The sequence below is a fragment of the Schistocerca serialis genome, chromosome 2 (genome assembly GCF_023864345.2).
Source record: "Schistocerca serialis cubense isolate TAMUIC-IGC-003099 chromosome 2, iqSchSeri2.2, whole genome shotgun sequence".
NCBI lineage: Eukaryota > Metazoa > Arthropoda > Insecta > Orthoptera > Acrididae > Schistocerca > Schistocerca serialis.
In genome coordinates, this window is record NC_064639.1 from 665,194,929 (window position 1) to 666,348,361 (window position 1,153,433).

The 1,153,433-nt window shown below is 42.0% G+C and overlaps 3 protein-coding genes across 3 annotated transcripts; 2 read left to right on the top strand and 1 right to left on the bottom strand.

Moving 5' to 3' along the window:
* The first annotated feature begins 62,410 nt into the window (after positions 1–62,410).
* Positions 62,411–89,627, top strand: LOC126456316 (sterile alpha motif domain-containing protein 1-like). The gene is made up of 3 exons (XM_050092067.1): positions 62,411–62,453; positions 77,133–77,518; positions 89,448–89,627. The coding sequence occupies exons 1-3, from the start codon at positions 62,411–62,413 to the stop codon at positions 89,625–89,627; spliced, it is 609 nt and encodes a 202-aa protein (XP_049948024.1).
* Positions 89,628–89,702: 75 nt separating this feature from the next.
* Positions 89,703–554,185, top strand: LOC126456317 (E3 ubiquitin-protein ligase lubel). The gene is made up of 24 exons (XM_050092068.1): positions 89,703–89,826; positions 203,917–204,003; positions 260,990–261,131; positions 328,469–328,620; positions 333,692–333,835; positions 335,957–336,065; positions 344,404–344,663; positions 354,472–354,822; positions 361,728–362,011; positions 362,156–362,727; positions 363,535–364,058; positions 367,159–367,353; positions 370,509–370,754; positions 375,058–375,237; positions 399,157–399,420; positions 403,109–403,355; positions 451,157–455,097; positions 469,062–469,259; positions 482,869–483,147; positions 485,518–485,607; positions 494,487–494,834; positions 511,585–511,751; positions 541,811–541,979; positions 553,965–554,185. Exons 1-24 carry the CDS (start codon positions 89,821–89,823, stop codon positions 553,992–553,994), a joined length of 8,985 nt encoding a protein of 2,994 aa, XP_049948025.1. The 5' UTR covers positions 89,703–89,820; the 3' UTR covers positions 553,995–554,185.
* A 36,394-nt stretch (positions 554,186–590,579) lies between these two features.
* Positions 590,580–624,942, bottom strand: LOC126457754 (uncharacterized). The gene is made up of 3 exons (XM_050094310.1): positions 624,769–624,942; positions 611,121–611,373; positions 590,580–591,276 (listed from the first exon to the last, which is right to left on the bottom strand). The coding sequence occupies exons 1-3, from the start codon at positions 624,855–624,857 to the stop codon at positions 590,854–590,856; spliced, it is 765 nt and encodes a 254-aa protein (XP_049950267.1). The 5' UTR covers positions 624,858–624,942; the 3' UTR covers positions 590,580–590,853.
* Positions 624,943–1,153,433: the final 528,491 nt, after the last annotated feature.

Here is a 1,153,433-nt window from a genome sequence, read left to right on the forward strand (position 1 = left end):
ACGCCATTATATATCATTATCCTTCCACAATGTTTGGATCCCGAAACTGTTCCACGTGCCCTCCAGAAGCGAATCCGGTGAGAATCGCTCTCCAGACCAAACAGGGACTCATCTGTGAAAAGAACATTGGCCCACAGTACGACCGTCCAGATGGCATGTTGACAGGTCCACTCTAGACGTTCCTTTCTGTGAAGACACGCCAGAGGTAAACAGTTAGCAAGTCTCCAACAAAAAGGCCACTCTGCTGAAGCTTTCTGTACACAGTCTGCCTCAACACAACACGTCCAGGGGATGCTGCGAAGTGAGTTGTCAGTTACAGTGCAGCTGTAAGGCGGTAGCGTCGAGCCCTTACAACCAAGTAATGGTCCACTCTTTCTGATGTCACAAGTGGTCAACCCTGTCCTGGTCTCCGGGATACACTTTCGGTCCCTATAAACTGTCGCCTCATCCGAGAAACAACAGAACGATTCACATTAAGCTATCGGCCCTCATCAATTCGCGACTCTCTTGATTCCATTGTTTCTACGGCCGTCCACAGCAGAGAGTCTGTAGGCGTCTTCTCTATGCCAGACTGCACCGTCTGTGATTGTGTACATAGCGATTTTGGATGTGAGACTACCCTGCAAACACTACACAGTTTGAAAGATGCCCTGACGCCACTGCTGGCGTGATTCTCCGCCATCTTCCGTGCAGAACACGATCGTAATGACATTTATTGTCAGTTTGTATGATTATACCGTCAATTAGACACAGAATGGGGAAATAGCAGTTTATTGCTTTAATTTTGGACGCCAGTCTATAAACAAATTTTGAGCCCAACCACGAGCACAGCACACCACCTTCCTATGCCATTCTGTTTAGGGGCCACTTAAAGAAAATATTCCTAGCCTCCGAAAACCGCAAACCCTTGTCTGGTTCAGGTTTTTTAATAGTATCTTTATGATCTGACCAACGACCAAGCGGTCTTATCCTCATTCGTCCACAACCTTCTCCTCCATCTGCTTCACCTGCTATTTCTCAACCCAACATGCCACCTTCCTGGACACTGATTTCCATCTCTCTGATAGCTCAAACCATAAACCTGTCAATATAAAATCCAACAACCACCAATAGTAGCAGTACCAACTGTCATCCCTTCCACACAAAAAAATCACTCCTATTTTATATTTAAAATCCAACTGAAAATTTTTGTAAATGTAAAGTTTTGGTTATTAATATGCAGCTTGGCCGACTTCAGATACCTGTTAACGTATGACAAATTGCTTGGTTTCTTAATTATTTAAAAGATCTTTTGCTGACATCAATTGTTAATCACAATTCCACGTTAATATTCGACAAGTAGTTTAATTTCATATTTTTTTTAAATGTATTTTACTGACGTCACAAGATTGTTGACTTTCATTTAAATAAAAGATTATTCAAGTTTTCAAGTGTGAACGCTGCATTCTTGACATCTGGCCCAGACCTACCGCTCCATAGCGTATTAACTTGTTTTAGGGTAAATACACCCAGTTCAGGTCATGGAAGTCGTATTCGAAACTCTTGATGGACATGGAGTAGCCTCTTCACTCATTTCACAGTAAGAATGAGAAACGCACTTTACAATGCTTTCGGTAATGGCTACCGAAGTATTCGCTGTGGTTGGCAAAGCGTTAAAGGAATTGGTACACGTTCGACCTCTATATTATGCAACCACACCTCACAACATATCTCCGATCTAAAACTGCCATGTTAAAGAGTCCACACAATGTGTGCTCACTTCAGTATGGCTGTCACTACGCTCTTACTCACAAGGGAATGATCCAATCCTATGTGTCGGAGCCTACCGTGAATTTTTTCTCACTGGAAGAATACACCGACAGAAATGCTCTGCGAAAATTTTAGCTGCTAAAGCCACTGCAAGTATTCTTTTTAATGTTGGAGTTACTAATGTTTTCTGCACGAAGAATTGCTTTCAACAGCGGTTTGCACAGCCTTTCCCGAGCAGCGAGCGAGTCGGGGAAAAAGCAGGCCCAGCCGTGACACGAGAACGTAGCGTCGCTAGAGCGAAGTCAAAAGTGCACACATGTTCATTTTAACCACTTAAACCATGTAAAAATGCCTCAAATAATTAATTTCTGAATAACTTGCAGTTCATGTCGACAGATAATTAAAATGTTCGAAAACATTCTAAAAAATGCTTTACACTGTCGAAAAATTTCTTTATTGAGGGGACTGAAACACACTATTAGCACTGGGTGGAATCCGAATTATAGTTTCTTTTCGATCTCCTCCTAAAAATGGCGGTGTCCTTATGTACAGGCCAAGAGTACAAAAAAGCAATTAATTAATTAATTTGCGCAACTCTTAAGAAAACATTTCGGCTGTGATATTGGAAATTATTCTCTCCCATTATTTCAGACTTTGATATGCCTATTACAAGATTTTTGCAGCTAAATAGTATTTTTTTATTTTTGGTCTTAATTTGCCTTGTTCGTGAAGACAGATATAAAGCTGCGGGAACATTAATCCACTGATATCATTGGCATTGTTGTGCACGAATGTGCAATAGCATTCATCGACGGCACAAGCGACTGTATAAAGTGCAGTCTGCGCGAAGCCCTTGCACGAAACCTGACTGATTGGCTTTTTACACAGCATTTTTAAGGATAACAAAAAAACTTAGTCTTCAAGTTAGTTACGAATCTCTCTATAATATTAATGACACATCTGCATGGTTACTTTAAGTAAATTTCGTAACTTTACAGCTTCCGTTTCCGAATAATTTCCTGGCTCTGGGTAAAAAGGAGGCCCAGTCTTGTAGATCTCCCTCGGTAACGGTACATTGGTTCAAAAAAATGGTTCAAATGGCTCTGAGCACTATGAGACTTAACATCTGTGGTCATCAGTCCCCTAGAACTCAGAACTACTTAAACCTAACCAACCTAAGGACATTACACACATCAGTGCCTGAGGGATCGAATGAAGGGTAGAGCCACAGGTCGTAGCACATCTGAAGTGTAACATCCACTGTTCAAAGTGCCGTCAGTTGGAACAAGAGGTGCCCAAGACGTGTAACCAATGGCACCCCATACCACCACGCCGGGTGATACGCCAGTATGGCGATGACGAATACATGCTTCCAGTGTGCGTTCACCGTGATGTCGCCAAACACGGATGCGACCGTCATCATGCTGTAAACAGAACCTGGATTCATCCGAAAAAATGACGTTTTGCCATTCGTGCACCCAGGTTCGTCGTTGAGTACACCATCGCAGGCGCTCCTGTCCTTGATGCAGCGTCGAGGATAACCGCAGCCATGGTCTCCGAGCTGATAGTCCATGGTGCTGCAAACGTCGTCGAACTGTTCGTGCAGATGGTTGTCGTCTTGGAAACGTCCCCATCTGCTGATTCAGGGATCGAGACGTGGCTGCACGATCCGTTACAGCCATGCGAATAAGGTGCCTGTCATCTTGACTGCTAGCGACACGAGGCCGTTGGGATCCATCACAGCGTTCCCTATTACCCTCCTGAACCCACCGATTCCATATTCTGCTAACAGTCACTGGATCTCGACCAACGCGAGCATCAATGTCGCTATACGATAAACCGCAATCGCGATAGGCTACAATCCAACCTTTATCAAAGTCAGAAACGTGATGGTTCGCATTTCTCCTCCTTACACGCGGCATCACAACAACGTTTCACCAGGCAACGCCGGTCAACTGCTGTTTGTGTATGAGAAATCGGTTGGAAACTTTCCTCGTGTCAGCACGTTGTAGGTGTCGCTACCGGCACCAACCTTGTGTGAATGCTCTGAAAAGTTAATCATTTGCGCATCACAGCATCTCCTTCCTGTCGGTTAAATTTCGCGTCTGTAGCACGTCATCTTCGTGGTATAGCAATTTTAATGGCCAGTAGTTTAGAATACGGGACTCCTCACAAAGTGCTGGTTCTGCATACGTACAAATCATGTTTATAATATACTGACTGAGCCTCGTAGACATGGGGACAAAAGGGAAAATCGGTACAAAAATTCCAAAATAATAATCGGGCGATCTGTGGCTAGTATGTATATCAGAAGTTTGCATTTGATAAGTAGGCTGAAAATCTAGAATTGATTTTGTTAAGGCGAAATATTTTGAAATTGATGCATTTTTATCGATCTAATCAATTCTAAGTAAGACACTCTCTTTTTGGTAAATAAGTTATCTGTACTGAGATATTTTGACCTTATCCTTAAAAGATGAGAGATGATAAAATAACTGTTAGTAAACAGACTGATATGAAACGAGACAAGTAATTTTCTGTCGTAGCCAAAAGTAACATATTACATGAAGTCCAATTTTTAATATGCGAAAGTTTACGGCAGAGGTGTCCAACCGGCCGCATGCAGCCCAAGGCAAGTACCTGTGAGGACCAAGAAGGGAACATTTATCACACTATCGATAAGAAAATTCCATAAAGTTCCATTTATGTAAAGTTATGATAAACTGAATATTTTCAATTGGAAACTCCCGCCATAGGATGCTATTCTCTCACTGCTCCACCTAAATCTATCTCTCTCTCTCTCTCTCTCTCTCTCTCTCTCTCTCTCTCTCTCTTTTTCCCTCAGGACATACTGTTAGTGTTAAGTGTATTATGTGCTGCCCAGAAATACTCATCTGCTTTCAGTGTGGCTGAGGTAAGCTAAAAGGTTGAACACTCTTGGTTTAGAGTATGATGATCGAAGGGCCTTTCTTCTGAAGCAGTTGGTTAGATCCCATAGATGCCGTCAGCCACACAGCACTCCTGACGCCACACGAGAGGTTACGTCACAGCCGACTGCTCGCGATGAAGTGTTAGCCATGGGTGTCCGCGTATTACTAAAGTAGCGCAACTGCCTTTCTTCAGTGCACTGTGACGAGTGTGTACCTATGTCGTTTGGATAATGATGAGTTTTTGTGTTGTATAGTGTATTATCCGAATTGTACTGGGTAATTATAGAACCGAAGGAAACGGAAAGGATGAAATTTGGCATCGGAACAAAGACTATTCGGATCGAGAAGTACTGATTGGGCTGCGTCTTGTGACAATCTAAGTCTGCATCAATAGTTCGCAGATTACAGTAAAATGCGTAGCTTTGGGTACTTTATACTGTAGCGTATTTTAAGTATTCCCACTGAATGCACCAGATATTGACCGTAGATTGAATGACTGTTTACATGGTCCGGGCGTGGTGTTCTTACACTAACTTTTTCTTCGTGGTCTCTAGGGGAAAAAAATACAGGAAATTGTGTATTCTTGGAGTTTTCTCTGAGAACAGTTCTTAGATTTACGTGAAATATTTGGGGTATTGCTTAACGTATTGGCAAGGACGCCCCTACAGGACAAATCTCTGTGGCCACCCGGAAATGTTTAATGTATAATCCAAGTGATTCTTTCCCACGTTTATTGATGGTTTTGTTTGTCTTTCATATGTAAATATCCTTTACATATCTTTTCTCATTTATGTGATCATGTAAGATATTAATCTGGGTAAATCTGGACTTACAGTATTTATTCTAATAATTATTATAGCACATGGTTCATTTACTAGGGATTCTCTGCGTTATCCACTGTGTGGGACTTTAATATTACGTATTTGAGCAAGAGGGAGGTGTTTTGATTCCAAACAGTGCAGGTTATATCAGACATTAAACCAACCTGTTAAGTCTAAGCCCACGTCGGCGTCTTGCAAAGTGATGTGGAGAGGAAGGATATTTATTATATAAATTTACGTTGAATGGGGTGAAATGCTTGAAGGGTGAAAGTAGAAGTGGTTATTTATTGCAATGAAGAGGAATTTAAAATAGAGTGAAATTGTTTAGGATGTGACTGGGAATGACATAATTTAATGATGGAGTATATTGTAATGCAATAATGAAAGGACAGTCTGGATTGCGATTATATATATTACCACCCACATGCCTTAAAAAGATTCCCACTTTATAACAGAATCTAAGGATATAATAATGTTTCTCGTGAAAAATAATGTAATGCGGTAACATGTTTAGTATCGGAGTGTGGTGACCCAGAGGAATAGGTGGAACCTACATCCGTGGACACAAGCGGCTGTTCTATTGCAGCCTCGCAGTTATTTCAGGTTCACTACTAAGAAAGTTCGCGCTGACACCCAGCTACCCAACTTCAAATTCCGGGGAATGCAGCACTCGGGAAACTGTTGTCAATGCGGTGGAGATGAGGAACAATGGTCTAAGAGGCACGATAGTAACAGCCTGCCTTCGTCACAGTAAATAGGGGAACAAAATTTGAGATTTTAATAGTCAGTCATTGCAGTGTATTCCTACTGAACTTAACAGATACAGAATTACTCCAGAGCTATTGCAGTGTGATAAGCACTCGCTACCCTGTCCACGGCGTGACTCCGCATCGGCCACTCTGTTGCTGCCTCCTCGGTTTCGGTGGCACTGGTTGTGCAGCGAGAGAACAGCATGCGAATTTTAGCGCTATCTGATGAGTGGGCCATGATCTCCATTGTACCGTTATTATCACAGCACAGTCACTATATGCACTACGTGAGAATGTGATAAACTCGTCAACACAATATTTATCTAGTTTTACATTGGTATTGGAACATGACCGGCAACTGACCTTAACAGACATCAATGACAAGTCAGTGTCAAGTGTGAACTAGAAAAACAGAGCAATTAATCACATCGCAACTACTCTAATGTTATAGAAGATAATTCTATTTATTGACGTCTGGTCCCGGCGGAGGTTCGAGTCCTCCCTCGGGCATGGGTATGTGTGTTTGTCCTTAGGATAATTTAGGTTAAGTAGTGTGTAACCTTAGGGAGTGATAACCTTAGCAGTTAAGTCCCATAAGATTTCACACACACTTTCTATTTATTGAGCAGTGCTGTACATTCATTCGTAGAGAGGGTAATTCCGTGATGATGATACAGACTATCAGGATCTTCGAGAAAGGCAAAGATATCAATCTGACGCAAGGGATCTTGGTCTGGAAATGACCGAATCGAAAGATATAAGCGAAAATCGTTCTGATAACTGTGACAGTGGAATACTTGTGGCACTACCGTTGTTGCTAAGAGTGTAAGGTAGACAGTCCCAATGAGCACTTCGGTGTAGAGGTTCCAATGTGATGAAAATCCACCTCAGCTAGGGTTCGTGAACACGTGGATCAGACATTATCTGAGTAGTGGACAGCCATACGAAGTCCATTTTCATGTCCAATATATTCACCTGATCTCACCCCACTTCATTTCTTCTTGTGGGGCCATGTGAAGAATATTGTACACGGAACTCTTGTCGAGACTGAAGAGGATTCCCTGGCAATAATTCTCGCTGCCTGCTCTGCTGCTCAAACGACGCCGGGGATATTAGAACGGGCACGACAGGACTTTTTTTGACAGTACCACGCCAGCATTGACACCGGGGGACGTCATTTTGAGCAACTGTTGTGAACTATGAAACCTGTGCAGCTAAATGGAATTCATTATTACAGCACCGTAGACCTAGGACTTTCAGTCTCTCCGAAATCAAACTACGTGCTCCGTTACTAGTCTATCAACAGCTGAATTATCTGAGGGTACTGGGGAGTATGAAGCGGGAATTCTGTTCGTCATAATCATTGTTCGGAAGTTGGATCCCGTAGTGTGAGCGCAGCGAGAGGCTAAGGCGGAACCCGAGTGGAATTTTGCTTATAGCTTTCGAGTGGGTCGTTTCTGGACTAGTGTCGTTTATCTCAAACTGATACATGTACACTTTTACATCATCCCCGAGAGTGTGTATCATCGTCACGGAATCATCATGTATAGAAGCATCTTTGTAGAACATTAGGTGTGACCAATTAACGTGTCTTTCTCTGCCAATGACTCCATCCAAATGCACTAAGTAGGGTCTGATCTGCCTATCACAGTCCCGGCCGCTGTCAGTTTCCCAGACCTTGCAGCTGCCACTTCTCACTCGAGCTACTGGTCAGTCAGTATCGCGAGGATGAGTGCACCCCATTCCACAAAGGAGAGAGCCCTGGCTCCTTCACATGGCAGTCAAGACACGCCGACTGCTCAGCTACAAAGGCGGATTAGAGAAGGCGTATATTAAAACCAAGCCGTTTTCATGTTAGGTCAGAAATTAACAATCCTGAAAATAAAAGTAAAATAATGTGATGACTCAAGAGAAGAGAGACTGAAAAGTCATACAAGGAACAATATGATCTAGTACTTAAAGTGACCAAGCAGTCCATGACAACAATCAACTTTTTCAATAAGAAATTCCTAAGTCTTTGTACAGATGCCTTTTGAATATATATTATTTTGCTGTGGTTGCGTTACTTTTAATGTCATTGTAGATTGAGGTAAATTCAATTACGTAAAAATTATCTGCTCATCTCAAAACAAAAAGTATACCGGTAGTGGTATATGCGAGAATTATTCCCACAGGCAAAAGCTCTCTTGAAAGCAAGAACTAAAAAACATTAAAAGCGTTTACTTTGATACAGATGTTGCACTCAACCAAATATATATGTAATGCATCATGTTCTTGAGGTATATTTCAAGACTGACTGATGCATGCCATTGCCAGATATCTCTTTGAGAAAGGTATTAGGACATATTTTTAACTAAAGAACTTGTGTAATATACTCGAGGATGGTTAACCACATCTGCAAACGAGTCGACACAATTTGGTTCCCGAAAGGTCTTCCCCTCTGAGCGAGCTATCCACCATTTCACAAATGATGCATGAAAATATCTCAGTAACAATTTCTTTTGTAATCTAAGACATTCGACGGCGTAAATTACTGCACTGTTCGAAGAAAATTCAAGAATAATGATTAAATAAGTGGTACTCTTCATATTTAACTGAAAGGAAGCAAAGAGTCTTGTTAGATACCTCATACAGTTTTCACGGCAAATCTTCTACTCATTGGGAACAAGTTACTGCTACTGTTCCACAGCGTTCAATGTTGGACCTTTCCTGTTCTTGCTATGTACAAAAAACTTTCCCTCTTGCGCTAATGAAATATAATTAGTGTTCTCTGCTCATTACGCACACGTAATAATGAAACCCAATAGAAGTACAACAGTAAAAGGAACAATAAATTAAATATTTCGAAAAATTATTGATTTCTTCTTGGAAAACGAGTTGTCACGTAACTTAGAAAAATGCCAATTCGATCAGTACTGTACAGGTAGGATCGGTCGTCGTCAATAGCAGTAGAGCATAGAACGAAGGTAACATGTAAAACTGGATCTTCATAATTACTGCATCTGCTTACTCATTGGAAACTGAATAGGAAATCACATATTATATGCTTCCGTTCATTGTCGTACGGGAAAATTTTCTATAGCATTTCTACAATTAAATACAATCGTGCTGTAAGGATAACGTGGTGTCCATTCTCGAATTTCGGGTTGGCACTTGTTAAAAAAGTCTTTGCATACCAACAAAATACTAACAGTACATTCACTCGTGTGAAGTTTGTTGTGAAGAACCAGTAACAATTTGAATATAATAGCAATACAGTACTCAGAGGAGAAATAGCCACCAGTATCCAGAACTGAACTTCTCTCTTGCACAGGAAAGCACAGTTTGCAGCCATAAAATTGTGCGACCAGTCCCGCTGTGCTTGCAGAAACTGAAAACAATTTTGAAAATATATTGAAATCATTTCTGCCTAACAGCTGCTTTCATTGCACAGATCCCTTTTGAATTAATGTTATTTTGATGTGGTTAGGTTACTTTCAATGTCATAGTAGGCTGAGATAAAGTGAAAATTCAATTACGTAAATCGTAATTTTTTTTAAAAAAATTGTGCATGTTGCAATAGTACAGTCACTTACAATATGTTGATTACTAGTTTCCGTTGACAGACGACCATCACCTGTTTCCTAAAACTCTGTCTTACCATTATACAATCTATCTGAAACCTTCTAGTATCTCCAGGGTTCTTCCATGTATACAACCTTCTTTTATTATTCTTGAACCAAGTGTTAGCTATGATTAAGTTGTTCTCTCTGCAAAATTCTACCAGGCGGCTTCCTCTTTCATTTCTTAGCCCCAATCCATATTCACCTACTACGTATCCTTCTCTCCCTTTTCCTACTACCGAATTCCAGTCACCCATGACTATTAAATTTTCGTCTCCCTTCACTATCTGAATAATTTCTTTTATTTCATCATACATTTCTTCAATTTCTTCGTCATCTGCAGAGCTAGTTGGCATATAAACTTGTACTACTGTAGTAGGCGTGGGATTCGTGTCTCTCTTGGCCACAATAATGCGTTCACTATGCTGTTTGTAGTGGTTTACCCGCACTCCTATTTTTTTATTCATTATTAAACCTACTCCTGCATTACCCTTATTTGATTTTGTATTTATAACCCTGTAATCACCTGACCAAAAGTCTTGTTCCTCCTGCCAACGAACTTCTAATTCCTACTATATCTAACTTTAACCTATCCATTTCCCTTTTTAAATTTTCTGACCTACCCGCTCGATTAAGGTATCTGACACTCCACGCTCCGATCCGTAGAACGCCAGTTTTCTTTCTCCTGGTAACGACGTCCTCCTGAGTAGTCCCCGCCCGGAGATCCGAATGGGGGACTATTTTACTTCCGGAATATTTTACCCAAGAGGACGCCATCATCACTTAACCATACAGTAAAGCTGCATGTCCTCGGGAAAAATTACGGCTGTAGTTTCCCCTTGCTTTCAGCCGTTCGCAGTACCAGTACAGCAAAGGCCGTTTTGGTTAGTGTTACAAGGCCAGATCAGTCAATCATCCAGACTGTTGCCCCTGCAACTATTGAGAAGGCTGCTGCCCCTATTCAGGAACCACACATTTGTCTGGCCACTCAACAGATACCCCTCCGTTGAGGTTGCACCTACGGTACGGCTATCTGTATCGCTGAGGCACGCAAGCCTCCCCACCAACGGCAAGGTCCATGGTTCTTGAGGGGTAGGGGTGGGGGGTGGGGGGGAAATACTTAACAAGCTTTAAAACAAATTATTTACGAAAGCACTAAAAAATCAATAAAACTGAAATACAATAAACTCTTAACGTGAATCAGTAAAAAGCCGCGAGTAATGAGTATAATGGGCAGGGGCACTATGAATATAGTGCGGGACAATAAGCTGAGAATGTGAGTCTCACGAGGGCGCTGCCCTCTAAAACTGAGTTAATGGATCAACAATTAACTGAAACGGGTGTCTTTCGACGTCCGCCCAGAGCAGATACAACGAACGAAAACGAACAAAATGAGATTTTTTTTTTAAAAAAAGAAGATGGATAGAGCGTCTGCCATGTAAGCAGGAGATCCCGGGTTCGAGTCCCGGTCGGGGCACACATTTTCAACTGTCACCGTTGACTTATATCAACGCCTGTATGCAGCTAGGGCTATTCATTTCATTGTAATTTCATTCTAACGAGCTGCATGGTTCGGACATGTTCTAAAGAACAGATACCATCTTCATATATGAAATACCATTAAAATGTACCAAGCTCATTAAGAGCTCTGTTCCTATGTGTTTGCAATATCCTCCTTACTAGGTGGAGCACGTCAATTACAAAAAATATAAAAATAAAAGCTCAGTCAAAGTAGAGCTCTCACTGTTTAAAATTGCCAGAAAACTAATCTCTCTGTGTGCTTGTCTGCGTCAACCATTTGTTGGTAATAACTGACAGTTGGTGTGCAACTACACATAAGATAAATGTTGAGAGAGGGATTAAAACCAAGAACTGTAAAATCCATATTTAAAATCAAATGAGTACTGATAACAAAGAGCCGCGTAATCCAGTATTGAAATAGCTGTTAAAAGCCAATGGTCTGCATCCGCGAATGTAGCGCCACTTCACTGCACGCGTAAGGAAGAGAGCCGTGCTCGTTGTGCGCGCACTTCAGGCTACGTAAAAAAGGTCGAACAGGGGGGAAAAAATTCACATAGTCGCAAATTTTTGGGCGGTAGTAGGACGAAGTGTCAAGAACAACGTACTGAAAATCTTGCTCATTGCGCTGTGAGCGTAGGGATAGGTGGGCGTTTAAGGGTAACTTTTTATGTTTCTCTTGAGTATCTTGAAAACCGCTGCCACCATGGAAAAGTTTCCAGTGAAAGATTAAACTACGAGAACATTAAATTTCCTACTTCTGTTCAAATTTTCTCTAGGGCAAAGAGTTTCTGTGTTTGCAGGGGATAGAAAAATCGTAGATTATTAAAAAAAAGTGTTGTAATGATGTAAAATGACTATTTATTATTCAATGAAATGGATTAATCAGAAATATTAAATATGTGCAGTAGAACCGAATTAAGGGATAAATTGTGCTCCTGGCTGAAGGGAGAGGAAAGTGGCGATAGGGGGGAGGGGGGTAGGGTAGATGCATGAGGGAAGGCAGGTCTCCAGGTTGCAGTCTTGCTCTTCCTCATTTGGTGGTCTGTAAGCAGAAGATGGAGCAGGCGTGTCCCCATTCTGTCTACCCCACTGCATCACAAGAAGCAACTACAGGGTGTTTCACAAAGGTATTCCGACCCTTCCACATCTGCATCTACATACACACTACGCAAGCCACTGAGTGGCGAAGGGTATCGTGAACCATTACTGGTCATTCCCTTTCCTGTTCCACTAGCAAACAGAAACTCCGTATGAGCTCTAGTTTATCGTATCTTATCTTCGTGGTCTTATGTGAAATGTAAGTTAGTGACAGCAGAATCGTTCTGCAGTCAGCTACAAATGCCGGTTCTCTAAATTTTATCAGCTGTGCTCCTCGACAGCAACGCCCCCTCCAGGGATTTCGATTTGAGTTTCCGAAGCATCTTCATAACACATGTGTGATGTCCGTACCTACTGGAATAAATCTAGTAGCCCACCTCTGAATTGCTTCAATGTCCTCCTTTAATCCGACCTCTTGGGGATCCGGAACATTCGAATAGTACTAAAGAACATGTCACACTAGCGTCCTACATAAGTCTCCTTTACAGATGAACCACATTTTCCCAAAATTCTCCCAATAAATCAGTGTCGACCATTAAAACGTCGGGTAGACCGTTCGCCGGGTGCAAGTCTTTCGATTTGATGCCACTTCGGCGACTTGCGCGTCGATGGGGATGAAATGATCCAGTCCATGAGCAGAGAAAATCTCCGACCCAGCCGGAAGTCGAACCCGAACCCTTGGGATTGACATTCTGTCGCGCTGACCACTCAGCTACCGTGGACGGACAGTGTCGACCTTCGCTATCACGATCCTCACATGCTCGTTGTATTTCATATCGATTTGCAACGCTACGTTCACGTATTTCAACGACGTGACTGTGTCAAACAGGACACTACTGGGGTATAGTGCTAGATGTCTTTCATCACACCAGCAAGAAATTTTGTCTAAGTCGTTTTGTATCTTCCTACAATCACTCAGCTTCGATGTTTTAGTGTACACCATAGCATCGAAGGTTCTATCACACTTGGCTGGGTCACTCCTGATGATACCCTTGTCTCTGACGAACACTCGCCTTCGAGGACAACATACTGGGTTCTGTTACTTAAGAACCCTTCGAGCCACTCACGTATCTGGAAATCTATTAGACATGGTCATACTTTCATTATCAGTCTGCAGTGGGACACCGCATTAAATGATTTCCGGAAATCCAGAAATATGGACCTGCCTATTGCCCTTGATCCATAGTTTGCAGTTTGTTACATGAAAAAATGGCAAGTTGAGTTTTGCACGAACAATGCTGATTCGTGGACATAAGCTTCTCGGCCTCGAGAAAATTTATGATATTCTAACTGAGAATAAATTCAAAGATTTTGCAGTAAACCGATATTAGGGATATAGGTCTGTAATTTTGCGGGCCCGTTATTTTACCCTTTTTATGTACAAGAGTCACCTGCGCTTTTTCCCCGTCGCTTGGGACTTTGCGCTGGGCGAGAGATTCACGTTAAATGCGAAATAAGTAAGGGGTCAGTGGCGTAGAGTAAAACCGGTTTGTAAAGCCCAATTGGTATTCCATCCGGACTTGGCGACTTGGTAGTGAATGCACGACCAAAAATTTGCTGCACTTCTCTCACCATCGTTAATGTTACTGGTAGACTGAATAAATATCATCAGTTCAGGAACTGAAACTTGTAAAGTGGGCTACACTAAGTGGACCCACTTATCACACATCTACAATATATCTTTCAAATTACGTGGCAATATGTCTGATGGAATGGAACTGATTATGTTCAAATCTAGAACAGTATCTACTGTAATGCCTTGCTTGACTTATACTGAAATTTATGGAGCTCCATAACACTTAGGTGGCCTACTTCTGTTATAGGGCGAGCCGATTTAAGCCTCTTGGCCTCTTCAGACGTTGGGGAAAAACGAGGCTGGCGATATGCATCTGATACCCCTCATGGCTTTAAAAGTATTCCATCCGTTGGCAGTGCATAAACATAGAATTGTATCGTTGATTATCGATAGTCGCCTCTCTGCCGAGCGCAGAGCAACAGTGGAGAGTCGTGGCAGCTTTCGTGGAGCGTGGGCGGATTGTTGTGTTGATGCCGGTTTTACAGCACGTATCTTAGAAGTTATGGTGAAGTAATTGAAAATGTTTGCCACACAAGTTTTGAGTTTAATTTCAGTGTTCACGAAGCAGAATCAATGTTTACCCAAAACGTGATGTTTCTCGGTTTCGTGTGTTGTGTCGTGAGAACAACAATCAACCGCGTCGCGACGGTTACGGAAAAATAATGTGGACTGGTGTGATCCTAGCTGCGAGTTCTAAATGAAGGAAACATATAGTTTTGACTGGCTGAATATCACGAGCGCAGGTACTTTCTCGTTCGTACATTGTACCCGAGATTTTATGGAGCATCCGCGACGCGATTAGGTCACGCGCATGCTCGTGTTATAAGCTATTGAATTGTTTAGTACTGTTGGAAGAACTGTGCCAATCGCAGACTACGAAAACATCCGTTGAACAGTGATTATTTTGTGTTCTATACACTGCTGTTTTTGCATTGGACGCCATCATTTAGACAGCAACATTGTATGTCACAACGGGCACGTACTTGAAATAAAAAATGCTGTTCACGTCCATTGTAGAATAATGTTAATTGTGAACAGTGCAGCCCCACCCTTTGCGAGTGTTTAACAGAATACAGTGAATTCTACCAGATCAACTTGGTATTGTTGGCGTGAGTGGCTCCTCTCCCTGCTAGACAATGATTATTACAGGACACATCATAGCAGGCAGTGCAGAGAGCAGCAGATCAACCGTCGCGGGAAGGACCAGGTACGTGGGTTTAGGCACACGGTCGTTAAATATCCAGCCCCGTTCCTGTGTCTAGGGAGTGTTGTACAGTCCAAATGGTTCAAATGGCTCTGAGCACTATGGGACTTAACTTCTGAGGTCATCAGTCCCATAGAACTTAGAACTACTTAAACCTAACTAACCTAAGGACATCACACACATACATGCCCGAGGCAGGATTCGAACCTGCGACCGTAGCGGTCGCGCGGTTCCAGACTAGTGCCTAGAACCGCTCGGCCACTCCAGCCGGCTGTTGTACAGTCGCGAGTGCTTATTAGTACTGCATATATACTTCCTTTTCCTCCCGGGCGTGTTACAAGTGGAGACAATGAAATCAACGTTGTACTCATACTGACCGCATCTTACACTTATGACAGACTCTTTAGTGAGATAAACAGTTGACAGCTCCAGCTGTGGAGATTTATTTACACAGAACGCACTTAAAAACTACAGATAAGTACTCACTTAATAAACTGAACGTGATTCCACTATGTAGACACGAGATCAGTGAAGTTATTTTGTGTACTTACATGAGAGAACAGGACGGGAAATGCTGAGGAGGTACAGTATGTCTGTAAACTGAAAAGCAAACAGTGCTCGTGTTTGAGTAAGTTGCCTTTCCCAGAATAGCGGTACAGCTCTCTTACAGGAGGACCAAGAATCAATTCCCCCTCTAGCAGTGCAGAACAGTGCGCAGAGATTTATGTAGTATCTTCCCGTAAGCATTTCTTGCGTTAGTACTATTACTAACTCATATTTGTATTCAATGTGGTGTGGAAAATAAACGGCCGCGGGAGTGGCTGCGCACTGCGTCGCCAGTGGTTCATAAGACGAGCTGTGAAAGAGTCGTTTCAGCTTTGTGAAACACCCTGTGGTTGTTTCTTGTGTCTTAGTGGGATAGTGAGGGCGGGAACTCGCCTGCTCGGTCTCCAGTTCGCAGACCTACAAAGGAGCAAAGTGCATGTTCACAATCCGGCGACCTATCTTCCCTACCTTGTCTATCCCTCCCTCCCCTCCCCCACCCCCCTTTCTCCTCCAGCACGTCACACCGCCAGAGTACAATTTATCCCTTAACTCGGTTCTACTGCATCTAGTTGTGGTACACACATTCAAAATTCGTTCTTAATCCTCTGTAATGAACAATAAACGTTAATTTTCTACCACAAAAATACTATATTTAATAATTGCGATTTTCCACCCCCTGCAATACGTACTATTTAGCCATAGAAAAAAATACGAATGGGACCTTTTTTCGTAGAAAATTTAAAGTGCTTTAGTTTAGCACTGGAAAACATTGTCGCTAGAAGCTGCGGTTTTCGAGAAATTCAAGAAAGAAACATAAAAAGTGGCCTTCAGACGCTTTACTACCTGTACACTCACACCGTGCCTGGCAGGATTTTTAGCATGATGTTTATTGCAGTTCCTCCTAACACTGCGCAAAAATTTGTGCAAGTAGACAAAGTTTTTGCCTTAATCTTCCTTCGTTGACTGGACTAATGGGGAAGACGGCGGTTCCATTTTGGCAGTCCTCCGTGTGGAACACGTTCAAAAACATGTCCATCGGACCTGTGCTTCCGATACTGCATGCTTGCATCATATTTTTGAAGTAGGTCATCAAAAATATTAAAATAATAGCTCTGATTAAATTCGCCTTGCTCATTGAGTATTAGTTAGGGTGGTGTTTTCTTTTTTCCATAAATTTCTATTTCTTCCAGCAAATCGAGCAGCCTTTCATCGGGTGCAGTTCGCAGCATCTTCAATTTATGCCAAATATTTGCAGAAATGTGCTCACCGGAGGCTGTCTTATTCTGGGAGTATATGCGCTCCCTGAACCGTGTTTCGAACGAACGGCCCGTATGGTCCAAATATTGGTCATAATCATTCGAGTTAACTTTGTATATTCTCGTACTAAGAAATCTGTGTTTGGGAAGACTTATTTTTACAGATCTGAAGATGGTTGTCTAATAACCAAAACTAGTAATAAAGGAATGTGAATTAGTGTATCACTGCATCAAGACAATTCTAAATATTTTTTTAAAATGCATCAGATGTCTATTGCCTGATGATGCCTGTGAAAATGTGTCTTACTCGGAAACCTACAGACCATAGCGATCTGTCGCAAATATGATCGAGGGAACGTGCAAATATGGTTGCTAAGGGCGCGCGACAGCAAGGTCTTAAGCGAGAACGCGCAAGTAGCTAAGCAACCAATCATCCTCACACACACATTGCCTTCTGTAAGGCAATCATTTCTCTGCTGTTTGACGCAGGACAGTGGTATCGGGGTCTCGACAAATCAAAACACTGTTTAGAGAAGCACGGCCATTCATTGATGTGCACCAGAGCAAATATTCGCCAGTGACAAACGTGACATTTTCGGCGAGCGCTGTCGCCTATTTTCGCGATTTCAGTTTCTACGCGGATGGTTAAAGATATGTCACACGGCGTTGTAAGAACTAACGCAGGTCCGCAATTTTGCAGTGGGAAGTTTTATCGCGATAGAGAAACGAAAGTTTAAAATCGTGAACTCGAAAGCATAAAATTGTTTAAAGCGCTGTTATGGACTAAGTGCACGTGCAACAGCGTTTTGGCGAGTGACAGTACAACACGACACGTTAAATAGTGACTGCTCTCTCGCCAGCCTCGTGGTAAGTCCGTCTGCGGAGCTGGCGGCCATTGTCCTCGTGGCCGACGGCGGCGCTGCAGCAGCTGCTGCTGACAGCGCGGCGTGCGGCGGACTGCTGTGACGACAGCGGCGAATGGTGACGACTGCTCGCGCTGCAGCTGTTCGCTGCGTCACACGAAACTGCTTGCAGTGCTGCTCGCTCAGGAACAGCAGCTAACGGAACAGGATAGCACCACAGATGTTACGACTACAGTGCAGTGTCACAGTGGCGTAGAATTTTTGGAAATTTATGGGACCAAACTGCTGAGGTCATCGGTCTTTAAGCATACTCACTACTTACTCTAACTTAACGCTAAGGACAATACACACACCCATGCCCGAGGGAAGACTCAAACCTCCGACGGGGGGAGCCGCGCGGACTGTGACAAGGCGCCCCAGACCGCGCGGCAATGGCACAGAGCAAAGGTCTCAGGCAAATCGCAATGACTATTCAGGCTTTGAAGGTGGTTGTAGGACTCCTGAACAGTTTCTAGATGATGTCACCGGCTTTTTACAAGAAAAAAATGCAGCGGAGCTGCTTTAAAAAAAAAGTCAATTAGTGAACTAAAGGGGATAGATCAGGATAACGCTTGAATTTGGAACCGATATTGATTCTTTTTCAGTACAATAAGAACAGATTACAAAACTGACTTTATAACTTTGTTGTACGTCTTTAAGATTGTATTATGTTTTGTTAAGTAAAAAACTTGCACCGAGAGGACACTACCCGACATCGACTGAAGGCCTTTGCAGAGTGCGAGCCCGGTTGGTAGGGCCTCTGAACGCCATAATTTTCAGCCTAGAACAAAATTTCAAAACGCTGCTTTGAAACTTACGGTATTGTCTAACTTAGTAGGCTACGCAGGGGTATTTAAAGAAATGGTTTTTAACAAAATGGCAGCACTCTGAAATAAGTCAGTTTTTTAGACAAAAAGTCGTTACAAAAACGTGCACCAGAGATCGAAATTGAAACACATCGTTAAAATCCTACATACTACAGTACAGAAAAAGCCGCCTCACAAGTTACAGAAAGGTATAACGTTATTGCATGTACGCTCCCGCCAACTTGAAAAATGTTGCTTTGAAAAAACAAGCGTTCAAAGTTTCGACTTGTGTTTCGTAATATTGGAATCAAACAAAATTTTAGCCGGCACAGCTGACCTTTCTTTCGCCTATGTCGAAACACTCATTTTAACGAAATTAACTATGGATTAACTACTTTCCACTTACCAATCGATGCGTGTCTTGCACGAAATTTGGAACCTTTTCCATCCATACAATTAATTTGTTTGTCATTTTGAAGCACCAACGTTTTATTTCGTATAAAAAATAAGCGAAATGACAAGCATACGCGAGACAAGCACCTGTTTTCAGACTGTTTACCGTAAACGAATGATGTTACAAAGTGAAATCTTGTTGAGGATAAAATTCCAGATGATACTAATGCCCTCAGCGATCCTATTCGAAACTAACAGGACCTTTGTTCCTAGGTAACTATCATATTATTACATTTTTTGCATTCGAGAGCTTGGATGCGCCAGACCTCCATGCAGTAACTCGTGGTTTTAACACTTTGCCATCCGCACGTCTCGTACAAATTTATCCGCGCGGCGCCGGCAGCGCTAATTCAGATTACTTGGCATGTCGCTTGCCGCTTATCACCTTTCCCTCAATGACAAGCTTCAAACACATTGACTTTTGCGCGCTTTAATTTTTCCACATATCATCTATTTTGCCGTATCGTTCCACAAAGTTGAATTTTCTTTTCAAGTAACTTCTCTGCAACATCTACACTGTTATAACAATTATCCATGCAGAGGTGGTGATGCCACTTTCCATAAGAAGGTGTCAATAGTTCGGTCACTGTCTTTGCTAAATGTTGTCCAGCGCCGGAATATATCTTGAATGAGGAAATGTATCCCGTACTCGAATCACACAGCATCTGAATGAGTATGCCATATTTCATAATTTTCGACGGACTGTAAACTTTAAAATTTAACTGTCCACGCCACGGTATCATTCCTTCATCAGTTGAGATGTTTTGACTTAGATTAAACGTTTCTTTAAACTTTTTGGAAAAATAATCAATTACGAATTGCACTTTGAAGAGCCGGTAGGCGTTATCCGGTTTATTGTTGTCAGAAAAATGTAAAATGATAATATTTGTCTGAATCGGTTGCGGGACATCGTTTTTCGAGATTTCGGCGTGTCTCTCAGCGGATTCGTTGACCAGTAATCATCGATCCTTGCTTTTTTTACAATTCCTACAAGGATAGCAAGCCCAAACCAGTTTCTTAGTTCGGATCCCGTAACGTCGACAAATTTGGCATTTTTTATCCAGTTTACTTCTATTACAATTTTGACTGTAATACTTGATTTCGTTGCTAATATATTCAAATAGATCGTTCCCAACATATAATTCTACGAAATCCACGACGCTCTGTGTATCTTTGGGAAATGTGTGGATCCGGAGATTCTTCAAATTTATTATTGGTCCTCAGTAAATCATAGTCTGTCTTCTTCGTCTGATTCATCCATCTACAACTACATCTACACACATACTCCGCAATCAACCATACGGTGCGTGGCGCAGGGTACCTCGTACCGCAACTAGCATCTTCTCTCCCTGTTCCACTTCCAAACAGAACGAGCGAAAAATGACTGCGTATATGCCTCTGTACGAGCCCTAATCTCTCTTATCTTTGCGGTCTTTCCGCGAAATGCAAGTTGGCGGCAGTAAAATCGTACTGCAGTCAGCCTCAAATGCTGGTTCTCTAAATTTCCTCAGTAGCGATTCACGAAAAGAACACCTCCTTTCCTCTAGAGAAGCATTTCCGTAACACTCGCGTGATGATCAAACCTACCTGTAACAAATCTAGCAGCCCGCCTCTGAATTGCTTCTATGTCCTTCCTCAATCCGACCTGATAGGGATCCCAAACGCTCGAGCAGTACTCAAGAATAGGTCGTATTAGTGTTTTATAAGCGGTCTCCTTTACAGATGAACCACACATTCCCAAAATTCTACCAATGAACCGAAGACGACTATCGGCCTTCCCCACAACTGCCATTACGTGCTTGTCCCACTTCATATCGCTCTGCAATGTTACGCCCAAACACTTAATCGACGTGACTGTGTCAAGCGATACACTACTAATGGAGTATTCAAAGATTACAGGAGTCTTTTTCCTATTCATCTGCATTAATTTACATTTATCTATATTTAGAGTTAGCTGCCATTCTTTACACCAATCACAAATCCTGTCCAAGTCATCCTGTATCCTCCTACAGTCACTCAACGACGACACCTTCCCGTACACCACAGCATCATCAGCAAACAGCCGCACATTGCTACCACCTTATCCAAAAGATCATTTATGTAGATAGAAAACAGCGAACCTACCACACTTCCCTGGGGCACTCCAGATGATACCCTCACCTTCGATGAACACTCACCATCGAGGACATCGTACTGGGTTCTGTTACTTAAGAAGTCTTCGAGCCACTCACATACTTGGGAAGCAATCCTATATGCTCGTACCTTAGTTAAGAGTCTGCAGTGGGGCACCGAGTCAAACGCTTTCCGGAAGTCAAGGAATATGGCATCCGTCTGATATCCTTCATCCATGGTTCGCAAGATATAATGTGAAAAAAGCAACTTCTCTGTCTAAAGGAAATTCATTATATTCGAACTGAGAATATGTTAGAGAATCCTGCAACAAACCGATGTTATGGATATTGGTCCCGTCCTTCTACCCTTCTTATATAGAAGCGTCACCTGCGCTTTTTTTCCAGTCGCTCGGGACTTTACGATGGGCAAGAGATTCGCGATAAAAGCAAGCTAAATAAGGAGCCAATGCAGCAGAGTACTCTCTGTAAAACCGAATTGGAATGCCATCAGGACCTGGCGATTTATTTATTTTCAACCCATTCAGCTGCTTTACAACCCCAGGGATGTCTATCACTATGTGCTCCATACGGGGAATCTATAAGAGACTCAAACGCCGGTATGTTTGTACGATCCTCCTGCGTGAAAGATTTCTCAAATGCTGGATTTAAAATTTGAGCTTTCGTTTTGCTGTCTTCCGTTGCCAGGCCAGACTGATCAGTGAGTGGCTGGATGGAAGCCTTCGACCCGCTTACCGATTTTACGTAAGACCAGAATTTCCTTGGGTTTTCAGCAAGATCTTTTGCTAAGGTATGACGGTGGTAGTGGTTGAATGCTTCGCGCATCGCTCTTTTTACAGCAGCACGAATCTCTACTAACTTTTGCCTGTCCTCATTCTCCCGATCTTTCTTGTACCGCGAATCAGTTGGCAATCGTAGCGTTCGCCGAATTCTTCTTGGACTATTTCACTAATCTTCCGACGATTCTACTTCACTTTCATTTTTTGATATCCAATGTCTCCTTCCCAATCGACGAAGTCGTCCGGAATGTCAAACAAGACGACCACGCATTCATCGTAAGTAATCGTATCGTCTCTTTCGTCTGCCATGATGAAACTTGTTGACGTGTGTAACTTATTGTAGCCTGAACAAAACGCTAACAGAAGGAAACAGATATTAAAGTGTTGTCGCCGGCCACTGAGCGATTCTATGCACACGATACCACTGTGGTGTCGCCGGCCGTTGACCGCTATTTCGCGCACGACACCACTGTGATGTCCCCGGTCGGCAAAGTGTTAACATATTTTCACATTTATGGCCCATTTTATTCGAATGAATCGAAAACGGACTCTCTCAGGAACATTTTGAGCCAATAAAAAATTAATCCAAAAAATGTCTACCTTTGTTTACCCCTATAAATTATGATAAATAAGCGTTGTTTCATTCAAATTTTCGAGGAGGCTTGCGAAACTGCAGACAGAGAATGCTAGCTTGAGCGATGAATTTCCAAAATCTAACGCTCGGATGCAAAAGAAATTGTTGAGCAATCAGAAAAGCAGAATTACAATTTAAAGAATGGAATGAGCAACGTTTGAAACAGTGGTCGCATTGGAAAAGCGCTCTTAATATCCAACATGCGCTCAACAAGCAAACAACCACTTCATTCGTTAGATTTGTGGGCACTCAAGACTCCAGGGAGGCAAAAAAGAAATTAATAGATGCTATAAACCCTAAGAAGGACAAAATCTGATATAAATCGACCAAGATAGCTAATAATTGCGTCATTGTTGAAACAGAACACGAAGAGGACTGCAGAAAATAATAGGAAGACGCAAAACAGGTGAAAGGTATCAAGTGCACTTACTATAATTACATGGGGTGCCAACAGATATCAAAACGAAGAGCCTTGCGATGAGACAGACTCTAACCAAGTATCTCCAAAAAGTGAATGCAGTGATGACGTTTAGCTGAGACTTAAAATAGCGCACAAGGGAAGAACTCAGTACATCATATACCTGTAGCATATTACTGGCCGGGACTGTCTATGTTGGCTTCAGGGCGTTGAATGTCGAGTAGTATTATGCAGAGTGCAAATGTTTTAAATGTTGCGACCTAGTACACACGACTAAATATGTACGAGGGACCAGGTTTGCGCTCACTGTGAGCAGTAGGGCACCTAAGCAGTGATTATCCAAAGTGTAACGAAAAACCTGTGTGAATTTCATGCTCCAGTAAGGCAAGTCTTGTAATGTAGTATGAAAAGGATGTGCAATGCATACGTTTCTACATTAGACAACAAAGTTAAAGGATTACTTTTCCGAAACCCCGTAACAGTCTACCATCGCAACGAGTGAGTTTGAAATTTGGGTGCTCTAGCGCCTGAGGGTTAGGTATCCTCTTCGACAGCCTTCGGTGGAGTTTGCCTCTCTTCACGGGCTAGAACACCTGCGAGACTGAATTTATGTCAAACCCTCCGTGACGATGCCACGAGAGGGAACGAAAAAGATGGAATAATAAAGACTACAAACACTTTTCTCCTCCGGTTCACGTTCAAATTTTGTCGAATGCTTTTCAACCGTCGCTGGTACTTCCACCGTTTATGGCACAGCAAAAACTGCTGTCACGCTACACTCCAAAGCGGTGAGATCATGTTCATGTTCACCAAGGTTGCAGACCCACCCTGTCCATAGAGCACCGGTGATACGCCCAGGAGATGGCAGCAGTGGCCAGATTTACCAAGTACGTTGTCCAGCGGCTCATCGCACTGCGAACTGTCGTTTTCGATCGTGAAATGTGTGGCAATCAATGCTCCAAGGGAAGGGGTGGTTTCATTGGCGCCCTCTATGTCACCACTTGAGGCCTTTTCATGCCGATTCTGAGTGGAGGTGTGCCTGGAATGCGTTTCTCGGCCATCTATAAGAACACCGAGTGAGGTCAATGCTGAGATCCTTTACACTTCCCCCAAACTTGATCCCCCTCACCCGCTTGTCTCTCCCATTCTTTCCCACCCCTGTCCTCTGCCGCGCCTGTAATCCCACATCCCACCCGCTCTCCATCTCTCCACACTCCATACCCTTGCCCAAGGTGGCTTCCACCAACTGCGCCGCCCTGATGATCCCCTCATACCCTCCATCTACCCCTCCTAACAACTTTGGTCCTCCACCTCCTCCTCCTGTGGTTTTCCTCCAGGGCGCCCTCTTTCCCTTCTCTCCCTCCTTACTTCCTCCCTCCCTCCCCTCCCCCCTCACCGGGCTTCCACGCACCCCCTACCCTCTCCCCTCCCCCTTCCTCTTCTCTCCCACTGGCGTCAACCCCCTTCCCCTCCCCCTCTCCCTCCTACCCCCACCTCTTCCCTCTGGCAGGCCCCCAGCTTTTTTGGTGTGAACTGTGGGTCTTCGTGTGCTGGAGATCGTCGCCACAGTGCTCGTGTTTGTTGTCCTGTCGGTGCATCAGTGTCTCTCCGTCCGAGCTCCTCTGTTCACGTATTCTGCGTTGTGTGCAGTGTTGAACGTTTTTTTATCCGAGCAGTACGTCAGTGAAAGAATTCGCTTATTTTTACTGTTTGTCTCCTGTTTTTGTCCTCCATGTATGTTTGTTTTTCTGTATTCCTGTTGTACTGTATGTCTTTGCTATGGCCGAAGAGCGGCGTAAATAGGCCGCTGCCGGCCTAACTTGTTTGTAAGGTATCAAAATGACAATAAAGAAGAAAAAAAATCAATGCTGAGGGAGGGGGGAAGACGGCTCCCCCGTTTTTTAATTCGCTTCCCTCCCTTTCCACCCCCCCCCCCCCCCCCAATGCCCATATGCCCACGTACTCAATAGTGCAGTGTTTTCCATCAGTGTTCAGTGCTGTGCATTCCCTTTTTAAAGTGGTGCGAACACAAACCACAATGTCGCCGTGTTTTTTTTTAATTGTCTGTCTATTTTTTAATCAGCATCACTGACCCTTTGTTTTTTTATGTTTTATTCGCAACTTTTCACCATGTACCAGTTTTAAACAATCACAGTCTTATCACCTCTTTTTATTGTTATATCTCCTCATTTTGTTTTTACCTTTGCTGTAGGCTGCAGAACAGCATATTACGCTGCTGGCAACCCGCCCCCTCCCCTATAAAGAAAAAAAAATCATAGTCAAAAGAAGACATGAAATGTTGGTAAGAAGGGGTGTGACTACCTTCCCATGGCGTGACATGTACACGGTGGCGTTGGGAAGAATTGTGGTGAATTATGAGGCCAATGTGACGTCGTTAACGTATCTTACATCTCATATGAACTTCTGAGCTGTAGCCTTTTTCTTGCGTTTTTTGACACATTGCTGTTTGAACCGTTGCCGTGCCGGAGGGTGAAGTCGCAGGGCGCCACGCTTTTGTACCATTACAGAGGAAGGTTATACACACCTTTGGGACACATTTCAAACTTACACCGCGCAATGGAAGACAATTACAGGGTTTCGGAAAAGTGGACCTTCATTGCGTAGTATATTTGAACTAGAAATTCGAAGAATCGACTGTGCCCATGGCTAATGAAACCATTAATTTACGTGTTCAACACCGTGTGTCTCAATACTTTGAACATGGCTGCACTACAGCAATGGTTACCGAACAGCAGGAATAAAGAACAGCCAACAGCTGCAAAAAAAAAAAAAAAAAAAAAAAAAAAAAAAAATTAACTTGACCACGATTTCGACGGATCTAAACCGGTATTCTTCAGAAGGAGAGACAATGACACATTAGAAATTCACTCAGTAAAAGATATCTATCTCTACATGACATTTATCGGCAACAGTGTGTGTCAATCAGTAGAAATTAAGGCCCCTAGAATCAAGGGCTTGTCACATCAGTAAAGAAAATCAGTTACAATAACAGACTATGTTAGTAGCTAAGATGGTCTGTTATTCTGTGTGATTGTTCTACTGAGCCGGCCGCTGTGACCGAGTGATTCTAGGCGCTTCAGTCCGGAACCGCGGTGGTGCTGTGGTCGCAGGTTCGAATCCTGCCTCAGGCATGGTAGTGTGTGATGTCCTTACGTTAGTTAGATTTAAATAGTTCTAAGTCTAGGGGACTGATGACCTCAGATGTTAAGTCCTATAGTGGTTAGAGCCATTTTGTTCTTACTAATATGACAAGCCATTGTCTCTAGGGGCTAGTAGCTAACATGCTCTGTTATTCTAAGTGATACTTTTTATTGATGTGACAAGCTCTTGATTCTAAGGGCCTTAATTTTTACATATGGACACACGGACCATTGCCGATAAATGTTATGTAGAGACAGCTTTTACAGAATGAGAAGTGAAGTTGCCTGTCCTTCTGAGGAAGACCAGTTTAGATCCGCCGAAACTGTGGTCAAGATTATTTGAAAACCACCATTTCTTTTTCAGCTGGTTGGCTGTCCTTTATTCCCGCTATTATATGGACCGTTCTCCGTTCAGTATCCAGTAGAAGAAACATTTTCAGCTGAAGAACAGATCCATTTGTAGACCACTATATACAGCAAATTGGCTACGTAGATGAGCTATTATTCCAAGGAACAACGGGAGTCCGAAGTCTCACTGAAGCAAACATTATGGAAATAGACGATCAATCAGGCTAAAATGTGCATTACAATAAATGTATTAGAGGTTCTCCAGGAAGAAGAATGTAAAAACATCAGAGCCACACATGGTACTAGATGCACAACTGATAGGAAGAACACTATATCACAGCCTGTAAAATCTATATATGTGGCGAATAGTGCTAATAGCTTCAGTTTCATATATGGAGGAACATTGCACTCTGCTTCGAATGACTTGACTGTCAGATTTGAATGTCACAACATAATGCTTCCACAAAGCAAAAGACAGGCTGCGAGCCCGCAGAGGGATTGAAGTCTTCAAGTGAAAGCGATGACTCATCGTCGAAATGTAGTTACTAGGCGACACAAGAAGTGACAAGAAGTGACTGACATGCTTCAGACTGTAGTAAAGTAAATTCTCGAAAGGAAAAGACTTTATGTAAGGACAGTAAGGTATAGACTAATGACTTTCGAGAGTGCTGCTGCAGTGCATATGCAACGTAGCGCGACTCCAATGCGGGTGTGTAAGCACCGACAAGTAGGCAAGGGATTAGTATGCCATTCGCGGTCTTCCGACGTGCATGCAGTAAACACTGAAACGTGAACTACGGCGGCGTTATTACTATATAAGTCCAAACAGGACCAAAGTACTGCTATTTTTTGTAGGTTGCTAAAGGTCAAATACAGGTAGATATCCATTGGAGGATGAAGAATGTGTAAGTGGCAACATGTCTATCGGAAACTACCGTTTGGAATGGTGCGCCAAGTTCCATGTTGGTCGCGATTTGATACAGGATGCCGGTCGATCTGGTAGACCAGCCTCATCCATTACGCCAGCGCAAATGGGAGACACTCGAGCACCCGTTCTATAGTCCTGATCTCTCGCCGTGGCGATTATCAAGCCTTTGGTCCCTTAAAAAATAAAAAGCCTTGAAGGGTCGACGATTCCTGTCTGACGACGAAGCGCAGCAGGTAGTTGCCGACTTCTTCACGCAGCAGGACACCGTGTTTTACCAACCGGGTATCTTCAGTCGGGTGCGTCGAAGGAAGTTTTCCTCAGTGCTCACGGCGATTTTGCCTGATTTGCATACCGGTTCTGGACTGTATGGCCTTCGAACGGAATCTTTTTGATCGTTTCTTATAACTTAGAGGCTAACTTGAAGTTAAGTTATGTAGACGACCCAGTAAAGCTGCAGATCGCACTGCGAGTTGTAGTGAGGGCCGTGCATGTGAAAAGTGAATCAGTCACAAGCCTACACTGGACGCCATAGACAGAATGGTACTTCCTGTGCGTAATTTACCGACTATTGTAAGAGAGTTGTGCGATCTGCTTCTACAGGTTTTTACCAGGAGGGGGAAGTCATGGACGTATTTAAACCGTACATGGACTTTGTGAAAGCGTGTGGAAGAGTGTACTTCCACCCATCACTAGAGATGCCCAAATGCTTCTTATACACTAGTATGTCTAGTACGTTAAATGTACTACACTTGAATGCTATGAGAAGCTCGTTAGTAATGAACGAAATGCGTCAGATCCTTGAAAGAAAGGGAATGGGGATAGTATTCTTTCAGGAGCCGTACTGTGTCAATCGAAGGATACCTGGTTTCTCTCAACAAACCATTGTCGTAACAGGTGATAAAAGGCCAGTGTCAACTACTGCCGTATTTAATAGATGATGTGCTGTAACCAAATGGTTCAAATGGCTCTGAGCACTATGGGACTCACCATCTTAGGTCATAAGTCCCCTAGAACTTAGAACTACTTAAACCTAACTAACCTAAGGACATCACACACACCCATGCCCGAGGCAGGATTCGAACCTGCGACCGTAGCAGTCCCGCGGTTCCGGACTGCAGCGCCAGAACCGCTAGACCACCGCGGCCGGCGTGCTGTAACCAAGAGAGCTCAGCTGTGCGATCAGCACATGGCTACCGTTGAAGTGAAATATCTTAGTACCACGTGCATTAAGTATTTGTATGCAATATTTGCATAATAATACGCCGTAGGTTGATAAAATCAGTAGTAAATTTCAGTCAAAATGCGTTTTTAATTGTGGCAGCTGATGCAAATGCAAAGCCAAGCCTACGGCACAATACTGTATCCGATAAGAGAGGAATGCTTCTGCAGAAGGCTTTAGACGAAAGGAACCCCACAGTTCTGAAGGGACAGCTCCGTCTCCACGAAGGGGCAGCAGGAGTGGCCACTGATGTAGACACTACAGTTGCCAACGGAGCAGCAACAGCGGAAGCTACAGGGTGGAAAATGCTTCAGTATTTAATTTTGATCGATCATAATGTGACTGGATGTAGGCTACAATTTGGCAATAGCAACAACATTAAGGTATCGAATAAAGGGCCTTCGATAAGGCTCGACCATCATAAATTAGATTGCGAAGGACATTGTGCCGTTATTGTTACTTCTCTGTGATCGATACCTCTGCATATTGATTTGGGTACACAGCTTCTCCCACAGTACATTCAAGAGTCTCAAAAATTTGGAAGAAACTAGTGGATACACCAGCTAAAATACCGTGGAGCACAGAGCAGCCGCACTTGAGATAGACGCTTAGGGCCACAAGGAGAATATGCCAATGTTCAATAGGGCAGGAGGAAGAAAGAAGGGGGTTAAGCCTGTTTGGAAGCGGTAAAGGAGAGTATAAAAAAGTGATAGCAGGAACAAAACGAACACTGGAAAAATATATGACGGATACATGCTGTTCGACGTATGGTGAGAACCCTATAGATTGATTTCGTAGAAAGTTAGAGGTCCGACCATACTATCCACCATCAGAAGAGCGAATAGTAATATGACAACTGGTTTGTGGGACCCAGCGAGCGTCTGTTTGGCTCGCTTTTGCCAGTCCACGTTGCTAACCTTGACAATAACGATCGTGTAAGGTTCAGTAAAGCCTTGGAGATGGATTACAACAAGCCAGTTGTGGTAGCAGTTGCGATCACGAAATTAAAAAATAGTAAGTCGCCAGGTCCTATCGGAATACACCCTTCTGTTGTAAAAAGATAGAAACTCTTATAGTGCCGTACTTAACCTCTCTCTTTAATGAAGCTTTGAAACAGGGAAGAATTCTCGCGAGCTGGATAATGTCACAACCCGGAATGCTTAAGGGAGATCTTGAGATTCAGACAGTGTCAACATGGCTTCCAGAAAGGCGGATCTACTGATGACGCAATCAATAGAGCCCTTCAAATGGTCGCTGAAATGAAAGTAAGTTCTGAACGGCAATCATGATTGACATCAGAGGTGCAGTGGTCAACGTCTGTTGGTCCGCAATGTTCAATTGTCTCAGGGATCCTCAGGTCCCAGGGTATCTGTACAACAGCTTCCAAGATTCTTGTTATGGGCGTACTGTCGAATGGTGCTCAGGGAAACGAAGAGCTGTTGAAAAGATTTCTAGAGGCTGCCTACAAGAAAAAGCAGTGAAAATTGAGTACAAGCTTTTTGCGTGCCAACTATAAGCTACCGTTGCATGCCATTGGGGTGTATTGCAATGGCTATCTCCAATGTCATAGCTGGCTTCACAGCCAGTGTATGGGCGCACAGGCTGCGTTTCGTGAACCACAACCCATCGTTGTGTGTGCGCAGACGAGTCTATTCTTCAGGCTTACTGGAGCCTTTGCTACGACACCTGTGGAGGCTATCGTGGTAATACTGGAAATCCGCTCCATAGACATTCACCTATGGTATAGAGGGGCGTGCTAACGGTTAACTCGAGGTGGACTCGACCAAGTGCAAGTGAATACAGTGGTAAATATCAACAAAAAAATTCAACTCCGGGCCTGGAGAAGAGAAGAATGGCAGCGCAACAGAAACTAGGGCCACCTGTAGATTTGAATGTATTAGATCAAGAAACCAAAGGAAGGAAGTTACTTAACCTTGCTGCCAAAAGAATGTCAACAGACTGGCCAGCAATCTTAAGCAATTTCAAGACTGCTGATTATCTCTGTAACGGCTTAGGAACAGGGGGTCATAAGGTGGTGGATTTTCCTTTCACTTTCAGTTCATTCTTTTGGTTTTTGTCTTTTCTGATTTTTCTGTTCATATAATACTAGAATTTGTTCATTTAATGTTACATATTTGACATCAGACTGAAATGTACAGAATATAATGAGGCTCCTTAAAACCAAAAGACAGCGGAGTCAAATTATGCACCATCTGTTAGTGCTTCTAGTGCATAGCACTTAATATCGTCAATCGTTACTTATGGTTAGATATTGTTGCCAGGTCTATGAACAGACCGGGGTCGGCCTTTTACGTACCTGGTGTGTCTCCCCACCGCAGCAAGTTCTTTAAATGATGCCACCAAGGATTGTCCTCTTTGAGATGTGCTCTATTAATCGCTTAGTACCAACAACAGCTTTATCCGGAGAAATACAGCTGTCAGTTACGTTCAGAAGACACAAGGGGACAGTAACAACGACGTTTTGCGTTGCCATGGAAAGTTATTGTGGCGACGATATACTCATATTTCTACATCTAAATTCATACGTATTTCGTGTGAATCACTTCAATTTTCCCCAAGTAATTGGAGTTTTCGTACTTATCTCAAACTTTAAAACTCAGCAGACAAAGATGGTTCAAAATGGTTCAAATGGCTCTGAGCGCTATGGGACTCAACATCAGAGGTCATCAGTCCCCTAGACTTAGAACTACTTGAACATAAGGACATCACACACATCCATGTCCGAGGCAGGATTCGAACCTGCGACTGTAGCAGCAGCGCGGTTCCGGACTGGAGCGCCAAGAACCGCTCGGCCACCACGGCCGGCGACAAAGATGGGCGATTGGTTTTAAAGACAACGTGTATCTATAACTTCCCTGAACCGTGAATTTACTTTCGAAACCTGTTCTTAAGAATTTACTTTACTTACTAGCGATTCATCAAGAACGTTAACACATTTAATCACACTGTGTGAGCGTGGAAGTAGTTGCCATTGGGTAATTGATGAAAAGAAATTAAATTTCTTTCAACAAATGGAAATTTTATTCCTAAAAGCCCCCATTTTTTTAACAGGTTTGAAATTATAATCAGAAAGCACCCTCTAAATATCAAGTTACAATTTATTCAGAGGCAGAAAGAACAAATTTTGACAGTATGAGCTTTCGGGCTGAGAACCTTGCCGCTCCCTTTTGACATGGCCGTAGTCACGACCGCTCACAACAACCTCTGAAAGACTACACTGGTACAAATCTGCAACACACCAGATTACTTTAAACTAAAAATTTTAACACAAGCACATAAACTAGGCACACTGTAGGAGGGATGGAAATGGTACTAACATTAAAAAAATTAACTTGCCACCGAAGGTACAACTTGATTTTTAAAAAAACTCTGATGGTGAAAGGGTGGCAACTTTATATACTAAAATGACCATTTAAATAAAAACCCATGAAATGCAGTCTTACATAAGATATACAAACATGCTCTACATTACACATATACCGCCACTCAAGATGATAAGCAAGATGAAAACATATTTCTGGAATTCGGCCGTTACACTTCAACCAACAACTCCCTTAACACACCGAATCCGACAAACATGACAGAGGCAGCTATTAACGTACGGCAGATAGACAGACAGACAGAAACTGCCTAACAAATGCGGACGAGAGACAGACGAGCCAACTGGAGACGAGAGACTGACCAAGAAAACAAGTAGAATTTAACAAGTAAATGAAACAACATATCACGAATCACTTAACTTCTAATAAACTTCGATGTCTGGCGAAGACCTGGCGCAGCACCCCCAAAACGCTCCCCCGAACCGTCCGCTGCCAGCCGCTTCAACGGACGCAGGAAGGCGCGCCGATTTCCCGTCTCACGGCGTCGCAGCTCGCGCCGGCCAGACCGATGTCGTGGGTTGACTCCTGTTGCTCTCGTGGCGGCCGCGAAGCCACTACCCCTCGCTATACGGCGCGGCCCACTGGACTGACGTGGCGCCGACGCTCAAGACGGACAAGTCATCTTGTGTCCCAGTGTGCGACCGACCAACCGATCGAACCAACCGCCAATGACCATTGCCTGAACAAACTCGAGCAGACTGGCGGCCTGACACATACTAGCACTCCGGACGACAGACAGACACTGACTGCCCCACACTGACCCGGCTGACCAACTGACCGACTGACGAGCTCATAGCGCCCCTTAAAAGCACGTGAGCAGGCTACCTTTCCCCTTTCCCACCAGAGGGAGACACCAAAGCTGCGACTGCCACAGCGGCGCCACCGCCAGAAACGGAGGGCGACTGCGTCACACTATGCGCTGCGGCGCGCTCTTCAAAACAGCAATTTTTACCACGGCTCATTCCCAAAACTTTTTTAGTAATTTGCTTCGGGTCGATATTCCATTGAGTTCACAGCAGTACACTTCGATAGTTGGAGCACAATTTGCTATCATGCCAGCTTTTAAATGAAATGAGTAATTTCTTTATGAAGAATTAGAAACTATTTTGAATTATGCCAACTACACATAAAAGTGTAGCTCCAGTAGAAATTAGAAAGTTTACCAGCCCATAAAGACCAGACTGTTTCGAAGTTTTATCTGGTAGATCAACAACAACAACAACCTGTACAATTTGGCAAAAATATTCTTAGCTAGCTGCAAAAAACTATGTATAGAATACAAAACTGGCCATGCCACATCTCTGAAGATTAGGGAAGATAAGTTTAGAATCAGGCCGTACAAGAATGAGTACAGGTTTTTAAGGTATATGTTACTGGTACATGGCGTGTTACGATGACGATTAGGAAATGAGTTCAAAGAAACTGTCAGACCGAAAATGTGGAGGACAATGTGGTCAGAAGAAGAAAAAAGGCATTGCTCTAACATCCCGACATCATTAAAATTCCTCTGGAGGAAAAGATTTACTTATAGTAAGATCATTGCGCCAAAAGTAGCAGCGATGTAGCTTTAAATTTCTCAGTGACTGTGAATCCTTGATAGGTTGGCAGTTATAATACCTTACTTAAAGAACTGCATTTTAACTGTCAGATGTAGAAATAAACCTTTATTCTCTATCGCTTTCGTTCATTCAAATCATCGTCATTGAAAGACAAGGCAAACACAGAAAACAATTCACCTTCCTCTTATGTGTTTCGCAAGTCCTCAACGTCTATGAGAAAGAGGAATTGCTTTTTAATCTAATGCATTTGCCATTTCATCCGTGATGATACACTGAGTGACTGAAACCGGTAGGGAATAAAGGTTTATTTATACAGCTGATGGTTAAAAATGCAGTTCTTTAAGTATCTGACAGCTGTAGAAATTCTCATTGTTAAAATATTAAAAAAATATTCATACCGTTCCTTAATTGGAACATGATGCGCAAAATTTAATTTCGAAATAACAAAGACGTTCTGTTCTATTTCATTTTTTGTTCCGCCTGGGCTGCCAAAGAAATTTGCATAACATACCGTCCTTATTTACCAAATCAGCAGTTATACGACTGAGAACTATAGTCCGTGATTGGTACTGACAGTTCCGGCGGGCAGACGGCGCTGTTGCCGAACGTGGCTCACAGCACGCGGCGCCCTGTCTGCTACACGCATTCTCTAGCAGCAGAAATAAAAGCGAGACAAAATACAAGTCGTATTGGTACGCGTGAATTTATTTAAAGTTGATGCTTGAAATATATTAACTCGAAAACTGATAAGAGCTATTTAGTACAAGTATCTAAGATGCTGAAACATAATAAAGTTATTTGTTAAACTTCACAACTGAAATGAAAACTATTTGTTATATTGCTAGGGAAGGCCGAAATGCACGCTATAAGCTCACGCAGGATGGCGTGAGGTCTGAAACAGGATACGTAATGAATGCTATAAAGAAAAGTACGTAGCTGCTGGAATACTTAACTTTAATCCATCATTTGTATACATCGTTCTTGATGAGACATGTTTCATACGATAACTATCAATTGCTATGGCGCCTTGCTAAGTCGTAGCCATTGACTTAGCTGAAGGCTATTCTAACTATCTTCTCTGCAAATAAACGAGGCTTCGTCAGTGTTGCATCGCTAGCTAAGTCGTCCGTACAACTGGGCGAGTGCCAGTACGTCTCTCTAGACCTGCCGTGTGGTGGCGCTCGGTCTGCGATCACTGACAGTGGCGACACGCGGGTCCGACATTTACTAATGGACCGCGGCCGATTTAAAGCTACCACCTAGCAAGTGTGGTGTCTGGCGGTGACACCACACTATTTTCGCAAGTTGTTGAACATTAGCAGTTTTGGTTTCCATTGTTAAGTATTAGCATTATTAATTTGTTCTACTACAAGCTACAGAATAATTGGTCAGTGTATTAAGAGTTATAATCTGAAGAAAGTACTCACAATATGATGATCTGGTTGTAGATCGATAGCAAACTCCCTCCTTACATTCCTGAATACGTTGTAGTTACTGTAATGGAAAAACACCACTCACATCACTGTCAGAATCTGATTTGACATTGTCTTCCTCAGCACTACTCGAACTATCACTGCTCTCTCCCAGATGTATAATTAAATTTTCGATGCATTCATCCACAACCCCTTCGGTTTTGGCCGCCTCTCTGATGGCACTTGCAGTGCTGTTTACAATTTTAGCCCACGTCTCGCTTGTCACTTTATTGATAGCTGCTGGAAGGAGAGTTTCCACTTCAGAGATCGTGAATTTTTTATTGTTTGCAGCAATGTAATTTTTTATCTGCGCCCACACTCCTTCAATTGCATTGAAGTGACAGTGGTATGGAGGAAGCCGAACGATTTCATGCCCGTTCCTTTTAGCAATCTCGTCAATTACATATGTTGGAAATTGGGGTTTCTTTTGTGCCACAATTTCGAGCAGTTCCGCCTTCCTTAAATCTTCTCTGAAATCTACTGTTCGCCGTTTCAACCGCTGAATGATATCGTCTTTTTTTGTTGCCAAGGTTGGTGCCTTATCGTGAACAACGGAATGATAAGGCGCATTGTCCATAACAATCACTGATGGACTTGTCAGATTCGTCATAACCGATGTCTCGAACCATTCTTGAAATACTACACTGTTCATTTCTTCATGGTAATCTCCCGTCTTTTTTGACCGAAACATTTTCAAGCAGTTTGGCACAAAACCTTTCGATGTTCCTGCATGTAAGACAATAATACGCCCTCCTTTGCCAACAGGCACTGCCATTGTCCCCTCGGGCGTTCCATCATTCCAGCCTCTACGTAAAGAATGGCTGGCATTGACCCAAGTTTCATCTAACCACACTATACTTTCGAATTCCACACCCATGATCCTGCGCAGAAATCTGCACCGCCATGCAACTACATCTGTCCTTTCCATTAATATTTTGCGTCCGTTAAACAGTGAATAGCTGAAGCCTATGTCTTTCAACACTGTACGCAATGAAAATTTGCTCCCTTTAAAAAGATCGTCTTTCTGAAGCGACACCTGTAATTTAGATAGAGTGGGATGTTCCCTTCTCTTATAATAGCTGTATATATGACGACGAATAGCGTCTTTCTGAAAATCGTCCAAAGCTGTCACCTGCTTATTTCTCGGTCGCTTCTTTCCTGGTGTGTGCAGCTTTGTTGTGCCACTCTCGTCACAATCTACACTATACTGTTCTTTCCCTATCTTTACAACAGTGTTCTTACTTATTTTCAATGCTGCTGCAGTTCTCTTCACAACCTGAACAACAGGAATTAAGGGCCCACCTTTGTCCTTTTCTTTCTCAAAGTAATCCCTCCCAGAGCACACGAATTCACGGGCCTGGGTGTGTAGCACACTTTTCTTCCTCCGTTTCACTTCTTGTGTTGGGCTGGTACTATCCGCCGCACTAGACATTGTTTACAACGAAACATAAACAAAGAAACACTAAAAACAACAAAAACGAAATAAACTGCGAATTCAACTTCAGACAAACGACGAACGACCGCACCGCCTGCACGCGAGACACTGGTAAGTTTCATAAGCGCGCGCGACCGGGTTTCAGAGCGGCAACGTGGCTCTTGCTACCCGCTCAAAGTCAGGCCGTCATTGGCTGCCTGCCTGCGGTCGCTAGGCAACGGAAAGACGCTACCGAGCTGTCAATACCAAAGACTCGTCTCCCAGACTATATGTGAAGGAATTTACTGCCCAGCTTTACAATTTTTGTTGAGTACTTTCTTTGCAACCTGTTGAATGTAACAAAAAATTCTAAATCTTCAAGTAAATTCATGATGTAGCATTTCGTCAAACAATTTTTGCGATTCTATATTCTACGCTGTTTATAAGGTGGATCCTTAGTGCATTTTACTGTCGTGTATTTCCGTCTCATCTGTGCTTAAGTTAGGTTCAGTATAAGGTAGTACTGATTAAATTTCTTTCTTGTGTTGCATTTGTACACAACTTTAATACCTTTAGGCTTATGTCGATTGTTATTAAGTAATTTATTCGTCAATAAGTCTACATTGTTTACTTTTTGCCTTCTCTTGACAATCCTAAGAGTATAAGAATAAATAGTAACAGTCAAAATCGCTGTTTCTTTTCTTTATGTTGGTGCTTACAGGTTACGGTTACCAAAACCGTTATCTGACCTCATTTACTTTAATCACACTACATGAGGAGCCGTTGATCGGAGCCGCTGTATACAACCAAAAGGTAGCCGTTGGCTGGTCCGTATAGCCGGAGAATAACTAAAGGATAGGTCTAACGCTAGTGGAATCCGACACAGTCGGAATTCCAGAGTGTTTTGGCACTGTGTCGCACAGTGAACCCGAATATGATGAGACAGACGAAGTTTCATGTCTAACGAAAGGCGTGGCATCGTACATGGAAGTTATTACATCAGTGAATTGCATCAAACAACACCACAGGCAAATCACTAGAAAAGAGTGCGCTGATGGCAGACATGGAAAACAATAAAGATCTTGCATCGCTCGTGTGGCAAATAGTAAATGACGCACGAGAGTTTATGACATCCGTTAATTTTGAACCCTGACGGCTGGATGCAGTAGCCGTGACTGTCGAAGCCAACAGGGATTAGGTAACATCGTTAATTCACGACGAGTTTCGTCGATGTTTGGTACCATATCTACAACATTATTGAATGGATTCGGAGACCCTGGACGTACCTGCAAGCGCCGGACAACACCAGCGGTTCATTATAACACAGAGACAAGTTATTCCCTTGCCAAATCTATTGCCATGCAGAAAAATGGAAATTTGAAGCATGCAGGACAACACGCCGGTAAGGTCCCACTGTGGACGCCATGCGCATATTGTATGCAACAGTAAAAAAAAAGAAGAAGGTTTATCGACTATGACCTCCCAAGAGATGCTGAACAACAGGGCAGTTCTGTGCACGCAAGGCAACTCAAGGCGACTGTAACTGCCCTACGGGACAGAAAACATTGCCGTGTCCGAGATCGCTCTCCAATATGTCGCAACTCGCTCAGTGGATGAAATCAGGAAAACAAAATGAGGCAACCATCTATGAAAGTGAGTTCGCTGCATATGAAAATGCTCCATGGACCACAATTACCAATATATGGATAGGAAAGCAATATCGACTTAATCACCTACGACCAGCCTGTACAGGTACAAGTTGATTTTGGGCATCATTTTCTTCACTATACGGTCATTATCGTCAACAGTTGAAAAAAAAGTGTCCGTGATTCATAGACCATGCGCAAGATCTTGGTCTTGCCGTACAGGATCCTGTACAGTACAACGACTGTTAATGACTGCACACAGCTCTCATAATTTGTCATTTGGCCAGTATGCAGCCATAAATTAACTTTGGATGGAACTTCCAGCATCCACATACTGTCGTAGTGCTGCAGGCCGACGAAGCTACTCTGAGCAGTTCACGCAACAATGATTGCTCTGGATGATTGTCTATCATTGTCGACAAACTTATCCCAGCATTATCAATAAGGCGAGTTCTACTCTACAGTCTGCATACTCAGTGAAGCAATGAAGCTCTAGTCAACTACACAAGTATTCTCACCCTTGCAATAGAAAACTATGTGCTAGCAACTTTTAGGGAAATCTACGTGCCAGCGACTATCAGGGTCACCAGCTGCCACGAACAGTTGCAAATCATCGCTAAGGGTAAGTGCATAAGGATTGCTGAACCAGTTCAGGAAAATCAAATCAGAGCCATCGATGGAAAACTATGGTGCGCTACCATTACCGACTACACACCAGAGAAATATACAGGCTGCTATCCAACCTCCAGTGACCGAGAGCCAATATTCGCGAGTATTGGTCATTCTGCATCAAATTTCGTGTTTATTATAATCTGGAAAAGAGACAAATCAGGTGAAGCGAACCAGTGTGCATCATCATATCAGCGGTGGGCGTACATCAGACCGACAGCCATTCGCCATGTAAGATGTCTCTTGCTGAACGGCAGACAATTCGTAAGGAAGTGGAGAAGATACTGCAAGGCAACATCATTCAAGCGTCAGACTGTCTTTGCTTCTCTCTTGTGGTCCTCGTGAGAGGCGGCACATGTTTCTGTGTGGATTACTAGTAGCTGAAGGAAATCTTCAAAATAGATGTATATTCAACGCCACAAACTGATGACAGTTTGAGAGGGAGGGACGTATTTCTCCATTACGGATATGCGTACTGTTCAGGAGCGAATATAGGTTGATGAAGGTGGTAGGGATAAAACTGATTTTGTAACATATGATGATCTCCAAGGTGTACAACATTCTTCGATTTCTTAAATGGAAAATATGTTTTTACTATCTAGTTGATATGGTTTTCTCAAAGATGTTTGAAGAACGTCTGATCCAGTTCACAACTGTGTCGAAATGTGTTCAAGATGCCGAGCTTCACCTGAATACTAGAAAGTGAATCTTCATCTCTGAGGAAACAAAATGTGTGGGCTACCTATTTTACTCGAATGGAATCTGTTCTGGATCACAAAAAACAAGAACCATGACAGATTTTTCAACTCCTCAGGATGTGAGAGTCTTCCGCAAAAGACGTTACTATTACATATAACTGATTAAGGAGCATAGTTGCAACGCATGGTCACTACAAGTTCTGTTACAGGGAGATATGAAGAACAAGGAAGTTTCTTTGTGTCCTTTAGGTGGTGCCGACATCTTTACCACTTCTAGCACTTTTTGACGAGAATACTGAGACATAATTACAAATAGACGTTAGCAGTTGTGGGATAGGTGTAGTTGTAGTGAAAACCCACTAAAACACTGAAAGAGTTCTTTGTGTCTGCAGAGTACTTTAAAAATTCTAGAAGAATCACTCCACGGTTGAGAAATGAAGTGAAAGTTGTTTGCCAGTTGAAAACGCAGAAGTTCGACAGGGAAATACACTTAATGAGCATAACAGAATGACCCACGAAGCAGGAGGTCAGTTAATGGACAACGGCTGCAGCCCTTGGAATTGCGCGAGACGTGAGCACAAAATGCAGCGTCACCGGCCTCCCATAAACAATGAAAATCACTTGATGCTATCGTGGACAGTGCGTGTGCTTCACGCACTGAGTACCTCGTCTCATGGAGCTTTTATCGCACGGAATGGATCTCGAACGTTGGTTGGTCAGGAAGAAACCAGCATACACAGGAGATTTTTAATGGTCGAGTAAAAATGGTTCAAATGACTCTGAGCACTATGGGACTTAACTGCTGAGGTTATCAGTCCCCTAGAACTTAGAACTACTTAAACCTAACTAACCTAAGGACTTCACACGCATCCATGCCCGAGGCAGGATTCGAACCTGCGACCGTAGCGGTCGCTCGGTTCCAGACTGTAGCGCCTAGAACCGCTCGGCCACTCCGGCCGGCAGTGCTCGAATAAGCGACATGGACAGTAAAGAGAGTGCCCATTGGCCGATACCAGTCGTGGGAAGAAGCGAATCTGCGATACAGTGAGGGAAGATAGCAACAATATAGTCAGTTAGGTAGGGATAATTGAGGTCACTCTCTCCCTCGCTCTCTGGAGCTGTCGTGTGTTGCATGGTGCACTTAATGCTCTGTGGCGACGCCGAGAGACATATATTTCTGTAAACACTTTGTTGATTCACGAAGCTCTGTGTCTGCCTAATTTGTGGTGGATTTCTTGTATACCTCCATAGTGGAGGAGATGAAAAGGGCTGTTATAGTTAACGTTCTTGTGAGAAATTTTGAGGGCAACATTAAGCACGTTGCCCAGCCTTGGCGAGCGCACAAAGCGATTTGTTTTACCTACGGATGCATACGGTTTTCCGCTTCACAGAAACAGAGGGAAGTTTTAGACTGTTAAATTCAGTCAGAGGACGGCATAGTTTTGTCAGATGAAAGGTTCGGGAGGCGACGCACGCAACAGCCGAATCCCGCCGAGTTTATTGCCACGGTTTCTGTGAAAGGTAAATAATGCAATGCTCAGTCGTTAAATTTTGTCGCCAGCGTGCTCTCATTTCAACTCTGCATTAAATTGGAGTAATTATTCGCATTTCCTCGCATTCATGTCAGCCACATAACTCACATGTTATCTTGAGGTTTAAATTTGAGTAAGTGATCCGGCAGATAGGAATGATTGGCCAGCTACAGTAGTTTAGTCTACATTTTCACAGTATACAGTTTTCGTGTTGATAACAATGTCAACTGTAATACTTTTAGTAGATTTTCGTTATTAAGTTGCTAGTGAAATTAATCAATATTTTCGTTGTGTTAATTTTCTATGGGATCTTCGTACTTTGTAAAGGATTTTCCTAAGATTACCATTTGAGCGTCTTGAACCCGAATGTGTATAGTAATTCATGTAAGAAATTCTTTTGTACAGGGAATAGATTGTTGCTTGTCCTAAAGTAGACTTTAACTCCTCACTCACTGACATAATTTAGGTACACCGACGGCAGTTCTTCTTCTGATGTCTAACAGTTGGCATGGCTGGCATCTTCACACTTGGCAGGGCCAGGATTCACCGGCTAAAGATTTACCTTTTCAGAGCATTCCTTGCGCGCTAAATGGTGGTGTAGATCGCACCAAACCAGCACCAGCTGGTTAGAGGTTATCAAATAGTTTAACCCACAACTGGAAGTGAGAGAGCTTGCTATTTGCACAAATCATAAACCGCTCACTTAATACCTTGGTGCGTACAAATAGCACATGCTCACCTCGAACATAACCACCTGGTATTCATCACTCAGTTCAGTACAGACATCAGTCGTATTACGGAAACTGACAATGTAGTTGCTGATTTTATTTCCCGTGTCAACACATCTCAAGTGCCGCTCACAGCAATTTGGCCTGGAATCCAAAAATACTGCCAAGAATGGATCCGTACGTATGTCAAATGCGAAGAAAGTAAGGCTTTTCGCCATGTGCAAGTGCCACTGGCGGATTTCCTGAAATAACTATGCGATTTTCGCATGTACGTATAGACGGCATAGCCCCACTACCTCGGTCGAATGGACAACGTTGTAGTTTCACTATGATTGGTCGTTTTACTCGCTCGTAGGTAGCAGTGGCAGTTGATAACATACCTGCGGAAACCTTGGCGTTTGCATTCATTTCGATCCGGATGTTTACTTGGTCTGAGTATCTGCGAGCCAGACTAAAATTCCCGTCAGTGAAATTGTTAGGTTGGTGCGTTAAGTTCGTAGTGTTTTTGCTTTGCATGTTGGTATTCCCGTGGCTATGGCTTTATTTATCGATTGTCATTTTTTATTTGTAGCTCAGTGTTGCTATTTGAATTTACGTTTTGCCATTTGGAGATATTGAATGGAACTGTGCACGTTAGAAAATGGAGTGCAAAGTGGAGAAATCGGACCATTTCCGACGTACGAGTATCATTGTGTTTGATTCCAGTAGAAAGATGAAAGCAGCGCAGGTAGCCAGAAACAGCTGCGCCGTGTGTGAGGGTAATGTCACTGAAGAGAACACGCAAGAAAATTGTTTTCTCATTTTTTTAAAAAAAAATCCCTGCCAAACAGGCCATGAAGACCCAACGGTACCGACCGGCCGCCGTGTCATCATCAGCCCATAATCGTCACTGGATGGGAATATGGAGGAGCATGTGGTCAGCACACTGCTCTCCCGACCGTATCTCAGTTTCAGAGACCGGAGCAGCTACTTCTCAATGAAGTATCTCCTGTTTGCCTCACAAGGGCTGAGTGCACCCCGCTCGCCAACAGCGCTCGGCAGACCGGATGGTCACCCATCCAAGTGCTGGCCGAGCCCGACAGCGCTTAACTTCGGTGATTTGACGGTTAACGGTGTTACCACTGCTGCAAGGTCGTTGGCTTCTCATATTAAGGAGGATGAACTGTGATCGGTCCACGATCGTGCGACGTTTACATACAATAGGGAAGTCTCAAAAATTTGGTGTAGGTACCGGATGCCCTAAGCCAAAATCACAAAAATCAGTAGAAATGTGCATCCCTGCTTGCTCGTTGAGACGTGAAAGACTGTGTTTATGTGTGAAATATAGGGTTCGATTGTGAGCGGCGTTTGAATAGCTCATGCACCGTGACGTGGACGATGCAAGCTGTGCCGCCGGCTGGGCTTGTGTGTGTGTAGTCGGCTGGTCCGTGCGCTAACATGTGCCAGCACTGTTCCGTGTTGACAGCTATTGTCCGACGGCTGTGGCCACGCGCATCTGTCGAAGATGAAATGATACGGACGTGACGTCAGTTCAGTTGTTGAACGCAAGATAGCAAGTAACAATTGTTCGCGTTTGCGCTCGTACAACGCAAACGGTTAACCATGCAACGAAGGACGATACGTCATATAAAAGAGGGGAACACCACGATTCTCCCAGCGTGCAGATATTATTTGCAATCATCGTATATAAAAAGATACAGCATCGAGATTTTTGCTGTAACCGCCAATCAGCGAAAGTATAATAATTTCTTTACTAATTAATGTACAATGAAGAAAGGGCATTCTAATTGTATCTCTCGGCGAGGCTTTTCGACTGGTGCATACACTCGATTCATAGCATAATTAATTCTAATCCAGCAGTAGTGAAACACATTTTAATTGGAATTAATTGAAAATTGATATAAAATTTACCACAAAACAGGTACACATACAGACGGCAGTATGCATTGGCGGAAGCCGTAACACACAATTCACAATCTTTAGTACTTAAAATTTATAATTTTTTTCGGTTTGTTTATTTTGCTGTCTTCAATTTTGCCTAGTTTTGTCCATAACTAATGAACTATTAAATAAACGTAAATTCTGGATAGTGCAACGAAAAGACCAGTAAAAATTCGTTATGAAAGTAGTACCAAAACAACTGTAATAATGCTTAATGGCACAAATAGAAAGAACCCTTTTTGAGCTTTACAGCTAAGTTTCCAGTTATTCACATTTCATTATTCGGTGAACTAACACACTTACAATTTAACAAAATGTATCATTACAGACTAGAATTTCAGCGCGGCGCCAATGTCGCAGTCAAATCATTCATAAATACTATTTATAAAAAGATGAAAACGAGGCTGGTGAATCTGCGAACCTCATTAAGTGATGTATACGGGAATTTCGCGGAGGGGGGGTTGACCCAGGCTGTATAAAGGCAAAGGCCATCATGATGTGGTTAGGCACGACCTGGCTGGGGCTGGACCTGTGCTAGTCGGGGTATTTTCTGTGCGAGTTGCTTGAAGCGACACCTAGGTCAGGCTGAGCAATGATTCCAGACGTACACGCCTAAGGAAGATAACAAGTTTTACTGGTAGCCCAGTAGTTGGATGTAGAAAACTCAGGGGTAGTCACGTGTTTGATCTGGACTTGTGATTCCTGTGTGATGTGGGTTTCGGACTCTGTTTCTGAACACTAAAGTTGGGATTTGTCTTAGGTTTACTACAAGGGACTCTGATGACTTTTACCACAAATCGACACTTACAGTTTAGCGTTGTTTGTTGGTTTGACTCCGATTAGGCGTGAGTTAGTCTGTGGTTTATTCTCATTTAATGATTAACAGTGAACATAATGTTTTCCAACAATTTTATATAGATAGCTTACCTGTCGCTATTTTTGGCCCTCGAGTCGCTTTTAATCTCTTACTTAAATAGTTTGTTTCACCAGTCGTTGAGTTTATTTGAACATTTTAAAGGTAGTAAACATTTATTAGTGAAAATTGAAACATTATATTGGCGGATCGTCATTTCACATAATTTGCACATGGATAATGACTGGTGATTAATTGTCTTACTGGTCAATAGCTTTTGTTATTCATATCACTATTTACTTCCCTCTCAGCGTTCTTTTGGAAATCGAAAACGTGATATGTCTAATTGGTGCTACAATTTATAGCGCCACAATATGCTCCGATACACGGTTTCGCTTGAACGTGGTACAGCACACCATATCGTTTGTCAGCGTGTTACACGGACTAGCCGCCCGGCAGCGCTGCACTCGCGGAGTTGCTGAAAAACTGTGAAGTTAACTCGTCTCATTGTCTTTCTCTGTACTGATATTGTTTTTCATCTTCGTTTATTTCATTTTTCGTGGGTGACAAGTGAAAACGTCTTGGGAGTACCGACATATTTTTCTCAAGTAAACGCCTGATCAATTGCAAAAGATACAAAACGAAAAACAGGAAATGTATAACACAATTTTAAAGCACGACAATCAACGAAACCTGGGAAGATGTAGAATATGATAATACGTAAGTTGCTTTATGTAACTAACAGTACATTATAATCTAACAATATACAGGGTGTTTCAAAAATGACCGGTATATTTGAAACGGCAATAAAAACTAAACGAGCAGCGATAGGAATACACCGTTTGTTGCAATATGCTTGGGACAACAGTACATTTTCAGGCGGACAAACTTTCGAAATTACAGTAGTTACAATTTTCAACAACAGATGGCGCTGCAAGTGATGTGAAAGATATAGAAGACAACGCAGTCTGTGGGTGCGCCATTCTGTACGTCGTCTTTCTGCTGTAAGCGTGTGCTGTTCACAACGTGCAAGTGTGCTGTAGACAACATGGTTTATTCCTTAGAACAGAGGATTTTTCTGGTGTTGGAATTCCACCGCCTAGAACACAGTGTTGTTGCAACAAGACGAAGTTTTCAACGGAGGTTTAATGTAACCAAAGGACCGAAAAGCGATACAATAAAGGATCTGTTCGAAAAATTTCAACGCACTGGGAACGTGACGGATTAACGTGCTGGAAAGGTAGGGCGACCGCATACGGCAACCACAGAGGGCAACGCGCAGCTAGTGCAGCAGGTGATCCAACAGCGGCCTCGGGTTTCCGTTCGCTGTGTTGCAGCTGCGGTCCAAATGACGCCAACGTCCACGTATCATCTCATGCGCCAGAGTTTACACCTCTATCCATACAAAATTCAAATGCGGCAACCCCTCAGCGCCGCTACCATTGCTGCACGAGAGACATTCGCTAACGATATAGTGCACAGGATTGATGACGGCGATATGCATGTGGGCAGCATTTGGTTTACTGACGAAGCTTATTTTTACCTGGACGTCTTCGTCAATAAACAGAACTGGCGCATATGGGGAACCGAAAAGCCCCATGTTGCAGTCCCATCGTCCCTGCATCCTCAAAAAGTACTGGTCTGGGCCGCCATTTCTTCCAAAGGAATCATTGGCCCATTTTTCAGATCCGAAACGATTACTGCATCACGCTATCTGGACATTCTTCGTGAATTTGTGGCGGTACAAACTGCCTTAGACGACACTGCGAACACCTCGTGGTTTATGCAAGATGGTGCCCGGCCACATCGCACGGCCGACGTCTTTAATTTCCTGAATGAATATTTCGATGATCGTGTGATTGCTTTGGGCTATCCGAAACATACAGGAGGCGGCGTGGATTGGCCTCCCTATTCGCCAGACATGAACCCCTGTGACTTCTTTCTGTGGGGACACTTGAAAGACCAGGTGTACCGCCAGAATCCAGAAACAATTGAACAGCTGAAGCAGTACATCTCATCTGCATGTGAAGCCATTCCGCCAGACACGTTGTCAAAGGTTTCGGGTAATTTCATTCAGAGACTACGCCATATTATTGCTACGCATGGTGGATATGTGGAAAATATCGTACTATAGAGTTTCCCAGACCGCAGCGCCATCTGTTGTTGAAAATTGTAACTACTGTAATTTCGAAAGTTTGTCTGCCTGAAAATGTACTGTTGTCCCAAGCATATTGCAACAAACGGTGTATTTCTATCGCTGCTCGTTTAGTTTTTATTGCCGTTTCAAATATACCGGTCATTTTTGAAACACCCTGTATATACCGGAGGAAAGGTATGTGTACAAATGGTGTGCTTTAGACTGTTCTGCCGAGTTGATGAAAAATGGAATCAACAAGTCGACTGAACACCCGGAAGCGCACCATTAATCAATCAATCACGCCGAGAAAAGCTGAAAAAACGGTTATGTGTTTAATTTCGAATTTTTGCATGAATATATATTTTATCAGGTTAGTAGATCTATTAACTTCTTATGTGACGAAAATATCACTTCCCCCTAAGGGTCTATGAAGGTTTTGCCGCTAGTGATGTGCAGAGAGTCTTCAAACTGCCATGTAATGAATAGGCCTATTATTTTAGAGACGCTGTTGACCTTCTATAGATTTGTTTTTATGGAGGAGGTGGAGCGACTGGTGTACGAGACAAAAGCTGCTTGCCTATTTGGCTGAAGCTGCAGCCATTATTCGTGAAGCATCTGGTTGTTCTGAACGTGTTAGACAATCATTAGCACGCAGATGCGAGTTATGTATTAATGTAAACAGATAACACTTTCAGCAATATCTCTAAAACAATATTCACCGCACGGTGGTTTGAACACCATTTGTGAACTTCACTAGCACCAAAAACTTCATGGTGCACCTATGACATTTTAATCACGTAAAAAGTGTTTCTTTTTATATCCTCTGAATACTCAAAAATTTTGTATACGTAATTTTAAGGCCTTATAAATCTAATTTATGCTAGAGTTATTTAATTTTTTTATACTTATAACTATATTGTACTCAGACAAACGTAATGCCATTTTCTTGTGCAAAGACTGAAATACCAACTTACGTTATTTACCTTCTACTGTATTAATATAATATGGAAGCATGTTAATTTCCGAATCCCCTAATGGATCTGTTGTAAAATGGCAGTGTCTCTTAGTTTAATTTGTGTTGCCCACGTCAACTCAAAAATTCATTAGAATAAACGTTTGCGTGACTCTAGTGATGACAAGATTATGCTTTTTGTGTTAACTGGCTCTCTTATAATTTCTGCTAATAAGTCTTAAATCAGTTTTACCTCTTCCTATTAATGAAATGATAATTAAATCAAGACCCTAAGATGTCGACAGGCGTTGATATACATCAACGGGAACTGTTGAAAGTGTGTGCCCTGAGCGGGACTCGAACCTGGGATCTACAGCTTACATGGCAGACGCTCTATCCATCTGAGCCACAAAGGCCACGGAGGATAGTGGGACTTCAGGGATTTATCCCTTGCACGCTCCGTGCGAGACCCACATTCCTAACTTAATGTCCGCACACTACATTCGTAATGTCCCTGCCCATTACACTCATTACTTGCGGTAGACAATCTTACCGAGTCCCGTAAGAGTTCGGGCAATGCGTGTGCATCGAGCACAGAAGAAGGTCAATGGCCGGTTAGCCTTAACTATGTATGAAGATGGTATCTGTTGTTTCGGAAAGGTCCGAAAGAACAGATACCATCTTCATATATATCTTCCTATTAAGGTGTATTCTGTAATAAGTACATCATCTCTCTATTGCAGCCACTGCAATAACAAACTTTGCGGTTCTTGATCATATAGCTGTTGTGAATATCTTATTTCACAACTGGTGTTAAATGTCTTCTTCCTTCAAGCACAACACAAAATAGACAGTATTTTGCAGCGCCTTTGTATTACGGTGTACTATGCAATGCCCTTCGAACATTCATGGCTGTTTGAAGGAACAGTGAAGTGTTTGTTCTACGAGTGGAGTAGCAGAAGTGCCTCACCATCTTTCTTCCTTACCGATTAAATCAATCTGAGGTTGTCACATTGAACACCATATGTGAACTTCACTAGCACCAAAAACTTCATGGTGCACCTATGACATTTTAATCACGTAAAAAATGTTTCTTTTTATATCCTCTGAATACTCAAAAATTTAGAAGTTGAACTTTAACAAGAGTGATAGTTAGAACAGTTTAATATTTTCTCATTAAGTTAGATGAAAACTTTTATACTTATCTCAGTTTATCATATTTCCATCAGCAGTCGTTCCCATTGTCTTAGTTGTCTAGGAAATGATTCGTAGTCTTATAAATGAAAAGCCAAAGGCTAGTCCATAATTAAGTTTTAAATTATTATTCCCCTTGTGTTTTCAACAAGTCTGCATTGAAAAAATAGGTACTTTCGCATAGTTTTATGCTTTGCACAAGATACTTTTCCTATGCAACAAGCCCTGAATGGTACTGTGGGGAAAAAAAATTACATGTGACGGAAGCTAAAGAGTGATGCTTTCGAGTATTTGACAACATTTCAATTTTTTACATGACTCGTAATTGACTCGTTATCATAATTTAATTTGATCCATATAAATCATTATTCATTTTTTTACAAACAGATAATTTCAAAATAAATGTCATTAAATGCGAAGATCACTAATTTGAATTATGTGACTCCCATGTCAACATTTTCATTATTAACTGATGAAGAAACTGAGTTTTTCGATTTTTTATTTCAGACAACTAATGGTTATCATTACTTTAGATGTACATGAAATTAATAATAATTTAAAATTTTATAACATTTTCACACATCTTGTAACATATACAATGGAGAGCAAATTCTCAAACAAGACAAAACATTAAATATAAGATATGGATCACATTCGCTTATGAAAAAGCACAAATTATAGTATGTTAATTTTTGTAAAATCTTAGCTTTTGAATTGCACAAACATAAAAACCGTGAAAGAGACACGTAATTTATATGCATTGCGAATAAAGCTATTAATAATTTGTCAGTGAATGCTAATAGTTATTCAAGAAGAAAGTGATACAGTGTTCAGAAAGTTCAAAAACATAATCGCAATAGAAATGACGTACTATCTAGCATTATCAAAATTTATCTTGAAAAACGTCTTCTGCGTTGAAATACCGAGACATAGGTAACCAATATTTACCGCACAGGTTAAAATGATTTACCTTTACAATTCACAGACCTCTCTCAATAATTCTGAATTTTTTACAGTAAGCTTTTTCGCGCTGGTACTTTGACTGCTTTGCTACCAGCTGACAAATAAAATTTTACGATCCTCAGGAAGAAAACTAGTGGTGTGCGCTTATGTGACTCATCGGTGCAGTATTTCCGCTGCCTGTTAATTTTCCAGAAATAGCGTCACTTTTCTGCTCCAAAATACGAACTTCTTCCTCGGATAGAAAGCACAACGGTCCCGACGCCATTAAAATTCCTCCAGCGGGAATGGTTATTATTAGAAAGGCAGTTAGTCACGTTGTAATTAATGGCAGCGATGCCGCTGCAGATTTTTCGCTGACGGTGATGTTTTGATGAGACGTGGTGCCGCAAAATTTATTGTGTAGTTAACAAAGACATTCACTCTGCTCCTTTTTTGTTGTATGACGATATATACTTGTCAGCGTATTATTCTAATCTTCAGAGTCAACAGTTACTGTTTAATATCCTTCTCGTGAAGCAATGCTAACTCAACAATGAGTTTCTAATTAGTAAACTCTTCAGTGTAGGACTTCAAGAATATTAGAATCGTTGAAAATATAAAGAGCTGTCGTAGATTGTGCTAAGTCACGATTTCCATCGTCATGGAAACATTTTAATGCTGTCGAACAGGCCCTTGTTTCCACCTGGGCAACAAGAGCACGTGCTCGGGACTGAAACTTTCGGATAAAACAATCCTTTAGGTCTGTCACATGATTTATTTTCTAGCGCTGCCAATATTAGCAGAACTATCATAATGTTTTATACAATTCTAATACAGACTGACCGGAATACAATCATTACTGAAAAGCTATTTTTCAAATAAAATAAAAATCTTATGATCAAGGACTGGAATAAGTATTACAACTCTCGAAAAATCTTTTAAATTGTAGGATGAATCATTTTTATTTAGTTATGTATCAGTGTCACGAAAGCTGGGATAAACTGCAGTATAAAATGTCCTTAGGAGACAAAGCCATGCGAAATTTACAGTTTTTACTTGCTAAGGGTAATTCTCCCTATGTACCTCATGTCTGAGATGTAAGTGTTGTGATTTAAGTACAATGTATCATTCAGTTGACTGACGATTGGGTGTAGAGCGTAGTGTAATGCGGTTCGATGACGAGGAGCAAAAGAACTACGGGTTAACTCGAGGTGATACAGTAACAATAATTCGCATATTAAACTTTTTAATTGCTTGTAACATCTTCATGCCGGTGCTGATAATTATTGCGTTTCTCACCATTGGGCGGCGCGCGTGTTAATGCTTGACCTCACCTGGCGGCGTTTCTTTTCCTGTTTTCCTCCGTAGGCGATGGTCGTATTCGAACGCCTTAGGTTGCTAATTTAATGTCTTGACTTTTTATGTAGAAGGTGGTGTACGACCGTTTCACATAAAATAATCTCAATATATGTGGTCTCATTTGTTTAAAAAATGGACCTACACCATTTTCAAAATAAACAGTCCTGTATAAAGTCTTACTTGATTGCTTGAGTGAATGTTGTTCAAAACTATCAGTGCACAGTGTTGCCAGAGACATTGTTCATGAATGGACATTTTGACGTAACAGCAAAATCAAGTGTATTTAGTGTGTTTGCAGTTAATTGTTGAATTATATCCATAGCGTTTCATACTGGACCCTCAAGCGATTTTCTTAGACCTCCACCAGGCTCTTCTTCAATCTATTCGTTGTTACAACTTCGTGTTGGGATCTATACAAACCTCGTGCCCTTTGTTCATCTTGACCATACGTTTTTACATTACTTGTAACTAGAACGGCGGTTGGCGTTTCTCATTTTGTAATTTTTGCCCATATAAATGAGAGACAACTTGGATATGAAAATAAGTGATTCGTCTGGCGAATCTGTAAATAGAAGCAGAGAAAAATAGAACACCAAAAATATTCTCAACCCCTTCAGACGAGAATTTTGTTCATGCGCGGAATGAAGGGAATCGTTAATTAATGTAGTTAATAGATTAACTCCGGAGGAAGAGGTTCCGAGTCTGATTCACTATCAAAGGAAGGTGGTAAAAATGAGTGGCACCATATGAGAAAAGCGGTAAATGAGTATTCGGAAGAAAAGGAATTTTTAATTGACTACTTTGACTGAAATACCGTTTCCTTACACAAAGTATTCACTGGTTGTTTTAGGAATAATCGTAAAAATAACAAATGAATATACTGTCCAATGCTTAAATCATTTACATCGTTTACCCAGCAACAGAAAGCTACAACAGGCCAGGTAGTCTGTAACGAGAGGAAAAACGAAAACTTTTATTGGCAACTGCTTATCATGGGTGTAGTGCAGTTACCGAAAATTAGGCTGTATTGACCTAAAAATGACATGTATACGAACCCACGAAATAAATATGCCATGACACATGATCGTTTTTTATCGTTACTGAAATTTTTAGCTTTTTTGGACAATACTACAGGTAAAATTGGAGATCGATCGAAAAAAATACGAAATAGGATAGAAGCAATTGTTGATGCTTTCAAAACTGCTGTTAAAATGGCAAAAAAAACAGTGTTACTAGAGAAAATATGGTTTCATGGAGAGGACGTCTCGGTTTTCGCCGCTATATTCCAGGTAAGCGCCGTAAGTATGGTATAAAAGGATATAAACTGCCTCTTCCTGTTGGTTACACTTGTAATATTGACATGTATGCCGGAAAAGAATGCAACGACAAACGAGGAAACCCATTCACATGACGCCATAATGAGATTAGCAAATGGTTTATTGTTTGAGGGCCACATATCTATATAAATAAAATCATTTTCCGTATGTATCAAAGATCATCAGTTGGGGACGACTCGACCGATTTGCTGATTTGTTTTTTATTGTGTTCGTCATTGTCTGGACAAGTTAGTACAAAAGAAAATTTTTGGAAAATTCACCGGAAAAGTTGCAAATTTGGATAGTATCTTTGTATAAAAATCTCAATGAAAGAAATGTGACGGACAGTTTGACAGTCCCCATTTATTTAATTTCAATAAATTCATGACCTTACTGTAATTGTTTTGTTTCAGTTCACACAAATTCAAGGAAAGACTGGATTGGATGAATCGCTTCTCGACAGAGAGACAGACAACACACAGCCTAAATCACATGAGATATATACATGTTAAACACTTCCTGTTCAACCGGCTGCGAGAAAAAACCATGCTAAGCTACGGTGCGAAAATTTGCAGTTTTATTTTCCTTTTCGCAGTCATTTTGAACAGAGAATCAGGAAGTTGTGTTTATAGGCAACTTTATAATCCTACCTGTTCATAGATTAAAACCATGCGAAATACTGTCGTTAAAATTATTGTTCTCACAGATCCAGCAGCTGGAGAGGTCTCTCACACACACCGTGTACTAATGATCCCAACCCATGTACCCATTCATACCCATGTACCAATTCATTTTGACTTGTATTCCCAATCAAGGTTCCGTTTGCAATAACAATAAATAAGGTCAGAGAGGGGGGGAGGGGAGGAGAAAAACGCCAGGGAAGGGAATGGAAAATAGAGATAAAGAAGGGGAAGGAGGGCATGGACACATAAATGAGAGAAGAGGTGATGCATAGAGAGAGTGCAGGAAGTGAGATGCACAGGCAGCGAGGGGTAGGTGATGGTCAAAGGTAGGGGGGAGGAAAAGGAGATGGACAAAGGCAGGGGGAGGAGATACAGAGAGGGAGGAGAAGGAGATTAGGACGTATAGCCAATTCCCATGCATTTTTAGTAATTGTGAAGCATTGCCGGGTTCTCTAGTCATTTATAAACAGCCATTACGCGAATGTCCCTTTGGTCGAAGATCTTTTGCAAAAACGTGCATTTATTTGTGGTATGGTCAAAATAAACAAAAGATTTCTGTCGCCACAGACAAAAACAAAAACGTGGCGTCATTACGATGTTTGATCATCGTAGCAGAGTTAAATTTCTGAAATGGACAGACAATAAACCAGTCTGTATGATAACTACTTGCGAGAATCATGTGTACAAGTACTCAAGAAAAGAAAAAAAAGATTAACTGAGGCCTTATGCTGGTTTTTTAATAATAACGTGAAAAAGGGTGTTGATTTATCTGATCATCTGACATATAACTACAGCTGTTTAAAGAAAGTCGTTAAATAATATAGAAAAAACATTATACAATTAATTTGTGGGGTTACCTAGTAAAATTGAGATATATAAATCAAACATGGAGTAGCAAACAGTAGTATTTTACAATTTAGAGGACAAATTATTGCTCACCTCTTGAAAAATGTTCCTCACACTGAACAAATGGATACCGAAAAGCAAATACCATCAAAAAGAGTTTCACATTTTCTTGAATCGAGTAAAGAGCCAGCACGAAAACAAAAAAAGAAGATGTAAGAATGTTACAAAGTGTTATGTAAAGGTAAAGTTGGAGATAATACCACGAGGAAAGCTGAATTGGTAACAACTTACTACACTCGTTATGAAGACCAGCCGGCATTCAGAATATCTTTCAGATATTGGATGACAACATAAACAATAAGTTAAGTCTATAATATAGAATTATGTTTTACAATCGAATTGTCATGTGTTTTGGTTATAATACACTCTAAGACAAAAAACGCAAAAGAAAATCGACACACCACGAACATGCTATCCAAATGGGACGGTAATATGTAAATCTGATGTATATCTACTGGCAAACAATTGATTAAAATATCAGAAAAGTTGGATTATTTATTCAAGAGAAAGAGTTTCGCAAATTGTCAAGTCAATAACGCGTCTCAAGACACGTATTCGTTGTTCATTGTGGCTCAATTCGAAGCGGGATTCGTCACTGAAGACAACTCTGCTTCAGTAAATGAGATTCCAGGCCGAAGACGTGTCTAGAGTGCCCCAGGCAGTGGTGAGATACCAACCTGATTGCCGCCCGCCATAAGGCTCGACAGCCAATAGTTGTCTGGAGTACCTTTCCATTTCACAGCAGGATCTCTCTGGATGTCATCCGCGGCAACCTTATAGCACAGCGGTACGTTGATGCTATCCTACGCCCCGTTTAGTTTTCCTTCATGGTAAGCGTTCCTGGGCTTACATTTCAACAAGATAATGCTTTCTCCTGCTTGTCTTCGAGCTTGCTAAAACCTACCTTGGGCAGAAGGGTCGCCGGAAGCCTCCTCAGTTGAAATCCTTCGGAGCATTATTGGCAGGGCCCTCCAAATGGCTCGGGATTTTGACGATCTAACAATCCGATTGGACAGAATTCGCCACGATTTTCCTCAGGAGGACATCCAACAATTCCGTCAATCAATGCCAAGCCGAGTAATTGCTTGCATAAGGAGTAGAGGTGCACCTACACACTGTTGACCTGCTCAAATTGTGAAGCTCTTTCCCTTGAATAAATCATCCAATTTTTCTGAAATTGTAATTGTTTTACTGTACACGTATATCACATATATTGATTTCCGTCCCATTCGGATAATTCCTTTGTGGTGCGTCGTTTTTTTCTCTCAGAGTGTGTTATGTGTAGTTAAATTCATAATAATACATTACAATGTTGTTATTATCAGATTTTTGTTAGTTATTCTCATAATATTACACTTATTTGTAATATTCAGATGACATGAAATATTCCCTGCATTTTTCAGGTAACATAACCCACATATCCATTATTTAAATTTACAGTCATATTGTTGGTTTCTTTTGTCTTTTGATGGAATATTAAACTGTGAGGTATTAGTGGTACACGCCATTTGTTGGGAGACTCCAGCATGAGCCACTGGTGGCAGGCACCACTCAATGGGAGATGGCAGTGTGACCCATCAGTGGTACACACCACTCTATAGAAGATGGTAGCGTGAGCCGCAAATGATACATACTGCCTGATGGGAAACTCTTGTGTGACACACTAGTGACACACACCACTCGTTGTGTAAATCCATCATGAGCCACTCTATAGGAACATGCTGTCTGATTGGAGACTTCTGCATGAACCTCCAATGGTAATGGTACATGCTGGCCAGTGCGAGACTGCAGCATCGTGAGCCACTGGTGCTACATGCAGCATGATACGAGCCTCCAAAGGTACATACTGTCTGTGAGCCTCCACTTGTACTCACCACCCAAAGGGAGACTCCAGTGTGAGCCTCCAATGACACATGCCAACTGATGGGAGACTCCAGCGTGAGCCTCCAATGACACATGCCAACTGATGGAAGGCTCCAGTGTGAGGCTCCAATGGTACACACCGCTTGTGAGTCTCCAATGGTACATGCCATCCGATGGGAGACTCCAGTGTGAGCCTCCAGTGACACACGCCAACTGATGGGAGACTCCAGTGTGAGCCTCCAATGGTACACACCGTCTGTGAGCCTCCAGTTGTACATGACACCCAATGGAAGACTCCTGTGTGAGCCACCGGTGGTACATACCATTCAATGGGAAACTCAATCCACTGGTAATACATGTCACTCAACTGGAGACGCCAGTGGGAGTCACTGGTGGTGCACACCACTCGATAGGAGGCTCCAGCATGAACCACTGGTGGTACACTCTGCCTGATGGGAGAATCGGGAACTGCCCACCGAAGGCATGTGCTGGTGTAAACTTGTCTTGTTTGTTTCCACTTCCCCAGTAATCTCTTCATACATTTCATCTGATCCTTTTACATTTTGCTGACTTTTCTTCAGCTGATGCTGAGTCCCACTTCAAATTTCACCTAGCGTCAATTACAATGCTTTTACTGTGTCGGTATGATTTTTGCATCATATCCGTTGTGTCGCTCATAATTGACGTATCGTCAGTTGTAACATATTGTTATCAGTCTCTCTGTATTTTTTGCTGCGCCTCTTCCTGTAAGAAACCAATAACAGTGTTTCTTACAACTATAGTCATTACATTTCTTTATTGCTTTCACGAGTTCTGAGTACGACGAAACCGACAAATCACTTATGCCCGTTTTCTGAAGCTCCCATTCGTCACCTGTTCTTCCTTTCCGTTACAACGTCTGTGATCCTCTGCACTAACTGATATGTACTCACATCGTCTTTTTCAGGTTATCTTCCTGATGATATGTACTTATACTGTTCCTTCTCAATGCAAAACAGAATCGTGTCAACGACAGAAAAATCTGGGGCTGATTGTTGCCGGAAATGCTGCGTCTCATCGTGTTTCACCACTGTATCGTACGTCTCTACTAACTTTTTTGTCACTCTTCCTCTGTGGATTGTGTGATGTGGGGGCTTTCACCTAAAAGTGAGGTCCAAGCGGTAATTAAGATCCATTATGTTGGCGAAGTGTGAGAGATCGGACTCAAATAATGACGTCGAAGTTAATGACACACGCATTCCAACACTACAGTGTATTTACAAAACTGGTAATTACTAACTGAACTAATTTCTAATGATGTAGTACAGGCTCATCCACGAATCAAAACAAGAACTTGCTCCCACTTTATTTGTCTAATGTGTGTAGAGTTTTGCTTAATTTCCTAGCCACTGTTTGTAATCTAGCTGTGAGTAACAATTCGGAAAGCGCACTTGGTGCAGATAGTCTGAATGTCTGAATATTACGAAACTAATTCGCATTTTATTCCAAAATCAGTGTCATGTCAGCTGCATAATTTATTGGACGCTGTGGCCGAGCGGTTCTAGGAGCTTCAGTCCGGAACCGCGCTGCTGCTACGGTTGCAGGTTCGAATCCTGCCTCGGGCATGGATGTGTGTGATGTCCTTAGGTTAGTTTAGGTAGTTTTAAGTCAAGGGGACTGATGACCTCAGATGTTAAGTCCCATAGTGCATAGAGCCATTTGAACCATTTTCTTTTGTAAACGAACATTTGAAAAAAGAAGGCATTATGATTCCAACGTATAAACGATAAGAGAACAAAAGTGAAGTGATCTAAAGACAGAAAAAAAGTTAACCATAGCGAAAAGTGGAGGATATTGCAGGAAAAGAAAACAGGGTGACATAGCCCGCATCTCGTGGTCGTGCGGTAGCGTTCTCGCTTCCCACGCGCGGGTTCCCGGGTTCGATTCCCGGCGGGGTCAGGGATTTTCTCTGCCTCGTGATGGCTGGGTGTTGTGTGCTGTCCTTAGGTTAGTTAGGTTTAAGTAGTTCTAAGTTCTAGGGGACTGATGACCATAGATGTTAAGTCCCATAGTGCTCAGAGCCATTTGAACCAGGGTGACATAAAATTTTTGAAAACATTATCAGCGATCTTATATTAATATGATAACTAAAAACAGTCTTGATCGCAAATTTCTTTTAATCGGAGTGACGAGTTTCAATCCTCAAAGGATCATCTTCAGACTCCAGAACGGCAGGTGGCCTGAGCAGTCAGTTCAGCGTCTTGGATCGGCGCAGCCTGCTCCATGGTAGTCCACCTGCCGTTCTGGAGTCTGAAGATGAACCTTTGGGGATTGAAACTGGTCACTCCAATTAAAAGAAATTTTGCGATGAAGACTGTTTTTTTAATTATCAACACAGAGTGAGTAGTCGTTAGTCAACGATTCTACTCACTGCGGCGGCGCTGCGATTGCTGTCGTGACCGACGTAACTTCTCTGGACTGTGTTAAGATTTGCGAGCCGGCACGGCGGTCAGTGGAACCTCGCTCTCTGGCCGGTGTGCTGCAGTACCAGCGCTGGCGGTGACGGGCACGGTCGATTAGTGTGCGGTCCACCTCTGTATTGCAGTGGTCGTCAAATTGCGGTTGGCAGGCCGCATGCGGCCCGAATCGACTATTTGTGCGGCCCGCGGTTCTCAGCCGTATTTTATAATAATACTGTAAAACTTGCTCAAAACGGAATAGCATGGGACTAAAAAAGTTTTCCAAATTGGCCAAATTTGCGGATTACACAAAACTCAATAGTCTACATGAAATTTGTCAGGTATCATACACAAGAGTATAAGTTTGTAATTTACATATCTTCATTCCTGCACAGCAGATGTCCATTTACTGTATATTGTGCAATAGAGCACTAGGCTATTACACTAATTGATGAATAATACAGTATTTCTGTGTTTCTACCCTAACGTTAAATTCGTTTATTGTTGTATGTACATACATATTATTCCCGTGTTTATTTGCTTTACATTTCATTTTCTTCGTCAGAAATCAAGGGGGCAATCCTTGTTGAATAACCTGTTCAAAATGTTTTCTTTCCTACCCAATTTTTTTCACAATACGTTATTTCCAACAGCTTGGGAGCATTTTTGAGCGGTGCAAAATTCATAACATCGATTATACATGCAATAGCTTCTTCAGTGCTCAGAGCCATTTGAACCATTTTTTTGGAGAGGTGCAGTAGCAACTAGCAATCGAATCCAACCACGTACAGGCGGAAAACACGGCGGGGGTCTTTAATTTATAACAAGTACAAACGGAGAAGGTATGTACAGTCGTGGACAAAACGAGCGAGACCCTCGCCTTTTCGTTATGCTGATCCGCACAGCTTTAAAGTCTGCTACACAGCATAACAGTCAAGGCGACGAAGTGCTACCAACATACTATGCAGGGGAGTTAAATTGAAAAACTTTCCGAACTTTGTCAGACTGTTTTCAATCGTGTGTAAGACTACATTAATGCTGATTAATGTGTTAAACAAAACACTTAAATATAAGATATAAGTGAAAGAAGAAACGCTAATTAGTATGAACTGTACTAATAAAAATGAATTTCAGCTTATCGAGATAACATAACTGTTTTAGTAAGACAAAGTAACCCGGATCATTATGGATTAGAAAAATATTATGCGCATTCGGCCGTGAAACGGTCTGTCTCAACATTCAGATCAGTCATACTGGATTATCGTTGCTGACATACCATGAAAGTGTGCAAATTTAGCAATGTGTGAAGATTCATAACGAAATGCAGTGGAAAATCATCCAGTGCCACACTTAAGTCAATTCAATCACTGACAGAAGCGGAAAAAGTAGGCAGTAACAAGTATGAAATTCTACAAGAGTTTCATATTGACATCCACAGGGCGCCAGTACAGTATAAAGGTAGCAATAAAACGTATTGGAGGCGCGAGAATTTCTTAGAATTGTTTTACTGATAGTCTATCTGCCTCCATCGAGATTAGAACCGAAAATAAACCAGACCTTCCTTGCAGTAGCATACACCTTTCACTACGCTAGCAGACAACCCAGGAAAACAGCCCTCTATTACTTCCCCAGACATGAGTAAGCCGGCAATTTCGAAATGAAAATGGCAAAATGATCTGCAGTTTCTGTTGCATAGAGTTTTCTGGACTCAAAAACATGAATTTTCTACCTTTATGTCACCGCTTATATGACACTCATTCGGGATGTTTATAGAAATAACAAAATACTGTTATTAGCGAGCAAATTTAGTAGGATAATTCTGCACCACCCCAGAAAATAAACGGCGACATAGCTGCCAAACACACTCTACAATGTTTCAAATCCTCCATTAGACTCGCCACAGCAAGAAAACGTTCATTAGCCGATGTGTTTCTTAAGCTAGCTAGCAATGAGAATGCTCGCACTTCTAAAACTAGGTGGTATTAATACTGGGATCTGAATTACCATGTGTATAGGAAAATGGATTTTATTTGCTTTCCTGTAAACGTGATTTGGATCGAAAGCGTAGCTACGATTAATTTGCTCATGTATCGACTGCAACTAGAACATTTCGAATAAAGGGAATTATTTATACGGCCCTCTTCTTCCGTAATTGTCGTAGCTATTTTCTTTGTTAGGATTTCGTCACCTAGATCGGTAAAAATGGAACACACTAATCAGCATTAATATAATCTTACATATGATTGAAAACAGTCTGACAAAGTTCGGATAGTTTTTCAGTTTCACGCCTGTGCATAGTATGTTGGTATCACTTTGTCGCCTTGACTGTTATGCTGTGTAGCAGACTTTAAACCTGTGCGGATCAGCATAACGAAAAGGCGAGGGGTCTCGCTCGTTTTGTCCACGACTGTACATATGTGCAGGAGATAGGCAAAATAATGTTGACAGCGATAGTAAAGGGATGGTTGTGTTTGACGGTCAACAATGCAGTTAAGGCACGTGTCGCGCTGGACTGTGCGTGTTCAGTACGGACTAGGCATCAGTGCAGGTTGTTTACGAGTAGAGCACACTTTGTATTTGCATTCGGAGGCCGAAGTCGACATGCAATGAAAGGCCTAACAGAGTTCCAAAGAGGGCAGATTGCAGGGGCCCGATTAGCTGGAGCATCAATAACGAAGACAGCCAATTTACTGAACATGTCAAAAGCAACTGTTTCAACAGTCATGACAGCCTACACAAAACATGGAAAGACATCATCGTGTAGACGTAACAGTGGGCACAAATCAAAACTAAATGACAGAGATCGTTGCACGCTAGCACGAATCGTGTGAAAACAACAAAATTACGTCGGCTAAACTGACTGCAGAGCTCAGTAAGCCATCTTCGAGACCCCGTATCTATCGACGCTGTCCGCCGAGAGCTCCAAAAAGCGAACATTCATGGACGAGCTGCTCTACCGAAACCATTAGTGACGACAAACAACTCAAAGAAGCGTAAAACGTGGTGACAGGAGCAGAAATCCTGGACGGCTGATCAGTGGAAAGACCCTCATATGGGCCAACGAGTTAACCTTTTAGTTATTCCCAACATCGGGACGGCTTTCCGTCAGGTGAACACCAAAAGAACCTACAATCCCGATTGATTGATTCCTACGGTCAATCATGGATGGTGTGGGCAGCCATATCATGGTATTCTGCTGGTCCCATCATTACTCTCACAGGCCGTGTTACAACTATCTATTATGTGAACATTTTAGGTGATCAGGTCCACCCTATGATGCAATGTTGTCCCCCAACAATGATGTCATATTTCAGGACGATAATGCACCAATTCATACAGCCAAGGCAGTACAATCGTGGTATGAGGACCATGAAACTGAACTGCAGGGTCTTCCATGACCAGCACAGTCCCCGGACTCGAACATTTTCAAACCCTTGTGAGCGGTAATGGAGCGCAGATTCCGGAGAAGATTTCCGCCTACCTTGTCACTACGGAGTTAGAAAAGGTTCTGATCGAAGAGTGGCGTAATATTCCACTGGGTACTATACAATCATTACATGCCAGTCTTCCAAGAAGAATCGCAGCTGTATTACAGGCAAATGGGGATCCAACCCCTTATTATTAAACTATTCCCAAGTAAGTACAGGTGTTGACATTATTTTCTCTTCCTGGTGCTTCTCTATACCCGGTTATCCAACCGGAAAAAGGCGACGTACAATTGAACGTGGAGTCCGGAACACGTTTCGTTTCTGGCGAATCTCCACTATCGTTGAGAGGTGTTTGTTAGATTAGAAAAACAGATACAGAAGTCCGTGGATTCTATGCCGCGACCTTTTGGTTGCCAGACATTTGCTAGACCACCAGGCTGTGCTCGGATTATGCTCAAGCTTCGCTGCCATCAGAAGTTGCAGCGGCTTACAGGTAATTCCAAAGCCATCATTTCACTGCGGCGGCGTTTATATCATCATAGCTCAGGCACTTTCCACGGAATATATATATATATATATGTTAAGAGCTGCTTGGTAACTTCAACCGCCTCCATCCAGACGGAAAACGAACACCATCCAGACATTTACTCCTCTTATCAACTTTAAACCCACCCCACCCAATGTACCTCGTCAGAGTTCCCTCCCCCTCCCTTCCCTATATTCTCTCCACCACCCCGTTTTACCCTTCCACCTTCCTTTCCCTAGCCCCTTTTCCCCATCAAATTTTTGGCCTCACTAATACTCCTTATTTCAAACGCTGTTCTATCCCAACAGCAACTCCTAACCCTTCGACACATTCGCACCAGTCCCCCATCCATATACCTCCTCCGTTCTACCCTCCTCAACGTTCAACCGTTCCCCTTCACCAACAGACTACCTGCCCCAGAGCATGTCCTTCCAGATTTACAGCCATTGCACTGCTTCTGTTTAGCATCGGTATTCTGCATCAAGTTTTTTTGGAATGTTTTTAACTGTAATCTTATTGTTTTTCTGTTTTGTTTACCTTTTATTACAACTGTTTTTAACTAAAAGCGAAGGAATTCATATCTCTTGTATATAAAAACGTCCATTTTGTTTTTACATTTAAATTCTTTTAAATTAATTATAAATATATCACCTTCCTGTTTATTATTCTGTCATATCATTTACATTTTCTTGTCAGTTTGCTGCAAAGCTGACAGACCCCTCCCCTGCATATGGTGCAGTGGGATGAAATAACAACAAAGGGTAAAAAGAGCCTCTTGTTCAGTAACAAACAAAAACATTTACGGAGACATTAATATTTTAAACAGTTTTGATGTTGCTGAGTTATAGTCATACAATAATTTTTAAATGAGCACACCGCCATTTGACCGTATTGTTGTTTATTTAATTACAGACAAGTTTTAGGCTTTTAATTCCATTTTCAAGTGATTGAAAATGGCATAAAAGGCCGAAACCTGGGTCGTAATTAAATAAACAACAATACAGTCAAATGGCGGTGTTTTAATTTAAAAAGTAATATTTTAGATGTGCTTGATTTTAACTGACGTTCGTGAATTCAGTCATGAGGTAAGAAAAGTTGGCTGCTTACTTCAGGGGCAGAGGGGTAAGAGAGGGGGGATCGATTTATTGTTCGTTTTTCAGTGCCGATAACTAACAGGCACGTGCGACTCGTACCGATCAGTTTTCGTGTATATTTAATCAAGAATTGCTAAGTTCCACTAATTCTCTTTCACACTTTTGATTTACATATGTACTTACTGACCAATTAACGTTCCTGTAAAGGTTTGTTGTTTTTGTACTCACTGATCAACTAACATTCTTATAAAAGTTTGCTGCACATCTAATCAGGAGTTGTTAACTTCCACCAATTTTGTTTTGCACTGGTAATTTACATTTGTGTTTCTTAAAAATTAAAAGGTTTTAAAATTTTACTGTTTGCAACTGTTAAATTTTTATTAAAAGCAGTTTCGTCAAACGAAAATTCTTAATGATATTGCAGTGTAATTTGTCTAGCAATTTCTATTTATTACTGTGCAAAAGTTAATTTTGCTGCTCTTCGGATGTTGTAACGTAGAACTTAAAAAAAGAAAAAAAAACAGCATGCTCCACTTCGCAAACCAGTGCTCCCTGCTGTTTCACAGAAAATGAGAATGGATTTAAAGTGATGTGAAGTCCTGGGCTCGACAAAACGAATATAAACGGTTATTACAAATGATTGAAGCGATTTCACAGCTCTACAATAACTTTATTATTTGAGATATTTTCACAATGCTTTGCACACGCATACAAAAACTCAAAAAGTTCTTTTAGGCATTCACAAATGTTCGATATGTGCCCCTTTAGTGATTCGGCAGACATCAAGCTGATAATCAAGTTCCTCCCACACTCGGCGCAGTATGTCCCCATCAATGAGTTCGAAAGCATCGTTGATGCGAGCTCGCAGTTCTGGCACATTGTGTCTGTTCACTTCACCATTAAGAAAAAATGTTGCTTCATCACTGAAAACAAGTTTCGCACTGAACGACTCCTCTTCCATGAGCTGTTGCAACCGCGCCGAAAATTCAAAGCGTTTGACTTTGTCATCGGGTGTCAGGGCTTGTAGCAATTGTAAACGGTAAGGCTTCTGCTTTAGCCTTTTGCGTAAGATTTTCCAAACCGTCGGATGTGGTACGTTTAGCTCCCTGCTTTCTTTATTCGTCGACTTCCGCGGGCTACGCGTGAAACTTGCCCGCACGCGTTCAAACGTTTCTTCGCTCACTGCAGGCCGACCCGTTGATTTCCCCTTACAAAGGCATCCAGAAGCTTTAAACTGCGCATACCATCGCCAAATGGAGTTAGCAGTTGGTGGATCTCTGTTGAACTTCGTCCTGAACTGTCGTTGCACTGTTATGACTGATTGATGTGAGTGCATTTCAAGCACGACATACGCTTTCTCGGCTCCTGTCGCCATTTTGTCTCACTGCGCTCTCGAGCGCTCTGGCGCCAGAAACCTGAAGTGCGGCTTCAGCCGAACAAAACTTTATGAGTTTTTCTACGTATCTGTAGTGTGTCGTGACCATATGTCAATGAATGGAGCTACAGTGAATTTATGAAATCGCTTCAATCATTTGTAATAGCCCTGCAAGAGCTACTTATTGTTACAAATTACTTATCACTTTAAAAAAATAACAGCAGATATTTGTAAACCTCAAAATGACTCAATAGACAGAAAAGAGTGGTATTTCCTTTCCACATAAGTTTTATTTTTATCACAGAGGGCCGCATGGCTGTTAATGCACGCCTATGTGCGTTACCCGCGGTCTGGTACTTGACACGTTACCGCCATTTTTTGGAAATATCACCGAATTTCATTCCACGATGTCATTAGGTGCATCATCTGTGTTTTAGAACCTGACAATTGGCGATGCTTGGCGATTCTAAGCAGCTGCACTGTCTGCTGTCTGTGCTGTGATACGCGTTACTATTCAACAGCATGACGGTTCAAATGGCTCTGAGCACTATGGGACTTAACATCTTTGGTCATCAGTCCCCTAGAACTTAGAACTACTTAAACCTAACTAACCTAAGGACATCACACAACACCCAGTCATCACGAGGCAGAGAAAATCCCTGACCCCGCCGGGAATCGAACACAGGAACCCAGGCGCGGGAAGCGAGAACGCTACCGCACGACCACGAGCTGCGGACGCCCGAGGCAGGATTCGAACCTGCGGCCGTAGCGGTCGCGCGGTTCTAGACTGAAGCGCCTAGATCCGCTTGGCCACAACAGCATGAAGGAATGGCACCCGACTATATTAAAAGACTACATTAAAACACACATCAAAAAATGTTTTGCATCACCTCCGTTCCGAGAATTCCGGAACCTGTACAGAAGATTGGAACAGAGATCAACATAAACATCATTTCCGCCATTTTCATTGTTCATCAAAACCACACATTGCATGTTTTACCACCATACAGCGAAACCTTCAAAGGTGGTGGTCGAGATTGCTGTACACGCCGGTGCCTCTAATACCCAGTAGCACGTCCTATAGCATTGATACATGCCTGTATTCGTCGTGGCATACTATCCACAAGTTCATCAAGGCATTGTTGGTCCAGATTGTCCCACTGCTCAACGGCGATTCGGCATAGAACCCTCAGAGTTGTTGGTGGGTCACATTGTCCATAAACAGCCCTTTTCAATCTTTCCGAGGCATGTTCGATAGGGTTCATGTCTGGAGAACATACTGGCCACTTCAGTCGAGCGATATCGTTATCCTGACGGAAGTCATTCACAAGATGTGCATGATGGGGGGCGCAAATTGTCGTTCATCCATGAAGACCAATGCCTCGCCAATATGCTGCTGATATGGTTGCACAATTGGTCGGAGGATGGCAATCACGTATCGTACAGCCGTTACGGCGCCTTTCATGACCACCAACGGCGTACGTCGGCTCCACGTAATGACACCCCAAAACACCAGGGAACCTCCACCTTGCTGCAGTCGCTGGACAGTGTGTCTAAGGCGTTCAGCCTGACTGGATTGCCTCCAAACACATCTCCGACGATTATCTGGTTGAAGGAATATGCGACACTCATTGGTGAACGTGATGCCAATCCTGAGCGGTCCATTCGGTCCATCTGTACCGTGCTGCATGGTGTCGTGGATGCAAAGATGGACCTCGCCATGGACGTAGGGAGTGGTTCAAATGGTTCAAATGGCTCTGAGCACTATGGGACTTAACATCTGTGGTCATCAGTCCCCTAGAACTTAGAACTACTTAAACCTAACTAACCTAAGGACATCACACACATCCATGCCCGAGGCAGGATTCGAACCTGCGACCGTAGCGGTCGCGCGGTTCCAGACTGTAGCGCCTAGAACCGCTCGACCACAGCGCCGGCTATTTCACTTGCCAGTTGGTTTTAGTTTTCTTTAGCAGTGACGCCACACCGGGAGTGAAGGTGCGCATCATGCAGCCTATTGCGCACGGTTTGAGTCGTAACACGACGTCCTGTGGCTCCACGAAAAGCGTTATTCAACATGGTGGTGTTGCTGCCAGGGTTCCTCCGAGCCATAATCCGTACGTAGTGGTCTTCCACTACAATAGTAGCCCTTGGGCGGCCTCAGCGAGGCATGTCATCGACAGTTCCTGTCTCTCTGTATCTCCTCCATGTCTAAACAACATAGCTTTGATTCACTCTGAGACGCCTGGACACTTCCCTTGTTGAGGGCTCTTCCTGACACAAAGTAACAATGCGGTATTGACCGTCTAGGCACGGTTGAACTGCAGGAAACACGAGTCGTGTACCTCCTTCCTGGTGGAATGACTGGAACTGATCGGCTGTCGGACCCCCTCGGTCTAATAGATGCTGCTCATGCATGGTTATTTACATATTTAGTCGGTTGTAGTGACATCTCTGAACAGTCAAAGGGACTGTCTGCGATACAATATCCAAAGTCAACGTGTATCTTCAGAAGTTCTGGGAACTGGGGTGATGCGTAACTTTTTTTTGATGTGTGTATATCTGCGTGACGACTCAACTGTCTTGTCCCAAGTTACACAGGCGACGTACATCAAAGATATTGTCTTCTGCATAATTTTGGAAATCCGCGAACCCTCTTAAGCTAGGCTGTCTCCTACGTTCCCGCAGTTTATCATTATTGCCGTTTCTTAATTTTTTAAATGTGATATGACTTTATCAACTGTAATAAACAGGTTGATACCAAACTCCACCGATGAAATGTAGATGGTTTTTCAAGAACATTTTCGGAGGATTCTGTTATGAATAGCTCTTAATCTCCGTGGCTAGTTACAGAGTAACCTAATTTCGTTTGATTCCTGAGGCAGATTTATCTTTGTGTCAGTACTGCATTGAAAATAACTATGCAATAGTGCAAATGTCAAAGGCATGTACCGTGTGTCTTGCTTGGAAACAAACCTGTACCATTAATACTCGGTGCTTGCTGTTGCTAACAGTTATGCTACCGAGCCAGGTGGTGCAATGGTTAGCACACTGGACTCGCATTCGGGAGGACGACGGTTCAAACCCGTCTCAAGCCATCCTGATTTAGGTTGAAGTATCTGCACTATCAGAATAGACATGGGGAAAACACAAGTCCAAAAACAATTTATTGGACTCACCAAAACGAAACAATAATACAATATCCAAAAGAACAACCGACTCGATCCCGACTGCGGATCGTCACAAACACAAAATAACAAATAACAACAATAATAGAAAAAGATCCATCTCTTCATGTGAAGCGTACACAAACAGTTCTTCAACGTTCAGATGTTCGTCGACTATACCAAAATAGTCGGCCAGCTAGAAGAGCCGTCTGGCCGTGGCTGCCGGGTCGGCAGCTCTGTATCCTTCCGAGCGGTGCGTCGAACTACCTTTTGCCGGCAGTGCCCCGCCTTATAAAGCCAGATGGCGGATGTATCTTGCTGGAACTACTTGCGATCACGTGCTTGGTGTAGCAAAGTAGTCCCTAGACTAGCTGCGATCTCTGGTGAAGCTGTTTTGCAGGCTCCGCGAACGGGTAGCGGTCCCTGGCGGCCGTTGGTGGAGGCCTGATGCTATGTTGTGTTGTGACCGCCGGTAGGTCTTTGTTTTGACAACACAGACGACGTAGGTTTTCCTTGTGAATATACACCCTGTGATGCAGGCATCCCGTGATGGTTAGATGTAAAGTGGGATGCCAATGCATTAGGCGCTACAATGTCCGAAGTGTGCGGCCACAGCATAGGTTTTCTGTGGTTTCCCTAAATCGTTTCAGGCAAATGCTAGGATGGTTCCTTTGAAAGGGCACGGCCGGTTTCCTTCTCTAATCCGAGCTTGTGCTCCGTCTCAAATGATCTGGTTGTCGACGGGACGTTAAACACTAATCTCCTACTCCTCCTCCTCCTCCAACAGTAGTGACCACTTTGCTCTTCATCCTTAAGCTTGCTCGGTTCTGTTACGGGTTTGTTCTTGCGGTACTGTTTGTTTTTTGTTAACAGTGACACACAACGGTAAAGATAGGTATATTCATCAAGAATATGGCCATGGGTTCGCCACTGTCACCAGCCATAGCTAACTTCTTCATGGAGGATTTCGAAGAACGAGCGTTGAACAGTGCTCCCTTACGTCCATCCTGCTTCTTCAGGTATGTTGACGATACATTTTTAATCTGGCCACATGGCAATGAGGCACTGCAGCAGTTTGTTGATCGTTTGAATGGTATACATTAGAACATAAGATTTACAGTGGAGGTGGAGAAGGATGGAAAGTTACCCTTCTTAGATGTACTGGTGGAGCGAAAATCAGATGGACGTCTCGGACATTCTGTGCACAGAAAACCGACGCATACAGATTTATATCTAAACGCGCGTAATTTTCACCACGCAGCTCAGAAGAGAGCTATGCTGAACACCTTGGTGCACAGAGCAAGGACTATTTCGAACAAGGAGCATCTCGGCTCCGAGATTAACTATCTGACGACGGTATTCATAAAAAATGGTTATTCTGATCGTGATATCAGATCTACTCTGGCGAATAAACCAAGAAAGGACGCTGTTCGAACAGATCAAGAGGACCAACACATCGCGCGGCTACCATTCTGCGGTGCAACGACCAGCAAGATCGGCAGAGTCCTGAGCCGGCAAGGAATCAGACCAGTCTTCCGGCCACCCAGGAAGATTAAGGAAATGCTGCGACCCGTGAAAGATAATCTTGGCCTGAGAGTACAGGGAATTTACAGCATTCCTTGAGAGTGTGGCAAAAGTTATGTGGGCCAGTCTTTAAGAACGGTCGCCGATCGCAGTGTGGAACATCAGCGTCACCTGAAATACAGGTATCTAGAAAAATCAGCGGTGGCTGAGCACAGTTTGTTAAATAAACATAAGATTTTATTCGATGAAACAAGACTACTTGCTCACGCTTCAAACTATTGGGACTCTATCATCAGGGAAGCAGTTGAAATTAGACTCTGTGAAAATAATTTCAACAGAGATTCCGGTTATGCACTCAGCAATGCATGGAAGCGCGCAATTGATATAGAAAGAGCGCAGAGGGAGACTTCTTACATTCCTCGCAGTTCTCCGCCTGTTGCGATGGATGGCGCTGCAAGCAACGCTGGATAAAGCGCGCAAACAAAATCTATGGATATAGAGGCCGCCACCTCAGTACGCATCGGTTTCACCGTGACGTCATACAGCCAATGAGAAGCCGTCCACTGCTTATAAAAGCGGAAGCCTCACCGGTCCACGACAGTCAGTTTTACCCCTGACGAAGTTGACGGAGGTAGTCATCGAAAGCTTGGGATTTTATCCAAGTTTGACACGGCAAGTAAACCGAGAACTTTTTATGCAAGGACTCTGTCGCGAAAAACTTCGTAGTCATATGAACAAACTGATCTCTCAGGTTAGCTTCTACCGAGTATCCCATCCTTCTGTAAATAATTTGTGCCAGTATTTTTCAAGTATGATTTATTAAACTGAGAATTTGGTGGTTTTCATAATTGCCAAGACCCGCGTTCTTTAGAATAAGGATTTTTACATTCTTCTTGATGTCTAGGGGAATTTCGCAATTTTGCCTATCTTATAAATCTTCTATATCAGGTGGAATGGTTTTGCGATTGCTAATTCTCCCAGTGGTCTCAATAATGCTAAAGAATTTACTCCACACCGGAGCCTTTCGCATTTTAAGTCTTTCATTCCCCACGCAATTTTTTTCGCATTTTCGTATCTCCAATCTCTTCATCATTTACTTCATTTTATTTTTGTATCATGTAGTCTTTTACAGAATATAGTCTTCGCTTGTTCTTATTTCGATCTCTAACGACACTGTCCCACAATTTCGAAGTTTGTGCTAAAATCCTGACGCGTCCGTATTCTGTAGCGAGAATCCTGGACAAACATCGTTCCACAAACGCCGACTTGTTAGGATACCTTAGTTCAATGTGCCATAGTGTTCTCGGAAGCGATTTTCGTTGTGCGCACTACTTCTCCAGTACCTTTCTTGTCAAACTGACACGGAATCTATGAGGTTCATTCAAATGAAACTTGGTCAGTACGTCTACCTTTGCCTTACACGTAAGGTGGCACAATGTAATTGCGGGTATGATGGCGCCATCTATTGGTAGAGAGACTGACGCGTGCGCACCGTTTGATGTTGCATAGCGCCAATGTGGTTTCACTCCGAAGAGGAAGTGGTCACATAAGTTATCGTCCACTATCGAACATGTAGGCGAGTAAGCAGGAACAACGAGGAGTGATTCGATTTTTGGCGGCGGAGGGAGTTGGTGGCCATGGAATGTATCGGCGGATGAAGGTTGTGTACGGTGAGTACAGTCAGAGTCGTTAAAGTGTTGTGGAATGGCGCAAACGATTCCTTGAGGGGCGCGAGTCACTGGAAGACGATGTTCCTCCTGGACGGACTCATCGTGCTATCACACCGGAAATGGTTGCGGAAGTGAATGCTGTAGTCTTGGACAACCGCAGAACCACCATGGACGAGATCCATCGGTTACTGGGTATTAGCGTGGTCACCGCCCACACAATAATGCATCAACACTTGAACTTTCGAAAAATCTGTGCGCCGTGGGCTCCCCACCAACTGACCGCCGAAGAGCGGAATACTCGAATGGCGCTGTCTTTGAGTCATCTGCAACGTTATCATGAAGAGGAATATAGTTTTTTGTCGCATATTGTCGCAGGTGACGAAACATGGTGTCACCATTTTGAACCGGAAAGCAAGTGTCAGAGCAAGCAGTGGAAACATGCGATTTCATCACCTGCAAAGAAATCAAAGGCCATGCACACTAGTTCTGGTAATCTCATGATGTCCTTATTTTTTGACCACAAGTTCCCACTGCTTGTTGAGTTCCTGGAACGGGGAACCGCCACCAACGCCTAGCGTTATTATGCCACTTTACAGAACCTTAAACGAGCCATCAAGTCGAAACGCCGAGGCATCTTGACCAATGGCGTTATTCTCCTGCATGATAATGCCCGCCCACACACGGCCAATGCGGTGAAGACGACATTGCAGCAGTTTCGTTGGTAAACGCTCGAACATCCACCGTCCAGTCTCGATCTTTCACCGCGTGACTTTCATGTGTTTGGACTTCTAAAACAAGCTACTCGCGGATATCGATTCGCAACGGACGACGAAGTGTATGGGTGGGGCCGACAGCAGCCTACTAGCTTCTTCAAGGATGAAATCGGTCGGCAAGTGCCGCAGTGGGATAAAAGTGCCTACAATTTTGGCGACTATTTTTCAGTATGAGTACTGTGTATAACTACGTTTCTGAGTTAATAAAATCGTTACCGTTACTTTACACTAGTAACCGGGTTTCATTTGAATACCCCTTATACTATACCCTGGCCTTCCGTGAACTGAGAACTTCTTTGTGTTATATCCTAGCCAGTAATGCCACCCGAGCCCGCTGCCAAAAGGTTGGCAGCATCAAAGTCCGGACGCCGTCCGCATAAGCAGCGCCAGTGAGACAGGAAATCGCCGCAAGTCTGCGCGCGCCACCGCTGGCTTCTGGTTTCTTAAGCGCTGGAGTCGCGAGCGCTAGGACAGTTCTGTATTCGCCGCTCAGTTGTATACTCGCCACCGAATGGTGTACTTGGTAGTCAGTTGTGTGTTCATCGCAGCAGAGTTGTTGTTTGTCGTCAGCCGACGCTGACCTAGCCGCTCCGACTCGAACTAGACAGATTTCTGTAGACACGGAGTTCACCACGGTGTTTCTGTATCTTCGTTAATAAAGATAAGTACCGAATTTTATTTAATCAGAGTGTTTTGGTTTTCATCTTTCTGTTCACTGTTCCAGCGGACCGGTCGGCCCGCTATTAAAAGTGTGGCGGTGACTTCGTAAGCCGTTTCTACAGCGAATTGTTTGTCGCTACGAACGCCGCCACAAAACTGGCGACGAGGACTTCCGAACTCGTGTGCATGGCTGGTTCAACTTGTTTCTGGTTATACTAATTATAGCGATAAAATTTTGGGGGCTGGTTTAATTTGTGTTCACTATGTCTGCCGAATTACAACAGTTGATCTTGTTACAGAGTCAGCAAATACAAAGTCTGGTGGACGCAATCGCCAAACAAGCGGCTAATCCTCCAACACAAAAGGAACAAGCACAGGCAGCACCACCTTTCCGTGCTTTTGATGCATCAAGAGAAGAATAGCGAGAATATTTCGCGCAGTTGCAGGCGCACATGACAGTCTACAAAATCACGGGTACTGAGCGGCAGCTTTATTTAATTTCCACTGCAGGCGTGGAAGTCTATCGACTACTTGTAAGTTGTTCCCGGAATCCCAGCCGGAAGCTTTAGACTATGACGTTGTTGTTAACAAGCTTGCTGAGTATTTCGAGTCGCGAGTTCATGTGGCAGCAGCCAGATTCAAGTTCTTCAGATTAAAGAAACTGCCACATCAATCTAATAAACAGTGGTTAACAGATTTACGGGGCCTCACCCGTCAGTGCCGATTTAATTGTGTGTGTGGAGCTTCCTACAGTGATGTCATGTTACGAGACGCTATTACTCAAAACATTGCCGGTTCTCGTATTCGTGCTGCTATCTTAAAGTTGCCTGACCCGTCATTAGAGACTGTGATGAACATCATTGAAGCCCAAGATACTTTTGACTATGCTGAGTGTGAGTTAGATCAGCCATGTATTTCTCAAATTGCCTGTGCTAAGCAAGTTATGTCACGCCCGCGGCCCCACCGGCAGAGTCAGACTGTAAACACTAGCCGGCCGCGTCATGTTAAACACATTCGTCAGCCGCGTGTGCAAAATGATAGAGTTAAGTCTTGCCCTAAGTGTGTTCTTGCTCATCCTCGTGAACGTTGCCCGTTAAGAAACGCGGTTTGTCACTTTTGTCAAAGGAAAGGACACATCCAGACTGTTTGTTTGCGTAAACGCAAGAACAATTCTAGTGCTGCCCAGCTCATGGATATTCATGTTCTTCAAAGCCAGCCCGCCCAGAAGGTCGCGTTTAAAGACTCTTCCACGGTTCGTGTGGGTAATAAACTTGTTCACAATAAGCCACCCACCCAGCCCTCTGCTATGCGACCCAAGCGTAATTCAAACGCTGTAAAACGTAATGTACAGACTGCAAGTGAAGCGGGAGTTGTTGTTCCACCCGCCCAACCCACGAGTTGTCGTACGCAGCGAACACGCGCTAAACGCGCTGATTTTGTGTCTTCCGCCTCCACTGCACCGATCCAGAGACGGTGTAATAAACTATTTGTGAAGCTACGCATCCAGGATAAGACCTTCAATTTTCAATTAGACACTGGTGCGTCTGTGACTCTCATAAATAGTGCTACGTATGCGGCTATCGGCCGCCCTAAACTTTCAGCGGCAAAACATTCTTTGGCTACTTATAGTGGAGAACAAATTCCTGTGTTAGGTGTATGTAGCGTGCCAGCCACATTCCGTGGCAATACCAAAACAGTTTCATTCACAGTGCTCCGCGCTACAGACAGTGTAAACATTTTCGGATTAGACTGTTTTGATTTGTTTGGCCTGTCTATCCAAGACAATGTGTTGCAAATTAATTCTGTTGTTGTTCCTCAAGACAGCATAACCGATTTGTGTAAACGATACAGTGACATATTTAAAGACGAACTAGGTTGTGCTGCGAACTTTGCCGCTCATATTACGTTAAAAGATAATGCTCAGCCTCGATTTTTTCGTGCTCGTCCAGTGCCTCACGCCCTCCGGGCACCTGTAGCAGATGAACTTCGTCGTTGGAAAAACAACGGTGTTATTCAACCCGTTTCAGCGAGCCAGTGGGCTTCTCCCTTAGTTATTATAAAGAAACCGTCTAGCAAGTTACGTTTGTGTGCTGATTTTAAGTCGACAGTTAATCCTCAGACTGTCATTGATTCTTTTCCTTTGCCTAGACCGGACGATCTGATGGATAAGTTAGGGGAAGCTCGTTTCTTTTCCAAAATTGATCTCCGTGAAGCATATTTGCAATTGCCCCTCGACGAGCAATCACAACAGTATTTTGTCATAAACACGTCGTTGGGGTTGTTCCGTTTTCTGCGTTTGCCTTTCGGTTGTGCGTCAGCTCCAGCTGTTTTTCAGCGTTTTTTGTCACAACTTCTGGCTAATGTGCCATCGTGTTGCAACTATTTAGACGATATTGTTGTGTCCGGTCGGACGCCTGCTGAACATTTCCATAATTTGGAGTGTTTGTTTACAGTGTTGTCTCAGGCAGGCCTACGTTGCAACATCGATAAATGTTCATTTTTCCTTACGGAGATGGAGTATCTGGGACATGTTATTAATGCTCAAGGCATTCATCCCTCCCAGTCACATTTAGCAGCTATTCGTGATTTGCCCGCCCCTCGCAATCTGCATGACTTGCAAGCAGTTCTTGGCAAATTGACATATTATATTAGGTTTATACCTAATGCATCACAGATTGCTGCACCGTTGCATCGTCTCCGCCGTAAGAATGTTCCGTTTGTGTGGTCAGCTGATTGCCAATCAGCCTTTCAGCAGCTTAAAGAGGCTTTATTGAATGATCGTTGTCTGGTCCATTACGACCCTAACAAGCCTCTGGTGTTAGCTTGTGATGCCTCTTCTTTCGGCCTCGGTGCTGTGTTGTCTCACCGAGTCGGTAACACCGAACGTCCTATTGCGTCCGCATCTAAATTGCTAAACAAAGCTCAGTGTAATTATAGCCAATTAGACAAGGAAGCGTTGGCTATTGTGTTCGGTGTCACAAAATTCCATCACTACCTCTATGGTAGACCATTCTATTTAGTAACAGATCACAAGCCCCTGACGTCACTGTTTCATCCGTCTAAACCAGTTCCTCAGCGGACAGCTCAGAGACTACAACGTTGGGCTCTTTTGTTATCACAATACCAGTATGAGATACTGTATCGCCCTACAGCTCAGCACGCAAACGCTGACGCTCTTTCTAGATTGCCGATTGCTGCGGATGATGTCTTCGATTCCTCCGACGACTCTTGCCATCAGATTGACGCCGATGAGCATCAATCCCTCCGGGATTTTCCGATTGATTATCGTCAGGTGGCACGTGAGACAGCTACGGATCCTCATCTGAGTTTACTATTACGTTTTGTTCAACGTGGTTGGCCGTCCAAGGCAAAGGACATATCGGATCCTGTGGTTCGTCGCTATTATCCGCAACGTCATCTGTTGTCTGTTTCGCACGGAGTTTTGCTGTTACGCACCGAGAATGACCAGCTTCGTGTAGTGGTTCCCCAAGTGCTCCAATCCAAGGTCCTCGACTTGTTGCATCAAGGTCATTGGGGAGTGGTCCGCACCAAGCAGCTTGCCCGCCGTCATTGTACATGGATCGGCATTGATAAGCAGATTACGCAGATGTCTACAGATTGTTCGACGTGTGCCGAACACCAAGCTGCTCCGCCTCAACGCTATTTTGAGTGGGCACGCCCTGCCGGTCCCTGGCAGCGAGTACATATTGATTTCGCTGGCCCATATTGGAATTCTCGTTGGCTCATCGTGATAGATGCATTTAGTAATTTTCCGTTTGTTGTGCCCATGCAGTCTACAACGTCTGCACAAACTATACAGGCGTTGACTTCAATTTTTTGTATTGAGGGTCTTCCAGAAGTTTTAGTGTCTGACAATGGTCCACAATTTACCTCTGCTGAATTTGAAAGTTTTTGTTCTGCCAATGGCATCCGCCATGTTCTTACTCCGCCGTTCCACCCTCAATCGAATGGTGCAGCGGAACGTTTTGTACGCACATTCAAGGATCATATGGACCGCCTTCGTGCTACGCACTCTCGTCAGCAGGCCCTCATCACGTTCCTGTCGTCGTACCGGACCACGCCACGCGACGGCCCTTCGCCTGCGGAGCTTCTCCACGGCCGTCGTCATCGCACCCTACTACGGTTGTTGCACCCCCCGGATCGACCCGCCGCTTCTGAGCATCGCACGCGTTTTCAGCGCAACGACGCCGTTTTTTTTCAGAGTTTATCACGGTCGCCGTCGTTGGGAACGTGGTGCCGTGATAAGTGTCCAGGGTCGCGGTTTTTATACTGTTCAAGGTGCTACTGGGGTGCACAGGAGGCATCAGAACCAGTTGCGCCGCGCTGGCCGCCCGGATTCTGCCCCTCGTTCTTTGTCCACAGATTTGGTCCGCGGCGGGTTCCAGCCGCGCCTTCCGACTTCGCTGCCGCCCCCAGGGCAGCAGCAGCAGCCGTCGCCGCTACCACGCCGACAGCCCGTCCCGTTGATGCCTCCCGCGCAGCTTCATCCGGGAGCGCCCCAGGTGGCCGCTCCGGCGCCTGCGGTCCCTCTTCAGTCGCCACCGCCTTCGGAGCTGATGGACGTCGACCCCTCAGCCGGGCCGCCTTCCCAAGCGGTGGCTGTGCAGCCTGTCCTGCAGCCGCTTTCCTTGGCCACCCCCAAGGAGTCTGACACCGCAGCGCCTTGTCCGGCGCCCACTCAGCAGCCGTCGACGCAGCGTCAGGAGACGCTGCCTCTCTTCGTGGGTCCCGACGCCCCGTCGCGTCCAGTACCAGAAGCTGCGCCCGTGGTCACAGGCGTGCACCCTGACCTCGGTTTTCAGTCGGTGTTTCCCGAGGCCCCGCGCAGACAATGCTGGGGTGCGGACCGGGGACTGCCACCGACAACAGTCTCCGCCCCGGTCTCTTCTGCTACGCCTGCGGCCAGACCCCTCCCCCGCCGTCGACGCTCGCCACGTCATTAGTCAACGACTGTGCGGCGATTTGGGGGGGAGGAGTGTTATATCCTAGCCAGTAATGCCACCCGAGCCCGCTGCCAAAAGGTTGGCAGCATCAAAGTCCGGACGCCGTCCGCATAAGCAGCGCCAGTGAGACAGGAAATCGCCGCAAGTCTGCGCGCGCCACCGCTGGCTTCTGGTTTCTTAAGCGCTGGAGTCGCGAGCGCTAGGACAGTTCTGTATTCGCCGCTCAGTTGTATACTCGCCACCGAATTGTGTACTTGGTAGTCAGTTGTGTGTTCATCGCAGCAGAGTTGTTGTTTGTCGTCAGCCGACGCTGACCTAGCCGCTCCGACTCGAACTAGACAGATTTCTGTAGACACGGAGTTCACCACGGTGTTTCTGTATCTTCGTTAATAAAGATAAGTACCGACTTTTATTTAATCAGAGTGTTTTGGTTTTCATCTTTCTGTTCACTGTTCCAGCGGACCGGTCGGCCCGCTATTAAAAGTGTGGCGGTGACTTCGTAAGCCGTTTCTACAGCGAATTGTTTGTCGCTACGAACGCCGCCACAAAACTTTGGTTCCCCCTAATAACGCCCATGTTTTATTGGTCAGGTAGAAGATCGGGCTTTACTTTGTGTCTTTTCGGTAAGCAGTCAATTTTTCCTGATAGCGCGCCAGTATACTCTGTAGAGGCTTGGCTGCATCTTTCACCATAGCTCTCGATCTCCACAGGCTGTACTGTAGTGGTAGGGCGCAGAGATCACATAATTTGCCGTTCCTAATAACCGTTTTTCTGGAACAATGTTCTGAGGCATTCCATTTCCCGGAAGAGATTTTCTGCAACTGAGATCGTGCGCGCCCTGTATGCTAACGTTCTGAGCGCTCTACTCCTGTGTGCAGGGGGGTGTCTGTGTTCGTGCATGTAAGATGAGTATACGTCTCGTTCTGCTATACACTGTGGCCCAGTGTGCCAACTGCTCTTCTCTTGACAATGACGCTCAGGAATGATGACTTCCCTATGCATCAGTCTCCATAGTTAATCTGAAGTTAGGATGTGTGGAGTTTAGATATGCGAGAAGTCACGGAGATTGTGCCTTCCATTGAGCCATATAACAAACGTGTCGTCCACATAACGGAAAAGGAAGCGGGCTTTCATTTGAATGACTTCAGGGACTCTTACTGGGAGTGCTCTGTGCTAGACCTACATTAGGGAGGACGACGGTTCAAACCCGCGTCCGGCCATCCTGACTTGGGTTTTCCATAATTTCCCCAAATCGCTAAAGGCAAATGCCGGGATCGTTCATTCGAAAGGACACGGCCTCTTCCCGTCTCCATCCTTTCCTAATCCGAGCTTGTGCTCTGCCTCTGACAACATCGTTGCCAACGGGACGTTAAACACTAATGTCCTCCTGCTCCTCCTCGAAGTTCTCTGTGTACATATGGCAACCGTTGGCGATGGTGGGCTGCCCATTGCATTTTCCTCCCTCTGCCATACTATTCTTCATTAAATAGAAAATTCCTGGGGTTCTCAGGGGAGACATTCGATCGATGTGTTTCAGTGATTCTTGTAGAGGCTCCATGATGAATTAACACGTTGTCTCAATCTTTGAGCCTAGTGTTGAAGCATTTGACAGAATCCCGAGATCTGTGATTGTGGTGTATTTATCCACAGAGGGGTTGACTATTTCAGGGGTGTTGCCAGTACTAGCTGACCAAAAGTAGCCGGATACCTGTTAGTGGATATTAACATTAGTTGTGTCCACCCTTCGTCTTGATCTCTGCTGGAGGCACTTCCAGTGAGGTCTCTGAATGTTGTGGAGGGACGTCAGTTCGTTCTTCAATAAGAACAGAAACCAGTGATAGTACTGGTACTGAACGCTGGAATCTCTGGCGAAGTCGACGTTCGAACTCATCCCAAAGTTGTTCCCTTTGCTTCAGTTGGGAACTGTGGGCAGGCCAGTCCATTTCAGGGACTTTATTGTCCACAAGCCATTGCCTCACAGATGTCGCTTTATTACAGTGTGCATTATCATGCTGATAGATCAATTATCGTCTCCGAACCGACCGCCTATACAATACGCAATGCTGTAAAACGTGTTTATATCCTTCCACATTTAGTATTTTCTTAAGCGTAAGAACGTGGGCACACCATAGCCATGAAAAACACACCCATATATTAACATGATCTCCTCCGTAGCTCACTTTTGACATTACACATTATGACAGGTGACGTTTCCCAGGCATTCGCTGAACCCAAACTCTTCCACCGAATTGCCACAGGACACGGCGTGACTCATCACTCCCCGTTATACCCTGTCCAATGGCGTCGCTCTTTAGAGACTTGAACTGTCGCTTAGCTTTGACTACAGAAATGTGTGGCTTATGAGGTGCTGCTCGACCATTGCACCCCATTCTTTTTAACTACCTGAAACGCCCTGCTTAACCCGCAGGATAGGGCAGATAGTATAAATTTCGGAAAAGGGGACAAAATAAGGGGCTGTCAGTTACACTCGAACATGCAACTTTATTATTTGACCAAACATTTAAAGAGCCAAAAAAATTTTTTTTCAAACACACAACTCTAATCTTTGGGACACAATTACCGGCTGAAAGCCACTTTAATTAAAAAACCGCTGAAGGCAAATAACTTAAAACGCACAAACATAATCAGAAATTTAAAAGGCAAGCCTTATCTTAAAACAGTTCTTTAGTTAGGCTGAAGTAAAGAAGTTAAATTCAAATCGGCTCAAGGCCTAACACTTAAAACTCCATAACATTATTTTTTTTGAATACCAAAGGCCTTACGTGGAACAGTTCTTTAATTTAGGCTGAAGGCCTTAAGAGCAAAGAACTCAAACTCAAAATCGGATAACGCCCAAAACTTAAAATTCAGCAAAATTAAAGTTTTTAAAATGCCAAAGGGATTACGTGAAACAGCACTTTAAACTAGGCTGAAGGCCTTAAGAGAAAAATAACTGTAATTTAAAACAAAAATAGGGTTGAAGCCATACAAGTACAAACAACAAGAACAAATTAAAAAAATAGGACAGTACAACCAAGGGCGTTCAGGTGTTCAAGGGTCGCTCTGGAATTCAAACACTAACGCTCGCTTAGGTGAGACAGGCAGTCGGCACAACCATTTTCAATCCGCTGGGAACCCAACCGACAGACAGTCAACAGACCAATGATCAAGATCAGTTCCACTCCACACTTGCACCAAAACTCAAACGATGCTCACAGCGTAGACTGGAACAACAACCAGAACGGATCACAGACAACCCATAAGCGGTGGACAACCCAAATACACGTCGTCTAATCAGACTACCGACGAAATGGCCAAACAAGGTCGTTTCCACTCAAACGTGTGTGTCGGCAGTCGTCGGGCGAGTGATGGCTATCCTGTCCTTCCTCGCTGCTCCACACCAACCTACCAATTCAGAGCCAGTACACCGATAACCTTTAAATAACTTTTCAGTCAAATCACATAAACTACACACAGTTTCACGAACACTTACACGAAGAACTAGACAATGTTAACGGCAATGCTGAGCAAAACAAGGACGAATCACGACTTGGCACACACAGCCAACCCATAAGCGATCGCCGGCCAAATGTACGTCGTCTGACAAGAGAACCGACCGACGATCAACCAAAGTCGTCCACCACTCAAATCCAGCTACACACAATTTCACAAACACTTGGACGAAGAACGCGACCAATGCTAAAGCAGTGACTGCGCAATCACAAGGACGCAGCACGAGTTGACACACACACACCGCCGACCCACAAGCGATTGGCGAGCAAATACACGTCGTCCGGTAAGACGATCATCCAAGACCGTCCCCACTGACGCCATGTGTGCCGGAAACGGTCGGGCGAATCATGGCTATCCGAACCTCTCTGCCGCTCCAACGCGACCGAACTTCTGCCGCGTCCCAACTGTCCGACTGCCGGGTCCGAACTCCACTGCTGGCGCGTTCCAACTCTATCGACGACACACGACGACCAGGAAGTAATAACAGTCCAGCAAAGATAATACAGCAGGGCCTATAGCAATAAGCGCTGTTGCTGCCGCTCACTCAGTGACACCAGTAATTGAAAATTAACATAACGAGGCGGCAGTACGGTAAAAACAGGGTGTTAAATAACAGATGGCACTAACACGAGGCAAGCACGGCTCACTACCTACTCACAGTCACAGGGCTAACTAAACTTATGGTAGCACTTTGGAACGCATGAGTGATTCCATCTACTGATTTGGTGCGATTTTTTACAGGTGTTGCGTGTTGATATTTGTAATTATACAGGGTGTTACAAAAAGGTACGGCCAAACTTCCAGGAAACATTCCTCACACCCAAAGAAAGAAAATATGTTATGTGGACATGTGTCCGGAAACGCTTGAAATGGTTCAAATGGCTCTGAGCACTATGGGACTCAACTGCTGAGGTCATTAGTCCCCTAGAACTTAGAACTAGTTAAACCTAACTAACCTAAGGACATCACAAACATCCATGCCCGAGGCAGGATTCGAACCTGCGACCGTAGCGGTCATGCGGTTCCAGACTGCAGCGCCTTTAACCGCACGGCCACTTCGGCCGGCAATCCGGAAACGCTTACTTTCCATGTTAGAGCTCATTTTATTACTTCTCTTCAAGTCACATTAATCATAGAATGGAAACACACAGCAACAGAACGTACCAGCGTGACTTCAAACACTTTGTTACAGGAAATGTTCAAAATGTCCTCCGTTAGCGAGGATAAATGCATCCACCCTCCGTAGCATGGAATACCTGATGCACTGATGCAGCCCTGGAGAATGGCGTATTGTATCACAACCGTCCACAATACGAGCACGAAGAGTCTCTACATTTGGTACCGGGGTTGCGTAGACAAGAGCTTTCAAATGCCCCCATAATCCATGAGGTCAGGAGAGCATGGAGGCCATGGAATTGGTCCGCCTCTACCAATCCATCGGTCACCGAATCTGTTGTTGAGAAGCGTACGACCACTTCGACTGAAATGTGCAGGAGCTCCATCGTGCATGAACCACATGTTGTGTCGTACTTGTAAAGGCGCATGTTCTAGCAGCACAGGTAGAGTATCCCGTATGAAATCATGGCGGTGAATCGAGGAAGTACAGTACATACTGACGAAACTAAAATGAGCTCTAACATGGAAATTAAGCGTTTCCGGACACATGTCCACATAACATCTTTTCTTTATTCGTGTGTGAGGAATGTTTCCTGAAAGTTTGGCCGTACCTTTTTGTAACACCCTGTAGACACTCTGGAAATATTGATTATCCTTGAATGAATGTTCTATATTCCATGATGTACGTTCCTAGGAGAGAAATAAATTAATGTTGTATTGGAATCACGGTGCTGTGTGTCAGTAATATTTTGGTGCCAGAACCCGGGAAGAAATTGTGATTTCCTGCGTGATTTCAACAATTAACGGCTTACTTCACACTGTAGGAAACAAGAGACGACGTCGGACCGCATCACAAGCTAAGTACATTCCAATATAATATGATCGCATGAACTGGTTGCTTCAAAACAATTTTTGGGGCTTTGTATTGCAAACCTGAAACTTGCACTCAGAGTAGCTAGTTTTGTTAAAAGGTTTTCGTTCACTTACGTTTGCGCATACGCAGCTTGTCAAACGTTTAAGCTATTCACAAGCGCTCTCGTAAACAATCTTACAACAGCCGTCTTTAGTAAGACATAATGCAGGACGAATCAGAGATACAGTTAGCAAACTTCAAAAGAAAGCGAACTAGGGAGAGGACTAATGCTACGCGGTTTTGTGCGGCTGTTGATGCTCTTACCACAGAAAGCCCGTTTGATGATTTTGAACATTACAGGGAACGTCTTCAAGAAACTCTAGAGAAGCTCGTTTCATTAGATGACGCTATTCATAATTTTCTCTCTGGTGATGAATACAATGCAGACGTGCTGAGCTTTGAGGCATATACAGACAAAGTCAAACACGCTATACAGAAGGCTACAAAAGCAATAAATTACAAGCTTTCAGCCACAACGTCGCAGATGAATATCGCGTCACCACCAGTGCTCACACAACCAACTGTATTCCACTCTGTCAAGCTACCAACAATTAAGCTTGAGTCATTTTGTGGAGATGTCGAAATGTGGTTCCGCTTCTGGGAACAATTTGGATCGACCATTGATAAAGACCCATCCCTTTCTACAGTCAACAAACATGTTTTCCTACGAAGGTATCTGTCAGGCGAACCGAAGTTGCTAGTAGATGGAATACCTATAACGGCTTAACACGTATGAAGAAACAAAGAAAATTTTATTGAATAGATACGGAGATAGCAATCGCATTACACAGACGCACCTCGATTATTTGGATGCGTTAAGGCCTGTACAGTCAGCGACACCTGAAACGCTGAACAGTACATTCCTGGAACGTAACCGTCGTATTCAAGCACTGCGTGCCGTAGGAGAAGACGTCGTGGCATACTGTAAAACTCTCACTCCGAAAATTCTGCGTGCATTTCCCGCTGAAATGTGCCAGAAATGGGTCATTCATGCTAGAAGAACCGAAGTAGCGGAAGGAGATGTACTGAAACTACTTAACTTTTTGGACGAAGAAGGTCTCAACACAATCCTGATCAGCATAGAAGCAGCACTAAACTCTAGACCAATTACGCAAGAGGGAGAGGAATCTGAGCCACTGACGCCCGCACATTCTCTTGTAGGTGATCGACTCACAACACTACCTACTGGTCCAGAATCACCAGTTAGAAAGGACTTGTCCAAGGAATTTCAACGGCTGCAGAAGATGGTAGAACACTTCTGGAACCGGTGGAAGAAAGAATATCTGATCCTGCTCAAAAACTTCCATGAAACTCATCAACCAAGGCCAGATTCAGGAAGACTCCAGCTGGGTGATGTCGTTCTTCTACGAGAGGATGTTCGTCCACGACACATGTGGAGGAAGGCGCGTATAGAAGATCTTCATGAAGGAAGAGATGGGAAAATACGAACTATAACCTTACGAACTTCAGAAGGGTCCATAATCTCACGTCCCGTTCAACTGGTCATTCCTCTAGAAGTTGACCAGGGTGGGGAGGGTGTTGCGGGTTGATATTGGTAATTATAGACACTCTGGAAATATTGATTATCCTTGAATTCCATGAGGTACGTTCCTCGGAGAGAAATAAATTAATGTTTTATTGGAATCACGGTGTTGTGTGTCCGTAATAGCCACCCTCCGCAATGCTCCACGGTGTGTGTCGGTACACGAGGACTGCCTGGTCTTTTTAACTTTTGTCGACACTTCGCATTTTCGCTTCACAACCATATCACCAGCTGTCTACATGACCAGCTTTAGAAGGGTTGAAACGTCCTTGATGGATTTGTTACTCAGATGTCATCCAGTGTAATGTCCATATTCGTAGTCACCGTGCGGAAAAATGCTCCTCGCGAAGCACAAAAAATCAATATGGCCCTGTTTAAAAGACTGACTGAAAAATGGGCTACCTGCTGTATCTTTCTTCCTTCCTCAGCACCTTTAAAAATGTTCTAAAAAATTTTGACACGCGAACATATTTCCGCTCTTTTAATACGCGACTCGTCTCTCAATCTCACGAGCTCACCAAACTGTAACTGACTCATACTCAGTAAACCATTCTCTCTCACTCATTCAGCTCAACTCATTGTCATTATCTCTCTGTGTTTCTGTAACTGTCACTGCCCCTGTCACAAAGCCACATCGGCTTCTTTCTTTCCTACCAATATTATCTCATCTTACTCCCTCTCTCTCTCTCTCTTCTTCGTTCACATTGTCACAGACTGTCTCAATATCACAGGCGCTCACCCACTTCCGCTTTCTCCTTTTCTTTATCCCTGTCCCACTGGCAATTCTCCTTTATTGTTTCTTTAGCACTGTTAACTATGTTCCACTGCCACTGCTCTCTCTTTCTCTCACATTGCCATTGCTTCCTTCGCTCTTTCGATGCTTTAACCACTGCACACTAACTTCAAATATTTGTTCATACATCTCTATCTCTCCCACTGTCACCGTCTGCTCCACTCTCAGCAGAATATTTTCGCATGCCAATATTTTTGTGAGAATTTTTAAAGGTGCTGCCAAAGGTAGAATGACGCAGCTGGTATTCCACTTTTCAGAGTGTTTTAAACAGGAGCATGTTCGCCTTTTTTGTGCTCCGATAGGACCATTTTTCCCGCTAGTTTCCTCCTCCTCCCTGCAAGAACATGGCATGTCACTCATATAGAAAGAACTTTATAGGTCAATAATATTTTGATAGATCACTTACGTGAAACTGAAATAATGCACAACTAATTTTACACCTTATATCGGATTTTATATGCACAAAGTTTTGTAGTTTCGTATGTGCTTCGGTACTACAACATAGGGTTCTCAGAACCCTTCTGATTGATGATGGAGAAACTTCACAGCATAGTTCACTGTTCGAAGTTACTTAATAAACTACGTTTTCGCAACACTCAGTGTACAAGTAAGATATCTTGGAATCTCTAGGATACGAGTAAAGCTATGAAGTTTCTCGTGTTTTCTCAGGAACCATCCATGAAGTATATGGTGCCTCTACAAGTTCTTTAAGGCGCACCGTAGACCACAGGTAAAGCAACAAAATACGAACGGATTTGATACATTTGCCTAAGCTGAAGGAAGTGTGTAGTAATCAAATTTTGACACTGTACTATAGTATACTTACAGTAAGATGATGCTTCTGTTGGGTATAAAAACGGTCCCTTGCCAAAGGGGTATCTAAAACACTTGACCCTACCTTTCTACCACCAACAAAACCCGAGGAATGGGCCCTGGAAAAATAATTTTACTGCTCGGAGTTTTGGAGGATACATTCTAATAGATACTGGAAGAGACAGAGACAGAGAGAGAGAGAGAGAGAGAGAGAGAGAGAGAGAGAGAGAGACTCACCAGGAAGGAATTATCCGAATGGGACGAATTAATTGAATGATTTGATCTCCAGAAAGAGCTTCACAAATTGAGCAAGTTATTAACGCGTTGGTCCACCTCTGGCCCTCATACAAGTAGTTATTCGGCTTTGCATCAACTGATAGATTTTCTAAATGCCCTTCTGAAGGATATAGTGCCAAATTCTGACCAAATGGTGCGTTAGATCGACAAAAATCGAGTTGGTTGGGGGGGCACAGCCCATAATGCTCCAAACGTTCTGAGTCTGGGTGAGATCCGGTAACTTTGCTGGCTAAGGTAGGGTTTGGTAAGCACAAAGAGAAGCAGTATTGGCGGCGCCAGTGAGGTTGGTAACCGACCATTGTCTGAAGCGGTTGCAGACATGTCTTCGCTGGTCACCGTGGCTCATTTCGAATCGGAACTAATCATTTAAGACAATTCTACTCCAGTCAATATGGTTCCACGCCGAATGTGCCCGACACCACTACAAACGGCCTTGTTGGTCTACAGAGGCCAACGGTAGTAGGCCCAAGGGGCACCGTGACCCCAGCCGCCTTTCTGTGAGTCGTCTGTTAACAGTTCTTGTGGTCACTGGAACCCCAGTTGCACGTCGGATCGATGATTATGATGAATGCGGGCTCTGAGCGCCTCTCTATCAGCTGCTCGGTCCTTACGTTCTGCCTCTCTCAGTCGTCCATCTTGACGCTGTGTTTGACCATGGTTCACCCATCCTGTCAAAGTCGTCGAATAGAGGCATCGCTCGTACTGAAACGTCGACCGATTCGCTGATTACTCCAGTCGGCTTCTTTGAGGCCAAATACCCGTCCTCTCTCAAATGCTGACATCTGCGTATATTATTTCCACGACTGTGTGCGAGACATAGTTAGTGTCCAAGTGAGAACACGAAATAAAGTTGGCGAAGACTTTATATCCTGTTCTCGACATGTCCCCTGTTTGCTGTCTTGCCAGCTGCGTGGTTGTGGAATTGTGCTGCAGCGAGTTTACAGTTTTGCATTTTCTGTCGATACCTATTCGTCTGTAAAGAATTCGTGTTAGTATTTTGCAGCCGTGGCTTATTAAACTGATAGTTCGGTAATTTTCACATCTGTCAACACCTGCTTTTTTTGGGATTGCCGGCCGGAGTGGCCGTGTGGTTCTAGGCGCTACAGTGTGGAGCCGCGTGACCGCTACGGTCGCAGGTTCGAATCCTGCCTCGGGCATGGATGTGTGTGATGTCCTTAGGTGAGTTAGGTTTAATTAGTTCTAGGTTCTAGGGGACTAATGACCACAGCAGTTAAGTCCCATAGTGCTCAGAGCCATTTGAACCATTTTTTTTCTTTGGGATTGGAATCATTATATTCTTCTTGCAGTCTGAGGGTATTTCGCCTATCTCATGCACTTTGCTCACTAGATGGTAGAGTTTTGTGAGGCCTGGCTCTCCCAACGCTGTCAGTATTTCTAATGGAATGTTGTCTATTCCCGGGGCCTTTTTTCGACTTACGTCTTTCAGTGCCCTGTCAAACTCTTCACGCATTATCATATCGGTTGGTAGGGCATATTCTGAGACTTCAGGGGATCACAAATTTAGTATTGGAGGGAAGCGCGGAGGGTAAAAATCGTAGAGGGAGACCAAGAGATGAATGCACTAAACAGATTCAGAAGGATGTAGGTTGCAGTAGGTACTGGGAGATGAAGAAGCTTGCACAGCATAGAGCAGCATGGAGATCTGCATGAAACCAGTCTCTGAACTGAAGACCACAACAACAACAACAACAACCTATTTGAAAATCAGTTTTGACCAGTTTGCATAACTCCTTCGTGGTGCGTCGCTTTTTTTGTCTAGAATGTGTAAGGCAGCGCATGCTGTCGCACGTATAGCGATAGGGATGTCCGGGCACTCTCCTTCATATTGTGTATGTAGGCGCCTGATTGTTGTGTACATAGTTCCGGGTAGTCAGCGCGTACACAACTTTCCCACTACAGCGCGCCCCGCTAAGCGCAACAGCGCAGGCGCAGCGCTCGTCCGTCTCCGCACTACGAGATGGCGCTGTCTTAGAGATGGACCAAATTCTGCTTCCGCCGATCCGGGTATTAGCATGTAACGCAGCCAATGAGATTGCTGCTAACGTAGAATCTTTTCTCCTCGCGGATCACACTCGCGCAGTGATACCTGAACGCTCGAGGTATTATAACGAGTGTACAAACCTCCGATTAGTCAGTCTGCATTTGTCTGCACCAGTCTGTACCAGTCTGCATTAGTCTGTAGTCAAGTTTCAGTCTGCGCCTAATAAGATTATCATATTCCTGTACATAGCCATGAAGAGAAATGTATAGACACTTTGTCAAGTATCAGAGATATGTGAGAATAAGATTAACGTACCAAGACCAAAGGAACTTCAGATTGTCAGTTGTAAATGGCATCCAGAATCAAGTTAAGTAAGGTTTATGGTTGTTATTATTTTAATAAATGTGTGTGAAAATTAATCAAGTTCAGTTTAAAGTTGGTCACCGTCAATCTGCTACTCTAAGCGTGCAAGTGGCATTTCTATCGTCTGACCTAACGGCGGAAGATAAACACGCCACGATAAGACCACGAGACATATTGCTGACACTCGCCTACTTCGTTAGAGCGACAAGTCAGATAATGTGATGGTGTGTGTACCGAAGGTCTTACAGTACGCACACCACATGATGTTGCTGACAATAGGGCGAAGGCCACCTTAGGGAGTCCATGAAGTCGAGGCTGTACAGGTCCTAGTACTAACAAGTACGGAGTGCGTGTGAATGACGGCCTCGTTGTTGGGCGCAGCCCGCTTTTCTTGCCTGCCGGACGCGGCACGATAGGCGCGCGCTCAGCGACGCCCGGTATGCCGGCGGGCACGCGGCCGCCCTCCGGAGAGTCGATGAACCGCGGCGGCGGCGGCGTCTGCTGGAGGCTGGGACCGCCGCCTCCGCCTCCACAGGCCGCGGCCGCCGCGGTTTAAATTAAGCCTTAGCCGGGCGCGGCGAGGCGGGGCGTCGCGACCCACCCTGGCGAGTTTTCAGCGCCGCACCAGCACCAGCAGCAGTAGGGGCGCTATAGGCGTCGCCGCCATCGCCGCCGCGGGACAGGAATAGCCGCGCCGGGCCGACCAGTGCGAGACGAGCAGCGGCCGGCGCTGGAGCCCGCCCTGTCCGCAGTCATGAACGTGAGTAGCCCGCTCCTCACCTCACCTCACTAACACACCGACGTGTGCCCCCTGGCCTAACAAAGAAAGCACGCACCCAACGTGTCACCGATGCTTGTTTACGTTTCGCACGGTTGTAGTACATACTGAAATGGTTCAAATGGTTCTGAGCACTATGCGACTTAACTTCTGAGGTCATCAGTTGCCTAGAGTACATACTGAAATGTAACAAATGCAGCACTAGTACTACGAGCTTCTAGTGCATTTCAGAGAAATCGAGGTTCTTGGTTCACGACCTTAAGTTGAATACCATACGAGAGTGTTGTGTTGGCAGAAGAGCCAACACGGCGTTGCTAGAGGAGGCCGAAATGCACGCGTTTTAGCTCACGCAGGCTGGCGCGAGGAGGGAAGAACTATACTGACGTGAGGTCTGGAACATGACAAGGAATTAGAATTCAGAAAGCGGACGTAATTAGTTTGATACTTAACTTTAAACCATTAATTATGAACGTCGCTCTTGACGGTACATGATTCACAATATTATCTGTTCAGAATTAATTTTAATTACTGAATATGGCGCCTTGCTAGGTCGTAGCAAATGACGTAGCTGAAGGCTATGCTAAACTGTCGTCTCGGCAAATGAGAGCGTATGTAGACAGTGAACCATCGCTAGTAAAGTCGGCTGTACAACTGGGGCGAGTGCTAGGGAGTCTCTCTAGACTAGACCTGCCGTGGCGGCGCTCGGTCTGCAATCACTGATAGTGGCAACACGCGGGTCCGACGTATACTAATGGACCGCGGCCGATTTAAAGGCTACCACCTAGCAAGTGTGGTGTCTTTCGGCAGACTGCAAGTTCGAGTCTCGTCACTTTTTTACCTTCCTCCAAACACGTGCGTCGCTACAATGAATAATATTTATTTTGGGAGGAGCAATAATAATAATGTTGATAGAGCAGGGTTTCCGAAACTATTTCCTCGGAACATTTGTGAAATGAAGTGATCGTATGGCATTTATTCGCCGGGATATCCCCTTTGGGAACATTTATGATCCACGCGAAGTGAATAAAAGCTCCGCGAAAGATTATTAATAACGTAGTATTTTTAATTCGACATTTTGCCTATATTAATTACTTTTTTAAAATTTCTTTGCTATTTCTCTGTTATTAGACATTTTTAAAATTTTTTTTAACCTTCAAAATAAACAAGGCGTTCCGTCAGAGTGCCAGGATTCTCAAAGTGTTCGGTCAGAGAAAGAATTTGGGAAGCCCTGTGATAGAGGAACATCCTTGGCGAAGTGTAGTAGCCGTGTAATAAGTAATCGCGATAAAATGATTATTTATCGATACATTCATGCACTGAACGCACTGAGGTCACACCGTCCCAAATCTTCTTTGAATCACTTACAGCATACTGCTGGTACTCGCATGACTGTATTGGTAAATAAATGTTGATTTTCTCACTATTTCTTATTATAACATGCCGCGAATATTTCACAATGATCATATCATCATTATTATTGTCCCTTTCCGAAGAAATGTTCAAAATGGTTCAAATGGCTCTAAGTGCTATGGGACTTAACATCTGAGGTCATCAGTCGACTTAGAAATACGTAAACCTAACTAACCTAAGGACATCACACACATCCATGCCGGAGGCAGGATTCGAACCTGCGACCGTAGCAGCAGCGCGGTTCCGGACTGAAGCGCCTAGAACCGCTCGGCCACAGCGGCCGGCTCGAAGAAATGTGATTCGTTGTAACGCCACAAGCGGTTGATGGAAGATGAGAAGAAAAGGAAAAGGAAATGACACGAGTCGACTGCAGCACGGAAAGACTTCTTCAAAAATGGTTCAAATGGCTCTGAGCACTATGGGACTCAACTGCTGAGGTCATAAGTCCCCTAGAACTTAGAACTACTTAAACCTAACTAACCTAAGGACAACACACACATCCATGCCCGAGGCAGGATTCGAACCTGCGACCGTAGCGGTCGCGCGGTTCCAGACTGTAGCGCCAGAACCGCTCGGCCACCAGCGGACGGCGGAAAGACTTCTTGTCCGCCGCCTTAGCCGGTTATACTGTCGCTGCTGTTGGACGGCGGGCACTCTCGGTTGGCATGCAACAGGTTTGTAAAACTTTGGACATCGATATCTCAGAAACGCATCGTACTCGACCAACATTCATTATACCTATACTCGTCTATGTATTACAGTCGTGTGAAACATCAACAAAATCGTTTCCTTTCTAAGATATTCTCATACATAGTCATATGGAGCATAGGCTTACCACACATCACTCCCCAACATTAACTTAGTCTTCCAAAACCAGAGCCGATACTTCTTTAACATGGGGTTAATCCGATTTCTGGAATGAAGCGTTGTATTGCGACGCACTTGACTTGCGTTGTTTATTTACAGTACTGTACTACTGATCTATTTGCTACTACCTCTTCCCAAGTGTAGGTACTTCTTTTGTGTACACACATACTATCTGCTTTCGGTTGCCAATAAGAGTTTTTAGTTTCTATTCTCAAATAAAAGTTTGAGTATTTTAGATAAAAAGTGCTTTCCAGGATAATGCTGGTGGCACATTACAAAACAGTTATTCATCTTATCTTCATTTTAGAACACATAAGGAGCCATGCTGGAGCACGAGCTCGGTAGCCTACCTAACTGGCGTGTTACCACGTAAATCGTGCTCATCGAAACAGTGAATTCGTCAACTCGATCTCATACTACGCCACACTGTGTAGTTTACGGTTTGCTGCTGTTGGTAAGAGTGAGTGTATACACAAGCAAAAATCACTTCCGCCGCGAGGCCCACCGACTGCAAACACTTCCTACCGTAGACGACACCAAACCCTTACTCTAGAGCGACAAGACCTGCCCCATGTCCGTGCACGCGACACGATTAGATTTTTTTGTGATTTTCTTTTGTCACCACTCTTCTGTGACGACCTCTTCACCTAAGAGTAGCTCTTCAACCCAGCGTCCTCAATTATACATTGGATATATTCCAACCTCTGTCTTCCACTACAGCCAGTACAGTTTTTATCCTCTGCCGCTCCTAAAGTATCATGGGAGCTATTTCTTGAAGTCTTATGACAGTCCAATCTCCCTGTCGCTTCTCTTGTCAATATTTTCCGCACGCTCCTCATCTCGTCGATTCATTATTTGATAAAGCTCTTCTTAAAAACAGTGTTAAGTTGAACTTCGTGCCACACATACTGCTTAATAAGCTCGTCACCCAACATATTTTATATAACAGCAATCTTTCTTTTGGTGATAAATTACTATTTATACATTACGTTACCCAATATGCCGATTTGTGGTGCCGTATTGCAGAACGTCCTTACAGGGTTATATCAGCCGCTACCATTGGAATTGGTTTCTGCACCGACCGATCATCCTATCTAGAAACTATCCGTGACAGTAGCAGGAATAACACTGAGATCTTACAGTGACAGTCCGTCACGCTCATCGCACAGTTACAAAGGCGGACGATGAGGAAACAATTTCTCTTTCTGGTACTGTCATCTATATCGTGAGAGACATGTAGCTTAATTACTCGACTAAAATCTTCATTTGCCACCGTTATGGGCGGCAAGTAAATCATTTTTTCCTGTATATACTGTCTGTTTCACTTGGCGTTAGTTCAAACGCAACATCTGGTTTTGCCCTTAGGGACAGTACGTTCATGGTCGGTTTGACATTTAAGCCGGTGACCAAACGTCGTTCCACAATCTAAGTTGAAGATGGAAGGGAGCTAACTAAGGTTTAAAAGCCCGCCCGGCTAGCCGTGCCGTCTAACGCACTGCTTCCCGAGCGGGAAGGCGTGCCGGTCCCCAGCACGGATCCGCCTGGCGGTTTAGTGTCGAGGTCCGGTGTGCCGGCCAGTCTGTGGTTGGTTTTTAAGGCGGTTTTCCATCTGCGGGCTGGTTCCTCTTATTCCGCCTCAGTTACACTATGTCGGCGATTGCTGCGCTAACACTGTCTCCACGCACGCGTACACCAGAATTACCACGGGGGGGGGGGGGGGGGGGGGGGGGTCCACTGGCAGTCGAAAGGCACAATAACGCTGGGTTCGGTGTGGGGCGGCGGTGGGTGGGGTGAGTGTACTGCTGTAGCCTGTTGTGAGGTTGTGTACCACTGAGGACTACAGCGGAGACGAAGCCTCACCGTCGTTTCGAGGTCCCCAGTTCAATACATACAAGGTATATAAAGTTGGAGGGAAAATGTAGCTGTGGCCAACAGTTTGATACGAAGGAAGTCGTGTTAGAAGAAGGGACCGTTTTTGTGGCTAGGATATCTTCCTTTATTGCGCTTAATGCGGAAAGATATGAAGACATTTTAAATATTCAATTTAGCATGCGCCTGGGCAGATTTAGGAAATTAAGGAAACCCTGATGATGGACAGGCGGCAGTTTGAGCCTCGCTTCCTCCCGAGTAGATTATAGTGTTGTAGCGACTGTAATACCTCGTTATATTATCACCACCCTGAAGGAAGTTGGTCCTAAAGGGTGGATGGGAGAAAGATGTATTATGCACCTAGCTGTTTACCCTTGTTTTATGTGTATTCGAATTTTAAAAGAATGTTGCTTTCACGCTGAGTCGACGTCGAGGTCATGAGAAACATGGCACTAGTTCATGCAGCCGACGATAGTTCAATAAGTCTGCCGCTGAGTAATTCAGGTTTTCGATAGATGTGATCTACTTATACTGTATTATGGAAAACTGAAACTACCCCAATCGTGGCATGATCCAACTACGTCCCGAATACTAGTGTAGTGTTTTATTCGTTAATAGTTCTCTCTCAGCAACTAAACTTTAATCTGCAAGAGACAGAGGAGGAAGACAGTTACGCTACGTTTATCTGTTCATCGTGTAACATCTAGTTCGCGTGTACTCAGGTTTTAAAAGGAGGCTAGCGCTTAAAATCTCGTTGACGTCATACGGCGTTATAATTATTACAGACGCACCTCTTGTTATTTCAACAAATCTGGGGAAAAATGAGCTGTGAAGTTACTAAATGAACCCTCCTAGAACTGAAGTGAGGTAACTTGTGGAAACATTGAAGAACCTAATTCAGGACGGCCGGCTTTAAACCTCGTTCCTTCCGAATGGATGTTATGTGGTGTTATTTCAGTTGAATGGGTGATTTGGGAGGGAATATACGGTACCTGGCCATAGTTGTTTATTGTTTGTTCACAAATGGAAAACCGACGTGCCACTCAGCAGATGATTGCGTATTAGGGACAACAGCTCAGCGGTCACGAATGCGGTCCGCTACGATGATCCAGATTCGTTTCACAAGGTGTTGGTCTAAGAACTGTGTACTAGGGTGAAACCATTTGAGATCTTTGCTTTGTAGCAAAAAGTTGAGAGTGGTTAAATGTGTTAGAGCCATTCTATGTGATGATGTTTATTTATGAATAGCTTACGCAAAATCACAGGTTTGACGAGTAAAATTTTTAAAATATGGATATGATGTCATAGCAATGAGTTTCATCAGACTGTTTCCATGTGAAGAACGGCACGGTTATTTACAGAGCTCGAGACAGATGACCTAGGCTTCAGTATTCTGTAAATGTTGAGGACATTTTGTTCAGATTCAGGCCTTTAATACATAGGATGTATCTTCACTTATCAGTGTATTCAGAGACTGTTTCCTGGTGGCATTTCAGTCACAGGAACAAATTACTTACATATTTATAGCACAAGTCGGTATCTTATGTTCAGATTTTAGTGGTAGTTGCTGTCAGTAGTTCTTTTGTCAAGGCAAAAACTGAAACTGTTTTGATTACCGAAAACGGAAATATTTTATTAATGTAGAATGACTAGAAAATAATTCGTAGATGCTACATACCAACAACTTCATCCACATTAATAGAGTTTCGTTTTCAACGTTTGACACTCTTCTTTGAGGTGGTATCACACTCTTTGCTATGACCTACAGCCACGTGTGGACAGTTAGAGTATTCGTACATTTAATCTGTATACATGCACCCTCGTTAGTGTGAAATGCTTTTTAAATGACTGATACACAATTCAGGAGCGAAGAGGTGGTGTACTGTTTTGCTGGAAGTACAGGTCGACTTCAAGGTGTTGTGGGAGAACAAATATATGCCCGTGATCGGACAGTGGGTTGGTGTACCGAAATGTTTTGTGATTCAGGGTGCTTTCTGTGTAACTTGTAAAATAATAAGTGAAATGAATATTTATTTACGTACGTAAATGTAACGTACGCCACTCCTTATGCGAAGTTATGAACATAATTTATTTAGTTATTTACCAGAGAGCTACAGCAACGAGTTGGAATTTTTTAAAAAGAACGTTATTTTTTATTGTTACATGGCTGATGTATTTAAACTAACTCCGTACAAATAAATACAAATCAAATGTCTATCAATATTATTTAGCGAGCTGGAAACATTTAAAGTTTCAGGGGTGGATGCAATATGTTGTACACAGCTGGCTGTGTTCAGATGAACATTCTTGGTATAATCTTCATGTAAGTCAGATGTTCATATGAATGCCCATTATTCTAAATACATAACTCGGTGCGTCTTCTAAAGGAGTTGAGGACGAGATGTACATAAATAAAGTTGCTATTGTCACGGAGCAGAACGTTTCCTCGATGTGCTGATTGAAATCGTCTGGGGATGTGGGTTCGGGAACATAAACATGATTTTTTATGTATCCCCGCAAAAAGATATTTAATGGTGCTAAATCAATAAATCCAACCTATCAGAGTACCTGCAAAGTAACGTGGGCCGATGATTTCATCTCCAAGAATTCTATACAATACATTAATGGACCAACTCTTTCGGCATGAGGTACCCATTTGGGATTTTTTGTGGCCTAGTAATGTATCGTAATCTTTGGGTTCGTTAGACACTATAACACCTTCTAAGGGGTTCGGAGTAAAATTATTTACGACCTATTCGCAGACAGTAACTCTTCAAATGCAGTCGTTCACATGCAGCTTCTGTATCAGTAACGGATTCATCACAATGATATAAGGCATAAACCGGTGACTGCAGTAACTACTTGCATGAGGATCGTGATATGTTGCAGCTAACACAAACTCTTCTATATCCACGCTTCTTGCTAGTCTTCACTACTACCGCGACACCTTCTGAAAGTACTAGTTCCTCAAAGCCGTTGTTCAGCAACGTAAGATCATAATGGTCGATAGGGCTTCTCGACCAGGATATGTCACGGAACAGGCTACGGCTTCTTCACTGACATCGTATCGACACTGCCGAGTGTCGATAGCATGTCAACGTACCATTTGGATATGTATGGCGTGTTTCTTCCGTGACTGATCGAATCTCGTTTGCTTGTGCATTCTGACGTACCTCGTATATGGCAGTGTGAGGAGACATTCTACATTCTAACTGAACATGACTTCAAACAGCTTATAGAGGAAGCTTGTCGCACAGCATCTGAAAAATATTCATCAGAAAGTCTGAGCAGAATATGTGCCATGCATTTTTTTTTCTTTTTTTATTCTTAGTGGAGAGTCCTTCCTTTTCTGTCTTCCCTTACTCAACTTACTGTGGTTTATCGGTTCTGCCTGCGGACATACGTAACGTTTTGGATTTCTTGTTGACTGCCTGGGAAGTGCGCCTTTATTCGGTTTGAATAGTACTCGTCAGGTTGTTAAGTCCATCCACGTGCGCACTGAAAAGTATCTTGTGTTAAGTGTAGCTTGTAATCCCTAGAATTCCGTGAGTTTTCGAGACTCTTCGCTTTCATATTATTTTAGTCTCAGAAAGTGGAAAAATGTAAAACCTTCCGTTGAAACGTGTTTTTGGGGGATCATGATCGCCTTTGATATGCACCTGTCAGATACTAAACAATGTTTGTAGAAACATTGCCTCCCACTTATATCGGTGACATCGTTTTCCAAAGCAATTTTCAGAAAAAATATGAAGTTAAAAAATGAAATACTGAGGTTTCACGTCTTCAACTTGCTGAAAAACTCCCGCTTATTGATATTTGCCTCATGTATCAAGGAGCAGCGTCATGTTCTTTATCGGTTTCACAAATTGACAAAATGACAGATAAAGATCTGAACTTCTTTCATACGCAGAAGCCTTCTGCTTCGTTAAAGAAGCCATCATCATGTAACTTCATGTCTAGCCAGTTTCAAAGTTAGTTAACTGTCTGTTCCTATAATTTTCACTCCTCTTGTTATGTTTCTTAAAAATTTCACGCGCCCCTTGCATACTGGTACCAATTTGTAAGTGTCGCAGAATACGTAAGACGTGTCACAAGTGAACATGATTATGCTCTTGCACGCAGTTATTCTGACCTCTTACATAAGGTATCATCAAGGAAAAAGAGAGTTCTGTCATATCATTTTGCTGAGTGGGTTATGAAAATTTTTAAGTGTGCAGATTACTCCTTTTGGAGTAATAGACTGACTGGATAGAGGTTAGTGGTTTTAGTGCTAATGTTGCATGTGTGAATGTAGCTGATATGATAGATTCTTGTCTACTGTAGTACTAAACCCGTCCCTATTTAAAATGATGGTTTAATTCCGAAAATAATTGTTTTTGCTTTTTTTGTAGTTATATTGATTGTTCTCGTTTTAATACGGATTTACTGTAGAAATCTACTTTGTATCTTACGCAATCATTCCATCGTTCGCAATGGTAGCATTATTTATCACTGCAAAAGCCCCTGAACGAGATAGTTTTGAAGCTTATGTAAAAATTCGGTTTTCCTTCCTCAGTTTCGCTGCTGTATTCAGTCCACTTTCTCTGGCAAATATGTCTCCGTTATATTGAGACAACCAATCTTTCCTGAGTTAAATCAAATTTGCTGTTGAAAACGTAAACAAATTCACACAGCCATGTGCAAATTGTTCTGTTGATTTCTTCTTGAAATATTAATCTATGTATATATTATAGTAAAGTGTGTTTATGGAAGATCATTCACATGTGAGTTTTGTTTCTTGGATTACATAAAATTACGGCTCGTTTAGAGGGAATCAGAAAAACAAAAGATCCCAAACTAAGTCTTGTCAACACCATCCGAGTTTTCCTCCGGAATGGGTAAGTTGGTTTCTCAATTCCACCGTAGTAACTATTTAATGTAATTCTTTGTTCCTTATATGTGGAGGAAGCGGTCATTCATTGTGAAATCAGGTCATCATAGAAGGAGATTATGACCAATAAAACAAAATTGTTGCCAAGAAGTGAAACATCTCAGATTCGCGGAACAAGTCAAACTGATTGGACAGCTTACGTATGTTCTCCGTTTTGGTTTACCTTGGCCGCTTCAGAATCTTCACCCACACTCAGGAGCAGAGTTAGTCCAGTTCACTGGTTATACTGAATTTCTGTTCGTGGCGAATGATAGACTGCCTTCCGGGTTGCACCCAAGAATGTCTTACGCGTGTTTTCTAACAACAGTAGCGGAAAGTGTATTAGTACGGAACACTTTTCAGACTTTTCCCTCTAGCTGTAATAAAAATTTAATGTATTTTCTTCTTCTAATTTGAAATGATAGCAACACTTTTTGTGTGCTGCAGTCTTTTTCTGAGATTACAGAAATTACTCCAGAAAAGTAAAGTTTTCCCAAATGCGACAAATTGTTCCAGGGCACAACTTGGTCATGTACCGAGGAAGAAATATTCCATTCAGATTTAAAAGTACTGCATCCGATAAAATCTTGTCAGTACTGTATCTAACAGTCTATGCGTTTGAGTATTACTCTGTTACATAAAATAATCAGTAAGTAAAATTAAATTAAGAAGTGATATCAAAAATCAATTACTACTTAACGAGATTTTGAAACAGAAGCTATTGACAACTAACTCAATTTCCATTTTCAAGACAGGGAAATTGTTAAGACATTAAAGAAAATCAATTTATTTGCAAGCATCACGCGTTTCGTGGTAGGAAAGACCTTCGGTTTCAGTGTTCAATATGGTATACGACCGACGAAGTATGGCTTAACCGTTCACACAATACCCAACTGCTTTTAAAAATTAGAGAGTTTTACTCACCACAAAACTCTCTAACAGTAGAAGTACCTGTGTCATCCAAATAGCTTTAATACATTGTACAGCACTGAAATGTGTAGAGCTCATGATATTTATTAACGCTGGGCAAAGTAACCTCATGACTCACAATATTAAAAACTTTAGAAAATTCTGGAAGCTGCCTCTAGTCTCTAGTGCTCGTTCGCTAATGTAATTTTAAAATCGGTCACTAGATTGAAACATCGACCGATCAATCGGAAAGAACCATGTGTTCCTAGGTACACTATCCTCCGGGTACAACATTCTGCCCCACACACATTTATTTACTGCTTTGTTTGCCTGTGTCTGGAGCTTCGATAAACATATTTCATCTACAAATAACGCCCAAAGAAGGCGATGAAAAAAAAATTAGTAGAATTTTTTTTTTTTTTTTTTTTTTTTTTTTTTTTTTTTTTTTTTTTGCATATCGCCTTCTTTGGGCATTGTTTGTAGATGAAATATGATTATCGAAGCTCCAGACACGGGAAACAAAGCAGTAAATAAATGTGTATGGGGCAGAATGTTGTACCCGGAGGATAGTGTACCTAAGAACACATGGTTCTTTCCGATTGATCGGTCGATGTTTCAATCTAGTGACCGATTTTAAAATTACATTAGCGAACGAGCACTAGAGACTAGAGGCAGCTTCCAGAATTTTCTACAGTTTTTAATATTGTGAGTCATGAGGTTATTTTGCCCACGTCATTAAATGCTTTGGGAGACCTAAAATGTAGTTCTCAGTTGATGTCGTCATTTGGAGCATGTAAATGAATCATTATGAATACAGTACGAAAAACTGAAAATGTAACGAGATTTAAAGGATACTCAAAGAAATTTTAATATGAGAATTATGTATTTTTAGAGCGATAGCACATACTGCATGTGAGCTGGCTGAAGGTTGCAGTATGCTTACTGTGCTATTCAAGTTCTCATAACGGTATGGAACACGTCGTCGAACATTGTACGCCTATTCCGAAAACCGTAGGAGAGACCATCAACCATCATCGTCTTTCTGGAAAGCCTGCCATGCAGTGGTTTCTTCATTCGAGGAAAGAGTAAGAAGTCACTAAGTGACATGTAAAGAGAATGCAGGGCTCTGAGGCAAAATTTGGTAGCTGAAGAAGCGGCACATGTGTTGCAGTCTTGTGCAGAATGAAATGGGGTATTGCGGTGGGGCAAACATCCCCTTGGACAACATCCCCTTGGACAACATCCCCTTGGACAACATCCCTTGGAAAGCTTACTCTTGGACAGCTATCCCTATGATAGATTATCCTTGGACAGCTTCCCACGATGGTTTGTCTTGACCACCTTCCGTAATCTCGTTAGGAGATTTCGATAGTGTGCTCCTTAAGAGCTTACCGCACCATGGCTTGCCCAAAGATGGTTGGTCTTTGTCTTTTTCGACGGTAGCGAATCCACATGGTTCCTCACATTTCTTTGATTCTTTGTCTCGGGGTCACAGTGACACACCTTCCACCCGTCCATAGTTATTTCGGGGCTAAAGACGTCATATGAATTGGTCTGACATAGTGCAACTTCTTTGTGTTGCCTCGGTTTGTCGGTTGATCTGAACGAGTGTGAGCAGTAGCGCAACCCAGCTAGCAGTTACGCTTTTCATATTCAAAATGTTATGCAAGATGTTGAAAACTGATCGATTTTCACTTCATCCACTACTGCTTCAATGGCGGTACCCCTGCCTTCGAGAACCTGGGCCTCCACCTCTCTCGCAATTCCCGGTTCTTCAAAGGGAAATGGTCTCCCGCGTCGTTCTTCGTCACTCAGACTTGTTTCGCCATACTGGTAGCGCCTGCGCTACCTACTGCGTTGTATGACGGTGCATTGTTGTACACATCCACTCAGCATAATCTGCACCGTTGTTCCTATTCAAATGCATAAAACAAACTAACGGACAATATTCAACTTTATTTACGGGCTGCGTCATTTTGTTTTGGCTTCTGTAGGGGCGTAGTAAGGTATAATGGTACGGAGATTTCAGCGAGTACCATGACCGCAAAAATGTCTCTGAAAAAAAAAATCAAAAACGTAATTACGTAACTTTTCAAGGTGAGGATCAAAACTTTGTGACTATCCCCCATGGTCTGGTTGCTTTCAAGGGGACCCGGCCGATTGTCGTTGCCAAACTTGTCCATTTTGAGCTTGTGCCCGGTTTCCAGTGACGTCGTCTCCCTTCCTTTCTTCGGTGGTTTGCGAATGACTATAGCTGAAGAAGATAGTTAGCAGACTTAAGCAACGATACAGTAAGCAACGATACAGGCATCAAAGACGACTTGGCATCAAACACGTGCCCGGAAGAGATAGCCCGTTATTTCCAGGAGAGATAACTTATTTTTCTGTAAGGAGGATGGATCCAGAAGCAGCAGGTGACAGGCTAATTCGAGCGTCTGTTCCGACAGAGCAGACACTGTCTCATAGCTGCTGGCAGCCATCCAGCAAGCCCCCAGGAACTTCCTCCTTTGCTGCCGAAGCATCGTGCGTGCCTGGGTCTGCTTACATGTACTCAGATGTCAAGTCAAAGCAATTGATTTTGACCGTTGCGGCACAGAAAGCTACGAGAGAAGACGTACTGAAAGTATTGAGGTAGGAGGATCAGGTAGTTCCGCAACCAGAGGCCCACAGACAACATGTGTGTTGGTACTGGAGGCACGTCCACGTGCTGTCTGTGTCCTGTGATATAGAATATAGAAATAGTTTCTAGGTAGGGTGTTGATGCGTAACATTAATCTGTAGATCTGAGGATATCTCGAAGCGTGTGGAAAGGGTAAGCCAAGGAAAGAGCTCGTAACATCAAATGTACTGCTGCTATCTGGATGATCTAACCTAATAAGAACAAAAAACTTAAAAACCCATGTCGAGACCCAGGGGGGCAGGTTGATCAGTCTAGCGCCCCCTGTTTCATCCCCAGGCTAAGACCCCACTGGAGGGAAATGCGCTTAGCATGCTGTGTTCTCGACTGTTAATATTGGCTTTAGAAACTGGAACCGAAGCTTCTACTCAAATAAGCTTATTAGCAGTCCTGTCATTTAAGAAGCGTAGGAAGCACTAGAGGTAGTAACTGGATTCCCAGTATGAGGGATACACTAGGCATTTAACTCTAGAGGTGGAAGCTTCAAGCTATGGTCTGCAAGCATTTACAAAGCAATGAACGGTTCATCAAGATGAACATAATTAGTCCACCTACTATTTACAAAGAAATGAAAAAACGAAGAGTCATAAAACAATATCGGATACACGCTCAAAATGCCCTGCGAAAAGATGTTACACATCGAAATAAACAGTTTTTGAATATGTCTATGAGGAAAGACGTTTCAGACAGCTTCTGTCCGAAATAAAATTTCAACTAGATCAGTTAATGGAGGAGAACCACTAGCAAGTGACGAGATCGATGAAATCGTTGACATACTCATGACCTAAGTAATTCCAGGCAAGCTCAACGTATGTGTGTGCCATGTGGGATGCATTGGTAAACGAATTCTCTCGCAGAAACCAAGTCTTTACGCCACGTCGGCGTACTTCGTCCTGTGAAAGCACCGCTCCAGGCGTGTTTCTATGCTCTACAGTTACTCTGATATAGTGGTCTATGTTAGGGATTCCAGGAGTTAGGAGCAGTCTGCATATCCAATCGCGACCCACAGCATCACTCTGGATATACACCCTACGACACAGGCAGAATGACCACTCACAGGTCGCGTTCGCCTGTAATCTGTTCACATATTTAAATGCCGTTGTGCTGCAAACTGAAGTGAAAAAGATTCAGTCTGGACGCAATACCTAGACTGCGGCTGCAACGGTTCTTTAATTTGTGTTTGTCCAGAAGGTATGCAGAACAACTTCCATGGAGTATGCGAAGTAGAAATGATGCTGCCATCACTGGTCGTCAATCGCATTGATATAGCTCAGTCGATAAGAGAAATTCCCATTAAAGGCCAGGTTTCCTATCGGGCACAAAGCTGTAATCTGTCAGATAGTTGCAAGACAGCGCAAGCTCAGTTGCAAAATGAAACGTACATTCCGGGAAACTATTCTGAGACTCATCAGAGAAGATTATTTGTTCGTTGCTTATTGCACTGATGATTCTATTGTACACAGTTGCCTATTTTGACTAAGAAGTCTTTCGCGACGGTGATCTTGCATAAAAAATTCTCCGTTTACTTCCCGCGTCAAAGAAGGATAACATTCGACTTTGGCGCGGGAGGTAAATAATACCTTTTATGCCAGGTGTGTATTTTTTTCGTGTCTGAAGTATAGAACGCAAAATGTTAAATAGAAATAAAAAAAACGTACTCTCAGTTCAAGATGAGAAAGCAGGCGCAGGAAAGTGAAGGCAGACGACACTCACATCTGCAAAGCTATTCCAACAATGTTTCTATAATCGTGAAGCTCTGATTCGTCGGTCTGGTGCAAATCTTTCAATAGCACGCCACTTCGGCAATTCACGTGCCCATAACCTACGCAAATACCGGGGAAAGGGGATCTCAGATTAACATGGAATCCGAATGACGTGTGTTTCCTGGCGCACCTCCACATCGCTGAGAGGTGTAGGCTGTTTTGAAGGCAGACCGAAAATTCTGTGACCTTTCTGTTTCTAGGGACGAGCTTTACAACTACACATCCGGGTGCCACAGACTAACATATGATTGCTGAATATAGGCAGCAGCCTTTCCAGTAGCTACAGGGCCAACATCCTGAATGTTTGACCGGGCCTTGTAACATTATTCAACGTGGCCTTGCTGTGTTAGCACCTCGGAGACGAAAACCAAGGAGAAAGTGCAGCCGTTAAATATCCCGAGGACATGCAGCTCTACTTTATGGCTTGATTGTAATGGAATCTCCTTTGGTAAAATGTCATGGTGTTAAAATAGCGCCCCATATAGATCTCCGGTTGGTGACTACCCAGGAGGAGCCAGTCATCGGGAGAAACAAAAATGGCACTCTATAGTAAGCAGATTCAAATGGATGTAGATCGTAGTAGTTATTCGCAGATGAAGAAGCTTGTACAGGCTAAGTAGCTTCGCTAGTAGCATCAAACCAGTCTTCGGACCGAAGATCACAACAACAATATCACATGATTTTCCTTGGACACGCGTCAATTTAAGAGTATGTAGACTGGAACCCTTGTTCCACTTCAAGAAACAAGGTGTCCACCAAGTCACCCATCATTAGTAAAAATGTGTCGCACTGAATGACTAAAGCTATCAGACAGTTTCATTGTTACAGCCTGACTGTTTAGAAGTGATAATGAAAATTTTAGTACCACTCTCGTATCTTCACCTCATCGGCGAAATGCTGACCAGTGGAATAGATTGCCTGACGTACGTTGATTTCTCAGTCCGAGCAACCTTCTTTCATAATTTGAGCGTCCAGTAGTTTTATTCATTCACACACCATCTGATGAAAAGTATCAGAACATCTGTTAGTGGGAATTAAAATGAGCTGTGTTCATCCTTCGCCTTAATTATTGCTTCAACTCTGCTGGAGACACTATCAATGAGGTGTCTCAATGTCTGTGGAGGAATGGCAGCCCATTCTTCCTCAAGAGCCGAAACGAGAGAATATAGTGATGATGGACGCTGGGGTCTGGAACCTAATCGACGTTCTAACGTATCATTAAGGTGGTCCATTGGGTTCAGGTCGTGACTCTGGGTAGACCAAGGACTTTCACGAATGTTTCTCTCCACAAACCACGCTGCTTTATAACAGGGTGCATAGTCATGCCGATACAAATGATTACCATCTCCGAACTCTTCCTCTAACGTATACTGCACACAAAGCTGTAAAGTGTATTCACATCCTTCCACATTTGTTGTTTTCTTAAGTGCAATAAGTGGGTCATATCCGAACCACGAAAAACACTATTGGAGCTGTAATGCGACCTCCGCTGTACTTCAGTATTGGTAATACACATAATGGCAGGTAACGTTCACCAGGAACTCGCCGAACCTATACGAACTCAGCATGATTCGTTATCCAAACCGTCTAGTTCCCAGTCATTCATTGTCCAGTGGTGTCACTCTGGCGTCGCTCTTTACATCACTTCAAGCGTCGCTTAGCATCGACTGCAGGAATCCGTGGCTTATGATGAGCTGGTCGACCACTGTACCCCATTCTTCTTAACTCCCAAGCGTAGTCATTGTGCTAGCTGCATTGCTGGTCGCAACTTTAGAACCACGAGTGATTGATTACTTCCGCAGATTTCGTGCAATTTTTCACAACCACCTTCCACTAAGATCGACGGCCCCTGTTCGACAGTACCTGAGGCCTGCCTCGGCTTGCTTTAGCTGTGGTTATTCCTTCGCGTTTCCACTTCACAGTAGCGTCACCAACAGGCAGCTTGGGCCGCAGTCGAAGTGTTGAAAGGGAATAGCTTTGTTACTCACTACTCTTTAGTGGTCGGCATTCAAAGTCTCTGACCGCCGAATTCTACTGTGAGTGCTTTACAACGGTACAATACTGCACGCCTCCTTTTACACAACAGGCTATTAAAATTGGTACACCACGAATATGATGTGCTGTAGACGCGAAATTTAACCGACAGGAAGAAGATGCTGTAATATGCAAATGATTAGCTTTTCAGAGCATTCACACAAGGTTGGCGCCGGTGGCGACACCTACAACGTGCTGACATGAGGAAAGTTTCCAACCGATTTCTCATACACAAACAGCAGTTGACCAGCGTTGCCTGGCGAAACGTTGTTGTGATGCCTCGTGTAAGGAGGAGAAATGCATACCATCACGTTTCCAACTTTGATAAAGGTCGGACTGTAGCCTATCGCGTTTGCGGTTTACCGTATCGTGACATTGCTGCTCGCGTTGGTCGAGATCCAATGACTGTTAACAGAATATGGAATCGGTGGGTTCAGGAGGGTAATAAGGAACGACGTGCTGGATCTCAAAGGCCTCGCATCACTAGCAGTCGAGATGACAGGCATCTTATCCGCATGGCTGTAACGGTTCGTGCAACCACGTCTCGATCCCTGAGTCAATAGATGGGGACGTTTGCAAGACAACAACCGTCTGCACGAACAGTTCGATGACGTTTGCAGCAGCATGGACTATCAGCTCGGAGACCATGGCTGCGGTTACCCTTGACGCTTCATCACAGACAGGTGCGCCTGCGATGGTGTACTCAACGACGAACCTGAGTGCACGGATGGCAAAACGTCATTTTTTCGGATGAATCCAGGTTCTGTTTACAGCATCATGATTGTCGCATCCTTGTTTGGCGACATCGCGGTGAACGCACATTGGTAGCGTGTATTCGTCATCGCCATACTGCCGTATCACCCGGCGTGGTGGTATGGGGTGCCATTCCTTACACGTCTCGGTCACCTCTTGTTCGCATTGACGGCACTTTGAACAGTGGACGTTACATTTCAGATGTGTTACGATCCATGGCTCTACCCTGCATTCCGGTTCTAGGCGCTGCAGTCCGGAACCGCGGGACTGCTACGGTCGCAGGTTCGAATCCTGCCTCGGCCATGGATGTGTATGTTGTCCTTAGGTTGATTAGGTTTAAGTAGTTCTAAGTTCTAGGGGACTGATGACCTAAGATGTTAAGTCCCATATTGCTCAGAGCCATTTTCTCCCTTCATTCGATCCCTGCGAAACCCTACATTTCAGCAGGTTAATGCACGATGTACGGGCCTTTCTGGATACAGAAAATGTTCGACTGCTGCCCTGGGCAGCACATTTTCCAGATCTCTCACCAATTTAAAACGTCTGGTCAATGGTGGCCGAGCAACTGGCTCGTCACAATACGCCAGTCACTACTCTTGATGAACTGTGGTATCGTGTTGAAGCTACATGGGCAGCTGTACCTGTACACGCCATTCAAGCTCAGTTTGACTCAATGCCCAGGCGTATCAAGGCCGTTATTACGGCCAGTGGTGGTTGTACAGCTTTCTCAGGATCTATGCACCCAAATTGCGTGAAAATGTAATCACATGTCAGTTCTAGTATAATATATTTGTCCAATGAATACCCGTTTATCATCTGCATTTCTTCTTGGTGTAGCAATTTTAATAGCCAGTAGTGTAGTATGAGTGATTAAATTACCTCTCAAATAAGGCACCAAAAACTCCCCACTACATAATATCTATCCGGGAGAAAACTGAAAGTTGGACGTAGATGTTATGAGAGGTGAGGTAGCTGGACAAGGGAATGGCGGACTGGAATCTGCGTTTGGAATGGTTGGGATAAGCTATGTTGTGGTTGATAGGGAAGGTAGAGTTCAGGTATGAAATCATACTCTCGTAGGGGAAGACGATTGGCACTACGCTGAGAAAGAATTGTTTGGTACACATGTACTTACTGTTGGAAAGAAGCTTTGTGGAGGGGTGGGGTGAAAAAGCAATGTAGCACTTGACGCACGAATAGTCATACTCTAGTCATGTAGTATTTGAGAATTAGAGCACTTAGTGACTTGCAATAGACTTTGCAGATAATATCGACCCTTTACGAAACTTTTTCTCGCTGATGACCCACACAAAATGATGAAAGGAAAAAGTTTATCGCTCACTACATTTTCGCTGTTCATACAGTGAAACTGCCTCATGTAGCATGACGTTTTAATTTATTCTTTACTGTCAGCTGCATTCGCGACACATTTTGTTATAGTATTTACATATGTCGCCTAAGGTACTAGAAAAATTACATCATTGTGCGACTCTTAGTTTACGAGATATGACGCCATAAACTCTGAGATGCATGAAAGACTACCACATCATGCGTGACCTTTACTACAGACGTACAACACTGTATGTTTTATGGCTGCCCGGGATATGGAGTAGGACGTGACCAGGTTGTGACTAAAATCTGGTGGCAGGAAAACTATTAGTGACAAGCGTCAGCTAGTATCAACTAGCTTTATTGACAGCTAAGAGTGTACCGTAGATACAGTTCCAATTAATGTCCAAAGAATATTCCTGATTCGTTGGTTCGTTGGTAGTTTTTGGGGAAGGAGACCAGACAGCGTGGTCATCGGTCTCATCGGATTAGGGAAGGATGGGGAAGGAAGTCGGCCGTGCCCTTTCAGAGGAACCATCCCGGCATTTGCCTGGAGTGATTTAGGGAAATCACGGAAAACCTAAATCAGGATGGCCGGACGCGGGATTGAACCGTCGTCCTCCCGAATGCGAGTCCAGTGTCTAACCACTGCGCCACCTCGCTCGGTCCTGATTCGTGGCCTAAGTCGTTATACAATACTGAATCATACAGCGAGCTAGCTAACCACACAACGAACGACGGCACTGATGACTGCGGCGAGCTGTCTGCCAGACCCCCTGACTCGGGGCCAGCGCTCCTGTTATATCGTGCAGCCAGAGGGCGCTGTAGGCCCCCCCTCAGCAATGGGACGACGTCATCGGTCGGCGGCAACGTCATGCGCCACCGGCGGTCGCGGCGGGAAACTGTGGCAAGCGATGCGACGGCAGGGCGCGCGCGCTATTCGATTGGGTTCAAATGGCTCTGAGCACTATGGGACTTTACTACTGTGGTCATCAGTCCCCTAGAACTTAGAACTTCTTAAACCTAACTAACCTAAGGACATCACACACATCCATGCCCGAGGCAGGATTCGAACCTGCGACCGTAGCGGTCGCGCGGTTGCAGACTGTAGCGCCTAGAACCGTTCGGCCACTCCGGCTGGCTATTCGGTTGGGTCCGCGGATACAAGTTGCGTATGCGGACAAAGTGACAGGTAAAAAACCCATTCTAAACCCCTGGAACGATTTCAATCAAATTTGGTACACATATTAGTCACAATATGGAGAGTGATACTGGAGGGGAAAGAACCACCAGCCTTCTATTGGTGTGAGCATGATAAGGTGGGCAGAAAAAGGGGGGGAGAAGATGGGGAGACAGCGATGGGAAAGAGGAGATAGGCGGAGATAGGAGCATGAAGAGACGGACAGAGATAGGGGAGGGGGATATGGACAGAGTGAAAGGAGAGGAGAGGAGGAAATGGACAAAGAAACAAAGGAGGAGGATAAGGACAGAGACAGGGGGAGGGAGAGAGAGTAGAGAAAAGGGGAGGAGGAAGTGAACAGACAGAAGGAGAGGAGGAAATGGAGAGAGAAAAGGAAAAGAAAGATGGAAGAAGAGGAGATGAGTACAGAAAGGAAAGGGGAGCAGTTGAGAAAGGAGAGGGGGCAAGAGTTGATGGACATAGAGGGAAAGAGGAGATTGACAAAGGAAGGGGGGAGGAGGAGACGGAATTACAGGTGAGAGGAGGAGATGGACGGAGAGGGGGCGGGAGGAAATGGACAGATGGAGGTGATGGACATAGAGAGGGGGGAGGAGGAAATGGACTATCAGAAGATAGGAATAAACACATACCAGGGCAACGCCGGATACTCAGCTAGTATATGAATAAAGCGCCTTCTCGTGTGGGAGCATTGTATCATTTAATTCACGTTTGATTTCGACTTGCGTATTAAAATCGTGGGAGTACTACTGATTTTCTTTAGGAACCGGAAGCGTGTTGGTTGGAGTGCAGCTGGGCGCTAATGATGGTGACGTGTGGTGCTTAGTGCGATGTGCTTAGTGTGGTGTGGTGTGGTGTGGTGCAGACGAGCTGCCAGGAATAGCGGCACGCCATAGTTGCAGTATTTATACCGGCCTGGGCTGGGACGGAGCCAGAGGCCGCTGCCGGCACCTGCGTGCGACGTGCGTACTCCACAGCCCAGCCTGCTGCCCACCTCTTCCAGAGCTCCTGCCACAAGGAAAAAGTGCCTCGCTACTGCTCTCTGTCACAAACAAATGACTTACTGCAGGAGTGTGTCTTGGAGCGATCACAATCGTGTCTCGTATTCGCCGGTACACGCTGTTGGAATGTTGCCAACAGTTCGTTGCCGCTTGTCTCATGCTAGTTCTGCAGTACGCGGCAGCTGGGACAACTATTATCCTGACGGCCTAATTGCAGAGAATCCAGCCGATACTACTGGTTCTTTTAGAAACGTCTACGAACTGGGCAGACTGAGCCTTGAAATCGTACCTGAGGTGGCTCAATGCTTAAGACACACGACACGTATTCGGGAGAGGGGCCGTTGACTACCCCGTCCGGACATTCGGATTTAAGTCTCCTGTTTCCATAATCTGCTTAAGCCTAAAGTCGGGAGGGTTCCTTTCACAGAGCACGGCCCATTTCCTTCTACAGTCCAAAGGAAGTAAAATTTGGATTTATCGTTCGGACTACGATGAATTTATTAGAGACGGGGCATTAGCTTGGATTGGGAAGGGATGGGGAACAAAATCGGCGGTGCAGTTACAAGGAACACTTCTTGTCATTCGCCTTATCCCTTCCGTTATCAGTTTTTTCTTTGGAGGGAAAGATTTTAATTAATGCTTCAGTCAGAAGTAACAATATGACAAAAAACATTTTCATCGCTTTCGTTTCCCAACTCTGGGAGGGGTGGGACAAACAAGGTTATTCGTAGGTGCCTCCGGGTTTTCGGAAGACGATCGCAAATACTACAAGACAGACAGAAAACAGACACATATCAGTGGCCAGAGCGTCTCACCTAGTTCCTAACACACATCGCAGGTACTCAATATGGGGCACAATTTCTGAATCGACAAACAACAGTAGGTGCGTTGAATTATACGGGGAAATCAAAAAGTTTCCCTTATAAGGCCGTACAATCCAGAATCGGTATGCCGGTCTGGCAAAATCGTCTTGTTCATAGAGACAATCATGTCACAGACGCGCCAGATTGAAGATACCAGTTTAGTGAAACACAGTGTCCTGCTGTGTGAAGAAGTCGGTAACCGCCTGCTGCACATCTTCGTCTGAGAGGAATCGTCGACCTTCCAAGGCCTTTTTTAAGCGAGTGAAGGTGCGATAGTCGCATTGTGAGAGATCAGAACTATAGGGCAGGTGATCGAGTGTCTCCCAGTTGAGCTGGCGTAATTGCTGCGTTACGAAATTTTGCGATATGAGGACGTGCATCATCTTGAAGCACATCAGCTCTTGGTGCACCATTCCACAACGGTGGTTTTCGACAAACCTGCTGCCCCATACACGTTATTCGTTCTCCGATGGATGTTAGCAGTGTTTGTCCTTCGGCAGTCAGGAAAAAAATAACAGAACGGTGGTCCTGTTTGGACGCATTTGATAATAACCTCGCCCTAGTTCACGTTTCCGCTTTCACCGAGGGCACCTCGGAAATATACGAACGCTAGACTAATCCCTTGCCTATATGTCGGCACTCATATACCCTCATCGGTGTCGCGCTACGTTGCATATAAGCTGCAGCAACGACCTCAAACGGAAACTTTTCGATCATATCTTACAACTGGCACGAATTCTTGGGAAGGTGGGGCCGCAGCCACTCAACAAATCTGTTCATTGGTTTGCCTATTTGCAGGCGCGAGCTAATTCGATGGGACAATACGGGGCAGAGGGTTAACCGTGATACATGAAGACAGCGCAGCCTACAGGTGCAATCTGTTTTTACAAGAATTCCACAGGCCATTAGCAAGCTTCCCTTTAACAGTGGGACACTGCATAGCAATAACACGCAGGAAATTGTCACTGGTTCTCTGATAACCTGTCTTGTCTACGTACGTTGTGATTTAGAGAAATCACCGAAAATCTATACCTGGACGGCCGCACAGGATAAGGAAAACAGAGCGGTTGAGCTGAGCTGAGCATTTTCCTTAAATTGTCTAAGGGAGTTTAATATGTGTCAAAACGACTGTCAGATGGTTTCTACCCTGAAATGTTACAGTAGCCTACAGACCACCGTTGGATGACCATGGCGACACTTTCTAGAAGTAAACTGTCTTCTGCTGTTTTCATTCTTCAAATTCCGCATCACGCAAATTGTGTGTAAAATGCTTCCCGTTATTCATTTTACACTACAGATGAATGAAGTGGTGGATGGCACTTTAACACATATCGGCGTTTTCTTAAGCCTTTTCGTAGCTTCGTCGTGCTCTCCTTAATTTCTTTCGGGTTGCTTGCAATGGTGTAACTATTATATGGTCGCCGCGGACCGTGATCTAGGCACCATTAGATTTTTGTGGTGGCTGAAAAAAAAAGAGTAAGGGCAGAAAAAAGAGGAAGAGGGAGGACGAAGGATGAGGGGAACGAAGAACAAGAAGGCAAATGATCGGAGGACACTGAAATGGAACGAAGGCGGCGCTGTATGAAAAGAAATCTTGACGACATTCGGCCTGAACTGTGTTGAGCAACAGTTCCATAATGTTAAACAGATTGATATCATAAACAGAATGTTCCCTTGTCTTCGCGTTTTCTTCTTACAGGAACACAACGTTTATTTTGAGGTTTCCTGCTGTCGGATGAGACAGTAATTAGTTAACTATTCGTTGCAACCAGACCATAACAAAATTTAGTTATTCTGAATAACAGGAGCATCGGCTCCTTGTATTTTTGTAATAACTTACCAATTGTGACGCTTTGGTTGGCTTGGGCTCTGGAACTGGGTATCTGGTGACTTCTTGTCGAAACAGGTAACAGGAGAGCTTCAGACCTAAAAAGAACCTTACCTAAAATATTCAGCCATTTCTGAAAACCACATAGGCTTCGTGGTTATTTATTTTTATTGACTCATTCAGGAACAGAAAAGCAAGAAGCACGGACGGGCAGAGGGGTCGGTGAAGGGTTCTTTTATATATATACCGGGTGTCTTTCCTAAGAGTCGCCAGGTGAATTCTCTCTGGTGTTTCCACAGATGTTTGCAATTTCGGTTTTGCAATGTGCAGCTAGAGTCAGCCCAGTCTGATTCCAGATAGGTATTGAACAACAAAAGCAGACCAAATTGCTGAGAGAGATACCTTAAGCGGTGGTGAGGTCAGCTGACAGGATGAGGTGGAGTAGGGTGCAATGTAGAAGTCTGCCCCGGGTCCCAGAGATGCTAGTTATGCCACTGACTGCATGTGTTTTGTTTAACGACTGCTCGCCGTACCCTGTGACGTCTGTTATCGCCGCAAAGACACAGAGTTTAACTCTCCCTTTTGCGGCCGCGTTGGTCTCGTTACAATATGGCACTATTCAGTAGCATTTCGGCGGTGATGGATCAATAGCTGTGGGCTCCCCCTGAGTGATTGCGGTCAGTGAAAGTCAGGTGATCGATCCTCGTTAGCTTCGGGCGGGTCTTTGACCTGCAGACCCTGGGCTGTGCGGGAGCTGACAAGCGGCTGGCCTGACCTACAAAGCAGCCGAGAAGCCTGCCGCTGTACGCCCGTGACAATCCAGTTTGTGTCACGCAGAGGTGACCGCTAAAACGTGCTAAACGTGTGCTGCGAAACTAGGGGAGCTTCGAGACAGTATTGTTTGGGGCAAGTGGGCATTATGTCTCCTCTATTCTACATCCAAATTCTGCAAACCGCTGTGAAGTGTAAGGCAGAGAGTACTACTACTCATTGTATTATCTAGTAATGTTTCTTCCCATTCCAGTAGACTATGGAGTGATTGAGAGATAGTTACTTACATGGATTTGTGTATACTTTAATTAGTCTGATACTGTCGTCGTTGTCCCTACAAGAGCAATATGCAGGGGTTCTAGTATATTCCTAGATTGCTCACTTAATACTTTTCCTGAATATTTGTGTGTAGGCTTTTGCGGTATAGTTGGTGTCTTTCCCAAGCGTCTGCTAGTTGGGATATTCACATTACCGATGAGCGCTCCCATGCATCGATTAAACGTATAAACATTCGTGTTGCACTCCTTTGTGTACGTACAATGTTCCCAGTTAGTCCTATCTCGTCTGGATTTCATATATCGTTGTTGTGTTCTTCAGGTTCAAATGGTTCTAAGCACGATGGGACTTAAAATCCGAGGTCATCAGTCCCTTAAACTTAGAAGTACTGAAACCTAACTAACCTAAGGACATCACACACACCCATGCCCAAGGCGGGATTCGAACTTGCGACCACAGCAGCAGCGTGGTTCCGGACTGAAGCGCCTAGAACCGCTCGGCCACCGCGGCTGGCGGTCTTCAGGTCGAAAGCTGTGTTGATGTTGCAATTCACGCTACTGTGTCCTGTGCAAGCCTCTTCAACTCCAAATAATTGCTGCAAACCTCATCCACTTGAACTTACGTATAATATTCATCACTTGGTCTCCCTCTACAATTTTTACCCGCCACATTTCCCTCCATTACCGAAAGCCTCAGTACGCGTTCCATCAACCGATCTTTGTTTATCCAAGTTGTGTCACAAATTTCTTTTTTGCTCAGTTCGATTCAGTATCCCGTCATTTTTTAATCGATCTACCCATCCAATATTCAGCATTCGTCTATAGCGACACATTTCAAAAGTTTCTGTTTTCTTCTTGTCTGCATTGCTTATCGCCCACGCTTCGCTTCCACAAAAGACTACACACCTTCAGAAAAGACTTTCTAACATTTAAATTTTTATTAGATGTTAGCAGATTCCTCTTCTTCGGATTTGCTTTTCGTGCTATAACCAGTCTGTATTTTACATCCTTTCTACTTGAGCCATCACCGGTTGTTTTGTTGCCCACATAGCAAAGCTCATCGAATACTTCTGTTCTTTCGTTTCCTAACCTTTCTGTCAATATCATCCCATTTAAGTCGACTACACTCTCTTACTCTTCTTTTACTTTTGTTGATATTCATCTTATAATCTCCCTTCAAGGCACTACCCAGTCCATTCAACTTCTCTTCCATGACCCCTGATGTCTCTACCAGAGTTACAAAGTTATAGCAAAGCTCAATGTTTTTATTTCTTCATTCTGTCCTTTAATTCCCTCTCCAAATTTTTCCCTCGTTTCCTTTATTGCTTGCTCGATTTACAAATTAAATAATATGCGGCTGGACAAAGTACGGTTTCCCTTTCACGTCCTTCGGCTTTTATAGCTGCAGTCTGGCTTGTGCGCAAGTTGTGTATAACTTTTCGCTACCTGTATTATATCCCTGGTATCTTCACTTCAAAGAGTGTATTTATCTATGTATCCAGTCGACATTGTTAAAAGATTTCTCCAAATCTTCAAAAGCTATAAACGAAGGCTTGCCTTTCTTCAGTTTATCTTCTACTATAAGTGACAGGGTCAGTATTGCCTCTGGTGTTCTTACGTTTCTCTGGAAACTGATCGTACTTGAGTTCGACTTCTACCAGTTTTTCCTTTCTTTTGTATACAAAATTTGTCAGTATTTTGCAAGCACAACTTATTAAACTGATGGATCGGTAATATTCGCAGAGGACAGCAGCTTCCTGTTTTTGAATTGGGATGATTACATTCTTCTTGAAGTCTGAAGGTCTTTCGCGTGTCTTGCACACCGGTTGTTATTGTTTAGTTAGGGCTGGCTCTCCCGAGGATCGGAGAAATTTTGAGGGAACATTGCTTTTTCCAGAGGCTTTGATTCGACTTATGTCTTTCAGCACTCTGCAAATTCTTCTCGTTGCCTTTTCCAACTTATCTTTATCTGCTTCCTCTTTCCTAGCTGTAATATTGCCTTCCCATATACACTCCTGGAAATGGAAAAAAGAACACATTGACACCGGTGTGTCAGACCCACCATACTTGCTCCGGACACTGCGAGAGGGCTGTACAAGCAATGATCACACGCACGGCACAGCGGACACACCAGGAACCGCGGTGTTGGCCGTCGAATGGCGCTAGCTGCGCAGCATTTGTGCACCGCCGCCGTCAGTGTCAGCCAGTTTGCCGTGGCATACGGAGCTCCATCGCAGTCTTTAACACTGGTAGCATGCCACGACAGCGTGGACGTGAACCGTATGTGCAGTTGACGGACTTTGAGCGAGGGCGTATAGTGGGCATGCGGGAGGCCGGGTGGACGTACCGCCGAATTGCTCAACACGTGGGGCGTGAGGTCTCCACAGTACATCGATGTTGTCGCCAGTGGTCGGCGGAAGGTGCACGTGCCCGTCGACCTGGGACCGGACCGCAGCGACGCACGGATGCACGCCAAGACCGTAGGATCCTACGCAGTGCCGTAGGGGACCGCACCGCCACTTCCCAGGAAATTAGGGACACTGTTGCTCCTGGGGTATCGGCGAGGACCATTCGTAACCGTCTCCATGAAGCTGGGCTACGGTCCCGCACACCATTAGGCCGTCTTCCGCTCGCGCCCCAACATCGTGCAGCCCGCCTCCAGTGGTGTCGCGACAGGCGTGAATGGAGGCACGAATGGAGACGTGTCGTCTTCAGCGATGAGAGTCGCTTCTGCCTTGGTGCCAATGATGGTCGTATGCGTGTTTGGCGCCGTGCAGGTGAGCGCCACAATCAGGACTGCATACGACCGAGGCACACAGGGCCAACACCCGGCATCATGGTGTGGGGAGCGATCTCCTACACTGGCCGTACACCACTGGTGATCGTCGAGGGGACACTGAATAGTGCACGGTACATCCAAACCGTCATCGAACCCATCGTTCTACCATTCCTAGACCGGCAAGGGAACTTGCTGTTCCAACAGGACCATGCACGTCCGCATGTATCCCGTGCCATCCAACGTGCTCTAGAAGGTGTAAGTCAACTACCCTGGCCAGCAAGATCTCCGGATCTGTCCCCCATTGAGCATGTTTGGGACTGGATGAAGCGTCGTCTCACGCGGTCTGCACGTCCAGCACGAACGCTGGTCCAACTGAGGCGCCAGGTGGAAATGGCATGGCAAGCCGTTCCACAGGACTACATCCAGCATCTCTACGATCGTCTCCATGGGAGAATAGCAGCCTGCATTGCTGCGAAAGGTGGATATACACTGTACTAGTGCCGACATTGTGCATGCTCTGTTGCCTGTGTCTATGTGTCTGTGGTTCTGTCAGTGTGATCATGTGATGTATCTGACCCCAGGAATGTATCAATAAAGTTTCCCCTTCCTGGGACAATGAATTCACGGTGTTCTTATTTCAATTTCCAGGAGTGTATTTCAGCAGCAGAAGGGAGATTGAGTTAAACGTCCCGTCGACATCGAGGTCATTAGAGACGGAGCACAAACTCGTATTGTGTCACGGATGGCGAAGGAAATCGGCCGAGCCCTGTCAAAGGAACCATCCCAGCAGTTGACTGGAGCGGTTAACTGAAATCACAGAAAATCTAAATCCGGATGGCCGGACGCGGGTCCAGTGTACTAACCACTGCGCTGCCTCACGCGGTAGTATTATAGGCTGGATCGTTACAGCGTCATGTAAACAAATTCCTGTATGGATTTGTTGCGCTTTGGCAGTATCTTACCAATGAACCTAGGTCTACGAGTCGTTTTACTTCCGATTGAGCCTACGTGATCAGTCTATTTTATATCCACGCAAACTACTGCACCCAGTCATTTGTATGAGTGGACAGTTTCCTTTTGTGACCTAACGGTATTGTAGTCGTATGATACTGTTTTTGTGTTTTGTGAAGTGGAAAATATAACATTTTTGAAAATTCAAAGCAAATTGCCGATCTTCGAGCCACTTGGAAATCTTATCAGTATCTGAATGAAGTTTCGCACAGCACTTTTACAACAATACTTCATTGTACGGGGGGCGTTCAGTAAGTAATGCAACAATTTTTTTCTGAAAGCAGGTTGGTTTTATTCGGGATTCCAATACACCATATTATTTCCCATTCTTTGGGCTACAAAACCTTGTTTTTCCACACACTGTCCGTTCAATGCATCGGCCTTGCGCCGCCTTGCTGGGTGGGTCTGCGTGCCGGCATGGTACCGCTCCACTCGTCGACGTCGGAGCAGCGTCTTGCTGCATCAGTAACCCCCCCCCCCCCCCCCCCCCCATCATCCACGAGCTGCTTGCCGCGGAATGCATCCTTCACTGGGTCAAACAGATGGAAGTCGGAAGGTGCGAGATTCGGCCTGTAGGGTGGGTGAGCAAGAAAAGGCCAATGAAGTTTTGTGAGCTCCTTTCGAGTGCGCAAACTTGTGTGAGGCCTTGCGTCGTCATGGAGGCGGCTGAGGGTGCGGCTTTGAACTTTTTCTTCGGAGGAGAGATGGCGTAGCTCCACGCCATGGGCTGCCGTTTCGAAGTGATGAACCCATCGCCTGTGACGATCTTAGAGAAAAAAAATTATCTCAATCAGCTCCTAACGCGCAAGCCATTCCGCGCAGGTGACCCTTAGTTTCTCTTTACGTCTTCCGTTAGACGGGGAGGCATGTTGCGGGCACAGTCCTTTGAGTACCCCAACTAGTGGACGAGTGTGTCAGCACTACCAACAGAGGAGTTCAGGTGTGCAGCGAGATGTCTGTCACCTTGAATGAGAAAGTGTGCACGTTACGACATGGCAAGAGTCACATCTGTGTGCGGACGGCCGGGACGCGGGAGATCGGACAGGTTTCAAATGGCTCTCAGCACTATGGGACTTAACATCTGAGGCCATCAGTCCCGTACAACTTAGAACTACTTAAGCCTAACTAACCTAAGGACATCACACGCATCCATGCCCGAGGCAGGATTCAAACCTGCGACCGTAGCGGTCGCGCGGTTCCAGACTGAAGCGCCTAGAACCGCTCGGCCACTCTGGCCGGCCGGACAGATTTGAGCGACTTTGTTGTGATGATGGCAGACGCCTCGCCCAACGACTCATCGTGCTTTTATCCACTGCCAGGTGTCCGTAGACAATCTGCAAGCACCTATGGATATCTGCAATATTCTGGTTTCCCGCCAAAACACACTCAATGGCAGCTCTCTGCTTGGAACGCACCTCAGTTACAGATTCCATTTTGAAGGCTACGTATAGACAGACGCCATTTTGAATAAGAACGTTTGTATATAGTGTCGCCATCTGTAAGAATTTCATGCAATTATAGGGGCTGAATCGGGAATAATACACGCTGTCCCACAACAAATTCGTCATTTTTCGATCGAAATGGGCTGAGAAAAAAATTGTGCTGCATTACTTGTTGAACGCCTGTCGTAAATACCCGAATCAGATGGAAAAATCTGAGTTTCATATTATTATTATTTTGTAACAGACATTACCACACAACGTGAATATAAAGAGTCCCAATACACTTCTTTGGAGCAAGCTAGAAGGAATTTTTAGAACTATCGATGGCTCTCCAGCCAAAATAAAACGTTGCGTCCTGCCCACCCATAAAAACTCAATCCCGTCAACTTTCCGAGCTCTAATGGCTAAAAAAAACGAAAAAGTGATTTTAAAATACGGAGATGTATCTGTTCTACCACCCGTCACGGTAATTTATCTGTAGAACTCTACATTTGTGCGCAGTCGATGTTTGATAACGAGTCTAAGGACTTTAGAATCACACCAGTGCAGTGTCTGTATTTGACAGTGTCTGCGAAGTTCGATGCACTGTTCCTTCGGACGTGCATGCATGTGAAAATGGTGGGAACGTTTGGTAAATAACGTGAACCAACTTTGCGGTGCTGAAAAGCTTGTCAGTAACCTACTGACGCGGCCTGCATTGGGTGTGGCCGCCTGCTGTTTGTCTCTGGCGGACAGTGAGACTAACTGCCGACACAGCTCTGGCGCGTTCAACAAAGAACTGCAGTCGCTTACTAAGCAAACATCCCTTGTTTTGACGGGTCACTGAACGCTTGGCACGGAACAGCTGCAGAGGCAAATACGTGGGGGTTGAAGTTGCCAGTAGTGTTGTTTTCTGTTTACTTAGCCTCGCTACTCGAGAGGTACGAAACTTTGTTTGTAAAACAGTATGCGCGGGCGTTCCCTGCAACCAAAATTACTGTTTCCCCGCGTCCCTCAGCGCTGCTACGGGCTAGAACTATTATCCGTATGGCAATCTGCATTTAAAACATGTGGGGTCTTCGTCACTGCTGTCGGCCGGAGTGGCCGAGCTGTTCTAGGCGCTACAGTCTGGAGCCGAGCGACCGCTATGGTCGCAGGTTCGAATCCTGCCTCGGTCATGGATGTGTGTGATGTCCTTAGATTAGTTAGGTTTAATTAGTTCTAAGTTCTAGGCGACTGATGACCTCAGAAGTTAAGTCGCATAGTGCTCAGAGCCAGTTGAACCATTTTTTTCGTCACTGCTGGTAACTGCGTCCTCACACTGTAAAGTTATTTCAGTTGGCTCTAAAAATGGTTCAAATTGGTCTAAGCACTATGGGACTTAACATCTGAGGTCATCAGTCCCCTAGAACTTAGAACTACTTAAACCTAACTAACCTAAGAACATCACACACATCCACGTCCGAGGCAGGATTCGAACCTGCGACCGTAGCGGTCGCGCGGTTCCAGGCGGTAGCACCTAGAACCGCTCGGCCAAAAAGTCGGCAGAGATCTATGCAGCATATCGCCTCCTCTCACTATTCATAACGTTTACTTGTGACGGTAATATATTCTTACCACATGTCTCATATTCGATAATCAACTTTTAGTTTGACAATTGCTAAGACTACAGAAAGAGAACAGTCACGTCAATGACCGGGCGGAAAGTTCACAATTTCGTGAAAGAAAAAAGGGGCACGAGAGAGAGTTGCACATGGATTTCCCACTTTAACGTCCTACACTGCGACCACACAACCACGAGGCCATGATTCTTGCAGTCCCCTCGATGTTATACATCCTGAGCTTGGACCGTTCACTGTTTCTATTTTGCTTATTTTGCTTCTTCTTTCACATTTTAGAACACCTTCTTCTTATTTTCATGCTTGATCTATATTCAGTTTTTGACGGGCTATCCACCTGACTATTTTATCACTAAATCTGTGTAGGGTGTGATGGGGAGTTTCCCTTGTATCTGCGACTGGACGAATTTTCTGGCGCAGCAGCAGTACTACATTACGTACACAAACCTTCATCATGAACCAGTCTATTGAAAACCGTATCAAGATCCATACTGTAGTTCCTGAGATTAGCCTTCAGAATCGCGGCGGAGGATTTTAATTTAGTAATATGTACTTCTTAACTGTTTGAGAGGGTAAAAAAAGGGAAACTAAATCTGGGGAGATTGCCATTTGAATCTTGCTACTTTTCAGCAAGACTAATGCTTTCTCAAGTCGCTGTTTTTTGTAGAAGTAAAGTTATGAATTAAGATAACGTACTCGTATTCTACACGGCCAGGTTTCAGGTCCCTGCCGAACCTCCCTCTTATATTTTCCGTGATTTTCCTACCTCGCTTTGCACGGATGGTGAGAGGCCCATTCGAATAGAGCGCAGCTAGTTTTCTTTCCCATCCTTCCCCAATCGTTGCTTGTAACGACCTCGACGGAACGTTAAGGTCTCACCTCCCTTTCATTTAAAAGTAGACGTGTCATTTGCAGAAACTGGCACGGGGGCGTTAAGCACCGAGCTATTCAATCATATATTATGTGCAACTGGTGCCCTACAGCTCTTAACTTTTTGAAAAAAGTCATACGTAGAAACCGGCAAGAGCGGCTGTTAGAATAATTCTTTATTTACTACTGGCTTAGATCTTCTGATCGTCTTTGGTCACCATAAAATTATTTAAAACAGCCTACACAGCAACGTTTTTACTGTGGGCATGTATAAAATAAAAACTATTGATTAATCAGCTTCATTACTATAAACCATGTTCCATACGTCTGTTCAGCAGGTCGACTGCCTCGACATGAGAAGGTGGAACCTGATTGACAGTATATGAAGTTTATTAACTTGATCCAAGATGGCTTTTATTTTAACCGTGGCCACAATAAAAAAATTTCCATGTAGTCTGCTGTGAAAAATTTTATGATGATTGCAGATGATCAGAAGATCTAAACCGGTAGTAACTAAAGAATTATTCCAACAGCAGCTCTTCGTAGTTTTAAATTTTTCCAAATTCATCAATACCTTACTAATTCTGACGTTAAGGAACTCCAACTGTACGTATACTGAAACTCCCTGGCAGATTAAAACTGGCAGAAGTAAAAGCTGTGAGTACCGGCCGTGAGTCGTGCTTCGGTAGCTCAGATGGTAGAGCGAAAGGCAAAGGTCCCGAGTTCGAGTCTCGGTCGGGCACACAGGTTTAATCTGCCAGGAAGTTTCATATCAGCGCACACTCCGCTGCAGAGTGAAAATCTCATTCTGGAAACATCCCCCAGGCTGTGGCTAAGCCATGTCTCCGCAATATCCTTTCTTTCAGGAGTGCTAGTTCTGCAAGGTTCGCAGGAGAGCTTCTGTAAAGTTTGGAAGGTAGGAGACGAGGTACTGGCAGAAGTAACAGCTGTGAGTACCGGCTGTGAGTCGTGCTTCGGTAGCTCAGATGGTAGAGCACTTGCCCGCGAAAGCCAAAGGTCCCGAGTTCGAGTCTCGGTAGGGCACACAGTTTTAATCTGCCAGGAAGTTTCATATCAGCGCACACTCCGCTGCAGAGTTAAAATCTCTTTCTGTACGTATACTGTTTAAGAGGAGGAGGAGAGGAGGAGATTACTGTTTAACGTCCCGTCGACAACGAGGTCATTATAGACGGAGCACAAGCAGGGATTAGGGAAGGATGGGGAAGGAAATCGGCCGTGCCCTTTCTAAGGAACCATCCCGGCATTTGCCTGAAGCGATTTAGCTAAATCACGGAAAACCTAAATCAGGATGGCCGGACCCGGGATTGAACCATCGTCCTCGAGAATGCGAGTACAGTGTCCTAACCACTGCGCCACCTCGCTCGGTAAACTGTTTAAGAGCCCTAGCTCTGAGTCAAATATGTCACAGTGGTAGCGAGAAACGAGACCCAGAATTAGTGGCAGCTGTGTTAATGAAACAACTGTTGGCAGTATCAAATACTGTGTTTACGCACCCACAAGGGCGTTCCGTGTCACTTCAGGTGTGTGGCGTACAGCTGTTGCGACGAAGTAGACTGCGAAACAGGATTGCCTACAATGGCTCAGGGTTTCTGAACCGCAAAAACGGCCGTCTTTTAATAATGCGCAGTGCGATTCTCCGGGCTCTTGCAGGTCTTCTCCTGTTTAAAGGTGTAAATATTCCCCCCACTCCGTAGAAGCCATGTACTTCCCACAAAACAGGGATTACGCCTGACTGCGTTCCGGCTGGCCGAATGCTGCCAACAAGGCAGTGCGAGGAGCAATGTACGGTCTTGGGATGTGTGATAAGCTTGTCGGCAGTTCCTCCAGCTATTATTGCCACTGTATGAATTCTGGTGATGCCACTGCTTCTTTTTCCAAGCAGCTCGTCATTTAGCTTCAAGAGGCTGGGCGAACCCAGTTCTGGACCTCCGTGCATCGGTAAAATCCGAGGAGGTACCAGGAATCGAACAGGTGCCCTTCTGCATCGAAGGCAGCGGCGCTAACCGTTCGGCTACGTTACTGCGCCCAAAGTGAGACTAAACAAGTGATGGAAGATCAGCGTTTTATCAACCGTCGCGTCGCGACATAATGGTTTGTCGCCATTAGATGACAGGTGTGCCGAGAGATTGTTAGTGTCTTCTAATCTTCCTTAGATAAAATATATATAACATAAAGAATTTCTTCCACTTCAAGAGCCTTCCATTATTTTCAGAATTTCTCAGTCGTTCGATAGTAAAAAAAAAATACTGTATGCGTTTCATGTGATTACTGTTTTGCATCCAGAAAAAAAAATCACATGTAGTGGTGTTACGTAAGGTTGACACGTACTTTGACATGATCCAAGCTTAATTATGTATACACGTACTTCATCTATCCCGGGAATCGAGAATCTCGACTATTTTTGTCTGTTATCGATATTGATACTGGCAAGATATCGGTACTGGGAATTCCAGGATTTTGGAGAAGCACAAAACAAAATATTTAGTGTGATATAATTAGAAATTAACAACTTTCGAATTTTGTCCTTTTCTTGTACTGTGGATTCTTGCATCTTGCCAAATTTCATGATTCTAGGTCAACGGGAGGTACAGTAAGGTTTTGGTGTGTGAGTTTGCGAGTATCCAAATGTGACGTAAATGGTCTTGTCTTTTGATTGCATTGACTTCGATATTTAAATTTTTTATACCGGCGAAGGGCTATAGACTTTAGTACGTGACATAAATTTCAACTGTATACATCTATCTGTTCCTGTCAAACAGGGCTTTTAACCGTCGGACCAGACAACCAGACCCATTTTCGTACGGAACCATAAAAAGGTTGAGCAATGCATGAAAGGAGACGTTATGGTGGCGGCCGCCAATAATAATCGATAAAAAGGAAAACACTATGATAACTACCCAAGTGCTGATAATAGTCATCCACACAATATACAGTAGATAAATATCAGCCCGCCATTCACACGTCGGATGAAAATATATGCAAATTACCTCCACTAAGTCCTTACGAAGAGACAGTCGTGCCATGATTTATAGCCTGACATGGCTCAGACCTAATCGTAGCAGCTATAGTGCTGACTTTGAAACTAAACGGAAGCCGGCCGCTGTGGCCGAGCGGTTCTACGCGCTTCAGTGTGAAACCGCGCGACCGCTATGGTCGCAAGTTCGAATCCTGGCTCGGGCATGGATGTGTGTGATGTCCTTAGGTTAGTTAGGTTTAAGTAGTTCTAAGTTCTAGGGGACTGAGGACCTCAGATGTTAAGTCCCATAGTTCTCAGAGCCATTTGAACCATTTGAACTAAATGCATAAACAACAAAACAATACCAGTTTTCAACTTGGTTTCCCATTTAAGACACAGGTACAACACAAACAACGAATTTCCATTTTCTGTCACTACAAGAAGTTTCTATGACTTTAACTGCAGTGCTATCGAAACATTTTAAGCTCTTGAAATTTATCATCCCTGCAAGGCATTAACTCCACAAAGAAAAAAATGGTTCAAATGGCTCTGAGCACCATGGGACTTAACATCTGAGGTCATCAGTCCCCTAGAACTTAGAACTACTTAAAGCTAACTAACCTAAGGAAATCACACACATCCATGCGCGAGGCAGGATTCGAACCTGCGACCGTAGCGGTCACGCGGTTCCAAACTGTAGCGCCTAGAACCGCTCGGCCACTCCGGCGGGCACTCCACAAAGAACTTCATGCTCACGTAAATGGGCGCTTCGAATATTCGTACACGTAAATACCACTGTTTAACTTTTTAGTTTCGATGAGCAGAAATTTTTGAACTTTATATTGTATGTATTTAAACGTAACTATTTTGTCGATTCACAGTTCCTCTCTGCTGCACCTTGCAGTAGTGCAGTGAAGAAGTTTGGGATACAGTGAAGAAGTTCTGCGTTACAATGTTATCACCGTTGTTTTGAATAGGCTGACTTGCAATTTATAAGCAGAAACTAGGATTTATAGCGCGTCATTGCAACAAAAATTCGGCGAGAAACTGTCCTTTGTTGTGGCAATAAATGATTACCACGTTTCTTCGTCATGTGTCTGAGCTGTCTACTGTTTCTTTGTTGGTGAGTTCGTGTGACAACCTCACACGATTGTTGCTTGTTATTTAACGTGTGACGAGCTGCCCAATTTATACGGACAGAATGCAATCCCAATGCTCGTTCCTGTATTGCCACAGGGCGAAGTACGCTCCCCCGTGGCCCTTGGAATCAAAAGCGTCATTTTTTTAACTCGCCTTTCGAGCAGAACAGGGTAGCAAAAAAATGGTTCAAATGGCTCTGAGCACTATGGGACTCAACTGCTGAGGTCATTAGTCCCCTAGAACTTAGAACTAGTTAAACCTAACTAACCTAAGGACATCACAAACATCCATGCCCGAGGCAGGATTCGAACCTGCGACCGTAGCGGTCTTGCGGTTCCAGACTGCAGCGCCTTTAACCGCACGGCCACTTCGGCCGGCGAACAGGGTAGCAGGTGACATGTAATGAACAGTGGCACGTGTTGCAGACAATAGGAGAAGCTAAAGCGACACCAGCTGTGAGAAAATTAATTTTTTTTCCATTTTTACTAGACCCCCCTCTCTAGTTTCTAGACAGCTATTTCAGTATTACATTATTTGAATAATTAGGAGGTAAGGGTAAGATGCAGCTGTGTCGACACTAGGGTTAAACGCAGATGCTGTAAATTTTCTAGTTAGGGACACGAACTCCTGTGCGGAGCGAGGTGGCGCAATGGTTAGACACTGGATTCGCATTCGGGAGGACGACGGTTCAATCCAGCGTCCGGCCATCCTGATTTAGGTTTTCCGTGACTTCCCTAAATCGGTCCAGGCAAATGCCGGGATGGTTCCTTTCAAAGGGCACGGCCGACTTCCTTCCCCGTCCTTCCCTAATCCGATGAGACCGATGACCTCGCTGTCTGGTCTCCTTCCCCAAACCAACCAACCAACACGAACTCCTGTGTTCTCAGGGTTTCAAAAATCGTATTAGAGTGTAAAAGCGACCTTTATGAACTTCTGCAGTTTTCTCTTGCTAAAGTACCTTCGGTGAAGGCATCAGCTAGCGTCAGAGAAACCTAGGATACTATTTACGATTGTGTTAAGCCCGAGGGAGGAATTGAACATATACCAGGATTCTGGGAAACATACTGTCATAGACTTTTTCTTTGGTTGACCACTATGAATAAGGGATTATTGTGTCTAACATAAAGCGGTTTCTCATTACTAGTATAAAGGTATTTGTACCTAAAGATTGACAATTCGTATTTTTGAACATTTACCTATCATCTATTTTTCTATTCACAAAATTTAGCACATTAAAACGGGTAGTCTCAGACAAAATTGGCGGACTAAAGGAATAGTAATGAATTACTTGAGTCTTCCTTTACTTCTTTGCAGGTCAATCCATATTTAAGCAAGCACAGATGTGTGTCGGTGTGTGTGTGTGTGTTTCATTCAGCTGTTTCTGTAATTAAAATTCCACTGCTTAAGTTTACAAGATGATTTGTTTTAGAAATTAGTTAATGCATGGTATGTTTTAATGGTGCTGCAGTCCGATTGCAAGGATTTGTGCGCATCCGACGATGTTATTGATCGCGCCCCTGGAATGTGCGTCAATTAGGACTGAGCTACTTGAGTTACAATGCGCCATTAATAATAATTTGGAGGGTGAGATCGGCCCTCTAATTACGTCGATTCCCAGCGGGCGGGAACTATCGCGCTCCGACAATCACCTAACTCCAGAGATGGAACATCGATTGCCTTCTTATCTTATCGGACAAGCCAATAACTAACACTGCTAATGACGGCGAATGGCGTAACGTAAAGATAATCTCCTCGGTTCCGGGGGGATCTGAAGTTTAGCCGTGTAGATATCGCATACCATGTGGCAGAGACTTTACTCGGTCAGTGTTGCTGCTAACTTGCGTAGTATTGAGAAGGTGACTGCAGGTGTTTTTCCTGTAACATATTGTAACAAAAATCGATTATGTTTGCTGTGATGTTAAGAAATTTAAACTAGTAAACAAGATTTCATCTTACCAGTGGTTATTCTAAGCCTGTAGAAAACTCCTTTAAATATCTCACGTAATGTGGTGTGTACTGAATTTATATTTTATTTACTGCCATTTACATGTGATCTATGATATAGTATCAAAGATTATGATATCTGGTGAGGTCGGCGTTGTCAATGTGCTCATTTAAGACGAAGAATGCAGAAGACAGACCATGTTTCTACAGTATAAAACTGAAAATTTACTTGCTCGTGTAGTGAAGAAAATTTGGTTCCTCAGAGACGTAACAAAATAGCAGCCCATAATACTTATTTACCAAAATTAAAGTAAAGTGATATTTCAGAGATAAGTATGAAGACATCTGCTTAGAAGATATAGGTAGAGTAGAAGTTTTCATTTGTTTTAAGATCTTGTACGAAAGAAACCAATTCAGCGGGAGTTGTAAAAATAGCAGAAGGAAGAATAGTAGAGTTAGAGGAGTGAGCCACAACATCCTTCTGTCTTACAACTTCCTCGTGTTGTATGAGCGCATTAAGAAGGTCAACATTGGTTATCATTCTGCCTGTCTTCCTCTTCCCACATTAGCTGAGCTTTATCACGCACAGTACGTCGTATATTATGCAGGTTTTTAAGCAGATTTCACCTGACAGTCATGCGCAGTCCACGTAATTCCAACGGTTTACGAAATTGTAAATCTATCCTCTTCTTTTCAATATTGAATTAAGAATGCTGTTAACGATTTCTGCTATCTTATGGCGTGTAAAACCAGACTTGTCGTTTATTCTAATCTTTTAGCTGTGTGTTGCATCATGAAACTAGAATGGAAGGGGCGGGTGGACCACTATGTGCTTACTCACCAGCTCCCTGTCTCTCTCTTCTCACTCTCCTCTCTCTCTCTCTCTCTCTCTCTCCCACACACACATACATACATACATGTAAACACCCACACACTTCCCTTAATCACTCACTTCCACTCTTTCAGACGCGTTCGTTTACGTGTGTGGAGGTGTTACCTTTCAGCGTTTTTCTGGTTGAATTCTGTTACTGTAATGAGAAACAAGAGAGTTTCTTGCATTCACTTTACGAGCACATTGAGTTTCGAATTTACATCATAGAGGGCAGTTAACCACCTGAGTATATTGTCAGCGGGATGACGGGATACTAATTTGTGGATCTGATCGTCTGTGATGTACTGCAACTCAGACTGCTAAACTAAAATCACATATATTATTTCTCAAGTCAATATCCCTTTTTCCCAACATTCATTAATTGTGCAGGGCTGAATGAGGTATCATTGGGAAGGTTTTTAAACCAGCTTCTGATATTGTATACCTATTTTGCACTAGTACTGACAGTTTTTAGAAAATTTTAACATAAGAGACTTTTAACTATCACATGCAAAAGAGCATAATAGATACCAAACTTCATACTAACTTATCAGTCACGAATAAGAGACACCCTTTTCATATTACCTTATTACAAATACCATTTATTTGTGTTAAAGTACTTATAAATTGGATAATTTGTACATAGCTTTGTCACAGACCACTGCGGTAGTCCATTATCTGTGTCCGTCGTACAGACCGACTTTTCTAAACAAATATGCTGTCCTAAACGACAGACATATTTGTCATTTTCGCCTTGAATTGTGATTTAGTTAGTTGTTACAACGGCATAACGTAATTATATGAAGTACGCAGTGTAATCAAAATCTCAAAATACAGTTAGAGGTTATTGTGCCATTAGTAATATAAGATGTAAGAAGCGAACACTACTTTCTGCCCCCGGTAGCAGAGTGGTGCCGGCACGGTAGCTCGGCGTGTTTGGTCAGAGGGTTAGCTGCCCTCTGTAACAAACAAACAAACAAAAAGACAAAAAAAAAACTGATTGAATGGATCAAAGAAGAACCTCAGTGGGTGTCATCGGACGCCCGCCTCGAACAAATTCAACGAAAAATGTAGAACAAAATGAGACCAAAAAAAAGTGGTCAGCGCGACAGACTGTCAATCCCACGGGCCTGGGTTCGATTCCCGGCTGAGTCGGAGACCTTCTTCGCTCAGGGACTGTGTGTTGTTGTCCTAATCATCATCATTTCATCCTCATCGACGAGCAAGTCACCGAAGTGGTGTCAAATCGAAAGAGTTGCACCCGGCGAACGATCTACCCGACGGGAGGCCCTAGTCACACGACATTTATTTTTAGCATCTACATTTCGCATTTATTTACATCCTTTTTTTATTCGTATTTCTCATTAAATTTCTCTTCAACAACAGGTAAATGTAAATATTACGGTCTACAGTTAGAAATAACGAGCAATTGATGACATTCAGATATTGTCATAAGCAGAAAATTACGTTTCTTCATTTCCTCTATTGTGTGTTCGTATTTTCTCACTAATTATTAAATTTTGTCAACAACATGGTGGCGTAAATATTACTGTAACAAGCAATGAATGACAAGTTTACTACGCAAAGGAAAAGAGCATTAGAAGCTTTCAGTGAGAAGCCTCGCGCCAAAAGAGTGGCTACAGCTCAGACACCTGCTCAAAGACAAAGGCAGCATTCCCACAACCAGATTTATCTCAACGACTGCAATCATTCCAGTTAATGTCATTATTTGAAACTAAAAAAGCGCTGAAGTTTCTTACGGTGACCTGGTCCACTGAAAAGCTTTACATAAAACACTCTCTACATACAGAGTGAAAAGTAGTTAAACCGACAAACTCTGGGAGGTTGTAGGGGACATCAAAACAAATATTTTTCCCTAATGTCATTTTTTCCTATGAGGATTATTTAAACCGGTGGAGGCCGTATTACGCTCTTCAGTTGTTGGAGGCCGTATTACGATCTTCAGCTGTAGCCAACTGCTGTCCACCAGTGTAGTAGTGCATTGTCTCTGTTTACTAATGGAGCGATACACCTGGAGTGGGTACACTGATATGGTTAGTGCGTACTACGTAGCGCACCACAACTGACGAGCTGTACGGTAGTTTATCAACAACAATATCCTAATCACCGCATCCCGCATCATATGACCTTTGCTGCTGTGTACCAACGTCTGCGTGAGACCGAGTCATTTAGCAGATTACCTGGACAGGGACGCCATTGCACGGTAAGAACGCTGCAATTTGAGGAAGCTGTCTTGCAGCATGTGGAGCACGATCCTTCAATCAGCACTCGTGCAATTGCACGTAACATGGGGACGAAGCAGAGAAATGTAAGAACAGTCATTCGAAAGCAGTTGTTACGTCCATTTTACTTGCAGCATGTCCACAACCTGGAACCAGTTCATTAACCACCCAGAACACAGTTTTCGCAGTGGTACCTGGAACAGTGTGAAATGCATCCTTCATTTCCATCCTCTGTGTTGTTTACTGATGAAGCAACGTTCGGGCATGATGGAGTCTTCAACATGCACAATTCGCATGTTTGGAGTGAGGATAACCCACATGCCACAGTTACTAGCGCTCATCAAGTGCGATTCTTCGTTAATGAGTGGGTCGGTGTTGTTGGGGACTGTTTAACTGGGCCGTATCTGCTACCTAGGCCATTAAATGGCAGGCACTATTACAATTTTCTCGCCAGAGCATTGCCAGAATTGCTGGAAGACGTCCTACTCCCTACAAGACAACGCATGTGCTTCCAACATGATGGGGCGCCGGCACTTTTCAGTCGTCGTGTGTGTTGATTCCTGGACCGACGGTTCCCAGAAATGTGGACTGGCAGAGGTGGTCCTTTACCATGGCCTCCTGGATCCCCAGATATGTCCCCTCTGGACTTTTTTGTGTGGGGAGAATGTGCAACCTTGTTTACGGAACTCCTGTTGCATCAGAAGAGGATCTGGTTGCCCGGATAGTAGCAGCAGAAGGAACAACTCATGATACTCTTGGGGTTTTTGCATGTGTCAGACAGAACATCATCCGATGGTGTAACCTTTGTTTACGTGTCAGTGGAGGCAATTTTTAAAAATCTACTGTAATTGCAATTGGGTTGTGTTACTGTGTTAACTCTTGATCATAAAAAAATGGAAAAGTGTTTGTTGGTTTAATTAATTTGCCGCCAGAGAAATCTTCCTCTACTGGTTTAAATACTCCTCATAGGAAAAAATGACATTAGGGAAAAATATTTGTTTTGATGTCCCCTACAACGTCCCAGAGTTTGTCGGTTTAAATACTTTTCACCCTGTATACAGGGTGTTACTGTATGTTGTCCAGCTAAAACTATTTTTTTCAGAATTAAAATAAAAAAGCAAATTTTGTTTGGTTATCTGGTGAATATTGACTACCATCACTGCCTTTCCTGTAATTTTGTCCGTCATAAACACATGAGCAGCAATATGTCTGTTTCTAATGGCGCACCACGTTTCTTACTCGGCAATCCATTTTCTCTCAAGATTTGGCCAAAGACGTGTCATAGTAAACTGTTCACTTAAACATGACATTATTAGAAAAGTAACACACAAATGAGTTTGACTCTTCTGCACTAGCACATAGGGCAACTTAATTCGTTCATTCGCTGGGGGCGACAGTAAAGAAATGGATACGCAAGATAAATACATTGAAGCGCCAAAGAAATTGGTATAGACATGAGTATTTAAATACAGAGATACGTAAACAGGCCGAATATGGCGCTGCAGTCGGCAATACCTATATACGACAAGAAGTGCCTGGCGCAGTTTTTAGATCGGTTACTGCTGCTACACTGTCAGGTTATCAAGATTTAAGTGAGTTTGAACGTGGTGTTATAATCGGCGCACAAGCTATGGGACACAGCGTCTCCGAGGTAGCGATGAATTCGGGATTTTCCCGCACGACCATTTCTCGAGTGTACTGTAAATATGAGGAATCCGGTAAAACATCAAATATTCGACATCGCTGCGACTGGAAAAAAGACCGTGCAAGATCGATACCCTTGATGAATGCACGACACAAAGCTTTATGCCTCGCCTGTACCCGTCAACACCGACATTGGTCTGTTGATGACTGGAAACATGTTGCGTGGTCGGACGAGTCTCGTTTCAAATTGTATCGGGCTGACGGAAGTGTATGGATATGGAGACAACCTCACAAATCCATGAACCCTGCCTGTCAGTAGGGGACTGTTCAAGCTGGTGGAGGCTCTGTAATTGTGTGGTGCGTGTGCAACTGGAGTGATATGGGACCCCTGATACGTCTAGATACGACTCTGACAGGCGACACGTACATAAGCATCCTGTCTGATCACCTGCATCCATTCATGTCCATTGTACATTCCGATGGACTTGGGCATTTCCAGCAGGACAATGCGACACCCTACAAAACATTTCCGGTGGCCACCAAACACACCGGATATGAACGTTATTGAGCATATCTGGGATGCCTTCCACCGTGCTGTTCAGAAGAGATCTCCACACCGTCGTACTCTTATGGACTATGGACAGCCCTGCAGGATTCATGGCGTCAATTCCCTCCAGCACTACTTCAGACATTAGTCGAGCTCATGCCATGTCCTGTTGCGGCGCTTCTGCGTGTTCGCGGGGGCCCTACACGATATTAGGCAGGTGTACCAGTTTCTTTGGCTCTTCAGTGCGTGATAGTAATGACGAGCGCACGTTTGCCTTGTGTTTCCATTTATTTAGTGGTAAATCCAATAAGTGGACGAATTACATCATTACAGGTTCCTGCACTGTTTGCTAGCACAGGAGATCCAAGGATAACGCCGCGTTTACGTAATGGCACATTGTGATACATTTTGGAATTGGTCTTGTGGAGAGGAAGTGGATCACCGAATACGAAACATGGGGTATATTTGTTCGTTATAAAATTGCAAGAAAGACCATCATGCTGGTTTATATCCCTCTGGTCGCTAAACAACGTTCTTTTGATACATTTTTAAACTTGCTTCTGGACAAAATGTTACATGGGCCGATGAAGATAAATGGAACACCCCGCATAGGTGGCTCGTCTATTTATCGTTTCGAATAAACATGTTGAAAAGAAAATATACCAAGATATCTCGCCAGTAACATTGGAAGTGCGTGTAGTATTGGAAATAGCGAACTGAACTCCACACCTTTTCGCGGTCCCATTATGTCTCCAACGTTATGGTATTCGCAGCATATGCAGCAGCAAAAAGATTGAACAGTTTGTTCTTTCTTGATTACTTCAGGTTTACTTCTCTGCTCTGTATTAATCCTGTACGATTGAAATCGTAGAGCTTTGTAGTTGAAATGAAAGAACCGTCTGCCGGCCGGAGTGGCCGAGCGGTTAAAGGCGCTACAGTCTGGAACCGCACGACCGCTACGGTCGCAGGTTCGAATCCTGCCTCGGGCATGGATGTGTGTGATGTCCTTAGGTTAGTTAGGTTTAAGTAGTTCTAAGTTCTAGGGGACTTATGACCACAGCAGTTGAGTCCCATAGTGCTCAGAGCCATTTGAACCAACCAAAGAACCGTCTAGTTATTCTACCTATCGAAAACACAGTCCTGAACTTCATATTTAATTTGTCGGAACCAAGTCTCTTTTAGGTCAAGAGCTCACTCGGTGTCACTGAACTGCTCTATGTCACCAAGTATTGTGGAGCCAAACGTTCCGGCATAGTCAGACACTGTTTTTCTTCATTTCCCTACTTTATTAAGGTTGGACGCAACTACCTGCATGCGATTCGATTTATTCAGATATGCCCTTTTTTTATTAAAACTGTATGACCACAGTAAGTACAATGACAAAGGCGACTGCTAAGCAGCCCTTACCAGAACTACGTCCAGATTGTTACTAGGTGCCGGCCGCGGTGGTCTCGCGGTTCTAGGCGCGCAGTCCGGAACCGCGCGACTGCTACGGTCGCAGGTTCGAATCCTGCCTCGGGCATGGATGTGTGTGATGTCTTTAGGTTAGTTAGGTTTAAGTAGTTCTAAGTTCTAGGGGACTGATGACCACAGCTGTTAAGTCCCATAGTGCTCAGAGCCATTTGAACCATTTTTTGTTACTAGGTAACATAGCGCAGCTATGGCATTGACCGAGGTGGAAACACCGTTCTTGTGACATGTTACCTTGTAACAAGTTGGATAGAGTTAGTCGTGGAAAGCTGTCAAATTTGTCATTATAAAGGGTATTGATAAGTAGGCCTGGGTTTCAGAAGACGACTGTACGAAAACTAGACTTCCAATACATACAGAAAACAGACACGTATGAGTGGATAGAGTATCTCTCCAAGATTTAAACTAACAATACAGGACCACAATACGGGCAACTCTTGTGATACAGCAAACATCAAAGCAGCCTGAACAACAAGCACCGGGTGGTTATAATTAAACTGCAGCTACTTACGGAGATTCATCGTGGGCTGTAATTATCGTACGGCAGTGATACTTGGTGCATATGAACAGTTGCGTCCATCAGGTACCAATCTGGCGCTATATACTATTTGTATGACGGTAAGATTTTCACGCTGTCATTTGAAAAGCCATAACGCGAATGAACAGTTGGGACATCGAGAAGAGAGATTTTACACGATTAGTGACACTGTTTTATGTGAACGGCAGCAATTAAAGTGCTGCATTGAGAGAGTATCGCCGACTGAAAGGGCTGAGGAGAGTCCCGATGTCATTAAATAGTTTAAAGAAGATGACAATGAAATTCGAAAACATGAGTGATGAGCCTGGTGTGACAACTGGAAGAGGAAGTTACTGACGAGACTGCTGTTACTATAACTGACCGTGCAGCACGTACCTCGAATAGTGTTAATGCTCATGCACTGTCATGAGAATTGTCAATAAATGGCTCTGAGCACTATGGGACTTAACTTCTGAGGTCATCAGTCCCCTATAACTTAGAACTACTTAAACCTAACTAACCTAAGGACATCACACACATCCATGCCCGAGGCAGGATTCGAACCTGCGACCGTAGCGGTCTCGCGGTTCCAGAGTGTAGCGCCTAGAATCGCTCGGCCACCTCGGCCGGCTGAGAATTGTCCATCCCATGGTCAACAGTACAAAAAGTTTTGCGGTTTGGTTTACACTGGTACCTGTACAAGATCCAGACAGTGCAGCAACTGAAACCTCATGATACACCTCTGAATTTCGTCTTCGGTTGCTGGCACGGATCGAAGTTGATGACAAGCGGCCAGACAATATTCTTCAGAGTGACGAGGCACATTTTATACGACGGGGTGCAGTGAATATGCAGAACTGCCGAATTTGGGGTACTGTTAAACCGCATGTTGTGCATGAAGAGCCTTTGCACTCGCCGTATGTGACTATGTGGTATGAATTCACAAGAACCTTTATTCTCGATCCGTTCTTATTTGAAGAGCATACACCTACAGGGTCTGCACGTTATTGCGATCTCCTTGTACATCATGTGATTCCTACTTTGAATCAGCGCAACTGGGTGGAAATCACTGTTTTCATGCAAAATGGGGCGATACCTCGTGTCGGTCGCCCAGTGCAAGATCTGCTTAACGCAGTCGTCCATGAATGTGTCAACTCCAGAGGTTTCACAGATGTATGGCCTGCAAGAACATGTGATGTGAATCTATGTGACTTTTTGCTCTGGGGTATCTAAAACAACGCGTTTAGCAGGGGCACTCTCAGTCTCTACCTGATCTGAAGGCCAGTATACAGGAACACGTTGCTCGGATTCTACTGGAATGCGAGCAACTGTTTATCACTTCGTTTTACGGATGCAGCATCTCGTCGACGTCTCCAATGATCATATTGAACAAATTGTGTAACCTGTGGTTATTAATAAAATTAACATTATGCCTTTCTCACTTATTTGACCTTTTCTGCCCACGTCGCGTTCCTAATTCATTTGGTACAATCACATCGGCAAATTTGCACCTGGTGGTCAAAATTGGAACTACCTTTTTTTCCAGCGAAAGTAGCTTCCGCATAAACGCATTAGAATATGTATCAAGTTTCGCTGTCGTACAATAACTAAAACCCGCACGGGATCTCTTGAGTAGTTTTAATTAAAAACACTTGGTATGTACAGTTCATTGAAGACGCTGCTGCTGCCGCCACCCGCTTTGGAAACCTGTTCATCGGGTTGCCTGTCTTCAGGCGCGAATTAATTCGATGAGACAACACAGAACGGATGATTTGTCTCGTGTTCTGATATGCCTGCCCCCTAGTGGTGCACCCTTCCCCCTGATATCTGGTATTTTGCTTTATGTCTTCTAGTTTTCGCGCAGTCGTCTTCTGAAACCCTGGGGGTAACATTACGAATAGCTTTGTACTTTGTGCGAACAAGACAATTTTAATAAAAACATTTTACAATGATACTTCCGAAAAGGTTGAAGTCATACACCAGACCAGGATTCCGCTGATGATGTTCTTACTAGCTTCACTATGGAGGCAAGCGTTACAGCCTGCGTCACTGCTTCAACCGGCCAGTACCTCTTTCTTCCGCGCTTTTGAATGCACAAAGTGAAAGTGCGTCTCGTCTTAGAGTATCATTCCTGTTTAAGCTTGGAGACGAGTCATGAGGCGCTCCTGAATAGCTCAGTCAGTAGAATTATTGTCTCGCCCAAAAGCTTTTAAATGGCATAGGATTTCAAAATTTCGATCAGTTGTTCCGCCAGACAATCATTTGTTATACTGAACTCGCCTGAGTTTTAACACTGACATCCAGTGTTCTTCCTAGACAACCTCTTCACATATAATCTATAGTGTAGAGAGAGGGAGAGAGAATTGTGGATTGTAGAAAAATATATATATAAATTGTGCAGCATGAGGAAGAATACGTGAAGCAAGCAGACCTCATATTAGGTAAAAGACAATATAGAAAGAATTAGGACTGCAAAACTGTCAATGATCTATAAAACTGTTGAAGCTTTTGTGGCCATTTGTTGAGTATATTTCCTTTACCGTCGGAATATTCTGTCGACATTTAACGATATTCCTGATCTTTCACCATTACGAGTGTCTGACAGTGTCCATGGTTCACCCTCCACTGCTGGTAGAGGTCTGGAGTCGAGCCCACGGCCGGACGTAATATTTACCTGTCGCAGCAACGCCTGAGGGCTTCTCTATCCTCATTACTTGCTAGCTTCAACGGTCGTTCACTGCAGCACAAGAACGCAGGCAAATGTATACTGTGGTGCACACCTGACCCAGTTAGGGGGTCCCTACAGTTCCCAGTACTATGTCGCAAGTCCAGGAAGGCACAGCCTAGTATGTGACACAACCTTCAAAGTCTGTGGATCAATCTTTCCACTCGACTCAGAACCAGAGGGGCGACTGTCAGTTCTGGGGACAATGTTGCAAATTGTGAGCTTCGTTGAAACTCTGTGAGCATGGCTGGTCTTGCCAACCTTCGCTACTAGTCGCTGGAATGATTCAAGTACACATAACACGCAGTTGATTGCACCCAATTCCCCCCAAAAGCAGCCAGAATAGCCTCTTCACTATGCCCCAGACATAAACACTGAGTGCATCTGGTGTTCCTTCCCGTCCCTTGCTGCTATTTCCCTAAGGGGTACCATTATTGCCATACGTCTGAAATGCCGATGATTGGCAGACCCCCTAACCTTTTGCGTTTGCTTCCCCTTCACACCAGGTTACACTACAGGTGAAGTTAATGTCACTGGTACAGCTTAGGTTTCAGTGGAAGACAGCACCTCACATTTGTTGATTAGGGAGAAATGGTTCAAATGGCTCTGAGCACTATGTGACTTAACTTCCGAGGTCATCAGTCGCCTAGAACTTAGAACTAATTAAACCTAATTAACCTAAGGACATCACACACATCCATCCCCGAAGCAGGATTCGAACCTGCGACCGTAGCGGCCGCTCGGTTCCAGACTGTAGCACCTAGAACCGCACAGCCACTGCGGACGGCCATTAGGGAGAAGGGTATAACATTTTGAGTTCCTCCTGCTCCCTGTCTCCCATGTGCAAGGCGGCTAACTTTACCACTGATATACCACTCACGGACACGTGGAGGAGTAGTGAAAAATTCAGTAATTCCCTAATGAGAAAACAGCAGCCACAGGAAAAAATAATATTTGGGGTATCTTTGGTGTCTCTGATACACGACTCTGAACTCTACAAACCCATCCTTTTACAACGGCTTCCAATCGTTTGACAGAAGTCAAGGCATTTCCAGCTAATTACAGTGACAATTCATCATGCGTTCCAAAAGAGCATTCACAGTGGGCCTGCATTTTGTCTGGTGCAATGTTTTACAAAACAGTAAACAAATAACTTAAAAAGCTTGCTGATTCTCTGTTAATTTCTGGATCAGTTAACCTAAAATTATTACTAATTTTCTAGAAGAACTGGAACAACTAGTGCCGAAAACGAAATTTTTGTTAAGGCTTCCAGTTAGTTTGTTTCGTGACACCTTTTACGCTAGCATGCCAAAGATGAACTCTTCCACATCAGTATATCACAGAAACACGACGTAAAACATCGAATACAACAAAACATTTTTTCCACTTGGGGTGGCTAACAATGCTACCTTCGATTTTTGCAACTCTAACCTTTCCGACGAAAAAGGGGATGATTGGATTTTCTTATCCTGAGAAAAGAGAAGGAGCTGTCTGTTATACTTGGTAAAAAAAAAACTTTATATAGTCAATATCGCAGAATTACTTCTTTATTTTCTGCAACCGGTTTCGACACAGTTTGCTCAAAACTTTTGTTTCAAAATGTATTCATTGTGAGTTGTAACCTCCTGCCAAGTTGTCGTATTAGTGGATAAAATGTAGCAGTTGTATCATATACTCCGTCTGAGGTGGATCAGCAGTGAATGGAACACGTCAAGCTAACGTAAACAAATGTGCTAACGTGTCTGCTACTGTATATTGTGATTTTAAAGACTTAACAATCATCCGTGAGCGCTACATGTACAGGCATATCCATGTGCACAAGGTGCTTTTCGGTTATAAATGTTTCATTTCTGATAAACCTTTGTATAATGTGCTACATTTTATACGCTAATATCACAACTTGGAAGAAGGTTCCAACTCACAATAAACACGTCTTTTAAGAAAAGTTTTGAAGATCAGTTGATGACAGCAAATTCTGTCGAAACCGGTTGTCGATAATAAAGGAATATTTACGCACTCTTGGCTATAGAAACTTTTTTTACCAAGAAAAAGAGGATGGCGTTGCTAGGTCTAAGCGTACGCCATCGTGCTGTTTTCATCACTTGCAGGTGGGACTCTGTTCTTTACAGCCTCCGGACGGATTTGTTCGTAACACTCTTTCCAGTTAAAATTTTAACAAACGAGTTTATTCAAATGGTGTACGATATTCAGTATTAGATTAAATACAAGTGCAGCAGTCGGGATCAGGAAACGTCGCGACCTGCTAGAGGTCGCAGTCGTCCCCGCCGCCACTGGCCGCAGAGGTGGAGGACGCGGAAGAGGCGCTGCTTTCCGACCGTCCTCACGGCCTAAAAATACTGCGGGCGCAGGCCGCGGTGTTTGCACTGCTCTTCCTGCAGCCCGACCTTCCTGTGGGCCGCTGCCAAATGGCAGAGCTACACACTGAACTGCTCCCTCCATTCGCCACGGTTCTCTCCCACTGCGCGCAGACTCACAGGCAGTTTTACAGCATTTTCCCTGATCACTTTAGCTTCAGACAAGACAAGTCAGTTGTTAATTATCTTAACCAATTGATCCACGTAGTAGATAACACCTCCAACAGATATGCGATTGCTTTTCTAGACATCGCAGGCACCTTTGACTAATTTTGGTCCGATATTTGAGCGACTGCGAGAGTCTCGGAATCTCGATGTATGGAACCGCGCGACCGCAGGTTCGAATCCTGCCTCGGGTATGGATGTGTGTGATGTCCTTAGGTTAGTTAGGTTTAAGTAGTTCTAAGTTCTAGGGGACTGATGACCTCAGAAATTAAGTCCCATTGTGCCCAGAGCCATTTGAACCATTTTTTTGACTACTGCAGGTATGGAGTGGCAGAGGCAAACTGTAAACTGTAATTTGATAATCTCTGAGAGATGTTCCAAGAATGAGTTTGTTGACAAATATTATACGATGTAGCAACTTACGAGGAGTCTCCAAGTAATTCTTCTTTTTGTGTTAAATATGATTCCGTATCTGTTACACAGTACATAAAACCAGGTATACAAAACTACTGGTGGTAGACTAAATCGTACTTAGTAAGGTACATGCAAGGGTAGTCCTGAATATATTTTATTCAGTCAGCACTAAATTTGAAGGTCCAGACGGAGCATTCTACGATGAGGAAAGTCAACTTGGGATGCAAGGGACGATGTCTGTTTCGAAGAGAAATCCGATGGCTATGGAAGATATTAACTTGCGTTTCCTCTACTCTCACCCAATCTGTCATTTAATAGTAAACTGTTGCAGACCTGGGGGTGATAGAGGGACTCTTTGCTGTTTGATGCACGCTGCACGTGTCTCTACACCCCCCCCCCCCCCCCTAATGATCACGCCAATAAACACCCTTTGCTGCTTCGGATCACTTTCAAATCTCGTCAAACGGTTTTGAACGGTTCCTAATGGTTTACCTCGTACACCACAGCAGAAACTGCGGTCGTGCTACACTCTAAAGGGGTCCGATCACGTTCAGTGGGATTGCAGGCTCACGATTTCCTTGGCGTGAGGTCGAATCGTCTATGGGGGTAGGGGGGGGGGGGGAGGGGGTGAGCGAGGAGCATCTCTGTCAAAGGTTGTCAAGATCGTCATCCTGCTGCCCATCCGCTGAGAACTGTCGTTTGGCAATCAATGCCCCGAGGGAAGCTGTGGTTTCATCGACCACCCGAGGCCTTTTCGTGTCGATTTTGAGCCATCGTGTGACATATCCAAGGTGGCATTGGGAAGAATTGTAGTGGAATCTGATACCAATATGACATCATTATCCCACCTTCCACCTTACATGAATTTCTGAGCTTCAACATTTTTCCCGCATGTGTCGTCACCATGCTGTTTGAAGCGTTGCCTGGCAGTAGAGTGGCATCGCACGGCGCCATGCTTTTGCACTATTAAAGAGAGAGGTTCTAAGCTCCTTAGAGCAAATTTGAAACCACTGCGTTGCAATGGATGACAATTTCTGGGTTCCAAATAAGTGGACCTATAACTAAGTTGCGTATTTTGGTTGGCAGTGTATCTCTGATATCGATTTACACAAAAGATTTTTCTGGGTATATAGTCTTCCTTCTAATGGTTCTCATTTACTTTCCTGAGAAACTCTGTTACAACTCCGTATTGGTTATACCGATCTGTTACCACCCTATCAACGCATCGCTGAATTTCTTCTTCTGCTGTAGGGCCTGCTCGGTACGTACCCAAAAACTGAGAAAGTTCTGTAGATGAAGTCGGACTAATGTCTTGTCTGTGGTTCCCTTAAACACGCCCAGCACTATCTCTAAACCTCACCCGTAAACCCGTCATTTCGCCTTCCGTGTTGTAGGTTTCACATACTGATTTCATTTCATACCGCTCCGTATTGTTGCTCCTAGGCATTTAATGGATGTGACAGTCTATGGAAATATACAGGTGATACTGAAGTAAGAAAACGATCAGTTTTTACTCTTGCTTATGCAGATTACTATGCATTTATCCACACCTGAAAATATTTTACGTGTCGATATCTTTCAGCTGCTTTGACTCAGGACGTCATCAAAATGACGAAATTAACTACCCATTGAAATCCAATATATGTGTAAAATAGGCATCACAAAAATAATTATAGTTAGCTCACGACCTCACATTTGTCAATTTACAAGCAAAATGTCGCCGTCCAACCTAACCCAAATTTTGGTCTACACCATGGATTAGTTTGTCACCACACTTTACATTCCAATAAATAATAGAGGTAAAATAAACATTTTTGTTTTTCTGTTCTGATCTCTTTCCTCCCGTACTACGTTTTTAAAATTCCTTAAACCGCTTCTCGAAACCATCAGCTTTGCTTATGAGCGCCTAGAAGCTGATAGTGTCACATCAATCAGCAACAATTGAAAATCCTTTAAAGGCCCGATAAAAATTTAATAACATTTTACTAAAAACAGGCACGTCAAGTATTCAGCTTACCAAGGTGATTTATTCTTCCAAACACAGAAGTGGCGCGTTTTGTATATGGCCTGCAGTTTCACAAGCAGAACAGTTGTAAGTAGTTTCGTGTTTATCCATTTTTCTCCAGTTGAAAATATTTCAGGACCTCTCACAGAAGAAGCCGATAAAACTCAATGGAGTTACCTAATCAACTGAAACATCAACAAACACGGCAAAAAAGTACACAGACGCTAGTACCGTGAATGCAGACTTATTGTCTGCCTGGTGCCCAACCGGCCCCTCTCTCTTTCTTTATCAAGGTACAGTGTGATCTCACACGTCTTGCGCCACAGCGCAGTTATGTCACTGGTTTAAATCTAAGTCCGGTATTGGTAGGTTCAACCAATACCCACATTTTAGAAAATCTGTCATTATGTACACCAAGTGCAAACATAAGTAGTCACTTGTATGTTCCTCGGATGATACTGTAACCTCTCGTTATAATGTGGACAGTGACAGTTTTACACTTACAGTAAACTTCTGTAGCGAAAAATATGGTAACAAGCTGGCGTTGAAGTAGGTAGGTCGTCAAAGACTTCTGTACCTGAATGCCTGCTTTACTTTCTGCACCACATTAAGCCAGAGAGACGGATGGTATGTATTATTTCTTCTCCTTCTAATATTTCATTTACGAATTTTAATGTTGTGTTCAAACTCTGATTGACTGTTAAATACAAGCTTCATAAGGGAGTAGACTAAATGTACTGTGAGATTGTTGTCAGTATGCCAGTTGCTTAAAGAGTTGTCTACAAGAAGTTCTAGAGTGGACAGGAAGATCGTACAAACATGCCATTGCTCGAATACCGCACAGGCTCCCGCATGGTGGATACAGAAATAGGCATCCCTGGGGTACAGAAACAACTGAAAAAGTTGAAAGCAATTAAGTAGCCAGCTACAGATGGAATCCGAATTCGATTTCACAGTGAGTGTTCTGCGGCGTTGGCCCCTTATAGCATTTTTCTAGAATCTCTCGCCAAGGATAAAGCCCCATGTTACTGGAAAAGAGCGCAGGTGACTCCTGTTTATGAGAAAGATAAATATCCTCAACATAGGTTTGTTGCCGAATTTTTTAACACATTCTGTGATCGAATATGATAAATTTCCTTGTGGCAAGAAAGTTTCTGTCCACAAATCACGACGACTCTAAAAATGATAAATCGTGCGAAAATCATCTTGCCCTTTTCTCACATGGAACAATAGATGGAGTAAATCAAGCAGAAGCCCGCCCGCTTGGCCGCGCGGTCTAACGCACGGCTTTCCGGGCGGGAAGGAGCGCCTGGTCCCGGCACGAATCCGCCTGCCGGATTTGTGTCGAGGTCCGGAGAACCGGCCAGTCTGTGGATGGTTTTTAGGCGGTTTTCAATCTGCCTCGACGAATGCGGGCTGGTTCCCCTTATTCCACCTCAGTTACACTGCGTCGGCGACTGCTGCACAAACAAGTTCTCCACGTACGCGTACACCACCATTACTCTACCACGCAAACATAGGGGTTACACTCGTCTGGTGTGAGACGTTCCCTGGGGGGTCCACCGGGAGGCGAACCGCACAATAACCCTGGGTTCGGTGTGGGGCGGCGGAGGAGTGAAGTGGACCACTGCGGCTGCGGGAGGGGGGGGGGGGGGGGTGGAGCCTCTCCGTCGTTTCTAGGTCCCCGGTTAACATACAAATTCCTAAATTTCCGGAAAGCATTTAACACTGTGATCCACTGCAGACTGTTGATGACGATCCGAGAATATGGATTAAGTTCCCAGATGTGTGAGTGGCTCGAAGGCTTTTTTAGTGATAGAACCCAGTATGTTGTCGTCGACGGCGAGTGTTCATCAGAGACAAGGGTAACGCGAGGAGTGCTCCAGGGAAGTGTTATAGCACCACTATTATTCTCTATACGCGTAAAAGCGGACAGAATGAACAGCAATTTATGGTTGTTTGCTGACGACGCTGTGGTGTACGGCAAGGTGTTGTCGTTGAGTGAGTGTAGGGCGAATACAAAATGTCAGACAGAATTACTGGTTGGTGTAATAAGTGGCAGCTTCCTCTAAGTGTAAATAAAAAAAATGTAAGTTAATGCGGATGAGTAGGAGAAACAATCATGTTCGACAACCGCTTTGGTAGTGTGCCGCTTGATACAGTCACATCTACGTTGAGGTGATAAATGAATAACATAGTGTACATATACAGGTGGCGGTTGTACCGCGTACACGAGGTATGGAAATGGAAATGAGCGTTTGGCGTCATTGGCCGGGAGGCCGTTTACGGGACAGGTCCGGCCGCCTTGGTGCAGGTCTTATTACATTCGACGCCACATTGGGCGAACTGCACGCCGGAGGGGAATGAAATGATGATGAAGACAACACAACACCCAGTCCCTAAGCGGAGAAAATCCCCGACCCAGCCGGGAATCGAACCCGGGCCCGTAGGACGGCAATCCGTCACGCTGACCACTGAGCTATCGGGGCGGACTACACGAGGTATAAAAGGACAGTGCATTGGTGGTGCTGTCATTTGTACACAAGTGATTCATGTGAAAAGGTTTCCGGCGTGACTATGGCCGCACAACAGGAATTAACAGAGTTTGAACGCGGAAAGGTAGTTGGAGCCAGACGAATGAGGGCATTCCATTTCGGAAATCGTTAGGTAATTCAATATACCGAGATCCACAGTGTCAAGAGTGCGCCAAGAATGCCAAATTTCAGGCATTACCTTTCATCACAGACAATGCAGTGGACGACGGCCTTCACTTAACGACCGAGAGCAGTGGGTTTTGCGTAGAGTTGTCAGTGCTCACAGACAAGCGTTACTGTATGAAACAACCGTGGAAATGAATATGGGACGAACGACGAAATTAGCTGTTAGGACACTGCGGCGAAATTTGGAGCTAATGGGCTATGGCAGCAGACGACCGACGCGAGTGCCTTTGCTAACAGCACGATGTCGCCTGCAGCGCCTCTCCTGGGATCTTGACGGTATCGGTTGAGCCCTAGACGAGTGGAAAACCGTGGTCTGTTAAGATGAGTCCGATTTCAGCTTGTAATAGTTGATGACAGGGTTCGAGTGTGGCGCAGACCCCACGACGCCATTGGCGCAAGTTGTCAACAAGGCACTGTGCAAACTGGTGGTCCCTCCGTGATGGTGTGGGGTGTTTGCATTTCATTGACTGGAAATGGTTATGTTCCGTTACTTGGAGTCTATTTGCAGCCATTCATATTCCCAAGCAACGATGGAATTTTTTTGGATGACAATGCGTCATGTCACCGGGCACTACTTTTCGCGATTGGTTTGAAAACGTTCTGGAAAATTTGAGCGAATGATTTGGCCATCCAAATCGCCTGACGTGAATCCTATCGAACATTTACGGGACACAATCGAGAAGTGAATTCGCACACAAAATTCCCCACCGGTAACACTTTTGCAATTTTGATCGGCTATTGATGCAGCATGGCTGTTTTTCTTCAGGAAACTTCCAACGACTTATTGAGTCCATGCCTCGTCGACTTGTTAAACTAAGCTGCGCAAAATGAGATTCGACATGATATTAGGAAGTATCCAATGACTTTTTTCACGTCAGTTTATCTAGCTGTAACGCTGCAAAGCGATGTGAAATGGAATGAGCACGTCAGGTAGGTTGTCGGGAAACCGAATGCTCGACTTCGTTTTGTTGGGAGAATTTCGGCAAAGTGCAGCCCATCAATAAAGGAGACGACGTATAGAACGCTAGTGAGACCTACTCTTGAGAACTGCTCGAGTGTTTGGGATCCCCACCAGGCCGGGTTAAAGGAAGACATGGAACAAATTCAGAGGCGAGCTGCTTATCCCGCAAGTCATTGCGCATTTCCTCGCATTCGCTGCCCGGTGACGAAGAGCTGGCGCCAGAGGAAAGTTTCTTGGGAGTTTTGAAGCGGACGTCGCTTTGACGCGAATGAAGTTAGCCTCAATTTCCGCTAGAAATTCTATAGGCGCTGCTTGCAACGAGGCGCGCTGTGGAGGCAGATAACAGCGGCAGCCCGCCTCTAGCCCTTGCGCAACAGCGGCGGACGTCGGTAGCCGGCTGCATTATGTAGGTGAGCCGGGCACAACACCTGCCGCTGCAGATGGCCGGCTGGCGCCCAATCTTTTATGAGGTCACACCGTGCGGCGGGGCCGACGCCCGACACCACAGCTGCGAGGCACAAATTGCGGACAATCCACGTATAATGCAGACACTCACGTTCTGACACAGACACGGCCAGATAAGCACGCCAGGGAGGCGCACCCGCCCCGGATCGAATACGGCCGGCGCATTAACCATGAAGGTCGGTGTGTCTGCCAACCTGATGTCTCTTTTAGGTGGTTTCCCACATCTGTCTGGCTGAATATCGGCCTGGTGCCAAGGTAACGCCTTAGATACACGCTACGCAAACATTTAGAAAACGTTCTCACACTTTCATATGGGGTAACATCACACACTGATAGCTGCAGGGGAGGAATGGAGGGTGGAAGAGGGGGAGACGGCAGTAAGGACATCCGGCTGATCTCTACCACCAACATTGCCAAATCCAGATTAACAGGCCGATTCCGTGAAGATACGGAATAACGCAGGAAAAAAAAGAAGAAAGAATTACGTTCTGACACACCCAAATACAATGTGTCATTTTAATATTCGGGTGCCCTAGCACGTAAACCACCTCAGATCATTTATGAACTGTATATTAAAACTGAGGAAACTGCAAAAAGGTAGGAATTTAAGGAGATGGGACCTAGATAACTGAAAGAACCAGAAATTGTAGAGAGTTTCAGAGAGAGCATTAGGAAACGATTGACAAGGACAGCGGAAAGAAATATAGTAGAAGAAGAATGGGTAACTTTGAGAGATGAAATAGTGAAGGCAGCAGAAGATCAAGTAGGTAAAAAGACGAGGACTAGTAGAAATCCTTGGGAACAGAAGAGATACAGAATTTAATTGATGAACGGAGAAAATATAAAAATGCAGTAAATTAAGCAGGCGAAAAGAAGTACAAACGTCTCAAAAATGAGATCGACACGAAGTGCAAAACGGCTAAGCAGAACTGGATGCGGAGGCATATATCACCAGAGGTAAGACAGACACTGCCTACAGGAAAATTAAAGAGACCCTTGGAGAAAATAGAACCACCTGTACGAATATCAAGAGCTCAGATGGAAAACCAGTACTGAACAAAGAAGGGAAAGCAGAAAGGTGGAAGGAGTATATAGAGGGTCTATACAAGGGAGATGTACTTGAGGGTAGTATTACGGAAATGGAAGAGGACATAGATGAAGCTGAAATGGGAAACATGATACTGCGTGAATAATTTGACAGAGCACTGAAAAACCTAAGTCGAAATATGGCTCCGGAAGTAGATAACATTCCATTAGTACTACTGATAGCCTTAGGAGAGCCAGCCACGGCAAAACCCTACCATCTGGTGAAAAAGATGTATGAGACAAGTGAAGTAGCCTCAGACTTCAAGAAGAATATAGTAACTCCAATCCCAAAGAAAGCAAGTGTTGACAGGTGTCAAAATCAGTTCAATAAGTCACGGCTGCAAAATACTAACACGAATTCTTTACAGACGAATGGAAAAACTGGTAGAAGTCGAACTCGTGGAAGATCAGTTTGGATTCCGTAGAAATGTTGGGACACGCGAGGGAGTACTGGCCCTATGACTTGTCTTAGAAGGTAGATTTCGGAAAGGTAAAGCTCCGTTTCTAGCATTTATAGACTTAGAGAAAGCTTTTGACAATGTTGAGTAGAATACTCTTTCAAATTCTGAAGGTGGCAGGGATAAAATACAGGAAGTGAAAGGCTATTTACAATTTGTACCGAAACCATATGGCAATTGTAAGAGTCGAGGGGCATGAAAGGAAAGCAGTGATTGAGAAGGGAGTGAGACAGGGTTGTAGCCTGTCCCTGGCCGGCCGCGGTGGTCTCGCGGTTCTAGGCGCGCAGTCCGGAACCGTGCGACTGCTACGGTCGCAGGTTCGAATCCTGCCTCGGGCTTGCATGTGTGTGATGTCCTTAGGTTAGTTAGGTTTAAGTAGTTCTAAGTTCTAGGGGACTGATGACCACAGCAGTTGAGTCCCATAGTGCTCAGAACCATTTGACCCGTTTTTAGCCTATCCCTGATGTTATCCAGTCTGTATATTGAGCAAGCAGTAAAGGAAACAAAAGAAAAATTTGGAGTAGGAATCATAATCCATGGAGAAGAAATAAAAACTTTGACGTTTGCTGATGACATTGTAATTCTGTCAGAGGCAGCAAAGGACCTGCAAGAGCAATTGAACGTAATGGACAGTGTCTTGAAAGGAGGATATAAGATGAACATCAAAAAAAGCAAAAGGAGGATAATGGAATGTAGTAGAATTAAATCAGGCGATGCTGAGTGAATTAGATTAGGAAATGGGGCACTTAAAGTAGTAGATGAGTTTTTCTATATGGGGAGCAAAATAACTGATGATGGTCGAAGTAGAGAGGATATAAAATGTAGACTGGCTATGAAAAGAAAGGCGTTTCTGAAGAAGAGAAATTTAACATCGATTATAGATTTCCGTGTGAGGAAGTCTTTTCTGAAATTATTTGTATGGAGTGTAGCCATGTATGGAAGTGAAACATGGATAATAAATAGTTTAGGTAAGAAGAGAATAGAACTTTCGAAAGGTGGTGCTACAGAAGAATTCTAAAGATTAGATGGGTAGATCACGGAACTAACGAGGAGGCACTGAAGAGTATTGGGGAGAAGAAGAATTTGGTCACAACTTGACTAGAAGAAGGGATCGGTTGGTAGGAGGCGTTATGAGGCATCAAGAGATCACCAATTTAGTATTGGAGGGTAGCGTGGAGGGTAAAATTCTTCGAGGGAGACCAAGAGATGAATACACTTAGCAGAATCACAAGGATGTAAGTAGCAGTAGTTACTCGGAGATGAAGAGGCTTGCACAGGATAGAGTAGCATGGAGAGCTGCGTCAAACAAGTCTCTGGACTGAAGACCACAACTACAACAACCACGTAAACGTTTCTTGAGAATAATTCAAAAAATTAATTCACGAGATAGAAAGTAGTACGTAGTAGCTGCAGCAAAGTATGTTTTGGAACTCCTGCGTAGTTACAATTAAAGTGCGGCTACTCACAAATGTCCAGTGTGGGTTGTTATCATCGTATGGCAGAAAAACTGTCATGGCCTTGATGCGAGACCGATTTGCGCTGAAAAAAAGTTCAAACTTTGGCCACGAAGTGTAAATCTGGCTCTGTGATTGCAAGTAAGACACATATTATCCCCATTTGTAATGGATTAGGGGTGGGAAATGGAGAGGAAAGGTCAAACGAGTGAGAGCGGCATAATCTTGATTTTGCTATTTACCACCGTTTACACAATTTGGCGGCGTCGACGAGATGCTGTACAGCGATAGATTTGCACCTGGTGATGAAAACCGTGGCCTGGTGGCCAATGTAAATCGATGCCGCATTAACGCATTAGCGTGTGTACCAAGTTTCGCTATCATACTAGAATTACAGCCCACACTGGACTTCCGAGAGTAGCTGTACTTGAATTACTGTATAACCACCCAGTAACAGATTTAACAGTTTCAGAATGTTGCTAACTATAGGTAATAATTTTCTCCAAAACATTAATTTAACAGTCTTATACCGCAAACTTCATGCAAATAATCGATTTTGTATTCACATGTAATCTGTCTTCAGTTCTACTTTGGTTACACAGTACTTCATCAATAAAGAAAACAAAGCATTGGAGAAGAAAAAAATCTTCAGGTCACATTAAATCACAGCCAAGCGAGGTTAGTGATATGAGGATCTATAACTTGGGATATGTTGGCTGATTTTACATTTCTTGTTTTGGCACTAATTTCTAAAGAAATTTGCTTGACTACATCGAAACAGTGCTTATGCAACATTGTTTAAAAAAACTGGGCGTTAAATCGAGAATAAAAATTCTCACGTAGATAACGATCCGGAAGTCGAAAATCTGACAAAAAAAAGCGGCAGTAGCTACTTTTATAATTGCGCTAACATTATTAAAATAATTTGGTGACATCCTGTATGAGGATTTGTGCGAAACTTCGTGCAAAAGAATAACATTAATGGAAATTTCACCAGGAGGAAAACTAAGTAGAAGAGAGGAGAGCACCTCAGAGCGCAACTCCAATGCACCAGAGAAGTTAAGGGGAACATATGAAAGTTAAAAATAAGAAAGTAGAAGTAAATGATTTGAAGCAGGTTTTTTTATTGATTTCATTTGTTCATAGTAAAAAAGCACAAACAAAGGTGGTGTCGCTTTTTTGTGTTTGTTAAATTGCCTTTGCCTGCGTGTTGTTTATTGGGTAGTTATCTTTTATGAATGAAATGTGTAGAAGAAGTACACAAAAATGCTAAAATAATACAACTGGATGAAATTAGTTTAAATGATAATTAAAGCTTTCGCCAGGAGCTGACTACCGTAACAGAATTGTTATGGTTTCATATATGTAACAGTCAATTTAATTCCAACTAGATGACGTCGTCTACAGGCCAAGAAATTTAGAAATGTTACCAGAAATTAATTCGGCGTTTGAGGAGGACGAATGCTGGCAGAGCACCGGTCGAGTTATAAAGTAAACAACCCGGCAACTGAGGAATTCATGTTAAGCTTAACACAGAATTTCTCCTAACACGACAAGAAAATAGAGAGGCTTTTACCCAAGAATGGAAGCGTGAAGAAACAGCTTTCCAGTTCTTCACATTTTACAACTATTTTGTTTCTTTCATTAGAACCTGAGAAATACAAGATCTGCGTCGTAATGGTAGTCGCATGTTACAGAGAAATATTGTATGTGACAATATTTTTAATGCCATATAGCATATGCCATTAGGTTAGGTTATTCATTGCATCTGATGGTGATTGAACGTCTGAAACATGTTATGTACAATTAATTTATAGCCAGTTATGTATTTCGGCTAAATTACTAAATTAATAAGTACTAACACAGTTTTGACTCTTCGCAAAAAATAACTTCTGCTAAGTGGCCTGAGAGCTAATGAATGATCAAAATACAACTGCTGTCTTTAGGTCTCTTGTAGAGAGGACAAACTAAAACATAACATCTCGTTGAATCGGGTGTACTGTCGGAGGTCTGCGTTTTTCTAACACAATATTTTGACGTCGTACCTCGGCGTATTCATCAGGTGCTTCCTGACTAACACATTGTGTTAGAAAAACGCATACCACCGGCAGTACACCCGATTCAACGAGATGTCACAAAACGCCGGAAAAGTCTAAGAAATTAAACGAAGACATGTCTGAACTAATACACGCACGTTCAGAAAAAAATAGAACACCTTGAATTAAAGATAGAACGTACATCTACATTAGTAGGTTCTGCAGATATAATTGGCATTTCAGTCACTTCGGTTCAGCATGTGTCATGTTGCCGAGTAGGCATAGGGTCCGCCAAAGGTCCTGATAACTTGTTCCACGCGTGATGGCATCGACGCATATAAGGCGCGAATGGCCTCATTTGGCATAGCCATCCATGCTGCATTCAGCTGGTTCCAAAGTTCGTCTGTAGTGGTTGGCATTGGATCACTGTGCTGCAGCCGTCGTTTCACCATATCCCATACGTTTTCGTTTGGTGACAACTCTGTTGATTTGGCAGGTCAGGGCAAAAGGCTGACGTAATGTGACACCAAGAAGGCGCGTGTTCGTGTAGCAACATCTAGTCGTTCACTGTCTTGCTGAAAAATGCCGTCTGGGGTGTTGTGCAGAAAGGGCATGGCTGGTGGTCGCAGGATATCATTCACGTCGGTCACATTGGTCACACTGCAGTGGACACGCACTGACTGTGATTTGTGATTGTGCCCGATAGTACCCCACACCATAAGGCCCTGAGTTGGCGCTATATGTCTTGTGCGAATGCAGTCACTGTGAAGTCGCTACTCCTGTCTGCGGCAAACGAAAATGCGTCCACCATTTATAAACAAACAGAACATGGATTCCTCCGAAAACACTATCTGATGTCATTCCTGTACACAGTGACGTCGTTCCAAACACCATGGCCTTCTACCATGTTTCTGCACATTCGTTAAAGGTAGGCGGAGAAGTGTACGGCACCCACGTAATTCATGGTCTAATAAACGGCGACGGACTGTCACCCCTGGTAGCGTACGATGTGTTACACTGTTCCACTGATGCGCCAGAGCCGAGGAGGACACAGATCTGTCCTTCAATGCCATTCGGATGAGGTGGTCTGGGTGATGCGACCTGACCCATGTCGTCGTGTTCTATGGCCTTCCATGAACCATTCGGCCTTTCCCCCTTTCACTGCCGAAACACTTTCTCACAGAAGCAGAAATTTCCCGGATGGATGCATCACATTCTCCATGCCCTCTTTCAAACTTACCGATTTGATGGTGCGGTTCTGCATACGACTGCGAGGCATCCTACACGTCTGCTCAAGTCGCACTGATCCATTACTTTCGATTTATAGCGACAAGGAGGCACATTTTACCGGTAGGTGGTGTTGCGCCGCAATATCGATGTGACTTTGAACCACGGGCCGTCATGGTTCAAATGCTAATCATTTCTGCAGAACATACTAATGTACATGTCCTGTGAATATGAACGTTCTATTTCTAGTCGTTCAAGGTGCTCTCCTTTTTCTGAACATGAGTGCATATTGCGGCCAGTTTTGGAGATACCTTCTTTTTTCCTTCTGCTGACTGAAAAATTACGTGACACTCAAATAGTGACAGCCAAGGGAACACGCTTACCAGCAATTGCCATGATTTGCTCTGTTTGAAAACCAGTCCAGGTTTTCTGATTTTCCATTGAAGTGAATTAATTTAGAGGTATGTTAGAACTCTTGCATCGCGGAGGTCTGCTTCGTAGCGTGAGGCGTAGACTCTTCGGTTACGCGACAGTGATGTGACACAAACCAGGAGCAGACCGTGATCTGGGACTTACATGGGGTAGCCTGGGCTGATCATACTACAGACGAATAGTGAACTGGATTCCTGTCTGCCCTTCGGAAGCACAATATACTAACAGCTTAACACGAAAATGCAAATTACAGAATTTATGCGATTGGTGGAAAGAGGTTAGAAATTGTAGTGTGAAGTGTGGTTAGGTTTAATTATGTTTATAAGTTGAAAGGTCAAAAGTTATTTGTCTACTGGTATTTAACTATAAAGCCACTGTTCTTACACACTCATTGGAGTTAGTGATTATATACGAGTACTCATTTTTTAAAATTTATCGGCGTTCGGAACGTGCTCATACAGTCATCGCACCACTGGAGATGTTATACTATACTTTGTTTTTATAATTCAGAGTATACATTATTTTAATTCGTACCCCGGTACGATGTTACATAGGGTTAGGAAAGAGCAGATTCCGACATAAAACAAATTTTACGCCCACAGTATACTGAAACGAGTAAACAAGAGGAAAATGTAACGCAGGATACACAGAGGTTGTACGCTATAAAAGTACTATTAGCAACACAGTAAGAAGTGATAAATTTCCATTGGTACACATCTGCGATATACCCAATTCAGTTCATACTAATGAATATGTATAAAAAAATGTTCTTGTGTATGCTCTGTAAGTATTGTTTCAAAGGCTGCGAACAGAACTGAATATTTGTGCAGATCTGTAAGTACCATCTAGTCAGAACGTGAGAACAGTATACAAGAAACATTTTTGGCTATTACAGCCGTGCGTATAGATACACTTGTATTCAAACACGTACATAGAAGAGGTAAAAATTGACATACATTTACAGGCTGAGCGTTCCATATCCTGCTGAGTAGCGTGTGGGAATGCTGCCAATTATGCTTTGGTTTCACCATGCCATTCTACGTAATTACCAAGAGCATTAGATTAGCACTGCAGGAAGCTACGTCGGGAAATTGACACTGTTGACGAACTCAGTGTTTTATGCGTTGCTGTATTTTTCGATGCTAACACGGTTTGGAGGCTCCTTGGAAACTGATGACGAAGAGCTCAAACATCGCTTGGAAGTAGGCTTTAGTGATACGTGTTCCGGGAACATTGTAGGAATCTATGGTTTGGGTCTTCTTCCTTTCCGCAAACATAGAGAGGCGGCTCTTAAGTTTAGCTGAGGTGTTTGTTGAACTTCCAGTTACTAAATTTCAGTCGTGTTATAACTGTCGTGAAGCTCCTCGATGTTTGTATATTATTATTCCACGGTACTCTTGGAATCGTGGGATGAATTAGTGCGTAGTGACGGCCTTTGATTTTAGATGTCCTCGACCATTCCTCTTTCCAGTCCGATGACAACCGCCATGTAAGCATGAGTATCATGTAGGTGAGAGTGAGTTTATCATATTTAATAGCTCCATGTAGAGATGCTTGTTTTGCTAGGACGTCTACTTTTTCACTTCCAGGTATCCCTGAATGGTCTATTATCTGTACCATCACCACGTTGAGATACTTCCACTGCACTCGAAACACGACGTCGATAATTGTTGCAACTATGATTGGCACAACTATTACGTTGGTTTGTAATCTATGAGTAGTCTCTTTCTAAGAAAGTGTTGAAACAACGAATATCTATGAGTGTAACAATGAAAAACCAGGTTGTAATTGAAGCGATGACGTATCCACAGTGTTCATTTCGATTCAGTTCCATAATTTTAGTGGTTCTTGCCTAAAAAGGAAAACTGTATCTCTGGGAGTGACAAGAGTCCGGAGCATGTAGGATTGTGCGACTGTAGATGAGGTCCTAATCTCGTAAATCTGTTGACTGAAATTATTGCACAAGATTTTGACCGTTACGGGGTACAAGCAGATCGTTAAAGTACACTTCTCAAAATGCAAATGATGCTAGGGAGCTTCCGGAATGCCGGGCCTGGCGCCTGGTGCCTGCGGTGCGGCGGCGGTGCGTGGGCGATGGCGCGCTGCGGAGTGAGTGCGTCCGGCGGCGGCGTGGCAGCCCGGCGCAGCCGGGGCGGTTGCGTGGGCCGGACGTGCGTAAGCGCCGCTGCCAGAAAATCGAAAGCCGCTTCCGGCCCAGGCCAGCAGCACCAGTCACAGGACCCAGCGTAGCGGGAGGGGGGGGGGGGGGGCGAGTTAGATTTGCTTAAAGAACAAAAACTGCAGGAAATATCTGCTCGCACATCACTGGTGCTTTTTCTTTTGCGCAAGTATGTCCGAGCCGCATGGACGCTCAATGAAGGCTCCGTGGTGATTTCGGTATTGACAGAGCGTTACAAATTCGTCGTTTGACGTCTTCCGCGAAGAGGATTCGGGCTTGACTCTTTAACGCGAGATCCGTTGTGTGACCCAGCAACGTTAGCCTGCCCTTGCTACGACGGCATATGATGCACCAATGGGAGCGTGCGCTCAGTTCGAGAGGAAACAAAATTTGTAACCTACGTAGTATTAAACCAGCCAATCGAAGTTTCCATTTCTTCCTCTTTGTTTCTTGCTTCTTCACAGAATGCAGATGTAAGATGCATTCGCCTTTGCTACGTAAAATTTGTGATATATTTCTAGAGAGAAGTATTATATGCCATAATTTGTATGTCAAAACGCAACAATGAAAAGAAAAACGAGAGAATACTGAAAAGTAATGTCTCCGAATCTTTTATATGAAAACTGTTACTCAACGTAGTCACCCCGGCGACGAACACACTTCTCCCAACGAGAGAGCAGTTTGTCGATATCGTCACTGTAGAACGTTTCACTTGGTTGACGGAGCCACAACGTCACCTCAGCTTGCACCACTTTATCACTATCAAATTGAAGTCCTCGAAGGTGTTCTTTAAGTTTTCGAAACGGGTGAAAATCGGATGGGGCCAAGTCGGAATTGTATGGAGGATGATCGATGACGGTGAACCCAAGGTTCCGGATTGTTGCAGATATCGCAGCGCTCGTGTGTTGTTGGCATGTTCATGCTGAAGCAATGAGTAACCCCTGAGTGGACGAACTCTTCTAATTCGAAACTCGATTTCAACACTCTGTTTCTCACGCACCAAAATGCTTACATTATACTCCGCAATGATGCTGCACGCCACAATTCGGAGCCCTCTAACGACAGATGGCTGCAAATATTTACACATGAAGAACAAGGATGCATAATGTCAGTACCGCCTGTTTTATTTAAAAAGTTATAACGATTTTCACACAAGCAGTTCGAAGACATTACTTCGAAGCACGCACTGATATGTACTTCTGCTTTAACCACTGCCGATTCAGAGACCGAGTCTAAAAGAAATTCATTTCGTCGCCTCTAGTGTCGTGCCTCCGTCCCCTGATGTTATCTGCGGATAAAGTGGAACTCACACACGCTGACGATTCCGCATCGCCTGATGCCCCATGGTGCGGCTATTGCCGGCATTAAAGGATTTGGCACCCCGTCGACGCTTACGCCGTTAGATATAGACCACAAAATCGAACTGTATCCTTTAATAGGAATTAAGCCGCTGTCTGCCATGACCGATTTAGGGAAACGACGGGAAGCCTTTGTACCTGGATATTTGGACATGGATTTGATAGCTTATCCTGAATCCAAGTCCAAAGGTACCATTGCGCCTTGACAGTAAAATACCTAGGAATAACCATCCGGAGCCACCTAAAGCAGAGTGACCACCTGGTAAATCAAACTGCAAGAAAAACAGATACCAAGCTGAGAGTCATTGGAGGAATCTTAAGTTGTAATACGTCTGCGAAAGAAGTGGCTTACAAAACACATGTTCGACCGAGTCTTAAGCATTGTTCATCAGTCTGGGTCCCTTACCAGATTGGATTAATAGAGGAGACAGAGGAGATGCAGCGAAGAGCTTTTCGTCACGCAGCAGTTTAGTCCGTGCGAGAGCGTTACGGAGCGTAGCAGACGCTGCAAGAGAGGCCCTGTGCATCGCCGACAATTTACCGTTCAAATTCCTAGAGGTTACGTACCGGCACGAGTTGGAGTACATATTACGTCTCATGAAATGGCCACGATGAGAAAACCAGAGAACTTAGACCTCTTACGTTGGTATACCTACAATCATTCTTCCCATTCGCCATCCGCAAAAGGAACAAGTAAGGGTTGAAGAGATAGTGGCACCAAAAGAAGCCTCCGTCCACACACTGTCAGGTGCTTGTGGAATTTAGCTGTGGAAGTGGAAGCAGAAGTGCAGTGAAAGATTAGGAGGCATATGTAAGTTGAACTTTATTTATTCCATGCAGTCCAGCATTAGAACCAGTGCCGTGGCATCGAATAGCTGCCACTCCTGATACAAACAATCGCCATACAGCGTAAAATTCATTTTGTTTTCCGGAAAGTTTTTCATATTAGAGGCAGTACCTAGTTGTCTCTTCCACAGACGCCGAGAATGGGCAATGGGAGCATAGGAACAATATTTGCACCACTTGCACAGCTTTATTTGGAAGCGACTGTCCTGCTCAGTTACTTTATTTTGAAATGTCTACCTTCGTTTTCAGTTTATCTGGTGAGATGCTCAGCACAGTGTTGTATGCCAAATTTCTAATTATTATGCTTTACCTGGATCTGCAATCCTTCAGGCATCTTATTTAGGTAATAATAATAAGCGTATGGCATTGGTGGCCGGGAGACCCCTCGCGGGGCGGTTCGGCCGCCGCTCCACAAGTTCTTTAACGCCACTACGGCGACTTGCGAGTGAGGATGAAATGATGATGAAAGACACACAACACTCAGTCATCTCGATGCAGAGATAATCCCTGACCCCCCTGGGAATCGAACCCGGGATCACGTGCGCGGGAAGCGAGAACGCTACCGCAAGACCACGAGCTGCGGACATTTAGGTAATACATACACGAGTCAAAACATTATCATCACTGTCAACTTCGCCACGGAATGAGGTGGGGTTGCGCCCAAGTGACGCGATAACGAAAGTATATAAGCGGACCAGGGACGAATGGTGAATTATTCTAGCGGCGACGAGGGCAGCAAATAATAATAATAATAATAATAATAATAATAATAATAGTAATAATAATAATAACCAATTTCGTAAACAATTTTGACAAAGGCCCGGCGCCTGGGAACGAGCGTGAAGGCAATGGTGAAACTGTTAGGCTTTTCTGTTTCCACTAACATGAGAATCTATGGGAAGTAGTAATCCACAAGGTGTTGGACGTCCACGTGTCAACACAGAACGTGTAAGGCGAATGCTTGCTCGCACTATAAAGCAGGATAGGTGGCGACCTGTGCATACACACATGGTGCTAAGCAGGTTGATTCAGTTGCAACCAGCACGTCTTCAAAAATCACCTGTGAGATTTTCATTATTCTTTCTCTCGGTACGCGCAAACACTTACTTCTACAGAAAACATGAACATGACCTTCTTTGTAGGAAATATAATCTAGTTAAATTTTGTCTCGGATACGTTTTCAATAGAGGCCGTAGTTTTCGAATTATTAAAAAAAATACGTACAAATTTTACCTTCAAACGTCTTTTTCTTGAATGACTCTAAAACTGTGATACCGAGCGAGGTGGCGCAGTGGTTAGCACACTGGACTCGCATTCGGGAGGACGACGGTTCAATCCCGTCTCCGGCCATCCTGATTTAGGTTTTCCGTGATTTCCCTAAAATCGCTTCAGGCAAATGCCGGGATGGTTCCTTTGAAAGGGCACGGCCGATTTCCTTCCCCATCCTTCTCTCACCCGAGCTTGCGCTCCGTCTCTAATGACCTCGTTGTCGACGGGACGTTAAACACTAATCTCCTCCTCCTCCTCTAAAACTGTGGCTTCCAGCTTCCCTCCCATTACAAAATGTAAGTACATTAAATTTGCCACAAAAAAGATTCTGTTCATTTTTTGTGTAGGAATAATAGTTTGCGCGTAGTGAGCGACAAAAAATGAAAATTTCGCGTGTGGTTCTTGAAGGTGTTGCAGGTTGCATAAAACCAATAAGTAGGGGCAGCTGGATCTCCACGCATACTTCCGGAAATCTACTAAGGACTTTAAGTATCTTTTGCTACGCAGAACCGCAGCTGTGTCGCGTCCAAATGGGAACCAACACGCTATTAAGCAAGTGTTCATAACGTTTTGGCTCATCAGTGTACGTCAGTCCTTGTTCATTAGAAAAATGTACAAAGAAATTCATCCTCCTATACCTCACGGTTTCCTTTTTAGTTGCTACAGGTTTCGGTGTTGCTGTAGCGTCTTCAGCGCGCGTGCACTCCTCCCCGTAAACACAGCGATGAGGGCCTTTGTGAGCGTCCCGCGTGCCGCTGATGGAGACGCGGCGCGGAGCGGCGCGCTGGAGTCCCAGTATCGACCTGCGGACCGCGGACTCGGCTCTCCAGGCGCCTCCATCGATTAGTGCAGCCTCTCGCGGAATTCACGCGTGCTCCCTTTCCGTGTTTCCGCTCGGTTCGTCGTTATTAACCGGAACGAACAAGTGAAAAGTCGTAAGACAATAAATATTTAAGCCCACGTTACTCGTGTTTTGTATGTTGGTGTTCATTGTTTATGGTTTTGTGAAGTTCCGAAAGAATGAACTGAGAAAAGAACTAGAAGCAAATTGCAATTAAAATCTACTAATAACAAAAGAGAAACTTTATTTTTTCCACATTTATAGGGCATGAATTATATCTCCGAGTAATGAAGAAGCGTTAAAGAGGCCGGCCGGTATGGCCGAGCCGTCCTAGCCGCTTCAGTCTGGAACCGCGCGACCGCTACGGTCGCAGGTTCGAATCCTGCCTCGGACATGGATGTGTGTGATGTCCTTAGGTTAGTTAGGTTTAAGCAGTTCTAAGCTCTAGGGGACTGATGACCTCAGATGTCAAGTCCTATAGTGCTCAGAGCCATTTGAACCAAGCGTTAAAAAAATAAAGTATTCGAGTTAAACCAGCTGTATTTGTTACTGCAGTCTAATGTATGATGCTTCCTTTTTAAAAAATCATAAATTTTGCTGCTTATACTTTAAATAAATTCTATGAAAATTACAGTGTAAAAATTATTATTTGCTTTATCTTTGGAAGGAAGAAGGAAGCCTGGGTTTAACGTTCCGTCGACGTCGAGGTCACTAGCGTCGGAGCACAAGGTCGGATTGTCAAGGATGGGCCCTTTGAAAGCAACCATCTCGGCATTTGCCTGAAGCGATTTAGGGAAATAACGGAAAACATAAATCTGGATTGCCGGACCCGGATTTGAACCGTCCTCGTCCCGAATGCGAGTCCAGCGTGCTAAGCATGTTTGGAGAAGGCCGTTGCTCCGCAACTGTGTACGGAGGTAATGGGTATCCGCTGCATTTGCTAATATACTGTTTATTTAGTCCACGGCCGGTTTCGGGTTTAAATATTGAAGTAATTTGCTAGTGGATCTGTAAATGAGATTGTAAATGTGTGATACTATGCTTTAACTAACAGCAAATGAAAACTTGTGCTAAATCAATAAGCAGTAGACGGGCGGGGTGGTCGAGAGGTTCTAGGCGCTACAAAAAAAATGGTTCAAATGGCTCTGAGCACTATGGGACTTAACATCTATGGTCATCAGCCCCTAGAACTTAGAACTAATTAAACCTAACTAACCTAAGGACATCACACAACACCCAGTCATCACGAGGCAGAGAAAATGCCTGACCCCGCCGGGAATCGAACCCGGGAACCCGGGCGCGGGAAGCGAGAACGCTACCGCACGACCACGTAGGCGCTACAGTCTGGACCCGAACGACCGCTTCGGTCGCAGATTCGAATCCTGCCTCGGGCATGGATGTGCGTGATATCCTTAGGTTAGTTAGGTTTAAGTAGTTCTAAGTTCTAGGGGACTGATGACCTCAGAAGTTAAGTCCCATAGTGGTCAAAGCCATTTGAACCATTCTGAACCAATAAACAGAAAAGTCATGTGTTACACAGGCGCCATCCAACCAGGAAATGGCTGCATTCTTTTCCGTCCGCTTGTGGCACTATCCACTAATGACGTGCAACATGTTACTGACAGTTGTTTCTTATTTTTGTTAACACATTTTTGTTATGTCACTTTCTTGTCTGTTTATTCGGTGCAAATTTTGCAGTTAATTTCAAACTAACTCCCCGATGAGCTACAGACTTGCAACTTTAAACACAGCTTAGAATCAGATGACAATTCAATATTAACTCACTTTCTTTTCTGGTGTGTAGTGGAGGGTACATGGCGTGCCGTTGCTGTTTTCCGCTTTTCCTGTGCTAGTCGCGAATGGTTCGCGATAAGAACGATTGCTTGAAAGTTCCCGTGTGAGATCAAGTCTCTCTCATTGTTACCTTCACCGTCTTTTCGCGAGATATACGTGGGAGGAAGCAGTACAGTAGTTTGCTCAGCTGAAAAGAAACTTAAATAAACCTGAAACTTGCAACGTGTTTCTGCTGTAGTCTCATCAAAATATTTAAAATCGACTGAAAAATTTCATAGACACAAGAATTAAAAGATGAAAATAATTTTTAATTACTTTTTAATGTGAGACGTTTTAAAATTGACAAAAAGGTATAAAATCGTTTCTCCCAGCCCCATACACATTCCTAACTGCGCACAGATAGCCCCGAAACGTTGTGGTTGTGAATTTTTAATACCTATGACAATGCTTGTATAATTTATAGCGGAAACGTGTGGTGCATGATGGCCGCACAACGGGTATCAACAGACGGAGTGGTAGTTGGAGCTAAACGTATTGGGTCATTCCATTTCTAAAATCGTTAGGCAATTCAATATTCCGAGATTAAGAGTGTGCCCAGAATACAAAATTTCAGGCATTACCTCTAGCCACGGACAATGCAGTGGCCCACGACCTTCACTTAACGACCGAGAGCAGTGGCGTTTGCATAGAGTTTTCAGTGCTAACGGACAAGCAACACTGCATGAAACAACGCAGAAATCAGTGTGGGACGTACGACGTGCGTACCCGTTAGGACAGTGCATCGAAATTTGGCGCCAATGGGCTGTGGCAGCAGACGACCGACGCGAGTGCCTTTGCCAACAGCTCGACATCGCCTGCAGCGCCTCTCTTTGGCTCGTGACCGTGTCGGTTGGATCTTAGACGACGGGGAACCGTGGCGTGGTCAGACGAGGCCCTATTTCATGTGGAAAGAGCCGATGGTAGGGTTGCTGTGCCACGTCGAGTTGCTGCACTACGGAGGGGCAAAAGAAGGTCCAACACGACTATCCCTTGACTTGCCACCTCAGTGTAACAGTAAGGAGTATAGAGAGTAACTGTCGATGAGAGAAATCGCACAATAGTTAATATCATTTGCTGCACAATCAAACTGTTGGTGACTTAGTCGAACTATTCATGCATCAATTATATATTGCATGCGCCCCACGTTTTCATTTTATAATTTTACTAATATTTCCATAGCTATTAAAAGTTCACAAGTACAAATTTTCAGGGTTATCTTATACGTTTACGGTTCTGTATGTGCCTAGGAGAAATTATTTCGTACTTTCTAGTCCAATATAAAAAAGTTTATTCAAATAATTATTTTTTAGTACTTTTGGCGAATGTGCTGCGGTCGGCCTTGTTATGCTTCCACGGTCTCGAGACAATGATGGCAAAGGACAGCCCGCGCGGTATGACATGGCCCCTGCGCAGAAACCTATTCTCGCCTTTGTCGCTGGATGAGTCCATTCCTCTATGCTGAAGGGGTCGCCGCTTCATTTGAGTGTCGCCTGCTCGGTTATACACTTCGTCTGCGTACCATATCCAGAGGTTTGGAGGTCAGTACGCCCACGCAACACTATGCCACCTCGCACCATAATACCTGGACCACTGAAACGATCATGTTCAACAGTGTTTCTGGGTACACTGCACCTTCCTACCTCTCGCCTTATAAGGGTACGTTCAGCATTGTCGAACATGATCGTTTAGGTGGTACAGGTGTTACCGTGTGGTGAGGCATAATGTTGCGTGTGCGTATTGATTGACCTCTAAATCTTTGAACACAGCAAGCTCACTGGTGAGTGTTATTATATCACTGCAATCCTCCATGTGCGCCCTCACTTAATTTTTATGGATGACAAAGCGCGACTGCAGAGAACAGCGGAGGTGGAGGAGCTCTTGGAACATATACATCTACATATATACTCCGCTAGCCACCAAGCGGTGTGTGGCGGAGGGCACAATTCGCTCCAAAGTCATATTCCCCCGCCACCTCTGTTCCACTCGCGGATCGCACGAGGGAAAAACGACTGTCAGTACGAGCTCTAATTTCCCTTATTTTTAATTGGTGATCATTGCGCGATTTGAAAGTTGGTGGTAATAATACATGCTCTACATCCTCGGCGAAGATCGGATTTCGGAATTTAGTGAGCAGCCCCTTCCGTTTAGCGCGTCGTCTATCTGCAAATTTATCCTACTTCAAACTTTCTATGACGTTGGTAACGCTCTCGCCATGGCTAAATGTTCCAGTCACGAATCTTGCCTCTCTTCTTTGGACCTTTTCAATCTCTTGAATGAGGCCCATCTGGTAAGGGTCCCATACAGACGAACAATACTCTAAGACTGGACGAACTAACCTATTGTAAGCAATTTCCTTTATTGAAGGACTGCATTGCTTCAGGACTCTACCAATAAACCGCAATCTAGAGTTCGCCTTACACGTTACTTGTGTAATCTGATCATTCCATTTGAAATCATTTCGAATAGTCACACCCAGATACTTGGCGGATGTTACCGCTTCCAAAGACTAGGCATTTATTTTGTACTCGTACATTAATGGGGATTTTCACCTTGTTATACGTAGTAGGTTACACTTAGTAATATTGAGAGATGTTTGCCAGTCATTACAACATGCATTTATTTTCTGCAAATCCTCAGTGATTTGTTCACAACTTTCGTGTGATACTACTTTCCTGCAGACTACAGCATCATCGGCAAACAGTCTAATGCCGCTGTCAATACCATCAAGCAGATCGTTTATGTAAATCGTAAAAAACAGCGGACATATTACGCTGCCCTGGGTCACACCTGAAGTTACGCTTGTGTCTGTTGAAGTCACCCCATTCAGGACGACTTACTGCTCTCTGTCTGTTAGAAAACTTTCTATCCAACCGCATATGTCATCAGATAGACCGTAAGCGCGCAATTTTTGGAGCAAGGGACAGTGCGGAACTGGGTCGAACGCCTTTCGAAAGTCGAGAAATATGGCATCAACCTGGGAGCCGGTATCTAGAGCCTGTTTTATATCATGCACAAAGATGTCCAGCTGTGTCTCTCATGAGCGCTGTTTTCCAAAACCGTGGTGGTTTCTGCAGATGATCTTCTCGGAGACTAGAAAGGTCATTATGTCTGAACACAAAATATGTTCCATGATTCTACAACAAACCGATGTCAGTGAAATTGGCCGTAATTATATGCATCCGATTTTCTACGTTTTTTATAAATTGCTATGACGTGGGCCTTCTTCCAGTCCCGTAGAACTTTCCGCCGTTCCAATGATCTCTGATAGATGATGGATAAGAATGGTGCTACATGTGTAGCATAGTCAACATATAATCTTACGGGGATATTGTCTGGGCCAGATGCCTTCCTGGCGTCTAAGGATCTTAACTGTTTTAGAATAGCAGATACACTAAACACTATGTTAGACATCCTTGCGTTTGTTCGATAATTGAAAGGGGGAATGGTGCTGCGGTCCTGTACCGTAAACGAGTTTCTGAAAGCTGGGTTTAGAATTTCAACTGGCCTGTTCGTTCCCCCGACATAAATCTCATCGACCACACGTGTGATGCATTGGAGAGAGGTACTGCAGCGCGACCATCCAGCAGCTGGCAGACGCGCTCGTGGAGGAGAGAATACCTTACCAAGCTTCTGGCGTGCGTGGATGCGCGGAGCAGCGTATAGATTGCTTTCCGTGGCGAGCACACACCCTACTAAGAAGCAAGTACCGCCGTTTGTAAAGTCCCGGAGGCCATCATGAATCGTGGTGACTGCAGTGTAATTATTGTCTTCCAATACAAGTACAATTTCTTTTCGTCTCTTGCGTATTCCTTTCAGTTACCTACGGTAATATACTGTATGTACTTTCTGTGTATTGTCCAAGATTCGTGGAGCTACGTTATTCGGTAGTGACACATCATGGAAAAGTTACTTTCGTCCTTAAGTTTTGCACACCAGTGTTCCAAATGCGCTTTTAACGTTCAAGGCAGCGAGTAAAACGGCAGATTAGCATGCAGAGAGGGTCGCTGTGAATTTTTCACGATAATTATCCAATTGCACCTCCCACAGCGCGCATGCCCGTTCACAAGGGAACCTCCATCACTAGCACTGTCCCTTCCGCTACCGCGCCATCTGAGTAGGCAGGTGCCACGTATTCCGCGCGATCCTACGTAGCAGCGCTGGTGGCTGGGGAACTACGGCGGCCAACTCTACTATAGTCAGCCTTGATGTGGCCCCAGACGTCGGAGGTTCTGCCGTGCTCACTGTGTATTGTCTGCTCCACCACAATCAGCGTACAGTAGGTCATTTTTGCAGGCTGTGTGTGATTGCTCAGGGGTGCCCGTCCAGAAAAGGATGTTTATGGGAAAACGAAAGCTACGAAACAAGTTACACATAGGCATACAATTTTGACAATATGAATAACTTTGCGATCAAATAAGGCAGAAAGTTCAGATAACATTAGTGTGGACTTCCGAAAGTCATTTTTAGAAAATGGCCATCAAACGACTATTCAGCTTAGTGTGTAGGGTCTACGTGTCTGGAGAAATAGTATCTACATCTACATCACACTCCGCAAACCACTTAATAGTGTGTGGCGGAGGGTACTCATGGTCAATACGCGAGATGTATGTGGGGGGAAGTATGTTGTCCGACTCCTCCTGAAAAGTGCTGTCCCGAAATTTCAATAGTAAATCTCTGCGTAATGCACAACGCCTCTCTTGTAACATCTGCCAGTGGAGTTTGTTTAGCATCTCCGTAACGCTCTCCCGTCAGCTAAACGATCCCGTGACGAAACGCGCCGCTCTTTGTTGGATCTTCTCTATCTCCTCTATCAGTCCTGTCTGATAGGGATCGCAGATAGATGAATAATACTCAAGAATCGGGCGAACAAGTTCCTTATAAGCCACTTCTTTCGTGGATGAGTAACATTTTCTTAAGATTTTTCCGATGAATCTGAGTCTGGTGTCTGCTTGTCCCACTATCTGTTTTATATGCTTATTCCACGTAAGGTCGATCTGGATAGTTACGCCTAGACATTTTACGGCAGATGTTGTCTCCAGCTGTCTGTCATCAATAGTGTAGCTGAACAGTAGCGAATTTATATTCCTATGTATGCGCAATATGTTACATTTATTTACGTTCAAGGTCAACGGCCAGAGTCTGCTCCATTCCTCAATTCTCTGCAGGTCGTTCTACAAATTCTTACTATTTTCTGGCGTTGTTAATTTGGTATAGACAACTGCGTCATCTGCGAATAGCCTTAAAGAGCATCCGATGCTTTCTACAAGATCATTTATATATATATTAAACATCAACGGTCCTATCACACTTCCCTGTGGTACTCCGGATATTAACTTTACATCTGTCGATTTAGCTCCTTTAAGAGCGACATGTTGTGTTCTATCTGCAAGACAGTCTTGAATCCAATCGCAGGTCTGCTTCGATACTCCGTAAGCTCGTATTTTCTTCATTACACGTCAATGCGGGACGGTGTCAAATGCCTTACTGAAGTCAAGGAACGCGGCATCAACCTGAGCGTCGTTGTCCACTGCGCTGTGGATCTCATGGCGGAACAGAGCGAACTGAGTCTCGTAGGATCTCTGTTTGCGGAATCCATGTTGTTTTTTTATAGAGGAGATGTTCATTTTCGAAAAATGTCATAATTCTTGAGCATAAAACAGGTTCCATAATTCTACAACAGATTGACGTCAAAGATATAGGTCTATAATTGTGTGGATCTGTCTTACGGCGTTTCTTAAAAATTACAGAGAAACATCATCTACACAATTCCAAAGATCAGAAAGCCAGATAAATCTGAGAACTACTATACAGTCAACTATGCAGCCCATACATCTAAGTTGCTGAATAGAATAATACATAGAAGAATGGTAAAGAAAATCGAGGAGCACTTAGATAACAATTCGCTTTAGGAAAGGTAAAGCCACCAGAGAGGAAGTAAGATTTAAGAAGACGCTTTCATAAGCTTTTTCAAGCAAGAAAAAGCGTCAGACAACTTAAAGAGATGCAAGATGCTCAAAATCTCAGAAAAATATGCATAACTTACAGCGGTGATGGGTGACACATAATGTGTACAAGAACCTAGAGCGAAAATAAGAAAAGAAGACCAAAAAAGTACTCCTTTTGAAAAGGCTGTCAGAGAAGGATGCAGTCATTCTCCTCTACTGTTAAAACTGTACATCAAGTACGCAATGTTTTACAAAGAAAGGTTCAGAAGTGAGATTAGAGTTCAGGGTGCATGGATCCCAGTTGAGCATGAAGTCAGGAAGAATTACAGCTGTTGAACAGAAAGGACGGTCTCATGGGTGACGATGGGAATTGAGAGTAAACTAGACAGACAGAAAAGTCAAGAGAGGCAGAATTCAGATTACTGATAATCTAATCAAAACCGACGACGTCGTAGTAGAATAAATGGATTCTGCTACCTCGTAAGCAAAATTGCACATGAGTGACGAAGCAAAGATAATATAAGATGCAGACTAGCACACGCAAAGAGGGCATTCATTACTAAATTCCTGGGGATGTGCCTTTGGATGACAGCATTGTATGGTAATGAATTATGGACTACGGGAAAACCAGAAAAGAAGCTAATCAAAGCGTCTGAGATATGGTGTTGTAGAAGGATACTGAAAATTTAGTGAACTGTTAAGAAAAGAAATGAGAAAGTTCTCCTCAGGACCCGAGAGATAAGAAATACATAGAAAATACCTACTAGAAGAAGAAACATAATTATAGAACACATGTTAAGGTATTAGGGAATAACTTAACTGGTAACTCTCCTCAGGACCGGAGAGATAAGAAATACATAGAAAATACTGACTAGAAGTAGGAACATAATTATAGAACACGTGTTAAGGTATTAGGGAATAACTTAACTGGTGTTACCTGTAAAGTGTAAAAACTTCAGGCGAGCACAGAGACTGTAATACAGCATATCCAACAAGTGATAAGTGCAACTCTGAGATAAACAATTATGCACAAAAAATCGTGGCCGGCCGTATCAACGATTAGTAAGTATGACTGAAGTTGTGGAAAAAAACCCTCTATGTCAAATGCATAAACGCAAAAAAATTTGCTTCGATCTGTAATATGCGAACAGTACTGGTGCCATTTTGTCCGGGGGAGGGGGGGGGGGGGGGGGGCGCGCTTGGTGTAGGCACTTTCGAAACAATAATGTGAAAACGGGAGCAAAATTGTGAAAACTTTCAGTTCTCATTAGCAGGAATCTCGTGGCCGTAGTGAATACGCAACAGACTCCCTCATCATTTTTAGACCTATCCATTTAAACCGTTACTGATCGTTACGTCGTTTACTTCACGAAGTGACCTCCGCAAACGACCGGGTGATCGTGAGCGTGCTCATTAACTCTAGTGGTGCCGACATCGTACACCAGTCCGCGCTGGAACAAAGCTCCCTCATTACTATAATATTGCCTGCAGCGTATACAGTCGCGTCCCGAGGTGCTACGGATGAGCTATAAAAGTGGACGCACGAATCTGTAACGAAAGGAAATCACAGCCGCTTCGCTCGAAACATGCTTTCGTGTTATTTTAGGAACAGCTGATGTACTGCGTGACGATCAGCTCGAACAGACATTTCAAGGAAGATTCCTAAACATGATGACGACTACATTGTGTAATATTTTCCTTTGGTTTCTTTCGCACTCCTTTTTGGGTCACTAATCTTCTAATTTGAAGCGGCCAGCCAAGAATTCCACTTCTGTATTAACCTCTTCGTCCGACAGTAGCATTTAGAAATGGTTCAAATGGCTCTGAGCACTATGGGACTTAACATCTGTAGTCATCAGTCCCCTAGAACTTAGAACTACTTAAACCTAACTAACCTAAGGACATCACACACATCCATGCCCGAGGCAGGATTCGAACCTACGACCGTAGCAGTCGCCCGGTTCCGGACTGAGCGCCTAGAACCGCTAGACCACCGCGGCCGGCCAGCATTTGCACTCAACGTCCTCAATTGGTAGTTGGATATATTACAATTTTTGTCTTGCCCTACAATTTTTTTCCCCTCTAAAGCTTCGTTTAGTACCATGGAAGTTGTTCCCTGCTGTATTAACAAGTGTCCTATTATTATGTACCTTCTTTTATCAGTGTTTCCCACATGTATCTTTCATCGCCGATTCTGCGCAGAACCTCCTCATATCTCAACTTACCAGTCCATTTAATTAAGTGACAATATTGCAGTCGTATTTTAATTATTAAAAGCCAATGCTTGTTGTCTGAGCTATTATCCTGTTCAGAACATCTTGTAACCCTGAACAGTATAAACGGGTTTCTTTGTTATGCATCATCAGGCTTAGAAAGCTAATACTATAATTTATACTTTTGATATGTGATGCTAATATAAATTAAAAGTAGAAATTCCTGAGACTGACGATGCATTACAAAGTATGCCATTTATACTTTCGATATATAGTACTTGACGCTGTAATTCTGTCAGAGATGTTCGTTCCCATGCACTGCGCCAGAATAGAGTACCATTTCTCAGAGTGGCATATACCAGCGGATTGCTCCATCAGCTGCCCATACCGCCGGTAACTTGAGTTCTCATTCGTCTCTGCTTCACTTAAACGAGGACTATTTTTTCAACCTCCGATCGGTCGCGAAGTTAAAACCACAGTGATAATTCCGTGAGCTTTACGAGATGTGTTGTACATAGTCAGTAGCATGGCCATCTATCGCGTCAAGACGCACTTTTCAGTTCTGAGTGGGCAATGAACACGTAAGGATGCCTACGACAATAGAGTCTTCCGGCAACTGTGAAGTCCTGCTTGTGGATTTCGCTTGATTTTATGTGCCCCACATAACGTAACTTTCAGGCGTTTCTCGGCCGCACTCTGCAAGTGCAAGGAAGACGCTCCTGCAGTGGCTGCAATGGGAAGTGTTTCATCGCCCTCCGTTCAGCCTGGTCTTGGCTCCCTCTGATTTTCGTCTCTTCGCTCATATGAACCACTGCCTATGAGAACAGCATTTTGGCATAGACAACGAGTTGCAGACCAGGATAGAGAATTGACAGAAATCACAGGCGGCTGCTTTCTATGGCGAGCTTACTTAAAAGTCGGTACTACGCTACGACAACTGTTGAAGTCGGAGTGGCGACGATGGTGAGAACTAGCTGGAGGGTGTAGCTAAATGTCGCTCACAAAACATTTTTGATTTTTACTGTGATTTCCGTTTCGCGACCGATCGGAGGTTGAAGAAAAATAGTGAAAAAAAGAAAGAAAAACAAACAAACAAACGCTCATATACACTCCTCTCCGCGTCACGCACCTATAGCGCCACCAGGAGGCACTCAATCTCGTACATGGCAGTGGTCACATGTTTTGACTCATCAGTATATACTGGAGACCAATGAATCCACTATCAGTTTATAAAGCTCGTTGATACCAAAAGAAAAAAGTTGTGACCACAAGTTTCCGCTTACGTCTTCACACCTACCTGCTATTACGCGGGGCATTAGCTATGTTTCTATGAAAAATACCTCTTTCCTTTAGGACGTATCGCCTCGCATAGCTCAGTATCCTGTGAAGGTGTGCGACAGTCACACCAATCTTGGGATTCAAACTCCGTGGCAGATTAAAACTGTATGCCGGGCACCGAGGCTGGAAGTCGGGACCTTCGCCTTTCTCATGCGAGTGCCCTACCGACTGAGGTACCCAAGCACGACTCCGACCCGTCCTCGCAGTGTACTGCCGCCAGTACCTCATCTCTCACCTTCCAAGCTTCACATAAGCTCTACTGCAAAACTTTCAAGACTAGTACTGCTGGAAGAAAGGACATTGCGGGTACATGGCATAGCCACAGCTGGGGGATTTTTTACAGAATGAAATCTTCACTCTGCAGCGGAGTATGCGCTTATATGAAACTTCCTGGCAGACAAAAACTGTGTATCGGACCGATGCTCGAAGTGAAGTTCGGAAGATAGGAAATGAGGTAGTGGCGGAAGTAAATCTGTGAGGACGAGTCTTGGGAAGCTCATACGGTGAAACACTTGCCCGTTAAAGGCGAAACTCCTGAGTTTGAGTCTCGTTCTGGCACACAGTTTTAATATGCCAGGAAGTTACACATCAGCGTACACACCTCTGCAGACTGAAAATTTCACCCTGAGAATCTTGGGGTTGCCCGTCCTATTGTGGCTAATTGTGCTGTAAGAAAACGCTGCGGGCGACGGATTGCGATGCTAACGATCCGCGGGGCTAATGGTCTCGGCGCGGAGTGGCAAGTTCTGTGGTGCACAGAGGCACTTGCTGGCGCCTCGCGCATCCCCAAGGTGAGAACATGGCGGCCTGATGTCGCAAACACCTGCCGGAAGCAACTCGCTACCTGCCCTTCCTCCTGGAGGAAAATGAAATGTGGGTATTGCTTTTTTGGCCGGGAGTTCCCTTGTGGGGAATTCGACTGCCTCGTGTATGTCTTTTTACTTGACGCCACTTCGCCGATGTCATCTTTGATGATATTAAAATGATGATAGAATGAAATGATCGTTCGGCGCCGGCCGGTGTGGCTGAGCGGTTCTAGGCGCGTCAGTCTGGAACTGCGCGACCGCTACGGTCGCAGGTTCGAATCCTGCCTCGGGCGTGGATGTTTGTGATGTCCTTAGGTTGGTTAGGTTTAAGTAGTTCTAAGTTCTAGGGGACTGATGACCTCAGATGTTAAGTCCCATAGTGCTCAGAGCCAATTGAGCCATTTGAATTTGATCGTACGGCATTGTTGGCCGGGAGACCCCATGCGGGGTGTTCGGCCGCCGAAATTGCAAGTCCTTTTTAGCTGACGCCACTTCGGCGACTTGCGAGTCAATGATGATGAAATGATGATGAAAGACACACAACACCCAATCATCTCGAGGCAGAGAAAATCCCTGATCCCGCCGGGAATCGAACCCGAGACCCCGTGCGCGGGAAGCGAGAACGCTACCGCAAGACCATCAGCCGCGGACTGAAATGGTGAGGACAATACACAGCCACGCAGCCCCGAGCGGAGAAAATCTTTGATCCGGCGGGGAATCTAACTTGGGGCCCCGTGATCGCGAGTTGGCAATGATATTCACAAGACCACCAGCTGCTGGGAAAACAGTCGCTCTGCGTCCTGTCGGTCGTCTTCTCACTAATCCTGAGAAAAATTAGCAGATTTGTGAGAGGTAGCTGGCACGTAAGTCCTAAGCTGCCAGGAATAATTTCGACCAGGATATTAGCAAAAGGTTTTGTTAGCTTAGTATTCTACCAAAGTCACGAATATACAGGCTTTTGAAAAACGTGTCTCAACATTTAATCATAAAAGAATGTTTACTGAATTTAATAGTGAAACAGTATCCGTGAGATTAATAAACAGTAAAAGACTTTTGCTACTGAATTAATTTAAAAACTTTCACTTCGAGAAATTAATGAGATACTTCTGGTTCGCTGGTGTTGACCTAGTCGGGCTACTGGGGTCTTGGACTAGTGATAACAAATTGGCGTCTTATAGAAGCAAACTGCATCTATAAGAACTGTTTTCAACGTGAAATTACCGTATAAAGAGTACTTACGTGAAGCCAAGAGCCATGCAAAACAGCACTAGCAAGAGATATGGAATGTGTCCCAACAAAGGAAATGTGGATATTAGGCGGCGTTACAAAGTCAAATAACTACAAGGCCGTGGTTTACGAGCACGCATTTGCATCGGTCTTCGATTTCTACCATCATTTGACTCCGTTTTAAACAAGCCTCGTTGCATCAACACCTGTATAGAATCGACATTCACGATTCACCTGCATGTGAGTTTGATTTCGAGTTAGAAGCTGATGTAAATCCCATATTGTTTTCGTCCTCCAAATTTCACATTGAACGATCGAAATTTCTGATAACTTGGATAAGCATAGATTACTCTTTTCCTCCATCAGCATCTTCTCTTTTAATTTCTAAAGACACTCTCCTGTATAAAGTGATTGTTAGTTTTCTTAAGAGAGTAGGGAAAAATCTAGAACTCATATTTTTCATTTATTTGTATCATTTATTATCAAATTTAAGAAGTGGTGTGAATTGGTTACATAAATATGTATGATTTTCTTATCATTCTATTTGTTAAACATTTCGATTATGTAAATACGCATTTTTGTGTTTTCTTTGTGCAATTGTGTATTCTATGAAAACATATGTTCTCGACGTTTAAGTAGAGTACAAACTATGGAGACCAAATAAAACAAAACAAAAAACAAACAATTAGTCAGGATAACAAATCATGCAGAACTATAGTAGAGAGAAAGAAACGTCATTACAAAGAAGCATTTAGGTCGTTTAAACAAGTGTAAAATCTGGCTACCAAAACACGAGAGATGCCAGCTATATATTTTGAAATATTTAAAGTAAAATATAAAGTCTTCGTTAAATGCTGCAGGAAGTATTTTCTGTATTTGCATCCCCGGAATTATCATATAACTTAAGAAAACAAAATAGTTATCGAAGATCCCCAGCTGAGGTAATGATTTGAAGGGTTTAACACAGTGGGAGATAAAATAATGTCACCACTCATAATAAATGAAACTATCAAACACACACATAAAATATTAATCATGGTAAGCAACGATAAGTGAATGTTCAGTGCCAGTTTTCCAGTGAGATCCGCACAGACAATTTTACCATTAAGTTCTCACCAAATAATATTTCCCTCTGTGATGGTCCTGGAGTAATGCTTCCATAGCCGTCGATATCATCTGTCAATTTCGTGCGCTTAGGCTAAGTTCCTTCTTAAGTCGCTTCTCAAGGTTAACAGACAGACCTGGACTGCAGGCGCAACAGTGCAAGTAGAAGGTGCCTAGCAGAACTGTTTCTCTCGGCCACAACATGGAATCATACGCCTCTAGTCCGATAGTGGTGACAATGTCCAGCACACGTCCGACTCCGCGACCGTGCCCGTGCCGCTTTAAGTCGACAAAGCGCCGGTTGCCCCCTGGGGGCGCGGAAGGGAAACGCGCTCTCGCCAGTTAGGCAAAGATAGGGTAAGACGAACTATCGACCCCACGCCTTGCACAGTTAGTTTTCATTCAAGAAACTTATGACTTAAACGTTTAACACAGTCACTAACAAAGGAATATAAGACTTGATGATGCACCATGTCTCAGGTTTCCCCTCGCTCTAGAATAGCAACGAAATACGTAATGCACAAGAAAGACCTCTTTCTAGTGGTCTAACTGTGGTATGTGATGCAAGTATCAGGAGATCTCAATGACTGTTTGGCTCCGTTTGTGATAGTTCATTTAGCGTTATCCAGAATGTACGTGTAGTATTCCACTACTGACGCGAAATAGCGATACACTTTCATTCCTTCTTTTCTTTCTATACGAATTTGATCAGTACGTTTTATTTGCATACTAAACGTTTGTGTTGTAGACTAATTACATGTGATAACTATGCCGTACGATAAATAAATAATAAACAGTTGTCTTACGGTACTCGATGCTTGAGCAATGCAGCCGATGACCAATGACGGAGCATACTTCCGTATACGCGAGGGTTCAGCTATCATGAACAGAGTATAGCTACCTATAGGCATGACGACTAATCATTTTCGTGACATTAGTAAGCAGCAGATCGTACCACGCAAAACTCGGAAGCAGAGAAGCTACTGGCTGGACAGACGACGGCAGGTTCGAGAATATTTTTCCACATAGTATTACAACATGTATAGTGTTTAAGAAGGATTGAACAGAGTTTGGCTGAAAGCTCTTAGCAATTGATGCGGTTGGAAGCTTACGAAAATTTTACTGACAGTCTATAGTTGTAAAAGAGTGTCCACCATAGAATACGAATATCGGTTTAATCTAGCGCTGTCTTGTTGGATTACGTGAAGAATGGTCGTGATGACCAGTCACTGATGTGACAAGCAGAATACGAATGAACAGAATATAATATTTTTCATTTTCTGGTGCTCAGTTCCTCTTCAGTGTCTCATAAAGAGTCCTAAAACGTTTGACCTGTTTTCATATCATTTTGTGGGACATGTTTAAATACTGTGGCTGCAGGCCATCTTTCCACAAGTGCGTCAAGTACGTAACTGCACTGTGTACTTGGCTGTCATATGTGATTGTGCAGTGTAATTATAGAAATAGAATAGAGAAAATCCAGATTCAGCAAATACATCATAAAATGCCTCTGAGATTAATTATTCCATGCGAAGGTTGAATCAACACGAATAGAGTCATATGCTCTCATTATATGCAGTAGTAGGGAAGGAATGGTGACACAAAAGCAGCAGATTAGGATCTGTACACATGACCTATTCAAATTTTGCTGGGCAAACACCTCATTTATTTCCACTGCCGTAATTTGAACCGGGTATTTCAGGATGGAATGTTACCGAAACAGCAACCGTTAGCGTCTTCCACTATAGAGAGTGTATTGTCACTAACTCTGTGGTTGCCAAAGGGACTAAATATTTACTGCGGTTTTAGGTTGTAGGGGCGTTACCTTTTAAAAAATTTGCTGTCTCTCTCTCTCTGTCTCTGTCTCTGTCTCTCTCTCTCTCTGTCTGTCTGTCTGTCTGTCTGTCTGTCTCTCCCTGTCACTTTCTGTCTCTCCCTGTGTGTGTGTGTGTGTGTGTGTGTGTGTGTGTGTTTGTTTGTTTGTGTTTGTGTGTGTGTGTGTGTGTGTCTGTCTGTCTGCGTGTGTGTATTTAGGGCAAGGTTATTAGTAAAATTGAAACTAAAAATGCTAAAGTATAATGTGGTAATCAGTCATTCTCTCCCATTTTCACACATAGTCACCTACCCATGCATACCCAGCCGTGGAGAATTCAAAATTTGTAGCTTATCCATTGTTAAAATGTATTATTGAAACAATAACTGATCAACAGGACTAAAGCTAAAAAAACAACTCAGGAAGATGTGGCTACTTGATAACTTACAAGAAACCAGGACGAGTGAGCCAGCCTGGTACCGCATTAAAGCTTTAAGTTTATGGAGCAACTCAGACATCTTGCAAATTATTAAAGAATGTAGCATATTTGTCTCAATATCAGCCAAAATAAAGGACAGTGCAGCTGGTAGACTAATTTCTGGCCCCTTGCTGAATATTAAAAATGGTTCAAATGGCTCTGAGCACTATGGGACTTAACATCTATGGTCATCAGTCCCCTAGAACTTAGAACTACTTAAACCTAACTAACCTAAGGACATCACACACATCCACGTCCGAGGCAGGATTCGAACCTGCGACCGTAGCAGTCGTGCGACTCCGGACTGAGCGCCTAGAACCGCTAGACCAGCGCGGCCGGGGTCTGAATATTAAATACATGCAGTTAAACCGTGGTATGGTGTAATGTGTACGCTACAGGCACCATGGATTGGAACAGGAAGCCATGTGTCATCGGACTGTATATCCTATACGAAGGTGACTGTGAAGTACTTCATGTCGCCTTGGTGGACGGAAAGAGATACGCCACTGCCTAGCAGTTGGTTTCACTAACCGGAAATTATTATCACTTCCTGTCACTCTTCTTCTCATCTGTATCTCAATAGCGGGGATATGGCATGTAAGGGGACAACGCACTGAGCCACATGATTTAGAAGACAGCCTATCTTGGTTGCCGCATCTGCTGGTTTATTTACATGGTCAGTACCTTGGTACCCAGCAGAATGACACCTCCTTCCTCAGCCTTTGGAGGCAAAAGGGACTCATGGATGTTCTCGACATATTTGTCTGTTGGGTACATTCGCTTAACAGAGTAAAGGGTACTTAGGGAGGCTGGCAAGACGAAGAATTTGATAGGACGGATAAGTCCTACCTTCTCCAGTGCATCCAGCTCGGCACCACAGACAGTAAATTCGTTTGCTAAACGACCTTGGGGATACGCTTTGCGAAAGCCTTTCAGCAGCCCAGAGTCCTTCTGCTTGGACCTTTCCGTAAATACAGCTACACAGCACATTTAAAACTTAATTAATACTCGAAATACGAACATACACAGGGGTGCTGCCTCTTCTGTACCGCGTAATTCCTTTTCTTCTGATAGGGAGAAACTTTAGTGGCCAGCGCAGCCCAAACTGAAGAAAAAAATGGTTCGAATGGCTCTGAGCACTATGGGACTTAACATCTGTGGTCATCAGTCCCCTAGAACTTAGAACTACTTAAAGCTAACTAACCTAAGGACATCACACACATCCATGCCCGAGGCAGGATTCGAACCTGCGACCGTAGCAGTCGCGCGGTTCCGAACTGAGTGCCTAGAACCGCTTGGCCCCCGCCCGCCTCTGAAGAAAAAGCTATGATTTTTGCTTCTAAGCGAGGCCTTACAGCCGCAAGGACGATGTCGTTGAAACATTTTAAGGAATCCTTTCAAATGGGGCAGCAAATAATATCACCGCTATTTTTACACTATGTTTAAATTTACGTCGTTTCATTGTTTGAAACAGCGTTGCATAATTGCTCGGTTTTTGTACCAATTTTGATACTTTTAAAAAAGCCGAACAATTTTGAACATCAGGGCACCTAAGAAAGGACGACATACTCCATTACAGCTACCCACAAGCCTGATTGCAATGCACAGCTGCTTAATGCAACGGGGTCGGAACTTTCAAAAGCTCCGGTAGTAATGGTAGCGAGGAAATGGCACACGGGGCCCTGCGGCGGTTTTCCGGCTCGTTTCGCGCGCCGTAATTGCTCCACGTTGGGCAGAACAGGGTCTTTAGCGGCGAGGGGAGCTCCTCTCCGGCCCGCTTCAGGCCCAACGAGGGTCCAGAGCTAAGCCAGCCTACCCACCGCCACTCAGGAGCTGCGGTGGTACTAATGACTCCTGCCTGCCTGTTTCACTCTGCTATGTATCCGTGGTGCAGAATTGTTTGTATCTGTCAACCGTAATCAACAAACGTGCACAGTTTGCGAAAATTATTGTCTCTGTACCTTACCATTCGAACCAAATTCTGTTACGAACATCTATGACAAAAAATGTTCGCCGGAATGGAGCTCGAAACGACACGTCTGTGTTTCGCGGGCAGTGTGTAGCCAACTTCGACAACCACGGAAGTCAATCCGACTGAAAGCTGCAACCCACTACTAGTATCTCTCTACTCATAGTATACTTCACATAGACTCCCTCTGAACACTGCTGGACTAGTACCCCTGTGAGAAGAGAAGTAACATAGAGCTAACCACAGATTCTGGAATGTAGTTTCACTCTTTAGCACAGTATGCAACTCCGAGGGGTAATTGTGTTCCACCCCTAAATTTAGCCGCCCAAATAAGATACTGCCGTTCAGCTGCCTCTTTCTGCCCCTACCAGTACCTCCAATGTAAATTAATTGGGTCGGCAGCCTCACTACAAAGGGCTCACTCACGTGAGGCAAGGTTAGTTTTTTAAATAGGAATCACAAGCCCTTCTGACAGTCTAGAAGACCCAGAATCCGTTCAGAGCATTGGCGAATTACAAAGACAACAGCGCCGTAAGCTTGAAAATAATAAATAAAATTAGAAGACCTTATAACATGGACATCCTCAGCACATGGCAAGCTTCTTGAAAAATAAACGGCAAACACCTGTTGTATGATTCTTTAATAGTACTGCCAGTTTCAGAACGTTAGAGTTGTATTTTCAGGTACATCTAATCAAAGAAGAAAAAGAAGAACAGCGCATGAGGGATTTTTAAGGTACCTAGGGGGAATATCATATACAACGAATACAAAGGAGGTAATTGGCAGGGACAAATATCTAACTATAGAAGTCAACTTACTTATTTCAAACCACTTACAGGCAAAATTTGGGCGCATTGAACGTCCCACTATTCCCAGTCAAGTTACAATAATTCGTCAAAATAGTGACAAAGTTAAAACTGACGGGATGAAGAAGGCGACCGTAGGAGGAAGTAATTTCTAAAAAGAACAATAAAATTTTAATTCCAGAAGGGCTGTGCAAGGAAGTTTAATACCTCGGTATGCAGACCATACACACACCACCACATAAACAAGGATGACGTCATAAGTTATCGATAGTGAATATTAATAACCAACATTCCAGAGGAGTCCTGTTTAGATAACAGAGGTAATACTACCACATCTGTTGGTTTTAATTCCCACTATCGATAACTTAATACGTTGGTCATCTTTGGTTCTGTGATGGCGCTAGTGTGTGTGTGTGTGTGTGTGTGTGTGTGTGTACGTTGCCTTTCGGCATATGCTCTGCATACCGACTTTTTAAAGATGCTTCCACAACGCTCTCTCGTTGCATTTGAACCTTGGAAATGACAGGGTATGCACCTGTGCAAATATCGGCAGTTGTCGAAGACATCACTCGACTGCATTCCCCTAAATTATCTAGAATTCTTCCATTCTGTTATATCTACCACACATAAAGTGAAAACGCTTACAGAGGAAAAGACTATTAGAAGAGGATGCACCAATATAAATTGAAAGTCATAATATGAAATCTTCATTATAGTTTTGACAAAAAAATTGTTTGTTTCTTGTTGATTACATAAGTTCACGACAAGCTTGTTGTTGCGGCGTATGTGCCACTATCAAGTGATTCTGCTGATATTACATTTATCTATCATTTATGTCACACAAAGTAAACTAACTGTTAAGGAATGTGAAAATACAACTAGCATGTCGCTCTACCAATAAGTTACAAACAAAGTTGAGATCAGGAAAAAGCGACGTCCCTGTTTTTTATAACACAGGTGCAGGCACAATTTCCTGCGACGACTGCAATGCTTTTTACATCAGACAAACAGGACGAGGTTTCAGCATCAGATCTGAAGAACACACGAGAGATTGCGAAAACAACCACTCAAGTTTTTACTCGCACCTAAAAAATAAAAGTCATAAAGCGAACACATTCGCAAACGCTTTGAAAATTCGACATAGGAAACCGAAATGTCAGTCCCTGCACATTTTTGAAGAATTAGAGATTTATCCACACACAAATAGATATCCAAATGACATCCTAAACGAACAGAATGACCTCAAACATAAAAATTATTTGGGAAACGTTATTAGCATGATAGAAAAAGGATGAACACAACACGATAAACAAAAAACAATAGGCAACGTTAAGATTACACGACTACGTAAGGCAGAATATCTCTGGCAAGAAATATCTCTACCTGTGTGAGATATCATTGGAACGATCAGTCGATTAACAAGCGTCAAAAAATAACACGACATTTTTTTAGAAAGTAAATACGTGACCTACATTAACAACATAGTACATAAAAGAGCTTACGTTCTAGGGTGATTTTTGGATGTCACTCCATCTAGACGTAAGTATAAAATATAATATAAAATCTCATAACACTGTTACATAGGCATTGGAACTATCTATAATTTTATAACTGTCAAAAAATAATACGAAATTTCGCCATTATTCTTCTACAGAAAGTACATACGTGACCTATCTTGACAACACAGTACATAAAAGAGATTACGTTCCAAGATGATTAATGGACGTCACTCCATCTTTACGTACCGTAGGTATAGTGTAAGATAAAATCTCATAGTGCAATTACATAGACGTAGAATAAAATTGTATATAAACGTAATGTCAAAAGGAACACTTGATAATGGCAGATATGCCGAAACAAACTTGTCGTGAACTTATATAATCACAATAACTAAACATTTTGCAGCTAATTTTATCAAACGTATGAAGAAGATATCGTATTATGACCTTATGCAAGCTGCTGACTCAGCAGAGAAGAAAATAAATTGGAAGTGTTTTATTAATCTCTGTTAATTAATGTCTCATTTACGCATTTTGAAATGTAAGTTAGCCTCAGTAGTTCCCTTGTATACTCAAGGTCCCTCCTGAAAGTTAGTACCGTAGCTGAAAACTACGTCTCCTCTTGACTTATAACGAACAGATCGCCTTCCTTCTACCCGTAACTAAACTATAGCGAGTTCCCTTCAGTACTTAACCTTCTGCTGCGAGCAGTGCGTCTCTGTTTTTTTTTTTTTTTTTTTTTTTTACCGAGGTAGGGCTCCCAACCTATTCCTTCGTGCTGACTGGAATCTATCGCCCCTCGCCGCATTCACCATTCACACTTGAGGCCGCCAATGCCCCAGACTAACACCAACTGCCAGAGCTCAACCCATGCTCCCGCACTCGAACACACGCTTCACCTTCTTCCTCTTTTAATTGTCTGTCTCTCCAAGATCCCTAAGACCGAGCCCCCATTGCTTACTCGGTTCCCGCGCCTACCTCAACTTCATGCTCGGTCCTCCCAGCTCAATTACCGATATAGCCGTCGTCTGGGAACCACAAATACCACTTTACAAAAGCGACGTTTTGCATACATCTAGCGTTCACAGTGTCCGAGTTCCCAGAGCCGATACGGTTCCGTAACTGTTCCAGATGACGCATACGCATTGTAGCAAATATTAAGCAACTTTTACACGATCGACTTTCTTATCTCAATAAACCACACGAGATAAATGTGTCAACTACAGCGCTCCTGGCGCTATATTCCTGTACATACTTGTAGTCTCGTCTGTTTTGAGTGGTCTTTGTCGTTTGCACGTCATCGCAAAAACTGCATGTGTTGCGAAAGCTATTTGCTGTGCAGTATGGCACCTGATCTATGAAAATGTGGTTACGAGGGACTGTACTTTTTACGAAAAAACCGAAATATAACAAAAAATGTAGGAACAAGTAACGATAATAGAGTTCATTAAAGACTAAAGCAGAATTAGTAACAGAAGTTTGCGTCAAAGGTCGTGAGGTAAATACTGAAAACTGAAAGAATAATTCGGTTTCAGATATTTCTTCTCTCTAGTGCTCATTAACCACTATGATGTTATTCTTCCTGAGGCCGAGTTGATGCCGCAATCGGTAGTAGGTTTTTCCCCTGCTGGCGTTTAACCCAATAATGTCAGACACTGAGTTACACATTCCCATAAAGTTCCCCCTAATTGTACCGTCACAAAGTTTTGGAGATACAGAGAGGGTTTTGTGCTAAGTTAATCGTACCTTCCCGGCAGATGTGGGGGAATAGCTCACGGTTATGTGTTCACGCGTTTAATTTCCTCTAAATCTTCTTCGCACTCAACGCTCTCCTAAAGAGTAAGAGTAATATAATTCCGGTTTCTGTTCGACGATTATTCATAAAGAAGAGGCACGACTGTAAAACTTTAGAAGAGAAATTATTGTTCGTAGTTGAGAGCGTTGTCAGTCTGCATGCACGTGCCGCAAGCAACGTCAGACACTGGGTTTTAGCAGCGAATGGGCGGAGTCTTCAGTTGGTGTCGGGCTGTCAGGCGGGTGACGTACGGCGCACCTATCACACAGCCGTAGCGCTCGCACGCGATTACGTGCCGCCGCGGATTCCGGCTTCTCCACCCACAAACAGCAGAGCATCACGGAACGCTAGGAGCGAGAAAAGGTCACGGTTCCCCTCGTTTTAACGCCGCTCCTAATAAAGTAAACTAACCCGAGCACAAGCAACCATCATCATCAAGTACTGCGCTTTCTGGGGAGTAAACCAGTCCCTTATGCGTCCGCCACAGCAACATCGCCGCCTACCGTGAACAAGTAGTTTCATTATTTCAGCAGCAGGCAGTTTAAAACAAACGAGCGTGGAATATCCACGGCGTAACAGCGTCACTGTGAAGTAGGACGTTGTTCCGTATACCACTAGTTGAAGCAAAGTACAGTGCAAGAGACTGCGAGACGTTTTACATTATTAAAATGCTATATTCTACCTACATAACTCTACACATCACATACGGTCCACGCAACGCAGCGGAATCCGAAAAAAACACAACAGTAATTGCTAGACTCGTACCACAGCCCAATTGTGCAACTGAATCCAAGATTTCCTCTCAGAATGGTTACAGTACGTAGTAATCGACGGAAAATTATCGAGTAATACAGAAGCGATATCCACAAAGAAGGGTTATAGGTCCTCTGCTGTTCGTAATCTACGCAGACGATTTAGGAGATAATCTGAGCAGCCATCTTAAATTGTTTGAAGATGATGTTCTCGCTTACCGTCTAGTACAGTCATCAGAAGATCAAAACCAACTGCAAAATGCTTAGAAACTACATCTGAATGGTGAGAAAAGTGGCAATTTTCTCTCAATAAGGGAAAGTGTGAGGTCATCTACATGAAATACAAAAAGAAATCCGTTAAATTTGGATTACACGATAAATCACACAAATTTAAAGGCTGTAAATTCCACTAAATACATAAGAATTACAATTACGAACAACTAAAGAAGAAACAGGAGTCGATGTAGAAGAGATAGGGGATCCAGTATTAGAACCAGAATTTAAAAGAACTTTGGAGGACTTAAGGTCAAATAAGGCAGAAGAGATAGACAACATTCCATCAGAATTTCTAAAATCATTGGCGGAAGTCGGAACAAAACGACTATTCGCGTTGGTGTGTAGAATGTATGAGTCTGGCGATATACCATCTGACTTTCGGAAAAGCATCAGCCACACAATTCCGAAGACGATAAGAGCTGACAAATGCGAGAATTATCTTACAATCAGCTGAACAGCTCATGCATCCAAGTTGCTTACAAAAATAATAATATACAGGAGAATGGAAAAGAAAATTGGGGATGCGCTAGATGACGATCAGCTTGGCTTTAGGAAAAGTAAAGGCGCGAGAGAGACATTTCTGACGTTGCGGTTCATAATGGAAACAAGACTAAAGAAAAATCAAGACACGTTCATAGGATTTGTCGACCTGGAAAAAGCGTTCGACAATGTAAAATGACGCAAGATGTTCGAAATTCTGAAAAAAGTAGGGGTAAGCTATAGGGAGAGACGGGTCATACACAATATGGACAACAACCAAGAGGGAATAATAAAAGTGGACGACCAAGAACGAAGTGCTCGTATTAAAAAGGGTGTAAGAAAAGGATGTAGCATTTCGCCCCTACTGTTCAGTCTGTACATCGAGGAAACAATGATGGAAATAAGAGGAAAGTTCAGGAGTTGAATTAAAAGTCAAGGTGAAAGAAATCAATGATGCGATTCGCTGATGACATTGCTATACTGAGTGAAAGTGAAGAAGAATTACATGATCTACTGAACGGAATGAACAGTCTAATGAGTACACGGTATGGACTGGGAGTAAATCGAAGAAAGACAAAGGTAATGAGAAGTAGTAGAAATGAGAACAGCGAGAAACTTAACATCAGGATTGATGGTCACAAAGTAGATGATGTTAAGGAATTCTGTTCCCAGGCAGTAAAATAACCAGTGACTGACGGAGTAAGGAGGACATCAAAAACGAACTAGCTATGGCAAAAAAGGTATTCCTGGCCAAGAGAAATATACTAATATCAAATTTCGGCCTTAATTTGAGGAAGAAACTTCTGAGGATGTACGTCTGGAGTAATCTACCATTGTATGGTAGTGAAACATTGACTGTGGGAAAACCGGAACAGAAGAGAATCAAAGCATTTGAGATGTGGTTCTACAGACGAACGTTGAAAATTAGGTGGACTGATACGAAATGAGGAGGTTCTACGCAGAATCGTAGAGGAATGGAATATGTGGTAAACACTGATAAGGAGAAGGGACAGGACGATAGGACATCTGTTAATACATCAGGGAATGACTTCCGTGATACTAGAGGGAGCAGTAGAGGGCAAAACTGTTAGAGGAAGACAGAGATTGGAATACATCCAGCAAATAAGTGAGGACGTAGGTTGCAAGTGCTACTCTGAGATGAAGAGGTTAGCACAGGACAGGACAGGAATTCGTGGCGGGCCGCATCAAACCAGTCAGAAGACTGATAGGAAAAAAAGAGTTCGAACGATCAAATAGATAACGTTGTGGGAAGGGCAGAACATTTTGAAGATGTAATAGATCTACTAAAAAGACCATCTGCATTATGCTTGTTCCTCCTCTGCTAGAATATTCCTCTGCTGTATAGGATACTTACCAGATAGGATTGACGGAGGACATCGAAAAAGTCAAAAGGGTGACAGTTCGTTTTGTATTAGGGTGCGAAATAGGGGAGAGAGTGTCACGGATATGATAAGTGAATCGGCGTGACAATCATCAAAACAATGGCGTTTTTCTTTGGGCGAAATCATTTCACTAATTTTGTCACCATGTTTTTCCGAATGTGAAAATATTTTATCGTAAGCAGCCTACATAGGTAGAAGTGAGCATCATAGTACAATAAGAGGAATCAGAGCTCATACAGAAAAATTTATGTGTTCATTTTTCCCACGTGCTGTTAGAGTGTGGAACGGCAGAGTAGTAGTCTGAAGGTGGTTCGAAGAACCCTCAGCCAGGCACTTATCTGTGAATTGTGGTGTAGTCACGTAGTCGTAGATGTAGATGCAGATCACCACTAGGTCACAAAACCCAAAATATAATACTGGCTGTTGAAACTGCAACGCCGTGAAGGCTGTATGCAACAAAAGTCAGCTTACGTTAAGTGTACTGCCTGCGTGGATATTCAAATAATTTGCACTTCGTCGCGACCGCACAAACTAGGTAAGTGTGACACCATCTACATCCTCTATATGAGGAAAGCTTACGCACCGGGTTTCTCATCCCGAAATCGCGTTTGAATGTTATTTGTTTTGAGAAGATCGCGTTTGAATGTTATTTGTTTTGAGAAGATCGTGTTGTAGCTGGCGTCAGAAGCAGAAACGTCTTTCAACTCGTCTGATTTCTACAGTGGCAGGATCGTGACCCTTCGACATTGTGATTTACCATTCCGTGAAGTTTGCTACTTGCATTGGTCGGATTGCAACTCTCATATGATGCTGGTATCGACGGGTTAACGAGTGCTACGCCAGATGCCTAGACTATAATTAAAATGCAGCTATTCACAGAGGTCCAGTGTGGGCTGTAATTATCGTATGGCAGTTAAACTTGGCAGATACGCTAATGCTTTAATACAGAAAAAATAGTTCCAGTTTTGGCCACCAGGTGCCAGTCTAGTGCTACACAGTTTGTATGACGGTATGACATCCACGCTGTTAGGGAACGATTTGGCTACCGAGAAGATAGACCGTGCTCTATTAGTGAAACTGTTTTATGTGAACGGCAGTAATTGCAGCGCTGCATTGAGAAAGTGTCGCCGACTAAAAGATTTGAGGACAGACCCGACGTCATTAAATGGTTCAAAGAAGATGGTAATGAAATTCGAAAACGCGGGTGAGCGTGTAGTGGCATCTGGAAGAGGAAGGCGTTCTATCGTCAACAGCACGGCAACTTTTGCGGTCTGTAGTAATACTGGTACCCGTTCAAGATACAGACGGTGCAGCAACTGAAATTTGATGATCCGCAGCAACGTTCTAAAATTGCTCTTCTGTTTCTGGCACGGACTGAAGTTGACGACATGTGGCCGGTCAATATTCTTTGGATTTACGGGACACATTTTACACTACACGATGAAGTGAATATACAGAACTGCCGAATTTGGGGTACTGTTAAACCGTGGTTTGTGCTCGAAGAGTCATGGTGTGGATCCGCAGGCACCATTTTTTCTCGGTCCGCTGTACTTCGAAGAGAATACATCCAGAAGCCCCGTCAGGTGCACTGTGACGTTTGCAAGTTATCCAGACCACCTTATACAGCATGTGATTCCTGCCTTAGGAGAGCGCAGCTGTGTGGAAACCACTGTTTTCATGCAAGGTTGGGCAACACCTCATATCCCTCGTCCAGTGAAAGATCTGCTTAATGCAACCTCTCACGAACGTGTTATCTCCAGAGGGTTTACAGATGCGTGGTTTCAAGATCGCCTGATCTGAATCCATGTGACATTTGGCTGTGGGAATATCTAAAAGAACACCTTTAGCAGGAAGAAGTTCGGTCTCTGCTTGATCTGGAATCCAGTATACAAGAACACGTTACTCGGGTTCTACCGGAACTGCTGCGAGCAACTGTTAATCACGTCGTTCTACGGATGCAGCATCTCGTCGACGTCTCCGGTGCTCGTATTGAACAAATTGTGTAAGCGGTGGTTAATAATAAAATCAACGTAATATCTTTCTCACTTGTTTGACGTTTTCTGCTGTCCCGTTGCCGGCCGAAGTGGCCGTGCGGTTAAAGGCGCTGCAGTCTGGAACCGCAAGACCGCAACGGTCGCAGGTTCGAATCCTGCCTCGGGCATGGATGTTTGTGATGTCTTTAGGTTAGTTAGGTTTAACTAGTTCTAAGTTCTAGGGGACTAATGACCTCAGCAGTTGAGTCCCATAGTGCTCAAAGTCATTTGAACATTTTGCTGTCCCGTTCCTAGACCCTTACATAAGGAGATATTTCAATACGCCTTACGTACATTCACAGCACCAGATTTGCACCTTGTGGCAAAAATTAGAAATAATTTTTTTCCAGCGTAAATCGATTCCGTATTGACGCATTAGCATAGCTACCAAGTTTCGCTGTCATACGATAATTACAGCCCAAAATTAACCATGGTGAGTAGGTGCACTATAGTTATAACCACCCGATACTAAACTCAATGATCCCACGCGACTATCGGCCGAGACGATAGGCACATGGTCGACTGTCCAGCAATGTCACGTATCTTGAGTCAGCAACTGTCCATCTTTGCAACCATACTACTATCCACGTGGACAGTGCAACGACGTTTGAGCACCACGGACTACCAGAACGTCGATTATTGTTGCTGCTTCCCACATAACGAAAGCAGAGACAGCCGCGCGGGCAGTGGTGCGCCCATCTACAAGACTGGACACAGAAGTGACACCACGTCATCTTTTCATACGAGCCCAAGTTCTGTGTACATTACCACGATGGACGTATCTGTTTCTGGAGGCTATGATGTGAAAGGTCGTAGCCAGACTGCATTCGTCATCGTCGTACGCGCCCAGCGCCTGGCGCAATGGCTTGTTTTTTTTGTTTTGTTTTGGTTTTAGGGCGCAAAACTGCTATGGTCATTAGCGCCCGAACAACAATGGGTTTGGGTGCCACTGGGTATACAACAGAACCATCTCTGGTTAGCATAACAGTAATTTTGAGAGCAGGCATAGCATTTCTGATTTGTTAATGGTCGCTGGCTGTGCCCTCTCTTCGAGGCACCATGTTTCAATAAGATGACAAAATATGCATCTTGCCTATGAGACCTTATGAAACGTCCCCTTAGAAAAATTATACATGACTGTGCTTAAACTGACACACAATATTTTTAGCGCAACGCAATCTGACTTTCAATAATCCCTACAAAAGAATGGCCCTGACGAACATTAACCTACACCTTTCACAAATCACTTACCTCACAAAAATCTTCGTTACTCGAACTACTGCAATACAGCGAGCGCCACTACTGCCAGCTAAATAAAAGATTCAAACTACTGAAGGCACTAACTACTGATAGGCATAGTTAGCAAATGAAAGATTTTGATAGAGAACAAACAATGTATTTACCTTAATAATGTTCAAAAGTCATAATATACATAGCAGTTCATGGCATCCAGTCTTACAAATTTACTGTCTCTGATAGACACACGTCCAGATCATCCGCTCTCAAAACTCCGCCATTTCTCTCCCCACATCCACCACTGCTGGCGGCTCACCTCCAACTGCGCAACGCTAGGCGCTATTAACATCTAACTGCCCACTACAATGGAGAATGTTTCAACAATGCAAACCAGACACAGACTGCACACAGCACAGCCAGTGATTTTCATACAGAGCGCTACGTGGCGTTACCAATAACAAAACATATACAGCCTACTTACAACCTGACCTACGGTGTTCAACTGTTGCCGCGCTTGCGCTATCTACATCTCTTATACGCACTGAAAACATCTGGTCGTAACTTGCCGAGAGGCTGGCACGCCACTACTCGCCAGCTACTGCGATTGGTGAACTCTGACATAGAACTGAAGCAGCGTGGAATCACGTACCAGTATCTGTCATCAGAGTTCAAAGTAGCTCGATGCCCAGCTGGGATACAGCCATTGTTGACGCCAGAAGTGGCACCTCCTTGCACTAAGTATCACCCCCTGTGTTCTCCAAAATCACTTACAAATTTAATAAAGAAGGACGAATCCTGTATTACGATGGCGTACTGAAAAGTAATATCTCCGAATTTTTCTTGCGAAAATTCTTAAAGCTTTTTAAATAAAATAAACTTTACTAACATTCTACATCTTTATTCTTCATGTCAACATATTTATTTCTCGACACCGTCACCCTGGCGACGAACACAATTCTCCCAATGAGAGACCAGTTTGTTAATATCGCCACTGTAGAACGTCGACATAAGCATAACCTACCCTCTGCTTGCACCACTTCATCACTATCAGCGTGAACTCATCGAAGGTGTTCTTTAAGTTCTGGAAACAATTCAAAATCGGATGGGACCAAGTCGGTATTGTATGGAGGGTGATCGATGACAGTGACCCCAAGGCGTAGGATTGGTGCAGATGTCGCAACGCTAGTTTGTGATTTGGCACTGCCATGTCGAAGGGGAGGGTGCTCCATGAGTGGAGGAACTCTTCGAATTCGTGCCTTCAGTACTCTGAGGGTCTCGCAGTACCTCGCAGAGGTTATGGTAGCTCCTTTAGGCAAGAATTCCAAATTCAAAACACCTAGAACATCACATAACACCGTGAGCGTGACTTTACCTGCTGATGGCATGGTCTTGAACGTTTTCGGCGTCGGTTTCCTTTGTAGCGGAGCTCTACTGATACTCTCTTGCTTTCGGGGTCACAGTGTTGTTGAGGGACCTAACACCCTCACGCTCAAAAAAGAAATTATTGATAGATGTTTAGTCTCCTCTGTTTCAATTGGAGACACGGTCTGTTCGGTTAGAGTCTCCCTTACAGCGCTGTTTCTCACGCAGCGACATCATTATGTTACACACAGCCATGCTACAAATTACAATACGGAGCTGTCTAGCGGCAGAGGCGGAAAGTCGATCTAGTAATATCCATGACGCGTAATACTTCAGCCTAGCTGAGAACAGATTAAAACGTCCTGAGTCATTACTTCTCAGCACGCCCTCGTATGCTGTATAAGCATAGTTAAGTTTTGGAAATTTGTGGTAAGGCCTTATGGGACCAAACTGCTGAGGTCATCGGTCCTTAGACTTACACACTACTTAATCTAACTTAAACTAACTTACGCTAAGGACAACACACACACCCATGCCCGAGGGATGACTTGAACCTCCGACGGGGAGAGCCGCGCGGGCCGCGTCAAGGCGAGTCAGACCGCGCGGTGCAAAGTAAGCATAATTACCTTATTTGCTATCATTCCTGGTGTTGCAATTTTAATGATTAGCAGAGTAATAAGGTGAGAATAAACTGAAACCTTTATGTAACATTCAATCTTCGTTTCACACATTTTTTTCATTTGCAGCTATTAATAACTGGTTAATCGAGGTGTGAAGCAACTCGTAATACTGCACACTAATACTCGGACAAAAATACACAAGGTGGTTCAACTGTCCCTCCCCCCTGGGCTCCTGCAACACCTTGAAATACCATGCGTATTTTCATATTTTCATATTCTCTCCATCGTTACATGCAAACTATTAGTGTTACATAAAAAAATGGACAGGACCTTTTTATAGGAAATTTGATGTAGTTAAATTTATACTCGCATATATAATTTTTGTAGAGGGTATAGTTTTCGAATTATTCAAGGAAGTGACTTTCAAACGCGTTTTTTATGGAATAACTCGAGAACCATGATCTCCAGCGAAAACATATTCCAATATAAAATTAAAATACACTAAATTTCCTCAAAAGGTCATGTTCATGTTTTCTGTAAGGCTAATAGTTTGCGCATAGCGAGCGGGGCAATATGAAAAACTTGCGCGTGGTTTTTGAAGGCATTGTGGGCTGCGTAAAATGCGTAGGTAGTGGCAGCTGAATCACCATGTATATGTAAAAAGTAACACTGGAACTCTGAGTATTATCGTTTACACATTATTCTATTTTAACGCTTATCCAATAGGTTTCATTGATGTATATCTCTAAGCAAATTCCAATAGGGTAAAGACGAGCAGTGCCTGTAACGAATGAAAACTTGTTGCCCAGCATAGTGAACCAAGATGGTATGAACCAATATTTAATCTGTTACTGTTAAGTGGCACATCATTCTGAATTCCATCATGTGATCGCAGCCGAGTTTTGGCATTGTATTTTGCTGGCTAGGCGCACAGATTCTGTTAGCAAGCGTCCTCTGTTTTGTTCCGCGAGGAGCTCTCAACGGCGCTGCCTGTCTTATCTCTCCCTGCCGTATCGGTCGGCACGTGGAGGTAGTTGATGGACGTACAACCGAAAACCAGCTTCTTCCCACGAGCAAGCGAAATCCCTACCAGATATCCAAAGAACACCTTAACTCGTGTACTTTCAACAGCGCATATAACGTTGTCAAATAAATCGTGCGTGCAAGTAAATTTTAAATTCCATCTTCTCTGTTACACTAACAAATCTGTTCGTTTCCAAGATGCATATTTCCTTGATATTTCATTCAACGTTACTAAGAAGTGAGCTTTATATCTATCTAATAACAGCCCAAATCATTTAACAACATGATCATTAATTCCAAATAGGAAATGATTATGTTGTACAGTAGAACCCCTCTAATCCGACCTTGGATGGTCCGTCACTCCGGTTAGTCCGACCATGCTCAGGCTCGCGAGCCTGTGCCGACTTTGACACTGACTGTACGCCTGTCGGGCCATTGTTGCGGTGTCTATCGCTGTGCATATTGTTATATAGTACGTTATTGTGCAGTTTCATCCTTTGTTGGGATTAAAAAACGTCGTTGTTTGCTTTATTCCGTGTTCTCTACAGTACTTATTACTATAGATTCATTGTGTGTACAGTTGTTTGTTTTTCAACATGTCTGGATTCAAATGTAAACACTTAACTCTTTCATTAAATGAAAAATTAGCAGTGCTACAAGCACTGGCCGAAGGAGAATCGCTCCAAAAAATTGCAAAGGAACTGAATGTAGGTGTTACGACAATTAAGGACTAGAGGAAGAATCGGAAAGACATTGAATCCTATACAGTTACGATTGATGGTGAAAACACTCTGAAGAATCGGAAAACATTAAAAAAGCCTAAACTTGAACTGCTTGATAACACATTGTGTATGTGGTTTTGTCAAGAAAGAAGGAAAAGAACTCCAATATCCGGGCCAATTCTCAAATAAAAAGCGATGGTTTTGCACTAGAAACTGGAAGCCGAAAGTAAATTTGCTGCCAGTGAAGGCTGGATTGATCGTTGGAAAACTCGTCATGTTGTCCGATTTGTTTCTATTTCTGGTGAAAAACTAAGTGCCGATGCCGCAGCTGCTAAAGAGTTTTCTGTTAAGTTTCAAGAAATTGTAGAAAAAAATGAGCTGTTACCCTGCCAAGTGTATAACATTGACGAGACAGGGCTGAACTTTAAAATGTTGCTAAAAAAACGCTCGCAGCTTCAAACGAATCCGTGGTAGGAACGAAACTTATAAAAGATAGAATAACAGTCATTCCTTGTAGCAACGCAGATGGTACACACAAGCTCCCCTTGTTCGTCATTGGCAACTCTAAGAAGCCATGGGCATTCACAGATATAAACTTATCTTCCTTGCGGGTTTATTACCGCAATCAAAAATCTGCTTGGATGGACTGCAACCTTTTTAAATCCTGCTTTTTCGACTAGTTTGTGCCATCGGTCGAAAAAGACTTGAAGCAAAAATATCTGCCTGTTCGTGCTCTACTGCTGTTGGTTAACGCACCATCACATCCATCACATCTTTGGTGAAAGGGGACATAAAAGCTCTCTTTCTGCCTCCTAATGTGACCTCTCTCATCCAACCAATGGATCAGGGCGTTATCGAATGGTTAAAAAGGCGATATCGCAGAAAGTATATCAGCTCAATCTTGGAAAAATCTGAAGGAGGTCATAACTTATTTGAGGCAATGAAATCCCTGAACATCAAAGATGCTATCTACACAATCGCTGCAGCATGGGATCAACTGAAACCTGACACACTGCGGAAATCGTGGTGTAAGCTTTGGCCACAAGTTATGACTGAAAATCAGCATACCGAAAAATGAGCAAAACAACGACGCACTGGAAATCGTTAAAGATCTACAAACTCTGGAGCCGAACGCCCCTGCCAATGAAGTTGAAGAGTGGATCAACGAATGTGACAAAGACTGTGACACTTTTGAAGAGCTCAATGACGGCCAGATAGTTGCCGCTGTTAGCCAGGAAACTGTGAATGAGGACTCGGATGGCGAAGACAAACCCCCTACCCGGATTTCACATAACGATGCAAAAAACGCTTTTGACATTGCCCATCAATGCTTCGAGCAGAATCCAACTCCAATGGACGTTTTGTGTATAAAAATATGGAGGGACACTGATGCTAAATCTAGAATAACATCTGCTAAAGAAAAATGTATCACTGACTTTTTTCCAAGTAATTTGTTTTCGTTTTTGCTGTAAAAGCAATACATACAGTATAATTATTTCTTAGTTTATACATACAGTAGTTTATTTCTTTGTAAAAAATTTCTTTTTTATATATAGTGCTATAAACATTTTTTTAGTTTACAGTATATATCGTTTATACGTTATTAAGTACAGTACAGTCCTGTAACTTGTTTGTCGTTTTTCCTTTTAAAACCAATACATATTTTAGTGTTTGTAGACTTTTTTAGTTAATATATTGTTTAACACTGTGTAGAAAACATCTGTTTATATTGCTGTAAACGTCTTTTAGTTCTTAAATCGTTTAATTTTTTGTACTAAATGACTTTTTATATTTTTTGCAATAAATGTTAGATTTTTCGGATAATCCGACCTTTTTTTCGTTCCGACCATGGTCCCTGTCCCTAAGGTGACGGATTAGAGGGGTTCTACTGTATTTTAATATCTTATGGACATTTCATCGAAGACTCAACAGTATTTGTTGGATAAGGACAAACAGGATCCCCAGAAAGCTATCGGAATCCTATTCCTCCCATACGCAATCTTACTGTCAAAGCTACCTGTCGCTTGAAGTTACGAAGAGTCCTCAACACTCACAGCTGGGGCAGCAGCTTTACAAAATCGCGAATCGTAACTGAGATGTGCAGCCTTTGAGAAAAACTTGTTAACATTGTTTCCACGATATTTTATTTGTTACACCGTAGGTAACGGAACGATTCTGTATTACAAAAGTATATTTGTGAGATTCTTCAGCTGTAGTACATCTTTGCTATATAGAAAAAGTGTCCCGAGTTCTACGAGAACGAATTGATATTTGTATTCCCGAAGACACCTGTTTAACGCCATAAAATAAAAACTTATTGATGTAGGGTTTTGTTATTTCATTCCCTCAAATATTACCTTCTTCAATGAAGTTAGCTTAGTTCACAAAATAATACTGTCACCAACACTATCGATAGGGTTTTATATTATAACAACCGTGCCAGCAATGACCACTCCATTATTCACTTTTACTGTCCATTTTAGTTTCAGTACAGCGTAAGGATAATTGGTTAAATACACTCCTGGAAATTGAAATAAGAACACCGTGAATTCATTGTCCCAGGAAGGGGAAACTTTATTGACACATTCCTGGGGTCAGATACATCACATGATCACACTGACAGAACCACAGGCACATAGACACAGGCAACAGAGCATGCACAATATCGGCACTAGTACAGTGTATATCCACCTTTCGCAGCAATGCAGGCTGCTATTCTCCCATGGAGACGATCGTAGAGATGCTGGATGTAGTCCTGTGGAACGGCTTGCCATGCCATTTCCACCTGGCGCCTCAGTTGGACCAGCGTTCGTGCTGGACGTGCAGACCGCGTGAGACGACGCTTCATCCAGTCCCAAACATGCTCAATGGGGGACAGATCCGGAGATCTTGCTGGCCAGGGTAGTTGACTTACACCTTCTAGAGCACGTTGGGTGGCACGGGATACATGCGGACGTGCATTGTCCTGTTGGAACAGCAAGTTCCCTTGCCGGTCTAGGAATGGTAGAACGATGGGTTCGATGACGGTTTGGATGTACCGTGCACTATTCAGTGTCCCCTCGACGATCACCAGTGGTGTACGGCCAGTGTAGGAGATCGCTCCCCACACCATGATGGCGGGTGTTGGCCCTGTGTGCCTCGGTCGTATGCAGTCCTGATTGTGGCGCTCACCTGCACGGCGCCAAACACGCATACGACCATCATTGGCACCAAGGCAGAAGCGACTCTCATCGCTGAAGACGACACGTCTCCATTCGTCCCTCCATTCACGCCTGTCGCGACACCACTGGAGGCGGGCTGCACGATGTTGGGGCGTGAGCGGAAGACGGCCTAACGGTGTGCGGGACCGTAGCCCAGCTTCATGGAGACGGTTGCGAAAGGCCCTCGCCGATACCCCAGGAGCAACAGTGTCCCTAATTTGCTGGGAAGTGGCGGTGCGGTCCCCTACGGCACTGCGTAGGATCCTACGGTCTTGGCGTGCATCCGTGCGTCGCTGCGGTCCGGTCCCAGGTCGACGGGCACGTGCACCTTCCGCCGACCACTGGCGACAACATCGATGTACTGTGGAGACCTCACGCCCCACGTGTTGAGCAATTCGGCGGTACGTCCACCCGGCCTCCCGCATGCCCACTATACGCCCTCGCTAAAAGTCCGTCAACTGCAGATACGGTTCACGTCCACGCTGTCGCGGCATGCTACCAGTGTTAAAGACTGCGATGGAGCTCCGTATGCCACGGCAAACTGGCTGACACTGACGGCGGCGGTGCACAAATGCTGCGCAGCTAGCGCCATTCAACGGCCAACACCGCGGTTCCTGGTGTGTCCGCTGTGCCGTGCGTGTGATCATTGCTTGTACAGCCCTCTCGCAGTGTCCGGAGCAAGTATGGTGGGTCTGACACACCGGTGTCAATGTGTTCTTTTTTCCATTTCCAGGAGTGTATATTGTAAATCAGAGTACACAGAGGGTTAGCACACTTCGCGGAGCCTGCATGGATAGCAGTTGGATAGGTGACCATCCCAGTCTGTCGAGTGCTCTTGGTACGCGGGGTTCACTCAGTCCTTGTGAGGGCAACTGAGGATGTACTTGATTGAGAAGTAGTGGCTCTGGTCACGAAAACTGACAACGACTGGACCAGCGGTGTGCTGACCACATGCCCCTCTACATCCATGTCCAGTGACGCCTAGGGGCTTAGGATGCCACGGCGAGCGGTCGGTACCGTTGGGCCTTCAAAACCTGTTCAGACGGAGTTTCGCACTTCAGAATAGCAACATTGTTTTGTTGACGTCATCAGAGGAAAATCACTTGTATAAGTTATCAACTATGCTCTGGAAATCATCGACATGGTTCTCTGCAATAGCTACATCGAGCATGAAAGCTGACGTAAAACAAATATTGATTTGTTAACTTCCTATATTGACAGAAAAAGTATCAAGAGATAAGTGATTAATATCAGAGTGAATTTCCAAAGAGCTGTAAACAAAAAGAAAACATGGTTGCTTGTAAACTAGTAATAGAACACATACAGGAATCATTGAGCTATTTCTCAACACGTTCACTATCATAAATGTAACACTCCTCGTTCTTTCGAAGCATTTTTTGGTATTCCTGTGTCGTAGAAGTATAGTGCCTGGAATTGGAGTCAGCGTCTGCCATCTGCATGCGTGTTATCGCCACTGGAAGATATTGCCCAGAAGGCCGGGAAAAAAAAATGGGAATCGAAGGGAGTAAGCAGGGTTAAAAGAATTAATAATACGAGTATAACGCTTGTATATAATGTGTCACCCATTGGCCCATATGTGAGTGAGCGTTTTCGTTTAGTAGCACAATAGTCCAATGTACTTCAGCGGCTATACTGAGCAAGCCAGCCTCCGGTGTGGGTTGTGAGTACTTCTGGAATCACTATCTTTCCTCACCTTCGTTGTTCCATTTGCTTATGCTAAGAGCGAAGAAAGTAAGAAAATAAGGATGTGGGACCTTCATAAGTTGAAAGAACGAGTGTCTGTTGAGAGTTTCAGAGGCAGTATTAGGAACAATTGACTGAATCAGGGGAAACGATTACGGTAGAAGACCAACGGATATCTTTAAGAGATGAAACAGTGAAGACAACAGGGGACCAACTAGGGGAAAAGACAAGGCCAGTAGAAATCCCTGGACAACAGAGGAGATATTGAAATTAATTGATGAAAGTTGAAAATATAAAAATGCAGCAAATGAAGCAGGCGAAATGGAATACAAACGTTTAAGAAATGAGACTGACAGAAAGTGCAAAATGACTAAGCAGGAATGGTTAGAGGACAAATGTAAGGATTTAGAATCATAAGGGAAAGAAAGATACTGTCTGCAGGAAAATGAAAGAGGCCATTGGAGAAAAATAGAAGCAGCTGTATGAATATGAAGAGCTCAGATGGAAAACCAGTCCGAAACAAAGAAGGGGAAGCTGAATGGTGGAAGGAGTATATAGAGGGTCTGTACAAGAGAGAGATGAACGTGAAAGCAATATCATAGAACTAGAAGAGGACGTAAATACAGATGAGATGGGAGGTACGAAACTGCGAGAAGAATTTGATAGGGCACTGAGGGACCTCAGTCGAAACAAGGCTCCTAGACTAGACGAAATTCCATCCAAACTACTAATAGGCGTGGGAGAGCCAGGCACAACAAAGCTCTTCCATTTGTTGTCCAGGATGTATGGTGTGGTGTCACCGCCAGACACCACACTTGCTAGGTGGTAGTTTTAAATCGGCCGCGGTCCATTAGTACATGTCGGACCCGCGTGTCGCCACTGTGTGATCGCAGACCGAGCGCCACCACAAGGCAGGTCTCGAGAGACGGACTAGCACTCGCCCCAGTTGTACGGACGACTTTGCTAGCGACTACACTGACGAAGCCTCGCTCCTTTGCCGAGCAGATAGTTAGAATAGCCTTCAGATAAGTCCATGGCTACGACCTAGCAAGGCGCCATTAGCCTTACATAGCAATTGATACTTATCGTATAAAGCATGTCTCATCAAGAACGATGCATACAACAAGGATGGATTAAAGTTAAGTATTCCAAAAGCTACGTACTTTTCTTTATAGTATTCATTACGTATCCTGTTTCAGACCTCACGCCATCCTTCGTTTGTCTATAGCGTGCATTGCGGTCCCCTCAAATCACACTGTGTCGGCACTTCTGTCGACACATCATATGGGATAGCCGAAATACCCTCAGACTTCAAGAAAAAGAAAGCTGACAAGTGTAAATATTATCAAACTATCACTTTTATACACCGTGGTTGCAAAATACTGATACGAATTATTTACAGAAAAATGGAAAAAAACTCGTAGGGGCCGACCTCGGTAAAGATCAGTTTGGTTTTCTGGGAATTGTAGGAATACGTGAGGCAATACTGACCCTATGAATTATTCTAGAAAATAGGTTAAAGAAAGGCAAACCTACGTTTATAACCTTTGTAGAAAGTTCTTGACAATGCTAATAGTAAGGCTCTCGTTGAAATACTGAAGGTAGCAGCGATAAAATACAGGAAACGAAAGGCTATTTACAGTTTATACAGAAACAAGATGGCGTTTATAAGAGTTGAAAGACATGTAAGTGAAGCAGTGGTTGAGAAGGAGTGAGACAGGACTGCAGCCTATCCCTGATGTTATGCAACCTGTATATTGAGCGAGCGGCATACCAAGTCAAAGAAAAATTCAGAGAAGGAATTACAGTTCAGGGAGCAGAAATATGCGCTTTGTATTTTGCCTATGACATTGCTGTTCTCTGAGAGAAAGCAAAGGACTCGGAAGTGCAGATGAACGGAATGAATTTTACTATTCGCGTAGTAAAATGAAGTAGAGGGGATACAAAATGTAGATTGGAAACGGCATGAAAAGAGTTTCTGAAGAAGGGAAATTTGTTAACACCGAATATAAATTTAAGTGTTAGGAAGCCTTTTCTGAAGGTATTTGCCTGGAGTGTAGTCTTGTACGGAAGCGAAACATGGACTGCAAGCAGTTAAGGCAAGAAGAGTATAAATGCTTTTGAAATGTAGTTCTAGAGAAGAATGCTGAAAATTAGACGGGGTTGGTTGTATTGCGGGGGAACGGGATACAATTGCAGACGGAGACCAAGAGACGAGTGCAGTAAGCAGGTTCAAATGGATGTGGGTTGCAATAGAGATTCGGAGATGAAGAGGTTGCACAGGATAGGTCAGTGTGGAGAGCCTTATCAAACCAGTCTTCGGACTGCTGACCGCAACAGTAGCAACAACACATGTGAATAATAATTTTCGGTAATCGTCTCTATGGGCTCTAATTTCTTTCATTTTCTAGTAGTGGTCATTCCACCAGACGTATTTGGTAGGAAATAATATGTTGCCTGATTCTTCTTTGAACGTACGACGTCCGATAAAATATAAATTGTAGGTTTTAAATTATGTTATTATCGTTGTAAATTATTATAAAGATAGATTATTAGTAATTGAATGTTATATTAGACTGTACTACAGGTTCGACCTTTAGCTTAATACCGCTGACATGCGAGAGTATATATTATACATGAGAAAATCGAATCGTGTGAAACAAGCGCTGGGAGACAGAGTCGCTCCAGCGATCTAAGATCATCTTTGACAAGGATTACAGTTAGTATAACAACGAAAAATTAATCATTCCAAGAATTATATATATTTACGACGAAATAAAAATGGATACTTCAATAAGCTCTCGGAACGTCAACAGTAAACGTCTCCGTGGTGCACGCCGCCTCTCTTACAGCATCTGTCAATGGAATTTGTTGAGTATATTCCGTAAAACAGTCACACCAGCTAAACGATCCTGTGAAAAAACACGCTGTTGTTCGTTGCAGCTTCCCTGTCTCTTCAATCATTCTAACGTGGCAAGGGTCACATCGGTACTCAACAATAGATCGAACAAATGTTTTGTCAGCCACGTCTTTTGAGGAGGAGTGACATTTCATTGAGATTCTTCCAATGAATCTCAACGTGGCGTCTGAAAACTGTAGACTGTTATATGATCCCAAAATTGACGGGCGTATTCCTCCTGCTGAACAAGACACCTCTCGAGGTCCCTCGGCTGCGTTGACGAGCGGAATACCTACAGACAAAGTTTTAGATAGTTGTTATTGCACAGGTGCCAAAAAGAGAGTGGGCTACGGGGTCGCTACGTTGACTGTACAGCTATTTACACCACCTCTCGAGGTCTCCCGAGCTTTCACTGGCGCCCGTCCACGAACGTAATTGCAGAAAGGTAGTACTTAAGCTAAGGTCACATAACAGTGAACTAGTGGTTCAAGAGTGTAGAATGCAATACGTTGTCTGCGTTTTTCTCTTCGCTCAATCTATATCTGATAATGTCTTAAGGAGAAGTTTCTTATGGACAACAATTATGTGAGCATCACTTCGTAGCTATATGAATGACAAGAACAAACAGGCAGGCAACACTGCTGTGAAACGATAACTCAGGTTCAGTTGACTATTGATTTGGAGATCATCGGCAGTCCCACAACTGGTTCTTGAAGACGTCATCGTGCAGGATCCCCTGCTCAATTCACTGCACTTTAAATGGACATCAAATCATACGTAAAAAGAAAACGAGCTGCAGATGCTTGTGTTACCTGAGGCAGCTTGTAGACCCTAAAAAAAAAAAAAAAAAAAAAAAAAAAAAAACCTGCCAGTACTGAAGTTCTCTTTTGACTATTTACTTTCCTAGGAAATTAATAGATAATGATAACATACGTTGGAATAGTTTTCCACGAAATTGTCTGTGATACACGTACATATTTTTCTGACTCTGGGAACAAGCTTATTTATTTCAATTTCGTAGAAATATTTTCTTTCTATCACTTTATCACTGCATTTTGAACATCATCAAGTAGACTGTGCAGTGGTTAAAATATTTGACTTGCATTTGGGGGAAGCGGGTTTCAGAGCCTCTTCGGGCAATCAACTTTAAGTGTCCCAGTGTTAATAAAATTCGCTTAGGCGAGTAATGCTGGAACGGTTCCATTGAAAAGTCTAAATCAGATTTCATACCCCATCCTACCTCAAATCGAGCTTTAACTCCGTCTCTGACATCTCGTAGACGCAGCGTTATACACTAATCCTCCTTTCTTCTTTCCTCATGTAATTGGTAGTACTTTATGAAAGTCCTTCCACCCACGCAGTAATTAAACAATCGATTGAAAATTACTTGATGCGACATCTGGACCGTCGATGAATGTGCTGAACCTCCACTAGAAGTCCTGCAATAGTTCCCGTTTGCCACACGCAGTGTTCACACGGTGAGCGCACAGTAGGTAACAAACACGCAGTTTTGTCAGGGTTTTAAAGTGCTTCTCAGCTCTGTTGGAGGTATTCGAAACGATGTAATCCTTTTCTGAAGTAACAACTGCTGGATGTGATTTTTCATCTCGTGATCGAAGTTTCTATTTTTTCTCTTTGCTGACGAGTAAGCGTAGCCTCATTTCATCTAATATTTCCAGGTGTTTTATAGCCTGCTCGTATAGCTTTACGAGCTAGAATCATATAGAAATGTTCCTATCAGTGGAGGGAACGAATGCAGACCTGTGTATTCAGTCAGGTCCTACTTTGAACGTACCTGCTGTATGCACAAATTTGCGGCGTTAGTCTCCTTTTATTTTACTCGACCACACACACATTTTCTGTGTGAGAGTTATGAATGACTGCAGTAAATTTCTCAGTGTAGCGACACAGTTCAAAGTTAGAAAACAATTGCGTAATAATATCCTACGACAAATAGTCCTTGGCAGTAGGAACAGTTTCATTTTGTTTATCTCACTGCAAAAAACTTTCATCATTAACATCGGTTTTCTGCTATGGTAGAAGCTCCTTTGCGTCACCACTTTTGACGATCCATCGCTTTCTTCCTATAGCTGCTGTATGTGATGCTGTCCACCATATCATCTACAATCTGAAATCGCTTCCTCCATGGCGTCAATTACCCTTCTATATACCCTTCAAAGATTGTTTTTAGAAGCCTCTTCTTCTTTCTTAATATGAGTTCTATCCAGTTTTCCCCTTCTTTTTAACACATTAAGAAATTGTTTCTGTTTTCCCATTCTTATCAGTGCCTCCTCATTTTCCAGCCTCACCTATCCAACTTATTATCTCCGTGACTTATTATCTCTGTTCTCCTCCTCGTCGACATCCCAATAGTCTTCAGCCTTGCTATATATTTCTTCTTCATTATCTACGTTTAAGCACAACAAAGATAGGCATTCCATTTGAAACACTTTATCACATTTCTCCTCATATCTTTGTTCCTATTGCTTCTGGAACTCTTTTTCTTACGAAATGCATCTTTCACCGTGGGTACGATTTTAGTTCAAATGGTTCAAATGGCTCTAACCACTATGGAACTTAACATCTGAGGTCATCAGTCCCCTAGACTTAGAACTACTTAAACATAACTAACCTAAGGACATCACACACATCCATGCCCGAGGCAGGATTCGAACCTACGACCGTAGCAGCAGCGCGGTTCCGAACTGAAGCGTTTAGAACTGCTCGTCCACAGCGGCCGGCTTTAGTTCATTCAGCATTATCTTTACCCTTTTATTTCCTCAAAATTGTATCACTTTTGTTTCCTTTGTATTGAATTTCATTCCGTAGCTCTTTCCTTTGGTGTCAGTACCATCTACCGGTTTTACAATTCTTATTCGTCCGTTGCTAGAAGGATTATGTCTTCCGCATACCTGTAGCCTCTTTGTAGCAAGTTTGCATCACCATTTGTGAAGCGAATCTTGTGAGTAATTGAGTCAGTGTGTCGCTAACCAGGTGTTTTTGTTTTCCAGAGCGCCGGCAGCGAGCGATGGCGGCCGATGGCCATCTCGAACCCGTCGACGCGTCTTCGCGCGGCCAGGGCGATGCCTGCCTGGGTGGTAAGTTCACTGCCCTCACCACGCCAGCGCAGCGATCGAGTCTGCACATGACTACGACATCTACGTGGCATGGCGCATTTCAGAGTTAGCTCGAAATACCAGAGACACTTTAGCCTTAAAGCACGTGCTAAGGTTGTCTCTCAGTCAGGAGCCCCACAGCCGTACTGGTGAAGTCATCCAGGGAAAATTAACCGTTATCAGTTTTGAATTGTAAATACACTACTGGTCATTAAAATTGCTACACCAAGAAGAAATGCAGATGATAAACGGGTATTCATTGCACAAATATACTATACTAGAACTGACATGTGATTACATTTTCAAACAATTTGGGTGCATAGATCCTGAGAAAACAGTACCCAGAACAACCACCTCTGGCCGTAATAACGGCCTTGATACGCCTGGGCATTGACTCAAACAGAGCTTGGATGGCGTGTACAGGTACAGCTGCCCATGCAGCTTCAACACGATACCACAGTTCATCAAGAGTAGTGACTGGCTTATTATGACGAGCCAGTTGTACGACCACCATTGACCAGACGTTTTCAATTGGTGAGAGATCTGGAGAATGTGCTGCCCAGGGCAGCAGTCGAACATTTTCTGTATCCAGAAAGGCCCTTAGAGGACCTGCAACATGCGGTCGTGCATTATCCTACTGAAATGTAGGGTTACGCAGGAATCGAATGAAGGGTAGAGCCATGGGTCGTATCACATCTGAAATGCAACATCCACTGTTCGAAGTGCCGTGAGTGCGAACAAGAGGTGACCGAGACGTGTAACCAATGGCACCCCATACCATCACGTCGGGTGATATGCCCGTATGGCGATGACGAATACACGCTTCCAATGTGCGTTCACCGCGATGTCGCCAAACATGGATGCGACCATCATGATGCTATAAACAGAACCTGGATTCATCCGAAAAAATGACGTTTTGCCATTCGTGCACCCAGGTTCGTCGTTGAGCACACCATCGCAGGCGCTCCTGTCTGTGATGCAGCGTCAAGGGTAACCGCAGCCATGGTCTCCGAGCTGATAGTCCATGCTGCTGCAAACGTCGTCAAACTGTTCGTGTAGATGGTTGTCGTCTTGCAAACGTCCCCATCTGTTGACTCAGGGATCGAGATGTGGCTGCACGATCCGTTACAGCCATGCGGATAAGATGCCTGTCATCTCGACTGCTAGTGATACGAGGCCGGAGGGGTGGCCGTGCGGTTCTAGGCGCTACAGCCTGGAGCCGAGCGACCGCTACGGTCCCAGGTACGAATCCTGCCTCGGGCATGGATGTGTGTGATGTCCTTAGGTTAGTTAGGTTTAATTACTTCTAAGTTCTAGGCGACTGATGACCTCAGCCGGCCGCGGTGGTCTCGCGGTTCTAGGCGCGCAGTCCGGAACCGTGCGACTGCTACGGTCGCAGGTTCGAATCCTGCCTCGGGCATGGATGTGTGTGATGTCCTTAGGTTAGTTAGGTTTAAGTAGTTCTAAGTTCTAGGGGACTGATGACCACAGCAGTTGAGTCCCATAGTGTTCAGAGCCATTTGAACCATTTTTTTGATGACCTCAGAAGTTAAATCGCATGGTGCTCAGAACCATTTGAACCATTTTTAGTGATACGAGGCCGTTGGGATCCAGCACGGCGATCCGTATTACCCTCCTGAACCCACCGATTCCATATTCCGCTAACAGTCATTGGATCTCGACCAACGCGAGCACCAATGTCGCGATAAGATAAACCGCAATCGCGATAAGCTACAATCCGACCTTTATCGAAGTCGGAAACGTGATAGTACGCATTTCTCCTCCTTATACGAGGCATCACAACAACGTTTCACCAGGCAACGCCGGTCAACGCCGGTCAACTGCTGTTTGTGTATGAGAAATCGGTTAGCAACTTTCCTCATGTCAGCACGTTGTAGGTGTCGCCACCGGCGCCAACCTTGTGTGAATGCTCTGAAAATCTAATCATTTGCATATCACAGTATCTTCTTCCCGTCGGTTAAATTTTGCGTTTGTAGCACGTCATCTGCGTGGTGTAGCAATTTTAATGGCTAGTAGTGTATTAATACGGTTTAGGACTGTATGCGCATTATTATGGAGAAATTTTAATGCGGTGTAAATAACATACCACTGACATAACATTGTTTTTTTCTGTTTTAAAAATATATTTATAGTAATTTTTCTTTGTTGAATCACATTTGATGTGTTACATATTGGCACAAGAGATTCATTTTGATGTTCTGTTCCATTCTCGTTTGCTGTGCATTGTGAACTAATGGAAATAAATAATTGGTTTATCTGAAATAAAAACGTGCGAGCACCACCCACTCTTCACCATGATTAACAGCTTTGCATATTATGCAACATTCCAGTCATGATTTGGGACACAATGGAAACACCATGACATTGAAACAACAACGTAATGTATTCCTGACTATATTAGCTAAATAAGAGTCGCCTAGTCATTTGAGAAGTTACAGGAAATATATTTCACAAATAGAAGTCGATTGCACGATTACCTAACTTTTATTGAAAATTAAAAAAAAAAAACATAATGAAATGTAACTGAAATGTTACTCTTGAGTAACAAATACACAGAGAATTAACATCAAATACTGAAGCTAATTATGTGGGTCTTTGGCTGACATCGTTAGGTAGACTGAAAGGAGAAGAAAATCATCATCTGCACTACTCGCATTTTCAAATTACTAAGAGAAATAATCCCATGAACCCCACGCCCAAGATAAAGAAAGAACCAGTTAAATGCGAGTTTCTCAGAGTATAGGCTTTGAAATATGAAACTAATGTCTCCTGCTACTAGCAAAAAGCGATAGTTACATCTTAGAACTGCACAGTTAACACAGGACAATAGCCAAGAAGCGAGTGATAAGAATTCAAAGTTCTTTGTCTCAGCCCAATCTCCGTTGGAGAGGCGACATCTTACTTGTAGCCAAGACAACGATTGCGAATGTGCAATAGAGGGGAACGCTGTAGTGATTTCCCTGACACCGTGTACAAATACGCATAAATAATTTATTACATTGGTACTAAGTTTGAACGGCCTTTTACTATTGGAAGACGTAATACACACTGTGACTTTTAGGAAGCGGGGGGGCGGGGGGGGGGGGGCAATGGGACAGGATTGGACAGACAGAAATGCTGTCGAAATCGTTCGAAATTTCTCACGTTTCAGGATAACGAAAAGACGGGTTGCTTGTTGATATTCGTGCTCAGTAGATAGAACCCCTGCAGATGCGCTCAAGAGATTAACACTAGGAAACCGGAAGGTCAGAATTCACCGAACAGGCCCTGGGAATCTACCCAAAGTAATACCCAGATCTGATAAAACCTTTGCAGCCGCTACTAGAGAGTAAAATCGGATTGTCCCCGAATCCGCTTCCTTGCGTGGGAATCTTTCATCTAAATCTTAACAGTTTGTACTGACAAACTTTTTAATGAAATAGATGTAAATGAACCGATGCAGGTCGCATCAGATGTGGCTCGCATGTGATTCGGTGAGCCCTTGTAGTGAAAAGACGCAATTTTCGTCCGACAGTTATACAGTATGTGGATTTGTTGCATATTTTATTTCCCTGTCGTTTGCCTTCGATACAGAGTATGCTGTTATTCATGTGTGGCTTCACAAGTGGATCGATAATTTGACTTGTATGCCGTATCTCATGCGACATTGTGTACACTGCTGTTGTACACGGCCCAGTGAAAATGAAATGTCGTGTGACGAGGGCCTCCCGTCGGGTAGACCGTTCGCCTGGTGCAAGTCTTTCGATTTGACGCCACTTCGGCGACTTGCGCGTCGAATGGGGATGATTAGGACAACACAACACCCAGTCCCTGAGCGGAGAAAATCTCCGAACCAGCCGGGAATCGAACCCGGTCCCTTTGGATTGACAGTCCCGTTGAATTGACATGACCACCTGTCAAAAGCCTAAATAACGAGCAGGAAGAGAGTGAGTGAGGTTCAAGGGTTCTAGAAGATTCCAGTACCAGTTGCTTTAGTTTTGCCGGTTGAGGATCCATCGCGCGAACAGCCCGATCGTGGTTGCCCCACAGAATCTCTATTGGGTTTCAATCGGGAATTTTGGTGGTCAGGGGTGTACGTAAACTCCACCTAGCGCTCTTAGAACCACGCACGAACACTTCGAGGGGTGTGACACCTTGCATTGCCCTGCTGGTGGAAGTCATCCTACCGAGGAAAAACAAACTGCGAGTAGGGGCGGACATGATTCCCAAGGATAGATGCTTACTTGTTTTGATACATTGTGCCTTCCACAGTAGCAGATTGCCAACAGAATGCGACAATAACACGTCTCCGCTGTGTCCTTTCAGACGTTTCACGCCATAGAGGCCGATGGAACATAAAACGCGGTTCATCTGTAAAGGTCAGTTGCGATAATGGCGTGAAAATTCCGGCCTTCGTCGTCGATGAACAGTAGTCAGCATGGGCGGATGAACCAGTCACCTGCTGCGGAGGACTATACGCAGCAACGTTCGCTTGTTGGTAGCCCCTTGGTTCATCTGGGCGGTCAGTTGCTCAACTGTTGCACGTCTATTCGTCCGTACTCACCTCCGCAGGCGTCGTTGACCCCTATATCTATGGCCTGTGGTGCACCACAGTTGCTTCGTCGCCGGTTTTGGATAGCGCCATTTTGCAATGCGTGGTGTACTTTAACCACTGTGGCACATGAACAGTTTACAAACTTAGCCGTTTTGAAATGCTTCCACCATTGGCCCGAAAGCCAATGGTCATGACCATTTGTAAGTCAGGTAAACCGCTCCGTTTCCGCATTACTACGACTACACCCACGTCCCCCCGAAACGCTAGACATATCGTCCACTGCTAGTGCTGCCATCTGCTCTTTGAGTGGTTATTGCACGTTGACGTCGACCATAAACAGTGGTCACATTAATGTGACTGAACCATGTACGTGTGTTTGCTAATTACCTAGTAATCGAAACTGGCCAATCATACAGGAAATATATGGTATAAATACACCGCCTACGACAGACAATCTTTTCTTTTACTAAATATTTAGAGGCTGGGGTCCCGCACACAAGGCCGGCCGCGGTGGTCTAGCGGTTCTGGCGCTGCAGTCCGGAACCGCGGGACTGCTACGGTCGCAGGTTCGAATCCTGCCTCGGGCATGGGTGTGTGTGATGTCCTTAGGTTAGTTAGGTTTAAGTAGTTCTAAGTTCTAGGGGACTTATGACCTAAGATGTTGAGTCCCATAGTGCTCAGAGCCATTTGAACCATTTTTGAACCCGCACACAAGATTATGTCGGTTGTATGATCTTCACGTCTTCATCATCGTCATTTATCCCCATTAGGTCGGAGGAAGGCAAGGGCAAACCTCCTCCACTAGGACCTTGCCTAGTACGGCGGTGCGGGTCTACCGCATCGTTCCCCTACGCTCTGTCGAGCAGTATGGGACTTCATCATCATCATCATCATCATCATCATCATCATCATCATCATCATCATGATCTTCACACTGGCACACAAAGCAGTTGAAAACGAGCTAACCTTGATGTACAGAGAAAATGAAGACGCCTCTGGGATTCAAATTAACTTCTCACATAATCTCAACTGAGGAAAGCACCGGCTTCGCACCTACGTAGTATATACTAAAACATTCTAAGCTGTTTCAAACAAACCAGCACTAGTATTATGCTTGGGACAAAATACATGAAGAGATCCTCCAACTTCAGAGAGAAAATGCTGAACCCATAAGAACAAGGTGATACAGCAGCTGGCTGTGGTGATTTCTTACCATGTAACTGGTGCTGTCGGTGTTTGGCCGCGCATAGCGAGTAAATACGGGATGTCTGTACACGACCAACATTGGGACGTTCTCCTCAAAGTAATGAAGAGGAAGACTGTGATTAGCTGTGAGGAGGTTGGCAGCAAGAGAAAAGCGCGTTCGTGTCGATAGCATCTCGCAGTGGTCGTCACTTCAGATGCAAGCTAACAGAATGGGGCTGGAGCGATGAATGGGTTTGGGACTGCTGAGCTCTGGACTTTTATGACCTTGGACTTCCTGCACTTCGGTGAGCTTGCAAGTCTAAAAAAGTAGAGCCTTTGCCAACTACTAGGAGCAGCAGAGACCAAGTACTAACATAGAGAACTGACCACATATTTTGCTGACGGAGGTCCCAACTGTTGACAGTCATTACTGTATCCTCGTGCCCATGCAAGTAAGAGGAAGAAGCTGCTTGATCTTAACGGCGTTTTAACAGTTACCACTATTTTGAGCAAGTTATCACCTTTTCTCCGAATTATCACAACCGAAATCCGATTTAGGATTTCAGTTCCTGAGTACTTCAATAATAAGTTTACGGTCCCCATCCTCTTGGAATTTTTAGCAAGGATTTACTTTGCGCCGGTCGGAGTGGCCTTGCGGTTCTAGGCGCTACAGTCTGGAACCGGGCGACCACTACGGTCGCAGGTTCGAATCCTGCCTCGGACATGGATGTGTGCGATGTCCTTAGGTTAGTTCTACATCTACATTTATACTCCGCAAACCACCCAACGGTGTGTGGCGGAGGGCACTTTACGTGCCACTGTCATTAACTTCCTTTTCTGTTCCAGTCGCGTATGGTTCGCGGGAAGAACGACTGTCTGAAAGCCTCCGTGCGCGCTCGAATCTCTCTAATTTTACGTTAGTGATCTCCTCGGGAGGTATAAGTAGGGGGAAGCAATATATTCGATACCTCATCCAGAAACGCACCCTCTCGGAAACTAGCGAGTAAGCTACACCGCGATGCAGAGCGCCTCTGTTGCAGAGTCTGCCACTTGAGTTTGCTAAACATCTCCGTAACGCTATCACGGTTACCAAATAACCCTGTGACGAAACGCGCCGCTCTTCTTTGGATCTTCTCTATCTCGTCCGTCAACCCGATCTGGTACGGATCCCACACTGATGAGCAATACTCAAGTATTGGTCGAACGAGTGTTTTGTAAGCCACCTCCTTTGTTGATGGACTACATTTTCTAAGGACTCTCCCAATGAATCTCAACCTGGTACCCGCCTTACCAACAATTAATTTTATGTGATCATTCCACTTCAAATCGTTCCGCACGCATACTCCCAGATATTTTTCAGAAGTAACTGCTACCAGTGTTTGTTTCGCTATCATATAATCATACAATAAAGGATCCTTCTTTCTATGTATTCGCAATACATTACATTTACCTATGTTAAGGGTCAGTTGCCACTCCCTGCACCAAGTGCCTATCCGCTGCAGATCTTCCTGCATTTCGCTACAATTTTCTAATGCTGCAACTTCTCTGTATACTACAGCATCATCCGCGAAAAGCCGTATGGAACTTCCGACACTATCTACTAGGTCATTTATATATATTGTGAAAAGCAATGGTCCCATAACACTCCCCTGTGGCACGCCAGAGGTTACTTTAACGTCTGTAGACGTGTCTCCATTGAGAACAACATGCTGTGTTCTGTTTGCTAAAAACTCTGAAATCCAGCCACACAGCTGGTCTGATATTCCGTAGGCTCTTACTTTGTTTATCAGGCGACAGTGCGGAACTGTATCAAATGCCTTCCGGAAGTCAAGGAAAATAGCATCTATCTGGGAGCCTGTATCTAATATTTTCTGGGCCTCATGAACAAATAAAGCGAGTTGGATCTCACACCATCGCTGTTTCCGAAATCCATGTTGATTCCTACAGAGTAGATTCTGGGTTTCCAAAAACGACATGATACGCGAGCAAAAAACATGTTCTAAAATTCTACAACAGATCGACGTCATAGATATAGGTCTATAGTTTTGCGCATCTGCTCGACGACCCTTTTTGAAGACTGGGACTACCTGTGCTCTTTTCCAATCATTTGGAACCTTCCGCTCCTCTAGAGACTTGCGGTACACGGCTGTTAGAAGGGGGACAAGTTCTTTCGCGTACTCTGTGTAGGATCGAATTGGTATCCCGTCAGGTCAAGTGGACTTTCCTCTGTTGAGTGATTCCAGTTGCTTTTCTATTCCTTGGACACTTATTTCGATGTCAGCCATTTTTTCGTTTGTGCGAGGATTTAGAGAAGGAACTGCAGTGCGGTCTGCCTCTGTGAAACAGCTTTGGAAAAAGGTGTTTAGTATTTCAGCTTTACGCGTGTCATCCTCTGTTTCAATGCCATCATCATCCCAGAGTGTCTGGATATGCTGTTTCGAGCATGAATTAGTTCTAAGTTCTAGGCGACTGATGACCTCAGAAGTTGAGTCGCATAGTGCTCAGAGCCATTTGAACCATTTATTTTGCAATCGAAATTTAGGGAATATGAAATAAAATTAACAGCTCTAATACGATTTCTCCCGCGCGTTGGTCTGTAGGAAAGGGTATGTAATCGCTAATTAGACGGGTGTATTTTAAATTGTTAAGTTTCGCTCTATTTGTTACACTCCTTGCTTGGGCGCACACATGTGCGTCCCTATATGTGCCGAGTCTGGGAAGGGCCGTTGTGTTACACCATTTTGCAACACAATACTGTCAACAAAGATTATTTTTTACTGTTTACAAAGCTCGGCAAAAATTCTATTTGTTGTTATAAGTTCGCACCAAGCGACATCTGACACAAGAGACTGGACAAATGCTCACTGCTGCCCAGAGACTTTCACAGTGAGATGTCGAGTACTGAAATTGTGTTACGTGGTCAGACTAATCTCAGTTCAGGGTTTCATTTGTCTTGAAAGCTTTCTGAGTGGATTCCTTCTTAGCAGTAATGCCCTCGAAGAAGGCGTGTAATGTTCTACGACATTTTAATTATACACATTATAGATGTGACACATACTTTACATGACTATGATCACATCGAGGTGTTGAAGTATACTGTTTACCCATGATCTTAATGAAGATCGTAAAATTAGCAGCTCTTTGTCATTTAACGAGATACAGTATTTCATATGTCTGCGCTACCAGACTACATGAGGAAACTTTATTAAATGTGGGTATCACTCTTCTTGACAATGGATAAGAAAGGAAAAAGTTTATCTTGGAGCAAATAAATGCCAAAAATTTTCGAGCTGACACATCTCAATAAGTAGTTTTCTTCAAGCGACGTGGCGTGTCTTTACTCTTGTGATGCTTCGAGTTTATTGTAAAACGAAAATAGTGTTCGAAGGTATGGAAGTATCTGTTTCAGTTTGAAATAGGAGGTCGCCTTTGGTTACTATTATTACCATAATTATGTTTTCCATATTAATGATGTTCAACCATCAGAAAACACCCAGTAGGAGAGTAGGAGAAACAAGAGAAATCATCCATTCATGTGGGACTCGATAGTACTTTGGTCTAATCTCAACAACTTGCTGGCACACCACTTAAAAATTCGTGTACCCTATTTAGTCGCAGTAGTTGGTTGACACAGGAAAGAAAGTCGTGGCGGGCCACGTGGAGCCAGTCGGAAGTTGATGGCTCAAAGAAATGTCTTCAGGGCTCTGGAGAACCTTTCCTGTAGCCCACACCTTGTCTAATGCGACTTCATCTTCTTTCTGTAAGTGGAACTCCACTGATATAGTTGCTGACATTTCAGTGCAGCCGTTCAGCGAGATTACCCCAGCAAACTGTCGGAAAGCACTTGAAAAAATCGGTCTGACGATATTTTAAAAGGATCGAAAGAGGTAGACACCGAGTTCGTCCACATCACGTTTTAGATTTGTTGAATGTACGCTGTTAATCAAATTTTATTTTCTGCGCGTTTAAAACGAGTTCAGTAATTAAGCACAGAGATTTAAAACGAAGCTTTATCGCAGTGCAGTTGCCTGTGACAGGATTAATTTATTGCTTTTGACGGTTGGGTTTAATCACGGTGGACGAGCCGCATGCGTTTTGCGTCTCTGTACATTGTTTTCCCCTCAAATATGTTTTTATTTGTGTTTTTCAGACGTGCATATTGCGTATTTTATATTTCATGTTATCTGAAATACGCATTTGAATGTTTAGAGTTAAAGTTGTGTATTTTCAGTGCCACTACATTGCAATGAAACAATAATTATTTCATTTCACTTCACTGTTTATAGCTGACCACAAAAATAGCGCAAGCGCACATTGTTTAAAGTAATTTCCAAACATTTTTGTTTCTCCTACGTAGTTCGATAACATTGAAAAGAAAGATAGTATCATTACATCACGATGGGTACGAAACGAAAACAGAAATTAAGAAGTAAGATTACACTTAAATGTAATACTTCCAATTTACTGTCGAAGCTATTTTTTCTGCAGTTCAGTATCGGTGAGTGAACTAACTAATCTCATCACTATGTACTAATGGTGTGCCTAATTTCTAGAGTATTCTTGACCTGCTGTCTCGAAACATGTTTTACTAAAGCTCCTCATATTGTGGTTGGATAACAGTATTTTAAACATGGAAAACTGAACAACAATCAGTATTTTTGGAACATCTGTGACATCCGCCAGCATGCCACTGTTTCACCCACCTGTCTACCGTTCTTCGCACTGTTGTCGATCGCTCCGGGTTTTATTATTGGCAGTTTGTGTTCCATATTGTACACATGTTATAGGGATTTTAACTGCATCATGTGAGTGCGTTTACGAATCAGCTAAACACATCAGATATAACATTAATAGTTACTCCACAAACAGCTCTGTTCATGAGCATGGAACAAGATCAAGACTGAACTTGCAAGAAAGAAAAAACATTTAACATAAAACATTTTCTACCAACGAGTAAAACTGTGCAATGAATTGTCCGCGGAGATTAAGGAGTATAATAAAGAAAATTATTTAAAAAGGTACTTAAAAATTCCCTGTCAAGCAATTCATTACTTACAGTGATGGATTATACAGGTAATACGGAGTAGGCGTATGGTAAAAATGTAACACAAATAAATAATAATAACGATAATGAATCATCTATTATTTCACGTAACACTTTCACACCGTTTTTTTCTGAAATAATTTGCTCCCAAAGCTATGCAATGTATAATACTGACACTTTATCAACTTCCTGCGCTCGACACCTTGTTCACTCTTTATAGAGGTATGCTGACTCAGTTTTTAAGGCTAGCAAATGGGAAGGAAGTTGCGGCACACAAAATGGGAATCAAACATCGTCGCTATGGACCTCACGTCAGCTATTAGTGTCAGTAGTGTTCATTATGAAACTGTGTGTTTATAGTGTTTGTAGTGTATGTACTGACTGACAGTGAGAAGTGAATGAACAGTGTAACACTGTGCAAAATAGTATTGGACACTAGGGATACACCAAATGTGGCATCACAGATTTTGTATTAGGGTGGGTGGAAGCTCCAATCGACGTCCGGCCACCCTGATTTAGGTTTTTCATGGTTTCCGTGAATTACTTCAGGCAAATGCCGGGATGATTCTACTACGATGCCACGGCCAACTACCTGTCCCATTCTTGACAAACTATACCTGTAGGTCTATAAATGTCTGTGCATGTGAATTACGTTATTTTTGTTGTTCTTAAACCGTAATATTGTTCTTGTAAATTTGACCTACGGATGAATAAAACTACTACTACTACTACTACTAATACTCATACAACAACAACAGTTACTAGTACTACAACATTATGCAACAGTACAGGTCCTATTGTTGTTGTTTTCTGTTCAAGACTGGTTTGATGCAACACTCCATGCTACCCTATGCTGTGCAAGCCTCTTCAGCTCCAAGTAACTACTGCAACTTACATCCATCTGAATCTGCTTACTAATACTTTACGATTTTTACCCCCCACAGTTCTCTCCAATACTACATTGATGTCTTAGAATGTGTCCTGTCAACAGATTACTTCTTCTAATCAGGTTGTGACACAAATTTCTTTTCTCCCCAGTTCTATTCTTCTGTACCACCACATTTCAAAAGTTTCTATTCTCTTCTTGTCTAAACTGTCTATCAACCATGTTTCACTTCCATACATGGCTGCACGCAAATAGTTTCAGAAAAGACTTCCTGGCAATTAAATCGATATGAGATGTTGTTAATTTTCTCTTCTTCACAAACACTTTGCTTGCCATCTCCAGTCTATATTTTACATCCTCTCTACTTCGGCCATCATCAGCTATTTTTCTGCCCAAATAACAAAACTCGTCTACTAACTTAAGTGTCTCGTTTCATAATCTAATTCACTCAGCATCACCTGATTTAATTCGACATTACATTATCCTTGTTTTTATTTTGTTGATATTTACTTTATATCCTCCTTTCAAGACACTGTCCATTCCGTTCAACTGCTTAGTTCTTTGCTGTCTCTGACAAAATTACAGTGTCATAGGCAAGTCTCAAAGTTTTTGTTTCTTCTCCTTGAACTTTAATTCTTGCTCCTTTACTGCTTGCTCAGTGTACAGATTGAACGACATCGGCGAATAGGCTACAACGCTCACTCTGTTCTCAACCACTGCTCCCTTTCACGCCCCTCGATTCTTATAACTACTGTCTGGTTTCTGTATAAGTTGCAAATAGCCTTTCAATCCTTGTATTGTGTCCGTGCTAGCTCTAGAATTTCACAGAAAGTATTCCCGTCAACATTGTCAGAAACCTTCTCTAACTATGCAAATGCTGTAAACGTGGGTTTGCCTTTCCCTAACCTCTCTTCCAAGATAAGTCGAAGGGTCAATATTGCCTCATGCAGTATAATATAGAGGATGGCAGTGAATACATTCCATTTTGACATTTACTAAAGGTTCTTTCTGTTCCATTTATGGGTGACGACTGGTTACTGGCATACTGTAGAGAAATATGGCGCACGGCTATAACCAGCCAAAAATAAAGGCATAAAAAATTAATGGTTTTCGCTTTGAATATATACCCCAGCCTGCACGTTTTTCTGTTCGAGCACCAAGCGACTGGCATGTGTTTAGCCCTTCATGGACGCACCAGTTACCAAGAAGTTTCAGGGAGGGAAAAGTGAAAAAAGTGGCACAATGCTGGTCAACACAACCTCTCGTTACGTGAAATCTGAGAATTAGCTAATGTTAACACACTTGCAATGAACGCATCAGAGTTTATAAAAGTGATACCATCCTTTTATCCCCGTTGCACATGTTGCATGCATATAAAGGTTAGGAAAGAATTTTGTGTTTCGTAATCTGTGAAAATTTACTGGTGTTGAATGAAATGATTCAGTAGAATATTCTAAGATTTGACTTTTTCTGTTAAATTTATTAATAGCTTTTGGGCATCACACGTACAGCTATCCTCCGTATGATTTTGTTACATTTAAGTCTGTAACAGACTGAAACCGTTAAGCAACAACAATTAATAATTACATTCATTTAACCTGAAATTAAATTGAAAATATAAGAAAATTAAAATACTTAAATTAGTAAAAATGGAGTGTTTATAATAGAAGTCGTACTTAGTACAGTATGAAAAAGAGCGCATTTGCTGTTTTCTTATTTGTCACTCTGATTTACAAAGTTTTAGGTCACTAAAAGGGTGTAAGGGGCTCCGGAACGCCCTATACTTGCAATGTTAAAATAACGCTTATAAATTACATCTTTCCTCACAAAGTATTTGATGTAGGAAGTTGAACTTTTTACAGATTATTTATTGGAATATGGGCTACAACTTAACATAGGGATTTTACAAAATTTTAGTTCAGTTATTAAAGATGATTTTTTTTCAATTGTAATGAAAATTCACAACATTTTTTTGCAATTTTTTATTTATATATTCAAAAGTATACAGTTTTTTTGGAAAAAGGCTGTGTTAAATTATGCAGAAGGTACTGTGTAACATTACTGAAAGTTTGAAACAAATATGTTTGGAAGATCCTTAGAAAACATGTAATTAGTATGAGAAAATAAAAGTTTTGGGAATCGAGCGACAAAGATTGGATTAACTTTTTAGTGCATTCCAGGTCCATAGGATGGATTATCTTCATCCTCTGCAAACTCCTCCTCCAGCTTCCTCTTGTTCCTCCTCCTGTTTACTCTTGCTTGTATTTCTAGACTCTTTACAGCCCTGTCTGCAGCCCGAAGGCGTTCCTTGTCTAAAGCAAGCATCGCTCGTTGTTGTGTTCGTAGATTTTGCTACCATTTTCTTCAGTTGCAGTTACTGCAACACTGTTCCAAAAGGTGGTCATGTATGAACACTTATCACATTTCAGTTGTATTTCACTAGCAAGTCCTACGTGCTTTATTATGGAGAGTTCCAGACCAACTTCACTACAATGAATACATCTTACACAGTTTGATTAAATTCCTTTGAGAACCGACATATCAAATATTTCATTCACATCCGATTCGCCCATAAAACATTCATAGTTTTCACTCATTGAACTAAGCTTCTTCTGTGAAGTATTTTCTTTCCCACTTTGACTGCTATGGGCAGGTGTACTTGAGAGGTTAGGTTCACTCACTTGGTTATCGTCTTTATTGTTTACAGTAATAACACATACCTTTGGCTTTCCAACATTTCTCCTTTTCTTAAAAGCCTTCAGAGGATTTATAATAACTTTACTTTTACTCATTATTATACTTCAACAAAACAGAGACTCAAGAAACAGAATTAATTACGAATATTTTCGAGATAACGACAGAGTAAATAAACATGAAACAATCGACAATCACACCAGCGATATATATTGAACCATCACAGGTTAGCCACAACACATACTTTATCTCACATCACTAAAATGTACCTGATGAACACGGACATTAATAATAACACCATTTGACAGCAGTTTAACAGCGCCACAGTGGGTCACGCCCATGTAGAACACATTTCAAAAAAAAATTAAAAATAGTTGTAATCTTCGGAATTGAATAAATTATATATCTATTAAAAGGTAATAGTCTGCAGATTCAGAAAACGCAAAAAAGTAAAAATTGAACTTTTCACGATTTTGAGCCTTTCCGGAGCCCCTTAAATGTTCGTGGTAATGTAATGCCAGAGTAAATCACGAGCTGAAATAGTATCGTGGTTTCCTGCTGTCTACTGTCACAGCCGAAGCAAATGCGATTAACATCTTCCTGATTGCCGCGTTCACGTAGAGGAAGTGCGACCATCCGAGTCGGTAGAGATGCTGCCGAAATCTCCTATGATTTAACCGAAAGGTACGCCAGTATCACATTGTTTGCCTCTTTCAACAGTACTTTTCTATCGTTACCGAATTTATAACAAATCAGTATGCTTAGCAGCTTTGAAGATTACATTTTAACGTCCCGTCGACGGCGAAGTCATTTAAAAACGGATGACAAATTCGGATGTGAAGAACGTCGACGGCAGCATTTTCTGCCTTTAACGATTTAGGGAAACTACTGAAAAATGTGGCAGGTCGGACAGAAAAAAACCCCGATCCTGCCGAATGTGACTCCAGTGCCTTAATGACTGCCCCACTTCTCACGGTCAGAGCTTTGAAAACACTCTATGTTTAATATTTATAGTTGCAAAATGTCATGAGTCAGTGAGAAACGTAGGTAGCTTAATTAAAACGTACAAATGCGACAAACGTGTTGTTGATGCTTGATTTGATTTTTTTATACTTTCATTAGGTCAGTGTGGGGGCCAGTAATTCAGTTATCGTTGGGTACGTGAAAGGGCCAAGAGACTGGCGGTGGCTGCTGCCAGAGAGAGAGAGAGAGAGAGAGAGAGAGAGGAAGAAGGAGAGAGACAGACAGACAGACAGAGGAGGGAGAGAGGCGATTCGACAAAGAGCACCGATTAATTGTTTGACGTGAAAGATTTCACGAATACACCGAGGATTCCGTTTCCTATTTGATACTCTAATAGGAAGCACTCCGTATTTCGGTTTCTGTGTAATAAGCTATTTATGTACAGTGCATGTTTTCCAAGTTGTTACACTGACGCCCAGCACTGTATAGTGCCCTTGATAAAGGGTCGCCTGAACAATCGCTAGAACCCGTAGGCAAAAGAATTTATTGTCTCGAAGTACCACAGAATTTGATGTAATCGTAAACATAGTATCATGAATTCGAATTACGAACAGGCCGTATTGTTATGAAGCACTAATCTATGCAACAGATGTGTCGACTGCCTGTGCTGTGGTGCCCTTCAGAGCGACTGAACTGCTGGATTCTGAGAAAGGTCTTCCCTACACATGGTGATTCGGCTGCCCCTGCCGATGTCGTTTTATGCTACCAGCAATGTTATATCGAGCCTTCAAAAATCATACTCCAAATAAGAGAGACAAGAAAAGGTCGACTGCCGGATATAGTGGTAGGAGGGAGTGCCACGAGCAACATTCTAGGAATCGTGACTGGTGAGGGACGAGTGTGAGGATGGAAATGCCTTTGAAGGTCACTTTCCTACGTTTTTCTTGAATAACTCCAAAACCGTGGCCTCCATCGAAAACGTACCCTAGTACAAAATTTAACTACATTACTTTTTCCACAAAAGCGTCGTGATCGTTTTTTCTGTAGGTCTATCAGTTTGCACGTAGCGAGCGAGAGGCCTGAAACTCTCGTGCGTGGTTTCTGAAGGCCAGATATAACACTGCAGGCTGGATAAGACTACATCATAGTTGCAGTTGTGTACACCGTCTTACTGTGGTTGTCAGGTGACTACCGGCGTCACATTCTGGTATCACAGTGGACAGTTACAAGTAAAGATGTCTGCCAGTCATCTGCTAGGTTAGTACAGACAATAGCCTGCCATGCAGCCAGTTCCCAATAGACGTCCTGGAACTGTCGAGTGCCAGCCCAGAAGGGGATGTCGGTAATCACCAGACAACCGAAATACGACAGGATGTGTAGGGAAGAGCATCCCAGAATCGAGCAGTTTGTTTGCTCTGAAGAGGACTGCTGCAAAGAAGGCCGAAACGTCTGGGGGTTTTATAATGACGCGACCTAACACTTAAGAGCGTTTTATTTAAATTGATCCTGATCTTGGAAGACCACTAACATAATGCAGTATTACGAAGCTAGAGAATTCTGCTATAAAATTGGAAATTTAAGAACCATATGGACGGGAATGGTGTATGTGACTGGGACGCCCCACAGTGGCACCTGTGTGAGGAGGGCCGGTGGTCGGCTGCAGAGGCGGCGGTTCTTCAGGAAATAGCTACCGCCGACTTGGCGCCGGCTCAAACAGTCTGCGCCTAATTTTAGGCGGGCAGCGCTCGCACTGTGCTGCGCTGCGCTGCGGGGCGCTGCGGCTTGTACACTGCCGGCGGCGTTAAGCGCGTTTCTGTCTGACTTCTGAGCGGACGAACGCTGGCAACCTCACGTGCGGCTATCATGATACCTGCAAGCAGGAGATGCAGCTGAAACATGTGCTGTATGAGATGGAAGGGGGACGACGCAAATTTGTTACTTTAGGTGTGGAAACTGGGTAAACTAGACCAGTGCTTCCACCCTGCGGAGGGTGAGAGTTTATTGGGTGGGTGCGGTGATAAGGGGGGGGAGATCGTAGAAATCTCAGTAGAAAGCAGATAAATGTGGTCAGACAAATCAAAAACCTTATATTCTTATTACTGCTGGAAAATTAGAAATTTGTGGTAAGGTCTTATGGGTCCAAACTGCTGAGGTCATCGGTTCCTAAACTTACACACTACTTAATCTAACTTAAACTAACTTACGCTAAGGACGACACACACACCCATGCCCGAGGGAGGGCTCGAACCTCCGACGGGGGGAGCTGCGTGGACCGTAACAAGACGCCCCAGCGCGGCTATTATAGTTAACGAGTGGATTTTTTGTACAGTTGGCAGCAACAGCTTTGCCTTGCACGACAACTAGTTATTGCTGGCACAACATATATTTTAGTCTTTAACAAGGAAAATCGGCAAACAGCCCCCAAACTTCAGAAGTTATTTTATTTTCACAACCAGTTTCGGCAATTCAATATGCCACCTTCAGGCCCCATGTGCACCTCATGTACTCATATAGACACTCAAATGTATCGATATTGGCATACTGGCGCTAACAGTTTCTGGATGTCGTGAATTCGTATTTTAAGTACTCCCTTTGAAACCTGTTGTCAAGTCTTCAAAGGAAGCACTTGAAATACGAATTCACGACATCCAGAAACTGATGGCATCAGTATGCGAATATCGATACGTTCGAGTGTATGTGGGACCTGAATGGCATACTGAACTGCCGAAACTGGTTGTGAAAATACAATAAAATAGCTTCTCAAATTTCACGGCTGCTTGTCGATTTTCCTTGTTAAATATTCGAGCAGCCGCTGTCCCACGTCTACAACGGATCGACAGAGATTCATTAGACTGTGCTCTGCATCTTAACTGAGCATTACACCTGTTCTCCTCCAGAGACGTAAATAGTATTTTTACTGGTTTGTACGTTGGGTGAAAATTTCTACTAAAAGAAGATTGTATAATGAAGAATACATAAATTATGGATTCGCTTTTATTGAAAAAGGTCATGTTCAACTGCCAGAGTGTATTGTGAGTTATACACTTTGGTGGCAAAAGTCTTGGGAAACCTCCTAATATCGTGTCGGACATCCTTTTGCCCAGCATAATACAGCAACTCGAGGTGTCATGGAATCGACAAGTCGTTAGAAGTCCCCTGCAGAAATATTAACCCGTGCTGCTTCTATAGCCGTCCATAATATCGGAACTATTCCCGATGCAGGAATCTGTGCACGAACTGACATGTCGATTATGTCCCATAAATGTTCGATGGACTAAGACGCATTCACCTGTGGACCAGTAGTCAATGAAAGAATATCCTTCCTGTCTTAGAACACTTTCCGTACCAACACAATTTGTTGGAACTTTTTGTTGATCGGAGATATCTTGTAACGTCAAGTGCAATAACAACTACTTCTCGGTTATAGGGACGGGGCCGTACCGAACGGGTGGCGTGATAACTCCCCCCCCCCTTTCCCCCTCCTCGGTGAGGGTGCAGATACATAGGGGTCATAAAACTGCCTGATAAAAAAAGAGAAGAACTAACCGGAAGAAGTACGTGAGTTCTGCTACCCTCGGCTCGAAAACAAACAGCATAATAAATAAACGAGTACTAACGAAAAGAACACGGTCTATGTGGAAGTAGCGCACTGTGCATTAGTTCACACAATTTCTTCGTACACAGCTAACGCTTCTTCATCAATGGAGTTCTCGCTGCTACTTCGCCACGATATCAAGAGATCACTTAGTTCGACGGGCGGGTGCTGACGCAAATATCCAATTTGTCAGAAGGATTTCGATTTTTGCCTGTTCCTGTCGACCTAGAACTTGACGAAGACTGAGTAAGAGTGCTTGAAAGCAAATGATAGAATTATACGTGAAACAGAAAACAAATGTCACATATATCACAACATTACAACTGTCTTTAATTTCCTGTCTGGTAATGACTTAAATCAAACTTTGTGTCTTATCTTGAAAAATGAGCAGCTGACTTTTGTGAAAAATACAGCAGGCACTGATAGAGCCGAGAAAGTTAACGAAACAGCTGTTTTCGAGTTCTGGGTGAAAGAGCTACTGAAGAGCAAAGACCCGACTTCCCATTTCCATATTTTGAAGTTTTTTTTTGTTTAAGTATGAATTAAGAGATGCTTATCCAAACGTGGAAGTAGCTTTGAGGATATTTATGACGATACCGGTGACTGATGCATCTAGTGAACGGAGTTTCAGTAAATTAAGGATGATATTAAATAAAGCTACTTAAGACAAAGTACGGATGTAAACAGACTGTCAAATTTGGCTATCTTGTCTATGCAATACGTCGCAGCTTCTGAACATGACACCAATGGCACAATCACTAACGTTTCTTCGCCGAAAGCACGGAAATGCGGAGAAAAGTTATAATAAAAACACAGTTTCTCGAAGGAATATTTTCTCAAGCCTTAATCACATTTTTTATTTCTTACTAATAGTGTAGCATTTTTAATTATTTATGAGGAGCAAATGAAATTTGAATTTTATTATACATCATAGTACAACCAATGCACAGTTTAAGTCATAAATACTAAGATTCTTTTTTTGCTTTAAGTTTTTTAGAAATTTTTTTACAGTTTCTAATTTATTTACTACAATGATAAGATTAATTTTTTGTGTGCGTTATACCTCGTCAGTAAGATTCATTTAGATAATGTTTTTAATGATTTCTATTAAACCTGTTAACAAAATAATAAAATTTGCTAAATCTCCAGAGAAAAATTTACAGGTAGATAGTTTTACGGGGAAAGGGGAAGGATAGTTATGGCAGGGACGCAGGATCACCTCGTTACGGTTCTGTACCGTGGTGAAGTGAGCAGCCCACCCGTAACGATCCTGTAGAGGAACTCGTCCCCATCAATGGTATCGCTGAAGAAATGGCTGTGCTGCATCTGAGCTATTCAAAAAATGGTTCAAATGGCTCTAAGCACTATGGGACTTAACTTCCGAGGTCATCGGTCCCCTAGACTTAGAACTACTTAAACCTAACTAACACCCATGCCCGAGACAGGATTCGAACCTGCGACCGTAGCAGCAGCGCCTAAAACCCCTCGGTCACAACGGCCGGCCATCTGAGCTATTCATTTTGTGTTTGGCTGACAGGTTTCTCGGCACCCACCCGGCGTGCACTTTCTTGAACAGCCGTTACTTAGTGGCGAGTTCATACAATAAAGATTGCGATAGCTGTGGAAAATGGCTGCTGAGATCAATAATCGCTGGGAGACGGTTCTCCATATTTCGCTTCCGCACCAGCTCCACAAGGTCATTGCTGACGAATGACGATCGCCCGCGGCTGTCGTTAATATCAACACCTTTACCACTTCGGAGTACTGTTGACACCAATGAAGCGTCGCGTGTTTTGCCCACGACCTTTGACCCGTACATCTGACACAGGTGACGATGCACATCGATCTGCCCTTGTTTTGTGCAATTAAGTATGTTAAGAGACGGGACCTTGCAATCAACGAGAGAAACAAAGTCGCCATTTACAGCCACTGCTGCAACGCTACTGACAACAACCAAAACTCGCCCGGCAGTCGTACGATTCTCGCGCCATAGCTGTAGCTATGCTTCCGGCTAAATACGATTACTTAAAAATATAGAGAAATTAGTTTCTGGGTGACTGTCGTATGTGCAGAAACGTGTACTTTTTCCTGGTAAGAATTTTCAGTGAGCATCGTTGCCTGTTATCTTTATTATCTTGGTTCAAATGGCTCTGAGCACTATGGGACTTCACTGCTGTGGTCATTAGTCCCCTAGAACTTAGAACTAATTAAACCTAACTCACCTAAGGATATCACACACATCCATGCCCGAGGCAGGATTCGAACCTGCGACCGTAGCAGTCCCGCGGTTCCGGACTGAGCGCCTAGAATCGCTAGACCACCGCGGCCGGCTATCTTTATTATCTCATTAACTGTTAACACACAGGTATACAAACTGTAACTAAAAAACTGAGTGCGGACATTCTTCACAAAATTCAGCATCCTGAATGCTGGTGGCTTAAGACAGAGGGATTTAATGTAGGTATACAGTTCGGTACAAAGTTTGGTCTACAACGGTTGCCATCATGTTTAAAATGATCGTATATCTTCTCTTTTGTGAAGCCTGGAACTATCTTTGTAGCCGAGATACATGTCGACTTCTTTACTGCTGTACTGGAGGGCCTTGCCCCGTTTCTAGGCTATTCCGCGACACCCAGGCGTTGTTTAAAAGCAGCGCGTTTGAAGGCTGGCGTATTTCTGGAGTTTGGGGTGACAGGCCGCCGCCTGCCGAGGATGCCGGACGCCGGGCGTCGGCCGCTCCCCGAGCGTCGGGGCGCGTCGTAAACGTCACGAGACAGGCCCGCTGTAAATCCGACGAGAGCTCTACCTTCGGCTCGCCCCAGAACCCGGTCGCTGGCCAGGCGCATCCGTGCTTCTCTCAAGTGCGCAGATATTGCTGCAGCAGCGGAAGGTCGGCAGTATTGCACACGTTAGCTTTTCCGAAATTAAAATTCTTTCTGAAGGTTGTATTGGCACAGTCTTCATACTAAACAATATCATGATACGTTAATTAACAGAAATATAAAACGCGGTGTCGTAAGACTATACATTCGTTGATTTTTAAAAAATATTCTTTCCATTCTTTGTCTATGATTGATTAAATTTTTGGAGGATTGTATCGGACATGAAATTCTGATATGTAAAAAATAATTTTTGTTACAAAAAGTTTTAATTGAATCGTCAGTGGCTATAAACCTCAGCTCGTTCATCAACTCGCCGAATTTTTCAAAGAATATGTAAACGTCTTATTTCCTGGTAATTGCTGCTCGGTGCAAAGTCGTGGATTCATCTGTCATCACCCTTAAGTCTTCATGTCTTTTCATAAAATCGTGATAAGTCCGCTTTCATTTTGGTCTTATTGAATTGATGCTTTATTTTCAGTTGGCCTGCCTACTTGTACACTAGATTTAAGATGTTGTTTTCTTATCACGTATTACTCGTAGATTTAAGAACTCATCTTTTCTCAAAGACAGAACATGGCTATCGAAACTTTTATCATGATCGTACAATATTATTTCTTTTTCATCACTGAATATTCTCAGAAAACCTTATTGTTTTCTAAAACAGCTCTTATGGCCAACTCTTCGTTTCCCCATAACGCTTTAAGTCTATCAGCTAATATATTTCTTGGAACTGAATATTCTCACTCGCTTAGCTGACTGTCACTTCAAGAAGTCTGACTTTTTCTGCGGCTTCCTTCGTGTTATTTGCATCTCATACTTGTCCATCTTTGTATGTTACAGGTAAAATATAAAATTATAAGTATGTATGCTACCTGTCCGTTACACCCCGAAATTTCTTTGCCTGATACAACCTTAACATTTCTATTGTTTTTATTGGGGCTACATACTCCATTGCCTACAATATCCATACTACACTCCTGGAAATGGAAAAAAGAACACATTGACACCGGTGTGTCAGACCCACCATACTTGCTCCGGACACTGCGAGAGGGCTGTACAAGCAATGATCACACGCACGGCACAGCGGACACACCAGGAACCGCGGTGTTGGCCGTCGAATGGCGCTAGCTGCGCAGCACTTGTGCACCGCCGCCGTCAGTGTCAGCCAGTTTGCCGTGGCATACGGAGCTCCATCGCAGTCTTTAACACTGGTAGCATGCCGCAACAGCGTGGACGTGAACCGTATGTGCAGTTGACGGACTTTGAGCGAGGGCGTATAGTGGGCATGCGGGAGGCCGGGTGGACGTACCGCCGAATTGCTCAACACGTGGGGCATGAGGTCTCCACAGTACATCGATGTTGTCGCCAGTGGTCGGCGGAAGGTGCACGTGCCCGTCGACCTGGGACCGGACCGCAGAGACGCACGGATGCACGCCAAGACCGTAGGATCCTACGCAGTGCCGTAGGGGACCGCACCACCACTTCCCAGCAAATTAGGGACACTGTTGCTCCTGGGGTATCGGCGAGGACCATTCGCAACCGTCTCCATGAAGCTGGGCTACGGTCCCGCACACCGTTAGGCCGTCTTCCGCTCACGCCCCAACATCGTGCAGCCCGCCTCCAGTGGTGACGCGACAGGCGTGAATGGAGGCACGAATGGAGACGTGTCGTCTTCAGCGATGAGAGTCGCTTCTGCCTTGGTGCCAATGATGGTCGTATGCGTGTTTGGCGCCGTGCAGGTGAGCGCCACAATCAGGACTGCATACGACCGAGGCACACAGGGCCAACACCCGGCATCGTGGTGTGGGGAGCGATCTCCTACACTGGCCGTACACCACTGGCGATCGTCGAGGGGACACTGAATAGTGCACGGTACATCCAAACCGTCATCGAACCCATCGTTCTACCATTCCTAGACCGGCAAGGGAACTTGCTGTTCCAACAGGACAATGCACGTCCGCATGTATCCCGTGCCACTCAACGTGCTCTAGAAGGTGTAAGTCAACTACCCTGGCCAGCAAGATCTCCGGATCTGTTCCCCATTGAGCATGTTTGGGACTGGATGAAGCGTCGTCTCACGCGGTCTGCACGTCCAGCTCGAACGCTGGTCCAATTGAGGCGCCAGGTGGAAATGGCATGGCAAGCCGTTCCACAGGACTACATCCAGCATCTCTACGATCGTCTCCATGGGAGAATAGCAGCCTGCATTGCTGCGAAAGGTGGATATACACTGTACTAGTGCCGACATTGTGCATGCTCTGTTGCCTGTGTCTATGTGCCTGTGGTTCTGTCAGTGTGATCATGTGATGTATCTGACCCCAGGAATGTGTCAATAAAGTTTCCCCTTTCTGGGACAATGAATTCACGGTGTTCTTATTTCAATTTCCAGGAGTGTAATATTGTGAACGTGAAAGTAACTCTGTTACCTTTTCGCAACTAAACCGCTAAACTGATTTTGATCAAATTTGATATGGAGATAGCTTGAACACTGAGAAAGAATACAGGCTACTTTCTAAAGTATAAAAATCAAATCACCTTGAAACGAATCCCAATAATAGCTACGGATTTGACTTTTCAGTTTAAAAGTTTGTGAACTCTACTGAAAATTGCTATTGGAATGATCATAAATAAAGCCTAAGGGCAAACACTTACAGTAGCCGGTGCCGGTGTCCATTTAGAAAAACCGTGTTTTCCTCATGTGCAATTTTATGTGGCGTGTGGTGGGCCTACAAAATCTTTTCGTTCTTGCAAAAGAAGGCAAGACCAAAAACGTTGTTCATAGAACTGTGTTAAGCTCGTACAATAAACAGTTGATAAGGAAGAAAAAAAATTATGCAGTTTGTAATAGTTTTAACAAAGATTCGAAATATGGGTAAATAATAGAAACACATTCGTTATGTACCTATATAACCGCATTACGTACATTCGTACGTACTAACATACATATCTACATCACTCAATAGCCAGATATTTATAAATTACTGGGTTACTTACTCACCATCACTAAACACAATGAAACTACTGACATGCAAGCGCAGCTGCGGATAGCAAGTAGTAGATAATAATATCATTTGAATCTAGAGGTACTAGAAAGCATTACTTAATTGCAAACCAAACATAACACTTCAACTTTTTATTAACAAAACTAACCATGAACAGGTAATTCCTTAGCAATTCGAAACGCCTTCTTATTTTGATTGAAAATGGCGTGAGTGGTCTTGTTCCTCCATACAGTAGAGGAAATCAGCGTAAAGGCACGGATATTTGTAGTATAAATAACATTGTCGGCTGGGATAGTTGTGCACAGTTTATATGCCATAGTATGAGATCTAGCATATTTATAAATGCATTTGATGACACTAGTACAGTATATAACAAGACTTCACGATTTAAGTGGTAGAGCGTGGAACTCAGTATAAAGGCACTCGAACCTGTGTTGTGTTAGTGTGTGCTTAGGTGCCTTTACTGCAGATAGGAAACAGATACCATTAGTGACATTGCGTATTATGCACATAAACGACGATGGTGACAATGCCACACGGAAAACAGTTATTGAGATGAAAAAGCAAAATTCGGTGGGTACAAGGAAAAGGACTCTCTGATCGTCAAACACCCAGGAAGTTGAACCGTTCAAGTACAGTGATTGATAATTTCGTTAGATTGGGAGCATCATATGGACAGAACGTAAAATACGAGCTAAGAAGAAAACATATTTGAGTAATCGAAAAGGTTCCTTTAGCGCTAAGTAATGCCCAAAAACCGTATTTCTTCTCAGATTGTTGCTGATTTACAGTTTTCAGTAACTGCCAGATGTGTACGACAGATTTTGTCAAATGACAAACATCTTGCATTCAAGAAACGAATGCAGAAACCTACTATAACACCCAAACATAAACAAGCCAGATAGGACTTTGCCGAGAAACACATGCCGTGGACTTCACAATGGGATAAAGTGATCTTCAGTGATGAGAAGAAGTTTAATTTGGTTGGGACCGGAGGATTTCAGTGTTAGTGACATGATCTGGGAACAGAGCGGCAGGTAAGAACGAGCAGAAATACTCGTGTTGGAAAAGTTATGATTTAGGAAGCCTTCTGCGCTAAAAGTAAATCATGCATTGCCTGAATGAACCTTACAATAAACTCTAACATGTACACTGAGATGCTTGATACATAATTGATTAGTATGGGGACCTAGGGAACCAAAGTCTAATGTATCAATATGATAATTCAGCTGTCCATGTTTCTGCTACAACAATAGTTGTTTGAAGATAATGATGTAGATGTCTCGCCCTTGCCTACACGTAGCCCGCATATGAACTCAATAGAAAGCCTTTGGGAAATGCTTACAAAGCGTGTTTATCGCAATGGAAGGCAGTTTGAGCTTGAGCTAAAAAAATGCGATGAGGAAGAGTGGGTGACAGACTGCAAGGACTCCAATCCTAACAAAATCAGCGCCGAAGAGAATTTTTGAGCTAATTTGGATGGTTGGTTGGTTTGGGGGAAGAGACCAAACAGCGAGGTCATCGGTCTCATCGGATTAGGGAAGGATGGGGAAGGAAGTCGGCCGTGCCCTTTTAAAGGAACCATCCCGGCATTTGCCTGGAGCGATTTAGTGAATTCACGGAAAACCTAAATCAGGATGGCCGGACGTGGGATTAAACCGTCATCCTCCCGAATGCGAGTCCAGTGTGCTAACCACTGCGCCACCTCGCTCGGTCCTAATTTGGAAGAACGGAGGTTAGACAAAGTACTAAAAACGCAGTAGCACAACAGGACAGTGAGTGTCTGGAATGCTAGGAAATGCAAATGCCTTATTTTGCCTCTTCTGTTTTGAAAGAGACTATGAAGTCCGTCATGATCGTTTATGTCATAGGTATCTACTACTTTCAAATAAAATCGATACAGTATGTTACAGACATTGTACTAGCACTTTCGTAAGGACCCTGCCTTTATACTGATTTCCACTACTGCAGTGGCGCGACTGGTGTTGTCACTCGCACTACAGCTTAGAAATAGCATTCCTTCTCCTGTACTACCCTGCCTTCTCCTGCCGTCAGCTAGTTCGGCCACTGCGTGACGCTGTACCTCCACTATATGTTTATAGTTGTTGTGTTAATGGGCACTGTAGCCGAGATAGTAAAATGCGTGTGGAGTAATCATAAAGTTTTAATTATCACCTCGACAAACTCCAGCTGCGAAAGTCAGTAATGCTCTGAGTCCTCTTCTACAAATTCACACTTCAATGCGAATATTTTTCGCAACGACGAATGACTTAGTTTTAGAAATCTGCATTGTGTTAAGGAACTTCCCGCCAGATAAATCACCTCTTCGTCATTTTGGATGGGACTTAATGGATTCATCATCCAAGGAATGAGGAAGAACAAAATGGGTGGTATGTCATGGGAGTAGGGGGTCAGGAAAAATTTGATATCCAAAAGAACCTATATGTGTTACAGTGTCATGTGCAGAATGAACTGGAGCATTGTCTTAGAGCAAATTCATCCCTTTGGATAACTTTCTAGAAGGGTTTACCTCTACAACCTTTCGTAACCTGGTCGGCACATTTCGATAGTATGTCCTCTTACGAGCAAACCTTAACAGGTTAACTACCAAATGTAGTTAGATGTTTGGTTTTCTCTGTGGTGGTGAATCCACTTTGTTTTCCATCGATCCTCTGACTGGATTGATGCGGCCCTTCACGAGTTCCTCTCTTCTGTCAACCTCTTTATCTCAGAGTAGAACTTACAACTTACGTCCTCAGTTATTTTATTTATAAATAAAACAAACGTTACAACATTGTACATCAGTATTCTTGATGTCTACCTTTCTGCAGCCCTCTGCCACTAGATGACTCCGAATTGTAGCGTGTAACGTGACGGTGTGTAACGTAACTATGTCGGTGCGTGAGGAACAGCGTGCTCTAATAGCGTTTCGGATTCCAAGAGTTCGTCCACACATGAAGCACCGCCTCCTTCAGCATGACAATGCCGGACCGGTCACGATCACTGTGACATCTTCAACAACCCAACGTCTTAGGTTGACTGTCATCGATCATTCTCCGTACAGAATGAGATTTTCACTCTGCAGCGGAGTGTGCGCTGATATGAAACTTCCTGGCAGATTAAAACTGTGTGCCCGACCGAGACTCGAACTCGGGACCTTTGCCTTTCGCGGGCAGGTGCTCTGCCAACTGAGCTACCGAAGCACGACTCACGCCCGGTACTCACAGCTTTACTTCTGCCAGTACCTCGTCTCCTACCTTCCAAACTTTACAGAAGCTCTCCTGCGAACCTTGCAGAACTAACACTCCTGAAAGAAAGGATATTGCGGAGACATGGCTTAGCCACAGCCTGGGACGTGTTTCCAGAATAAGATTTTCACTCTACAGTGGAGTGTGCGCTGATATGAAACTTCCTGGCAGATTAAAACTGTGTGCCCGACCGAGACTCGAACTCGGGACCTTTGCCTTTCGCGGGCAGGTGCTCTACCAACTGAGCTACCGAAGCACGACTCACGCCCGGTTCGCAGGAGAGCTTCTGTAAAGTTTGGAAGGTAGGAGACGAGATACTGGCAGAAGTAAAGCTGTGAGTACCGGGCGTGAGTCGTGCTTCGGTAGCTCAGTTGGTAGAGCACCTGCCCGCGAAAGGCAAAGGTCCCGAGTTCGAGTCTCGGTCGGGCACACAGTTTTAATCTGCCAGGAAGTTTCATTTTCGGTACAGTTTCGCCTTGGTCCCATCCGATTTTCATCTGTTTCCAAAGCTTCAAGAAGACCTTCGAGCGCTTCACTGTGGTAGCGCAAGCTGAGGTGAAGTTGTGGCTCTGTCAACGAAGCCAAACGTCCTACAGTAACGTGTCAATAAATTGGTGTCTCGGTGGGTGAAATGTGCTGGTCGGTAGGGTGACTATGTTAAGAAATAAATATGTAGACGTGAATAATAAATACAGGGTGACACAGAAAAACAAGAACATTTCCACAATCCAATGAAACTAGAAGTCATGAAGGAAAGAAATTGTATTCATAGTAATTGAAATCTTTCAACTTTGTCATTTACGAAACACTAATGGCATTTATCGTTTTTTAAAAAATTACGTCCTTTAGGTGGCATCCTCCTGTAAGAATACATTCGTGAAATCTGCTATTGAGATTCCTCATTGACCGCTGCAACATCTCAGCTGGGATACTGTGAATTGCATCCCGAATTCTCTGTTTTAACTCATCCAGTGTTCTTGGTCGAGTCGTGTAGACTTTGCTATTGAGGCAGCCCCACAAGAAAATATCACAAACTGATAAATATGGCGATCTAGGGGGCCAGGGAATGTTACCGAATCTTGAGATCACACGGTTGCCAAACAATTCTCGCACATATGCCATTGATTGCCGTGCAGTGTGTGATGTCGTTCCGTCCTGTTGAAACCAGGCTTCTTGAACATTTGGAAAGTTGTTCAATTCAGATGTAACGAAAGATCGTAACATTTCCACGTAGCGATCAGCACTGACAGTTATTGTATTTCTCTGTTCATTTGAGAAAAATGTGCGGTCCGATAATCCCATGTGATGAAACACCACACTATATTGTCGCTTTACTAGCGTGTAAAGAGCGCTCATGAACGTCATTAGGATTTGTGTTTGCCCAGTAACACTAGTTCTGTTTATTCACATAGCGTGTGAGATTGAAATGTGCCTCATCTGACATCCACGACTTGTTTAGAAATTCATCGTCACTGTTTATTTTTGACACATTTGGCGACAGAATCCTAATCGTAACCGGTAATCGTTGTCCTTCAATTGTTGCAACACCTGTAGTTTGTACGGATGAAATTTTAAATCAAGATGAAGAATTCTGCGAACACTCCCCAGGACAATCCAACAACTGCTGCTTGCTTACGAATTGATCGCCGTGGGCTCCGTTAAGACAGACTCGCGTACATCACTGTTCGCTGGAGAACGCACACTTCTTGGTCGTCCTTTTCGTTTCTTCTTGAGGGCAGATCCATTCTCTTCAAAGTTATTAATCCAACATTTTATCGCGTTTGACCATGCACGTAGGCTTTCACGGCCGGTGTTGTCTTCAATTAAAACTTCCGGGCTGAGAGGCCGTGGTCGATGTATAAAATTTCCACCTAACGTTTCGTCTCCAGCTGCGGGAGGCATCTTCTGTGGTGGTTCGGCTACTGCCACTGAGGCTCCAGGTACTCTCCCATTTATAGAGCGCACAGAGGGCACCATCATTCGTCGCGTGATGGCGACGGTACGCCTATCTTTCGAAGGTGTCATCATTCTCGATTAAGAGTAATCGATTGTCATTCCGCTGGCGCAACGTCGACATCCATATTTTGTCTAACGTTCAGGACCATGGAGCTCAGTGCAGAAATGGCAACTAATAGGCAGAAGAGGAAATTCGACGGCCTACAGAAAGGTAAAAGTGAAACATCAGTCGCTGGCAACTCTCGAACTGTGATTAACATGTCTGGGAGAGAATTAACAAAAGAGGAACATTCAGTTCTATCGAAAGGGAGGCAACTTTGCAGTCACACCACTAAAGGTTCCTACGGAGGATATTATAGCGAATGTGGAGGCAGGAATCCGTTTACTATCATCGCATTCCGCGGATGAAATCAGGATTGAAACAGCCAGAATATTAACGCCAAGCGAAACGACCTACCAGCAATTTGTCTCAAGCGGAAAGGAGGACACTGAGGGAGATCAATGCGGATAAGAGCATTACTGTACTTGCAGCTGATAAAGGAAATGCTACGGTTTTGCTGAACACCGAAGATTATCACAAGAAGATTAGTGACCTTTTGGATCCCTCCACGTATAAAAAGCTTCAGAAGGATCCTACAACCAAAATTTTGAGAAATACCGATCAAATGGTAAAACAATCTTCTCTTTCTTCGGATGATTAAAAAAAACTCTGCAAAACGGAAGCTTTATCCACCCAGACTATATGGACTCCCAAAGGTACATAAACCACAGGTCCCATTGAGACCGATTGTGAATGCTATAGGATCTCCAACACAAGAGGTGGGCAGATATCTCGCCTGCTTGCTGCACCCATACATTGGCAGAACGGACAGTTACGTTAAAAACGCGGCGCATTTTATTGAAAAACTGAGGGACATTAACGTCAGTCCAAGTGATATTCTTGTGAGCCCCGATGTAGTGTCATTGTTTACCATTGTGCCTGTACACGAAGCTGTTTCATATATAGCAGATATTTTTCCAACTGACATAGTGGCTTTATTTAAACACTGCCTGATGACAACTTATTTCCAGTACAACAACGATGTTTATGAACAGATAGATGGGGTGGCGATGGGAAGCCCTCTCAGGCCAGCTGTTGCCAATTTATTTATGGAGGTCTTCGAATAGCGAGCGCTGCAGACTGCCAGTAAAAAGCCAGCTAAATGGTACAGCCATGTTGATGACTCATGGTCTTCTTGGTGCATCTGAACAGTATTAACCCGACGATACAGTTTACGATGGAGAAAGAGGGCAACGGTCAACTCAATTTCCTGGATGTGTCGTTAATTAAACGGGTGGATGGGACGCTGGGCCACAGGGTGTATAGAAAGAACACGCACACAGATTGATACCTCCACAAGGAATCAAACCATCATCCTAGGCAAGAAAGAGGTGTCATGAAAACTAACTAACTAACTAACTAACTCTCTCGCCGCATTGATATCAATTCGATTATCTTCCGTGGTTCCATCACAGAACTACGCCGGCTACGGAGGACAGGAAGTTTTTCGACAATTGGATTCCATGCTGAATTCAATTAGAAACCGCCGTCACGATTAATGAGAGACTCACTGTCAAACAACCGTATTTCCACGGATTCATTAATAATAGAACTCCAAAAGTTAGACGTATGGGCCACAGTTTTTGTCTCATTGCAGTTAATGACATGTCCACCCCCGGTAACTGAGTGGTCCGCGCGACAGCTTGTCCTCAGGCCCCGGGTTCGATTCCCGGCTGGGTCGGAGATTTTTCTCCGCTCAAGGACTGGGTGTTGTGTTGTCCTACTCATCATCATTTCATCCCCATCGACGCGCAAGTCGCCGAAGTGGCGTCAAATCGAAAGACTTGCACCAGGCGAGCGGTCTACCCGACGGGAGGCCCTCGTCACACGCCATTATTATTATTCATGACATGGCCAGTGTAAATACAATGGCGATGGCAGACTTACAAGGCTGAAGAAGACGAGTATGCTGCTGATGTTGCATAATGCGATCCTGCACAATACGCGGCCGGCCGGTGTGGCCAAGCAATTCTAGGCGCTTCTGTCTGGAACCGCGCGACCGCTACGGTCGCAGGTTCGAACCCTGCTTCGGACATGGAAAGTGTGTGATGTCCTTAGGTTAGTTAGGTTTAAGTAGTTCTAAGTTCTAGGGGACTGATGACCTCAGATGTTAAGTCCCATAGTGCTCAGACCCATTTTTTGCACACTACGCGCAGTTTAACCTACATAAGATTTGCCGCATTCACACGGAAACCTGTAAACACCTGCCTTGCGCAGCTGTAAGTCGTCTTTGACAGAGCCCAACAGCGACGAAATTTTTGCAGGAGGGCGAAAGATTGCTTTCTCTTTATATTTACTGAGTATTCTGCCTATTTGCACTGAAATATTACTAATATATGGTAAATAGGCAGTCGTTTTAAAGGCCTCCTCCTCTTATTTGCTCCGTCGTTCACAGGTCTGCAGCGCTCTCTCCACTTGCTGTGACGAATACCCATTCTTCAGAAATAAAGTCTGCAGGTGCTCCAGTTCCGTTTGAAACTATCGGTGTCAGGAATGACGTGGGCTCGGTGAATCAATGTCTTCAAAACACTCATCGTTTGTGCCAGATAGTGGCAACTAGCAGCTCGCAAGTAAAGGTCTGTGTGAGTGGGCTTTCTGTATACTGAATGACCAAGTGTGCCATCGCTCTTACGTCATACGAAGACGTCTAAAAACGGCAGGCGACCCTCCTTCTCCAATTCCTTAGCGAATTTTATGTTTTCGTGTATGGAGTTCAGATGTTGTAGGAACTCTCGCAGACAATCCAAACCATGAGGCCAAACAATAAAAGTGTCGTCAACATATTGCCAAAATACTGTTGGTTTAAAAGTGGCTGAGGCGAGTGCTCGCTCTTCAAAACTTCCATAAAAGGATTGGCCACCAGGGGAGACAAAGGACTGCCCATGGCGACACCGTGTGATTGCTCATAAAACTCTTTGTTAAGTAAAAATACGTAGAGGAGAGGGTGTGCTCAAACAGCGCTGTAATGTTCAAACCTATTGCCAATGAGATGTAGTGAGTCCACAAGAGGTACATTTGTAAAAAGCGAAACTACGTCAAAACTGGCCAACAAGTCGAAACTTTGCAGCTGCAATCACTTAAGTCTGCTGATAAAATCACTAGAATTCTTTATGTGATGTGGACCCTTTTCGTACTATTGGATTGAGCAAAGACGCCAAATACTTTGCTAAGTCGTAAGTGGGTGCTCCAATATTACCCACAGTTGGACGTAATGGCACGTTATCCTTGTGAATCTTCGGCAATCCATATAGTCTAGGTGGAACTGAACTATTTGGTTTCAGTTTCTTGATTACCTCCTTTGGTAAGGAACTGTTAGAAGTTCTGCTGTTTTCCGCACCACTCGGATAATAGGATCCTTATCTATTTTGCGATGTGTTGAGTCGCTTATTGAACTTATTAATATAGTCTTCCCATAGCATTAAAACAGATGCATTTCCTTCGTCCAATTAAAGTACTACTGTATCCGTGTCTGCTCTCAAGTTCCCTCTCCATAGGCGAGATGTTGCTCTTCGTCGGTGTGTCTCTTGTCAACACACGACAACACTCCCGACGCACTTCCTCAGCTTCATTTGTAGCAAGACGACGCACAGCTTCTTCGATGGAACTGACAAAGTCCAGTAGTGGTGGCGAAACAGGTGTAGCAACAAAACTGAGACCTCTTGATAACACAGACGTAGTCGCGTCATCTCACATATTCATTTAATTTGGTATGTAATTGTGTTCGTGGTGCAGTGCTTCTTAACTTCGAAGTAGTTATCCTTAAAGGATAAAAAGAAATTTCCTGCGGGGTGAAAACAGAACGCATTCGAATGTGGTAAAGTGACGATACCAAATTATTTTTAAAAAATACCTGTTATCATTAATTCTTTACATCCTAGTGCTAAATAGATGACCATCACCATCATTGTCATTATTGTCGATATTAGTAATTTGACATCCACTGGTATAAAAAGGCCTCCTTTTACTTACTCATGAATTACGGTCTTCAGCGATTTTCACCCACGTTGGTCCTTTATGTTTCCTAATTGCCCCTATACGTTATTCAGCAAACGGTCAGCACGGTTTTAACTCATCTCCTTGAGTTCAACAAAGAACACGCTTGCTTAATACACTCCTGGAAATGGAAAAAAGAACACATTGACACCGGTGTGTCAGACCCACCATACTTGCTCCGGACACTGCGAGAGGGCTGTACAAGCAATGATCACACGCACGGCACAGCGGACACACCAGGAACCGCGGTGTTGGCCGTCGAATGGCGCTAGCTGCGCAGCATTTGTGCACCGCCGCCGTCAGTGTCAGCCAGTTTGCCGTGGCATACGGAGCTCCATCGCAGTCTTTAACACTGGTAGCATGCCGCGACAGCGTGGACGTGAACCGTATGTGCAGTTGACGGACTTTGAGCGAGGGCGTATAGTGGGCATGCGGGAGGCCGGGTGGACGTACCGCCGAATTGCTCAACACGTGGGGCGTGAGGTCTCCACAGGACATCGATGTTGTCGCCAGTGGTCGGCGGAAGGTGCACGTGCCCGTCGACCTGGGACCGGACCGCAGCGACGCACGGATGCACGCTAAGACCGTAGGATCCTACGCAGTGCCGTAGGGGACCGCACCGCCACTTCCCAGCAAATTAGGGGCACTGCTGCTCCTGGGGTATCGGCGAGGACCATTCGTAACCGTCTCCATGAAGCTGGGCTACAGTCCCGCACACCGTTAGGCCGTCTTCCGCTCACGCCCCAACATCGTGCAGCCCGCCTCCAGTGGTGTCGCGACAGGCGTGAATGGAGGGACGAATGGAAACGTGTCGTCTTCAGCGATGAGAGTCGCTTCTGCCTTGGTGCCAATGATGGTCGTATGCGTGTTTGGCGCCGTGCAGGTGAGCGCCGCATTCAGAACTGCATACGACCGAGGCACACAGGGCCAACACCCGGCATCATGGTGTGGGGAGCGATCTCCTACACTGGCCGTACACCACTGGTGATCGTCGAGGGGACACTGAATAGTGCACGGTACATCCAAACCGTCATCGAACCCATCGTTCTACCATTCCTAGACCGGCAAGGGAACTTGCTGTTCCAACAGGACAATGCACGTCCGCATGTATCCCGTGCCACCCAACGTGCTCTAGAAGGTGTAAGTCAACTACCCTGGCCAGCAAGATCTCCGGATCTGTCCCCCATTGAGCATGTTTGGGACTAGATGAAGCGTCGTCTCACGCGGTCTGCACGTCCAGCACGAACGCTGGTACAACTGAGGCGCCAGGTGGAAATGGCATGGCAAGCCGTTCCACAGGACTACATCCAGCATCTCTACGATCGTCTCCATGGGAGAATAGCAGCCTGCATTGCTGCTAAAGGTGGATATACACTGTACTAGTGCCGACATTGTGCATGCTCTGTTGCCTGTGTCTATGTGCCTTTGGTTCTGTCAGTGTGATCATGTGATGTACCTGACCCCAGGAACGTGTCAATAAAGTTTCCCCTTCCTGGGACAATGAATTCACGGTGTTCTTATTTCAATTTCCAGGAGTGTATACCACCTATTCTACTGGTTACATGTCCCGCCAACTTCAACTGTCTTTTCACTACAGAGTTAATTACTTCTCTGATTTTCGCCTGTCCCTAACCTTTTCTTCTCCTAGTAAGTCCCATCATAAATCTCACAGTTGCTTGTTGAGCGTCTGTTAGTTTTTTAAAGGTGATATTGAAGTTCGGCACTCACCGACGAAGTCAAAACTGGTACACGTTGATTGTAAGCTTCGTTTTAAAGCGTTATTTAGATCACCAAGAGCATTTCACTCTATTTTTACGCTTCTGTTTATTTATTTTCCTGTCCTACCGCTTCTAATGACCGTCACCTGTTATTAGTTTTCAATATATTAGCAATTACCTGTCCTGATTTGAAAAATTGACAAGTAAATTTTTGAAGCTTTCCCGGCTCCATCTTCAGGTGCGGAAACGAACTGCTGAGAAACCTACTTATTACGCATAATGCCCACAGTGCATGTGACGAAAACCCACCTGCTTTTTAACAGTGTGCTCACGCAGCGTGCCGGTGAATGCTGCGTGGAGTGATATATCGCAATTAAGACAACTGCCCTTAACGGCTGCTGCCGACCGCGTCGCTATATTATGACGCTACACGTGCTAAAACGAGGTTTCGTTCTTGTTTAAGAGTAACCCACTGTCTCCGTTCATGGAATTATCTGATAATCTAATCTCTATCGCCTCCCTCAGGACACTGTCCTGATATCAAGACGCATCATCAACTATCCGCATTTCCTCATATTTCATCCAGTGCCCCTGTGTCAAAGCAAACTTTTTTTTAGGCTGTCTAAGTCTTGTGTAGCAACGATGTGCTACACATCTACCATGGACTATACGAATTGTCTGGCCCATGTGAGCTTTGCCACAGTAAAACGAAATTTTATACATGCTGGACTTCCTTAGTTCCGAATCATCGTTAACAGAGGCAAGGAATAATCTTTTCATGGATAGTGAACGGAACAAAGTCTTGATGTTAAATCTTTTTAAGAATCTCCTAACGTAGAGGACACGTTCCAAGCATAAAGCACGTTTTGCACGAGCGACTTTCTGGTCAAAATCGACTACTCGAAGAGTGTGTTCTATTCGTGCCTACGTGTAAATCAACAACCAACCACAACGCGAGTGGGCCTATTAGATTGTGCCGAGTGTGGAGTTATGAATTTCCGGGTATGCTGCACACTGCGCATGCGCAGAAATAAGGGACTATGGCGGCGTCTGCTAACATCGGAAGTTAAGCTATTCTGACTGAGTGCACTGCTATTGTAGAAATGAATTTTGTGCTTTTGTGTCGTCCTAACCTCTGTTGTGTAGTTTGCTTTGCTTTCGTTAGACATTGTAAAGTTACACAAGATTCTAATATTTTTTCCTACTGGTGTCCTGCTACAAGGGAGACGAAATATCTGAAAGCAAAAAAGTATGTACATTTTACGGAGACAGATCTTATACTGTGCGTAAATAAGAACTTAAATAGATAAATATAATTAATGACAATTATTTCAACGTTGTAAAAGTCAGAGTTATTTAACAAGAAAAGTAATTTTCGTTGTTACTTGACACGTAGCAAGAGAACAAGATACAAATGGAGCAAAAAAAAAAAAAAAAAAAAAAAAAAAAAAAAAAAAAACGCTGTTTACTGTGTTCTAAATATTGTTTGATATGTTTGCAAGTATATATTCTCTCCTGCGAATAAATGTATATGTTCTGAAATGTTTCGATGACACTTTTCCTACTCCTGCAGCCCTCAAGAATGTGAACAATTTACCACACCCCCTTTGACAAGAAGTTCAACTATTAATTCTGCTTTGGTCACTAATAAACTCCATTATCGTTGTTTGTTCCTAGATTTTGTTACTATATTTCGATTTTTTCAGAAAAAGCATATTCTCTCATAACCTCACTTTGACTGCTCAGATGACAAACTGCACAGCAGGCAGCTCCCACTAAACATGCAATTTTGGCGCTAACATGTATATGAAAATGACCACTCGAAACAGAGGAGATTCAGTACAGAAATAAAACACCAAGGGCGCTGCAGTAGACTCACTTGTCCTGAGTAGCCAGTTGAAACAAGAAAATCGATTGTGTGGAAGGGACTTAAGAAAGCTACTGTTTTATATCCATCTTCCTGCACTTAGGTTCTGAAGATGATGGCCAGCTATAAGACCAAGATATCATGGCAGTTTGCTTTTAGGATCCAGCTACAAGCCCGGCAAAATAATTGTGTGTATTATTATTAGAAAATATTTTAAGACTACTGACTTCATTCACCATGGCTTACAGGTGAAAGTAGGCTTTCGGCTATAATAACAATGCAAACAAAAGCGTTAACTGAATGAGATGGTGCACTCCAAAACGAATGTAAAAAGGAGTGTTAGAAATAAACACCCTCAACCGTCTCATTGATTAATTATTTCCTTCTTTAACATAAAAACCCACATAAACATGTACATTTAATCGGATTTACTATTAACTGAACATTTCTTATCTTCTCGCTCTTGATAAATAAGAGCAAGATTTGTAACCCTCAAGTTCAGTTTGATGCCAAACTTTGTTGGAGGTTGTATCTTGCATCTGGACTCTTCAGGCCTAATGGTCCCAGAAAGGTTGGGAAATACTGTTGTAGTGGATGTCGCTCAGCTAAGCCACTTTAGTATGGGTAGGCCTGTAGACTGTATTCTCTCGTGCCGCCAGTTCTGCTGCTGTTGTTTGGCAACAGCGCGTGCCGGAGGTTTGGCAACAATGCCGGAAGACAAGAGGTGTAGTGTATAGCCTCCGCCTCCTGGGCAGCGCGCCAGCGAAAGGCCGCCAGACGGTACGAGCCACGCGGAGCGTGCCCTGGTATGAGGGCCTTGTAGGCGCCGCTAGGCTGGCCCGCAACGCATCATCTCTGTGGAACTACTTTTCGTTTACGGGTTACGGAAAGGGATCAGAGGTGGTTTAACCAGTTAACTGTAGTTCATGGTAGGGGCCCCTGACGGTTAGTGTCATGCCACATTGATGAGGAAAGTTATTTGCATTCGTTGTTGACAAAGCTCTCATAAAAATCAGTTGTTGATAGCTTCTCGCAGAAAAACGATGTTAGCTGTTAACTGAAACAGTCAGACACTCAGAATACTCCAAAAACCTGAGAGCTATTCACTTTTAATGAATATTGATGACAGTGTAGTTTTACTTGGTGCTGTTCTTGCGACATTGTTTTTTATTCTTTTTGCTAATTTTGGATTCAGCCATTTAAAGTATGTTTCTCTATCCCGGTTCAACTAATTTCTACGAAGTTTTCGTGCACTCATCAAACTGTAAGGCATTCAGATGCACCTGTCTGCTCATTGTGTCCCGCCGAATCCCGCAGTGTTACGTCCTCAGTTTCCACCGCTAAACATTCCATAGAAACGCTTTTCCAGCAGATGAATCGGGACCTTTCTCGTCGTTAAAATGTTGTGCAACTTGTTTTAAATTCAATGGCCCTCAGTGAAAAGAGTGCATACGGATGCTCCATATAAGCAGTCAGTACTAATTTATAATTAATTACTTAATCAGTTCTCTTTGTTCAACATGATAACAACGTATATATATATATATATATATATATATATATATATATATATATATATAATTTGTGATTTTATTGACTTAATGAACGAGTGGACTTAGAGAGGGCTATGAGGTCGCAAAATGAATAACGTTAATTGTAAACTTAAGTAATGATAACTTTGTGTGGTGATCAATGTTGTTAAGTTTAGTAGTAGCGTTGCACCTATGCGTGGGAGCGAGAGTATTTAAGCCCCTGTATCTGCACACTTTGGGTCGGTCACTGCCAGTCGCTCATGAAGGTAGGACCTAACCAGTTATTCCGAAGTTGACGTGATTGTTTACAGACGTCGAAACGACCGCATCAGTTTGTACTTTAATTCTCTGCGAGTGAATATCTCTGAACATCGTTTCGGGATTTAGCACAATTTGCAGATGTTGCCAGAGATGCAAATTTATCACTAGCTAATGACTGAACTTCTTGCAGCTGTTTTAGATTCGGAGCAGCTCAGGACTGATAAGAATTTTGAAGTTTTTTTTGTGATTGTTTCTGTCGTATTTTATAGCCATCAGTATTTTTCTTGTGTATTCGAAATTATTTCAAGTAGACGCTGAATTCTGTTTTCGTGATATACTACGGGATTTTTCTGAAGTTTCAGAACTTAATATTTGTGCTCGTTTCACTTCAGTAGATACATACATGACTCAGGGAGCACGTGTTGTGCAGATACGCAAGCTCGACTGCATAGATCCACCTTCACTGATTTCAATGACATTTCATTTATTTTCGCTAATTTCTTTATGGGGCCACCATTCGCTAATTCTTGATAGCTGTTTGTAACAAATTATTAAACTTTTTTAACACACATCCTTTGAGTTTGCTTCCATTATTAATCTTTAAAGAGTATATCATTAATTTATTTAACATTTTACAAACTTGCCTAACATACATTTTTTTCGACCGCAGAATCTTTTGTAAAACCGTTGCCATTTCCACGGAGTAAAGCTACAGGACACGGTGTGGGACCCATCGCTGCAACTGAAAAAACGAGTTACCATCATCCAGGATCGCACAGTAGCCTGATCTGCAAAGCGAATAGCAAGTTTGTCTTAAGTGGCTATGTAGGAAGGTGATAGGAGGATGCATTACATTGTAGCGTATACTAATCGGACGTTCCAACGTCACCGATGCAGCGTAAAAGCCATCAGATTGGACAGATAAACGAACTAGTAGATCAGTTTACTTTGTGCAATCGTGTTTCCGCGATTGATAAAAGCGCCATCGAACCGGCAGCTTCCGGACGCAATGAGGGAAGTAATATATAACGATTTTACTTTCAGTCATCTCGTAACTCAACTCATGAGCTATTGTATCAGCGTCACAATGAATAAAGACGTGACCAAGACAGCCTTAGAATAAGCATCTGTTTTCCGTCAGCTGACGTAATGCAGATGATCCACAGTAGATTGAGATATAGATTTTCGGTAAATAATGAGATCTACATATCTCGCTTCGCAGAGGGCGACTTAGAACTACTGCTAATATAAAATGTAAGGAGCGTCGCACTTATCTGAATTCCTAAAAGAAATGACAGTGTAGATATCATTTGAAGTTTAGACTGGAATCGCAGTTTCAACTACTGTGTGGAATCTACGCATGACTCTAGATCAAAGGCTATTTTGAATTTTTGTGAAGAAAGAACAGTCTGGATTACATATTGTTATTGCTGTTTCAGCCAAATTAGTCAATGAAATAAGTGGCATTGACTTGCTTGCTTATTAAATCACAAAAAAATTTCACTCATTCTCCTGACAACACACTGCTGCCTTTACGGAAATTTCATTTGCATCCAACACATGTTTATTCATAACCCTACCACGATTGGTTTCCTTACTGTGTAGAATGGCGTACTTTTTGTGTAGGGATGCCTAAGATTTCCCCTACTTTCTCAACATGGCACTATGAAAAAAGTTTACAGATAATTAAACAGATAAACGAAGAAATAAAACCTTATATTTCCGTTCCTAACCAAATACAGCATAACCACTCTCAAATCAACCTTATATTTCCGTTCCTAACCAAATACAGCATAACCACTATCAAATCAATCAGGTATACAACAAATGTAATGTACATATTATTAGCAACAGCAATGCTGAAAATGATTTTTTGTGAAACATTCTCCAATACTGTATAATAGTTTTTGGACTCATTGTGTTATGTTTTGTAACCAATAGATTCAATACAGAAATCAAAAAGAACTCGCAGCAGATTTATAGAATTTTATAGTACACTAGCTTAGCACCCGCTGCTTTGCTCGCGTAGACTGTACGGTCTGCAGAGATTTTTTTTTTTTTTTAATGGAATTTTTATGTTGTTCACAAACTGCAATACGTTCTAAGCTTTTAACAACAATTCGGATCATCTAAGCATGGTGTTTCCCAAATGTGCTTCTGACTAAAAAGTAGTTCTGGTAGCTGGAGTCCAAAGTTTTTTTATTCATGCCTTTTACGTTCCTGTGGAGATATTTCCATAGCGACTTTCATCTCCTAAGAAATATTTCTTTATATTTAACAGAGAAGCGAAATATCAATTTCCGTAAATTTAGCTTTAAATTTTTTTAATGTAACGAAATATTTTCTTAATAATTTTCATTCCCTATTGCATTCTCTTAGGGACTGAATTTCCAGGAATACTGAAATACGTATTTCTTTATTTCTAACCGAGCACTCAAATACCAGTTGTCATAAATGTAGCCTTGTAAACCCTTTAGTAGCTCTTTAGTAATTATTTACTTTCAAAAAACTTTCACCCATTGTTTTACCTTTTTATTGATTGAATTTCCAAAAATGCTGAAACACATACTTTTTGTTTTCTGACTGAGAAACCAAACACCAGTTTTCGTAGTTCTAGCCTCATAATTCCATCAATACTGACATACTTCCAAAAAGTCTTTCGTCCCTATTTCACCCCCTTAGGAGTGTAATTTCGGACAATCCCGTCTTAAACGATACCTACAGTATAAGATCCACACCCACTCTAAAGTTCACGTTTCTATCCTTAGCGGCTTTTGTCTGGGTGATGATGAGTCAGTGAATCAGTATGACCCTATTTCACCCCTTTAGGAGCTCAATATTCAAAAACAGTGAAACACGTTTTTTTTCTTCTCTAACCAAGAAGCAAAACATCAATTTTCAACGATTTAGCTTTAAAAATGCTTTCGTAATGAAATATTTTCATAAAACGTTTCATCCCCCTTAGGGATCAAATTTCTAAAAATAGTGACGTGTGTGTTTTATTTCTAACAGAGAAGCCAATTACAAATTTTCATAGATTTAACTTCAAAAATGCTTGCATAATGAAATATTCCCGTAAAAACTTTCATCCCCCGTTTCGCACCCAGAGGTGTTGTACATCCAGAAACAATGAAACCCTTATTTTTTTAATTCTAGTGGAGATGCCAAATTTAAATTTTCATAGATTTAGTTTTAAACATGCTTTAATAATAAATCATCTTCATAAAAAATCTCATCCTCTATTTCAACCCTTACGGATTCAATTTCCAAAAACACGGAAACATATTTTTTTTATTTGTAACCGAGAAGCCAAATAACAATGTCCATAGATGTAGCTTTAAAAATACTTTAGTAGTTCTTTAATAATGATATATTTTCAAAAAAGCGTTCGCCCACTGTTTCACTACCAGAGGGTCCAAATTTTAAAAATTCCGAAACCTGCATATCTTTATTTCTGACCGAGAAACCATGTACCAGTTTTCATAGGTCTAGTTTCAAAACTGCACTAAAAGCGACATTAAAAAAAACTTCATCCCCTATTTCACCACCTTAGGGTTACACTTTCGAAAAATGCCTTTTTAAACGACGCCTACAGTAGAAGATCGACACCTTCTTCAAATTTCAAGTTTCTATCCTTAGCGGTCTGGGCTGGGCGGTGCCTTTTATATTTTATAGTACGTTTCCAAATAAGAGTGGACAATTCTAATAAATAAATTTTTCTATGCGATATCATCAGATAACATATTTCGAGTAAATTCAACGTAACTGGCATGTATACTGTAAAGGCCATATTACTGATTCAGCGCCATAGAGGGTCGTAATTCGGGACACATTTCCACCCGGCTGATTGGTGGAGTAAGATCTGTTGCATTCTAAATCAAAAGAATAGAATCGAAGAATTAAAATCTACGAACATTTAAAATGACTTTTGGCTACAGTCAACAGTTACAGACGCTGAGAGGAAGTACAATGTGTGTTCAGAAAATTCAAGGAATATAAAAAGACTTATTCTAAGAGAGAAATCCTGTAACTATTTTACAGTGTACTTATTGTAAAATGGATCAGAACGTAGTAAATGTAGTTTTTAATTTCTGCTGGAGGGTAATTCTACTGCGTTTAATGAAGTTTCTCTCAACAGGGAATAACAAACAAATAACATGATTTTAATGATTAAAGATCTGTCAAGATTTATGATCTATCAACAGATAAGCATTATGACAATTTCTGCGCAATAAGGAACTCCTCTAAATAATTATTTCCGCAGTGCTAGAATACTTGGTGAACAAAAAGCTACCGACAGATTATCCCTAAAGTAAGGAAAATAGCGTTTCAGAGACTCGAAGCGAAAGTGATGTATAGCTAGTTATTAGCTGAATGTTTAATTCCTGCAGAGGATGCATTTAACGTCTGGCGTAAAACACCAGATAAATTGTTGTTATTTTTATTGTTGTCGTTGTTGTTGTAGCTGTTCCAAGTACACACAATACGTTGTTCAAACTCCTGGATTTATTCATGCTGTCTTACCTGTATTCTCAAAGCGCCCGGATATCTCGAGTGTGTTTGTCACTGTTTTTACGGCTTCGGTGCTGCGCAAAATATAAATTTCTTGCCATGTCACAATGACGTCAAAGCGACGTAAGAAATGTACGACCATCGCCCACTGATGACCTGTGGGTTTAAATCTGGTGGTGCTGGCAAGTGGTCAAAAAATTGCCGGAGCTTACACGCGGCTCGAATAGCTTTCGACGTAATATTTAGTCTCAGGAGCAATCCGTTAACCTAGACAACTTCCTCCTGCAGACCCTCCGAAAGTACACAGCTTCCCTTTTCTTAATTAAGCCATGCTGATGATAACGTTGAGCCTGCTACGTATTCGCAGCGTCTCGCAAGTACTTCCTTGCTCAGTGAGAAGGAATCGGCGCTCTACTGAAAACCTTTTGTCCGTCGCGGACAGGTGCAAGCGACGTGCTGTGGGGTCTGGCGTCTACCTACACTGATTCATCCTGAGGGCCCTAAAATTGTGCCTGCTGCTCGCCAGCCATTCGCTGTGGAAAATAGAACTGGCAGCACTTTCGGTGTGCTATGAGGCCTCCATTATTCTCGCTCAATCAAGGGCACTTCTAACGCAGAGCGTTTACGAAACGAGTGGTGATAGTGAACGAATGCTACGAGCGTTATGCCTAATGTTATTAGTGACTGCACTGTGACGTAGTCTAAATAATACCGAACGAATACTCTTAGACATATTTTGCAATATAAACGTTGTAGTTTGTGCAAAGCGAATGTAATATAAAATACTTTGTTGTACTAAAAAACGAAAATAAACTTTAAGTGAAATTACAGGTGCTTAGGCTGATGGTTTATTGGATCCACATGAGTTAATTAATGGGTTTCTTGCCGCCGCTACCTGGAGGGGTCTTTGACAGAGTGTTTCAGCTGTTACTAATCCTTCGTAACGTTCCCCTACACGATAGTAGGATTGCCAGGTCCTCACTGATTGCTCGAAGGAGTGTTGTGATCTCTTGGCTGTCGGTATTGTAGCTTTAGACCGGGACATTCGCGTATACAGATGCTTTATCGTATTATAAAACTTCACTGAACGTTTTGCCCACCATCTCGGAGACATACTGTTTGTTTTCTGAAACCTTGGAAGGTATTGACTCAGAATTATGCCAGAAACTATAGTTTTGGCATGTTGCGCTCTTATATTAATGAACTTCAGCGTTCAGTTTCTCGGGTACAGGTGATACAGATTACACAGTCTAAAACCCTTTACGAAAATATTTTCGGTAGAAAATTATACAGGGTGTCCATAAAGTCCCTTTACAACTTCAAAATTTTATTGGTTCAAATGGCTCTGAGCACTATGGGACTTAACATCTGAGGTCATCAGTCCCCTAGAGCTTAGAACTATTTAAACCTAACTAACCTAAGGACATCACGCACATCCATGCCCGAGGCAGGATTCGAACCTGCGACCGTAGCGGTCGTGTGGTTCCAGACTGTAGCGCCTAGAACCGCTCGGCCACTCCGGCCGGCAAAATTTTATTGCAATGGCAGTTGTTGAAATATTTTAACAAGATTTCTTTTATTGTAATCATTGTTTACTGAAGTTTTTATATATATTAAAAATTTTTGTTTCATATACTGTGTTGATGGAAGTGTATTCAATACAATAAACGAAACTTCAGAACGAAGTATGGAAGAGATCCACCATCGCGCCCTTCAATCCGTATATGGCACAAAAAAATTGTGGAGACAGGGACAGTGTTGAATAAAGGGAGGAGCGGGCGACCAAGAACATCCGAAGAAAACATCGATCGCGTTTTTAACGTCTTCACTCATTCAACTACTAAGTCCACCCGCACTGCTGCCAGTCAGTTGCAATTACCACGTTCAACTGTGCATAATGTCCTCCACAAGAACTTACGGTTGTACGCTTACAAAGTGCAACTGATAAAGACACTTGAGCCAAATGACATGCCAAAACGGACAGAGTTTGCACTCAACATGCTGGAACGCCTTTCGAAGGATGAATCATTCCTCAAGCGAGTTTGTTTCAGTGACGACGTAACTTTTCATGTTTCTGGGACATTAAACAGATACAATGTGAGAATCTGGGGATCTGAACTGGGGAACTTCACCGGGATAGTCGAAAAGTGAATGTGTGGTGTGGAATCATTTGCAACCGAATAATTGGTCCATTTTTCTTCAACGAGTCAACAGTTGCTGCAGATGTTTACCTCGACCTTCTGACCGAATATGTAGCACCACAGTTGATTGACTTACAACCAACTATCATTTTCCAGCAAGATGGTGCACCACCGCATTGGGGACTGCATGTCCGTCGGTTCCTCGATGAAACATTTCGAGGCAGATGGATTGGGAGGGACGGGCCAATTCCTTGGCCACCGCGTTCGCCAAATATCACTCCCCTGGGCTTTTTTTATGGTTGTATGTAAAAGATATCGTGTATCAAACAGAGATACGGGACACTGTTTACTTGAAGCAAAGCATTCGTAATGCCATTGCCACCATTTGTGACGCTATGCTACAGCGAACATGGCAAGAAATCGCGCACCGCCTTGATGTGCGTTGTGCAACTAAAGGCGCCCATGTAGGAGTCTATTAAACACTGTCAAAATACTTTTATAAACCCTGATTACAATAAAAGAAATGTTGTTAAAATATTTCATTAACTGCCGTTGTAATAAAATTTTGAAGTTGTAAAGGGACTTCATGGACGCCCTGTATATCAACTGGCTTCTGCCCTTCACAGAACTAGCATTCGGGGCAACTGTGTTTGAAATACTCATTTGACAAACCAGATTTAGGTTTCCCGTGGTGTCCCTAATGTGATTAAGACTACTGCTAGAACGATTCCTTTGAAAAGAAGATGACAAACTCCAATCGCCATCTCTATCCAATTCATCTCTAATAGCCTCGCCATATTCTGGGTGTTAAACCTTAATCTTCGTATCTTGCGATCAGTTCTTATCAAAAAGTTTGTGAGAAGTCTTTGTAGCACAAGTAGAAATATTAAGTGAAATGACTTTAACGGCTACAGAAAGAAATGAAATGAGAAGAGGCACAACTAAGCTAACTAATCTAGAACTTGGAATTATTGATACTTTGACACAGATAACGTTTGGGAATTTTGATGTTTATAATCTTTTGTTCATTTCAGTAAATTTATTTGCTTAACTGGACCTAATCTGCTATATGTTTCGATTTGTTTATGAAACTAAAAATTAGTTACACGTTTCCTGCGCTCTTCCAACCATCTGTATATTCATTATCATCGTACAAACACATTCTTAATAGTACTACTAGTCTCAAATTCTTATTCAGAAACTGTTAATGTTTGATATTCTCTCTAAAATACCGGTGAATCGTTGCAAACATGACAACCTAAAATGCACTGTAAACTCAGTCTGAATCTGAAAATAGTGGGCATGTTACTGAAGTTCTTTGAGCTGAAGGAACATATCAGCCTGCTGGTTCAGAGCTGGTGAACATCCTTTAAAACAAATGTTGTTCTAAAGCTTCGACAGCGTGAACTGATGACATCGCATCAAAGCGTCATTGTTGTACAAAGCACTTCTGCACTGTTCAGCCGGAGCAAGTAAAACCTCTGGTTGAAGTACAATATGTCTCATTGCTTACTACATCGGAAAGAGATATTTCACTCTCGGTCGCTATTTGGAGAGAACATCTCATACTCTACAGCAGAAACCGAACTGTTCAAGTAACACGAATGACGACGTCATACTACGTTACAAGGCATAAAATTCAAGATAAAAACACAACAGTTGGAATATTACATATGTTTTACTGTATTTAACAGTTGCTTCTGGCATTTTCTTTGGCATTAACGATAATTTAATTAATTTTTTTGGTGTGGTGTGGGTGGAGGAGGGATGGGGAATAACTCGTAAACATTACCTTAAGCTTGTGGTCCTTCAAAATTACCTTTCATATGTTCATGAATGAGTATGAACCAGCTACTGAAGTTATTTCAGCTTTCCATGTTCCTAAAGTCAAGTGTTCAGTGTTCCACTGTCTCAGAAACCTTGCAGAACGAGAAGCTGGAAGTAAACATTGCTAAATATTGCTCTATACTGAAATTGTGTCCCTCGAATTTAGTTGACTTAACGGAACAATTAAAGGAGATGCAAAAAAAAAAAAAAAAGCTGCACGATTCGTCACCGGTTTGTTAAGTCGCCGAGAGAGCATCGCAGAAATGACTGAAAAATTTCCACTGGAAAGAATGACACTGTGCATTGCGGAGTACCGTACTCTCAAAGTTACGAGAGCACGTGTTCCAGTAGGAATCATTACTTACTCCAATAAAAATTTTGCACAATGACGGCAATAATAATATAGAGACATTCTTGCTTTTACGCGGACACACGCAGAGCGATTCTCGCGATCTGCCCTCTATTTTAGCAGACTACAATGAGAGTGATAAAGTTTTTAAAATTTTGTGTAGTGTCTGGACTTCAGCCTAAGGTTTTAGGTTGTAGATTTTAGTGTGTTGCAGGAGTGGCTTGCTCATCCTGTTTATTCCAGCCATCATCCAGCCACGGCAGCATAGATGCGTAATTTTGGTATCTCTCTCTCTCTCTTTCTCTCTCTCTCTCTCTCTCTCTGTGTGTGTGTGTGTGTGTGTGTGTGTGTGTGTGTGAGTGTGTGTGTGTGTGTGTGTGTGTGTGTGTGTGCGCGCGCGTGTGTTTCTTAGGTCATTTTTATATTTTATTTCTTGTCGAACTTTTTTTACTCTACCACTATTATTCTCCCTCGTCTCATAAAACTTTTGTCTGAGCGCTAAATACCTTGCTGTCGTGCACCCAAACCCACAAATTACCATCATCGTATAGTACTTTATATACCCTCTGCCACAGGCCGGACGATTGTCTGAGGAGTTCGAGAAGTTGGGGTATGATTGGGTAGGTAAGGAGAAAGCTAGATAACAATGGCAGTTTTCATTGTTGGGATTCACACTTATTTCAGTGAAAGATAAACAAGGCATGAACAACATAATTTAAATATGAGGGCTTATTTTTGATGGTTTAAGTTATAATTAAAATTACTCAATATATTATTATACCCAATGCCTTGGGATAAAAGTAGGTACTATGTTGGGCACAAATGGGCAATGTTATATTTCCCGTCTTAGGTATGGGACTCTACGGTCTCATGCAAATCATCTTCAGTCCACCCTGCACAATCCTCATCCCTTCTTCTCGCACTTTAAGTATTTTACACAATCATCTGACTCTCTTGATGCTGAGTAGGTTTCTCTGTAAAGAAGGCAAAGCTTTTCGTCCTCATCTTCAGAGGTGCTGTATGCCTCACACGTTTCAGACTATTCTGACTCTTTTTTATGGTCTAGGCCCAGAGTTATTCAAAAGATTTTTTTAACATGCCAAGAAGATGCCTTTGTTGCACTGAGCGATTGACACTCGTCTCCGATGGCTCTTAAGCCATGTCGAAATTCCGTGCCGTATAAAGCGCTTAATAGTCCCCTATCGTAGGAAAATATACCTGTTGAGTAAGGCATAATCAATCAAGTTATTAGTGTCAAAAATATTCTAAAAATTGGCGCAAAGTAGTTGTAAATTATACAGGTAGTTATTAAATTGCAGCTATTAAAACGTGAACACACAAGTAGCGTATCGTTAAAAGCCTATACTTCTTAAGTCACACATGTAAGTTGTATGTAACCAAGTTACGGGGTAATAGCTGCTAGCTCTGGTTTTACCTCATTGCTTCTACCCGGTTTTGCCCCAACTGTACCTTATCTTCAAGATTCCTTCTGCATAAGAAAGAAGGTGAAGAATCGTTTGGCATGGCATATGTTCATAAAGCCTATTAAAAGTATGATTTATTGTACTTCTAGTTTCAGCTTGTAATACGACGATATAAGTTCCTTACTGAACACTAAATATCACAAAGTAAGATACACGACCACAAAAATCCAACAAATTGTTTTGCTCAACAGCTACATGTTTCACACTACATAGTCTCATGGCGGTACTGTTGCCAGCTGTCTTCATGGTTTAAGGGCCAAAAAGCAATGTTACCAATTCCTAAAGAGTAATATCAGGGTCCCAGTTTCGGCTGCATACCCCATTATACCCCAGCTTCCACTATAAACGTAGGTGTAAAAGCATCGCTCTATCATAAAACGATGTAATATTTACAAAAGTTAAAGTGAGAGGGTAATTAGGAAGAGATTTTTAGCCGCAGCCGCACACTGAGCTGCTGCTGTTGCAGCTCTGTAAACACAGGACAGTGGATCCCTCCAGCTGCAGGACGCACCGCGACGGCGGCTGGCGTGCAGACAGTGGTGCTAGAGTTGCCCCTGCGATGCGGCAGCCCGCAGAGCTGGGCTATCGAACCGCTGCGGTCCTGCAGGAGGGCTGCAGCTGCGCTACGCTGCGGCATTCGCTACTTAACCCCCTCCCCCCCCCCCGATTTTTCTCTGCTGATCCTCATGTCCTGACCCTACACCCGTCTTACTGACGAGTAATCGCACCCTGCGACCGCTGTTTTATTCGCTATCCCTGTCCTCTGCGAAACAGATTGATTTCTTTCATTGACTGCTTCATTTAACATAACTGCTGACATTCGCTGACATTGAATAATTTGCCACTTTAACCACTCTACTGTTACAGAAGTAAAAGCAAAACCATGTCGTGGATGCATCTCACCTGTCAATAGTTAGGTGGTTATGACAGCTGCTGTTACTGTTATTGTTGCGGCCCTCTGTCCATTGACTGGTTTGAAGCAGCTCTCCACTATAGTCTACTCTGTGAAAGCCTCTTCTTCTCATTATGACTAACGCGAGCTATATCTATTTGAAATTACTCACTATGGTGAAACCCACGTTTGTCTGTATAATGGCTACCAACGCCCCCCCTCCCTCCCCCCCCCCCCCCCCCACACACACACACACAATTAACAATTCTTCGATGCTCTAAGACGTGTCCTACCCACCGACCCCTTATTTAATCAAGTTGTGCGATGAATTACTTTTATACCCTTTTCGATTAAGTTCCTATTCACTAGTTATCCGATCTAATCTTCAACACCCTCCTACAGCAGCGCTTTGCAAATGCTTATAGCCTTTTCTTGTCTGAACTGTTTATCGTCATTGTTTTAGTTACTGTAAAAGACTACACTACAGACAAATACCTTCAGAAATGCCGTCGTGTCACACTTATATTCGATGGTAAAAAATAGCTCTTTAGAAAAGAATTTCTTTCTATTAACAGTTAGACTTCTATATCTTCTCTGGTTCTGCTTCATCTTTTACTTCGCTGCCAAAATATCAAAATTTATCCTCCCGTTCCGTATATCAAAACTCCCTCAGTGGCTATTATTAACAAAAGTTTTCATATTCTCATAACGATCAAGCACATAGGCCACAATTGTTGTCCCAGTTCAGTTATCCTTTTATAAATCCCTTCCCCGGATTAATGCTGAAATTTTAGCGTAAATGAAAACTTTCATCTCTGCTGTTTCGTTGAAAATTTCGAAGTGCGATCAGTGTGCATTATTTCCTAATTTGCTGAATCACAACAAAGTCTACAATTTCAGTCGTCGCTGTTCGTTTAGTAAACTCGTCATTCTCAGTAATTAGGTCTCCGGATATTGCTTATAGCCCCTTCTTTCATTCACTGATCATTTTCTACTTCCTTGTAAACAAATTTCTGCTCATCCTGAGAAAGCCTTGCAAGTGAATTATCGTTGTTTACTTAAAATCAGAGATTTTCAGTATTTGTAATTGTTCACGCCCTATATTTTCCCGATGTTCTTTCCACTGTATTGTCTAAAAGTTAGCATTTGGCACTCCAGCAAAGAATAGTGCAGAAAAGAAATGTATTTTGGACTTCCAACGCGCTAAGTCTCAGCAATATCATCTGATCACACGACAAGAGACACCGCCATCTAGTCAAACATCAACACGAACATGTGAAGAAATAGACCAAGCGAATAAATATTATAAAAATTCCATATGGTACAATTTTAAAAACTTTGACACAGAACATGGATTCAAACATTTAATGTCCAGAAAATATTGTGTTATCAAGAAGATCAAAAACAATCGATCAAAAACTGAGTGTTGCATACTGAAATGACAGATTAACAGAGGTCAGAAGTGAACAAGTACACAAAATGAAAACCAGAAAGAGTGTCGGTTATAATGAATTCCAGTGCTCAGGCCGAAAGCGGTTTTGAATGGAGTAGTAGCTTTGGAATAGTAACAGCTTTGGAATAGTATGAAGAAGATGTATATCAGTAAGAAATTTGCGGTAACTGGAGAGAAGAACAGTGACCACAGTTTTTATAGGAAAACAGAGTAAACAATGTAGGAAGTTCTCTTCACACGCTTCGGTGAATTCTGTGAAGAAAATCAGCCGGAAAACATAAAACAGAAATTAGCATCAAGCCACAACAACATGGATTCTTTTACTGGCTGACGCGAGGAATATGTAGGATGTAACAACAGAATTTCTCTCCGAAAAAGTGGAAGCCTTAAAAGGTAGTTCCATACCAGCTCTCAGTTTTGTTTCGTTTAACAGAGTCACAAATATGCGCACTGTAATGAGAGAGAATTGTGTAGCGTACGATTTTATTCTGCACTAACTTTATTCCACTCTAGCACGAAGGCAAAATGTTAAGGAGCGTCAATTGATTGGAGAAAACTCCTCGGATGATAAAGAGTATGGAAGCAACAGAAACAAAAGTGTGAACAATATTTGATGAATACCATTGTGAAACCATTTTACGGGACAATGGCTTGCTACCTGACAGTTGCTTCACGCTCTTCTAAAGTGCCAATCGACGAGCGTATTATAACAGAGTGCGCTTAACACACTTTTCTCCCTTCTAGTGACATCGGTTTTCCAAACCGCGACCGCTATTTCTCCTTGAAATAGCTCCACCTTTGAACTCACTAGAGAGCACGGCCAGATTCTACACGATATCAACGGGACTTTGAACGCTGGGATACTTTTGTTGCCCCTGTTCCTATTCAGTCCAGTCAATTAATAAGAATCTACATCGCTACAGCATCAGACTATCAAAATTCTCTCATTTCATTTACTAACTTGAGATCTCTACTTTAATGGCATTCCACCGATTATTTGCGTAGAGAAACGCGATGCGCTACGATTTTTCGTAGTCATTAACGTCAGCAAAAGAAGAATTAACGCTTAACTGCAATCAAATGCAATGCATACAGTTTCTGACACGGAACTCCTGCAAAAGCGAAATTTTATTGCTCGAAGGTGGCCTAACAGTCAGTGAAATCGACCACTTTAAAGTCCTGAGGTCGAAGGTAGATGAAAGGCTTTCTTAGAAGTAACACTATCAGTATCTTGCAGGCCGGTGTGGCCGAGCGCTTCTAGGCGCTTCAGTCCGGAACCGCGCGACCGCTACGGTCGCAGGTTCGAATCCTGCCTCGGGCATGGATACGTGTGCTGTCCGTAGGTTAGTTAGGTTGAAGTAGTTCTAAGTTCTAGGAGACTGATGACCTCAGATGTTAAGTCCCATAGTGCTCAGAGCCATTTGAACCATTTTATCAGTATCTTGTACGAGAACTGTACGCTGCTGTCTTCAGTAATAAGAATGATTTCCTGGTCTCTGGCACTGAACCTCGAAATACTTTTTACTTTATTTTCACTTTATTCTCTCGTATGGTGTAACATGCTCTAAGATAAAAAAGAAAAAAAACGACGAACTACGAACAAGTTATTCGAATGTAGATATGTCGTACACACAAATAAATGATTACAATTTCAGGAATATTTGGTGATTTATTTCGAAGAAAAAGCTTCACAAATTGAGGAACTCAATAACGTATTGGTCCACTCTGACCCTTATGCAAGCGGTTATGAGGCTTGACATTGACTGATAGAATTGTTGGATAATTTCTTGAGGGATATCGTTCCAAATTCTGTCCGATTGGCGCCTTACTGCGTCAAAATCCCGAGCCGGTTAGAGGGCCCTGCCAATAATGCTCCACACATTCTCAACCGGGGAGAGATCCGGCGACCTTCCTAGCCAAGGTAGGGATTGGAAATCACGAAGACTAGCAGCAGAAACTCTCGTCGTGATCGTGAGGGAATTATCTTGTTGAAATGTAAGCCCAGGGTGGCTTGCCATGGAGTGGAACAAAACGGGGATTAGAATAGCATTGACGTATCGTTGTGTTGTAACAGTATCGCGGATGGCCACCAAAGAACGCTGCTATGAAATGAAATGGTTGTCAGGCCGTATGGCAGGCGACAGTCGAGTTGGTATCCCACTGCTGGCAGGATCTTCTCCAGACACGTGTTCGCAGGTCATCGGAGCTTAGTTCGAAGCGGGACACGTCACTGAAGACAATTCAACTTCAGTCAGTGAGATTCCAGGACGAATGTGTCCGACACCACTGCAGACAGCTTTTTGGTGTACAGAGGTCAATTGTAACCAGCTCAAGGCGCGCCATGAGTTCTGCTTCCTCTCTGTGAGCCGGGACGATCGATCCATGGATCGAAGGGTAATTCCGTGGTGTGTTTTTTCGTCTTATAGTGTATTTTGGGGCAACTCTGTGCGCTCACCAGTAATATTATTAGCCCAAAACATGAGCACGGACCGTACTCTGACATCAATTCAAGAACATAGACAAGGCCGTTGTTCAGGTGTTTCTGACTTCTAATTGCTCTGTGCCTGTACATGTTGTCCATCGTGGGATTTGCTGTAGACAAAATTAACTCATTCAGAGGAATCTGCAAGATTCATTCAGTGAAAACCATATGGAAAAACGATAGGCTGTATGACAACACTTCCTAAAGCATTGTACGTGAAGAAACTTGCGCACAATTCAGCAGTTATCGTATTCAACAGTTTTCCAGCAGAACTGAAGAAATTGAGTCCTAAACCCGAAGAATTCAAACGCGAGTTGAAAGGTGTCATTGGGCCCCACTTCTTCTATTTTGTACTTGAGTTCCTTGTAGTAGTTGAGAAGTTTTTGCGGAAATGTGTAATTTATTCGTGCACTCTCCCTTTGTGTGTGTTTTCTTAATTCTTTGTGTATAAACTTACTATTAGCATTCTGTAAACTATTTAAGAGAGAGTGTTGTACCTTGAGGATAATATACCAAGGAAAGGATAAATAAATAAATGTCGTGTGGCTAGGGCCTCCCGTCGGGTAGACCGTTCGCAGGGTGCAAGTCTTTCGAATTGATGCCACTTTGGTGACTTGCGTGTCGATGGGGATGAAATGATGATGATTAGGACAACACAACACCCAGTCCCTGGGCGGAGAAAATCTCTGACCGAGCTGGGAATCGAACCCGGGCCGTTAGGATTGGCATTCTGTCGCGCTGACCACTCAGCTATCGGGGTCGGACAAGGAACAATTCATGTTTCAATTTAGAGACCGATTTTATAATCACAATAAGGAACATGCACTAGAGACTGCGATAAGCTCTTTCCAGCAGCGTCTAATGTCTTTGGTATTAGGGTCATTAGGTTGTATTTAGTGCAACGTTTGTAATGACTAAGAGTTCTACACATGTAAGTCCTGTGGAATACATTTAAGCAATTTTGAGGATATTATTCATTCTTCAGCTACAGATGTTTATGGGAGTCAAAGTGTGCATATTTGTAAAACTATTTTATGTTGTGTACAGCTTCGTACACAACGGTAAGGACATGTTTGGCGAATAAGTTAACGCAGTAAACAGAAGAGCTATTTAACTTGTATTTCTCCAAGTTTATGAAGATTCATTACAAACAGTGCAGCAATAATTAAGTCCAGCTATTACATTAACAACAACGATGAGGACCTCTGTAGTAAAGCACTACAGATGGCGTCGGAGACGCAACTATACTTAGCGTCACGTAGCAATGTGGCTGCAAGTGTGAATAGGCTATCTGGCTGCCGTCAGCCGTCCTATATCAAGGCGGCAGGGGCACTCGTGGTACAGAGCAGCCGCTGGAATATCTAAGCGGGTGTACACCATTGGGTCCGCGGATCCCGTCAACCGCTGTTGACGGTTAAGCCATACATTGTCGATCGTGCAATATCTTGCACTTTGTAACAAAAGGTCTCTCTTTACCATGGAGTACGTGATATTTGCAAATGAACTGAATTTGTTTAACGTCTTAACAGTTTTCCCCATCTCGAAAATGTAAAATTTTATTAGTTGCCAATAACTTTTTATTTCAAAATGTTTTAACAAGTAACTGGTTTTTTATAATACGTCTTCTTAATTTGGATTCACTTACTGATTACTGGTGTTAAGGAGGGTAAAAATGTAACACACAGACTGTTAAATATATATATGACAAGATTTCCTCGATTGCAACACTTTTAAATTTCAATAGAGTATTCGTTCCTAGGTCCATGACCATCTTGTACAATGGAACAGTTTTGCACACATGGAAAAACCTTACTTTTCCTGAGTAATTTTTATAATTTCAGTTGAAAGGTGCTGCACACGAAGTAAGAAAATATATAAAATTCTTATTACTGGCGAAAGTCTGAAAAGTGTTACAAAGCAAAACATACTCCGCCCCTGGCCGCTGTGACCGAGCGTTTCTAGGCGCCTCAGTCCGGAACCGCGCTGCTGCTACGGTCGCAGGTTCGAATCCTGTCTCGGGCATGGATGTGTGTGATGTTAGTTAGGTTTAAGTAGTTCTAAGTCTAGGGGATTGATGACCTCAGATTGTAAGTCCCATAGAGCTTAAAGCCATTTGAACCATTTTTAACAAATAAAATAAATAAACAAAAATGAAAATAGCGTCGTTAGTGGACCACTATGTCGACTATTCTAGACGCCTGTAGAGTCTTTTAAACCCGCCACGCCTTGCTACACACTGCAGATCTAAATACATAGGCGTGGCTGGGAAGAGACGTCGAACACGGCAGGCTCTGTTTGTTGGGTGCGGACCAGTGTTGTGAACGGGTGTCTCCTCTTTGTGTTGCAGCAGGCGCGCAACAACCGCTCGGCGGGGCCGCCGCCTCCGCCGCCACCGCCCGCCACAGAGCCGCCGCCGCTCGACCCGGACTACGAGGTCATCGAGTTCCCCCAGCAGCAGTACTCCAACACGCCGGCCGCCAAGCCGACAGGTAATGCCGGCTCCCGTGGGGCGAGTTTGCTTCACAGACAGCATAACTGTTTGTTTTTCCTTTCTTTTATTTTTTCATAAAAAATAGAGTAGAGCAGCAAAATGAATTTTCACTCTGCAGTGGAGTGTGCGCTGATATGAAACAGATTAAAACTGTGTGCCGGACCGAGACTCGAACTCGGGACCTTTGACTTTCGCGGGGAAGTCCTCTACCAACTGAGCTACCCAAGCACGACTCACGGCCCGTCCTCACAGCTTTACTTCTGCCAGTAGAGTAGCAGTTAGCGGGGCTGGCTGACCCGCCGCAGAGACTGTCATATGAAATAAGGTGTGCAGCAAATTGTTCAGTGACAACGTGTCCGTTTAGAGCGTACATATTTGTCCGAATAACAGGGATTTTTCTCAGTATATAAGGAATATAGTGCAGCAATAATTAAAGTAATAATGTTCCAATCTTGAGACACATACACCAAGATGATTAAAGGTCGCTGGTCAGTGATATGCACATACGCAGATGGCGGTAGCATTTATTACACGAGGTATAAATGGGCAGTGCATTGTCATACCTATTAATTGTACTCAGATGATTCACGTGAAAAGGTTTCCGACGTGATTATGGCCGCATGATGGGAATTAACAGACTTTGCACGCGAAATGGTACTTGGAGCTAGATGCAGGGGACATTTCATGTCAGAAATCGTTACGACATTCAATATTCCGAGGTCCACAGTGGCAAGTGTGTGTCGCGAATACAAAATTTCAGACATTACCTCTCACCACGGACAACGTAGTGGCGGACGGCCTTCACTCAACAACCGGTAGCAGCGGAGTTTGCGTAGAGTTGTCAGTGCTGTCAGTGCTAACAGAGAAGCAACAAAAGGGCGAAATGACAGCAGAAAATAATGTTGGACGTAAGACGAACACCGTTAGAACAGTGCGGTGGAATTTGGCGTTAGTGGGTTATGGCAGCAAACGGCCGACATGAGTGCCTTTGCTAAAAGCACTACATTGCTTGCAGTGTCTGTCCTGGGTTTGTGATCATATCGCTTGACCGTAGACGACTGGAAAACCGTGACCGGGTCAGATGAGTCCCGATTTCATTTTCTAAGAGTATAGCGCAGACCCCACGAAGTCATGGACCCAAGTTGTCAACATGGCACCGTGCAAGCTGTTGGTGGCTCCATAACAGAGCAGGTGGTATTTACGTGGAATGAACAGGGTCTTCTTGTCAAACTAAACCGATCATTGACTGGAAATCGTTATTTTCGGCCACTTGGAGACGATTTACAGCCATTCATGGGTTTCATGCTCCCAGACCACCGGGCAACAATTGTTCGCGATTGATTTGAAGAACATTCTGGACAATTCAAGCAAATGATTTGCAGAATCCCATTGAACAATTTCTGCAGGTGACTTCTAACGACTTGTTGAGTCCATGCCACGCAGGGAAAAAAGATCCGACACAATATTAGGAGGTATCCCCTGAATTTTGTCACCTCAGTGTATGCGGTTACAAAAAGACATCATAAGGTTATTTTCCTGCCTAGAGCGTGGTCGCGCTTGCGGTGATTCCCCGTCTTCCAGCCTTTGACATAAAAAGTCCAACCAGACTCTTGATTGGCCAAGTGCAGGTAGCACTCAGGAAACCCTACCAGGGAAATATAACACTGGAGCTAGAATGAATTTTCACTCTGTAGCGGAGTGTGAGCTGATGTCAAACTTTCTGGCAAATGAAAACTGTGTGCTGGATCGAGACTCGAACTCGAGACATTTGACTTGTGCACCTCGGTAGCTCAATCGGTAGAGGTGCCTAGTTCGAGTCCCGGTCCAGTACCCAGTTTTAATCCGCAGAAGTTTCGTATCAGCACACACTCCGCTGCAGTGTGAAACACTCATGTCTGTAGCTAAGCCATGTATCCGCAGCAGACTTTTCCCTGGGAGAACTTCTGTGAATTATGGAAGGTAGGTTATGAGGTCCTGGTGGAAGCAAAGCTGTGAGAACGGGTCGTGAGTCATGCTTGGGCAGCTATGTTAGTAGAGTATTTGCCCGCGAAAAGCAAACGTCTGAGTTCCAGTCCTGGTCCGCCACACAGTTTTAATATGCCAGGAAGTTTCAGCACTGGAGCTATCACACGAAAACATGGGGATCTCCCTGCAGGCAAGCAGTCTGGCAATCAACGAGATGTGCTTTGGAGCCGTCGCACGAGCCAAGATTTTCATCGCCAGTATTTGGCCCATAAAGGAAAGAGAGGAGGTAGCCCAAGGTTCCCGATCATCAGACGTTACGCCAGAGTCCTGGATTAAATTCCAAATACATCTGCAGTGTCTCGTGAAATAAGACCATGTGATACTGTTGAAGGTGACCTGTTCCTCCAACAGAGATGTTTAAATCGCCAGCCCTCTTGGTATAATCGAATATTGAGGGCTATGTCGGTTTCGCCCTTTCACTCTTTTACTGCTTTCTCTCATCATCATCAACAAACAATGTTCGTTTGGCAAAAATAAAATACTCAGCTGTGCACAATAACTTAATTTTATTCTCCTTGCGAATTTTCTCCGCTAGAAATGTCCGCATATCCAGCTTCACCATCTTAATTGCCATTATTGCCAAATTGACGTAAAATCGCTATCACGTGAGAAACAGAAGACTCTGAGGAATGTACTGTTTTAATGACCCATTACGTGGATCACAGAACACGGAGACGGTAGAGAGATGATTCTTCTGAAACCTGTGCAGTTTGTGAAAGGAAGCTGCTATTGGTCGTCAGAGAGCAAATAGAGGATTGACTGGATTTATTGAGTGGAAGTCCCCGATGAGTAGTTCAGTTGCCAAATTGGAAACAAATTCATCTTTCCTGCACACTGAAACCTTTTCTTAGCAATGAGTGCTTTGTGTCTATTGTGTAAGTGTTTTTGTACACTGTTGTACAATGGAAAGCTGAAATTGTGTTATTCAATGCGAATGGAGAGTGTGAAACCCTGTATTGGAACATAGCCTGCTCCTCTCAAGGCACCAAGGCGTTCACATTCAATGGACGGACCACCTACAAGTGGTAATGGCTTAGTTAATTTGAAGTTATACATCGCCCCAAGAAAACTCTCGTTAATGCCAATGGTCTCAGTCGAAAGTTGCATATAGCAACACGTGCTGGCGTTTCTGCAGACAAATGGTGAAAGGCAAAAGGCGCTGATCTACACTGTCAGCAGTTCGCAACGCAAACGCAGTTCTGTGTTGACGTCAGGGTATTGTATAAACAAACCAAGCATGGACAATGTATAGGCGTACTAGCAAGTTCACTTGATGAAGTGTTAAGGCAGACTCACGATTCTGTCTTGGAACGGCGTAGATGTTAACAAATTACGAAAGAAGTTTCGCAGAGAATATCGGTGGCGGATACTTAAGCAGGACGTGGAGCAATATGTAGAGAAGTGTGTACCCTATGCTCAAAGAGCAAACTACGATTGCAGAGGCTACTGAAAGCCAGCCAAACATTTCAGATGATTGGTATGTATATTGCCCATCGCTCAAACATCAGCGAGGAATTGGTACATATGAACCATCACTGATCGCTTCTCACACTGTATAGGTATGATCGCCATACGAAACCAACCAACAGAGACAGTAGCTCAGGCAATGATTAACCATTGGATATTGAAGTTTGAGACATCGGAAACCATGCTAACTGATCAGGGCACTAATATTATGTCCAAACTAATGAAGCAATTATGCTTATTCCTACAAATCTGGAAGTTATTGATAGGTGCACTGAATCCGCAAGCTAATGGAAGAACACAATAAGTTTAAAAGACTGTAAGTAAAATGATGTTACTATGGTAACAGTCACCATAATGGCAGGGACACACTGCTGTTATTGTTGTAGCGGTTTACATCTTGAAGATGAATCAGAGTATAGTATTTTCACCCTATGAGGCAATGGGTGGAAAATGCCTTCCTCTTTTGAATTTTGCAAATCATACCCAGAGCGAAACCAATCAGCTGCTACCAAGCCTAATGAGTCTGGATTTGTCCTCGTCTATCCATCAGAGAAACCCCCTCGGTATGAGTGCAGACAAAGCCTATTGGGTCATGGGGTTAGTCTGATCCCTATGACCCACAAGCCATTTTAATGCTACGTGTTTCATTACCATGTTGAAGTGTCTGCCGTACAAATAACAATAGAAATATGTGATATCATTAATCAGTCGGAGCATCTCTTTTTCCATGGTGTAGTAATTTTACTCTGCCTTATTCAGTTGCCTGGATGTATAGGCAATCATGTGCTCGCCTTCTTTACTTAATGAACGCTCTAAGGCACGATTGCTAATACTGCATGACAATATGAACTGCCTCTGGTAACTGGAAAAGGGCATGACAGCACTAGTGATCAGCAAGTCCTTCAGACACACAGAAGCTACTTTGCAATCCAGCATCCAGTGAAAATTTACCTCTTTCTCCACGAGTTCTGTGAAATGTTTCACTACTTCTACAAATGTCGACACAAGGACTGTGGCACCTATTCTGTATTTAGGAGAAGGAAATTCCCACACGGCTTGTATGAGCCAGTGCCTGTTCACACCTGGCCTAAGTAATGAACTAAGACGAATTGGCATTTTTCTAAACGGTATGTTAATTGTGCTGCTCGTAACCGATTGAACGCATCCCATAACCATATTAGGTGCTATTGGATGTCGTTGGGGAACACTTTGCCCGATATTACCTAACGTTTCATGATATTCGGCACTGGGTTGCATCTGTTAATGTGTGATAATTTAAACAGCACAACAAAACTGATTTGCCTTGTCCGATCCTTGTATTTCTTGGGTAAAATTACAACCCAAAGGCTGGAACTGCCTTTTATAATCCCGTCACATAGCTGCTGATTTATAAACTCTTTCGTCACCGATTGGAGGTGATGTGGATCTTGATATGTTTTGTCTCACACCACCAGTTAATTCCCAACGAAAATCCTATGCTGCCTTATCGAAGTTCCTAGCAGTGGTCCAGGAGGATTAGACAATTTCATGTATTATTCTCACAGTTTTTCCATTTTCTCCCTATTTTTTCCCTGGAAATGTGAAACTTTCTCGTGCAGTGCAGCTAAAGTGGAAGACTATTCTGGCTTAGAATACTCTATACCTAATTCTCTGTCCAACTCTCCATCATCCAGTGCAGCTAGGTTAGGTATCAGTGCACCTCATGACGGTTCTACTTCCACCAAACAAAAATTATTCATGCTGATAGGTACTACTACTCAGCTTTCATCAGCCTCTTGCACAAATAATACACTATGATGCACAGTTCTGCTACACTCAAAATTCTGAGGGGCAAATCAGATACTATGTCTACACAGACTACTTTCTCTGTACCTTACAGTATTTTTCTCCCACGATACAATTCTAAGGGACGGTGCACGCGGTCTGAAATTCCTCTTGCACCAGGGATAAATATTAAGGGTGATAAGTCAGATCCAAACAATTACAGAGGCATTTCGCTAGTACCAGTTACATACAAAATTTTCTCTAAGGTGCTATTAAACAGACTAGAACCACAAGCAGATCTGCAAATTGGGGAATACCAGGCAGGCTTCAGAAAAGGGAGATCATGCATCGAACAGATCTGGAACTTGAGAACACTTTTGAAAGTCAGACAGGCAAGAAACACTGTAGTTACCTTTGTGGACTTTAAAAAAGCATATGATTCCATAGACAGACAGACACTCTTTGACGTACTGGAAGAATATGGTATCGACAGAAAAACCAGGGCACTTATACAACAGACGCTTACAGACACTACCTCCAAGATTAAGTTCATGGGAGAAATTTCGGAACCCTTCCACATACACACAGGTGTCCGACAAGGAGACGGGCTCTCACCAATCCTGTTCAACATGGTGTTAGACAAAATTATCAAGCAGTGGGAGGAACAAGTTAAAGGAATACAGCTGGGAAGAACACGTGAAAGCAAAACAATCATAAAATGTCTGGCATTTGCAGATGATATAGCCATACTCAGCAATAATACACAGGAGGCAAAGGAAGCACTGGAATGCTTGCATGAAATAGCTGCCAAAACAGGTCTGCAGGTATCTTACGAGAAGACACAATATATGGAACGACAGACCAACAATGTACACACCATGCATACGGTATATGGATCCGTAGAAAGAGTCGAAAAATTTAAGTATTTAGGGGAGTACATACAAATGGGAGGATCAAACAAGGCGGCTAACATGGAACGAACGAAGAAACTCCAGAAGGCATACAAACTCACATGGTCACATTATAATAAGAAAAGCATATCGAGGCAGGCCAAACTTAGGCACTACAAAACAGTTGTATTACCAGAAGCATTGTACGCGTCAGAAACAACCACAATTGGAGCATCAGGCATCATAGACACAGAAAAAATAGAACGCAAAATTCTCATAAAAATATTTGGACCAATTCACAGAGATGGCATATGGATGAAGCGACCTACCAAAGAGCTGTACCAGCACACTGACAGACTAACAGACGCGATCAGAAAACGCAGATTAACTTTCTATGGGCACATACAGAGAATGGACAACAACCGACTTACAAAGAAAATTTTTGATGTAGTAAACAGCTCAAGCAAGAAAACAAATTGGTATCATGAAATAGACGAAGACTTAAGGCAGATAGGGATCAACAGGCAAATGATAGGAGACAGGAAATACTTCAGAAACAAAGTTAGGAGTGCAAAATTTATTGTAAAGGAGAGAAAGAAGAAAGGAACATTATGGACAGAGCAAAGGAAACAGGAGCACAGCCAAAGGATGAAGAGATTTTGGGAAGAGAAGAGGAAGAAAGGAAAGAAGTGAAAATTGTGTCATCATGTGATTTTCGAGTTCAAACACTGTCCATAAGGGCAACAATGAAATGAATGAATGAAATTATGGCAGTTCGGTATTCCCGGCAATGTTAGGTCCAGCTCCACTATGGCCATTCAATTTTTTTAAGGTGATGTTTAGTCAGAAAATCCAGTCCAAGTATGACATCGCAGCTGCTGAGAACTCGAAGAAGTATTTACACACAATCCCGAAAGTATTTCCCTCACACTCAGAAGCTCACCAAAGCCGAACTGAGTGGGTGAACTTTACCCGCATCTACACCACTCAGTCGGCAAGGGCCAAATATCTTACTCCAAGTACATCTTGACTTCCCACGGCTACCTGCGACCTCATATCCAGTAGACAGTAAAATACTTTTCCTCTCACAAAACCGGTTATACAATAATCCATCATTGATTCTGCACCCAGGTCTCCTGTGCTTACATTAACTGGGAACGTCACACAGTGGCCTTAAGGTTCCCGCTTCTGTTTAACACTGTAGAGCGAATTCCACCCTATCCCTCTACACTCCACACGTAAAAACTCCAGTGGACATTCCCGCTCCAATTGTCCAACCACTTAACACTTCTCACTCTGAAGTTTACTACAGCTGCACCGAATGTGACCAGCCTGGCCACTCTGATAACATTTGACTTCTGTATTAAATACTATCCTCCTCTCTCTAGATCTGCTCATTGCATTTATTTCCACAGGAGCCTTCGCAATTGCCACGCTTCGTTTAATGATTTCAGAAACCCTAGTCATAATTTATGGAAAACTTCAGTTGACGAACCCCAAAATAACGCATATCGTGTCTTTTGTTCTGCCTCCTGTAGAATGGCTTTGTTGCCCAAATACGTTGAGTCTAACGAGAACATGACTCTCTATAAATTACACAGTGGGTTTAGCCAAACTAAGAGAGGGATTATATCAAACTGGACTAGCGTGAAGTCTAGATTTGCAAGACGAGTTTATTTGCCTTAAAGTAACCAGAGTAATAAAGCAAACTTAATTAGTGAGTCGAGGGAACATTTTTGCCCGAATATTAATTGCCAAGCGGAGAATGGGAAATGGACAAATGGGATATCATACTGACCAGCGTGAGGTCTGAGTTTTGCAGAAAAGTGTTTACGGGGTTCAAAATTATAAAGGTAATTAAGAAACTTTTTAGGTAAATCTTTATTCCTGTTTTCATAGCCAAACGAATAGTGGGGAATTAATAGATTGTAGCATCAAGGAGACCAGCATTAGGTACAGTTTTGAAAAAAAAAAAATAATAATCGCTTCAAAGAAATTAAAGTAATTAAAGAAACTTGATTAGTAATTTCAGCGAAAATTTATACATTTCACAAATAGCTGCCGCTACATATGTAAATAAATTGTTAAAAAGTAAAGAATAACAGCGGTCCTATCATGCTTCCGTAGCGCACTCCTGCCGATACCCCTGTCTCTTATCAATAGTCGCTGTCGAGACCAACTTACTGGGTTCCACTACGTAAGAAATCTTCGAGCCACTCACATATTTGGGAACCTGTTCCGTGTGGTCGTATCTTCATTACCGTCTGAAGTAGAGCACTGTGTCAAACGCTTTTCCGAAGTCTTCGAATATGGAATCTGCCCGTTGTCCTCCACGCATAGTTCGCACTATACCATGTGAGCAAACGGCAAGCTGAGTGTCGCACGAACGATGCTTTCTAAAACCGTGCTGACTCGTGAACGTAAGCTTCCCCACCTCAAGAAGATTTGGTATATTCAGGCTGAGAATATGTTCAAGAATTCTGCAGCAAACCGATATCGAGGATATTTGTCTGTAATTTTGCTGGTCTGAGTCACCTGCGGTTTCTTCCAGTCGCTTTAGACTTTGCGTTAGTCGAGATATTCGCGATAAATGCAAGCTAAGGAAGGATACAATGCCGATTTGTAAAACCGAATCGTGATCCCATCCGGACCTGGCTCTTTCAATTGCCTCTCTACACCAGGAATGCCTATTACTATGTCCTCTCTACAGGATGTGCGATGGTCAAACGTCGATCAAGCCTGAGTTCGTCGTTGGCCCTCTGCAAGATCTGCGTTGGAAGCGGCTGGATGCTATTTCGATCGGCGCCGCGTGTTTATTCCCGGGAATGCCCGACAGCTGCTGGCGTTCACTCGCATCGGGCGCCCACGATTCGCGCATCCTGGAGCCAGCCGAACAGAGGGGAACGGAAAGACGCAAATCCCGATCGGCGTCTGGCGCAATCCGCGTCTGCGTCACTTGGCCCGTGCGCGCTTCACGCCTGCAGACAGCTGACTGTGCTCAAATTATACTCGACGTTCTTTTGTTTGTCTCTCTTATGTGAAAGCGTGTGGTGATGAGGTGGAACGGGAGTGGGAGGCGGAGGAGCGGCGTCCTGTTGTCTCCTGGTTGGTTTGATGTCTACCGACAATATTTCTTTTCCTGTAGTAACCTCTTCATTCCAGAGTAGAAGCTACGCGCAACGTCTAAGCCGGTGTACAGTGACGGGGGAAAAATTGCAACACCAAGAAGAAGTTGTGCGACATAAACAAAATATCGTAACACAAAGAAGGAATTGTGCGACATAAACGAAAGTTTTATGATGTCTATTCAAATTTCGCGCCAGTCGCTTAAGACTAGCGCTAATCGCTCCACTATGAGGATGCAAATCAGATTTGCTTTAAATACAATATGTAATGATCGTGAACGTAAGTTACCTTTGAAACTGGACGTAGTGATTTGATGTGTCCTGCTATGAAACTGCACTCCTCGTTGTCGGGCGGTACGGCGGGCAGCAGTCAGGTTGGTGGTCCACCACTGTCCGAGGCTTTTCCAGACACGTCTTCGGTCTGGAATCTCCTTGACTGGAATAGAACTGTCTTCATTGTTGAATCCCGCTTCGAACTGAGCCCCAATGAACAACGAAAACGTGTCTGGAGGCACACCGGACGCGGGCGGCGTACCAGCCTAGCGGTCGCCCGCCGTATAGTGCGACAACCAGGAGTGACGGCCTGGGGTGTAATTTCATTTCATAGCAGGATCCCTTTGGTTCTCGTCAGCGCCATCCTCTTAGTATACAGCGGTACATCGACGAAATTATACTCCCCGTTTATTTGCCCTTCTTAGCAAGCCATACTTGGCTTCGATTTCAACAAGATAATACCCGCCCGCATACGGATAGAGTTTCTACTGCTTGGCTTCGTGCTTGCCAAACGCTACCTGGGCTAGCAAGGTCGCCGGATCTCTCCCCAGTTGGGAACGTTTGGACCATCATGGGCAGGGACCTCCAACCTGTTCGACATTTCGACGATCTAACGCGCCAATTGGACAGAACGTAGCACGATATTAATCAGGAGGACATCCGACAACTCTATCAATCAATGCCAAGCCGAATAACTGCTTGCATAAGAGTCAGAGGTGTTGCAGCGTGTTATAGGCTTTCTCAGTTTGTGAAGGTAATTCTCTTTAATAAATCATCCAGTTTTTCTTGAATTATAATCATTTGTCTGTCTATACTTATACATTTCGTTTACCGATATCCTTTAGGTCAATAAATCCAATGGAAAGTCTTTGATTTTTCTTATGCGTTGCTCCCGCAACTAAACTGCTACTCGGGTTCTTTTACGCTGGAAATACAAGAAAATGTCCTAATCGCTTCAGTGGGATTCAGTGCAAGGACTTCTGTGAAAAAGTAAGCGGTATAGAGTACTGAATACTTCGATGTTCCCGGGTCTTTTAGAACTGCTGCAGCGGAGGCTTTTCGCACTGTGTTCATAACATGTTCACTGCATCTTCAAGGACGGAAGACAGTGGCTATGTAATTGCTGAAAACTGTTACCATCTCCTTTCACCACATGTGATTCTTCAGCTTTTCGAAATGCCCAAAATTACTATTTCTTTGTCTATAGCATAATCATTGCAAGCTAAAATACAGTAAATTATTACCTTTTTAGAGTTGTGAATAACAGTGTCTTGCCTTAAGACATTATAGTGGCTAAGGTTTCGGATACTCTTGATCTGTTATACAGCGTTGTCAAATATTTCCGAACACGCATCTCTTGTTCCAAGCGCTTATCGTAGATCCTGAGTAACACTATGACTAGAAATTCACACCTGTGAAGCTATCTTTTAGATTTTACGGTGACCAATACGTAATACGTTTTACTCTACTGTTTTCGTGTATGCTGAAGATGAAATAGCGTCAGAAACTTGTTTAGACTCGCACTTATAACATTTGTTACCATCTGACTATTTTTGTGACATGCCCAGTTCTAAGCAACGAATAAGACGCATTGTACTTGGTCGCCTAATAGCACACATCCGATGTCTCTTCATTTGATGGTCCTTACCTTCTAACACTATCACGAGAGCAGTTAGCAGCCGGTATTGTTACCACATTTACTTACTTGATTGCAAATGTAGTAATACTTCAAGTCACAGGTCAAATGGGATTTCAGAACACTCAGGATGACTCCTCGACAGCAAGATTAAAAGTCGTCCTATAACAGTGATGTTACTAGAAAGCTATGTATTATCTTGATGTAATGAATAGTTTGTCTAATATATCTTTTTAAAGTAATCACGTAGTATATGTTCTGTTCAGGTGGACGTGCTGTAATATTGTACCGTCGCAAAATCCTTTGACTTGGACGATTTGTTCCCAACGGAAAAGATTACGAAGTTGATGAAAGTTAATGAGATGGCAGGCCTTTAGTTTCCAGTAGTTAAGAATGAAATGCTTGTAACGAGTGTTTCCTTCTCTTTAAGATTAGCCACACGAGAAAATCCTTAAAATTGCGCTTAAAAATGAAGAATTGAAATATTCCTCAAACAATACTGGGAAATTGGTGATTTAATGTGTTTGAAATAGGCGACACCATAGGCATATCAGAAGAATAGCTGGATGGGTTAACTATGAGAGATCTCTGTGCAAGATAGTTTCCCTACTAGTTGAATCCTAGTAGAGGGAAATGTTAAAAGAAACTTCTCGGCAGCCTCTGGATCTTAATCAAGAGAATAAATTAGGTTTTGTGCACCGCTTTTCATGTTGCGGATGAGTGGAAGACACGCCACTTCACGCAAGAATGTAAACTGCAGTCAGAGAAGTAAGGAAACCACACACGAGAGTGCTGTACGAGGCACTGCTGCAGTGTATGGAGGCCTTGCCTAGCGGATTGGCGAAAGAGACCGACGTAATTTTGAAGCAGCTGCTGCAATTGTAAAATAAAGGCTATGTCTACTTCTTTTGCCGTAAAGGAAGGTTAGTGTTATGTAGGAAGAGCAAGGAATTCACAATGCCTTTTTTGAAAATTTTTGGAATTCCACATCTACATGACTACAATGTAATTTAAAGTGTCTGACAGATGTTTCATGAAACCACCTATTGCTCTACTCCCGGACAGCGTGCGGGAAAAGTGAACACTCAGATCTCTCCATATGAGCTCTGATTCCTCATATTTTATTACGATGGTCATTTCTCTCTGCGTAGCTGGGCGTCTGTAAAATATTTTCACTTTCGGAGAAGAAAGTTGGTGATTAAAGCTTCGTGAAAAGATTCTCCTTTGTTTTGATAATTGCCACCCCAAAGTCACATATCATGTACGTGACACTCTCTCCTCCATTTCGCAAATCTTCTGGTCCAATTTGATGAAAAAAATGAGACGAGGATTGTGTTCAAATCACAATCTAACCATTCTCATTTTAGATAATCGCTGAAGGCAAACAAGTAACCCCCTCGACCACCACCACCGATACTTTGAAAAATGGAACTCCTATGTATAAAACAGTTTCAGAGGTCTGATTACTTTAAAGATGAATTAATGTGTTAAATATTTGACGTTAAGCTTACAAAACCTTTATGATTCAAGACGGAAAATGCTACTTATGTGTGTTTTCTTAGTTTCAGATTATTTACGTATAGGCTAATGAACAGCAAGAATGTACTAAGTGTTAAACTTTTTTTCCTTTTTTTATTTTGTGTGGGTGCCAGGGAAAATAACTTTCGAAAATATTTGAAATTATGTGTAAATTTGTTGAAAGTCTCTAAGTGTTCTCATTCTTAAATACTGTATGAATATAGTTCGGGTTATTTTCAGGCCCTGCGTTGCGCTCTCTCTAGACGTGTACAGAGTTTCTACCGTTAAATCTATTAAAGTTGTTACTGTGCTAAATCTTTAACGTAGACTATAATGACTGGATTATAACACATTTCAAATTTTTAAATTTGGTCAATAATTATGTCAAATGCTGAAAATCAAATTTTTGTTCCCCCTGGAAATCATTAGACAGGCAACTTACAACTGGAATCACATGACCGTATAAACGTTCCAGCCGTTTAGTGGCGTAGATAACGTGCGCGGTGGCGCATTGGTAAAACACTGCATCCGTATTCGGGAGGATGCTAGTTCAATTCCGCGTGAAGTAATCGGGATTTTGGTTTCCCACGATTTTGCTCCATCACCCATGGCAATGCCAGGATGATTGCTTTGAAGGGGTACGTTCGATTTCCTTCCCAATTCGATGATGATGATGATGATGATTAGTGACATCATCATCGAATTGAGAAGGAAATCGAACGTACCCCTTGAGCTCCAATGACCTCTTCGTTGACGGGATGTTAAACCCTAATCTTCTTTCCTACGTAGAGAAAAATGTCTAGATCGTTCTTTTGAAAAGGACGAGACCTATTTCATTGATGACTTCGTCCTAATCTCCCTTCTTTACCTCGTATGTCACTTTGAATCCCAATCTTCCTACCTTGCTTTCTGCAATGCCATTTTTCATCAAGACAATGCACGTGCCACTGAGGTGATTCGGCAGTGGTAAAAGAGGGATTCAAAGGACAAATTATTAGAGCACCTGGGCTTTTCGTTGTTGTTATTGTTGTCGTATTCAGTCCGAAGACTGCTAGATACAGCTCTCTACGCTAGTCTATCCTATGTAAGTCTCTTCATCTCTGCGTACCTGCTGCAGCCTACATCCAATTGAACCTATTTACTGTATTCGAGCCTTGGAGTAATTTCCCTGAATCCCTCCAGGCAAATGCAGCGATGGTTCATTCGAATGGACACGGCCGATTCCCATTCCCACCCTTTATTACGAGCTTATGCTCCGTCTCTAATGATTGGGATGTCGACAGGACATTAAACCATAATGTTCCTTCTCTTCTTCGAGACTTAAGTTTCCTTCTACAATTATCGCCCCCCCCCCTCCCCGACACTTACGTCCTTACCAAATTGACGATTCCTTGATATCTCAGGATGTGTCCTGCAAACCGACCCCTTCTATGAGGTTGTGCCATATATGTCTTTTTTCCCCCATTCGGTCCAGCACCACTTCATCAGTTATTCGACCTGTCGATGTAATCATCAGTATTCTTATGTAACACGATTTCTATCGCCGCCTTGTCTGAACTGTTTGTTGTTCACGTTTCACTTCCGTACAAGGCCGTATTCCAGACGAAACCACTTTTTATATCAGGTTTCATCCGGTGGCTCCAGTTATCCACACATCTAAACATGGATCGGCAACGTCCAGTTAAGTTCTTATTGCAGCTGCAGAAAGCTATTTATAGACCTTCCGGAACCCTAGACCTGGGATTGAAGATAGTCACTGGAAACATCCTGTAAACGTACTGTGACATAAAAGTGCACGACGCCGTAATGTAAGTATATTTTTGCTGGCAGCCTAAGTGATTTTAATCCTGCCCTCCAGTTTATTAGAGGCTATTGCGTCTGCGACGTTGGCCTTCACTCTCTCTGAGGCCTGCCGCAAGTCACGAGAGCGCAGGCCGAGCCTCCTGGGCGTCCCGATGCGGGCCCCCCTCAGAACTACAATGAGCCGAGCTTAAAGGCGAGCTGCCGGGGTGCGGCCTTCTGGGTCAAAGGTCGGCAGCCGCGCCACGGCCGTTTTAAATGTCACACCAGCGGCTAATGGAGCGGCCGCGCCGGGCCGGTCGATGGCTCGTGTTTATTTTGGCTGCCGGCCTGCGGGCCGCACCTGTCACCATCCCTTCTCTCGCCCGCCAGCTGCTGTCAGGCGGGAGGAGACGGCACCGAGTGGGACAGCGTCGAGACCATCAGCCGTGTATGACAGGCTCGGGAGGATCCAGGGTTCGATTCTGGGGGTCACTGTTTGCTACCGCCTCCCCTCCCTTTTCCACAAATATAAGTTGCAATGACCTCCCCCGCCCCAATTTTAACGTTTCATATAGTACCTCTTCCCCAACCATTCAGTTCGACGAAATTGGTCCCAAACGATTGAAGACGACGCGTGAGAAACGGTCCAGCGTGATGCGCGAGAGAATCGCCATTAAAGCCGACGTGTGGTTAGCTGTTATATAGCCACACGTTATTTCACGTCCTACTGTTCTTGTGGAACTTAACGCTACTTTGATTCTTGTTACTTTTATATAGAGTGTTCTACCTAAAATTTTCACTGCCAATATCTCTCGTACCACAACAGACAACGGCTTTCACAGGTATGAATGTACGGCAGTGGTTCACGAAAGTAAATACTGTGAACATTCTAAACTGCACTACTCGCCATTAAAATTGCTACATGAAGAAGAAATGCAGATGATAAACGGGTATTCATTGGACAAATACATTATACTAGAACTGACATGTGATTACATTTTCACACACTTTGGGTGCATAGATCCTGAGAAATCAGCACCCAGAACACCCACCTCTGGCCGCAATAACGGCCTTGATACGCCTGGGCATTGAGTCAAACAGAGCTTGGCAGGCGTGTACAGGTACAGCTGCCCATGCAGCTTCAACACGATACCACAGGTCATCAAGAGTAGTGACTGGCGTATTGTGACGAGCCAGTTGCTCGACCACCATTGATCAGACGTTTTCAATTGGTGAGAGATCTGGAGAATGTGCTGGCCAGGGCAGCAGACGAACATTTTCTGTATCCAGAAAGGCCCGTACAGGACCTACAACATGCGGTCGTTCATTATCCTGCTGAAATGTAGGGTTTCGCAGGGATCGGATGAAGGGTAGAGCCACGGATCGGAACACATCGGAAATGTAACGTCCACTGTTCAATGTGCCGTCAACGCGAACAAGAGGCGACCGATACGTGTAACCAATGGCACTCCATACCATCACGCCGGGTGATACGCGAGTATGGCGATGACGAATACACACTTCCAATGTGCGTTCACCGCGATGTCGCCAAACACGGATGCGACCATCATGATGCTGTAAACGGAACCTGGATTCATCTGAGAAAAATGACGTTTTGCCGTTCGTGCACACAGGTTCGTCGTTGAGTACACCATTACAGGCGCTCCTGTCTGTGATGCAGCGTCAAGGGTAGCCGCAGCCATGGTCTCCGAGCTGATAGTCCATGCTGCTGCAAACGTCGTCGAACTGTTCGTGCAGATGGTTGGTGTCTTGCAAACGTCCCCATCTATTGACCCAGGGATCGAGACGTGGCTGCACGATCCGTTACAGCCATGCAGATAAGGTGCCTGTCATCTCGACTGCTAGTGATACGAGGCCACTTGGATCCAGCACGGCGTTCCGTATTACCCTCCTGATCCCACCGATTCCATATTCTGCTAACAGTCATTGGATCTCGACCAACGCAAGCAGCAATGTCGCGATACGATATACCGCAATCGCGATCGGCTACAATCCGACCTTTATCAAAGTCGGAAACGTGATGGTACGCATTTCTCCTCCTTACACGAGGCATCACAACAATTTTTCACCAGACAACGCCGGTCAACTTCTGTTTGTGTATGAGAAATGGGTTGGAAACTTTCCTCAAGTCAGCATGTTGTAGGTGTCGTCCCCGGCGAATGCTCTGAAAAGCTAATCATTTGCATATCACAGCATCTTCTTCCTGTCGGTTAAATTTCGCGGCTGTAGCACGTCGTCTTCGTGGTGTAGTAATTTTAATGGCTAGTAGTGTATATTTTTAAATCCACGCCCCATGGTATTTCATACGCAATCAGTAACATGAGAAATCAAAATAATAATGGCGTTTGTTGCATCGCAATACGTCAATTACATGACGAGAATTGGAACGCGAAGTTGACGCGTGAAATGAATAAAACGCGCCGCTGTTGCACTTCCCGCGAAGCAAGCGTGACCCGCACGTTGTAGTGGCGATGCGATTTACGTATTACGATGCGACAAACGATGTACTTACGTATTGCTCTGGACACTGTTAGTACGTGACCTGGGAAACATACGGTTGTCCAGTCATCCACAGTGGGAACAAGGACATGGTTTACTCGTACGTGCTTTATTGAACTTTTCAACAGTACTACAGTACTATAATGGCCATAATGGTAACAAAATACCGATAACCACTGGCCAGAGTAAGTAAAATTAATGGCTGTCAAAGGTCGCACAGAGTGATACAAGCTATTTGTACGTAGGTGGACATAAGTTACACAATTGTACAATCCACTTTCAGGACGTGTCACTGAACTGCTTTAGTGACTGCGACACTATTTAAGCGTCGCAAATGGTGCAACTCATACATAAACGTACAGTAGTATCAACAACAAAAAAAAACCATAAGTCTTCTCCGTAATCCACAAAATGTTCGTCGGTTTGCAATCACATGTCTTACAGTCGAAACGCTACAACATATGTTAGAAGAAATTGCCATTTTCTTGGCAACACCGCTGTGCGCGCTCCATCACGGACCCACTCACGGCTGTCAAAGTGTTCGTGGTGTTGTTGCAGTGCATGCAGCGGTTACCGCTCGGCATACACCTGTGCCACACGTGACATTCTCCGTATAGTAATATCCTGTCAATCAATTCCTCATTAACGAATACCGTGTCGAACGCCTACAACGGCGGACAGGTAAATTAATATCAAGGTTACAAGTGATACCAATTACAGTGTACAGCACACGGAGGCCATGTATCTGTACGTACATCCACACAGAACAACCTGCTTCGTAGCGAGCCGTTTCCCACATAGCGCCGATTGCGGCCCGTTTCTGTACACAACTTCAGAGGTGAAGGGTTGACCTGGACGGTGTAACGGGGCGGCGTACACCAGCCAGTACCGTTCCGTAGCCTGTACTTCGATAAATACCACATACATGAGGGCCACCGTTATGTACATATCAATTTTTGTGGCAGGAATACCTATTATTACTTTCGGCCCTCGTGAAAACAGTGAAAGTAAGAATACGTAAGTCAACCAAGTCGCGATTACGACAACGTGCGGGTCTAAAAATGGTTCAAAAGGCTCTGAGTACTATGGGACTTAACATCTGAGGTCATCAGTCCTCTAGACTTAGAACTACTTAAACCTAACTAACCTAAGGACAATACACACATCCATGCCCGAGGCAGGATTTGAACCTGCGACTGCAGCAGCAGCGCGGTTCTGGACTGAAACGCCTAGAACCGCTAGGCCACAACGGCCAGCTCGGCCGGGTCACGCCTGCATCGCAGGAAGTGCAATGGTGGCGCGTTTCGTTGATTTCAGGTCAACTTCGCGTTCCGATTTCTCGTGATGTAATTGAAGCGTTGCGATGCAACCTTCGCCTTTATTATTGTGATTTTTCATGTTATTATGGAATAATATGGGGTGTTGTTTTTTGTTTTTTTTTAAACATAAGTTTGCGTTGAAACCAATTTTTGCACTCGGTTTAGAATGTCTCATAATATTTACTTTCGTGAGCCCCTGCCGCACATTCATACCTGTGAAAGCCGTTAAGTCAGTATCTGTTGTGGTTACAGAGATATTGACGATGAAAAGTTTGGGTGGAACAGCCTGTATTTGTATTTCGAACAGCATTCCAAAATATAAATATAAAGTTTACGCGTAAATAATACTTTAGCAGAAATTATAGTCTACTTGGGGTTCTGGTATGAAGAACGTAAATATTGCCAACAAAAAATGTAAGTGCAAGAAGAAATGCTTCCCTTCAACGAATTTCTAGTAGAAAAATACACACAACTCCAAAAATTAGTGGTCCGGCGTCGGGCGATAGTTTTGAAAGGAATGTGGTAGATGTAACGGCACTTCACACTCCTTGCATGCCCACGTCGTTTCGCTTCGTACTTTGTGCCTTATGCAAACTTTGCGCATCCTTGTTTTTTTTCCATCGCATCGATATGTTTTCGGAAATGGGTCCAGTGTTGTGCTTCACGTAGTGGACGGTGTTTCTCTTCCCGTCCTACCTACGTGTGAGAACGCAAAGAAAGCCGGAAGGTAGTCTGCGTGCCGAATCGCCGCGCAGTTACATTCTCCTGCGGATGCACACAGAGAACGCTGGTTAGCTTGTTAGTCAAGGGGCAGCAGTTCCATTACGGGTAGAACGTTAGCTCTGTAGTCTTCCTCATACAATTTTTCATTAACTGATCCGTAAAAAAATTGATTTTCACGTTACTTACGGCTTTATATTTCAGATTCATGGTAACATGCCCAAAATTTCGAGAATATAATACTTGTGATATTTGCATCAAAATATGACACTGCGCGAAATTCGAAAAAGTTTGCAATGAAAAATATAGGTCGCTATGATTTTGCATTCTGTGCATATTATACCATATGTTGCTGCTAATAAAATTTAGCTAAGATAGTGAATTTTTTTTTCCTTTTTTTCTTTAGACTTGGGAGGAGGTCTCTATCTGTCTCCATTCTCGAGACAACGGAACTTATGTAGCACGATTACTTTCCATCGCACGCGTACGGAAATGAAATATTCATAACATACCTCATATCTCCTATACCGTTCGAGATATCGATGCAAGATTTTGGCAAGAGGTAGCATGCAAAGAGGAGAATATTTTGCTATATGGTTAACACTGGCAACTTTCTTATCTACGGCGATATAAAGCGGAAGGTATGGTTCTTTTTTTTTCAGTCCAATACTGTAATATTTTGAGAGTTTTAGACAACTGTTAAAAAGGAAATTTGTTAGTATAAAACTAAACGTAAAAATTTCTTATCTTACTTTACAGCAAATTGGCACAATGAGGTTTTCCATAAGCTACTGATCACCGTAGTCGCCTGCTGCATTCCAAAAGACACTGTTTCACGATTCTGTTGCAATAGGTATTGCAAGGTAGGTGTGTGCAATTTATACCGTATTTTAACAAAAGAAGCAAAATGTAACCGGCCAACAATAGAAATATAGCCGTTCCTCACAATTGAAGATGTTTCTTCAAATGAGAAATTGTTAACAATTCAGACAAAAACAGCCAAATGTGCTGCAATTGTGGCGGAATCCTGCAACGAACCGTATCTTTAATAGTAAACCACTGGAATGGAAACTTACGAAAGGATTTTCTCTTCATATGAGAAATATGAAAATAAATCGCAGCAACTGGTATAAAATATTACTGTTCCTATCACCACTCAGAGTGAAGTGGTGAACTTCCGTACCATAATTATGTTCTAATATGTGAAAGATAGGTTATATATATTTAAAGATAGATTATGTATATTTATATTCTATTTTAATCTTAATAAGTCGTTTCGTGCGGTTCATGAAGTAAAGAAACAATGTAATTTTTAAGGACCATCAATGCTGAAGCTAGATTTGCTGTGGCTTTTTGTAGCAATATAAGTGAAGAAATTACACATTTATTTTCATATCGAGGATGTACTTCTTGATAAGCCACTGACCTGGTATGTCCTCAGTTCCTCCCTCAATAAACAACTGACTCAGGGGGTTTAAGATGCAGAATGTAAATCATTTACTAAGTTTCAGTAGCACCTGTTCCTTATTGAAAAGACACTGGGTTAAAAAGTACTCTGAAATTGCAACAAAGGAAATGATTTATTTTGGTCTGACGTGTTAACCTTCTCTTTTTCGGAAAAGCGTAATTAGTGGCATTTTTGCTAATAAAGTTTAACAATTCAGGTGAAAATAAATCACCATTTCTGTTACAATTTCAGGGGAAACATGTAACGCAGTGTCTCTTTAATAATGAACAGCTGGGACTGAAACTTACTAAAGGATTTTCTTTCTACACCTCAGTTAGATTTTACATATGAAAAGACACAGCAAATAGTGTACAATATTTCCGTTCCTACACACAGAGTGAGGGAGTGAATCTTCTTACTAGAAATTTCTTTTAATGCAGCAGTGATATTGGCTTTGACGAATAGTTGGCAAGTTTCTGCTAGTCGTTAGCGTGCTCACGGCTTCAGATTTACGAACGAGCTTTATTGGGTCAGTTTTACTCTGTAGCAAACTGCAGTGTCGTATCAGAAATAACGAATTAGGTACCTGTGTATCTATGGATAACAACATTACAAAAACGTGATAGTCATTACTTTATGAACTGCTTGATACTGCTCATTAACATTAAAATAGGTTATAAATATATATAACTTATCCTTATAATATATTTTCTGTCTTTATAACACATTAGAATATAATTATTGTAGAGAAGTTCACCACTTCGGGATAGGAACAGAAATACTGTACACTGTATGTAAATTAAAGGGCACCACAGCAATCAGCTGCAGCAGAACATTACGCGGAATCAGGACCAGGATTCGAACCCTGCATCTGCTGCTAATTAGGCAGGTGCGTTAACCACAGCGCCGTTTGGGGCACCGCATCAGCGCGACTGCGCGGACTTCCTCGACACGCCTCACGGACGATCCAGTGAGCGCCAGCTATCCGCAGTCCCTGCCCACAGTGGAAATGTGGATCAGCCGTTAGGCGTGTCGAGGAAGTCCGCGCAGTTGCGCTGATGCGGTGCCCCAAACGGCGCTGTGGTTAACGCACCTGCCTAATTAGCAGCAGATGCAGGGTTCGAATCCTGGTCCGGAACACATTTCCACTCATCGCCGCTGGTTCCGCGTAATGTCCCGCTGGAGCTGACAGTAGTAATCCCCTTTAATTCACACATAATGTCTCACAATTCTTCGTGGCGTCTGTTCTTTCGGATATGTCTGAATGAACAGATACGACGCATTTATATTACTGTACACCGTTTGTGGCGAATTATCTTCATATTTCTCATACGAAACATAGGGAGAAAATCCTTTTGTAAGTCTCCATTCCAGTCGGTCACTATTAAAAATACGGTTCGTTACAGGATTCCGCCACAATTGCAACACATATGGCTGTTTTTGTCTGAATTGTTAACAATTTCTCATTTATAGAAACATCTTCAGTTGTGAGGAACGGCTATATTTCTATTGTTGGCCGGTTACATTTTGCTTCTTTTGTTGAAATACGGTATAAATTTCACAAACCTACCTTGCAATACCTATTGCGACAGGACGTGAAACAATGCCTTATTAAAATGCAATACGCGACTAGGGTGATCAGTAGCTTGTGGAAAAAACTGCGTTGGTTTGCTGTAAAGTAAGATATTTCACGTTTAGTTTTATACTAGCAAATTTCCTTTTCAACAGATGTCTAAAACTATTAAAATATTACAGTACTGGACTGAAAAAATAAAAACCATACCTTCCGCCATATCGCCGTAGATAAGAAAGTTGCCTGTGTTAACCATATAGCAAAATACTCTCCTCTTTGCATGCTATCTCTTGCCAAATTCTCGAACCGATATCTCGAACGGTTTAGGAGATATGAGGTATGTTATGAATATTTCATTCCCGTGTGCGTGCGATGGGAAGTGATTGTGCTACATAAATTCCATTGTCTCGAGATTGGAGAAACATAGAGGCCTCCTCCCAAGTCTAATCAAAAATTCACTATCTTAGCTAAATTTTATTAACAGCGACATATGGTATCATATGCATAGAACGCAAAATCATAGCGACCCATATTTTTCATTGCAAACTTTATCGAATTACGCGCAGTGTCATACTTTGATGCGAATATCACGTCAAGTATTGTTGTTGTTGTTGTGGTCTTCAGTCCTGAGACTGGTTTGATGCAGCTCTCCATGCTAATCTATCCTGTGCAATCTCCTTCATCTCCCAGTACCTACTGCAACCTACATCCTTCTGAATCTGCTTAGTGTATTCATCTCTTGGTCTCCTTCTACAATTTTTACCCTCCACACTGCCCTCCAATGCTAAATTTGTGATCCCTTGGTGCCTCAGGACATGTCCTACCAACCGATCCCTTCTTCTAGTCAAGTTGTGCCACAAACTTCTCTTCTCTCCAATCCTATTCAATACCTCATCATTAGTTACGTGATCTACCCACCTAATCTTCAACATTCTTCTGTAGCACCACATTTCAAAAGCTTCTATTCTCTTCTTGTCCAAACTATTTATTGTCCATGTTTCACTTCCATACATGGCTACACTCCATACAAATACACTACTGGAAATTGAAATAAGAACACCGTGAATTCATTGTCCCAGGAAGGGGAAACTTTATTGACACATTCCTGGGGTCAGATACATCACATGATCACACTGACAGAACCACAGGCACATAGACACAGGCAACAGAGCATGCACAATGTCGGCACTAGTACAGTGTATATCCACCTTTCGCAGCAATGCAGGCTGCTATTCTCCCATGGAGACGATCGTAGAGATGCTGGATGTAGTCCTGTGGAACGGCTTGCCATGCCATTTCCACCTGGCGCCTCAGTTGGACCAGCGTTCGTGCTGGACGTGCAGACCGCGTGAGACGACGCTTCATCCAGTCCCAAACATGCTCAATGGGGGACAGATCCGGAGATCTTGCTGGCCAGGGTAGTTGACTTACACCTTCTAGAGCACGTTGGGTGGCACGGGATACATGAGGACGTGCATTATCCTGTTGGAACAGTAAGTTCCCTTGCCGGTCCAAGAATGGTAGAACGATGGGTTCGATGACGGTTTGGATGTACCGTGCACTATTCAGTGTCCCCTCGACGATCACCAGTGGTGTACGGCCAGTGTAGGAGATCGCTCCCCACACCATGACGCCGGGTGTTGGCCCTGTGTGCCTCGGTCGTATGCAGTCCTGATTGTGGCGCTCACCTGCACGGCGCCAAACACGCATACGACCATCATTGGCACCAAGGCAGAAGCGACTCTCATCGCTGAAGACGACACGTCTCCATTCGTCCCTCCATTCACGCCTGTCGCGACACCACTGGAGGCGGGCTGCACGATGTTGGGGCGTGAGCGGAAGACGGCCTAACGGTGTGCGGGACCGTAGCCCAGCTTCATGGAGACGGTTGCGAATGGTCCTCGCCGATACCCCAGGAGCAACAGTGTCCCTAATTTGCTGGGAAGTGGCGGTGCGGTCCCCTACGGCACTGCGTAGGATCCTACGGTCTTGGCGTGCATCCGTGCGTCGCTGCGGTCCGGTCCCAGGTCGACGGGCACGTGCACCTTCCGCCGACCACTGGCGACAACATCGATGTACTGTGGAGACCACACGCCCCACGTGTTGAGCAATTCGGCGGTACGTCCACCCGGCCTCCCGCATGCCCACTATACGCCCTCGCTCAAAGTCCGTCAACTGCACATACGGTTCACGTCCACGCTGTCGCGGCATGCTACCAGTGTTAAAGACTGCGATGGAGCTCCGTATGCCACGGCAAACTGGCTGACACTGACGGCGGCGGTGCACAAATGCTGCACAGCTAGCGCCATTCGACGGCCAACACCGCGGTTCCTGGTGTGTCCGCTGTGCCGTGCGTGTGATCATTGCTTGTACAGCCCTCTCGCAGTGTCCGGAGCAACTATGGTGGGTCTGACACACCGGTGTCAATGTGTTCTTTTTTCCATTTCCAGGAGTGTACTTTCAGAAACGACTTCCTGACGCTTAAATCTATACTCGATGTTAACAAATTTCTCTTCTTCAGAAACGGTTTCCTTGCCATTGCCAGTCTACATTTTATATCCTCTCTACTTCGACCATCATCAGTTATTTTGCTCCCCAAATAGCAAAACTCCTTTACTACTTTAAGTGTCTCATTTCCTAATCTAATTCCCTCAGCATCACCCGACTTAATTCGACTACATTCCATTATCCTCGTTTTGCTTTTGTTGATGTTCATCTTACATCCTCCTTTCAAGACACTGTCCATTCCGTTCAACTGCTCTTCCAAGACCTTTGCTGTCTCTGACAGCAAAATTTTGGGCATGTTACCATCAATCTGACATATAAACCTTTAAGAAACGTGGAAATAATTTTTTTACCAATTACTTTTTTGGAAAATCATTTGTGAAAGATTGCAGGGGGTGCGGCTCGATTCTGTCAGGAGAGCACGTCGCCGCCAACCAGCACGCCGACAGCGGACGAAGAATGTCTCGTTCATTCCGGATGCCATCGTATGCTGCCTCACTGGACGGATAACAATAGGATATTTCCCGAGCTGGGTCAAGCCGCTTCGCGCTGGGCCTCTGCCTTTCCTTTCTACGCGCACGCTTCCGCGACTTCCTGTGGTTTTCTGGCTGCCACTGTGGACTCAATTATCGCTTCGGGTTTGTTGTTGACAAAAAATGGATGAGAACAACCACTCTATAACGTTTTCCGCAGCCGGTCACACCCCAAGCCAAGCACTTGGGCTAGCCCTCAGAAAAGCAACTCATAATGATTCTGTGTTAAACATAGCTTGTAATTTTTCCGAATTGCTGGCCATTTCGAGACTCTTAGATTTCATGCTACTTTTTTCTCTGAAAGTTTTCTGAGAAGCTGACATGTAAAAATATCTGTATTACTAAGCGACAATCCCGGAACTCCCACGGAATTGTTACTGTAGCAGATTTTCTAACATATTGTGTTACACCTAGTTTTTCCTTAATGAGGAAAAGCCCTGTATATTTATCTGCATTTATCGTAAATTAACTCTGTTTTAGGGTTTGCTACCAATTATAACGAACATCAAAACATTTTAGGACACTAGTAATTTTTACCACAGTTTTTTGTGTTGCCTTAGTAAAAATCTCGTTTTGTGTATCTGATTCAATTCTTAAAGGGAATTAGCAACTTTTTAGCTCTATAGATAAAAGATAATCTGCAGGTCTAATTTAAAGCTATTAGTCCACTGCCTTGTAATACACTGCACCAGCAAAAATGCAGCCCTACTGTGAATGCTGTTCCCAAACATGGGATGAGTTGGTCGATATTCGTAAGCAGCTGGAAATCGCCCTGACTGCTTTCAAACGATTGGCAGCTGCTGCGAATCGGTGTTTTGCAAGAGCTCCAGAGAGAGTCCCCTGTGATGCCTGCACAAGAGGTAGCTCAAGTTCTGTCCTCTCCTATGGATCCCGTCCCCTCTGCAGAAAGTACAGGATCTGTCATTACCCGTCCACTTGACTGCGAGTGGCATGTCAGTGGTAGATCTAGGCGTCCTATACGAGGTAGACATGTCCACGGAGGACTCATGGTGTTGTACCGACTAGGTGCTACAGTCTGGAACCGCGCGACCGCTACAGTCGCAGGTTCGAATCTTGCCTCGGGCATGGATGTGTGTGATGTCCTTAGGTTAGTTAGGTTTAAGTAGTTTTAAGTTCTAGAGGACTGACGATCTCAGAAGCTAAGTCTCATAGTGCTCAGAGCCATTTGAACCATTTTTGTTGTACCGATACCCCTAACCAACAAGTCTGAGGTTCTGTGAAACTGAAACTGAGCCAGTGGGACTCACTTCACCTCTTCTGGGGAAACCTATTTTGTCCGGTGTCAGCAGGAGGCAAACGTAAAACGGTAGGAATCTATTTGTTGTCGGCAGTTCAAACGTACCGCAAATGATGGTACCCATTAGGGAAATGGCAGCAAGGGACAGGAAAGGACACCATCTGCAGTCGGTTTGTATGCTAGGGGGCCTCACTCAAAATGTTGAAAAGTCTTTTCTGGCAGCCACTGAGTGTACAGGTTGCAACCAACAGATTGTGGAGCACGTTGGAACAAATGACATCTGTCGTCTGGGCTGGGTCCGTCCAGCGACTGGCAGAGAAGGTTGAGAAGACCAGCTTTGTGCGTGGAGTTTCAACGAAGCTCACAATTTGCAGCGTTGTCCCCAGAACTGATTGTGGATCTTTGGTTCTGAGTCGAATGGAAGGACTGAACCAGAGACTTAGAAAGTACTGTGACACGCTAGGTTGCGCCTTCCTAGACTTGTGCGATTGAGTTGAGAACGGTAGGGTCACTCTAAATAGGTCAGGTATGCACCAGAGCTCAGAGGCTGCTATTCAGGTAGCTGACTGTGTGTGGGGTGCACAATCGAGATAACAATGGCTGTAGGAAACTCAAAACTATCAGTGTAAGATCGAAAGAAATGCCTCTTAGAGGTGAGAGTATTAAAATCCTAACGGTAAACTGCCGAAGCATTCGCAAAAAAGTGCCAGAGTTTGAAGATGCTCATGAAAAGTAGTGAAGCTCACATAATATTATGGACAGAAAACTGGTTGAAACCTGAAATTGATAGCAGTGAGATTTTTGGGGGAAATTTAAGTGCATATCAATGGGATGGGCAAATGGGAAATGGAGGTGGTGTATTTGACGCGGTAAATATTTATCTCGATGTACAAACTGAAGATGCATGTGAGATTGTTTGGGCAAGATGCATTATCAGGGGTGGGCAAAAAATGATAATTGAATCCTTCTGTCGCCCACCAGACTTATCTCCTGATGTAACGGAAAACTTTAGAAAACCCCCAGTTCACTCGTGCGTAAGTTCTCCGATTATATTGTAATCGCTGGTGGAGACTTAAATCATCCAACAACTAATCGGGAAAATTACAGTTTTGTTAGTGGTGGGCGTGATAAGACACGTTAGTGAATGCCTTCCCTGAAAACTCCCTAGAACACACAGTTACGAACCCCACTCACGATGAAAATATATTGGATATTACGGCAACAAATAGACATGACCTCTTTGAGGGTGTACACACCGAAACTGATATCAGTGATCACGACGCGGTTACGGCAACAGTAATTACCAAAGTTCAAAGAACAACAGAACCAAGTAGTAAGATACAAATGTTCAGTAAACCAGATAAAAAATCAGTAGTGTCATATCTCAATGAGGAACTTGAAACATTCAGTGCAGGTCTGAAGCATGTACAGGAACTATGGCTCAAGTTTAAAGGAATAGCTGACCACGCACTGGACGGATATGTACCCAGTAGAACAGTTCATAATGGGAGGGAACCTCCATGATATACAGTCACTGTAAGGCAACTTCTAAAGAAGCAGAGATTAGTGCACAATAGGTGTAAAACGAAGCATAGGGCTCTAGATAGAGAGAAGCTAAATGAAGCGCGTTTGGCTGTCAAGATAGCAATGCGTGATGCCTTCAATGACTACCGTAGCAGGATATTTCCAAGTGATCTTTCGCGGAATCCAAAGAAATTCTGTTCATATGTAAAGTCTTTTAGTGGCACCAAAGTTAGTGTCCAGTCCCTAGCGACTGCGACAGGAACTTAAATTGAGGATAGTAAATCAAATGCTGAAATGCTTATCTCAGTTTTCAAATGTTCTTTGCAAAGGAAAAACCGGGAGAATTGCCCCAATTTAGTCCTCATACCACTGAAAAGATGAATGAAATAAGTATTAATGTCAGTGATGTTGAGAAGCAGTTGAAATCGTCAAAGCTCAACAAAGCCGCAGGCCCAGCTGTAATCCTTTGCAGATTCTATACGGAATTTGCCGCTGAGTTAGCCACTCTCCTAACTGTAATCTATCGTAGAACCCTTGAACAAAAAACCGTGCCCATGTCTTGGGAAAAAAAGCACATATCACTCCCGTCTACAAGAAGGGTAGTGGAAGTGTTTCACATAACTACCGCCCAATACCTCACATCGATTTGTTGTAGAATCTTAGAACATATTCCGGGCTCAAACATAATGCGGTCTCTTGAACAGAATGACCTCCTCAATGCCAACCATCATGGATTTTGTAAACATCGATCATGTGAAACCCAACTTGCATTTTTCTCACAATCCACTAAACAACCAAGCAAGAGACGCTGCGCTACGTTAACGTTGGCAAAAGATTGGAATGTTTTACCTCTCTTGTAATACGTTTAGGGCGGCAGTGCTTAGTCGCAATATGTCATGCTCAGCTATTTACAAAACTACAAAATACTTGCGTGCACTACAATGTCACTAGTTGTTCCGTCTCGAGCACCCTCACAAACTCAATAAGCAACCACCAAGCGAAGCGTTGCGGTAACTTACTGCGTCCGTGTTCAGTGTGGCGGAACTGTGAGATTTAATTCGCCCGAAGTGGCTCCGTCAACTTCTAACTATATTCGATATTTTCTTGATTTACTCGCGAGTTTCGACATCGATTTTCGTGAAATTTCGGTGCCGGACGTCATTTAACTCAACAGAAGAAGTTGTGCTTTATTTCAATTACAGCAGGGAAAACACAGCAATGACAGGGATAAAATGTCAGAGACGTTCCACCGTCAGCGATATTCTTGCCATTTCCCGATAAGGAGAAAAGACAGCAATGAATTTGCTTCTGTCGGAATAACGGATCAGTTAGAACGATTGTACAGAGGAATACTGTAAGGTTTATTTCAGTTAACGCTAAAAAAATTGTTTATTGCCTGTACCAGTTTCGACTGTCTAGTCCAGACGAACATTTGCACATCTACGTGGCATTTTTTCCAAAGAAATCTTTCATATAGCAATCATAGAATAAATAGTTTTAGTTTATACAAATGAAAGAAAAACTAAAGAAATATCTGCTGTTGCAGATTCGATAGCAAATAATTTATGTTAAGTAAGGCTAACTCAGTCGTTTGGCAAACAGTTTCTTAGTGAGTCCTAAATGTTTTGTGTATCATAAAATAATGACTCACAGGAAGAGGTAGATGAAAATATTGGCAAGATAGCACAAACCCTCTTCCTTAGGCACTTATATGTGCCTGGAGTAGAATTCCACGTTTCCGTAATTTTAATGTCGGCAAGTTTGCTCGTACTGAGTGCTAATCTTTCTGATTCGTTTCGATGTATTCCATTTCTTGTTATGGTAGATTTTTGAAACGGTATCGAACAAGGCGGGAATCAGTCAGTTGCATTTCAATATCTTCAATTTAAAACCAATCAAACTTACCAGAATGAGATTATTCACTCTGCAGCGGAGCGTGCGCTGATATGAAACTTTCTGGCAGATTAAAACTGTGTGCCGGGCCGAGACCCGAACTCGGGACCTTTGCCTTTCGGGGGCAAGTACTCTACCATTTAAGCTACCCAAGCACGACTCACGACCCGTCCTCACAGCTTCAATTCTGCCAGTACCTCGCCTCCTACTTTCCAGACTTCACAGAATCTCTTCTGCGAACCTTGCAGAACTAGCACTCCTTTCTTCTTTTATATATAACACTTACTTGAATAGTAATTCTATCTTTTGTCATTTTTTCTGTTTTGTGTCTTTCCTTAGTTGCTTTAAAATTCGTTCCGTGTATATAACTGTTTGAAGGCAGTTTGTTTATTGCCATTCACATTTCGCTTCTTTTGTTTGGGAAGCATCTTCAGTGGCCTGTAACACACGTTTCTTTGAATACATATAATAAACATTTTGTGTGGTAGTTACAGTATGTTGCATTTTGTCGTGTTTTTTTGTTTTTTCTGTTAGAATCAACTTTTGTAGCACAAATTTCATGATGTGAAATTATCGTTCGGTGTGACTTAAGATTTCCAGTGCTGTTATCTCATGCGTGTGGTCCTGGAGATGCATTCATTAGTTGGTCCAATTTCCGGTGTTCTTTCACCCACATTTAATTTAACATATCGGATAAATCACTTGCACTTTCCATTTTCTGATCAACATATTTGTGTTTTCGGTGTGTAAAGTTGCTAACTGTCGTTGTGTGTTTGTCTGTCGTCTTTTGTTTGTGTTGTGTGTGTGATATTTTTCATTTGTTGTGTGTGTGTGTGTGTGTGTGTATTTTGCTGTGTGTTAATGTGTCATTCTTTCTTGAGAGTGGGATTTTTTTTTTTTCGTGGAAGAACGCCAGAAGTCGGCCATCTGGTGCGTGGAAACTTAACGAATATATCTTCAAGACGATATGAATGAGCTAACAGCGCTGGAAATCGTTAGTAACACCTAACGATAATCTCACATCACAAAATTTGCCCTAGGAAAGTTGGCTCTAACCTAAAAAAAGATAAAGACACGACAAAATGTAACATAGCAACATACTGTAAGTACTACATAATATGTATAGAAAGAAATTAGGCGCTACAGTCTGGAACCGCGCGACCGTTACGGTCACAGGTTCGAATCCTGCCTCGGGCATGGATGCGTGTGATGTCCTTAGGTTAGTTAGGTTTAAGTAGTTCTAAGTTCTAGGGGGCTGATGACCTCAGAAGTTAAGTCTCATAGTGCTCAGAGCCATTTGAACCATTTTTTTTAATGTATTGCAGGCTACTGAAGTTGATTGACAAATAAAACAAGCGAGAAGCGTATAGCAATAAATATAGACGGAACATACGTCCACGAATATTACATTTTTACTTCATTCATAACTTCACGACGCGAGTAGCGACAAAAGTATAAGCCGAGAGAGCACTACATTCTGTTAACCGAATACCTACAGTAACACTCTTCCTAGCAACATGAGGCATCTCTCTGGAATTTTTAATTCTGAACCCACGCTCCGTTGGTATGGTAGAATTCGTAATCTTGGCCACTGCGACTACATTCCTGCACGCACTGTGGCCCACATATCATGCGCGTGTGGTCTGCATGCGACTTGCGGCATCGCGGTAGCCATGCTGCTGCTGCTGCCCTCCTATCGCACAGTGTATCAGCACCACCCATATACAGATCAGGAAGCTGTATGTTGTACAACAAATAGCTGGTACTATATTGTAGTGAGTAGTTCAGACGTATTGACGTTATTAATGGAAGGTACCTGACGTACTTATCTTCTGTAAACAAGCCCAGGAGTGTCTCATATTTGTTTCTACGAAAATTTCTTCATTTAGGTACGGACTAGTACTCCCTTCCCTCCCTCGGTTCTATAAAAAATCGAACTCACACATATAAAACAACTTCAAAAGTCTGATTACTTTTCAGGTAAGTTAATGTGTTGAACATTTGATTTTGTGTACGTAAATCCTTTATGGTTTCAGAAGCAAAACCCTAATTACGACTGTGAGTCAATAAATAAGTCGCAAAGCGCGGCAGCGACATCAGAGCCGCGAGTAACAGCCTGAAATTTATTTCCTTTTTCAACGTACTTACCTTGTAAAATTGAACACTGACCCCGTCGTTCGACAATAATGGCTCTGAGCACTATGGGACTTAACATCTATGGTCATCAGTCCCCTAGAACTTAGAACTAATTAAACCTAACTAACGTAAGGACATCACACAACACCCAGTCATCACGAGGCAGAGAAAATCCCTGACCCCGCCGGGAATCGAACCCGGGAACCCGGGCGTGGGAAGCGAGAACGCTATCGTTCGACAATACATTAAAAGCATGCAGCATAGAATTCTTGTGGCAGCATTCGCCTCTTAACTGGTGACCTCTCGGGATATAATAAGTTTATTTGGTTATTAAATTTCTGCAATCCCGATGTGTCCTGGGATAGAGAAATATCCGTAGACAGGGAAACAACGTGACATCACTGGATAACCAGCACGACCAGGACATTTCTTGTTTGTGACTTTTTGTTGACCTTTGTTGAATTCCTGTATGCAAATGAACACAGCCTTCCACGAAATAAAGTTCTAACCATATATATGGGACGAATTTCGCCAACAGTCTCAAGGCTCACAAAAATCGGGTACACACTTATAGCACACCTGCCATTTTGATTTGACAGCAGATCATAAACCATTGGCCACACAATACTGTGTATCGGCTAACTTTCACACAACATATGCTGCAAGCTTTGATATGGGCGTGAAATTTTAAACGATATGCGGTGTCCTGGCGTTGGCTCACCGCCATGTGTTGATTTTATTAGTTCCGGATTATTTACTCATACATTAATGAAAACTTCATAGCTACAACTGATAAAACAAACAAGTGACAGCCACTTCGTATGTTCATGTAAGACCTTTTTGGCAAATATTCCGTATTATTTTTTAAATCTAGCTTTATGACCTCACAAGACCTGTACAGTGTGTCGAGCAATGATGTAATTTTGCAGTTACATTCAATGATGAATATCGATACCGTGTGCAACATTTGTTGCGAATAAAGTTAGTATTAAACAAGTAATAAATTAGAACTTCATGCCTGAAGCTGGAGATTTACTGTATGAACAGCGCAAATATAGTAAGCGATGAACTTTTTTTCCTGTCGTTAATTTGTGGGAGATGTCAACGAGAAAAAGTTTCGAAAACTAAAGAAATGATTTGCAGAGTTCGTTGGAAGTCACCAAATGCTCTCATTCTCAAATATTGGATGAATATAGTCTGGATAATTTGCGCTTGTGAGCTATGCTGCAACAAAACGTATACACATTTTGTAACTTTAATACTCGTCTTATTGAGTCAAAATTTTAACGTAAGATTATACCTCTTAATGTCTAAATTACGAGAGTATTTCAAATTTTTAGATTTGGCCAATGACTGTATGAAATGCTAAAAATTAAATTTTTGCTGCCGCTGGAAGTCGCCAGATGGGCAACCTGCAATTGAAATTGAGTGACCGTGTTAGCCGTTTACTGATATTGATGGATGTATTCTAGCTGAAAGCATGATAACGAATAAATATTGTGCTACTGGCACTGTGTGGCCAGAAAGTATCTTTACACATGAACTAAATGCGTGTAACATCTTCAATATCTAAATTTCCCGTCCTGATCTCTGATACGACAACAGTGCTCCTCAGGTGAATTGCAACCTCATTGCCTCTTAATTGCCACTTGACTGCCCGCGGAGCAGAATAAAGTCCGTGCGTTGGCTAATTCATCGTTCGCCTTTCCGTGTTTGGCGAAGAAGAATGGGAGTTAGCAGCGACTTCACTTTTGTGGGATTCTTAGTGACAGCTGTGTGGGTCCATTAACGTAAGCTGTTAAAAAGCATGACTTAGATAATGGATAGATTTGGTGAACACTTCGGTGAGGAGCCGCCAAGTCGGCAGATTTTGGTCTCGCAGGAAAAGAAAGCTTTTAGCCTGGGTATTGTTTGGATGTACCCATTCTGGCCAGCCAAAAAATGTTCAGATGTGTGTGGAATCATATGGGACTTAACAGCTAACAGCTAAGGCCATCAGTCCCTAAGCTTACACACTACTTACCTAAATTATCCTAAGGACAAAAACACACACCCATGCCCGAGAGAGGACTCTAACCTCCGCCGGGACCAGTCGCACAGTCCATGACTCTGGCCAGCCATCAACCACAATGGAAACATGTGGAAACCTCTTCACCTCTGCATAGCTACTGGAGCGTAAATACATTTCGATCCGCTTACTGCAGTCAAGCTTTGGCCGTTCTACAAATTTTACCTCCGACCCTCCGCTCCTTCGCGAAACTGACAATTCATTGATGGCCTAGAGCCTGTCCTAGTACCTGATCCCTTCTTTAGTCAAGCTGTGCCATAAATTGCTTTTTTATACAATTTGATTCAGTCCTTCTTCGTCTGCAAATCGATATAGCCATCTGATCTTCAGTATTGTTGTGTAGCAATACATTTCAAGAGCTTCTATTGTTTTTGTGCGTCCGCAGCTCGTGGTCGTGCGGTAGCGTTCTCGCTTCCTACGCCCGGGTTTCCGGGTTCGATTCCCGGCGGGGTCAGGGATTTTCTCTGCCTCGTGATGACTGGGTGTTGTGTGATGTCCTTAGGATAGTTAGGTTTAATTAGTTCTAAGTTCTAGGGGACTGATGACCATAGATGTCAAGTCCCATAGTGCTCAGAGCTATTTGAACCATTTTTTGTTTTGTTTTTGTGCCTGAACTGTTTATCGCCCACGTTTCGCTTCCGCGCAAATGCTTTCTGAAAAAGCATCTTCGTTCTTAAATTCATTTTCGCTGTTAATAAATTTCTCTTTCTCGGGAAAACTTTTCTAGTCAGTTAGTTGTCTTACTATCAAAACAGCAAAACTTAACTGCTTTTAGTGTCTCGTTTCCTAACCTAACTTCGTCATCTTCACCTGAGTCGTTGAGACTACATTCTATTATCCTTGTTTTGCTATTGTTGATATTCATGTTACAACTTCTTTTCCAGACATTATCCACTCCGTCCATGTGCCCAAATTCCTCTTACGGAAGCCCTTCTTTGGTATTTACGTAGATCACAGTAAATTATTTTTAAATCCATTTATAAACACAGAAGATTTAAGACAACATACTAAACAACATTCCTGTACCGAGCAATGTGACGCTATATTAAGACACTGGCCTTGTTTTCAGATGAAGTGACTTTCAAATCCCCGTACTCAACGGAGCACGTTATCGAATAACGTCCATTTCGCCCGGCGTTTTAACGAGCATCTTGTAATGCTGTTGCGTCCTTCACAGTAGGTAAGAGGCTTAAAGTTGACCGTTCAGTCGTTGTTGAGGTTGTTATATTGCTAGAGAAGGCCGAAATGCACGCTATAAGCTCACGCAGGATGGCGTGAGGTCTGAAACAGGATACGTAATGAATGCTATAAAGAAAAGTACGTAGCTTCTGGAATACTTAACTTTAATCCATCATTTGTATACATCGTTCTTGATGAGACATGCTTCATACGATAACTATCAATTGCTATGGCGCCTTGCTAGGTCGTAGCCATTGACTTAGCTGAAGGCTATTCTAACTATCTTCTCTGCAAATAAACGAGGCTTCGTCAGTGTTGCATCGCTAGGTAAGTCGTCCGTACAACTGGGACGAGTGCTAGTACGTATATCGAGACCTACCGTGTGGTGGCGCTCGGTCTGCGATCACTGACAGTGGCGACACGCGGATCCGACATGTACTAATGGACCGCGGCCGATGTAAAGCTACCACCTAGCAAGTGTGGTGTCTGGCCGTGACACCACAGAGGTAGTAACAAGTGCTCTCATTATGAAACACTTTGAGATCCATTTTAAGGAAAATCTAGTTTTTCAAGCATCTCGGTGTTTATGACGTCATATCTACTGAACTAAGTGTCGTACAATGATATAAATTTGCAGATACATTCAGCAGTATATGTGGATCCTGTTTGCAAACTGTGTTGCGAATAGAGTCGTTAGTAAAGAAGTAATAAATTGAAACATCGTGCCTGACACTGAAACGAACATTCACGCAGGAGCGATAAATTTCTCTTTTTCTTTCAGCATCTTGTGGGAGGTATCACGGAGAGAAAGTCTTAGAATTACATGTTAAGTTTGTTGCAATTCGCTAAATGCTCTAGTTCTCAAATAAGAGTCTGTATGTTTATACGCTGCCAGTTAAGCTGTCTCAAAACAAGCACACAGTTCTAACTGTGATGCAGTGCGTCCGCATGGTCTCTCCACAACGACGAGAGTCGCGCGTCTCGCCTTGTGGGCCCGTAAAGTTGGCAGCACATTCAAGTCTCGCCTGCACCTGTCCCGTAGACCTGTGGGGGTAGGGTGGGGGTAATAGTGCTGCTTGTGCGTTGCAGCTGTTAGTTGTGCTGTTGTCTAGTTCTTCTGCAAAATGACTGTAGTGAGAATGCTTACTATTGCAGTGAGAGCTTTTTTAGTGGAAGAGGTTTCCCGTGCAGGAGGAAACTTTACGGAGCATGAGAGTCGGCAACGTAGACTGCGCTTTCCTGCTTCGAGATGTCCACATCGTGACACTGTACGTGATTTAATTCGCAATTTCCAGACAACAGGTTCAGCTCATGATGCACTACGAACTGGTAGGCCTACACTTTTAATAGCCAGAAACTTGACGACATTTCGGACATCTTGCTGCAGAGTCCAACAACATCAGCGATTATCGCAAGAGGCTTAAGTCTCTCGTAAGACACCACATAAGGCGGTAACGAAAGAACTGGGGATGCATCCGTACAAAATGACTGCTGTGCAACCATTATATTGTATGGACACGCGAAATGAATAGCGTGCTACGAATAGCTTCAGCGATTTCTTAATCGACTTGGAGTTTATGTTTTATATCAAGCCTTTCCCCCAGATGAGGCTTGGTTTCGGGTATCTGGATATTAATTGCAAAAATTTACGTATTTGGTCATCAGAAAATCCACATGCCTTGTGGGAAACGTCATAGCACGCAGAGAAAATGTGAGTGTGGATTGCCATAACGCGAGCGCGAATTATAGGGCCGATCTTTTGCGATACTACCGTCGCTTCTGATGTCTATTGTTCCCAGACAAATGAGAACAATCATTCATTTCTCCAACAAGACAACGGTACTGCTCATACGGTACCCAAGTCCCTACGATTTTAGATGAAATCTTTGGAGACAGATTAATTACGAAAGGTCTCTGTCCAACTATTTTCTTTGGCGTGGGGCTAAAACATATGTGTATCAGATAAAACCCAAAGACAACAGATGAACTGAAAACAGCGATAATTGATTATCTGCTTTCGATTACACGTGAAAAATCGGTACAATTGTTTGTCAAATAAATGTAAACGAGTTAACCATACCTGCAAGGAAGAGGAAAACATTTCCAGCACGCTCTGTGATATTGGTGAGTCCTGTGTATTTAATTGTAATTAATATATTTAATTAATTTCATTGTTTTAATTGTAATAATGCTGTATCCCATCTCCCAACATAACTGCAGGCACTAGCAGTGAATCCTGGCCCCTAACTTATACAGCAACATGAATATGCTGCCAATGTTTAGCGCCCCGCAAGACGAGACACCCGGAGCTGGCCGCTGCGGAGGGACTTTGCAGGCCCACTGTACTTGTCTCATTGTGCTAAACATTTACAATAAGATTATATCTCTTAATGAGTGGGTTACGACGGCATTTTATTTTTTAAATCTGGTCAATAATCACGAGAAATACTAAAAATCAAATTTTATTGCCCCTGGATGTCGTTAGATAGACAACTTGCAATTGGAACTGTGTTCCGGGATAGCAGTTTAGTAATATAGGTTCCGCCAATCGTTTGAAACGCTGTTCCGAATCTGCGAGAAACCAAAATCAGCGCACCCAAGGACGGATTTGAACTCTATCGTGAAAAATGATACATTTCAATTCCTTTTAACATCGTCTGTGCGTCATTTGAATTCACTCAGTATGAGGTTCACTTTTCCATACAAATCACGATAACCTGCACTTCGGCACTTGTACTTCCCCCTGTAAGACACTGATATCGTTAGAAGAGAGGAGAGGAGAGAATATAATTTTGCCTACTTGTAGTTATTAGTATCTCACGTTCGGAGTGTCTCTATCATACACAGTAATGTGTTTGCCGAAAGGTTTTCTACCGACGCGAGTTTAGGCGATTTACAACTGTAAAGGCCACAAGGATAAATAAACACAGCTGAAGATGTGATGCTGCAGTTCTTTAGATGCCACTGCTAGTCATCGCAATCTTTCTCATACATCTTGAAATATTCACAATAGTACCTTAAAGCGCCGAGAATATTGCCTCCGTAATCATTTCGTAAATTATATGTCAATGGAGCAACATACACCCTCTGATCGAAAGTATCCGGACATCCTTACGCAATGCGAAACTGATCGCTAGATGTCAGGAGAGGGGAACCCATTAGTATGAAAGGAGGCGGGGAGTATTGTAGGGCTGAATTTGAAAACGACTCGAACTTTTCGGTGAGCTTACGCTACAGTTCGGGAAATATCAGGTTCTGTTCGATCCTTCAATCGGCCTGCGATCTAGTGACTTTTATTGGTACTATGGCAACAACCTGTCTTAGCGTTTTTAATGCATTGTGGATTTCAATAATAGAAATAACTGTGAAACATGGACTGATATGTTTCTAGTGTACATGTCATGTGTATCAATGATAACTAATAAAAAAATAAAAGCTGGCAAAAAAATGGAAATGAGCGTATGGCATCGTTGGCCGGGAGGCCTCTATTCGGGGAAGTTCGGCCGCCAAGTGCGAGTCTTATTTCATTCGACGCCACTTTGGGCGACTTGCGCACCGCTGATGAGGATGAAATGATGGCGAGGACAATACAACACTCAGTCTACAAGCGGAGAAAATCTCCAGCCCGGCCGGGAATCGAACCCGCGTCCACTCTCATGGGAGGCGAGCACGTTACCACCCAGCTAAGCAGACAGACAAAAGCTTGCATTAATGATTCTATTCATTTCTCGAGCTTTTGCTTGTCCCGCGATCTAGTGACTTCTGGTAGTACTATCCCCACGGCTGCTCTTCTTATAATTCTTTCCCACAAAAAAAATTGTAGTCACTTTATTACGATGTATCTGGATGTATTCTGTGTGCTCGTCATGTAAGTCTTCATTAATTGTCGTGATTGTTTCATCTGAATGTTGCTGTCTTATTTTCAAACTGATTAAAATCGGGCCGGCTGGAGTGGCCGAGCGGTTCTAGGCGCTACAGTCTGGAACCACGCGACCGCTACGGTCGCAGGTTCGAATCCTGCCTCGGGCATGGATGTGTGTGATGTCCTTAGGTTAGTTAGGTTTAAGTAGTTCTAAGTTCTACGGGACTGATGGCCTCAGAAGTTAAGTCCCATAGTGCTCAGAGCCATTTGAACCATTTTTAAAATCAGTTATTCTAATATGTGGACAGGGATTGAATTGCTCATTTGTAACTGTCTCTCATAAAAAAATAAAATACTATTCATTCAAGTAATATTTTTGGAGGACAACGTTTTTGTCTTTGTCTGTTACCTTTATTAAAAATCAACATAAATATTTGTATATCGATAAATAACGGTACTGTATGAGAAATCGGATTGTAAATTTGTTAAAAAGCAATAGGAGTTTTTACAGCAGTAGGACTTAATGCTATGTCTTCCAATGTTTCAAGAAATAGTCAAACTTTAAGCAAACTCGTAGCTTACTGCTGTGGCTCTCTCGTAGTTCATTGTGTATCCCTAGTACTCGGGCTGCGCGAGACAAATGTCACGTGATCGTTCGAGCAAGCTCGATGCTGTATCGAACGTTGCGGCGCATGCAGAATTTTGAGCACATTCGAACACGATAATCGTTTGCCCAACCCTAGAGTATTGTACTGTCGGTAGAGAAGCAGTAACAGCAGATTGGGTCGTTCAGAAGTACTCAGTGTGTTCAGACGTGGACTAGTCATTGGATGCCATCTAAGTAACAGATCGATCAGGGATATTTCAGCCTCTCTAAAGCTGCCCAAATCGACTGTTGGAGGTTTAATAATTGTGGAGTGGAAACACGAAGGAACAACCACGGCACACCAACACCAGACAGAACTCGTGTACTGACGGACGGGCACCGTCGAGAAACCGCGCCATTGGAGGAATGGACCGACCTACTACAGAAACCTCTTACCAACGTTGTGGCCAGAATGGCTGCTCGTTGCAGAGCAAGCATTGCCATCCGTGGCGATCACACACTCTATCAATGACAAACCCTGTTAACAAGCATGTCCCGCCTTTTGTAATGTCCTGAATCGCAGTGACTTCATTGTAACTATGGTCTTTGAATAAAAGTGTCATTTATGTTCGTCTCATTGCGTATTTCTTTCAGTTGCCTTCCACACTATAGTATAGCAGTTCTGGTCTATGTATGATTCATATTTCATCGAGCTATGTTGCTTGGACGTGCCACAGTACACGGAAGTTACCCTCGTCCTCAAGTATTGCACACCAGTATAGTCGATTTTCTATTCCGCAAACATGTATCCCATTGTTTACATTTCGTCGTTCGTGTCACGGCTGAAAGCAGGACTCGTAATGCGTTCTTACACAAGGTAACAAACTCAGAAGAGTTAACCCAGTATTTCGCGTTTTGTTACTTTCCGTTTCGATGTCAGTATGGTCACAGAGCGTCTGAATAGATGATTTCGATTCGCTTACGATTTTACGCAAGACCAGAACTTCTTTCCTTCTTTGGAATTTTTTCTACACTACTGGCCATTAAAATTGCTACTCCACGATGATGACATGCTACAGGCGCGAAATTTAACTGACAGGAAGAAGATGCTGTGATATGCAAATGATTAGCTTGTCAGAGTAGTCACACAAGGTTGGCGCCGGTGGCGACACCTACAACGTGCTGACATGAGGAAAGTTTCCAACTGATTTCTCATACACAAAAAGTAGTTGACCGGCGTTGCCTGGTGAAACGTTGTTTTGATGCCTCGTGTAAGGAGGAGAAATGCGTACCATCACGTTTCCGAGTTTGATAAAGGTCGGATTGTAGCCTATTGCGATTGCGGTTTATCGTATCGCGACATTGCTGCTCGCGTTGGTCGAGATCCAATGACTATTAGCAGAATATAGAATCGGTGGGTTCATGAGGGTAATACGAACGCCGTGCTGGATACCAACGGCCTCGTATCACTAGCAGTCGAGATGACATGCATCTTATCCGCACGGCTGTAATGGATCGTGCAGCCATGTCTCAACCCCTGAGTCAACAGATGGGGACGTTTGCAAGACAACAACCATCTGCACGAACAGTTAGACGACGTTTGCCGCAGCATGGACTATCGGCTCGGAGACCATGGCTGCGGTTACCCTTGATGCTGCATCACAGATAGGAGCGCCTGCGATGGTGTACTCAACGACGAACCAGGGTGTACGAATGGAAAAACGTCATATTTTCGGATGAATCCAGGTTCTGTTTGCAGCAACATGATGGTCGCATCCGTGTTTGGCGACATCGCGGTGAACGCACATTGGAAGCGTGTATTCGTCATCGCCACACTGGCGTATCACCCGGCGTGATGGTATGGGGTGCCACTGGTTACACGTCTCGGTCACCCCTTCTTCGCACTGACGGCACTTTGAACAGTGGATGTTACATTTCATATGTGTTAAGAGCCGTGACTCTACCCTTTATTCGATCCCTGCGAAACCCTACATTTCAGCAGGATAATGCACGACCGCATGTTGCAGGTCCTGTACGGGCCTTTCTGGATACAGAAAATGTTCGATTGCTGCCCTGGCCAGCACATTCTCCGGATCTCTCACCAATTGAAAACGTCTGGTCAATGGTGGCTGAGCAACTGGCTCGTCACAGTACGCCAGTCACTACTCTTGATGAACTGTGGTATCGTGTTGAAGCTGCATGGGCAGCTGTACATGTAAACGCTGTACATGTACACGCCATCCAAGCGCTTTTTGACTCAATGCCCAGGTGTATCAAGGCCGTTATTACGGCCAGAGGTGGTTGTTCTGGATACTGATCTCAGGATATATGCACCCAAATTGCGTGAAAATTTAATCACATGTCAGTTCTAGTATAATATATTTGTCTAACGAATACCCTGCATTTCTTCTTGGTGTAGCAATTTTAATGACCAGTAGTGTAGTCCATTGACTGCTTTCATTGCGCTCATTTTTGTTTCGCATAGCTTTTGTTTGTCAATAGGGCTTTCATTTTGTATCAAGCTATGATGTCGCTCTCTTTGCCTTCGTAGCATCTTTATAATATGGCTACTGAAAAATGAGGGTCTTCCCCATTCCTTTAAACCCTTTCTCGGCATATCATACGAATTGTATAATGTTTTCAAATTTTATCCACTTGTCCTCCACATCTTCGACCCCAAAACCAAATATTAGACGTTCATTGCTCAGATACCATGCAATTTGTTTCCTTTCACTCTTACAAAGCAAAAACATTTTTCTACGTTTCTTAACTATCTTTGTAAAACCTCCCTTATGATCACTGATTCACTTCTGTACTTTCACTGCTTCGTAAATCTCAGAGATTTTAGCAACAGATCTAAGACGTTGCTCTCACGAGACAATTCTCTAACTGTTCGAAGTATTTTTCAGAAAATAGCTCAGGGCAATCTCAAACGAATGGCCGCTTCTGGCTCCAATTTTAATCACATAACTCTTCTGTTGTAGAGCTGGCAAGCATAGCATGATCAGGAAACCTACTCAAGATATTTAACTTTTCTCTGAAGTGCTCTGCCACTACATTTCTGTACTATAAAGGCATCCCATTGCCATGTTTGACCCACCTTTGATGATATAATTTCACATTCGGATTACGCTCACTCACTAAAGATTATGGAGTTCCTTACGACAATAAATACGCCGTCACCATTGACGTCTAATGTAGCCTTGCGACTGCGAGTCCTGTGAAGACGAACGATCTCTTACGAGAGCCGAGCGGCTAATCTTTTCCCACTACCCTAAAAGATCTCCATATGCACACCACACATTTTCTGCTACCCACAATAACTGTTTGCTTTGATTTCACCTGAACTGTTGAGGGGAACTCTACAATTCTCCATATTATGGAGAAGCTCGAGAAAGACGCATACGAGGTAGTCACACAATCGTCTCTGCTTCAGAGCTTCCAATTGGACCCAAAAAGGGGTCGGCAATCGATTCTGGGTACGATGCTGTAAACAGTGAGTCGTGCTTCCACCCCATGTCTTTATCCTTTGTGAGAATGGATGATTAAATTGTTGATAATGAATGCAACGGTTGTATGTTCCTCGTACCCAGAGGATAGTTTGCGTTTACAGCTGATTTTCTGCCGCGCAGTTGCTATTCAGGTTCTTAAATTTAGTTTTAAATGTTTATTAACAGAACTCAGATACGTCTGTATGGCTAATAAAAAGCACAATCACAACATGATTCGTTACATTTCTATCGTGTGGGTCGTGATGAAGGTAGTCACGACCGTCCACATTTGGTTTCCTTGTACGACACGGACAGTTGTGGTTTCAGTCACAATCAAAATGTTAAGACAGACACAGCATATACCTCGAGAACATTTGCTGTAAAACATACAACAATCAAGGTAAACGAAATACTAGCTATCTGTACTTCCGGATTAGGAAAACAATACTAATAGAATATACAAAGAATTAAGCCATTCTCCTTCTTAGGGCATTTTCATTTGGGATAACAACATATTCTGTGCAGCCTTTAGCTGCCTCTCTGTGTCAACTGAGAAAACAGAATGCTATTTCCGTAGAAATACCTGGCTAATACATGACGTAAAGGAAGTAGACCAAGTATATAATACATGTGTGAAGATTTTAACTATACCAGTCACGCTGAAGATGCTTCAATTAGACAAGAACTATTCATGGTAGACAATGACAGTCGTGATTGTCGTTCGTCTGCGGCAGCTCCTAGAATGAAGCTTCCACTTTCTATCAGAGTATACACTGTAGTGAAGCTTAGTGACATTACAGCTGTTAACCAGAATGGCTCGCGAACGCAGACGGTTGCTTTTAGCAGTCAACATTCTCAGTAGTTGAGCTGTCCAAGCAAACTTCAAGTCTTCCTCCGCAAAAGCGCTGAGCTGGCAATTTTTATCTCCTAGTTTCTAAACGTCATCTCTTCATACACCGCTGAACCAGCATGGCCTGGGGAAAAGAAATTTCTTCTTTTGTTTGCTGCGATAACTGCTTCGGATCCCCTTCAAAGAGCCTCCTTGATATATCAAGAAAAATAAAAAAAAGAGCAAATAAAAATTATGTTTTAACGCCTCGTCGACGATGACATCATTAGAGATGGAACACAAGCATAAGCATACGGCCCATGGTGGAGGGTACCTTGTATCACTACTAGTCATCGCCTTTCCACTAGTAAATGGAGCGGCGGAAGAATGACTGTTTTTGTGCCTCCGTGCAATCCCAAAATTCTCTTATCTTGTCTTCGCGGTCCTTACCCGAAATTCACAGAGTCATGGGATAGCGATATTCAACTATACAAATGGTGGTATTAACGCGTACACAATGTATCACAGGACAGCACATTGGCGGAACTGTTATTTGTACTTAGGTGATTCATGTAAAAAAAATTCCAACTTGATTACGGCCACATGATAGGAATTAACAAACTTTTAATGCGGTATGGTAGTTGGAGCTAGGCGCATGAGACACTCCATTTCGGAAATCGTTAGGAAAATTAATATTCCGGCATCTACAGTGATGTGTTGTTCCTTTCGACACATCGAAATTAAACACATAACCAGTTTGTAGTTGCCATAGACTTCTTTATTGCAAACACATGCTCTTAATGAAATTAACAGTAACAACGATGATAATAAAAGGCACCTGCCCTAAAGAACCACCAGCAGGACTCAGATTAAAACATTAATGCATTTAAGTCCGATAGATACAGATCTTTCAAACTCTACTCAACCAATTTTCACTAATTAAAACAATGTTCATACAGACACCATTAATCAAATTTAACTGACATAACTGAATCACACAAACCTTTTAAACATGCTTCATGACTTACATAGAAACTGGCTTTCACACAACTCATATCAAATTCTAAAACTACTTCCAACAACTAAGACATTTTCCATGGACTGATCTTAAGCAATTCTGACAAATTAAAAGTATTATCAGATTAATACACTCAACTAGGCCTCTCTTTAGTATTACATTTATCCCCAGAATATAATAATAGCATATTAAATAGTCATAAAATGGGGCCGATTCAATTTTACGTTGAAAATTAGTGATGGACGCCAGCAAACCGAAAGGTCCTAGCAGATACAGGAGATTCACGGACCAGAAGGTGAAGTAGAACTATACTCAACTTTGAGTTACAGTTGTTAAGCTTCCGGAAAACCACAACGCTCCACCGGAAAGGTGGAATTGCAGAAAACTAACAACGTAACCATAGACACCTATCCAGGTCCTTAATTTTCCTCTTCCACCGTGATACCCCGATCGGAGTTTGCTCGCGTCGACCACTGCCAATTATCTGAAATGTTTTTTATCCAGTCTTTGATCACAATATCAATTCTTTAGACGATGACCGGTTTCAGTCCTTAATGACCATTCTCAGCTCTACAATATACAAATATATACTCCTAGTGAGCAATGTATCTTTCAGTATGATACAGCAATACGTATCAAAATATACTATCATATAACCAGGGAAATGTACAGATAGAATACGGTAAAACGTACCTTTTTTGCACCTAAAGTGATAAGGCCATAATGGCATCGTCAAAACACATAAATATAATCAGCACAGCATCATCACATAGATCTAAAGTAAGGTGTAGAATAGGCCACATCGTCCACACAGCCATTATTGGAACTGGCTACTGAAGTACAGTAGCTACCAGAAAGCTGTTTGTCTACATTCTCCCTAGATGTCGCCCATTTGGGCTTAGATGTAGTCATCATTTACGCAAAAAACATAATCTGATAAAAACACATTAGCTAAAATACACGTAGCAGACTTTTAAAACTGATAACTACCATACAAACCAATTGTGGCCTATTCTACACCTTATTTTAGACCTATGTGACGATGCTGTGCTGATTATATTTATATGTTTTGACGATGCCATTACGGCCTTACCATTTTAGGACATGGTGTAAAAAAGGTACGTTTTACCGTATTTTATCTGTTCATTTCCCTGGTTGTATGATAGTATATTGTGATACGTATTGCTGTATTATGTTGAAAGACACACTGCTCACTAGGTGTATATATCTGTATATTGTAGATTTGAGGATGGTCATTACGGACTGAAACCGGCCATCGTCTAAAGAATTCATATTGTGATCAAAGACTGGAATAAAAAACATTTGACAGTATTGGATCACTGTTTGTAAACGCGACTATGTCGTAGTTGGTGAATTATCTGAAACATAAACACATCAGCGGCAGACAACATTCTGGAGCTTCAGATACACAAAACATATATGCCCAACTGGTTATAAATAAACCTTTAATTATACATGCCCCAAAATGAACCCAAGCAGAACTAACTTACGTGACCACTTGCCCAGTAACGGCTCTTAAAATTTGATTAGCCAATTCTCTAGAGCAAACAAATAAAATAATAACATACAAAAAGGAAATAGGGAAAATTATTTGGACCTGCTCTCGAAGGACAGGCACAGACTTACGCACTACTTGGTATGACACATTAAGCACGGCTTCATGTCTATTTGTTGTGCGTAACTAGCACTCCTTTAAATGCCGTCAACATATCCGGCGGCTATACCAGATACAGTGACAAGTAACTGAAACAATGAAGATAGTTTTCAGTGCACTTCGGTATTCAATTAACACGAACAGAACCCACCAAGGAACAATTCGACAGCTCCAGTTCATTCACTTTGAGCACCATGTAACAGACGCGAAAGAACTCTGTCCTTCAAATCTCAAGGAAATCCCAATCACCATTGGCAGCCGATCTGCTTTCCAGCGGCTAAACACGCCGCAGCAGCTGCCCACGCACCTCCGTCGTGCCGGCTCGGCCACTCGCCAAACTGCATACATCCACAACGCCACCCGTCACTGTCGCTCACACACCTGATACCCGAACTCAAGCCCCTGCAGAGCGCGCGCGCCGCAGTTAAATAACCATCCGCCAAAGATGCGAAGAAGACAAGCAGGCATCGAAAATCGACTCACAACGATCGGGATGACAATCGATGGAGACTGGCGCCAGCAGCGCATCAGCTCAAAACAGTGTGCCGAGAATAAATTTCAGGTATTACCTCTCACCACGGACAACGCAATGGCTATCGGCAGCGGCGTTTGTGTAGAGTTGGCAGTGCTAACAGACAAGCAACACTGCGTGAGATAACCGCAGAAATCATGTGGGACGTACGACGAACGAATCTGTTAGGACAGTGTGGCGAAATTTGGCGTTAATGGACTATGGCAGCAGACGACCGACAGGAGTGCTCTTGCTAACAGCACGACGTTGCCTGCGCTGCCTCTCATGGGCTCCTGACCATATTGCTTGGAGCCTGGATGACTGGAAAACCATGGACTTGGAAGATGAGTGCCGACTTTAAGAGCTGATGGTAGGGTTTGAGTGTGACGCAAAGCCCATGAAGCCATGGACTCAAGTTGTCAGCAAGGCACTGTGCAAGTTGAAGGGAGCTCCATAACGGTGAGCGCTGCTTTTACATGGAATGGAGTGGGTCATCTGAATGTTCAGCTACTTGGAGACCATTTACAGCCATTCATGGACATTATGTTCCGGAACAATGATGAAATTTTTATGGATGACAATGCGCCAATTCACCGGGCAACATTTGTTCGCGATTGATTTGAAGAGCATTCTGGACAGTTCGAGCGAATGGTTGCATTGTCCAGATAGCGCTCGTGAATCCCATCGAACATTTAAGGGATAATGGAGAGGTCATTTCGTGCACAAAATCCTGCATCGGCAACACCTTCGAAATTATGGACAGCTATAGAGGCAGCATGACTCATTGTTTAAGGAGAGGACTCCCAACGACTTTATTAGTGCATGCCGTATTGAATTACTGCGCTACGCCGGGCAAAAGGAGGTCAGACATGTAATGGTACCTGAATTACGTAACCATTACGGCACCTCACCTCAACCTCTCGATACCAGCAATATTCTACCGTGTTTCTGCAAAATAGTTAACATATTTCTGTGACAATATTCAGATTTGATTTCATTATTGTAGAGGTACTTCGATACATCGATATGTATTCTTTCTTTTGTCACTATGATCTTTGACGTACTTGTAATTCTGATTTTTGGGCGCGTTAGCGGTTATTAGAGAGTCAAGCTTTGGTCGTCATGTTAAAAAAACGCAAATTGTAGTCAGTTTATGAAATATGAACTTTAACAGTGAGGAAGATATTTTCAAGTATGTTTTATATTCTGGAGTGATGTTTTGGAACGAGTTACGTGATATAGCAACAAAAGTAATAAAAAAGAATTTAAACTTAAATTCGGAGTGCTGATTACTTTTTTACATCACCATTGTCCTAACTTGCAAAAGTTTAATCTTCAAGAATGGTTTATGAAACACATCTATAAAACTTTTGAATATCGCAGAATAACACCTAGGCCTCTTTGCATCCGAGCTTGGAATCATCACTACCTAGGTTTTCGACGATTAAGCCATGAGTGCACAACGAGACCAGCGTGGGAAACACGAAAAGATGAGTGCCTAGTTTATCCATTATTTCAAGAAATGACTTTATTAACTGTGCTCTAATGACACCTGCCACATGATATAAATTTGTTGTTTCCCGAAAATGCAATATTTAGCAGCGTGAGCAACACTACAATCATAAATAATTTTTTACCTTTGTTGTGGTAGGGTTGTTACAGACACAATATTCGGAGGTATCCAACGACATTTGTCACTTTAGTATATATGTTGGCGAGAGCTCACGAAGGGTTTCCGTAATGCTCACGTCTTGATCGAAGCTACCGGTAACAAACGTAACCCGCCTCTGAATTGCTTCGACATCTTCCTTCAGTCCGACCTGGTAGGGATCCCAAACACTCGATCAGCACTGAATAATGGGTTGCACTAGGGCTCTATAAGCAGTCTCCTTTTTAGATAAGCTACACTTCTCTAGAATTCTCTTAATAAACCGAAGTCGACCATTCGCCTTCCCTACTCGCGATCTTTCGTGCTCGTTCCATTTCATATCGCTATGCAACGTTGGGCCTGAATACTTAATCAACGTGACTGTATCGAGAGCGCACCACTAATGCAGTGTTCATACATTACGTGATTCTTTTCCTATTCATTCGCATTAGCTTATATTTTCCTGCATTCAGGGCAAGCTGCCATTCATCACAGAAAATAGAAATTCTGTAGAAGTCACTCTCTATGCTCCGTCAGTTACTCAACGACGAGACTCCCTGCTCACTACAGCGTCGTCAGCAGACATTCGAGGATTCCTGCACACCCAGTCTCTCAGATCATTTATGTTACAAGCTGTCCCGAGAGAAACGGTCAGTTTTCAAGGATATCACAGGAACGATCATTGGAAACAAAAACGTCTAGTAAACATGGGCTTTGAAAAGCATACCTCAAGAGCTATGAGCACGTCTTCATCTTCAATACTGTGAAACAACTCGCTTCTACTGAAACGTCTTTGATTTCCAAATTTTAGAAGGATGTACTATAGACCCAAACAAAAAATAAATAAATAGCTAGTACACATTAGCTGTGAAATGCATACCATAAGAGCCACGAGCAGTTGTTCAGTCAGAGAGATATGTTTCACAGTATCGAAGTGCTCAGCTCTTAAGATGCGCATTTTCTAGCCCATGTTTACTAGACGTTTTTGCTTCGATGATCGTTCCTGTAATTTCCCTGAATACTGACCATTCGTCCTGTAACTTAGTGTGTAGAGAACAAGAGAGCTTCTATGATACTTCCCAGAGGCAAGCCTTACGGTACCCTTGTTTATGACGAACACCCGTTGTTCAGGACTAAGTGTTGGGTCCTATTTCTTAAGAAGTCCTCGGGCCGCTCATAAATCTGAGAACCGAGTCCGTATACTCGGACCTTCGTTAACAGTCTGCTGTGGGGCACTGTGTCAAACGCATTCAGGGAATCAGGAGATATAGAATCTGCCTGTTGCTCTTGATCTATGGTTCATAGGATATTGTATGTTTAAAGGGCATGCTGAGTTCCCCACAAGCGGTGCTTTCTAAATCTCTGCATATTTATAGACGGAAGCTTTTCTGCCCCAAAGAGATTCATCGTAATGGAACTATCCCGACATTTGCTTTAAGCTCTCTCTTATAGAGCATTTGTCACATCGTACGACGTCCTCAAGTTTATTTTGTTCCAACTATTTTCCCGGACGCCCCTTCATGACTACTTAGTCGTCGGTTAACCAAAGGGCAGGGCTATCACACGTCCGGGATTAAGGCAGGCAGTCTTGATTTTTTAGTGGTGCCCGGAATAATGCTCAGGGTTGCAAGAGTGTCCGGGGTTAGAGAATTTTATGACTGCAGACGACCCTCTTTTATTTTAGACCCACATGTTCGACATTGTGTTTTTAAATATTCTCTTACATCCGCGCCTCTTTCAGCCGACGTTGGAGCAAGAGCTGACGCCGATGGAGAAGCGAGCCTACCGGTTTTGCGACAACTTTTCACTTACTGTTAGTCATTTGGCGACACATTAGAGGCAATGTATTTATGGTGTTTTCTTGAATGAAGTAACTCCTCTACACGTTTTTGATAATTTTGTCTGTATTGGGTTTTTGCTTTTTCGCTTAGAAATGAGCAAAAGAAAATGTGCGTATAATTTTAACCTGCAACAGGAACACAAATTTTTGAAACTGTGTAATGACAGTAACAGTGAAACTCTTTACCGCACAGTACGTAACAGATTTTATTTTTTTTGTACATAAAGGAAATGGTGGTATTAAAGACCACGAGAAGACAGCTATACATGGGAAATATAGATTTGTTTAAAGTCAAGGATGGTAACAACAATGGTCTGGGATGTGCACCTAAGAAGGCTACATTTTCATACCACACAGCTGGACACGAACTCAGTTCCAGAACACCAGTCCTTACAGCTAAACTGGTTGAAAGTTATACGACCCAAAATTTTCCGCTAGAACCAAAACCGAGGTAATTATTGTTATGTCTAGTAAAAACTACAACTGAATAAACGAAGTATTTTAGTCTTTTGAAAACCAGTTTATCTGCCAAGACCGCTATGTAAACACAGGTACTGTATTACTAGTTTCGGCAATATGTGTTCCCATTCTCACAAGGGAACTTCCCCATCGCACCCCCCTCAGATTTAATTATAAGTTGGCACAGTGGATAGGCCTTGAAAAACTGAACGCAGAGCGCTGTGGTCCCGTGGTTAGCGTGAGCAGCTGTGGGACCAGAGGTTCTTGGTTGAAGTCTTCCCTCGAGTGAAAAGTTTAATTTTTTATTTTCAGACAATTATTATCTGTCCGTCCGTCCGTCAGATGCGAGGTAACTGCGCCGTAGTATGGGGACGCTACACCTAAACAAGCATTGAAACATACGACGTCAGTCGACTACAGCGCACGGAAGAGAGAGTATTCCTGCTAACGAGGCTCCCTGGGTGGCAGTTGACTGTTTGCTACTTTGGACGAGAGTGCATTAAATACGTGAGATGTATTCTGTGGGCAATACGAATCCAGCAAATATAGCTCGCGACTTCAATAACAAGGTCAATGAATATTTTCTGAACTGTAAGGAATCAGAAAGTTCCTTAAGGGATCGAACGTATAGAATATATCAGACGTGTTTTCCTGTGGAGGAATCGGTTGACCTATGACCTTGCGATCAAATGTTTTCGGTTCCCATTGAAGAGGCACGTCCTTTCGTCTACTAATCGCACGGTTTTGCGGTGCGGTCGCAAAACACAGACACTAAACTTATTACAGTGAACGGAGACGTCAATGAACGAACAGACAGATCATAACTTTGCGAAAATAAAGAAAGTAATCTTTTCACTCGAGGGAAGACTTGAACCAAGGACCTCTCGTTCCGGAACTGCTCACGCTGACCACAGGACGATGGCGCTCTTGAGCTCAGACTATACTTGATTTTGCCTATCTTGCGCATGGACTGCTCAGTTTGTATATTTTGCTTATTTTTTTAATAGTTCCACACAACTTCTTCCTGTTTTCTCGATTGATCTGTGTTCAATTTTTCAAGGCTTATCCACTGTGCCAACTTATAACTAAATCTGAGGGGGGTGCGATGGGGAGGTTCCCTTGTCAGATCCACAAAACCTGGTAGTGGTAGTTACATCATACAGTGCTTACACCACTCTATCACACAAGGACTATACAATATGCATAAAAAAGTCGAGGCATTAAAGCGACATGTCATTGTAACGCTTTGACTTTTTTATGGATAATGTATAGTCCTCATGTGGCAGTGACGTGTCACTGTAATGTCTCAACTTTTTTATGCGTACTGTATAATTCTCGTGTGACAGAGTGGGGTAAGCATTGTATGGTGTAATTACCACTCCCGGTTTTATGAATCTGGGGATGGCAATTCATACTACCGAAACCGGTAATCCAGTAATTATGTTTAAATAGCAAGCGATCTTGGCAAATAAACTGGTTTCAGGAAGAAAATTATACATCGCCTCCTGCACTGATTGATCATGTTACGTAACCATGAATCAGTGAAGTTTAATGTTTAAGTAAACTGTTGAGACTTTTAAGTCATTTCAAAAAGATATCCTGGGTTGGGCCCAAAAAATATGGTAATATATCCAGGGCTGTGCCTCCCCCCCCCCCCCCCCTCAAAAAAAAGTGAAAAGCCCACCTACCGAAAGTCCTGTGCGTCATATGTCCGAGAAACATGCGAACTTTGTTCATTGTGTTATGGTACTGTAACTGTTTCTGCATCGTATTTTCTGGGGCAAAGCTTGGGGGGTCATGAGCTTGAAAATCTACTTAAAAACCAACCTGAGGCTGACTAGTGTCCCGGACACTTGTTCATTAATCCGTCACGTGGATTCGATCCTGGACTGGCTAACCTCCATGTCATCAAGTGCCTTAAGCGTTTTATGCATCTCACGCCAATCTACATCTGATTTGCCAGACGGGGATTCAAATCGCTGCTCTCCCGAATACGAGTTCACGATCTTACTAAGAAGACTCGGGCTACTCCTGAGGCGAGCTGTCGCCAGTGAACTTGCATTGTTTAATTCATAAATTTCGGGCGTATTATAGTATTTGAGAGTTGTAGCATCGCGTTTTAGTACCTGAATAGTGTAAATTCGCTTAGTCGTCTGTCTTCTGTTTTTGTTTTGAACGGCCAGTGTCGGTTGGTCACAGCCAGTGTGCTCCCTGCCGCCGTTGGATAAGCAGCTGCCAGCAGCAAGTCGTATACTCTTAGCTCACTTATTTGTTACATAGTGTAATTCTTAATTTCTTTGCGTGTTTTTGGTACTTGCATTGTTTAATTCATAAATTTCGGGCGTATTATAGTATTTGAGAGTTGTAGCATCGCGTTTTAGTACCTGAATAGTGTAAAATCGCGTAGTCTCCTTCCACCGACGAGCAGTGTGTCAGCAGTGCGCAAGTAGCAGCATTACTGCATTTACTAGGCAATCTTGTATTTTAATAACCGTTTAAATCTTGTGTCGAATTGTTTGTGCTCTCTGTAGATTAGTTCAGACGTTCTTTGCACAACAGTTTTTAGCATGGATAGGGACTGCAACTGCTGTGTTCGGATGCAGGCTGAGTTGGCATCCCTTTGCTCCCAGCTTCAGGCAGTGTTGGCTTCGGTCACACAGCTTGGGGCTGTTGCCAATGGGCATCACTGTGGGGGTCCGGATGGGGGTTTGTCGGGGACGGCCAGCTCGTCCCACGCATCCCCCGATCGGACTACGACTGTGGCTGCCCGGGATACTGCCCACATTGAGGCTGATCCCTCACCTGTGGTAGAGTGGGAGGTCGTCTCGAGGTGTGGCAGGGGGCGAAAGACATTCCGGAGGGCTGAACGGAAGGCCTGTCCAGTTTGTCTGACGAACCGGTTTCAGGCTCTGTCTCCGGCTGATACTGATCTTCGGCCGGACATGGCTGCTTGTCCTGTTCCAGAGGTTGCCCCTCAGTCTGCAAGATCCGGGCGGTCGCAGAGGGTGGGCTTACTGGTAGTTGGGAGCTCCAACGTCAGGCGCGTAATGGGGCCCCTTAGGGATATGGTAGCAAGAGAGGGGAAGAAAACCAATGTGCACTCCGCGTGCATACCGGGGGGAAGTCATCCCAGATGTGGAAAGGGTCCTTCCGGATGCCATGAAAGGTACAGGGTGCACCCAACTGCAGGTGGTAGCTCATGTCGGCACCAATGATGTGTGTCGCTATGAATCGGAGGAAATCCTCTCTGGCTTCCGGCGGCTATCTGATCTGGTGAAGACTGCCAGTCTCGCTAGCACCATCTGCAGCATCGTCGACAGGACTGACTTCGGACCTTTGGTACAGAGCCGAGTGGAGGGCCTGAATCAGAGGCTGAGACGGTTCTGCGACCGTGTGTGCTGCAGATTCCTCTATTTGCGCCATAGGGTGGTGGGGTTTCGGGTTCCGCTGGATAGGTCAGGAGTCCACTACACGCAGCAAGCGGCTACACGGGTAGCAGGGGTTGTGTGGCGTGGACTGGGCGGTTTTTTAGGTTAGATGGCCTCGGGCAAGTACAGAAAGGGCAACAGCCTCAAAGGGTGTGGGGCAAAGTCAGGACATGCGGCGACCAAGCAGCAATCGGTATTGTAATTGTAAACTGTCGAAACTGCATTGGTAAAGTACCGGAACTTCAAGCGCTGATAGAAAGCACCGAAGCTGAAATCGTTATAGGTACAGAAAGCTGGCTGAAGCCAGAGATAAATTCTGCCGAAATTTTTACAAAGGCACAGACGGTGTTTAGAAAGGATAGATTGAATGCAACCGGTGGTGGTGTGTTTGTCGCTGTTACTAGTAGTTTATCCTGTAGTGAAGTAGAAGTGGATAGTTCAAGTGAATTATTATGGGTGGAGGTTACACTCAACAACCGAGCCAGGTTAATAATTGGCTCCTTTTACCGACCTCCCGACTCAGCAGCATTAGTGGCAGAACAACTGAGAGAAAATTTGGAATACATTTCACATAAATTTTCTCAGCATGTTATAGTCTTAGGTGGAGATTTCAATTTACCAGATATTGACTGGGACACTCAGATGTTTAGGACGGGTGGTAGGGACAGAGCATCGAATGACATTATACTGAGTGCACTATCCGAAAATTACCTCGAGCAATTAAACAGAGAACCTATTCGTGGAGATAACATCTTGGACCCACTGATAACAAACAGACCCGAACTTTTCGGCTCTGTAAGTGCAGGACAGGAAGGTTTATCTGTTTAGCAAGAGTAATAGAAGGCAGATTTGAGACTACCTAACAGAACAAAACGAAAATTTCTGTTCCGACACTGACAATGTTGAGTGTTTATGGAAAAAGTTCAAGGCAATCGTAAAATGCGTTTTAGACAGGTACGTGCCGAGTAAAACTGTGAGGGACGGGAAAAACCCACCGTGGTACAACGACAAAGTTTTGAAACTACTGCGAAAGCAAAGAGAGCTTCACTCCAAGTTTAAACGCTGCCAAAACCTCTCAGACAAACAGAAGCTAAACGATGTCAAAGTTAGCGTAAGGAGGGCTATGCGTGAAGCGTTCAGTGAATTCGAAAGTAAAATTCTATGCACCGATTTGACAGAAAATCCTAGGAAGTTCTGGTCTTACGTTAAATCAGTAAGTGGCTCGAAACAGCATATCTAGACACTCTGGGATGATGATGGCATTGAAACAGAGGATGACACGCGTAAAGCTGAAATACTAAACACCTTTTTCCAAAGCTGTTTCACAGAGGAAGGCCGCACTGCAGTTCCTTCTCTAAATCCTCGCACAAACGAAAAAATTGCTGACATCGAAATAAGTGTCCAAGGAATAGAAAAGCAACTGGAATCACTCAGCAGAGGAAAGTCCACTGGACCTGACGGGATACCAATTCGATTCTACACAGAGTACACGAAAGAACTTTCCCCCCATCTAACAGCCATGTACCGCAAGTCTCTAGAGGAACGGAAGGTTCCAAATGATTGGAAAAGAGCACAGGTAGTCCCAGTCTTCAAGAAGGGTCGTCGAGCAGATGCGCAAAACTATAGACCTATATCTCTGCCGTCGATCTGCTGTAAAATTTTAGAACAAGTTTTTTGCTAGAGTATCACGTCGTTTTTGGAAACCCAGAATCTACTCTGTAGGAATCAACGTGGATTCCGGAAACAGCGATCGTGTGAGACCCAACTCGCTTTATTTGTTCATGAGACCCAGAAAATATTAGATACAGGCTCCCAGATAGATGCTATTTTCCTTCACTTCCGGAAGGCGTTCGATACAGTTCCGCGCTGTCGCCTGATAAAGTAAGAGCCTACGGAATATCAGACCAGCTGTGTGGCTGGATTGAAGAGTTTTTAGCAAACAGAACACAGCATGTTGTTATCAATGGAGAGACGTCTACTGACGTTAAAGTAACCTCTGGCGTGCCACAGGGGAGTGTTATGGGACCATTGCTTTTCACAATATATATAAATGACCTAGTAGATAGTGTCGGAAGTTCCATGCGGCTTTTCGCGGATGATGCTGTAGTATACAGAGAAGTTGCAGCATTAGAAAATTATAGCGAAATGCAGGAAGATCTGCAGCGGATAGGCACTTGGTGCAGGGAGTGGCAACTGACCCTTAACATAGACAAATGTAATGTATTGCGAATACATAGAAAGAAGACTCCTTTATTGTATGATTATATGATAGCGGAGCAAACACTGGTAGAAGTTACTTCTGTAAAATATCTGGGAGTATGCGTGCGGAACGATTTGAAGTGGAATTATCATATAAAATTAATTGTTGGTAAGGTGGGTACCAGGTTGAGATTCATTGGGAGAGTCCTTAGAAAATGTAGTCCATCAACAAAGGAGGTGGCTTACAAAACACTCGTTCGATCTATACTTGAGTATTGCTCATCAGTGTGGGATCCGTACCAGATCGGGTTGACGGAGAAGATAGAGAAGAGCGGCGCGTTTCGTCACAGGGTTATTTGGTAACCGTGATAGCGTTACGGAGATGTTTAGCAAACTCAGGTGGCAGATTCTGCAAGAGAGGCGCTCTGCATCGCGGTGTAGCTTGCTCGCCAGGTTTCGAGAGGGTGCGTTTCTGGATGAGGTATCGAATATATTGCTTCCCCCTACTTATACCTCCCGAGGAGATCACGAATGTAAAATTAGAGAGATTCGAGCGCGCACGGAGGCTTTCAGACAGTCGTTCTTCCCGCGAACCATACGCGTCTGGAACAGAAAAGAGAGGTAATGACAGTCGCACGTAAAGTGCCCTCCGCCACACACCGGTGGGTGGCTTGCGGAGTATAAATGTAGATGTAGATGTAGATGTAGAGACGGGCGGGCATCTCTTAAATCGCCGACACGTGTCTGCCGCCGGCCTCTCGGTAAATCTGGAGGCGCGTGGGTGCCGCTGTCCTGAGGCCTCACTTCCCGGCAAAGACTGCGGGCTCTCCAGTTGCAAAAGCTACTGTAGTCGAGATGGTCTACGAAGGTTGATCGATTTCCGGCACACTGGAATAATATCGAGACAGCAACTTGTGTGAAGCAGTTTAATGTAGAAAACAGCCAGAGTTACAACTTTGGCAGTTTTCTAAACCAGACTGGTCTAAGACGATCCCTGACAGCTAGCAGCGCCATTGTCAGCTTTCAACTACGAAACGCTAGCGGCTGCAGGCGGAAACAGTAGCAGTCTACAGAGCACTGACAACATGGAAGCGTTTTCAATTATTGGTTGAGGTAGTCCGGCGAAGCTACCGCGCCCAGCCCACTGCAACTAACAAGGATCAATTTATGGCAGTTATATCCCTGGAATTCCACTTTCACGAAATGTTCTATCTGACACACAAACAATTCAAATCAGATTTGCATCACCTCCATATCTCATAATGTGTGTGGGCTTAGTTTAGGTCGAGGAGCAATCGAAGATCAAGCTTTATGAAACTCAAAAAGAACTAAGAAATAAAAACGAAATATTAAACAAGATAAAGGAAAGCTGCGCTTCGCACATGTATAAAATCAAAATATTCTGATGCACAACATTCAATAGCGGTTTGCTGCACCTGTGCATTATACACAGTCTTGTATTAATATGACCACCGGCTATATTCGACGACAACGTGCATTAAGCACTCACAGATGGGAGGTGGCAGCAGTAGTATGAGAGAGTATGTTATGTCAGGCAGGACGCGGAAGACAGTACAGTCGTTGTTGTTATGTGGAAACAAAGTGATTTATCTCACGTTCAAAAGGGCAGGATCATTGGCTTTCGAGCCAAGGGCAGAAGCATGAAATGGTTAAGATTGTAAACTGTTCGCGTACCGCCATGGTTAAAGTATACCGTAGATGGCAAAACTGCCCTATCAAAAACCTGCGCCGAGGCAACTGTGGTGCATCAAGGGCTATACATGTCAGGTTCAAGTGGTTCAAATGGCTCTGAGCACTATGGTACTTAACTTCTGAGGTCATCAGTCCCCTAGACTTAGAACTACTTAAACCTAACCAACCTAAAGACATCACACACATCCATGCCCGAGGCAGGACTCGAACCTGCGGCTGTAGCGTCGCGCGGTTCCAGACTGTAGCGCCTAGAACCGCTCGGCCACTCCGGCCGGCTATAGATGATTATGATGAACTACAGCTGCAGAGAGGTGCACGGACGAATTGAGATGAAACTGTTGAGCAAGTGATCACACAGATGAAGCAAGGTCCCACCAACAGTGTCTCAAGGATCGTTCAGTGAACGTTCCAGGGTATGGGCCTCCGTAGCAGACATGCATCAGTGCTGACTGCTGTTCACCGGCGACGAAGGCTGGAATTTGTACACCAGTATCGCAACTGGACGCCCACTGTGTGGCGTCAGGTGGCTTCTTCAGATGAATTACGTTTTATGCTCCATCGGGCAGATGGTTGTCGTCTACAGCGTGAAACGTCTGAAAGCAAACACCCTGCAGCAATCGTCGGCTGGTCCAGGCCAGAGCGCATTCTCCGGGTAATGTCTAGAAAACACAATGGATCAACACCAATATGTATCTATACCTGGGGACCATGTCCACCTCAACACGAAATTTGTTTCTCCTCAGCACAATTGCATCTACCTACAGGACAATGCAACGTGTCACACAGCTCGCAGTGTATATGCGTGGTTCGAAGAGAACCAGGATGAGTTGACCATATTTCCGTGGCCACCAAAGTCACGGGAGGTAAACCCAGCTTTATTGGACTGTTTGCGCCCTGGATCCTCAACCGAGAAACCTAGCGCATCTGGCCTCGGCACTGGAGTCGACAAGGCTCCACATCCTTGTTGCTCCCTTCCAGAACTACACTGACTCTCTTCCTGTGCGTCTGGCGGTTTTCCGGGCTGCCAAAGGTTCTTATTCAGGTTTTTGTCAGGTAGTCACATTAACGTGACCGATAGTATAACATGCTTGGGTACTGTTTGCAGTGCTGTCCACAAGATTTTCTACATACTGCTCCTCCTACTGTTCAACGGCGGCCCACTTGAGATCATGCTACACGTGAAGAGGCTACCAGCCACAACGCACTGAAAGTTTCAACTGGTCCCAGACATGCTCAATTGCATCCATATCAGCAGGTACCGACTGCAAATTTCGTTCAGTTGATCCATACCTCCTGCCTCCTTTCCAGCTGGAAAGTGTTCACGTGCCGACCACGGCATACTAGTGCGTTTCGTCTTGAAACACGAACTTGTCTCCGAAATTTTGACTGTAATGTCACATAACACTGAATGACAAAAAAAGTGAGGCGCCCAGAAAACATAGTCGGATCCCAACTTCTCTGTGAGATGTAGAAGAACCACCAGACTGCATTAGTCTTGTTAGAGTTGATTCTTGTTACCAGGCCTGTCAGGGTGTATAAGGGGGTGCGGACAGCATCAGATATAGAGTGATGACTTTAAAGGGAACGAAGACGTGTTCTCGTATGACACGACGTTATCAGCAAGTAACAGAGTTTGAAAGGGGCGTCATTGTGGATCTCCATTTGGTAGACTGGTCGAATAGAGCAGTATCCAGATTTGTTGGGCATTATAATGTGAAAGTTCCCAGCTTTGGACTGCATGACAGCGTCAGGGTAATGTTCAGACCGACCATGTCTGATCGCCACAATGGAGAACCGCTGTATTGTGCATCAAGCACATCGTAATCCCTTCAAATATGCGCCTGCCGTCCGAGAACTAGTAATGGACTCCCTACAACATTCTGTGTCATCCCGCACCATTGGTTGAAGACTAGCAGCAGGCGGACTGAAAAGTTACAGTCCCATGCATAGGCACAACACCCATGCATATGCCCAACCCAAGAACGTAACACAACGACTGCGTTTGGAGTAGTACCGCGACCGGGAAGCTTGGACTGCTGATGAATAGCACAGTGTTGTGTTCAGCGATGAATCGTGGTTCTGCACCATCCCCCTGGAGACTGTCACTTGCAAGTATGGCAGCGACCTGGGAAGGAGTCCCTTTCTTCTAATGGTTTGAAGCAGTGGTCGTCAAACATTTTTGCTGAAGAGCTAATACTGACATCGCGGGGCGGCACCGTAGGCCGCATATTTACCAATATTATTACCAATTGATAACCTACAAAAATTAGTGTTACGAGCCCCTCAACAGACTGTCCATACGAAGAGCGTTCAATAAATTATGCAACACATTTTTTTTTCTGAGCGCAGGTTGATTTTATTCAGTATTTAATACACCATCCTTTCAATATAATCTCCGTTCAGTGCTACGCCCTTACGCCATCTTACTGGGCATACCAATATGTTCGCATGGTATCATTCAAGTGGTCGACGTCGGATCCGAGATCCAGGCTGTAGGGTGGATGAGGAAAAACAGCCCAAAGAATTTTCGTAAGATCGTCTCAGGTGCACAAACTTGTGTGGCGCTTTGCCTTGTCACGGAGAAGAAGTTCGTTCGTATTTTTGTGGCGACGAACACGCTGAAGTCGTTTCTTCATTTTTCTGAGGTTACCACAATGCACTTCAGACTTGATAGTTGTACCATGACATCAAGCAGAATAACCCCTTCAGAGTCTCAGAATACCGTCGCCATGACTTAACCGCCTGAGGATGTGGTTTTGAACTTTTTCTTCGAACTATTGGTGACGTGGCGTCACTTCGTAGTTGCCGTTTAATTTCCGGTTCGAAGTGATGAATCAGTGTTTCATCGCCTGTGACGATGTTCGACAAAAATGGTCACGATCGGCCTTGTAACGCGCAAGCAATTCCGCTCAGGTGATCCTTCGCTGCTCTTTATAGTCTTCTGTTGGGCGGCGAGGAATCCAGCGAGCACACACCTCTGAGTATCCCAACTGGTGGACAAGTGTGTCAGCACTACCAACAGAAACGTTCAGCTGTGCAGCGATGTGTTTATAATTCGAATGAGAGTGTCCGCACGACCCGACATTGCAGGAGTCGCAACTGTGTGCGACCGGTTTGCACACGAGGGGTCGGACAGGTTTGAGCGACCTTGTTGTGATGATGACAAAAGCCTCGCCAAACGACTCACCGTGCATTTGTTCACTGCCAGGTCTCCATAAACATACTGTAGGTGCCTGTGAATACCTGCGATCCTCTGGTTTTCCGCCAAAAGAAACTCTATGAAAGCTGTCTGCTTGGAACGCACCTCCGTTACAGACGCCATTTTGAAGACTACGTATAGTGCAGCAACCTATCGAAACTTCATGAAACTGCAGGGGCTGAAGCGAGAATATTCCACGGTGTCCCACAACAAAATCCGCATGTTTCACCCGAAAGTAGACGTGAATTAATGTGTTGTACTACTTATAGTAAGGGCGCGATAAGTTGCCCGCTGACCCCCAAGTACTGATTGTTAGAAGTCTGCACCATTCGGGCCACTTCGTATCAACTGTTCTCTGTTCCACATTGCTGCCACACTCACAGACCCCAAATTTGTCACACTGTAATTGCCTACGAAGTGTTGTTGTGTCGTCTGTGTCAGCGGATGATACTTTTGTCTAAATGCACTATGCAGTATGAAGCACGATCACAAATGTTTACTAAATATTTTGAAAAATAATTTTCTCTTCTGCTCTTAGCGTTGTATTACAACAGTCTTAATGTAATTTCATATTCTGTGCTATAAATATGTACAGCATTTGAAGATGACCGTCTCTATAATGCGCATTCACGAATTCATGTTAGTTCCATTTGAAATTTACGTGATAGTAACTGATTGGTACGAGATACACGCACTCTTGTGTTGTCAGCGCTGCAAGAGTAGTGAACATTCACCCTCTCACATCCTACTGTGCGGCTGGTCCTGGCGGAGGTTCGATTCCTTCCTCGGGCATGGATGTGTGTGTTTGTCGTTAGGATAATTTAGGTTAAGTAGTGTGTAAGCTTAGGGACTGATGACCTTAGCAGTTAAGTCCCATAAGATTTCACGCACACACACACACACACACACACACACACATCCTATAACCCTTCTGCCTATTTTGCGTAGCTCTCTGACCAATTTACCAACGCTGATTAAAATCAAGCACATCTAAGAACTTTGCTGTCTATGTAGCACACCTCCGGAAAAAAACGCAACACCCAAAAGTATTGTGTTTTGTAGCGCCAGGGTATAATATGTGCATACCAAGGGGCTGCAGAGTTATTGATTCATTTGTCACGGTCATCAACGCCTAGAGGGTATTCAAATGGTCCATCTGTGGAACATTTCGGCACCTGTAGACCAGGTTCTGGACGTCAGCGTAGGACGGGCGCACTTGAAGATCGACGCATTGTGAAAGCGCCGGTGGCCGACCGAACATCATCCAGGAGAGGAATGTTGCTCCGTTGTCTTCAGAGATGAGAGTGGGGTTCTGTTAGAGATGGACTTACACGTATAAGTTGTAGACTTGCTGAGCCGCCTTCACCCACGACACACACGTCCCACCCGAGGCTTGATGGTGTGTGTGGTGTGCGTGTGTGTGGGTGGGGGGGGGGGGGGAGAGGAAGCAGGGTGAAGGGGCATTAGTTACAACTTCCAGTCTCATTTTCTGTTTTTGCAAGGTCAAGTAACTAGGTCCCGCTACATTATACCATCATGCTACCTCCATTTCTTCGGCAGGAAGGTGACAATGCACGTCTACTTGCGACTGCTGCGACGCAACGAGCTGGTCGTGGTGTACAACAACTGCCTTGGCCAGCAGAATCACCAAACAACTCGCAAGTTGAACCTGTATAGAACGTGATGAATCAGGAACTTAATCATTTTCGAGGGCTTGCAAGAATCTTTGCCGAAAAGAAACAAAAAGCGCAACATGTTTGAGACAATCTATCGCAGGATGCCATTGGCCACCTGTATGATCGTTTGAATGAGAGAATACACGCCTGCTTTGCTGCCAGATTGGGGTACGCTGTGTATTCATGTGACTATTTGGGCACATTTCACTGTTACATGGGTGTTTTGTTTGATCTGAAATTATCATATACTGCTACAACGATGAAGTATCTGATACGTCGCTTGTCATTAAAATGACGTTGTTCTTGAGGGTGTGGCCGCGCGGGGTAGCCGCGCTGTCTGAGGCGCCTTGCCACGGCTCGCGCGGCTGCCTCCATCGGAGGTTCGAGTCCTCCCTTGGGCATGGATGTGTGTGTCATCCTTAGCGTAAATTAGTTCAAGTTAGATTAAGTAGTGTGTAAGCAGTGACCTCAGCAGTTTGGTCCTATAGAACTTATCACAAATTTCCAATTTTTTTTTCCCTTGAGGGTGCTTCATTTTTTTCTGGCAGTGTATTTTTGGATGTTACTGAGCAGGAGAACTACACTCATAAGTTGAATAAGGTCCTCCCGAATACATCGATTCCATATTAGCGTGACAGTCTTGGGAAACCGGGCTAACGCGAGTAGCGATATCGTGGACTGATAAACTACTGTTTTGACGGACCGCTATCTTGCGGAATTCTGTCACGTGCTGGTAGACGTTTCTCTTACCTTCACGAGGTGTAATGCGATCTTTCCATAAACGACATTCAAATGCGATTTCATTATGAGAAACTTGAGACGTAATCTTTTCTTATCTACAGCATGTAGATAGTGTTTTATTTTTTATTCTTTTTTGTCGTTAAGCTGAGAGTCTAATCCCTCGCACGTGCAACCATTTCATACCACACTGACGTTTGTTGCATTCCGTTTGTATGGCGTTGGTGGTTAAAATTATTAAGACTTGAGTTAACCAGACACACATGTTCAGAAGGTATTTTTTTATTCATACGAAATTTTTCGATTTTAATTCCATCCAGAAAACTGCTGGTTGTTTCCCGGGAAATTTGAGGGAGTGGCCACGAAGCAGCAGCCGACATTAAAGGCGGGACGCGTTAGGCGATATGGGCTGAGCAAAGTGGTTGCCGCCCTTGGTTGCTGTTAAGTGGTCATAAAGTCCTCTGGCGGCCTTCGATCCGTTTCCATCCCGTACACCTCTTCGCTTCACTCGTTTATATCCGCGGCGCTGCACGTTTTATGTTGCGAAACGTGCTCTGTTCGAAGATCACTTTTGTAAACCAGAAAACTGTGCATGGCGTATCTACATCTACATCTCAATTTTGCAAGCCACTGTAAAGTGCAAGCCAGAGGGTACATCCTACCAATGTTATCGACCTTCGTTTCTACGAAGAGGATTCAATAAGTAATACAACACAATTCTTTCTGAAAGCAGGTTGGTTTTATTCAGGATTTTAATACACCATATTGTTCCTCACTCCTTTTGCTACAAAACTCTGCTTTTCGACGCAATTCCCGTTCAATGCGACGGCCTTACACCACCTTACTGGGAGGGACTTTACGTCCGCATGGTACCGTTCTACTGGTCGAGTTGGAGCCAACGAAATGTAATGTCGTGTGGATAGGGTCTCCCGTCGCGTAGACCGGTCGCCTGGTGCAAGTCATTTTAGTTGACACCATCGAACTGTAGGGTGGATGAGGAACAACAGTCCAACGAAGTTTTGTGAAGTTGTGTGTGAGGTCTGGCGTTGTCATAGAGAAGGTGAATTCGTTCGCTTTTTTGTGGCAATGAATACGTTGAAGTCGCTTCTTCATCTTCCTGAAGGTAGCACAGTATACACTTCAGAGTTGATCGTTGCACCGCGAGGGAGAACATCAAACAGAATAACCCCTTCAGAGCCACAGGAGACGGTTGCCATGACTTTACCGGCTGAGGGTGTGGCTTTGAACTTTTTCTTCGGAGGAGAGCTGGTGTGGCGCTCCATGAATTACCGGTTCGATTGCAGTTCGAAGTCATGAAGTAATGAATTCATATGTCACCGTCTGTGACGATGTTCCACAAAAATTGTCAAGTATCACCCTCTAAAGTGCAAACAAGCCCACACAGATGGACCTTCGATGCTCTTTACGGTATTCTGTTAGGCGCGAGGAGCCCAGCAGGTACACACTTCTGAGAGCCACAATTGGTGGACGAGCGTGTCAGCAATACCAACAGAGACGTCAAGTTGAGCAGCGAAGTGTTTGATTGTGATCCATCGATCACGCATGTTTAAATTCAAGTTTTCTGGAAGCTGTGGTCGTGTGCAGTAATAGCATGCAAACGTCTCGTAGACCGGCACTACAGAATCCTGCAAACGAATGCCGCAAGTGAGCGTACAGAGACTGCATACACGGTACGTACCTCAAGTAAAATAGTTTAACGCAGAACAGTCAGTCAGAATAAGTATTTTTACAGACACGGGCTTATGTGGATAATTCTATAAAGAATTCAAAATGTCTCCAACATAGATCACCCTAATTGCTAATATTTTCGGAGAGTAAATTTGATACCTTGCAGACGTGATTGAAATGACCAGAAACACTGCATCAAGATAATAATTTGCTAGTTGGATGTTCTGCGGACCATTTGTAAGACATGCAGTACTGAAGTGGAATGAATAAGTTTACAGCCTGTTAAATTAATTCATGGTTAGGCACACGTACATGTTGACTTTTATACATATAGACTTCTGTACGTATTTAGCTTTGCTACCTGTCATGTACTTTATATAATTTGACAAATGGTCAAAGGTTTTGGTTCAAATGGTTCAAATGGTTCTGAGCACTATGGGACTTCTGAGGTCATTAGTCCCCTAGAACTTAGAACTACTGAAACCTAACTAACCTAAGGACATCACAAACATCCATGCCCGAGGCAGGATTCGAGCCTGCGACCGTAGCAGCAGCGCGGTTCCAGTCTGAAGCGCCTAGAACCGCTCGGCCACCCTGGCCGGCTAAAGGTTTTGGAAACCGTACAATTCACCTCATTGTTAGCTAAAACCAATTGTAGTAGGGAGTCTACTACTACTGTAATTACGCAGGCCTTTATTACTTCAGATAATGAGTAGATTGTTTGCAACAAACTTCATGAGAAAATTTATATTTAGTGCGGTGCTGCAATTGTAATACCCAACTTCCCTTATAAAATCTTTTTAAGTGTTTTTTGTATTGACAATTTTCTTTCTTAAATGTTGTTTACCTTTTAATACATATTTATAAGACATTAGTGAATGAAAACCTACACTGAACCACTCGTCTTTTTCTCACCAAGACTTGGCAGTGCATGAAGCAGAAAAATGGCTGACCGTGGTTGCTCACGAACAAGCTATTGAAAGCGACAAAATACAGACGCGCGCAACTAACACGAGGAAAAGAAAAAGGAAGGCGCAGTCCAGCAGCTTGGTTGGGACGTCTTCCTGCGTCACCAACATCCTCCCCTTCTTGCACACTCAGATCGTCTCTCCGCTGGTCTCTACCCAACAATCTTCAAAAGAATTTTCTCGATAGCAACTTGGTTACATTCAACGCGAATATAATAGGGAAAACAGAGAAAATATTTTAGGGTCATGAGAAAATAATATATAATAGAAGATAAAGCGTTATTGATTATAATTTTACCATGGTTTGCGGCCACGGTCATGTAATACTTTTTAAATGAAACTATCGTCATTTCATGCATTATATAACAAAATTTAATATATTTCGACAGTGACATCGTTACTGAAGAGTGATAATGCACAACACTGTGGTACTTGCAAATGGACAAAGGCCTAGACCTTGACTGTATTGAAGAATAAGCTACCTACACAGTCAAATGGCGGAGCTTTCATTTGAAAGCATTACTGATTAACTTGTAAACACAAAAAAACGTAGCCGAATAGCTATCTGCTGTTGTACCCTATTTAGCGTATCCATAGCGATGCGACGAGCGAGGAGTGGCTGATTGTGCTTTTTTTCTTGTGTTTGTGCAGGAGAGGGCAAGCGAGGAGACGGTCGCCACTGCGACCTGTGCGGCTGTTCGGAACCCACGGTGCGCTGCGAGCAGTGCTCCAGCCAGGTGTTCTGCTACAGCTGCGACGACATGTACCACAGGCACCCCAAGCGACAGACCCACCACAGGAAGGTACGTCTGCTGGCTATCCACCCTGCTGACCAAGTTCTTATCTTGGAACGTATCGTGTGAACACAGTGACAGGCCACAATCGTGTATGCTAAGTCAAGGTGAAAACTGCAAGACATGGTAACAAAACACTGTACTTTTACGGAAAAAAGGCCCAAGCGACACAAACCACCGCTTGGTGCTCCAAGCTAAAAGGGATTTCTTACACAGGACGAGTCACAGTTAGTAGCGGCCCTTGAGGCGCCAGGCTAAGAGGGGTGCTAGGGGCGTCCAAGTGCAAGATTTATGTACAGTGCGTATCACAATTAGTAGCGAAAACTGACCCTGGTAAAAGTGTACGAGAGAAAAGAAGGAGGGACGGGGGAGAGAGGGGGGAGGAGGGGCAGGCGAGGGCGACAAATGATAAGACGCTTGTGTGGATAAATGTTTTCGAACCCAACCTGAATGGATCCCATTCCTGTAGGACCTTTCCGCTAAGCCTGTAAAAGACCCATCCCACTGCCGAGTCCCTTAACTTCTTCATTTGACTCAAGAAGACACTGAAGAGCCAAAGAAACTGGTACACCTGCCTAATATAGAGTACGGCCCCCGCGAGCAAGCAGAAGTGCCGTAACACGAAATGGCATATAGTCGAGTAATGTCTGAAGTAGTGCTGGAGGTAACTGACGCCACGAATACTGCAGGGCTGTCCATAAATCGGTAAGAGTACTAGAGCGTGGAGACCTCTTCCGAACAGCACGTTGCAAGGCATCCCATATGTGCTCAATAATGTTCATGTCTGGGGAGTTTGGCGGCCAACGGAAGTGTTTAAACTCAGAAGAGTGTTCCTTGAGCCATTCTGTAGTAATTCTGGACGTGTGGGGCTCCTGCCAGAATTGCCCAAGTCAGTCGGAATGCGCGATGCGCGTGAAGGGATGCAGTTGATCAGACAGAAAACTTATGTGCGTGTCACCTGTCAGACTCGTTTCTAGACATATCAGGGGCCCATACCACTCCAACCGCACGCGCCCCACACCAATACAGAGCCTCCACCAGAAAGAGAAGAGAGGACGGGATAGATCAAGGAAGAGTGCTGAGATGGAAATGGGGAGAGAGATGGAGGGAGGATGAGATGGACTGGGAGAGCGGTCAGGAGGAGATGGATAGGAACTAGAGGAAGAAAGGATGCACAAAGAGAAGTAGGAGGATAATATGGAAAGAGAAAGGGAGAAGGAGGTGGAGGACAACGAGATGGAGGAAGACTGCAATGTAAAAAGGGGAGGGAGGTGGAGGAAATGGACAGAGAGGGAGGTAGGAGGAAGTGTGTGCAATGTATGTTCGTTGGCACACTTCGGCGAAGTAATGGGTAACAGGCCAGTTGTTACATGAATAGATCGTTACTTGCAATTACTCTTCTCTCCTGGCAAAACCTGAATTTAATCTCACATGGTCTTAGGTTAGAGAGTGCACTTCCAATTCACTTACAGAAGTTCGAGACATATTCGTGTCAAGCCTTTTTATGTTCTTGTTTTCACACATCGGTTTACGTTAGCCAAACTATGTGAAACAATTCACTTCTGATTTGGCAATAATTTCAGATTTATATTGCGAGAACTGTGACGATTTTTGTCGTAGCACAGTTTGTTCACTTCGTGCCTCTTGTTTTGTTTGTGTGCAATGAGTGTTGCAATCTAATCAACGATTCCTCCCTTTCCGTTAGTTTTTTCTGTGTGTGTGTGTGTGTGTGTGTGTGTGTGCGTGTAGTAAGCAGCTGAGAAGAATGCCTGTGAGGGATGAGGCACAAAGGAAGACACAGTCTCTCTCCTCGTTCCTCTCCACCTCACATCTGCATGTTGTCTGTTACTAGTTATCCGCTAACTACACTACTGGCCATGAAAATTGGTACATCATGAAGAAATGCAGATGATAAACGGGTATTCATTGGACAAATATATTATACTGGAACTGACATGTGATTACATTTTCAAGCAATTTGGGTGCATAGATCCTGAAAATCAGTACCCAGAGCAACCACCTCTGTCCGTAATAAAGGCCTTGATACGCCAGGGCATTGAGTCAAACAGAGCTTGGATGGCGTGTACAGATACAGCTGCCCATGCAGCTTCAACACGAAACCACAGTTCATCAAGAGTAGTGACTGGCGTATTGTGACGAGCCAGTTGCTCGGCCACCATTGACCAGACGTTTTCAATTGGTGAGTGATCTGGAGAATGTTCTGGCCAGGGCAGCAGTCGAACATTTTCAGTATCCAGAAAGGCCCGTACAGGACCTGCAACATGCGGTTGTCCATTATCCTGCTGAAATGTAGGATTTCGCAGGGATCGAATGAAGGGTAGAGCCAAGGGTCGTAACACATCTGAAATGTAACGTCCACTGTTCAAAGTACCGACAATGCGAACAAGAGGTGACCGAGACGTGTAACCAATGGCACCCCATACCATCACGCTGGGTGATACACCAGTATGGCGATGACGAATACACGCTTCCAATGGGCGTTCACCGCGATGTCGCCAAACACGGATGCGACCATCATGATGCTGTAAACAGAACCTGGATTCATCCGAAAAAATGACGTTTTGCCATTCGTCCACCCTGGTTCGTCGTTGAGTACACCATCGCAGGCGCTCCTGTCTGTGATGCAGCGTCAAGGGTAACCTCAGTCCATGGTCTCCGAGCAGACAGTCCATGCTGCGGCAAACGTCGTCTAACTGTTCGTGCAGATGGTTGTTGTCTTGCAAACGTCCCCATGTGTTGACTGAGGGATCGAGACGTATCTGCACGATCCGTTACAGCCATGCGGATAAGATGTCTGTCATCTCGACTGCTAGTGATACGAGGCCGTTGGTATCCAGCACGGCGTTCCGTATTACCCTCCTGAATCCACCGATGCCATATTTTGCTAACAGTCATTGGATCTCGACCAACGCGAGCAGCAATGTCGCGATACGATAAACCGCAATGGCGATAGGCTACAATCCGACCTTTATCAAAGTCGGAAACGTGATGGTACGCGTTTCTCCTCCTTACACGAGGCATCGCAACAACGTTTCACCAGGCAACGCCGGTCAACTGGTGTTTGTGTATGAGAAATCGGTTGGAAACGTTCCTCATGTCAGCACGTAGTAGGTGTCACCACCGGCGCCAACCTTGTGTGAATGCTCTGAAAAGCTAATGATTTGCTTATCACAGCATCTTCTTCCTGTCGGTTAAATTGCGCGTCTGTAGCACGTCATGTTCGTGGTATAGCAATTTTAATGTCCAGTAATGTATTTCCTTAGCAGTAGACTACAGTAGACTTGTTGTGTTAAGATGCTCGCTGTTAATGGCCTTTCTGTTTCTTTTATTTTCTTATATTCAGCAACAGTGAGAAAAGGGATAAGACTAATAAAACATGCAAGTTGACATCACGACCACAATGTGAGCAACAAATAGATAAAAAAACGCATGTAGTAGTTATTGCATACACCGCAATAGTATTAATAAATAACTGATGTAGCATAGGCACACAATATGACTGTTTAATGCACACTGCCCAGCATAAAAAACAGAAGCATTCAGAAGGAGATAAGGAAACAAAACGTATCTTCACAGTTGAGAATCATGTGAAGCTATTTCAGAGATTACAATATTGAATCAGATTTCCGAACAACTTGCCAGTATGAGCCCACTGTTCAGTATGTCGTTGCATCGCATCTGGCCTAAATGCTTGCTATGATTTCGTTTGGAAGAGTTTCATAAAGCCATTGTATGTCCTCCTGAGGCAAGCTGGTCCACAACTGCTATAACTGGTCCTTGGACACTGGTACTGAAACAGAGTTGATGTCCAAGCTTGTTCCACGTATTGGGGACAGATCTGTGGATCCTGATTGCTACTGGGAGTACCTCAACATCACGCAGATTCTGTCGCATAAGAGGTAACACGTAAGGACGCTTGGTGTTTGTCGTAGTTTTGTGTCTTCAGACTTCGCTCAATCACTACCAACCATTGACCTGTAGCAATACCCGATGGCTCTCCGCAACATGACACCAGTAGTGACAATGCTGTGCCTCTCCAAAACGTTAGAAGAATTGGACCTCTACTCAGGTCACCACCACGCTCACGGACAGTGGTAATCCATGGCAGTGCAGAAAACAGATTCATGACGTGCACAATTCAATGCACTTCATCAACACACCATGCTTCCTTATCATGGCACGTACCCAAACGCAGCTGTTTGTGTTGTGGCGTTAACAGCAGCCTATACATGACACAGTAATTCCCCAGTCTGGCTGCTGACAGTCTCTGACCAATGCTGTGAGATGGCAGGGAGACCATTACATGTTCTCGGATGGTAGGCACAGATGTGAAAGGTTAACAATGTGCTTTGGGCACAATATCGCTACCCTCCCTTGTGATAGTCAGTCATGGTCGACTGGAACTTTGATGACGAGTTTGCCTGTCCTCACGTTCCCATACAGCTCAACATTGCACCAGCATCACATCCGAATGCCCTACAACTCTGGTTTTTTCACTATTCGGCCGACTGCACAATGATGCCTCTTCCAAACTGTTTCCTGTGCTGATAACACTGTCTCACGCGAGTTCATGGTATCTCCATGTCCTTCAGTGATCTCTCAACATCGGCTGCTGTTCACGCCCGTATATACCCTAGCTGGTAACAAAACTAAGCATGAAGAACATTGTGGTGGCCATTATAACTCTCTAGGGAATTATAGCTATACCGATTTACATTCCCCTGAATGGTGTGCATGTGTATGAAGCTACGGTGACAGCTGGACATGTCTTTGAATCTATTCGGTGTTGATATCATTGTACACTTTTTAAGATAAAGTGTACTATTCAGCCCAGAGCAAGCCACATTGCACGCTCTGACTCACAGCTGCACTCATGTTGTATACATTCTCATATAGTATGGACAGTGTAACAGTGTGTGTGTGTGTGTGTGTGTGTGTGTGTGTGTGTGTTTTGCAAACATAAGGTGTGTCAGGCTAAAGAGTGGGATTGGGGAGAGGATGACATAATTGTATCTTTAAATGTACTGTGTAATAAGGATCCTATGTTGGTGGTCCACAGCCGCTGGACCTGAACCGCTTCAACACGTTCCGGCCGCCGCTGCCCCCTAAGGGAGAACACAGCGCCGCCCCCGTGCCGCCCCCACGTCGCAACAAGCGCCCAGGCAGTCGTACCAGCTCACCGTTGCCACACGCAGTGCACCAGGTAAGCAGCCAGTGCTGCGCCCTCAGCTAGGACACTGCCTTCCCTTTGGTACCGCCTCTCTGCCTCAAACGAGCTGAACACCTACCTCCTCATCAAAAAACAGCTTCCACTTTTAAAGACAACAGCATTTCTTTACCGTAGAATCTATCATCACACTGCATTTGGCTCGTGCCTAGAAACGTGAACTATTTACCATAAACATACCAGTTACTTTTTAAGCTTCGTCTTGCATCTGACTACACATGTTCCACGGTATATATCATAAGAAATGAGGTATATGCAGGAAATTCTGAATATCATACAAATCATATTGCTGCTCTTTAGAAACCTGTATGTAAACTGCACTACATGTCATGCATTGCTGTTATTTGCATAGGTTAGCATGATAAAATGGTTGTGATTACTGTTAATGGTACACACATGTATACAATATTTTGACAAGATCTGCATAATTAAAAAATCGTGATAAATTATTTAATTGCGTACTACATTGTAGGATAAATGTCGAAAGGTTCACTACTTTCTGAAAAATTCAATATATTTAAATTGGCATAACTTATGAATAAAAATAATTTTACAGTTTCAAATTTTATTCAAATTGCTGTGTTCTCCTTCAAGGCTGGGAATAAATAACTGGTGAAAACATCCCTTTTCCATTTAAATTAGAAACTGGTTATAGGGTAACTATTACTGAATATAATTTATTAAATGATTATTACTTGTTGATTTGTCTGTAGAAGGACATTGAGCCAATATTCATCCGCATACAACGATGTGTTTTCTCTGGCACCATAACATTTGAATATTTCCTAGTTTCCCTTCTTTTTCAGCGATACAAAACTTCATATAAATTATATTTATATAACATTTAAAAACAAAAAGTGCATAATTCTATGAGAGAGATTTTTTGTTTAGAACTGTTTGGTGTATTTCTGTGGTATATAACGTTTCAATTCCTATAGTCTTGTGTAACTTACGTTTTTTTCACTTTAGGAATAGAGATGACGATTTCATAATAGTATTTCAGCCCAGATATTTAATGTAACTTACTGCCATAATTAAACGTCGGATATGACACTGTGTTCATTGTATCAACACTGCCCTTTTGTCCCCATAGCTAAGTAAGATATAAAATCACTAATATGAAAACATACAAGTCTCATTAACCACAAGGGTTATCTATAAGAACAGATATCTTTCGAGTAACATTATATCATAGTATATTGGAGGTAAACTTTTTGTCAGTGAAGAAAGTTTTATTGTTGAAATCTTATTAGTGTTGACATTTGGTTTGATTTTTAAATAAGTAACATATTGTAAATTTAAAGCAAAGGTATATGGCAATGAAATGTTGTAAAGTTATAAGATGTATGTAAATACTCCAGAATATTATGTATACATTTTATTTTCTGATAAAAATATGTTATTTCTGTTGTAATACAGTCATATGTTATTATTCTTGTAAAAAAACGTTCACAATATATTTTTTATGAAAAGTTGTGCCTTTGTTCATTCACTGAAAACCACACCTCACATATATGTATTTTATGTAATGTCTCATATCTATGTTAGAAAAAATATATGTTTATTCCAAGTAACTGGAAAATACAGTGAGTAAATATCTGATTACTAATTATCTATTTAAAACCCTCTTCACAAACTGAAAAATATGATCTTATTTGTCTGGTCTCCTCTAAATCATAGTAAGGGAGCAGTTGATATCGCCAGGTAGTGACGTGACTGATGGACCACCATGCAGACAGAAGAATATTTAACCTTTCATGAAAACAGATGGATCCATACATAGCTGAATGAAAATATAATGTTCAAATGAGAAGTATAATATGAAAATTTAGATTAATATACCTGTAGCACTGGAACCAAAGATCAAAATTTGTGTAAGCTGTTTAATTATGTGATTTGCTAGGAATCATGTATACATAATTTGCATGCCAATTTATAATACTAGTGCAAATTATTCTCCACTAATCATCATTAAATCTGCCAGGAAATAATTCTGGCATTTGTTTCTTTAGCATGGTGATCCCATGTTACGGTGTGACTGAGATATTCAACTCGTTTTGTACTTGGATACACTGTTTTTTATCTTGTTTAAATTAGGGCCCACCATTGCCAAAGAAGGAATTTTCTATCAAGGATAAAATGGGAAGCCTAAGGAGGATAATGAGTACTCGACCTCTTCCTGAAACGCCAAACAACAAAGTTCAATGTAAGAGCACTTATTACAGTGGTAAGACATATGTTATAAGGAAGATATGTTTAAAGTAATTACAATTTTTGCTTGAGATTGCTCCACTATACAGCAACAGGAACAAAAATACTAACATTTTGAATCAAATTATTTTCAGCATACTGTAATTTTTATTAATATAGTGTGTGAGTGAATACTAATGATTCAGTTCTGAAAGAAGTAGTTCAAGAAGTTTCAAGATTTAGTTTGTTTTTCTGAGTTGTGTAAATGTGATATTCTTGCAATTTGTATTTTTATTTGAAACTATTGATAAATGGTGTTACTTATGACTAGATAGATGCAAAGAAGGTACTTGAGAAATACTGGTAAGCAAAATAGACCTGCCCTCAGTAATTATTTCAGCAACAATAAAATAATACATATTTGTGGAGATGTATCTCTTTGGCATGGAATCACACACACACGCGCACACACACACACACACATACACACACACACACACACACACACACACACATAGATACCTAAGCTTGTGTCAGCAGGGGAAAGAGAGAACTAAAACTAAAATGATAGTAATAGCAGGAAAAGACGCCACAACCATAAATGTGTATAGTTATACTTTAATCAAAATTAGTGACGCACTTTAGGTGGCTATAAAGGTTTTTATATGTGTCTAATAGAACTAAGGACTGCTTCAAGAAAGACACTAACCAGTACCTTTTTCTGTTGGTCCTACTGCTTCTGGATGGTTCTTATTAGTCTGTATAAATAAATAATATACAACAGACAACTAGTTCATTTGAATAAATCCATATTTTAGCAATTTGAACATTTTCATACTTTCATCAGTGGTCAATACTGATTGAACCGACAGCATATGATGCAGAGTGATACACACTGGTCTACATAATGAGTTTCAGTATCAGTAGATCTTAACATTTTGTCAGGATTCCAAATGAAGGGTATCTGCTAAATACAACTTCAGCTTCATAATGGTCTTCCTTTTCTTAACTGTGTGAAAATTTTACAGCTTGTGTATACGAGATTTGTGATGAAAATGATATAGACAGCTGGCCTGTTCCTTTTCAAGCAGTGGATGACAAAAAAGACCTATGAAATACTAAGTGACAGTCAATTCAAAATATCTTTGCTCTTGTCTTGTCAGATTGTTTTGATTTTCGTTTTCTTTATCTTCGTTAATCAAATATCCGTTTAATACTGCACTGCAATAGCTCCAAACCTTGAAAATACTGTATTACCACTATTATAACACAGTTGAGATAATGAATCTCATTGTTGATGTATAAGGTTATGACCAACATCATATCATTCATACAATTATTTTGAATGTTATAGGTTGATAACATGATATAACTTCTGAGTCAATTACTTGAGTCAGAATGCATTACCCTGTGTAGTGACACATGGTAGCTGCAAGTATGGTCAAATTTAGTAGCCATATTCTGAGGGTGTTTATTCTCTTGTAACATTTTAACTATTGGTACATTTTAAATATTCAAAATACTTTTTAGTGGTAACTAATACATTTCAACTGTCTGTTTTGATACCTATTATTCCACCAAGGGTTTTACATTTCCAAAGAACGTATTTTAGAGTTCCATACGAAACTTGTCAAGCACAGTGTTTCCTAGTTGGACATAATAACATTGCTTGTCTCATGCAGCTTCTTAAAGAAGTCTACATGAACAAAGATAAATTACGATATATTTAAGACAGAACATCTTAAATTTGATAGTGTATTCCTTCAGTATTTGTTTCAGAATAAATACTGCAATTACTCTAAAATTGGTTCGTAAAATATCATAACGTTCTTCTGAGCTAGTTTTCCGTGCGAATTATAGATCAGTTAACTTACTGGTAAAAAGTAGACAAACATGTGGCATTCATTATTAGGCATCATTCCAGGATTTAAATTCTTATTCAGTCATCCATATTTCGGTTATCTGCAGTTTCCCTAAATTACTTCTCATAATTGCCAGAATGGTTCCTTTCAGAAAGCTACAGCCAATGTCCTTCTGAACTTGGTGGTGGTGGTGCATGATAAATGTGTATATGACGTCTAGAAGTAATTTCAACGAAATAAATTGGTGTGTGTTAAAAATTCTGCTTACCCACAGTTATATTATTTGACAGTTGCTCGCCATTAGTTACAGATATTATCAAGGTTTCAGTTAATACAGTTACCAGGGTGTCAAAATATTTACCAAATACACAAATTTCTTTATACTGATTCGACAGGAGATCCTTAGCATAAACGGTATAGCCGAAAACACTTAGTGAATTGTAATGGCAAGAATCAGTATCCTCTGCATACCAATGCAGTAATCTGAACATCTATAGTGTAGCACGATGTACATCTGTTTGGAGCAATCTCCACAACGTTGTTAGAATGCTCTAGAGATATATGGCCCAGTTGATCCATCCATACAATTTTAATAGTGTGAAGAATCAGTGAAAAATGAAACAAACCACGCGAAAAATTGGGGAAAATCATTTCACTATCTCAGAACAACACTGTTCCTCCACCACAAACCCTTCTGAAAACCTATGCAATGACTTATTGTGTGGACCTCAAGCACAAGGACCTCAAATCATGTGATCCTCGTTGAGGGATTACTATCGGGCTCAGTTTACTTTATTGTTTACCACAATGTGGACGCCAACATCACTTAATTACAGTGCCATACTCTGAGGGATTGTATACATACACAGCAGCCAACACATGCTGAAGTTCCTTGGTGTCTTTCATGTCTAAAACAGGAAACAAATCACCCACTCGAGCTTCCATCTTTTCAAGAGAATTATATCATCTTTGATTTGGTAGTCAGTCAGCATTTTTACCATTTAGTAAAATTTTATGACTTGACAAGAGCTTTAGATTCTGTGAACTGTTATCCCACGTAGAAGATTCAATGTGTTGGATAAATTGACGTAAGTTTATGGTTTTTATCTTTTCTGCTTGGCAGTTACATGTCAATTACATAGCAACAGGCACTCATAATTGGAAGTAATAAGAGTTTTGATTTTGGTCTTAAGTTGTTTATGATATACATGAATTGTTAGAAGAAATAAATTTGTTATTTTTGCAGTTGATCCTATATAGGAATAAAATAAGTGCCATTTCCCTTACAGAAATGTCTGAAACATCTGCAGATAATTCAAGCCAAAGCAAATATTATTAACTTTTTGTTAGTCTCAAAACACGCAATTCATTAATTCACTCAAACAATGAAGCATAAGAAGCAGGAACAGCCAATTTTTTGAGACAATAGACAGACCACAGTTTTAATAAAAAAAAAAAAATCGCTATTTAGAATAAATGAAGCTCCTCACTTCAGATGTGTTTTCAGTATGCACTGTTTTTTGCCCCATGGACTTTAAAAATGAAGAAGCCAGGTTAGTCTTCATGTTACTGTTTACTAATGAATTATGGAATAATTCCAAGGGTAGTGTTTTTAGAAGCGTATTTTAAGAATTCTGTTTGCAGCTACTTCTGTAACATCATACAGATGATCTATATAAGTATTTAGTATTTTGACAAATGCTTCACAAAACTCAGACATATATATTTGCTGTGAAATTCGTGAATATACATAAATTCTCAACAGGCCGGAATGTACAGAATGTCTTACGGGTAATGTGGAAGATTTTAAGACTGACTTAAAACAAATTTCTCTTTGGCAACTCCTCGTACTCCATTAAAGCGTATCTTCAGAAAAACTATTAAAATCTATTTTTGATTTTATTTTTTTATTAACATTAGTGCTGTAATGCAATAATATTTCGTAAAATAAAATCATTTCATTACATTGTACTTAAATACAGTGTAGATACTTGTCAACTTTCGTTTGTAACTAGTTTAATACAATGTGAAAGGAACGCACTCTGAAACGTGAGCACCAAAACACTGCAGAGGCACTTGAGTGCTGCATTTGAGCCGAGTGTGAATAAACAGTGTTTTTTGCAGCAGAGTGGTTCCCAAATGTGCGATCTTTAAAACTAAAAGAGAGTCCGTAGGCACTAAGAAAACTAAGAACATCCGTGAACGCTCATGAATGTAGGAATTGGTGACATTTTTAAATGAAAACAGTGATAAAGTTTGAAGTTGTATTTAGCAAACCTCCATTTGGCAAGAGCAGTACTGACGTTACAGTTTGACGTACGTAGCTATCACCCGGAAAAGCGAACTGAAGACCTGGTCAAGGCTGCACCGTCGTGTTTACATGAGAGTGACATGGAAAAGGGGCAGTGCAGCGTAGACTCAGGTACCAGCTGCCAGGCGCCACACGTCTGTACGCCAATACCCGACGTAGTCCAACAGTCATTGACCAGCGCCTTTGTATCACGATAGGCCTTGCACACTATAAGTGTCTGATTGCACGTTTCGTCTCAGTAGAGCACCGGCCACATTAATCATGATTCCTTAGTTTCTCCAAAGAATGTAATGAGAGCACTTCTCGGGTTATCAGCCGACAAGTTGAGTACTCGTCATCTTGAGGCAACGTTTTGGGTTAATGTCTAGTTGGTTTCTTTACAGCCGTTGGACTGCAGACTCTGCTGAGGGCCAAACAGAATCCATTGGCACGGCAAAGCACCTTTGTTCTGTTGGGCCCTCGACAGAGTCTGCGGTCCAGCGGCCGTAAAGGAACCAACTGGACATCAACCCAACACGTTGCCTCAAGATGACGTAGGCATTTCGTCGAAATGTTGCGATAACACAACGCCACGTCTTGGCTGATAACCCGAGAAGATTTCCTGAATAAAATTCGCTGAGGAAGCTTTCACTCGCTTTCTATAAACCGTAGACCTGCCTGTAGTGGCGCGGCACAGCATCAAAAACAAAGGTACTGTACCGTGCCCGGAGTTCTGAGACTGGGTCATCAAGGAGGCAATAGAAATAACAGTACGTGACGATGTTAGTCGTAAAAGTGGTTTCCAACTGAGCTGAGTATGGGATGCTGCGTTAGCAAGTCAGGAACGCTCTAATGTGAAATCAGAGGAAGCAGCGGGCGAAATAGGTACACCAAGGCTCGACGCTCGGACTCTTTCCGACCAGCCTCCCCTCCACCCAACCCTCCGCTCTTTGCACCGCCAGGTACGACATCTCTTCCAGAGGCATATGGCTGGCCTACCCGTTGGGCCTTCGGCAAAGAAATCTGCGATTCATCGCCTATACATGAACGAAACTGACACTACCCCGACACTTCGCCTGATGATGACGAATAGGTAACTCATTTATAAGTCGTGACAATACGACGCTACCCTCCGGCTGATAACCAGAGAAGATTTGATTAGATATTAGATATACTTTCCACAGGATTCATGGAATATAATATGGCTGTAAAATGAAGAGCGAGCAGGCGGGTCCCTACTCTGTTCACACAGCTACGTCACAAAAAATTGCACCTGCTGTTCCTCTGTGAACATTCTAAATCTGTGGGGACGGAGAGCACAGACACGCCGAGGGAGTACAGAAATTAGTAATAGGCGAAGCTTGTGCACTGATTTATTTTTCCCATAATTCATGGTGCGCCATTTGACTCTTTATTACAGTTTCAACTATATGGTCGTTTGCTCTAACCCTAGTTAGCAGGACAACCAGTAAAACAGTGATTTCTACACAGTACTGCTTATTGACCCAACTGCTGTCATTGTGTGAGCGGCCGATAAGGAGAACAGTGCTGGACGACGTGGTTCTGTGGAAGGAGGGTGTAAACACTACGGATATCTAGAGGCGACTCGTGGAAGTGTGTGGAGAGAACGCACTGTCGCGGAAAATGCTCTTGCAACAAGACAGCGCTTGTCCCCATACGAGTAGGAAAACCAAGGCTGCAGTCGCTGAAGTTGGATTTCAGATACTGCCACACCCCACCGTATTCTCATGACTCGGCCCCTTCTGACTACCACTTATTCAGGGTAATAAAAAAACTTCTGCACAGACATCATTTTGCAAACTTTCAGCAACCGCGAGCAGCTGCTCTGCAGTGGGTGCGACAGACTACAGAAAATGGTTCGAGGACGGCCTGGAGAAGTTGAAGGGGCCAAGTTAGGAGAATACGATGGCTGCGGCAGTATACTTCAGTGACGGCAGCTGTGGTTTTCCGACTCGTGTGGGAACGAGGGTTATCGTGTTGCAAGAGTACTCTCCGCGGCGGTGCACACTCTCCCCGCACTGCTACCAGTTGCCTCTGAATATCCGCAGTGTTTACACCCTCCTTCCACGGAAACCACATCGTGTAGCGCTGTCCATGCTGAATACACTCCAGTTGTCCGCTCATGTAACGACAGCAGTTGGGTAAACGGGCTGAGCTGTGCAAGGATCACACTTATACTGATTTTCCCGCCATCTACGATTAAACCAAACTATTACATACTGGAAATGTGATGACCAGTCAAATGGCGCACGATTAATGGCGGGAAAAAAGAGTAAAGTGTAAATCAATATGGAATGGTCTCGTATATCTAATGCTAGAAACGCAAACGAACGCAATCTACCTAAACTGTTGCTGACTGCCTTGTACGTCTCGTCGGGCAATTGATTCACAGACACAGGAAGCTGTAGCGTTCCTCCAGGGAAGGACAGTTTCGTCAATATAAGAGCTGCTCACTCTCCAGTTTGCAGCCAGACTGCGAGGTATGTGAGAAAAGTAATGAGACTGATTTTTTATGTAGGAAAGGTTGGTTTTTTTTATTTTCTTCTAAACAAAGTAGTTCCTTTTGGCAGCTGTACACCGGCGGAGTTGTTGTTCCCATTTTTGGGGGCATTGCTGAAAGGCTTGAACTGGTAGGACCTTTTGAGACATTTTTCCATTCCGGAAAAATCCGGTATGTCCGCTGTTGTTTTCTATCTACTTAAATGATCTTTTGGATAGGGGGGATAGCAATGTGCGGCTGTTTGCTGATGATGCTGTGGTGTACGGGAAGGTGTCGTCGTTGAGTGACTGTAGGAGGATACCAGATGAATTGGACAGGATTTGTGATTGTGTAAAGAATGGCAGCTAACTATGAATATAGATAAATGTAAATTAATGCAGACGATTAGGAAAAAGAATCCTGCAATGTTTTAATGCTCCATTAGCAGTGTACCGCTTGACACAGTCACGTCGATTAAATATTTGGGCGTAACATTGCAGAGCGATATGAAGTGGGACAAGCATGTAATGGCAGTTGTGGGGAAGGCGGATAGTCGTCTTCGGTTCATTGGTAGAATTCTGGGAAGATGTGGTTCATCTGTAAAGGAGAGCGCTTATAAAACACTAATACGACCTATTCTTGAGTACAGCTTGAGCGTTTGGGATCCCTATCAGGTCGGATTGAGGGAGGACACAGAAGCAATTCATAGGCGGGCTGCTATATTTGTTACTGGTAGGTTTGATCTTCACGCGAGTGTTACGGAAATGCTTCAGGAACTCGGGTGGGATTCTCTAGAGGAAAGGAGGCGTTCATTTCGTGAATCGCTACTGAGGAAATTTAGAGAACCAGCATTTGAGGATGACTGCAGTACAATTTTACTGCCGCCAACTTACATTTCGCGGAAAGACCACAAAGATAAGATAAGAGAGATTAGGGCTCGTACAGAGGCATATAGGCAGTCATTTTTCCCTCGTTCTGTTTGGGAGTGGAACAGGGAGAGAAGATGCTAGTTGTGGCACGAGGTACCCTCCGCCACGCACCGTATGGTGGATTGCGGAGTATGTATGTACATGTAGATGTAGAAGAAAAGAATCACAAGTGCTTAGTTCAGGTGAATAGAGGGCCGTGGAACAACAGAAATACCATTTGAGATGAAAAATTCAGTGATGGAAGTGGCTTTGTAAAACACTGGGATGACCGTTTGTCCTGAAGAAACAAGAGCACGCACGTGTTCGACGTTTCATCGGCTTTTGAAGTTCATGATCTCCCTGGGTGAGGCTCATCTTGAACGTGTTCTCGGCCTTCCGAAAATGATTTGTGCCAGCGAAATCTTGTGCTCTTGAGAAGGAATGTTCCCCATAGGCCTCTTTCAACTATTTAAAGGTCACACTCGCAAATTCCCCAAGTTTTACACAAAAGTTGCTCTAAATTCCACTGTTCCATTATGGTAACACACAACATGAAGGCAGCTTCCTGATGAAGCTCTAAAAAATCGCGTGATGGCTGTGCGGAGCTGAAACTCGGACCGAGCATCTGGAAGAGATGAACATACCGGTGTACACAAGTAGAACAACACAGCGCTGCTACGCTCGCATCGATGCCAGTCTCATTACTTTTCGAGCACACCTCGTATACTAATAATGAAATGTGACGTAACTGGGAGGCCTAGAGCGCCGCACAGTGGAGAGACGTGTGCCCGCAGCGCCGAGCCCGCCGCCGCCGCCGCAGCTGGGCAGCGCGCCGCCCGAGCACGCGCGCCACCCCACGGCGGACCGGCTGGGCGCGCTGCAGCAGCGCTACCGCCAGCACCAGGCGGCCATGCGCGCCACCACGCCCAACATCCCGCTCACCGTCGTCGAGATGAGCTCGGCCGACGACCGCGACCACGCCTCCTCCAGGGGCCGGCAGTCGCGCAGCTCCAGCTTCCAGGCGCCCGCGCACGCCTTCAAGGAGCCGCAGCTGGTCAGTACTCTGTATATTCTCTTTCCCTTAGCCTCCTATCAGCCTCCTGTCTTATCATTCCACCGGAGAACACTACAAGGAAGTACAACATGGCAGCAAACGTAACAGACTATTTACACTACTGGCCATTAAAAATACTACACCACGAAGATGACGTGCTACAGACACGAAATTTAACCGACAGGAAGAAGGTGTCGTCATATGCAAATGATTAGCTTTTCAGAGCATTCACACACGGATGCCGACGGTGGCGACACCTACAACGTGCTCACATGAGGAAAGTTTCCAACCGATTTCTCATACACAAACACCAGTTGACCGGCGTTGCCTGGTGAAACGTCGTTGTGATGCCTCGTGTAAGGAGGAGAAATGCGTACCATCACGTTTCCGGCTTGATAAAGGTCGGATTGTAGCCTACCGCGATTGCAGTTTACCGTATCGCGACATTGCTGCTCGCGTTGGTCGAGATCCAATGACTGTTAACAGAATATGGAATCGGTGGGTTCAGGAGGGTAATACGCAACGCCGTGCTGGATACCAACGGCCTCGTATCACTAGCAGTCGAGATGACAGGCACCTTATCTGCATGGCTGTAACGGATCGTGCAGCCACGTCTCGATCCCTTAGTTAACAATGGGGACGCTTGCAAGCCAACAACCATCTGCACGAACAGTTCGACGACGTTTGCAGCAGCATGGACTATCAGCTCGGAGACCACGGCTGCGGTAGCCGTAGACACTGCATCACAGACAGGAGCGCCTGCGATGGTGTACTCAACGACGAACCAGGGTGCACGAATGGCAAAACGTCATTTTTTCGGATGAATCCAGGTTCTGTTTACAGCATCACGATGGTCGCATCCGTGTTTGGTGACATCGCGGTGAACGCACATTGGATGCGTGTATTCGCTATCGCCATACTGGCATATCACCCGGCGTGATGGTATGGGGTGCCATTGGTTACACGTCTCTGTCACCTCTTGTTCCCACTGACGGAACTTTCAACTGTGGACGTTACATTTCAGATGTGTTACGACCCTTGGCTCTACCCTTCATTCGATCCCTGCGAAACCCTCCATTTCAGGAGGATAATGCACGACCGCATGTTGCAGGTCCTGTACGGGCCTTTCTGGATACAGAATGTTCGACTGCTCCCCTGGCCAGCACATTCTCCATATCTCTCACCAATTGAAAACGTCTGGTCAATGGTGGCCGAGCAACTGGCTCGTCACAATACGCCAGTCACTACTCTTGATGAACTGTGGTATCGTGTTGAAGCTGCATGGGCAGCTGTATCTGTATACGCCATCCAAGCTCTGTTTGACTGAATGCCCAGGCGCATCAAGGCCGTTATTACCGCCAGAGGTGGTTGTTCTGGGTACTGATTTCTCAGGATCTATGCACCCAAATTGCATGAAAATGTAATAACATGTCAGTTCTAGTATAATATATTTGTCCAATGAATACCCGTTTATCATCTGCATTTCTTCTTGGTGTAGTAATTTTAATGGCCAGTAGTGTACTATTGATACTTTCTTATGTGTCCTGTGCACCTAGGTAAACGATGTATAATAATTTTATAAATAGGTAGACCTACATAAGATCCCTAGAGTAGGGTAATTGTAAGAACTATTTGTACACGGTCCACTCACATTAATGTGACCGCCGCCTATATTCGACGTCGAACTGCTATAACCACTCACAGACGTTAGGTGTCAGCGGCGGGTATGCAAAACGTGTCGGGGGACGCGGAAAACAGTGCAGCCGCCGTCGTTATGTGGAAGTGGAGCGATTTATCTGACGTTCGGAAGAGCATGAACAAAGGTTTTTTGGCCAAGGGTGGAAGCATTTCCGAAACGGCTAACTGTTCGTCTCCCGCCATGGTTAAAGTATATTATGCACAGAAAAAAAGTGTTATCCGAAACTGGGGCCAAGGCAACTGGGGTGCACCTGACCAGATGAACCACGGGGCTACCAACAGCGTCTTCTCAACGACCATTCAATGAACATTGCTCTTTATAGGCCTCCACAGCAGGCGCCTTGTTCGTGCATCCAAATCGACTGCTGTCCATCAGCGACAAAGAACGGAAATTTGCACGCTAGTATCACAACTGGACGTCCGCTGGGGGCCGACAGGACGCCTTTTCAGATGAATCACGTTTTATGACCAGTCGAACAGATGGCCGTTGGTTTCTATGGCCCCGTAACAATCGTCGGAAGAGTACAGGCCGGAGGAGGGAGTGTTGTGGTCTGGAGAATATATTCGTGCCATTCCCTGGATGCTCTCGTCATTCTAGAGGGCACAATGGATCAACACAAGCATACATCTCTCCTCGGGGACCACATCCATCCCTACGCGCAGTTTGTTTTTCCTTGGCCAGATGACAGTTACCAGCAGGACAAAGCGACATTTCACAGTGTACGTGCGTTGTTAGAAGAGCTCTAGGATGACTTTGCCGCAGACTCCACGGATTTAAACCCAGTCGAGAATCTGTTGGACCACCTCGATAGGGCTGTTGGCGCCACGGATCCTCAGCCTTGAAACATAGTGCAGCTCACCATGGCTCTGGAGTCGGCATGGTTCCAGATCCCTCTCGGTACCTTCCAGAACATCACTGATTCTGTTCTCACAGCAGTCTGCATTGAAAAAGTGGTAGTTCACGCTTTCGACAGTTGGTGACATTAATGTGACTGGACAGTGTATAAGTTCATCATATAAAATATTAGTCACCCTCTATAAAACAGCACATTGGCCGATTTGGAGCGCAGCAGATGGTGTAGAACTGGTAAAAAGTAGCCCAGCTCTGTCGTTAGTGATGGCAGTGAACTGGTACATGTGGCCTAACTCAGCCGTGGTAATTCGTGGCAGTGAAGTGATGTCTGTACTAGACACTTTTAATGGTATCAGTGTAGTAAGTTGTGGAGACGTGACGAAATGGTAGGAAGGAGCTGTCGTGATTTGAAACTTACTGTTGGATTAAATTTGTGTGCCGGACAAGGAATCGAAGACCTTCGGCTTTCGCGGGCCAGTTCATTACCAACTGCGCTATCCAAGCACGACTCACGACATGACCTTACAGCTTTATTTCATCAAGTACCTCATATCCTACCTGTCAAGCCGGGGTGTGCGTCACGCTTAAATAGCTCAGTCGATAGATCACTTGCTCGCGAAATGAAAAGGTCCCAGGTTCGAGTACTGGCCCGGTACAAGTTTTAATCTGGAAAGAATTTTCGAGAACAGTGATCCTAAAAGGATCCTACCAGGCGGAGACTGGAGGTGAGTGTCACGCCGTGTCAGTGACAATCAGTTTCAAACTCTACAGGAATTGCTACACTCATTAGAGGCCGGCCGCGGTGGTCTAGCGGTTCTGGCGCTGCAGTCCGGAACCGCGGGACTGCTACGGTCGCAGGTTCGAATCCTGCCTCGGGCATGGGTGTGTGTGATGTCCTTAGGTTAGTTAGGTTTAAGTAGTTCTAAGTTCTAGGGGACTTATGACCTAAGATGTTGAGTCCCATAGTGCTCAGAGCCATTTGAACCATTTGAACTCATTAGAGTTGCGATCTTCCAAAACTATAGGTCACTAGTTTTGGTACAGTATATAAATAACGTACTGAATGGTAGGATTACATGTAGACCGGTAGTACTGGTAATATTGGTAGGTAGTAAAACATAAGTGAAAGTGCGAGAGAGAAACTGGGGACCGACGACTTCTGTTTGTCTGTTTTGCACATACTTAGAATCGCACATCGTTTAATGTTAAAAAAATTAGTAGATCGTATAATTTCTGCGCTTTTATGTAATCAAAGCAATTGCCTTTGATGCAAGTACAGTTGACATGCACAAACATAAAAATATCTACATAATTATTGCTGGTTTGTACTCAAGATCAAAGGCAAGAGTTTCCTGTTATTATGATAAGTGTGGAAGTTGTTTATGAATAAAGGAACCATGTTATATATAAGCTCGATGAAATTTTGAAGCGATGTTTGATATGTTTATTTTTTTAAATTTTACCTTTTTTTGAGAAACTGCGTTTTCTAGCGCTATATAGTTAATCGGTATTTTTTTACTACAATATCTCTCTATTTCACGTTACAAGTTAATAATTTTCGTCGGTCGTCGTAATTTAATTTATTATTTGCTACAGAAATCGATTGGTAATGGTGATTGTTGCCGACTTACGTGGTGGGCCTTAATCAAAATGATATTTCATTCAATTTTGATTTACAATTAAATGCTTTTGTGAAGTTGTCTCTTTTTTAAATAATATTAATCTTCAGTGGAAATTATTTATTACGTTAATGGACATAAGACTCGCTGAATCTTAAAACATGATCATATAAGTTGAACAATGGAATAAACTTTTGATATTAATTTCCTTGGCTAGTCAGTTCACTTTAAAGCAAAAAATCTTTAGTTATTAATTACAATTGCGGCCCACACACGCGCGAGAATATTTTTTCTTACCTCCGTTAAACATTGCATTGTAGTCGGAGTCCTGGCTCTGGCTCTCGGCTGTTGTACTGAAAATAAGAATCTTAAAGCTACATATTTTCTGCAACGTCGGGCGGCTGTGGAGAAAAATGTATATTATGTTAACAGCGGGCGAGTTTTTCGCTTCCGCTAATTTTTATAAGTTAATATCGCCACGTAATGGCGTCGTTGGCTGCATCGGCTGCTGCGATTTTTTCACTGTAAATTACTCGAATGCAGGTTAATTCAAGGAAGACGGACATGAAATCGGGATCACCTCTTACAAATTAAAAGTGAACAATAATATTAAATCAATATATTATCTGCTTAATCAGTACAAATATGCTTACATTTGCCAGCACTCGCAAGATGTCCGTCTACACGCAACCAAGACAAGAGAAGTCAAGACGACTAAAAAATTAACAAAAGATCGTATCTTATCGTCTCTTTAGATCATTTTGTTTCGAGTGCTCTGTATATTTCTTTGCCCTGGAAACTTACACAGAGAAATTATTACAATTTTTAAATGTCTCTTCTTTATAAATACTGTTTTTAAGTCGTTTCTTAGTATTTCTTTGGGGACGGTATAATATTAACGATTTTCGAATAAAACCTGATTTTAAACATTGGCAATTTCAACGCTACTCTAAATACAATAGGAGGATAACTATGCAGACAAAAATGTTCTATATGTTATACAGCCCTACATATATCCTCCCTCGGTTTCTAAACCGTTCACCACTTCCGGTTTCTGGGTTCTAGGGTAATCTAGTAAGACACTGACGGCATGCACAAGCAAATAGATCAAAATACTTAGACCGATAGATATGCGAGACACCTAACAAACAGGTAAAGCGTGTGCGGCCGTACCTGGAAACCTCCCAGGAGAACTGCCGTAGTCTATGTTTGCTTGTAACCTACGGTAGTTACACACTGTAACTGTCACTGAATTCAGATCTATCGCAATCCATTTCGAACGAACACTGCGAAGGGGACTGCATGCAAAGGACATGTAGAGTTCTAGAAAGTCGTTGCTCAAAGCGACACGTAATGCTGCACGTCTTCAGTGAGTCAGACAACACAGAAACTTTACAGTAGTTGACCAGATGCGTCTTGTGCTGTTCGATGGATCACGAGTTTGTTTCTTTTCAAATACTGCAAGACATGGAGTGCACCGAGCGCCCAGTGATAAATCACAATGTCTAGAGGAAGTAGGTAAGACCAAAGATTGTATCGTGATTTTCAGGAATGTTTTTGGCAATATGACCTGAATGCTCTCATACAGGTCACCGTGAGCATGAACCACTATGTTTATTTCATCATTCTCGGTGGTCAAGTGTTGCCGTCTATTGATGATGAGCATGCTCTGCACACTATTGTCTTCCAAGATGACGGTAGCCGTTTTCACGGGGCTTTACGCATATGTTCCTGATTTCCTCGAACTCTGAGACACCCTATCGGAAAGACAAGGGTAGATGTTATGTGGCATTAGAGTGAAGTTTACCAACGGTGACTATTTTTTTTTTTTTTTTTTTTTTTTTTTTTTTTTTTTTTTTTTTTTTTTTTTTTTTTGTTCGGTGTGCTTATATGATACTACTCCCCATTGAGCCTTAAATTTTAGTTCATTCAATTCACATTTGTTGACCTTAACTTACAAACAACGCTGTATAGTCCCCATACAGAAGGTACGCACCAGGAACAACCTCGTCCGCAAGTTGACAAACACGACATGGAGAGCGCACTACAACGCCCTTCACACATCCGCCCTTCCTCTGTGTCGCCGGCCGAAGTGGCCGTGCGGTTAAAGGCGCTGCAGTCTGGAACCGCAAGGCCGCTACGGTCGCAGGTTCGAATCCTGCCTCGGGCATGGATGTTTTGATGTCCTTAGGTTAGTTAGGCTTAACTAGTTCTAAGTTCTAGGGGACTAATGACCTCAGCAGTTGAGTCCCATAGTGCTCAGAGCCATTTGAACCATTCCTCTGTGTTTCTCTGCTGCAGAATACGCCGCTACGGCCTGGAGGAAGTCCGCAAAAAATGGTTCAAACGGCTCTGAACACTATGGGACTTAACTGCTGCGGTCATCAGTCCCCTAGAACTTAGAACTACTTAAACCTAACTATCCTAAGGACATCACACACATCCATGCCCGAGGCAGGATTCGAACCTGCGACCGTAGCGGTCGCGCGGTTCCAGAGTGTAGCGCCTAGAACCGCTCGGCCACTCCGGCCGGCCAGGAAGTCGGCACATTCTAATCAAGTTATTGTGTCTCTTCGTTACAAAGGCAGCATATCAGGGTTCCCAAAAGCCCGGGTACTTTCAAAAAACTCAACCCAGTAGCTAAAATTGGGTTCTTATGGGTTTTATTGTTCTTTTTTTTTTTTTTAGTTTTTCATATTGACGGTTAACTAGTCCAGTTTAAATTCCTATGATTAATTTATTAAAAACACTAACTCATTCTGACAACTACTTTCTTAATGTTTCTTTCCTTGTCCTGTCAGCGCTGCGTCCATTGAGAGAACCTTCTCCACCTACCGATTTGTTTGGTCATTATTAGGAAATAATTTAGGAGATAAAAGACCCGAGAAATTAGTGAAGGTCTATAAATTTCTGCACGCTTCCAAAAGATAGCAAATTTTTGCAGTCATTACAGTTCTACATCAAGTTGAAGTTTGTTTTTAGAACTGTAAATGTTGTTTATCTGTGTTTCTTAAATTACAAGAAACGTTAAAACGCAATATTGATAAATTATATTCTTGTGACAGTAAATAGTTGCACTCAGTAAATTTGATGGTTTTTTTTAATAAGTGTAAGCTAACTACTTAACATTATGTATGTTCTGTATGTTAATTAATTTTTTTTAATTAAATATAGCTAGGTTTCATTGAGCTTTTTGGTGGATTTATTTATTTTTTTAAAGCGCATGGGCTTTTTTGGATCGGTTAAATTATGACAATCATGCAGCGCAGTCACAGGGAGCCGAAGACCAACACCAATCAATAAGATCTTTACACTCTTGGCAGTAGCACCTCCAGATGTAAGAAAACAGGTAGCAGCAGAGACTAAAGAGATGACGCAAGGGATAGATCCAGTGCATGCGGTCGCGCGGTTCCAGACTGTAGCGCCTAGAACCGCTCGGCCACCTCGGCCGGCCATAGTTAATACACTGGCGGAGCAAAAAAACACAACACCAAAAATAATTAACGTAGAATAATTAAATTTCGGGGATCCGTATGTCTAGGAAACATATTTAAGTGATTAACATTGCAAGATCACAGGTTGTTGTCAACGCGAGATCAACCATTGCAAATGAGAAATACTGGTACATTAATAAGCGGTGTAGCCGCCAGAATGTTTAATGCAAGCATGCAAACGTGCATGCATTGTGTTATAGAGATGACGGACGACAGCTTCTGGGATGGAGTTCCACGCCTGTTACACACTGTCGGTCAATACAGGGACGGTTAATGTTATTTGTGGATGACGCTGGAGTTGTGGTCTTTTTATGTCCTATATGAGCTCCATTGGAGACAGATTCGGTGACCGAGCAAGCCAATGTAACATGCCAACACTCTGGAGAGTATGTTGGGTTACAACAGCGGTATGTGGGCGAGCGTTATCCTGTTGGAAAACAACCAGTGGAATGCTGCTCACGAATAGCAGTTTAACAGGTCGAATCACCAGACTGACGTACAAATTTGCAGTTATGGTGCGTGGGATAACCACGAAAGGCCTCCTGCTGTCATACGATATCGCACAATACACCAAAACTCCAGGTGTAGGTTCAGTGTGCTTTGCACGCAAACGGGTTGGTTGCAGGCCCTCAACGGGCCTCCTAACCAACACACGGCCGTCATTGGCATCGTGGCAGAACCAACATTCAAAATACAACAGACTTCCACCCTAGCCTCCCATGAGCTCTCGCTTCACAGCACAGAAGTCGCAAATGGCTATGGTTTTGGTTGAGTGGAATGCACGCTACAGGGCATCTGGCTCGAATTTGTCCTTGAAGTAACAGATCGTTGTACCACTGTGGTGCCAACTACTGCTCATACTGCTGCTGTAGATGCAGTACGGTGCGCCAGAGCCGACCTAACACGATGGCCTTCCCTCTCGGTGGTGCCACGTGGCCGTCCGGAGTCCTGTCTTCCTGCGAGCGAACATTCCCGTGACCACCGCTGCCAGCAGTCATGTACAGTGGCTACATTCCTGCCAAGTCTTCCTGCAGTATCGCTGAAGGAACATCGAGCATTTCCTAGTCCTATTACACGAACTCGTTCAAACTCAGTGAGGTGTTGATAACGGCGGTTTTGTAGCTCTGAGGGCATTATTGACTAACATCAAGTCACCACGTCCTATCTCAAATGTACCTAACGCTCATGACTGTTTTTATTTATTTAATCGTTTGGCGCTTTTATACAGTATACAGTTGATATAAGGAAAATGATTTTATACAATATACATATGATATAAGACAAGATTAAACCTTAAAGTCCGTATTTTACAACCAGTTAATTAAGCTGCGTGTGAGAGTGAACAAGTCATCGGGAATTCTAGGGTATGAATGAAGTGGACAGCATTGGACTAAATGTTCAATTGTCTGTTCTTCTTGATTACATTTACCCATTGGTGAACTGATCCAGTGCCATTTGTACCTGAAGTAGCTACAACAACCATGTCCAGTCCTTAACCTGTTGAGGCAGCACCAAAGTTTCCTCGGTAGGTCAAAACCTTTCGGCTCCTTTGTGGGATCAAGGTGATGGGCTCTTGTTCCCATTGTTTTTGTTGACCATTCATGCTTTCAGCTTTCATTTAGATCAAAACCATCCGTGATGAGTTGTCCTGCACTAACACTTGCTGGTCTTCTTGATGACAATCGTTGCTGTGGCGGATGACAGAATTCCTGGTGGAGTGGTAGAGAAGGTGATGCAGAGATTTTCTTGGCCTCCCTCAGTAGAGCTTGTTTCCACCTCAAGTGAGGAGGAGGGATTTGACTCAGTACATGTCACAACATGTATTTAAAGGAAATCTGATTTGCGTCCTCACACTCACAGTAGCGCTACTAGCGCCACTATTCTTCGTCTGGCGCGAAATTGGAATAGACATCATCTGTCAGATGTAGAAACACGCCTACCAACTTTCGCTTGAGTCTCACAACTACTTCTTTCCATCAGTGTATTACGTTGTAGTTTTTGGACTGTGTTAGATAATACTGTTTTTTGGACTGGTACAAATAACTAAAGTCGCTATTGGAACGCAAGGGGAGATGTTCGGGCAATTGTACTAGGAAAGTGGGTCTCAGAGTGCAGAGTATGTAGCTGCTTTGGTTTTTCCTCAGCCACCGAGCCGGGACAGCGGGTACCCGGAGTGGGAGCCGGACCAGCCGTGGGGGCGCAACCGCTCGTCGAGCGTGTCGGGCTCAGAGGCGTCGCCCCGCGGCCTCGGCGCCGCCCACGGCCACGGCCACGGCCAGCTGCGCGACGTGTCGGGCTTCGCGACGACCGCCCGCAGCCCGCGGCGCGCCTCCGGGCTGCACTCGCCGCCCGCGCCGCCCACGCCGCCGGACGGCCGCCGCGCCAACGGCTTCTTCGGCCGCAGCCTCGTCTCCAGCTCCTCCGTGTCGGACCTGCAGGGCATGGCCAGCCCGCTGCCGCACCAGCACCCGCCAGCTTTCCATACCATGCACCAGGTGAGGCACTCCTCTGCCCTTTGCCACTCCATTCCGCTTACTGCAAGAGCCGCACGTGATAGGGCATCTTCGGAACCTACTATTCTAGCTACGAAGAGCAGAGGAACTACTTTTCCTGGTGGTACATAATGTTAATAGCTAATCAAACTTCCTGGCAGATCAAATCTGTGTGCCGGACCGAGACTCGAATTCGGAACCTTTGCCTGTCGTGGGAAGGTAGAGCACTTGCCCAGGAAGGCGAAGGTCCCGAGTTCGAGTCTCGGTCAGGCACACAGTTTTAATCTTCCAGGAAGTTTCGTAACAGCGCACACTCCGCTGCAACGTGAAAATCTCGTTCTGGAAACATCTCCCAGGCTGTGGCTAAGCCATCTCTCCGCAATATCCTTTCTTCCAGGAGTGCTAGTTCAGCAAGGTTCGCAGGAGAGCTTCTGTGAAGTTTGGAAGGTAGGAGACGGTACTGGCGGAAGTAAAGCTGTGAGTACGGGGCGTGAGTCGAGATTGGGTAGTTCAGATAGTAGAGCACTTTCCCACTAAAGGCAAAGGTCCCGAGTTCGAGTCTCGGTCTGGCACACAGTTTTAATCTGCCAGGAAGTTTCATATCAGCGCACACTCCGCTGCAGAGTGAAAATCCCATTCTTTAGTAGCTAATCCATCACGTCTTCACCAAGGCTGCAGGCTTCAAAGAAACCAACCAGAGACCGAGCTTTAGGCGCCCATTACCTGCTGCTTAATCTAGCGAATTATACAAACAACGCCTGAAAAAAAAACAAAAAAAACTGAAACATCCTGAGGACGTGGTCGGATGTCAAGGTAACACATACACAACGCTGGCTGGTATGTAAGTGACTGGAGTGGCAATTCTCTGCAATAGGTAGTATGGCCGCCAGAGTCCATTATTGTTGTTTGTGTTTAATATTGTTAACAGGCCTGGTAAGGCATGTAAGTGCCTTGAACAGCGTCAGATGCTGAGTGATCACTATGCAGGACACGGAGATACCGCGTATTCGTACGAGACAGCGTTATCAGCTCCTAACACAGTTTTAAATGGGCCTCGCCGTCAGTCTCTGTTTGGTAGTCTGGTCAAAATGTGCTGTTTTCAGATTTACGCGGCATTCGGATCTGACAGTATCCGATGTTGCAATGCATGGGGATGTGAGGGCAGGCATACTCGTCGTCAAGGTTCCAGTCGACCAAGTCTGACAAGAGATGATCGCCGTACTGTCCACCAAGTACAAATGGTTCAAATGGCTCTGAGCACTGTGGGACTTAACATTTGGGGTCATCATTCCCTTAGAACATAGAACTACTTAAACCTAACTAACCTAAGGACATCACACACATCCATGCCCGAGGCAGCATTCGAACCTGCGACCGTAGCAGCGGCACGGTTCCGATCCGAAGTGCCTAGAACCGCGCGGTCACATGAGCCGGCGTCCACCAAGTACACTGTAGCCCTTTCACTTTTGCTCCTGCCACTCGAGAACAAGTAATGGACTCCCTGCAACATTCTATGTCATCCCGTAACATTCGTCGGACGGGGGAGTTACCATCCCATACGTAGGATGCTGTTGAAATGAAATGAAATGAAATGTCGTGTGGCTAGGGCCTCCCGTCGGGTAGACCGTTCGCCTGGTGCAGGTCTTTCGATTTGACGCCACTTCGCCGACCTGCGCGTCGATGGGGATGAAATGATGATGATTAGGACAACACAACACCCAGTCCCTGAGCGGAGAAAATCTCCGACCCAGCCGGGAATCGAACCCGGGATTGACAGTCTGTCACGCTGACCACTCAGCTACCGGGGGCGGACAGGATGCTGTTAACAACACAACACAAACGGCTGCGCCTGGAGTCGTCCCGTAAGCGGGAAGCAGGGGCTGCTGATGAATGACATCGCACTGTATTCAGCGCCAGCTCGCAGTCACACACTACCCCAGATCACCATCGTCGGCGAATGTGGCTGCGACTTGAGTAGAAGTCATTTTTTTCCAATGGTTCTTAGAGGCGCAGCGCTGTTATCCTGCCGTCACAGTGTTGAGAGCATCGGGTACTATTTGAGGTAATGGCAGGTAGTGACTGGTGAGGCGGAGGATGGGAGGGGGGGGGGGGGGGGGTAGGGGACCTCTGATGACCCAACGATATGTCATGGATGAACTGTCAGCGTGATTCGGAGGTACTCTCATGGCCGGAAAGAGCACCAGCTCAGTTTCCGATAGCATATGTGTGGAACCAGGTCGGACGTCGTCACAGTGCCATCATTACAGGATATCGAGATTAAGTTACAACATTTGTGGGCCACTTTTCCTCAGGAGAGTATACAACGAATGTAAATACAGAAAACTGCAACCAGTCACTTTTTTGAATAATTATTTATTATTCCTTCTCCAGTTTTCGAAGCTTTTCAGGTTCATCTTCAGATGGATTCTGGAAGTTTCATCATCATTTCTGGTAAAATGCTGTGTGCTGGCTTGTGACAGTGTGGGCGGCATTTTTCCGTTAGTGTTCATCTGTCTGCTTCCATTTTTATGGCCATTTGGTATATCACTTCTCACACATTTTTATGGCCATTTGGTATATCACTTCTCACACTTTTACACAATCTATCTGTGACCTCGAGACTTTGCCAGCATTCAGCATGTGCTATACAACGGTTTTGTGACACTCTTACTTACAGAATCAATCCATGCATCCAGGCCAAAGGGTGTGCAACGGCATACTAATAAAGGGCTCATCACGCCAAGTTCTTTGTAAATTTGCCTCGATTTATATAATTGCGTAGGCTTCCACGGCCAGAGTTAGTCGACATTAAAGTTTTCTGGGTATGGTACTGCATCATAATGTACAAAACTGCTGCTGCTCGAGAGAAAAAAAACAACGTTTGGGCCACAGTTGCAGCGGCCATCTTCTGGGTCTACTGTTGCGCCCCCCTTCCAGGTGCTCAACTTTTTGTTGTCAGGCAGTGTCTATCCAAAGTTAAACTAGTTGAATATCAAAATATAAGAAGTCTCGAGCAAGAAACTGAAGTCAGCTGCAATCAAAGCCACTAAGAATTACAGATCAACGAGTTGTAACGACCGATGCAGATCGACTAACATTACTAGGACTTATATGAAGATCAAGACGTCACCTTTCGAACGATCCGAGTAATCACGTGTCTGCTGAGGAACATCCTCAAAGAAAGAAAATTACTGCATTTTAGGAAGACCTGATGATGTAACATTTGGCAGAGTAAATCATTAATACTACGATTCTAGTAATATAGTCTACAGTTATAGTGGGCAGTTATGCTTTGTTTTTGTTGGATGGGTGATTACAGATTCTGAGTGCGCCCACGAAAATCTGCGAAGCTTTGGTTTAGCGCCAAAATAAACTCAATGACAGCTCTCTACTTGGAACGCACCTCCGTTGCAGTCCCCATTTTGCACACTACGTACAGCGCCGCCACCTATCGGAACTTCATGAAACTATAGGGGCTGAAGCGGGAATATTCCAAGTTGTCCCACATCAAATTCCGTATTTTTTTCAACCGAAACTGGCCGTGAAAAGCCGGCCGGAGTGGCCGAGCGGTTCTAGGCGCTACAGCCTGGAACCGCGCGACCGCTACGGTCGCAGATTCGAATCCTGCCTCGGGCATCGATGTGTGTGATGTCCTTAGGTTAGTTAGGTTTAAGGGGGGGTAGGACGTCGAACTAGCCGACTTGGAGCACGGGAGGCACCACAAGACATTTTAATTTGCACTGTCTATAGTTTTACAAATAAATTCATAAAACTTTATCAACACGACTAGGAAGGATTCAGGATTCAAACTCATAGCAATGTAAGTTCAAAAGTATAAAAAAATATATTTTTTTTTTTTTACGTGTGAAATTTCATCATTTTTTTCACTTATTATTGGTTGCATTCGTTGCTAGAGGTACACTTTTCTTCACAAGTAAGAGAGATTCTTCTATGAATTTTGCACAGCATTCAACCCATATTTACATGTGTATGAAACTCTAGAATTTTGCAATCTATTAAAAACTGTGCAAAAAAATTGAGATAATTAACCATAAAATTTGAGTTTTTTCTAAACGGAAGTTTAAAATGTAACAGCTCATTCATTTTTTCATTAATTAAATAAATTCTAGAGTTTCATACACCTGTAAGTATGGTTTGTATGCTGTGCAAAATTCATCGAAGAATCTCTCTTACTTGTGAAGAAAAGTGTACCTATAGCAACGAATGCAGCCAATAGTAAGTGAAAAAAGTTGATGAAATTTCACGCGTAAAAAAAATTATTTTTTTATACTTTTGAACTTACATTGCTATGAGTTTGAATCCTGAATCCTTCCTGGTCGTGTTGATAAAGTTTTATGAATTTATTTGTAAAACTATAGACAGTGCAGATTAAAATGTCGTGTGGTGCCTCTCCTGCTCCAAGTTGGCCCGTTTGACGTCCTACCCTCCTTAATTATTTCTAAGTTCTAGGGGACTGATGACCTCAGAAGTTAAGTCCCATAGTGCTCAGAGCCATTTTTTTGGCCGAGAAAAAATGTGACGTGTTACTTATTGTGGTGTGCATACTGTAAGACCTTCCGTACACACACCATCAGATTATTTGACTTGTCGCTCTAACGCAGTAGACAAGTGTCAGCAATATGTCTCATGCTCTTATTGTGGCATGTTTATCTTCTGCCGTTAGGTCAGGTGATAGAAATGCCACTTGCACGCTTAGAGTAGCAGATTGACAGTGATCAACTTTAACCAGAACATGATTAATTTTCACACACATTTATTAAAATAATAAAAAACATAGACATTATGTAACTTCATTCTGGATGCTGTTTAAAACTGACAATCTGAAGTTCCTTTGGTCTTGGTACGTTAATCAAATGGTTCAAATGGCTCTGAGCACTATGGGACTCAACTGCTGTGGTCATAAGTCCCCTAGAACTTAGAACTACTTAAACCTAACTAACCTAAGGACAGCACACAACACCCAGCCATCACGAGGCAGAGAAAATCCCTGACCCCGCCGGGAATCGAACCCGGGAACCCGGGCGTGGGAAGCGAGAACGCTACCGGGTACGTTAATCTTATACTCACATATCTCTGATACTTGACAAAGTGTCTGTACATTTATCTTCATGGCTATGTACAGGAATATGATAATCTTATTAGGCGCAGACTGAAACTTGACTGCAGACTAATGCAGACTAACAAATCTGAGGTCTGTACACTTGTTATAATACCTCGAGCGTTCAGGTATCACTGTGCGAGTGTGATCCGCGAGGAGAAAAGGTTCTACGTTAGCAGCAATCTCATTGGCTGCGTTACATATTAATACGCGGATCGGCGGAAGCAGAATTTGGTCTGTCTCTAAGACAGCGCCATCTCGTAGTGCGGAGACGGACGAGCGCTGCGCCTGCGCTGTTGTGCTTAGCGGGGCGCGCTCTATTGGGAAAGTTGTGTACGCGCTGACTATGCGGAACTATGTACACAACAGTAAGTGAAAAAAATGATGAAATTTCACATGTAAAAAAAAATTATTTTGTTATACTTTTGAACTTACATGTGCTATGAGTTTGAATCCTGAATCCTTCCCGGTCGTATTGACAAAGTTTTATAAATTTATTTGTAAAAGTATAGACAGTGGAAATTAAAATGTCGTGTGGTGCCTCTCTTGCTCCAAGCCGGCCCGTTTGACGTCCTACCCCCGTTAAGTAGTTCTGACAAGGGAACCTCCCCATCGCACCCCCGTCAGATTTAGTTATAAGTTGGCACAGTGGATAGGCCATGAAAAACTGAACACAGATCAATCGAGAAAACAGGAAGAAGTTGTGTGGAACTATGAAAAAAATAAGCAAAATATACACTGAGTAGTCCATGCGTAAGATAAGCAACATTAAGGATACTGTGAACTCAGAAGCGCCGTGGTCCCGTGGTTAGCGTGAGCAACTGCGAAAGGAAAGGTCCTTAGTTCAAATCTTCTCTGAAGTGAAAAGTTTAATTTTTTATTTTCAGACAATTATTATCTGTCCATCATCACTTTTTTGGGAGTGATTATCACATCCACAAGAAAACCTAAATCGGGCAAGGTAGAAGAATCTTTCTGCCCATTCGCCAAGCGTACAAGTTAGTTGGGGGACAAAATATTCCTGTCATGTGACGCACATGCCGTCACCAGTGTCATATAGAATATATCAGACGTGTTTTCCTGTGGAGGAATCGGTTGCCCTATGACCTTGCGATCAAATGTTTTAGGTTCCCATTGGAGAAGCACGTCCTTTCGTCTACTAATCGCACGGTTTTGCAGTGCGGTCGCAAAACACAGGCACTAAACCTATTACAGTGAACAGAGACGTCAATGAACGAACGGACAGATCATAACTTTGCGAAAATAAAGAAAGTAATCTTTTGACTCGAGGGAAGATTTGATCCAAGGACCTCTCGTTCCACAGCTGCTCATGCTAAGCACGGGACCACGGCGCTCCTGAGCCCACATAATCCTTGATGTTGCCTATCTTGCGCATGGACTACTCAGTTTGTATATTTTGCTCATTTTTTTTCATAGTTCCACACAATTTCTTCCTATTTTCTCGATTGATCTGTGTTCAGTTTTTCAAGGCCTAACCACTGCGCCAACTTATAACTAAATCTGAGGGGGGTGCAATGGGGAGGTTCCCTTGTAAGTTCTAGGGGACTGATGACCTCAGAAGTTAAGACCCCTAGTGCTCAGAGCCATTTTCTTGGCCGAGAAAAAATGTGACGTGTTACTTATTAAACGCTCTTAGTAGATTTTGATGCTGATAAATATCGAACAGGGGCTTCGTGTGGTGACACTTTCCATCTGTGTGCTAAAGAATGATGCCAGTAGAGTTGGTGGAGCGGGAACAAACTGCTGGATGTCTTTAAATGTGTTGCAGGCACAGTCGATGGCGCAGCTCAACTGCCCGAGCTGCCACGGGCACGGCGTGATGTGGATGCCGCCGCCGCAGCAGCACGTGATGCCGCCGCCAGGGCCCTGGATGGACCCGTCCGTAGGAGGCTTCCAGCACGGGCGCACGGCCAGCAACCAGAGCCTGCACCAGGCCTTCGACAGCGGCGGGGGCGGCGGCGGGTTCGCACCGTGGGGCGGCACGTGGCATCCCGGGCCGTACCCCGCGGCCGCGCTGCAGATGCAGATGCAGCTGCAGCCGCCGCCGCCGCCGTCGCCCGCGCTCAGCGCCCGCCGCCGGCCCGCGTCGCCCGCCGCCAGCCAGAAGTCGCGCCGCTCGCTGGCCGGCAGCCTGCCGCGCTCCCAGCAGCGGGCCAGGCAGCGCCGCCCCCCGCCCTCGCCCTCCTCCTCCGGCAGCCTCACCGACAGCGACGAGGAGGAGGAGGGGCACCGCCACCGCGACAGCCACGACCGCGGGCGCCCGCCCCCGCGAGCCGAGGACGCCGCCGACGGCAGCGCGGAAGAGCGCGAGGACGACGAGGGGGACGGCGAGTGCCCGCGCGGCTCCGGGTCGCCGTCACCGTCGCCGCCCCCCGCCCCCAAGCCGGTGGTGCCGCGCCACGAGTGGGCGTGCGAGCACTGCACGTACGTGAACCGCGCGGGCACGCGCGTCTGCGCCGTCTGCTGCCGCACGCCGTCCGACATGTCGCACACGCCTCCGCCGCCCCCGCAGCGGCGGGCGCCCGCCACGGACCGCGCGCGCACCAGGGCCGCCCCAGCCTCCTCCAAGCGCCACCTGCGGCCCAGCGACCGCTCCGACAGCGACGACACCGCCGCCGTCGCCGCCAAATTCGGCAAACACCTGCGCATCTCTTCCTCGTCTTCTTCGCCGCAGACCGGGAAGCGAGCGACCGCTGCCGAGTCGCGAGAGACGCGCAGGGCCTCGCAGGTCGAGACCGGCAAGGAGAAAGACCGCGACAAGAAGAAAGGTATGACCACAAGGAAAATATCTTTCTGGCCCGGAACGAAGTTCTACCGGTAGCGCGGGAGGGCGCAGAGGAACGCGCCACCTTCTGCGCGCTCCACCTCTCCTACCCACAGTTCATTTTTATCTCTAATTCATCTTGTTATTTTTCGAAAATCAGATAGTGGACACGATAATGAAAGACTCGTTTGCAGATCCACCAGTGCTCGATATCCCTGCCGTAGATCCAAAACAGCTCGAAAATCCAAAGCTTCATCCTAGATCTTTTTTTTTTACAATTTTGCATTCTAGTTTTTTTAGCACTCATGGAAGTCGTAGCTTTACCTGATAATACCCTATTTTTTCCTCATTGTAAAGCCTCAACAGTAGCGTACATCACTGCATGACCTCAAGTCTGACAATTTGACACACTATCGGTGACTTGTCAGTCGCCCCAGTTTTATTCACGTAGATCCTTAGCTGGGGACATCTGCAACCAGGGGGAAAACGCCGGTGCGCAGACTCGAAACGAGTTACACCGACCACTTATCTGCGATCCACATTCGGCGGTGAGTCCGAGATTGAAGCCTTCTCTCTCTCAATCCGCACGCTTCCATTATTATGTCCACTACATTGTGACACTAAAAAAAAAAAAAAAAAAAAAAAAAAAAAAAAATGTTTTGACACTGTTTGTAAAACTAAACGAGTTACGGACATTAATGAAAAATATATAATCCAGAATTAAAATGAAGTGGTTTTCTTGTGTTGTGTTCATGCTCCCCCCTTTACCCTGTACACTAAGAGAGCTAATTGAGTTAAAAACATTTTGTAGGAAAAGAGAGGCTATCAGAAGAAGTGCCGAAGACGTCGGAAACGTCGCATAAACAATCTCGCCAGGGAGAACAGAGTGACAGTGTGTCTGAAACTAAATCTTTCCCGTCTTCCTTTTCTGACACGCAGACTGCTACCACCTCAGCAGCGACTTCCACTAACCGCAAAAAAGTGACGACGGGCACCAACACCTCTTCCGACATCGTCGACCATTCCTCGCTGTCCGTGTCGACGTCTTCAGTCTCTCCCCTCCCCCCTGCACTTTCTAGCGACGCCGAAGTTTCTCCCAGGCCCGACGAGCAAGCAGCAGACGTGGAAATGGCGGAAGCGCCTCCGCAGAAGCCTTCCAAGGTGTCGACAGCAGTGGGCACCTCTCCCCCGAGGGCAGTGCCACCTGCGGCGCCAGCCCCAACTTCCTCCGTGCAGACGGCGACTGCGCCAGCCCCGGAGGTCTCCGCTTCCAAGTCTGGCAAAATGGTGACGTCGACGGGAACTTCACCTCCTCCGCAGAGCATCTCCACTCAGGTGAGGACGTGGCCGGTCCTCCAGCGTTCCTGCTGACCCTCCCATAGTGTAGACGCTCACCTCACTGTTCCTCGGAATCGAGCTTCTTCCCCTAGTCTGAAACACGTCCTCGTCTTCCGTACACGCCAGTAGAATTAGTCCAGCTAAAGGCAACATCTTGGAACAAACAAAATGACGGAACTCCCCACATTACCGTCAGAGGTCGAAGGCTATCAAAAACTATCCCGCTCATTGCTGTCTGAACCACACTAGGAAATTACTGTAGAAACTTGTTTTATCTTCTGTAAGTAGCCGTAAGCTTAGTGTCTGCATTGCACAACTTGAATCCATGTACCCTTAGAGCACAAGTCAAAAAAATTTAGTAAGGACTGTCAACTTTAAAAGTACGCGAAAAGTTATGGAGATAACTTACAGAAACTGTTGTGAAGTACCCGACAGTGTACTGCTTGATCATATAATGAAGGTTTTCACGGCCAGTGCTTACATTCCCGGTTATTTTCTTTATATGGTCATTAGGCCGAAGTCCAAGACATATTTGCGTGCCAAATGTTTCATCTTTTAATGCTGGAGATATCATCAGAGGCTACAGGCATTTCGGTTTGCTGAACTTTTTATGTGTGAAAATTATAATTCCTTCTATATGGCCTCTGATGATGTCTGCAGCATTATCAGACGAAACATTAGGCACAGAAACACGGCTCAGACCCCGGCCTACCGCACACAAAACAAAAACCACCAAGTACGGACGTATGGTGAACTGTTTCTTTCCGATGCAGGAAAGTGTGATGGACTCATTATGGATTTTGTGAAGTTCCTCAAGCAGTTCAGAAAAATATCTGGATATTTTCTGTGTTCTAGGCACATAACATTAAAACATCAGAAACTCATAAAAAAAAACAGAACCGAGTTTACTCGATCAGCAGACAGCTTCATCTACAGCGTAAGTTGGAGCCATTCAAAGTCTAGACGATAGCGGGATGATTAGAGTAAGTTGGAGCCATTCAAAGTCTTGACGATAGCGGAATGATTAGATTAGGACTGGAGAAGAATGGGGTAGAAATTGGCTGCGTCCTTTTAAGAAAATCGTACTGGAATTCGTCTTAAGTGATTCCGGAAAACCAAGGAAAACCTAAATTTGTGAGGCCGGACGAGAATTTCAACCTCATTTCTCCCGAAAGCGATCCCACTGTCTTAACCACTGCTCGTTTTAAAACACAACGAATGAACTAGACTTCTGAACTGCAGATGAAGAACAAACTATGATAAACACGCCAAATTTATGGTGAGTAATGACATTTCGTAATTCGTTCATTTGTTTATCATGTGTTTAGGCTTCACAACAACTTGACGCTATGATGGGTATCTAATAAGACAGCTGCGCGGAGTGGCCACGCGATTTGAGGCGTCAAGTCACGGACTGCGCGGCCCCTCGCACTGGAGGTTCGAGTCCTCCCTCAGGTGTGGGTGTGTGTTGCTCTTAGGATAGGTTAGTTTAAGTTCATTTAAGCAGTGTGTAAGTCTAGGGACCGATGACCTAAGCAGTTTGGTCCTGTAGGGATTCACACACATTTCTAGCATGACAAACAAAATCATTTTTAAAGCTGAAAATCACATTCATATTCGATAGAGCGGTCCCAAATAGTGATATATTCGTTTTATCGATATGTATTAATAGGACAATAAAACCCCAGGAGTAACCAGTATTCTAGCAACGACTAAGTAGCTGTCAGTGAGGGCCAAGGCAGTGCTGCCGCTAATGGAGTACTGGTTATTCTTGGTGTTTTATTGTCCTATTAATACATATCGATAAAACGATTATATCACTATTTGGGACCGCTCTACCGAGTAAGAATGTGAAATCCAGCTTTAAAAATGATTTTGTTTGTAGTCGGAAACAAACCGACGTTTTACCTGACACTGGGCGTTGCTTGGAGACGTGATGAGCAGCAATTGTTTGGGCTGACTCCAGCTACACATTGCAAAAACTAAATTGCAAATATGTGCCAAAACAGTAGAGATAATGCGCCTGACGATTCTTAGTAGAGACACCAGGTATGTGGAAGTGCTTGAAAACATTGACACTGGAGCCACCGGAAATAAAATAAGTAATTGAAAATAAACTTTCGAGGCCTAGTCTCATTCGTGACGTTGAAGACTTTCCCGGTTTATACTCATTCAACTGTGGTATTGATTCAATATCTAGATTGGTAACTAGAAGACGAGCAACAGACTACTTGTATTGAGGCCCTATGAGATGACGGTACAGTTAACACTTTTAGCAGGAAACTGACGATTGATGAGATGGTTTCTGCCACAGAGAAAATAGTGGTGCAACAAATCAAACCGAGTCAATTGGTGTTGTGGTTACGGATTGGACACGCACTCGGAAGAAGTGAGGTCCAAATCCCCGTCCGGCTATCTAGGTTTAGGTTGTCCGCGATTTGCCTAAATCGATTAATACTAATGAGCGGGTGGTTTCCTTTCAAAAGGATGCGGCCGATGTCTTTCAGCGTCCTTATCCAATCTGAGCTTTCGCTTGTGACTCTACCCTTGGCGGGACGTCAAACCCTAAACCTTCTTCCTTTTGCATCCAATCGTAATGAATGGTTCGCTAAGAAGTTAGATGTAGTCTGGTTTAAAATGAAATTCTAACGAACTCTCCACTATCTCAACAAATTTCTGTTTTAAAGCGTTTTAGCGCCATATTAAATCATCATATATCTATTGAGATTACGTTTGATCGTACCGTTTCTCACATTACACACATCCCAGCTTCACAGGAAATGGTGTTTGTACCTAGTTAATATGTGCACACTATAGATTTAGTTTCATACTTTTTAGATTAGGTCCTGCAGAAATCTGTAACCCTGGAGCCGAGCGTAATACATTCCCTCATCGTGGCTCCAAAATACCGGATGCTTCTTCCCGTAGCGTAGCCTGTTAGTACACTTCCAACACGCTTTGCATTAGGTTTCTCCTTCTGTCTGTGCTTCTCCTTAACTTTCTGTCTTTGCAATAATATCGATACTTGCTGTGAATACGCGGAGTTGATGAGGAAGAGTCTCAAGTACAGATGGTATACTCTCTCTTGGCTTGACAGACGTACGATGTAGGTCAGAGTGTGGCCGTAACAGAGGGCAAACAGCTGACAGTTAAGAGCGATATCCTGTCTCCACGGAAGCTGAGGCGAGCCGCCTCTCTGCACATGGCCACGCAGACCGCCGAAGGTCTTGACCCGTGGATCGGCAACCTCCAGAGGTCTGTGAGCCGGCACTCAGTAACCAGTGACACGCAGGTATGCTCGCTAACATACTACTCTTTACTGTATGCTGCTGCTCACTAACATCGACGATTCAGCTAAGGGAACCTCCATATATTTTATCACGACGGAGTATACAGTGCTACAAGGTGTGCATTAATTGTGTAAGAATAATTTTTGATTTACTGTGGAGAAAATAAAAAGACCGATAGCAGTGTTCAGTGTACTTGTGCTGTGATTCTATAATACAGTTAATCTTTATTTGTGTTAATATATATATATATCTCACCTTGCATAACTTAGTAATAGTATTAGCGGCATCTGCATGTTATTATATATGTTCATCTTCAGAGTCAAGTTCCTAAATCGCACATTGGTTACCGTAATACGCGAGGAAAAAAAAAAAAAGAATTTCTAAGTTTTTATGAGAGTAAAATCCTGCACTTCTTTTTATTAAAGTAGCGTGTAAAGGAAATATTTGTCTTCCTAAATGATGTGTATAAATTTTAATTATTGTATGTCTTACTCCTGAACTCCACATATTTGTGACTTTTTTTTATCCCATTTATTTCACGATAATATCGTTACATTGCTGTTCAAATATCTACTCTGCAGCTAATGGGGCGTTCAAAATACGAAATTACAGGAAACAACAGGGAGATATTACGAAAACTGAGCAAAACGTCAAATTCTCATAGCGTAGTTACGACATTGAGGGATTTGCTACGTTGTGGAAGAGACTTAATTTCTTGAGAAATCATATTTTCGTACTCTGAGACTAGATTCACTGATTGCACTAAAAAAGAAAAATATAAACCAGGTCTAACAGCATTTGTACAACATGAGCTGAAATTTTTCGCAGATAGTCTGCAAAGTAAATTCCCTTCGATTTTATCCGTAATGGATATGAGTTCTTGATCATAAAAATCAGTGTTAAAATGTACTGAACCAGAAATTTATAGCGCAAAAAACACCAGAATTTATTCCTTTAGAAGGTCAAGTCTTCATCTTCGGAAGTTACTGTTCGAGAAACCCCTAAAAGCGATCAATATAAAACAGAAGCTACAGCAATAAAAATGATAATATAATGTGGCGAAGACACGACTGCATGGGAAGTAGCCACGTTTTATAATTTTTATTGCTCATGTTTATGTTTTATATTGGTAGCTCTTAGATGTTGTTGTTCAATATCTGAGGATGAAAGCTTGACCTTGGAAACGTGTAAATTCTAGTTTTTTTTGCGCTGTAAGTAGGTGGTTGGGCCGACATTTTATTGCTGTCCTTTGTCATGGATATCTCTCTGTGTTAATAGACATGTAGAAATATTTTCTTCTCAGTGCCGTTTGCAGAGGTCTTATTAGTCAGGTGCTCTGCTTTTTGAAGAATGAAGAAGAAAATTACTAAACTATTATTTTTACTAAAGAAATTTTGAAATTCCAGTGTTATGTAATAAGAGTGTGTACAACTATGATGCTTTGGCAAGCTTTCTTAAATTCATTTTTTTATTTGCATAATATCCTTCCATTCACTTGACTGTAACTATTGGACTTAGGAGACAGCTAAATCCTATCACGACATTTTAAGAAACGCTAGTTTAACTGTGAAACATTCTTAGCAAAGGTATTTCTGAATCATAACCGCCTTCGCTGCTGATTTTAGTAAGACAGGATTTAGTAGTGTGAGGACACTTGACCACGAAGTAAGCAATTATAATCTTAGCGAAGGAACATTGCATCAACAAACTTTGAGCATTAAGGGCACGAGGGATGGAAAAGTACAGTTTTAGAATACTAGACCTTGCTCTGAAATCAAGGAAGAAATTGTAAACATCTTCGCAGTCTCACGGGCTAACAGTATGTGACGCTGGTGATATGTCCGTCGGACTGGGAAGTACAGCCTGGCTCCGCTCTTGGTGCTGTTCGAAAGAAGAAAGTTAAGTGCCAGCAGTTTCGCCCTCCCCCTTCTTACAGTCCTAAGAATAATACAAGTACAAAAATTACTCTCAACAAGTGCCCGTGATTGTCTGGGAGGTAGAGCACTAGGCTCCGACTACGGAGGTCCTGGGTTCATTGCTGGAAAGAGAGGGGGATTTTTCCTCATTCCAGTCCCTCGAGGATGGCCACAGTTCCATTCAGCCTGTTATCAAACGAATGCAAAGTATCTTTTCGTAGGAAATATCGCCAATGTGTGCGCATTCAGTTATGTCCCACAATTGTAGCTTCCTGACAGCCTTTCATTCTTTACATATTCTTAGTTAAAGTCTTAGATATTAAATAAACGAGCATGTCGCCAGGGTTGTGTTGCTGATTTATTACCAGCCGAATAATGAATTGTGCCCGATCAGTAACCAACTTGAGTGTCATTTACTGCACTCACAGCTAATAATGTAGTATTTTCCAGGCGCAGCTCAGTTGTTTTGCTTGAGCACATTTAGATCCAACTTCTTTCAGCGCAGGGTTATTCCGTGTGTACAGTAATGGTCAATGAATAGAGACATTTGCAACAGTCATCGGACCGTCGGCTAACTGAAGTCATTCTCTGCTTCTCCCTACCCTGATAAAATATCATCACGTTCGAAGACCCCACTGCAGCTAGACGCTCGGATAACTTCTGTTATAAATTTCAGTTCTCTTGAGAATAAAGACTTTCTAAGGGGACTTTCAATGGTGAAACCTTCCCGGTTAACATTTAGACTTTTGTACTGTTTCCTACCTACCATCTTTCGGTCCGTAATCTTTTCCGAAACTGGACGACCACAGGCAGGAAATTCAACGAGATTTTGCATCAAGACAACATATTACTGGGCTGGTAACCCGAGAAGACTCCATTACTTGCCCATTCAGTGCCTGCTTAATTTTTAACGTCTTCGTCTAGCATCACATTTTAAATATTTTATGTTTCACATGCAAATCAATCTTAAAGAGGGTGTGTTTTCTCTCTTTCATTGTGCCCTCTAGTGTCAAGTTATTTTTTAAACCTCTCTGCACCTTTCTTGTCACCACGACCAGTTTCTCCTTTTATTGTAAGCCTTCCACAGACGTCTTTATTCCCTATTGTCTCGTAAGTTTAAATTTTATTCTCCAGCCCTGGCACCACATTCAAATTTCTTCTGTTTCCAGATTTAAGTTGTTCTTAATACCAGTGTCGTAGTGCAGCAACGAGCGCTTTGGTGGGTGCCACCTGTTCCACAGAGCCTGCCTCCAGGGGTGTCCCGGGAGTCGTCTCCCCCGCTGCGCTATAGCGGCCGCTATATGGACGATGACTTGCCACTGTACCCGGAGTACGGGGGTTCGGCGTTTTACCGGCCGCAGCTGCCTCCAATGGCCTCGACGCACCGCAGCCAGTTCGACTTGCACCGCGCTAGTCAGCAGTGGGACATGAGGAGGCGGTCGTACGCGGAGCCTCCTCTGGGACTAGGGGCCAGCACGCTACTGAGGGTGGGGCCTGCTTGCAGTGTGCTTGCTTCACAGCACACAGTCCCTTTCTTTCGCAGGATGCATTAACGTGACAATCTCCAGTTCACGGGCGCTATTCACGAGTATCAAATGCCTGCGTGTGTGTGTTTGCCAGTGTGTGGGTTCGTTTGCCTCTGAACTGCCTGACGGAGAGTCTACAGTCCCTAAACATCCCAAAGCATGATCCTTAGTAGCATCAGAGTCATAAACACAGTAGTTTACCGTATGTGAGATTTTACTGTGGAGTTCCGTTGCGCCTAAAGGAAAAGTACCCCAACTCGAACTGCTCAAAAGGAGTAAAAACGAGTTTAAAATACGGAGCTGAGCGTGTCCTATCATCCATTCAGGTTATTTAATTGCAAAACTCTGCATTCGCGTGCAATCGATGTTTGATAATGAACCAAGGCACTTCAGAAGTACAAGCCGCCAAAGAAACAACACGGTGTAGCAGGAAATTATGACCAGTGAATTCGCAAAAGTCATAATTAGGGCATTACTTGACAAAACATATATTTAACACAGTTAATACTCAAGAGGCGCCAAAGAAACAATACGGTGTAGCAGAAAATTATGACCAGCGAATTCGCCAAAGTCATAATTAGGGCATTATTTGACAAAAGATATATTTAACACAATTAATACTCAAGAGGCGTATTTCCCAAAAAAGAACTTGCTGTGTCATCGGGCTGGGGCCTCCCGTCGGGTAGACCGGTCGCCTGGTGCAAGTATTTTGAGTTGACACCACTTCGGCAACTTGCGCGTCGATGGGGATGAGATGATGATGATGATGATGATGAAAACAACACAACACCCAGTCCCTGAGCGGAGAAAAATCTCCGACTCAGTCGGGAATCGAACCTAGGCCCCTTGGCATGATAGTCCGTCACACTGACCACTCAGCTATCTTTATTTTATTATTTTTTCTTTTTTTTATGGAATACTGTTCAAATAAAAAAAGCAAAAGATTGAAACAAAATTTGATATTCAATGTGTAATTTTGATTTATAGAGGCTTCTAATTTTTTTAAAATCAATTCCTTGCAGAATTTTCATGATTAATTATAAATTAAAACAGACATTTGAAAAAAAGGAAACAAAAGCAGCATAGACAGGTCTCGAACCAGGATTACCGGGACGGAAGTCTCGCTCGCTTGCCACTTTTTCTGTTGTTTTTTTTTTTATTTATTTATTTTCAATAAAGATCACTCTGTTAAAAGGAACATGTAGATCATTTCATGGTATAGTATGTGCATTACATATTGAGTGGTGAGAGAAGCGTGAAGTTCATCATCAGCCGTCAAATGTGCACACCGGCTGCACCCGGCACATCCCAGCTATCGGGGCGGACTCTGATCACACTACTGTGACCTCAAAAGCCTGAATAACCACCTTTTGCAGCGCTGACCACTGCGAGACATGCAGAAAGAGATTCACTGAGATTCTGGATGGTACCGTCACGCATACGGAGCCACGCCGACTCCAGTGCTGTGGCCGGCTGCGCAAGGTATCTCCGGTAAGGACTGATGGCGCGAACCGCCCGATCGAGGTGGTCCCACAGATTCTCGATTGGTTTTAAGTCCGGGGAGTTTGGTGGCCAGGGGAGTACGGAAAACTCAGCTTGCTGCCCTGTGAACCTCGCAGGTACACTGCGAGCTATGTGACACGTTACATTGTCGCGCTGATAGATGCCGCCGTGGCGAGGTCCTCAAGGATAGGTGTATACTTATGTTGATCCCTTCTGCCTTCCAGTGTGACGATATCACCCAGGGATTTCCTCGAAAATATACCACTGAACATGATGTTCCCTCCTGGTTGCAGGGCGTTTGCTTTCAGATGTTTTACGGTCGCAGGTTCGAATCCTGCCTTGGGGATGGATGTGTGTGATGTCCTTAGGTTAGTTAGGTTTAAGTAGTTCTAAGTTCTAGGGGACTGATGACCACAGATGTTAAGTCCCATAGTGCTCAGAGCCATTTGAACCATTTGAACCTTTCAGATGTTTCACGCCGTGCATGGCAATGGCCATCTGTCCTATAGAGCATGTAACGTGATACGTCCACTTGCCGTATTGGCGTGCAAATTCCAGCCTTCGTTGCCTATGAACAGCAGTCAACATGGGTACGTGCCTGCTGCAGAGGCCCATACGTAGCAAGCTTAGCTGAACGGACGTTGAGGGGAGACTTTCCGTGCCTCCTTGCTAATCTGAGCAGTCAGTTACTCGACAGTTACACGACATATCTCCGCAGCCACCGCTCACCTCTGTGGTGCACCACAGTTGCCTCAGAGCTAGGTTTGGAGTGCGCCATTTTGTCGTGCATGGTATATCTTAACCAAGCCGGCACGCGAACAGTTTGCAAACTTAGCCATTTCGGAAATGCTTCCACCCTTGGCCCGAAAGCCAATGACCATGCCCTTTTAAATATCCGTTACACGGTACCGCCTCTTCGCTGACTCCTGTTTAATTGATATCGACGCATCGAATAAACACAAATGCACAGTTTTAGACAAAATGTCACTGATGGTTGCTAGAAAATACACTTCTCCGTATTAAAAATAAGTTTTATTCGGTTTCAGCTGTTCGATTTTGGGTACTTACCTTATTAGTGTCGCTTGAATTGGAAGTAGGTATTAAACTTTACTCATGAAGGTGGTGGTGCATTTTGTTCTTTCTACTGTATTTTCACATTATATTCATAAAAATTGAAAAGTCTTAGTCTAAATTATGGTAGCTTCTGTGTCGGAGTCACATTCACTAAAATTGTCCTTGGCGTATTACTGCGTAATTATGCAACAGAAAGTAATACCCAGAATTTTTGGTAGTAACAGGGAACATTCGACGATCCCTAACAACTGTAACATGAAATATTGCTGCGAAAACTTGCTGGATTAAGTGCCAACAATGTCTGGCCAATGGACCAAGTACTGTGCTCGCGAGGTGGCCCTCATTAGGAGAAACAGATTCCAGGCGTTGTAGTAAATGCAAAAGCAGTGCTATGTCACGACTTCCAGACGGTTTTTCCTTGTTAATGAATAAAAATTACAATCAAACAATATCGGACATTGAACACCCAAAAGAATTTTACTGAATTGATTTAAGTTAAAACTTATAAAGAGCTACTGAGATTCATAGAACACAGAGTAAAATGGGACAAAACCTATTTACAAATTTTATTTTTGTTTTTCGGGTATATGTAATTACAGAGCTAATAGTCGGTCTGAATAGTCCCTGGGGTAGCAAAAAGTAGTGGTTTGTTAAGTAGTCCGAGAACTATTCTCATCGACTATTGGCTCTGTAGTTTCATTCAATACAGAAATACTAGTAAACAAGCAAAGTCCCAGAGTTCATTCTTATTTTGAATCTAGTTTTTCCAGTTTTTGCAATGTGCATATGTTTTGGAAAGCATGCTTAACAAGAAAAAGATTTTTTGGTATATAAAACACGTATTTTGCAAAAGTTTTACGACTTAGCATGTCGTGTGCCGTGTATTTCGAAGTGTGCTGTTTTTGCGTGTGATTGAGTGTATTTTCGTATTTTTTTTCTTTCCGCTTAACTGTGAAGGAAAATAGATTTTACACGTTTTATATGGCGTTTTCCATACAACTGCTATGTTGAGAATGACGTATGTACATTTTGCATTCACGCTAGAGTTCCTTTCAGTCGCTTCTTAGTAGCCTATATGATAAGACATGTGGTGTATGATTTAATTTTTTTACAGCGTCACATCTCTAGCTACAAACATGAACTGGTAAAATCCGTACCTACAGAAACTTGGAGCTACTAGAAAGAAATTAGCGTCTCTTATGAATAGCTCTTCCGTAAGCCATTATACGCTGGCACACAACTATGAACATATATTTGCTTCTGCAAGTATCACATGCTTTTTGCTATGTATCAATGATGTAAACTATTTTCCTCTCACAGGATTCTTCTGCTTGCTTCTTCTCTGTTGCCGTGCTGTGTCAAGTGCGAATTATTCAATGTGCAGTGTGCTGTGGAAATAAAAGTGTAATGCAGAAAACGATTGAAAATTGTGTTGCCTTTCCCAGAGGTGTGGTTTTCAGTGATTTGCTTTGTATATTGTTTCCAATGCTGTTTCTTTTGAAAACTCTTGTGTAGCACAGGAGTAAAAATAGTACCAAAACTCTTCTGATAAGAGAAATGAATGAGACAACATTAGAATTCGTTGGCACCAGATATGCCGCTGGTATCAAGTCATTGATGTAATCGCAGATGGTATCACGAGCAGTGGAAGGGTGAGACCAGAATGTTGGCATTTTTTCTCTTGCAGCAGGCAGATTTCGCGGATCAGCGAAATGGATTGCACGGAGGCAGAGCGCTGTCACAACCGCCGGAGAAGCCAGTGGGCGCTGGCTACGCAGACAAGATCACAGGCCTCACAGAACTCGTCCAGAAGCAGCGCACTGAAGCCATGAAGAATGAAGGCCTCGAGCTCGTCAAATTACTCAGGGTGAGTCTCTTATTGCACGACACGTACCTCGTCCAGCTGTGTTCAATGTTATATCTCAATTTCAGTCTCACAACCGAAACCACATCAAACAACTAGTGTATTTCAATCTTAATGACAGTTATCTTATCGCGAAGATCCTATTCTTTTTCACAAGCTGCGACACTGTCGCGAAAAATCAGTGACCCGTATATACAATAAGTTTCCTTTAATTTATGTCTACGGTCACAAACTTTTTGTTAACTGATTACCGGTTTCGGTCTATAACGACCATCATCAGATCTGTCTTATATAAGCAAAGTCCTAACGGACTGCAGCCATAGTGGCATCGTCAAATGTTAAATGCAGAATCAGCACCAGTATCGTCAAATATATGCAAATAACATCATATGCACGAGTCATGTTGTCAGTAGCACTACTGTTCAAAACAAGTTGCCAAGCTGCCAGCTTGGACGGCCCATTGTAAAATTTAACCCACTGTCTACTGTTTCATCCTATTTCAAACATACGCTATCGACGACCACTGCCACCCACATGTGAAATAATCAAGAAAAGAACACAGTCTAAATGAAAATAACAGTTCTGCACAAACCTGACAGAATAAACACTGAACGAAGAAGCCTAATTTTCTTTGCTGGAAGGAAAATATATCTTCAAATCCAGAGTCAAACTTACAGCTCCAAATAGTCGATTATTAGGACTACGTGACGGAAAAATTTAACAAATCAAAATGATTAATATGTTTCCATGTTTGGCGTTCTTTCCTTGCTTTGTTAGTTGTGATCGTCTGGAAAGGTGTCCTTAAATCATTACTCACAGTTATGCTCGAATTAGCACGACCCAAAAAACATTGTTCGAAAATAGGCGGAGCCTTATACATGATGTTTAACATTTCTTTTTACTCGTCTAATTCGCACCGCACTCCAAGATGCACAAATCAAGTTCAAATGGCTCCAAGCACTATGGGAGTTAATATTTGAGGTCATCAGTCTCCTAGACTTAGAGCTACTTAAACCTAACTAACCTAAGAACATCACACACATCCAAGCCCGAGGCAGGATTCGAACGTGCGACCGCAGCAGCAGCGCTGTTCCGGACTGAAGCACCTAGTGCCGTTCGGCCACAGCGTCCGGACCAAATCAAGTATCATCCTTCCAGTTCCAATAACACCAAGCTCGAAAACAGTAAAGAGAGCGATATTATCAGACTTCTTCATTATCGCTACCGCCACAATAATAATAATAATAATTATTATTTTGTGTCGGTCCGTGGACGCTATTTCAGCGGTTTGCGTGTCTCTGATCTACTTCAATTATCCAACTAGGGAAAGAAGATCTACAGTTTAGTGTGAAATACGAACTACGTTTCGTTCCTGATGGCTGTTCACATCATTGAGAGGTGAATTTTACATTAAAGGCAGACAAAAGTCTATCTGGGATTCAGTCCATCGACCTCTCAGTTTCCAAGCACCTGCTTTACTGCTAGGCCACCAGGCCCGACATTCCCCCTATAACACAGTCGGCGTTTTAGTATCAACTCCAGCATTTATCCCTACATACGTATGAATACTGTAGTCAGTTTGCTCCTTTTGTATTGAGAAAATACACTTGATTGCAAACAAGCGGGATGAAGAGAACCCCTTACTACCGAAAGTAGTTACTATACAGCCTCGTCACATGGCCAAATAGAATTAGGCAGGAGCTAAACAAAAATGTATGACAACACAGATAAGCATCAATTAAAATAATTGACTAAAAGAAAACCACTGGTGTGCAAAACATAAGCAAGAAAGTAATTTTCGCACGATGTGTCATTGCCAGTCAATGTAGCTGGGTATAACTTGTATCATACACAGGAAGAACTGCTCAAGTATAGTACAGAAGGTAACTGAAAGAAATGCACAATGAGACGAAGAGAAATGACATTTTTATTCGAAGACAACAATTACACTGAAATTGCCGCGGTTTATGATGTTTCGCTGGACAAAAGACGGAACACGGTCATTAATAGAGACGGTCACGCATGCTCTGCAACGTGCTCCCGTGCTGGCCACAAGGTTGGTACGGAGCTCTTGTGGTAGGGTGTTCCATTCCCCCACAAGCGCGGCTGGCAATTGCTGTGTAGTCGTTAGTGCATGTGGACGTTCCGCAATACATCTCACACTTCCTGGATGGCATTTAAGTCGAAGGAACGGGGAGACCAGTCTATTCGCTGAAAATCCTTTCGTTTGAAGAGCCCTCCACCTGTGCAGTTCGATGCGGTCGTGCATTGTCATCCATAAAAATGAAGTCAGGGCTGAACGCACCCCTGGAAAGACGCACATGGGGAAGGACTGCTGTGTCATAATAACATTCAGTGGCGAGTGTACCGTGTTCAAAGACTTGTAGGTCCTTACACCCAAACACATTTCCTCCCCACACCATAGCACCTGGACCACCGCAATGATCATGTTTGACAATGTTACTACGTGCTTTATGTGTTCCCACCACTTCCCACTTGAGGGTACATCCAGCATTGTCGTGGATGATCGTTGGTGGTCCAGGTGTTGTGGTGTGGGGAGACATAATGTTGCACGGGTGTACTGACCTCTAAATCCTTGAACATGCCACACTCCCCAGTCAAGGACATTGAGACATTGTACTGCTTCCCCGCACACCCTTTTTGGGGGTGCATTCAGCAGTGAGTCCATTTTTGTGGATGACAATGTGTGACCACATCATCACACTGCAGTTGCAGGAGCTCTCGAAACAGAAGGGTATTCGACAAATGGACTGGCCCGCCTGTTTCTTAAATCCCATTAAGCACATGTGTGAAGCCTTGAAGAGGCGTATTACAGCACCAACAACTATCCAGCAGTTGTCAATCCTGCTGGTGGTGAAATGGAACGGCCTACCACAAGAACTCCTTGCTGAACTTGTGGTCAGCGTGGTAGTTGTTGTTGTTGTGGTCTTCAGCCCAGAGACTGGTTTGATGCAGCTCTCCATGCTATTCTATCCTGTGCAAGCTTCTTCATCTCCCAGTACCTACTGCAACCTACATCCTTCTGAATCTGCTTAGTGTATTCATCTCTTGGTATCCCTCTACGATTTTTACCCTCCACGCTGCCCTCCAGTACTAAATTCGTGATCCCTTGATGCCTAGAATATAGCTTACCAACCGATCCCTTCTTCTAGTCAAGTTGTGCCACAAATTTCTCTTCTCTGCAATTCTCTTCAATTCCTCCTCATTAGTTATGTGATCTATCCATCTCATATTCAGCATTCTTCTGTAGCACCACATTTCGAAAGCTTCTATTCTCTTCTTGTCCAAACTATTTATCGTCCACGTTTCACTTCCTTACATGGCTACACTCCATACAAATACTTTCAGAAACGACTTCCTGACACTTAAATCCATACTCGATGTTAACAAATTTCTCTTCTCCAGAAACGCTTTCCTTGCCATTACCAGTCTACATTTTATATCCTCTCTACTTCGACCATCATCAGTTATATTGCTCCCCAAATAGCAAAACTCATTTACTACTTTAAGTGTCTCATTTCCTAATCTAATTCCCGCAGCATCACCCGACTTAATTCGACTACATTTCATTATCCTCGTTTTGCTTTTGTTGATGTTCATCTTATATCCTCCTTTCAAGACACTGTCCATTCCGTTCAGCTGCTCCTCGAGGCCCTTTGCTGTCTCTGACAGAATTACAATGTCATGTAAATAGTAGTTATAGGATGGTATTTATAGCATGCACTGCAGTGGTAATCACGCTCTATACTAAAAACCAAGTGCTGCCTCTTGTAATGTCCAGGGGAGCACATATATCGTGGTAGCTTCAGTGTTAGTACTGTTTTTGTACAAAAGTGTCATTTCTGCTTTTCTCATTGTGTATTTCTTTCATTTACTTCTGTACTGTACTGTAGCAATTCTTTGTATATATGGTCCAAGTATCATTGAGTTATGTTACTTAGCTGTGAAACATCATGCGAAATTTACTTGTGTTCTTAAGTTTTGTACACTAGTGAATTACCATGCCTAACTTTAGTATGAATCTGATACATTGCAATACTTTAAAGTTTACTTGCACCTATCTGACTTTTAACTACGGTCTAATCCTGAATCCACTGTGCAATAACTGCATCCAGTCAATCTTGTTAGCGGCGACTGTGGATACGGTCCTCATTCTGTCTTGAGATACATGTTGACACTGCCGAGTCCTGCTGTTCGAGCTTCACAGAGTGTCTTGGCCTTCCAAAAGTGGCGGAGTTCGCAACACTATGTGTTTCCCCTGCCATGCACTGTGTGAATGTGATCTTCTAATCTGGATTAGATTCTGTTTTTCCAACTTTTGGTTTCTTCTATATCCACTGCTTACGCAGTGAGAAGATGTGGCCATCTTGTTGTGACGCTGAGCTGAATCTTCCAGCCCAGTGCCTGTATCTTCATGTTCTGCGACTGCCGTGTCTTCTCATAAAATGTACGTGCAATCGTCCGGAAATGGTCTTGCAGCTATGGGACTTCAAAAGTATCATGGAGTGGTCCAGGTGGAAAAATCTGTCGGTAGGTGCACAGCCAAGCGGAAATGGAATGCAAGTGTTCAAAAATGGTTCAAATGGCTCTGAGCACTATGGGACTTAACTGCAGAGGTCATCAGTCCCCTAGAACTTAGAACTACTTAAACCTAACTAACCTAAGGACATCATACACATCCATGCCCGAGGCAGGATTCGAACCTGCGGCCGTAGCGGCCGCGCGGCTCCAGACTGTAGCGCCTAGAACCCCTCGGCCAGAACGCAAGTGTTCTTCGGCTCTCTTCCCCCAGACGATAGCGGCGTACTCAATGACAGGGCAGAGCTGTGCCTTGTGAAGGGTGACGCTGAGACACGGAGGAAGCGCGGAAGCCGGGTTCAGCAGTAGGTGTAGCTTGTGTAAACGATTTCGTAGCCTGTGTTTCACTTCCTGCATGGGCTAGCGCCAAGAAAATCGACAGTCCAGAGTGAGGTTAAGAGAACGTGCCGTCGGCCTCCAGGGAACAGGGCTGCCACCGACGTTGACAGGCAGCGGATCCGCTGAGATTACACAACGTGTGACAATCACAAATTGTGTCTTAGTGCCGTTGAACTTGAGGTGCCAGTCGACGGCCCACGCGGCGAGGGATTTGACAGCGACCTGCAATCGGTGGCGATAGGTGTCGGCGTTCATACTCCCGCTGTACAGCGCCGTATCATCAGCGTAGAAAGCTAGCTGGATGCGATCCACCTTGGTTGAGTCTGCCGCATAGAGTGTGTACAAGAGCGGTCCTATAACCGAGCCCTGTGGCACGTCTGCTCGGTTGTGACGAACTGTATACAGTCCAGACTCAGCCCTCACATGGCAGGTCCTGCCGTTAGGTATGTGCGTATGAAAGGAAAGCAGGACACCGGCATCTTGAGCTGTCCAATAGGAGGTCCGCTCACCAGAAGCTGTCATACGTTCACGTGACATCTATACTCAATTCGTCTAAGGCCGGTATTACACTATCAAATTTCTTTGTCCAATATCTTTGTCAAAGAAATTGGATGGTGTAGTAGGGAAATTTGTCACATGTCGTCAAATATCTGATCAAATCTAGGGCCTCACTGTAGATTTGATCAAAGAAGTCGCTTGTCTCCTGTTCGCTGCAATGTGACATGTTACCACGTGGAGCGCTAGCATCGCTGCAGTGTTCTGTCATCTGTAGTGTTTTTATAAACATTGCTGGTAAATACAATTGGTGTGTACCGACAACTACAAAATTAATACAGATGTATGAAGCTGTCGAGGCGCTTTACAACGTGAGGCACCCTGAATACAAAAATAGATTAAGAAGATTGGAGACCTAACCTAATCTAACCCTCTCCTTTAGCAAGGAATCGGAGTGTCACAGTGAGCCTGTCTTCTGCAGATATAGCAGTTCTTAAGTGATTATTGTGCGTTGTGATATGAGGATACACTTCACTGAGCACATACAGAAATGTATGCTCATCCGTTCTTAAGTAATCGATGTACAATTTGACGTCCTCCACTATAAGCTCAACATAACAAGTTTTGTTGACTGATTTTATTGTGTCGTTGTAAAACCGACGGCTTCACCCACGTACGTCTCCTCCCCTCCCCTTTTCTCTTCCGCATGTGCAGACAGTGCAATTGTGGTACACGCAACTGCTGCGGTTAACAACAAGTTGTTGTTGTCAGCCATCTTGAACTTTGACGAAAAATATGATGACAGTGTAATACCCCTTTTTAGCGCCACGTCAAAGATCTTTGTCTATTTGATCACACCTTTGATGCCGGCCAGAGTGGCCGTGCGGTTCTAGGCGCTACGGTCTGGAGCCAAGCGACCGCTACGGTCGCAGGTTCGAATCCTGCCTCGGGCATGGATGTGTGGGATGTCCTTAGGTTAGTTAGGTTTAATTAGTTCTAAGTTCTAGGCGACTGATGACCTCAGAAGTTAAGTCGCATAGTGCTGAGAGCCATTTGAACCATTTGAACATCTTTGATCAAATCTTTGACAAAGAAATTTGATAGTGGCTATGCCAGCGACGTGGCGCACCACCTTGCCGGAAAATGAAGTTCTCTGGCTTCTTCCAACTGATGGAAGAGACATTGCTCCAGTGAATCAAGGTGAGAAGTGCCAGTTACAGTAGGTTCACCAAAAAAGAAAGGCCCATAAACTTTCCGCTGGGATACGGCACAAAAAACACTTGATGTGTGCCGTGTGACAAATGGTGCTCACATTGGACATTTATAAGGTTCTTGGTAAAACTGTTTGAGTTGCTCTTTAGTTTGACATATCATATATAACTGTAAGTTTAATGTAATAAATATTATAAAGTGTTTAAACCCTGATATTCATTTATAAACACCCTGTATTTTGTTTACTGAACTTACTATAGCATCTACAACTTACGCATTATGAGCTGGTTTGTTTTCCTCGGCGGTTGCCAGCAGCTGTCGCTTCAACATACCATTTTCAAGCGGATTTTTTTGGACGAAATCCAGTTTATAATATTCTGTTTACTGGAGTCTTTGTTCGGAATTTTTTCCGATTTGTGAGAGTGATATAGTGCACTATCATATACAATAACACAATGATCCTCAAGGCGTGAAATAACTTTGGAAAACATAGATTCGAAAGACTTGTTGTCACATGTCGTTTTCGACTCGAAAGTCCACACAATCTCGTCCACAAAACTTTTCTCGCTCCCAGTATGGGTTATTATTAGTCGTCTTCCTTTCCCAGATGGCGCTTTGTTTCCTGTAGACAAACAAGACGGAAAGGCTTCCTTAGCTGAAGATATTGAATCATCTATCCAGATTTCTTCTCGCGTATGAGCGGTCTGCATTTAGCCAGGTCTCGTTCGGGTAATAAATTGTCCTACCTTCCCGGCGTGCTGATTATATAGCACTTAAATAACGACTTTCCCATAGAATGATCTCTTCTTTGTCCATCAGCATGCTTTTGGGCCCACGATTAACGTACCTGGAATTTATCTCTTTCAAAGAGAGTGAAATGTTGTTTCTCTGAAGTCCGGCAGATCTGGATCTTCGATAACGGAAGCGAGGACTTTGTCAATGGTAGGCAGTTCACTCCGAAAGAAAAACGTGCATTTTCCTCCTTATGGCGTTTCTGTCGAAGTCGTCAACATTCTGACTTTTTTTTGTGAGTCCTGTCTTCCTTTGGTGATTTCAAAGTGAGATTAGATTTATGTCCGCAAAGCACTCGATATACAGACGAGCCGCCGACCCCAGTGGAATGTGTAGTTTTAGCAACAATTTCTGATGTTATTACCGTTGAAAGTAATTTACATTCTGTCTTGTACACATTCAGAATCATTTTCTTCTCCGAACTGCTTAATGCTGAGCTTCTCACTAGCTTTTTAGGGGCTTAACATTTTGATGTTTAACACTGGAGGAAACAGAAGAGAAAATATCAGTACAGAAGTAGAAGACAAAATGCACAAAAAACCTGTGTAATGCTTGCATTTCCTTACTTACGATGCACACAATTACACAATTTCGGCGACACATTTAACAGTAGAGCACTGAAGGAATCGCGCGCTTGTGTCTATTCCTGGCAACAGCTGTTAATGTGACGTCACTAGCACGTGATTCAGAATGTTTACCTCTGTTGTCTCTTCTCCGCGAACGAGCTATAGAAACACAGCACCGAGATACTCGCGGCGTTCCATCGCACCAAAGGCTTCAACCAGCCACAGAAGTTGATGTTCTGTCGACGCGTTGGCGGAACCCGAACTGCTCCTAGCGCCGAAGATATTTTATGGCGGCATGGCTTGCTTGAGGCAGACCCACTCGAAAACCTTGAGCAAGACGAAGACCCTTCCCAAGCTGCGCGATGGCCACAATTCCGCTGAGTGGAACCGCGTGTCGCTTATGTCTGAGTATGGCAGAGGATGTCGTCTTGGGAACTATATGTATGACGTAAGACGGAAGCATAAGACAGTCCTCGCCTTGTTGCACCCTCTCTGGACGCTCGCAGTAACTCACAGGCCCGCTGCTTATCCCCATGGCGCCCGCGTGCAAACCAGATTTTGCCGCGACCCCCCCCCTCCCCCCCCCCCCCAATTTTTTTTTCACGCTCTTCTTCTTCGGCACTACAGCGTTGGTGGGCCTTGGTCTTCTCAACAATCTTCCTCCATATCTCTCTGTTCTCAGCCTTCTTCTTCTATCCACAGATGCCCGTCTTGGCAAGATCAGCCAGCACATTGTCCATCCATCTAGCTCTTGGTCTTCCCTTCCTTCTGGTGGAACACAGTCTGGCATTCATTATTCGTTTGGGCATCCTTTCTTCCGTCATCCTCTCCATATGTCCTAACCAAAGTATTCTTTAAGATTTGTTAAATTTCACTGTATCTTTCCCTTATATACGCCCTTGCATTTCATGATTGTATCTCACTCTCCAGCCTTCTGCCTCTCTCACAGGCCCATAGATTTTTCGTAAAATTTTCCTTTCTAATGCCCTTAGGCTGTCACTGTCTGCTTCTGTCATTGTCCACGTTTCTGATCTAAAGGTGGCAACAGGTCGCACAAAGTAACAGTATACACTCAATTTAGCTGTTCTTGTAATTAGAGAATTCTTGAGTATCTTTAGGTTTCATAACAGGCTTTGTTTCCTGCTTGTATCCTTCCTCTAATACAGTGTCTCATACTGTTACCAATGGTTAAAAGGACACGTAAATAATGGAAGCATCTAACAGCTTTGAAGCATTTATCAGAGATCTTCAGGTCCTGTGGTGTTCTTATAGCTTCAGAACTGGACATAACCATATATTTTGTCTTGCTTTCATTTACAGTAAGTTCAATTCTTGTTCCTTCTGCTTCCATTTGTCCATATATTTCTTTAAGTGATGTTACTTACACCCCTTGTCACGATGGCAATATCATCTGCATATGCGCATATCTGGCTGGACTTCATCATTATTGTTCCTCTTTTATCTACTTTCTGTATGATACTTTGCAGTGCTAAGTTAAACAGGGCCGCAGAGAAGCCATCACCCTGTTTCACTTCATCCTCTAAGTCAAACTGCCTGGTCATTCTGTTATTCACGTCTACTTGTGCTTTTGTATCCTTCATTGTCAGCTCGATTAACCTTCTCAGTTTATCACAGATGGCCAATTCTTTCAGCCCTTTATATAATTCTCGTCTATTAATACTATCGAAAGCTTGTTTAATGTCAACGAACAGGAAGTGGAGATCTATATCATATTCATAAAATGTTTCCATTATTTTTCTAACAACAAACAACTGGTCAGATGTACCTCTGTTTGGTCGGAATGCACATTGGTATTCTTTATTCTTTCATTCAGCACTCCAGAGAAAATCTTATTTACTGTATTCATTAGGGTTATGCCTCTATAGTTTTCACAATTGAGTTTTTCTTCTTTCTTCTATATTGGGCATATTATTCCTGTATTGCACTCCTCTGGATCGCTTTCATTTATCCAAATGTTCTTTATTAGTTTAAATATTTCACGTCTTAGAGGTTGTTCCCCTGATTTTATTAGTTCTGACACGATCCCATCTTCACCGAGTGCATGGTTATTTTCTAGGTTATTTATTACTGTTTCCACTTCCAGCATTGTTGGGTTTTCTGCCTCATCCCTTTCAATTTCTCTTGCCACTTTGTTCTCTTCCTGTTCCTGTGTACCTCTTGGGGCCTGATCTGAGTTTTTGTTGAGCATATCTTTAAAATATTCTGCCCAACTCTGCAATATTTCTTGTTCATCTCTTATTATCTCACCGTTTCTGTTTTTGCCTGCATTTCGTTCGGGTTGTAAAATTTTTTCTCATCTTTACCACGACGTGATAGAATTCCTTCGTTTCATTCTGTTCTTTTAATTCTTCTATCTCTTTAAACTTTAATTTCAGCCATGCCTTTTTCTTTTTCTTGCATATTCCTTGGGCATTGGATCTTAATTCTTTGTACACCTCCACGTTTCTCCTTGTTTCTCTCTGTATCATTCTCAGTCTTCCTGCATTTTTACGTTCTATTACTAGCCTGCATTCATCATCAAACCACTCAGTTCTTGCATTTCTTCTCATACCGACTATGTCTTCTGCTGCCTCTTTCACCACTTTCTGGATCTTAGTCAATCTCTCTTGGATTCCCATTGTTTCCTCGCTGGGAGTCAGTGTATCTCTACTTACTTGTCTGTGTGATTTAGATAAACATGCCTAAATATAACTGTTATTTGTTCTGTATGGCTTGCATCTGGTATGCAGTCTAATGCGATGGAAAAATATTTAGATTCTCTTACTTTCTTCAAAATATTTTCATCATTGTGCCTAGTAAATCACGAATTTCATTTTGAATGTGATCTTTTATATAGCGGGCAATACCCAACAGACTTCAGTCAGATTTTGATTCAGTTCTGCGAATATGTTCCCGCACAACTGAATCAAAAGATGTCAGCATCTCTCTACCGCTTTTAAAAAAATTCCATTATCACGTTCATATATTTTTTTGGAAGAACCGCAAAAAGCCAGACATTGTCGCGACAATAACTTAATAACAGCAATAATCCTTTCTAGAATATCACACCAGTGTCTTTTTTCCTTCTCTATTAGTCTTAGTTGCATCTGATTTATAATGTTCTTTGTTTGTAACATATTATTCAATTGTACCCATGACTTCACATTATCATTGTAGGAATCACTTGTTTCGTTTCTTTTCAGAGTCGATGATAAATGCTGTCAATCTGAAAATCCATCCATATCAGACAGACTACTTACACTTTTTCCAAACATTTTACAACAGAAACAATACACTGAATCCTTTGGTAACGAGTAAAGAAGCCAGTCTCTTTTAACTTTTTCGCCGTTAGATTGATGTCTGTAATAGTGTCAGCAAACGTTCTTACCTCGTTATTAACAGGATAAGTATGATTACGTACTTGAACAGAACCACGTTTAACAAGATCTCTACTAATATTAAGACGCCACAGCCCCGGGTCTTCGCTAATTGTCAGACTCTCACAAACTGCCGCTGTACTGCTTGAAGATTCTTCAGCGGCAACATAACATGTGTTAGTGCTTTCGTTGAGACCATCAGAGGGAGTAGGAGCGTAACATGACTTGTTTTCCCTTGCTTCCATAGTGTCAGATTCAGACGAGCACGTGGCAGAAGCAAGAGTTTCTTAAACGTCGTTTACAGATTTGGTCAAAAATTTCGTGATAGAAAATGCTAGTTTTTGTTTCTGCCTTTCCTTATCTCGTTTCTGATTACGAAACTGAGTTCCAGAAGATTTTTTTGTTTGCTGTGGTTCCTGGAACAATTTTTGGGTGAATCTAATGAAATTATTTGTTGGTACTTGGTTGAACAAATTTTCAACTACATGAAATGATCACTCTTCTGTCCTATAATACTTTATTTTGTGTAACTGCAGGCATTTTAGAGCATATATATATTTCCTTCCACTTCTGACACTCTCACTGATTTCCCGCCGTATAAGTGACTTGAATTCAAAACGTGGTCGATAACGTTATGCAATGTCTATTAATTTTTACAAAGAGTTTATTAATTTAGGTTACAATTGGCAACAGAGCCAGTAACGCGGAGCGAATTACTCTATGTAAATACGAAACCAGTTTTATGTATGTTAACGTAATACGGAATGTACTTACTGTTCTGTTTTAACATTAGTAAATAGTGTCACCAATTTCTTGGAAAATGAGGATTTACTTTTCGCTGACGTTGCGTCTGTATACGGTTGGTTTAAACAATGACAATATCGGCGATGTACTGGAGACGATAAGCAACCAGTAAAAAACGCTACATAATGTTTCTATGATGTTGATCGTCTGTTACGGAAGTCACCTCTCCTTTGAATGCACTGCTGCATCTTGAGACTATAGCCAGTGGCGGCTGGTGATCATGTTCTACTGTACTACAGCACACTGTAAGCTTCGTAAAAAATTATACAATTTATCTTCTAATGCAAGCCATGAATCACATTAAAATTGCGTCAATTCTTTGCCAACGCGTGTTGGTATATAAATAAAACGGAGAAAAACTCGTTTAAGATATTTCTGATAGTAATGACGTAGGATAATGACATCAAAAGCTCGTGTGTGTCAGACAGTGTAATATGTAAAAGTAGCAAGTCATGTATCAATGACAAAACGACTGAAAATTACATAATATATGCAGGTGTACGGGGCGGGGGCCAGCGGCCTTCCTGCAGTGGTAACACTGTTTCCCGTCAGATCACCCAAGTTAAGCGCTGTCGGGCTGGGCCAGCACTTAGATGGGTGACCATCCGGTCTGCCGAGCGCTGTTGGCAAGCTGGGTGCATTCAGCCCCTGAGAGGCGAACTGAGGAGCTACTTGATTGAGAAGCAGGTGCTCCGGTCTCGCAAACTGACATACGGCCGGGAGAGCGGTGTACTGACCACACGCCCCTCCATATCCGCATCCAGTGTCGCCTGTGGTCTGAGGATGACACGGCGGCTTTCATAGCCTGTACGCGAGGAGTTTAGTTTTTAGTACGGGGCGGGGACACTGAATTTATCCTACAGGGCGGCAAAATTCGTCAAGGCTACTGAGTTTATACACAAACCTATTTATGATAGATTAGAAATTAGAAAACTAGAAATCACGATTATATTACTGCCAAAATTTCATAAAGTAAGTTTACCACAAGATTCAAATCCGTATTGGCAAAATATTACTTCCTCCGTCCTTAAAAGGAGATAAACATGCCTACATTATTTGTAGAATTAACTGTGCTGTTATTGTTTAAAAGTCCTTCGTTCATACAGTTACTTCCTTCGTATAAATGAAGTTTTCCAAGTGGCATTAGTAATAAAAATATTATCACTCTGAAAACGCAGTAGGGAAGGAAATTAGAGTAACATTAGCCTAACTGATCGCAGCGAAAATTTAATCTCTAATGTCAAAGGTGAATTGTGGCACTTAGGGAGAACTGTACGTCTGACCGAGTGTTTAAAGTTCTGTATAGACACTGCTGTCTGCAATTTAAGTGTTAAAATAGGAACTATAAAACAGGGAATATTTAGTATTAGAAATTAGTACAATTAAAATAGACAACCGTACTCACCATATGGACGCTTCTTTCTCCGCTTATAGTTTATAAAACTAAAAAGAATATGCACTGATAGCATTCTCAAGTTGCAGCAATCAACAATGTGCGGCTTTGTGTATCGTTCTAACGGCTCGGAACAAGTGAATGGAGAGCTGAGTTTCGTCAGTCAAACGCACCCACCGAGAAGCCGCGGCGGTTCTGTGTACAGGAACCGGAATCTGAAGGCCGACTCTGCCACCTTCTACTCAGTAATCCCCATTTGAGACGATCCTTTGCAAGTAGGAATACCCGCAGTTGCAAATGTTGTTCCAACATACAGACGTTTCGTATTTTAATTCGAACAACCAGATATAGGCTGCTTTCTTAGGAGAGGATTAAATAATTGTGTCATGCAGATATGGAGACATTGAAGCGAATCCGATCAAAGCGATTTGGCTGCATTTGCCGCCTCCTAGGCGTGCCGCCCACTCCCAGCGGCCCTGCTCTTTGTCAGTTAGTTGCATAAGATTACTAGGCAGCTCGGCGTCCGTTTGTGTAGGCTACGCTTCGTATCATCGGAGGACACAGCAGCTCCCAGAAACTGTAACCAAGATGATGTTAGAAATTTTGCATATGTAGTTCTGTTGGTTTAATTGTTCAGTAAGGCAGTTAGGTACTCCGAAATTTCTGAAGATCCTTCAATTTTAAGTATTCTAGGAAATACGAAATTTTGTAAAACTGGAAGAGAGTGGAGTTGCCCTGCTACGTCGTTCGTGGGGGAGTCACTTGCATCCTGTTATATCATTTAGGACGTTCTCGGTTTTTCTGCAACAGAATTTCACTGAAGGACAAAGATGTGTACCCTCGTAAATAATGTAAGCACTACATTATCGTTGCTGATTTGCGAGAGGAAGCCGGAAAAAGGAACTCAGCATCGCACGTTGATTGTGCGGAGAGAGGCACTTTGCGGAGGGGGGAAGACTCGCTTAATTCAAATTTAATAGTATGCTCTAAAAATAACGGGAATTTTGCAACTTCACTCGTTGTGTAGTCCGATACGCGCAATTTTTTCGTTGTTTTGTTGATGATCATGTCTGAAAAGTATCTGCACAATGTTAGCCATATCAGATATTTAGTCTTTTCTCAGCTGTCAAATCGGCGATGATTTTTAATATAAAAATGTACCAGATAGTTTGTATTAAATCCTGCTCTAGGAACGAAATAAAGGGCAGCAAAGTTTTAAAACTTTTTTGATGAGTCTGCTATGAGCAAAAAAGGGTTTAAGAGTGGTATGAGGATTTCGATGAAGGTCACAAATGGGAAGATGACGATTCCCCTGGACATTCCAGCATGTCATCAACCGATAAAGCCGCGAAAAAAAGTTAAGAACTATCTTCTAATCACAGTCAGAAAGTTGCTGTTGACGAATCGCGTGACATCTAAATTTGTCCAAAAGTTGTTGAATTTTGAACAACGACATCGGCGAATGTAAGGTGCTCAGCAGTCGTCATATGACGTCCACGACGATGCAGAACTATTGAATCGTCTCATAACTGATGAACGAATCATTTGTTTAAGGATTTGAAGTCGAAACTAAGGCTCACTTGTTTCAGTGGGACCTTTCTGGATCATCAGCATCGAAAAAAACTTGACAAGTTCTGTTAAATGTGAACTTTGTGCTAACTTCGTTCTTTGATTTTAACGGCGTAGTGTAGCATGAGTTCTTGTCACAAGGTCGAACGACCTTACGTACAAAATCAGTGAAAAGAAAAAAAATCATGTCTGGATTTGTGGCGAAACAATTCATGTTTTTTGCACCACTATCATGTACCTACTCATAGTTAACATGTTCGTGAATTTTTGACCAAAAACAATACTGTAATGATGTCTCTGCCTCCATATTCCGCACACACGACCCCATTTTCCTGTTCCCCAAAAATAAGCCGGTCGGAGTGGCCGAGCGGTTCTAGGCGCTACAGTCTGAAACCGCGCGACCGCTACGGTCGCAGGTTCGAATCATGCCTCAGGCATGGATGTGTGTGATGTCCTTAGGTTAGTTAGGTTTAAGTAGTTCTAAGTTCTAGGGGACTGATGACCTCAGAAGTTCAGTCCCATAGTTGTCAGAGCCATTTGAACCATTTTGAACCCAAAAATAACGTGGATCTTACAGGGCCGTCGTTTTACAAACACAGATGTGATCTAAAACGCATCATAGAGCTAGAAGCTATCCCAAAGCTAGAATTCCATAAGTGTGGCATAATTGTGTAATATCTAATGTAACTGATTTTAAAGGTGATAACATTGATGTACATGATTAAATAAAATTCTTTCCAAAAAATGAAAATTTCTTTTATTATATTTTTTGAACTCACAACTGTAGCTGTGGGAACAGTGATCTGTGTTCATTTAGCAGTAAATTGCGCTTCAGTGTGTCGTGCAGCCGAAATTTAATCACCATTTGTAGCGTAGTAATATTACATGCTGCTACCGGTACATAAAACATAGCGATGCGTCACTATACAATGAAACGATACGTAGCATTAATAAAATACTGCCACTGCGCTACAGTATTTTTGGAGGCAAAGGCCAGGTTATCCATGGGAAACAAACACTACCCAACAAAGTATTCCATTCGTTTCCCAGTTCAACAAAGGAAGAGAGGGTAAATGATTAAGTGCATAAAAGACACTGGGTGGTTTGTGAGTGTCTACAGGTTACACCATAAGCTTGTACTAAGTGGTGGATGGTTGGACGTGTATAGATACGAGTGCGAATTTGGATTCTGAATATGTGACGACAGCGCTAAAAAGGTAAATCATGGTACGAAATATAAACCCAAAAGTAAAAAGAGCAACGTTTACGTTTGTCTTAGAAGCAGCAAGATAGGTCCTCATATTAATTGCTGTGTGTGCATGCAATTAGAACCGGAATCTAAAACTTAGGGCTGGTAAAAGTAAATAGTAAATGTAAAGATCCAATTTATTGATACCATAGTTTCTGAAACTTATCTTGTGTCATCCAAAATGTTTAAGCTCCATCTCCAGAAAAAATTGGGTCCGGCAACACTGCAGTGGTCTTTCTGTTGAGGGTGTGTGGCACTGAAACCGTCGTATGATCATCTTAAGCCAAGTTTTTTAATGGTTTCCCAAAATAATTTGATGTGAATGCTCTTCCAGAATTCATCTCCAAACCTCACTAAAACTGTTCACAAAAATCCATTAAACTGGAATGAAATGTTGCTATTGTTAAACATCAGTGTAGAAGATCGCCAATTTCGTTTTCCATTGCTTATATTTTCATTAGCATCCACACACGAACCATCAAGTTTAATATCTCTTTAGAACATGCCAATTTTTGTTTATGACTGTCAACAAATTTTGGTGGTTGCAGTTGCATATTTGACTAATTGTCATCATCAACCATCTGAAAGCATAATATAATATACAACAGATAAGCAAAGCATCAAAGGAGGAAGCATCGTAAGTTTAAACAAGGATCAAAATATAGAGTAAATAGTACGTACACATACAGGGTTCTGTAGAACACACATAAACTTCTATATGGCTAGGTGCAAATCAATGGTGGCCGAAATAAAAATACAAACATAAACATTAATACAATTGCAATTCCAGAACACAAACAAGTATGAATAGAGCAAAAAACCCAGGACTGTAATGACTGGCAAAAATATTGTAAGGACTGAATTTTGTCATTCGTACACAGCTCAGTTTGAAATAAAAAATGCTTACATTTTGAACTCCAAGAAGAATTTTCATGTTATGTGCACTCAGGTGTTCTTTGGAAGATTAACATCATGTTAACATAAAGCGCATTAGAAATCAGAAGTTCCTTTTCAATGAAATTTTCCCAGCATTTGGCTGAAGTGAGTTAGAGAAATGGCAGAAAACCTAAATGTAGACGGTTGGATGGGCATTTGAACTACTGTCCTGCCAAAATAAGTGAAATTTGTTTTCCAGGTGACCCGTCACAGCCACGTATCGTTTTCTGGTACAACAAATACCTTTTGTGCTTTGTGACTCTGTGTGTTCTATATTAGGGTCAATGTTTTATGAGTAGTGAGCCAATAATATGATTTCCAGTGTCCTCAACATTCAGTGTCACTTACAACTGGCCCTTGCCTTCTTTTTTGCCCCTTATATGGACACTGCAGTATGGTAACTAATTATAGATTATCAGAAAGTGCTCTAAATCTGCGTCTGTGATTATTCTAAATGTAGCATCCCATTGATGTAAGATGTTCAGCATGGATTAATGTTGGATGTATGATTCTTCAGTTTCTCCCTGCGTATTTCCTGCTTGAAAAGTCGACGGGTGTACTGCCGGTCCATAGTGTCCAAAGGGCACAATATTTCGGCGATCAGACATGTCGCCATCATCAGGTGCGCTGACGAACTGAGCTCCTGAGGGTGGACGGCAGTCTTAAATCCCCTCCCCTCGCGAGGCGTTCTCTCCGTGGTCCGCGCCTGCGCATCAGCGGTCGCTGAGACGCTGGCGTAGGCATCTGTGGTGGCGTCGGTGTAATTGCCTCGTCCGCCCTAGTTTCCCGTTCGTTTCCTTTGCTGAGCGTCTTCTTAATTAGACTCAATGCTGATTCCCATGCCCTGCTGAGGTTGTAGCCGCAATCTCGGTTGATGAGTCCGTCCCTGGTGCGAATTTCGGTAGCTTCTCTAACAACGCTGTTTGTGCCGAGTTGGTAGTCCATTTCATGATTTTCGGAAAAAAACAGCGCTCTGCGACGGCCGACTTGTAAGGGTACCCAAGTCGAGCGTGCCTCTGATGTTCTCGGCAACGATCTTCGATGGTGCGCACTGTCTGTCCAAAAGTCTCCCCACATTTGACATAGAATCTGGTATATGCCGGCCTTCCGCAAACCGAGGTCGCCTTTGACACTTCCCAATAATGCTCGCGTTTTATTTGATGGGTAAAAGAGTTCCTACTCGGTGTTTCCTCAATATTCGCCCTATTTTCCCCGATATTGCGCCAGTATACGGTATATAGGCAGTGGCTATCTCTTTCTCTGTGACTTCTTCCGTCTCCACACGCTGTACCGTAGAGGTGGGGCAGCGAGCGCGTCTGGTCTGCCGTTCTGAGTACCCCTTTTTCCGGAATACAGTTTTGAGGTGTTCCAGCTCTTCAGGCTGACTCTCTGCGTCAGGAAAGTACATTGAACTGTGCAGTACTATACTAGAAAGCATTTTGAGATCACTGATGGAAAGGCTTTTTTAGATCACTGATGGACATTTTTGTAGAAAAAGCTGGCAGATACAAGTATTTAAACAAAGATACAAACAGAGAAAAGTGTGTGAACAAAGAAGAAAGCAATAAAAGAAAAGACAAAATTTAGAAAGAAAAGGTTTATGAGGGAGAACAGATCTGCTAAATGAACAGAATGAAGAAAGAGGCCCATTAATAAGACAGCAGAGTTAGCACAAAAGCAAATGTATTGCCTAACAGGAGTGAAGAGCTGACACAAAAGTGCAGAGACAGAGGAGAATAGGGAAGTGGCGGTGATTGTTCCAGTATGATCAGGAAAAATTTTTTAGAACTGGAAATATCAGGTTTCTTGTACAATTCAATCAGAGAAAGAAAGAAGTATGGAACATGGAAGGCACTGGAATAGACGTAGTTCACAGAAGTAGTAAACAAAAATTACAGTAGTCATTGGAAGAATATGAATTTAACTCACTCCCTCTGTTTACATAAAATCAAAGTTTAGATTAAACACATTATTTCTTTAGGCATTCCAGGATGATTATTATTATATCCAATCAACTTAAAATGCTTGTTTGTCTCAACATTTGTTCATTATTTTTTTTCCACTATGTTATATACATGTCACGAAGAAAGAAGAATGGAAAAAAAGTAAAGAAAGAGGAAAAACAATGACAGTTTAGGTCTATAGCTGAAAAGCATCAAAGAGAAAACTCCTGTGTGTTTCATAAAGAAGAAGTAAAATCAAACTAATGAGAGGACAAATGAACAGTATATATTTTGAAACAGTTGACAAAAACCATATGAGACAAATAAACATTCTTGAGTACATTCAAACATAGGGGACAAATTTAAAAAACATATTGTGATGTGGAACAAATTTTTGAAGATAGTGATGATGTGAGAATGAAGGGTAGAAACAGATTAATGAAAAACAAAATTTGTTAAAAAGTAACTAATGAATGTACAAACTGTCTGCAGTAAGATGAAAAGATCATGCAGTCTGTGAAACTTATATGTACACAGTTACTGAAGAGATGTAGAAATTATGGCTGTGGTAATCAAAAGTGACCACACTACATTCATACAGAAAACATAAAGTCTGGAATGGATAAATGAAATTTGCATTAACGTCAATCAGTCCTCAGTTCTGACAAAACAAAAAGTGGAAATTTGTGCCAGCCTGATATTTTAACAAAGACCTTATGTTTTCAGAGTCAGTAATCTTCATTAATTGTGTTTTGTAGGTCTTATCATATTGTTATATTAGCATATGTCTCTTAGCTTGCTGTATTCATGAAAAATATCAAAATTAGACAATTTTATTATCTTTTATAACCAATCAAACTGAGGTGTAACTGTCATATAAATAAATTACAAACAACTGTATGTGTGGGAGTAAAAGCACAACCTCAGGTTGTGTCAAGGATGGGGAAGGAATTCAGCCAAGCCCTTTCAAATGAACCATCTCGGCATTTGCCTGGAGTGATTTAAGAAAATCACGAAAAACCTAAATCTGAATAGCCAGACATAGGTTTGAACAGTTGTCCTCCCAAATGCAAGTCCAACTGTTCGTAATTTATCGTAAGTAGAGATACTGGCTCTTTATAGTTATTCTTATGTTTTATATATCTGAAGATGGGCTACAGTAGCTAAAACAGTTCATGATCAGTTTTATCTTCTCACAGCTGTGAACGAAATAGATAACTATGATGTGAAGTGACGATGTCTACTTTTGATACCAGTTGCTCTAGTATAAAATGTGAGCTAGTTGCTGTGAAGCAGTTGTAGGACTGTTCCCCCATCAGCTGGGCTGTGTCTGAGTTGGCTGATTTACAATCTATGTGCTTGTGCCATGGGCAAAAATCACAGTTTATGAACAGTTCATTAAAGGTATTAGAATAAAAGGCAAAATACATTGGAATAAAGCACTGTAAGGACTGAAATGGGCCTGTAATTAGAGGAGACTCACTTATCTCAGACTTTATGATGTGTGTTATTACAGTGTATTCAATTCAGTCAAGATGTAGGCTACACCTTGAGTCACTGAGTGAACAGAAAGACAGATCAGTATGGTCCTATCAAATCAGCACAAGATTTTAATGTTTTGCAAAAACTGTTATCATGTTAAGAAGTAACACTGCTGTTTAGTGGCCAGATGATTGTTTAAATCCTCATAGGTGATAGGTGATGTGTTTTTGAAGGTAGTGTATGTCACTGTTGTACATGGTGTCTAAATCTAATGCATCAGTATTTGGCAGGTTATTCTGATTCAAAGAGCAGTTCAACATAACATTCAGTGACTTGTAGGCTCTAAGACCAAAGTGTTATCTTTTAACATACAGCCACTTTCCCTTTCCTCTGACTGGTTTTGCAGTAGTATGATATTAGCTTCTGTCCAACTGATGTAGCTGTTTTATTTTAGAATTTTCTAGGTGATATACTGATAAGCAGATAAATGAGAATTAACAGGGTGAAAACAGAGTATATGTTTTCAAAGGATGCTTAAGATCTATATATTAACCTGCAAGGAAAACAACTGATGGTGGTCAAGAAACTTAAATAGTTAGGCTCTTATATGCAAAGTGATGGAGGACTGGAGGCCGAAATACAGCACAGGATAAAGAGTGGATGGATGAACTGGAGGAAACTGAGCAGAGTACTGTGTGATAAGAAGGTTAGCTGTAGAATGAAAGGAAAGCTTTACAAGTCTGTGGTGAGGCCTGTGATGCTGTATAGCACAGAAACTTGGCCAATTACAAAAGCCTTCCCCATCCTTGACACAACCTGAGCTTGTGCTTTTACTTCCACACATACAGTTCTTTGTAATTTATATATATGACAGTTACGCCTCAGTTTGGTTGGTTATAGTGTAACCCATGAATGGCTTTGTTTACTCTATGATGTTGGCCAGGCAAATATAAACTGGCTGTATTGAAAATAGAGGAGGAGAGGAGAAAGGGGAAAGGCGGCGGGAGGGAGGGGGGGGGGGGGGGGGGAGCATGAGCTTTACATACATTACCTTACAACTGACAGCATGTTACATCTAAATAAAATGTTTAACATCAAATTTACAGTTTCAAATATGAAATCCAAAAAGCCAAAAAATTTAAATTGCTCTTAGGACCTTTTAAAGATAATAAAATTGTCTAATTTTGATATTTTTGCATGAATACAGCAAGCTAAGAGACATATGCTAATATAACAATATGATAAGACCTACAAAACACAATGAATGAAGATTACTGACTCTGAAAACATAAGGTCTTTGTTAAAATATCAGGCTGGCACAAATTTCCACTTTTTGTTTTGTCAGAACTGAGGACTGATTGACGTTAATGCAAATTTCATTTATCCATTCCAGACTTTATGTTTTCTGTATGAATGTAGTGTGGTCACTTTTGATTACCATAGCCATAATTTCTACATCTCTTCAGTAACTGTGTACATATAAGTTTCACAGACTGCATGATCTTTTCATCTTACTGCAGACAGTTTGTACATTCATTAGTTACTTTTTAACAAATTTTGTTTTTCATTAATCTGTTTCTACCCTTCATTCTCACATCATCACTATCTTCAAAAATTTGTTCCACATCACAATATGTTTTTTAAATTTGTCCCCTATGTTTGAATGTACTCAAGAATGTTTATTTGTCTCATATGGTTTTTGTCAACTGTTTCAAAATATATACTGTTCATTTGTCCTCTCATTAGTTTGATTTTACTTCTTCTTTATGAAACACACAGGAGTTTTCTCTTTGATGTTTTCAGCTATAGACCTAAACTGTCATTGTTTTTCCTCTTTCTTTACTTTTTTTCCATTCTTCTTTCTTCGTGACATGAATATAACATAGTGGAAAAAAAATAATGAACAAATGTTGAGACAAACAAGCATTTTAAGTTGATTGGATATAATAATAATCATCCTGGAATGCCTAAAGAAATAATGTGTTTAATCTACACTTTGATTTTATGTAAACAGAGGGAGTGAGTTAAATTCATATTCTTCCAATGACTACTGTAATTTTTGTTTACTACGTCTATTCCAGTGCCTTCCATGTTCCATACTTCTTTCTTTCTCTGATTGAATTGTACAAGAAACCTGATATTTCCAGTTCTAAAAAATTTTTCCTGATCATACTGGAACAATCACCGCCACTTCCCTATTCTCCTCTGTCTCTGCACTTTTGTGTCAGCTCTTCACTCCTGTTAGGCAATACATTTGCTTTTGTGCTAACTCTGCTGTCTTATTAATGGGCCTCTTTCTTCATTCTGTTCATTTAGCAGATCTGTTCTCCCTCATAAACCTTTTCTTTCTAAATTTTGTCTTTTCTTTTATTGCTTTCTTCTTTGTTCACACACTTTTCTCTGTTTGTATCTTTGTTTAAAGACTTGTATCTGCCAGCTTTTTCTACAAAAATGTCCATCAGTGATCTAAAAAAGCTTTTCCATCAGTGATCTCAAAATGCTTTCTAGTATAGTACTGCACAGTTCAATGTACTTTCCTGTTTTCTTCATTTGCCCACATTGCCTTCTCTATTAAATATTTACTTTATCTACTCCATTACCTGGAGTATTCACCTTGCATAACAGCGTAAATTTACAATATAATTTATCTTGTCCTTACATCAAATTCATTTGGCCAAGATTTTTTTCCTGTTTCATTTCTTACACCTTTGATTATGCCCTTGATGTACTCCTTGGTCCTTCCCATTTGTAATTAATTACTATTATTTTATACATAATGGCTGCTGTTAGTTAAGTATATTCTTTACTTCAGCTTTGATGATATATTACTTTCTTGTCAACCTTTTTACTAGATTCAAGAAGTAACACATGCAGCTTCGGTATACATAAGTGGAAATGCACTTCCTTCCAAACCACCTGTATTTTATTTTGAACTGCAGTGTTCTGAATGCATATTGTTTTCTCATCATATAAACATTATGCAAAAATAGCATAATGTACTGTCCATAATTACTGAATTATCTTGGCTTCTAGTGGTAAATTTATTGCACCTGATCTCTTAAAGCATATTGCAATATAGGAATGAAAGAAAGTCAATTATTTATTTACAGATGTTGTTTCTAAGGCTTTTAGATACCATTAACTTGTGTTTGAATCTTGTTAACAGGAAGCAGAGATGCATAACTTTACAACAGAAGATCTCCAAGTGGCTATGGAACACTGTGGTGAGAAAAATCCAGTTACATGGTTGCGTGATAACTGGCGCAATATGATTGATACTGTAGTAACTCTGGCCACTAACTACGGGCATGAGAGACATGAAAATAATATTGGAACAATATCAGCTGCTGAAGCTCGTGATGCATTACGAATACATCGAGGAAATGTGTGGGCAGCTGTTACTGAGTGTGTAGAGCAGCGCCAGAAGAAGGTACGCTTTAATGGACTGTATGCTATGTGACTGATATTCTGAATTAACTATCCTTGTTTGATAAACTGTTAAAGTTGACTACTGAGATCTATCAATAAATCTCTACAATTATGATCATGTTATGAACCTGTCCTCTCCTACCTCATATTCTTTCTCAAATACCAGCTTCAATTCAGACATCAATCATAAACTTCACTAAACATGCAAAGTATTCTACTGCTGTTTGTCTCTCTCTATACCTCTTAGATCATACAGGGTGTTTCAGAAATGACCGGTATATTTGAAACGGCAATAAAAACTAAACGAGCAGCGATAGAAATACACCGTTTGTTGCAATATGCTTGGGACAACAGTACATTTTCAGGCGGACAAACTTTCGAAATTACAGTAGTTACAATTTTCAACAACAGATGGCGCTGCAAGTGATGTGAAAGATATAGAAGACAACGCAGTCTGTGGGTGCGCCATTCTGTGCGTCGTCTTTCTGCTGTAAGCGTGTGCTGTTCACAACGTGCAAGTGTGCTGTAGACAACATGGTTTATTCCTTAGAACAGAGGATTTTTCTGCTGTTGGAATTCCACCGCCTAGAACACAGTGTTGTTGCAACAAGACGAAGTTTTCAACGGAGGTTTAATGTAACCAAAGGACCGAAAAGCGATACAATAAAGGATCTGTTTGAAAAATTTCAACGGACTGGGAACGTGACGGATGAACGTGCTGGAAAGGTAGGGCGACCGCGTACGGCAACCACAGAGGGCAACGCGCAGCTAGTGCAGCAGGTGATCCAACAGCGGCCTCGGGTTTCCGTTCGCCGTGTTGCAACTGCGGTCCAAATGATGCCAATGTCCACGTATCGTCTCATGCGCCAGAGTTTACACCTCTATCCATACAAAATTCAAACGTGGCAACCCCTCAGCGCCGCTACCATTGCTGCACGAGAGACATTCGCTAACGATATAGTGCACAGGATTGATGACGGCGATATGCATGTGGGCAGCATTTGGTTTACTGACGAAGCTTATTTTTACCTGGACGGCTTCGTCAATAAACAGAACTGGCGCATATGGGGAACCGAAAAGCCCCATGTTGCAGTCCCATCATCCCTGCATCCTCAAAAAGTACTGGTCTGGGCCGCCATTTCTACCAAAGGAATCATTGGCCCATTTTTCAGATCCGAAATGATTACTGCATCACGCTATCTGGACATTCTTCGTCTAATTTCCTGAATGAATATTTCTATGATCGTGTGATTGCTTTGGGCTATCCGAAACATACAGGAGGCGGCGTGGATTGGCCTCCCTATTCGCCAGACATGAACCCCTGTGACTTCTTTCTGTGGGGACACTTGAAAGACCAGGTGTACCGCCAGAATCCAGAAACAATTGAACAGCTGAAGCAGTTCATCTCATCTGCATGTGAAGCCATTCCACCAGACACGTTGTCAAAGGTTTCGGGTAATTTCATTCAGAGACTACGCCATATTATTGCTACGCATGGTGGATATGTGGAAAATATCATACTACAGGGTTTCCCAGACCGCAGCGCCATCTGTTGTTGAAAATTGTAACTACTGTAATTTCGAAAGTTTGTCTGCCTGAAAATGTACTGTTGTCCCAAGCATATTGCAACAAACGATGTATTTCTATCGCTGCTCGTTTAGTTTTTATTGCCGTTTCAAATATACTGGTCATTTTTGAAACACCCTGTATATTAAGGTCTGCAGATTCACTTTACATTGAAAAAGCCCTGAGGCAAGTCTACCAACATTCTAAACTTTATCAAGGTGTATATACACTCCTGGAAATTGAAATAAGAACACCGTGAATGCATTGTCCCAGGAAGGGGAAACTTTATTGCCACATTCCTGGGGTCAGATTCATCACATGATCACACTGACAGAACCACAGGCACATAGACACAGGCAACAGAGCATGCACAATGTCGGCACTAGTACAGTGTATATCCACCTTTCGCAGCAATGCAGGCTGCTATTCTCCCATGGAGACGATCGTAGAGATGCTGGATGTAGTCCTGTGGAACGGCTTGCCATGCCATTTCCACCTGGCGCCTCAGTTGGACCAGCGTTCGTGCTGGACGTGCAGACCGCGTGAGACGACGCTTCATCCAGTCCCAAACATGCTCAATGGGGGACAGATCCGGAGATCTTGCTGGCCAGGGTAGTTGACTTACACCTTCTAGAGCACGTTGGGTGGCACGGGATACATGCGGACGTGCATTGTCCTGTTGGAACAGCAAGTTCCCTTGCCGGTCTAGGAATGGTAGAACGATGGGTTCGATGACGGTTTGGATGTACCGTGCACTATTCAGTGTCCCCTCGACGATCACCAGTGGTGTACGGCCAGTGTAGGAGATCGCTCCCCACATCATGATGCCGGGTGTTGGCCCTGTGTGCCTCGGTCGTATGCAGTCCTGATTGTGGCGCTCACCTGCACGGCGCCAAACACGCATACGACCATCATTGGCACCAAGGCAGAAGCGACTCTCATCGCTGAAGACGACACGTCTCCATTCGTCCCTCCATTCACGCCTGTCGCGACACCACTGGAGGCGGGCTGCACGATGTTGGGGCGTGAGCGGAAGACGGCCTAACGGTGTGCGGGACCGTAGCCCAGCTTCATGGAGACGGTTGCGAATGGTCCTCGCCGATACCCCAGGAGCAACAGTGTCCCTAATTTGCTGGGAAGTAGTGGTGCGGTCCCCTACGGCACTGAGTAGGATCCTACGGTCTTGGCGTGCATCCGTGCGTCGCTGCGGTCCGGTCCCAGGTCGACGGGCACGTGCACCTTCCGCCGACCACTGGCGACAACATCGATGTACTGTGGAGACCTCACGCCCCACGTGTTGAGCAATTCGGCGGTACGTCCACCCGGCCTCCCGCATGCCCACTATACGCCCTCGCTCAAAGTCCGTCAACTGCACATGCGGTTCACGTCCACGCTGTCGCGGCATGCTACCAGTGTTAAAGACTGCGATGGAGCTCCGTATGCCACGGCAAACTGGCTGACACTGACGGCAGCGGTGCACAAATGCTGCGCAGCTAGCGCCATTCGACGGCCAACACCGCGGTTCCTGGTGTGTCCACTGTGCCGTGCGTGTGATCGTTGCTTGTACAGCCCTCTCACAGTGTCCGGAGCAAGTATGGTGGGTCTGACACACCGGTGTCAATGTGTTCTTTTTTCCATTTCCAGGAGTGTATATTTGCAAGCAGTGTTTTCACAAAGGCTCATGAGCCACTCAGGGGAAACATTGATGCAATGAAACTTGCCTGAACAGTATGTGAGCCACATCACTCTCAAGCCTGTAGACACTTTTAAACTTGCAACAGTGCTGTCTCCACTGACCTTTAGTGTCCCTTTGCACTCCAACAGAAAACAAACCTAGGCAGTTTGTGCTAAGTGTCTCACAAGCTGCTTGATGGCAACATACACATTTGCAAGTGCCATACAAGCTTGCAATTGTGTAAGCACCTTCTAACTATTTCATCCTAAAGATCTTTGAATTATTCTGAGAGAAGTGGAATGCAGTGATATTATCAACTGGATAAGGTCACCCACAATGAAACAGATGAATTAAAATCAAACAATAAAATATTAAATTTACAATTATTTCCTACTTCATAAGAGTCTGTTATTTGAATTGAATAGTAAACATATTTTCTTTTTTTCAGTATGCGGAGCTGATGGCACGTGGAAATTTTACTAGGGAGGATATTGTAACTGTTCTAACAGCCAATCATGGAAATCTAGAGGCTGCCTATTTAGAACTTAGTAAGACACAACTGAAACCTTTCTTGATGAGAATTTGGGGGCCACCTGTAGGAACTGATAATGAAAGTGGGAATGTTGAGGCTAGTATGAGGGTGCCTGATAAAATTCCTGAGCCTGTCCTCAAGACTCACACAACAACTGATGAAGGTATGTTATGAGAGGTGACATGTTATGAAGAAAATTAAGTTTGATTCACAGAAATCCTAAGTATTTCTGTTACCAATTTTCATGTTGATTTTCATGTAATATCAGTGACTTGTTGCAATGATGACTTGGACTGCAGTGTAACATAGAAATTGTATAGCTGAAAGCAAATAATTCTGGTGTATGGATATATTAAAATGTTTTCTAGTTGTATTATGATTCATGCTGATTAAGACAAAATAAAATAAATGCATAGTAACTGTGTTTTAATACTAATTGATTCAATACTGGAAGGTCCTGAGTGCAATACAACCAATGGGAGGAGTATAGAAGCTGCTAACTATATAACTGTGGCACTGAGTGGTAGATGGGCACATGAACTCATAGGTAAACTTTCAGGTATCAGGTACTGTCCATTCTACGGAGGTAATAGGCCAAGTGCTGGGCCCATATAGCTCTCTTTCTCTCTCTGTCTCTCTCTCCTTCTCAGTCTAACTCCTGAGTCTGATGACCATTGTACGACTCAACTGTATGTTGAGCAGTTTTCTCTACTTTATTCATTTTCAGTAGCAACTGAGACAGACACAGTCTGCTGTCCAGAACTGCCATTAGGCATACTTCTACTTGACTAATGTCTACTCCTGTTGTTCAGAATTTGATCAAACTCTTTGAATAAACGAAGTAAAAAGATACCAATATAGATAATTAAATTTGCTCTCTTGAAATTTTGACAGCATAAAGAGTATTCCATGAAGTTTTGGGATTGCAGCCGGATTATGCCTACCTCTTGCCATCATACTTCAGCTTGCAGTTATTCAGCCAACTTCAGGAGAGTGTTTTTCATTGGAGATTGCTAGTTCACAATGCTAACTTGACACCAAAAATCATCTGTTGCTAGATGTGTCATTAGGCATAAAATGTTTTCTTTCGGAAAATGTTAGAGAAATCACTGGATGCCTTGCCTTATCCAGTTGAAAGCCACCATCATGATTAATAAGTTCTTATGGCAAATGTATTTCCACCAACTCCTTAATAATTGAATCCCAGAAGGATCTTGTCTAGTCCAATATTTCTATGGCAGACTAATCCGTAGAATGTCGTGTGGAAGTACAATTTGCAGGCTTCTATCTGCCATCACCCATAACAAACTATGAGCATCCTTGGAATGTTTACAATGAAATTTTCACTCTGCAGTGGAGTGTGTGCTGGTCCTGAGTTCGAGTCTCAGTCTGGCACACAGTTTTAATCTCCCAGGAAGTTTCATACTTCAAATGCTGGTGCACAGGGCGCATCTTGTGTCTGATGGGGATAACCTTGCAAAGGAGCTGGAATACCTAAAAATCTGCATTCAAAGATAATGGATATTCACTACATAAAATCAGCATAACTTTAAGCAAGAAGAAACGTGACCACCCACAAGATCAAGAGGAGAAGGAGTGGTTTTAGTCCAGGGCATTCCTCTCATACGTCAGCAATATTTCGTCAAAATTAGACAAAATCTTAAGGAAACTTAACATCAAAGTAATATTCTACCTACATATAAAAACTTGTGCTGCTCTCAGTTTGTCAAAGGATGATTTGTTGTTGTGGAGGGCTGAAATCTACAGAATACCTTCGTAGTGTGGCAAAGCGCACAGTGCTCGAAAAGTGAAATGAACATGATCGCCACACTCGCCTTTTGCAGCCCAGTAAGTCAGCCATAGCCAAGCATTGTATCTCCACAGAACAGTCCAAGGATTATTCTGCCATGACAAGATACTTCTGATATTCAGTAATTAAGGAACTGGTGGAAATACATTTGGCAGAAGATCTTATTAATTGTGATGGCAGCTTTAGACTGGGGCCCAGTGATTTCATTAACTTTTTCAGAAAGAAAACATTTTATTACTAATGAAACATTTAGTGACGGTTGATTTTCTTGATTTGAGATCTAAATTTTAACTCCAGGAGCCTGTATTTTGACAGAGTATGCACATGTACAAGGGTGGTTTGAAAAGTTTTTGGAATGGTATGGAAAAAAGTACTATCATCACCGAAGCTTTTTTTTATTTTACAATGTAGTCTCCGTTTGGATTAATGCACTTGATCCAAAGATGTTCCAGTGCCTTGATCCCATCTCAAAAAAGAGTTTCCTCCAGGCCTGCTAAATATATGTCAACTCCTATCAATTCTTCATTTGAAGTGAATCTTGGTCCACCAAGAAAAATTTTTAGTTTTGGGAAGATATGGAAGTCTGATGGAGGCATATCAGGTGGAAAAGGTGGGTGTGGCAACAATTTGTACCTTAGTTCATGTAATTTTGCCATGGCAATGGCATGTGCAAGGGCACGCATTGTCTTGAGGGAAGATGACTTTCTTCCTTGCTAAACCTCGTCTTTTTTCGTGTATCTTTTGCTGCAATTTGTCCAGGAGGTTAGCATAATATTCTCCAGTAATTGTTTGTCAAGTAGGGAGATAATCTACAAACAGTATCCCCTTCGCATCCGAGAACACTGATGCTATGACCTTTCCTGCCAAAGGAATTGTCTTTGCTTTCTTTGGTGGTGGAGAGTCAGCATGTTTCCACTGCTTTGGCTGTTGTTTTGTCTCTGGGGTGTAGTAGTGCACCCAAGTTTTATCTGTGCTCACAAACTGGTGCAAAAAATCTTGTTCGTTTCTCCTAAAATGGGACAAACATTGTTCCGATACGTCCATTCTCATGTGTTTTTGATCCACCGTCAAGAGTTGTGGCACCCACATTGCAGATAATTTTTTCATTTCTAATTCTTCAGTCAAAATGTGATATACCCTTTCAGATGACATCTGGCAAGTGTGAGCAATTTCACGCGCTTTCAATCTGTGATCCTCCATGACCATTTTGTGCACTTTGGCAATGATTTCTGAAGTAGTGACACATCTTGGCTGACCATCATGCAGATCATCATCTAAGCTTTCCAAACCAAATTTAAATTCATTTGTCTACTTGACAACAGTTGAATATGAAGGAGTAGAGTCCCCCAGTGTATTCTAGAAATCAGCATAATGTCCTTTGCTTTCATACCTTTCTTTACAAAGTACTTAACCACTGCTCGAATCTTGATTTTTTTTTCCTCTTCGCAAATCACTACACGGGAACAACGACAGAGCCATGTCAGCACCACAGCTCTCTTCCAAGAGTACTGATGTGGCACATGTTTACAGGCAACAGTCCAATGAATATCTTGTGAACAACTCGTTGTGCTAGTGCTGACCTCTCTTGGTGATACCGAAAACTTTTCAAACCACCCTTGTAGTATTACCATTATGCATGTGCTTCCATGCCATAGATAGAGCAGTCCCAAAGAGGGTGCGAAACTCAACAGAGGTCACTGATGTACTGGCTGCCTTTGTGCATGTGTCTCCAATGTGAATTAGCAATCTCCAGTGCAAAACACTCACCTGTAGATAGTTCCATGATTGTCACCTGAGATATCATGGCTGCAATCCCAAAACTTCATTGAATAAACTTACTCTCAGTTAACCTGTTTTTAGTTTCATTCTTTGTAAAGGGTTATTTCTATCTTTCTGTATTATTGGTTGGGAAAACATTGTAACGAAACTCAAAAATTAAAAAAATTAAGAAACTGTTTGTGTATCGTATTATATAAAAGTTGAAATGATGGGCGTAAATGTTTTTCTTCTTTTGGTTCAGTTCACACTACACCATTATTGTCTCACATTTATTCTCTTTTTCTATATTGCTTAACAAGAAAGTTGTCATCCTTCTTTAGTAGTGGCATCAGTAACAGTAATGGAGATCAATAACAATGGTAGTGTATGAACTGATGTGAGCATGAAGCTGTTTGTCACAGAACTCTTGAATAAAAGTTCTATTTCATTTTTTATTTTCTGCATCAAATTTGTATGAAGTTTCGAGTTCACAGGTATTTCTTTCAATTTGTTTGTCAGCTGACTTCATTATGTAAGAGTTACGTCCAGTTTACTGATTGTACAGCCACAAAATGGGCACCAGACTATCAGAACATCAGAGAATAATTGATTGTAGGTCACACCAGGTTGAATTTGAAATGACCACATTGCTCTCATATTATTAGTTGAAAAATTGTGGGATTTCTGAGATGAAAATAGTTTCTATGAATCTCGGTTTACTGAATTCATAGTTCATGTCAACCCTGACTGTTGATAAAGACTCACATTACTTAATTTTTGTTATAGTTCTTTTTTCATTGTGGGATAAGATATGTCACTAAGGTTCAATTTACAAAGTTATAGTTCATGTTCTGCTCCTTCCATTATTATACCAATATTGTCTAACATTTTGTCTGCTCTCAGGTCCAGTTGTAACGCATTATTGTTGCTCACATATGGAGTTCAGAAACATATTACTTTCCGTACCCATATATTTAATACATGACCTTTCATGGCAGCCAACTACATGTAATCCTGAGTGCTGCCCAAGCACTACCAGGCGTTGTTGAAAGTACTTGATAGTGCCCTACTAAAAGATGATGTTTAACTGACACAAGAACTTTCTGGAAGAAAAGCACAGACACTAAACAAGCCAATATGTATAGCAAATAACCTAGTATGACTAGAAATAATAAACATCAATGGATTTATGCTAATGCTGTAGTAGGACTTTGCTTTTCCTGATTTAGACAATCAAGGATATTGTCAAAATCACAAAATTTTATTTGGATTTAATGTGGACAATGAAATAAAGTTTTGCATGTTTAAGGTTGAACTAATTTCTTCGTATTTGTAGACATTTTTTCCAGCTGTTCTTACATTCCTCTATTGTTCTGCAATGTACATCTCACATGACAAAGTACTCTCAGCTTTCTGAAAGGGTAACAATGCTTTCAGCCAAAATGTATGTATTTATAATGTTATAGCCAAATCCGTAGGCAAACTATTGTGCCGTTCAGTGAGAAACATTTAAATTCCACTTTGATGTTGAAACTTGTATTAAATAATATTAAAACTTTCAATTAATAAATGAAGTCACATCAGGAGTTGCCTGAGTCCAAGTCTATTTGGTAAAAATGGAAAAGAAACTCCACTAACTTGTTTTGTAGTACCTTCACTAAATTGCTATTGCTAGTTATAGCTATACCATGAAAAATATTTGAATAAGATGAGAAAACTGAGGTATTGTTGTGATTTTAATCTGATAGGCCTGGTGAAAATTTTAAAAAAGGAAAAGAAAAAGAAAACGCCACGAAGAAGTTATCCAAAGTGGTCACAAATTGATTTTAATACAGATATGCAAAACTGTAAACTCTGACAGTCAATAGATGAATGGGTGATGCTACAGTACATTTTCACTACGCAGCTGGCAAAGATAGTAAACAGGGGACACGTCGATATCAGGGCATAAAATGCTCAGCTGGACAGTAACTATGTTTCACAAACAGCATGTGAACAGCATACACAGATGTCAGCATTTGGTAGAGGATGTGTAGTTGGGCTCAAAGAAGCTGGTTCGAGTAATCAGTGAATTGTTCACTATTTGAATGGGAGTGATGCCACTAGTCAATGACTTTGGCAGGGTTGGGTGAACCATAGCTGAATGCAGTATCAAGAAGGGAGTGGTCAATTTAGAGAGACAATGTAATGTGAGGGCACAGCAGCTGTTAGAGAGGCACTCAGAGCCTTGGATTCATCATTATCATTGATTTGTAACCCACTTTCTAATGGTACTATGAGCCCTCACTAGGTCCATAGATAGTGGTTCTCATATAAACACAGGTATGTTTTTATCTTGAGACATCTGAGCTTTTGTGGACATTTCATCACAATGTGAGGCATATTTTGAAACTGTAGATAACACCTCAATATCATGAAGCACAACAATCATCCTCTTTCTGTTTAGTAACACCCACTTCTGTTAACTCAAAATGGTCATACAGAGTAAGACAAATTATTGGGGCAGTAATTTTCAAATATTTAGACACCAGGTCACACACTTGTTAATCTCATTCAGTTTCAGAGAGAAGCATTGTTCTCTTACCTGACATCATCATTTTGTGTGCCTCCAATAGCACAAGTCACTCTTCAAAACTTCCAGTATTAGTTTAATCCTGTATGACATTGACTATAATTATTCCTCAAAACCAAAGAAATTTTCTTCAAAGACTGACTGACATTCACTTCAGATTCATAACTACCAGGATATTCTACTTTTAGGGAGAAGGGCATAAAAAATACTGCTAACTAATACAATAAAGACTAAACGAGCACCGAGACCATCTCCTACCCATTCATGAACTCTTCATAAAGTGTGGTTGTTGTTTATGATTTTGATTTCTAAAGGATCTTGTTTACCCTTCTATGTACAATCTCTTCTTTTTTTCTGGGACATTTGTCCCATCTGACATGTCCAATAATGGTGGACAAGCCCCTATCAAGAAATGACGAATATTTTCATTTTAATTCTGTGGCTGGATGCCTTTCCTCTCAGTGTAAATGTCTGTTAGTCTAAGACTGTGTTCACACTATATACTGGACTGAGACATGCTGGGCCAGGCTATGATGTGGTGAGATATCAGACCCATTGTTTTGTATTGTGGTATTCACACTGGCAGCCAGGACATGATGGCACAGTGAGAGCTGGGCCATGCTGGCAACAATCAAAATGTTTAACATTTTTGGTATGAGCCAGCAGCTGGCACAACTTAGTGAAGCTATTATAGCTTCTGCAGTACACATATGAAATGTCTCCCATCTGCTGTTATCACTTTTATCTGCAGTGTCACTGTACGAGGTTTGTCCATCTATTTTCATATATTTGCAAAATGGGAACACCTTAGGGACAGAGAAAAGTTTGAAAAACTTGGCAAAATCAGGTCATATAATCCAGGGAAAAGTCCATCAAAACTAAATTCCACTAGGTCTTAGTTTCATCACAGTTTCTTAAAAACTACTTTAGTTTGAAGAACTATGCATGCTTCTTTGTCTGTGGAAGCAGAACTAGTGAGCTAAATGGCGTTATCTCAAGAACTTTTTCAATATATCTGTGTTGCAAGACAAAGAAGATCATTCTGAGAGGTCGTCATTGGCTCCAGGCGATGAACCATCTCCACAGCCAACTAAAAAACCACTTAGCAAAATACTGAAGAATTTTTACAACTCAGAAAGGATAAAATGCCTTTGATGAAGGCGCAGCAAGATATTACTGAAGATGATGATTCTATTTACTGTCTGATGTGTGTGAGTTCTTGACTGTTTTTGCAGCACACACTGAAATGTATTATGATTAATTATGTAACACAGATACAATTATTTGCGAAAGTTTTTATTTCTTTATGTAAAGCAAAAATCTCTCCTAAATGTATGTCACTGTTTATGGGATGAGATACATAACTTCCTATTTCTCCAGTACTTTGGGACTTGATGAGTCATTGCACTATCAAAACAGTATAGAAGTTGGGGGGGGGGGGGGGGAGGGGGGGGGGCTAACAGTGATGTGCACAACCTCCATCAATCAGCAGTAATTTGTTTACCTGTTCTGCAATGTTTGAGGCTATGCTACAACTACCCATTATTCCTTTTGTTAACTGTCTTTAAAGACCATGACATCGACAGCATCTTCCTTCATTTTCCTGTTAAAATGGAAAAATATGAATAGAAGCTCCTTAGTGATGGAGATGAGAATTTAAAAATTTGGCAAGGGGAGATCATGCAGTTCAGGGAAAAGTCCACTGAAATGCAGTTCCACTTGCCCTTGATTTCATCACATACATTTCCTAAAAGAAACGTTATTCTGAAGAACTATGCACAGTTCTTTGAAAAAGGAGATAGGGTCAATGAAATTATTTATAACTTGTGGTATTACAGTTTCATAGAAATACAAAAGTGAAAATTTCAAATCAGAACATATTGTGCTTTAGTACCTTAGACGCAGAAACATCTATAAATGTAACTCTATCATATGGTCTCTGTCACTTTTGACCTCTAACTATAAAGTAATTAAGTGGAATCTCACAAGCTTTCATTATAGTCCAGCCACAGCAATGTCTCATCCTGGATTAATTTATTCTTCTCTTCTAGTTCCAGAGATGAAGTGTACATTCTGTTAATTATAGGATGTTGACAACAAATAATTACTTGACTTTTCTCATGTCAAGTGTGACCTGTTATAAAATCATAGCGAGCATAATTGGTCATTGTCAAGAGAAAAATTTGTATATGTTTGGTTTTTCTCTGTACATGTATCATTGAAGTAACATAAGGAAGTGACTCTATGCCTCCATTGATCATTGGTAATTTGTTTTTTGTTCCTCTACAGTGTTTGTCACTATGATAAAGCATGCAAACTCTATAAACTTGCAATCGCAGCATTGATACCACTCAGTAATTCACATTTACTTGTGAACAGAGATAGGCCTCAGTGTCATTACCATTTGAAGATTTTTTTGTACTTTTAGCCATATTTCACTTGCAGTAATGTATGATCTAAGATGTATGTAAGAGTAAGCTACCCTCTATCAAGGTTTTTCACTACATGATAGGTAAATCAAGTGCACATGCTTGAAGAATAGCAGCATTTCACAATTACTATAATGAATTATTAAAATGTAAATGGTTTATTAGGAAGTTAAGATGGTACACTATCATCTGTATGAAAATTAGATCTTTTAAGCATGTACTTTCTTCATAATCAAGTGAAAAATGTTACAGAACTAAAAAATAATGTGAATAAAAAAGTAGGCTTTCTTTCACAAGAAAAGTAAAACTTTTAGGGAAAAAAATAGATCCATAAAACAATGTGGTGTAGTCTTATAGATGGCCAAGAGCTTTTAGATATCAGCATATGGTGTGAACACACTGGACAACAGCTTGTGTCTGCTAGGTGCAGGCCAGTACAGCACATCCCATCCAAGCCTGTACCAGTGCACAATGTGAAAGTAGCCTAAGAGTGGGAAGAGATGTTTGTCATCAGTCTGTGAATCATATTAAGCTTGTTGTGTGTGCATCTGTGTTTTAACTGTTTGTGTGTTATGATCTTTAAGTGAAGATGAGAAACCAGGCTTCATTTGTCTAGACAAATAAACAACATTCAGGCTGATCATTATGCAAGACTAATGGTCACTGTTTGTTGGGTGGATATGATCCAGGTCTGACTCATCTCCTGTAACCACAATTCAGCACCAAATGGGTATTACTGTTAAAGCTATTCACCATTTCTATACAATTCCCTGTTTTACATTACAATAGTAGTTAAGCAACAAGAACTGCCGATTATCATATGTTGTCTACAAATTGCTTTAATTCTATGGTGCCATTTTACAACTAATGTTTGTTTTTTATTAAAAGCTCTATAATTACATGGTTACAATAATTTTCATAACATAGACAATTCAGATACTTGCATTTATCTTTTCCTTACAGATAGCCAGCATGTCCCACTTAATATATTTTTTCTGTCATCAGTTAATGTTGTTTGAGGTGAACTGATGTGAATGTGAGGAAGCTTTTTGCTTCCAGTATTTCATTACACTTCTTTTTCAAATACACCTTTCAATTTATTACTTTTTATTACAACCTGTCAAATGTTTCTTTCACTCTATAGTTGATATATGCAGGGTGTCTCACCTAACTCTGCTATATATTTCCAAAAATAAGCAAAATGTGAAAAATGCAATTGACAGGGGTAAACCTGTGTCTGAGGTCCACAAAATGAGCAAGAATGCATAATCCACAAAGGTCAACTAACACCATTTTCAACACAAATTCAGGTCCTTTATATGGCACAAGTATTTTTTTCCTACAGAAATGAAAACAAGAGGTACAGTTGGTGATGGTAGACTTGTTTCACTATTCTAAATCTCATACATAATGAAATATCAGACTTTAATGGATGATAGTTGTGCTATGGTTTCTGCGCTGTCCTGCAGCCTGTTGTAACAGATCACTAACAGTACGCACATTCTACATACGATGTTCAGTATATTAGTGTCTCGTACTCAGGCCTGCTGTACTACTGTTGGTGTCAAACAGGAAAATACACTGTAATGCATTTCGTGTAAAGTGCAGTTCCTGTTTTGGAGTGGCTCATGACATTTGCGGTCATCTCAATGATATGCCAGTTTTCCGTAATGAATAAAAACTAAATACGATGTTAATTTATGGCAAATGTCACAGAAATGCAACCACAGCTGTAGCAATGTGCACCAAATGCTAACAGATAAGCAGTGTCCACATCATACCATTTCCAACATCTGCATCAGTCTCATAGAAATTGGCAGCTGGCCACCCAGAAGGCATCAGCATGCAAACACAGCAACTAACAGTGACAGCAAAATTGTTGTTCTGCCTGTTGTGGTACACAATCCTGAGGTGAATGTGTGACAGATTGCAAGCAGTTCTGGAGTAAGCTGTAGTAGTGTGTGGAGGATTTTGCATAGGTATATGCTTCATCTGTATCATATCTCACTCCACCAAGAACTACATGGGGTGAATTCTGTTGTTTTGTACTTCAGCAGTTGCAAGGTCATTCTGACTTCCTACGTGATATGTTGTTTATGATTGAAGCTTTATTTACAAATCATAGTCATATGAATCTGTGGAACATTTACTACTGATCCTTGCAAAATCCCCAGTAGCTCCACACAGCTGCTGATCAACAGCAGTAGTGTGTCAATGTTTGCTGCAGTGTAATTGGTACACATACTGTAGTTACCAATATTTATCAAAGAACATTAACCAGATGGTGATATGCATCATTTCTGCAAGATACCCTACTCCTCCTCATGGAGGATTTGGACTTGGAAACATGACTATCAATATAGTTCCAGCGTAATGGGTGCCCCACACACTAAACATATGTTTCCAGGGAATTTGTGGATGCAATGTTTCCAAATAGGTGGATAGGATGGGGAGGTCCTGTGAGCTGGCCAACCTGGTCCCCCAACATGAACCCATTAGACTTCTTTCTCTGGGGGTGCAGTGAAAGATCATATGTACCATGAACCCCCAACAACACCAGAGGATATGCAACAAAATATTGCCAATGCAAATGCAACAGTATTTATGGAAACACTACAACGTGTGTATACTGCAGAAACACTACATTGTGTACAGAGCTTACTTATTCACAGTCTCCACAAGTGTACTGATGCAAAGAGTGGGACTTTGAACATTTCTTAAGGTAACACAGGTTCATCAGATGTGGCATTACCGGTTGTTTGAGAGTATTTTTTCTGTGCTGGATGTCATGCACAAACTAGACATTTCTGTGGACTATACACCACTAATAATTGTGTTCAGGATGTTAGAACTAGTCATATCACCAAATTATACCCCTAATTTTCATTTCTGTAGGAAAACCAAGTGCCACTTAAATAAACATAACTTTATGTTGAAAGTTATGTTTTGTTTACCTTTTACCTGTCCACTGTGTGAGCCTCTGGCAGCCAGCTGCAGGACAGTGCAGCCAATCCTCACCCTTCCGTGCACTAAGGCAGAAATATTTTGGAATGTATGAGGTTTAGAACAGTGAAACAAAGTCTGCCATCACTAACTGTAGATCTTGTTTTCATTTCTGTAAAAAAATATAAATGTGTTATTTAAAAAACAAAGCTTTGTGTGAAAGTGGCAGTTGTTGACCTATATGGAGTCACTATGTGTGAGCCCCTGGCAGAGGTGCTTCCATAGCCAGTTTCACTTTTCACATTTTGTAGCATTTATGAGGTGGCATAGTTAGGTGGGATATCCCAAATAAAAACCTGCATGTAAACCATTTGCTAATATGTCAAATACATACTGCTCTTATTTGGCCCAAAATATTCGATGTACACATCTTTGGTTACTGTAACTTTTGTAAATCCAAGCAATTGGTTCAGGTATTACTGTCAGCACTTGCAAGAATGCACATATTGAGAAGCTGACAAGCTCCTCAAGAATTTCAACACGAAAGGCAAATGGTGTTATCATTTAACGAAATGTAACTCTGTATCAAATAGCCAAAACAGCCTTTATGTACCCACCTTTACATACACTATCTTCCCAGTGGAGGAAAAAAGGAATATGTAAAACTGAAAATAACAGGCAGACAGCAGAGTTAAAGTTATCAAATCAGTCTATATTTGAAATCGACAGTACAAAGAACTCTGAAATATAAGTTTTGATATGCTTGATGCAACCATAATATCACATAGCTCATCCTCAATCAGTTAGGTATCTCACATGCAAGTGGATAGAAAAGAAGATATATCACCAGTGAAATGTCTCCTATACTTCATGAGATCACAAATGTGTTCAAATCACATCTAAAGAAACTGCAGCACATAGAACAAAAATGTGTGTGTGTGTGTGTGTGTGTGTGTGTGTGTGTGTGTGTGTGTGTGAGTGAGTGAGTGTGTGGGTGTGTTTCTGTATTCAAGAGACACGTAAAAGTTAATACTTAGGAACTACAATCAGTGTAGAAAGATGGTCAAAGTGGTAACAGACCAGATGATAAGCTGGCGATGCTGGTAATCCACACCAGCTGTTGCCTACCCACACACATTAGTTGAGTGTAAGTACTCACTGTGTCTCCAAGAAGTGTTACAGCTTACAGCACCTATAACAGAATTTTAGTCTACAATGGAATTGTGATCTTCTCTTCATTATAAAGTTTGAGGCAAATACTTTTCCGTGAGCTTAACATATACCACCCAAAGCCTAATACAATTTGAAGAAAACTGCCTTGTGATGACTACACTAAAACTCAGTCACTTATAAAAGTGTGTACATGCCACGGAACAGATGGGAAATCCAGAAAAAATGTGGGAATTTTTTCATCTGGGAAAAATGCTGGAAAAACCTGGGAATTTTTTAGAATTCTAGGACTTTTTCATTATTTTAGTTTTCAGTTAAATTTTTGTAATTTGAATGATAAGAAACGCTGCAACAATAAAACATAAATGAGAGAATAACTCAAAAATAAAACTTAAGTTGCAAAGAAAATGCACCATTTGTAACAACAGCGTACACACAAGGGTCTGTTGACAGCAAAATGTGTCAAAGGTTTTGGGATGAAGATAATACAATACTTCATAACAACAAACTGCTTTTGATGAGCAAGATTTCACAACTGTTTACATTTCTAACAGGTTGTGGGAAAATATTTCAGATGGTGGTTTGAGAATCATTACTTTTGAAATAAATTGCTTTTTACACAAGATGAATTACATTACACATGAGAATGTGCGATTAATTTCTTAAATCATGGAGCATTTGACATCATTCAAAAATTAACACTTTGAGGACCAGCCACTTAGAAAAATTTTGGGCCAGAAGACCAACCATTCATACCATTATGTAAAATTTTATTGGCACAGTTGTATTTGATATATCTTGAAAGGTAACACATACTGAAAAATATGAATAATATATTTGAAAGTTTAGCTTTTCTTGTTGCTATACTGTATGGGTATTAATTTAAACCATTAATTTTTCCTATTTGTGTGTTCACACAACTTCTTAACAGTGAGTTTGCTATTGGCTGACTATCTCGTGTGTCCTATACTCTGAATATCTGCTGTCACTGGCTAGCAAGATCACATGACATGAGCTATGATTAGCTGACAAAAGCAGATCACACTGTGCAATTTCAGTGCTTCAGAAACTACTGTGCTGTATTTGGAGGAATACATATTTATACTTAGGTAATACAGATATATGCAGTGTCCACATTGCTATACATCAAAGATCCTTCCAAAGCATATCTTTTTTTGCTGGGTTTCATTTCCTAAGGTTCCAGGAAGTTCTTACGCCAATTTATAAAACCTTTACCATTCAAAGGATTGCTGTTTTACAGCTAAGAGGGAAAGTATATTATCATATAACATGGAAAAATGTATTTTCAGCCAGAGTATAGTGTATTTTTATCTGGGAAAAGTGTATTTTCACCAGGAAAATATAGGAGCTCTTTTTCCTTGTCCACATATATGCCATGAATAAGGCCCAAAACAGGTCTTCATGTTCTTTGTTCAAATTCATGCCATTGCACATTCAGCCTACTTGTGACAGCTCTGTAATTTTTATGTAGACCAAATACATAGAAAGATGCATTCTGTATGATTGAAAAACTGCAAACTAAAATGAAAGTTTCCATTTACTCGGGATAAATGCAATGGGTGTAAAAGGTCATTAAAACTAAGAAATAGTTATAAAGACAAAAGTAAAACAGGAATTAGGTAGCTACAACATGGATTAACATACTTTAAGATCATAAGAATAACAGAAGTCAAAAACATGCTATATAGCCTTACAATGTATTAACAATGGTGAACTGGCACTATGATAAGACATTGAGCTCACATTCAGAAGGATCAGGACTCGATTCTCTTTCTGGCTGTCCAGGTATGGGTCTCCTATGGTTTTCCAAAATCAATATAAATTATTTATTTATTTTTGTAAAAGACATGAGCAATTTCTCTCCATCATTTCCAATCTGAGCTCCATCTCTGATGACCACATTATCTGTGGGATACTGAACCCCAGTCCTCCCTCCTTTAATATTACTTCAATTACTTATAACTGTCTAAAGGAGGTGAACTTCTCTCATCACCATCCTCCATCTCATCAATGATTAAGTCCTCTCTTTTAGTGTTTTCCTTTGCTTATCTATCCTTCAAATGCTTCTTTTCTTTAATTGTCTTTTTGGACTTCATTTATTGTTTGTATTAAAATGTGACCAATAGACAGTACAGACAATAAGAGAATAGATGCTTTTGGAATTCTGCAAGCACTAATAGAAAGCACTAAAACCAAACCATTGTAGGTACTGAAAGCCGGATAAAGCTGGAAATAAACTAAGCCAAAATATTTTCAAAACAACTGACGGTGTTGAGAAAGGATAGGTTAATTACTGTTGGAGGTGAAGTGTTTGCTGCTGTTAGAAGTAGTTTATATCCTAGTGAAACTGTAGTATAGTTCCTGTGAGTTATTATGGGTGGAAGTCATACTTGACAACCAGAATAAATTAATACCTGGTTTCTTTAACTTGCCCCCATTCCAGATGATTCAGTTGCCGAACAATTCAGAGAAAACTTGAGTCTCATTTCAAGTAGGTAGCCCAGTCATACAGTTATAGTTGGTGGTGACTTCAATTTGCCCTGGATATGTTGGCAAAAATACATGTTTAAAGCCAGTGGTAGACATAAAACATCATCCAAAATTGTGCTAAATGCTATTTTCTGAAAATTATTTTGAATAGTTAGTTCAGGTGCCCACTTGAAGTTTGAATGGTTGCTAAAATGTACTTGACAACTTGTAAAAAATTATCCTGAGCAAATAGGGAGCATCATGACAGATAAAGGAATTAGTGGCTACAAGGTTGTTGTAGCAAGACTGAACACTGTGACATCCAAATCCACCAAAAATAAACTCAAAACACACCTATTTGGAAAAAAAAAGATTAAAATGCCCTCAATGCCATCCTAAGAGACAATCCCCAAACCTTCCAAGCTACCTTTGTAAGTGCAGACCAGATGTGGCTTTAATTCACGTAAATAGTATCAATGGCAATTGAGTGATTTGCATCAAATCAATTGATAAATATGGTACTGATACCCCATGGTACACAAAGCAGGTCAGAACTCTGTTGCAGAAGATTTAATATATATTCACGCATGCCAAATTCAAAAGAATGCAAAATCTGCAAGATTGAGGATGTGTTTCTGAAGCTCAAAACTTAGTATGGACTTCAGTGAAACTCTGTCTTGAAATATGGCAGAAAATCAGAAGATATTCTGGTTGTATGTAAATTACATCAGTGGCAAGACACAATCAGTTACCTCCACTATGTGGTACCAGTGGTAATTTTACCAATGACAGTACCACTAAAGTGGAGTTACTAAACCCAGATTTCTGAAATTGCTTCACCAAAGAAGACAAAGTAATTATTCCAGAATTTGAGTCAACAGCAACTGCGAGCATGAGAAGCTTTGAAGTAGATATCCTTGGTCCATCAAAGCAGTTTCAGTCACTTAATAAAGGCAGGCCGTGCAGTCCAGATTGTATACCAATTAGGTTTCTTTCAGAGTATACTAACACATTACCTCCATACTTAGCAATCATATAAAAATGATTGACTGACAAAAGACCTGTACCTAATGACTTGAAAGCTGCACATGTCACAGCAATACACAATAAAGCAAGTAGGAATAATCCAATGAATTATGGGACCCACATCGCTGACATTGATTTGCAGCAGTATTATGGAACATATACTGTATTCAAACATTAACAGTTACCTTGAAGAAAATGGTCTACCAATACATTGCATGGATTCAGAAAATATTATGCCTATTATACATGAGTAACTCTTTATTCACATGAAGTAGTGAATGATACTAACAGGGGACATGAAATTGAGTCCATATTTCTAGATTTCTGGAAGGCTTTTGACACTGTTCATAACAAGAGACTTCTAATCAAATTTTGTGCCTATGGAGTATTATCTCAGTTGTGGAACTGGATTCACAATTTCCTATCAGTAAGGTTCCAGTCTGTAGTAACTGACAGAAAGTAATTGAGTAAAACAGAAGTGATGTCTGGCATTACCTAAGGAAGTGTTATTGGCCTTCTGCTGTTTCTTGGCTCTGTAGGCAATTTAGGAGGCAATCTGAGCAGCCAGTGAAGTCATTAGAATGTCAAAATCAGTTGCAAGATTACTTAGACACAAAATCTGTATGATGTGAGAAGTGGCAATTGACACTAACTAAGGAAATGTGTGAGGTCATCCGCATGAGTAGTAAAAGGAACCAATTACATTTTAGTTATGCAATAAATCACACAGTTGAAGGCTGTAAATTCAACTAAATAATTAGGAATTACAATTACAAACAACTCAGATTGGAACCATCACATAGATAATGTTGTGGGTAAGGCAAAGAAAAGACATCATTTTATTGGTAGAAGACTTAGAAGATGCAACAGATTTACTAAAGAGAGCACCTACACTATATCTGTACATCCTCTGCTAGAGTATTGCTATGTGATATGGGATCCTCACTGGATAGGATTGAGTAAGGACAATGAAAAGCCTAAAGGAGGGCAGCTCATTTTGTGTTATTGCAAAATAGGTGAGAAAGTGTCACAGGTATGATACACAAATTGGTGTGGCAGTCATTAAAACAAAGGCATTTTTTGTTGCAGTGATATTTTTTTAAGAAATTTCTACCATCAATTTTCTCCTGTGAATGCAAAAACATTTTATTGATGCCAGCCTACATTCAGAGAAATGATCATCATAATAAAATAAGAGTTATCAGAGCAGATACAGAAAGATTTTTGTGTTCATTTTTACCATGTGCTGTTTGAGAGTGGAATGGTGGAGAAATAGTTTTTAAGATGGTTCGATGAGCGCCCCTGCCAGGCACTTAAGTGTGAATTGCAGAACAGTCATGTAGATGTAGGTGAATGCCAAGCTACAGAAGAATGCTCAAGATTATATTTGTATACTGAGTAACTAAGAAGAGGGACTGAATTGAACCTTGAAGAAAAGAGCTGTAGAGCACAGCCTGATTGAAAGAAGGATCAGTTAATAGGCCACATCCTGATATATCAAGGAATTACTAATTGGATAATGGAAGGAAGTGTGTTTGGGGGGGGAGGGGGGGGGGGAGTATAAGGGGAGACACCAAGACTTGACTCCAGGAAGCAGGTTTAAGTCAATGCATGCAGAACTGAAAAAGTATTCACAGAATACACTAGTGTGCACAGCTGCGTCAAGCATGTCTTCAGACTAGAGAGCACAGTAACAATGACAACAGCAGCAGCAACATGTATGCACAAGTGCTTTCTTTGTACTATAATATTACAGATGTTACAAATATTTGATTGCACCTCATATATCAGAGTATTACCTCCATCCTGGAATTTCCATTATTGTAAGAGTTATATTTTGGTATCTTTTGATATAATTTTCCAAATGATTTGTTTTTCACAGTGCTGACTGGTATATTAACTCCCAAGATAAACAACTTGTCTTAGGTATGTGAAATTTGGCGGGAACATTCCTCTTGTACCATTCAAAACTTTTTGGTTCACTGACATGGAGTGCTGCCTGCCCAAGTGGAATTCCTGCATCATAAATGCACTGAACACATTGCACCATGACCTCTGACAGAGTTCACAATGTCTTTGAATAATGTTAATGTCATTGGACTTTCCAAGCAAAAACTACATAAAACCTAAAGTATTGTAACACTTTTGAGAGTACTGTTTGCAAATAACAGAGCTTTTCTGTCTCTTCTTCTTTGCATCAAGTTTGAGAATATTTCCTGCAAAAAATTTAGCCTTTCTCTCTCCCACTGTCAAATTTTTCATGCATAACATGCCCTCTAAGGTGGGGAGTGGTTGGATTGCACCATGAAGTGATTACCCAAATGAAATGGAAATCAGTAGACGTGATGTACCTGTACAGACAATTAAAAAAAAAAAGTTGGATGATTTATTCAAGAGAAGGAGCTTCAAAATTGAGTAAATCAATAATGCACTGGTCCACTTATGGGCTATATACAAGCAGTTATTCAGTTTGGGATTGATTGATAGATTTAGTGGATGTCCTGCTGAAGGATATCATGAAGGATATCATGCCAAATTCTGTCCAGCTAGCTTGTTAGATTGTCAAAATACTGAGCTGGTTGGAGGGCCCTGCCAATAATGCTGCAAACATTTTCAATTGGGGAGAGATCTGGTGACCTTGCTGGCTAAGGTAGGGTTTGTCAAGCATGAAGACAAGCAGTAGAAACTTTCACTTTCACCATGAGCAAGTGGCCATTGTCTTGTTGAAAGGTAAATCAAGGGTGACTGTCCATGAAGAGAACAAAATGAAGCACAGAATATCACCGATGTACTGCTGTCCTGTAAGGGCACCACGGATGACAACGAAAGGGGGTCCTTCTATGAAATGAAATCACTCCCCAGACCATCACTCCTGGTTGTTGGGCCATATCGCGGTCTGGTTGGTGTCCCACCACTGTCCAGAGTGTCTCCAGACACACCTGCACTGGTCCTCAGAGCTCAGTTTGAGGTGGGACTCATCACTAGTGACTGCATTATATGCATCATTCAAACCTTAAAATATGCATGCAAATATGCAAGAAAAATGCTTAAAAAAGGGTATGAAAAGTGTCAAAATATGCAAGATTCAATAATAAAAAAACATGGTAGTTACTGCATGTATTACATCTCAGAGTCAATCCTGTGAATATCAGTTAGGAGGAAGAGCGTCGGCCAAACAAAAAATCGGTACATTTAAAATGTACTTGTGCCTGATTTCCTTATCCTGAAGTTTCTCCACTCTTATCCTCCTACACATGGACCTGACCTCCTGCACTTTCGACCTCACAATACCAATTTCACTGCAGATTGAATAGTGATCAGTGTCATCAAAGAATCCCCTGAATACACAAGTGTCCCTCACAGCCTTCCTGAATTCCTGATCTGTTATTATATAGTCAATGACAGATTTGGTTCCCCTGCCTTCCCAAGTATACCGGTGAATGTACTTATGTTTAAAAAAGGAGTTTGTGATTACTTAGCCCATACTGGCACAGAAATCCAAGAGTTGTTTCCTGTTCCTGTTGGCCTCCATATCCTCTCCAAATTTACCCATAACCTTTTCATACCCTTCTGTTCGATTTCCAATCCTGGCATTAAAATCACCCATGATCAGAACACTGTCCTTGTCCTTTACTCTAACAACTACATCACTGAGGATGTCATAAAAACTATCCATCTTATCTTGATCTGTCCCTTCACAATGCAAGTATACTGACACAATCCTAATTTTCTTTGCTAGACACTGTCAAATCTGTCCACATCAATCGTTCGTTTACATACCTTACTGCAACTACGCTGGGTTCCATTTCTTTCCTGATGAAAAGCCCTACACCCCATTGTGCTATTCCTGCTTTGACTCCTGACAGGTAGACCTTGTATTCTCCCACTTCCTTTTCTTTCTCACCTCTTACCCGAATGTCACTAACAGCTAAAATGTCCAACCCCATCTTACTTGGAGCCTCTACCAGCTCTACCTTCTTTCCAGAGTAGCCCCCATTGCTATTAATAGCTCCCCATCTCGTTACCATTCGTTTGCCGAGTCGTATCTTAGGAGTCCCTGGTTTGTCAATTAGAGGTGGGACTCCGTCGCCTCCAAAGATCCGAGGAATTTTGCTGATTGTTGCCAGCATCATAATTATAGTACCAGGGAAGCAGGTTGCTAGCCTTACTTGCCCCAGGTCCCATTGAGTTTTACCCCTAATGGTTGAGGGACTAACCGGTGGATTTTGTAGTCTTTGCCGTCTGAGCACAAAGGTGACCATGACTCGGAATGTGCGAGATGCCCAGCCTTATTCCAAAGTAACTGGTATCCACTTACTTGGCCACTCATATGTTGCCCATTGTTCATGAACTAGGACATGAGACCAGGAACACACACCATGAACCACCCACACCATTACCATAACAGTGATCTCAGAAAGGTACCAGTTAGTTGAATGTTGTCAATTGCAGTCACTGGAAAAGGAATGGACAAGTTACAGGGACACAGTACTAGAAGTGGTCAAAGAATGTCTTGGAACAGTAGTGTGTAAAGGTAGGATGAAGCAAACAGCTTGGTGGAATGACACAGTCAAGGCAGCCTGTGAAAGGAAAAAGAAGGCATATCAAAAATGGCTACATACTAGAACTCAGGTAGACAGAGAAAATTATGTTGAAGAAAGAAACAAAGCCAAACAGAGAATTACAGCATCCAAGAAGAAATCTTGGGAAGACTTTAGAAACAGGTTGGAGACTTTGGGTCAAGCTGCTGGAAAACCATTCTGGAGTGTAATTAGCAGTCTCCGAAAGAGAGGAAATGACAAGTATTTTGGACAGGTCAGGAAAACTGCCGGTGAATCCTGTTGATGCCTTGGGCAGATGGAGGGAATATTTTGAAGAGTTGCTCAATGTAGCTGAAAATACGATCAGTAATGTTTCAGATTTTGATGTACAATGGGCCAGGAATGATGATGGAATTAGGATCACATTTGAGGAAGTGGAGAAAATGGTCAATAGATTGCAGTGCAATAAAGCAGCTGGGGTGGATGAAATTAAGTCAGAACTCATCAAATACAGTGGAATGTCAGGTCTTAAATGGCTACACAGGACAATTGAAATGGTGTGGGAGTCAGGACAGGTTCCATAAGACTGGACGAAATCAGTAATCATACCAATCCTTAAACATGGAAACATAAAAGATTGTAACAACTACAGAGGTATCTCTTTGATCAGTGTTGTGGGTAAAATCTTCTCAGGTATTGTTGAAAGGAAAGTGCGAGTATTAGTTGAGGACAAATTCAATGAAAATCACTGTGGGTTTAGGCCTCTTAGAAGTTGTCAGGACCAGATCTTTAGCTTACGGCAAATAATGGAGAAGTGTTATGAGTGGAACAGGAAATCGTATCTATGTTTTATAGATCTAGAAAAGGCATATGACCGGATTCCTAGGAGGAAGTTATTGTCTGTTCTATGTGATTATGGGAGATAAGATACTGCGTGAAGAGTCTGACAGAGCACTGAAAGACCTGAGTCGAAACAAGGCCCCGGGAGTAGACAACATTCCATTAGAACTACTGATGGCCTTGGGAGAGCCAGTCATGACAAAACTCTACCATCTGGTGAGCAAGATGTATGAGACAGGCGAAATACCCTCAGACTTCAAGAAGAATATAATAATTCCAATCCCAAAGAAAGCAGGTGTTGACAGATGTGAAAATTACCAAACTATCAGTTTAATAAGTCACAGCTGCAAAATACTAACGTGAATTCTTTACAGATGAATGGAAAAACTGGTAGAAGCGGACCTCGGGGAAGATCAGTTTGGATTCCGTAGAAATGTTGGAACACGTGAGGCAATACTAACCTTACGACTTATCTTAGAAGAAAGATTAAGAAAAGGCAAACCTACATTTCTAACATTTGTAGACTTAGAGAAAGCTTTTGACAACGTTAACTGGAATACTCTCTTTCAAATTCTGAAGTTGACAGGGGTAAAATACAGGGAGCGAAAGGCTATTTACAATTTGTACAGAAACCAGATGGCAGTTATAAGAGTCGAGGGGCATGAAAGGGAAGCAGTGGTTGGGAAAGGAGTGAGACAGGGTTGTAGTCTCTCCCCGATGTTATTCAATCTGTATATTGAGCAAGCAGTAAAGGAAACAAAAAAAAAAATTCGGAGTAGGTATTAAAATTCATGGAGAAGAAGTAAAAACTTTGAGGTTCGCCGATGACATTGTAATTCTGTCAGAGACAGCAAAGGACTTGGAAGAGCAGTTGAACGGAATGGACAGTGTCTTGAAAGGAGGACATAAGATGAACATCAACAAAAGCAAAACGAGGATAATGGAATGTAGTCAGATTAAATCGGGTGTTGCTGAGGGGATTAGATTAGGAAATGAGACACTTAAAGTAGTAAAGGAGTTTTGCTATTTAGGGAGTAAAATAACTGATGATGGTCAAAGTAGAGAGGATATAAAATGTAGACTGGCAATGGCAAGGAAATCGTTTCTGAAGAAGAGAAATTTGTTAACATCGAGTATAGATTTAAGTGTCAGGAAGGCGTTTCTGAAAGTATTTGTATGGAGTGTAGCCATGTATGGAAGTGAAACATGGACGATAACCAGTTTGGACAAGAAGAGAATAGAAGCTTTCGAAATGTGGTGCTACAGAAGAATGCTGAAGATAAGGTGGGTAGATCACATAACTAATGCGGAGGTATTGAATAGGATTGAGGAGAAGAGAAGTTTGTGGCACAACTTGACTAGAAGAAGGGATCAGTTGGTAGCACATGTTTTGAGGCATCAAGGGATCACAAATTTAGCATTGGAGGGCAGCGTGGAGGGTAAAAATCGTAGAGGGAGACAAAGAGATGAATACACTAAGCAGATTCAGAAGGATGTAGGTTGCAGTAGGTACTGGTAGATGAAGAAGCTTGCACAGGATAGAATAGCATGGAGAGCTGCATCAAACCAGTCTCAGGACTGAAGACCACAACAACAACACAATAACATGTGATTATGGAATAGAAGACAAACTTTTGCGAGCAATTAAAGGTCTGTACATATATAGTCGGGCAGGTGTTAGAGTTGACGATAAATTGAGTTCATTGTTCAGAGTAGTTTCAGGGGTAAGACAAGGCTGCAACCTGTCTCCACTGTTGTTCATATTATTTATGGATCATATGTGGAAAACAATAGACTGGCTGGGAGAGATTAAGATAGGTGAACACAAAATAAGCAGTCTCGCATATGCGGATGACTTAGTTGTGATGGCAGATCCTATTGAAAGTTTGCAAAGTAATATTTCAGAGCTAGATCAGAAATGTAAGGACTATGGTATGAAGATTAGCATCTCCAAAACAAAAGTAATGTCAGTGGGAAAGAGATATAAACGGATTGAGTGCAAAATAGGAGGAACAAAGTTAGAACAGGTGGATGGTTTCAAGTACTTAGGATGCATATTCTCACAGGATGGCAACATAGTGAAAGAACTGGAAGCGAGGTGCAGCAAAGCTAATGAAGTGAGCACTCAGCTACGATCTACTCTCTTTTGCAAGAAGGAAGTCAGTACCAAGACTAAGTTATCTGTGCACCGTTCAATCTTTCGACCAACTTTGTTGTATGGGAGCGAAAGCTGGGTGGATTCGGGTTACCTTATCAGTAAGGTTGAGGTTACAGAAATGAAAGTAGCTAGGATGACTGCAGGTACTAGTAGATGGGAACAATGGCAAGAGGGTGTGCATAAAGAGGAAATCAAAGAAAAACTAGGTATGAACTCTAAAGATGTAGCAGTCAGGGGGAACAGGCTTAGATGGTGTGGTGATATAACATGTATGAGAGATGCAAGGTTACCAAAGAGACTCATGTGTTCAGCAGTAGAGGATAGGAGGAGTCAGGGTAGACCAAGGAGAAGGTACCTGGATTCAGTTAAGAATGATTTTGAAGTAATAGGTTTAACATCAGAAGAGGCACCAATGTTAGCACTGAATAGGGGATCACGGAGGAATTTTATAAGGGGGACTATGCTCCAGACTGAAAGGCATAATCAGTCTTAAATGATGATGATGATGATTTAGAATGTAATCATTTTCTGAATACCTTCTAGTAGAGGTTAGGAGGCGCCTTTCTGTGATTATCTTCTAAAAATTTGCAAAATGGGGATGCATACTGTGTTCCAAGAATTGTTCCGGCGGATGCGATGCGAGTGAGTCGCAGTGAAATAATCGATATGTACAGGACCTACTTTGGGATATGAGGGTGAGTCAAATGTAAACCTTAAATTTGTAATAACAAATTAAAATTTCGTGCCGTTATCCTGTAAGTTGGTAAGCATCCTACAAACAGCATGCAGAATGGCCTGTAGATGGCAGTATCAGTATAAAGATGGCTGTCCCACTTGCGACTTGCACCAGGGAAGAACAGCATTCTGTTATTCAGTTTTTGTGTAGTGAATGTGTGTAACCTATTGAAATTCATTGACGAATGAAGGTTCAGTATGGTGATGCATGTTTGTCACAGCAGCAAGTCTACGACTGGAGTAGGAAGTTCACAAATGGTGTGACTTCAGTGGAAGATGCTCCTCATCCAGGTCAGGCACAAAGAGTTGTGACTCCACAGAACATTGCAGCAGTTGAAGCCATAGTGAAGGAAAACTGCTGAGTGACACTGAATAACACTGCAGCATGTTTACAGATTAGTCATGGGTCAGCACACCACATTGTGCATGATGTTCTCCAGTTTCACAAAGTGTCTGCAAGATGGGTGCCATGGCAGCTGACTCCTGAAATGAGAGAACAACGTGTTGACGCTTGTGAAGAACTTCTTCAGCACTTTGAATGAGAAGGTGATGGCTTCCTTGCAAGAATCATTACTAGGGACGAAACCTGGGTTCACATCCACCATCCGGAAACAAAGAGAGTGAGCAAGGAATGGCGCCATTCCTCATCACCAAAACCAAAGAAGTTTCAAACAGAACCATCAGCAGGGAAGGTTATGCTGACTTTTTTTTTGGGACCAAAAAGGCATTATTTTGGAACATTACATGCCTAGAGGGACCACTGTCACCAGTGCATCATACACAGATCTCCTAAAAAATCATCTGCGGCCTGCAATCAAATCAAATCAATGTGGATTGCTGTCAGCAGGTGTCCTTTTGCAACATGACAATACAAGGCCCCACACTGCCCGTACAACAGACAATCACAGACCTGCATTTTGAGTGTCTTCCTCATCCACCATACTCATCAGACCTTGCCCCAAGTGATTTCCATGTGTTTGGACCACTCAAAGACGCAATGGGAGGAAAGAAGTTCTGTTCTGATGAAGAGGTACACCATGTGGTGCATGACTGGTTGCGCGGACTACCAAAAGAATTTTTTTCCAAAGGAATTTATGCACTTTGTAAGTGCTAGAGGACTTGCATTGAGTGGGGGGAGGGGGGGGGGGGGGAGATTATGTAGAAAAGTGATACAGCTTTGTACCACTTCAACACAATAAATAATATTTAAAAAAATATTCAAGGTTTTCATTTGACTCACCCTCATATATCGCACACAGAGGGGCATGCTCAAAAACTCCGTAATATTTTATTTAAAAAACAAATACAATCATAATTTTTTTGAACAGCATCAACTTTTAATTAATACTATTGGACCAAAGCATCATTTACAATTTATTTTACATTTTCATCACATCAACTGAGGTAACTGGGCAGTATTTGAATGTGGGTGTTATGTTTCCGGTAAAAGTTCACCCATAAAACTATCAATTTGGCACAAGGATTCAAAGTGTGGGTTATTGTTTAAAATGTTTTCAGATTTTCTTTAAGTTTTCTTGGGAATACCTCTGGCAATGAGGAGATCACTAGAATAATTTTATTCATTAACTGAATAGATTCAGTCAATGCCAAACCTTGAGTTTCAAGCTTTTTAATACTTGCAGGTATGTGGGAAAAATGAGTGCTAATCACAGCAATTTCTTTTGTAATATCAGAATCATTAAAAGCTTCCTTGCACTGGAAAACTGCCAAAGCCTCTGCACTATCAGTGTCATTTGCTACCACTCCAATGGCCTTGAAATGTTCATTGTCAAACAACACAGTGTCCACTACACTGGAGCAAAACTCTTCAATGCTCTTCCTCCCTAATTAAAGACAAAGATTCATAACAAGAGTGAGTTTAAGAAAGCACTAAAAATATTTCTGCTAGAAAAAGCTTTTTACAGTCTAGATGAATTTTTAACTAAATAAATTGTAATATTTTAATATTATATAATACAAGTTGACATAATGCCACTAAGAATTTTATTTAACCTGAGCTCTGTATCTGTGTGTGCTCCGTATCTGTTTTCTGTAGTGTTTTAATGATTCTAATAAAATATGTATTTTCTTTTTCTGTATTGCTGCCCAAAGAATTTACTGTCTAAATTTTTATATAATTATGTACTCAAATTTCTGTATATCCTATAAGATTATCAGATTGTATTTGTAAAAAACTGACTCATTCCACGTCCTTGTGTATCCAACACAGTTGGACCTATGGAACACGAAATAAATCAAATCAATCAAATCAAATCAAGACCCATGTGCCCCAACGAGTTACCACTGGTTCAGGAGGTAACGGCACATTTGGTGGTTTTGCTTTGTAGGTCTTGATGGAAGCAGGAGCCTTTAGAAACACTTTATTTGTGGATGAAATCAGATTATTTACATTCACTAATGTGGAATGTTCTTCTTCAGCAAGGCGATATACTCCAGGAGCAAAGTACGTCACATGAATCGAATTGGGCTAAAATACTCGGTGGGCTTTTCCTGCTTTGATCCTACGGGGAGCAGCATCTGAAATAAACACAAACACTCTTTCATCTGCAGAAGATTCTTGAAATATTTTTCTAACACCCTCATTTACAAATCTGGCAATTGTAGAATGATTTAGTTTTTCAAGTTCTTTGCAGGCTGCTAAATAGGAAGAAGAAAGCCCTTCCTTTAAACCAACAACAATTAAATTTGCAATGTAACAGACACAAATGCCTGTAGTTTTGTCAACTGAAATCCAGACAATGCTGTCCTTGAGTTTAATTCGTATTTCTTCCAGAACATTTATGTAAATTGTCAGTACAAAATTTTTACGCAGTGTTGTTTCATCTGGTATATTTTGTTTTAAGCAATATTTGCACAGGAAGCCTTTAAGGGTACGGTTTGTAAGTTTGTGAAGAGGTACAGTGCTTGCAATGAATGCTACACATAGATCCATGTTAAATTGACTTTTTTGTTACCTTCGGACAAATCCCTGCTACTGCAAATTGCTGTTGTCAGAAGTTGTTGTCATGGCCCTTTCTTCTGCATTCCTGTGATATGAAGGCTTGTCTTGACATCTCTTTTTTGGGTGGCATGGTGCACAACACATTACACACTACATGTCGTAAACAAGTTCAACTGTGTACAAGCAAATAGGAAGCTAAACTGAAACAATGGATGTGCAACTAAAAGCTTGCGTAGTTTAATTTGATTGTTGCTGACGCGTGTGGTATGACAGTGGGCACAGTTGCGTTGACTCTGGCTGCCTGTTCCTGTTCCTTTTCTGGAATGATTTCGCTAGGCAGTGGCCTCTTGGTTAGCAATTGCACACAGTTCTAGGTCGCGGTCAATCTGTGTGGCATCGAAACTAGATCAAGCTAGAGACCACCCATCTAAATTTTTAAAATATCGTAAACATAGAGCAAAAATATGCATCATCACTAGTTTTTAGTTAAAATATGCAATAACTGGTAGAATGGAGCCAAATATGCTAATGCATATGCAACATGCAGATGCACATAATCTGGTCTCTGCTCATCACTGAAGACAATTCTACTCAAGTCAGTGAAATTCCAGGCCGAAGCCACGTCTGGAAGTTGCCCAGACAGCTGTGGGATGTCAGCTTCATTGTTGCCCACCACATGGCCTGACAACCAGGAGTGATGGTCTGGGATGCCATTTCTTTTCATAGCAGGACACCTTTTGCTGTCATCCACGGTACCTTTACAACACACTGGCATGTCGATGATATTCTACATCTACATCTACATTTGCATCTACATAGATACTCTGCAAATCACATTTAAGTGCCTGGCAAGGAGTCCATCAAACCATCTTCACAATAATTCTCTATTATTCCACTCTCAAACAGTGCATGGAAAAAGCAAACACCTATATATTTCCGTGTGAGCTGTGATTTCCCTTATTTTATTGTGATTATTGGTTCCCCCTATGTAGGTCAGCATCAACAGAATATTTTCACATTTGGAGGAGGAAATTGTTGATTGAAATTTCATGAGAAATTGTACCACAATGAAAAACGGCTTTGTTTTAATGGTGTCAATCCCAAATCCTGTATTGTGTCTGTGTTACCCTGTCACAATAATACAAAATGTGCTGCTCTTCATTAGACTTTCTCAATGTACTCCATTAATCATATCTGGTAAGGATCCCAGACTGCACATGTGTACTGTGAAAAAGGATGGACAAGTGCAGTGTAGGCAGTCTCTTTAGTAGATCTGTTACATTTTCTAAGATGACTTTCCGTCAGTTACTACAAACTGTGATGTCTGTGGTAGGAAATCACAAGTTGAGTCTCATAACTGAGATGGTATTTCATAAGCACGTAATTTCACTACAAGTTGCTTGTGTGGTACAGTGTCAAAAGCCTTTTGGAACTCTAGAAATACAGAATCAATTTGTAATCCCCTGTCAATAGCACTTAACATTTCCGTGTGTGTAAAAAGCTAGTTATGTTTCACAAGAACTAAATTTTCTAAATCCATGTTGACTGTGTGTCAGAAAACTTTTCTCTTCAAGGTAATTCACAATGTTCAAACACAATACATGTTCCAAAATGCTGTTGCACATAAACGTTAATGATATAGGCCTGTAATTTGGCGGATTACTCCTACTACTTTTTTTGAACATTGGTGTGACCTATGCAACATTCCAGTCTTTGGGTACGGATATTTCATCGAGTGAGCAGTTGTATATGATTGTTAAGTATGGAGCTATGGCATAAGCATACCCTGAAAGGAACCTGACTGGTATACAGCCTAGCCCGGGAGACTTGCATTTATTAAGTGATTTAAGTTGTGCCACTACTCCAAGGATATCTACTTCTAAGTTACTCATGTTGGCAGCTGTTCTTGATTCAAATTCTGGAATATTTACTTCATCTTCTTTGGTGAAGGAATTTTGAAAGTCTGTGTTTAGTAATTCTGATTTTTCAGCACTGTCATCGATAGTATTTCCAATGCTATCATACAGAGAAGGCATTGACTTTGTCTTGCCACTAGTACACTTTACATATAACTAAAATCTCTTCGGATTTTCTGTCAGGTTTCAAGATAAAATTTCGTTGTGGAAACTATTACAAGCATCTCGCATTGATGTCTGTGCTAAATTTTGAGCTTCTGCAAAAGATTGCCAGTCTTGGGAATTTTGTGTTCATTTAAATTTGACATGCTTTTTTTGTTGTTGTTTCTGCAACAGTGTTCTGACCCATTTTGTGTGCCAAGGGGGATCAGTTCCAATGTTTGATGATTTATTTGGTATAAATCTCTCAACTGCTGTCGATGCTATTTCTTTGAATTCAAGCCACATCTGGTCTACACTTACATTGTTAAACTAACTCACAGGAACCATCTGCTTCAATTTCACTAGAAGATAAATTACTCCTAACAGCAACAAATAAGCCACCGCCAACTGTGTTTAGCCTATCCTTCACAAAAACTTCAGCTGAACTTATCTCCGGCTTTTGCCAGCTTTCAGTGCCAATATTGATTTGAGCATCAATGCTTTCTATTCGCTCCTAGAGCTCTGGTACTATTCCAATACAGTTACAACAATTTACAACTGTCATGCCAATGGTTCCTGTATGTATGTTCTTCCTATGATCAACCTGTACCCTTTGAGACTGAAGCCCTTTTTTTCCCTAAGGCCCTCTAACCTAAAAAACTGCCCAGTCAACACCACACAGCCCCTGCTACGTATGTACCTGCCTCCTGCATGTAGTGGACTCCTCACCTATTCAGCAGAACCTGAAACCCTTCCACTCTACGTCATAAGTCGAGGAATCTTCAGCCTACATGATTGCAGAACCATCTGCGGCTCTGATTCAGACCCTCCACTAGGCTCTGTGCCAAAGGTACTCAATCGGTCTTGTTGACCATGCTGCAAATGGTGAGCTCTGCTTTCATCTTGCAAGCAAGACTGGCAGCCTTTACCACTTTTGTTACCCGCTTGAAACCAGTGAGACTCCCTTCTGACCCAAAGGAAAACACATCACTGGTACCAACACGAGCAACCACCTGCAGCTGGCTGCACCCTACGCTCTTCATGGCATCTGGAAGGACCCTTGCCACATCTGGGTTGACTCCACCCGGTATGCACATGGAGTGCATATTGGCTTTCTTCCCCTCCTTGGTAGCTATGTCCCTAAGGGAACCCATAATGCATCTAACATTGGAGCTCCCAGCTATCAATAGCCCCACCCTCTGTGACAGCCTGGATCTTGCAGGCTGGGAGGTTTCCTCTGAAACAGGAGAAGTGACTGCAATTGGCTGAGTGACAGTATCAGCCACAGATAGCACCTGTAACTTGTTTGTCTCACTAACTGGGGAGGCCTGTCATGCCCCAAGGCAACTTTGTACTTGAACATGGGAGAGTGATCAACCTCAGTGTGAACAGTAGCTAGGCTGGTCACTGGTGTGGGCTGATCGGTGGACTCTTACATGCTGGACGTCTATTGGTTCTGCACAGCTTGCCCACAACAGTAATGCCCATCCACTGCAGCTACAAGTTGTGTAACTGAAGCCATGACAACCATCACAGTCCCTGTCTATCCTAAAGACTGTGGGAAACTACTCTAAACTGACAAGCAGGGGCAATCGATACATGTTATGGAACTCTACTTTGGACATAGAGGAAAATACAAGAACTGTGTCCAATAAATTAGACTAACATGCAGAGATTCAATAACTGAACTAAAAAGTACTCAGGTGAGACTAAATAATTCACTCCTGATTAGGAACTTGTAATATGTCACAAAATCAGTGTACTTTCTGATGCAAATGAGAAACACAAGAATAGTGTATATTAAATATTAAATTAACACACAGAAACTCAGGAAACTAACAAAACACACAGATGAAACTATACAAATTGCTCTCTAGGAACCTGTAAAACATCACAAAATCAGTTACTTCCCTGTGGCTACTTGTGTCTTGGCTGGCTGCTGCTGACTCTCCTATTTCATTGCCTGTCATGACAAGGCATCCTGGGCTTATATTTCAGCAAGATAAAGCCCACCCACACATGGTGGGATTTTCTACTGCTTGTCTTCAAGATTGATGTTAACAAGAGAATAAATCTGGATTCTCATAATGCTTGAGAGGTTTTAAAGCAAAAGCAATCTGAAGAGGATGAAGAAGCTGAGAGAGCTAAATGGAGGAGGTCTGTTGTCCAGTAGGTTAATGAATGGGAGGCCAAAACATCATGGATACTGGCCAAGAGGACCACTGAACTGAGAGGAATTGACAAAGATACATTTGTAGATACATAAGCTTTTGTGATCCAGTTGTGATAAACAGCACCCCAAGAACTATCTAGAGAAGAACCTCAAGTGCCTTGTAGAAATTCTCTTTACATAATTGGATGTGTGCTAAGGACTGTGATAAAGTTGAGAAAGAATTTGTGCAACAGCTTGGTAAGCTTTTCTCACTAAGGAATTTTGAATGGTTTTCATTGACTGATTTTAATTGTTTGTTTGACTTCTTATTGCTTGACAAAGCATTAAGTATTATTTGGCAGAGAAAATGTCACTATATTTACACCATTACTGCCATTATTATTCCTGAAAGTTTAATGTTATGTTAAACAACAAGTGCTCTCTGATAAAGCACTTGCCCACGAAAGGCAAAGGTCCCGAGTTCAAGTCTCGGTCCAGCACACAGTTTTAATCTGGCAGGAAGTTTCATATCAGTGCACACTCTGCTGCAGAGTGAAAATATCGTTCTGGAAACATCCACCAGGCTGTGGCAAAGCCATGTCTCTGCAATATCCTTTCTTGCAGGAGTGCTAGTTCTGCAAGGTTTGCTGGAGAGCTTCTGTAACATTTGGAAGGTAGGAGATGAGGTACTGGCAGAAGTAAAGCTGTAAGGATGGGGCATGAATCGTGCTTGGGTAGCTCAGATGGTAGAGCACTTTCACCCAAAAGGCAAAGGTCCTGAGTTCAAGTCTTGGTCCAGCACACAGTTTTAATCTGCCAAGAAGTTTCATATCAGCGCACACTCCGCTGCAGAGTGAAAATCTCATTCTGGATAGGAGCTCCTACTTTTTTTTGTCGGCTTACCCATTTACTCAATCTTCACATTTCAAAATTTGTCAAGGAATAATGCCAAAACTGTGTCTGGGAATCTAGGAATTATCAGGGAATTTCACTTTGGGAAACTTGAGCAACCCGGGGTGCTCACTTTTTCTCAAATTCGGGTTTGAAGCCTGCGCTGAAAATTAGTATTAGCACAGTCCAACATTCCACAATCCATTGCTTCCACTTCATGCATGACTGACTGTTTCAAATCATTAAGGTGCATGGTTTGTGGGAATACACACATGACTTTAGGTATCCCCAGAAAAAGAAGACACAAGTGCTTAAATCGGTGGGACCTTGGAGGCCATGGGATGTCACTGAAATGGGAAATGACCCTCCCTGGAAACATGGGACAAATGTTGTCCATAGATCCAGAGGTGTTGTGTTGGGTAGCACCACCTTGTTGAAAATAAATGTTGTTCTTGGTGTCTAGATGCCACCATTGCAACTGTGGATGCAAGAAACTGTTAAGCATCTGACTGTAGCATTCAGTGTTGACTGTCACAGTGGAACCATTTTCATCTTCAAAAATGTCCAGACCAATGTTGTCAAAATTGCTAATCACACTCCACATACACAGTTCATTGTCTTCCACCATTGCTTGCATTCGAATGACAAAATCCTCTCGTTGCTCATAATCTCTTTCCTCGAGCTGCTGAACAATGCACATCTTGTATGGATAAAATGTTAAGTCTTTCTTCAAAATAGTGCACAATGATTCATAACTTTACACATGTGCATGTGGTCATGCAGACCACTCTGGGCTCTGATTGGCACCTTTCCACCATCTTGATGTTTTCTAGCATGTTTGTAGTCTACTTAGGACCAGGCGGTGTCTTCTTCCTGTTATCCTCATCACACCCGGTACCCACCTTAAAATTGTACGAGGTCTGTTCAGAAAATTCTGGAACTTTCGCCACAAAATTTTTCTACACTTACCTTTTATTTATTGTGCCTGGAATTCTTCAAAATACTCTCCTCCACAATTGATACACTGTTCCCAATGCAATTTCCACTTCCAGCTGGAACGTGCGAAGCACCTTCGGCAAATTTTCTTTTTCTCTTCTATCATTGCAAATCTTCATCCTTTCAATGCGGTTTTCAACTTTGGAAATAAAAAAAATCAACAGAGGCCAGGTCTAGGGAGTATGGAGGATGAAGCAGCATAGTGATTTTGCTCTTTGTGCAATAGTCATGCACCGGCAGGGATGACTGTGCTGGGAGCATTGTTGTGATGTAAGGGCCATGTATTGTCTCCCCAAATTTCAGGCCATTTCCTTGTCACATTTTCTCACAGGCATCACAACACATCCTGATAGTACTATCAATTAACACTTTGTCCCTATGACATGAATTCTTGATGAACTAATCCTTCAAAGTCAAAGAAAACTATCAGTATGGGTGTGACTTTTGACCTTACCTGATGAGCCTTTTTTAATCTTGGAGAACATTTCCCAACCCATTGTGAAGATTGAACTTTGGTATCAACATCATAATTGTAGACCCACATCTCATCACCAGTTATGTTTCTCTTAAGGAACATCTCATTCTCATTTGCGCGGACCAAACGCTCTTCACAGATTGTGAGGCAAAGGCCTTTCTGATCTTGACTCATGACCCATGGGACGGATTTGGTGGCAATACAATGCATTCCAAGATGCTGTGTCAGGATTTCATGACACGATCCAACTGTTATGTTATAAATAAACTGGAAGCGGTCTTGATTGCATAAATTTTTTATGCGATTATTATATTATTATTATAAGATCAAAACCGGTCATCACGTTAAAAAAATTTGTTCACTCAAGACTGATTCCAGTTTATTTATAATAATTATAGGTCGCTGTTTCCTATAATAAGAACTATGCTCTTTAAAATGTTATGTTATATTCTTCTGAATTCTCTGAGACAGTCAGTCTTTGACTGGAACACACAATTTCATTACATTCCTGATAAGAGCATTGTCACTATATGTCAAAGGGCATCTGGAAAGAGGGTCATCTTTAACCTCCTTCTGGCCAGTTTTAAACTATTTGAACCATTAATAACACTGAGTAAAGCTTAAACATTCATCACTGTAGGTTACCTGCATCATTTGGTGTGTCTCTGTAAAGGTTTTCTTGTGTTTCATGCAAAATTTAATGCTGATACATTGCTCCTCTAAGTCTGCCATCTCAAAATTTACAAACTGTGTGACACAACATTCTACTCAATACAGCACTGAACAGTAACTAGCAAACATACAACAATGAAACTTCTGGCAGTTACACATTAAACACAGACATGTGCAGGAATGCCAACCGCATTTCACTCCAACACACCGTTGGCATGAAATTATGAACGTTCTGTAAATTTTTGAACAGACCTTGTATTGTGGTTGGGAATGTTACTGCAGCACCCATGGTGCGAAATGAATATGTAAAAGTCACTGCACTGCTGTGACAGAATCAGTGTCTTGCACATAAGCATCATACACAAGCATGTGGTGCTCTACCATGCACTGTGCCATCACTACTTTAATGGAATCTGATAGGGAGAGCTCTACTGAAGGTACCCTACCCTACCTCCATGAGGTGCATCATATTAGCCATTTCCAATGTGCCCAATTCTCATGATTCACTGGTATTTAATAATAACGTCTCTGCCTCTACAATGGGTCAAAAACTCTATAGTTTGCTCCATACAAAAAATAAAATTTTATAAGTGAGCATGAGTGCTCTAAAGGAGTGTGGCTAGTAGGAAGCAAAAATTGTGTGTGATGGATATAATGAAAAATCTGTTGTAGCTGTAGTCATAGTATTGCTGAAGGTGGAAGGCCAGGAGGATCACACTGCCTTGAATTCACTCTTAACACAAATAGTGTAGATACTCGTATACACAACTTTCCAAAATTTGGGAAATCTTTCTGAAGTATTGACAAGCACTAACTTTCTTAGTCTGTGATGAAATTACCATGGTACACAAGAGAGGCACTAAAGCATTGAATAGGATTCTGTGCAACTTTAGAAGTAACTGTAAATTAATGGTTAGTTTTAGAGTGCTACAGACAGAAAATATTTGCCAAATTTTACTGGTAGTATCAAGATGCATGGATGGTCACCTCAAGAGAGCTATGTTAACTTCAGCTAATTCACTCCAAACCTACCAAGTACATGATAGTACATCTGAGAAGTGAGATGGTTAATCAATCTCCTCAGTTTCTGCTGAAACTGGGAAACACTGATTATCCAGAAACAGATAGTGGGCCACCTATCCCAGGTGATTTGGAAACAATAGCAATTATAATTCAAGAATGGATAATATCCATTTATCCAGATGTTTCCCAAATTAAAGAGAAACATAAGGAACAGTTATATATCACCAACTATCTGTTAATGATATGTTCTTAAAATCATCTGAAATAAAAGAAATGGTGTCCAGTTTCATATACAGGGTGATATATACTAATGACACAGTTCATCCTATACTCTCACAACTGATCAGTATGAACATCATGAAAATTTACTATTGAGAAAGGAAAATTATGTAACATACACTTACAGAAAAAGATTAAAAATAGTCTTGTACATGAATAATAATTTGAAATTTTTATTTCTCTGTCCTAGCTTTGAATTATTTTGTATGTATTTTTATAGCATTCTACAAATAGAGTGGATAGAGAACTATATCTACTTTGAATGAGGAAAAGTTCTTCAGTGGATGTCTGGAAGTCAGAAATATCAAACAAATTTGAGTCACAGGGCTTATTATCCTTCAAGAAAATGCTGTCAGCAGCTAACAAACTCTCTTGTATGTTCACCCAGTAGTTTATAGAAGATTGTCACATCAGTAAATTCCAAACTTAGCTCCTCAGGCAGAAATAAAAAAACAATATTTGGTCATGTTCAATAACCAGATAACATCAGCAATACCTGAGAAGGTTCTCTGGACCCTCAGAGTAAGGAACAAGTTATAAAAAATGAACTTTACATGGAAATCATACTCAACTGTGCCAGCTGGGGTGGCCGAGTGGTTCTAAGTGCTACAGTCTGGAACTGTGCGACCGCTACGGTTGCAGGTTCAAATCCTGCCTCAGGCATGGATGTGTGAGATGTCCTTAGGTTAGTTAGATTTGAGTAGTTCTAAGTTCTAGGGGACTGATGATCTTAAAAGTTAAGTCCCATAGTGCTCAGAGCCATTTGAACGATACTCAATTGCCTCACTTAAGGTAGTAACATTATGTAGCTTACCTTCTGTTCATGATGCCTTTTTCAACAAGCAAGTACAACCCTGGACACCTTTGTTATGAAAAAATATGAATCTTGCTGTTGTCTATGGTTGTCTTGCCATTGGGGACAACATCAGACACATCCTATTAGGAGGTAGGATCACTGCTGCATTTAGGGTTGGCCTTGAACTCCATTTCATGCATAACAATGTCAGTGGGTCTCTTATATTCATCCATAGGAAAGTCTTATTATAGCTAGTACTTCAAGTGATGGAATGGTCAAGTATGAATCGTAACCCAATCTCATCAAATGTTGGATATTTACTGACAGATGTCCACCCCCAGCAGCTGAGTGGTCAGCACGACAGAACATCAATCCTACGGGCCCGGGTTCGATTCCTGGCTGGGTCGGAGATTCTCTCCGCTCAGAGACTGGGTGTTGTGTTGTCCTAATCATCTTCATTTAATCCCCATTGATGCACAAGTCACCAAAGTGGTGTCAAATTGAAAGACTTGCACCCGGCGTACGGTCTACCCGATGGGAGGCCCTAGTCACACGACAACTGACGGATATATTCTTAATCAGTATGTTACACCACAGACCCTCCAATACCTGTCTTAGCCACCTGTTGAAGATTAGGAAAATAAAGCTATATTTGGTAGAACATTTCATTGCCTGTCATTTTTTATTCATTACAGGATACTTTCATAATATCTTTTGATAATTATCTTGAGCAGTGCATAATTCTATGGACTGCATCAAGACCCTGCATCAAAAACAGTTGCTGCTTTTCAGTTACTCTTTTTCAACTAATGTTCCTTATATACCATAAGCTGATGTATACACATATGTAATTAAAGACTCTAAAGTATTAATTATAAACTTACATTGATTTATTTTACTGTTTGTAATCTGACAAATGGAATTAACGAGTATTTTCATCTCCAGATGTGAGAAATTTAAGTAACATTTATAAAAGGTACATTGCACCAATCAAAATGCAACTCTACTGTGAATTCTGTTCTTGAACACAGGATGAGTTGTTTGACATTCATAAGAAGCTGGAAATCACCATAACTGTGTCAAATGCTTGGCAGCTGTTGTGAATCAGTATGTTGGAAGGGCTCCCTAGAGTCATGTTCCTGTGATACCAATACGAGAGTTACAAGCACTATCATCTCCTGTGGATCCTGTCTCCTCTACAGAAAGTACAGCACCTATCATTACTCATCCATTTGACTGCAAGTGATATATCAACAGTAAATCCAGGCATCCTGTACAGGACGGACAGGGCCCAGGGAGGACTTGGGATGTTGTACCAATCACCCCAACCAACAAGTTTGAGATGCTGTCTTACACTGAAACTCGAACTGTGCCAATGGGACTCACTTCACTTGTTTGCAGCAAATCTGTTTTGTCCTGTGTCAAGAGGAGATGAACACGCAAGGATAAGGTCTATTAATCATTGGCGGTTCAAACATATGGTCACTGATGGTGTCCCTTAGGGAAATGGCAGCAAGTGACAGGAAAGGACACCAGGTGCATAGTGTGTATGCCTGAGGGCCTCATTCAACAAGTTGAAGAGGTATTCCAGCAGCCATTGAGGGAACAGGGTACAACCAACTGCAGGTTGTGGCACACATTGGGACAAATGACACCTGTCATCTGAGCTTCGATGTCATACTTACGTCATCAGAAGACCAGTCTTGCTCAGGGAGTTTCAGTGGAGATCACAATTTGCAGCATTGTCCCCAGAACTGACCATGGCTCTTTGGTTCCGAGTCGAGTGGAAGGACTGAACGTTCTAGAAGGTTCTGTGAGAAGCTAGACTCTGAATTCCTGGACTTGCGCCATTTAAGGCCCCCCTACATTGGTCAGGTGTGCTTTACACCTCAGAGGCTGCTACTCAGGTAGCTGACTGTGTGTGGGGTGCACACAAGGTTTTTTTTTAGAATAGGAAACTTTCCATCCAACCCAGATAATGATAGCTGTAGATAATGAAGAATTATCAGCATAAGATCGAACGAAATGCCACCCACAGGTGAGAGTATTAAATTCCTAATGATAAACTGCCAAAGCATTCACAACAAAGTGCCAGAGTTTGAAGATCTTGTGAAAAACAGTGAAGCACAAGCAATACCACATACAGAAAGCTAGTGGTAACCTGAAATTAAAAGCAGTGAGATTTTTTGGGAAAATTTGGGAGTATATCAAAAGGATAGCAAATGTGGAATGGAGGTTGTGTATTTGCTGAAGTAGACAAGAAATTCAGATCCACTGAGGTCGAAATTGAAGCTACACATGGAATTGTTAGGGCAGGACTGAGTATCAGGGGTGGGTATACATGATAATTGGATCCTTCTGCCATCCACCAAACTCATCTCCTGATGTAATGGAAAACTTTAGAAAAACCTCAGTTCACTTGTATGTAAGTTCCCCAGTCATACTGTAATCATTGGTGGAGACTTTAATTATCCAACAATTAACTGGAAAAATTACAGTTTTGTTAGTAGTGGGCAAGATAAGACATCCTATGAAATGTTACTTACTACCTTCTCTGAAAACTGGCTAGAACCAACAGTTAGGAACCCCACTCATGATGGAAATATATTGGATCCAATGGCAACAAACAGACTTGATATCTTTGAGGATTCCACATCAAAACTGGTATCAGTGACCATTACTCAGTTGTGGCAATGATAGTTACCGAAGTACAAAGGACAACTAAAACAAACAGAAAGACACAAATATTCAGCAAATTAGATAAAATTTCAGTACCGTCATATCTCAGAGAGGAACTTGAAACTTTCACCACAGGACAGGAGCAGGTAAAGGAACTATGGCTCAAGTTTAAAAGAACAGTTGATCATGCACCAAGTAGATATGTACCCAGTAGAACAGTTCATAAAGGGAGGGAACCTCCATGGCATAGAGTCACCATAAAGAAATTTCTAAAGAAACAGGGATTGTCACATAAAAGGTGTAAAACAATGTGTAGGGCTATAGGTAGAGAGATGCTGAATGAAATACATTTGGCTGTCAAGAGAGCAATACATTATACTTTCAGTGACTACCATTGCAGAAAAATGTCAAATGATATTTCACAAAACCCAAAGAAATTCTGGTCATATGTAAAGGCTGATAGTGACACCAAAGTTAGTGCCCAGACCCTAGCAAATGAGACAGGAAGTGAAATTGAAGGTAGCAAAGCAAAAGCTGAAATGTTTAATTCTGTTTTCAAATGTTCCTTTACAAAGGAAAACCCAGAAAAATCACCCCAATTTAATCCTTGTACCACTGAAAAGATGAATGAAATACATATTAATGCCAGTGGTATGGAAAAACAACTGAAATCATTAAAACTGAAGGCCCGATGGAATCCCTCTCAGGTTCTATACTGAATATGTGGCTGAGTTAGCCCCTGATCTAACTTTAATCTATTGCAGATCTCTCAAACAAAAAACTGTGCCCAGTTCATGGAAAAAAGCACAGGTCACACCCATCTACAAGAATGGTAGCAGAAGTGATCCACAAAACTACCATCCAATACCCTTGACACTGATTTGTTGTAGAATCTTAGAACATATTCTGAACTCAAACATGATGAAGTATCTTGAATAGAATGACCTCCTCAGTGCCAATAAGGGTGGATTCTGAAAACATAGAGCATGTGAAACCCAACTCGCACTTCTCTCACATGCCATACTGAAAGCTTTGGATCAAGGCAGCAGGTAGAAGCAGTATTTCTTGATTTCAGAAATGCATTTGACTCAGTACCACACCTATGATTATTGTCAAAAGTATGATCATATGGGGTATCAAGTGAAATTTGTGATTGGATTGAGGACTTTTTGGCAGGGAGGATGTTATCTTTGATGGAGAGTCATCATCAAATGTAGAAGTAACTTCAGGTGTGCCCCAGAGAAGTGTGGTGGAACCGTTGAAGCTCATGTTGTATATTAGTGGCCTTGCAGACAATATTAATAGTAACCTCAGACTGTTTGCAGATGAGGCAATTATCTATAATGAAGTACTGTCTGAAAGAAGCTGCATAAATATTTGGTTGGATCTCAGAAAGATTTCAAAGTGGTGCAGAGACTGGTAACTTGCTTTAAATGTTCAGAATGTAAAACTGTGCATTTCACAGAACAAAAAATGTAGTATCCCATGACTGGAATATCAATGAGTCACTGTTAGAATTGGCCAACTCATACAAATATCTGAGTGTAACACTTTGTAGTGAATGATCACATATGTTCAGTCATGAGTAAATCAGGTGGTAGACTTTGATTTATTGGTAGAATACTAGGGAAGTCCAATCAACCTACAAACAAAATTGTTTACAAATCACTCATGTGACTGGTTCTGGAATATTGGTCAAGTGTGTGGTATCCGTACCAAATAGGACTGACAGGGGATATTGAACATGTACAGAGAGGGCAGCAAAAGTGATCACAGGTTTGTGTGATCCATGGGAGAGTGTCACAGAGATACTGAAGGAACTGAACTGGAAGACTCTTGAAGATAGATGTAAACTATCCCTAGAAAGTCTGTTAACAAAGTTTCAAGAATCAGCATTAATGACTCAAGGAATATACCACAATCCCCTACGTATCGCTCACATAGGGATCATGAGAATGATACTGAAGGAACTGTACTGGAAGACTCTTGAAGATAGACCAAGAAACTTTGTTAACAAAGTTTCAACAATTGTCTTTAAATGATGACTCAAAGAATATACAACATTCTCCTGTGTATCACTCATGTAGGGATCATGAGGATAAGATTAGAATAATTACTGCACACACAGGGGCAAACAGACAATCATTCTACCTGTACTACATACATGAATGGAACAGGAAGAAACACTAACTTTTATAGTGGGATGTACCATCAGCCATACACCTCAAGTTGGTTTGCAGAGTCTAGATGTAGATTAGCACTAACAATGTATTTTTTGGACACTGTACTCACAGTGATTATTGATGAGCTGCTTTAGCACTGCTAATGCAAAGTTAATAGCATGCACACACAGAAATCTGAAGATGACAGTGTGACTTTGTACATGAATATATTATCAGTGCATTAGTGTTGTTTGTGTTTAGTATTATTACCAGACCTGGTAGGGTATATAAGAGGTATGAAAAATATCAGATGTTTAATAATCACTGTGAAGGACACAGAGATATAGCATACTTGTGTCAGAATGCAGTATCAGCACCTGAAAGAGTGTGGAAGGGGCATCATTGTGGGTTTTCATTTGGGCAGCTGGTCGAATAATGTGTTATCCAGGTTTTTGGATCATTCAGATGTGATAGTGGCCCAAAGTTGGATTTCATGGAAATATAGGGGCAGGCATACTCCATGACAAGGTTCCAGTTGACCATGTCCTACCACCACAAAGGAGGTTGTCATATCGTACATCAAGCACCTCATAATACCTTCAAATCTGCACCTGCCATCCAAGAACAATTAATGAATTCCCTACAACATTCTGTACCATCCCACACTGTTGATCTGAGACTAGCAGTAGATGAACTAGGGAATTACCATCCTGTGCATAGGCTTCCATTAACACCACAACAGACCTGGGTACAGTAGGAGTGGTATAATGATTGGAAAGCATGGGAAGCATGGACTGTTGATGAGTGGCATCACACTGTAGTCAGCATTGAATCATGTCTCTGGCTTAACTGAGATGACCATCATTGGCGAGTATGGTGGTGACCTTGGGGGAGGTCCCATGCTTCCAGTGTTTTGAAGAGGCAGAGTGGTGTCACTCCTGACATCATTATGTAGGGAGCCATGGGGTATTACTTAAGGTCATGGCTGGCAGTGATGGAAGGAATTATGAGAGCACAACGGTATGTCACCATCATCCTGCATTCTCATGTTGTTACCTTTCATGCTGCAGAATTGTGGTGCCATATTTCACCAAGATGATGCCTGATAAAATACAGTACATATCTCTATGATCTGTGAGCATGATGTTGAGGTACTCCTGAGGCCACCAAGATCTCCAGATCTATCCCCAGTGGAACATGTGTGAGACCAGCTCAGTTGTCACCTCTGTCACAGAGCCAGTATCTACGATATCAAGGACAAGCTACAACAATTATGGTCCTGCTTGGCTCAGGGGAGGATACAACTACTTTAGACACCATTCTCAACCAAATCAGTGCATGCATCTGGACCCAAGTAGGAGTGGGTGGGAGTGTAATGTCATGCTGATAATTTGGCTCATATTATCAAGTTATTTGTAAATTTGAATCAATATTTTAATCAATGAAATAGCATCACATACCCTCTCAAACCCAGAAGTTTAATTCTGTTTCCTGCTCCCCTCGTTGGTGATTAATTTTTTTTGCCAGGTTGTGTGTGTGTGTGTGTGTGTGTGTGTGTGTGTGTGTGTGTGTGTGTTTTGGGGGAATGGGGAGGGGTGCCATCAGTCTTCTGGCTGGTTTGATGCAGCTGATTATGAATTTCTCCCCAATGTCAACTTCATCATCTCAGAGCAGTACTTACACCTTGAATATTTGTTGGATGTACTCAAACCTCTGTCTTCCCCAACTGATTTTACTCTCTATGGTTCCCTCTAGTATGATGGACATTTATACAGTGGCTTGTAGAGAATTTATGTAGATGTAGATGCAGCACATGTCCTGTCAATCTGGCCCATTTTCTAGTCAGTTTTTTTATACGTTTTCCTTTCTTCACCAGTTCTGCAAAGAACATTCTCATTTCTCATATTATTACGTGACTCTATTTTTGACAACTTTCTATTGCACTGCATCTCAGAATCTGTAATTCTTTTCTTTTCTTTGCCAGTTAGAACATAGTCCATGATTCACTTCCACACTATGCTGTGCTCCGAATATACACTCTACAAATTTCTTCCTCAAATTAAGCCCAAGGGAGATTAAGAGTTTAACATCCCATCAACAGTGAGATCATTAGAGATAGAGTAGAAGCTCAGATTATGGAAGGAAATCAGCCATTCCCTTTTCAAAAGAACCAGGCATTTGCCTTGAGAAATTTAAGGAAATCATGCCAATGTTTGATACTAGTAGATTTTTAAGGAGAAATGCACTCATTGCCTGTGATAGCACTTCATATATCTTCCTTGTTTTATCTCTCATTGCTAAGGTAGAAGAATTCCTTCACATCACCTAATACATGTTTTGTTGTCATATTTCTTGCTAATCTCGTGTCTGTTATTCCTCATTACTTGTGTCTTTATTTAGTTTCCATTCAGTCCATAGTCTGCACTCATTGGACTATTCCATCCATTTTTATTGCTCCCTCTTGGATTTTGTGTGTTCTGTCTTATTATCATTTTATCCTACAATTTACACCTTTTTCTGAGAATTTTGAACATCTTGCCCTATTTTAAGTTGTCAAATGCTTTTCATAGATCAAAAAAGTCTGCAAAAGTGTCTGAATTTTTAAGATCTTTATTCCATTACCATGTGCAATATCTGAATTGACTCTCTGATACCCTTACCTTTCCTACAGCCAATCTGATTGTCATGTAAGTGACAGGCCTACTCAATTTTCTTTCCCATTATTCTGTACATTATTCTTATTACCAACTTGGTTGCATTAACTGTTAAGCTGATTGTGTGGTAGTTCTCACACTTACTTGCACTTTATGTCTTCATGGATCTGTGGATGATATGCTTCTGAAAGTCTGATAGTATGTCTCTAGTCTCATAGATTATACACATAACATGAATAATTGTTTGGTTGCCACTTCCCTCAATGCCTTTAGAAATTATGAGGGAATGTTATCTATTCTGTGTTTGTTTGCAAGTCTTGTAAAACACTGTCAAAATTTGACTATAATACTGGATCTCCTAAGCCTTCCAGACTGCCATTCATTTCTTCTTCTATTACTCCAGCTGACAGTTCTTCCTCCTTGTTAAGCCCCTCATACTCTTCCTGCCTATTTGCTCTTTTCTCTGCTTTTAACACTAGGATTTGTTTTGCACTCATAATGTTGATGCCTTTCCTTTTAATGTCACAACTGATTAACTTACAAAACCTAACAGGGCATACACTTTAGAAACAATTAAGTAAAAGTGTGAGGGTTCTCAACCCAGTATCTATAGATCACTTCAGAGAAAGTTTAGGAAATGTAAACTGGGAAGATGTATATAATGAGCCAAATGCTAATGATAAATGCAGCATATTTCTTGATAAATTTATATCCCTTTTTGAACATTGTTTTCCAAAGAAAATTATTAAATGTAACACCATAAACATTTCAAAGTACCTTGGATTACTACAGGTATTAAAGTGTCTTCAGAAAGAAAAAGAAAACTGAATGAGACATCAAGAACTAGTAAAGATCTAGTAGTTTTACACTATAAAAATTATTGTAACATAATGAGAAAAGTTGTAAGGAAATCAAGAAATATGTATGTTAGAGAAGAAATTAACAACTCCAGCAATAAAATCTAATCAATATGGAATGTTGTTAGAAGGGAGACAGGAAAAGTAACCACTGAGATAGGTAGTATTACTGTTAAAGAGAATAAGACCATCTTAACCAACAGTACACAGATAGCCAATGTATTTAACAATCACTTCTCAAGTGTAGGAGAAAAAATTGGTGGGAATAGTTCAAAAGAAAAAGCCAGGCAGTACATGGAAGAGTCAGTTTTGAAAAATTTTTGTCAAATTAAGTTTCATCTGACAAACTCTTGTGAAATAAGGAAAATTAGTAAATCTTCGAAAAATAAATGTTCTGTTGGATTAGATGACATCTCTAAAAAGTTATTAAAACAATGTGGAGCAATTACAGCTGATGTTTTGAGTCACATTTGTAATGCATCACTGACTCAGGGTATTTTTCCAGACAGGTTAAAATATGCCATTGTCAGGCCTCCTTACAAAAAGGAGGAAACCACAGATGTCAATAATTACTGGCCAGTATCCTTGCTTACAGCATTTTCAAAAATCTTTGAGAAAGTAATGTACTCAAGAGTGGTTAGTCATCTCAACAGTAATGGGATACTTAGTAAATCACAATTCGGATTTCAGAAATGCTGTTCTACTGAGACAGCAATACACAATTTCACTGACCACATACTAGAGTCTTTAAATAGTAAAATGTCACCAGTAGGAATATTCTGTGACTTATGCAAAGCATTTGATTGTGTGAACGATGACATTATGTTAGAGAAGTTTCAATTCTATGGTATAAATGGAACAGCATATGAGTGGTTTAAGTCATATCTACAGAAAAGGAAGTGGAAAGTCTCTTTATATACTTCAAGTTATTCAAAGGAGTTTGCCACTTCATCTAACTGGGGTGAAATAACATTAGGTGTTCCACAAGGTTCGATCATGGGTCCCCTCCTGTTCTTGATATATGTGAATGACCTCCCTTCTTATGTGAAACAAGGTGCTGAACTGACACTGTTTGCTGATGATACAAGCATAATAATAATCCAGTAAAAGAAAGTCCAATAGAAAATGATACAAATAAGGTCTTTGGAAAAGTTATTAATTGGTTTTCTGCAAATGGGCTTGCTCTGAACTTTGAAAAAACACAGTACATCCAATTTTCTGCTGCAAAAAGTATAATTTCTTCAATAAACATAACACATCAAAAGAAGTCAATAGCCAGGGTAGAGCACACTACGTTTTTGGGTGTACATATGGATGAGAATCTTATTTGTAAAAGTCATATTTTGAATCTCCTAAAGCAACTAGGTTCAGCAAATTTTGCAATCAGAATAATTGCCAATTTTGAGGATGTAGAAATTAGTTAACTAACATACTTTGCATACTTCTGCTCTCTGATGTCATATGGAATAATATTCTGGGGCAACTCAACATTCAGGCAAAAGGTATTCACTGCTCAAAAGAAAGCAGTTAGAATAATGTGTGGGGTTCATAGTCACACATCTTGTAGGCATCTGTTTAAAAGGTTAGGAATTCTTACAACTGCTTCACAGTACATTCACTCAGTAATGAAATTTTTTCTCAACGACATGGACCAGTTTAAAATCAACAGCGACATTCCTGATTACAATAACAGAAAAAAGAAAGACCTACACTATACTTAACTTGTCTTTGGTGCAGTAAGGGGTAAAATATGCTGCTATAAAACTGTTTGGTAAATTACCAGATGAAATAAAATGTCTGACACACAGCAGTAATAGTTTAAAAAACAAATTGAAATCATACCTCCTTGACAACTCCTTGTATACCATAGATGAATTCTTGAATATGAGTAAATAAATCTGAAGATATAATATATGCATTTTGTGCCAATTAAGGGAATGGGATAGGTAATAAATATTTAGGTATAACACTACAATGTCAGGAAAGCCTGAAGAGTTATACTATAATGTTTTTTTTTAAAAAAAAAAAAAAAAAAAGAAAGCCTTGCTTCCTGTGCGCATTACTTGTCCATTTGACACGTTCCACATCATAATGGTTTTTCCGTGCTATTGATCAATGGAACACGTAACTAACTAACTCATTCCTAAGTGATTTGTATTGCTTTATACCTTTCTTTTCCTGATAATTTTTCTGTTTCCTTTCTACAACAAACAACTGAATTATTTCTTTTGTTAACCCAGGTTTTTTGACAGTTACCTTCTTTGTACCTATATTTGTCCATCCAACTGTTCTGGTTGCCCTTTTTAGGATTGTCTTTCCTCTTCGAGTGAACTGCCTTCTGTGGTATTCATTATCACAGGATCTACAGCCTCAAATAATTTTAAACTCACACCATCATTCCTCAGTAATTCAGTATCCCACATTCTTACTCACTGGTTCTTCCTGACAGTTCTCTCAAACTTCTACTTTCTCTTTCTCATTACTAAGTTGTGATCTGTATCTGTGTTCATCTTACAACACAGTAACTGACTTCAGAATCTCTGTCTCACCATGATGTAATCCAGTATCAAAGTATCATGGAAGTATAATGGTAGAAAATTTGCAAGACATTACCCCATCTGAGTAATGTTCTACAGAGATTAAATTTCCTTTATTAGATGGGATCTTCTCTTCATGACAAATGAGAAACTGTACAAACAATTAAGGGGGTGTATTCATAAAATCAGTTGGTAGTAACATGTTATTTTCTTTACTTTGGTTTATTATTATATTCACTTCAATGTATTTAATGGACTGTTAAAATGAGATAGTGATAGCATTTCTTTCTGTTGCTACAGATGACAGTGTCTCAATAACTGACTTTGTTGATGCAAGGTCTGAAGTTGATACTGAGGACATGACTGATGAAAGTAAAGCGGTGAGTCCAGTCAATGATTTAGTCCATTCAGAGCCTCATGCAACATATGATGATACAGTTCATAAGATTAGTGCTGTAGCACACAAAGAAATAAACAAATCCATCAAGAGAAAGTCAAATAAGGATGAGGACCTAAATCAGGTATGTGAGAAAGATACCCCTAAAGGTAAGAGAGATCAAAACATTCCCACCCAAAATCAAGTGAATAGAGAGCAGAATATAGAAGTAACTTCAACATTCCAAGACAGTATAGGATTAGAACCTCGTAACAATGTAGATAACATTCCACTCACTGCTCAGGAGGATAACATGAGCAACACATTTATTCAGCTAACAAATGGTCTGCAAATTGAAAGGAATCCTAATGACATGCCATCTCCTTTATCAGAAGATATAAATAATAGTGCTGAAATATCAGACATTGATATGAGTGCTGCATATTTGGATTCTGATTATGATGAGCAGGAAGTTGAAGATACTCAAGGAACTAGCAATAGTGATATATCAGGAACATATCCACCACTGGAAGGAAATGCTTTGACAAGGATAGATACATTACAAAGAGAAATGAAACAGCTTTCTTCGCTTATCAACCAGATGTCTGTGAATGCCGAGGATGGTTGTTCAGAATTGCAGAAAGAAGAACTAGAGCAGTTGTCACTATTGGTACGGAAAATGTCTCGGTATGCTGAACAAAATAACACAGAGTCGGACATGCTTCAGAGGGATTTACAGCAACTGACATCTATAGTACAGCAGATGACACAAAACACAACTGATTATGATGAAGAATCAAGTGATGGTTTTGAAGACGAAGAAGAGGAGGAGGTTGATGTGGAGGAGTTTGAAGAGAAAGGAGATGAGGATGAGGATGAGGATGAGGATGAGGATGAGGAAGAGATAGAGGGAGAGGAAAAATTTGATTATGAAATAAGAGCACAACAGATAGAGAGGGATAACAAAAATGAAACTGGTGTGTTCAAACATTACTCCCAGGAAGAATCAAATAATAAGGCTCTCAACGATGTATCTCAACATACCAAACATCAAATATCAAACAATCCACATTTAAGGGCTGAGAATGTCAGTAAAAAGCAAGAAGTTACTTCAAGGTCAGATGTATTGGATCAAAGAATAGCATCTGAAAATTTAGTTGGTGTAAATATGAGCCATATCACAACAAAACCAAATGATAGATATGCAAAAGAAACAGAAACGAGTGGTGGGTTTCCAGAAAATATTGCCATATTGAATGATGTTGGTAAGAAACCTGAGTCGCCTTTTGTATTGGAGAAAGAAGAAGTTAAAGTATTAGTAGAACAAACTAAAAATGTAGACCAAAATGATAATGACAATGTTAACAAATCAGATTTGAGACAGTGCAGTGAAGATGGGAAAAGTCAGCCACTGGCAGGCACTGAATCTAGTACAAACAATTCTGGGCCTGACAACTCTGTTAGAACAGAAAAGTCCAATAACAACAGCAGACAAATGAATGAAGCAAAACCAAAGCAAGCTGTGAATGGCAAAATAGTATCTAATGTCAATGGTAAAGTCAAGAGACATGATGAAGTTACAGAAAAAGGAAAAACTACAGCTAACAGAAGTAATGTTATCACAGTCAAAGACACAAGCAAAAGCACAGTAAAAATAAAACCAAAACAGGAGATAACAACTGGTAATGAGAAGGATCACTTACAACTAACTGCACCCATTACACAGCTAAAGAAAGAACCAAAACAGAGTGACTTATTTTCACACAGTGATAAAGAAAGTGACCTACTTAAGGAAGAAAACAATACATCTGAAAATAATAGCATTTCTTTTGAAAAACAAAATACTCAACAGAGCAAGGAAAATTCAAATGAAGCACAATCTATGTGGGGAGATACAATAACTGAAATAAATAACAATTCCTCAGTAAACAAAGAAGCTTTTGAAGATGTATCAGTTTGTAACAAGAATATAGCTGTTGAGCAGGTGGAAGACATTACAAAGCAGCAAAAAGCTTCAGATCCAAAAATAATATCTATGCTAAACAAAGATGAAAATATGCAAGATCAAGAAGCACACTTGAAGGATATATCAGGACATACTCAAACAGAAGCCCTGGATGAAAAAAATGCTGTTGCACGCACAAGACATGAGGCACAGATACAGGAAAAAGAACAAACTCAACATAACAAAATTGTTAAAAGTGAAAACATTTTGGAAAATAGTGTGGATAAACAAGAAATAGAAGGTGCTCCCACTGATATGAGAAAGCCAGAGGAACCAACAAAAGGAGAGAGTAAGCAAGAAACCACTAATGGTTGTCAGAGGATAGAGAAAGATGCAACAAAACCCGTACATATGTCAGCAGGAAAAGAAGAAAGTAACAAGACAGCCAAATTTTCTGTGCCTGCCAGAACTAAAGCAACTGAAAACACAGCAGGAATAGTAAATCTGACACGTAATGAAGAAATAAACGTAGAGACAGAAAAAACTGAACCAACTCAACAGCAAAAATTGGAAACAGTGAAAAGCAAAATACCTCAAAAACAGCCAAAACCACCACAGAGGCCACAGAAAAATATAATATCAAAACCACCACAAAAACCTGTCAGGTCACAACAGACATCAGCAAAAACACAAGTACAGACAAAGACTGTCTTGAAACCAGTTAAAAAACTTGCTCCTCAACCAAACAAACCTAATTCAACTTTGCAGAAACAAGCAATCAGTGACACACCATCAAAGGCACAGCAGCAACAGAAGTCTACTGATGAAGAGCCAAAAGAAAATGCAAGTTTATCAGCAAATACAATTAAAATCATACCAGAAATAAAAAGTCCTGTTAACAATCAGAATTTACAGAAAGTAAATGTGCAAACACATACAGCACAAAAGACAGATAATGTAATATCCTGTGATATCAAGAATGGGAAATCTCCTGTTATAAAGATATCACTTAAAGAAATACCAGGATCTCAGACATCAGCAAGTAATGCACTGCAGACTGACACAAAAGAATCACAAGAAGCTCCTAGAGTTACAAATCACAGCACTGATAACTCAGCACAGCTGATCGAAACAGGTGATAGAAAACCTGTAACAGAATCAAAGGAAATCAATAAGGAAATTCAAAACAAGAAATCCTCCACACAACCAGCAACAAAACATGAGAACAAAAGCAAAGGAAAGAAACGACCTGCTCCACCTATTCCTCAGAAGGCACTGCTTCAAGTTCCATTGCAAAAAGACAGTGCCTCTTCAGCTAACACAAATGATAAAGAAATGCTAAAGACCCCTCAACAGGAAGAGATCCCTCAGCAGGAAGAATCTATTGTAAATATGTCTGCTCGGTCTGATAGCAATTCTGAACATGCAAGCAGCAAGTTAGGAGAACACTTACATTCAGAACAAGAGAAACATCACAATGTAAGTGATCAGCAGCTAAATGTTGTAAGAACAGAAAATGGCTCAGGGACAACTGATGAGTCTAATGATGCTAATGGCACACCTCTAGATAAAAATAAACCAGACTCTGAAAAGAAAGTTATCAGCACAACTTACACTGGGATAGAAGAACATTGTTTAAGCAGTGATGATGATGAGTTCATTACAGACAATGAAAGTGACATAGAGAAAACAGAACCAAGAAAGAATGACATCCTTGAAGCTCCCCCTTTAATAGCCTCAAAAGAAAGCCTTTCAAAGCATGTAGGTGAGACGATGACAAATGTTGATTCAAGTGACAAGGAAACCACTGCCATTAGCAATAACATAAAACTTCATTCTGGCAATGATACAACAGAAACAGAAGAAGATGAAAAAACACAAGCAGAAAAAGCAAAAATTATAGATAAATTTGAATTTGAGGTAAGATCATATTTTCAGTAATCTACTTTATTCAGCATGATTCAGACTGAGTTTTGCTAGAAGTTCCAAGTATAGTAATGAATTCCTGTAAATTGTATTGTTGGTAACATAATTCTCAGTAAACATTAAGTATTGATTCTTTTAATTACCATGTTTGAAGGAACAACATTTGTTGTGACCACAGCAGGACAGGTGCAACTGTGTGTTTGTTTAATGCCATTAGTTATTTAATTTCAGTCTGAAAATCGATATTAGTCTATTACCTTCACTGTCATATCTAAGCAGAGATAATTGTTATTGCATAGTTTTGGTGGAGGAGCTTTCTGATGTTCACAAGTAGATGGAGGCAATGTTTGTAGCTGTTGAACACATTCATAAAACTACAGTAGGATTTTCCAGTGCTTGAGTGACACTAAGCAGTGCATCACAGAGCTTGTAAGCTTCTTTCATCACTAATATGATCCTAAGTGATTTGTTCTCTATCTCCCAACTGACACCTAGTGACTTTAGTGGAAGAGGGTACTGTAAATGGGAGTGGCCAAATGGCTGCCCTGGCACATATGTAAAGTAGACATGATCCATTGTCTGAATGAGACAGAGCCTGCAAAAATGTCTTTCCTGCTTGAGCAGTGCCATGGGTAGTCACAGAGAGAAAATGTGGTTGATAATTATAAGTAGCTTGAATGTTAAATGCATGGTACATGCTAGCCCCCCACCCTTAGATAGTTAATATTATGGAAGGGATAGACCCTTAAAGCAAAGCAATTGTTTACCTTATTTAGGATGTTGTCTCAAGAGCATTTGAAAGAAAAGGGTGCAGTCAAGCAGTTCATTGTTTTCATGGGCACTTACATTTAATATTCAGTGAATAGTCTGAAATTACTTACATTCTGCCAGAACTTTCTGTATCATATTTAAAAGTATTAGTTGAAAAATCTTATTGGTCATTTCATTCTCTGACATGGAGTGGGCTGTAACCAACTAAATTGATGTTCTTCACCTTCAGCATTTCTTTTTTTATATTTACAGGAGTATTTGCAGTACTAAGAAATGTAGGATAAAATGTACAAAATACACTGACATCAATTATGTTGCTGCTTACAGTCAAAAGGGGTGTGCATTTTGATGGGCTTAAACTGTCTTGTGCACAAATATGTACCAAATAAAATGATAAGGATGGAAAGACGTGCCCTAGTTTATGACAACATCTATAAAATTCCAAGAAAACAGAGATTGTTGCACTCATTGTATAGCATAGGTTGTTGGGAAATCAAAAGATGAAAGTTAATAGCAATTGATTTCTGTGCAGTGCAGGTCACACTGATATGATACAGTAAGCGATAAACCACAGAGCAATGAAGGTCATGTGATGCGACATTGGTTGGACATTTCTATTCCCATGGGAATGATACAATATGCAATACAGTGTGATTCACCATACAACAAGCAACAAGATAGCATGAATCATGTTTCTGTTTCAATCATGAGCCATTCCAAGAGGACATTATTGTAGCTTATCATTATTTAAAGTTCAAAAAATGGAAAAAGACCAAGAAGTACTGGGTACAACAGTACAGTGATATAAATCTCAAACCTTGTTCAGCTGTGGTTTCTCGTAAGCTCTCCCAACACGAACTTGGGTCCATGAATTCTACAGAATAAGTCCAGATAGTTTTGGAGCAACTGTTATTAGCTGCTCTGACAACACTAAGTCCAGATAGTTTTGGAGCAACTGTTATTAGCTGCTCTGACGAAACTGTACACAAATTTTCTACTTGCTATTTCTCCTGCTGAGCAGTTGCTCAATACAGTAAGGTAAGTCAGTGAAAGTGTGTTAATGATGTAGAAATATCATTGTGGTAGCCTTTCGCCATACACCTGTCTTAGCTAAGGAGTTCCATATGATCCTGGCTCACTATGGCCATCTGGTAAGGCACTGAGTTTCTTCCTTCATGCAGCTACTTCCCGCCAATCTGTCAATTCTGCTGTGTAAATGGATACCTGCCTACTACAGTTGCTGGCTACCAGTGTAGAATAATAGCTCAGTTCTTAGAATGGCTTCCACTGAACTAACCTCACCCGGTCTTGGTCTTCTCCTTGCAGTGTCAACATCAGCTTGTGTTCCACACCTTGATGGACATGCTGCATGGCGACGCACTTCATACTGAGATGCTTATCTGCAGTTGCAAGATACACATGCACCATACTGTCTCTATGACTGCTACACAGCCCAGCACGTATATCAGTGTTTCATGCCCCATTTTACACAAGAGATGATTAATTCCTTGCTCCACACCAATGAAATTTGGTGTTACACTGGTTGTGCTCAGGGTCAAGGTAGCCACTTTGCTCGGTGTTTGCTGTTCCTACCATGCCTCACCTTTCTTTAGTGGCACTGGGTGCGCCTTTGTTGAACATCTTTTAATTTTGAGACTATTTCATGTTTTTTTTTAATAGTTTAGTTGTTTAAAAAATGTGTTGTTTCTTAATCAAGTGTGGACATTGATCTTTTTGTTTCACCTGCCAGGCATTATTTCAAAAATTTTGTAAGTTAAGTAGGGAAACTTTCCCCTTACTAGTGACCCGATTATAAACTCAGTTGACTTAATTTAGTGTTTTGACATGTTATTGGCTGCCTCATCCCATTAGCATGTGTTTTATTCCTGCGCATGTCACACCTCACCAGCAACTTCTGTTTTTATACTGTGGATACGAGTGTGCTTTGCATCTTGAGATATTTGTGGTGCATGAGTTTTTCCACCCCCTGTACAACCTAGCAACTATGGCTTCCATCACCATCCCAACGAACGCCTTGCTGTGTGCCACTCCAGTGCCACATGACATTATCACTTAGCTGACCATGTGCCCTGTGGAACTGGAATGCTGCAATGCTGACCTGCACATGAAACTCATGGCAAAGTGGCCACCAGCAGCCCAGCCCTTGGTGCCTCCACTCTGACACCCATACCAGCACCCACATCTGCTATCACTGCTGTTCCTCCTCACTTTGATGTGCTGACACCCTATCCCCCAAACATCACCACCACTCTGTCTGGCCATACTGTGGTTAACATGCTGCCCTTCCATCTATGGGACCTGTACCTGTGGTTTTCCTTAGCAGACACTATCTTTGGCAACTGCACCATCACCCAGGATGTCACTTAGTTTGCCATGGTGATCAGTGAACTTGAGATGAAATATGCATTGGATCATGACATCATCTCATATCCCCCATGTACTGATGGTTACGAGGCACACTGGTGCCACCTCAGGATGTATCATCTGAAATGCAGCACATCAGGGTCCTCCTTTTCTTCAATCAGTTTGAGGACCAGGGACCCTTGCAATTCCTGCACCATCTCCAAAGCCTGACAGAACTACATATTGTCTCCAGTGGTTTCCTATACAACATCTGGCTGGCTCACTTCCAGCTCTGGTATGGACTGCTGTGGTGTCGCATGCCAACCTCCCCCCCCCCCCCCCCCCTCCACCACACTGTCATTCCCAGTCTCAAGACAGGGTGCTTGGGACGCTGGCCTCTCTGTCTGCAACTGCCACCACAGTGTGCCATCTCACTCCCACCCAGTGCAGTCAGCTGGCTCCCACTCTGCCAGCCACCCTGCCACTAGCTCCCCCTTGTAGCTTGACATGCCACTAATGACATCACCAGCTGCTGCCATCCCTGCCAGCTCGCTGCACACTGTTCAGGAGCCAAGAGTGTATGATATCCTCCCCTGCCTCAATGTCGACATGGCAACATTACAGGCAACTGTGACCTGTCTCAAATCCAACCACTGCCATCTCTGTAGCCCTAGACATTGGTGCAATGATGGCTATTCCACTGCAATTCTAGCTGCCTTGCCAACAACTCTCACAACATGGCCCACCTTTGCTGGTATTACAAGCACTCCAGCCCAGATGCTGCAAACTGTACGGAACTCTTGACACCCAAATGCCAACATCCAACAGCATAAGGTGTGCCTTTCTGCTACATGGTCTCCCAGCATCTGTTCATCCATGGCGCTAATTCTGCTGCCCCATTCCCGATCTACACTGGATCTGAGTCGTCTATCTTCCTGTGGCAGCTTGTATGGCATCCTGGTGCCACCTCCATTGTCCTGCTGATGGCATGGAATAACCCCATACATCACTGCATCTTCGAACTTGGTCCGAAAAGGAACCTCTCCTGTACCTTCACTGTCACCTACACCACTGACCCCATTATCAGAGCAGACTTCATTGGGCACTACCACCTGCTCCCTGACATTGCTGGCTGACACCTCATTGTCAGCAATGCTGGGTATCAATGAAGTACACCACTTGTCCTGCTGTTTTCTTTGATGTGAAGCAGGTGATGTATTATGGTCCATACTCTGACCTCCTGGTGCAATTCCCTGCTGTCACAACCTCATCCAGCACACCTCATGAGGTCTGCCATTTAACTGTCCACTACATCGACACCATCCCAGGACCACTCATCTTCTACTGGCCGTGGTCTCTATCACTGCAAAAATTCGAGATCACCAACACCAAGTTTGATGAGGTGCTCATTGCCAGCATGCTGCATCCTCTGAAGAACCCCTGGGCATCAGCCTTTCACCCTACCAAGAAGAAGAATGGATGTTGGCCCCCATGTGGTGATTACTATAATCTAACCATCTGTACCATCCCTCACTGGTACCTGGTGCTGTTCCTACGCAGATACAACATACTGGTTGGCCTAGATTCTCTGGGTCTAGAACGTTCAGTACATTCAGCAGCACCAAGGCTTCCATCCAGATTCCAGTCACACCTGAGATCATCCAGAAGACCACCATCATCACACCATTCAGGCAGTACAGGAACACTTTTTTGGCCTTTGGCCCCCTTAATGCTGATCAAATGTGGCAGCATTTCTTAGATGGCATCTTGTGAGGCTTGCCATGCTTTTTTTACCTACTTTGACTACATAGTCAGTTTTTCTGTTATGCCCAAGGAACAGTGAGAGCACCTCTGCAGTATTTTTGAATATCTCCACCATCAACATAGCAACATGCACTCTTGGTGCTAGTGAAATGGTGTTGCTGGGCCACTTCATCTTCACTGCCAGCTGACGTCCCTCGCCCAACAAGGTTCAAGCTATCATTGATTTGCCACACTCAGAGACATTCAACAACGTCTGGCATGTTAAACTTCTTCTGCTGCCATCTGAGAAATGCTGCTGCTATGCAGGAGCTGCTCCGCACCACCTTTCTTGGTGCCAAAATGAAGGGCTGTAAGCCAGCACCGTGGACACCGCAAATGGAAACAACTTGTCTTCCACTTAGCATAACTTGGTGGGCATTACCCCGTTTGCCCACCAACATCCCACCAGCCCACCTGCTATTGTCGTTGAAGCCAGCCAGACAGCCATTGACACTGTCCTGCAGCAGCATGCTGGTGATGCCTGGTGACTTCTCTCACTTTCTTCCCCAGCAAGCTCTCTGCCACCCAACAGCAGTGGAACACATATGACAGAGAGCTCCTCACAACCTACGAGGCAACCAAATATTTTTGGCCATCGGTGGAGCCCTCTCACTACATGGTCTAAATCGACCACAGCCCTATAATTTTTGCCTATTGGAAAGACATTGACCAGTGCTCTACACATCAATTATGACAACTATCATTCAGTTCTGAATTTACCGCTGACCTATGTCACATCAACAGAATCAACAGCATCATCACCGTCTGTCTCAGCTACAACTGTGCTGTCACTTCATCCATGGACCACGAGGCACTGTGACAAAGAGTGTTCATTCACGGCAACCATATCTCATGCAACCATGTTATGCTGCATATCAGTGCTTACCTTTGCTGTTTTGCCTGCGCTACTCTGGCCCACAATGGGCCTTGAAGTGGGACTCCAACATATTCACCCTATATGTTCATCAATAGGTTGACATCCACCTATGTGCAGCCCAGTCCCACAACATCCGACCCAACTATTGTCTTCGTCAAAGCCCCCGCAGATGCACATTGCTGCCAACACCGGTATCTCTGACAGCACTGCTGTCATCATTACCTAGGCCAGTACTGACACTGCACCGAGCGTCCTCCCCCCTCTGAAGCTCCCTAGATGCCAGCCTACCACACTATGACTGAGGAGACTGCCGGAAGCCCACAATCCCATGCTGGTGCCATTCCTGACCTACCTGCCACTGGCACCACAGGTAGCAGTACCCGTAACGCACGGGATGCTCACACCCCTGCCCCTCTACATCTCCTGCAACCTGTGCCCAATGCAACGATTTTGCCTTCTTCCACGCCAACAGTCAATTACACTGCCACATAGTGGCCTCTACCACTTACGCTGCCACTTGCTCTCATGCAGTGGACCAGCACTGCTGACAGCCAGCCACCCCACCCACCTAACACCCAGCATTCTAACATCTGGTGCCCACCTCTATTGTGTGACCAGTGCAGCGGTAGTACAGCAGCAGTGCAGTAACGAGTCGCATATTTAGCTTTCATATTTGTTTTGTAGTTTGACTCTTAATTTCTTTCCGAGTGTTTGTGAGATTGCATATTTAATTACATAAAATCCTTGCGTATTCTCGTATTTGAGAGGAGTTATATTGCTTATTGATAGCTGTAAAGTATAAATTCGCGGTGTTGTTAGCGAGATGTTTGTTTTGGACAGCCAGTCCGCTTTTGACACAGCGCAGTGGCTAATGAGCGTTGAACAGCCACTGGTGAAGTATCAGTGCAGTAGGGAGTCGCATATTTAGCTTTCATATTTGTTTTGTAGTTTGATTATTAATTTCTTTCCGAGTGTTTGTGCACTTGCATATTTAATTACAAAAAAACCTTGAGTATTCTCGTATTTGAGAGGAGTTATATTGCTTATTGATAGCTGTAAAGTATAAATTTGCGGTGTTGTTATTCAGTTGTTTGTTTTGGACAGCCAGTCCACTTTTGACACAGCGCAGCATCCAATGAGCATTGAGCAGCCGCTGGTGAAGTAGTGCAGTAGGGAGTCGCATATTTAGCTTTCATATTTGTTTTGTAGTTTGATTCTTAATTTCTTTCCGACTGGTTGTGCGCTTGGATATTTAATTACATAAAATCCTTGCGTATTCTCGTATTTGAGAGGAGTTATATTGCTTATTGATAACTGTAAAGTATAAATTCGCGATGTCGTTAGTCAGTTGTTTGTTTTGGACAGCCAGTGCGCTTTTGACACAGCGCAGTGGCCATTTAACGTTGAGCAGCCGCTGGTGAAGTATCAGTGCAGTAGGGAGTCGCATATTTAGCTTTCATATTTGTTTTGTAGTTTGATCTTAATTTCTTTCTGAGTGTTTGTGCACTTTCATGTTTAATTACATAAAATCCTTGCATATTCTCGTATTTGAGAGGAGTTATATTACTTATTGATAGCTGTAAAGTAGTTGCTGATGTCGGTATCAATGATGCCTGTCACTTGAGTTCTGAGGCGATCCTCAGTTCATACGTGCAGCTGGCGGATTTGGTGAAATCCACTGGCCTCGCACGCGGAGTGCAAGCAGAGCTCTCTATTTGCAGCATAGTTCCCAGAGTGGATTGGGGTCCTTTGGTTTGGAGCCGAGTGGAGGGTCTCAACCAGAGGCTCCGTCGACTCTGTGAGGGTGTTGGCTGCAGATTTTTAGACTTGTGCTATTAGGTGGGGAATTGTACGACAGCCCTAGATAGGTCAGGGGTGCACTACACAAAGGAAGCGGCTACTCAGGTAGCAGAGTACTTGTGGCATGTACATGGGGGTTTTTTGGGCTAGGCAGTAGTGCGAGGTGTCCTGATGAACACTCTCCAGTCGCCGTGCAGGCAGGGAAATCAAGACGCGCTCAATGTGAAGACACTTCAGCTACCAAGATATTAGCAGTAAATTTTCAGAGTGTTCGGAATAAAGTTCCTTAATTTACTACCCTCCAGGAAGCGTGTGACACGCAAGTTATTCTCTGGACTGAGACCTGGCTGAACCCTGAGATAGGAAGTTCTGAAATATTTAGTGAGGATTGGAAAGTGTATCGGAAAGACACATCAGACACCATAGGAGGTGGTGTCTTCATTGCAGTTGACAAAAATATTGTCTACTGAGGTCGAAGTAGATTGTGATTGTGAAGTTATCTGAACACGTTTAACAGGGATAGGAGAAATAAAGTTAGTTGGGTGTTATTACCGGCCACCAGGTTCCATCATGACAGTTCTAGAATCATTCAAAGGGAGTCTTTCATGCAGGAGGATCGTACAACCATACTGCTGTTTGAGTCTCGTACAGATTCCCGTATGGAGGATATAGTGATAGACGTCCCTGGGGTTGTGAAGCAGCTGAATGGGTTGAAAATAAATAAATCACCAGGTCCTGATGGGATTCCAATTCGGTTCTACAGAGAGTACTCTACTGCATTGGCTCCTTACTTAGCTTGCATTTATCGCTAATCTCTTGCCCAGCGTTAAGTCCCAAGCGACTGGAAAAAAGCGCAGGTGATGCCTGTATATAAGAGGGGTAGAAGGATGGATCCTCAAAATTACAGACCAATATCCTTAACATCGGTTTGTGGCAGGATTCTCAAACATATTCTCAGTTCAAATATAATGAATTTCCTTGAGACAGAGAAGTCCATGCATCAGCACGGCTTTAGAATGCATTGCTCCTGCGAAATGCTCTTGCGAACCATGGGTGAAGGGTATCAGACAGATGCCATATTCCTTGACTTCTGGAAAGTGTTTGACTCGGTGCCCCACTGCAGACTCCTAACTAAGGTACGAGCATATGGGAATGGTTCCCAAATATGTGAGTGGCTTGAAGACTTCTTAAATAATAGAACCCAGTACATTGTCCTCGATGGTGAGTGTTCATCGGAGGTGAGGGTATCTTCTGGAGTGCCCCAGGGAAGTGTTTTCTATCTACATAAATGATCTTTTAGATACGGTGTAGCAATGTGCAGCTGTTTGCTGATGATGCTGTGGTGTATGGGAAGGTGTCGTCGTTGAGTGACTGTAGGAGGATACAAGATGACTTGGACAGGATTTGTGATTGGTGTAAAGAATGGCAGCTAACTCTGAATATAAATAAATGTAAATTAATGCAGATGAATAGGAAAAAGAACCCCATAATGTTTGAATACTCCATTAGTAGTGTAGCGCTTGACACATTCATGTCGATTAAATATTTGGGCATAACATTGCAGAACAGTATTAAGTGGGACAAGCATGTAATGGTAGTTGTAGGGAAGGTGGATAGTCATCTTTGGTTCATTGGTAGAATTTTGGGAAGATGTGGTTCATCTGTAAAGGAGACTGCTTATAAAACACTAATACGACCTATTCTTGAGTATTGCTCAAGCATTTGGGATCCCTATCAGGTCAGATTGAGGAAGGACATAGAAGCAATTCAGAGGCGGGCTGCTAGATTTGTTACTGGTAAGTTTGATTATCATGCGAGTGTTAGTGAAATGCTTCAGGAAGTTGGGTGGGAGTCTCTGGAGGAAAGGAGGTGTTCTTTTCGTGAATCACTACTGAGGAAATTTAGAAAACCAGCATTTGAGCCTGATTGCAGTACTATTTTACTGCCACCATCTTATATTTCACGGAAAGACCACAAAGATAAGATAAGAGAGATTAGGGCTCGTACAGAGGCATATAGGCAGTCATTTTTCCCTCGTTGTGTTTGGGAGTGGAGCAGGGAGAGATGCTAGTCGTGGTATGAGGTACCCTCCGCCATGCTCCGAATGGTGGATTGTGGAGTATGTATGTAGATGTAGACCTGTAGCATCAGTGCCACCACCAATGGCCTCACCACTACTACACCCTGGCCCTCCAACAGTACCAGCCTTCACCGTCACCATAACACTCACCATCCGAGCTTCACTCTCATGTGGGGAGAACTGTGTGGTAGTCTTTCACTGCACATCTCTCTTAACAGATCTGTATGATCCTGGCTAACTACAGCTATCTGCTAAGGCAGTGAGTTTCCTCCTTCATGCATCTTTTTCCACCTCAAAGCTGTCAATTCTGCCGACCAACTAGATAACTGCATACTACGATGGTTGGTGACTGGTATAGGACTATAGCTCAGTTCCTAATGAGGCTTCTCCCAACCCTACCTCACCCAGTCTTTCTATTCTCTTCCAGCATTAGTATCATCTTCTGCTCCATTCCCATGCCTTGATGGACACAGCACGTGGTGACATGTTTCATACTGAGATGCTTATCATATAGTTTCAAAATACAGCCATTCCATGCCCTATCAATGTCTGCTACACAGCCCAGTGTGTAAATTGGTGTTTTCTGCTGCATTTTCTGCAAGAGATGATTCATTCCATATCCCATATCAATAAAATTTGGTGTTGTCCTGGAGGACGAGGTAGCGACTTTCTTTGTTTAGTGTCTGCTATTCATATTGCACCACACCTTTGTCTAGTGCCATCACTTCAGTGAGCTACTTTGTCCAACATCTGTTAATTTTGAGACCATTTCATGTTTTTTGTAGTAGTTCAGTTGTTTAGTAAAATGTGTTGTTGTTTCTTAACCATGTGCAGATGTTAATCTTTGTGCAGCAATTAGCATTCATTATTTTACAATTTCTTAATTAATTTTGATGTTAGGTAGGGAAACTTTCCTACAGTGCCATGAAAAATTTATTTTTTGTAAGAACAACTAGTATGGTACTTTACTCGATGTGGCATAAAAGTTACAGATTGATAAAGCTAGGACAGTATTTCTATAACTATACAGTTTTGCAGAGTAATATATGATTCAGTTTGAGGAGCATTCAGAAGAAACATTGCTGGGTTTGAAAAGTAATCATTTATCATTGATGATGTAGCAGTGGGTGGTGGAATCTGTGTGAGGGTAGGCAATGTTTTTGAAGAAACAGAAGCAGCAGAAACAGAAACAAGGAAAATCGTGATGTCTTCCTTGGGTTCCTCCAGCTTCTCATTCAGAAGTAACAGTAATTTATCTTTCAGTTCTGTTTTATGCCTGTCACGAAGTTCCCTGAAATCAGGGAACAAAGACAGCAAGAAACATCCAGCCAGCATCAGCATCTGATGACTCCCTTTGCCTTTTCATTTCAGTAAGTTTTTCATTTCCAGCTTTGGCTTATGCTGGCAGCAAATGGAGGGAAAAAACATGGGGAAGCTACGCACTCTGCTTAGCAGGCTATAGCAGGTGACGATAGCCTTTCATGTGGCTCATAGCTACCAACCTTGTCACAGAGAATCTCCAACATATCTCTCATATTTTCTTGAAGTGGAGAGAGGTATTGCTCTCTTTCCACTATTAAAAACAATTTTGAAATGGTAGCTATATTCATAAGCAGCAATATATGACCAAAAACACACCAAATGTAAACTGGTCACCAACTGCATTCTTCACTGCAAACTTTTCAAAATGTTTGCAGTGTTTATTTTGAAGTATTGCAGGAACTATGGGCAATAACAAAAAGAAAACCAGTTCATTATCAAGCTGTGATATCACACTACAAGATGCAAAAAATCAGTTTCTTTCTTGCCATATAGTTTCCTTAAAACTAAATGAGAAAGAATGCACAGTAGAGAATACACATGAATCTCAAAACAGCAGTTTTTAATATTTTTCACAAAAAATAACAACTGTCATGGAAATAACTTTGCTTCATGCAAACAAAACAATGTTTTTTTTTATTTTTATTTATTTATTTTTTTTTTTTTTATGCAAACTGGATGATGTGAAATTTCCCTCCCCATATATCATCAGAGACAAGTTACATGGAATGATCGATACTCTGAGTTACACCAGACAGTATGATGGAGCTACATGTCAGTGTTGTATCACTGTTGTCCCATTTTGAACCAGTTAAATTATTTCCACTATGTTCCTGTGCATTCTGCCGATGTGGATTGCTTCTGCATTGTATCGCTGGTCACGTGGCATATTGTATGGCTTCAGTGTAAACCATGCCTAACAGGGGCTAAAGGTGATGCCTATAACAATTTCAAAGTTACACATTAGCAAAAATCTTCTAAAGATGCCCAAAACATGCTGATGTTCTTTAAAACCATGTTGCAAATTGTAGTCCTCTAATGGATCAGTTTGGTGTTGACACACAAGATGACAAAGGGGAAAACAAAACCTTAAATTCTGCAGTTAAAAAATTGTTTAATTGTAACATTATACTATATTTCTACTGTTTTTTAAGTGTGAGTTGCTTCTGTTCATAAGAAGGCTTAAATGAGTAGGTGCACAGAGTTGTAGAGCATTATGATTATCATGTATCTGTTGTAGGATTTTAAGACTGAGTTTGAATATAGTGACATACTTAGACAGGGAAAATGCAACTTATTAAATTGGCCTGGAAATAGGAAACATTATTCGTTTCAAATGTAGCTTACACTATTAAAACATTATATCTCACAAACCATGGATACATGTGAACATGCAGATATCACATTAATAGATCTCCTAAAAGTTTGAAGACTGTTAAACGATGTCAAAGGCACAAGCTTACACAGGACTGATATAATCCAGTTCATCATCCTGGATGCTGAATGTTAATCACAGTTATTAGGAACACACAAGGCAGCATGAAAGAGTATATTCCTGATGATACTGTTCTGCACAACGAAGTTTCATCCTTGAGTAACTGTGAGTCCTGAGGTCTATGCACAACACACAGTTGTTGCTGTGGATGAAATCTTTTTTGGGGAAGAATTGCAGACATCATACAATATCTTAAAAAACTAACCACACTCACCTCATTATCAGTTAAAATAGAGGGCAGGTCCTGTGGGATATTCAGATCAGCTCTCAGGTTGTCAGACAAAACACACTCAATCCAAATATGTTGTATTGACAGCTATGTCCCACATCTGTGACACACTGGTGGCTTCCCATCACAATGTAAGAGAATGCCATGCATAAATGGGCAGTGTCCCAGTCTAAGCCATGTAAGGGCTATTTCTTCAGCTTGTCATGGTTAGGAGGAGGTAAGAACTGAAGGTTTCATGGAACATAACTTATTATTCCTCACTTCCAGAGGCTGAGCCTCCCACCAACACATGGTCTTCATGTTCACAAATCAGATAACAGCCTGCAGGGGGACTGAACAGTGAGCAGGAGATGGAAGGGACAAGCCTCCTTGGCAGCCACATCAGCGAGTTCATTTCCTTGGAGCACTATGTGCCCTAGAATCCAGCAGAAATTTATTTCCTTGTCCTACCTCTGCAAGAGGAGGAGAGTGTTCTGCGTTTCTTGTGCCATCTGATCTGGGTACATCTGACCAATAACAAGAAGGGCACTGTGAGAGTATGAGCAGATGAGGAATTTCTTCCCATGATGCCATCTCATCTGCTCCATTGCCCTCGGGATAGGAAACAATTCCCGTAATAAACTGAAAACTGCTCTGAGAGTCCTGTCCCAAGAACAATGCTCGGGAACATGACAGAGTAGCTGATAAAATCCTCCCACATAGACCCATCCATGTAAACAGTAATAAAATCCAGGTGGTGATGTAAAATCTTGTTAAATTTAATTTTAAAAAATACAGTCTGGTGTACAGTTCTTTCTGTAAACAGTCAAGTCGAAAAGTGAACTGTGCCTCTTCAGTAGCAGGTGTCTCCTACTCTACTCATGACCTTGGACCTTAATGTCCCTACCTGTAGTAAATCAAGGATCTTCCTCACATGAATCCCAAATGTCCTCATAGCCCAAGTACAGCCATTTTAGTGGCAGCTGTGCAGTGGTCTTGGGTTACTTCCTATTATTTTAAAGCATTTGCATACATTATTATGTTATCATAATTATTTTTTAATTTACAATGTTTTGGCAGGGAGTGATTAGGTAGGTGACTTCTGCAAATGGTACATCTTGGTCACTAGTCTCCTCCATTGACTACCAGTATATTTTTCATTTTTAATTATGTTATGTATGAAAGACAAGGACAGCAGAACTCATTATGTCTCTCCTTTGTTTAATTATTTGTATGACAGCGTCAGGTACGTCGCTGCCTAGCAGAAGGTCTGGTATCAACATATGAGCAAGCTGAATTGGCAGTGAAGTTGATGGGGATGAAATTTGAACGAGAGGAAGCATTAACTGCTGCAAAAGAATGCAGAGATCTTGATTCTGCACTATCATTTCTACAACAAGAATGTGAGCTTTGCATGGGAAAGTATCCAATGAAGCAGGTGAGGATCTGAATTTCTTATAATACTCTACTTCTGATACTTCTGTCTGACATCAACATCTTCCATTACTGATGTAAGATTTGTTTCAACATACTGATCCTCGTTCTTGAAATATAATCATGTTGCTTCCTCCCTTTTTCATGTAGCTCTGCAAAACTATGTTCATCAGCAGTAAAATGTATTTTGCAATAGCTTCCTGAAATTGTATTTTCATGAAATATTATGCAAATTTAACTTAGCTAAAGAATGAAAATTAAAAAGTCTTTATTCACAATTAATCCTAGGATAGAAGCCATGTTCCTGACTGATGCATTTTCTCATGTCTATTATATAATACTAATATATATAAAAACAAAGATGAGGTGACTTACCGAACAAAAGCGCTGGCAGGTCGATAGACACACAAACAAACACAAACACACACACAAAATTCAAGCTTTCGCAACAAACTGTTGCCTCATCAGGAAAGAGGGAAGGAGAGGGAAAGACGAAAGGATGTGGGTTTTAAGGGAGAGGGTAAGGAGTCATTCCAATCCCGGGAGCGGAAAGACTTACCTTAGGGGGAAAAAAGGACAGGTATACACTTGCACACACGCACATATCCATCCACACATACAGACACAAGATGTCTGCTTGTGTCTGTATGTGTGGATGGATATGTGCGTGTGTGCGAGTGTATACCTGTCCTTTTTTCCCCCTAAGGTAAGTCTTTCCGCTCCCGGGATTGGAATGACTCCTTACCCTCTCCCTTAAAACCCACATCCTTTCGTCTTTCCCTCTCCTTCCCTCTTTCCTGATGAGGCAACAGTTTGTTGCGAAAGCTTGAATTTTGTGTGTGTGTTTGTGTTTGTTTGTGTGTCTATCGACCTGCCAGCGCTTTTGTTCGGTAAGTCACCTCATCTTTGTTTTTATATATATTTTTTCCCACGTGGAATGTTTCCTTCCATTATATTGATATAATACTAATAGCTTGATATATCATGACATTAAAGGACAACTTGTTGCTATAGCTTGACTATGTGAATGCAATATAACCATAGGGATATAAAATCTTAATGTATATTCATGTACATCTAATAGAGATTCAGAGAGAGTTATAATAACCATAGAAAACTTAAAAAAAGCAGAAATAATTAAATAATGTGTGAATATGGATATTGAAGCTATTAAATTTCTAAAATAGGCTAACAGAAAATTGATATGAAAATGATACTAACAACCTATAATTTAGCATCTGTCACATTATTCATAATAAGAGTAGTTGAAGACAGACCCAAATAATATTTTCATATAATAAGATAAAACTAAGCAAGAACTTGCATACCCTGTGGAAAAGTTTTTTCAAATTGTTGCATGTAGTTATTCACTTATGCAACTTCGTCACATGTACAACTTGGGAACATTTAAAGAAAATATCAGTGCTAATTAACAACAAGATAATTAGAGAGTTTAGATGAAGCTTTAAAAAAAGAGACCAACTGTATAACACCACAGGCAGTGTGATAGAAATTGTGATGTCCTCTGCTCTGCTCGCATCTACATCATTGGCTTAGGCTGGCTCTTGGTGACTTACCTACTTGAGTCTGGAGTGGTCCTGTCAGAGGATCAGTGTCATCTGAGTATTGGCACCACTTGGTTGATAGTAATGTTTCACCAAGTACTCAGCTTCCATAACAACACTGGGTGGTGCCTTTTCAGCCTCTTCCCTCCCAACCAGCAACCACTAGGTTTAGAAGACAAAGGTGGTGCTTGGTCCAGATGAGATACCACCAAGGAAGGCAATGGGTCATTGTCCATGGGTGTTGCTGTGGAAGGCCAAGGCAAGACGAGACTCAATAAGAGATGATCCAGTCATCACAAGAACAGAGGGTTCATTGGGGTGGAGGTGGGGGTTACTGGTGGCTGCTGGGCTGCTGACCAAGAAGGGCCAGAGGCAAAGTTGGTTTCAGTGAAGCTGCCAAAGTCCAAGTGTGGAGGCCTTGGCATGCAGCATGGGCATGTAGTGGATGGACACAATTTTGAGGGTTAGCTATGGTGGCACCCAAACTGACCAGTTGACACCAGAGTGATCATTTGGAAGGTAGAAGCCTTGGTGACAGCATCCACTAGTAGTAGGCACAACATATCCAAAAGGGTGTGGTGAGGGCAACCATGAATCAATTCTGCCAGGCTATGGCCCTCGATCAGAGTAGCTAAGGAAGTTGGTATAAAGCTACAGAGAGCATCAGATGTGATGTTTGACATAATTTCCTAAGTGTGGATAAAAAGTTCTGCATGATGGTTGAAGGCTAGGTGAAAAGGTGCAATGTAAAAATGTTGAATCCTGTTACAGGCACAAAACCATTAGAAGTCATAGGAGATAAATGCCATCTCATTATCAGAAATCAAGATTTGTGGGTTACCTTGAAGTACAATAACCTTTTCCAAGGCTATGATAGTAGTGGTAGGGACCAGCAAAAGCTAAGTGTATACAGATTCACACTTCGGCACCATCAAGGTAAGTAGAGAACTTCTGGGAAGGTACAGCTTTTTGGGCCTGACTGGTAAAACACTGGTGGACCAGGTCTGCAATATCAGTGGCATTATTTGACCAGCATATACGTTACCATGCCACTGTTGGGAGGAATCAGGATGCAGCAAAGGTCCTCGTCTGAGATCTAAAACACAACTCCTTGACATAGATATAGCTGATGCCACCATGACCAGTGGGAATGAAATTCAGGTCAGGGAGACCTGTCCAGCCACACATGTTGTACAAATTGAAGAAGGCAGTGTAATGTCATGTTATTGTGAGTGGCAGCCACAATGTCATGCAATGTTAAGGGAAAGGTTGAAAAGGCTAAAGTCAGATCTGGAAACACACCAGTTCATATTGATCAAAAGCTGGGGTCAGGTGTCAAGGGAAATCAGGACAGCATGTCCACGTTTGCACATACTGCCACTGCTCAATAGTCCATAAAGGATAAATTTAAATTTATGAACTGCATAAATAATTGCAGGAACCTTCTGCCCTATTTGAGAATAGCTTTGCTTAGAAGCAGAGAAGGCCTCAGAAGCACATGCAGTTGGGTGCTTGATGCCATGAGGGTATTTATAGGACTGTACTGATACCATGGGTGGAGATACGTCTGTTGCTACTACTAGATGCAAACTAGGAGTGTATGGTCTTAAACATGGAAGCTACTTAATCAAATATTTTAAAGCCTGGAAAGCTTGTTGATAGCAATGTGACCATTTGAAATTTATGTCTCAATGCCATAGCTGGTTCCCTGGATAATAGTGTTTTGCTAGATTTTCAATGAATTGGCATTAATAGTTGATCTTATCCATAAACACCTGTAAGTCTTCGACATTTGCTGGGGACTGTATTTTATTGATCACCACAAGATAATCTTTTGTTGATTCAACCCATTTACCAAGAGTTTAAACCTTAAATACGTCAAAAAAGATTGCATAAAAGGACACTTGTGTATATTGGATTTAAGTCCTTCTGTTGCCAGTCTCTGGAACAAAAGGTCAAGGGTTTGAAAGTGATTCTCTTGAGCTGCACCTTTGACCAAAATATCATCAAGGCACACAGCACTGTTGGGAATACCCTATAGTTGAACCATAAAATGCTGAAATGTGTCAATGGCTGAAGGGATGCTGAAAGGTAACCATTTATAACGGTAAAGGTTATACGGCATGTTGAGTAGTAGGTAACTCTGTGACGTTGCATCCAAGGGGACTTGAAGATATGACTCTGTGAGTTCAGTTTTACTGAGTAACGTGCATTGGCCCAAATTTTCAAAGAGCTTATCTGTGCTCAATGGAGGTTAAGTTTCTACTTCACTTGTGCACTGATAGTTGCTGTCACAGAGTCCTAAGATTGCAATTGGGTTTATGTAATGTTACCAGGGGACTGGCCAGTTGACTATGGGATGTAGGTATTAGTACCTCTTCATGTGTGTGTCCATCCAGCTCTGTTTTGAAGGTGTCCTTAAGAGCCAATAATGGGGCCTCTATCACTGTAATCTGCAGGGCCATACACTACATTAAAGTCTCTCTCTTTGATAAATATGCCCAAATTAGGCAAGATGACTGATTTCAAGGCTTATGTCACAATGTTCTGAGGCATCAAGGGATCACCAATTTAGTATTGGAGGGCAGCATGGAGGGTAAAAATCATAGGGGAAGACCAAGAGATGAATACACTAAGCAGATTCGGAAGGATTTAGATTGCAATAGGTACTGGGAGATGAAGAAGCTTGCACAGGATAGAGTAGCATGAAAAGCTGCATCAAACCAGTTTCTGGACTGAAACCACAAAAACAACAATGTCACAATTAAGTGACATAAGCCTCAAAATCAATTGTATTGCCTAATCCTGGTAAGAAAATTTGGGCATAAGTAGCTTAAGGCCCTGCAGATTACATGTTGTGCACAGTTTCACGAGAATGTTGTCCACTTTTGGGTCAGCTACCCACATCAAATTTACTGTATCAGGGTGTATGCAACCTGGGAGATCTGTGAAAAACCCAGGAGTTTTTTCATCCGGGAGAAAACTGAGAAAAACCCCGGAATTTTTTAGAATTCCAGGGATTTTTCGTTTTAGTTTTCAGTTAAATTTTTGTATTTTTAACTGGTAAGAATCAATCTAACAAAGGATATTACTGTATTCCACTACTGCAGAATAATACTGCAACAATAAAATGTGAACGGGGGAAAAAAAACCCAAATAAAACAGAAATTGCAAGGGAAATGTGCCATATTCAAGAACAAAACACAGTGCTCATACAAGTGTTTGCCAACAGCAAAATGTGTCAAAGGCTTTAGGAAGATCATGCAATGCTTCATAACAACAAATTGCCTCTGATGAGTGGGACATCACAATTGCTTACATTAGATTCATTTTAGCAGTTACGAGCGGGCTCATGCGCATGCCGAGTTGAGTGGCAAATTAGTAGTACCTTCTCCCATTTCTGGCTGCAGAAATGTGGCTGCTGTTGAGTAAGCAGTCGCAGCAAGCAGCTAGATGCAACCGGGATAAATTTTACTTCTGTGCCCAAGCCGCCAGATTCACGCATGTGCATCAGGCCCAAATCTATGAGGGAGGGTGGGGGGGGGATGCGCATCCCTGTTGGTTTTTGAACACACTCTAAGTTGATTTCTGAATGAATCATAAGCTGCGAGGGGTAGCCATGCAGTCTGAGGCGACTCATCACGGTTCGCGCGGCTCCCCCCATCAGAGGTTCGAATCCTCCCTCGGGCATGGGTGTATGTGTTGTCCTTAGCGTAAGTTAGATTAAGTAGTGTGTAAGCCTAGGGACTGATGACATCAGCAGTTTGATCCCATGGTAAAAAAAAAAAAAAAAAAAAATAATCAAAAAATAAAATCATAAGTTGATTTTTGAATGCGTGCATAGTGTATGTGATGTCTCTGTCAGGGGAATCCTCGTCACATCTGGAAATAAACTTTCCTGCAGGCAAAAGGGGACCGGGCTATACAAGCTGAGCAGAGTAAAGCCAAATGGGTGAATGCCAATCGCTGTCTGATTATGTGGTTGATTGGGTTTGCGAATGATCAGTGTTGTTACAATTACTAGGGAAATCCATAGATTCAGATGACCAGAGTGGAAATAAATGACTAACAGGAATAACAGGTAAGAAAGATTACGTATTACCTTCTGGGTGTATCCAGGAAAATTAAATTTTGTCAGAAAATTTTTGGCCAGAGTGCTACACTACTAAGGGCCAGGTGTACAGTCCCCGTTTAGCAGCCGCTTAAGTTCTATTCTGGAATTAGCACAGAAAATGGTTTGTGGGAACATAACAATGCCTAACTGGAGAATAATCAGGGATAACTAAACTGGTGATTGTGGCAGGGTTAGTGAAGTTAACTGGCGAATAAGTTTTGACAAAGGCGGGAATAGTTCCTGAATTAGTCACGACAAGATTGTTTGTTAGAACAAGAAAGGAGAGGAAACAGGGACATGACACAAATTAGGGAAGTATATGATGATTCCAAATTTATATTAAAATCTCGTACTACTACTTTTCGATCTCGTGCTCGAGAGACTGGAGTGTATGAATGAAATGTGAAACTATTTTCTAACATAAAGCTTTTTGCTTGTAGTAGGCTTAACAGGCATTATATGTTGGTCTTCGTGAATTATATTCTGACGTGTTATGAAAATGAACATTTGTGCCAAAACAGTCTCGTTTATTTGGTGTGTGTTACAATTTCTGCCGTATTAGTAAGGCCTATTTTGTTTTATTTAGCAGACAGTGACAAAATAGACGTAATCAGATTGAGAAACCACACCAATCTTGGGTACTATTTGTATTAACAGCTTATGCAGTATTAGACAATGATATTTTGATTTTTCATGTAGCAAAATGTTTGAACTTTGATGAGGTAATAGCAGAAAGGAAAGCATGCTATGTAAAGGTGTAGCAAGATTAGAGAGAAAACAATGCTAGCAGCTAAGGATTGAAGAAATGTGCACTATATAGCTTCTCTCTTGTCTTTACTGGGTTTATATATCCCATATTTAATTTTATGTCACTCAAAACAGAAAGTTATTAGCTAACAGGCAATAAAGAGTGCAAATTTTTCTGAAGAGTTCTTGTTCTCCTGATTACAAATAATCCTATCCAGTATTAATTGCAAGGATGCAAGGATGTCAAACTAGGTGACTTGGAACAGGAGAGGCACCACAAGACATTTTAATTTCCACTGTCCTGAATATGGTTTGATGGCATCCAGTACAAAATATACACGTTTCAATCCCAAGGAGCAAAATCCAGTGTCGTTCGATAGAAGAATGCTGTGTGAAGAGGGGTGTCACTGCACTCTGGCACACTTAAGACCAAATAACATGTCTTACATTTCCTCGGACATATGTTTTATGTATCAGACTGTTCAGAAAGATGTGCACTACAAAATGAACATATTTTTGAAAATTCGATTTTTTAAATTTTTGACGTATCCCAAACGCTTGACAGAGGGGGGTGGGGCTGAGAGGAGGGGAGGATTTCCACTTTTCTGACAGCTATGCATTTATCACCTTGTAGAACAGTGAAGTTATTTTTGTTGGTTCTCTAAAGAAATTTGGCTTGTATTAATCTTTTATGCTGAGGCAGTCAATGTGTTTGAAACGAAGTGTTTAGTTTCACACTATTGGCTAATTTCAACTGCTCACTGCATTTTAAGTGCACATTTTCATCTTCTAGCACGTATGGTATTATGCCATGATAAAGAATCAAAAATGCGTTAATACAGTACTGGCACTCCAAGGATATTTACATCCCGAAACCCACTCTGAAAAGCTTAATGTCAGGTCGAGGCCTACGTCATTGGGAATCTCAACATACGAACGTGCTCTTTAAGTATGCACTTTAAATATGCCATTCCGATGTTCTTGGAGTATCCTTTGTCTTTTTTTTCTTTTGTGACATGGGCTTCCTGCGTCATAGCTGCTGCCAAAGTGCAGTGGCACTTGTTATCTGGCACTCTCTGACAACTACTGAAGTGAACCTATTTCTAACAGGTCACGGGAAAATATTGCAAATGGTGGTTTGAAAAGCGTTACCTTCAAAGTAAATTTCCTTTTATGCAAGTTGAACTATGTGCGAGAATGTATGATGAATTTCTTAACTCACAGAGCGTTTGATGACGAGCCATTTAGAAGTATTTCGAGCCCAGATCAGACACTTATGTCGTCATTATGAGCAAATTGATGTAGTTCTACGGGAAGCTCTCTCTCCTCTGTGGTAGCTAATTTATTTGTGGAAAACTTTGAGGACAAGTCACTGGAATTGGCTAAAAATTTTACTGGCACATTTCTGTGGTATATCTTAAAGAGTAATATGTGCAAAAAAATATCAACATTATATGTGAAAGTTTAGCTTCTCTTGCAACTTATTAACCTTAGAGACCAATATTATATGTGAAAGCTTTTCTTTTCTTGTAGCAACACTATGTATATTAATTCAAAATATCAACTTTTCCTAGTTTGTGTATCCACAATACATAAGTGATGTTGCTGTTAGGTGACTACATCACGTGTCCTGTGGTCTGAATATCCACTGTCATTGGCTGGCGGGATCATGTGACATGAGCTATGACTGGCTTACAAAAGCGCATCGCAATCTCAATTACAATGGTTCGGAAAGTAACAAGTGGTGTTTGGTGGAATTCAAATTTATACTTTCGTATTACGAAAATATGCAGCATACGTGTTGCTGCACATCAAAAATCTATCCAAAAGGAGTTTTCTTCCCTGAGTTTCATTTTCTAAAGTGCTGGGAAATTCTACGTCCATGTATAAAAACATAACCTTTCAAAGGATTGATAAGTTTTACAGTTCCGAGGGAAAATATATTGTCACTTAATAATACAGAAAAAGTGTGTTTTCATCTGAGAGAAAGTGTATTTTTAACTGGGAAATCCGGGAAAAATCCAGGAATTTTTTTTTCCTTGTGCACGTATACACCCTGTGTATGAGTGGCTGGGTTATAAGTAAATAAAACTCGTATCTTTCCTAGTTAAAAGCACGTGATGATGTCCATAGGAACAAAGATTTGTCTCAGCTGCCTGCAGTGGTGGTGACCCTAAACTTACATAAGTAGATTGTTTAGCAATAAGACAGAAGCACCAGTGTCCAAAAGTAATCTCACATGATGTTTGTCAATAACTGTGTCCAAGTACATTTTCTGAGATGTATTTTGAGATGTCAACATTTCTGTAGATTGGTCACTCATTTGGTTTAAATCCATAGAATGGGATGCATCCACACTGGAACTGCTACAACTTACCTATCGCACGTGTCCTTTATTGCCACATTTATGACATGTTATATGCCAATGACGACAAGAGCTGTGAGTGTGGTGAAGGAAACAGCATTTAAAGCTGGGCAATACTGCTGCTACTGATGCAGCCCGTCACCACAGGTGAGGTTGTTTATAAGACTGTCTGGGCTGCAGAGCAATTGGATGCCTCACAGGATGTGGAAAGATGGCATGTGTAACCAGTGGCAGAGGGTTGACTGTAACAATGTTTTCTTCCATCAGAAACACTCTAGGCTGTTTTGTCGGCTTCAGCTGTTTGCATAACTTCCATCAGAGACAGATCTCATTTCCTCAATACATGGTTCCTCACTTGTTGATTTGGGCGTAAGTCACACTTTAATGTCTCAGATTAGAGAGTACACTTCGTCTGCCACACAAATATTTAAAACTAAAATTCTTGCTTAATTCATGTAGGTTGGCAGTCTAATCTGCAAATTATTTATTTAGGCCCTTTTTTGGTGCCAAAATTCTAACCTGACTGCAATAATATCTTTCTATGTTAAGAAATGTTGTTGAAATACACTATGTGATCAAAAAGTATCCAGACACCTGGCTGAAAATGTCTTAAAAGTTCATGGCACCCTCCATTGGCAATGCTGGAATTCAGTATGGTGTTGGCCCACCCCTAGCCTTGATGATAGCTTCCAGTCTCACAGGTATACGTTCAATCAGGTGCTGGAGGGTTTCTTTGGGAATGGCACCCCATTCTTCATGGATTGCTGCACTGAGGAGAGGTGTTGATGTCAGTCAGTGAGGTCTGGCATGAAGTCGGCATTCCAAAACACCCCAAAGGTGTTCTATAGGATTCAGATCAGGACTCTGTGCAGGCCAGTCCTTTACAGGGATATTACAGTCGTATAACCACTCCGCCACAGGCCGTGCATTATGAACAGGTGCTTGATCATGTTGAAAGATCAATTGCCATCCCCGAATTGCTCTTTGATAGTGGGAAGCAAGAAGGTGCTTAAAACATCAATGTAGGCTTGTGCTGTGACAGTGCCATGCAAAACAACAAGGGGTGCAAGCCCCCTCCATGAAAAACACGACCACACCATAACACCACCACCCCTGAATTTTACTGTTGGCACTACACACACTGGCTGATGACGTTCATCGGGCATTCACCATACCCACACCCTGGCATTGGCAATTTTTCTCACCTGCCGCCTAACTGTCATAGTACGATGGCTATCCACAAAGTACATCATTATTTTGGAATTAAACATAAATAAAGTATTGGAAATTTTTTTTATTATATACAAATGAAAGACACACTTAAATACTACTTTTCTACATAGTTGCCATTTAAATTAAGGCACTTATCGTAGCGATGGACGAGCTTGGAAATTCCTTCGTCATAAAATTTGGCCATCTGCACCTTCAACCACGTGGTTACCTCTTTTGGGACAGAAAAGCTGTGATTTTTGTGGATTTCCTGGAAAGAGGCACTACAATAAACTCTCAAAGGTATTGCCAAACTCTGCACAACCTCAGAAGAGCAATACAAAACAAGCGCAGGGGAAAGTTGGGCTCAAAGATCTTGCTGATTCACGACAACACCCGGGCCCACACGGGAAATGCCACTCGTGAAGTTCTCAAATCTTTTAAGTGGGAGTTGTTTCCTCATCTGCCGTACAGTCCCAACCTGGCACCGAGCAACTTCCACTTATTCCCAGCAATGAGGAAGTGGTTGGCTATGCAGCATTTTGATGACGACACACAGCTTCAAGAAGAGGTAACCACATGGTTGAAGGTGCAGGCGGCCGAATTTTATGACAAAGGAATTTCCAAGCTCGTCCATCGCTAGGATAAGTGCCTTAATTTAATGGCAACTATGTAGAAAAGTAGTATTTAAGTGTGGCTTTCATCTGTATGTAATAAAAAAATTTCCAATACTTTATTTATTTTTAATTCCAAAATGTAGTGTACTTTGTGGATAGCCCTCGTACTAGCAGTGGATCTTGATGCAGTTTGGAATTCCTGTGTGATGGTCTGAATAGATGTCTGCCTATTACACATTACAACCCTCTTCAACTGTCGGCTGTCTCTGTCAGTCAACAAATGAGGTTGACCTGTATGCTTCTGTGCTGTACATGTCCCTTCATGTTTCCACTTCACTATCATATAGGAAACAGTGGACCTAGGGATGTTTAGGAGTGTGGAAATCTCACTTACAGACGTATGACACAAGTGACACCCAATCATCTGACCACGTTCAAAGTCCATGAGTTCCGTGGAGTGCCCCATTCTGCTCTCTCACAATGACTAATGACTACTGAGGTCACTGATACCGAGTACCTGGCAGTAGGTGGCAGCATGATGCACCTAATATGAAAAACATATGTTTTTGGGGGTGTCTGGATACTTTTGATCACATAGTGTAAATCGTTTTTGTATTAGCTGATACAACTTGGAATTTCCTGACAAGAACGTGGCCTTTTGTCTTTCCATGTTAAATATTTGGCAAACCAAAAACCATAACTTCATTCCTCTGTATTAAGCATCGCACTCTTCATGTTGCTCGTTAAATGATGAGAAGAGTAAACATGGGTAGCATAGGAGATGTCCATGCTATATTTGCTAATACTAGCACTGCCTTTAATACATAATGGTTGTTAGCTCCTTCTAATGTAGCATGGTTTGCATTAGGAGTTATTGTAAATTGTCCATGGTTGAAAATTCACATTCTCAGCCAATCCAAAATAGTTTCAAGTCCAAATTACACGTGTCACAGGTCCCAAGTCATTGCCAATTTTGTAATAGGTGAACTACACCCACAAAATATGGACTCTTGTCACAAGAGGTAAATATAAAAGATGCTATTAAGAACAGTGGAAACTATCTTGAGTCCAATCCCAGCCATATCAGAGTCACATCTAGTATAACACCATATACAATAAAATAACACTTGTAGTGTGCACTCCAGTGCTCGCATTAACACTGCTTTAAGCACTATTTGAGTTGAGGAACCACAGAGGTATGTTTAATGCAGTTGTTGAGTCATTCAGGAAATCTTGGATTACTACAGGTATCAAGATTTTTCACAGTGAGAGAAAGACATCTGCAAAAGAGCCAGATGAGTCAAGACCCAGGAGCACCTGCATATTATGATATTGAAAAAAATGTTACAGTTGTAGGCACATATTTTCTGAAAGTTACTGTTCAAGCAGTAAAATCAATTCATTACATTACTTCCTCGTAAGATAACTATCAACAAGAAACAACCTTCTGAGTAAGCTCATCTCCACAAAATGGGGTGCCAACCCACATACTTTACGTATGTTGGCACTTGCACTCTGCTACTCGGTTGCTGAATACGCTGCCCCAGTTTGGGAAAGATCAGCGCATGCGAAACGAGTGGATCCTCTGCTGAACGATGCCTGTCGCGTAATCACGGGATGCTTAAGACCCACCCCGGTTAGACAACTTTATTTGCTTAGTAGCATAGCTCCACCCAACATCAGACGAGCTGTAGCAAGCGAAGCAGAGCGCCTCAAGCAGCTGCGCGACCAGCGCCATCCTCTCTTCGGACAAAACCCTCCACAAAATCAAGACGGAGTTTCCTCACCTCAGTTCAACCGATTGAAACCTCAAAGCAAAAGGCCAGATTGTCAAAATGGAAAGCAACACTGCCTACGGGAGACCAGGCGCCTCTAATCTCACCCAACGAACAATTGGCCTCTGGAAATGAACTAAAATGGCCATTATGGAGAACCCTCAACCGCCTACGAACTGGGGTGGGCAGATGTAACGTAAACATGTGTAAATGGGGATACCGAGACGGGACGGACACGTGCCAGTGCGGACAGACCCAAACAATGGACCACCTCCTGGAATGCAGCAACATGGGGGAAGTGTGCAGGAAAGAAGATCTGGCAAACGCTACGGCAGTGGCAGTTAAATGCGCTGAATTTTGGCGGGACGTGATATGATATATATACTATGCCTGTCTTTATATTGTAATGTGACTCCCCATTTTGGATTTGTTTTACTTATACATATGTGTATTGTATTTGTATTTGTGTGTATATGTAATATGTGGGTTGTCTATGGCTTGGACACGATTAAATAAATAAATAAATAAATTACATTACTTACTGTCAACGAAATATTCAATGCTTTGTAATATAATATATTCCTTTGACAGGTAATCAGTGTTGTCATAAAAATGTTTATACTATATGCATACAATTAAAGAGAGTGACAGAATTTTGAAAGGTAGTCTACATGCAACAAATATTTATAATAATTAATTTTATAAAACAGATGATGAAATGGGTGCAAGTAGTTCAGAAGTACTGAAAAGGGACTGATAGCCTCTGCAGTTTGGTCCGTTAAGAACTCTCTCACACACACACACACACACACACACACACACACACACACACACACACAGTACTGAAAACCAATACAGAGAAAGTTCGTGAAATTAGAATTCTGTGGCTGCTTCCTGAAATGAAAATCTTTGGGACTCTTAAAAGTAAAAGTTGCTGTCAGTGGGATAGGAAATTAAGAAAAAAGATGAGAAAGTTATTTTTGTTGTTAAAGTCATCAGTTTGGTACAGCACACACTGACAAACACTGTTGTTTTTTTAATACAAATGTTACTGTAACTGTGTGTTTCGAGATATTAAAATGATATAAAGCAATTATAAGGATTTCTACTAATATAACAAAAATATAGTCTACACTATATTGTAACTCATTTTCATTTGAAACAGTAGAAAACAGGGAAAAATTTACTTAGTACACTACAAAACTAATTCTTTATTTGCAGATGGTGTCTATGTTGAAGTGCATCCATCGATGCTGCAAGGAATGTGCAAAAAATTACTTCACAATTCAGGTAACAGATCGAAGCATTGCAGATGCAGTTTGTCCTTTTTGCAAGGAACCAGAATTGAATGCTGATGATGAAGAGGAAGCATTGGAATATTTCAGTAATCTTGATATTCTCCTTAAAAGTTTCCTTGATGAACCTGTGCACGAACTTTTTCAGAGAAAGTTACGTGACCGCACTCTAATGAAGGATCCAAACTTCAAATGGTGTGTGAAGGTACAAAGCAACATAATGTTTTAATAAAGTCCTTGTATTCAACTCTTATTTGAATTAAATATTAAATGAACCAATACAAATAATATAGGTGATTAAGTCAATCAGTAAACTTGATGCCATTGTATTTTTCATATGAGGTCAATTCATTACATTACATACTGTCAATGAAATATTCAATGCTGTGTAATATAATATATTTCTTTGACAGATAATCAGTGTTGTCATTCAAATGTTTATACTATATGCATAGAATTACAAATTGTACTATGCTCAAATGAATCTTGGTCTAACTGAAGTTAAAATTGGATTATTATAAGGGATTTATGTAGGCTATTTCCTTAGTAAAGATGTATAATTTTACCAAGTATTTTTATATAAAAACTTGATATTGTATATATTGAATTATTAGAATGAGGAAATAACATTTGATATTACTTGCCTACTTATACTCAGTTCCTCCTGTTCTAAATAGCATATTGGGCAACAATTTTCCTCTAGCAAATTCACGCAGCTTCTCCCCAGTTCATGTTCATGCATTGAAGATCCCTTACAAAACTTTGTTTCCAGGTGTTACAAGGCCTTTCTCTGCTTCTGTATGCACTCATTGGGGGCCCCAACAGTGCTGATTTGGGGATTATTCCATCTTTCATATATAAGGCATTATGGAAAGCTTCAGTCTTCTTTCAGCAGTGATTCTGTGCAGGCTGTGTAGACCACTTCTTCACAGTACTTCAATCTTTAAAATTCACACCAAGCATAGTTGGTGGAAAAAAAAAATTGAGTTTGTGTGCTGATTTTACTTAAGTTTTTCAGGATTCACATTTGTATATTGCCATTGTTAGGATGACAGAGAAGTACAGCCAAAACTTTGTTGACATACCTACAGAGTCTAATGCCATATGGATCACATTTTTTGGAAGACTGCAGATGATTTCCCAGTTCTGCTACTGATGTTTATCTACATTCCCTTTGTTACAAATAAGGTGGCCAAAAAATGGAAATCAATGAGCTTCTCTTCTTGTAGTACCTTCTCCTACACTGTAATTCAAATAGATACATATTCACTGTGTTTGTCTTATCATTTATTTTTGGCCCCACAGAACTGGTCATTCTGTCTAGCTTCCTAGTCTTTACTTATAAACTTTGCGGTGTTTTTGCCAGAAGAATGATTTAATCAGCTAAATACAGATCCATAAGGTTAGATTGCTCATTCCAACACATGCCTAAGTTCAAGTTGTCCATAGTTTTTCTCATTATGAATTCTGTGACTAATATGGAAAAGAATGGTAACAAAATGCATCTTTGTTTTATTCCTGTCAGAATGGTAAAGAAAGGGATGTTCCCATCTTCTGTTCTTATACTTCAACTTGAGTCTAGATATAGATTTCTGGAAACATCAGTGAGATGATTGGGAATTCTATATAGACATAGAGTATTCCACAATGATTCTCAGCATATACCAACAGAAGTTCTTTTAAAATTGATAAAGTTGTGTGCAATGGATTGTTGAATTATATGCATTATTCTATTACGTTTCATAGAACAAGTATTTCTTTGGAACAGGATTTCCCATTTTGAAAGCCAGCCTGGTTTTTTTTTTTTTGTTGACAATCTGCTGCTTCATGTATATTTTTTTAAAAGTATGATGCAAAAGACATTGCCTGGCACAAAATGTGTATGATATCTCTCCAATTTGTACATTCAGTTGGATTTCCTTTCTTCAGTAGTGTAACAATGATGCCATGTCTCCAGTCTTGTGGGACTTGCCTTGCTCACCAGTAGATATTGCACAATATTATAATTTATTAATTTACACAATTCAACATCAGCACCCTAACTTATTTATTATAAACTCATTGAATTCTAGTGCCATGTAAAATACCTTTCTTTTTATCAATTTCGTCAATATACTCTGGAATTAATAAGAGAGCACTGTTAGATTGTTTATTGCAATATCCAAGACCGACATTTGTAATTACTGGTGACTTTTGGTAATCTGGCATTAGATATGTCAGTTTCTTGTGTTATATTAGTGTATTCGCTTCTTAAGGACAAATCTGTTAATATTTTCTTTGCGTAAATTACAGTGTACTAGAGAATGTTGTAATATTCAGTTTTTTAAATGTTATTTCTGTTTTCCTCATGTTGTAAAGAGTGATGAATGCTCTTAATATCTGTTGTTTCACCACTGAAACATCATTTATTTAATTTGTTTTTTAGGCAGTAGAGTTTTGCTTAACAGCTGTGCAATATATGTAGTCAGCCTGCTACATAAATTTCTTACTAAAGCTTTCACACAGATTGTAACAGGATGGATTTTAAATATTGTGAAACAAGAAACCTAAAACATTACTTTTCTTTTTTTTTCAGTGTTCATCTGGCTTCATAGCCAATCCCCGTCAAAAGCGACTGGTTTGTCCGGACTGTCGATCTGTAACATGTGCCTCATGCAGAAGACCTGTAAGTACAGTGATAAGCAACACAGGAAATGAAGGATTGTTATTTTATAGTGTTATAATACCATCATCTACACAATCCTCAATGACACGAGAGTAGGGATGAACTAAACGTGAAAGAAAGATGAGGCTCCTATGATACTAATACATAATCACTAGGATGTGACGTACATAGAAAATGTAAAAGAATACCACAGATATATGCACCAGCATCCAAAAGTTAAGCATACATGAGAAAGGTGCAAAATCAGAAGAGAAAATGTGAACACTTACAGTAAATGGTCAGGATTTCTCCACCAACTAGAACCACACTATCGCTATAGGAAAGAAAAATCACTGATTCAAACAAGTATGTGTTTCAACGAAAATGAAAAACAGTGTATCTATCTCATAATGTCTCTGTTGTTTGCCTTTTCATTTTGAGCAGAATGTAGTCCATTGGTGTTCACAATTTAACAATAAAAAGATGTCATCTGGAAACTGTTTTGTGCAGTAGGAATCCTTGCGCTTTTGTTTGAATAGGTTATGGTTGTTTCAGGAGTTGCATGTTTAAATCAGTGTATCAGAATTGCAGAGTGGTTGGTCGATATGTCATATATCTCATATGTGTGACACTCCAGATAATGCAGAGATGGGTTTTATTGTGGAGTCGTCAGCATTGTGATTGAACCATACCTCAACGAAGAAATGTACTCTCAGCAGCAAATCATTGTTTAGTTTAAAGAATGATTTAGTGTGCACATTTATCTGGAGAGAAAGTTGTAGCAGTTGTAATAACATCATCAGTGTGGAAAAGAGCCGTGAGATATTGGTGTAAGGAGCTACATTGAATGTGTGTCTGGAGATTATCTTCACTGATGATTGTAAGGAAGTAAGATTAGGGTTTAACACCCCCTTAATGTTGAGATCATTAGAAGTAGGACACAAGGTCAGATTGGAGATGGTAATTGGCTGTGTGATTTTCATATACATTAAATGATTTATGGAAAGCTAAATCTGGATGGTCATATGATACTTTAAATAGCAATCCTATCCTCCTGTGCACCAGCATCTTAATCACTATTGTGTCTCATTTGGTCTGTTGGTTAGAAAAGTACCTGTATGAAACATAGCAACCATATTTGTGGTTTTTTGGAAGTGCTGATGGTTCATATTTTGTTTTCATGGATGATACTAGAAGTCTGCATCAAGAAGTCCTTGCAAATTTCTTGTAGTTGGAGACGTGCAGCTCATGGACTTGCTATGAAGTCTCTGTGTTTGAGTCCCATAGAACATGCGTGCGATATGTTGTGGAGGTGAACAGCATTTTGGCAGTTGCCAAGGAATTACAAAGGGCTTTTTCTGATTTCTGCTTAGTTTTTTCTCACGAGGGAATGGTTCAATAAGACAAGGTGAAACCTATCCTGAAATTTTTTACACAGGAAGAAGACAATGACAGAAATGCACTGTCAAAATTTTAGTTGCTAAGAGGCACTGCAAGTATTTAAAAAAAGTAGCTGAAAATTGCCAGATTTGTAGCGCACCAGGTGGGGGTAGAAATGTACACCCCAACTGGTGCTGTAGCAACTGTGTATGCACTACTAGACACGCACACGCACACACCTACCTGAGGTTTGCAGTACATTTGTAAACAGGAAACGTGACACAGCCTGATCGTAATTTGTAAAGGACATTTCAGGTTACCCATTCATTGATAGTTTCTCCGACACTACAATACACAGTTACTATTTTCTTGAATGAGCCACTCAAGTAACATCTATTACAAATTATCAGTTGCTTTTTGCACTATTGGTAAATATTTACCATACAGATAAAGCTGAATGAATATTTATTGTGCTTTTGTAAGGCGTGCCTGCTAATAGAACCTTTTAGTTTCCTTTCAGTTTCACAGTAATATGGAATCCAATTAATGTTCTCAATTTAGCAATGATGAAATATGAGGAATGTGGTTTCCAGCCGAAATCACCTACTTCCCATGAAGAAGTACATATATGTCATTTGTTAGTTGATTTCCTTGACATCATTTGAATGATATCGACATTTCATTTCAAATTATGGATACGTTAGAAGAAATAGGATACAACTGTGATGATTCCATGAATTGTGGTTCGGATGACATCAGTTGTGCCAGTAACAGTTCTGAAGAAGAATACCTTCCAAGCATAAAAAAAAAAAAAAACATGTACTTCAGTGTGCAAAGATATTTTCATTTTGTAAAATTAGAGTATGAATTGTACAAATTGAAGAATGAATTACATGAAATAAGAAATATGTGCCAAAAGGAAACCCGAAACCATCTGAATGAAAAACTGTTCGAAAGATTTAGAACTGCTCATGAGGGGCTATGTATCATTATTGGTGGAGATCTGTGAGACTGGGCCCTCCAAATTGCATCTGACATGAACATTGCTAATTTCTGGGCTTCGTCAACCTGGCTATGCAGGTTCAAGGAATCATACATAGGAAGTCGCCAAATTACTGAGTTTATTATGTAAGCATGTAGAGCAGCTGTCAGTGAAAGACAATGCTATAGGAGAAATTCATATCTGATGTAAAGATGAAACTTGCTGTTATCTGTGCAACTGCTGTTTATAACACTGATCAGTCAGGTTTCATGAAGGAAATGCGTGCACACTGCACTTTATCATTTCGAGGTGAAAAAAAGACAGAGTCGGCTGCCCAATCAATGAATGCAATGACACATTCATACAAGATAATGCCAGTAATAAGTATGAGTGGTTTACTAAAATAATAAATGGACTGTTTAGTTGCAAAAAGCTTGTAATCAACATATCAAAATCTGGAAAAATGGCAAAGAATAATTTTCAACATTCCATTCGAAATGTATTCCTACCAGCTACAGAAATTAATTCATTACTTTTGTTGGATTTATGGTCTGGACATTACGATGCCTCTGTTTTTGTGGTGGATGTTGAAAATCTGTAGATGTAATGTGGCTTCCGCCTGGAACTACTAGTGTGATCCAACCCCTCGATAAAGAATTTATTTGACAGTGGAAAGCATTTTTCAGGGAATTATCAGACAACTTAATTTCTGATACCTCTCTTTTATTTCAGATTTATCAGCGGAACAGTACTCTTAAGTTCCAGTCATTTGTGATTTACCAATTTTCTTCACCATGCTTTACGAATCTGAGCAAATAAGCCTGGTATGCAGCACAATGTGCAGAACAATGGCCAGGACCATTTCTGACTCCAGCCCAGTTCTGTCTAAATAAAACTAGTGGTTACTGTGAAGTGGATGAACCACATGTCTTTCATGGCCAGTCCAACATCTGTGAAAAGTGAATGCTGAGTTAAAAATCATAGTGAAAAAGTTGTGGTCTGAACAGGTTTTGATCCCATGCTCTCTGGATCACGAAGCATGTGCTTTGCCACTAGACCATTTTTATTTTAGAAAAAAATAGATAAATATGACCATTAGACCTTACATGTATAGTGAAAACACTAGCTGTCACCTCTTGAGGTGATGCTCAATGTCGGTAATTGGTTTTCTTGAATGAAATTTTTACTCTGCAGCAGAGTGTGTGCTGATATGAAACTTCCTGGCAGATTAAAACTGTGTGCCAGACTGAGACTCAAACTTGGGACCTTTTCCTGTTATGAGCAAGTGCTCTAAACAAATGAGCTACACAAATATGACTCACAACCAATCCTCACAGCTTTAATTCTGCCAGTACCTCATCTCCTACCTTCCAAACTTCACAGAAGCTCTCCCGCAAAACTTGCAGAACTGGCACTCCTGGAAGAAAGGATACTGTGGAGACATGGCTTTGCCATAGCCTCAGTGATGTTACCAATAATGAAATTTTCACTCTGAAGTGGAGTGTGCACTGATCTGAAGCTTCCTGGCAGGTTAAAACTGTGTGCAGGACCAAGACTTGGACTTGGGACTATTGCCTTGCACAGGCAAATGCTCTACCATCTGAGCTACCCAAGCACAACTCATGACCCCTCCTTACAGTTTAAATTCTGCCAGTACTTCGTCTCCTATCCTCCAAACTTCCCAGAAGCTCTTCTGTGAACCTTGTAGAACTAACACTCCTGGAAGAAAGGATATTGTGGAGACATGGCTTAGCCACAGCCTGGGTGATGTTTCCAGAATGGGATTCACAATCTGCAGTGGAGAGTGTGCTGATATGAAACTTCCTGACAATTTAAAACTGTGTGCTGGACTGAGACTCGAACTCCTTTCACGGGCAACAGTCCTGAGTTCAAGTCTTTGTCCGGCACACAGTTTTAATCTGTCAGGAAGTTTCATATCAACACACACTCCACTTCAGAGTGAAAATTTCATTCTGGAAACATTCTCCAGGCTGTGGCTAAGCTATGTCTCCACAATATCCTTTCTTCCATGAGTGCTAGTCCTGCAAAGTTCACAGAAGAGCTTCTGGGAAGTTTGGAAGATAGGAGATGGGGTATTGTGAAACTGTGAGGAGGGGTCGTGAGTCATGCTTGGGTAGCTCAGATGGCAGAACATTTGCCCGCACAAGGCAATGGTCCCAAGTTTAAGTGTTAGTCCAGAACACAGTTTTAATCTGCCAGGAAATTTTAATTAGTGTTATAAATTTCTTCTCAATGATAATGAGAAAACAGGGAAAAATGGCAGCTGACATAGAAGGAAAATTCTGGACAGGTGCTAAGGAGAGATGGAGAGGTAATTCCATGTAAAGTGCATGATCTCCATACATGTCACGCTTCCATACAAATTGAGACACTTAAATTCTTCCTTCTGCGCACCATTTTGCTTACTCAGTCAAGAACAGTGTGCTCGCTTTGCATAATAATCCTCACTGAATAGCAAAGTTCCTCATTGTGGCTCTAACAAGATAGAGTTGTATCCTGTATTCTGAACATTAGCTCCAAAAACCGAAAACTAATAACACAGTTTTCATAGGCAATGTTCACTACCTCATGTTCTCTTCTGTTCCCCCTATCATAAATGATTCTACCTATATACAAGCAAGTCGTAATGAATTTTCTGCAAATGCTCATTTCCACATGTTCACTTCCATTCACTTCCATTTGCTCCATTGTAAAGCAGGTTTTAGGTGCTTAAAATTGGTGTCTGTGAATTCTGGATAATTCTGCTATGCAGCACTGTGTGAGTAATTCACTGAGTCATGTGCTAGGTGGGCAGGGCTGTACAAACCATTGTTATAAGCTTTTCTTCATGTGACAAAAATGTGTAACTTCAACATTTTTTACAAAATACTTACAGTGTATCTTAGCAGCTAAATTTTTGGCAGTGCATTTCTTTTGTCATCTTCTTCCTCTGAAAAAAATTTCAGGGTAGGTTTCGACTTGTCTTATTGGACCATTCCCTTGTCAGAAATAATGACTAACAACTACTGCCACATTTTGAGTGACTTTATGAAGAGCATATGACATTGCTGTTAAATGTATATGGCACTTAGGGGTAGCTATTTTCTGTATTAATTGTTTTGTTGTTGTGAAAGAGATTGTAGACTCCTGTTTTCCTTTATTCTTAATTATGTTTAACTTTTTAACACCAGAACACACAGGAAAGAATAGCTAATATGAAACTCCAACCAGATGTAAATAGAAGAAGCATTTAGTTACAGTTACTTACATTTACTTACACTCATGGCAGCATTCACAAACAGAAAGAAAAAAGACTTGCTACCTTTTATGGTGCCAAGAGACCCTTTGCTCACTGACTACATCTCAGTAATCAGTAAGCAACTATGAAAGTGAACTTAACCATTGCCCCATTTCCAAGACAGTGACAATAATGGAAATCAGTATGCAGTGAACAACTGAGCAGCAAAATTTTATACATTGGAAGTAAGTAAAGCAGATTTTAAAGATGAGTTTTTCAGAGGATGTTAGGTGGTATTAAAGTGAGTACTGATAGATGTTCCTCATGTTTTTGGTTCTTCTGGTTTGATAAACTAGTAAAAAACAACAGCTATACACAAGCACACCCCATTCCTCAATCCCTTGAGAACTGAGTTGAAATATGGAACTACTTCATATTCTTTTTCTCGCTGGTTTTATTGTCATACAGATTTAATGTCTGAGAGGAATTCTTTGATCCACTTGTTATGCAATGAATAATGAATTAACTGTTGGGGCTGAGAGCTGACCCACGAGTGGCTGAGAATGCAGCCATTTGTCGCTCAGGAAAAGGTGCTGCTTCCTTGCTGGACGAAGATTGTAGAGTGTTGGTCACTGGAAGCACACTGTGAATCTTAGTGAAATGCCCTGATTGCAATAGTCCTTTATTTATTTTAGTACAGAGGAGGACTTCAGCGGTTGGGAGGCTATTGCCTCCAGCAGCCTAGTCGGTTCCTGATGGGCCTGCACTGATGTCACCAACTGATGACCCAGGAGAAGGTTGTGCTATAAGTGATGACTGCCGGTGTCACAATGACTACTGAAAGTTGATGCTGCCTTGTGTGACCATTGACGTGTGACAGACACAGCTTCTGACAACCTGACTGCTATGGGGTTGCAGTGTACCACACCGGGAAGTACAGCGTTTAAGCCATGGTGCCCACCATGGCCAAAGTCAAAGGCATATGCCCACACTGGGTGGTGATCAGCAATGACGAGGGCTTACAGAAATTGGTGAAACAAGAGTGTAGCCAGTCACCTCCTAGGCCAGGTTTGAACATGTGACTTACCAAGGAGGTTGGTCACCAATGGAACATAGTCATCTTGAGGTGGGGGGGGGGGTTGGATGAGTGTTTATGAGGGCATGCTAGTCAGTACTTGTTCAACAGCAGCACTCCCACTCCAGAAAGGATAAAAGGCTGCAGCAGACAGATGTTACCACTGGATGCTGATGACTTCATTCATTCTGATTTTCTTGTTTAGTCAGGTCCTGCAGGATCCTAGCTGAAATGAATACTGCCCAACTTTACCCTTCAGAAGTACTGAATAGCTTCTTCTGCTTCATCAGCATGCTAACTAGGTACTCTTTCATTCTGAATACTCCTTGCAAAACAGTGTCTGGACTTCAAGCTGACAATAACTTCCTTCAGTACAATGTCATTTTGCTGATTATCACAGGAACAGTCTATCAAACCTGGTGGTGTCATTGTGTAACATGATAAAAGAAAAAAATTAAAGCTGTTTCTCAGCTTAAGATGCTCACTTTCTAAGTATTAAGAGAAATTTGAGGCAAAAAAACAATTACATATACACTCTTGCCTCTCAAGCATCAGATTAGTTTTATTCTAACATAATCAGAATGGAGAAGCTGAGTTCAGAATGCTCAGTGACAGAGGTTGACTGCGAAATTAAGTACAGTTGTAATACTTCTGTTTACACCTATTTTTAACAGTGTTTCTTGCTTTCATATTTATGCTTTTTTTATTTGCTTTCCATGACCAAAATTATAAAAGTAGATGAAATTTGTACCAACCTGCACATATGTTTACTTATTTGAATAATGAAAATTGAAATCTCATTAAATATTAATGAAGTTCCATACCTCTAAATCAAAATGTATTGTGAAACTGTATGGTAATAGTATCACTAAAATAAAATTTCAGTGGGCATGATTGGTGTTACAACAGAGAACTGCAGTAAGTCTGGCACTGTCAAGATCATTTTAGTTTTTAATATGTTCTTTGTGAAAAAATGTCTGGTTTGATTTTTGAACAGCACAAAAATTGCAGGAAAGTAAGAATACTTAGTGTACACTCCAGTCATTCTCGCAAGTCACTGAAGTGGTTGCTAATCTGACTGAGATCACAATGGATGGAAGCTACAGCTTTCTTTCATTCACACATCAAATTTGTAGATGCCGTCAGGAGGGAGAACTCTCAAGAATACAGAACAGATCTTACAAATCAATTGTTACATTTGATTACCAGTCTGAAAACAGGGAAAAACTGTTCCAATAGTTCCAATTTAAGCTTTCAGTTACATTTTTATGTCCAACTTCATTATACTTCCGAGTAATCAAGTAAATTTTTTTGTGTGGTGTTTGTAGTGAGAGCTACTGGTGGGGTAATTTTAGTCAGTGGAATTGATTTAACACGGAACTGATTTTCATTCTTGACCTAAACTTTGATACTGTGTTTAGCAGTGTATATCACCCACATTCCATTTATTTCTATAAAATCATTAACACTGCACAGAAAGTAATGCAAAAACAGTTAATACATATTTCTGGGTTCTTATGTAACAAGCTTCACCAGGAACTGTCTGGCATCATGCTGTTATTTATGCTAGGTCATATGACTATTTATCAAGCTTTATCTACTACTGAGTACTTTTTCATGTTGTATGTACTATCATCAAACGTTTTCTTGAGCAATAATACAGCAAGGGACACACACTGTTTGTTCCGGATTCTGGAGAGAAGAGACATGGTCATGGGGTCCCCCCCCCCCCCCCTCCCGCCACACACACACACACAGAGTAAAAAAAAAGCAAAAGCACTCTAATAACCACTCACTGATAGAAACAAATTGTTATGATTATATTAAAACATGTTATATTCCTTTACCTTGTGCTTCATACCACACATTTATAAGATTGTAAATGAAACACGCAGATAATAAACATTGAAATACTTTGTGCCATCAAAATTGAAAGCATCTTCTTGACAGATTCAGTAATCATAGGTACTGTTGCAGATTATGCATGATGTATCAGAAACACGTGCTGCTCTAATGATTACTACACTACTGTAGCACAGACATAATATTGTTTCAGCAACAAGATAAACAATGATTAGAGACACAATGCTAGTGGCTCAGTGCCTTATGTCTTCTACCAATTCAGCATCAGGAAGCCAAATAGTCTAGAAAATGTTCAGACAGTAAAATAACTTATATCAGACATGACAGAAGCACGTACCATTATGCATTCTCCGTGATTTCAGTGGGAGGTCCAGCATGAGGGCCTAAGCTGCAAAGAGTTTGCTGAATGGAAGGAGGCTAATGACCCAGAGTACCAGGCAGCAGGACTGGCACGCCATCTGGCAGAGCATGGAATTGACTGCCCCAAGTGTCACTTCCGTTTCTCATTAGCACGTGGTGGATGCATGCACTTCACCTGCTCACAGTGCAAGTACGAATTCTGTTGTGGCTGTGGGAAACCTTTCCTCATGGGTGCCAAATGTGGGCTGACTGAATACTGTGCTAAGCTGGGTCTACATGCTCATCATCCTCGTAACTGCCTGTTTTATCTTCGCGACAAAGAACCAGGAGATCTTCAGAAGCTGTTGCAGGTATTATCAGATACTTATTTGTGTACCTATCATATAGTATGTTTCAAAATAGTGGATAGCAAATATTTCAGGAAGTATTAGTGTAAACAATTTTGAGTAAAAGTATTCATGAAAACTTTGTCATTGAGTCCCAGGCTACAGCTGTTTGTATGTGTCATCTAAAATAAAATCTCAGGAAAAATATCAAGGTTAGAGGGAAGGCTTATTAGTCAGAAAACATTTTAATACCTTTACATATGTTACTTTTTTTAATTTCTCAGTTCAACACAATTTCCAATTCTCTTTGAAATTTGTAGACCTTATAAGGTCATGCTAATATTACTTTAAGATTGTAACTGATGTTCATGATGTGAGCTGCTAATCTGTCTTGAGTATTTACACTTACTTTGCAGTCACTGGTTTTCAACTGCACCCATACACAGTGCAACACAGTAAGATTTGTTAATCTTTAACTGTCAAAACATGTGACCTCAGTGCTGTTTTCTTACTTTGAGAAAGTAAGCATTAGGTAGTGTACCACCTTATGGCTAGACTGTAAAGAGATGGTGTTATGCTGAAACATCAGCATTCTTGCAGCCAAAATGAAATCTTATGGTAATACGAAGAGCTTGCACACATGTCCTGTTAAGAGTTCATAAAACATGACCAGAACTGATACATCCCAAATGTACAGTGAAATGTTTCACACAAACACACACATATGGCACCAACCACCTAGACTCTTAATGCAGCACTGTATGGTTAAATGATGATGGCATCCTCTTGGGTAAAATATTCCGGAGGTAAAATAGTCCCCCATTCGGATCTCCAGGCGGGGACTACTCAAGAGGACGTCATTATCAGGAGAAAGAAAACTGGCATTCTACGGATCGGAGCATGGAATGTCAGATCACTTAATCGGGCAGGTAGGTTAGAAAACTTAAAAACAGAAATGGATATGTTAAAGTTAGATATAGTGGGAATTAGTTAAGTTTGGTGGCAGGAGGAACAAGACTTCTGGTCAGGTGAATACAGGGTTATAAATACAAAATCAAATAGGGGTAATGCAGGAGTAGGTTTAATAATGAATAGAAAATAGGAGTGCGGGTAAGCTACTACAAACAGCATAGTGAACGTATTATAGTGGCCAAGATAGACATGAAGCCCATGCTTACTACAGTAGTACAAGTTTATATGCCAACTAGCTCTGCAGATAACGAAGAAACTGAAGAAATGTATGATAAGATAAAAGAAATTATTCAGGTAGTGGAGGGAGACGAAAATTTAATAGTCATGGGTGACTGGAATTCGACAGTAGGAAAAGGAAGAGAAGGAAACATAGTAGGTGAATATGGATTGAGGCTAAGAAATGAAAGAGGAAGCCGTCTGTTAGAATTTTGCACAGAGTATAACTTAATCATAGCTAACACTTGGTTCAAGAATCATAAAAGAAGGTTGTATACATGGAAGAATCCTGGAGATACTAAAAGGTATCAGATAGATTATATAATGGTATGACAGAGATTTAGAAACCAGGTTTTAAATTGTAGGACATTTCCAGGGGCAGATGTGGACTCTGACCACAATCTATTGGTTATGAACTGTAGATTAAAACTGAAGAAATTGCAAAAAGGTGGGAACTTAAGGAGATGGGACCTGGATAAACTGACTAAACCAGAGGTTGTACAGAGTTTCAGGGACAGCATAAGGGAACAATTGACAGGAATGGAGGAAAGAAATACAGTGGAAGAAGAATGGGTAGCTCTGAGGGATGAAGTAGTGAAGGCAGCAGAGGATCAAGTAGGTAAAAAGACGAGGGCTAGTAGAAATCCTTGGATAACAGAAGAAATATTGAATTTAATTGATGAGAGAAGAAAATATAAAAATGCAGTAAATGAAGCAGGCAAAAAGGAATACAAACGTCTCAAAAATGAGATCGACAGGAAGTGCAAAATGGCTAAGCAGGTATGACTAGAGGACAAATGTAAGGTTGTAGAGGCTTATCTCACAAGGGGTAAGATAGATACAGCCTACAGGAAAATTAAAGAGACCTTTGGAGAAAAGAGAGCCACTTGTATGAATATCAAGAGCTCAGATGGAAACCCAGTTCTAAGCAAAGAGGGGAAAGCAGAAAAGTGGAAGGAGTATATAGAGGGTCTATACAAGGGCGATGTACTTGTGGTCATTATTATGGAAATGGATGTAGATGAAGATGAAATGGGAGATACGATACTGCGTGAAGAGTTTGACAGAGCACTGAAAGACCTGAGTCAAAACAAGGCGCCGGGAGTAGACAACATTCCATTAGAACTACTGACGGCCTTGGGAGAGCCAGTCCTGACAAAACTCTACCATCTGGTGAGGAAGATGTACGAGACAGGCGAAATACCCTCAGACTTCAAGAAGAATATAATAATTCCAATCCCAAAGAAAGCAGGTGTTGACAGATGTGAATATTGCCGAACTAACAGTTTAATAAGTCACAGCTGCAAAATGCTAATACGAATTCTTTACAGATGAATGGAAAAACTGGTAGAAGCCGACCTCAGGGAAGATCAGTTTGGATTCCGTAGAAATGTTGGAACACATGAGGCAATACTGACCTTACGACTTATCTTAGAAGAAAGATTAAGGAAAGGCAAACCTACATTTCTAGCATTTGTAGACTTAGAGAAAGCTTTTGACAATGTTGACTGGAATACTCTCTTTCAAATTCTGAAGGTGGCAGGGGTAAAATACAGGGAGCAAAAGGCTATTTATAATTTGTACAGAAACCAGATGGCAGTTATAAGAGTCGAGGGGCATGAAAGGGAAGCAGTGGTTGGGAAGGGAGTGAGACGGGTTTGTAGCCTCTCCCCGATGTTATTCAATCTGTATATTGAGCAAGCAGTAAAGGAAAAAAAAGAAAAGTTTCGAGTAGGTATTAAAATCCAGGGAGAAGAAATAAAAACTTTGAGGTTCGCAGATGACACTGTAATTCTGTCAGAGACAGCAAAGGACTTGGAAGAGCAGTTGAACGGAATGGACAGTGTCTTGAAAGGAGGATATAAGATGAACATCAACAAAAGCAAAACGAGGATAATGGCATGTAGTCGAATTAAGTCAGGTGATGGTCCAGGAATTAGATTAGGAAATGAGACACTTAAAGTAGTAAAGGAGTTTTGCTATTTGGGGAGCAAAATAACTGATGATGGTCGAAGTAGAGAGGATATAAAATGTAGACTGGCAATGGCAAGGAAAGCGTTTCTGAAGAAGAGAAATTTAACATCGAGTATAGATTAAAGTGTCAGGAAGTCATTTCTGAAAGTATTTGTATGGAGTGTAGCCATGCATGGAAGTGAAATATGGACAGTAAATAGTTTGGACAAGAAGAGAATAGAAGCCTTCGAAATGTGGTGCTACAGAAGAATGTTGAAGATTAGGTGGGTAGATCACGTAACTAATGAGGAGGTATTGAATAGAATTGGGGAGAAGAGAAATTTGTGGCACAACTTGACTAGAAGAAGGGATCAGTTAGTAGGACATGTCCTGAGACATCAAGGGATCACAAATTTACCATTGGAGGGCAGTGTGGAGGGTAAAAATCGTAGAGGGAGACCAAGAGATGAATACACTAAGCAGATTCAGAAGGATTTAGGTTGCAGTAGGTACTGGGAGATGAAGGAGCTTGCACAGGATAGATTAACATGGAGAGCTGCATCAAACCAGTCTCAGGACTGAAGACCACAACAACAACAACAACTGCTGGTGGAATATAATGGTGCAGTGGGGGATGTGTTGGGTAGAGGGGGGAGAGGTGGGAGGCAGGGAGGGGTTTGGAGGTGGGTGGCTTGTGGATGTGCAGGAGGCAGCTGGTTCACCATCTAAGAATGTGGGAGGGGGGGGGGGGGTGACAGGTGCATGGGCTAGGCATATGATACACGATTGTTGAAGCCAGTGGTGAGCAGTACATGCTGAAGGTGACATCAGGATATGAATTTGGATGGGACTGATGGGACAGAGGAAGAGGAAACTCTTGGGTGGAGGGTGTGGGCACAGTGGGTTACTAGAGATTGAGGTCAGAATGATTACAGGAGTGAAAATGTGTGTGTGTGTGTGTGTGTGTGTGTGTGTGTGTGTCTAAACAAATACGTTAGAGGAGAAAGTGTCAGCTGACAAAAGTAAAACTTGAGATAGTACTCAGTTTCCTAGATCAAGTCATTTGTCTGTTCCAATCATGTGGGTGCATAAATGCTGCATTGCCAATTGCAGGAAGGTGTAGCTCTGCATCTATTTAAAAGTGGACACATGATCATTATAATTTCTTTTACAACTACTTTTTCCATCATAACACTGAGCATCAAACTGTAAGCATTTACAGTGAAAAGTATACAGTAATACATTTGAATGATATTGCTGCAATCAGATTATGGGTACTATATTTCTTTCTTTGTGACTTTTAGACCATTCTGTTATAGTAATTCTTTACTGTTTCTATTATTTCATAATCATTAACAAAGGAAAATATTTCCAACTGAAATGTCCTTTCTTTGTCAGTAACGTTTTTAACATTCAAGATGTATTTCAAAGTGTTTGGCTTCTGTTTTACAAGTGCTGCATGAGTGGTAATGAATGAAAAGAGCAGATATAATAATAATAATAGTAATATCTGAGAAAGGAAAGAAATAATAATAATAATAATAATACTTTATTTAACTTCTAGTGGTTCATTTCATATGAACAAAAACAATGAATGTTACAATTATTTATACACAACACAATAATACATTCTTCTGAAGATGACACTGATTAACATATGTAAGATTACAAATAAATGGCTTGCAGCTATAACATATATTTTCAAAACAATTCTTACTCTGCACATTACAATGTTATTCTTCTAAATATTAAAGGGAAATTTGAGCTTCACTGTGGAAGGAGTTGTAACCATACTGGGCAGTGCATTGCCTAATTTTAATCCTGCATATTGCATACTGTTTTCATAGAGGATTGTTTTGTGGCTGCTAATGTAAAATGTTTCTTTATTTCTAGTATTGTACTGATTCAAATGAGAATATATGGTGGGATGCACATTTTTAAAAGCAATATAGGTTGTAGAATATACATGTTTACTATGTTTAGCACACCAGTTTTTGGACATAGGCCATGGCATTATTCCTTATATTTAGCTCCACAGGTGATTCTTATAACTCATTTTTGAATAATCAGGGCTTATTAGATTTCATTTGGTTGTTGCCTTCCCCCAACATTTCTATTCCACATGACAGGGGAGGAAAATAAAGCATGATTGCTGTCTTTAGGACAACAGTATCTTTGAATATCTTGCTAATAATATTGATTGCAAGTATGTTCTTAGATAACCTACATGATTGAGTAGGCTGTTCAAATGCTGCTCCATTGGGCAAGGTTGCTGTTGTGACACTGACACAACATTTAACAGTGCCGCCATGACAGTACGCGCAAACGGTGATAGAGGCGCTCCACAACTCGGCTGAGCGCGGGAGCGCCACCTAGCTACGAACGGCGCCGGCCGCATGTCACGGCACGGCAGTAGAATAAGAGATACTGAGTTGTTATCATGTAACCAGCTATTGTTTCTAAGTGAGTGTGTTTGAATATCCACGCAATTATTGGTGATTAAAAGTTATAACACTTTTTGGCGATGAGGTCGGATATTTTCACTGCATTGTGGATTTGTGTTCATGACGGGGCAGACATGGAACAGCTTATGCAAGCACTCATTGAACAACAAACACAGCTGACAGCTGCTATTCAGGCACAACAAACACAGCTGCCGGCTGCTATTCAGGCGTTGTAAATGTCGCTTACACATTGTCTGTCTTCCGCTTCTCCGCCTCCGTTTCCTCCTTACGACGAGGCCGCTGAAGACTGGGAGGATTATGAGAAGCATTTGCGGCAACACTTCTTGGCTTTCGGCATTGCCGACACTCCTATGTGTAAGTCATTATTTCTATCTTGGATTTCCCCATGGATCTATTAGCTGCTATCTCAATTAGCCCCTCTGCAGGAATCTGCCTCTCTGTCCTTCCAAGAAATGTGTGACTTATTGTCTAACTATTACCGAAAAAACACCAACATCGTTGCCGCCCGTATGGCGTTCTACCGGTGTCGTAAACAGCTCCATCAATCTTACCGGGCTTGGGCGGCGGAACTACACGGTCTGAGTAGGAAATGTCAGTTTGTCACGGACACTCATCATGACTCTTATGCTGATTCAATGGTTAGGGATGCTATTCTATGGCTTGCTCCTGATAAAGAAGTTCGGCAATGTGCCCTACAACTGCCAAACCCGTTGTTGTCGGAAGTTCTAAGCATCGCTCAATCCTTTGAAGTGTCTCACGCTGCTGGTGGACAAATAGACGCATGGTGTGATGTAGGCGCTATACAGTCAACTTTCAACATGGACAATTTGCCTGTTTCACAGGAGAACGAAGATGTGGTGGTGGTTCATTCGCGTAAACAACATCGTGTTGGGCCGCAACGCTCGCAGCGAAAACAGCAACCACAGAAGAAGGTTCGTTCCGCATTTCCTTCTTGTCCACGTTGTTTTGTACAGCATGACAGGGCCGCGTGTCCAAAATGTTGGGCCACATGTAATTCATGTAGGAAAAAAGGCCACATTGATTCTGTGTGTCAGTCCCCTAAAGTTCCTGTCGACAAGGACGAGGCATCGGACATGGATGTTAACTGTGTGCTTTCTCAAACAAATAAGTTGTTTGTTACTGTTCATGTTCTGGATAAAGACATTCACATGCAAGTGGACACTGGCTCTGCAGTAACTCTCATTAATTCTCGCACGTATATGGAGTTGGACTCCCCTCCCTTGTCACCAGTTACACGAAATCTGAGAACTTAAAATAAACAGAAAATTCCTATCATTGGCCAGTTTGATGCTTTCATTGCCTACAAGTCTGTTGTTAGGCCCCTCACATTTTATGTGGTGGATCATGCGGGCACTGAAAACCTGTTCAGTTATGATGCTTTCCAGTTGTTCAGGTTCTCCATTGATGATGATGTGCACCTCATATCTGAGGATATTCCGTATCAACAGCTGGATGGATTGTGTTCTGAATTTTCGTCCGTGTTATCTGCTGGTCTGGGTCGTGCCAAGGATTTTGAAGCCCACAGCACTCTTAAACCTGCAGCTCGCCCTAAGTTTTTCCGGGCTCGCCCTATTCCGGTAGCATTGCGTGCACCTGTCAAGGCTGAGATAGACAGGTTAACAGCTTCAAGGATTCTCCTTCCTGTTACCTCCAGCGAATGGGCATCACCAATCGTTGTGATTTCTAAACCAAACGGGAGTCTGTGATTGTGTGGTGATTTTAAAGCCACTGTCAATGCTCAGAGCCTCATTGACAATTATCCTCTTCCCCGTCCTGAGCAGTTATTCACCAAGCTTGCTGGGGGCCAGTTCTTTTCCAAACTTGACTTATCAGATGCATACCATCAGTTGCATTTGGATGCTTCTTCCAAGGAATTTCTCGTCATCAACACTCCTTGTGGGTTGTATCAGTACCAGCGGTTACCATTTGGCGCCGCTAGTGCGCCGGCCATTTTTCAGCGGTTTTTGGAACAGCTCACAGCTTCCGTTCCCGGCTGCATAAACTATCTGGATGACATTGTTGTCATGGGGGCCTCCACTGAGGAGCACCTTCGCAATTTGCGTTCACTGTTTCGGGTTTTGCATTCGGCTGGGCTGAGGTGCAATCTGGACAAGTCACAGTTCTTCCAACCCTCCATTGTGTATCTTGGTTTCCACTTGTCCCGTGAGGGTATACATCCTCTACGTCAGCACGTTACGGCCATTAACGCTCTACCCCGGCCGTCTACGGTCAAAGAACTTCAGGCATTTCTAGGCAAGATTGCTTATTATCACAAATTCATTCCATCCGCGGCAGCGGTAGCTCATCCTCTGCATCAGCTGTTATGCAAAAACGTCCCTTTCTGTTGGTCCGACGAGTGTGAGCAGGCTTTTGTCCACCTGAATGCTCATTTGCAGTCAGCGCCTTGTCTAGCCACATTCCGTACGGGTCAGCACTTGGTTCTGGCGACTGATGCGTCACAGTATGGCCTAGGGGCTGTTCTCGCCCATCAGTATGAGGACGGGTCAGAACGACCCTTCGCCTATGCTTCCAAGACCCTCAACGATGCGCAACGGCATTACTCTCAAATCGAAAAGGAGGTGCTCGCTATCATTTATGCTCTAAAAAAGTTCAGAGTTTTTTTGCATGGTTCTAAGTTTCACCTCATCACCGACCACAAGCCGCTGGTCTCTTGCCCATTGGCATCGCTTCCGGATAAGGCAGCTCACCATGTGCAACATTGGGCCTTATACTTGTCTCGTTTTCACTATGAGATTCACTATCGCCCCACGGCCCAGCACGTCAACGCTGACGCATTGTCGCGATTGCCGATGGGCCCCGACCCGCTTTTCGATCGTGATGAACTACTCTCTTTCCACATTGATGAGGAAGAATGTCGTGCGGTCAAGGGTTTTCCACTTACAGGTTCGCAGGTCGCGTCGGCTACTGCGCGGGACCCGGATCTGTGTCAGGTGATCGGTTTTGTTCAACGGGGTTGGCCGGTCAGGACCAAGGGCCGGGCATCGGATCCCCTTTGCAACTACCATGCCTTGCGCCTTCGTCTGTCTGTTCATGATGGTGTTTTTCTTCTGGCCATGGATGGCGCATCTCCACGGGTCGTGGTGCCAGCCTCTCTTCGCAAAGATGTTCTCAAACTGTTGTATGAAGGCCATTGGGGTATTTCTCGGACTAAGTCCCTGGCCCGCAGGCACGTTTATTGGCCCGGTATTGATTCGGACATCGCCCACATGGTTGCTGCGTGTGGTCAGTGCGCTCAACAACTGGCTGCACCTCGTACTATGCCCTCTCCGTAGCCTCATCTGGCGCAGCCATGGGAACGGGTGCACACTGACTTTGCCGGCCTCTTCCTCGGTACTTATTGGCTACTGTTGATTGACGCCTTCTCGAAGTTTCCGTTTGTTGTTCGATGTCCGTCGCCCACCACTGCGGCGACGACGCTGGCTTTGTCCAAAATCTTTGTGCTAGAAGGTCTTCCAACCATGATCGTCACAGAAAATGGCCCTCAGTTCTCTTTGCAGGCCTTCTGTGATTTTTGTACTGGACAAGGGATTCATCATGTTACAGCACCACCCTTCCATCCGCAATCGAATGGGGAGGTCGAGTGCCTTGTCCACACTTTCAAAAGCCAGATAAAAAAATTGCTTAGTGATTTTTCCACAGATGATGCTCTGCTGCAATTTCTGAGTTCTTATCGCTTCACGCCTCTGGGTGATTGCAGCCCTGCTGAACTCTTGCATGGCTGCCAACCGCGCACTCTACTGCACCTGCTTCACCCTGTCAGGCCTTGTGCTGTGTCCCCTAGTGCAGGAAAATACTCGGTGGGCGCCAACGTGTGGGCACAAGGGTATGGATCTCACCCTAAATGGATTCCAGGGGTGGTCAAGGCTCTTCGCGGCCGCCGGCTTCGTGAAATACGTAAGGACTACGGCATGGTTGTTCGCCATTACGACCAGATGCGCCCATGAGTGGTGGCCACGCCGGTGCCACCGCCCCTTCCTTCGCCTCCACCAGCCCGAGAAGCCAGTCCTGTCGCTGCTGCCGATCTACCGTACGTGTTGATGCAGCCAACGTCGCTACCGCTTCTGAGTACGCCGGAACTGGCCCGTCGCGACGCCACCTTCTCCGGGACCCATCTCGCTGGAGCACACCCCCAGGTCCACGACACCTATGGATGCTGCTCCGGAGTTGTCACCCATCATCTCGTCCAGGAGGCACGTTCCCCGCACGAGCTTCCGTCCTGGGCATTTTCGACCATACTCTCGTGCCTCTCCGCGGGATCTTCTCGGGGCCTCACAAGAGACCATGGATGTCTCCGCACTGTCCATGTCTCCAAGGAAGTGAGTGTTTTTTTTTTCAAGGGGGGAAAAGTGTTGTGACAGTGCCGTGACATTTAACAGTGCCGCCACGACAGTACGCGCAAATGGTGATAGAGGTGCTCCGCAACTCGGCTGAGCCCGGGAGCACCACCTAGCTACAAATGGCGCCGGCTGCATGTCACGGCATGGCAGTCGAATAAGAGATACTGAGTTGTTATCATATAACCAGCTATTGTTTCTAAGTGAGTGTGTTTGAATATCCACGCAATTATTGGTGATTAAAGGTTATGACAGTTGTCGCACTTGTAGACAGGTGCTGGTACTGTAGACTACCTACCAGATGGCAATATTGCATGTGTTCTGCACATGTGGCGGCTGCTTGACTGTCCCTGCCTGCAAACCATCTCCTGCTCTCCTGTGCCTGTGGCCATATGGTTGCCTCCAGGGGAACACATGAGTTTGAAGAGCTTATGCTAGAGTGTCAAAATGTATGTCTTATTTCAGATTACTTTGAATGGTTAAACCAATGAATTTTACACTAAATGCTTTTTCTACCATCTCACCATCTATGCACATTTTAATTTCATAACTGGGTCTACTATTGTTGAGTTCCATAATAAATGTTTATTTATTTAGATTTGCTTGGGTGGTGTCATCAATATGATGGCTTTTGCAAATGTCAAGTACATTTACAGACATAAAATACTTTTATATCTTAGCCTTACAGGTAGTAATTAAACAGTAAATTGATGCTTGTCAAAATACATTACATATTACACATATTAATACAGCCAATTATTTTTTATACATTATTTTACAGTTCTTAAACTTAACCATTTAAAATTTGTTGAGTGAATTGAGACACTTTTCAATTAAGAATTCTTTTAGTTTTGATACAGTATTAATGTGGCTAATCCACCAGAGGTTTGAATCCAGATGGACCCCTAGAAATTTACTCTCCTTTCCTTCCTCACAATGCCACATATCTCATTTATGTATGAGTGGTGTGAGCTGCCAGTTGTAAATATTAGCATCTGGGCTTTATTTACATTGACCTTTAATCATGGAAATATGAACTTAATTCTAGTATCCCATTACTTGCCGAAAATTTCTGTTCCTCACAATCTTTACCATGAAATAAATTTGAGGTGTCATCAGCACATTTTACAACGTACGAGTTAATGGGGTGTACAACATCGTTAATATATGCTAAAAAGAGGAAAAGTCCAAGAATTGAGCCTTGAGGGACTCCCTATGTCACTGTTTCACTTGTGGATTTAAAGGTTAAGATCTTATTGTCAATTTATGTGTACGTTTGGTACATTGTTTTCGATTCACCAAATAGATGTATAGAAGTTTCATTGATGCATCTCTCATATTGTACGCCCACAGTTTTTTTAAGAGAAGCTCATGGTCTACTGAGTCAAAAGCTTTGCTCAGGTCAACGAATATTCCAGCTGTGTGCATAGCCCGTCCTATGCTGCTATATACTTCATGGAAGAAACTGGTAACAGCAGTGGCCATGCTTAAGTCTTTTCTAAACCCATGCTACGATTTGGCAAGCATTTTGTGTCTTGAGAAAAATGATGTGAGTTGTGATAGGATAACTGTCTCAAACATTTTACTGAAATTAGGGATTAGTGATATCGGTCTATAATTTGAAACTTCTTCTTTACTTCCCTTCTTATGGATTGGCTGAATTACTTAATCTTAAGGCATTTGGGTACATGTTTTCATTAATACTACAGTTGATAAGATAGGTAAGGGGTTTAGTTATTTCATTGGCACATTTCTTGAACACTACCCATGAGATACCATCCCATTGAGATGAATGCTTATTCTTTAGCTTTGTATTGTGTTAAATATTTCCTGTTGATTCACCTCCATAAATTCGAGCTCTATACCATCTGTGACATCATTTGGTGTGCCAGCCTGTAGATCTATAATAGGGGCTGGTGGGTCAAAATGAGAGATAAAATGCCTATTGAATAAATTACCTACTTCATTTGGATCTTTCACTAGATGGCCCTTGTGTCTAATGCTAACTGGCTCACTTTGTCCCTTGCTGGTGGCTTTATGGTGTTTATTGGTTAGTCTCCAGGACCTATGTTGGCTGAACGCTCTATTGTATCATTGTTTATCTGTTTCCTCAAATGTAAAAGGTCTGTCTTAAAAGTTGTTTTGGCTTGATTGTACTTTTCCTTAAATATTTGTAGCTTTGTTTCCTTATATAAACAGTCAAGATCATATATATTCTGCCTTAACTTAATCAGCCTAGGTGTAAGTTTTAGCCTAGTATTACTTTCAAGATAAGAGTTTGTTTGTACCCTGGTTATTTTTTTGAGAGGGCAGCAGCAGTCAAAATGCTTCATCACTGTCATATAAAATTTTTGCCATTTGTTTTCTGACCCTTTCGTTTGGTAAATAGTGTCCCATTTCTCCTCTGCTAACTTAGCTTTGAAGGTGCTGATGTTGGTGCTATTCAGGATCTGCTTCTTCTCAGTTATCTTAGTTGCTGTTGGTACAGCAAACCTTGAATATGCTAAAACTTGACAATAGTGATCTGAGTAATGAAAATCAACACTTTAAAAGTTAACACTGTCTTTTACAGTTTTGTTGACTATTACATAATCTATCTTACTGGAGATCTGTAAACACCACTTGCAGTTTTAAACAGCAAAACTGTTTTTGGCCACTCATGTAGGAATTTATTAGGCCATAAGCAGTGCCTCTTATGTCAGTGTCCCACAGATTATCTAACAGGATGATAATGTTCACACAGTCAAAAGTTTTGTCAAGGTCTAAGTATATACCTACAACATGTTCCCTGTTCTTAGTACCACTTATGGCCTCTTCAGTCATCTGAGCAACTGCTACACTAGTTGATTTACATTTTATAAATTAATTTTGTTTTTCAAATATCAGATTGTGTTTGTTGTAGCAAACAATGCAATTCTTTATTGGATGGTAAATGTGTGGCAGAAATGAAAGTAAGTATAATAGGTTCACTGATGTTCTCAAAATGTATACATGATTTATGAGATACTATCAGCAACATCCACAGATTGATTGCTAACAATGTTTTTGGCTACAGGAAAGTAGAGTTGCTCATTGACTGTAAGGAAATACGGAATACTTTGGACAAGATGTCAACATCGTGCACAAAACATCATCTGTCTTTAAATTTTGATGAATCCAAGTTTATGCCCCTAAATAAGTGAAAGAACATAATAATATTTGATTATATCATCAGTAGAAAACACTGTTTAAATACCTGCAAGTAGCACTAAGAGATGATATAAAATACAATAAACACATGAAACCAATACTAGGAAAGGAACATGGATGATGTGGGTTTCTGGGAAAGTATATATGTTAAGGAAACCGTTAACAGTGCCGTAGTGTGACCTATTATAGAGTGCTGCTCCAATTTTGGGAGTGATAATAAAGTAGCCTGACATAAGACACAATAGGAATTCGAAGATGCACTGCCAGGATTCTAACAGAGTGGTACAGCCACAAGGTTTTCAAACTGCACAACACGGCTCCCTGGTCTGGTTTTACATGTAATAATGTTGGGAATGAAGAATAACCACAATGTGTCATTTATGTCATAGCTACTGAAAGCATTTTCCTAATAAAATAAATTTGGAGCTGAATCATGATAGTCTCATAAAAAGAACTATGAGAATATGTTTCCCACAAGTTAAAACAAATAACAAAACAAAAAAATAAATTTCCACTAAACAAGTTGGATTCCTACAGTCTCTCTTTCTCATCTTAGAAAATGCCTACCATTTAGCAAAGAACAAGAAACATCACACCACAGGAAGAACTTATTTTACTAGCTGCTCTGGACATTGTAGGTGTTAGGTGAATCAGCTACCAAGCAACTGGTGTATCAACTCAAGAATGAACTTTATTAATACCTTGTTCCAGAGAAATATTTTAGTTCCAGTAAGTTTGTAAACAGTGACTTGGTTATGAAGCTGGCATATCGTGAAAAATTCCGTTCATTGAATGTATGCCCTTCAAAGTAATTAGACAAACATTCTACAGTTGTTAGATAAAATTTCAGCCTTCAGAAGGAAACTACTGTTGTGGGATAAAAGTTGGATGATAAATGATGACGTTTGGTTTATGGGGCACTCAACTGCATGCTCATCAGCGCCCATACAAAATCCCAATTTTTACACAGTCCAATTTTTACACAGTCCAATTTTTACACAGTCCAATTTTTACACAGTCCAATTGAGCCACTGTGAAGGATGATGATGATGATGATGATGATGATGATGGTGATGATAACACAAACGCTCAGTCCCCAGGCAGAGAAAATCCCCAACCTGCCTGGGGATTGAATCCAGGATCCTGTGATCCAGAGGCAGCAAAGCTAGCCACTAGACCACGAGCTGCGGATTGGATGATAAAGATATAAATTACTTTTTTTCCTACTCTTCACTCAATTTTAGAAGACAATAACTTTCAGTTGAATAAAGAACTGAATTCCGTGTTTGTGGCTCATTTAACTGAAATACTTTCTGAAGTGCTTTCCAGAAGAAGCTGATCAATACTATTGGATCAAAGATCTTTTTGGTACAGAACTTCCATCGACACATACCACAGAAGAACAAGAACAATTTATTGCTATTTCTTGAGACTTCACATTGAAACTGAAGTTTGTTTCCTCGTAGGACCATTGCTATTCACAATATATATAAATGACCTTGTGGATGACATCGGAAGTTCACTGAGGCTTTTTGTGGATGATGCTGTGGTATATCGAGAGCTTGTAACAATGGAAAATTGTACTGAAATGCAGGAGGGTCTGCAGCGAATTGACGCATGGTGCAGGGGATGGCAATTGAATCTCAATGTAGACAAGTGTAATGTGCTGCGAATACATAGAAAGAAAGATCCCTTATCATTTAGCTACAATATAGCAGGTCAGCAACTGGAAGCAGTTAATTCCATAAATTATCTGGGAGTACGCATTAGGAGTGATTTAAAATGGAACAATCATATAAAGTTGATCGTCGGTAAAGCAGATTCATTGGAAGAATCCTAAGGAAATGCAATCAGAAAGTAGGTTACAGTACACTTGTTCACCCACTGCTTGAATACTGCTCAGCAGTGTGGGATCCGTACCAGATAGGGTTGCTAGAAGAGATAGAGAAGATCCAACGGAGAGCAGCGCGCTTCGTTACAGGATCATTTAGTAATCACTAAAGCGTTACGGAGATGATAGATAAACTCCAGTGGAACACTCTGCAGGAGAGACGCTCAGTAGCTCGGTACGGGCTTTTGTTGAAGTTTCGAGAACATACCTTCACCGAGGAGTCAAGCAGTATATTGCTCCCTCCTACGTATATCTCGCGAAGAGACCATGAGGATAAAATCAGAGAGATTAGAGCCCACACAGAGGCATACCAACAATCCTTCTTTCCACGAACAATACGAAACTGGAATAGAAGGGAGAACCGATAGAGGTACTGAAGGTACCCTCCGCCACACACCGTCAGGTGGCTTGCGGAGTATGGATGTAGATGTAGATGTAGATCACTGCTTGAGTTTTGGAACTTGGTGAAGCAGGAGACAAGAAGCCCCTTTGCATTTTAATTCCTTTTGAAACATCCTATTTACGTGTCGTAGATTTGTCAGCATTGGCAGTCACCAACATGATATATAGATCATGAATGAATGTGGAGAAAAAAAAGTCACAGTTTTCGGTCTTGTGCTGAAGTCTAAAGAATTGATGATGAAGATGCAGGTAGTCCTTCCCATTAATTTTGTTCCCAGAATAATATGTAATAATATTACAAATTTATTAAAATGTGTTATGTCAACAGTTAATACAGAAATAACCAATTTTATTTATTTTTTAAAAGCTAAATATTCTTCATCCTACTCTGAGTCAGAAGTCAAGTGCGAAAGGAGCCACAGACGTTTATGTTTGGGTGAAGGCAGCCAAGGGACCAAAAAGTTTAAAAACAACTGGTACAGCCAATACAAAAGCATAACAGCCCTACTTAAACAGAAACTGTTGGTTTAAAGGCAATATTATGTTTACAAAAGCATTTACAGACAGTCAGTATTTGATGTTGACTGTGGAACAGTTCTACTATCTAGGGATAGTGAGAAGAGTAAATCGATCTAAACTCATACATGGAGTCACACAGATGGTCATTTCTCTCTCATTCTATACTCAGCTGGAACAGAACATGAAGTGGCTAATATTAGTACAATGTACCCTTTCCCATGCATTGCACAGTAGGTTGCAGAGTATGTATTTAGACATAGAACAGTGAGAAACAACCTGAAATAAATTGTTGCACAGACAGCCGAGTAATGAAAAGCAACTGATATCTTGGTAGATGAAGCCATAATACACATGCAAGATGCCAATATTGTGAATTGTCACTGGTGAAGCAGTGCATAATGTATCCCACGAAATGGGGAGGTGCAAATCATATAACACTGAGAAATTTCACTTACAAATTTTTCATACTGAACAGGTGTATGTGCTGTAGACCACAACTTTATTAATTTTGTTCTGATAAAAGGCCTCACTATGCCAGAAATTTCACTTACAAATGTTTCATACTGAACAGGTGTATGTGCTGTAGACTACAACTTTATTAATTTTGTTCTGATAAAAGGCCTCACTATGCACATTTAAAGGTTAAGGTAGAAATCTGTCTTCCTAATTTTAAACTAATCTGAATTGACACTTACTAGGTATTACAATAATCTGCTGTGCATTTTATAATACATCTTAACATGAAGAACGCATGGAAACTTCTAAACTTTAAAGGCAATTTATGTTGACAGGAGCACAACTTGGCATTTGATACAGAAGTTCCTGATGTCGTCAAAGAGCAAATGAAAGACAATACAGCCCTTAAGTGCCTTGTTCAACTACAGAAAGAAACACCAGGAGGACTTATTGACACTGTCTGCAATGGAGATGTTTCAGAAGGACAGGCAGGATTGTGCAGGTAAGCACAAAACCTTGATGTTATGCAGTCATTTTTTTGCACTCTATGCACATTATGTGAACTGTGTTCTTAAATTACTAAACACCAACAAGATTTTCTTTTTCTTAGCACATGTGTGTGTGTGTGCGCTCGCACACGCACACATACACAGACACACACACACACACACACACACACACACACACACACACACACACACACACCAAAAAATCACTTATGGACTTTTCTCTTTCTTTCTTTCAGAAAATATCATTTGTTGAGGTTTCATCATACCATTGTTCCTTTTTAATTGGTTTATTCATCCAGAAATCATTTCACAGTAGTATTTGACACCCCACGCTAATAAAAGTGCTGAAAAATGAAAACAATTAATGAATTCATACATATTAAGAACCATATTATTACTGACACGTTTAGCTGACAAAGGATCTGTATGTTTTGTACATTGTTTTTTTGTGTACACATATTTATAAACAAGTTAAGCAATAATTTTGAGAACAACAAACACTGCAATATTACTGAAGTGGCGTTAATTCTGGACACGTTGTAGAGATTAATTAAACATTATAATGAGTTCATTTTAGTTGAAATATTCTTTATAATTTATTACAAATTTTCAGGAAACATACCCTAATGACTGCTGTTCGAAAATGTTGAGTTTAAATATAAAAATTTAATTAAAAATCAAACAAAATAATCACATCCTAACAATTTCAACAAGTTGTATATTATTTGGTACAAATGTTATTGCTATGTCTCTCAGTATTTTGTGGGACATCCTTTTGATTTAATCACTGTGTTAATTCTGTATGGCATTGAGTCTACCAAATGTTGGAGACCTCTTGGTTTGACCGCTCTCAATTATGAGCTGATGATGATGCCCTCTAGCAGCTTCCTCTTGTTACTGGGATTCTGGCATGAAAACATAATTTTCAGCCTTAATCGCAAGTTTTCAATTGGACCAATGTTGGAACTGTTGTCAGGCATGTCAGCGCACTAATGAAAAGGTCAGAAAACCATTTAATAATGATTATAGTCATGTTACATGGCACACTGTCTTGCTGAAAGACCGTACTGATTGTTGTTAACCTTGAAACAAATCATGGGTAGAAGGCAGCAGTTCAATACTACTTGGTACTTTCTGGCATTAACGTTGCCCTGTACACTTTCAGACACTCAAAGCCATGTCTTGGCCTCAGGCCTACACGTTGACACTAATGGGAGGCTTCATAGTTGCAGTGCTGTAGTCAGGCAACAAATCTTCACATGGTTGACAACGAATGAACTTAATTCCACTGTTTCCAAAGATGCTGATTTTAGTCTTGTCACCCCAAATGCCTCTACTCCAGTCTTCTTGCAGCCACTCCCTGTCTGCTAAAGCCCATAGCATACATTTCTGCCTCTGCATTGTGTTCATATGAGTCCATGCTCACAATTATTTTCACAAATGTTTTGTCTGACCATTCAATCAGAAACTTCAAGCCCTAAAGTCTTCCATTTACATCATTTGCGGCACACTGATAATCTTGTTCGCAAAGATGGCAGTTCCACAAAAGTCTTGATCCATTAATACTGGTTTTCAGTCAGTTCTTGGAGCAGTTCCAGCTAACCCAGTATCTTCATACTGCTTGCAGTCTTTTCTCTCACCTGTCTTTGTAGCACCTCTTCCGTATGTTTGTGTTATTTCTGCATAAGTATAACTTTCTTCATGAAGTGTTGTTGGCATACTACTTTTACTTGCTGGCCGATCAGCACATTTTGTTACACAAGACATGGTTTCAGTACTGCCTCTTGTCTCATCTCAGCTCATTTTAAAGAAATCTTACACTTAAACAACAAAAATGTATTGCTGATTATTACAGTTACAATGATGATCAGAACAGTTTTTCTCACTGAATAAAGCACTAACAGTAGTTGCACCTGTCACTACTTGCATGACACACTCTCTCTCTCTCTCTCTCTCTCTCTCTCTCTCTCACTCTCTCACTCACTCTGAACATATGATTTTTCATTACAATGAACTATATTTTGACTGCATATGGTAGAAAGCTGTTTATTATTAATTTGTGTTACTTTCCTGCCAATCTCTTCTCTGTGTTCTCTAAATATTTCTTGGCTATTTAATAAGTTTTATTTGAGAGGTGAGCTTCAATAGAATTTTTAAATATCTGGATATCAGTTGTCTATGTCACTGTATAATCTCCTTGAGCAATTTATCAAGCACACTTCAGTCCCTTGTAGAAAATGATATTTTCCAATTTTCATTTATTTATTCTCAGTAAATGTAAGTTGAGCCTGGCTCTTGTTCCACAATTATGAATGCTGCTGCTGTTCTAATAATTTATAATTTATCTTCTTACTGCACATAACAGACTGGTATGTGTAATCAGTTGGTGCAGTTACACTCCCTGCTTAATTAAACATACTTTTTTGAGTGAGCTCTGGTATTACTTCTGGCTGTTATCCTTATGGTCCTCTTTGAGTGACTATGGGGATAGCGTGTAATTACACATCACTCTTTCTGGTGAATTGATGACAGAACTCTGAGGCCATAATGTACTGCTGACATAATCTTTGTTAATATCTCTTTTTTCATTTCACTTGATGTGGTGTGGTCTCCAATTCATAGACTGGTTTGATGCGTACCTCCTAGTAACTCTATCCTGTACAAGTCTTTTTATCTCTACTACTGCATCCTTCATGCACTGGAAGCTGTTTATTGTTGTCAAGCTTTAGTCTCAAGCTATAATTTTTGCCCTTCTCCCCCCCCCCCCCCCCACCCCTCTTACCCTTCATTTCCAAATTAACTGCTCTTGGTGTCTCAGGTTATGTGCTATTAACCTACCACTTCTTATGTTAAGTTGTGCCAAGAAACTCTTTCCTCCCCCATTCATTTCAGTATCTCCTTATTAAATAGATTTGCTAACTCTACCCACCCAATACAATGCTACACACCAGACAAATACTTCCAGAAAAAACTTCACTTACATTTACGTTAGCTGTTAACATTTTATCATTTTCAGAAAATCTGTTCCTGCTACTGCCAGTATGCATTTTATATTTGTTTTGTTTCTGTCATCATCAGTTATGCTCCACAAATGGAAAAGCTTGCTTATTACTTTTAATGTCTCATTTCCTAATTTAATTCCTAAACTGCCACACTACCATCTGATTTACTTCATCCACTTCAGATGGCAGTCAATATTCATTGCAGAAAATTTTGCATCTGTTATACAGTCTGCAGCTTATAGTCTACAAGTAATGTCACATGATTATTTTCCTCCTTTAAATAGAAATTCCTGCTGTTTGTTTCCTTAATGTTCTGTATTAGTTTATTATAAGCTGGCCAGGTTGAGAGTTTCCTTTTCTATATCTGCCAGATGTCCTGGTATTTTATTTCTGATTATGATATAGCTTTAATCAACAAACAGAATTTCTGAAAACTCATTGAACTATATGGTGACTGGCCAGTATTGATCATGAGATGCTACCTTGAGGAGCACCAATATTGATTAATGCTGATTGCAAAACAGTCTTTCCAGAAGCAGAGTTTCTCACCCATTTCAGCTGGAACCTCTGCGTGTCTCTGGTTGAACAAACAGCTGACATATGTTGTCCCCAGGTACCACCTCTTCAAGTCCCACATGCAGGGTGAGGCACCTATTTGACTCTAGATACTTCTTGATACACTAAAGATATTGATAATCTATTTTAACTTTGGTGAATAGTTACTATGGGCTCATTAGTGACAGAAGAGAACAAAACTGTAAATATATTCTACTCTATAATTCCTTCCCCCCACCTTCCTTCCCCCCTGTGGGTTTGGGGATAAGAATAGGCCCGCGGTATTCCTGCCTGTTGTAAGAGGCGACTAAAAGGAGTCTCAACTGTTTCGGCCCTAAATGTGATGGTCCCCTATGGGGTTTGACCACTACCTTTCCAAATTTTCCGTTAGTGCATACCATTTGAGGAAGGACACCTTATGTGGTGCATCTTAAATCCATCTCGCCCTAAGATCTGGCACACCTGATATTGTCATGGAGTTGGACTTACATCGAGCTTCCGGCCACATCCGCTGCAGTGTGTTCCGGGTAGCATACATTCCCTCCATTGTGCACTTCCATCTTTGCCCTCGTGATGTACATGGATATTTTGACACCCTCCCCCTGCGGGTCTGGGGGTAAGAATACGCCCGCGGTATTCCTGCCCGTCGTAAGAGGCAACTAAAAGGAGTCTCAAACGTTTTGGCCTTATGTGATGGTCCCCTGTTGGGTTTGACCTCCATATCTCAAAATTTTTCTGAAGAGCGAGCCGATTGAGGAAGGGCGCCTTACTTGGTGCATTGTGTCCATCTTGCGTTGAGAACTCTTGCCAGCTTATTCGTCATTGTATTGCAGTCCTGCCCGCTCTCCATCTCTTGGGCATGGATCCGTTCCAGTGTGCACTTTCCACCATGCGATGAGCAGTACCAGTTTCTGCACGGATGAAAAACATGGACGACATGTCACCTAAAATCCAGCTCGGTAGCCAGCCCGTTGTGGTGGGGCTGCCATGTACCCTGTTGGTTGTACCCCCCTGACAACACAGGGATCGCTCTACTGATGCCTGCGCCGTTAACTCCCCACATATGCCAAGGAGTAGGTGCCCATCTCCCTGGGGCATCGGGACTCCCGGCAATGGCCATCCTGCCAGGTGGCGCATTTGCTGTGGCTGGGTGGCGCCCGTGGGGAGGGCCCTTGGTCGGAGTAGGTGGCATCAGGGTGGATGACGCGCAATGAAGCATGGCACATCTTCTCTTGCTGGTGGACAGCCACCAGCAGTCTCTAAACGTTCGAGGGCCCATTTTAAAGGTAACGTTTATGACCCCAAATCGTTCCCCTCCCTCGCCACACCATGGGAGGAACGAAAGGCAATGAATGAAAGTGAGACGTATTAACCTAGGTATCTCATCTGTACCAGAGCTGATGGGGAATCCTTTATATCCGTGAAGCCTCAGTTCTTTGTAGAGCATTTAGAGGACAAGTTTGGGGAGGTGGAGGGCTTGTCCAAAATGCGGCCCGGTTCGGTATTGATAAAAACAGCATCCTCTGCCCAGTCGCGGGCCTTGCTTGCTTGTAATAAGCTGGGGGATGTCTCCATTACTATCATGCCCCACAAAAGTTTGAATATGGTCCAGGGCGTTATTTTCCACAGGGATCTCCTTTAACAGTCCGATGACGAGCTGCGCGCCAACTTAGAGCGACGAGGTGTCCATTTCATCCGGCGTGTCCACCGGAGTCCGAGGGATCATCAAGTTGCCACCGGTGCCTTCATCTTGGCCTTCGAGGGTGACACATTACCTGAGAAGGTCAAGGTGATGGTGTACCGTTGTGATGTCAAGCCATATATCCCTCCCCCGATGTGGTGCTTCAAGTGTTGGAAGTTCGGCCATATGTCTTCATGCTGTGCTTCCAGCCTCGTATGTCGCGATTGTGGTCGACCATCCCATCCTGATACTCCCTGTGCCCCACCTCCCATCTGTGTCAACTGCGGAGAGCACCATCCATCTTGCTCGCCAGACTGCCCAATTCTGCAGAAGGAAAGGAAAATAATGGAAATCAAGACCCTGGACTGACTGACGTACACTGAGGTTAAGCGGAAATATGATCGGCTTCATCCAGTGCGTATGACATCTTCTTATGCTGCAACAGTCATTCCTGCTACACTTCCATCAGCTCCAGTCAGCTCTCAGAGTCGAAGGACCACACCTGCCCCCTTGATGGTGGGGGGCACTAAACTCCCTGTTGCTCCTGCTCCATCTACTTCAGGAGCAACGCTCCTCCAACTATCGGGGGCATCAGTTCCCCCTACCCAGCCGGAGAAGCATAAGACTTCTTCGGCTCCTCTCACCAGGAAGGGGTCCCTTGGGGACCTCCCTTTGCAAGTTCCGACCGGTACACAAGCGGATACCCGCAAGTGGCTCAAACACCCACCGGTCCCTGGTCGTAGGGCCTCACGGTCGTCGTCCATCCCTGAGACTGACCCCATGAAGCCCTCCCAGCCTGAACCACCGAAGGCACAGCGAGATAAGCTGAAAAGGAAAAAGGTACCCAAGAATCCCGACATTGCGGTGGCACCCGTCCCACCGATTCCTACAAGCTCAGCGTCTGAGGACGAGGTCGAGATTCTGGCATCTGCTGAAGACCTGGGTCTCGCCGGTCCCTCAGACGCCATGGATGTCACTCGCGCGGGTACTGAACCGGTGGCAGCGAGTGAACAAGTGGCGTAAATTGCCTTCCCAGTCCCTTCACGCCTTTCTCAGCCATGGACAATATCATCCTCCAGTGGAACTGCAGCGGTTTCTTCCACCATCTAGCTGAGCTCCGACAACTTATCAGCCTTCACCCTTTGTTCTGCATTGCTCTTCAGGAAACTTGGTTTCCAGCAATGCGAACCCCCGTCCTCCATGGCTATCGGGGTTATTATAAGAACCGGGCAGCTTATGAAAGGGTGTCTGGTGGCGTCTGCCTCTATGTCCTTCACTCTCTGCACAGCGAGTCTCTCCCTCTACAAACACCTTTAGAGGCTGTTGCTGTTCGGGTGTGGATGCCACAGGCTGTTACCGTCTGCAGTCTTTACCTTCCACCGGATGGTGATGTCCCACAGCATATGATGGCTGGACTGATAGCCCAATTGCCGCCACCTTTCTTGTTACTGGGCGACTTCAATGCCCATAATCCTCTGTGGGGTGGGTCAGTGGCAACAGGTCGAGGCGCCAAAATTGAGCGTTTATTGGCACAGCTCGATTTTTCCATTATAAATGATGGTGCCATCACTCAGTTCAGCGTGGCACATGGCACGTACTCCGCCATCAACCTTTCGATCTGCAGCCCTAGCCTGTTACCGTCTGTCCAATGGACAGTGCATGATGACCTGTGTGGTAGTGACCACTTTCTGATCTTTCTGTCACTGCCACAGCATCACTCTTCTGGGTGCCCTAGCAGATGGGCTATGAATAAGGCTGACTGGGACTTGTTCTCCTCCATTGCCGCTGTTGAGCCTCTCTCTCATGACGCCATGGATGCGGTGGCTCACTCGGTCACCACCAGCATCGTTACTGCCACAGAATCTTCCATTCCACGTTCTTCTGGGTCCCCTCGGAGGAGGACTGTGCCTTGGTGGTCGCCTGAGATCGCTGAGGCGATTAAAGATTGCTGGCAGGTGCTACAGCGTCACAAGCGGCATCCCTCCATTGAACACCTCATCACCTTCAAACGGCTGCGTGCGCGTCCCGCTGCCTTATCCGCCAATGCAAGCAGGAGTGCTGCGAGCGGTATGTGCCCACCATTGGCCTTCATGTCTCTCCATCGCAGGTCTGGGCCAAGATCCGACGCCTCTATGGCTATCAGACCCTTGTCAGCGTCCCTGTGCTCTCACTGAATGGAGCAGTTTGTACAGACTCCGACGAAATTGCCAACAGCTTGGCAGAGCATTTTGCTCTGTGTTCTGCTTCTTCCAATTACCCACTGGCCTTCTGCTCCATTAAAGAGCGGATGGAACGTCGGCGCCTTTCTTTTCGCACCCACCATCCTGAATCCTACAATGTTCCATTCAGTGAGTGGGAATTTCACAGTGCCCTCGCCGCTTGTCCTGATACTGCTCTTGGGCCAGATAGCATCCACTGTCAGATGCTGAAACATCTTTCAGTGGACTGCCAGCGACGGCTCCTCGACCTTTACAACCGTATTTGGGTCAGGGGCGAGTTTCCATCGCAATGGCGGGAAAGTATTGTTATCCCCATTCTGAAACCAGGCAAGAACCCTTTGGAGGTGGACAGCTACCATCCCATTAGCCTCACCAACATTCTTTGCAAGTTGCTTGAACGGATGGTGAGCCGGCGGTTGAATTGGGTACTGGAGTCTCGGGGCCTTCTGGCTCCGTCTCAGGGTGGGTTCCGTAAAGGCCACTCCGCCGCCGACAATCTGGTGAGCCTGGAGTCGGCCATCCATACTGCCTTTGCCCACTGTCAGCACCTGGTCGCTGTCTTTTTCGACATGCGGAAGGTGTACGATACGACATGGCGTCATGACATCCTTTCTACGCCTCATGGATGGGGTCTTCGGGGCCCTCTGCCGACCTTTATCCGAAATTTTCTGTCGTATCGTACCTTCTGCATGCAAGTCGCAGCCTCCCATAGTTCCTCCCAAGCCCAGGAGAATGGGGTACCACAGGGATCTGTCCTCAGTGTCTACCTGTTTCTAATTGCAATGAACGGGCTCGGTGCAGTGGTGGGAAATTCTGTCTTCGCTTCCCTGTATGCTGACAACTTCTGCCTCTACTATAGCTCCATTGCCATTGCAGCTGCTGAACGTCAGCTTCAGGGCACTATCCGCAAGGCGCAGTCTTGGCCTGTAGCGCATGGCTTTCAGTTTTCGGCAGCCAAGACCTGCGTTATGCATTACTGCCGGTGACACACTGTTCACCCGGAGCCATGGCTTTATCTTGATGGCGAACTTCTTGCTGTGGTTGAGACACACAGGTTTTTGGGTGAAGTTTTTGATGCCCAGTTGTCTTGGCTGCCTCATATTCGACTGCTAAAACAGATGTGTTGGCGGCATCTAAATGCTCTGCGATGCCTGAGACACACCAGGTGGGGCGCCGACCGATCTACTCTCCTACGGCTCTACCAGGTGTTAATCCAGTCTCGTCTGGATTATGGGAGCCTGGCTTATGGCTCAGCATCCCCATCTGCACTGCAGGTGCTGGACCCAATCCTACACAGCGGAATACGACTTGCCACTGGTGCCTTCCGGACCAGCCCAGTGGACAGCATACTTGCGGAGGCAGGTGTCCCTCCATTGCGGTTAAGGCGCCAAAATTTACTGACCGCTTGTGCTGCCCATGTTTTTAGCTTGCCCGGGCATCCAAACTATCATCTCCTGTTCCCACAATCAGTCGTCCATCTGCCAGAATGTCGGCCCTGGTCCGATTGTATGATCACGGTCCGCGACAAAGAGCTTCTCTCCGGGCTTAGGGTTTTCACTGTTCCACCTCCTTTCCGGGCCACTTTGCGTACACCCCCATGGTGTGTTCCTCACCCTCACCCTTGCCTTTGGCTCGACTTGGCACAGAGCCCGAAGGACTCAGTCCCTCCAGAGGCCTTCTGCCGCCGCTTTTATTCCATCCTGGCCACGTATCAGGGCTCTGGCGTTGTTTACACTGACGGTTCGATGGTTGCTGGTCATGTCGGTTATGCGCTAACTCTAGGGGACCATTCCGAACAACGTTCATTGCCGGATGGCTGCAGCGTTTACACTGATGAGCTGGTCACCATCTTTCGTACCCTAGAGTATATCCGCTCCTGCTCAGGTGAGTCCTTCGTGATCTGTAGTGATTCCCTGAGCTGTTTACGAGCTCTCGACCAGTGTTTCCCTTGTTCTCGTCTGGTGATGGCTATCCAGGAGTCCCTGCATACTCTTGCCCATTGTGGCCGCTCTGTGGTCTGTGTGTGCACCCCTGGCCATGTTGGGATACCTGGCAATGAAAATGTTGACTGCCTGGCGAAAGAGGCCACCAGTAAACCATCTCTGGAGATTGGCCTCCCGGAGACTGATTTGCGGGCAGTCTTACACCGCGAAGTTCTATCGCTTTGGGACACTGAATGGCGCAATCTGCCCACGCCAAACAAACTCCGTCCAATCAAGGTGACAACGACTGTGTGGCGGTCATCCATGCAGGTCTCCCGCCAGGAGTCTGTTGTCCTCTGCCGGCTGTGCATTGGGCACACTCGGCTGATGCACAGCCACTTATTCCGCCGTGAGGACCCACCTCTATGTCGCTGCGGCTCCATTTTATCTGTGGTCCACATTTTATTGGAGTGTCCTCATTTAGCTGTGCTCAGGCAGACGTTCGTACTGCCTGACATGCTCCCTGCCCTTTTAACAGATGACCCCGCTATGGCCAGCTTAGTTTTGCGTTTTATTCGGGCAGGGGTTTTTTATCATTTAATCTGAGTGTTTAAGTTTTACTTTATTGTTTTGTGTTGATTCTGGCCTTTGGCCTATGGTTTTAAACTCAGTTTTTAATATGTTCTCGGTGATTGGCTTTTCCTTTTTTTTTTTGTTCCTATGGTCGGCCAACCACCGTCATACTTTGTGTGATTTTATTTCGTTTTGTCTGGTCCTTGTCTACGTTTCTTTTGTTCTGTGTCATCTGTCTCCTATTCTGTTGAACGTTTTTTATTCTCTGTGGGTATTTTTCGTATTTGGAAAAAGGGACCGATGACCGTCGCAGTCTGGTCCCTTGAATCCAAGCAACCAACCACCTTCCTTACCACTCTCCCTCTCTCATTAAAAAAAAAACTGGCACACATTCAATCTCCATTATGACATATGTGACAGATTTATTTTATAAATACAAATGTAATGTTATTAAACAATGGAAAATGCAGGATGGAATATAACAATATTATGAGAGGGAAAGTTACTACTCACTCTATACCGGAGATGCTGCATTAGGCACAACAAAAAGTTTCACACTTAAAGCTTTCGGCCAATGGCCTTTGTCGAACACACACACACAAACACACGCACACACACACACTTATCCAATATGAATCCACAAATGTATAAAAACTTCAATATACCTTTTTTCTAAATGAGATGTGAAGTATATTACAACACAGTGTCAGTTTTCATTTACTGTCTTTCATCATGTGATCATGTCATCTGTTTCCTCATCACCTCTTGTGATACCGCTACACATAACCAGAGGGAGCTTACAAGTCAGAAGCTCCAAATACTTGTCTGTAAATCAGATCCTTTAACTCGCTGTGCTGTGGTCAAATGACAGCTCCCTCAATTTGTAGCGCTAGACTCCAACTGTTTGTCAGCTCCTTTCATAGTACTGGAGATAATGGAGTGGACTGCACTACTTGGAAAACAAATTTACTCTCTAGTTAGCCAGAATCACTAATCAGCTATAATACCGACAAGAGAACCTCCCCATCACACCCCCCCTCAGATTTAGTTATAAGTCAGCACAGCGGATAGGCCTTGAAAAAATGAACACAGATCAATCGAGAAAACAGGAAGAAGTTGTGTGGTACTATAAAAAAATAAGCAAAATGTACAAACTGAGTAGTCCACGCGAAGATATGCAACATCAAGGACAGCGTGAGCTCAGGAGCACCATGGTCCCATGGTTAGCATGAGCAGCTGCCTTGGTTCAAATCTCCCCTCGAGCGAAAAATTTTTCTTTATTTTCGCAAAGTTATGATCTGTCCATTCGTTCATTGATGTCTCTGTTCACTGTAATAAGTTTAGTGTCTGTGTTTTGTGACCACACTGCAAAACCGTGCAATTAGTAGACGAAAGGACGTGCCTCTCCAATGGGAACCGAAAACATTTGACAACAAGGTCATAGGTCAACCGATTCCTCCACAGGAAAACACGTCTGATATATTCTATACGACACTGGTGACAGCATGTGCGTCACATGACAGGAATATGTTGTCGATCCACCTAACTTGTTCACTTGGTGAATGGGTAAAAAGATTCTTCTATGTTGCCCGATTTAGGTTTTCTTGTGGATGTGATAATTACTCCCAAAAAATGATGAAAACATAAGAGTTTGTCACATAAACTGCTACACATGAATCCAAAAGTCTCACAGTCGCACACTTTTCCCTGTGCTCCGTCAAACATATGTTTTTAATGTTTTCAAATTTTTCCGTGTGTAGACCGTCAAATCCTGCATATGTCAAAGCAAATCTGAACATGTCCTGGAATTTTGGAGAGCGAAGTTGATTATGTGTGAGTGCCTGAACTTTGATAATTGTCTGAAAATAAAAAATTAAACTTTTTGCTCGAGGGAAGACTTGAACCAAGGACCTCTCGCCCCGCAGCTGCTCACGCTAACCACGGGACCACGGCGCTCCCGAGTTCTGACTATCCTTGATGTTGCCTATCTTGCACATGGACTACTCAGTTTGTACATTTTGCTTATTTTTTTAATAGTTCCACACAACTTCTTCCTGTTTTCTCAATTGATCTGTGTTCAGTTTTTCAAGGTCTGTCCACTGTGGCAACTTATAACTAAATCTGAGGGGGGGTGCGATGGGGAGGTTCTCTTGTGAGTGTAATAAGAATCTGACAATGTATATAAAAAAAAAAAGCTTTATTCGTGGCCTGTGTTATTCCTATCCTCTTTATCCAATTTTCTAGGTATGGGTAGAACCAGTCACTGGCTATCCCTCTTATTCCAAATGATTCATGGCTTTTTTTCTTTTTAAAAAGAAAAACAACTAGAATCATTTGGAATAAGAGGAGCTGCCAGTGACTGGTTGTGCTTATGCCTAGAAAATGGGGTAATAGGGAGGAAAAACAGAGTTTTATGCTCTACAGCAGGGCTGGGCATGAGAGCTGCAGTGGGTAACACCGTCAAGTCATTTGATGTGAGAGTTCGATATGCATACAGCATATTTACATGGAAAGGTTCCACAGTGACTATAACTGTCTTGCTCATTGCCAGAACCATATTGAGGGGTGGATGGACAGGCCACCAGTGAGGGCATATGTGTATAGGGGGTGACAAAACTTGACCGGAGAAAAATACAAGAATAAAAGACGATTTAAGAACTAACTGAGAGTGGTACCTGAATTCGCCTACCAATTATTGTTCCTGTCTTCCGCCTGTAACAAAAAGAATTTTTCTCAGCCAGTGACTGTAAATGCATGTTGTTGTCACAGTATCATTCCTATAGCATTGTTTCATCTGAGTAGCTACACAAAGAAATGATTAATACAAAATAAATGTCTTCAGCAGCACAGTTCTTGATGCTACTTTGCTTGGTAGAAGAGCTGGTAAAATATAAAAGCAAAAAAGGCAGAAAGGATGTGTAACTTACTTGCCCCTACTTCCAGTAAATCTATTAAGAAAAAACTGCGGAACATTAGTTTTACAGATGAGAGTGGGATTTGGGGGGGGGGGGGGGAGTGAGGGGGGGGGGGGGTGAGGAGGGAGTGTAGCTTTAAGAGTGCTTACAGGAAGGAGAGGTCACCTCAGTAAAGATCTGCTAATTGCTGGTGAAAAGCATGTACCTATTTTGGCTCAAAGTTTTAGTCCATTCCTTTTCAAAACATAGTAATTTTTAATTTTATGTAACTAATAAACACATTTAATGTAATGAGCAAAGAACACATGCTATTTCTTAAACAGCTATTAACATATTTCATTTACTTTTTAAATAATTCCATGCTGCTTGCAACTATTAATTAGTTTCTTTTCATACTATTTCACTATTAACAGTTGCAGGTGGAATGGGGTCATAAAAAAACTTTAGAATTTGTGGACACAAGTTCAAAGCAAATATTTCATTTAATCTCACACAAAAGTGTCATGTCCAGAGCAGGCCTACTACTTGGGAAAAAGAAACATTGTTTTATAGTGCTCAATTCCATTAAAACGATTTTTTTTCTATTTGTTAAAGTCTCAATGTTTAGAACGAAACTGCTTTGCATCAGACTCATTGCTCCAGTCAGATGTACGTCAATGAGCCTACTCCTACACTTTGATTTCATTAATTTTACTATCAGAAATACACTTTCATACAAGTATGTGGTTCAAAACATATTGCAGACTCAAGAGGCTATTTTAAACAAATGTGGGAGCTCTTTACGAGGAAAACTCTTCTAGAAGATTTCTAATTTTTTTGCAGCTCAAAACATATCCCTCACCATATGATGCTGAATGTCAGTAAGCTCCAACTGAATTTTGGGAGTTGCCTTTTCAATAAACACAGAAAAGGAAGCCGCAAAAATGCTTAAATAAAATTCAAACTGATTGAAATCACTAAATCTGTTGTTAACATTTTCTCTCAGAACTTGTAGAAAAACTTATCCTTCACCATATGATGCTGAAAGTCAGTGAGCTCCAATTGGAGTTCAGGGGATCCCTTTCCATTGACCATTACAAAATGAGCTGCAAAAATGCTAAAATAAAATTGAAACTGATTTAAGTCATTAGATAGGTTGTCAAAATTTTCTGTCAGAGCTTTTAGCATAGTAACAAATCCATATTCATTTAATATCTCCTTTTCCAGGTATTCTTCACTTAGAGTTAGTCTAACATTTGGAAACTGTACACATTAATTTTTTGAATTTTTCTTCACCCTCAAAAGTAATTTTTCGTTGAAACCCAAAGTGTTGTCAAAGACTTTGGTAATTATTTTATGTTGCAAAGTTTGTAGGATATCCAGGTGCTCAATCAAAAAGGCAAAATTAATACCTGCTGGGTTTGTAAAGCTCTTTTACTGGTTTTCCTTGCATATTGATGAATAATCTTGAAGTAAGCTGAAAAAATGTTACAAAACAACATCTCTACACAGTCAGCAGACTTCACAAAAATAAGGCACATAGTCATCTTCCCAGTTGAGTTCAGGAAGGATGTGAATCCCCAATGCCTCAAACCATGTGATCTGAGCATATTAATTGTCTTTACAACTACATCAATGATGTCATTTATTTTCGCACATTTTGCTAGCAGATAGCATTATATAGAACACAATGTATTTCTGGTATTGGCTGCTGGGTACCAAATTCAACTTTTATCTCACAAAAGCAACAACACCCGACTTGTGACCAGTTAACGCAGGAGTTCAGTGCATTGTGACTGATGAAAGTTTTCCTCAACTATGTTCATTTCATCAATTACATTTTTTAAGCAACGAAATACAACATTGACCATAGTCATGTCATGCATTGGTACCAAATCAAGGAGTTCCTTCATCACACTGAACTCAGTGTCTGCACCTCACAAAAATACAGTAACGTCAGTGCTTTTGTCCAGAGACAGAGAGACATTTCTCCTTCAATATTTCCGCCACAGCAAACACCCACAATTCACAATATTGAATCTGACTAGCTCTGATATACTGTATCAAAGGCCTTGTGCAGATGACACAGCTGTGATTGATTCAGTACTCTTGCTACTGTTACTTTGGAAACAAAACTGTGCTTCATTGGCAAGGCAACATTCATTCAAGTGAGTGACTATTCTGTCTTTCATTATTGATTCTGTTATGTTTTGGAATGATGCCACTGAAGTGATTGGCTAATAATTTTCTATATTGTCTGCATTACTTTTCTTTAATTTACAGCTATGGCCTGTTTCTTATATTCCAGAAGCTTGAAAGCTCTCCAAGTATTTTTTGAGTAGACTGATGGGCACTCATCTGTGCTTGTTGACTTCCTGTTATTTAATTTTTGCAATGTTTTCCAGATTTCATATTCACTGTACTTGCTGCGTAAATTTTTCTGGTGCAACATCTTCATTTGGATATTTTAGTTGTAGTACTGGAAAACTATTCAGTCACAAAATTTGCTAGTTCCTGTGAATCATTTGTTGACCCAGCTCTACCCACTGTCTGTAAGTTATAATATTTAACCTTGTTTCTTGTCTTACAACTTCCAGATTGTCTTTATTTTATTTTCATCATTAAATATTTTTTGTCATTTGATAGATTTCTTTGAAACAAACAATACCCTTTTGTAAATCTTTGTAATTTTGATAAAAATTTAAGCACCCTGTCTCCCGATGGACCTTTTTTTTATATAGTGCTGAGTTTGAGTTATTTAAGGGTCTGAGAGGATTTTTTAACACTTATTGTTATGCAATTGTTTCTGTTATCTGCTGTTACTGATCTGGCTACTTTTGAAACGACTGCTCAGAACACAGTTTAAATATCTTAAGGAACTTTCTCCACACCATACTTCAGTAGGAAACAGTAATTAGTATTAAGGGACTGTACATGTCTCACATGGCACTCAGTTTTGGCAGGAAGCCAACACCAATCAAAACTTGTACATAATACCTGATTATTCTCTCCCCAATCTTATTTGATTTCAGAGTTTAAAATACATTACAAAATCATTACATTTCAGCAGTCAATGGGTTTGATATATAAAAAAAGATGTAATTATGATCTGCCAGAGCCAAATAGGCCCTGTCTTTCAAGAAACTAGTAATGAGGGTATACTTGGAGAAGACTGGATGGTAACTGTTACATGGATTACAACATGGCTAGGAAAAAACTAGGAACCAAATACTGGACTAGTGAATATTAATTCAAATCATGATCTAGCAGTGATCAACAGCAGTATGTTCCCATGTATTTATCTTGTTCTGTAGTGATTCTGAATTACAAAAAATTCCATTTGACTTATTATCATACACTTCCTTTCTTTCTTATTCCCTTTGGAGCCAGAAGTAGGAAGTTCTGTCACTGAAAGTTTCTATTTTGAAATACAGGGAGTGAAAGGCTATTTACAATTTGTACAGAAACCAGATGGCAGTTATAAGAGTCGAGGGACTTGAAAGGGAAGCAGTGGTTGGGAAGGGAGTGAGACAGGGTTGTAGCCTATCCCCGATGTTATTCACTCTTTATATTGAGCAAGCAGTGAAGGAAACAAAAGAAAAATTCAGAGTAGGTATTAAAATCCATGGAGAAGAAAATAACTTTGAGGTTCGCCGATGACATTGTAATTCTGTCAGAGACAGCAAAGGACTTGGAAGAGCAGTTGAACGGAATGTATAGTGTCTTGAAAGGAGGATATAAGATGAAAATCAACAGAAGCAAAACGAGGATTATGGAAAGTAGTCGAATTAAGTTGGGTGATGCTGTGGGAATTAGATTAGGAAATGAGACACTTAAAGTAGTAAAGGAGTTATGCTATTTGGGGAGCAAAATAACTGATGATGGTCAAAGTAGAGAGGATATAAAATGTAGACTGGCAATGGCAAGGAAAGCGTTTCTGAAGAAGAGAAATTTGTTAACATCGAATATAGATTTAAGTGTCAGGACGTCGTTTCTGAAAGTATTTGTATGGGGTGTGGCCATGTATGGAAGTGAAACATGGACGATAAATAGTTTGGACAAGAAGAGAATGGAAGCTTTCGAAATGTGGTGCTACAGAAGAATGCTGAAGATTAGATGGGTAGATCACATAACTAATGAGGAGGTATTGAATAGAATTGGGGAGAAGAGAAGTTTGTGGCACAACTTGACTAGAAGAAGGGATCGGTTGGTAGGACATGTTCTGAGGCATCAAGGGATCACCAATTTAGTATTGGGGGGCAGCGTGGAGGGTAAAAATCGTAGAGGGAGACCAAGAGATGAATACACTAAGCAGATTCAGAAGGATGTAGGTTGCAGTAGGTACTGGGAGATGAAGAAGCTTGCACAGGATAGAGTAGCATGGAGAGCTGCATCAAACCAGTCTCAGGACTGAAGACCACAACAACAACAACATAAGAATATATTTCTTACTATAATGTCATGACATGATTTTTGTGTATCATGAAACAATCAAAAATAATAAATATGTCATCCAATATTGAAATTTCCATACTTAAAGTTATGAATACATTCTGCCCCATTACCAAACTTCTGAAAAGACGAAGGCAGCAGAGTCCAGTCTAATCTACAGGCAGTGAAAGATTCTCCATTACCATGTTCTGCTCAGCATTCAGTCACTGTTATCAAGTAGTCTGAAATGGGAATATTGCTGAACATTGAATTTTGTTGTTTCTTTGTGGCACTGACTGCAAATCAGTGCCTTAATCCAATGTTTCTGATATTTTGGAACTCTTCTATTAATTTAGATATGAAAGCAATTTTCGTGGGGATGGAAATCAGTGTCAGTAACCAACAGCAGCCACTACTAACCTAATTACTTTACTCGTGCAGATGAAAATGCCTGCTGTATCTTCCAGCTGATTCAGCATATTCTTGTTACTAGATATGTGAACATTTCTGACATTAGAGTCCTCATGTCAGATAAGTTTTTCAAGATGGAGTTCATTGCAACATTTAATTCAGGAATACGTCTGTCCAAACATGTAGTGACACTGTATATTGTTCAAGTATAATTTCTACTGGCATCTCGCTTAATGGTGGGATAAATCTGCATATTATAAAATAGTGCAGGATTCTGTCTTGCCAGAGTAGTGAACTAACATCACCAACAATCTGTTGTAGTAGGAAAGTTCTGGTAGAATATACTTACTTTGGAGTACAGGAGACCACTCACTGGAAATCAGAAGCATTGTCATCGATAGGCAGATAGCTTTTGGAGTCATCCTTTTCTGAGCTAGAGTAGAAATACAGTTAATAAACTCTCTCTCTCTCTCTCTCTCTCTCTCTCTCTCTCTCTCTCTCTCTCTCTCTCTCTCTCTCTCTCGCCCCTGGCTGGATGCACAATGCCAGTGCTGCAGTTTGGTCGGTTCACTATGTTGGGGAGGGGTTCTTTTGGGTATGGTGGGTAGAGGGAGAGAGAGGCGAGAAGAAGGGAGAGAGAAGAGGGAAAAGGGAAGAGAGATTAGGGTTGGGTGGTTAGTGGCTCAGAGGGAGGTGGCTGGGTTGCTGCTAGGAATGTGTGATGGAATGGTGGCAGGTGCACAGGCTAAGCATGTGATGCATCGGTGTCGAAGCTGGTGAGAAATGGAGCATGCTGAGGATGATGTGGATCGGGAGAGAATGATAGGATAGAGAAAGGGGAAACTGTTAGATGGAGGGTGTGGTGGGTTACCAGAGACGGAGGCCAGGATGACTATGGAAGTGAAACATGTTTTGTAAGTATAACTCTGATTTGCACAGTTCAGAGAGACTGGTGATAGATGGGATGATCCACAAGACCCAGGCTGTGAAGATGCCACTGAAATTGAGCATTTTATGCCCGACTACATGCTGTGCTATTGGGTGGTCAACTTTATTCTTGGCAACAGTGTGGCGGTGGCCATCCATCCTGTTTGACTGCTAATTGGTAGTCATACTGACATAAAAGCTGTGCAATGTGTGCAGCAGATTTGGTATAAGACATGGTTGCTTTTACACATGGCACAAGCTTTGATGGGATAGGATAAGCCCGTGACAGTGCTGCATTAGGAAGTGCTGGGTGGGTAGACTGGGCAGATCTTGCACTTAGTCTTCCACAAGGATATGATTCCTAAGGCAAGGGGTTGGGAGTGGATGTGGTCTAGAGATGGATCTTGGATCTTGGGTAGGATGTCCGTCATTGAAACCCTTAGGTGCTTCCTGAAAACTATCCCTTGAGCCTGTCCTCTTCACACCAATGATACCCTGCACACCCACTTTCTATGTGCTCCCCAAAATCCACTAATCCAACAATCCTGGATGCCCCATATTAACTGGGTATCGTATTTCCACTCTTGTTGACCAATACCTCTAACCAACTGCCTGAAGCCTAGCATCCGACATCAAAGGTACTTTACTGGTTCTCCATCATACCCACCACCCTTCTATTTACTGGATCCCTACTAGTCACTGTTGATGCCACCTCCCAGTACACCAACATCTCTCTTGCCTATGGTCTTGTTGCTACCTGTCTCAATGTCTTCAGACTCCAAACCCTCTGTCTCATTCCCTAAACACCTTTCCATTATATCCTAGCACAAAAATACTTTGAACGGAATGTATACAAACAAATATGCAGCACAGCCATGGGTACCCACATGGCATCCTCCTTGCCTATTAAACCCACTAATCACAAACATTCCTGAATTTCTGTAGCTGCCATTCCTGACGTACTGAAAAATCCCACCCATACAGCCCAACCACCCACAGGCGACATATCTACGATGATGTGAACTCCCTTGACCAGCATGCTGAGGGTCTCATGAAGGCTTTCACAGAGAGGCCCTACTCTCCAGACCTAGTCCACAAACAGATTTCCCTTGCCATATCCCCATCCCAAGAATAAACTACAAAGGGGCACCCCCTTCGTCACCCATTATTGCCCTGGACAGAACCATATCCTTCATCAAGGCTTTGATTATCTATCATCATGGCCTGGAATGAGGGGACATTCTATTCAAATTCCTTTCCACTCCTCCTAAAGTCCTGTCCAGTCACCCACCCAACTAACACAACATCTAAGTCCATCCTTATGTCACCCTCATTCCCAACCCTTGTCACAGAAATCATATCCCTGTGGAAGACCCACATATAAGATCTGTCCTATCCACCCACCCAACACTTCCTACTCCAGCTCTGTCATTGACTTATCCTACCCCATCAGAGGCCAGGCCATCTGTGCAAGCGGCCGTGTCATATACCAGCTCTGCTGCAAACACTGTACAGCTTTTTATATCGGTATGACTACCAACCATCTGTTCACCAGGATGAATGACCACCACCAAACTGTTGGCGAGAACAAAGTTGGTCCCGGTAGCAAAACATGCAGCTGAGCATAACATTCTCAGTTTAATGGCTGCTTCCCAACCTGTGCCATCTGGATCCTCACCTCCACCACCAGATTCTTAGAACCATGCAGATGGGAGTTATCCTTTCAACACATCTTTCACTCCAGTAATTGTCTTGGCCTCAATCTCTGGTAACCCACTGTCCCTACACCCTCAGCCCAACAGTTTCCCCTTCCTCCATCCAATCATACACTCCCAGGCCACCTACTCACATCACTTTCAGCATGCTCTGCTTTCCACTGGCTCAAAAACCTGTTCACCATATGCTTTGTCTGTATAAGTGCCAAACCTCTATCCTGCATGCCTAGCTGTCAAAGCAGCTGCCTCCCTCCAAACCACTAGCCACCCACTCCCAACCCATTTTTCTGCCTCCTGTCTTCTCTAATGGATTACTCTGAAAGCTAGCAAGTTTTCTTTCTTTTTGTGTGTACCTGTCGATGACCCAATGCTTTTGCTTCATGGTGATGGGTCTCCTTTATTCCAAAGTATTTACCAATAAACTGATTTGATCTGTAATTCTGTTACTTTTAGGTGAAAAAGTATAAACTTCATACTACTTCATAAATAATTACTCACATTACATCTATAATAAAAAGCATTGATCAGAAGGAGGCGGCAAAGGAGGGTTCTGCTCTAGATGTCAGGCTTTAAGAAGGCGTTTAGTGTGATGGGTACTTGTGCTTTCCTATAACCCACACACAAGGATGTTCAAAAAGTATCGGACCTTGGTTTTTTGCTGAAACCAATACATGGTGTTGGGGTGCATGTGAACACACTGTTTGTAGGTATATGTAGTGTGCATGCCTGATTTTTTTCACTACTGTAGAAACAACCAGACATGGCTAGAAACTGTCAAGTGAACACCTGTAGATGTCAGATTTGTGTTGTGGGCAAAATGACAGAAAAGGTGAACTATGCTATTGAATCAAATTTTGTTTCAAGCTTAGCAATTCTCACGTTGAAACAATCTGCAAGATTCAACAAGTATTTGGGAGTGAAACAATAGGTTCTACACACATAAAGGAGTGGTGCAACTGCTTCAGTCGCTGCTTATCAGTGAAGAGTGAAGCATGTTCAGATAGGCTCTCAGCATCTGCAAATGAGTTTGCAAGGACCCTGGTGATAATGGACAGATGACAAAGATAAAATTAGTGTTAGAGACATTCATTCCATTTTAATGGAATGTCTGGACCTCAGGAGGATCTCAGCAAAATATGTGCCAAAGTTGATGACAACTGAGCAAAAGTAACCTCATTTGGAGATTGCACAAGACATGCTGGATACTGCGAACAGTAATCACAACTTTCTTAACACTGTGATCACTGGTGATGAGTCCTGGGTTTGCAGGTATGACCCAGAAACAAAGTTCTGGTCACTGCAATGGAAGCATCGATCTTCTCCAAGACCTGAAAAAGCGAGGTAGGTTCACAGCAATGTGAAAGTCATGCTGACCATCTTTTTTGATTCCACTGACATGGTCCATCACTAGTATGCCCCAGAGGGTACTAATGTCAATAAGGAGTTCTACCAAGAGGTTCTGCTTCACCTTTGTGAAGCAGTGCAATGTAAACAGCTGGACTTGGGGGTAACAGGCAGTTGGCTACCTGTGCTACTATAGTGCACCCACTCATCATTCGCAATTAATTCAGAGTTGTTTGGCCAAAAACAACATGGCTATGGTTTTTCAGAATCCCTATTCCCCTGACCTAGCACTGAGTGACTTCTGGCTTCTCCCTAACTGAAAAAAGACTTTGAAAGGGACCAGATTTTGGAGCAGGGAAGACATTATGCACAATTTGATGGAGCAGTTGTGCACCGTACCAAAAGAGGCTTTCCAGCAATGATTCCAGTGGTGATGGCAGCAGCAGTGGGAGAGGTGTGAAGGAGCTGAAGGGGATTACTTTGCAGGTGACTAGTGTCAAACAATTGTATCTGGATAAAGACTGATTTCATAAATGAAATTTGGTTACTTTTTGAACAGACCTCCTATGAATTAAACGTCATAGCTCAATCTCAATTTTGTGACTGCAGTCAGCAGCACTGTTCCATTACTTCTGACTGTGGTATGAAAAAAGTGACTGAATCATTGTGTTCCACAAAGAAGATGTCAGATCTTTGCATTCTGGTTTTCCTTAGTAACTTTCTCATTTCTTTTGTGACATCTCTGGAAATGTTAGTCATGGATTTCTTGGCTTTACAGACAAAACCTTTGAAGTGCAAAAGAACTGCCATCAGATGAGTTCAGGTCTCACATACAGGTAACTACTGTTAAGTCAACAATAGATAGTTTCTAGAAGTTAATTTAATATACCACAGCAAGTTTGTCTGACGAACCGGTTTCAGGCTCTGTCTCAGGCTGATACTGATCTTCGGCCTGACATGGCTGCTTGTCCTGTTCCAGAGGTTGCCCCTCAGTCTGCAAGATCCGGGCAGTTGCAGAGGGTGGGCTTACTGGTAGTTGGGAGCTCCAACGTCAGGCACGTAATGGGGCCCCTTAGGGAAATGGCAGCAAGAGAGGGGAAGAAAACCAATGTGTGCTCCCTGCCGCCGTTGGATAAGCAGCTGAGCAGCAAGTCGTATACTCCTAGCTCACTCATTTGTTACATAGTTTAATTCTTAATTTCTTTGCGTGTTTTTGGTACTTGCATTGTTTAATTCATAAATTTCGGGCGTATTATAGTATTTGAGAGTGTAGCATCGCATTTTAGTACCTGAATAGTGTAATTTCGCTTAGTCTCCTTCCGCCGCCGAGCAGTGTCAGCAGTGCGCAAGTAGCAGCATTACTGCATTTACTAGGCAATCTTGTATTTTAATAACAGTTTAAATTTTGTCGATTTGTTTGCGCTCTCTATAGATTAGTTCAGACGTTCTTTGCAAAACAGTTTTTAGCATGGATAGGGACTGCAACTGCTGTGTTCGGATGCAGGCTGAGTTGGCATCCCTTCGCTCCCAGCTTCAGGCAGTGTTGGCTTCGGTCACACAGCTTGAGGCTGTTGCCAATGGGCATCACAGTGGGGGTCCGGATGGGGGTTTGTCGGGGACGGCCAGCTCGTCCCACGCATCCCCTGATCGGACAACGACTGTGGTTGCCCGGGATACTGCCCGCATTGAGGCTGATCCCTCACCTGTGGTAGAGTGGGAGGTCGTTTCAAGGTGTGGCAGGGGGCGAAAGACATTCCGGAGGGCTGAACGGAAAGCCTCTCCAGTTTGTCTGACGAACCGGTTTCAGGCTCTGTCTCAGGCTGATACTGATCTTCGGCCTGACATGGCTGCTTGTCCTGTTCCAGAGGTTGCCCCTCAGTCTGCAAGATCCGGGCAGTTGCAGAGGGTGGGCTTACTGGTAGTTGGGAGCTCCAACGTCAGGCGCGTAATGGGGCCCCTTAGGGAAATGGCAGCAAGAGAGGGGAAGAAAACCAATGTGCACTCCGTGTGCATACCGGGGGGAGTCATTCCAGATGTGGAAAGGGTCCTTCCGGATGCCATGAAGGGTACAGGGTGCACCCATCTGCAGGTGGTCGCTCATGTCGGCACCAATGATGTGTGTCGCTATGGATCAGAGGAAATCCTCTCTGGCTTCCGGCGGCTATCTGATTTGGTGAAGACTGCCAGTCTCACTAGCGGGATGAAAGCAGAGCTCACCATCTGCAGCATCGTCGACAGGACTGACTGCGGACCTTTGGTACAGAGCCGAGTGGAGGGTCTGAATCAGAGGCTGAGATGGTTCTGCGACCGTGTGGGCTGCAGATTCCTCGACTTGCGCCATAGGGTGGTGGGGTTTCGGGTTCCGCTGGATAGGTCAGGAGTCCACTACACGCAACATGCGGCTACACGGGTAGCAGGGGTTGTGTGGCGTGGGCTGGGCGGTTTTTTAGGTTAGATGGCCTTGGGCAAGTACAGAAAGGGCAACAGCCTCAACGGGTGCGGGGCAAAGTCAGGACATGCGGGGACCAAGCAGCAATCGGTATTGTAATTGTCAACTGTCGAAGCTGCATTGGTAAAGTACCGGAACTTCAAGCGCTGATAGAAAGCACCGAAGCTGAAATCGTTATAGGTACAGAAAGCTGGCTTAAGCCAGAGATAAATTCTGCCGAAATTTTTACAAAGGTACAGACGGTGTTTAGAAAGGATAGATTGCATGCAACCGGTGGTGGAGTGTTTGTCGCTGTTAGTAGTAGTTTATCCTGTAGTGAAGTAGAAGTGGATAGTTCCTGTGAATTATTATGGGTGGAGGTTACACTAAACAACCGAACTAGGTTAATAATTGGCTCCTTTTACCAACCTCCTGACTCAGCAGCATTAGTGGCAGAACAACTGAGAGAAAATTTGGAATACATTTCACATAAATTTTCTCAGCATGTTATAGTCTTAGGTGGAGATTTCAATTTACCAGATATAGACTGGGACACTCAGATGTTTAGGACGGGTGGTAGGGACAGAGCATCGAGTGACATTATACTGAGTGCACTATCCGAAAATTATCTCGAGCAATTAAACAGAGAACCGACTCGTGGAGATAACATCTTGGACCTACTGATAATAAACAGACCCGAACTTTTCGACTCTGTATGTACAGAATAGGGAATCAGTGATCATAAGGCCGTTGCAGCATCCCTGAATATGGAAGATAATAGGAATATAAAAAAAGGGAGGAAGGTTTATCTGTTTAGCAAGAGTAATAGAAGGCAGATTTCAGACTACCTAACAGATCAAAACGAAAATTTCTGTTCCGACACTGACAATGTTGAGTGTTTATGGAAAAAGTTCAAGGCAATCGTAAAATGAGTTTTAGACAGGTACGTGCCGAGTAAAACTGTGAGGGACGGGAAAAACCCAGCGTGGTACAACAACGAAGTTAAGAAACTACTGCGAAAGCAAAGAGAGCTCCACTCCAAGTTTAAACGCAGCCAAAACCTCTCAGACAAACAGAAGCTAAACGATGTCAAAGTTAGCGTAAGGAGGGCTATGCGTGAAGCGTTCATTGAATTCGAAAGTGAAATTCTATGTACCAACTTGACAGAAAATCCTAGGAAGTTCTGGTCTTACGTTAAATCAGTAAGTGGCTCGAAACAGCATATCCAGACACTACGGGATGATGATGGCATTGAAACAGAGGATGACACGCGTAAAGCTGAAATACTAAACACCTTTTTCCAAAGCTGTTTCACAGAGGAAGACCGCAATGCAGTTCCTTCTCTAAATCCTCGCACAAACGAAAAAATGGCTGACATCGAAATAAGTGTCCAAGGAATAGAAAAGCAACTGGAATCACTCAATAGAGGAAAGTCCACTGGACCTGACGGGATACCAATTCGATTCTACACAGAGTATGCGAAAGAACTTGCCCCCCTTCTAACAGCCGTGTACCGCAAGTCTCTAGAGGAACGGAGGGTTCCAAATGATTGGAAAAGAGCACAGATAGTCCCAGTCTTCAAGAAGGGTCGTCGAGCAGATGCGCAAAACTATAGACCTATATCTCTTACGTCGATCTCTTGTAGAATTTTAGAACATGTTTTTTGCTCGCGTATCATGTCATTTCTGGAAACCCAGAATCTACTATGTAGGAATCAACATGGATTCCAGAAACAGCGATCGTGTGAGACCCAACTCGCCTTATTTGTTCATGAGACCCAGAAAATATTAGATACAGGCTCCCAGGTAGATGCTATTTTTCTTGACTTCCGGAAGGCGTTCGATACAGTTCCGCACTGTCGCCTGATAAACAAAGTAAGAGCCTACGAAATATCAGACCAGCTGTGTGGCTGGATTGAAGAGTTTTTAGCAAACAGAACACAGCATGTTGTTATCAATGGAGAGACATCTACAGACGTTAAAGTAACCTCTGGCGTGCCACAGGGGAGTGTTATGGGACCATTGCTTTTCACAATATATATAAATGACTTAGTAGATAGTGTCGGAAGTTCCATGCGGCTTTTCGCGGATGATGCTGTAGTATACAGAGAAGTTGCAGCATTAGAAAATTGTAGCGAAATGCAGGAAGATCTGCAGCGGATAGGCACTTGGTGCAGGGAGTGGCAACTGACCCTTAACATAGACAAATGTAATGTTTTGCGAATACATAGAAAGAAGGATCCTTTATTGTATGATTATATGATAGCGGAACGAACACTGGTAGCAGTTACTTCTGTAAAATATCTGGGAGTATGCGTGCGGAACGATTTGAAGTGGAATGATCATATAAAATTAATTGTTGGTAAGGCGGGTACCAGGTTGAGATTCATTGGGAGAGTGCTTAGAAAACGTAGTCCATCAACAAAGGAGGTGGCTTACAAAACACTCGTTCGACCTATACTTGAGTATTGCTCATCAGTGTGGGATCCGTACCAGATCGGTCTGACGGAGGAGATAGAGAAGATCCAAAGAAGAGCGGCGCGTTTCGTCACAGGGTTATTTGGTAACCATGATAGCGTTATGGAGATGTTTAATAAACTCAAGTGGCAGACTCTGCAAGAGAGGCGCTCTGCATCGCGGTGTACCTTGCTCGCCAGGTTTCGAGAGGGTGCGTTTCTGGATGAGGTATCGAATATATTGCTTCCCCCTACTTATACCTCCCGAGGATATCACGAATGTAAAATTAGAGAGATTAGAGCACGCACAGAGGCTTTCAGACAGTCGTTCTTCCCGCGAACCATACGCGACTGGAACAGGAAAGGAAGGTAATGACAGTGGCACGTAAAGTGCCCTCCGCCACACACCGTTGGGTGGCTTGCGGAGTATCAATGTAGATGTAGATGTAGAAAGTTATTTAAGTATTTTTTGTTTCACAATACTTTTTGTTGGTAACACATATATTCAAAACTATCAGGGTAGCAAATTTTCACTGATGAACACATTGGAAAAAATAAATCAAAACAGAATACAAAATCGATTCAGAGAAAAATTATGGATCGATTTTCTACACCTCTGAAATAAGTGTCTGTATAGTGGTCTCTCATATTTGAAGGAAAAGGTATTACATACCTGGGAAGTTAAGCATATTTCATTCCTATTGTATGCTGTCCATTTACCACTCAGATGTTCTACGGTAGGAGAAAGGTTCTTTTTCCAATTCATTTTCATTTCATTTTAGGCAAACCAGTATTATGAAATTTACATTGCTGAAGCAGATATGGGTATATCAAATCCAGTTGATGAGTATATGGGGGGGGGGGGGGGGGGGCAGGCAGTCATTTGAGCAGAGTATAGCTAATTAGTAGATCTGGTTAACAGACAAGAAAATGGCAGATTCCTATTATTGTGCTCTTTCCTGTTATCTACATTGCTATCATAGAAGGTGAAGTGGAAAGTGCTGAGACAGTCATTTGACAAAAGACAAAGGACAGAATTGACACTGTTTGTTACATTATATATTATGTATGTGTGTGTGTGTGTGTGTGTGTGTGTGTGTGTGTGTGTGTGTGTGTGTTTTGATCTGCAAGATTCCAGTATCAGTCTGCCCTACAGTTTTCAGCCTCTAAAGCACCCATTAGTATCATGGATTTCCCTGATTATGTAAATTGAAGGTGGGGAGGGGGGAAGGGGGAGGAGGGGGGGAGAGAAAGCGAAAGGAAAGGGAAGAAACTTATATGATATCAGCTGCATTAGGACTCTATGCAGAATCAGCGATGATGAGTGAAAATGTGTGCCGTACTGAGATTTGAACCTGGGATCTCCTGCTAACTGGAGAGTTGCGTTAACCACTACACCACCAGACACAGTTTTTATCACAATTGCGTAGACTATCCTGACACACCTCCCGGCTGACCCACATTCCCTCCTATCTGCAATCCCCTTCCATGTCCACCATTCTCGCTACCTTGAGACTCCCATAGGAGGTCGAACATAGCTCTGCGTCTGCTCTGAAAGTTGTGGATGCATTGCTCATCGAGGCGACTTAATTATATATATAATTATTCCCTGATGTTTTAACACATGTCCTGTCATCCTGTCCCTTCTTCTTGTCAATGTTTCCCATATGTTCCTTTTCTTGCCAGTTATGTAGAACACCACCTTATTCCTAAGCTTCAATGTGAAAATAGATTATTGTTATCTTTAAGGTACCAAAATGGAGCCCTCACCCTATAAGTGATTCAAGAATATGATGCTACCCCATGACCACTGACCCTGGCTGTTTGGAATTCCATGGCCCCCAATACAAACTTAGTGACTCAGAAGTTCCAATTGAAATGGCGCAAAAGCTCTGCCTCTGGAGAAATTGTTTCAGGGCCTGCACTAAGTGAATCACTTTGTTTAGTGAAGTGGAAAAATCAGTGAGCACTTTGAGTAAAGTAACAACGATATCAGAGTGATAAGTGCTCATACACAATTCTGTAATAGACATTATCACACTTGTATTGTTGCTGACATTTTGTGAAAAATATTGATTAGTATCAGTAACAGTTCAAAAGAATAGTATAGTACTTTCTTCTCAGATTATTGTTATGTTCTTCATATTATGTTATGAATATTAAAAGACCATGATGTAGTTTCATAGCATTCTGGGCTGTGGTCTCTAAGAAAAGAGTACAAAGACTTTGAACATATGAGGGCACACTGAAAATGCCAAAATTTTATTGAAAACTCTTAAGGCTTTTTAGATAAAACAAACCTTATTAACATTGTACATCTTTGTTCTTCATGTCTACATATTTGCTGTTCTTGGCTGCTACATGGCTTCAAATGTCGGTGTGCAAGAAACAGTGTATTGTAATTGAGTTTTGAATTCAAAGAGTTTGTCCACACCTGGAGCACCCTCTCCTACACCATGACAGTGCCATCAGTCATCTTCCATATCAGATTTTCATTTGTTTTCAAAATTTAAAGAACACCTATGAGGACATCACTTGGACAGTGAAGAAGTTGTGCAAGCAGAGGTGAGATTGTGGCTCCATCAGTAGAGTAAAACATTCTACAGTGATGTTGGCAACAAATTGGTATCATGTTGGGAGAAATTTGTTCATTGCCATGGCAACTATGTTGAGAAATAAATATGTATCCTTTAAGGGTAAAGATGTAGAATGAGAGTAATGTGTGTTTTATTTAAAAAGTGTTGAGAGTTTTCACATAAATTCAGAGGCATTACTTTTCAGCGGGCCCACATACTTGTTAAAGAACTAAAATCAGTTTTCATCCTCCTGAGCCATTTATTTTGAGATGGTGATGGAAGTGTGTCACATTGTACCTGTGATACAAAAATAGAAATCAAAGGTAAGTAAGTATTAAGTTTATTCTCATAATTAGTTCCAGAGCTGATGCTTCACTAGTATGCCAGTAATGTTCTACCAGAAGATGCTGAAACTTTACTTCCTTATGCACATGAAGCACTTGTGTTTGTGTGTGTTTTTAACAGCATTTAAAACAAGCATTGAAACAAGTTACAATCGGTGTAATTCACTCTTCCACAAATATACTGCAGCACATATGCAAAACAAACAGTTGATTTTGTTTGTTTAATGACATGTCAATTCATACTGATTTTATACATTTACGGTTTCTAATGGTTAATGGGATAACACTACTTGCAAATTAATAAACTGTTTTGCAAAGGAAAGAACTAACATATTGGAAGGTACAGATCCGAACTAGTGAATTGTTTCCCTTGCAGGCCACACTATGTAGAGTATTTAAGTAGAATGATCCGGAATGCTGGCTTGGATACTGTAAGTGTACTGTACACTGATGATCTTGAAACGCTGGTCAGGCGAGCCAGCATACGCTTGCCACCACGACCTTATGGGACTCCAGAGGAGGTGTATCGTGGACGATTGCTCAAGGTGCGTCTCTCTCTTTGTTTGATTCCACAGGCCGCACTACATAGAATATCTAGTTGGGCTGGTAGTACGCAACAAGGTGGACCCTGTATCGATATTTGATGTGGTCGACGTGGTGCAAGAACTCCGGCGCAGGGGGAAGCCTCTGCCGCCAAGAGCTGAAGGTGCAACAGACAACCAGTACCGACAACTGTGTGCAAAGGTCGGTACCAAGAGAAATAGAAATTAGTGTGGGGCTAAAAACTTCACTGGACTATAAAACGTAACTATTCCTAGATTAAACATTTAAATTGGGGTTTGGGTACTCAACCTTTCTGAAGATCTGTCACAGCTGAAGTCCTAAGTTTTCAGTGACTGTAAAATTTTAACTTCGGAAAAGTTAAAATTAAAATTCAATTTTGTATTATGTTTCAATATATTTATTATACTTTTAAAACAAAATTAAAGTATTATTACAAAGGAAAACAATACTTACAATACAAAAGGAGCAGCTACATGCTCACTGCTCAAAAACCAAAACCAGACTGACTTCCTTATGCCAATATGGCTACCCCTATATATATAATCTGAACAATCCTAGGCATTGTTATAAAGGGTTTTTTTAATAAAATTACAATTAAAACTCTCATCCTAAAACCAATGACATTTCAATAATTACCTTGACTATTATATATTAAACACAGAAGTGAATTCTAGAGTATACATTAATTGAAGGGTGTATAAATGCTTAGGTATCAAATGTTAACAATACACATGCTATATTTACTAATTACAGAAGATTCATATCATATAAAATGTTCCTACCAATTAACGGACTTCTACACATTAGTGTAATTAAGATTCCATAACTATTTTCTTTGTAACTTTTCCACAAGTACATATTTGCATATACCTCTGCGAATAATTACTGTTTATGGTTAAAATTTGTGTGTTTTAAATGGGTTTCAGTTAGACTGTTACATTTCAACTACATTACAGATCAATGCTGTTATACATCTATGACACAAGCATATATAAGTCTAAAAATTTGATGAAACAGGGAATGCCATTCTCTAAATACATTGAAGCTATGGAGCATTGTTTGCACAAAATGTTGGAGAAAATGTTTTTACAAAAAATTATAGAAAATTTTGATAAGGTAATTCAGTGTTGTACAAAAAACACCTTCTCTGACATTGTTTCTTTCAGATTGCTAAACGGAAATAATTAATTGTGAACTGTTTAATGCATCATGAAATAGAAAATATCTTTAAATAATTGTGCATAATGTTGAAGTCCACTGCTCTTTGCAGCTTTACAGCAATACGTAATGACACAGGCATGCTGCGAAAGCTAATAAACTTTCCTGAAACTAAAATGGAAAATACAAAATAATATGCATATTTTATACTTAAATTTAAATTTAAATCATGAAAGGAAAGAGTCGCCTAGCCGAGAAGAAATGGTTATCAGTTTATTGTAATTCTCACTATGCCTTTCAAGATAAGATGTATTCTTTGTAAGTGATGCTAATAATGTTCATATTTGTAAACTGGTAGTGTGCTGTGGCAGTGTAGGTATAAAATAATGTCAGATACGATGTGAAACATTATGAACATCAAATATCCAAAATGAGCCTTTGGCCACCATAAGTCAAGATCCAGTAAAGAAATTATTCTCATCTTTAACATAATCAAGTTTTGGCTATAAAAAAAATCCATAGTTTATCATCATAAGACCAGGTGAATTAGAAGAGCAAATTCTCCACTTTAATTTGTGGTACAGGATCAACTGGAGGACTTATTGCCACATAGGCAGGCAGGTAAAGAATTCATATCAGGCACTGACGGTTCAGTATTTTTGAAGCAGTATTAGTAATTGATCTGTCAATATTTCTTAAGCAGTCCCTTCATTAGGCGATAACGTAATTAAGAAATATGTATGATAAATGAAGGATATAAAGGTGTGCTAGGGGCTGAGCTCTGAATCAGGTGAGATGCAAAATTCAAGTGAAGACTTGGATGTGACAATGGTATCAAATGTTACTTTCAGGAAAGTCCCTCCAGTTTTAGATTTCAAACATACTTTTTCTGTCCTCAGTCAACTTCTAGCTTCTCCAGCTTTACTTCCCTGGTTTATTTACTTAAATATTAAAAGCAACATGGTTCAGGGTTCATTTAATATCAGATATTAGAATAGGATGTTTAAGGGATAAGGTACATGGGTCACAAATTTTTTTGTGGCTTACAGAGTTACTGTAGATTGTTTAATTTCCATAAGAGGTGGTCAGTTATGGCACCAGCTGTAAGTTAGTTGTACAAATTACAGCTTGTTCAGTCTACTGTGGGGTTGCTAGTCCATTTATTTTATCATGTGTATATTTGGACTGAGGAAGCAATAGAGTTTGAATGCAAATCAACTCTTGGACCATTCGTACCAAGGTTTCACAACTCTATACCTTTCCAATGCAACAGTTTGCCACTGTTTTAAGAAGCTCTGAGAGAAGAAAACTTTCTTGATGACAAAAGTTAGACAAGACAGCCACAATCGAGACCACTGAATAAAATGTACCATGTACCACTACTAATCTTTTCTTTTCTGTTCTGCTAGCAAATAGAGCAAGGGAAAAATGACTGTCTAAATGCCTTCATACAAGCCGTAATTTCTCTTACCGTATCCTTGTGGTCCTGGTGCAAAATGTATGTTGGTGGTAGTAGAATTGTTCTGCAGTCAGCTTCAAATGCTGATTCTCTAAATTTTCTCAATAGTGTTCCCCTCTGGGGATTCCCATTTGAGTTCCTGAAGCATCTTCACAATACTTAAATGTTAATCAAACCTACCATATACAAATTTGGCAGCCTGCCTCTGAAGTTCTTTGAGAAGATTAATCCGACCTGGTGGGGATCCCAAACACCTTAGCAGTAATTAAAGAAAGGGACGCACTAGTATTCTATACATGGTCTCATTAACAAATGGACTTGCATTCAAGAGGATGATGCTTCAAATCCTTGTCTGGCCATCTAGATTTAGTTTTTCTGTAATTTTCCAAAACCACTCCAGGCAAATGCTCGGACGGTTCCTTTGAAAGGACACAGATGATTTTCTTCCTCATCCTTGACACAATCTGAGCTTGTGTCCTTTCTCCACTGACCTAGACATTGACATGATGTTAAAGCTGTATTAATTTACATTTTTCTATATTTAGATTTGTCATGTCAACTAGAAATTTTTTCCAAGTCATCTTGTATGCCCAATGACAACACATTCCTGCACACCATGTCATCAGCAAACAACTGTAAATTGCTGTTTAATCTTTCCATCAGATAATTTATGTATACAGAGTATATAATTGGTCCTATGACATTGCCCTGGAGCACTGCAGACAGTACCCTTATCTGTGACGAACACTTGCTGTCCAGGACAATGTACTGGATTCTATTACTTTAAAAGTCTTTGAGCCACTCACATCTGGGAACCAAAACTGTATGCTTATACCTTCATTGACAGCCTGCAGTGTGGCACCATGTCAAGTGCTTTTCAGAATTCTGGGAATATAGAATCTGCCTGATGTGCTTCATCCATGGTTTGCAGGATATCATGTGAGAAAAGGACAAGCTGAGTTTCGCACAAATGATGCTTATGCTGATTTGTGGACAGAAGCTTTTCCATCTCAAGGAAATTAATTATATTCAAACTGGAAATATGTTCAATAACTCAGCAGCAAACCAATGTTAAGAATATTGGTGAGACATTTGGGATAAATACAAGTTAAGTAAGGGACTGGTGTTATAGAGCCATCTTCATCAAACCAAACTGAGATTCTATCCAGACCTAATGACTTGTTTCTTCTTTTTCAGTTGCTCCTCTAGGTAAGGGGTGCCTATTACTATGTCCTCCATGCAGGAGTTTGTGGAATGATCAAATGACAGTATGTTTGTACGATCTTCCTGAGTGAATATTTTCTTAAACATGAAATTTAAAACTTCAGAATTCTTTTTGCTATCTTCCGTTGCCACACCAGACTGGTCAATGAGTGGCTGGATAGAAAAAGCCTTCAACCTGAACAGTGATTTTATGTAAAATCAGAATTTTCTTGGGTTCTCAGCAAGACCTTTTGCTAAGGTACGATGATGGTAGTTGTCATACACTTTATGCATTGATCTTTTTACAGACACACAAATCCCTACTAACTTTGGCTTGTTGTCATTTGCTCACTCTCTTTTGAACCAATAGTGCAACAGTATTAGTTTCCTCAGCATTTTCCTTATTTGGTAGCAAACCAGTTACCCCAGTGGGTCTTTTCAATCCTTAATCCACTTATTTGGCACATACTTCTCCAGTGCACAATTTACAGTGTGTTTAAACTTTGCCCATAATTTCTCTATGTCCATCATACTGGAACTAAATCATGTCCATTCATGGTCTAAGTGGAATGCTAACAACTGCTTATATGTTCTTTCTAGCAAAAATACCCTCCCAGCCTTCTTTGATTGATTTATTAGTGTTATTAAGCATTGTCACTATGATGACTTCACAGTCAGTAATCACTGTCTCTATACTGACATTGTCTGTAAGATTAGGCCTATTCGCAGCTACAAGGTCAAGATACTCCCATTGCATGTGAGCTGCACACAACAGCACACAGAAAACGAGTTCAGAAGCACTTCACACTGTCCGTACCACCTGCAATGTATCCATAGATGTCCCAGTGTATATTTGGCATGTTAACGTCACTTCCAATCAATACCGCATGATCTGGGCATTTTCATGCTACAGATCCTAGATTTTCTTTGATTGACTCTGAAACTACCACAGCAAAATTTGGTGGCTAATAAAAACATCAAACAATTAACAGGATTTCATCTAGATCTGGTTAAACATATCCAGATAACTTGACAGTCACACTCAAATTTGACCTCAATAGAGAGAATATTTTTGTTGACTGCAATGAAACTCCCCTTCCTATGGCATTTAATCTGTGTCTTGGAAATACATTCCATGACTCATTAAATATTTCAGAGCTTTGTACTTTGGATTTCAATCAGCTCTTGGGCCCAAGTATAATTTTAATGTGACAAACTTCCTGGAGGATAGTACATTCAAGAACTTTATTATGAATACTTCGGCAATTTACTGATAAAATTTTGACAGCTGAAGTGTCTTTAGTCCGTATACAATCTGATTTCACCATCTGCAGAAATTGGCAAGCGTACATCAAAGTATCTCAAATGACTGTGTACCTCAAAGAGGTTCATGTGCCCAAGTATGAAGCCAATAGCCTTCACCACTTCTTCCAGCTGCCCATATAAACTGAGGATGGCCTCAGAACCCAATCAACAAGCATAATTGGTATTGACGTGAGCTATGACTTGCCTACGATTGCACCCTGCGCACTCAACAGCCACAGGCAAGGCCTCCTCAACATTTCAGATAAGGATGCCACAACCCCCTCCCCTCCATCCCCGCCCCCTCCCCCTGCCCCAGCAGACACATTAAGGCATGTTGGTTTTCTTTCCAGCCCTGAATGCCATTTACCAAAGGACCCCCATAAGATGCTTAACATTGGAGCTTTTGATAACTACCAAACCCCTCCCCACTTGTGCCTGATGACTTTAATTCCTTTGTTAAGAGTCAATTGTTGCAAGCTGTGCTGTATGCAGTGTGGATTAGTGGTTATTGCCACTGGCTGGCATGGTGTGTGTTGCCAATTCAAACCCAACCACCAGGAATAATTTGTTATTTAGTATTTATCATTTCTGGAAGGTTCTCAAAATTTCTTATGTTTGCGAGGCTTGTATTTTCTGGAATATTCAGAGTTTGTATGCACAGCGGCATTATCTGTCCAAGAGGCCAGTCTTTTATGGCTGTAAGATGACGTTCATAATAAACAATTTTTTTATTGCTAAGTGTTGTACTTCACTGATGTTCCTGCTTTTAGATTTGGACTTGATTTTGGTTATGATGTGACACTGTTTGGTGGAGATGCCGGGTACTTCAAATTATCTACTGCACTGTGTTTCCAATCAAACTAAAAAAAAACTAAAACTCTTCCCGAACTCCTCCTGGCTATGAAGGCCCAGTGGTACTGACTGGCTGCTGTGTCATCCTCAGCCCATAGGTGTCACAGGATGCAGATATGGAGGGGCATGTGGTCAGCACACTGCTCTCCTGGTTGAATATCAGTTTCCAAGACCATAGCCACTACCTCTCAATCAAGTGGCTCCTCAGTTTGCCTCACAAGGGCTGAGTGCACCCCACTTGCCAACAGCACTCAGCAGACCAGATGGTCACCCATCCAAGTGCTCGCCCAGCCGACAGTGCTTAACTTCGGTGATCTGACAGGTACCGGTGTTACCACTGTGGCAAGGCCATTGGTATGTTTCCAATTAGGCAATATAAAAGCTATTGCCCACATGGACAGGAACCAAGATATAAGCATTATATTGTTCCCATGTTTCGTATATTCAGGACACTAATGGATTCCAAAACAGTCTGGAAACATTGGTCAGGATACTATGAAATGGCTGAGAGGATTTGATCAAGTTGCCAAAGAGAAGAGGAGGGATGCTATGATGTGTGTGGCAAATCTGTATTTTTACTTGGATGACACAGCCCAGCAGAGGAAGAGAAGTTCATTTCCTGGGATAAATTGCACGCCAAACTGAAGAACACATTTGGCAACAGTCAGCAGTAACTTCACATAGTGGAAGATCAATTGAGGAACGAAGTCCAAATTAATGACAAAATGACATGGTCGTACATACTGAATGTTGTTTTCCTTTGCAACTTTTTGAATCCAAATATGACAAAAGTTGACAAAATCTTACATTTGATGAAAGAAACCATGAAGACATGTACCAAGCTCTTCTGTTTTTGGAACAATAGAAGAATTCATCAAGTGGTGGCAGCACATTGAGGAAATGCAATGTGGGAAGGGGGTGGGGTGGGGGAGGAGTTGGTTGAAAGAGATATGACCTCGAGATATGATCTCTGCAGCCCTAGTGAAACACCATCGTGACGTCACTTCACTCATATGCCAAATAGTAGGACAAGAGACACATCATTATTTTAAGGCAGCTGGAAATATCAGACTGCATAGACAAGAGGTATATCAAACATTAGCACCAATCTTCACCACCAGTAGAACACACCATGAAAAATGGACTCAGACTTGGATTTATACCGCAGCTGTCAAACAACCCACCAACACAGGTACAGCTATTTCTCTGCTATGTATAATGCCCCACAGAACAACAGACCTTTGGACGATGGAGGACAACATGCCAATCTGTTTTCACAGTGGACACCAAGACACATTGTATGTTACTGCAGAGAAAGAAGTCAAATATTTGATTACTATTACACTGCAAGACATTAGCCATAACAACAATCCCATTCGCACCAGTTAACTGCATATGATTACAGCCAAACTATGGGACAAAGCTCATTGCCATACCCTGCACATGGTCATTCCCCGACACACCATAGCTGTTCCATATTGCTGTACAGTTACCGACTGTTCACCTACCTGCCGAATTCAGGAAAATGAAATGAGGCAACTATCTATGGAGATGAGGCCACTGCCAATGGAAATCCTCCATGGATGACAGTCAGCAAGATATCAGGAAATCTCATCAACACTATCATTGATGGCCAACCTGTCCTGGTGCTAGTCAAATCAGGGACTTCCTTTACTGTAATATCAAATGCTTATTGTTGACAGCTAAAGAAGACTATATTCTGTTATATGAAAACAACTGTGCCGGAAGTCACAAATGGGAAATACATGCAGGAACATGCATTGCAAGAATAGCTATCATTGACAGAACACAGCCATTTGAATTTGTCATTTTGTCAGAAAGTGGTCATAATGTTGTTCATGTATGGGGCTTCTTCAAAGCACCACAAGCCATCAGACTGTGGAAGATCAGAGCTCCAGATTGACAAAACTATTTGAAAAAGCACACACAACAAAGATTGCTCTGGAGAGTAGTTTGCTTTTGAAAACATTATCCTGCCATCATCAATGAGCTGAATTTCAGTAATCAGTTTAGATGCTCAGTTAAGCTCTTAAGCTTTTTCTGATTGCAAAAAGCTGGTCAGGTTCACAAAAGAAATCTAGATGCCTGTGATGACCATAAGAATTGTAGGTGGCCAAGGAGAAACTTTGTGTCACTAATTATCACAAGCAGTCACCACACACTGCAAAAGGTGTGTGTGTCTAGGGCAAGCTGAATCAGTCCAGGAAGGGCAGTTTAATACCACTGATGAAGAATCATGCTCTGCTACCATTACAGACAATGCAGTGGAGTGGAGAAAAAACAGACCCACTGTACATGGTAAAACACCATATCAACACTGGGGATTGTCCACAAATCAGCCAGCACTCATAGGGTGTTGGCTGAACAATGGATAATCTGGGTGTGAAGGAGGTGCTGCAGGATGACACCACTGAACTGTCAGCGCCCTTGATCATTTACTGTGGCCTTTGTGAATAAGATAGATGGCACTTGGTATTTATGCATTGATGCCAAAGACTGAACAAAATCATAAAATTAGATCTACATTTGCCACACTTTGATGACATCCTAGACTGCTTGAGATAAGCAGTGAATTTCTCAACTATGGACTTGCAGTTGCCAAACTGAGGTTGATAAAGCTAACTGGGAAAACTCTTTCTCAGTAACTCATGATGGCCTCTAAGAGTTCAAATGTATGCCAGTTGTGCTACAGAACGCTCCAGCCACTGTTTTATGGTGGACAATCACCTTTGATACCTTAAATGAATGATGTGTTTTTGCTACCTGAATGACAGTGTCTTTTTTTTTTCAGGGATTTGAAGAACATCCAAGCTGCTTCACAACCATGCTCAAGTGAGCTCTGTCTGAAACTGAAACAGTGCCTCTTTGCGACCAAAAAAGTAACAAGTTTGGGGCCAAAAAAGTAACAAGTTTGGGGTGCGTAGTGAATGGCAATGGAGTCCACCCAATCCAGAAAAAATAGGAGCAGCCACAAATTTTCCAACTCTTCAGCACATTCATGATCTGAGAAGTTTTCTCAGAATGTGCTCATATTACCTGTGATTGATAAAGGACTTACGTATCATGGCACTTCTGTTGCAAGAACTGCTAGAGTGGGATATCAAATTTTCCTGGAATGAGGCATCAGGAAGATGTGTCATTTTCCTTATGAAGGTGCTAACATTTTCCCCAGTCCTAGCACTGTATGATGATAATGCCAAGAGAGAACTTTGCATTTCCACCAGTGATGGGGTAGATGAAGATCTAGTACAAATACAAGAAGGTTCTGGAAAGGCGATACCTTATGCTTCCAGAGCACTTCCCAAGTTTGAGAGTAATTATTCTACAACCAAGAAAGACTGCCTTGCAGCTGTTTGGACTCTCAACAAGTTCCAACTATATTTATAAGGAAAACCCATTCACCATTGTGATGGACCACCTTTCTCTATGATGGCTGACTAGCCTGAAGGACCTGTCAGGTCAACTGGTGGATGGGCACTGAAGCTTCAGGAATACATCACACTGGTACACAAAACAGACACAAACACAAGGATGCCAACTGCCTTTTTGATCTGTGGTGGAACACAATATCGTGCACAAAATTAAAGACACCACTGCATTAAATGACATTGCCACTGAAAAGAGTAAATTTCAAGCATTGCTGAAAACCACAAAAGCCTTGGGGAATTAGGAACCAACCAAACAAGAATTCCAATTAATAAACAAACCATTGTGTATGACGATTTGCGACCCAACTGGACTGAAATGATTGCTCATTGTCCCAGATCATGTACGGTCCACTATCCTGAAGTTTTTCATAATGTTCCAACACGTGTTCATCTGGGATTTGTGCAGACTCTCAAGAGGATCAGATGCAAGTTTCACTGTCTCCAGGTCTCTATTGATCCATTAAACATTATGTGAGGCAATGTAAGGAATGCCAGTGACAGAAGCAAATAACATAGTTAATCTGGGGCATCTGATACCAACTCCACATGCAAAAGCATCTTTTTTGCGGGATGAGGACTGACCTCTTAGGAAGCTTCCTGAAGTTGACAAATGGATAACAGTCTGCACTGACTGCCTCACTCACTACGTTGCCACCAAAGCTGTGCTGACTGCTGAAGCTCTCGAAGTGGCAAGTTCATGGTAAAAGACATCATCTTGAAGCACGGAGAACCCCTTGTGATGAGCTTGGACCACAGAAAAGTTTTCCAGTCGAGAATAGTATCAGAGGTAATTCTCATTGCGAATCATTCACAGGAACACAACTCCTCCTCCCCCCCCCCTTCCCCCCCAAATAGTCTCTCAGAATGCTTTAATAAGATGTTAGCAGATATGCTCTCGAACATTAATGTCAAACAGAGAGATTGGGATACCATTGTCACATTCTCATACAATATGGCAAAGGAAGATACTACAGGCTTTACACCATTCTTTCTGTTTCACAGTTGTGGTGTGAGGCTGAAACGACAATGGATACAATGTTTCCATTTTAACTAGGTGATAGTCAGGAAGACTACATGAAACAGCTCGTTAGCAGGGCCAAGAAGCAAGACAGTTAGCTCACATACAGATCCTGGATGTCCAGGAGAAAACTAGGTCACGTAAGGACCCTGAAAACCCACAAGAAAGACCAAATGCACTATAACACCAGGCACTGGCCAGTGAGATACAGGTCAGGAGAGGTGGTATGGATTTTTATGTCTTTGTGGAAAGTGAGAGCTTCAGAAAAGTTACTGAAATGCTACTTTGGATCGTACTGTGTCCTTTGTCACTTGTCAGCCATCACATGTGAAGTTGAGGTCATGAACTTTCATCAAGAAGGCTAAAGCACTGAAACTTTATCCATGTCCTCTATGTGAAGCCCTACTACAGTCCTGAAGAGCAGATCAGTGGGGGCTTCTTGTTCAGGAATACTGAAGATGTGCTCAATAACTGTGTAGCTTTCATGGGAAGGGCTATCTTCTTTACATTGCCTTGCATAGCATTTAATGGATTGGTAGAGACCTGGACAGTGAAGAGGATGCAACAACATGACTAGAATATGAGGAACTGCCAGTGCTACCATGCAGATGACCACTGATGAGATCTAGATCCAGAGTACTGTAGTCAGCTTCACTGAGAACTTCTGAAACAGTGGATTGCTGTTTCTCTGGGGGATGGAGCAATGCTGCAAGCCGAGCTGCAATCAGTGTGGCATAGTGACGAGGGTGACAGATTGGCATACTGCAGGTCGCCAGTTCAAATCTAACCACCAGAAATTATTTTTTATTTAGTATTTATCACTTCTGGTAGGTTCTCAGAATTCCTTACGTTTTCAATGTTTGTATATTCAGGAATATTCAATATCTGTATAAATAGCAGTACTCTTCATCCAGGATGTTGGTTCTGTTCAGACTGTACATCGGCTTTCGTGAAAAATGTGGTTTCAGAGCTAAGTGTTACACTTCAGTGATGATCCTGCTTTCAGATTGGGTCTTGATTCTGGTTACGATGTGACACTATATAAAATTATTAAATGAAATTATTTGCTGCTGTTGAAACCAAGTGAAGCACTTTACAAAAGGTGATTTTTACATCTTCCATCTTACAACTCTTACCTCAAATGTGTTGCAATTTTAAAAATTTCAGAGCTTCCTTAAATAATGAATTTTGTCTAAATGAATACTACCACTGAACTCATTGTTCAGAGATCAAAACTTCACATCGAAAGTTATGTAAAAATGTATAATCAAATTTACATTTCTTCTTGGCAGCCATAAGTTTCTATCATAAACACAAACTAAACTATTAAAACAGAAAAAGCAGAACAAAGCACATGAATGCTGGAGAATTTACGCAAGTCAATTTGTATATAAAGCTGCAAAAGGCAGCTATAAATTGAAAAAAAAAAAAAAACTGTTTTCATAACTGTAAATGTGTTGGAAAATTTAGTGGGCTGGTAAAAATGCCTCTTCTAGTTGCAACTAATCATTACATAATGAATTAAATAAATAATGTCTTTTAAGATGAGGTACCATTTTCTTTTAATAATCACTCATAAAACAGTGTGCTCTATAGCTTATAGGACATTTACTTCCTTGCAAATTATTAAGAGACATTGAAGGGCGGGTTCATGACAATAACCTGAAATGGTTTCATAGCAATCTGCATTCTCATGGACTATTTTATAATTTCTCTTACAGATCATCCAGGAAGAAATTCCACTAGAATGAAGAGAGCAAATGCTGTTTGCCGGGGACATGGATCAAGAAGAGAAGCAGCATTTGAACATCAGAGCAACTTTATACAGTTTTTATATTTTATACATAGATGTAGTTTCATAAAATTCAGTATTTGTTAAACTGAGAAGTATTCAGTGTACGGTACGCTTTCAGAAAACAGTAAAATAAAAAATTAAACTTTATTTTCTGTTGTGTTGTATTTACACAATCACTCACTCACTCACTCTCTCTCTCTCTCTCTCTCTCTCTCTCTCTCTCTCTCTATCTCTCTCTCTCCTCCCAACATTTTACGCAGTGTTGCAAATGGCCTTCCTCAGGGTATTTTGCTCAGCAATACTCCCTGAGGAAGGGACCAGTGGTCAAAAAGTCTGAGAACTTTCATACATTGACAATGCTATCACATACCTTGAATAATGTTACTGACAGTAACAATGGCCACATAAGCCTATGCTTACATGAAGAGACAATTGTCAGCACATAAAACATCAGGAGCAGAGTAATGTAATCAGTCTGACTCACATTATAAATGAGACATGGTAAGTAACATAATTTGTACTTTAAATCTGGATCACAGATAATATTACTGGTCATTAAGGGCTGCCATGTTCCAAAAGCCCTGGTAAAAGAAAATCCTAGTTTGATGCAGTGGCTGGCAGATCACTCTGAAGTTTCTAGTAAATGACTCTCCCTAATAACTCATTGTTAAAGTCACACCATAAACCTGAAAGTAGTCCATTAGGCTAGTATCCAAAGAGAATATATGTGTAGAAGTGAGTGTGTATGCAAATGTTAACACAGTTGGGGGTTGGGGAGGGGGGGTTGCTGGTGAAGAAGAGAAGGCTGATTCAAAACGGAATATTGGCTTGGTTCTAACAAACCTGAAGCTGTGGTGCTGTTGAAGGATTTATTTCAAAAACAATTTGATTCATTTGTAGAAATAATGAAATTCCTGATTCAGAAAAGATAAAAAAGTTTAACTCCATCATACCATTTGTGCACAGCAACTGTGGCATATTTCAAAAATGGAAAAGGACTTCAGCAATCATTCACAAATCCAGTCTGTATTTTATTACAGATTCAGATTTCAGCTATTGAATAGCTATCTCAAGTGCTAAAAGTACAAGAAAATATACAATAATCAATAATTAAGATGTAAATTAAAACCACAGTTTACAATAGTAGTGACAACAGATTCGGTAATGTACCATTTAAACTGAGCCATATAGACTCAAGCTTGTGACAACTTGTTACTAAACGACTTTAATTGTCTATACAAGCTCCCACTCTCATAAGTTGAATGAGAAAAAGAGCTAGATACCATTAAATACATTGTCAAAGAAAATGGCTATCCTCCACATGATATAAATAAAATTTATAATAAAATTGCTACTAATTGCCAACAAGATGTATGACAACATATTACCAATAAATTGGAAGACAACAATAATAAATACATTTGTTTGCTATAGTATGATAAAGTTAGTATGATAACAGCATCAATTTTTAGGAAACAAAATACAGTGGCTTCATTCTCAACTATAAATAATCTTGGGCATATTCTTACTCAGTGTTGACAGAAGAATAATTTATCATGAATCAAGTGTGTATACAATTAAATTTTCATACTGTGATTCTTGTCATGTAGGGCAGACAGGAAGAAGATTTGAAGTTGGGTTTGGTGAATACATGGCTTTGGAAAGGTGAGATACAGATGAAAAATCTAACTTTTCTACTTAGCTTATTGAGATTGTATGTGGTGTTCCATACCTGCACTTTCATGTAAGACTGCGACATAGAACTGAAAAAGGCAGATTTATGGACTTTGTGGAGGAGACTGAGATTCTTTGCAATCTGAGGTTTTCTGGCACCTGCCTGCTCAGTGAGTAGGTGGTGATGAAAAGCTACCAGTTTTGGAGCTTTTTGACAGCCACCTACGTGGAGGCAGAAGACTTCATGATACAGGACGGATGTAGTATTCCGGACATTTCTCCTCTTTATGTGACAACACTTAGCAATTCACCACGTGAGAACAAAATTCACTTTTACTTGAAGGTGATGTTTTTTCTTGTAATGTTTTGTAATTATCTTATTTGTTAATGTTTTTAACATCAATTTCACCCAACACATCTTGAATTAATCTCTTACAATTTTACATATAAGGCAATCTGTGCACATCTTTTCTTCTCTGCAGCTAATGCATGGCAGCTTTCGTACAATTTTGTTATGTTTATTAAGATAAGTATATTATTTTTAACAGATAACACTGCAATGACAATCACTGAGTATGACTGGTTACTCTAGACTTTTTATTAAGTTTTATGTAAAGACGTTTTATAGTATTTTATATTGTCTTTCCACATTTATTCAGTGAGTCAATTTTTCTGCTAATTTAATATCATCTGCAAAATTTTAATTTATATTTGCTTTATGCCAAAATTGTTAATTGTAATAAAGATTACTTGGATTTTGTATTTAAATTTTAATGCCAATTTTACACAAAAAACTGAACTGGTAATTTGCATTGGCATTAGTGGTATAGAGGGTGTTACTCTTCCCATATGACATAAACTGTGACTCCTTTTACTGCTCTGTAAACGACAGCCTCTGTTAGAATCTGTTATGTAGCTGTTAAATGTTAGTCATATAGTAACATGTATTGTCAGTAGCTTGAAAACTCTATATGACTTTGTTGAAATGGTACATTACCTAATATGTTGCTACTACTATTGTAAAATGTGGTTTTAGTTTACATCTTTAATTACTGAATCAAGTACATTTTCACGCATTTTTTTAAGATAGCTATTCAATAGCTGAAATCTAGATCTGCAGTAAAATACAGATTGAATTTGTGACTGATTGCTAAATTCTTTTTCCAAATTAAAAGACCCCACTTTGTTCATGTATAATATCAGTGCCACAACATATCTTGGAATGCTTGTTCAGAGCATTATAATAATAATACTGGAGCTCATGATTTACTTCCATGTTTTTTTTAGCATATATAACTTGTAATTCACCAAACTTGATACAAGTCATCACTTCAATGTTTGAGGTAATGAGCAAATAGTTATATTAAAAAGATACTGACATGTTCTAAAGAATTGGCTTGTTTTGTTAGTAGCGGACTGTCATGATGCTGCCCAGCAGATTTTTCCACACCTACATGATATGGTGGATTATGTCATAACAGTTTTTTATAAGATATTAGAGGAAAAGAATCATAATTTATGTGAAAAACATATCAGCTAGTTTGTGGAACTGATATGCATTTCGAGGTAAGCAGTGCATTTTTTACAAGATGTTGCTGAAATATGAAGGTCAGCTCTTCTCATGCTGCCTGATACTTTTCCTATTATGTTCAACATCTTAATACAGGTATGTGAAACCTACATGTTTCCATTGAGTCCTTCTAAACTTTCATTGGTCCAAAGCAACAAGGTACATATTTTATTTATATTTATTATTGCTAATTCTCTTATTTGATGTATTTGTTTGACCATGAAAAACAATATTTTTTTACTGGTTTTATTAGGAGTGAATTTATAGAATACGAATTCTATTATTAGTTTTTGGACAAGGTAACATTTAGTTGTAGCAAAGTGACAGTTCCCTTGCAAGTAGAAACCAGTAGCAGAGAAGATAGTATCATCTTATATGCCATGGGAAGGGGAAGAGTGACCACCTGTGGAAGATGTAGTAAAAGGAGAGCTGAAAGTTTATACGCCAGAGTTTTAAACTGCTGTTGTAAAATATTAAGCAAAAATGTTAATTCAATCACAGGAAACAAGGGCAAATGTTAAACTGTTAATGTTACAGTATACTGCACATGCAGTAAACCTGTTATTTTGTAAAACAGTTGCCATCTATGATGCTACCTGAGATCAACTGAAGTCTTCTGACAGTGTACAAATACAAACTTACTATTTGCTAGCAAGCAAGAAACCTGGTTGATGATAAGTTACGGGCCTAGATTACATCTTTTTGTTAAATAGTAGAACAACAATAAAGTCAATTTTATTGTATGCTATGTTAAAGTTTTTGCTACAATAATTTCATTGTTAGGAAAACCCAGTCCATATTTATTTGTTAAATTCCAATTAGTTTGTCGACCCACTAGGACAATGAGTGAAGAAAGTAATCATGGAGATCTGATGCTTCTTCAACATCAACTCATGGATAACGTGTTCAGATAAATGCTTCCCATGCACAGCCCTCTGCGATGTGAGTTCATCAGGTATTATGGTGGTGCAACCATAGCACTGTTGGAGAGAGCTTAACTTAGCATCCCATTGGTGGGAACAGATCAACTTTGGGCTGCAAATGATGTAGTGTCATATGAATAGTATTGAATTAAATTATCACGATAGGAAACTTTGAAGAAAGTGTGACATGGTGGTATTTGAATAATAGCCAATAAACAGTAATTTTATACTGAACTGAAATTACAGCAGCAACCTTAATGTCAAAACAAAGGCTGTGAAACAATAAGGACAGAAAAAGATATACAATGAATCTTGATGAGATAGGATCTCGAAACTTGTTACCGCATCTATTCTCCTCAAATTTAAACTCAACACAGTGTCATCCTGTGTACCCATCATGTTATGATTGTTTCTTGCTTAATGGAAAATAATATATACAATGAATCTTGATGAGATAGGATCTCGAAACCTGTTACCGCATCTATTCTCCTCAAATTTAAACTCAACACAGTGTCATCCTGTTTACGCATCATGTTATGATTGTTTCTTGCTTAATGGAAAATAAGCATGCCTTGAAATTGCTATTACAAATAAGGACACATAATCTATTTGTCAGATCAGAATAAAAACAAGGATTCAACCTCGAGATACATTTGAAATGAAATTCATTTTGGTTTGACCAAATACTATGCAGTCCCCAAAATGCAACATTAATTTTCTTTGAACTCCTAAGTAAAAATCAGAAAATTCAGTTTCAGGTAGATTTGGGGTACCCATCAGTCTAAATAATGAGCTTACATAGTAAAACGTATGGGTCTCACCACTGTCTGCTGCAACATAAGCATGTTTCCTTTACTATGAAAATGATACCTGTCAAAAGAAAATTCTCTAATTGTTTCACATCAAATGGTCATTCTGTTTGTCTGTGTGTATTTTTTTTAATTTATATTTTTATGTTGACTGAATGTACTGGGCTTAGATGTTTTCATAATCTTCAATTATGAAAACCAAGATAGCACAGGTATAGTATTTGCAACAACTTCTTGCCTGAGACTAGACAAAATGTACCAATAACTATTTTCACCTGGCTGAGGATGTGCATCTCAATTTGAAGGTGTCATTATGTGCAGGTCACACACTACTACTACAACTTTGTGATGTACTCTGTGATCATCTTAATTAGGAATGAGTTCAAGAAGAAACTGCACAGTCCAAGAAATGGGGTAAGTGGAGCAGTGTTTGTATTAACTGCAGTACACCACTTGTTTGACAAGAAAGCCAATGGTTCTTTATTAATATTTGGCAATTTTAGAAGCACAATTCAAAAATGTCTGAAGTTGGCTGTTCCTTATTCACGGCAGTCCATTGTCTGATACACCACGGGCACTTTCTGCGAAGGTTGTCAAAATAAAAAATGTTATGGGCACAGTTGTATACTTAGAATGCTTAAAAGCTCATGTAATATTAAAACAGTGTTATGTGTTTATTTCTCATTCATGCACAGTTTATTAAGATACGGCGTACAGTTTTGGGGGAACATCAGTCTAACAAAACACTCATTTAGACTACAAAAGAAGGCAGTCAGAATAATAAAAGGTATAGGATATAGAGACTCTTGTAGGCAAGCTTTCAAAGAATTAAAAATCATGACACTACCATCTTTATACATATATGAAAGCATATGTTTCTTAAAAGAACACGAGGAATTTTCTACATTAAACAGAGAATTTCACAACTACGAAACAAGGAATAGGAATGATTTCATGAAACAGCTATGTATCACAAAAGTGTACTATACCAACCCAAAATCCTCTACAGTCCTCTCCCCAAAGAACTAAAAATAATACCAAAACTGTACATATTTAAAAGAGAATTAAAAAACATGTTATTGAGCAATAGTTTTTACAGTATTGAAGAGTTTGTGAATCGTTGACAATAAAAGCGCAGTTAATATTTCCCTGACATAATAAATATGTGTAATTGCTCACATTTAAATACTTGCTGTTTCTATGAAAGTGTGAAACTGTTAATGTAAGAATGTAAATAATCTTTGATGTGAGAATCACAAACTTTTTTTTTTTTTGTACGTTGTTATCCTACTTGTATATTTTTATGTTAATGTTCTAAAAGTTCTATTAAAATTGTAATGTCTAAGTGACAAGTAAATTCAATTACAAATTTTCATGTATATGTATTTTAAATTGTAATGTTTATTGACAAGTCCTATATCATTTCGATGATGTACTACAAGGATGCTAATAAATTGAATTGAATTGAGTTGTTCAAATGGTTAATTATCTTTGCTCACATGGCTCACACATTTCCAATTTAAAGAATTTCTGGCTGATATCGAAGCGGAATACCTGGATATACCATACCACACTGATGTAAGATGGCTGAGGAGAGGGAAGGTGTTTAATCGTTTTTCTCCATGAGGGATGAAATCAGTACCTTTTTGAAAATGAAAGGACGTCCAGGAGAATTACTTTGTGAGCTTAAGTGGGTGGCAAATTTGGCTTTTTTGAGTTATCTAACTGGTCATTTAAATATATTTAAAAACAAAGATGATGTGACTTACCATACGAAAGCACTGGCAGGTCAATAGAAACACAAACAAACACATACATACACACAAAATTCTAGCTTTCGCAACCAATGGTTGCTTCGTCAGGAAAGAGGGAAGGAGAGGGAAAGATGAAAGGATGTGGGTTTTAAGGGAGAGGGTAAGGAGTCATTCCAATCCCGGGAGCGGAAAGACTTACCTTAGGGGGAATTGTTTGCAAATTACAAGAATAATTTGAAAAGAGATTTTTGGAGATAAGTGAGCTTCAACCAGCCTTAGATACATGTCTTCCCCCATTTTCCCTTCAGGCAGAGGATGTCTCACAAGTGTTTCAACTAGAGCTGATTGACCTGCAGTGTGATATCAGCCTGAAGGATGCTTTCTTATGCGTAAAACTTTAGATGACTTTTACAGCTGTTTTCCACGAGGCAATTATCCTCTTTTGCACAAGCACGTGGCCAAAGTTCACTCAATGTTTGGTTCCACATATAATTGTGAGCACTTTTTCTCCATTTTAAAGCTTGTTAAAAGTAAGAACCGTTCACCACTTAAGTGATAAAATTTGACTAATTCTTTGAGGTTAGCAGTCTCCGGGAATATTGCACCTCGAAAAAGAAAAACGTGTAAAATGTTAATTGTATTCTTTAACAATGCTGACTGCAAGGATTAAAGGTCTTTAAAACTTTAACTCTCTTTTTTTAAATAAGTTTTCTAGCTTGGTCAATTAAAATTATTGCGTACAAAATAGCAGACTAAGGATCTGTTGTCTGAACTCTGAAGAGGGATACAAAAAGCTGCAGCACGAAGTACAACAAAAAATGTTTACTTGTAACTAACAGTAAGAATGAGACTCTATATCCCTTATGTAAAATTATGTCTAAAATAGAATATTTATGACGCTTGTTCATTTAAGAAATTAATATATCTTTCAGAAGACACCTACTGTACATATGGCGAGTGTGCATGTGCAATACTAATAGAATCAACCTGTGGGTCAGAAAACTACTAAGTTGTTCTTCGATTCTTGTTGTGGATATTGCTCTCTAAAGCTTTGCGTAGTAATTCTGCCACATGAACACGAATTGTTACCTAAACAGTAAATAGTTTGCTTGTTTTACAGCTTATTGATCACTTTTACAGAGCTGCGCTTCCTCTGCTATTTTGTTTACATTGGATCTGACCCGGGACAGTCCAGCACGGAACAGTGCTGTGCGGTCTCACTCCTCTGCAGCTCTCTCTCTCTCTCTCTCTCTCTCTCTCTCTCTCTCTATCTCCCCCCCCCCCTATGCTAACACTACTGACACATGATCATGATCATATACAGGGTGCTGAACTACACTGCCTTGCACCCGTGAAGTGTGTCTGCACCTGCTGGGCGTAATTCTTGGATGAGCCTGACATCCATTATAGGGTGTCCATTCATCCCATTTTTCTTGGGACTGTCCCCGTTTTTTTCCAAAATGTCCTGCTGTCTCAAAAGTTTTTTTGTGGGTGCTCAAATGTCCTGCTTTTATGTGTTTCCACTCGGCTAAAGTATATTACAGTACTGGATGTTTGATTTGCAATGTATGGCACATTTCACAAGTATGTACACTACTATTTCATCATGTCAAAATGAAAGTGTAATTTTAGCGGCAATATAAAAAGTGAGTTTACTTTCACCACTGCCAGTGCATAACTGTAGAATGTACGCTGTGCAATTCATACTTTGCAACTGGATCTGGTGGAAGGCCTGACCTGTGACTCAGGTAAAAATGAAGAAACATTGCATGAGTATTCAAACAAAAATGCACATCTGAATAAAATACGAGGCGTGTTTTTTAAGTAAGTACCGTTTTGAAATTAAAAAAATACGTGCTAAGATATCTCAATAATTTTATTTTTACATGAAAGCCTGTACCTTAATCTACTTTCCTACATAACTTCTGTCAATATTGAGGCACTTGTCATAACAATGTACCCGTTTTTGAATACCCTCCTTATAGAAGGCTGCCGCCTGACTTGCTAACCACTGCATCACCACTGTTTTGACTTCGTCATCATCTTGAAGATGCTGACCGCCCAGGTGTTTCTTCAAGTGCAGGAACAGATGGTAGTCACCGGGCACAAGATTGGGGCTGTACGGAGGATGATTTCGAGTTTCCCATCGAAAAGATGTGATGATATCTTTGGTCTGATTCACCACATGCGGACAGGCATTGTCTTGCACCAAAGCGATGCCCTTGCTCAACTTCCATGGACTGTTGCTTTGATTCAGGTGTGATGTGGGCCACCCATGTTTCATCGCCCGTAACAATTTGGCTTAAGAAATCATCACCGTCATGGTGGTACCACTCAAGGAAATTCAATGCACTGTCTAACATTTGGTTTTGTGCACATCTGTCAACATTTTCGGTACCCAATGTGCACACAATTTTCGGTAATTCAAGTACTCGGTCACAATGCCATACAAAACACTACGAGAAACATTAGGCAGGTCATCCTGCAAGGAGGAAATCGTAAGCGTCTGTTTTCTCTCACCTTATTGTCCACTTCCTGCACCAAACTTTCATTAATGACCAAAGGACACCCACTCTGTTGTTCATCATGCACATTTGTGTGGCCATCTTTAAATGCTCTCACTCACTTTCTTACCATTCCATCACTCATAATGTTTTCTCCATAAACTGCACAGATCTCACGATGAATATTGATCACTTTTAGGCCTTTAGCACTAAGAAATTTATAACAGCCCATACTTCCCAGTCGGCGGGACTCACGATTATCAGAGGCATCTTAAACACTCAGTACACATCGTAAACAAGGAAGAATGAGACTGTAATGGCGTCAGTGTGTAGATTAAGGTACAGGCTTCTGTCTAAAAATAAAATTATTGAGATATCTTAGCACGTCTTTTTTTAATTTCAAGAAGGTACTTACTTAAAAAACACACCTCATACATCAAAGCAAAAAGTATAGTGACAGTGCAACAGAATATTGTAATACATCATCTAGGAGAATCTGAGTGTGTAACACAAAGGTAAACTTTCATGTCCATCAATTTTCACAATACAATTTGTAACCAGTTTTTTTTTCCTTCATTGTCCTAGTTTTTTCAAAACTGTGTAAAATGTTCTGCTTTTTTAATGGAAATGAACTGGAGACCCTACTACATAAAAAAAAAGTCTTAGAGGAGAATTCTTACATCACTGAACATTGATCCATTTCAAGGCAGAAACATTTAGATGTTTTAAGTCACCGTGTGGAGATAAAGTTCAGGAGAAAAAATAGCATTACAACTTTAAGGCAAGATACATACATCTGAGATGGGAGAGAAACATTAGTAAGTCCACTCCTACTTCTTTGCGTAGTCAGTCTTGTGACCGGTCTGATTCAGCCCACCACAAATTTATCTCCTGCACTAACCTCTTCATCCCAGAGTAAAACTAGCTCCCTAAATCCTCAATTATTTATTGGATGTATTCCAGCCTCTATCTCCCCCTGCAGTTTTTATCATCTACGGCTCCCTCTAGTACCTTATTTTATCAGCCCATCTAATTTTCAACTTTCTTCTGTAACACAACATCTCGAATGCTTTGATTCTCTTCACTTCTGGTTTTCCTATTGTACATGATTCACTACCACACAATGTTGTGCTCCAAATGTAAATTCTCAGAAATTTCTTTGTCAAATTAAGACCTATGTTTGATACCAGTGCACTTCTCTTGGCCAGAAATGCCCTCAATGCTTTTGCTAGTTTGCTTTTTATGTCCTCATTGCTTCGTTTGTCATGGATTATTTTGCTTCCAAGGTAACAGAAATCCTTAACTTTGTCATCACCAGCTTATATTTGAAGTTTCTTGCTATTCTCATTTCTGCTACTTCTCATTACTTCTGTTTTACCCTGGTTTGCTCTTCATCCAAATTTGTGCTCATTAGATCCGTTCATTCCATTCAACAGATCCTGTGACTCTTCCCGACTTCCACTGAGGATAACAATGTCACCAGTGTATCTTATCATTGATATTCTTCATCCTGAATTTTAAGCCAACTCATAAACCTTTCTTTTATTTCCATCATTCTTCAATGTATATATTAAACATTAGAGACAAAATACTGCATCCCTGCCTTACACTCATTTTAATGGAGTACTTCATTCATGATCTTCCAATCTTATTTTTCCCTCTTGCTGACAGATCCTATAAAGTGTACTGATTCTTCTTCACTCTTGCTTCCATTATAAAGTGCAACATCAGAACTACCTCTCTGGTGCCTTTACCTTTCCTAAAGCCAAACTGATCCATCATGTCATCGATCCACAATATTTTTCCATTCTTCTGTATATTATTCTTGTTAGTGGCTTGGATGCATCAGCTGTTAAGCTGATTATGTGATAGTTCTCACACATACTGCCCTCGCTTAGTTCTCATACTTATTGCCCTCGCTAGCTTCCAAATTGTGTGGATGACATTTTCTCTCAAAGTCATATGACATGTTGATAGTCTCAAAAATTCTACACCAATTTGAATAGTCGTTCGGTTGCCACTTTATTATATGTCAGGTTCCATAGGACCAAATTGAGGAGCAAATCTCAAAGGTCATGGAACATGTCAGTACATGAAATTACAACATAAATGTAATAACAGATAAAAATAAAATGTTTATGAGCCCGAAAAAAGTCAGTCCATAAGTTTAAGCAAATGCAATCAGCAATACAACAGGAATCAGCTTACTTTTTCAAGGAACTCCTTGACAGACTAGAAGGAGTGACCCATGAGGAAACTCTTCAGCTTCGATTTGAAAGTGCGTGGATTACTACTAAGATTTTTGAATTTGAGTGGTGGCTTATTGAAAATGGATGCAGCAGTATACTGCACACCTTTCTGCAGTAGAGTTAAAGCTGCTTATTCTTGGGAATAAGCTAATATTGTTAACAAGAAATGTCAGTAAGGAGAAGAAAATATATATATATATATATATATATATACCATCACTCATAATGTTTTCTCCATAAACTGCACTGCACTGCTTGTGTGTGTGTGTGTGTGTGTGTGTGTGTGTGTGGGCGCGCGCGTGTACACCCGTCCTTTTTTCCCCCTAAGGTAAGTCTTTCCGCTCCCGGGATTGGAATGACTCCTTACCCTCTCCCTTAAAACCCACTTCCTTTCGTCTTTCCCTCTCCTTCCCTCTTTCCTGATGAGGCAACAGTTTGTTGCGAAAGCTTGAATTTTGTGTTTGCACCACTTATTGCCTGAACCACCTGTTTCAGAGCCAAAAATATGCTTTTAGAATTGGAAGAATTACCCCACAATACAATTTCATACGACATAAGTGAACGAAAATAAACAAAGTAGACTAACTTTCGTGTCGAATGATCACTGACTTCAGATACCATTTGAATAGTAAAAATGGCAGCATTAAGTCTTTGAACAAGATCCTGAACATGGGCTTTCCATGACAGTTTACTATCTATGTGAACACCCAGAAATTTGAACTGTTCAGTTTCACTAACCATACACCCATTCTGTGGAACTAAAACATCGAGTTTTGTTGAATTATGTGTTAGAAATAGGAAAAACTGAGTCTTACTGTGATTTAGCGTTAGCTTGTTTTCTAAAAGCCATTAACTTAGGTCATGAACTGCACTATTTGAAACCGAGCCAATGTTTCACACAACACCCTCTACTACCAAGACGGGACCTGGATAAACTGACTAAACCAGAGGTTGTACAGAGTTTCAGGGAGAGCATAAGGCAACAATTGACAGGAATGGGGGAAAGAAATACAGTAGAAGAAGAATGGGTAGGTAAAAAGATGAGGGCTAGTAGAATCCTTGGGTAACAGGAGAAATATTGAATTTTTTTGATGAAAGGAGAAAATATAAAAATGTAGTAAATGAAGCAGGCAAAAAGGAATACAAATGTCTCAAAATGAGATTGACAGGAAGTGCAAAATCGCTAAGCAGCGATGGCTAGAAGACAAATGTAAGGATGTAGAGGCTTATCTCACTAGGGGTAAGATAGATACTGCCTACAGGAAAATTAAAGACTTTTGGAGAAAAGAGAGCCACTTGTATGAATATCAAGAGCTCAGATGGAAATCCAGTTCCAAGCAAAGAAGGGAAAGCAGAAAGGTGGAAGGAGTATATAGAGGGTCTATACAAGGGCGATGTACTTGAGGACAATATTATGGAAATGGATGTAGATGAAGATGAAATGGGAGATACGATACTGCGTGAAGAGTTTGACAGAGCACTGAAAGGCCTGAGTCGAAACAAGGCCCCGGGAGTAGACAACATTCCATTAGAACTACTGACAGCCTCGGGAGAGCCAGTCCTGACAAAACTCTACCATCTGGTGAGCAAGATGTATGAGACAGGCGAAATACCCTCAGACTTCAAGAAGAATGTAATAATTCCAATCCCAAAGAAAGCAGGTGTTGACAGATGTGAAAATTACCGAACTATCATTTTAATATGTCACAGCTGCAAAATACTAAGGCGAATTCTTTACAGATGAATGGAAAAACTGGTGGAAGCCAACCTCGGGGAAGATCAGTTTGGATTCTGTAGAAATGTTGGAACACATGAGGCAATACTGACCCTACGACTTATTTTAGAAAATAGATTAAGAAAAGGCAAATCTATGTTTCTAGCATTTGTAGACTTAGAGAAAGCTTTTGACAATGTTGACTGGAATACTCTCTTTCAAATTCTGACGGTGGCAGGGGTAAAACGCAGGGAGCGAAAGGCTATTTACAATTTGTACAGAAAACAGATGGCAGTTATAAGAGTCGAGGGGTATGAAAGGGAAGCAGCGGTTGGCAAGGGAGTGAGGCAGGGTTGTAGCCTCTCCCCGATATTATTCAATCTGTATATTGAGCAAGCAGTAAAGGAAACAAAAGAAAAATTCGGAGTAGGTATTAAAATCCATGGAGAAGAAATAAAAACTTTGAGGTTCGCCGATGACATTATAATCCTGTCAGAGATAGCAAAGGACTTTGAAGAGAAGTTGAATGGAATGGATAGTGTCTTGAAAGGAGGATACAAGATGAACATCAACAAAAGCAAAACGAGGATAATGGCATGTAGTCGAATTAAGTCAGGTGATGCTGAGGGAATTAGATTAGGAAATGAGACACTTAAAGTAGTAAAGGAGTTTTGCTATTTGGGGAGCAAAATAACTGATGATGGTCGAAGTAGAGAGGATATAAAATGTGGACTGGCAATGGCAAGGAAAGTGTTTCTGAAGAAGAGAAATTTGTTAACATCGAGTATAGATTTAAGTGTCAGGAAGTCGTTTCTGAAAGTATTTGTATGGAGTGTAGCCACGTATGGAAGTGAAACATGGATGATAGATAGTTTGGACAAGAAGAGAATAGAAGCTTTCAAAATGTGGTGCTACAGAAGAATGCTGAAGATTAGATGGGTAGATCACATAACTAATGAGGAGGTATTGAATAGAATTGGGGAGAAGAGGAGTTTATGGCACAACTTGACAAGAAGAAGGGACTGGTTGGTAGGACATGTTCTGAGGCATCAAGGGATCACAAATTTAGCATTGGAGGTCAGCATGGAAGGTAAAAATCGTAGAGGGAGACCAAAAGATGGATACACTAAGCAGATTCAGAAGGATGTAGGGTGCAGTAAGTACTGGGAGATAAGGAAGCTTGCACAGGATAGAGTGGCATGGAGAGCTGCATCAAACCAGTCTCAGTACTGAAGACCACAACAATAACAACTTTAATCATTCAGGAAACTGACCATTCCTGAAGGAAAAATTACAAATACGGCTAAATATAGGGCTAACGTGCAGTACAGTACTTTAATATTCTGCCCATCATAACCATGAGAGTCCTTAGTCTTCAGTGATTTAATTATTGACTCAATCTTCCCCTTGTCTGTATCACAGAGGAGTATTTCAGACACCAATCTCAGAGAGGCATTTGCCAAAAGTCTTATACGATTCCCTGGACAAGCTAATTTTTTATTTAATTCACCAGCAATGCTCAGAGAATGATTGTTAAATACTGAACATATATCTGATTTATCAGTAACAGAAGTATCTTTACTGGGAACTGACTTTACATTATCAACCTTGTGCTGCTGACCAGACACTTCCTTCATAACTGACCATATGGTTTTAATTTTATCCTGTGAATTAGCTATTCTATTTGCATACCACATAGTCTTTGCCTTCCTAATAACATTTTTAAGCACCTTACAATACTGTTTGTAATGGGCTACTGCAGCTCGAGTGTGCCTACTACTAACATTTTGATATAATTCCCACTTTGTTCTACATGATATCCTCAACCCATTAGTCATCCATCCAGGCTGCCTATTACTGCTAGTACCCCATTTAGAACGTTCTAATGGAAAGCAACTCTCAAAGAGCATGAGAAATGTGTTAATGAAAGCATTATATTTATCATCTATGTTATCAGCACTATAAACATCCTGCCACTCTTGTTCCTTGACAAGGTTTAAAAAACTCTCTCTGGTTTTTGGATTATGTTACCTACATAGTTTGTAATTACATGTGACATTTGATTGAGTATAAAAGCCTTTTAGTGCCAAAATTTGTGTATCATGGCCTGAAAGGCCATTCATGCTTTTAATAGCAGAATTCCCGTCTAGCAATGAAAAAAAAAAAGTTATTGTCTATAGCTGTGTTACTGTTCCCCTGCACCCTAGTTGGAAAAAACACAGTCTGCATCAGATCATATAAATTTAGGAGATCTATCAACATCCTTTTTCTTGGACCATCATACACAAAATTTATGTCACCACATATAACTAATTTCTGGTACTTCCTACAATGTGAATCAAGAGCCCTCTCAAGATTGAGCAGAAATGCCCTGAAGTCGGAGTTAGGGGACCTATAAACAACAACAATTAGTTTAATTTCACTAAATTCAACTGCCCCTGCACAACATTCAAATATCTGTCTAGTGCAGTGTCATGTTAGGACTACGGACTCAAATGGAATACTGTTTTTTACATACATAGCCACTGCCACACCCCGCAAGAAACTCCTTGAAAAACAGCCAGCTAATGTATCCTGGTAAAGGAAGCCTCTAAATTGTCAAATTATTTATGTGGTGCTCTGACATATCAATAATTTCAGAGTCAACATCTGTAAGCAGTTAACTAACTTTATCTCTAATATCTCTTACATTTTGATGAAATATGCTAAATCCTTCTCTACTTGGAAACATGACATCCTCTGAAAGTGAGCCCTTAGTTTGAGGGACTTCCTTTAAGCAGGTATACCTATCAGCTGACTTCAGTCTAAAAACGGTGCACCTCTAACACCAACTACTGCAGGAATTTTTCCATGAGTGATCCCACCACCACCTATAAGCTTTGTCAGCCTCCCCTTCCCATACCTATTGAGGTGCAGGCCATGCCTAGTGAAACCTGATCTACTGATAGATCCAACTGGCACCACTGAAATGTGACCCATGCTCTCTGCTATCAGCACTCTCTCCAGCCCCATGTTAACACATGTAACAGCCGCATTAAGATGAGGCCGATCATGACACTGAAACAGTTGCACGAAATGCACATTAGTGCCACCAGTTTCAGTAGCTACCTTTACCAGGTCACCACCTGCATCATATTCCCCGTCCCTATCAAGATTGTTCCCTGCTCCACCCACTATCACTACCTGATCCTCCTTTGTAAAATTCCTACATAACTTCCCTATGCTGTCAGGCACCTGAGCCAACCCTCACTAGGCTTCACAATGCTGGTGACCTGGTACTCACTCCCTAACACTTCCTGCAACTGCTGGCTTACACCCCTATCATGCGAACTGCCTAGCAGCAGAACCTTCTTCTATCTGTTTGACGTTGCAACTAACCTAGGCCCCCTAACTGCTGAGGACTGCTGCATGTTCCCTACATCTACAGATACAAGAGGCTCCTCTCCACTCAACTCTTGACAGTTGGTCAAATCTATTGCATATGGGCAAAGTACAACTGTCTGACTACCTCCTCCTCCTCCTCCAATAATTTTAGAAATTCTGATGAAATGTTATCAATCCCATCTGCCTTATTTGATTTCAAATATTCCAGGCGCTTTTAAATTCTGACTTTAATAGTGGAACCCATATCTCTTCCCTGTCGACTCCTATTTCTTCTTCTATCAAATCATCAGGAAAGTTCTTCCTCTCTCACAGAGGTCTTCAATGTGCTGGTTCCTGGTACTCTGAGTCAGTCCTCTCAATGATTATTTCTTTTTCAATTTCTTCACATCTTTCCGCCAACCATTTCTCCTTGGCTGCCCCACTTCCTATTTACTTTATTCCTATGGGATTTCCATTGGTGGATTCCTACTGCAATGTTCTGCTTGTTCTTTACTGTGATATTGTGTGGCCAAGTAAAGTCTGATTGGGAGCTATGACTTCTTATTATTCACTTTTGCTCACCTTGCTATTTCAGCATGCTTGCCAACCTCTTCTAATCGAACTTCAAGTCACGAAGTGCTGCAGTTACTGCTGGAAGTTAAGAGTACAAATCCAACACCCAGTTCTAGAAATAAATGTACGGCTTCTCATAAGTATAGCATATTTAACCTTTGAGTACAGTGACCCTTTATGATAAAGTTGTTTCAGATTTGGAACTGAGTCCACAAATGGCTGTCTTCTTTTGCAGCTTCCAAATGAGTCAATGTATAACAAGTTTTCTCTTGTACCCATGATATTATAGGCATTGTCACAGCCACTCTTCCTCTATGGCTTGCACCAAGGCAGAGACTGATGACAGAGAATAAACAACCCAACCAACATTTAATACGAATGTGGTACATTGTTTATTGTCGTCCTGCCTTGGAGATATGCTGCGTCCATCTATTTCATGCTGTACGATGTTTGGAACCTCAATAGTGGCAAATGTTTATTCACAACCAATACAAAAGAGTTACATGTTTGCATCTGTTACTGTCCTTCAAAGTAGCCACCAGCACTGTGTAGAACCCATTGCCAGCCATGTGGAAGGCGTAGTATATCGTTAGCTGAGACTGTTCTGTTGATGGTGCGAATGAAGCAGTCTACTGCCTGTCGAACTTCTGGAACAGTTCTGAAGCGAATGTCACCATCAATGCAGAGTATTGCTGTTCGTTTTTGGAGCATCACTGTGGCCAGCTTTGCAAAAGAAGTGGTGACAGTTTCTGCACAATCCAGCCATCATTTTGCACGACAATGCGCGGTCGCATACAGTGCAAGCTGTGGCTGCTCTGTTCAGTCGATGGGACTGGGAAGTACTGTACCATCCATCCACCATACTCTTTGACTTGATTCCGAAGATGAAGGAACCACTTCGCTGCATTAACTTCAGAACTGTTCCAGAGATTCAACAGGCAGTAGACCGCTCTATTCTCACCATCAACAGAACAGGCTCTGCTAACTGTACGAGGTGCATTCAAGTTCTAAGGCCTCCGATTTTTTTTCTCCGGACTGGAATGAGATAGAAACATGCGCATTGTTTTAAAATGAGCCCGCATTCATTGTCAATACGTCACAGAAATGGCAGCACCGTACGGCAGATGGAATTTTACCACCAGCGGCGAGAATGAGAACTGTTTTAAATACTTAAAATGGCGACATTTTCCTTACTTGAACAGCGTGAAATCATTCGTTTTCTGAATTGGAGTGGTGTGAAACCAATTGAAATTCATCAACAGTTGAAGGAGACATGTGGTGATGGAGTTATGGATGTGTTGAAAGTGCGTTCGTGGGTGCGACAGTTTAATGTAGGCAGAACATCATGCGACAACAAACCGAAACAACCTCGGGCTCGCACAAGCCGGTCTGACGACATGATCGAGAAAGTGGAGAGAACTGTTTTGGGGGATCGCCGAATGACTGTTGAACAGATCGCCTCCAGAGTTGGCATTTCTGTGGGTTCTGTGCACACAATCCTGCATGACGACCTGAAAATGCGGAAAGTGTCATCCAGGTGGGTGCGACGAATGCTGACGGACGACCACATGGCTGCCCATGTGGCATGTTGCCAAGCAATGTTGATGCACAACGACAGCATGAATGGGACTTTCTTTTTGTCGGTTGTGACAATGGATGAGACGTGGATGCCATTTTTCAATCCAGAAACAAAGCGCCAGTCAGCTCAATGGAAGCACACAGATTCACCGCCACCAAAAAAATTTCGGGTAACCACCAGTGCTGAAAAAATTATGGTGTCCATGTTCTGGGACAGCGAGGGCGTAATCCTTACCCATTGCGTTCCAAAGGGCGCTACGGTAACAGGTACATCCTACGAAAATGTTTTGAAGAACAAATTCCTTCCTGCACTGCAACAAAAACGTCCGGGAAGGGCTGCACGTGTGCTGTTTCACCAAGACAATGCACCCACACATCGAGCTAACGTTACGCAACAGTTTCTTCGTGATAACAACTTTGAAGAGATTCCTCATGCTCCCTACTCACCTGACCTGGCTCCTAGTGACTTTTGGCTATTTCCAACAATGAAAGATACACTCCGTGGCCGCACATTCACTAGCCGTGGTGCTATTGCCTCAGCGATTTTCCAGTGGTCAAAACAGACTCCTAAAGAAGCCTTCGCTGCTGCCATGGAATCATGGCGTCAGCGTTGTGAAAAATGTGTATGTCTGCAGGGCGATTACGTCGAGAAGTAACGCCAGTTTCATCGATTTCGGGTGAGTAGTTAATTAGAAAAAAAATCGGAGGCCTTAGAACTTGAATGCACCTCGTATACTGCGCCTTCCACAATGCTGGTGACTACTTTGAAGGACAGTAACAGGTGCAAACATATAAATCTTTTGTATTGGTTGTGAATATATAGTTGCCACTATTTAAGTTCCAACCCTCGTATACTATGTGATCACAAGTATCCGGACACCTGGCTGAAAATGACTTAAAAGTTCGTGGTGCCCTCCATCGGTAACACTGGAATTCAATATGGTGTTGGCCCACCCTTAGCCTTGATAACAGGTTCCGCTCTCACAGGCACACATTTAATCAGATGCTGGAAGGTTTCTTGGGGAATGGCAGGTCATTCTTTACGGAGTGCTGCACTGAGGTGAGGTATCGATGTTTGTCGGTGAGACCTGGCATGAAATCAGCATTCCAAAACATCCCAAAGGTGTTCTACAGGATTCAGGTCAGGACTCTGTGCAGGCCAGTCCATTACAGGGATGTTACTGTCATGTAAGCACTCCACCACAGGCCGTGCATTATGAACAGGTGCTTGATAATGTAGAAAGATGCAATTACCATCGCCAAACTGTTCTTCAACAGTGGGAAGCATGAAAGTGCTTAAAACATCGATGCAGGCTTTTGCTCTGATAGTGCCAAGCAAAACAACAATGGGTGCAAGCCCCCTCCTTGAAAAACACGACCACACCATAACACCACCACCTCCGAATTTTACTGTTGGCACTGCACACACTGGCAGATGACGTTCAACGGGCATTCGCCATACCCACACCCTGTCATCAGATCGCCACATTAAGTCCTGTGATTCGCCGCTCCGCACGTTTTTCCACTGTTCAGTCTAAGTTTATGTTCCTTACACCAAGGGAGGCATCGTTTGGCATTTATAGACGTGATGTGTGGCTTATGAGTAGCTGCTCGACCATGAAGTCCAAGTTTTCTCACCTCCCACCTAACTGTCATTGTACTTGCAGTGGATCCTAGTGCAGTTTGGAATTCCTGTGTGATGGTCTGTATAGATGTCTGCCCACTACACATTTTGACCCTCTTCAACTGTCGCCGGTCTCTGTCAGTCAACAGACAAGGTCAGCCTGTACGCTTTTGCGCTGCACATGTCCCATACGCTTTTGTGCTGTACATGTCCCTTCATGTTTCCACTTCACTATCACATCGAAAACAGTGGACCTAGGGATGCTTAGGAGTGTGGAAATCTCGCATACAGACGTACGACACAAGTGACACCCAATCATCTGACCACGTTCCAAGTCCCAAAGTTCCGCGGAGCGCTCCATTCTGCTCTCATGATGTGTAATGACTACTGAGGTCACTGATATGGAGCACCTGGCAGTAGGTGGCAGCACAATGCACCTAATATGAAAAACATATGTTTTTGGGGTGTCCAGATACTTTTGATCACATAGTGTATGTGCACAAATAAATCCACACCCAAACAATAGATTGTGCTAATTCATTATAGAAATAAACTTTTTTTAGTAGTGATCATCATTCATCAGTTCGAAAAATGCTTCTACAACACATCACTTCACCAAAGTAATACATTACGCCATGCCATCTGTTCCTGAACATTTTTGTAATTCCTTTTTCTGTTGATCAATTGAAGTATTTCTTCTGGCACCTAAGTCTTCTTTGCAGTTAAGTTTGCTGTACATTCATCTGTACCTCTTTTGTGACTGCCCCCCCCCCCCTTTTTTTGAGATGTCCACTCCCCTTCAACTGAACTGGCTACTCTTGGTATTACTTAGTGCAGTATCCACATCTTTAACAAACTTCAAATGGTTCTCATCATTCCTTAATACTTCAGTGCCCACTCCCTTCGTAACTAATTCTTCTGGAAGATTCTCTTGAACGTCAGCCTACTCTTCGTCATTACTAAATTATGATATGAATCTATATCTGCACCTGGGTATGCCTTACAATATAATATCCGATTTAGGAATCTCTGTCTCACCATGATATAATCCAGCTGTAATCTTTCCATGTCTCCAAGTCTTTTCCAAGTATGCCACGTTCTCTTATGATTTTTGGACAGAGTATTTGCTACTACCTTCTGAAATTTATTGCAGAACTCAAATAGTTTTCTTTCTCTCTCATTCCTACAGTGAAGTACATATTCTCCTGAAATACTTTCTTCTATTCCTTCTCCTACAAACACATTCCAATCCTCATGATCATTAGATTTTCATCCCCATTTACATACTTAATTACCAATTCAATACCCTCATATACTTCCTTCATCTTCTGATTCCAACACTGGCATGTATACCTGGACTATAGTTGTTGGCAATGATTTGCTGTCAAATTTGATGACAACATTAGCTAACTCTCTGCCCTACTTCCCTGTCAATTGCAAATCCGACATCTCTGCGCTCTAGGACAACGCTGTTGGCAGGATCCAGGTGATTGTGTTACATTGGAAGTCTTCAACTGCCACTGCTGATGATTTTTATTCAAAATTTAAACATTTGTTGAGTTTGAACCAAGGGTGCAGGAAGTTATGATTACTAGTCAAAGATGCTAGCCCTAGACCACAAGCTGTTCTTATAATCCTACACCATATTATATAATCAAGTTGGCACTTGAAAATGTACAATACACTCTCAAGTGAATGAAAGAGGAGACAAAAAATAAGATTTCTCTCTTGATCGTTGTTGGGTTGAAGTCCGGTTGGTGTGCTGGTCAGTGATATGGTTGACGCATGCTGCTGGAGGGTGATGACTGCACCCCTCGCGGAGCCCACTATAGTTTCGCCTGTACACAGAGGGAAGTTTTTGTTGCTGCTGCCCTCTGAGTACAGTGGGAAATGTTGCTGTTGTGGTCCAGCATGTACACAGTGCGGTGTCTACAACTGGAATTTGTGTGCCTTGGCTTTAGTATGGGATACTTAAGAGTGTGTCAACCCATCAGCTGCAGATGTGTTCCATGATAGTATGCGGCCAGGCAAGTGGCTGGATACTACAGCCCTCCCACCTCAAAAAGATGGTGAATCCATTAGGCACAGATGGCAACAAGGGAGGAGATGCATAGCAGGGCAGAGGTTGTGCACGAGAATGCTAGAAGCCTTAAGGGCAGAGAAGAGAGGCTCAATGCAGAGGTGCCAAACAGAAAAGCCATTTGTGGTGAATACACATGTGGAAAAAGAAAAGACAAGAACGTGTGAAAAAAAGGAAGAGGAAAACAACAGATGGTAAGCTGATAAGGCAAAACAAAAGACCAGCCAGAATATCAGCATTGGATTGGTAAGAAAGAGAAGTGGAGCAACACCACCTAGAGAAAGGTCCTGCAGCTGCAGGTGTGGAAGGCCACTGTGAAGGAGTGGGTATGTGTAGCCATGCATTGAAGAGGTGCATAGGGAAAACAGGGGCATAGTAGTGCACATACGGGCCCAAAGGTGCACGGCAATGGTGATGGCTGGGACAACAGTGAGGAGCCTAGCAGAAGAATGGCCAGAGTCGACCAAAGAAGGAGCTGCAGGTATGACCATGTGGGGCCCACCGAGACAGCAGAGATGCTGCATAGATGGCCAGCCGCAAGGAGGAAGGCTGCGACTGTGGTGGAGAAAGCAGTAGCGGTGGTGCTGCCATTTTGGACAGGATTGGCTACGACAGATGATGGTAATGCCATTGGAAGAGCTGTCCAGGAGAGTGATGGCAGTGTGGGCTGTGTTGGCAGCAGCACTGTTGTGGCCAGTTATGGCTGTGTTGCTGGCCCTAGACATGGTGCCAGCGACTGCAGCTGTGATGGCTGGGCCAGTAGCACAAGGTCTGGAGAGCATGAAGATACAACAGAGGGACTGCAATCTGAAGACAATGAGAAACACAAGACAGAGGCAGAACAGTGACAGCACAGAAAGGCATGCACATACGAAGAACACAGGAATTGACTGACTGAGCTGCTTGGCAGGGGAAGAAGCAGCAAGAATGGGAAGATGCCAAGATGGGAATGGGAAGCAGAAAGGAATGCCAACCGGAAGCCAACAAGGAAAGACAGGGGTATAAAGCAAGGTTGATATGGTGGAAAAAATACAAACAGTCTAGAAAGAGGGGAAACTGGGCTCTAGCAAAACAATAGAAAAAACAACCAGAAACAGGGAAGCACACGTGAAGAGCAACCTCATCAAAGTCATCATCATCGTTGCCCATTCCTGAAACCGCCAATCACAAGAAAATGGCTGGCCGTGGCTGCATCAACCAGCATGGCAGCATCGGGCTTGGCACGGCAGAGGGGAGGCGGTTGAGTGACAGATCGGTCCAGGAGCTGGTGTGGCAGTCAGCATAACGTGAGCAGGCACAAATACAGGTGGTGGCATGAGAAGAGCTGGTGGTGCTGGCACAAGTGATGGTGGATGAGCCAGTAGCCCCCGGATTCTATGGTGCACGAATTGGACGGACAAGTGACGCAAAAACTGGCACAGCCTCAGGCATAGAAATCAGCGAGAGTGATTGAGAAGGAATAGGAGACTGTGTGAGGGTGCATTTGGTGCGCTTAGGTGTGCAGGGGTGACCACACCAATGGGCCAATGATGTGCAGACTGGTAGTGCTGGGACTGGGAGCGGGCAGACCAGTGCAAGGCAGCTGGTGAAGGGCAGCATGGCAGTGTGCCGACCTGTGGTGTGCCCGCTGATGATGGGTAGGTAAGCCGGCGATGTAATTAGTAGTAGCTGGTGGGCCAGCACAGAGTGGACCAATGATATGACGCATGACAGCAGTGTGTGTCTGCTGCAGAGGGGCCCGTGAGGTGGACACCCGTAAAGGGCAGACTGGTGATGCACGGTCTGGTGAAACAAACAGTATCAGTTGGTGCGTCAGTGGAGTACGGACTGGTGATGCATGTGGCACCAGATGGGCTGGTGAGGTACGGACCCGCGAAGTGCAGACTGGCAATGCGCTGGCCGGCAGTGCAAGTGGTAGCACTGTGTTGGGTGGGGGCAGGCTGGTGATGAGGGTACTGGTTGGGCTGGAGGTGGCACAGTGGGATTCGGAGCAGAGCCAGGGCTGGGCAGTGGAGGCAGCAGAGGAAGAGGCATCTCCACAGATGCCTGACCCAATGCCCAGACTGCCTGCGCAACATCTGCAGCATCACTTGTTGCGAGATCCTCAGTTATCCCCACTGTTGTCTATGGATCAGAGTCCATGGTGGTCACGGAGAAGAACACTGCACTGAGAAACCACAAAAAACGATAAGTGACACAACCAACAAGAAACTTATATCCTCACCATCAATTTTATGCCTTCACCTTGGGAGGTGGCGAGGACAAGGCACAAATAAGTCGATAGACTGGTTACAAGAAATGAACACTTTCATTGGTAACATGAAAAATGAACATCTCACAATTATGGCATGAAGGTTGAAAGCAAATCCACTTTTGGTAGGAATAAAGATTTCTCACAATAGTCCAAGAACGAGGGCGGTTTGAAAAGTTCTCGGAATCACCAGGAGAGGTCAGCGCTAGTGCAACGAATATGTCACGTGATATTCATTGGACCATAGCCTGTAAATATGTGCCATGTCAGTGCTCTTGGAACAGAGCTGTGGCAGTGATGTGGCTCTGTTGTTGTTTCCGTGTAGTGATTTGCAAAGATGGAAAAAATCCAGATTCGAGCAGTGATTAGGTACTTCGTACAGGAAGGTATGAAAGCAAAGGACATTCATGCTGATTTCCAGAATACACTGGAGGACTCTGCTCCTCCATATTAAACTGTTGCCAAGTGGACAAATATATTTAAATTTGGTCGGGAGAGCTTAGATGATGATCCATGCAGTGGTTGGCCAAACTGTGTCACTTCTCTATCTGCAAGATAGGTGCTGCGACTCTTGACACTGGATCAAAAATGCATGAGATTGGACATATCAGAACAATATTTCGCCCATTTTAGGAGAAACGAACGAGATTTTTTTTTTTGCACTGGTTTGTGACCACAGATAAAAATTGGGTGTACTACTATAATCCAGAGACAAAAAACAGTCAAAGCAGTGGAAACATGCTGATTCTCCACCACAAAAGAAAGCAAAGACAATTCCTTCAGAGGGAAAGTTCATGCATCAGCGTTCTGGGATGCAAAGGGGATTCTGTTTGTAGATTATCTCCCCATTGGGCAAACAATTACTGGAGAATACTATGCAAGCCTCCTGGACAAATTACAACAAAAGATACATGAAAAAAGGGCAGGTTTAGCAAGGAAGAAAGTCATCTTCCATCAAGAAACTGTGCGCCTGCATACATGTGCCGTCACCAGGGCAAAATTACGTTAACTAAGGTATGAACTGTTGCCACACCCGTCTTATTCACCAGATATGGCTCCGTCAGACTTCCATCTCTTGCAAAAACTGAAAATTTTTCTTGGTGGACAAAGAGTGACTTCAAATGAAGAATTGATAGCCAGAGTTGACAACTATTTTGTAGGCCTGGAGGAAACTCATTTTTGAGATGGGATCAAGGCACTGGAACATCGTTGGACCAAGTGCATTGATCTATAAGAAGACTACATTGAAAAATAAGTTTCAGTGATGTAAGTACTTTTTTTTTCTGTTCCAAGAACTTTTTAAACTACCCATGTAAGTTCTCGATCGGTGTTGGGTCAATGTTTGGTTGGCATGCTAATTGATGATATGGCCATTGTTTGGGTCGGTGACGTGGCCGACATCCTGGCAGCAGTCTGGTTCTGTCGAGTGCTGGCCAATTGTTGTGTTCGTCGAAATCCCTGGGTCGATGTCCAGTTGAAGGTCACTGCTGCCTGATGGCTAGCGGGTAGCAGCTGGCGTCAAGCCCAGAGGGGAGACTGTGTGTAGGTGTGACTGCGCTATGACTTGTGTAATCCTGTGGACGGGTTTCCCTGCGGATCATGAGGTGCACGTGTAAAGTGTAGTGCCGTGACTTGCAGTGCCACTATCGGCTGCACGCACTGCTGGCAGGCGATTACTGTAGCTCTCATGGAGCCCACCAGATTCTCGCCTGTGCACAGAGGAAAGTTTATGTTGCTGTTATTCTTCGAGTACACAGTGGGAAATGTTGCAGTTGTGGTCTGGCACATACACAGTGCAGTGTGTAAGACCAGAGTCTGGGTGTCTCTGGCTTTGGTAGGAGATGTCTAAGAGTGTGGCAACCTGCCAGCTGCGGATGTATTCCAGTGTGGTATGTGGTCAGGTGAGTGGCCAGCAAGGTGAATCAAGTGATCACAAGTTTTGTAAAATATTTAATAAGGAATAAGAAATCAGGAAACTAAGGAAGATTTCTTCACTCATCAAAAGGAAGTGAACTGTCGTGAGTATATGCATATCACCTACAGTAACCGAAACAGTTAGTGAAATGAATGCTCATATGGCATTATTGTAATTCACTTAACACAGAAGTGTTGAAAAAACACCAGTTCAGTTTGATGAAGTTGAGGTGTATACTCAGACTTATCTTCACATCGTAAAATTATTACAAAAAAGAGGTTAGTACCCGTGATCTCATTGAACAATTAGCTAATCAAAAATTTGTAAGTATCAATGGGTGGTTCACAGCAAATGGATTGTCACTGAATTTTGACAAGACCCAGTACATACAGTTTAGTACTTCACATAGATTACCTGACCCTATAAGTATAATGTATTCAAACAATGAAATCAAAGCTGTAGACAGTGGCAATTTTTTAGGGCTACAAATTGACCACTGGAAAACTCACACTCTAGACTTAATGAAATGCCTTAGTTCAGCTACATCTGCAGTATGCATGATAGGACAAAAAAGATGATTTAAAAATGAAGAAGTTAGTTTATTTGGCCTAACTAATGAGTTATGGAATCATCTTTTGGGGAAACCTCTCTCACAAAGAGAACATTTTCAAAATTCAGAAATGAGTCATTAGAATTTTATCTGGTGTCAGTCCTAGATCGTCATGCAGACACATCTTTAAGAAACTTGGTATTCTAACTACTACTTTTCATTACATATACTCATTGATGTCCTTTGCGATTTCCAACATGTCTCTTTTTTACACAAAATAGTGCAAAACATGATTATAATACCAGAACCAAAAAAAATCTGTATAAAGGCTATAAAAGCTTAACATTAGTACAAAAAGGAGTCAAATACATGGGCACTCATATATTCAATAACTTACTAGAGCATACAAAGGTTTGATGAAGATCGGTTTCAGGGTGAACTAAAGAACTTCCTGTTGGCCAACACCTTCTACTCCATCGATGAATATCTTCACAAGGATTATAGCTCATAACTCTGTCTGCATTAGAATTGCACAATATCCATGTATCTATATAAAAAAAAAAAACCACGGGATTAATGGAAAATGATAATAAATGTGATGTAACAGTATAGATGAATTTCTAAGCCAAAATGAATAATACCTCCTGAGTATGCGTAAGTCTATTTTTGTGCCTTAATCATCATTCTTTGTCCATCTACAGGGTAATTTAAAAATTGTATGTATATCTGTATGTATAACTGTATATTAATATAATGGAAGGAAACATTCCACGTGGGAAAAATTATATATAAAAACAAAGATGAGGTGACTTACCGAACAAAAGCGCTGGCAGGTCGATAGACACACAAACAAACACAAACATACACACAAAATTCAAGCTTTCGCAACAAACTGTTGCCTCATCAGGAAAGAGGGAAGGAGAGGGGAAGACGAAAGGAAGTGGGTTTTAAGGGAGAGGGTAAGGAGTCATTCCAATCCCGGGAGCGGAAAGACTTACCTTAGGGGGAAAAAAGGACAGGTATACACTCGCACACACGCACATATCCATCCACACATACAGACACAAGCAGACATATTTAAAGACCAAATATGTCTGCTTGTGTCTGTATGTGTGGATGGATATGTGCGTGTGTGCGAGTGTATACCTGTCCTTTTTTCCCCCTAAGGTAAGTCTTTCCGCTCCCGGGATTGGAATGACTCCTTACCCTCTCCCTTAAAACCCACTTCCTTTCGTCTTCCCCTCTCCTTCCCTCTTTCCTGATGAGGCAACAGTTTGTTGCGAAAGCTTGAATTTTGTGTGTATGTTTGTGTTTGTTTGTGTGTCTATCGACCTGCCAGCGCTTTTGTTCGGTAAGTCACCTCATCTTTGTTTTTATATATAACTGTATATTCATTCGGAAGTCAAGTATAAAAACTCATACATAAAGTTATGTGTTAGCTAATCTGTTCCTGTTATTTGTATCATAAGAACAATGTACGTGCGCACTAAACAATAATTAGTAAAAATTTGACTCATTCTATATCCAGAGATATATTCTCATATGGCTCTACTGAACTTGAAATAAATAAATAAATAAAAATAAATAAGTACAAAGGTGCAGCAAAATGAGAGAAGACAGTTATAGAGCAAGGTTCAACACAAAAACTGTGCTAACTTCAAACATTACCAATAAAAGCCTGACGTACAAAAATGATGATTTCTTTTTTTTAATTTTCAGAAACCAGAACTGAGCCAATGTAATAGATGAAAGCCAAATGTCACAATTTCTGCCAAGTAATTAAAGGCAAAACAAGGCCTATCAAGAAGATGATAAACAGGAGGATGACAACATGCCGAATTTCTGAAAGCTTGGCCAAATGACTATTCACATGAGTCAATTGTCAAGATGGTTGACTGTGGGATCTGGAGGTTTTTCTACTGATAGGACAGGACAGGTGGTGTGCCAGAGAAACCGAACAGAGCAGACACCAGAGGCAAATGAGAGATCATTGGACAAGAGTATTTTTGGACAGATCTGTTTTTTATAAAAATAATGTGTAACCTTTTACTAATACAGACAGTAAAATTTTGAACCATTTTCTAAATATCACAGAATGTCTGCAATGACACTTTATTGTATTTAAAGGGGTTTTATACCAAAATATGAGTAACTAGTCAAATAAAGTGTATATTGATTCCACTATCAGTTGCTTTGATTTCTCGAAAATAGTTTAATTGCCTGTTATGCACAGGCATCTGGACAGTGCCACACACAAACCTGTATTAGTTACTGAATTACTTTAGATCAATGGCATTACAGCTGTTTCCAGTCATCCCTCACTATGGCACTTTACTTCAGTGACATTAATAATAAACAATAACAACAATTTATAACAGGTAAAGTGCAATCTGAATGGGACTGTGTATCAAAGTGCTTATCCAGATCAGGATTTCAGGTTTTTCTATGTGAAACTTTTAAAGTTGGAAAGAGTGCAACAATTTGTGCATTAGCATTAAAGATAGCCATCTCCTGTTTTGCTTAATTAACAGTTGTTGTACAGGAGAACATAAGGCTATGATGGTGGCATTACACAACTTAGAAATTTTCCAAGACATGCAGTTTTACAGCATAGCAGTTGCTGAATATCTGAATGTGGTTTGTGTTAAATGCTGGAAGAAATTAACTTTACTTTTCACTGCGGTCAAAAATGTCAAATCTCGAAGAGAATGATCAGTAGCACTTGCATTTGAGATATAAACGAGAGCAGATCCAGATAACTTTTGCCTCACGTAGCCTTGATTATAAATAATGAATGAGTGGCAGTAGGGGGCAACTAAGACTAAGAATATAAGTGTAGGAATCTAATGGTAGTATACAATGTTACAGAAATATAGTGAGTAGTCAGTTCCATTTGGGCAAAATGAGGGGGCTCATAAGTAGTAGAGTACACAATTTGGAAAGATTGTAGCAGTTTTAGAGAAACTGTTTAAAAGCTGTTGGTATGTGTGTAGTACTATAAGTTATGATCTGAATAATTCGGTTTATCAGAGTCAATAAATGTATGACTACATTTCATCTCTGCTGTATTACGTAATTTCACCCTTTATTTTTCCGGCCAGTTATTCTCGATCATCATTCACCTTGCACATTGTTTGAATGTAACAAAACAATGCAAGCGTCTGTGATACTTTATGTCAAGGATGGAAGCTTGCCAACAATAAATACTATGTATTCCAGGCACCTGCTGCAATTAGAATATCTTACTGACCAACTTATAACAAATGGTACAAGAATATTTAACACCCATGTCTATAGTTTAATGTTCAGTGGGTAAAACACCAGTAAAATATATATTATTTTCTGTTTTCTTAAATCTTTTACCATAATTCGTACCAACAGAAAATACTTTTAATCCAAAAATAAATTCATGAGATTGTGCTACACTAAAGTTTCCTGGAACTGTAGTTCTTGTGCCCACAGGGTGTATCCCGGATCTTCATAGCAACAAATCTTGGTCCGATTCATCCAGATCATACAGTACAAAGCGAATGCTACATTTTGTTCCATATGTTGTTTTATTACAGTCAGATGCTTGTGCTCTACCAATACTGCAACTTGTTTGAACAAAAGCACCACTAGTACACTCTTCTGCCTCCACACTGACTTTCCACAACAGTACTGACCAGTCTGAACTAGAATCTTAAAAACATGAGTAACCTGCAATTGTTGCTTGTTTCCTTTGTTGCTCCTGCCTAACAATGACTCATTCTGTCCCTGAAAACTACCATTGTTTTAACTTTCTGTTGCCTATGGTTCCCAACAATTGCTGCAGCTTTATCTGAAACAAGCTGTGTGCATCATCACTATTACTTGCTAAATCGTGTTAAAAGAAATGTAACCAAATACAGCTCTGTCAACTTTTATTGTACACAAATGCCTTGCAATAACAAGTTGAAATTTTGCCACATATAATATTATAGTCTACTTATGCAGTGTTTGAAATTTGGCTTGGATATCACTTGTCCCTTTTGTGCTACCACACTTAGAAAATCCATGTTTTTCAGGGAATTTTTCAAATTTTTGTATTTTCGTGTGCATGTAACTCTGTTTGTGTGACTGATAAGGGCAAGATGAGTTCTGTGTGTGTTAGGCCACATTAAGCTTACCACAAAAAAATTTATACCCTTTTAGAGTGAATTGTATTTGGCATAGAGGGCACCTACAATATGTACCTTTTAACGTATTACATTTTTTTAATCACATTTTGGAATATTTATTTTCACTCAGAAATATGTTGTTGGTCATTTTGATTCATAGTGTGTGTTCTCTAAGTGGATGTTACTGGGTTGTAAAAATTTCACTGGACTGTGCGAAATAGTTCCAAAGTTATTAAGACCTGAAGTTGGGTCTGAAGACAGATTGCCAGATGCGGGTTGCAATTTCTGGGTCACGCCACCTTCTTTCACAAGCCATAATTCTGGAACTAATTGGCGGGGGAACTTAAAATTTTGTACATGAGTGTTCCACACTTGGTAGCATTGGTGTGCTAAATTTCAGCCAAATATGAGACTATGAGCTGGAACATTTTCTCAAATTGGTTGAATTGACATGGAATGACGCAATGGCCTGAGTCAGTACAGACAGCTGTTTTGCGCAGGCATCCTAGCCAAGTGTAGTTAGAATGTCTTCATACTCATAGACAAAAGCAGATGTAACACAATTCAAGACTACAGAAATGTTATATGTATTTGAATTAGAAATGCTTTCAATGGCTCTGAAAGCCACTTTGCTACTACTAAAAATGCATATTTTTTTGTCTTACAAATTTTGTTTTATTCATATGAAATACTGTCATAGCATTTTTGTCAGATCTTCGCTTACATTTGGAAGTGTCACTTACACTTTTTTTGGTAGTTGCACAGACATATTTCAAATACCATTAATAATCACAAGGCAACTATGAACACTGTTGACACACAAATGAAGAATTTAAAACAAATATAGTTCAAAGGGAAGTATCACTTACACAACAAAGTGAAGTAACACCTAAACAACACTAGACAGACAACGAGTTTCTTTTTCTTCCAGAAAATATCTAATTGCATTCAACCTGAAAACTGGAACACATTGAAACATAACATACTGGGACAGATACACCCTAGGCTATTAGTTTCCCCTGGACTACCAACAACACATTCATCGATCCTGGATTGTTCCAATTCATCATCTTTCAAATGAGCAGTGCCCTCATGAACAGTTGTATCAATGGCAGCTTCCGTAATGCCACTATTCATCTAAAACTTCATTTCTAAGGGTTCTATCTTATTACAATAGCCTACCTAGTCCACTGCAGTGCCAGATTGAAGGAAAGCATGTACAAGTTTCTGTAGATTTTCATTGGAAATGTCCCCAATTACATTATTTTCTCTGAAATGTCTCTTAATTTTTGCCCAAGCCAATTGCAGTAAGTGGACAGCTTTATGACCTTAAATTAAACTCATTTCATCAATGGCATACAATTTCTCCACTGGTTTGTGTAGCGGAATGAGGAAGAAGAGAGTTTTCTTTCTCATGCTATCATTGCAGGTGACCTCTTGTGCAGCCACTCCATCACAGCCACATCTTACCGTTGTTTTGTCGAGCTGCCTATTATAATGCAGTGCACTGTTCACTACAATCACCACCTGTGAGGAAGGTTCAGCCATACTTGTTCCTGAAACCATTTTTCAAAATTCATGGAATTCTTTTGGCTATGGTGGATGCCCCTTGCATAGATTTAGCCCCAAACTGTAGATGTGTGTTTTTTCCCACAGTAAGTACCATAGCTTCATCCAACCTTTCACTGTAAGACCAGCAACAATTTTCTGTCATTTGATACCACTTTTTGTAAAGCATAAAAGTCAGGCACAGTATCTCTTATGATACAACTGTTAAAGTAATTTAATGCATGCTGTATTTTACCAACAACTCTTTTAAAGAATGAAAAGAGAAGAAAGCTCCAATGCAGAAACTTTGACATCATTGTACACTATAGCTGAATCCATAAATGACAGCGGGCCATGTAGGTCTGCTCAATGTAAAGGCACAGACAGAGATTGCAGCATTGCCAGTTGCAAACAACAGGTGCGGTACACACAGAGATGTAGATGCCAAAAAGTTCATAAGCTTCACCACCACATGACTACCACAAGAGATGACTGCATTGAAAGGAATAAGATATGGAAAGTTGTCTGGCACAGGAAGTTGCAATTTGTGCTTTGTCCCGAACTTTTACATATGTTGAAGTATAAAAGCTTGTACACAAAGGCAAAATTAAAGTTTAGAGATAACTATTTTCATAAAACAATAAAAAATTGCTGCCATGTGCAGCGCGTAGCTACTGCCAATATGGACACAGTCTACCACAAATTACACATTGCATAACATTCTGAAGAGGATAATTTTAATACCACAAGAATATTATCTGTAGCATTGGAAAATTTTCCATCTTTTGTGACTGTAATTAATGTTTTACTTAGACCAGACATATTTTGCTTTATTTTAAAGCATCCTCAATCAAAACAAAGTACTTAAAGTGAATTGTGGACTCATAAAAACTAAAATACAATGAGTGTCAGTGAAGTGCAATTTTCTCAAAAACAAACTTCTTTGAGTGTGACTGTCTTACACAAGCAGCAATTACTTGCTAAAATATACATCAATCGGGACAAATGTTGAATACAATCTTAGCACCGCAGCAATGCACAAAACTACGACAGGTAATCACGTGGGTTGGCAATATAGAAGCCAAAATATGGTCCACTGAAGATGCTTCAAAATAAAGCAAAACACATCTGATATAAATAAGAATTTTATTACAGTTGCAAAAGACAGAATATATCTCAATATTACCAGCAGAGCTGTGAGTGTGGAAGAGAAGCTATAGAAAAAAAGACTACATGAATATTGTATGTGTGCCTCACTTTTCATTGTTTTCAATTGCCGCGACTGTCATCATCTACATTACTCAATTTCTTGTCAGCATCTGACTCATCCGGTCTTAGAGTGATAATGATGGGATCAAGCAGATTGTCAATTAAAATTTCCCTCTCCATGTCCTCCTCCTGTAGCCATTCTATGTGCCAAACACATTCAGCCCACGCTGAAGGAGTTATGCTACCAAGTGCTTCGTGCAAATGCCTTTCTGTGTCAGCAGTTTTAAATGTTATATTTTGTTCTGTGACATATTCCTTTTACTTATGCCCATATGAGCTCTATTGGATTGTACTGGCAATAATATGGTGGGAAATGCAAAACTTTACATCCATGTTCTTGCGCAATACAGTCAATCTCATAAACATTTACTCAAGGCTTATGAAGGCTAATTCAGCCTGAGTTTGGTTGGGAGTGTTCAGTATCTTTTTACTTGCAAGCCACAGCATGATATCGGCCTTTGTACCTGTTCTGGGAGCCTTTTAAACAACTAAATGATAACTCGCATTGTCCATAATAAATGCTGAGTTTTCAGGCAAGGGAGAAATTGTTTCCTAAATGATAATATAAATGTCTCAGAGTTAATTTCAGAATTGTAATCCCCTGAATTGCTCTTTTTTGTCCAGAACACTTATTTGCTTTCTGGAATGAATCTGGAAGCATAAGCAGTGTGAAGCACAATTATTTGCCCATCTTTATGAACTGGTTCTTTAAAGCCACACAAACCATAGCAGTTTCCTTGGATGATTCTGGTTTATGGATGTTTCATCCAAGTAAAAAATGTTCTGATTGCCAAATTTTCTTATTTCAAGAATAATACTTAAAAACCTCACCCTTGAAGAAGTGATATTACAATATTCCATGAAACATTTCCTTCCATTGTTCGTATTTACATAGTTGAATCTAATGTTTTTCAGAGTTCTTCATGGGTAGCACTGCCTTTAAAATTTATGGTTTCGTGCACTTTGAGCACAATCCATTTTAGAAAATCTTTGTCAAAATCATCTAAATTCACATCAGGCTTCTGACAACTGTGATGTTTCCTTAGCAGTCTGGACTGATGAATTACCATCACTGGCAATTCGCTGAATGCTTCTGGAGCTAATGCCACTCGTTTCTGCATAGTGTTCCTGAAATCTGCCAACATTCGTGTTACGTCCACTGTTTTCTGCTTCGTGCTTGAAGAAAGTGTGTATCCTGTAAATTATGTCTCTCACTTGTTAATGGAGAATTTGTCACTTCCCACCACCATCAGCCATGACAAATCGCAACAAGCTGAATAAAAATTCACAAAATAACTGACAATCACAGTGTACACTTGCAATGGCCAAAATTTCACTGCAGAGTGCTGAGAAAACTACTGAATGTCCATTGGCTGTCGAAGGGTGTCATGTCATGTCAGATGCACAGAACGAGCCTAAACTGGCCCGCTGCCATTCATGACTCCATCTATAAATCAGGTAATAGTAGATCACATAATCCATACAATATGTAGCTACACTTCTGTACAGGATAGTCATAAACTGTCTGAAAAGCTTGTAAGGATGATTCAGGGTTTGTGTGATGAGAAATGATTTTTACGATAAAATTAAATGCATTGCACCATTTTGAGTTAATTAGCATTGAAGTTAGCCAATCATCTGGTTGCACGCACAAATTCAAGCAAGCCGCAGGAGACAGGGTGTCACCAAGTGTGTTCTTCATTTGGTTTCCTAAAACTGAACAAGAGTTCGAAACAAAGATTGGATCTGGAACAGTGGTAAAGATTGAACCCGAGCCAGAGGCCGTGCAATCTCATGCACTATCATACAGGCTATGAGAACAACTGACACTAATTTTATCTGCAACTCACACTAATTTTATCTAGCAGGCGGCTTGAATGTAAGTGCACAACAGCTTGATTGGGCAACTTCAATGCTAAATACCTTAGAAGCACAAAGTATAAAATTTTTTTCTTTATTAGTATTTCTCAGCATAATCTAACTTTAAACACCCTTACAAACTTTATAGACTGTTTCTGACGAATCTGTGTGAAGTGATTTGGCAAAAATCAAACGCACTTACTAAAATACTTGTCTTGGATAGCCAAGACAGCCCGGCTTTTTCCTGTGTAGGCTTTATAGATTGAGCAAGCAGATGTAGCAGTTCACTGTATTGTTTTTTAACACCATGGCATTTTATGACATTTAGCATCATTTTGTGAGGCTGGTTCTGAATCACAGCTCTCTTTCCATGGACAGGCATCGAAATAGTTGAGAGTCTCAGCCTCAATGTAGTAGCATCACATCCATCACTCATTTTCAATATAAATACATAACAAACAGCTTCACATGTCACAAACTGGCACAGCAGAGTTAATTTGGAAACAGTATGTTTACAACAATATTGGTGGGCCAGCACTCACTTTTGAAAGCTAAGCTTGGTAGCAACTGGAAATGAGAGAATATCATTCCATAGTCATTTACAGCCTTTTGATTTTTATTGATGCAGTGACTCCTATCAGCCTACGCACCGTAACACTTCATAAAGTGAAGATATAATACTAATCTTAGCTGTCATTGTGTATACTGAGCCATTCAAGCTTATCTTCTGCAATGTAACTAGAATTTTCTTTAGCAGTATTTACAATATTTCAGAAATTTGTGAAGGATTTTCAATACCCAACAATAACGGAATATGTAAAGAATACTCTCAATATTTATATTTTATACACAGAGGCAAAACAGCCAGTCAGGTCACAGAGTCCAGGAACACTTTCAGTGAAGACACTTTTTGCTTTTTAGAGCTATTTGCTAGAAGTTTTTGCAGAGTATTTGTGTTCTTTATTCTACTCTTGTAACCAGTCTTGGTACTAAGAGGAGTACTCTTTTGTCTCACAGAAACACTTCCAGCAGTTGAACTTTTCGAATTTATTTTCCGCGCAGGACTAGAAATTCCTACTGGACTGTTCTTAATTTTGGTGGAAAGAGGGGTGCAAACAGAGGGTTTTAGCCCAGCAAATGGATCACGTTTCTTTTTCTTTTTCTTCTTGCTTGGTGTCTGTGTTTCATTATATTCAGGGGCTGATTCCGATTCTTTAGCTTTGTACAAATTGGTGAATGGCTTCTTGGAAGAAATTATTGTCTTCTTGTGGCATTCAAGGCACGTGATAATCTAGAAAAGAAAGAAGACACACATAAGTGAAGTTGTAAATGATATTCTAGATATTAACAATGACACAAAAATGGGCATTAAGGGAAAAAAAAAACAAATAAAAGAAATTGAGTACAATGTTAATTACGAATCTACCTATGGTGTATTCCAATTGAAAGACACTTGTTTTACACACCAGGTGAGTGTCATGCTTAATTTATTAACTGCATAAGACTTATTAAATTTCTGCCATATTCTCCTTGCAACTCTTTCTGCATGGACATTATGTTACAAAGGATTTATGATTATATTTCAGTGTGCTTACAGACCTGTTTAAAAAGTTCAGCTAAGAAACTGGAAACTACTGCAGCTTAACTATGACCTGGATGAGATACTGCACTGACTGTTAATTACACATGTTAACTAAATGTAAAAGGATCTTGCCTGGAATACTTTTACTGTATTCTAATAGCCACTTAATGTCAAATTAGTCATAAAAATTATTAAAACATAAAATATAAACTAAAACATAAAATATAAACAAAAACATGAACAAAAACTAGCAAACCAATAAAGAAAAAGGCTACTTTCAAGCAGAAAAGTTACTTTCATTATTTTCAAGGTTCAAGTGAACAAGACGGCAGATACCTCTCGATTTGGTTTATACGAGAGTTGTCTCTACTGCCAGACAATCTCAGCATTTCTTCTTCATTCCTTTTAATTTTTGTGTGTGCCACATCAATATTTTGTCTATGCATTTATTTTATGCCAAACAGTAATGCATCTTTGACTCTCTCTTATATCTAGCTAGGAACCCAGATTCCTTTTATAATTGACATTGTAATGTGCTAGCATATTATGTACACATGAGAATAATGACACTCGTTATAGTCACTATATAGAGGTGGCACTCAACGGCATACAGGCAGATTTAAAAGTAGACTGGAGCCACGGCAGTTGGAAATGACAGCAGACATGTATGCGAGAGCTGTGCATACACTCCTTCATCTGATGACAGTCTGTGTGCAATAGCCAAATAATATCAACAGTCTACTTTTAAATGTGCATGCCTGCCACTCAGTATCTCCTTTATGTCATAAGTATCAATCTACCATAATTCATACAGCTGTTATTCCATCCTGGATTTTCCACAGCTTAACAGCAGCTATACTAATGAACATAATAAGTATATTGTTCCTGTAAAAAGGAAGTAATGACATTCTTACAAAAGAAATGGTAATGGTACAGTAGGAATAATGACTTGGAAGGAAGTTAATGTGTCTGGTGACAATGGAGGAACATTAAAGAAAAATTTAGCAGAAGAAATAACAAAGGAAAAAGAAGAAGAAAGAAATAGGACTGGTGAAACTGGGATAGAGATGACATGGAACAGAGGCAATATTTCGCTGTATCACAGATGGAAGGCAGCTGGGATATGCTGGGAGTTGGTTACATGTTCTGTAGATAATTTGAATGATTTATTTTATCAAAATATCATTTGAATGATCCGTTTATGAAAATTACATGGAATGAGACAGTTTACACTATATGTATACATGATTCATGTTAATACTAATGAACACATTTTTGGTCCTTCTCACGTAGGTACTCTCAGAAACAAGTTATTTCTTTTTCTGCTGGCTACCAGTTTGTAAGAACAAATCCATCAATGGGATAGGAGCATTTGTCCAGGAGAAATGATTTCAAGTTAGATTTAAAACTTGTTTGTTTTGCTATCTGTTAGACATGTTTTATTAGTGTGCAAATGATCAAAAATTTTTGTTGCTACATACTGAACTCCTTTCTGAGACTCTGACAGTTTTACTAACGGGTAATAAAGGTTATTTTCCTCTCTAGTATTGAAGAGAGACATAATTGTTTTTCTCACATTGTTTAGATTATTTATGATGCCTTTCATTAGCGAATAAATGTATTGTGACAGCACAGATAAAATGGTTAGCTCCTCAAAGAGGAACCTACGTGACATCCATGGGTAAACACCACATATTATTCTTACTGCTCGCTTTTGTGCAATCAATACCTTCTTTCCAAGTGGTGAGGTATCCCAGAAAATTACTCCATAAGACATTATTCAGTGGAAATATGCAAAATATGTCAGGAGCTTGATTTGTTTGCTTCCAAGATTAGCAATTACATGAAGAGAAAAAGAAGCTGAACTTAATTGTTTGAGAAGCCTAGTAATATGCTTCTTCTTCCAGTTCAAGTTTTTATGAGTATGTACACCCAAAAATTTCGAGCATTCTATCCTATTTACTGACTCCTGTTCATGTGCTATATGAATCGTTGGCATGATTATTTGTTGTACAGTACTGAATTAGTGTGATTTTCAAAATTTTGGGAAAGTCAATTTTCTGCAAACTACTTTATAATTCTTATATTATTTACCATCTCTTCTGTTGCTTTCACTCTACTGGGATTTACAATAACACTACTATCATCTGCAAAAAGTACCAATTCTGCTTGTTTAATGTTAATTGGAAGGTCAGTCACACACAAGGTGAATCACCCAAAACTCAAAGAAATGGAAAGTGCTATTGATGTGCAGTTTTCACGGAATGAATTGGTATTCAGGGGCTTGTATTTTTAGCCAATAAACAGATTGGAATAATACTTAGAAAGTTTATTTCTTGTGCAAACATATACTTTTGTTAATGGAACAATGCCTATTGACATTAAAAAATTAAAAGTGTAGGGTAAATTAGAATGTCAGTAGTGCTTGTTGCAGGATTCTAGTGTGAGCTGTTTATGAGATATTTTATTTTGAAAAATTCCCACACCAGCACTTGTTTGTACCAGTAAACCTGCGTAGTTGCTAGGTACGCTGCTGTTATGTTTACTTACAGTGTGCTTGTGTGTTCCATGAGTACATTGTGACTTGCCAGTCAATCAGTGTATGACAGTCTAAGCAATAGGTTATGAGTGGATGATGAGATTTGTCAGGTTAGAAAGGTTAAGATACTCATGGTGTATGGAGAATGTAGGAAGAACGCAGTTTATTCTTATACAGTGTATGTGGCACAATATCCCAATAGACATCAACCAACTTGGCAATTATTTTATGAATTTCTTCAGCCAGTTATGTCACAGTGGTAGTGTACCAGCTAGACAATATAACAGAAAGAAACAAGTGATGACAGAAGAGGGGCAAGTTAATGTTTTTGTTGCCGTTGCAGTTGATCTGTACCTTAGCTCCTATACAATTGTACGAGGAAATGGCAAGAGTCAGGCAAGTGTCCTATGCATTCTCTGTCAACATAGGTGCCATGCCTGTCACATCTCTCTCCACCAAGAGCTGCATGGAAACAATTACGAGAATCATGTTAACTTTTGTACATGGACTTTACGACAGGATATTCCAGATGTATTATGTGCCTTGTTTAGTGATGAAGTCACATTTACCAATCATGGACTGATAAACTGCTCAAACACACATACTACTGGTCTGTTGACAATCCCTGTTGGCTTTGTCAGGTGGGATATCAGCATCCATGGAGTGCAAATTCGTGCTGTGGGATAGTGAACCATCAGCTCATAGGTCTGTTTTCCACAACATAACACTGAATGCAGAAAAGTATCACAGCTCCCAATAGATCACCTTCTGCGGATGCTAGAAGATGTACCTCTACAGACTAAGCTGTGGTACCAACATTATGGCTCTCCAGCCCATAGTGCACAAAGTACTACAGCATGTCTTCATGAATTGTTTCCAAATTGTTTGGTTGGACACAGAGGACCTGTTCCTTGGCTGGTTTCTTTCCAGGATTTACAGCACATAGACCTTTTTCTTTGGACAAAGCTGAAAGATGCTGTCTACAATGGCATATCAACCACACTCAATGATGTAATGCTGCTGCCTGGTTGTACATCTTCACTGAAATGCTAGCACATGTGCAGCATCTTTCTGTGCCAGACTGGAAGCACATATTGCCACTGCTGGTGGTCGTTTTGAACACAAGCTGTGATGGTCAACTGTCTCATTACTGTCAGAATCCGCACATCTAGTGTATGCACATGTGTTGTTCTTTGGCTTGCGATACCACAGGTATTGTACAAGTGTTGGTATGGGAACTTTTAAAAATACGATACCTTGTAAATGACACACACTAGGATCCGCAATGCACACCCGTGACATTCTAATTTATCCTACTTGTATATTGTTAATGTCAATAGGCATTGTTCCATTTAAAAAGTGTATGTTTGCACAAAAATACACTTTCTAAGTATTATCACAATCTGTTGATTGGCTAACGCTGTGAGCCACTGACTACCAATCCATTCTGTGAAAACAGCACATCAGTAGTACTTTCCATTTTCGCAGTGTTTGTGGTGCAAGTTTTGGATGATTCAACCTGTATAAAAGGAATAGCAGTAGACCCAAAATTGAAACCCTATGGGACTGCCTTTGTAATTTCTCCTCGGTCACTAAATTTTCTACCCTTCCAACATTGTTTGAATTAATCAACACAACCTTTTGCATTCTGTCTGTTAAGTATGATGCAAACCAGCTGTGCAGAAAGCCACCAATTCCATAAAACTCAAGTTTTTCTATGAGTGCAACATGATCTACACAATTAAACTCCTACGAAAGATCACAAAAACTACCATCTGATGATACAATTTGCCCTAAAGCTGGTGGATTCTTTCCAGCTGCTGAGTTTTTCTTCCTCCTCAAATTATTTTTACTTTTTTCCCTTGAAAATCCTGAGATTTATTCTATACTGTAATTTACATCATACGTGCACAACACCTACAAATCTCAAATATTGCATCAGGGCTTATCCAACTTAATTTTATCATCTATTGCTTTCCTTTGCATATTAATTACAAAAAAGAATCTTTAATTTCAGATTTTGTTATCGTTGTTCGTATGTAAACGTATAACTGAATAGTGGCTTCCTGATAAAGTAGATGAAAAATATATAGAAATAAATAAGGCATTCATACAGTCAGCAACAGAAATATGTTAGCAACACTTGCACTCATTTAATTCTGGAGTAATTAACATTGTTACTGAAACAGAAACCTGTAACTAGGCAAACTAACCAGCATAAACTCAACAGAAATTATTCTATATCTGAAAGTCCTTATCAAATAGGATCATCATCTACTATTCAGTTACTCAGAAAAGTAAATCTTTAATTTTAATTTGTAAAAATCCAGTAAACAACAACAGCTAACTTCAGTTTTAATTATTAAGGCATGTTGGAAGCCATTTTAAGTCTGTGATGAGTTTGAAAGAAGAAAAGCCTATGCCCCCCAACACGGGGAAATGTATTGCAGATGATTTAGTACAGATTATCAGGTGGAAAGTGTACAGTGTTTTATTTAAATTTTGTGTTTGGGATTTTCCCCGTCATGATTTAGTGACGGTCTTCAATGACTGACTGTGAATTTGGTAATTATTTTCATTGCAGTGTAAAACTTCAATAATGACCATCATCTACTGTGACAATAGGATCAGACTACAAACAGTTTTATTTCCAATAGTTATTTGCTGTGCATGAAGTTTTTGTATTGATATAAATATTATATTTCATAGACAGTGATTTAAGAACTTTATTCAGTGACTGTTAATGATGCATGTTTGCCATACATGGACTTCAATGTTTAACTATAATAGTGTCAAGTTACTAAATGTTACATATTGTTGGATATCACTCACTATAGCTTATGGTTTTCCATTTATTTGTACTGTAATTATAATAGATGAGACTCAATATGGCCATAAGCAGAAGTTTATTCAACATGTAAGTGCAAGTAAAGTGTTTACTGCAAATTTTCAGTGTGGACTACATTATTAGTAGTATATAATCACCACCACCAACTTTTCAGCCAGATTCGACAGAGTTGCAGCTATGAAGGGCATATTGTACAGGTAATGGGTAGGCTACAAACTGAATATTTTAAACTACATGTAAGAATTCTGTGCATCAGTAAAGCATTGCATGTATCACTAAGGACAATACATATTAAGTTGGAACAGCTTTTCAGAATTCTATCCGAAATTCCATCAACACCACATAAGCTTTTGTTTTCCAGAATTTTTGTAATTCTATTAATTTCAGTGAAGAATATTGACGCTACTTCCACTTACTTAAAGTATTGTCAAATGACATTTTTAATATATTCTCTTGCTTCTTCAAACTTAAACTTTTAATCCTTTTGCTACTACATTTAAGAAGTGATTGTTGAAAGTATATCCAACTTGTGAATTATCAGTCATAACACTGTCACTTACAGAAGCTACATAATTGAAAATGGACATCCTGCTGTCATGTGGTATGCTCGAGCCCAACTGAACAGCTCTGTCAGGAGCGTCAATATGGAGCTGCTTTGGGTGGCTACTTGGACAGGCATCTGTTTGGTTCCTGTTGGTGCTATTGGTAGTTGGGACTTCACAAGGCTTGGCCTGCATCTCAACAGGAAAGGGAAGGGTAAATTGGTCAGGATGATAGCAAAATCTTTAAGGGGATTGGGTGGTGGTGGTTATTGGGACGTTTAAGGGGGACTAAACAGCTAATGTCATCAGTCCCCCAGTCCAAAAACAGGCGAGACATAAATGCACGAAGCAGGTAAAACCCCAAGGGGAAGGAGACTCCCCCCCAGGCCCTAAAAGAACACAAATGCGGTAACGAACACTACAAACACGAAGAGTACAGATGAACACCAGACAAAAAGAAACAGAAGAAAAGAAGATGGCCGGAGACTGGTTGACTGACCACAAGAACAAAAAAAGGGAAAGAGTCAACCATCCGACGACACACAAAAACAGAAACAAACATTGAGAGACGTGAGGACAAAAGACACAGAAAGGGAAAGGTGCAGGACCCCCCTAAATGGAACCATAAAAAGGACTACCATGGATAAAATGTAAAACATTGTCAGCCATGGAGGCATCGTCGCATAAAATCGAAGGCAAAGTGCCCGGGAGATTAAAAGACCGCCGGAGGGTGTGCAGTCGGGGACACTCCAATAAAATGTGGGCGACCGTCAGCCGGGACCCACACCGACACAGGAGGGGGATCCTCCTAACGCAAAAGATGGCCGTGCGTCAGGTAGGTATGGCCGATGCGCAGCCGACACAGGATTACAGAGTCCCTGCGAGAAGCCCGCAGGGAGGAACGCCACACATCGGTCGTCTCCTTGACAGACCACAGTTTATTCGGGGCTGTCATGCCACGCCACTCAACAGACCACATCCCAAGCACCTGACGGCGCAACACCAGCTGCTGATCACGAACCGTAAGGCCGATCTCCAAAGCTGGGGCGTCGATCGCCCCGTTGGCCAGCCTGTCAACACGTTCGTTCCCTGGGATGCCAACGTGACCTGGTGTCCAAACAAAGACCACCAAACGACCAGCGTGGGTAATGGTGGAAACAGACTCCCGAATATAGGACGCCAGAGGAGAAGAGGGATAGCAGAGGTCGATGGCCTGGAGGCTGCTCAGGGAGTCACTGCAGATGACGATGGACGTACCTGAGCAGGAACGCATATGCTCAAGAGCGCGCAATATGGCCACCAGCTCTGCAGTAAAAATACTGCAGCCAGCCGGCAAGGAGCGCTGTTCAACATGGGCAGCATGAGCAAAAGCGTAGGCAGTGCGACCATCAACCAGGGAACCGTCAGTGCAGACAGGATCACAGCCCGGAAATGAGGCGAGGAGCGCAAGAAAACGGCGACGGAGGGCCACAGGCGGAACCGAGTCCTTGGGTCCCTGCGCCAAGTCCAGACGGACGGACGGCTGGGGCAAACACCAGGGAGGCGTAGGTGCACGGACCCGGAAGGGAGGCAGAAGAGGGAATGACCCCAGTTCCGACCGCAGGAGGGACTTGACGCGGACAGCTATGGCAAGCCCAGACCTAGGTCGCCGTTCGGGCAGATGGAGGACCATGGCAGGGAAAAGCAGGCGATGATTGGGATGGCCCGGCGAGCAATGCACGTGGACAGCATAGTCGGCGAGCAGTCGATGGCGGCGAATCCGCAGCGGGGGAACCCCGGCCTTTGGCAGTAGACTATCCACGGGGCTTGTACGGAACGCACCAGTTGCAAGCCGAACCCCACAGTGGTGTATGGGGTCTAACAACTTCAACACTGAGGGTGATGCAGACCCATAGGCCAGGCTCCCATAATCAAGCCGGGACTGCACAAGGGCTCTGTACAATCGCAGCAGCGTGCAGCGATCTGCACCCCAAGACGTGTGGCTAAGGCAGCGGAGGGCATTGAGGTGCCGCCAGCATTTTTGCTTCAGCTGAGTAATATGAGGAACCCATGTGAGGCGGGCATCAAACACGAGTCCCAAGAAGCGGCAAGTGTCCACCATTCCAAGCAGGTGGCCGTCGAGGTAAAGTTCAGGATGAGGGTGGACCGTCCGACGCCTGCAGAAGTGCATAACTCGAGTCTTGGCTGCAGAGAACTGAAAACCATGAGTCAGAGCCCATGATGCAGCCTTGCGAACGGCGACTTGCAGCCTGCGTTCGGCGAGCAGCCAGACCATTAATGGCCACTAGAAATAAGGAGACGCTCAACACCGAGCCCTGCGGGACCCCATTTTCCTGTATATAAGATGTACTAGAGGCGGCACCGACTTGCACCCGGAAAGAGCGGCGCAATAAAAAGGTTTGAAGAAAAGCCAGGAGCCGACCACGAAGACCCCACTCATGCAACGTGGCGAGGATGTGATGCCTCCATGTGGTGTCATATGCCTTCCGCAGATTGAAAAATACAGCAACGAGATGCTGACGTCGGGCAAAGGCCGTACGAATAGCAGATTCCAGCTGCACCAAATTGTCCACTGCAGACTGGCCCCGACGGAAGCCACCCTGGGATGGATCGAGGAGACCGCGCGACTCAAGGACCCAACACAAACGCCGCCCCACCATACGTTCAAGCAATTTGCACAAAACGTTGGTGAGGGTAATGGGACGATAGCTGTCCACCGCCAGTGGGTCCGCACCGGGCTTCAAGATGGGGACAATAAGACCCTCTCGCAATTGCGACGGGAACACGCCCTCGCTCCAAATGTGGTTAAAGATGGTGAGGATGTGTCTCTGGCAGTCCCTGGAGAGATGCTTCAACATCTGTGCGTGGATGCAGTCTGGTCCTGGTGCTGTATCAGGGCAATCGGCGAGGGCAGCGAGGAATTCCCTCTCGCTGAAAGGAGCATTGTATTTTTCAGAATGACGCGTGCGGAACGATAACGGCGTCTGCTCGGCTCGCTCCTTGAGAGAGCGAAAGGCGGGGGGATAAGTTGCAGTCGCAGAGCTCTTAGCAAAGTGCGCAGCAAGGTGTTCAGCAATGGCAGCAGCGTCCGTGCAGACAGCGCCGTCCAAGGAGATCCCAGGGACACCCATAGGGGTCTGGTGTCCATAAATCCGCCGTATCCGGGACCACACGAGTGAGGGGGAGACACGGGAGCCCAAGGATGGGACATACCACTCCCAGCACTCCTGCTTACGCCGTGTAATAAGATGACGGGCGAAGGCACGGAGCCTCTTAAAGGTGATGAGGGTGTCGAGAGGCGGGTGCCGCCTATGACGCTGGAGGGCCCGCCTACGGTCGCGAATAGCCTCAGCAATCTCCGGCGACCACCAGGGTACAGCCTTCCTCCGAGGGAGTCCAGAAGAGCGGGGTATGGCAGCCTCAGCCGCCGAAATGATTGACGTGGTTAAGACACGGACCACCTTGTCAATGTCACCCTGTGGGGGAGACTCAATGGTTGCCGCGGAAGTAAAACCCGGCCAGTCAGCCCTGTGGAGAGCCCAGCGGGCAGGCGCCCAGAAGAATGACACTGGGGCAGTGACAAATAGATGGGAAAATGGTCACTACCACACAGGTCAGGATGCACTCTCCAGTGGAGGGATGGGACAAGTCCGGGGCTGCAACAGCAAAGAGAGGTCGATGGCCGAGAACGAGCCATGGGCCACACTGAAATGCGTGGGAGCACTGGTGTTCAAGAGGCTAAGGTCGAGCTGAGCCAACAAATGCTCCACGGCACGACCACGGTCATCTGAGACAGTCCCACCCCATAGAGGATTGTGGGCATTGAAATCGCCCAGCAACAAGAAAGGTGGCGGCAGTTGGGCTATCAGAGCAGCCAGGACATGCTGCGCGACAGCACCATCCGGTGGAAGGTAAATACTGCAGATGGTAATAGCCTGTGGCGTCCACACCCGAACAGCGACAGCCTCTAAAGCTGTTTGTAGATGTACAAACTCACTGTGAAGAGAGTTAAGGACATATATGCAGACGCCACCAGACACCCTTTCATAAGCTGCCCGGTTCTTATAATAACCACGGAGGGCGTGGGTTCGCATTGCTGGAAACCAAGTTTCCTGAAGAGCAATGCAGAAGAAAGGGTGAAGGCTGATAAGTTGTCGGAGCTCAGCTAGATGGTGGTAAAAACCGCTGCAGTTCCACTGGAGGATGGCATTGTCCATGTCTAAGTAAGGCGTCACGGGACTTGGAAGGCAGATTACGCCACTGGGTCACCTGCTGCCTCCAACTGAGCACCGGTGCTAGCGCTATCCAAGGCGTCTGAGGGACCGGCGAGATCGAGGTCCTCAGCGGACGCCAGAATCTCCACCTCGTCCTCCGACGCAGGGCGTGGGTTCGCATTGCTGGAAACCAAGTTTCCTGAAGAGCAATGCAGAAGAAAGGGTGAAGGCTGATAAGTTGTCGGAGCTCAGCTAGATGGTGGTAAAACCGCTGCAGTTCCACTGGAGGATGGCATTGTCCATGTCTAAGTAAGGCGTCACGGGACTTGGAAGGCAGATTACGCCACTGGGTCACCTGCTGCCTCCAATTGAGCACCGGTGCTAGCGCTATCCAAGGCGTCTGAGGGACCGGCGAGATCGAGGTCCTCAGCGGACGCCAGAATCTCCACCTCGTCCTCCGACGCAGAGCTTGTAGGAAGCGGTGGGATGGGTGCCACCGCAACGTCGTTAGCCTTGGAGACTTTCTTCTTCTTCTGTTTCTCTCGCTGTGCCTTTGGTGGGTCAGGCTGGGAGGGCTTCACTGGGTCAGTCTCAGGGACAGACGACGACCGTGAGGCCCTACAACCAGGGACCGGTGGTTGTTTGAGCCACTTGCGGCTGTCCGCTTTTGTACCGGTCGGAACTTGTGAAGAGAGATCCCCAAGGGATCCCTTCCTGGCAAGAGGAGCTGAAGAAGACTTACGTTTCTCCGGCTGGGAAGGGGGAACTGATGTCCCCGATGGTTGGGGGGGGGGGGGGGGGGGGGGGGGGAGGTGTTGCTCCTGAAGCAGATGGAGCAGGAGCAACAGTGAGTTTAGTGCCCCCCACCATCAAGGGGGCAGGTGTGGGCCTTCGACTCTGATAGCTGACTGGAGCGGATGGAACTGTAGCAGGAGTGACAGTTGCGGCATAAGAAGATGTCATGCGCACTGGATGAAGCCGATCATATTTCCGCTTCGCCTCAGTGTACGTCAGGCGGTCGAGACTCTTGATTTCCATGTTCTTCCGCTCCTTCTGCAGAATCGGACAGTCTGGCGAGCAAGGCGGATGGTGCGCACCACAGTTCACACAGATTGGAGGCGGGGCACAGGGATGATCAGGATGGGATGGTTGACCGCAATCGCGACAGACGAGGTCGGAAGCACAGCGTGAAGACATATGGCCGAACTTCCAACACTTGAAGCACCGCATCGGGGGAGGGATATAGGGCTTGACATCACAACAGTACACCATCACCTTGACCTTCTCAGGTAATGTGTCACCCTCGAAGGCCAAGATGAAGGCACCGGTGGCAACTTGATGATCCCTCGGACCCCAGTGGATGCGCCGGACGAAATGGACACCTCGTCGCTCCAAGTTGGCGCGCAGCTCGTCATCGGACTGTAAAAGGAGATCCCTGTGGAAGATAATGCCCTGGACCATATTCAGACTTTTATGGGGCGTGATAGTTGCGGAGACATCCCCCAGCTTAGTACAAGCGAGCAAGGCCCACGACTGGGCGGGGGATGCCGTTTTTATCAACACCGATCCGGACCGCATCTTGGACAAGCCCTCCACCTCCCCAAACTTGTCCTCTAAATGCTCTACAAAGAACTGAGGCTTCACGGACATAAAAGAGTCCCCATCAGCTCTGGTACAGACAAGATATCTGGGCGAATAAGTCTCACTTTCATTCAATGCCTTTCGTTCCTCCCATGGTGTGGCGAGGGAGGGGAACGATTTGGGGTCATAAACGTTACCTTTAAAATGGGCCCTCGAACGCTTAGAGACTGCTGGTGGCTGGCCACCAGCAAGAGAAGATGTGCCACGCTTCACTGCGTGTCATCCACCCTGATGCCACCTACTCCGACCAAGGGCCCTCCCCACGGGCGCCACCCAGCCACAGCAAAGGCCACCTGGCAGGATGGCCATTGCCAGGAGTCCCGATGCCCCAGGGAGATGGGCATCTACTCCTTGGCATACGTGGGGAGTTAACGGCGCAGGCATCAGTAGAGCGATCCCTGTGTGGTCAGGGGGCTACAACCAACAGGGTACATGGCGGCCCCACCACAACGGACTGGTTACCGTGCTGGATGTTAGGTGACATGTGGTCCATGGTCGCTGTCAGTATAGAAAGTGGCCCTGCACATTGCTGGGCAGGAAGTGCACGCAGGAGCGTATCCATGCCCAAGAGATGGAGAGCGGGCAGGACTGCAATGCAACGACGAATAAGCTGGCGAAAGTTCTCAACGCAAGATGGACACAATGCACCAAGTAAGGCGCCCTTCTCCAATCGGCTCGCTCTTCGGAAAAATTTGGAGATATGGAGGTCAAACCCGACAGGGGACCATCACATAAGGCCGAAACATTTGAGACTCCTTTTAGTTGCCTCTTACGACAGGCAGGAATACCGCAGGCCTATTCTTACCCCCGAACCCGCAGGGGGGAAGGGGATTGGGGTGGGTAGCACTGAAGCTCATGGGAGTACCTCTTTTTCAGGCTAAGATCAGTGTCCAAGGATTCAACATTGAACAAAATTAAGCTTAACGAGAAGCTCAGACAAGCAAGTACTTGAGATGTTAAAGTATCACAAGATTCTTATATAAGTACACAGAACAATAACGTTAGTATACTGCATTAGAATATCATGGGATTAAAAAACAAAGTAGATGAGTTTCTTGTTTGTTTAGAAGATTTAGAAACTGAGGGTGGAATATTGCACAGCCACAGGTATGAAAAGGCAAAATTTGGTGAATATAAGCTTTCATCACATGTAAGTAGAGCCTATGGAGAGAGGAGGAGTTGCAGTATATATTAAACTTACCATAGTGCAAAAAATTTAGAAACTAAACAATTTTGTGTAGAGCAACATACAGAAGCGCATGGCTGTGAGCTTAAACTAAATAATGGTACTTTTATAATTGTAGCTGTGTATAGGTCCCCGTAGGAAAATTCTTAGTTACTTCTAGTAACTTGGATTCTTTGTTGTGCTATCTGTCAGACACAGGGAAGCAGATTATTATTTTGGGGATGTCAATGTAGATTTTACAGCCCTCCAAAAAAGTGCATTCAATTAATGATTGAACAACTGCAAATTTCAAGGAAAGGTTGCAACCTTTAGACTGGGTTGAGGTGTACAGGGAACCTGATGTTAATTTAAAATTTAACCTGTTTCATGATACCTTTATGAGTAGATTTGAAAACAGTTTCCCAAAGAGAACAGTGAAAAATAATTGTAAGAAATCATCTAAAAAGCCATGGCTTACTAAAGGGATAAAAATACCTTGCAAACAGAAAAGGGAAATTTATCTTATAGCTAGAAGGAGTTATGATCCAGAAACAGTCAACCAGAAGTACGTGCATTAGGTCTGAGATTAGCACCACTGATAATGAAATTAAAACAATTTGGAATATTGTTAAAAGGGAAACAAGACAACCAAGAGCACAAGAGGACTATTTGTATCAAACTGAATGAAAAGTTTGTAAACAAAAAGTCAGAAGTAGAAATATTTTTAATCATTTTTTTGTGTGTTGTCGAGAAAATAGGATCCAGCTGTTCATTAGAAAATACAAGGCTGTACATGGAAGAGGCAATACCTATGCAATTTGATAAAACTGAAATTCACTCCATCTCTCCACCTGAAATTAGGAAAATATTAAATTCACTCAAAAGTAAAAGCTTGCATGGAATTGATGGCATTTCCAACAGAATATTAAAAGCTTGTTCCCAACAGATAAATATATTCTCAGCCACATGCTTAGTAGCTCACTGAAACCGGGCACTTTTCCGGACAGACTGAAATATGCTACTGCATAAAAAAAGGGGATACGTCTGATGCTAACAACTACCACCAAACCTCAATTCTGACAAGTTTATCCACAATTCTTGAAAAAGTAGTGTATTCAAGAATAGCTTCACATATTTGTAAAGATGAAGTACTAACAAAATATCAATTTGGTTATCAGAAAGGCTTTTCAACAGAAAATGCCATATATATGCTTTCACTTCTCAAATATTAAATACTCTGAATAATCGAACAGCATCAATTGGGATTTTTTGTAATATCTCAAAGGCTTCTGACTGTGTGAATCATGAAATTCTTCTAGATAAGCATAAGATTGGTGCTTTGAGTGGGACAGTAAACAAATGATTTAATTCGTATTTAATTGGAAGAATGCAGAAGGTTGAAATTAACAGTACACACAGTCTGCAAAAATCAGCAGAGTCCACTAACTGGGGAGCTATCAAGAATGGAGTCCCATAGGGTTTAGTCTTGGGTCCTTTACTGTTCTTAATATATTTTGATGACTTGCCACTCTGTATTCATGAAGATGTAGAGCTAGTTCTTTTTGCTGCTGATATAAGTATAGTAATCACACCCAACAAACAAGAATTGAAAATAATGTCTTTCAAAAAATTATTAAGAGATTCACTGCAAATGGACACACTAAATTTTGAGAAAACACACTATATACAGTTCTGTACAGTAAATGGCATAACATCATTGATAAATATAGATTTTGAACAGAAGTCAGTTCCTAAGGCAGAATATTCAAAAATTCCTGGGTGTACATATCAATGAGAAATTGAACTGTAAGAAACACATTGACAATCTGCTGAAACATTTAGGTTCTGCTGCTTATGCTATTAAGGTTACTGCAAATTTTGGTGATAAACATATCAGGAACTTAGACTACTAATTCATCATTAAGGAAAAAAGTATTCATTGCACAACAGCATGTAATCAGAATAATAGCTGGAGCCCACCCAAGATCACCTTGCAGACATTTATTTAAATAACTTGGGATATTCACAGTACCTTCACAATACATATATTCACTTATGAATATTTGTTATTAATAAACCATCTCAATTCAAAAATAATAGCAAAGTGCGTAGCTACAACACTAGAAGAAAGGACGATCGTCACTATTCTGGGTTAAATATGACTTTAGCACAGAAAGGGATGAATTATGCTACCACAAAAATCTTTGGTCATCTACCAAAGAGCATTGAAAGTCTAACAGACAGCCAACCAGCATTTAAAAACAAATTAAAAGAATTTCTGAATGACAACTCCTTTTATTCAACATATGAATTTTTTGATATGAAATAGCAATTGCAAAAGATTAGATAATTTTTTTAGATATGAAATAGGAAAAAGAATTTCTGCACAAAGAAAATTTATGTTAAGCTGACACATCAAACATCATTACCGAATGTCGTATTCACAATCTACGGAACAAGTGTTAATGTAATGTAACAGCAGCAAAAACTACAGTATCCTCTTGAATGTAGGATGGTTTTGGATCAGATGTGAAATGCTGGGTCGTTTGTTCAACAGATTTATAGCCGAGATGAAAAAAGAAAAAGACAGAGTCATACACAGGTATAGCCAAGATGCTTATTATGCCAGTCCTGCACTGCAGATATGGAACCATTTTAGTTAAGTATGAAAGAAAAACAGGAAGCAACATATAGATCTGGCAGAGAAATTTAGTTTGGATACTGGACTTAATTCAGGATTCAGTACAACCATCCTTGTAAACATTATTCTGAAATGGTACAGTACTGAAGGTAAAAATTTTAAAAGTATCAAATAATAAAATTGCAGTGGTTGGTATTTTCTGCAACCTATCTAAGGCATTTAACCATGAGATCCCTGTATTCTCCTAGATAAATTGAGGTTTCCTGGGATTAATGGTATAGCAAATCAATGGATGACACCTTATCTAGCCAAAAGAATGCAGAAAGTTGTACTTAGTAATTCAACAAATGTAGTCCAGAGACATTATTCTGATGTGGAAGAAATCACATATCGGGTTCCCTTGGCTCAATCTTAGGTTCACTATTGTTCCTCATACATGTAAACGATCTTCTGTTTAATATACAATAAGCAGAATAATCTCTTTTTGCAGATGACACTAAAATCGTAATCAATCCAAGCGTACATAGTTAAACAGAAGAAATGGTACAGAATGTTCTTAAAAGGACAATTGAGTGGTTTTCTGCAAATAGCCTCATCCTCAACTTTGAAAAGACTCACCATATTTAGTTTGGGGTAGTACACAAATGGTAAGTTTAACACATAGTGAAGAAATAATAAATAGGGTGGACATTTCAAACTTCTTAGGTTTAAACTGGAGAATGTACATTTAGTTCAGCCACATTTGCACTTGGAATCATAGCAAATCTCGGGGAGAAACAAATCAGTAAATTGACACATTTTGCTCATTTTCATCCAATAATGTCACATGGAATAATGTTCAGGGTTACTCATCCTTAAGAAAGAAAGTCTTTGCTGTTCAAAAACATGCTGTAAGAATAATATGTGCTGCATGCCCACAATTATCTTGTACACATATGATTAAAGAGTTGGGCGTTTTGACTACAGCTTCACAATATATTTATTCCCTCATGAAATTTGCCATATAAAATCCAGCGCAGTTTGATAGGAATAATGCAGAATTACAACACCAGAAAGAAAAATGACATTCATTACTCTGCATTAAGGTTGTATTTAGCACAAAAAGAAGTGCACTCTGGTTCAACTGAAATTTTTAACCGCTTATCCAGTGTCTGAAAGACAGTAAAGTAAAATTTGAAAATAAACTGAAAAATGTTTCTCCTCGATGACTCCTTTTATTCTGTAGAAGAGTAACTATTATTGTAACTTGTAAAATGTGGAGGGGAAGAACTACTTACCTCTGAACATTTTTAAAAAATAAAATAAAAAACCTATAAATTTTCAACACATAGGCACATTTATTTCCGATGTGAATGTAAAATGATCATTCCACATCATTATGATTTATCATGCAAATGGTCCATTGAGCATGAAAGTACTTACATAAATAAATGAATAAGTTGGAATACTTCCACTAGTTGATGTGAAATGAGGAGAATTTTATGATGGACCACATTGTGAAAGGGAACAATGCTGCTAGTAATATTAACTCATTGCAAGCACATTGCGTTTGTTCTGAGAATACTCAGCACAGTGAGACGCTGTGTCAAATGATACCAGCTAAATGTGTAAAAATTAATGGGACATTATTTCTAATTAAAAGACTGTATACAACACGGCACAATCTAATAAGTTCTGCATATACATTTGTGACAAGTATATACTTCCAATCCTATAGCTGTCCAGCATCTAAGTAAGATATCATAAATCAAGGTGAACAACATGTTTTGCTATTTATGGGAATAAATTATCTGAACAAGGAATTACAAACAGGCAAGTTGTCAAGAACACTTTTGTCTTTCTCTAAGATTTGCATTATTCGATGACAGAGCCTAAGTTGATCTTGATCATCAACAGATTTGAATTACATCCCATCAGAACACCTGGCACATGACACAATATAAATGAGGGTAAAAACATCAGTAGCACAGTTACTTCACCACACAGTGGACATAATGAACTTTATAGTTTTAATGCATAGGCTTAGAAAATTTCTCTGTAAGACCGGGACAGGTAGATATATGTGTGTGGCAGATAGCTAACTGTCATACGACAAGCAAACCACAGAGTAGAAATGGAATATAAAAGGAATGCATGCCATAAATTAGGTGAGAAATTACAGGGTGGTGCACAAAGTATCGTCAAAAGTAATTCTGTTTTTGAATCTTTAACACTGGCATGTTACCTTTCAAATTGTCCACATAATGTTGTTTGTTGATAGGAACAGCGAGTGAAACCATGAGCTTATAATAATGAAAGATAAAGGAAAGCCGATTGTTGCACAAAAAATGAAGATAGGGCTACTATTCTTAGAAACAAAGAATACAACAGTGACAGGAAAACATTTTTCTGATCACATTGGTACAATGTGAGCATCTTATCCACAGAATCTTCGAAGATTACTTCACTTAGTCGAATATACTAGACAACACAAAGTAATGCTAGTGATTTTTTGTCACATTTTGAGTAAATCAATTGGACCCAGAACAGTTAGAAATCTCATATCATAATAACTGTAAGCTTGTGGCAAGATGTATAAGACAGAGATTTCAGTTTGCAAATAAAGGCCAACAATCACAATCCTGGCAGAAACGACTGATTTTTAACATTCTTAAATAGGGCTCTTTTACAAAATTGAATTCCTCACTATCCTAAACTGCTGGAGTTTTAAACCACTTCTGAGCAACGACAGAGAGAGACATGAACAACCAAGTCACAACACTGCTGATATTTGGGTTCCTGTATTGGAAAAAAAAGTGAGAAAGACTGTGGAGGGGGAAAAAAAAAAAAAAACATTAGTCATTGATTACTTACGGTTCCCTCAACTCTGGGTTAGGAAGTACATAGGAAAGCACTATGAAGTAGCAATCAACAATGAAATGCTGGTAACAGAAGAGTTTTGAAAACTTGAAACTATAAGTAGTAGAGAAGGCCAGTCAATAAATCAGAGGTGCTACAATGATCAACTGAATGGACAGACTTAGATAAAACCAAACTGGTAGCAGAATCCAAAATTGAATGAGGAAAATAATAGGGAGCAAATAGCTTTTACTATACCATTGGAAAGGAAGTGAAAAAGAAAATAAGTATGACAGAATGGAAAATTTACATGAAAAATGATGGCAGTAAATGGTAAGTGTGAAAAAGAAAGTTACGGAAACAATAAAAGCAAGTAGACCAAATGGAGGCTGGGGGGCGTGGGTGGTTGGGGAGGGGTTTAAAATGTGGCAGCCTGAGGCCTAGGTTAGGTTGGAAGGTGACGCTTTGGTTGTGAGTTGGCGAAGCCAACAAATGTGGAAAAACAATATCTGGTTGTGGTAACAAACTGATCGGTTGTAAGCCTAATGCTTACAGCTGCGCCATACTGAAAAATTCGAGGGGAGTCCTTTATGTAACTTTTACAGGCTGGGGTAATGCAAATGACATAAAACACGTTCTGTGGTACTGAAGTTGGTAGCAGACAATTCCTCCTTTGATGTAATATGTCTTACGATAAGTTATAAAGCCACTGAAGTTGGCAGCAGACAAGTCTTCCTTTGATGTAATCTGTCTTATGATAGATTATGAAAGGGTAACAATAAAAGATTACATTGGGAAATTTTCTCTGCAGTGGAAACCACAAAGATATGAAACCGACTGCATCAAAATGAGTTGAGTAAAGGCAAGAGGGCAGTTCAGGATGTTACAAGGTTGATTGAAAACTTCAGTGAATGGTGTGAGAAATACAGTAATCTTTTTATATTAGTGGATGACAAGTTGGATAAAAGGACAGAGTTCTTACACAGTTAACATAACATAAACCTGTCACAGAGCACACTATGAAAGACAGTAGACGTAACACTGGCACTTGTTTCACCAAGCACAAGTTGGATTCTTCTCCTACAGCAAGCATTATAGATAAATATCAAACAACTACTACCTTACCAATTTATTGGTGTTGCTCTTTTCATATCTTTCAAAGAGACGCAGCTCATGCTTGTTCAGAGATATTGTATCTGAGAGCTTTTTTCGAATTATTTTCTTCATTCGTTTACCAGGAACTACCCTAGGAAGAATTCTAACTGTAAATCGTCCTGATTTCCAATGATTTAAACAAAATTTACATATTGTATATCCACCAAAGAATTTGCTTGGTGGTTCAAGACCTTCCTTTGCTAAAATTTCCTTGCAAAGAGATCTGAAAAGGAAATAAAGAAATAAAGTGTCAAAAACAAAAATTACAACTTATGATCTAAAAGCATACTGTGAAGTAAAGCTAAATATTAGAAAAGAAAGATGAAAATTGGGGTTTAATACCCCATCAACAAAGACATTATTACAGGCTGAGCACAATCTTTCATTGGGTAAGGGTCAGGCAGGAAACTGATCATCACCCTTTGAAAGAAACCATCACAGTACTCACTAAAGTGCTAAAATAATGGGAAAATAAAATCAGGATGAGCAACACTTATCTTAAATGTGAGTCTAGTACTTTAAACAATTGTCACCTTTCCCCATATACACATGTACTCTCCAAACCACTGTTTGGTGCTTGGCAGAGGATATTTCCTGTGAAAAACAGCCCTATTACATTTCTAATTTATGCGGAGAAAACTGACTGTCTCTTTACATGCCCTAATCTTTCTCTTCTCTTATTTTTATGCTCCCTATGCAAGATATATAATGATATGGCCCCTTAGGAACATGGGTGCCACGGAGGGGAAGGAAGCCAGTGTGCCGTCTGTGTGCATGCTGGGAGGAGCCATCCCAGATGTATGGAAAGGGTGCTTCCAGATGCCATGAAGAGTACAATTTGTAGCCAACAGCAGGTGGTGGCTCATGCTGGTACCAATGCCATATGTCACTTTGGATCGGAGGAGATTCGACTAGCGGAAATGGTAAAGACTGCCAGTCTTGCTTGCAAGGGTAAGGCGGAGCTCACCATCTGCAGCACCATCAATAGAACCAACTGTGGTCCTATGGTGCAGAGCCCAGTGGAGGGTCTGAATCAGAGGCTCAAGCAGTTCTATGACCGTGTAGGCTGCAGATTCTTAAACTTGCGCTATCGGGTGATGGGTTTCCAGGTTCCACTTAATAGGTCAGGAGTCCACTACACACATGAAGTGGTTACACAGGTAGCGGGGGCTGTGTGGAAGGGCCTGGATGGTTTTTTAGGTTAGAGGGTCTCAGGAAACCACGGAAAGGATGTCTGTATAAAAGGGAGCAGGTAAAACATAGTAAGGTAGTTGTAAAGATGATTGGTATTGTATTTGTAAATTGTCGTAGCTGTGCTGGGATAGAACCAGAGCTCCAAGACCTAACAGAAAGCACTGAAGCTCAAATAGTTATAGGTATGGAAAGCTGGCTAAACGTCGAAATAAGTTCAGCCAAAATTTTTTCAAACCTAACAGTGTTCAGAAAGGATAGATTAAATACAGTTGGAGGAGGAGGGTTTACTGCTGTCAGAAATAGTTTACTTTGTAGCGAAATTGAAGTAGATAGTTCCTGCAAAATAGTGTAGGTAGAGAATACACTTGACAATCAGACTAAACTATTAATTGGATTGTTTTACTGACCTCCAGACTCAGAAGATATAGTTGCTGAACAGTTAAAAAAAAACTTTAGTTTCATTTCAAATAGGTACTCTAATGATACATTTATAGTTGGTGATGACTTCAATCTACCCTCATAGGCTGGAAAAATTACACGTTTAAAGCCGGCGGCAGGTGTAAAACATCATCTGAAACTGTACTGAATGTTTTCGCAGAAAATTGTTTTGAACACTTAGTTCATGAGATCACTCTAAGCATAAATGGTTGAGAAAGCATACCTGACCTCTTAACAACAAATAATCCTGGACAAATAGGGAGTATCATGACTGTTACAGGGATTAGCGACCACAAGGCAGCTGGTGCTAGGCTGAATAGCATAACACCCTCAACCATTAAAAAGAAATGCAAAGTACATCTATTTGAAAAAATGATAAAAATTCTCTTAACACCTTTTTAAGAGACAGTTTCCTCTCCTTCCATTCTGATCATATAAGTGTAGAAAAGATGTGGAATGATTTCAAAGAGATAGTATCGACAGCAATTGAGAGATATAGCCTATACCACATAAATTAATAAGTGATGGTACTGTCCCCCATGGTACACAAAATGGGTCAGATCGCTGTTGCAGAAGCAACGAAAAAAGCTTGCCAAATTTAAAAGAACGCAAAATCCCAAGATTGGCAAAGTTTTGCAGAAGTTCGAAAGATAGCGCATACTTCAATGTGAGATGCTTATAATAATTTCCACAACAAAACTCTGTCTTGGAATCTGGCAGAAAACCCAAAGAGATTCTGGTAATACATAAAGCACACTGGTGGCAAGATGCAATCAATAACTTCACTTATAACAATGGTGAAGTCACTGATGACACTGCCACAAAAGCAGAGTTAATAAACACGGTTTTCCAAAACTCTTTCACCAAAGAAGATGAAGTAAATATTCCCGAATTCCAATCAAGAACAACTGCCAAGATGAGAATCATAGAAGTAGATATTCTCAGTGTAGCAAAGTAGCTTAAATCACTAAATAAAGGCAAGGCGTCTGGACCAGATTGTATACCAGCCAGGTTCCTTTCAGAGTGCTGATACAATAGCTCCATATTTAGCAATTGTATACAACTACTTGCTCACAGAAAGATCCGCACCTAAAGACTGGAAAACTGCTCAAGCCACATCAATACCAAAAAAGGGAAATAGGAGTAATCTGCTGAGTTACAGGCCCATATCACTAATGTCGATTTGCAGCAGGGTTCTGGAACATATACTGTGTGCAAACATTATGAATTACCTCGAAGAAAATGATTTATTGACACAGAGTCAGCACAAATTCAGAAAATATCGTTCTTGTGAAACACAACAAGCTCTTTATACGCATGAAGTGATGAGTGCTATCGACAGGGGATGTCAAATTGATTCCATATTTTTAGATTTCCAGAAAGTTTTTGACACAGTTCCTCACAAATGTCTTCTAACCAAACTTCATGCCTATGGAATATTGCCTTAGTTGTCCTGACTGGATTCATGATTTCCTGTCAGACAGGTCACAGTTCATAGTAATAGATGGAAAATAATCAAGTAAAACAGAAGTAATATCAGGTGTTCCCCAAGGAAGTGTTACAGGCCCTCTATTGTTCCTGATCTGTATTAAGTACGTAGGAGACAATCTGAGTAGCCCTCTTAGATTGTTTGCAGATGACGCTGTCATTTACCATCTTGTAAAGTCACCTGCCCCCCCATGAACCATGGACCTTGCCGTTGGTGGGGAGGCTTGCGTGCCTCAACAATACATATAGCCATACCGTAGGTGCAACCACAACGGAGGGGCATCTGTTGAGAGGCCAAACAAATGTGTGGTTCCTGAAGAGGGGCAGCAGCCTTTTCAGTAGTTGCAGGGGCAACAGTCTGGATGATTGACTGATCTGGCCTTGTAACGCTAACCAAAATGGCCTTGCTGTTGTGGTACTGTGAACGGCTGAAAGCAAGGGGATACTACAGCCGCAATTTTTCCCGAAGGCATTCAGTTTTACTGTATGATTAAATGATAATGGCATTTTCTTATATTCCGGAGGTAAAATAGTGTCCCATTCGGATCTCTGGGCAGGGACTACTCATGAGGACATCGTTATCAGGAGAAAGAAAACTGGCATTCTATGGATCGGAGCGTGGAATGTCAGATCACTTAATCGGGCAGGGAGGTTAGAAAACTTAAAAACAGAAATGGATAAGTTAAAGATAGATATAGTGGGAATTAGTGAAGTTCGGTGGCAGGAGGAACAAGACTTTTGGTCAGGCGAATACAGGGTTATAAATACAAAATCAAATAGGGGTAAGGCAGGAGTAGGTTTCATAATGAATAAAAAAATAGGAGTGCGGGTAAGCTACTACAAACAGCATAGTGAACGCGTTATTGTGGCCAAGACAGACACGAAGCCCATGCCTACTACAGTAGTACAAGTTTACATGCCAACTAGCTCTGCAGATGATGAAGAAATTGATGAAATATATGATGAGATAAAAGAAATTATTCAGGTAGTGAAGGGAGACAAAAATGTAATAGTCATGGGTGACTGGAATTCAACAGTAGGAAAAGGAAGAGAAGGAAACATAGTAGGTGAATATGGATTAGGGCGAAGAAATGAAAGAGGAAGCCGCCTGGTAGAATTTTGCACAGAGCACAACTTAATCATAGCTAACACTTGGTTCAAGAATCATGAAATAAGGTTGTATACATGGAAGAACCCTGGAGATACTAGAAGGTTTCAGATAGATTATATAATGGTAAGACAGAGATTTGGAAACCAGGTTTTAAATTGTAAGACATTTCCAGGGGCAGTTGTAGACTATGCCCACAATCTATTGGTTATGAACTGTAAATTAAAACTGAAGATACTGCAAAAAGGTGGGAATTTAAAGAGATGGGACCTGAATAAACTGAAAGAACAAGAGGTTGTACAGAGTTTCAGGGAGAGCATAAGGGAACAATTGACAGGGATGGGGAAAAGAAATACAGTAGAAGAAGAATGGGTAGCTCTGAGGGATGAAGTAGTGAAGGCAGCAGAGGATCAAGTAGGTTAAAAGACGAGGGCTAGCAGAAATCCTTGGGTAACAAGAGAAATATTGAATTTTTTTGATGAAAGGAGAAAATATATAAACACAGAAAATGAAGCATGCAAAAAGGAATACAAATGTCTCAAAAATGAGATCGACAGGAAGTGCAAAATGGCTAAGCAGGGATGGCTAGAAGACAAATGCAAGGATGTAGAGGCTTATCTCACTAGGGGTAAGATAGATACTGCCTACAGGAAAATTAAAGAGACTTTTGGAGAAAAGAGAGCCACTTGTATGAATATCAAGAGCTCAGATGGAAATCCAGTTCTAAGCAAAGAAGGGAAGGCAGAAAGGTGGAAGGAGTATATAGAGGCTCTATACAAGGTGATGTACATGGGGACAATATTATGGAAATGGATGTAGATGAAGATGAAATGGGAGATACAATACTGCGTGAATAGTTTGACAGAGCACTGAAAGACCTGAGTCGAAACAAGGCCTCGGAAGTAGACAACATTCCATTAGAACTACTGACAGCCTTGGGAGAGCCAGTCCTGACATAACTCTACCATCTGGTGAGCAAGATGTATCAGACAGGCGAAATTCCCTCAGACTTCAAGAAGAATATAATAATTCCAATCCCAAAGAAAGCAGGTGTTGACAGATGTGAAAATTACCAAACTATCAGTTTAATACGTCACAGCTGCAAAATACTCATGCGAATTCTTTACAGACAAATGGAAAAACTGGTAGAAGCCGACCTCGGGGAAGATCAGTTTGGATTCTGTAGAAATGCTGGAACATGTGGGGCAATACTGACCCTACGACTTATCTTAGAAGAAAGATAAAGGAAAGGCAAACTTATATTTCTAGCATTTGTAGACTTAGAGAAAGCTTTTGACAATGTTGACTGGAATACTCTCTTTCAAATCCTGAAGGTGGCAGGGGTAAAATACAGGGAGCGAAAGGCTATTAACAATTTGTACAGAAAGCAGATGGCAGTTATAAGAGTCGAGGGGCATGAAAGGGAAGCAGCGGTTGGCAAGGGAGTGAGACAGGGTTGTAGCCTCTCCCTGATGCTATTCAATCTGTATATTGAGCAAGCAGTAAAGGAAACAAAAGAAAAATTCGGAGTAGGTATTAAAATCCAGGGAGAAGAAATAAAAACATTGAGGTTCACCGATGACATTGTAATTCTGTCAGAGACAGCAAAGGACTTGGAAGAGCAGCTGAACGGAATTGACAGTCTCTTGAAACTAGGATATAAGATGAACATCAACAAAAGCAAAACGAGGATAATGGAATGTAGTCGAATTAAGGCAGGTGATGCTGAGGGAATTAGATTAGGAAATGAGACACTTAAAGTAGTAAAAGAGTTGTGCTATATGGGGAGAAAAATAACTGATGATGGTCGAAGTAGAGAGGATATAAAATGTAGACTGGCAATGGAAAGTAAAGCGTTTCTGAAGAAGAGAAATTTGTTAATATCGAGTATAGATTTAAGTGTCAGGAAGTTGTTACTGAAAGTATTTGTACGGAGTGTGGCCATGAATTGAAGTGAAACATGGAAGATAAATAGTTTAGACAAGAAGAGAATAGAAGCTTTCGAAATGTGGTGCTGCATAAGAATGCTGAAGATTAGATGGGTAGATCACATAACTAATGAGGAGGTATTGAATAGAATTGGGGAGAAGAGGAGTTTGTGGCACAACTTGACTAGAAGAAGGGATCAGTTGGTAGGTCATGTTTTGAGGCATCAAGGGATCACCAATTTAGTAATGAAGGGCAGCGTGGAGGGTAAAAATCGTAGAGGGAGACCAAGAGATGAATACACTATGCAGATTCAGAAGGATATAGGCTGCAGTAGGTGCTGGGAGATGAAGCTTGCACAGGATAGAGTAGCATGGAGAGCTGCATCAAACCAGTCTCACGACTGAAGACCACAACAACAACAAAAGTCATCTGATGGCCAAAATGCATTGCAAAATGATTTAGATACGATATCTGTTTGGTGTGTACAGTGGCAATTGACCTTGAATAAAGAAAAGTGTGAAGTTATTCATATGAGTACTAAAAGAAATCCACTAAATTTCAATTACGTGGTAATTCACACAAACCTGAAGGCTGTAAGTTCATACTTAGGGATTACAATTACAAATAACCTAAATTGGAATGATCACATCGGTAGTATTGCGGGTAGGGCAAACTAAAGACTGCGATTCATTGGCAGAACACTTAAAAGGTGCAACAGGTCTACTAAAGAGACAGCTTACACCTTGCTTGTCACCCTATTCTGGAGTACTGCTGTGTGTTGTGGGATCCGTATCAGGTGGGACTGACAGATGACATCGAAAAAGTTCAAAGAAGGGCAGTTCATTTTGTATTATGTAGGGGTGACAGTGCCACAGACGTGGTACGTGAATTGGAGTGGCAATCACTAAAACAAAGGTGATTTTTGTTGCGACGGGATCGTCTCATGAAATTTCAATCATCAGTTTTCTCATCTGATTGTGAAAACATTCTGTTGGCACCCACCTATGTAGGAAGAAAGGATCATCACAATAAAATAAGAGAAATCAGGGCTCACACAGGAAATTTAAGTGCTCGTTTCTCCCGCACACCATTCGAGAGTGGAACGCTAGAGAGACAGGTGGTTCACTGAACCCTCTGCCAGGCACTATATTGTGAATAGTAGAGTAATCACACAGATGTAGATGGCAGCAGAATCAACATGCAGTCTTTCCCAAATATAGGTTTATTAAATTTACTCACCAGCATTCCTTGTTAATCACATGGGAGAATTGAAAAGTATCACGCAGTAGTTTTTTACTCCTGTTCTTGCAGCTGGAATGTTGAAATTTCAATACCTTACAATTGAAGTTTGCGCTACAAAGGGTATCTTGTTTTCATGTACAACTCTAGCGTGAAAAGCCCAAACTACGAAACAAGCATGGAGCATATGTTACTGTTGTCAACTTGTGAATAACAGTAAAATGTAGATCAATATTTGTGGGCCAAAGGGCATAAACCTAATGAAGTGCACAGGAACATGCATGGCATGTATGGGGACAACTGAATGGACCATAGCAATGTCTCCAGGTGGTGTACATTCTTCCAAGAGGGCCGTGTGAATCTTAGTGATTCCCCACACTCCAGGTAACTGGTAACTGCTGCAACCTCACTGAATGTCAGAGCCATTGTGGCAGCAATTTCAAATGACTGGCATGTGGAATTGCAAATCTTATTGCAGCAGTTCAAAGTATCCTACGGTGGGAGGTATGATACTGTTCACAACACACTGAAATTTCATAAAGTTGGTGCTCAATGGGTGCATTAGAACCTGACAGATAGCCACAAGCAAATGATGACAAGCTTGGATCACTTAACACTTTACTCTGCAGAAGGGCATGACATTCTGAAAGAAATCATCACTGGTGATGAGTCGTGGGCCTACCACTACTTATCTGACACCAGGCAGCCCTCTATGGAGTGGAAACATGCTGGTTGGATACAAAAAAATTCACGGTGACTCAATCTGCTGCGAAGTGCTTGTGACAGTGCTATAGGATATGCATGGCGTGTCATTGGTGGACCACTATGAATGCTGCAGGCTTCATTAAAGCTTTTGTTAAGCTGCGTCGTGCCCTTCACGATAAACACCCCAACATAAATGCTGACGGTGTCAAACTTCTTCATGACAATGCTCACCCCCCATGTTGCTGTTCCTATTTGTGAGAAAACTGCCAAATTTGGTTGGGAGGTGCTCCAGAATCTTGAACTTGCACTGCTGAATTTTCATCTGTTTGATCCCATGAGGAAATTCCAGGCTGACGACAGATGCAGAAGTGAAATTGGCAGTCCACAGGTGGCTATACTCCAACCAAATGGACTTCTACCAACAGGGCGTATTGAAACTGATAAAACGATGGCAATAATTTGTTGAGAATGTTGGTGACTATGTAAAAAAGTAGGCAAAAGATGTAAGTTCATTTGTGATTTTTTTGTTTCATTACCTATTCAACTTTTTGGTAATAAAATTACTGGGGTTGACAGAAGCGTCCAATCCCACGCGTCGGCTTTGACCCGTGACGTAAGGGTGTTGTGGTGTGTGACGTCATGACGGTGCGGAGCTTGGTTTGTGAGTATGGTGTGTTTGTAGATGTCATTGTGTTGTGATTTGTTGTGCCCTCTGGTGGTATGTTCAGGGTTTGCGTGGTGTAATGGGCTCAGTTTGCTCTTGCTCATTATCTAGAATTGTTTGAGTGTAGGCTATGTTTGTAGTGGAAGTCGTTTCAGTGAGTTAACAATTTTGTGGTTTTGTGTGAAGGTTAATTTAGTGTTGTTCGCTGTACATTGTGTGGTAATTTTAGTAAAATTAATTGGTTGTTGTTTTTGTTCAGGAATGGATCAGACAGATAAAATTAACAGTGCGCATCTGAGGGATATGATGGGGAACACTCCTTTGGAACTGATAAAGTTTTTGCAGCTTTTCGGTTTAATTACCGAGGTTGTGAAGTGCTCTATTTGTTGTGAGGAAATGGAGTTGGCTACAGTTCCGGCATCTCAAACCAGGGACGGTTATATGTGGCGCTGTCGAAAAGATGACATTTGGCATTCCATACGGCATGATTACTGGTTCGAGAAGTCTAGGTTGGCCATGCGCGAGATTGTAATGGTGACTTATTATTTTTGTTATAGATCCCCACACAGTTTTTGCGCGCTTGAGACTGGTGTGAGTGAGAGGAGTGTGCTTGAATGGTTTTCTTTTTGCCGTGAAGTGTGTTCCGAGTTCCTTAAGTACCGGGGGAAGCTAGGGGGGGGGGGAGGCGGGGGGGGAGGGGGAGGGGAGCATGGGGTTGTTGTGGAGGTGGACAAGTCGCAGTTTGGGAAAAGGAAGTATGGGAGGGGTAAGTCTGTGGTTGGTGTCTGGGTGTGGGGGAGGTGGGGGGGCTGTTGTTCCGGGGAGTGGGTGTTCTGAATGTGTTTTTAGGGTTGTGGAAGGGAGGTCTATGGCGGAATTAGTGGGGTTAATTGAGGAGTACATAGAACTGGGGTCCACAGTAGTTTCAGATGCATTTTCTTCATATGGGGGGGTTGGGTGAGAGGGGATTCCATCATTTAGTTGTTAACCATAGCTTAGAGTTCAAAAATTATGAGACAGGGGCTTGCACAAATGCAGTAGAGGGGATGTGGGGGGGCTGTTAAGTCAGTTCTTGGGAGGGGAAAGAGGCGCTCTTCCAACCTTCAGTCTCATTTAGATGAGTACTGTTGGCAGAAGAGTGTCCCTGAGGGCTACTGAGTTTTTCGGGTTTTTTTAAGGGCTGTTAGAAAAATTTATAGGCCAAAAGTGGTTAGTTAGGGTGGCTTGGGTAGGTGGGTGGGTGCGGCTCAGGGTGGGGTGGTTGGCTTATTTCATGTTTGTGAAAGGGGGGGAGGGAGTGTGTTGATTTGTGTTTTAGTTGTGGAGGATCTATTTTGTTGAAGTTTTTGTTGAGTTGTAGTGTGTGACAGATTTTTTTATGTTTCATTTGGTTTTTGTTTATGGGTTTTTTATTTTGGGATGAAGGGGGGGGGGTTGGGTTGGTTGGGGGGTGGTTGTTGAGGTGTGGGTGGGTCGGGTCTTTCTTTTAGTTGAGTATTTTTTCATTGGTTTGTGTGTGTGTGTGTGTGTGTGTGTGTGTGTGTGTGTGTGTGTGTGTGTGTGTGTGTGTGAGAGAGAGAGAGAGAGAGAGAGAGAGAGAGAGAGAGAGAGAGAGAGAGAGAGAGAGAGATTGTGGTGGCCAACCTAGTTTGTGGCGCCGGAACTTTTTTTGTGGTAAGTTTTTATTTTTTTGTTTTTAGTGTATGTGTTGGGGTCTAGGGAAGTGTTATATTGAAATGTGTGGCTGTGAATGTTGGTATTGGTATCGGGAGACGTTTTTGAGCTACATAGATCAAGGAAAGCGTTTCATCCTAATTTATGGGATCGGGAGCTACTGTTGAGCTATATAGGCCAAGGGAAGTGTTTGATCCTAATTTTTGGGATTGGGAGCTGCTGTTGAGCTATATAGGTCAAGGGAAATGTCCGATTCCAGATAATATTGTGTTTAGTGGTATTTGCGGAGTTTTGTGATGTCGGTTTTTTTCGTCATTTTGTGTGGTTTTGTATGGGGGTGGGTGTCTAAATTTGTTTATATTTAGTTTGTCCCCACCCAAAAACCCCACCATTTTCCGCACTTGTCCTGTTTGTGTCATAGGGCTTTTTGTTGGAAGTGTGTGTGTTTGTTTTTCGATGTATTTTTGTGTACATAACGACTTTATATGCACCATATTGGAATCGTGGTTTACGGTTGTTTCCGCCATATTTGTGACGTCACGGGTCAAAGCAGACGGGCGGGATCGGACGCTTCCGTGTTTTCAATTACTGTGTGTTACTTTTCAATCTTCCCTCATATTTTGTTTTTTTTTTCCAAGGATTCCCATTTAAATCCTTGAGCATTTCTGTTTCACTTTCATGTGGGCTATTCCAATCCTATTATGAGCCTAGCAGTGTAGGCTTTCTTCTGATTCATCAAATCACAACTGTCACTCTTATTTGACAATGAATCAAAACACTGGAACCATATTCACATATTGTACATAATTTGCTTCACAAGTGCACTCACATGTTACCAGAATCCTTCCAGCAAATTTAAGTTTTTCATTCGCCATTTCTCATGCTGATCTCAAGTGATCATTTCACCACATATCCCTTCTTTGTATTACTCCTAAATATCCAAACAATGTGGCATTCTCCAGACAGTCACTAATAATCTTGTAATCATATTCTATAGAGTTCTTTCTCTTTGTTATATATACCTTCAGTTGCTTTCACCATTGACAAACTGGTCGTGAAACCATATTATGAGCCACTCTGAATGTTACTTGTTCACAGATTAATGAATAAATAGATTTGGAGCTGCACCCAATACTCTATTACTTTTGAAGGGTGAGTAGAAGAGAGGGCTGGGTGGCAATTATTAGGACATGACTTGTCACCTTTTCTGAGTAGAGGTGTAAGAATTGACATTTTTAAGGATGAAGTGAAATGGCCACTACTAAATATCAAGTTAATTAGGAAAGTAGTAGGTGTGCTATGTTTTTTATCATTGTGTTGGAGAGACCATAAATGTCTTGACTGAGTGAGTTACTTTGCTATTGCTTACTTTAACCTCTCTCTACCGAAAGGCAGGAACAATGTGTTCAAATCGTTGAAGGAAGTTGCTATCATACCCAGCATTCAGGATGAGGTCTAATATACGGTTTTTTCATCTGCAGCAGTATTGCTTGAATCACAGACATTAATGAAGAAAGTACTGAAACGTCTAGAGAGATAACAGAATCAGAGGAAGTATTTTTGCCAATCTTAATTCTAATTAGTTGGGTCTTGAAAACATTTAAAGTGGCTTTAGATTTGTTTTGAGAGATACTGATGTAATCATTATCCACCTCCCATGTGGCTAATGTGATTTGTGACCTATATTTGCTTATTAACTATATGTATTTGACTTTCTTTGCTTCACAATTTTTCAATTTGTTATAAGAAATCATCACTAAGAGTTTTAATTCTTTGCAGGTCACATGTGAAAAATTTATGTACAAGTGGGAGCTCACGTTTCCTGGCTTTGCTTCATATTTTTATACTTCTTTAGGTCAACAAGTTATAAGGTTATCTGCAAGTAAATTGATAAATAATGTAAATTTATCATCAAGATGAGAATTTGGATTGATCTCTAACAGTGTCTACATAATAATCTATGTTCTCATCACCCAGAAGTCTAATACACTTCACTTTGATGCAGTGTGGTACAGGAACTTCTCTTTTGAATTTACCCTTGTGGTCTCTTAAAAACAGATAGTGAAACATTCAGGCTCAGACCAGTTTTGCTAAACATTCATGACTAAAATACCAAGACAGGAAAGTTGTTCTAGGTGAATTATCATTAATGCAATAAAGGTCATGTGATCTTTGCATAGGTATTAAGAAAACCATCTTCTGTTAATATATAAATCACCAAAAATTAATATACCATAATTAGGCCTAAATCATTTTTTACAAATATATTATGATTTTCTCACAGAAATGTGAAAATGCTTCAGTATCAAAATATGGTGTACAGTATAATGATACAATAATAATTTTTACTTTGAGCAGTAACACTGCAGTTGCTCCCAGTGTATTTTCTATACAGTGCTGATTAACACTAGGAATTATATTGCAAATGTGCGCCAGTACTAACGTTTATCAATGCCGCTTCATCATTCATCTTTTTGCCTGCAGAAACTTGTAATTAATTCAAAGCCAGGTGGTGCATACATTTGTTACTGATCTTCGCTTGTTGGTGTTCATTAGTACATAGCACTCTGTACTTTCTCATAACTAAGTGAATATTACGCTCATCAATTTTATTTTTTAAATAGTTGATGATCCTGTGTAAGAATAATAATAAGCCATCATCAAAACAGGGATACAGCTGGAATCTTCCGCAGCAGGAAATTAGTCTGCTCATTTTGACTGTGTAGGCACTGTCATGTTGAGGTCGCGTATTTACAATTGATGCTAGGTTTTATGCAACGGCTAACTGATTATCCAGAGTAAAACCAGACCACAACATTTTTGGAAAGGAATACGACGGAATGACTGATTATTTCTAAGCTGTATGAAATGTGCACCCACAGGAACGGACGTTACGAAAAGCCGGCCGAATAGTGTTTGACACAACAGTTACGTCGGATATAAGAGTATTATTATAATTTTCATAAGCCAATCAACATAAGAATGCCGGAGGCTATTTTTTCAACACATTAAAAGTTACGCAATAAATAAAGGTGCAAAAATAACGGAAATAAATATTGTATAAATGTTATCGCTGTATTTTCTTGGTTAACAAAGTCAAGTGTGTCGTATTACTGTTTAGTCAAACAGATGAGTGACTTTTAGGTACAAGGTACCGCTAATAAATAATGCCTACTTACAATAAATATGAGCGAACTTTCGTATTTTCCGTGCCTGTCTGTGGAAGACTGTCCGCTGAACGCCACAAATATTCTACATAATCTTCCATTGGTTACAGAGTATTACATTCACAATTCGCCGGAAAAATTTAAATAAGCAACCATGTTGTTTACATGCACTCCACTGTCGTCGCTTACATCTGGCACCAGTGTTGCCAACTTTAAAAAACCCGAGTCGCTAGATTCAATATCAAAAGTCGCTAAAACTGATTTTACTAGGGGTGTACTGAAAATTTCGTGCTGTGAATGGTGCAATAAGCCAGGGGGGAGGGGGATGTAATAAAATATTAATAAAAATTGTCTCATACGTAATTGCTATACTGTCTTAATTAAATGATGCATCGCTTGCAACAACATACATGCAAAATACGCTAACGTTTAATTAAACATGTTATCACAATTGACGCAATACATAAATTGTTGTTTCAATCACAGTAGTCAAATATACTAGAAATATACAACTATATTTGTAACAAAAGAAAGCAAGAACTCAAATTAGGTTACAAAATATATACATACCGGTATGTGAGCTATTCATCGTCGTCACTCAGAAGATCGAGTAACTCTTCTGTTTCATGCTCTGACAGAACTGTAGTTGATGTAGAGGGTTGAACGTCGCTCAAAAGATGATGTTGTAGTTCGACTGGTTTTGTCGCAAAAGAGTAACTTTTGTTCATTCCAATAAGCTCCAATACGTCTGACGGTATGTCAAAAGATGCACAATCTTTATTTTGTTTCTTCAGCTGGTCTCTCAATATGATCAAAGCATTAATTGTCTTTAACGATAATCTTGTTACGTTGTTTAGTTTTCATAACGTTCATAGAACTGAATATTCTCTCCACTTCTGCATTTGAATGCGGTAGGCATAGAACAGTCATTGCTAGCTGTGAAATCAAAGAAAAAGGATTCTCCCCTGGGGCATTTTTATACTGCAAAACCTCACTCCAAAATCGAACAGTGTTAGTAGTGTTATTCCACCTAATGAAGTTGATATTATGCCATTCTTGCAGCATACCGTCTATGAAATCGCCACTAAAACCCAGTTCTTTGGCTACATCCGCTACAGCATTATTTTTGTTCACTTTTAGTGTTTCTTCAACATTCTGCATTGACATTTTTTTCAGGGTCGTATCGTTAATTGGCAGTCTTTGTTGAATTTCTTTTATGAGTTTCAGACTAAACTGAATGCATCTCTTCTTCAAATAAACCTGACTTGGACAATTTCTGTTTAAACAAAAAGCCATGGTTCGAATTTGCGTACATACATTCGCTTGGAACTGGTGTTGTCAACAAATCAACAGTTGGAAAAACTATGTTTTGTCCGAGTGACTGCATGAGAAATACGAGTGTATCTAGTAATTTAGTGGGGTCATTGTCTTCTCCTTCAAAAGCTTTTATTGCTATTTGTACGTCTTTTAAAGCAAGTTTAAGGAAAAGCATGTAAAGATGATTTGAGTTGTCACAATACATCTTGTACAAAAGATCGGTTGTGTAACAATTGTCTTGAACCATGGCAAGTGAAAAAGTAGCTTTAGTTCTTCCCACTGCTCCAGAATTCTTCGTATTGCTGGTTCAATTGAAAGCTAACGTGTTGCACAGACCTTCCAAATTTTTAGTGGCTGATTTCCACACTTTATTGTCTCATAAACCTTTTCATATTCCTCTTGTCTTTTGGGTGAAATGCAGAACCAATTGTAGGTTTCCCGTACAAGAAACTCTATGTTTCTAGGTATGGTATTCACTGAGGCGTGCGAAACTACAAGCTGAAGAGAGTGACAAATGCAACGGATCAATACCAAATGCTTCTAACCATATTCTCTCTTGTGTTGTTCGAAAAGCCCGTTGTTTATTCCAACCATTGCAGAACCATCATCTGTGCTAATTCCTACCATATTAGCGATTGGAAGTTTGAGATCTTTCAAAGAATTCAAAAGAACAGCAGCCAGATTTCGTGCATCTGCAGTTTCTACTACAGCGAGTTTGAGAAATGCTGATCTAATGATTTGGTTGTTTACACTATAGTACCGTATAATGATACCTAGCATTTTACACATTGATACATCTGTGGATTCATCTATTAGTACACTGTATTTTTGGTTACCTGTAGCTTCAACCAATGATTGTGTAAAATATGGAGCCAAAACTTCAGTTATAATGTTAGTGCACTTTGTACGATGTAATTGCTTGTTTTTAGCGCCCTCATCACCGGAAAACACCTTCTTGCACAGTATTCCTAAATGTTCTACAGCTAAAATACAACAATGTTCAGCAATAAATAAAGAAAGGGCGCCTTCCACTCTGCTTGTTATTCTAACTGTAATTTTTGGGAAAAATTTTCACAGGTAAGGTGGTTGGTGTTTCTTAAAAAATCAATTTTTTGTTTATGCTTAATACTTCGCGAATGCTTTCTAATATCACACAATTTAGCATAAAACTCTCTTGCACATATTTGACATCTTGCCTTGGATAAGTCTCCAACGACTGGTTTCAGCCATCCATTGAATTCAGGTTCTGCTTCCCACGCATCCCGATATTTTTGAGCGTAGTGCTTCTTCTTCTGCGGTAAATTCATTATGTAAGCCACCACAACATAGGTTTTACCAATTTATAATCACTGAAAATACATTAAAACTCAGGCGAACTAGAGGTCATGAAACGATCTACTCACTCGGTAACTCGATATCAGTCCTATCGTTCATTGTTTAAAACGTAATAATGTCTGAGATACCCCCACCGAATTGTTTTTGCGTTACCACTGTGCATGTGGTAATAATTTGACTTTGAGTTAACATTTCGAAAAATTAGAGGCTGCTGGACAGAAATGTATTTTATTATACTTAATATTAAGTATGTTTTTTGTCAATTCCAAAAATAAAGGGAGTTCAAAACTTGAAGAATTATAGATCGATACGCTATCAATGATAACAGGCTAGTGGGTAATGAATAATGAATTGTTCTATAGTTAAGGTTTTCTTACTCTGTAGGCAATTCCCACATTCAGTTTTACTAAATGCTGAACAATGCTACATCATCTGCTAAGAACTTAATATAACTTAGTAAATCCAGAATAAAGTCAGTGTAGTACCCATTCTATAGTTAAAATCTTAGTTTTGTTAATGAAAATACTGGCCCAAAATAGTTTTGATTTGTACTTCAAAAGTCGTCAGTACTCCAAAAGTAGCCAGATAAGTCGCTAAATAATTTTTTCGCTAAAAAGTTTTTTTGCCCTTTTTGTTTTTTGGTTGCTAAGACGAAGGCAAAAGTCGCTATTACCAGCTAAATTGGCAACACTGTCTGGCACACAAATACTTGTTTCTCCAAAGATTTCACATGTAATCTACCATCTCTGACCTAGCAACTTACGAAGAATTTGGTGTTTACATTGCTCGGTATTTTTTTGCTTTGCGAAATAAGTTTCTAACTTCTAAAGCCAGCTGCCTTACACAATGGTGCTTTTCGTGATGTTTCACTCCCATCAGCAAACATTGATATAATAGACAGTGGATAGTACGGTGAAGGCTGCCATTCAAAATTATGGCGAACAACGACGAATTCGCAACACAGGAGCCATGGTACGCAGATTTAAGTGAGGCTGTGCCTCTGATTAACCAGAATGAAGACAACAAATCACAAGACCTTGAACAGGGATGACTACCCCATAGATAGTAAAATGAAATGCAAACGTTTATCTGATGAAACAGCTGAAAATAAAGATAAGCAGCAGGTAAAAACAAAGAAACTACCGAATTAAACGGACGAAGAGACGCCACAGGTATTGCATTACAGTAACTTGGAACACTCAGTGGAACCAGATATCAGTTATATTGTTTTGCCTAATGAAAAGTCTTGCAAAACCGATGGAAAAACAATCTCTGCACATCCTGTGTTCAATATTGCTTATTCAGTTAGAACGACAGACGTAGAATCTGTAACTACGTTTGTATGGGACACATCTTCAGAAAGACGAAAACCGAATTTCGCTAACCGTTTTTCGCTGTCGTGTTTACATGTTGAGGTCTGAAGCGGATTTGCTCGCTCGGTTAAATATCGCGCATGGAAAACAGGTGTTACAGTTTATGATTTAGTCAGCATAACTGCTATTTATCTTCAATTAGACAATGCGTAAATAGCCTTAGTTTACCATTTCTACTCAACCTTCACTGTACAAAAAGCCACTCCGTGCATATTAACCGAAATTTTTTAGAAACAAGACGAAACCTGACAGCCCAAACGCGTTTCAGAATCGGTTGCAATTACATGGGAGCGAAAATCGATTGAGGAATTGGAAACCCGGCAATCAGCAGCGGAGGTCCAGAATCAATTTTTGAAGTGTTTACATGACCATCCAGAAACACTATTGGAAAATCGATTTACGAAATCCGATTTTGGGGGTCCCATGTGAATGGGATGTGTGTACATGACATCCAAGAACAATCGATACAAAATCGATTCATCAGGTCCTTTTTACTTATACATAGAAGGAAAGACCGGAAATGTTGGCAACATGCACCCGATGGCATTGGGAAAAATTGTTTTCCAATGAAAACCAGATTTCCCAAGGAACATGACAAATATCAGATCTGCAGTGCGAAACAGAATGAAAATAGATCTAAATTTTACACATGCTGCCAACAGCTTAGCAGAATCGTCTCCCTGTTTCATATTAAACAGTTATTAACCCACATTCCAGTCCACAGATTAACCCAACGCACTGTAATCCGTAATGCTGATCTGAACATTAAGGATGAAGAATTATCCAACGCCATAGAATCACCAACAAAAGTTCTGAGTATCAGAAGAATGACTAAGCTTGTTTTAAATCGCAATTCTTTGACATCTGTCTCATATTGTCATCTGTCTCATACAAAACCTGTGTTTTGACTATTGATTCCCAAAACTTGCAGGCATATGTAAGTGCGTATGATATGAGGTGTCAAGTCCGACCATATGTACCAACAGTCAGACACGGTTTCAAAAACCATATTAGTAGTCAATGTTTTTCTCAGAAATGTCGAAAAAATCTTGGTGATAATCAGTCAGGAACTGAGTGCTCAAATCCAAATCCCACACGTGTTCACTGCAAAGGGAATCATGAGAACTGTCCAGAATATGAGAAGCAGAGAAAGTAAAGATAACTTCTGCTGAGCTCGACGTTCCATACACTGAAGCTAAGAATTTAGTAATTTGCAGGCCTTACACAGAAATTGCGATGGCTCAGTCGCCGAGAGAAATGGGCAAGCTTACCACAATTTTCCTAACACACAACACAGGTACGCAACATACAGGCAGCCTTGGAAACAAACAAACCGTCCAGTAATTTCTACTGTACCACGATTCCCAATCGTTCATCGTCAAAGTAGACCGTCATTGGGACACAGAGCAGCAAATCCATATTGCCCACAGTATTATAAATTTCCTAATCAGAAGGAAATAAACAGAATCAGTATTTCTTCTTCAGATGGGCCAAGCAAAACACAAATTATTGAAGAACTTGTAAACCTTGTTGCTAGACTTATAAGACAAGCCCAATCACCAAACATGGAATCGATAGACTCATTAGGTATACAACAGGCAATTGCTAAAATTTTATCTTAAAAGAAATACATTTAATGAAAATTTTACAGTGCAGCACCTACTCAGCAATTTCAAGCAAGGATACTTTAGAGTATGAACTTTTTTCTCAAAAACGTCAATATCATAGCGATAAGTGAAATGTTATTCAAACCAGACTCAAATATTAAATTTAAAGGGTATCATGTTCTCCGCTAAGATAAAAACGATGGAAAATGAGGCATAGCTCTGTTGATAAGATCTTCTGTGTCTTTTGCTGAATGGTATACAGATTTTACCAATACATGTAATTTGCAAGCAGTAATAGCAAAAGTACATACATCATCAATTTTTAACTATAACCTAAATGTATTGGGTGCTAAGATCGGCAATAACAATAGTAGAATGGTACTCATTAATTAACCATTTAAATCCACCATTTTTAATATGCAGAGACTTCAATGCTCATAACTCATGGGGCTGTGAAATCAATGACATCTACATCCACATCTACATTTATACTCCGCAAGCCACCCAACGGTTTGTGGCGGAGGGCGCTTTACGTGCCACTGTCATTACCTCCCTTTTCTGTTCCAGTTGCGTATGGTTCGCGGGAAGAACGAATGTCTGAAAGCCTCCGTGCGCGCTCGAATCTCTCTAATTTTACATTCGTGATCTGCTCGGGAGGTATAAGTAGGGGGAAGCAATATATTCGATACCTCATCCAGAAACGCACCCTCTCGAAACCTGGCGAGCAAGCTACACCGCGATACAGAGCGCCTCTCTTGCAGAGTCTGCCACTTGAGTTTCCTAAACATTTTCGTAACGCTATCACGGTTACCAAATAACCCTGTGACGAAACGCGCCGCTCTTCTTTGGATCTTCAGTATCTCCTCCGTCAACCCGATCTGATACGGATCCCACACTGATGAGCAATACTCAGGTACAGGTCGAACGAGTGTTTTGTGAGCCACCTCCTTTGTTGATGGACTACATTTTCTAAGGACTCTTCCAATGAATCTCAACCTGGTGCCCGCCATACCAACAATTAATTTTATATGATCATTCCACTTCAAATCGTTCCGTACGCTTACTCCCGGATATTTTACGGAAGTAACTGCTACCAGTGTTTGTTCCACTATCATATAATCATACAATAAAGGAGTCTTCTTTCTATATATTCGCAATACATTACATTTATCTATGTTAAGGGTCAGTTGCCACTCCCTGCACCAAGTGCCTATCCGCTGCAGATCTTCCTGCATTTCGCTACACTTTTCTAATGCTGCAACTTCTCTGTATATTACAGCATCATCCGCGAAAAGCCGCGTGGAACTTCCGACACTATCTACTAGGTCATTTATATATATTGTGAAAAGCAATGCTCCCATAACACTCCCCTGTGGCACGCCAGAGGTTACCTTAACGTCTGTAGACGTCTCTCCATTAATAACAACATGCTGTGTTCTGTTTGCTAAAAAATCTTCAATCCAGCCACACAGCTGGTCTGATATTCCGTAGGCTCTTACTTTGTTTATCAGGCGACAGTGCGGAACTGTATCGAACACCTTCCAGAAGTCAGGGAAAATAGCATCTACCTGGGAGCCTGTATCTAATATTTTCTGGGTCTCATGAACAATTAAAGCGAGTTGGGTCTCACACGATCGCTGTTTCCGGAATCCATGTTGATTCCTACACAGTAGATTCTGGGTTTCCAGAAACGACATGATACTCGAGCAAAAAACATGTTCTAAAATTCTACAACAGATCGACGTCAGAGATATAGGTCTATAGTTTTGCGCATCTGCTCGACGACCCTTCTTGAAGACTGGGACTACCTGTGCTCTTTTCCAATCATTTGGAACCTTCCGTTCCTCTAAAGACTTGCGGTACATGGCTGATAGAAGGGGGCAAGTTCTTTCGCGTACTCTGTGTAGAATTGAATTGGTATCCCGTCAGGTCCAGTGGACTTTCCTCTGTTGAGTGATTCCAGTTGCTTTTCTATTCCTTGGACACTTATTTCGATGTCAGCCATTGTTTCGTTTGTGTGAGGATTTAGAGTAGGAACTGCAGTGCGGTCTTCCTCTGTGAAACAGCTTTGGAAAAAGGTGTTTAGTATTTCAGCTTGACGCGTGTCATCCACTGTTTCAATGCCATCATCATCCCGGAGTGTCTGGATATGCTGTTTCGAACCACTTACTGATTTAACGTAAGACCAGAACTTCCTAGGATTTTCTGTCAAGTCGGTACATAAAATTTTACTTTTGAATTCACTGAACGCTTCACGCTTAGCCCTCCTTACGCTAACTTTGACATCGTTTAGCTTCTGTTTGTCTGTGAGGTTTTGGCTGCGTTTAAACTTGGAGTGAAGCTCTCTTGCTTTCGCAGTAGTTTCCTAATTTTGTTGTTGAACCACGGTCGGTTTTTCCCGCCCCTCACAGTTTTACTCGGCACGTACCTGTCTAAAACGCATTTTACGATTGCCTTGAGCTTTTTCCATAAACACTCAACATTGTCAGTGTCGGAACAGAAATTTTCGTTTTGATCTGTTAGGTAGTCTGAATCTGCCTTCTATTACTCTTGCTAAACAGATAAACCTTCCTCCCTTTTTTTATATTCCTATTAACTTCCATATTCAGGGATGCTGCAACGACCTTATGATCACTGATTCCCTGTTCTGCACTTACAGAGTCGAAAAGTTTGGGTCTGTCTGTTATCAGTAGGTCCAAGATGTTATCTTCAGATAAGTCATTATTGAAGCAATGGATGAATTTAATTTGCTTATATTAAATGATGGGTCTCTGACACTGCTTACTACGCCACTCTGGTGAAATTTGGCTGTTGATTCATATATTTGTTCAGCATCGCTAGCAGACACATTCGAGTGGAAAGCTGACTCATATCCAATAAGTTCCAGTCGCTTTCCAATTGAAATATCGATATATAATTCCTCAATTAATGTTACCTATGAACCAGAATTGAAATGGAATGTAAGGAAAGAAAACTGGACTTGATAACAAAGACTTTTAGACATAAAATATAAGACATTTGATCTCTCAGAAGAATGCCCTACTATGTACAGTAAAGTTATAAATATGGTCAATGCAGTAGCGCCAACCTCCATTCCTCAGAAGAAGGCGACAACAAGTCCAAAATTTCATACTGTTCTGTGGTGAAATGCTGAGTGTTCATGTGTAGATGCTCAATGTAAGTTAGCATATACACTGTAAAAGTGCAACAGCATGTGGAAAAATTTTTGCAACTGTAAGAAAGAGGATGCCAAAACTAAACGTTTCCTTAAACCCCAAAGTAAATCTATCTGCAAAAAAATACTGTAAAGGATTGCAAGAAATACCCCTGTTTCAAAGATCTGGTGGTGGTGGTGGTTAGTGTTTAACGTCCCGTCGACAACGAGGTCATTAGAGACGGAGCGCAAGCTCGGGTTAGGGAAGGAATGGGAAGGAAATCGGCCGTGCCCTTTCAAAGGAACCATCTCGGCATTCGCCTGAAACGATTTAGGGAAATCACGGAAAACCTAAATCAGGATGGCCGTTCAAAGATCTGGGCAATGATAAGAAGAATCAACAGTAAACCTCTAATGCCAAAATCTGTAAGACTTCACAGATATCATTGCACCTCCATAGGCAGAAAGAGGAACATTACAATTTGAAACGAGCGTTCACAACGAGGCACAGTCATCTAGCGAATTATTAACAAAACGTTTTACAATCCAAGAATTAGAAACAGTACTTAAGTGTCCAACATCCACGGCACTGGGAAATTTTCAAATAAATTACTCTATGATATACATGTGGCGTGTCTGGCGCAGAGTGCCCTATCTTTGAATCTTATTTTTTGAACTGCTTCTGTTCTATGTCCTTTCTCGGCATACAACTTGTGTTCTGCCATGTTTGTTCTTTTTGTTTCAGTGTTTAATAAATGCATATACAATACATAGTGTATGTTATTACCAACCAACCATATGTGATAACCACGGTGGTGACCCCGACATCATCATCATGCGATCGTGAGTTATTTTCTACTTGTGCCAGCCCACATTGTTCTCGCCACAATGGATCTACCAGTGTCTTTCTGCGCTAGTGCCACACACCCTATTAACTTCGCTTGCGACCACGAGTGGTCAAGTGTACCTAATGCACATTTGGTTAAAAGTGAACAATTATTTAAACCCGGCCACGCCAGCAGCCAGCTAACCTTAACAGGCTCAACATGGCCAATGTCTAGTGCAGCAGCACAACAATGGCCACAACATGGACAGTGTACACCCAATGACATCGCCAACAATCATCCAGTTAAAGGCATTGTGGTTCACCCCTAATCTACACAGTTACTTTCGGGTTGGTGCGATGTGCAGCCAAAGTTCCAGAACTGTGATTCGAACATTTCTATGCACGAGGTAGCAAATTCGTATATGCCTAGTATTGCAGCACCCCCCCCCCCCCCCCTCCACCACCAAACGTCGTCTCAGCGACGCCGGTCGCCTCTACTGTGCCGATTTCTGTGACCGTTGCACTGTGGTTGCACCACAACTGCCTTCCACCCATTTTCGTAATGGCACCAGCCGGTCCATCCACGCCGGTTCTGGGTCAGCCCCCCTGTGGCTGCGACCACATTCCAGCCACTGTTGCAACAGCGCTGGCCATTACACCTGAGCTGTGCTCGTCTTTGTGCATGCGGTTTTGACACACCATGCCGACTTTTGCACCCGCACACAGTGTGCTGCATGCGGCCGCCCCCCATGCAAACCTCAGGCAACGCACCCTGCTCGCTTGGATCTCCACCTGCCAGTGCTGCCTCAATATGTGTTACCCGACAGGTTTCCCAAGTTACCTGCTTTGCAAAAAGGTAACCCTAGGACTTGGTTCGGATTAGTGGATCACCTACTGGACATCCACGGCATTTTGGACGACGATGAACGTTTGTCTGCCTGGTGAGTCACCTCCACACTCATCTGGACCTCATCAGTGATCTGCTTCTCTCACTGCCCGCCTCACACCAGTAATCAACGGCGAAAGAACTGCTCATGAAGCGCCTTTCTCGCTCTCCGTTGGAGGGTATCCACCACATTATTCATGACAAGCATCTCAACAACTGCGCTCCTTCACAGCTTTGGTGGCACCTACGTGCATAATTGATGATCAAGCATTACCCGATGCTGCACTTTGAACATAGTGGATGGTCAAAATGCCTTTGGATCTACAACTCCATCTGCTGTCTCACGTCACCGACCCACTTGAGGTACGTTTATACATGGCATATCGAGCTTACGCTATCATTCATCACCGACTCTGCCTGTCATGGACGACATTTTCATCACCCTCAGTTGGCACACCTCCACCTTCGGTTCCGCACCCTGCCAGCAGAGGCCAGTGCGCTCGCCTCAACACCTCAGCTGCCAGTCAGGAGCTGCCACCTAGCGGCCTACAGGAGGTACTACTACCTGTGGCCTCCCGACAGCCGCCGACCTCGTCTGAGCACCAGGCTGATCGACTACCAGCCCCGAAGCGGACAACTGCGGCGCCCTCCCACTCCACACCGCCTAGTCTACCAGCCTACTGGCTATGCTGGTACCACGCTACTTACAGAGACACTGCCCGCAACTGCCACACTCCTTGCGCCTACCCAAACGATTCCAATGGGCACGTTAGGCGCCATGTCCGGCCACATACCTCCACGGCGCCTACCGTAAGATGCTGCACCACTTGCTTCAGTGACGCGACACCTCTATGCAACAGACATGTCATCGGGCACCCGCTTTCTCGTCGACACTTGCGCTGATGTTAGCGTTATCCTGGCGAAGCATGCCGGCGACACACTTTCACCTGCTAACCTCACCTTGATCGCCGCCAGTCATTCTCCTATTGCGCTCCATGGCTCCATCAAAATGTTGCTTCGCCTGTCACTGGTCCACCTTTCCTTGGACATTCCACGGTGCCGAGGTGGATGAACCTGTGATCGAATTGGATTTTCTACACCATTACGAACTTTCACCAGGCCTGCAGGCCGCCATGTTACGCCATGTGTCTGGCTCTACTGTTTTCTGCTCAAACGAGTTCAGCACGACTTTCCTCTCTGCTCTTTGGCTACGCTTACCATATGTGCATCCCTGCTCGAGCACTTTACTACACGGCTTTCTGACCTGACGGATGTGCGCTCACAAATCGACGAACTCTGCATCCAGAATGATGTGTTATACATCTGCATTGCCTGTGCTTGTGCTGAATTGTCACACGCATGACATACGATATGTTGCCTATCTGCAGAACCACAACGAGGTGACCCAACACATGCCGCTACTGCGCCTTCTTCCCAATCTGCTCCTGTTTCAAGCATTCCTCCACCTGCTGTTATTTTCTCACTGCTGCAGGAGAATCTACAAGATGCATTTCCATGCTCCACTCCTGTACCGCATCTTCCATTGCCGAGTTCAGCTGACGCATCGCCTATGCCACCCTGGTTCAGCAAGATCAGTGAACTGATATTGTCTGTGGACCACTTCCTGATCCCTCTTGCCAACCTCTCTTTGTATCAGCCATCAGTAATGGCACTTGTCATAGGATTCACACCTGTACATTATAAGGCCAAGTGCCTTAATGCTTCTAAACTGCTGCGTGCTGGGGAAATCGTTCAGAATCTGTTGGCTTCAGGCATGCTCCACTCCTCTGTTAACAACTGGTCTTCACCTATTCACTTTGTTCCTAAAGAGGATGGCACCTTATGCATGTGCAGGGACTACAGGTCCCCAAATTATTATTGATAACTACCCAATCCTCATATCCAGGATTTCATGCAATTCTTACATAATTCTAAGTTTTTCTCTGTTTTGTCCCCAGGTGTACCATCAAATCCCTATGCATCCACCGGATATTCCTAAGATGGCCATCATCACACCCTTTGGCCTATTTGAATACAGTTACATGCCTTATAGACTGAAAAATGCTGCACAGATGTGGCAGCAGTTCATTGATTCCATTTTGCTACCTCTGCCATTTGATTATGATTACTTAGATGATATGTTTATCTTTTCCTCCTCTGCTGAGGAGCATCAAGTTCATCTCGATGCAGGCCATTCAGCCCTTGCTGCAACGGTGTGGTGATCAACCATGATAAATCTCAACTGTGATTCACATCAGTTGCCTTCCTAGGCCTTACTGTCTGTGCCAATGGCCTCTGACAGACGCGTTCTCGTGTGGAAACCATACTTGATCTTCCACTTCCTATGTATTATGCGCAGCTCCATCGTTTTCTGGGTATGGCCAACTTTTACTGCCGACATATTCCTCAAGCTGTCTCTTCGAAATGGCCCTCACTGACGCTCTCTCCAGCAAAAAAAGGAGGTTAGACTGGACAAAACACATGCTAGACATCTTTGGTAACCTTAAAACTGCCCTTGCCAAAGCCGTTACACTCGCCCACTCTAGCCCTGAGGCCCATGTTTCGATTACCACTGATGCCAGTGACTTAGCTGTGGAGACTGTTTTACGACAGCACACCACTGACTCAACCCAACCGCTCCGCTTCTTTTCCAAGAAACTGACTAAGAGCCAGTGTAAGTGTTTGGCTTTCGACCGTGAGCTTATTGCTATGTACAAGTTAATTAAACATTTCCGTAGTGACCTCAAGGGGCGAATTTTCTCGATCTACACAGATCGCAAGCCACTCGTGGACACTCTTCATAACCTGGTTAAAGACCTTCCGCCAAGGCGTTTCTGCCATATGGACTACATCTATCAGCACTCTTCCGACATGTACTATATCCGCGGTGTGGAGAATGTTGTGGCAGACTATCTTTATTGCATCTGCGTGCTAGTTGCACTGCTGAATCTTGAAGAGCTCGCCCAACTTCAGGCCGAAGACGACGATATACAGCGAATAATATCAGACAAAGAGTCATCTCTCTCTGTCCAACCCCATATCCTACTCGGGTCGACGCTATGCACAACTATGCAAACTCTGCAGTGTTGCCAAATTCCACACCAAGGCTTACCATCTACAGGTGAACGGCCTGGTCGAACGGTGACACCGTACTCTCAAGGCTGTGCTTATGTGCCACGGTGGCTTATGGTCTGAGGCCCTCCCTTGGGTCCTACTGGGTATTCGCTCGACCCATATAGAAGACTTGTGTGCATTGCTCGCCGAGATTCTGTACTGCGAACCCCCCCTCCTTCCTGCAGAAATCATGGAGCATTCACCGTCAGCTGATACTGTAGATCTTCCTGCTCTGGTTGAATGGGTTCGTGCACACGTCACATGCCTCCGCAGCCCCCTTCCACGCCCTCACTCCACCCCGGCTGTGAATTTGTGATATTTGCGATGACACCGTGCGAGCGGCCTTGCAGCCGCCTTATTCGGGCCCTCACCACGTGTTACGTTGGGGTACGATCACGTTTGTAATTCACATACCTAGACGACCATAGACTGTGTCTGTTAATCTCCTGAAACCAGTGTGGTCACTCACCGACCTGCCTCCCGACGCTGCTGCGCAGCCACCAGACACTGTCGACCTACATCTCGACACTGCTGCCCTGCCTCCCACCACTGACGACCTGCCTTTGACCGATGTCTCACCGCCTGCACAACCTTTGGACGCACGGGACTCTTGCAGTGCAGTTTCTGACGCACATACTTCTCGCGCCGGCCGCCGCCTACAACTACCGAAGATTATGAATTCGAGTGATGAAGCTTCCCTCCGTCGTACTCCGCACTACCGGGGGGGTCTCTGGCGCAGACGGTCCTATCTTTGACTCTTATTTCTTTGAACTACTTTTGTTCTATGTCCTCTCTCGGCGCGCAACTTGTGTTCTGTCATGTTTGTTTTTTCTGTCTAAGTCTTTAATAAATGTCTATACGATACAAAGTGTGTGTTGTTACCGACCAGCCATACGTGATAACCACATACAGCTTACGGACAGCAGCAAAAAAACATACTGTTACAGATTTTAATGCACTATGGGCAGAAACCGAAGTTCCTCAAGAAAGGACCACACAAATTATTTTACCAACACTAAAGGCCAGTAAAGATCCTTCAACAGCGGATTTATATCGTCCAATTGAACTGTCATCACGCTTAGCAAAGACTTTCGAAGGCCATCTCAAGTTAAGTTTCGAGTGCTGGTTAGAACATAATGCAATTTTTCCATTGTCACAGTAAGGCTTTCGGAAAGAAAGCAGCGCTATTGACCACATAAATATCCTCAAGATGGGACCTTGAAAAAGCATCCGACGATAAAGATTATCTTAAGGCTTTATTCTTTGACATATCAGGAACATGTAACTCTGTTGACGTTTTCTTACTCTTTCGGAATTTAGGCAACTTAGGTGTGCCACACATTTGTTTTCATTTTCCTCAAACTTAGTAACATCTTAGAACTGTTTGCATTAGAAAGCAAGACGTTTATATTGACCCTTCTCAACCTCAAGGTGCTGCTCTAAGTCCCCTTTTATATACCTTATTTATAGCAGATTTGGAAAACATATTTGGCCCCACTATTCATGTGCTACAATATGCACTTGATGTCTGCAACCACACAGCATTCATCAACATGGAATTGTGTTGCTCGTGAATGAATAATGCCATTGATCTACTATCTAAATGGTGCTGAGGAATAGTCAAAATCTTTTGTAGTTTTCTTACATGAAAACACCTAAAATACTCAGTGGGGAGCAATAAAGTTGTCACCAACTAATGCCCTTGTGATGGTGCTTAATGGTTACTGCTAAGTAGTTGCTCTTCCAAACAACAGTATTTACAAGCAAACTAGTTGTGTTCTTACCTGGGGTTACCTGTACTTTAGGTACTGGGACTATGCATAGCTATCTTTAAAAAGAATAGCTCGGTGTAGACATAGGGTCCAGCCGCGCATGTCTGCTTTCATGGACTGCAGCTAATATGCTGGAAATAATAACCTGCACCTATGATCCTGCAGTCAAATAGCCTGTGCATTTGCTAGGATTGCGAATTAATAAAAGATAAATTACCAATTTATTAAAAAAGGTTCTATTCTAACGTCTGTAATTAATGTAGATGACAGAGAATTATTTTGAATATTGTTCATTCAAGAAATCTCAAATAAATGGGAAGTGGACCTACGATATTCAATTAAAATACAGACAAAAATACCCTTATCAAATGCAGTAAAGTTACGTTGAGAGCGTTACGAAAGTGGTAGCAAAATCCCCAATCTAAATAATCATAAAAGACTCGTGAAGGCTAAGTCCATTTCGTGATCACAATACATAAAGATTTTTCATCTGAAAATAGTTCAGAGTTCAAGTTAACCACACACAATGCAAGGAATAGTAGTTCATTCTCTGTCTATTTTCAGTTCCCTAAATCAAGCGGCGAAAGTTACAGTTCTGTTCCAGAGCATATTCGGACCTCTCAAAATACAAAGTCCCTTGAAAAGCTAGAGTATTTCAAGGCCCGTTCACCGCCCAGAATCAATCATTTATACGACTGAATCACACGCGTTACCATAGGCAGGTCTGCCTCCTTCCAGAACTCGACATAACGTATCCGAAACGCTCCATTGAGCTCTTCACTCGAAAAGTCCCAGTCGTCACTTCAGCTGTGTTCCACCACTGTCCAACTCTCATTGGCTGAAGGCCATACCCACCAAAAATACATCGTTCTCAAGCTCTATAGACATGATGTGATTCAAGTTAACCACTTCCTGGACTAAACTAATATATTACAACATTACTTAAAGAAAGAAACGTCATAAAAATTCTCTTGCACTCAAATCATTTACAATAAATATAAGTAATAGTTTGTTCATAGATAAATAAGCCAGTACTCTTGAGCAAGTGCACTAACTTTAAATGATTATAGATTATCGCTAAGTATTGTTTAAACAATTATTTATGCCTGCTTCCCAGGAGTGTCTTTTGGCACTCTTTACAATAGTGGAGTCAGCTAACAACCAATTGACCTCTTTTAAATTACCATGGTTTTTATAGCAATTGTTAAACCAACATTTAAATAAAGTTACTGGAAAAATAGTAAATGTACATTAAGTAACTACAAAAGCATGACAGTATGAGGTAGCATGCTGTGTTCATTCGCTGTGTAAATGTGGAGAGTACACTGTTCTGACAAAAATTTGAGTAATAAAAGATATAAAAAAGTCATGTGTCAATAAATAAAATAGGTACAAATATACAGTGCTATCATCTGAGGTAACATTGGTTGAAATCGCATGAAGCGATTAAAGGTTGTTAATTCAAAGGGTCTCTGTGTGATATTAACTTCTGTAGTTTTAAAGGTATTGAAATGTTATTATGTCATTCGATGCGCCTCATTTTTCTGACATCATAAATGTATTCAGATTTGCACCAATATTTGATGTGAGTTATTGTTGACTTCAAAGACTTATAACTTGTTCACTCTGAAGACTGTCTGACACTCCGCTGTTTCCTGGAACATATTCTGCACAAAGGCAATAAGAACATCATCCGTCCAAATTCATAGCTCTGGGATTTACCTGTTTCTGGCGACGCACTCACTGTCTCTGCATCTCACTATCTGGGCTGGTCGTGGTGCTTTCTGAGCCCTGGGACCGCTAGCGTTCAGCCATGCATCGAATTCACCTTACCTCGTAGCATTCTAGGCAGCTGATGAGCTCGCCTAGATATGTGTAACGTTATATCCCTCTAATAGAACCCAAAGAAATGACTCTTTATATCCAACGAGAATTGCTTGCTAAAAAATTTCCTCTTCAAAGATCCGTAGTAATTAATCATCTAGTCATTGTTAAAGCTAAGTGAATGGCAGAACGAAGAAACTTAGACGAACACAAACGAACACTGCTACTAGTAATAGGCTTCTGATGTCTCAGATTTATGTTCCCTTTGACATGGAACAATAAAATGTTTCTTGTTCAGTAAAGAATATGAAACAACAGTCAGCCAATCTGAAGCTTTTTATATAAGAGACAGAATGGGTTGAGAACTTTGAGCTAATGTGGAAGTAATAAACTACCTGGAAATCGAATAGCTAGACTTACGTTACAAAATGTAGGAATAGAAGGCGCCGTAAGCATCATAATTTAATAGTGGTCGATTACAAATGAACAATGGGCACTGTGACCACCAGTACAATGAATACATGTTGGTTGGTTGACCCTCCCACAGGTATCACTTCGGTGTGGATCTATACAGTATTCACATCTTGTGTTACTCGTGCACTGTTTACTACCATGTCTCAATTGTAAACAATTATAGCATTATAAGTCAGAGTGTATATAGACGTCCGCTGGACATCGAACTCCATGAATATAAACAAACTGTGGGAGACACTGTGATCTGAATATCACAGCACAAGTTTCCAGTTCTTTATGAATGCTATATCTATGTTACACTACGCGTTGAAGGCGACATTGGTACGGCATTACTCCTATGGGAGGGGACCGTCGTCGACGATCTGGTTTATCTGCCATTGGTCAGGAATCGTAATGACCTTCAATGGTGTCCAGGGCATCAATGTTTGTGTTCCCAGGGAAAAACTAATCATAATCAAATTCAATAAAAAATTATAATCAACATAAATAAAGAAAGAACAATATATTCTAATCTCAACAAAAACATCAATGGAAAAACGACGGGAATCGTCTCGGTTTTATTTGGAAGAGGTCGCGCCTTTGTTTGCAGGCCACTGAGATCATTCTATTCTTGGCAGAGACTTCAACTGCGTGATATCCTAGAAGAATCATTTTCTCCTTTATACCTCATGTTAGGAACTATAACAACTGGTGCTGGACTTGAATATCGCTGAAAGTGGGAACATGAACATGGTGATCGAAGTGGATATATGTACGTTACGAGCATTCGGCGAATGGCCTTGATTGTGTCTATGTTTCCTACTGTCTCACAGCTGTGATAGTTGACACTGAGCTGTGCCTATAGCCTTCTGTGGACGTATCGTGTACATTTACACTGTTCCTCTCCAATAGCAGAGAGTGTGGCGCAGTCGAGGCACGTGGAAGTTGAATGTCGCACTTCTCCGGGATCCGGAGTGCAGGCAGTTAATAGAGGCAACATGACCCACCTGCGAAACACGCCTTCCAGCATACCCTTCAACGCTTTAGTGGTGGCTCGAATGTGCTAAGCCTGCGATGCGTCACACAATGATACAATATGGTAGCGAAAAGATGTATTGGCATCGAAATGCGATGGGGTTTTATTTCACACTGCTACTAGAGCTCTCTGGCCGAGCACCATCTCTTGATCGACAGGTTGAAATTCACAGGGTAGAGGTACAGTTTATTTCGCTTACACATCGCCGCCTTGAGGGAGCAATGATGTGGGGAACCCCCGTCAATGCACTACACTGCCAGAGAGAACCAGCAGTGTCGGAGAGTACAGATTCATACCCTTGACAGGGTAGATGTTTGGCAGTTGACGTCCCAAAGAGATATTGCGAGTACCTTTGTGTACTACTATTTAACGATAGAGGCTAAAAACTATAGGGAAGACAGACATTGGAATATATACTGTAACTAGCTGTGCACCATGGTCAGACAGACCATTCTTAACAGGAAAAGTTTTTATTTGATTAAATTTATCTTGGTCTATGAAAACATTATCTATCAGTATGCTGCTTTCCTGTACCACCTGAGTAGGAAAATCAATAACTGGTGTCAAATTGAATGAACGAAGTAATACTTCAAGGTCAAGCTTTCTATCAGACTCTTTCAGAAAATCTACATTGAAATCCCCACAAACAATAATTTGCTTTCCCCTTTCTGACAGATAGCACAACAAAGAATCCAAGTTTTTCAAAAATACTTGAAAATTTCCCAATGGGGACCTATACATGGCTACAATTATAAAAGTGCCATTATTTAGTATAAGCTCACATGCACATGCTTCTATATGTTGGTCTTTGCAAAATTTTTTAGTTTCCAACTTTTTCACACTATGACAGATTTTAACATACATGTGAATTCCTCCTCTCTAAATAGCGTCTCTATATCCATATGCTGATAGCTTATATCCACCTACATTTACCATTTCCATACCTGTGACTATGTAATGTTCATACAGGCATAGTACATCTATTACACCCTCAGTTTATAAATCTTCTAAACAAACAAGAAGCTCATCGACTTTGTTTTTTAATCCCCTGGTATTCTGATGCAATATACTAACATTATTTTTCACTGTTCTTTTATGTGAATCTTGTGACATACTAATATTATTTTTCACTGTACTGTTATGAGAATCTTGTGATATTTTAACATCTCTAGTATCTGCCTGTCTGAACGTCTGATTAAGCTTAATTCCAATCAATGTTGGATGATTGGACACTGATCTTAGCTGTAGATATGGAAGCATTCTCTTTATAAGCCTTGAATGGCATGAATCATTGGGAATTACAGCATCAGGAGTGTTGTGAGGTTCCTGTAGATCATTAATACATGCTTGTCACCATGCCTTTTAATGCTTAAAGTAAATAATTGTAAATTGGTGTCAGTTCCATGCTGCATGATACCTGTGAACGTTGTTAAACTAATATAATACTTCCTTTATATCTTCCTTGAAACCATTAACAAGCAACAATGTGTCATCTAGAAAATGTTTGTAATAAGCAAATTTACCCTTATAGCTTGGTCAGATTTTAGAACTTTATTTTCTAGGTCATTGATGAAAATGTTGGCCATAGACCCTAAAATTCTGAACCCCATTGCTAAACTATTATTTTGAATATAAAACTTTTGATAGAAAGTGAAACAGTTCAAGCTTGTGATCAGCTGTAAAAGTCCTATGAATTAGGCGGTCTTTGTCTTTTAATTTTACTTTATTTATCCCTTGAGCAGACAGGCTGTTTTTCATAACACAAGCAGGTATGTGGCGTACTTTGTACACTTGTAAAGAATAGCAATCTTTAGGTTAGCAGGGTTAACGTGTAAGAGCAAACTCACAGTTCAATCTTAATTCAATTAAACAAATTGATGTCAACTTCGTTTTTTTCATACGGAACTGCAGTAATTTCTGCTGCTAGTATTTCTAAAAGAGACGAATTCAATGGTGTTATACTCTTCAAAATTTGATTAAAAGTTTCAGAGAAATTACAATAATTAGAACTTTGAGTTTATCTGTTTTGAACACGAAACCGGTTAGTGTCTTACGTGGAAGTTGGTGCTGTTGAATGAAACACTTACATAAACCTGATGGGCGCTCCAGTTTGAAGCAGCTAAGAGAGTCAACTTACAAGGGCAGAACAGTGGAGAAAAGTTGATTTAAAATTGATACTAATTCTCGTTGCCTATATGTGATTGTATTGCCACACCAACTGGGACGCAAAGGACCAGTTAAACTGCAGTAACAGTTCTCATCTTGTTTTTGCCATAACCTTGAAAGAAAGGGGGAAAGTGCACGTCAAAAATGATTGGATTTGTGAAACGGGAACTGACGCATGAAGATTGTTAAATAGAGTGTAACTACACGTTATGAATTTAACCTCATGATTGACAATTATGTAATTTGCAAAATTACATCAGCAACAAAAGGGACATCACGAATGAATATGTAGCACTACAGCATTAACTGTTTAATGATTGTTCCAAATGTGGTCTATAGCAGGCAAGATACCCATGCAACCAAAAAGTGTGGCTTCTTGAGAGAAAGAGATAACAAGGACATTGGTTTTCCAGACCATCTTACCTATTATACCTGTATTATATCGTGTAGTATGTTACGAATAAAACAGTTCTTTTGAGCGTACTAGCGTGTCGTATTTATCAGTAGAAATAGCCACTACCACTCAGGAACTAAAAACATCGCCATAAAACTTCTATAAAATTTAATTTATATCATCCGTTGTTCGAAATGCCCTCCGTCTAATGTCATACACGTCTGCAGTCGTTGGTGATAGATCATTTAGACAGACTGAAGAGATTACTTCGATATCCTTGAACATGTTGCAACAATGCGATGTTTTAAACACTCCTGGTTCGTCGAAACTTGACTACATCTTTGGGTTTACCCCATCTTTGGGTTTACCCCAGCGAAAATAGTCTCCAACTCAGACGAATGTGCAGGTCAGCTGATAATGCGTTCACGTACTATCCTGTGTCTAAGAAAGAGATTGTTCAACAGGTTCCTAGTCACAAACGAGTAGTGAGCCAGACAGATAACACTAACATCTATGTATTTCACTTCGTCTCTAATTACCTCAGTGTCGATGGGATGTTAAAACATAATGCTCCTTCCTCCTTCTTCTTTTTACATACTTCAAGCGCTATTTCATCTAAGAGAGCTGGTAACACTTCATTTCATCTAAGAGAGCTGGTAACACTTTTTTTCTTTTTAAGGTTTCTTCAGTGATGTAAGGCGCAATTATGTAGTTTCCAACAATTCCTCACCATCCCCCTACACTCCACTGGCTTTGATGTCGAGCCTACCTACGCCAGTGTGGATTCTCAGTGGTCAAATAAGGCATATTTCTTACATTCAGCCTTCCATGATTTGTAAAGGTGATTTCATCGGTAAAGGTCTATCTTTGGCGAAAAAACCTATTGTCTTGATGTTGCCTGCCTAAAGTGCACAGAACAACGTGGCCGGTAGGGGAACAGTTGGCAGGGCACCCATGTGGAGAGTAGTGGTGACTGAGGTTGCGGGAAAGCGCTGTAGGGGATGTAACGAGCGCTGAAGGGAAGTGTCGTTCTAAACTGGAGCATACGCTCACATTTTACGTCAGTATTAAGTGGAGCCACTCCACATCCACACATGTATAGTGACCATTCAGAAAGATCTGCTGTCAACTCTGCTTTGGTTAGTATCTAAAAAAGAATTCCGCTGAAAATGCAACAAAAGCAGCGATTTATTTTTGCCTCGCTTATTCACCATTTGTAACTTACAGAGAAGCGTCATGAGTGGTGAATTTTGAGTAGAACATTCATTTCTCTTGTTTCCGCTTCAAAATTTGCTTCTTTTGCCAGACCACAGCGGAGTTTACAAATTGTCACCTCACTAACATGTCGTGCAGAAGCAATTGCGAGAGAATTTGGAAACAATGGTTTATGAATTTCATTAAATGAGGAACTGAGGAAAAGTAAGGTGAATAGCTTATGAAAGCGCACATCCTCGGTACAAAAGTCTGAAGAAATATTCAATATGTTAGCTAAATTTCTTATGCAGAGACATGTTATGTAATATGCACGGACGCAAAATCATAGCGACCCCTATTTTTTTATTGTGAATTTCGCGCAGTGTCTTACTTCAGTCCGAATATCACAATAACTATGACCATTAACGAAATGATGGGCACGTCCTCATGAAACTAACCTATAAAGCTATAAGTAACCCAAAACTGAAGCTTTTTACCGCATAGCTTCTGTATAATCGTTTGGGAAAGATTGCAGGACGTGTGCCTCGATTCTGTCATCGCAGTGCGCTGCTAACCGGCCGAGAACTGGCAAACAATGTTGGCCTCCCCTTCCGAACAAATGAACGAACTCGCCCAGTGCTTTGGACGAAAATCAGTCGCTGCGCATCGGCCATCGTATCCTGCACAGAATCTACTGATCCACAGAATTACATACGCCTCCTGCAGTCCCTCTGGTTAATCTGTTGTTGAAGTGAGAGATGATACAGAAGGAAATTATTTTCGTGCAAAATGTAATTAACAATAAGCTGATTTATTTCAGAGGCACTCGCATTTTCTCTGGAGCTGATATATGGACTGTGAGCAACATCAACCAGTGCATCTTTTTTATTTCGTTCTCTGCGCTTGTTTCAAGTTTGCTTTTTACCCTCTGCACAGTATTTCTGTGCCCTTCCAACAACAATTTTTTACAGAATGGCTTAGTGGTCAATCTTGTTGGACACCTTCCGTGGGAAAGCTTAGTGTTTTCTGTTACCTTAGCCTTCCTTCCGCATTCTCCATAAAAAGGTAGCATATATATTTTCCCTTGGGTTGCGAAAGGCATTTACTTTTTCAAACTAACCTGCACTCAACTGAAATGAATGGCACAGAATTAAAGCTTCATTTTCTCTGCGTCCCTTTTTACTGGTATTGCGGCAGTGCAACGCACTGTTTCCTCCTTATCCAAGGAGACATATTTCCTTATTTGGTAATGGGTTAAACAGGGTCCATCTTCTTGCAAGAACAGTTTTTTTTGTTTGATACCCAAGCAAGTCCCACCAAAGTATGGTATCTGCAATGGATCTTTCTTTATTGTTCCTGAAATATATACATAGAAATTTAATATAGGTTAGGAGTGTGATGACATCAGATTTTGCTGTTGTTTGGATTACATTTACGCTATACCGTTGATTTTACATTATGTGTGCCCTGTTACTGCCAACAGAAATCAGCCACATATCAATAGTTATGCAGCACGTCATCAGCAACACGGTGATGTTAGGACCAGTGGCGGCTGTGGTGCAAGAGCACAAGAGCATTTGATGACCCTAACGTTTGACACCTTGAGAATTTGTTGGTTATTTTTCTTTGAATGCTGTAAAAAGGAACGTAGATGTGGTAATCTGAAACACACAGCACTGAATCTACTGCACTACGCTACATTGCTCCTCTAGACTCGGTGAAACTTCGCATCATGCTCGTGAGCTGGCCTTGACATGTGCACATTTTAAGGAGGTTTTGCGCATGCGTGATTTTGTGACACAACTGCCTTACAGGCCAAACACACACGGATTTGATAAAAAAAAAAAAAAAAAAAAAAACGTGCATGGTTCACTTACTGCTCAGCTAAAAGTTTACGCTAGTGCCACCACATTCGAACAGACTTCACTTGGCATAAATCCTCATAGACGGTATAGCTCGCACAGGATGACGCGGTCGATGTGCAGAGACCAGTTTTCGTCCAAAATGCTGGGCGAGTTCAGTCGTTTGTTTGGAAGGGGAGGTCGATAAATGTTTTCCACCTTCCGGGCGGCTAGCGATGACAGATGGAAGCGCGCAGTCTGCAATCTTTCTCAAACGATTTTACGGAAACTATTTGGTAAAAAAAATTCAGTTTTGCTTTACTTATAGCTTTATATGTCAGGCTCATGATGTGCCCAGCATTTCGTTAGTGGTCATAGTTATTGTAATATTTACGTGAAAGTAAGCCACAGCGCGAAATTCGGAAAATTGTACAATGAAAAATAGAGGTCGCTATGATTTTGCGTTTGGTGCATATTACATAGTATGTTTGCAGCATATGAAATTTAGCTAACATGGTAAATTTTTCTCTAGACTTGCGTAGTGGTATCTAGCTGTCACCAATCTCGAGAAAACTGATCTTAACATTCCTTATATTTCACAAACAGTTTCAGATATCAAAATGAGATTTTGGCAAATGATACCACGCAAACAGGATAGTATTTTACAATATCGTTTTTATATAAAACTTCATTATCTACCGTGTTATTCCAGTAACTATAGACTTTTCGGTGAAAGAATAATTTTTAAGGGCAATCGATAGCTGGTGAAACGAGAAATGCTAGGGGTTTTGGCACAAAATATGTGAAGACATTACATGTCTTTTTTGTACTGGGATGTGCTTTTCCATAAGCTACTGACTTTACTTTTCGTCAGTTCTTCACTTAATAAACTTAATAATCCCGCTGTGTTTTGGCAGAAGAAGTTAATTTTAATATGGCAGCCAGAGAGAAATCTGTAGGTTTTTGTCAAAATTCGCCACTCATTGTTAACAAGACGGGCGAAAATAAAGCGCTGTATTTTCGGCTCAATTCTTTTTAGATTCTAACGAATACAGAGGTGACAGTATATCTTTTTGAATGGCCACCACGCAAGTGTGGGCATGGAGGGGCCCCACTTAATGTTCACAAAACATTTGAGCATAGGCTTCTGTTTAGAATGGCACTTCCCCTCCAGCACTTGGCACTTCCCCTCCAGCACTTGGCACTTCCCCTCCAGCGGTCTGAGCGGACCCCCACCACTGACACTCTCCGCAGTCTTGCCCAGCCCACTGCGCACTAGTGACCATGGCAATTTGCGTGCGCTATAGCACATTCCTCAGATATGCCGATTCACTCACTATATAGTACAACTGGATTGGATATCAGTATACGTTATAGTTATACTGATAAAAATTCTATTTTGTGGGATTCTGAATAAGATAAAGTATATTAAGTTTTGAATTTTACAATACAGTAATCCATTTGAGGTGCTGATATCCATGAAGCGCATCATCATCATCGATTGTTAGATTGTAGCATTTATTCATGTTTCTGACATCTGTTGCTCTTATGGTGAATCAGGTTTATCTGTACTGCAGGCCCACACTGTATTGTACGAGTATATACGAACATTCATGAAAAGCTGTCTCATTGGATTTTCTGATATCCACTTAAATGCAGGGTCAAAGACGATGTGATTTTGGCCCTTATGGCTCCCACCGCCTCATTTGTATTCTAGTCAAGTGACCCTGTTGCTAAACAGTACTACTTAAATTTCCGAAACAGCAGTTTGTGTTGGGAGTTGGTTGTTTACTGTGCAAAAATCGGCTTCCCTGACCGGTGTCAATGTGAACTTTGTTGAAGCTGTTTTTAAGTGCTAATAGAAAAGAAAATTACCAGAAAAAATTAGCCGCAAAGGAACTAGGGTCTCCCAGACTACATCTATTGTCTGAGAAAGTAACGAAATCAAATAAGCTTGACAGAAGCGAACATTTTATAAAGACCTGTATAATAAGCGTAAGCTGTTGTGTGGGTGCAACGTAAGAATGTCTGATTTTCAACCGGCCGGCCATTTGGCCGAGTGGTTCTAGGCGCTTCAGTCTGGAACCGCGCTGCCGCTACGGTCGCAGGTTCGAATCCTGCCTCAGGCATGGATGTGTGTGATGTCCTTAGGTTAGTTAGGTTTAAGTAGTTCTAAGTTCTAGGGGACTGATGACCTCAGATGTTAAGTACCATAGTGCTTAGAGCCATTTGAACAATTTTTTTATTTTCAACCTGGATGTTAATTAGTTAACTAATACACGTGTTATGGATATTGTACATTTGCCCAAAAACATAAAAAATCACGAAAACTCCCAATCACATGAAAATACGAAACGGAGAATAGTGAAAGCTTCAATATTATTTCGATCTTGTCATAAACTGCATGTAATTTTGTACAAAACAACAAAATTCGACGAAAGCAGTTCTTTCTTTTTCAGACAAGTTATCCATATTATTATTACTATTATTATTATAACTGTTATTATTATCATCATTACTGTTATTATTATTTATTTAAATTGTTTAGACCCATAGAGGATTTTCTTGTCCTTCCAGAATTGTTTCATCCTATTGCTATGGTTCGTTCGCCGGCCTCGGTTGCCGAGCGGTTCTCGGCGCTTTAGTCCGGAACCGCGCTGCTGCTACGGTCGCAGGTTCGAATCCTGCCTCGGGAATGGATGTGTGTGCTGTCCTTAGGTTAGTTAGGTTTAAGTAGTTCTAAGTCTAGGGGACTGATGGCCACAGATGTTAAGTCCCACAGTGCTTAGAGCCATTTGAACCATTTTTTGTGGTTCGTTCGATGTTCTACCGTCCATTTTCCCGTAGATCTTTTGGGTTTTTCTTCTGGTGCAACTTCCCAGAAGCAGATCTCCTGTCTGAAGATTTTTCGATCTGCGATGCCTGCCGATGTGTCGTTTTTAGTCTCTGTGAGTACATTAGAATTTTCTTTGTTAACCTGTTGTCATCCAGTCTCATGATGTGTCCACAGAACTTCAGTCGTCGTTTGTGGATGTCTGTTTCAGTATTGGAGTATTTTTCTGTTGTTGCGTTTGAATGTAGCAGATATCCTTCGTCTGTGACCTTTGGACCCAGGACTTTGCGAATGATTTTCCTTTTAACTTTTTTGATGTTGTCGAGATCTCCTTTGTAATTAAAGTTTAGGGTCTCGTTTGCATACAGTGTTTCGGGTTTGATGACAGTCGCATAGTGTCGAATTTTTGTTTTGATATTCACTCACCTTTTGCTGCAGATGTTCGCAATTTTTTCGTGTGCTTTTCGCATTTTGACTGCACGTGCTTTTTGGACAAATTTTTCTGTTCCTGCGGGTCCGATAAATTCACCCAGGTATTAAAAGTGATTGACTCTGTTTATTTTATGATCAAATTTTTTGTTTTGAAGTGTTTTGTGGCCATAAATTCAGTCTTAATGAAAGAGATTTGGAGCCCGACTTTTTCGGCACATTCTTTGGGTACTTCGATCTGACAAATTGCTGTTTATTCATCCTCCGAGAAGATCGTGAGATCGTCAGCCAAGGCTAAACATGTGGATTGATGTTATCCCGTTTTTTTTCTAGCATGATGGGTCTCCAGCTGTTTTGTCTTTTCAGTTCCTTTTCCCATTCTTTGATGACATTATCGAGAACGATGTTGAAGAGTAGTGGGGAGAGTCCGTCACCCTGTCGGACGCCGTTTTTGATGAGGAAAGGTTGGGAGATTTCTCCGCTGAACTTGACTTTGAAAGTTGTGTCGGTTAGGGTTTGTTGGATGAATTGTCTTGTTTTCGGGTCAAGATTGCTTTTTTAGAGTATATTAAAGAGGTATTGTCGACCGATGGAGTCTTAGGCTTTCTTGAAGTCGACGAATGTGCAGATGGTTGGGACATTTTGTGTGGCTCGAAGTTTTAATGTGGATTTCAGGTTGAAAATTTGTTCAGTGCATGATCTGTGTTGTCTAAACCCTGAATGGTATTCACCAGTTAGGGTCTCGAGCTGTTCCTGTGCGCGTTGCAGGAGGCAGGCGGAGAGTATTTGTAAGGGACGGAGAGGAGGGAAATTGCTCTGTAGTTATTTACGTCGGATTTGTTTTCTTTTTTGTGGAGTGGGTGGATGAGTGCACATTTCCAGTCGTCTGGGAGTTTTCGCTTTGCTAGATTTCTTGGGTGATCTGTGTGATTTCCTGATGTGATCGTGGCCCCAGATTTTTCAGTAATTCTGCGACGATTCCGTCTTCTCCTGATGTCTTTCCGTTCTTGAGTTTCTTGATGTGGTGATGGATTTCTTCTTGTGTTGGTGATTCTCATCGGGTTTTGTGTGCTCTGGGACTAGGTGTTGGAAACGTTCGGGTGGTTTGGGGCAGTTGAGGAGGGCGGAAAAGTACCGTGCCAGTTCTCCACAGTTTTCTTGTTTGTTGAGTGCAAGTTTGCATCTAGTTTCCTGAAAGTCAGATTTTGCAGTGAGTAACCTTCAATTTTCCTCGCGAAAGTACTGTAGGAATTTCTACTGTTGAAGTTCCTGAAGTTATCCTCTATTGACTGGAGTTGTTCAGTGACGCAGTCGCGTTTTGTTTTCCTGATGGTGCTGTTAGCCTGCTTGCGGATGTTGAGAAAGTGCTGTTGGGTTTCTGGTGATTTGTGGCTCTTGTATTTTTGGAAGGCGAGCCTGCAGTTAATGATGGCTTGATCACAGTCAGAATTCCACCAGGGGTGTTTTACCTTCTTTTGTAGTGGAATCAGTTCTTTTGCTTTTCTGATTATTTTGTTACGGAAGTCAGTCCAATTATTCGTCGGTTCTTTCTCCCATTCTTCTGCGATTTTTGTTTCCTGAATTTTCGATACATCAAAATTTTGGACGTGGGCTTTTTTGTGGTGAACACTTTTCGGGGAAAATTTTTCTTTGATTCATGTAAGGTAGTGGTCCGAATCGGGGATGTTCGCAGCCCGCGGGATGGTTCTGTAGAGGGCGTGGGAGATGGCTACGTGATTGATCTGGTATTCACCGAGTTGTTGGATTGGTGATCTTCACTTTTTCTGTTTGTGTGAGGGTTTTCTGAAGTGGGTAGACATAATATTGAGGTCAAATTGTTGGCAGTTATCAACCAGCCACGAACCATTCGTGTTTGTGTTTTGGTGTGCAGAATTCTTGCCAAGATTTTTCGATAGATATTTTCCTTGCCAAGTTGAGCATTGAAGTCTCCCATTAGGATTTTCACGTCATCTTTATGAATTTTGCTAATGGTCTTTTCGAGTTGGTTCCAGAATTTTCGACGGTTTCGGGGTTCTTCTTATTGTCGATGTTGGTGGGGGCAGGTGAATTGATGAGGGTATACTTTTTGTGGGCGCTCTGGATACACATTGTCATAAGTCGATTGTTGACAGGTGAGATTTCCTTGACAGAGTTGATGATAGATCTATGCACAAGAAAAGTCATGCCGAAGATTGGTGTACCTTATTACTATTATTGTTATTATTATTATTATTATTATTATTAGTATTACTGACAGAGGGTGAAGCTGTATCAAATGTTGATAAGCATAACTGCTGTAGAGCGGATGCTATAATTCCACACTCTCCTATTTAGCTGATTAAAAAATCTGTGACCACCCAGAATGTATACTTACGAGATGCCACAGATTAGAACAGCACCTGAATTCAATTTCTATTTAGAATATAAGCTCTGAACTATATATTTCGTCAAAATAGTGACGCTTATCATTACTATAGTTGATCTGTGCTGTGCTGTACCTAGTTTTCTTTTCTTTTTGCACGCTAAATGTGCTGGTCTAATTGTTTCAATAAGCGATCTTCGGGCATCGGTAAAATTTCGGGAGGCTTTGGTTTGGAACTATTTAGCCTGGATTGCGGTTTGTAGATCGTGCTGTAGATTTTTAGAAGCTTTAACTTACGTTCTCTCGTGCTCATTGGTGAATTCTGGATGTTAGTATGTTGCTGGGGCCTACACACAATTTTCACTGCACATTTTAATTTCAGATATTTTGTTGATAGTTATCTGTTTCACTGTTTTGTAGTGGAGTGGCGGCCGCGAAGTTTGAATTTGTTCAGGTGTGGTTTCATTTTGTTTGTTCTTTGGCACGTTGCTTAGAGTCTTGAAAATACTCGGTTGCAGAGTATTATTTGATAATTGATGACTTTTTTGCCCCGTGTGATAGCGTTTTGAAAGTGGTAATTCTCTTCCATTGTCAATAACTGGCGCAGAAGATTAGTGTGTTAAGATCTGGAGGTCTGTTATTGTACATCTAGGGTGGTGGCTGTTTTCAGTGAAGTCAGCGAATGTGGGATGTGTGCTGCACTTCTCAATGTTCATGTATCTTATTCTTAAATTTCTTCACGTCTGTCACTCATACAAAGAATCAAAGTCTTTGTAGTTTAACTGGTATATACATACGTCCTTGGCTGAACTGATCTATGGTGGTGTTGGATGTTTTTAATCTTTTCTGTAATGCATTGTTTCTTCTGTATGCCACATGTGCTCTATGTTTTCTCGTAATATTTTCCTATGCAGTGGGTTATCTTATTGTCAAATGTGTGCGTTATGTTTTCCTGTTGTTTCCACTTTCTTCAATATGTGCACTTTGTATGTCCTCTGCTGTATGATCATTAATTTTATGCCAGGAGAAATGTTGAAAGCTGGGTGTGGGCATGGTTCTCTGCTGAATAACTTCTTTATTTTACTTTTTTATTACTTCTTTACACATTTATACATCCTGGACTCCACCATGTAACTAGTCTGAAGCGGCTGTGGACAGGCATGAGGATGAACACAAGTCTTTAGTTAATCCAGCCAACTACACAGTCATTCGAGTGCATTCCTATCTACAGTTAGAAAAGGAGATGTTCTATAGTGGAAGGCGTTTCCCTTTTCATCTTGTCTTACTCGATGTTCTATGATTTGCCCATTCTATCTGTGGACTCACGAACCCTGTCAGATTTGTTGTAGGCAGCAGGTATACACAGCTTGTGAACTTGTGTCCTTATCTTATTGGAATGTTGTTTGAAGGCGATCAGTGCAAAGCACATCGATGAGGGTGGGTACACACTTAAGCGAATCTCTTGCTTTAAACCAGTGGATCGGGGGAAAGGTTTCACTGTATGTGGCGGTGCAGTTTTCTGCTGAAGACTGGATGCAGGTGTGCAGGCGACGAAGACCCTGGTGAGGATACGTTAACTTCTTTTTTACTTCTTCACTAATTTGTGTAGATTTTAAATGCGAACATTTTAGGTTAGGCTTTACCGTGACTGTTATTGACATTAAATGAAACAGCAAGTTTACTGTTACCAGTCACCGTTTTATTTATTTCCACGACGCGTTTCAAAGGTTTAAACCTCCATCATCGGGTGGATTTACATTAGTTAGTATGAAATTTGTGTGTGTGTTGTGTTACGATTTTTTGGAGGAGCTTGTGGCACTGCCTCCAGTGGTCACAGGCTCCTTTCACTGTCGTAACACATCACATGTATACTGTCACATTTGTAAGCAAATATGACGCCGTATTTGTGCCACAATTTCCTCCAAAAATCGTAACACAACACACACACAAATGTCATACTAACTAATGTAAATCCACCCGATGATGGAGGTTTAAATCTTTGAAACGCGTAGTGGAAATAAATAAAACGGTGACTGGTAACAGTAAACTTGTTGTTTCATTTAATTTGTGTAGCTTGGATTGGACAATGTACCTGGTCTGAAGCGGTTGTGGAAGGCAAGAGGACAGACAGAACAAGTTTTTAGTTAATGCAGGCAACTCACACAGTCATTCTCGCGCTTTTTCTTCTTCACTCAATATCCTAGCGCTGTAGCAGCACTCAACGTGGGCATGGTGGACACTAATCAGGAGGAAGCGCCGAGCTGTCGTCTCTGGCAAGCTGAATTGAGGAGGCAGCGGTGGACAAGCACCGCTCGTGGCTTTCTGAGAGCAGGACGTCGAGTCGACTGGCGTTGCAGGAATTCGCAGTGTCCCAGTGGTACAGCACTGGCGTTGCCCAGAGTCGACGTCTGGGTCGATACTGAAGACCTGAGACGAGTGGTTAACAGCGCAGTGGCTGCGTGGGGTGGACAGACAGGCCTAAGTCGATGGATCATGGCCTGGCTGTGGCAGTGATGACGGCAGCGGCTCCAGTTAACACAGACTGGACATCACATACTACCCAACTGGTCGAATCATGAGCGAGTGGTTCAAATGGGCTGTTATAACTTGCTGACCAAGCGGGAGGTGTGGCGTTGGCTTGTCATGCCGAATTATCTGGAGAGATGGCAATGACTGGCTGTCATAACTGGCAGTGGATCGAACTATAGTTCCTCCTGGTGACTGCCCTGGTTTCTTCACATAGATGGCTGAAACGTGAAAGTAATAGAAGTCCTCTCACCTTGATGCTCATTTATTGGGACCTGCCTGACTCCATCCAGTATGTGGCCTCCCTGCGATCCTGGCACTCTGGCGCTGGTTTCAGGTCCGTTCAACTTCTTCCCTTTACGATGGTGCGTTGTGTTGTAATATTGATGTGTGTGTTCTGTGTCAGTTGTGGTGCTATTTTTTGGTTTAATTTGTATACCGTGTTTGTAACTATTTTCTGTAACGGTCTGTCCACTTATGTTTAGTTCTTACATGTAGATATCCTTACCCAATGGAACTATATTCAGTGTGTTTAGGTGGTATCCGAAGCTGGCTTGTTTGTGTGTTGTGGGATGGCTAGATCTTTTCTGAATTAGTGTAGTCGTTGTTGTCAGTTTTCTGTAAATTGAGAAACGATGATGGTAATTTTTGTTTTCACTATGATGTTTAGAGAGTGTGTTTCCTTGTATGTTTTGATTTTAAGTGTAACGTGAATGTTCGGGTGGACAGCACTGATGTCTCTGTGTGATTGTTGAATCTGGTCATGTGTTTCATGTAGCAAACAAGTTATTCCATTAAAACAGTGGTATCAAATATTGGTTTGTACTGATTTGGTTTCATTATGTCTTCAAATATTCTGTTTCCATGATTTTAAAGGAAGATGTTAGCTAACAATAAGTGGGGCCACGGGGATTCCTTCCTATTGGATGCAGGATTTATTCTTAAAATTGAAATAGTTTTACCTTATGACTAATTTTTTGTGTCTGTATTTCTAGTATAATGTTTATCTTAGCTGCCTTTCAATTATTATGATTGCTTCTTAAGTTGGTATGTGGGTGTACATTGATGTAATGTTAAACGAGAATAGTATAGCTGTGTCGAAAACAGTTATGTCTGTAATTTTTGTAGATTAGGTCTTTGGTGTTTTCTGTCGTTTGTATACATGTAGTGTTTTGCAGAAAAGTGTGCAAATGTCTGTCTAAATGATATACTTGTGGAGTTCTAAAATTTATCAGTGTTTTGTTTGGTGTCCTGGGCTTGTGATTTTTTGGTAAACAGCTGACTTTGGGTCTCTGGGGGTTTTCTGTGTCTTTTTGTTTTTACTTGGCTTTGTGACAGCGTAAATTTAATGTTTTTCAGTAGTTTTTAAATTTTTCTTTGGAATCCTTGGGTAGGGTCACTTTTTAGCCGTTTTGTTTGGATTTCTGTAAGGAGCTGCAGTTTTCCTCAGTATCTTGTCTTTCATGCTTGATGACCAATGTTCTCCCCTTTTCCACTTTTGCGATCATTACATTGTATACTTTCAGTTTGTTGTGTGTGTCTTTGCTGTTTACTCCTCCATGGCTATCTTGTTAGCATTGACTGTGTTTCTGTCATTTCTAATAATCTGTACGACTGATCTGCTACCGGTTCCATGGTTAGCCCTGCAATAAAATTTCCTGTATTACTCCTTTCTTCCAGTTTTGTTATATATCTTCAGTTTCTGGTCATGTTTCCCCTGCTTCTATTCTATTACTATTTTTACATGGCATTTCACTTGTCCAATAATGTCATAAAGCGTCAGAAACTGTTTAATAAAACTGACTAATTCTAAATCTGTATGGTGTTAAGCAGTTATTTCTTCTAGTACCGATTACTGACTTTCACAGATCACTTTAAACATAAAAACAGTAAAAATAGCAAATTTGCCAGGCAAAAAATAACCAAGTACATCTCAGGACAGGTCAACTACAGTAATTGTAAGCGTCAAAAAGAGTCATATACTACTATGTTACCAGAATACATTGTTTAGAGGTTATATTCTAAACAAACATCCAATTCAGATGTAATACTAACATCACTGTACTGGATATGTAGTGCTGCATTATTAATATAAACTTGCGGCTGATCTCTGCTGACAGCAACAGGACACATATAACGCAAAAAGGGTGAAGTACATATATAATCTAAACAACAACACAATCTGACGTCAACATGACCCCAATCTACATGAAATGTGCTTGTATATATTTGAGAAACAGTAAGAGAGGAAAATCTATTGAGATACCATATCTGTGATGAACTATGTTTGAGAATTCAATAAAAAGAAAGAGCTTTTTGCAAGTAGGTAGTACGTCTTTAACTTTTTGTTATTTGCTGCTAGCACGGGAACAGAGCTTAAAATTATATTATGTTAAGTATCGTACCAGCAACAGAAATTACTATATTTCCATTCGATAAAGAATAAAGCTGATACTGATGTCTCTGTATCTAACATAACTATGAAAAGAATATGAGTGTTTAGTGATAATTTTCTCTCAAGTTGCCATAAACGATTCTGAAAATATTTAAGGCGAAAAGTTTAGTTGATTCACATTGCAGAGAAAGCTCAGGAACTCCACAATTTGCAACCATTCAAACTTTGAGTTCGTAAATTTTTTTCAGGTACGTAATTTAGAGCTCAGTGATTGTTGGGAGAAATTCACGTTGATGAATACAGATCTGAAGATTTATGCGTCTTTTGAAAGATGAAATCCGGATACTGGCTTAAACGCTTTAGGTTGGTAGACTCTAATGCCAGAATTGTTGTACAATTTTTAAATTGAATAAATCACACGTTTGGATAACTGGTGCGTCAAAATCTCTGTATTGATATGAAGATACAGTTGCGCTATAGCTTCACAATAGATCACACCGAATATTGATAGCTGTGGAAAATGAGCACAACAACTTTGTACACCATTTATTCAAAATATGGATCCCTGCTGTAAGTAATAAATCTTGGTCGTTAACGAGTCAATTTTTGTTGAAATTAAGTATATAGTATTCTTTATAGCTTTAAGGTGTTTTGTGGAGGCCCTCTGTAGCCATATTCAAAAACCCCTTCATCCGGGACGATGTATCTTGCGCTGTCAACACAGTGCCCGCTTTGTATAACAGCATAACTATATTCCGAAAGAAGACATATAGAGCTACTCCCGTGATTATTGGCGCGTCTTTCAATAATGTTCCGCCTTTAAGATTTATTTACGAAATAATTTGCGACCAAGGGCCCTGTTCCAACAAGCCATTTTTCTCTGCGAGTTTTAAGACACCGGCTTTGTATAGCGAATTTGTAGAGTCAACCGGAATGAGGTACTCGTTATGAGCGCAATAGTTTGCTGGCAGTCACACTGTTCGCAGAGAGCACGGCAATACCGCAAGTTCTTGCATGGCCGCGCCGTAACGTATGCTCTGCAATAAAAACGTCTCCTTGTTTCGGGACAGTCAGAATGGCAGTATCTCTTAGCGTATGTTTCGCGCCCTCCCCTTCATCATCTCACCCTACACCTTTTTTTTAGTTTTGTTTTATGCGGTCATCGCACGCCGACTTGTGACTTGTCGACCGCAGCGCGAATTGTAAATCAGCGCAAATTACTAACGCCAATAGCCGTGCCGGCGGGAAACAAATGGTGCGCTCGTATTTCGCGAACCGCTGGCTCCCAGAATAAACAGCCGTGTTTACGTCGGCGCCAGAGCCGGCAGACCCGGCGTTATTGCCGCCGCAAGGCGTGACGGCCGCCGGCACAGGTAGGCATAGCGTCATAGCGGAAATTGTACACACGTGATGTGTCAAAGTGCATAAACCCACGAGCTCTCTGAAGGTACCAAGTATCCCGATGGGTCCCTCAGTTCTAATAAACTGCACGCCAAAAAAAGCGAAGCACCTGGAAGCCATATCGGATGTCAGTCTAATTTCTTGCTCGGCTATGTAAATGATTAGCTTTGCATTTAATCGTGACAGGCATAATGATAAGTGTTTTTTCTTTGTTTCTTTTGTGTTTAGTGGTGATACCAGGCCTGGTAGGGTTGATAAGGGGCGCGAAGAGCTTCAGATGATGAGTGATCATTATGGCCGGCCGGAGTGGCCGAGCGGTTCTAGGCGCTACAGTCTGGAACCGCGCGACCGCTACGGTCGCTGGTTCGAATCCTGCTTCGGGCATGAATGTGTGTGATGTCCTTAGGTTAGTTAGGTTTAAGTAGTTCTAAGTTCTAGGGGACTGATGACCTCAGCAGTTAAGTCCCAGAGTGCTCCGAGCCATTTGAACCATTTTTGATCACTATGAAGGACACGGAGAGGTTGTGTAAACGTGTGAGACAGCGTCATCAGCACCTGACAGAGTTTGAAAGGGGCCTCATTGTGGGTCTCCAATTGATGTGCTGGTCGAATCGTGCAATACCCAGATTTGTGGCGCGTTCGGATGTGCCAATGACCCGATGTTGGGCTGAATGGTAATGTGAGGGCAGGCATACTTCTTGTCAATATACTGGTCGACCATGTCTGACCACCGCAAGGGAGGCTCGCGTTATTGTGCACCAAGTACACCGTAACCTCTTCATTTATGCACTTGCCACCCGAGAATAAGTGGTGGACTGCCCGCAACATTCTGAGCCATATCGCATCACTGGTAGAAGACCAGCAGCCGTCGTACTAAATTACCGTCCCACGTGTAGGCTGTCGTTAACACAACAACACAAACGGCTGCATTCGAAGTGGTGCCGTGGTTGGGAAGCATGGACCATCGTCGTTGACTGTGATAGCGACCCGGGGGGAGGGGAGAGGGGAAGTCTCATTCTTTCAATATTTTGGTGAGGCACAGTGGTGTTACTCCTGGCATCATGGTGTGGGGAACCATCGGGTATAACTTGAGGTTATGGCTGGTAGTGACTGAGGAAACTCTGATGGCACAACGGGACGCCATGGACAAGCTGCATCCTCATGTGACAGTATCGTGGTGCTACTTTTCAACGGGACAGTATTCGTCCACACATCTCACATGTCTCCACGAGCTTCCGCCTTGTGTTGAGATAGATCCCGAGATCTGTCCCTAATAGAACATGTGTGAACCAGCTCGGATGTCAAACATATCTGAGCGCCAGCATCCAGGACATCAACAACGAGCTACAACAATTGTGGGCCATCATGCCTCAGGAGAGGATACAACAACGCCTTATGGCGCCGTTCTCAACCGAAACAGTGTGTACATGCGTCCAGACGAGAGGGGATGCAACGTCATACTCATAAGTGGGCTCATGCTGCCAAGTTCTTTTTAAATCTGACTCGATTTTAAATCAGCAATATAATATCGCATACCATCTCAACCCATGACTTTCATTTCGTTTCCTCCATCTCCCTCTGGGTGCTTCACTTTTTTTGTCAGGAACGTCAAATCCATTCATCTACAGTTATATTTACAGTGCTCCAATTTAATATTCGGCCAGCCTATCATCTCCATCTACACTCCTGGAAATGGAAAAAAGAACACATTGACACCGGTGTGTCAGACCCACCATACTTGCTCCGGACACTGCGAGAGGGCTGTACAAGCAATGATCACACGCACGGCACAGCGGACACACTAGGAACCGCGGTGTTGGCCGTCGAATGGCGCTAGCTGCGCAGCATTTGTGCACCGCCGCCGTCGGTGTCAGCCAGTTTGCCGTGGCATACGGAGCTCCATCGCAGTCTTTAACACTGGTAGCATGCCGCGACAGCGTGGACGTGAACCGTATGTGCAGTTGACGGACTTTGAGCGAGGGCGTATAGTGGGCATGCGGGAGGCCGGGTAGACGTACCGCCGAATTGCTCAACACGTGGGGCGTGAGGTCTCCACAGTACATCGATGTTGTCGCCAGTGGTCGGCGGAAGGTGCACGTGCCCGTCGACCTGGGACCGGACCGCAGCGACGCACGGATGCACGCCAAGACCGTAGGATCCTACGCAGTGCCGTAGGGGACCGCACCGCCACTTCCCAGCAAATTAGGGACACTGTTGCTCCTGGGGTATCGGCGAGGACCATTCGCAACCGTCTCCATGAAACTGGGCTACGGTCCCGCACACCGTTAGGCCGTCTTCCGCTCACGCCCCAACATCGTGCAGCCCGCCTCCAGTGGTGTCGCGACAGGCGTGAATGGAGGGACGAATGGAGACGTGTCGTCTTCAGCGATGAGAGTCGCTTCTGCCTTGGTGCCAATGATGGTCGTATGCGTGTTTGGCGCCGTGCAGGTGAGCGCCACAATCAGGACTGCATACGACCGAGGCACACAGGGCCAACATCCGGCATCATGGTGTGGGGAGCGATCTCCTACACTGGCCGTACACCACTGGTGATCGTCGAGGGGACACTGAATAGTGCACGGTACATCCAAACCGTCATCGAACCCATCGTTCTACCATTCCTAGACCGGCAAGGGAACTTGCTGTTCCAACAGGACAATGCACGTCCGCATGTATCCCGTGCCACCCAACGTGCTCTAGAAGGTGTAAGTCAACTATCCTGGCCAGCAAGATCTCCGGATCTGTCCCCCATTGAGCATGTTTGGGACTGGATGAAGCGTCGTCTCACGCGGTCTGCACGTCCAGCACGAACGCTGGTCCAACTGAGGCGCCAGGTGGAAATGGCATGGCAAGCCGTTCCACAGGACTACATCCAGCATCTCTACGATTGTCTCCATGGGAGAATAGCAGCCTGCATTGCTGCGAAAGGTGGATATACACTGTACTAGTGCCGACATTGTGCATGCTCTGTTGCCTGTGTCTATGTGCCTGTGGTTCTGTCAGTGTGATCATGTGATGTATCTGACCCCAGGAATGTGTCAATAAAGTTTCCCCTTCCTGGGACAATGAATTCACGGTGTTTCACATCGTTGTCGACCTGAAGTAAGACATGTGTGGACGTCGGTTTCAGTTGGATGAGCAAGTGCATGAATGGGTGCGGTTGTGCATGCGTCAGCGACGGACGGCGTTCTACAAAATAGGAAATGATTGTCTCATCTCCCAGTGGACTAAATGTCTTAACGCGTGTGATGATCGAACTGTTCCATGTTCGCTTTGTGGTGGGTGTTGGGTTTCCATTTGAGTGACCCTTATAAACTGTGAACAATAACGCCACTATGACATTCTCTTCTAGCACTCCCGAAATTACCTTTTTATTTGCAGATTTTGTCTTGAGTTCCACCTCCAAGAAAATCCTGGATCCAGTCACAAATCTAGTCCTATGCTTTGTAAGCTCGTATTTTGTTCACTAAACAACAATGTGGAACTGTATCGAATGTCCCCTCAATATATCCGTCTTTTTTGTGTTTACTCTCACATCAAAATTCATTTAGGATGTTTTTTGAAATAAAAAATGAGCTACAATTAATTTTTGAGGCAATAGATAAATAAATGTCGTGTGAGTAGGGTCTCCCGTCGGGCAGACCGTTCGCCGGATGCAAGTCTTTCGATTTGACGCCACTTCGGCGACTCGCGCGTCGATGGGGATGAAATGACGACGATTAGGACAACACAACACCCAGTCCCTGAGCGGAGAAAATCTCCGACCCAGCTGGGAATCGAACCCGGGCCCTTAGGATTGACATTATGTCGCACTGACCACTCAGCTACCGGGGGCTTACTTTGAGGCAATAATGAAAACATAAAAAAAATCCCAGGAGAGTGGGAGGTAGTCTTGTTAATTCACTACATGGGAAAGGCAGTAAACAACTACAGAGCGATTTCTTTGTTACCAATTGCACATAAAATATTTTCCAATACTTCACCAAACATAGTGCAAACAACATTGGACAGTCATTTGATTGAATATCAAGGCGATTTTAGGAAGGCCAGATCATGTTCTGAACAAATATTTAATCCGAAGTCAGTCATTCGCCTTAGATTACTGAATTCAAATGATGTTGTACTAATGTTTGTTAAAGTCAAATGATTTCGGTGACAGATAATATAGATAACATAATCCGAAAACTTAGTGTAAAGTTTAAATTGGCAAATCTAAGTCGTGAAACTCACAGTATCTAAAGTGAAACTTATGGGAGAAATACCTGATCCTTTCTAAGTAACCACAGGTGTACGGCAAAGAAATGGTCTATTCCCAATGCTTTTTAGCTGTGTTCTAGAAAAAAGAAAAAAACAGTGAGAATTTAGAATGAAAATCTGAATTAATGTAATTCACCAATAAGGTGGGGGGGGACAAGAGTACTGGAATAAACTGCATCACATATGTGGATGCGTCTGGTATACTTTCCGAAAATGTTACATGAGCCGTAACATAAATTAATCTTGTAGAAGAGGTAACAAGAAAAGACAAATTCTTACAAACATAAAAATGAACCGAAATTTCTGAAAACAAATGTTGACGAGATTGAAAAGGTTAAAAAAAAAGAAGAAATATCTTGGGGAGATAACCCAAGAAAATGATTTGATGAAAGTTGCTATGAAGATAAGGGTTCATAGAATGGGAAGGGAATGTGGTACAACTGAAGACTTTTACAACAAAAGTGCCTTTTTAAAAATGCAACAATAAGTCATTACAGTACAATTGTGAAGTCAGAACGTTTACATGCAATCGAATGTCTAGCATTAAACTATAATTTAGATAACCTAGAAATACTAGAAAAGTTAATCATAACGGAAATATTTGTCCCATAAGAAACTATGTAAGGTTGGAAATTACGTAGTAATGATGAAGTTTATCGAATCACAGGAAACATGTCAGAAGCAATGAGAAAAAGAAGACTGGTGTTTTGGACATTTATACCGACTGTGAGACAGTAGATTAAACAAAAAGATCTTCAGATGTTTTTGGGATTAGAAGTCAGCAACGAATTGGACCCATGAAATAAAAAAGAATTTAGAAAAAATAAGCTGAAGAAACAATAGACAGAGAAGTGCTTAGGAAAAAGAAATGAAGGATTACAAGGTGGAAGAGCGAAAAGAACAGGTATGCAGTAAGAAAAAACGTAGTGAACATATGAAAGTGTACTGTAAGAAAAGATGATAACAACAAATAAGGAATTGAAATCGGTATGCGGTCCATAATTGGCCCATCAAAAAGGAAACAAAAAAATAGATTAAAATGAAATAAACGAAACGGAGAGTAAACAGTGGTGTAAAAAAGGATGTTTCCGAACGTATAATTTGAATACAAGAATTTTATCCGTGTTCAAACTTGAGCTTTCGGAGATATTCATCATCATCATCGTCAGGAACTGACTGACTGCCCCGGCCACTGAGACGACATGAAGCACTTCTCAGTCGCCTTGAGATAGGGCACAGTCCGGTGAGCCATGGCTTCCTGCTCTGGCAGAAAGATCCTCCAACTGGTACGGATTACAGTACACCACATTTTCAATGAATGAGTGTTATTTTCAGAGAAGAAGGCAGAGAGTAGTTTACTGACTCATGTGTCCTCCATTTTGGCTGACAATGAGGCGAATGTGGTACGACTTTCAGATTTTGTGAGATTATGACTTCTTTCTTATCCTATTAGGGAGAAAGTTTTGATGTGTCACTAGGATGGCTGACTGATCCTGGCTTCTTCAACGAATCACACTTTCTCCTGAGTTTCTTAAACTTTTATCCTGTAGTTCAGTTAGGATTTTAATAACACCTGTTAACGTTGACGAAGTTTTAAGTTTTACATTCTTCATTATTCGGTATGAATGGGTAGGTGAATATTAGTGAATATGAGAGAGAAAGCGACTGTAATTTCAAGTGTCATTACATTTCAGCATTTTCAATTTTAATTCTTTCAAACATATTTGTCTCGGACTATTTTAGCATCGACGCTAATAGCGTCGCCGTTGAGCGTCCTAAGCCCACAGACGCATAATACACACACACACACACACACACACACACACACACACACACACACAGGTTAGATCATGACAGGGACTAGTAAGAAGAAGCATTAAATAAAATCTTCTTTTCTTCAAAGGACATCCTACGTCCTTTCATAAGATTACGTTCCACTATAATTGACTAAATTTGATGTGATATTTGTATAGCTCTCGAACGCGGTGCATGTTGTTTGCTACACGTAATGTTATCAGCTTTGTTACAGGTACTCTCAAATGTAATGTTTGTCGGCCTTTGTTAGCAACAGGTACTCTCAAACAAAGGCAGTCTTATACTGAGCTTCATCATCATCATCATCATCATTATCTTGAACAGTTCTCAGCCCCAGACTGGGTCTGTCTGAGCCAAAAGCCTCATCATCTAGTCCTGTTCTCCAAGCAACTTCCTACGTTCACTCTGGCTCAGCCCTCGCCTGTTTATTCAACACACTCCTACACAAATTTCAGCCATCTATCCCTTGATCTTATTGGTCGTTTCCTTCGAGTCTCCATTTGGAGTGTCTTCTTGGGAATCCTCTTACTTTCCACACTCTTTAAGTGACCATACGATCTTAGCATTGATTTTCCTGTCCTGGTCTGCAACGGTTCCTCTTTCACCGTTTCCTTTACCCTTTCTTTCCTCATCCACTCTCTCCTTGTTACTCCTATCCTACTTCTGAGGAACTTCATTTCACGTGCCTGTAATCAGGTCAATATTAGGATGTAGTAACTTCTTTATGTATCACTTCTTTGCTGTTTTGTGGGAATTCTTTGTTCCAAACCAAACTCCTAACACTTCACAGGAATGTTTATGCCAGTCTGAACGTTCGCTGATCTCTTTCTCATTTCTTTATTTACTCCTTTTTACTTAAGATGTGTTTCTTTAAGTTTGCGTAGTGGACCACAGTGTACTTTCAACTTTGCTCCACACAATGGAAGGAATGCCATATGGAGTATCTTTTTCCGTTGGCTGCGTAGCTTTGGGCCTTCGTTTCCTCGCGGACGTAAACCAGATTTGGCGCTGACCAGTGAGAGGGCGCGGGACTGATAATACAGTAGGTATGTTTGTATGTGTGTGTGTGTGTGTGTGTGAGAGAGAGAGAGAGAGAGAGAGAGAGAGAGTGAGTGACTGTGTTTTAGTTAGGCTCAAGAGTACATGTTTACCTTTCTTGCCCAGAGGGGGACTTAAAATGGAGCGGCTGGAGGAAGCACGGTCAGCGTCTCCGACCGCGGGTTAGATGTGCTACTTGGTCATATCGCTACTCCTTGTGGACGAGCGGGAGGCTTCTATTTGGGACCTTTGTTTCTGGAGCGTTTCTGCAGTCCAGGCACATGGCTATGCACTTCGAGAAGCACCTTAAGAAGGAAGTGAGCCCGAGTACACAGACACACGACACTGACGGCTATGAAATCGTTATTTCAGGACAGTCACAGAGGAAAATTACTTTGGTGAGAACCATACGTTAATCATTGTCCTTGCTAATCTCACCGGAGTCTGGCATTGAACTTTAACTTGTTAATCGTATGCGTGGTAGGTATTTAGTGTTTGCGTTCAACAGGGTCATCCATGCTGAGTGATAACACGTACTCATATTCCTCTGGGTGGCATGGTAACGATCGAATATGGTATCTTTTCTATTATTTGCTTAGCTGTGGAATTATTGTAACGTAACTATTGTTTGTTGCTCTTGAACTACGTTGATTTCGGGACTGCTAAAGCACAATATACTTAAGAGCACTGAACTGTAACTATCTTTGTTTATATTCTGTGGTAATTTTAAAAGTTTTAAGGTTTTAGCCAAGTATGTTTCTGTATCTCTCGTGTTTTTAGTGGCCATATTTGATCTGTGTTTAAATTGATGTTTTTAACGGTTTCAACGCTGTTTCTAATTCTGCTGCTTCATGCCTGATAAGGCAATTCGTTATTTGTTATTTTGTCCATATGTTATTACCATTCTAAGGCGCCGCTCGGCTGGTTATACCAACACCAGTGAGCCAGAAGTGTACTTTGTTTATTGTTTTGAAATAAGAGTGATTAGTACAACTAACTTAAGTTTTTTTATTGATTTTATCATTTCATAATTTCACTAATATTTGAGGTAAAGTCTGTTAATCACTTCAGGTAACTGACATTGAAATTGTTATTAGTTTCTGATTATTTCTTTTACTTTTAAACTGAGTAACTGCTCTTAAATGAAACGTGAAAATATCTTTGCAAATGATTTATATACTTATCATTTAGTAGAAGAAAAATCAAATAAAAACATTGGGCGAATAGCCTGGTTAAAATTATCTTTGGCATCTTACCTTCCCCCCCCCCCCCCCCACCCGTACTTAGAAACTGTACTTAGAACGATAAGAACGATAAGATACTTTACATTGTTCAAGCAAACGTCAAAAATCTCAGCAAAAACAATGAAAACTGACAAATTTGTGATTGGAAAGCACTTCGCTAGGCCGCGGAATTAACCTACTGCTAATGGATACGAATTATATCTGCAGAAGTTCTAACATTTTATATAGAATGATGAATTAAAAATTCGGTAATATCATCGTGGAGCCGGCCGAAGTGGCCGTGCGGTTAAAGGCGCTGCAGTTTGGAACCGCAAGACCGCTACGGTCGCAGGTTCGAATCCTGCCTCGGGCATGGATGTTTGTGATGTCCTTAGGTTAGTTAGGTTTAACTAGTTCTAAGTTCTAGGGGACTGATGACCTCAGCAGTTGAGTCTCATAGTGCTCAGAGCCAATATCATCGTGGATCCTTTAAATTTTACCTTCACACTTCCTGCTAACTGCATGTTTGCTCACTGAATTGATGAAACAATGACTCATACTGAGAGAACACCAATGCGCTACACCGACCTCTCATACAGAATACCTCTAATGATATCAATACAAACGAGCTCATATAGACAGAACGTATTGCGACGGGCAGTTCATTGCGTACAACTACTCACAACGATAAACCGGTTATTAGCGTGATGGAACGCTTGAAATGTTCTGGCGCTGGTCGTACATCATACCAACAAAGCAATAGACTATCGGACGTATATAACAATAACATGATACATGTGGCTGCGCAAATGAGAAGCAGCTGTTTGCCGGAGGTGATATGCATTTACCATTTGTTATTTACGAGAGCCAAGCTACACCGTTAGACTCCGTGTGCATTAACGAGTGCGATGCTTGCCTTTGATGTCTCAACACTCGTTGCTTCTACTTTCGTATCTGTATTCCAAACGCTACTGTACAGTGTGCAGCCAAGGACACCTGACTACCACTACAATATTTATTCCTGACTTCAGTGTGTGCGCAGGAAAAAGATTTTTTGTATCTACATCTAGAACCATACTCCGCAAGCCACCTGACGGTGTGTGGTGGAGGGAACCTTGAGTAACTCTATCGGTTTTCCCTTCTATTCCAGTTTCGTATTGTTCGTGGAAAGAAAGATTGTTGACATGCCTCTGTGTGGGCTCTAATCTCTCTGATTTCATCCTCATGGTCTCTTCGCGAGATATACGTAGGAGGGAGCAATATACTGCTTGACTCCTCGGTGAAGGTATGTTCTCGAAACTTCAACAAAAGCCCGTACCGAGCTACTGAGCGTCTCTCCTGCAGAGCCTTCCACTGGAGTTTATCTGTCTTCTCCGTAACGCTTTCGCGATTACTAAATGATCCTGTAACGAAGCGCGCTGCTCTCCGTTGGATCTTCTCTATCTCTTCTATCAACCCCATCTGATACGGATCCCACATCGGTGAGCAGTATTCAAGCAGTGGGCGAACAAGTGTACTGTATCCTACTTCCTTTGTTTTCGGACTGCATTCCCTTAGAATTCTTCCAATGAATCTCAGTCAGGCATCTGCTTTACCGACGATTAATTTTATCTGGTCATTCCATTTTAAATCACTCCTCATGCCTACTCCAAATAATTTATGGAATTAACTGGTTCTAGTTGCTGACCCGCTATATTGGAGCTGAATGATAAAGGATCTTTCTTTCTATGTATTCGCAGCACATTACACTTGTCTACATTGAGATTGAGTTGCCATTCCCTGCACCATGGTTCAATTCGTTGCAGATCCTCCTGCATTTCAGTACAATTTTCCATTGTTACAACCTCTCGATATACTACAGCATCAGGCGCAAAAAGCCTCAGTGAACTTCCGATGTTATCCACAAGGTCATTTATATATATATTGTGAATAGCAACACTCCCCTGCGGCACACCTGAAATCACTCTTACTTTGGAAGACTTCTCTCCATTGAGAATGACCTGCTGCTTCCTGTTATCTAGGAACTCTTCAATCCAATCACACAATTGGTCTGATAGTCCATATGCTCTTACTTTGTTCATTAAACGACTGTGGGGAACTGTACCAACGCCTTGCGGAAGTCAAGAAACACGGCATCTACCTGGGAACCCGTGTCTATGGCCCTCTGAGTCTCGTGGACGAATAGCTTGAGCTGGGTTTCACACGATCGTCTTTTTCGAAAGCCATGCTGATTCCTACAGAATAGATTTCTAGTCTCCAGAAAAGTCATTATACTCGAACGTAGTACGTGTTCCAAAATTCTACAACTGATCGACGTTAGAGATATAGGTCTATAGTTCTGCACATCTGTTCGACGTCCCTTCTTGAAAACGGGGATGACCTGTGCCCTTTTCCAATCCTTTGGAACGCTACGCTCTTCTAGAGACCTACGGGAAACCGCTGCAAGAAGGGAGGCAAGTTCCTTCGCGTACTCTGTGTAAAATCGAACTGGTATCCCATCAGGTCCAGCAGCCTTTCCTCTTTTGAGTGATTTTAATTGTTTCTCTATCCCTCTGTCGTCTATTTCGATATCTACCATTTTGTCATCAGTGCGACAATCTAGAGAAGGAACTACAGTGCAGTCTTCCCCTGTGAAACAGCTTTGGAAAAAGACACTTAGTATTTCGGCTTTTAGTCTGTCATCCTCTGTTTCAGTACCATTTTTGTCACAGAGTGTCTGGACATTTTTGTTTTGACCCACCTACCGCTTTGACATAAGACCAAAATTTCTTAGAATTTTCTACCAAGTCAGTACATAGAACTTTACTTTCGAATTCACTGAACGCCTCTTCTGTTTGTGGAAGAATGTTTGACATGATACATCTTCAATGGTGACGCATTGTTATCACGATTAGAAGGATCATCAGTCATCATTTTAGTGTGAGATGCTTTAGAGAAAGACGTTTCAATGGAAGCTGCTGTGCAGCAAAATGGAATACTGATTCAACGGTGCCACCAGATTGGATGGTATGCGTTAGTACGAAGAAGCTTATGGATTAAGATCGACAACGTTTCGTGGTAAACGATTCACGAGCTAGATCAGTTGACGATCGTGTGTGTATCTGTGTTGTAGCAATGTATACAGGAGTTGGACAAAAATACCGAAACGCCTCGAGAAATGCACGCTTTAAACTGTATGTAGATGCTAGTCAAGTATGCATCTTGCGCCGTTGTATTGGACAACAAAAGGAACATATCGTTGCGAGTGTCAGTCGTGGTCGAAACAGTTGTTCGTGTAACTGTGCGGAACCAAGTGAATTCAAACCTGGGCAAACTGTTGGTGCCGGCCGATGTGGCCGAGCGGTTCCAGGCGCTTTAGTCTGGAACCGCACGACCGCAACGGTCGCAGGTTCGAATCCTGCCTCGGGCATGGATGTGTGTGATGTCCTTAGGTTAATTAGGTTTAAGTAGCTCTAAGTTCTAGGAGACTGATGACCTCAGATGTTGGCCGGCCGGGGTGACCGAGCTGTTCTAGGCGCTACAGTCTGGAACCGCGCGACCGCTAAGGTTTAAAAAAAATTGCTCTTAGCACTATGGGACTTAACATCTATGGTCATCAGTCCCCTAGAACTTAGAACTAATTAAACCTAACTAACCAAAGGACATCACACAACACCCAGTCATCACGAGGCAGAGAAAATTCCTGACCCCGCCGGGAATCGAACCGCTAAGGTCGCAGGTTCGAATCCTGCCTCGGGCATGGATGTGTGTGATGTCCTTAGGTTAGTTAGGTTTAAGAAGTTCTACGTTCTAGGGGACCTATGACCGTAGAAGATAAGTCCTATAGTGCTCAGAGCCATTTGAACCATTTTGAACCTCAGATGTTGAGTCTCATAGTGCTCAGAGCCATTTGAACCATTTGAAACTGTTGGTGTTTGTACGGTGGCTGCTTCTGTAACCAACGTAGCCGAAGTGATTGGAGTTTCAAGAAGCAGCGTCTCGAAGATTTATGTTGCATACAGGCAATGCGCAAAAGTGTCACTCGCTAAGTTGAGTGATAGTGACAGATGGCCATTGATGAGGATTGTGACCCAAAATAAGGAGACGACAGCTGCAAAAGTACTGCAGAAATGAATGTCGCACTCGTGAGCTCTGTCAGCGCCAAAACAACACCAAGTGAGCTTCATAAGCAGGTAACTGCAGTGAGAGCCGGAATTCCAAAAACAGACATCTGTGATGCAAATGTCCGTAAATGAAAATGTGGCCCCAGAAGCATAAGACCTGAACTAAGTGGCAAATCATTCGGTCGGGTGAGTCATGTTTCGCACTATTCCAGACTTCGGACCGAGTTTACGTCCCAAGAGTGAAACATGGCAGGGTTCGGTGATTATGTGGGCAGGCCTATCGTGGTATTCCAATGGACCGATGGCATCCTACAAGGTAGTATTACTAGCAATGATTATGCCACCAGTTTGGCTTATTAGGTCCATCCCATGCTACAATGTTTGTTCCCCAATAGTTCAACTGGTTCAAATGGCTCTGAGCACTATGGGAGTCAACTTCTGAGGTCATCAGTCCCCTAGAACTTAGAACTACTTAAACCTAACTAACCTACGGACGTCACACACATCCATGCCTGAGGCAGGATTCGAACCTGCGACCGTAGCGGTCGCGCGGTTCCAGACTGTAGCGCCTAGAACCGCTCGGCCACCCCGGCCGGCTCCCCAATAGTGATGCTATGTTGCAAGACGAGAAGTCCCCTGTTCATACAGTTCGGATCGACTAGGACTGATTTTATAAGCACGAGGATGAACTGTCGCAACTCACCTGGCCCCCACAGTCACCAAATCTCAATGGTGACTTTGTGGTCTGGTTTGGAGAGGAGGGTGAGTAACCGTTGTCCACCTCTATTATCATTACCTGTACTTTCCACTATTTAGCAGAAAGATTGGTGTAAGATTTCCCATGGAGACCTTTTCTGTGTGTTTTGTTTTTTGAGTCTTCAATCTGCTTACTGGTTTGCTGGATGTATTACAATTTCTGTCTTCCGCTATAGTTTTTACCCTCTACAGTTCCCTCTAGTAACACGGAAGTCATTCCCTGATGTCTTAACAGGTATCCTATCATCATGTCCCTTCCTCTTGTCAGTGTTTTCCACATATTCCTTTCCTCTCCGATTCTGCGTAGAACCTCCTCATTACTTACCTTATCAGTCCACCTAATTTTCAACATTCGTCTATAGCACCACATCTCAAATGCTTAGATTCTCTTCTGTTCTGGTTTTCCCACAGTCCATGTTTCACTACTATACAATGCTGTACTCCAGACGTACATCCTCAGATATTTCGTCCTCAAATTAAGGTCTACGTTTGAGGCTAATAGACATCTCTTGGTCAGGAGCTCCCTTTGTGCCAGTGCTAGTCTACTTTTTATGTCCTCCTTGCTCCGTCTGTCATAGATAGCAGAATTTCATGATTTCATCTACTCCTGTGATCCCCAATTCATATGTTAAGATTCTCGCTGTTCTCGTTTATGCTGTTTGTAATTATATTCGTCTGTCTTCGGTTTATTCTCAATCCATATCCAGTACCCATTAGACTGTTCATTTCATTCAACAGATCATATAATTCTAATTCATTTTCACTGAGGACAGCAAAGTCATCAGCGAATCTTATGATTGATATCCTTTCACCCTGAATTTTAATCTTTTAATGATTCTTTCTTTTATTACCGCCATTGCTTCTTCGATGTATCGATTGAACAGCAGGGGCGAAAGGTTACATTCATGTCTTACATCTTTTTTAATCCGAGCACTTCGTTCTTGGTCTCCCACTCTCATTGTCCCGTCTTGGTTCTCGCACATATTATGCATTACACGTCTTCCCCCATAGCTCATCCCTACATTTCTTAGAATTTCAAACACCCTGCACCATTTTACATTATCGAACATTTTTTCCAAATCGACAGATCCTATGAACGTGTTTTGATTTTTCTTCGTTCCTAGTTCCATTATCAACTGCAACTTCAGAACTGCGTCTCTGGTGCCTTTACCATTACTAAAGCCAAATTGATCATCATCTAACAGACTATCAGTTTTCTTTTCCATGTGTTGTTGTTGTTGTAGTCTTCAGTCCTGAGACTGGTTTGATGTAGCTCTCCATGCTACTCTATCCTGTGCAAGTCTCTTCATCTCCCAGTACCTGCTGCAGCCTACATCCTTCTGAATCTGCTTACCGTATTCATCTCTTGGTCTCCCTCTACGATTTTTACCCTCCACACTGCCCTCCAGTACTAAATTGATGATCCCTTGATGTCTCAGAACATGTCCTACCAACCGATCACTTCTTCTAGTCCAGTTGTGCCACAAACACCTCTTCTCCCCAATTCTATTCAATACATCCTTATTAGTTATGAGATCTACCCATCTAATCTTCAGCATTCTTCTGTAGCACCACATTTCGAAAGCTTCTATTCTCTTCTTGTCTAAACTGTTTATCGTCCCTGTTTCACTTCCATACATGGCTACACTCCATAAAAATACTTTCAGAAATGACTTCCTGACACTTAAATCTATACTCGATGTTAACAAATTTCTCTTCTTTAGAAACGCTTTCCTTGCCATTGTCAGTGTACATTTTATATCCTCTCTACTTCGACCATCATCAGTTATTTTGCTCCCCAAATAGCAAAACTCCTTTACTACATTAAGTGTCTCATTTCCTAATGTAATTCCCTCAGCATCACCTGACTTAATTCGACTACATTCCATTATCCTCGTTTTGCTTTTGTTGATGTTAATCTTGTATCCTCCTTTCAAGACACTATCCATTCCGTTCAACTGCTCTTCCAAGTCCTTTGCTGTCTCTGACAGAATAACAATGTTATCGACGAACCTCAAAGTTTTTATTTCTTCTCCATGGATTTTAATACCTACTCTGAATTTTTCTTTTGTTTCCTTTATTGCTTGCTCAATATACAGATTGAATAATATCGGGAGAGCCTACAACCCCGTTTCACTCCCTTCCCAGCCACTGCTTCCCTTTCATGCCCCTCAACTCTTATAACTGCCATCTGGTTTCTGTACAAATTGTAAATAACCTTTCGCTCCCTGTATTTTACCCCTGCCACCTTTAGAATTTGAAAGAGAGTATTCCAGTCAACATTGTCAAAAGCTTTCTCTAAGTCTACAAATGCTAAAAACGTAGGTTTGCCTTTCCTTAATCTTTCTTCTAAGATAAGTCGTAAGGTCAGTATTGCCTCACGTGTTCCAGTGTTTCTACGGAATCCAAACTGATCTTCCCAGAGGTCGGCTTCCACCAGTTTTTCCATTCGTCTGTAAATAATTCGCGTTATTATTTTGCAGCTGTGACATATTAAAATGATAGTTCGGTAATTTTCACATCTGTCAACACCTGCTTTCTTTGGGATTGGAATTATTATATTCTTCTTGAAGTCTGAGGGTATTTCGCCTGTCTCATACATCTTGCTCACCAGATGGTAGAGTTTTGTCAGGACTGGCTCTCCCGAGGCTATCAGTAGTTCTAATGGAATGTTGTCTACTCCCGGGGCCTTGTCTCGACTCAGGTCTTTCAGTGCTCTGTCAAACTCTTCACGCAGTATCATATATCCTATTTCATCTTCATCTACATCTACATCCTCTTCCATTTCCATAATATTGTTCTCAATTACATCGCCCTTGTATAGACCCTCTATATACTCCTTCCACCTTCCTGCTTTCCCTTCTTTACTTAGAGCTGGGTTTCCATCGGAGCTCTTGATATTCATGCAGGTGGTTCTCTTTTCTCCAAAGGCCTCTTTATTTTTCCTGTAGGCAGTATCTATGTTACCCCTCATGAGATAAGCCTCTACATCCTTACATTTGTCGTCTAGCCATGCCTGCTTTGCCATTTTGCACTTCCTGTCGATATCATTTTTGAGACGTTTGTATTCCTTTTTGCCTGCTTCACTTGCTGCATTTTTATATTTTCTCCTTTCATCAATTAAATTCAGTATCTCTTGTGTTACCCAAGGATTTCTACTAGCCCTCGTCTTTTTACCTACTCGATCCCGTGCTGCCTTCACTATTTCATTCCTCAAAGCTACCCATTCTTCTTCTACTGTATTTCTTTCCCCCATTCCTGTCAATTGTTCCCTTATGCTCTCCCTGAAACTCTGTACAACCTCCTGTTTAGTCATTTTATCCAGGTCCCATCTCCTTAAATTCCCACCTTTTTGCAGTTTCTTCAGTTTTAATCTACAGCTCATAACCAATAGATTGTGGTCAGAGTCCACATCTGCCCCTGGAAATGTCTTACAATTTAAAATCTGGTTCCTAAATCTCTGTCTTACCGTTATATAATCTATCTGAAACCTTCTAGTATATCCAGGGTTCTTCCATTTATACAACCTTCTTTTATGGTTCTTGAACTAAGTGTTAGCTATGGTCAAGTTATACTGTGTGAAAAATTCTACCAGGCGGCTTCCTCTTTCATTTCGTAGCCCCAATCCATATTCACGTACTATGTTTCCGTCTCTTCCTTTTCCTACTGTCGAATTCCAGTCACCCATGACTATTAAATTTTCATCTCCCTTCACTATCTGAATAATTTCTTTTATCTCATCATACATTTCATTAACTTCTTCATCATCCGCAGAGCTAGTTGGCATATAAACTTGTACTACTGTAGTAGGCGTGGGCTTCGTGTCTATCTTGGCCACAATAATGCGTTCACTATGCTGTTTGTAGTAGCTTACCCGCACTCCTATTTTTCTATTCATTATTAAACCTACTCCTGCATTACTCCTATTTGATTTTGTATTTATAACCCTGTATTCACCTGACCAAAAGTCTTGTTCCTCCTGCCACCGAACTTCACTAATTTCCACTACATCTAACTTTACCCTACCCATTTCCCTTTTGAAATTTTCTAACCTACCTGCCCGATTAAGGGACCTGACATTCCACGCTCCGATCCGTAGAATGCCAGTTTTCTTTCTCCTGATAACGACATCCTCTTGAGTAGTCCCCACCCGGAGATCCAAATGGGGGACTATTTTACCTCCGGAATATTTTACCCAAGAGGACGCCATCATCATTTAATCATACAGTAAAGCTGCATGCCCTCGGGAAAAATTACGACTGTAATTTCCCCTTGCTTTCAGCCGTTCGTAGTACCAAAACAGCAAGGGCGTTTTGGTTAGTGGTTACAGGGCCAGATCAGTCAATGATCCAGACTGTTGCCCCTGCAACTACTGAAAAGGTTGCTGCCCCTCTTCAGGAACCACACGTTTGTCTGGCCTCTCAACAGATACCCCTCCATTGTGGTTGCACCTACGGTACGGCTATCTGTATTGTTGAGGCACGCAAGCCTTTCCGCCACCGGCAAGGTCCATGTTTCATACCTCCGTATGTTACTCTTGTCAGAAACTGAGCAGGAGCTGTTAAGCTGATTGAACGATAATTCTCGTACTCGTCGGCTCTTGCTACCTCTGGAATTGTGTGGATGATGTGTTCCCGTAAGTCTGATGGTATACCGTAAGTCTCATACATTCTACACACCAACGTGAAGAGTCGTTTTGTTGCCACTTGCCCCAATGATTTTAAAAATTCCGATGGAATGTTTTTGATCCCTTCTGGCTTATTTGATTTTAAATTTACTTAAGAGCGACACGTGGTATAGGGGTAGCGTCTTTGGTTCATAATCAAAACGTCTTCGGTCGCGGGTTAGATCCCCGCCACTGCCTAAATTTTGATAAATAATCAGCATTGGCGCCGAAGACTTCCGCCATAAGAAGTCAGCCTCACTCCGCCAACGGCCTTGTCAAAGAGGGCGGAGGAACGGATAGAGGTTCAGGGCACTCTCTTGTCCTAGGGGTGGGAAATTGCCCCTAAAGGCGGAAGAATCAGCAATGATCAACGACATGAGGATGCAGAAGGCATGGAATCCACTGCATTAAAGACACGTAACGTGTATCCACAGGACATGTGGCCTGTATTTGAAGAAGTGTCATGATGATCTCTCCATTGGCAAAAGATTCCGGAATAGTCCCCCATTCGGATCTCCGGGAGAGGACTACCAAGGGGGAGGTTACCATGAGAAAAAGATTGAATAATCAACGAAAGGATAACGTTCTACGAGTCGGGGCGTGGAATGTCATAAGCTTGAACGTAGTAGGGAAACTAGAAAATCTGAAAAGGGAAATGCAAAGGCTCAATCTAGATACAGTAGGGGTCAGTGAAGTGAAGTGGAAGGAAGACAAGGATTTCTGGTCAGATGAGTATCGGGTAATATCAACAGCAGCAGAAAATGATATAACAGGTGTAGGATTCGTTATGAATAGGAAGGTAGGGCAGAGGGTGTGAACTGTGAACAGTTCAGTGACCGGGTTGTTCTAATCAGAATCGACAGCAGACCAACACCGACAACGATAGTTCAGGTATACATGCCGACGTCGCAAGCTGAAGATGAACAGATAGAGAAAGTGTATGAGGATATTGAAAGGGTAATGCAGTATGTAAAGGGGGGCGAAAATCTAATAGTCATGGGCGACTGGAATGCAGTTGTAGGGGAAGGAGAAGAAGAAAAGGTTACAGGAGAATATGGGCTTGGGACAAGGAATGGAAGAGGAGAAAGACTAATTGAGTTCTGTAACAAGTTTCAACTAGTAATAATAGCGAATACCCTGTTCAAGAATCACAAGAGGAGGAGGTATACTTGGAAAAGGCCGGGAGATACGGGAAGATTTCAATTAGATTACATCATGGTCAGACAGAGATTCCGAAATCAGATACTGGATTGTAAGGCGTACCCAGGAGCAGATATAGACTCATATCACAATATAGTAGTGATGAAGAGTAGGCTGAAGTTCAAGACATTAGTCAGGAAGAATCAATACGCAAATAAGTGAGATACGGAAGTACTAAGGAATGACGAGATACGTTGGAAGTTCTCTAACGCTATAGATACAGCAATAAGGAATAGCGCAGTTGGCAGTACAGTTGAAGAGGAATGGACATCTCTAAAAAGGGCCATCACAGAAGTTGGGAAGGAAACCATAGGTACAAAGAAGGTAGCTGCGAAGAAACCATGGGTAACAGAAGAAATACTTCAGTTGATTGATGAAAGGAGGAAGTACAAACATGTTCCGGGAAAATCAGGAATACAGAAATACAAGTCGCTGAGGAATGAAATAAATAGGACGTGCAGGGAAGCTAAGACGAAATGGCTGCAGGAAAAATGTGAAGACATCGAAAAAGATATGATTGTCGGAAGGACAGACTCAGCATACAGGAAAGTCAAAACAACCTTTGGTGACATTAAAAGCAACGGTGGTAACATTAAGAGTGCAACGGGAATTCCACTGTTAAATGCAGAGGAGAGAGCAGATAGGTGGAAAGAATACATTGAAAGCCTCTATGAGGGTGAAGATTTGTCTGATGTGATAGAAGAAGAAACAGGAGTCGATTTAGAAGAGATAGGGGATCCAGTATTAGAATCGGAATTTAAAAGAGCTTTGGAGGACTTACGGTCAAATAAGGCAGAAGGGATAGATAACATTCCATCAGAATTTCTAAAATCATTGGGGGAAGTGGCAACAAAATGACTATTCACGTTGGTGTGTAGAATATATGAGTCTGAGTCTGGCGATATACCATCTGACTTTCGGAAAAGCATCATCCACACAATTCCGTAGACGGCAAGAGCTGACAAGTGCGAGAATTATCGCACAATCAGCTTAACAGCTCACGCATCGAAGCTGCTTGCAAGAATAATATACAGAAGAATGGAAAAGAAAATTGAGAATGCGCTAGGTGACGATCAGTTTGGCTTTAGGAAAAGTTAAGGGACGAGAGAGGCAATTCTGACGTTACGGCTAATAATGGAAGCAAGGCTAAAGAAAAATCAAGACACTTTCATAGGATTTGTCGACCTGGAAAAAGCGTTCGACAATATAAAGTGAAGCAAGCTGTTCGAGATTCTGAAAAAAGTAGGGGTAAGCTATAGGGAGAGACGGGTCATATACAATATGTACAACAACCAAGAGGGAATAATAAGAGTGGACGATCAAGAACGAAGTGCTCGTATTAAGAAGGATGTAAGACAAGGCTGTAGCCTTTCGCCCCTACTCTTCAATCTGTACATCAAGGAAGCAATGATGGAAATAAAAGAAAGGTTCAGGAGTGGAATTAAAATACAAGGTGAAAGGATATCAATGATACGATTCGCTGATGACATTGCTATCCTGAGTGAAAGTGAAGAAGAATTAAATGATCTGCTGAACGGAATGAACAGTCTAATGAGTACACAGTATGGTTTGAGAGTAAATCGGAGAAAGACGAAGGTAATGAGAAGTAGTAGAAATGAGAACAGCGAGAAACTTAACATCAGGATTGATGGTCACGAAGTCAATGAACTTAAGGAATTCTGCTACCTAGGCAGTAAAATAACCAATGACGGACGGAGCAAGGAGGACATCAAAAGGAGACTCCAAGAGAAGTCTACTAATATCAAATACCGGCCTTAATTTGAGGAAGAAATTTCTGAGGATGTACGTTTGGAGTACAGCATTGTATGGTAGTGAAACATGGGCAGTGGGAAAACCGGAACAGAAGAGAATCGACGCATTTGAGATGTGGTGCTATAGACGAATGTTGAAAATTAGGTGGACTGATAAGGTAAGTAATGAGGAGGTTCTACGCAGAATCGGAGAGGAAAGGAATATGTGGAAAACACTGATAAGGAGAAGGGACAGAATGATAGGACATATGCTAAGACATGAGGGAATGACTTCCATGGTACTAGAGGGAGCTGTAGAGGGCAAAAACTGTAGAGGAAGACAGAGATTGGAATACGTCAAGCCAATAATTGAGGACGTAGGTTGCAAGTGCTACTCTGAGATGAAGAGGTTAGCACAGGAAAGGAATTCGTGGCGGGCAGGATCAAACCAGTCAGTAGACCGACGACAAAAAAAAAAAAGTTCTTTTACATTCTAATTCTAATACTAAATCCTCTTTCTCTTCCCTATCGACTCCTGTTTCTTTTCGTATCACATCAGGAAAGTATTCCCCGTCATAGAGGCCTACAGTGTACTCTTTCCACCTATGCGCTCTCTCCTCTGCATTTAACTGTGAAATTACCATTGAACGATTTACGTTATCGCCCTTGCTTTTAATTTCACCGCTGATTGTTTTAACTTTCCTATATCCTGAGTCAGTCCTTCCGACCATCGTATCTTTTTCGATTCCTTCACATTTTTCATGCAGCTATTTCATCTTAGCATCACTGCACTTCCTGTTTATTTCTTTCCTTACTGACCTTTATTTTTGTATTCCTGATTTTCCCTGGACATTTTTGTACTTCGTCCTTTCATCGATCAACTGAAGTATTTCGTCTATTATCCATAGTTTCTTCCCAGGTACCTTCATTATACCTATGTTTTTCTTTCCAGCTTGAGTTATTACCCTTTTTAGAGATTTCCATTCCTCTTCAACTGTACCGCCTACTTAGCTATTCATTACAGCAGTGTCTATAGCCTTAGAGAACTTCAAGCGTGTCTCTTCATTCCTTAGTATTTCCGTATACTACTTCACTGCACACTGTTTCTTCCTGGCTAATCACTTAAACTACACCCTACTCTTCACCATTACTAAATGTCTGAGTATTTATCTGCTCCTGGGTACGACTTACAGTCCACTATCTGATTTCCGAATCTTTGCCTGACTGTGACGTAATCTAACTGAAATCTTCCAGTATCTCTTGGCCTTTTTCAAGTGTATCTTCTCCTCGTGTGATTCTTGAGCAGGGTATTCACTGTTACTAGCTGAAATTTATTACAGAACGCCGTTAGTCTTTATCCTCCGTCATTCCTATTACCAAGCCCATATTCTTCCGAAACCCTTTCTTCTACTCCTTCCCCTTCTAGCGCATTCTAATCTATCTTATGACTAATTGGTTTTCATCTGCCTTTACGTACTAAAACACCCTTTCAGTAAGCTCATATATTTTCTCTATCCCTTCATCTTCTGCTTGCGAACCGAGCGAGGTGGCGCAGTGGTTAGCACACTGGACTCGCATTCGGGAGGACGACGGTTCAATCCCGTCTCCGGCCATCCTGATTTAGGTTTTCCGTGATTTCCCTAAATCGCTTCAGGCAAATGCCGGGATGGTTCCTTTGAAAGGGCACGGCCGATTTCCTTCCCCATCCTTCCCTCACCCGAGCTTGCGCTCCGTCTCTAATGACCTCGTTGTCGACGGGACGTTAAAACACTAATCTCCTCCTCTCTCTCTGCTTGCGAAGTCGGCATGTATATCTGAACTATCGTTGTCGGTGTTGGTTTGCAGTCGATTCTGACGAGAACAACTCTATCACTGAACTGTTTACAGTAACTCACTCTCTGCCCTACCTTCCTATTCCTGACGAATCCTGTTCCAGTTATACCATTTTCTGTTGCTGTTGTTGTTACCTAATATTCATCTGACCAGAAATCCTTGTCTTCTTTCCATTTCACATCTAGCCTGAGTCTTTGCATTTCCCTTTTAGATCTACTAGCTTCCCTAACACGGTTAAACTTCTTACTTCCACGTCCCCACTAATACAATGTTATCCTTTCGTTGGTCATTCGATCTTTTTCTCATGGTCACCTCCTCCTTGGCAGTCAGGTACCGGAGATCCGAATGGGGACTAGTCTAGAATCTTTTGCCAATGGAGAGACCACTATTTTTTCCATTGCAGTGCACGTATCCTGTGGAACTATTTACATCTACATGGATACTCTCCAAATCACACTTATGTGTCTGGCAGAGGGTTCATCGAACCACCTTCAAAATAATTCTCTATTTTTCCAATGTCGGATATTTCGCGGAAGAAACGAACACCTATATCTTTCAGTGCGAGCTCTAAGTTCCCTTATTTTATTACGATGATCATTTCTCCCTATGTAGATCGGCGTCAACAAATATTTTCGCATTCAGAGGAGAAAGTTGATGATTGATATTTCACGAGAAGATTAGATTGCAACGAAAAACGGCTTTGTTTTAACGGTGTCCATCCCAAATCGTGTATCATGTCCGTGACATTCCCTCCCCTGTTTCGCGATAATACAAAACGTTCTCCTCTTCGTCGAATTTTCTCGATGTACTGCGAAAATCCTATCTGGTAAGGATCACAGAACGCGCTGCAGTACTCAAAAAGAGGACGGATAAGCGTAGCGTAGGCAGTCTCTTTAGTAGATCTGTGACATTTTCTAAGTGTTCTGCCAGTAAAAAGCAGTCTTTGGTTTGCCTTCCCCAAAACATTTTCTACTTGTGTTTCCCAATTTAAGTTGTTCATAATAGTAATTCCTAGGTATTTAGTTGAATTTACAGCCTTTGGATTAGACTGATTTATCATCTAACTGAAGTTTAACGGATTCCTTTCAGCAATTTTGTGGATGACCTCACACTTTTCCTTATTTAGGGTCAATTGCCAATTTTCGCGCCATTCAGATGTCTTTTCCAATTCTTTTACCAATTTGTTGTGATCTTCTGATGATTTTGCTAGTCAATAAACGACAGCATCATCTGCAAACAACCTACGACTGCTGCTCAGATTATTTCCTAAATCGTTTGTATGGATAAGGAACAGCGAAGGACCTATAACACTACCTTGGGGAAGGGCATAAATCACTTGTGTTTTTCTCGATTATTTCCCGTCAGTTACTACGAACTGTGATCTTTCTGAAAGGAAATCACGAATCCAGTGACATAACTGTGACCATATTCCATAAGCATGCAATTTTACTACAAGCCGCTTGTGAGGTACAGTGCCAAAAGTCTTATGGAAATCTAGAAATACGGAATCAATTTGAAATCCCTTGTCAATTGCACTCAACCCTTGGTGTGTGTTAAGAACTAGTTGTGTTTCACAAGAACTACGTTTTCTAAATCCGTGTTGACTGTGTGTCAATAGATCTTTTCGAGGTAATTCATGATGTTCGAACACAATATATGTTCCAAAATCCTGCCGCATATCGACGTTAATGATATGAGCTGTAGTTTAGTGGGTTACTCCTACTACCTGTCTTGAATGTTGGTGTCGTGTGCAACTTTCTAGTCTTTGGGTGCAGATGTTTCGTCGAGCGAATGGTTGTATTGATTGTTAGGTATGGAGCTATTGCATCAGCATATTCTGAAAGGAACCTAAGTGGTATGCAGTCTGGACCAGAAGACTTGTTTTTATCAAGTGATTTAAGTTGGTTCAGTACTCCGAGAATATCTACTTCTAAGTTACTCATTTTGGCAGCTGTTCTTGATTCGAGTTCTGGAATGTTTACTTCGTCTTCTTTGGTGAAGGAATTTCGAAAGGCTCTGTTTTAATAACCATGTGTAGGGAAGCAGCCTACTCACGCCGTATAAAATTCACATCAGTCTTTCCATTGTGTGCCAGCCTAGTCTGCAGTAACTAGCTCTGATGTCATAAATGTTGCGCAATACTTTAAAAATCAAGTAAATAACCTGAAACGTTCAAGCATGTCAGGAGTAATACTAAATCAATATGTGTTGAATATGAGTTCAGTAACGTTAACCATTTTCGAAATTTGGACGTTTTTCTGTAAAAATCATTGGCGCAACAGAAAAGAGCTAGAAACTTAAAAATTTATATTTAGAGTCCTTTTGCATAATAATTTAGTAGAAACAGTATTCTGGATCTCACAAACTAAAATTTCAGTTGAAATTCATGATTTTCTGGTTTTTGTCTTAAAAATTAAGGAAGCAAGATAGATTAAGTAGGCGAATAAATAAGGCTAGGATGTTTAAATTTAAGTAGAAGGGAGATCCGCTATAATCACAAAGATGTGAGAAGTTTCAACTGAATAACTATAACACTATAGCGATAGCGTATCTCCAAAGGGCAAGTTCAGAGCTCGTCTACTGCGTGTAGTGTAATTAAATTATTTCTCTCGCCCAAAATATTTGACTTAGCCACGTCAGACTTTTATTATGATTACTTACCTGTGTGCTGATTGCACATTTAAGTTGAGAGCTTCATCGGCCATCAGCAAAGGAAGTAATGATTTATTCAATAACTTAAAGTGGTGCATTACTAGCCTAGCGGCTAGTCGGGAGAGCGGAATTGATCAGGCGTTCCCTAAAAAGACTAGGCGCAAATTGAGAAGCGTATAGCACGTGTGACGTGACACAACACTACAGCGCGACACGCACGTGCCGCACGGGTCACGCGGGTCCAGAGCATATTGCGACGCGTACACCATACTTTTTTGCCTTAATAGTAGCGTTATATGTCAGCTACGTGACGAAGTGCCCATCACCTCGCTAATGACCATTCTTATTGTGATGTACACATTTTAGTAAGACACTACGCAAAACTCAAAAAGTTTGCAACGAAAATTAGGGGTCGCTATGATTTTGCGTTTGGTGCGTTTTACACCGTATGTTTCTGCGTATGAAATTTAGCTAACATGCTGAATTTTTGTTTAGACTTGGGAGGAGATCTATATCTGCCTCCGATCTCGAGAAAATGGATCCCATGTAGCGCGCTCACTTCCGGTCTCACGCCCGCGAGAATGAAATACTCGCAACATCTCTCGTATCTCCTAAACCGCTCGAGACATCGAAACGAAAGTTTGGCGAATGATAGCACACAAGGAGGAGAGTGTTTTGCCAATTATTAAACACACGGAACTTCCTTATCTATGGCGATATATCACTACTTATACTTCTTTTTTTATTTATTTCACTCCAGTGACTAATTTTTTAAGAGTTATCGACAGCTAGTATGAAAATAAACATGAAATTTCTTCTTTTATGTTACTGCAGACCGATACTATGAGGTTTTTCGTAAGCTATTGAGCTCTGTGATTGCCAATTACTTGTTTAATGAGGCCCTCCGTTTCGGAATTCTGTCTCAATAGCTGCTGTGAGATGAGTTTGGCAAATTATATTGTGACAAAGGAAGTACAATTAAACCAGTCACCAAGAGAAATGTGGTCTTTACTCATAAATGGTGATGCTTCTTCGAATGAGAAAAGGTTAACAACTCACACAAAAACAGATTGGCAATTCTGTTGTTATTTTGGTGGAATCCCCGCAACCCATCGTATTTTTAACACTGAGTGACTGGAATGGAAACTTACCGAAGAATTTTATTACTTCTCTTGATATGAGAAGTATTAAAATAATGACGAGCGTTCCTTCAGGCGGAATGATAGGCACATGCCAGATACTGTTTACTCACCTAGGGCTTGCCAAACTGACAATGCGTGATCGCGAATAAAATAGTTATTATTGAGAAAAATAAACAAATGATCTGTCGCACAACACAATGGTCAGTGTATTGTCAGCAGCGAAGGATAATGCGCGCGACAGGAATGCACAAGCTAGCCATGCGTGCCTTGTGAGATGGAGTTCGAAAAACATTGTCATGAAAGTAGATCTGCCTTTGTCAGCAGCACATTTCAACAAATTAAATATATCTAATCATAACACTCTTTTAGGATATTCCTACTTTCGTAATAATACCGACCACTTTCTTCATTTGTGTAGCCTGTTGTTGTATAATTAGTTTATTAATGCTGATAATGTCCATGCAATAATTGAAATGCTTTTTCTCATCACGGCGAACCAATTAAAACGTTGTTATTTGTGACTGCTTTTCGACTGTTTCTAACTTGCAGTGGAAATATGTTGTTCACATGCATGTAGTACAGTGTGTCGTATTACATTGTTGTTGTTGTTGTTGTTGTTGTGGTCTTCAGTCCTGAGACTGGTTTGATGCAGCTCTCCATGCTACTCTATGCTGTGCAAGCTTTTTCATCTCCCAGTACCTACTGCAACCTACATCCTTCTGAATCTGCTTAGTGTATTCATCTCTTGGTCTCCCTCTACGATTTTTACCCTCCATGCTGCCCTCCAATACTAAATTGGTGATCCCTTGATGCCTCAGAACATGTCCTACCAACCGATCCCTTCTTCTGGTCAAGTTGTGCCACAAACTTCTCTTCTCCCCAATCCTATTCAATACTTCCTCATTAGTTATGTGATCTACCCATCTAATCTTCAGCATTCTTCTGTAGCACCAAATTTCGAAAGCTTCTATTCTCTTCTTGTCCAAACTATTTATCGTCCATGTTTCACTTCCATACATGGCTACACTCCATACAAATACTTTCAGAAATGACTTCCTGACACTTAAATTTAAACTCGACGTTAACAAATTTCTCTTCTTCAGAAACGCTTTCCTTGCCATTGCCAGTCTACATTTTATATCCTCTCTACTTCGCTTCTACTTTGCTCCCCAAATAGCAAAACTCCTTTACTACTTTAAGTGTCTCATTTCCTAATCTAATTCCCTCAGCATCACCTGACTTAATTAGGCTACATTCCATTATCCTCGTTTTGCTTTTGTTGATGTTCATCTTATATCCTCCTTTCAAGACACTGTCCATTCCATTCAACTGCTCTTCCAAGTCCTTTGCTGTCTCTGACAGAATTACAATGTCATCGGCGAACCTCAAAGTTTTTATTTCTTCTCCATGAATTTTAATACCTACTACGAATTTTTCTTTTGTTTCCTTTACTGCTTGCTCAATATACAGATTGAACAACATCGGGGAGAGGCTACAACCCTGTCTTACTCCCTTCCCAACCACTGCTTCCCTTTCATGTCCCTCGACTCTTATAACTGCCATCTGGTTTCTGTACAAATTGTAAATAGCCTTTCGCTCCCTGTATTTTACCCCTGCCACCTTTAGAATTTGAAAGAGAGTATTCCAGTCAACATTTTCAAATGCTTTCTCTAAGTCTACAAATGCTAAAAACGTAGGTTTGCCTTTCCTTAATCTTTCTTCTAAGATAAGTCGTAAGGTCAGTATTGCCTCACGTGTTCCAGTGTTTCTACGGAATCCAAACTGATCTTCCCCGAGGTTGGCTTCTACTAGTTTTTCCATTCGTCTGTAAAGAATTCGTGTTAGTATTTTGCAGCTGTGACTTATTAAAATGATAGTTCGGTAATTTTCACATCTGTCAACACCTGCTTTCTTTGGGATTGGAATTATTATATTTTTCTTGAAGTCTGAGGGTATTTCGCCTGTTTCATACATCTTGCTCACCAGATGGTAGAGTTTTGTCAGGACTGGCTCTCCCAAGGCCGTCAGTAGTTCCAATGGAATGTTGTCTACTCCGGGGGCCTTGTGTTGACTCAGGTCTTTCAGTGCTCTGTCAAACTCTTCACGCAGTATCATATCTCCCATTTCATCTTCATCTACATCCTCTTCCATTTCCATAATATTGTCCTCAAGTACATCGCCCTTGTATAGACGCTCTATATACTCCTTCCACCTTTCTGCCTTCCCTTCTTTGCTTAGAACTGTGTTGCCATCTGAGCTCTTGATATTCATACAAGTGGTTCTCTTCTCTCCATAGGTCTCTTTAATTTTCCTGTAGGCAGTATCTATCTTACCCCTAGTGAGATAAGCCTCTACATCCTTACATTTGTCCTCTAGCCATCCCTGCTTAGCCATTTTGCACTTCCTGTCGATATCATTTTTGAGACGTTTGTATTCCTTTTTGCCTGCTTCATTTACTGCATTTTTATATTTTCTCCTTTCATCAATTAAATTCAATATTTCTTCTGTTACCCAAGGATTTCTACTAGCCCTCGTCTTTTTACCTACTTAATCCTCTGCTGCCTTCACTATTTCATCCCTCAAAGCTACCCATTCTTCTTCTAATGTATTTCTTTTCCCCGTTCCTGTCAATTGCTCCCTTACGCCCTCCCTGAAACTCTGTACAACCTCTGGTTCTTTCAGTTTTTCCAGGTCCCATCTCTTTAAATTCCCACCTTTTTGCAGTTTCTTCAGTTTTAATGTACAGGTCATAACCAATAGATTGTGGTCAGAGTCCACATCTGCCCCTGGAAATGTCTTACAATTTAAAATCTGGTTCCTAAATCTCTGTCTTACCGTTATATAATCTATCTGAAACCTTCTAGTATATCCAGGGTTCTTCCATTTATACAACCTTCTTTTATGGTTCTTGAACTAAGTGTTAGCTATGGTCAAGTTATACTGTGTGAAAAATTCTACCAGGCGGCTTCCTCTTTCATTTCGTAGCCCCAATCCATATTCACGTACTATGTTTCCGTCTCTTCCTTTTCCTACTGTCGAATTCCAGTCACCCATGACTATTAAATTTTCATCTCCCTTCACTATCTGAATAATTTCTTTTATCTCATCATACATTTCATTAACTTCTTCATCATCCGCAGAGCTAGTTGGCATATAAACTTGTACTACTGTAGTAGGCGTGGGCTTCGTGTCTATCTTGGCCACAATAATGCGTTCACTATGCTGTTTGTAGTAGCTTACCCGCATTCCTATTTTCCTATTCATTATTAAACCTACTCCTGCATTACCTCTATTTGATTTTGTGTTTATAACCCTGTAGTCACCTGACCAGAAGTCTTGTTCCTCCTGCCACCGAACTTCACTAATTCCCACTGTATCTAACTTCAACCAATCCATTTCCCTTTTTAAATTTTCTAATCTACCTGCCCGATTAAGGAATCTGACATTCCACGCTCCGATCCGTAGAACGCCAGTTTTCTTTCTCCTGATAACGACATCCTCTTGAGTAGTCCCCACCCGGAGATCCGAATGGAGGACTATTTTACCTCTGGAATATTTTACCCAAGAGGACACCATCATCATTTAATCATACAGTAAAGCTGCATGCCCTCGGGAAAAATTACGTCTGTAGTTTCCCCTTGCTTTCAGCCGTCGTATTACATTATTACATCCATATCAGAGTAATCACAGTGAAACTTCTGTACTTCAGATCTTGGACGCTTTTTGCCACAAGCACAAAGGGATCACACCTGTGGAGATTATCCCTTTCTAAATTTTTGTAACAGATCGTACAGATACGCTAGCTTACTAGGCAGCGAGAATATAACCTTGCTTTACTTTCCTGCCTTGATTCTTAAACACATGATTTTATAATATTCCTTGCTTCTGTATTCACTACCCTCTGTCCCTTCTTGCGATCTGAAAACATCACGGAGGCATATGGTGCAATTCCAGTGGCCAATGGCTCATTAGTTACTGAAGTATACTTTTTTCTTGACAGAAGAAAAACAAAACAAAACTATGTGGATACAAATAACAGAAAAGTATAACGTGCTAACGAAGAAAGCTGGAGCGTTTAAATGGCGAAAAACGAAACGCTACCCAGAGGCAATAAAGTTCAGTACACAGTAAGGCAAAATTAATCGTATTGGCACTACTACCACTGCTGATATGCGCCGTTCCGATGTGAGCATATGGCCGGGCTACTTTTCCGCTCCCCTCCTCAAATTTCCCACGGTGCTAGCGAGGCAAGCGCGACGCGCGGCGCGAGAAACTGTGCCTCAACCACAACGCCGCGCGACCTGGCGCAGGCGCGTGTCACGTCCCAGTCGCGTCGCGTCGCAATTTGCGCGGTCTCATTTGAAACTGTGATGTTACAAAAACGCGCGCTGCGCTGCGTCGCGCCACACGCGCTATACACGTCTCAATTTGCGCCTAGCCTTAGCCGTCCGCACCGCGGCTTTATATATAAGAATGCTGCGCGAGAGAAGAAGGCCCAGTTCTCTCCAGACGCTGATTAGCGCACCACCTGTGTCGGGAGTCGCGTCGCGTCGGTATCATTGCTATAAACAGCCTCGGATGCCGTAATAAGTTACTAGGGATACGCGTAACCATGAAATCGTTTTCGAGTGAAGTGTTGATTCTGGGATGACTTTAATGATCTATCTCCAGTTTGCGTATATCGTATTTTCACGTGCCGCCGCGGCACAGACATTCTACCATTATTTAGCGTGGCGTTTGATGAACATTATCATCAAATTATGGCGAGCATTCACTTAAACATTTGGTTTGAACAGTTATAGTTGCATCAGCGCATTAGACTCTGAACTGCTCTGGTAATTGGATTGTGTGGATTCTTTTGGTCTGTTACTTTCAGAATATAGTGAACATTTTTAGAGAATCGTTTTTGATTATGAATCCTAGATAATCTCCAAATTCCTCAGAGCTATAAGCTGTAGCTATAAGTGTATTTTTCAGATGAAGTGGGCACTAGGAATTCTAATTACAGGCTTCACGTTTTGCTAATCACTTTTTGGCTGCCAATATTGTAGTTAGTGAACCAGTGTTGAGAATGGCAAAAGACTGCATAAATAATAGGAACATTTAACAACAATTATTCCACCCGCCACCCCACATATGTTGCTAATCGGCCGGGAAAAACAAACAAAACATTTATATTCTCAATAATTCCACCCGCCATACCACATATGGTGCTAATCGGCAGGGAAATGCATCTTTTCTACACTGCACTCTACATTTAAATAACAACATATATTCCACCCGCCGCCCCACATATGGTGCATCGGCCAGGAAAGAAACTGAGTAAAAGTGAAAGTGATTTTTAAATATTCGGATTCGGGAGTGAAATGCGATTCGCAACTGAGTAATAGACAGTGATAGTGTTACGTGTGCATGTGGACGACGCAATTGGATTAACAACGCATCTGGATTGACGGAGCTGGCACTGAGTCTAGCGGCGCTGCCGGCATCGCGAGAAGCCAGTTTTGCATCACCGCAGTCGTCCGCCGGAGCAACCGGAGCCGCGCCTGCAGTTGCGGGCCACGCAAACACACAGCAGCCGTCGAAGTGCCGTCCGCAGTTCAATGCGCCGCGTCGCATCAGTAATCCTGGTACGCCGCGCCGGCAACGCCATAGGTCGTGCAGAAGGAACTAAGTTAAGTGAAAAGCTGTTAAAAATTTTACTAACCTGCACTGACAAACTGTCGGCGATGGAACCGCCAGAAGATACTGAGGTTAAACTTAAATCAAAACCTATGTCTGTTGAGGGAACTGTAAATCCAGACAATGGTTCAGGTGTAAATATGCATGAAAATAGTAATGTTAAAGTGAAATATGAAGTATTGTCTCCTGACAGCAGTGTGAAAAGGGGCAATGATTCAATAATAGAGACCCCTGTAGTAAAGCATAAATCAGAAATTGTTAATTTATTGGATGATAGTTTATCTGATGAGTTAAAAACGAAACAGTCATCAGAGGTGATAGAGTTTAAAAAGGATAAGTTAGATATGACTGATCAATCAGATGTTTCATTTCGTTTTGATGATTCTGGTGTTGGAGCTAGTTTTTTGTCGCCTGAGTATGATAAAAAACCAGCTAGTGAGCAACCCAAAGATACTGTGGCTATTGATTTAAATGTTATATTACAAGCAATAGCTACCAGTAATGCTGAATTAAAGTCTGAAATAACTGAGGTCAAAAGCAGTAATGCGAAAATGTCAGCCAGTAATGCTAGAATGACAGCTGAGTTAAAATCTGATATAAATGAGGTAAATAACAGGATTGTGGCCAGCCAAACCAATTTTAATAAACGGTTTGAGGCAATGGACAATAAATTAGAATCCAATAAAGCTGAATTAGAAACTTCCTTCAAGACTGGTTGCAATAAGTTGAAAGAGGATCTGGACAGTTTGAATTATAAAATTGATTACAATCATGAGGATATTAAGAAAAAGGTTGCTCAACATTTTTCTGAAATGTATAAAATCCGAAGTTGCTGAGGTTCCCAAAGACTTCCAAATGGAAGATGCGAAGCTGGAGCACAAGTTAACAGAAAAGATCGAGGCGGAATCTGAACTGTGCTCAGATAGGTTTAAAGATGTTAATATACAAGTAAACATACGTCAAGCAGAAGTAGATGCAATCAAAACTGATACTACTCATATTGTGCAAAGAGTAGATAATGTTGAAATGAGAGTAGAAAATATTAGTACTAACATTGCTAACATTGAGAGTAAAATAGCTTTAGTAACTTCTGGTAATGGTAGTATGCAACAAGTTGTAGCTGCAAACGCCGCTTTTATCGGGTGTCGGCAGTTGTTGCGATTCGATCCAGATAAAAATATCCACCCGCTAGATTTCTGGAACGATTTTGAAGATGTGATTCCACCAACTTGGTCTGAACGAGAGAAAATCTCATTTATTAGAAGCCATTTAGCAGGTGACGCCATGCGTTCTACATCTACATCTACATCCATACTCCGCAAGCCACCTGACGGTGTGTGGCGGAGGGTACCCTGAGTACCTCTATCGGTTCTCCCTTCTATTCCAGTCTCGTATTGTTCGTGGAAAGAAGGATTGTCTGTATGCTTCTGTGTGGGCTCTAATCTCTCTGATTTTATCCTCATGGTCTCTTCGCGAGATATACGTAGGATGGAGCAATATACTGCTGGACTCTTCGGTGAAGGTATGTTCTCGAAAATTTAACAAAAGCCCGTACCAAGCTACTGAGTGTCTCTCCTGTAGAGTCTTCCACTGGAGTTTATTTATCATCTCCGTAACACTTTCGCGATTACTAAATGATCCTGTAACGAAGCGCGCTGCTCTCCGTTGGATCTTCTCTATCTCTTCAATCAACCCTATCTGGTACAGATCCCACACCACTGAGCAGTATTCAAGCAGTGGGCGAACGAGTGTACTGTAACCTACTTCCTTTGTTTTCGGATTGCATTTCCTTAGGATTCTTCCAACGAATCTCAGTCTGGCATCTGCTTTACTGACGATCAACTTTATATGATCATTCCATTTTAAATCACTCCTAATGCGTACTCCCAGATAATTTATGGAATTACCTGCTTCCAGTTGCTGACCGGCTATTTTGTAGCTAAATGATAAGGGATCTATCTTTCTATGTATTCGCACCACATTACATTTGTCTACATTGAGATTGAGTTGCCATTCCCTGCACCATGGTTCAATTCGTTGCAGCTCCTCCTGCATTTCAGTACAATTTTCCATTGTTACAGCCTCTCGATACACCACAGCATCATCTGCAAAAAGCCTCAGTGAACTTCCGATGTCATCCACCAGGTCATTTATGTATATTGTGAACAGCAACGGTCTCATGACACTCCCCTGTGGCACACCTGAAATCACACTTACTTCGGAAGACTTCTCTCCATTGAGAATGACATGCTGCGTTCTGTTATCTAGGAACTCCTCAATCCAATCACACAACTGGTCTGATAGTCCATATGTTCTTACTTTGTTCATCAAACCACTGCATCGAACGCCTTGCGGAAATCAAGAAACACGGCGTCTACCTGGGAACCCGTGTCTATGGCCCTCTGAGTCTCGTGGACGAACAGCTTGAGCTGGGTTTCACACGATCGTCTTTTTCGAAACCCATGCTCATTCCTACAGAGTAGATTTCTAGTCTCCAGAAAAGTCCTTATACTCGAACATAATACGTGTTCCAAAATTCTACAACTGATCGGCGTTAGAGATAAAGGTCTATAGTTCTGCACATCTGTTCGACGTCCCTTCTTGAAAACGGGGATGACCTCCGCCCTTTTCCAATCCTTTGGAACGCTACGCTCTTCTAGAGACCTACGGTACACCGCTGCAAGAAGGGGGGCAAGTTCCTTCGCGTATCTCTGTGTAAAATAGAACTGGTATCCCATCAGGTCCAGCGGCCTTCCCTCTTTTGAGCGATTTTAATGGTTTCTCTATCCCTCTGTCGTCTATTTCGATATCTACCATTTTGTCATCTGTGCGACAATCTAGACAAGGAACTACAGTGATGTCTTCCTCTGTGAAACAGCTTTGGAAAAAGACATTTAGTATTTCGGCCTTTAGTCTGTCATCCTTTGTTTCTGTACCATTTTGGTCACAGAGTGTCTGGACATTTTGTTTTGATCCACCTACCGCTTTGACATAAGACCAGAATTTCTTAGGATTTTCTGCCAAGTCAGTACATAGAACTTTACTTTCGAATTCATTGAAAGCCTCCCGCATAGCCCTCCTCACACTACATTTCGCTTCGCGTAATTTTTGTTTGTCTGCAATTTTTGTTTGCTGTGAAGTCCCCTTTGCTTCCGCAGCAGTTTTCTAACTCGGTTGTTGTACCACGGTGGCTCCTTTTTATCTCTTACAATCTTGCTTGGCAGATACTCATCTAGCGCATATTGTACGATGGTTTTGAACTTTGTCTACTGATCCTCAACACTATCTATACTTGAGACAAAACTTTTGTGTTGAGCCGTCAGCTACTCTGTTATCTGCTTTTTGTCACTTTTGCTAAATAGAAAAATCTTCCTACCTTTTTTAATATTTCTATTTACGGCTGAAATCATCGATGCGGTAACCGCTTTATGATCGCTGATTCCCTGTTCTGCGTGAACTGTTTCAAATAGCTCGGGTCTGTTTGTCACCAGAAGGTCTAATATGTCATCGCCACGAGTCGGTTCTCTGTTTAACTGCTCAAGGTATTTTTCAGATAAAGCACTTTAAAAAATTTCACTGGAATCTTTGTCCCTGCCACCCGTTATGAACGTTTGAGTCTCTCAGTCTATATCCAGCAAATTAAAATCTCCACCCAGAACTATAACATGGTGGGGAAGTCTACTCGAAATATTTTCCAAATTATCCTTCAGGTGCTCAGCCACAACAGCTGCAGAGCCAGGGGGCCTATAAAGACATCCAATTACCATGTCTGAGCCTGCTTTAACCGTGACCTTCACCCAAATCATTTCACATTTAGGATCTCCGTCAATTTCCTTCGATACAATTGCACTTCTTATCGCTATAAACACGCCTCCCCCTTCACTGTCCAGACTGTCTCTGTGGTATACATTCCAGTCAGAGTTTAGGATTTCATTACTGTTCACGTCTGGTTTCAGCCAACTTTCTGTCCCTAGTACTATATGGGCGTTATGACCGTTTATTAATGAGAGCAGTTCTGGGGCCATTCTATAGACGCTCCTGCAGTTTACTATTAGCACATTAATATTGTTATTCCCTGTTGCATTTTGCCTACTCCTACCTTGCCGCGTCTGAGGAGGCATCTTGTCGGGCATAGGGAGGGAATTCTCTAACCTAAAAAACCCCCATGTGCACTCCACACGTACTCCGCTACCCTTATAGCCGCTTCCGGCGTGTTGTGCACGCCTGACCTATTCAGGGGGACCCTACATTTCTCCACCCGATAGCGGAGGTCGAGAAATTTGCACCCCAGATCTCCGCAGAATCGTCTGAGCCTCTGGTTTAAGCCTTCCACTCGGCTCCAAACCAGAGGACCGTGATCGGTTCTGGGAACGATACCACAAATAGTTAGCTCTGATTCCACCCCAAGAGCGAGGCTTTCCGCCTTCACCAATTCCGCCAACCGCCTGTACGAACTGAGGATGACCTCTGAACCCAGACGGCAGGAGTCATTGGTGCTGACATGAGCAACAATTTGCAGTCAGGTGCACCCAGTGCTCTCTATCGCCGCCGGTATGGCCTCCACCACATCTCGGATGAGACCCCCCGGCAAGCAGACAGAGTGAACACTGGCCTTCTTCCCCGACCTTTTCGCTATTTCCCTAAGGGACTCCATCACCCGCCTAACGTTGGAGCTCCCAATAACTAATAAACCCCTCCCCCCTTGTGCCTGCTCGGTCCTTGCTGAAGGAGCAGTCACATGTCCACTCACAGGCAGAGCGGGCGATGCCACACGGCCAGCCTCCACATTTACCCTCCGCCTCGTGCGCCGCGAACGCCGCTGAACCCGCCACTCCCCTTGGGGAGAGGGTGGCCCAACCGCGCCCGGTACCCGCGAAGATTTCTCGACAGCAGGGACAGTGGGTGAAGCATGTAACACCTGGGGTGTACCTTGTGACGCACCAGACTCCCCACTGCCGCTACACTCCGGGGCAGCAGCCTGAAGACGGCTGACCGCGGCCATCAACACGTTCAGCTGTTCGCGAACAGTGGCCAACTCCTCCTGCATCCGTACACAGCAGTCACACATCCTATCCATCCTAAGGAATCAATTTACTGATGAGAGTTAATCAACTTTTAACTAGACTGCTAATTCACTAAAGGCGGCTGACTATTGACTAAACTGTGATTGCTAGCCACTTCTTGTAGAAAAAGCAAATAGCACTACCTGTCTCTGGACTGTATTGAAAACAAACACTAGCACTACTGGCACTATAGTTGACTAAAGGGAGTCTCTGACTGTATTCAAAACAAACACGAAATCTATGGAACGCTATTAATAGCACTCGACAAATAAAGCTTCCTAAAAGCAAAAACACACGGAAGAAGAAGTGACAAGTAAGAAAAATACAGTTAATACTTAAATTAAGGTAGCTCGCTGCACAGCAGACGTGAAGCAGGCGGCGGTTAGGACGTCACTGACACTACTGGCACTATGGCTGACTAAAGGGACCCTCTCTGACTGTATTCAAAACAAACACGAAATCCATGGAACACTATTAATAGCACTCGCAAATAAAGCTTCCTAAAAGCAAATCCACACGGAAGAAGAAGTGACAAGTAAGAAAAATACAGTTAATACTTAAATTAAGGTAGCTCGCTGCACAGCAGTCGTGAAGCAGATAGCGGCGTTGGTCAGCTGATGTTATCTTGACGTGTAAAACATTAGCGGAATTTAAAACAGCTTTCATTAATGAGTACTGGTCTAGTAATAAGCAAAATGAAGTGTTGAGAGAATTTTGGAGTGGAAAACGCTTCAATGTAGGCAAGGAATCTATTAAAGAGTTTGCCAGGTCATGGATCTCACGTTTGTCACATTTGGCCGAGAAGCTAATACCTGGAATGATAATACTAGGTCTTGAAGCCAAACTGCCATGGTATTGGCAAACTAGAATTATATCTGCCCCTAGAGACAATCTGGATCGTTCCATTGAATATTTGGAACGTGTAGAGCGTGTGGCTGCCAATGAGGAGCAAGCACGTAATAACAGAAATGGTAATAACACTAGCAGTAATTTTAAGAACGAGCAGAATGGCAATGTAAACATCAGAACAGTAGGTGTTCGCCATCCTAAGAGAGGTAGGAATTGGAGAAATAATTATCAGAACCAACAATGGCATCCAAATGATAGTAATTTTGTTCTGAACAAAATTATGCAGGTAAACAACAGTGCAGATAGCAATGCTGTGCCAGTTAATTATAATGGAAATAAAGGAAACAGTAGTAGACCGAGGCAGGAAAACTAGTTCCCGTCTATGAGGACACTGGCGCTCACCAGGCGGTTACTTTTCCTAAGCCAGTAATTACAGTAATTGGTAAGACAGATCAGAATACTCAGACTGAACATGTGGATGAGAGGTCGGTAGCATCTAAGGATACAGCAGAAATATTAGATCACTCACAGTTTTTGATAGATACCGTGTTAGAGACTCTTTTTAAGTGGGAAGAGAAAGAGAAGGCGCAGCAGTGTAACGGTAGGGAAGAGCTACAAAATACTGAATTGTCAGGTGAAGAAGCAGAAGAAATTCATGCTTATATTTACGATGAGGATGATGTGCTCTTATCTAAAGTGCCTGTGCAGGATGTTGATACTGTACTAATAGATTTAGGACAGGAGGTAAGTGAGAATGTAGAGAATAGCCTGTTGGGGGTCGATGAACCCAGTAACTGTGACCAGTTGTCACTTGAGAAGGAACCCGACGATAATAGTGGAAGTGGTTTAGCTGTAACTAGTGTTATGCGCGGTCTGGAGGCGTAGAATCGCTCAGACTACAGTAATTTGGGTCATGTTCAGCAAACCAAATGCAATGAAGTCGTGCGGTGTTTCGATTTGAAATTAATAGACCGACTGGAAAAGGCAGCTGAAAATGTAATTCAGGAAACCCCTACACACCTTGACCTAAATATAATGAAGACAGATGTCGATCACTTTAGTTGGAGACAAATCCAAAAGGAACTATTGGATGAGTTTGAGGAACCACCTGTACAAACTAGAATAAGCCACCCTATAATAATAGTGAATATGTTGGGTATCAATGTACGTTGTCTCTTAGACAGTGGAAGTGAGGTGAGTGCGATATCTCAGTCCTTCTTTGATGCATTACCTAGTAAAGACAAGCTTACCATAATGAGGGTATCAGGACTAAGAATAATTGGTGCTACTGGTAAGGTGTCAAAAACAGTAAAACAGGAAGCTTTGCTGCCCTTTAACATTAATGGTAATTTAATTGATCATCCATGCTTAAATGTAAATAACCTCAGTATTGAGGTTTTAATTGGCATAGATTTCTTGTCAAAATATCAGTGTTGTTGACTTTGAAAGAAGCCAGTTAAAAATGGTCTTGCCGATAACTGGAGTAATTACAGTACCTTTTATTGATAAACATGTAGTAACTAATGATGAAACTTGGGAGCTGCCTATACGAGTTCTGAAAAATAGGAGATGTTGGGACGAAGGTGTTAATCTTAGTAAAAGTAAGCAAAACACATTAGAAAGAAAGAAGCGTCATGACGCAAAAGCTGTACCCACTAGTTTTGAAATAGGTCAGTTAGTCCTTGTCAAAACCAAGGAAAAATCAAAGAAAATAAATGCAGAAACAAAGAAATTCATGTTCGTATACCAAGGAATTTCAGGATCATAGGAAAACCACATGCCAATGCATATAGGCTAGAGTACCCTAAAAGTAAAAAGCTATTAGGTCTCAGGAACGTGACTGACCTAAAGAAGTTCATAAGTAGTGAATGAATTCTGTAGGGAGGAGGTTGTTCTGTAACCTCTACACAGTGTGGCAGTTGTGCAGTCCCAGCTGTGTAAGATCTTCTCTCCTTTTCGGGTCTCACTCACTCTTCATCTTTTCTATCCATCTAAAATTTCGACCTCTTCTTTCCAACACATTAAATTTTCCGTCATGGTAATCAAGCCATGAGTTCTGTAACCATTCTATCCACCGATTAGTGAAAAAAAAACCTACTGTGACAAACCTAACTGTGACATAAACAACAGAGAAGTATGATGTAATTAAGATACAAATGTATTTGAGTAACAAGTATGTATAGAACCCTGGTAATATTGTAGGTACAAAGTGTTGTTTTATTGGAAATGGTCCACCAACAGTAATTTAAAAAGATATGCAAATTCGTGTACAAGCAGGATCTGAAGTGGCAATGAGACCTAGTGTATGCATTAGAGCTAACTAATAAATAGTAAGAGAGAGTGCTTAGTGTTATGAAAAATATGCAGATAAGTTGTAAGAATGAACTCACCTTGTGTAGCAAGGAATGGCAGTGTAATAAAATTGAACAGTGTTTGTGGTTGAGACGTGAAGGACACGTCCTTGAAATATTTATAAGGTTGGAACTGGCCGTTATTTGGTGTAGTGTGTGGCAGAACACACCTACACGTATTGAGGTTATGAATTGGAGGCGTGAATGCGACCATAGGTACCCTTATGTTAGATGAGACAGAGCAGCTCATGGCGTCCTATAGGTTTAAGGAATTTAGCATTACGCTTGGCCATAATTACTTAATGCACTTTAGTGGTAGGTCGAGAGAGACTACCTGTGGTTTCAGCGTCCGATCGAGTGGAAATGGATTGCCACATGAGCAAACTGATCAGCTGCAATACACTGTAGATATGAAATAAATGTGCTATTCTATGCTTTAAATGTTAATAGAGTGAGTGTTAAATAAGTACATACACTAGCAACATAATTGAGTAACATAATGGCAGACGTGAAACATAAATACACTTCGATAAAGTAAGTACATAATTGCAGATGTGGAACTGACACAGCAGCAGAGGACCAATAAATGGATTTAGTAGTCAACTAAACGTAGTGTGTTTTGAACACTCAGAACTGTACTATTACCAAAAGTTACTCACATGTACAAAGAAGCTCAGAAGGCAACTACTAATCAAATATACTCATACTATATCTAAGAACAAGGTAATCGAAGATGAGTCAGCTAAGTAAATAAAATACAAATGTATCAGGAATGTACCGAGCATTGGTTCAGTGTTCCGGCCCAGAAATAATAAATTGAGATTACATAGGATTCATGATTGTATGCCTTGAGCATAAATTTTCTCTAGTACGTGACTAACGGCGTTTTGAGCCATTTGTTTACCGATTTTATTCGGTTAAGTAACCGCGAGAGTAAAATTGAAAAAGTTCTGTTAACTTTGTTCCAGTAACATACTGAAGGATAAAATGTATATATCCCCATTTCATTCCCTTAGATATTAAGTGAACAGAGTCTGAGGCACTCTTTTTGTTTGTTCTACAGGACAAACGAGATAATGGCTGCCTGGAAGCTGCGTGAAAGCGTGGAGTGACTTGGGCACAACTCACAGTGACCTCTCCCCTTTCCCCATGTAATTTAGAGTGAACGTGAAGGACGCACACCATACCAACTTCCCCTCCTCTACCCTTGTGAATGGAAGTGTAGAACGCCAGCCAAAGCGGCTACAACCACGTGTGTAAAAATGAAATTGTCATGATTTGTGAAATTTTCTTTCAGGTTTAGAAAAGACTGCTAAGATATAATTATCTGTTTATGTATCACGAATAACTGTGTTATTTTCTTTGAATTTGTGTACGAAAAAATGTATTTAATGTATTTAAGATTTTCATAATTTTACATATTTTTATGTGTTTGTTTGTCTAAGGCAATATGTATGCCAAAGCGTTTCACTGATTTTGCTTAAATTTTGAGTGATCATGTTGCTTAAGAGGCAGTGAACATGCCAGCAATTTAAATAATTGAAGTAGGTAATCAGTTTTCTTTTTAATATTTCTATATGTTTACATTTAAATTTTAATTTTTCATAGGGAGTTAAGCTGTACTCTTGCTTCCCTTTTGAAATTAATTTTTTTTCTTCCCATTTACATTAAAAAAAAATTAAGTAGAGGGTGATGTAGGGAAGCAGCCTACTCACGCCGTATAAAATTCACATCAGTCTTTCCATTGTGTGCCAGCCTAGTCTGCAGTAACTAGCTCTGATGTCATAAATATTGCGCAATAATTTAAAATCAAGTAAATAACCTGAATCGTTCTAGGATGTCAGGAGTAATACTAAATCAATATGTGTTGAATATCAGTTCAATAACGTTAACCATTTTCGAAATTTGGACGTTTTTCTGTAAAAATCATTGGCCCAACAGAAAAGAGCTAGAAACTTAAAAATTTATATTTAGAGTCCTTTTGCATAATAATTTAGTAGAAACAGTATTCTGGATCTCACAAACTAAAATTTCAGTTGAAATTCATGATTTTCTGGTTTTTGTCTTAAAAATTAAGGAAGCAAGATAGATTAAGTAGGCGAATAAATAAGGCTAGGATGTTTAAATTTAAGTAGAAGGGAGATCCGCTATAATCATAAAGATGTGAGAAGTTTCAACTGAATAACTATAAAACTATAGCGATAGCGTATCTCCAAAGGGCAAGTTCAGAGCTCGTCTACTGCGTGTAGTGTAATTAAATTAATTCTCTCGCCCAAAATATTTGACTTAGCCACGTCAGACTTTTATTATGATTACTTACCTGTGTGCTGATTGCACATTTAAATTGAGAGCTTCATCGGCCATCAGCAAAGGAAGCTATGATTTATTCAATAACTTAAAGTGGTGTATTACTAGCCTAGCGGCTAGTCGGGAGAACGGAATTGATCAGGCGTTCCCTTAGCCGTTCGCACCGCGGCTTTGTATACACTTCTGGAAATTGAAATAAGAACACCGTGAATTCATTGTCCCAGGAAGGGGAAACTTTATTGACACATTCCTGGGGTCAGATACATCACATGATCACACTGACAGAACCACAGGCACATAGACACAGGCAACAGAGCATGCACAATGTCGGCACTAGTACAGTGTATATCCACCTTTCGCAGCAATGCAGGCTGCTATTCTCCCATGGAGACGATCGTAGAGATGCTGGATATAGTCCTGTGGAACGGCTTGCCATGCCATTTCCACCTGGCGCCTCAGTTGGACCAGCGTTCGTGCTGGACGTGCAGACCGCGTGAGACGACGCTTCATCCAGTCCCAGACATGCTCAATGGGGGACAGATCCGGAGATCTTGCTGGCCAGGGTAGTTGACTTACACCTTCTAGAGCACGTTGGGTGGCACGGGATACATGCGGACGTGCATTGTCCTGTTGGAACAGCAAGTTCCCTTGCCGGTCTAGGAATGGTAGAACGATGGGTTCGATGACGGTTTGGATGCACCGTGCACTATTCAGTGTCCCCTCGACGATCACCAGTGGTGTACGGCCAGTGTAGGAGATCGCTCCCCACACCATGATGCCGGGTGTTGGCCCTGTGTGCCTCGGTCGTATGCAGTCCTGATTGTGGCGCTCACCTGCACGGCGCCAAACACGCATACGACCATCATTGGCACCAAGGCAGAAGCGACTCTCATCGCTGAAGACGACACGTCTCCATTCGTCCCTCCATTCACGCCTGTCGCGACACCACTGGAGGCGGGCTGCACGATGTTGGGGCGTGAGCGGAAGACGGCCTAACGGTGTGCGGGACCGTAGCCCAGCTTCATGGAGGCGGTTGCGAATGGTCCTCGCCGATACCCCAGGAGCAACAGTGTCCCTAATTTGCTGGGAAGTGGCGGTGCGGTCCCCTACGGCACTGCGTAGGATCCTACGGTCTTGGCGTGCATCCGTGCGTCGCTGCGGTCCGGTCCCAGGTCGACGGGCACGTGCACCTTCCGCCGACCACTGGCGACAACATCGATGTACTGTGGAGACCTCACACCCCACGTGTTGAGCAATTCGGCGGTACGTCTACCCGGCCTCCCGCATGCCCACTATACGCCCTCGCTCAAAGTCCGTCAACTGCACATACGGTTCACGTCCACGCTGTCGCGGCATGCAACCAGTGTTAAAGACTGCGATGGAGCTCCGTATGCCACGGCAAACTGGCTGACACTGACGGCGGCGGTGCACAAATGCTGCGCAGCTAGCGCCATTCGACGGCCAACACCGCGGTTCCTGGTGTGTCCGCTGTGCCGCGCGTGTGATCATTGCTTGTACAGCCCTCTCGCAGTGTCCGGAGCAAGTATGGTGGGTCTGACACACCGGTGTCAATGTGTTCTTTTTTCCATTTCCAGGAGTGTATAAGAACGCTGCGCGAGAGAAGAAGGCCCCAGTTCTCTCCAGACGCTGATAGCGCACCACCTGTGTCGGGAGTCGCGTCGCATCGGTATCATTGCTATAAACAGCCTCGGATGCCGTAATAAGTTACTAGGGATACGCATAACCATGAAATCGTTTTCGAGTGAAGTGTTAATTCTGGGATGACTTTAATGATCTATCTCCAGTTTGTGTATGTCGTATTTTCACGTGCCGCCGCGGCACAGACATTCTACCATTATTTAGCGTGGCGTTTGATGAACATTATCATCAAATTATGGCGAGCATTCACTTAAACATTTAGTTTGAACAGTTATAGTTGCATCAGCGCATTAGACTCTGAACTGCTCTGGTAGTTGGATTGTGTGGATTCTTTTGGTCTGTGACTTTCAGAATATAGTGAACATTTTTAGAGAATCGTTTTTGATTATGAATCCTAGATAATCTCCAAATTCCTCAGAGCTATAAGCTGTAGCTATAAGTGTATTTCTCAGATGAAGTGGGCACTAGGAATTCTAATTACAGGCTTCACGTTTTGCTAATCACTTTTTGGTTGCCAATATTGTAGTTAGTGAGCCAGTGTTGAGAACGGCAAAAGACTGCATAAATAATAGGTACATTTAACAACAAGTATTCCACCTGCCGCCCCACATATGTTGCTAATCGGCCGGGAAAAACAAACAAAACATTTATATTCTCAATAATTCCACCCGCCGTACCACATATGGTGCTAATCGGCCGGGAAATGCATCTTTTCTACACTACACTCTACATTCAAATAACAACATATATTCCACCCGCCACCCCACACATGCTTTCGCAGCACTGTCGTCGATAGCATTTCCATTGTTATCCCGCAGAGAAGATATTGACTGTGTCTTGCCGCTTACATACTTTACATATGACCAGATCTCTTTGGATGTTCTGCGAGGTATCTTTATAATGATTCTTTGTGGAAACTGTTATAGGCATCTCGCATTGAGGTCCGCCCTAAATTACGAGTTTCTGTAGATGATCTACAATCTTGGAGATTTTGCGTTCGTTTAAATTTGGCATGCTTTTGGCGTTGTTTCTGCAGGAGTGTTCTGATCCGTTTTGTATACCAAGGGGGATCAGCTACGTCGTTTGTTAATTTACTTCGTATAAATCTCTCGTTTTTTGTCGATACTATTTTTATTTTTATCTGCTTTTCGGAATAGGTATAATTTTCGTTTATTTTTGGAGAATTTTAGGGTTACAACATTCAGTCTCGCTGCGACAACCCTGTGTTCATTAATTCCTGTATCCGTTTTCATGCTCATTATTAGCTCAGGATTGTTTGTCGCTAAGAGGTCAAGTGGGTTTTCACAACCGTTTACTATTTGCGTTTGCTCATGATTCAAACATGTATATCGAGGGTAAATTAAAGTCACCACCAACTATAATCGTATGAGTCGGGTACGTGTTTGAAATCAAACTCAGCAACTGCATCATCTGAATTGGGAGGTCGGTAAAAGGATAACATTATTATGTTACTCTGGTAGCCAAAAATGACCTCTGATCACAGTAATTCACAGAAACTGTCCACTTCAATTACGCTACAAGGTAAACTATTTTTGACTGCAACAAACACGCCACCGCCAACTGTGTTTAGACGACCCTTTCGGAACACCGTTAGGTTCTTCGCAAAATCTTCGGCTGAACTTATGTCCGGCTTTAGCCAGCTTTCAGTGCCTATAACGATTTGAGCATCAGTGCTTTTTATTAGCGCTTGGAGCTCTGGTACTTTCCAACACAGCTACGTCAATTTACAACTCTTATACTGATGGTTTCTGTATCTATGTTCTTCCGGTGTTCGACCTACACCCTTTGAGACTGAAGCCCGTTTTGTATTTCCCCGAGAACTTCTAACCTAAAAAACCGCCCAGCCCACGCAACACAACCCCTGCTACCCGTGTAGCCGCCAACTGTGTGTAGTTGACTCCTGACCTATTTAGCGGAACCTGAAACTCAATCACCCTATGGCGTAAGTCGAGGAATCTGCAGTCTACATGGTCGCAGAACTGTCTCAGCCTCTGATTCAGACTCTTCACTCGGCTCTGCAGCAAAGGTCCGCAATCGGTCCTGGGCGACTATGTTGCAAATGGTGAGCCATGCTTTGATCACGCAAGCAAGACTAACAGCCTTCACCACTTCTGTTAGCCGCTTGAAACCAGAGAGAATCTCTTCCGATCAAAGCAACACACATCAGTGGTAACGATCACCAGAAGTTGGCTGCACTCTATGCTCTTCGTGGCATCCGGAAAGACCCTTTCCACATCTGGAATGACTCCACCCGGCATGCACACGGAGTGCACATGGCTTTCTCCCCTCCTCGACAGCCATATCCCTAAGGGGCCCCATAACGCCCAAACATTAGAGCTACCCACTACCAATAATCCCACCCACTGTGACTTGCTCGGATCCTGCAGGCTGAGAGGTTCCCTCTGAAATAGGACAGGCGACTGCATTTGGCTGAGGGACAATGTCAGCCACAGACAGCACCTGGAACCCGTCTCTCAGACTGAGGCACCCTGGCACCCTGGCGACCTCCCACTCGACCACAGGTGAGGAGTAAAACTCAGTGCGAGCAGTAACTGGATTGGCCACTGGTGCGGACCGATCGGAGGACTCAGACGTGATGGACGTCCATTGGATACGCACGGCCGACCCACAACCGTGATGCCCATCCACTGCAGCTTCAAGTTGTGTAACCGAATCCATCACAGCCTTGAGCTGAGAGCGAAGTGTCACCAACTCGGCTCGCATCGGTACACAGCCATCACAGTCCCTACCCATACTAAAGGCAGTGGAAACTAAACTACACGCAGAGATTCAACAACTGAAGTACCAGAGCACACAGGTGAAACTAAATAATTCGCTCCTTATTAGGAACTTGTAGTATGTCACAAAATCGGTTTACTTCCCGACGCAAACGAAAACGGGAGAACTGTATCTATCCAATATTATATTATCACGCAGAAACTCAAGAAATTAAACCACCAAAGCACACAGATGAAACTATACAATTCGCTCCTGGTAAGGAACTTGAAAATTGCCACAAAATCAATTACTTTCCTGTGGCTGCTTGAGTTTCGGCTGACTAATGCCACCAAGCGGTCATTAGCTTTGAAAACGAACAAACGACTATAGACATGCGCTTCGTATCTTTCGTGTCACCATTGCCTTCTGTACCATCACGCCCATGATGCCGTTCATTATTATTGGCGAATCTTCTGCCTGTTGGAACAGTTTCCTACGCCATGGGATAGAGAGTTCCCTTGTAAGTAGGCTGTTTAGGTTTTTATGTTGGTAACGCCACATAGCGCTCTGTATGAAAATCAGTGACTGTGCTGTGTGTAGTCTGTGGCTGGTTAGCGTTGTTGGAATATTTGCTATTGTAGTGTTGGGCAGGTGGATGTGATCAGCACGCAGCGTTGCGCAGTTGGAGGTGAGCCGCCAGCAGTGGTGGATGTTGGGAGAGAGATGGCAGAATTTTGAGAGCGGACGATCTGGACGTGGGTCCATCAGAAAGAGTAAATTTGTAATATTCGATATCATGAACTGATATATATATATATATATATATATATATATATATATATATATATATATATATATATATATATATATATATATATATGATGACTTTTAAACATTAAACATTGTTTGTTCTCTATTAAAATGTTTCATTTCCTAACTATGCCTATCAGTAGTTAGTGCCTTCAGTAGTTAGAATCTTTCATTTAGCTGGCAGTACTGGCGCTCGCTGTATTGCAGTAGTTCGAGTAACGAAGATTTTTGTGAGGTAAGTGATTCATGAAATGTATAGGTTATTGTAAGTTAGGGCTATTCTTTTGTGGGGATTATTGAAAGTCAGATTGCGTTGCGCTAAAAATATTGTATGTCAGTTTAGTGTTGATAAGAATAAGTAAAGAGAGAAATGTCTGAGTACGTTCAGTTTTGCTCAGCTGTTTGAAAATCAAATAACGTAGACGTTTGTCAGCACAGTCATTCATAACTTTTTCTAAGGGGATGTTTCATATGTCGACCCTTAGCCGAGGATACCTCACTGGAATCTTCTGATTTTTTCTTGTAGTTTGCGTAATAAGTGTAGCTATTGTTTATTGCTAGCGCGTAATTATAGAGAGAATTTCCTTTGTAGTTGTAGTTTTTCATTGTTGTACAGTAAAACAGTTGTGGAATGCATGTAGATTTGCACCAAGTATCTCGCAGCTGCGCTCGCAATTAACTAGATATCATTTTCAGTGCTATGTTAATGTGTTTTCTGCTATGTTAATGTGTTTTCTGCTCTTCAAATTGTGAAATGCGTGATAATTATGGCGTGTGAAAAACGTAACACTAGGCTCCAAAGTAAGTTGAGAAATGATAGTGACGACGATTGTAGCTTATCAGCACCACCGTGTAATGAATTAACAGACATTCAACATAGTAATTTGGTAATTGTGCATAGGGAAATGGAGTGGGCGGCAAATAATGGTGTAGGCAGTGAAACAATTAGTGAACAGGGAAGCATTATCGATCGATCGGTCGGCAACAGCTCGCCTCAGGAACCCGAAATGACAGGATTCAATCTTGCAAATACTGTAGATTCACGTTTTGGGTCCTCACCGTTTTCTCAAATAAGTCAAGACACATTTTCTGCTTGTCAAAATGTGAATGTTGCCGGTGCAAATGCACTGCCGAAAAGCGTAGAGGAACAGATTCCAGACACTAATACATTATTATTGCAATTAATGCAATAAATGAAACAAAATCAGAGACAAACACAGCAACAATTAGACACAGTGGAACAAAGTCTTCAAAAGTTACAATGGAACAAAATCTCCAAAAGTTACACCACGCTTGAACAAACACGTGAAGGTTTAACTGCTGGGTTACTTAAAATCGAATCGAAATGTCAAAAAGTCTGTAATGACGTAAAAACACAAATTTGTGAGCATTTTCAACCTATTTTTTCGCGTCATGAAAATGCATTACAGAATCACGAAGCAGCCATAAAAGAACTGCAAACTATTGTTCATGAAAATCACGACACCTTGCAAGCTAAAACTGACTCAATTGCATCTACCGATTCGGTTATGCAACTTGCAAAAACTCAAGGAAACTTAAAGGACATAGTAGATACGTTTTCAACACAAATGGACACTCTGAAACTTGTTTCAGAAAAACACACTGAGGAAATCAGTTCATTATCGGAGAAAGTAGCCGAACTTTCGGATCAGTTCACTAACTTATCTACAAAGGTAGATGATGATCTGAATGACACAAGACCGGTAGCCTTCACTGACACAGAAGAGTATGAACAAATTAGAAAATTCAAACAAAATGAGAATCAAATCAATAAACAGTAGAAAAGAGAAATCCGGGAAGTACAAGATCAGTTGACACAGGTAATACAAGAATTAGGTATTTCAGAGGACACTCGCGCTCCAATACGGGAAGAGGGACATAGAAATACGGAACAGCCACAAAATAATAACACAGGGCACCTCGGAAATTATGAAAGAAATTGTCAAGGTACACCGAATTTTGAGATGGAACCGCCGAAACGACGTAACAATGACCGACATGTGACTCGCCGACATGATGATTTTGACTATAAGCTGCTTATTACTACATGTAAACTCAAAACATTTAAGAACTCTAGCAACGACATTCATCCACAAGCGTGGCTTCATCGACTCTCTCATTGTTTTTCTCCCAACTGGTCATTAGAGCACAGGTTAGAATTTATGTGTGGCTATTTAGAGAATGAACCATCTGTAAGAATGCGATCGGTCATTCACGATTGTCACAGCGAAGGAGAATTATATCATGCCTTCCTCTCAGCATATTGGTCTCAAGCTACACAAGACCGAGTAAAACATAGCATAATAATGATGAAACATTTCGAACAATTTGAATTTTCCAGTCTTGTGAAATATTTTGAAGACATGTTGCATAAGAATCATTATCTGTCAAACCCATACAGCCCATCAGAACTCACCTGCATTTGCTTAATCAAATTGCCTGAACATTTACGACATATTATTTTGGCAGGACGTTGCAAAGACGACATTGGAGCTTTTCAGGGACTTTTACAAGAGCTGGAAATTGACACTGACAACCGCGGGACGCGAAAACAGGAACACAACAATTACTGGTCACATCCGTCACAATTCCGTGACGACAGAAACAATAACTGGACACGACAAGGCTATTCTTACAACGCAAATCGTGACCAAAACAGACAACACCCATATGACAACCGTTGGCAGAACAATAGTTACAGAGAAAGATCGCATTTCCGTAGTAATGAATATGACAGAGATAAGCACAGACAATATGGGAACCAAAACAATTATTATCAAGGGAGACAGAATAACTTCAGACGAAACAGTTCAGCGCGCAGGTACGATTCAGGGAGAAATTCTCCACCACGTGACCGACAAGAAAGAAACTATGGAATCTACCGACACGACGATAGACGATATAATCGTAACGACAGACCTGAATTTCATCAGAACTGGCGAGATTCAAACAGGGCAGGGCCCTCTCGACAAGGTGAATTTGTAGAAGTTAGGTCTCCAAACCCCAATAACGACGCTCGCCAACAAAGAGACAATAGGCAATGACTCACACCGCTGACAGCCACAAAAAGTACTTGTGAAGCTGACGACGTAGCTGCCGTGGCTAGTAATTACGTAAAAATGGAAGACATCAGGGACATCCTACTCCAGGAACACGACGTAAAACATAACAACATTGCATATCCTGATATTCGCATTACAGTAAATGACGTAAAATTTACGGCAGTACTTGACTCTGGCAGGCCCATTTCAGTAATTAGTGAGACAGCCTTTAGCAAATGCAACAAATCGAATGATTGCCCCACACTTCCATTACGTAAGATTAAATTACAAGGTGCAATCGTTGGAAAAAGTGTAGATGTACGCCAACAAACCAACTCAGAATTCTTTTGTCAAAGCCACAGTTTCTGTATGAACTTTCTTATTGTTCCATTACTATCGACGGAAATTATAGTGGGAGTAGACTTTTTGAATTAATACAAAGCAATCTTAAACTTGCACGATGCTGAAATAAGTTTAGAGAAAGAAGGTAAGTCAATAGCTTTGAAATTTGAAGACTGGCTCTCAAACCATGACGAGGAAATTAATCGGCTTTACCTTCTATTAGACAACAGTTGACACTAACAATCACTCTGCAAGTACTGACAGGGATGATATCGACGGTGTATTTGATACCAATGAGTTAATACTGAGTAAAATTCAAACAATTGAGAATTGTAATGACACTGATAGGCAGGATCTTTTTGAGATTTTACAAGCACATTCCACAATTTTTACTCACAAAACAGGAACAATCAAAGGATTTCAATAACAATTTCGTGTTCGTGAGCATACTAAATTTTGTGTTAGACCATATGTAATTCCGGCACATTATAGGGACCGTGTTAGAACAGAAATACAATCTATGCTTCACGAGGAAATTATTGAGCCTGCAGTAAGCTCATACAACAATACATTACGTGTTGTTGAGAAGAAAAACTGATCGATCAGGCTTAGATTCGAGACAAATCAATACTATCATCATTCCTGAAACAGACAGGCCGCAAACGTTCGAAGAACTTCTTCAAAATTTTTATAGTGTAAAAGTGTTGTCTTCCATTGATCTCAGCTCCAGCTTTTATCAGATCGAACTTCATCCAGAATGTAGAAAATACAAAGCTTTTCTTTATTTCGGCGTTTGTTATCAATTTCGGAAACTTCCTTTTGGTTTGAACATTTCTTTGGCAGCATTCATTCGTGGGTAAATTCCATATTACCTGAGTTCTTAAAACATCACATCACTTTATATGTGGACGATATTCTGATAGCAGAAAGCTCATGGGAACAACATAATCGCATCCTCAACAGTGTGTTACATATTTTGGCAGAATCTGGAATTACAGTTAACTTGGAAAAGTCTGAATTCGGTGGGAAAAAGGTGAAGTTTTTGGGACATATTATATCTTCTGAAGGCATTCAGCCGGATCCTGAAATGTTAGAAGCAATCAGAGCCATTCCAGTTCCATCCATAAAAAAACAAGTCCGCAGTTTTCTAGGTCTCGTAAATTTTTACCGTCGTTTTCTGAATATGCAAATTCTAGTTACACCAAAACTTTGTTCTCTCTCTGGAAAAAAATACTATTTGGAACTGGGACGAACAGGCACAGTTGGAACTCAATTCTTTGAAAGAATCGCTACTTAACGCGCCAATATTAGCTCATCCAGCTCTGTCACAAGATTTCTGCCTTAGCACGGATTCTTCTAAAGTCGGTCTTGGTGCCCATTTATTTCAAGAAGCCATAGAAAATGACACTACTGTTCAGAAAACCATTGCTTTTGCTAGCCGAGTGCTAACAAAATCTGAAAAAAATTATTCCGTTACTGAATTAGAAGCTTTAGCTAACGTTTGGGCATTTAACAAATTCCGATTCTTTCTTTCTGGTAAGCACGTAAAAGTATACAGTGATCATCGTGCATTACAATTTCTTATGTCTTCAAAATTAAATCATGAGAGGTTAAAACGTTGGGCATTGTTTCTGCAAGAATTCCACTTCCCAATAGTCTACATTCCCGGCTAGGAGAACATTGTTGCGGATGCACTGTCACGCGCACCGACTGGGCTTGAGAAAAGTAACACAGAAGGCAACCTCGAGAAAAATTTCAGTATTCTTTACATTCAGAAAGTCGCCTTTGAAAACTTCATCACCACATCTTTAAAGGACATTGCTCATGAAGAAGATAAAGATCCGATTTGGAAAGACATCAAAAGTAAATGGCATAAAAAGACACACACACAGATTCGGCATTATTATCTGGTTAGAAACAACATACTCCTCAAACGCTGCACTGTTGATGACAAGCTATGGGTACTTTGCGTTCCTGACGATTTTGTTAATAAGCTCATTTGGTACATTCATTTCAGCTATGCACATTTTGGTCCACGAAAATGTTATCGTATTCTTCGGACGACTTGTTATTTTAACAATATCGAAAAGAGAATTCGAAGAGTCTTGTCTATTTGCAAACTTTGTCAAAAGGCTAAACCATCTACTATCTCACATCGTGCTTCGTTGTTTCCTACCATTCCTTCTAAATTAAAAGAATTAGCTGCTGTTGATCTCTTGGGACCCCTTGTCAGAACATCAAATGGATTTTCGTACGTTCTAGTAGCTGTTGAACTTACTTCAAAATTTGTTTCTTGCACTCCGTTACGTAAAGCCACTGGGCGGCCTGTCTCCAACGCCTTTGTTAAAAATTTCTTACGTAAAGTTGGCCATGTTGTCATTTCAGATAACGGACCGCAATTCAGTTCTGCTGTTTGGTCACGCATGCTTCGGAATCATAAAATCAAACCCGTTTTTATTTCATTGTACTCACCACATTGTAACCCGTCTGAATGGATTATGAAAGAAATCAATAAGCTTTGCAGATTTTATTGTCACAGAAAATATTTACACTTATTTCAAAACGTGTTGAATGAAATGCCTCATGACTCCACTGCTTTACCACCTATTCTTGTAATGAAGAATGAAGAACCACCAAACAGAATCAGAGAGCTTGTACCTTTTCCGAATACACGTAAACTTCGACACAAAGACAAAATTGATTCGGCTATTAAAAATATAAATTCTGCAGTAGACAAAAGGAGAAAACTACACGGTAAAGCAAATACAAAGAAATTATATATTGGTCAGAAAGTTCTCATTAAAGCTCATTCATTGTCACATAAGAAGAAACACTTGAGTCACAAATTCTTTCTGATTTCCAATGGTCCTTCAGAATGCGACGTACACCACATGATAATTGCGTTGAAGTTGAAACTCTGTGTACTAGGAAGAGTAAAGGATTGCATCACATTTCACATGTAAAACCGTTTATTGAGAGATAATCTGCTTTAAACTTAGTCTCTGCAATAAAAATTTTCACTTCACGTTACTAGTACGCTTTGCCACACTTAGGAACTGTTAACATGCAACAATGTTTTTAAGTTAACTATCCAGTCTAGAACCTAGGGAACGTATTTAGACAGTAATTGCGAATGCATTGTTAGAGTGAACAGATGACACAGTGTTATTGTGTGTGTACATTCTTGCTTGTTAGTTGCACGATTACGTAACGACTATAAGGCTCACACACTTAGAACATATACCAGTACTGCTAATGACATTTTAACGCAACATTTTGGTTTACTTGAAAATACATCCTGGTTTTAACCTACTTTCTGAGAGATACCAGATGACACAGTGGTTAGTTTATTTGACAGCTACACGATTATATCACGACGCTACTAATGAGTGACACAATGTATATTATTGCTTTTGCGCTGTATCTGTTTTATATCTGCACAGTTTTTCTGAATTCTTCTGGAAAGTAAAACATGTTTTAGTAGTAACTTTGGTGGTATAGGTACAATGAGGCAGCCTTTTTCGCAGCACAACAATACGTTACAGTATAGTACTTTCTTGATCAAGGTAATGTACGTAATAACTACGATATCTATACGCATAGCATTTCACTTTGTTTATTACGAGGTAAGTACATTGACTTCTACAGAACTTTGCTTACGGACGACGATAATTACTACACTTAGCACATTTTTTACCCTTAAGTAATGACAGAGATTATCTTACAACAAGACGCACGGTTTAGCGGTACAGCACACGTGTGATTAATTTTGTACTTAAAACATTTATTTTTAAAGATTTTTGAAATACAAAGATACAAAGATTTTCCGTGATACATTTCATTCCATTGCTGTAATCTGTAACACCTCAGGGAATAATTACATTAGTCCTCAGGGGGTACATTCCTACTTTGTGTACTAAGCGTGGCGAGTGTTAGGAGCCCTAGCTAATATCGTATTTGCTTATACAACTTTACACATCGGTACCATATTTCTGTAACACAGAATTACACAATTACACAGTTGGATAACTTCACACTTATGAAACTGTGTTTTGTCTGTACTTTGTGAACTGTTCATATTTTTTTGGAGCCATTGTGATACTATGAGAGCTTTCAATGATGTATTTGGCAGGGGTTCATGATTTTTAAAGTACGTTTGAGGTAGATGACACTACTGAAATGAGCAGAGAATTTTTTTTAGATTTTGAAATTATTGCAGAAAGCTACGACGTTTTTGAGATTTGACTGAGGTGTTATGATGTTATTATTACGACGATGATGTGTATTATGCTGTTGAGGTATGTTTATGATCAATAAGCTGATGCTATATGAGGAATTTGATTATGCTATGTATTTATTATGATGAAATATTGAAAAAGTGTCGACGAATATGTAAATGTGTAATAAGGTAAGGAATAATGACTAGTGTTTAGGGACTCTGATTCGTGAAAAAGGATGTTGGAAACCAAGAATCGTACTTTAAGAGTTATGAAATGAGTGTACATGTGTGAATGTATCACAATGCCAGCGAAAATTTTTTGAACACTTATATTTATCGGATTTTGTTTCTACACATTTGTAACGCAAATTCTCGACCTGTGAATTTTTTAATATGAGGCAGTCAATGTAGCGGAAACTGCTGTCGTAAATATCTCGGTAAGAAAGCTAAGTGACCTTGACGTAATGCGTTGTGGACGCCCAGCTCAGCCAGTCGCCTGGAGAAAAAGCCATTAGGTGGAGAAAAAAGAGGCCATTAACCTCGATATTGAAATTCCTTTGTAGAAAGGATTGCAAATACGACACGCTCATTACTTGGAAACATATGATTACACATTGGGGCTTGTACAATGTGCTGCTTACTGAAATGCTTATGAATTGATGGGAAATATTCTTACATCTGCACACCTGATTATGACAAGCGTCTTTCTACGAGAGTTGAGGGAATTTCTGCTGACGTATGAAATTCCACATGGCTATTGAATGATATTTTTATGCTTTGCTTTGTACATAGTTGCTTATTTCATTTGATATCTGGTTTCCAGCTGTTGCGGCATTGGTTTTATAAAATAAAACTAAATGCATTTGCTAAAGTGAACACTTTCTGTCAACAGATCTGTTAAATAATAATTTTATGATCCTCATTCTTCAAAAAAGGAGCACTTGGAAAGGAAAGAACAATAAGAAGGGACTAATAACAGTAACTGCATACATAATTTTCGTTTCAAGTACTTGGTAATTTTTTTATGCAGAATAAGTTTTTGTGGTGCACCACTTTAATGAAATAGACATTAAGATGTGAATAGACATTTCCCTTATCTGCATTGTTGTCTTTAGTGTACTATTTTTTCTGCTTGAGCTATGTCATATTTAGGTATAAGTTATTGCATTTGCTGCTGCTGTTTGCCAGGCATAGTGCTACTGAATTTCACTTTGTATTACTCTGTTGAGTGAGTTTTCCCACCAATTTATTTTTCTTGTTGCTCCACATTGACTCATATTAGTTGTAATGATGCATTTGATCTGCTAATTTAGATTTACTGCTGCTTGCTTTGCCAATTTACATTTTTCGTCATTGCTGTTTGTGTTAATTGTTTTGTGCTGCTGCATTGCCTCATCCCTTAGTTTATGCATCTGAGCTCAGTAAATTTAAGTTAGCTTCAGAGGGGGTATGCTATATAAGAGAATGAGTTATGATGAATAGGAAAAGAATGCATTGAGAAGTTACATGAAAAAGATTTGGGCCAAAATGAGTATTGTACAAAGGGAAATATTTATTTTGAAAAAGGATATGAACAAAACGGTAGGGCTTAGGGACAACAGGTGTAGAGAGGACTTTTGGGGAATAATGATGAACGAAAGGAGATCTCCAAGAAGGAAAGAAAGGTTTGTTTGCAAAATACTGCAGTAAAACAAACCCTGTCCTTTCCTTTTGTGTTATCCCACTATGTGTTTGTGTACCCTTGTGTATTTGTGTTCTTCCTGTCTTTATATGTTTATCTGATAAGAGTTATGTTGTAAATTTTTTCTACTACTATGTTATTTACTTTGTAAAGATGTTTAGATATTATTTATTCCGTTCTGCTTTAACGCTCATGTGTGAAATTAATGTTTCGAAAACTATTCTCATTATTTTATTTACTTTTTTATGCCATAATTTCTGTAACACTGATATACATGATTATTTCTATTCTTTTGTAAAGCCTGTATTACTACAAATGTTATCTGTATTATTATATTTTTAATGATATTTTATGTACCTTTGTAATTGTATTCTCTTGTTATAAAATTGTAATTGCCACCAGTTCATCAGATTAAGTAACTTGTATGCATTAATTTCAGTGCACACATTTTTGTTGGTCATAGTATATGCACAATATGTGAGAAGTTGGGACTGTTAGTGTTTGCACGTGTGTTAATAATTCAGCAAGGGACTGGTTAACACCATTGGACAATTCCAAAAAATTTGTGAGTGCACAAGTGGTGGTTTATGGACTTGCCATATTGTCCGCAAGACTCTTTGATGGTGATTGTGCACCTGCACAGTCGCAACAGATGGCTGCTAGCCATCTCTACAAGGACTGCAGTGAGTCTGCACCTCTGGTGGCCCACCAATACCATACTCTACCAGGACTACAGTAGGTCTGCTCTGTGATGACCTACCTACCAATATTCTTCAAAACTTCGACTGACTCTGCGGTGGGTTTGCTCTGTTGTGGCCCATTACCTGTCTGCATGTCAAGAGTCAGCATTGTCTTTCTGTTGTTCTTCAAGACTGCATGGAAATCCACTACTTCCATGTGCATTTTCTTTTACTGCTGAAACTTAGAGAAAAAAAGCTGTAATTACTATTGTGATGAATGATCAGGACTGTCTTTATGAGAACAATTTTTGCTTTTGACCAACATTGCATCAATAAGTGTGTGCATTAGATATCTTTGTTATTGTAATTATGAAAAATTTTATCAAATCATTATTAGCCATTGCCCATAACAATTTGTCAAATTTTTTGTGGGGACCATGCGGGCTATGTAAGTAGGCTGTTTAGGTTTTTATGTTGGTAACTGTATGAACATCACTAACTGTACTGTGTGCAGTCTGTGGCTGGTTAGCACTGTTGGAATATTCTCTACTGTAGTGTTGGGCAGTTGGATGTGAACAGCACGTAGCGTTGCGCAGTTGGAGGTGAGCCGCCAGCAGTGGTGAATGTGGGGAGAGAGATGGCAGAATTTTGAGAGTGGACGATCTGAACGTGTGTCCATCAGAAAGAGTTAATTTATGATATTGGATATCATGAACTGATATATATATATATATGATGACTTTTGAACATTATTAAGGTAAATACATTGTTTGTTCTTTATCAAAATCTTTCATTTGCTAACTATGCCTATCAGTAGTTAGTGCCTTCAGTAGTCAGGATCTTTTATTTAGTTGGCAGTATTGGCGCTCACTGTATTGCAGTAGTCGGAGTAACGAAGATTTTTGTGAGGCAAGTGATTCATGAAAGGTATAGGTTATCGTTAGTCAGGGCCATTCTTTTGTAGGGATTATTGAAAGTCAGATTACGTTGCGCTAAAAATATTGTGTGTCAGTTTAGTGATGATCAGATTAAGTAAAGAGAGAAATGTCTGAGTACGTTCAGTTTTGCTCAGCTGTTTGAAAATGAAATAACGTAGATGATCATCAGCACAGTAATTCATTAATTTTTTTAAGGGGAAGTTTCACCCTTAACCTCCGTCCACTCCCGTGCCCTCTTTAAGAAGTCCGTTGGTAGAACGAGGTTGACTTCTTATGCCGAAGTTTTCAACCGCCATTGCCGACGATTTTTATTCAGAATTTAAACGGTGGCGGGATTCGAATTCGGGACCGAGGAACTTTTGATTATTCGTCGAAGACGTTTCCTCGCTTTTTTTCTTCATTGTTCTCGGAATTTGGTCTAGACGGACGTCACATGACGCTGTTTCAAGTTCAGTGTTGAGTACTCCATTCATTTTACTACAGAGGGCAGCCAGCCCTCTGACTCAACACGCTAAGCTACTGCGCCGACTAAACTTCTAGACCTTACAGGACTTTTATTTATCCATTCCGAGACAACTGGAAGCTGCTTGGAACACCAGCTGTTTCTACACAGTATTACGCATGGCAATATGTTACGCTTGTGTTGTTTCCTGTCTTTGTGCGCCACCTGTGCTTATCGTAGATCCACCTATTCTACAGACAAAGAGTGAAAGTATCTAAACTGATCGATGTCTTCAAATTAGAAACGTTATGTTTCTCCCCCCCCCCCCCCCTCCATGAACCATGGACCTTGCCGTTGGTGGGGAGGCTTGCGTGCCTCAGCGATACGGATAGCCGTACCATAGGTGCAACCACAACGGAGGGGTATCTGTTGAGAGGCCAGACAAACATGTGGTTCCTGAAGAGGGGCAGCAGCCTTTTCAGTAGTTGCAAGGGCAACAGTCTGGATGATTGACTGATTTGGCCTTGTAACAATAACCAAAACGGCCTTGTTGTGCTGGTATTGCGAACGGCTGAAAGCAAGGGGAAACTACGGCCGTAATTTTTCCCGAGGGCATGCAGTTTTACTGTATGATTAAATGATGATGGCGTCCTCTTGGGCAAAATATTTCGGAGGTAAAATAGTCCCCCATTCGGATCTCCGGGTGGGGACCACCCAAGAGGATGTCGTTATCAGGAGAAAGAAAACTGGCGTTCTACGGATCGGAGCGTGGAATGTCAGATCCCTTAATCGGGCAGGTAGGTTAGAAAATTTTAAAAGGGAAATGGATAGGTTGAAGTTAGATATAGTGAGAATTAGTGAAGTTCGGTGGCAGGAGGAACAAGACTTCTGGTCAGACGACTACAGGGTTATAAACACAAAATCAAATAGAGGTAATGCAGGAGTAGGTTTAATAATGAATAGGAAAATAGGAATGCGGGTAAGCTACTACAAACAGCATAGTGAACGCATTATTGTGGCCAAGATAGATACGAAGCCCACACCTACTACAGTAGTACAAGTTTATATGCCAACTAGCTCTGCAGATGACGAAGAAATTGAAGAAATGTATGATGAAATAAAAGAAATTATTCAGATAGTGAAGGGAGACGAAAATTTAATAGTCATGGGTGACTGGAATTCGAGTGTAGGAAAAGGGAGAGAAGGAAACATAGTAGGTGAATATGGATTGGGGCTAAGAAATGAAAGAGGAAGCCGCCTGGTAGAATTTTGCACAGAGCACAACTTAATCATAGCTAACACTTGGTTTAAGAATCATGATAGAAGGTTGTATACATGGAAGAACCCTGGAGATACTAAAAGGTATCAGATAGATTATATAATGGTAAGACAGAGATTTAGGAACCAGGTTTTAAATTGTAAGACATTTCCAGGGGCAGATGTGGACTCTGACCACAATGTATTGGTTATGACATATAGATTAAAACTGAAGAAACTGCTAAAAGGTGGGAATTTAAGGAGATGGGACCTGGATAAACTGAAAGAACCAGAGGTTGTACAGAGTTTCAGGGAGGGCGTAAGGGAACAATTGACAGGAACGGGGAAAAGAAATACATTAGAAGAAGAATGGGTAGCTTTGAGGGATGAAATAGTGAAGGCAGCAGAGGATTAAGTAGGTAAAAAGACGAGGGCTAGTAGAAATCCTTGGGTAACAGAAGAAATATTGAATTTAATTGATGAAAGGAGAAAATATAAAAATGCAGTAAATGAAGCAGGCAAAAAGGAATACAAACGTCTCAAAAACGAGATCGACAGGAAGTGCAAAATGGCTAAGCAGGGATGGCTAGAGGACAAATGTAAGGATGTAGAGGCTGATCTCACTAGGGGTAAGATAGATACTGCCTACAGGAAAATTAAAGAGACCTATGGAGAGAAGAGAACCACTTGTATGAATATCAAGAGCTCAGATGGCAACCCAGTTCTAAGCAAAGAAGGGAAGGCAGAAAGGTGGAAGGAGTATATAGAGCGTCTATACAAGGGCGATGTACTTGAGGACAATATTATGGAAATGGAAGAGGATGTAGATGAAGATGAAATGGGAGATAAGATACTGCGTGAAGAGTTTGACAGAGCACTGAAATACCTGCGTCGAAACAAGGCCCCGGGAGTAGACAACATTCCATTAGAACTACTGACAGTCTTGGGAGAGCCAGTCCTGACAAAACTCTACCATCTGGTGAGCAAGATGTATGAAACAGGCGAAGTACCCTCAGACTTCAAGAAGAATATAATAATACCAATCCCAAAGAAAGCAGGTGTTGACAGATGTGAAAATTACCGAACAATCAGTTTAATAAGCCACAGCTGCAAAATACTAACACGAATTCTTTACAGACGAATGGAAAAACTAGTAGAAGCCGACCTCGGGGAAGATCAGTTTGGATTCTGTAGAAATACTGGAACACGTGAGGCAATACTGACCTTACGACTTGTCTTAGAAGAAAGATTAAGGAAAGGCAAACCTAAGTTTCTAGCATTTGTAGACTTAGAGAAAGCTTTTGACAATGTTGATTGGAATACTCTCTTTCAAATTCTAAAGGTGGCAGGGGTAAAATACAGGGAGCGAAAGGCTATTTATAATTTGTACAGAAACCAGATGGCAGTTATAAGAATATATGAAAGGGAAGCAGTGGTTGGGAAAGGAGTGAGACAGGGTTGTAGCCTCTCCCCGGTGTTATTCAATCTGTATATTGAGCAAGCAGTAAAGGAAACAAAAGAAAAATTCGGAGTAGGTATTAAAATCCATGGAGAAGAAATAAAAACTTTGAGGTTCGCCGATGACATTGTAATTCTGTCAGAGACAGCAAAGGACTTGGAAGAGCAGTTGAACGGAATGGACAATGTCTTGAAGGGAGGATATAAGATGAACATCAACAAAAGCAAAACGAGTATAATGGAATGTAGTCGAATTAAGTCGGGTGATGTTGAGAATATTAGATTAGGAAATAAGACACTTAAAATAGTAAAGGAGTTTTGCTATTTGGGGAGCAAAATAACTGATGATGGTCGAAGTAGAGAGGATATAAAATGTAGACTGGCAATGGAAAGTAAAGCGTTTCTGAAGAAGAGAAATTTGTTAACATCGAGTATAGATTTAAGTGTCAGGAAGTTGTTTCTGAAAGTATTTGTACGGAGTGTGGCCATGAATTGAAGTGAAACATGGAAGATAAATAGTTTAGACAAGAAGAAAATAGAAGCTTTCGAAATGTGGTGCTACATAAGAATGCTGAAGATTAGATGGGTAGATCACATAACTAATGAGGAGGTATTGAATAGAATTGGGGAGAAGAGGACTTTATGGCACAACTTGACTAGAAGAAGGGATCGGTTGGTAGGTCATGTTCTGAGGCATCAAGGGATCACCAATTTAGTATTGGAGGGCAGCGTGGAGGGTAAAAATCGTAGGGGGAGACCAAGAGATGAATACACTAAACAGATACAGAAGGATGTAGGTTGCAGTAGGTACTGGGAGATGAAGAAGCTTGCACAGGATAGAGTAGCATGGAGAGCTGCATCAAACCAGTCTCAGGACTGAAGACCACAGCAACAACAACATGTTTCTCCAAACTCAGTTTAAAATGCAATAAAATTGGCTATGATGTAGGATTTCTTATGCTTTTGATTACTGTATATGATTGCTTTAATTTCCTTCTTGTTCTGGCAACAAATTCTTGACGTGTATTTACTCAAATGGGATATAAGCATATTAAAACCGTTTACAAATTTTACTTCATGTTTTAAGATTAAGCCAAGCGTTACCAAAATTATGCAGAAGCTTCCTATTAGCCGGAAAATTGAAAATTTGTGGTATGGGACCAAACTGCTAAGTTCATCGGTCCCTAAGCCTACACACTAGTTAACAGAACTTAAACTAACTTATGCTATGGCAACACACACACCCATGCCCGAGGGATGACTCGATCCTCCGACGTGGGGAGCCGCACGGACCGTGACAAGGCGCCTCAGACCGTACGGCTATCCCGCACGGCCTATTAGCCGGGTTACCGCGAACCCGAAATTGCACGGATAATCCAGAAACACGGATAATCCTAAGAAACCTAGTTTTTATTGGAAACTACCCTTTACCGTATTTGCGAATTATGCTAACATGGCAAATTTGGAAACATACTGTTTTACTTACGCGTTACTTAACGCTAGCTGAGCAATTTTGTATCAGCTGTTTTCAGCTCACTATCGATAAATAACTGCTCAGTTTTTTTCTCCCGTTTCTCATTCACTTTTTTGCTGACGACGCTTCTCATTTTCTGGAGAATCAAAACCCCGTACAGTCAAACGAATTTGGTCCTGCATAGTCTAGTAATAGATCAACACAGTCCTGTGTCTCTGTGCGCGTGATTACGTGTTACTGGAGCACCTCGTCTTCGCTTTCTCTACCGTACATCGTTGGCTTCTAAAAAAGTACCACCGACAATGCATTTCTTATGTCTGTGTTCAACAGTATGCTTTCTGTTCGTGTCGACGCAGAGCATGAATTCTAAAGGCAACCGTCCCAGAAGAAAATCAAAATATGGGTAAGGACTAGGCAAAGTTACAGATACGAAGTCTATCATGGATAGAGTCCAAATATTTACCGGAAGGTGAAAGGGGAGAAAACGGAAAAATATTTCAGGGATGTTGACGGTGGTTTTAGGACCTGCATCGTCACTTGCGTAATAATGTATTCAAGCCGAAGTGATCCCATACTCAGGGAATGAGTGGAGGGAAACAGATGCTGGGAACCTGCATCGTCACTCATGATGGTTTGTATTTGCGTACCTCCTGAGTGTTACAAAGTGTCAAATGGGTATCTGTGTCATGTGGATAACTCTGGCGAGTGCTTGTATAATATAATGTTACGTTTGTGTCGTAATGGAAGAAGGGAACGAAGACTCTGACACACGTTACCGGCACATAACCTACTCCTCGCGAATAGCACCTAGCAAGTGAAATAAATTTACCATCAACAGTGCTACAAGGCGTTACTTCATGAAATACTGCAGAGAGGTTTTGAGTTTAATCCAGGACACTGGCGTCACGACTGGTGATCAAGAACTTTACGCCAACATTTCTCCTCACCATGCCGGCCAAATACTGTCAGTGAAAATCTTCCACCACTAGGATCCGAAACGGCTTGCCTCAGAGGCAAGCGTCTCCGCACAAGCGTGCATTAGCGATCTCGGCTACGGAAGCGGGTAATGATGGGTTATAAATGAAAATATTAGTTCTCATTATAACAGAATACTTCAAGCTTCGTATATATTTTTTCTAAAAACGCGGAACTATGGACGGGCATCCGCCAACTGGACAACTGGGAGTTTCCTGTACTGAGAGTAATATCAACATTTTATACAATTTAAAATGTTGTGTTCTGTAGGGCACCTTACATGGAGGTACTCCCACCAAACCTAAAATACGAAAGTATTCTATCGCATCAACATCTACATCTGTACTCGACAAGCCACGACAATATGTGTGGCGGAGATAATAGTTTGTCTACCACAGTCATTTCCCCTCTCCTCTTTTGATGATGGGAGGGAAGAACGATTTTTGGTAAGCCTCCACATGAGCCATAGTCTCTCTAATTTAGTCTTTATGGTCTTTTCGCGAGGTATATGTAGGAGGACGCAGTACGAGGGCTGACTCTCCTAGTTCTAGGGACGTACGCTTTCGGAATTTTAACAGCAAAGCACACTACGATAAACAACGTCTCTCATATGTGTCACTGACTTGGATGCGCATCTCTGACGTTTTTGTCATTGTTAAACGAAACTCTGACAAAACGCGCTGCTTTTCTTTGGATCTTCTCTATTTCCTATGTCAGTCTCAATCTGGACAACCGTCAAAATGGGAAAACATTTCATCTCAGTTATAACACTCAGGGTGATATCAAGTCACGCTCCCCATTGTAGAGCGTGTATCAAGAATGTTTAAACAATTTTAGGTATGCTTTCCTCAAACAGGAGAAAAGTCATATAAATATGTAAAAATCATCGATTTTCTATTATTAATGAAATATTACATTCAACGAAATTCATGGTAAAATCCAACAACTGAAGTTCTTTCATCAGTAATTAAAATTAATTGTGTTACAAAAAAAAAGAGAATTATCGAAGCAAGTCAGTCTGCTGCGGCACTGACGCAATCGTTGACACCAGCAACAGTTTAATGTGTGGGGCTGAAATTTTTGCTCTCTGCTAGATCCATATTTTTTTTTTGAGTAATCAGTCATCTGACTGGTTTGATGCAGCCCGCCACGAATTTCTGTCCTGTGCCGACCTTTCTGTCTCAGAGTAGCACTTGCAGCCTACGCCCTCAATTATTTGCTGGATGTATTCCAATTTCGGTCTTCCTCTACAGTTTTTCCCCTCTACAGTTCCCTCTAGTGCCCTGGAAATCATTCCCTGATGTCTAAACAGATGTCGTATCACTCTGTCCCTTCTACTTGTCAGTGTTCTCCACCTATTCCTTTCCTCTACGATTCAGCGCAGAACCTCCTCATTCCTTACCCTATCAGTCCACCTAATTTTCAACATTCGTTTATAGCACCACATCTCAAACACTTCGATTCTCTTCTGTCCCGGTTTTCCCGCAGTCATTGTTTCACTACCATACAATGCTGTGCTCCAAAAGTACACTCTCAGGAATTTATCTCTCAAATTAAAGCCTATGTTTGATACTAGTAGACTTTTCTTGGCCAGGAATGCCCTTTTTGCCAGTGCTAGTCTGCTTTTGATGCCCTCCTCGCCCAGTCCATCATTGATTATAATGCTGCCTAGGTAGCAGAATTCCTTAACTTCATCTACTTCGTGACCATCAATCCTGATGTGAAGTTTCTCGCTGTTCTCATTTCTGATACTTCTCATTACTTTCATCTTTCTTCGATTTACTCTCATCCACATTCTGTACTGTTTAGAGTATTCATTCCATTCAACAGATCATGTAATTTTTCTTCAATTTCACTCAGAATAGCAATGTCATCAGTGAATCATGTCCATATTCTTCGCCTTGAATTTTAATACCACTCCTGAACCTTTCTTTTATTTCCCTAATTGCTTCTTCGATGGGGGACTGAACAGTAGGGGCGAAAGACTACATCCCTGCATTACATCTTTTTTAATCCGAGAAATTCGTTCTTGGTCGTCCACTCTTATTATTCCCTCTTGGCTCTTGCACATATTGTACACTAACCGTCTCTCCCCATAACTTACCCCTATTTTTCTCAGAATTTCGTACATTTTATATCATTTGACACTGTCGAATGCTTTTTCCAGGTCGACAAATCCTACGAACGTGTCTTCATTTTTTAAAATCTTGCTTCCATTATCAACCACAACGTCAGAATTAACTCTCTGGTGCCTTTACCTTTCCTAAACCAAACTTATAGTCACCTAACACATACTTCATTTTCTTTCCTCTTCTTCTGTGTATCACTCTTGTCAGCAACTTGGATGCAAGAGCTGTCAAGCTGATTGTGCGATAATCCTCGCACCTGTTGGCTCTTGCTGTCTTCGGAATTGTGTGGATGATACTTTTCAGATGGTATGTCGCCAGACTCGTACATTCTACACACCAACGTGAATAGTTGTTTTGTTGCCACTTCCCTCATTGATTTTAGATATTCTGATAAAATGGTGGATATCCCTTCTGCCTTATTCGATCTTAAGTCCCCCAAAGCCCTTTGAAAGTCTGATTCTAATAGTGGATCCTCTATCTCTTCTAAATCAACTCCTGTTTCATCTTCTATCACATGAGACAAATCTTGCCCCTCACAGAGGCCTTCATTTTACTCTTTCCACCTACCCGCTCTCTCCACTGCATTTAGCAGTGAAATTCCTGTTGCACTCTTAATGTTGCCACCTTTGCTTTTAATTTCACCAAAGATTGTTTTGACTTTCCTATACGCTGGATCAGTCCTTCCGACAGTCGTATCTTTTTCGATTTCTTCACATTCTTCATGCAGCCGTTTCGTCTTAGCATCCCTTCCTGTTTATTTCATTCCTCAGCGACTTGTATTTTTGTGTCCCTTTCTGTTTATTTCATTCCTCAACGACTTGTATTTTTGTGTTCAGGAATTTCCCTGAACACTTTTGTACTTCCTTCTTTCAACGATCCGCTGAAGTATTCCTTCTGTTACCCAAGGTTTCTTCGCAGTTACCTTCTTTGTACTTTCGTTTTCTTTCCTACTTCCGTGGTTGCCGTTTTTAGAGATGTCCATTCCTCTTAAACTTTACTGCCTACTGAGCTATTCCTTATTGATGTATCTACAGCCTTAGAGAACTTCAAGAGTATCTTGACGTTCCTCAGTACTTACGTATCCCACTTCTTTGCGTATTGATTCTTCCTGACTAATCTCTTAAACTTCAGCCTACTCGTCATCACTACTACATTGTGATCTGAGCCTATATCTGCTCCTGGGTACGCCTTACAATCCAGTATCTGATTTCGGAATCTCTGTCTGACCATGATGTAATCTAACTGAAATCTTCCTGTATCACCCAGCCTTTTCCCAGTATACCTCATCCTCCTGTGATTCTTTAGCAGTATATTCGCTATTCCTTGCTGTCATTTATTACAGAACTCAATCAGACTTTCCCCTCTCTCAAACCTTGTCCCAAATCCGTTTTCTCCTGTAACCGTTTCTTCTACTGCTTCCGCTACGACTGCTTTCATCTCTCTTTATGTACTGTATTACCCTTTCAATATCCTCATATACTTTCTCTACCTCTTCATCTTCAGCTGCCTGTCGTATATCCTTTTTAATCCAAGCACTTAGTTTTTGGTTTCCCATATTCATTTTTCCCTCTTGGTTCTTGCACATATTGTACATTACCCAACTTATCCTGCAGCTTATCCCTTGTTTTATGAGAAATTCGAACGTCTTGCACCATTTGACATTGTCGAATGCTTTTTGTATGGTAGTATTTTGATTTTTATTCACTCCTGCTTCCACTATTAAATGCAACGTCCGAACTGCCTCTCTGATGCATTTACCTTTTCCTACAGCCAAATCATTCGTCACCTAACAGATCCTCAATTTTCTTTTTCATTCTTCTGTATATTATTCTTGTCAGCAACTTGTATGCGATAACCCTTGCACTTGTCTGCTCTTGCTGTCTTCAGAACTGTGTGGGTGATGTTTTCTCCTTAAGTCTGATGTTATATTAACAGTCTCATAAGTTCTACACAGCAACGCGAATAGTCGTTTTGTTGCCGCTTCCACAAATGATTTTAGAAATTTCGATGCAATGTTATCTATCAAAAATGGTTCAAATGGCTCTGAGCACTATGGGACTTAACTTCTGAGGTCATCAGTCCCCTAGAACTTAGAACTACTTACACCTGACTAACTAAGGACATCACACACATCCATGTCCGAGGCAGGATTCGAACCTGCGACCGTAGCGGTCGCGTGGTTCCAGACTGTAGCGCCTAGAACTGCTCGGACACTCAGGCCGGCTGTTATCTATCCCTTCAGCCTCATACGGTATTAAGTCCTAGAAAACTGTTTTAAACCATGTCTCTAATATTGGATCCCCTGTATCTTCCTATCGAATCCTGTTTCTTCGTCTATCACGTGATCAGTCAAGTTGTCCCCCTCATAGAAGCCTTCAGTTTATTCTCTTTCACTTATCCCCTCTCTCCCCTGCGTTTAATTGTGGAATTCCTATTGCACTCTTAGTGTTAGCGCCTTTGCTTTTAATTTCGCCGAAAGCTGTTTTGACCTTTCAGCATGAGTCAGTCCTTTCGATAATCATTTGTTTTAGGATTTCTTCACATTTTCCTTGTAGCTACTCGCCTTAGTTTCCCTGAGCTTCTTATTTATTTCATTCCTCAGCGACTTGCATTTCTGTATTCCTGTATTCGCCTGAAAGTTTTTGTACTTTTTTCGGCGATCAGCGGAAATATTTCTTGTGTTACTCACGGTTCCTACGCTGTTACCTTCCATATGCTTTTGTTTTTCTGTCCAACATCTGCGAATACTCTGTTTAGATACGTCCACTCCTGTTCAAGTGCCGGCCGGTGTGGCCGTGCGGTTCTAGGCGCTTCAGTCTGGAACCGCGTGACCGCTACGGTCGCAGGTTCGAATCCTGCCTGAGGCATGGATGTGTGTGATGTCCTTAGGTTAGTTAGGTTTAAGTAGTTCTAAGTTCTAGGGGACTGATGACCTCAGATGTTAAGTCCCATAGCGCTCAGAGCCATTTGAACCATTTGAACCTGTTCAAGTGACTGCCTACTCTAGTATTCCATACCACAGTATCCACATCCTTTGTGAGATTCAAAAGCTTCTATTCATTTCTTTGTACCCCAGTAGAAGACTAGGGAAGCGGGGTAAAGTAGCCATTCTAAGCGAAATCCGATTTTCATGAAACTGTGGCCATTAACAGAAGTTTGTCGCATGTACGTCTCGAATCTACGTACTTTAAGGTATCACAAAAAATATTTATAGCTAATGTAAAAGTATATTTCATAGGATACATAAATGTTTTTCTGAATGCTTACATAGTGGCTACTTTTTCCTACATAATGGGGTAAAGAAGCCAGCCCTTTTCCACCATTCCAAAACAGACTGTTTAGTTTTAGAAAGGGTAGGCGTATAGTTTTTAATTCACCATTGATTATTATTAGGAGAAAAATAGCACAAATGAGAAAGAAACTTCTTGTAATATATTGTTGGCACGAAAATGTCAACAAATGAGAAGTATTAATTATTCCTAATAATGTAAATAGAGAAATCAACGACTAGCTATGGACTGTTATTTCAGTCTGATTGATTCACAATATTGTTTCATGTACAAAACTCGCACGTAGAGTTGTCATCGCCCTCATCACATCCAATGCACAGCTCATGAGCCCAGCGTTTACAGCTCTGACATCTTATCCATTCTTCATGTTTTTTAGATCTAGAAAACGCTTCCTTGCGGCAAAAGCCGTCTGTGTCACTGTCCTCGTCAGTGGAATTTTCTTCTTCCATTTCTTCTCGAAAAAGTTTCCTTTTAGCAGAAACTCTCTTAGCGTTTGGTCTCACTTTCAGCTTTTTACCTTTTTTGTGTTGACTTATAATGTTTATTTTCTTTCGAACTTCCTTTTTTTCAGTAAACGCTCTTCATCCTTCCTACTTTAGGCTTCAGTCAATACATTTTTACAAGGGCTTGAAGTGAGTATGGCAGGCTTTCCTTTTTTACTCCTAGTTTGTCTTTGATTCACGCTTTGTTTCTTAGGCAAAGGTTTTACATCCTTTGGGTTTACGTGGTATCCACCTGTTGGATACTCAGCTGGACGTTCTTTAGTGGTCGATCGCCGAGGGGAACCTTCTCGTTTAGAAGACTTGTCACCTGTAATCTGAAGGCAGCCTGCACTTGAAGACAGCTAATAAGTTGGTTCCGGAAATGGATTAATAGGCCTGTTTGAAGAAGAGACAGCAGTTTTGTGTTCAGAGGAGCTAGCACTTACAGAAGAGTCAGCAGTTTCACTATGAGAAGAACCAGTATTTGAACAAGGTACAATATTAGTGTCCCTACCCAAAAGAAAACCAGTAACAGCAGAAATATAGTCTTCATCGGTAAACACGTTAGGGTCAAGAGGAAAAATTCCATACTTTTTAAAGCCATTGATTGCTGTTATTAGAACGGCTGCACGGAGAAACGCTTCACCCAAGAGTGCACTTATTTGAAACTGTGTAATAGTTCTTCTTGGATTATTGTCAAGAAATTTTTCACTTGCTTGTGTGTAACAGGTTTTAAAAGGAGACATGAAACGTTAGATCTTCTGGCTTCAGTGTGGGCGAAAGCACACAACTGTTGTACATTTTCCTTTGGCCTTATCAATAATCAATAAAAAAAACTCTGTTCTTAGTGTGGGTAGAGTGACCACCCAAGATTAGTAGAACTGAATCTTGAACAGTCTGCATGTTTTAAAAAATATTCAAACCAATCCAAAAAAGTTTCACTCTGCGTCCACCAGCTAGGGTGGCAGGCAAATTCGGTTCCTGGTGGGGCCCCATTTTTAAGTTCAACCTTCATTCTTCGCCTAGGGAAAATTACAAAAGGGGAAATGAAATATCCTCCTGTAGACAGGCATACAACAAAAGTCGACAGCAAACCTCTGTCAAATAAAGTAGCGTCTCCGACTTATCTTCTTCCTTTGAGTGCAAACCCTCTGCTGTTCTTGGACTGAGCTGTCAGAACACCGGTTTCATCTACGTTATAAATACGATGAGCAAGATGAAATCGTTTATCTTGCAATGAAAAAAATGAAATGATCGTATGGCATTGTTGGCCGGGAGGCCCCATTCGGAGGAGTTCGGCCGCCGTATTGCAAGTCCTTTTTAGGTGACGCCACATTGACGACTTGCGAGTCAATGATGATGAAAATGATGATGTAGGACACACAACACCCAGTCCCCTGTCGGGTATCGAACCCGGGCCCCCTGCATGCTAGGCGGTAACGCTACCGCTACGCTACGGAGGCGGAAATCATGCCATGTTTTAAGGATATCAAAAATCTTGTCTACATTCACCTTGTTATACTTTCGTGTTCTAGTCATAGAAGTAAATTCTGGCTTCCTAAGACTAATATTAGGATGATGTTCTCTGAAGCACGCTATCCAGTCTTTGCTGCCATTTCAGACTCTTTGTTGAAACGATGTGGTATTTTGTTAGGCTCTGGCAATTGCAATGTTAATGGTTTCAGGTCGTTCGCTGTGATTCCATAAAATCGATTTTCCATTTCAAAAATATAATTAAGGATTTATCGCCCTTGTTTTCCACTGAACAGTGCCCTTAAGCTGCCCATAACTTTTTTGTTGCCAACTGCATCTCTATTTTTGGCCTTAGAACTCTTAGTTTTAGTTAATTACATAGAATACTGAATTGTTTTGCTGCTGCTGCAAAATGCATGTTATATTCTGCACTGATTCAATCGACTTTTGCATCACAACAGGATCTCATGTTTGTAGCTTTGTTTTCCGGATGTATTTTCTTCGTATCTTGAAGCTCCTGCAAATCCGCGCAGAAGAGCAGACTAACAGATATTAGTTTTGTGTATAAAACGATTTGAAATGCTTTAATTTCAAATGTTATTCTATGCATAAAATACGAAGTTAGCTAATTAGCTAATTCTCACTGGGATAAACACATTAAAATGAACTGTCGCGAATATTTGACAACTGTCGGGTTTACACGCGAAACAATACAGCTGAAGGAAACGACTGTGGTTTACATTTTAAGCCAAAAGACATTGCGTGAGCCTTGATATCGCAAAAACCTATTGCTCGACATAAAGGTGAAGCAGCTAAAGTAATATGAGTGACTTGCCTTACATCAAACGATTGAAAAACCTAAAAGTTTTCGCAGAAAGATAACGGGACCAGCTTCCTTTGTCAACGTCACTGACAACAATAATGGTGTCGATTACACTTAGTTTGGCCTTTTCTCCGTAGGAAGCAGCAATGTGGAAGACATCAAATAAACAGTTGCCACTTTTCCTGACCTGGCCACTTTACCCCCCTTTCCCTATCCGACTACCTTCCACACTGATCCTTCCGAAAGAATCTCTTAAACAACAGTATATTCTTTGCCGCTACTACATTGCGATCTGAATCTCTGTTTATAGGTACGTCTTACAGTCCAACATCTGGTTTCAGTATCTGTATCCACGTGATGTAATTCAGCTGTAATTTTCCCATGTCTACGAGTATTTTTATAATATACCTCCTCCCTTTGTGATTCTTAAACAGAGAATTCGCTATTACTAGCTGAAATTTACTGCAGAACTCAACTAGTCTTTTTTGTCTCTCATCCTACTAGCAAGCCCATATCCCCCCGTAACCATTTCTTTTACTCCTTCCCCTGCACCCGCATCCCAATCCTCTAAGACAATTAGATTTTCATCTCTCTTGGGTTACTGAATTACCCGTAAATATCTTGCTTGAGAAGTCCGCATGTATACTTGAGAAGTCCGCATGTATACCTCAACTATGGTTGTCGGTGTCGATTCTGATGAGAGCAATCTTATCACTGCAGCGTTCATAGTAACTCTACCTTGCTATTTATAACGAATCCTGCTCCCGTTATAAGAATTTCGGCTGCTGTTGATATTACCGAATATTCACATCACCAGCAATCCTCGTCTTCTTACTATTTCACTTCACTTACCCTCACTGTATATGGATTGAGCCTTCACTTTTCTGATTTTCTAACTTATCTACCACACGTGAACTTCCTACATTCCACGCCCCGAATTGTAGAACGTTATGCCTTCGTTGATTCCATCTTTTCCTCATATCTTCATATAACACAATATACTTCGGTTGCATGCCGAGAATTTATTGAGAGCACTCTTCCAAACTTTTTGCAGGATGTAACCCTGGAAAGAAGAGGAAGAATGTGATTTAGGTACCATGGGAATACAACTCATTTCAGTCACAAAATCAGATAAGTATTGGATAGTATCTAGTATTACAGCTGGATACGTAGTGGAGGAACGTTTCCATTGTCTACATGTTTCCTTAAAATCCTTTATCTAGATCATTATGTTTTAAGACTACCAAACTAATTATTTTATTATTCGTTATGGAGAGCGACTTCACAAACATGGCAAGGAAGCCCGTGAAACGATTCGGCACCGTTCAGCCGGAATATCAGTAAAAGAAGTTAACTACAGTCGGCTAGGCATGCAACTTCCCATTGCTCGAAGGTCCGGGAAAACCTAAAAGATCAGAAAGGCTGTGTTTTAATAATATCTCTCTCTCTCATTTGTGCGGGTGAGGTATGTACTGCTTTTCAATATCTAGTGCTGTACATGGCAAACGGCAATCGATATTCTGATTTACGTGGCTAGAAGATTTAATGTAATTGCAATCTTGTCTCTAAAGAGAATAGGTTTCCGATTGCTTGATTTTTTAAGTAACTCTATTAAAAATACGATTCCACCTAAGAGCGTCATTTATTTTCGATGTTTTAATAATCTGCTTACAAACGAAATTATTTAAGAATATGGCGAAGAAATCAACATAACTTCGTTATTGCCTGAAATTCGTGTCATGCTCTCCGAGTGCAACCGATTTGTGTAAAATTTATGAAGCTGTGCTAACTTTGCTGTCGTCATAAATGTATTTTGCAAGCAGCTGTGCGGAGAAGCCCTGAATTGAATGCAGATGGTGCGAATGCCGCATGCGTAGGAGCCTCGCTGGCAATAATGTATGAAGGTAAATACCCTTATAAATTAATAACCTGCAAGTAACATTTTAGGAACGTTAATTGTTGATGTTGAAGGTCTTTTCATACGAAGTCATAGTAACATTCATTGACACAGATAGTATCAATGAGGCTTTTGAAGGACGCAATTCTAGAATGAGTCAAGGAGATACCAAGCAGTGTGGGCATAAATAGATGTAGTGGGCAGTGGGATTGAAAATGATGGACTCATTGGCCGTGTAACACGGAAATTGTTTAGAAACAACTCAAAAAAGCATTTACACTTCAAGCAAATATAAAAATATATGTCTGTTCGAGAGTTCACATCTTTTTACAATAATGAAAAAAAAAAAAAATGCTGCTGGTAACATTCAATAGCGTGTTTCTCGACCCCGTGCATTGTACTATGCTTGCAATCTCTTTAGTTATCTCCATAAAAATACAGTTGGCTGAAATTGATAAAGTTACATTTAGTTCAACTGATCTGGTTAGGTGAAATGGCATAAAATGCTATGGGAGATAGCCATTCGCGTAATTCTCTTTGTAATACTGACTACATTTTATCTACAGTACTATATAAACACAGGTTGTAGTTTACCCTTGTTACCAAATATCTCGAGAAATTCTTGAACGAAATTTTTACACTATACTCTAATAGGCGTTCGGACGGTCATAAGCTACACATCTGAAAATATACAGTGGAACCTGGCTATAACAACATTCAAAGGACCTTGAACATTATGTTGTTATAAACTAGTGTCGTTGTAATCGAGATCCGTGTTTTCAGTCTGTTTATTTAGCCTCATTTTGTCTTACATAAAGTATTCAATGATAAGCTTACATGAATAGAGTATAACAGCAGTATGCCCAGTACTCACCGAACTTTTTTGCTTAGCAGTGAAGTAATCAGTCTATTTGCCCAATACACACTTTCTAAATTAAGTTTGATGGTCACTATTTCAATTATAATTTCGCTGCTTCCTACCCCAGCTTCGTATCACATGCACACAACTCTTATGCCTTCTGAAGCGACGCTCACAGTAGGGATACGCACTTTGGTTTCTTTCTTCTTCCTCTTCTCCTTCCTCTCCCTCGCACACTTCATGGTCACTGTGGCACTGATTTATCACTTCATTTGCAATTTGGTCTGCAGTTTGCGCTTTAGCTGTAACAAGGTGATCGCCTCTTGTTGCATGCATTTCGTAGTCGCACTGATTGAGAATATCACAGTTGATTTCTAGCAGCACTGTAGATAGTGGCAGATCATCAGTGTCATCGAACATGTCTTCAATTTCGGCGGCATTTATTCCTTCAGTTGTGATTTCCGCATGACGGGAACAGCTCTTGATGGTTTGTGCTGTAACCCGACTCCAAGCTTTAGTAATGCATCTGATCGTATCCATCAATGTAATAAAATAATCCTGCTTCTTCTCAATGCATGGTATCATTTTCAGTAATATGAACTTACGATAGTGGCATTTCAGACTCCTAATTACTCCTTGCTCCATGCGCTGCAATAAGCTTGTCGTATTTGCAGGAAGAAAAAGAAGCTTAATGTTCTCCAGACCAGAGAGCGCAGGACGTGCTGGACAGTTGTCAACAAGAACCAGTATCTACCTTTACTGACATCTGTGTTTCCGATCCGAACGCCCTATTTCAGCTTCAAAGAGTTCGGAGGTCATCCAGGATTTTTTATTGCACTGTAATTCACTGGCAGATTATTTTTACATGCTTAAAACACCTGGGATTTTTTTATTTACTTTCCACGAGCTTCTTCTCAGTTTCATCTGCGTTAGCACAAACCAAAACTGTTATTCGTTCTTTAGATAGCTTGCCACCAACAGACTTTTCGCCCTTAAATTTCAGAGTTTTGTCGTGTGCCAGTCTCGACTACGTTAAAGAATTCACGGTCTGTATATCCTCCACGAATTGTAGGCTACACGGTTGTGAGCCATTGTTGGATTTTTTCAGTATTCACGCTGTTGACTTCACCGTTCACTTTTCCAAAAGCAATGCCATGAAATTGCCTTAATCTGTCAGTCCAGTCACTGTTGCACACAAATCCCTCACTTTTAATTTCTTTGCAAATTGTTCTGCTTTCAGCGTAAGGAGAGGTCAACTAACAGGTACATTGATGTTTCTCCGTTCCTTACACCACTTAACCAGCGCTTCATTCAAGTCGCTCCGTTCAGCTTTTCTGGATAGCTTAATTCTAGATCAATTTTCTTCAAACGCAGTAACAATTTTATTCTTGTTCTTCCAAATCGTTTGGACTGTGGTATATACGAGACCACATTGACGACACACGTGAACGTTTTTAGCTCCATTCTCGATTTCATGAATCACTTCCACTTTTTCTTCCACCATTCAATTTTTTTATTTTTTTTTATTTCACTGGCCATGCTGCTCTAAATGCATGCACTTCATAATAGATTGTTATGGGAACTGAAATGTACATTGTTGACGAGTTCTGTGATTGTCACCTCTACTGTAGTACGAATGCGCTAGGGGCAGACGGAAGAATATGCCAGGTTGCCGTATTACGACAGATTTCCTTCTATAGTGAACTTATTCCTGGAAAATCTTATTGCTAACTGAGGATGAAAGTAAGGTTGTATGCGAGGTACACGCATATACATTTGTCGTATTATGCAAGGATGAGAAGTATGTTCCTTATGAGGAATATGGCCATACCACAGAAATAATATAAAAAGGTAAGGATTTCAGCAAAAATTTCGGAAAGTTCTTATCCGTCCGATTTACTTCAAATTTTTACACGATACTCTAATAAATGTTCGAGCAGACAGAATATATATATATATATATATATATATATATATTGTGTGTGTGTGGGTGTGTGGGTGTGGGTGTGTGGGTGTGTATGGAAACAAATTGTAGTTTAACATTGTTTCCAAAAATAAGGAAAACTCCTTGACGAAATTACTTCAAATTTTTAGACGATACTACACACATCCAAAAAAGTTTTGAAGTTTTGCATCACTTCGTTTCCGAGAGTTCCGGAATATGTAGAGAAAAGTGGAATAGAGATCAACATAAATATCTTTTCCGCCCTTTTTATTGCTCATGAAAACCACACATTGCATGTTGTACCACCATACAGCGAGACCTTCAGAGGTAGTGGTCCAGATTGTTATACACACCGGTGCATCTGATATCAAGTAACACATCCCTTTGCATTGATGCATGCCTGTATTCGTCGTGGCATACTATCCACAAGTTCATCAAGGCACTGTTTGTCCAGATTGTCCCACTTCTCAATGACGATTCGGCGTAGATCCCTCAGAGTGGTTGGTGGGTCACGTCGTCCATAAACAGACATTTTCAGTCTGTCCCAGGCATGTTCGATAGGATTCATTTCGGAAGCCATTCGCAAGATGTGCACGATGCCTCACCAATATACTGCCAGTATAACCATATTGGCAGCATATTGGCGAGGCATTCGTTGGAGGGTGGCATTCACGTATCGTACAGCCGTTACTGCGCCTTCCATGACCACCAGCGGCATACGTCGGCCCCACATAATGCCACCTAAAAACAGCAAGTAACCTCCACCTTGCTGCACACGCTGGACAGTGTGTCTTAGGCGTGCAGCCTTACCGGGTTGCCTCTAAACATGTCTCCGACGATTGTTGGTTGAAGGCATATGCCACACTCACGTGATGCCAGTCCTGAGCTGTCCATTCGGCACGTTGTTGGGCCCATCTGTACCGCTCTGCATAGTGTCGTGGTTGCAAAGATGGACGTCGGGAGTGAAGCTGCGCATCATGCAGCCTATTGCGCGCAGTTTGAGTCATAATACGCCGTCCTGTGGCTGCACAAAAAGCATTGGTCAACTTGGTGGGGTTGCTGTCAAGCTTCCTCCGAGCCATAATCCGTTGGTAGCGGTCATCCACTGCAGTAGTAGCTCTTGGGCGGCCTGTATCTCCTCATGTCCGAACAACATTGCTTTGGTTCACTTCGAGACGCCTGGACACTTCCCTGTTGAGAGCCCTTCCTGTCACTAAGTAACGATGTGGACGCGATCGAATCGCGTTATTGACCGTGGAGGCATGGCTGAACTACAGACAACACCAGCCGTGTACCTCCTTCCTGGTGGAATGACTGGAACTGATCGGCTGTCGGACCCCCTCCGTCTTATAGGCGCATCTCATGTATGGTTGTTTGCATCTTTGGGGCGGGTTTAGTGACATCTCAGAACAGTAAAAGGGACTGTGATACAATATCCACAGTCAACGTCTATCTTCAGGAGTTCTGGGGACTGGGGTGATACAAATCTTGTTTTGATATGTGTATAATAAACATGGAGACGACATATGCTGTTTAATATGTAAAACAGAAAAACTGCTAGCAAAATTTTCCAAAAGTTCTTGATTTACTTTACACTTTACATGATACTCTAGTAAACGTTTGTGCAGACGTAAGCTACACTTTTTAAATATTTATATATATGTGCTACATAAAAGAGACAAATTGTTAGCAAAATTCTCGAAAAGTTCTTTGCCAGTTTATTTCAAATATTTAGAAGATGCTCTAATAAATATTTGGACTGACAGAAACTACACACTTTTAAATATACATGGTGTATATTTATATCTATAATGCTAGATCTATAAAACTACATAAAAATAAGTTGTCACTTAAGACTGATACCAAAAATCTCGACAATTTCTTGACCGATTTACATCAAATTTCTGATGACACTCTAATAAATGTTCAGACGGTCTCAGCCTACTATCTTTTGTAATATAAGTTGTATATAACAATGTACCTTATCCATAAAGAGGAAACGTTATTTGCAAAAATCTCGGCTTGTACTTGATCTATTTACTTAACATTTTTACAGAATACTATAATAAACGCTCTGACAGGCAAATGTTGCATATCTTTCAGTACATAAGGTATATGAAAATGCGTATAATAGATTAAAAGGAAATGTTGTTATCAAAAATCTCCATAACCTCTTGACCCATTTAATTCAGGTTTTTACATGATTCTCTAATATATTTTCAGATGGGCGCAGATTACATATTTCTTTAATATACATGTTTCATAAATGCATATATAATACAGAAACAGCAAACGTAGTTAGCAAAAAGCTCAGAAAGTTCTTGACTGATTTAATTCAGATGTTAACACGATACTCCAATAAACGTCCAGACTGACGTAGGCTACATATGTTTTAATATATGTAGCATGTAAATATATATATATAATACATAAAGGGGAAATGTTTTTAGTATATATCACAAAAAGTTCTTGACTGATTTTTATCCCATTTTTACAACGTAATACAGTAAATTTTTAGACAGGCTTAGGCTACATACTTTATAAATATGTGGTATGTGAGTATAAGTGTAATACATGAAAATGAAAGGTTGTTAGCAAAGATCTCAAAAAGTTTTTGACCACTTTATTTGAAATTTTTACACAATGCACTAGTGAAAATTCAGACATGGGCTGCATATTTTTAAATCATACAGTATATAAACATATGCACAAAACATAAATATATGGGTAATACATAAAGAGGAAAAGTAGGTTAGCATAAAACTCGAAAATTTCTTGACTGATTCAATACAAATGTTTGCATGATACTCTGATACATGTTCAGATGCACATAGACTACATGCGTCTATAATGTATACTATGTATAAATGCATATATGGTATATAAAGAGGGAACGTCGTTAGCAAAATGCTCAAAAAGTTGTTTACCAATTTACTTCAAATTTATACACGAGAGACTAATAAATGTCTGGACTGATGTAGGCTCATGTTTTTAATGTGTATGGTCCACAAATATGTACATAGTACATAAAGGGGAAACGTTATTAGTTAAAATCTCAAAAAGTTCTTCATCGATTTATTTCCTATTTTTGCACGATACTCTAATAAACTTTCAGATGGATATAGGCAATATATTCTTTAATTACATATAGCAAATAAATATAATGTAATATCTAAAGGAGTAACGCTGTTACTAAAAATGTCGAAAAGTTCCTGGTTTATTTTAGATTTTTGTATGATGGTCTAATAAGCGTTCAGACGCACACTGGATGTATTTTTTTAAATGTAGGTAATGTATTACATATTGAATATCTAACGGGAAAGCGTTTTTAGCTAAAATTTCGAATAGTTCTTGATCGTTTTACTTCACATTATTCCAAGATATTCTCAAATTGTTCCAAGATACTCTACTAACATTCAGATGAACATAGGCTACAGGTTTCTTTAAACAACAGAGTAAATGTTTGCTGTTAAAATTGACTGCAAGAAAGTAAGTGCTGTGCTGCGAAAATTTTTGGTTTCGTTTACATTCTCGCAGTCAGTTGTAAGTTAAACATCAGGACGTACAGACCATTAAACCAATTGTTTCCTGCACGTGTTTATACTTTCTCCTTAGATATATAATTTTGGGTAAAACTGTATACATAGCGGTTTGCTGTTTTGTTTTCTTCATAGCAGTTAGTCTTAAGAGGGAAGAGGAATGTTAAACTTATGGCTTATTGACTTGTGATTAGAATACTACGGTAATGTGGAATCTTAATCACCCGAAACATTGCAAGTCCTACCTGTTCATGGGTTAAAACTATGAGCAATACTGCCACTGAAGTTACTGTCATCACAGATCCAGTAGCTGGCGAGGTCTCTCCTGTAAAGTAATGTAAAATAAGCTGTAGGCAATCAGATGGACAGCTTCAGGAAAGGGAACTGCGCTAGCCAGTTGAGCGAAGATGTTCGGCGCGCGGGAAACGCGGTGGGAGATGGTTCAAATGACTCTAAGCACGATGGGACTTAACATCCGAGGTCATCAGTCCCCTGGAACTTAGAACTACTTAAACCTAACTAACCTAAGGACATCACACACATCCATACCCGAGGCAGGATTCGAACCTGCGACCGTAGTGGTCGCGCGGTTCCAGACTGAAGCGCCTAGAACCGCTCGGCCACAGCGGCCGGCTGGTGGGAGATGGGTAGAGGGACAGTTCATGTGTGGACACCGAAGAGGACAGCTCGGCTGGAGACACCAAACTGTAGAGTTGGGACTGAGACGCGAAAGCGGACAGTCGGTCTTGGGGCAGCTAGGAAGTGAAACGACTTAGAAAATTTCGCGTTATGTGGTATCGCGTGAATAAGTCTCTGAGCGGTGAGCAGCCGCGCGCCAGCGTGAACACAGACTTTTCGCATAGTTAACGAGGTGGAGTTGTGAACTTGTTTTCGCGATGAGATTGTGAATGATCGAACCGTGTCTAATGGACATGCTCTCGAGTGTAACAGTTACTCTAAATACGACCACTTTCACTGTTAGTTTGCTTGTGAATAAATATTATTCTAACCAAATCGCAACTGTATGGCCTACATCATTTATGGGTCGTTAATTTAGTTCCCGATATTACACCACTGGCCATTAAAATTGCTACACCACCAAGCTGACGTGCTACAGACGCGAAATTTAACCGACAGGAAGAAGATGCTGTGATATGCAAATGATTAGCTTTTCAGAGCATTCACACAAGGTTGGCGTCGGTGGCGACACCTACAACGTGCTGACATGAGGAAAGTTTCCAACCGATTTCTCATACACGAACAGCAGTTGACCGGTGTTGCCTGGTGAAACGTTGTTGTGATGCCTGTGTAAGGAGGAGAAATGGGTACCATCACGTTTCCGACTTTGATAAAGATCGGATTGTAGCCTACCGCGATTGCGGTTTATCGTATCGCGACACTGCTGCTCGCATCGGTCGAGATCCAATGACTGTTAGCAGAATATGGAATCGGTGGATTCAGGAGGTTAATACGGAACGCCATGCTAGATCCCAACGGCCTCGTATCACTTGCAGTCGACATGACAGGCATCTTATGCGCATGACTGTAACGGATCGTGCAGCCACGTCTCGATCCCTGAATCAACACATAGGGACGTTTGCAAGATAACAACCATCTGCACGAACAGTTCGAAGACGTTTGCAGCAGCTCGGAGACCATCGCTGCGGTTACCCTTGACGTTGGATCCCAGACAGGAGCGCCTGCGATGGTGTACTCAACGACGAACCTGGGTGCACGAATGGCAAAACGTCATTTTTTTCGGATGAATCCAGGTTCTGTTTACAGCATCATGATGGTCGCATCCGTGTTTGATGACATCGCGGTGAACGCACATTGGAAGCGTGTATTCGTCATCGCCATACTGGCGTATCATGCGGCGTGTTGGTATGGGGTGCCATTGGTTACACGTGTTGGTCACCTCTTGTTCGCACTGACGGCACTCTGAATAATGGACGTTACATTTCAGATGTGTTACGACCTGTGGCTCTACCCTTCATTCGATCCCTGCGAACCCCTACATTTCAGCAGGATAATGCACGACCGCATGTTGCAGGTCCTGTACGGGCCTTTCTGGATACAGAAAATGTTCGACTGCTGCTCTGGCCGGCACATTCTCCAGATCTCTCACCAATTGAAAACGTCTGACCAATGGTGGCCGAGCAACTGGCTCGTCACAATACGCCAGTCACTACTCTTGATGAACTGTGGTATCGTGTTGAAGCTGCATGGGCAGCTGTACCTGTACACGCCATCCAAGCTGTGTTTGACTCAACGCCCAGGCGTATCTTGAGCGTTACTACGGCCAGAGGCGGTTGTTCTGGGTACTGATTTCTCAGGATCTGTGCACCCAAATTGCTGAAAATGTAATCACATGTCAGTTCTATTATAATATATTTGTTCAATGAATACCCGTTTATCATCTGCATTTCTTCTTGGTGTAGCAATTTTAACGGCCAGTAGTGTATGTCATATTAACTCCATACAATTTTGCAAACTTACAATCAGCCAGACAATTTTACCAAAGGGTCAAATGGTTCAAATGGCTCTGAGCACTATGGGACTCAACTGCTGTGGTCATAAGTCCCCTAGAACTTACAACTACTTAAACCTAACTAACCTAAGGACAGCACACAACACACAGCCATCACGAGGCAGAGAAAATCCCTGACCCCGCCGGGAAGCGAGCCCGGGAACCCGGGAACCCGGGCGTGGGAAGCGAGAACGCTACCGCACGTAACCAAAGGGTCACAAGTGTCTAATTTAGGGCGTGTAATGCAACACGTGGGGTTCAACCCCTAGACGAGTTTGAGCCAAGACATTTCGACGAAGAGGAACCGCATGTGAGCCCGAAGATCTATAGGATGTTAGCTCTCAACGTCCAGACATCGTAGGGTTGGGCGGCCACCCCTCACTACAGATGTCGGACGTTTTAGGCTGGGCAGACGGGTAAAACAGGACAGGTGGCGAACTGTGGCGAAATTAACACCAGACTTTAATACTGGGCAGAATACAAGTGTGTCTGAACACACAGTGCACCGAAAACTCCTAACGATGGGCATCCGCGGCCGACAGCCCACGCATGTGCCAACGTTAACACCGTAACATCGCCAACTACGACTGAAATGGGGCACGTGACCATCGGCACTGGACCATGGCGCAATGACAGAGCATTGCATGTTCTGATGAATCCCGACACCTTCTTCATCATGCCGATGGGATGGCGCGAATCGGTCGTTTTCCAGGGGAACAGCTCCTGGACATCTATACTGCGGGACGGAGACAAGCTGGCGGCGGCTTCATTATGCTGCGGGCATTGTCGGGCCCAGTGGAGCTCGTGCAAGGCATCATGACAGCCAAGGAGCGTCGTACACTGGTTGCAGACCAAATACACCCCTTCATGACGATCTTGTTTCCCGACGGCAGTGGCATTTTTCAACAAAATAGTACACCATCTCACAAGACCTGGAGCGTCATGGAGTGGTTTGGGAAACACATTGGTCAGTTCGAATGGATGTGTTGGTCGTCCCCAGCTCGCCAGACCTGAACACGATCGAATAACTGTGGAATGTAATTAAACGTGACGTCTGAGTTCATCGACACCCTCCCTAGAATTTACGGGAAATGGGTGACTTGTGTGTACAGATGTGGTGCCAGTTACCCCCAGCGAGCTATCAAGGTCTCATTGCTTCCGTGCCACAGTTGGTCGGGGCCTGTTTCCTTGCCAAAGGTGACCTACCGGCTGTTAGATAGTTGGTCATAATGTTCTGGTGATCAGTGTGTCAGATATGGCATAGAAGACATAGATTTTTAGGAGGATTGGTCAGTATTCAGGTATATGACGGGAACGATCATCTGAAGCAAAAAACTTGTTTGTACATATGCCCTATTGCGAATGGTTTTCGAAATAGAACGCACAGTTAAAATACATTGATATTTATTTTCTATAGTATCCAGTACATGGTCAGGTTTATACATGTATAATAGTAAACATAACAACACCTGTTTTACAAACTAGCAGCTGAAAAAATAAGAACTTTTGACATTTTCACCTCTAACCATTATTTTACACGTTCACGTTACAACTGTTGTATAGTTCACAATAAAAATGTTTAAATATTCCACCATCAACTTTAGTGCATTTGTGCACTCTTGGGTAAACACGTTGTGTTGCTTTCTGAGAGACTTCGCGTGTACCCTAGTGAGGGCAGCAGCGTCAATGATGCGACGAAACAGTTCATCTCGCATATACACCTTTCTTTTGTAGACTTCAGATTTCCCACCCTCACAAACAAAGATCTAACGGCAGTTTAGTCTGGAGATCTTAATGACCAGTTACCTGTACTACTACGATCAATCCAGCGATTAGGACAAGTGCAGCTGAGATGTTCCCCCACACATCTAGTAAAGCGTGGAGGGCCTCCGTCATGCTGGAAGTACGTTACAGTCCGTGTGGTCAAAGGAACGTCCTCGAGGTGTTCAACAAACAATTTTTTCTAAAAATACATTACTGGCCATTAAAATTACTGCACCAAGAAGAAATGCAGATGATAAACGGGTATTCGTTGGACAAATATATTATACTAGAACTGTCATGTGATTACATTTTCACGCAATTTGGGTGCATAGATCCTGAGAAGTCAGTACCCAGAACAACCACCTCTGGCCGTAAGAACGGCCTAGATACGCTCGGGCATTGAGTCAAACAGAGTTTGGATGGCGTGTACAGGTACAGCTGCCCATGCAGCTTCAACACGATACCACAGTTCATCAAGAGTAGTGACTGGCGTATTGTGACGGACCAGTTGCTCGGCCACCATTGACCAAACGTTTTCAATTGGTGAGAGATCTGGAGAATGTGCTGGCCAGGGCAGCAGTCGAACATTTTCTGTATCCACAAAGGCCCGTACAGGACCTGCAACATGCGGTCGTGCATTATCCCGCTGAAATGTAGGGGTTCGCAGGGATCGAATGAAGGGTAGAGCCACGGGTGGTAACACGTCTGAAATGTAACGTCCACTGTTCAAAGTGCCGTCAGTGGGAACAAGAGGTAACCAAGACGTGTAACCAATGGCACCCCATACCATGACGCCGGGTGATACGCCAGCATGGCGATAACGAATACACGCTTCCAAAGAGCGTTCACCGCGATGACACCAAACACGGTTCGTCGTTGAGTACACCATCGCAGGCGCTCCTGTCTGTGATGCAGCGTCAAGGGTAACCGCAGCCATGGTCTCCGAGCTGATAGTCCATGCTGCTGCAAACGTCGTCGAACTGTTCGTGCAGATGGTTGTTGTCTTGCAAACGTCCCCATCTGTTGACTCAGGGATCGAGATGTGGCTGCACGATCCGTTACAGCCATGTGGATAAGATGCCTGTCATCTCGACTGCAAGTGATACGCGGCCGCTGGGATCCAGCATGGCGTTCCATATTACCTTCCTGAACCCACCGATTCCATATTTTGCTAACAGTCATTTGATCTCGACCAACGCGAGGAGCAATGTCGCGATACGATAAACCGCAATCGCGATAGGCTACAATCCGACCTTTGTCAAAGTCGGGAACGTGATGGTACGCATTTCTCCTCCTTACACGAGGCATCACAACAACGTTTCACCAGGCATCGCCGGTCAACTGCTGTTTGTGTATGAGAATTCGGTTGGAAACTTTCCTCATGTCGGCACGTTGTAGGTGTCGCCACCCTCACCAACCTTGTGTGAATGCTCTGAAAAGCTAATCATTTTCATATCACAGCATCTTCTTCCTGTCGGTTAAATTTTGCGTCTGTAGCACGTCATCTTCGTGGTGTAGCAATTTTAATGGCCAATAGTGTACAGATAAATATGTCTAGTCACTCGCTTTTCTGAAGTGACTGGACCTTTCAACATGTTGCCAACCACTGTGGCGAACCCCGATCCCATAAGAGGTAAAAGGTATCCAACTCAGAAACTGTTCCGAGGACGCAGCTAGGGGCTGGCAATCAAAGCCAGACGGAGCGTTGCGAAATCGGTTGAACAAGTAGTCCAGCTAGGCTATATACTGGTTTCGACCGACAAACAGGTCTTGTACACATAGATGAAGGGAAGCGTGCACTGTGTACGTAACTCCTGCCACGCCGAGCGCAGAGACATGTCAGAGCAGATGATCTAGAAGCTTCATAATATAGTATGGTTCAAGAGAGCGACCTGTACGAACAATACGAGTCGGTCAGCAACCCAAGGGAGAACAGGTCCGTAGTAGTAAGGAGACATTAACCACTTGTCGCTCGTCACCCGGTCTCGGACTTAGGACAGTTTGTTAGTATCGACATGCCACCATTGCTAACGAAACAAATTCCGAAAAATAGTCAGCAGACTTATACCGGCACGAATTCAGAGATAGACATGGAATTAGCTAAGGATGTCTTAGCCACGGAGCAGTGGCTGCAATAGATTTCCAACACCACGAATTCAGTCTGATTTTCATTTTCCTTCTGGTTCCTTGACATTTACACCGGGTCCGTATTTTGAAACACTTCCAGCTTGTAGCCAAGCCGCTGTCAGAATACTTCAAGCGGCCTACATTACTTTCCCCCATCGATTGTGTCGAATGAGGTGAGTTCCCCTGTTTTCCATAAGATGTCCTATCTTCCTCTTGGGAGAGGACATCATGCCGCATCAAATATTGATCTGAAAACGAACTTGGAAATTGATTTCCACTGTAGCGTGTGGATCCTACTGCAAATTTCGATGATTATTATATGTGTTGTTGATTCCGTTCCGTGTAAACGTTGCTTCATCAGTGAATAGTATTAATGGAAGCTAATTACGATTATAATTTAACCAGTGCCAAAATTCAAGTAGAGTGACATTGTTGCCAATTTGAAGATTATGGAAAGGCTCTATGTGAAGTGGGTACATGTTTTCCGCATGTAATGTTGGCTATGCACGTGTTCGTGGGACGTTGATACTTGTAGAAATTCGCCGTGTACTGGTAGCAGGACTACGCTTCACCATTTGAAGAAAGTGTTGTTGTTCCTGCACAAGATTTGAACTACACGTTAAGAAGGTAAACAGGAACTTGGAAGAGTACCTGTTTCGCGCTATTTGCTGAAAACAATGGTAAACATTCTACGACCAGGAATTCGACGTGACGGAAAGCGCCGACGGTATTCTTTTACAGTAGAGGAGCATAACCGTCGAAGATGCCGTAAACATACACCATATCTCCATAGACTTCATTGGTGCAGATGGACGGCATTTTATCCAGGGCGTGTGCAAATACAGTTAACTGTTGGTTCTCTCTGATGCAATCTCAGTCCCTCGACTACTTCACTTACAACACACCATGAACAACTGCGCGTTCAACGGCCTTGTTTAATGGCAGAGGGACATCCCGAGCAAAGTGGTTGAAAGCGACGAGTTAGGTTGGGATAGAATAAAACGTCAAAGAGATTGGATGGGTAGGACACACACCTGCGTGCCACTAGCCCGAGTACAAATGTACATGAAATTGAAACTAGAAGTAACAAAACTTTAAAGTGCGACGATTGCTTTCGTAGAGCATTTATTCAGATACCCAGCTTCGGAAAATTACTCGTATATTGCCACCTTCTGATCCGTAAAGCTTAGGCCGAGTAATCATAAAACGGGATGTAAGCTATCTACATTGCATTTTTAACATAATATGGAGCCATAAAGTACCTTATGCACTACACTTCAAGAAATTTCGTCCATGTGTACAATAATTTGTCACATAATAAAAAAGAAGAAGAACATGCATGGTATAGTACACTGAAGCGCTAAAGAAACTGCTACAGGCATTCGTATTCAAATTCAGAGATATGTAAACAGGCAGAACACGGCGCAGCGGTCGGCAACGCCCATATAAGACACCAAGTGTCTGGCGCTGTTGTTAGATTGGTTATTGGTGCTACAATGGCAGGTTATCAAGATTTCAGTGAGCTTGAACGTGGTGTTACAATCGCCGCACGAGCTATGGGATACAGCATCTCCGAGTTAGCCATGAAAGGGGGATTTTCCCGTACGACCATTTCAAGCGTGTACCTTGAGTATCAGGAATCCGGTAAAACATCAAATCTCCGACATCGCTGCGGTCGGAAAAAGATCCTGCAAGAAAGAGACCAACGACGACTGTAGAAAATCGTTCAACGCGACAGAAGTGCAGCCCTTCCACAAATTGCTGCAGATTTCAATGCTGGGCCATCAAAAAGTGTCAGCGTGCGAACCATTCAACGAAACCTCATCGATATGGGCTTTCGGCGCATAAGGCCCACTCGTGTAACCTTGATGACTGCGCGAAACAAAGTTTTACGCATCGCATGGGCCCGTCAACACCGACATTGGACTGTTGACGACTGGAAACATGTTGCCTGGTCGGACGAGTCTCATTTCAAATTGTAACGAGCGCATGGACGTTACAGGTATGGAGACAACCTCATGAATCCATGGACCCTGCGTGTCAGCAGGGGACTGTTCAAGATGGTAGAGGCTCTGTAATCGTGTGGGGCGTGTGCAGTTGGAGTGATATTGGACCCCTGATACCTCTAGATACGACTCTGACAGGTGGCACGTACTAAGCATCCTGCCTGATCACTTGCATCCATTCATGTCCATTGTGCGTTCCGATGGACTTGGGCAATTCCAGCAGGACTATGCGACACCCCACAAGTCCAGAATTGATACAGAGGTTCTAGGAACACTCTTCTGAGTTCAAACACTTCCGCTGGCCACCAATCTCCCCAGACATAAACATTATTGAGCATATCTGGGACGCCTTGCAATCTGTTCAGAGGAAATCTCCATTCCCTCGTATTCTTACGGATTTATGGACAGCCCTGCAGGATTCATAGAGCGATTTGTACAGTGCCAAAGGACAAATATGCGGCTTTCAAGCGAGCATGAGCATATACACTATGTAATCAAAAGTATCCGGACACTTGGTTGAAAATTACTTACACGTTTGTGGCGCCCTTCTTCGGTAATACTGGAATTCAATATGGTGCTGGCCCATCCTTAGCCTTGATGATAGCTTTCACTCTCGCAGGCATATGATCAGTCATGTGCTAGAAGATTTCTTGGGGAATGACAGCCCATTCTTCACGGAGTGCTGCACAGAGGAGAAGTATCGATGTCTGTCGGTGAAGCCTGGCAAAACATCCCAAAGGTGTTCTATAGGTTTCAGGCATGCACTCTGTGCAGGCCAGTCTATACAGTTATGTTATTGTCATGTAACCACTTCGCCACAGGGTGAGCATTATGAACAGGTGCTCGACCGTTTTGAAAGGTGCAATCACCATCACCAAATTGCTCTTCAACAATGGGAAGCAAGAAGGTGCTTAAAAGATCAATGAACGCCTGTGTTGTGAGAGTGCCATGCAAAACAACAATGGGTGCAAGCCCCTTGCATGAGAAACACGACCACACCATAACACCATCAACTCCGAATTTTACTGTTGGCACCACACACGCTGGCAGATGACGTTCATCGGGCATTCGCCATACCCACACCCTGCCATCGGATCGCCGCATTGTGGTCCCGTGATTCGTCGCTAAACGCAACGTTTTGCCACTGTTCAATCCAATGTTTACGCTCCTTACACCAAGGGAGGCGTCGTTTGGCATTTACAGGCGTGATGTGTGTCTTATGAGCAGCCGCTTGACCATGACATCCAAGTTTTCTCACCTCTCGCCTAACTGTCATAGTACTTGGAGTGGATCCTGATGCAGGTTGGAATTCCTGTGTGATGGTCTTTGTCAGTCAACAGACGAAGTCGGCCTGTACACTTTTATGCTGTACGTGTCCGTTCGCGTTTCCACTTATTATATCGGAAACAGTGGACCTAGGGATGTTTAAGAGTGTGGAAATCTCGCGTACAGACCTATGACACTAGTGATCCCCAATCACCTGAGCACGTCCGAAGTCCGTGAGTTTCGCGGAGCGCCCTATTCTGCTTTCTCACGATGTCTAATAACTAATGAGGTCGCTGATATGGAGTACCTGGCAGTAGGTGGCAGCACAATGCACATAATATGAAAAAGGTATGTTTTTGGGGGTGCACAGTTTATGATATTTAGTGTAATGATCATTTTAGCTTCGAAATGCCATATGCTATGCCATATATGTTCTTTTTATTATGCGTGACAAATTATTGTACACATGGACGAGATTAATTGAACTGTAGTGCATAGGGTACGTTATGGATCCATATTGTGTTGTAAATGTTATGTAGGTATTTCATACCCCGTTTTGTGCTTTACAGATCCGAAGACATATGAGTATTTGCCGAAACTGGTTATCTGAATAAATGCTCTAAGAAAGCGATCATGACATTTTGAAGTTTATTACTTCTACTTTCGTATAAATCTAAAGCGCCCCCGGAGTGTAATAGTGTCAGTCATACACATTAAACGTGTTTTATCCCAGAAAGTATTCGCAGTGGGGCATACATCCACATGAAGCTTTCTTTTGCTTCAGATAAGCGTTCGTGTCATATCCCAGAATATTGAGCTTTCCCCTTGGCATACACTGCATGTTCCTTCTGTAATTACACTGTACGTGTGTAAGCTTCGTTTTCCACCTCCTTTCGTATAAAACTTTTCTATATGCACCATATTATGCATTAATAATGGGAGATAGGCTTGGAAATAACTAGGATCTGATGGACAAAACCTTTCATGGACTCAATAATACACTTATTAACGAATATACAGCTGCGAGATAACATCACTCTTTGAATGTGGAGAAAGTAAAAAGATTTCACATAGCCAACGGCTGTCATGCTGCCTCAAATTGTTACCAAAGGTCCCATGGAAGGCCAGGAGAATGTCCCCCCATTGCTCAATCCACCGGTCAGCGACTGTGACGCTATGCAAGTTTGGAGCAGCCGGTCGCTTGGATGATGGTAAATCCGGGCCCAACCATCGACCTGGTGTAATACGAAACGTGAATCGTCCGACCAGACGACACTTTGACACTTATACACGGTCCAGTGTCGATTATACCGTGCCCCATGCAGTAGTAACTGATGATGTCGTTGGCTCAACATGGGGATATGTAAGGGTCGTCTGCGGTGAACTCTCTTGTAACGCCATAGTCCTCTATGGTCAGGCCTACCGCAGGTCGCCGGATATTCTGTTTTACGGAGTGAGTAAGCCTCCAACCTCCGCGTTCTGTGATGAGGCGTGGATGTCTAAGACCTTGTCTCCTGTCATGGTTTCATCGTCCTGCAACAACTCTGTGGAAGTGCACACGACAATACACTCGAACAGCTGACCAGCTTCACCGAGACGTTGCTAGGCGCCAATCAGTAACGATCTGCAGTTTTTCAAAATCGCTTATGTCCGCGGATATCTCCATTTGCGGCTCGAATCGTAGCTAGAATAATTCCCTGTCGTCTCTGTTCCATTTGTGTACATCGAATTCATTTTCATGAAACACATGTGTAAGATAAAAAACATATATCTATATAACAAGGTCAGATATGAACCATTAGACAAATAAAGCGATGCCGCACGAAGGAATTATACCAATAGGACGGAAATCGTAGATGTGATGGACATTTACAGACAACACATGATTACAAAAACAGAGGAATTGGATGATTTATTCAAGAGAAATAGCTTCACAAATTGAGCAAGTAAATAACGCGTTGGTCCACCTGTGGCCCTTACGCAAGCAGCTACTCGCCTTGGCACTGACAGATGGAGTTGTTATATATCCTACTGAGGGTATGGTGCCAAATTCTGTCCAGCTGGCTGGTTAGACCGTCAAAAATCCCGAGCTGGTTGCAGGTTCCTGCCCATAATGTTCCAAACGTTCTCAACTGGGGAGAGATCGAGCCATCTTGGTGGTCAAGCCATGGTTTGGAAAGAACGAAGACAAGCAGTAGAAACTCACGCTGTTTGCAGGCGGGCATTATCTTGCTGAAATGTAAGTCCAGGATGCCTTGCCATGAAGCACAAAGAAAATGGGGCGTAGAATATCGTCGACGCACCACTGTGCTCTAAAGGTGCTGAGGATGGCAACTAAAGGGGTTCTGGAAATGATATGATACCGTACCCTAGACCATTACTCCTGGTTGTCAAACCGTACGGCGTCTCCAGACAAGCCTTCGCTGGTCATCAGGGCTTTGTTCGAACAAGGACTCATCACTGAAGACAATACTACTTCCGTCAATGAGATTACAGGCCGAATGTGTCCGACACCACTGCAAACAGGCTTGTTGGTGTACAGGGATCAATATAAGTCGGTGCAACAGACACTGTGAGCTCAGCCCCTTTTTTGTGAGCCGACTATTAATGGTCATTTTGGTCACTGAGGCACCAGTTGCTCGTCGGATCGATGATTGAACCGGGCAATCGGGAGTTAAGGAAAACGGGAAGGACAGGGCCACAAATCAACTGATTATTATTTCATGCAAATAACAATTTACTGATAAGTTAAAATTTAACTTAAAATCAAAGAAATAAGTATTGCAATTTAAATCTTAAGGCCACAAGCTTTTAATAATAATAATAAAAGGGTCAGCTACGCTAAAGTTCAGGTGAAATTTGCAATTTAAATCTTAAGCCCACAGTTTGGGGAAATATAATATGCGTTTAATAATACGAGGGAAAGTCAATTATTATCCGCAAAGAAGTTATAAAATTTTATTGTAATCAAATAAGAAACTTACAAGAGTATCATTTTTCGACATAGTCTTCTTGCCTTTCAACGCACTTGGCCCATCGTTGTACAAGCTTCCTGATGCCCTCATAAAAGAAGGTTCTCGGTCGAGCTGCGAGTCAGGAATGCACCGCTCCTTTCACTGCTTCGTCCGAGGCAAATCGACGTCCATTTAATGCCTGTCTGAGTGGACCAAACAAGTGATAGTCAGAAGGGGCAAGATCGGGACTGTATGGAGGATCATCCAGTGCTTCGAATTTGAGTTTCTGGAGCGTTTCAGCAGTGTGGGCAGCAGTATGCGGACGAGCATTGTCGTGCAACAACACAACACCTTTTGACAGCAATCCTCGGCGCTTGCTTTGAATTGCAGGCTTTAGCCTGGCAGTAAGCATCTGGCTGTAACGTACACTGTTTATTGTTGTGCCCCTTTCCCCATAATGTTCCAGTACTGGACCTTGTGCGTTCCAAAAAACCGTAAACATCAGTTTTCCTGCGGACGGTTGTGTCTTGAACTTTTTCTTGCACGGCGAATTTGGATGTTTCCATTCCATACTCTGCCGTTTACTCTCTCGTAATGACGGATCCATGTTTCGTCACCAGTAATGATCCTGTCTAAGAAATTGTCCCCTTCGTTACCCTAGCGATCCAAATGTTTTTTGCAGATGTCCAAACGCGTTTGTTTATGCAACTGTGTGAGTTGTTTTGGGATCCATCTTGCACAAACTTTATGAAACCCAAGTATGTCGTGGATGATTTCGTAAGCAGAACCGTGACTAATTTCACTCGATGTGCCACTTCGTCAATAGTTAATCTGTCTGAAAGAATCATTTCATTTGAACGCTCAATGGTTTCTTCATTTGTGGCGGTAAACGGTCGTCCGGCTCGTTCATCTTGCGTAAGACGTGTGTGACCATTTCGGAATTTTTCAATCCATTCGTAGACACTCCGTTGTGGCAAAACACTGTTCCCATACTGTACCGAAAGTCTTCGATGAATTTTGGCCCCTGATACGCCTTCCGACCACAAAAAAAACGGATTACTGAACGTTCCTCGTCTTTGGTGCAAACAGACAACGGAGCAGCCATGGTTAACAGCACGGCAGCGATAGCGAAAATAACATAGCAGCTTGAAAATTGCAAAGATATAACAACAAATAAACAAAGCATGCGTCATCAACGTAAAACGACAGTACTTCCAAAATAAACAAAAATATAACTAAATTACGGATAATAATTGACTTACCCTCGTAATAATAAGAAAAGGGCTAGCTACGCAAAAGTTTGCAATTTAAAACTTAAGGCCACAGTTTAATATTACTCTTTTCAGATTACTGAAGCCAAACGAAGCCACACTTAATACTCATCTTGTGTAAGGTGACGGCGCAGCATGGATGTAAGAGGTGCCTTGACATGGTTACTTTTAAACAGTCGGATGGCGTATCAGGCAGATCGCTTCAGGGTAGAGCAGACGAATCAGGCTGCGAGTAACGTGAAGTGGCAGTCCATACAACCCGATTAATTGCGGTGTCACTAACCAACAATCGGACGGTCACAAAATTGCCCCTTTCCTCATCCGAAGGCCCGCACTAGCTGGCGGACGCGACGAAGCAGACCCCACCAACCGACCGAAGCGCCCCACACACCACTCGTCCAACAGACAATTTCCTGCGTCGGACGGATGCGGGTTTCGCAGGCCAACTTGGCTCAAACAGCCCAACTTAGCACACACACAGGAACCCGATGTCACAAACAATTCGGCTCTCACCGGGAAACTCTGCTGTCTCAGGTCAACTATCTTCCCAGCCAGAGACACACCACACTTCCTCGTAGGCTGACTTCGACACAAGATGCTTACTGAACAAGCCGGCCGTGGTGGCTGAGCGGTTGTAGGCGCTACAGTCTGGAACCGCGCGACCGCTACTGTCGCAGGTTCGAATCCTGCCTCGGGCATGGATGTGTGTGATGTCCTTAGGTTAGTTAGGTTTAAGTAGTTCTAATTTCTAGGGGACTGATGACCTCAGATGTTAAGTCCCATAGTGCTAAGAGCCATTTGAACCATTTGAAATTGTGTCTCGAAATTTGGCAGAAAACCCAAAGAGATTGTGGTCATATATAAAGAACACCAGTGGCAAGACGTAATCAATACCTTCACTGCGCGACAACAACTGTGACGAATTATAGAATCAATGTTTTAATGACAAACCGAACTTTCAAATGAGGTCAAAAACACTGTCATGCTCGTAAACGTAGGTTTCCGCGGCTGTTGTCACAGTCAATAAAATTCTCCTGGGTTTGTGACCCTTTTGTCAACTATAAAATTCCAAAGTTTCGCCGACTATTGCAAGACGTCTTCGTCAGGGTGTATTGCTAACTGCTGAATGGGCGCTGCCGGCCACAGTGGCCAAGCGGTTCTACGCGCTTCAGTCTGGAACAGCGCGACCGCTACGGTCGCAGGTTCGAATCCTGCTTCGGGCATGGATGTGTGTGATGTCCTTAGGTTAGTTAGGTTTAAGTAGTTCTAAGTTCTAGGGGACTGATGATCTCAGAAGTTAAGCCCCATAGTGCTCAGAGCCATTTGAACCATTTTTTTACTGAACAAATAGTAAATCGATAGATAACTCGTTCCAGGGCGCCACACGAGGCCCAAACGAAGTAAAATATGGCGTCACAGCTCAATGATAATGATGAATCCGGGGCTCTGAGTGCCTCTCTGACGATTGCTCGGTCATCTAGTTCTGTTGTCTCTATGGATCGAATCCTTCTTGGTGCTGTGTTTAGCCATGGTTCATCCATTCCCGCCAGCACTGTCGAATAGTGGCATCGCCCTAGTGAAGTGACGCGCGGTTCGCCGATTACTGCAACCGGCTTCCTTGAGCCCAGCAACACGTCCTCTCTCAAATGGTGACATCTGCGTATGTTGTTCACGTGCGTATCTGCGAGGCCTAATTACTGTCGAACTGAGTGGACGGAATAAAATTTGCAAAGAATTTATGCCATGGTATCGACATATTCGATGTTTATTATCCTTGCCAGCTGCCCGTTAAAATTGCGCTGCAGTGTCACAACATCCATCAGTCACCGAAGTATACCTGTGTGAAAATCAATTTGTGACGAATTTGAGTAATTCCTTCGTGACGTGTCCCTTTTTTTCTCTTAGAGTGTTATTATATTTCAAAATGGCCATCCTGTCTGTCAACATAAATAGATTACTTTTTCGCTGCAGTACATTCTGTAGAGTTGATCAGGTGTGATGTGTTGACTGCCTCCACAATCCGATCACGCAGCTGACGTAGGTTACTGATTTTTAATCTTGTGAGACTTGATGTAGCCCCCATGCGAAGAAGACTACGAGGTTAAGGTCAGGTGACCTCGAACTCCACATAGGCGGTGAACCTCTGCCGATCCTTCGTCCAGGATACATGCTGTTGGCGCCGTCTCCAATAATGTGAGAAAAATATGGAGGAGAACGGTCATTTTGGTTCACAACGGAATTGAGAATTCCATCAGATTTCAGGGCGGTTCCAGGAAAAGCTCTAGTATGTCAAGGTAACTGACACCTGTCATGGATTCCTCTGCAAAGGCTTGGGCATCCCTACACTAACGTTCAGTTTTTACGTGGTTTTCAAGCATTATTGCAGCCCGTGAGGATTCTTGTCGGCCGATATCCGGAAGTTGTGATGGCACACAATACCACTTGTGTGAAATATGGGCTCGTCCCAGCAGACGAGGTTATCTAACAGGTTTACATTTTCCACAACCTCTTAAAAGTCAGCACACATTTCCATACGGACCACGTTATCATCCTCCTCTAAGTGATGTGTTACCTGGATGCGATACGCCTTCTTCTTCACCGTAAAACGAAGAATACACCAGACAATGAATCGCGGAATGTTAAACTCGCCGCTCAGCCGACGAATGGAAGTTCGTGAACTCCTTTTAGTGGCATCCTCTTTGGCATCCTCGATGCTTGGACTGCGTCGTCAGATGTTGATGGTCGTCCAGGTCGTTCCTCGCTGAGCACTCGTCCTCTTTGTCTGAGTTTGTTGACATCAAGCCTGATATCAGTCTTTGTTGTTGTCTCTCTTCCATAACTTCGGCGATAAAGCGCACACACCTCCTGGAATGTTTTATCACAAAGTTTCGAGGAAACAATGGCTATTCTTTCTTTTGCAAAAATGGCTCTGAGCACTATGGGACTTAACTTCTGAGGTCATCAGTCCCCTAGAACTTAGAACTACTTAAACTTAACTAACCCAAGGACATCACACACATCCGTGCCCGAGGCAGGATTCGAACCTGCGACCGTAGCGGTCGCGCGGTTCCAGACTGTAGCGCCTAGAACCGCTCGGCCACTCCGGCCGGTCTTTCTTTTACAGAGAGCATCTTAAGGACATGTGCAATAACAACTGTTTACATGAATGTTTCCATGAAGATGAATCGTTACATTCGTGGCACGCTGTGGTTTGCCTACCGTGTCATGTGGGTGAAATGACACCAGGCGGCGTTGTTTGGTATTGGCAGTGGTCACAATGGTTTGGCTTTTCGGTGAGTATTCCGTCACCGGGGTTCAGTTCTCTCTGTTCCTTAGGATTATGTGAACAGGATCTGAAATAGCGTTGGGGGAGGGAGGGAGGAAGGGCGAGGGTGAGACTGTGCTGGAAGTTTCACGATGAGTGACGAAACAGTACTGAGATTTCACGACAAACGGCTCTAGCAAGGCGCCACGCTTGCCACTTGTCACTGTCCGCTACTCTCTTTGGGTTTCTTCGAACGGATGCTGAACAGATACGTCTATCTGTCTGGTGGGGCATGAGGCGAGTTAGATTTACGAAGCCTCCTTTTTATCCCCTCTTCTACCCTCCACCGAGTGCGTCGTACCTTTTATCTATCGGCAATACAGACGAATAACAAATAGGCAATCAGCTCTGTTAACAGATACAATTAAGCTACAACATACATAATGAAGGGAAAGGGTCAATTAATGAGAAGGAAACGTTTCGTATTAGGTGGCTAAACAACGCTTCGTTGTCTACCACTCAGCAACGCAATAGCATAGTGGTCTTCGTATACAGTTGTGTACCTAAAGGTTATACGCATTCCTATGATTTTCAGCAGTGTTGTGTTTGCGGGATGGTACCGCTCTAGCACCTGACGGAAGTGCGTACAACACCGTTTCGGAGTCAGCCACAAGCCGTCTACGTGGTTTATTTGCGCTCTCGATTCGCAAGCAGGCAGTTAAACATGCGTAACTGTGCGAAACTACTCGCATCCTGTATTTAGGGATTCCAGACTTTATTGTCGAGCTCAGTGCCCTCTGTCTGTAACCAAAAGCGATGACCTCTTGCTAATTTGAGCCCTGCTTGACGCTCACACTCGTTACCATAATTATGCAGCCTTTCGTCCGTAAGCCTTGTCTGTATAGAAACTGAGGGTGGAGAGGGGAGAAAGGAAAGGGAAGGGAATGAAGTAATGATATCGGCTGCATATCAGGATGGAGATCAAGCAAGACGAAGAAAGACAACTATCCAAAACAACAGAATATGCACTGGACATAGACACTATAGTGGATGCATACAGTAAATTTTACGTCGAATTAGCGGATTTCATGCGAAAATGGTCTCTTGTAATAAGTTCTAAAAGGGAAGTGTTATAGACATTTGATGTTTCCATAGCATTTCTAAATTGTTTCAGACAAGTACTCATGTGCTTCATATAACAACGATGTTTGTGCAGTAAGTCTTTTGCTGGCCAAGGTTGTGAACGCTCATGGTAGTGAGAGTCTGCTGCTATAGCTTACACTACATTCCACATGCAGGCTCACGATTGTGAAGCATGAAGACAAATCATTTCTACAGAGGTTTCTTCCGGAAATATCAGAAACAACTACTGTAAACTGCAGGTGTAGAAACTAATCATTTGATCACTGTTTTCAATGTATAGCAAATGCAACTGCTATGCGTTGAAAACTGACCAAAAAGATAAGGCAAACTTTCTACCAATTTGCCGGCTGAAAGAAACCTATTTGACTTAAAATTGATCAATTAGACGCTGATCTGACACCCACTGAAGATGCCTTGCAACTAAGGCAAAACGCATCTGGGTGCACAAGATAAATACAATAAAAAACTTAATGTGCAGCACGCAAAAGGAGTTTTCTTTTGAACTACTTTAATTTACGTACAGCTGCTGCGAAGATGGCCAGCACAAGAAAACTTGTGAGATGATAATTTTGATGGTAGTGGTACAGTCTGCGTGGTTCTGAGTTTAGAATTCAAAATGGCGATATCAGAATCCAAGACCACAATACAAGCTGGCGGACCTGACGATATGGGGACAGCCTGCGCTGCTGTTAGTCGAAAATAGCTGTTTCAATTTCCTCAGCATCCAAGCTTACTAGCCATCAAGTGGACCTGCCACTTGCTGTCTGTACTCCATAGTGAAAGGATGATAATCATCTACCACCTTCAGACAGAAAAAAATGCTTTGCACACTTGGAAATAAGTACTGACACATTCCTCTGTCTTCATGTTATTGTTTTTATTCATTATTTGTTTTTTTTCGTGGTTTTCTTTTATTTATCCCCCAGGACAACGTCTCCTTCATGTATATAATAGTGTGCTAATACATTTGAGCAACACCAGAAATCAGTCCAGTATACAGCTTCCACCATGCTGGAGTGGAAATCAGCATGCAGAACTATTTCGAGACCCATCACTTGCTCCACTAACTAAGCCCATAGAGAAGCTCTCTGATGCAAAATATGGTGTATCAGAACAGAACACAGAATGTCGGCTTAACATCTGTCATAGACAATGAAGTTATAATAGATATAGAGAATGTCTGGCGAGGAACAAAGGTGCAGTTCAGTGATATGAAGTGGGATCAACTGTGCAGGAAACTGAAATACATGGAGGATAGCATGACAACTGACTACAAATCCTTCCCTCAAGAGTTTAGTATCTTCAGCAGCAAACAGTGCATCCTTGTCGATATTTTTGTGGGTGATAAGATGAAGTTAACATCTCAGTGCATACTCTCAGTCTGGCACACACATGTTAAACTGCTCTTCGATAATGTTGTCAAGTACGTACTGGAACATAAAATTCACAATGAGGAGCAGAAGTCAGATAAGTATATAAGTGTTTGTACGTGTGTTGTACTTGTGTCAGAATTACTCCTATAGACAGAAATTCTGTTGAATTTGAGTTTGCAGATGGCATACCTAAATCTATTAGTGCTCTAATTGGTTTGTGCGCAATACAAGCCGAATTTAAAAGATATGAAAAACAGTTTTTGGAGAATGTTGCAGAGCGCTGAATAGAGTTAGTGTATGATTTTTTGACGATATTGGTTTATTTTCCACAGTATATAAAGTACAAAAATGTCTATAAAATATATCAAATAGTATATTAATAATACTTTTTTCAATTTATAGTATGGTGTTATTCCATTGAACAGATATCCTATGAGACTTAACAGTTCAGCTATTGGAGAGGGAGTCTTAGTAGTTCATAAATTTGCACTGTCCGAGAAACAGTCCAGTTGTTGCTATGTCGAAGACACCTAGCACATTTCTACGTCGAAACTTACTGTGTCAGCTGTTGGAATGTGACATTCAGATAGAGCAGTTCACACATTATTCAGTTGTTGCTGGCCTTAGCAGTTCGTTGTTAGAAGAGATAAAATTATGAATGAAAAAAAAAATTGATCAAACATTGTATATGTGAAAACTGTTCATTTTTAGTAAATTTATTGTGACAAAAAAGAAACGCCCTTACTCTAGCTAAAATAGGATTCAGACACACAGCACATGACGAAAGATATACATTTAATCTAAAGAGCAGCTTGCCTGCATGAATGGAATAGCACTCCCATCTCTTCAAGGAAACAAAATTTTACACAGGAGAGTGTTGTCGATGATCACTTACTGTTTATAGGAAGGACATTTAGAGTTTAATGTTTCATTCAAATCAATACCAAGTTCCAAACACACCAAGGCACACCTACAGCGAAAATTAGTGCTGGGTAAAGAATAGTACTGATATCATTATTTACCTCTAACTCATGTTGCAGCAATACTGCAGCAATTGTAATAATTAACCCTCCTATTTAAGATCCAGTAGCGGACAACGCAGTACCTAACACCCCCAGTAGCTAATAGCTCTCCTAGTTGCTGACATACTCAGGAGCTGACACCTACTGCAGAGACACACCATTTCAATAAGCTATATAATACTTTCTCTGTCTTCAATGTCACTTTAATAAGGTAATAGCATTATATTTACCTCTAACTCACGTTGCAGCAATAATGCAGCAATTGTAATAATTAACCCTCCTATTTAAGATCAAGTAGCTGACAACGCAGTACCTAACACCCCCAGTAGCTAATAGCTCTCTTAGTTGCTGACATACTCAGGAACTGACACCTACCGCAGAGACACACCATTTTAATAAGCTATATAATACTTTCTCTGTCTTCAATGTTACTTTAATAAGATAACAGCATTATAATAAACAGTCCACAGAGAACACAGTTTTTCACTGTGTAACAGCAAAAGATGAACACGTTTTTCACTGTGCTAGTGGAAGGTATTCTGATCATATTACTACGCTAAACGCATTTCAAGATGTATGGTTAACTGCTTCCTTCTAATATTATCATCGTTTACTTAGCTAATTCTTGGTGTACTTTTGGCTGTAAATTAAATCTGCATTAACGATCTAGATGAATTTAATGTTGTCAGTGAGTAGGCCATGTGTACTTCAATGTGCTGTACACACAATTTAAAAGTGGAAACATTTAATTTGAAGGTCCATTGCACTTGCCGAGTGTGAGTAGGAATATCAGACTTCCGTCTTAGAGACGAATTTTAGACGTGAGAGCGACATTGTTAATTCTTGGTGCATTTTAAGCTATAAGTTAGATCTGCAGAAGTGCTCATGTGCATGTGTTTGCAACTAATCTTTATGTATTTAGATGAATTTAATACAAGATCGAACTACAGTCGTCTACTAATCCATAATATATTTAAAAGGTACCAATAACTGACCTATGTATATTATAGTAAGTAATACAAACAGTTTAGATGCAGAAATATTAAATTTGGGGGACTCTACAGCTTGCGAAGTGAGCAAAGTCTTACTTATATTGAGCAATATTACAATTTTATTTTGCTCGAATTTTTGTAGACATTTACAATTATGCTTGTGCCTTACGATAAACAACCTATGTGTATTTTTGTGTACATTTGTGTGTGTGTGTGTGTGTGTATGTGTGTGTGTGTGTGTGTGTGTGTGTGTGTGTGTGTGTGTTTGTACTCGATAAACAATTTTATAAAAGAGTATACTTTCGAGATATCGACCTTGTCTTGTTGCACCATCCCCTATGAAGACGTTTCAGCTCTGTCATCTTCTTTAGTTGTGATATATGTCTAAAACGTGGAAAAATTCTCGATTTGTATTAAGATAAAATATGAGGTTTAAGAGCTATATTGCAATAAAATAATCAAAGCACCTTCTTTCTTCCTTCATAACGTGGCATTTTCTCTGTTTGTTTGTCTTTTGGTTATGTCACATGTGTGGTGTGTGTTATCACATCGTGTATTTTTATTAGAAGCCGGTAGTTGATTATAGGTGATACAGTCTATAAACGTTTAGAGACCCTTGGCACCATAATTACTATTGGTAAATGTTGCAACTTTCATCGAAAGTTGATATTGTACACAGCCTCTAGTAGGCCTGAATCATTAGTCATGAAAACAGCAATTGTCAGTCAATATAATCGATTATATCTTTTCTAGTGCATAACATGATGCGTTATCTTTGTCGCTCCCAAAATGGTGTTTCAGAACAATTTGGATATGGAAATTTTAAATTTGACGGAGTATTGTGACTTACATAGAGAGTTGACCCAATAAACTACGTTCTTCCAGGAAGTTTGTGTGCTTTCTTGCTTAGCATAGTATTTTAACTAAATTATTTTCTGCAACTATGATTAGTTTTATGCTACTGATCTCTTATGCCTAACTTCTAGTATCAACTGTTGCTTTAACGTGTTATTTGTAGCTATTTGGACATGGAAATACCATTGGTGAACTTACTTTAGAGTAGGAAATCATGTTTCATGCCTTAATTTCACGAATATCTGCGTATGAGAAAAATATGTAGCACTGAAATACTTGATGTAAACACAGCACTGTTTTGTGCCGCTGACGTATTTTTTCAGACATTTTGGACTTGGGAAAAGCCTTATGGCACTTGACAAGCATCCTAGATAAGGAAAATAATTTGAGGCTCTGTTGTGCCTTGAACAAAGCTTGACATTCAGACTGAACAACGGATGTCTTTCCAGAACAGCCATCTATTGACTAAGACACGCAGAATGAGCTTAAATCAGTAGTTGAATTTATTTCCCTTTTCTGTATTTTGTGGAAAAGTATTTAAAGTGAAAATCATCACTGAAAACATCATTATTTCTGATTTGCTCATTACATTGGATAAACAGACAGTGGTTTTTAGCTATTTATGGAGAGTATATTTTACACACTTTCCAATTCTCCATAGCGAATGATATATAGCTTTTCACAAAATTTACTGATGAAAATAGTGAGCTAGTCCATAAACGATTCTTTGAAGTCAGCAATGAAAACTTTTTCGACACCCTTTCGTCATTTTACGCAGTTCAAACACATTTTAAGTATGTGACCTATTTTAATAAATAATTCAGGTCACTCATATACTTTTGAGCACAGCCTATATGGTGCTACATGGTAACTGACTCTTTCATTTTAACAATGGCTAAAATACTAGGCTTTGATTGGATGAGAGATAAGTGATGGATTATGGATTATGCAGTGTGTGTGTGTCAAATATCTTTGACCTTGTAATTTTTACTTTTCACTGTGATTTGATGGAGAAGGAGGGGAGGAGGGCTAAGAGGGTGTGACATGCTTTTGTTTTCTAATTTTCGCACCAGCACAATTGGACTAATTCTGCCATTTAGGATACTGATTGTTTCCTTGTATTACACATTGTGATTGGCTGGAAGGGAGGGGCTGGGATGGATTGTGAGAGCATGGGGGGAGGGCTTGGTGACAATGGGGCATGTATTTTGATGCCATCATGAAGAGGTCAATGACCTATGTCATGTGATCTAAATGAAGTGGGCCAGAATCCATGTCTAGGTCACTGATCTAAATCACAAATGTAAACAAAGTGGGACAGGATCACCATACCCATACTACCAACATTCATGACATCATCAGAATCTGGCAACCGTGCACTTTGTTCCAGAACATAGCTACACTGCTGTTAGCAATTCTTGAAAGAAACTGCACAAAAAACGGTCTCCAGATATCTTTTGAAAAGATAGCCAACGTTATCTGCTGTAAACAAGCGAAAAACTTCGTGGAGGCGGAATATGACAAAGTAAAAGAGTTTCACAGTTGAAATATCTCAGTAAAACCATTCAGGAAAATGGAATCTAAACAAAAGAAACGAAAGTAGAAAGCAAAAGACGGAAACTGCATACCGACTTGCCCATTTATGTAAAACGAGAAATGGATCTTCAAGCACACAGAAGTAAGACATTACAGTCCCATAATTAAACTAGAATGTCTGTATGGACCAAAAACACAAGTCCTGAACACGAAGAAAGACGTCGAAAACGCTGAGAAATAGGAACATATAATCGTAAGAAAATTCTAGAAGCAAAACGCATAGACGAGCAATACCGATTCAAGGGCAAACAGGAAATCAGTCAGTACACAAATAGCCATAGTGACATTAGAAATCGCATGTTAATATTCTATGAGAACATTAAAAGTATGAACACAGACTTATAAAACAAGTAGTCGAACTCTTAGACAGCAGGAATAAAACCAAAACGAACACGACGAATTGGATTGGCAAGATCAAAACTGGTTTGAAATTGATAGGAATTACTGCATATGACGTACAAAACCGGAGACTTTCAGTTCTAAAATTCACAAATCCAAGTTGACCAAGAGCAAAAACCGTAGCAGAAGACTGGAACAACGTGTCTGAAGAGAGAAAGGTTGCTCGCAGGAAGAGAATGAGATAAATGTGGAGGCAAATGCCCACCTCGAGGTACTTTGATAGTCCTAATGCTCTTATTCTCAAGTAATAATGTTCGTAGAGAAAAAAACCTATTTGGAGTGCCTAGAATGGATGATTCACGACTCACCACTTATTTTGTATTATTCGCGGTTGATTACCGTTTATGCAAGCAACTCAGAAGTCTTTAGTAGTACAAAACCAGCTCTCCATGATATTCTTATATTTGCTTATGGTAATTTCATATACCATGTACCATATTATTTCATATACCAATTCCCACAGAAATTTTCATATTCCTGAACTCGATTAATCCGCGCTCTTCTTAAAAGCTCTAAACGAAACAGTAAATGGCAGAGAGATATCGAAACAGAGACAAAAAAATTACACAGTTTCTTGATGTCATAAAAATGAGTTATAATGCTTAGTTTACGGAATCCTTCTAAAAAGTGTTCAATATGGTCTTGCTTCTGTTTTCACATGTTACTTGGTTGGAGTGTATTCAAGACCGATTTTACTATCAACATCTGTTTCAAGGAGGGCTGCATTTGTATCTCGACAGTACAACTGAAATAATAATCGGCACAACGAGTACAGGGTAGATAAACACAGATGTCAGGGAGCGGGATTTCTGCAGTCTTTCGCTGACATATCTTACGTCGAAGCCAGTAATGTAATTTTTCATCCGAGGCCGCAGTTCTGTAGTTTTACACGAGTCAATAAATTAAGTCTATTAAGTCGTAAAGGAAATCTGCTGGTCGAAGCGTTTCATGAAGCGGCTCTACTGTTTCGCATAGAAATGATACAATATTGCTTTTTCAGTTGGAAACCCAGTTCTGGATTTCGGAGGACTTTTAGCTACCAATTTACGCCCAGTAATTGAAAGTCAATTGTTTGTTTTCTTCCTTTTAACAGTTTAGTAACTTAGACGACTTCTGTGCTGGAAATTGCATGCTTGCTTTGCACCACCTGCTTTATATTTCTTTATTCGTCGATGATTTGTGATGCCTAGTATTGCCGTATTCTTAGCTGGTGACGATGGGAATGTATTGTCTGCCCTTTTTCTTTAGGCCATAAAAAATATTTCAAACGTTTTGTGAAATGTTATTCTTAGTGTAAACAGATTAAAACTCCATCCATTTTATCCACTCCACCAAACCACGAGAGCTAATCAACTATATATATTTTTTTGGATTTTTCCTGCCATTACCCTGCTTTGCTGAATCCGCATCTGTATTGTGTGCTAGCGTATGTTTATGATGTGTTATTATTTCAGAGATAGGGAACCAGTGAACCATTCACTTAAGCAGACATGTGGAACGGACTTAACACCACGCCGGGGCTGGCTAGGGTACATAACCTAACGTGGTCCACACTCACCTCCCTGTCTTGGACGTGCTGCGCTATATGAGGAGACCTCAGATCAATACAAACAGTAGTTACCAAGCTGCTCCAGAAAATTACAGGTTAACGCAAGCAGGTGTTCCAGTGCCTTTTATGCTTAGCAGTTATGGTACTACTCCTAGCAACTTTTTTTATATAAAAAATTTTCTGGGGAGCACAACAACAGACATCGTGAACAGTATTAACAACAACAATACAATGTGCACATTATACAAGAAATTTAATACGTCTCAGAGTGCGCTGACATAGTAACTCCAGATTTAGTAATCGTATACAACCGATCGCTCGTTGAAAGATCCGTACCTAAAGACTAGGAAGTTGCTGAAGTCACGCCAATACCCAAGAAGGAAAATAGGCGTAATCCGCTGAATACCAGACTCATATCGCTAACGTCGATTTGCAGTAGGATTTTGGAACATATGCTAAGTTCGAACGTTCTGAGATATCTCGAAGAAACCGATTTTTGGCGAACAGTCAACAAGGATTGAGAAAATATCGTTCTTGTTAAATACAAATAGCTCTTTATTTTCACGAAATGATGAATACTGTTGACAGTGGACGTCAAATTCATTCCATATTTTTACATTTCCACAAGGCTTTTGACACCGTTCCTCATAAGTAACTTCTAATCAAATTGTGTGCCTATGGACTATCGTCACAGTTCATATTAACTGACGGAAAGTCATCGAGTAAAACAGAGTTAATATATGGCGTTTCCCAAGCAAGTATTACAGCCCCTCTGCTGTTCCTGATCTACATAAACAATTTAGGAAACAATCTGAGTAGCACTCTTAGATTGTTTGCAGATGATGCTGTCATTTGCCGTCTTATAAAGTCATCGGATGATAAAATATTACAAAACTATTTAGACAAGATATCTGTATGGTTCGAAAAGTGGTAATTGACTCTAAATGATGAAAAGTGTGAAGTCATCCACATGGGAATCAAAAGGAATCGGCTGCATTTTGGTTACACGATACATCACACAAATCTAAAGGCTGTAAATTCAGCCATATACTTAGGCATTACAATTACGAATAATTTAAATTGGAACTATCAAATAGGTAATGTTGTGGATAAAGAAAACAAAAGACTACAATTTATTGTCAGAACAAAGAGAAAATGCAACAGGTCTACTAAAGGGAATGCCTACGTTACCCTTGTAGGTCCTCTTCTGGAGTATTGCTGTGTGGCGTGGGATCCGCATCAGATAGGATCGACGGAGGACATCGGAAAAGTTCAAAGAAGGGCAGTTCGATTTGCACTATCGAGAAATAGGGGAGAGCGCCACTGAAATGACACGTGAATTGGGGTGACAATCCCAAGGCGTTTTTCGTTGCGGCGGGATGAAATTTCAATCACAAACTTTCTCTTCAAAGCGTGATAATATTTTGTTAGTACCCTCCTACATAGGGATGAACGGTAATCATAACAAAATGAGAGAAATCACAGCTCACACAGAAAGATTTAAGCGTTCGTTTATTCTGCGCGCTGTTCGAGAGTGGAACGATAGAGAAATAACTTGAGCGTTGTTCGATGAACCCCCTGACAGGCGCGTAATTGTGAAATTCAGAGTAATCATATAGATGTAGATGTTTATGTTCCCTGACGGAAAAAAAGATTTTCCATTCCCTACTTCACTCTCCTAGGGGGTGGTTTCTCTCTCTCTCCTTTTTCACCCCAAAGAAACCTATGTTCCTCCTCAGTGTTCAAGCTACCTCCATACAAAATTTCGTCGCAATCGGTTCAGCGGGTTCGTCGTGGAAACCTAATAGACAGAGTTATTGCCACATTCAGTAACATTGGTATGGAAGAATGGATTAAACACGTTGAGGAATGTTTAAGCATTGTATTCATTACGTTGAATCGTATTATGTGGAACATATGAACCAATAAAACCATTCTCACGAATATGATGAAACTAAAAAGTCAAAGATTAAATACGTTGTACAAAGTAATTATTTCCTTGATTCGCTTTATATTCTTCAAATCAATAAGTATCTTATATTACACACTCTCTAAAGTAGCCTATGTTCTTCCTTAGTGTTCCAAACCATATTTAATCGAAATCGGTTCAGCCGTTTAGTCGTGGAAACGTCACAGAGTTTCTTTCGCATACATAAGTATGGAAGTGAGGACTGTGTCTTCCTTTGTTATTTATTACAGAAGCACAGTGATGCGAACTGAACGTAATTCTTTCCGACCGTATTAAAGAGTGCTTTTGTGTCTAAACCACGCTTTCCGCCCGTTCACGTTCTACACACGCTCATTTCCGCAACAGTTCAACAATACTTTATTTGTCAATATAACATTTCGGCTTGGAATGGCGTTAAATGGTTGAAAACTTTGCCTACTGTTACAGCTTTTCAGATACATCTGCGCTGGATATAGCACTTGTTTCATATAAACCCTCTTATGTCTCACATTGGTATCCTTTGATACTTGACTATATGGCGACTGTCCGTAGTATGCTCATTCTTAGTTCGGCTAGGACCTTAACACGGAAGTTGCAGTACAGGACCTTACTTCTGCCTTCTTGAGTGAATTATACTACACTGACGTACAAACCACACACATTGTCAGTAGAAAGTCAGTCTCTAATACAACGCCGTTGTTACAGGACTTCGACAATTTGAATATAACAATTCTATACATTCAAAGATAGTTTGGTAGTGTATTTAGTTCGTCAACAACATAGCCAGTACAAGAAATTTAGTGCTACATGTTTTCTGAAATTTGCTATAAAAATATCCAAAACAGAAGTTACATGACCAAGTATTGCTGATATCAAAACTCACACACATAATCGGACCTGTGAGAATTACTTTTACATTACAATGGAATAGTGACAGAATATATTCCTGAGTTCATACCGTCTGTGTATGTTTTTGTACTGAAAAAAACTCTTCATAATTTACGTTAATATTTATTACAAGCCTCCGATAAGTTTTTTATAATTGATGACAGTTTTTTTTGCGCTTCTACTCTTCTGTTCATTGTTGTCAGCTATGGTTGGTGTTGCTGTTTCTGTTACGCGACACAACATCGACAGTGGAAAACGTTCCTCGTTGATCTATAATCCGCTTATAATAATCGCTGACCGTCGATGTGCGTGCCAACATTGTTATTGAGCCTCTTTAATTTCAACAGGTGGAAAATTCTAGTTGTTATTTCAGCTAGTTTTTCAGTGTGCAGAACTTCTCCAGGCATTCTGCTGTTATGTAAACTGAAAAATAATTTGACAAAATCTCATTTCGGGATGTGGACGGAATCTTTTTTTTCTTTTTATAGAATCGGAAGACTCGCGTATTGTTTAATTAAGAAGCAAAAGAGAGAAGTAAGAAGGTGTGTGTTCTTTGTAATGGAATTCAGTGGTAATTTAAAAATATAAGTGCTGTGTAACGAATGACAGATAATTCCTTTCCTCTGTGAGAGAGAGGAGGTGTGAGTACCAGGTATTCTACACTGGAGTGACAAAAGTCGTGCAATAGTGACAGGCACATACACAGATGGTGCACAGATGCCGATAGTATTGCGTACACAAGGTATAGAAGGGCAGCGCTCTGGCGGAGCTGTCATGTGTATTAATGCGTGAAAAGGTTTCCGACGCGATTGTGGCCACACGACGAGAATTAACAGACTTTGGAGGGGGGTATGGTAGTTGGAGCTAGACGCTTGGGACTCTGTTTCTAAAATCGTGCACGGACACATAAATCATATGCGCACATTAAAAAATGTTTTGCATCACCACGCTTCCGAGAGTTCCGGAATCTGTATAGAAAACTGGAATAGAGATCAACATCTAACATAATTTCCGCCCTTTTTATTGCTCATGAGAACCACACATTGCACGTTATGCCACCATACAGCGAGACCTTCAGAGGTGGTGGTCCAGATTGCTGTACACACCGGTACCTCTAATACCCAGTAGCACGTCCTCTTGCATTGATGCATGCCTTTCGTCGTGGGATACTATCGACAAGTTCATCAAGGCACAGTTGGTCCAGATTGTCCCACTCCTCAATGGCGATTCGGCGTAGATCCCTCAGAATGGTTGGTGGGTCACGTCGTCCATAAACAGCCTTTTTCAACCAATCCCAGGCATGTTAACAGGGTTCATGCCTGGAGAACATGCTGGTTACTCTAGTCGAGCGATGTCGTTATCCTGAAGGAAGTCATTCACAAGATGTGCACGATGGGGGCGCGAATTGTCGTCCATGATGACGAATGCCTCGCCAATATACTGCCGATACGGTTGCACTATCTGTCGAAGGATTGCATTCACGTATCGTACAGCGATTACGGTGCCTTCCATAACCACCAGCGGCGTACGTCGGCCCCACATAATGCCACCCCAAAACAGCAAGGAACCTCGTCCACCTTGCTGCACTCGCTGGGCAGTGTGTCTAAGGCGTTCTGCCTGACCAGATTGTCTCCAAACACGTCTCCGACGATTGTCTGGTTGAAGGTATATGCGACAGACATCGGTGGTGCCAATCCTGAGCGGTCCTTTCGGCATGTTGTTGGGCCCATCTGTACCGCGCTGCATGGTATCGTGGTTGCAAAGATGGACCTCGCCATGGACGTCGGGAGTGAAGTTACGCATCATGGAGGCTATTGCGCACAGTTTGATTCGTTACACGACGTCCTGTGGCTGCACGAAAAGCATTATTCAACATGGTAGCATTGCTGTCAGGGTTCCTCCGAGTCATAATCCGTAGGTAGTGGTCATCCACTGCAGTAGTAGCCATTGGGCGACCTGATCGAAGCATGTCATCGACAGTTCCTATCTCTCTCTGTATCTCCTCCATGTCAGAACAACATCGCTTTGGTTCACTCCGAGACGCCTGGTCACATCCCATTTTGGGAGCCCTTCCTGGCACTAAGTAACAATGCGGACGCGATCGAACCGCGGTATCGACCGCCTAGGCATGGCTGAACTACAGACAACACGAGCCGTGTACCTCCTTCCTGGTGGAATGACTGGAACTGATCGGCTGTCATGCATGGATGTTTACATCTTTGAGTGGGTTTACTGACATCTCTGAACAGTTAAAGGGACTGTGTCTGTTATACAGTACCCACAGTCAACGTCTATCTTCAGGAGTTCTGGAAACCAGGGTGATGCAAAACTTTTTTTGATGTGTGTAATTTTACAAAACCATTTTTAATTACAAAACCACTCATACACAGTAATTTTATTCTGGGGTGACAGAAGTCATGGGATACCGCCCAGTATCGCTTCGGAACTTCTTTTGGCCGGCGTAGTGCAGCAACTCGACGTCGCATGGACTCAACAAGTCGTTGAAAGTCCCCTGAAGAAATATTGAGACATGGTGCCTCTATGGCCGTCAATAATTGCGAAACTGTTGCCGGGCAGGATTTTGTACACCGACTGACCTCTCCATTATGTCCCATAAAGGTCGACGGGATTCATGTCGGGCCATCTCGGTGGCCAAACTGTTCACTCGAGCTGTCCAGGATGTTCTTCAAAGCAGTTACGAAAAGCTGTGACTCAGTAACATGGCACATTGTCATCCATAAAAACTCCATTGTCGTTTGGGAACATGAGGTTCATGAATGGCTGCGAATGGTCTCTAGTAGCCGAGCATCCATACCATGTAAACACAGCCCAACCATTGTGGAGGCACCACTAGATGCCTTGTTGACAGCCTGGGTCCGTGGCTTCGTCGGGTCTCCGTCACACTCGAAGCCTACCATCAGCTCTTATCTACTGAAATCGGGACTCAGCTGTCCTCGCCACGGTTTCCCAGTCGTCTACGGTCCAACCGATATGGTCACGAACCCAGGAAAGGCGTTGCGGGCGATGTCGTGCTGTTGGCAAAGGCACTCGCGTCGGTCGTCTGCTGCCATAGCCAATTAACACTACATTTCGCTGCACTGTTCTAACGGATACGCTCGTCGTTCGTTCCACATTGATTCCTGCGGGTATTTCACGCAGTGTTACTTGTCTGTTAGCACTGACAATTCTACACAAATGCCTCTGCTCTAGGTGGTTAAGTGAAGGCCCTCGGCCTCTGCGTTGTCCGTGGTGGGAGGTAATACCTGAAATTTAGTAGTCTCAGCACACTCTTGAAACTGTGGCTCTCGGAATATTGAATTCTCCAACGATTTTAGAAATAGAGTCCCATGCGTCTAGCTCCAACTACCATACCCCCGTCCAAAGTCTGTTAATTCTCGTCGTGTGGTCACAATCGCGTCGGAAACCTTTTCACACATTAATACACATGACAGCTCCGCCAGAGCGCTGCCCTTCTATACCTTGTGTACGCAATACTATCGGCATCTGTGCACCATCTGTGTATGTGCCTGTCACTATTGCACGACTTTTGTCACTCCAGTGTAGAATACCTGGTACTCACACCTCCTCTCCCTCACAGAGGAAAGGAATTATCTTTCATTCGTTGCACAACACTTATATTTTTAAATTACCACTGAATTCCATTACAAAGAACACACTCCTTCTTACTTCTCTCTTTCGCTTCTTAGTGAAACAATTATATCGTTCAGTTTCAACTGTTTTACTATTACAAATTTCGCCATAAAAGAACAAAACATCAATAACACTTCTCTTTCCATTTTAAGACGTGTCTTTTCCTCTCTCTTTGACTGCTCGTATTTAAGCTGGTTCTTTCTCGCTTCTGGACTCATCTGAATGAACAGTAATATATTTAGAAAATTAATTTCCTTTGGGCGAGACCGTTTAACATTTTTGCAAGGAAGTTTCATGTTTCATAGCGCCAATGACCTTGCCACAGTGGTAACACTGATTGCCGTCGGATAACCGAAGTTAACTGTTGTCCGAAAAAACATACATGAAGTTAACTGCTGTCGTGCTTGGCTAGCACTTGAGTGAGTGACCATCCAGGTCTGCCGAGCGCTGGTGGCAAGCGGGGAGGGCTCAGCCCTTGTGAGGCCAACGACGAGCTACTTGCCTGAGAAGTAGCGGCTCTGGTCACGGAAACTGACAACGGCCGAAAGAAAGGTGTGCTTACAACATGCCCCTCCGTATCCACATCCAGTGATGTCTATCGGCTGACGATGATACAGCTGTCGGTCGGTACCTTTGGACTTTCCGAGGCCTGCTCGGACAGTTTTACATTTCATACAATATAAAAACAATTCACAGAAACGAAAACTACATAAATTCTCTCATAATGTGTTACACAGAAAACTGTCATGAAAATTTCTGCCGTTTTCAGCGAGCCTGTCCCTTAAGATAACTCCTGGCGACGAATTAATAATAATAATAAAACCTAGGAATGGGCCAGCAGAGAAGAGAAATCGTCAAATCACACCATTTGAGAATTTCGTCAACGCAAATGTTGTTATGAAAGGCAGCAGCTGAATCAGCATGAATGGCTGGATGCGACGGAGACCATGTGCAATGAAACAACTCGGTACGTCAGGGTCATATCACAGATGCCACGTCACAGTAGCTAAAAGTGCAGGTTCGGACCACGTACTTGCGACATCTAAAACAGACTGCACATTGAGGTGACTTCGTTTGCACACTGTTACAGCGTTCAAGGACTTGCAATTGATCAGTGCCTGGAGCAAAGAATCGAGGCTGAATCTTAGTAGGGTGTTTCTAAATGAACATCGGCGTTTTAACGCTGCATAATATTTATTACATTAAACTTACAGTTATAAATAATATGTCAAATGAAAGAGTAACTCAAACAGTTGTGTTTGGCACCAGTGCGCATGCGCAGCACACAATGTTTCCGCCACAATTCGCTAGACAGCGGTAGTAGCGAAGATGGCGACTAGTGAACAGAAAGCGTTTTTTGTTTTGCAGTTTGCAAAGACCGAATCTGTAGTTACTGTGCAACATGTGTTCCAGCTGAAGTTCGGTTGTGATCCTCCAAGTGATAATAACATTTGTAGATGGTATCATCAATTTGAAGATACTGGATACCATTGTAAAGGGAAGAGCACAGGACGACCAAGAGTTAGTGAAGAGACTGTTGAACGAGTGACAGAGTCATTCACTCATAGCCCAAAGAAATCAGTTCGGAAGGCTGTGTCGACTGTTTGGAAAGTTTTAAGAAAACACATACAACTAAACCTTACCATTTACAGTCATTACAGGCTCTAAAGCCAGCAGACCATGGATTACGTGCCAAATCCGCAAACGAAATGTTGTTTCATGACGATGAAGATGTTCTGGATCATGTTGTCTTCAGTGATGAATCGACCTTTCACCTTAGTGACATGTTAACACTCAAAATGCGCGCATCTGGGGCTCAGAAAATTCTCATGAGGTGGTACAAATGCAACGAGATTCCCCTGAAGTGACTGTTTTTTTGTGCTGCATCCCAGCGGAAAGTTTATGAGCCTTTCTTTTTTGGTGAACCTACTGTAACTGGAACTTCTTACCTTGATACACTAGAGCGATGGCTCTTCCCTCAGTTGGAAGAAGATGAACCAGAGAACTTCATTTTCCAGGAAGATGATACTCCACCTCACAGGCGTAGCAAAGTATGCAATTGGTTGAACTTCACTGTACCCAGGCGCTGGATAGGCCGCAAGGGGCCCAATGACAGGGCTTGCTTTGCAAGGCCTCCATGTTCACTCAGCCTAACGCCATGCGATTTTTTCCTTTGGGGCTTCACCAAGGATCGTGTGTACGTGCCTCCGCTACCAGCAGACCTCCCTGAATTAAGAAAAATGGTTCAAATGGCTCTGAGCACTATGGGACTCAACTGCTGAGGTCATTAGTCCCATAGAACTTAGAACTAGTTAAACCTAACTAACCTAAGGACATCACAAACATCCATGCCCGAGGCAGGATGCGAACCTGCGACCGTAGCGGTCTTGCGGTTCCAGACTGCAGCGCCTTTAACCGCACGGCCACTTCAGCCGGCCCTGAATTAAGAAACTGGATTGAAGCAGCTGTTGCTACAATACTGAAAACACACTTATCAACATTTGGGAAGAACTCGGCCTATAGATTTGATGTGTTCCATGTGACAAATGGTGCTCATATTGAACATTTATAAGGTTCTTGGTAAAACTGTTTGAGTTTCTATTTCATTTGACATATCATTTATAACTGTAAGTTTAACATAATAAATATTGTAAAGCGTTAAAACCCCGATATTCATTTATAATACCCTTTACAATATCTGATTAAAGGTATCCAGACACCTGTTAGGGGATATTAGTATAAGAATGGGTCCACCCTTCGCCTTTATGACGGCTTGAACTCTGCTGGGGACACTTTCAGTGAGATGTCAGGACTGGCAACCCATTATTCCCCAAGAGTCGAAGCAGAGGAGGTAGTGATGTTGGACGCTATGGTCTGGAGCGAAGTCGATGTTCTAACTCATCCCAAAAGTTCCAGTAAGGACTCTGGGCTCGCTTGTCCATTACAGGAATGTTATTAACCTCAAGCCACTGCCTCACAGATGCTGCTTTATGGCAGGCTGCATTCTCATGCTGATAAAGTCATCATCTCGAAACTGTCTCATTACTGTAGAGAGTACACAACGCTGTAAAATGTGTTCATGGCCTTCTGCATTTCGCGGTTTCACTGTCGGTAATTTACGTGATGGGAGATAACGTTCTCCATGCAATCGCCCAACCCAAACCGTACCATCGGACTGCTACAGGGTGTAGAGTGAATCATCACTCCAGCCATCCATTGTCCAGTGGTGTAGCTCTTTACGCAAACTCAAACATCGACTGGCTGTGAATAGAGAAATGTGTGGCTTATGAGGAGCTGCTCGATTATTGTATCCTGTTGTTTTTAACTCCTTACGCACAGTCATTGTGCTAGCTGGACTGCTGGTATAACTCTGGTATTCACAGGGATTCCTTCCGCTGACTGCATGCGATATTTTACGATCATCCACCTCAATACTCGACGGTATCTGACTGTCAGTAGAAAGGTCTGCCTGGGCTCGGTTTAGCTGTGGTTGTTCCTTCGCGTTTCCACTTCACAATCACATCACCGGCAATTCGTAGGGGCAACTTTAGAAGGGTTCAGAGTACACATAAATTTGTTATTCAGGTGGCAGCCAATGGTTAGACCTCGTTCGAAGTCACTGAGCTCTCCTGACGGACACATTCTGCTGTTACTATTTCTCTACTGACGACACAGTAATGCCAGCCTCCTCCTGCACTGGCGGGTCTGCCCCTCGTGAGATCTAATAATCAAATCCACATCACATAGGAGTGTCCGGATATTTTTGATTAGACAGTATAGATGCAGAACGTCCACTGCAGGGTTAAAGAGGATACAAGAAGCAGCTACAGACTGGAGAGCGGCGGAGAGCCTTTGCAAAGTGCAGCACGTGAAAAGTTGGCTACACTTGATTTAGGTCATAACGTTGCAACAAGATTTCGCCATTCTACCTTCTCCATTGCAGTTATATGCCAACCTCCATCTTCAAGAGATTTTGTATCCTCTACCACAGCGTACATCCACTACTTTCATAATCTTCCTCTCTCTCTTCTTATATTTGGTCTCCATTCGTAAGTCCATTTTATTGTTCTTACAGAACCAATTTCAAGAAAAGTCCCTGCCAGACTATTCTCCTACATTTTGCTGCTCTCAGAACATCTTTTTGTATAAAGAGGTCCAACTAGGTGTTTTCTCTACATTTTAATCTACGAGTGATATCCTCCACTGCCCCACAGATCTTGTGCAACACCGTACGTTCAGAGAGATACTACTGGAAATAATTAAGATGATGGTAAGTAGTAACTGAAGTAATAGCAAAGAATACTTCACTGTAAGCAATACGTATCTAGTATCATGAAGGAATGATACTGAATATTTGTTTTTTAGTGTTCAGATTGATCAGTTAGTCACCGTATATTCGTTGAAAGTCTGTAGATTTTGTGTGCATTGGCTAAAAAGAAAAACCATTTCTCAACGATCTCGTTCGGATAACTGAAACAACAGGAAAAAGGAAGTCAAAAAATTCAATAAAAGATGGAGTATTTTACTGCCTTCTTGTTTGCTTGGCAGGCCAGTTCTCAGAAACAACGAAATAACAGCGGTGTATATAAATACCAGCGTACGAATACTACACGCATTTTTATTCTCTGTGTTTGTCAGAATTGTTAGCTGGGGCAGGTGGACAGCAACAGCGCAGCACTGAGCGAAAGAACGATCCGCCACCGTTTCCTTGCTGGCGGCGAATTCGAGTTGCTGTGGCTGTTGTTTGAAGAGTTGGATTACAAGTTACGTGACGGCACAGTCTCAGGTATTGGCACGTTCTACATAGTCTCTATGTCGCTTGGAGCTATTTGTCTGCATGTCAGTTACACGTCTTCGGCTTGGAAGCTCACTGAATGGAGTAGAATTGTCTACAGTTATGAGTCCTGCTTCTAATTGAGCCCCGATAACCAGCGATGACGTTTCTAGAGAGGTATCGACAGCGGCAGGATGCGTAATTGGCTGTCACTCGCCATATTGCCCGACAGCCAGGAGTCACGGTCTGATGCAAATGGCTCTGAGCACTATGGGACTGAATATCTGAGGTCATCGTTCCATAGATTTGGAACTACTTAAACCTAACTAACCTAAGGACATCACACACAGCCATACCCGAGGCAGGATTCGAACCTGCGACCGTAACAGCAGCGCGGTTCCGGCCTGAAGCGCCTAGAACCGCTCGGCATTCATTGTCTGAGATGCCATTTCTTTCCATAACAGGCCCCTTCGGTTGTCACCCGCGACGTCCTTTCAGCACATCGGTACGTCGACAATATTCTATGCCCCGTTTTGTTGCCCTTCATGGCAAACCATCCTGAGCTTAAAACCCGCCTGCACATGGCCGTGAGTTTCTACTACTTGTCTTTGTGCTTGCCAAACCTTACCTTGCCAGCTAGGTCGCCGGATATTTCCCCAGTTGAGAACATTTGGGGCATTATGGGCAGGTTCCTCAACCCTTCTTGAGATTTTCACGATCCCACGTGGCAGTTGGACACAATTTGAAACCATGTCGCTCAGATGGCATCCAACAACTATGTTAATCAATGCCTAGCCGAATAACTGCTTGCATGAGGTCCAGAGATTGACCAACGCATTGTTGACTTCCTCAATTTGTGAATCTCTCTCCCTTGAATAAATCATCGAACTTTTCTGAAACTGTAATCATTTGTTTGTACATGTGTAACACATCTACCGATTACCGTTCCATTCGGATAATTCCTTTATTTTTTTGTCTTAGAGTGTATATCAATTTTGATTCTAATTGCTATTCCCTGTTAAAAACTGTCAAACCGCAAAAATATCATAACACCAGAATAAATTTAATTCCTGATTCTGAGGAACTACTAAGAGTGAATAATGGAATGGATGTAGAGTCTTTCGATGAAAGCGCTACGTACATTCTAGAACGTTAGTGTTGTGGGTTGGCAGGAGAGCCAACACCGTGTTATTAGAGGAAGTCGAAAGGCACGCGTTTTAGATCACGCAGGCTGGCGTGAGGTCTGGAACAGAACAAGGAAATTAGAATTTAGAAAAACGGACGTAGCTGGTGGAATACTTAACTTTAATCCATTAATGATGAGCGTCGCTCTTGACTGTACATTATTCACAATATCAACAGTAACTGAACACGGCGCCTTGCTAGGTCGTAGCAAATGACGTAGCTGAAGGCTATGCTAACTATCGTCTCGGCAAATGAGAGCGTATTTTGTCAGTGAACCATCGCTAGCAAAATCGGTTGTACCACTGGGGCGAGTGCTAGGGAAGTCTCTCTAGACCTGCCGTGTGGCGGCGCTCGGTCTGCAATCACTGATAGTGGCGACACGCGCGTCCGACGTATACTAACGGACCGCGGCCGATTTAAAGGCTACCACCTAGCAAGTGTGGTGTCTGGCGCTGACACCACAGTTAGCATGTGTTATTCCACTCTGAATCTAAATATCTCAATTCTGAATTTCGACCACAGCGAACGTGAAGTATTTTGCCCACATTCGAAGCAAAAAACCAACGTGTAGACGGGATTGCGTTATTACTGAACAACTGACCCTACTTTCTAGGTTGCTGTCTTCCGAAAAGCAGTTGTTCTTATGGTTTCTTCTAGAACATTCCCCGCTCGCTTCCAGTTTAACACTAGCTCTCCATCTAGGTGTGCCACACCCCAGCTTTTAGACAGCTGATCGCAATGTCCATACTATCTACTTTGCATCTACTTCCTTCTCTATGTTCTCCCTCTCGTGTAGATACCTATCAAAGCGTTTCAGTATCACTGTTGCAGGCATCGTATGTAGCTGCACTTTTCATATTACTTTATTAATCGAATACTCAATAACATGATTAGGAAACGATCTTCAACCACTACATAATTTCTTCTCGTCACTTTTAATGACTACTGTTGTGCAGTATTTCTTTCAGTTAAGCTTCTACTTTCACAAAGTGTTTGGAATGCCTCTTCTTGAGGTAAGTGAGAAAAAGGTGTTAATACTGTACATAAGGCTCCGCAAACTAGTCAATATAAATGAGAGTAAAAAAGGAGCCACTCCCACAGCGTAATACACGGCAGAACGTAGAACTACGAAAATTTGTTAAGAGGATGACGCTGATATATTTTTAAGTACCTGATATGTGGATGGACACTTACGTAGTTTATGAGCTTTCTGGCGGTTATGATTTTCCGGACTTTCAATTTGTTAAAATAAAGCAGGACGATTTCGAGGTTGAAATTACAGACCCTTGCGCTTTATATTTGCCGACACCAAATACAGTACAAAAATTGCAGCTTTATAACATAAAAGTATCACATATACAGGGTGCTACAAAAAGGTACTGCCAAACTTTGAGGAAACATTCCTCACACACAAATAAAGAAAAGATGTTATGTGGACATGTGTCCGGAAACGCTTAATTTCCATGTTAGAGCTCATTTTAGTTTCGTCCACCTACGCTCAATGGAGGACGTTATCATGATTTCATACGGGATAGTCTACCTGTGCTGCTACAACACGTGCCTTTACAAGTACGACACAACATGTGGTTCATGCACTATGGAGCCCCTGCACATTTCAGTCTAAGTGTTCGTACGCTTCTCAACAACAGATTCGGTGACCGATGGATTGGTAGAGGCGGACCAATTCCATGGCCTCCACGCTCTCCTGACCTCAACCCTCTTGACTTTCATTTATGGGGGCATTTGAAAGCTCTTGTCTACGCAACCCCGGTACCAAATGTAGAGACTCTTCGTGCTCATATTGTGGACGGCTGTGATACAATACACCATTCTCCAGGGCTGCATCAGCGCATAAGGGATCCCATGCAACGGAGGGTGGATGCACGTATCCTCTCTAACGGAGGACATTTTGAACATTTCCTGTAACAAAGTGTTTGAAGTCACGCTGGTTCGTTCTGTTGCTGTGTGTTTCCATTGCATGATTAATGTGATTTGAAGAGAAGTAATAAAATGAGCTCTAACATGGAAATTAAGCGTTTCCGGACACATGTCCACGTAACATATTTTCTTTCTTTGTGTGTGAGGAATGTTTCCTGAAAGTTTGGCCGTACCTTTTTGTAACACCCTGTATATGATGTTACAATGTATACGATAACTGTCTGTAAAATGTATAGGCCAAATTGTTGTACGTTAACGAGGGGAGTACTGCTTACAGTGAGAAGTTCAAATGCAGAGCTCTGTAGGAACCTAAACAACAAAGACAGGGAGGACTGTAAGTATTGGGACATCGTGCAGCTGACCTAAACTAAGGAACAGTCAGCTGATGATAAAGCAAAACATCCGAAACGGGACATAAGTACAAAAAGAAACTTTAAAGTTAGTGACTGATCACTTTGTTTCTATTTATATTTTAAACCGAAAGTATGAAAGAAGGGAATGAGAAAGCACTACGGACCTTAGGGGAAGGAAAGCTCCGCCAACTGATCGAATACAGGGAGAACTATTTAGTAAGTTAGGTAATAAAGCGAAGATGACACTATATGACTTGGTATGTGATATTTACAAGTCTGGGGAGTTACCAGAAGACTTTATTAGATGCATAATAGTGCCATTAGCAAAAAGACCAGATGCAAGGGCGTGTGAACAACATCGAACATTGAGTCTGGTGTGCCACGCATCGAAAATAGTTACCAAAATTATTCTCAAAAGAATGGAAAAACAAATAGAGCGACAATTATCTGAGGGCCAGTACGATTTTAGAAAAGGTGTGGGAACAAGAAAAGCAATATTGGCACTGAAGCAAGTGACAGAGATACAGCGAAAGAAGGGCAAGAGTACAATCACAACATTTTTAAATCTGGAGAGAGCATTCGACAATGTCAACTGGGATGTGTATTGAGCATCCTTCATCAATGAGGAATCAGCTTTAGAGAGAGACGACGTATATAATGCCTACACACGTGAAATCTGAGTAGTTCGGTATGATAATAAAGAAGAATCAGAAAGAAGAATTCAAAAAGGGATACAGCAAAATTGCTCCCTATCCACATACTTATTTAATCAGTTCATACAGAGGGCAATCGACCAGATGAGAGAAGAGGTAAAAATAGATGTAATAATTCATGGAGATAGGGTAACCATGCTGAGATTTGACAGTGATATACCACTAACTGCAGGAAGTGACGGAGGTGTTCAAAAAATCCTGAACACGATGGATAGAGTAATGATGGAGGAACTCCATATGACAATAAAAACACGTAAAACAAAAATTCTAGTCTAAAGTAGAGACGAAGAAAGCAAGAATGTGGTTAAATTGAAAAATAAAACAACTGAGGAAGTGAAGGATTTTAATTACCTGGGAAATTAAATCACGAGTGATGGAAGAAGGCCGGCCGGGGTGGCTGAGAGGTTCTAGGGGCTACAGTCTGGAACCGCGCGACCGCTACGGTCGCAGGTTCGAATCCTGTCTCGGGCGTGGATGTGTGTGATGTCCTTAGGTTAGTTAGGTTTAAGTAGTTCTAAGTTCTAGGGGACTGACGACCTCGGAAGTTAAGTCCCAAAGTGCTCAGAGCCATTTGAACCATTTTTGATGGAAGAAGCTACAAGAAGTTAGTATGGAGAACTGCACAGGCCAAGAATGCTTTTAATAAGAGGAAAAACATGTTCACTACAAGGAATATAAGCCTTGACCTAAGGAAATAAATGTTGAAAACATATGTGTGGAGCATTGCAACATACGGCAGCAAAGCTGTTAGAGTGAGAGAGAAAAGGAAACTCGCTGCATTCGAAACATGGTGCTACAGAAGAATCATGAAAAGTAGCTGGAGAGGAATGATCACGAACCAAGAAGTTTTCACAAGTGCAAGAGAAAAAAGATATTTCCTGAAATAACGAAGAAGAAGGACGCAGCTGACAGGTCATATACTCTGAGATGATTGTCTATTGAAAAAAAAAAGTATTGAGGGAAGAATAGCAGGCAGAGATTGCACAGAAAGACCCAGGCTGGAGTACATTAAATATAATGGAGGACATGAATTGTTCTTCATACTAAGAGCTGACACGCAAGGTGGCTGCTCACTAGAGACAGAGAGAGAGAGAGAGAGGGAGAGAGAGAGAGAGAGAGAGAGAGAGAGAGAGTCATTGAAACGAAGTGCAAAACATGCGTACATGTAAATTTATGTATATGTTGAAACAACAGTCATTGCTGTGCATCCGATGATGATAGACGTCCAGCAGTTAAGAGTAGAACATATTGTGATCACTCGTAGGTCTTAGGCTCTGTGCGGTTATAATACTCGCATAATTTATCTGCAGAGTTGGAGGTACTGACGAGATCGTTGACCACAACGCAGCACCCTCACGACGGAGGGATGCCTCCGGTCACGTGACTAGGCAGCAAAGCCACGCGTCCTTCGGGCGAGGTCGCCGGCCGAATTTATCGCCGCCCCCATGCACCCGCGAGTAGAAAACACACGCGCGCGCGCTTTTATTCCCCTTTTATTACGCCAAAGTCGTTTCCGATGTGAGCCAAGAGGGGAAACGATGCTAGCTGGAAAGGAAGGAAGAAAAAAGGGCGCGTAGCTGGCTACAGAGACGGCAGCCTACAAGAGGGAGGACAAACTCGGCGTCCACCGCGCCGCGAGGGCGCTTTGTGTACATTACACAGCGCCCGCTAACGGTGGTGAGCTACGGCGCTATTGTCACGGCTGGGATTCGCCTCGCCCGCTTGCGGCAGGTCGCGCCCGCCTGCAGCATCCATTCTCGCCGGCGCACACAAAAGTTACGCCTGCGTGGGTTCAAGGCGGGAGGACTCGCCCCAGGCTCCCACAGAGACTGCGCCTTCGCGCGCTTGTATTCTCCGGGCTTTACCTCAGTACTCGGTAAATCGTCAGGGCTGTTCTATTGCGGCCTGTTGATGGGCGTTGTTAAATGTCTATCGTTACTTCTACACTGCTGGCCATTAAAGTTCAAGCACCTGGGAGGATAGCAGACAATGTAATTCTACTTATTGTGCTGATAAGTATAGTGGAAGAATACACGGAGAAATTTGTAGGCGATGTGGTGGTTTCCAGGTTGCGAAATGATGTACATCCCCATTGCAGCAGTGCCTCTTACCCGACTGGACTCCGAGTAGAACTGATGTTGGGTGACCGATAGAGGTGTCTATAAGATGCGTCTTCGACTCAATACCGGGGTTCAGTATCGTGTGGCTGACGAGCGGTAGGGTACTAGTGTCGCAGCAAACCATATCCAGATTGTTTCCTGGATAACGTGCTTGCCAGGGCAACAGTTGAACCCCTTCTGCATCCAAGTTGGTCAGGACAGCAAGGGCAAAATATTCTCTCGACTTATCTTGTTAACAGATGACGCTTAGGAGATACTGAGAGTGGGACATATATCTTGTGGTGGCAACTTCTGACACCGAATGTAACAGCAACACCAAATGTAGCGGGAAGAGGTAGAAGGCACCGTATTATGACTCGTAGGAATGCTATCCAAATTGCCAACTACATTATGTGATCAAAAGTATCCGGACACCACCAAAAACATAGTTTCTCATATTAGGTGCATTGTGCTGCCACATAATCCCAGGTGCTCCGAATCAGCGACCTCAGTAGTCATTAGATAGCGTGAGAGAGCAGAACGGGGCGCTCTGCTGAACACACGGACTTGGAACGTGGTCAGGTGATTGTGTGTCACTTGTGTCATACGTCTGTACGCGAGACTTCCACACTCCTAAACATCCCTATGTCCACTGTTTCCGATGTGATAGTGAATCGAAAACGTGAAGGGACAGGTAAAGCACAAAAGCGTACAGGCCGACCTCGTCTGTTGACTGACAGAGACCGCCGACAGACAGTTGAAGAGGGTCGTAATGTGTAATAGGCAGACATCTATCCAGACAATCAAACAGGAATTCCAAACTGCATCAGGATCCACTGCAACTACTATGACAGTTCGGCAGGACGTTAGAAAACTTGGATTTCATGGTCGAGCGTCTGCTCATGAGCCACAAATCTCGCCGGTAAATGCCAAACGACGCCTCTCTAGGTGTAAGGAGCGTAAGCATTAGACGATTGAACAGTGGAAAAACGTTTTATGGAGTGACGAATCACGGTACACATAATGGCGATCCGATGGCAGGGTGTGGGTATGGCGAATGCCTGGTGAATGTCATATGCCAGTGTGTACCAACAGTAAAATTCGGAAGCGGTGGTGTTATGGTGTGGTCGTGTTTTTCATGAAGGGGGCTTGCACCCCTTGTTGTCTTGCGTGGCACTATCATATCACAGGCCTACATTGATGTTTTAAGCACATTCTTACTTCCCACTGCTGAAGAGCAATTCGGGGATGGCGATTGCATGTTTCAACACAATCGAGCACCTGTATATAATGCACGGTCTGTGGCGGACTGGTTGCTTACAGTAACATCCCTGTAATGGACAGCCCTGCACAGAGTCCGGACCTGAATCCTATAGAACACCTATGGGGTGTTTTGGAACGCCGGCTTCGTGCCAGGGCTTACCTACCGACATCGATACCTCTCCTCAGTGCAGCACTCCGTAAAGAATGGGCTGTCATTCCCCAAGAAACCTTCCAGCACCTGACTGAACGTATGCCTCTGAGGGTGGAAGCTGTCATCAAGGCTAAGGGTGGGCCAACACCATATTGAATTCCAGCATTACCGATGGAGGGCGCCACAAACTTGAAAGTCATTTTCAGCCAGATGTCCGGATAGTTTTGATCACGTAGTGTATCTGGCCCAGGCAGTCGAGCTGTGTACCCGTTGGTTCCCTGTACCATCATGTCTTGTGCCAGGTCCTAATGGTAACAGTGAATACAATCTGGCAATGTTCTTTCCCCACAGATCCTCCCATGTACGGATGCGACCATCGTGATGTTGCACACACGAACTAGGACTCATCTGGAAAAAAAAAAAAAAAAAAAAACGACGTGGTACCAGGTACCGAACCAACGGGTTTGCAGCTACCTCCCAAGAGAATTTTACTGGAAGGTTTTATATTTGTAACCACGACGCAAATAGAGGGGTGTTATAAGTTTAAGATGTGCGTGTCTGTATCTCTCTGTGACGTCGTAACTCCCAAATGATATGTCCGATTTTAACCCAGTTTTTTTAAATTTATTTTTTAATTTGAAAGCTGATTTAGTCGGCATGGTTCTTAGCTAGGTTCCATGAAGGTCTGTTCAGCCGTTTAAATTTCATCAACTAAGTTAAGTAAAAATATTTTCCATTAGCGTGCTCTCTTGATATACACTACGTAATACATACGAGCTACATCAAATTACGTAGTGCTAAACGTATGTTTATCTCTTACGTTAGGTCAACAATGATGAGTTTTCTGTTTTGGAGTCGCATGTTTTAGGACATGCAAAGCAGAAAAATAGTGATAGCGACTGAAGTGTAAAAGATAAACATATGTTTTCGCAGACTTTTTTTTAGTTTATTTTCAGTTCTACAATTCAGTACTAAACCAAATGTTTTTGCCCAAATAGTTTTGGTAGCCTATGCAAAAGAGCGTAATGGCAACTCATTTATCTTCCAACTTGATGTAGAATTGTCGCCACTGCTTACTGCTTATGTTACCTTACTTGGCTAAATACATACCAAAACATAGGCAATGAACATGTACGTGAATTAAAAAAAGAAACCAGGAAAAGCAAAAAGTCGGACTAATAATTTCAAGTTGAAACTGAAAACCACATTCGTGCCAAAGATATAATCTTGTGAGATTGGTTGAATTTTTTTGAAACACATATTTTGACCAGTCTTTTTCTTGTAGAGGTGTAGTGTATGTGTGTGTGTGTGTGTGTGTGTGTGTGTGTGTGTGTGTGCGTGTATTGTTTATTGAACCGGGGACCTAGAAACGACGGACAGGCTTCGTCAAGCCGTAGTCAGTGGTTCACAACCCCACAACAGGCCACAGCAGTGCATCCAACCCACAGCCGCCCCACACCGAACGCAGGGTTACTGTGCTTTTCGGCCGCCAGTGGACCCCACCCCCTCTTCCCCTCCGGGAACGTCTCATACCAGACGAGTGTAACCCCAAGTGTTTGCGTGGTAGAATAATTATGGTGTACGCATACGTGGAGACAGTTTTTGCGCCGCAATCGCCGACATAGTGTAACTGAGGCGGAATAAGGGGAACCGACACGCATTCGCCGAGGCACATGGAAAACTGCCTTAAAATCAATCCACAGGCTGGCCGGCACACCAGACCTCGACACTAATCCGCCCGGCGGATTAGTGCCGGGAGACCGGCACGCCCTCCCGCTCGGAAAACAGCGCGTTAGATCGCGCGGCTAGCCGGACGGGCCTGTAGAGGTGTTATTTTTCAGATGAAATGAAATGAAATGTCGTGTGGCTAGGGCCTCCCGTCGGGTAGACCGTTCGCCTGGTGCAGGTCTTTCGATTTGACGCCACTTCGGCGACCTGCGCGTCGATGGGGATGAAATGATGATGATTAGGACAACACAACACCCAGTCCCTGAGCAGAGAAAATCTCCGACCCAGCCGGAAATCGAACCCGGGCCCGTAGGATTGACAGTCTGTCACGCTGACCACTCAGCTACCGAGGGCGGACATTTTTCAGATGATTCATGCCGTATGTGCACATCTCATTTTTCACGTCATTCGCTGTTGGCGTTCTCTAGTGCACATAGGAATCGATTTATTAAATCCATTTGTTGTTCAGAGAATAGTAATGCGACTGTGACTGAGTGCATTAAATTCCGGACAGCCTTAATAGGGCTAGCGAACTGTACTGAATCGAGCCGCAAAATGCTACCCTCGTATAACATTGGAGATTTGCTGGATATGGCCTAATGGGCGAGGTAGTGAAATGTGATACTCGGAGTTGCTATAGCCGTCAGCATCGGTTTTGAGAGTGACACTGAGCAGCAGCTGGAATCCTCTTTTTCGCTGCCAGAATATTGGGCTGCGGCGTTGGCAGGACTGGAGCGTAGCTCCAGGATGGCCGCAGTATCGTAACTCCGTGGTGTGGCCCTCCAGCGGGGTCGTGAGCACGCATAAAGAAGCGGCGAGGGCACGCTGGCAGCCTGCCGCGGCTTCGAGAGCGCTCCACGGCGATTTGCGATACCCCCGTTCCCCTTCCCCGAGAGTCGAAGTCCAACTGGCAGTCGCTCCCAGTCACCAAATTCCTCAAACGTGCGTTCATTCCCAGAGGTGCCCCTGCAAGTTATCCCGAGACGTCAACACCTCAACAGAAGGCAATTGATATCAGAGGCCAGCTTGATTCCGTATTCCTTGACTTGCAGTAGGCGTTCGGTACAGTTCCGGTCTGTCCCCCAGGGATCAAAATACGAGCGTACGAAATATCAGACTAGTTAAGTCGTTAGAGAGAAGAGTTGTACCTTCCACTGATGGAAACAATTTATAAAAATGTTTTAATGCAATGGAAATAATTTATTGTTTATTAGTTTTAAAATCTTAGGCAGCTGTGGCTTGTTAAAAGTGGCGGTGACAGCGAGGTATATTTGGCGTGCTGGGGGAAGAGGGTGGGGGACGGAGAGAGGCAGAGAGAGAAAGAGAGAAAGAGAGAGAGAGAGAGAGGCAAACCGCGGCACCTTCCCGTTGTAGTGGTTATTTATTTACGTGACCATTACGGCACTTCAACCCCAGTTCTCGATACCAGTAATATCGTACTACTTTTATGCGATGTAACAGACATATTTTTGTGACAATATTCACATTTGGTTTTATTAATGTATAGGTACTCCGATGTATCGATATATTACAGTGATATGGTTCTTGTGTGTATTCATTTCTGTGAGACTGTCATAATCTTTGAGTTACTTGTAACCGTTTTGGCGCGAATGCGCACAGAGCAGTCATTGTTTCACTTTACAGAAGTTAAGTTGTTATTGCGCTTTCTAAAAGAACAGTCAAGTCTTGTGTTTGGTTAAAGTGGAAATTAAATATATGAAGATTGATACAAAACTGTTTTCTTGATGATGTGACAATTAAGAAGAAGTATGTGTGAATTTACAAGAAGTTTAATAAAAATGTGAATCTTGAACACCAAGTCAAAAATTATTTCTACCATACCACTGTTCTGATCTGGGATTGTTTGATCATTAAGAATTTACTGAAAAACGCATTTGTTAGGTCTTCATATATTGCTAAAATACAGACCTGGACCTTCTAGCAGTCAAAGTGGAATCACCCTAGAATCAAGATGAGCCATAACAACTTCGACGAAATCTACGTGGGAATCTATTCAAGATAAGTACCAAAATTAATGACTTTTTTACAGTGGCTTCATTATTTCCTTTCTGACGATACCATCCACAGTCAATAACTTTATTGTCGCTCGATAAAGCGAGCATATGCTGCGTGCGCAACATTATTAATCTGATTTCTAACCTACTTTGCAAGTGGTGGTATTGTTAGAAATGCAAACCCTAACCAGCGCCTGATACGAACCGTCGTCCTCCCGAAAATGAGTCCATTGACTTACCACTCAGCCATTTCACTTGGTTAACTTTTCTTTTCTTTTCCTTTTTTTAAAGGCATCAGTCCTTTGACTGGTTTCATGCGGCCCGACACGAATCCTCTCACGTGCCAATCGCTTCATCTCAGAGTAGCTCTTGCAATCCACGTCCTCAATTTTCTTGTACAATTTTTAGCCTTTGCAGCTCCCTCTAGTGCTACGGAAGTTACTCCATGATGTCTTAACCGATGTCCTATCACCCTCTCCCTTCCGTTTGTCAGCGTTTATCGTCTACTCCTTTCCTTGCCGGTTGTGCGCAGAACATCCTTATTCCTTACCTTATCAGTCTACCTAATTTTCAACAGGCTTCTGTAGCACTGCTTTTTAAATTCTTCGATTCTCTTCTGTTCCTGTTTTCCGGCTGTACATGTTTCACTACCATGGAATGATATGCTCCAAATGTACATTCTCAGAATTTTTTTTCTCAAATTACGGCCTATGTTCGATGCTAATACACTTCTTTTGGTCCGGAATGCCCTTTCCGCTAAAGCTAGTCTACACTTTATGTCCTCCTTGATCCTCGCGTCATGGGTTAGCTTGCTGATAGGTAGCAGAATTTGCTTGACTTGATCTATTTTGTGACCACCAATATTGATGTTAAGGTTCTCTCTGATCGCATTTCCGCTACTTTTCATTACTTTCGTCTTTCTTCGATTTACTCTCAATCAATATTTCGTATTTATTAGATTGTTCATTCGATTCAACGTCTCCTATAGCTCTTCTTCACTTTCACTGATGATAGCAGTGTTATCAGTGAATCTTGTCATTGATATCCTTACACATTGAATTTTAATTCCACTCTTGAACCATTAATTTATCAGGCGTAAAACTGATTACTGCAATTGCAAGAGGGGAAGGCTGACGTCTGGGAACGACAGCTCTTAATAACTTTAAGAGACCTCTGCGAGCATTCATTGCGGAGTGTGTTGTGGGTTGGCAGGAGAGCCAACACCGGTATGAGAGGAAGCCGAAAGGCACGCGTTTTAGCTCACGCAGGCTGGCGTGACGTCTGGAACAGGACAAGGAAATTAGACTGTAGAAGAAACTGACGTAGCTGGGGAATACTTAACTTTAATCCGTAAATGGTGAACGTCGCTCTTGACCGTACATGTTTTACAGTATCAATAGTAACTTGTAATGGCGCCTTGCTAGGTCGTAGCAAATGACGTAGCTGAAGGCTATGCTAACTATCGTCTCGGCAAATGAGAGCGTAATTTGTCAGTGAACCATCGCTAGCAAAGTCGGTTGTTCCACTGGGGCGAGTGCTAGGATGTCTCTCTAGACCTGCCGTGTGGCGGCGCTCGGTCTGCAATCACTGATAGTGGCGACACGCGGGTCCGACGTATACTAACGGACCGCGGCCGATTTAAAGGCTACCACCTAGCAAGTGTGGTGTCTGGCGGTGACACCACAGAGTGAATGTTTCTCTGAGCGCCTTCTGTAACCACTATCATATGCTATATGGCAAGACAACACCACAGCTCACAGAAGACCTACAGGAAACAACTGGCAATTTACTCAAGCGTGCTCGACTAACGGATAGAATTGGCAACGTGAAGGATACTGAGTATCTTAATGGATTAAAATGTTAAAAAGAAACAAAAAAAGTAGATCCGTAAAGGCCTACTATTAATATGTTCATGAAATTTATAACTTATTCTGAACCACGCAATGATTTAAAATATAAACGTAACAAAATAGGGTGAAGTACGATCATTGAGAATATGTTTCTTGGTGGAAGAGACGCGAGAATGACAAATGGTTCAAATGCCTCTGAGGACTATGGGACTTCACTTCTGAGGTCATCAGTCTCCTAGAACTTAGAACTTCTTAAACCTAACTAACCTAAGGACATCACACACATCCATGCCCGAGGCAGGATTCGAACCTGCGACCGTAGCGGTCGCGCGGTTCCAGACTGTAGCGAGAACGACACTTTGTGATAGAAGCAGTCAGATGGTTGCCAGAGGCGGTAGCTTGCCACTGTGTGAGGGTGAGACACGGTGTCGCAGTAGCAGTCACCAAGCAGTTATAGGCGCGGGCCGGAGAGGGAGGAACGAAGCACCCAAGTCCCACCTGGTGCTGCCACTACAGACGACGTATTCACTGCCATCTTGGAGAGTGCACCCGTAGTTATGGTCTAACTCAGCTAGTAACGTCTAGGCTGCAAGTAGTAGATTGGACTACTCTCAAAAACAAAGATGGCTGTCGTTTTCTGCGTCACTTAAAGGAAGAGATCGACACCATCTTGTAAAAAGATCTTCGTAGTTTCAAAGATTGCTGAAAAAATGTTCTATTAATTGATCTCGTCGCTGCAGTGATGGTTCAGAATTTCATTTACATAAGCCTCCATGTTTGCCAATAATACATCATTCATAAAAGTTATTTGAAGCTCTGAGTTAATTTCTCCTTGAATCATTGTAAATTACTGATCCTGCCTCCGTTGGAAATGTTTCTTCCGGAAACTTTAGCGATGAACGATATCAGAACAGGAAGACAGCTGCCCATCATCATCCCGCTGATCTAGTGCTACGAAGACGTCTCAGGTACGTGAACTTTCCGACTACACAGAACTGTAGCATAATTTGAAGTATCAGACGTAACTGCCTCAATTATCGTTTGTTTGATTAACTGTGTCTGTGTTGTAATTTATTGTTGGACTGCAGACTCTCAATAATTTTTCTCATTAATGTCTCAGCAGCAAAATTAGTAAGAAACTTTTATTTTTCATCTTATTGATGTACATGTTGAGCTCGGTCTCTTCAATGAAGCTGCGAATCGCCCTTCAGCGTTGTTGGCCAAAGCATTGAGTTCAGAGCCCAGTTTAAGAGAGACTCCACCCAAAAATTTAACTTCCCCTCTACTTTATAGGTTTCAAACAAATTTTAAAATCATGTCTAACATATAAAGCTGCAGCAATAGCCGTTTTGAAGTCCAGAAGTAAATTGCTTTTCGAGTTTTGAATTTTTAATATGATTTTAATGGTATTCCTGCAAATCAACTTCAACATTCACATTCTAAATTTTTTAAGTACATCCACAAGACAGAATTCAAAAGTTATATGCATTTATCTTATAAGAAATGTTATTAATTTACATTCAGTATTTTTTCAAGTTTCAGACTTAAATTTTCTTTAATTCTCAGTACATAAATATGATAATAAAACAGACAAACTACGATTGTGATGGTATTAATGCACAGAAGTATGCAAATGCCTCAAGACTTCTTCCAGCAAAAATTTCGTTGAGATAGGTTAATATTTAGGATAAAAATTTGACGCCGAACTTAGGAAAACAAACATATGGGATAAAAGCTTTTAAAATTTTATTGAAAAATGAATGCTAGTACAAGACACATATTCATTTAAAATTCGCTGAAGACCAGGATAACCTTTTTCACGAATTTTTCCTTCTCTAGGCAGCATACAGTGATCCCTTGTTGATCTCTAGAAAAGCTAATTTTCTTGTGGGAGGATGATTAAGGAGTACTGGGACTCCTGCTCCCCTTAGTCTTCAAACATCTCATTCTAAACTGAGAAACAGCTTCTACAAGACCGAAAAAATATCTTCCTTTTGTTCACAAAAAATTTTTAGAAACACTTGGACCAAATGACACTCTGCGAAGTTTCATTTGAATTTCGTGCCTTGCCGTCAGATCATCTTGCCAGCAGCGCATCAGGTGCAAGTCTCTGACGGAGAAGTATCATCTTGTCCACAACATGTGCACTAAGATGATTGTATTATCTCTGTGAGGTTCTGGCACTTCACCTAGTCCCTGTAATTCGTTTTGGCACCTAAGAGTAAACACTCTAGAGGTGTGAAATAGCCTTTGAAATTTTTTAAAAAGAATTGAAGTTTTTAAGGCGAAGCCTCCCCTTAAAGTCGTATGGTGGTATGAACGTAGCAAGTTTTTCTTTGCGACGAGCCATTTTAATCCGCTACGGCCAAAAGTTGGCTAGAAAAGGAGGGCCGAGAGAGTGAACGTAATGATTTTAACAGCCCGGCCCGTTGCAAGGAGCACAGAGAGTTTCGTACGTGCGTTTACAGTCCCCAGCCTACCGAGAAAAGGGAGTGAAGCTGTCTGTGTAGAATGTGCATTTTTATCGTTAATAACTTCTGGTTTTGATCATGCACATGTTTCATTGTTGAGTCTGACTCAATACTATAACCAAAACGAAGTCCGATGGCAGAAAAATTGTTACGTTAGTGAACTGAAACGCAACAAACTTGGAAACGGAGTAGAATTTTAGTACCTTTCCCTTCGCAAAGCAAGAGGCGAGCAAAGCAAGTCTATACGCAACCTCCGGCTGGAACGCCAACAAGCAGAGACTGTTGATGTTACTTGTAATACGGCCACAGGACGGAGGTAGTTGCTGAACACCTTAAGAGCTGGTAGTTCGGAACGCCCATGCAGCAGAGAGCAGGATTCCGTCATTGTGTTGATCAGGTGGAATGAAGTAACAAGCCATGGTGGTAAGTTCCTATGGGACCAAACTACTGAGGTCATCGGAGGAGGAGGAGATTATTGTTTAACGTCCCGTCGACAACGAGGTCATTAGAGACGGAGCACAAGCTCGGGTGAGGGAAGGATGGGGAAGTAAATCGGCTGTGCCCTTTCAAAGGAACCATCCCGGCATTTACCTGAAGCGATTTAGGGAAATCACGGAAAACCTAAATGAGGATGGCCGGAGACGGGATTGAACCGTCGTCCTCCCGAATGCGAGTCCAGTGTGCTAACCACTGCACCACCTCACTCGGTACTGAGGTCATCGGTCTCTAGGTTTACACACTACTTAATCGAACTTCGAACCTCCGACGGGGGAAGCCGCGCGAACCGTGGCAAGGCGCCTCAGCCCGCGCGGCCACCCCGCGTGGAACAAGCCATAAGTCGGACGTAACAACGTGACGTCTAATCTGATCCTGACCTCAAAATGCCAATACCTTCACCTAACATACCGTCATGTTGTCGGGCAGTTACAATATGTTAGGTGATTAGCTTAAATAAGACCAGAAATAATGAACGGAATCGAGGAAGGAGAAACGTCTTAGTAACATCTTATAATATACAGTAAGAAGCGGAACCAGTCATAATAAAAGTACAAAAGGAAGAATAAGAGACTATGAAGGCATTATAAAATAAGTCCGTAGCTACTTTCAAAATCTTCATGAACAGGTACATGATGTTACCGATGATAAAGAAGCTCGCTCAATCTTGAGAAACATAAAAAATAAATCCAACGCAGAAGGTAATCGGTTGCTGTGCAGCCTGTTTGGGGAATATGAATGGACAAAACAAGTATAAAAGATGGTGTTGCTGAAACTTACAGTTTTACACGAAGTTTTGGCGGACGATAAAAAAAAGCAAAATGTTTCCCAGTTTGTGAAGAAGGATTTTGGGGATTTATGGAATTCTATACTGATCCCGAGCGTCTGTGACAACGAAGACTGTCCAAAGTCTCAACTCTCGCTGTTCGTACAATATGTTAGGGAAGCCATCTGACAAACAGAAATAATTTGTCTGTTAATCATTTACTCAGTGTAACTTTGATGAGAACACGCTCAGTAGTGAAAGAGAAACGCTACCGAGTTTACTGATCGAGAAACAGTTCAGTATCTTTCTCTCCTGAAACTATCGTCACACGAGCTCCTGTAGCTGAATCGCCCATCACACCGACAAACTCACGAAAATCGAGGGCTATTGGCCGTGTATCCTGTCTGGTACGAACCTAAGAGGATGCCTTACGTAATTTTAGTTACAAACGTATTACGAGCTAAATGTTATTTCAGAAAACTTTCTCTTAAGTTTCCTGTTATAACTTGCCGAAGTTACCACGGATACCAGTCGGGGAATTTCGTTGGCGAGGTTAGCGTGTACGAGTGACAAGCGTGTCTTCATCATATGGGTATCAAGTGTCTTGACCTGCTACTAAAAAAGCATGGCAGTGTCAGTCAAAATTCTTCTGGGTTTGTGACCGCATCGTCAGCTATAAAAGTTCGACGTTTCGGCGACTATTCCAAGATGCCTTCCTCAGGGTGTATTGCTAACTGCTGAATGGGCGCTAGTTTGATTACTTAAATACTATGGAGGAGTGTTGTCATTGTATATGAGGATGAGGAGGAAGGGTATTAGGTGTTCTACTATTGCTCTTTGCATTGCGTGTTGTCATTGACGGAAATAGGTGTTTTCCATTGCAATTTACTTTACTGCTTACCATTGGTGGAAATCGGCGAATAGGAGACTGAGCGGCGACTGCAGCGTAGCGTTGTTTACTAACTGCTTAGTACCGACTAGGGGGCGTCAGCACTCTGTGTACCCTCCGCCGCTGTGGCCTACCGCGCGCCTGTTGCTTTGCGAGAGCTGTCCTGCAAAGCTGTCACTGCTGGCAGCCAAGACGCTGGGAGTCGGTACCCGTCTTCTCTATTCACTTTACGGGTCGCTTGGCTATTTTCATAGCAACAACAAAATAAAAGACGTTCTGGGCTAGACGAAAGATACAATTGGCAAGTTTCATGATGCCGGAGTTCATGAAATCGGGTGCGAATGTGGACTGGTGTATGTAGGCGAGACTGGGCGTCTAATAAGTACAAGGCTATCTGAACACGTTGACATACATCCGTCACAAACAATACAAGAAAATCAGCGGTTGCAGAACACCGGGAACAGTGCAGGATCTTGATTGAATATCGAGAGGCCCGCGTACTAACGAAACAGCCGTTTAGCTTGAGAAGGAAGATCAGAGTGACCCGACAACATGAGTAGAGAAGACGGGTACCGACTTCCAGCGTCTTGGGTGCCAGCAGTGACCGCTTTGCGGAAGGGCAGCTCTCGCAAAGCAACAGGCGCGCGGTAGGCCAAGGCGATGGAGGGTATACAGAGTGCTGACGGCCCCTAGTCGATACTAGGCAGTTAGTAAACAGCGCTACGCTGCAGTTGCCGCTCAATTTCCTATTCGCCGATTTTCACCAATGGCAAGCAGTAAAGTAAATTCCAATGGAAAACACCTATTTCCGCCAATGTCAACGCACAATGTAAAGAGCAATAAAAGAGCACCCATTACCCTTCCTCCTCACCTTCATATCCAATGACAGCACTTCTCCATAGTATTTAATTAATCAAACTAGCACCCATTCAGCAGTTAGCAATACACCCTGAGGAAGACGTCTTGCAATAGACGCCGAAGCTTCGGTATTTTATAGTTGACAATAGGGTCACAAACCCAGAAGAATTTTATTGACTGTGACAACAGCCGCGCAAGCCTACGTTTACGACCATGGCAGTGCTTTTGACCTCATTTGAAGGTTCGCTTTATCATTAAAACAGTGATTCTATAACTCGCCTGAAAACTGTCAATTTATCCCTCATGAAAGCGGGAAAGCTTCATATCACATATCACGTATTTCTCCTCATCACCTCCTCATCAGGAACCCATTTTCTTTTCCGTCATCAGTCACCTCACTGGTTTGATGTGGCCCGCCACGAATTCCTCTCTTGTGTTACCCTCTTCATTTTAGTGTAACACTTGGAGCCTCAATTCTTTGCTGGATGTATTCCAATCTCTGTTTTTCTCTACAGTTTTTGCCCTCTACAGCCCTATCTAGTACCACGGAAGACCCTGATGTCTTAATAGATGTCGTATCATCTTGTCCCTTCCAGCTGTCAGCGTTTTCCATACATTCCTTTCCTCTCTGATTCTGCGCAGACTCTCCTCATTCCTTATCAGTCCACCGAATTTTTCAACACTAGTCTGTAGCACCATATCTCAAATGCATCGATTCTCTTCTATTCCAGTTTCTCCATCGTCCATATTCCACTACCATACAATTCCGTGCTCCAAACCTACATTCTCAGAAATTTCTTCCTCAATTAAGGCTTATGTTTGACACTAGCAGAGTTAACTTGCCCAGGAATGCTCTATTTGCCAGTGCTAGTCTGATTTTGATATCCTACTTGCTCTGTCCATCATTGGCTATTGTGCTGTCTAGGTAGCAGATTTTCTTAACTTTGTCTATTTGGTGACACTCAGATTGATGTTAAGTTTCTCGCTCTTCTTGCTTTCGTCTTTCTCCGATCTGCTCTCAGTCGATGATCTGTTCTCATTAAACTGTTCATTCCATTCCACATATCGTGTAATTCTCGTTCACTCTCACTGAGGATGTAGACTTCATCAGCGAATATTATTACTTGTATCCTATCACCCTGAATTTTAATCCCACTCCTGAAACTTTCTTTTATTTCCGTCATTTTGCTTGAGAGGTAAATAAACTGAACAGTAGCACTTCGTTCTTCGTCATATTTCAATGGGAATTAATACCATCATGGTTGTGTAATTCCTGACCACCTACAGGGCTTCTGTTGAGTGGTACTTAACTAAATAAATTAGTGAAATCAAAGTGAAGTAGAAATTAGAAAATAAATGAAAAACTTAGTTTACTTTAGAAGAATTACACGCTGGCAAACAGCGGGCAGAGCAGTAGAGCAGAAGAGACAATGACCGTGAAGTCAGCAAGTTCAGAAGCCATCGCCCTCCCCACATAAGCGGACGCTGTCGATTCAGCCGTCAGGGCATCGCCTGAACGGCTCACGTGTTTCTCAGTTGTCACATGTGAGCAAAGGCCCTCGCCTACATTCCAAGAGCCAATGACCAACGTTACGAAGATTCTTCGAGAAGCTTTTCAACGTGACAGAAGAGGCAATGACCGGCTCATGTGTTTCTCAGTTGTCACATGTGATCAAAGGCCCTCGCCTACATTCCAAGAGCCAATGACCGACGTTAAGAAGATTCTTCGAGAAGCTTTTCAACGTGACAGAAGAGGCAATGACCGTGAAGTCGTTCACCTCCAGCAAACTGAAGTGAATAAATACGCAAGACGCAGTGGGCCTGACAGACGAAGGAAGAAGAGAAGAGTAGCAGTTGTTTTCAGTCAGTTTTGGTGCTGAAGACCGTCATGCAACAAGAGACTACATCATACACAGACGCACCAAGTCCGCCGCTGTAATGGAATAGCAAGCAGCAGCCTTGGCGCCAGAAGACAGAAGTTAAAAGGTATTTGAAGTCTGATTTTTACGTACCTGGGTGACTCGTGAGGACGGGAAGGAGACGGCCTCACATCAGCAGTCACCTGTGAGCTGAGATGAAGATCTGACAGCCGAAGACTGGCAAGTGGGAGTCCGTTGTTCGAGTCCGGGACACTGGCCTTCCCCCGCCGCGCCTCTCCGCTGGCCGACGCACAACACTGACACACGCGGCCGCTTAGAGAAGAGAAACACTGGGACGCCACATCCAAGGTATCACCATCCGATGCACGACTTCGCTCTCAATAATTAAACGGGCCACCGCACGAGGCGCGTCTCCAGTCATCTGGGCGAGATGGCGTCACGAGATACACACCACCAGGCATAATCAGACACCGCCGCTGCCGCAGCAGAAGGCTTCGCAAACGACACAGCTGCCGCTCTCCGAGCCAGAACATTGAGTAAGGAAACTTCCAATAAAAGTTATCTTATGTGAAAATGCTGTTTCATTCTACCTCATACCTGAGCCAAGGAAGAACCCACCCTTCCCACATGTTGTTAAGAGAGAAAAATTTATTTATTTAGTATTTTCATCCTGACATAATGCTTTAGATTCAAATGCCCTTTGCAGTAATGCTCATCCTGACAACTGATTAGCATCAAAAGAGAAAATCCAGTTACATTTAGTGACAGAACTGTTACACTTCTAAATGTATTTTTTAAAGCACTGCATGATTCCCAAGATGGTTCTCTCTGCTGCATCAGGAAGAGGAAGGAGGGGAAAGGGTCTGCTGTGTGGTAGGTTACTAACAACGACAAATTCACTTTTATTTAAACAAATACCACTCCACCTTTCCGCTGCATGACAGAGTCCAATGGAATGTATTGAGAAGTGCTCAACGCCACACACAGCAGCTATCACCACATGGACAGGGCACTTTGTAAACACATACACTTACATAGTAGCTGTCATGGCTATATTTCGGAGAAAAATTGGAAATTTGTGGTAAGAACTTATGGGACCAAACTGCTGAGGTCATCGGTCCCTAAGCTTACACACAATTTAATCTAACTTATACTAACTTACGCTAAGGACGACACACACACACCCATGCCCGAGGGAGTACTCGAACCTCCGACGGGGGGAGCCGCGCGATATCGGAGATCACAGAAACTTTCGTAGGCCTCGGGGCGCCACTGTTGCGTGTTGATTGCACCGGCAGCTACACGCTCATCTCCAGACATCAACGTCAAATCTATCCTCTCCTTACAGCTACATGTACATACGTTTTTACAGGAATAGCAGTCTGATTACTTCCCACACATATCCGCTGATTTGTTGGAACACCAAGCACAGTAACGTGACGTTCCAACAGCATAATATTCCCGACAAATAGCACGATCATCATTTGTAGATGTTCAGCGTCCGAAAAACTATGGTATGTCCACACTCACATTAGCTGGGTGTCGTTTCGCACAGTCTACCATAGCTTCCGAGTAGCAAAACCCTCCCGCGACGCCGTCGTTATTAGATATTTGTCCAGCTATAAAGTTCGTAATTACAATTAAAAAGACCTTGAATCTTATGTCTATGTTACGTACATTCTTGCGGGTTACCTGGCCTATGCCAGAGGTGGAAGAGTAACATAAGGGTGGTAGTCGCGAGGGGCAGTCTCTCTCCCTCCCATGGACACCTTGCATACAAAATAGCGCAAATGGCTTAGGAGTTCACAATTGGATTACGAGTACAACCAAATTTAGAATGTGTGACCAGAAGATCACGTGACCGGAAGTGCCGCCATCTTAGATCTTTAGAGTGCAAAACGAAGCTTGACAGCTGCAACCGATCAATCTTCTGTGGTAGTTGAAAGTGTCAAAATGGATTCCTTCAAAGCGCCTGAGCAAGTGGGGAGGATAACGAGACCAACTGACGAACGCTTTTGTTTATGATTACTACTGGAGAACCTGAACAATCTTGTTTCTGACATTGGTAACTGTAAATTACACTGAAAATGGTACATTCCTTAGCACGGAGAATTTGAATGTGCTTACGTCTATTACAAACCGTTTTACGATAATATTGTGATAGTCAAAATCTGTGATCAAGTGGACAGTCAGGACCAGTTAGAGAAGGGACGATGTGTAACGTTAAAGATGGACATGTTTGGCTCGTTCAACCATTATCTACGTAGTAAATTCTAAAGGTTCATCACTGCAAGACATGGTGTCAAGGCGAAGCTACCATTTCTTCTACACGGGAGTGACAGTGTGACAACAAGAGAATATTGCGTAAAATCGGCAAGAAAGCACTGGGAACCATTTCCAAAAAACATAAAAATCCTGTGGCTATACCTTATAAAGTGGCAGTAGCTACGTTAAAATTCATGTTCTAAAGGAGGAGCTGCAGGGAATATTGCAACAGCTCCGCGTAGATAACTATTAACTTTCGGATTTGGACATAAAACAAGATTTCGCCGTGATTTTTAATTAAATCGAGATGCGCCACCATCAAATAGCAGACCATGACTTCTGCATGGAAGGAAACCGCCAAGGAAGCGTAGGTGTAATTGTCGACAACGCTATGAGAGTAGGAATAGACTGTTAAATGTGGGTGACCTCCAACTGTAGAGTACAGGTATATAACAAATTTATATGTAAAATCACAATCCCAGGTGTGAGCAAAGTTATCGATAACCATCTCATAGATTTTATAGTGTCCAGAAATGTGACATTATAAATAAAAGCCTCAAGGGCTTTTTAATTGTAATTAATCCCTTTATTCATCGACATATATCTGATAAAGATGATGTGGTGTGAGGGGTTTGCTACTGGGAAGCTATCGTAGGCTGTGCAAAACGACACCCAGCCGATATGAGCGTGGATATACCACAATTTTTCGAACGCTGTACACCTATAAATGATTATCATGCTACTTGTTGGAAATGTTATGATGTTGGAACGTAACCTTACTGTGGTTAGTGTTTCAACAAATCAGCAGACGTGTGTGGGAAGTGATCAGACTACTATTCCTGTAAAAAGTTATGTACATGTAGCCATAAGAGGAGGATAGATTTGACATGGGGACTTGTGATTTCGAAGTACTGACGGGTACATCCTAACACAAGCGGTGATAGATTGATTTTCTAAACACCTGCTCAATATACCAATGCAAGTGTTCAACTGGATCTGCTATAGTGTAGAAACAGGGCATGCAGTTGGCTATAGTATCATCTATACGTGGAACGTTCTCTTATCAGGTGCCCTAAGCATATCCTCACATGTTCTTTGTTGCACTATCGACTGTGAAGTTCATTGCAGTACACCAATCCAAATCAGTGATGTCTTTCCAACTCTTTCATCCCCTGGAGCACTTTTGATTATCACAGAGTCCTCGACGCTTGTGCTTTATAAAACTTGAGAGAGTCTTTCTGGGATGCAGATCCTTCTGACTGAAAATACTGCAGTCTGTTCTAGGATCTGATTGGCTGGAAGACCTAAATATTAAGTAATTTGCTAGAACTGAGGAGAATAGAGACACCTAAGTGTGTGTATGTGGACAGGCCATAATTTTTTTGATACTATACTATATAAATGATAATCGCACTGCTTATCTGAAATGTGTATGTGCTGAGGAGTAAAGTTACTGTGGTCAGTGTTCCGACATGTGCAAAGAAAATGATGTGGGTGGGACCATGCCTGGTCATAAGGAGGGGTATAGATTTGATCTTGAAAACTACGATTTCAGTGCATGGATAGGCATAAGGGGTACGAAAGATTTTGCCTGGAAAATTATGTTCAGTCATAAGGAGGATAGACATTTACGTAGGAAATTGATACTTCCAAAGCCAGAAACATCAGGAGGAGCTGTTTCCCATACTTCACTCATTGTCGAATGTCACCATCCTGGTGCTGCAATCGTACTATTTAACTGCATTAGGGTGATAAATATGTGGCTGGTTTCCCAGGGCGACACCACTTGGTGTCCAGGTGCATGGCGGAGGTACCTGGTGGCCGGAATGAATGGACATTTCCAGCTTAAGATGCAAGCTGCCACTGAGTCTCCCAAACGACTCAAGCATTTGACCCTGCCATGTCGCCTGTTGGGCGGCTGAATAGCGAACTAATACTCAGTATGTTTTGGGGAGCCTTTGTGGTCATGTGTGTTGCGAGTATTCTGTGATGTTTATATGGAAATTTAAGAAGATGCAATATGGCAAGTGTTTGTGCTGGATAGTAATCCATCCCTCTTCAATATAAGTTGATCAGTAGACGGCTGGGCAGCCACTGAGGCAGTCTTTTGACCTCTGAGCGTCTGGTATGGCCAACATATGAATGCTGGGAGATGAGTGTGTAGCTCTGGCGTGGCCAACAGGTGGCAGTGACTCTTGGGTGTTTACAAAAATTTCTGTGGTTTCCGATATCTAGCTGTAACAGCTACTATATTATGTATCATGGTTTAAGTGTATGTGCCATGTCCATGTGGTGACAGCTGCTGTGTGTGTCGTTGAGTGCTTCTCAGTACATCCCAATGGACTCTGCCTTGCAGTGGAAAGATGAATAGTGCTCTGAGAAGTGCACTTAGTAGTTCTGTATATGGTCAGGAATTACACAGCTCTGATGGTACTAATTCCTGTCGAAATATGGAGTTATACTTATCATTTTATATAGCACAGCCTTCCAATCGAAAAATGCCAAATTCCCGATTGCTCAGTTTACTGTTTCCAATAGTGGTATTGTGAGCACACTTCAGTCAAAGCTCCGCCCTATCTCCTGCAAATTATTTGAAGACACAACGCAACTGTGTGCCTGTATCCACGAATGGGAGACAAGGAATATGCAGAAAGGGGAAGAGCAGGGTTTGAAAACTGTGCGGCTGTGGGAGCAAATCCTGGATAGCCCTAGGGTTTCCAACCAAATATACTGCTCCTAGTATTCATCAATACGAAGCAAGGAAGTACTGTTCCACAGAGAGGGTATCAATTTAATTAATTATCAATCAATTTGATTGAGTGGGGGTTAGTGTGGTTTCTGGTGGCAGGCAGCAGACGCTCGCTGGTCAGGAAGTAATCTATTGAGAGAGAGAGAGAGGTAGACTGAGACAGAGAGAGAGAGAGAGAGAGAGAGAGAGAGAGAGAGAGAGAGAGGTAGACTGAGAGGGAGGGAAGGAGAGAGAGAGAGAGAGAAAGAGCATGAATTTCGACAGGAATTTCCCAGGCATCAGTATCAGACAGCTGCCATCACCTGATGCCTTGTCCAAGGTGAATGGGTGATGGGAGGAGGGAATTGTAGGGAGGGGGCGGGTAGGTTGCTTCTCCCAGGGTCCTCTGCTGGTGGTATTGAGAACTGACTTAGTCAGTATCTACATAGCAGTGGTAGCGCATAGAGCTGCTGATCCAACTGACCTGGTGTGGAAGGTGTGTGTTTGGGAGCAAAAGAGGAAGTGAGTGTGGTATCAAATTTCAAAGAAAGCTGAAATCCAGTATCAAGTATTCCACTGCAGACGGCTTGGCCTCCCAGTCCGGTGTTTGGACTTAAAGGATTGCTGGTAGTCTGGCATGTGTGGTGCTGTTTGGCTCACACAGAGTCGCGATTGGGAGGAATTTTGAGAGATGTGTTTAGCGCGATTTGTAACAGTTCAATACATGTGGTGAGTGTTTTGTACTGAGGTCGATTTTGCGATGGTATTCCTTGTGCGATAGGAAAAAACCGATCTATTGGCGTATTTAGTTACTCCTTTCTAGTGTATTTTTCAAGAACTGTATTTTTTAAGACCTATGGATTTCCTAGAGTAGTGGGGGATTTCTCAGAAGGATGGTTATCCCCAGTGGGTCATAAATCAGTTAACATAATTGTAGGTACCCCCAGGAGTCATAAACCACTTAGCAGAACTATTGGATAAGGGGAGAGAGAGGGGTTATTTAATTGATCAATTTAATTAATTAGTGTATCAATTTGATATCAGATGTGCACCAGAACGGCATTGCAGAACCAGTAGCCAATAGGCAAAGCCAATTATTAAGGTACAAACACCTAAATATCCGTTAGGAATTTATGACATTTGAGAATTAATGTCTAAATCAGCTGACAGCAGATATTTTGCAAAACTGGATTTGATACAGGCCTACTTACAACGACCTGTGGATGAGGAAACAGAGATTCGTAAGTTCTCTGGACTATATCAACACAACATATTACCATTTGGGCTTGCCAATGCACCAAGTTTGTTCCAGCAGTACTCAGAATGATCACGAAGGAGAACTCCTAATGCTACGAACGACCTGGATGATGTCATAGTCTCAAGGGAAACTCCGGAGAACTACTGAATGATTTGGAATGTATATTTAAGATTATGCGTGGAGCTAATTTGGTTAAAGTGCATATTCTTCCACCGAAAAGTTCATTATTTAGCAAACATTTTTTCACAAGAAGGCATCAGACCAACCCTACAACACATTGAAGCAATTAGGAACCTTCCAGCTCCCAAAAATCTTAAGCAGTTACATGCTATTCTTGGCCAAATCAATTACTACCTGAAATTGATTCCACAAGGAGCATCCATAAGCTAACCTATTAACGAAAAAGTATAAAATGGATCTAGAAAAATGAATGCAAGGGTCATTCTATAAATGAAAACAAAATTTGGTGGACGTCAAAAGTCTCGTCACAAACGATCCAGTTAAACTATTAAGTATTGCAGCAGTGCCTCGGAATACGTAATTGGCGCAGTCTGCTAATATACGTAACAACATGATTTAGAAAAGCCAACTGCATTCATATCGAAAACACTGAAAGTTGTTCAGGTGAATTATAGTTAAATTGAAAGAAAGGAAGGTTTCACTATCGTCTTTGCTCCCAAAAAGTTCCATGAGTACATTTATGGCATACTGATCAGAATCCATTGGCGACTATATTTGACACAATAATACTGTTCAATCCCGAACGGCACAAAACTTACAGCAATGGCCACTGCTTTTATCAAACTATGATTATGGAATAGTTCACAGATCCACAACTCACCGGGTGAATCACAACTGCCAACAGTGAAGGATAAACATTTAGATTCTCCTGCTGATGTATGTTTCGCTTTAACTGTTGAACATTTTCCACTAAATGTTAGCTCCATAGCAAAACTCGTGCCAAATAATCCAGTGTTGTGCAAAATTAAACAATGTAACCATAAAGTAAATCATTTGGACTCATGATATATGCTCTCACTGTATAAAAAGGTATTATTCTGCTGCATCCAGGATCAGGTCAAATGGTTCAAATGGCTCTGAGCACTATGGGACTTAACTACTGAGGTCATCAGTCCCCTAGAACTTAGAACTACTTAAACCTAACTAACCTAAGGACATCACACACATCCATGCCCAAGGCAGGATTCGAACCTGCGACCGTAGCGGTCACGCGGTTCCAAACTGACGCGCCTAGAACCGCACGGCCACACCGGCCGGCCGGATCAGGTCAAGAAGTGTTACAAATGGAAGTGCTCCAAATGCTACGTCAATGCCACTGGGGCGTTGTATGTACCAAAGGCATCGCTAGAGAACATTTCTATTGGAAAAATATGGATAAAGACAAAGAAATGATGGTGGCAAAATGCCACTTACGCCGAAAATACCAGACGGCTCCACAACGGCAAAATTGTCCTTGGCCACGTGCATCAGATCGTTGGTGACGTTTGCACAGGAATAATGCTGGACCATTTCTGGGAAGCTACTGGCTGATTGTCATAGATACATTTTAAAAATTTCCATATGTGGTGCAAATGTCGTCTCCAACTTTTATAAAAACAAACCAAGCTTTGTCGAGAATTTTCTCCATCGAAGGGCCTCTGAGATCAGTAGATACAGACAGCGACACTCAGTTGTCTTCGCAGGAGTTCAAGCTTTTCTGTAATGGAACAACAAATTTCAAGACTGCACCACTTAACCATGAAGCAAACGGACTGGCTGAAAGATCTGTAACCACAGTGAAATCTCATACGAAAAAGTTGCCACAGCAGTACAACAAGGGTAATGCTTCATTAACTTTTCTTTCACTCCAAAAGATGAAATTTCTGCAGCAGAAATAGCGCATATTAGAGTGCACCATATACTAATGTCAATCGTAAAGCCTCCTGTACATCCACAGATCGAGCAGACACAAAAGTCGAGCAAAAGTTTTTCAAATTCAGTGATCAAGCACGCATTACCATATTCAAAAATGGGAGGTAACCATGGGTACCTGCCAAACTGATAAAACAGCTCGGAAATTTAATGCAGAGTCCCCGGGTTTTGGGTACTGCGGTAAATGCATGGGAGAGCAACAAAAGTGCACTTATCATAATTAGAGAAATGGCAGAAGCCAATGAAGAAAGTTTCCTCCAACACCCACCCCAATCCCAAGGGGGAATACAGCCATACGTAGAACATCGCAGAGATGCCTATGATGCAGGCGCAACTGGGAGAAGGCTAGCCTCCCCAGAGGCTGTACTCGAGAGAGGACTACACTACTCTTCCTCCTTCAACATACAAATAGTTCCCAAATGGACAGTCATCCACCAAATGCGGATATAAGCAAGTGCACGGCTCCACTCCATACAGTATCAGCATAGTACCTCAAGTTAGCATCAGGACAGCGTTCTAGCAAGTAACATATGACTTATCTACAGTTGCCACCAAGAAGAGTCAACTGGACATTCTACAACTGATCGTAATAATCGTTACTGGATTCAGGACTACACCAGTGTTCAAAGATGGACTAGTACAAGTGAATGTTCAACTGTTGCCACACACCATCTTCATACTGAAGTTAAGCAGTGTAAAATTTCAATTAATAAGTTATTGTGAACTGCTGCTAATCTGTATCGTTATAATTTTTTCTGTAGGTGCCCAACCTTATTTGGTGCTGCGACAAATGCAAAACCTCTCGTAACAGCAACTACTTTCAGTGGTAAGGGGTTCACTTCCTGCTATACTTGAGAAACACAACAGTCCGTCATGTGTCATTTTGCTTCCATAACAGCAGAATTCTTTCGCTTCATCTAGTTTCTGGTAACCAGTTTTGAAATGATGGATACTGCTAATCTCGTTTCTGCTATTCCTCATTACTTTAGTCTTCCTTCAGTTTACTCTCAATCCATATTACGTGTTCATTAGACTGTTCAGTCCGTTCAACAGGTCCTTGTGGTCCAGCGCATGACATAGTTTGGGACAGTTGCGCATTTAATGATTTGTCACTATGTGCCTTACTTACTGCCGATTTTAGATTGAATTATGCTACTCGCGCCTAACTGGTCTCCGTGATTCAGATATACAGTGTGTAACAAGGGCAGATATTTTTATATGTAGTAGCTTAGTATGTACCCACATCAGTGTGAAGGTTGTTTTTTCTCTGCGTCGAACTGTCTTCCCAGAATCACTTCACAAACTTAACGACGATGATATTTTCTGCACGGCTGTACGGCACCACTAAGTGGACTACGCCTGTCAGTATAAACTAACCAGTTTGCGTCCACGCGTCCACACTTCAACACCTGACCTGTTGCACAGCGGAAGATAAACATTAAAGGCTCGTTCTTACCACATGTACCTGGAGGTCCTAACCAACCAACAAATGGACATAATTATTAGTCTACGAATGGCGTAAATAATGCTGTAATATTATTTAGTCTACCGTTCTCAGTCACCGATATACATATCTGTCTTACGCCCGTCACACCTTGTACAGGAGCGCATTCCGAAAAGTAATGCCTTCGAACATTTTGTGTGAATAATCTTAAAACTTTTAAAATAAAACAAACGTTATTAACATTCTAGATCTTTATTCTTAATGTCTACATATTTGAAGCCCTCTGCCATTGGAGGGCTCCGAATTGCAGTGTGTAACAGGGCGGTGTGTAACCTGAATATGTCTTTCTATGAGAAACAGTGTGCTGTAACCGAGTTACGTTTCAAAGAGTTCGTTCACACATGGGACACCCTCTCCTTCAGCATGACACTGCCGGACCACACACGAGCGCTGCGACATCTGCAACAGTCCATCACATTGGATTCACTATCATAGATCATCCTCCACACATTCCCGACCTGGCCCCATCCAATTTCTTTCCAAAACTCAAATAACACCTTCAAGGGCATAGCTTTGGCAGTGACGAAGTGGTGCAAGCAGGGTGAGGTTGTGTCTCGGTCAACGAAGTCAAACATTCTACAGTGAAGATATAAAAAAAACTGGTCTCTCATTGGGAGAAACGAGTTCGTCACCAGGGTGACTACGTTGAGAAATAAACATGAAGGTACGGAGAATAAAGATGCAGAACGCTAGTAACGTTTGTCTTATTCGTTAACAGTTTTCACACAAAAAATTCAGAGGCACTATTTTTCAGCTCGTCCTCGTCTATTAACGTAGGATCATTGTTCTCTAGCTAATTCGTATCTGTACTAGCGAAATGTATTCGGTTGTAATCACGTAACATGCAACGTTTATTGAGCTCAGTTGATTCTGTCACCGTAGGAACCAGAGATCATACAACACTGCCGCACAGCGTATAGTGTTAGCCTCTGGATGCAAGTCAGTAATAAGTATTATGTTTCAGAACATTAGATCAATTATAAACTCGTCCCTGTTAGGAAATATCAAATACTCTGTCGTAAATTTACTTCCCGCGTTGGCTTTCACGGCCGGCGTCTCCATTAGTTAAATCTTCCGGGCTGAGAGCCCGTGGTCGATATGTAAAACTTCTTCCTGACGTTTCGTTGCCAACTGTGGGTAACATCTTCCGAGTTGCATAACCTCAGAAAATGTTGCCTGTAGGTGGCAACGAAACGTCTGGAAGAAGAAATTCTACAGATCGACCAAGGCCTCTCAGACTGGAAATTTTAACTAATAAATTTACTTCGTAGTAAAAGTACAACCAGAAATATTAGTACTTGTGCACTTCCGTAAAACTGACTTTTTTGAACCACTTATAGTTTCAAAATGATCGATCTTCATTCAAATAATCACAATAGCACAAATGAAAATAATGGTTCTGAATGTTATCTACTTTCAAAAATTCGAAAGACCAATAATATAGGGTGATTATAATTAAAGTTAAACTTTCAAAACGCTGTAGAAATAACACCACTGGTCAGAATGGCATCAAACTGTAACGGAATATTATTGGAGAAAGGGGAAAACGTATAGCAGAAGAAAAAAAAAATAGTGTGAAAATTGAAAATTGCATGTGTCAAAATACGTAAATGAAAACTCCTGTCATGCGTACGACTCATTGAAGTTGTTATATACACGCCGAGCACACGGCTTTTCCTCCTTTCGCGTCTGCGACGTTCGCCATGACTGTCTCAATGCAGGACCGCGCTCTCCTTGTAAAGCTGTATTACAAGAATGATGACTGTTCACACGTCGCTCTGCAGAAGTCCCGGACACTGAAGGGTTTGAAAAAAGGCGTTGGTCCGATGACTGCCGTGGGTCTGGAGAAAATGATTTGTAAATTCGAAAAGAGTGTGCAACCTGGTAGGGGGAGGAAACAAGTTGATTCGACGTCAGTGGAAGCAGTGGCCACAGCAATGCAGGAGGAGACGAGTGGTAGTGTGCAAACATGTAGTGCATGGAGAATTGCCTGAACATTGGACATACCGGTGTGCACAGTGCGTAAAATCCTACGAAACATCCTTCTTTGCTATCCATCCAAAGTTACCCATGTGCACGAGTTGCTTCCTGTTGACCTACCAGCAAGAGAGACCTCTGCTTCAGAATTTCTTGCTCGCATGGAAGTGGACAATGATTGGCTGTGGAAGATTTTGTGGGCAGACTAAGTCTACTTCTATCTGTCACGATACGTCGATATACGGAATTGTGAAATATGGGCAACGGAAAATCCACATTCAAATCAAGCAGTAAGACTTCATCCTGAAAAGGTCACTGTGTGGTGCAGGTTTACGGCATCATTTATCATAGGGCCATATTTTTTCGAAGAGACAAGTGCTTCCGATCCTGTTACCTGTACCGTCAGTGGTAAGTGCTATGAGTATCTTTTGCACAATCATGTCATTCCAACTCTCCAATAGTGTGGATGTGTGGATGGGATCATATTTATGCAAGATGGCGCACCTCCGCACATTGCAAATCCTGATAAGCAGCTGCTGAAGCGCCATTTCGGAAATGCTAGAATTATCAGCTGCCATTTCCCTACAGCCTGGTCGTCCCGATCACCTGATCTTCATCCGTGTGACTTTTGGTTGTGGGGGTACCTGAAAGGTGTGGTGTTCAGTGTTCTGATTGCAAACTTAGCTGCACTGAAGGCACACATTGCGCAACACATTCTGAACGTGACCCCAGAAACACTCAGTTGGAACATGTTTCTCGATTTCAACTTGTTGCAGAAAACGGTGGACAGCATGTTGAATATGTTTTGCTCCAGTCACATGGAAATTAATAATCCGATATGATTTTGATTCATGCATTTTATGCGGTTTTTGGCATCATGACAATTATAAACCGATATGATTGATGCTTTTTATGCTGTTTCTGGCCTCAGGACAATTAAAAACCGATGTGAATGATGCTTTTTATGCGGTATTTGGCCTCAGGAAAATTAAAAACCGATTTTTTCCCGTCCGTTGTGTATGACCTTGCCGTAGTGGATGGCTTACGTAACTAACACTATCACACCTGTACACCCATGCACACTGAGTAGTACAGCTTAACGTCAAACGTACACCTTAGGCATTGTTGTATGATTCATTTGTCATTTGTAGTCGACCACTGGTGTTATTTCTACAGCAGTTTGAAAGTGTAATTATAATCATCCTGTATCTTTCGTCATCACAACAACTTCAATCTGATATATTTCCGCCACAGAATACCTCAAATGCCAAAAAAAGCAACATACATTACGTACACGTAATGTAACATTCAGTACAGACAGAATAATTCCATTACATATTACATTTTTCATAAGTTTACATTGTTCAAAAAGAGAGTGGACATAGCAAATAAGTGTAGTATCCGACATTTCTTCCTTCCTGCAACCACCAGCTCGATGAAGAGTAAGTCTTGTTTATGGATGAAGATCACCTTTGGTTGCCGCTTAGTTCGGCTGAATCGTGGTGTCATCGCTGTTTACCCTTCGCTATTTGTTCGTAGTATGAAGAATGTTCACAGTTCCAGTGGCTATTTGAACAAAAAGCGTCAATCTAGTGACCTAACGTCACAATCTTTTAAGATTAATGGGAATGACAGAAGAGGAGGATGAGATTACTCAGTTCGCATAAGGGACGGATACTGCATATATTCTATGAAATGACATTACAGTACCACACAGAAGCCAATGCAACCCATAAACACACAGACACTGCAACAATCATCTACCAAGATGTCGTGGCCAATATATATACAACACAGAAAGAATTTGAAGATTTAGTTGACATTAAAAGAGCAAAAATTACAGCGACCAACAGGTGGGATTCATTATCTGCGGATCAAGAAGAACTTTGTGCTAAATTTGCAGCCAAGGAGCAGGTTAAGAAATTGGTGATACGAATAGTAAAATTTCTGAAGTCGCGCAAATTATTTCATTGTCATGTGCAACAGTTTTCGGTGGAACTGAACGAGGAGTATGGAGACTTCATGGATTACTAGAAGTATATTGGTTAAACCAAGAAACATGCGTGGAACGATTTTTCGATTTAAAACTCACTATTGTTGAATTTATGAAGGAAAAAGGAGTGCAGGAACGAAAATTAGAACATCCAGAATAGATTCCAGACTTCGCATTTTAAGTGGACTTTACTGAACACTGCCCATAGTAAGGCACGACAAAGTAACTTCCGATATGTAACTTCCGATTTGATGGGTTCGAATTTAAAAAAAAGATTCCCTAAGCTGACTGGCTTTAAAGAAACGGCGAGGCTTCAAGAATTCATTGTGGCCTTGAAAGAATTACGATTATAATTTTATAAAGGTTTTGAGGACACTGTCAATCTTGCATCTATTTTCAACCTGTTTTCGAGACCGTTTGCCGTTTCAATTGAAAGCTCCCCTGTGCATGTGCAAATGTAACTGACTGACAGGCAAGGCAATTCCAATGTTAATGACAAATCCTTTTGCGTTAAAACTGTCCAGGACGTCTACATTTCTTTCTTCAGGTAGAGTGACCATAATTAACTTGCAAAAGAGCTACAATATTTCGATCTACGTATATGTGTGAAAGAAACCAAAGAAGTCACACTTATGTGGCAACTTGAGTGCATAACTCAACGAAAGTTTCTACGACTGTCCGTATGCCGACGGTTTGTATCAAATAAAAATTATATTATGTCTTCAGCGCGTTAAAAATAATTAAACACTTTTGAAAATTTGTTTTGTTTGTGATCTACGTTGTTGAGAAACTTGAAATGTAAAACAGTCGTGTGCAGTGCGACCGCATTGCCATTTAAATGCGGCGCATTCACAGATTTCCCTCCTCCCCCTTCTCGAGGTGAGATGGCGTGGCGTGGAAGAGGGGAAAAAGTGGCAGGCAGGCGGAACACTTTGGCATTTGGCACCAGGCATGGCCCTTGAGCCGAAATCTTAGCCGCCGCTGCGCTGGTGTGAACTCTTTCTGCTCGACTAGTGTTCACGCAAACAGTGAAAGTTCATACCGGTATTTGCCATACTTCCATAGGCCCTGACATACTGTTATTTCTTTTACATTGGTGCATTACATATCAATAACGAAAATTAAAGAAAAAGTAAGTATAATTTCTACCATATTTAAACAATTACTAGCTACAAATGATTGATACTACTAAATTTAATTACAATTTCATTAACAATATAAGGTTTCTTTTTAAAGTAGTGTACCAACATACAATAGGTTCATTCAAGAAACACCATCAAAATAACAATCAACAAAAGTTAACATATGAACGCCCTACTAGCGAAACAAAACGAAACAATGACTGCATACCAACGAGAGATCAGCAGTTTCACGTTGATCCTCAAGTCCCAGCAAGCGTGATTCAGGCATCTCTTCTCGCAGAATATTCCATAGTCCTATCTCATGGTTCAGGTTCCAGAAGAAACACAAAATAAGATTTCACCTTCTCGTAACCGGTACACCCGAGCTGTGTGGAGGATCCACGAAAGCACTACCAAAAAAACTGGCATAATATTGATATTATCTCGAGTGACTCATTAAAGAGAAGTGGCGATCTTGGAGAAAAACCCAGAAATCAATGACGCTTTCGCTACCATCACGAGACAAATAATGAACTGGCAGGCTTTTGATCCAAGTCACTGCGTTTGTCTTTCTGCATGGGAGAAAGGAGTCATCAGGGATCAAAAACGAGTGCGGTACAACAGCATGTGGAGCAGCTCGAAAGAAGAAAAACAATTATTTTCCATATCAGCAGCCACATCTCTGAACAAGGCCAAAACACAAGTCGATGTTCATCCGTGTCAAGCGTATGTCATTGTAGGAAAGGCGGAGAATCTGCCATATTAATGCCATTTATCTGGAACTGTGCCATGTCTTTTTCGTTGACAATCAGACACCAGATCACATGAGGTTCCGCGGCGAGAAGGACGTAGTGCATGGAACACCACACCGTGGACCATGCGATCTCGGAATGCTGGCTCTCCACTATGTTCTGGGTGTGACTCCCCATCATTATATATGTCACATGCCATAGGACTTCTAGTACGGGGCAAGTTTGCAAGGAGATAACTGTATTCGGTGAAAAGTTCTTGAGGTGCGAAATAGAAGTAGAAATACATGCTACTGCAGTACTCCACAAAGAGCAGCAAATTCACGAACCAGGGCTCCCACAAACCGGTCTGATGGAGGGTCCCCAATTTAACCATCGTTCAGGCATAGAGGGGAGCCATTCTAAAACGTACCTTGACAAGACCAAGGCCATCTTCCCTATGGGGAAAAGTCAGTGTGTCATACCGAACTTTATAGATAAGACCCGCATTCACGAAATAGCCAAATGCTGCCGGCAGCCTGTTCGCCATCGCCATTGGTAAGATGTGAGCCAAATACGGTGTTTTGGACGCCAAATGACAGTTAACAAAATCAACCCTTTGTGCAATGTCCAAAGTTCGCAGTAGATTACTGCCGACGCTCGGATCACTTGAATCAGGGTTTTAGTTAGCTTCTATAGTTGTCTATGTGTCGTGTGTGAAGATAATTTCCACAGGTTTGAGCGTGCCCATCGACCACATCGGAGGCAGACTCCCTTCCAGAAGGTCGCTGACAATGTTCTAAGCACTAGACTTCGCCCAGTTCATAAGTGTGCCAGCAGCAGTTCTACATCAAGTGATCCGTTCCAGCATAACATGCGCCCCATCTGTCGACTGAGCCAAAAAAGACCACGTCATCCGCAGACTCGACAGAGGAATGAATGTTTCCTCATTGTGAGTCCAGTTAATCGACTCCGCAATGCTCAAGAGTAATGGCTAAAAGGATCATCGGCAATGGACATACCTGCCGGACCGTGCAAGGATGCACTTGAGGTGACCTGCGAGGAGCCGGGTGGAAATCCTGAAATCACAATTAAGTATGGCACATGGCCGTGGTCTAGGGGTAGCGTCTTTGATTCATAATCAAAACGTCTTCGGTCGCGGGTTAGATCCCCGCCACTACCTAAATTTTGATAAATAATCAGCATTGGCGGCCGAAGACTTCCGGCATAAGAAGTCAGCCTGATTCTGCCAACGGCCTTGTCAAACAGGGCGGAGGAGCGGATAGAGGTTCAGGGCACTCTCTTGTCCTAGGGGTGGGAAATTGCCCCTAAAGGCGGAAGAATCACCAATGATCAACGACATGAGGATGCAGAAGGCAATAGAAACCACTGCATTAAAGACACGTAACGTGTATCCACAGGACATGTGGCCTGTATTTGAAAAGTGTCATGATGATCTCTCCATTGGCAAAAGATTCCGGAATAGTCCCCCATTCGGATCTCCGGGAGGGGACTGTCAAGGGGGAGGTTACCATGAGAAAAAGATTGAATAATCAACGAAAGGATAACGTTCTACGAGTCGGGGCGTGGAATGTCAGAAGCTTGAACGTGGTAGGGAAACTAGAAAATCTGAAAAGGGAAATGCAAAGGCTCAATCTAGATATAGTAGGGGTCAGTGAAGTGAAGTGGAAGGAAGACAAGGATTTCTGGTCAGATGAGTATCGAGTAATATCAACAGCAGCAGAAAATGGTATAACAGGTGTAGGATTCGTTATGAATAGGAAGGTAGGGCAGAGGGTGTGTTACTGTGAACAGTTCAGTGACCGGGTTGTTCTAATCAGAATCGACAGCAGACCAACACCGACAACGACAGTTCAGGTATACATGCCGACGTCGCAAGCTGAAGATGAACAGATAGAGAAAGTGTATCAGGATATTGAAAGGGTAATGCAGTATGTAAAGGGGGACGAAAATCTAATAGTCATGGGCGACTGGAATGCAGTTTTAGGGGAAGGAGTAGATGAAAAGGTTACAGGAGAATATGGGCTTGGGACAAGGAATGAAAGAGGAGAAACACTAATTGAGTTCTGCAACAAGTTTCAGCTAGTAATAGCGAATACTCTATTCAAGAATCACAAGAGGAGGAGGTATACTTGGAAAAGGCCTGCAGATACTTGAAGATTTCAATTAGATTACATCATGGTCAGACAGAGATTCCGAAATCAGATACTGGATTGTAAGGCGTACCCAGGAGCAGGTATAGACTCAGATCACAATATAGTAGTGATGAAGAGTAGGCTGAAGTTCAAGACATTAGTCAGGAAGAATCAATACGCAAAGAAGTGGGATACGGAAGTACTAAGGAATGACGAGATACGTTTGAAGTTCTCTAACGCTATAGATACAGCAATAAGGAATAGCGCAGTAGGCAGTACAGTTGAAGAGGAATGGACATCTCTAAAAAGGGCCATCACAGAAGTTGGGAAGGAAAACATAGGTACAAAGAAGGTAGCTGCGAAGAAACCATGGGTAACAGAAGAAATACTTCAGTTGATTGATGAAAGGAGGAAGTACAAACATGTTCCGGGAAAATCAGGAATACAGAAATACAAGTCGCTGAGGAGTGAAATAAATAGGGAGTGCAGGGAAGATGAGACGAAATGGCTGCAGAAAAAATGTGAAGACATCGAAAAAGACATGATTGTCGGAAGGGCAGACTCAGCATACAGGAAAGTCAAAACAACCTTTGGTGACATTAAAAGCAACGGTGGTAACATTAAGAATGCAACGGGAATTCTACTGTTAAATGCAGAGGAGAGAGCAGATAGGTGGAAAGAATACATTGAAAGCCTCTATGAGGGTGAAGATTTGTCTGATGTGATAGAAGAAGAAACAGGAGTCGATTTAGAAGAGATAGGGGATCCAGTATTAGAATCGGAATTTAAAAGAGCTTTGGAGGACTTACGGTCAAATAAGGCAGAAGTGATAGATAACATTCCATCAGAATTTCTAAAATCATTGGGGGAAGTGGCAACAAAACGACTATTCACGTTGGTGTGTAGAATATATGAGTCTGGCGATATACCATCTGACTTCCGGAAAAGCATCATCCACACAATTCCGAAGACGGCAAGAGCTGACAAGTGCGAGAATTATCGCACAATCAGCTTAACAGCTCATGCATCGAAGCTGCTTACAAGAATAATATACAGAAGAATGGAAAAGAAAATTGAGAATGCGCTAGGTGACGATCAGTTTGGCTTTAGGAAAAGTAAAGGGACGAGAGAGGCAATTCTGACGTTACGGCTAATAATGGAAGCAAGGCTAAAGAAAAATCAAGACACTTTCATAGGATTTGTCGACCTGGAAAAAGCGTTCGACAATATAAAATGGTGCAAGCTGTTCGAGATTCTGAAAAAAGTAGGGGTAAGCTATAGGGAGAGACGGGTCATATACAATATGTACAACAACCAAGAGGGAATAATAAGAGTGGACGATCAAGAACGAAGTGCTCGTATTAAGAAGGGTGTAAGACAAGGCTGTAGCCTTTCGCCCCTACTCTTCAATCTGTACATCGAGGAAGCAATGATGTAAATAAAAGAAAGGTTCAGGAGTGGAATTAAAATACAAGGTGAAAGAATATCAATGATACGATTCGCTGATGCCATTGCTATCCTGAGTGAAAGTGAAGAAGAATTAAATGATCTGCTGAACGGAATGAACAGTCTAATGAGTACACAGTATGGTTTGAGAGTAAACCGGAGAAAGACGAAGGTAATGAGAAGTAGTAGAAATGAGAACAGCGAGAAACTTAACATCAGTATTGTTGATCACGAAGTCAATGAAGTTAAGGAATTCTGCTACCTAGGCAGTAAAATAACCAATGACGGACGGAGCAAGGAGGACATCAAAAGCAGACTCGCTATGGCAAAAAAGGCATTTCTGGCCAAGAGTAGTCTACTAATATCAAATACCGGCCTTAATTTGAGGAAGAAATTTCTGAGGATGTACGTCTGGAGTACAGCATGGACTGTGGGAAAACCGGAACAGAAGAGAATCGAAGCATTTGAGATGTGGTGCTATAGACGAATGTTGAAAATTAGGTGGACTGATAAGGTAAGTAATGAGGAGGTTCTACGCAGAATCGGAGAGGAAAGGAATATGTGGAAAACACTGATAAGGAGAAGGGACAGGATGATAGGACATCTGCTAAGACGTGAGGGAATGACTTTCATGGTACTAGAGGGAGCTGCAGAGGGCAAAAACTGTAGAGGAAGACAGAGATTGGAATACGTCAAGCAAATAATTGAGGACGTAGGTTGCAAGTGGTACTCTGAGATGAAGAGGTTAGCACAGGAAAGGAATTCGTGGCGGGGCGCATCAAACCAGTCAGATGACTGATTACTCAAAAAAAAAAAAATGGGTCTAGCAGAGAGCATAAATTTCAGCCCCACACATTTAACTGTTGCTGATAACGCTGGCTGATAACGCTCAACCCCTCGTCTCCCAGATAGCTTACGGACCGGAGTAATCAGTTCTTCCACAAAGACAGGTGGGAGTGGAACGTCAGTTCTTGGTACACAGCAACTCAACAAGGAGCCATTATGTGGTGGAAAGCACGATAAAACTCCAGCGGGAAACCAACTGGACGCGGGGACTTTTTTAGTGCTCTCTTATGGAGAGTGTCCTTGAAGTCATCAGTCGTAACCACAGCTGTAACAACAGCCGTAACCACAGCCATAAGGATCCCTACAGCATTCCACCAAGAACATCAGGCAAAGACTGCAGAACATATCCCTTGTCGTAGCATCCTAGTCTAGTTCAACATAGAACAGCACCATTACGTTTGAGTATTCAGTCTTCTGACTGGTTGATGCGACTCATTATGAATTCCTCTTCTGTGTCAAAGTTTTCATCTCAGAACTTCAATTCCAACATACACCCCCAATCATCTGCTGGATGTATCTCAATGTCTGTCTTCACTATAGGTTTTAGCCTCCACTGTTAAATAGTAGAACACGAAGGTGCTCGCAATATCTCTTTCGCCGGCCGCTGTGGCCAAATGGTTCTAGGCTCTTCAGTCCGGAACTGCGCTGCTGCGGTCGCAGGTTCGAATCCTGCCTCAGGCATGGAAGTATGTGAGGCCCTTAGGTTAGTTTGGTTTAAGGAGTTCTAAGTCTAGGGGACTGATGACCTCAGACGTTAAGTCCCATAGTGCTTAGAGCCATTTGAACCAATATCTCTTTGGGACTTCAACTGCCGACCATCTACCCTGTCAAAGGTACGCATCAGTACTCTCCGACACTGCTGTTTCTCTCTGGCAGTGTAGTGCATTGACGGGGTTCCCCACATCATTGTTCCCTCAAGGCGGCGATGTGTAAGCGAAATAAACTGCACCTCTACCCTTTGGATTTCAACCTGCCGATCAAGAGATGGTGCTTGGCCAGAGAGCTCCAGTGGCAGTGTGAAATAAAATCCCATCGTATTTCGATGTCAGTATATCTTTTCTCTACCATATTATATCATTGTGTGACTCAATGCAGGCTTAGCACATTCGAGCCGTCACTAAAGCGTTGAAGGGTATGTTGGAAGGCGTGTTTCGCAGGTGGTCTATGTTGCCTCTATTAACTGCCTGCACTCCGGATCCCGGGGAAGTCTGACATTCAACTTCCACGTGCCTCGACTACGCCGCACTCTCTGCCGTTGAATATAGACAGTGCATATGTACACGATGTGTCCAGAGAAGGCTATAGGCACAGCTCATTGTCAGCTGCCACAGCTGTGAGACCGTGGGAAACATAGACACGATCAAGGCGATCCGCCGAATGTTCGTAACATAGATATATCCACTTCGATCACCGTGCTCATGCTCCCACTTTCAGCGAGATTCAAGTCCTGCGCCAGTTGTTGTAGTTCCTAACATGGGGTATAAAGGAGAAAATTATTCTTTTAGGGCCAGCCGGTGTGGCCGAGCGGTTTTAGGCGCTACAGTCTGGAACCGCCCGACCGCTACGGTCGCAGGTTCGAATCCTGCCTCGGGCATGGATGTGTGTGATGTCCTTAGGTTAGTTAGGTTTAAGTAGTTCTAAGTTATAGGGGACTGATGACCTCAGAAGTCAAGTTCCATAGTGCTCAGAGCCATTTGAACCATTTTTTGATTCTTCTAGGATATCATACAGTTGAAGTCTCCGCCAAGAATAGAACGATCGCAGTGGCCAAATAAAACCGCGACCATTCTCGTCGTTTTTCCATTGATGGTTTTACCAAAGGCAGATAAACCACATCGTCGACGACGGTCCCCTCCCATAGGAGTAATGCCGTACCAATGCCGCCTTCAGTGCATAGCGTAACACAGATATCGCATTCATACATAACTGGAATATCTGAATATCACAGCGTCTCCCACAGTTTGTTTATATTCATAGAGCTGGATGTCCAGCGGACCTATATATACACTCTGACTTATATTGCTGTAATTGTTTACAATTTGGACATGGTAGCAAACAGTGCACAAGTAACACAAGATGTGTATGCTGTAGAGATCCACACCGAAGTGATACCTGTGGGAGGGTCAACCAACCAACATGTATTCATTATACTGGTGGTCACAGTGCCCTATCTCGAACCTGCCCAATGTATCTAAAACACATGGAACTTAACAGAATTATGTCTCTCAATAATATTACCTTCCGAGAAGCAGCAGCTGTGTTTTAAAACAGGCCTTACGCAAATACAGGTTTTTCTCACCCAAACATTACGAGACAAGGTAAAAAATTCCTCCCGCTTCCGACTCGATAGAGGCTTAATTTCAACAGTATCATCTGCATTCAGCAGCAACCAACGCGTGCCACGACGACAATGTTGCAGCTGTCAGGAACGGTGTCTCCAGTGGATTCAGCGCCGATGTCACAGGCCTCCTCCATGAACTTTTAGAATCGATCTTGTGTATGGCAGCCTCGTCTGACGTAATGGACAAGTAATACGAGGCGGCATAAGAAGAGGACAACAGCGTGATTAGACAACCCGTTTCACTGGTAGAACTGCATACTTCGCACTCTCAAGGGATGGATACTTCACCTAGCCCAAGTTATATCGACTTCCCAATGCTACCACACATCCCACGCAAAGGGATACCGATGCTGCTCAAAATTTACTATATCATATGGGCTCAAAAGATACAAATCGACTGGCTGAAAAAAGTCGTGTCGTCCCTATCAACAAATCGGGAAAAACATGGGGTAAAGCTGAGTCGTATCGGCCTATCACCTTATCAAAAGGCGCTTGGACTGTTGTTCTGAAAAAAAGAAAATTTTACCACAAAAACAGCTTAGTAACTGACGTACAGGTAAATTCCTCCCGAAATAATCATAAGATAGTTGCTTTCACAGACTTGACGAAAGCATACGACATTGTCATCTTGTAAGTCTTAAGAAAAAAATTGGAGAAACTGCAGAGTCCAGAACCACTCGTTCCTAACATTGTAGACATCCTGAGCAATAAGAAGGCAATCATTTTGAAACACGGAAATACACTAGGACCCAGAGGAACTAGCAGAGGACTCACGTCGGGATAGGTCTTAGCTCTGTTATTATTCAATCTTCATACTGCAGACCTTCATGACTTCTTTGCGAGCGATATCCAAATATTGCAATACGGAGACGCCGTATGCATCTATTCCGAAGACAATACTCTTCTGTCCTATTGACCGAAAATGCACACCTTTCTTATATGTCTGCATGAGTGACGTACTGAACGTGGTCTCGAAATATCTGATAGTACGTCTACTCTAATGATCTTTACTCACCACAGGATTCGACTTCCCCAAACAATGCGACTGGGACAACGCAATTTTCCGGTTGCGAAAACGACACAGTATCTTGGGAGGATTGTCGACGATAAACTAAGATGGGCGCATCATGTCCAGCATATCATTACTAGAGGTGAAGAGATATGGATTCTCACCAGAGCCACGACCGGAGTATGGTGAGGCTCTGACTCGTTGACGAGATGACCTTATAGCATTCTCTCCTAAGGTCACACTTCGACTATGGACACATGTGCTACTGAAGCGTTCATATCAACCCCAACCAACGCATTACTGGTTGAAGCGAATGGACCACCTTTAAAGGTGGTACGAGAAATCGGCCGCAAGAAATTCTTTCTCAACAAATATGAGTCCCTCGATGACAAAATCAGGGAATTAATATCCTACTGTGCGAGCTGATTACAATGGATTAAGGAGCAACTTCCTTTCGTCACGTCTGAATATATGAAGATGTAGACATTAAGGCACAAGGCGTGGAAGATACCTCTCATATCGCCTTAAAACAGGCCATACGAAACATCGACTCTGAAGAATATCGACTCTGCAGACTGATGCCAGGACCAGTTTAACGTTTGCAAACCGGGAACCAAATAACGCAATGGGCGAGGAATTCCTGTCTCACTATCACAATGCATATACAGATGGGTCGACGTCCAGCGGCCGCGCTGTTAGTGCCTGTTGGGTGCCCTGAAGCAGACGACAAGACCTATACAAGCTGGATCCACATTACACTGTTATGACAATCGAACTGATAGTCATTCTGGAAGTCCTGCTATTCGCATAGACGACCACAGCAGACAAAACAGTAATAATCTCTGATACTGCGTCAGCCCTGCAGATGATCAGAAACCACCGTAATGGCTGTACCAATTCCATATTGAGCAATTGTCGACGTTGTATTTTGGGTGCAGCGGAACTATCGCAACATCGTGATGTTATGGATGAAAGGCCAATCTGGGATACCTGGAAATGAGCAGACAGATGTTCTAGCAAAGCAAGAATCTCTACATGGAGCGGAGCTGTAAAATATTATTAACTCCCTCTGACCGAAATGATATCCATGCTCAGAAAGCGGTTGTCATCGGACTGCCAAGAAGATTGGTCAAGGACATCTAAAATCAAAGGCAGTAACTTCCCACTAATTCATGCCACGATTCCAAGAACACCATGTTGTAATAAGACGCAAACACCGAGGAGCTTCGCGACAGTTAGAGCACACTGAAATTTATTCACTAGGTGTTCAACAAACATCTGCATCGGCTCAACCTAAGCCCTGCCCCTCTGTGTTTGCGGAGAGGAACAAGATCCAAAGCATATGTTCCTACAATGTTGTCGGAAAATGTATCGCATCAACATCCTTACAAGTAATCTTCAGACGCTTTGTCATCAGTTCCGAAGCAGCTTTCGAGCCTTTTTAGCATCGAACGATACAGCAACGTATAAAATACTGTACGAGTTCGTTAACAGTGCCAATATCCAAAAATAGCTGCCTGCTCTGCTAATCTAATGCTCTTAGTAATTAAAATGCCAGTAGAAGACCAAAGCACAAAAAATGACTTTTTTTCCACGTTCTACTCGGCAGGATGCGGAACACTCAGCTCATACATGAATGTCACTATATTCCACCAACATGTATGTGTCTGAATATAGGAGTAACTTCACGTATGGCTATAATATTCTAATCAGGTTATTGTATACAGTTCTCGTGTTCTGTGTAGATGGTACTTTTAGACTTTTCAATTATCTGTCAGCAACTTTTGAAACAATCCTTCAAGTACATGAAAACATTTTATTATTAATTTAGATGCATAGTAATTAAAATAGATTCAACAGTAAATATCCAAAATGTGTACGAACGGCGTTTTATCAGTTTTTATTGTGTTACCAGCACGACTTTTAAAGCATACCACCTCTGTGTATCCTGTGTTACATTTTCTTCTTGTTTACTCGCTTCAGTACACTGTGGATATAAAATTTGTTTTATGGAGGACTCTGTTCTTTTTTAAGCCTATATAACTTCATACCAGTGAACGACTTAAACTAATGTATACTCTGCACTGTCAAAACAAACTGTAGAATCATATTTCCTGTGCTGAGATGGCTGTCTGAGCACGTCCCAAAAGCCAACACATTAAAAAAACACACACGTTTTATAGTTTCAGAAAAATGTCATTTGGTGCTTCATACATAATTTACTAGGCAAATACTAATACTTATCATACATGGTTGGTACAATCAGACTCATAATGATACAGCAAAATAACGTGTATCATCACATCCTGCAATTTTTGTTTGCTTTCACTAAGGGCAGCAATGTCATACGCGTATTTTATCATTGGTATCCTTTTCCTTCCTGAATTTTGATATCACTCCTGAAACTTTCTTTTCGTTCTATGTCTTCTCATTATAATTAAAAAATGTTATACAGCTTCCAGTCGGCACATTTCAGAATATATTGACCTTCCACTCGACGTGACTTAATATTAGTACCCGACCAGTGGAGGATCACGTTCACAATTTAATGGTGACAAGACACAATTTAATAACTTCCATACCGTTTCTCCTGCGGTATTAAATACAGCTGTAACTGATACCAGTCATAACACACACAGTGCATACACAATGAATTAATTGCGTCTTTCATGCAGTGGTGGTTAACCCCGTGGCCTGCAGAAGCTGTCGCCACAGCTGGATTACACAGCTCACCATTCGGCACGTTTACAGTTTCAGCTCACGGTAATCACTCTATTCTGGTCAGAGGCCAACCCGTGAGCGGCAGGCAACCCGCGCAGCCTCGCCGTCTGCTCCATCACACGCTGTGGCCTGCCCGTGCTAGCACGTACCACATGTCAAACGCAGGCAGCTGCGCGCCGGGCTGGGCCGGCTCAGTTTAAATCACGCTGCAGGCGGCCCGGTATTGAAACGCGCGGAGAGGGCCGCCTGTGTGCGTGCGTGTGCGTGGCCAAAGTGTGGAGAGTGGTCCTGCGTAGCCGAGCGGTGCAGTCTACTCCTCGCTACCCTAGCAGCGCACTCTGTGCCATAATTAACAGCGCAAAAATTGAATTTATTCGCCCATTACAATAGTTTTCTTTGCACCAGCGATTTGCCATTTCGCACCTACTTTATATCCCTCTTATCTAGGGCACTCAGTATGTTTAACGTCAAAATTATCGATGGAAGGTCGTTACTGAACATAGCCTGTTTAAAAAAAATTCATCCCATTTCACAAGACTATTCATGGTTGATAAAAGGAGCTTGTTATGCATCGAAACAAAGAGTTGTAAGCTGCTCGCTGTTGTGGTTACCGGTAGAGTTTTCCCATGTGCAGCTCCCTCACTCTTTCATTACTCAATAAGCATCGAGTCCAAATGGCGATAACAAACCAACAAAAAGATGTTTTGTGTTTTCAGTTTCAACAAGTGCAATTGAGTTAGAACTGTGCGGCGTGATTTTCGTCGAGAGTACGGCACGTACCCCCTACAGCACAAAGCGTTCGAGTAGCAGTTTTATTAGACTCCAGAATCGTGTGATCTCATGGTATGCAAGTTTCATGTGAGAGTTTGTGAGACTCTCCGTCTACGTGTCACACCTATCAACAACTTTGTGTAAAATGCGCTGCTGCACAGCAAGAGAAGTGAATGCAGTAACTCTAGAAGTGCTCGCAAAAGTGTGATGCTAGTTTGACTATTGTCTGGATGAAGGGGATATTGAACATTTCTGAATGGTAAGTGAACACGCTATCTTGTCGGAAGCAGGCGTTATGAGAACCATGGTTGTGGCACATACTAAGGTGACAAAAGTCATGAGATAGCGGTATGCCCATATACATAGATGATGGTAGTACCGCGTACACAAGATACAAAGATAGAGGAGAGTGGAGCTGTCATTTGTATTCAGGTGATTGATATGAAAAGGTTTTCGATGTGATTGTGGCCACAGGACGGGAGTTAACAGACTTTGAATGCAAAATGATAATTGGAGCTATACACATGGGACATCCAGTTATCCCTGGGTTTCGGAAATCTTTAGGGAATTCGCTATTGCGAGATCCACAGTATCAAGAGTGTGCCCAGAATACTACATTTCAAGCATTGCCTCTAACCACGGACATCGTAGTGGACGACGGCCTTCACTTAACGGCTGAGAGCAGCGGCGTTTGTGCAGAGTTTTCAGTGCTAACAGACAAGCAACACTGCGGGAAATAGCCCCCGAAATCAATGTTGACGTACGACAGACGTATCCTTTACGAGGGTGTGGCGAAATTTGGCGTTAATTGGTCATGTCAGCAGACGACCGACAGGAGTGCCTTTGCTGACAGCACGACATCGCCCATAGCTGTTGACCATATCGGTTGGACTCTAGATAACTGGAAAACAGTGGCTGGACAGAAGAGTCCCGACTTGAGTTGGTAAGAGCTGATGGTAGGGTTCGAGTGTGGCACAGACTCCAGGTTGTCAACAAGGCACTGTGCAAGCTGGTGGTGGCTGCATAATAGTGTGGGTTGTGTTTACATGGAATGTACTGGGTCCCCTGATTATGTTAGGCTTTCTGGGGACCATTTTCAGCCATCCACGGAGTTCATATTCCCAATGAGCCATTTCATTCGGCCACAACTGTTCGCGATTAGTTTGAAGAACATTCTGGACAAATCGAGTGCTTGATACGAATCCCAGCGAACATTTGTGGAACATAACTGTGATATCAGTTCGTGCACAAAATACTACAGCACCGGCAACAATTGCGCAATTATGGACTGCTATAGAGGCAGTAAGGCTCAATATTTCTGCAAGGGGACTTCAAACGACTTTTTGAATCCATCCCACGTCGAGTCGTTGCATTGCGCCGTGTAAAAGGAGCTCCGACACAATGTTAGGAGGTATCCTTGGGTTTTATCACGCCAGTGTAATCATCATAATCAGATTGCGAGTATTCTACAGCTTTCGCCGCTTCTCGCTTCCCATTTTCCACTTTCTGCTATCATTAATCTGCTTTTTGTAGTCCTTCTTTGCCATGTCTATTTCTGATTTATCGACGCGCATACCTTTGATTAGCTTAATATTTGATACATGGTCCATGTTGAAGATGCCACAGCGTCGCCTCCAAAAGTCCATGTCTATTTAAAGCAACTTGTTCATCTGACGCTTGTTTACTTCCCATGCTTCTGCTCAGTACGTAGCAATGTTTTCAGCAACTGAGCGATATATCATTTGTTTGGTTCTTTTTGTCCAGATATTTACAAGACTTACGTCCCTCGCTATTATAAGTTTCAACCTCGGGTCAACTATGGTACTGTCACTAACACTCAGATACGCTGGTTTTGCCAACCAGATATCGTGTGCCCCCCCGAGCCCGCACTTAATTCTTGATAACCTGCCACTGTAGCAGCAGTAACCGATCTAACAACTGCGCCAGACACTTGTTGTCTTATATAGGCGTTGCTGATCGCAGCGCCGTATTCTGCCTGTTTACATATCTCTGTATTTGAATACGCATGCCTATATCAGTTTCTTTGGCGCTTCAGTGCATGACGGATTTTCTTAAGGCAATTGTCAGCAGCGGATATGTGTTTCAGGAAACTCATAACACTTCACTGCATTTGAATTATTTATTAATTTGCTATCAGTTCCGGTCAGCGGCCGTCATCTAGCACCTGAATCCACAATAAAAAATTGAAATGACAACAAAACCTCAATGTACATAACGTCATAAAGACACGAAAATACAAAACGTAACTTACGAAAAATTGGATCATGCAAGACACATGAAGGGCTTATTTCAATAGTAGGTACAAGTCCATTTTTGTTCGTTCTGAGATACAGAGTCCTAGAGTCAAATGAGCGCTGAAAAATCTGCAGTTTCAAGTATATATACTTGAATATTTCTGGTATCTCAACTGCAGATTTTTCAGCGCTCATTTAACTTCAAGACTCTGTATCTCAGAATGAACAAGAATACACTTGTACCACAACTGAAATAAGCCCTTCGCATGTCAGTCATGTTGAACCATAATATCGCATTAGCTGTCAAACTGGACTGCTGTTTACAATGTTCATGGCATGAATGAAAAATATAACACTTTTGCTAATAAAGTGATTACCTTATTTGAACAGTTTTCCACCAAAAACTTACCAAGGTAAGATCAAAGTCTACAAAGAAGCCATGGATTACTGAAGGAATAGGGGTATCTTGTAAAACAAAAAGGAAACTGTATCCGTCAATCCGAAACAGTTCTGATGTTGATGCTATAGCACATTACAAGAAATACTGCAAAATATTAAAGACTGTAATACGAACATCAAAGCAAATATATTACAAGGAAAAGATAGTCATACCAGATAACAAAATAAAGACAGTATGGGATATACTGAAGGAGGAGACCAGTAGAACCAGACATGAAGAGGAACAAATAGCATTAAGAGTAAATGATACGTTAGTGACAGATGTGTATAGTGTTGCAGAATTTTTTTACAAACATTTTATAACTGTTACTGAAAAGATGAGGTTGTCAGGTTCGGTAGATGCTGCTATGGAATACCTCAGACCAGACATTTCAAGTAACTTCCATAATATGAATTTGACCCTCACTGCCCCAGCAGAAATAATGTCCATCACAAAATCTTTAAAATCAAAAACATCTAGTGGATATGATGAAATATCAACAAAGTTAACTAAAGAATGCGATTCTGAGCTAAGTAACATATTAAGCTATCTGTGTAACCAGTCGTTTATCAGTGGAATATTTCCTGAATGGTTGAAATATGCTGAAGTTAAGCCACTGTTTAAGAAGGGAGATAAAGAAATAGCATCAAATTTCAGTCCAATTTCTCTGTTGCCAGCATTCTCAAAAATTTTAGAAAAAGTAATGTACATTCGGCTTTATAACCATCTTATCTCAAATAACATACTGTCCAAGTCACAGTTTGGATTTCTAAAGGGTTCTGATATTGAGAAGGCTATCTACACTTACAGTGAAAATGTGCTTAATTCATTAGACAAAACATTGCAGGCAACTGGTATATTTTGTGATCTGTCAAAAGCATTTGACTGTGTAAATCGCAAAATCCTTTTACGTAAATTAGGATATTATAGTGTAACAGGAAATGCTGCAAAATGGTTCAAATCTTATATCGCTGGCAGGAAACAAAGGGTGTTATTAGGAAAGAGACATGTATCAAGCCATCAGGCATCATCAAACTGGGAACTAATTACATGTGGGGTCCCACAAGGTTCCATTTTGGGGCCCTTACTTTTTCTTTGAACTTTTCTTTGAACTACTGACAGCTTTGGGAGAGCCAGTCCTGACAAAACTCTACCATCTGGTGAGCAAGATGTATGAGACAGGCAAAATTCCCTCAGACTTCAAGAAGAATATAGTAATTCCAATCCCGAAGAAAGCAGGTGTTGACAGATGTGAAAATTACCGAACTATCAGTTTAATAAGTCACAGCTGCAAAATACTAACGCGAATTCTTTACAGACGAATGGGAAAACTGGTAGAAGCTGACCTTGGGGAAGATCATTTTGGATTCCATAGAAATGTTGCAACATGTGAGCAATACGGACCCTAAGACTTCTCTTAGAAGAAAGATTAAGGAAAGGCAAACCTACGTTTCTACCATTTGTAGACTTAGAGAAAGCTTTTGACAATGTTGACTGGAATACTCTCTTTTAAATTCTGAAGGTGGCAGAGGGTAAAATACAGGGTGCGAAAGAGTATTTACAATTTGTACAGAAACCAGATGACAGTTATAAGAGTCGAGGGACATGAAAGGGAAGCAGTGGTTGGGAAGGGAGTGAGACAGGGTTGTAGCCTCTCCCCGATGCTATTCAATCTGTATACTGATTGGTTGGTTGGTTGTTTGGGGAAGGAGACCAGACAGCGTGGTAATTGGTCTTATCGGATTAGGGAAGGATGGGGAAGGAAGTCGGCCATGCCCTTTCAGAGGAACCATCCCGGCATTTGCCTGGAGTGATTTAGGGAAATCACGGAAAACCTAAATCAGGATGGCCGGACGCGGGATTGAACCGTCGTCCTCCCGAATGCGAGTCCAGTGTATAACCACTGCGCCACATCGCTCGGTCTGTATACTGAGCAAGTAGTAAAGGAAACAAAAGAAAAGTTCAGAGTAGGTATTAAAATCCGTGGAGAAGAAATAAAAACTTTGAGTTTGCCGATGACATTGTAATTCAGTCAGAGACAGCAAAGGACTTGGAAGAGCAGTTGAACGGAATGGACAGTGTCTTGAAAGGAGGGTATAAGATGAAAATCAACAAAATAACTGATGATGGTCGAAGTAGAGAGGATATAAAATGTAGACTGGCAATGGCAAGGAAAGCGTTTCTGAAGAAGAGAAATTTGTTAACATCGAGTATTGATTTAAGTGTGAGGAAGTCGTTTCTGAAAGTATTTGTATGGAGTGTAGCCATGTATGGAACCGAAACGTTGACGATAAATAGTTTAGACAGAAGAATGCTGAAGATTAGATGGGTAGATCACATAACTAATGAGGAGGTATTGAACAGAATTGGGGAGAAGAGGAGTTTGTGGCACAACTTGACTAGAAGAAGGGATCGGTTGGTAGGACATGTTCTGAGGCATCAAGGGATCACCAATTTAGTACTGGAGGGCAGCGTGGAGGGTAAAAATCGTAGAGGGAGATCAAGAGATGAATATGGTAAGCAGATTCAGAAATATGTAGGCTGCAGTAGGTTCTGGGAGATGAAGAAGCTTGCACAGGATAGAGTAGCATGGAGAGCTGCATCAAACCAGTCTCAGGACTGATGACCACAACAACAACAACAACACTTTTTCTTATGTATGTCTAAGACCTTTCATCAGTAACATTACCAGATGCCAAGTTCGTTTTGTTTGCCGATGATTCAAACATTGCAATAAATAGCAAATCAAGTGTAGTCTTAGAAAGATCAGCTAATAAAATATTTGTGGACATTAATCGCTGGTTCCTAGCCAATCCTTTGTCACTAAACTTTGAAAAAACACACTACATGCAGTTGAGAACTTGTAAGGGGTGTTCCACGAGTATATGCCTAAGATATGATGACAAGCAGATAGAAGAAGTGGACAGTGTAAAATTCTTGGGATTACAGCTTGATAATAAATTCAACTGGGAGGAGCACACCACAGAACTGCTGAAGCGTCTTAAAAAATCTCTATTTGCAATGCGAATTGTGTCAGACATAGGGGATATAAAAATGAAAAAACTGGCTTACTATGCTTACTTTCATTCCATAACGTCATATGGGATTATTTTTTGGGGTAATTCATCAAGCCAAGCTAAAGATTTCCAGGCACAAAAACGTGCAGTAAGAGTTATATGTTGTGTGAACTCAAGAACATCCTGCAGAAACCTGTTTAGGGAACTAGGGATACTAACTACTGCTCCCAAATATATTTATTCCCTAATGAAATTTGACATCAAAATTATACCACTTTTTCAAACCAACAGCTCAATTCATGGGATCAGTATTAGAAATAAGAATGATCTTAACAAGGATTTAAAGTCACTTAGTCTTGTACAAAAAGGTGTGCATTATTCAGGAACACACATTTTCAATAGCTTGCCAGCAGCCATAAAAAACTTAACAACCAATGAAATTCAGTTTAAGAGAAGCCTGAAGAGGATTTATTGGTGGCCAACTCCTTCTACTCCATTGATGAATTTCTCAGTATATAAGCACAATATAACTTCTGTACAATTTCAGTGCAGTAATGTGTTCATTATATATATATATATATATATATATATATATATATGTGTGTGTGTGTGTGTGTGTGAGAGAGTACAATCTAACTTTTGCATCATTTCAGTGCAGTAATGTGTTCATTGTAAATAAATATTATAGCATTTTCCATGTCATGCTCACATAATAGGGAATTGGAAATATGTATCCTGGGCCTAGCAAGAGTAGACAAATTATCTGTATCTTCAAAGGTAACATCACAAAAAATTTCTAATAGATGTAAATCCAGACACATAATGATTATTTTAAGATGAAAAAGAACCGTAATTACAACAATTGCTGTACAGTCGTAAGTAATACTTGTACAAAAATCACAAGCATCAATTATCACAAATATTTTCATTTTTTAAATACAATTAATGTATTTGCACATCACAGTGTACTATCAGTTTATAGGCGTTACATGATAATAACGTAAATAGTGTAACTTGTGACAAAAATCTTTGAAACATAACTAAAACGAAAGTGCCGAATTGTGACTGCAATTTACAATTGAGTGTATCACATGTCCCAACAGACAGGGGCCCAGGAACAAATGGTTAAGATTAATGTTCCCAGTAAATTATTGAAAAGCTACATCAACTTGGAGATAAGAAAAACCTACCAGGGTTAAGCAATGCAAGGTACACAGTGTTTACACTCAATATTTTAATAAGAGGTAGCTTAGTGATAACATGCAGGAGACCTGTCAATAAAAGCCTTATTTCATGTCCACGTGTGTGGCCAAAATATTGTAGCACATGGCATTCAACTTATAGTCCCAAGAGGGACCAGTACACAGTCTCAAGATGTGTACAGCCAACATGGAACATGAGATAAAGAGCATATGAGCTTATAAAATATACTAAAAACAGAGGAGAATCAGGGTCAACTGCATCAGGTAACTGAACATTGCGTTGAATGGAATGAGACATTTGACCAAAAGATGAATAACTTAAGCAGTTGATTTTTTGGAAAGTGCCTGTGCATTTAAAAAAAATGTAATTAATTTTAAACTACAGGGTGATTCAAAAAGAATACCACAACTTTAGGAATTTAAAACTCTGCAACGACAGAAGGCAGAGCTAAGCACTATCTGTCGGCGAATTAAGGGAGCTATTAAGTTTCATTTAGTTGTACATTTGTTCGCTTGAGGCGCTGTTGACTAGGCGTCAGCGTCAGTTGATGCTAAGATGGCGACCGCTCAACAGAAAGCTTTTTGTGTTATTGAGTATGGCAGAAGTGAATCGACGACAGTTGTTCAGCGTGCATTTCGAACGAAGTATGGTGATAAACCTCCTGATAGGTGGTGTATTAAACGTTGGTATAAACAGTTTACAGAGAATGGGTGTTTGTGCAAAGGGAAAAGTTCTGGACGGCCGAGAACGAGTGATGAAAATGTAGCACGCATCCAGCAAGCATTTGTTCGCAGCCCAGGAAAATCGACTCGCAGAGCTAGCAGAGAGCTGCAAATTCCACAATCAACTGTATGGAGAGTCCTACGAAAAAGGTTAGTTATGAAACCTGAACGTCAACTACCGTGACAGAGCACTTCATCACTGGCCTCCAAGAAGCCCTGATCTTACCCCCTGCGATTTTTTCTTATGGGGGTATGTTAAGGATATGGTGTTTCGGCCACCTCTCCCAGCCACCATTGATGATTTGAAACGAGAAATAACAGCAACTATCCAAACTGTTACGCCTGATATGCTACAGAGAGTGTGGAACGAGTTGGAGTATCGGGTTGATATTGCTCGAGTGTCTGGAGGGGGCCATATTGAACATCTCTGAACTTGTTTTTGAGTGAAAAAAAAACCTTTTTAAATACTCTTTGTAATGATGTATAACAGAAGGTTATATTATGTTTCATTCATTAAATACACATTTTTAAAGTTGTGGTATTCTTTTTGAATCACTCTATTACTACTCATTAGCATTCTTAAATAACTAATATATATTGCTCCGCTATGATGACGGGAAACCATCACAACAAAGACAAAAGTACCTCAACTCCAGTATGCCATCTAGCCATCACAAAGCAATTCTGTTAAGTAGAATAAATATAAAATCTCATATTCTACCGGAGGGCACAAAGAGGTATAATAACTTTTCAATATGAGCCATATATAATGGTATCAAAATAAAATGTAGCAATAAAATTATCAATAAATATAAATGCATAATAATAGACAACATTGAATGATCAGAAAGCGATCATATAAAAAAGTACAACTCAAATCTCACAAATCTCCAATTTTTCCAGGGGGAACAGAAGGAGTACTATAACTTACGAATATGAACCATATAAGACAATATCAGAGTAAAATGTGTCATTCTTTGACAATTTTACTGATATATTTTACTCTGATATTGTTATATATTGTTAATATTCGTAAGTTATAGTACTTCAGTCCCTCCCTGCAAAAACTGGAGATTTTGTGTTATACTGTTTAATAAAATCATTTGCGATTATTCATCCTTGTCTGTTCTCATGTATGTATACTAGCCTTTTATATTTCTTGAGATTTTAATAATAATTATCATGAGTTAAATGAAATAAAGATGAGAAGCCCCGTCTATCATATTCCACCTTTACCTTCTCAAGCATGTACTCGGCATCATCCTGTACTGCTGCTATAATGACCTGGTCATCAGCGAAGTGTATACAAGATTTTGTCTCCCACATGGACTCTCATGTCTATGCATTTGCTCTTCCAGGATTTAAGTGCTTTCTCCACATGGCTTTTAAATGGTGTCGATGCTGTACCACACCCTTGAAGTTGTCCTTTTGTAACATGGAACTCCGATAAAACGGAATTTTCTACTTTTGACGCTACTTACACAGTCCGTACAGAACTGTTTTACTGTTTTGATCTAAGTAGTTGAGACGCCACTATTCTTCATATTCATCCACAGATTGTTTTGTGGTACCATATCATCCAAATCCACGGTGAGTAAATAGGTCTCTATCCCTCTGGCAATTTGCTTCTCTATTACATACTGTAATGTGAATATTCCATGAATACATGAGTGGCCTGGTCTTAAACAGTTTTGTTCAAAATTCCATCTCTTTTCCATCTTTTAAGATTCTCTCACATAATTGTACTAGTGATGGTGTGACACTAATGTTCCGTTGTTTTCCACGGTCCTGCTTATCCCCCTTCTTATAGATTGAAGTAGTAATAGACTTTTTCTACTTCTTGGTACCCAGTCCTCTTCGCAACATTTGTTATACAACTGGGCCAAGATACCACACACTACCATAGGAGCTGCTTTTATTAATTCTATGTTTATTCCACCTGGACCCAGTGATTTCATATTTTTCGTATACTTCACGACTTTATAAATTTCTCGGCACCTACCTCCGCAATTGCGTCGGAGCTCCGTACTTTCCCCCCTCTCCCGCTCCCCGCTCCCCAATCTCCGTACACGACGCCAAGCGGATGTTTGGGGGTGAGAGGTATGAAGTGTTGTCGAGTATCGAGAGCGGGGCAAAACGTATCGACAAACTCAGAGATACTACATAGCAAAGCGCAATCACGAGGCGCCAATGAGATGCTAGGAAGAAGCCGTTGCTCCTGTAGTTCCGAGGCACCATCGGTGAGCCTCTGCCCTGAAACAGCGTCGCCAGAGGCCAGTAGGGCAGTTCTGTTCGAGGTCGGATCCTACCCACTACCAGGAAGTTCCTGTGAAAGTAACGTCGTTGTGCTGCCTACTCGCCGTGACACAGCCCGTGTCAACTGTCGGGGAGTGAAGAGACTTCCGTCTCCTGTGAACTGTGCCTATATTCCAACGCTTTCTGAAATGTGTAAACACGTATCTAAAAACTTGTGTTTTCTAGCGACTGTAGTGAAGCCACAATACGGCCATTTTGAACTTGTACCAATACGCCACTCCTGGTTCATGGCTCGGTAAGTGTGTTCTGAACTGCAAGTGCACGTGTGCAGTTTCGTAGCTACAAACGAGCCTGGCGAGCAAAGATATGTTTTGTTGTAATTAATAATGCGTTATTTAGAGTGTTCTAATTAACTTTATTATTACTAACCACCTCAGTGTGCAAGAAGTTGGACAGAACAGAGAGTGTTTTTCATCTTCAGCAGTTCTCTCTACCCAGTGTTGATTTTTACCCCAGAGCCTTAACTAATTGTTATTCGCTACAGCCCTTGATATGTGATCCCTTCGCTGTCAGTCTAAGTTGATAGAGGAAGTGTGTCGTATCCTACTGAAAACTTAACAGTTTATGCCGAACCTCCGAAGACTTCACACTTGCCAACTCTTCACCCAATACTTCTTTTCGTCGAAAGGGGAAGTAGGATTTTGAAACCATTACGTAATGGTCTGATCCACATTCGGAGCCCCATAAAATCCTCATACACTTAATAAACAGCCTTGTTTTCTGACGTGTTATCATGAAGTATCATTGATCTTAACTTGCTATGGAAGGAAGATCGAGTTTAACGTCCCATCAACATCGAGATCATTATAGACGGAGCACAAGCTCGGATCATGTCAGGTAGGGGGAAGGAAATCGCCCTTGCCGTTTCAAAGGAACCATCACGACTTTCGCCTGGAGCAATTTAGGTTCAAATGGCTCTGAGCACTATGCGACTTAACTGCTGAGGTCATCAGTCGCCTAGAACTTAGAACTAATTAAACCTAACTAACCTAAGGACATCACACACATCCATGCCCGAGGCAGGATTCGAACCTGCGACCGTAGCGGTCGCTCGGTTCCAGACTGTAGCGCCCAGAACCGCACGGCCACTCCGGCCGGCGAGCAATTTAGGGAAGTCACGGAAAACTTAAATCTAAATGGGCAGACGCAGGTTTAAACCGTCGTCCTCCTTAACTTACAAGGCCGTTGTTCACACGTATATTGATGCATTGACTTATGCCTAAACCATGCACTCATCGTCTTCAAAACATTTTGTTGACGTAATTCTATCAGCCTATCCCCATTGTCATTTAAAACGTTTTACCCATACTAATCAACATTGGGTTCATTAGTTCTCCATCCAGTACGTGCATTCAAGTCCTCACCAACAACTAACATTTCTTTTCGATTACCTTCTACAGCGATCCCGTCAGTTTGGCACAAAATGTTTCTTTTTCCAATGACTTCACGTCGTCATTTGGAGCATACAATGTCATGTTCACGACTGAGTGGCTCAAAATTTTATTTTCACCAATCTGATCTCAGGATTATATATCTTATTTTTGTTTCTTCCTAATAGCCACTTGTGGATCTCCTCTTTAGGTACCCCCTGTAGAAATGGATATAACCATTCCGCTCTTCCTTACCTTTGCCCTTTTTCTACGTTTGAGTTAAAGCTTCCACGTCCATCACGTCCATGTTATATTTCTTTATTTCACGAAATATTTCCTCAATTTTAGTGCAATTTCTTGGATATTCTGCGTATCGATATTCATTGTCCTTGTCCATGCCAAGTTTCGTTTATGAAAAAGACCAACCTGTTTATCCGAAGCTATTTTAACGAGAAATTTTGTCTTGTATTTATTTTATAGGTAACGGGATGTAGGCCAGATGCCCCAAGCTCCATCGTGGAGGACCGCGTAATTTTTACTTATGATTTTTTTTCCAGTAGACGGACAGCCTTTCTACGGTATGGGGCTCGGTCTACCCTGCCCCTTAACTCTTCTGCACTCTCAATAAATGGGACGTTGTTGATCCTCCCCTGCTCTGGAGACCGTTTTATCTCACTGTCAGGAAGTTTCAACACGCAAACTGCCAGTGCCAGTACATGAGAAACTTATAACCGTCTCAAAGGGCCTGCCGCGGTGGCCGAGCGGTTATAGGCGCTTCAGTCCGGAACCGCGCGACTGCTACGGTCGCAGGTTCGAATCCTGCCTCGGGCATGGATATGTGTGATGTCCTTAGGTTAGTTAGGTTTAAGGGACTCATGACCTCAGATGTTAAGTCCCATAGTGCTCAAAGCCATTTGAACATTTTTTGTCTCAAAGGACAACTAGAATCTATGAAGGCAGCATTATAACAGCTGGGTGCGTTGAAAGGAAGACGGAAAGACGAAGAATCCGAAAAACCATAGACGACAATAAAGGGAATGTCAGGAACATGGAAGAGATACCGAACGAAAGTAGAAGGAACAGTAACCCAAAGATGGAATGGCAATAACAGAGGAGCACGTGGTGATGGTTTCTGAGGAAGAAACAGCGGCTGAAGAGATAGAGATGGCGGCTTCGTTCACTAAAACGCTGGGCGCGACGCACCAGAAGTGAGTGAACTGACTTGAAGAGGAGGCAGACGTTGAGCAGCAGAAGTGGCACGAGGAAAACTGAAAATGAAGTCGGACTGGAAATTATGGAAACAGGACCACTAATGTTGGTAACATGTGAAGAGGATAGAAAGTGGATGATCTTAGTGGATGGTTTACTGTGCGAAAATGGAAGAGAGCCTGAAGGAATTTCCAGTCCTTTACAGAGAGCGTTGTTTTTGATATGGAGGTTGACATTTTACTAGACTTAAGAGAGTCCTGTTAAGGAGATACCACGGGAGTCATATACGAAGTAGTTGGAGCTACCAAAGGAAATACGAGTGTGACCTCCCTTTCTCTCTTTGCTCCGTTTCTTTCGCTGATCTTTCCTCTTCTTTCTTCCTTCTTCGTACCGCGGCTATATCTCACGATTTTCAATGCAGAAATGTAGTGAGAAGGGGGCACACGTGTGTGGTGGTTCACGATATCGTAGTGCTGTGAGGGAGCGTCACCCGTGCGTCTGGCTTGAGAATACTGATGACTGAAGTACGAACATGTCTCAAAAGAAAAACACGTATCTGCTCTCTTTTCTTTTAAAATTATAAATAGTAGCGTAGCTAGTACTATCTATCATTCTACTAAACTGAATGAGCGCAACACCATTGATGAAGTTTCAACCTCGAAAGAAGTTTATTAATACCAATTAGCTGAAATAGAAAGAAAAACTCATCCAATCCAGAAGTCACAGTTAGAGTAACTAGTTTCTGATGTGTGTGTAGTGGTCATTGATACTTAAAAGATCGTTTCAGTAATTCTATCACTGTCCGTTTATGAGTTGCTAAGCAACGTATGGCTCTGAGCACTATGGGACTTAACATCTATGGTCATCAGTCCCCTAGAACTTAGAACTACTTAAACCTAACTAACCTAAGGACATCACACAACACCCAGTCATCACGAGGCAGAGAAAATCCCTGACCCCGCCGGGAATCGAACCCGGAAGCAACGTATGAACAAGCTGACTATGCAATGATTAATATTTGTCGTATCCAGACAGTAAATCGCCTCTCGCTTGCTTTAAGCATGAAGACGATTACTGTGCAGCTCATGTAAGTCTTTGCTAGTTATTATCAAGCTAATGTCCGTAAAATGCGGTTAATGTTATTGAATCCTACACGCGACGATAAGCCCGATATGCAGCCGCGTATCTTAAAACTCCGATCCGATATTTGAGAATTCGAGCGCGATTTTTTTGCACCAAAGTCGGGCCGTGGTTCCCAAGAATAATTTTTAAATCAACTACAGGTTGTAAATTAGCAATTCTGTTCCCATTCGTGAAAGTTACAGAAGATCCGCACTCGACGACTAATTGATCGCTCTCTCGAGCAACACGGAAGTTTTTCTTCTTACAAAGAAAAAACTTATCATGCATAATGCAACAAGGTTATTTGCTATGTAAAAACAAATCTATCTCATTAAAACTCATAACCTATTAAATGTTGTACATAATTAAATTTTTTACTCTGCAGATAATCAATAAAATATAGAAATGAAATACATCTACAAAAAAAATCTAAAGTTGATGTGACGTCATGGGTCACTACTTGTTTCGACTCCCCTACACTTACGTGACGCAAAGTAGATCCGACTATATCGGACATACTCATGTAATGTTACACCAACTCTTCCAGTGAATGGAGTCTGCATTACTGGTGCCGCAGGAACGAAGAGTAAAGCTGTGAAAGATAAAATTTTAGTCGTTATGAGGATTGAGGGGGGGGGGGGGGGTTATAATACTGCGGCACTGGTAGTGCCTTGTGCGTGATTGCCCATAGTTTAAAATATGGACTAGTTAGCGAATCAGCACAGATACATACATTTTTGTAGTGGGAGTTAAAATGTTGTAAATAAATAAGAAGATGTTATCGCATCTATGGGTGTAGTGACCACACGGAAATCAATGGAAGCGACAAGGTTATGCTATAATATGGAATAATGCGCTGAAGAGTCAAAGAAACTGGTACACCTGCCAGATATCGTGTGCCCCCTCCCCTCCCCCCCCCCCCCCCCTGAGCCCACAAAATTGCCCCTACACGACGTGGCACGGACACGAATAATTTCTGAAGTAGTGCCGGAGGGAACTGACACCATGAATCCTGCAGAGCTGTCGATAAATCCTTAAGCGTACGAGGGGATGGAGATCTCTTGTGAACAGCGCATTGCAAGGCATCCCAGATACGCTCAATAACAGTCATGTCTGGGGAATTTGGTGGCCAGAGGAAGTGTGTAAACTCAGAAGAGTATTTCTGGAGCGACTCTGTAGCAATTCTGGCTGTGAGATGTGTTGAATTGTCCTGTTGGAATTGCCCAAGTCCGTCGGAATGCACAACGAACATGAATGGATGCAGGTGATTAGATAGGATGCTTATGTGTCATCTGTCAGAGTCGTATCTAGACGTATCACAGGTCCCATATCACTTCAGCTGCACATGGCCTACACCATTACAGAGCCTCCACCAGCTAGAACAGTTCCCTCCTGAGATGCAGGGTTCATAGATCCATGAGGTTGTCTCCATGCCCATACACATCCATCCGCTCGATACAATTTGAAAGGAGACTCATCCTAACAGGCAACATGTTTCCAGTCATCAACAGTCCATTGTCGGTACTGACAGACCCAGGCGAGGCGTAAAACTTTGTGTCGTGCAGTCATCAAGGGTACACGAGCGGGCCTTCGGCTGCGAAAGCCCATGTCGATGATGTTTCGTTGAATGGTTCGCACGTTGACACTTGTTGATGGCCCAGCATTGAAATCTGCAATTTGCGGATGGGATGCACTTCCGTCACGCTGAACGATTCTCTCAGTCGTCGTTGGTCCCATTCTTGCAGGACATTTTTCCGGCCACAGCGGCGTCGGAGATTTGATGTTTTATAGAATTCCTGATATTCACGGTAGGCTCGTTAAATGACCATCCGGGAAAATCCCCACTTCATCGCTACCTCTGAGATGCTGTGTCCTATCGCTACTGCGCCAACTATAACACCAAGTTCAAATTCACCTAAATCTAGACAACTTGTTTTCTTATACAGGCGTTGCCGACCGTAGCGCCGTATTCTGCCTGTTTACATATCTTTGTATTTGAATACACATGCCTATATCAGTTTCTTTGGCGCTTCAGTGTAGATTCTACAGCAATAATTACGCAGAGCATATACTACAGCACTGAACAAGAAGGAGAGGAGATGGGAAAACCAAATTAAAACCGAAAACCATGAACTGCCGTGGAGAAAATGGTATCAATAGAGCAAGCTAATCATGAAGAAAATAAAGTCTCATCCACATGCTAAAGAAGCACAGTCGAGTGTTTTCAAGTGAAGGAGGCATAATTAAATCAACAGAACGTAAACTAGAAGTAACGAAGGACGAACCATTTTTTGTACGACCTTAATCAGTTTCCAAGGCAAGACGAGAAGATGTAGATATAGAAACAAAGAAAATGGTAAAGATAGGAATTATAGAAACATCAAGATGATAGTACAACATTACAGAGAGGAAGAATGGTGATGTCACAGTGGCATTAGATACCTGCCTGACCAGTACACAGAATAATACTGCCACAACGAGACAGACCACAGACCACAAAGACTAGAACAATCGCCTAAACATTTTTATGAATGAATGATGTTGTTCAGATCGCGAATCGCATTGACTTGAATTTTGGTTATGTCACCAAAGCGTTGACCCTTCATGTGAATTTGTGCACTTTGTCTTTTCTGCGATAGGTTTTTACTGATAAAACCAAGTTTCATCACTCATGATGATTTGTTCCAGAAAAGAATTGTCTACATCATATATTTCAATCTAGTCATATCAGGCGCCCAGGCACAGACTGAAGGCTTTTACGACTGGATTACATAGCTATTGGTAAACCTTTCGGGGTACAAGGTCGTTTTCTGGGTATAGTATTCAAAGAAATGTGACTGACGCCCGAACAGCAGGGACTTACAAGCATCGAGATGAGAAAATAGTGCATTGAGAATGATTAGCCACTAGCCGAAATCTGGATTTGCGTAATAAAATCTATAAAAGGACGACTGATTGCTGCACTCTATAATTTATAATACCGTAAACGTGATAACAGTGTTGCCAGATTGCCAGTCTTTAACGTGAAATTATTTCCTGAAAAATGAGCAGGACGACATTTTGTGAAAGACATTTTTGAATTGCTAATATGTGAGGAATCGTGCTGCGAAGTCCGAGTGAGCGAATTTTTCTCCGTCCTGTTGGTTGGGTGGTTGGTTTGGGGAAGGAGACCAGACAGCGTGGTCATCGGTCTCATCGGATTAGGGAAGGATGGGGAAGGAAGTCGGCCGTGCCCTTTCAGAGGAACCATCCCGGCATTTGCCTGGAGTGATTTAGGGAAATCACGGAAAACCTAAATCAGGATGGCCGGACGCGGAATTGAACCGTCGTCCTCCCGAATGCGAGTCCAGGGTCTAACCACTGCGCCACCTCGCTCGGTCTCCATCCTGTATATGTACTGCAGGAAAAGTGGCTGGCAGGAGTTGTACGTGGGAGGGACCTGCTGCCATCTTAAATAGCTCAAAACATTAGCAGACTACTGTTTACAATTCCTTGATGTTCATTATTTCTGTCGTGTGCACGAAAGAGCTGTTTTAAATACTAAAATTACAGTGTTTAGATGAATAGCATAGTTTCAGAAAGGCAATTTCGAACGTTTTTCCTTTCCTGAATGCGTTTTTGCTGTAATAGTACGACGCATTTGGCCTCGGTAATGTAACTTGTTTTTTGTTGATATATTTCGAATAATCAAGAAGAGAAGGATATGAGGTGAAGTGGATACTTTCGCAAAGCATTTTCTTCCACTTTTGCTGTATTTTTATCGATAGAAAATGAAGCTGGAACTCCAACTTATTTCTGTAATGTGCACGAAAGAGCTGTTTTAAATACTAAAATTACAGTGGTTAGATGAATAACATAGTTTCAGAAAGGCAATTTCGAAAGTTTTTCCTTTCCTGAATGCGTTTTTGCTGTAATAATACGACGCATTTGGCCTCGGTAAAGTAACTTGTTTTTTGTTGACATGTTTCGAATAACCAAGAAGAGAAGGATACGAGGTGAAACGGATACTTTCGCAAAGCATTTTCTTCCACTTTTGCTGTATTTTTATCGATAGAAAATGAAGCTGGAACTCCAACTTATTCCTGTCACGTGCACGAAAGAGCTGTTTTAAATACTAAAATTACAGTGGTCAAATGAATAACATAGTTTCAGAAAGGCAATTTCGAGCGTTTTTCCTTTCCTGAATGCGTTTTTGCTGTAATAATACGACGCATTTGGCCTCGGTAAAGTAACTTGTTTTTTGTTGATATATTTCGAATAACAAAGAAGAGAAGGATACGAGGTGAAATGGATACTTTCGCAAAGCATTTTCTTCCACTTTTGCTGTATTCTTATCGATAGAAAATGAAGCTGGAACTCCAAAACCAGTGCCTATTTATTATTTGTACTGCTTCTTGCTCATCAAATTTACAGCTTTCAACTTGTAAGAGGTACATTTTTCATGTTCACGTTTGCAAAAAAATTAACTACGTGTTCTTTGTTAGTCCATAAATGTGTGCAATGACGAAAGAAGCAAGGTATGCTACCGTATCTCGTGCATGTCAACAAAGTGAACGTTTATTGAAATGTCAAAGAAACAGAACTGCATAGGGGTATATCACCATGCAGAATAGAGTTCTTGTTTTATTAGACTGTCACCGCATTACTCTAACTAAAGTTTACCCATTTTCAGACTTTGAAATTTTAGCTATGTTGCGTCATTCAGTGTGTGGCCAATAACAGCTATTTATAGGTTAAAAAAAACGATATAATTTTTTAAACATGTTTCAGCATTGTGCAGTTATATAAATGTGATTAAGGGAATTGTCTCAAAATCTGAAGACCCTGTAAAATGGATATTTTGCTTCAATATATATGTAAGTCATTATTTTTAGTAACGATAGGCTGAACTGCGTAACAAGTAGGCCGACCTTTCCAACAGTAACCCATTTGCTTCTTTTACCGGAATATTTCTCGCCAGTAAGGCTGTCAGTTTTTTAGGAACAACAAACATACCACAATTGGTATGTCTACTCTGATCATCTGTTTGATTTTACTTTTGAATTTCATTTTGAAGTTTTCAGAGAATATAAGCCAATGCCAATATACCAATAGCTAATTTCATGCTCCATGTATAATTTGCGCGAAAAATTGTTATGATGTGGAACGGGTCATTTTGTATTAACATATTTTTTTTTTAAATATGCCTCCATGCTGATCATTTATAAAATTTGTTTTTGTTTTTTGACTAAAGACAGACAGAAGTTAGTAATTCATACCCATTACCGTTTATCCATTACAGTAATATACGCCAGGAATAAAATCAGTCTCAGAATTTATTGAACATGCAATGTATAATGAGAGAATTCAAAACACCATCCTAAACACTTTCTTAAGGATGCCACCAGGTACTGAAACTATTAACGTGGGTGAACCAAAAGGAAATGAGTTGAGAATTAACGCAATAAAGGTGTGCCTTAGGAAGCTTATGTGAGAAGCGTATTAAAGAGCTCATGACGTCAACAAAATCTGGATCCAGCACTGAAACTTGCTAGAACCAAATATTGACGTACAGGCGAGGAGAACCTGCTCAAAAACTATTTCATGCTTCACATTTTGTACTGAAACTTGGATGAGTAAAAAAAGAAGAGTTGCAAGTGTATATTACTGAGCGTGAGATAGAAAAATTAATCTGGCACACCCAGTTAATCAACGTAAATTTTAGCACTGATAAGCACAATGAAAAACTGAAAGAAATTTTTTGACAAGACTTGGTAGATATGAAAGGTATATCATACTTGTGACAGCGACAGTCAGACATCAAGGAAAATGCGGTCGATTTTAGCGAAGGGAATTAAATATATGGTTCCTGTTAACTTACTGAGGCTTTTGCTAAAAGCACGGAAAATTTTACCCAAGCTCTGGTAGTGTTGCAGGTAGGTTCTGAATATGATAAATTCTATCCATTACGAAGAACTGCTAGTAAAATAACGGTAGCAAAGGTGGTACATCGTTATTTCGCAACGGTTTGCAAACAAACAAAAGAATTAATTTTATCCATATTTTGCAATTTCAAACGTGACTGTACTCAGTACACTCGAGGTATGAATTAAAAAACGCCTTCAGTCACAATTTTTCGTGTTTTATTCAGTACACGATGCATTTCGGACCCTGTGGGTCCATTTCAGGTGTAATTTGTCTTAATACATGCTTTATTTGTTCTCTTGAATGAGATGAAATGCATATCCCCGTCACAAAAAGGCTTGATGTTAAGTTAAGAATTTCTTAAGTCAGACGCGGAAAATATGTGCGAAATAGTGGAAAAGATGAATAGTGTAAACTTACCAAATAATCCAAGAGAAGCGTTTTTAACGCTTTAGTGACAGCATAAGTTTTTTCTTCCATCGTTTTCAAACATATCACTTCATTCAAGAGGCACATTCGCAAACGCATATTTGTAAACACTTCACAGATGTTTTTGTACATGGTGTGGTTAAAGATGAATTTTTCATAGTGCTAAAGATATAATTATTAACAATCGACATATTCAGGAAACAACTGACATACACAGGAAATAACTTTGGAACAGATTTATGAAACTACTGAAATAGCTGTGGCTTGCGAAATCTGTTTGTTCATTTAACATCAATTCTGGTTTTTTGATTTTGTGTAGGTATATCTCCAGTTGTTCTAACCGATTTAGGGTCTTACCATTGGCTTCTTTATGTAATACTACCAAATTGTTGTATAGATTGTTGATGACATGTTTCGTTTCCAACATATGTTGTGCAATGACTGATTTTTCATACCTTTTCGTGACAGGAATATGCATTAAAGAGAACAAATGAAGCATGTATTAAGACGAATTACACCTGAAGATGGACCCACAAGGTCCGAAATGCATCGTGCACTGAATAAAACACGAAAAATTGTGACTGAAGGCGTTTTTTAATTCATACCTCGAGCGTAAAAAAATTACTGACACGGTACATAATCTGTTTTCAAAGAATGGGAGGTATGCTATGAAATAACAATGTAGAAGAACTTTTGCTAGCCAAGTAGACGTCTGCTTCATATTCCGAGGAGGAATAATGGTGGAAGTCAGCTGCATGTGTCGGTCATATTGATATTTCAAGCCCTGCCGCCGTTGGATAAGCAGCAACCAGGTGGAAGTGGCACTGTTAGCTCACTTATTTGTTTTAAAGTTTAATTCTTAATTTCTTTGCGTCTATTTTGGTACTTGCATAGCTTAATTCACAAATTTCGGGCGTATTATAGTATCTGAGAGTTGTAGCAACTCGTTTTAGTACCCGTATAGTGTAAATTCGCATAGTCGTCAGTCATCTGTTTGTTTTGAACGGCTTGTGAGATAAAAGAGAGGAAAAAAAAAATTAGTGACGGGTATGGACTGTGCCTGTTGTGTACGGATTCAGGGGGAATTGGCCACCGTCCGTAAACAGCTGGAAGCTGTATTGGCCATGGCCGACAGGCTCCAGGCTGTTGCCCTGGGCCGCGGTGACACTGGGACACCCGAGGCGAGCGCTTTGGCGCCTCTGTAACCTGTAGCATCGCCTGTGATCTCTGATGCCACTGCGCCCTCAGATTCGGACGTCCCTGCCGGTCGACACTTGCCTGACGGTGATTGGCGAACCGTGGCGGGGTCGCGAATCCCTGGGCGGAAGGCGAAAGTTGCTACTGGTCGCAAGACTGTACCCTTACCGTAACAGGTTTGAGGTACTGCCCACTGCTGAAAGTACTTCTGAGGCAGCAAGGGCGGCCTCGCCTCTTGCGGCAGTGGCCTGTCTTCCTGAGAGGTCCGGACAAGCCCAGAGGGTGGGATTGCTTGTCATTGGGAGCTCCGATGTTAGGCGGGTGATGGAGCCCCCTAGGGATGTGAGAGCTAAGGACGGAAGAAAGCCAATGTGCGTGTGCATACCGGGAGGGGGGGGGGGGGGGAGTCGTCCAAGATGTGGAAAGGGTCCTTCCGGATGCCATGAAGGGTACAGGCTGCAGACAAATGCAGAATGCAGGTGGTGTCTCATGTTGGCACTAACGACGTGTGTAGCTATGGATCGGAAGAGATTCTCTCTTGTTTCCAGCTGCTATCTGAGTTGGTGAAGACTGCCAGTTTTGCTAGCGAGATGAAGGCAGAGATCACCATCTGCAGCATCGTCGACAGGACTGATCGAGGACATTTCGTACAGAGCCGAGTGGAGGGTCTGAATCAGAGGCTCAGACGGTTCTGCGACCGTGTAGGGTGCAGATTCCTCGACTTGCGCCATAGGGTGGTGGGGTTTCGGGTTCCGCTAAATAGGTCAGGTGTCCACTACACACAGGAGGCGGCTACACGGGTAACAGGGGCTGTGTGGCGTGGACTGGGCGGTTTTTTAGGTTAGACAGTCTCGGGGAAGATCAAAAAGGGCTCCAGTCTCAAAGGGTACAGGGCAATGAAACGACGAGAATTGACTAAGAAACAGTCAGTATTGTAAATTGTCGTAGCTGTGTTGGAAAAGTACCAGAGCTTCAAGCGCTGATAGAAAGCACTGAAGCTGAAATCGTTATAGGATCAGAAAGCTGGCTAAAGCCGGAGATAAATTTTGCTGAAATTTTTACAGAGGTTCAAACCGTGTTCAGAAGGGACAGATTAAATAAACTAGGTGGTGGTGTGTTTGTGTCTGTTGGTAGTGGTTTATCTTGTAGTGAAGTTGAAATAGATAGTTCCTGCGAATTACTATGGGTAGAGGTTATACTCAACAGCCGTACCAAAGTAATAATTGGCTCCTTCTACCGGCCACCCGACTCAGATGATATAATAGCTGAACGGTTCAAAAAAAAAAAACAACTTAAATCTCACTACAAATAAGTACCGCACTCATACAGTTATAACTGGTGGAGACTTCAATCTACCCTCGATTTGTTGGCGAAAATACATGTTCAAAGCCGGTGGTAGACAGAAAACATCTTCCGAAATTGTACTGAGTGCTTTCTCTGAGAATTACTTTGAACAATTAGTTCATGAGCCCACAAGAATTGTAAATGGTTGCAAAAACACACTTGACCTCTTAGCCACAAATAATCCTGATCTAATAGAGAGCGTCATGACGGATACAGGGGTTAGTGAACACAAGGTCATTGTAGCGAAGCTCAAAACCATATCAACCAAAACCACTAAAAATAAACGCAAAATGTATCTGTTTAAAACAGCAGAAAAAAATAGCTTGATGCCTTCCTAAGAGAGGGTGTCCATTCCTTCCAAGCTAATTATGTAAGTATAGACCAGATATGGCTCAAATTCAAAGATACAGTATCGACAGTAATATATAGATTCATACCGCATAAATTAATGAGAGACGGGTCTGCTCAACCACGGCACACAAAACACGTCAGAACACTGTTGCAGAAGCAACGAAAAAAGCGTGCCAAATTCAGAAGAACGTAAAATCCCCAAGACTGGTTAAGTTTCACGGAAGCTCCAAATTTACTGCGGACGTCAATGCGAGATGCTTTGAATAGTTTCCGCAATGAAACACTGTCTCAAAATATCGTAGAAAACCCAAAGAGCTTCAGGTCGTATGTAAAGTACACCAGTGGCAAAGAACAGTCAATAAAGTCACTGCGCGATGGCGATGGAAATGTTACCGATGATGGTGCCACTAAAGCGGAGTTACTAAATACAATTTTACGTAATTCCTTCACGAAAGAAGACGAAGTTAATATTCCATAATTCGAAGCCAGAACAGCTGTTAGCATGAGTGATATAAAAGTATATATCTTAGATGTTGCGAAACAACTTACATCACTTAAGAAAGGCAAGTCTTCCGGTCCAGATGGTATACCAATCAGGTTCTTTTCAGAGTATGCAGACACAATAGCGCCTTTCTTAGCAATCATATACAGCCGCTCACTTGACGAAAGGTCTGTTTATTAAGACTGGAAAGTAGCACAAGTCACACGAATATTCAAGAAAGGAAATGGGAGTAACCCATTGAATTACAGACCCATATCACTGACCTCAACTTGCAGTAGGATTTTGGAGCGTATACTGTACTCGAACATTACGAATCACCTTGAAGAAAATTACTTATCGATACATAACCAACACGGATTCAGAAAATATCTTCTTGTGCAACACTGCTAGCTCTTTATTCTCATGAAGTAATGAGTGCTGTCGACAAGGGATCTCAGATCGATTCCATATTCCTAGATTTCCAGAAGACTTTTGATACCGTTCCTCACGAGCGAATATTAATCAGATTGCGCGCATATGGAGTATCGTCTCAGTTGCGTGACTGGATTCGTGATTTCCTCTTAGAGACGTCACAATTTGTAGTGATAGACGGTAAATCATTGAGTAGAACAGAAGTGATATCTGGCGTTCCGCAAGGTAGTCACAGGCCCTCTGCTGTTCCTGATTTACATAAATGATCTAGGTGATAATCTGAGCAGCCCCCTTAGATTGTTTGCAGATGAAGCTGTAATTTACCGTCTAGTAAAATCATCAGACGATCAATTTCAATTACAAAATGATCTAGAGAGAATTTCTGTATGGTGCGAAAAGTGGCAATTGGCACTAAACAAAGAAAAGTGAGAGGTCATCGGCATGGGTACTAAAAGAAATCCGATTAATTTTTGGTATAAGATAGGTCGAGCAAATATAAGGGCTGTCAATTCGACTAAATACCTAGGAATTACAATTACGAGCAACTTATATTGGAAAGACCACATAGATAATATTGTGAGGAAGGAGAAACAAAGATTGCGCTTTGTTGGCAGAACACTTAGAAGATGCGACATACCCACTAAAGAGACAGCCTACATTACACTTGTCCGTCGTCTGCTGGAATATTGCTGTGCGGTATGGGATCCTTACCAGGTAGGATTGCCGGAGGACATCGAAAAAGTGCAAAGAAGGACAGCTCGTTTCGTGTTATCGCGCAATGGTGAGAGTGTCACTGATATGATGTAAGAGTTGGGGTGGCAGTCACTGAAACAAAGGCGGTTTTCTTTGCGGCGAGATTTATTTACGAAATTTCAATCACCAACTTTCTCTTCCGAATGCGAAAGTATTTTGTTGACACCCACCTACGTAGGGAGAAATGATCATCATAATAAAACAAGAGAAATCAGGGCTCGAGCGGAAAGATTTATGTGTTCCTTTTTCCCGCGCGGCATTCGAGGGTGGAATGGTAGAGAAGTAGTACGAAAATGGTTCGAAGAACCCTCTGCCAGGTACTTAAGTGTGATTTGCAGAGTAACCATGTAGATGTAAATGTAGAGAGGAATACACAGGCTGAATCACGTACAACTTGCACTGTAAAATTAGCGGAAACGGAATGTGCTATTGATGTGCTGTTTTCACTGAACGAATTGGCAGTCAGGGGTTCGTATTGTTACCAATAACCAGATTGTAATAATCTTATAAAGTGTACCTTTCATGGAATCATACACTATTTAAATGGAAAAAATGCTAATTGACATTAACAGAGTAGAAGTAGGGTAAATTAGAATGTCAGTGGTGTTTGTTGCAGGATTCTAGTGTGAGTCGTTTACGAGATGACGTACTTTGAAAAGTTTCCACACCGACCCATGTTTGTGCCACTCAATTTGCGTGGTTGCTAGGTACCATGTTATGTTTGTTTACAGTGTGCTTGTGTGTTCCTTGAGTGCATTGCGACTTGCTAGTCAATTAGTGTATGATAATCCAAGCAGTAGATCGTGAGTGGACGATGGGATGCAGAAAAAACCGACACGATCGTGGTGAATGGGGAGTGTAGGAAGTACACAGTTTGTCCTTGTGCGGTGTATGCGACAAGATATCCCAACAGACGCCAATCATCTCTGCAATTATTTATTAATCACTTCAACTAGTTACGTGAAAGTAGTAGTGTGACATTTAGATAACGTAACAGAAGGAAAAAAGTGACGACTGAAGAGGGGGAAATTAATGTTCTTGCTGCTGTTGCAGCTGATCCGCACGTTAGCTCCCGCACAACTGCACGAGGAAATGGCATGAGTCTGGCAAGTGTCCTACGCATTTTCCGTCAACATAAGTTCCATCCACATCACATATCTCTCCATCAAGAGCTGCATGGAAACGATTATGGGAATTTTGCTAACTTCTGCACATGGGCATTAAGACAGGATACTCCAGATGTATCTTCTTTAGTGATGAAGCCACATCTACTAATCATGGCCAGGTAAAGCGCCGAAAAATGTACTATTGGTCATTGACAATTCCCGTTGACCTCGTCAGGTGGAAGCATCAGTGTCCACGGAGAGTAAACGAGTTGTGAGGGATAGTGAACCATCAGCTCATAGGACGGAACGCTAACGGCGCCCAAGTATCGCAGCCACCTAACAGACTATCTTCCAACGATGCTAGAAGACGTTCCTCTGCAGACTGTGAGGAACCTGTGGTACCAACATCATGGCTCTCCAGCCCATATTGAAAGAAGTACTACAGCATGTCTTCACGAATTGTTTCCAAATCGTTGGACTGGATACAGAGGACCAGTACCTTGGTCGGCCCGTTCTCCGGATATGACGCCTGTAGACATTTCTCTGTGGGGAAAGCTGAAAGACGCTGTCTACAAGGACATACAGACCACACCCGATGATATACAACGACGTATGACGCAGCCTGTTCGGACATCTCCGCTGAAATGCTAGCATGTGTCAGCATTCGTCCCATACCAGACTGGAAGCGTGTATTGCAGCTGCTGGTGGTAATTTTGAACACAACCTGTGATGGTCAGATGCCTCATTAGTGGTCAGAGTCCTTGTAACTAGTGCATGCACTTGTGTTGTTATTTAGTGTGTGCCATCACAGGTCTTGTGCAAGCGTCGGTGTGGGAACTTTTCAAATTACATATCTCGTAAACGACTCGCACTAAAATCCTGCAACAAATACCACCGACATTCTAATCTATTCTACTTTAAGTTCACTAATGTGAATAGGCATAGTCCCTTTTAAAAAGTGTATTTTGCACAAAAAATATACTTTCTAAGTATTATTAAGATCTGTTGATTGGTTAACAATACGAGCCCCTGAGTACCAATCAATCCTATGAAAACTGCATATCAATAGCACTTTCCATTTCCATGATTTCTGTGGTGGTAGTTTTAGGTAATTCACCCTGTATGGTGGACTACGAAGGTATGTTCAGTAGTATCCCACACACATCTAGTCTGCAGAATATTATTAAACGTAGAGCCACGAAGCATATTTGCTAAGCTTGTCAAAGACGTTTGAAAACCGTCTTGACATCGGAAGAAAAGATACAATCAGTAACCAAATATAGGAAGCAAAATAAAATCAGAAAGAGGAGGGTCACGACAGAATCAATTGACATAGGCAGTACAATGCAAATCAAGACTGAAACTAAATCCTGGAAAATGAATGACCTAATTCGTAAATTCACTTCAGAATATAAAAGACTATACAATACGATGGGCATTGATTCCCAAATAGGGGCCGGCCTCTGTGGCAGAGGGGTTCTAGGTGCTTCAGTCTGGAACCGCGCGACCGCTACGGAACCAGGTTCGAATACCTCGGGCATGGATGTGTGTTATGTCCTTAGGTTAGTAGTTCTAAGTTCTAGGGGACTGATGACATCAGATGTTAAGTCCCATAGTGCTCAGACCCATTTGTACCATTTGAACCCAAACAGGGTAGACCGAGAAGCTGTCAAATTGGGCTACTAAGGAGGGAAGGGACATGAGAATATCTTAGCCATACCACAAGGGCGACTCATGTAAAGAAACGTAGTTTGTTGAAAACAAGGTTCTCGCTATGTAACTAAACCATTCTCTGTGTTACTTGAAATGATGTCCTTAATAGTCTAAAATGGAAGCTAAAGTTAAGCTTACGATTACAAAAAGTCTGTAAAGAGCATTAATAAATCAAATTATCTCTTGTGTATTGTTTTGTTACGTGGTGTTATGTAGACTGTTATGTGTAATATTGAGATTCATATATTTTGACACTGGCCTTGCTTTCCTTTAGGAGTGGGTCAATGTGATGGCTGTACTTCACGAGAGTTGAGCGCATTTTCCATAATATATATGTATTTTATCTAATTTGGTAGGTTACGAGTTATGTTAATATGCAATGGGCGATGGTGTCAACCACATCGGCCTCTTGACTATCACTTTATTTTGTTTAGATGTAACTCTCTTTCACTTTCTGATTGTTTTGTATGTCTACTGATGTAACGGTAACCATAAATGGTTAGAACTCTTATTTTGTGTTAGATTTAAGGTAAATACGTCACTCATGGGACGCTACTTGTTTTTCGTGATCTGTTTGGTGATGAGCGTACAGGTGTGTTTCGCAAGAGTGCAAGCGATAAATTCGGTCGACAATTTTAGCCATTAGTGCGCGTTATAAACTTATATGAATATATACATGCAGTATCGCGTTGACTGATCCAGGAAGATCGTGACAGTGCTCATGAGAAAGCGATTAGTAGGCTTGGGTGGTTCGGCTGTAAAACTGATTCAGACCGATGTATGAAAATAGCATGTGGACAGTGTAGTCCTCAGAAGGAACAGATTCAGGAATAGAGTTGGTATTGCCAGAGCCGTGTTACCTTAATTGGTATTATAGTACTCAGTCCCTCCGGATCGATCTTTTGTATTGTTTTGAAGCATTTCAACATCTCAACAGACGACTGTTTCACAGAAGGACCAGCATGTGATGAAGCTTCAAGTAGATAGTATGGGCCAAGGTCGCAAAAAAGACCTTCATATTATCTATCGAAGTGAAGTATCATATTAGTCCAGCCAGATCCCTTAGGTAGTTCAATGTAGGTATATAACACCTATCGACTTACATACAGGGCGGTCAGAAACAGTCTGAAAAACTTGTAAAGGTGTTGTAGGGTAAATTGTCCTGAGAAACAACTGAGAAAAAAATTCGATATTTTGCGCCGTTTCCGTGTTAATTAGCATTGAAATTATCCAATCAGGCCGTTGCGCACGCAGTTTTAGGCGGCCTGCCAGATACAATTAGTGTCAATTGTTCCCATAGCGTAGATGATAGCGCACGAAACTGCTCAGCCTTTGGCGATTCAATCCTTACTACCCTCGCACGTCCAGTTTTTGTATCGCTCTCTTGTTCAGTTTTAGGAAACCAAACGAAGTAAACGTTTGGCGACACCGTTTCTGGCGGGCCACTTGGATCTGCATGCGCAACACACTGACTGGCTAACTTCGGAACTAATTAAGATGGAAACGGTGCAATGTTCCAAATTTTTTTCTTAATTATTTCTCAGCACAACCTGCCGAAGACGGCAAGAACTGACAAGTGCGAGAATTATCGCACAATCAGCTTAACAGCTCATGCATCGAAGCTGCTTACAAGAATAATATACAGAAGAATGGAAAAGAAAATTGAGAATGCGCTAGGTGACGATCAGTTTGGCTTTAGGAAAAGTAAAGGGACGAGAGAGGCAATTCTGACGTTACGGCTAATAATGGAAGCAAGGCTAAAGAAAAATCAAGACACTTTCATAGGATTTGTCGACCTGGAAAAAGCGTTCGACAATATAAAATGGTGCAAGCTGTTCGAGATTCTGAAATAAGTAGGGGAAGCTATAGGGAGAGACGGGTCATATACAATATGTGCAACAACCAAGAGGGAATAATAAGAGTGGACGATCAAGAACGAAGTGCTCGTATTAAGAAGGGTGTAAGACAAGGCTGTAGCCTTTCGCCCCTGCTCTTCAATCCGTACATCGAGGAAGCAATGACGGAAATAAAAGAAAGGTTCAGGAGCGGAATTAAAATACAAGGTGAAAGGATATCAATGATACGATTCGCTGATGACATTGCTATCCTGAGTGAAAGTGAAGAAGAATTAAATGATCTGCTGAACGGAATGAACAGTCTAATGAGTACACAGTATGGTTTGAGAGTAAATCGGAGAAAGACGAAGGTAATGAGAAGTAGTAGAAATGAGAACAGCGAGAAACTTAATGTCAGGAAGTCTACTAATATCAAATACCGGCCTTAATTTGAGGAAGAAATTTCTGAGGATGTACGTCTGAAGTACAGCATTGTATTGTAGTGAAACATGGACAGTGGGAAAACCGGAACAGAAGAGAATCGAAGCATTTGAGATGTGGTGCTATAGACGAATGTTGAAAATTAGGTGGACTGATAAGGTAAGGAATGAGGAGGTTCTACGCAGAATCGGAGAGGAAAGGAATATGTGGAAAACACTGATAAGGAGAAGGGACAGGATGATAGGACATCTGCTAAGACATGAGGGAATGACTTCCATGGTACTAGAGGGAGCTGTAGAGGGCAAAAACTGTAGAGGAAGACAGAGATTGGAATACGTCAAGCAAATAATTGAGGACATAGGTTGCAATGCTACTCTGAGATGAAGAGGTTAGCACAGGAAAGGAATTTGTGGCGGGCCGCCCAAACCAGTCAGCAGACTGATGACAAAAAAAAAAAAAAAAACCTACCCTACATCAGCCTTACAAACTCTTCAGGACTGTTTCTGACCACACTGTATATTCGAGAGTCCCACAAATAAATGCGTGAAACAACAGAGAAATCTTGAAAAGGGAACCTTCTAAAGAAAGCAATACATAGAGTAGAGGCATACGAAATCCATGTAGGAAAAAATCTGTGAGGCAACAGAAGCGAATGAAGACGAAGTGATGGATACTGCAGGCTGTGATTCAGCCCAGAGTGGTACACGGCATAGACAACAATTGTTTTCGATTCACTGGGTATTAGATGAGAGCTAAAAACAGACTGTACGTTATCCGCGTATATAACATTTATTCTTAGATATCGCTATTTAAGACAAAATATTAGTGATGTAGTGTTCCGTGAAAATGGGGGAAAGATGGATGAAGCAGTGGAGGTTGTAATTGTATCATATCAAAGGGAAAAACAGAAGTCTAGAGCCACGTATGTACGCATGTATTCGGCACCATTTGAATCTCTTCCTAATACTGTAGGCCATCAAAGATATGCTAACACTTCAAGGGAATTTGTAGAGGGAGGGGCGGTCACGTGCTGACGCTCACCGGAATTATGCTGCCACCTGTGAAGCAAAATGGGAATCCGATGCAAGGTATACACTATTTCATTCAGTGTCCACACAAAATTACAATATCATCTTTTTTGGGTATGAAAAGTATTTACGAGTGTCATGTGTTGCATACGACAATACTGACAGTAAAGATAAGGAAAATATTAAATCGAAAGCAGGAAAAAGACGATGAAGTTAACACCAGCAGGATTACGACACTATATGACTTCAGGCTGTTGTATGGTTACCAAAATGCGGCATTTCCACAATTTACTAAGAATCAAGAGTAATTTTTTAAAAATTTAGCATTTATACTCTTAATACAAAGAACTGTCCCTGCCTTTTCTACCTCTTCTTCTCTCTGTGTGTCTTTCTCTCTTACATTTTTTATATATCATCTTCTCTCTATCTGTATCCTAAATTTGATGTTTCTAAGGTTAGTATATGGTTACAAAGTACAACATAGCACAGTCCCTTACTAATTAGAGATCAAACACCGTAAAGTATGTTCGTACCTTGAGACAGAGATTATGATTTTTTTTAAAAAGTTTTGCCTGTAAAGAGATAACAAGTGTGACTAGTGCTTTCAGTCGATTTGAGTTACATGAAGTGTAACTATGTTCTCATTAAGTTGAGGTAAAATTGAAATATGTTACCGTGTGATAACCCGCCAATGACCGGGACAGCGGTTACTGACCACGTGTCCCTCCATACTGCATCCGATGGTACCTTTGGCAGGGGATGACACGGCGGTCGGTCGGCTTCGATTTGCTAGGAACTTTACCTACCTACTCTGTGTGATACTTGTAAAATGAATTTATAATTCTACACGATAAATCTACCCCTTAGAAATACTTTTAGTTGGGAGCATCGTTTTAAGCGCAAACAGTGATTTTCTTAGTACGCTTTGGCATATAATTGTTTCAACTTCCATAATACTATGTAGTATAATAGCTGTAGTACATCTTCATCTTTTTCTCTCTCTCAGTTTTAGACAATACTGACAAACCACAAGCAATTAGCGCTGGTAATCTCTAAAATATCAAGGTCTATCTTTCAGTTCAATAACTACACTACCATTTTAAGTTTCAGGTCACATATATAGCTGAAATATGTGCCGACTCTTAGAGGCAGTTCTCCCTTCACAGGAAAGACGCACACGGTTCACACGAGGAGCTCTGGGAAACAAATGTCGAAAGCTTGAGCTCAGGAAAATACGGCTATTAGAACTTTCACATCACATTTATATCTGAGACACATACTGCTACTTCGAAGCAATTCTGGTTGTCAGAACTTTAAAGAAGGGACACGGCACAGGGAGAGATATATTTGAGTGTGGCGGATGTTAAAAGTCTCACAGAAGGCCAACGGGTTATCAAGTTTAACCGTACACAGGAAATAGCTGTAGCTCTGATTACAACAGGACTGCAAATTTCGCTTTACACGTTTCATTTCAATAAGCCATTGAACGTAGTATAGAAGAAGAACGTAGTTTGCAATCTCTACGACATAAGTGCAGGGTGTTTCACACACAATGCAAGACCTGTGTCCATCGTTGTGTGCGAACCTGTACCGGCGAGCCTAGTTCTAGCCACCACGTACCGTTCGTTGCTTGGACTTCGGCAGGTGGCGTATCTTTTTGAACCGACAAAGCCTTCGATACAGCCCGCTAGCTTTGAGTCATGACGTAGTACTGATGTAGTGGGTGGCCTCATTTATCAGCCAGAGATTAAGCATTATCTTTGGTTGTCCTAATAAGGGTCGAAACCAGTGATTACAGTTTACGTAAACTATGAATTATTTATGCATTTTTTCCCTTTCGAATATAAAATTTTTACTTGGCGTGTTACTTGTTTCGAGAATTCAGCGCTTAGTTTGTGTGTTATGATGACGTTACTTAATTAAACCTTTGCTTCATTTTGATACTGTGTTTCGATGTTTTGAACTCTGGAATTTTTGGCTAAGTGTTTTGGTTTCGCCTTTTCTACTGCTAGCGGTTTTTTACTTTTAGTTTTAGTGTTGGTGTTTGGGTCAACATGTGTTTCGTAAGTTCTTGCAATTTTTGGGTATGTGTGTTGGTATCGCTTTCACTCTCTTTCTGTTGCTATCGGTATTTAATTTGAGTTATAATTGCTGTCGGTATTTTAAACTGATTTTTATAGGTCAAGTGATTTTTTTGATATCAATTATAGTTTGTCCACGCTAACTTTGTGTTTCTTGAGTTTTTGGAAGCAACCATTGTATTGTATATATATATATATATATATATATATATATATATATATATATATATATATAATATAACTTCTGCACCATTTCAGTGCAGTAATGTGTTCATTGTAAATAAGTATTATAGTAGTTCTATTACATGTTTATTACCTTATAAATAAAAAACCTTTTTATTTTAAATTCAGTGCATTAGTGTTTGTAAAATGAATCTTTCATATAGCGTTCATTTTAAAAAATGACGATCATTCCACATGGGATCTCCGAAAGGTACATTAGCTTATTTGTTTCAGTTGTAACTATTTGTCATGGAGTGTTGTTTTCCTGACATGTTCTACATCCTGGAGGACCTCCTCACTACGGATCAATTGGAATGAAAGTAAATCTAATCTAATCCAATCTTGCTTTCAGCCACATAGTATGAGACTGAACTGTAGGGCGACATGTTTTCAGTTGGGAATGCAGGGAGATGTTCGGTCCATCTCCTATTGTTCGATTTGGTCTGGTGACATAAATACAGCCAATTACTTGATTCTGCGGTTACCGTAGTATATTTTCACAACTGCACAACCGCTTACTATATTGATGGACGTCCAGGCCAAGCACTGAGACAGGAACCGACACCGCACTTTCATTGTAAACAGAACCGATGTTAGAAGCTATGATAAAGGAATGCAGAAAACTGTATTTAAACCTGAGATTTCTTGCAAGGCTTTAACTACAAAGCCTCCAAACCTATCATAAATCTAGTTTGACATTATGTATTTCATTCATATGGTGTAAGTGCAGAACTGTATCGAGCATGGTGTGAACATAGACCCATGTATCTACCACTGCCAGCTTCCGGCGTTTTGGGTCACACGAAACCCTAATAGGTTTCTGGAGGGATATAACCTTAAATGGATGTGAAATTCGAGTTCGATTATGGTTCAGCAATTATGATTTTCCATACCGATGACAAAAAAGCATACCAACCTTGAAGAGATTAATTCGGAGTTAGATGGTACACGTGCTAAGAAACCGTCTGTTAGCGGCAGAACCAATAGCGTGAACGATACGATGATTTAACACAATTTTACAGTGCTTAAGAAATGCAGCCGTGGTCTAGAGGGTTGTCGCTAGTAATCAGAACGTCCTCGGTCCCATGTTCGAACCCCGCCTCCGCTTAAGTTTTGAATGAAAATAAGCTTTGACGGTTGAAGACTTCCGGTACAAGAAGTCACACTCATTTTGCCAACGGCAGTCTCAAAGACAGTGGAGGAGCGGACTGAGCTTTAAGACAATTTTTTGCCCTTCGGGAGGGAAACTGCCCCTAAAGGCCGAGGAATTAGCAATGATCAACTACATGAGGATGCAGAAGGCAACGGAAAACACCGCTTTACAGACAGTTAATGTGTATTCACCGCACATATGGCCTGTAATTGAGAAAGTCTCCTGATGATCTCTCCAATGGCGAAAAATTCCGAACTAGTCACCCCTTCGGATCTCAGGGTGGGGACGGCCAGTGGGGGACTGACCCTAAGAAAAAGGTTAATCAACCAACGAAGGGATAATATTCGATGAATCGGGGCGTGGAATGCCAGAAGCTTCAACGTGGTAGGGAAGCTAGAAAATCTGCAAAAGGAAAATGCAAAAGCTCAGTCTAGATATAGTGGGGGTCAGTGAAGTGAAATGCAAAGAATGCAAGGATGTCTGGTCAGATGAGTACAGGGTAATATCAACAAAGTATAGGGCAATATCAACAGCATCAGAAAATGGTGTAATGGGAGCAGGATTCGTTATGAGTAGGAAGGTAGGGTAGAGAGTGTGTTACAATGAACAGTTCGGTGACAGGTTTGTTCTCATCGGAATCGATACCAGATCATCACCGACAACGATAGTTCAGGTATACATGCCGACGTCGCAAGCAGAGTACGAAAAGATAGAGGAAGTATATGACGATATATTCATCGCATAATGGCAGAAAAAAATATAATAGTCACGGGGGACTGAAATGCGGTTGTAGGAGGAATAGAACAAAGGGTTACGGGAGAATATGGCCTTGGTACTAGGAATGAGACAGGACAAAGACTAATCGTGTTCTGCAATAAATTTCAGCTAGTAATAGCGAATACTCTGTTCAAGAATCACAAGAGGAAAAGGTATACTTGAAAAAGCCAGGGTGATACGGGAAGATTTCAGTTGGATTACATCATGGTCATACAGTGATTCCTAAATCAGATTGTAAGGCATACCCAGGAGCAGATATAGTCTCAGATCATAATGTAGCAATGATGAAGAGTAGACTGAAGTTTACGGAATTAGTCAGGAAGAATCAATAGGCAGAGAAGTGGGACATGGAAGTACTAAGGAATAAGGAGATACGCTTGAATTTCTCTAAGGCTATAGGTACTGCAATAAGGAATATCTCAGTAGGCAGTACAGCTGAAGAGGAATGGATATTTCTAAAATGGGCAATCACAGAAGTTGCAAAGAAAAACTTAGGTACATAGAAGGCAACTGCAAATAAACCGTGGGTAATAGAAGAAATACTTCAGTTGGTTGATGAAAGAAGGAAGTACAAGAAAGTTCACGGAAATTCAGGAACACACAAATACAAGTCGCTGAGGAATGAAGTAAATGGGAAGTGCAGGGAATTTAAGACGAAATGTCTGCATGAGAAACGCAAAGAAATCGAAAAAAAAAATGGCTGTCGGAAGGACTATCTCAGCATATAGAGAAGACAAAACAACGTTTTGTAAAATTAAAAGCAAGGGTGTAATATTAGGAGGACAACGAGTATTCCACTGTTAAATGCAGAGGAGAGAGCAGATAGGTGGAAAGAGTGCATTGAAGGACTCTATGAGGGGGAAGATTTGCCTGATGTGATAGAAGAAGAGACATGAGGAGATTTAGGAGAGATAAAGGATCCAATATTAGAATCAGAATTTAAACGAGCTTTGGAAGACAACCTCTAATAAGGCAGGGGGGAACGATGTCATTCAATCAGAATTTCTAGTATCATTGGGGGAAATGGTAACAAAATAACTATTCATGTTGGTGTGTAGAATGCATGAGTCTGGCGATATACCATCTGATTTTCGGGAAAAATATCATCAAAATATTTCGAAGACTGCAAGAGCTGACAAGTGCGAGAATTATCGCACAATCAGCTTATCAGCTCATGCATCCAAGTTGCTGACGAGAATAATATACAGGACAATGGAAAAGAAAACTGGGGATGTCTTAGACGACGATCAATTTGTCCTTAGGAAAGGTAAAGGCATCAGAGAGACAATACTGAATTTGCGGTTATAATGGAAGCAAGACTGAAGAAAAATCAATACACGTTCGTAGGATCCGTCGACCTGGATAAAGCGTTCGACAATGTCAAGTCGTGCAAGATGTACAAAATTCTGAGAAAAACAAGGGTAAGCTGTAGGGAGAGACTGGTAACGTACAATATTTCCAAGAGCCAAGAGGAAACAATAAGGGTGGAAGACAAAGAACGAAGTGCTAAGATTAAAAAGGGTGTAAGACAAGGGTGCGTTCTTTCGCCCCTGGTGTTCAATCTGTATACCGAAAAAGCAATGATGGAAATAAAAGAAAGGTTCAGGAGTGGAATTAAAATGCAAGGTGAAAGGTCATCACTGATACGATTCGCTGATGACATTGTTGTCCTCAGTGAAAGTGAAAAAAAATTAAATGATCTGCTGAATGGAATGAACAGTCTAATTAGTGCAGATTATGGATTGAGAGTAAATCGAAGAAAGACGAAAGTAATGTACGTAGTAGTAATGGGAACACCGAGAAACTTAACGTCAGGTTTGATGGTCACGAAGTGGATGAAGTTAAGGAAAGCTGCTAGCAGGGAGCAAAATAATCAATGACAGATGGAGCAAGGAAGACATCAAAAGCAGGCTAGCACTGTTAAAAAGGCGTTCCTGGTCAAGAGAAATCTACTATTATCAAACATAGGCCTTAATTTGAGGAAGAAATTTCTGAGAGTGTACGTTTGGAGCACAGCATTGTATGGTAGCGGAAAATTCACAGTGGGAAAATCGGAACAGGGGAGAATCGAAACATCTGAGATGTGTTGTTACAGATGAATGTTGAAAATTAGGTAGACTAATAAGGTAAGGAATGAGTTGGTTTTGCGCAGAATCGGAGAGGAAACGAAAACGTGGAAAACACTGACAAGAAGATAGGACAGGATGACTGGACACATGTTAAGATGTCAAGGAATAATTTCCATGGTACTAGAGGGACCAGTGGAGGCCAAAAACTGTAGAGGAAGACAGAGACTGGAATATATCCAGCAAATAATTGAGGACGAAGATTGCAAGTGCTACTCTGAGATGAAATGGTTGGAACAGGTGAGGAATTCGTGGCCGGTAGCATGAAATCAGTCAGACGACTGATGACACAAAAAAAGTCCTTAAATCAATATTCCACAGTAAAATCAGCCGGGCCGTGCTACAGAGGATTGTTGGAGGCGAACATAGAAGCGCTCTGTAGGTACCAGACGAAGATACCTGACAGAAAACAGTTATGTAAGCAGTCATTCTTATATCACTCCACTTTCGAGTACAGTATGAAGATGAATCACTACAAGTGATAGTCGCTACCTTTCTCTACGCCCTGTTTGACGGCTTGTAGATTCATTTCTGATCAAGAAAATTGTAGTGACACTGGGACGAACGCAACTTCTTACAATAACGACACAGTATTCGGAAAATGAATGGTTAGCTCAACGAGATGGTGAAATTAAAAGAATCAGGATGAACGTATGAAAACATCAGGATAGAACCAAAATGAAGGAAGATAACTACGCGAAAGAACAAATCAGGGCATCAACATAGACAATATAGAGCGTGTAGTGCACGTTTCGTCGAAATCAGCGAATTTCGTATCAAAATCAGCTCATATTAAAGATTCCGAGAGAGAAGTACTCAGATTGTTAGATGTAGTTGTACTGGTCTGCAGAATATGCATTTTTAAGTGCAGTAGAGAAAGGAAACCATCGAAGCAATTCAGAGGAGTACAGAATTCTTTCGTGAAACATTACTGAGAAGGTTGTAGGTAGGTTCCTTCTGAGAAAGAATTGAGGTATAGTTATGTGACGGTTCGATACATCATCTTCATACAGAGTGCTCATTTTAAATGAAGACACTGAAGTATCTCGAAAACTACACATCGGATCAAGAAAGTTACAAAGTTATAATTCCAATTTGTTTGTCTTGAAGGGTGTTACCCAATAATAAAGCACTCGAACCAGCACCCAACCCAGTGCGTGGATGACGGGGCAACTTTGCAATCTTCAGTGGGAACTCCCTTTTTTTAAAATTGCAGATTGCGATTCTACGGCAAAATCTACATACGTTTTATCTGAAGCATTTCGTCGTTTCGCCACAGATGGCGCTGTAAACAGAGGAATAGAAATGGATACATAATCGTAATTTACGACATGCTACTCAATCGCCTTTGAATATACAATGCCACTTGGGACCGCCCCATCCCCTCCATACTATGACAGGCTAGTATTTCGTAACTTCTAGTTGAGAACCCCATTTGCAACGTTGTATTTCTCCGACATATCGAACAAGGGACTACTCGACGCGCCACTCTGGCCGTGGCTGGAGGAGAACGCTAGTCTACTTTTCAAATTAGAGTAAGTATTCAAACGTAGTACCGGCAACTTCAATACACTTTGTGATCCGCTTTCCAAATGACCGTACACAGAACAGAAGTATATCTGCGGAAATGTCATATCACGTGTTTCTGATGCGGTCGACCATGTCTTCACCATCTATTGGCATTCGCTGGTGCACCTTATCTTTTAAATATCCCCACAGAAAGAAACCCGGCGACGTCAAAACTGCAGACCTAGCGGGCCAACTATTAGGGCCACCTCTGCCGATCCACTGATCAGTGTAAACACGGTCTAAAACCTCCCGTGCTTCAGTTGTGTAGTGCGCTGGGCAACTGTTATGCTGAAACCACATACGTTGTCGAACGTCCAGTACCGGTAATTCCTGTACCAAAAACGTCCGATTGGGTACATTCAATATGCCGTTGATAAAATATGCTCCAATAAGTTGGTTCCCCATGATGCCACACCATACGGTAACTGTCCAAGGATGTTGATGGTCAACTTGCCGTAACCAGCGGGGACTGCCCACACTCCAGTAACGTATGTTACGCCGGTTAACGCTACCATGGTTTGTGAATGTAGACTCGTCGGAAAATAGTACCTCGGCGAAGAATTGCTCGTTTGCATTTTTGACGTTCCGATTCCCAAAATATTAACCGGTTGTGGAAATTGTCGCCATGAAGTTCTTGATGTAGTGACACTTGGTATGCATGAATGATACTTATGACGATATAGTATTGTGACAACGCTACCTACTGACATACCGGAATCGCGGTGTAATTACCGGGCGCTTATCTGTGGGCTGTGGTGCACTGTCGCTAGTACAGCTGTATCCTGTAACACCTTTGCATCGTTACTTTTGTAGGTCTGCACGCTGCCAGTAAACATAAAGGCGTTCACAACCTTGTAAAAGAACGAACGAGAGCTAGCTTTCTCTGGAAAACGCTCGGCATACAAGGCAACAGAAGCCTCAACATTTTCCGTAAATCGGGGTCATTTCAATTTTTTCTTCTGTGGTTGCCACATTCTTAGTCCACATGCACGTCTATCCTCCAAATGATAGGCAATAAACACTGCGCAGTGTTTAGAGCCGCTATCGGTTCTACATCTCCATGATACGTGAGCTCCGGTCGTTGTGTGCTGCCTGTAATGATACGTTGTCCGCTACACGGCCAGGGTGGTGCATCGAGTAGTCCCCTGTTCAATACGTCTGAGGAATGCAACGTTACGAATGGGGTTTCAAATTATAAGTTATGAAATAACTGGCCTGTCCTACCTTTGCAGCATGAAGGTTGGTTCCTATGTGCCATTGCATATTTAAGGGCCACGATTGTATACTCATTTATATTCCTCCCACTACAGCCTCATGTCTGACGAAACTAAGAAAATCGAGTGTGGTATTGTTGGGTGTCCCCCTCCGAGAAAAAAAAGTCGGAATAATAACTTTTTTTGATCCGATGTGTAGCTTTCGAGATAGTTCAATGTCTTCAGTTAACGTGTGCTTCAAAAAACTTTCTAAGATACTTTGTATGTACGTCTCCAGAAGATGTGTGTAATACTGTCCACCTGAACTTACTATAAAATATGAATGTCAGGACTGCGCGATTGTGTTAAATCGTCGTCTCATTCAAGCTATGAGTTCTCCCAATAGCAGACAGTTTCTTAGCATGTATGCCACCAAACTTCCGATAAAAAGCATCCAAGATTAGGATGGTTTTTTGTCGGACTGATGAGAAACCCCAACCGCTGAACTGTAAGCGAATATGAGTTTTATAAACATTTAATGTTATATACCTCCAGAAACCTATCAAGGGCTTGTGTCACGCAGAATCACCAAAGAACTATTTCGCTACAGTTAAACATTGATTGGTGATTGTAGAGCACATGGCTGCGGGAGTAGGAAGACCAGACTCATTTTAGAATACAATATAAAAATAACCTTTTTACTTCCTTTATTTACCTCAGCATAATAGCAGGGCCCACCGGTATCAGCATACGCATTCAGACTGCAATAGCCGGTTCTTAGCCAGTAAACTTTATTTAAATAAAGTGTAACAATAAAATGAAAAACTAAAACTGTCAAGACACTGAATTTATAGATCGGAGCCACCGGCAAATAGTCCGTGAAATATAACACACAACAATTAAAAGCGTAAATTCTTAAGAAATAGAATTTTTGTGTATGAATATCTCAGTGAAAATAAAATCACTCTTGTAACGTGAACAAATAGGCACGGCTAGTAAAATTATATCTCAACAGATTTTAAACTTCAGCTTAAAACAAAAATCGCAATTCCATAAAAGATTGATCAGCATAAGGACACAACCAATACCTTGTCAAGGGGACTTTAAGCATGACACAATTTCATAGAATTTAAACCAACTTATCTTAGAGGATAATAAAAAAAAACAAAATTCTTCAAACAGCAATTTTAGTTTGCCTATTCTGAAGCCCGACGAGCCCACTAGAATCAGTACCTCAGCTTCCTCTTACTTAAAATAGCATTATTTACAACTAAAAATTTTTGTTAAGAAAGACGGACATCGTATCGGTGCACTTGAGAGAGCGTAAGCCCCACTGACTGCTGATATCTAAGGCTGCCTCGGACACGACACAGACAACCAGGCTGCACTACTCAACATGTGGAACAACCAACAAATTTATAGCCACGCGGTGTGACTCTTGTGAAGCCGCTTACGTTTTACTGAGCACTACTCTAAGGTAGCAAACAATGAAGTAACCGATCAGTGGAACCAAATATTTCTGTAAATACCACACAGCTCATATTGTGGCTCATACGGACAAACTTTCAGACAAGGAGGTAAAATTTAATTATTACCAGCCGGCTTCTACTTTTTGTCTTTACATAGCCATAGTGGGTATGGACAGCATATTAGTATTTAATTCAAATGTTTAAATGTGTGTGAATTCCTATGGGACCAAACTGCTGAGGTCATCGGCCGCTAGACTTATACACTACTTAAACTAACTTCTGCTACGAACAACACTCACAGCCATGCCCGAGGGAGGACTCGAACCTCCGGCGTGAGGGGCCGCGCAATGCGTGACATGGCGCCTCTAACCGCGCGGCCACACCGCGCAGCTGTTTTTAACTACGCAACTCAATTTATCGAAGTAACAGGCGATTAAGAGGCTTAACTAACCCAAGTAACACCGAATACTAGTAACGTTGCAGCAAACAAATTTGAAATTTACCGTGTACATAATGACAATTCCTACAGTGTAGTTAAAGAATCACTAACAGAAGTACAGCAGCTTAGTGTTAGTCACTGGCTTCAGATTACAACATTTCAAATGGTACGTGCCTAGCACGTCCATACAAAAGTCATTTTACAGGCAAAACAATAAAAACGCATAACAGTGGCAGAACTTTGGCACTGCTCAGCTAGAAAGTAAAGTAGTGTAATCACAACATGGCACGGTTTCCAGCAGAAAAATAACTGCCAACAACTTGGTATTTCGGAGCACAGAAATTAAAACAACTCACCAGTTAGAAAGAATGCTGCTTGTAATTGCAGCATGACGGTTAGAGGCTCGCCTCTCCCGAACGTGCTTGTAACTTCCTCCATCGTTGCTGGAAACCAACTTCTCAGCCCGTCTTAGCCCGCTCCTTTTAAACGTCATGTGGCCAATCACGCCACGGCAAACCAAGCTAAGACGAAGAGCCGGCACACAGCTGGCGAAAGAGATAAAGAGAAAGCGCCACGGCTCAATGTCGTACAACCTAGCAGATTTGTAGAACCCCAGAAGCTGGTAGATTCATGTAACTATGTTCACACCATGCTCGATACAGTTCTGCACTGTCACCATTGAAGGAAATACAGAATATCAAACTAGATTTATGATAGGTTTGGAGACTGTGTGGCTAAAACCTTACAAAAAATCTCAGGTTTTACGCATTTTTTTACGGAGTATTATCATAGCCTGTACCAGCAGTGCTGTTTGTACAGTGAAAGTGCGATGTTGGTTCCTGTCTCAATGCTTGGCCTGGACGTCCATCAATATAGTAAACCACTGTGTAGTTGTAAAAATATACAACGGTAAGTGCAAAATCAAGTAACTGGCTGTGTTTATGTCTCCAGCCCGTATCGAACAGTAGGAGATTGACTAAACATCTCCCTGCATTCCCAACTGATGACATGACGCCGGAAAGTTCAGTCCCGTGGTCTGTGGTTGAAAGCAACTGGGTACACTGGGCCAAGTGGCCCACTGGAGTGTCTAATTGTCTGTTGCGTATACGGTGCATCCAGTGTAACAGTTTGAAACTTGCAGCAGCAAGAGGCATGGTGCAGAGCTGGCGATGTTTCGGCTGCAACGGTGCTGGCGCGGGTAGTGCCCATGATCTTCTGCACGGTGTTTAAATTAAGCTTCAAGGTGATACCTACCCCAATCCTATCCCTCTACATGTTGCAGTGACAAGAGTTTCGTAACTACGCATGTTGTACTAGAGAGCTACATAATTTTAAAATTAGGACAACTGCTCTAATTCAGACAACAAGAGGTCTTCCCATCATTTTAAAATTAGGATATGTAAATTTACCACCATTCTAAACTTAAGAAAAGGGAATTTCAAATTTATACACCAGTTTGAACTTAGGAGACATGAGCTCCTAACCTGGGATAAGATATAAGTAAGTTGTTTAACGTGTGGCGTTAAATGCGTGGGAGAAATTGTTCAACTGTAACCTCAGAGGTGTAAGGGAAATGTTTGTCCTTCCCAGGAGTTCTTTAAGGATAGCATAAGTGGGCTTCGGAAGTCAGATTCCAATTTAGGGTGACAATTGTTTTAACTATGACGTCAGAGGGGAACTCTTTAAACATAGCACTAGAGGACTCAAACTCAAAACATGTAGTATGTGCGACATCAGGGGGTAGACCCGGCGGCTATCTTAAATGTTATATTTAGAACAAGCGACCTGACTGCTGTAAATAAATAGCCCGACAGGTCTCTACACGTCTGGGTGAATAACAATTTCGGGAAAACATGTCAAGTGGTTCTTGATATTTTCACATCAGAGTGACTGCTCTATTAAATTTCGGGTGTCCAGCCACATGAATTGCCCTTCTGCCCAGGCTGGACATCGTCTAGCGATTTTCTGTGAGCCAAACGACTTTCGGTTCACTCAGAAGATGGGTGAGCGATATATAGTCAAAATATTAGAAGAACACACCCGAAATTTAATGGATCATGTTAAGTGATTTTTCACGTCGCTGAAACTAGGTCAGCAGGCAAATTCAGAGTGCTTATTACATGCTGTGTGAAAGCAGGGGAAAACCCAGTGATCATCTTGAATTCTATACTTAGCAGAAGTGACCTACTTCCACCAACATGACGATGTTCCATCTTTGATTTTTGAATTTTGTACCAATGTATATTTAGGATAACAGTCCTAGTTCCTTAGTGATGTGTTAGTAGTGGAGAAAACCCTGTAATACAATTGAATTTCTCACCAAATTTTGAATTTTCTACCTATTTTTGAGTTTACATGAATTTTATACAAGGATAACAATGCATTCTGTACCTGATGACACTCCTATTTCATTACCCATAGAGTGCAGAGATAATTTGGCAGATGTTTAACAGATCGGTAACAAGAGAACTGGGAGAAGAGAAAGAATTTTCTATTATAAACAAAGGAGTAATGATTATGAGTCTGTAGATTACAGTCTCAGTAGCTGCCCAAGATCCCTTTTCTCATTGATCAAGAACACATAACAGACCCTTTGGCCAACCAAGAAACTTTCACAGATGTGTATGAAAATCAAAACACATCTCTTAAGGAAAAGCTCAGCATAAAAGAATGTGGAAGGGAGATCACAAAGGACTATATGGCGGATAGTAGTATCTACAGACATCAAATAACAATTCAAACCTACTCCATCAAGTGAAGTAAGAGCAACGAGAAAAAGACTGAACAGATCAAACCGCTGTCTGAATGGGGTGGCATCGTAGTTAGCATAATGGACTTTCCTTCAGATGGAAGATGGGTCAAATCCGCTTCCCGCAATCCAGACTTAGGTTTTCTGCAATTACTCTAGATCGCTCCAGGCAAATGTTACGATAGTTCGTTTGAAATGGTGATTTTCTTCCTGATCCTTGATACAATCCAAGCTTATTCTCTGTATCTAATAATCTCGGTGTCGATGCCATGTTGAAACCTAACCTTCGTCCCTTACTTCCAAAACACTGGTAACTGACTGGATAATGAAGAAACAACTAAAATGTCTACCGAGAAAACAATGGTGCTCTTAACTAGAATTTATAACAGCTGTTTACAGAACTACTGCTTCCCAACAAAATGGAAATCAGTAAGTATTGCCTCTAATCCTAAATCTAACAAGGACCTCTCACGAGCTGTAAATCATCAACCGATAAACCACCTGAGCAGTCTGGGTAACGTGTTTGAAAGAGTAATAACGATTCAGATCCAAGAACCTCTCGACTGCTACGGTCGCGGGTTCGAATCCTGCCTCGGGCATAGATGTGTGTGCTGTCCTTAGGTTAGTTAGGTTTAAGTAGTTCTAAGTTCTAGGGGACTGATGACCACAGCTGTTAAGTCCCATAGTGCTCAGAGCCATTTGAACCATTTGAACCAAGAACCTCTCGTCAAAGATGAAACCATGAGAACAGAATTTGTTTTTCAGCGGAAGGTCTCTGGGGTGCACCAAGTAATTAGGCCGACTAGTAAATGTCAAGTCATCAACTGCAGCGGTGTTCCTCAACGTCGAGAAAGCGTATGGTAAGGTTTGGCAAACCAACCTCATCCGAAAGGGACATGAATAAACGACAACACCACTCTACTACACCAAGCTCGTCACCATCTTTCTTAAAGACAGGACAATGATAGTTAAAATCAACGGAAAAAGATCACGAGCAGCTATACCACAAGGTTCTGTCTTTTCGCCAATGTTACACATAGTAATTTACCTTAATGACACGCCGAACGAAGTAACGTCAAGCTGCACAATTCGCCGATGACACGGCCTTGCTCACAAGAGGACGGCATCACACAGCAAATATAAATAGGTTGTAAACTCAACTTAACGTAAAAGCTCAATGGTGTCGCTACAACAAGATCAAAATAGACCTGTAAAGACAACGTGCTTAGACAAGTCGTTAAATCTCGATGTTCAAAACATTCCATGGAGCCTAAAGGTCGAATATCTGAGAGTAATTAAGGATAGACAAATCTTATTCCATAACCACATACAAGATCTCTGGCACAAGGCATCGGGAATGGTAAACGAACTGCTCTCCATATTTATAAGCACTGAGCTTGCTAATCACACTAAAATGTGAAAGTAAAAGGCTACTGCCCAATCAAAAATATTGTCTGGTAGCATGTCTTGGGGTCTGGCCAGCAAGAGAAAAAGAGAGAAATACAACTTGTAAAGAAACTGGTTCTCTACTTCTGAAAAAACGACCCTTTTAAACAATAAAACATGACCTATACAAGGAATCTGACTATCCCTGTTAGTCATGGACGAAAAAAAATTGGCATAGTCTTTGTCAGAAAGTGCAGAATCTTACGTGGGGCCAATAAGACGTCAATTTTAATCTAAAATGGTATGCCAATGTTTACGTAATAAACAAAAAGAAATTAGGTAATTCAGTACAATTATTATATAGATGCGATAAATCCCTTTAACGGGGTACAAATGAACAATTAAAGTCAATATAATTCCAGTAAACCTGCAAAAGTAAAAGAAAAGTATTGTAGAGGCCGACATAGACATTGCGCATCTGCTAGATGCCCTAGAAATACGTAATTTTGTTTTGAAGCTGGCACCCAATGAGAAAATAGGTGCAAAAATACTATTGGTCAGTTTTCAAGCAGTAATGGGGAACAGCATCAGCTGGTAATATACGGAATTTTATGGTAACTAATTTTGCTGCATAAAAATAAAATATGTACTCCCTCCAAAAGAAGCTACACACATACATTAAAATAAAATTATGTTGAGCAGCAAAATGTCTGAGAAGAATTTCGAAAGAAAATTATTAATTGAACTTTAATTTGGCGGGTTTTCAACACTGTCAACAAGACGAAATAATGGAAAGAATATTTATTCGAACTAAACAAAATTGAACCCTGATATTGTTACAGTATTTTTAAAATAGATAATTTAACTGCAACTGTGTTTAATTTTGAAATGAGAGAAAGCTTAATAATTTTCTTTTAATGTCTTCACTGTTGCTGCAGGCAGTGCGATGATGTCAGCGGTGGTCCGTGCGGACGATGTGTGAACTTAATCCTGGTTCGTGGCGTGAAGATAATGATGGATCCTCCTGTTTCATTAATATTCCAGTTACAGCGGTGGTCCACGTCTCCGTTGTAGTCGAATCAGCGGGCAGCACTGGCGCGATAGTAAGAGTTCCAGTGTGTGCGCTGTCGTTAAGCGCGCGACGTTTTATTATTAAAAGTTCATTAATCACGCGGTGCAGGTAGGTCGGAATTATGCAATGTCTTTAGTATTTACTATATATAGCCGGTTAATGCCAATACTTCGCACAGTTTTTTCGCCGTGTTGCCACAGTAAAACAGTTACATGTTTTTATCACTATAACATTCCGTTAAGCATCGGTTCAATTTACGTCGTCGTCTTTAAGACAGTCTGGATGATATAATAAATGTTTCTTGATCAGATCACAGCACTGTTCCTTACTTAACATTTTGGTGTGTCCCACTTTGCCGGCCAGGTTGGCCGTGCGGTTCTAGGCGCTACAGTCTGGAACCGCGCGACCGCGACGGTCGCAGGTTCGAATCCTGCCTCGGGCATGGATGTGTGTGATGTCCTTAGGTTAGTTAGGTTTAAGTAGTTCTAAGTTCTAGGGGACTGATGACCTCAGAAGTTAAGTCCCATAGTGCTCAGAGCCATTTGAACCATTTTGAACCATTTGTCCCACTTTCACGCAATTCTAACAGTTAGTGTCTCCACACGAAAATGGTGTCTGGTTCACGGCTAAATGTCACAAGTTCACACAGTATGTAAAATCGTCACCGCAAACACTCGATATACTTTTCAGCACTTAATAATGCACAGCGGACGCACTGTAATTAATTGTTCCTCCACTTATCACCGTCCTTCACGCTGAACTTTTCAACGTTTCTCCGCCCGCGAACCGGCCACGATACCACAACAACTCACACGCTTTCTATCGACAGTCGTTCGCTCTCTCTCTGACACAGTACATCTCCTAGCCTAACCAAAGATTTACAAAGCATATAAAACCAGAACATTCATATTCGTACAATATAAAATATAAAACAGTAGCAAAATGAATGAAGAAACAATGTGACGTATTAACAAATAAAGAATAGTTGAAATAAATGATACATACATACTATGACAAAGTAATGCACAAAAGAAAAAAAAATATTATCGACTTTCAGGGAAAGCAATGTCTTTACAAACTCCAGCGTAAGAGAATGATTAAAAAGAACTAAAAATCCTATCGTGTCACCTAGGAAGTACGGATCAATAAGTGATGGGACTTCTGGCAGCGAGGGGAACGAAAAGGAGAGAGTGTACTGACAGATGCCCGTTATTTCTTGAAGTCTTCGGACCGAGCCATCTGGTACAGTGTTTGACGTTTGCTTGTTGCACTTTTTCCACTTCTTCGGTGTTCACTGTGTGCTGTCATGTACACTTACGATAATATGCTGTGTTTCCAGCTAGTCATCCGCTACCGAAAGTAAGTCATCATCAACCATTCGGAACTGCCATTTGTTCCACTGTATGTCTTTGCGTGAGTAATACTGAACTTCTGCTACCGACGCGGAGTATGATAGTAAAATTTCACGCAGGATAATTCAGGAACATTCATCGCCAATGTGTATGTGACATTGTAACGAGGTCTTTATGTCGACTGAAAATGTCCTCGTTATGTTGTCATAGACACATTGGCGGTGTGTGCTGTAACAGTGTTAACATAATGCAGCGGCATCTGATTCGGTCAGTCTCTAACGGAAAAGCGTTACATTAACTTTTCCTTAATGTGCTGTCTGTAATAGTTCAAACTTAATATCGATGTTTTGCTTCTGAGAAACCAAGGACGTAAGATTGTTTTGTACGTATTTTGCACTTAACAGTTTATTGCGTTATAACTTTGTTATATATATATATCATTATTTTAATCCATCCAAATTATAAATGTCCGTTCTCCTCGGGAGGAAAGAATAATTTATTGTAAAGAAAAGTGTGTGCTCTTCGACCACCAAACTAGGAGAGCCGCTACGTTTTTTTAACTGCTACGCCTTTTGTCTCGCTTTCCCGTATCTGGACGCCTCTCCTTTGAGAGAGGTGCGTAGCAGGTCACCACACCGTTAAAAGTTACGCCTTTTGGCTTGTTTTTCCGTATTCTGACGCCTGTTCTTAGGGCGACGCGTGCAGCAAGGAGCCAGCATCGAACACGGAAGCTTACAGAGAGAGTTACAGTGTCGCTCACGTAAAGGTGCAATCTACGTGAAGTTGGCATTTATGCAGAAATATGTTGCAATTTATGGAAGAAGGTGATGATTTAGCACATTTAGCAAAAGTAAGCCATTTCATATAAATTATAGCCTTGGAGGCAAAATATTTCCAGGCAAAATTGTGTGTTGAAAATATTTCAGCAACATGATATCAAGAAATGTTTTATGAGGTGAGCAATACGGCATTTTTGTCTATCTAAATCAAGCTGGTGACTTTCATTTATACATCTAGAATTGTTACAGGGGAAACAGGTATATTAGATAGTGGTGATTGTCTTACTTGAAACAGTACAGTAACAATGTGCAGTAACTAGTGTTACCATGTTCAACAGTTACATTATGTCTATTTGTAAACCAGTTTAAGATCAGTTTATTAACTGGAAATGTATCTCTTTTAGCGTCATGTTTTCTGTGGCAACATTTAACAAGAATGTGGTGAAGTGCTACTGTGGAAGACCGCATTGTGGTATTCGTTGGTTAATTTGATTTGATTGTTAAGGCTTTCGTGGCCACTTGTTGACGAACTGCCTGTTAGCTTCTGTCGTTTCTCAGACTAAAAATAAATTTTATAAATCGAAACGGATAATTTGATTTTTATTTGTAGACATTTCGTTAATCTGATTGCTAAGGCAGTCGACACTAAATATCATGCTAGTTTCATTTTCGTACTAAAGGTAAAGTTACATTCTTTCAAGGCAAATTTCAGTACTTCAACTTCAATTAGAATAACTATTTCTCCCTTCAAGACCGACAAATAACTGCTATAGGCAGAAATATTTATTTGCAGAAGAAAAATACTGAAGGTGAGTTTGTACTGGTACTTGACCCAGCTGTAAAAACAAGCGCTGTGGTTTAGTGGAAAGTATGAAGTTATGACAACGATAAGTAAGATAAGAGTGAAGAGAAGAAATAAGTATTTGTTTCTATGCAGAAAGAACCCCCCCCCCTCCCAATTCCATAAATTTCGCTAAATGTTCCGGAATGTGATAACCTAAACAACATTCAAGCAGGCGTTATACACGGATCACTTTTATTAATAAAATTAAGTTTCAGTGAAAGCAGTTCTGGAAGGCGTCGAAGTGCATAGTTCACGATGCAACAGCAGCTACAGACTGCAGCAATGAGCTGAAGAGGCTACTCACTCGTAAAGTAGATGACAGAAGTCCACGATATTTAGAGAGAATAGACGACAGGGTCGTTGTAGGTCGATGCAGTATAGCTACTGTGTAATACTTCAGTTTACGTTTCTTCATGGACCCTGTAAACAGATCGCCTGACACATCAGTATGAAGTGCCAAATAGCGCAACGACTTTCTGGGAGCCTCTTCTAAAGCCGCTGCTAACTCGTCTCGTTCTCCTGAAACCGGCAAGTCACCTGGAAAAGTCCGAGGAACGAGATGGAGCGTTTGCGGTGACTGTATTCTGCCTAATTGACTACTTGCCACACGCGACAAGATAAGGAAGATTAGGGATTAACTTGTAGTCGACAATGAGGTCATTAGCTCGGATTCTATCAAAGAACCATTTCAGCATTTGCCTGGAGAGATTTAGAGAAATCGCGGGAAACCTAAATCTGGATGATAGGACGCGGATCTGAACTGTCCAGTGTGCTACGCTCTGTGCCACCTTGCTCGAAGCGCTCGGTAAAGTTTACTATGATATAATGGTAAGTAACGAGAAGAGTTGTCTGCAGTAAGCAAGTGAAGGCGCTCCTGCTTTTTATTGTGGTGCTTTGCAGCAGATGCAGCTGGTGCACCATTCTTTAACATGGAACATAGCGGCTGGACGGGCGCAATAGAAGTGAACGATACGGCCATTTCCGCCCAACAGGCGCACTGCCCACCTGCCTCTTGTATCGCACGTCACTACGGCTTAATCACTGGATGGTCGGATGCCAAGTGGCGTGGCCGTTCGCCGAGTACGCTCATTTATGTCGGTCGCCGCCTACCCCGCTTCTCGTAAGCATGCCCGCTGGCAGGGAGCAATATCATACCCGCTTTATTGCTCATAGTTCAGCTGAGGTAAAGTACCCATTGGAAACAGCAATGAAACAATTCACGCGTCCAGCCTTTTTCACGCGCGTAGCTGCAAGTGACTGAGGAGAAAAGTACACGCAAGTCTTCCACTCAGCTCGTTGTCAATAAACATGAGGATGACTCATTTGTGACCACACAATCTGGAGTCATGTCTTTGGAGTATGCAAAGGAAAAAAGTACGTTAACACATGTGAGTTCCTTTACTGATTGGTTTATATAGGTAATTCCTGATGTCACCAGTCTGAGACTACACCATCGACGGCAGCGCCTATAAAACCGCTGACCTACCTGCGAGCTACAGTAATAAATTAATTGAATTGCTCAGTGAAGTAGATGTAACTACAATTGTTCTGGTGTGTACTGTAATTAATGCTGTACCGTTTTCAAATCTTCTTGAACTGTTTTCATGTATGAAACTTAATGTATTAGTTCCTGGTAAATGCGTAACACTGGGTAATATAGGAACAACAGTTTTTTAATTAAAACAATTATCTGTATCATTGATCTTTCTTTTGTTCTACGACGCGTTTCGAGGGCTTACATCATCTTCAGGTTCCTCAGTATATTAGATTAAAATTTCTTTGTCTGGATGCAGCTCGTCGTCTGTCATAACTTTCATTTTGAAGCAAAAACAACAATGAAGATCGTTATAAATACGCTTTCGCGTCAGTGACGAAACAAAAATGTATTGTAATCAACTGATCCACCGGAAGATGCTGGGTAATCCCGCGAAGCGCCTCGTGGAAGAAAATGAAAATAACTGAAACAGATAACTTTTCACTTGTCCTTCACAAGCAGTCTTAGTTTCCACATCACAGTTTAACATTGGACGACATAACATTGCTACAGTTTCTAGTCGCACATTGTGACTGAACGGCTGCGCGATGATAATTCCTATGGTCTGACAACTCCAACCAAGACTCAAGTAGAGTATGTTTTGCCTTTATAGAGCGCCACATAGCTTGAAAACATACAATCTTACCCTTACGAAATTGAGTATCATTTTCAAGAACGTTTATACGCTGATTGCCGGCTGGTGTGGCCGAGCAGGTCTAGGCGCTTCAGTCTGGAACCGCGCGACCACTACGGCCGCAGGCTCGAATCCTGCCTCGGACGTGGATCTGTGTGATGTCCTTAGGTTAGTTAGGTTTAAGTAGTTCTAAGTTCTAGGGGACTGATGACCTCAGCTGTTGAGTCCCATAGCGCTCAGAGCCATTTGAACCATTATACGCTGATTGCACAACCCAGTCATTAACATTATGTTTTCTTGAATTTGAATACTTTAAAAATCGTCCATGAGCGTTAGCATTTAATTTTATAACAGTGCCATATTTCCAGGTAAATAGATGCAAAAGGTGCGTCTACCAAGAGCAGGAAGCAGATTCCTTATTCATGTCTTAGCAACGATTAAGAGACCGATCAGGATAGATCCCACTGTTGTGTGCAGACGCTCAAGCCGTCCAGCTGTTATCATCTATACATAAACTACCTTGATAAATTGCTTCATAGAGATGCGGATGGCCTTCTTAGCAATCTGCGCTGCAGGTCTCGCACTGAGTAGGTTTCTGCTGCACTATAGAAATGAATGATTTTTTCATAGAAGTGATTGAAGCTAAAGAAATAATAATCTAAAAGGAAATTTCAAAATTATTTACAGAATGGAAAAAAATAACAGTGAGTGTAGTCTACGTTTACGTCAGTCCAGTAGAGCATTCGATATGCTAACGATTTAGAGGACACACTCACCCAACCAGCAAAACTAATTTAGGTACACATTTGGTAAAGGGGAATCACAATGTTGGCTCTATTCGAGGACAATTGAATATCGTACACGGAAAGGACATTTTAGATGGAATAGCGATTTATGTTGCAAGAATGAAGTAGCTGGTAGATTGCTGAACGAAGAGAACGATTTCTCCGACGACTCCTACTTCAGCACTACGACCAGTTGATCTGGCGATCGCTGCACCGCATTCTTGACGTTTGTATGTCTATCCCTGTGACTGGAGGCTGGGGGACTTCGGCCGCTCACTTACGTAAGAAAATGAAACACCTACAGCCCCATATGATGTCATTTATTGTGTGGCCAACAGTTTCGGTGCTTCAGTGCACCGTCTTCAGGCCTTAGCTGATGCCGAGGGGATAACACCATTCGTATACACGATGCATCAGTGGTTAACATCTATAACTGGTTTTCGCAGATTACAACAGTAATGTTGTCTCTCCACCCATCAACTATCAACTGACTGGAGATCAGGCAGGTCGTCCTTTTGTCGTAGATATTTTGCAAGTGTGTTGTGGACAGAGAGACTGGTAAAAAGTTCATCCTCAACCCAAGGAAATATTTCATCAGAATTTGGTACACGTTTTAGTTAAAATCTGGAATGAAATAGTGTGGGGGTAAGAACCACCTGCCTCCCATTTTGGTGAACATGATAACGCGGAGAGAGAAAGGAGCAGAAGATGGACAGAAGTGAGGGGGAAGGAGGAGGTGGACACAGAGCGGACGAGGAGGAGATGGACAGAGAGAGAGGAGAGGAGGAGATGAACAGACAGAAGGGAAGGAGGAAATGGACAGAGAAATGGAAGAGGAGTAATTTCTATATGACTAAAACTACTCTCAGTAGTCGTAAAGAAAGTATTCTGAACACTAAACAAGGAAAGAAAAAGTACTAATTGTTGGTGAAATGCACCTGAACCATTTTCGTTGTACTGTCCACTACTAGTATAGATAAACACCAAGAAAGAGAAGAACTTAATACAATCAACTTCAGACTAGCCCTGGAAATCAGTTATAATAAGCCTCAGATCAGGTAATCAAAAATAAAATTTAATGAGCTCACGTAAGAGCTAATTACAGCACGCACAGAGGCGTTTAAGCAAACATTCTTCCTGTGTTCCATAAGTGAATGGCACAGTAAGAAGTCCTAATTTTTTTTAATGGTGCAATGGGCAGTGCCATGCTCTCCACAGTTGTTTGGAAAGTATGGATGTAGATGTAGTTGTAATGAAGTTGGAGACAGATGCCGCTTCAGTTCATCAATTTTTGTATTTAGAGGAGTGGAAACAACGACCGAATGGACAGAAAAGAAATGAACTGAAGAATAGAAATTCCCACTGTGTTTAAAACAGAAGTTTACAAAATATATTAGAAATTTTGACTTTTGGCAAGGACACGGGCTTAAGTACGAAAAACATTCCAAAAAATCATTCCAAAAATTGAAGATTACCCAAAGAGCAATGAAGATACAGATAACAGGAATTAATGGAAATAAATAGAAAGTGAAGTCAGGCCATTTGACCACGGGAAAGATTCAGTCGGAAGTCTTCATTATTTTTATTTTATTTATTAATTTATCTGATCAACTTAGGCGCCAAAACAGTCTCTTATTTCACATAAGGAACGTTTTACATCACGGGGCCATTGTATAATGTTATTAATTATAGTTTTGTGCATACTACTACCACTAATATTCATGGTAATAATTATGCGTACTTTTGTTTTAGCACAAGTTGTGCTACTATGTTTGCAGAATTCTGACAGGTATTTGTGCTGCAGCTTGTTCGTCGTTAACTTGATGATACATCGGTGAAGGACTCGGACAACTTAGCAGGTTTGGTCTGCGCCAGAAGAATGCAAACAGAATGCTAGAGGGTGCTGTAGCAGTGTCGTTGTTGTTTAATTATTTGATGAAGCAGCTGGGAAAACTCTTGCGGACAAGAAGTGGTCGAACAGGTAATACGTTACTACGGGTGGTAGCGGATCAGTAATAAGTTTGATCATACGCACTATGTTTTCATTATGCCCGCTAGTGCTGAACTGAAACTATAGATGTTTTTGACGGCATTGTCAATAACATGCTCAAGAAAGAATTTTTCGTAGATAACCTCATTTACCCCCGTGAAATAATCAATAAATCATATTTTTGTTTACGGTGCAATGTTGACTGTCGATAAATTGAAGTAACAATTCATTTTCAATGCACAGACAGCGGAATAAACTGCATCTTTTACTTTGACTATCACTAGACCACGGTGATTTTTTCACACGACAGCTAGTCTGTGTCTGAACTATAAGCTTTTTTGCTGACTTACTACTGAGCACCTGCTTGTAAGCAATACGTTTTTCCACGGTGGAAATTCTTTTATATGCCAACTGTGCAGCGTCTCTGACAATTAATGAACCATTTTAGCTCGTCCGTCAGCCGAGCTGCAGTTTCCTTCTCATTCCTCTGGGGAGCATTTTTATCATATACTCGAGTAAGTCTGTCAGTAAATCAACGTAGTTTGTCTTTAATGTGCAGTAAGAACAGTGGAAGTCATCTCTCAATTTATCTCCTGCGCTCCTGCCACAAGTTCGGCCCTTAAATTCTCTGCCAGTTGATTCTCGGGTATTGTAGCAGGTATGAAAATTATGTCCAGGGCTGACGCACCGGACGCGGGACTGTATGAATTATTATGTTTGGCGCTTTCGCAGAAAACCTTACCTTCGTGGCTGTGACTATTTTCTTTGTGAATGTATCTATAAGATAAATTAGCAACGCATTTACATTTGTATAAATTCCTGAATTTTTGGCTGTAGTGAAAACGAAACGGAGATTGTAAAACCATCACTTTATACTGTTACTGCATATATTGCAGTGTTATTAATGTCTGTTCATAAAATACGTATTTTTCACTAATTGTAGTAATGAAGAATATTTTTATATGTGGTTATGTATGAAAAATAGTGATTCTGTTACTGCTGTTACTGATTCATACACAGGGTTCGATGGCTAGAAATGTTAGAGAGGTAAAAAGATATAGGTAAGTCCCTCTGTCTACAAGGTGTCTCTCCTTAGAGTCGTCAGGCACATTTTCTCTGACGTTTCGACAAATATATGCAGTTTCGTTTTTTGCAATGTGTAGCTGGAATCCACCCAAACAAATACTACTTATCATGTCTAATGTTTCTTTCTCGTTACAAACAAAATGATTTTTAAAGCAGAAGTTTGTGTGTCGGTTTGACAGAGAGGTCCCAGATTAGCCTAGTGCGATATTGGCCTTTTTTAGGTATGTGTTAACAGGACGAGCAAAATACAAATTATAATCAGTAATCCAGCAGGAACTGAGAAGTGCTGTTGTATGCCGGTAGAAGATAACAACACTACTGTCTTTGCTGCAGTACTGGTTATCCTTATTTTGCTCTTCCTATCAACACCTTTTGAATAAACGTATGTCGCACTAATGTGGAACTGCTCTGTCGAATGGACGCATAAAATTCTGCTTTAAAAATAGTTTTGTTTGTAACGGGAACCAAACTGACACTTTCTGCTGACAGTGGGCGTCGCTTGAATGTCGTGACGAGCACTATTTGCTTGCGCTGACTCCAGATACACACTGCAGAAACAAAATTGCAAATATCTACCGAAACACCAGAGAAAATGCAACTGACGACTCTTAGGGCAGACTACCGGTATAAGAGGTAGGGCGCCAAAGTGGAAAGCTTAAGAGCGCTCCGTTATCGCACCAAGAGACGAACGGCAGTCAGTGAGTAGCTAGCCTCTAGTTTAGACCAGGGGCGGCCAGTAAGTCGGCAGGCGAGACGTGGCCTAGCATGAGTGCCATATCACTCAGCCTCGCGCATATTTCACTTACTGCTGTCTGAGAGTGAACAGGGGGAACTGCGAACGAGCCACATTTAAATGGCAGTGCAAATGCACTGTATACGACTTGGTTTTATATTTCACATTTCTCAACAACACAGATCAGAAAAACAAGTTTTCAGTATTATTTGTTTATTTTTGGCATAGTGAAGACATAATATAATTTTTATCTGATACAAACTGTAGGCCTATGGATAGATGTAAACAGTTTCACAGATTTTCTCACTCAGGTTGCCATATAATCGTGACTCTTAGTTTCATAATCGAAAAAAGGGTCTTTCATTCAGATTCATTATGGAGACGTGAGAACTCTATCTGAGGAAATCAATGTAGAAGTCGTGGACAGTTTTGACGCAAGAGGATTTGTCTTTAAAACGAGAACTACCTTGCAGATCAATCAGCAACATCCGCACATGCAAACGTCTGAAACAGCAAATGGTCTCGAAATAGTTCGAAAACCGATAGAAATGTGTGGTAAGTTCCTATGGGACCAAACTGCCGAGGTCATCGGTCGCTAGGCTTACACACTACTTAATCTATCTTTTACTCTTACTACACACAGATCCATGCCATCCATGCCCTGGGGGATGTTGCTAGAATGAGATTTTCACTCTGCAGCGGAGTGTGCGCTGATATGAAACTTCCTGGCAGATTAAAACTGTGTGCCCGACCGAGACTCGAACTCGGCACCTTTGCCTTTCGCGGGCAAGTGCTCTACCAGCTGAGCTACCCAAGCACGAATCACGCCCTGTCCTCACAGCTTTACTTCTGCCAGTACCTCGTCTCCTACCTTCCAAACTTTACAGAAGCTCTCCTGCGAACCTTGCAGAACTATTGCGGAGACATGGCTTAGCCACAGCCAGAATGAGATATGCACTCTGCAAGGTAGGAGACGAGGTACTGGCAGAAGTAAAGCTGTGAGGACGGGGCCTCAGTCGTGCTTGGGTAGCTCAGTTGGTAGAGCACTTGCCCGCGAAAGGCAAAGGTCCCGAGTTCGCATCTTGGTCCGGCACAGGAAGTTTCATATCCTTGTACTTATTTCAAGGCCACAATACTACTGGGTTGTGTTTGTCAGAATGAGTCCCTTCAGCAAAGCGATTTGCTTTTTAAATGCATCCCAATTAAACCACAACAAAGTAGTTTCTCACCTTGCAGCGTGTTACTGTGGACGGTGTGCAGTCAAGCCCACTTAAAATGTGCAGTCTGCAATCCATTCAGGATGTTCTAATTTTCGTACCTGCACTCATTTTTCCTTCATTAATTCAACAATAGGGAGTGTTATATATCAAAAAATCGTTGTAACCATGCTCCCTCAATGAAGCGCATCTGGTCAATCGTTATAATTTTTGCTCCTTCTTTGTCAACTAAATCTTTATGTTTTTTTCTGTATGGTATCGTAATGTCTTTTCATAGCACATTTGTAGTACCCTTTGCTTATGCGACTACAACATGTATACTGAGAATTCCCATCCCTCTCTTCTGTCATTCACATTCATTTTTAAAGGCTTGTGACGATAGATCGCTAGACTGCCTCTTTTTGTGCAGACGGCCGCTGGACCTGTGAATGTGCTTCATACAAGAACAAATATCAAGGGTAAACAGCGCTGACGCCACGATTCTGCTGAACTGAAGAGAATTTTGCGGCCGAGAAATGACACACCGCAATATTAAATGAATTGTCGCGTTGTAGGGAGTGTTCCCGAGAAGTGCCGCCCAAAGCCGAGACAGAACGAGCCCTGGCCCACTCGGGGCCTACACACCAGGTCCGCATGAAGTTTGGCACCCAATGGCTGGCCATGGTTTAGATTGTCAGCACTTTGTAGTGGAACCGAGGCTATATTACGTGCAACTTTGCTGGAAATAGGTCTCGGTTGGACGCATAACCAGATTGCTATAGTGTGCAATGCTCTATGGTGTGTGGGTATGGAATGAAAGATTATATTACAGGAGTTTGTACGCTGAACCACGCATCCACCATCACTGCCGCAGATCAAGCATCATTGCCTCCAACCAATGCGCTGTCTTACTAGATTTTTAAAGGTGTATGAATCAGTATCTTCTTTGGTCTGACTTAATTTGTGGAATTTAATCTTCGTCTGTTTCGAGACAGTTGTTGACATCAATCACATAACCTGAGTATCAATAATGTTGCATCTAATTATAGAGAGACTGTTTAGTTTTGTTAATAATAGTAATAAACAAATTGCTAAAATGTAACATCACTAGTAAAGTCAGAGAAAACTGCACTTCTTAAATTATATAATCTGAACCGAAAATTTGCTTGCTAAACAAAGTAACTAGCTTCCTATTTCATTCTGTTTTGAAGTCATTCATATAAAAGTAATTGATAAAAAAAGTAGAAAATGGTATAATTATTATTAATATTCGTATGGTTTACATGGTAATTTTACATTCTTGTATATATTCTTAAATATACATAAAAATACACAACTGGTTCTGCCATACAGTTAACATAGTCAATAAAACATTAAAAATTGTGTACTGCAATTCAGAATTAAGAGTGTTCCAAACAAGTATTGCCAAGTGTTATTGCATTGAGAGAGCCCTATGTTCTACAAGTAGACTTACATATTGCTTGAAAGATATAGTAAGAGCGATATTCTTGCAAAGCGAGACAGTGCAGCTAGGAAAAGTTATTGTGGGAGTGTTGCTAGTCTGTTAATATCTTATTGAAGACATGTATATACAAAATGTGTTGATAATGACTGATTCTGCGAATCTTTTGACACGCGACATATATGCTATAAGGTTCCGTTTTATCTAACGATTCTGTTAAAGTTAAAATTATTAGCATTTTTTTCAAAACTATGAGTCCAATTTGTACTGGCGACTGTATTTTTACCTGCTACAAATAATCGCAACTGCGAAACGAAAGGTTGTTCAAATATTGCTTTCATATCTCCTTTGTAAAACAGTGTTGTATTTTTGAGACGAAAACAATGGTCCAGTTGCTTAAAATTCTTTAGGTATATTGTCATGATCCTAATCCCTGTGAAGTGTAGTACTAGCTTACCATTTTAGTAATATAGTAAAAGGTGAAGTCGCATATGGCATAACTGGCTGGGGGCTCAATGGCAGACTCAGCCACACATTTTGAAAGGTTTTCTCTGTCCCCCGCGTCCACAGGCACCTTCCCTTCGTGAAATGTAAGAGTTACGTGAGTAAGTGTATCTGTCAAGTACAAGTGATTGTAATGTGTCTCGTGTATATGTTGGAGACCATGAGAGAAGGGAGAGGGTGAAAGCAGGTGCTGGCACATAGCCTACGCCTCTCGAAGAGCAGCGAGGTGGCTGTCTAGCTTAACGTCCCATCTGAGAGGGACGGATCAACATCAATAGTGTCGCATGTTCTCTTTTCACGAGACACTGCGGAGGGACACTGGAACTGAAACCAGGACATTACGCAAAGGCTGGTCATCACGGACTCTGCGCTGCCACCCTTCCTGACACTTCTGCCGTAAAAGCAAAGCGAAAATTGTCAACAGTGCGTCGCATACCAGGATGGCCACCCATCCGACTACTGGCCATGCCCATCTCTACTTGACTTCAGTCATCTGACAGGTACCGGTGTATTCACCTTGCAACCAAACCCTATGTTTCCATGTGTGACGATTCGTCTAAACTTCTTAAAGCACAATTTGTACATGTAATCAAATTTTTTAATGATTTCGTAGTAGGGAAAGTACTTCTTCGTAACTATGAAACTAACAATTTTTAGCTGTTGTAATAGCTATGTTTGCTTTCTAGGATGTGCAGTACGGTACCGAATAATATTTTAAGTTACTGGAAAGAAACTGCTTTGATGCCTATGGAGCTAAAAAAAAAAAGACCACTTTATCGCGCTTTTTTGTGGCAGCGCATTGCCCGACCCAGGCGATGTCTCCCGTATCGTCCCAGTAAACTAAAGTCTTTTTCTTCACTCAGCTGAACATTGTCATTTAATCTGCACTGCATAACTGTCACTATTTTGTGACTCTTATAATATTTGAATACTGGGCGAACATTCGTAACCTACCTAATGGAATACTGCTAATTTTTAGGCAACTAGTTTTATCCTGGACCTCTCTCAAAAGTACAATGAAGATAACAAGGCTCGATTTGCAATAATTTAGGCGCTTCACTGCCTACGTGGTAGGTTTATCCTCACCATTATAGCGAATGGATTACAGATTGGTGTAATCTTATCTTACGACAGTCTCTCTGAAAAAGATATTAATTTTACTAAGATCTGTGGTCGTCAGCACTGAAGGAGCAATTTTCTTTTATTCTTCATCAAGTTATATAACTATTACTGAAATGAACTTATTTTATTACAATTCATTTTAAACGTTCTATTTGGAATCAAGATGGATGAGACTCTGACGTAGCTCAACGGCTACCATCTTTCAATTTTGCAGTTGTATATTAATGAAAATTAAATAATTGAAAATTAAGTGAAAGTAATCTCAAAATTTGAAGCATTAATTGAATTAGGATTGCGATCAATCAATTTTATATCCACACAAACAAATTGAAAGCTGTCTTCTCCAGCTAAATACACATAGGACAATCTTTCATGTCGTGATGCTGAAATTATTTTAAGCGGTCTTTTGACCGTTTACATTTACTCAAAATTATTTAAACATATTGGCAAGGAAATCGGGATTAGTTTCTGACTTTACGATAGTGAATATCACAGAAACTTTTAAATACGTGCATATTAAGTTCCTGACTGCAATATTCATTGCAATTAATCTATTCGCTTGGATTAAAAAAAAAGTCGTGCCTTGTTTATCGTGCAGGTAGCTATTGTTGTGCTATAATTGTAGATGCAGAACGATAATAGCCAGGCTCTTCATGTCTCCAGTGAGACGGAATTAATTTCTTTCTACCATGTTGCTTACGGTAGCCATTTTTCTAGATGTTGCATTGACTCCAGTTTTCATCATAGATTTATGTTGGATAATCTTATTATCCAACAACCGCAATTTCCGGATACGACGTTACGACACAAAAGTCGCTGCCACTCGGTTATCCACACTGTTAGCACTCAAAAAATATTAACATGGCCAGACATGAAACAGCTACGGGTGCATTCTGGCTACCCTGCCTGCTATTGTCTTTTCGTTCTATTCCGTCCTTTCTGCGTCTCACAGCACCCAGGTCATCCACAAAACCGTAGATTGAAAGCCCATTGCAAATTCCTGATTTGATTAGTTGCTTTATCGAAAGTTTTATACATTTTCAAGTAAGCTATGAATATTACAGTCGTTATAACTACAAGAAATTCACCGTCATGCTTTTGGTTTTTCAACATAACGGTTACTTCATTTTTTAACAGATGATCAAAACATTAAACATTTAGAAAACAATGATACTTCATGTATCCATTTTTATGATCACAGTTTAATTGAAAAAAAGTTAATAAATTTATTGGTCAAATTAAAACTGTTTCGATACATATGACTCACATTGCGTCGAAATACCCTGTAAGGATTACTTCGGAGAAATTTTTCTTCGTACAGTGTAACTTTCATTGAATAATTGGTTTATTTTGAACAGTATCATATTTTCGAACAGGATAACATACACTGACAAAATCGCTTTACAGTTCATATAGATACAAAAACTTATTGGGTAATAACTTTTTCAATATAGTGTGTATGTTTATCATTACATCAGATAACATATTTATCGTTTATTTAATACAACGTTTGTCATCGCTTTCAGTTTGAAAACATGCTGATTAAATTGCAATATGCATGTTCTTTGTACTTACTGTGAGACATGAGCCATTCAAAATAAACAAATAACTACACTGAAAATTTTTCTAAAATAAAATAGGGCATTGCCCACTATAATGTCTCTTGCCTACACTTCATTTTATATTGTGCTTTCACTTATAGTGGATTCAGTAACTCTTTTTCACTCTCTTTGGCGTCCACTCTCTCACTGTATAATGAGTACGTCACAACTCACTTTTTGTTACATTTTATGTGAAATTAACTTTTCTGGAACTTGAAAATCATAGTTGTGCATTGTGCTTTATAATAAAAAATTATTACATTGAAGTAACACTAAATAATGAAATTATTGCACATTTTAAATATATATTTATTTCAGACTATATCTTATGCCTGTTAATTATTTTTAACTAACGGCTTATATTTCCTCAGATGTATGTTTCTTATGCCTACACTCATTCATGATGCTGGATATACCAAAAAGTGTTAGCATGAGAAGTATTTACAATTTGGGAAGTCGATTGTAAATAAATCTGAATTAGCTAGTTTTGTGATGAAACGTCCCCTTTGTAAAATTATGAATGACTGTGCTGGTAAACTTCTATATTATTTGATTTTGAAACAGCTGAGCAAAACTCAACGTACTCAAACAGTTTTCTCTTTACTTATTCTGATCATCACTAAGCTGACATACAATATATTTAGCCCAATATTTTTAGCAATAATCCCTACAAAAGAATGGCCCTGACGAACAGTAAACTATACCTTTCATGAATTACTTACCTCACAAAAATCTTCGTTACTCGAGCTACTGCAATACAACGAGCGCCAATACTGCCAGCTAAATAAAAGATTCTAACTACTGAAGGCACTAACTAGTGATAGGCATAGTTAGCAAATGAAAGATTTTGATAGAGAGCAAGTCATCATATATAATTTTGTGACATCCAATTAAACAAATTTTGTTTTTCTGATGGACACACGTCCAGATCGTCTGCTCAAAGTAACCTCTCAAAACTCGAGCTACTGCAATACAACGAGCGCCAATACTGCCAGCTAAATAAAAGATTCTAACTACTGAAGGCACTAACTAGTGATAGGCATAGTTAGCAAATGAAAGATTTTGATAGAGAGCAAGTCATCATATATAATTTTGTGACATCCAATTAAACAAATTTTGTTTTTCTGATGGACACACGTCCAGATCGTCTGCTCAAAGTAACCTCTCAAAACTCTGGCATCTCTCTCTCCACATCCACCACTGCTGGCGGCTCACCTCTAACTGCCCAACGCTATGGGCTGTTCACATTAAACTGCCCAACACTACACAATGTATATTAACATTCCAACAATGAGTCCAACCATCCACAGGCTGCACAGCACAGTCAGTGATTTTCGTACAGAGTGCTATGCGGCGTTACCAACGTAAAAACCTAAACAGCCTACTTACATAGCCTCCATGCTCCCCACAAAAAATTTCACAAATTGTTTTGAGCAGTGCCCAATAATTATTTGCTAAATTTTTTTATATTAACGATAACAAATATATAAAATGCACCCACTTATTGATACAATGTTGGTGAAAAGCAAAAATTTCCTCACAGTCCATAAAGACAGTCCTGTTCATTCATCACAGTAGGAATTACATTGTACAAAATCTGATCAGTAAAAGAAAATGCACACAGAAGTAGTGGATTTCCATGCTATCTTGAAGAAGTCAGGTTATCCGTCCAATGGAAAGACAGTGCTAACTCTTGACAAGCAGACAGGTAATGGGCCACAACAGAGCAGACCCACAGCAGAGTCAGTCGAAGTTTTGAAGAATATTGGTAGGTAGATCATTACAGAGCAGACCCACTGTAGTCCTGGTAAAGATGATGGTAATGGTGGGGCACGAAAGGTGCAGACCCAAAGTAGTCCTTGTAGAGGTAATGGTATTTGTGGGGCACCAAAGGTGCAGGCCCACCGTAGTCCTTGTAGAGATGGCCAGCAGCCATCTGTTGTGACACTGTCAGTGCACACAATCACCATCGAAGAGTCTAGCACTCACAAAGTTTTTGGAATGTCCTTAGAACCAGCAGTGCGTTATCCAGTGCCATGCTGAATTATCAACACACATGCGTGCACTGACAGTCCCCCCCCTTTTTTTATCTTCTCATATATTGTGCATATACTATGACTAACAGAAACATGTGCAGTGAAATGAAACTCAAATCGAAGAACTGGTGTCTATACAATTTTATGACATGAGAATACAGTTACAAAGGTACAGAAAACGTCATTAAAGAACATAATACTACAGATAACATTTGTAGCAATACAGGCTTTACAGAAGAATAGAAATAAACGTATACATCAGTGTTACAGGAATTATGACATATGTAAATAAATAAAATAATGACAATAGTTTTGAAACATTAACTTCACACATGACCATTAAAACAGAACAGAATAAATAATGTCTAAACATCTTTACAAAGTAAATAAAATATTATTAATGCAAATTATATTTGAGGATAACAGTATTCCTCATCATAGTGAATGTAGCTGAGTATTAGGAAAATTCTACAACACAACTCTTATCAGCTAAACACATAAAGACAGGAAGAACACAAATACACAAGGGTACACAAACACATAGCAGAATAACACAAAAGGAAAGGACAAGGTTTGTTTTCAGTATAACATTTGGTACTGCAGTCCAACTCAAATCTTCATTTTGTAGATCTTTCCTCTTATTCCAACATATGTTTCCTACATAAAAATCCTATCTAAGCATGCTTTCTGTATTTTTATGTCCACATATTTCTTACCTCCTACCTAAACCTGTTGTCCCTAAACCCTACTTTTTTGTTCATATCCTCTTTCAAAATAATGATTCTCCATTGTACACAAATATTTGGCCAAACCTTTTACTTACAGCTTCTCAATGCATTTCTTCTAATTCATCACAACTCATTCTCTTATATACCCTACCCCATCTTAAGCTAACTTAAATGTACTGAGCTCAGATGCATAAACTAAGGGACGAGGCAATGCAGCAGCACAAAACAATTAAGACAAACAGTAATGACAAAAAAATGTAAATTGGCAGAGCAAGCAGCAGTATATCTAAATCAGCAAAGCAAATACAACATTACAACTAATATGAGCCAATGTGCAGCAACAAGAAAAATAAACCAGTAGTAAAACTGGCTTAATAGAATGCCAAATTCAGTAGGACAATGCCTGACAAACAGCAGAAGCAAATGCAATAACTTATACCTAACCATGAAAAAGCTCAAGCAGAAAAAATACGACAGTAAAGATAGGAAATGTCTAATACCTATGCCAGATTTTAACACTAGAGTGGTGTATCACAATAACTTACTCTACCAAACAAGTTACCAAATCGTTGAAAAAATTTATGTTTGCATTTCCTGTGTAGGAAAAGGTCTATTTGTGCTCCCTTTTTTAAGGGATAGAAAATATATTGACATTAGTGCATCTATTAAATTTTGTTTTAACCAATGCTGCAGCACAGCTAGAAACTAGATATTAAACAAAATGAGCAAATATATACATAAAGCAAGGTATGAAACGTCATTCACTAGGCATGTAGCATTTCATAAGGCAGTAAAAAAAATCTCTGAACTAGACAGACAGTAGGTGTAAAATGTTTCTATCATTCCATTTAGGCATTTCAGTAAATATCAGAAATTACTAGCTCCAAAGTGTAATCATATGTCTTCAAATATGAGCATGTAGTATTTTCGATGCGTTCTACAAAGAAATGCCAATAGTGAGGTTAATGGCCTCTTCCTTTCTCCACCTAATGGCTTTTTTCCAGGTGACTGTCATGTAGCAGGGCGCCCACAATGCATTACATCAAGGTCACTTACCTTCCTTACCAAAATATTTTCGGCTACAGTGACAGTCTCATATAAAAATTTCACAGGTTGAAAATTTACTTTACAAATGTGTAGCAACAAAATCCCATAAATATACCAGTCTCCAAAAATTTTCGCTGGCATTGTGATACATTCACGCATGTATACACATTTCATAACTCTTAAAGTACGATTCTTGGTTTCCAACATCTTTTTCTCAAACCAGTGTCCCTAAACTCTTCTCATTATTCATATACATATAAACACATAATCTCATTCCTCATATAGCATGATCTTATTGATCATAAACATACCTCAGCAGCATAATACACATCGTCATTGTCATAATATCATCATAGCACATCAATCAAATCTCAAACTCGTTGTCGCTTCCTCCAATGATCTCAAAACCTTTAAAAAAAGATGCTCTCTGCTCGTTTCAATAAAGTCATCTACCTCAAACGTACTTCAAAAATCATGATTCCATACCAAATACCCCATTCAAAGCTCTCATAGTATCACAATGGTCCCAAAAAAATATGAAGAGTTAGCAAAGTACAGACAAAATAAATTTTTATAAGTGTGATGTTATCCAACTGTGTAATTGTGTAAACATATGTCACTGATGTAGTAAAAAAAGGTTTGTTTCGCTGTTAAATAATCAGATGGCTGTCTAATTCTGTGTTAGAGAAATATGTTACTGGTGCCTAAAGTTGTATAAGCAAGTACCATATTAGCTAGGGCTCCTTGTGCTTGCCACACGCTTAGTACACAAAGTAATCGTGTACCCCCTGAGGGTTAATGTAATTATACCCTCAGCTGTTACAGATTACAGCAATGGAATGAAATGTATCACCAAAAACCTTCTTTGTATCTTTGTAATTCAAAAATCTTTAAAAAATATTTTAAGTACAAAAATTTATCATTCAAATGCGTGTCCTGTAGTGCTAAACTGTGTGTCTTGCTGTAAGATAATTTCTGTCATTACTTAACGATAAAAATGTGCCAAGTGTTGTAATTATAGTCCTCCGTAAGCAAAGTTCTGCAAAAGTCAATGTACTTACCTAGTCATAAACAAAATTGAAATGCTATGCGTACAGAAATTATAGTCATTACATTACCACGACCAAGGAAGTACTATAACGTATTGTTGTGTAGCGAAAAATACCTATCTCATTGTACCTATACCACAAAAACATGTTTTACTTTCCAGAATAATACAGAAAAACTGTGCAGATATAAAACAGATACAGCGCAAAAGCAACAATGTAAGTTGTGTCACTCATTAGTAGCGTCATGATATAATAGTGTAGCTTTCAAATAAACTAACCACTGTGTCATCTAGTATCTCTCAGAAAGTACTTTAGATCCAGAATGTCTTTTCAAGTAAACCAAAATGTTGCATTAAAGTCTCATTACCAATATATGTTACAAATATGTAAGCCTTATAGTCCTTATGTAATCGTGTAAGGAACAAGCAAGAATGTACACACAATATCACTGTATCATCTGTTCACTATAACAATGCATTCGTAATTACTGTCAAAATAAGTTCCCTAGTTTCTTGACTGGATAGTTAACTTCAAAACGTTGTTGCATATTAACAGTTTCTAAGTGTGACGAAGCGTCCTAGTAATGTGAAGTGAAAAATTTTATGGTAGCGACTAATTAGGAAAGCAAATTACCTCTCAATAAATGGTTTTACATGTGAAATGTGGTGTAAACCTTTACTCTTCCTAGTATGCAGAGCTTCAGCTTCAACGCAATTATCATGTGGTATGCATTGGTAAAGAATGCTCAAATTTTTTCAAGGTAAGCGTCTATGTTATTTTTATCTGAGCCAGCCAGCGTACGTGGCTGCCTGCAGAGCGAGTCATTGTCTACTGTCTCTTTGTTGGCGTGCGTTGTTATTGGGATTAGGAGACCTAAATTCTACAGATTCACCTTGCTGAGAGTGCCCTGCCCTGTTTGAATCCCGCCTGTTCTGATGAAATTCAGGTCTGTCGTTATGATTATATCGTCTGTCGTCATGTCGGTAGTTTTTGTAGTTTCTTTCTTGTCGGTTAAGTGGTGTAGAATTTCTCCTTGAATTGTAACTGCGCGGTAGACTGTTGCGTCTGAAGTTATTCTGTCTCTCTTGATAATAATTATTTCGGTTCTCATATTGTCTGTTTCTCTGATTGTCTCTGTCATAGTCATTACCGCAGAGAGGTGATCTTTCCCTGTAATTATTATTACTCTGCCAACAGTTGTCATACGGATGGTGTCTGTTGTGGACACGATTTGCTTTGTAAGATTAGCCTTGTCGTGTCCAGTTATTATTTCTGTCTTCACGGAATTGTGATGGATGTGACTTGTAATTGTTGTTCTCCTGGTTTCGCGTCCCGTTATTGTCAGTGTCAATTTCCAATTCTTGGAAGAGTCCCTGAAAACCTTCGATGTCGTCTTTGCAACGTCCTGCCAAAATAATATGTCGTAAATGTTCAGGCAATTTGATTAAGCAAATGCGGATTAGTTCTGAGGGGCTGCATGGGTTAAACAGGTACTGATTCTTGTACAACATGTCTTCAAAATATTTGACGAGACTGGAAAACTCAGATTGTTCAACGTGTTTCATCATTATGATGCTATGGTTTACTCGATCTTGAGTAGCGTGAGACCATTATGCTGAGAGGAAGGCATGATAAAATTCTCCTTCACTGTGACGATCGCGAACGCATTCTTACAGCAGGTTCATTTTCCAAGTAGCCACACATAAATTCCAATCTGTGCTCTAATGACCAGTTGGGAGCAAAACAATGAGAGAATTGATGAAGCCACGGTTGTGGACGAATGTCGTTTCTAGAATTCTTAAATGTTTTGAATTTATGTGTAGTAATAAACAGCTTATAGTCAAAATCATCATGTCGGCGAGTTGCATGTCGGTCATTGTTACGGCGTGTTGGCGGTTCCATCTCAAAATTCGGTGCACCTTGCCAATTTCTTTCATAATTTCCGAAATGCCCTGTGTTATTATTTTGTGGCTTTTCCGTATTTGTAAGTCCCTCTTCCCGTATTGGAGCGCGAGTGTCCTCTGAAATACGTAATTCTTGTATTACTTGTGCCAACTGATCTTGTACTTCCCGGATTTCCCTTTTGTGTTGCGTAATAATTTGATTATGATTTTGTTTGAATTTTCTAATTTGTTCATACTCTTCTGTATCAGTATAGGCTACTGGTGTTGTGTCTTTCAGATCATAATCTACCTTTGTAGATAAGCTAGTGAACTGATCCGAAAGTTCGGCTACTTTCTCCGATAATGAACTGATTTTCTCCGTGTGTTTTTCTGTACCAAGTTTCTGAGTGTCCATTTGTGTTGAAAGCGTATCTACTATGTGCTTTAAGTTTCCTTGAGTTTTTGCAAGTTGCGTAACGGAATCGGTAGATGCAACTGAGTCAATTTTAGCTTCCAAGACGTCGTGATTTTCATGAACAATAGTAAGCATTCCTTTTATGACTGCTTCGTGATTCTGTAATGCATTTTCATGACGCGAAAAAATAGGTTGAAAATGCTCACAAATTTGTGTTTTTGTGTCATTACAGACTTTTTTGACATTTCGATTCGATTTTAAGTAACTCAGCAGTTAAGTCTTCACGTGTTTGTTCAAGCGTTTGCTCAAACACAGTTGAGCAAACACAGTTAACTTTTGAAGATTTTACTCCATTGTGTCTAGCTTTTGTAGCTGTTGCTGTGTTACTTCCTGATTTTGTTCCATTCGTTCATGAATTGCAATAACAACGTATTAGTGTCTGGAACGTGTTTCTTTGTGCTTATCGGCAGTGCATAACAGGCAACATTAGCATTTTGAAAAGCAGAAAATGTGTCTTGACTTGATTGAGAAACTGGTAATACTGAATCTACATTATTTGTAAAATTTTGTCCTGTCATTTCGGATTTCTGAGGCGAGCTGTTACCGGCTGATCGATCGACAATGCTTCCCTGTTCACTAATTGTTTCACTGTCCACACCATTATTTGCCTCCTGGTCCATTTCTACACAGTTACAAAATTACTACTTTGAATGTCTGTTAAGTCATTACACGATGGTGCTAACACACTACTCTCGTCTTCACTGTCATTTCTCAGTTTACTTTGGAGCCTAGTATTAGGTTTTCCACACGCCACAATTGTCACAATATTTCATACGATACACACAAAAGCACAATTTGAAGAGTAAAATAGGAAAACACATTAAAATAGCACTGAAAATAATATCCACTTAATTGGAAGCGCGGCTGCGAAATACTTGGTGCAAATCTACATGCATGTCACAACTGTTTTACAGTAAACAATGAAAAACTACAACTACAAAGGAAATTCTCTCTGCAATTACGCGCTAGTAATAAACAATAACTACACTAATTACTCAAACTACGAGAAAAAATCAGAACATTCCAGTGAGGTATCCCCGGATAAGAGTAGACATGTGAAACGTCCCCTTTGGAAAATCATGAATGACTGTGCTGGTAAACTTCTACGTTATTTGATTTTCATACAGCTGAGCAAAACTCAACGTATTCAAACAGTTTTCTCTTTACTTATTCTGATGATCACTAAACTGACACACAATATTTTTTTAGCGCAACGCAATCTGACTTTCAATAATCGCTACAAAAGAATGGCCCTGACTAACAATAACCTATACCTTTCATGAATCACTTACCTCACAAAAATCATATAATTTTGTGACATCCAATTAAACAAATTTCCTTTTTCTGACGGACACACGTCCAGATCGTCTGCTCAAAGCAACCTCTCAAAACTCTGGTATCTCTCTCTCCACATCCACCACTGTTGGCGGCTCACCTCCAACTGCCCAACGCTACGGGCTGTTCACATCCAACTGCCCAACACTACACAAGCGAATATTCCAACAATGAGTCCAACCAGCCGCAGACTGCACAGCACAGTCAGTGATTTTCATACAGAGCGCTACGTGGCGTTACCAACATAAAAACCTAAACAGCCTACTTGCTGTGATTAATTTCACTCGAATTTTCATGAATCTTCATGAGAATCAAATTGAAAATTTTTGTCAAGACAACGAATCTCATCCTCAGCCCGTTTCCCGTTTTGCCGCCTTGTTTCGAAGTAATTGTTTTTTTCTATGACGTCAGAAAAAATTCTATCGGACTCATGAACCTTTATTTCATTGGCTCTGCACGTTATATTACTACTTCTTTCGTAACGTCTTGCACCGTTGTGAATTTCCGCCGCTAATGAATATGCATCATAATTGGAATGGGTTTCTATTAATTTTATCTAGGATCACCCTCTTCATTTTCCCCTTAGAAAGTTACTTTTTCGTCAGTGCTCTCTAATTGTTGTTTTATTCATCAAATTTTTTCTTTACATGCATCGACGTACAAGGCTTCTTCCTTTCCTCTCTTTCTAATGTTGAGGGTAGAGCCTCTTCTAGTTCAATACCTTCCGTATCTTGCTTGACTTCTCCAAAACCGTTCCCTAAACGACGCAACGTCATCTGTTCCGTCTTCTACGTTGCAGTTATCACTATCTTCCCCAACAATGTATCCCTCCTTTGGTACTTCCGAACCACCTTCCTTCTTCTTAATACGTTATCTCTAATTCTCTTCCTCTGTTCCGTTTCATCGTTTTAATTTCATCTTTCTTCCTAGCGATCGTTTCTACTCTAATTCCATGTGTCTGTATCCTGATGTTAACCCTTTTTCTGGTTCGGCCGCGGAAATTGTTTCCAACAAGACAATGCTCTACCCTTCTATTCCTATATTCGTAGCTATAGCACCTTTGCTGTCGTCCTTTCTTGGGTCAGTTTCTCTTTTCTGCGCCCGGCAGACCCGAAATCTATGCGGGTGTTAGTTTTTCTCATCTTTGTCGCCCATACAGTTGTTGAACTTACCTCTACTACGGTTACCAAAACTTCCTCTACCACGTCCTCTCAATCATATTTGTTTAGCGCTCATTCAGGCTGTTCTCTCAGGTACAACTTGTTCCTGAAAGTTCTTTAATCACGTGTTTCACGCCACCGATCTCCATCTTCGACTTTCTCTAAAAAAATCAACGACCGTTTTATGCCTGCCGCTGACGTAACGTTTCGAATCGTCAGGCAGTTTCTTCCATAACACTCACACTATCTCTGGTTCTGAACGCCTATTTTTAGTTTTTCTAAATTCTTAAACCAGGACTCACAGTAGTGTTTCATGGTACTACGACCATGATTCTCTGTCATTTCTGCGACGAGGAACTGACGCCACTACTTATCCCGTTTTTGCATAGACCAAAGCTCCTCTAAAAAATTTTCCATTGAACTCTGAGAACGTCATATTTTACCTGTCTACGTTAAAATCACATCTCTCAGCAGTACTCGTAATAGCATCAATTGCTACACTAATTTTTCCTAATCTTTCATGTCCTCTGGTAGCACTCGTTCGCAGTTCTTATGAAATCCGCCGGATGCCAACGTCCCTGTTTAGTATGAGAACTGTATATCTCCTTTTTTCTCAATAACTCTGATTTTTGCATAGCCAGAGAAGTACTACTCGCTTTATTTTGTAATTCTATGCGTAATCATTCAACTTCATGACGAATTTTGGGAGTCACATCACCTACAATTCTCTACATTTGTACTGTACTTTCGTGACAGTATCTGAGTTTCACGACCTGAGCTTTCGTCTCGTTCGTAATTTTGGTCTTCATTATCGAAACGAGTTCTTGCAGATTATTTTCTGCCATTGGTTCTATCACTGGTTCTACACTTTTTTAGTATTCCTTGTAATTCAGTATCAAGTCTATCGCTGATACCCTATTCTTGGTTCTGGACTTGCGATAAGCCACCTTCTACTGAAGAATTGGATTACTGAGTCCAGCCAATGGGTTCTGTAAATTCAGTTTGCCAAATTCACTTCTATCACATTCGTTCTCATCTAGATCAGAGATTTTAGTTTCCAGTTTATGGTTTTCGGTTTTAATATCCATCTCGTGTCAAAACCTACCCTGAACCTCTTCACACAGGAAGAATACACCGATAGAAACGCACTGTCAAAATTTTAGTTACTAAGGTTCACTGCAAGTATTTAAACGTTTTTTTAATTTACTCAGTTCTTTTTCTCACAACGAACCGCTTATAACAGCGGTTTGTACTGCTCTTCCTGTGTAGCTTGCGATCGAACAAATGAGCAGACACAGCCGTGACAAGACAACGAAGCACCGCGTAACGCGAAGTCCCGTGCACACATGCGAATTTTAAGCACTTAGACCGTATCAGAAATGTCTCAAATTGTCGATTTTTTTAATAAATTGCAGTTTATATTGACAGCTAAACTGCCGCGAACAGGCGTTTGAAGGCCTAACGGTACAGACCGGCCGCCGTATCATCCTCAGCTCACAGGCGTCACTGGATGCGACTATGGAGGGGCGCTCTCCCGGCTGTATGTCAGTTTACGAGACCGTAACCGCTACTTCTCAATCATATAGCTCCTAAGTTTGCCTCACAAGGGTGCACCCCGCTTGCCAACAGCGCTCGGCAGACCGGATGGTCACCCATCCAAGTGCTAGCCCAGCCCGACAGCGCTTAATTTCGGTAACGGTGATCTGACGGGAACCGGTGTTACCATTGCGGCAAGGCCGTTGCCCAAGTGATTGACAGAGGAAACAAAATCAAGGAAGTGTATTATATTACATTACAGGCGACTTCCATCAATCGGGACATTAATTTCTAGGCATGAGACAGTTAGTAAATATTCGTATAGCCCACTTCTTATGATAATTTTTGATTAACGTACAGATTACTAACAATGATTCGGTTCCTTATTTTATTCGCTACAGTCATCACAATATTGTGTACTGTGTCTTAGACATCGAGAACAAACGTTCTCCTTACATAAGCTACAGTTCATAAAATTTAAACTAATGCATTCAGACACTTCACAGTAGTTACTACATTTATTTAGAGAGAACTGGAACGAGTAAGAAATGGTCGTGGCTGTTGTTCTGCATACGGTGCTGGTGACCAGGCGTACTTGCTAAAATTCGTAAAATGCGATGGTGCGAACCGACAATGCACAAATGAAGCCTAACAACAGTATTACGCTAATAAACTTGAAATGACAAAGAGCTATTAAAATTATATTTTCTCACAATTTTATGAAAAATGCTTTATACTGTCAAAAATTCCTTATTGGAGGGCTGAATAACACTATGTTTCGAGGTGCAATCGGAATTATATTAACAGTCTCTTAGACCTCCTCCTAAAGACAGAGGTGTCGTTATATCCTTTCAGGAGCAACGAATTATTTTCTGAAATTAGTAAAAGGACACAGCGGATGTAGTATTAAAAACCATTCCCTCCTACTTTTCACATTTTGTCACGTAGTTTACAAGATTTCTGCACTTAAACAGTGTTTCTTTTTTAAATTTTTTGGAGTAATTTCCCTTGAGGTTCCTGGAGACAAATAAAAAACTGCGGAAACCATTTTCACTGATACTTATAACTGAAATTGTAGCCTACAAACTGTCATAGCACTCATCGACTGCACAAGCGACTCTTTCTTTTCGTTCGAATTGACAAGGTACGGTTTGCAAGCAGTTCTTGTGCAAAACCTGACTGGTTGGCTTTGTGCGTAGCATTTTATGAGATAACAAGAAGCTACGAATTTGTCTATAGTATTGCCTATTAATGAAATCTCTACACTTTTGCTTGACGTAGATTTCGTAACTTTAATCAGATCGAAGAAGCCTGGAAATCAAAATGTTCATCTCACTTGCCATTCAGAGATTTCCTGCATTAACTCTCACGAGCAGTTATAAATATTCTGAATAGTTTTTCTTTCAGACTTCACGAGTTTTATTTTGACGCATCTTTCATACTGCGTGTAAATCTTCTTTCTCTTTATGCAATTCACGTTTCGATTTTGCGAAAAGAAACGAGGCTTTCAGACAGCTTAACATTAAGCGTTTCTTCTTTCTTTTTGGAACCAAAAATTTACATTTTTTTCTTTGTCACTGAGCTGGTGCGTTGCTGGCGGCAGATTCCATCGATTGTCTTTTCATCGTTGAGTCGATTTCGATGCTTATTTGTCTTCTTCACATCTATGGCGGCAGGGGATTTTAACTGCAGTGCTGGTGGCTGGCGTGCGGGTATCCGTGGTGTGAGGTGGAGTGACGTGGGATTGTGTTTGTATGCAGCACGGCGAGAGGCCGAGTCGGCAAGACGAAGGAGCGTGGCCAGCCGATATTGCGAGTTTAACCGTTACAATGCAAATCTTCTGTCCATGGTGGTCGGAATTTCATCGAGGTTGGAAGGACAAGTTCCATCGAGTTGGTTACAAGTTACACAGGCCGAATGAATTGGAGTCGTCGAGCTAATTCGGTGGGTCGTGTTCATATTAACTAAATATTCCAGTTTACTAAAAACCATTTGGAATTGTTCCAGTAGATTATCACTGAATTTAGTGTCGTCACTTGATACTTTGACGGCAGTTAAGGAAGTGTAACGACACCCACCAAACAGACACGAAGCATGGCTAAACACGTAGCTAGAAGTGTAACTAAGTGGTGTGTACGTCTGTGTTTGGCGTTCCAAGCTGCACTGAAATATGTTTCTCATTCTAGCTGTTAAGTCATTATTTTAGTCTGCGCCGAGATTATTATTGCTATTCTAACTTTTATGCCATTATTTTAGTGATGGTTTTAAGGGATTGGCTAACCAAATTTTAAGAATCGCGACTGCCCAAGGAAGTCGCGGAGGTTAATTCTGTAGGTTTCAATTGTGGATATTGATAACTAGTTGTGCAGTTAGGATTGTATATCTCATGCCTGCCGCTGACGTTTTAAGTTGCAGATAATTGGCAGTGGTTGACACGAGCAAACTGGTATCGGACTACCACGGTGGCAGTGACATTTAAGGCCCTGCCCCCCCCCCCCTCTCCCTCCCCACGTCTCGGGTTATCTTGTTACTGTCCTGTAATTCCATCATTTCGGTGGAGAGTTATGGATTCTGAAGCTCAATCGCAGTGAAAAATTGAGTACCTTTTTATTTAATTTCCTGTCCCGTGGATTACTTGTATTGGTTAAAATGTCTTTTGATGTGCTCACGTCCATCACTAATCCTCATGTAGAGTGGAAGCGGCCTCATAAGTTTTCTTGGGGAGATCTTCTTGTTATAGTCATGTGCTGAAATCGTAAGAACTGGTATATGCAAGTAGCGTTGTGCTAATTAATCTGGCCAAGTAAACTTTAAAAATTTTGGGGCTCGTTGAGCTCAGAGCTTTGATGTGAGTCATGTTAGTCATATTTTATGAATCAGGATTTTATGAACATTGCATTAGTCAATGAAAAGTTGGCCGGGTAAACCTTAAAATTTCGGTGTTTGTTTGAACTCAGAACTTTTAACTGGGATAGTTATGCTAGTCATACTTTACGACCATGCTTTTATGAATATTGTTTGAATTATGAAAAGGTGGCCAAAGAAGCCTTAAAATATTTTGTTGAATTCCGAACTTGGATCTGATGAAAAGATAGATAAGTTTCATGTAAGTGATGGAAGGAGGTGTGATTTATTTTTCAGTCATATTGAATTAATTATGGGTCCATGGACATGGCTTAAATAAAATATAAGTGGCAGAAAGAAAACGATATGTGGAAGAACTACAACTGATTTCGATTGTGATTTTGGTGTGCTTAAGGACCACACCCTAGTCACTAAGGATATTACTATTCATGTTTCCTTTGGGCTAGGAAGGTACAGTATTTTTGCTCTGGACTTTAATTATCAAAACAATCTTCGATCGAATCACGATTCAGGGAATCGTCAGAGTTAATTCTTCTTTCCTCTAGTGTTTTTACAATAGCTAACGAAATATCATTCGAATGAATGTCCAAGAAGTTGACTAATAACTACCACATACGTAGGTCTTCAGGAGAAGGAAGTGATTTCGATTTCATTCCATGTTCTTCTTATTTTATTTTTGTGAGGTTGTAAACATTAACTGGATACCACATTACCGTGAAACTCTGGAAACAGCAAGTCAACAGAAGTTATTAGCTAACATAAGAACAAAACACAAAGAAATTTAATTCAGTTTTACTTCCGTTGTTAACACTTAGCAATACTGCAAAGGCAACTGCTAATTATTTTAGATATTAATAGAGCTGCAAATTCCACTAAATAGTAACTGTGAATAACTGTCTGAAACTATCAATGGAAACCGAAAGTCACTTTACAAATTACGATCGCATTGTGCCTTGTTATTTACTGATGTGCCATCAATCAAGGATGTGTGCCTGACGCGTTGCGCATGCGGTGTCTGCTACTGATACGGACGGGTGTACATTACTCCAACCACCTCGGAGCTACGAACTTGGTGGTTTCAACATATCACTTTCCAACTTCTGGTTTCCAGTCGTAACTTTATTTTGTGGAGCCCACATACTACGATTCATTGGGGTCATGTTAATGGTCATGTTTTTCGACATTTCCAGTATTTTGGAGCTAGAAGTTTTCTGTTCCACTCACATTATTCGAATTCTATCAACCACGCTGTCACCAGTCAGTTGTTGCTACCTAATGACCATTGTAAACCCTACATCCGCCAGCATATCCGCTATTTGCAAATGTATCGTCACTGATAACACGGTCCTGTCCCATCTTGATTTCTTCCAGCCCCTGACTATCGTTAAGTCTAGCCACACTAGCTAATTTTTTTATCTTGTCTCACTAGTGTCCTAATACAATGTAATACAAAGTGTCGTCTGGTTCCCAGCTTCCTTCGGTCCTCTACTTTGCACGTTGTTGTCATGTCCTACGCAAAATTATGGTATGTCGTTTCTATGTGAACAGAATTTAAATCCTTTTTCACCAGGAAAAAGTCCTGTCACAATCGTCACGTGTAACTGAAACCACCAATTCCACGTGTGACTGATTTGTCGAAGCCTTCTAAAGTGCAAGAAACGCTTATAATCGAACTTTTTAATGTTTTCATAGTAGGGAAACAATTCATTTTTAACTACGAAACTAGCAATATGCAGTTATTGTTGTAGCCGTCTTTGATATCTATGATGTTTAATATGGCACAGAATAATATTTTAAGTTACTGGAAAGAAATTGCTTCGACGCCTACAGAGCTACGAAAAAACCGGCTGCGCTGCTGTATCTCGTCTTTTTACAGCAGCGCAGTGCCCGACCCGGCCGCTGTCTCGCGTATTATCATCAAAAACATCGTACTCGCCAACCTCTCTCTTCCCAGAAAAGTAAAGCCTTTTGTTCACTCAGTTGTGCACTGACATTTAATCTGCACTATATAACTTTTCCTATTTTGCTGACTAAAAAAACTTTGTTACTGAGTTGACCATGTGCAGCCTAACGGAATATTAATTTTTAGGCAACTAATTTCATCTTGGACCTCCCTCCAAAGAGTACAGAGTATAACGGGGCTCGATTTGCAATAATTTCGGGACACAACAAAGGATATTACATTAAATAAACATTTCACTGCTTACCTGCTGGCTTTATCCTCACCACAGTAGCGAACGGATTGTGGACGCCGGTCCATCTGAAAAAGATATTAATTCTACGAAGATTTGTCATCGTCAGCTCTGAAGGGGCAATTTACTTTTACTGCTTCAGAAGTTACTTAACTATTACTGAAATGAACTCACGTTATTACAATTAACTTTGTGTTCTGTTTGGAATCAAGATGGATGCAAGCTGTGAGATCCTGACGTAGCTCAACGGTTATCATCGTTAAATTTAGCACTTACGTTATTAATGAGAATTAAATAACTCAAAATTAAGTGAAAATAATCTCAAAATCTGAAGCATTAATTGAATTAGCAATGCAACCAATCAATTTTATATTCACACAAATAAATGTAAAGGTGTCTTTTCCAGCTAAACACACGACAGTCTTTCATCGTCGTGATTCTGAAATCATTTTATACGTCTTCCGACAGTTTAGATTTACTCAAAATTAAACAGGGCGACAAGAAAATCAGGATTCAATTTGTGACTTTATGATAATGAGTCTACTAGAACCATTTAAATAAATAAATCTGTTCAGTAACTATGTTTGAAGTTTGACTGCAATTTTTATTACAATTAATCTATTTTCTTAGACTGAAAAAGGTGTAGCCTTGATCATAGTAATATTGTGGTGCTGTAATTATAGGTTGCAGAATGATAATTGATTAGCCTCTACACGTCCGCAGTAAGACGGAATTAATTATTTTGTACCACGTTGCTCGAGGTAGCTATTTTTCTTGTTGTTGCATTGACTCCATATTCCTTCATAGATTAATGTTGGATACTTTTCCTTTCCAACAACTGCAATTTCTGTAGACGATCTTACGACAAATAGCTCTGCCACACTACCGTTCACTCGATTTTGCAGTTTTAGCATTAAAAAAAGTTCACACCGCCAGTCACGGCATAGCTATGTATGCACACCAGTCTATCCTGCCTGCAACTGTTGTCTTTTCCTTCCGTTTCGTCCTTTCGCGCCACCTAGCGCGCCATTGTTATTCACACAGCCTGACTTTCTTACTTGCTTTGCTAAAACTATTATACACTTTCAAATAAGCCATGAATATTACAGTCGTTACTATGATAGGATGTACAGAGAAAAACACAAAAACAACTTCAACAGAAAAGTCGAAGGATTGAAGCTAGATATGCACACAGCCCCAGCTCTTTCCCACCACCAGCTCCGCAACAAACGTCGGTGCGATTTCGCGATCTTAGGGACTGGTCGTCACGAAGCAAAAGCTGCGTGGATACGCATAAACAATTCGGCTTGCAGAACCTGTATGAGATTGCAGTTGTTTTCTGAGTCGTTATAGCCTTTGACGGTGTCTCCAGCACTGGAAGGCGGAACTTTGTCAGAGAATTGGCCTTGGACGTCAGCTTAATGCCCACAAAACTTCAATCACCGATTACGAAAGTATACTTAGTGTCCGGCAATGATAATGATGAAAAGTCACTCATATACTGACTAGCACATAGGAAGAAAAGAGAACTGTAAGATGGAATCTCTGAAAACGCGTGATTGCTTCCCAGTCACACAAGACGGTTTACGTAACACACAAGTCTATCCTACAACAGTACTGGAGGAAAACCACTATTTCGCCATCAGTTATCAGCCAAGTGGCGCAGTGGTTAGCACAACGGCGGTTCAAATCCCGATCCGGACATCAAGATTTAGACTTTCCACGATTTCCCGAAATCTCTTAAGTCAAATGTTGGGATGGTTCCTTGTACTTATGGGCCTAATGACCTAGTTGTCGACGGAACGTTAAATACTAATCTTCCTTCCTTTTCTCCATCGGTTAATCACGTCCACTGATCGACTCTACTCGAGCGTTAGGATTTCATCTTGTTTTTCCCTCACGACTCTCATCGAGCTCCAGTATTGGTGACAACGGATTCTAATTACGAATTCGGAGCTGCTGCCGTATATTATCGGTAGCTGACAGCGCCGCCATGTAGCTGGTTGTGCGCTTCCTTTCGGAGTGATCCCATTAGCAGTCCCCCATTTGGAGCGATGATGTACGCGACCTGCCGCTGGCGAGACGGCGGGAGCTCGCTCCACTTGTTCCGCCCGCGCATCGCGCTACACCGCCGGACGGGCGCAGTTTGTCGCGCGGCCGTAACCGGAGCGTAATTAAACAATTAGGGCCGCCCCCGCCTCTCCAGAGGTGCGGCCGGCCACCCGTGTGGGACTCCCTCCCACTCATGTCAGAGCAGCGGCGGCCGCGTCGCAGTGCTGCGCGCTTACACAGCCTGACACGCAGCTGTAGTCTTCCAGAGAGTTTTGCACTTTCCTTTGTCCACAAGTTACTACGCAACTGTTTTTCACTTTAGATGAATAGTTTTGAAGAACTGCTCAATCCAGCTACTCCGTTACATCAAGACATCTGCGGTGATTTGAAAAGTTGGATCGAATCAGCATAACGGTACACGTGGAAAAGTCAGTGAACGGAAAATGCAGAAGTCTGATAGTGGATTGAAAATATAGGATCTATACAGGAGAAACGAAGGAAAGAAAATGAAATTGCACATGCAAGGAGTATCCACAAAGTATGAATTATTACCACGAACAAATCAAGTTACATAAGTATTTTGTTTGTTTGCAGGTACGTGTCTTCTCCAGACCTGGTAGACTGTAATGCCTTGGTGTGTGAAGCGCATCAAGGTTCGTGTGACCCGTCAGGGGTTCAGCAGTAGCGAGTACATGCTGGCTACCACATTTGTGAACTCAAAACATGATTAATTCTGCCACATATTCGACACTTTGTAGTTTAACAACACCACAGAATGACGGTGTCAATGATAGCCACCCAAAATTCTTTAACAAACGGACTGAAACAAATATTTTTACCGGTCAATCAAAAAATGTTCCAGATAATGGTGCCTGTTTCGCACTGGAATGCCAACACGGTGAAAGCATATTTCAGATATATAGAACTGTATGAGGAATTTTATTTAGTTAAAAGTGTCGCCTCATCAAATGATTATAGAACAGAAAAGACAATTTCATTCGTTAATCTTTAATTCATTGATTTAAATATAATACCATTCACAGATCAACGGAAACCGTGTTGACAATTCAGCGTGTCATGTATAATTAAATTTCTGTTCATAGAATTACAAACAGAAAGAAGTGACACAGTCATGAGGTAATATATCTGTCTATATTGACTGAATCGAACAGATGCTGTGAGAGTCGCCAAACCCTTTGGGTTGCCCTCGCTTTTATTTTCTTTAACTGCCTTCTTAGGGGACGATGATAGGAAGATGATTGAGCATCATAGGTTTTAACTACTCTTTGCCAAATTAAATCAGGTGATGCCTCCTGCTCCATTTGCTATATTTTTCAAGATCTGTTGGTGGATATTCTGTGTGGGAGAGGCACGAGTGTGGCAACGTCCGCTGGCTTGCAGGAAGGTTGGGCCAAGGTGACAATAGCATTGGTCAGCGGCACTCTCTTTCAAAGGCGCCCTCGCCTTTCTCTCAGTTGGAGGCAAAGCTGCGATGATTAGTGGAATCTGCCAGCACGACATTGCGCACCTGGGCCAGGATGGCCGGAATTTGTATCGCCGCGTTCTTAGAATCGTGGCTAAGTGACAGTGGGATATCCGCCAAGATATAGGCACAGTATTTTGCTATGTCAGTTACTCTAACCATGCTGTGCTATTCCCGCATGCTCTTTAAAACAGCAAGCTGACTGGCGAAAAGTTGATATGCTTGCTGACGTGACAAGGCACCGCTAGTTTTTGATGACAAGCCTTTCAATTGGTGTATGATTTTTCGTGCTGTTTTTGAAGGAGTTGTATGCGGCGATTTGTACACCTGTGACTGGCGCTAAGATCCGCAACCAGTCGCTTTTGGGAGCCATGCGGCTTGGTTCGCTCGTCACCACTTAATTTCTTTCGGAGTCTGTGTAAAAACGGAATTTCTTGTGCAACTCTATTCTGGACCATCGAAGAGAAGACGACGTGAAGTAGAGATCAGAGATTGGTCGAGCTAAGAGTATCCACTATCTCGGTAGCCCCGACAGTTTTTGTAAGTGCTGATCCAGACCGCCAGTCAGCTTATCTCGGGTTCGATTTCATGACTTATCGGAACATCGTCCCCGGTCGCATCTTTTCGAAGTTGTCAGCAGCGCTAATTGCAGCCCGCAGTGCAGCCCATAGCTGATAGGTGACTCCACAAAATTGAGCACGTCGCTTAGCAAAGTATTTGGCAGCTCCGGGAAAGGTTAGGACTAAGTCAGTTATTTTGACGCCCCCAAAATCACGCCTCCCCGCACAGTGCCCACAGGAGATCTAATTTACATGTGGGATTCTGCAGATGAATTCTGTTACTCCATCACTGTACCTTAAGTTAGCGAATTAGCAATCTGCTAGGATACTCAGCCCACTCACATTGGAGGAAAGGGAACTACAATCATTTGATAGGCCCCAACTTCAAGTTTGCTAACTAACTATTCGTGGAAACATGTTGTTCTTGTCATGTGTTTGAAATGCCATGTATAGCTATAATATTAGAAAATTAGATTCATCTGTGCTTTGAATCAATAAATCTCATTATGATACCATATTTGGGGATTTGATTCATTTGTGCCTTAAATCAATAAATCTCATTGCGATACCAAACCCCTTGAAGACTGGGGTCATTTTTGCTTTAAATCAATACATCTCATTGTGATGCTGAAGCCTGCTGTCATTTCCGCAATCATAGCTCCTTATTAGAATATGCTGCATTTAATCACATTTTTTGGGGGAGATTATTCAGTACGTTGTACATAATGTAAAGGGCATCACCCGTGATTGGCCATTAAGAAACAGGCCCAAATAGATTTTTCAATATCCTAGTGCAGAATACGGAGAGAGACGATTCTTCGGGGGTGTTGTGTATCTTCACAACATTGAGATACAGGTTTTACTCAAATCAAAGGACTAGTTTCAGCGCGCCACAGGCACCCTGTCAGCTGAAGGCTCTTGAATGCTCTGTAGAAGAGTGCTGCTCAGTGAGCTCGAAGTTGGAGCAGCTCACGATCCTAGTACAGGAAATCCATTATAAAAGGCGAACTCTTGTCGTGAAATAAACACACAAATTGTGACTTACTCAGAGGAAAAGCAGGGTAAATGCTGACCGCAACAGTTACCCAAAAAGAACAGCGAATGAAGCGCCAGGCTGGGCTGAATACCTTGCGATATTTCCTCAGTGGGATGTCCCGGAGTGGTGAATATCCTCGAACCGAACTCGGTCGGACTGTCCTCTCTTATGTTCCTCACCGCTCCTCTTCGTTGTTGGTGGAGGGAGGAATTCCGAGTTTTGTAGCCGTGGCACCAAGAATTTCTCCTCACATTCAAAATTACAGGGGAAACCAGCCGAATTTTCTCGAAAAGCGCTTGTTGTATTTCCGTAAACTTACCAAATGTTGGTAATGGACACGCTTTCATACCGACTAGCGGAAAATTTGTCTGGGTGGAAAATGAAGCTTGTCCCCACATTGTGTGCGGTAATATGGCAGTGGCTCTTTCTCTGCCTGTGCTTCTACAAAAGGCCGAGGGCGTTTCTGGCTAACCCACTTGTACTTCGTACAGCTCTGAGAAGGCGTCTTATTGTACCCTGCTCTGGGGGTACCGTTTCCTCTGCCAGCCTTCTCAGTTGGCTCTGGTGTCATTCAGGGACTTCAGGGAAAAGTCCCGATAATCCGCCACTCCGCCACCCAACGTCCTAAGCTTGCAGTTGGCCTTTCAAATGGTTCAAATGGCTCTGAGCACTATAGGACTTAACCTCTGAGGTCATCAGTCCCCTAGAACTTAGAACTGCTAAGAACCTAACTAACCTAAGGACATCACACACATCCATGCCCGTGGCAGGATTCGAACCTGCGACCGTAGCGGACGCTCGGTTCCAGACTGAAGCGCCACCCCGGCCACCCCGGCCGGCAGTTGGCCTTTCTCACCAAGTTCCAGCAACGGGGAATTATCGAGTTTAATACTCCATCCAGAAAATTTCGCGTAATACAAGACCAACAACTATATTTATAATCACTTCGTGACGTGCGACTAACCAGCTACATTACAAGACAATTAAACCCTGCGCCACTTTGCAATAGCACGCCTTCGTAGGAACAAAATCAAAAGGGCACAGAGCATTGGTGAAGTGCAGTAATTCATTTTCTGCATACAAAGGGAAACAACGCTGCAAAAACCCATGCTGAATTGGTGCAATCACGCAGCAATCATGCAATATATGACACGGTTGTTAGATGCTGTAGACGCTTCCAGTTCGATTTAACAAATCTGAAGAACCGGAAACGGCAAGAGGAGCGGAAGACGTGGTGCTCCAAGATTGGCGAACCACAATCGAGGCGACAGTGGAAAAACTGCAAATCAATCATGTATCAGTTTGTAACATTTTCCTCAACATTTTGAACGTGACAAAAGGTCGCACGCAACCCACTAGGTTCCCTGACTGCTCACACCCATTAGAAAACCCATCGAGCTGTGACCTTAGCGATTATGTTGGCGATGTGTCAGGCCATTTCAGATTACTTCTTTAGCAGCTTAATCCCCGTGAACAAGTGCGGGCTGTATGGCTATCATCGCTAGACTAAGAGCGAAACGAGCAGTGGAAACATATATGGGTTCACCATCGTAAGAAGGGGCAAAGGCCAGACCATCACCAATCAAGATGGTGAGAGTGATGCTAACAACGCTTATAAGGGACCATCCGTCACAGGAGCATACTACAAGGCTACCCTGACGAGTCTACGGAAGTCTGTTCAGACGAAGCGTCGGAGGAAATTGTCCCTGGGCCTCATTCATTGCCGGCCGAGGTGGCCAAGCGGTTAAAGGCGCTACAGTCTTGAACCGCGCGACCGCTACGGTCGCAGGTTCGAATCCTGCCTCGGGCATGGATGTGTGTGATGTCCTTAGGTTAGGTAGGTTTAAGTAGTTCTAAGTTCTAGGGGACTGATGACCTTAGAAGTTAAGTCCCATAGTGCTCAGAGCCATTTGAACCATTTGAACCTCATTCATTCCATGAAAACACTCCAGCTCGTTTTCCACAGAGCGAAATAAGACTTGATGTATGTTTGAGTTACCAAAATTTCTCTCTCACCACATCCTCTTGACATCGCACCCAGTGACGACTTCTGTATCCTCACATGAAGGAATCATTGCGTGGCATGCCTTTCCAGAATGTCTACGAACTGGAATATTTACTGAACAGCCAAAACACAGAGTAATAAAAACAAAGTAAGCTCTCTCTTTTGAGTTTACGTCTGTTACTGTTAATTCAGTTGTTCATCGATCGGTATCTTAAAAAAAGCGTATGAGTGTAGAAGACACTGTACTTTCAAATCCAGGTCCTCGTTGAGTCTTCCACCGATGGAAAAAATGTGTAACATTGAAGGGTGAAGATATATGTTTCATATCACAGCTTGATGTTTTTCGATGTGATAGTTTAAAATTTATTACTACGTCTCTTACATTAGAGAATATAGGATGGTCATGATAGCGCCAGTCATTTGCAGTGGTAGGTAATATTTAGTGTGCTGGGAAGTTTATAGGAAATACGCCGTAATACAAATCTAGGATACAGATAATGCACTGAGAATTCCATCAGTATTATACTGGACAAGGAACCTATAGGAAACTAAGTATTGTTTTATTTCGATTTGTTTTAGGGCGCAAAAACAACTAGGGTCATATGCGTCCAAGTGAGAACCGCGGAACACGACTACATGTTATGCCCAATCGACGGAAGGAAAGACCGCTAAAAACATGGACTTGGAGAAAGGTCCGTAGAATACTCCATAGAGACAACGGAGGTTCTGAACTAATGATTAAATGTCCTTCGCCATATTGCTACGAGGGATAAAAAGTAAAACGCGGTCGACAGCCCACGTGTCGTTTGCTAAAACGGCTGATAACTCAGACGGCAAACATAAATAAGAAGGTAAGTGGTTTAAAAAGGGCATTCCGTTAGGAAATGGTGAAGGTTGAGAACAACGAGCGCATAGTGGTGAGAGATCACCACTTAACAAATGGCGATGGCTAAAAAGACAGTGCCCAATACGCATCCTAGCTAAAACAGGGCAGCGAGGAGGTCGGCCAAGCCGCTGGGAGAGGTTTAATTCCACGGAATTTGTTCGCATGAAGGAAAGACCAGTGGCAATGCCAAAGTGACACCACCTGTTGACAGAGGGCAACACAGAGATCATCTGAGGGAATGGAAGAACCAGCGGGCTGAGGTTCAAGGACTGCAGACTTGGCAGCAGCGTCAACGGCCTCGTTGCCTGTCAGACTGGCGTGATCAGGGACCCACATAAACATCACAGTGGCTCCATCAATAGTAAGCAAGTGAAAGCTTTCCTGGACCCGTTGAACTAAGGGATGGAAGATGTACAGCACAAAGACCTGCGTTGGCCGTTTATATACTGAGCGCATGACTTCATTACGTAAGAGCGCTGATAACGGACTTAGCCGCAGCGAGGGCAGGCGCGGGAGCAAAATAGCTTAGGCGCGCTGTGGTCGTACTATCAGCGCGCGTACCCGCTGGCGAGCCGGCCCAAGCGGGTTGCATCATGCAGCCTCGCAGGCTCAGCGGCCAACGCGGCACTATGTTTTCGATTTTTTTCCAATTGTTGCATCCTTGAGCCCCCGTTCACCAGATGTACGTCTAGCGATTGGCGGCTGACGCTACAGATCACACTTTATTAATAATTATAGTACAAGGTTACATCACCAGTCAGAGTTACATTCTCAGCAAGTACACAAAGTCCTTTAATCCATACATGTATTTTTTCGTCATTACTAACTTTACGACAGGAACGCGTATACAATGTAAATGGCATATTACTATATACATAACTAGGTCTAGATTGGGATTTAGCAATAATTCCACAATGCCACGTCTTATAAGCGATGACATCTCGGTCGGCGAATGATTCCAATCCAGGTAGGGAGGCATTCTCACATCGGACCATAGCGAGGGTAAACCATCCACTTCTGGCCTTGGAGCAGAGGATAGGGATGAAGTGAGAGCATGATCCAGCTCCCTCATAGTAATGGCAGCATTGTAGCAAGATTATGAGAAGATAAGGGTATCATCTGAGCCTCCTCCACTCGTTTCCGATGGAGGAAAGCAGGATGATAGTGAGTGGAGCTCGAAATCTCCCCAAAAATAGCGGCCCAAGGTGTGAGAGACAACAGTAGGGTACATTATGACGTCATCTGCAACGGTCAGGCCCGAAACTGGAGAATGGAACTTGGACCCAGAGAGCCGTTGAAGGTTAGCTCGCATGACGGGAGTGGAACCGTTAAAAGAACTAGTAAATAAAACCAGCTAGTTTTCTTGCTAGAAGAACGCGACGACACTGTGAACGAAACTGTTTGTAACGAATAAATTTTGACATTGTAGGAATACTATTAAAAACGCGGAGAGCTCGTCTCCGAGCACTAATTGCATCGCGGCGTGCCTCAGTCCACCGAGGGATCGGAATAGGTAAAGTGAAGTGCGAGGAATGAAACGTTTTGCGGCGGTAAGAATAACGTTGGTAAGGTAGTCTATCTGGTCGCCACAATTGGGGATATGTTGTGGAAGTCGCGGAGTAAGAGTAAAACCTCCAGTCGGCCTTAGAAAGCTGCCATTTAGGTGTGCACATAGGCGGGGTAGGAGTCAGCAAACGGATAGCGCACATAAAATGGTGGCTTGAGAATGTGTCAGAGGGAATGGACCATTCTAGATGACGAGCAAGCTGGGCAGTGCTGAAGGATAGGTCCAAATGGGAATAGGCGTGCGTGGAGTCTGAAAGGAATGTGAGTGCTCCCATGTTAAGGCAGATGAGGTTAAGTTGACTGAGAAGGTCAGCCAAGAGGACACTTCTCGGACAGGTTTGAGGAGAATCCGTAAGGGGATGGTGTGCATTAAAGTCACTAAGCAGCAGAAAGGGGTGAAAGAGTTGCCCAATAAGCTGGAGGAAGTCTGCCCTGGTGACACCAAATGACGGAAGTATGTAAACGGTAAAATGGGAAAACCTTGAAGCTGGGTAGTCAGGGAGATGGTTTGACTGTGAACGTCATCCCTGATGAGTAGCATGACTCCCCATGAGATGGTATGCCAAGCACTGGGGGAAGGTCAAGATGGAGTGGAAAGAAATGTGCGTGGTCAAAGCAGTTGTGTTTTCTTTCCTGAAGGCAGAGAACAAGTGGACGCTGTGATTTCAAGAGCAGCCGTAATTCCTCTTTTTGGATCTAAGGCTGCGAACGCTCCATTGGAAGAGAGCAACAACGAGAAAAGGGGAGGACGGAAATAAAATGAAGGGGTGTGACCTCGGCGGCTTTCGATGCCACCCTTCGGAGACGCATTGTTCTGGGGGCAGAGGCTTGAAGATCCTGCTCCATTAGATTTATAAAAGCCTTGGCGTTCTTCCTCTGTCGGTCTGTGGAGCCCAAGGCTGAGAAATGGTTGGCGATGCACACCAGTGACATAAAGGTCAGCCAGGTGAGGGTATTACAGGGCGATAACGTTGAAGATGATCTCCGAGTCGGTGAAGGAGAAGACCGTTTTCCTCTGTTTGATTCCTTGTAGCCTTTGCGGGTGGCAGATGACGATTCAGATGTATGTTGGCCGAAGAGACGTGAGAAGTCGTCGCGGGAGTATTCCTCCTGCCCTTTCCAGCCAGCCAGTGATGTAGCAGGTGACTTCGCCCATGAGGCGAAAGCTTCGTGGCTTGTTGCAAGCTGAGGAAGGAGACGTGGATGCTACCGTGACAGTGGGCGAGTTTTTAACCACGTTGCTGAATTTGAGGTCGCATGTCTATGTGACCATGCCCTTCGTGGAGCGAGATGTAGCACGAACAGTGCTGTAAGTGCTGGATGGTAGAACACAGGGTTTCTGATTAGCCAACAGCTTACGAATGACAGGGTAACGCATTTTTTCCTTCACCTGGATCTCCTGGACGGCCCAATCATCGAGATACACGAGACAATCTCGGAAGAAGGCTGCATGATCGCCATTGAAATTGATACAATGGGGAGAAGGAGGCGGACAATCACCCTCATGAGCATCCCTACCACGGGTTACACACTTGGCTGGGTGTCGACAGGACATTCGAATATGTTTGAAACAATGACAGTGGTAGCAGCACATCGGGTTCGAAATGTATGGTCGGACTGTGATACTTCATAGCATGCTTTGATCATGGATGGAAGCACTACTCTGTCAAATGTCAGAAAAAGAGTATGTGTGGGCACTAAGGATGCATCTACCTTCCTCATCACACGATGGGCTGCAATGACACCCTGATCAGAGAGGTACGTTTGAACTTCTGCCTCGGTCAGATCATCGAGCAGCCTATTGTAAAAAAACAACACACGAAGAATTCAGCATGCGTTGGGCCTCGACATGAACTGGATAGCCGTAGAGGAGCGAAGCTGCAAGCAGTTGTTGTGCTTGAGAATCAGAAGTCGTCTCCAAACCAAAAGCAAAGTGCCATTGCGTAAACGAGAGCAGGGTTTCACAGGGCCAGCAACTGCATCAACACCTTTCTCAATAATAAACGGTTTTACCATTGCAAAGGACTGACTGTCTTCAGTACGTGAAACCATGAGGAACTGTGGTGCAGCTGTGAGGGTCTATGAATCGTGAACTTCATTCCATTTACGTTTGGGAGACGTTGACTGCGAAGAAGATGATTGGATCATTGCGAGAAAATGTTGGTTCACATCTCAGGTCACACCTCTTGAACACCTGACAGAGAGACAAATCGGCAGGTAATCACCCCTCCTTGGGCGTGGCCTGTACCAGAGTGTATGTGCGAATCTTACCACTCGACCTGGGGCTGGGAATTACGCATTACCCTGTCACCTGTCACGCATTACACGCGTGTGTCGGCCTTCAGAAGGGCACAGGAAGGAAGAAGAAAATAAGGAACTTCAAACCCCAAGCTGAGGAAGGATGGGAGAAGGTGAACGAAGAGAGAAAAAAGGAACGAAAAACAGTGGAATTGAAAATACAGGACACGTTCCCAAAAAAGATACCAGACATGTTCCCCAAGGGAGTGGAAAAAGACTTGCAGCACAGAAGGGAAAAGATGCTGCAAAGGCTGGGACCAGTGGTAGCCAAGCATGAACCTGCCAAAAAGTGGCGAGATCCCTGGGAGGGGTGGGGGGGGGGGTGAACTAAGAACGCAGAAGAGTCGCAGTCAACCAGATACATAGGAATAAAGATAGCCTCTGCAAATGTTTGCAAAAATTGACATAACTTCCTTGGAGATAAAATCGACAGTCACTGGTTTTAAAACAGATTTATTATCCGTTCTTGTTGCATTAATTTTTAAAAGTATTGTAAAAATTAATACAGTCAAGATGGATGATAAATCTGCTCTGTGAATATAGCTAGACAGATGTCTAGTGATGCACATAAACGTGTATTACGTGTATTAAATAATGTATGATAGATGACGGTACTAGAAATTTGAAAAAAAAATGCTATTAACTACAAATTTAGCAGAGGCACTGCATTGAAAATCTGAGACTGACACAGGGTGCTGTATCTAGTTTGAGAGGCAATGTATTGGAAATTGGAAGCGAACATGGCCAGTAGTGGACTGAAGTACTATTGATAATGCTGGTGCAATGTTTAGGCGTTTGACTAAAGAACAGTTTCTGTCCTTTTCTACAGTGTTGTCAGATCGCTTCAGGCTCGTAGATGGATGGTTCTAAGAAGTAGCAGCGATCGATTACACATCTATCCAATTATATTTGTGTTTCCTATCGACTTGGACAGACCATTAATTACAAAATTTCTTTCTTTATTGAAGCAGTGAACTGATTATTATTAAGGTGTATTTGGACTCTGTAGTTGGTAGCATTTTTGTATTCGTCAGGTTGACTCTCTGCTACCGCTCGCCACTGTTAATGTTCTTTCAAAAGTTTTCAGTTGATCGATGTACCTTGTGTGAACAAAGGCAAAAATGGTGTATTCGATAGTACTGGAGAAGAAAAAGCTATTGCTATTCTGTGTTTACAGATATGACCAAGCAGGTGCTTCTGGTAGCCCTTTGTTGGGACAAGCTTATTGCCTACAGAATAGATGCATTACACGAAGATGTTTGCAAGAAAATGACATGCTGTGGAATGACGCCCTTTTGGCTTTTATTGTAATAGTAAAAACTACGCATTGCGCTACAAATAAGAGGAAAGCGCACCACAGTGGATAAATAACCAGCGTCTGTAAGAAATACAAGTTATACCAAAATGTAAAGTGCTCTTGTCATAGCACAAAATGGCAGAGTTAGGGATGTAAAACAAAGAAACTAGTTTCTCGACAACGCTGGTAGCTTCAAAGACATTTAAATCAAAACATCTTGATATTTTCGCGCTTTTTTGCTTGTTGGCATTAGTGCCCATGTCATGTAATATAATGCATCATGTCAGATTAACTTGATACATGGTATCATGTCATAATACATGATATATACTATCATGTCATTCTGCATAGCGGCTATACATGCACCCCCCTTCTTGGATATCTCCTACTGTAGATGCATCCCACTCTCTAGAAGAACATAAATGTGTCTCTACTTGTTTTTACATTCCTCACCACACAAACAGGGGATGGGCTTGAGGGAGTTATGGTCCCCTTGGGGGAAAAAAATCAGCCCTCCCACCCAGAAATAAAAAAAAATGTTTTAGTGTCCCCCCAGAACAAATCTACAACCAGAAATTTTATCTCTCCAGAAAAACTTTCTTAGCTATTTCATCTATGTTACTCATCCATATGACATTATATATTGTTTACTATGGCTGCCGAATCTTATGGAACTTGGGTGCAACATCAGGGACTTAAGCATATAAACTGTAAGATGGAGGTGTGCCAACACCTTGCAGCTAAGAGAGCTCAGTCCGCTGGGGAAGAAGGGTTAACTCGCATAAAACTTCAGATGTGTCAAGATGTTTTGATTTGAATGTCTTTGAAGCTGCCAGTTAAGTCGAAAAACTAGTTCCTTTCTTATACGTCCCTCCTCTGCCCACATATTCTCGACTTTTTTGTTGCATTAATATGAGCGTTTTTCATTCTGGTTTCCACATTTGTCTCTACCACAATTTAGACATTAGACCGCCATAACTCGGCAAACAACTCTCGTATAGGCTTCTTTGTTGTCTTCCGAATCAGGGTGCTTGAGATGGGCATCGTTAGTCTGGCTCCTCTACGGTTACCTGCCTGGTATGGCTGAACTGAGCCTATCGTGGCCTCAGAGCACACCACCACATCAAGGTCACATACCCATGGAAGGTATTTGATTTACTTTAATTTTTTTAAATTTTTCGTATTTATTTATTTTTATTATTTTGTTATTTTATTTTCTATATTTAAATTTTTGAATGTCTGTGTATTTCTTTATTTAAAAAATTTTTTTTTGTTTTATAGTTGCAAACATTTTATTCCCATACGTACCTGACTGTATACGCAGACGTATGAAAAAAACCATAAACACTTATTACAGTGCTTAAAATAACAGTAAACATAAATACGACACCGAATGAAATATCACATAGAGTGAATGATGTTTGGAAATAGTTTATTTTACGTAGATAAATTTATGGTATGACCATATTACACAGATAAACTAACATAAAAGCTTATTACATCGCAAGCTGAATGATTCGTACAACAAACGAACTATCCAAAAGCATATGTCTCGTTATTATCTCGTATCTTAAAATTCTTATCATTATTTATTTAAAGCATGTACTAGTAGCAACTGAAAATTTGGATACCGCCGCTAGAAAAACTTGTGTGAATAATTTTGGTACGAAAATTGTAACAACCAACTCGAATTAACTATGATTACGAATGCCTGAAATAAGCAGAACAACTGCGAAACAATGTATACATATGGAAATACTATCAACTTTTTAATCCTGTGCGGAAATCGATGAATTTTGCTTGTTTTATCAGAAAGTAAAGTTTCTACAAATTGAGATAGTAGTTGTTGAAGAAACCTCAGTAAAACATTTTCGATTGGTTAGAAATAAGATGTCATTTTTCTGACAGTGATTTTTGAAGCAATTTTTGGGTTATTTTCTGCGTGGTCATCGATAAAGCTTTGAATGCTCGGTCAAACAGTATATCATTTTGCACAAGGCTGCGCATAATTGTGGTTTTGTATGTGCATTGTTTTAGACGTTTCAGTGATTAAGCTACTGGTGAATGAAATCTTTATGTATAAACAACGAAACGGTAACCATCTGTAACAACAATTTTTTAAATGATATCCAAATGCAGTGTTTAAAATACAACACATTTCTACAACCCACAGTTTTATGAGCAATGCATGATTTTTGCATGTGAAACTGAAACTATGAAAGATTTTTGGAAACGCTTCTTGTAATTACCACAAGAATATGTTTTTATTCTCATCTGCTTCACTTTAAACCGTATCAAGACTTACTAGACGCGTAAAACCGGATTTTAGGTGCATTTCATGTGCAACTTTAGACCGCTATATTGTGACAACGGTTAGAGCTTCCACAAAACAACAGGACGACAAATAATTACATGTATTGATGAAATTTTACATCTTCTTACAAAATTTCAAGTGATTTGCATAAATCTGAAGCATATAAGTGGTGCGCATAAGAAAAATGTTTTTTACACGTAAAATCCAAACGAAACACGATTTTTTTCAAACAGTTAAAACTTATCGTATACCAAGATCGGATATATCGGTGGTCCAAATTTGAAGTATCAGTCTTACTCCAGTCCGGAGTTATTTAAGGGTGACTGTTTTTGTACGTGAAATCCGAAAGAATGTGACATTTTCCTCGTAAAATCCGAACGGTTCACATACAAATGCTTCCATTACTTCAGCACTTATTTCAGGCTAATTAAAATCTTTTGCCAAAGGAGTTTGTCGATTCAGGCAATTTGCCTGGGCGCCAGCTTTGGTTTGTCGTTCAGATCTTGCTTAAATATACATTAATATTGCTACAGTAAGAGAGATGTTCGAATGGCTAAAGAAATGGCCGCTGGTTGCGGCTAAACCAAAAACTATTTACCCCATGTTCTTAGCTCAAAGAGGAATCGAGCACCGAGCACCAAGAACGTCCCTCCCCTCGTCTCCTCCACCCAAACAACGAATCTGTGCTTGGCCTTTCCATACATACAGGTAAACAACCGTAGCTTTGAAAGAAGGAATAGACACGTAAAGTTCAAGATGAGGAAGCAAATGCTATTATGGGGTATATCAGGTGATTTCTCATTTGCTAATTTAATTATTGTAAAATAAATAAATAAAAGGTATAAGCGCGAGTAGGACTCGAACTCGTGCTCTGACGGTTCAGTACAAAATTATGTATATACACTCCTGGAAATGGAAAAAAGAACACATTGACACCGGTGTGTCAGACCCACCATACTTGCTCCGGACACTGCGAGAGGGCTGTACAAGCAATGATCACACGCACGGCACAGAGTACACACCAGGAACCGCGGTGTTGGCCGTCGAATGGCGCTAGCTGCGCAGCATTTGTGCACCGCCGCCGTCAGTGTCAGCCAGTTTGCCGTGGCATACGGAGCTCCATCGCAGTCTTTAACACTGGTAGCATGCCGCGACAGCGTGGACGTGAACCGTATGTGCAGTTGACGGACTTTGAGCGAGGGCGTATAGTGGGCATGCGGGAGGCCGGGTGGACGTACCGCCGAATTGCTCAACACGTGGGGCGTGAGATCTCCACAATACATCGATGTTGTCGCCAGTGGTCGGCGGAAGGTGCACATGCCCGTCGACCTGGGACCGGACCGCAGCGACGCACGGATGCACGCCAAGACCGTAGGATCCTACGCAGTGCCGTAGGGGACCGCACCGCCACTTCCCAGCAAATTAGGGACACTGTTGCTCCTGGGGTATCGGCGAGGACCATTCGCAACCGTCTCCATGAAGCTGGGCTACGGTCCCGCACACCGTTAGGCCGTCTTCCGCTCACGCCCCAACATCGTGCAACCCGCCTCCAGTGGTGTCGCGACAGGAGTGAATGGAGGGACGAATGGAGACGTGTCGTCTTCAGCGATGAGAGTCGCTTCTGCCTTGGTGCCAATGATGGTCGTATGCGTGTTTGGCGCCGTGCAGGTGAGCGCCACAATCAGGACTGCATACGACCGAGGCACACAGGGCCAACACCTGGCATCATGGTGTGGGGAGCGATCTCCTACACTGGCCGTACACCACTGGTGATCGTCGAGGGGACACTGAATAGTGCACGGTACATCCAAACCGTCATCGAACCCATCGTTCTACCATTCCTAGACCGGCAAGGGAACTTGCTGTTCCAACAGGACAATGCACGTCCGCATGTATCCCGTTCCACCCAACGTGCTCTAGAAGGTGTAAGTCAACTACCCTGGCCAGCAAGATCTCCGGATCTGTCCCCCATTGAGCATGTTTGGGACTGGATGAAGCGTCGTCTCACGCGGTCTGCACGTCCAGCAAGAACGCTGGTCCAACTGAGGCGCCAGGTGGAAATGGCATGGCAAGCCGTTCCACAGGACTACATCCAGCATCTCTACGATCGTCTCCATGGGAGAATAGCAGCCTGCATTGCTGCGAAAGGTGGATATACACTGTACTAGTGCCGACATTGTGCATGCTCTGTTGCCTGTGTCTATGTGCCTGTGGTTCTGTCAGTGTGATCATTTGATGTATCTGACCCCAGGAATGTGTCAATAAAGTTTCCCCTTCCTGGGACAATGAATTCACGGTGATCTTATTTCAATTTCCAGGAGTGTAGATAGCCTGTCAATAGTTTGAGTTTGAGAGTCAGTAAATGTGCATAAATCGCCGTATCTGTTCAGTGCGCTGACTTAGAGGCGAAAAATTTTACAGTGCTAAGGGACCGCCCACCTTAGCATTTGAAACCTGAGGAAAAGCGGTTTTCAGTAACAGACAGACAACAAAGTAATCTTATAAGAGTTGCATTTTGACTTCTTAGATTGATTTTCCTTGGTGTTGAGAGTTAGATTGACGGTAACGGGATGGTAAAGAATCTCTGAAACCGACTGATATACATACAGGGTGTAAGGTCTTCTTCTTCTTCTTCTTCTGTAGTGGTCAATCCAAGGATTGGTTTGCAACAGCTACAATGGCAGCTTGTCTCCATTCTGTGCGTCTTTCAGCTTCTCTCTTCATTTCTTTATAGGTGTTACATCCCACATCTTTCACTATTTGATCCATGTACCTCACTCGTGGTCTTCCTCTTGGTCTTTTTCCCTCGACATATCCCTCTATGATTGTGTTCAGGAGTCCTTTATGTCTTAATAGATGGCCTGTAAATTGTACTCTTCTTTTAACAATGAAACTCCAGAAGCTTCTCTTCTCACCTGCTCTTTCCAGAACCACTTCGTTTGTGACCTTGTCGATCCATTTTATTTTGAGCATGCGTCTATAGCACCACATTTCAAAAGAATTTAGCTTCTGCTGTTCCTCTGTCCCGAGAGTCCATGTTTCACACCCATAGCATGCCACACTCCACACATATGATTTCAAAAATCTTTTCCTGGTTTCAAGGCTGATGCTCTTAGATGTTAATGTTTTTCTTCTTGTTAAAAGCAGTCTTTGCTTGAGCTATTCTACTTCTCACTTCTGCCTTGCTCCTTCCATCCCTGGTAATATTACTGCTCAGATAAGTAAATTTATCAACTTGTTCAAGCAGTTCATTGCCTACATGAACTTGGACGTTCACTTGATCTTCTTTGTCGCATGCCATTACTTTTGTTTTTGCTTTATTAATTCTCATATTATATTCTTCACCCATAACTTTATCCATTCTATTCAGTAGGACTACAAGACCTTCTTCACTTTCAGCCAGGACAGCTATATCATCGGCATATCTTATCATATCAATTCGTTGGCCATGAATTACTACACCTGTCTGTGAATTTTCCCTTACTTTTTTCAGCGCCTCTTCAATGTATACGTTAAAGATAACAGGGGATAGTGCGCAACCTTGTCGGGCACCTTTCCGTATCTGCACCTCTTCTTGTTTTGTCCGTCCACGGATAACTGCTGTCTCGTTTTTGTACAGGTTCCATATCATTTTTCTATCTTTATGGTCTATTCCTAGTTTTTTGAGTACCTCAAACATCTTATCCCATTTAACATTATCAAAGGCTTTCTCTACATCTACGAAAACTATGTATGTTTTCAGGTTCTTATCTAGTCGTTTCTCTATTATTAGTTTTAGAGCAAGTATTGCTTCTCTGGTTCCTCTATCTTTCCGGAATCCAAACTGGTCTTCGGAGAGTGTAGCTTCGACTTTTTGTTCTATGCGTTTTAGGATAATTGAGGTTAATATTTTAGAGGCGTGAGTAACTAGGCTGAGTGTCTTACAATTTTCACATCTCGTAGCATTTGCCTTCTTTGGAATGGGGACCATAATGTTTTTCTCAAAGTCTGTAGGAATTTTACCCTGCTCGTACATGTTGAAAACAAGATTATACAACTCCTGATTCAGTTTTGCTCCTCCAGATTTCAGAAGTTCGGCTGGGATATTGTCTATACCAGGCGATTTGTTGTTCTTAAATTTTTTCAGAGCTAGTTCAAACTCTACCTTTAATATAGGTTCACCTATGTTGTGTGCATCTACTTCTGTTTCTTCTTCCATGATGTTTTCAGACAGGTCTGGTCCGCTGTACAGTTTTCCTATATATTGTTTCCATCTTCTTGCAACTTCATCATCGTCATCCAACATATTGCCATTTTCATCCACCACAGCCCTACATTTTTTTCTTCTGTCTCCAAAGCAATGTCTCACACATTTATAGGCCTTGTCGATATTTCCCTTGCTCATGTTGTCCTCAACTGAAATACAGAGATCATCAAGGTATTTTTCTCTTGCTTGTTTTGCCTCTCTGTTTATTCTGTTTTTCAGACTCTTGTATTTCTCTTGGTCTTCCTTCTTCACAGAATTTTTTAATTTCCTTCTTTCTTCCATCATATTTAGTAGGTCATTAGTGATCCATTCCTTCCTTTTCTCTGTCCTTTCTTTTCCTATTACTTCTTCTGCTGCTTCTAAAATACCAGTTTTTATTTTTCCCAGCTGCTTTGGATGTCATTGCAGCCCTGTGTATTTGTTTTCTTGTCTGTTCCTAGTTGATAGTGCTTCAGTGTATTTTCGTTTTTCAGGTTTGTCAAATCCCATTTACATGTACTTCTTCTTTTAATGTTCTTGAATTTTAGTTCAGTTGTCATCATAACGAGTATGTGGTCACTTTCCACATCACAGCATGGATATGATCTGCTGTCCTTAACTTGGTTTTTAAACCTTTGCTTCACTAATATGAAGTCAATTTGATATCTGTTAATGTCACCAGGCATTTTCCAAGTATAGGAAAGATAAAAGTGAGGAGCCTGGCATAAGTGGAACCAATGCCAGTACTCAGCTCGGGACCCCGTGGTCGCCAGCCACGTACTCACTAGGTGTGAGTCCCAGAAGGGAAAATAACACACCTTACATTGAATCCCTGAAACAATTCCGGTTAACTGAAGGAATTTTATTAATATGCTGATATAATACACAAGCCAGCAGTTCATGAATATAAACCACTAACCCTCACACTAGTTTAGCATTAAGAAAACAGTCTTAATCGCGTTTTTTTATTTATTTAGTGCCGACCTGTTTCAACCCATCGCAGGGGCCATCTTCAGGGCGAACATACCGCTGGTCGACTGCTGGTGGCGTCACGTCTACCAAGGTGTGGCAGGAGACTGGCCGGTCGGCATAAAAACGTGGTGACGACAGTTTTCTTCATATTAAGGTGAATGAATGGGCGGATGGCATTGGTGGCCGGGAGACCCCTCGCGGGACGGTTCGGCCGCCGCTCCACAAGTTCTTTAATACCACTACGATGACTTACGAGTGAATGAGGATGAAATGATGATGAAAGACACACAACACACAGTCATCTCGAGGCGGAGAAAATCTCTGACCTCACCGGGAATCGAACCCGGGACCCCGTGCGCGGGAAGCGAGAACGTTACCGCAAGACCACGAGCTGCGAACAATATTTAGTTAATTTTATATCAGTCACTGTTACTCCACAACCATGTTGTCCAAGCATCTGCTCACACTAGTAATTGCTCGCAAGTAATTTCTCTGACCTGAGCTACGAGATGGAGTTCTGAGGAAAAGGAGAATTTTACGACAGTGTGCTGTCCCGCGTGGCTAAATGAACTCTCGCCACGGGATACATAGCAGACACAATGAGATGGCGCCAAGGCTGTGTAGGCCATCAGCAAAAGCCACCCCTTGTCCCTGCTTTTAACATCAACCCTTTCGAAAGCTTTTCTACAGCAGCACGAAAGGAGATGCCAGATAAAACATCTGGAGAAACCTCACTGAAAACGTTGGTGATTCATTGTATGAAAGAAAAAGCTGTTTATCTCAGTATTACGTAGCAGAAGTTAAGCTCTGCCCTACAAAAGAAACGACACCTGTGATAAGCTACAAAAACTCTAGTCCTAGTGGGTGAAGTTATAAGAAAGTATGAACACTCTGATTGGCCAGAAAGAAAACGCATGGCCACCAGCTTTGATATAGGCAAATTGTGGACAGTGTAATTGGCCTTCTCTGGCAGAAACCGTCGACTGTTTGAGCAAGGCGACTCGCGCCGCACTGAGACGATTGTGAGAGTCATTATGTGAACACTTGTCCACAGGCTCGTCTTAACGCGTAAGGAGTTAAACTGCGAATTCTCCTGGTACGGAGAATCGCACTGAGCACTGACAGTTAATGCCCGCGAGCGATTTGATGGCAATGACGTACACGCTATTCCAGCCAAATAGAGTATACCATGCCAATGAACTTAGCTATGGAATAACAAGGAATCTCGGCTTCACCGAAGACGTAGGAAATGTATCCGACTGATGTTTAACATTCGAGAGAGATTTAGAATAGATTCTCAGGTTTGCAGCTCGCGCCAACAGCCGCCACTGCTGCCGCCGGTGCAAAGTAAACACACGTGCGCTTGCGCCATGCCAGCAATTGATATTCATTTGACACTCAGAACTGTGCTTGTCTCCTATTTTTTTTTTTTTTTTTTTGTACATTCAGCCATAACCTGTAGTTGAACATACTCATGATTGTCATGCCTAATTGAAACAAAAAAGCGAGATGTCTAATCTAACGAAAAGGATTCCTCAGCCATTGTAGAGTTATGAATTGTTTTAATTGTGTACGTCTTTTTGATTGTTCTTTACCGACCCCCCCCCCCCCCTCTCCCCGTTCAATTTTGAGTATTTTCATTGTGCGTTGTGTCGTAATTGACACATCTGGCCCAAGTTTATTTAATTTGTTTGTAGTTTCATCGACCCCCAGACATGGTCATCAACCATCTTACTGTGAAGGAATTTCACTTCACAGTGCGAAAACCCCGTAGCAATATTTTAACATCCTGTGCGTAATTTTGCTAACATTGTTATGTCATGAAGTCGTACTTATAGGCAAAATAAACCTTAATAACGAAAATCTAACATTTTAATTTTTTTACTAACATATAGTTATGCCTGAACCCGTACACTAACTGCTGTTAGCGATAATGTTTCCTTTACAGGTAGTGTAGTGGCACCGACAAATGGTTCAAATGGCTCTGAGCACTATGGGACTTAACTTCTGTGGTCATCAGTCCCCTAGAACTTAGAACTACTTAAACCTAACTAACCTAAGGACATCACACACATCCATGCCCGAGACAGGATTCGAACCTGCGACCGTAGCAGTCGCGCGGTTCCGGACTGAGCGCCTTAACCGCGAGACCACCGCGGCCGTGGCACCGACACTGCGATCATTGTCACTGTCCATACTGATGCACTCTTCTGAATTCTGCATGTGTGAGATGGTATATTCCTGCCTTGCATGCCGTAGGTTCAGCAACAAATTCCTAAAACACTCACGGAGCATCCTTGCGCAACTGAGGTGGGAAGATAGATCAGAAGCAGTCACACACATGTCAGAAGGAGTGGATAAAATATGGAAGCACATAAAACGCAATACATGACCTATGTGTACGAAACTCATTGGCATTCAAAACATCCTCCAGTCGTCTTGGAATGGATAGATACACCCCCTGTGTGGCATTCAAGGGAATCGTATACCAGTCTTCGTGCAAAATAGTGACAAGTTCAGGTTACGATGGCGCAGGCTGATAACGATCACCCATCCTTCTCTCCAAAGCAGAATACAAAGGCTCAAAAATATTGAGATCTGATGACTGTGGTAGCCAGGGGAGATGCGACAATTCGTCCTCGTTCCATAAACCCAAACCTGGACGATGCGAGCTTTCTGAACAGGGCTCTGTCGTCTTGGAACACATCATCAACGATCATCAACGGTGGAGAACAAACGTTGTACCATGGGATGGATATGATCAGATAAAGAGGTCATATAATCTTTGGCAGTAATGCGACCTTGTGGGGTAACCATGGGACCTATGGAATATCACAATATGGCTGCTTGAATCATCACCAACCCGCCACTATCTTTCACTCATGGGACTTGAACTCAACCAGAAGCTAGAAAGAGATTGAAACAAGACTCATTCTACCACATGACTTTCTTACGTTGCTCCATAGTGCAGGTTTTATCGCATAGACGCCACTTTTAATGTAAATTTGCACCTCTCATGTGTGGTTCTGGAACTCCAACTCTTGGAGCTGCCTTCGTGTTTGGTGCTTACAGGATTGGCGAGCGCTATATTCACTTCTGCAGTAACGTTTACAGCTCGCGTCCTCTTCAATGACCATCTCTCACGATCACACAACACAACTTTCGTTCGCGCAGTGCCTCAGCGGATGATGTTTTTCTGGTTTCTCTGTACGCAGGATAATTCCTCCCCCACACGCCAGCTAACTTCATTATGGAAGCGCCTACCATACGAGATCCAACAGCATGACAACGTTGGGCTACGATAAAGTGCTCTCAAAAGTATGCAGACCACTGATCTGACCGCGACTGACACAACCTACTGAGGAAATTGCACAGGTGCCTTTCATAGTCAAATACAACAGCGCAACCTGCAGGCTTGGCTATCATCACCATTTATATTCAAGGAAGCACTACTCGCTTTGTTCCCATTTCATTTAATCAACCGCTGTATTTGCTTCCTAGCCTTTGTAGTATTATCTCTGAATATTCTGTGGAAAATAGTTATAAAGTCACGTTCTTCTCTGGAGTATTGAAGTCGAGGTGAGTGAGGCGAGCCTGTATCCGTGTCTGTCTTACGTGTCTTGACGGAGGAAACAATGACCAGTCCAGATTAATTGTCTTTGTCTGCTGGTTGTGGGTTATTGACTTTTTCTAATGACAACCAATTACTTGCTGACCCACCTACTGAGGTGTACGTGGCAGGTATCCTCGAAAGGCAACAAGAGAATAAACTGGGAACAAACTATAGACCAAATCAAAGCAACCGAAAGCCTAATTACTGGTGTTGACAAAAATGTATCCCCGGCGTGATCTGAAATGTGTAAATCTATATCATGAATGAATGGGTTACGTAACATTTCCTGTCACATTGGTAGATACCTCTATGAGCTCAATTTTCTCCATGTATCATGATTAATGGAAAATTGCTGTATGAGTATCCTATGTAAGAAGAGAAACGTACCGGTACTCTGCTCTTGAAGGTAAGAAGGTAGTATTTCGTTCCCACACAACGCCTGTGCTGCTTTTGCAATCATTTGCGGGATTCAGCCTTAAAAACTCTTTCGGCTGTTGCGTGCTACGAATTCTGAAGGCAGAGTACTACGAGTTTTTAGTGGTAACTCCATACCGTCCTTACGTTCTCCAGCGTATAAAAGGTTTTTTGAGACGTACCTAATGTTCCGCAATAAGTGGGAACAAGGCATCAGCTCCGAAGAACAATTTTTAAAGAAATAATACAGGTAGTTATGTCCTGATCGTTATCGTATAGGGTTTTGAAACTACAACAGCGATCGAAATATAAAAATGATAATATGTTAATGAATCATCGTAGATAGTAATAATTTTGGATAATTAAATGGTTGGATAAATTTAGACTGCTCAATAATTACGGTCGCCACCTCAAAAACGAGCAAAAGTTAAATTTCGCTAATGACTGACATAAGTTTGAAATCACCTAATAACTGCGAGTGAATAAGAATGCAGCAACTGAACGATATGCACTCGTGCGAGCTTAGATGTTAAAGACTTGTGTAACATAAAATGTTAATTTGAACACACATTATTTGTAACTATGAACACCAACAATAGGTAATGACCAACATTTTATGGAAACTGCACTGAATACTTAACTCACTGTAATGCTGACTGTTTGGAAATGTGCAAAAACATGGCCGAAACTAATTACTAATACCTAATGGTTACTTTTCAATTTAAGGGTGTAAATGGTTTCATTTCTAGCAACAACCATTTAGCAGTGTCAATGTTACGAGGATATACGCACATGATATTATTTGTAATAGAACATAAAATTACTTTGGCTGCAATAGTGTCATCATACTTTTATCGCTGACATATAAACCGCTTTGAAATAACTTTTGGTTTGACTCATTGTATGCAGTATTAGTGCAATAATGTATGAAGAACTATAATTACTACTACCACTGATTTCAGTAATTATTTGAATCATATTTAACTGTAAAATTAATAATCTACTTTTAATTATCACCTGTGACTTTCTCGGAAAGAGAGGGCCCCACCGATAGTCAATGCCTTCGGACAATTAGCTTCATTCACTAAGTTTAAGATTTGAATAAACAACTTTAGAATGTTAAAAAAAGTTAACTACTACGCTGGCAAACCTTATACACCACTACAAAATAGCTAGCTTGACCTTACTTTGCGACGAGTTGCTTGGGGTGCGACGTAATGCTTTTTATGGTATCAATTATTAGCAACAGATTCTTCTTGGTTAGCGAGCAGCTTTGACTTTTGGCCTAAAAGTAATCTCCCTTAATTACGAAATCTTATAACCATGTAATGTGCGCTTGCACTCTCTCTTACATATTCTGCCCTGCCACATATTACAAAACAACCTTCAGAACAATTTCCATTTGGCACTGGCGCGTCTACATTTCACGTCCATATTTCACCACAGATGATTCGCAACTGTTTTCTTTGCCTCCATTATTACGAATGCGCGCGCTCATATCAGCGACGTTATTGTTACATTGAAAGATATTCTTACGGCCCCAGTGTTCATTTTTCTGACATTGGCAGTACGTGTACTACAGAGCTTTGACATAATTATTTCTAACTTGTTCTTCCAGCATCGTATTAAATTTTCATAAAAACTAATTACTGGCAAAACCGGTAAGTATTTATAATTACAAAAATGATTTTAAAATCGTAGCATGAAATGACGGTAAAATACATGAAGCATTGTTTTGTAGTGTTACAACTTTGAGCTTACGGAAAAGGACAAGTACGAGGACATGTAGCTTAAAGTCGGGTTTTCGTAGGAGCAGTAATTTTGCGCCGCTCAGCACGTAATGCGCTTGACATAGTTTCCCTTTCTCTCAACAGTGACAAAATGGTGAAGAAGTTTTCCGACAGTGCACAACGTGTGTCATGTCACGCGTGACTGGCCAACTGGTTGTAGACGAATCGTATAAGTTTTAAACAAGCAACTGCCGCAAGTCAGTTACAGTTCGTGTGCAGAATTGCTACAAAGTATGCTACATATATACAAGTGTGTTCCAGTGCCAAGATAAACTGTTAATATTGATGCAGTGTCAGAAACGTGTTGCTGACTTTTTCTGTTATTCGAGTACATCTGCACCAAATAATCCTGTCCTTCATCGTCCATTGTATGTTTAGCTGTCAGCGAACGCAAAAGTTGCCTTTTCTTTTCCTGAGCACGGTCTATCAATACTGTACAGTATACTATCAGTTTGGTTGAAAATAACAACAATTTATTTGATAACTGTTTCCAGACAGGATGTGTGGACAGAATAGCCAAAGCGCATGTCGTTTCAGATTTTGAGAAAACACAAATGCGTAAAGTATTTACGTTTTGCGTCCATGCTGACACAGAATGCCGTGTCCCGTTCTCGCGGCCTAAAATTAATGCTCCTAGGAAAACATGGCTTAATCTTCATTTTACAAACCACATCCCGTCAATTCCATTTGCGCCACCAATATATATGTATATACAAGTTTACAGTTTTGGGCATTTCTACGTCCTGTATCCCGCCCATTAGTGTTGCATGAACTGCAACGATCGTGTGGTTTAACTGATGGCGACTCGTTACTCTGATTTACGTGGTTTCGTGACACCTCTTAGCTGCCTCTGCTCGTTGTCGCTAAATATTTTTTTGCGTGGGCCCCAAGGGCTTCCTGTTGGGAATGACGGGTTTTTAACGATTTTCTGGATGACAAGAAAGGAAAGAAAGATTGTTACGGGTCTCACATGATAGCACACAGCCATTACGCCCCCAGAGTTTGTTACTCATTGCAGAGACAGGTGCGGACGATGACTTTAATCCTGTTTTTGTAGCTAGTTCGCAGACAACTTCCACACACCCACTTGATGACCAAGTGAAGTAGCAGTGTCTGTACGTTGTCTCTAGGGAACGTGAGATTACCCAGCCAGGCACTGGCTGTTGTTGAAGCATGTCGGGAACATTTATTTGCTTACCGTTAACGTAAGCGTCATGTTAGAGCGTATTACTAAAGTCGACATCATCCAAAGATTCTTGTTAGATTCTGATACTGCACAGTGAAATAAAATTTTATGCTCCTTTAAAGTTTATAATTTACTCCAGTAATATGTTGTGAACATTTTTTAATATTCAATTATTTCTCAGACACTGCAATACTACGGTCCGACAGCTACCTTAAAATATATTTTAAAGAGTTGTTTGTGGATCTGAGAATTCACCATGGGAACATAAGCTGTCGGCAGTCTCGGGATACGCAAGAGCTAAGTTCTTAGTGCACTGTTTTTTCTCGCTGTGTATCTATGATATTTTATCTGCAAGACAGTCTCGTAACTGTCGCTTACATGCTGACAACACTCAGTTTATCGAAGCAACAGCTCTGAGAACACTGCTGTAGCCGTACCTGGTGTGAAGTATGACGATGGACACAAATCCTGGATCTTAAGCTACATCATAAGCAGTTCTAGGTCATCATCATATCACGCCACAATGTAAGCAGCGAACGTATGTGTGAACCAATTCCTCCTAAAATCTCTGCTATCATCCAATTAGCGCATCAAACAAATCTCTCCCTGTCTGGCCTACATTTCATCCAAAATTTTAAAGAAAATTATGCCACCCAAAATAAAACATAGTTAGCCCAAATCTTAGTCCTGCCTAACTTTCTTAGCACGGTACAAATAGCGACAAGTCCAGACGATTACAGCTTGTCATGAACGCTGGCGGAAGATGTGTCTGTATTTTACAATTGTCTGGTCACGGTCGGGTAGGCGGCGTGCTTGTCATATGCTCTATTTCCTTCATCGGTTCCTTACTCACTGCTGTGCTCAGTCCCTTTCCTTACATATCAAATACGTATTGTTCGATTGCTGCAATCCAAGGTATGATACATACAATATCTTTGCTGTTCATATGGATAGCACTAAATCTCTTTCCATTTTCTTCATTTCAGCAATTAGACTCTGGAACTTATCTACTACGATCTACTACGATTCTGTATTCAGGAGGTGATTAAAGCTTTATCTGTTATCCTCAACATAGCTTCCCTCTCGGCATACCCTAGCTGTTTTCTTTCAGTCCAACAGCGAATTAGTGCCTCTCGACATTTACGAGTACTTCTATCTCATCTGCTAACCTTGTCACTTAATTTCCCATTCTTTTATGACCATTCACCTACTTCTCCTCATATGAATCCTGCCGTACTACCTCTGAACACTTCTGTTACTTATATCACGATTACCATTTGACAAACATGTAATGAGAAAACTACTTAACAAAGTGTAGATAGGCTTACAGTTCTGAAATCCATTGTATTCACTAACAAAACCTGTTATATATATATATATATATATATATATATATATATATATATATATATATAGGGTGAGTCACCTAACGTTACCGCTGGATATATTTCGTAAACCACATCAAATACTGACGAACCGATTCCACAGACCGAACGTGAGGAAAGGGGCTAGTGTAATTGTTTAATACAAACCATACAAAAATGCACGGAAGTATGTTTTTTAACACAAACCTACGTTTTTTTTAAAATGGAAGCCCGTTAGTTTTGTTAGCACATCTGAACATATAAGCAAATACGTAATCAGTGCCGTTTGTTGCATTGTAAAATGTTAATTACATCCGGAGATATTGGAACCTAAAGTTGACGCTCAGTTTCGTGTTGTAACAAACACGGGCCACAATCGGCAAGCAGCATCTGCAGGGACATGTTTACGATGACAACCGTGTTTACGAGTGTGGCTGTAGTGCACTGTTGTGGTTTGGTCTAGCTGTCGCAGTGTCCGCATGTAGCGCTTGCTGCTATTGTTATTCTGCATTCGTCTCCGCACGCAGACCAACTGTAGTACACCGTGTTAACAGACGTCTGTGATAGCGTAGTGTTGTAGGAACTGTGACCATGGTGTATTCGAACTCTGAAAAGGTGGAGATGATACTCATCTATGGCGAGTGTCGACGAAATGCAGCTGAAGCCTGCAGGGTGTATGCAGAACGGTACCCGGACAGAGAGCATCCAACGTGCCGCACATTGCAAAACATCTACCGCCAACTGTATGCAACAGGTATGGTCGTAGCACGCAAACGGATCCGTAACAGGCCCGTCACAGGAGAAGCGGGTGTAGTTGGTGTGTTAGCTGCTGTTGCCATGAACCCACACATGAGTACATGGGACATTGCGAGAGTCGGTGGACTGAGTCAAAGTATTGCCATGCGCATACTGCATCGTCACCGCTTTCACCCGTTTCATGTGTCGCTACATCAGCAATTACACGGTGATGACTTTAATCATCGAGTGCAATTCTATCAATGGGCATTAACAGAGAATACGTTGCAGTTCTACCTGTTTACCGATGAAGCGGGTTTCACAAACCACGGGGCAGTGAATCTACGGAACATGCATTACTGGTCCGTGGACAATCCTCGCTGGCTCAGACAGGTAGAGCGACAGAGACGGTGGACTGTAAATGTATGGTGCGGAATCATTGGCGACCACCTCATTGGTCCTCACTTCATTGCAGGGGCCCAAACAGCTGAAACATACATCGCGTTTCTACAGAATGATCTGCCAACGTTGCTCGAAAATGTCCCCCTGGAAACGCGTCGACGTATGTCGTATTAGCATGATGGTGCACCTGCACATTCCGCAATTAACACTAGGCTGACCCTTGACAGGATAAATTGGCCAACCCGTTCTCCTGATCTTACACCTCTGGACTTCTTTCTGTGGGGTACGTTAAAGGAGAATGTGTACCGTGATGTGCCTACAACCCCAGAGGATATGAAACAACGTATTGTGGCAGCCTGCGGCGACATTGCACCGGATGTACTGCGCCCTGTTCGACATTCATTACGCCAGAGATTGCAATTGTGTGCAGCAAATGATGGCCACCACATTGAACATCTATTGGCCTGACATGTCGGGACACACTCTATTCCACTCCGTAATTGAAAACGGAAATCACGTGTGTACGTATACCTCACCCCTCATGGTAATGTACATGTGCGTCAGTGAAAAAGACCAATAAAAAGGTGTTAGCATGTGGACGTAATGTGCTGTTCCAGTCTCTTCTGTACCTAAGGTCCATCACCGTTCCCTTTGGATCCCTACGTAATTCGGTGCTCCCGATACACACGATCGAACAGCGGAGTGGTAACCAAGCGTCAACTTTAGGTTACAATATCTCCGGATGTAATTAACATTTTACAATGCAACAAACGGCACTGATAACGTATTTGTTTATATGTTCAGATGTGCTAACAAAACTAACGGGCTTCCATTTAAAAAAACGTAGGTTTGTGTTAAAAAACTTACTTCCGTGCATTTTTGTATGGTTTGTATTAGCCAGTTACACTAGCCCCTCTCCTCACGTTCGGTCTGTGGACTCGATTCGTCAGTATTTGATGTGGTTTACGAAATATACCCAGCGGTAATGTTAGGTGACTCACCCTATATATATATATATATATATATATATATATATATATATATATATATATATATATATATATAATGTTGGAGGGAGAAATATAGCTACAGTAATTATAATGAATAAAAATATTCTTCTTCTTGTTGTTGTTATTATTATTATTAAACACGTATGGGCCCAATAGGAACACGTGAGGTACAATCCACCAATGTCCCTTTTGATGCTTGGCCTTCCTTTGTGTCCAAATTTGTTTCATCCTTTCAGAATGAAGTCGCTTTCTTTCATCAGAGCACGGTGTTCCAGTCCGTTGTCTAATTTCCCTCTGACCAACTTTCAAGCAAACATCTTCTGCCTGAATTTTTTTCTATTTGTAACGTCTGCCTGAGCTATACCAGATACTTTAAGATCCACATTAATTGCAGCGATCCATTTAACTGGCTCAATTTTGGCATTACTTCTGTTTTCGTAGAATTTTACTATTTGTTTTGTCAATCTAGTGGGTGCTACTCTTTTAATGTGGCCATAAAATTTAAGTCTTCGTTTTCTCACGTCACCATGTATGTCTGTGTATTCTTCTATTTCCTTATTACTTCTCAGCCTACAAGTTTCTCCATCAGTAATTTCGGGGTCTAAAATTTTCCTAATAATCTTTCTTTCTTTTGAATTTCTTCAATATCCCTCTTTCCATTTAAAATTAAAGTTTCTGCTCCATAAAGACATTCGGGTTTGATCACAGTGCTGTAATGCCTAACGTTACTGAATTTAGAAAGTGATTTTTTATCATAAATATTTTGTGTTAAACTGAACGCAGTTGCCATTTTTTGACAGTGATCTTCTTTTGCAACTTTCTCCAGACCGCTTTCTTCTATGATTTTCCCCAAGTATTTAAACTGAGAAACCCTTTCTATTTTTCCATATTTGGTGTTAAAAAACTTTGGCGTTGTTGCATGTCATATATCCCATTTTTTCGAGAGATATTTGTAGTCCTACTTTTTCCGCAACTTCTTTAAGAATTTTAATTTATTTTTGAGCTGCGGTAATATCCCTAGTTAAAATTTTCAGATAATCTGCAAAGGCGAGGCAGTCTACTCTAATATTATTTTTGCCTAACTTGATTGATTGATTGATCTATATTTTGACTCGACTTTTGCTCTCGCTATTCTGTAATCACCTTTTCCAAAATATGTTTAAACAATAATGGAGAGAGTCCATCTCCCTGTCTTACGCCAGTCTTTATATCAAATGGTTCAGAAAGTTCTCCCACGAATTTAACTTTAGAGCTAGTATCAGTTAATGTTTGCTTAATCCGTGTTAGAGTTTTATTATCTAGCCCTTGCTTCTTTAAAATTTGGAAAAGAGGTTCACGTCTTCTCGGATGCTTGATTGTTTTTGTTTAATTATTTCGACTTCGTCAGGTTCTTTAGCGTTAGGGTTGGTGTTATTAGTTTACTGTGGTTGGAATTTATTAGCTGACTCTGGACAGTTTAATTGCTTTTCAAAATAATTGGCAAGTACTTTACAATTTTCCTGGTTGTTAAGAGCCAAACAACCATTTCCACTTTTAAAGAAAGACTTTGAGGTTGGTAACCCGTTAGTTTTGTTTTGAATGTTTTATAAAATTTTCTTGTATTGATCTTTTGGAAGTTTTTTAGATTTCTAAAAGTTGGTCATTTTCGTACTTTCTTTTACACTGTCGGATAAATTTCGATATTTCTCTTCTTCAGTTAGAAAGGCATTGTACGTATTTTCAGTTTTGTTACTATTCGAATTTTTGAATGCCTCATACCTAGACTTGAATGCTGTTTCACAGTCCCCTTTTCCACCAAGGGAGTTTTTGCTTCTTTCGAAGCAGAATTTAATTTTGTGCTGTTGTGATAAACTCTTCTTTTAGGCTTTGCCAACTGTTGGATTGTTTTTATATTCGTGCCTTTTTATTATGAGAGAGGGGGCAGTGGCAGTGGGAAAGACACGGAAAAGTAATAAATACTGGAAGACAGCAGACGGTGGCTGTGTTATAGAACGAGCGAAGCAGGCAGTGGCAGTGTCAGAGAAAGACAGGAAAACAGTGGCAGTGGAGCATAGTTGACAGTGACTGAGTAACACTTGGAAAAGAGTGAAGGAAATAGTACCAGAGAGTGGGGCGGGAAGGGCGGGGGGAGGGAAGAGGAATAAAGAGAAAGGGAAAGTGGAAGCGGGTGTGAGTCAGTGACACTGAGAGACGGAGTCCATGAGAATGACAAAAGAGAGGAAGAGAGGGATAATGACAGTGAGAAGTCAGCAACAGTGGGAAGGAATGAATGAGGTTATAGCAATAACGGAGAGCAAGGGGAAATGGTTACAGTGAGAGGAGACTGTAATAGTAGGACAGATAGGACAGAACAAGGGGACGGTCGCTGTGAGACAGGAGATAGCGAGAGTTAGAGAGACACAGAGAGATAATGCCTTCACCCGACGTCTGAACTGATATACCCAGCCAGTTATTGGGCGACATACGGTTTAACTTAAAATGAGTACCATGGCGCAACTTGGAATTTTTAACATTAACAAACACTGAAAAAGGCGAAGGAAGAAGTCAAAGATAAAAATCCAAGGAGTAAATAGGGATGGAGGCAGAGAGATCTGCATCTGTCGTCTGGAACTATGTAACTAATCAACTAGCAAACATGTATAGACCTGAATACACTATTACTAACCATTATGCGTTACAAAAAGACGAAACTGAATAAATTTTCAGTGAACTTGTAGGAGCCACCCTTTTATTTAGGCACGTAAACCACACCTTCAGCTGTCTCTTTCTGATCCCATAAATAGCTCTAAATGAAATGGTTTGTGTCGCCAGTCTCATTACACAATTTTCACCTCTTGATACAAGGTTTTTTTTTTTTTTTTTTTTTTAAATAGGCGGGAGGCCTACCTGATAATTTCGAAGAACCAATATCCGTTTGTACGATCGATGAAATGCAAGGATATCAACGCTCATAAAATAAGACAGACGCTTTTCATACAGGAAGATGATGGTGCACAATTAAGAAGAAACACCAAGACAAAATACCTCAAGACACTTAGACGGGGAAAGATGAACTCCACTGACGGAAAAATATCGTAACTCCAAAAAATAATTAATGTAGAGGACCGAAATTTCGGGGATATATTTGTCTAGGTCATGTATTTAAGTCACTAACATTACAAGACCACAGGTTAATGAAAACGTGAGATGCGCCATTGCAAATGTGTAATGCTGTTAGATTAATAACCGGTGTAACCGCCAGAATGTTGAATGCAAGCACGCAAACGTGTATGCATTGTGCCGTACAGGTGCCGGAGGATGTCAGTTTGTAGAATGGAGTTCCATGCCTGTTGCACTTTGTCGGTCAATACAGTGGCGGTTGTGGATGACGCTGGAGGTGTGGCCCAATGACGTCCCATATGTGCTCGATTGGAGGCATAGTATGGTGATCGAGCATGCCAAGACAACATATCAACACAGTGTAGAGTATGTTGGGTTACAACAGCTGTATGTGGGCGAGCGTTATTTTGTTGAACCGTCCCCCCCCCCCCCCTCCATCCCTCCCTCCTGGAATGCTGTTCACGAATGGCAGATCGAATCACCATACTGACGTACAAAGCTGCAGTTGCGTGGGATAGTCACGAGATTGCTCCTGCTATCGTACGAAATCTCACCCAAGACCTTAACACCAGGTGCAGGTCCAATGTGTCTAGCACGCAGACTATTGGTTCCAGGCCCCAAATGGCCTCCTCCTAAGCAACACACGGCCATCGTTAGCGCTGAGGCAGAACTAGCTTTCATTAGAAGACACAACCTTGCCCTCCAGTGAGCTCTCGCTTGACGCCACTGACGTCGTAAATGGTGGTGGTTTGGGGTTAGTGGAATGCACGCTACTGGGAGTCTGGCCTGGGAGTGTCCTTGAAGTAACCGATTTGTAACAGTTCTTTGTGTCACTGTGTTGCCAACTGCTGCTCGGATTGCTGCTGCAGATGCAGTACTATGCGCTAAATCATACGCTGAACACGATGGTCCTCCCTCTCGTTTGTGGCAGTTAGCCGTCCGAAGACCAGTCTTCTTCCGAGCGTACATTCCCATGATCACTACTGCTAGCAGTCACGTACAGTGACTACATTCGTGCTAAGTCTCTCTGCAATATCTCAAGAAGGAACATTCAACTTTTCGTAGCCCAGTTACACGACTCGTTCAGACTCAGGGAGGTGTTGATAATACCGTCTTTCTCGCCTTAAAGGCATTCTTGACTGATAGCAATTCACCACGAAGGCAGCTGACGCTCACGATCGTTGTAGCATATGTTTAAAGCAAACCTGATTTTTCATTCTCATAGCGGCACTACTAACGCCACTTTACGCGACTGGTGCGAAATTTGAATAGATATCACCTTTTAGATGTAGAAACAGGCTTACCAACCCTGGCCTATTTCGCACAACTCCTTCTTAGTCTTACTATTTCTTTCCGTTAGCGTTAATTTACAATTTTTATTGTTTGTGAGAACTGCTGTCTTTTTTCGTCAGTGTAGTAAAAAGAAACTTCTACGTAGTTTGAACCGGAAGGATTAACTGACCCTCAGTAACAGCTGTGCACATTCCGATCCCCTCCTGATATCTAGTTCTATAGGACTCAGGTCAGGACTCTGTGCAGCCCAGTACATTACATGGATGTTATTGTCGTGTAACGACTCCGCCACAGGCCGTGCATTATGAACAGGTGCTCGATCGTGTCGAAATACGCAATCGCCATCCCTGAACTGCTCTTCAACAGTGGGAAGCAAGGAGGTGCTTGAAACATCAATGTAGGCCTATGCTGTGATAGTACCACACAAAACAACAAGGGGTGTAGGCCCCCTCCATGAAAAACACGACCACACCATAACACTACGGCCTCCGAATTTTACTGTTGGCACTACACACGCTGGGAGACGACGTTCACTGGGCATTCGCCATACCCACACCCTGCCATTGGATCGCCACATTGTGTACCGCTATTCGTCACTCCACACAACGTTTTTCCACTGTTCAATCGTCCAATGTTTACGCTCTTTACACCAAACGACGCGTCGTTTGCAATTTACCGGCGTGATGTGTGGCTTATGAGTAGGCGCTCGACTATGAAATTCAAGTTTTTTCAGCTCCCGCATAACCGTCATAGTACTTGCAGTGGATCCTGATGCAATTTGGAATTCCTATGTGATGGTCTGGATAGATGTCTGCCTATTACACATTACGACCCTCTTCAACTGTCGGCGGTCTCTGTCACTCAACAGACGAGGTGAGCTTTTGTCCTGCACGTGTCCCTTCACGTTTCCACTTCACTTTCACATCGGAAACAGTGGACCTAGGGGTGTTTAGGAGTGTGGAAATCTCTAGTGGAGACGTATGACACGAGTGACACCCGATCATCTGACCACGTTCGAAGTCCCTGAGTTCTGCGGAGCGCCCCATTCTACTCTCTCACGATATCTAATGATTACTGAGGTCGCTGATATGGAGTAGCTGGCAGTAGGTGACAGCACAATGCACATAATATGAAAAAAGTGTGTTTTTGGGGGGTGTCCGGATACTTTTGATCACGTAGTGTATGTTGTCCACGACAAAAGAGAGAAGTATGCTGACATAAGTAAATATTGTTCATCGGTGAGGTGCAGAACACACTAAACTCCGCCAGTTCTTTCGTAAACAGGAAGGGGCTAGGCAATAAATATCGGGACGGCAGTGATATCTGGAAAACAGAGCGCGGGCACTCAGACAGGAGCTGCCTTTGTTCGGCATTTATTACTCTGTGATCGCGACGCACCAGTCGAAAGTCTGCTAGCTTTAAAAAAGAAAGTTCCAAGATAGAAATCGGATCAGACGGCTGCCAAGGGCTGCGGCCGGAAGGCGCTCGCGAGCCCTGCTGACCCGGAAGCTGCGGCGGCCCAGCAGCCTCGCTTAGAGCTCCCCGCTCCGCCCCCCCCCCCCCCCCCTGCCATCCCAGACCCCCTCCCCACTACGCACACCAGCACATCCTCCACCCACCGCCCGTTTGATGGATTCCGAGTTCTTTATTCGGGCGCCGTTCCACCGCCGCTGCCACCTCTGTGTCTGTGCCCCACCATATATTTTGTCCATCATAAAAATCGTGCGTCGCACCGAGAGAGACGGGCTCCGCGGAAGGCGCATCCGTCTGGAGGCGAGGCGCGTGGTGTGCGCGGGTGGACGACCTGGACACGTGCTGGACTTCCTGGAAGGCGGCCGCCTCTTCCCACCCCGGCGTTATCTCGACAAGCCACAAATGACCGCCGCTCTCTGTGTGGGTTTTTTGCCCGTGACGGGATCAGCGGAAGCTCGGCCTGTGCGGTGTGGTACAGCGCTGCCCAGTAGGGGCACGTGGGGGCGCGCAGGAGGGGGGCGCGGCGCTCCGCAGACAGACAGACAGCTGCCCCCGCACGCCACTTAACCTCCAGGCACATTTTATTATGCAGCTTGACAGCTGACTATCACCTCACCTCTTATTCCCGCTGGAACGCCTCACTCTGACGTGCAAAACACGAGAAATGAAGCACTTCCGACTTCCCACCGCCTATCTTCGCCCTTTTACTGTTTTGTGCTCTCTTACGTCGTGAAAACGTATGTGGACGAGGAACTGGTGACGCCACAGCGTGGAATTTTACATTTCATTACAGTGTGAAGCGTCAAACGAAAAAAAAAGTGACATGTAAGATTTTTGGCTCGTGCAGAGGAACGTGGCCAATGAGATGTGGCATCGGTTTTACGTCATCAGAATATAGGAGACGACGTATTGTACGGAACTCTGTGTTTGGTGCATTTTTTCTTATAGCTCCATTCTATGAATATAGGCTGCTTCGTCGTACTAGTACATCGAGATTCTCTCGAAACGTGTCATTGTCAGCACGATGTCTTATAATGAAATGGGAGGACACTGCATATCGCTAGATGAAGTCTTCCCATATTTAATACTTTTTTTGTTATAACTTGTCTGCTATGGACGTATGTCGTTCCAATGGTACAGCGCAAAGATCTATTAAATGCGAGTCATTTTTTGGTACAGTTTGCCGTGTTTAAATATCAAATGATGATATTTGTAGGTACAGTCTATACACAGAGTGTACCACATAATTGACTCGCACCTGCTATGACGAAGTTGCAGCGTAGTTGATACGGCCGCAAACTACGAAGAGAAAGGTACCAACGTCCTATCTAGCAGCTTCCAGTTTCTTTCTCCACCTTTCTTTTATAAAAGATCCTGAGTCTTTCTTATTAATTTAACAGAAGTATTATCTGCAATATTCGATGTTATTTCAAAAATTGTTCAAATGGTTCTAAGCACTGTGGGACTTGACGTCTGAGGTCATCAGTCCCCTAGACTTAGAACCATTTAAACCTAACTAACCTAAGGCCATCACACACATCCATGCCCGAGGCAGAATTCGAACCTGCGACCGTAGCAGCCGCGCGGCGCCGGACTGAAGCGCCTAGAACCGCGCGACCACAGCGGCCGGCGATGTTATTTAATCTAAATAATGTGTTTGTCTCCCCCTCCATGAACTATGGACCTTGCCGTCGGTGGGGTGGTTTACGTGCCTGAGCGATACAGATACCCATACTGAAATGTTTCCTTTTAGGTGTAAATAAATTTAAGCCCCAAAAATTAAAATTTATGTAAAACTACGTAAGAAACGCTGTATTTTTGTATTAATTCTGCGTATTGTCTTTAAGTTGTCTTATAATGTAAAATTGTTATTAATTTTTGTTAACTATGACAGAGTATACAGATGTTGAAACTAGCAAAAGAGAGCAATTGTATTTTTTAAATGACAAATAGTGCATCAGACGCAGCCCAAGGGGTGACAACAATCAAACTTTATGCGGTCAGCCACACCGGAAAGCCGGTCGCGGTGGTCCAGCGGTTCTAGGCGCTCAGTCCGGAGCCGCGCGGCTGCTACGGTCGCAGGTTCGAATCCTGCCTCGGGCATGGATGTGTGTGATATCCTTAGGTTAGTTAGGTTTAAGTAGTTCTTAGTTCTAGGAAACTGATGACCATAGATGTTAAGTCCCATAGTGCTCAGAGCCATTTGAACCACACCGGAAAGAAGCGCAGCGATGTCTCTCGAACATTTTTCCATGAATGAGGCTTCCTGAACGGTAATAGACTGAGGAAAGATGACAGTAAAGTTGTATTCAGTTGTCTGCTTGTATATAAACACGAGCAGTGTCTGACTCGTTCTCTCGAAGTCTCTCCTCTCTGCGCTCTCCTGAGGCCCGCTCTCTATTGATGTGTCCGCTCTTGTTGCCCTGTAACAGGCAGTTGAACTTGAACTATATTTTCAAGGTGTGTAAAGTATTCATCTACGTAAAAGAATCGCCAGTATATGAATAATTATTATTGTTTATCAATGTTTCAATAATGTCAACTTTGCCTGCCAACCTTTCTGTGTTTCATCTAGGAGAACTGCAACACTACCGACATATCGTCTGCTGCCCGCTGCCGAACATCATTGATGTCTGAACTTGTAGCAGCCACTCGTGCGTATCTGAGATGTGCTAAGCCGATCTGTAAATGCAGTTTCTGGGCAGCACTTCTGTGCATAAAGCGTAATATTAATGATCGGCATACCGCCAACAAACGATGTGCGCTCTTAGTCCATTCCAGCGGTACCAAAGCAAGTTAAACAAAATCTGAATTATTAATTTTCTCTCTCTTAGTGGTAAATTTATCTGAGTCGTGTGGTAATTTAACAAATGGTTCAAATGGCTCTGAATACTATGGGACTCAACATCTGTGGTCATCAGTCCCCTAGAACTTAGAACTACTTAAACCTAACTAACCTAAGGACATCATACACATCCATGCCCGAGGCAGGATTCGAACCTGCGACCGTAGCAGTCCCGCGGTTCCGGACTGAGCGCCTAGAGGTAATTTAAACTTATCATCATTTTTTTACTTGGCTTCTTCTTTTAATTAACTGCACTCCAGTTTATTTCCTCTTAACATTTATTTTTCAGTTGCCACTAAAGAGCTCCATACAAAATAGAGAGAAAAATTTCCTTTTTCGAAGAAAATAATAATCGTTTCCTAATGTCCCCTCTGAAACTCTCTCAACCTCTAGTTCTTTCAGTTTATCCAGGTCCCATCTCCTTAACTTCCTACCTTTCTGCAGTTTCGTAAGTTTTAACCTACAGTTCACAACCAATAAATTGTGGTCATAGCCCACATCTGTTCCTGGAAACGTATTACAATTTAAAACATGGCTCCTAAATCTCTGTCTTACCATTGTATAATCAATCTGACACATTACGATGTCTCCAGGCCTCTTCCATGTATACAACATTTTTTTCATGATTCTTAAACCGGATGTTAGGGATGATTAAGTTATGCTCTGTGCAAAATTCTACCAGATGGCTTCCTCTTTCATTCCTTGCCCCTCAGTCCATGTTCATCTACTACTTTTCCTTCTCTCCCTTTTCCTTCTATTGGATTCCAATGACTACTAAATTTTCATCTCCCTTACCTATGCGAATAATTTCTCTTATCGCATCATACATTTCTTCAGACTCTTCATCATCTGCGAGCTAGTTGGCATATAAACTTGTACTACTGTGGTAGGCGTGGGCTTAGTGTCTATCTTGGCTACAATAATGCGTTCACTGTTCCTAGTAGCTTGTCGTCGTCCTACTGTTTATTCATTATTAAACCTACTCCTGCATTACCCCTATTTGTATTCACCTGACCAGAAGTCATTTTCCTCCTGCTACCAAACTTTACTAATTCCCACTATATCAAACTCTAACTTATCCATTTCCCTTTTTCAATTTTCTAACCTACCTGCGCGATTAAGCGATCTGACATTCCACGCTCCGATCCATAGAACGCCAGTTTTGTTTTTCCTGATAACGATGTCCTCCAGAGTAGTCCCCGCCCGCAAATACGAATGGTGGACTATTTTACCTACGGAATATTTTACTCAAGAGAACGCCATCATTTATACACTACAGGCCATTAAAATTGCTACACCAAGAAGAAATGCATATGATAAACGGGTATTCATTGGAGAAATATATTATACTAGAAGTGACATGTGATTACATTTTCACGCAATTTGGGTGCACAGATTCTGAGAAATCAGTACCCAGAACAACCACCTCTGGCCGTAATAACGGCCTTGATACGCAAGGGCACTGAGTCAAACAGAGCTTGGATGACGTGTACAGGTACAGCTGCCCATGCAGCTTCAACACGGTACCACAGTTCATCAAGAGTAGTGACTGGCGTATTGTGACGAGCCAGTTGCTCGGCCACCATTGACCACGTGTTTTCAATTGGTTAGAGATCTGGAGAATGTGCTGGCCAGGGCAGCAGCTGAATATTTTCTGTATCCAGAAAGGCCCGTACACAACCTGCAACATGCAGTCGTGCATTATCCTGCTGAAATGTAGGGTTTTGCAGGCATCGAATGAAGGGTAGAGCCACGGCTCGTAACACATATGAAATGTAACGCCCACTGCTCAAAGTGCCGTCAATGCGAACAAGAGGTGACCGAGGCGTGTAACCAGTCGCACCCTATACCATCACGCCGGGTGATACGCATGGCGATGACGAATACACGCTTCCAATGTGCGTTCACCGCGATGTCGCCAAACACGGATGCGACCATCATGATCGGCGTCCGAAGTGGCCGTGCGGTTCTGGCGCTGCAGTCCGGAACCGCGAGACCGCTACGGTCGCAGGTTCGAATCCTGCCTCGGGCATGGATGTGTGTGATGTCCTTAGGTTAGTTAGGTTTAACTAGTTCTAAGTTCTAGGGGACTAATGACCTCAGAAGTTGAGTCCCATAGTGCTCAGAGCCCTTTGAACCATTTTGAACCATCATGATGCTGTAAACAGAACATGGATTGCGTTTTGCAATTCGTGCACCCAGGTTCGTCGGAGTACACCATCGCAGGCGCTCCTGTCTGTGATGCAGCGTCAAGGGTTACCGCAGCCATGGTCTCCGAGCTGATAGTCATGCTGCTGCAAACGTCGTCGAACTGTTCGTGCAGATGGTTGTTGTCTTGCAAACGTCCCCATGTGTTGACTCTGGGATCGAGACGTGGCTGCACGATCCGTTACAGCCATGCGGATAAGATGCCTGTCATCTCGACTGCTAGTGATACGAGGCCGTCGGGGTCCAGTTCGGCGTACCATATTACCCTCCTGAACCCACCGATTCCATATTCTGCTAACAGTCATTGGATCTCGACCAACGCGAGCAGCAATGTCGCGATACGACAAACCGCAATCGCGATAGGCTACAATCCGACCTTTACCAAAGTCGGAAACGTGATGGTACGCATTTCTCCTCTTTACACGAGGCATCACAACAAAGTTTCACCAGGCAACGCCGGTCAACTGCTGTTTGTGTATGAGAAATCGGTTGGAAACTTTCCTCATGTCAGCACGTTGTAGGTGTCGCCATCGGCGCCAACCTTGTGTGAATGCTCTGAAAAGCTAATCATTTGCATATCACAGCATCTTCTTCCTGTCGGTTAAATTTCGCGTCTGTGGCATGTCATCTTCGTGGTGTAGCAATTTTAATGGCCTGTAGTGTAACTGGTACAGAAAGCAAACGGTAGAGTAAGCGTCGAGGGATATGAAAGGGAAGCCATGATTGAGAAAGGAGTGAGAGAGGATTGTAGCTTATCCCCAATGTTATTCAGTCTGTGCATTGAAGAAGCAGTAAAGGAAACCAATGGAAAATTTGGAGTAGGAATTAAAATCCGTGGTGAAGAAATAAAAATGTTGAGGTTTGCAGATGACATTGTAATTCTGTCAGAGACCGCAAAGGACCTGGAAGAGCAGTTGAACGGAATGGACAGTGTTTTGAAAAGAGGATATATGTAGCAGTAGTTACTCAGAGGTGAAGATGTTCGCACAGGACAGAGCAGCACGGAGTGCTGCATCAAACCAGTCTTTGGACTGAAACCCACAACAAGAACAATGTCTTTACTGCAATTCTGGTTGTTGTATAGGAAAAATGACTGTTTTCCCAGTGGGCAGAAATCGTAACGTGATTGTCAGTATATATTAGAAAGTAAACAAAAGTTACACAGAGGAAGCTTTTGTTATTATGAATCTTTGTGTAAAATATATACACCTATCCCTTGGTTTTATCGACTGCCTCATGTTCGCATTTTGCCAGTAAATATGTTTTTCACTGACGGTGAACAACTTCGAAACGATCTCTTCAATTCTAATAAAATGACGAAACCATTTCCAGTCTTGAAGCATGTTACTTCACATTGATGGTAGTCAATGCAACATTTTTTGTATGTTTATTACGCGCGAGTAAACTGGCACTAGACAATATACTTTACTATATTTAATTTAAACGCGAAAATGGGATGGATATTCAATTCAGTTAACGTAACTTCTACCAGTACGTAGTTCAGATCGCTGTAAAACATTATGTTGTATTCCTCTACCAGCAGTTTGCTGTTCATGCGATCGAGGAGTCCAGAATTCCAGAATATTCTTCGCGAGTGAATCTCCTCTTCTTGGACGATCGCTAACGGAGTGAACGCAACTATTTTATGCTCGGCCGTTTTCGTAAGAAAACCATGTGATTGGCGTCCCAGATGTAGCTGAGATCTGCCACTGGAGAGCACTGTGGTTGCGAATCACAATGAGGAGCACATTCTGAGAGATGGAGTGGGTCGTTTCAGACCTTGTTGTAGTAACGACAGACACGTGTGCTTCGCAATGAGATGCACATGCCATTTGAGAATGGACTTAAGGAAAGCAGGGTTGTTGTCAAAACTGTGACGCCTTTGTGTCAAAACACTCAAGCGATAATTCTGACCGACTGGCTACCTGTTGTAGTTCGACTACTGCTACTGGATATGGAATTGGGAAAAACCGTTTTTTATGACACTAAAAGCTTACCATTTTTAGTCAGAAAATTGTAATTTAACTTTTTCTTGTTCTACGGTTTTATTTTGTTACGATCTGAATTCATAATACTAATATAAGACTCTGTGACATTCTAAAATTGGGTCAGGGGTGTGGATACCATTAATGCCAGGATTGATGTCTCAGGATGGCGTGTTCAGGTCGACGAATCGCATATTACCAGCTCCCCGGCGGTCGTGGAACCAAAAAGATGTCAATTATCAACAACATTCTATATTCGATAGGGGGCCTGCACAGAGTGATACAGACAACAAGAGGTTGTTAGGAGGACACTGGTCGTAGACGTAGGACTGGGGAAAATGACTGATCATGATTTGCTACCGAGTACTCTTTAAAACAAACTGTTGACCAACAATAATTTGTTTTCCTCAACAGCAACAAGGTACAAGGCTCAACTTAAAAAACACATTACAGATTAAACATGAACTTTCATCCTTAAGAAAATCCATTAAAAGTGAAATACCAGAAACTATATAGTTTGCATGTTCTTTGAACCTTTTTCAAAAAATTAAAATTAATCAAGATGTTAAACATTAATCATTTACACTGAAAGTCATGCCGATGCACACCTTAATCTGAAAATTATAATGGAGCAATAGAGCGGCCCCACGACAGTTCAGGGCATAAACCCGCAAGCGACACAACAGGCCTCAGATGTAACCTATACAGTAAGGCTCTATTAACCAGTGAACAGATTAAATAAAACCGAAGCCATTGCCCTGGCTCTAAAGGAAAATTCAGTAACTAATATTAAGTTAAGATTAAAGCCACACTGAATGCCAGCTCAGCTCGCGATGCTAGGTAAAGTTAACAGGTTCGAGCGAGGTATAAGTTTAAAGTCGGAATTGCTACCGGCCAAAGCTTAATAAATATAATAAATGCAGAAGCAGTCTTCAAACTAGTACCCAAAACCCAAGGTATACAGGCTTAGCTTTGTGATCAAATCAGAGGTTCTCAGGAGCGTCAGGTGTACTCGTGGAGTTGTTTTCAGCACAATGTTACATGTGATTTAACAGAGGCAAACATCATTTGAACGTCATATAAAATATTCCAGTTATTTCTCCTAAAGGTTGGTGTAGTATCTAAGGAGGAAAAAAAAAACTTACTGGCGACAAAAATCAAGTCAGTGTCACTAAATACACTCCTGGAAATTGAAATATGAACACCGTGAATTGATTGTCCCAGGAAGGGGAAACTTTATTGACACATTCCTGGGGTCAGATACATCACATGATCACACTGACAGAACCACAGGCACACGGACACAGGCAACAGAGCATGCACAATGTCGGCACTAGTACAGTGTATATCCACCTTTCGCAGCAATGCAGGCTGCTATTCTCCCATGGAGACGATCGTAGAGATGCTGGATGTAGTCCTGTGGAACGGCTTGCCATGCCATTTCCACCTGGCGCCTCAGTTGGACCAGCGTTCGTGCTGGACGTGCAGACCGCGTGAGACGACGCTTCATCCAGTCCCAAACATGCTCAATGGGGGACAGATCCGGAGATCTTGCTAGCCAGGGTAGTTGACTTACACCTTCTAGAGCACGTTGGGTGGAACGGGATACATGCGGACGTGCACTGTCCTGTTGGAACAGCAAGTTCCCTTGCCGGTCTAGGAATGGTAGAACGATGGGTTCGATGACGGTTTGGATGTACCGTGCACTATTCAGTGTCCCCTCGACGATCACCAGTGGTGTACGGCCAGTGTAGGAGATCGCTCCCCACACCATGATGCCGGGTGTTGGCCCTGTGTGCCTCGGTCGTATGCAGTCCTGATTGTGGCGCTCACCTGCACGGCGCCAAACACGCATACGACCATCATTGGCACCAAGGCAGAAGCGACTCTCATCGCTGAAGACGACACGTCTCCATTCGTCCCTCCATTCACGCCTGTCGCGACACCACTGGAGGCGGGCTGCACGATGTTGGGGCGTGAGCGGAAGACGGCCTAACGGTGTGCGGGACCGTAGCCCAGCTTCATGGAGACGGTTGCGAATGGTCCTCGCCGACACCCCAGGAGCAACAGTGTCCCTAATTTGCTGGGAAGTGGCGGTGCGGTCCCCTACGGCACTGCGTAGGATCCTACGGTCTTGGCGTGCATCCGTGCGTCGCTGCGGTCCGGTCCCAGGTCGACGGGCACGTGCACCTTCCGCCGACCACTGGCGACAACATCGATGTACTGTGGAGACCTCACGCCCCACGTGTTGAGCAATTCGGCGGTACGTCCACCCGGCCTCCCGCATGCCCACTATACGCCCTCGCTCAAAGTCCGTCAACTGCACATACGGTTCACGTCCGCGCTGTCGCGGCATGCTACCAGTGTTAAAGACTGCGATGGAGCTCCGTATGCCACGGCAAACTGGCTGACACTGACGGCGGCGGTGCACAAATGCTGCGCAGCTAGCGCCATTCGACGGCCAACACCGCGGTTCCTGGTGTGTCCGCTGTGCCGTGCGTGTGATCATTGCTTGTACAGCCCTCTCGCAGCGTCCGGAGCAAGTATGGTGGGTCTGACACACCGGTGTCAATGTGTTCTTTTTTCCATTTCCAGGAGTGTAGATCTTTTTCTGAAGACCAAAATAGTGATATAATGTGACTTTGAATCTGACACCCGCGTCTGGGCCTTAAAATTAAATCGCCAAGACAACAGTCTACACTTTACTTAAAATTGGGCGTCCAAAAATTAAAAAAAAATTACTGCAGACATAAACCAATTTCCACATAGAAGTGGGTTGAGCACGTGCCACAAACCCTTTCAAAATCACATTAAATGGAAAACGGGGGAGCGCAGCACAACTGAAACAACTGAAATACCAAGCGGAAGACCAGCGCCCAGATGCTTCAAACACAACCAACAGCAGGCAATGGCTGCGAGGGGCAGCCGCGTGGTCTGAGGCGCCTTGTCACGGTCCGCGCGGCTCCCCCCCCCCCCCCCCCCCCGTCGGAGGTTCGATTTCTCCCTCGGGCGTGGGTGTGGGTGTCGTCCTTAGCGTAAGTTAGTTTGAGTTAAGTAGTGTGTAAGCTTAGGGACCGATGACCTCGGTAGTTTGGTCCCATAAAACCTTACCACAAATTTTCCAGCAGGCAATAGAGACAAGTGCTATTTTGTCAAAAAATGATATTTTGAGCCAGTGGCTGTGTACAAAATATAGGTTGACTCTTACACAGAAGATTACAGCAACCAGCAACGTTTTACAATGCTATTAATTTATTTATTCAGCGCCGTTTCCGCTTTCGAACCGACGGGTTCACCTTCAGACGGCTAGTTCTCGTTTTACGTTAGATTTCACTTTTGTTTTCCCACCTGACGAAATTTCCTTGGGGTGGTGGTGTCTATGTCGTCTTCTATCTTCCTACAGCACCTCAGCTTTGACACCTTTCCGTACACCACGGCATCATCAGCAAACAACCGCAGGTTGGTGCCCTCCCTATCCTCCCACTAGGACTGCACCATAAACCTCAGATCTACAGGTGCCAGCAGGGAGGGCACGTTGTGAGGCACTGCCCCAACGCCACAAAATGCGTAAAGTGTCGAGGCAAGCACCGTTTGCGACCATAGGAAGGAAGGAAAGCAGACATGCAATCGATGTGACGGGCCCTATGTTGCCAAATGGCAAATCTGCCACACTTCCTCAAGCCGTAGCCAGATGAACTGTTGCCCCGACCCCGAGGATGCACTGGGAAAGAAGTCGACGATTGGCAAAGTAGAGGCTGGAGCAGAGACAGGGGAACCAGTGGTAGTTCCCCCTGCCCGAACATGAGCGTAATTTTGCACAAATGGTGAGAGAGACCAGCAGTGTTGGAAAGGCGGGGGGAGCAACCTGTGCTATAGAAGACGCAGTAGCGAGGAAGGACAACATAGGCACCAGACCGTACAGTGCCACTAGCGAGGCATCTGCGGCCTTGAAAGCCGACTTGGCGGGAGAGAGGGTCGCATTCCGAGCTGCCTTAGTTGGTGAGATGGTGGAGGTCTGCAGTAACTACGTGCGATTCTATCGCACGATCTCTGAGCTGCCACAGAAGAGAAACCTGCAGTGCCACTGCCCTAGAAGACCAACCTTCGCCGGCCGCTGTGGTCGAGCGGTTCTAGACGCTTCAGTCTTGAACCGCTCGGCTGCTACGGTCGCAGGTTCGAATCTTGCTTTGGGCATGGATGTCTGTGATGTCCTTAGGTTAGTTAAGTTTAAGTAGTTCTAAGTCTAGGGGACTGATAACCTCAGATGATAAATCCCATAGTGCTTAGAGCCGTTTTTGAACACCAACCTTCGCCTTCACCACCTGGCCAGTCAGGCGAATGAAGAAGACGCCGGACACCCCATGGTAGGTGGGACACTGTGTACAACATCCAGTGGAGGCAGCACTCCGAGGTAGAAGGCATCTGAGAGAAAATCCTGTGAGACTTGGCACAGTCCCACATGGCTCCTGCGCTCACCTTGCAGAAGATGGCAGAAGATGTAGAGCAAGCGGCAGTAGTGGGCGAACCACCAGTTATTTCAGCTGACAGAGATACTGTGCCAGCGGAACCCACCTGGCAGCAAAAGCCTGACTGTTAGGGGGAGGGATGGCGGGAGGGGGCGGTCAACATCAGAGAAGAAGCTGCAGCCATACTTGGCCTTACCGTTGCACACAATCAGCACTTACAAAGTGCAGCAGATGTGGCCCCACACCAGCTCGCGACACTGGTATCGAGCTGCACGATACCTACTACTAACATAACGTCTCCTTGCATGATGTGTCGCAGCAAGTCCGCTGCTGCTCTTACTATCCACTCACACTCTCGCAGAGGTTTTTTCCCATTACCTTGCCGTGATACAGTTTGCCTCTGCCCTTAACGCGCTGTTTCTTCATAAGTTTCCGTCCACTACCTCGTGATGGGCCTGTATTAGTGGGTAATAATACCCAAACCTACGTTTCTAGCATTTGTAGACTTGGAGAAAGCTTTTGACAATGTTGACTGGAATACTCTCTTTCAAATTCTGAAAGTGGCAGGGGTAAAATACAGGGAGCGAAAGGCTATTAACAACATGAACAGAAACCAGATGGCAGTTATAATAGTCGAGGGACATGAAAGGGAAGCAATGGTTGGGAAGGGAATTAGACAGAGTTGTAGCCTCTCCCCGATGTTATTCAATCTTTATATTGAGCAAGCAATAAAGGAAACAAAAGAAAAATTCGGAGTAGATATTAAAATCCATGGAGAAGAAATAGAAACTTTGAGATTCTCCGATGACATTGTAATTCTGTCAGAGACAGCAAAGGGCTTGGAAGAGCAGTTGAACGGAATGGACAGTGTGTTGAAAGGAGGATATAAGATGAACATCAACAAAAGCAAAACAAGGATAATGGAATGTGGTCAAATTAAATAGGGTGATGCTGAGGGAATTGGATTAGGAAATGAGACGCTTAAAGTAGTAAAGGAATTTTGCTAATTGGGGAGCAAAATAACTGACAATGGTCGAATTAGACAGCATATAAAATGTGGACTGGCAATGGCAAGGAAAGCGTTTCTGAAGATGAGAAATTTGTTACCATCGAGTACAGATTTAAGTGTCAGGAAGTCGTTTCTGAAAGTATTTGTATGGAGTGTAGTCATGTATGGAAATGAAACATGGCCGATAAATAGTTTGGAAATGTGGTGCTACAGGAGAATGCTGAAGAGTAGATGGGTAGATCACGTAACTAATGAGGAGGTATTGAATTGAATTGGGCAGAAGAGGAATTTGTGGCACAACTTGACTAGAAGAAGGGATCGGTTGGTAGGACGTGTTCTGAGACATCAAGGGATCACCAATTTAGGATTGGAGGGCAGCATGGAGGGTAAAAATCGTAGAGGGAGACCAAGAGATGAATACACTAAGCAGATTCAGAAGGATATAGGTTGCAGTAGGTAGTGTGAGATGAAGAAGCTTGCCCAGGATAGGGTAGTATGGAGAGCTGCATCAAACCAGTCTCTGGACTGAAGACCACAACAACAAACAATACCCACACGTAGGGACAACATCAGAGACCCTCATACTGTGATAATCTCGATCCAAATAACTGACAAATGAAGCGGTGACAGTATAACTTAAAAAAGAAAATGGCTGTCTCCTTGTTTACTCACTCCATTCCATTACAGCGCCTCCAGGCACTCCTGCAGAGGCGTCGGTTCCGAAGTAATTTTGAACAGAGTGCAGCCAGTTGTACGGACCAGAGCCTGCTGGAAAGTCTGCGGGCGTCACTTGTCGGCCGGGGCTGGTGCCACGCTGAGCAGCCTTGCGCTGCGTCGCGGACGTCAAACGGCGATGGCGCGATTACTGAGCTCTCAGCGGGCCGGCGGCCGGCGGCCGGCCATTAGCAAAGAGCGGCGCGGCGAGGCACGGCGCGGCACTCTGCGTGCGCGGCGCTCTGAAAGCCTCGCATTTTATGTGCCCACGGCTGCGTAAACACTGCAGATTAGCCTTAATTAACGGCAAATATTTGCAACCTCCATTACCAGACAACAGCTGTTCAGATATGCATAAAGACTATGGCAAATTTTCTTCTGATGGTTTCTCTGTCCGTTTGCTTTATTTTTCATCTGCATTAGCGTATTTTCGGAAGATGTATGTGTGGCATAACACGTACGTCGATCGATTAATGAATTCGTAACTTACTTAACAATATGTGAATTATTACAGAAATTACACTCTGATTGTATTCTCCTGTTCGGGCACGTCCTTGTTGGGAGCAAAGCAGCTATTCGGTTCAAATGTCTCTGAGCACTATGGGACTTAACATCTGAGGTCATCAGTTCCGTAGACTTAGAACTACTTAAACCTAACTAACCTAAGGACATCACACACATTCAAGCCCGAGGCAGGATTCGAACTTGCGACCGTAGTGGCAGAACGGCTCCGGACTGAAGCGCCTAGAACCGCTCGGCCACAGCCAGCTATTCGGAAAGAAGAATGAGGTCATGAGTTTGACGTTCCATCAACACCGACGGTATTAGAGGCTGAGAACACTTGTGGTTTACATGTACAAACGACTGTAAAGCGCAGTAGCAAGAGAAAGTGTACCACCTGATGCGACTACCGTAAGTTTCGTTTTCCCCATTCTGTATGTCATATGCCGTATGTAAAGCATAGACACTAGTGCTATTGTACCTACGGTGATGGCTTTGTCATTGTGGTGCTCGTCACGAATAACATCAAACGATCCAAATATATATTACAAGATGTTAACGGAGCACCTGTAGCCAACCTGGAGGTTGTTACTCCCTCTGAGATAAAATATTCCCTGAAAGGTGAAAACAAAACCGTTTCCATTTCCAATCAGTCACGAAACTAAATTACTAAAAAAAGCCTCTGTTATCAATAATTTGTTGGGAAAGATTAGTTTCGATTTTGGAGAAATGTACGAGTAGCCGAATAAGTACTGAGATCCTACCACTTGTCTTTAAGATACACAGCGGCTGAAGTAAGGGAAACCTGCGTGTTGCGTAATTGTAGATTTTGGGAAAGCTTTTGACAGAGTTGACTGGCATGCACTCCAACTCTAAAGGTAGCAGGGATAAAGTATGAGGGGTGAAAAATTTTCAAAAGCTTGAACACAAACAGGACTGAAATTATAAGAGTTGAAGGACAAGAAAGGGAATCAGTGGTTTATAAGGGAACTGCATAAGATTGCAGCCTCTCCCAGATAATATTCGATCTGTATATTTAACATGCAGTAAAGGAAATCAAGGCGACATTAGGTAGAAGAACTGAGTTTTGAACTTCGTTGACGGAATTGCAATTCTTCCAGTGACAAGGACTTGCTAGATTAATTGGACAGAATGAATAGTGTCTTGTAAAGAGGTTATAAATGAATATTAATGAAAATGAAACAAGAGTAATAGAACGCAGTCTAATAAAATCAGGCGATGCCGAGAGGGCTACATTAGAAGGTCAAGCACTAAATGTATTTGGTCAGTGCAGGGGTGAATGATGAGAAATAGGCGAGTGCTGAGACAGAGAACAAAATAATGAGAAGCAGACGTAATATGTTCTTCACTCTGGTTTACTTAACTTCAGTTCAGCAAGTCACTGTGTTCCAACAGTTCCTTATTACAAGTAAGCTGTCGTAGATAATAGCTCTGAGAGGTGAGGCTAACTAGTAGGCTTCAAATACATTGAGTGGACTACGGCATCCGACTCTCCTGGTGTCAGAGAGGCGTCTTCTTACGTCGGCACAGTGGTGGCACTACTCGCACGTGCAGTAGCTAGGGTGTCTTTGAGATGGATGCAGATTGGCAGGGCAATCAAATGAGTTACTGCCAACCTCCAGATGGTGACTGCTTGGTGTGGTGTCGACAGTGTACAATACCACATCCCTGCCCGGTACTTCCGGAGGTGATCGCGGGGTAGGGATCGAAGGAGAACTTGTCACAGGTGCCACTGCGGAGGCAGGAGTCAGAACTTGTGCCGATGACAAGCTCCTGTCCCCACCCCGACATTCGTCTCCCGAATGGCTGGGAAAATCAACTGAGAAACCACCCATTGCTGGCTTCAGTGCCAGCGGCGGCAACAGTGCTGTTTCGACGTTCATTGGCTCTCCATCCGGCACAGGCGGCGTGAGAGCCGAGGGAGGCAAAGGTGGCCGAGCCTGTGGGCTCCCCCTTTTCAACGAACCTGCAAATGAAAAATCTGCGTCAAGATCACGCAGCCCACACAGAAACGAAGATGATTCCAATGGCGGTTCAGTAGTCCAGCAGGAGCCTGTAGAACATACAAAAAGCGCCCCAAGACTTTGGTGATAAGTCTTTGTTCCCAGCGGCTGTGTCCGCCAAACACTCTGGAAAAGACATTAAACTTAGAGTGGTGTGGAGGATGGGCCGACTGTTGTGGAGCCCGCATCTCGTGGTCGTGCGGTAGCGTTCTCGCTTCCCACGCCCGGGTTCCCGGGTTCGATTCCCGGCGGGGTCAGGGATTTTCTCTGCCTCGTGATGGCTGGGTGTTGTGTGCTGCCCTTAGGTTAGTTAGGTTTAATTAGTTCTAAGTTCTAGGCGACTGATGACCTCAGCAGTTGAGTCGCATAGTGCTCAGAGCCATTTGAACCATTTGACTGTTGTGGAGGATGTAGCAACTGAAGCTGTGTGCTATGTCAGCATTCATGCAAAAGTTCTGCTGGTGACTTCTTGTTGTGCGGCTGGGAATGGGATGATGAAAGGAAGAGCACTAACGCCTACCCCCACGTATGAGAAGCACGTAACTTTTTCGTCGGTTTCTTGAATATTCTGATGAAGCGTTCTGCTTCGCCACTACATTGAGGGTGTAATAGTGCTGTCGTCACAGGCTTAATGCCGTTGGTACCGCAATGCAATTGGTGGTGGAGTGTTTGTGTCTGTCAGTAGTGGTTTATCTTGTAGTGAAGTCGAAGTAGATACTCCGTGCGAATTGGTATGGGTGGAGGTTATACTTAACAGCCGAACTAGTTAATAATTGGCTCCTTCTACCGACCCCCAGACTCCGATGATATAGTTGCTTAACAGTTCAGAGAAAATTTGAGTCTCGTAACAAATAAATACCCCACTCATACGGTTATAGTTGGTGGGGACTTCAACCTTCTCTCGATATGTTGGCAAAAATACTTGCTCAAAACCGGTGGTAGGCAGAAAACATCTTCCGAGATTGTCCTAAATGCTTTCTCCGAAAATAATTTCGTGCAGTTAGTCCACGAACCCACGCGAATTGTAAATGGTTGCGAAAACACACTTGACCTCTTAGCCGCAAACAATCCAGAGCTAATAGAGAGCATCATGACTGATACAGGGATTAGTGATCACAAGGTCGTTGTAGCTAGGCTCAATACCGTTTCTTCCAAATCCACCAGAAACAAACCCAAAATAATTTTATTTCAAAAAGCGGATAAAGTGTCACTAGAAGCCTTCCTAAGAGACAATCTCCATTCCTTCCGAATTGACTGTGCAAATGTAGACGAGATGTGGCTCAAATTCAAAGATATAGTAGCAACAGCAATTGAGAGATTCATACCTCATAAATTGGTAAGAGATGGAACTGATCCCCCATGGTACACAAAACAGGTCCGAACGCTGTTGCACAGGCAACGGAAAAAGCATGCGAAGTTCAGAAGAACGCGAAATCCCGAAGATTGGCTAAAATTTACAGACGCGCGAAATTTGGCACGGACTTTAATGCGAAGATACCTTTAATAGGTTCCACAACGAAACATTGTCTCGAAATTTGGTAGAAAATCCTAAGAAATTCTGGTCGTATGTAAAGTACACAAGCGGCAAGACGCAGTCAATACCTTCGCTGCGCATTGCCGATGGTACTGTTACCGACGACGGTGCCGCTAAAGCGGAGTTATTGAACGCAGTTTTCCGAAATTCCTTCACCAGGGAAGACGAATGGAATATTCCACAATTTGAAACACGAACAGCTGCTAGCATGAGTTTCTTAGAAGTAGATACCTTAGGGGTTGCGAAGCAACTCAAATCGCTTGATACGGGCAAGTCTTCAGGTCCAGATTGTATACCGATTAGGTTCCTTTCAGATTACGCTGATACAATAGCTCCCTACTTAGCAATCATATGCAACCGCTCGCTCACCGATAGAACTGTACCTACAGATTGGAAAATTGCGCAGGTCGCACCAGTGTTTAAGAAGGGTAGTAGGAGTAATCCTTCGAACTACAGACCTATATCATTGATATCGGTTTGCAGTAGGGTTTTGGAGCATATACTGTATTCAAACATTATGAATCACCTCGAAGGGAACGATCTATTGATACGTAATCAGCATGGTTTCAGAAAATTTCGTTCTTGTGCAACGCAGCTAGCTCTTTATTCGCACGAAGTAATGGCCGCTATCGACAGGTGATCTCAAGTTGATTCCGTATTTCTAGATTTCCGGAAAGTTTTTGACACCGTTCCTCACAAGCGACTTCTAATCAAGCTGCGGGCCTACGGGGTATCGTCTCAGTTGTGCGACTGGATTCGTGATTTCCTGTCAGGAAGGTCGCAGTTCGTAGTAACAGACGGCAAATCATCGAGTAAAACTGAAGTGATATCAGGTATTCCTCTGGAAGCGTCCTGGGACCTCTGCTGTTCCTGATCCATATAAATGACCTGGGTGACAGGTTGTTCGCAAATGATGCTGTAATTTACCGTCTAGTAAGGTCATCCGAAGACCAGTATCAGTTGCAAAGCGATTTAGAAAAGATAGCTGTATGGTGTGGCAGGTGGCAGTTGACGCTAAATAACATGAGTTCCAAAAGAAATCCGTTGGGTTTCGATTACTCGATAAATAGTACAATACTCAAGGCTGTCAATTCAACTAAGTATCTGGATGTTAAAATTACGAACAACTTCAGTTGGAAAGACCACATAGATAATATTGTGGGGAAGGCGAGCCAAAGGTTGCGTTTCATTGGCAGGACACTTAGAAGATGCAACAAGTCCACTAAAGAGACAACTTACACTACACTCGTTCGTCTCCTGTTAGAATATTGCTGCGCGGTGTGGGATCCTTACCAGGTGGGATTGACGGAGGGCATCGAAAGGGTGCGAAAAAGGGCAGCTCGTTTTGTATTATCACGTAATAGGGGAGAGAATGTGGCAGATGTGATACGCGAGTTGGGATGGAAGTCATTAAAGCAAAGACGTTTTTCGTCGCGGCGAGATCTATTTACGAAATTTCAGTCACCAACTTTCTCTTCCGAATGCGAAAATATTTTGTTGAGCCCAACCTACATAGGTAGGAATGATCATCAAAATAAAATAAAAGAAATCAGAGCTCGAACAGAAAGGTTTAGGTGTTCGTTTTTCCCGCGCGCTCTTCGGGAGTGGAATGGTAGAGAGATAGTATGATTGTGGTTCGATGAACCCTCTGCCAAGCACTTAAATGTGAATTGCAGAGTAATCATGTAGATGTAGATGTAGATGTAGATGTAGATACTGTTCAAATTCTGCTGATGTGAACAGAGGTCTATTGTCTGAAACCAACATTTCTGGTGGACTTTCGAGCAGCGTGGTGTTCCGTACATGCCAGACATTGTGAATTCAGTTATTCTGTTTGGGTGTTTGTGCCGCCCCATGTGCAATGGTGCCGGGTAAACTGCTTAATGGATAAAATACCCCAATGTCCTTTCCTTCTGAAGCAAACATGGCACAACCACATGTAACTGGTCATTGTCTGAATGTAATAGGATAACACCCTGCTGAACACATAAGTTGTGCCGAAGACAAAATAATGACGTACTACTGGATCCTAACCTGCTTAATTGAATGTGGCCAACTGGTGCAGAAGTACTGCAACAGAATCTTCAGGTTTGAGCCCGAAGCCGTTGCCTGAGCAATCCGTCGTTGCTTGCTGGGAAAATCCATCGCGCGTTTCATTGTCCTGTAAGTAGGCTGTTTACGTTTTTGTGTTGGTAACGCCACGTAGCGCTCTGTATGAAAATCACTGACTGTGCTGTGTGCAGTCTGTGGCTGGTTGGCATTGTTGGAACATTCGCTATTGTAGTGTTGGGCAGTTGGATGTCAACAGAGCGTAGCGTGGCGGAGTTGGAGGTGAGCCTCCAGCAGTGGTGGATGTGGAGAGAGAGATGGCGGAGTTTTGTCCATCAGAGACAGTAAATTTGTAAGACTGGATGTCATGAACTGATATATATAACGACTTTTGAACACTATTAAGGTAAATACATTGTTTTTTCTCTATCAAAATCTTTCATTTGCTAAGTATGCCTATCACTAGTTAGTGCCTTCAGTAGTTAGAATCTTTTATTTAGCTGGCAGTATTGGCGCTCGCTGTATCGCAATAGTCAGAGTAACGAAGATTTTTGTGAGGTAAGTGATTCATGAAAGGTATAGGTTATTGTTAGTCAGGGAATTATTGAAAGTCAGATTGCAGCCGGCTGGGGTGGGCGCTACAGTCTGGAACCGCGCGACCGCTACGGTCGCAGGTTCGAATCCTGCCTCGAGCGTGGATGTGTGTGTTGTCCTTAGGTTAGTTAGGTTTAAGTAGTTCTAAGTTCTAGGGGACTGATGACTTCAGAAGTTAAGTCCCATAGTGCTCAGAGCTATTTTTTTCAGATTGCGTTGCACTAAAAATATTGTGTGTCAGCTTAGTGTTGATCAGAATAAGTAAAGTGAGAAATGTCTGAGTACGTTCAGTTCTGCTCAGCTGTTTGAAAATCAAATAACGTAAGAGGTTTATCAGCACAGTCATTCATAAATTTTTCTAAGGGGAGGTTTCATATGTCGACCCTTAGCCGAGGATACCTCACTGGAATCTTCTGATTTTTTCTTGTAGTTTGTGTAATTAGTGTAGCTATTGTTTATTGCTAGAGCGTAATTGTATAGAAAATTTCGTTTGTAGTTTTTCATTGTTGTACAGTAAAACAGATGTTGCATTCATGTAGGTTTGCACCAAGTATTTCGCAGCTGCGCTTGCAGTTAACTAGATATTATTTTCAGTGCTATGTTAATGTGTTTTATTATTTTTGCTCTTCAAATTGTGCTTCTCTTGTTATCGTGTGAAATACGTGATAATTATGGCGTGTGAAAAACGTAACACTAGGCTCCAAAGTAAACTGAGAAATGATAGTCACGACGAGCGTAGCTTATCAGCACCACCGTGTGATGAATTAACAGACATTCAAAGTAGTAATTTGGTAATTATGCATAGGGAAATGGAGCGGGAGGCAAATAATGGTGTAGACAGTGAAACAAGTAGTGAAGAGGGTAGTATTGTCGATCGGTCGCTCGGAAACAGCTCACCACAGGGATCCGATATGACAGCACGCAATTTTGCAAATACCGTAGATTCAGGTTTTGCGTAATTACCCGTTTCTCAATCAAGTCAAGACACATTTTCTGCTTTTCAAAATGCGAATGTTGCCGGTGCAACTGCACTGCCGAAAAGCACAGAGGAACATGTTTCAGACACTAGTGCATTGTTATTACAATTAATGTAACAAATGGACAACAGTTTCAAAAGTTAGACACAAAGGAACAAAATCAGAGACAAATACAGCAACAAATGGAACAAAATCAGAAACAAATTAAAGAAACATATCAACAAACACGTGAAGATTTAACTACTGAGTTACATAACATCGAATCGAAATGTCAAAAAGTTTGTAATGACGTAAAAACACAAATTTGTGAGCCTTTTCAACCTATATTTTCGTGGCATGAAAATGCATTACAGAATCACGAGCAGCCATAAAAGAACTGCAAACTGTTGTTCATGAAAATCACGAGACCTTGCGGGCTAAAATTGACTCCGTTGCATCTGCCTGTTCGGTTACGCAACTTACAAAAACTCGAGAAAACTTAAAGGACACAGTAGATACTCTGAAAATTGGTTCAGAAAGACACATGGAAGAAATTAGTTCATTATCAGAGAAAGTAGTCGAACTTTCGGATCAGCTAAATAATTTATCTACGAAGGTAGATGATAATCTGAATGACACAAGACCGGTAGCCTTCACTGACACAGAAGAGTACGAACAAATTAGGAAATTCAAACAAAATCAGAATCAAATTAATACGCAACACAAAAGGGAAATCCGGGTAGTACAAGATCAGTTGGCACAAGTAACACAGGAATTACGTATTTCAGAGGAGACTCACGCTCAAACAAGGGAAGAGGGACTTAGAAATACGGAAAAGCCACAAAATAGTAACACAGGGCATTTCGGAAATTATGAAAGAAATTGGCAATGAGCACCGAATTTTGAGATGGAACCGCCGACACGACGTAACAATGACCGATATGCGACTCGCCGACACGATGGCTTTGACTATAAGCTGTTCATTACTACACGTAAATTCAATACATTTAAGAATTCCGGCATCGACATTCATCCACAAGCATGGCTTCATCAATTCTCTCATTGTTTTCCTCCCACCTGGTCACTAGAGCACAGATTAGAATTTCTGTGTGGCTACTTAGAGAATGAACCAGCTGTAAGAATGCGACCGGTCATTCACGATTCTCACAGTGAAGGAGAATTTTGTCATGCCTTCCTCTCAGCATATTGGTCTCATGCTACACAAGACCGAGTAAAACAAAGCATCATAATGATGAAACATTTCGAACAATCTGAATTTTCCAGTCTTGTGAAACATTTTGAAGACATGTTGCATAAGAAGCAGTATCTGTCAAACCCATACAGTCCTTCAGAACTCATCCGCATTTGCTTAATCAAATTGCCCCAACATTTAAGACATATTATTTTGGCAGGACGTTGCAAAGATGACACTGAAGCTTTTCAGGTACTCTTACAAGAATTGGAAATTGACACTGACAATTGCAGGACGCGAAAACAGGAACACAACAATTACAGGTCACATCCTTCACAATTTCGCGATGAAAGAAATAATAACTGGACACGACAAGGCTATTCTTACAACGCAAATCGTGACCAAAACAGACACCACCCGTATGACAACCGCTGGCAGAGTAGTAATAATTACAGGGAAAGATCACCTCTCTGCGGTAATGACTATCACAGAGGCAATCAGAGAAACAGACAATATGGGAACCAAAACAATTATTATCAAGTGAGACAGAATAACTTCAGACGCAACAGTTCAGCGCGCAGTTACGATTTCGGGAGAAATTCTCCACCACGTCACGCACAAGAAAAAAATTACAGAAATTACCGACATGACGACAGACGATATAAACATAACGACAAACCTGAATTTCATCAGAACTGGCAAGGTTCAAACAGGGCAGGGCCCTCTCGAGAAGGTGAATTTGTAGACGTTAGGTCTCCTAATCCTAATAACGACGCGCGCCAACAAAGAGACAGACAATGACTCGCACCGCAGGCAGCCACGTGTGCCGGCTGCCTCAGAGAAAAATAACATAGACACTAACCTAGAGAAAAATTTTAGCATTCCTTGCCGACGTATACCACATGATAATTGCGTTGAAGTTGAAACTCTGCGTACTAGGAAGAGTAAAGGATTGCACCACATTTCACATGTAAAACCGTTTATTGAGAGATAATCTGCTTTTTAACTTAGTCTCTGCAATAAAAAATTTCACTTCACGTTACTAGTACGTTTTGTCACACTTAGGAACTTTTAACATGCAACAATGTTTGAAGTTAACTATACACTCAAGAACCAAGAGAACTTATTTAAACAGTAATTACACATGCATTGTTATAGTGAACAGACGACACAGTGTTATTGTGTGTGTACATTCTTGCTTGTTCAAATAACTTCCGGGAATTCAGCCAGGTAACACTTTCAGCGACCGCCGATATTTCGGCGGGAGAACACCCCGCCATTTTCAAGGCAAACTGCAACGGACAGGCGGCGTACATGCAAATTTAATACCTCGGTCCTCGGACCCAAGCAGGAAAGATAACACACACACACTGAACACTAGTGCCACCAAAGATGGCCAAAGTCAGAGCTATCGATAGTGAGACTATGAATTCGCCGGTGAGGTAGCATTGAGTCTGTCCCTCTGTTTCTTGACAAGGGAGAGAGCCGGATTCCAAACAGAGTTTAAACAGAAACCTCCATCCCTGTTAACAAGGTTGCTCGCTAATTTAATCTCAACTGCCTCCCGAATCACACTGTCCCAATAGCTGGACGTGCATGCCAATATCTCGGTCTTATTATATAACATGGGGTGACCAGTATCCAAGCAATGTTCGGCAATAGCAGATCTATTAGGCTGCTGTAATCGTGTGTGCCGTTTATGCTCAGTACATCTGTCCTCCACGGTCCTGATAGTTTGACCAATATATGCCATGCCGCAGCTACAAGGGACACGATATACACCCGCCTTACGCAGTCCAAGATCATCCTTAACGGAACCCAAAAGTGCTCTAATTTTAGAAGGAGGTCGGAAAACGCATTTCACATCGTATTTCCGTAAAATACGACCGATCTTATTGGACGTGTTTCCTACGTAAGGCAAGAAGGCAGTAGACTTAGGTGTTGACTCAGAATTATCATCAATCACCTGATGTACAGTTGGTCGATAGCGCAACGCACGTTCAATCTGTCTATCACTGTAACCATTTTGACGAAATGTAACTTCAAGATGGGACAGCTCAGCTGGCAAAGTCTCAGCGTCAGAAACGATATGTGCCCTGTGTACCAAGGTACGAAGTACCCCTTCACGCTGAGCCGAATGGTGACAACTATTAGCTTGTAAGTACAAGTCGGTGTGAGTACGTTTCCTGTAGACTGCATGTCCCAATGATCCATCATCCTTCCTCCTAACCAACACGTCGAGAAAGGGAAGGCAACCATCCTTTTCCACCTCCATCGTGAAACGAATGTTCGGGTGGATCGAGTTCAGATGTTCTAGAAAGACATTCAAATTCTCCCTACCGTGAGGCCAAACAACGAAGGTATCGTCAACGTATCTATAGAAACAGGCGGGTTTTAAAGGCGCCGACTCCAATGCACGTTCCTCGAAGTCTTCCGTAAACAAATTTGCGATCACAGGAGACAACGGACTACCCATCGCAACTCCATCTGTCTGCTCGTAATACTGGTCATTAAATAAGAAATAAGTGGATGTCAACAAATGCCTAAAGAGATTAGTTAAATCAGCACCAAACCTGGCTTCTATTAACCGCAACGAATCAGACAGAGGAACACGAGTGAAGAGAGAGACCACATCGAAACTCACTAAAATATCAGTCATTCAGCCTCAGTCCCTCCAAACGACGTAAAAAATCAGCTGAGTTCCTGATATGATGTTCACACCGTCCTACTTGTGGACTCAACAGAGAAGCAAGATGCTTGGATACACAATATGTCGGGGCGCCGATGTTACTCACTATAGGACGGAAAGGAACCCCTTCCTTATGAACCTTTGGAAGGCCATATAACCTAGGGGGAACCGCACTATAGGTGTTAAGCCTCTTGATTGTGTCCTGCGACAAACCACTTTTCTTCAGGAGGCTGTTGGTCTTCTTACCTGCTGACAAGGGCAATGCCACCGTTGTTTTAAATAAACATGATTATGTACAAAAGATGCAACGTTTACTATCTGATTCAACGTATCGCAGAATCGATGCTGACCCCACGAAAAGTGTTGAGAGAAAGACCAACAGCCTCCTGAAGAAAAGTGGTTTGTCGCAGGACACAATCAAGAGGCTTAACACCTATAGTGCGGTTCCCCCTAGGTTATATGGCCTTCCAAAGGTTCATAAGGAAGGGGTTCCTTTCCGTCCTATAGTGAGTAACATCGGCGCCCCGACATATTGTGTATCCAAGCATCTTGCTTCTCTGTTGAGTCCACAAGTAGGACGGTGTGAACATCATATCAGGAACTCAGCTGATTTTTTACGTCGTTTGGAGGGACTGAGGCTGAATGACTCTGATATTTTAGTGAGTTTCGATATGGTCTCTCTCTTCACTCGTGTTCCTCTGTCTGATTCGTTGCGGTTAATAGAAGCCAGGTTTGGTGCTGATTTAACTAATCTCTTTAGGCATGTGTTGACATCCACTTATTTCTTATTTAATGACCAGTATTACGAGCAGACAGATGGAGTTGCGATGGGTAGTCCGTTGTCTCCTGTGATCGCAAATTTGTTTACGGAAGACTTCGAGGAACGTGCATTGGAGTCGGCGCCTTTGAAACCCGCCTGTTTCTTTAGATATGTTGACGATACCTTCGTTGTTTGGCCTCACGGTAGGGAGAATTTGAATGTCTTTCTAGAACATCTGAACTCGATCCACCCGAACATTCGTTTCACGATGGAGGTGGAAAAGGATGGTTGCCTTCCCTTTCTCGACGTGTTGGTTAGGAGGAAGGATGATGGATCATTGGGACATGCAGTCTACAGGAAACGTACTCACACCGACTTGTACTTACAAGCTAATAGTTGTCACCATTCGGCTCAGCGTGAAGGGGTACTTCGTACCTTGGTACACAGGGCACATATCGTTTCTGACGCTGAGACTTTGCCAGCTGAGCTGTCCCATCTTGAAGTTACATTTCGTCAAAATGGTTACAGTGATAGACAGATTGAACGTGCGTTGCGCTATCGACCAACTGTACATCAGGTGATTGATGATAATTCTGAGTCAACACCTAAGTCTACTGCCTTCTTGCCTTACGTAGGAAACACGTCCAATAAGATCGGTCGTATTTTACGGAAATACGATGTGAAATGCGTTTTCCGACCTCCTTCTAAAATTAGAGCACTTTTGGGTTCCGTTAAGGATGATCTTGGACTGCGTAAGGCGGGTGTATATCGTGTCCCTTGTAGCTGCGGCATGGCATATATTGGTCAAACTATCAGGACCGTGGAGGACAGATGTACTGAGCATAAACGGCACACACGATTACAGCAGCCTAATAGATCTGCTATTGCCGAACATTGCTTGGATACTTGTCACCCCATGTTATATAATAAGACCGAGATATTGGCATGCACGTCCAGCTATTGGGACAGTGTGATTCGGGAGGCAGTTGAGATTAAATTAGCGAGCAACCTTGTTAACAGGGATGGAGGTTTCTGTTTAAACTCTGTTTGGAATCCGGCTCTCTCCCTTGTCAAGAAACAGAGGGACAGACTCAATGCTACCTCACCGGCGAATTCATAGTCTCACTATCGATAGCTCTGACTTTGGCCATCTTTGGTGGCACTAGTGTTCAGTGTGTGTGTGTTATCTTTCCTGCTTGGGTCCGAGGACCGAGGTATTAAATTTGCATGTACGCCGCCTGTCCGTTGCAGTTTGCCTTGAAAATGGCGGGGTGTTCTCCCGCCGAAATATCGGCGGTCGCTGAAAGTGTTACCTGGCTGAATTCCCAGAAGTTATTTGAAAGTTGTATACGCCAGGAGAAACTCAGGTCTCATTCTTGCTTGTTAGTTGCACGATTATGTAACGACTATAAGGCTTACATACTTAGAACATATACTGGTAATGCTAATGAGATTTTAATGCAACATTTTGGTTTCCTTTAAAATACATTATGGATTTAAAGTGCTTTTTGAGAGATACCAAATGACACAGTGATTAGTTTATTTGACAGCTACACGATTATATCACAACGCTACTAATGAGACACAATTTATATTATTGCTTTGCGGTGTATCTGGTTTATATCTGCACAGTTTTTCTGAATTCTTCTGGAATGTAAAACGTGTTTTAGTAGTAACTTTTGTGGTATTGCTACAATGAGACAGCCTTTTTCGTAGCACAATAATACGTTACAGTATAGTACTTTCTTGATCACAGTAATGTACGTAATAACTACGATATCTATACACATAGCGTTTCACTTTTGTTTGTTACAAGATAAGTACATTGACTTCTACAGAACTTTGCTTACGGACGACGATAATTACGATACTTGGCACATTTTTGACCCTTAAGTAATGGCAGAGATTATCTTACAACAAGACGCACAGTTTAGCGCTACAGTACACGTATTTGAGTGATTAATTTTGTACTTAAAACAATTATTTTTAAAGATTTTTGAATTACAAAGATACAAAGGTTTTCCGTGATACATTTCATTCCATTGCTGTAATCTGTAACACCTGAGGGTATAATTACAATAATCCTCAGGGGGGTACACGCTTACTTTGTGTACTAAGTGTGTAGCGAGCGCTAGGAGCCCTAGGTAACACGGTATTTGCTTATACAACTTTACACATCGGTACCATATTTCTCTAACACATAAATTACACAGCTGTCTGATCATTTAACTGAGAGAGACAAACATTTTTTTTACTAGGTCAGTGACAGATGTTTACGTAATTACACAGTTGGATAACTTCACACTTATGAAATTGTATTTCGTCTGAAATTTGTGAACTGTTCATATTTTTTTCGGATCCATTGTGATACTATGAGAGCTTTGAATGATGTATTTGGTATGGAATCATGATTTTTAAAGTACGTTTGAGGTAGATGACACTATTGAAATGAGCAGAGAAATATTTTTAGGCTTTGAAATTATTGCAGAAAGCTACGACGTTTTTGAGATTTGACTGAGGTGTTATGGTGTTATTATTATGACAACGATGTGTATTATGCTGTTGAGGTTTGTTTATGATCAATAAACTGATGGGATATGTGGAATTTGATTATGCTACATATTTATTATGATGAAATATTGAAGAAGTGTCGACGAATACGTATATGTGTAATACAGTAAGGATTAATGAGTAGTGGTTAGGGACACTGATTTGAGAAAAAGGATGTTGGAAACCAAGTATCGTACTTTAAGAGTTATGAAATGTGTGTACATGTGTGAATGTATCACAATGCTAGCGAAAATTTTTTGGACTCAGTTAAATTTATAGGATTTTGTTTCTACACATTTGCAACGCAAATTCTCGACATGTGAAATTTTTTTATATGAGACTGTCAATGTAGCACAAACTGCTGTCGTAAATATTTCGGTAAGAAGGCTAAGTGACCTTGACGTAATGCGTTATTGGAGCTCAGCTGTGCCAGTTGCCTGGAGAAAAAGCCATTAGGCGAAAAAAAGGCTATTAACCTCCCTATTGACATTTTTTGTAGAAAGAATTTCAAATAATACACGCTCATACTTGGAACATATGATTACAGTTTTGAGCTCATACTTTCTGATATTTACTGAAATGCTTATGAATTGATGGGAAATATTCTTACATCTGCACACCTGATTATGACAATTGTCTTTCTACGAGAGTTGGGAGAATTTCTACTGACTTATGAAATGCCACATGGCTATTGAATGATGTTTTTATGCTTTGCTTTGTACATAGTTGCTTATTTCATTTGATATCTGGTTTCCAGCTGTGTTGCAGCATTGGTTTTATAAAATAAAATTAAATGCATTTGCTAATGTGAACACTTTCTGTCAACAGATCTATTAAATAATAATTTTATGATCCACATTCTTCGAAAAAGGAACACTTGGAAAGTGAGGAACAATAAGAAGGGACTAATAACAGTAACTGCATACATAATTTTCTTTTCAAGTACTTGGTAATTTTTTTATATAATAAGTTGCTGTGGTGCACCACTTTAATGACATTTACATTAAGATGTGAACAGACATTTCCCTTATCTGCAATGTTGTCTTTATTTTTTCTGCTTGAGCTATGTCATATTTAGGTATAAGTTATTGCATTTGCTGCTGCTGTTTGCCAGGCATAGTGCTACTGAATTTCACTTCGTATTACCCCATTAAGCCAGTTTTACTACTGATTTATTTTTCTTGTTGGTATTCATTGACTCATATTAGTTGTAATGTTGCATTTGCATTGTGTTAATTGTTTTCTGCTGCTGCATTGACTTGTCCATTGGTTTATGCATCTGAGCTCAGTAGATTTAAGTTATCTTAAGAGGGGGTAGACTATATAAGAGAATGAGTTGCAATGAATTGGAAAAAAATGCATTGCGAAGTTATACGAAAAAAGTTTGTAAAAAAAGGGTACTGTACAATGAAGAATAATCATTTTGGAAAAGGGTATGAATAGATTACAGAAAGCAGGTATAGATAGGACTTTTTGTGTATAATGATGAACGAAGGGAGATCTTCAAGAAGTAAAGAAAGTTTTGTTTGCAAAATACTGCAGTAAAACAAACCTTGTCCTTTCCTTTTGTGTTATTCCGCTATGTGTTTGTGTACCCTTGTGTATTTGTGTTCTTCCTGTCTTTATGTGTTTATCTGATAAGAGTTATGTTGTAGAATTTTTCTAATAATATGTTATTTACTTTTTAAAGATGTTTAGACATTATTTATTCTGTTCTGGTTTAATGCTCAGTGTGAAATTAATGTTTCGAAAACTATTCTCATTATTTTATTTATTTATTTATGGCATAATTCCTGTAACACTGATGTACATGTTTATTTCTATTCTTTTGTAACGCCTCTATTACTACAAATGTTATCTGTATTATTGTGTTTTTAATGATGTTTTCTGTACCTTTGTAATTGTATTCTCATGTTATAAAATTGTAATTGCCATCAGTTCATCAAATTAAGTAACTTGTAAGCATTCATTTCAGTGCACACATTTCTGTTGGTCATAGTATATGCACAATATGTGAGAAGTTGGGACTGTTAGTGTTTGCACATGTGTTAATGATTCAGCAAGGGACTGGTTAACAGCATTACTGGTTCTAAGGACAATTCCAAATCTCTGTGAGTGCACAAGTGGTGGTTTATGGACTTGCTGTATTATCCGCGAGACTCTTCGATGGTGATTGTGTACCTGCACAGTCACAACAGATGGCTGCTGGCCGACTCTACAAGGACTGCAGTGGGTCTGTACCTTTGATGTCCCACCAATACCATACTCTCTACCAGGACTACAGTGAGTCTGCTCTGTGATGACCTACCTACCAATATTCTTCAAAACTAATACTGACTCTGCTGTGAGTTTGCTCTGTTGTGGCCCATTACCTGTCTGCATGTGAAGAGTCAGCATTGTCTCTCCGTTGGAAGGACATCACTACTTCTTCAAGAATGCATGGAAATCCATTACTTTCGTGTGCATTTTCTTTTTCTGAACAGACTTTGTGCAATGCAATCACTATTGTGATAAATGACCAGGACTGTCTTTATGAGAACGATTTTTACTTTTCACCAATAGTGCATTAATAAGTATGTGCATTTGATATCTTTGTTATTGTAATTATGAAAAATTTTGTGAAATTATTATTGACAACTGCCCAAAAAATTTGCAAATTATTTTGTGGGGAGCATGGGGGCTTTGTAAGTAGCCTGTTTAGGTTTTTATGTTGGAAACGCCACGTAGCTCTCTGTATGAAAAGTACTGACTGTGCTGTGTGCAGTCTGTGACTGGTTGGCATTGTTGGAATATTCGCTATTGTAGTGTTGTGCAGTTGGATGTCAACAGAGCGTAGCGTGGTGCAGTTGGAGGTGAGCCTCCAGCAGTGGTGGATTTGGGGAGAGAGATGGCGGAGTTTTGAGAGGGGATGATCTGGACGTGTGTCCATCAGAGACAGTAAACTTGTAAGACTGGATGTCATGAACTGATATATATAACGACTTTTGAACACCATTAAGGTAAATACATTGATTGTTCTCTATCAAAATCTTTCATTTGCTAAGTATGCCTATCACTAGTTAGTGCCTTCAGTAGTTAGAATCTTTTATTTAGCTGGCAGTATTGGCGCTCGCTGTATTGCAGTAGTCCGAGTAACGAAGATTTTTGTGAGGTAAGTGATTCATGAAAGGTATAGGTTATTGTTAGTCAGGGCCATTCTTTTGTAGGGATTATTGAAAGTCAGATTGCGTTGCGCTAAACATATTGTGTGTCAGCGTAGTGTTGATCAGAATAAGTAAAGAGAGACATGTTATATCATCCATGATATATATATATATATATATATATATATATATATATATATATATATATATATATATATATATACTTACGAGTGGAATATGAATGTGTGGATAGGCTTCATTCAGTTATGTAATTATTTCTTAAAAAGATGATAATTATGTAAAATAGAGGCAATATTTGTCTCACATTCTTTGTTAATCCATGTCATTCTTTTCTTTTGTTTTGTACCCTTTTGTCGTCTCCCTTTCATGTACATCGCCGACGCAAGATGCGAATCGAATTGAGGTCTGTTAAATGAAAAACATTTAATGTAAAATTATTGTACTTTTATGTTCATTTGCTGGTAAAACAAATAGAGCCAAATGCGTTAAAACTATTTGTTATTAATTACTGAAAATTCACTTCCTCTTTTAATTATAATTTTGTATTAATTGTTTTATCATAGCTGCAAGTAGCGCAGCCATTGTTAGTTGCGATTATATAGCAACTTTGTCTGCACTTCTAGTTGAAAATAGCATGGGTTTGTGTTAAACTAATTTTCAAAACAATTTAATAATTTTTTTTATTGGTGGCCCCAGTTTAAATGATTTAAATGATTTATTGGGAAAAGGAAAATCTTAAATAAGAAAAAAATCGTCTATCTTTTGTTGGACGCGATATTAACTTTTATTACGGCGGCAAATTTAAATTACTTGAAACTGCAAACTTTCAATATTCCAATGTGTAAGAAATAAATGTGCACTGGTGGTACTGAACTCTATTTATAAAAGAAAGAACTAATCGAATCAGACTGCATTTTCTAAGAACAGTGCTGATGATTTTATTGTTGAACAAGATTTCATTGCTGGTGTATGTGGCCAAAATTAAACTACGCACGAATCACGGAGAAAAATATTTCTGGTAGCATACGTCAGTGTTGTGTGCGGGTGGTATTCTGTGGTTCCTTTTCATGATCATTTTGCTAAGAATAATTAAATCCATCGAAGACAAAAAAAAATTATAAAAGCTCTGATGTACGACCTGTAATTTTAGTGATATGAACATAGCTTACAGTCAACATTATTACACTACGTAAGGTGGAATTCTTGTGCAATTTGAACAAAATAATTATCCGGGAGATGTTGTAGTATGAGTAATGGATTATACATGTGTATAATATTGTCAGTATCATTTACAAAACCAAATCAATGCAACTGCTAAATAACAGAGTGAATTCAAACCGCAGAATACCATAGAGTATCGTATCATCCATATTTATTGCATTTGTCCATGTTGATGATACACAAAAACTGAGACAATATCTGAGTACGTTCAGTTCTGCTCAGCTGTTTGAAAATCAAATAACGTAAGAGGTTTATCAGCACAGCCATTCATAAACTTTTCTAAGGGGAGGTTCCAGTCCCAAACATCAGTGTGAAAACAAGAAACCTCAGAGGTGTCGAACGCCGAATTAGTGCCGACTAGTAGGTGAGAGAGTTTCTAGATTCTAAAGCTTAGCCGTTGCCTGTACACGATTCAGTACTGGTAATTCTATGTCGACATCTACATCCATACTCCGCAAGCCACCTGACGGTGTGTGGCGGAGGGTAACTTGAGTGTATTGTTCGTGGAAAGAAAGATTGTCGGTATGCCTCTGTGTGGGCTCTAATCTCTCTGATTTTATCCTCATGGTCTCTTCGCGAGATATACGTAGGAGGGAGCAGTATACTGCTTGACTCCTCGGTGAAGGTATGTTCTCGAAACTTCAACAAAATCCCGTACCGAGCTACTGAGCGTCTCTCTTGCACAGTCTTTCAATGGAGTTTATCTATCATCTCCGAAACGCTTTCGCGATTACTAAATGATCCTGTAACGAAGCGTGCTGCTCTCCGTTGGATCTTCTCTCTCTCTTCTATCAACCCTATCTGGTACGGATCCCACACCCGTGAGCAGTATTCAAGCAGTGGGTGAACAAGTTTGTTGTAACCTACTTCCTTTGTTTTCGGACTGCATTTCCTTAGGATTCTTCCAATGAATCTGTCTGGCATCTGCTTTACCGACGATTAATTTTATGTGGTCATTCCATTTTAAATCACTCCTAATGCCTACTCCCAGATAATTTATGGAATTAACTGCTTCCAGTTGCTGACCTGCTATATTGAAGCTAAATGATAAAGGATCTTTCTTTCTATGTATTCGCAGCACATTACACTTGCCTACATTGAGATTCAATTGCCATTCCCCGCACCATGCATCGTTGCAGATCCTCCTGCATTTCAGTACAATTTTCCATTGTTGCAACCTCTCGATATACTACGGCATCGTCCGCAAAAAGCCTCAGTGAACTTCCGATGTTATCCACAAGGTCATTTATATATACTGTGAATAGCAGTGGTCCTACGACACTCTCCTAGGGCACATCTGAAATCTTTGTTAATTCGGAAGACTTCTGTACACTGAGAATGACATGCTGCGTTCTGTTATCTAGGAACTCTTCAATCCAATTACACAGTTGGTCTGATAGTCCATATGCTCTTACTTTGTTCATTAAACGACTGTGGGAAACGGTACCAAACGCCTTGCGGAAGTAAAGAAACACGGCAACTACCTGGTAACCCGTGTATATGACCCTCTGTGTCTCGTGGACGAATAGAACGAGTTGGATATCACACGATAGTCTTTTTCGAAACCCATGCTTATTCAATTGGAGAGGAGAAGACGCCAATGGTGGAACTTTACCACCGTGGTAATTTATAGGAGGGATGACTAATGTTTTGTGTGTCCTACAAACCAATGCATTATTGTCTATTGATTTTATTTTAACGCAGGCATCTAAAGACCGTTGGATGGCGTTAAATCATCATCAGCACGTTCGTACCCGGAAGAAAGTATCATAAGAAATTCGATGCATATGTTGGACGTGGTATGTCCAAAGTAAATAAAACACTTATAGTCTTTAACACCCGACGCAAACAGAGGCATGTTATAAGTTTAACGTGTGTGTCCGTCTTTTTGTCTGTGGCATCCAAACGAGAGGTCCGATTTTAATGCAGTTTTTTTATTTGGACGCTGGTTTAATCTGGATGGCTCTTAACTAAGTTCCATGAAAGCCCGTCCAGCCACGTAAATTTCATCAGATAAATCAAGTAAAAAAGTTCTCCGCCAGCGCGCTTTCTTGATATACATTACGTAATACATAAGAGCAACATTAAGTTACGTAGTACCAGACTGCAAAGCTCAAAAACATCTAAATAAAAGTTCGCGAGTACATATATTTATCTTTTACGGTTGACCAACAGACGATGACTTTTGTCATTTGAAGGCGCCCGTTTCAGCACCTACAAAACAGAAGAAGGGTGATTAGCTAAATGTATACTAAAAACATAGTCAGTGAATATATGTGGGAATCAAACAAACGAACGTAAACGAGCATAAACGAACAAAGTATCAAAAAATAGAAACAAGTCGGAATAGTAATCTCAGGTTGAAACTCAAAAACGCGTGTGCGATATTGCATTACCAAATCATTGCAAATGTAATAATATTTATGAAAGTATATGTATTGTCAGAATATGCAGATTTCGGCGAGTCAAGATCTTGCGCAGCAGTACCACGTTTCGTCCCAGAAAGTATTTGTGTGAATGTGGGAATAAAGTGTCGAACGTACCGTATCTAATGGCGAAATATGAAGTTTAAAAACATGAAATAAAACTTATTTTTAAAACTTTAAAAGCCATGACAGAAAAGAATCTCCTAAAAATAATTTGTATAGCCTCTTTAAGTTTAATATTAGTAGTAATACTTTGAGGCAAGCTTCGACGCGTCGGGGGACCGCTAAGTAAATAAAAAAATAGAATACATCTAAAAATAATTAATTATGAAATTTAAATACAATTAAGCTACCTAGACGACATAGGTAAATATCGAAATGGCAATGTCTAATCGTTGAGTCTAAGTATTGGTTAATTTGCTCTGAAAAATTCGCAATATAGACACAGCCGTATATGACGCCTGCTGTCAAACGACTGTCATCACGCGACTGCTCCGGGCGCTGCATACCGCTTATGCGCGTCTCGCGCTCGCGGTTTGATGAAGCGTAAGACAGATTAATGCATGAAACTAAGTTCATGGGTAATTATGTAAGATTTGATACAAAATAAGTAGATAACTAATTATAGCTTTCCTACATATTTCGAGGTGTGGATGCAGATCAAGCAGGACTGGAAGAGATGGCGCCAAACTTTGTGTTCTGCAGTTCGCAGACTGGTTTGATGCTGTTCTCCATACTACTCTGTCCTGTGCAAGCCTCTTCATCTCTAGGTAACTACTCCCACCTACATCCTTCTGATTCTGCTTACTGTATTCATCTCTTGGTCTCCCTCTACGTTTCTACCCCCCCCCCCCCACCTCCCACACACACTTTCCTCCAGTACCAAACTGGTGATCCCTTGATGCCTCATATTGTGTCCTACCAAACGGTCCCTTCTTCTAGTCAGGTTGTACCACAAATTTCGTCGCTCCTCAATTCTATTCAGTACTTTCTTATTAGTTACTTAATATACCCATCCAATCTTCAGCATTCTTCTGTTGCACCACATTTCAAAAGCTTCTATTCTCTTCTTGTCTAAACTGTTTATTGTCCATATTTCCCTTCCATAAGTGGGTACACTCCATTCAAAAGTTTTCAGAAAACACTTGCTGACACTTAAAAATCTATACTTGAAGTAAACAAATTTCTCTTCTTCAGAAACGCATTTCTTGCATTGCCTGTCTACATTTCATATGCCCTCTACTTCGGCCATCATTAGTTATTTTGTTACCCAAATTAAAAAAAAACTCATCTAATATCATAATTGTCTCGTTTTCTAATCTAATTCCCTCAACATAATTTGACTACATTCCATTTCCTTGGTTTGCTTTTCTTGATGTTCATCTTGTACTCTCCTTTCAAGATCCTGTCGATTCCGTTCAGCTGCTCTTCGAAGTCCTTGGTGTCTCTGACATTATTACAATGACGTCGGCAAACCTCCATACTTACATTTCTTCTCCATGAGCTATAATTCATGCTGCAGATTTTTCTTAGGTTTCCTTTATTGCTTGCTCAGTGTACATACTGAATAACATGGGGGAGAGGCTACAACCTTCTCGCCCTCCCGTCTCAACCACTGCTTTCCTTTCATGCCCCTCGACTCTTATAACTGCCGTCTGGTTTCGGTACAAGTCGCAAATAGTCTTTGGCTCCCTGCATTTTATCCCTGCTACCTTCAGAACATAAAAAAAAAGTATTCGCGTCAATATTATCAAAAGTTTTCTTAAATTCTACAAAAGCTTTAAACATAAGTTTGCCTTTCCTTAGCCTAGTTCTAAAAGGAGTAGTAAGGCCAGTACTGCCTCGTGTGGTCCTATATTTCTCTGGAATCCAAACTGATCTTCCCTGAGGTCAGCTTCTACCACTTTCTCCATTCTTCTCGTTAGTGTTTTGCAACCAAGCCTTATTAAACTGATAGTTCTGTATTATTCATGTCTGCCAGACCTGCTTTCTTTGGAACTGGGATCATTATATTCTTCTTGAAATATGATGGTATTTCGCCTGTTTCATACATTTTGCGCACCAGATAGAAGAGTTTTGTCCGGCTGGCTCTCCCAAGGCTATCAGTAATTCTGACAGAATGTCGTCTACTCCTAGGGCCTTGTTTCGACTTAGGACTTTCAGTGCTCTGTCAAATTCTTCTCGCAGCATCGCATCTCCCATCTCATATTCATCTACGTTCTCTTCCATTTCTATAATGTTGCCTTCAGATTTATCTCTCTTTTATGGATCCCTTCTTGGCTTAGTACTGATTTTTCATCTGTGCCCTTGATGTTCATACGAGTGGTTCTCTTTTCTCCAAAGGCCTTTTTAATTTTGCTGAAGGGGGGGTATCTGTCTTCTCCCTACAGAAATATTCTTTTGAATCCTTACATTTCTTCTCATAGCATTCCGCCTTAGCCATTTTGCACTTCCTTTCAGTCTCCTATATTAAACGTTTGTATTTTCTTTCGCTTGGTTCATTTGCTGTTTTGTGTATTTTCGTCTTTCGACAACTAAATTCAGTATCTCCTGTGATATCTTTGGATTTCTACTAGGCCATGTCTTTTTACCTATGTGATCCTGTGCTGCCTTCACTATTTCATCACTCAAATCCACTCATCCGTCTTCTGCTGTATTCCTTTCCCTTGTTCTAGGCAATCATTGTCTAATACTCCCTCAGAAACTCCCAACAAACTCTCGTTATTTCAATTTATCGTGGTCCCATCTCGTCATTTTCCTACTTTTTTGTAATTTCTTCAGTTTTACTCTACAGTTCACAACAATAAATTGTGGTCCGAGCCCACATTTGCCCATCGAAATGTCTTATAACTTAAGGTCTGGTTCCGAAATCTCCGTCTTACCATTATACACTCCTGGAAATGGAAAAAAGAACACATTGACACCGGTGTGTCAGACCCACCATTCTTGCTCCGGACACTGCGAGAGGGCTGTGCAAGCAATGATCACACGCACGGCACAGCGGACACACCAGGAACCGCGGTGTTGGCCGTCGAATGGCGCTAGCTGCGCAGCATTTGTGCACCGCCGCCGTCAGTGTCAGCCAGTTTGCCGTGGCATACGGAGCTCCATCGCAGTCTTTAACACTGGTAGCATGCCGCGACAGCGTGGACGTGAACCGTATGTGCAGTTGACGGACTTTGAGCGAGGGCGTATAGTGGGCATGCGGGAGGCCGGGTGGACGTACCGCCGAATTGCTCAACACGTGGGTCATGAGGTCTCCACAGTACATCGATGTTGTCGCCAGTGGTCGGCGGAAGGTGCACGTGCCCGTCGACCTGGGACCGGACCGCAGCGACGCACGGATGCACGCCAAGACCGTAGGATCCTACGCAGTGCCGTAGGGGCCCGCACCGCCACTTCCCAGCAAATTAGGGACACTGTTGCTCCTGGGGTATCGGCGAGGACCATTCGCAACCGTCTCCATGAAGCTGGGCTACGGTCCCGCACACCGTTAGGCCGTCTTCCGCTCACGCCCCAACATCGTGCAGCCCGCCTCCAGTGGTGTCGCGACAGGCGTGAATGGAGGGACGAATGGAGACGTGTCGTCTTCAGCGATGAGAGTCGCTTCTGCCTTGGTGCCAATGATGGTCGTATGCGTGTTTGGCGCCGTGCAGGTGAGCGCCACAATCAGGACTGCATACGACCGAGGCACACAGGGCCAACACCCGGCATCATGGTGTGGGGAGCGATCTCCTACACTGGCCGTACACCACTGGTGATCGTCGAGGGGACACTGAATAGTGCATGGTACATCCAAACCGTCATCGAACCCATCGTTGTACCATTCCTAGACCGGCAAGGGAACTTGCTGTTCCAACAGGACAATGCACATCCGCATGTATCCCGTGCCACCCAACGTGCTCTAGAAGGTGTAAGTCAACTACCCTGGCCAGCAAGATCTCCGGATCTGTCCCCCATTGAGCATGTTTGGGACTGGATGAAGCGTCGTCTCACGCGGTCTGCACGTCCAGCACGAACGCTGGTCCAACTGAGGCGCCAGGTGGAAATGGCATGGCAAGCCGTTCCACAGGACTACATCCAGCATCTCTACGATCGTCTCCATGGGAGAATAGCAGCCTGCATTGCTGCGAAAGGTGGATATACACTGTACTAGTGCCGACATTGTGCATGCTCTGTTGCCTGTGTCTATGTGCCTGTGGTTCTGTCAGTGTGATCATGTGATGTATCTGACCCCAGGAATGTGTCAATAAAGTTTCCCCTTCCTGGGACAATGAATTCACGGTGTTCTTATTTCAATTTCCAGGAGTGTATAATCAATCTGAAACCTTCCACTGTCTCTAAGTCTTCCCACGTATACAACTTCCTTTTGTGAATGTAAAACCTAGTGTCAGAGATGATTAAATTATACTCTGTGAAAATTCTGCTAGCCAGCTTCTCCCTTCATTCCTTTCGCCAGTTCATTTCAGTCCATATTTTTCTTCTCTAACTTTTCCTACTACCAAATTCCAGTTCCCCATCACAATTAAATTTTTATCTCCTTTAACTGTTATAAGAGGTGCATGATTAACGAATTTGTTGCTAGCGCACTCGAGCAGGTGTAATTTCGATGAATTGCTCACACGCTGCCTGCGATATGTAAGCTATAATCGAATCCCAGACCAGAGAGCATTGTTGTATGCAGTAAGAGCAGTGTCTGTAGCAGCAGTAGTAGTAGTAGTGGCGAGCAGTCTGGTGTATTGAGTTGGCTGGGCGATGTAGTATAAGGTAAAAGCAGCCTCGCGCATATGTACTATTGTTATGTCAAGTCCCATGTGAATGGTTTAAGAAAAATCTCTTAATAATAATATTTCATATAAAATTAACTTTTGACAATCATTCATCTCAATTTGAAGAACTTACTAATTTCTCCAATCCATGGTCATCCCGATTATTGTAAAGAAAAATCAGTTGTTTCTTTTTATACATGAGAAATCTATCGGCCAGCATTGCACTGGGCTCTGCCACAAAAATTTCTTATAGGAGCAGATATATATGCGTTATCCAGCGACCTTATTGAGGTAAGAATTTCAATTTATTCAGAATGATCTTTCAGGGCCATGACGCAGCACTGCTGACGTCCAAATTTACCAGTTTGAATTCACAGTCAATTATTGAAAGGTTATAAGTGAGCCACAATTTTATTGAGAGATTAGTTACATTGTATTATTTGCAAGTCACGGATTTTATTAATTGGGAGGTTACGCTAAATGTCAATGTAAAGGTACGTTTACACTGGGATACATGTATCGCGACATGAATGAGCGACATGTCAATTTGACATGTCGCGATACATCACCTCATACAAAAATTCACGGAACTTGTATGCGGACCCTCGAGCTCATACATGTCGCGTATATATTTTGTATATCGCTTTTTGGCCATATACGCGACATGTATGAGCGACATTTTAAGAACTCGCGCATGCGCAGTACTATCATTTCCTGTCGTCTTGTCGCCTGCCGCTTATTTTGAAGTTTAGCGCATGCGTAGTACCAGGCTCTTTGGCGGCTGTTTTGAGTTTTGGAGCTGCCGACTGTCGTTTGTTGTGTAGTTATTTGTGTATTTTGTCGTGTGTTGTGCCCGCGTGTTTTAAAATTTGCGATGACTTCTTGGTCCAAACAAAATACACTGCATTTTATAGAGGCAGTGCGCAAGCCTCCCTGTATATGGGATGTGAAAATACGAGACTATAAGAACACTCACAAAAGGTACGACGAGTGGGAGGAAATTGCCAAGGCATTTAACGTGTCAAGGAAGGAATGTGAGGACAAGTGGCATAATTTAAAAAGCCAATATAGTCGCGAGTTAGCGAAACGGAAGAGCAGCAAAGGAAGTGGAAGTGCTACAAGCAATGTGTACCACACTTCATGGTATGCTTTTGAATGTATGCAGTTCATAAGAGACAATTACAAACCACTCTCTCATAGGAGCACACGTGAAGTAGTACCAGTAAGTAAATTTGCTATATTATTTTATTAATCATATATTTGGCAACATTTTTTCGTGCTAATGTTTTACATAATGTGAATATTTACAATTTCACTGAAAAACATGATTCTCCATACTGCTATGGTTTGAAGTCCTGAATACTGCAGAAGAATAGAGCATATTACTTTATGTCATCATTTAACAATGATGTGCAACTTATTTTCCATACTGCCATGGGATGGAGCAGAAGTATTCAGCATATTCTCTTCTGTTGTCATTCAGCAATGAAGTTCTTCGGCCAGTTCTGGGCAGTGGCTCCAGCACAGTAGGGGTTTCCCTCCAGGACCCAGGTATTACGTTGCCATCATCTCCCTCTCTGTCGTATGTTCCTGCTGGACAATAACTTTGAGATTTTCTGTTTTGAAGAAAATTATGTAAATAAACACAGGCTAGTGCCACCACTGTAGCTTTCCCCGGACTGAGAAGCATTTGCTTCCTCAGCACTCTGTAAACAGCACTTATAATCCCAAATACATTTTCTATTACTCTTCTTGCCCTGCATGCTCTATAGTTAAAAATACGTTGCCAACTATTTTTTTTCATGCAGACCTGGAAATGGTTTCACAATATTTTCCTCTAGGCCAAAGGCTTCGTCAGCGACGAAAACATATGGAACAGGCTTGCTCCTACCGGGAAGAGGAGTTGGTGGTGGTATATTTAGAGTTTTTGTTTCTAACATTTTGTAAAATGTGGTGTCTTTAAGGACACCACCATCTGAAATCCTCCCCTGCGTGCCAACATCAGCGTAAATTATTCTATAATTAGCATCAGCAATTGCTAGCAAAACAATGCTGAAGCGCTCTTTATAATTAAAATAAACTGTTCCACTGTTGGGTGGTGCCACAATGTCAATGTGCCTCCCATCTATAGCTCCCAAACACCTGGGGAAATTCCATTTTTCTTCATATTCTTTGGCAATTTTCAGCCATTCCTCTGCAGTAGCAGGAAGCTGGAAAGAAAATTGTTACTCTTTTAATTTAATTTACGCATGGACACTCAACGAAATTCTAAATACATTAAGATACTTTGATTATAATGTATGTATAACATATAGCTCACTTTGCCTTAGAAATGTGTTATGTATTTTAAAGGTCATGGAAGCCCCAGCCAGAGAAGGAGATGGTGAAGGAGAAGGAGAAGGAAGCATTAGTTTCCCTTTCGATGTCACAGAAATGGAGGAGGTGACATTTGCCACGCCCCCAGAAGACATTGTGGAGGTGGAAACCACTCCACTCATCTCTGTGCCTCGACATGAAAGTGGATGTGCAACCGTGGCACCCTGTACCACTCCAAGTCCGAGTGGAAGTGGTAGATCAAGTGCACTGAAGAGAGCCAGGAGAGACCTGGATGAAGACCGAGAAGGTCTTTTACAGACCTTAAGAAAAGTTGGCGACAATTTAGCAGGCAGGAAAAGGGACCAGTTTACCCACTTGGGTGACTTGGTCGCCAATAAGCTCAGATTTCTGTATGAAAATGGCCATACTACAATTATGGCAAGACTTGAGAACGGAATCTACAGATGTTTGCAGGAGGCAAACGATGAACTAATAAATGCAAATGCAACATAATTTATGTATTCTTTAAAAACATGTATAAATGTTGAAATATGCATGTAATGTGCTGTCAAGTACTATTTAATAAAACTAAATACAAATTAATGTTGTTGGATATCTTTACTGTGAAGAAAGTGTCCTCAGAAATTGTGATATTGTATTACTGAGTGAAGCATGTCAGTCGATCCAAAGAACTAAAAGCTAACCCATTTCAGCAAAATTTGAGAAATTTATGCTGAAAAAGGTATGTGCCGTTAAAATTTTAGTTCCTATTCCAGCATCCTCACGTGGTTATGTTGGCAACATCAACGGCGCGGTAGAAAATTTGTGCTGCTGTTCCTGGTTGACAGTTACTTGTATGTACCCTCGTCCGCTCGTTAAAAGTAATTGCCCTCGTAAAACGAAGATTTCATGACAAAACATTTGCATTGTCGCGCGATTACTAATGCCAACGACTCACACACGATTGTCGGCATTAGCATCCGTTGCCAATATTATCACGCGAGGCCGCCGGAATAATAGCAAAAAACTGATATACGCGCCAGATGCATGAAAAAATTATATGATGTATTACATACTCTGATATATATATATAAAACTTTTACCTTCACTTCTTGGGATAAAACTTGCACAATGGCCTCGCAAACACGAAGAATAATGTTGCATATGGCACTTTTTGATATCCTATGCAGATACATTAACGTCGAAAAGGAATCCCCAGTGGCCAAAAAACGGAGTGTTACTGCCAACTGATCCTCTGGTGGAATCGCTTCCCGAAAGTTTGTGTTGGTTTTGGACACAAGAGGAGCAACAAGAGATAGCAAACCGCGGAAATCCTCCATACTCATCCTAACATAATTTCTAAAATATGCGCCATCCTCTAGCGTTAATTCCTGAACGAGCATTGCGTAAGCTCCGTGAGTAGCGCGTTTGCGAAGAAACTCTCTCTGCCAACATCTACGCTTCCTCCGCCTTTTCTTCCTATCATCTTCCAAAAGAGCAAGTGTACCAGCACATAAAAATGTGAAATCTTCCAAATCGTCGTCGGAAGCCATTGCACAGTGATACAAATCAGTGTAAACGCACGCTCATACATGTATGAAGTTGATACTTGTCAGCTCATACAAGTCGCGATACATGTCGCAAAGTCACATATACATGTATCTCATACATGTGCCGATACAAATCGCAGTGTAAACGCACCTTAATAGTTATATTTTTTATTATTGGGAGGTTATTATAAATATTATTTATCTGTGGGCAGGTTACACTTGGCGACCCTGCCAGGGTCGTATTTTCTTTGCGAATTTCTGAGAAGTAGTCAGTTATATATCTGCTCTTATTTACTTAATGTTAAATGTAGTTTGCATCTGGCGCAACGCATTTACTAATTTGCCATTCTTTCTTTCACAGATCATCGGCAATTTATTGCTCTTTGTTGTTATTGTATTCAATTTTGCTTTGTCTTTTTTTGATTTTGTGCCTACTTTGACTTGTGAAAATGCCACGAATAACTGCTAACAGTACATCGCGATGTGCAGTGAGTGAAAAAGAGGACTACAATAATTTGACAGATAAAGGTAACGACTCTCAGTTTCATATTGAAATTCCTCCAATTACAGATTATCAGTGCGTACCGACCACTAGTAATGATTTTAATCCTAATGATGAGCAAACAAATTCAATTATGTCCACACTTAATTTAGCGACAATTGATTACACGGCATGTTCCGTTACAATGAACGCTGCCCAGTTTGACACACCTGATTTGCAAAATTTACACAGTGAACAGTTAAATGTTTCTAGCGAAAATGAACAATGTCGTCAAAATACGTCAGATTTATTTGATTCCGATGTAGTGACCAACAATGCATATCCAATTAGCAAACCTTTTCATGAATCAGACAATGACCAAATGCTTAAACAAAACGTGACACATGTATTATTTATTTATTTAGCGTATGGCAAGTACAAATCACGTTTATAGAGAAATAAGCTGCTACAATCGGTCCGAGCTGTCTAATCAAGTTGCCCTCAGAAGGACACTCAGCATTCCGTTTTCTGTGAGTCATCGTGATTTGATTATGACCAGAAGATCGTTTAACGATTGTGGTCGCCAGTATGGTGCTAGTTCATTTAGCGTTACCCAGGGTGCACGTGTAGTTTTCAACTATGGACGCGAACACATGTAGATACACCATCACACAGTACAGAGAATAGAGTCGCTAATTTTGGCATGGACCAAGTTGTGGCATTATTGATACAATTAAATGAAAAACAAGACAACAGTTAAAAAAAACTCAATGAAAATCTCAAACAGTTGAATGAAAAACACGACAACCTTAATGAATCGAACAAACTACTTAATGTAAATCTCAAACAGTCGAATAAAAAACAGGACAACAATTTCAAACAACTTAATGAAAAACAACACACCAGTTACAAACACCTTAGTGAACAGATTACAGCCATTGCCATGCAATGTCATGATACTAAAGAACAATTAGGTGAGGAAATTAAGGCTTGTGATAGGAACAGTAGTGAAGAAATTAGATCTGTTGCACAAGAATTAAGTAATACACATGCAGCCACAACGAAATTACTTAGAGATGAAATTAGTGCAGTTGCTAAACAATGTTCAGAGAACGCAACATAGTTACGCGACGAGTTTAAATTAATGTCAGCAGAATTTTCACGCACATTGGATGCGAAAGTAGACAAGAAGTTTGACCAACAGAACAGCCAAATTGACGAACGTTTTAATCACCACCTACAAAACAGTGAAACGCGTTACCGTACATTTATACATGAACAGAATAAAGTAAAGAAACAAGTCATGGACACAATTACTGCACAGAGACAGGAAGATAAAAGAAAGTTGTTTATCGAAAGCAAAAACATACATAGACAACAACATTGCTACAGTATCAGACGAAATCAAACAATTGAACACCGAACTGCACGATGAAATCTCCGATCTTAAAACAAAAACACACACACACGGTAGATTTTCAGACAATGACCAGCACATTTCAAAAGTTGGAATGAATACAAGATCCTGATGCCATTAAAGCAGACGTTAAGAAACTGTACAAAACCACACGTAAAATGCAAAAACAAATTAATGCTTGTGACACTAAAAATGATGATCAGGTAAAAGCACTGAATGAAAAATATGATGAATTGGCCAGTCGTATTGATGTTATCGAAAACAACAATAACACCAAAACAGACGATACGTCACCAGTTTCGTTTAATCAAATACCCGAATTCCAAAATTTACAGCAGACAATCAGTGAGATAGGTTCGTCCAATAATACATTACGTAGAAAATTGTCATCTTTACAGCACGAAGTGGCGTAGATGAGAAATATTTCAGCCTTTAACACATCACAGCATACGTCACTTTCCGAACATTTGTCACACTCACACAGCCAGTGTAACTTAGGTGATTTACAGAGAGTACGTGACTTAGATTCCGAACAGTCACAGACAAACAGATTATCATACAATCCTGAACCTGCTCAGACATACAGAGACGAAAATTTTGATTATAAGCTCTTTATATCCGTTAGGAAATTTAATGTATTTATAGTGACAGAACACAGATTCACCCTTTGGATTGGATACAACAATTTAGTTTTGCATTTCCACCGACTTGGCCCGTAACACTTAAACTTGAATTTATTTGCAGTTTTTTGGAAGACGAACCGGCAACTCGTATGAGACCGATCGCGAGACAGTGCTACTCCGTAGAAGAATTTCAGAATGCTTTTCTGTCACGGTATTGGTCGAAGATGACACAGCGCGGAATCAAAGATCAATTAATTACCTTACTGAATTATGAGAACTCAAATTTTCCCAGTGTCATGCAATTTTTGAAGACATTGTACAACAAAAGCAATACTTATGTGAGCCATACAGCGAATCAGCACTTATCCAATTATTTCTAAATTACCACGATCGTTAAGAGTATCACTTTTAACAGGTCAGCAGAAAGAAAATATTTCGGCATTTAGAGATCTGCTACAGCTTTTGGAAGTTCAGCAATCAGACTATTATTTCATAAACAAAAATTTTTCACGTCATAACCAAAGCCAAAAAGCATACAGTAATTACGACCAGCCAAGCTATTTTAATAGCACAGGTGATAGACGCTCCAGGAATGATAACCACCAGAACTTGAATAACAGACAAAATTTTAATTATCAGTATCGTCAAAATTATCAGCAACAGGAAATACATTTTGGTAACAATAGAGCTTTTTCCCCACAACAACAACAAAACCAGCTGGTTAGCATACCTAACCAACAATGTAATGTGGAAGGTCAACCAAGCTTTAATGTTTCGCCGCCTACACGTATAGCGTCGGCTCCACCAAATAGTAACGCACCGCAACAAGGAAATCAGCACGTACAGAGAACACATTTCAATTCCTGTCGCAACGCGCCGTATAGCAATGACTATCATGACAGACGTTAAAGTAATGAGCACAGATTTCAGACTACATTTCATAACAGTAGGTCTTACTAGCAGCAGAAGCACCCGCAACAACAGATCATCGTGAATGAACCAGACAGTCGGTATCATCCCGAACGTAATACGTCAGGAAGAAATAACAGAACTGTACAAATAGTCGAAATGCCACAGCATCCTCCCGCAAATAACAGCACGTCAGAAAGAATTTCACTAGATACAGTACAGGTTGCATCTTCCAGCAACGTAAGCAATACTTTTGACACACAGAATCTTGTTCACGAAAATGTTATTACTTTTGACGATATCCGACACACACTGTTGCATGAAAAACCAGTTATTCAAAAAACCATTTCTCACCCTGTCATTGCAGTAAAGATTGGATCATCCACATTTTCAGCAGTAATAGATTCTGGATCACCTATGTCAGTTATAAACAAAGAAACACTGAACGAATGTAACAAAGAGAATACTTATGCCACGTTACCATTAGGCAAAATTAAAGTAAAAGGAGCAGTATCTGGTAAAGGAGCAGATGTAAAATTAGATACACTAATCATTTTGTATTGCAGGTCATACGTTCCACTCAAATTTTTGGATTGTTCCCTTATTGACAACAGACGTTTTTTAGGAACGAATTTTTTGGCACAACACGACGCAATGCTTGACTTTAAAATTCCTATTTAATGTTAAAGGATGAAAAAGTACAATTGGCATTAGAATTTCAGCATTCTTTATGTGCAGAAGAACAAACAATTCATCAAACAGAGGTCATTTCGACATTGCGTAATATAGACTGTCATCTCAGATTGTTTACAGATACATACGTACACAACTACAACAAACCAGACGAAGCCGCCTATGACGTTATGCAAATGATTTCTGATAAAGTTAAACAGAGCAGCGCAAATACAGATGACGAACGTACTCAACTACGCAATGTTCTTTTACAGCAAGCTCCAGTTTTTTACAACATCCCTGGTACTACGTCCGGTTTTATGTATGAATTTCAAGTTAAACAGCACGACACATTGAAAGCAAGACATTATCCTATTCCATATACTCACAGCGAATAAGTCAAGAAAGAATTGGAAGCTATGCTTGACCAAGGAATTATTGAACCGGCAGTTAGTCCGTACATAAATCCGCTCCACGTTGTTAAGAAAACGGATGGATCACCTCGCCTCGTACTTGATTCACGTCATGTCAACGACATTATTATTAATGAAACAGATCGCCCACAGACGCTAGAAGAACTTTTACAGAAATTTCATGGTACTGCTATTTATTCCACATTAAATTTGAAATCGGGATTTTGGCAAATTCAGCTCCATCCGAACTGCAGAAAGTACACAGCATTTATCTGTTTTGTTGACTGTTATCAATTTTGCAAATTACCGTTCGGTTTAACAATTGCTTCAGCAGCATTTATTCGTTGTTTGAATACTATACTTCCGACAGAACTTAAAGACAGAATCACAACATATGTAGACGACATCCTTATTGCATAAGCTAACTGGCCTGAACACAATTTGATTCTTGAACAACTGTTGCAATCTTTTCGTGCACAAGGACTCACAGTTAATCTTAGCAAATCACACTTTGGCAAAACTTCCATAAAATTTCTTGGACATGTAATTTCAGCAGAAGGCATTGCATCTGACCCGGAAAAACTTCAAGCTTTACGCGACATTACTGTTCCAACGACGAAGAAACAACTACGCAGCTTCCGGGGATTAATTAACTTTTTCCGTAAATTTATTCGTTACTCTGCTTTAGACACCCCTAGATTATGCCAATTGACGGGTAAAAACGCTATTTGGTCCTGGGATAGCCAAGCACAGTCTGAATTTGTTAATCTGAAACATGCCTTGTTGAATGCACCTCTTTTATCACACCCAGATCCTACTAGAAATTTTTCCATTGCCACCGACAGCTCAAGCGCAGCTTTAGGCGTACACATTTTTCAGGAAATTGAAGAAGACTCTACTACAATAATTAAAAACATCGCCTTTGCAAGTCGCATTCTGTCACCTGCTGAACGTAATTATTCTGTCACAGAACTTGAAACATTTGTGTTGTATGGGCATTTACCAGATTTAGGCATTGTCTTTATGGAAGACATACTACCGTGTACACAGATCGCAGAGCTTTACAGGTTTTACTTTCCGCTAAATTTACATATGACAGGTTAAGCAGATGGAAACTTTATTTACAGGAATTTAATTTTACAATTTTTCACATTCCCGGTACACAAAATATTGTAGCAGACGCACTATCCCGTTCTCTCAGCAACAATCACCAAGACATCGCAACCAACTTCTGCCAAGCAAATTCTAGCGTCATGTATATTCAACAAGTTGCGCTTGAAAATATCATTTCGTCATCATTACGAGACATAGCACAAGAGCAGAGCAAAGACAACGTATGGAAAGAAATTAAACACCTTTGGCAAGATAGGAATGACGTTACCATTAGAAACCATTACACTGTACGCAAGAACATTCTGTTTCGCCGTTCTCACCTTGACAGCAACAACTGGTTGTTATGTATTCCTGACGAGCTTGTTAACAAATTAATTTGGTATATTCATTTAAGTTACGCACATTATGGAGCCAGAAAATGTTTTCTTATACTGAGACAGAACTGTTATCTTGCCAACATGGAGAAACGTATTCGACAAGTTTTAGCGTCATGTAAAATCTGCCAGAAAGCTAAATCAGACACGACTTCACATATTCCTCCGTTGCATCCCATTGTACCCGTTAAATTGAGGCATATGGCCGCTGTAGATATTTTTGGACCGATTCCCAGAATTAATATAGGTTTTTGCTACATCTTTGTCGCTGTTGAACTCACTTCTAAATCTGTTACCTTCACTCCGTTTCGAATGCATTTGTAAAACCCTTTCTGTTTCATATAGGGGATGTATTGAATGTAATTTCTGACAATGGACCACAGTTTCGATCTGCGATATGGACACGTATGTTACGAGTCAGACAAAATTCTCCGATCTATATATATCTAAGTATCACGCTTCTTCGAACCCTTGTCAACGACTAATGAAAGAAATTGGTAAACTATGTAGAATATACTGCCATAAAAGACATATTGATTAGGATACACACATACTCTCATTCCAGGATGTAATTAACTCCATACCAAATGAGTCTACTATGATATCTCCGACTGTTATATTGAAAAATATTGAAACACCCAACAAAATTAAAGAATTAGTATCTTTTCCTACATCTCGTCGACTACGCCACCACGAAATAATTGACGTTGCGCTGAACAACATCAAACATACCGCAGAGCGCCGGAGAAGACAGCAAAAACAGGTTTGTACACGCCATGACTTTCACATTGGACAGAAGATATTAGTACGCACACACTATTTATCCAGCAGAGGAAAGAGTAGATGCAGTACATTTGAGCTTCTATACGCAGGTCCATATAGAATTTGCAGCATTCCTCACCCCAATGTATTACATGTCGAGACTTTGAGAACCAGAAAAAGTTGGGCAATCACCATCTCTCCAATATTAAACCCTTTATTGAATGAACATACTTTATGATTTAGCATACTGTAATGCCATTTCCTGATATTTGTGTGACCACTTATGCAATTATGTGTATGTAACTACTTACTGATAATGATCGTATTTTTTTCTTGGCAAGTGCCCGGCAAGGTAAGGTTAGCAGGTCGCTTTTCTTGTCGTTATATATCAGACCGTGCACATTTTCCATTTTTTTGTGTATGTATGAATGTTATCCTATCGAAAGTAGAATTTTTGTCTGCGTGCACTATGAAAACTTTAAGAAATAACGAACACCTGATGACTTTAACATCTTTGCCTTATGATATCTCAATATCTTTACTATTCTACATTTTTTGCTACTACATTATGATACTGTGTGTACAGTTCTTGCACTTGAAAATTGTCTATGGTTTTGACCTAATACGTTTTCTGTCATGCTGTGCTGTATGCTTAGTCATATCACTAGAAACAAGTTTTCATTTAATGAGTATATGACTTAAATGCGAGATATTAATCCATATTCGTCATTTTCAGAAAGCAATAATGTGTAAAAGAAATAAATTATACAACCACAGTATTTTACTATGAAATGGAAATTACACCATCGGAATGAACGAAAGAAAATGCAATACGTTGTCATGAAGAGCAACTGGATCAGAATTAACAAGCATTAACAAGAATATATTATACACACTGTATGATAGCAGTCTTAACTAATTATTTTTCTTTCAGAATACGAGGCGATTTAATGCAGGCTGTCAGACAGAACTACACATGTTAATTTTAGAGATGAAATATGCTAGATGTAAGAAACTCTATACTACATGAAGTAATGAATGATAATGAATAGTTGTATGAAGTAAATGGTAATATGAATATGAATAATGAAGTGTCTATTTTTTGCAGATGATAATAAATGACGATGAATAGTTATATGAAGTATATGGTAATATGAATAATGAAGTTTTTCTTTGCAGATGATGATAATGATGAAGTTTATATATTTTCTATTAGATGCTATGTAGTTATTGAAATATTTGTTGCAGTTTCTTTTGACAGTATGTCTTACGCCGCATAGTATAATGACTGAATGTTTTGGGAAAGACAGCTAGAGTACATACATATTAAGTACACGTTTTGTTACCTGTTAATTCGAAGTTTACTACTTTTCAGCGTAATATGAATACATTTCTTCTTTTAGCTCAATAATCCACTTCGTATTTTTTCTGGGAGAAGCTTTTCATGATAATAATATGCTATAAGCACTTAATTATCAAATCTATTCTAGTACTTGCATTTTTTACCCAGTGTGTCTACCATTTATGAATGTGATCACATGTACTGTATTTGTTTCATAACCTTGCTACAGCTGATTCATGACGAATGACGTTATTAATCCTTTTTTCCAGCAATCAGTCAAAACCAAATATTTTCATGCCCCAGCAATTGACTATCGATCACAATGCAATGCATTGCTAGCACAAAAAAATTATTACCAGTCCCAACTATTACCAGTATCCAACTAAATAATGCTACCAGTTTAAGATATATTTCTAGTACTAAATATAATGCAAATTTCTCTTATGTATTGAATCCATTATATCTACATACTATTGGGCTACAGACCTTGAGTAATAGTTATAATATGTTATATTTTAAATATGTCTTATGTCACTTGCATGATATCACATATGAACACTAACAATTTGTTGCTCCACGCAATAACTCTTGTTTTGAATGATGACTTCTGAGTAATACTGAATGATATTTTGTAATAATGCATAAATGCTATGCCAATAATTACTGTAATGAGATGACTTATGCATAAATGCTATGCCAATAATTACTATAATGAGATGACTTATGAATAATGTTCTGTAATAGTCCATACATACTACTTAAATGCTATGTAAATAGCCAATGAATGCCAATAATTATCCAGATCGGTTGATACACTAAAGTAATTCTGAGTGATGACTAGCTTAAGACTTAATGCCCTTCACCTTCTGACCTAAATACCAGCAATTACTGCAATATCCATATGTCCTGTCCAGCCTCATGATCATGGAGAACTATATTTGGTTTTGCACTAATTCTATGTTGATATAAGAGTGAGGATTCTACAAGAATGTGGTGTCGACATATCAAGCTGTCCACCACCTTGAACGATGCAGATGTTATTATGGTCCTACTGTTTGGTGTACCTAATGTACTACCAAAATGATAACATACAATACTAATACAACACTTCAGTCTCCTGGCTACACTGATAAATACCTCAGGGAAGAGAACTTCAGATTGTCTCACTTGGCATTGTGCTTCTATAGAAAGATGTGGACTTTCAGTGCAGCTACATGCAACCCACTGTGCTACAACCATGATGCTATGCTTCCCATTCCTTTCCTAGTTCTCGAAAAATGTTAAAGACTTCTACAATGCGTGTGCACTTAATTTCATTTGTTAATATGATCAGTTCTTCTAAATATGCTAAAGACTTTTACAGTGCGTGTGCACTTTATTTCATTTCTCAATATATTTAAATTCTTGTAAAATGGTAAAGACTTACGCAGTGCGTGTGTACATTATTTCATTTTTCAATATGTTTACATTATTGTAAAATGGTGAAGTCTTATACAGTGTGTGTGCACGTTTTTTCATTTCTCAATATATTTAAATTCTTGTAAAATGGTAAAGACTTATTCAGTGCATGTGCACTTTATTTCATTTCTCAATTTGTTTAAATTCTTGCAAAATGGTAAAGACTTATACAGTGAGTGTGCACTTTATGTCATTTGTTAATATATTTTGTACTCATTGCGTATACACTTTGTCATTTCTTAATATAGTCTGTACTCAGTGCGCATGCACTCTATTTCATTTCTTAATATATTCTGTACTTATATTATTTATGAGTAATGTTATATATATATATATATATATACTCTCTGACTGTACACTTAGTAAACTAAATAGATTATAGAAAAATTTGTTGCTCTTGTCAAGTCCAATTGACTCACCATTGCTGCCAAATTTTTGCCCCCCCAGTGGAGGGTTATGTAAGAGGTCCGTGATTAAGGAATCTGTTGCTAGCACACTCGAGCAGATGTAATTTCGATGGATTGCTCACGCGCTGCCTGCGATATGTAAGCTATAAGAGAATCTCAGACCAGAGAGCAGTGTTGTATGCAGTAAGAGCAGTGTATATAGCAGTTGTAGTATGCAGTTGCGAGCAGTCTGGTGTATCGAGTTGGCTGGGCTAGTCGTGGGGAGCGATGGGGGAGCCTGAACGATGTGGTATAAGGTAAAAGCAGCCTCGCGCGTATGTACTATTGTTATATCAAGTCCCATGTAAATGTTTTTAGAAAATCTCTTAATAATGATCTTTCTTAAAAAATTAACTTTTGACAATCATTCATCTCAATTTGAAGAACTTACTAATTTCTCCAATCCATGGTCATCCCGATTATTGTAAAGAAAAATCAGTTGTTTCCTTTTATACATGACAAATCTATTGGTCAGCATTGCGATGGGCTGCGCCAGAAAAATTTCTTATAGGAGCAAATATGTATGCGTAATCCGGCGACTTCATTGAGGTAAGATTTTTCAATTTATTCAGTATGATCTTTCAGGGCCATGACGCAGCACTGCTGACGTCCAAATTTAGTTTAGAGTCACAGTCAGTCAATTATTGAAAGGTTATATATGAGTCACATTTTTATTAGGAGGTTAGTCACATTGCATTATTGGTAGGTTACGTAATTTACCTGTTGGGAGGTTACGCTGAATGTGAACGATATATAATTAATTATTTTTTGTGGGGAGGTTACACTGTCTGAATAATTTCTTCTATTCTGAATAATTTCTTCTGTCTCATCATACGTTCCATCAATCTCTTCATCATCTGCGCTGGTAGTCATCATATAAACTTGCACCAGTGCGATGGATGTAGGCTTAGTGTCTATGTTGGCTATGATAATGCGTTCACTATTCTGTTTGTAGTACCTTACCCACATATCCATTTACTTATTCATTATTAAAACTTCTCCTATCTCATTTTGCATTTATAGCCCTGTATTCAGCTGACCAGAAGTCCTGTTCCTCCTGCCACCGAGCTCCACTATTTTCCATTATATTTAACTTCAACATATTCCCGACCTGCCCGATTAAGGGGTCTAACATCGCAAGCTCCGACCTGTAGAACGCCAGTTGTGTTTCTTCTGATGACGGCGTTCTCTTGAGTAGTCTACGCCAGGAGATGCGAATGGGGGAAATGGTTGACATATTTCACCCCAGTGGTTGACATCATCATTCGACCACACAGTAGAGTTGCATATCCTGTAGTTTCCCCTTGTTTCCAGCAGTGTGCAATACCAACACAGAAAGGCCGTTTTGGTTAACATTTAGGTTTATCTTGCTATGGCAGGTCAGTCAGTTATCCAGACTTTTGACCTTGCAACTAGTGGAAAATCTGCTGCCGTTCTACAGGAACCACACGTTTGTCTGGCCTCTCACCAGATGTCCTCCATTGTGATGGCACTTTCGGTACAGCTACCTGTATCGCTGAGACATACAAGCCACCCCACCAATGGCAAGGTCCATCATGGTTCATCGGGGTGTTCTATATGGCACGGATCCCATACCGATGAGCAATATTCAAATGTTGGTAGAACGAGGGTTTTGTAAGCTTCGTCATTTCTTGACGAACTACAGATTCTGAGGTTTCTTCCAATGTATCTAAACCTGGCATCTATCTTTACTGCGATGGGTTTTATGTAGTGGTTCCACTGTAAGTTTCCTCATATGCGCAGTCCTAGATATTTTATTGAAGTAACAGCTTCCAGTGATTGTTCTGCTTTTGCGTATCATAAAATAATACGTCTTTCTGTCTTAGATGCGCAATACGTTACATTTTTGTATGTTATGGGTCCCGTACCTTCGTAGTTTGTTCTTTAGGCGGCAATGCGGAACTGTATCGAACGCTTTACGAAAGCCAAGAAATACGGTTATCTACCTGGGCGCTGGTATCTGCCGTCTTCTGAGATTACGTCTCCAGGACGAAACTGTACCGCAGAGACGTGCTTTAGGAACAGCATAGGGGAGATATGATTCTTCGCATTTCTTTAGTGTGACTTTACTTATTTCTTTGATTCGTTTGTGTACTGACAGAGTTTTTGCTGTTTGCACTTGGAAGTCTTGCTGCGAGAGCGCCTTATTTTGCCAGATACATCTAACACATAGGTTTGCGTAAGAATTTGCAAAAACTATTATTATGTGAAAGCTAAGGCGAAAGATATTCTGAAGTTAGATCCGGATTCGGGGTGGAATAATCTTGCAGATAGAGTGTGAATTGCTCTTGTAACTGAAACATAATATTCTTTTTTGTTGACCAGTGTTATCCAGTTCATAATATCGGAAGATTCCTGTGGCTGCTAACAGAATGTGCTGTTGTGTACATGAAGGTTTCAAAACCAGATGACAGAAGCGAATTGCGGGAAAAACTAGGAAGGATCATTATTTTGACAAGAACAGTCCGTTTGAACGTAAATAACTGCAACATACTGCGCATTGGTAAGAGATCCAATACTGCCATTGGGGATAAATGACTGAAAACAGTAACAGTCTTAAACTGTATAGGAGTAACCATCTGGAGCAATATCAAGGGGAATGACCACATAAAACTAATAGTAGAAAAAGCAGGTGCCAGGGTGAGATTAACTGGAATAATCTTGAGGAGATGTAATTCACCTACGGAAGGAGTGTGATGCAAAACACGTGTAAGACAGCCTCTTGGACATTTCTCACTAGTCTTGGATCCTTAGAAGTTTGGATTCATAGGAGAGAGAGAGAGAGAGAGAGAGAGAGAGAGAGAGAGAGAGAGAGAGAGCGAGGGAGGGCGAGAAAGAAATAAGAACGACGCGTTCCGCCTCCAGATCGTGTAGTAAGTGCAAGACAGCTATGAAAAAGTTCAAAAAAGTGCAATGGCAGGTACTGTAAAACAAGCATTGGGTATTACGGCGCAATTTACTGTTGAAATTGCAAGAAGAAGCTGCTCTCACGTTCGTCTCTTGAGATGACCAAATGACCAAAACGAGAAATACAGAAAAATTAGAGTTCATAAGCAGGTTAATCGAAAGTCTATTGTCACATTTATCTGAATCTAAATGAACTTGAATGCTGAAATAATATTGATGAAATGGATGTCCTATCGTTATTTTAGTCAATTGTTGATAGATGATTAATATATCAACACGAGATCGAACTTTTATAAAAGTTATGGAACAAGTTTCTTGGTTATAACGTAGGACAAAAAGATACATGTTAAGTGAAGTGACAAAAATAAAACATGATGACAACACAAATATGCAACAAACAGTTAACATTCTCCTGGGAGGTGTCTGGTTGGCAAAGATTAAGATTTGTCTGGTTGAACTATTTATTCTGGCTCAACATATGTACAACGGAATCTGAAATTATCTAACACTCAATAGACGTTGACAGATTTATTCTACACATAGTTATGCTACGTTGATGCAGCTGAGAACAAGTGGTGAGAAAAATGCTTCAAGATGTTCCTTTCCTTAATAGCTGCATGTGGCTATCAAGCCCCAATCGTCCACTGCAAGATTTACTGTTAAATGACCAAACTTTCTGCTGGTTCTCAACTACGGAAAAATATTATAAGGACAGCCACCATAAAAATCCCACATGATTTAACAATGTACATGCTCCCATAAATACCTGCTTATGCTTATAACTTTTTGTAATCTCATAAAAACAACGTATTGGGTGTGAAATCGACATTAAATTGTACTCTTGAATATGGGGAATATTGAGAGAATGACTCGTCCTCTCTCAGGGTGTACTGACAATGTAATTAATACATTTCCCGGTTATTGCATATGTACATTTGCAGTTTAAGAGCACTCAGTCACTGTTTTATCAATGTCTTCGTACAAATAATTAGAGCAGAATTTTATTAAAACGTCTACATCTTAAAAAAATTGAAATATGAAACCTCCACATCACTTATGTCCACTCATACATTTGCAAGGTTGTGTGGCTTGCTAACCATTTACAAAACGCATGAATGAGACAGGCATCACTGATCCATTTACTATGCACCTGTAATCTAGTGAGAATTTCACGAAGACTTATGAAACTGGAGTAAGGGCTTCATGTATGATGCCAAAGACCTGTGGCTAAAGCAGTTCAAGATGTTCAGTGCCTTTAGCATCCCTAGATGTGATCACGATAAATTATAAATCAAATCTGAGGCCCAGAATGGTGTCTACGGCACTACCTCTCGGTTCTGCTAAGCAGTAGCTCTCTAACCAGCAGACTACCTGGTACTGGTCATACCTTAGGTTACTGGGCTATGCAGCACTCGATGTAGTCGCAGGGTTGAGCTGTGCGTGACTGATCTCATGAAAAGCACCAAATTTGGTGCAAATAATAATGTTGCTGTAATCGTTCAATCATATATTTTATGCATTAGCTAGAACTGAGATTTAATAAAAGACACAGGAATATTAAATAAAAGATAAACGAATAATTTAGTGAAAAGGTTTCTATCCTAACGTCTGTAATTGATTTAGATGACAGAGAACTGTGTTGGATAATATCTATTCATGAAAGCATATCTCAACCAAAAAAGGAAATGGTCCTACGATATCCATTTGAAACATCCATTATTGCACAAGTGAGCTCATGCAAAATGAGAACCAAGTGTCGCTAATTATTATTTAAACAATTATTTATGTCTGGTTGACTGAAGCATATTTTTGCACTCTTTTTAGTGATGGTATCAGCTAACACATACGATTGACCACTTTTAATTTGCCACTGTTTCTTAATAGCAGTTGTAATCAACATTTAAATAACGTTAATAACAAAATTGTAAAATTTTCCTTAAACAACTAAAGAAGTATGACAAGACTTAAGGTACTCATGCAGCACTCATTTGCGATGTGATTGTGGAAAATACGATGTTCTGATAGACATTTGGCTAATGAAAAGATATAAAAGACGCCACAAATCAAGAAGTAAATTAGATATAGATACATAGCTTTCAGAGACGATAGCTACATTGCAATGCGGTAACCTGAGACATCGTTTGTTGAAATTGCATGAATCTTTTAGTAGTTCTTAATTAGTAGGTTAGTTGTGAAAATGTTTAGCCACTGCAAAATATTAACTTCTGTAGTTTGAAATATATTGTAAACTTTGTTGTGTCTCTGGATGGATCTCATTTTTCTGAGGTCGCATGTGTACTCGCATTGGTTTTGTTACGTAAGTGTGATTTTGCAAGGTATGTGCTAAGGTCTGATCAGGTTAGCTTCAGAAAATACTCGGTAGTTGCCAATCGCAAGATGGAACGAGTGTAATATCTTTGAGTAGGAGGATCTTTGATGGTTAAGAAAGCCGGGCGCGTGCAGTAAAAAAACGGGGGAATCGCAGGTAGGTGCCCGGAGGAACCAGACGTGTGCAGACAGCTTTAAGGGAGAAGTCGCAGCTAGGTGCGCGGAGGAAGCAGACGTGTGAGAGCGTTAAGGTAGGTCGCTGCCCATGACCAAACTTTAGAATGTAAATGAGAGAAGATATATAATCATTTCAAATTGGTTTTTGTTAGATAATGTGCAGAGCTAGGATTTGTATGTACAAGGTTTGACGCAGTAAGCGGTTTGTAAAAGTTTTTGTAAGAGTGATTCGTGCTACGAAAATGTTTGAAATAGTAGGTTTTGTGTATGACTTAAAATTTTAACAATATATGTATTGAGATCAACATTGTGTTTAAATCTAACAGCCTGAATCATAATCCACATCCTTTGCTTGTATTGCATACGAAAATGAGTAGTAAACTAAAGTTACCCACCAATGAAAGAACGAAGTAAACACCAGGGCCAAAAGTTAATTTTCCAGAACCATCTTAATGCCATGGCACAAACGGCATTATTCTTTTAAACCTGATTGCTGAGTCAAATACATGTAGCATTTTTGGCAAAATCAAGGAGTGCAAGAAAGAAGTTCACAGACGCAGTCAGATGCAGGTTTGCTGAATAATTAATTTAGAACAATCTTATCACTGATACTTTCACAGAATAAAAGGATACAATTTCGGTTAGATACTTTCAATTTCTTGTCGAGTTTCACTGAGCCATCTTTCACCTTGTCTGACAGTCACTGCTGGTGTATTAACTCTTCTACTTATAGTGTGACGATACCCAAATTCACCAAACTGGGATTTACCTATTGGTTGTCAAATCTTTGTAACCACACCAGAGCTCGCTAACAACAGTCGCTGCAACTGAGGCGGCCGCTCCCGCCTTGAGCCCTGAACCCACTAGCGTTCAACCGTAAAAACCAGTTCACCTTGTAAACTCCGCGACACAGTACTCAAAGCCTGTGCTAAGGTAAGTGAGTGGGGTTCACCTTATGAGAAAGGATTTTCGTATAGTTATCGACCGCGTGTACCTGAATGGTGGCAAATCAGACTTACATCCACTCTGTAATAACAATGATCCGTCAAGTAAGTTCGAAATGCAATTACACGTCAGGATGGATCAAAAGCAACCCAGAAGATGCTACTAATGTGATAATAATACGGTCGCCATCCTAATTAGGCATTAACTGAGTTTCTTCCCTGTACAAGTTGGTATATATTCATGCAAAACAGTAAGTAGTAACACTGCATAATATAGTAGAATTTTAGAACCAGAAAATCTATTGAACTGATAGTTTTACATTCTGTACTGATGTGGAAAAACCATGAATACATAACACTACACTATAATGTATACTACAGAACTTTATACTGTCTATTAATCTGATTAAAATCGGGCATAGGGTACCCTAGAAATATCACTTTCGTGCCACACACAAAATGTCAATTTTGATAATGATAAAACACTGATAAATTTTGACTTTTGTATTGACTTTAACTTTTGCTGGTCAAACCAATTTAGAACACTTCAGAATTGAAATAAAAAAAGGGGGGAGCCCTGAAACTGTTATGATCACTGTATTAAAAAAAAAGATTATTGAATTTGTTATGAGTTCAAGATTTCCAGTATATAAGTTACTGCTCTTTTCATCTTATTTACTGCTCATTTAAATACCTTTATATTTATCTCGAAATAATAAACTTCATTACTATATCAATATTAAAGTTATCTTTCAACTTTGTTAGACCTTCGTTATTCATTTACTGGTTCATTGACAAAACACTTCTTTAAACACCATTCTAACATAGCTAGTTCTGCAAATAATTATTATTAACACAAATTTTAATTTTCATTTTGGGACACTCGGATTGCACAACATTTGGAAAGGACCCTGTCTAGGTTAGTTGTGAGGATAATTAAATGATGGGAAAGTTCTGGTAAAATTTAGGTGTTTATTGCACAGTTCACTCTCTGATCCGTACGAATACAGTACTAAAAGTTTCAACCTGCTAGTATCGATGCGGAGGTTGGCGGGCGGCGAGATGACGAGGCACAGAGCACACATACAACCACAGCTATGGCTCTTGACGTATCGGAACTTTAATTCTTCTTAGCGTCGCAATATTTTTCCATTTAGTGCCTATGGAATTTTGCCATGCTGTGTAGGCGTTGGAACGGCATACCCGAGGCTCAGTGAGGCTATGTCTTCCAGGAAAGCCTCCTCGGTCCAGAAGGTGTTGCTCAGACCAATGCCAAACTCCAACTAACTGCTGCTGAGCCCGTTGTGCCGTGCAGTGCCCGTGCGCATTTTCCCGCGCTCGCCTGCCATCCACCTTTTACTGCTCCCTGACAGACCGGGTATTCACCCGAGGTTTTGCATTCTACATGTCCTAACACATTGCCTACGTATGGGCCAGACGCACAGTTACAATTTTAAACATCTTACAACAGTTTCAACATTTGTTACATTTAAATTCTATTACAATATTGCTTGACACTTGACATAAATATTAATATTCACATTGAAACTTATTTACAGTTTTCTTAACATAATGACATGAAACAAAAAAGAAAGGAAATCAGAACATCAATTACACAAGTTTATCGAAAAATCAGAAGAAAAAATATTATTTATATGTACAATAGTACAGCGTCGTTGTTGTTACAACCTCATACCAATTCTAGGTGTCTGATTAATTCGCCTAAATACAGTAATATTATACAACCCTCATCTGCGAGCCACATCAACTGAAAATGGTTAAAATCAATGCCACATATCCGTAGAAACTTACTTGTAAAACCTGTAGCTGCAGACCACACTCAACTAACCTTCTGTAAGCCGCAGTTGGTGAGTTGCTGTTGCATTGGATGTGGGGGAAAAAGCCAGCAAATCCACTATAAATAAGGAACACTCACAAGATTCCTTCCTGTGTATGTTATACTATTTATGGCTATGACATAGAGGGTACTCCTTAAAACTATTTCTCGATGGACATCGCTCTAATACTCAGAGTATCAGATAGAACTTCAACAACTCTGTGCCTAAAGAAACGAAAAGGACTGAATGAATACACGCAGAGGATCATGGCAGCCCCATTGCAGGAGCTGTAGAGGATATTGTGTGCATAAGTACTGCTGTTCACGTTGTCTCTGTCAACAAATATTCCTATACAGTACTAGCGCTAATAAAGTTTCTCCAAAAATTATTATGAACAATTCGTTCAAGAGGGTATGCGATGAGTAAATGGTTGTGACAACATACTAGACCTCTTAGCGACATACCTGAGCAAGTAGAGAACGTGGTGATAGATACAGTAGATAGTGACCACAAAGTTACCATAAAGTCCAAATCCATCAAAAGTAAATGGGAAATATATATGCTTACAAAATTGAGATGAAAATTCGCATGATGCTTCCTAAGAGAGTTTCTTCTCTTTCCATACTATTAACTGGACACAAATTGTGACTTAAATGCAAAGAAAGCGAACATATCCTCCAGGGTACGCAAATCAAATCGAGACACTGTTACACAACGAACGAATATACAATCAAGCGCCAAAGAAGCTGGTACAGGCATGCGTATTTAAATACAGAGATATGTAAACAGGGAGAGTAAGGCGCTGCGGTCGGCAACGCCCATATATGACAACAAGTTTCCGGCGCAGTTGTTAGTTCGGAAACTGTTTCTACAATGGGAGGTTATCAAGATTTAAGTGAGTTTGAACGTGATGTTATAGTCGGCGCAGGAGCGATGGGCACAGTATCTCCGAGGTAGCGATCAATTGGGGATTTTCCCGTACGACCATTACACTCTTACTGTGAATATCAGGAATCCGGTGAAACATCAAATCCCCGCATCACTGCGGCCGGAAAAGAATCCAGCAAGGACGGGATCAACGACAACTGAAGAGAATCGTTCAACATGACAGAAGTGCAACCCTTCCACAAATAGCTGCAGATTCCAATGCCGGGCCATCATCAAGTGTCAGCGTGCGAACCGTTCACCGAAACATCATCGATATGAGCTTTCGGAGCTGACGGCCCGCTCGTGTACTCTTGATGACGGCACGACACAAAGCTTTACGCCTCGCCTGGGCCCATCAACACCGACATTGGACTGTTGATGACTCGAAACATTTTGCTTGGTTGGACCAGTCTCGTTTCAAATTGTACACAGAAATCGAACAGGGGAATTCCGATCTCAATTGAAATATCGAAAGTGTAAAAGCTGAGGTAAAAAATAAAATCAGATATTGAGTGGGTCATTGATACAAAATTAGAAGTTATAAGGGCAGAGATGGGCAAAAAATTTTGAAGAGGTTCGCCTGGTTAACCGCAGAGTCGATACAGAAGAAAACGGTTTCGGGGAAAAGTTGGGAAAGATAAGGGACGATCTGGGTGGCAATGTAAAGCATTGTGTACAGAAGCAAAATACGCTTCAGGAAGTGATCAGTAATTCGGTCACCAATTTGTCAGGCAGAGTGGTAGAATGTGAGAAGAGGTGCTTAAGAACAGAGAGCATTTTGAAGCTGTATTTATTAAAGAAGCTGTGCAGCATTAATAGCTTACGACATGAGGGCAGAATTGGCTACTACTGTGATAGGTGCTCCGTGAATGACAAAGTGTTCTGCAGTTCACGAAAAAGCATACTGGGGGCAATGCACAATCATAGGCAAATTTAACGAGTGCTTCATTTACAATCTGCAATATGTCTGAGAGTTGTTTGCTGAGCAAATTCTGGAGTGAAGCAAAACAAACGTGACTTAAGAATGAGTTCCTAAACGGAGCAAATTTCAGTCGCGGGAGTAGGTCAATGCGGGAGTTTTGTGTGCGTGAATTGGCTAAGTAGGCGCACATAATCGTCCGCTGTGACTGTTGACAGAGATCACAACGATCAAGAGACGACTAAAAGGATTTATACAATGAGATCTCGTCCACAGTCTGACAAATTCCACTGAATTTTCTGGAAAAGCTTCGCAGGCGTTGAATTCAAGGCACATAATTGGAATAGCAGATAAAGAAATCGGTACCAGAACAGGAACAATAGTAATTACAATAATCATAATAATCACCAAATAATTATCACTGCAATGGTAGCCATAATTTTCAAAGGGGAAATGGAAATTGGAGTTCTCTCAACGGAAATCGAAACCAGGAAGGCAGATTTGAGGGGCGATATGCGGTGCCAGAATACGAGGTCAGAGCGTTCGAGATCGCTGCGTGCCGGGCCCAGAGGCGGCGTAATGAACTCGTGTTGAAAAGGACATGTTATTTTAAAAATTCTACATCTACATACATACTCCGCAATCCACCATACGGTGCGTGGCGGAGGGTACCTCGTACCACAACTAGCATCTTCTCTCCCTGTTCGACTCCCAAACAGGACGAGGGAAAAATGACTGCCTATATGCCTCTGTACGAGCCCTAATCTCTCATATCTTTGTGGTCTTTCCGCGAAATATAAGTTGGCGGCAGTAAAATTGTACTGCAGTCAGCCTCAAATGCTGGTTCTCTAAATTTCCTCAGTAGCGATTCACGAAAAGAAGGCCTCCTTTCCTCTAGAGCAGGGCTTAACAACTGGCCGGTTTTGAGCGCGAGTACTCGCGTCTGCTCAGGCACGTGCTCGCGAGCAGGTGCAAGGTCGCGGAGTAGGGAGGGAGGGGAGGGAGGGGACGGAGGGGAAATGCGCGCGCACGTTTGAATGTGATCTCGCGTTCTTAGCAGATTTAACTAGCCATCTGAATGCTTTGAACATTTTACTACAAGGTAAAGATCTGCTAATTACTCATTCCATAGATCGAATACGAGCTTTTAAAATGAAATTGACACTTTGGGTGAGTCAGCTGGAAACAGGAAACCCTGCTCATTTTCCTAAATTATCATCCATGGAAGATGTTCACAAAGACTGTGGACGTTATTCACACAGTTTAGTTGATCAGTGCTTTCAAGATCTGACAGCACTAGACAGTGATTTTGATCTGTTCTCTCCATATTCAGCGAATATTAAAGAGATTCGTCCTGAGCTGCAGCAAGAAATTATTGACCTGCAGTGTGACAGAGAATACAGAGACAAATTTCAGAACAAGAAAAACATTTTGGAATTCTACAGACACTTCCCTCAGGATAGATTTCCTCGTTTGCACAAACTGGCGGCTACAATAATATCAACATTCGGTTCCACGTATGTTTGTGAATAACTGTTCTCTGCAATGAAATGTAACAAGACGCGCCTGAGAAACGCATTGTCTGATCGAAATTTAAACTGCATGCTGCGCCTAAAATGCACAAGAACAATTACTCCGAACATAGACGCAATTGTAAGGGCAAAAAGTACAAGATAACCGTGAATCCCTCACTTCAGTGACACTTTTTATTGTGTAACAGTTCACAAATTAATGCGAATGTAGAGGCGTACACCAAGCTAATAAAATTATGTGGCACGTGTACATTCTCCTTTATTTGTTTCATCTGTCGCAGTAATAATTCGTGAGTGATATCCCTGCAGGTGGCCGCGGATTTACATTGACTGGCGTCAGCTGTTGTGTGCTCCACGTGACTTTCCCCACTCTCCGCTCTGGTCCGGTAGTGGGGGTAGTGTGCTCCCGCTGCTCTGTGCTCGCGCCTTGCTGCTCACAGCTTGCTCCGTGGGCACGTATGTTGTGAAGCCCTGCTCTAGAGACTACCACCCGAGTTCCTGAAGCATTTCGGTACCACCCGCGTGATCATCGAACCTACCAGTAACAAATCTAGCAGCCCGCCTCTGAATTGCTTCTATGGCCTCCCTATGGGTGTCTAAAATTCCGCAAAGAAGTCACAAATGTTGGAGGTGAAGATTGTAAGAAGTAAGAATAAAACAGGGAGTAATTTTAAGAGGCGCAGCCGTAAACAGGGTGCAACAAATGTAATATGTATAGAGATATCTGATAATTATAGTATGGGGCTGAAAATTTTTTGTGGAAGTTAAGTGAATGACGTAATCAGTCTCTGTTTGGTGAAAAAGTCTGTGATCAGAAGAGTGGCAGATGTAGATCTGAATTGTGTGGAGATGGAATCTATGGCGAATTCTGATGAGGCACTAGTCAGTAGCAGAATTATAGTAATGTAGGAGAAAGTAATATACATGATTTTATATAGACGGAAATATGTGAGGATGTCTGTGGAGGCAGTGAAGCTGTTGTCTCGCCAGCTGGAGATGTATTTTGTGATATATTGGCGGTAGTATGTGAAGGTGTTTGTGAAGACGGCGTTGCAGTAGGCTCGTCAGCTGGTGACGAGTTCTATTACGTATCGGTGGAAGTGGATGATTTATTGTTAAAGCGGGGTAAAGGTGATGTTCTAAGTGTTGAAGTTGCGGGGGTTGAAGCTACTGACTTAGATATCTGGGAGGAAGGAATTCGAGCATTTGTTTCTATTTGTGGAAGTGAACTGATGGCTCTTGATCAAAACATGAATTATGAGTGAATGTGAAAAAATGAACGTGGAAGTAATTTGCTGAACGGTATATAAACCATAAAGTGGTAGAGGCATCTGAGAAGAGAGAAAATGTAACGGAGACAGGGGTAGATTCAAGTTTGGTGCCGTGTATTGTGAATTCTCATGTGGAACGATGTGACAGTGACAAATTATATCATGTATCGGCAGAGGTAGACAAACCTATTGGTGGTGATTTCTACAACGTATTGACGGATGTAATGAATGTTTTAAGTAAAGACGCTTATGAGTTATCGGTGGATGTTAATGGAGTTAATTTCGTTAAAGTTTCTAGTGTTTCGCCGGACACAAGTGAGGATTTGCTTAAGAGACACGAAGTTTTAAGTTGTGTGGTCACTTGCGACCATGTTGCAGCTATTGGCATTATTAATTTGGGGTAAGCGAGGTGTGTATCTGATGCTTACTAGAGTGATGAAACGTCGGGTTTTTGGTGGTGATTTCACTTATGGATGAGTTGGAGGTAAATCAGGAGAAACTAGAAATGTATAATGAGGTTGGGTTTTTTTCTGAAATTAGAGTGTGTACCATAAATATGGAGGAAACATAAATATGGAGGAAACATAAATATGGAGGAAAAAGGAAGGGACATTGAAAATGATCTTTTGAGAGAACAGCTTTTAGACAGGGATGAAACTAAGAATGAGCAACTTGTAAGTGAAGGTATCGATGTTGAAGAGGAAGGAAAGTGTGGGTTTTTCGAACCAAAAAGTAGTGTTCTAACAGCAGTCAAAAATTTTTTCAGCAAATTGATAAATGAGGAAAGAGGCCTCGGGTTTGGGCAGTTCAAAAAACGAAAAAACTGAGATTCAGAAGATACTCACACTGGTGAGATAAATGTTATAAGAGATAACAGAGCTTATTTGGATCTCGTGAATGAAAAACGTGTTGTGTGTCAATATAAGAGTGCAAATAACTGTATTTTCATGTACAGTTTTAAGAATTCTGGGGGTTAGATTACTTGCGTAAGGAGTAAAAATCTTGAATTTAGGGTGCGTGTAAAATGTCTGGAGGCAGAACTTGGTGGAAGGAGTGAGCTAATACTGGCTGCGCGGCTCTTAGTGCGTGACAGCCGGCAGAAAGTAATTAATCTCGTTATTTATTAGTATGTAAGAGAGGAATAAAATGTGCAATACCTAAGACTTGGGAAAATTCAACAGGGTATTTAAATGCTTACTTGTTCTATTTTGAATGGGTTTCTCCTGTGAATATAGGTAGCTTGTTTATAATTACTGTTCCCACAAAATTTGGTGCGTAGTTCCGGAGTGTATTTCACTGAGCAATTCTATAATATATGTTATTTTCGAAGGGTTTTTGAATAGATTTATAAGAGTAAAATTCTGGGGATAAATGGTATTTAGTTCAAATATGAGTGAACATTTTCTGAATGAATGATGATCCAGCCATCCGCTGAGTTGAAAGGAAAGTTAAAAGTGCGATTTCTGTCGGGGTTGTATTAGTTTTAAAGCTTACGATTGGACATGGGAAAATAGTAGGGAAATGATAAATGATACTTGATGTGTAGTGTGGATCGAGTTTTATAGTACATAGGACATGTTTTATAGTGGGAATATGGACATAGTGTTCAAAATGGCCTTGCGGAGGTTCGAGTCCTCCCTCGGGCCTGGGTGTGTGTGTTTGTCCTTAGGATAATTTAGGTTAAGTAGTGTGTAAGCTTAGGGACTGATGACCTTAGCAGTTAATACCCATAAGATTTCACACACATTTTTGAACATTTTCTGAATTTCAAAATGTCATGCTGAATCAACGTGTTTTGCTTACGCTACAAAGCAGTCTTTGCTTGATATCCTATTGTGAACGTATCGATTCCACTGGGAAGGGTGTTCAGGGCCTGATCAATGAGGATCCGGAAATTCATATGATTATTGGTAACTTCACCAAAGTTGTATTATGACAGATATCGTCATATAGAACTGACGATGACAGCGAATAGCTTTAAAACAACAGAATTTAACAATTGACAGCGAATAAACATTTTCACAGTGAACCTCTGAATTAACAAGCTGCTTCACGCGATTTCAGCATATGATAGCTCAGATGATAGTATAGGACTACAGCTATCACCTCTGAAAGCTGTATATCTGCATCTATTTTATTTCTTGGTTAATAATTTTTTTGTATGTTTTCATTATACAAATGTTTGCCATGATATCGTATCCTCCAAAACTACACAGCAAATGAATACACCATGAATACATCACATTTTGACATACTTGTGTATTTATTTGATTAAAAGTTTACTAATTTGTAGTAACATTATCTAAATATTAACTGCAACTGATAATAAAAAATCGTTGTAGCTTAAGAGGTGGTGAACAGGATATGTTAGCTGACACCAGCTTCATAAGATTGCCAAAAGACGCTTCTGACAAGCAGGCTTAAATAACTGTTTAAACAATATCTAACGACAATCTGTTGTCATTTATCATGAGTGCACCTGCATAACGACAATGGCTTATTTATTTATGGACAAACCTATATTCATGTTTATTGTGTTTTTCTGAATGTGACTGAATGTTTATACTATTTCTTTATTTGACTATTATTGCAATATATAAGTTGGGTCAGGAAGGGGTTACGTTGAGGCAAATCATGTCTGTAGAGCTTAAGAATGTTGGATTTTTGGTGTGAACGACCTTCAATCAATGGAAAAGCAGACAGCAGTGGAACACTAGAGGTGTCAAATGGAGAGTCGGTCTTCTTAAGTGAAGAACTCAAGGGAATGATTCTGGACACTTCTACGTTTGTGCTTGAAGGAGGCAGACCTGTATGTGGTAACGAGTGATATTCAGTCATGTATATGACTGATTCTGGGCGGTGAATGGCGCTTATCATACTTTAATTTCTCAAGGGATGTTATATGTCGAGCGGTCTGAATGTAATCCACAATAGGACTCTTAACTTTTTCCGCTTGTATTATAGAACTGAGGATAGGCAGAGTATGAGCTACTATTCTTTGCATCGCCTGTGCTAACCTCTAAACCACCATGTTGAAGTCTGAACAGTTTTGAGCTGGTGAATAATTTGCGTATTGTAATCACGAAATGGACTTAGTTTTCGTGTAACTTTGATGGCTATTTAGTTTGAGGATTTTGCTACTATTCTCACAATGCTCTCAACGTAATTTTACTGCATTTGATAAGGGTATTTTCTGTCTGTATTTCAAGTAAATATTTTAGGACCTCGTCCCGTTCATTTGAGATGTTCTTTCCCGAGTAAATATAATTCAACATAATTCTCTGTCGCCTACTTGAATTACAGAAGTTAGAATAGAACACCTGCTATTAAATTATTCATTGGACTTTTAATTTGTATATCTGCGTAATTTTATTAATTTGCAGTACTAACCAATGCATAGATTATTTGATCATAGCTACAGGTTATTATTTGCAGCGAATAAGCTGCGGGGCACGAAACTAGACGTGCTCGGCTCGTCTCTATGACTGCATCGAGCTATTCTTTTTAAAATTAGCGACACATAGCCCAAGTACATTAGTACGAGTAACTGCAGGTAATAATGACTCAGGTGGTTTGCCCGTATGGGATGCTGTTTGGAAGAGCAACTGCACTTGCAGTAACCGTTGGGTACTGACGCAACAGGCGCCTCACAAATGAGACTCATAGGAAACGCAAATTGGCTAACCAGGAATGGTTAGAGGACAAGTGCAGAGCTATAGAAACATACAAAGATAGCTGCTGGCTATAGAAGAATTAAAGACACCTATGGAGAAACGAAAGCAGATATATAAGGGGAAATCAAATGATAACCAGACACATGGATAAAGTAAGTAAACTGTTTATTATTTCAAAAACGATAGCCGTGAATATTAATACATTTATCGCACTGTGAAACGCGACGGTCAGTGCCTTCATGGAAAATTGTCTGTGGTTGGTTGGGGAACCATGGCTATAGTAAGATGTGGACCTCTTCGTCCGAAGCAAATCGACGGCCTCGAGTTTCCTTCTTCAGGGCTCCAAAAATTTGGAAATCACATGGAGAGGGATTGGAACTGTTTGGAGGATGTATAAGAGCTTCACTGCGAAACTCCTGCAGGGTAGTTGAAACAACTTTAGCAATATGTGGGCCTGCCGAGATTATCCAGGCGATATTCTCTGAATTAGATTATGAAATGAGACACTAAAAGTAGTAGATGTGTTTACCTATTTTAACAGCAAAAAACTGGTGAAGTCCGAAATAGAGATGATACAATATTCGGACTGGCTATACCAAGGAAAGGATTTCTGAAAAAGAGGAGTTTGCTAACATACACTATGCGATCAAAAGTATCCGGACACCTCACTAAAAATGAATTACAAGTTCGTGGCGCCCTTAATCGGAAATGCTGTAATTCAATATGGTGTTGGCCCACCCTTAGCCTTGAGGACCGCTTCCAGTTTCCAGACATATGTTAAATCAGGTGGTAGAAGGTTTCTTGGGGAATGACAGCCCATTCTTCACGGAGTGCTGCACTGAGGAGAGGTATTGACGTCGGTCAGTGAGGCCTTCCAAAACATCCCAAAGGTGTTCTACAGGATTCAGGTCAGGACTCTGTGAAGGTCAGTCCATTACACGGACGTTATTGTCGTGTAACTATTCCACCACAGGCCGTGCATTATGAACAGGTGCTCGACCGTGTTGAAAGATGCAATTGCCATCCCCGAATTGCGCTTCAACAGTGGGAAGCAAGAAGGTGCTTAAAACATCAGTGCAGGCCCGTGCTGTGATTGTGCCACGTAAAACAGCAAGGGGTGCAAGCCCCTTCTACGAGAAACTCGACCACACCATAACACCACCGCCTCCGAATTTTACTGTTGGCGCTACTCACGCTGGCAGATGACTTTCAACGGGCATTCGCCATCGGATCGTCGCTTTGTGTACCGTGATGCGTCACTCCACACAACGTTTTTCCACTGTTCATTCGTACAGTGCTTACGTTCCTTACACAAAGCGAGGCGTCGTTTGGCATTTGCCGGCGTGATGTGTAACTTATGAGCAGTCGCTCGACAATGAAATCCAAGTTTTCTCACCTACCACCTAACTGTCATAGTACTTGCAGTGGAGCCTGATGCAGTTTGGAATTCCTGTGTGATGGTATGGATAGATGTCTGCCTATTACACATTACGACCCTCTTCAACTGTCGGCTGTCTGTCAGTCAACAGACGAGGTCAGTCTGTACGCTTTTGTGCCGTACGTGTCTCTTCACGTTTCCATTTCACTATCACATAGGAAACAGGGGACCTAAGGATGTTTAGGAGTGTGGATATCTCGCGTACATATGTATGACACGAGTGACACCCAATCCCCTGACCACGTTCGAAGTCCGTGAGTTCTGCGGAGCGTCCTATTCTGCTCTCTCATGATGTCTAACGAGTACCGAGGTCACTGATATGGAGTACCTGGCAGTAGGTGGCAGCACAATGCACATAATGCGAAAAACGTATGTTTTTGGGGATGTCCGGATACTTTTTACAGGGTGTTTCAAAAATGACCGGTATATTTGAAACGGCAATAAAAACTAAACGAGCAGCGATAGAAATACACGGTTTGTTGCAATATGCTTGGGACAACAGTACATTTTCAGGCGGACAAAATTTCGAAATTACAGTAGTTACAATTTTCAACAACAGATGGCGCTGCAAGTGATGTGAAAGATATGGAAGACAACGCAGTCTGTGGGTGCGCCATTCTGTACGTCGTCTTTCTGCTGTAAGCGTGTGCTGTTCACAACGTGCAAGTGTGCTGTAGACAACATGGTTTATTCCTTAGAACAGAGGATTTTTCTGGTGTTGGAATTCCACCGCCTAGAACACAGTGTTGTTGCAACAAGACGAAGTTTTCAACGGAGGTTTAATGTAACCAAAGGACCGAAAAGTGATACAATAAAGGATCTGTTTGAAAAAATTTCAACAGACTGGGAACGTGACGGATGAACGTGCTGGAAAGGTAGGGCGACCGCATACGGCAACCACAGAGGGCAACGCGCAGCTAGTGCAGCAGGTGATCCAACAGCAGCCTCGGGTTTCCATTCGCCATGTTGCAGCTGCGGTCCAAATGACGCCAACGTCCATGTATCGTCTCATGCGCCAGAGTTTACACCTCTATCCATACAAAATTCAAACGCGGCAACCCCTCAGCGCCGCTACCATTGCTGCACGAGAGACATTCGCTAACGATATAGTGCACAGGATTGATGACGGCGATATGCATGTGGGCAGCATTTGGTTTACTGACGAAGCTGAATTTTACCTGGACGGCTTCGTCAATAAACAGAACTGGCTCATGTGGGGAACCGAAAAGCCCCTTTTTGCAGTCCCATCGTCCCTGCATCCTCAAAAAGTACTGGTCTGGGCCGCCATTTCTTCCAAAGGAATCATTGGCCCATTTTTCAGATCCGAAACGATTACTGCATCACGCTATCTGGACATTCTTCGTGAATTTGTGGCGGTACAAACTGCCTTAGACGACACTGCGAACACCTCGTGGTTTATACAAGATGGTGCCCGGCCACATCGCACGGCCGACGTCTTTAATTTCCTGAATGAATATTTCGATGATCGTGTGATTGCTTTGGGCTATCCGAAACATACAGGAGGCGGCGTGGATTGGCCTCCCTATTCGCCAGACATGAACCCCTGTGACTTCTTTCAGTGGGGACACTTGAAAGACCAGGTGTACCGCCAGAATCCAGAAACAATTGAACAGCTGAAGCAGTACATCTCATCTGCATGTGAAGCCATTCCGCCAGACACGTTGTCAAAGGTTTCGGGTAATTTCATTCAGAGACTACGCCATATTATTGCTACGCATGGTGGATATGTGGAAAATATCGTACTATAGAGTTTCCCAGACCGCAGCGCCATCTGTTGTTGAAAATTGTAACTACTGTAATTTCGAAAGTTTGTCTGCCTGAAAATGTACTGTTGTCCCAAGCATATTGCAACAAACGGTGTATTTCTATCGCTGTTCGTTTAGTTTTTATTGCCGTTTCAAATATACCGGTCATTTTTGAAACACCCTGTATCACGTAGTGTAGAATATAAATTTAAGTGTTAGGAAGCGTTTTCTGAAGGTATTCGCCTGGCGTGTGGCCTTGTACGGACGTGAAACGTGGCCAATCAGCAATTATGACTGGAAGAGAGTGGAAGCTTTTGATATGTGGCTCTATAGAAGATTGCTGAAGATTAGGTGGGTAGATAGCGTAACTATTGAGGAAGTACTGAACAGAATGGAGGAATGTGTGTGTGTGTGTGTGTGTGTGTGTGTGTGTGTGTGTGTGTGTGTGTCCTGGGGAGGCATCGTAGAGGGAAGATCTAGGCATGAATACAGTAAGCGGCTTTGAATGGACGTACGTTACCGTAGTTGTGCAGAGGAGAGGGGCTTGCACAGCCCAGCCTTCTCCCTGAATAACACAACAACAATAAAAACGTGGGATTGAAATCAGAATGTCAGACTGTCGTTAATCTGTACGAGATTGTAGTAACTTTCTGGATAGCATGTGGGCTAGCAATATGACGACAGGTCAAGTTTATGAGCGACGAAATCTTCACATATAATAGCATAAATACTTACGAACTTCAACTAAATGGTTTATCTTATCCTTTCTATCAAATATAGTAGTCTCAGATCGTCTGTGAAAGCATCACTTCAGAGAGGATCTAATGGTCTTGAAAGTGGCAGGACTGCATACAAATGATTTTGAGGATGACGCCTTTTGCATGTTAGCTGTCAGTATTAGCACAGTGCTAAGAACGAGGTGATGATCTTTTCTGGAAAACATTATGATATTTTCAAAGAATTTAAATTCGTTCTCAGGGCGGTACCGGGTATATGCGTCAAGGGGCAAAGAGTCGACATCGGTCTTACAAGTTTTCTTCTCATTGTAGGGTTCAGGGAACGGCATGTAATTCAGTCTTTTCTCACAGCTCTCAATATTCTTGTTTTTATCTTACTCAGTATCAATACTGCAAATTTACAGGAAGGTAGACTAAAGCTTGGTTTCAGTGGTTTCATGAGTACTATATAGTCGCTTTTGTGAGTTATACCAGCTGAACTGTTCCCAGATACCACATCTTTGCAAGTAAACGCTCTCTCTATTGTCTGTAGAGAAATTCGGCTATTACGGCTGTGAAAATATTAACTTTTATGAAATCTTGACATAATGCTAAGTGGAGATAAAAGATGGACAGCTGAATAGTCATTATAGTATTTTTTATTACATTCTGTTGTCACATTTGTCTTTGCAGTGAATACCAGAGTCGTTCATATTCGGAACATCTTCTGATCCATTGTACTGTCGATCATCCCGACAAAATTATGGGCTACGTGCAGCGTCCATACACCACAAGCTATGGGCTGTGTGCAGCCTTCATAAATCACTGATTAGTGAATTATTTTGGTTCTGTCGTCGTCGGCTGATACTCGTATCCGAGTTTTCATTTCTCTCCTGAGATTTCCTTTGTCACGGTTCAGGCGTGGAAGTGTCGTTGATGGCTTAGCAATCCAATCCTAGCGTGGAACAGGCGGCCACAGTCATTACAGCTGATGGAAGGTGGAGGACGTGGCTGAGCCTGGAGCAGTTTACGTCTCCGGCGTTTGTCATCCTCCATTCTTGGACGATCCAGCTCAAAGTTTTGAAGAGCATTTGAGGTAACTGAGCGCCAGCGACGTCGGCCTTCTGCTATTGTGGACCAGTTACTTGGATCGATATTGAAGTTTTTCAGATTTTTCTTGTACTGACCCTTATAACGTTTGAGAGGGGCACCTCGTGGCCTTTTACCTGTGCTCACTTCGCTGTACAGCATTTGGCGTGGAAGTCTGTCATTTTTCATCCGCTGGACATGTCAGACCCATCTGAGTTGATGCCCAATGATAAGAGCTTTCATGCTATACATTTTTGCTTTCTCAAGAACAGCCGTGTTGGATATGAAGTCATCCTATTTCAGGTTCATGATATATCTTAGCTTCTGTTGGTCGAAGCGTTCTAGTTTCTTCAGATCACAGCGATATAACGTCCAGGTTTCGCAACCATATAGCAGGGTGGAAATGACTACAACTTTGTTCACCATCAGTTTGGTGTACAGTGTTACGTCTTTATTCAGGAAGACACGCTTTCTAAGACGTCCAAATGGTACATGGGCAGCACGTAATCTATTCTCCACATCTTTTCCAGATGAGCAGATAGATGACAGTACGCATCCCAGGTAGAGGAAATCGTCCACTTGCTCCAAGGGTGTATCATAAATGGATACGCTGAAGTCAGGAATGGAGGAGCCAGGAGTTGGCTGCGCCATCACCTTTGTCTTTGGAATATTGATGGAGAGACCAAATCGATCGTACGCCTTGCTGAAGGAATCAACTGACAGCTGCAACTCTGCAGGTGAATGAGCTGGAGAAGCATTGTCATCAGCATACTGCAGCTATGTCACACGAGTGGTACTGGTGAACCTTTATGAATGGAGTCTGGGCTGGTTGAATAATCCTCCATCAAACGTGTACTTTAGTTCTATTCCTGCATTGTTTACGGTTGTCTCGTAAAGCATAGCTGCCAGATACAATGCAAATAATGTTGGTGCAAGAACGCATCCTTGTTTAAGCCCACTTGTTATTGGGAATGCACCAGTCGTTTCATTCTGGCAGAGGACCTGTCCAGTCATATCATCGTGGAGAGCTTCAATCAGGTCAACAAAATGTCCAGGGCAGCCGAAGCGTTTTAAGACCATCCACATGGCTTCTCTGGGAACTGTATCAAAGGCCTTTTCTAGATCGCAGAAAACAAATAGTAAAGGCTTTTGCTGTTCCCTGCACTTCTCCTGTAGTTGTCGTGCACAGAAAATCATGTCAATTGTCCCTCTTGAAGGTCGAAACCCATATTGAGACTCAGGTAGTATAGTCTCTGAAAGGCGATTTAAAAGGATTCTTGCAAAAATTTTGCCAGTGAAAGAGAGTAGAGGTATTCCCCGGTAGTTACCACAGACGCTTCTGTCGCCCTTCTTGAAGATGGCGACAATTGTGGAGTTCTTCAAGTCAGCTGGTACCTTGCTGGTTTCCCACATTAATAGAATGAGTGAGAAGAGTCTAGTTTTCAGAGGCAAGCCGCCACCCTCAATAAGCTCCATTGGGTTGCTGTCAGGTCCAGGAGCCTTCCCAGGTTTCACACTCTTGAGTGCCTTGCAGAATTCTTGAAAAGTTGGAGGATCAGCCATCCAGGGTTTTGGAAGGTGCTGTGGGACATTTTTGAGAAAATCTCTAGCGGCAGTAGAAGGGCGGTTTAACAGTGAGCTGAAGTGCTCTTTCCAACGATTTAAGATGTCCTGACTTTCAGTAAGAATGGTGGAGTTGTCAGCAGCTTTCAGTGTTCCTAATGAGGAGCGGATAGGTCCATACAGCTCTTTAATACCAGCGTAGAAGCCACGCAGGTTCCTTGCATCGGAAAGATTTTGGAGTTCTGTGGCTTTCTGTTGCCACCATTTGTTCTTGGTTACTCGTATTTCACTTTGACATTTCTGCTTGAGTTCTTGAAAGTGTGCTTTCTTTTCTGCGCAGGACGGATCTTGAGCAAGGGATAGGTAAGCATCCCGCTTTGCATTGATGATGGCTTGGATTTCTCCATGGTTGTCATCAAACCAGTCACTTCTTTTCCGTGCACTAAAACCAACAACATTCTCAGCAGTTTCTTTGATGATGTTCTTTAATGTGGTCCCTTCTTGTTCGACGTCATCTGTGGTTGCTGGAGCTTCGTTAAGTTGTTCAGACAGTATGTCTTGGAAGTGTGAGCGAACGTTTTTGTTGTTCAGGTTGCTTATGTTGAATTTTCTGCGTGGTGGGTTTGAGAAGTGGGATCGTGGCTTGCGATACTTTGGTACTCTCAAACGGCTGACTAAAAGTCTGTGGTCAGTCTAGCACTCATCGACGTTTAGTGCTGCTTTTGTGATGAGAATGTCTTTCTTGTCACACTGTCGCGTAATAACGTAGTTTATAAGATGCCAATGTTTGGAGCGTGGGTGCATCCATGTGGTCTTATAGCGGGAATTGGGTATTGGAGATGAAAAGCCCGTGCTCAGCACATAGACCAAGAAGTAACAACCCATTTGCATTGCAGTTTCCCACCCCTTGTTTACCCTTGACCTCTCTCCAAACACAGTTGTCCCTTCCCACTCTGGCATTGAAATCACCAAGTAAAATTAATTTATCGTGAATGGGTATTTTAGAGAGAGTACTGTTCAGTTGGTGGTAGAACTGATTCTTTGAGTCTTCATCACTGTCTAAAGTAGGAGCATATGCAGAGACGAAGGTGATGAATCTGTCTGAACCAATGGGTACTCTAAGAGTCATCAGTCCTTCATTAATTGAGACAGGTGTAAGGCGAAGATCTTTCACTATTTTCGTTTTTACGGCAAATCCTACACCATGGATGCGTGGTTCTCCTGCGTCCTTTCCCTTCCAGAAGATGGTGTACCCTGAACGTACCTCACTAATGTGTCCCTCACCTGAGAGTCTTGTCTCACTCAAGGCAGCTATGTCTATATCTAGCCGGGCTAGTTCTTGGGTGATAAGAGCGGTTCTTCTCTCAGGCCTGTAATTGTTCACGTCCAGGAGGGTCCTGACATTCCATGTCACTATTGTCATAATCATTTCATTCTTCTTTTGTTTACGTCCGCAGTACAAGGAGTGACCTACTGGGTGCGGATTCCCAGCCCGGTTAAAGTGTGACTTCCGATGTTTAGCCCACATTTTCTAGGGCCTTCCCCATTCAGGGTAGGCAGTGGTCATCCTAAATAGGCCTGCCCAGTAGCAGATGCAAGACCGGTTTCCCGAGTAGTCACACGGGTTCTCAGGAAGGCGACCATCACACACCTGCTGCCAATGTGCAGGTCCAGACTAGTAGCTTCCAGCCTCACTCGGAGCCTGCTACCATCGTCCTTATCCCATCGCCATTGGTCTTTAGAGAAAATGACAGGAGAAATTGCCATTTGCGTGAATTTGTTTAAGGTGGATTACAGCTTGCGAGAAAGTGACCCATACACTATGATTCGGGAACAATTCATCACGGCACATATGTATGTGACATGTGACTTCCGGTACCAGAACTGCAACGAACTGCCGCGAGCTGAATGATGGCTGAGCGGCGCCTTTACAGCCAGTTCGTCTGGCATGACCTCTTCCGCCTCCACGATCGTTGAGAACCTGGGATATAAGATTCTTCTTCCGCTCGCTTCGCCGTTGGGTCGAAGGGTAGATAATAGATACTAGAGAGGAAAGTGAAAGACACCCTTGGGCCTCGGAAACCTAATACCGTTGGGGTCGAAGAAACCAAGAGTTGGCCGAGGGAGGCCGGATAGGAAAGGAAACAGGAGAAGCCTGACACAAGTAAGTGGAAGCAATGCCAGGCTTAGCTAAGGGCCCGTGTGGCTGCCATCCACATACTCCCCAGACGGGAGCCCCCTGCGAGATTTGGTTCTGTACAACACATAAAACAGACGGGTTGTCCTTTAACTACAGGGTGTTTCAAAAATGACCGGTATATTCGAAACGACAATAAAAACTAAACGAGCAGCGATAGAAATACACCGTTTGTTGCAATATGCTTGGGGCAACAGTACATTTTCAGGCGGACAAACTTTCGAAATTACAGTAGTTACAATTTTCAACAACAGATGGCGCTGCAAGTGATGTGAAAGATATAGAAGACAACGCAGTCTGTGGGTGCGCCATTCTGTACGTCGTCTTTCTGCTGTAAGCGTGTGCTGTTCACAACATGCACGTGTGCTGTAGACAACATGGTTTATTCCTTAGAACAGAGGATTTTTCTGGTGTTGGAATTCCACCGCCTAGAACACAGTGTTGTTGCAACAAGACGAAGTTTTCAACGGAGGTTTAATGTAACCAAAGGACCGAAAAGCGATACAATAAAGGATCTGTTTGAAAAATTTCAACGGACTGGGTATGTGACGGATGAATGTGCTGGAAAGGTAGGGCGACTGCGTACGGCAACCACAGAGGGCAACGCGCAGCTAGTGCACCAGGTGATCCAACAGCGGCCTCGTGTTTCCGTTCGCCGTGTTGCAGCTGCGGTCCAAATGACGTCAACGTCCACGTATCGTCTCATGTGCCAGAGTTTACACCTCTATCCATACAAAATTCAAACGCGGCAACCCCTCAGCGCCGCTACCATTGCTGCACGAGAGACATTCGCTAACGATATAGTGCACAGGATTGATGACGGCGATATGCATGTGGGCGGCATTTGGTTTACTGACGAAGCTTATTTTTACCTGGACGGCTTCGTCAATAAACAGAACTGGCGCATATGGGGAACCGAAAAGCCCCATGGGCCGCCATTTCTTCCAAAGGAATCATTGGCCCATTTTTCAGATCCGAAACGATTACTGCATCACGCTATCTGGACATTCTTCGTGAATTTGTGGCGGTACAAACTGCCTTAGACGACACTGCGAACACCTCGTGGTTTATGCAAGATGGTGCCCGGCCACATCGCACGGCCGACGTCTTTAATTTCCTGAATGAATATTTCGATGATCGTGTGATTGCTTTGGGCTATCCGAAACATACAGGAGGCGGCGTAGATTGGCCTCCCTATTCGCCAGACATGAACCCCTGTGACTTCTTTCTGTGGGGACACTTGAAAGACCAGGTGTACCGCCAGAATCCAGAAACAATTGAACAGCTGAAGCAGTACATCTCATCTGCATGTGAAGCCATTCCGCCAGACACGTTGTCAAAGGTTTCGGGTAATTTCATTCAGAGACTACGCCATATTATTGCTACGCATGGTGGATATGTGGAAAATATCGTACTATAGAGTTTCCCAGACCGCAGCGCCATCTGTTGTTGAAAATTGTAACTATTGTAATTTCGAAAGTTTGTCTGCCTGAAAATGTACTGTTGTCCCAAGCATATTGCAACTAACGGTGTATTTCTATCGCTGATCGTTTAGTTTTTATTGTCGTTTCAAATATACCGGTCATTTTTGAAACACCCTGTACAATGGATCTGAAGCTGTCCAGAATATCAACAAAATCGCTAATCATTGTGAAGCAAATGAGATAGTAGAATGTCATAGAAAATTAGAATATTCACATAGACGCAGTGAACTCGACGTCCCGATGATACCTAGTACCGCTAGAGCACATGGCATTGAAAATTTGATTGTTCCTAAGTATAAATTTCGGCCGCAGCAAATGAGTCTATTATGCTAAATACGCTGCTTCTAACACAGTTTGAGTGCGAACGAAATATTTTCTTGGAAATAATCTTCCATAAATTGCCATACGTACATTGGATCTGCAATTTGTCGGAATTTAGTAAATTACAAGAAATCTGGGAGCAGCTTAGAATTCTGCATATACAGGGTAAAGAATAATGTAGTTGAAGCTTTCAAAGTCGGTGTGTTTTATAAAATATATATCTGAGCAAGCAGCGACCGCCTGAGACGGAGTTCGTTGCTTCGTCTCACAAAGTCGATACAACATTATCTGGAGCGACGGGGAAAACGCTGGCACGCATGACCGTGCCGCCCAACCACATCGAAACGTTTTCTTATCATGCCAGACTGGAATGTGGCGTTGTGTGCTCGTTCGCCTGAGAAATGTGTTATGGGGTTCCTGCGATGCGAAACCGGGAAAAAAGCGCCTGAAGTCCAAACAGGTGAATCAAAATGCTTTATGTGGGTTCTCTAAAGCGATAATTATTAAAAAAAGATGAATATTAAAAAAATTCTTTAACTGTTTTTTACGGGCGATTGTATCACTCTTGTATTGGCATAAAACTGCTTTTTGCTGACAAATAGGTGACCTTTTACTACATTTATAACCGTAGAATTACTAACAGAAGGGTATTCTCATTATAAAATATACTGTAACTTAGATTATGAGAAGAATGGGTTTTTGCCTCGCATTTATTTAACTAGTACGAGAGTATCAGAGAAACGTTGAAATATCTCGTAAATGGAAGGCATTAAAGGAAAGGCCATGTTCGTTACGTGAAGTCTAGCTCTTAAGAATTCGAGAAAATTCGTTCCACATATCACTTCTTGAATCTTCCTGGCAAATTAAAACCTTCGTTACCAGTAACTAAACCTGCCAGTCTTTCATAAAGACATCCAATACGTTGTTACAAAACTCTCTGATCATTTTATCAGTATCATAAAATGTCTGAGAAGTACCAAAGCAAATGTTAAACCTAAAATGATTATTTTTCAGGAGAATATCTTAAATTCTATAGTCCAATTTTTATTTAAAATGTTGAATCAAGTTACAAAAGTTTACTTTCGTCAAGTTTAGGTATATTTCTTTAATAACATGAACCGCGTCAAATGCTAATTCTATATATCCATTTTCATTACATTTAAAGAACTGAGCTATGCCGATATATGTAAATATCGAGCAAAGCAACAAGTCATATACACTGAGAGACTGCTATGGAATATGACTTTCATTGCTGATCGATTCATGTCCATATGTCCCCTGAAGGATATGTGCAGTGTGAGAGTGCGTATTCTTTTCGTGCTCCATTTTCCCCGTCCTGACCAGTTCCACAGCTAATCCTTGGTTAGTTAATTTCTGTAGCTGTGTCTGAGCGACTAGCGAGGGAAACAAAGGTTTTCTTATACAATCTACACTGTAGCTTGGATTCTGTTAGCTTTTCCCATAGGAATCTCCTAATTTTCTTTATCCACGAACCAAAGCGCTTGTCGCTATCTGATGCTGATAGCTTTCTATGGGACATTCGGGCGAGTTCTTTCTCGACGAATCACGCCAAATCGCAAGGACGAAACCAGCAGGTTTTATGACCGGGTGAGACGGAGGATGTTCAGATACACGGAAAAACGGAAGATAATCCTGCATTAATATTGCACCTGACTCATACATGACTCAAAGCAGGACCGAAACATTATATTCTGCCACCAAAGGAATTACTTGGGTATGTTGAGGAGTTCACAAGACCCGAAAAGGTTTTACATCTACATGTGGTACTGAATGAAGCTACTCAGAGAATCGCGCTTCAAGTACTAATTGTAGTTCCGTATTACACGAAAAAAATCGCATAATAAAAATATTTAAACTCACGTGATTACTGGTGGCAATGAAATCACACGAGTAATCGCACATTGATTATTATATTTCACAGTTCCCGCTCTTTAGAAAGCGATGTTTTGAGCCATCCAGCCCCCACAGGTGTAAAAAAAAAAAAAAAAAAAAAAAATGCGCTCCTATCTCCTGGAGTGACCGTCTTCAAATGAGGAGATATGCTCCAGGTGCCGAAAAGGTAAGACCTGTTGTTCCTGTGGAACATAGATTAATGTGCTCATACTTCTGTTAGTGTCGAAATTGTTATTTGAGCAGGAGAAATTTATTTATTTCTAGAACGTTCGGAAGTGTTTTATTTCATTTTGGCGATTAGATTTAGTTAGTTTCCGGAAGAAGCGTTTGGACAAGCATTTATCTTCTTTCACAACGGAGACGACCATGTGCTCTGAGCAGTGATCATAATTTTTGTTGGCTATCGTACACCATGTTAACCGACAAGAATGTCATCTCGACTGTGCCTTTGCCTTTGAATAATCTCTAGTTTGTCCTTTTGAAATATAGAAATGAATGTGCGATTACACATGTGATTTCATTTCTATTAGCAATCAAGTGTATTTAAATATTTTTATTATGCGATTTTTTAGTATAATACTGAAGTATACTTGGTACTTGAAGCGCGATTCCCTGAGTAGCTTCATTCAGTACCACTTCTAGGAGTAAAAACTATTTTGGACTAAAAACTATTTTGGAGCTTGTGAACTCCTCAACATATCCAAGTAATTGCTTTGGTGGATGACTGCAGAGTTTCAGGCCTGCTTTGAGACATGTGTGAGTCAGGTGCAAAATTAATGCAGGATTATCTTCCGTTTTTCCATGTATCCGACCATCCTCCTCTTCACCCCGTCATAAAACCTGTAAATTGATTTCTTCTTTGCAATTTGGCTCCACTCCAGTAATTATTATCCATAGGGGATCAACTACGTGTTAAATGATTTCTTGTTCATTTAAAGCGGGCTGTTGTTTCATAAACGGTCTTCTGTGAATTAACGAAATCTGTTTGAAAGAGTAATTCTACCTCAGGTAACTTCATTTCCTCCTCCAAAACTCGTGTCCTCATGAGAAGAGCAATACAAACGCTTGTGAAATGCAATAAAATAGTGGAAGATGCTCTTGTATGTAGATAAACCATAACACCCTCATGAGAAGTCACGTTCGATCAAAGGGAATTTCCCGTTGCACCTTATTCATGTCCAGATCTCCTTCTAATTCCAAATCCTACTCGACCGGCAACAGCATCCAGAAAAGTCACGTAAAGCAAAATTTGGCTTCTTCTGCGAGCATTTGCTGAAGTTGTCAGATTCAGCAGTTTTTGTTTCGCACGTTATTCAAAAATATTTATTTTAAGCTTTGTGCAATTCCATTTGCATCTCTGTTGTTCAGCATTATAGATCTGATTTGTTTTTTCATATTTTTTGCTGATGTGTGGCGAATTATTTCGTGTGCGAGGCAGGAGTATTAGCAGTTTCGTACTTCTCGATTCATTGTTCAAGCATTACGTGTGTTTTGCATTAAAATTACAGGTTTTAGTAGGCAACGTATATGAGAATGCAATCAAGATAGAGAAATTTAAGAATAATGAGCGACGTGTAACAAAATATTGACGAGTTAGAGTGCTTGGAAACCGCAGCATATACGTTCAGCCAAGGGTGTCTCGGTCAGTTGGCCAGCTGTAGGGGACAACAAGCAGACGTTTCGCAGAACCTGAATAACGAGCGGTCCCTTATGCCAGTCCCACAAAGCCTGGTGCCCGACCGAGATCCGGCACATAGCGGAGCCAGCGGAGAGAGCACTCCGGAAATGGCACAACCGCGGGCCAGTGTTCAGCAGGGAGCGGCGGTCGGCCCAGTGGGTAGCAAGGGCAGCCTTCCGTTCTTGTTGCCTTTGACTTCGCCGCTCTCCGAGCAGTTCCAGAAGAACAGAGCGCCAGTCGACGTATGGATATCTAAGAACAGGACAAAAAGTGGTAAGACAGATGGAAGAACGATAGTCCTAGCTGCTAACAAAAAGGAAATGTGACAATTCAGATGCGCTGCTGTGTGGTGATGACTACTATCAGAAAGTATGCACTCTGCTACAGAATCTGGCCTACAGGAAACTGAAGAAGGACCCAACACCGACAATGACAAGAAATGCCATAGCTTTGCTTCATGAGTCAACTCTAGCGAAAGAAAATATGAAGTGGCTCCAAGCAAATCTCCAGCGTCTCCGCCCTTGCATGGACTGCCTACATAAAGAAGATATGCCACCATGTCCTATAGTGAACATAACTAATTCACCTAAACATGAATTGGTGAAGTATGTGGCCTTACTTGAGAATCCCATAGTGGGACTCTGCAGAAATCATGTGCTGAACTCAGCTGAATTCGTGCCCTTACGGAAAGAGGTGCTGCTGCAGAAGGAGTATCTGCTGGTGAGTTTCGGTCTGACATCTCTTTTCACATGAGTGCCACTTCTAGACGCCTTGGAACACTTTGAGAACCATACAGTCAAGCTATTTGTATATGTACTCATATCAACGTAATTCAAATGTGGGAAGTGGGGAGGGAGATTTCTGTGTACAAGTTGAGATCTCCAATCTCTTTACTAGACACAGTTCCTGCGTTTTCGTCAGTGTCTACAGCAGAGTGTCTTTACTAGACACAGTCACTGCGTTTTCGTCAGTGTCTACAGTAGAGTGTCTTTACTAGACACAGTTCCTGCGTTTTCGTCAGTGTCTACAGTAGAATTCCGTAAAATGTGACGTTAGTCCGTTTATCTGGGTAGTGTAGTTTTGCACGCTCTTTAGTATGGATGGGGACTGTGATTTTTATGTGCAGATGCGAGCCGAGTTGGTGACATCTCGCTCTCAGCTCCAGGCTATTATGGTTTCCGTTACACAGCTTCAGGCTGCAGTGGATGGGGATCCAACGGACGTTCAGCAGGTCCGAGTTCTCCGATCGGTCCTCGCCAGTCGCTAGCCCAGTTACAGCTCGGTGCTTGCGTTGACATGCGAATCATTGCTCTACAGTACTAGCAACAAGCACGTAGCATCAACAGGTTAGTGTTCATCACGAACGTGGTTTTGCAGTCAGTGCAATGTTTACAAATGCGGAGTTGGCAGATGCCCATTTGATGTATGGAATAACACGGGGCAATAGCCGTGGCGCGGTACGTTTGTATCGAGACAGATTTCCAGAACGAAGGTGTCCCGACGGGAAAACGTTCGAAGCAATTGATCGGCGTCTTAGGGAGCACCGTACATTCCAGACTATGACTCGCGACTGGGGAAGACCTAGAACGACGAGGACACCTGCAATGGACGAGGCAGTTCTTCGTGCAGTTGACGATAACCCTAATGTCAGCGTCAGAGAAGTTGCTGCTGTACAAGGTAACGTTGACCACATCACTGTATGGAGAGTGTTACGGGAGAACCAGTTGTTTCTGTACCATGTACAGCGTGTGCAGGCACTATCAGCAGCTCATTACCCTCCACGGGTACACTTCTGCGAATGGTTCATCCAACAAAGTGTCAATCCTCATTTCAGTGCAAATGTTCTCTTTACGTATGAGGCTTCATTCCAACGTGATCAAATTATAAATTTTCACAATCAACATGTGTGGGCTGACGAGTATCCGCACGCAATTGTGCAATCACGTCATCAACACAGATTTTCTGTAAACGTTTGGGCAGGCATTGTTTGTAATGTCTTGATTGGGCCCCATGTTATTCCAACTACGCTCTATGGAGCACGTTATCATGATTTCATACGGGATACTCTACCTGTGCTACTAGAACATGTACCTTTACAAGTACGACACAACATGTGGTTCATGCACGATGGAGATCCTGCACATTTCAGTCGAGGTGTTCGTACGCTTCTCAACAACAGATTCGGTGACCGATGGATTGGTAGAGGCTGACCAATTCCATGGCCTCCCCGCTCTCCTGACCTCAACCCTCTTGACTTTCATTTATGGGGGCATTTGAAAGCTCTTGTCTACGCAACCCCGGTACCAAATGTAGAGACTATTCGTGCTCGTATTGTGGACGGCTGTGAGACAATACGCCATTCTCCAGGGATTCCATGCGACGGAGGGTGGATGCAGGTATCCTCGCTAACGGAGGACATTTTGAACATTTCCTGTAACAAAGTGTTTGAAGTCACGCTGGTACGTTCTGTTTGTGTTTCCATTCCATGATTAATGTGATTTGAAGAGAAGTAATAAAATGAGCTCTAACATGGAAAGTAAGCGTTTCCGGAAATACGTCCACATAACATATTTTCTTTCTTTGTGTGTGAGGAATGTTTCCTGAAAGTTTGGCCGTACCTTTTTGTAAGACCCTGTAATTTGTACGTAGCTTTGGTAGTTTCCCAGACACGATACGTTTCTTGACTGGGGGCACTCTTAAAGTAGACTTGGATAATCACGTTACCTGTTTCCAGTGATTGGCAGTCACGGTTTTGTGCCTCCTATACCACTGGTCTCCTCTTTTCATTCACCAGATTTTCTTGGAGTTTGGCAGCTTCAGCTTTACCATGAATGAATCGACAGATCCATCAGCTGCATTGTTTAGAAAATTTATGATGGCGTCTTTGAAATGTCTGTCGTACTGAGTTTCGTCTGTATCTTCATTTTATGCTCAACGCTACAAGGCTACAGCCTTATCTTACACCCTTCTTAATACGAGCACTTCGTTCTTGATCGTCCACTCTTATTATTCCCTCTTGGTTGTTGTACATATTGTATATGACCCGTCTCTCCCTATAGCTTACCCCTACTTTTTTCAGAATCTCGCACAGCTTGCACCATTTTACATTGTCGAACGCTTTTTCCAGGTCGACAAATCCTATGAAAGTGTCTTGATTTTTCTTTAGCCTTGCTTCCATTATTAGCCGTAACGTCAGAATTGCCTCTCTCGTCCCTTTACTTTTCCTAAAGCCAAACTGATCGTCACCTAGCGCATTCTCAATTTTCTTTTCCATTCTTCTGTATGTTATTCTTGTAAGCAGCTTCGATGCATGAGCTCTTAAGCTGATTGTGCGATAATTCTCGCACTTGTCAGCTCTTGCCGTCTTCGGAATTGTGTGGATGATGCTTTTCCGAAAGTCAGATGGTATATCGCCAGACTCATATATTCTACACACCAACGTGAATAGTCGTTTTGTTGCCACTTCCCCCAATGATTTTAGAAATTCTGATGGAATGTTATCTATCCCTTCTGCCTTATTTGACCGTAAGTCCTCCAAAGCTCTTTTAAATTCCGATTCTAATACTGGATCCCCTATCTCTTCTAAATCGACTACTGTTTCTTCTTCTATCACATCAGACAAATCTTCACCCTCATAGAGGCTTTCAGTGTTTTCTTTCTACCTATCTACTCTCTCCTCTGTATTTAACAGTGGAATTCCCGTTGCAGTCTTAATGTTACCACCGTTGCTTTTAATGTCACCAAAGGTTGTTTTGACTTTCCTGTATGCTGAGTCTGTCCTTCCGACAGTCATATCTTTTTCGATGTCTTCACATTTTCCCTGCAGCCATTTCGTCTTAGCTTCCCTGCACTTCCTATTTATTTCATTCCTCAGCGACTTGTATTTCTGTATTCCTGATTTTCCCGGAACATGTTTGTACTTCCTCCTTTCATCAATCAACTGAAGCATTTCTTCTGTTACCCATGGTTTCTTCGCAGCTACCTTCTTTGTACCTATGGTTTCCTTCCCAACTTCTGTGATGGCCCTTTTTAGAGATGTCCATTCCTCTTCAACTGTACTGCCTACTGCGCTATTCCTTATCTGCTCTATAGCGTTAGAGAACTTCAAACGCATCTCGTCATTCCTTAGTACTTCCGTATTCCACTTCTTTGCGTATTGATTCTTCCTGACTAATGTCTTGAACTTCACCCTACTCTTCATCACTACTATATTGTGATCTGAGTCTATATCTGCTACCGAGCGAGGTGGCGCAGTGGTTAGCACACTGGACTCGCATTCGGGAGGACGACGGTTCAATCCCGTCTCCGGCCATCCTGATTTAGGTTTTCCGTGATTTCCCTAAATCGCTTCAGGCAAATGCCGGGATGGTTCCTTTGAAAGGGCACGGCCGATTTCCTTCCCCATCCTTCCCTCACCCGAGCTTGCTCTCCGTCTCTAATGACCTCGTTGTCGACGGGACGTTAAACACTAATCACCACCTCTATATCTGCTCCTGGGTACGTCTTTCAATCCAGTATCTGATTCCGGAATCTCTGTCTGACCATGATGTAATCTAATTGAAATCTTCCCGTATCTCCCGGCCTTTTCCAAGTATACCTCCTCCTCTTGTGATTCTTGAACAGGGTATTCGCTATTACTAGCTGAAACTTTATACATACTGCATTACCCTTTCAATATCCTCATACACTTTCTCTATCTGTTCATCTTCAGCTTGCGACGTCGGCATGTATACCTGAACTATCGTTGTCGGTGTTGGTCTGCTGTCGATTCTGATCAGAACAACCCGGTCACTGAGCTGTTCACAGTAACACACCCTCTGCCCTACCTTCCTATTCATAACGAATCCTACACCTGTTATACCATTTTCTGCTGCTGTTGATATTACCCGATACTCATCTGACCAGAAATCCTTGTCTTCCTTCCACTTCACTTCACTGACCCCTACAATATATAGATTGAGCCTTTGCATTTCCCTTTTCAGATTTTCTAGTTACCACGTTCAAGCTTATGACATTCCACGCCCCGACTCGTAGAACGTTTTCCTTTCGTTGATTATTCAATCTTTTTCTCATGGTAACCTCCCCCTTGGCAGTCCCCTCCCGGAGATCTGAATGGGGGACTATTCCGGAATATTTTGCCAATGGAGAGATCATCATGACACTTCTTCAAATACAGGCCACATGTCCTGTGGATACACTTTACGTGTCTTTAATGCAGTGGTTTCCATTGCCTTCTGCATCCTCACGTCGTTGATCATTGCTGATTCTTCCGCCTTTAGTGGCAATTTCCCACCCCTAGGACAAGTGAGTGCCCTGAACCTCTATCCGCTCCTCCATCCTCTTTGACAAGGCCGTTGACAGAATGAGGCTGACTTCTTATGCCGGACGTCTTCGGCCGCCAATGCTGATTATTTATCAAAACTTAGGTAGTGGCGGGGATCGAACCCGGGACCGAAGACGTTTTGATCATGAATTAAAGACGGTACCCCTAGACCACGGGTACATGTGGTACATCGACAAATAGTACTTCAATAGTGTTTACAGCTGCAAAGATGGACGGTTCCTACTACTAGAACCTAGCTTTCTGTGGTGAGTGATGTTTCATGCTCCCCAGAACTGCTAGAAACGACGGAGAAAAACAACTAAAATTCTTGATGGATAACTATTATGGGCCACGTTTAGTATGGGGAAAGTTTTTTTGGCGATCTGTAGGACCATAAAATCCTTTTTAAGGAACTCATGGTAGATTTGGTGAAAGGTGGCTACACTGAGTCACAGCGCCAGAGATTGCGCCAGAGAGTATTATTCAGCCGCCTCCACTGGCAGTGCTTGCTGAGAAGTCGTAGTGGAGAGTGCTTGTTCAGAATTGGTGTTGGTTAGTGGTTTGCTGAGAGGATGTTGATAGCTGTATTATTTGAAGCCATGTCGTGTGCATTTGTTTTGATGGGCTAGACACCAGATGTTGTTGGATTGGGGATATTGTAATGATCAGAGTGTACTTTTCGTCAATATATATGAAGGTAAAGAAATTTTTTTTTATTTCAAATGTCTTAAACAATAATGCCTCTTGGTCACAGGTTCAGTCAACAAAGCATCTGGCTTGTGTTCATGTATTAAAGTGTAATTCTGGTTTCTATGTGCAATTATAGTATTTCTGTTTTTTTTTTTTAATTTCTTCAATGTAAATGGCGTTTTAAGTATCTTGTCGTATTGAAGAAGAACCGTGCCAGATGTGTACGTTGAATCACACTTCCACACACAGAACAGCTACACTTGTGCCTTGTTGTTTCGTAGCTTTCATAGTTGCTGGGGACTTAATTAATTAATTGTGTTAACGGAAATTTCGTTTCATTCTTTGTTGTTGTTCTATGCAGTCAGATTGCGTACTAATACTAGTCAGGGCCAACCGGTACGAGACTTCGTAGCCGGACAAACAGCTACGAAAATTTAAAAAAAAATTTGCATAGTATTTAATTAAGCCCCCATGCACGTGGCGACCGCTGCTTCGGATCGTCCCTTGGAATTCTTTTGATTGTAAAAATAGCAGACAGTAGTATTGTTGAAGTAATTTGTAGTTTAGTAATTGTAGTCTGTATTGCATGTGTGGATTTGGTAATGAACATTTGTAGTTGTCTTGTCTTTCCTCTAACGGTATTTTTGCAGAATTTAATTTTTGACGTCTTGTATACGGGTCTGACAATTTTGTGCAATTGTGAAGGTTTTAATTGTTCGTTAGACGTGTTTGTCGGGAAATATTTCGTGTGAATGGTATTGTTGGTGATAAAGTGTCATTGTGTGTAATTTTCGTATAGTGACGAGTTTTGTATGTTTTGTAAATGATTACGCGATCGATGAAAAAGGCAAAAATGATCGGTAGTGAGAATGACGAAATTGTTAACATGGTGAACTCGCCAACGCGGGAGAACAGTATGATGAATAATGAAGTTGAAAACAATTTAATAAGTCGTGAAAATAGGCCGGAATCAATTCAAAATTTTTCGCAATCAAGACATTTTCAGCATACGAGATTAACGACAGAAGACTTTGGAATAGTATCGAACACAGATAGCTTTACAGCTTTGACGGAAGAAGTTGGTTTTGCGGGAAATGTTAGGGGCGAAAAGAATTTCGAACCAGTTAATATGAAGCAGTTGATGAGTGCAATATTTAATTTGGGATTTGAATTAAAAATAGTGGGATCACAGTTACGATCTGAATTTAAAACAGAGATGGGAACTTTGGCAACACGGTTAGACTCACAAATAGGAACAATTAAAACAGATATGGGAACATTGGCAACACGGTTAGAAACTGATATGGGAACAATGGAAACACGGTTAGACTCACGATTAGGGACATGTTTTAAAAACATGAAAGATGAATTAAAGAAAGAAATTAGAGAAGAAGTGCAACCGATTTTGAATGCTCACAATAATAGATTAATTTCAATAGAAATCAGACAAAAGGAACAGGATAGAGAACAGGGAGAAAGAGATCGCGTGATAGTACAAAAATTTTCAGAGTTAAATTTACAACGTGCACACGATAAGGAAGAAATATTTGAAAGAATCGAGGAATCCGTACCAAATGGCAGAATAAATAACTTAACACAACAGTATGAACAGTTAACTACTAAATGTGTCAATACTGAAACCCGAGTCGCGACACTTACGGAAGACGTAAATAAACAGAAAGAAAAAATAGGTGACTTATCGGAAAGAGTTGAGGAGATTTCAGATAAATTGACAAGTCTTAGTTTAAATGGGGACAGAGATTCAGATGATACAGCTCCGTTGCCATTTGCAGATATCGAAGAGTTGCAGAACATAAATAAGCATGTTGAAAATCAGGGAAAATTTAATGAACGCGTTAAAGGGGAGTTTGAGGCGTTACGAAAGCAAGTCAAACAAATTGAAGGCGAAATCGTAGGGAAAGACAGCAGAAGAAATTTAGAATCACAGATAGCAGAGGGGTTTGAAGAAAATAATTTGTTTCATTTACGAGATGCAACAAGAGAGCGCCAGGCGCGCGAACTTGACAATAATCGACATTGGGACAGGGACAGACGCGGTAGGTCTTTGTCGTCACGAGGAGAAAACTTTGACTATAAACACTTCTTAACTGTTCGGAAATTTAAGATCTTTCGCAATTCTAAGAATGACACACATCCATGTTCATGGTTAGATCAATTTATGTACGCACTTCCACCAAATTGGCCACTAAGTCACAAACTGGAATTTATGTGTGGATATTTAGAAAACGAACCGGCGATGCGGATGCGCGCACTTATTAGAGATTGTAATAATCTAAATGATTTTTATCATGCATTTCTATCGGCATATTGGTCCGAAAACACGCAAGACAGAGTCAAACACAGTCTTATTATGCAGCGTAATTTTAAACTGTCTGAGTTCCGCACGCCGGCAGAATACTTTGAAGACATGATTCGAAAGAATCAATTCCTGTCCAACCCTTATAGCCCGACTGAATTAATTCGCATTTGTTTAACTAAGCTGCCACAATCCATAAGACAAATTGCTTTAGCCGGAAGATGTAAAGACGACATCGAGACTTTTAAGACTTTGTTGCAAGAACTTGAGTATGACAACGACGACGGGACTTCTTGTAACTTTTTCAGTAACAGTAATTACAATAGATTTTCAGAGAAAAGAGATAGTGATCGGAACGGGCGTTATATGGGTAATTTTGAGAATGACAGACGTAACAGACAGTACAATAGATACCAGCCTTATGACAATAACAGACGTTCTAACAGAAATTACACAGACAATTATAATAACGGTAATTCGTACCGGAATGATCAATCATATGGAAACAGTAATCGGTATCATCAATACAGACATTATTCATACAGTAATAGAAATTCTTTCTACAGAAATAACCAGGGTAGTAGATACAACAATAATTTCAGAAGTGACAGTAGAAATTACACAAGAAGTAGTCGTGCAGATAGCCAGGAAAACAGAAATTTTAATAACAGACACAACCAAGAATTTACATGTAACAGACAGGAGGGAACTAATTGGCATCCTCCGCGTGACAGAAATTCAGAGAGACAAGTGCAAATTGTAGAAATTGATCCGCGAAATGACGGAAATAATCAAAGACGTGACGCGAACAATCGACAATGACTTGTAGCTTCGGCTTCTGGCAGCAATATAGACGGTTCAGAAAGTAATGACACTACGACTTTACACTACGTACGCCTGGAAGACATGAGAGACATTTTGCTAGACGAAAAGGAAAATAATGTAGACGCATTTTTACATCCTGTTATTGAAGTATGTGTGGGTAAGAATAAGTTCACTGCAATTTTAGATTCTGGGAGCCCATTGAATGTCATTAGTGAATCAGTTTTTCGTATATGTGTAAGAACTATTGCTTGTCCTGTGTTACCTGTCTCTAAAACTACAATTCGAGGCGCTATTTCTGGAAAAAGTGTGGAAGTCAAACAACAGACCAACTTAAATTTCATTTGTCAAGGATACGAATTTTCTGCTAATTTTATTATTGTTCCATTACTCAGTACACAAATTATATTAGGTATGGAGTTTCTTAACGCACATAAGGCAATTTTAAACTTTAAAGAAGGAAGTGTGAATTTGACTGTTGCCGGAATGCCGAAAAGTTTGAAATTTTTCGAGTGTTTAACAAAATCTGAATCAGACACAAAATGTTTAAGGTTTCTTACTTCTGTTGTTTTCGCTGAGCATTATGACGACAATGTGTTCAGTCATGACAATGACAATAGATACAAGACGCGATGGATGATATAATTAACAGCGAAGAATTAATTAATGAAAAGGTTAAGAAAGCTGAAGTGCCAGATGACGTTGCGAGAGAACAACTGCACCAAATTTTGACTTCACATGCTACAGTATTTAGTCATCACACAGGAACTATACAAGGCTTACAATATTTATTTAAAGTAAAAGAACACACACCATTTCGGGGGAAAACGTACGCTATTCCTTTGGCTTACAGCGACAAGGTTAAGTGTGAACTTCAATACATGTTAGATCAAGGCATTATTGAGCCAGCAGTCCGTCCTTATACCAGCCCATTACACGTAGTTCTTAAAAAGGATGGGTCAATTCGTTTGGTTCTGGATTCCAGACAGATAAATAATATCATCATTCCTGAAACTGACCGTCCACAAAATTTAGATGAACTTCTTCAACATTTCCATAGAATTAAAGTTTTATCCACGATTGATATGCGTGCAAGTTTTTGGTAAATAGAACTCCACCCTGATTGTAGAAAATACACTGCATTTTTAGCCTTTGGTAACTGTTATCAGTTTCGGAAATTACCGTTTGGACTTACTGTGTCTTCAGCAGCATTCATTCGTAGTTTAAACGAAATTTTACCTGTTTATCTTCGTGACAATATTACTTCATATGTTGACGATATTCTTATTGTTAAACGTTCTTGGAGTGAACGTAACAAAATTTTGGATTCATTATTACGTATTTTTGCAAGAGTTGGCATTACAGTGAACTTGGAAAAATCTGAATTTGGTCGTTCTCAGGTGAAATTTCTTGGTCATATTATTTCTACAGAAGGTATTCTTCCTGATTCAGAGAAACTAGACGCTATTCGTAATTATGCTGTTCCTACCACAAAACGTGAAGTTCGTAGTTTCCTTGGTGTCTGTAATTTTCTTAGACGCTTTGTTAGATTGGACAATTTGGCCACACCTCGTTTATGTGAACTATCTGGAAAGAATTCTAATAGGTTGGGATGAGGAAGCTCAATCAGAATTTGAACAACTTCGTGATGCTTTAGTTGCTGCTCCACTTCTTTCACATCCGGATTTATCTAAAGATTTTTGTTTGGCGACGGACTCATCATACAAAGGCCTAGGTGCACACTTATTTCAAGAAATAGAAGAAGACGGCGTTGTAGTACAGAAAACTATTGCATTTGGAAGTCGTGTTCTCTCTAAATCAGAAAAGAATTATTCGATTACGGAACTTGAAGCTTTGGCTGTTGTGTGGGCTTTCACAAAATTTCGCATATTTTTGTATGGCAGACATACTAAGGTTTACACCGATCATCGAGCTCTGGAATTTCTTATGTCAACAAAATTAACACATGGAAGATTGTCACGATGGGCGCTGTATCTACAGGAATTTGATTTTAGTATTGTTTACATACAGGGTTCTTCAAATATTATCGCTGATGCTTTTCACGTGCACCTATGGGTTTGAAACAAAGTGCTGAAGAGGACTGCAAAGAAAACAATTATTGTTTGATGTATATTCAAGGTGTTGCGTTTGAGAATTTTATTTCATCTTCGCTCCAGGGCATCGCTAAGGAGCAAAATAAGGATCCAATCTGGAAGGACATTAAGGAGAAGTGGAGGAGAAAGGAAAGCGTAGCGATTAGACAGTATTATTTAGTTCGCAATGATATTCTTTTTAAACGAAAATCGGTCGACAACTCTGTTTGGTTAGTTTGTATTCCTGATGAGTGGGTCAATAAATTGATTTGGTATACACATTTCAGTTATGCACACTTTGGTCCCAGAAAATGCTTTCATAAATTGCGAGAAAATTGTTACTTCAGTAACATGGAAAGACGTATTCGATCTGTTCTTGCCAAATGCAAATTATGTCAAAAGGCTAAGCCGCCAACTATTTCTCACAGAGCACCGTTGTTTCCTATCATTCCAGCGAAATTAAAGGACATGGCTGCAGTCGATTTGTTCGGTCCAGTGGTTCGTTCTACTAATGATTTTGCGTACATTTTGGTAGCAGTGGAATTGACATCAAAATATGTGTGTTTTACACCTTTACGTAAAGCAACAGCTCGTTCAGTATCTAATGCTTTCATCAAACATTTTCTTAAAGAAGTGGGTTATGTTGATAAGGTTATATCAGATAATGGATCACAGTTTCGTTCTAAAATTTGGCTTCGTACTCTACGGCGTCGTAAGATTAAACCAATCTTCATTTCACTTTTTCACCCTCAATCTAACGCTTCAGAGAGATGGATGAAGGAAATCAATAAACTGTGTCGTCTTTATTGTCATCAGAATCATAGAACGTGGGATCAGTATCTTCATATTTTTCAAAACATTCTGAATGAACTCCCTAATGATTCAACTTCTTTACCGCCTATATTGATATTAAAAAAAAAAAGCACCGACAAATCGCATTTCTGAAATCGTTCCTTTTCCACCTACACGGAAACTGCGGCATTCTGAAGTTGTGAATCTGGCTCTGCAAAATATTTCATCTGCGGCTGCTAGAAGAGAGAAATCAGCTAAACATCCTGGTCGTTTAAAAATCTTGTCAGTTGGTCAAAAGGTGTTAATTAAGTCTCACCGCTTGTCTCACAAAGGAAAAGGCTTGTGTCGCAAATTTTTTCTCCTTTATAACGGTCCATATAGATTTCGCAAAATTATTCATGATAACACTTTCGAAGTAGAAACTCTTAAATCTCGGCGCTCTGAGGGAATACATCACATATTGAACGTTAAAATTTTAGTGATACTTTTGAGAGACTAACAGTTACACGTAAACACGCAGAGAATACAAGGATACCGCGCCGTGTTCCGGCGGCGGCACATACTCAAAGCAACAGTCAAGTCTGCGCGGCGCACAAGGCAGTCGTTGACCACAAACAATTACTTCCTACGTCACGCATACCTACAGCTGATCGAGCGCTCAGTGCGAATGCACTGACAGCCGTAAACAAATACACAGTTTAATTTCTCTGATTAAATTCAGTATAAAGCTATAGTGACTAGATAAATTATGTTATTAACGTTCAGTATTTTTCAGGATACGGTTGTATAAAATATTTAAGAACTTCAGGTAAATTCTATGTGTGTCCGACGTTAAGAGGACTTGCTATCGAGAAATTTTCAGGAAGAATGTCATTTCGAAGAAGAAAGTAATAAACTAAAAAGGTAACTATTAATTGAGTTTATTTTTCAGGTAACATATTTCCACTTGGTACGTTCTTTAGACGTAATTTGCTGCTCGCGATTACGTGATTCATACTTCGTGTTAACTGATATTGACAATGATTTATTAATGAACAGGGTTGTTACTTGTGTATATTATGCATCGCTTGGCTGCTATGCTTTTTCACTGATGTCACACTTTTTTTATTATGTGCCTGCTGTGCTTATTTATTTAAATTATAATTGTCACCTGATTAATTGTGCTGATATGGTTATGTATGTAAGTTATACTTTGTGATTTATCTGCTTGCGCCTTCATGTTTACTTATTAAGAGTACATATAAACATTTATTTGCTTATGCTGACATGATGCTAATGATCTGTTTATTGTGTAAGATATATATTTGCTGCTGTGCGTATGGATTGCATATTTACACATTTCTGTTTTGTTGTCATAACTACTCTTTAATTTGGTATATAGAAATGCTGATATACGGTGTACAAACATGGAGCTTAGGTCACACTGTGGTATTAATTATAGATTGTTGGCTCGGCAGAGCCTCGTTGTAGGGATTGTGCTTGACGTTCTGTTCTCTACTGGTATATTTACTCGCTATTGCATGTTTTGCTTACGCTCAGTGCCTTATATTTTAAGATAAGAAAATGAACTGCTATAATTCTACGAACGAAATTGGTACAAGAAACTTCATTGAAGTCACATGAGCTGGAGGTTTTATGGAAGCTGTATAAATTTATGTTACTAGGAAGGAAGCTAACGACGTGACACACCAACACTAGGTTTAGACCATTGACAATTATTACACTGCATTCTCCGTGAGCAATTGAAATAGCAAGTGACACTTGACACAAGAAATACTCCACATGTTTGCTTCTGTTTTGCCATGATTCTTGAAGTGGTGTACACACTGTGAAATATTACGATTTATTCATTCCAAGTCTTATGTGATCTTTCTTACTACGTACTCGCACCTACTTACTGAAAGTTATTCAAACTGAAGGCTGTTAAAGGCCATGTATGCATTTCTTTTATTTTATGATGGACAAGGTAATCAAAATGTATTTTATAATTCATAATGAGTAGAAGACTTGGCTCAGGTGGACTACACAGAGGTCGTGTGTGGACATTGTGTCTTCGGATTGCATGGGATGATAAACTGAAGTTTGCACTAGGATTTTATCTGTAATTGTTCGAGGAGAGTGACTAGAGGAAAGAGTTGTTATGGAAGTGAAATGATATTGGCGATCAGGTTTATATGTGTCGACGTATTGAACAGGTATTATTGAGGTATTGAGATTGTGTGAAGTTGATGATTATTGGAGTTTTGGTGGACAAGAGGTAAGGTAAATGATATTGATGATAAGGTTTACATGTATCGATGTGAGAGGTATTATTGAAGTATTAAGATTATGTGATGCTGATGATTATTGGAGTTTTGGTGGATAAGAGGTAAAGTAAGTGAGAAGCATATTTTTTTTTGGTTGGTTTATATGGAACAAGAAGGATGAAGATGGCAGACTAGAACACTCAAGTGGAAAGAAGATTGTCTGCACACACACTTTGTTAAATCAATAAGCAGTATATACTTTTTTTTTGGAGAGAGGAAGCATTTGCATATCTTGGCACACTGACAGTTGTTCAGAAACCATACATTTTGATTTGGCTTGGCAAACATTGGTCTTGACATGATGACTACGATGTTGACTAACTATTATTGACTGTTATACATTGCTGCCACTACTACTTGATACACAAGTTGAACATAAAATTTTGGAGAGAATTGCATTTACACAGTTAACAGTATTCAATTACACAGTAGTACTTAAATGTGGATGAAAGATGAGTGAGTGTGTTTTGTGTGTTTTCCTATCCTAATCCCAAATAATTGGTACCGACTTAGCTCCTAAATATTATTTTACTTGTTTGTTGTGGCTTGCACTGACACCCATAAATATTATAGGTTTACTGATATTTGTGTATTTGTAATATTTAATATGACAATTATCTGATATCATTTGTGTGTTTATTATTATTTTTATGTTTAGTGTAAGAGCATTGATGATTATTTTGCAAAATCAATTGTGTGTGCCTTCAAACTGTTGTTCGTGCTTGCACCTATTCATTATTGATGGGTGGCCCTTGGAAATGTTTAATTTCTGCTAATGAACTCTGATGAACTGTCTGATTAGTGATAGTGAATATTATGGACTGTTACACGCACTTGTTCAACATGATGGGTGCCACTAGGAGATGTTTAATTTCTGCTGATGAACTGTGATGAACTGTCCAATTAGTGATAGTGAATATTATGGACTGTTACCTGCACCTGTTCAACATTACTGGGTGCCACTGTTGGAACTGCTTCTACTGAGATAATGTCACTTGTTGGTGTCTGCACCTGTTCAACAATGCTGGGTGCCACTGATGGACTGCTTCTACTGAAATGATGTCACTTGTTGGTGTCTGCACCTGCTCAACATTACTAGGTGCCATTGATGGACTGTTTCTACTGAAATAATGTCACTTGTTGGTGTCTGCACCTGTTCAACATTGCTGGGTGCCACTGATGGATTGCTTCTACTGAAATAATGTCACTTGTTGGTGTCTGCACCTGTTCAACATTGCTGGATACCACTGATGGAACTGCTTCTACTGAGATAATGTCACTTGTTGGTGTCTGCGCCTGCTCGCCATTTTTGGGTGCCACTGTTGGAGCTGTTTAAATACTGCTGATGAAATGTTAGAGACTGCTATTTGCACCTGTTGATCATTGCTGGGTGCTACTGTTGGAACTGTCAACTACTCTGAAGAGTCCTACTTGTTTATTGAGCTATTGAAAGGATTTTATGTGAATATTTGTATAAACTGATTTTTTGTGTGTTTACTGTTTATGAAATGTTATGAGACTCTTACCTGCACCTATTCGTCATTGCTGACGCTATTGATTGAATTGTTTAACCACATGATACTTGTGTAAACTATTATGTAAAATCATATGTATACAAGCATTTGTATTCCTTACTGTAGTTTAGATATTAGTTTATTGAAGGGTCAGTGCAACGCCAAAATGTATTTAGTTATGTGACATTTACTTATTAATATTACTTTTTAATTTTTGTCTGTATTTTTCGGACGAATTTGGTGGTATTTTCACCGCCAATTCTGGTAAAAATACCATCAAATTCTAGCCCGTGGAGGAGGGGCATATGAAAGATGGCTACACTGAGTCACAGCGCCAGAGATTGCGCCAAAGAGTATTATTCAGCCACCTCCACTGGCAGTGCTTGCTGAGAAGTCGTAGTGGAGAGTGCTTGTTCAGAAGTGGTGGTGGTTAGTGCTTTGCTGAGAGGATGTTGATAGCTGTATTATTTGAAGCCATGTCGTGTACATTTGTTTTGATGGGCTAGACACCAGATGTTGTTGGATTGGGGATGTTGTAATGATCAGAGTGTACTTTTCGTCAATATATATGAAGGTAAAGAAAATTTTTTTTTTTATTTCAAATGTCTTAAACAATAATGCCTCTTGGTCACAGGTTCAGTCAACAAAGCATCTGGCTTGTGTTCATATATTAAAGTGTAATTCTGGTTTCTATGTGCAATTATAGAATTTCTGTTTTTTTTTTTTTTTAATTTCTTCAATGTAAATGGCGTTTTAAGTATCTTGTCGTATTGAGGAAGAACCGTGCCAGATGTGTACGTTGAATCACACTTCCACACACAGAACAGCTACACTTGTGCCTTGTTGTTTCGTAGCTTTCATAGTTGCTGGGGACTTAATTAATTAATTGTGTTAACGGAAATTTCGTTTCATTCTTTGTTGTTGTTCTATGCAGTCAGATTGCGTACTAATACTAGTCAGGTCCAACCGGTACGAGACTTCGTAGCCGGACAAACAGCTACGAAAATTTAAAAAAAACATTTGCATAATATTTAATTAACCCCCCATGCATTGGTTACAAATGCAGTTTTAGCAGTTTGCGCGTACCAATAGTCAGACAGAAGTGTACAAAATTGGCGAGAAGAAGACGATGAAGACTTCCCTTACATTCCACCTAAATTCTCGTATCTACATCTCCATCTACATGGTTACTCTGCAATTCACACTTAAGTGCCTGGCAGAGGGTTCATCGAACCATTTTCATAATACTTCTCTACCATTCCAATCTCGAATGGCGCGTGGGAAAAAAGAACACTTAAATCTTTCCGTTCGAGCTTTGATTTCTCTTATTTTATTATGATGATCGTTTCTCCCTGCATATGTGGGCGTCAACAAAATATTTTCGCATTCGGAAGAGCAAGTTGGTGACTGAAATTTCGTAAATAGATCTCGCCGCAAAGAAAACCTCCTTTGTTTCAGTGACTGCCACTTGCGTATCATATCCGTGTCACTCTCTTCCCTATTGCGCGATAACACGATACGAGCTGCCCTTCTTTGCACTTTTTCGATGTCCTCCGTCAATCCTACCTGGTAAGGATCCCATACCGTGCAGCAATATTCCAACAGAGGACGGACAAGTGTAATGTAGGCTGTCTCTTTAGTGGGTATGTCGCATCTTCTAAGTGTTCTGCCAACAAAGCGCAGTCTTTGTTTCGCCTCGCCATCTATGTGGTCTTTCCGATTTAAGTTCGTAATTCCTAAGTACTTAGTCGAATTGACAACCCTCAGATTTGTGCGATTTATCGTATACCCAAAATTTATTGAATTTTTTCTAGTACCCATATGGATGACCTCGCACTTCTCCCTGCTTAGTGGCAATTGCCACTTCTCACACTATAAAGAAATTCTCCCTAGAACACCTTGCAATTGGAACTGATCGTATGATGATTCTACTAGACGGTAAATTACAGCGTCATCTGCAAAAAACCTAAGGAGGCTGCTCAGACTATCTCCTAGATTACCTATATAAATCAGGAACAGGAGAGGGCCTATGACACTACCCTGCGGACCCACTTGGTTATATGTGAGCACTGAATCCAAGAACGGATAAATTCGCCTAGCAGATAAAAGGGAGGAGGATCTGGTGTGGTGCCTGTTACATTCAATAATGCGAATGGTGTGGATGTGCTGTACATGTACAAACAAATGATTGGAGTTTCAGAAAAAATGGATGATTTATTCAAGAGAGAGACCTGCACAAACTGAGCAAGTCAATAACTCGTTGTTCCACCTCTGGCGCTTATGTAAGCAGTTATTCAGCTAGGCATTGATTGACAGAGTTGCTGGATGTTCTCCCGAGGGATATCGTGTAAAATTCTGGGCAACTGCCGCGTCAGATCGCCGAAATCCGGTGGCAGGTTGGAGGGCCGTGTCCATAATGCTCCAAATGTTCTCAATTGGACAGTGATCCGGTGGCCAAGGTAGGGGTTGACAAGCACGGAGACAAGCTTTATAAATTCTCGCCACGTCCAGGTGGGCATTATCTTGTTGACATGCAAGCCGAGGATGGCATGCCATGAAGGGCAACAAAACAGGGCGTGGAATATCGTAGGCATGCCGTTGTACTGTAAGGGCGCCGTGGATGACATCCAAAGGGGTCCTGCTAAGACCGGGCGGTATAGCGGGTAGCAGTTTGGTATCTCACCGCCCTCCGGGGTGTCTCCAAACACGTCTCCAGCCTGGAATCACATTGACTGGAGAAAAATTGTCTTCAGTGATGAGTCCCGCTTCGAACTGAGATCCAATGAAGAGCGAAGACGTGTCTGGAGACGCATTAGACAGCAGTCGGGTAACAACATGACTGTCGCTCGCCATACAGCCTAACAGCCAGTAGTGATGGTCTGGGGTGCCATTTCATTTCGTAGCAGCATCCCTTTGGTTATCATTCGGGGTGCCCTTACAGAACAGCGGTACGCCGCGATATTCTACGCTGCGTTTTATTGCCCTTCATGGGAAGCCATTTTGGGCTTACATTTCAGCAAGATAACGCCCGTCTGGACACGATGCAATTTTCTATTCCTTGTCTTTATATTTGCTAAACCGTGCCTTGGCCAGCAAGCCAAGCCGATCTTCTCTTTTCCTCGTCTTTTCTTCGCTGGCGAAACCCACAAAACGACAAAAGGTAAAAAAGCTTATTGCTTACTACATTTTCGCTGTTGATGCAGTACAGCTGAAGTATGTACCATAGCATTTCAATTTATTTCTTCTTTACTACTGACTATATTCAAAGCGCATGTTGCACACAGTATTGATGTGTGTCATTGAATGGCTTGGTTCAAATGGCTCTGAGCACTATGCGACTTAACTTCCGAAGTCATCAGTCGCCTAGAACTTAGAACTAATTAAACCTAAGTAACCTAAGGACATCACACATATCCATGCCCGAGGCAGGATTCGAACCTGCGACCGTAGCGGTCACGCGGCCACACCGGCCGGCTGTCATTGAATGTTCCAGCAAAATTATCCCACTGGACGAGTTACTTCAGGACTTATGACGTCATAAAAACTGACATGCGTGAAGAACTGCCTCGTCATGCAAGAGGTTTAAATTTATACTTCTGTATTACTATCTGCTGGCCGATGTGGCCGAGCGGTTCTAGGCGCTTCAGTCTCGAACCGCACGACCACCACGGTCGCAGGTTCGAATCCTGCCTCGGGCATGGATGTGTGTGATGTCCTTAGGTTAATTAGGTTTAAGTAGTTCTAAGTTCTAGGGGACTGATGACCTCAGATGTTAAGTCCTATAGTGCTCAGAGCCATTTGAACCATTACAAACTGTACTTGCAATACATTTCACAGACGGCTGCCAAATATGTCGTTGAAAGTGCCTACAAAAATATATTATTGTGCTACACATAGCTCGGTAGACACAATGTCAAATACTGAGATGCGTGAAACACTGTGGCATCATGTATGACGCTTTATTACTTCTTTACCATTAAAATATTCTTAACTTATTTCGTACCCAGTATCCACATATGCCGCTGAACGTACCTACAAAAATACACCATGTCCAAAATTGAAGCAACAAATCGCTATTTCCCAATTTCTATGTCTAATTCACGATTTAATCATACAAACTGTCAACGGATGTCCGTACGATCGTGCTTTGCATGGAAGGTTGCATTCCGGTGAACGGACAACCACGCCAACGATGACGTCAGGGCACCTATCAAACGGGATAGTGTTTGCCGGATAGTCCCTCATCCACAATTGCTGTGTACAAAGTCATAGACGGTAAAGACGGTGCAATATGGCACAAAGAATACGCCTACCAGACTATCTCAGGCCATAGGAAGAATGGAAGCAGGACAGTCACAAACTCATGTACCCCTATGGCTTAATGTGTTTAGTTCTGTTGTTTCTAGCATGTGGTGACAGTTTATAGAGACCGACACTGTATTCCGAAGACCAGGGCAGGTCCGACTACATGTGAAATCATAAAGAGAGGATCATTATTTGGCTGTAAGGAGACGGCGGTACCGCCTTTGTACTGCATGGCAGCTGGCATCTGACCTCTCAACACCCACTGGATGTGTTGTATCGATGCAGTAGGTGTACAGAAGGCTTCGGCAGAATGGCCACTGTTCTCGGAGACATGCTGTATGTGCACCTCTGACGCGTCCTCACAGAAGGGAACGTCTAGAGTGGAGTCGCCAGCATGCCACCTGTTTTCACTGATAAGTCTTAATTTGGTCTGCAGAGTTATTCTCGACGGATTCGCATCTGGACGGAACGTGGAACTCGATTTCGGGACCCAAACACTTTGGAAAGAGACCGGTACGGAGGAGGGTCCCTAACTGTGTGGGGAGGGATTATGTTAACCACACGAACACCTCTTCACGAAACTGTACGGGTGAAACGCCAATGTTTAAATGCTGTCAGGTATTGTGACGAGGTCTTGGGACCTCATGTGCGGTTGTTGCGAGATGCTGTGGGCCCAGACCTCGTATTGGTGGACGCTAATACTCGACCTCATAGAGCTTGGAAACGGGAGATTCTGCAACCATGACGTAGCCTGCTCACTCTCCCGATCTGAAACCATAGAGCATGTCTGGAATGCACGGGGGGACGGGTTGCATCACGTCGGCTTCCACCAACCACTCTCCAAGGCTTGCGAGCAGCTCTCCAGGAGACTCGGGCGTTATTGCCTCAGCTTGAGATTTATGACATCATTCACAGAATGCCCCGTCGTTGTCATGGCAGTATTGTTGCCAGAGATGGTTCAAATGGTTCAAATGGCTCTGAGCACTATGGGACTTAACATCTATGGTCATCAGTCCCCTAGAACTTAGAACTACTTAAACCTAACTAACCTAAGGACAGCACACAACACCCAGCCATCACGAGGCAGAGAAAATCCCTGACCCCGCCGGGAATCGAACCCGGGAACCCGGGCGTGGGAAGCGAGAACGCTACCGCACGACCACGAGATGCGAGCGCCAGAGATGGTCACGTTCCATACTGAGCACATTAAATAGTTGTCAGAATGTGTGTGCAGACCCGTTAACTTGGAAAAAACGAAGAATATTTTTGTCTACCGTTATGCATGTTGCCGCTGTTCACGTTCTGTATTATTTACGTTGTTTCTGCTTCACAATCACCTGTTTATACTGTTTTGTGGCAAAATAAACGCACCCTTGCAGAATTTTCTATTGTTGCTTTAATTTTGGACACCAGTGTGTATCACTGTATGACGTATAGTTCAGGAGATATGACGTCATAAACACTTAAAATATGCAACAGGTCTACTAAAGAGACTGCTTACACCAGACGTATCCACCCTTTTCTAGAGTATTGCATTGTGATGTGGGATCGGCATCAGATGGGACTGACGGAGAACATGGAAAAAAGTTAAAAGAAAGACAGTTCGCTTTGTATTATAATTAAATGGGGGACATCGTAAGTGAATTGGTGTGGTAATCATTAAAACAAAGGCGTTTTTCTTTGCGACTGGATATTCTCGCGGAATTTCAATCACCAATCCCCTCCGAATGCGAAAATATTCTGTTGGCGCCGACCTCCATAGGGAGAGACGATTATCGTGTGAAATAAGAAAAATCAGAGCTCGGTCAGAAAGATTTTAGTGCTCGTTTGTCCCGCGCGCCATTGAAGGTGGCTCGATGAAACCTCTGCCAGGCTCTTAATTGTGAATTGCAGATGTACACGAGATGAGTGAAAAATGGGAAATCAGGCATGACATTTTAATATATTACGTCTTTACTACTGATTCTATCACATCAAATTTCGCAGACAGTACCCACATATGCCACAGTATGTGCCTGCAAAACTATGCCATTGTATAGTAAATAGCTCGCGAGATACTAACGTCAAATAAATATTGAGCTGCATGAAAATGAAACTGCAGGCCGAAATTCGCTGAATATACAGGTGAAATGTGTGTACAAATACGTGAGAAATATGTCAAATATGTGTGAAACATATTTGAAATATGCGTAAAGAGGCAAAGCCCAGGGCAAAAAGCTCGTTCTATACCTCTGGGACGATTTCAACCAAGTTTGATACATATATTACTTATGATCCGGAAAGAAATAGTGTGGGTGGGTGGGGGTAAGAACCGTTGTCTTCTTTGGGTAAGTGTGATAACCTGGAGAGAGAATGGGGTAGGAGGAGATAAGGAGACAGCGAGGGGCAATGAGTAGATGGACACAGATAGGAGGTAGGAGGTGGTGGACAGAGAGAGGGGAGGGGAAAGTGGGCAGAGAGAGGTGTGAGGAGGAGATACACAGAGAAGGAAATGGATAGACAGAGGAAGGCAGAGATTGGCAGAGAGAGAGAGAGAGAGAGGGACTGAAAAGCGAGAGGGAGAGCAGGTAATGGACAGAGAATGGGAAGAGGAGCAGATGGACGGGCGAGAGGAGGAAGTGGGCAAGAAAAGGAAATAGGAGGAGATGAATAGGAAGAGGCGGGAAGAAGAGATGGTCGGAGAGGGTGGAGGAGATGAAATTGAAGGGAGGAGGGGGCAGACGGGTAAAGTAGAACAGAGGGGGAAGAAGCTGATGGACAGAGGAGGGAGGAGCAGATGGACAAATGGTTCAAATGGCTATAAGCCTATGGGACTTAACAAAAAATTGTTCAAATGGCTCTGAGCACAATGGGACTCAACTTCTGAGGTCATTAGTCCCCTAGAACTTAGAATTAGTTAAACTTAACTAACCTAAGGACATCACACACATCCATGCCCGAGGCAGGATTCGAACCTGCGACCGTAGCGGTCTCGCGGTTCCAGACTGCAGCGCCAAGAACCGCGCGAACACTTCGGCCGGCGGGAACTTAACATCAGTCCCCTACACTTAGAACTACTCAAACGTAACTAACCTAAGGGCATCACACATATCCATGCCAGAGGCAGGATTCGAACCTGCGACCGTAGCAGCAGTACGGTTCCGGACTGAAGCGCCTAGAACCGCTCGGCCACGGCGGCTGGCTGCAGATGGGCATAGAAATGGAGTAGGTGGAGATGGCATTGAGATGGGGTGAACAGAGAGCAGATGAAGGAGGAGAGAAATGGTTAAAATGGCTCTGAGCACTATGGGACTGAACATCTAAGATAATCAGTCTCCTACACTTAGAACTACTCAAACGTAACTAACCTAAGGACATCACCCACATCCATGCCCAAGGCAGGATTCGAACCTGCGACCGTAGCGGTCCCGCGGTTCCAGACTGAAGCGCCTAGAACCGTTCGGCTCCTAAGGAGGAGACAGATAGAGAGAGGCGAAGGTAGAGATGGACTAATAGAACACTGGAATAAATGTATACCTGGGGAACGTTGGGTATCCGGCTAATACTAAATCAAATGTCGCACTGTAGCGTGTACTTCTGAGAAGGATAGAGTAAACCCGTAACAGGTCGAGGCTCGGCCGGCATGCGTCTTGCCCGTCGGGCTTGCGTGCTGTCTGGTATACCGTAGATGGCCCTTACTATATGACACTAAAAGCACTGTGTCAAATCTTATCAATGCTTAACTGAGTAGAGCTCGTCTTCGTACTGTGTGTGGGGCTACAGAAACCCTCTGCCAAAAGTGGTCGTATCACTGTTACTCGATGGTGCACACTGTATGAAGCGCGAGTACCTGTGGCGCCACTCTGATAGGCGAGCAGGGGCCGTAATGAGAGAGCGAGTTGATCGCGGTGCGCCAGGCCGTGTTGCGCTGTGGGTCGGTAATCAGCGGTCGGCCAGGCCCGCCGCTGTGGCTATTAGCCGGCCCAACCTCATTACGGGCGCGCTAACAAAGCAACAGGCAGGCAGGCGGGCACGTGGGCACTCCTAGATACGCCGCGCACATCGGTCTGTCCGCCTGCGCGCGGACCGTGGCTGGCTGGGCGAGCAGGTGCTCGTCCGTGAATTGCCCGTAATGCAGCAACTTGTTTCGCAAGATGACAACGATATTGACACTGACGGCAAAAACAGAGACACTGGCAGTGGCTGTCGGATTTATCGAACGAGGAGGACAAATGACAATGCTACTTCACTCTAATGCACGTGCCAGCTACTGGAAGACCATTAACATTTATCGCCTAGCAACTCAAATCACGCTTGGAGTAGACACGCTGTTTACTGATGAATACGAGTCCAGTGCCACTGCAGTGTGACCCGCAATTTAGTATTTCAGAACAAACCGTCAGTACTGTCGGAGACGTGAGATAGTTATAAAGACCTAATTATAACCGGAAAAATACAAAGCTGCGTATTAACCTTTTATTTCTTGCCTGCAACATGTCTGTACTCCAGGTACCCTGTACACGGTACACTTCGAAACCACCGTACCACAGTAGCGCAGCGCGCCGCTAGGAAAAAGAAAATGGTGGGTCCCATTGTTATAGTTGAGTATCGTGCGACAAATATATATATATATATATATATATATATATATATATATATATATATATATATATATATGTAGTTCAAATGGCTCTGAGCACTATGGGACTTAACTTCTAAGGTCAACAGTCTCTCTAGAACTTAGAACTAATTAAACCTAACTAACCTTAGAACATCACACACATCCATGCCCGAGGCAGGATTCGAACCTGCGACCGTAGCGGTCGCGCGGTTCCAGACTGTAGCGCCTAGAACCGCTCGGCCACTCCTATACACACACACACACATATATATATAGAGATTGAGTCACCTAACGTTACCGCTGGATATATTTCGTAAACCACATCAAATACTGACAAATCGATTCTACAGACCGAACGTGAGGAGAGGGGTAGTGTAACTGGTTAATACAAACCATAAAAAAATGCACGGAAGTATGTTTTTTAACACAAACCTACGTTTTTTTAAATGGAATCCCGTTAGTTTTGTTAGCACATCTGAACATATAAATAAATACGTAATCAGTGCCGTTTGTTGCATTGTAAAATGTTAATTACATCCGGAGATATTGTAACCTAAAGTTGACGCTTGAGTACCACTACTCCGCTGTTCGATCGTGTGTATCGGAGAGCACCGAATTACGTAGGGATCCAAAGCGAACGGTGATGGACCTTAGGTACAGAAGAGACTGGAACAGCACATTACGTCCACATGCTAACACCTTTTTATTGGTCTTTTTCACTGACGCACTTGTACATTACTATGAGGGGAAGGTACACGTACACACGTGGTTTCCGTTTTCAATTACGGAGTGGAATAGAGTGTGTCCCGACATGTTCAATGTGGTGGCCATCATTTGCTGCACACAATTGCAATCTCTGGCGTAATGAATGTCGTACACACCGCAGTACATCTGGTGTAATGTCGCCGCAGGCTGCCACAATACGTTGTTTCATATCCTCTGGGGTTGTAGGCACATCACGGTACACATTCTCCTTTAACGAACCCCACAGAAAGAAGTCCAGAGGTGTAAGATCAGGAGAACGGGCTGGCCAATTTATGCGTCCTCCACGTCCTATGAAACGCCCGTCGAACATCCTGTCAAGGGTCAGCCTAGTGTTAATTGCGGAATGTGCAGGTGCACCATCATGCTGATACCACGTACGTCGACGCGTTTCCAGTGGGACATATTCGAGCAACGTTGGCAGGTCATTCTGTAGAAACGCGATGTATGTTGCAGCTGTTTGGGCCCCTGCAATAAAGTGAGGACCAATGAGGTGGTCGCCAATGATTCCGCACCATACATTTACAGTCCACAGTCTCTGTCGCTCTACCTGTCTGAGCCATCGAGGATTGTCCACGGACCAGTAATGCACGTTCCGTAGATTCACTGCCCCGTGGTTTGTGAAACCCGCTTCATCGATAAACAGGTAGAACTGCAACGCATTCTCTGTTAATGCCCATTGACAGAATTGCACTCGATGATTAAAGTCATCACCATGTAATTGCTGATGTAGCGACACATGAAACGGGTGAAAGTGGTGACGATGCAGCAAGCGCATGACACTATTTGGCTCAGTCCACCGGCTCTCGCTATGTCCCGTGTACTCATGTGTGGGTTCATGGCAACAGCAGCTAACACACCAACTGCACCCGCTTCTCCTGTGACGGGCCTGTTACGGACCCGTTTGCGTGCTACGACCATACCTGTTGCATACAGTTGGCGGTAGATGTTTTGCAATGTGCGGCACGTTGGATGCTCTCTGTCCGGGTACCGTTCTGCATACACCCTGCAGGCTCCAGCTGCATTTCGTCGACACTCGCCATAGATGAGTATCATCTCCGCCTTTTCAGAGTTCAAATACACCATGGTCACAGTTCCTACAACACTACCCTATCGCAGACGTCTGGTACCACGCTGTACTACAGTTGGTCTGCGTGCGGAGACGAATGCAGAATAACAATAGTAGCAAGCGCTAAATGTGGACACTGCGACAGCTAGACCAAACCACAACAGTGCACTACAGCCACACTCGTAAACACGGTCGTCACCGTAAACATGTCCCTGCAGATGCTGCTCGCCGACCGTGGCCCGTGTTTGTTCAAAAATGGTTCAAATGGCTCTGAGCACTACGCAACTTAACTTCTGAGGTCATCAGTCCCCCTAGAACTTAGAACTACTTAAACCTAACTAACCTAAGGACAGCACACAACACCCAGCCATCACGAGGTAGAGAAAATCCCTGACCCCGCCGGGAATCGAACCCGGGAACCCGGGCGTGGGAAGCGAGAACGCTACCGCACGACCACGAGATGCGGGCTACTTTGTTTTCGTTATAAGCTGAAATGTCACACAAGGTCCTGGAATACTTGCCCGTTAGTGTCACCTGCAAGAAAGACAAAATATGTGAAAGCAAAAATAAGAACATAAACAGATAATCGTGTTTTGATAGATATTATTTCAACAATGAAAAAGTCAGAATTAACTGATGCAAAAGTTACTGTTCGTTGTTATTTGGCACTTAGCAAGAAAACGAGATACAAGGGATAAAGCAAAGGTCTCTATTTACTGCATTCCAGATATACTTTAAGTACATATTTTGTCCAGCAAATAAATGTATGTCTTCCGTAACGTTTTTCATTCTTTAAATTCCCAGGAGTGTAAAGGATTTACCACATGATATTTGACAAGAACTTGCACTATGCCTTCTGCTTTGGTCATTAATAAACTCTATTATCATTGCTTGTTCCTACATATCGATTTCTTCGTAAAAGGATAGTCCCTCATAAACTCACTTTCACCGTTCAGATGCCAAACTGCACAGCAGACAGCACTGATATCACAGCCAATTTTGGCCCAGACATTTAAACGAAAAACGAGACTCAGAACGGGAATAAAACGCCAGCTGCTCTGCATCGCATAGTCAAGTCACACAAGAAAGTCGGTCGTCTAAAAGCGGCTTAAGTGTACTGCAACAGCGTGTCGGTGGTTAGGCGTAACACTGAGGAAATATAGACAAACGGATTTGAGTGGCGAAAAACGAAGTGACACAGTATCTCCCTGCGAAGCACTAGGAATCGCACGAAAAGTTTTGCTCGAAGGCCAGCCTATCACAATGGAAAAAAATTGATATCAGTAATGGTTCAGTTTACAATATCTTGCACGACGTGTAGAACACTAACAAAGTCAGCACCCGCTGGGTTCCACAAATGCTCAAGCCCGTTCACAATCGAGGCAACTGCTAAAATGTTGCAGCGGTGTCTGCCCAGTCCTGTAGTCTTCTTTAGTAGAGTGATCACCGTGGACGTGTGGTATTGTATCAGTGTGACCCCGAGCGAGAGACTGGACCAAAGCAAGCAATGGAAACTTGTGGACTTACGAACGCCAAAAAGGGCGAAGACTCTCATTGGCAGCCGGCCGCGGTGGTCGTGCGGTTCTAGGCGCTGCAGTCCGGAACCGCGGGACTGCTACGGTCGCAGGTTCGAATCCTGCCTCGGGCATGGATGTGTGTGATGTCCTTAGGTTAGTTAGGTTTAAGTAGTTCTAAGTTCTAGGGGACTGATGACCTAAGATGTTAAGTCCCTTAGTGCTCAGAGCTATTTGAACCATTTGACTCTCATTGGGCAAGGTGATGCTGAGTGTTCTTTTTAGACCGGTCATGTAGAGATGCTAACACATTATGCCTGTTAGAGGCAAATCCTCAGGAGCATACTATCGAAACTGACTGCAGTGAAGTCGATTTGAAGTTAACCCCAGTTATGTCAGCATTTAACCGTGGCGAATGCAAGTTTAGAGTGTACCAAACTCGGTAAAAGTCAAACAAGGGAATTGATCGTGGTTAAAGTTACCGAGGTAGGAGGCTTGTTTATCTTCAACTGATCGCTGTTAAAACAAATATGTACCGTATTAAGACGGCGGCGCCTTCTGATTTTAGATGGCATAGAAGATGAAAAATAGTCAGGTAAATCTTCGCCACAACCATATTAGTGTATTTGTGGAATGAGGAAATCCTTTCGAAGATTATGGGGACCAGAAAGTCGAAGAGAGATTTCATCTTTCATCAGAAACAGACTGGTGGGTATTAGATCAATGAGAGATTGGAATTTTCTACTTATCAGAATAACTCTGTCTCACCCGTGAACTGGCTTCTGATACCATTAAAGGCATATGCACTGCTGCATTAAATATAGTTAATGGTGACAGTGTAACTGTACATAGTACAACAGCGCAAAGCATTATCCGTGATGTGTCGGGGATCATAGCAGCAACGTCTTCACAGTATATAAACTTTCCTTCTCGAGCAGAATTACACTCCATGATGGATGGATTTCCTGGGGTGGTTGGTACAGTGGATTTTGTACTGCGGCCCAATGGTGATCTATCAAAAGCACGTCGTTGTGATACAATTTGTCATAGTTAAATATCAAATATAACATCTGCAGATACAGTCTTTACAACGTCTACAGTGATGCGGAGAGATGGATGCCCCATTGAAGCCATAGACTTGTTTCTCAAAAGAACTGTAATGTGAATTTTACGTATCACCTAAGAATTTACTCAACTGAAATTTTCTTACAGTTCTCCATACTGAATACTTAAATGCGAATGTGTTATGGAGTATATAACTGTTTATAAAATGAGCTTTATTTTCTGATACGTTCCAGTATTTTATGTGGTTATGTGGAAGTGTTAAATGTTGAAAAAAGCATTTGAAAAAAAAAAAAAGGTTGATAACTTTGCGGCCCAAGAAGAGAAAGGTAGCAGGTTAGTGTCCATCTCCTTCCAAAAATTATTTTCTCTCTTTGTTTTCTAAAATATTGTGGGCCCTTCTTCTTAATTTAATAGAAGTATTACATGTGGCAGTCAATGTTATTTATTACAAATGATGTATTTTCTACAATTCTTATTTCAAAGGCCAACGTCTCCAATGTTATTCCAGTGGCGAGAAATTTTGACATAGCTGTCAGTCTATCTCAGAAAGTAAACACAAGTTACCCACTGGAAGTTTTAGGTATTATGAACCTTCACGTGAAGTATATGTACCTATCTGTTGGTTTTATGCACTGCTTCATGTTCGTATATTGTCAGTATATGTCTTTTTCAGTGACGATAAACAGCTTCAGAAAAATCTCCTCTTCCATTCAAATGAAATTACGAAACGAATCTCGAACATTAAATCTATGTGGTGAAGTACGTTACTTCAGAGTGATGGTTGTCAATGAAACAATGGGAATATGAATATTATGTCTGTGCAAACTGACATTAGACACTGTAATGGAACTATATTCATTTTTAAATGGGAAATGGGATGAAGATTCAACTGAGTTAGTGAATAATTTCAAATGGCTCTGAGCACTATGGGACTTAACATCTGTGGTCATCAGTCCCCTAGAACTTAGAACTACTTAAACCTAACTAACCTAAGGACATCACACACATCCATGCCCGAGGCAGGATTCGAACCTGCGCCTAGAACCGCACGGCCACACCGGCCGGCTAGTGAACAAGTTCTACTAGTTCGTACATCAGATCGTTTTGTAGCATTATTCAAGAAATTAGGTCTCCTTCTCTTGTTCTCCATAGCGCAGTAACAATTACTATGTTATAATAACCAACTATAAAGCGCGCATAATTACCACAGACAGCAATTATCATTATCTTTGAGTGTATAATGGGCGCTTCCCTCTGTAACATACGGAGTTACCCGCTGTCAAATTACCGATCAGAAAACATCATGTTTTCCTAGGCACACTGTCCTCGAGGTACAACACTGTTTCCTAAAACCGTCCGCAGTACATAAGTTATGTAAGTCCAGTATCTTTTAATCCCAGGTTCTGAACTTCAGGGAGGTCCTAATGTGTGCTTTAAACCTTCAACTGTAGCGATTCTTATCGTTTTTGATTTCATGTGTAAAACTCTGCTTCACAGATCGTCTCTTACGATGCTGAGTTGTTGTAATATTCGCATTTTTTCGGGTTACAGAAGAATCTTGCCAGTTAGAAGGCTTTTGATATCCAAACTGTGTACCTACAGTTTCATAAGATTTTTTCAGTCCGCACCTACAACTAATAGGGATAGTGCCCCTATCTGCTCCACATTCACAATCGACTTACCTGTCCTAGAAGTTCTGTGCAAATGTTTTCCGAAACAGTTACGGTTGAATTTCAGCGGTGCAATTTTTGTACGTAAACTTCTCGAAACATTTCGGTTTGTAAACAAATGAAATGAACTATTTTGTCTCGGGGTTTCCTTTCTCTGAGTGTCCATCTTTCCATGATTCTTCAACGTACTTTTGCTTTTAACTTCGTGCCAGGAGCCTTTCGTGCAGCTGCTGTCATTAGTTAAGCGTCGAATCTGCAGGAAGATAGCCTTGGTATTACGTATGCTGTTTGGTATCTGCGGGAATTGCTTGCAAAGTGGAACGTCTGATCTACGTGGACTTCCTTGTTTGAGTATCTTAATGTGCAGATTGTACGAGAAACTATTATTTGGAGTTGTCCTCTGTGCCGTGGTGCTCTTATACTGTGTGTTTTTTGCTTCAGTTAACCCACTACTGATAAAAGGCTTTTACCGGTAATTACATTCGAAAATTTTGTTTCGAGTCACGCATTTTTCTGTCTACTGCCTTTGTGGTCTGTGGAAAATTCACGAATATTATGGGTTGTGCCTGTAATGTGTACTCAGCGTTAAGGCAAGTGCAGTTTCCGTGTCTTAAATGAAGCCGTGCGGGATTCTTGTTCAAATTTTGTTTATAGACTTTTATACGAACTTTGCTGATAATCTTTGTCTGTTTATGTGTCAAATATTCCTGTTTATTGGGTTTCGAATCCGATTTGTAATTTTGCTGCTTAGTTTGGGCTAGCTTGGTACACAGGGTTCAATTTATCTCTGTTTGTTGAACTTGCAGGGCGTAGTTTCTTAAATTTATTTTTACATTTTTTATCGTGTTCTGTTAGTTCTTATAGTTTTGTATAACATCTAAATGCCCATTCGTGTTAGTCTATTGGAATGCAACATCTGATAATAGAAGTGCTTCTTTCTTTGTTTTAGTCAGTACTGTGCTTGTTAATCTACAGTGAAACAGAACCACCAGAGTGAGGTGAAGCTTAATACTGTGTTATCATTAGTTTAATTTTTCAGTTTCTAATTTTAAAATTTTATTATTTATTTGCTTGTATTTGTTGAATCTTGAAAGTTTGCCTTTTTCATTTAAAATATTCAGTTTCTAAATAAAAAATTGTAGTGTTTGCATGTTTGCATTTAGGTAAGTTTCTCAGAATTACTAAAGTCATGCTAAGGAAATTCAAAATATTTGTGGTACCTATTTTAAAAATATATTGTCTTTTGTGGTTCAAATGTTATTTCCTTTTTAACCTGGCACCTGACAACTCTCAGCTGCTCACTAGCTACTGGACTGCGCACGGCTTATTAAACTGATGGTTCCGTAAAACTCACGTCTGTCAGTGCCTGCTTGTTTTGATACTGGTAGCATTATACTCTTCTTGAAGCGTGAGGATATTTTGCCTCACCCATATCCCAAGAACTAAATGGAACAGTTTTCTCATGGATGCTATTCCCAAGGATCTGAATCAATTCTGAGGGAATGTCTCTACTGCACATGCCTTGTTTCGGCTTTGGTCTTTCGCTGCTGTAATAAATTGTTCGTGCTGCATTTAATTCCCCAATCTCATCTTCATCTTCTATTTAATTCCCCAATCTCATCTTCATCTGTTAGCTTTTCAATAATATTGATTTTCTTGTTTGTTTGCTTTATGTAATCCATGTATACACATTCACTAGCTGAATGCCTGGTATTGCCTGGGTATATACTTATTACAATCTCTTGGTTGTCTCATCCCTCCCCCTGTCTCTGTCCATTTTATCCTACCCACTCTCTCTGTTCATCTTCGCTCTGCCCCTCTCTCTGTTCATCTTATACTCCCCCCTATCTCTCTTCACCCTCCCCCCCCCCCCTCTCTGTCCGTCGCCTCCTCTTCATATCCCTGTCCATCTCCTCCTCGTATTTCTTTGTCCATCTCCCCCTTCCACATCTCTGTCCATCTCTTCTTCCCACCCCTTGTCTGTCTACCACCACGTTATCAACCTCACCCCAGCAGGAGGTTGATGGATTTATCCCACAGTATTTGACAATGTTGACTGGAATACTCTCTTTCAAATTCTGAAGGTGGCAGGGAGCGAAAGGCTATTTACAATTTATACAGAAACCAGACGGTATTTATAAGAGTTGAGGGACATGAAAGGGAAGCAGTGGTTGGGAAAGGAGTGAGACAGGGTTGTAGGCTCTCCCGATATTATTCAATCCGTATATTGAGTAAGCAGTAAAGGAAACAAAAGAAAAATTCGGAGTAGGCATTAAAATCCATGGAGAAGAAATAAAAACTTTGATGTTCGCCGATGACATTGTAATTCTGTCAGAGACAGCAAACGACTTGGAAGAGCAGTTGAACGGAATGGATAGTGTCTTGAAAGGAGGATATGAGATGAACATGAACAAAATCAATACAAGGAAATTGGAATGTACTCGAATTAAGTCGGTGATGCTGAGGGAATTACATTAGGAAATGAGACACTTAAAGTAGTAAAGGAGTTTTGCTATTTGGGGAGCAAAATAACTGATGATGGTCGAAGTAGAGAGGATATAAAATGTAGACTGGCAATGGCAAGAAAAGCGTTTCTGAAGAAGGGAAATTTGTTAACATCTAGATTTAAGTGTCAGGAAGTCGTTTCTGAAAGTATTTGTATGGAGTGTAGCCATGTATGGAAGCGAAACATGGACGATAAATAGTTTAGACAAGAAGAGAATAGAAGCATTCCAAATGTGGTGCTACAGAAGAATGCTGAAGATTAGATGGGTAAATGACATAACTAATGAGGAGGTATTGAATAGAATTGGGGAGAAGAGGAGTTTATGGCACAGCTTGACTAGAAGAAGGAATCAGTTGGTAGGACATGTTCTAAGGCATCAAGGGATCACCAATTTAGTATTGGAGGGCAGTGTGGAGGGTAAAAATCGAAGAGGGAGACCAAGAGATGAATACACCAAGCAGATTCAGAAGGATGTAGGTTGCAGTAGGTACTGGGAGATGAAGAAGCTTGCACAGGATAGCGTAGCATGGAGAGCTGCATCAAACCAGTCTCAGGACTGAAGACCACAACAACAACAACAATAAGTAATATGACTACCAAGTTTGGTTGAAATCGATGCCTGCGTATTCACGTGTCACATAGGTTTCACACAAATTTAATATACTTCGCACATATTTGTACACATATTTCACCTACATCGCTAGTGAATTTCGGTCTGAAGATTCTTTTTGACGCAGCTCAATGTTTATGACGTCATTTATCATGAAATATGAGTCGTGCAATGATATCATTTTGCAAGTATATTCAGTGGTATATGTATATACTGTTTGCGAAATGTGCTGCGAACAGAGTTACTAGTAAAGAAGTAATAAACTAAAACGTCAGGCATAATACAGCAGTTTTTAAAGCGTCTGAGTGTTTATGACGTGATGTATCCTGAGCTGTGTGTCGCACAACGTTATAACTTTGCAGGTACGTTCAGTGGTATATAGAATACTTTCTGCAAAATTTATTGCTAGTTGTGTTGGTAGTGAAGAAGTAGTAAATTAAAACGTCAGGCCCGACGTGACAATTTTACTGCCAGTTCACGCTCAATCCAACCCATTCGAGAGGTATGTGACTCGTACTCTCACGATACTTTTTTCCAGATAGTAAGCCGGCCGGGGTGGCCGTGCGGTTCTAGGCGATACAGTCTGGAGCCGGGTAACTGCTACGGTCGCAGGTTCGAATCCTGCCTCGGGCATGGATGTGTGTGATGTCCTTAGGTTAGTTAGGTTTAATTAGTTCTAAGTTCTAGGCGACTGATGACCTCAGAAGTTAAGTCGCATAGTGCTCAGAGCCATTTGAACCATTTGAACCAGATAGTAAAGTGATATGTGCAGGAAGGTTGATTGAAATCGATCCAGTGGTTCAGGAGGAGATATGGAACATATATACATACATATAAACGTCCATTTTTATAGTATGTAGTGGTTCCATCTCTCAGCCATTCATTCTCTACGTAGTGCTAACTTGGCAGTTGAGCTCTTGATATTTTTTTCTGCAAAGGTTTACTTAATTTTTTTATACGTGACGTTTTACAGCTCTGCCTTTCTCCACTACCCGTTCCTCCTTTGTAGTTTTGCGCTCTGTAACAGTTTCTTTTTCTTAGACTAACGTATTCTCTTTGTCTGCTTCATTTACTGAATTTTATATTTTTCCATTTCGTCAGTTAAATTTCATATCCCTTGTGGTATCAAAGGATTTCTACTGTGTTTCTACTTTTCGTCTTCTACTCCCTTTTTTCAGCTCTTTACCCGGCTTTGCACGCACCTGGAAACAGGACGGCAGTACACGCATCTGGTCTCACAGACCCTTGTAGTTTCTATCTTTCAGAATTTGCATTTAGATGTATATCATGGAGGTAAGCGTTACTAAATGAAGTAATATAATTAAAAATAAGTTTAGTAAATATATTTAAGGCATAAATTTAATATCTTGGTCAAAAATATTTACACAAATGGAGATACATAAAATTTAACTGTTATCAAAATAATGCATGTATTCAATCAGATACAGTCTTGGCACACAGTAACAGAATGTTCAAGGCAAATGTATTTCTTGCAGTTCTTACAAATATATCTTGTTTTTCTCTTTTTGCTTCTGCAGTCCACACACCGTCCTCGTGAAGTCGCAGTTGATTCCACTTCAGAAATTTTCACACTGCAAAGCTCTCCAATTTTCTCAGTTGTCTTCCTTGACAATATTTTTGACATTACTCTTTGCTGAAGATGATCGTGCAGAAGCGCAAAAGAAAGCTGCCTCAAAAACTCTCTTCTTCTCAGTTGTTGTTGCTGACTTGACTTGAAAATAAGAGTACCATTTATCGCAGCTGTGTTCATGATCCTATAAAAAACAACCATTGGCCATCTTTTTATGTTTCTAGCTACATTATATGTTGCACTCATTCCGTCTACAACGTCAACTCCATCCTTAGTAAGGTTATAGAGAGTGATAATTTCTGGTTTTTTATCATTCCCTGTATTTTCGTCAATATTTCCATTGTGGTGCATCGTTGACAATAGTAATACCACTCTATTTCGTTTCGGCACATAAGAGACTAAGCTGCAATTATTCTGAAACCCAAACATAGATGACTTTACTTGTCGGTTTTTGGTGTTAATAAGTCCCCTTGGGACTTGTCACTTGTCCTTCCTCAGCGTACCAACGATGGTCGTCTTCTTCGTAATCAATGCGTTTGCAAGCTCGTAACTTGTAAAATAATTGTCGCAAGTTATGTTGCGGCCTGTATTCAGGATAGGTTGGCAAAGTCTCTGAACAAGTTCAACTGGTCTGTGGTCCTGTCTGTTAGGGCCTTCAGGCTGTTGCCCAACATACACCTCCATGATGAATGTGTAAAACATTCTGGCATCCACTGCTGCAAAAATCTTTACTCTATACTTGTTTGGCTTATTTGGCATGTACTGTCGGAATCTGCATCTTCCACGGAATGCTTCTAGTTTTTCATCAACTGTCACGTATTCAGAAACTGTATAAGCCTTCTGAAAGTTTTCAGCAATTAGACTGAAAACTTGTCTTATCGCCGCTATGTGATCTGTTTTCTCCCTTTCCATTCTCGTTTGTTTATCGTCGAATCTGAGGCATCGAAGGAGAAAACGAAATCTCTTTATGCCCATTGTGAGATGAAATGTTTCAACTCCTGTGCCATCTGTTTGCCACAAATCTTGTAGACTCTGTCGATGGGCACGCATTACACCAGCGTAGTACAATAATCCCAATAAGGCCTTTATTTCAGCATTATTAGTTTGTTGTGCATCTCTTTCCCATGAAAAGTTTCCCTGGATACTTTGAATGTACCTATTAGTGCAGTCAACGAGTATGTGTATAATGTTTTCATCAAAAAACAGTTCCCAGCACTGTAGAGGATTTGTAGCACTTTTCGCAGCACCTTTCCCACCTGGTAAATGAGTTATGATGTTATGACAACGTGTGCGGGAGTTCTTTGGCGGAGCACGTGAGTTCCATACTGTTCCGTCTCTACCGACAAACACATCACTGTCAGCACCACAGTCACTGTCTTCTGATTCATCACTCGACGTTTTTTGCTCGGTGCCGGAATCACTTTTCCACTCTGGGTCCTGGATTTCTTCAAAGTCGATTTCTCCATCTTGAGAATCATCAGCGTCACTTTCAGCCATTACTTCTTCAATTAAGTTCCTAATTTTCTCCTCCTGTGCCTCGTAAGAATAAGCCATGATGCATTTATAACACTTATAACACACCAAAATAAGGTACAAGGCACGAAAAAATCTGTTCTACCACTAAACTAAGCAGATACCGAAAATATGCGTCCCCGTGAATAACCTTGACGGAGCTAACAAACTGACACCAGTGCACGCGGCTGGCCTGTGAGACCCTAGACCTCTTTGTTGTGAGCTAACCGGAAGTGCTGTTGTTTAATTACCAGATACACCATACCAAACGACTCCTATTACACTCACTTAAAAGTACTGAGAAGATAGCTTCTTGGAAACAACTTTCAGACATTACATTAATGTGAAAATATTCTCCTTGGTCTGACAGACCACCTGCGTGTGCTGACAGGTTAAAGCTACCCATTCCTTTTTGAATTTCTTGTACCTGCTTCTGACATTCATTACCCAATAACTGCTTTGAAGCTGTCAACAAGCTCCAAATGACGCCACTTACCCAGCTATCATGTCCTTAATTTGCAAACCATTCTGAAATTTCTTCAACTGTAATCTACATTTCATATCTTTTAAATTAGATTAGGGTCTACAACCGCTCCTGAAAGAGTTTAATAGTTTAAAATCTACTTCAGAAATCTCTGTTGTAACTACCTGAACTGTCTCCAGGGCTCTCACTCTGCAACGTTACGTGTATGTAGGCGGGCGATTTGGCTGCCTATAGTTGGTAGGAGCTGAGTTGATTTTGATTGTGTGGGCCTGGGGCTCAGGGTCGGCATTGCCGCCTCATCCAAGGCGCCGCGAATTGAGAAAACCGATGCAGCCTGTAGAGGCCAGCCAGACACAAAGACTAGCAACGTTGCAGAAAGTGAGTAAATCCCAAAGCTGGGAATTTGGACGGCTGTTGTTCGTATGACTTTTGTGAAGGAAAGAATGCTCCAAAAACGGCGGAGTGTCAGACAAGCTGAAAGATTGCTTCTTATATCTTCTTGAGAGTTTATAATAATTTACAGTCGAATATTAATGTAATATTCAATACATCAGCAATCCCCAAAAAATGAGGCGCATCCAGTGACAACAATAATTTCAGTAGGGTTAAAACAACAAAGTTCAGAATGAGCCTCTGAATTAACAAATTTTAAACTCTTCATGCAATTTCAACATACGACATCTCGGATGCCAGGATTGCTGAAAGCTACGTATCAATATCTATTTAATTTCTTGATTTATTACATTTTTATATATTTTCATTATGCAGATATTTGTCACAAAACCGTATCCTGCACAGTTACACAACAAATGAATACTACATGAATACCTTATATTTTATCATACTTGGGCGTTTATTTAACGAACAGTTGTAAGTAGGCTGTTTAGGTTTTTATGTTGATAACGTCACTGGCTGTGCTGTGTGCAGTCTGTGGCTGGTTTGCATTGTTGGAATATTCGCTATTGTAGTGTTGGGCAATTGGATGTGAACAGAGCGTAGCGTTGCACAGCTGGAGGTGAGCCGCCAGCAATGGATGGTGGATGTGGGGAGAGAGATGGCAGAATTTTGAGAGCGGACGATCTGGACGTGTGTCCATCAGAAAGAGTAAATTTGTAATACTGCATATCAGAATATATATATATATATATATATATATATATATATATATATATATATATATATATATATATATATATATATATATATATATAAAATGACTTTTGAACACTATTAAGGTAAATACATTGTTTGTTCTCTATCAAAATCTTTCATTTGCTGACTATGCCTATCAGTAGTTAGTGCCTTCAGTGGTTAGAATCTGTTATTTAGCTGGCAGTATTGGCGCTCGCTGTATTGCAGTAGTTCGAGTAACGAAGACTTTTGTGAGGTAAGTGTTTCATGAAAGGTATAGGTTATTATTAGTCAGGGCCTTTCTTTTGTAGGGATTATTGAAAGTCAGATTGCGTTGCGCTAAAAAGATTGTGTGTCAGTTTAGTGATGATCAGAATAAGTAAAGAGAGAAAAGTCTGAGTACGTTCAGTTCTGCTCATCTGTTTGAAAATCAAATAACTTAGAGATATACCAGCACAGTAATTCATAAATTTTCCTAAGGGGATGTTTCACAGTTTACTATTTTTGCCAGGAACTTTATTTATATTTTAACTACAACTGATAATACAAAAACATGGTAATTTAAGAAGTGGTCAAACGCATATCTTAGTGGATAGCACCTTTGTAAAAGAGTGCTTCTGACAAGCAAACCTAAATAACTGTTTAAACAATATCTAACGACGATCTGTTGCCATTATCATGAGCATACTTGTGCAAGAATACTGACTTATTTATTAATGGACAAAACTATGTTTATATTTATTGTGAATGGTGTGAGTGACTGAATGTTTATACCATCTCTTTATTTAAATATTGTTGTAACATATTAGTTTGGTAAGGGAAGTGGTCAAGTTGAACCAAATCATGTCTGCAGATCGCAAAAACTATATTTTTTGGCGGCGACGGCCTTCAGCTAATGGAAAGGCAGACAGTAGAGGAACAGTACGGGAGTCAGCTGGAGACGGGGCCTTTTGGAGTGAAGTGCTCAAGAGAGAGATACTGTCCTCTTGGGTGTTCGTTCTGGAACAAGGCAGACCTGCCTGTGGTATCGTGTGGGTGTTGGTCGAGTGAGTGGTTGATTCTGAGATGTGAACGACGGCTACCATACTTCAACTTCTGAAGTGACTTTATATTTCGAAAGGTCTAAATGTTTTTCGCTTGTATTACGTAACTGAGAACAGAACGAGTATGAGTTACCATTCTCTGCATCACTTGTGTTAATTTGTGAATCATTACCTTGAAGTATGAACTATTTTCAGATGGTTAATATTTCGTGTTTTGTGACTTACTTTTCATATATCTTTGACGACTAGTTTGGGGATTTTTTGCTACCATTCTCGTAACGCTATCAACGTAATTTTGCCGCATTTGATAAGGATATTTTGTCTGAAAATTTAACTGAATATTCTAAAACCACTATTCGTTTATCTGAGATTTCCTTTCTCGTATAAACATTATTCAACACAATGTTCTGTCGTCTACATAAATTACTGGCGTTAGAATAGAGCAGTTGTTATTAAAGTATCCATTAAATTTTATTTTGTGTTTCTGTGTATTTTATTAACTCGCCGTTCAGGCAGTGCGTAGACTACTTGACTGTAGGATTACAGTTACCGATTACTATTTGCAATGAATTAGTTGCGTGGCATGAAAGCAAACGCGCACAACTCAACACTATGAGTACAACGAGCTATTCTTTTTTTAAACAGAGCAGTGCATAAATTATGAAGAGCCGCAGGTAAACGCACAGCTGCATTGTTCGTATGGGATGCTGTTAGGAAGAGCAACTATAAGAGCAGCAAATGTTAGGCACCGTCGCAACTCGTATACAACTTTTCTGTCTTACATTTCCTACTAACGACTTCCAGTCTCTCATACCGTTAAATTTTCGTCCTCCTTGAAGTAGTGAATAATATTTTACCGCATCACATATTTTTAAATCTCTTTATTATCCGTGAAGGGAATAATACATGCTCGTTTAGTGTGCTGGATCGTAGTTTTGTATCTTTCTTTCGTTCAGAATGCTTTTCTTAGCAGTTCAACCGCATTTTCATTTCCTTTTCCATAACTGGTGTTAGATCTACTGCTACATTTCCCCAATTTGACTTGGTATTAATAGCGATGTACTCACGTAATCAAAAATATTATTCTTCCTGTCCTCAACCCTTACTAATTCCTATTATATCTTATTTCAACCAATGTACTGCTTTCTGCAAGTCCTTGAAACTGTTTCCACGACTAGGGGTTCTCACATTAAAAAAAAAGGTTCAAATGGCTCAAGCACTATGGGACTTAACATCTGAGGTCATCAGTCCCCTAGAATTTAGAACTACTTAAACCTAACTAACCTAAGGACATCACACACATCCATGCCCGAGGCAGGATTCGAACCTGCGACGGTAGCAGCAGCGCGGTTCCGGGCTTAAGCGCCTAGAACCACTCGGCCATAGCGGCCGGCTTCTCACATTCTACCGTGCAAAATGAAGTACTTTAGATTCGATTTTTGTTATCATAGCATCTTCCTGGATGATTCCATCCCGAAAATTTAAATTGGAACTATTTTATTATTGGAATAATTTACCCAGTAGGATGCAACAGAGCCGCATGTTCTCGGGGAATATAATAGCTATAATTTACCTTTGTTTTCAGCCGTCGCAGTACAAACATAGAAAGGCCATGTCTGTTCCATTATGAATTGGATATTGCAGGCTCTAATATTGTTATTTATCGTTTCATGAACACTGTTTTATTAGTTAATTTACTATCAGTTGCCCCAAAAATAGCACAACAGGCTGTGCGCCGGCCGAAGTGGCCGAGCAGTTCTAGGCGTTACAGGTTCGAATCCTTCCTCGGGCATGGATGTGTGTGATGTCCTTAGGTTAGTTAGGTTTAAGTAGTTCTAAGTTCTAGGGGACTGATGACCTCAGAAGTTAAGTCCCATAGTGCTCAGAGCCATTTGAACCATTTTAACAGACTGTGCGCCACTAGGAATTACTAAAACATTTCCCTCTTGCTTTGTTCAGATCGTAAGTTAATTGTCAGGTCTGTGCGCTTGCACAATGTTTACCACAACTACACGATACCGTAGCTCACAACGAAGTGGCATATTACGAACGAGGGAGCACTCTAGCCGACGGTAGGCGGTCGGCGATATGATTGTTTTATTCTTTCTATAGCTGATTATTACCTGAACTGCAATGTATAGCAACCATCGATAGCCAGCCAGACTTCATGTGGAAGAATAAATAATAACAAATAAAAAGTGTAATAGAAAGTAGAAAGGATATTCGACTCGTATGAGAGGACGAGCCTCTCCACCGCTGAGTACCGCTACGTTATCCGCTATGGAAAGTAACTTCATCCATTTACGTTGATCGACAACTGCTGAATGCCGATGGGCAGAAGGTTCTTTGCCAACAAGAATTCCCACTGGGCAGCTATCTTTGTAAACATATACTGACCGAAAAGAAATCGCAAAACCTAAAAATAATTAATGTGGAGTAATGAAATTTCGGGAATGCTTTTGTCTAGATAACATATTTAAGTGATTAATATGGTAATATCACAGGTTAATGTACGCGAGAGACAAGCAATTGCAAATATGAAATGCTGGCACATTAATAAGTGGTGTAACCGCCAGAAAGTTGAATGCAAACATGCAAACGTGGCTGCATTGTTTCATGCCAGATGTTGGTTTGCAGGATGGAGTTTCATGCCTGTTACACTTGGTCGGTTTATACAAGGACCATTAACGCTCTTTGTGGATGGCGCTGGAGTTGCCTATTCATGAACAATATGTGCTCGATTGGAGACAGATATGGTGGTCGAGCAGGCAAAGGCAACACGTCGACACTCTGTAGAGCATGCTGGATTACAAGTGTGGTATGTGGGCGAGCGTTATCCTGCTGGAAAGCAGAGCGTGGAATGTTGTTCATGAATGGCAAGACAACTCGTCGAATCAGCAGACTGACGTACAGATTTGCAGTTTGGGTGGGGTAACGACGAGAGTGTTCTTTTTATCATACGAAATCGCACCCCATACCCTAACTCCAGGTGTAAGTCCAGTGTGTCAGGCACGCAGACAGGTTGGTTGGAGGCCTCAGCTGGCCTTCTAATCAACACACCGCCATCACTGGCACCGAGGCAGAACCTGCTTTCATGAGAAAACACCACAGAACTTCACCCTTCCCTCCACCGAGCTGTCACTTAACACTACTTAAATCGCAAGTGGGGGTGGTTTGGGGTTGGTGGGATGGAGCTACATGGCATCTGGCTCGGAGATGTCCTCGAAGTAATCGACTTGTAACAGTTCCTTGTGTCACTGTAATGCCTACTGGTGCTAAAATTGCTGCTGCAAATGCAGTACGATGCGACAGAGCCATACACTGAACACCATGGCCTTCCCTCACGGTACTGCTCAAATGGTTCAAATGGCTCTGACCACTATGGGACTTAACATCTGAGGTCATCAGTCCCCTAGAACTTAGAACTACTTAAACCTAACTAACCTAAGGACATCACACACAACACGCCCGGGGCAGGATTCCAACCTACGACCGTAGCAGCAGCGCGGTTCCGGACTGAAGCGCATAGAACCGCACGGCCACAGCGGCCGGCCATGATACTGCCACATGGCCGTCTGGAGCCCGGACTTCTTGCGTCCGTACTTTCTCGTGACCACCGCTCCCAGTAATCACCTATGGTGTCTACATTCCAGTCAAGTCTTTCAGCAGGATAGCAGAAGGAACATGCAGCTTCTCGTAGCCCCATAACACGATCTCGTTCAAACTCAATGGTGTGTTGATAATGGCGTCTTCGTCGCCATAATGGCATTCTTGACTAACATCAATTCATCACGTCCAATCTCAGAGGCAACTAACGCTCATGACCGTTACAGTAGTACTTAAAGCATACCTTATTTACATGCTTATAGGTCCGCTACTAGCGCCACTTTTACGTGACTAGCACTAAATTTGGACAGGTATCATCTTTCAGATGTAGAAACACGCCTATCAACTTTCGTGTACGTCATACAACTTCTTCTTGGTGTTGAGACATTTTTTCCGTTTGGATTTGGAAAGTGGGTTAAACATTTCAAGCAGTAGTCACGTGATCGGTGTATTCCGAGCAATGAACAATCTGGCTGGGTTGAGGTTTAACGTCAAGTCGCTGAAGTCAGCCATGCTGTTGCAAAGGAGCCACTGAAAAGTATGTGTCGTCACACGGCAGCAGATTGTGCGCTGCTGTGAAACAGCCTGGCGGTTTAAATCTGTGAGCAGGGCCAGGACTCGAACCAGGAATTTTTTCTGTCATGGGCAGTCTTCTTATTGACTGAACTCTCCAGAAATGACTGGCAGATCGCTCACATAGCTTTGACGGCGGGTCATGTGTAGTAGCTCCAATCCCGTCTAGGAGCCAGGGTACAGTTATCTGCATGTAACTCTCGAAACAGGTTAAAACCTGAAAATGAATCTATAGAAGACACATTCAAGCCAGTAACATTAACACCTAATGGAACAAAATATTGGAAAAAAACTCCTTTTGAAATGAGAAAGAAAATGGACTTAAAATACACATGAGAAGGCAGAGGAGACAAGAGGTTTTTTTTTTGGTATTTTATTAATTGTACAGTTTTCAATAGTTGTTAATCTGCTCTTTAAGTTTACTAATTATTACGTAAATAGTATGTAAACACGTCATAGGAAATTAATAAGCAAGAAGTAAATATAATTTGTTTTTAAATACAATTTTTAAAATAATTTCTGTCTATTTAACGTCAATAACTAGAAGGATGTATGGGTAATCTTTTTTATGATATGTCGTAAATGTGTGCGTGGTTCATTCTATTTCAGAGAAAGTTAAATAGTACAGGTGATAAGAGCACTAGTCATGAAACACAAGATTCTCGGTTAGAGTCCTGGTTTGTCAAAGAGTTTTAGTCTGCCAGGAACTTTCAGCAGTACAATATTTTGAACTGCCTAATTTAATACAGACATTAACGTTGTTGACATCACTACACAAGCCACCCTAAACACCAAACTTAAAAAAAAAAAATGTTTCGGACCTAGTGACCAGCCTGGGGGCGAAAGAGATTTGTGATGTCACTGACAAGAACATGTACAGTTCAAAACCGACAACAAAATACTTGCGACTGTTTGGATAAATGATCCGACGCGGTCATACAGTAGCCCTAGGTCGTTAGCATAAAGCAGAAAATCGTGCCGGCGGCTCTTTCCACGCGACGGAAATGCATGCATCTAGTCAGGCGATGGTAAACCTGTACGTATTCGTTTCCATACGTGCTCTGTCGCTACTGCGAGGAAAGAACTTTGGAAGCGGAGCGCCAGATGGTAGGCGACAGTCTGTCCGGTGCCGCTCGGCCGAACTTTTAGGAAAACGGTTGTCTGCAAGCGCCGTGTCCGGTGGAGCGCGGCACAATTGGAAAGCGAGGAGTGACTGCGAATGGTGAGGGTGGGAGGAGATGAGAAAAAGGGGGGTGCAAGGGGTGCAGGTACTTTGAGAACGGGCAGCATGGCCGAATGTCAACCGCACGTTCGGCTCAGTTCTGGGGAGAGACGGAGTGCGTTGCATTATGGATGTGGCTGCCGGGGCGATACCCAACAGCGTCCCCGCAAACACTACGAATTCCAGAGGAAGCGTATTCGCAAACGAAGAGCCCGTACGGAGAAGCACTAGCGGAACTTCACGTCCGCCGCTGGGTGGCAGACAGAAGGCGACTGGTTTGAGCTTTACGTGAGCAGTTGCGTGGGCGGGCCGCCAGGGCGTCAGCTGGCGACAAGGGAAGCCGCGAGACGGTGTATCTGAATGTGTAGCGCGCACCGTTCTATGGTAGGCTGAAATGGCCTCCAAGGACGTATACTTCCCTATCTTACAAGTCCCATCATAAGCTCGCCGGGGAAAATATTGCGCGTCCCATTAAAAGATCACACTAGCACATTGGTGGCTTTGGAGAACTGGTACCAAGCGATCATGTGAATCTCACCCAGCTGACTAAGCCATGGCAGTGAAATGGTATTTGTGTGCCAGTCGTTTGTACAGAATCAGCGCAGTAAGTTGGTTCGATACAGTGCGGAGGTTATCACAGTGGGCTCGCATTCGGGTTCAAAGCCCCGTTAGGTCATCCAGATTTAGGTTTTCCTTTACTTCCCTTAAGTCCTTAACGCAAAAGCCGGGATGGTACCTTTGAGAAGGGCACGACCGATTATCTAATCCGAGTTTGTTCTCTCTCTCCAATGATCTCGTTGTCGACGGTACGTGAAACGGATCTTCCTTCCATCCTTCCTTCGACATGGAGTCGTCACACAATGACAGAAAGGAGCTGTCGTCTGTGAACGTGCCCGTGACCAAATTGCGAATGAAGTAGCACGATTTGTTAGTGTAGCGATGCGGTCTGTCTAATGTGCAGACACGTAACACTGTGTAAGAACAATAGTCTAAAAAAGTCCTGCAGGCAGGGATGGGAACTACTCTTCGTCAAAGACGGCCCGTTTCAAATTGGCGCTATCAGTGAATGCAGGTCAGTCTCGACTAGTTTCCGAGAGTATATTCCCTCGGGAGCTGTATAAAATGGACATTTGGAGTAGAGTACCTCACAAAAGACCATTTCTCACAGCGGTACTTAAACAGTTATGTCTTTAAAAAGTCAAACAAGAAAGGAAGCAAATTTTCTGCATAATCTTTATAGAATTTCGCAGATATGACTTCCGCTCCAGATGCTTTTCAACTTTTAAGCATCTTTAGTTGATTTGTATTCCATCTACATATCTCCATTTTTGGCGTTTGTGCGGAGACTGGAAGCCAATGATTAACCGAGCAGAGACGTGTAGGCTGCGGAAGTGAGATGGGCACCACGTGTCAGACAGATAAGATTTTACACTGTTAGTACTAAGATGGCAAGATATTTATTCCGAACACAGCATGTTGACGATTCTCCAGCTAGCAGCAAACTGTTATTGATTCATCATCATGCGCAAACAACTTTTCGAAAGGGCAGACTACTCGAGTTAGCGTCACACCTTCAGAGACCAGCAAATGACCTGCTATTTTTGTACTTCTGTCGATACCTCAGCGTGCAAATTTAATTAGCTGTGAACGTGCAGATATTCACACAGGCAGTAAGGAAATGGTTGCGTGTCAGGAGTTGCCCGTTGCAATGTCGCGCAGTTGAGCTTAAATGAGTGGAATAATACGATTAAAAATTCATTACAGTATCTGGCTTCAGCAGCTATTAATCACAGAAATAAAAATTTAATCAGCGTTCCAATACATCATTTAGGATCTGACATGAGCTAGGGTAGGGCTACAGTAAGCTGTCAATATGTGGAGAGTTGTGTTGTATCTGTTATAAATGGTCTTTCAGGTTTCTGTGTACTGATGCCCTCCTAACTAGTCTTAAATATTTCTAATGGAAGACAGGTTGTTGTGTAACTGTCTTGATTTGCTAGTTAATGTTATGCACTTGACTAGTTACGTTTTGCTATCGAATTTGATGTTGGGCAGAAAAAAGTATGGCTCTAAGCACTATGGGACTTAACATCTGAGGTCATCAGTCCCCTAGAACTTACAACTTCTTAAACCTAACTAACCTAAGGACATCACACACATCCATGCCCGATGCAGGATTCGAACCTGCAACCGTAGCGGTCGCGCGGTTCCAGACCGGAAAAAAGTATGTAAGGATGTTTAAGTAATGAAGATTAAGTAATCTTTGCAAATAAAAGATGGAAATAATTGTACAATTAGAGTAGTTAATAATAAATATGCAGTAACTTGGGCTACAAAATCTTGTTTCAACACAATTAGATTTTAAAAACGTGTAACAAACTACATGTTTATAATTTGAAAATATGATTTTATTCGATTAAAAATAACATACTCTGTGTCTACGAAAGAGAAACTATGGACAAAGTTGCATTTATTGAAAATGTTAGTTTGATATTGTTATTAAATATACTAATATGCATTTAGTGGAAAATTTGGTTTAAAAGTTATTATTTGCATAATTGATTGGCATTTTTAGGGGAGATGGCGACTTTGTTACAACATGGGAAAATGTCTTTTTGTGTGTGTTGCTGAAAACACTGCAAGAAGTTTACGTGATTCGTGATTCTGTAAAAACTATATAAAGTGAATGGAGCTGAAAGAAAATGTTCGTTGTGTCGTGCCCGATGGACTCTGATTCCTGATCTTGCCCCAGTGAATTATTTGCGCCAGACACACGCAGTGAATGTTAGTGTGCACTCGGGTAGGAGCTGTTGTTGAAGACGTTGATTTATAAAGTTTATCAGGGAATGAGAAGTTACCAGGTGTAAGGATTTGGAGGTGTTGGTGGTAGTGTATCTCTAATGCAGTCGAGAGATACTTGCACTGTAAGTGTGGCATTGTATTTTAGGAACAGCTGATATTCGAAGAGGAGTCCAGGTGACCACAGTGGGAAGAAAATATTAACTGTAGAATTCAACATTCGCATTGTAATATTGTGAAATCAATATATTGCTACCTACCCTCCAGAGGGTGAGTGCACATAGTTTATATGGCCAATCTGCAAATTATCGGTTCGGTTGAAGCATAGATTATTCGTACGACGTACCTAGCGGCCAGTCTGTGAACAGTTTACAAAAGCACATAAATAGATGAGTAGATTATTAAATAATGAAAATAAGAAAGGAATGATCTCCCAGGATAGCGATGTAGCCTAACCACAGGATTAACCTTCACTATCAACTTACTGAGTTACTTCGAATGGTGACCTTTCGCGGATTTATATTTAAATGAAAACGAGATAATTGTCGTGTCAGAGCAGGCGGAGCGTTCGCAGGCAATAACGAGTGTAAGCCAAAAGCGTTGTTCAGTGCAGCAAATTACTAAAGTTTGATTAGTCCGTTCAAGAGTATATGCAATTACCAAATACCATAACAAAGTTCAGTCACTGATAGCTGTACTAACACCCACTGTTCAGATAATTTCAAAGCCTCCTCCCCTCCCCCCTCCAAAAAAAAGAAACTAAGTCCCTAATAAGATCACATCCCTGTGTCAAAACTATCACCTAACGACATCGTCTTGCTGGCCACCCAGACCTTCCCAACAACCTTGCACTACTAGACACGAACATCAAAAGATTCTGACCATGCTACTGTCGCCTGTTTATAACTTCTCTCGCGTGACCTACCATTACAGTCATTAAGTAAGCGTCTAGGAAATAGGCCACCATTCTAACGAGTACATATTTTACAATCTTTACCTATCGCAAACGTATATAGTTTACATTCTTAGACGAGTTGCAGATAGATATTACTCTATTACACGTTGCACATTGTAAAATAAACAACTGTGATTTATGTTTTACACATCACAAAACGGAACGACATGTGCTTTCCAAACTCATAACATTATTCCACTTGCCGCTGTCATGTTATGCTACTCAAATAACTCTAACAAACATTACTTTATTAAAATTCTTGTGAAACAGATATAAACAAATTGGAATAATAAGGCAAATCATTTATGCTTGAGCTAATCTGCTACGTACCCGTGAAGAGCTCTTCGGTTCGACACTGTTAAAAACTATTAAGTAAACTGTTTATAACAATGTGTTCGTCCAGTATTAAGATAAATACGGTAATATTATAGCTAACTTCAATATCTGTCTACGTCTGGAAGTGGGTTTCATATTTTTAATGAATATTCGAAAGCTTTTAATTTTGAGACTAGTTAGACCTACGTACCCTTGTTTACAAGTATTTGGCGGTGCAGTTCTACTTTACAGATACGGGAATTTCAAGTTACATCCATCCAGAGGCCACCCACCCTCTCTCGTGACTCACGGAGCGAATCGGGGCACTGTCCAGCTTTCGCTCACCTACCTGATCCAGCCACCTTACGGCAACCAGTCAGCTACGTGCTGCTCAGTCATACCTGCCGGTTTTAGGACACCTTGCATAGCGGCCACGTCTCTCAATGGCGTCTCTCCTCTGATAGCCACCTTACAAGGAGAGTGCTAAAGACAGACTAGCAGAGGTATGATTTAAGGACACTTATTTCTTGAATAAATTTCTTTTACTTCACGTCTATGGCCACAAAATTTTTTTATCATCAGACTACCTGTTTCGGTCTATAATGACCATCATCAGATCTGTTTTATAAAAACATGACCTAATACACTGGAGCCATAGTGGCATCGTCAAATGTTAAACACAAAATCTGCAGTATATTAGGACATGCTTTTATAAAACAGATCTGATGATGGTCATTAAAGACCGAAACCTGTAGTCTGATGATAAAAACTGAAGTAAAGGAAATCTGTTCTATATTCGGGTCACTGTTTTATTCGTGACCATGTCGCAGCTTGCGAAACTTTCTTATTGACTGTATAGTATGCATTTCTGTATGTTATTACTTGCTGCTCTTGTCTAATGAGACGTCGCAAGAGGAGATTACATTCTTATCTTCCTCTGTTCTTGAATTAAAAATCTGGTGGCAAGGAACATCTTACTGTTAATATTTTCAGCTGTTTTTTCTCAGTTGCTGCCTTCTTTACCTCCTCGCAGATACGAACAAAAAACAAACTACGGGTTTAGCAACTGAATGTTTATTTAGTTTTCAATTAAATTTGTTTATTCGTATTAGATATCATCCATGGCCTATAAACAAAAGATAATTGTTTAGTTATACACATTTTATTATGAGACATGAAACGTTTGTTAATAATAAATTTGCATTATCTTACTGTCTACAAACAAAAGATTGTGATTTATTGCTTAGTTTTATGTTTTCTCTTCTTTTAGTGTATCCACTGGCTCTTGTGTAGGTACTGCATAAGCACAACATAAGTTTGCGATTAACTGTTTGTGACAACTACGCATTTCACTGGACATAACTGTGCCGCCTCAAAAGTAGCCACTGTTGCGACGCAGTCAACTCCCGGGCGCGCTGTAGGGCGGCGCTGTGGGCAGTGCGACTGTGGCGCCTCTAAACGAAGCTGCCCGCCGTCTGGTACGGTGTGACAGCAGCAGTTCTCTTCCACCACCAGCTTCGAACCTTAGCGACCGTCGATGGAGTCCGCCCCACAGGAATATATTTGTTTTTCTGGCACTGCGTCGTCAAAGGCGGCGTCTACCATCGAGTGATCGTGTGTTAATGGTCGAATATTTGGGGTTGTGAGCCCTGGTATAGCTCGTTCAATGCGTGAAAGTGCTGGGTGGCCTTATTTGTTATTCAGAAAGGCTCTGACGGTGAATCATAAGACAATGGGAGTAGCTGGCCTAACGCAAGTTGGCTGTCATAAGTTTATGAGCGCGGTGGCTCCAGTGTAGATTGTTTGCTACATTGAATCGGAGCTCAATCACGGGGACAAGTTATATGTATAATTTGTATTAACTGTGTTAATAAATGCAGATGGCTGTTTGTGTATTTTTTCTATTTTATTGAGGCAGCTCCTATGGTTGTGTATGATATCATTGGCTCAATTGTGTAATAAGTATTTGGAAATGGAAGAGGGACCCAAGGAATGAAAAATCTCTAAGAAAGGGAATCGGCAGCAATGTGGAAATTACGGGGGCATAAGTTAGATGCCATCAGTAGCACGATTACACCGGTGAATCTTAAAAGAAATAATAGAGATGTAGGCTATAATATGTGAAGAACAGAATGGTTTTAGTCCAGGGTGCCCACGTTTTGATGGAATATTCACATTACGGAATCTAATTCGAGAAGAGAATATATATATATATATATATATATATATATATATATATATATATATATATATATATATTGGCCGATGACCTGGTTATCGTAGCAGGAGACCAGAATCGTTATGACTACATGCTTCGGAAGTTAAAAGAGGAGTATGAGAGATGGTGTCTCACAATAAGCATGACAAAAACTGAATATCTAAAGATTGGCCACAGTACCGGAGAGGAAGTGGAGGCTGAAGCGAGTAACATAGGGTGATGTGAGACGTAAGTATCTGAGGGTTATGAGGTCATCAGACGTAGAAATTGAAGATCACTTAAATAATAAAATAGGGCAGGGCAGGGGGGCCGCACGATAATTGAACACCATCCTTTCGAATAATAAAATAACAAAATATGTCCAAACAGGTGATTGTTGGTTGGTTGGGGGAAGAGACCAAACAGCGAGGTCATCAGTCTCATCGGATTAGGGAAGGACCCAAACAGGTGAAAACGTCGCTATGTACGGAGCAGAAACGTGGATAATACAAAAGCGTCAGAGAAACAAGTTGCTCGCACTAGAGATGGACTTTTAGAGACGAAGTTGTAGCATCTCTGGGTTGGATCTTCTACCAGCTACCAACATAAGAGGGGCTAAGAGTGTCGATAGATCAATAATAGAAAGCAGAGATGAAAGGCCTGAAATAGCATGGGCATCTGGAAAGTATGGACGGTAGCCGATGGCCAAGGAAAGTGTGGCAGTGGACCCCAGTGGAAAGAAGAAAAAGCGTGGACGACCTAGGGGGCGCTGGAGCCGAGACGTCCGGGACACGATGCATTCCAGAAGACTAGAAGGAGGAGACAGGAGTGACTGAAAGAAGTGGCAGTATACTCGCAAAATGACGATGAGTAGTCTTAATGCCGTTCATGTCACAGCAGTATTTGAAATGAATGGATGATGCGGGATTTATAAATTTGTTTCATTATGGTGCCTTTCATAAATTATTGTAGTTACATTTTGTGATTGTCGAGGACATTGTGGGATATTTCCATTTTACTGTCTAAAATTGTCTTATATTGATTGTATGAGACTTTTGAATACTGTTACTGTTTTTTTTAATAGGAGTTTTTTAATACAGGTTTAAAGTGTTCTTATGAAAAGTACCGCATCCACTTTATCCTAACGGTTCCACTCACTTATTTCATAGTACAGAAAAATTGTTACTATTAATTGCACTTAACATATTGCAGGGTTAACTGAGGGACCATGTGCACTGTAGAGGGAAGCAGTGGAGTGGGATATTGGGGTTGGTGGTGTGGTAGTGGGATTGTGTGTAACCTGTGCTTGCATTTTTTAATGTATATAGTGGAAAACAAAATAAACATTCAGTTGTTGAAGAGAGAGAAATTTTTTGTAGTTATTTACTTGTTCGGCATAACAGAAGCATTTTAGTTCATGCTTTGTAAGTAATCAGACACTTTTTAGTTCTCAAGTGTTACATACTCGAGTCTCACCCAATCTTTCTTGCACTATATCTCAGAAATCTTTTTACATGTTTCAAATAGAATAGAATAGCTACAGCAGATCACAATTTCCAGTGGGCTGGCATCGTTAGCATTGGCGCGAATGAGCTGTTCCCCTGCTTTGCACGGCTGGTTGCAGAGTCAACAGGCGCTCCGGCAGACGTGCGGAAGCAAACAGCGCCCGGCGCTTTCGCTCTCCGCCCCACCGCTGGCTGTTGGCGCGAGTCCCAGTTAAATGCCGAGGACGAACTCATTCCAGCTCTCGGCTCCCCAAGTCTGCAGAGATCGACATACCTCCTACTGTTCCTCATGAGCGCCAACTCCAGCAGTCATGTACGAAATACGAGCTGTGAAGGAAAACACGTTAATCGTCAGGGACGATTATTTTGGCCAGTGTACATGTCGAATAATGGCAAATAAATCTAAATAGGAATCATTGTGATACTGCACTACCAACTAACGGAATATGAAGAAGCTGATATAAAGTCAAAGAATCTGCTTGAAGTATTTGTCATTGTGTAACTTACGTAGAAGAAGATTGGTTTTCTACCGTTACAATACTTTTGGCCCTTTTTGAATCTTACAATTGCGGGATTTAAGACATCCTTGTAGAAGATGATGACAACGCCCGGTGTTGAAAAATGTAAACATTTAACGTCTTCCAACAAGGGTTCGTAGCCTTCTGTACACCTGAACTATAGGAGGGCCGCCAAAGCCATCAGGCTTCACAGCTTCCGACAAACTTCCAGCTACCAACTTCAACAACAGTTCGTGCTAAAGGAACGGATTAGCAGAATGACAAACCAATATCCTTAACGACGGCTGTTGCAGAATTCTTGAACGTTTCTAATTTCGAATGCACTAAATTTCCTTGTGAGGGAAAATCAATACGGACTTAGAAAGTATTTCTCGAGCGAAACTCAACTTATTTTGCAGGTCATGGGTGAAGGGCAGCAGGCAGATTCCTTATTCCTAGATTTCCGGAAAGCGTTTAACACAGTGCCACACGGCAGACAGTTAAAGAAGGACGGCGTCTGGAAAAAGCTGACATAAATGTGACTGGCTCGGAGATTTTGTAAGTAATAGAACCCATTACGTTATACAGTACGCGGTGTGATTTTTAGAGGGAAGGATATTGTCATGAGTGCCACAGGGAAGTTTTATAAGACCCCTGTTGTCCTCTATCTACATAATAGACTGACGGATAGGGTAAGCAGCAATCGGCGACCGTTTGCTAATGATGCTGTAATGTTTGGCAAAGTATCATGTTTGGGTGAGTATAGGACGACACGGGATGACTTTGGTAGAATTTCTCTTTGTTCTGATGAATGAAAGCTTCCTCTAAACGTGGAATAATGTGAGTCAACGCAGATGAGTCGGAAAAAAAATACTGTAATGTTCGTCCACAGTATTACTGGCGTGCTGCTTTATACAGTCATCTCGATTACATGTGTACGAGTAACTCTGCAAAGCGACATGAAATGCAACTGGCACGCAAGGTAAATTGTAAGGTAGGCGAATAATCAACTTAACTCATTAGGAGATTTCTGGCAAAGTTTAACTCAGTTATAAAGCAGACTGCGTACAGAACGATAGTACGACCCATTCTTGAGTACTTCTGGAGTGCTTGGAATTCCCTCCAGACGGATCAAAAGAAGATATCGAAGCAATTGAGACACGTGTTAATAAATTTGTTACCGGCAGGTTCACTCAGCACTGAAGGAAATCGAAAAGCGCGCAGAGAGACGTCAACATTACTGAGAAGTGAAAAGAGAAAATACGTAACAAAAGTACTTGAAAATGTGAAACTGAATAGTCGAAAGTCGGATAGCAGAAGATGCTGCAAATGTGTGAAAACAGAAAGAAAAGGGTTCAATACAAGGACTCAGTACATCAGTGACAAGAATGGAAATATGATTGTGGATGCCAAATTAGTCTTAGAGAGATGCGAAGAGTATTTCATCGACCTACTCAACTGCCTTAACCCAGAGTTATGCAAACCAAGAAAAAACAAATGACAGAGACTGACATCACAGTGGAGGACATAATGAAACCATATGGAAGATGAAAAGTAATAAAGCGCCAGCACAGGACATCGTCTACGCAGGAATGTCGAAGTGTGGAGGAAGAACACTACAGACTGAACTGCGCAAACTCGTTCTACTCAACTGCCTTAACCCAGAGTTATGCAAACCAAGAAAAAACAAATGACAGAGACTGACATCACAGTGGAGGACATAATGAAATCATATGGAAGATGAAAAGTAATAAAGCGCCAGCACAGGACATCGTCTACGCAGGAATGTCGAAGTGTGGAGGAAGAACACTACAGACTGAACTGCGCAAACTCGTTCTACTCATTTGAGAGACCTAGTTGTTACCGGGCAGCTGGAAGACAGCAGTTCAAATGGTTCAAATGGCTCTGAGCACTATGGGACTTAACTTCTGAGGTCATTAGTCCCCTAGAACTTAGAACTACTTGAACATAACTAACCTAAGGACATCACACACATCCATGCCCGAGGCAGGATTCGAACCTGCGACCGTAGCGGTCGCGCGGTTACAGACTGTAGCGCCTAGAACCTCTCGGCCACTCCGGCCAACGAAGACAGCAGTCATTTGTCCAATGTACAAAAGAGAAAGCAAGATGGATTGCTCTATCGAGGAATCAGGTTATTTAAGGTGGCATAAAAGGTCTTTTCTACAACTATTTTAGAAAAGCTAAAATCATTTCCAAAAAATGTTCTGAGGAACGCTAGACAAGATTCCATTCAAACCGTTCAACTGCTGACAATGTGTATATTCTATTCCTGAGAAATATTGGGAAAGACATAGAAAAGCCCAATTATTTTTCATAGATTTTCAAAGATCTTATGGCATTATTCATCGGGACATCCTTTATAAAATCCTAAAGGAATTCCAAATTACAAATAGGCTCGTTGATATACATACATATGAGTGAATCAAGAGTGATAGTAAGAACTGGTGCAGCATTCTCACAACCTTTCCCCAGAAGAACTGGATAAAGACAGACAGATGAACTGTCATGCGTACTACTTAATCTCACACTGGAGAAAGTCGTAAGAGGGAGCGAAATTGAAGAGTGTAATGGGTTACTAATGGAACGAGGCAGGTTCCAGATATTTATTTACGGAGACGGCATAGTGTTAATGAGCCAGAGTTAACTGTTGATGAGTTCACGTACTTGTGAAGTTGGTGCAATTGTTGTAATAAAGCACCTATAGATGTAAATGGAAGACTTTCTGCTAGCTTCAGACATCTTTATTCCCTCACAGATACATTCATGTCTAAAGCCATACCATATTTTGCAAAAATGAAGATTTGCAATGCCGTTATACGTCCCATTGCCTTCTATAGTTCAGAAAGCTGGAGCGCAGTTATTAGCACATGGACTCGCAGTTTGGAGGACGACGGCTCAAATCCGTGATTTCTGTAAAATCATTTGAGGAAAATACAGGGATGGTTCCTCTGTAAGGGCAAGGCCAATTTCACTCCCAATCCCTCCCTAATACGAGCTTGTGCTTCGTCTCTATTGCCATGTTTGTCGATGGGGCGTTAAGCACTAATCTCCTCCAAAAGGCTGGACACTAACTAAATGGAAGACTCAAGAGTTTCAATATTTGAAAGAAAGGCGACGAGAAGAATCTGAGGCCCCGTGAGAGACGGAGATACGTGAAGACCAAGAAAGAATAATCAAGTTTATGAGATCATGAACCAGTGTAACGTTTTACAATATCCAAATAGTAGATGACTCCAGTGGGCGGTCACGTAATCCGTACGCCAGCTTAGCAAACTTTCATTGCCCACATTACAACAAAAAGTCCCTTTGGTGGGCGAAGAAACGGTTGGGAAGACGAGGTAAAAAAAAAGTTGCAGGGGCTCTGAATGTTGTCGATAGGGAGGAACCAGCAACAGACAGAGTGCAAGGGAGATTGGTTGTCGATGCAGCGTGTGGTATATAGGGCCGGTGACCGCGGGATAAATGAGTAAGTGAGTGAGGTTCGATCAACACGCGAGTACTACGAAAATTCACAATGAACTCGAATGTGAATCTCCGGAAGATCGAAGACGCTTATTTCACAAAATGCTTTTGTGTAAGTTTAGAGAACCGGTATTTGCGAAAGACTGCATAGTGATCCAACTGCCATCAAGCTACATCTCACGTAAGGACCACAAAGACAAGGTAAGAGAAATCAGGTTTTGCACAGAAGCATGCAGACAGTCGTTTCTCCATTAATCCATTAGCGATTGGAAGAGGAAAGGAAATTACCATCAATGGTACACGGTATCCTCCATCGTACACCATATGATGGCTTGCGGCGTATAGACATGTAGAGGTAGAAACAACTCTTTCCCTAATTTACATATCTCTCCGCTCTTCGTCAAACCTTCGCTCTAACCTTCAGTTCTCCCTTCTCCAAGCCAGAAAATCATTTTTCCTTTTTGATGTTTCCGTGTAAGGAGATATTTGAAGAGGATTAATTGAAAATTTGCCTCCAATCAGCAAACGGGATTAATTATACATCTATCAATAGGCCGCGGGTGGTAACATCTGCGATAAATAATGCACGAATAAATTAGAAGAATCTGTTGTCAAATGCAAAAGAATGTACATGGTAATTGGATTTTAATATTAAACAGTTGAGACAAAGTATGATGCAATTTAAACAAAAGTTTGCACGCTTGTTAATAACAGCCGTTTTAGCGATAATTTCCTGATGTGCTACTACTGCAGCCTTGCAGGAAATCCTTTCAAGCGCTTAGAATATATCTAGCGATTTGAGTAACAACATCAAGCTTGGTGTTAGCTTTAGGGCGTGTTCAAATAGCTCAGTTGGTAGTGCGTTGATCCGAATTCCGATCAGGCGCATTTCAAGCCCTCAAAAACGTTTAGTATCGATATCTCCATAAAAGCAGAACCATAACGACCAGCTAATTTGTTTGTACTTTCTTCATTGTGTTCAATGTAGAGCAAACGGTTTTTCCAGTTCCAAGAGATGGATGGTCAAGCTGCGTTTGGATGGAGCCTGTATTTCCGAATTAGCGAAGTTAGTGACTGTTCTCTGGCATCTTGACATTTCGATGTGGCGATACAGACCTTGAAAATGTTACTAAACAAAATACAAGATACATATAAAATAAAACTGAACAGGTTTTGGTATCAATGAAAGACTTTTTTCATAAGTAATGGGCATATGAATGATTGCACAACAGTATGAGAGCCTCACATGTAAATACATTTACTTACAAAAATCCAAATAAATTTATCGTAGCTGCCCGGATTAATGAAACAGGGCTTGTTTTCCATGGAACAGGTGACAGTATAACAATCATAAACTAAAAGGCCACAGAGTGAATCTGTTTGAAGAGTTTGAATTTTTCAAGTGCAACAGAAAAAAAACGAACAGAATGTACTTAAAGCTGAGACAATGGGAACGTACTTTTATAGAAGGTTCTCGAGCATGCTAGACGATACAGAGTAATTTATATCGCCACTTATTCTTTAATGACTTAAATTATGGAACCATAAACTCAATACCCAAAGCATCAAACCTATTCTGTGAGAAGAGCTTAAGGTGTAAAGGTTTTATGTACATTGTCTGTATCTTTGATTCGCAATGTAAGATCTTTGATTTACCAGGCATTGTATATGTGTTGCTCATAATGTACAACTTGTTTTTGATAATAAGTATCATATACTAACTACTGTGAATGAAATGTAACACAAGCCAGACAACTGGCTACATCCAGCAAAGGAAACACACATGTGAACCACTGATCCATCCAAAAATGAGAGTGTTAAGCCCTCTAAAACCATCGTGCTAGAAAATAAAATGAATTATACATATAACTGCTTTAATGTGCCTTTCAACTCATGCAAATAATGTGATCGGAGTTTGAGTTAATATAACTTGATAAACTTATACTCTTATTATTAGAGTTGAGCACTTATTATTCTCTGATTAACTTAATTTGTAATATCTACATTTTATAAATATATTATTTTGTAATCATCGATGACGTCGTCTTTGATAAAGGATTTTTCAGTTATTGTGTCAGAACAATTTGTGCTGCTGATGTGAAAGAGTTTCTGTGGCACATTTTTCCTAGACTGTAAAATGGCGTTAGCTTCTGCTGGTAGTTCACTCTCACAAATTAAAAACAGAAACATTTCATAGTTTTAGTAGCAAAATGCATAAACGCATTGTGACATGTTGCAGACATTTTCAATGCACTCAAAAACTGATATTAGTCTTGATCACTGTATTTATTAATCTTACACTACCTTACGCGTTTCGGCCTTATCATTCTCAAAGGCTCAAAATATCTATAAAATATTCTTAGGCAAGAAGAAACTGAATTTATAAAACATGCATACAAAGTATCTAGGCTTAATTATCTGATGGCAAATGAGTGCAAATTGAGTTTACAGAAATCCACAGAGGACAAGATATTGAGGTGAGCACAGAGAAGCTAAAGAAGAAAGGAAGAATCGCTTCTGGGCTTCTAAAAAGATCAATGTCTGGTTTATCTAACCATTTGCTACACCAGTAAGTTCTACAGATCCTCGATGTACCCTCGGCCTGTTCTCGGCTGACGCTACAGATCTTAGCTACTATTATACTCAGTCATATCACCAACTAACTTTTAATATTTATTCCAAGTGATTGACGGACTGTCTCTGACATATGTCATTCAGGTTATAACTGTTCTGAAATATCAGTATAAGATTTTTTCTCAAGTTATGTAACGCGATGCATCACTGTATTCAGACGCCTTCGTGTCTTTTACTTAGCGTCCAAAAGTAGAGGGGACAGAAAGCCTGTCATTGGTGGGGATCTTAAGAGGAAGAGTCAAACAGCGTCTCTTTATGTTATTTTATAAACTCTTTAGCTCATAATAAAATATAGAAAATATATACTAAATTTCAATAATATTCTGAACCATGCGAGGTTGTAAAGATATTAAGTAGATGAGTAGGTCGAAAACCAACGAGTAGAAAGCTTTTTGATGTGGGCAGGGGCTGCGGAGAGACGCGTGAGCGCGTCCTTTGTGACACTGAGGCAGGCAGAAGACTGCCAGAGACACAAGCACGACAATGCGTGTGAACGAGCTTTGCCGTGGCCGGGACAGCCAGCAATGGGCTGCCTAGCTAATGTGGCAAGGTGACCGACCACGCGGTCGGACACTGCTGCCTGAAACATTCTGCTGCCGTTCTGGAGATTCCAGCTAGAGCTACGAACTAAGTTAGCTCGCAGCATCCAGGATGCGTGGCTGCAAGTCTCAAAAATAGAGATGACTTCCACTCGATGTGCCAGATAGAGATCACCATAGTCTTAGGAAACTACATGTAAATTCATTGCTGAAGAGCTATTCAGTAACTGACATTATGTCTGAGGTAACGGTTCATAATTGATTTTTTATCTGTGTTAGGAATCTAATATTCGAAAAGATTTTTGAACCATTTATTTGACATCTTTCGAAGCCTTGGAAATCATTGGGTCTATGCGTTACAAACTTTTCACTAAAACTTTAAATGAGGAACAATATCAGATGAGGAAGCAACTGCCCAACGTTCTCTCGCCAAAAGTAGCACTGTAAAGACCTCAAGCAGCGAATTTTATAACTGCTTAAAACTTTGGTTCTCGCAGTTACATACCAACAGACTTTCACTTTATTAATTACGTCACCACTGAAGCTTACTACTGGTACTAGGAAAGATAAAATCTCTGAGTAGTATTATATCAGTAACATTAACAGTAACTTTTATTACCTTGATTTCCCTTATACAGGTAGTCTCGACTTCTTCAAACTTGAGAGTTGGCTTTCAGCGTTGTCCTGTAAATAACGCTGAGGTCTCGTTTATCTATTCGAAGAATTCGAGTTTTCATTCGGAATAGAGAAAATGAACGGAATGTACTCGAAGCTGAGAGAATGGCAACGTACTTTTAAAGAAGCTTCTCAAGGTTGATAGACGATACACAATGATTTATACAGTCATCTATACTAATGACTGAAATTATCGAAACCAGCACTCAGGGCTGTAATAGGACTAGTTATAGGGTAGTTAATGAATGCTTCAAAAGTTTAGCAAATTGTATGTTACCCGATACATGAAACGCAATCGACAAAAGTTAGAAAGTTTGTTTTTCCATCATTTTTATCAGAAAACTAAACTGTATGGCTAACTTATATACCGAATCAACATCATTAACATTATTTCAGATTATTTAGGTGTAATTGACAGAAAGTTATAATTAGTTACAAAATCTAATGTTGTGAATGAACGTACTGTCGTAAATTTGAGCAACATTTATAATTTCATTCGTGACTGCGTTATTACATTCCTATAGAAAGTTTAGGAAAAATATCTGTAATGTAATTAGGTCAATAATTACTTAGAAAAATTCGTGAATTTCAAATTACTCAAAAAACAGACTTTTGGAACATTTGTCAGTCATCTGATGTATTAACGTGACTTGTACACTTTATGTGTCATGTCAGTAACGAAGAACCAATTAGATCAGTCGTAATGAACCCTTTAATGAACGATTATCGAAAATCCTGATGTAGACACTATTGATTTTCAATCATTTTGATACTACGAAATTATCATACGCAACTTTAACCTGAAATTCCGTTTTGGCATTTTGTACTGTTCTTCAATTAATTTTAGGAATAAAATCCAACATGAAATCGAAATGTAATTACTGATTTTACTGTAGATATTATCATTGTAACTAAATTTACATACAAAAATCAGAAGAAATATATTCAGAATGAATCATCATTCGTTTCCTTTAAAACTGTACTAACAGTCTGTCGTAAATCATTAACATTTCATTATAGATCAGCAAATCCAATTGTTTTTGACAACAGGCCAAAGAACATACATTGTTAAGATAGGGTATATATTGAGCGGTGCAAAGCACGAGAAGTCAGTTGCAGTTTGGCCAATGTAAGGACGCGAAGTCTTAACAGTTGATGGTTTGTGTGAACACCTTTGTAAATGGTTATGGAAAATATACCTGTTGTTAGAAGGGTTCATCAGCGTGTTGTAAAATATTATTTTAACATCCAAGTTTTTATCACGTCCGAAATCCAGGCAAATCTGCAATATACTTCCCCTAATGGACTTTATCGGTGGTGGAGATTCGACGGTTCAAAGCTAAATATTCCACTGCAGAAACTACATGACTCTCTTACTACGATGAATCTCTCATAATGAGAAGTATTTTAGCCAGAAATGCAGTCAGAGTAACATTAGAGTACCTAAATCATCAAACCAATTCTGTGAGAAAAGCTTATGATGTAAACCCCTTATGTACATCGTTCATATCTTTGGTTAAAAATGTAAGTTCTTTGACTTACAAAGCATTATGTTTCTATAGCTTACAATGTTTGACTTTGGGATCACATTTTGATAACATTTACAACTTCATATCTGCAGCTGTAGTTTTAAGCTATAAATTTTTAACACGCTGCGACTGAGTTTGCGAATCGGTGGCAGAGAGTTAGAGAACGTGGCTACAGAGAGGGAATTTGTTCACGGACGCGGCCTGCTGCCAGGGACGGAGATTGTATGTGGGGACGACACGACTCTTAAGTGTGAGGTACAGAGAGATGCCAGCTGGCGGTTTAACGTGCGCCTTTCTGTCGTCAATATATTTTACTGGAACATGCAAATATGAGAATAACATACAGAATTGTTGCAAGCTGAAGGAAAAGAGAAGGCTGTTACGTGACAACAACTGTCTGGTGCATTACAGGTCGCAAATTACCTTATCCAAAGTGCTAGAGAGCGTTACAAGGTGCTTTGGGGCTGATGAAAAGTGATGAGAATAAGTATCCACTGAGGCTTCAAAATCGGAAAGGACGACTGAGCTCCGTAGTTGCTGTAAACGAAGAACTAAACACAGTGAAGAAAGATCACTGAGGTTCACTGCAATGGAATCTGTCAGGAGCTATAGGGCTCTTGAAGAATCAAAATTAGCGGAAAAAATGGAGTTTACGTATGGCTGCTGCGGAAGCTCTACGGCATGACATTAAAAACTTCAAAATAATCAAACACGCAAAAATATAAAACTGTAACGATTACCAAGAATTAGTGTTACATCTGGATGGTAGCTGCATTTAGGAATCGAAGGTGTTAGAGAGATAGACAGAGAGACTCACAAAAACCATTGCTGCTGATTGTAATTGCAGCACTATGAAGGCACATGCAATACATTTCAAACTGGCGTTTAATACAGTCTAAAGCTTGATCTTCACACAACGTTGTGTCGTGAGTTTGGCATGATCATACCAAATTTGTCAAATTAAACGTCACGTGTGGACGGAAGTTTGACAGTCTTGGATAAACTGAATGAAGTTGGACAAAGATCCAAACGACTGATGGGCTACAGCCTTCTATACATGCAAGACTCCCGACAAGCCTGTGTATGCAGACGCACATCAGTCTTATTGTTCAAATTTAGCACTACCTGCAGTCTACTTTCGCTGACTCTAGAGCTTCGTGTAGTGGCGGAAGAAAATGGCAGACTTACGCTACTGGACTCGTGAATTTTTCACTGAGTTCAGAGAGCTGTCTCAAAGTTTTCCTTGCTTTTGGCAAATAAAATCTAAGGATTACAGAAACCGAAACGTCAAAGACCAGGCTTATGACGCTTTGGTTAATAATAAGAAGGAAGTCGACCGTAAAGCAACGAAAGAAATGGTTCAAATGGCTCTGAGCACTATGGGACTCAACTGCTGTGGTCATAAGTCCCCTAGAACTTAGAACTACTTAAACCTAACTAACCTAAGGACAGCACACAACACCCAGCCATCACGAGGCAGAGAAAATCCCTGACCCCGCCGGGAATCGAACCCGGGAACCCGGGCGTGGGAAGCGAGAACGCTACCGCACGACCACGAGATGCGGGCAAGCAACGAAAGAGTTAATCAGCAAAAAGACCAACTCTTTTCGAACAGTTTACCGCAAAGAGAGTGCGAAAACAAAAGCGATCATGCGATCTGTAGTAGAAACGGAGGAAATTTATAAACCTTCTTTGTGGTACTTCGATTCACTTTCCTTATTGAACGTCGAAGACCGATACCAGAAAGATCACAGTGAAACATAGAATATTCTGAAAAAGAGGTAAGTATTTAAAATTAATTTTAATTTTTGTGGAGAACAACCATTATTTACTGCATCACTCATACAAAATTAGGCACTTTGACTTTTCTAAGTCCCATTTTAAGTATTATGTACAGTGTTAGTTTTTGTATGTTATAGTGGAGTTTCTACTGTATTTTTAACAAAAGAAAATTGTGTGCAGCGTAGTTAGCAAACAACACAACAGAGTCAAAAGTAATCTCTGCATCGATTTTTTCTAATTAGTTTCAAACTTTTTAAAGCAGTCAGACAATAGTGAAAATTAGATAGATGTTTCGTTTAGTTCTTGTTTTGAGTCATAGATAAAAACGGGTAGGTTCGTTTTATTTTATTTAGGAGGAAGATGAAAAAGGATTGGTAAATGAAGAGGAATCGTAAATAGAGGCTGTATTCCCACCTTCACTAAGAGGCACAAGGGGGAGAGAGGAAACTGCAATGAAAACTGTATCAAGCACTGACACACCATCGTCCAGTGACCAGTCTTCTATTAAAAGTAAGAGAATCCATTTTAAATCAGTGGTATAGACAGAAGTACTTGCACTAGGCGGAGAGAAACTGAAAGCTATTCGTTCTAACGATTACTCTGATGACTATGGAAAACATATACCACATAAATTACTCGATCTTAAATGGACCCAAAATATACTTGCGCATAAGCTCATTGATGAAGTCAAATTTTAAGCTGAACTGGAGGGATTTACAAAAGACTTCGCAGTGTCAACTGTACTGATTCTTCCAAAGGACAACCAACCTCTTCATGTCAGAGTAGTACTTGCAACTTACGTCCTCAGTTATCTGCTGGATGTATTCCAGTCACTGTCTTGTTTTCCACTTTTTCACTCCGCAGCTCCCTCTAATACGATGGAAGTTATTCCGTGATGTCGTAACAGAAGTCCTACCAACCAGACCCTTCTTCTTGCCAGTGTTTCCCTTACATTCCTTTCCTGACCGACTCTGAGGAGAACCTTCGCATTGACCACCTTATCAGTCCACTTACTTTTCAACACTCTTCTGTAGCACTAAATGTCAAATACTTCGAATTTCTTCTGTTCCAGTTTTCCCATAATCCACCGTACAATGCTGTGCAAACGTACGTTCACACAAATTTGTTCCTCAAATTAAGGCCTATGTTTGATATTAGCCAAGAACCTTCTTTTTGCCAGTGTAAGTCTGCTTTTTATGTCCCACTTGTTCCGTCCGTCATGGGTTATTTTGGTGCGTAACTAGCAAAAATGTTCAAACGTGTGTGAAATCTTATGGGACTTAACTGCTAAGGTCATCAGTCCCTAAGCTTACACTCTACTTAACCTAAATTATCCTAAGGACAAACACACACGCCGGTGCCCGAGGGAGGACTCAAACCTCCCCGGGACCAGCCACACAGTCCATGACTGCAGCGCCTAAGACCGCACGGCTAATCCCGCTCGGCTGTAACTAGCAGAATTCCTTAACTTCATATACTTCGTGATCACCAGACCTGATGCTAAGTTTCTCATTGTTCTCATTTCTGCTTCTTCTCATTACTTTCGTCTTCTTTCTATTTACTCTCAGTCCACATTCTTTACTCATTAGACTGTTCATTCTCTTCTACAGATCCTTTAATTCTTCTTCACTTACACTGTCGATAACTATGTCATTAGTGAATCTTATCACTGATATATTTTCACCTTTAATTTTAATTCCACTCTGGAACCATTCTATTACTTCCATCATTGTATCTTCGACTGAAGAGAGAAGGTCAAAGACTACAACTCTGTTTTACATCAATTTTAATCTGAGCATGTCATTCTTGATTTCCCACTCATAGCATGCCCTTCTGGCTCTTGTACACACTGTATACTACCCATCTTTCCCTGAGGCTTACCCCAATTTTTTTCAGAATTTCGACAATCTTTCACCGTTTGACACTGTCGAACACTTTTTTCAGGTTAAGAAAACCTATGAAAGTGTCTTGACTTTCCTTTAGTCTTCCTAACGCCAAACTGATCGTCATCTAACACATCCTCAATTATTATTCTGTATATTATTCTTTTCAGCAACTTGGATGCTTCAACTGTTAAGCTGATGGTGCCATAATTCTGTCATGTGTTAGCTCTTGCAATCTGCAGAATCGTGTGGATGATGCTTTTTTCCGAAGTCAGACATTATATCGCCAGATTCATGTTTTCTACACAACAACGTGAATAGTTGATTTGTTGCCACTTCCCCCAATGATTTTAGAAATTCTGATGGAATGTTATCTATCCCTTCTGCCTTATTTGATCTTAAGTCTTCCAAAGCTCTTTTAAGTTCTGATTCTAATACTGGATCCCTTATCTCTTCTAAATAGTTTTCTGTTTCTTCTTCTATCACATCAGACAAATCCTCCCCGCCTTCAGTGTACTCCTTCCGCCTATCCGGTCTTCCTCTGCGTTTAACAGTGGAATTACCGTTGCACTCTTAATGTCACCACCCTTGGTTTTAATTTCACCGAGGGTTGTTTTGACGTTTCTGTATCCTGAGTCAGCCTTACGACAAATACTTCTTTTTAGATTTCTTCATATTTTTCATGCAGACGCTTCGTTCTAGCTTCCCTGCGCTTCCTACTGATTTCATTCCTCAGCGGCTTGTCTTACCCTATTCCGAAATTCCCTTGAACGTTTTTGTACTTCTTTCTTTCATCGATCAACTGAAGTATTTGCTCTGTTAGCCATGGTTTCTTCGCAGTTACCTTCTTTGTAACTATGTTTTTCTTTCCAACTTCTGTTATTGCTCTTTTTAGAGATGTCCATTCCTCTTCAACTGTATTGCCTACTGAGCTATTCCTACTGCCGTATCTTAGAGAGCTTCAAGCGTATCTCTTCGTTCCTTAGTATTTCCATATACCACTTCGTTGCGTACAGATTCTTCATGACTAACCTCTTAAACTTCAGCCTACTCATCGTCACTAATACATTGTGATCTGGTTCTATATCTGCTTCTGGATACACCGTGCAATCCGATATCTGATTTCCGAATATCTCTCTGACCATGATGTAATCTAATTGAATTCTTCCCGTATCACCCGCCCTTTTCCTAGTATACCTCCTCCTTTTGTGATTAGTGAATAGAGTATTCGCTATTACTAGCTAAAATTTATCACAGAACTAAATTAGCCTTTCTCTTGTCTCATTCCTCGTACCAAGCCCATATTTTCCTGTGATCCTTTCTTCTACTCCTTCCCCTACAATCGTTTTACAGTCCCCCATGACTATTAGATTTTCTTCTCCCTTTGCATAATGCATTAGTCGTTCAATATCTTCCCGTACTTTCTCTCTCTCTTCGTCTTCAGCTTGCGACGTCGGCATGTATACCTGAAGCATCGTTGTCGGCGGTGGTTTTGCTGCCTATTGTGATAAAAACAACCCTATCACTTAACTGTTTACAATAACTCACTCCCTGCCCCACCTTCCTATTCCTACTTCTGTCATAACACTTTCTGCTGCTGTTGATATTACTCTTTACTCATCTGACCAGAAATCCTTGTCTCCTTTCCATTTCACCTCACTGAACCCCACTATATCTAGACTGAGCCTTTGCATCTCCCTTTTCAGATTTTCTAGATTCCCTGCCGAGTTCAAAATTCTAACACTTCACGCGCCGTCTCGTAAGACATTATCCTTTCGTTGGTTATTCACTCTTTTTCTCGAGGTCACCGCCCCGTTGGCAGTCTTCTACCGGAGATCCAAAGGGGGGTTAGTCCGGAATCTTGTTCCAAAGGAGCTACCATCACATTTTTTCAGTTACAGGCTATATGTCCTGTGGATAAACATTATGTGTCTTTAATACAGTGATTTTCATTGCCTTCTGTATTGTGTCCTCATGCCGTTGATTACTGCTGATACAGTGACCTTTAGGGGCAGTTTCCCACCCCAAGTACAAGAGATGCCCTGAATCTGTGTCCGCTCCTCTGCCCGCTTCAAATAGCAATATAATAAATGCAGATAATTCCTCGAGCGTACAAGGAATTTCTAAGCACTTTGATAATTTCAGAAAAATACCTAAAATCATGCGGACCATAATCTACCTATAAAACACTTTCTACATATTTTATTACTTCGTTTGGTTTAATTTTTCAAGAAGATAATGTTTACTATAAGGTTTTACTTAACGTTACAAGTTGTGAATTTAATAATATTTTTGCTAAATCTCCATTATTTTAATGAAACTCTTTTCGTTTAAAAAGCGAGACATTCGTCCGTTTTATTTACATATCTTCAAATATTTCTTTTTCAAAACATTCTATGTAGCTTCACAGGTTTCTAGCATGATGCGGCTAGAAGCTTGTTTCGAAAGAATAGTTGTAAATTCAGGGTCCTTGTAGCTCCTGCCAGCCACAAGAACCCATGCTTTAACGTTACGGCTAGTCTCTCGTGAAGGCTGATAGCCGCTCTCGTGACCTGTCTTCTTTTTCAGTTTCTGGGGTTACAAGCGTTAACGGTTTACGGTACTTTCAAACGTTCATACTGCCCCAATCATCTGGTTCCTGCTGTAGTACTCGGAGAAGATTCCCATATAGAACGTCACCTCTTAAATGTCCAATCCGGGTGTAATATCCACGACACTATGTTCTAGCCACAAGATGTTAAAATGAACTAAGTGCACAAACTTCAACAAATATTATCGATAATACGTATAAAAAGACTGTATCGTATAAAAATGACGATAATTATTTCATTATTTCTGTAATAATTTAATTTCTGTGTGAATTAAAACTATTATCAGAGAACTACAACCATAGACAACGACAATTATAATTTTTTTTTTTGTTATCTGTGATAATTGTGGTTCAGTTATTCTTCTTGTTCGGACGTGAGACGTGTAAGGTCTGTAAAGGGAAAGCCTGTAACTATATTGTTAATTATTATTTGAAAAATAGAGTCGCTATTGTCTAGACGTGGATTTGTATTTATTTCAATTGTATTCCAATCTAATTAATGTTTTAAGTGTTAATTTTCAGCTCCGCAATTAGGAGCGCAGCCATTAGCGCTACAGTAACTTACAGCGGAGTTTACTAGTAGCTGGTATAAAAAATATGAAGTATTTTTGATTGACAATAATTTTAAATGCTAAAGAATAGAGAGCAAAAGGCTTAAGGACTTATATCTAAATATATTAACTTGATATAAAAGGAATCGACAATAACAATCGACAAATTGACTATCGTTTGTCTGCCGCCGTCTTAGCAAAAATATCTCCGCGGCAGTTTTGAATCGAGAATTTTAACAAACATAAATTTCGTTAGATATAAATGAATGGAAGTAAATGTGCGCTGATGGTCCCGAATCTACTTTAAAAGACAGAATTCAACTCAGATTGAATCTTTAAACATAGTGCTCACAGCATGTTACATAATATTAATTTCTTATTTGCTGATGTATGAGGCCTAATTTTTTCGAACGATTTACATCAAATATTTTAATAGAAGACATACGTCAATGTTGTGCGCGGGTAGTTTTTGTGGCTAGACGTTCCTTTTGCTAGAGAAAAGTGCTTCCATATTAACAGTTGTGTAAAATCTGATAAATGATATGCAATTTAGTGCCACTCACACGACTTTACAGACAACATTTCTACACAACGTCAAGGGGAGATCTCTTTTGCAGAGTGAAAAATGTTAGCTGGGATAATCATTTTTGAGATTAAACGAATTGTTACGCTGACAATAGGTAACTGGTTTTATATTTTTTTGATCTACCTGAAGTATCATTTTTAAGTAATTAGAGTTACTAAATACTATAAACCGTTTCCGTCACACGGGGATCATGGTGCACGACGTGTAGACTATATTTTCTTCTTCAGTTTAAGAGGAGCTAACACAAACGTCGACACTGAAAACACTTCTTTCTCCACGACAATTTCGGAACGACGGAATGATTGACTGAGAGAAAGACCGAACGAAATTTTGAATAGTGTAGCTGCGCGATTTGTGTCAGTCTTGAGAAAACATTACGCGTAAATCAGCCTTCAGATATACAAACGAATGGTATTTCTGTGCTTCACAAAGTGCACAGGGCTAACTGCATCTGTATTCCGAATATTAGGAAAGATTACGCAGCAGGCTTTCCATTCAGAAGTAGCATTTAAATTTTTATTGGATGTGAGACAATCGTGGTATGTCTCGAGTGGGAAGGAGATTCGAATACCAGGAAATTTCGTATTGCAGCAGCGCTATGTTGTATAGCCTGCAGTTTACCATTTCCAGATATTGGTGTTTTTAATAGTCACGGGACCACAAGTGGCATGCAGATGTGGAATCTATGGGTCTAAGTGGGACGTAATCAATGCAATGAAGATCCTCAAGGGCACTAAGTGACTAGTGCCCGAGGGGCAGACATTTTGTTTACTGGGCCATCCAGGAATCTTTAGTCACATCCCCAACCTTGACTCAGGAAATGGACTTGTTCGTAAAAATATAAGAATCAACACGGACAGACTGACGACCTCTGGAATACAACGGACTGTCAAAATGGCGACCATGATTCTGGCTTCAATTGACGTGCAGGCAGAGAGAGGCTCGCCGACAACATTACGCCCAACACAGTTATGGACACGGATGGGGCATCACGCCGTTTTTTCAGACGATTCCCTGTCGTGCATAAATTATCACGATGGACGTATTTTTGTGCGCAGGATCCTAGGGGAAAAAACGCTGTGGCATTGGATTCGTCACCGACACATGGACCAAGCACCGGTGAGTGGATATGCCGAGGGGTGTTGTAGGGTACACAGCACGATCACGTGCATTTTGCACAAGCAATAGTTTGAACTCTAGCTTCCTGATAGCATAAGGCCGGTGGTGTCCTATCCTGGAGGTCTCCAAGACGTTATCTTTCAACAAGATATCACAAGATTACAAGTTGCCCTTAGTGTCGACCTACAGAAGTTCTGTTGGCGTAGGCAGCGCGATCCCAAGGTCTCTCACAAGTTGAAAAAAAAAAGCTGCTGAGTTCCAGAGGGCTGCAACTGCACCACTCGCCACCCGCTGCGATTGGTGAATTCAGAGACAGAGCTGATGCAGCAAAAAAAAATTAGTAGATGGGTTTTGCCATTTGCACACCAAAGTAAATGGCAATAACCAAAGTGGAGAGGATATAAAATGGGCCGGCCGGAATGGCCGAGAGGTTCTAGGCGCTACAGTCTGGAACAGCGCGACCACTACAGTCGCAGGTTCGAATCCTGCCTCGGGCTTGGATGTGTGTGATGTCCTTAGGTTAGTTGGGTTTAAGTAGTTCTAAGTTCTAGAGGACTGATGACCTCAGAAGTTAAGTCCCATAGTGCTCAGAGCCATCTGAACCATTTTTGATATAAAATGCAGACTGGCAATATCAACGAAAAAGTTCTGAAAAAGAGAATTTTTTAAAATATTGAATGTAAATTTAAATTGCAGGATGTCATTTGTCAAGTTACGTCTCTGGAGTGTAGCTTTGTAAAGAAGTGAAACGTGGACCATACACAGTTCAGAAAAAAAGAGAATAGAAGCTGCAGAAGAATGCTGAAGATTAGATGAGCAGATTGGATAATGAGAAGGTTCTGTACCGAACCGAGAGAAATGAAATTTATGACCAAAACTATATTAAAAGACGCCACCGATTGTTAAGGCACATTCTGAGACATCAAAAAATCGTAAATTGGGTAATAGAGAGAACTGTGGGATTCGGTTACAGCAAGTGGGTTAAAATGCATGTACGTGGTACCAGCCATGCAGAGATTAAGAGGCTTACACAAGACAGAATAACATAAAGTGCTGCAGCAAACCTGTCTTCTGACTGAAGACCGCAACAATAATGTCACAAGAATAACAGAAATATCCCAGTCTTGAAGGCAGTCAACTTCGAAATTTGTGGAACCTAAGAAAAATTCTATCATGTAATTTGTGTCACAGAGGACTATTATGTTGTAACAAGTAAATAGAATTTGCAAAGAAAGAGTAAAAGGCTGATTTTTTTTGTCAGCGATCAATGAAGCTACGAAAAAATCCAGTTTTTCACCATCTCCTTGCGACTATTCGTTTAAGTAAAAATTTATCAGCAATACATTTAACCTGCAAAGCATATAGATGAGGTTATAGAGCTGGCATGCAAACAGGAATTAACAGTAGGGATTTAGAACGTGTTTTATCTTTAGCCTGTCAGATTTTTCCCCCTTCAGACATATCGTCCACTTGCCCCCCTCACCCCTTCCCGTGTCTGACGTCAATCATATAGTTGTTCGAGGTGTAAAAAATAGGATGCGCAGTATTCTAAACAATAAAATGTGCAAGAAGAACAAGAAAAAATACGGAAGTGAGGGATTACGTGCTGCATATTTACTATGACCTCGTGGAAGATACCGGGGCAACTCGTCGTAAGTTACCAGTAGGGAAGCAACGCCAGGAATTGGGAGCTATAAAAAAAGCGTAGAGATCCGCCAGACAGATTCCGAAGCCGTAGGGAGAACATCAGCAAAGCCTTGGCAGAAAATATCAGAAAAATACGCTTGTAGGGTGCTGGATAGAAAAGACGACACAACAGCCACAGAAAAGCTTTGTTTACGTCTCTCTAGTTAGAAAGAAAAAAATTATGGAATTAATTGGAATCTTGCCGTATGACATAAACAGCACGCACGTCAGGCTCTAAAGCACAGTCATTGCTTAGAAAAATCCGTGTTCGAGCATTCCGAGAAAGGGAGCTGCACAAATAACATTGTGACTAATTCATTTGGTGATGAAAATAGCGGCTGGATGCAGAGTACAAATTTCGTTTGACAGTGTTCTGACAGTGAGAACGGATGCAGGGTATTATAAAATGACTCAAAATACGATATTATGAAAGTGCAATTTGCGTCCATCTATAAAATGGTTCTGCTTGCGTTAGATACATTCTTCGTTCGCGGAAGATAGAACGGTAAATAACGAACCACTACAATAGTTTCCCATGTACAGAAACATGTGAAACAGTTGTATCCAACTGAGACGTTGAAAAACTGCCAACTTTTGTGTGTTCGATATAACGTTTGCCTAACTCTTTTTTGCGTGGTTAATATAATGGCTTTTACCAGTCCTTGATTCACGACACAAACAGTAATAACTTAGAAAAAGGTGAAGAAACGAACACAGAAGTAAAGCATGTTCTTACCATATACAGATTAGTAGCACTGTGATCAGCACCTACTACGTGCACGCACATAAGAGTATTTTGGAGTACGCCGGCTGTTGTTGGCATAAGAATAAGAAGAGACAGTCGGAATAATCAACTTGGTTAGGCGATTTTACAGCACAAACTATCAGGCGACCTGCAGTCGACTGCAGTTGGGAAATCGAAAGCAGGTCAAAATCCAGCGCAGCGTTCCGTGTGTCAATGTTCTAGCATAATTTCGGTACCTAGAAAGTATGGATTACCGGTACGCGACTGCTTATTGTCCAGTCGCTTGTATGTGTATTGTTTCTGGATACTTACACAGCCATAACAAAACGTTCCGAAACGTTCCTGAAATTTCAATGACGTCAGCGCTGAAACTGCGGTGGCTGCTTGAACTAACAACCGTAAACCACGAATGTGCATTCGACCAGTCAGCTATGAGCTGTCATGGTTAAGCAGTGGACGTGCGCACGTAATGTGTCAACGTTGTATCACAAATTGCTATGGGGCAACATCTCTAAATCAAGTGTTCAAGACTTTCTCCAAAAACTTTTGCAGAAGAGAAATTGTGCGCAAAGTTTGTACCACAGACCTTGACTCTGAAACAAAAACAGCGATGCGTGGACGCTTACCTCAACTTGATTTAAATGAAAAACGCGGACAGTTCTTTCCCGAATAAAATAAATAAATAAATGACCACGGGTGACGAACCTACCAAAAAACGACAAAGTGCAGCATGTGTCTCAGATGGTTTACCAAGATCAAAGAAAGTGAGAATGTGACGAACGAGTTCAACAATATCCTGAAGAAGGAACTCTCTGACACATTCACGCGGTTGTATGAACGTTCTATGCATTGTTCTCAGTTTTGGAGTGAATGAAGGGGAGGAAGGGGAGAGACTATGTAAGACACCTGAAGCATTAAAACCACCATATGAACATATCTTTATTTATTATTAATACAGTCTCGAAACTTTTTCAACAAACGAAGTATTCTGTGGTTGTGCCCGTTTAAGGCTATGCTTTGTTTAAGCATGTGTTGCAACTGATTTTTGATGTGTACGTACGATGCTCATGTGTCCTGTGCTTTGCGGCGTCATTGGAGGTTGTATGGAGGAGCAAATGGCTCTCCCACACGTGTTGCAGACTTCCCAGAACGTCAAACCGCTACTACTCAGTCAAGTAGCTGCCCGATCAGCATCACGAGGCTGATGAGGGACTGACCCAATCCGACATGGCAAACCTACTCTGAACTTTTTTTATGAGGGAGGCATACAACGAAAGAAACACAATATCAAAGCTTTACTGCTAGTACACACTAGAAGTTTTTAAGAACGATGTAGAAAGCTGCCAAATTCATAGCTCGTCAGGTAGCTGGAGCAGGTACACTCCTACTAGGCACATAGCCATGATTACGTCACATCAGAAAGCAAATAACGTGATCGCAGTTCTTAAAAGCGAATTTCAGTTTTCATTGATAGTTTCTCTGACCCAGTTGTTCGCAGTTACTATTAACTAAAATCTGCAAGTCATTTAATATACATAATAATCAGCATCGTATCGCTAATTGCTAACGATGAAAACAAAACTGTTTTAATGTTCTTTGTTTTCTTTGTATATGGTGCTAATAGCGTCTCTCTTTGCACAGGTTGCAGAGTTTCACGGTAATGTGGAATCCAATTAATGTTTTGAATCTTGCAAAGATGAAATACGAAGAACATGATATACAATCGAAATCATCTACTTCACCTGAAGACCTACATATGTGTTATTTACTGGTTTATTTCATGGATATTAATTCGAATGATGTCAACATTTAATTAAACAATGTGGAAGCATTAGAAGAAACAGGAAATGACTGACAAATCTGTGAACGCTTGTTCGATGCTAAGTAAAGTCCAAAACAAAAATACAGTACCTTCCTGGGCCAAAGAAAATATGTACAGTAATTGCTTTCACATCTACATCTACATCTACATCGATACTCCGCAAGCCACCCAACGGTGTGTGGCGGAGGGCACTTCACGTGCCACTGTCATTACCTCCCTTTCCTGTTCCAGTCGCGTATGGTTCGCGGGAAGAACGACTGTCTGAAAGCCTCCGTGCGCGCTCTAATCTCTCTAATTTTACATTCGTGATCTCCTCGGGAGGTATAAGTAGGGGGAAGCAATATATTCGATACCTCATCCAGAAACGCACCCTCTCGAAACCTGGCGAGCAAGCTACACCGCGATGCAGAGCGCCTCTCTTGCAGAGTCTGCCACTTGAGTTTATTAAACATCTCCGTAACGCTATCACGGTTACCAAATAACCCGGTGACGAAACGCGCCGCTCTTCTTTGGATCTTCTCTATCTCCTCCGTCAACCCGACCTGGTACGGATCCCACACTGATGAGCAATACTCAAGTATAGGTCGAACGAGTGTTTTGTAAGCCACCTCCTTTGTTGATGGACTACATTTTCTAAGCACTCTCCCAATGAATCTCAACCTGGTACCCGCCTTACCAACAATTAATTTTATATGATAATTCCACTTCAAATCGTTCCGCACGCATACTCCCAGATATTTTACAGACGTAACTGCTACCAGTGTTTGTTCCGCTATCATATAATCATACAATAAAGGATCCTTCTTTCTATGTATTCGCAATACGTCACATTTGTCTATGTTAAGGGTCAGTTGCCACTCCCTGCACCAAGTGCCTATCCGCTGCAGATCTTCCTGCATTTCGCTACAATTTTCTAATGCTGCAACTTCTCTGTATACTACAGCATCATCCGCGAAAAGCCGCATGGAACTTCCGACACTATCTACTAAGTCATTTATATATATTGTGAAAAGCAATGGTCCCATAACACTCCCCTGTGGCACGCCAGAGGTTACTTTAACGTCTGTAGACGTCTCTCCATTGATAACAACATGCTGTGTTCTGTTTGCTAAAAACTCTTCAATCCAGCCACACAGCTGGTCTGATATTCCGTAGGCTCTTACTTTGTTTATCAGGCGACAGTGCGGAACTGTATCGAACGCCTTCCGGAAGTCAAGAAAAATAGCATCTACCTGGGAGCCTGTATCTAATATTTTCTGGGTCTCATGAACAAATAAGGCGAGTTGGGTCTCACACGATCGCTGTTTCCGGAATCCATGTTGATTCCTACATAGTAGATTCTGGGTTTCTAGAAATGACATGATACGCGAGCAAAAAACATGTTCTAAAATTCTACAAGAGATCGACGTAAGAGATATAGGTCTATAGTTTTGCGCATCTGCTCGACGACCCTTCTTGAAGACTGGGACTATCTGTGCTCTTTTCCAATCATTTGGAACCCTCCGTTCCTCTAGAGACTTGCGGTACACGGCTGTTAGAAGGGGGGCAAGTTCTTTCGCGTACTCTGTGTAGAATCGAATTGGTATCCCGTCAGGTCCAGTGGACTTTCCTCTGTTGAGTGATTCCAGTTGCTTTTCTATTCCTTGGACACTTATTTCGATGTCAGCCATTTTTTCGTTTGTGCGAGGATTTAGAGAAGGAACTGCAGTGCGGTCTTCCTCTGTGAAACAGCTTTGGAAAAAGGTGTTTAGTATTTCAGCTTTACGCGGGTCATCCTCTGTTTCAATGCCATCATCATCCCGTAGTGTCTGGATATGCTGTTTCGAGCCACTTACTGATTTAACGTAAGACCAGAACTTCCTAGGATTTTCTGTCAAATCGGTACATAGAATTTTACTTTCGAATTCAATGAACGCTTCACGCATAGCCCTCCTTACGCTAACTTTGACATCGTTTAGCTTCTGTTTGTCTGAGAGGTTTTGGTTGCGTTTAAACTTGGAGTGGAGCTCTCTTTGCTTTCGCAGTAGTTTCCTAACTTTGTTGTTGTACCACGGTGGGTTTTTCCCGTCCCTCACAGTTTTACTCGGCACGTACCTGTCTAAAACGCATTTTATGATTGCCTTGAACTTTTTCCATAAACACTCAACATTTTCAGTGTCGGAACAGAAATTTTCGTTTTGATCTGTTAGGTAGTCTGAAATCTGCCTTCTATTACTCTTGCTAAACAGATAAACCTTCCTCCCTTTTTTTATATTCCTATTAACTTCCATATTCAGGGATGCTGCAACGGCCTTATGATCACTGATTCCCTGTTCTGTACATACAGAGTCGAAAAGTTCGGGTCTGTTTGTTATCAGTAGGTCCAAGATGTTATCTCCACGAGTCGGTTCTCTGTTTAATTGCTCGAGGTAATTTTCGGATAGTGCACTCAGTATAATGTCACTCGATGCTCTGTCCCTACCACCCGTCCTAAGCATCTGAGTGTCCCAGTCTATATCTGGTAAATTGAAATCTCCACCTAAGACTATAACATGCCGAGAAAATTTATGTGAAATGTATTCCAAATTTTCTCTCAGTTGTTCTGCCACTAATGCTGCTGAGTCGGGAGGTCGGTAAAAGGAGCCAATTATTAACCTAGTTTGGTTGATAAACAAAAGGCTGTAAATTTTTGGTTAAACGTACCTTGGAGAAAATGTTTGAAATTACGCTGTGTACAAGGCCGATTTTGTTTCATAAAATCTGAGCGTGAATTGTGTAAATGGAAAAAAGATTTGCATAAGGTATGAAATAAGTACCTAAATAAAATCGATAGCTCTAAAGGTAATTTCCGAAGTACCCCAAGGAAGTGAAAAAGTAATGCTACCGTTTACAAAGTATGTAAGTTACCCAGTATAAAGCGTCAAATGTTTTTTAAGACAGCTTGCAAATGATGCGGTTGTCAGTAATGGAGTAGCAACGCCAGAAGACTATCGATTTGCAGAATGGCTTGCAGAGGGTTGATGAATCGTGCAGGCTCTGGCAGTTGACCCTGAACGTAAATAAATGTAGCGTATTGTGCGTAGTTAAAAAAGAAATCCACCACTGTACAACTGCACTATTGATGACAAATTGCTGGAAACAGTAAGGACCTATAGGAGTCTAGTCCCAGACTCCTACAGTCGTCAGGAGAGAGCTGGGATGGATGCGGTGGTATAGAACTAGCTACGCTAGAGAGCACAAAGAAACCATCATTACAATAACACATTTCTTAGGCAGTAATTCAGGGTTGTCTTCCGGCAGAGCAGCGGCATTATCAGCAGAAGAGGGCCGGTATTTGCTCGACTTGGAGTTCCATAACACAGCAAACTGCGAGTGGTGGCTGTTACTCATGGGGCGTCCATCGACCCGTATATTTCGGTGGCCTCCAGCTCTACGTATCAGTATCCAAAGTGCTTTCATTGACGTCGATGATTTCCACTCAGGAGTCACTCCCGCCGGTCCACCTGAAGTACTCGCTGGCTCACAGCGGTCATCTCTCAGCCCATGTTTGGGAGACAGAAGCTGGTAGCGTCGGTGTTGGCCTCGGGATCGGGATGAGCAGCAGCAGTGGCACTCCCTCTCGAAGGCAGATGACAGACAGTATCCAGGCCACGCAGGTCAAGCCTCCAGCAGGCCCGTGGCTGACGGCGGCTTCCGCGCCACATCAGCATCGCCTCGGAAGTTGTCAGTGCAGCCGCTGGCAGCAGCGTCCTTCCAGCCAGACTTGTGGCTTCACAGGCGTGGCTTCAAATGGCTCTGAGCACTATGGGACTTAACTGCTGAGGTCATCAGTCCCCTAGAATCTAAGGACAGCACACACATCCATGCCCGAGGCAGGATTCGAACCTGCGACCGTAGCGGTCTCGCAGTTCCAGACTGTAGTGCCTAGAACCGCTCGGCCACTCCGGCTGGCTGTTCACAGACGAGAGAAGAAATCTAGGCGCCGGGGGGGGGGGGGGGGAGGACAGGACACGTCCATAGCCCCCCTCTCAATGGATAGTTGCAACTCAAACAAGGGTTGAAGCTAGACGCTGGGTAATCGGCAATCAGACATTTATTATAAAGTGTGGGATATTTATGTTGACGCTTCTCATGTGCTCTTCGAGGATTTACCCTCGTTGTGAGCTCCCCAAGTGACTTCAGAGGTTCGCAACTTCATTTTCCAGCTCTTTTCTACTGGTTCGGCACTGAATACTCACTGTTGCGAACACCTATGGCTCCTTACGTAACTCTTCTTTTCGCTGGTATGACGCTATCTTTCTGCTTCCATGGTGTCATTAAGCTTCGCTTGCAGATTTCACCAATCGGTCGTTCCCCCGTGCTATAATAGTTTAGTGTCTGCCGTAACTCGCTCACCAGCTCACCATTTCGCCATAGCTGCCAGTCTACTGGTCATTATCACAGGCTGATCAGTTTCTGGGAGCTGTCAAGGTAGAACTTGGCCGAATTTTTGGTGTCCTCTGGGGATACTACACTGCCGAGTACCATAGCGTGAAGTATCTGCGAGTATCTGTGCGGAGTGATCTTAAGTGGAATGAGCACATAAAATAAATAACAGGAAAAGCAGGTGCCAAATTGAGATTCATAGCAAGAATCTTAAGGAAATGTAATTCATCCACGAAGGAAATGACTTACAACGTGCTTTTTCGTATTGTTAATCTGTTTAAATGGTTTAAATGGCTCTGAGCACTATGGGACTCAACTGCTGAGGTCATTAGTCCCCTAGAACTTAGAACTAGTTAAACCTAACTAACCTAAGGACATCACACACATCCATGCCCGAGGCAGGATTCGAACCTGCGACCGTAGCGGTCCCGCGGTCCCGCGGTGTTAATCTGTCTAGGACTGATTGAGGAGATAAAAAAATGCAGTGAAGAGCGTCACGTTTCTTCACTGGATCGTTCGGTTGGCACAGAAGTGTTACAGAGATACTCAATAATGTCCAGACGTTACAAGAGAGGCGACGTTTATCGCGGAGAGGCCAACGATTGTAATTTGGAGGAAGCACTTTCCGGTAAGAGTCGGACAATATATTAGACTACTTCCTCCTACATATTGCTTACAATATGACCATGAGAAGAAAATTCAAGAAATTAGAAGTAATACAGACGCTCCACACGTGCAATTCGCGAGTGGAACGGGGAAGGGAGAATCAGATAGTGGTGCCAGAATTAACGGAGTACGTTGTTGATGTAGATAAATAAGGAACAGTTTCGTTGTTAGTAAATCTAACAATTATTATAAGATCTGTGCTACAGGAATTGTTATAAAATATTTCATATCAATTTCATGTCATGTCTGTAATGTAACATTATACACTGCCCTGACTTAATTTCTTCTGCTAGTCACTTGTGTAACAATTATGTCTGCAACAGTTTATTTGCCTATATCAACAGCAAGTTATCCAAAAAATTAATGATTTGAGACGTTTATGCTATAGTTTAAGAACTTAAAAATCAGCACGTGCGAGTGTGTGCACTTTTGACGAAGCGCTAGACGTCGTTACGTTCTCTTTTAACGGCTGCGTTCGCTCATTTGCCGATTCGCGCGCTTGGCTGAAAGGTTTGTACAATCCCCTGCTGTAAGCGGGTCCTCGTGCGAGGTACACCAACTGATCGAATTTAGAAGGACGTAACAGGTCCTTGTGGGACATAAAACCGGTGACGAGTGATGCCATCATGTGTACGTGTATGAACCGGTAAGTGGCGTATCTCTATTTCTATGGTTAATTTTCCTAATTATATAGTTGAGCGATAAATTTCCTCATATTCATGACAGACTGATTTCTCCTCTAACGTGACGAACCACTGGCAAGAATTTACGTTTGCCAAATACTGACTGTTCATCTTGAAATTTGACTCCCTCAGTCAAGTCATAAGGATTGATTCGATCTTAGAGGTTTAATGCTAGACTCAATACACATGTACTTCTAAAATTTATAGCTTATCTCTTTAAGTTTCTGGCAATGAAATAAAACTTTGAGTATGTAGGCTGATCAGAAACAGCCTGAAAAGCTTGTAAAGGTATTGTAAGCTATGTTGTTAAGGTTTCTAAGAAAAAAAAATTCGGCAGGTTGCGCCGTTTCCGAGTTAAGTAACATTGAAGTTAGCCAATCAATCCATTGAGTGCCTATTGAAGCGGCGCGCCAGGTACAATTGTTGTCAGTTGTTCTCATACTCAGCCTTTGGCTTTGGTTCTATCTTTACTACCGAGCCATGTCCATTTTTTGTATGGTTCTCTTGATCGGTTCCACAAAACCAAATGAGGAACACGTTTGACGACACCGTCTTTGGCGAGCCGCTTGAATTTGTTAATGCAACTGCCTGATTGACTAACTTCCACGCTAATTAACTCGGGAACGGCACTACGTATCGAAATTTTTTCTTATAATCATTTTACAACACAACCTACGCTGAAACACCCTTACAAGCTTTTCTCACTATGTCTGACCGCCCTGTGTAATTGTAGTTTTCGTACACATTAAGAGATTTTACTTAATTTAATTTTTGAATTTCGTACGTGGCAATATAAATAATGTCTGATGAAAATGCGCACGTTTGGGTACTTTATTGATTATGTCAGACAAATCCTACAATTTTATATAACCTGTGGCTTATGTTTAGTCAGTAAAACTGATCACAAATTTAACACGATGTTATACCATCATGAGGTCGTATTTTAAAACCTGATATTAGCAGAATAATTAATAAAAACACGGTCGTTCTTCTTATTACAGAAGTTCATTTGCCCAGAACGCAAAATGGTCAGTAGTTTCAGAAAAATTAAATAGCTATCTTCAGAACATTTTTAGAGACTCTTTTCAGGGCCAGTCCATTTCGTCAACTGCTCACATAAACTAGACATAATTTATAGAGACGACATTCCATTCTACGTCTATTGTCGTACGGTACAGGCAAAGGACATTCCTGGCCAAGAGAAGTCTTCAAAATGGTTCAAATGGCTCTGAGCACTATGGGACTCAACTGCTGTGGTCATAAGTCCCCTAGAACTTAGAACTACTTTAACCTAACTAACCTAAGGACATCACACACATCCACGCCCGAGGCAGGATTCGAACCTGCGACCGTAGCGGTCGTACGGTTCCAGACTGTAGCACCTTTAACCGCTCGGCCACTCCGGCCGGCTAAGAGAAGTGTGCTAGTATCGAAAAACATAGGCCTAGTAATGAAGAAGAAATTTCTGGGAATGTACGATTGTAGCACAGAAATGTATATAGTGAAACATGGACTCGGAAAAAAAAGACATCTGCAGATGTGGTGCTACGGTAGAATGTTGAAAATTTGTTGGACCGATAAGCTAAGGAATGAGGGGGTTCTCCGCAGATCTGCGAGGAAAATATATGGAAATACTGATAAGAATAACGGACAGGTTGATACGATATGTGTCAAGACATTAGGGAACAGCTTATATGGTACTAGAGGGAGCTGTAGAGGGTAAAAATTGTAGAGGAAGACAGAGACTGGAATACATGCAGCAAATAATTGAGAACATGGGTTGCAAGTGCTACTCTGAGATGAAAAGGTTGGCACAGGAGAGGAAATCGCGGCGGGCCGCATCAAACCAATCAAGAAAAAAAATTACATTATTTCCGGTGCAGGATTTTCTGCACGAAGTGACCTCTGGATTGTGTTCCGCAAATTTTCGACGTGATTCACTTCGGGTGATCTCGATAGCCCAATCATTCGCTCGAATTGTCGAAAGTGTCCTTCAAAGTAATTACGAACAATTGTGGCCCGGTGACATGAAGCATTGTCATTCATAAAAATTCCATCACTGTTTGAGAACATAAACAATTCCATTCAATAAGAGGTTCAGCTGGACCAGAGGACCCAGACCATTTCACGTAAGCACAGCCCACACCATTATGGAGCCACCATCAGCTTGCACAGTACCTTGTTGACAACTTTCATCCTGTGGCTTCGTGGGACCTGTGCTACACTAGAATCACCTGCACGACACTCCAATCCTACTATCAGCTCTCACCAGCTGAAATCGGGACTCATCCGACCAGGCTACGGTTTTCCAATCGTCTAGGGTTCGACAGATACAGTCACGGTCCAAGGAGAGGCGCTGTAGGCGATGTGCTGCTGTTAGCAGAGGAAATGGTGTCGTTCCTCTGGTGCCAAGGCCATTAACGCCAGATTTCACCGTGCTGTCCTACGGATACGTTCGTCGTACGTCCCACATTCATTTCTCAGGTTATTTCACGCAGTGTTGCTTGTCTGTTTGCGCTAAGAACTCGACGTAGACGACGCTTCTCTGGGTCGTTAAATGATGGCCATCGGTCAAACCGTTGTCCGTGATGAGAGGTAATGCCAGGAATTTGGTTACTTCTGGCACTCTCTTGACGCTGTGTCTACCGGAATATCGAATTCCCTAATGACTGCGTCTAGCTCCAACCACCGTTCTGCGTTCATAGTCTATTAATTCCCGTCGTGCGGGCATAACCACGTCGGAAACCATTTCACATGAGCTACCTGTGTGCGAACGATAGCTCCGTCAACGCACCGCCCTTTCATACCTTGTGTACGCGATGCTATGACGCCTGGATACGTGCATATCTCTATCGCATGACTTCTGCTACCTCAGCGTACAGGGCAGATGAACTAAAAGGAAATGTAATAGAAAAAGAAGAAGATGCAGATGAAGATGAAATGGGAGATATGATAGTGCGAACAGAATTTGACAGAGAATTGAAAGACATATAAGTCGAAACAAGGTTGCGGGAGTAGACGACATTTCGTCAGAACTACTGATAGCCTTGGGAGAGCCAGTCTGAACAAAGCTCCTCCGTCTGGTGTGCAAGAGGTATGAGAAAGCCGAAATACCCCCAGACTTCAATAAAAACCCCAAAGAAAGCAGATGCTGCAGAGTTAGCGAACTATAAGTTCAGTATGACATGGTTGCAAAATACTAACACGAATTCTTTACAGAAGAATGAGAAAACTGATAGAAGCCGACCTCAGGGAAGATCAGTTTCGATTCCGTGGATGTGTAAGAACGAATGAGGCAGTACTGACCCAATAACTCATCTTAGAAGATAGGTTAAGGAATGGCAAATGTGAGTTTACAGCATTTTATTCAATCTATACTCCGAGCAAGCAGCAGAGCAAACAAAAGAGAAAAATTTAGGCCGGCCGCGGTGGCCGTGCGGTTCTGGCGCTGCAGTCCGGAACCGCGAGGCTGCTACGGTCGCAGGTTCGAATCCTGCCTCGGGCATGGGTGTGTGTGATGTCCTTAGGTTAGTTAGGTTTAAGTAGTTCTAAGTTCTAGGGGACTTATGGCCTAAGATGTTGAGTCCCATAGTGCTCAGAGCCATTTGAACCATTTGAAAAAAAAAATTTAGAATAGGAATTAAAGTTCACAGAGAAGAAATAAAAACTTCGAGCTTTGCCTATGGCTTTATAATTCTCTCAGAGCCAGCGAAGGACATGGAAGAGTAGTTGATCGGAACAGACAGTTATGTTGAGAGAATTAGACTGGGGCAGCCGAGACACTTAAGGTAGTAGATGAGTTTTCTTATTTGGCCAGCAAAATAACCGATGATGGCCGAAGTAGAGAGGATAAAAAATGTAGAATGGCAATGGCCAGGAAAGCATTTCTGAGGAAGAGAAGTTTGTTAACATGGGATATAGATTTAATTATATATATATCGTTCATGTTTCAGTTTCATACATGGTTACACTCCATACAAATACTTTTAGAAAAGACTTCCTGACAATTAAATCCATACCCGATGTTAACAAACTTCTCTTGCTCTCATATATATAAGGATACAACTTTCTACAACTCTGCTTCCGCAGTTTGTGATAGGTGGCGACAACGGTAAGTAGCGGTCGAAAGAAACGGGTCGCAGACGTCAGGCAGTTAGCTTGGATCTCGGCCAACATAACCTCATTCAAACATTATTTGTGTCTGTATCATAAAGTTGTTCTTGATTGAAAATGTCAGTTTACGAGTCTAATTCTCGTCATTTACGGGAGGTGTTACTGTTTTGTTTCAATATGAAGAAAACAGCGGCTGAGTTTCATCGAATGCTCTCAAGTACGTATAGTAAGTACGCTGTTAGTGAAAGAACGTGCCGTGAGTGGTTTCACCGCTTCAAGAACGGTGATTTTTAACGTCGTAGACCGGCATAGTGGTGGAAGAGAGAATGTTTTCGAAGATGCACAATTGGAGACATTGCTGAGTGAAGACTCGCGTCAAACTCAAGAAGAATTGGCACGATTAGTGGCAGTGACACAGCAAGCCATTTCAAAACGTCTCAAGGCTATGGAAATGATTCGGATAAAAGGAACTTGGGTCCCATGCGTGCTGAAACCAAGAGACATTGAACGGTGTTTGTGTATTCAGAGGCAGAAATTGGAAGCGATTTCTGCATCGCATTGTGACCGGGGACGAAAAATGGGTTCATTACAGTAACCCTAAACGCAAAAAATCATGGGGATATCCCGGCCATGCTTCCACGTCGACGGCCAAACCGAATCATTACGGTTCCAAGATCACGCTCTGCATTTGGTGGGACCAACTCGGCGTCGTGTACTATGAGATGTTAAAACCAATTGAAATAATCACAGGTGCTCGTTATCGAACGCAATTAATGCGTTTGAGCAGAGCATTAAAAAGACAAACGGCCACAATATAGCGAGAGGCACAATAAAGTGATTTTGCAGCACGACAACGCTCGACCCCATGTTGCACAAGCGGTCAAAACGTACTTGGAAAAGTTAAAATGGGAAGACCTATCCCATCTGACGTATTCTACAGACATTTCTCCGTCTTACTATCACCTGGTTATATCAATGGCGCATGGCCTGGCTGGCCAACACTTCCGATATCATGAAGAATTCACAAATTGGATCGATTCGTGGATCACTTCAAAAGATGAACAATTTTCGACGTGGGATAAGTACACTGCCCGAAAGATGGGAGAAAGTAGTGGCCTGCGATGGAAAATACTTTGAATGATACATGTGTAACCAATTTGTTTCATTAAAGCCTCGAATGTTGGAGAAAAAATGGCGGAAGCAAAGTTGTACACCTTGTATATATAAATGATCGTATGGCATTGTTGGCCGGGAGGCCCCATTTGGGAAGTTCGACGCCAAGCGCAAGCCTTATTGCAGTCGACGCCACACTGCGCGACTTGCTTGGCGATGAGGAGAATGAAACGATGATGAGGACAACACAACACCCAGTCCACAAGAGGAGAGAAACCTCCAACCCGGCCGGAAATCGAACCAGGGTCCGCTGCATGGGGGACAAGCACGTTACCACTATTTTATTTTTTGTTTTCGTCGGACCGAGACTCGAACTCACAAAGTTTGTCTTTCGCAGGAAAGTGCTCTACCAACTTTTTTTTAGTTAGTCACTTTTTTTAATTTTTAATGCCCTGACCAGATTTTTGTTTCTATTTTTTATTTTATTTTGCTTTTAATTGAAAAAAAGAGAGGTTTTGTTCGTTCTATGGCAAAAAACGATTCCTACGTACCTTCTACATCTTCTATACGGAAACGGAAGAACAAATTATAAACAAATGCATCACCCGGAAATCTAACCCGGGTTGTCGACCAACACCTCCTTTGTGGAATGGTAAAGTAAGAGTAACAAAACGGATCTAAAAAACGGAACTGAGCCGTGGACGGCTCGTGTTCATCCCATTAATTGTTTGTCCTCTTCTATTATGGTAGTGCCGCCTCGTTTTCTTATTCCGTTTACTGACGTCACTACCTTCCTGCGTTACTTGCCCGTGAGTGGCAGCAGCAGCGCGTATCGATAAGAGCGCTGTCATACCATCTCTGGAGCCACCGATAGTATTTCCGGGTCGTCGTGAGTCGGGTAGTCAGTGAGTGGGTGACGCACCAGCAGTGCAGTCGCGACGGAGCAGCAGTCGCGGACGGACCAGCAGTCCAGTCGGTCGGTTTATGTGGAGCAGTAAGCAAGCCCCCGTCGCGCGCTTGGAGTGTGAGGTGCTGCTTGCGAGTGCTACGAGGTTCGTCGCCTATCGATCTTGGACATGAAAGATGAATCCTCAGTTAACTTTTTATCGAGCCTCAACTGCTTACATTTCTTCGTTTGATCCTCGTTATCGCTTTTGGGATGTTCGCGCGAGCAACAACGTGTGTGTATTTAAGTCGGCTAAGATTCCAGCAGTCTTCCTGTGAAATTTAACTTAATTTATTCCCTGTTATGGAAGTTCATCAGAGGTATCTTCTGCCTTGTGGCCGTTGACGTTCCGGTTACCTGCCCTGGTCCTTGACTTGATTTTAGGCAGTGTACTTTCCTCGTCTTGTTGTTGCTGTTCAGCGCGGCGTGTAGTTCGGCAGCTGAGGTGTTGTTGGCCGTTGTGGGCGCCAATATTCTGTGTGTCGTATATTGAAATCTTGTGGTCGTTTTGCTGGTTGCGTGGAGCGATACTGATTTGGTTGATTGGTCGGTCGGCTGTCTGTCGATTGGGTTGCCTCCAGATTAAGAAGTCGTTGGACAGGCTGCCTGTCTCACCTAGAGGGGCGTTAGTCTTACAATCCCAGGCTGACCCTTGGAAACTTCTGAGTGCCGTTCCTTGTGTGTTATGTAGTAATTTCACTGTTTGGATTTTAGTTATTTGGCTGATGTGTGGCATTCAGTCAAGTATCAGTATATCTTAAATTAATGTTCTTGTCTTGCCCTTGAGGCATGAGATTTATTCTTTATTTTATATGAAATGTTTCAAGATTCGGCCTTCTGCCCTTTAAAATTGAAACTCTTCTTCTAGGGCTTAAGCCGTTAAATTATTTGTTGGTGAGCGGCATTCAGCCGAGTTTTAATATCTCTTAAATTACTCTTTTTCTCTTGTCCTTAAGGCATAAGGTTGTTATGCTTTTGAATGGGGCCTCCAGCCCAATTTGCATGAAATGTTTTAAGATAAGGCCTTCTGCCTTTTGATTGAATCTCCTCTTATTGCTTAATATGCGACCTCCAGCCTAGTTCCATTAAAATTAAATTGCTATGCCCTTCATCCGATTAGACTGAAGATTTATAAAATATTCTTGGGTGAAACCTCTAGAAGAACCTAGTATTTCAATTTTGTTTAAGCCTTGTGTCTTGGATTTTGAATGTGGCCTTCAGCCGATCTAATCAAAGGAGGTCGGTTAAAGTTTTGAGTGTTTTGCATCCTTGTTGTAATATTGCGTGTTGATAAATAAAGTTTGTATGTTGAGTGCAACTGACAGGAACTCATTTTGGCTCCTTACCAAAACCTGATCTGTTCTCTCCTGCTGATCTAGGCATTTCACTGCCTGTATCCTGGAAGCTATCGTGTCTGTCATCGGTATTACGTGGGCATAATTGTTAAGGTGAGAAGGCATGTACACATTGACGTATTGAGCGCGTTGCAAAATGACCAACGATCTGAATTTGTTGAGGCAAGGCTCTATGCGGAGTCATCATAAGACCTTCCGATACGTAAAGGCCGCCATATGTTGTATTTGTCGGTGGAGCGATATTCCTAAACATTTGAGCATTGGGACATTTGTCAGGGGTACATTCAGTTCTACAGTCATGCCTTGTCCCACCTCATGTAGCATGATTTGCGGAGGTTGATCACGCTGCCTGCCACGGCCCTTACTGTTGGAGCCAGGAAAGCACCGTTTCTATTTCGCCACCAGTCCGTGCTAAGAACATCGCATCATCGGTGTATGCACCCCATCGAAAGGTCACGGACCGGAGGCTAAGTCCTTCCAAGCGTCTCCGCAGTCCGTGAAGAGTATGGTTCGAGGACAATAGTGAATAACATGGCAGAAGAACAGGGGTGGACCGATAGCCGTTTACCATAAGCCTCGTGACCGCCTCATGGATCAAACGAAGCACAATAGATGTCGTCATGCGCGGGATACCGATGTGTTGCATAAGTGCACGCAGGAAACCATGTTCTACGCCATCGAAAGCATGGTCAACATCCAGCGCAACAAGGGCGCCGTGGAGGCATCAGGTTTGCATGAGCGCCACCACGTCTCTGTAGGTGCTTAAAGTCGTAAACACATCAGTGTCGCCTCCGAGACAGGTTTGATCAGTGTGAATGGCAGCCATTACCGCAGATTTGAGCCTCTCACGGAGGATGCGTGTCAACAGCTTGTAGCCGGTGTTTAGCATTGTCAATGAGCAAAAAGCAAGTGGGCGACAGCCTCCTCAGGGCTTGGGTACCAGAACCGAGACACCCTCAGGAAATTCAGATGGTGCCTGAAAATCGGGGCTCAGGAGTTCTGTGTACATCCTGACCCACTTTGGGCCCATAAGATCAAAAAACCTTTAGTAAGATTCAAGAGGGAGTCCGCCAGGGCCTGACGTTTTGTTGGGAGCATCGCGCAATATAGCCTCTCCTAGTTATTCCAAAGCCACCTCCGACAAGAGCGTAGAATCATCTTGGGGATACCGTGAGACGAGTAGGTCAGTTAGATTTCCCTGACTCCTACATCCATGTTGTACTGTCGCTCGTAGAGAAGTGTACATGACTGTGTGAATACTCGGACGATGTCCATTTGCGTTACAGCTCGTCGTCCATCCTCTGTCTCGACCTCGGTATGAGCTGCCTCTTGCGTCTTCTCCTACCTTGAATGATATGGTGGAGGGAAGGTCGTTCTCCACTGACGTCATCAGTCGTCCTCGCTCGCACCCTCACACCCGCCATACGTACGGCGGTGATACGTAGCAACTGTGCTTTGACGTGGTGTTCTGCCGACTGTCGTCCTTTCGAAGGCGGTTACACAGCCAGTTCGAGGAACGCGTTTAATATAAATCAATGGTCGCAATATACCAGCGCGCTCTATCTCGTCCATAGCTGGATAATGTTCGGCACAAGGCGAGTTTCACACACCATAACCACGTAGGGAACCGTAGGCGGGTAACCGCCAGTGGTATTTGCTCCATATGGACTCAACTTCGCGTCTGCAATTTACCTCATCAAGAAGGGCCACATTGAGGCGCCATGGACCTTTTCTTCGGCAAGAGCGTTGGCGGGGGAGGGTGAGGGTACACACATACGCTAGGTGATACGTGAACGATTCCGGCCACATCTCAGCGCCAACAACTGCCGACCGCAGGCTGCGTGTGACGTAGACTCGATCCAAACGGCTCGCGGTATGACTAGTAAAGTAGGTGTATGCCTTTCGGTCGCCGTGTTCAAATTGGTTCAAATGGCTCTGAGCACTATGGGACTTAACTGCTGTGGTCATCAGTCCCCTAGAACTTAGAACTACTTAAACCTAACTAACCTAAGGACATCACACACATCCATGATCGAGGCAGGATTCGAACCAGCGACCGTTGCGGTCCCGCGGTTCCAGACTGTAGCGCCTAGAACCGCACGGCCACTCCGGCCGGCCGTCACCGTGTTGTATGACCCAAATCAACAAAGAGAAGTCCTTTACAAGTACCTGAAGTGCTGGGCAGGTGGTGTAGTGCGGCACCTGCTCGGATGGTCTGAGCACACAATTGAAATCTCCGCCTACTACCAAGTGGTCGGCATTGCCCTGGAGGAGCAGAGCTATGTCTGCGGCAAAAAAAGGTGCGGCGTACTCTCCTTCTCTTGGTGCCGGAAGGAGCATAAAGGTTCACCAGACGAACTGTACCAACCGTGAGTGCGACCCGCGGGCCGACGGTGAATGGGATACATCAGTTGCCATAATCCCTTCCTTCAGCAGAATAGCCGTACCTCCTCCGCCCACAACTGTAAGCAAAGTGTAGGCGTCATACCCGTAGCTATCGATACAGAGTCTATAAAATAAATAAAATAAAATAAAATAAAATAAAATATTAATTATTTTATCTGTATGATTGTCTCTCCTATGAGTCGTCAGGTTTTAATTATTCGGTATCAGACGCTTGACAATGGCTTTTTCGTAAAGGCAATGTTACTCGTAGTTGAGCGTGAAATAAAACTGAAATAATCGGACTTCGTAATTAAATCGTTTCCAAAGACTGCTCCGGTAGGTGCGGACTCATAAACTAAATCTCAATATTACAATAATTTGCCAGCCATGCCAAAACGTCGTACAGAGGTGATTGTCTACTAAACAAAAAAATTACACAGTTAGTTAAATCAGATATATTCAATGAATAAGCCTACAGTTCACAATCCTACTTACTTTTATAAATATAAATTCTTTTCAGAATCGAGTGCCTAGTATGGTTGCAACTTGCAGTAATTTTCTATAACATGAAATATGGCGGTGTGCCAGACAATAAACTAAAATACGTGCTTCTCGCACCACTTCAACCAGAGCTCTCTTTTCTTAATCAAACATACGAGTAACGTAATTTTGCTTTTGTTTTATCAGCGTCACAGCGCTGCAGTTGTGTGCCATAGGCTTTATTTATTTGTCACTGATTATTTATTTAATTAATATCTCGCGTTTCCGAGGAAACTCACGCTCGGCATGCAAATGTGCCTTTATATTGCCCCCTGAATTGCGAGGCGAAAGGACACACCTGCAGGCGAGCAATTCACCTAGAGGCACAAGAAAATCTAAGTTATCTACAACTATTTACATGACCTACATTATACACATTATACACACTATATACAAACTTTGAATGACGCGGGTGCGCCGTAAAAGTTCTTAAGTTGGCAGATAGAGTGCGCGCATGCGCAGAAGCGTCTGTGTGACTGCCGTTATGTTGTACAGTTAGATCACGCGGCACAGTATTGCAGTTCATATTGTTCGTGTGCGCGCGTTTCTCAGTCGTTGCACAAAGAAAATATTCAACCAAGATTACATATGAAGACTACATTCTATGACAGGTAACTTAGTTTTAAATTTACAATATTCGTTATAACACAATACAACTTAGATTGTTGAATGTTCTTAGTTACATAGTATTGTTTTGAAATACTTCAAAGAAAAATGTCCGTATTTTTCAGGTGCGTTGACCTATACACATCGTGTCGTTATTACAGTTCATATTCATCTGCTGCACAATAATTTTTTACAGGTTAGTATCGTCGTGGTAAAGTTTTTTGATCACAGTAACATCGTTGTATAACAACGTGATTAATACATAGGCGTGTCCATTTCCTATTTCCATTATAGTCGTTGTGATGCAGTTCGTAGTGAGTAAAAGCATTGGTTATTACAGATCAGACGTGACCCGTCGAGTAATTGGTCCACGTGCAGTTCGTTTTTTACATTCCGTGGAAGCTTGGTTGCAGAACCTCGGACGGCACATAGCTGGCGTCGATCCTTGGATAGTCCAGGTAAGCGTGTCCGTCACATTTCGAGAACATTTCATTCCCTGAAGTTCCAACCAAAATTCTTCCACCCATCGTGTTGTTTTCTGGACAGGCACTTTGTGTCCATTTAATCCAGTTAACATCTTGAAGTTGGGTACTGTAGTAATGTCACTAGACGATGCACGAATTATTCACTTCACATTTTCAGTTTTTTGCTGAATATAGCTCACCTAAATGTTCGTAGTTATTAATCAAGGAAATCGTTCATCGCGTTTACATAGGTACGATGCATAATGAATGGCATTAACCGTTTCCTTCACATAGGTTTCTGCGTAGTTGCAGAGTTAGTAATGTTCGTTAATGTCCGTGAACAGAGGTTCACTATGCAATGTCTTTTTGGCACTCGTTTTGTTCAAATTTTTACATGATACATCAGTTAAAAAAAAAAAAGTAATTATACATACACACGTCACATATTTTCTTAGCATAAACATAATACAGTTGCACATAAACATGTTTACATCATCATTACATCGCTATAGGTTATTACATTGTGTCACATTTGATTACATGAATTGCAGATATTTACATCCTCTTTAGCGGTTTTGCTGGGATATTATCGATGTTTTTTTTTTTTTTTGTGATGTCATCTGAAATTAAGATAGGTTAGACACAACATTCATTACATCAGTAGGCAAGACCAGGCGTTTTCACTACTCAATAAATATTCAAAATAGTAAGAGAGAGAAAATGTTCGATTCCTCGCGTTTTGTGCGTGTGTGTAGAGTGTCTGTGTGGCCTTGACTACTGATAGATGCTTTTCGTGTTGAGAGATGTGCGTCTAATCTATTTCTCAAAGTAAAAGATCGCTTCACAGATGACGTCTGTCAGTTCGTCAGGTGTCATACCAAGTCAGTGGTACCTACAATAACAAATGTTCCGTGAAAAATTAATATGTCATTCACTGCTACGTAATCATAAATTGTACTTTAATATTCAGTCTTCTCGGTGGAGCCGCGGCGTTGAAAGAAAAGTTCTTCTGTATTCAACTGCGACTCTGGAACGCTGAAATGAAAATTTCTATACTACTTATTATCTGTGTTGTAGCAACAGAGTTTTTCGAGTTGCTTAGCAATATTTTGATGGGTATGACTTTGACATTATTCAGCATGAATTGCTCTAAGATCTCGGTGTGCGTATAGCCCAATAATTTTGTTAGTTCTACGATGTTGTAACAGATACGCACCAGGGTGCGGTATGTTAACAATTATGTAAGGTCCTTCATATAGCAGACGCCACTTAGCGTTGCGTCGTTTGAGTGCAACAGATTTATGATGAGTACGAAGTAGTACAAGCATTCCTACCTCGAATTTTTTTGTTTTCTTTTTATTATGTTTCTGTGATGTTTGTTTCGTATCTGTGCGTGATGTGTCAGCGTAGTCAATACTTCTTTTATTTTCTGTTCAGGTGTGATTTCCTTGTCTGACAACTTAGGTAATGGTTCTATCCACTGATCGTTCTGTTTGCAGTTGAACATGATCTCGTTAGGTGTGTAATTTGTATCGTAAATATTTAAGTTATTGTGTACGTCTTCGAAAAGACTTAGGTAGGACACCCAATTAGTATGTTTTGATGAAATATAGGTCCTCATGAAACGATTTAATTCTCGGAAAAGTCTCTCAGTCGCGTTACATTGTGGACTAAACCTCGAAATAAATATACTGTTAATGTTATTGTCCTTCAAGAAATTTCTCCATTTGTACCCAGAGTAGTATGCTGCATTATCTGATAGAATTGCTTTAGGTTTTCCCACGTGCGTCAGGTAATCACTTGAGAATCTTCGTATTATAGCACTTGCAGTGGCGGATTTTAAAGCATAAAGTTTAACATGTTTAGAAAATATATCGTAAAAAGCTAAGATATATTTGACGCCTCCAGAGCTTGCTGGATGCGGTCCACTGATGTCAGTACACAGAATTTCCAGGGGTTTACTAGGTAAAATAGAATGTAAATCTGTTTTTGTGGACAAATTCTGAGGTTTTGATTTTTGACATATGACACATGTTTTCAGTTCCCTGTAAATTTTTCTTCTCATATTGCTAAAATAACAGTATGTACTGAGCTTCGCTAAACACTTTTTTGTCCCATAATGACCCCAAACTAAGTGTGTGTGCCAAATTAAATTACGTTCAGACTCTTTGGGAATGCATACACACCAGTTAGTAGCATTTGGATGTCGGCGGTAAAATAGCACATCATTGTGTAAGTTGTAATACTTAGTCAAAGGATGATTGTGTTTTTCTACCAGTAATGTTATTATTTTATACCAGTGAGGATCAGATTTTTGTAATTCAGCCATGTTTCTGCACATATCAATATAATATTGGTGATACTGCTTGTCTTGCATTAAGAGAATCCTGTAGTCATTTATATTTTCTAAGTCACTGTTGGTATCATTCATACCTTGTGGAAGTCTAGACAAACTGTCTGCAATGGTGTTGTCCTTACCTCTTATGTACTTAATTTCAAAAGAGTAGTTCTGAAGTGTAACTGCCCATCGTGATAGTCTAGGATGTGCAAGTTTACAAGTTAACAAAAATGTCAGGGCCTGGTGATCGGTGTAAATTACTGTATGTTTTCCAAATAAATAATAATTGAATTTCTTGAATGCCCATACTATGGAAAGTGTTTCTAACTCAGTAGTGGAGTATGTACGCTCACATTCAGTTAGAGTGCGACTCGCAAACCCAATAATTCTTATCTGTTCCTCCTCTTTATTCTTTACAACTTGAAATAAGCAACAGCCCAAGCCGGTACGTGAAGCGTCACAAGTCATACAAAAATCTAAATTGAAATCTGGATGGCTCAATATGTTAGCATTCACTAAAGCATGTTTAATTGTATTAAAGTCATTCTGGCACTGTTCCGACCAGATCCAAACTTGATTCTTTCTGAGTAGATTTAGCAGATGTTTACTGTTCAAAAGTGGTTGTGGCAAAAAACGTCTGAAAAATGAACATAGCCCAAGGAATGATTTTAACTGCTTTTTAGTTCGAGGGCTAGGAAAGTTTCTGATAGCATCTAATTTACTGGGATCCGGACGTATGCCCTGTGAATTAATGATATGTCCTAAATACTTTATCTCACTGCAACCAAACTTTGATTTTCTAAGATTGGCTGTGACTCCAGCTTGTGCAAATTTTTCTAAAATTCTTTGAAGTGTGTCAACGTGTTCATTCCAGGTTTGTGTAGCTATCAGTATATCATCTACAAATTTCTGTAATTGCTCTTCTAAATTTTCAGGTTTTGTGTGAACCGGTAAAATTATTTCATTAATAGCTCGTGCGTCTAACACTAACCTAATGCTTCCATTTGATTTTTTGACAACAAGTAGAGGACTACAGTAAGGTGAGATGGATGGTTCAATGACCTTCCAGTCTAACATTTGTTTTAATTCTTGCCACACAGCAGGTCGTTGAGATAACGGTACGTTATATGTCTTATGGTAGAAGATCTTGTGAGGCTTAACGTCAATCTTGTACACATACGTGTTGATAACACCTAATCGTTTGGTAAAAACTTGTAAATATTTGGATAACACTTCCTGTAGTTTTATACGTTCATGTACACTGAGAGCTGTAGCTTCACTTATCTTATGATCAAGCAATGTTTTCAAGTCCATTAGCTCTGCGTCAGATGAGTGTGTTTGCATGTCTTGAATGTCTTTGTCAAGTACTAACTGAACCTTGTACCCTGTACAGTGTTTGTCATGCTTTAGAGTTCTCCTGTCCAAATCAATAATAATTACCCTGCTTTTATCATTTAAAATACATTTACCTTTGGAGAAGTCTATAATGCAGTCCTTCTCGCTCATAATATCTATTCCTAATATGCAATTAGTCACAAGGTTTTGTACAACCAGGAATGGCCATTGTACGGTTCAATTACCTATTTTAACGTTTACAAAAACTTGCTTCGTAACCCTACATGACTTATTACCTAGTGCAGTAGTTATTTTACAGTTTTGGGCAGGAAACTCAGGCACAGGTTCCAATTCACACATCTTTTTATAAAAATTAAAAGATAAAACGCTCACAGCTGCACCTGTATCTAGGATAATAGTAGTTGGAATCCCACCTACTACACCAGTAGTGGATGCTAAAACAATTTCATTTGTGTTTAAACGACATTGTGTACTGTCTTGTAAAAGTTCATCTGATATATTGTTATTGTGGTTGTATCTTATAAATAAAACAGGTAGTTTTTGTTTAGAATTACTCGGCATATCATTATTCCGTTGTTCAAGTGTGATGTCAAATAACTGATTAACATTGAAGCCGCCCCCCAAGGATTCTTCAGCCACGACCTGGGGCAAAGTAGTGACTGTTTCTAGTTTGTTGGATTAGCATTTGTACTAGGTACTGACACAGATTGAGGTTGTGCATCAGGTGTCATTTCTATTATATTCACATTCGGATATTGCCTATTATATCTCCAAACTTTTGCGGTTGTTGTTGCTGTTGCGCATTATAACTTACCTGTCGGTCGTAAGGTATGCTCCAATTTTGACCTGGTGGCTGCTGTGGTAAAGCAGAGTTTGAATGAAAGTACTGATCGTTACGAGTCCAACCTTGATGCTGTCTTGGCTCGTAGTTATTATTATTTCTATTTCTGTTTGTGTTTTTGTTATTACCTTTGTATCCGTTGTTACCGTTGTAGTTATTACCGCGGTGCCTTTTGTATGGATTGCCGCATGAAATGTTATTACTGTTGTAACTATTGTTTGTATTGGAATACGCGTGTTGATTTTGATTTCCGTACTGAGACGGCATGTGAGTTTGCTGTTTTTGTTGTACCGCGTATCCAACTGTGGGCGCGCCAGAAATGTGTTGGCAAGCCTGCATGTTTTGCATACCACTAGTGTAAACATTGTGGCTGCTGTTTTGCCGCGCGAAGCGCTGATCTTCAAGTAACATGTCAACCGAATCTAAAGCTGTTAAAAAATAATCTGAATCGTCATCCGGGATATGTAGGAGTTTTTCTTTAATGTTGAAAGGCAATTTGGCCTTCAACGCACGGAGTATACCTCGCGTTGCGACTGGTTCGTCTAAAAAGTGTCCCATGTTCAAGTATTTTTCAAAATATCTGCGTAAGTTACCATTTTTACTGTTAAAAGTTTCAGGTTCTAAAATTTGTCTTCTGAGTCGCTCCTGAACGGATTGCGACCAGAATTTGTTCAGAAAAGCACGCTCAAACTCACTGTACGTGCTACATACGTCAGCTTGACTGTATGCCCAGACAGCTGCATCGCCTTGGATGTAACCGACAATATATGAAATCTTTTTCCGGTCACTCCAAGTGCGTGGAAATGCGTTACTAAAAGATTTGAGAAAAATCACCGGATGAATGGTTCGTTTTTCTGGGATAAAAATCTGAAATTGCCTGTGTTTCATTAAGCTTTCGTCTTCCTTTACATTATGATATGGATTTGTCCCACTGTAATTACTGCTATGTCCAGCTGGCGAGTAATTACGATAATGTTGCTGTGGTTTACCATGATAATAGCTTGTGTTTGTGTTTCCACATCGTGGTATGTGTTGTAGTCGCGGTGTGTTTTGTTCTTGTGTATTTGTCGTGTGCGGTATGTGTGTGTCATACTCGAATGTATATTGGTTCCTGAACTGTGCATTTTGACTGATATTTTCGTTACATTCAGACTGTGGTCGATCGGTGAATTGTCTCATGGGTGCAGTGACGGATTGTACTGCGTCACTGATCAGCTGTTTATTATTAGTAATGTATTGCGCTACGGAGTCGTGCACAATTGTTGGTAAATTTTCACGTAAGCATCTATCAAAATGTTTGTATTTGTTCACTACCCAATCATGAAATTCTTTATTAATATTTTGAAAATGAGCTGTGGCATCAGATTGTAAGATGTCAGTCAGGTGTTGTTCAACATTGTCAAATTTATTCTGTACGTCAGTAATTCTTTTTCAAGGTTGTCATGTACTGAAGAATATGTTTGAATTTGTTCAGTAAGAACTTCACACGTGACATTAAGGTTTTTTACTTGTGTCTGTAAAAGTGCTACGTCAGTTGTAGTCTTTTCTTGTCTCGTATTAAGCTGGGAAAATTTAGCACTGAGTTCAGTCATCTGTTTGGTCAGTGTGGCGTCTATAAGTTCCACACGCTTACATAAAGTGTCATTACCTGTCTTGAGTGCTATGAGATCAGATTTGATTTCGTCATTTTGTGTCTTTAACTGTTCATTTTGCGTCTGTAAGGTTGCCATGTTTTCGGCGTTTTGTTTCATTAGCATTTGTAACATGTCGGCAATGTTTACCGTTTGCAAGGTCTCTGCCCCCGCCGCGTCATTAGACGTGACGTCATGCATTAACATGGGCTCTGATTGAGACTTTGAAATTTTTGTGGTGGAAGGCCTATTGTCAAAATTTTCGTCAACACTCGCGTCAATGTTTGATGAATCGTCACTACCGGTTGCTGTCGTAAAGTCATTTTCTAACATTTGTCTCTCGTCCGAGTCGGATTGCGTCTGAATAGTACGTCTTTGCTGTTCCATTTTTGCGTATTGTTTTCTAGTTATTACCATGCCACACGTGATATATGTTTCAAGAAAATATTTGACACTGATTTTAAAATAAAATGCAGTTGAGCATGAATCGGTCGTAGCAACAATGGCTGTCTGTTAATTTAAAAATATAAACTGAATTTGAGATTATTGGTAATGGCTGCTGGCCATGTTACATGATATCGTACAGAAGTCGGCCATATTGTACACTCGTGTATTGGTATTGTTGCATACGTTATTGTTTAAGGAAAAATAAGGAGAATGGAATTTATCACTGAAACTGTTATGCGGAAAAGAAACACTACAGAATTTTACTGAAAAGCTAATACACTGAATTATACGTCTGGTCAAGCCTGCTAATGCAAAGATGCTGCGTCTTACCTTATTTTGCTGGAAGCTTCTTTGCGTCTTCCCGCAAAATTTTATAATTGGCAAATATCTTCTGATTTTTGTTATTTCTCATATAGTCAAGTCCAGGTCCAGAAAGTTGATTTTTCACATGAAACAAAGAGAACAATGTAACAAATGACAAAATAACAAGTCCGACACGCAGTCGCCAATATAAAATAAATAAAATAAAATAAAATATTAATTATTTTATCTGTATGATTGTCTCTCCTATGAGTCGTCAGGTTTTAATTATTCGGTATCAGACGCTTGACAATGGCTTTTTCGTAAAGGCAATGTTACTCGTAGTTGACCGTGAAATTAAACTGAAATAATCGGACTTCGTAATTAAATCGTTTCCAAAGACTGCTGCGGTAGGTGCGGACTCATAAACTAAATCTCAATATTACAATAATTTGCCAGCCATGCCAAAACGTCGTACAGAGGTGATTGTCTACTAAACAAAAAAATTACACAGTTAGTTAAATCAGATATATTCAATGAATAAGCCTACAGTTCACAATCCTACTTACTTTTATAAATATAAATTCTTTTCAGAATCGAGTGCCTAGTATGGTTGCAACTCGCAGTAATTTTCTATAACATGAAATATGGCGGTGTGCCAGACAATAAACTAAAATACGTGCTTCTCGCACCACTTCAACCAGAGCTCTCTTTTCTTAATCAAACATACGAGTAACGTAATTGTGCTTTTGTTTTATCAGCGTCACAGCGCTGCAGTTGTGTGCCATAGGCTTTATTTATTTGTCACTGATTATTTATTTAATTAATATCTCGCGTTTCCGAGGAAACTCACGCTCGGCATGCAAATGTGCCTTTATAAGTCCTGATCGGACTTCTTGAAGGAAAAAAAATCCAGATCCGCAGCTCGTAAAGTATCTTGCAGCATACGGGTTTTGAGAGCAGAAGTAACGCCGTTGACATTGATCGTAGCGAGGCGGTATGCCTATCCCATCAAGTCGTGGGGTGTGCAGCCTACTTGGTATTACAGGTGGGTAGCAGTCGTGGTGTGGAGCGTCGTTATGGTGTAGACATAGGAAGCGACTGGTGTGGGTCATGCCGACTTAGGCGTCTGTCGCCGGCAACGTAGACGTAGCCAGCGGCGTCGGTGTATCGCCATGTCCTCCATCTCCTGCGCCCAGTCTCTCAGGAACGGTGATACCACTGGATCTCGAGACACAGATGTAGTCGTGGGTGCATCCCCGGGGTCGGAGCTTCGGTGATCTCCCGCATCCTCACAGTGCGTAGATCCAACGGTAGTGGGAGAAGACGTCGAACCGTGTGGTATTTTAGTATCGCCCGTGTCGGATCGGTTTATGGGCTGACGCACCTCATCATCCATCGTTGCTGTCTCGGGCGATGCACTGCGTCTGTTGTTGTGCGCCGTTTCTTATGGCACTTTGGCGATTTCTGTTTACGCTGTCACGCCTCAGAGTCCGGGGCAGGTCAGGGGGAGGACGCGGCATCCCGTTCTTCAACTTCCAGCGCACCGTCGGCTTGTTGTTGTAGCGGTGCGCCTGAGCTCGATGAGAGGGTAACAGAGGCATCGGCGCTGGAAGACGCTGGGGGCTCCTGAGGAACAGGTGCCTCCAAGACTTGCACCAATACAGATCGGTCGTTATAAGGAGCTGGCGTTTTCCGTCTCGCTGCCGCAACGTACGCAATCGGCATAGAGGTCACTATCGATGGTCGAATCTGATCGGCTGAGGGCGTCTGCAAGATACGGCGTTGCAGGCATTTGGCGCATGTGTCCTACTTGTCCACATCCGGAGCAGGTTCTCGGCTGACGGTCGTAAATAATTATCGCCCTGCAACCAGCGATCGTGAGACACGAAGGTATGGCGGTGCAGTTCAAAACGGACATGTCGCACCCCGTTAAGGACAGGGTGAGTTTCGAAGGTCTTCCATTTTTCGGCCGTATGGCCGAGGACTGTGCCATAGGGTCGAAGAGCAATGGTGACCAAATCTGCTGGAACTTCAAATGGTAGCTCAAATATGCGCACATTTTGCATCCCCAGTCCAGCACGTTCAAGCGTTACCACACCCACGTTTCCGTCAGAGTGGCAGTACTTACAACCTTCCGTCGAGCGTCTGAGAAGTTCTTCACAGGCCTCATCATCAGTGAACTTAATATATACAACGCTGGAGACGATAGATAAATGGATACCTTGCAGCTCTTTCGGGTCAACATGTATCACGTCGCGTAAAAATCTCTCTACTTCTTGGGCCTTGGGTCCAGAGAACTTAGTATCGAACTGCAGCTTGATCGTTGCTTTCCGATACGAAAGAGCCATCGGATCCCAGGAACGTAACTATAACACTAAACACTAGCGCGGTGGCTCGGTAAACAACAACACACCCGGAAATGCGAGACGGAGCGGCCGGGCGTACCGCACCGCTCCACAGCCTAAGGCCGACTGAACTCAGCTAAGCAGGCGGACAGTTTAGGCAAGAAGAGAACAGAAAATGGCCCAATTGGCTCTGAGCACTATCGGACATAACTTCTGAGGTCATCAGTCCCCTAGAACTTAGAACTACTTAAACCTAACAAACGTAAGGACATCACACACATCGATGCCCGAGGCAGGATTCGAACCTGCGACCGTAGCGGTCACGCGGTTCCAGTCTGTAGCGCCTAGAACCGCTCGGCCACCCCGGCCGGCAAGAGAATAGAACCTTTTGAAATGTGGTTTAACAGAAAAATGCTGAATGCTAAGTGGGTAGATTGTGGCGCAACCTGACTAGAAGAAGGGAGTGATTGACAGGATGCATTCTGAGATATCAAGATATCAAGGGATCACCAGTTTAGTACTGGTGGGAAGTGCGGGGGGGGGGGGGGGGGGGGTGGTACAACCTGTACACGCAGATCGCAGATGAAGGGGCTTCCACAGGACAAAATAGCATAGAAAGCTGCATCAAACCAGTCTTCAGACTGAAGACTTCACCAACACGTTGTCGCTTGTACCGCAATGGGTAGCGCATTGGACTTCTGAAGAAGTATTCGCAGTGTAGATCGTTTATCGGAGCAAGTTTTTTTTGTCTCCTGTTCTCTTAGCTTAATACTACTGTCTTTTTAAGTTAATTTATTCGTAATACAGTTATTTAAGAGCAAAAGTTCTACATGATATTAGATTTTAATATCTATTTTCATTTATTAGCTTCATTTTACTCCTGATTAGTCTGAGATAAATCACTCGGATGGTGCTAAGAAATCGTATTTCATGCCTGATGTAGCTCTTATCCTGAGTAACCTAAGAAGCTATTTAACAAATACCAACCACATTATCCTTCCCAAATAAGTCGTTGAAGACAATAATATGCCACTTCCAAGTGTCTCCATTGAGCCTATTGTAAAGCTGTCTAATTTTGACAAAGAGAAAAATCGAACGTTCTTGGAATGTACGAGGAAATGTAATAAGACCTTGACATTACGATAAAATGATAATTTGTTCTTTCAACTAATAGTGTTGCAGCAGCAATTAAGTATGAATTTGAACAAGAGATACTTTAATGTTCTGCTCCGTCAACTGCATATATTAAAGACACAATTTTCCCGGTCCTGAAAGTAATGACATGGAGGAAGAGAAAAACTGCAATATGTAAGGCTGTTGAAGGCAAACACGATGGTGATCTGTAGTTACCAACGAGTGTTATTACGCTGTCCGAAAATTTAAAAATTGAGAAAAGAAGTACCTGGAAAACTTGCCAACAACCAAATCAATTAACACTCAGCATTGTGTTCTGAGTGAAAAAATTTACTTTGTGGTTTCTTACCCATGTTTTCACAAGTTGCCGTGGAAAACCATTTCAGCATTCTCCGAGCAAATAATCCAGTTCCGGATTCCCTCATAGAACAATAAATCCCGTCATCTTTCGGAAGGTTTCCACTACCAGCCTTACCAAAATTTCTTTCCACTATTACTTAAAATTTGTAAATGTGTTTCACATCCCTAAATAAATATAAATATAAAGATAAATTACGGAAAAAACATTAGTAACTTTGGTTAACACTCCTACAACACACGTATGGCTTCGCCATACTTCTAGCCTGTGACGTCACCAGAGCATCAGGCTGTAATAGAGCGTTTTCGACGACCTGACCAAATCTTCAAATTTCATGATTTTTAAGCTTTAATTACATAAAAATAACAGACATTTTCTGAGAATATTGAACAAAAATGCTCTTCAAATGTTATAATTGTTCAAAATTAAAACAATCCGAACCATATTTAACACAGAAAAATAACCTAGTCCCATTAATATGAACTTTTTTCTAGCTGGCTGCAATAAACGTAAGGTTTATGCTGGTGAAAATCACGTCCACCTGCAAATATTTCGTCAGCTCACTCGTTCTGGAAATCATTGTGGACATGGAAAATTATTTAGCCTTTCCGAATTTTCTTGAGGTAGTATTCCAGTGGTATTCGACATGAAAGATATGTCTAGATTGAGCTTATTTACAACTATCATTGTCCTAAAGAGTGCAACGACAACCTGTTCGGAGGCTGATACTCCTCTTTTCGACACATAAGCTTCATCACATTACGGCTTGTTTCATATCATTAAATACTACACAGAAAACTAGCCATGTTCGTTTTATGTTTTTTTGTTTCACGGCGTATTAAACTAAAATTAACTGATGGTATCTTTCAGCCTTAGTGTACAAGTTTAAGATAATGCATTGGAAGACAGTCAGAAAAGGCTTTTATAAAATGACATATTACGTACCATTTATGTGAGATGATGTACAGAGCTGAAATCTTCTGAAATTCTTCTCTATTTCCTAAGGCGATTAAGAAAGAGACAATGACCAATCTACTTAGGAGACAAGGGGAAGATCGCCTTGTCAGATAGAGCGCTGCGAAGTCCGCAGTGTCCAGTTCTGTGTGACACTTCACAGTAACTCCAGCCCGTTGCTCACACGAGCAGAAAAGATCTTTCCGCGCGATAGCTGCGCTGTTTTGGAGCCGGCGACACATTGCAGTGGCAGAAGCCAGCAGCCGCCGGGTAAGACGCCGCCACTGCACGCCTTCTATGCAGCGCGCATGCGGGGCCGAGAGATAGCCGGAACCACTCTGCTACGCTCCACTCGAAACGACGCACTGCTGCTACTCCCGTCGCCTCAGCACCTCCATTGCGATGCCGCGTTTTCCAGGAAGCGGTCAGCCGTGCCTCAGCCATAACAAATATATGCCTTAGCCAAATAAATCATAGTGTCAGTACAGAATATTAGTTTGTCTATGACGTGTAATGTTACAACGGCTGCAGCGGGAGAGGAAATGACTTTCAATGATTTTAAAATTAGATGTATTTTGAATAAAACTCACACTGAAGGTAATCTTGCACTGTCCCTATTTGTGTTCCGATGATATGAATGCGGGAGGAAAATTCGCTGTTGTGTAGTTGTATGTTGGTTGATGTGCGACTGCGAGAAACTGCAGTAGAATGCGAGGAAATCTGCCGTAGTGCACAGCAAGAAAAATTTTGACTTCGTATTTGAAACAATTCATATTTCTGATTCTAAAATAAATGAAATAATGGCGCATAATGATCACATCACCGAACTTCCGCTTTACAGCGGAAACGAATAGATGAAACACAGAATGCGATTGCCGGCCGGAGCGGCCGAACGGTTCTAGGCGTTTCAGTCTGGAACCGCGAGACCGCTACGGTCGCAGGTTAGAATCCTGCCTTGAGCATGGATGTGTATGATGTCCTTAGGCTAGTTAGGTTTAAGTAGTTCTAAGTTCTTGGGGACTGATTACCTCAGGTATTAAGTCCCATAGTGTTCAGAGCAATTTGAACCACTTGAACAGAATCCGATTATGTAGGTAATTACAAATAATTATGGATACAGGACGGGTGTATCTAATGAATATTAACTCATAGTATATCAGAACTATGGCGCTTATTGGCAATTAGCTGATGAGTAACAAAATTGACATCCTACTTTTAAGACTGCAGAAGAGAGAAAGACGAGTGTGAAGGACTCGAAGGTGCGTCATTTATTTAGTAAAACCAAAAAATGACGACTTAAAATAGCACACGGTTATTAGTAATTCTGTATCAGAAATACATCAGAGATGTCTCATAATCGAATCAATGATAATCAATATGTTACAACTGCCATCTGCTACTTAATCTACTATAATGATCAAATCTGCTGCAAGAAAAAGACGCGTGATTGCTTTCCTTTACTTCGAAGTTAAGTTGTTAACCAGGTTTGGCTCAGTGGCTCAATTCTGTCGTTCTTCGATGAAAGGCCTCTAGTTTTTGAAGATATGTTTACTGTTTTTCGTGAAGAGTCTTTGTGTGTTTTTCCAATGCCCTAGGATCGTTTCTTCTTACTAGTCGCTATTGTGTCTCGTCTTTGCCCTTAAACGCTGAAAGATGGTGCACTGATGCAGAACATGCCGGATTGCATTGCGTCCGTTAGATAGCTAAGAACTGGGACTTATTATGTTAAATATTACCCTCCAGAAAAGAGCCATGCATTTTCCAACGTTTAGTGCAAAAAGTAATGTCAGGCGAAATAAGTGTGCTTTACACTAAGGAAGATGCCCTAAATGAAGAGGCTCACTGCCTGTATTTAGAACTAACTAAAAATTTTCATGTTTAATACAATTCTCAGATTGATGATTTTCAGATTCTTGTTAATGACAGTCTAGATAAATGTAAGCACACTGTTGTTAATAGGCATGAAAATAAATTAAGTAAACTACCTATCCGTTACCTGTAGAAAGGGCTTGTAGTACTACTACATTTAGAAAAAGTGATATCAAATTTTATGATAGAATTTTAAATAAGACTGACATAAATTTTACAAAAGACAAAGTCTCTCTGCTTGAAAGAGGTTTAAAATACAATGTTATGCCTTAATTGTCTATCAAAAATGTAATAGAAAATATGGTTGTAGATTTGAAAACTGGCCTTGACAGTGCAAAAATAGACAGCTCCCATCGGATCAGAACAACACATGACGTGTGCAATATTGTCAGCAAAAGCTTAAGAGATTTCCATAATCCTGTTAGTAATGATATGATAATAATTAAAGCCATTAATAATAAACTTAAAGTAAACGATGCTTTAATAACAAAGTCTGATGCAATGCCATCGTCATTGCTAAAAAGCAAGAATATGTTACGAAAATCTTGGAGTTTCTCGTGGAAAACGATATTTCCGAGCTACGTGAAGATCCCATTCCTGTTTTGCAAAAAGAAATCAGAGCCGCTGTTAACGATGCTAAATTTTTACTTGAACATTACCAAAAAAGGCAGTTAATTAACATGAACCCTCAAGCTCCAAAGTTACGTGTACAGTTTGTAGTCCATAAATTAGGACATCCTGTACATCCCATTTCGACTAGTATGTATAGTGCCTACCATAACCTAAATAGATTTCTGCACGACAAATCGAAAAATCTTTAGTTTTCCAGAATAATTATTCTACATAAAACAGTCAAAACTTAGTCAATAAAGTTAAAGACATACATTGTGTTCAAGATACTAGGTTAAATTCTTTCGACATTAAAAATCTTTATCCCAATATGCCAGGCAAAACAGCCTTGGACACAGTAGAAAAAATTTACTGCTCCTTAAAAAAGACATTACTGACGAACAAATTACTGATTTCATTAAATTGCTTCAAATCGTAGTTAAATAAGAGAGTTGGAACTTGAATAGTGGCAACTATTTGTTCCCAACCGATTCAAAAGAGTTACATGTTTACACTTGTTACTGTCCTTCAAAGCAGTCATCAGCGTTGTGTAGAACCCGTTGCCAGCGACGTGGAAGGCGTAGTACACCGTTAGCAGAGCCTGTTCTGTTGATGGTGCGAATGGAACGGTCTACTGTCTGTCGAATCTCTGAAACAGTTCTGAAGCGAATGGCACGAAGTGGTTCCTTCATCTTCGGAATCAAATCAAAGTCACAACGACTTAAGTCCGGGGAGTATGGTGGATGGTACAGTACTTTCCAGTCCCATCGACCGAACACAGCAGCCACAGCTTGCGCTGTATGCGCCGCGCATTGTCGTGCAAAATGACGGGTGGGTTGTGCAGAAAGCGTCTCCGCTTCTTTCGCTAAGCTGGTCGCAGGTGATGCTCCAAAAACGAACAGTAATACTGTGCATTGACGATCTGCCGTGGAGGAACGTAATGCCTTAGGATAACACCATCACTTTCACCATACTGGGGCTCTGACTCACTTTCTACTTTCGCGGCGACCCATAATGACGCCATTCGTTGGCTTGGCGTTTCAGTTTTGGCTCGTACGATGTGGCCCATGTCTCATCCAGTGTTACAATACCGCGTAAGAAAGCCTCTCCATCGCGCTCATAGCGTTCCAAGTGCGTCTCAACAGCCTCGTTAACACATCCATTTCTGCATTTTCGTCAAGTCATGCGGAACCCATCCTGATGCAATTTTTCACATGCCCAGGATGCCTTCAGGATGTGAAGCACAGTCGTAGCCGCTAATCTGGTTTCGTGGGCGCACTCGCCAATCGTATGGCACGATAACTGTCCACTAACGCGGCAACAGCAAGCACTTCTTCTTCAGAGACGATAGAACGACCTGCCCGATGCATGTCTGTCACAGTTTGCAGACCTTCGTTGAAGACTTTTACCAAGCGTGCCACTGTTCTGCACGGCAATGCCGATTCCCCGAATGACTCTTGACGACCTTGATGACACTGTCGTGCTGTACGACCTCTGGCACATTCAATCGAGATTCAACTCCGTTGTTCCTTTTTCGAAAACATAGTGACACCGTTACGTTGTACCGCTCGCTCACTAGTGACTGCGTTTCCCTCGATTGTGTGCACGCCGGTGACGTGGAACGGACGAGTCCATTTGCTCGGTAAGGTAGGTATATCAACAACGTGTGCTATCAGCGACAACAATAGATTCCCTTATTCAACTGTCATTGTCAGTCTTCTACTTTATGTAAAACTACTTGCAAAAAGGCTGATTTATTATTTTTGCAAACTTTCATATTTGCCTGTTATCTGGGCCTGCGCCTTTAGCCCATACACAAACAGACTCATATTCACCTACTTTACGGTGATTATTAGTCCTTACAACTACAGGCATTGAAGACATACAATATATATATATATATATATATATATATATATATATATATATATATATATATATATAGTATCTTTGGAATTTTCCTCACAATAGCGACGGGAATGTCGGTTTCCCTTATTCAACGGTCATTGTCAAACTTCTACTTTATATAAAACTACTTGCAAAAAGGCTGATTTATTATTTTTGCAAACTTTCATATTTGCCTGTTATCTGGGTATATACACATCAAAAAAGTTTTGCATCACCTCGGTACCGAGAGTACCAGAATCTGTACAGAAAACTGGAATAGAGTTCAACATAAAAATCATTTCCGCCCTTTTTATTCCTCACGAAAACAACACATTGCATGTTGTACCACCGTGCAGTGACACCTTCAGAGGTGGTGGTCCAAATTGTTGTACACACCGGTACCTCTAATACCCAGTAGCACGTCCTCTTGCGTTGATGCACGCCTGTATTCGTCGTGGCATACTGTCCACAAGTTCATCAAGGCACCGTTGGTCCATATTGTACCATTCCCCAACGGCGATTCGGCGTACATCCCTCAGAGTGGCTGGTGGGTCACGTCGTCCATAAACAGCCCTTTCCAATCTATCCGAGGCATGACCGATAGGGTTCGCGTCTGGAGCGATGTCGTTATCCTGAAGGAAGTCATTCATAAGATGTACACGATGGGAGCGCGAATCGTCGTCCATGAAGACGAATGCTTCGCCAATATGCTACCGATATGGTTGCACTATGAGTCGGAGGATGGCATTCACGTATCGTACAGCCGTTATGGCGCCTTCCAGCCGGCGCGTGCGTCAGCCCACATAATGGCACCCCAAATCAGCAGGGAAACTCCACCTTGCTGCACTCGCTGGGCAGTGTGTCTAAGGCGTTCAGCCTGACTGGGTTGCGTTCAAACACGTCTCCGACGATTGTCTGGTTGAAGGTATATGCGACATTCCTCGGTGAAGAGAACTTGATGCCAATCCTGAGCGGTCCATTCGACATGTTGGACCCATCTGTACCGCGCTGCATGGTGTCGTGGTTGCAAAGATGGACCTCGCCATGGACGTCTGGAATGAAGTTGCGCAACATGCAGCCTATTGCCCACAGTTTGAGTTGTAACACTACGTTCTGTGGCTGCACGAAAAGCATTTTTCAACATGGTGGCGTTGCTGTTAGGGTTCCCCCGAGCCATAATCCACTCCAGTAGTAGCCCTTTGGCGGCCTGAGCGAGGCATGTAATCGACAGTTCCTGTCTCTCTGTATCTGCTCCATGTCCGAAAAACATTGCTTTGGTTCAATCCGAGACGTCTGGACACTTCCCTTGTTGAGAGCCCTTCCTGGAACAAAGTAACAATGCGGACGCGATCGAACCGCGGTATTGACCGTCTAGGCCTGGTTTAACTACAGACAACATGAGCCGTGTACCTCCTTCCTGATGGAATGACTGGAACTGATCGACTGTCGGACCCCCTCTGTCTAATACGGGCTGCTCATGCATGGTTGTTTACGTCTTTGGGCGGGTTTAGTGACATCTCTGAACAGTCAAACCGAGTGTGTCTGTGATACAATATCCACAGTCAACGTCTATCTTCAGGAGTTTTGGGAACCGGGGGGATGTAAAACTTATTTTGATGTGTGTATATGTTACTAATGTATACCTACAGCTATGTAATTTTGCTCTTAACCGCAGATGTTCGTAAGTTTTCCATTTTGTTACTAGATGGCACTACTAATCCTCGCGTCCATCTAATGGCAGTGTCGGCTTACATGCCGTTTAGTCTGATGCCTCTTGCGCTATGTATGTGCCTGTCCCGGTCGGCTACAGCAGTTAACTTGTGCCGCCGTTAGCAACAATGATTCTATTATTCTGTGATAACTGTCTGTCTTTTTTTATTACGCCCTATATTCTTGACTCATGGAACAAATACATGTCATTTGACGATAGCACTGTTGCTGAAAATTTACAAGTTGTCGTGTTAGTTCGTGTAAGTATAATTTTCCGGTTTTTATCTGAGAATATTCGCATACGTAACTATTTGACGTATATTACCTGTACGTTATATATTTTCGAGGTAACTTTTGCCATTCTGATGAAGATAGTCGTAGAGGTATCGAAATCTGGTTAATGTGCTTTTTTTTAAAAAAATAAATGTGTGCAACCGATAGGCTGACTGTACAATCGCAGCAGGCCCCCTATATTCTGTATACCCAAGGTGGTCCATTGATCGTGACCGTGCCAAATATCTCACGAAATAAGCGTCAAACGAAAAACTACAAAGAACGAAACTTGTCTAGCTTGAAGGGGGAAACCAGATGGCGCTATGGTTGGGCCGCTAGATGGCGCTGCCTTAGGTCAAACGGATATCAACTGCGTTTTTTAAAATAGGAACCCCCATTTTTATAACATATTCGTGTACTACGTAAGGAAATATGAATGTTTTGGTTGGACCACTTTTTTCGCTTTGTGATAGATGGCACTGTAATAGTCACAAACACATGGTTCACTATTTTAGACGAACAGTTGGTAACAGGTAGGTTTTTTAAATTAAAATACAGAACGTAGGTACGTTTGAACATTTTATTTCGGTTGTTCCAGTGTGATACATGTACCTTTGTGAACTTATCATTTCTGAGATCGCATGCTGTTACAGCGTGATTACCTGCAAATAGCACATTAATGCAATAAATGCTCAAAATGATGTCCGTCAACTTCAGTGCATTTGGCAATACGTGTAACGACATTCCTCTGAACAGCGAGTAGTTCGCCTTCCATATTGTTCGCACGTGCATTGACAATGCGCTGTTGTCAGGCGTTGTCGGTGGATCACGATAGCAAATATCCTTCAACTTTCCCGCACTGGCGGAATGTTACGTTATACCACGTAGTTATACGTTTGTGACTGTTACAGCGCCATCTATCACAAAGCGGAAAAAGTGGTCCCACTAAAACAATCATATTTCTTTACGTACTATACGAATATGTAATAAAAAATGGGGGTTCCTATCTAAAAACACGCAGCTGATATCCGTTTGACCTATGGCAAGCGCCATCTAGCGGGCCAACCATAGCGCAATCTGGTTTCCCCCTTCAAGCTAGACGAGTTTCGATCTTTGTAGTTTTTTCGTTTGACGCTTATTTCGTGAGATATTTGGCCCGGTCACTATCAATGGACCACCCTGTATACGGAAAGATTACGCACCAATTTTCACGTTCAGAAAACACATTGGGTCGTTGATTGTTCGTGAAAATATCGTATTATGTCTTCCGTAATCAGAAGAAATGTATACGAATACGAGTCGAAATTAAACGGCTGCATGACCGTGGCCTGTCGAGATTGCGGTTTGTCGTTCCGTGATATTGCTCTACCCTTTAGTCGCTTTTCCACTACTAGCAAGCGAATATAGAATCGATTGTTTCAGGACGGCCATATTCGACGGCATGCAGGGTCTCAATGGCCCCAGGCGTCAACGGCTCCACGCGCGTAAAATCCCGTAGGACAGAAGTGTTGTCCGCTTGGCCGTTCTTCTAGCGCATTATTTTACGTTCCATGTTCCACCAGCGATGTAGCTCTGTTGCTCAGTGCCGGACTGGGTATTCAAAGATGTCGGCTTGCGTCGACATCTGGTCCTAGAATTTTTATCTTTCATTACTCCTTTCACCACGAGCAATATTTACTTATGTAAAAGGTACCGGGTTGCACCATCGTTCGGCGTCCACCTAAAACTCTAGATCGCCCTATAACTGGCAGGATAAATAAATTCAAATGTTGGAAAAGGTAACGGCGTCCAACTGTCAACAGGGCCACGCCTAGTAAAGCTAATCTTGTAACTGATGGTAGCTTTACCTTTTTTATCCTTATACCAATCACATTCAATTATGAATCACTTTTGTGTTCATACGATTTTTACCACTAAGCTCAAACATTATTTTAAAGGCGTAGATAGTATATAATTTTTGGACTGCGATAAGTAATTCCGTTTTCTGCAAGTATCTCTAGTCTGACTAGTTCAATACATCGTGGCACCAAAGAATTGGACAACTGCAGAAAATTCGAGAGAATAGTTAATGTAATTTACCGCCTAATTTATGTTGCGTATAATGGAGAGGTATCAGCGCTGCACGCTTCTTGGGGAGAAAGAACGGCCGACCTAAGAGCCGCAGACAGTCCGCACGTCCCAGAAGACTACCGTAAAGCGATTACCAGTGCGCTGGCTGCCTGCTACGGAGGCCGCGCGCCCAGAATACTAAGTGGCGCCTCTTGCCGATCCCTAACTAAAAGTACAATGTCTTTTCTCAACCAGACATACTGGAGAATACCAGGAACAACTCTCCGCTAATTAAATGTCATTCTTATTAATTGGACATTGGTTGAACTCGTCTTCTCTTTATGATGATAACAATATTTCGTTCCTATTAACTTTGGAGTTTCAGAGATACTTTTGTCCACAAATATCAAGTTCAGTGTATTTCTCGATGTTTTTCTCTCAGTTACCTGCAAGAAATGATCTCGAAAATTTTCTCTGCCAGCAAAATGCAGAACTGGGTAAACGCCCAAAGAGTAATGACGAACCTTGACGCTGGTGCAAGAGTGAATCGTGTGGCCAATAATCGGGCATACATTGAATGATGCTATGTACTACGTCTCTTTAACTTCATCTCACCGTGTTTATCTGCTACTACTATTCAAACCTCTACTATATGAAGGGCTTATTTCAATAGTGGTAAAAGTCCATTTCTGTTTTGGGATACAGAGTTTTGAGATACAGAGTCCTAAAGTTAAGGAACGCTGACAAATCTGCAGTTGAGATACCATAAATATTCAAGCATATGGATTCTTGCTAGAGATGAACCTTTCTTTCTGTTTGTTTGGATCATTAATTTTAGAAACATTATTAGCAGAAAAGTGGAGGTAATGGACTTGTACCACTATTGAAATAAGCCCATCAGATATTGTGCAAGGCATTTACTCAAGAAATAATGGAGTGTCATTGACCCTTCTTACAAGTCCCTGTGAACTGAGGCGCTAGATTCGAAGGTAAAGGATTCGAATCGTAGTGGTGAAACTTATCTCGTACTTATCAGTAACAATGGCTATAGAACATGACTTTGCACAACCACACATTACCATCATTCGGATAGTAGAATAAAGTGTGTGATTTGTTTTCCACTGTTCTTAGAAAAGAGTGACAAATCACCTCCGCTTATTTTTACAAATGTGTAGTGTAGGATTCTCGTTGAGTCCTCAGAATACATGATCATTAACCAATTAAAGAAACTAAAATCTCTTTATCCATCTCTCCTACCTGCTAAATGAGATAAAAATTTCATTTCTCTTGCATATTTCTAATTTCATATTTCTATTGTCACTAATATTTTTGGCCCAGCTCTATATCTCAGTAGTCAGCGTCTCTGAATGCAATGTGGAAAACCTGTGTTCGATTCCCGGTAGTGCCAGGGATTTTTCCTTGGCGGAACGACTGGAACGGGGTGCACTCTGCCTCGTTAAGCCAACTGAGCATCTGCTTGATTGAGAAGTAGCGGCTCCAAGTTCAAGAGAGCCCACAACTACCGGGAGAGCGGTGGGCTGACCACATGCATCTTCATACTGCACCCAAAGAACGCCATTGGCAAAGGAGGATGACACGGCGGTCTTTGGTACCGACTGCCTTGTCTAGGACACATCGCGGGGTTTGTTTGCTTAATTGCCTGATGATATAATTAAAACTTGGTTTTCAGACAAACGTTAGAGTCATTATGGTATCATAACGAATAGTCATAGGATCAAGAATGTTTCGCCATAATTCTACCTGCCAAGAATAAAATTTATGTAAGTCGTTGGTCAGTAGACTCCTGGTATTTGTTCACTTCCTGAACACCACTGGGACGTTCTAGAGAAGTTTCTCTCAGAGGATGCTACGTTCACGTATCTAGAGACTGAGGAAACAATTTTTCCCTCGACCATGCTGTTTGATTGTACTGATATACAGAGTGGTTGTAATTGAACTTTTGCTGAACCGGTGAAGACGAAACTCTATTTGCCGGATGGGTACCCAACTTTGTAGGAATGATGTTCAGACTTTGAACTGCAGGATTTTCGTTGTTAGTAGTGGCAGTATCGTGACTTACCGCTAGGGTCTGGTAACGGTGATGCAATGTTGAAACACAAGCATCAGAGCGCATTACAGTTTCAAACAGTCAAAACAGGTCTGGACAAGGTGAACAGGGCTTTGCGCGTACAGCTGTTGTAACAAACAACTACAGCAATAGTTCTGGTGCTAGTGAATACCGACGCATTAAAGGAATATGGAGAGATCAAGAGATCATCTTCAACACAGTCACTACGTAATTCATCAATGGGAAACTAACAAACGTTGGAGCTTGAATACGTGCATAGCGAGGGAGGTAGCCAACATCCCACTTCAGATGTTATGGGCAGCAGTAGAGCAATCTCTAGTGCGGTTGAAGGCTGTCGTGGATGTAGATGGTAGTCTCACTGAGCAGCGTTTGTAGCCTGCAACATAAACATGCTACAGAATTTACAAATGTTACCCTTCCACGTGGAAATTAAATGTGTTTCTTTCAATGTTTTATTCGGTATTTCTCTTTCACCTGTCCTCAGAAAGTTTCCTCAAACTTTCATTGTCCTATGGTCACTCGTTTTATATGGGGTCCCTCTCATATAGCGAAATTTAATTATGATTTCCCTGTATTTATACATGCCCTCGATCGAATTTGTTTTAGTAGCGACGAAATCAATTTTCTAAAATTATCGTTACATAAAAATGGTTCAAATGGCTCTGAGCACTATGCGACTTAACTTCTGAGGCCATCAGTCGCCTAGAACTTAGAACTAATTAAACCTAACTAACCTAAGGACATCACACACATCCATGCCCGAGGCAGGATTCGAACCTGCGACCGTAGCGGTCACTCGGTTCCAGACTGTAGCGCCTAGAACCGCACGACCACTCCGGCCGGCTTATCGTTACATATTCGCTCATTCTTAACATCCATAAATATTATTCCTTACGACTAAAAATATTTCTTCCGTAGAGACTGTTGTCTCGAAGGTAGTAGGAAATAATCTAACATCTTAACATACGAGGGCTATCCACAAAGTACATTACGTTTTAGAATTAAAAATAAATAAAGTATTGGAATTTTGTAAATTATATACAGATGAAAGCCACACTTAAATACTACTTTTCTACATAGTTGCCATTTAAATTAAGACACTTATCGTAGCGATGGACGAGCTTGGAAATTCCTTCGTCGTAAAATTCGGCCGCCTGCGCCTTCAACCACGTGGTTACCTCTTCTTGAAGCTGTGCGTCGTCATCAAAACGCTGCATAGCCAACCACTTCTTCATTGCTGGGAATAAGTGGAAGTCGTTCGGTGCCAAGTCGGGACTGTACGGCGGATGAGGAAACAACTCCCACTTAAAAGATTCGAGAACTTCACGAGTGGCATTTGCCGTGTGGGCCCGGGCGCTGTCGTGAATCAGCAAGATCTTTGAGCCCAACTTTCCCCTGCGCTTGTTTTGTATTGCTCTTCTGAGGTTGTGCAGAGTTTGAAAATACCTTTGAGAGTTTATTGTAGTGCCTCTTTCCAGGAAATCCACAAAAATCACACCTTTTCTGTCCCAAAAGACAGTCGCCATCACCTTCCTTGCCGACATGGTCTGCATGCATTTCTTGGGTTTTTGGGGGGAATTTGTGTGCCCCCACTGCATTGACTGCAATTTTGTCTCGCAGTTCACATGCTTAACCCATGTTTCGTCACCAGTAACGATGCGATCGGGTAATGAGTCGCCATCTTTCTCGTATGCGTCCAAAAACGTTAACGCTGCAGCCATTCGCTGATTTTTGTGAATCTCTGTCAAGATTTGTGGTATCCATCTTGCACAAAACTTGTGGTAACCAAGCTTTTCGGTAATGATTTCGTGCAACAAACGTCGTGAAATTTGTGGCAAACTCATAGAGAGTTCCGTTATTGTGAAATTACGGTTTTCACGGACCGCGGCATCGACTTTTCGACAAGTTCGGCAGTCACTATGCTGGGTCTTCCACTTCGCTCTTCGTCGTGAACGTTAGTTCGGGCATTTTTAAATTTTATGACCCATTGACGCACTCCACCTTCAGTGATTATGTTGTCCCCATTCACTTCACAAAGCTGCCGATAGATTTCTATCGGAGTACAGTTTTTTGCAGTCAGAAACCTTATTACAGCACGCACTTCACACTTCACGGCATTTTCAATTAACGCTGACATTTCAAACTGTCACAGTAACTCAACGGAGTACAGCACGAACCTCTCACTAGCACGGCAGGATGCCGACTGAGCGGCGGAATGCCATGACACCAAGATGGCCGCGCTAGCCCCGCCCCTAACGGACACAAACGAAAACGTAATGTACTTTGTGGATAGCCCTCGTATATTGGAGTCAGTTTTACTCTACAGTATATTTATAGTGGCTTTCAGTAATTTCAAAAGCAGTGTGACAATGATAAAAACGTTATACCAGCTGCATACTAACGGTTCTCATGCAGTGTGTTTATCAAATGAATGATTAATGTTAAGAAGGCGTAATAAGATAATAACGTTTTAAACCAAACATTTTCCTTCAAAAAAATGTCGCATGTGCGCATTTCTGGTATCTCTCCTTTCTCAGCTTTACGTAGACACGTTGTAATTTCACATAATATTAAATCGTACAGAAATAAAGTCATAAATTCGTTGCAGAGTTACAGGATTTTATGGTTTGTCTGTCACCCTGCTCAGATAAAATATTTAGCACACACATGCCACTTCCATACATACTACAGTCAATAACGGTTTTGTGTTGTTGCATGGATTAAAGTAAACATAATCAGTTCCTCTCAGATAATTTGGTATTGGGTTGGCATTGTATAGGACTGGTGTGCCAACCACCCTAAATGAAAAATGATGTAGATTTTCCCAGATTTCTGAGAACCGCTTCAATGAGCGCCATGTCGCATATGGCACAGCGCCCTACAGCGCGGCGATCTGCCGTCTGTGGTTCACAGGGTTGCAACAGAGCGGCGTTTCCACAGCCGCCTACGTAGCAGACGGCTACCCAAAGTCATGATGGACCTGTCTGGAGGGAGTTATAAATGCTCCCAGCTCAGCCTATTGCATGTTTCTTCCGGCGTCGTGCATTCGACCGGCACAGACTCCACGCCAAGCATAAACAAGCATAAATTGAACGTACAGCTAATCTGCTGCAGCCTCATGGAGCAGCGTCACCAACTAGGTGAAGCCACTGATCTACAGGCCGTCAGGTAGCTGTGATGGTTCTGGTACTCCAATCGGATCCGCCGAAGCGAGGCCGCCCAGTGTGTGCCATCACCGTTCTCCAGCCACTCTGCTATAGCGCTGTGCTCAACTTGGTGGATTGCAGAGTGGGCCCACACGCTTCAAAACCCCAACATAATAGAAAAAGGATATAAAATCCTACAAAGCTGTATTATTTTTAGATTCTTCGGCTCACTGATTAGGGATAAATGTTGGAATTACAGAATTCAAAATGGCGGATCCAATTTGGTGGATCAAAAATTATAAATTTAGGGCATTCATGTAAAACTTCGGGTATAAAGTATTGTGAAGTCGCTGATGACGATTTAGAAGTCAACATTGCGGTACTGGAATGTATGAGAGAGAAAAAGTTAGTCTCTGACAAGTTTTTTGTATATCGAAAATCAGTAAAGATTTTCATACAACCTACACACCTTGAGCATGACTCTAGAAAGTTAACAGCCTGAGCAGACATTTATGGAGCTTGGTATGGCGCTAAAAGCATGAGATATTTTTATGGGTCTTAGTTCGTAGAAACAGTATGTTGGAAGTTGAAAGCAATTGGCGGCGAGCCATCCCTCAGTAAATCTTGCCGGACATGCCCACCACCATACAGGGCAGACAGAGCCCCCTTGTCGAGACAGGTATCCAGCAGGACAATGCCACTATACCTGCATTGGCGCCAGTTGAAGGCTAGGCTGGGGACGACAGACTGAAGGGACGCATTTACACAGTGGAGTTGTAAACCAGGCGTTGTGTGCAGCACCATGCCTAATAAAAATTCACAAGTTTTCATGTTTGCTGATGCTGCGAATACGCCTGTGACCCACTCCCATCACTTGCCTCGGTCGTATAAGAACCTCTTGCGTCTGAGAAACATTTAGAGATAGAATCTTTATCACACCTCATAGCTAGGACTAACATGCTCCAAGACACAGGCGATTTAGATAAAAATCATTAAGATTGTATCTGTTTGCTTTTTGCTCCAGGAAGCGACGCGACTTCAGAGAAAAACATCTTCTCCCTCCGTGAAAACTAAAAAAGGCCAGTAATTGGCGGTTTCTATATTTTCCGAGACGCAGGTTTCTTAACTCTTGCATCCATCTGACATGATTTTGCGCTGTCGTGTAGGAGGGGAGATTGGGCGCATCTAACGCCCTGTGACTGGTTCAAGATGGGGTAAAGTCGGTGTCGCTCGTGCAGTTTGCGGAAAAACGGAATTGTTTTATCTGGAGAGGTGCAAGGCACTCGTGTTCTGGACTTTGGTCTGGAAGCAACTTCTGGGAAATGCTCTGGCATGTTTGGTTGGTACTTGGGACCTGTCCTGAGACTGACTTCATTGCGAGTAGTTAGACCGTGGATCCTGTGGTGAGGTTCTTACTGTACTGACAGTGTGACTTCAAAGGTCTCGGACTAATCGTTGCCGAGGGCACACTTATTAGTTTTTGGTTTACCAGTCTTGACGTTTGGTATCCTTGTGCGCTCTGTCGTATAAGTGAGCCAAATTGGTCCTTGGTACGACAAGCGAACGGGTGTGTCACACACTGAAATCTACCATAATTTCAGGGCTCTGGTAGAGAGTAAATTGCGATCCGTCTGCCTGATCGCTTGACCGCGAGATTTTGCATTTCTTTCGTGGCCCCGATCGATTCACAGGCACCGCCTTATGCCTCGCCTCTGTCGCAAACATCTCGCCTACTGCAAGTTACATCACTGCACGAAGCAAAAAGGGTAACGTACTGCTGCTCCGGTTTTGTCAGGGCGTACAGATCTCTATTGCCACTTGCTCTCAGCTACACCAATATAAACTTCAGTAGATCTGAACAGTCGAAGTCTGTTCAGCATCAGATCAATTCAGATTGCGTTAGCCACATTTTTAGGGTCAGAGTACTTGACTCACTTCTGCCACCCAGGATCCTTGTCCATTATGGTCTTAAACCAAAAAAAATGGTTCAAATGTCTCTGAGCACTATGCGACTTAACTTCTGAGGTCATCAGTCCCCTAGAACCTAGAACTACTTAAACCTAACTAACCTAAGGACATCACACACATTCATATCCGAGGTAGGATTCGAACCTGCGACAGCAGTGGTCGCGCGGTTCCAGACTGTAGCGCCTAGAACCGCTCGGCCACGCCGGCCGGCGCCGAAATAATATTACGACTCACGAAAGCATGATAGCATTATAGATTATCTCCGGATTTGCGTCGCGCCGTAGTGAGCAATTCTGCCTGGCAACGTAACAACAACTACTGATACTGAATCGCAAATGAATTTTTCCTCGCTTCAGTGGTGTGAAACGACGACGGTGATGAATGATTCACTCAATACTGCAATAACTAACTAACCGGGCATAGCAAATCACCATAAAGCCATAACAGACAATTAAAATCAGCAGTTCGCATTGCTGAGAAGACTGTGCGGACTCGCAAACGGACTTTCATAAATGACGCGAAGAACAATTTTCTTTAGAGATTTTCAGGTGCTGTTCCACGTTATCCGACGGGGACAACCATCACTGCGCGTCGCGTCTCCATTACACCGACCGAGCTGCAGCAGTAGCGGCTCAACATCAACAGCGACAACAAAAGGGGAGAGGGGACATCACAGCCCCCATGAATTATACAGAAAACTTTCATAACATTTTTTTGTGCAGATAATAGTTTATGAGATGACTGCAGTAAAGGGGCACCCATTTACACTGTGTGACACTGCCTCGCGGTGAAAAAATGGGCGTCCACTAAAAACTGGCTAATCGTTAACTATACTATTAAGAAAGTAGGAGAGTCATTTACAAAAGTGGAGGCACGAAGAGGAAATTTTCTGGCGTTATTACATCGGTCACAATGTCATAAACATACCTTCTGGAGAGCTGTCTATCTTAATTTTATCCTTACAACTAGGCAGTGTCACTGTTGTATATTAACATAAACAACATATGAAAAATATGCCGTTGTCCGATTCATTGTTTATCGTCAACTGTCACGGCACATATAATACCTACTTCAGACTTGAATAATACCGCAGCTTTGGGCAAATATGCACAAGTACAATTTTTACAAAATTTCGAAACAGTAATGTTGCAAAGTGTACCATTATTCCATATTCTGTTCAGATTTTGAATCGAGTTGGCCCACTGTTTGCCGGTACGTTTCTAGCCGCCGCCTCGGACTGCGTGCATGGTACACCAACCCAGCTGCCAAACCCCACCGCGCCGGAGAACAGACAAACGACTTACGTGTACAGTATAAGGGCGCTGTCCGCCGTCGGCCGCCACTGCCTCAGCATACGCGACTCGTTTCCTTCAGCACCTTGACCACTAACACCGGCATGCTGTATCGGAGGCAACAGATAATGCTGTTGTTTAAGCATTCTAGACACCACGCTTGCTCCGTACTGGCAAACCGCCGGCCGAAGTGGCCGTGCGGTTAAAGGCGCTGCAGTCTGGAACCGCAAGACCGCTACGGTCGCAGGTTCGAATCCTGCCTCGAGCATGGATGTTTGTGATGTCCTTAGGTTAGTTAGGTTTAACTAGTTCTAAGTTCTAGGGGACTAATGACCTCTTAGCAGTTGAGTCCCATAATGCTCAGAGCCATTTGAACCATTTGAACTGGCAAACCCATCCTACAGCTTCCCGTCCACGCCACTCTGTGACCAGAAGTGGCCACACTGCAACAAAGGGAATACCATGATGATTCATTCGGCCCAATACCACTACTTTTCTATCCCATATTTTGTCTGGTCTAGTATTCCGACTACAGTAACATAACCGACTATAATAACTTACTTCCTCCTTTTTTGGCAACGGTTATCACTATCACTAACTTAAAACTTCGTATGTCAAGAGCATACCAACGTACAGTTTTCCAAAAATACAAACGCCACCATCTTTCTGTAACTCATAATTATTCCCATGTTGACTCAACGACATCGTCACTACGACAGCAGTACGCACGAGATTACCGAAATTCGACCGTGAATCAGTGGAAAGATGTCGTCTAGTCGCATGAAGCACGTTCATTGTCACACAAGGTCGGTGGTCGTGTCCGGATATGTCTTTACCCAAGAGTACGGTTGCTTGAAACATGCACTGCGCCATGGACGAACGTCTGTGAGGACAGTGTTATAATATGCAGTACATATGGAGTACATTCACTTGGCATTCCATGGGATCTGTAAGCATCATGGTAGCCACCACTGCAACTGTGGACTGCATGAGAATTATAGTAGACCAACTGCATCTTTTCGTGTTTGGTGTCTGCCTCGAAGGCGTGGCACCTCGCAGCAAGATTACTGTCCGTGTTACAAGGCCAGTATCGGGTTTCAGAGGTTTGAGGATCTTGACAGTGAGCTCATGTTGATGTGTAGGTCATCATATTCACTTGATCTGAACCAAATGGTACACATCTGGGACGCTATTGGACGCCAACTCCCCACTCCCCGTCCGTAACGTCTGGGAATAACATGATCCGTGCGCAAATATCTGGGCCACATGCGCCCGCAAAAGTAAAGCGGACTTCCATGCTGCGCAGCATCGCTGAGTATTGTGTTTCAAAGGTAAACCAGCACGCTATTAAGAATGATTCTTTGGCTCATTAGTGTATATCAAAAGTTTGACGGATTAAGCAGGCAAATACTTATGGAGGGGGCACAAACTATACTCTGAGGCGTTTGTGGCTTCTGGACAGTTTCGGGAAAATAGCAGCCGACGTGATTGCAACATTGTCTCCATCCATCCTCCAGTAAACAATGGTACACCATCTACTTGGACAGGTCCACTCAGGGCCCTATGCTCCAGTGTGGAGCTGACAAACATTTATAATCTGTTTCTGCCACGCAGCCAGGATGCTGGCCACCCCACGCTTCGGTCACATCGAGTCGTCCGTCACTCACTCGTCGCTTCGTTAGTCCTCCTTATATTTTGATGTCCCAAACCAGCAGCAGTACCGAAGCAGGGTTCCCTGCATGTGCCAGAATGTCACTGAGTCACAGAGCCATTTCCAGGAAACCAATCATTCTACTTCTTTCTGCCTGTCTCACAAGCTGGAACCCGTCACTGAGTGAGCTGGAAGTTCGGTTACTGAATGAAATGAGCCCTGGATACGATATAAGTAGCAGAATTTCTTTCCATAGAAGGACACGATGGTGACATACAACACGAAATAATATAAGAATTGCTGTATTTGTCAGTTTCATTCATACGATTTTTTAGGATGGGAGCTCAAAAATGAATTAGCAAAATAATTTTTGATGTAGGTGTAATAAAAAGTTGGTGTTAATCACAGAGAGACATTATTTCATTGGTAAATCTCTCAAATCCAGTGAAAAAAGGAAGTTTACAAAACATTCATTTGAAAATTTCATTCAGTGCGCCGAGCTATGGTAAGAGCGAGTTCCCATAAAGCAATCCATATGGTTCTCGCAAATATGATAAGCTTTCCTTACTTCCAGGTACGCTTGCAATTATGAATGCCTCTTAAGGACGAAAGACACCTTCCAAAGCTAGATACTTTCTCAAAGCGTCACCTCAAAAATAATCTTCTGCGTCATCCATATGTCATATGTCCTCTCTTTTCTTACTTCGCCGATCTCATTAAAAAGTTTTTTAATTCAAACGGACGCCATATTATATTCTCCCATCTTTAGGATGCCCCCCCCCCCCCACTCCTTTGAGGAACACTTAGTGTCCTTCAAAGAGAGTTAATTTCTCTGTTATTATCAGTGAATGACGTGTTCTCTGGATCAGCTATGATACTCTAACTCTGAAGATTCATTCTTTTATTAAATTCGTACAAAAATATGCTTGTGAATTAATGTTATTTGTTGTTCTGTGAGCAGACAAACAGCCTTTTTTTAAAGCGTGGACTCTGTTCCAACGTATTGTTCTGTCAGAATTAAAGGAACGGAGCGACTGATTGAGCTTGGATCACACATTTTATTAATTTTAACATTAACCCCTTCAACATGCCAAAGCCAATTTACGTGAACTCACAGTTCAAAGAAATATTAATTTAAGAACAAGCCAAAATTCCTTAAAAGACTTAAGACTTCACCTACATGATCGCTTAAGAAAACAGTTTAGCAAATAACCTCTCATCAAGACAGCTTTAGCCAAAATTTCTTTCAATTATTTAAACAAGTTTACCAGTAACAATGAATTCCGAAAACACAAAATTAGAAAAAGGAAAGGCTGGAACGTAATGCAATAGTCAAAATTTCTTATCTGAAGAAAGCATTAATGACTTTGAAGATAATATACTTTAGTTAAGACAGGCCGGCAAGTGCGGGTTAATTGTAAAAGATTGAATTAGACAATACACACATACAACCTTAACTACCAAAGGAAATTCTTGATCGTATGATTCTCTTCAGCATATTATTACGTAAACAGATACAATGAAACTACTTGGACTCTTTCCTAAGGAAAACTATCTTAAAACACTTTCAACTAATGTTAGAATATGCTATTAAAGCATATATAGTACATTCATGATAACACAAGCCATAAACAACGTTAGCTTCCTTTGTTCACTGCGTGCTGCACCGGAATCACTTACATTCCGACATTTGGCAGGCGTTTAGCACATCCATTCATTCAAGCAACAAATCGAACCTGCAACAGACTATAATAGCCAGTAATCTGTGTTCTTAATATCAAATCAGTTCAACACTTCTTCATTTCACTACAACTTCTGACCAGCGCAAATGTCAGTACAATCCTAGTAACTGATAGTTAATCACGTGAGTGCAGCTCGGATTCAGAAATGTCAGCGCCCAAATATCACTGTGTGTGTTTTAACATAAGAACGCGGTCTGTCGGTGGACTCAATACAACTCACTACCATCAAAGGTAGAACTCAGCATGTATGCAGGATGTTTTAGCACAGAGAGCAAGCGCAGCCCATGCTCTCTACACACACCACACATACCAACTCTCCACCGTACAGGCCCAGCGGGATACAGGCGTCCGTCACACAATCTTTCAGAGCATAAACTTACAGCAGCACGCCGGACCGGCTGCGGGCGCCTGTTAACGAAGCAACCTGTCACAACTTTCCGCTTTCTCCTCCCGCTTCGTACCGTCACTGTCCACTTCCTCAATGCTGGTCCACAGATATACACTCTTACTGGCACCGATCTGGTAAACTGCAAGTTGTTTGAAATATTGCCAACTTAGGTTATACGTTGGAGCACTGTACGTTATTGTAAGGAAGGATAGGAATAGGGCAGTCAGTCGCACTCTCACTCGTTTTTCGTTGTTCTTGCACATCCAGATTTCAGCTCCTGACAGCCATCTTCACTGCATTTGAGTGAATTATAATCCGACAGACTCCCAGCCATACATGTTACCATATCACTTTACTGGAGTATAGGGAGAAGGAAACTGAGGTTGTTGTATGCGAAAAGTGCAGCAGTCTCAGATCATTTGGTGACATGCACTGCTGGGAGTTTGTTGCATTATAATTCTGAAGGTGGCTATTTATAGCTTAAATCTGTATATGCAAGAATAATAAAAATTCAGTGGGAGTACTGCTGACTGCCGTATATCTTACTATGTTTCTTAACCAGCTTAAACAGTGCGCGTGCCTTTGTGTTGGTGTCAGTATATAATGATCTTTTATTGTTAGGTTGTTATACTTTTCTAGCTTACAAAACGGAATTACGCCATTTGTATAATTTCACGTACAGTATCAGAAACTAAACAAGTATGTTTTTCATTATTACGTTTCTATACTTTTCTGAATTGTGCCGCGAAACATGATATTTCATATCCGCCATTGTAAAGCCCTTTCGTATGAAGGACTGAAAGTCTGTTTCATTGTATACGAAGCACGTACCCGCAACAATAAAATCCGTGTTTATGAGAGGTAAAATATATTTAACATATTTACACAAATGACATATGAAAATCAAAGTCTTTGAAGATCCGTGAAAAGCTTTCGACACCACGTATGATGTTGGAATTCCTCTGTTTTTATGAATGTATATCATTTTTATGAGCGTCGGCGAAAATACATCAGCTCTTTTCATTAAGTGTACTAAGACCATCAGTCTGTGACTAAAGGGGCTCTAATGTTAACAAAAGGGTACGCGCTATGTACCCAGTAACAGTGAATAGCTGTACCCACGTTCTGCAGAAAATAATTGTGATTAAATTCTGCAAACGAGATACTCAAACGCACAGAACTTTTTTATGCTGTATTTAGTTTCGATTGAGATGGATGATGAAAGAGTCTATGCGAACTTAATGTTAATTTTAGACACCAATTAAGAATTGTTAACCTAGTCCGTTTACGCGCCTCTGTTATCTGACCAATTGAACTTGTTCAGTAGACTTCAGTTCCTGTCCCAGTATCCGCCAAAGTATGTGACGCACAACACTCGAGAACTACGTACACATGCGAAAACATATCAAGATTTTGCCTCACTACATACCTGTTAGCCCTGTTCCTTGTTTCCTCTATCAATCCTATCTGGTAAGGGTCCAAGGCATAGGAGAAATACTGAAGTATCGTCCGAAACAGGTTTCTGCGAACTGACTCCTTCGTTGGTGAACTATAATGTCTGAAGATACTTCCAATAAATCTGTAAGGCATCTGCCATTCCTGTGGTTAGTTTTATGTGGTCGTTCCATCTACAGTAGCTTCGTAAACATACTTCCAGAGATTCAATGGTGTGAATGTTCGGAGTAATTTTTGCAAATTAGTTAATCAAACATTTATGGGTCTTCAAACTTTTTTATGTGTTTTTATCTATCATGTCATTTATATGTATTGCGAACAGCAGCGGCCTTATAACATTCCATTGCAGTATGTGCGAGGATACTTCTGCGTCATAAGATTTGTCCTTATTAAGAGAGACATGTTGCGCTATATTTACTCCAGAACTTTTCAGTTCAAACATACCAGCATTGCGGCACCTCAGCAAATGATGCGGAAATCCTTGCGGCTA

Bases quoted from the DNA above. Each gene is read 5' to 3' on its own strand.
- LOC126456316 (XM_050092067.1), top strand. From the start codon at position 62,411: ATGCTCAAGCTTCGCTGCCATCAGAAGTTGCAGCGGCTTACAG. The intron at 62,454-77,132 runs GTAATTCCAAAG...CTTTGTCCACAG, and splicing joins GAAGTTGCAGCGGCTTACAG to ATTTGGTCCGCGGCGGGTTC. The intron at 77,519-89,447 runs GTACCAGAAGCT...TGTTGGGCGCAG, and splicing joins CCGACGCCCCGTCGCGTCCA to CCCGCTTTTCTTGCCTGCCG.
- LOC126456317 (XM_050092068.1), top strand. The intron at 362,728-363,534 runs GTATGACCACAA...AACATTTTGTAG, and splicing joins AGACCGCGACAAGAAGAAAG to GAAAAGAGAGGCTATCAGAA. The intron at 511,752-541,810 runs GTAAGCACAAAA...TTGATTCCACAG, and splicing joins GGACAGGCAGGATTGTGCAG to GCCGCACTACATAGAATATC.
- LOC126457754 (XM_050094310.1), bottom strand. From the start codon at position 624,857: ATGGAAGATTATGTAGAATATTTGTGGCGTTCAGCGGACAGTCTTCCA. The intron at 611,374-624,768 runs GTAAGTAGGCAT...TTTCCTTTTCAG, and splicing joins AAAGTTCGCTCATATTTATT to ATCTCTTTGCAAGGAAATTT. The intron at 591,277-611,120 runs GTAAGGTAGTAG...TTTCTTTTCTAG, and splicing joins AGAGCAACACCAATAAATTG to ATTATCACGTGCCTTGAATG.